This window comes from Diabrotica virgifera, chromosome 5, assembly GCF_917563875.1.
Source record: "Diabrotica virgifera virgifera chromosome 5, PGI_DIABVI_V3a".
NCBI classification, from domain to species: Eukaryota; Metazoa; Arthropoda; class Insecta; order Coleoptera; family Chrysomelidae; genus Diabrotica; species Diabrotica virgifera.
Genome location: NC_065447.1, coordinates 68,790,060 through 69,943,492, shown reverse-complemented (window position 1 = coordinate 69,943,492; position 1,153,433 = coordinate 68,790,060). Strand labels below are relative to the sequence as shown.

Here is a 1,153,433-nt window from a genome sequence, read left to right as displayed (position 1 = left end):
CCAAATAAAACTAATTCGCGAGCGACGCATAGCAAATATTTTACATAATGGTTTCTTAAGCCCGAATATCGATGATATCAAGGAAGGAATATGTGCAATTGCAGTAGAAAACGCTCATCTATAGCATTTACATTTCGCTAAAGTCTTACAGGAATTATCCAAGTTTGTGAAGCTCTCTCGAACTTGCCCGACTTTGAACTATTAAGAGCCATTAGAGTAATTAAAATGGAAGATTTGGCACTAAATGTACCTACTTGGGGTTTTAAATAACTAATTTAATTTCTTATTGATCGAACAAATTGAACCGGAGACGGTAACGTCTAAGTACTTTTTATAATAAATGATCACTTATTTAAAGTAGACTGTTTTTAGTACAATGAACTTTACAAAATTACTTAATATATTTTTGATTAAAGGATTTATCTTAGTAGTATGCATCTCGTGGATTTATTATTTTTTCTATGGATGCTATAAAATGTGCAACTTCTCTCATTACTTACATACATTCAAAACGAAAAATTTATCACGCGGTGAGAAAAGTCAGCCATTCCAGTGAGAAATAATTTCTCATTGCTTCTCCGTCGGTTTTACATGTGTTTACATCGCGACGGAATGATAGTCGCGGTAGGAAAACATATCGATGGCTAATAGTCCAGGGCGCATCTGTTTTGAGATGGACGTTGAGAGGTGACTCAAATTTTTTTGCAGAAATTGCTTGGAAATAAATCAAATAATAATATTTGAGTTATCCTCCCTCTCAAAAAGGTCCGGAGCATTGTTTAAATAATCAAAATTTAAAAAAATGAAGGAAAAATTCGATGTTTTTCTTCGTTTTTTGATTATAACTTTAAAATTGTTCATTTTCGAGAAAAGTTGTACTAACATAAAAGTTGCGTAATTAAATTTCCTACAATATAGAATTGGTTGAAAATTTAAAAAATAGTCATCCTAGTTGCAAAATAGCAATATTTGCGAAAAAACCATACAAAAACAAGTATTCGCATTTTACGTTTTTCAACCATTTATGCTACACTTAGGACCTTTATATTTCATCCAAAAAACTTTATGATACAGTAAAATAATACTGTAAATTTCATTAAGATGGGTACAATAGATTTTGCAAAATAAATTTTCCAATCCAGCTTTCGCAAAAAAAATTAATTTTTTCAAAATGTTACAGGACTGAAAGTAAAGCAGATAGCAAGTTCAATTTTTTTTTGCTTATAGAAGTGTACCGTACCTTTCATTTGAAATTTGCAAAATTAAAATCGATTAATTACCACGGCGTCAGAAATTTTTTTAAATAAACATTCATTTTTGGTGCTACGCGCAGGACAGCGGTGTTCGATTCACACAACTTGATTTCCACCAAAATTTCTTCCAATCTTTATCTAATATATTATCTTCTTACTCTATATTTTGCTGTATTTTAATATTTTAATTCCACAAAAATTAAACTAATTTTATAATTGTTTGTGAAATATTGTTTAAACAATTGCATATGTTTAAAAACAATAAACTTTTATTCTCTAAGTTAAAATATATGAACAAAGAAATTTTTTGCTAATAAAAGTGTTATTTCAAATGAAAAAGTATGTGTTTTTATTTTGCAATAAACAAATTTATTTATTTATATAGAAATGTAATAAAAATTAAAATGTATCAATCATTATCAAAGGTCATGGGAATGCCCAATCAGAGCAAACTATCCGCTGTCCTGCGCGTAGCACCAATAATTAATGTTTAATTTAAAAAAATACTGTCGCCGTGGTGTTAATTCATTTTAATTTTGCAAAATTGCAAATGAAAGGTACAGTACACTTCTATACGCAAAAAAAATTTCAACTTGATATCTGCTTTGTTTTCAGTCCTGTAACATTTTGAAAAAATGAATTTTCTTTGCGAAAGCTGAATTGCAAAATTTATTTTGCAAAATCTATTGAACCGATCTTAATGAAATTCACGGTATTGTTTTACTGTATCATATAGTTTTTCTGGGTGAAATATGAAGGTTCTAAATGTAGCATAAATGGTTGAAAAACGTAAAATGCAAATATTTGTTTTTGTATGGTTTTTTCGAAATTATTGCTATTTTGCAACAAGGGTGACTATTTTTTAAATTATTAACCAATTCGATATTGTAGGAAATTTAATTTCGCAACTTTTATGTCAATAAAACTTTTCTCGAAAATGAATACTTTTAAAGTTATAATCAAAAAACCAAGAAAAAAATCGAATCTTTCCTTAATTTTTTGACATTTTGATTATTTAAACAATGTTCCGGACCTTTTTGAGAGGGAGGATAACTCAAATATTATTATTTGATTTATTTCCAAGCAATTTCTGCAAAAAAATTTAAGTCACCTCTCAACGTCCAAATGTACTAATATTTTTACAGATGCGCCCTGGTCTATAAGAGGACAAATATTGTATATCCAAAATTGATGTTTTCGGTAAAAATCAATTTAAAAGTTTGCGTTATCCATCCTGCAATTGTAAAAATTTCATAAAATCAGATTTAAAATAATACTAGTAGTACAAGTAATACATACGCAGACGCGTGCAATATATACTATAGACTGACGAGCCTCTAATAATATGGTTAAGTATTGTATCTTTGGACATACAATAAAAGAGTCGTTTGGTTTGAATTTTGTGAACAGAATTTTGTGTGACAAGTATTGAAGGTATTACTGGACATACAACATTTGTGCTCTAAGTTTATGGCGTTGTTAATGGATATGTCTTTAATGCTACTTTAGTAACTAGCATGCTACTTTAGTAACTAGCAAACCGTTCTAAGAGGACTAACAAAATTTGAGCACAATAAATATTTCATGGACAAAAGTCGACATAAATTATTTGTCCTCTTAGCCATCGATATGATCGCCGAGTTTATGGTAATATGCACAATAAAAAACACAATTATTGTTGTCAACTTTCCAAGCGTAAATATACGTAGTTCATATTTTTCAAACTATTATTTAAACACCTAAATTATTTAATTTTGAAATTTGACCTCTTTGCAACAACGCATCCATAGAAAAAGTACAGTGTAAAACAAGTGAGAACGACATATATTTCTCCCTGGCTTGATTTTCGAAACTCGCCTTCGGCTCGTGCCAACAAGCTTCTGCGCTCGTAAGAAATATACTTTTTTCTCACTTGTTGTACAATATAATATTATTTTATCGGTTTCGTGATCAAAAATACCATTTATAGCAAGACAAAGACAGATATCGATTTTTAGTTTTTAATACCAATACCTTGGGTCTGATAGGGATATGTAATTATTGAGCCCCAACATTACTTACCAAGTTTTAAACTCTGTATCCAAAATTATTTGGCACCCAAAAATAACAAACCAGATGCTACCCATGCAAAACCGTTTATCTTAGTGGTGAGCGAGACTGGTCTTGGTCTTGCGGTCTTGGTCTTGGTCTTGCAGCAAGACCAAGACCAAGACCAAAACCGCCTATTGATTTGCAAGACCAAGACCAAGACCAGGTATTCAAGACCAAGACCGAACCTTGCAAGACTACGCAAGACCAAGACCAACCTGCAAGACTCTTGCACTTTTTTGCAAAATTGGTTTTTTATTATTTACCTTTATTTTTTTTTAATTCAATAATATATACTGACATTGTAATCCTTAAACAATATCGAATTTTTAAAATACATAATATTTTGGTTACATCTTTAAGTCGTTTTGATTAAGTCAAACGGTTTTTATTTTCTCAACCTTCAAAGTGTTTTCGCTTCTCATTTCGCTACTCGTTTTTCATATATTTTTTATAGCTAATTATTACATGTTATTATTTTTTTTAAGTAACACCGAAATATATCTAATTTTTTTTTTGCTTTTTTTTACTTGATAGCTGACATAATAGGCTATTGATTATATTAAAAATAAGATAGCTAAAAGGAACTACATACAACGTTAACGGGGTTTTATTATTTCATATGGTCAATGGACATCTATATATGAAAAAACCGCGGAGTGCTACCATTTAAAAGGGTGCGTTTTTGAGAAATAGGTGAATTAGTCTCTGGGCACAGGTTACACTAGGGTGAGTTCTATGCACTTTTGGTATAAACATATCTACATAAAAGTTGTTCCTGGTTAAATTTCCTATCTAAATATCACTTTTTAAAGTCAATGATACTTTTTTTTACAAAAATATATAAGAAAAAGCACTACGAAATTCAAAAGAAAGAAATTTTATTTTTTGTCCCATAACTTTTGTCCACGAGGATCTAGTTATAGACATTGCTTTACAGAAAAAAAATCTACATATTTCTTCTTTAAAATGTTGTTCAGTGAAGGTAAATAGGATTTATAGTTTTCGAAATATGATTTTTCAAATTTGACACTCACAGCAATTTTGGGCAATTTTCATTGTTATTTCGCAAATATTGTTCTGTAACTTTTTTCTACGTTACTTTTGGTATATGCAATGGTTCACGTAATAGGAATAGAAATCAATTACCTTTACAATGGTCTACTGTACAACGTTGTACGACTTTTTTAAAGAGATTATGGTTTTTCAAGGTTTTATACTTTTTACGATTTTTTATAATATAATATAAAAATGAAATAATATTATTATATGATATATTATATATGATATAATATTATCTTATAAATATATAGTATAATATATAATGTAATATTATATTGTATATTATAATAATACCTAATATAAAAAAATATTATTTTTTACATTTTTTATGACTATTTTTGAAATTTCTCATTATAACTTTTTTTTTCTTGTATGAATAAACTATATATTGCTCAATAAAGAGGGCTTAGTTTCTGTTCTTTAAAATGGTGTATCATCTATATTTAAATATGTGATTGAAAGCGAGTGATTCTTTGATATTTTTTTACCTGTATTATTTAAAATTAGTTCTTTTACAAAAATTACATAAACATTAGTCTTAGAAAACATCACTTTAGTTAAAATTATTTAAACGTTGACATTTAAAAAATTTTCAAGTAAAAGTCCATCGCTTCGTTAGAATTAGCTTCAATATCGTCCTATGACACCTTAGTTATCTTAGATTTCCCACAATTAGTACCCATGCACATGCACGCTTTGCAGAATATTGAACAACTAATTCCTATCTTCCTACAACCGCAGCTTTTTGAACATCCTTTGGTACATTTACATGCTATTTTTTCAAGCAAAGCTTGTGGTGCAGGAGCTTTGACAATAAATATTGGAATTAATTTATATTTTGAAGTTTGCCCAGCCGAGTCAAGTGGATCCAAACTATTACCTATAAAAATAAGATTCAATCATAACACACAATCACATAAAAAAGATATAATGAGGAATTTAAAAAATAATCTTGAAATCAAAAATCGTTTCAAGTACTTATTACATTTTGAAAAAACATATCTTCTTCAAAAATAATCCTAGAATTTTTTATAATACACCATTTTAAAGTAAACAGAATAAGCTTTCTTTTTTATTATACAGTGAGCACGTAAAGGTTGGAATAAATTCATTTTCTCGAGAATTGACGATTTTGGCCAAAAATCCCGAAAGAGGTCAATTTTTATTTTTAAATTGTGACTTTTTGGCATATGTATCATACTAGTGACGTCATCCATCTGGGCGTGATGACGTCATCTTAAAAATTTTTAAATGATAATAGGGGTCGCGCGATAGCTCATTTGAAAGGTAATTTAATTCTCTATTCAGTAATATAAACATTAACATATTTATTAATACAGGGTGCCCAAAAAAAATTTTTTTAATTAAATTTATTGACATAAAAAGAAGAATATGTGTAATTTATTTAACTCACAATACATTTTACTGCTATCAGAAAACAGGAAATAATGTTTATTTGACAAATAAATATTGTTTTTTGCTTAAATTCAATATCAAAGCCGCCACCCAGCTTCCTCTGGACAGTTTGAACATTTAGTTTAAGCGAAAAGCAATGAATATTTTTCAAATAAACATTTTTTTCTGTTTTCTGAGATCAGTAAAATGTATTTCGGATTAAATAAATTACATGCACTCTTCTTTTTATGTCGATAAATTAAATTAAAAAAAATGTTTTATTGGACACACTGTATAAATAATTACGTAAATGTTTATGTTACTGAATAGATAATTAAAATACCTTTCAAATGAGCTATCACACGACCCCTATTCTCATTTAAAAAATCATCGATGACGTCATCACGCCCAGATGGATGACGTCACTAGTATGATATGTATGCCAAAAAGTCGTAATTTAAAAATAAAAATTGATTTGTTTCGGGATTTTTTTCCAAAATTGTTCATTCTCGAGAAAATGAATTTATTCCAACTTTTACGTGCTCACTGTATAGTATATACCTAAATGTAGAAAAAAATTTATAATGCGAAATTTAAAAAATAATCGAAAAAAATATAAAAACTCGTTAAAAGTCTTGAAAAAGACAACCTCTTTAAAAGAAGTCGTACAACATCATACAGTAGAACATTTTAAAGGTAATTGATTTCTAGTCCTCCTACATGCACCATTACATCATATGCCTAAAGTTACGTAGAAAAAAAGTTACAAAATAATATTTGCGAAATAAAAAGGAAAATTGCCCAAAATTGCTGTGAATGGCGAAATTTTAAAAATCATATTTCGAAAACTGTAAATCCTAATGACCTCTACCTAACATCATTTTAAAGACAAAATATTATGTAAGTTTTTTTTCTGTGAAGCAATGTCTATACCTATATCCCCGTGGACAAAAGTTATGGGACAAAAAAGAAAATTTCTTTCTTTTGGGTTTCTTTGTGCTTTTTCTTTTGAATATATTTTTGTAAAAAAAAGTATATTTGACTTTAAAAAAATATATTTAGATAGGAAATTTAACCAGGAACAATTTACATGTAGACGTGTTTGTACCAAAATTGCATAGAACTCACCCTAATGTAACCTGTGCCCAGGGACTAATTCATCTATATCTCAAAAACGCACCCCTATAAATGGTAGCACTCCGCGGTTTTTTCATATATAGAGATTCATTGACCATATGAAATAATAAAACCCCGTTAACGTTTCCTTTCTATAGTACATAATCAATAACCTCTAACTCAGCTGATACCAAGTTACTTATAATGTTATAATTATGAAGATTAATTAAAATAGTTATTTTTCTACAACCACTATTCAAAGTGCACTTTTCTGCACGGTTTCGTGTTAGCAAACTTGATATTTTCTCACAGTATAAGATATTTGACATTAGTGTGCAGAAAAGTGACGTTTCTGTGCCGCAAAGTGACGTTTCTGTGCCGCAAAGTTCTTTTCTGCACAGTTGACTACCTCATTCTGAGTAACGTTATATTCTGTTTACATCCGTGGACTACCGCATTCTGAGTAACTTTATATTCTGTTTACATCCGTGGTTAAACTTTAGACAAATATATAACCTATAAGACATTTATTATATTTAACTATAGCATAGAAACTAAATTATGGATGTTACAACTGTTTTATTTTACAATTTTATTCTTATTAAACATTTTATAATTATCAAATAACCAATAAGGATTTAGCAACCTGTGCAAGAGACGTCGAGTGAAGTAGTTTTTGTGTAAATCCGTGACTGCATAAATATAATGTCAATAATGTGTAATAATTGTTTAAATTTACACAAATTAAGGCAGTGCATTAATTTTTTAACTGATTTCTGTGCAATTTATTTAGGTATAAGGAATTTAAATTGATTAGTAGGTATTAATTAAATACAGTTTAAAATTTATCACATAGGTACCTATTATAATTAATCGTCGTTTGGAAATTGTGATTTTTATTTTTAGGAAAAACTGTGCTTGTAGAAAAATTATAGTGTGAAACACGTGCAGAAAGGTAATTTCTCACTTGTTTGAATTGCGGCACTCGCTTGCGCTCGTACCGCAACTTTTCAAACTCGTGAGAAATTAGTACCTTTCTGCACTTGTTGCACAATATACTATTTCCTAACAAGTGCAGAAAGTCATTATTTTCCGCACGCGACTGCAGTTTGCCGAACGACGCGAAGCGGCAGTTCGGCAAGCAGTCGAGTGCGGACAAGAGACTTTCTGCAAGAGTTAAAAACAATATTTTTTCTAAGAGTCTTTAAAAAATTACCAAATCTTAATCAATTAATTTAATTAATATGAAAATACATACACAAATTAATTCTTTGACAAGGTTGTCAAAACCAAACTTTCAATATAATTAGTTAGCATGACGACGATCTTGGTTTCCTTGACGATGATTCAAAACGACTGTTATTGTCTACCGATTTGACTTTCGAATATTATGGCAAAATAATTTTATTTCATCGAATTCTCGCGTTAATTTCATTAAAACAGGAACACAATAAGATATATTTGAAATAAATTAGTAAATAATATCTAAATATTAGTTTATTGCATATATTATAATTACTTTAAGGCATATTAACATATCTAAATTAACACGGGTGCGGAAAAGTAAAAACCGCGTGCGGAAAAGTAACAGCCGTGCGGAAAAGTAACACGCGTGCGGAAAAGTGAGACTTTCTAAACTAAAATGTGTGCGCGAAAGTAGACATTTTTGCACGCTCGTAGAAAAATATATTTTCTTTCAAACAAATATATTATTACAGACTTCGTTAATCTTTCAAAAATACGTAATTTGGTAAAGCCCATGTCATCGATATGAGACATAAAAAATACAAAGGAAGCCGAACGCCAAAGCGGTCTAACTTTTTTGAGATACCCTGTATAAATAAAATTTGTAATTTTAGAAGGCAGTAGGTGTGAAACCGTACAAATTTTATTTTAATGTGTTTTTATAAAACTTTCCATTTCGAAATTTGTTCAGCTTTCCCTTTTTAAAAATATGCAAGCAGACCTACAAACAAATACCGCACTGAAATTCTCTATTTTTAAACTGTGTATTAATTTAATTTGTATTTTACAGAAAACTAGTCAAATTGCAGGTATAATGTAATATACAATCTGTCGTCGAAATATACATAGTTAAGCTAAAAATCAACAATTTTGATAAATACTTTGATCGGTAGTAAAACAGATTAAGGGAATTGGTTTTAACGTTCCTCTTCTAACTTTTCTGGCGTTATCTTATAATTTTACAACAGTAAGTACACGGTATTTAACGAATGCAGGCCACTCAAATAACAAAAAAAGGAATCGAACGTCAAAAAAAGGGGAGCACAATCGAATTAAAAAAAAATATGCTCCGTATTAGACTGTCGTATAAGAACATATTTTATGAAAAGAATACTGATGACGTCGTTTCTGTAGTACCCAAAAATGACATAGAAAACCGTATGTAGAAACATAAATAAAATTATTCCTATGATAGTTCAACATTTTCCAGTATAATAGATTTTCCACCATATTTGTTTCTAATTAATTGGAACTTAACAGCTAAAAATAATGAAATTTTTTTGAGTGATACTGGATTCTTCGGAAAATGATTTTCTTTAGTTTTTCTATTTTCAGTTATTCTCTATTATGAACAGTTTCCGAGATATCGAGCTTTGTCACACTATACAGCCACCCTCTATATGCAGAATGTTTACATAAGTATGTGTACAAACTTTATAGGTTAAATATATGAACTGAAAATATATTTTTTTATGAGAAATCAGTGTTCACGTTCGATACATCATTTCAACAAGAATTTTACATCTGGTTAAAATTGAAGGTTTTTTTTAATTTTTTCTCCACATAAAAACACAGTTTTGCTTTTTCCTTGTATATAAGTATTTATAATTAAATAAAGCGCGTATTTCCTCCAAATAAAATAAATTTTTTTTTTTATTTTATAAAATAGTCGCATCAACCTCGGAGGTTATTAGCGACATATACATATACATAAGGTAATTTATTTACAGATGTTAGATTTTGTTAAATACATTGATATCTTTAAGGAATTTTACCAAGTGTTCAATTTTACAATTTTCTCCTAAGATTTCACTTGTTGATCCGATGATGTGGTTGTTCTGTCTCTGCAACTGGTATTTTGCACACTCTGCCAGTACATGCTTAACACTTAGTGGGATATTACAGTTTTCACATAAAGTGGGATTAGTGTGACCAATTATGTGTCCGTGGGTAAGTCGGGTATGTCCTAGACGAAGGCGAGTAACAATATCATGGTGAGTTCTGTTGTGAATTTGAGATTTCCACGGTTTTACAAACGTTTTCACTTCGCGAAGTTTTGAAGTTGAACTGTCCCACTGGTTTTGCCACAGATTTTTGACTTTCACTTTAATAAATGATTTTAAATCATTAATAACTACATCTCTCACTTCACTCGCGGTTTCACTGTCCCTGGCTTGTTGGGCTGTCCGATCCGCCGCTTCATTTCCTTGGAGGCCAATGTGTGAAGCAACCCATAGGAATTGTACAATATGGTTGATTGTTTTGAATGGTAGCTAGTTCTTTTTTAATTAGGAGAGCAATTGGATGCTTCGTGTACAGTTGTTTAATGGTATGGATGGAACTGAGGGAATCGGTAATTATAAGAGCATTGGATATATTACTGGAGTTAATATGAACGAGAGATTGATAGATGGCGTATAGCTTGCCAGTATGTATACAGCTTAAGGATGGTAGTTTATACTCAAGTGTACTATTTGGAGTAATGACAGCTGCCCCAACTCCAGTAGATGTTTTAGAAGCGACTGTATATATATGATAGGATTTAGAAAATTTTGTTAGTTTGTTGAATGTTATAGTTATAATTATTGAATGTTCAGCTCCTGGGATAATTCAGTCGATGTATCCGTGTCAGGTTCTTCATCCTCGTAGTTGTCTTTTGTGAGCTGTCTCGTAATTTTTTTGTTAAGCTTTGTACATTTCAATTTTAATGACCGTTCGGATGTATATGAATGAATTTTGGTTATGAGTTTTTTAAATCCTAGAATGTCTACTGTATATTTATTTATAACGCTGATAACATCTTTTGTTCCATGAGCGTTCTCAAATAAATCAACTGTTTCCTCAAAAGTTAATATTTGCTTTTCGGAATTGAATAATTCTTTAATTGGTTGCATTAGCGTTTCTAATGGTATTGTTGATATTTTTGTTTTTATTCTTTTTTGTTTCTGAGTTGGTTTTGAAAATACATCGTCACTAGCTGATGTCTCAATCGGGGGTGATATTGCTTCAGATACAGTTCGTTTGGAGGATGATTTAGATGTATTTTCTTCGTTGGATACGCTAAATTCTTTTGGTGCTGGATTCTCTTTATTTTCATTAACCGAGCAAGAATTATTGCTTAGACTGGAAGATGAAGGCTGGTTAGTTATGACTATGTGAGGTGAGGGGGCTGATGAGGTGGATATATTTGGTTTAGATATCACTGGCATTGTATTATCTGTAGTTGATGTATCAAGAGGTGTTAAGTTGGTTGTAGATAATATTTTTGTTAGTGGCGTTGAATTATTTGATATGTTTGTAGAAGTGCATGTTGTTGAAGGTGTAATAGCAGTCGTTTCTGTTGAAGTTACTGTACTAGGTTCGTTTCTGTTTGAAAGTGTAGCAGTTGGGACAGCTGTTTCTGAGTGATTTACATTTACTGAGCAACTACTGGAAATATGGCCATGTTGTTTACAAATGAAACATAAGTTGTCTAATGTCAAAAAAATTCGATTTGTAGTATCTTCGTGAGTTATTAAAATGGTATCGGGAATTGGACCTGTGGGTGGAGATACGTAAATATGTCGACGGAAACTGAGTACATGTTTGTATTCAGGATTGTTGGTTCCTATTCGCAAAAATGACATTGATGAAGTTGGTTTTAGCCCTAAGAGCAGTAGTTCGTTTTCTATTACCTTATGCGGGATAGTGGGAGAAACATTGGATATTAGGAGTCTTTTACTTGGAGTAATTAGTCTACGGACTTGAATTTGTGTATTGTTTACAGTGATGAAACCTCTACTGTTTGAAAAAAATTCATCTACGACTTGTTTGGTTGAGAAATAGATACAGATACGATCGTTGGTGATTCTTGATGAAAAAATAATGTGTTTTGGACTAACTAAAGCTCCTACCGCTAGCAAGTATTCTTCTGATTTAACATCGTTGAGAGAATTAAAAACTACTGCTTGTAGCTTGGATGGATAGATTGTTTCTTTTTGTCTACTAGCTGCAGCAGAGTAAGATAAAGGTTTTTGTGATGTGGATTGCGATAATGATTCATCGCTATTATTAGTGACGTCGAATTCCATTTCTCAACACCATTTGATTTTCCTAAGTACGGACCTGTTCCGCTTCGGATTTTGGTAATTGTTTTTAAAGACAAAAAATTGGTGTCGATCAATGACTGGTGTTGTTTATTGACGGTTTTATAAAATTCTTTGGTTATGAAATACTTATTAATAGAAAAATATGTACTCACAGAAAATGTTTTTCTATACACACTTAACTAACACTATTATACTTGATGTTAACGTAGTGTAAGAATACTATGATTGGTTTTTGTAAGTTAAATTTACTATTTGTCAGGATCGATCAAAAAGCATGTGTGCTTATTCGATATCAGTGCCGGACCCAATAAAATAAAATGTAACTAATAACTTTCGTTTTTCTTCTTTTTATTTTTTTACTTTTTTTTTTCTTTTATATCATATGTTATTGAATGTATGAAAACAGTTTGTGTCTCAATTCAACTTAAAATTGAAATTTGAAAATAAACCTTTATATTTGAAACATAAGTTTTAATGAAATATTTAGGTGAATGTATAATGTTAAAATTGGTATCGGTTTGAAACTACATTCTAGATTCTTTTAAAATTTTAAAGCAAAAAATATAGCTTCATTCTTCACATGTTTATTTATTTCAATTTACTACTATTACTACCAAAAAAGCAAGACCAGCAAGATTCTTGCAGCAAGACCAAGACGAAGAACAAGACCGGCTAGTGCAAGACCAAGACCAAGACCAAGACTGCCTTTTAGCTGCAAGACCAAAACCAAGAACAAGACCAAGACTAGCCTCGTCTTGGTCTTGTTCTTATTTTGCTAATCACTATTTATCTGTGCATTCAAAACAGTCCTCAGGTTCGGCGATAACTTCCTCATCCGAGTGATATCTCTTTTTTTAAACAGAAAAAAGGTGGTAATCTCTGGAAACTAGATCTGGCCTATACAATAGGTGCGAAAGCAATCCGAAGTCCAATTAATGATTTTAGTCGATGAAGAAAAATCCCGGCAATACTTTTTGAGGCATTGCTTTGGACGGTATTTTTTCCATCAAATAATAGTGGTAAAATTAACACAGGAAATTGCTTTGATTCCATTTTCTATAAAAATCACAAAAGTAGCTCAACTTCCAAATACTTTAGTAAATAATAATCCAAATGACATAGCATCTTGATTATTTCATTCATAGGAGATTCTGACCAACAAAAAGCTACAGAAATATAAATTAAACTGATTATGTTTTAATGATTTTGAATTCCAATCGTATAGTAAGATATTTGATCACGTGTTTAATTCTGTCCAATCAGATTAAAATTATACTGAGAATTATCTACTGTAGAAAATTACCGATAGAATTTTTTTAAGTAGATTGTTTCTGATTAATGGCAACCAGTTTCCTAGTTTTGACAAATGTCACATTTAAGAAAATATCCATAATACACGTATTAAAAAATAATCTTACGAATATCACACGACAGTAAGAATAAATAAAAAAATAATGCTTCATTTTTACTCAAATTTGTTGTCATTTGGCCATAGCCACTCGAGCCCTGTGGGCTCTCGTGTCTATTGCCAGACAACAAATTTTCGAAAAACTGTCGCATTATTTTCAATTTATTCTCACTCTCTTGTGATACTATACCCGATAATTTTTGATAATATCCCGTCGTCAAGTATATTACATCAGATGCCCTGCGTTGCTATGAAAAAATACATTCAGTGACATTAATGACAATTAATGTTTTAAAAATTATAAAAGTGATGACTTTGCACCGTCAAATATTTATAACAACTGTGTGTTTAATTGTACTAATTTGTATTTACATAAATAAATGACAATAAAATTTTGGTCTTTAACAGTTTTATTCATGAAAAAATCGCAACAAATTGCACTCGATCTCTAAAATTAATATAGAATTTTTTCCTCGTGACATTTTGACATAATTTCACTCGCCTTCGGCTCGCGAAATTAAAACTGTCGAAGTGTCACTCGGGAAAAATTCAATAATTTTAGAGCTCTTGTGCAATTACTACTGATAATATGCTTTTGAAGATTACGATTAACGAAACGTCATATAAAAAATTCATCAGAGTGCAATCTCATGGTTAGGCCCAGATTAACCCACTTATTATATTCTACTCATTATCACCCGATCGGCGTCCACTGCTAGACATAAATTTTCCTCAGCTATTTACATCTGCTTATAATATAAATATGCTATATTCTACTAATGAGATAGAAATGATTAAAATCAACAAGGAAAAGAAACAATTTTTCATGTAGATGACTGTATACCACCAATCACAAAAATTTAATGAAAAATCCTGTGTAAAAGGTATATATTTTTTTATTAAAATCCCTTTAAGGGCTACATCATAGACCGTTTTCGATTTTAAACAAAATCATCATCAGTGTTTATAACTGGTTGATCACAAGCTGAGCCACCAAAGAAATACCAGGGTATAAACCCTTTAAATGGCATAAAAATTTGTTATAATAGCGTATTTACTTAAAATTTCATAAAATATTTATAAAGAATTAGGCCCTTGGGCACAGCATGACTCCCCATCACGTGGGTTACCAAACGGTAGGTATGTATTAGGGTGGTGCGAAAAAAGTCAAGTTGATAATCCAGTATCGCTATAGTATGAAAAAGTTGCGATTGGTAATTACAGGAAAAACAAAACAAAAATTATTCAAATCGGCCTTTATCTTCCGATCCCGCAACGGGCCTAAAGATTATGAACAAAATGAAATTTTACCTTTTTTCGGAAATTTTTATTTATTCTCCATGTATATTTTACTTATCGCTATACTAAAATTTATTTACAGTTTGCATGGTTGAGTAATAAAAACAACGGTTTTACGCATCTAACGAATTTCTTCCGATCCCGCAAGGTCAATCAAAATCTATAAAATTTGAAATTTTTGATGATTTTGACAATTTAAAAAACATTAATTATCTCATTTTTCTGTTACATTGTAAAGCTCTTCGCTTGTTTAGATATTGTATTATAATATTTAAACGAACCAGAACTCACAACAAGAAGGTGGTTGCACTTTTTACTCCACCCATACCCTTCTCTCCATACAACCAATGAGTGTGTGTTTTTTACATTATTTACATAGTACATTTCTTTTTCTTTTGTTTGTGTCCAGCTTTTAAACGTCAACTTTGAATTTTGATTTGGTGGTAAAATCTGGCAGCATGGACCTTCATTTCAGTGTTGCCTTGATGAATCCATCTCTTGATTGGGTCCCACATACATTAGACGATACTTCCGTGACTAACTCTACGTACCGCTAGACAGCTTGCGTATGGCAGGGATGGTTTTGTACATTGATATAAAAATACCCGTTTTGTACATTCCAGTCTGGCGTGTTGCCTGATATAATGTAGGAACTTATATCTTCAGTTGAAACGCTTTGAAGAACTGGTGGAGAAGATAGTTTTGCAACATTCCAATCTAATATTTCAGTGTAGTCCTGTGCTTCAAAATTTAAAGTAGAAGGGATGAAATTTCTAATAAGTTTGCCCTTGGCTTTAGTCTATCCGGCTTTTAACACTCTCCTTAGCTCTCTAATGTGTTTCCTTTCTCCCTACTACTTGAAATTTTGAAGCACGGGACTAAACTGGAAATATACACTGGAATATAATGTTGCAAAACTATTGCAGACTGTTGCAAAACTATCTTCTTCACCACTTCTTCGAAGTGTCAAATGCAGATATAAGTTCTTACATTACATCGGGCGACATACCAGACTGGAATGTGTAAAACTATCCCTGACACACGCAAGCTGATGATAGGTGCCTAAAGTTGGTCACGGAAGCATTGTCTAATGCAGGGGTGGCCAACCCATCGATCGCGACCCCTAGGTCAGTCGATCGATGGCAAGAAAAAATTATCTACCTACCTACCTATTCCTGTCCTAAATATTACGAAAATTCCTAGTCGGTAGTTCGCAGAGAATTAGAAAGGCAGACAGTAGACCTCGAGTCTGATTAAGTTGGTCACCCCTGGTCTAATGTATGTGGGTCCCAATCAAGAGATGGATTCATAAGGACAAAACTTAAACCAATAAATTCTACCACCAAATCACAATACAAAGTTGACGTTTAAAAGCTGGATAAAAGCATTAAAAAGAAATTTACTATGTAAATAATGTAAAAATCACACTCATTGGTTGTTTGGAGAGAAGGGTGTGTGGAGCTAGAAGTGCAACCACCTCCGCGTTGTGAGTTCTGGGTTGTTTAAGTATTGTCATACAATATATAAACAATCGAAAAACTTCACAATGTAGGAGAAAAATCAGATAACTAAATGTTTTTTAATTCATCAAAATCATCCAAAATTTCAAATTTTTATAGATTTTGATTGACCTTGCGGGATTGGAAGATATTCGTTAGATGCGTAAAACTGTTGTTTTTATTACTCAACCATGCAAACTGTAAATAAATTTTACTACAGCGATAAATAAAACGTGCATAAAAGATAAATAAAACTTTCCGAAAAAAAAGGTAAAATTTCATTTTTTTCATAATTTTTAGGCCCGTTGCGGGATCGGAAGATAAAGTCCGATTTTAATAATTTTTGTTTTGTTTTTCTTGTAATTACCAATCGCAACTTTTCCGCACTATAGCGCTACGGGATTATCAACTTGACTTTTTTCGCACCACCCTAGTATGTATACTATGTATGTCTCTACGTGAAGACTGTTAGATGACAACTCATCTAACAGTTGCCGCCTAAATAAAAAACGTTCTGTGATATAGCCCTTAAAGGGATTTTAATAAAAAAAAATTATACCTTTTCCTATGGATTTTTTATTAAATTTTTTAGAAATGGTTAAATTTTCATTACTTCTCTAAATTCCAGTATACAAACTTTTTGTAGGACCGGCACTTATAGAGCAACGGATTAAATTCTCCTGTGATTAGAATAGTATAGAATTTATTACATTTTCACCACTTCTCTAAATTCCGGTACACAACCTCTTTGTAGTTTTAAACCTACATAATTTTCGTCGTGGGAGAATATCCACTTAGCAAATACTAAAATATATTATTTGGTAAGTGTTTATTTATCTTGAAAATATATATTTACTTTTACTTAAGTAATTTCATTTGAAAATCTTTACAAAGGCCCAAAGGAATTTCAACAATGAACATTTTATTATAAGTCGAAGTAAAACAGCAAAAATAATCCGATTTAAAATCAACTCCAACAAAAAGTTTCAACTCTGTTTTTATTGGGAAGCTTCTTGAATATTCTGGGCGTACTGCAGATCGAGATCATTAAACGAGTATGTATATTCCAAAGCTGGCTTTGTGGGTGTAGCCTTTAAGCAAAGGAATATAAATTAGTACACGTTTAATTACAATATATTTATGTTGAAAGTTCAAGAAAATTTCTAAGAATACTGAAAATAGGACTTCCAATAAATTATCTAAAATTTTTACTGTAAAACTAGTACAACCGAAAACTAAACGGTTAGAAACAATCTGACAGTGCTGATTTTTTTGTTTGAATTTATGTTTGTATTGTCAATTTATGTTTGTATATAAAGACAATTACGTCGACTTTACAAAGTAACAAGACACTTACTCAACATACACGCTACACATTACACCTGAGTTAGTGATAAGTTATACAATTACGTGGCTAAAAGTTCTAGTTCTAAACCAAGGCCAGAATCAGAGAAAAAAGAAAAAAAATGTTTGTATAGTCCAGAAAGCCACTGCGCATCCGCTAGGAAAAATATTCCGATTCGGATTTTTTGCACAATCTTACTGTGGTATTATAATATCACCCTGTACAAAATATGTTTAAAACTCATTCAAAGTCATTAATCCATGTAGTATCTGTTCTTGTATCAATAACCGCAAGTAACATTGAATTGTCATGTTTTGTTATTATTTAAATGTGTATATAAACATTAACTCGGTGGAGAAAGATTATTGTACTCACTATTTAATTAATGTAAGGTAGGTCGCTACTGATATATGTAAACAGATTGTTATGGTCAGTCATTGATGGAGTTGAGTGTAAATAATATAATGTATTTGAACTAAGAAGAGAGTTTTAAATAATTACGACCTAGAAGACAGTAACATCAGACTATTTAATACATGGCTGATCCTGCAGACTAGAGGAGGTCTTCTGAAAGGAGCAGGGATGGCGGCACCAGCTTGGAAACACCGACGGCGGAAAATGGACCAGACCAGGACAGGAAGAATGCAGAGAACCCAGTGAAAAAAGACACAAGTGATAAAATGTAAGTAAGAATGTCTATCTTTATTAAAAATGCTTCCCTCGTTTTTATATTGAAAATTGAATATTTATCTTTGCTGATTTTTGAATAATTTATGAAGTATCGATTTTTTTTTAAGAATATCTATAAATTTTGAAATATGAAGTGATTTTTGAATTGAATATTTTTATAGAAGTTTATTATATATGCTATTCTTGAATTTTTATTGAATTTTGAATTTTTATTGAATTTATTTGAAAAGTCTATCCGATTTCGATTTTTAGTACGGTTATTTTTGAATATTTTATGGAATATCGAATTTTTTTTCAAAAATTTCTATCGAATTTTGAGATATAAACTTATTTTGAATATTTTTATCTAACTTTTGCATATGCTATTTTTGAATTTTTATCGAATTTTTGTCGAATATGTATACTATTCTTGAATTTTTATTAGCCAGTTATCTTATTACATATTGATATTTATCGAGTATATTTAGTACATTTTCATCTATTTTGTGTTAAATTTTGTATGATAGGAACCTGAATTAATAATTTTTGTGTGATATATAAATGATTTTTTTTTAATGAATAATGATTAGTGATGACATACGTTAATATAAGAACTTAAGACAAACATTGCTATAAGCAAGAGATTTATTTTTAACGAACCGACCTGATGCGTCGAGATAAGGAATTTGGAGAAGAACTATATAGATAAGAAGAAGAACTAACAATATTATAAGCTAAATATTATGAGGCAACTAGAGACAATAAGAAACCCACTGCTCTTGTCAAATTAGGAAGGTACTAAGTGATTTATAGAAGCTTGAAAGCTTATTAGAGACCCACTCTGTGTTTTGAGAGTACCTATTTTATTCATGATTATTCGTGAATAAACAACGGCCTCAAAGCAAGGGATTGAGGTTGTGATATTTTTAGAAGAATTTGAACCGCATAAAATACCTATTTCGTGTTTTGAGTTAACTATACCACCTAAATGGTGCGTACAGATCAGGACGAAAATTCGGGTTAATATTGGCGGAGAACTAAGAGATCCGAGTGAAACCTCTTTTATTAAGGTAAAACGAAGGTATCGGAGCTAGTATATGAAGTGATGATTATGATGTTATATGAAATGATATAGGTATGAGATAAATGATATATGATTGTTATATGAAATATGTATATGAAGATGAATTATGTACACTGTAGAAGTGTTATTATGTGGAGAAAATTAATTATACCGGGTGGTGAATCGGAAAACGGGCCATAGGATACTCAATGTAAAATTCTAAACTGTTGAATTTCTGCTTCCCTAATTATGTTACATCAAAAGTCATGAGAAGTTATTTGTAGAGGATTGAAATCTGTATTAGAAACAGAAGTTACAATTGTTCTACGATTTAAACACATTCCAAAATTTTGAAAAATATAATGTATTTACCGCAGTAGGTATGTGTGGGCATGTTAGGCCACACGTTATTATTTAACTGACAGTGAGCACATTATTGACTGAAGAAGATATCTTTATTATTAATACTTCTCCTTAACTAAAGGTATCTTATCAACTTTATTGTGTTTTAAACAGTAATTGATAAAATAAATAAAAAAATTGACAGTTCAAATTGTTAATATAATAAATTTATTGTCAACAAATGCAACCTTATACACATTATGGTATTGCGTGTGGCCTAATTTTGGCGTATTACTCTGAAAAATGTATTATATTTTTACAAAATTTTGAATAATTATTGTTCGTAGAACAATATTAACAGTTGTTTTCAATACAGATTTCAATTCTCTACAAATAGTTTCTTATGACTTTTGATGTAAAATAATTAGGGAAGCAGGAATTCAACAGTTTAGAATTTTACATTGAGTTTCCTATGGCCCGCTTTCCAATTCACCACCCGGTATGAGTTGCAGTACCAGACAAGAAGGAAAGAAAGAAAAAAGAGAATTTTTAGTAAAATATGTGGGAAAAATGAAAGAACACACATAAAAATTGCAAGAAAAGAACCAAATTAAGAAGATACTAAGCAAATAAGTAGCTAATCATTGAAATATGTCTAAGAATTAAAGCTGTAATTTTTTTTTTCTAAAGTAACCTAAATTATAAATAACTTATTTTTTGTATATAATGAATTCAGGTTAAATTTTCGCGGAAAATGGAAGTGTTTGAATTAAGGATAGACAATATCTTACAATAAGTGTTAGTAGATAGTAAGCAAAAGGACACAAAAAGTGAAGTTCTTAGAGAGATTACATTTTTATTATAGCTACAATATTTTAGAGTTAGTAAGGCGTATATAAATAAATCAAAAGAAGACTGAAATAGGAATTATTAATAGACTAAAGGATACATTTTTTTTACTTATTCGAGTAATATTAGCTTAGCTTAGGACTTTTAGGTAGATACGATATTTTTAGTTAGGTATTCCCCCGCTTATATGAGATGCCTATAGGCACTAAAAGACTACTTAAAAGTAAGGATCAATTTCATTCACTGTGGACACTGTTTTGATGAAGTGAAGCAGTGAACGAAAAAAAAGGACGAAAAGACACGACGTGAAAGTACGTGAACTAGTGATATGTTATAAAATACCAGTTTAGTATTAGAAAAAAACGGTTTAAAATAGGAAAAAGAATATACATGTTTAGGGAAAAATCGATTGATCTGAAACGTAACATGTTAGTTAGGATAGTTAGGAAATTTAATTTTTGAAAATAGTATTAGGTAACCATAAACATTTTTGTAAAAGGGAAAGAGGAGCATCACATTTTAAAAATATGTAATTTTAACAAAACGGGGAGGTGTGGTATTATAATATCACCCTGTACAAAATATGTTTAAAACTCATTCAAAGTCATTAATCCATGTAGTATCTGTTCTTGTATCAATAACCGCAAGTAACATTGAATTGTCATGTTTTCTTATTATTTAAATGTGTATATAAACATTAACTCGGTGGAGAAAGATTATTGTACTCACTATTTAATTAATGTAAGGTAGGTCGCTACTGATATATGTAAACAGATTGTTATGGTTAGTCATTGATGGAGTTGAGTGTAAATAATATAATGTATTTGAACTAAGAAGAGAGTTTTAATTAATTACGACCTAGAAGACAGTAACATCAGACTATTTAATACATTACTCAAAAAGGACCCCTTTTAACAAATTTGCATGTTGCCAGGACCAAAATTAAGTCAAAAATTGTTTAAACGTTTTTTTTTTGTTTTTTTGTCCTAAAATTTTTTTTTTGCATGGAGCAAAGTTTTTTTAGGTTTTTTGGATCATTCTAAACAGAAAAGGTCGTTAGTGACTTTTCTTTAAAGTTGATAGTTTTTGACATATAAGCGATTAGACATTGAAAAATTGCGAAATCGGCCATTTTTAACCTTCAGAACTATGTGAAAAACTTAAAATTTGAATGTTGCCAACGTAGGTAGATATTCTTTAAACATCGATTGATGAAATCCCGAAAAGTTTTTTGCAATAAAGTATTCAAAACTACTTTGTTTTTTAATTTCTACTCACGCATGCGCGACACTATTTACCACCGTTGCATGTGTATGCAGTATGGTGCAAATGAAAGGAATAAATTCGTTATTTCGTAAACCGGCGACTATAAGAAAAAAAACCGAAACACGTCGATTTTTATTTTTAAGTTATGATATTGTGGCATATATGGTATACTAGTGACGTCATCCGTCTGGGCGTGATACGTAATCGATGATTTTTTTAAATAAGAATAGGGGTCGTGTGGTAGCTCATTTGAAAGGTTTTCCAATTCTCTATTCAGTAATGTAAACATTTACATAATTATTTATACAGGGTGTCCAAAAAATTTTAATTAATTAAATTATTTGACAAAAAAAGAAGTAGAAGGACACCCTCTATAAATAATTATATAAATGTTTATATTATTAAATAAAGAATTGAAGAACCTTTCAAATGAGCTAGCACACGACCCCTATTCTCATTTAAAAAATCATCGATTAGCTCATCACGCCCAGATGGATGACGTCACTAGTATACCATATATGCCACAATATCATAACTTAAAAATAAAAATCGACCTGTTTCGGGTTTTTTCCTTGTAGTCGCAGGTTTACGAAATAATGAATTTATTCCTTTCATTTGCATCATACTGCATACACATGCAACGCAACGGTGGAAAATAGTGTCGCGCACGCGTGAGTAGAAATTAAAAAATTTTAAAATTTTAAATTAAAAGTTTTGAATACTGTCCTGCAACAAACTTTTCGGGATTTCATCAATCGATGTTTAAAGAATATCTACCTACCTTGGCAACATTCAAATTTTTAAGTTTTTCACATAGTTTTTGAAGGTTAAAAATGGCCGATTTCGAAATTTTTCAATTTTTAATCGCTTATACATCAAAAACTATCAACTTTAGTGGAAAGTCACTAAAGACCTTTTCTGTTTAGAATGATTCAAAAAACATAAAAAACTTTGTTCCATACAAAAACAAATAATTTTAGGAAAAAAACAAAAAAAAAACGTTTAAAAAATTTTTGACCCACTTTTGGTCCTGGCAACATGCAAATTTGTTAAAAGGAGTCCTTTTTGAGTAAGATTGTGCAAAAAATCCGAATCGGAATATTTTTCCTAGCGGTGCGCAGTAGCTTTCTGGACATTAATAATAAATTTAGCGAGTATAAGAACAGGTCTCAGTTTTTAGAATTGATTTTCTTCACCAGACAAGTTACTAACATCAAAATTTTCTCCACTGTACAATCAACATAAAGTTACGAATAGGAATGCTGCGATGTTATGTCTTTTCCACCCTGATATATGGAGTTGAGGCTTGGACACTAAAAGAGTCGACCATAAAAAACATTCGAGATGTGGTGTTATAGGCGCATTCTCAGAATATATTGGAAGGGCCACGTCACTAACACTCAAGTGCAGTGGAACCTCGATAACCCGGATTAATCGGGATCGCAGCCGATCCGAGTTATCGACCCGTTATCCAGTTTGAAATAAATAAATGAATACAGGTGCCTCTTGATTCCGATAATACAAGACAATGAACGTCACTCTGCCGCCGTGTGCCATGAGTCATTTTTACTATCGTATAGTTCAAATTACACAAATACACATTATCTCTCAAATATTATATTACATACATTTTTATTGTTAAAATGTTTGTCTGATGAAAATCGGTCCGGGTTACCGGAAGCCGACTTATCGGGGTTCCACTGTACTCCAAACTTAAGACAAAAGATGCGAAATTATAAATGAGATAAATACTAGAAAGATGGAATACTTGTACTCGTGCAATACTTGTACTTGTACTTGTACTGTACATATCCGAGGTTATAAAAATTACCATCAAGCTGAAAATTGACAGGATTGTTCAAAATACCATCACAAATGAAATCCAAAGTCCTCATAAATCCGGCCCGAGCTAAAAAATGTAAGCGGGGTCAAAGGTCACCGAACATAGTTTTTAGCAATTATAAGCGAATCGGTAATTTCTATCATAAAATTAGTTCTAAGAAAAAATGTAGATTAGATAATTATTATCTATAAAAAATGTCTTATTACTTTTTTTCGTAAGAGCCACTGTTTTTGAGTTACAACGATTCAAAAAGTTGTAATCGTCATAATATGCGCACACGTTTCCACACCACCTTTGGGGTAGTGAACTTAGCGCGTTTTTTAACGTTGTTTCCCCAGTATGCCTATTCCACAGATTTGCTATAATTCCGTTTAATTTGAAGCTATAGAATAATTGATATTGGCAAGGGTTAAAATTGATAAAAGTTATAAAAAGCGGTATAAATTAAAAAAAGGGAAATTTATCAAGCTGGTTCATAATTTTCTAATACTTCTGCTTCCTCTTCTCCTTGTTCTTCTTCTTCTTCACCTTCTAGTTTTTCTTCTTCTTCTTCTTCATCCTGGGTGCAAGCACATTGCCCCAATAATGACACATCGCATGGTTCCTCGATAGAATCAAATGAATCCTCAATTGTTGGTGATTCAACATTGGAGAACGACTGGTTTTGACAATTAGTGCATGCTCGAACAAAACAGTCCAACTTTTTTGCAACCACATTTAGCGCTACATCTCTTTATACAGTTGCAAAAAATTGTGTTCAGGAATTTTTCCGGCGCAGCGCAGATGGGAATAAAGTTTGAATTGGTTCTATTGAATTATCGACTAATTTCCATCCCCAGTCTTTTGGATCTAGCTGATAACCAAGCCACATTTGAATTTGGTAATATACCCGAAAAAGATGTTGATGAGCAGACGCTGAGGTTGGAGGAAGACAAGATAATTGCACTTTTTTATTTCGAGTATTTTTAAAAGAGCCTGCATATCGAACCTTATCTAAGCACCTAGTTTTTTTTTAGGCGGTCCATACATAGAGAAAATAAAGCTAATTCCGTTGGAAATAACTTCTTGTGGAGTTGAATTATTTTTTTTAACTTCAGCACATTCAAATAATATAGGTTTAACACGTATTTTAAACCCGGAGAAGTACTCAAGACTAATTAATACCTCGAGAGTGGAAAGAATTCGCCACCCAGGAAGATAAAGGTGTAATTTGCATAAAAGTAAACAAACTAAATTTGCATACAGTTTATTGTATATTGAAATGTTTATTAGTACTTAGCAATAAACATTTTGCCTAGAAAGTTGGCTTTCATTATTATGTTCAAACCATTCTGAGAAAAGAATAGGTAGATAGAACGTGTTTTTTCCGACAAAAACCATCTTTACCAATTGAATAAGATGCATAAGTAAGAAGAATTATTATAAGTTAATAATTTGTCATATCAATTTACTATTTTTGTTGGGAATAAGCCGTAAAATTAATAGTATATTAAGTATGGAGGACGGTAAGGGTTTTATACCGATCGAAGACAATTGTTTGGAGGAGGAGCGGAGCGACGACTCCAATTATTGTCTGATATCGGTTACCCTTAACGTTCGACATGCTTATAACATTTTTTGCACGATTGATACCATTATAAATTATAAAATTAAACATTTTCGTCATATTGACTAGTTTCATTCATTTTATCAAGATAGATACTTTGGTTGTTAGGTAGTAACTAGGGTGCATAACAACAATGGAGAATTGAGTTTTTATTTAGTTGTCAATAATTTTAAGTACAATTTTGATTATTATAAATTAAAATATGAGCGAAAGTGAATTTGAAGAAATAAAAATCCAAAATCCGTTATCAAAATACCTACCAAAGTTTTAAAAAATGGTGCGAAGGCAAGAATTTAAGAATCGAAGAAAAGGTTCTATTGGCACATTTCGTTCAAAGACATATGCAGTTGAAAGCTCCTGGAAGCCTCTGGGTAGAATATTCAATGATTAAATCCACCGTTTTCTTTATGATGGCATTGACATTTCCAAGTTTTCAACTTTGATCGCGTATTTGAAGAGAAAAAATGTTGGCTATAGGCCTAAGAAAGCGAACATTTTTACATGGGAGCAATTTGAAAAATTTCTGTTGGAAGCACCGGATGAAGAATTTCTAGTTCACAAGGTAATATAAGCTAGTTTAGGTAAAAGAAATACTCTAATGAAGATTTTTCCATAATTTTAGGTCGCAATGATATTGGGAATATCTGGTGCCTGTAGAAGAGAAGAATTATATAATATTACTATGAATGACATCCAACAAACCGATGGTTTAATGATTATAATTTAACAAATTGTACCATAAGTTTCAATATTAATAAATAATTCGTTATTTTTCTTTATTTTTTCAAAAAATAAATTAAAATTAAGAGATTTTTTAACTCGACGGTAAGTAAATTACTTACCGTCGAGTTGGAGTACTTACCGTCGAGTTGGATTACTTACCGTCGAGTTGCTGGTAAATGTCACCTACTGACGTAAAATATGTCACGGTAAACAGTCAAAAATGATCAATTGTGCAAAAAATAATATTTCTTATTATTCTCGCGTTACATTCACTTTGTAAAGATTTTTTTGTTGGCACTGTAATATAATACAGCTTATACATTGCATCCCTCGGTAGAACGCAAGCTGTATAGTAGAAACATTATCATATTTATAATATATTTTATTATTATTTGTAATATAAGTTAAGTTGACGATATAATATTATATTTACTTGTATTACAGCTTCAGTCATGTATATACGTGGTGTACTAATACATATTATGACATAATATGTATTACTGACATATCTGAAAATATCTTATTATTGACATAATAAGATATTTTTTATAGATAATTATTTAATCTACGTTTTTTGTTAGAACTAATTTTATGATAAGACTTACCGTTTCGCTGAAAATCGCTAAAAACCCTATTTGATGTCCTTTGACCCCGCGTAAATTTTTTAGCTCGGGTCGGATTTATGAGGCCTTTTTAAATTTCATTTATGATGGTATTTTGAACAATCCTGCCAATTTTCAGCTTGATGGTAATTATGGTAACTTCATACCTATTTTTGAGTCTAACTAGACCGGTCTATTGGGGCACATTATGATGGGTGAAAAGTACGAACGTTTAATAAATATCATGCAGGGCAAAATTAAAGGCAAAAGAAGGTGGGAAGAAGAAAAATATAGTGACTTCGAAATCTACGTGAATGGTTTGGGTGTAGTTCGATTAAACTTTTTAGACGCGCTGCTAACAAAGTCGCAGTGGCCATGATGATTTCCAGTCTCCGCTAGGAGTGGCACGTGAAGAAGAAGAATAAATGCAGGCATTCACGAAATCAAACTAAATCAGGTCATTTGTTTCGTCGACAGGAATACGCTATTACCGACAGATAGCAATTGCTTGGACATTTAGTAATTTAAACTGATGACAAACAAGTCAGTTGGAAACCGGTGGAAATATGTAGAGGGGGCCTACATTGAATATTTTGCTGCTAAAGACGGTTAATAAATTTTGCTGTTAATTCTAAATAAATAATAAATAATTTAAATCTAATTCTCAACAATTATTGGAAATCCTATTATTTTTAACTCGGATAATAAACAATATCTGCTATCGATATTTAAATGCATATGTAGTATGTAGTCCTTCACTTGCCCCAGTCTGCAATAGAAAATAATGAAACATTTCCACGATGGCTATCATTTTTCTGTATTAATAGCATTGAAAAAAAAAATAAACCCCAAACCACTACCATTTTTCAAAATAGGAAATTGAAAATTACTAATTGGCAACTTATTGTACGGAAACTAAAAACAACATCCAAAATTACGTCCCAGAGAATAGTATTAATCAAAATTTTGAGAGAATCAACAACAGTTATACATAAATAAGTTGAAAAAACGCTGTCTCTAGGTACACGCTAACGTGTCCGCAAATAAGAAAGTTAGGTACACGCTTAAACGTCATCAAGTCGGTGACGTCACTATTTAGCTTGCACTCTGACTGTGTTTTTTTGGTACACGATAATTTCAGCAGTTGAATAAATATGCTGTGGTAAGTATCGCGAGTGTCAAAATGTGCTTATAATTTGTCTAATCACGTTGTGTTTATATTTTAACTTATTTTTTTATTTGTTTAGTGTTGTTTTTTTTTTAATTGACTATGGAGTATGGACAATTATTTAGATTTTTTAATGAGTTTAACAACAATCTAAAACAGTATGAAAAAGATAAGAGATAAAAATTCGTGATTAAGGGTAGCAGAAGTATTAAAATAAAATATACAGGGCGATTGATTAGTGTGATAAAGCTCAGTAGATCCGCTATAGTAATAGATAGCAATAAAAGCTTTAATAACAAAAATTGTAGCAAATTTTAAGCTTTATATTACAGAATTAGTTAGAATTTTACAGGGCGTTCGATAACATCGTGGCAGACCAAACTTATGTTTTTTAAATGTATTACGGTTGAAAATTTAGTAGTAACGTTTGTTGAGTTTTGGTTGTTTATAACCGATTATTTTGTCCTTGGAGGATGTATAATTTGTATGTTTGGATGTATATGCTTTTTGTGTGAGTCAGTGAGAGAAGATTTTTGTTGTAGAGTTTTTTGTTTTGAACGCCTTGTTAGCAAATCAACAACGTTCATTCTTTTCAATAAACATTTTTGAGAAAGCACTTGAAGCCTGGTCGGCGATTTGGATTCCCAGTTTTTTTAATTGAAATGGTACTTTTTCAATCCTTTGGTGGGATGTACTGGGAATTCTCTTATTGAGGTATCCGTTGGTGTGCTGGAAATTTGGGGCACGTAAAGATTTGTCTTGGAAAATCCTCTAGAGATTAATTCGATGTTTATTAATGGCCAGGCTGAGAGTCGTGTAATAGACCCTTTTGTATGTTAAAGGGTGTTCCGGTAGTACAAAATTGTATGTATTTATCGATCCTGTTTAAAGAAGTAATAGAAGTACATTTATTTACCAGATTTACATTTATTCAGTATATTGGAAATAATAAATTTGGCAGATTTATTTAGAAGTTCGATATTTGACGTGACATTTTGACAAAATTTAAGGAAGATTGCAGTGTGTTTATCCAGGCAAATGATTTTTTTTATTGAAGGAAATAAGGACGGTAATAGATTTTATTTTATTTTATGGGAGAAAACAAGAAAGAACAAGGTACAATTTAGATTGGGTTAAGGGGTCTAAAAAGGGGACTAAAATACAATGATTTTTATATTTATGTGAAGGAAACAGCTGGTTCTGGTTTATTTTTTTTTAATTAATTACTTACTTTTGTTCTTATAAACTATTGAAATCAAAATTAATATTTGTATGTAAAAAGGGACTTAAAATTTTGTTGACATTATATTCTCTATAGTTATCTAGTGTTTTATTTGAACTGTCATGTCTCATGCTCATCTAAATCAAACCAACTAATTAAAAATAATAATTCCGACTGAGAAATAGCTGTGGTACATTTTTGGCGGCCAACTTAAGGGGCTTTTCAACCACCCGAGATTTTTATTTTTTTTTAGATAGTTCAAGTAAGACATAGGTTACGTAGAGTTACAGAAGTTGAAAATTAATAATCAAAAGTTAAATGTACTTTTATTTAAAGTGAGGTAGAGGTTTTCTTGTCTTATTTTTTTGTGTATTTTAATTTCTCTAAAAGAAAATGTCGTTTAAACTTGATGTTGACCGTTTGGTCAAAGACGAACTTGAAGTTGAGTTGCAAATGAGAGGTATTGTTTTGACTAATTGTAAGGTAGAAGAGTTAAAGAGTACTTTGCGTAGTTGCCTAGTTTTAGAAAAATCTGGCAAAATCCCTAGCTTTGATTTACCCCCTGATATTCCTGCTGAGTTGACAAATTGTGAAAATAAATTAAAAGAGATTCAGGATGTTGTTAATGTTTTTACAGGTACTGCAAACCAAGTAAGAAGAATTGAGACTAAGTTTGCACATCTTTCTGGTAGATTGAACCGTATTCGCAGTACAGGCACTGATGAAATGTCAAAGCGTTCTGCATTGTTAAAGAAATTGATGGATTTGATAGGTGAATATACTACTAAGTCTAATGTTTTGAAAACTAGTAATGTTGTTTCTGTAGAGATGCCTACTGATCCTAATTTTTATCATCATATTGATTTATCAGGTCTTAATTTAAATGATCCTAATGGTAATTCTACCCCTACTCGAAATATTTCTGCACCGAATGTGAGTAACCAAACAAATCAAACTTCGAATTCAACAGTTAATCCCATTGTTTTCTTGCCATCTAATAGTGACTTTCCTTCAGAACCTGTATATAAGTGGGGAATTAAGTATTCTGGCAAACCGCAAAATTTTTCTGTATTTCTTGAAGAAGTTGAGGAGTATTGTAGGTCACGTAATGTAAATAAAGTTCAGTTATTTTCTTGTGCTAGAGATTTATTTACTGGTAACGCTTTAGGTTTTTATAAATTGTATAGGAACTATGCTAGCAACTGGGATAGTTTAGTTAGCCTAATGAAGGAAGAATTTACCCTTTCTGCAGATGAGATCTGGCAGGATATTCTTCATACTACTCAGGAATCTAACGAATCTATTGGTATGTTTGTTGCCAAGATGACCAGTAAGTTCGAACAAATGCCAACACCAGTTCCGGACAGTTTAAAAATGCAGGTGTTACTTAAAAACATTTTACCTTTTTATCAGGAAAGATTAACTTTAGTCGAAGTAAAGAGTCCTTTTGATTTAATTGACTTGTGTCGAAAAATTGAGCAAACTCGAATTAATATTGAGTCGTTTAAGCCTTCTTCTAGTAGTAGAGCTAATTCTTCTCGTCATCACGTTGTACAAGAAGTAGAGGCGTTTGTACCTAAATGCTGGCGCTGTAATGAGTATGGTCACGTGGTTAAGGACTGTAAGAGGCCAAAACGTGTGTTTAGATGCTTTGGTTGTAACAAGGAAGGTTTTACTAAAAATACTTGTCCTCAATGTAATTCACAGAATCGTAACAATAATAATTCTAGAACTGGAAACAATTCTGGAAATAATTCGGGAAACGGCAACCGGAGATAGTGGACGACCGGGCTATCTCGAATCGGAACGGACAGTTAACGGTCGATAAGGAAGAAGGTAGTGATAATTTTTATTCATTTAAGTTAGTTTTAGATTATATTTTAGCACAGAGTAATGACAGTGAATGTCCTTATGTAGAAGTTGATATCTTAGGTAAGACAGTATTCGGTTTATTGGATTGTGGAGCCAATAAAGTTTTTGTAAATATGCCTACATGGGAGATTTTACGTAGTTTAGGTGTACATTTAAAAACTGTTCCAGATGGGTCTTGCAGAGTTGCGGATGGTAGTCAGAGTCCTTTATTAGGTGTAGCTTCGGTGCCTATAAAACTTCGTGATATTGTTAAGGTAACTGATGTTTTCGTTTGGCCACAGTGTAGACACTCTTTAGTACTAGGTGTAGATTTCTGGGTGCGAATGGGTATTGTACCAGATTTACGAAAAGGAGAGTGGTTTTTCTCTTCGGAAGTTATGAGTGTTCCAGTGGTTAATTCGATACAATCGGAATCTGAACTTCTACCAGAGCAACGTAAACAGCTTAACGAACTCGTTGATTCTTATTTTTCTAGTATCGACCCAGACAAATTAACTTGTACTAATGTAGTTCAACACAAAATTGTAGTTAGTCAACAAGAACCAATCAAGCAGAGGTTTTATCCGGTATCACCAATTAAGCAGGATATGATCAACAAGGAGCTGGACAAAATGCTGAAGCTTGGTGTTGTCGAACAGTCACACAGCGGATGGTCTTCACCAGTGTTGCTGGTACCTAAAAAGAATGGGGAATGGCGTTTTTGCGTTGATTTTAGGAAAGTAAATCGTGTTACTGAGCGTGATGCTTATCCTTTACCCTATATAAATAGCATTTTAAGTAAGTTAGGTGGAGCTAGATATTTGTCAACAATGGACATTAAGAGTGCCTATTGGCAGGTGGGTCTTACTGAAGAGAGCAAGCAGTACACGGCGTTTACTGTGCCAGGGCGTGGACTTTTCCAGTATTGTCGTATGCCTTTCGCATTGCACAACGCTCCAGCTACGTTTCAAAGATTAGTAGATAATCTATTAGGTCCTGAACTCTCTGAGTATGTTTTTGTGTACTTAGATGATATATGTCTGGCTACGTCAACTTACGATAAACATGTCGAAGTCTTGACAGAAATCTTTGCCAGATTGAAAAAAGCCAATTTGACCCTTAATAAAGAAAAATGTTCTTTCTGTGTGTCAGAACTTAAATACTTGGGTTATGTTGTTAACTCTAGTGGTCTGTCTGTAGATCCGGCAAAAGTAGAGGCCATTGTGAATCTTCCACGACCCACCAATGTCACTGAAGTCAGAAGAGTCCTTGGAGTTATAGGATGGTATCGTAAGTTTGTAAATAGTTATTCAGATCTTATTTCACCTTTGTGTAGATTATTACAAAAGAACAAGAAGCTCGTTTGGGACAAAGCTTGTGAGGAAGCTTTTCAGAGTATTAAAGACGCTCTTGTCTCAGCACCTATTTTGTCTAGTCCTAATTTTGACAAACCTTTTTACGTACAAACTGATGCGTCAGCGTATGGTCTTGGAGCTGTCCTTACTCAAAAGTATGATGAAACTGAACATGTAATTTGTTATTTGTCTAGAACTCTAAATAGAGCCGAGAGAAACTATAGCAGTGTTGAGCGTGAATGCCTCTGTGTTTTGTGGGCGTGTGAAACTTTACGAGCTTATCTAGATGGTTATAAGTTCTACGTAATCACTGATTGCTACTCGTTGTTATGGTTGGACAATTTGAAGGACCCTCAAGGACGACTTGGTAGATGGGCCTTACGTCTGCAACAGTTTGACTATGAAGTACTGCATCGCAAAGGTAAGGATCACATAGTTCCTGACACCCTTTCGCGAGCTTTAGAACTACCTGTTGATAGTGTACATATGATAAATTCTGTAGAAATAAGTAATGTTCAAGCAATAAACCCCGAATGTGACGAATATGATTTTTCTTCTACCAGTGATAAATGGTATAAGAAAATGTGTAATAATGTAAATAAAAATCCTTTAAAATTTGTCAGATGGAGACTAGCAAATAATAAGTTGTATAAATATATTGATCAAGATTTTCCGAGTTTAAGAGATGATTGTGAATATTGGAAACTTGTAGTTCCAAAAGATTTTCGAGATAAGATACTTCAGAGGTGTCATGATTCTTGTGTTTCAGGTCATTTAGGTATCTACAAAACATTTCATTGTGTATCTCGCCTTTTCTATTGGCCTTTTATGAAAATGGACATTACGAAATATATAAGGAAATGTGAGGTTTGTTTAAGGACGAAGCCTGAACAGAAAAGTCCTGCAGGACATATGGGACAGGCTGTCGAACCCACAAAACCTTGGGAGATCATCAGTATGGACTTATTTGGACCATTGCCCAGAAGTTCAGCTGGTAATACTTGGATTTTGGTAGTTACTGATAAGTTCAGTAAATTTCCTCTTTTATTCCCTCTGAAAAAGGCAACTGCCACTTCTATAAGTAAAATTTTAAAAGAAAATGTATTTCTTTTGTTTGGTGTTCCCAGAGTCTTAAAATGTGATAATGGAAGTCAGTTCAAAGGTAATATTTTAAGATCTTTTTGTCAAGAGTTTGGAATCAGATTTCTTTTTACTCCAAATTTTACCCCTCATCCAAACCCTACTGAACGAATTAATCGTATCATGAAAACCATGTTGATGGCTTATGTTAAAGATAATCATAGGTTGTGGGATGTTAATTTACCTGAACTAGGTTGTGCTATTAGAACTGCCAAACATGAGGTGACAGGTCAAACACCATATTTCATTAATTTTGGTTGTGAGATGATGACTCATGGAAGTGAATATCATCTAAAAATAGGGAATGAAGAAAATAAACAACGTGTTTATGATCGTTCTAAAAATATGAATAAGTTGAGAGACTGGGTTAAGAAGCGGATTGATAAAGCTTCGGATAACACCAGAGAGAGATATAATTTAAGAAGAAGAGATGTTCATTTTAAGAAAATGATTTAGTTTGGAAAAAGAACTATGTTCTGTCTGATAAAGCTAATTATTTTACATCTAAGTTTGCTGATAGATTTGTTGGACCTTTTAGAGTAAAGCGTAAGGTTGGTTATTGTACATATGAATTAATAAATGATAATGGTAAGTCTATTGGTCACTGGCATGTGAAAGACTTGAAACCTCACCCACAGAACTCTGATAGCCACGTTGAATCGGATTCTGATGTAGATAGTGTAACATAGTATGTATTTTTAACAAGTTTCTTTGGGATTCAATTCAAAGAAACTTAATTTTCTTTCCGGAAGGAAAGGTGGAGTTATTACGGTTGAAAATTTAGTAGTAACGTTTGTTGAGTTTTGGTTGTTTATAACCGATTATTTTGTCCTTGGAGGATGTATAATTTGTATGTTTGGATGTATATGCTTTTTGTGTGAGTCAGTGAGAGAAGATTTTTGTTGTAGAGTTTTTTGTTTTGAACGCCTTGTTAGCAAATCAACAACGTTCATTCTTTTCAATAAACATTTTTGAGAAAGCACTTGAAGCCTGGTCGGCGATTTGGATTCCCAGTTTTTTTAATTGAAATGGTACTTTTTCAATCCTTTGGTGGGATGTACTGGGAATTCTCTTATTGAGGTATCCGTTGGTGTGCTGGAAATTTGGGGCACGTAAAGATTTGTCTTGGAAAATCCTCTAGAGATTAATTCGATGTTTATTAATGGCCAGGCTGAGAGTCGTGTAATAGACCCTTTTGTATGTTAAAGGGTGTTCCGGTAGTACAAAATTGTATGTATTTATCGATCCTGTTTAAAGAAGTAATAGAAGTACATTTATTTACCAGATTTACATTTATTCAGTATATTGGAAATAATAAATTTGGCAGATTTATTTAGAAGTTCGATATTTGACGTGACATTTTGACAAAATTTAAGGAAGATTGCAGTGTGTTTATCCAGGCAAATGATTTTTTTTATTGAAGGAAATAAGGACGGTAATAGATTTTATTTTATTTTATGGGAGAAAACAAGAAAGAACAAGGTACAATTTAGATTGGGTTAAGGGGTCTAAAAAGGGGACTAAAATACAATGATTTTTATATTTATGTGAAGGAAACAGCTGGTTCTGGTTTATTTTTTTTAATTAATTACTTACTTTTGTTCTTATAAACTATTGAAATCAAAATTAATATTTGTATGTAAAAAGGGACTTAAAATTTTGTTGACATTATATTCTCTATAGTTATCTAGTGTTTTATTTGAACTGTCATGTCTCATGCTCATCTAAATCAAACCAACTAATTAAAAATAATAATTCCGACTGAGAAATAGCTGTGGTAAATGGAACAGCCTATATTTTACTTTATGTTTGAAATCTTCTTGACTTCCCCATCACAAAAATATAAAGGTTATTATGTTATATAGAGCATTTACAAAGTTATAACCAATTTTCTATGAAAATCGTAACAAGTTCAACTCAATGTACCTATAAATAAAGATAAACACATCATATAATATGGTTTATAAACTGTATAATTAACTTACGTATAAAATAGTATATTAAGTATGGAGAACGGTAAGGGTTTTATACCGATCAAAGACAATTGTTTGTCTCGCTCGTCGCTCCGCTCCTCGTCCAAATTATTGTCTGAGATCGGTTACCCTTAACGTTCGACATGCTTATAACGTTTTTTGCACGATTGATGCCATTATAAATTATAAAATTAAACATTTTCGTCATATTGACTAGTTTCATTCATTTTATCAAGATAGATAATTTGGTTGTTAGGTAGTAATTAGGGTGCATAACAACAATGGAGAATTGAGTTTTTATTTAGTTGTCAATAATTTTAAGTATATAAAACTTCGTCCATTACAAGTAAAATCAAATCATTTGTTCTTAAGATACGCCAAAGGAAAATGTTGTGCTCAAGTAATAGGGAAAGGGACAATCGGGGGCTGGCCTTCTCAAATTGCCAAATTCTTAAACTTGCCTAATCCCGAGAACTATACTGGCCATTCGTTCAGGAGGACATCAGCAACGCTTTTGGCTAATAAAGGTGTTGATGTCCTCGGATTAAAGCGTCATGGAGGTTGGCGTTCATCGACAGTGGCAGAAAGCTATGTTGAAGATTCTCTTCAAAATAAAATAGATTTTGCCGAAAAAATATTGTGCAATACTAGTAATACTAGTAATGTATGCGATTCTGCAGGAGTTACTGTTAGAAGTGAAACCACAGCCCAAACAAGTCGGATTTCATTAAATAATTTAACAAGTTGTACCATAAGTTTCAATATTAATAAATAATTCGTTAGTTTTCTTTATTCTTTCGAAAAGTAAATTAAAATTAAGAGATTTTCAACTCGACGGTAAGTGAATTACTTACCGTCGAGTTGGAGTACTTACCGTCGAGTTGGATTACTTAGCGTCGAGTTGCTAGTAACTGTCACCTACTGACTTAAAATCTGTAACGGTAAACAGTCAAAAATGATCAATCGTGCAAAAAGTATTTTAAATGTGTTTTGTACATGTCATGTCAACTAAATATTTATTTTGTCTACTTGAATATATACTTTTATATACACATTGATTTATTACAATTAAGTTTGAAACATCTAAATAGTTCTGCTTCCCTTCCCCTAATAACAAATATGTTTCTATCAATCAAACACTAGACATATCAAAATAGCGTGTACCAAAATATACAGTCACTGCGCACGCTAAATATTGACGTCACTGGCTTGATGAAATTTAATTCGCGTGTACCTAACTTTTTTATTTGCGTTCACGTTAGCGTGTACCTAGACACAGCGTTGAAAAAACTAAAACAGGTAATCTTACTCTTGAGGAAATTAGGAGGAAATCAGGAGCTCAAAAATAATGACACTAAAAGAAATTTAGTCTAAATACGTTTTATCAATACATCTCGCAAATCCTTTAGAGGCTATCTGAAAAGAAAACAATCGAATTGTAAAAATACTTTTTTACAACATTAAGTGTGTGGAAGGTAAAGGGCTAATTGAAGGGTTTGGAATAAAAAGGGTATAAGTGACTTTTCTTAAATATGAGGTAAGTACATATTATAAAATTTAATATTCTATATTTTTAGAATAATAAGGGTATAACCTTCAAACGTAACATATAGTGCCATCTACGAGCTAGTAGGAAAATCTACTAAAGAAATCTTCAAAATGTGTTGTAAAGAAAAGGTATAAGTATTACTTGTACCGTTTCTATTCGAAGCGACGAAGCGATTTCGAGCATAGTGAAATTTATTATTCATTACGTAGGTACAGTGAACCTTGTTAAAACGTGTTTTAACAATTTTAATAAAGTGTGATCTATTTAATATGGAAAAGCACAAAAGGCATTGGCGTGCAAGAATGCAGATATTAAGCGTTATATAGGGTCATAAGATACAGTACTGCCGTGCTAGGCCCAAAGGCGGTAACTAGCATTTGAAAAAATGGTGGCAAAATCGATTTCAAAATTGAATGCTACAATTTTGGCCCGTTAGGGATTTATGGACTAGCTAATAGATTTAATGCATGGATATATGCCCCAGTTTATCAAGGGGACCATTAATTATATTTTAAAACAAAGTTTTATATAAAAAGAGGTAGATACCGCTAAAACGTTTTATCAAAACTTACTATAATACTAAGCCTATTAGCGGTATGTGGTTTACAGTTGTGATTGATATGAAATAAAAAGCTTTTCTGTGTATTAAAGTTTATTAAATTAAAAGAATTAAAATACTGTTGAATGTTATTATTTTGTTGAGCCACGATATGTCAACAACAAATTGACAATATTTAGTTGTCGTTATATCTGTTTTCTTTCAAGACTCAATAAAAACATATTGGTTCATTAATAATAATGTTCCATTTTGTGATCCAATATAGACAATTAAATAGACAACCGAACAACATACCAAAAAACCTATTTAGTATTACAATGGTATTACCTCATAATTAACATTTTTTATAAAATCTTTTATAGTGTGTGTAATAATTTGGGCGAAACTGTACTTATACTAGGAAAAAACAGAATCCCTTCAGATTGTTATAGATGTTTAAACAGCTGCTGATATTAAGCATTTTAAAGAATTCTTCAACTGTAAATGTGATTGTAAACCATACTTTTCACTTTATATTCTCAGCTATTATATTCTTAGCGAAAAAGATTCGCTATTTTACGACTTTTATAATAGCCAACACCTACCCTAATATTATTATGCATTAATATATTATTGGGTAGTTCACAATATCATATTGGGTATTAAAATACCATTACTTAATGTAATTAGGGCAAATTTTAACATTTTATTAGTTGTATTGTACAAACTAGTTATATCTTATGATTAAAATATGATCACATTGTCTTTTACCTATTTAAAATAGCATTGTATAACTAGACTACTAGATATTGTCTAGTTAAGCAATGATAATAGCTTGTATTTAAACAAAAAAAATGCCATCAATGGGACTGCTAATCCCATGTACGACCAACAAAGGGTTAATTACAGAAAACTTTAAGTATGAAACAGACCTTGCGCCTGTATAGGCTGAACATAATTTTTTTTCATCTCTTGTAATTACTTTACAATAAATTGTCCTTTTTCTATAATATTGTCTTCAGTGGTTTCACCTCGTGTTTCACAACTCTTACTCGACTCTACTTGATTTTCTAAAAAAACAAAATATTCTAAATCTCTTTTTCTAAAAACGCTTGTGGACAGCGTGTGGATATATTATTAAGTTTTTAAAACCTAATTAAAAAAAAAGGAATATTTTTAAATATGAAAATCTCTTACTGCCTAATTCAAGATATAAATCACCCACTTGGCGCAGAGTCATATTGTTGAGGACAACATAATTCGTTAATTCTGGAAACACTATAAACAAAAATGAAAATACATTTCAATAGATATAATAATCTCGAAAAGTTCTCATCATCCTCGCTAATTATTTCTTTTACTAACACAACTGTTTTAACTAACACAATAATTTAACCTTGTAAAGTTAGGCCGAATTTACTTCGTAATACTAAGGCGATTTGGCGGCTTCTAAGTGTAGGCGTAGCATTCTTTATAGTAGATTAGCGGTAAGTGCAATATGCTAAGGTATATGGACGACAACTGTAGCAGATACCGTCAAAACGCCATAGTATTTAACATTTACCGCCAAATGGCTTAGTATTTTAACTGAAAAGTGTAGATACCACTAACAAAATTGCAATTTTATTTAAAATATAATGCTTCTACAACTCCAAAGACTTTGTAAATATATACTAAATACCCTATTCTACCTAAAAATACAAAAATCTAATTTTCGATAAAAAATCAGTTACCGCCTTTGGGCTTAGCACGGCAGAGTAGTTGTATGCTTCGATTTTCAAAAACCCTACCCACTCCCTTGTTGACCACATCTAAGGTATTCTATCTACGATAGCTATGGGGCATATAACTTTTGTGTTTATGATTTACTCAGTGGAATCCCTCATATGTTTGTATGGAACTAAAGTATTTCAGGAAGAGGTTCTCAAGAAATAGGATCTTGTTTATTCAAGGTGGTAACCCAATATTGTCCTATTTTTACTTATTTATATTTTATTATTTTATTATTTTAGTTTATCACAATGCTACCACCCAATATAAAAAGAGTTATTGCTTATAGTGGTCCTTGTGGTGGGCAAAACAAGAATAAAATATCTGTAAATTATTATTAGTAAAAAAGTAATTAATATTTATTATTATTAATTAGTAATTAGTTTTTATTATTATTATTATTTGTGAAGCAACTCAAATAGAAGAAATTAGTCATACATTTCTTGAGCCTAGGCACACCTCTATGGAATGCGATAGGGCTTTTAGACTAACTGAAAAATCGAAAAAAAAAAGTCCTCAAGTATTTTTACCTGAACATGGAATAGATGTGATAAAAAGCTCATCAAAGCATTTTATTGTAGGTACATTCCATGAGACAATAAGTCGAAAATTGTCAGTGATCCCGAAACGAGACTGTGACAACTACAGTATTAAATTTCGCGATATACAGTATTTTAAATATAATAGCATTGAAGATCCCTTTTCATTCCTTTTTTAATCAATCTTGAATGAGGAATTTTCTTTCTCTCGGTGCCTCTGGTCGCCCATTTTTTGAGAGCAAACTTATATTATTTTGCAGTACAAATAACTGCACGAATATTAACATAGAAAAATTGAAGAATTTACAGACTTTTCTTGAATTTATTTCTCCTACTTATAACTATTTTTATACATCGCTGCAGTATGAATCGAATACAGCGAAAATAAAAGAAGAGCTGTACAAACTACAGAAGTACCAGGGTTTTATGAATTTGCTGATGATGATAATACAATATTTCCTCTGATGATGAATAAAATATAATTCATACCAGTCTGGAAATAAACAGTTTAATTTTCAAATCTGTACTTTTATTTAGAATAAAAACGTTATAAGTACATTTTTTTTAATAAAAAAATTTTGTTTCTACTACTTTTTATTTTTACATTTGGAACCAAAAAATAAGATCCTTACAAAATTGATGTAAGCATGGTAGTCCTAAATTATTTTAGTAATTTACAGTGATGAAATAATTTTAAGTCCAATTATCTCAAGACAAGGAATGGACTTATACTGTTTTTATTCCAAACCCTTCAATTAGAACTACTTCGAGAACTAAAGGTAACCGAATCATAAAAATTGGAGTTAAGGGGTTTTGAAGAGTGAGCTATTTATTGAAAATATTTTCATCAATTTTAAACTTATATTATATTCCGGTCATAGGCATCGGGAGTTACTTATAATTTTGTTTTTTTTTAATGGGACAAAATGTTTAATTTTAGTATACGATTGGTCCTGGGGTTGAGAAATCGGCCCCGAATGCGGATGAAACAACAAATAATGGTCAACGGCATAAGAATGCAGAAGACAAAGGGGAACCACTGCAATAATGGCTCATAGAGCACCCCCAGGAAAATCACCATAGAATTGACACTTCAATTGCAAACCGTTACTAATCATGGAAAGCGGAGGCCAAGATTCGGCAGGAGAGGAGAAACATGTTTATACCACCAGGCCTCTCAGGTCGTAAACATGCGAAAACCTCGTAAAGAAATCCTGAAAATAAAGAAATCTAATTTTAGAATGTGCACATGGAATGTTAGAAGTCTATTTGCGGCTGTGAAACTTGACAACGCAATTCAAAAAATGAAAAGAATGAAAATAGACCTACTGGGAATCAGCGAAATGAGATACTGGGAATCAGCGAAATGAGATGGCCAGTGTCAGGAACTTGTAAAAAGGACGGAAGTGTATTATATTTTTACGGTAACAGAACAGAAGATCCGCATCACAAAAATGGTGTAGATATATTAGTAACATCAGAACTGAGTAAATATGTGACCAATTTCGTACCAGTCTCGGATAGAATAATATTACTCCAAATAAATACTCAACCATTTAAAACTAACATAGGTACTTCAAATCTATGCCCCGACTGCAGATAGAAAATATGACGATGAAGTCGAAAAGTTGTATGATCAGATCCAAGACATCTTGCAGAAACTTAATAAACTAGAAATTTTATATATTATAGGCGACTTCAATGCAAAAATTGGAGAAGGTCGACGAGGTCAGACTGTAGGTCCTTATGGTCTTGGACAACCTAACGATCGAGGAGAGAGATTATATGAATTTTGTAAAGAAAACGGCATGCTGATTGCAAACACCTGATATAAACTACCCAAGCGACGACTATACACTTGGAAAGCCCCATTTGATGACGGCAGTAACCCTGAGTCTTCAAGAAATCAAATAGACTACATACTTGTAAATGAGCGTTTCCGAAATGCCGTCAAAAAGTCACTACATTTTCTGGGGCAGATATTGGATCTGATCATCAACCACTTGTAGCAGATAGTAAACTAAGGTTAAAACGAATTCAGCGACAAAAACCAAAAACCAATGTACTTAACTATGACGATATAAACATAAAACATAATATTAAAAAAGAATTTAACAATAGAATAAAAACTTTGGAGAACAACTAGAAGATCCAGAAGAAATATGGAGTAAATTTAAAAATCAAGTTAACGAAATCTCCACAAACAATGATTATAAAAAAAACTTATTCAAGAAACATAAATGGATAACAGACGACATCTTGAAATTGATGAAATAACGACGACTGATCAAATCTAATGAAACAGAATATAGACATCTGCAGAGAAGAATAAAAAAGGAGATCAAATTAGCCAAAGAAAAATGGATGAGAGAAAGGTGCGACGAAATGGAGGATGTGATATCTAGACACGACTTATTTAATGTGCACAAAAAAACTAAAAGAAATAAGTAACATATTTAAAAAATGAGTTCCCTCTGTGCTCGTTGACAATAATAACAAAATTATTGTAAATGAGCACGAAATAAGAAAAGAATCTTCTTCTTCTTCAAATGCAAATCCACTAATGGATGTTGGCGATCACATTTTCCATTAACTCTCTGTTTCTTGCAATGTGTATCAGAGATTGTAGGTCGTTAATCCCTGTCCATTGCCTTATGTTTCGGAGCCAGGACAATTTCTTGCGTCCTATTCCTCTCTTGCCTTCAATTTTACCCTGGATTATAAGTTGAAGGAACTGGTATTTTTCGTTTCGCATGATGTGACCCAAATACGCCGTTTTTCTTTTCTTGATGTTTTAGAAAAGCTGACGTTCTTAGTTGATTCATTTAAGTACATCCACATTTGTGACTTTCGCCGTCCATGGTATCTTTAGTATACGGCGATAAAGCCACATTTCGAAGGCTTCTAGTCTGTTTATATCCCTCGTTTTGAGTGTCCAGCCCTCTATGCCATATAGCAGCACCGACCACACGTAGCATTTAGTAAACCTTAGTCTCAGTGTAAGGTCGAACTCTGAGCAGGTCAGTACCTTCCTGAATTTTACGAAAGCCTGTCGAGCTTGCTCAATGCGACATTTTACTTCCCTGACCGATGCCCAGTCTTCAAAAAGCCACGTTCCTAGGTATTTGAATTTGCTCACTCTCTCAATGGACTTAGTATTCAGTGTTATGGTGGAGTTTTCAAATGCATCCAAGTTTCTGGAGATGATCATGAATTTGGTCTTTTTGATATTAATCTCTAATCCCATTCGCTTACTGTATTCTCCGATTATAGTGACAAGTTGTGGAAGATCTGCTATGTTGTCGCAAAATAAGACAGCATCATCAGCATATCGTATGTTGTTGATCAATACTCCATTCACTTTGATACCCATCTCTGCATCTTCCAAAGACTCTTGAAATATGGCTTCCGAATAAATGTTAAATAAAAGAGGGGAAAGCACACATCCCTGCCGAACACCCCTTCTTATATGTATGGATTTGGATATAGAATTGTCTATTTTTAATTGTGCTGCCTGATACCAGTACAAGTTTTCAATGCATCTTATGTCTTTTTGGTCTATATCAAGCTTCTTGAGGATCTGCATTAACTTGTGATGTTGGACACGATCAAACGCTTTCTCGTAGTCTAAAAAGCACAGGAATACGCCCTTTTCATTCCTTTTTTAATCAATCTTGAATGAGGAATTTTCTTTCTCTCGGTGCATTTGTAAGATAATGTCCTATGGACACCCATTTTTTGAGAGCAAACTTATATTATTTTGCAGTACAAATAACTGCACGAATATTAACAAAAAAAATGGAAGAATTTACAGATTTTTCTTGAATTAATTTCTCCTATTTATAACTATTTTTATACATAGCTTCAGTATGAATCGAATACAGTGAAAAATAAAAGAAGAGCTGTACAAACTACAGAAGTGCCAGGGTTTTCTGAATTTTACAATATTATCTATATATATTATATATATATATATATATATATATATATATATATATATATATATATATATATATATATATATATATATATACATCCCGCTATCATTATGTCATCTTTTCATGTTGCAGTCATTTGGCATCACTAAGAAATACTATCATTTTCGAATTTTAATTCGTGTATGTTTGTTGAGCGCATTTTTTAATGCCCTGTATCGTTCTCAGTTTTCTAAAATTTTGATTTTAAAAATTTAAATTATATACAAAAATTTTTACACTTCACAGCCATTTTGACTTCCACCACATAAAAATCTGTATTTGCAGTGTATTTGCCGTCAATCGATGTTGCCACGAGTTAAAAATATCGAGCGTTTGAGGCCAGGTAGAAAACGTATATTATGAACTATACAAAAGGTGGGTTCTTTACCTGTTCGGCTGGTAAGGGTCCAAATATTTTACGAGTTGAATTGTGTTTATTTTATTTCATCTGTTAAATTATAATTTTCTCATAACGACTTAAAATATTTGTTTGAAAAATTAATTTTGTGTCATTCCATTTCAAATCGCTCAATTTTGGAGCAAAAAAAAATTTGGACCTCCGATTTGTCTGAAAATTAGTATATAGCTTCTGCGGGACGTAAAAATAAGATATTTAAGGTCAAAAAATCTTCTTCTTTTTTTCTCAAAATGTTATTTTATTCGATTTTACAGTGATTTGGTGTTTATTTATACAAATTTCCCTTTTATCTCGTAAAGTATCAATGGAAAACATAATATTTTAATAGAAGGGACTCAAAAATGTCATTATATGGCATTATAACAAGTTACTTTGATTCAAAACAAGCTTTTGATCAAATTTTATAGTGTAGAAAACGTTAAAATACCGTTTTTTTTTACATTTTTCTCCATTCCCAAAATGCATCATAATCGATTTGGCTGAAAATTTGCCCACAGATAGACAAAACATAGGACTTTAACTGGTCATAAGGATTTGAATTATATTACAATACCCAAAAAGTTACATGCAATATTATAGTCAAAAATATAGGCGTCTACTGTAACTAAAATTAACTCGAAAATATCGACCTCACGACAAAAATTTTTAAAAAGAAATTGTAATAATTGTAAATACGATTTATTTGGAACAATTTCAGTTCCTTCCATTTTTGTCGAAAAGTTAAAAATGGCGGAGCTATTGAGCAAAACAGGTTCTCCTTTAAAATCAAGATGGCCGCTAACGTAACGGAGGAATTCATTCGCGATTTTAAATTTAGGCTACTATTGACTCCCCTAAAGATCAGAAAAATAAATTTTTGTGCAGCTTGGCATTCAAGATCAAATGCTATCCCGACTGGACTGATATATACTTTTGAGTATGATATTACTGCATGTAACTTTTTTGCTATTGTAATATAATTCAAATCCTTCTAACCACTTAAAGTCCTATCTTTTAGCTATCTGCGGGCAAATTTTTAGCCAAATCGATGATGATGTATTTTGGGAATGGAGGAAAATGTAAAAAACGGTATTTTAGCGTTTTTTACACTATAAAATTTGATCAAAATCTTGTTTTGATTCAAAATAACTTGTTATAATGCCATATAATGACATTTTTGAGTCATTTCTATTAAAATATTATGTTTTTCATTGATACTTTACGACAGAAAATGCAAATTTGTTTAAATAAACACCAAATCACTGTAAAATCGCATAAAATAACATTTTGAGAAAAAAAGAAGAAAAATATTTTTTGACCTTAAATATCTTCTTTTTACATCCCGTAGAAGCTATATACCAATTTTCAGACAAATCGGAGATCCAAATTTTTTTGCCTGAGTGATTTGACATGGAATGTACCTTTTACATTTTCATTTAATTTACTTACGGTTTTTGTTCAGAATTTTGAAGAAACGCTTGGTTTGACATAAAATTTGGGACACGCATAGCTAATATGTTAAAGAAAAAAAGTGATATTGTGCCGATATGTGCTTTTGATCTGGAGGTGAGTTTCGTCCGTTATCGGGGATGAAAACAAATACGTTCAAATAAGTCCGGAATTGGATAAACTGACTAATTCTAAGCAACTTCTATTTTATAGAGTTTTTCACTAAGTCAATACTTTTAGAGATATTTGCGAGTGAATATGTTCATTTTTCAACAAAAAAAAAACACGTTTTTAGACGGTTTTTCGCAAATAACTCAAAAAGTAGGTACCTACTTTATTGAAAAAAAAAAATAGCAAATAGCAAATATAGCTCATAGAAAAGTGAAAAAATGGTATATGTGTCAGGTCTGTAGACCCAGTAGAAGCAGAGTTATTGCTAAGCTTTGTTTTAAAACCAAGAGGAGTAGGTAAACTAACCCTAATAGCACACGACGTCCTCTGGACGTCCAAAATAGGTCCATTTTTGGTCCTAACGTCCATGGACTATAAATGGACGTTCTTTGGGCGTCCGGCGTTGGACGTCCTTCGGTGGACTAAATATGTACGTCCTTCGGACGTCCGACGTTGGACGTCCTTCGGTGGACTAAATATGTACGTCCTTCGGACGTCCGATGTTGGACGTTCTTCGGGTGGAATAAATATGAACGTCCTTTGGACGTCCGTACTGGACGAAATACGGACGTTTGCTGATCGTCCATATTCGACATATTATACGAATTACGGGATAAAATAGCAAAATAATTCAATAAAATATTAACTTAATTATGTTAATAAAATAGTTTACATCGAAAAGATAATTATATTTAATTCAAAATTGCACAGTTTAATATTCTAAACATGTTTTTGTTTTTTTTTTTGTAAAGTGTGAAAATCTTATTTGTAAATTATTTGTTACAATGTTTTATTATTCTAATTACCAAGATGACATAAGTTTGCTAATTAATTCTAGTAAGCAAAAATATAATTTTTATCAATGTATCTGTACTAAAAATGAATCTTAAGAGCATCTTTTTGAGGTTGAATATACGTGGCCGTGCCCAAAATAGGTCCAGTCTTAGTCCTAATGTCTATGGAATATAAATGGATGTCCTTTGGACGTCCAACGTTGGACGTACTTCGGGTGGAATAAATATGAATACGGTGGACTAAATATATACGTCCTTCGGACTTCCGATGGTGGACGTCCGATGGTGGAATAAATACGAACGTCCTTTGGACGTCCGTACTGGACGAAATACGGACTTTTTGTGGACGTCTGAAAATCACCCCCACTACTTGGTTCCTCTGTTCACAAAACTATAACGATAGGCGATAGATTTTCGATTCACCCACCGATATCAGTTCGAAGTTGGAGAGTTGATCTCTCAGTCGTTGTCGTCGTTAGGGCTCCCGCGTAGAGTTTTATTCATTAACCACTGATTTTCATAATGTAAGAAATTATATTATATATGAATTAAAGTATAATATACTTATACATATACTATATATTACGTAAAACTATGAAGACGCTGTTTCACAACATAACACAGAGTCCGACCGCCTCATCGGGCCATTTAGAGCATCAATGCATAAGCCCATCCAATGGATTATTATGTGCCCCTTTGACATAGGCGCACAACATTTTAATCTACCACCCTGAGGATTCCTGCTCCTGGAGTTTTTCTGAAGTGCCGAAACAGTCTATGTTCCTGATTCCTCGATCAGATGAGGAGTTTTCGGAGCCATCAACCCCAGACAGCTACTGGAGCTCCACGTTGCAGCCAGTCACTTCTTGGTAAGTGAACGCCAAAGAGGAAGCATTCAGACTCTGCTGCTACCACCGTCTGGACATAGCCTATCGATCCCTGATGGCCTAGAGGACAAACTCACCGAGAATGATGGAAAAAACCACCAGCCAGGACAACTGGTATCCAAACATTGGTATTATTTACGTTTTTTATTACATTTGCATATTTTTTCATGCTCTTTGATATATATTTCTTATTCTTTCTGGTATATTTTTCATACATTTTTCAATCTTATGGGTGTTTGGTAAAAAATAGGCCATAGCTTAACCTTGGATTACTGAGCTTAAAATAGGTCGATTTAAGCTAACTTACTTTAGTACGAAAGATGATAATAACCGAAATACAGGGTGTCAAATTTAAACTTTTATTTTATTCTTGATTATTTCCTGGGCAATACATCAATTTTGGTGTTGAATTTAGATTTCTTGTCCCAAAAAAACCCCGCTTACCAAATTTCGTGATATTATCCCATGTTTGTTAGGAAATATTCAAGAATAAATAAAATAAAAGTTTAAATTTGACACCTTGTATTTCGGTTATTATCAACTTTAGTACTAACGTAAGTTAACTTAAATCGACCTATTTTACCCTCCGAAATCTAAGGTTAATCTATGGCCTATTCTTTACCGAACACTCTGTATAAGTACATATTTGTATTCTAGCCAATCTTTTTGATTTTCTATAAAGTATAGACTTCCTTGAATTTTGAATTACAATTGTTAAAGGAAAGTTTCGCTACCGCGGTCGCCTTTTGTTCGTCTTAATATTACCTCTACCCATAAAGTTCTTTTGTCAAACAGATTGGGTTGGTTATTGTACCTAGTAAGCAAAAAGTATTTATCTCAGTATTTTATAATCTATTTATAATATTGAATTATCTAAAGACAGAAAGCGAAGGCGGATGAAAAAAAATTAGACAAAAGTTGAATGATTATTATAATATTATAATATAATATTACACTATACAGTGAGCACGTAAAGGTTGGAATAAATTCATTTTCTCGAGAATGGACGATTTTGGAAAAAAATCCTGAAACATGTCAATTTTTATTTTTAAATTACGACTTTTTGGCATATATATTATACTAGTGACGTCACCCATCTGGGCGTGATGACGTCATCGATTAATTTTTTAAATGAAAATAGGGATCGTATAATAGCTCATTTGAAAGGTAATTCAATTCTCTATTCAGTAATATAAACATTAACATAATTATCTATACAGGGTGTCCAAAAAAAATTTTTTTGAATTAATTTAATTGACATAAAAAGAAGAATGTGCGTAATTTATTTAATTCAAAATACATTTTACTGCTATCAGAAGACAACAAAAAATGTTTATTTGGCAAATAAATATTGTTTTTTGCTTAAATTCAATATTAAAGCAGCCACCCACCAGCCTCGTGACAGTTTGAATATTTAATTTAAGCGAAAAGCCATGAATATTTTTCAAATAAACATTTTTTTGTTTTCTGAGAGCAGTAAAATGTATTTTGAATTAAATAAATTACATACATTCTTCTTTCCATGTCAATTAATTTAATCAAAAAAAAAATTTTTGGACACCCTGTATAAATAATTATGTTAATGTTTATATTACTGAATAGAGAATTGAATTACCTTTCAAATAAGCTATCACACGACTCCTATTCTCATTTAAAAAAATCATCGATGACGTCATAACGCCCAGATGGGTGACGTCACTTGTATGATATATATGCCAAAAAGTCGTAATTTAAAAACAAAAATTGACCTGTTTCGGGATTTTTCTCCAAAATCCTCCATTCTCAAAAAAAAATGAATTTATTCCAACCTTTACGTGGTCTCTGTAGTATACATAGATAGAATATCTTCTTTTTAAGAAATTATCCATTATCTCCAAATGAGCAAGGTGTCGATTTGAAATAATATGTATATGTATAATATAGAGCCCATTACGCACCACCTTAAAAATTGAGCATTTTTGATGTCTCGAATTTCCTAAACCAGTTGTCCCATCTAAGTGATTTTTTTTATAATATTATAGCCTAGGCTATAGGTTACCTCCTTAAGCTTGTCATGCACGGGGAGCTATATACTGTTATATATATTATATCACATCGCTCTCTATAGTAATGAGTGAGCCTGCACACACGGAACCATTAGTTGTCTCCAGGCTCACTCATTTCTATAGGGAGTGATATGATATAATATACATAATATATTACAGTATAGCTCCCCGTTCATGACAAGCTTAAGGAGGTAACCTGTAGCCTAGGCTATAATATTATAAAAAAAATCACTGAGATTGGACAACAGGTTTAGGAAATTCGAGACATCAAAAATGCATCATTTTAAGGTGGTGCGTTAATTTCTTGGAGAAGTGTAATTGTAATTTAATGTAAATAATGTAATATCCTATAATTGTAATTTAATATAAGATGTAATATAAGTTCCTTAAAAAATGTATTTTTTATTTCCCACAATACATTCTCCACAGGTCTAAATATCGTCGCTAGACGTCCACCGAACGTCCTCTCAGGACGTTAGATGGACGTTCGGCAGCACGACATTGGACCAAACTGGGACGTCCTATGAAGGTCCAATTGACGTCCACCGAACGTCCCCTCGGACTTTAGGTGGACGTCCATTGGACGTTAGATGGACGTCCATTGGACGTTTGGCAACGAGGCATTTGGACCAAACTAGGACGTCCTGTTAAGGTCCAATTTACGTCCCCTAGGACGTCCGATTAAGGTCCAATTTACGTCCGATTAAGGTCCAATTTACGTTCGATTAACGTCCAATTTACGTCCGATTAAGGTCCAATTTAGGTCCCCTCGGACGTTAGGTGGACGTCCATTGGACATTTGGCAATGTGGCTTTGGACCAAACTAGGACGTCCTGTTAAGGTCCAATTTACGTCCCCTAGGACGTCCGATTAAGGTCCAATTTACGTCCGATTAAAGTCCAATTTACGTCCCCTCGGACCTTAGATGGACGTCCAATGGACGTTCGGTAGCGCGACATTTTGACCAAAATAGGACGTATAAAGGACGTTCCTCGGACGTAAACGGACGTCCTTAAAGTCCGTAAAGGACGTCCTATGGACGTCCATTGGACGTCCTTGTGCTATTAGGGTAAAAAGACAGATTCACACCCAAGAAAGTCACTAGAAATATCTTCAGATACATCTTCTTTTTTGGTTGATCATATCGGCCTTTGACGGTAATATTGACTAAAAATCTAAAAATAAAGGGAATAACGCAGAAAATGCAAAAATCGCTGATAAAATAAATAAACTAACCTATGAAATGCCAATAGTGTTAAAATTTTATAAATGTCATTATTGTCAAAATTTGATATGAGTAAAATTGCCTGAGGTTGTACCAATTACAAACAAGGTTTACGGCGCGGGGAATTTGAATTACTCCTCTTGGTTTAAAAACAGACTATAGTGAAAAATAAGCTCTTATACGTCAAATTCCAAATCGAATATTTTAACGTGAAATAAAAAAAATGAAACACTTTTCTGGGAAAACTTATTACAACTTTTTTAAAGTGTTTAAGAAAACGTTTATTTTTATTTTTTTAAAAAGTTTCTAGCAGCACGAGTAAGCAAGTTACGCTCAAAATACAGTTGTTCCTTATTTTTTGGTTAAAAATATCGTAAAAATCTCCCTCTAATTAACAGCCCAAATGGAATTAATCGTTACCACTTCACAAGTAACTTTATGTATTGTTTGTGTTTGTAAGTTTCATCAGTTCAAAGTGCTTATTTGTGAAAAAATTTGGTTTTAAAGTAAATTTTAAATCTTTAATTTTGAAAAAAAAAGACTTTTTTCAAAATAACTTTAAAATTATTAGTGATACCAAATATCTTAAAGAGTAAAAAATGTAGGTTTTGCTTTTTTAAATATTTGGGATTTTTTGATTTTCTGGAAGACAAAACTTGGTTAAGATATGGCTGTTTAAAATTTGCATATACATACTCGTGACTAGTGATTCGTTCGAGCCCTTTCAACAAAACCCCTTTCAAAAATAAGCATTTTTAACCAATGCAACTTACAGATCATATACAGGGTGTCCCCGAAAATAGTGCGTTCCTTAAAGGTATAGATAAAAAGCACAATGTAGAGCAAAAAATTCTTATAATATTTTCAGCCGTTTAAAACTTTTATAGAACAAAATTTGCTTAGAATTAAAATTAGTCAGCTTATCCACTCCCGGACTTATTTTGAACGTATGTTTTTTCACCCCCAAGAAGGGGTGAAAGTCACATCCAGGACAAGAGAACATATCGGCATAATCTCATTTTTTTCTTTGGCATTTTAGCTACGTGTGTGCCAAATTTCATGTCAATCCAAGCGGTTCTTTAAAATCTGGAGGTTTTGCGATATTTTACCGTGAGTGAATGGAATGATTGCCGTTGTCACTTTTAGATAAGAAGTCATTATCACAATAACATAGTCAGGTTAACTGAATTATATAATTATTGTTTTTATTATTAAATGTGAAAACCTAGAATTATCCATGTCTGTCCGTCAATAAACACAACTCCTCTGTTAGTAGGACAGAAAGAATGACAAATAAGGTGTCAAATGAAAGCCTATAACCAAAATATGATATTACATGTGAGAAGTTTGACCTCGGACTGGCGGTTCCAGAGTTGCAACCGAAAGTACTGTTTTAAATTCGTCGAAATAGTACATACTATTATTCAACGCGACTAAGAAAGACCAGAACAAATACATACTTCCGGTTTCATGCCTGTCTGTTCGTCCATGTCTGTCGGTGAACAAAATTCATCCGTCATATCAACTGACAAAAAGTTACACGAAGAGTTCAAATATCGACTGCCGGTTCAACTTCCGGTCACTTTGGGTGAAAAATTAGAACTTACGATGTCCAATTGCTTGTTACAATTTTTTTATAAGTGTTCTACTCTATCTATTCTGACTTTTTCTATAACTTACTTAGATCACATATAATTTAATACAGTTTTGATGTCAGGGGCTTCAAAATTTATGTGGTGAGTTCCGGTATGTGATGAATGAAAAACGACTCCATAAGCAGAAGAAAAAAGTGTTCTTTAAAGTGTTCTCAAGACCTAAGACAATACATCGACTCACAAGAGCGTTGTCACAGTAGCAAAAATTCGAGTTGGGGTTCGAATTACTTTCTCATGCGGCTTAGTCTCCTGACTTGGCCCCCTCCGATTATTAAGTGTTCCCAAATCTGAAGAAATGACTCGTAAATAAAAAAATCAGCTGAGATAATTGAAGAAAAAAATAACTATTTTTCAGAGCTTGTTCGATGATATTTTTCAATGTTGATTCTTTGAGAAAATATAAATAATCCGACTGTTGTTATCTGCATTTCGGTCTTTTGTATTGGTAAAAATCTAAGTAGGAATAAAAGTCGGCTAATTCTTATTTTCTAAACATATAAATTAGTCAAACATGACAATCAGTGCTCATTCCGTCAATTTTTATTAAGAACATGGTCTATCAAAAAAGTTTTCATAGTAACATAAAGTTACTTAAAGTATCCCCTAAAATGGGACGCCCTAAAACAATTTTGAGTGATCGAGTCAAAGAATTTGCAACAGATGACCTATATCTGTGTGACACAAGACACAATTGCTACACAGTGCAGTTTTCCGTCATTTGCTAAAGCAGCATTACAGAGCATTTGGAGTCCAACGAACAGCGTAGACGCAGAACGATTCTTCAGCACATATAATATTGAAGTGACAGATCGAAGAACAGCTCTTAAAGAGTCGAATGTCGAAATTACAACGATGTTAGCTTTTAATTAATGTTTTCTGTTGTTTTACTCGTAGTTAAAAATAAATGCGAAATTTTGTAATTATAAAAAAAGTAAATGCGAAATTCATGTTTTTGTTTGCGAAAATTCCGTACCCCTAATTATAATTAATTATAAAATAGCTTCAATGGGGAAAAGCTGTAAGCTTAGACCAAACACCAGTAGGGGGCATCCAATTAATTGAGGAAAAAAATTAAATGTATAACAATATTCACTTCATTTACTGAAAAGGCATTGTCCCGCAAGAATGGTTGAAATCACAATTAATAGCCCTACAAAAAGACAAGCGCTTAAAAGTGATAAGACCATTGAACAATAAGCATGTAAGCTACCTTTTAAACACATTCTCAAAAATTATCCATAACACAAGGATTGTTAGGAAATTCTTTAATAGACTTCAGGCAACAAATTCTCCTGATCATGTTTAAAAAACGTACGGAATGTACTAAATAAAAAAATATATTTTTATCATTTAAAAATGTATGCCCTTATACTATAACATAATTCTAACGTTGAATATATAATGCTTTCCTGTGGAGTATACAAAGGATGGTCTTGTTTTTCCCGCACGCTGCCTTGTTTAGTTTTCTTTGTCGTTTAATTCGTTAAATTCTATCCTCTTATATCACGGCTTCAGGAAGCAGTGGATATATGCAGTGAACGGGAGGCCTATGTCGAACAGTGACCGAACGGAGCCTTTTCGCGTTTATCATGTAGAGAAGTCACTTGTCAAAAACTGGACATATGTAATCGTATTCAATTTGTTAAATACTGTCACATAATATGTCATGCACCTCTGTGCGTTAATCCATTTTATTTCTACAATTTTAAGGTGCTATTACATGCCGCCATTATGATTTGTCTACAGTCGCATTCTGCCCGTTAAATCCCATCGTTTGAGGCGCTGTACGTCACGATTGGATCAATTGTAGCGAAGCTGCATGACTAAGGCCCTTTTAACATGTTGCTGTATTTGATTTTTCTGTGCCATTTTATATTATTTGTCAAATACTATTATTTGAGGTGCTGTACATCACGATTGGACCAATAGGACCGTAGATACAAGACTAAGGCCCTTTTGACATGCTGCTGTATTTGATTTTTCTATGTCATTGTATTCTATTTGACAAATCCAGTTATTTGAGGTGCTGTACTCCACGATTGGACCAATAGGAGCGAAGATACGTAAATAAGGCCCTTTTAGCATGTTGCTGTAATTGATTATTCTGTGCCATTGTATTCTGTTCGTTTAACCCTATCATTTGAGTTGCTGTATGTCACGATTGGACCAATAGGACCGAAGATACATAACAAAGGCCCTTTTGACTTGTTGCTGTATTTGATTTGTTTGTGTCAAATTTGATTCTGTTTATGAAGTCCTATTATTTAAGATGCTGTACGTCACGATTGGACTAATAGGACCGAAGATACGCTACTAAGGCCCTTTTGACATGCTGTTGTATTTGATTTTTCTATGTCATTGTATTCTGTTTGTCAAATCCTATCATTTGAGGTGCTATACATTACGATTGGACTAACAGGACCGAAGATACATAACTAAGGCCTTTTTGACATGCTGCTGTGTTTTGATTTTTCTGTGTCATTGTCTTCTATGATGCCTAAGGCATGTCTATGATATGCCTTATTTTTAAACATAACAAGTAATTGGACTTCGTAAGTCCTAGGTTTTCACCCAAAGTAATCGAAAGTAGAACTGGAAGACGATATTTGAATTTTACGTGTAACTTTGCGTGGATTGATATACGAATTTACTAATTTTGAGTCATTTTTACTAAACTTTGACATTTGTCACCTCATTTGTAATTCTACCCGGTATAATGGCGGAGGAGTTATATTGGCGGTCGTACGAACCGACAGAAAGATTGCCTAGGTCAAATATCTCACCTTTAGTACCATCCTTGGATTATAAGCTTTCATTTGACACCTCATTTGTCATTCTACCTGGTATAATGATCGAGGAGTTATATTCGCGGTCGGACAGACCGACGGACAGACCGCCAAGGTCAAATATCTCACCTTTAGTACCATCCTTGGATTATCAGCTTTCATTTGACACCTTATTTGTCATTCTACCTGGTATAATGACGGAGGAGTTATATTCCCGGTCGTACGGACCGACGGAAGGACAGCCTGGGTCAAATATCTCACCTTTAGTACCATCGTTGGATTATAATCTTTTATTTGACACCTCATTTATCATTCAAGCTGGTATAATAAAGGAGGAGTTATATTCGCGGTCGGAGGGGCCGACGCACAGACCGCCTAAGTCAAATATGTCACCTTTAGTACCATCCTGTCAGAGTGAAAAGAAGCTATGATATAGGTAGTGACCATTATCTACTAGAAGGAGTATTCAAGAATAACAACAAAGTCGAGGACCGAAAACAGATACAAAACAAAAACTATAGCGGAAGAATAAGAACCTATAAGCTGAGAAACTTGCAAACAAGAAATGAGTATATAGAAAGAACAGAAAAACAGTTTGCAAGGATTGAAAAGAGAAGACAAAGTAGAAATGTGGAAGAAAAGTGGATCAGATTTAAGGCAATACTATTAGAAACAGCAGGGCAAGTTTGCGGGTATACCAGAAGAAATAATCATAAAAAGCAGACAAGCTGGTGGAACAACGATATTAAAAAAGAAGTCAGAGAAAAGAAAAGGCTATGGAAAATGTACATACAAAAAAGAAATCAAGAGGCATACGATAAATACAAGGAACAGCGCAACAAAGTTAAAGCAAGGATAAAACAAGAAAAGCAGAACGCCTGGGAAGAATTTGGAAGAACTATGGAAGAAAATAGTACCCAAAATACAAAATTATTTTATAGAGTATTAAAGAATATGAGAAGTAAAACGGAAATTAAACTACAGCAGATAAAAGATAGAAACGGAAATATAATAACTGAGGATGAGCCCATTATAGAAAGGTGGAGAGAATATTTCAAGGAGCTTTTAAACAATGAAAATACAACAGCAGAGAATTGCACACAGATAACAGACGAAACACCTGAAAGAGGGCAAGAAGACGTTTATGAAACTAAAATAAAGATGGAAGAAGTTGAAGATGCACTAGAAAAACTAAAAGTTGGTAAAGCAGCAGGGATCGACGGAATAGATACTGAATTATTGAAATATCTTGGACAACAGGGTAAACAAGAATTACATGACCTACTAAATTTAGCGTGGACAAACAAAAAAATCCCAGAGGATTGGAACATTTCAATAATACTGCCTATACACAAAAAGGGAGACACGAAAGAGTGCAGTAATTATAGGGGTATATCACTTCTCTGCTCAGCGTTGAAAATCTACGAAATTATCCTAGAAAAGAAACTACGAGAAATAGTTGAGCCTCGACTGGCGGACATACAAAGTGGATTTAGACCATCACACAGCGTACAAGATCATATATTCACACTACAGCAAATTACTGAAAAAACACTGTTAAAAAACGATACACTGTACCTGGCGTTTTTAGATATGAAAAAGGCGTTTGACATGGTCAATAGAGAAGGAATATGGCAAAGCCTGATAAACAAGGAAGTAGATGAAGAACTTGTAAGTGTAATAAAAAGTTTGTATGTCAACACAAAAAACCAGGTCAGGACAAGTAACTTAATCTCCGGCGAATTCTCTAATAACGACGGGGTTAGACAAGGTGGAGTGTTGAGCCCACTGTTATTTATTTCCGTTATGGATGAAGTTATTAAAAAGTGTTGGAAAAAAACTAAAAAATGCGCTATAGGGTATAGAAATTTGCAACAAATAAAAATTGAAGCCTGTGCATTTGCTGATGACATTGTATTAGTTGCAAGAACTGAAAAGGCTCTCGCAGATAACATTAGAATCTGGGCTGAAGAACTAAAAAACTACAACTTAATAATAAATATGGAGAAAACTAAAGTAATGACAATAGCCAACAAAGAAGCAACTGTAAATATTGAAATCGAAGGGCAAAAAATCGAGCAAGTAGACCTCTTTAAGTATTTGGGAATAATGTTAAACAACAAAGGTACACAAGAAGAAGAAATTGGAAACAGAATAAAATTGGCAACGAGAACTTATTATTCACTGTATAAAAATTTCCTAAACAAAAAAGAAATATCGAGGAAAACCAAAATGACAGTATATAAAACTGTATATATGCCAATTACAATATATGGGGCAGAAAACTGGGTACTTAATGACAGACAAAGAAAAAGATTACAAGCTACAGAAATGAGATACTTAAGAAAAGTGGTGGGAGCAAGAAGATTAGACAAAAGAAGAAACGAAGATATAAGACATGAATTACAGGTAAAATCGCTCAACGAAAAAGTTGAAGAAAAGAAGTTAAAATGGGCTGGACACATGATAAGAATGAGTGGTGAGAGACAAGTAAAAATGACATGGGAGGCCAAAGCAGTGGGTAAAAGCAGGAGGGGCAGACCAAGGAAAAGCTGGAACACTAGTGTAAACGAAATACTCAAGAAAAGAGGAACATCGTGGCAAGAAGCAAAAGTTTTAGCAGCAGATAGGAAGAAGTGGCGTAAATTTGCAGAGAGTATTATATAAAGGAGGAATCCTCGACACCTAATGGTAAAAGAGGCAACCGATTATGTATGTATGTAGTACCATCCTTGGATTATAAGCTTTCATTTGACACCTCATTTGTAATTCTACCTGGTATAATGATCGATGAGTTATATTCGCGGTCGGACAGACCGCCAAGGTCAAATATCTCACCTTTAGTACCATCCTTGGATTATCAGCTTTCATGTGACACCTCATTTGTCATTCTACCTGGTATAATGACGGAGAAGTTATATTCGCGATCGTACGGACCGACGGAAAGACAGCGTAGGTCAAATATCTCACCTTTAGTACCATCCTTGGATTATAATCTTTTATTTGACACCTCATTTATCATTCAAGCTGGTATAATAATGGAGGAGTTATATTCGCGGTCGGAGGGGCCGACGCACAGACCGCCTAAGTAAAATATGTCACCTTTAGTACCATCCTTGAATTATAAGCTTTCATTTGACACCTCATTTGTCATTCTACCTGGTATAATGATCGAGGAGTTATATTCGCGGTCGCACAGACCGACGGAAAGACAGCCTAGGTCAAATATCTCACCTTTAGTACCATCCTTGGATTATAGTCTTTTATTTGACACCTCATTTATCATTCAAGCTGATATAATAATGGAGGAGTTATATTCGCGGTCGGAGGGGCCGACGCACAGACCGCCTAAGTAAAATATGTCACCTTTATTACCATCCTTGAATTATAAGCTTTCATTTGACACCTCATTTGTCATTCTACCTGGTATAATGACGGAGGAGTTTTCAGCTTTCCCGGTCGTACGGACCGACGGACAGACCGCCTAGGTCAAATATCTCACCTTAAGTACCATCCTTGGATCATAAGCTTTCATCTGACACCTCATTTATCATTCAAGCTGGTATAATGATGGAGGAGTTATATTCGCGGTCGGACAGACCGCCAAGGTCAAATATCTCACCTCTAGTACCATCCTTGGATTATCAGCTTTCATTTGACACCTCATTTGTCATTCTACCTGGTATAATGACAAAGAAGTTATATTCGCGGTCGTACGGACCGAAGGAAAGACAGCCGAGGTCAAATATCTCACCTTTAGTACCATCCTTGGATCATAAGCTTTCATCTGACACCTCATTTATCATTCAAGCTGGTATAATGATGGAGGAGTTATATTCGCGGTCGTACGAACCGACGGAAAGACAGCCTAGGTCAAATATCTCACCTTTAGTACCATCCTTGGATTATAAGCTTTCATTTGACACCTCATTTGTCATTCTACCTGGTATAATGATCGAGGATTTATATTCGCGGTCGGACAGACCGACGGACAGACAGCCAAGGTCAAATATCTCACCTTTAGTACCATCCTTGGATTATCAGCTTTCATTTGACACCTCATTTGTCATTCTACCTGGTATAATGACGGAGGAGTTATATTCCCGGTCGTACGGACCGACGGAAGGACAGCTTGGGTCAAATATCTCACCTTTAGTACCATCGTTGGATTATCAGCTTTCATTTGACACCTCATTTGTCATTCTATCTGGTATAATGACGGAGAAGTTATATTCGCGGTCGTACGGACCGACGGAAAGACAGCATAGGTCAAATATCTCACCTTTAGTACCATCCTTGGATTATAATCTTTTATTTGACACCTCATTTATCATTCAAGCTGGTAGTTATATTCGCGGTCGGAGGGGCCGACGCACAGACCGCGTAAGTCAAATATGTCAACTTTAGTACCATCCTTGGATTATAAGCTTTCATTTGACACCTCATTTGTCATTCTACCTGGTATAATGACGGAGGAGTTATATTCGCGGTCGTACGGACCGACGGAAAAACAGCCTAGGTCAAATATCTCACCTTTAGTACCATCCTTGGATTATAAGCTTTCATTTGACACCTCATTTGTCATTCTACCTGGTATAATGATGGAGGAAATATATTCGCGGTCGGACAGACCGACAAACAGACCGCCAAGGTCAAATATCTCACCTTTAGTACCATCCTTGGATTATAAGCTTTCATTTGACACCTCATTTGTCATTCTACCTGGTATAATGATGGAGGAATTATATTCGCGGTCGGACAGACCGACAAACAGACCGCCAAGGTCAAATATCTCATCTTTAGTACCATCCTTGGATTATCAGCTTTCAGTTGACACCTCATTTGTCATTCTAGCTGGTATGTTGACGGAGGAGTTGTGATTACAGACAGACGGACGGACAGACGGACGTGGATAATACAAAGTTTTCACATTTTTTCAAAATTGGGTGAAAACAACATGATGCCAGAATGATTTGTTGATGAAAATAATATATACATTTTCAAATTGCCTATTTTTCGGTGTGGATAATATTATATTCAACAGTGATGCCAAATTTCTGATGCCAAAATGATTGATAATGAAAGTGGGATATACGTTTTCATGTATATAGCGGCAGCGACAAAACGGTAAAACACTGAACTAAATGTATATAATATTTTCACTGTACCATCATTTTGGACTCAAACATTTTATGGAATAAACTTATGTAACTTAGTAAGGGATAAACAAAGAAAGCTGATATATTAAAGTAACATCAAGAAATCAAATCTCTAACTACCGAGTTGATTAGACTTCTGGTAACAAGTGCAGAAAAAAAGTTATTAAGGTAGTGTAAAGTGGCATCGATATACAGATGCCACTTTGCAAGACGATGCCAAATCGATGGTAAATGCATAATGTATCGATGCCAAATTGATAGTAGGATGTATATATATATATATATATATATATATATATATATATATATATATATATATATATATATATATATATATATATATATATATATATTATTATATTATATATTTGAATTATCTCAAAACAAGGAATGGACTTATACTGTTTTTATTCCAAACCCTTCAATTAGAACTATTTCGAGAACTAAAGGTAACCGAATCATAAAAATTGGAGTTAAGGGGTTTTGAAGAGTGAACTATTTAATGAAAATATTTTCATCAATTTTAAACTTATATTATATTCCGGTCATAGTCATCGGGAGTTACTTATAATTTTGTTTTTTTAAATGGGACAAAATTGGTCAGATTGGTCCTGGGGTTGAGAAATCGGCCCCGAATGCGGATGAAACAACAAATAATGGTCAACGGCATAAGAATGCAGAAGGCAAAGGGGAACCACAAAAAAAGTTTTCAATGCATCTTATGTCTTTTTGGTCTATATCAAGCTTCTTGAGGATCTGCATTAACTTGTGATGTTGGACACGATCAAACGCTTTCTCGTAGTCTAAAAAGCACAGGAATACGTCCTTCCTCTGATCGTAACAATTTTGGACCAACACCTGTGTTGCTACTATTGCTTCTCTTGTTCCCAAACCTTGCCTAAACCCAAACTGAGAATCACTGATGTCCCATTCATATTTTTTGTATAATCTTTGATGTAGTATTTTTAAGAATATTTTTAAAGTGTGACTCATCAGGCTAATGAGTCTGTGATCCTGACATCTTTTTGCATTGATTTTTTTTGGGTAGCGGAATAAATGTAGAGAGCAACCACTGCTGAGGATAGCAACCTGTTTCATAAATAAAATTAAATATTTTATGTAGTGCTGAAATTCCCCTTTCGTCTAGTAGTTTGAGTATTTCTGAAGGGATTTCATCAGGTCCAGGTGCCTTATTGTTTTTTGAATATAATATTGCCTTTTCTATTTCCTCTTTAGTGATTGAAGGGCCAGTCAGCTGGTCGTCTGTATAAACTTCACTCATGGGTCTTTCGTCATGAAAGAGCTCCTGGATATAGTTTTCCCATATATGAATTTTCTCTTTTTCACCTAGCACTACCTGGTTATCCTGATTAACTATAATAGTTGGTCTTCGTTTTCTGTATATTCCAGCACTCCCTTAAGCTTTTTATATAAATTCCGATCGTCGTGCTGTCGTTGTAAATGTTCTAGATCGATACATTGTTGCTTAAGCCATTCATTTTTCTTTTATTTGCCTGTTAATGTTTTTATACATATTGCTGCCATCTGTTTCATTCTTGTGTCGTCGTTCATCCATTAGTAATAGTATTTCTTCTGTCATCCATTTTTGCTTCTTGTTCTTTGGTTTGTACCCCAAGTTGCTTTTCATGATGTCTGTTACAGCACTTGTAGTATTCCATGTTGGTGTTAAATCTTCGGTAATGTTTGTCGTCAATATTTGAATTTGTGTGTTTATTTCATTACTTATTTCTGCTTGTATCATTGGATCTTTCAGTTTATCCAATGCGACCTGTTGTTGAGTTTCAGGCTTGTTTTTGCATGAAAGAGCGATCTTTATGACGGCCACTAATAGTACATGGTCAGAAGGCACATCTGCTCCAGGATCCAAGATCCAAGATCCAAGAAAAGAATGGCAACTGTATATATCAGAGTTGTTTGAAGGTGATAGGAATAATATTTCCGAATTCCACCAAAACTGTACTGACGGCCCAGAAATTATGAAATGCGAAGTAGAACACGCTATAAATAGTGCTAAAATTAGAAAAGCTTGTGGTCCAGATGATACACCAACTGAATTGCTGAAACTAATAGAGGATGATAATATAAAAGTAGTAGTAGGACTTTTTAATTCGATATATAACACCGGAGTGATTCCCACAGATTGGCTCAAATCCATCTTTGTTGCAATACCTAAAAATCACAATGCGAGAAAATGCTCAGAACACCGATTAATTAGCCTAATGAGCCACACTCTTAAGATTTTCCTAAGATTACTTCACAACAGAATTAGACGCAAGTGCGAAGAAGATCTCGAAGATACCCAATTTGGTTTTAGAAATGCTATGGGTACCAGGGAGGCACTTTTTGCGCTTAACATTATATCACAAAAATGTCGTGATCAAAGGAAAAGATGTATTTGCATGTTTCGTTGACTTTTAAAAGGCATTCGATAAAGTACAGCATGTAAAATTAATGAAAATACTGAAAAATATCGGAATAGATGACAAAGATATTCGTGTCATTAAAAATTTGTACTGGAATCAAACTGCTACGTTCAAAATTGGAGATAACTACACCGATGAAATCTCCATACACCGAGGATTCAGACAAGGTTGCATTTTGTTACCAATATTGTTTAATGTTTACTCGGACCAGTTATTTAAAAAGGCATTTGAGAGACAGCCATATGGAATAAAAATCAACGGAGAACTACTTAATGTGATAAGATATGCAGGCAGACGATATAGTAATTTTGTCAGATAATATTGCAGGTCTCCAAATTCTGCTTGATCGCATTCACGAGGTAGGAGAGGAAATGGGCATTAAAATAAACTCAAACAAAACGAAATTTTTAGTGTTTAGTCGTGACCCACATCCCGATGCAAAGCTTCAATTAAACGGAGTCCAAGTTGAAAAAGTTCACAAAATGACATATTTGGGAACTATGATAACGGAACAACTAGATCCAGACATAGAAATAAAACGTAGAATAGCAATAACTAAAACTAGTTTTACGAAAATGAAGTCATTTCTTGGCAATAATCATCTCAGTTTAGAACTAAGACAAATAATGGTGCTATGTTTGGTCCGTACTTTTGTATAGTGCAGAAGTGTGGAGGCTAAAAGTATCGATTATGAACAGAATTGAAGCATCGGAAATGTGGATTCATAGACGGATGCTGAAGATACCCTGGAGAGCAAGAAAATCTAATGAAGAAGTACTAAGGAAGGTTAACAAAGATAGAGAACTGCTAAAGACTGTTAAACATCGAAAAATGTCTTATCTGGGACATATAGTGAGGGGAAGTCGATATAAAATATTACAATTGATCCTTAAAGGCAAAATAGAGGGCCGAAGAGGTGTAGGAAGAAAACAAGTTTCTTGGTTGAAAAACATTCGTGAATGGACTCAGATATCAAATGCAGGACAACTCGCACCTTTAATAAAAAAAAATAAATAACTCAAAAAATACAGTTTGTAGGAATTTGCAGTCAAAGTTTTTAAGTTTTGCACAGTACAGTTTAAAAATTAATTTCAAAAAATCATACGGGTTAGAGGAATTTTAAAGGTTGGTGTGGAGAGTTTAATTAGTAAGCTCTTAGATTTTAGTAAATGCTAATCCTCTCGTCTATTGTTAAGGTTGCAAATGGGTATTCTGCGCCGATGAAATAATTCTACATGATGCTCTTTTATTGCTAAATGAACTGTCATGTAAAATAAACAATTAGGTTTGTTGCAGTTTTGATGTAAAAACTTTTGAGTTGACACTGAATTAATCCTAGTTGTTTCTATATTTTCTTAAACACAAAATAAATTTTCGTTTTCTTTATAATAAAATACTGATTATTCGTTTATTTATCTTTATTAACAAAATTGCCTGATTACAAAATTAAACTAAAACATAAGTAACACTATAATAATACAATGAAAAGATGTTAATACATTTTAAAAAATAAACCGAAAATATAAAATAGATTGTTTCAAGAAACTTGTGTGGCTACTCTTAAATATGGCACAACGTTCCTTTAGATAGCAATGCTTGCAAATCTTTCCGTTTGTTTGTACTCAATTTTTGTTTTTCTGTATAGGCGGGTTTGAGTGCTATTTCCGTTATTGATCCTATTTTTTTTTTTTTTCGTTTGTTCCTTACATCTTCCTGTTTATAAGTCTCATCCTTGTATGATGTCTTATAAAAAAATATGTAGGATTATCTTGGTTCACTACTTGTATTGCTTTGATTTCGTTTCAGTTAACATTTTTTCCCTCAGTATTAATCGTAAAGTTATACCCCAATTCTTCTTGCAAACCTTTTAAATCATAAAATGATTGGTAATTCATCTCGTGCACAATTAAAGGTGGGTTCGATTTTCTAGCATTCCTTGTTAAAGTTACATATTGGTCTGGAGTGTAAATAGATCCAGATTTCAAGCTCTTTTTAACTTCTTTCTCAATAATACTGTGCACACTATCGGCTTCGTTCTGATTGTGGCCCCTTATTAAAAATTTATGTGTAATTCTCTTAATTTTTAACGTGTGCACAGCGAATAAATACAGCGACGTTATATATTTATCCTTGTTTTGGCCACAGCAATTGTCTGAATAGAATATGACTTCTTTTTCACCATCGCCCTCTTCACTTATATTTTTTAAATAGGCCCATATGCAAGAACCGATTTCTATGGAGCCTCGTTTTGCATCACATTTAGATCAAAAATAACAGTGTACATTTTTATATGCCTGCTTAGATTCTTTCTGTCAGTTCCGACACCGTTAAATTGTAACAGTTCAGTTTTGATTTATAATAAAATGAAGAAGACTGACCTGTATGACATTGCAGCACAGCTAGCTACTCTTACATTTTGGCTGACTTTGTTTCGGTCATTTAATTTCTCAGCCCTACTCCAGTTTTTTTTCTTTTAAATTTGATTTATATTTTTGCTCCAGGTCTTTATTTTCATTAACATTGGAATTGTTGTAGGTATTACACACAGATCGCATTGATTTTTTTAGTTGGAAACCGATATTAAATTCAGTAGTAAATATTTTATAATAGGTAATATATGTACCAATTTCTTTATTGTTCCGCTCTTGTTCTAATTTAAAATCATTGTATAAATCTTTAATGGTTTTGCTGCCTTCTATGTATTCTCTTGAAGTAGAAGCGCGTAGGCAGTGAGATTCAACCCTTGGTATAGAATTAATATACCCTTGATGTCGGTTATGAGTTCGGGATCATTTTTTCTGTGCTTGCCATGTTTTCCTCTTAAATCATCCAGTGCAAAACCATTAGCGTCAATATTAGTCTGTATTGTAAAAATCATGCGGTCAGAAATATCTAAAGTTGATTTAAAAAATGTTTTGCACACTCTAATTTTGACATCATTTATAACAAAATGGAATAAAGCCTGGTTGCAGCGCCTAGGATTCTCAGCGTTTGTGTACCTGTACTTAAGTTGAATATCATCCATACAAGAATTTATGTATGCTCTTTGCTTTAGCAAACTGCCCAATTCCCAGAACTTGCAAAAAATTCCATATCTGTTTGCTGTATTGATATTCTCGGAGCACTTAAGTCTGCTCTTTTCGGTACATGGCTCTTTCAGACAACGAGCGGGGATAGTTTTTTTTTTATTTTTTGACATAGATACGTAAGTTTACTATTATTACGTAAGGTACTATTACTGTTTGAGATAGAAATAAGTAAAAGCCTTAGTTTATAATAAATTAATGTGTATTTATACATATATTAAAGTAATACAAATTGAAACTTACTTCTTCCGTAGTTTCACATTTTTTATTATTAACGGGTTTTTCATTGATGGAATTATTATCCAATGAGGAATTTTTCGCTATTAATCCAAGTATTTTTGTGCCCTAGACTAGAAGACGCCACTCTAAAACAAGAGTATAAATGTCATACCGGTTAGTTAGACAAGAAGCTGATAGTCAACAAGAATCTAATTAAATTTGATTATCAAAAAATAAGTACATAAGTATCAATGCGAACATCAAAGCATTGCATATTAAAAGTATTACAATAATTATTGTTGATTTTATAATAAAGTAAAACAAGTCAAAAACGTGAAGGTTTCTAACTACCTATCTAATAAAATAATAGTAGAATATTGAAATAATACTTATTGTACTTTAGTAATTTTTTTAATTTTTAATTAGAAACTGCATAAAATTGAAATAATACGGCACATAATAAGAAATAATTTCTACTAAAATGAACTAACTCATAAATGAACTAACAAATCTTCAACTAGTTTTCTAATAAAGTGAAATAAATCTGAAAGAATACACTTTTCTAAAAAGCGATAGCAAATAATATACTTACTCGTTAGTAAAACACAGAATTGTTTCGTATTGTATCACTTTCTTTTAAAATACCGGATATCTTACCTCCAAACACTCCGGAGTATAACTGAATTCCACCACTTTACGAGTACCGGTTTGTGCAAAGGCGTTAGTAAAAAAGAGCGGGAAAATCATTTATCTCTCTCATTTTCATCATTTTAACCTGGCTGTTAAACGGAACAGGTTCTTCTCGTCTAGTTATTTCACTTTATGATTAAATCTCAAAAACCATGAATTTTGAGTTATTTCGCTTTTTTATTAAAGGTGCGAACTATTCCATATTGCAGAAGATCGAGAAGCCTTCGCAATGGTGATTGCCAACGTCGGATAATTCTGATGTGTCACGTGAAGAAGAAGAATACGATGGGTCCATCAAGACGTATTGCGGAGATCTCCTGTCTCGTAACGACTTAACGACTTATTGCGAAGATGCGCCTTTTTCATGGGGACAAAACCCTTCACGCCTCGATTCTCTAGGAATCTAGTCCGATATATTTCGAACAAACGGCATACAGTAATAAGTCAGACTATACACACTTTAAACGGTCTTCTCACACAAAAGTGTCCTTTAAAATTTGATATTTTAAATAAAAGTTTCTGAGCTTTTAAGATAAATTGATTCTGTATACGAAAACAATGATGTGTGTGTACTTGGTTTTCTTGACTGTGGACTTAATCCATTAGCCGTGAAAACAATGATGACTATGCCAATTTAGAGAGAGAGAGAGGGAGAGAGAGAGAGAGAGCAAGAAATTAAAAAATATGAAAACTCTTTTATACTCACAATCTAATAAAACAAGATCATTGTATTGGTAATGAAAATTAAAAACAAAATATATGAGTAAGATAATGTGGTAAATTTTAAGAATAATAAAACACATTTAAACAAATACTAAATACAAACGAAAGTTTCTCGTATTAAAAATAAAACTTTATCAGAACTAATCTTCTGGTTACACCATTCGCCGCTTCTAAAATTTGCAAGCCAACGAATCGCCGGAGCAGAGAAAGCCGAGGGAGATCTATCAAGTTGCATCTCACTACCCGCCTGTCCATCACGGTAAAATTCCCACCAAAATTAGTTCCCAATACTCAGAATAGGAGTAGAACTAATAAAAATAATAAATAATCATTTCGTTGTGAACCGAAACAAGAGCAGTCTTATTTTAGTTAGTTCAGAGCTCTAACTAGTTTCGACTCTTCTTAGAGTCTCTTCAGAAAAGAGACTCTGGCAAGAAACCAGATCCGACACAGATCTTCAAAACTATATGGTGACGAGAAAAGGAGCGAAAGTAGCAGTAGCAAAAGCCAAAGCAGAAGCTTATTCAAGGCTATACAATCAACTTGATACCAGGGAAGGCGAAACGAAGATATATAAAATAGCCAAACAGAGAACAAAGAAAGATTTTAATCAGATTAGATGTATCCGAGATGAAAATAATAAAATACTAGTTCACGAAAAGAATGCCAAAAAGAGATGGAGAAAGTACTTTGACAGCTAGAAGGGAAGTTCCCTACTTTGTACTTTGACAGCTTATTACATGAAGAAATTGACAGACAGCCTGTAGAGTCAACGGAGACAGTAGCAGCAATCGTTACCAAAATAACAAACGAGGAATTGGCTCAAGCGCTTCAAAAAACAGAGAAAGGAAAAGCGGTAGGACCAGATGATATTCCTGGGGAAGTATAGAGAGCATTGGGAGAGACAGGAACAAGGTGGCTAGCAGGTTTATTTAATAGAATTATGGAAGTTGGAAAAATGCCAGACGAATGGAGAAGCAGTATACTAGTACCTGTCTACAAAAACAAGGGAGGTATACAACAATGTACAAACTACAGGGCTATAAAACTGCTTAGCCACACCATGAAAATATGGAAAAGAGTAATTGATAGACGGATACGTGAAGAGACCGAAATATTCGAGAATCAGTTTGGCTTTATGCAGGGCAGATAAAAAACAGATGCAATTTTCATTATAATGCAGTTGATGGAAAAATACAGGAGTAAAGAAACAAACGCTCATATGGTATTCATTGATCTTGAGAAAGCATATCATAGAGTTCCTCGAGAGATTCTGTGGTGGGCACTCAATAAGAAAGGAGTCCCTGGTGAATATGTAAAGATTGTGAGGGATATGTATGAGGGAGTAACGACTAGTGTTAGGACAGGTGTGGGAGAGACTGATAAATTTCATGTGAAAGTAGGATTGCACCAGGGCTCGGTGCTTAGTCCGTATTTATTCTCATTAGTTTTGGACCAAATAACAGCGAAACTACAGGGTAATATTCCATGGTGCTTAATGTATGCTGATGATGTCGTGTTAGTAGGAAATAGTGAAAGAGGCTTAGAACAAATACTGGAACAGTGGAGATAAGCTCTGGAGGAAAATGGTTTAAAACTTAGTAGGACAAAGACAGAGTATTTGCAATGTTCATTTAAAGATGGAGTTACTACAAATAACATGGTATCTTTGAATGGTGAACTGATTGTAAAAAGCAATAGTTTTAAGTACCTGGGATCGGTATTACAGAGTAATGGAGAAATAGATGGAGATGCATGCAGTAGAATTAGGGCTGGATGGATGAAGTGGAAAGAAGCGAGTGGTGTGCTGTGTGACAGGAAATATCCAATGAAGTTGAAGGGAAAATTCTATAAAACAGCCACAAGACCGGCTATGATGTACGAAACTGAATATTGGGCAGTGAAAAAGAAAGAAGAACAGCAAATGCATGTGGCGGAAATGAGAATGCTTAGATAGATGAGTGGAGTGACAAAAAAGGCCAAAATTAAAAATGAGTATATTAGGGGAAGTCTAGGTGTGGCACCAATTGATGCCAAAATTAGAGAGCATAGGTTGAGATGGTTTGGTCATATTCAACGTCGTGGCGCTAATCACCCAATATGAAGAATTGCTGAAGTGCAGATTCCTGGAAGGAGTAGGAGAGGAAGACCAAAGGAGACGTGGGGGGAGACGATTAGGCAGGATATGTTGGTAAAAGGGATTAATGTTGATATGACTCAAGCAAGATTACTCAATTGTATGGAGAAATGAAATTAGGGAAGCCGACCCCGCATAGGGATAAGGCAAAGAGAATGGTGATTAGAGTCTCTTCAGGGAGCATATATTATTTAATTCTCTATTCTCTATTCTGATCCACTAAACTTCTGGCCGTCAACGAAATGATTATTTACTATTTTTATTAGTTCTACTCCTGTTCTGAGTATTAAGAACTAATCTTTGTTAAAATTTTACCGTGCTGGACAGGCACGTAGTGAGATTCAACTTGATAGATCTCCCTCGGCTTTCTTTGCTCCGGTGATTCCTAGGCTTGCAAATTTTAAAAGCCACGAATGGTGTAATCAGAAGGTTAGTTCTGATAAAGTTTTATTTTTAATACTCTTATTATTAAAGATGAAACTTTCGTTTGTCCTTAGCAGATGCCGCCACGGCATCCATGTCATCATAATCTTTCGGTATGTTAGTAGTTCAGAGAGACTAAAATATGTGCTCTCTGAAGAGACACAAGAGTCGAAACTAGTTAGAGCACTTTTGGCGTTCTCTGAACTAACTTAAATAAGACGGCTCTTGTTTCGATTCACAACGAAATGATTATTTATTAAATACTAAATACTTTTGCAAACAACTAATAAATATAAAAAATATACAAATAATAATTATTAAATCGGGATGTTTCATTGATATTGTAATTCCATTGATAAGATTTTCCCATACTAAAAGATAATAATTATTATTCTCAAGACGAGATGATGAATAGTGTCTAATCCGAAAGCTCATCATTTATATAATCAAAAACATCTTGAAATTTGGCATTTACTGCGCCTTTAAATAAAATTAAAACCTTTGTTTTGTAGCAGTAACTTGATAAAAATTCAAACTCACTCGGAAAGTTTCACTTGAATAATCATTGATTTTACACTTCAAACGAAAACGGAGAAGCCGTATCCAAAGCGAGATAAACGGCACAAAGGAGAAATTTAAAAGCAAAATATATATTCATATTTTGTGCGAAAGCTTTCTCCATTATTGTATTTTAAAAGAGCAGTGATATCCTAATAAATCGCCCATTTCTTGATGGAAAGTTAGGTCGAGCATATATTTGATGACTTAACGGAAAAGCTAAGAGTGAGAGTTCAAAATTGATTTTTTATAAGAAAAAATACAACGATTTTCCACCACTGGGATTTATTTTATTCTAAAATAACAGTAGTTTAAAATGTATTTTACTTTTCGGTCCTTGACATACGCGGGAGTAAATTGTTCAATGCATTATGGAAAATAATTCTATACTCTGCGAACGAAATAGTTGGGAGAAAGTTATTGTTGTATGGAATGTTGTTTATTGCTTACTAAAATAATAGTATAATTATAGAATTATACAACTAAAATCATAGTATAATTTTACACGCTAACTATTATTATATTATATTATACAGGGTGTCCCAAAAGTAGTGGAACGGTCGAATATCTCGCGAAATGAAATACGTTTTCAGTAATTTTCAAAAATCTATCGAATGATACCATACATAGTCTCCCACTCTACCCGCTGGAGGTGGGGTGGGGGTACCTTTAAAATCTTAAATGGAAAGCCCTAGTTTTTGTTGCAGATTTGGATTCCTTACGTAAAAATAAGTAACTTGTATTCGAGACTTTTTCGAATTGTCGATAGATGGCGCTATAATCGGAAATAACGATTTATTGTGATACAATAGGTAAATTATAGAAACGGTCTAATATCTGGAGAAATACACTTCCAAATGAAATACCAAAAAAGATGCGATTAATATTTTTCAAAAACCTACCGAATAGCACCACAGAGGAATTTCCACCGCACCCCCTGGAGGTAGGGGGGGGGGTAACTTTAAAATATTAAATAGGATTCCCCATTTTTTATTACAGACTTTGATTTCTCATGAAAAAATAAGTAACATTTATTAGAAACATTTTTAGAATTATTTTTGATAGATGGTGCTATAATCGGAAAAATATGGTTTATTAGCGCCATCTATTAACATTCCTATAAAATGTTTCGAATAAATGTTACTTATTCTTTCATAAGGAATATAAAACTGCAATAAAAATGGGCGTTCCTATTTAAGATTTTAGAGTCACCCTCCACCCCACCTCCAGTTTGTGGAGTTTGGTGTCATTCGATAGATTTTTGAAAAATATTGAACACTTATTTTTCAGTTTTTCGATCCGATGTTTAGTTCGTGAAATGTTCGACCGTTCCACTATTTTTGGGGCACCCTATTTACACGGTGTTTGGTAAAGAATGGGCCATAGCTTAACTTTAGTTTCTTGAGTTTAAAATAGGTTGATTTAAGCTAACTTACTTTAGTACGATAGTTGATAATATCTAAAAAAACAGGGTGTCAAAATTAAACTTTAATTTTATTTATTCTTGAATATTTCCTTACAGGTATGAGCTAATAACACGAAATTTAGTGAGCTGGGGTTTTTTGGGACAAGAAATCTAAATTCGCGACGAAAAATGATATATTAACCAGAGGGCGCCACATACGTCTTTCGGCGCTGATTTAATACGTTAAATTTTTTTATCCACCACTCTACATACATTTTGAACCAAAATTTTTATTCTTTTGATACTTTTACTTAAAAAGATATTATATTTATCTCGCTGAACCGTTTTCGAAATAAACGCATTTAAAATCTGGGATGCAACAACATTGTTTGCATAATATCATTGTAGTTACACCTGAAAAATAAACTTAAAGCCATAACAATTTCCAAAAATGTATCGCAAATATCTTCTAATGGAATTTGCGATGCAATAACATAAATATGAGAACTTGCACAATTATTATGGTTTTAAGTTTATTTTTAGGGTGTAACTACAATGATATGAAAAAATTATGTTGCATCGTAGATTTAAAATGCGTTTATTTCGAAAACGGTTAAGTTTAGCGAGGTGAATGTCGTATATCTCTTTTAAGCAAACATATTAAGAGAATAACAATTTTGATTGAAAAGGTATGTAGAGTGGGGGATAAAAAAAATTGATCATATTAAACGAGCACTATTATGGGTAAATGCTCGATCGTATAAGTAATTGAATAGATGAAATAGAGAAATTTTTTCATTTGTTATAGTCTGTTACATTCTGATAGCCTTAAATTTTAAGGTCCTTTATTATTGAGAAATGAAGGTACTAAAAAAACAAATATGTACTATTGATATGCAAAGTAAAATTATTGATGTATCTTTCTGCGTTGTTTAGTTTCCCCGATTTTCGTTGATTTCTGCGATTAATAATGTTTCCTATAGTAATCGTTTTGTTTTACCGCTTGATAATTTTATGTTGAAAAGTTGTTTTGATTCTTTCTGTATGCGACATGCCACGGAAAGGACAGTAGTTAAGAAAAAAGGCAAAATTCCATCTTAAAATTTAGAAAGACACCCAAAAGTTCAAAATGATAATTCCATATGACAACCACACCCATTTTGGTCAAAGGGTGTGGGTTTTTAGGCCCCTTCGCATTTTTGGGATCTATTTTTCGATAGATATTTTTAGTCCACCCTCTGAGATATCTGATCAAATTAGTCAATTCCTTTTCAACGCTTATCTAATTTTGAAAATCGGTTATACCACTTAAAAGATACCAAGCTCAGAAATTTGACCCAACTTCTATTTAAAAAGGGGAAAATGTTTATGGCTGGGTGTGTGTATGTGGGTGGAATACTTACACCGATCTTAATTTTTGACGTTATACTTCTTTAGGCCCAATTGGGAAAATTTTTGAGAGTGTTGAGAGTGATTTTTTATAAAAATGACAGTACGAAGTACGCGTACACGATAGTCTAAAGTTACGTATGTATCAGTGCAAAAAATGGCGAAAAAAATATATTAATAGTTTTTTAAATATATTTTATTATAATTTTTGTGTCTTTGGATTTGTCCTCGGCGGTAATAGGATATTAAGTATTAAAATATGATGAAAAAAACATTAAAAAGCAACCTTAATATTGTAGGCTTTTTCTTCTATTTGTCTAGGGTTGATTTATTACTTGCAGGTCGATTTTAGGATACAACAAATACTTTATTGTAGAACTCGTAATTACAAAGATAATGTAACAACTAATGTGAACGGTAATTAACACTGAACATCTAAAACGGCTTTATATCAAAAATATGCTGTCTTATTTCGTCGTTCGTCTTTATTCTGATGAAAAAGGCCGTCTGCCCCCTATAATCAGCGTCTTAATGTCAACTCGACTTTTCTCTGACTTTTTGACTACTGTCACTTGGCTATGATATGTTGAACCTATAGATCTATCGCGTTTTTTTTATTATTAGGGAAATGCCACTTAACTGGCTTTCGGCTCGCGTTTATGATAAAATAAAATAACTTAAACGAATGTAATCCTACACTCGGCCATCCTATTCAGAATCCGACTCGGATTCGTCGCTTTCATTGTCGACCCACGGTTTAAGATATTCAGCACACGTTGATGTTCGCACTGGTCCCTCATGCTCACCAATCTTTATAACATCATAACGATCGTTATCTTTAACCTTGACAATTTCGTAATGACCTAAGAACTTTATCTTAAGTTTAAGTCCTGGGTCGAACTGGGTTCTTTTTGTTAAAACTAAATCTTTCTCCTTATAGATTCTTGCTCGTTTTCTTCTTGAATTATACCCCTTTTTGTTTTCAGCTTGTACCTTACATATTTGTTCTTTACATCTTTCTCGAAATTCTTTTCTATCTTCATCATATATTTTTATCGCCTCTTCCTCTACGAGTTCTTTGATTCGAATGTCTTCTTTATTTTTCATTTTTACGCCAACCAATACTTCGAAAGTTGTAGTACCTATACTTCGTTGATAAGTAGAGTTCAATGCACTTTGTACCCTGTCAACATTATTATACCATTTCGTAGGTTCTTCTAAACTCAATTTCGTAAGAACAGGGATAATTGTTCTATTCACTCGTTCAACCTGACCGTTTCCTCGTGGCACTCCAGTTGTGACTAGAACATGTTGAATCTTTTCTTCTTGGCAATATCTTTCAAATTCCTCTGATCGAAATGCTGTACCTCGGTCGGTTATCATTCGAGAAGAGTTTCCAAATATTCTTCGTTGCTTTTCAAGACAACTTATAACTTCTTTCGTCGTTGTCGACTTCGTCGGGTAAAGCCAAACAAAGTTGGTAAAATCGTCTATAATTACAAGTATATGCTGATAATTCTTACTTGTAGACTGCAATGGACCCAAATGATCCGCATGGTATGTGTGCAGTGGACCATCTAGTTTTGGTATGGGATTAAGTGATCCTTCTTTTTTTCCCTCCTTTTTGCTTCCTAATATACATGCTATATAGTTAGAAATAACATTTTTAACTTTCTTTTTTATCTTTGGTACATAAAAGTCTTTAACTATTACTTCCTCAGTTTTTCTCTCAGAAAAATGTCCTATCTCGTGACTTCTTCTTATTATCTCAGTCTGCATATTTCTCGGTACAACTAACAGTTTTAATCCATTGACATACTTGTATAATATTTCGTGCTCTAAGCAAAAATCTTCATATGCTTCTGTCAGAAGTATTTGTTTTATCGCCTTGATGTACTCGTCTTTATCCTGAGCCACTTTAATTCTTTGTATTATACCATCTTTTTCTGTAACCGTTAAAACTTTTGGATATCGGCTAAGAGTATCCACGTGAGACATCTGAGTACCTTTTCTATGCTCAATTTCATACTGGTACTCCTCTAGTATCAGTGCCCATCGTGCAACTCTTGTTGTAAGGTCCTTCTTGTCCATAGTTCGCTTAAACGCATCACAATCTGTAACAATTTTGAATTTGTTCCCAAGTAAATATATTCTAAACTTCTTCACCGCTCTTATAATAGCGTGTACCTCTAGCTCGTAACTGGTGTACTTCTCTTCCGCTGGTGTGGTTTTTTTACTCATATAATATATTGGGTGGAGCGTGGAATCATCAATAGACCGCTGCAGTAAACATGCTCCATAACCATGCTGGCTTGCATCAGTGTGAAGTTCCGTATAAGCACCTTGTCGATAAATGTGTAACACTGGCTCATTTATTAGTTTTTCCTTTAGTGTTTCAAAAGCCTTCTTTTGCTTGTCGTCAAACCTAAATTCTTCATCCTTTCTTAATAAGTCACTTAACGGTTTCGAAATGTTTGCATATCCGTCTATGAATTTTCGAAAATAACCTGTAAGACCTAAGTAAGATTGAACTTGCTTCTGAGTTTTAGGTTCAGGAAATTTCTTTATTGCTATGACCTTCGCATCACCTGGTTGAATTTTTTCGTCTTCCACAATAAATCCTAAAAATTCTACTCTTTTTTTGCAGCAATTGGCATTTCTTCTTTTTAATTTCCAGTCCATATTCTTGTGCTAACTTCAATACCAATTTTAATCTATATATCCCTTCTTCTATATCAGCGCTCAGAATGATAATATTGTCCATATAAAAAATTTCGTATTTTTGAGCAGTCAATTCTCTAAAAATGTGAGCAATAAATCTCTGAAATACTGCTGGGCTATTACACAGTCCAAATGGACACTTAAGAAATTCAAACTGTCCGCTGGGCGTGACAAACGATGTGTACTTAGTACTACTAGATTCTACGGGAACATGAAAAAATCCTTTCTTTAAATCAATTGTGCTAAAAATTTTTGCACCTTGTAAACAGTCAAGCAGGTCTTCAACGAGGGGAAGTGGGAATCTGTCTCTTATTATGTTTTTGTTTACTTTTCTATAATCGCAGCAAATTCTTGTCCAACCGTCCTTCTTCTTTACCAATACTATTGCGCTGGCAAAATCCGAACAACTAGGTTTAATTATGCCTTCGGCTAACAATTCATTTATCTGCCTATCTACCTCTTCTTTTTCAGGAACAGATAATCGTCTCGGTCTTTCATAAATTGGTTCCTCGTTTTTTAAGACAATTTTCATTTCAATTTCTGTCGTCTTCGTTTTCTTTGGTGCATAACTTTCCATTAACTGCCTAACAGTTTCTCTATGTTTTTCGTCTTCAATATGTGCTACTTTTACTTCATCTTCTTTATCTTTTTCGTCAAGCATAATGTGCCCAATAAAGTTTTCGTCTGTCCTCTTGCACAATACTATCCCATCATCTCTTATACCAACAGATGCTTGTTGTAAAATATTATTTCCAATTATTGCTTGAAAATATGTCGCAGCTTCTGGGATAATATGAAATTTTAGATCAAACTTCTCATCGTTAACGTCAGCTTGTGTCGAGAATGATCCTAATGTATTAACTTTCGCATTTTCTCCTAAGCCTTTCAACATCATGGTGTCGGGTGTTAAACAAATATCATTAAAGAATTTGGCATACACATCTTCTCTTATCGTACATATATCATTTCCGGTGTCAAATAAAGCTGTTAGTGTGATCTGATTAATTGTAAGTTTAAGCGCTGTTTTTGGCTGAACCTCAATTACATTCAAAGCTGTGTTTTCTGTAGTAGCCTTCGTCGATTTTTTATTGGGACATTTACTTGAAACGTGGCCATATTTGTTGCAGCTAAGACACTTCGTTCCCTTGGACATATCTGGACAGTCCTTAGATCTGTGACCTCTATTTCCACAATTAAAACAAGTAATGTTGTTCTCTCTTTTCCTGTCATTCTTCTCTCTTTTCTCCTTTTTAACAATGTCCTCGTTTTTCTTAGATCCTTCTTTATTTGCTCTAAAGCCTTGAGCTTGTCCAGTAGTCTCCTTACCGTGTATCCTCTCATACAGTTTAATTTTCTCCTTAAAGTCTGCAAAATCTTTTTCTCCATATAACACTAGTTTATTGGATGATTCGTCTTGTATTCCATCAATTATGTATTCTATAACAACTTCTTGTTCTAAGTAAGCTCTATTAGCTATTTCTCTCATTTTAACCATGTATTCTTTTACATTCTCATCAGATTTTTTTCGTCTCGTCATCAACATCTTATGTATCTGTGCACTATTTACATGTACTCCGAATTCTTCGATTAAACATCTCTTCAAATCAGGCCAACTTCTGATGCTTTTTCTGACTGCACAAACAGTTTGGCAACTCCATTTAAACATTTTTTGCGTAGATTAATTTTTGTAAGTCGTTCCATCCTGTTATCTCAGCTATTTCTTCAAACTCGATAATCCACGTGCGAATAGGATATTCATCTTTTCCATTAAATGATCTTATGCTGTCTTCCACGTCTCTAAAACTTAATGCAAATGATTCCTGTCGTCTTGTACCAGTCGCTCCATTATTCGCGGATCTAATTTCAGCGTTATTGCTTGCGCTATTGCTTCTTTCTCCAATTTCTTCATGTACGTGAATATCTTCATCATATCGTCTGTCTTCGTATCTTCGTCTTTCTTCGTCATTACTTCGTTCATATCTACGTCTTTCATCACATATTTGTCGTCCTTCGTCATAATTTCACCCTTCGCTATCTTCGTCTTCGTCTATCCTTGTCGTTTCTTCTCTCACGTCTTCTTCTTTCTTCTTCTTCAAGTCCTTCATCGTCTTTTGCGCGTCTTTCATCGTCTTTTCGTCTTTTTTCTTCTAATTGTCGTTTCTCTTTTTCTCGTCTTTCATCATTTTCCCTTCTTTCGTCTTCCAATCGTCGTTTCTCTTTTTCTCGTCTTTCATCATTTTCCCGTGTTTCGTCTTCCAATCGTCGTTTTTCTTCTTGCATTCGTCTTTTTTCGTCTTCCAGTTGTCTTTTTTCTTCCTTTCGTCTTTCGTCGTCTTCGTCTATATCTGATACGTCATCCTCCTCTTCGTCATCTTCAGTTTCGTCGTCGTTAATGAAGGTATTCAAAAAGGAACAAATGCGAACAACCACGTTATGCTTCTCATTTTTATAATTTAAATCAAGAATTTGGCATATCGCAATTAAATCAGGAAGATCAAATTTTTCACTTACATCGTTACATTGACTCAAAAATTGTTCGGAAGTGTCGTCGAGCCGAAAACCAGCAAAAGCACGGAAAGCTTTTCTAGTTTTTCGAGGTTCACCTTCAGTGGAAAAACAAATGTAATGCAAAATTTTAACAACTCTCAATTTAGCGTGAGTAATATTATAGTCAATATTAGGAATAGAACCTAAAGTTGCCATAAAATATTTTCAAAAAATATTCAACAATATCAAAAGAAATAGTTATAACTACGTAAAAAACTAAAGCATGCAAAAATTAAACCTTTTCAAAAAATGAAATAACCTTAGTAATGCATATTTGTGCTATAAAACCTACATAAATTAACGTTTTCCTAATCTTAAAACGAAAATATATCGTCAACAAAAAATATACGAGAATGTTTTTATAATGGACACGAAATTAAATCAAGATCAATTAATCGTTCATTCACATAAAAAACTTTTTCTTAAAACGTGTTTTCAAAGTTCATCTGAATTTTCTGTTGCATCAGCACATCAACAAAAGGGAAATGTCATTGAAAACATAACGTCCAATCTTCTTATCGTCTTAGTCTCTTGGTAGAATCTTGCAAAAAAAACTCTCACATTGCAAATCGTCTCTAATAGTTTAACTCGTTATTACCATTTCATCGGCTTGAGTTCATCATTGTGTTTTCATTCAAAACATATCAGCATTCAAAACAATATCGGCACGGCAATATGCGGCTAAACGTCAGCGTCAGTCGATCTCACGTTCAATCCATATCTCTGATTATCCTTATTATATCTGTCTTCTATCTGCTATCTCGGGCGAGGCCCCAAAATGTAGGCTTTTTCTTCTATTTGTCTAGGGTTGATTTATTGCTTGCAGGTCGATTTTAGGATACAACAAATACTTTATTGTAGAACTCGTAATTACAAGGATAATGTAACAACTAATGTGAACGGTAATTAATACTGAACATCTAAAACGGCTTTATATCAAAAATATGCTATCTTATTTCGTCGTTCGTCTTTATTCTGATGAAAAAGGCCGTCTGCCCCCTATCATCAGCGTCTTAATGTCAACTCGACTTTTCTCTGACTTTTTGACTACTGTCACTTGGCCATGATATGTTGAACCTATAGATCTATCGCGTTTTTTTATTATTAGGGAAATGCCACTTAACTGGCTTTCGGCTCGCGTTTATGATAAAATAAAATAACTTAAAAGAATGTAATCCTACAATATTATTTATATAATCTGTCAAAATAATTAATTGTGGTATTAATTTGATTCCATCGTTATCTAGCAGTTGCGTCGAGCGCAATTATATTTCGGATGGGTTGGCCGCTTGGAAAAACCTCATTTAGCTTTACTTTTTTTATTTTTAATATTATTTTAAGGAAATTTTTTGGAAAGCAGTAAGTATTAAAATTAGTTTAATATTAAAATAAAATACAAATAATCTGTTTAAAATATATTTATTTCGTTGAAATCATTTAATATAATTATAACTTCTTACGTACGTACAAATTAAACTCCCTTTATTTTCTATTTTTCAAGGGGACGTAGGGGCCGATTCAAAATCGGTGTAATTTATAATTTTGACCACCCATAAGCCAGCTGTAGGACTGGGTAGGTATAACAGGGCATGTTTTTTTGGTGAATATATTTCAGATTCAAAGAGAGACAGGAAATCTCAAACCGGTAGCACTTGAGTTCAGCTTTCAAACGATTCCTAAGAGGTTAGAATCGGACATACCCCATACACATAGCCCAGTGTAGCCAAAAAGCTGAAACACTAAAATTTAAAAATTTTGGTTTTTGTGAAAATTCCAAACTTTAAGTTAGGTATAGGCTAAAATAAATCCTAAAATACCTTCAGATACCGTATTTCCATTAGGTGCATCAGATACTAGTTTTCAATACATTTCAAGTGCATGTTTAGTAATTAAAATCTGTTAAACTGTTTATAAGTTATCGAGCTCAAAAATTATAATTCACTTAACCATAATCGCCGAAATGGTCCAGTGGTGGTGACGCCAAACTTGTGACCGGGCAATCTGAGTTCACTTGCCAGCCATCCTAATATTTGTTTTCGATCTCTTCCCAACAGAAAAACATCTAATGTAAATTCGAAAGACACAAAAAATTATATTAAAAAAATATATATTTGGGATGCTTACCATCCCAATATACATTTTTGTGGGCGCTACTCATTTCTACCGCCTTTAGCGGTTTTTATTTTTGTAAACAATTATTTTCTACGACCGTTTAATCACATACTCACTATTCACTATTTTTTTATAGATAATAGCACCCATTACTTTACTGGGCGGAGGTAAATTCCTCACCAACCAGTAAAAACATATAATCCGACAGGTATTTTCCTCACCAAATTTAAGGGTTCCTATTAATCCGGTAGGTATTTTCCTCACCAACTCACTCAGGTAATAAAATAAAAATATAGAATTAATTTGGGAATGTATATTATGAAAGCATCCGAAATCCGAATACAAGACATTAATTTCCTTACATTATAATAATAGTTTATAATATAGATAATATTATACAAGACGTATAAATTATTATTTAATATTTACTATAATAAGACAGACACTTTACAAAATCCATTCTAGTCATTTGATTAGACTGATATCTTGTTAATAAATTTTCTACATTTTTCAATTTCAGTTTAGCTTGTTTATCCTTGATTTGTTTTGCAATATGCAAACTTAAAATTTTAACATACGTATCTACCTGAAATTCTTTAATTTTTTCAAAGGAAATATAATATATGGATGGATGCGTATTACAAAACGATAAATTAAAATGCGAATGAAAAGATTCGCAAGCATTCGTAAAACGAATAACACAAGAATTTGCCTTTGTCCACAAATAGGGGGAGAATATGGCAGTTTCGTCTATATAAGTTTCAACTAAATAATCGACATATATCTATCTTAAATTTAATTTTCGGGTTTGCATGACAATAAATCAAACACAAAACAAGCTAATACGACTTCTGGTTTTATATGTAAGGCCAAAAGTAGCCAAAAGTAGCCAAAAGCTTGGTGTAGGTGAAATTTAAAACATGTATTTCATTGTTCGGACACATTTCAATGATTGCATTATGTATAGCCTTTTCAAAATCTTCAAAAATTTTACTAGCATTAAACTCAATTTTGAGAGCTTTAAAAATTTCTGATCTTAACAAATAAAAAATATTGTAATTTTTTTTGTTTGGCAGTAAACCGTAAAATAAAGAAATATAATGCCCATTAATTAGCCCATGAATAGTGAATAATTGCAAATAATATGTGGCACAGTAAGAAAATGTGCCATCCATATAATAAAATTCAATGTGGCTAAAAGTCTTATATTTGTTTCACAACTAATAGGTCTGGATCCCGCGTATGAAAAAAAAAGTAGATTAATAGCAAGCTGAAAATTTGTTAATAGCTTAAGGGTGTCTAGTTGAACAAACTTTGATATATGGGAACACTGGAACAGGGGACGTTTTAACTGTGGCACAGGTTAAAAAATTGGAACGGTCAGAACACGAAAACGGCACATTTATTTTGTCCGACAGAACAGACTTAATCTCTCCGAACAGAGATTACACTCTTATGCAAAAATCAGACTGCTATTTATCACCTGTCATAATTCCTGTCATTTGACATATTCTACATGTTCCGCTCATTAAAACGCCCATTTGGTGATAAATAGCAGTCTAATTTTTGCATGAGAGTTTAATCTCTGCTCAGAGAGTTTAAGTCTGTTCTGTCGGACAAAATACATGTACCGTTTTCGTGGTCTGACCGTTCCAAATTTTTAACCTGTTCCACAGTTAAAACGTCCCATGTTCCAGTGTTCCCATATATCAAAGTTTGTTCAACTAGACACCCTTAAGCTATTAACAAATTTTCAGCTTGCTATTAATCAACTTTTTTTTCATACGCGGGATCCAGACATATAAATAAATTATCTCACTTTTGACATAGCTTATAAAGAGAAAATTTTCCCTCTCGGTCTCGGTTATTTTTTGAGCACAACTCTTCACAAATTCTTGAACCTCATCAATATTGGAAGTAAGTCGACCAGGCATCATTTTTCGTCTATAATTATATATTTTATCGCCAACCGTCATTAAAGTCATTCGTTATTGTACTCATTTGCCCTCATTTGCGGCAGTAAAGTAACACTTTATTGTACTGAAAGAAGAATTTTACTTTACCTGCCGCGATTAATCAAATTAACCGAGATTGAATGTAAGTGGTCGATGGCAGTAATCGAATGGCAGTATTTAAGTGGACTTACAATTTATTTACTTTAATTATTAAAAATATTATACGCAATTTGCGATATTATTAATTAAATTTATGTCAAAAAGTGAAATTCTGTAGTATTTTTTAATTATATTCATATAAAATAAATTGAAACTTTACCGATTTAGTAATTATTCAATATTGATAACTATCGATTAAAAATCGAAAGCGGCCATCTTGCAAAAGTTATCTGTCATCGCTGTAATGAAATTATTATGACGTCTAAAATTTAAAAAGTTCTTAAATTGTAAATTACAAGTAAGTGTTAAAACCAATATCAAATTATGTTGGCAAATATTATTTTATATCAATAAAACATATCTTAAATATTGTCAAATATACCAGCAAACAAGAAGCAAACTCAACCTCCCCAGGGACACATCTGAGCTTCTTAGAGACAATACAAATAACAATTGCATACAGTTTTTAACGGAAATAGGAATAAAAGACATTTAATTATATCACAAATTTTTGAGGTATACTTTTTGTTAGTACATATGTATTTACTTAATATTACAATCTCTTTTTATTTTTAATATGTATTTTCCATTGTTGTCGTTTATAACCCCAGTGGCTCGGAGGACATTAAATTTAACAAATATATGTTGGCGATAAAATTTTGTATGCACCACGTCAGTAAAGACTACTTATCGAACTCGTCTGTTACTCGCCTCGCTCGCTACGCTCGCTCGTCTCGTAATATCAGACTCGTTCGATAAAGAGTCACTTTACTGACTTGGTACATAAATAACTATTTTCTTATGTAACTGACAACAATCGTAGTAATTGTTTCAGACAAATTAGCTGCAAGAGCTTGGCGTATAGTTTTTGCTGGTTTTTCAATAATATTCTCTTTGGCTTTGGAATATGGTTCATGACTATGTTGTAGGCTACTTCTAGATATTGTAAAAGTTGCACCAATAGTAAAAAATTTCGCACTAGGTACAAGTTGTTTTATCCTCCGGAACACTTCTTCACTTTTTAAAACTTTCACTTTATAAAAAATAAAATTTTCAAATACCACTACCGTGTAAGGTTTACCGCAATCACTTTCTATTAACCTTCGGATGACCAAGCGGGGGAAATTGTGACCCCAACGTATGTTTTTCTTTAATAAATTCAAAAGTATTTTCAATTTTTAACTCATTATTTTTTTATTTGACTCTAATATCATTCTAGATATCCTCATATTTTGAAATAAAAAAAATTTCCTATATTTAACGAATAAAAAATATATTCTGAAGTTGATGTTTAGTAAAATAGCGTCTATTATGTGCAATTCCAAGTAGTTTTACGCTAATGACAAGCGTACTCAACAAGTACGAGACACTTACTCAACATACACACTACACATGACACTAATACTCATGTTGTGAGTGGCTGAATGACATAAAGTACATGCCATAAAAAATAAAAAAAAAAAACTAAATTTTTTTTGTTAATTGTCATTTTTGACCTGGGATCATTCTCCCCCCCCCCCCCTTGGTCATCCGTGTAACAAAAAAAGGTTGGTCATCGTAAGGTTAAACATGCCATTTTTGTCAAAATTTGAATAAATTGGGACTAAAAATAATATAATATAATTAATTAATTAATTGTTATAGGTACCTACTGTAACTTAATAGTAGATAAATAAGATCTTGGTGAGGAAAATACCTGTGGGATTATGACACACCCTTCTAAACGCAGGTAAAAGATTATTTTGGTGAGGAAATTACACCCGCCAACTTTACCCGTGAGTAACAGTTCATTACTCATGGGTCATTACTCACGAGCTGAACTTAAATTCAAGTGGTGCATGCCACTTTTAATAATAGTCGTATATAAACTGCAAATAAAATTACTTAAACTTATTTATTTATTACAATATTTATTGTAATTTATATCAATAGTTAACTTTAAACTTTAAATTTTTAAAGGATTTTTAACTGTAACAATGGGTCAGGATACAGTGATGAGCGCGCTAATAACCGCCAAAATTACACAAAAGATGGAAAACACATTAGGTTGTGAGATAAAAAGTAATGAAGCTAGTAGAGGTGGAAATTATGGTTATAAACGTATAACTTAACTTTACATTACACAGTTTCTCACCTTTAGATTTCTTATCGGATGAGTACGACAACTGTCACTGTGACAGAAAATTTATTTTTATAAAATACTCCTGTCACAGACGTCTAAAGGTGGGCAACTATGTAATGTAATGTTAATTTATACGTTTATATCGATAATTTCCACCTCTACTAGTTTCATATCTTTTTATTACACAATGTATTATGTTTTTCATCTTTTGCGTTATTTTGCCGGTTATTAGCACGCCCTTCAGTGTATGTTTTAGTTTTATACCTTGTTTACTAAAAATTTTGACATTTATCATTTTCAATGACAGGAAATTTTTTACGTGTTTGCTGTATTTATTTGAATTTAATACTTAATATTGGGTTTCTTTTGAAAAGTTATATTGTGTTAAATAATATATAACATATAAATATATAACATATTACATATTAGTTATATTATTATATTATAATATATAGTTAAATATACCTACATGTACATTAGAGAATTATAAAATACGTCCACCGATAATAGCCATTTTCTATTTATTACAATGACAGGAGGTACAAATTTGTGCTTATAATTATTCGGACCGAATATTACTTTAAAGGTTATTATTATTTCTTGTTGTATTTTTTACAATACATAAGACAGCATTTAGTGGGTAACCAATTTCCTATTCAGCAGTGTACTATTGGTAAACAAAATTTCTTTTTGTAAATTATAATTTTAATCTCGAGTAGTTGATATTTGCATTTTTTTACTAATTAAAATAGAAAAATTTGTAAAAAAGTATAGCATTCTACTCGCATAATGGCTATTACTCACGATGATGAAGTTGAAGACACTCGCCTTCGGCTCGTGTCTTAAACTTCATCATCGTGAGTAGTAGCCATTATTACATGCTCGTTGGAAAATATACTATAAACAAACAACTTGTTTTTTACCATAGTTATTAAAGGAATGTAACTTCTTGCCTCTGTTTTATTATAAATGACTATGTATTTTTTTAAAGGTCTACTTTATATTTTCGTATTTACTGCATGATTAACTGACTTATTTGCAATGGGAAAAATATTTAAATTCCACAAAACGTATTGCTCACTAAATTTCAACTCCTATTCATATAATACTTGGAATGTTGGGCACGGATTTTTCTTCTGCTCCTACATTGTATATTCCTTTACAATATCTACGTCCTTTATGCATATATTCGCTTGATAGTAAACATGGATTTCGGTCAAATTCACGTGCAGGAGCCGTTGGACGCAATATCCCAGATCTGATAAAAATGGAAATGTCTGCAAAGAGAAATGAAACAATATTTCATGTTGGTAGCACATCATCGTATTTGAATTTTAAGCGAGCAAACTCGAATCTACACTGTACTGTTTTCTCCCCTAAACAGTATTTCAATATTAATTCAATGTTGACTTTATAGGTAGCGTTGATTAAATTTCAATAATGTATACCGAGCACCATGGATAACTCACCCTTGAAAGTTTATCAGCTCTAATTCAATGACAGCATAGAAGTTATCGTTTAAAATTGACCAGTTTTAATTCTAGTAATGTTTTCTACACCTAAATGATTATATGGTTAAAGAGCTTTTAATTTTTTGTGTGTTTTATTTACAAATACATCTACTTTATATTTCTTCTGCTTCTTTTTCTTCTTATTCTTCTTTTATTAAGCCATAGTCCTGCTCTTGCCTTGTTTCAAGACTATTGTGTTGGTGACGTTGACTGCCAGCTATTTGACCATAGTTTAAAATGTCTTTTTGGCAGTCTGGTGCCTGTGGGTCTTAAATCCCTTAATACTAGGGTTCATCATCATTATTGAGCCTATAACCCCTGGTGAGCCTTGGCATGTTCTAGAGTAAGCTTTCATTCCTTTCTATCGTTCGCCTTGGTTTTCCAATTTCGTATTCTTAACAATATTAAGACAAGTTGTCTTCAACCTGGTTCTTAAGTCGTGCTCTAGACCTGCCCCTTTTCCTCACTCTATCCGTAGTGCAGTCAATGAGAGTATTGGGCTCCAAATTCCATCCTACTACATCGATTTACTTGATATTTTCAGAGTAAGTAAGGAATAGTTCAAAAAACAAAATCTACCCTATATATTATGGCGCTTTTATTTTGGAAGCTGTTCCCACCCCTTCAAATTGGTTGAAAATATTTTGTTCAAAATATCTACGAAAGTGACTAGACAACTTAGTTCTAAGCAAAAATTGTTGTATATATTTTTTTAAGAACTCAATACCATTTTAGCTATTCATGTTTGAAACTTGGACATTTTCATTGAAATATGACGACTTTTCGGACGGTTTTTGGTCAATACCTTAAAAAATGTGCATCTAGCTAAAAAAAAAAACTATATAAAATATTTTTGTTGCCGATAAAAAACAAAGAGATTCTTTCCTTCATAAACCTTCTAGTTATAATAGAAAAAAGGAATATAATAGGTGAAAAGAGTTTGTTTTTTGGTGCATGCTCAAATCGGTATAATTCAACTTTAAATAACAGAGAAACGGTTGATTTTAGGTGTATAATGCTACCAATACCTTTTGTAGCGCTTAAAAAGACCTTTAAAATGAGCAATATTATATGTCGATTACGTTCAAACTAAGCGAGATCTGCTACAAGAAAATTGATAATTAATGTACTTTAAGAAATAATGAGAAGTATATATTTAACCCCTCATCCACCAGCATTTAAATGCGTCGTTTTCCTTTTAGAGTATCTTTTATTGTAGTGTTATTTCTATGTCCAAAACAGTTGAACTTTTTTTAAAATGGTTTGAAAATGGTTTGAATGGTTTAAAATGGTTTAAATGGTTTGAATGATTTAAAATGGTTTGAACTGGTTTTTGAAAAAAATAAGGTCGTTATAGAGTGCATTTTTAAATTTTCTTAAAATCTTCTTTTTTCTATGTTACCTACTCGAAAATGATAATAGATACGAAAAAAGATACCATACAAAAATGTAGGTTTCTTAAGTTACATGGAGAAAAAGGTAGATTTTAAAAAAATGCGCTCTATAATTTTGTAATTAAGTATTTTCTAGGGGAAATAAGCCACAATTTTACTAAACAAATTAATTTATTAATTTATTATTTATTAATTTATTAATTTTTTTATTAAAATTTTGGCTTATTTTCCATAGAAAATACTTAATTATAAAAATACCACAAGGAAATAACTTCAGAACAACTATAATTTGGTATTATTTTTTCACCATAATTTTAAACCCTTCCAAATTTTTGAACATAGAAATAACACTATAATAAAAGATATTGTAAAAGGAAAACGATGCATTTAAATTCTGGTGGAGGGGTTAAATATACTTCTCATTTTTCTTAGAATACATTAGTCATTCATGTTTTTTGCAGCATATTTCGCTTAGTTTGATTGTAATCGACATTTAGACCGGGGGGTATCGTCGCCCCCGCTAGCGCAATTATTCCGATTCGATTTTTTTGCACAAACTTACTCAAAAAGAGGTCCTTATAACATATCCACAGGGTGCCGGGCGGTGCCGTATTCGAAAAATTGTTTAAACAATTTTTTTTAAACAAATTCACAAAACTAATTTTTTATTTCCAAAAACTTTTTTTTAGTTAATTTGGGTCATTCTGAGCAAAAAAGGTCTCTTTTCATTTTTCTCTAAAATTGACTGTTGTCGAGTTATACGCGATTAAACATTTGAAAAATGCGAAAATGGCCATTTTCAAGGCTTCATAACATAAAATGATTATTATGAAATTCAAAAAGTGACAAAATCAAGATTGAAATACCTTCTTCAGCGTCCTGAAGAGATTTTTGTCATTATTTTATTACAAATCTGTTATTTTTGGTTATTAACAATTAGCAGTATATTCCAACTGTATCGTCGCCCCCGTTAGCGGAACTATTTCGATTAGATTTTTTTACACAAACTTACTCAAAAATAGGTCCTTATAACATATCCACAGAGTGCCGGCCTGTGGTCGAAAAATTGTTTACACAATTTTTAGACCACTGCACCGGCCGGCACCCCGTGGATATGTTATAAGGACCTCTTTTTGAGTAAATTTTGCAAAAAAAATCTAATCGAAATAGTTCTGCTAACGGGGGTGACGATACAGTTGGACTATAGCGCTAATTGTTAATAACTAAAATTAATAGCTTTATAATAAAGTAATGCCAAAAATCTCTTCAAGACGTTGAAGAATATATTTGAATCTTGATTTTGTCACTTTTTGAATTTCATAATAATAATTTTTAATCGAGTTATGAAGCCTTGAAAATAGCCATTTTCGCATTTTTCAAATTTTTAATCGCGTATAACTCGACAACAGTCAAGTTTAGAGAAAAATGACTAGATACCTTTTTTACTCACAATGACCCAAATTATCTAAAAAAAATTGTTGGAAATAAAAAAATTATTTTTGTGAATATGTTTAAAAAACATTGTTTAAAAAATTTTTCGACCACGGCACCGCCCGGCACCCTGTGGATATGTTATAAGGACCTCTTTTTGAGTAAGTTTGTGCAAAAAAATCGAATCGAAATAGTTCCGCTAACGGGGGCGACGATACAGTTGGACTATACCGCTAATTGTTAATAACTAAAAATAACAGATTTGTAATAAAATAATGACAAAAATCTCTTCAGGACGCTGAAGAACGTATTTCAATCTTGATTTTGTCTTTTTTTGAATTTCATAATAATCATTTTTAATCGAGTTATGAAGCCTTGAATATGGTAATTTTCGCATTTTTCAAATTTTTAATCGCGTATAACTCGACAACAGTCAGGTTTAGAGAACGGTCAATTCTGGAGAAAAATGACAGGAGACCTTTTTTGCTCAGAATGACACAAATTATCCAAAAAAAAATTTTTGGAAATAAAAAAATTATTTTTGTGAATATGTTTAAAAAACATTGTTTAAAAAATTTTTCGACCACGGCACCGCCCGGCACCCTGTGGATATGTTATAAGGACCTCTTTTTGAGTAAGTTTGTGCAAAAAAATCGAATCGGAATAATTGCGCTAGCGGGGGCTACGATACTGCCCGGTCTAATTTAATATTGATCATTTTAACGGTCAATTATTTATATGGGAAATAAGCCACAATTAGAATGAAAAAAATAATTTTATTAACGTTTCGACGTTAATATTTTGTATTTTGACAACGGCACCCGATTTGGGCGTCGAAACGTTAATAAAATTATTTTTTTCATTTTAATTGTGGCTTATTTCCCATATAAATAATTAATCATAAAAATGCCACAAACAAACTCTTTTCACCTACCATATTTATATCTCGCTTTGTATTATAACTAGAGGACTTATGAAGGAATGAGACACTTTGTCCTTTTATAAGCTACAAAAATGTTTTATAAAGTTGTTTTAGTTAGTTGCATAGTTTTTAAGGTATTCGCAAAAAAACCGTCCAAAAAGGTGTCATTTTTCAATGAAAATGGCCAATTTTCAACCACGACTAATTTAAAAACTATTGAGTTTAAAAAAAATATAGAACAGTTTTTGCTTAGAGTTAAGTTCTCTAGCCACTTTTGTAGTTATTTTGACCAACAAATTTTCCAACCACGAGAAGGGGTGGGAACCGCTCCCGAAATAAAAGCGCCATAGTCTATAGGGTAGACTGAGTTAGGAGATAAGTAGAGGCTATTCCCAAAATTTCATTTTAATCCATGCAGTAGGAAAGAATTCGGTGGTAATATCCTGTTCTTGCTCTCAATGAATGTGGTACCGGTTTTTGATTATAAATGTGTTTTAATGGCTCCATCTCGCCCATTCTCTTTAAGTGACCCCAGCCACTGCAGCCTGTTTATTTTAAGATACCTAGTAATACTAGGTTCACTATAAAGGCAGTTAAGCTCAAACTTATAACATCTACACCATACTCTGTTCTTCTGCACACATTTATGAAAACACCGGAGGGTTTTACGTTCAAAACAATCTAAATGTTCTTCATCGCTTTCTGTCATCGTCCACATTTCTGCATCCACCTAGATGTGAAGATGGAAACTCTAGAACAAATAATAACCAAATGTGCTAGTACACATGAACAACGCATACTTCGACATGTGAATATCGAGACCATCCAACTCCTCGATACCGCAGATATAGAAATAAGGGTCAAGACGCCAAAACCCTTCGAGCTAGAGAGGTGAAAAAAATTTAGTCTAATAGCAGAGCATTATGTAGAGTATAGCGAGTCTGAGTGTGTAAAGTGTAAATGTTGCTGTAAATTAGTGCCGATAGAAACATTACTGAATGGAACTATATAATTTAAAGTAAACTATAACAATTTAGGTTAGAATAGAACTACTTATTGATCATCACTGATTAGATTTTAGTATAAAATACCCTCAGTTTGTTGATATATTAATAAAAAAACATCTATATGTAGTTCTTCCATTTTTCTTTCCACATGCATGAGACTATTCACGAATTATTTTTTATACTAGGCCTCTTTTTTACTCACAGAAACTAGTATCGCAAAATTAAACCGCTTATCCATAGAAACCACAATAATTTAAACAAGAATAAACAATAGCCATGTCTTTGATACCTTGTTTACTATGAATTTTGGCGTTTATCATTTTCAATGACAGTGGTACTAGCGCAGTTGTTGTGTTTATTGGGATGTATAACTTGTATTGTGTTTATTTTATAAAGTTATATTGTGTTAAAGATATTCATTATCATCATCAACCCGTACGCGTTCACTGCTGGACATAGGTCTCCCTCAGCTCTTTCCATCTTCCTCTGTTTTGTGCGGCTTGTATCCAGTTGCTGACAATACGCTTCAGATCGTCAGCCCATCTGGTTTTTGGTCGTCCTCTGCTCCGTAGTGCTTCTTCTCGTGGCCTCCACTCGACAATACGTTTTGTCCATCGGTTGTCTGACAATCTGACGACGTGTCCTGCCCAATTCTACTTGAGCGACGCGACCCTTTCGATGGCGTCCGTTGTTTTTGTTCTAAAACGTATTTCTTCGTTTGGGATTGGGTCCCTCAAGGAGATACCCAGCATATGGCGCTCCATAGCTCTCTGATTTATGCGAATCTTGTTCACTACCTTTTTTGTGTGTTAATATTTCCGCTCCATAAGTGAGTACAGGCAATACACACTGGTCAAAGATTTTCCTTTTCAGGCATATGGGTAAGTTCGATTTAAATACATAGCTCAGTTTACCAAACGCTGCCCAGGGTAATCTTATGCGACGTTGGAGCTCACACGTCTGGTTATCTCTTCCCAACCGAATTTCATGTCCCAAGTACTTATAAGATGCAGTCTGCTCAATATCCATTCCATCAACAAGAATATTACGATTTAGCACCAGATTAGTCATTATTTGCGTCTTGTTGATGTTAATCTTTAGTCCGACTTCTAAGGAAGCGCGATATAACTTGTTCAACATTATTATTGCATCATCCATAAGATCGGCTATAAGGACGATGTCATCTGCGAATCTCAAATGACTGAGCTTCTCTCCATTTACAGTCTGTCTAATTTACTTACCGTTGCACGTCATTATCTACGCCAGAGATCTAAGTTGACATAGCTGCCAAAGTATAAAAAAATCCTAAATCCATTTTAAATCAAATATATCACATAATTATTGTAAACTTGGATTATACAACAAAACAAATTAATATTCAATGTAGATAAATAAAAGCTTTAGAAATAGGGAACAAGAATTAAGTTATAATCTTACGTTAAAGTAAAAAATAAAAACCGTAAATGTAATAAAACAAATACTTTTAGTAAATATTATAAACAAATATGAAGTGTCATCACCGCAACTGTCAAATAAATGTTACCAATTTATTCTAAAACGTCACCTTCGTTCGATTACAGTTACAGTGTTTTCCGAGCAAATGCTCTTCGTAAAAACGCTTTATAATCCATTTATACAAATTAAATGAAACGTATTATTGTGTATTTCTTTAAATTAATATTAATAGAAATCTTCATGTATTATTTCTACGCGTTTATAATAAAATATGTCTAGTGGCTGTAATTACAGTGTACTAGGCAAAATTATTATAAGAAAGAACACGCCTACCACCTAAATATTTCGTGTTGGTATCATGTGACGTCATTTCGACTATGGAAACAAACAGTAAAGAGAATCAAAAACTGTTCTATGGAGTATTAAAATCAATGAGAAAAGAAACAATTCAAGAAACAGAAAACATAAAGCATAAAACTGGCGAAATTCTTACAGAAGAAAATGAAATAATGAACAGATGGGGAGAATATTTCCAAGAGATGCTACAAACTCACTGCTATCATGAAGAAAACAATGTAGCGAACCAAAGAGTAGAAGTAGACAATTTAGACCATATAACCATAAATGAACTTCAAGAAGCTATTGCAGAAATGAAAAACGGAAAATCACCAGGCTATGACAGGATAACCAGTGAAGTGATAAAAAAATGGGACAAAATGCAACAGAGCTATTATTAAAAATATTTAATGCAGTTTGGAAAGACGAACAGATACCGATGGAATGGCAGAAGGCACAGATCGTGCCGATTTATAAAAAGGGCGCTATAACAGATTGCAACAATTAAAGTGGAATAACACTGTTAAGCACTTCCATGAAAATATACGAAAAAATACTGAACAAAAGAATAATCGGAAAAATTGACAGCACACTCGAGGAATCACAAAGCGGCTTCAAAAAAGGCAGAAGCACCCATGATCATATATCTACAATCAATCAAATAATAGAAATATCAACAACATGAGAAAAAAATGTATATGGCTTACATAGATCTTGAAAAGCCTTTTGAAACGGTGCCAAGGCAAAAATTATGGGAACTATTAGAAAAGAGAGGTATAAGTAACAAAATGATAAGGGTAATTAAGAACATTTACAACAACAATGTGAATTATATCATCAGCCAAAACAGAACATCAAAACCATTTACTACGAACGAGGGACTGAGACAAGGAGGAGGATTAAGTCCAACACTGTTTATAATATTCATGGATGAGATAATTAAAGAGTGTAAAGTAAAAGTGAAAAAAATGCATGTAGGTTATCGAAATTTAAGAAGAGTATACATTTGAGAAGGAGCATTCGCCGATTACGTCGTTATATTGGCCAAAAATGAGAAACAACTACAAAGAAATATAGAAATACGGAATAAAACACTAAAAAAATATGGAATGAAAATTAATAAAAAGAAAACAAAAGTTTTGGTAATGGGGAAAAGGAAGCAGAAGAAAAGATAAACATAAAAATAGAAGAAGTAAATATAGAACAAGCACGAACATCCCAATAATTAGGAGTAGAGTTAGAAGACAACGGAAGAGAGGAAACAGAAATTAATAATGGAATTCAGAATAACAGTAGAAATTAAATACCTTAGACGAGTTCGAGGAGTTACCAAAAGAGATAGACTACGGAACACTCAAATAAGAGAAGATTTGGAAATCGAGTCAACGTTAGAATTTATAGAGAGAAGGCAACTCAGTTGGTGGGGTCATCTTCAGAGAATGGATCAGACAAAACCGGTAAAAGAATTTTGGCAGGCAAAAACGCAAAGAAGAAAGAAGAAAGGTAGACCACGACAAACTTGGAATAGAACATTAGGCAACATAATCGAGAAAAGGGGAACAACGTGGATAGAAGCAAGGACGGTGGCTAGAAATACGAAGGAATGGGTCAAATTTGTACATAATATAAATGCACAGCAGTAGTTATTAGTTAAATTTAAGATTAAGTTGTTTTTGTATTGTATTATAAAGTAACATAATGTAATGTTTTGTCGCCTTACACCACTATGTGGTAAAAAGGTTTTTTGAAAATATATATATCATGTGACGTCACATCGGTAAGTGCATCGGTGCAACGGTAAGTAAATTAGACGAAGTATATAATGATACCATATTCGTTCAGTATATATTAAATATATTATAACATAATTAAATATAAATGTATATTATAACTTTATAAACTACGTCCACCCATAATAGCCATTTCCTAGTTATTACATTGAGAGTACATCATATCAATGATGTTACATATCGACGTACGTTTCACTTAATGTTTTGATTTAACTTCATGGCAAACGAATCATGACGTTTGTGTAAAGATATAATGTACCAACTATATTAAACGTCATTTAATGTTTATGTATCAACAAATGTCACTGACATACTTCACGACGTGGCGCATTAGGATTTTATAAGATTAGATTGTTTTGCATATTATTTGTAATTTGTTCTCATATTTGAGGAGCAGACTTTCAAATCGCACTTTGTCCATATTTTTACATTATGACTTCGAGGTGGGGTTGGATTCGTCAAAACATCATTTATTGATTTATATACTCCTAGACATTCTAAGGGTAATATTTCACGTATATTTTTTACTTCCAAAAATCACCTACGCAAACAAAACGCATTTTGTCCATTAGCGAGAGACAAAAAAATAGCGCTATTTTGGACTGAATGCGATTCGTTTGTTTTGCAATGCTTTTTTATAATATAATATATTATATCGGTTTTATAGCGTTCTACGCCTTTCGTTTCTAATCGCCACTCCTTTCTATTGTGACAGTCTTCCTCTCTTAGATTTCTTTCAGATATCGCCTTTGAGATGCCCTTTATCCATGTAGTTGCTGGTCTTTCTCGTTTTCGTTTTCCTTTGGGGTTCCATTCTAACACTTTTTTGGGGATTCTCATTTCGTCCATTCGTCTTACGTGTCCGTCCCAAAGTAGCTGTTGTTTTTCGATGTCATCTATGATTGTTCTTCCTATTTCCATTTGTTCTCTAATGTCGTCGTTTCTTATGTGTTCTAGTCTAGATCTTCTTGCTGACCTAATCCAAAAATCCATCTCAGTGGCCAGTAATTTATCTTTGTACTTGTTGGTTAATTGCCAGATTTCAACTCCATAGGTTAACACTGGTTTTAATATCGTGTTGTTAATTCGTTTTTTTATTTTCTGTTCTTATATTTTTTTGCCACAGTACCCAATTCAGGGCTCCTATCACCTGTTTTCCCTTTACTATCCTTTCCTTAATATTTTCTTCGTTTCGTCCTGTACTAGTTAGTTTTATTCCCAGATATATACAATGCTCTTTTACCATGTAAAACATTATTTTGGATTTTGTGTGACAGGTATTTAAAAAAATCTCCTGTTTTTTTATACATGGCTTGAGCATAAAACAGGAAGAGGTGTAGTATCTATGAATAAGTTCCGCATTGACTGACTTTCTAAAAAATATTGATTTTGACTCAGAGATTAAACATATAAGTTTGTTTTCAGATGGATGTGAGGGTCAGAATAAAAATTCGCACATGGTACATACACTCACCTTGTGGCTTTTGAATAATACCCCAAAAATTATTGAAACAATTAGGATGACTTTTTCCATTCGTGTGGCGATTCGCTTAGGCAGCTGATCGAATTTTTGGTCAAGTTGAGCTAGCTTTACATGCCCATGCTTTTGTAAAGTCATCAACAAATATTATGAAATTTATACTAAGAAAGGACAAGTCCGCAAGCTGTGCTCTGATTGGACTTTGTATGACATAAAAATATGGACTTTTCACTCGAAAAAGTTATAGGCATCAGTGAAGCCAAAAGACTAATCATCACTCAAGACAAACAAACTGCTGCGAAAAGTAAAATATTGTATAAAACAGAGACTTTGTACAGAAATGATGACTCTTCAGTAGAAAAATCCAAGTAACATAATACTGCCGGAATTGCCTATGGAGCATGATGATAAGAAGAAAAAACTAGAGAGCTTATCACAATTTTTAGTTAGTTTTTTCAGGCAAAGAATAAATATTAGATCCAGAGTTAACTTGGTTAAATCCAATTTCGGAAGATCAGTATCGTGAAAATATCACTGAAAAAGTCCCTACCTGCTATCAATGTGAAGATGGAGAAGAATGTTGCTGCCTTCTCTAGTAGGTACGGTATACATTTCATATGTCATTATAAATATACTACATTGCTTTCTAAACACGCAGAAATGCATTTTGATGATGATAGCTCAATAAGGCTTGTTTTTACTTACAAACAGAGCAAAAATAAAAATGTACGTTTTTTCAAATGTATTTTTTTAATTCATGAATAACGTGGCAGTCAGTCTCATTTCCTGAAAAATGTCAAATTTGGACAAAGTGCGATTTGAAAGTCTGCTCCTCATTTTTGTCTAACTTCTTTTATACATTATAGCTTCTTATAAAATAAAAACACAATAATAAAATATTATATATTGGTTATAAATTTCGATATTATTTTCTAGTTCAAAAAAACTTCCACTGCTCCTTGAATAGTAATGGCCTAATTCACGGTAGATTTCTGTAACGTGCGATGTAGCCATTATGGATAATAGTCATTCCTTGTAATCCTCATGATAGGGAATGTGTAAAATATATAACTGGCAACCCGAAAGGGTTTCGAGACGGTTCTGGTCGGCGAAGATAAGACTGATTATATTATATTGAAGAGCCCACCTAGGAGGTTTTCGACTTGAAATATCACTTTTACGTACGAAGTGATGGTGAAATGAAAACTGAATAAACATATTTTTAATTCGCTAAATTAATAGAAGGGTGAGGACATTTATAAAGAGAATTTATATTTACTTAGCCTTCTTTAGATATTATTTAAAATATATATAGGGGAAAGTGTGGTAAAGTGGAAAAATAAGCTTTGAAATTAAATACATTTTACAATTTTCGACAAAAAAAATAATCAAAAACACATCTTATTACAGTAACGTTTAAGATTATCATGTTGAAATATAAATTAAATTAAGTCAGTAGATTTTTTGTTATGCACGGGTTTTTCAGGCATTGTCTTTTTTCCACTTTGCCCGCGTGGTTGAGTAAAGTGAAATAGTCGGTGAGGTAATGTGAAATGGAAATGTCGAACTAAACTTGTTCGTACGTTTGACAAACTGTAGCTAGCATAATATATCTTCTTTTTCTACCGCACTATAGCCCAATCTGAGCCTTAACCTCCTTTATTTTTTGCCTCCACCCTTGCTTGTATGTGGCTGATCTTCTCCATACACGGACTCCTAAAAGGGCTTGTGCGTCGCTGTTTACTGTGTCTTCTCAGCGCTTTCTTGGCTTTTCAATCGGTCTCTTTCCTTGCATTCTAGCATTCAGTGCTCTTTTTGGTAGCCTATCCTCTCCCATTCTTATCACATGCCCGGCCCATTGCAATCTTTGTATTCTAAGCATAAGGGTGTCCCCAAAGTAGCGGAATGGTCGAATATTTCCCGAAATGAACATCATATCGAAAAACTGAGAAATACATGTTCAATAACACAGCCCAACAAAAAAAAAATTTGTCTTGCTGCCGAAAAAAAATCAACTGATTTTAGTTAATTCATCTGTGCTGATTCCAAAAATACAAACCTTTTCTTTGTATCAGCTCTAGTTTTCGAGATATAACCTACTTATCAAATACTTAAATATTCTTACATTTCTGTAATATGCCACCACTATAATTGCAATATGTTTATAAACAAACTTAACAAATGCTAAGACAAATGGGCAGAATGTACAAAACGGCCTATTTTGGTGTTCATTTAGGAGATCAGGATAAATCCTGAGCTCCACATGTAGTGTGCAAAACTTGTATTGAAAACTTGCGACAGTGGACGAAAGGACAACGAAAATGTTTAAATTTGGTTTTCCAATGGTATGGAGGGAACCAAAAAATCATTTTGACGATTGTTATTTCTGTCTTGTGAATATAAAGGGCATTAATCGTAACAATTGACATACGTGAACATATCCTAACCTGGATTCAGCAATAAGACCAATTCCACATCAGCTTGAGCAGATACCCTTTCCAATATTTAGCAGTCTACCTATGTTACCAGAGGATAATGGCGAAACGTTATTTGACGAACCGCGGACTAATAGATTTGAGGAAGACGACAGTGATTTTGAAGGGGATTCAATACGTCCTGAGTGCTTTACTCAGGAAGAGCTAAGCGATCTTATCAGAAATTTGAATCTTTTAAAGGATTCTTTCGAGTTGCTTACCTCCAGACTAAAAGAAAAGAATGTTCTTCACCCAGCCACCCAAATTACATACTACCGTAATAGATATAAAAGATCTTTTGCCTTTTTTTATCAGCAAGATGATATGGTTTTTCATAACAATATTAAAGGACTGTTAGAAAAAATAGGTGTATCGGAGTATACACCAGATCACTGGCGTCTTTTTATCGACAGTTCCAAACGAAGTTTAAAGTGTGTCCTTCTACATATTGGCAACAAATATGGAAATATACTAATTGGGCATTAGAGTGGAATAAATGCTCAACAATTTTAACAAACACGGTTGTCATATGGGTATTAAAATTCATTACCTCCACAGCCACTTAGACCGTTTCCCAGAAAATCTTCACCAGGATATCTAAACGATGGAAGAGGGGTATCAGGAAGATGGGGCTATCACATGATGACGGATTACTGCTGGAGTCTTCAAAGGGACCGTCCTTTTAAAGCTTTTGCAAGAAAATCATATAAAAGGAAGTTTTTAAGTGACGCCCAATAACACATTTTTGTTGCGGCGCTGCCGGTTAAGTTAGATAAAAATATAAGTTTTTTGGCAGATATGTGTGAATGTTTTTGTAAGTACATTATTGTACAATAAATATCTTACTTTTTATTCGTATTTGGTTTATTTCATGGGCAAAACCTACATATATGTAGGTAGTGCTGCGTTAAATTGCCCTATATGTTAGAAATGTGATCTGTTGTCGTATTTTCTGAAAACGATCTGATGGAGGAAATCTGATGGCATTTTTGGATTCAGCAGACCCAAATTACCTCAAAACAGTAAAAAAATTTCCGGCAGCAAACTGTGTGTTTACCAATGTAATTTTCAAAAATTTATCGAATGACACTAAAGACGAGCCCCCACTCCACGCCCTAGAGGTGGGGGTGGGGGGTAATTTTGAAATCTGAACTAGAAACCCCCAGTTTTTATTTCAGATTTGAATTTCTTACGAAAAAGTAAGCAACTTTTATTCGAGACATTTTTTGAACTGCACATAGATGGTGCTATAATCGGAAGAAACCATTTACCTGACTTCTTCTTATGGTGCCTATCCGTTACGGATGTTGGACACTAACATGGCTATTCTGACTTTGTTGACTGCTGCCCTGAAAAATCCGGTAGTGGTTAAGTTAAACCATTTTCGTAAGTTATGCAGCCAGGATATTCTTCTTCATCCTGGACCTCTTTTCCCATCGACTTCACCTTGAAGTATGGTCCGAAGTAGGTCATATCGTTGTTCATTGCGCATTATATGGCCTAGGTATTCCAGTTTGCGACGTTTTATGGTTACGACTAGATCGCGCTCACCTTTATCCTGACATCGTAGGTAAATTATAGAGACGGTCTAGTATATCGAGAAATACACTTCGAAATGAAATACCAAAAAACACGTGTTTAATATTTTTCAAAAACCTATCGAATTACACCAAACACGACCCCCCACTTCAATCCCTGGAGGTGGTGTGGGGGGTAAATCTAAAATCTTAAATAGCAACCCCCATTTTTTTATTGCAGATTTGGATTTGTTATGAAAAACTGAGCAAAATTTATTCGAAACATTTTTTAGAATTGTTGATAGATGGAGCTAATAAATCGTCTTTTTCCAATTATAGCGCCATCTATCAATAATTCTAAAAAATATTTCGAATAAATATTACTTAGTTTTTCATAACGAATCCAAATCTGTAATAAAAAATGGAGGTTGCTGTTTAAGATTTTAAAGTTACCCTCACCCCACATCTAGGGGGTGCCCAAGTAGCAATTTTTCGACACATTGGTTGTCAGTACAAACAAATGCACTGTATATAACGTTGCCCGAGAGCATTTTCAGTTTTTTCGGCCAACGTCCCCTACCCCGACTGATATTACGATGTTACAACGTTAAGTAATACCTTTAGTTATACGGGCAACTAATATATTACCATTGTGAAAACTACATATCACAGTTCAGTTTTTTTAACAATCGCAACGACTTAAAAACGTTATAATGCTAAACTAATTTACGCTCTGGCCGATTTGGGTTTTCTGGCCGACTCTGTAGTTGTCTGTCACGACCCTAGGTGTTGTTCTTGTTCTAGGTGTGTGACACGTTTGCGGCAACTTCAGAAGGAGAAAAAGAATTTACTTTATAACTTATTTTATTTTGCTGGAAATTTTCGATTTATTAACAACCTGTTTATTGGTTTTTTTTTAATAGCTGGTTTCCATTCCATTGTCCATTGTTTTATCAGTAGATTTGATAACCTTGATCTTTGTATCAGCTTTGGTAGACAGGGTTGCCAGGTCAGTTTTTACTCTTTCAGTAGTTTTGATTTCACAAAATCAGTAGATTCTTTTTAGGCCATATAAATACAGTATATACAGTGATATGCATATCCGTCCTAAATGTCCCAAGAAGAATTCCAAAATTTGGAAACCTAATTTTTTAAAACCACCAACTGGTAAATACCATTTTTTATTTGGGATATATTTGGGATTTTTATAATAAAAACAACAGCTAGCTTAAGGGGATAGGCGCAAAATGTCGCCTGTTAAAATGGTCAATGTATTTTAAACGTTTTCATTTTTTGCGAATCCTGAGAAAACTAATAAGTACTTTTGAAAAATTTAAACGCAGAAAGAAAGATTACGTTATTACCGAGGACAGAAATTCCCTAAAAATTTCTATAATGATTATTTTAATAAGTTATATGGGTGAAAAAAAGAAAAAATTTAGTGTGACTTTTAATTCCAAATATTTCATTCAAAAGAAACGTTTTGGTTTTTCTAAATAATGCAGTCTTTCATTCTGCGTTTAAATTTTTCAAAAATACTTATTATAGTTTCTTTATGATTCGAAAAAAATGAATAGGTACATTTAACAACTAGAATATTTTGCATTCCACTGATTCATGTGCATGTCTGGATCAAATTCTTCAAACAATTGTTTCGCATTTTACATTAGAAACACGTAAACACAACACTTTTTGTTTTGCAAAGTTACATATATGCTTAGATATTTTACTTTTCCATCGTTAGCTTCTAATAGACTCGTCGAATGCCAGAAATCTATCTGCAAGTTTGTTACACCAGAATCCAGTTTCAAGTTTCATTTCTCTGTAATATTCTTCATCTACGTCCTGAATCTTATTTTCGGTAATGACATTGGGAAATTGAAACAAAATGTCTGAAAATGAATTTACAAATGGAGTAAATACTATTAAAAAGCAAATTTTATTTTAGTCATAACAAAATGTTGAAGTATACCAAAAATCTATTAAAAAATATTGCCTACTAGAATTAAAAAAAAAATATATTATTTAAAATAAATGTGGCAACGCTGTTAAGAAGATTGCTACACTTTTGACACTGGTAACATGACCTCTGTCACCCAATAAGAGGGTGCGCTCTAAAATGGTTGGGATAGTCGACGCGGCCGGGTTTGGTTGGCGACTGGACTTCTAAGTTGTCTTATCCGTCTAGGGTTGGTAATAAGTTATTTTTTAGTAATATAATTTAATGCGTCATTTTGGTTTTACTCGAGTTTTTTCTGATGTAAAGAAAATGAAAACACAGAATATAAAAATGCAGGCATTTTCTGATACCTTTAAAAACACCATCAATACAATAAATTTATACAGAACATCTTTAACATAAATTTCGACTTTTATATTAAAATTAAATTTTTTTAAATTTACATATTTTTTGTCAAAAATGTCATAAAAAAGGAGCGAGTGTGTTTTTTAAAGGTGAAATATCCATATTTGACGGTAATTTAAGATGCGTTTATAAATTTCACATTAGGTAGTAAGTCCTTTAGGTATTTATATAAATTTAAATACCTCATAAGATGTCAAAATAGTTTACTTTTTGGTTTTCGTATTCACCATACAGGTGTTAAAAATATAGGTAAAAAACATAACCACTCTGACTCCTTGAGCAACCATTGCACGCGCAGGCGCTTTTTATAGTCGCTTCAGTTGTCTTATGCAACGCTTACGAAACGATGTTGCTTAAACATAGGAGGTTGCCTAGGTAACGTCAAGATAACTCAAAAATCGTCCACCAATTTAGTGCAGAATAGGGTCGTCTTCTAGGCAATAATCTTTGGCAATAACAACGTTGTCACAAAACGTTGCCATGCGGTAGACAACGTTGTCGCGTCGACAAATTGCTACTTGGGTGGGGTGTATAGTTATGTTTGATGTTAATCGATAGGTTCTCGGAAAGTAGTGAACAACTGTTCTTTTTTGTTTTTTATTTGAAAGTGGATTTCTCGAGATATTAGACCGTTTCTATAATTTACCTAAAGCATCACGATAAATCATTTTTTCCGATTATAGCTCCATCTATCCACAATTCGAAAAAAGTTTCGAATAAAAGTTGCTTACTTTAACATAAGGAATCTAAGTCTTTATTAAAAACTGGGGGTTTCTATTTAAGATTTTAAAGTTATCCTCCACCCCACCTCCAGGGGGTGGAGTGGGGGATCGTATTTAGTGTCGTTGGATAGATTTTTAAAGATTATTGAAAATGTGTTTTTCAGTTTTTCGATTCGATGTTTAGTTCGCGAGATATTTGACCATTCCTCTACGTTTGGGACACTCTGTATAAAAAGTCTTTATAATGAAAACAAAATCAAGAAAAAGAACACAAAGTACATATTTTATTATTGGTTAAAAATGATAACTTAAATATAATACCAACAATTATGAAAGTTTAATTATTCCACTATGCCCGTTCGCACAAAACTAATTCCAGATTTCACAGACCATTCTTGTTGGGTCGTACTTCGTTTATAATCTCGCATTTTATACCTGCAAAGACAGATATATTCTTTTTTAATGGTACCAATTAGGTAGGAATAATTAATAGATGTTGGGCAAAATGAGACGATATTACGATATTTCACTTTGCAAACGATATTACGATATTTTCAAATCTGCACTCACCGGCTAAATTAACCGCCCACTTTAAAAATGGGACATTTTTGATGTCTCGAATTTCTTAAACCTGTTGTCCGATTTATATGATTTTTTAATATATCATAGCCCTATTCTTTAACAAAATCGCTGTAATAATATTGTTACTAAACAGGTAAATCATTCATTGTATGCCGGGTGTACCAATCAAACTGTGTTTTTTTCTTAAATTTCGCATCACCCTGCGGAATATTCTAGCATTTATAAAAAACTAAAATTAAAACCCAACTATAGCCTCATGTTTTCTCAGCATTGTATTTTTAGATTTATTTGCTTATGTTGGACCATTAAGAATTTAGGTACTTTAACAACCAGCCATGTTTTACATAAATACAGGGTGTTTTTAAATAAGTATGGCAAACTTTAAGAAGTATGTTCGCAAATGCTTCGTTTCCGAGATAGGGGGTGTTGAAATTTTGTATAAACTGACGATTTATTTATTGCTTTAAAACAGGTTGAGATATGCAAATTAAATTTGATGGGTTTTTAAGACGTAGTTATTGCACATGCTTTGACATTCAATTAAGAATTTAGTATTCACCATTGGCGCGCATACTGGTAATATGACCATATACTCATCCCATAATTAAAAACACATTTCAGGATCCAGGATTAACATGAATTTATGCTAGTTACGAATTGTCGCCGTTACAAAGTGTAGCTGTTACGAATTGAGAGCGTTACGAATTGTCCGTTGCCAATTGTGGGGTTCTCACAGGTTTTCACATTGCCAAGATATTAAAAAAGTTTGCTCTGATGCTAAAAGGTCATGTTGTATTCTTTTTAAAAATTGTTACAAATTGATTGTAATGGAAAATTTTGAGTAAACTTTTTAATGTCGAATATCCGCATCCTAATCTATCGATTAAGGCTATCTTGAGGCTATCTCTATTCTTCTTCACGTGCCATATCAGAATTATCCGACGTTGGCGATCATCATCCGAAGGCTTCTCGATCTTCTGCAATATGGAATAATTGTCCTGCATTTGATATCTGAGTCCATTCACGAATTCGTTTTAACCAAGAAACTTGTTTTTTTTTCTACACCTCTACGGCCCTCTATTTTGTGTTCAGTTGTAGTGTTTTATGTCGATTTTCCCTCACTATATGTCTCAGATAAGACATTTTCCGGTGTTTAACAGCCTTTAGGAGTTCTCTATCTTTGTTGACTCTTCTTGGTACTTCTTCGTTAGATTTTTTTTACTGTAAAAGGTAACTACAGCATCCGTCTATGAATCCACATTTCCAGTGCTTCAATTATATTCATGATCGATAATTTAGCGTCCACAATTCTGCACCATACAGAAGTACGGACCAAACGGACCCATTTCTGCAGAAAGTATCCAACCCACGAAAAGAGTATTCTTCAGAAAATTGGAAAATACTTTTTTATGAAAAATGAATTGTTTTTGTTTAAAATATTAATGTTTCATAACTTTTACACAGCAGACTGTGTTGAAATAGACCGCAAAAGACATAATTTTCAAAGATTTAATTTTTTTTATACCGTGTTCATTTGCTGCAAAATGAAAAATTCAGGTTATTGAAATTTGTTTATTAATTAATATTATCTCGACTCAACTACAAAAAAGGGCAAGTGATTATTAATATAATGTACATATTACATGATAATAAGAACAATATTAAAAATTTAAATTTCTTCAATACAGATATCTAAATTATTCGTATTAAAACAATCAACATCTTCTTTTACGCTTGCATTCCCGGTTAATTTTTGATACAAACCTAAAAAATCTGCTGGTAAGAGATGGTACATTTCCCGCAAATTCGCAAGCTTCGGTTCTGCTATTAGTTTCATTTAAGGCCACAGTTCGAACAGATTTAAAAATAAATCATATTGACTTTGAAATTGTCGCCCTATCGTTATCTTTTTTATATTAACCTCTTTAATCAAAAGGCACTACCAAAAGTTCTGCTAAATGAGTAATGAAAAAGGTTCATTTTTTGTTATCTTGATAGATCTTATAGTAAGCCAGTTAATTTTTTCACCACCAACAGATATTTCAACCAACAATTTCTGTTGGTTATATTCCTTTCTATGGATGATGTACCAAAAAAGTCTTTCGAAGTCAGTTCAGTGACTACAAGTGGAATTGTAGTCACAAAAGGTGGTCACGTGAACAAAGCTCTTTCTGCACTCTTTCATGACGTTTATATAAATTAAAGGCAAATATATTCGTTGCTGGTGTTTTAAAGCCGATTCGATATCACCGAAATCCGAGTCGTTCGGCAAAAAACTATGACCAGAACATAAAAAATTTATAGTAATATCTTCAAGATGATGCGATGAATGCAAAATATATTCTAATATTAAAGTAATTTTGATATTGCGATTCTGCCCCCCACACAAATCGCTCCACACGATCAAATGCTTTACGTCAGATGACAAATATTTTTGGGTGTGGCTTATTAAGCAGGATCCCACTTCCTGCGCTCCTCTACCAGCTACTCCTTCAGCCCATACGTAACAGTATCCACGATTTTCTGATCCACTATGCACCCCAGCATTGTAGACCCAAAGTCTCTTATAGAAAACGATGTTAGTTGGAATCCTTGGAATTGGTAGAGTTTCCTTTAAGTCAAAAGGGAGTCACTCATATTCATTAAATTCTTTTGCCATTTTAAAATCTTCTCTTCTCAAGCGAATACTTGAAGTTCCTTTTCAGTAAGCAAATTGGGAATATAATTGGAATTTGATTCCTTGATACATAAAATTACTAATAAACAATTTTTTGAAATGTGATTTTTTACATGAGAAAAAGTACTGTTTATAAAGAAAAATATATTTTGTGCCCCAGTGACTAAAAGAATTCAAATATGTACTTATATTACTGCTTATATTACTATAATCGTGGCATAATTGTCCTTCACATAACATTTCGAACATTTGTACTAATGGTAGTGGCATTTTCTGGCCGCTGATCACAGTTTAAAGAAGAAGAATAAGAAAAAAGAAGATATTAGGCTTCTTGACACGTGACGTGCGCACATCACTGTTTTTTTCTGTGCGCGGCTGATCACACGCGTGTTCGAAATAATTTTATAAAAATTGTTAAAAAGCGTTTAAAATGCCAAAAAGGTGTGCTTGTCCACACCGAAGAATTTTCATACCGAAAATGTGTGACATCAAAGAGTGGTTGTTTATCCCGACAGCGGCGGAAATATGAAGAGTTGTAACAGAAATTGGTAAAGTTGAGAGATAAAATGGATGAAAAGGACTCAGGTATTTATATGAAATTTTTTTGATTTGCTTATGGTAGTTAAATTAAATTTAGCGTGAATAAATAGAGCTATATTTGTTAATTATTTACAAAGTGACAATCTTAATCAAATTCAAACATGGAGTCTTTTATTTTGTTGTTATCAGTATATTTTTCTGTTGCCATAGTACCTGTTTTTTCGCCATCTTCCTGTTCGAATATAAAACAGGCACTATGTTGCCGGACTGCACGGGTTTTCCTGATAATGTTTATTTCGTAGAAAATGTGTTAACATAAATTACATGCAAAAACGTCACATTTTGCAAAGAAAAATTATATTGTTTGTCTCAATAAAGGTGCCTTAAGGTAGCCCAAGTAATAGAGACTAAATAATTAAGGATATAACAATAAATCAGAGGGTACTTTTAAGTTGCCCAGAAAATCTTTATGATTATTTGACCTGCTTCTATTTCTCAGAGGCACTTTATAGTAGCCCAGAAGTATAGAATGGAATATATTTTTATTTAACTAATTTTACACATTTTACTTCGAATTTACATCACAAGAATAGCAAGTTACTTGTACAAAATTTGTGTTTGGCTTGTCTTCAAACAATAATACTAGGGGAGCGGGTATTTTTTAATAGCCCAGAAAATCTTTATGATTTATTTGAGATGCTCCTATTTCTCAGAGGCACTTTATAGTGGCCCGGAAGTATAGTATGGAATATATTTTTATTTAACTAATTTTACACATTTTACTTCGAATTTACATCACAAGAATAGCAAGTTACTTACACAAAATTTGTGTTTGGCTTGTCTTCAAACAATAATACTAGGGAGGCGGGTATTTTTTAATAGCCCAGAAAATCTTTATGATTTATTTGAGATGCTCCTATTTCTCAGAGGTATTTTATAGTAGCACAGAAATTTAAAATAAAATACATAATATTTATTTAAATATTTGCTTGTACATTTTACCTTGATTTCACTTTTCAAGCGTAGCAAGTTTACTTACACTAAATTTTTGTTTGGTTTTGTCAAAATATTAAAAATAATATTACAGAAACCATTGTGGAGGTGCATAGCCCATCAGTTTCACTAAATAATACAGAGAATGAGATCCAATGCAATTTGAGCATAACTGAAGATTAGCATATTTTGAGCATAACAAGCATAATTGAAGATTTTAGGGCAAGTGAAGATCTACAACCAGCAGTACTTATTGAGGAGTCACAACAACAGACAGAAGATTTTTTCATTGGAGAGGTACCTACACAAAAATAATCTATATCTCTAAATATGATTAACTTAATTGGGGAAGACCCATTAAAAACTAACCTTAATGCTTCTGAAATGTTGCCAGATGTAGCAAAAAGGCTAAACTATTCCCTTTCCAAAGGCTTAGACAAAAGTATTGTGGGTAAACTTACAGAAAAATTCTTACCTGTTACAAACTGCGAAAGACTTTGCCCACCTCAGTTGAATTCTGAGATTTTATCTGCCATAAAAGATAAAAATAAAATTAGGGAAGATAAAGACTTGAAAACTATGCAAACAATTTTTAGCTGCAAGTATTATGTCCCTTTATAAAGAGGTCGAATATCGAAACAATTGCTAATTCCATAAACTTCGATATAGAAGTGTTTTATAAGATGTCCTTGCACAGAAGATTTTTGCTCAGTTCTTCATTAAATTTAAAATTTAAAAAATTATTAGACGAGCAACCTATAGATAAATATTTATTTGGGGAGAATTTGATTGAAATGTTGAAAGAAAGCAAAGATACAAGATCAGCAGCTTTTCAAGTCAGCTCTATAGTGAAGCCACAAAAAGCCACTTTTTATCCGAAGACCACGCCACAACGCCAAGCTGTTTTTTCCACTGAGCATCCAACAAGAGTACTTCCGGAATCTTACAACTTCAATCAACAGAGTTTAAACTTCAATCCAGTCTCGAACAGACCAAGATTTCGACAAAGCCAGACCCAAATCATCCTCAACCAACATCGAGATACAAACAGACGAGCAGACAACAGCATCAAAACCCAACCAGAACAACCAGGAGGTCATACTAAAGGTAAATAAAAAATCAGCAGAAAATGTGGCTAATTATTTTAAAAACCGGAAAAAGATTACTTCAGACAACAAAGTTTTAAGTTGGGTCCAAGGTTTTAATATTTTATTTAAAACAACACCGTCTCAAGAGAGAGCACCAGAAGTTTTTCATAGACCCAAATGAGTCGTATGATTTAGCTATAAAGCAATTACTAGATAAGGGAGCTATTTCTTCTTCTTAACATACAAGAGAGCAATTCCTTTCTTCATATTGTCTAGTGCCCAAAAAGGACGGAAGTCATAGATTTGTTTTAAATTTAAAACAGTTAAATTGCTTTATAGAAGCCCCACATTTTAAGTTGGAAGACTATAGGTCAGTTCTCAAGCTCATTTTTCAAGGGTTGTTTTATGGCAAAAGTAGATTTACAAGATGCCTATTTTGCTATTCCTCTTCATGAAAATTCAAAAAAAAAAATATTTAAAATTGGAGTACAAAAATATTCTATATCATTTCAACTTCTTACCATTTGGTTTGAATATCTCGCCTTTTATATTTACGAAAACCTTAAAACCAGCCTTAAACAATCTAAGAACAAGAGGCTTTACTTCTGTCATTTTTTTAGATGACACTTTACTGATTTCAAAATCATATTTAGAATTTAAAGAAAATATTGTTGAAACTTGTTCTTTTTTCCGCCTCGGATTTACTATAAATAAAGAAAAAGTATACTTTCACCCACAAAAATTATAACTTTTCTTGGTTTTACGTTTGATTATAATAAAATGATATATTTTGCATCTGCTGATAAAAAAAAAAGAAAAAATAATTAATAGTATTCAGACCATCAAAAATAAAAGTACATGTACGATAAGATCATTTGCAGTTTTAATCGGTCAGTTGGTAGCAGTTTGTCCTTCAGTTAAATATGGAAAATTATACTTAAAAAATTTAGAAAAAGAAAAGTGGCTTGCTCCTTCTAAAACTAATAGTTTTAACACAAAAATGACCATACCTAAATACTTGTAAAACGATTTCAATTGGTGGTTATATAACATACCAATTAGTGAACAAAATATAAAAGAATCTGATTATGTACTTGAAATATTTTGTGATGCATCTCTTTTAGCATGGGGAGCATGCTGTAATGATAATAAAACTCATAGTTTTTGGAGTTATGGACAGCGAGAGCTACATATAAATGTACTTGAGCTATTGGCAGCATATAATGACTTGAAATCCTTTTCCAAGGAATATAGGAATTGTAATATTTTGCTAAGAATAGATAACACAACAGCTGTATCTTGTATTAACAAGATGGGGAGTGCCCCCCAACTCTAATCTAATCTTAACCACATTTGCAGAAAAATTTGGCAAAACTGTGAAAATAGAAATTTAAAAATATTTGGATCTTATATCAGTACAAAAGAAAATATTATTGCTGATTCAGAGTCAAGATTTTTGAAAATAGGAACAGAGTATTCTTTAAGTGATATTTGTGTTAATATAATTTTTAAACAGCTTCATATTCCAGAAATCGATTTGTTTGCCACATATCTTAACAAAAAATGTACAAGGTATGTATCTTGGAAACCTGACCCCGAATCGGAGAAAGTTGATGCCTTCACTCCAAATTGGCATGGATTAAAATTTTATGCTTTTCTACTCCACCTTTTGCTATTATTCCAAGAGTTTTAGAAAAAATCATATGTGACAAAGCAGTAGGAATTGTGGTAGTAGCAGAATGGCCAAATCAGCCTTGGTAACCAACCTTTGATATCAGGCAAAAAGATAATTTTAGGACCTGGTAAAAATTTAATTTTGCACCCTTTTAGGCTTCCATATCCGGGACACCAACATCTTACCCTGACTATCGCATGTTTGTCAGGCAAGCTTTTTTAAGAAAAGGTATTCCTGAGCATTCCATCGCAATTATGATTGCATCTATTACAACAAAAACACTAAATTATTATGATACAGTTTTCAAGAGATGGTGGAGGTATAGTATAGAAAAAATATGAACCCTTTTGCTTATGAATTATCAAATATTATTAATTTTATTAAATATATCGTCGATCGAGATTATACATATAGCTCTATAAACATTCATAGAGCTGCATTGGCATTGATAATACATATACCATAAAGTCATAAAAACATGTTTAAAAAATTTTACAAAGGTATATATACCAAATATCAATTTACTTGAGACCCTCAACCAGTATTATTTTATTTAGAAACATTATTTCCTCTCACAGGTCTTTCCTTGAAAGAACTTACTTACAAACTTGTAATGTTGATTGCTCTGCTACAGCTCACAGGTTGCAAACCCTATCCCTAATAAAAATTCAAAATATTTTCATGGATCAAGATAAAATTGCGATTATGATACCAGATAGGATAAAGACTTCTTCGAAAAATAAAAATCAACCTATTTTAAGATTTCTCTATTTTAAAGAAAAACCACAGTTGTGTGTAGCATCGACTTTATGTCACTATTTAGAGATTTCTAAAATCATTCGTCGTCAATCAGAGGAAAAGTTGTTTATAACAATAAAAAAAACATATAAAGCAGCATTTACGCAGACTTTGAGTAGATGGCTAAAAGATGTTTTAAAATTATGTAACATAGACACCAATATTTTTAAAGGGTATAGTGTTAGACAAGCATCTACGTCAGCAGGAGCTAGAGCTGGATTAAATATAGAAACTATTAGAGAGACGGCGGGATTGACAGAAAATTCTCAAGTATTTAATATTTTTTATAATAAACCGCTAGCAAAAGATTACGGACTCTTTGCAAAAACTATATTGTCTGTTTAGTCCATGTATGGTTCTGCGTTTGTTTATTGTTGGTTATACGTTGGTAATTATATGTGTATGTTATTATCATTGCATAAGAACATTAATGTTCTTATTATTTACAAACATTACTCTTAATTGTTCTAATACATTCTCTCTTTTTTTTGTAAAGTTCCTTAAAAAAAATGTAAAGTATCGATTTTTGGATTGCAATGTAGTTTTGTTTAATTATCGCACAATATTGCTTAATCTTTCAACAGCCTACCATTAGTACAAATGTTCGAAATGTTATGTGAAGGACAATTAATTGATTGGTTGACTTACCTGTTAAGGAAGGACAATCATAATTGTCCTATCTTACATTTCGAACATTTGTACGCTCCCTCCCTTTGATTCTTTCGAACCCACCCGTTTTTGTGCGATCAAAATAAAAAAAAAACAGTGATGTGCGCACGTCACGTGTCAAGAAGCCTAATATCTTCTTTTTTCTTATTCTTCTTCTTTAAACTGTGATCAGCGGCCAGAAAATCCCACTACCATTAGTACAAATGTTCGAAATGTAAGATAGGACAATTATGATTGTCCTTCCTTAACAGGTAAGTCAACCAATCAATTAATTTTTCCACCACCGGAAACAACAAATAGTAAACTGTAAATTACGATCTTCCCAGAACGCCGATTATAAAAAAACTAAAACCAATTATAAAGCACATTCCAGTGATAGGTTAGATAGATAAACAAGGACAAAAATTAAATTTTTAAATAATATATTTGCAGTATAATTCTTATATCTGGCGTACAAAATACGCCAGCATGTCTAGTTAAAGTTTAAACTGTCGCATACGTTGCATGAATCCTTTTTTAGCATCTTTGTTTGCAAATTAAAGTTGGAATGAAAGATTTGTTTCTAATTGGTGATACTTACAGCATGAATCCAACCCACTTGGTCAAAAGGTAAACGAATAGCGGCAGGCGACCATGTGGGTTGGATACGTTCTGCAATAAGTTGATATTGTTCTGAAGCTATTTCCTTGTGGCAGTTTTATTATCAACTATTTTTTAACGGGAAATAAGCCACAATTTTACCAAAAAAATATTTTATTAACGTTTTGATGCTTAAGTCGGGTGTCGTTGTCAATTGGTTTTGTATTTTGAGAACGAGACCCGACTTGGGCGTCGAAACGGTAATAAAATCATTTTTTTGGTATACTTGTGACTTATTTCCCATTGAAAAATAGTTGGATAAGTTGATAGTTATAAGAAAATTTTATTTGTTAAATATGTGGTTTGAAGGTTTTCTGCAAATAAATAATTCGTGATTATAAAATAAACATTGTCAATGATGATCGTTTTCTCATATAAAATGCTAGAATAGCAGTTGGTCGTCTTATGCCAAATGAAGAATGGTTTGGAAGCAGTCAAAAAATTTTTGCTATAATATGGGTTCGTCGCTTTCTGCAGAACTGGGTCCAAATATAACGCTTAACCATTCTTTGTCTTAGTTCTAAACTGAGATGATTATTGGAAAGATTATCATTTTCATAAAAGTAGTTTTAGTCATTGCTATTCTACGTTTTATTTCTATATCTGGATCTAGCTGGTCCGTTATCACAGTTCCCCAATATATCATTTTGTGAATTTTCTCAACTTGAACTCTATTTAATTGAGGCTCTGCCTCTGGAAGTGGGTCACGACTAAAAACTATACCTATATTTTACTATTATTATTTTGCAATGCCATTTTCCTGGATGTAAGTCAACATTTGACAAGGTCTGGCATCCAGGATTGTTATTTAAACTGAAGAAAGAAATCGCTTAACCGCTATATACAATTCTAAAATCATATTTTGAAGAAAGGGTATTTTACACAAGATAGGAAAAAAGTGTGTCTCAAATTCACAACATAAATGCTGGGGTCCCGCAAGGCAGCGACTTGGGACTAATTCCCTACACAATTTTTACAGCTGATTTCCCAACTGGAGAAGAATCTACAATCGCAACATTCGTAGATGACGCTGCAATTCTGGTAAAAAACCGAGATCCCCTACAGGCAGCTGAAATATTGCAACAAAACATACATCTAGTTGAAATATGGGCTAAGAAATAGAAGATAGAGATAAACGAAGCAAAATCAGTTAACGTAGTATTCACTAAATGTCACAAATAAACACCGAATATCCTAATGTATAACAAGAATATTCCTAAAAATGATACTGTAAAATATCTCGGATTACACCTTGACACGGGGCTAACATGGAGAACACACATCTGGACGAAGAGGAAGCAATTAATGTTGTTCTGAAGCTATTTTCTTGTGGCATTTTTACAATTTTAATTTTTACAATGGGAAATAAGCCACAATGTTATTAAAAAATAATTTTTATTAACGTTTCGACGCCCAAATCGCGTGCCGTTGTCAAAATACAAAATACTACTAATACAAACAAAAATGTTGTTGCTTAGTAAAAAAATTCTTCTAATAATTTATTTAATTGGACTCATTTATATTTTAGTATGAGTAATATAATTAATATAATTTACTATGAGATCTCTAACGCGAGAATTTTAATGTCAACGTTGCATGTGGTTGTCTTTTTAAAGACAGATCACATGCTATGAATTTTTTTGTGACGGATATTCTTGAGTTGGGGTTGATTTCATGTAATCGAATGAACTATCTTTCAGTAAAGTCGTCCCAGGAACGCAACTCATAAATATTGGCAATATCATTTTAAAGTCTTCTACTTTAAAATGTATAATATGTATCTGAATTGCCGATATAAATGAGTCCAATTAAATAAATTATTAGAAGAATTTTTTTACTAAGCAACAACATTTTTGTTTGTATTAGTAGTATTTTGTATTTTGACAACGGCACCCGATTTGGGCGTCGAAACGTTAATAAAAATCATTTTTTAATAACATTGTGGCTTATTTCCCATTGTAAAAATTAAAAAAGAAAGCAATTAGGAATAAAATACAAAAAACACTATTGGTTACTCGGCCGAAAATCCACCCTATCTCTATCTAACAAAATATTAGTGTATAAAGCAATCATCAGGCCCATCTGAACATACGGGATTGAACTGTGGGGAACTGCAGCAGACAGCAACCTAGCAATACTGGAGCGGTTTCAATCCAAGTTTCGTGCTATCACAAATGCACCGTGTAGACCAGGGCGCATCTGTAAAAATATTAGTACATTTGGATGTTGAGAGGTGACTCAAATTTTTTTGCAGAAATTGCTTGAAAATAAATCAAATAATAATATTTGAGTTATCCTCCCTCTCAAAAAGGTCCGGAATATTGTTTAAATAATCAAAATGTCAAAAAATTAAGGAAAAATTCGAATTTTCTCTTGGTTTTTGATTATAACTTTAAAAGTATTCATTTCCGAGAAAAGTTAAACTAACATAAAAGTTCCGTAATTAAATTTACTACAATATAGAATTGAGTAAAAATTTAAAAAATAGTCACCCTTGTTGCAAAATAACAATAATTTTGAAAAAAACATACAAAAACAAGTATTGGCATTTTACGTTTTTCAACCATTTATGCTACACTTAGGACCTTTATATTTCACCCTAAAAAACTTTATGATACAGTAAAATAATACTGTAAATTTCATTAAGATCGGTTCAATAGATTTTGCAAAATAAATTTTTCAATCCAGCTTTCGTAAAAAAAATTCATTTTTTCAAAATGTTACAGGACTGAAAATAAAGCAGATAGCAAGTTGAAAATTTTTTTTGCGTATAGAAGTGTACTGTACCTTTCATTTGCAATTTTGCAAAATTAAAATCGATTAACACCACGGCGTCAGGAATTTTTTTAAATAAACATTAATTATTAGTGCTACGCGCAGAACAGCGGATAGTTTGCTCTGATTGGGCATTCCAATGACCTTTGATAATGATTGATACATTTTAATTTTTATTACATTTCGATATATATAAATAAATTTGTTTATTGCAAAATAAAAACACATACTCTATCCTTTGAAATAACACTTTTATTAGCAAAAACTTTCTTTGTTCATATATTTTAACTTAAATAATAAAAGTTTATTATTTTTAAACATATGCAATTGTTTAAACAATATTTCACAAACAATTATAAAATTAGTTTGATTTTTGTGGAATTAAAATATTAAAATACAACAAAATATAGAGTAAGAAAATAATATATTAAATAAAGATTGGAAGAAATTTTTGATGGAAATCAACTTGTGTGAATCGAACACCGCTGTCCTGCGCGTAGCACCAAAAATTATTGTTTATTTCAAAAATTTTCTGACGCCGTGGTAATTATTCGATTTTAATTTTGAAAATTGCAAATGAAAGGTACAGTACACTTCTATAATAGGCTATTGATTATGTTCAAAATAAGAGAGCTAAAAGGAACTACAACGTTAACGGGATTTTATTGTCTCATATGGTCAACGAACATCTATATTTGAAAAAACCGCGGAGTGCTACCATTTAGATGGGTGCGTTTTTGAGAAAAGGGTGAATTAGTCCCTAGGCACAGGGTGAATTAAGATGAGTTCCATTCATTTTTGGTACAAACACTTCTACAGGAAAATTGTTCCAGGATAAATTTACTATGAAAATATCATATTTTAAAGTCAAATGTACTTTTTTTTACAAAAATACATTCAAAAGAAAAGCAAGAAAAAACTCGAAAGAAAGCAATTTTGTTTTTAGCCCCATAACTTTTTTCCGCTGGGATATAGGTATAGGCATTGCTTCAGTGAAAAATAATTTCCATCCTTTCTCTTTAAAATGACGTTTGGTAGAAGACTCTAGGATTTATAGTTTCCAAAATAGAATTTCTGAAAATTTGCCGCTCACAGAATTTTTGAGCCATTTTCCCCATTATTTCGCAAACATTGTTCTGTAACTTTTTTCTACGCATTTTTAGGTATATGCAATGGTACATTTAGTAGAAAGAGAAGTCAATTACCTTTAAAATGGTCTACAGTATAAGGTGGTACGACTATTTTTAAACAAGTTATGCTTTTTCAAGGTTTTATGCTTTTAATGAATTTTGATATTTTTTATGATTATTTTTTAAATTTCTCAATATGACTTTTGTTCTTGTACATTTAAGTATACAGGGTGTTTCATTAATAATTGTCCATATGGTAACTGGAGAAACCTTAGCACAAAATACAAAGATTTAACCTAAAACACTTAAAGAAAATGTGGTTCCTTACTGAATTACAGGGTGTTTTAGCTAAAACTTTAAAAACTATTTTTGCTCAGCATTTTAAAACTATTTGACGTATCCTTTTTATACGTGGCAGAAAGTATAGGCACTATACAAGCTACTAAATTATGTTAAACAAACGTTTCTAGCTATTACCAGAGTCGTACGACGGGGGAAAGTGAATGGTTGATCCTTTCCAGATACTACGCCACTGGCGAAATTGCTATTTTAGTTCAATTTTTGGATTCTCTGATACTTTCTATGCAAATAATATGCCCTTCATTTGTAACGATAAAGTCATTAGTTTTCGAGATCTTTGAAGTTAAAAATGAAACGACAGTTATTTTGATTAATATATTGTGTCGCTTCATTTTTAATTTCAAATAACTCGAAAACTAATCATTTTATCGTTATGAATGTAAAGTATATTATTTACATAAAAAGTATTGGAAAATCAAAAAATTACACTAAAATAGAAATTTCTTCAGTGGCGTAGAATTTGGGAAGGGTCAACTAGCAACTATCCCCTGTCGTACGCCTCTGGTAGTAGCTAGAAACGTTATATTATCTTAATTTAGTAGGGTGTACAGTACCTACACTTTCTGCCAAGTATGATAAGTATACGCCAAATAGTTTTAAAGTACTGGGTAGAAATAATTTTTAAATTTTATTCATAAGAATAATATAATAAATTAATCAAAATAACTGTGCCGTTTCATATTTAACTTCAAATATCTCGAAAACTAATGACTTTATCGTTACCAATGAAGAGTATATTATTTACGTAGAAAGTATTGTAGAATCTAAAAATGGCGCTAAAATAGTAATTCCTTCGGTGGTGTAGAATTTGAGAAGGGTCAACCATTCACTATCCCCTGTCGTACGCCTCTGGTAGTAGCTAGAAACGTTTGTTTGTCACAATTTAGTAGGGTGTATTGTAGTCGCACTCACTACCAATTATGAAAAGGATATGTCGAATAGTTTTAAAATTCTGAGCAAAAATAATTTTAATATTTTTAGATAAAACACCCTGTAATTCAGTAAGGAACCACATTTTATTTAAGTGTTTTAGGTTAAATCTTCGTGTTTTGTGCAAAGGTTCCTCCAGTTACTATATGGACAATTATTAATGAAACATCCTGTATACATTCTGGAATAAAAAAAGCTTATTTTCTTTACTTTAAAATTGTGTATTGCAATCGCCTCTAGGACTATTTTTAAACAAGATATCCGTAGGATATCCAAGGATATCCGTAATTTGAGAAAAAATTTGAAAACTTTTATTTTTTCAATTAGAAGAATATAATTGCATATTGTAACATAATTTTTAATTCCAAATAACTTTTCTTAATAACACTTTTCGATATTGTGAAATATAAGGGTACTTTACTCTTGAGTGAAATTCATATTTTTTAACCTACCTCGTACACTATTGATAAAATTTTATATCTGATGATTACATCTTAGGTTTTAGGCTATGCAGAGCATTCTATAAAGAATAATTTTTTTCATAAAGTTAATAATAAAAAGTTTTCCATATGGTTCCAACTTAGTGTGACCTATTGCATGTGTATATGTCAAACTTTGAAAAACATATCTTGTTTTAAAATAGACCTAGAATTTTTTACAATACAGCATTTTAAAGCAAAGAAATTAAGCTTTCGTTTTATTGCACAATGTGTATACCTAAATATACAATAAAAAAGTTATAATGAGAAATTTAAAAATAATCGTAAAGTATATCAAAAATCATTAAAAGTATAAAATTTTGAAAAACCATTTCTTACTTAAAAATAGTCATACAGCCTTCTACGATAGACCATTTTAAAGGTAATTAACTTTTCTTCCTACTAAATGTAACATTGGATATGCCTAAAGCTCCGTAAAAAAAAGTTACGGAACAATGTTTGCGAAGTAACAAGGAAAATCGCCCAAAATTGTTGTGAGTGGCGAAATTTGAAAAATCATATTTTGGAAAATATAAATCATACACACTTACACTAAACTCCATTTTAAAGAGCAAGGATGGAAGTTTTTTTATGTGAAGCAATGCCTATACCTATATCCCCGTGGAAAAAAGTTATAGGGCAAGAAACAAAAATGCTACCTTTCGTGTTTTTTTCTTGCTTTCTTTTGAATATATTTTTGTAAAAAAAAAAATTTTGACTTTAAAATGTGATATTTCGATAGTAAATTTAACCTGGAACAATTTTCCTGTAGACATGTTTGTACCAAAGGTGAATATAACCCACTCAAATTCGCCCTGTGCCTAGGGACTAATTCACCCCTTTCTTAAAAACGCACCCCTTTAAATGGTAGCACTCCGCGGTTTTTTCATACATAGAGGTCCATTGACTCTATAAAACAATAAAACCCCGTTAACGCTGTAGTTCCTTTCTAAAATACATAATCAATAGCCTATAAGCAAAAAAAATTTCAACTTGCTATCTGCTTTATTTTCAGTCCTGTAAGGTTTTGAAAAAATGAATCTTTTGTGCGAAAGCTGGATTGCAAAATTTATTTTGCAAAATCTATTAAACCGATCTTAGTGAAATTTACAGTACTGTTTTACTGTATCATAAAGTTTTTCTGAATGAAATATGAAGGTCCTAAGTGTAGCATAAATGGCTGAAAAACGTAAAATGCGAATACTTGTTTTTGTATGTTTTTTCGCAATTATTGCTATTTTGCAACTAGGGTAACTATTTTTTAAATTTTTAACCAATTCTATATTGTAGGAAATTTAATTACGCAACTTTTATGTCAGTACAGCTTTTCTAGAAAATGAATACTTTTAAAGTTATAATCAAAAAACAAAGAAAAAAATCGAATTTTTCCTTCAATTTTTGACATTTTGATTATTTAAACAATGTTCCGGACCTTTTTGAGAGGGAGGATAACTCAAATATTATTACTTGATTTATTTTCAAGCAATTTCTTCAAAAAAATTTGAGTCACCTCTCAACGTCCATCTCAAAACAGATGCGCCCTGGACTAGCGGGTTATTCCAAATACAGACATTTACAGGGACTTGAAGATCGAGACAGTGAAGCAGATGATCATCAAATGCATTGATAAATATTTTAAACGACTGGAAAAGCACCCAACGAATTACCAGTGAATTTATTGGACAAACTATAGACTGAAAATTAGAACTCCTCTTGACTTGCCATTTAGAACATAAGTGTCTTAAAGTGTTTTAAGGTTTTAAGTGAAAATAAGTGCCTTAGTGTACTTATTAGTAACAAACCTACTAGGAGTTGATAGTAATTAGACTAAAACTCCTCTCACATTTGTTCGTTCAACAAAAATGCATAGTGTTACTTTTTTTGTGATGTAACAGATGGTATTTAAACACAAATAAAATAAAAAACTATTATTTGCCTAACTTTCCTATATTTTCTGTACTCTGTTTCTGTACTATTTCTGTACACATTTATTTGATATACCAAAAATAGAACACCCATAAGGTAGATTTCTGCATCTGTACGTTTATTAAATCAAATAAAATATTAAAATCATCTTGAATTGTTCAACAACGAAAAATATCTTAGAGTATAAGAATGTGCTTCCAATAAGCAAAATTTACATTTTATTTCTGTTGGAATTAATTCGCATTTTAAAGGTTTACAACTTTTGTCGACGAGAATCGTAAAATATTTTACTGTCCATATTTAAGTAAGTGCCTTTCCTTTTTGCTCTAAAAATCTCGACAAATTTCTTACATTAAGCTAAAATATAAGTTCCGGGTATACTACGTTAAGAAAATAGAAAAACTACTTAATTTGCATTTTACATTAGATTTTGCTATTAGTTTAGGCATTTAGCTCGGCGGTTTTCTCACTAAAATAGTCGAGGTGGTTGCTTTAATGCACTTTAAAATGCAATGGAGAGATATGAAGTAACTTGCGGTTTATGCCCGGCGACATTAATTTTATATGTGAAATTGCCTTTATGATATGAAAATTTTATACTTTAATCCGAAAAGTTGTAAAATTAATATCATTCCAGGCAATACAACATAAATTATATTGTGATAAATAAAGCTTATTTTAATTTTGTTAACGTTTTAAAGAGATCCTGCTGTAAACATAAATTTAACATAATCGATATTGTTTTATTACTGCCCTAAATTTGACGTGGAGCAGTGGCGTAGTACTAACAAAAACAGTTTCATTGTAACACAGATTTATAACCAATAGAATCGCGAGATGACATTCTGTATCGAAAGTAGTAACGACCCAAAAAACCTATAAGGTTTTAATTCGCGTATTTCAAATTCCATTCTGAATAAAGTTTTAATTTTCGATTTAAATAATCTTCAAAGAAAAGCATTAAAGAGGCTACAGTAGCGCGTCATGAAAACGGAAAACGCGTTCCAAGATTGCGGCTTTAATTTTGAATATTTTTTTAAGATATTTGGCACACACATTCGTAATATTGTAAAGAATGGCAGTGCAGTGCCAAATTTGAAAAATAGTTTAGTATGTGGAAATTACTCTATAATTAAATACAATATTAAAAAAATGAGCCTGTACCGCCATTGAAGAACAATAAAATACACTTTCTTCAAATAAACTATTTTATCCCAGGCCTAGATTTTGTGTCATATTGCAACTACTAACATTTTTTATCTCTAACAAGAAATCGAACATATTATAACTAATAACTGATTGGGCAACATAGAGAAATAGACACTGTCATTTTGACAAACCTGCGTCAGGATTTCTAATAGTAATAGCACGATTCTCTTCTTCTTATTTTAGTTTCATGGCCTAGCAGGATTCTCTTATCTATTCTGTTATCGGTATCGATATCTGTTCAGTACTGTAGTGTGTTATTTTGATTATTTCATTCATAGGAGATTTGACCAATAGAAAGCTAGAGAAATAAAAATTAAACTGATTATTTTTTAATGATTTTAACTTCCAATCGTATAGTAAGATATTTGATCACTCACGTGTTTAATTCTGTCCAATCAGATTAAAATTATACTGATTATTTCATTCATAGGAGATTCTGACCAATAGAAAGCTACAGAAATCTGAATTAAATCGATAATTTTTGATAATCTCCCGTCGTTAAGTATATTACGTCAGATGCCCTTCGTTGCTACGAAAAAATACATTCAGTGACATTAATGACAATTAATGTTTTAAAAATTATAAAAGTGATGACTTTCAATCGTCAAATATTTATAAAAACTGTGTGTTTGATGGTACTTACATAAATAAATTACAATAAAATTTTTGTTTTGGACAGTTTTATTCATGAAATATTCGCAACAAATTGCACTCGACCTCTGAAATTAATATATAATTTTTGCTCTCGTGACACTTTGACATAATTTCACTCGTCTTCGGCTCGTGAAATTAAAACTCTCAAAGTGTCACTCGGGAAAAATTCAATAATTTCAAAGCTCTTGTGCAATTACTACTGAGAATTATCTACTGTAGAAAATTACCGATATAATTTTTTAAATAGATTGTTTCTGTTTAATGGCAACCAGTTTCCTAGTTTTGACAACTGTCACATTTAAGAAAATATCCATAATACACGTATTAAAAAATAATCTTACGAATATCACACGACAGTAAGAATAAATAAGATAATAATAAATAAATAAGAAAATAATACTCAAATTTGTTGTCATTGGGCAATAGCCACTCGAGCCCTGCGGGCTCTCGTGTCTATTGCCAGACAACAAATTTTCGAAAAACTGTCGCATTATTTTCAATTTATTCTCACTCTCTTGTGATATAGGCTATTGATTATGTACTAGAGAAAGGAACTACAACGTTAACGGGGTTTTATTATTTCATATGGTCAATGAATCTCTATATATGAAAAAACCGCGGAGTGCTACCATTTAAAGGGGTGCGTTTTTGAGAAATGGGTGAATTAGTCCCTGGGCACAGGTTACATTAGGGTGAGTTCTATGCACTTTTGGTACAAACACATCTACATAAAAATTGTTTCTGGTTAAATTTCCTATCTAAATATAACTTTTTAAAGTCAAAGATACTTTTTTTACAAAAATATATTCAAAAGAAAAAGCACAAAGAAACCCAAAAGAAAGAAATTTTGTTTTTGTGCCATAACTTTTGTCACGGGGATATAGGTATAGACGTTGCTTCACAAAAAAAACTTACATAGTTTGTCTTTAAAATGATGTTTGGTAGAGGACATTAGGATTTACAGTTTTAGAAATATGATTTTTCAAAATTCGCCACTCACATCAATTTTGGCCAATTTTCCTTGTTATTTCGCAAATATTGTTCTGTAACTTTTTTCTACATAATTTTAGGCATAGGCAATGATACATGTAAGAGGAATAGAAATCAATTACCTTTAAAATTTTCTACTGTATAATGTTGTACGACTTCTTTTAAAGAGGTTATCTTTTTCAAGACTTTATACTTTTAATGATTTTTTATATTTTTTACGATTATTTCTTAAATTTCCCATTAAAACTTTTTTTCTACATTTAGGTATATATTACATAATAAAAAAGAAAGCTTATTCTGTTTACTTTAAAATGGTGTATTATAAAAAAATCTAGGATTATGTTTGAATAATATATGCTTTTTCAAAATGTAATAAGTACTGGCAACGATTTTTGATTTCAGGATTATTTTTTAAATCCCTCATTATAACTTTTTTATGTGATTGTGTGATATGATTGAATCTTATTTTTTATAGGTAATACTTTGGATCCACTTGACTCGGCCGGGCAAACTTCAAAATACGGATTAATTCCAATGTTTACTGTTAAAGCTCCTGCACCACAAGCTTTGCTTGAAAAAATAGCATGTAAATGTACCAAAGGATCTACAAAAGACTGCGGTTGTAGGACGAGAGGAATTAGTTGTTCAATATTCTGCAAAGGGTTCATGTACATGGGTACTAATTGTGGGAACTCTAAGGTAACTGTGGTGTCAGAGGAAGATATTGAAGCTAATGCTAACGAAGAGATGGACTTTGATTTTGAAATTTTTTTAAATGTCAACGTTTAAATAATTTTAAATAAAGTGATGTTTTCTAAGACAAATGTTTAAGTAATTTTTGTAATAGAAATAATTTTAAATAATACAGGTAAAAAAATATCAAAGACTCACTCGGTGTCCATTACATATTTAAATAGAGGGTGATACACCATTTTAAAGAACAGAAAGCAAGCCCTCTTTATTGAGCAATATATAGTATGTTCATGTACAAGAAAAAAAAAGTTATAATGAGAAATTTCAAAAATAATCTTAAAAAATGTAACAAATAATATTTTTTATATTAAGTAGGTATTATATAATATATAATATATTATATTGTATATACTATATATAATATAATATTATATAATATAATATAACATATTATATAATAATATTATTTTATTTTTATATTATATTATAAAAAATCGTTAAAAGTATAAAACCTTGAAAAACCATAATCTCTTTAAAAAAAGTCGTACAACGTTATCCGGTAGAGCATTTTAAAGGTAATTGATTTCTATTCCTATTACGTGTACCATTGCATATACCTAAAGTTACTTAGAAAAAAGTTACAGAACAATATTTGCGAAATAACAAGGAAAATTGCCCAAAATTGCTGTGAGTGGCGAATTTTGAAAAATCATATTTCGAAAAATATTAATCGTAATTACCTCTACTAAACATCATTTTAAAGAAGAAATATGTAGATTTTTTTTCTGTAAAACAATGTCTATACCTATATGCTCGTGGACAAAAGTTATGGGACAAAAAACAAAATTTCTTTCTTTTGGGTTTCTTTGTGCTTTTTCTTTTGAATATATTTTTGTAAGAAAAAGTATCATTGACTTTAAAAAGTGATATTTAGACAGGAAATTAAACCAGGAACAGTTTTTATGTAGATATGTTTGTACCAAAAGTGCATAGAACTCACCCTAATGTAACATGTGCCCAGGGACTAATTCACCCATTTCTCAAAAACGCACCCCTTTAAATGGTAGCACTCCGCGGTTTTTTCATATATAGATGTCCGTTGGCCATATGAAATAATAAAACCCCGTTAACGTTGTAGTTCCTTTTAGCTATCTTATTTTGAATATAATCAATAGCCTAATATTATACCCGATAATTTTTGATAATATCCCGTCGTCAAGTATATTACTTCAGATGCCCTTCGTTGCTACGAAAAAATCCATTCGGTGACATTAATGACAATTAATGTTTTAAAAATTATAAAAGTGATGACTTTCAACCGTCAAATATTTACAACAACTGTGTGTTTTATTGCACTAATTTGTACTTATGGGCCATTCCACGAACATACGCTTGTTTTGGATTACTTCGACAACGAATATTTTACTGTGCAATATAAGAAGTACGAAAGTAAATGGCACTAATATATAATTCCAATAAACAACAATGTAATTTGCAATTAACATTCGTTCTTCTTATTTTGCACAGTAAAATATTCGTTGTCGAAGTATTCCAAAACAGGCGTATGTTCGTGGAATAGGGATTACATAAATAAATTACAATACAATTTTGGTTTTGAACAGTTTAATTTATGAAATATTCGCAACAAATTGCACTCGATCTCTAAAATTATTATAGAATTTTTGCCCTCGTGACACTTTGACATAATTTCACTCCCCTTCGGGTCGTGAAATTCAAACTGTCAAAGTGTCACTTGGAAACAAAAATTCGGTAATTTTAGAGCTCTTGTGCAATTACTACTGAGAATTCATTAGTGATGATCTATAAGAAAATAGTGTTTATTTATAATTAATTTATTATATTTTTGTGTAATAGAACTAAAGTGTCGACTATTTGAAAAAATAGATTATTGTTAATTGTGAGTTTTACTTATAGGTAAGTATATTTTGCGTAAAAATATTTCGAATTCTAATGCGAGTAGGTCTTATACAGTGATGACCGTGCTAATAACTGGCAAAATAACGCAAAAGTTGGAAAACCCATTAAGTTGTGAGATAAAAAGAAATGAAACACGTTTCTGGGTGAGGGATTTGGCGATAAAAACCTACAAATTTACATTCTACTTATAGGTCTGGATCCCGCGTATGAAAAAAAGTTGATTAATAGCAAGCTGAAAATTTGGTAATAGCTTAAGGGTGTCTAGTCGGACAAACTTTGAAATATGGGAACACTGGAGCAGGGGAAGTTTTAACTGTGGAACAGGTTGAAAATTTGGAACGGTCAGACTACGAAAACGGCACATGTATTTTGTCCGACAGAACAGACTTAAACTCTCCGAACAGATATTAAACTCTCATGCAAAAATCAGACTGCTATTTATCACCAAATGGGCGTTTTAATGAGTGGAACATGTAGAATATATGTCAAATGACAGGAATTATGACAGGTTATAAATAGCAGTCTGATTTTTGCATGAGAGATTAATCTCTTTTCGGAGAGTTTAAGTCTGTTCTGTCGGACAAAATAATTATGCCGTTTTCGTGGTATGACCGTTCCAAATTTTGAACCTGTTCCACAATTAAAACTGCCCCTGTTACAGTGTTCCCATATATCAAAGTTTATCCGACTAGACACCCTTAAGCTGTTAACAAATTTTCAGCTTGCTATTAATCAACTTTTTTTCATACGCGGGATCCAGACCTATTATTGTTTTTCATCTTTAGACGTATCGGACGAGTTTGGCAACTGCCACTGTGACAGTGACAGTTTTAGTTGACATACTCCTCTGATGCGTCTCAAGGTGAGAAACAATAAATACATAGAATGTAAGTTTATAGGTTTTTATCGCTAAATCTCCCACCTCCAGTAGTGTCACTTCTGTTATCTCACAATTTAATATGATAGATATATTTAATTGAAAGATATATTTGTAAGAGTCGATTTTTATGCGATACTCCGTAAAATATTTTTCTTGTACCATTTTTGCTCTAGAATTCCACATTGACTTACAAACGACCCTTTACCGTCTTCGCCATTTCCTTTTTTCAAATTAAAGGCATAATTCTCGATAATTTTTGCTAATTCAGTTATGGTAGTACATCTTTCAACCACTATCACCCGTAGGAACTCCGAAAATTGGGTCCAAATAGAGCTTCTGGACCTGTGGACCTCTGCGTGTTCAATGGGACATTTTCAGAAACCGATTTTTTGATTTCTTCACCTGACTGGCATCCAAATTTTGATTTTTCGTCTGGATTTATTATATCTGTCCAAAATTGATTACGCCTCAATGACGTTTGTCAAACTGACAACAATAGAATTACCAGACACCTTTTTGACGGATCGTCATAATTTTTTCGCTGAGAAATCACGGGCAGGAATAGTGCGGCAGATTCGTGCAAATATTATAAGTATTGTGCATTTAATGATAGAAGCATATAATTTAGACCACATATACTACACATATAAAGGTTCTAAATTAGATATGAGGCCATATCACATTTTACCTTTTAAAAAATGCGGGCATTCAAAATGGCGACGATACATATGTGACTAATAGCACGATAACTTTTAAACGATAAGTCCGACTTCAACCAAATTTGGTATATGGGTTACTTTTTTGATGTATAAGATCTATTTCCTGAACCAGAAGAATAAGTTTACCAGAAGTTGTGTTTTTCCTGATTTTTTATGTAAAAATATGTTGTTATTTTCCCAATTCTTTCACCCTGTATATATTAATTTTTCAAAAAGGTGACACCGGCGTTGAAAAGAGCGAAAAAATACTTTTTAGGAAATATTTTGAAATTCTCAGTTACGTTAAATACCATGTAATAAATGCATAACTTATCTTCACATGTACATACCTAGGTGCGGCAAATTCGTGCAAATCCAATAAGAATTATTGGGCATTTAAAGGTAGAAGCATATAATTGGGACCACATATACTACACATGCAAAGGTTCAAATTTAAATATGAGGCCATCTCAGATTTGGCCTTTACAAAAAGGCGGGCATTCAAAATGGCGACTATACATATGTGACTAATAGCACGATAACTTTTGAACGCAGAGTCCGATTTCAACCAAATTTGGTATACCTATTTTCTAATATAAACCGAAAGAATCGGTTTACCAAAATTTGTGTTTTTCCTGATTTTTTTTGTAAAAATATATTGTTTATTTTTTCAATTCTTTCGCCCTGTGTATATTAATTTTTCAAAAAGGTAATATAGGCAATTGATTATGTACTGTAGAAAGGAACTACAACGTTAACGGGGTTTTATTATTTCATATGGTCAATGGATCTCTATATATGAAAAAACCGCGGAGTGCTACCATTTACAGGGGTGCGTTTTTGAGAAATGGGTGAATTAGTCCCTGGGCACAGGTTACATTAGGGTGAGTTCTATGCACTTTTGGTACAAACACGTCTACATAAAAATTGTTCCTGGTTAAATTTCCTATCTAAATATCACTTTTTTAAGTCAAAGATACTTTTTTTTACAAAAATATATTCAAAAAAAAAAGCACAAAGAAACCCAAAAGAAAGAAATTTTGTTTTTGTCCTTTAACTTTTGTCCACGGGGATATAGGTATAGATATTGCTTCACAGAAAAAAAACTTACATCTTTTCTCTTTAAAATACTGCTTGACAGAGGTCATTGCGATTTACAGTTTTCGAAATATGATTTTTCAAAGTTTGCCGCTCACAGCAATTTTGGGCAATTTTCCTTGTTATTTCCCACATATTGTTCTGTAACTTTTTTCTACGTAACTTTAGGTATATGCAATGGTACATGTAATAGGAAGAGAAATGAATTACCTTTAAAATGGTCTACTGCATAACGTTGTGCGACTTTTTTAAGAGGTTATGGTTTTTCAAGATTTTATACTTTTAAGGATTTTTCATATTTCTTCCGATTATTTTTTAATTTTTAATTATACCTTTTTTTCTTCTACATTTAGGTATATATTATATAATAAAAAAGAAAGCTTATTTTGTTTACTTTAAAACGGTGTATTACAAAAAATTCTAGGATTTTTTTTAATAAAATGCGCTTTATAAGATATGCTTTTTCAAAATGTAGTAAGTACTTGAAACGATTTTTGATTTGAGCATTATTTTTTAAATTTCTTATTATAACTTTTTTATGTGATTGTGTATTATGATTGAATTTTATTTTTTATAGGTAATACTTTGGATCCATTTGACTGGGGCTGGCAAACTTCAAAATATAGATTAGGTAATTTCAATATTTACTGTCAAAGCTCCTGCACCACAAGCTTTGATTGAAAAAATAGCATGTAAATGTACCAAAGCATGTACAAAAAACTGCGGTTGTAGGAAGATAGGAATTAGTTGTTCAATATTCTGCAAAGGGTGCATGGGTATTAAATTGTGAGAACTCTAAGGTAACTGAGGTGTCAGAGGAATATATTGAAGCTAATCCTAACGAAGAGATGGACTATGATTTTGAAAAATTTTTAAATGTCAACGTTTAAATAATTTTAACTAAAGTGATGTTTTCTTAAACTAATGTTTATGTAATTTTTGTAAAAGAAATAATTTTAAATAATACAGGTAAAAAAATATCAAAGAATCACTCGGTTTCCATTATTTAAATATAGATGAGACCCCATTTTAAAGAACAGAAGGTAAGCTCTCTTTATTGAGCAATATATAGTATATTCATGTACAAGAAAAAAAAGTTATAATGAGAAATTTAAAAAATATTCCTAAAATCAAAAATCGTTGCTGGTACTTATTACATTTTGAAAAAGGATATCTTATTCAAAAATAATCCTACAACCATTTTAAAGTAAACAAAATAAGATTTATTTTTTATTATAAAATATAATATATACATAAATGTAGAAGAAAAAAAGTTATAATGAGAAATTTAAAAAATAATCGTAATAAATATAAAAAATCGTTTAAGTATAAAACCTTGAAAAACCATAACCTCTTAAAAATGTCGCACAACGTTATGCAGTAGACCATTTTAAAGGAAATTGATTTCTCTTCCTATTACATGTACCATTGCATATGTAGAAAAAAGTTACAGAACAATATTTGCGAAATAACAAGGAGAATTACCCAAAATTGCTGTGAGTGGCAAAGTTTGAAAAATCATATTTCTAAAACTGTAAATCTCAATGACCTCTACCAAACAGCATTATAAAGAGGAAAGATTTAAGTTTTTTTTCTGTGAAGCAATGTCTATACCTATATCCCCGTGGATAGAATTTATGGGACAAAAAACAAAATTTCTTGCTTTTGGGTTTCTTTGTGCTTTTTCTTTTGAATATATTTTTGTAAAAAAAGGTATCTTTGACTTTAAAAAGAGATATTTAGATACGAAATTTAACCAGGAACAATTTTTATGTAGACGTGTTTGTACCAAAAGTGCATAGAACTCACCCTAATGTAACCTGTTCCCAGGGACTAATTCACCCATTTCTCAAAAACGCACCCCTGTAAATGGTAGCACTCCGCGGTTTTTCCATATGTAGATGTCCATTGACGATATGAAATAATAAAACCCTGTTGACGTTGTAGTTCCTTTTAGCTATCTTATTTTGAATATAAACAATAGCCTAATACCGGCATTGAAAAGAGCGTAAAAATATTTTTTAGGAAATATTTTCAACTCTTTAGTTATATGAATTACCATTTAATAAATGCATAACGTATCTTCACATGTAGTTACCTATGTGCGGTAGATTCGTGCAAATAATAATATAAGATTTATTGTGCATTTAATGGTAGAAGCATATTATTTGTCCCACATATACTACACATAAAAAGATTCAAATTTAAATATATGAGGCCATCTCCGATTTTCTCTTTTACAAAAATAGCAGGTATTCAAAATGAATCTGCTGCCCATAGGTACATGTGAATATACATTATGCATTTATTAAATGGTAATTAACATAACTAAAAAGTTCAAAATATTTTCTAAAAAAAATTTTCACACTCTTTTCAGAAGCGGTAATACTTTTTTGAAAAATTTATACATACAGGGTGAAAGAATTGAAAAGAACAACACATTTTTACATAAAAAACAGTAAAAACACAAATTTTGGTAAACCGATTCTTCCGGTTTAAGATCTCGATCTTACTCATCAAAAAGAGAGCCTACATACCAAATTTGGTTGAAACCTGACGTCTCGTTCAAAAGTTATCGTGCTATTAGTCACATAGGTATAATCGCCATTTTGAATGCCCGCCAAAAGGAATAAAAACTGAGATGGCCTCATATCTAAATTTGAACCTTTACATGTGTAATATATTATGTGGTCCAAATTATATGCTTCTACCATTAAATGCACAATAATTCTTATAATATTTGTACGAATCTGCTGGTAATTAACATAACTAAAAACTTCAAAATATTTCTTTAAAAATATTGTTACGCTCTTTTCAATGGCGGTATTAACTTTTTGAAAAACTAATACATACATGGTGAAAGAATTGAAAAAAAAACAACATATTTTTACATAAAAACCAGGACAAACACAACTTCTAGTAACCCGATTCTTCGGGTTTAAGACCTCAATCTTATACATCAAAAAGAGGATCTATATACTAAATTTGGTTCAAATCTGACGTCTCGTTCAAAAGTTATCGTGGTATTAGTCACATATGTATAGTCGCCATTTTGAATGCCCGCCATTTTTGTAAAAGGCAAAATTTGAGATGGACTCATATCCAAATTTAAACTTTCATATGTGTAGTATTTGTGGTCCAAATTATATACTTCTATCATTAAATGCACAATTGTTTCACATATCGGCTGGACTAGAAGTAGTTTTGTCAGCAGGAAACATGGCGTTGCTATGACGTTTTATCATTTAAAAATAGTCTAGTGAAAGTGCCACTAAAATAATCAAGGTGGTTGCTTTAATGCATCTTAAAATGTAATGAAGAGATAGGAAGTAACTCGCGGTTTATGCCCAGCGATATTAATTTTATATGTGAAAGTGCCTTTATGATATGGAAATTTTATACTTTAATCCGAAAAGTTGTAAAATAACACTTAAGGCAGTAACAACAACATAAATTATATTGTGATAAATAAAGCTTATTTTAATTTTGATAATGTTTTAAAGGGATACTGCAAAGAGATACTGCCCTAAACATAAATTTTACATAATCGATTTTGTTGTATTACTAACCTAAATTTGACGTAGGGCAGTGGCGTAGTATAAACAAATATACCAAATCTGGATATAAACTATATTTTAACACGAAGTAGTTTTAGAAAAGTAGGATTGTTTTGCCTTCGCATTGCAGCTGAATAAAAATGGTATACATTTTTATTTTATATTTTAACAATTTATTTATTTACATACATTATATACAATTATTTATGCAATAATCCGTCAATTATTACCTTCCGGCATTGGTATTGATTTGTTTTAGAGTTTGTATCAAATGATTTGTGAAAAAACCTTCGATCAGTACGTTTTGCCAATTCTGATATATGGAACTGAAACATGGGCTTTTAATAACTGAAGCTCGGATTATAGGCAAAATGTCTTTTTTGCCCATTATAATTGTTTTTTGCACTTTTTGCCTTTTTTCGTAAATTCCGCCTATTTGTGCCTTTTTTTAAATTTCATGGTACTACCCATGATATTATTCTATTACTAAACCATTCTATAATAAAATTTTGGGTCAATAATAAAATATCAATGGTTTGTTTATATAACAGATTTCTAGGAAAATGTACTTGATTGAGACTTGAGGGTTAACTATTTGGAAATCCCTAAGCTTTATTAGTTTATTATCAGTTGTACGGTCGGTTACTGTATCAGAGTTTAGTCACAAATTGCTATATCCTAGTTTAGTTTTGTTGCGTATACCGAAAAGCAAAGAACACGTTTTAAAACGTTTTAGACGTTTGCGTGAAAAGATGACATCTAAACTAAGGCTATGGATCGCACCTTATTCGGAACTTTCTCTAGAAGGAGATGAAGCATTTTGTAAACCATGCGGCAAATCGGTAAGTTTTATTTTTTCTCTTTCTTTTCTCGTCCCACAACATAACTAAATTCTAAAGCGGTTTTAGAATTCTAATTATTTTTTTTTATTCTCAGATTTCAAGTATAAAAAAGTACTTTATTGACCAGCATTGTGGAACCCCACTTCATAAACGTAATTTGGAAAAATTAAATTCCTCTAAGTTAGCCCAAATATCTCTGCGGGATAGTTTAAACAGTTCAAAAAAAAGTAGGAAGACGCATTTAAATTTGATTTATGCCAGATGATGATTGCATCCAACATTCCTCTATATAAAGTTAATAACCCTAGTTTTAAATGCTTTTTCGAAAAATATCTTAATAAATCCTTACCGGACGAGAGTACATTGAGAAAACATACTGTGGGAAAATGTTATGTGGAATGTATTTCAAAAATTAAGCGGGAGTTAGAGGGCAATTTTTTGTATATTATCGTGGATGAAACGACAGATGTATGCGGCAGGTATATAGCTAATTTAATGATTGGAATTTTGAACGAAAACTTTGCGAGAAAACCTTATTTAGTTGCCGTTAAAGAATTGGAAAAAACAAACAATTTAACAATAAGTCGATTTATACAAGATAGTTTAACAAACCTCTTTTTACCCAACCCTATACCAGTGAATAAAATAGTTTTAATGCTTTCAGATGCTGCGGCATATATGTTAAAAGCTGCTGTTAATTTAAAGATTTTTTATCCTAATTTAATTCATTGCAATTGTGTAGCCCACGGGGTAAATATAATTGCTGAAGAAATAAAAAATCTCTTTCCGTTGGTAAATAATTTTATAAATTTTATGAAAAAAGTTTTTGTAAACGCTCCGTTGAGGGTGCAAATATATAAAGAAAGACACTTTGCCACCTAAACCAGTAATTACGAGGTGGGGAACCTGGCTCGAAGCAGTTTTTTTTACTTTGAACACTGCAATGAAATATAATTAGTTATGTCAGAATTTGATGATTATATTTCCGAAGCTATTCGAGAAGCAAAAAAAAGTATTAAAAAATCCCAAATTGAAACAGGAACTCGCTTATATCAATGACAATTATAAATTAATAGTTACCACAATTACCTTATTAGAAAAACAAGAGATAAATTTATGTGAGTCAGTAAAATTAGTAGATAATTTAAAGACGAAAATTAAATCGGCACCTGGAAGTAACGGTCAATTAATTAAAAAAAAAAATGAAATATGTTTTCGACAAGAATGAAGGTTTTTCGTTTTTATGTAATGTTGCTAAAGTTTTGAATGGGATATTTTCCGAAGAATTACAGATTATGCCAGATTTATTATCCGCTCTGAAATATGATCCAATTACATCTGTCGATGTCGAACGTTCTTTTTCAATGTACAAATTAATTTTAAGTGATCGAAGACACAGTTTTAAGACCGAAAATATTGAAAAATATTTAGTTGTTTCTATCAATGGTAAAATTTTAAGTGGTTACAATGTTTAATTATTAATTAACAGTTATTTAGTTACTAGTTTATTTATACTAATGCTATGATTATGATGTGTAAATATACCTGCCTAAAGTTAATATTACGTTAATTCACTTTGTACAATAAATAATAAGTTATATTCCTTTATTGCCTATATTTTGCCTAAATGTTAATATTTCTGCCTTTTTTAATAAAAATCTTTGCTAATATAGGCGCCTTTTTCTTCAATTTTTGTTGCCTATAAATCCGAGCTTTATTAATAACAACGTAGTCCACAAACTTCAAGTGACTCACAGAGCTATGGAACGGAGAATGCTCAACATTAAGCTCAGTGATCGCAAATCCAAGGAAGAGATATAAAGACGATCGAAAGTAACATGTATAATCCAGAATATTGCCATGTTTACATAAAACTGGACAGGGCACATAGGAAGAATGAAAGAAAACCGTTGTATGAAGCGAATTCTTAGCTACCAAGGGAAACTGAGAGTAATAGAGGCAGACCTCAAACCAAATAGACTAATGGTATTAAGCGAATGACTGGCCACAAATGTATGCAAAAAACAGCGAACAGAAAGAAATGGACAAACCTAAGGGATGTAAAGTAATTGGGGAACACTAGAAATTTGACCATAGCTCGTTTTGCCCAAGATGAGTTGTCACTTTTTTTCTACCGGAAAGTACAGTATGCGGCAAAATAAACAGTACTGAAATGAATATTGAAATGTTTATGATTATTTATATATCTGCTACACGTGATATAGCCTTGCAAACATTATTCACGACCACGCACGTTCCCGATAAAACAAATTTTAAGATACCCTCTAGCCAGTAACGAATCTACGGGGAGCAAAAATGAGGAAATTCCCCCCCCCCTAACAAGACCCAAAATTAAAGAGAAAATTGTCCAAACATAAAAATGTATTAGCTAATATGAAACCGAAACCACGGAAAGCAAATTCAACCTAATATACACGCTAGTTAGGAATATTAAGGGAACTTTTATGTAATTTGAGTTATCTTTTTTATGTCTTTTGGTTGGTTTTTCATTGGAAGTTCCCCCAAACGCAAATTTCCCCTTCCAAGGCAAATTTACAGATCCGCTACTGCCTCTGGCACGAAAACATCTTTAATTCTAATCCGGAATTCCGAAATGGAGGATGGTGAATTTGTCTGACTCCTTCAGCATTTCCCATATGTACGCATCTGGTGGCGTTAGTTCTGGTGAGTGGCATATACCAAAATGAAAGCGCAGTATTCGAAGAGACTCCCTGGCAGTGCGACAGTTTGTCCCGTCCTGCTGAAACCATTGTTGATTTTAAGTTTGGACCGTTTTCGTGACCTTTTCTGTATGACCGAAAATACTACTCCGCCATAAAAATTTTTTCTGCCAAACTGAGAACCATTCTGAAGCACCTAACATTATTACGACCTTCACATACGTTATAACGATATTCTGAAACCACTCAGTACGTTTCGACGCCTGACACATACAAATTTGTAGCATACGAAATTCAGTACTGTTTATTTTGCCGCATACAGTACATAATAAATATATCATGCGATAAAGTTTTTTTCTACGAGCGTGCAAAAATGTCTACTTTCGCGCACGCATTTTAGTTTAGAAAGTTTCACTTTTCCGCACGCGTGTTACTTTTCCGCACGCGTGTTACTTTTCCGCACGCGGTTTTTACTTTTCCGCACGCGTGTTAATTTAGATATGTTAATATGGTCCTAAAGTAATTATAATACATGCAATAAACTAATATTTAGATATTATTTACTAATTTATTTCAAATATATCTTATTGTATTCCTGTTTTAATGAAATTAACGCTATAATTCGATAAAATAAAATTATTTTGACATAATATTCAAAAGCCATGGGCCTCTAAGGCCTTTAGTGCTATTGTATATATATATATATATATATATATATATATATATATTCGAAAGTCAAATTGGTAGACAATAATGCCCGATTTCACTTTCGCGCACGCATTTTAGTTTAGAAAGTTTCAATTTTCCGCACGCGTGTTACTTTTCCGCACGCGTGTTACTTTTCCGCACGCGGTTTTTACTTTTCCGCACGCGTGTTAATTTAGATATGTTAATATGGTCCTAAAGTAATTATAATACATGCAATAAACTAATATTTAGATATTATTTACTAATTTATTTCAAATATATCTTATTGTATTCCTGTTTTAATGAAATTAACGCTATAATTCGATAAAATAAAATTATTTTGACATAATATTCAAAAGCCATGGGCCTCTAAGGCCTTTAGTGCTATTGTATATATATATATATATATATATATATATATATATATATATATATATATATATATATTCGAAAGTTAAATTGGTAGACAATAATGCCCGATTTCACCAACGATACCTAAACAGTTGCCTTATTAAGTAATTCTTATCGATAGGAACTTCTTAAGTCAATACTTAGGAACAATCGCATTTTACAACTAAAAGAACTGCTTATCTGGGAAATGCTTTCCTAGGTATTACCTAGGGTACGTTTGAACTATTTTTGATAAATAAAAAGAAGAATAAGATGACATTTTCTTACTTTTTCCATTATTTGTCATTATTGTTTGTTTGCCAATTTGGTTTTATTGAGTTTTCTACTGTTATAGTTCTTTTATTTAGTAGTTAGTTATTTGTGCATTAAGTATGTATATAATAAATATAGTTTTGTGTGTTATTTGTATATGTACAGTGAAATGGGGGAAAAGAAAAGAGTTGTAAATTTCACATATGACGAAAAGTTGAAGTTAGTTGAATTGTCATTAATGAAATAATTTTAAAATAAATAATATGTTGAAAATTGCTTTTTATTATTAATTTTTTAATGGCATACTTATGCCCGATTTCACCAACGATACCTAAACAGTTGCCTTATTAAGTATTTCTTATCGATAGGAACTTCCTAAGTCAGTACTTAAGAGCAATAGCGTTTCACAACTAAAAGAACTGTTTATCTAGGAAATTCTTTCCTAGGTATTAATTCGGGTACGTTTGAACTATTTTTGATAAATAAAAAGAAGAATAAGATGACATTACCTTACTTTTTTGATTATTTGTCAAAATTGTGTGTTTGCTAAGTTGGTTTTATTCAGTTTTGTACCTACTGTTATAGTTATTTTATTTAGTAGTTATATTATTTGTGAATTCAGTTTATTAAGTTTTGTATGTTATTTGTATATGTACAGTTAAATGGAGGAAAAGAAAAGAGTTGTAAATTTCACATATATGACGAAAAATTAAAGTTAGGTGAATTGTCATTAATGAAATAATTTTAAAATAAATACCATGTTTATTTCAAAAAGTGCTTCTTTTATTATTAATTTTTAATGATAGACTTTTAGTGATATCATGAATGGGTTTTTGAAACACAACACTAGTTTGTTAGGTAGTAGGTAGACTAAATAATTTTGACAATAGACCTGTAAAAAACTCCAAACGATTTTCTATATTTTCCAACACATATTATATTATTAATATAAAAGATAACACAAAATTACGACTAATATATCTAATATTACAGAATAACAGAAAAATTAAGGTAAGAAACAAATTATTGGCAAACGTCACAAGTACATTAGTCAAAATTGTATAAATATAACCTGACTGTCAACGATAAGTAATACCTAAAGTTTAGGGAGATCGAAAACCGTATCCTAACGTAAGGTAATGCTTAAGCGGTTTAGGCAATTCTTATGGTACGGTGAAATCCGTTTTAGAGTTAGGAAGTACCTAAATCCACTTAGGTAATTCTTAAATATTTAGGTATCGTTGGTGAAATCGGGCATTTTAGTTATATCGTGAATGGGTTTTTGAAACACAACACTAGTTTGTTAGATAGTAGGTAGACTACATAATTTTGTCAACAGACCTGTAAAAAACTCCAAAGGATTTTCTATATTTTCCAACACATATTATATTAATAATATAAAAGAAAATACAAAATTACAACTAATATACCTAACATTACAGAATAACAGAAAAATTAAGGTAAGAAGCAAATTATTGACAAACGTCACAAGTACATTAGTCAAAATTGTAAAAACATAACCTGACTGTCAACGATAGAAGTAATACCTAAAGTTTAGGGAGATCGAAATCCGTAGCCTAACTTAAGGTAATGCTTAAGCGGTTTAGGCAATTCTTATCGAATGGTGAAATCCGTTTTAGAGTTAGGAAGTACCTAAACCCATTTAGGTAATTCGTAAATATTTAGGTATCGTTGGTGAAATCGGGCATAACAGTCGTTTTGAATCATCGTCATGAAAACCAAGATCGTCGTCATGCTAATTAATTATATTGAAAGTTTGGTTTTGACAACCTTGTCAAAGAATTAATTTGTGTATGTATTTTCATATTAATTAAATTAATTGATTTAGATTTGGTAATTTTTTAAAGACTCTTAGAAAAAATATGGTTCCTAACTCTTGCAGAAAGTCTCTTTTCCGCGCTCGACTGCTTGCCGAACCCCCGTTTCGCGTCGTTCGGCAAACTGCAGTCGCGTGCGGAAAAGAATGACTTTCTGCACTTATTAGGAAATAGTATATTGTGCAACAAGTGGAGAAAGGTACTAATTTCTCACGAGTTTGAAAAATTGCGGTACGAGCGCAAGCGAGTGCCGCAATTCAAACGAGTGAGAAATTACCTTTCTGCACGTGTTTCACGTTATACTTTTTCTACAAGCACAGTTTTTCCTAAAAATAAAAATCACAATTTCCAAACGACGATTAATTATAATAGTGATATGTGATAAATTTTAAACTGTATTTAATTAATACCTACTAATCAATTTAAATTCCTTATACCTAAATAAATTGCACAGAAATCAGTTAAAAAATTAATGCACTGCCTTAATTTGTTTAAATCTAAACAATTATTACACATTATTGACATTATATTTATGCAGTCACGGATTTACACAAAACCTACTTCATTCGACGTCTCTTGCACAGGTTGCTAAATTGGTTATTTGATAATTATAAAATGTTTAATAAGAATAAAATTGTAAAATAAAACAGTTCTAACATCCATAATTTAGTTTCTATGCTATAGTTAAATATAATAATTGTCTTATAGGTTATATATTTGTCTAAAGTTTAACCACGGATGTAAACAGAATATAACGTTACTCAGAATGCGGTAGTCCACGGATGTAAACAGAATATAACGTTACTCAGAATGAGGTAGTCAACTGTGCAGAAAAGAACTTTGCGGCACAGAAACGTCACTTTGCGGCACAGAAACGTCACTTTTCTGCACACTAATGTCAAATATCTTATACTGTGAGAAAATATCAAGTTTGCTAACATAAAACCGTGCAGAAAAGTGCACTTTGAATAGTGGTTGTAGAAAAATAACTATATTAATTTTAAGCGACAATAATTAATTAAATCAAATTGTGTTTTGACTAGGAAAGTTTTGGGGTAGTTTTAATTTCTTTCGTTATGATGTATTATGGGCTGCTGAATCCGAATATGAGGTTTGCGGACAAAATTTCGTGACGGAACATTGAGTAAATCGCAAAAAAGCGAAAAATTTCTGCTTTTTCCGGCTTTTTTGCTTAAATCTCGAAAATGACTAACTTTTAGTATATGGTTTGTTAACAGAAATTCAAGTACATAAAATTCTCTAAAAATATCACTATTTACTTTTTTTTCAGACTAACCGTTTGGTCTAAAGTGCAAGTTGAAAATTGACAATTTTTAACGGTCTCTGCAAAACCCACTTTTTACATTTTTCAAAACTTTATTTTTTATTAGAATGCTGTTATTTGATAAATTTACATCCTCCATCCTATGGAGGATGCTGATATTCTAATTATTACGACAGCTCTTGAGATGACACCGTCAAGTGGACATGTGACAGTGGTGGGGGAAGATATCGACCTTCTGGTCATTTTGATTGGCCTTTGTAGTCCTAACACAAAAAATATATTTTTTCTGAAACCAGGAAAAGGAAAGGTGTCGCAAAGCTTATACAATCCACATGTGACTGCTGACAAAATCCTAATGGACCATATCTTATTCCTACAATGTAGGATCGCATGTCATGTGATGAGTGGTTGTGATACTACTTCCGCATTATTTAATCAGGGGAAACTGATATTCCTTAAAGTCCTGCAGAAGAACACAGATTTGCAACTAACCTTGGAGGCTTTTAAAGACCCTAGTGCACATCAGGATGCGGTTGCTACAGCAGGAAACATGTCTCTCATATGGCATATAGCTCTATATGGAAGAAAAAAGAGACCAGTCTGAACGATTTGAGATACAGGCAATACGTATCTTCATCATACAAAAATAAGAGCAACATTGCGTCATTACCCCCTACCGAATCTGCTGCACGAGAAAATTCACTTAGAGTTTACTATCAGGTGCAGCAATGGTTATTTTTATATCAAGCCACACTTGACGAGCAACAAAAAGATCGAAGTGAGTGGGGTTGGAAAAAGACTACTAGTGGTTTCGTGTCAGTGCCAACCACTTTGGACCCTGCACCAAACTCACTACTACGGTATACTTCTTGTAAATGTAAAAAGGGCTGCCAACGCAATTGTGGATGCAGGAAGGAGGGCCTCCATTGTTCTCCAATTTGCACATCATGCGAAGTACTGTGTGATAACATTGAGCTTTCGGAAAATAGCTTTGATGTAGACGTAGAAGGGACCAAAAAAAGAGACAGAGGTATGTAAAATCTCATAAGTTATTTCGTAATCATTCATATCTCCTGGATATATTATGATCAGCACTAATCAGCAGTCAGTATCTCACTACCTCTTTTATTTTCCAGGAGAATGACCCCTGAATCTGATGATGGAGCAATCAGACTCTGAGCCAGGACACGATGCCATCGAAGTGATTGTGAAGTTTTGTGATATTGAATTTGTATAATTTCGACCTTTTTTTTCTCTTTAATTATTTGTGCAGAAAACTAGGAGAAATTTATCAAATGACAGCATTCTAATAAAAAAATAAAGTTTTGAAATATAAAAAGTGGGTTTTGAAGAGACCGTTCAAAATTGTCAATTTTCAACTTGCACTGTAGACCGAACGGTTGGCCTGAAAAAAAAAAGTAGATAGTGATGTTTGTAGAGAATTTTAAGTACTTTAATTTCTGTTAACAGACCATTTAATAAAAGCTAATAGTTTTCGAGGTTTAAGCAAAAAAGCGGGTAAAAGCAGAAATGTTTCGCTTTTTTCGCGATTTACTCAATGTTCCGTCACAAAATTTTGTCCGCAAACCTCATATTCGGATTCAGCAGCCCAAAATACCTATATAATGAAAGAAATCAGAACTACCCCAAAACTTTCCCACTAGGGAGCTCGTAGAGTACAAATTGACTGAATCAAATGGGAAAGGCATCACACAACTTGAGTAGATTAATCGATTAGATTACTCATATTAACACTTTGTGCACCGGGTAGCAACGGAGAAAACCTGCTCCAGATCCCCCGTTCAATTTTAGCAAATTATGAATAGTTTTAATATGTAACATTTAACTATACACTACATCGACAAATTAAAACCGAGTCTCATGTACCTCAAATATCTAAAATCACAGAAATATCTATTTAAATTGTGTCCAGTTAACTGGAAGCGGGCTATAAGTAAGGAACCGGTATGTCCAGTATACTGGACGCCGGTCGTCAAAGTGTTAAGGAATCTTTTCGTATGGTTAAAGGAAATGCAGATTTTTCTGTAGGAAATAAATTACAATGTGTTTTAGAGAGAAACTCAGGATTTTCTATTTTGGAAAAGTTGGAGATCCTGTTTGACATCTTCAACTACTACCTTCCAAAATAAACAAGTTTAAAAATGTACCAATGACTTCTGTTAATGTTGAAGGAAATAAATGTCAAAATTGTATTTAAAACTCACTGCAGTTTTGATCTATATAAAAAATACTACTTTTTAAATATTAGCAGGAAGGCATTTTATTATTATTACATAAATATAAATTGGTTTTCAAATGCAAGAGGACCCCGCAAAACTCCTTATGGATAAGAGGCTCTGGTAAAATTTAATGAAAGTTCTCACTGCATAGATTAAAAAAGTCCATGGCACCTAGATCTGAAAAACTATTATTTTGAAGTAACAGCCTTCTGAATTCATTGGATTCAGGTGCTCGGTTTGCGTTAAGTGCACTAATTCACGGTCAAGTGAATGAAAATATTTATTATTGAATAGAAGAGTCTATTGAAAGGAGAGAGACTCATTTTCTTCGTGCATATATGCATGTTGCATATTTATGAATTCCTGGTCAAACATAGAGGCATCGTATTTTAGTCTTCAGGAAACCTCCAAAAAGTCCTCAGAAAACTGAGGAAGTGCGATAGAAAATGTGCTGCCAGAGGGACGTAAGAATTATCATGTTTTCGTGAATGCTTCACACTTATCCAATACCAGCATTGCTGCAGTTCCGCCTTTTCTTTAGAAAACTACTGAACAGTGGCGGATCTACGGAGACTAAGGTAATTCACCGCGTAACTCGGTGCAGAAGAAATTGTTGAAATTTTTTATTTATTTTATTTAATCAGTTAAGCCCATTCGTACCTTTCGGTGTTGGGCTGTTTACAACTAGTTCAATATCTACATTTCAATACATTTTAATAATTATACAAAACTTTTATTTTAACAATACAATTTTAATAAATATAAATTACTTATTTGACCCATTTTTCTGTCCATATGTTTTAATCTTTTGGTGCTTCTTTGATACTTCTTTTCCATGCTGTTCTATTTTGAGCCAATTGTTTTACCATACTCCATTGCAGTCCTCTCTTCTCTGCTTCTTGTCTAACTTGTTCTTCCCATCTCATTATTGGGCGACCTACTTTATTTTTCCCTTGTACTCTGACATCATATACTTTTTTCGTTATTCTTGTGTCGTTTAGTCTGTGGATGTGGCCCAACCATCCTAACTATCGTTCCCCTATAATTGTCTCTATGGGTTTTATCTTTAGAGCTTGAGTTATTGTGTCGTTTCTTATTTTGTCTCTTCGTGTGACCCCTTCTATTTTTCTCAAGAATCTCATCTGTGTAGCTTTGATTTTTCTTTTGTTGTTCTTTGTTAGCGTCCACGACTCACTCCCATAGACGATTGATGGTCGAACCACTTTTTGGTACACTTGTGTTTTGACTTCTTTGGGTACCTCTTTCTTTCCAAAGAACGTATTTCTTAATGTATTATAAATTGTCCCTGCTTTTCCTATTTTATTGTTTATTTCTTTGTCTATTTTACCATCTTCTTCAATAATTGTACCTAAGTAGTTGTAGCTGTTTACTTGTTCCAAAACTTGTCCTTCTACCTTAATTTTTATCACTTTTTTGTAGTTGCCATAACCATTGTTTTACTTTTATCTGTGTTTATTTCCATGTTCATTTTTCTTAGTTCTTTTATATAAATGTTTATTATTTGTTGCAGTTTCTCTTCCGTGTCAGCTAACAATACCATATCATCTGCAAATAGTAATTCTTGTATTTGTACATTGTTCATTTTCCATTTTCCCAATATCATGTCTTTAGATTTCACCTTGCATTGCTTCATTGCGTCATCTAGTACCATTGAGAAAAGTAATGGACTTAGTACACAGCCTTGTTTTAGTCCTATCTTTGCCTGGAATTCATCAGATTCTTGATTGTGAGTCCTTATTTTTATTTTATTATTTTTATATAAGGCTTTAATTATTTCTATCATATCCTTTTCTATTCCATTTTTCTTTAAACATTTCCATATATCTTCCCTTCTTATTCTATCAAAAGCTTTTTTCAGATCAATAAAGCATATGTGTATCTAATTGATGGATTCGACCGTTACTTGATGGAAGTTCATTTTATCTAACAATAAAACACGAAAACGTTTGTTTTCTATACTTCCACAAAATTTATTATAACTAAGTGACTACAGCTGTTTCGGCGGAGTGCCTTTCTCAAGTGAAATAGTTTACAATGTGTTTGCCTTTTTAAGTCTTCAACTGAAGAGGTTGAGGAGTGGGGAGCTGTTTGTCTCGAGTTGGTCATTCAGAATTATATCTGTATTTTTCAGTTTATTAATTTCCATAGATTCTAAAAAAGATAGCTTAAGGCCTTTATTTTGAATATGTAGAATTTGAAACTCTTCATTGAAAGAATGATTATGATCTAGAAGGTGAAGTGCGTATGTAGAAGTGTCTGCTTTTCTATTGTTGAATGCCCTTTTGTGTTCTGCTATCCGTTTGTCAAAAGTTCTGCCAGTTTGACCGATGTACGTTTTCGGACAGTCACCACAAGTTAGTTTGTACACACCACTCTGTAGTTGCTTTCTCTTTCGACTTTTATTGTTCTTAATATATTTGCTTAACCCTGCTGTCCCGTTCGAGTCAACTACACAAATGTACTGTTCGGGTCAATATGACCCAACTATGGTTAACGCTCCTTAATCGAAATAAAATAAGATAATGGTGATAAATAAAACTTTATTAACAAGAAATTATGGTTAATTAAACAAAAATTATGTTGTTAATGTAAATTAAACCTTATTAACAAAAACAAAAAGTATTTTTTTCTTTAAAAAAAGCCTAGTAACAAATATCTACAAAAATTTAATTCAGTTTACAACTGACAGTAATAAAAAGAATGGATTTTACTCATATGTTTATGATATATACAACATAATAATTAGTCTGGTCAACGTTTTTAGGGCAAGTTTACAGTGTGCTCGTTAAGCAGGCGGAGTTAGATTGTCCGTAGATGGTTCACTAGCATTTCCATCTTGTCTACTTGTTTCCGCTCGTGTCCTTTTTACCAGTTCGTGAGAGTCTTTAGTTATTGGTATATTTTTCTGGAAATAATGACTGGCTTCATTAGTTTTTTCCCAATTCCTCAAGGAAAATTCGCCGTTTTGCCAGTTTATTGTTATTCAATTAGAACACGAAAGCGTTGTAGGCAGATATGTCCAGCACATTATAAAAAACAATCATTGGCCAGCGATTTATCTCTTATCACATGTATACGTGCCAACAAGCTAATCTAGAGTATCCACTGCTCCCTTACTGGAATTGTAATCTAAAATAATTTGGGGCTTTTTTATTTGATGAAAGTGATGCACGATGCATCGATTCATAATGCAAATTACTCATAAGAACAACATTTTTATCCTTTTTAGGAATATTGTCAACAACAGTGGTATCTTGCGTGAAGCAAAAAAGACGAGCTATGACCTTCTTTATTCGCGATTTTTGCTGAAAGCTCCGGGTTATTTTACTTATAATCCCCGGCATTGTATCTATTTTGTGTTAGAAGAAATTTTCCTAAATTTGACGATGTAAAAAAGTTATTACACGTAATATTGTGGCCTTCCAAATGTCTACTCAAGTCACACATCACACGCATTCCTGTATAGATCTGCAATTTTAGAACATAAGAAGTTTTACTATTCATAACTACATAAAATCCAAACTTTTGTGCCATATTTCGCTGGCTTGCTTGGAATGTACCATTTGAAGGGAGAGCGGCCTCTAAAAGGCTAGTTGCTTATCGACGGTAACATTTTCATCAGGGTTAAAAAATGTTGGTACATTTACTACCTATGTTTCATAAATTTCACATAGTGCAGCAAGTTTATCAAAACGTCTAGTATCCTATCCTGTCTAGTAGTTTTGTTATCAAAACGTATTACTTGCACACTTTTTGTAAACATATCAAGCGACATTGTTGATTGAAATATACTACGACTCGTTTCTTTATTCCACAAACTTTTAGTTGAGTCACCATGGGACTTATAAACTCGAGCTAAAAATAAGAGACCAATGTATGCTTGGAAACCAACTTTATTCATGTCTTTCCAGTTGGTTCCAAAGACCTGCTGTTTTTCCGTGTTGGTCATATTTACAATTTGGTTTGCAACATCGTCCAGCTATACTACAGTTGTTTATTTTACAAGTTCTAGCTTGCAGAAACCTGTTTTTATTTACACACGTATCTGGCTGACAAACACACAGGTACTACCAATATAGAATACTGCCAACTAAACACACATAAACAGGTAATTTTTAACGGTTTAAATACGCGGGTCATATTGACCCGAACATACCCTAGGTAACAATTTCATTTTTATCAAAAAAATCAGGAAGTTGATTATTTATCTCATATGCAATTGAAAGAACTCATATTAGGTAATAAAGTCACGAAACACCAAATCGTTACGCCGGGTAATATTTTGTAAAATAAGAAATAAACTATTTTTTGGGTCAAATAGACCCGAACAGGACAGCAGGGTTAAGTTGTTGTTAGTTCTGAAAGCTGGTGTTATTCCTTTCTTTTTTATGTATCTGGCTATTTTTGTTGTTATCTTGCCAGTATATGTGAGAGAGCAGAAGTTACTGGGTTCTTTCTGTGGTGGTGGATACACTAATTTCAGGGCTTTCTTATGGAGTTTTTGGTTTAAAATTTTGTTAACTGTTTGTTCGTTATAGCCGTTGTTTACTGCTATTTGTTTAATGATGTTTAGTTCTATCTCGAAGTTATTTTTTGTCATGGGAATTTCTGTCAGTCTATGTATCATGCTATGGTAGGCTGCTAATTTGTGTTGTGTAGGATGGGATGATGAATTGTGTATAGTTGTGTCAGTATGGGTAAGTTTATGATATACGGAGAACTCATGTTTGTTGTGTAGTCTGGAAATCGTTACATCTAGAAAGTTTATGGAGTTATTCTGTTCTGTTTCTATTGTAAACTCAATATTATTATGAAGTGAATTAATATATGATAGGAATTGGTCAAGTTGTCTGTTAGTTCCTGTAAAGCATACTAGTATATCATCCACGTATCTCCACCAATATAAGAACTGTTTAAATACGGGATGTTTAGAAATTGTTGTTTCAAGTTGGTTCATAAATATATCTGATAGCAATGGGCTTAGAGGATTACCCATAATAAGTCCTGCACTGTTGTTTGTGTATATTTGATTATTGAATTCAAAATAGTCTTGATTTATGCAAATTTCAAGAAGGTGTAAAATTTCAGATGCAATGATCGGATTTGTACTATTATTGTCTAAAAGATTCTTAACTAAAACAAAAGTTTCTGTAGGAGGAACACTAGGAAAAAGATTTTTTACGTCAAATGAAATTAGTCTGGAGTTATTGGGCAATTGAAAATGTTGTATTTTATTAACTAGTTCTAGTGTATTTTTTACGGTGAATTTAGGTGAAAATTTAGTGTATTCTGTAATAATATCTGACAGTTTTTTTGAAAGTTTATATGACGGAGCTGTATAAAAAGAAACTACAGGTCTTATTGGGTGGTCAGGTTTGTGTAGTTTAATAAAAGAGTATAATTTAGGAGGTTGTGGGTTCATAATATTAAGGTATTTCTGTTCTGTTGGATTTAGTATTGATTTTGAATTTTCAATGGCTAGTTTAATTTGTTTTCGGTATTTTTCTGTGGGGTCTTTGTTTAGTTTTATACTGTTTTGTATATACTACCGAAACAGCTGTAGTCACTTAGTTATAATAAATTTTGTGGAAGTATAGAAAACAAACGTTTTCGTGTTTTATTGTTAGATATGTGTATCTCTTTGCCTTTCATCAATAGTTTTTCTCCTATTTGTCTCAATATGAATATCAGATCTTGGGTACTCCTTCCTTTTCTGAAGCCATGCTGAGATGCTTCTAGTTTTATTTCTAGTTTTTCCCTTAGCCTTTTTTCAATTATTCTATTGAATATTTTGGCAGGAACGCTTGTCAATGTAATACCCCTATAATTTTCGCAATTTCTTGCGTCTCCTTTCTTAAACAGTGGTACTATTATATCTGTTTTCCAGTCAGATGGTATTTCCTTTGCTGTGATTATTTCATTTAGTAGTTCTCGGAATTTTTCTTTTGAATTTTCACTCATGTACTTTAACATTTCAGCTGTGATTTCATCTTGGCCTGGAGATTTTCCCAATTTTAATTTGTCAATGGCTTCTGCAATTTCCTCTTTTGTTATTTGCTGCATTTCCTCTGTATTTTCGATCATGTCTTCCTCTCTTTCATGTTGATATTGTTTCCATTCTGTTAGTTCTTCAAAGTACTGCTTCCATCTTTGCATTATTTCTCTTTCTGTAGTTAATATATTTCCTTCTTTATCTCTTATGTTTCTTAATCTATGTGTTTTCTTTTGTCTTAGCTGTTTCAATGTACCATAGAACAATTTTTGGTTATTAAAATAGTTTTCATTCATTTTGTGTCCAAAATCTTCCCAATACTTCTTTTTTGCCGTTTTAATTTCTTGTTTAATGTCGTTTCTGGCCATTTTATATTTTTCGAAATCGTCCTCCGATTTGGTTTTTAGATACATTTTCCATACTTTTTTCTTTTCTTTCACTTTACGTTGTATTTCCGCTGTCCACCATTTACTTTTCTTCGAATATATATTTGTGATTTTAGTTGTTCCGCATACTTCTTTTGCTGTTTTCAATATGATTTTCTTAAATTGCTTCCATTTATTTTCTATTCCTGTGTTAATTGCCTTTATAGTCTCGAACTGTTTGGTTAACTTCTTCTGGTATTCCTCTTTACTATCTATTTCTCTTAATTTGTAGCTTTTTATTTTTTCTTTAGTTATCTTCTTTCTTTTTTCTGTTGTGTTATGTGTGTACACCCTTAGTTCCATTATAAGCAAGTAATGGTCACTGCTTATTTCAGCCTCTCTTTTTACCTTTACGTCTTTTATCATCTTTAGGTCTTTTCTTTTTATTAGGAAATAGTCTATTATGGATTTTTCTTTTCTCGATGAGATTTCTCTAGTATATTTGTGTATGTCTTTGTGCATAAATTTTGAATTCGTTATAACCATATCATTTGCTATACATAGATCTATGATTCTGTTTCGTTATCATTTTTCATTTCTTCTCCATGTTGCCCTAAGTATCGTTCAATCCCTTTATTGTCTCTTCCCACCCTACCATTTAGGTCTCCCATTAATATAATGTTTTCTCCTTCGTTGTCCATCTCTGCTTGTAATATTTCAAAGAATTCATCTTTTTCCTCTTTTTTGGCATTATCATTTGGCCCATATGCTACGATTATGCTGGTTATATTTGTATTATTTACTTCCACTACCAATAATCTTTCGTTTATATATCTTTCACCTATTATAGTCCTGTCGCCAGGGGGGGTACAATGGCCTCATTAATTCAGATGGGCTTACCCAAGTTTTTTTTATATATTTTAACCCGCAGAATACGAATTTTTTGGGTAACAGTTGATCCGGATGTCGATAAGATTGTTATAGACAAAGAACTTGAGGAATTACATAACAGTGATTTCTCGCAAAACAAAACATCTTTTTGTATTTTTTGGATCATTCTAGGCAAAAAATGTTCTAACAAGTTTTTTCGTAGGATGCATAGTTTTCGAGATAACCGCGGTTGAACTTTCAAAAAATCGAAAAATTGCAATTTTTGAACCCGAATAACTTTTGATTAAAAAATAAAGTAGCAATTCTGCTTACAGCATTTGAAAGTTTAAGTCAAATTATATCGGTTTTGATTATTTGAATTGCTTAAAATTTATTAGTTTATTGTTAAACAAAGCTATAAACACCTAGTGCGTGAGTGATGTTTTCAATGATTTCTCATTTAAAATCGAACGAGTAGGTAGAGTAGCTACAAGTGCAAGCGAGGCAATTTCTACGTAGCATGCGTTAAAACGCATGTATTAGGCACGGGAAACACTATGTGTTTATAGCTTTGTTGACCAATAAAAAAATTAATTTTTAGCAATGCAAATAATCAGAACCGATATAATTTGACTTAAACTTTCAAATGCGGTAAGCAGAATTGCTACTTTATTTTTTAATCAAAAGTTATTCGGGTTCAAAAATTGCAATTTTTCGATTTTTTTGAAAGTTCAACCGTGGTTATCTCGAAAACTATGCATTCTACGAAAAAACTTGTAGGAATATTTTTTGCTTAAAATGACCCAAAAAATACAAAAAGATGTTTTGTTTTGCGAGAAATCGCTGTTATGTAATTCCTCAAGTTCTTTGTCTATAACAATCTTATCGACATCCGGATCAACTGTTACCCAAAAAATTCGTATTCTACGGGTCAAAATATATAAAAAAAAAACTTGGGTAAGTCCATCTGAATTAAGGAGGCCGTTGTACCCCCCCTGGCGACAGGACTATTATGTTATTTGTCTTTTCTGTTTTTACTATTAGGCCTACACCTCCCGCGCCCCATTCTTTTAAGTCAAATCCTGACCAATATAAGCGGTAATCATCATTTAGATCTACTATTCCTCTACCTTTCTTTTTTATTTCAGTTACTCCCAAGTAGTCTACATTTTGTAGTTTCATCTCTTCAATTATTTCCTCTTCTTTACCGTTAATACCTCGCACGTTCCATGTAGCCATTTTTATGATTTCCTTTTCATTTTCCTTATGTTCCGTATTTTTATATATCTCACCATTTTTGTTCCTCGCTATATTTTTAGCTTCATATATATTTTTATTCGTGTCCATTTTATTTGCCAGGTTCGTTGTGTTTGTTTTCATGTCGCTTTCAATTTCTGCTATTCGTTTTTTGGATTTATTACTTCTAGTTTTTTCATAGTCTTATTACATTTCCATATCTCGCCATTTATAGTTATTTTATTGTATCCAATTTTCACCTTATTTCCTTTTAATTCTTCTTCTTTTGCCATTTTTCTTATTTGCTTGTTCTTCTCACGCTCCTTTGTTGTCATGTCATGATTTATGTATACCTTTTCCTGCTGCAGTTCTTTTAATTTGTGTTTGTTTTTCATGATTTGTTCTTTTTCGTCTTCATTATTTATTTCAATTAAGCATACTTTTCTTCCTATTTTATCAGCTGTTTTTACATTAATATTTTTCTGTAGAGTGTTTTTTATTATGTTCTCCACGAATTGTTTAAGTTCTGTTTTATTTTCTGTCTCAATTTCAATTCCTGACATCACTATATTATTATTCCTTTTCTCTCTCTCTAGCCATTCAATTCTATCATTTGTTTCCTCTAGCTTCTCTTTTATATCTTTATTTTCTTCTTTTAGTTTTTGATTTTCTTGTCTCAATATCTTATTTTCTTCTCTTATCATTTTTATATCTTCACTGGTTTTGTCACTCTGCTTTTTGAGCTCCGACACCATCTCTATTATTAGATCTAGTTTTTGTTCTTTACTATTTGTTTTAGATGGTATTTGTGAGAGTTTTCTATTTTTTGATCTTTGAGTCGCATCATCCGGATCTCTTTTCATTTTGCTGTCGTCCGAACAGTCGTCGCTGTCCTCCACGTTCTTGTTTGTTTCGCTTTGTATTATTTTATTATCACCTTCCGCCATGTTCTTGTTTATTTCACGGTCTCTTAGTTGGTATCTCAACGATAGGAACTTCGCCCAGATCGACTCTTCAAAAGCTAGGTTCCTCTTTGAGTCCTCAAACTAAGTAGTTTATTTTATTTTTCTTCGCTAAGTATTTTAATTTTTAGAGTTTTCCCTTTTTACGCGACTTTTACTACAGTCTGGCAACGTCGCCGTGACGTGGAGCGTGACCCGTCTACCAGCTGGCTGTTGAAACTCGTTCACTTTCCTATGTCCGTTTTTTGTGTTTGTTTGTTTATACACTCTTAATTCACACTTAATTAGTAATTTTTGTTTATTTTTTCACTTGTATCGTCAGTATGCACTTTTATATTCACTTTATATTGGAAACTGTTATTTAATTTCCACTACTACATCCAAAATTCGGTAAAATAGTAGGTGGTATTTCAATAACCTTCTCTTGGCTCTACACCGTTGCCGGTTCTCCAATTGTTGAAATATAAAAAATAATTAGCTGACATAAGACTTAAACTGCAGACAGACAAATTCAACCCAATAATTAGGATAATTTAGGAAACTTTTTGCATATAAATTATTAGCTCTCTTTTATGTTGTAGTTTGGGTTTATCTATTATCTATTTTATGTCTTTTGGATGGTGTTTTATTGGAATCCCGCCCCCCCCCCCCCAGGCAAATATTGTTGCACCCCTGCTACTGAAGCTCCTTCAGAACACTGAGGAACAACTACAACAAGTTCTGCTAGAGTAGCACAAGACATCTCACGTTTTCACGCATGCAGAATAAGGTTTTAAAAACATTAGAGATGCCGACGAAGCAGTAGTTTTTGCAAATAGCTTAGATGGCTTGCAAAGTGTATCAGATATAAGTAGAGAATATGGACTTGATCTTATTACGAAAAGAACAAAGTACATGATAGTCAGTAAACGCAAAATATTAATTACAATCGTTTATGTAAAAATTGGGTTTAAGTCATATTCGACTGTCGTATTTAAGATTTTGCTTACTCGGTTTTTGTTTAAGATTTTTTTTTTTAAAAATCTTAAAAGAAATTCGACGTACCTAATATGCTGAATTTCTATATAATAACGTGATATTTTAGGTATTGTCGATGCAGCAAGTGCCAATGGCGCGGATCTTATTTTTTTTATTTATGATTTCTCATTTTTTTTTAAATCAAATGGTGCTGTTGCTGAGAGAAGTCTTTTCAGGGTCTAGTACTTGTTATAATAATCACGGAAGTACGATTTTATCCGTTACTTTGAGTTTAATGCGTTAGAGCGAATTCTACAAACGATGACGTACTGAAAAAAGAGTTTGGGATAAACTGTAACTACTTTTTAGCTAAAAAAATTCGAAACACTTGATATAAAAAAAATGAAAATTATATTAAGGCGATCGGTACATAATTCGCAAACATTTTACAGCTATCCCTACTTTTTCTGTTTTTACACGGCAAATAACCTACGTGAAGTAAAATTCACACGGGTATGGATATGTAAACCTTACTAGAATGTCATTCAACTTGATAATGCCATCATTAACTTTAAAGAGATGGCTTTTGAAGGTTCTTGGATAACTGTTATTTGTATAATTGCAAATTATTAATTCAGTTATGTGATAATTTTGTCACTAACTATGTATTCAGTGATTTTAATAATTTATATGTACAACAAAAACTAATACTCAATCGAGAAAAGAGGAAAAGTGTTAAAGTCATTTTTTATTAATATATTGCTACTATGGAACGCTTACAATCCTGAACATTTTTATCCTGACCATCCATATTATATCCTGATGTATTCTGTGATTGGATCTTCCATAAATAATAAACAATAAATACCTTTTTATTAAGTTCACGTCTTAAATCAATTACTTATCAAATACATTAGCAATACTAGTTAATCAACAACTCAAAATATTCCCGATATCATGTCAAATATTTTAAACTGTCACTGTCTTATCATCATATTCTATTTGACTCAGTGCGTTGTATGACAAAGATAGCGAATGTTCGATTTGGAAAATATCACCACGAACAAGGTGTCCATTTCTTTCGAATCCTGAAAAAACTAATAACTATTTTTAAAAAATTTAAACGCAGAATGAAAGAATAAATTATTATCGAGGGTCGAAAGTCCCTTAGAATAAATTAAAATTTCTTTTGAATGAGACACCTATTTGAAATTAAAAATTACACTACATTTTCTCTTAGTTTTTCACCCCTCTAACTTATTAAAATAAACTCTCAGGGACTTTCGGCCCTCGGTAAGAACGTAGTCTTTCATTCTGCGTTTAAATTTTTCAAAAATACTTATTAGTTTTCTCAGGATTCGAAAAAAATTAATCCCCATTTAGTCTAAGAGCTAGCAACGTTTTCGAGAAAGTATTTTAAGACAGTTGATTCTTTCATATATTGTTCCCTATGTTTCCTCGAACACCGTACTGGCCATTTGGCTGCTGGTACAGGTTGCGTTCATTACTGCGCAGCACACCTGTACAGGTAAATACAAAATCAGGGTGATTGATTAGTGTGATAAAGCTTAGTAGATCCGCTATCGTAATAGATAGCAATAAAAGTTAATAACAAAAATTGTAGCCAACTTTGAGATTCACATTACAAAATTAGTTAGAATATTACAGGGTGTTCGATAACATAGTGGCAGACCAAACTTTTGTTTTTTTTTAATGGAACACCCCATATTTTATTTTATATTCGAAATCCTCTTAACTTCCCCATCACAAAAATATAAAGGTTTGTTATGTAATACAGGGTATTTACAGAGTCATAATAACCAATGTTCTATGAAAATTGTAATAAGTTCAGCTTCCTGTATAAATAAAAATAAGCACAACCGCAATGGTTTATTGATGCCATATTTTTTGTTGATTGTCAAAATTTATAAAAATGTTTGATATTGCTAATTTTTTTATATCCAATACAGGGAGAGTCAAAAGGCAAGTACATTATTTTCTCAGTAATTTTATATAGAACACCCTAATTAATAACTTGCTCTGAAAAGTGAAAATATCTCCAAAACTAACAAATTCAGGCATAGGGAGTATTGTACAAAAATTAAAGTACGGTAATGATAATTTGCCATAGTGATATAAAATACACGTTCCGTTTAAAATTTCTGAGAAAAGAATGTACTTGCGTTTTGACTCACCCTGTATTCAATATATGGAAAATTAGCAATATCAACAATTCCTAAAAATTTTCAAAATCAGCAAAAAAATATGGCATGAATAAACCATGGCTGTTGTGCTTATTTTTATTTATACAGGGAGCTGAAATTGTTACGATTTTCATAAAAAAATTGGTTATAACTTTGTAAAAGCCCTATATTATAACATAACAAACCTTTATAATATTTTTGTGATGGGGAAGTTAAGAGGATTTCGAATATAAGATAAAATATAGGGTGTTCCATTAAAAAAAAACATAAGTTGGGTCTGTCACTATGTTATCGAACACCCTGTAACATTCTAACTAATTTCGTAACGTGAAGCTGAAAGTTGGCTACAATTTTTGTTAATAACTTTTATTGCTATCTATTACTATAGCGTATCTACTGAAAGTTATCACACTCATAAATCACCCTGTATATTGAATTTAAACTATTGAATTTAAATTTTAGGACAAACAATTTTTTGTCATTACTTTTTAAACCACAGAATTGTCTGGCAACTATATTTCATATTTCTAATAATGTCTAAAAAGTAATGACAAAAAAAATGTTTGTCTTACAATAATTTTAAATTCACAACTTGCATCAGTAGCCAGATGGCCGGTACGGTGTTCGAGGAAGCATAGCGAATAATATATTAAAGAACCAGTTTTCTTAAAATACTTTTTTTTTCGACGTAGCTCTTGGTCCAATTTAAATACCATTGCAGCCGAAAATACGTACCCATCCCCTTAATATGGATTATAGGTAATACGTCGTACATTTTAAGAAGGCCAGAATATAGAAATATGACATCGAAGTAGAGGAGGAAGTGGAAGGGTGCTAACCGTGTCGGTTTCGAACAATTGATGGTTGACGGGCGGAAAAACAAAACCGTAACTTTCTACGATGAAAATATGGGGACAAAAGAAAGATTATCTCTCACAATGAAACTTTTCCATTTAATGTGGCGTATCTGATACAGGAAAACTATTCCGGACAACAGCTTAAAAAGTTGGGGCCAGTTGCTTGGGTGGTTCATTGGTGGCGTAGTTATTTATTGTCCCATTACGTAATATTATCTTGATTTGACAAAATGAATCAGGAAAATATATTGGAAAATATTAATTCTAAAACTTCGATTCGAAAATCGACTAAAATACACACATCAAGGATCAAAACTATTATTCACTTTTTCAATAAAAAGTTAAACAGTTTTTTGTTATATCATTCGATTTGAAAAGTAAGTCTCTACAAAATAAGGTATGCCGTGAAAATTAATCTGTCAATTGCACTCTTTTATTAACTCGGCAGTGGCGCTGTATGAGATTTTCTCTCACAGTTTAAGAAAATTGCGCACAACTTTTTTTCGGGGAAATTATACGCGCTGCAGTTCCTTCTAGTCTCCTAACTATCCTCCCTCGACAATCTAATAGACTCGTGCGCTAAGATAGTGACTCAGTTGATTTAGTATCACCAGATTGTTGAGTCAGCGCGCTTCATGTGATATATTCTCTCATCGCGCGACCACCGGTGCGGCGCCACCAACTGTGTACAAAAATTAATTTTGTTTTTCCACATAAAACCTGAAATAATATCCTTTTATAATGCAATAAAAGGCGCAGTGGATGTGGTCGATGAAATGAAAAGCCTATATTCCGTTTCACGATTAGTTGTGGATGGCCACTTACCATGTATTTTTCAATGTTAAATATTGGCGCATCAACAGTCACATTGTATATACCAGGGGTCACCAATTAGTTTCCATGGGGGTCCGTTTCGAAAACCTATGACACTTCCGGGGTCCGGATTTATGCTGCTTGCGTCTGGCTGTTCTGATTCGGTTTCTTTGCGGATTCTTGTTAAAAAATATCTCCTATAAACAAATCAGAAGGATGCCGGTGCGAAATTTTTGGACAGAAATTGTTTAACATTTTTTTTAACGAATTCAAAACATCACCTTTCTTGCCCCCGAAAATATGTTTTTAGCATTTTTGGGTCATCTTAAACAAAAAATATCTCTCACTTTATTAAAACTTAAGAGTTTTCAAGCATCGCAAATGCATAATTTTGCATTCTTTAGATTTTAAATCGCCTATAACTCGAAAACTATCAACTTTTCAGAAATATGACAAGAGACCTTTTTTGTTTACAATTACTCAAGAAACCTTAAAATACATTTTTCGAGGCAAAAAGTAATTTTGAATTTGCTTAAAAAAATGTTTCAAACTTCTGATTTGTTTAAAGGAGACATTTTTGAACAGAAATCCGCAAAGAAATCGAGTCACAAACATTTTTCATACGAAAGTGGCCTCACACATTGACTAATATGGAAAGGAAAACTAATCTTTGTTTTTTGGTTACTTTATACTTTCCTGTAATTGGCCTGGATCAGGCGGACCAAAAAAAGTTGATTTAATAGCAAGCTGAAAATTTGTTAATACCTTAACGATGTCTAGTCGGACAAACTTTGATGTAAGGGAATACTGGAGTTTAAATTGTGAAACAGTTTAAAAATTTGGAACGTCAGATTACGAAAACGTCCCATGTGTTTTGTTGGACAGACCATCCAATTGATTTGTTACCCTTTCATTAAACTCTCCTGCAAAAATCCGACTGCTATTACTAACCAACATGATTCCTGTCATTTGACATGTTCTTCTTGTTCCACTCATTAAAATGCCCAGTTGGTGATAAACACCAGTCTGATTTTTGCATGAGAGTTTAATGAAATGGTAACATATCAATTGGAAGTTCTGTCCGACAAAATACATGGGACGTTTTGGTAGTCTGACGTTCCAAATTTTTTAGCTTGTTCCACAATTAAAACTTCCCCTGTTCCAGTGTTCCCATACATCAAAGTTTGTCCGACTAGACACCGTTAAGCTATTAACAAATTTTCAGCTTGCTATTAATCAACTTTTTTTGGTACGCAGTGTCCAGGTCTATAAGTTTTCCTGGTACAATAAATAAAATATAAATTCATTGTTTTGATGTTATTATCAGTATATTTTGAAAACAGCAGTATTGTAAATTGTTACTGAGAAAATTCCACACCTGTAATCTTGAACCAATCAAAATACGTTATTTTGACAGATCACCATGGCAACGGAGGTATTTTATCGGAAATTTTTTGCTCGTGGGGTACCCAACATCGAATTATAGTGGAAATTTTTTGACGTTTACAATAACAGAACATTTTTGACAGACTGGTTTTTATTTCTTTACATAATTTAGTTTTGATTCATTTTCTATCACTTGTAGTTACTCAAAACTTATGTAAAATTGAAGAATATACTATTTTATATCTTGAAATGGTATTCCCATGCAACTACAATGAGTAGAAATTACGAATTTGAAAGCCTAAATAATTGCTGACAAAGCTATGGCGCGCTATTAATCTGTTCATGCAGCTTTGGATTTTCAAATGCAAATTTGGTGTGGAATTATCTTACCGAATACCACGCGAAGTCAAATTAATATCCGGAAATTTTTTTTTGATCATGAATATTTTTAGAAAATTTCCCTCGTCTGCGACTCAGGAAATTTTCAAAATATTCCTGATCTCAAAAAAATTTCCGGAAATAATTTGACCTCTAGTGGTATTACTAGTGAATATTTTAAAAGTTCGGAACTTATATTTTGTATGCTAATGAAGTTTTTAGACATCTTCAATTTTGTAGAAAGAAAACTGAGGAATTCAAAATAAATAATCATAGTACAAAATGCTAATTAACATATGTTATCTTTTCTACATTAGTTTCAATGCAAGGTGTTTGTTGCAAACTTATTAAATCTGAAAATTATTTTAATTAAATGCACATCTGAAATGTACTCCTACCTTACATATAGTACAGCTTACTTAATTTCCAAATTAATGATTAGTACGTGTAACAATAAGGGGGAAAACTGTTTACAATATTAAATTATCAGAGAGAAGAATTACATTTTTTTATGTATAACCTGTCTCTGGAGTGAGTTTAGTGTAACTGAGTCTCATTAGGAAGTTGAGATATTCATCTATTAAGTGAGATCTCTACCGATTTTTAATAAAGTTCATTCTTGATAAAGCGGCTTCGTACACATAAGTTGAGTCAAACATAGTACACGGGTCTAGGAAAGTTGGTCGAAAACAATTCGTCGACGGAAAATTAGTCGACAACATTTTTTTTTTTTTTTAAACATCCCAATTTATTACAATCTGCCGTTTTTTACAAAGTAATAAGCATTAAATAATATTTATGTCGGCTAAACTATTGACATGTGGCGAACATACCCATTAATATGCCGCTCTTAAAAAAAAGGTACTACACTTTTTTTTAGCTCACACTAAATCACTGGTCACTTTACGTTTTAACCTGCGCACTGCACACATCTGCATCAAGTTCCTTGCTAGGTGGTTTGGGTGTTCCCGCAATCGGTCCTTGTATTTTTTTATTCGATATGTAATTTCTTCCTTTACATAAGTTACCTCTGCATCTCGATGTACGGCGTTGTTGGTGATGTACCAAGGTATATTTAAAATCATCCTTAGTATTTTGGATTGGAACCTTTGTATTATTTCAATATTAGAATTTGCGGCTGTTCCCCACAGTTCTACCCCATAGGTCCAAATTGGCTTCAACACCGCTTTGTATAGGAGTAATTTATTTTGTGTTGATAACTGGGATTGTTTTCCTATTAGCCAGTATATGTCTCTCACTTTATGGCCCAATTGTTTTCGTTTGGAAAATATGTGTTTTTTCCAGGTCAGTTTTCTATCCAGGTGAATCCCAAGGTACTTTACATCGTCTTTCTGTGGTATTTGTTTGCGGTTAATACATACAGGTGGACAGGTTCCTCTACGGGTTGTAAATGTTACATGTATTGACTTTTGCTCATTTGGTTTAATTCTCAATTTTTGTAACCATTTTTCGACTTCAGTTATGTTATTTTGTAATAGTTCTGATGCGATGTTTGGATTCTTGTTGGAGCATAAGATCGCAGTATCATCTGCAAATGTAGCTGTTGTTGTGGCAGGTGATGTTGGAAGGTCGGCAGTATAGAGTAGGTACAGGACAGGACCCAGAACACTTCCCTGGGGGACACCCGCTGTTATGGGTTGAAGTTCTGATATTTCATTGTCGTATTTGACTCTAAAGCGTCTATTTGTAAGGTATGACTTTAGTAGTGTGTAATAATTTAGAGGCAAACAACTCCTCAGCTTACAGAGCAACCCCTGGTGCCATACCTTGTCAAACGCTTGTCCTATGTCTATGAATAGGGCGGAGCAATATCTGGATGCTTCGAGGTCTTTATGGATTCTGTTTACTAGTCGATGTACTTGTTGAATGGTAGAATGTTTCTGCCTGAATCCAAATTGGTGAGTTGAAATTATTCCCTCGTCTTCTAGGAGAGGTGTTAGTCTTGTTAATAAAAGTTTTTCGAACACTTTGGATAGCACGGGTAGTAGACTGATGGGCCGGTATGATTCTACCCTTTCAGGTGGTTTGCCTCGTTTTAAAATGGGTGTTATTTCGGCAACTTTCCATTGTGGCGGGAAATAGCTGATTTTCATGATTGAATTGAATAATTGTGTTAAATATGTATATCCTATTTCCGGCAGTTCTTGTAATATTTGTCCTGTGATTAGGTCGTACCCTGGAGCTTTTTTAGGGTTGGTATTTAATCTTATTGTGGCCTTTATTTCACTTTTTTTGAATCTTTTTTCTGGTAATTCTAGCTGGTATGATTCTTCAAGTGCTTGGTTTATTGTTTCCTCTTGGTTGGGGTCAGTTGTTTCATTGGGAATGAACACAGTTCTTAGGTGGTTTGCAAATGTCTCTGCTTTTTCCTTTGGTGTTTTTAACCATCCGCCCTGCTCTTTTTTTAATGGTGGTATATTGTATTGGGGTCTTTTTAATTTTCTAGTAGCCTTCCATAGGGAGTAGTTTGTTTGTTCAGTTGTATCTAGTTGTTTTATGTGTTCACTGAATTGAAGATTCTTTTCTGTTGCTATCATTTCTTTTAGCTCCTTAACAGCATTGTTCAACTGCGTTTTTGTTTGTGGCGCTCTAGTTGCTTGCCACTGTTTTCTGAGTTTTCTTTTCTGGGCTATTTTCTCTCTTATTGATAATGAAGTGTATTCATTCTTCATTTCATTGTTGCTGGGTGTTGTTGAGTCCCAGACAGCTTGTTGCATAACTAAATTTAGGTGTTCTACTGCATATTCGATCTCCTCATTGGTCTTTAGGGAAATATTTAGTTGAAGTCGCTCCTCGACCAGTTGTTTAAAGATGTTCCAGTTTGTTTTTCGATTATGCAATACACATGGTTTTTCCCTGTGGAGAATTTTTTTATTTAGTGTTATAACAACTGGCGAATTATCGGAAGAAAGTTCATAACATGACTCCGCATGCATATAGTTCCTGTTAATTTGTTTAGTTATGCTGAAGTCCAGAAGATCGGGTGTTTTATTTAAGTCGGTTGGCCAGTACGTTGGTTCTCGTGTTGTTACTACTTCTAGATTATCGTTGTTTATTGCTTTGTATAGCTCTCTTCCTCGGGTCGTATCTAGTCTAGAACCCCAACTCTGATGCTTGGCATTATAGTCACCGCCACAAATAAATCGGTTGCCTAGTTCGTCGAAGAACACTTTAAAGTCTTCTTTTGTTATTTTGTGCTTTGGAGGGCAATAAACCGCAGAGAAAGTAATGGGGCCTGTCCAGTCTTCTACAACTATGTTTGTGGCTTGTATGTATTCTTTTGCAAGACAAGTTGCGAGGTGATGTTTGATTGTGTTTTTAATAATGATTGCCGTGCCACCGTGGGCGGTTCCATCAGGATGCATGGTATGGTGAACTGTATAATATGGAATTTTTAAGACATTCTTTTTTGTGAAGTGCGTTTCTGATATTAATATTAGATCAATTTTATGATTTGTCAAGTATAAACTAAGTTCATGTTTGTGTTGGGCTAATCCATTCGCATTCCAGATCACAAATTTTAGTTTGTCTGCCATCACTTCATCTTTGCTACGACGGTGGTAAGAAGGTTGAGCATGGTGCTCATCTGCTCCATGAGACCCTTCATCATTTGTTTTAACTCTTGTATATCAGATGGTTGTGTAGTAATTTGATTCAGTTGTTGATTATTATTTGCGACTTGGCTGTATGTAACACCTGGTACTATGTAATTTTGGTATACTCTCCTTGCACTTTCTTCGGACTCCTTCTTCCTCAGCGGTGGGTATCTTTCTTTCTGCAATTGCTTGTATACAGTGCACCCTCTGTAGTTGGCAGGGTGATTACCATTACATAAGACACATATGACATTTTCTGTTCGATGTTTCTGTGTCGACAACATTTGGTCGACAAGCACTTGGTCGAATGCACAATTCATCGAATGTACAATTCGTCGACGAACATTTGTTCGAATGGATTTTTCGTCGACAAACTGTTATTTATCTTTAGAATAAAGGGATGATTAATGGTGACGAACGACGGATTATTGGTTTTATTTTGTTTTTTTTTTATTAATTTGATGGCTTTAGTAAAGACCAAACAATTTTTACATCTAAATATAATATTACATAACTAGAATAGGTATATGATATAAGTATAAAACATTTACATATATTTAACTAACATAATTATACCTAGATATACATATATGCACACACATACGTATACATACAGAGTTGGGATAAAGTATGGAACCAAGCAAATATCTTTGAAACGAAAAGAACAAAATTTATGAAACTTTGCATGCAAGTACAGTCACGCAAATGGCATCTAATGCCATATTTTTTGTTACTACTCCACTTCCGGTTTTACGGGAAATACCCTTAACTTATTTGCTTTAAATAGGACACCCTGTATGTTTTTGCAGATTTTAAAAGAACCTGTTATTTTTAATTCATACATACCAAGTTTGGAAGAAAAAACTATTAAAACAAGAAATAAATCTCTTTACAGTTAAAAAATAGGTTAATTTATTTACGTTAGACCAATGATATTAAAAATAAAAAAAAAAATTTCAAATGTTGAAAATGTTTGCTGTTCACCTCCTGACAATGTGCAAGCCTATAAATAAATTCGTGAGTCAGTTTTTGCAAGATTTCTCCACGTATTAGTCACATTCATCAATTATTATTCTTTGTTTCAAATCCTGCAAGCATGTTGGTCGCCTAACGTAAACACGTAATTTTAGATAACCCAAAGAAAAAAGTCTAAAGGGTTGAGGTCCGGAGAACGAGTGGGCCACTCTATGAATCCTCTACGTCCAATCCATGGATTTGGAAAATTCATTTACAAAAAACGAAAATTCACCATAACCTATTATTATTAATATTTCAATACGATCTTTTTCACTTAAATGAACCATTTTTAATACAACTTATTTCCGTCAATTAGTTCAGTAACAGTTTTATCTACTATACTAAATTCAAATAAGTCATGCAGTGCATGTAAACAACAATTTTAATCTACAGTATAGATGGTACTCGTTTATTTCCTATTACGTTGTATTAATACAAAAAATTATCTAGAGACACTTTTTAACAAATTTTCTTTACCAAATTTGGTATGTATGAATTAAAAATAACAAGTTTTTTTTAAAACCCGCAAAAATATATAGGGTGTCCCATTTAAATTAAATAAGTTCGGGGTATTTCCGGTGAAACCGGCAATGGAATGGTAACAAAAAATATGGCAACAGATGCCTTTTGCGTCACTGTACTTGCATGCAAAGTTTCATAAATATTGTTCTTTTCGTTTCAAAGATATTTGCTTGGTTCCATACTTTATCCCAACCCAGTATATAAATACATACATACATACACATATATTTTTTATTTTGTTAACTGGAATATTGTATTATACATATCTGTACATTTATTTTTTCTGGGGGGTTTTTAATTTTTTTTTTCTAAAAATCCTAATTATTGTTAAATTTAATGAAAAAATTGGCTGCGGTGGGAGAGTAGATAGCAAATATAAACCGATATTTTAATAAGTGATGTTACTGATGTTGTACCGTTCTTCTCTTTGGTGTTGGCTCACTTGCGAACGAAGCATTGCCGGACAAGTCAAATTTGGGGCTACTTGCGGACAAGACGAAATATGCGAGATGCTGAGGTAAATAAATTGTTAGGGAATCGAGGCATTTCCGTACAATGTTTTCGACTGCAATAATCAGTCAATATCAATAAAAAAGTAAAGAAATCGTGAGAATAAACTTCCCTTCACACTTTGTTCAAGGCTTATGACTGGCTTTTAAATTGATACTTATCAACATTTTAGACTACAGCAGAAAATTTAAACAAAATCTTGAAAAAAAAAATATCAATAATCCTTCATTTGTGGCCATTATTCCGTTTGTGTCTTTGTCGACGAAAAATCCATTCGATCAAATGTTTGTCGACGAATTGTACATTCGATGAATTGTGCATTCGACCAACTGTTTGTCGACCAAATGTTGTCGACGAAGTGTTCTCGACCAACTTTCCGACACCGATAGTACACAATTTCATGGCAAAACATTTTCAAAATTGCCAATTTTACACTAGGTATATTCTGAATTTATTGACGGTCCGCACAAAACTAGCCCACGGTCCGGATGCGGACCGCGGTCCGCTAATTGGTGATCCCTTGTATATACCGTAAAATGGGGTGTAGTTGACCGCTGGGGTGAATTTGACTGAAAAGTTCGAAAATGATTCCAACATGCTTATTTTTTTTGGTTATTAATATTAGTAAATTTTATGCTAATTCTGTTCATTGTAAATGTAGAACATATTTAATGTAAAAATTAAGAGTTTTTTTCTTGTGTGTACCAAAAACGCGGCCTCGACATTATTAACTTAATTTGTAAGAAAATTAATATTCTTAAACTTTGTTATAAAAATCGTTATACTAAAAATATTATTGGAAACTGTTGGTAATATTTCAAGGAATAATTATCTGTAGATAAAAATGCCAGTTACTAATTTTGAATGAATTTTTAAGTTTCGTTACAAGTTTCACTTAAAGGGGCGAAGTTGACCGCCGGGGTGAAGATGTCCATCAGGTCAAAACTTGCAGGACCTACATTGAATTGACCTTTATTCGTAGTTTGAAATGTGGACGGGAGCTGACGCGTAAAATATTTTTAAAGATAATAATTACCTACTTATCGACAATAAATTTGTAAAATGCCGAGGGTGTATAAGCATAAGGATAAGAAGACCATGAACATGCAGACATTCAAAGTAAGATTGCTGAGGAAACAGAATAGTATCACATTAATAATATAGAATATAGAAGCAAATTCATAGGTTGTAATAGAAAATCAAACTAAGAAGAATATTAAACATTTTGTAGGACAAATTTCAGCGATTAAAGATGATGAAGCCAATGTTAAGTTCCTAAAACTCTCAAAATTGGGAAAATTTATATGGCCTGATATTCTTGACGAAGACAATGTTCATCTAAGTAACATAAAAAAAGTATTAAGTGCGCCAAAAATTTGCCGAAGGGACGAGCTGTGTTTTGTTTTGGACTTGTCTGCATATAGTTTTAAATAAGTAACTTTCTTTATGTAGTAGAAAGTTGATTAAATTATTTGTTATAATTTAAAATAATTTTAGTGTGTTTATATTCACCCCAGTTAACTAAAAATCATTTTTATTAAGTAAAATCATAGACAGTCCACTTCACCCCGTTCGGGGTCCGTCCGTTGAGCAAAGAAGCAATTTATTTTTTCCAAGTGTGCTTTGTTAAAATACCCGTTGTTTTTTCTACTAAAATTAAAGTTAAGACTTAAGTATACACATATTATGTATGCAAACATATATGATACATTTTATTTTGTTATCTAGAAAATATCTTTATTTGAAGTTGAAAAAAGGTCAATTATACCCCATTTTACCTCCTAAAGATAATAATAAAATAGAAGAACGTCATGTCTTTTTAAACTTTAAACCTTCGGAATTCTATGGCAAGAATTGCCAAAATACCATTACCGAACTCATCACAACTTGAACCATCGGATATTCAGTTTTATTCATTTTGCCCTAGCTGCAAAAATAAAAACTCATTCTTTTTTACTTGTGTAAAGTGCGGTGCCGTAAATTATGAAGATACCGTAAAATGGGGTGACTTTGACCGATTTTGTAATTTAATCCTATAAAAATCATGTTTTAAATTTTGCTACATTTTTCTATATGCAAATATGTTATGGGTTTAGGCGTCAACTTTCAGTAGCTTAGATTATAATTACAAGAAAATAATCATGACTTAGAAAAAAAAATTAAAAAATGCCTTTGGTCGTTCACCCCATCTGGGGGGAAGTTGACCGTATATGCATTTTGCCTGTAAAATTATTTTTCTTGTAAGTGGGGTTAATTTGACCGTTTTTTAAACCATTTTTTCTTAATTCGTTATATCGGTGGATTTAACAACCCTTGGAATATTAATTCTTTATTTTTAATTAAAAATGAATTCTTTGATAATTATAAATTTGAATCGTTAAAAATAATTTTAAAAATTATACAGGGTGGCTGAAGTATATCACAATAGATATTTTTCTATGTTTTCGGTCAAATTCACCCCAGCGGTCAAAGTAACCCCATTTTACGGTATGGAGATTATTTAATATTGTTTTAATTTCAATAATTTTTTTTTGTATCTTATCATATTACCTAGTATGTAGATTATGTTATATCATTATGTTCTTATTATTAGTTAATAAAAAAAAGTTTAAATTATATTTTCAAAAACTATAATTTGTAAAGAAAGGCAAAAGTTGGATATGTGAGAAAAAATCTCACGCGCGACCACTGACGTACAGCAACCTACCTAGCGACCAATCAAAGTCATAATATGATTAATTGCTTTAAGTTGTAAAAGAAAAGGGCTTCAAATTTTTAAGATTGTCTGAAAAGTTTTACTAAAACAAGATTATTAACGCAACGATAGTCATGGAGCACCTGCATTTAAAGGTACGTTTCCGTACGTGGGTGCTCCGTGATCGGTGTAGCTGCTCAAATGGATATGGCATGCGCTCCCCTACATATAAACCGCAAACCGCTTGAATCGAAGTGGGTGAGCGCCGAGCGGCGAGCACCAACATATCCACTATATGAAGCTGCTACACCGAGCACGGAGCACCCACGTATGGATACGTACCTTAACACATCTTCAAATGGTAAATGCTGAAAATATGATTGAGGCTGATTTTTCAAAAAGCTGATGTGGCACGTCATTTTGACGTATCTTGAAGTGTGATTTCGCAATTGTAGGGGCGATATGAACAATGTGGTAATGTCGCTGAAAGGCATGGAGGTCGTCAAGGTGTAACTACTTTTTGACAAGATCGGTATGTGGTTGGATTAGCTCATCTAATTGTCAATAACCTAAACTCTATGGGATCTTATGGGAAAGTGAGCAAACTTTAAAGGATAGTTAATGTGAAAGTAACTTGCACATCAGACGTCCATTGAGAGTTCTGAAGTTACGCCTTAAAAATAGTGGACTGAGACTCGGCTACGTTTCCTCTCAACTTTTATTCAAGAAAACTAAGAGCTTGGAGACAACCTAGTTAATAAGAGAGACTCGAGCATGTACAGGAATTTCGTCGATATAGCGGTCTACGAGTTATGGTATGGGCTAGAATATTTTTTTATCATCGAACTGTTCCCGTTTTTATTAAATGGCACTTTAAATCAGTATCAATACATCGATCACATTAGAACTTTTTGTCCTTTCAGTTACTACTGCTGCAGGTCATGATCTGCGTTACGTGAAGGATAATGCAGACTAAAATACTACCGCAATAGTACGAGATTTATTTCATAATGAGGACATTACATCTCTGCACTCTGTACTCATCTGCAGAATTTTCCTACTAGACAAGGTTTTTAAGATCATCTTACATAGGATTGGATTCTATTAGCTTGAAAAAAATTCATAATTTATTTTTAAGCATGACAAAATGGTGAAGGTTTTGATCTCTGGTTTATTGAGGTTTATCAAATTGTTCGAGACTTTTTTATTAATATTAGTCTGCCCGTCAGTCTGTCTGACCGCGAATATAACGCCTCCGTCCTTATACGAGGTAGAGTGACAAATGAGATATTAAATAAAAGCTTATAATCCAAGGATGCTACAAAAGGTGAGAAATTTGATCTAGGCTGTCTGTCCGTCTGACCGAGAATATAATTCCTCCGTCATTTTACCAGGAGGAATGGCATATGAGGTGTCAAATGAAAGCTTATAATCCAAGGATGGTAATAAAGGTCAGAAATTTTACCTAGGCTGTCTGTCCGTCCGACCGCAAGTATAACTTCTTCGTCATTTTACCAGGTAGAATGACAAATGAGTTGTCAAATTGTGACGTTCCGTCACTTATCTAATTAATTATTAATGGGAACACCTTATTGGATTATTGTTAAAATTATTTTCTTATAATATTAAAAACCCGTTCGCACAAAATTCCCTTAGCGACGTCATACTGGGTGTATCGTGGCCACATTGATATTTCGTGAGGTTGGTACTGACCTACTGACGCCTGTCGCCAGCTGTCACGAGGTCGGAACGGTGAAGGGAGGCCATGGACTTGGGAGTGTCATGTGAGTGCAGATGGCGGCGTGAATTTCTTTGTAAATTAAATAAGTTATTTCCTGTTGCATAGTTCAATTATTGCTATTGCAAGTTATATTTGTTTTTTTGGGTGAATTAAAGTGACGGAATAATGGAACTGTAAGAAAACGGATCTCACGCCGGTATGTTTTTTATAATAGTTTTTAAGATGGTATCATAATTTTGGCAATTATAGTTCTCATTATAGATTTAATTTAAATCAAGTCATCGATTGGTTTTATGTAGAATATTGCAGTTTCTATAATGTATCCAGAAAAGATCTTTAATAATATTCTTAATATGTGGTTATGTTCATCAAAATTTTCCAGTTCTGAAACTTTTTCTGACAAAAAAAAAAATTTCTTTGTTTTGAAAAGTTCTTCCTGAAACCTATTAAATTTTACTTCATAGACTTCATAATTCTTTTCCCATATCTAGTATGTTCATATATTTTTACAGTACCTATTTCTTTATACAAAACATGTACAACTTCCTTTGAAAAAAACCAAATATATTATTTGTTAAGATAAAAAAAAAAGACATTCTACATGTAAATTGTAATTCTCCTTGTCTATTCGAATCAAGGCCATATTTGTTAAAAGTCTTATCACAACCCATGGTTAAAATGTCAAGCTAGATAGGTTTTTTGGGTCAATGAAAGGTCGGTTTTTTGGAGTCTTCTAAAAACCTCCTCGTTAACTTGTCTTCTTACTGCTCTTTCAAACCTGTTTTATTAGAAATAAACTGGGAATATTTTTGTTTTTAGCCATTCTGGAGAAATCTCATTACTGATGGTAAACCCTCTCTAACACCGAGAGCAGACACTTCCAACGTTCGATCAATCAGGGAACAAGCCAAAGGATACCGTCTCCCATTTGTTTTTGTATTGATTCATCATCCTGCACCCTCCGAGGGTAGTTTCATTAGCTATTGGGCAGTTGCACCACTTCGGTGATAACTTCGTTCCACGGATTTGGTACCAGACACCAAGGATCGTTGTTGGAACATGTGAAAAGGGGTTTGTTTTGGGGGACATTTGTTCATACCAGTTAAAGACATATTTTTTTTTCTAGTAATATTCAGGACATTTCATACTTTCATAATTTAATTACACATATATGTTTTTCTTTCTCCACAAATTTAAGTACATTTTAGATATAACAGCCATACCTTACAGTTAGTAGTGTTCCCCAAATTTATATAATTCCTGGTAGAAGTTTCGAGCTCGAATATTCTCCACCTACATGTTCTTTTCACTTGGTTTGTATTAATTTTAGACTTGTTTCCTCATTTAATTTAAAAATAATATTAGTTCAATTCACCTAAATTTAAAATCATTTAACTTGCTTCATAATTTTCAATTTTTATTAGATTTTTTGGTAAATATTATTTAACTTTCGCTATTAAACTTTTTATATTAAATTCGAATAAATCCCTAGTACCCATCCCCTCAGGAAGGTACTAGTTTTACTTGCTGTTAGTATTTAGAAACACTAGTCAGAAAAGGATCTTTGTATCCAGTACTAAGTTGGTTCATTTAGGGACTTGTTACCCGTCAACTCATTGAGAGTTGTATAATATATATTATATACATTAGGTATTTTCATTGTTCTAATATCAGGTAGTATTCAATTAGGGTGTACGTATTACAATCGTACAAGTGTTATTTGGTGAAGGGTTCATACTAATCTAGGTGTAGTTTGTACTTCCTATATTAGAGGTACTCATTTGTAAAATTTTCTAACCTCATTCACATTATGGCTACATTATTTAATTGTATAAATCTGTAAATGACTTTCACTAGTATCTACCATTTCTTGTCATTTTAGAGTCACATACTAGTCACTTGTTTTAACTCAGAGATTGTGAATATCTAGTAGTTATATTTAATAAATATATACATTTATTGTGAATTTTTTTTAATTCTTTAAATTTATACATTTAATATACTTGTACTACAAATTTAATATACTCTATAGCAGCGTAGAATACCTGGAAGAGTGTTAACCTAGTTAGCCTTCTTCTGGCGCCCAAAAATTTATTCTATTTTCATTATATTATTATATTTACTCTATCTATCTTCTGAACATTATCTTAATATCTTCTTTTCTAGCCATCAGTATCATTTCCTTTAATTTATTGTCTGGTCAAAAATAGGCGTGCAAATTGGCAGAATCCTTCCTTGAGTGTCAAGTGGCCATTCTCTTGCATATTTAGCTAGCCATTCAAGTTACATTTATCTATTCATAATTTTTTCATCCCCTTTCTCTATCAAGTATACTGTTTTCATTTGTATAGTTCCATACTAGTACTACTGCAAAGTAGTATTCTAGTTACTTCGGCTTCTTCAACGTAGAAGCCATCCATTTTTGTTCCTTTGGCTACATTAAGTAGGTCTTCTTTTTCCTACGTCTGTTTGGAGTTTATCACTCTCTGTGCATTCACTCCAACAGAAAATCTTCTTCTTCTTCTTTCTTGTTACATCGGCTTCCCAACGTGGTGCCTTATTTTTGGTCTAAGACAGTATTCATTTAGGTCATTTCTTTTCTTTTATCTGAAGTTTCTTTGTTATTTCCGTTGGTATATCTATACTCATTTTATTACTTATTTATTTTATCGTTAATATTTTCTGATATTTATCAGGTATTCTTATACGCTGTATTTATTTATTTTTTTTCCATATTTTGAGACCTCATTATAGTTTATGATTGTGCAGCTCACATTCTAGATTAGATTTTGTATTTTATTGGGAACTTATATTTAATATTGCTATTACTTATATTACATACAACATATATTTTATTCCTCCATCCAATAGTGGTATATTTGGAGGTACACTTAAGCGTTGATCATATATATTTTTTTTCTAGAGTGGTAGTAAGTTACATATAACTAAAAATTTATTTCCAGTATTTAGGTACTAGATTTTCTTAAGTATACTTTATTTACTGGATCATTTATTTATTTACTTGATCTTATTTATTTATTCGCTTATATACCTGATAATATATATTTGCTGGCCGTTTTGATTTTGTTGGTGTGTTGCTAATCTTTTCTCTCTACTTATATATTCTGCGTGCAAACTTAGTTATATTTCATACTTCTGATCTTTGGACTGTTTGTCAATAATTTTGTTATCATCATGTGTGCTTTTAAAGTGGAACATCTTCTGGTGGACGAATTGGACTATGAGTTGAATATTAGGGACGTAGTACCAGAGGAGTCGGCAACAGTCGATAGAAAACGCAATCTTCTGCGGGGTGCTTTAAAACAAGAAGCAGGCAATAGGAGTTTTCTCCAAATTTCAGCTGCACATATTCCTTTTGAGGAACAACAGAAAGGAATCTCTGAAACATTAGACAGCTTGTCTAAAAAAATCGAGAAGTTTCGGGGAACTGTAAATGATGCAGAATACGCGCGATTAACATCTCGTTTAGCCCATATTTCTGGCCGTGTACACTTGTTACACTGTGCTACTGAAGAACAGGAACCTTTTAAGAAGTCTGTTTCTCTTAGAATATTAACCCTAGAGGGTGAACTTGATTCTAGAGTTAACCCCGTAGCTACCTCTACTCCTAATGCTCCCGTCAACGTATCTAGCTTCACCTACCCCAAACCTGTGCAAGTACACAAATGGGGTATTTCATTTTCTGGTGAAAAACAGCACACTGATGTAATGTCGTTTTTAGAAAGGGTTGAATGTCTTCGTGTGTCTAGAGGTGTCTCTGAAGAGGATTTTTTTGCTGCTTCTGCTGAACTGTTCACCGGTCCAGCTTTTACATGGTTTATGAATAATAGGGGTAGTTTTTCTTGCTGGTTCTTCTTCTTCTTGTGCCACTCCTATCGGAGATTGGAAATCATCAAGGCTACCCTGATTTTGTTTACAGCTGACCTAAAAAGTTTATTAGTGGTGCAGCCAAACCACTCTCTCAAATTCCGCATCCACGACATTCTTCTACAGCCTGGATTCCGTTTTCCTTCTATTTTTCCTTGCATTATATTTTGAAGTAATGCGTATTTATGACCTCTCATCAGGTGACCCAAATACTCGAGTTTTCTTCGTTTTATCGTTAATAAAATTTTCTGGGTCTTGTTGGTTGGATCTGATTAAAAGGTTGAAGTCAGATTTTCTTCCTTACTCATTCCAGGACGATTTACTAGATCAAATTAAAAATCATAAGCAGAAACCTGGGGAATCTGTTACTATGTTTATTAATACTATATTAGGTATGTGTAGTCATCTAGACACTCCTTTGTCAGATTTATCTAAAATTAAAATTATCCTTAAGTGTCTATTACCCTTTTACCATCAACAATTAGCTCTGATGGACATTCAGAACATTGATGACCTCACTGTAAAGTGCAAACGTTTGGAGGAAACGTTATCCTGGTCTTCTCAACCTCCATGCACATCTAGATCCTCTTCTAATTCTTCTTCTCAGCCAACTTCCTTTAGGCAACGTTCTTGGCAAAATAAGGGTCATGAACATAATGTTTCTGTTGTTAGTTCTGTTGTCTGCTGGAATTGTGGTCAGGTTGGCCACCCGTTTTACAATTGTAAGATTCCTCAAACCCGTATTTTCTGCCATGGTTGTGGCCTAGAGAACACCCTTAAAAGGAACTGTTCTAAGTGTTCGGGAAACGAAATGTCGGAGTTCCGTCCCCTGAGCGTTTCTCCGTCCACCTCCCAATCAGGGAATCAAACTCCATCAGACAACGAGACCGTCGGCCCAAGCACACCCAGCAACTCAAACCCATCTTCCAGTCGGAAAGGGAAGAGAGTACCGTTCAAGAAACAAGCACACACCACAAATCAAAATCAGTTCAGAAATTAACTTTTTGTCAGGATACGTTGAATTCGCAGGGTTCACATGATTACAAATCCACAAATTCTTCTTTAATTAGTAGTGTTAAGCATAATAATAATTTTGATAGTGAAGTAGTTCCATATAACGGTTGTAGCCAACCAAATACTTTAGACTTAGATATTAATTCTCTATTGGTTAGGAAACAAAATGATAATAGGCCGTATCTACCTATACAAATTTTAGGACAACCGTGTTTAGCTTTATTAGATAGTGGCTCTAATATTTCTTTGATAGGGGCACATTCATTAAATTTATTGAAAATTGCTAATATTCCCATTATGCCCATTTCATCCTTGCAAGTATCTACAGCAGATGGTACAGTTCAGTCTATTACAGGCAAACTCCAAATTGAAATCACAGTGGCAAACTTATGTAGGCAAATTACATTTTATGTTATTCCTTCTGTACAGAATTCTATAATTTTAGGTATGGACTTCTTCAATGCATTTAATAGCACCTTAAGTTGTTCTGATTTTTCTTTTTCCATATCTGAATTCAATCTGTCTACTCTTAGTGCTATTCATGATTTTTCCAGTTTATCTAGTGCTGAACAAAGGCAATTGGAGAATATGATCTCTCAGTTTACTACTATTTCTTCAAATGATAAACTAGGTCGTACTTCATTAATATCTCACACTATTGAGGTGGGAAATCCTACTCCCTTCAGATTATATCAGTATCCCATACCTCAAGCCTGGCAGGCAGATTTAGAAAAAGAAGTAGATTCGATGCTTGCTTTAAATATCATAGAACATTCAACGTCGTCCTATTGTTCCCCACTCTGGTTAACAAAGAAGAAGGATGGATCCTTCAGGATCTGCTTTGATGGTCGAAAACTAAACAGTATCACCACTAACAGGGATGCTTATCCAATTCCCCGAATCGACGTGATTTTGAGCAAACTTCAGAATGCCAAATATATCTCTTCGATTGATTTGTCTAAGGCCTTCTTACAGATCCCACTGAGTGAAGAGAGCAAGAAGTATACTGCTTTTGCTGTCAGTGGTAAAGGACTGTTCCAGTTTGTCACCATGCCTTTCGGTCTTGTTTCTGCTCCCCAGACAATGTGTCGTCTGATGGATTTAGTCATTGGTCCACAGTTAGAGCCCTATGTTTTCTATTATTTGGACGATATTTTGGTTGTCACCCCTGATTTTTCCCTTCATATGGAAATTTTAGATAAGTTGTTTTTACGTCTTAAGGAAGCTAATTTAACGATTAATTTGGATAAGTGTCAGTTTTGTCGCCCTAGTCTTAAGTTTTTGGGTTATGTTGTTGATAATCAGGGTCTAAGGACTGATCCTGAGAAAATAGTTGCTATTAAGAATTTCCCTATACCTAAGACCACCACCCAAGTCCGTAGGATATTGGGAATGTGTGGATATTATCGCCGGTTTGTACCTTCGTACTCTACCTTGTTGTCACCCCTTACTGATCTTCTGAAGAACAGGAAAAAAGGGCAGACCATTACTTGGACTCCTGAGGCCGATGAAGCTTTTAGGCGCGTTAAAGAGGCTTTAACTAGCGCACCGGTTATGATGTCACCTAATTTTAACGAGCATTTTTATTTGATGACTGATTGCTCTAATACTGCTTCTGGTGGCGTGTTGTTTCAGTTGAAAGATGGCTCTGAACATCCCATAGCCTACACGAGTAAGAAATTAAATAAGGCCCAGAAAAACTATTCCACCACGGAGAAAGAACTCTTAGCTATCATACATGGGTTAGAAGCATTCCGTTATTATTTAGAGGGTCGTAATTTCACTATAATTACGGACCATAGTTCCTTGGTATGGCTTCATAGTATGAAAAACCCATCTCAGAGACTTTCCCGATGGATATGCAAACTGGCTGCCTATTCATATAAAATTGTTCATCGAAAGGCCAACGGTGTAGTGGTTGCTGATGCTCTTTCCCGTGTCCATGATCTTAATGTTTTAGATTTGTCCACATTAACTCCTGATGAGTGGTATCACAATATGATTGATAGGGTCACTCAAGACCCACAAAATTATCCTGATTTTAAGGTAGAGAACAATATACTGTACAAACACATCTTAAGTCCTATAGAGTCCTTATCCAATATGTCGGAGTGGAAAATAGTTGTACCTACACCAAATAGGGAAAATATTCTGCATATGTTTCATGATGAAGTTACAGCTGGTCATTTTGGGTTTTATAAGACTTATCACCGTATTGCTGAATTATATTATTGGCCTGGCATGCGGAAGTCTATTAAAAAGTACATTTCTAAATGCATGGTTTGTGCTACTTGTAAACCAAGTAATTTACCACAAGCTGGACTTATGGGGTCCTTCAGGAACATTAATTTTCCTTGGCAGATGATCTCAATGGATCTCATTGGACCGTATCCTCGGAGCTACAAGGGTAATACCTATTGCTTGGTAGTTGTGGATTATTTCACCAAATTTCCTTTAGTTTGTCCTCTTCGTCAGGCCACAACTCCAGCAATTTTGAAATATTTGGAGGAACAAGTCTTTTTGGTGTATGGTGTTCCCCAAATTGTGTCATGTGACAACGGTCCTCAGTTTGTATCAAAGGCCTTTAAAGATCTTTTAGCTAAATATAAGGTTCAGAAGACCTTTTATAATGCTGCCTACCATCCTCAAGCCAATCATACTGAGAGAGTGAATCGCAGTATCGTCACAGCCCTTAGGTCCTATACATTCCCAGATCACAGAGCTTGGGATCAATATATCCATTCCATAGCTCAAGCCATAAGGACATCTGTCCATGAGGTGACCCAATGTTCTCCGGCATATCTCAATTTTGGTAGAAATGTTGCTTTATCTGGTGACTATTTTGGTGCAATTTCAGACACTTCCACAAATCTCCCTCAGATATCCGATAACCTTCATCGCTTAGATGATCTCCAGACTCTACCTCAAATTTTTTCTGACATTAGGAAGAAGTTAAAAACTTCCTATTTAAGGAACCAGCAGCAGTATAATTTGAGGAAAAGAGATCTGCGATTCTTCGTTGGAGATAGAGTGTTGAAGCGAAACTTTGTAAAGTCTAATAAGGGTGATGCTATTTCGGCAAAATTTTGCCAGAAATATATTCCCTGTACGGTTGTGAAGGTAATATCCCCTTTAGTGTATGAATTGAAGGACAATTCGACTAACAAACGAATTGGACAATTTCACATAAAGGATTTACTGCCTGATAACACCAGGGATGAGGTTGATTCGTCATCTTCGGAAGAAGATTAACTTTATAGGGTTGTTAGAGCTAACCTCTTCCTCTATTTGTCTTTAGCTCAATCCTTATTATTATTTGATATTATAGTCTAATGTTGTATTCACCATATAGGGCAGGTACATAGCAATTTTATCTTTTGGCATTGTTGTTAGCTGACTTCCAATTTAGGAATCATTAGGTTAATAATTTATGTAATACTCTTATGTGTGAGCTTATTATTTTTTTTGTATTATTAATGGTGCCCTTTAATTACCATGAGTCAACATTTAGCAACTAATCCTGTCGGTAGGATTATCTATTTAATAAGAACTTCACTTGTATTTTTAGTGTGTACACCTCACACCTTATTATAGAAGGGTGTTGATTATTATAGATTTATATTTGAATATGTAGGCTCATACAAGTAAGTTGGTTTAATATTGATATTTATTATGGAACTATGGAACTAACGATATTATACACTACTTATCTCAGGTTGTGTGTTTTATTTTTGATATTTGATTACATACTATCTTTTAAATATATCCTTTATTATCTTCTTATTGGATTTGCCATATAGGAAAGATGTTGTGGGTCTTAATTTGATATTGGTTACTGTATTGATATTTGTCACGGATCTCTTGAATACTTTGTAATAATTTATATCTTTATGCCCTAGACAATATGATTCTGGAATTAGTTTGGAATTTTGATGTGTGTATGGATTTCTTCTTCTGAACTAGTCTGCCAATACTCTGTTAATTCTAGATAGTGAATACGTGGGTTCGAAATTCAGCAACTGATCACTGCTATCCGATTTCGTAACCTATGTCTTCATGGCAGAGTACGCAGACGTCTATTCGTCATCACCTCCTTGTGTAATTAGTCTAATTATTCCAGTTACATGTTTACCATTTGATAGGGAAGTATTTAGTTTATATTATGTCTCGTACTTCATAGTATGTTTTGTTGTTGACTATCCCTATACACAGTAGTTCGTTAATTTGGTGTTTGGGGTGTTTAGACAAATGATTAATTTTTTTAGTATCTTCCCACTTCTTTCCTTAGGCATCAGTTGTTGTTTAGATTCAGGAATATTTCCTGGATAATTCTATGTATGCGGGAACCCATGAATCTACAGTTTTATTTAAAATTGGTTGCACGTTCTCAACATATTTTTTTTTCTTTCTATCATGTATCATGGTGTCATAGAACTTGTAAGTTCTCTATTTAGATTTTATTATTACAATTGGTTCTTTACCTATGTTTGGTTATTCTAATACCCCTGTTGTAGCAAGATGCCATAATTAGTGTGAATACCAGCATGAACCAATTTTAGTTCATTTAGTATTAGTGAGAATTGGTCCAAAAATCTTTCTGATCGTTCTTCTTTGGATATGCTCTTATAAATCTGGTGTCCATTGATAGTCCGATTTTGGATTAAGTGTCCGATTCTTCACTTATTTTGTTTATTCGGTTGGATAGGTTCGTGTTACCGGATGTGGGTGTACGTAGACCTAATTTATTTCTATGATTTAGTATTGGTGTGAATTGGTCAATAAATCTTCCTGGTCGTTCTTCTTTGGATATGCTTTTATGAATCTGGTGTCCACTGATAGTCCGACTTTGGATGTCTTTGAGTGCCCGGTTCCACATTTATTTTGGTTAATGAGTTTGGATACCTTTGGTATGTTTATTATTTGTATTATTTGATATTGGTGAGAATCGTTCCATAAATCTTCCTGATTGTCCTTCTCTGGATATGCTAGTACGAATCTGGTGTCCATTGTTAGTTCAGTTTTGGATTAAGTGTTCGATTCTTCACTTATTTTAGTTATTGATTTCTTTGGTCTTACTTTAGTATATTTACTTGCGTTATTGTACGAATAGGCTCACACCTTTGCCTGGTTGTTCGTCCTTGGATATACACTTTATAAAGCTGATGTCCCTGGATAGTTCAATTTTGGATTTAGGGCCCATTCGACATTTATTTGTCATTATGAACTTTAGTAAATTATTTAGTTTATCTTTGGCTTTTAGACAAAATGCCGAGGATATCTTAATATCACTTCGAGTCATCTGTGGCGGTTAATGATATCTGCTGCAGTGACCATCCTGCTTTCTCCTGAGGCATGGTTTGTAGTTATTTGTAATCTTGCGAATCGACGAGAAATAATACACTACTACTACTTTAGTTTAATATTTAGAGATATAAAAAAAAAAAAAAATTTGATTAAATTTTTTTTTTCTCCCAGTAGGAGGAGAATGTGACGTTCCGTCACTTATCTAATTAATTATTAATGGGAACACCTTATTGGATTATTGTTAAAATTATTTTCTTATAATATTAAAAACCCGTTCGCACAAAATTCCCTTAGCGACGTCATACTGGGTGTATCGTGGCCACATTGATATTTCGTGAGGTTGGTACTGACGCCTGTCGCCAGCTGTCACGAGGTCGGAACGGTGAAGGGAGGCCATGGACTTGGGAGTGTCATGTGAGTGCAGATGGCGGCGTGAATTTCTTTGTAAATTAAATAAGTTATTTCCTGTTGCATAGTTCAATTATTGCTATTGCAAGTTATATTTGTTTTTTTGGGTGAATTAAAGTGACGGAATAATGGAACTGTAAGAAAACGGATCTCACGCCGGTATGTTTTTTATAATAGTTTTTAAGATGGTATCATAATTTTGGCAATTATAGTTCTCATTATAGATTTAATTTAAATCAAGTCATCGATTGGTTTTATGTAGAATATTGCAGTTTCTATAATGTATCCAGAAAAGATCTTTAATAATATTCTTAATATGTGGTTATGTTCATCAAAATTTTCCAGTTCTGAAACTTTTTCTGACAAAAAAAAAATTTCTTTGTTTTGAAAAGTTCTTCCTGAAACCTATTAAATTTTACTTCATAGACTTCATAATTCTTTTCCCATATCTAGTATGTTCATATATTTTTACAGTACCTATTTCTTTATACAAAACATGTACAACTTCCTTTGAAAAAAACCAAATATATTATTTGTTAAGATAAAAAAAAAAGACATTCTACATGTAAATTGTAATTCTCCTTGTCTATTCGAATCAAGGCCATATTTGTTAAAAGTCTTATCACAACCCATGGTTAAAATGTCAAGCTAGATAGGTTTTTTGGGTCAATGAAAGGTCGGTTTTTTGGAGTCTTCTAAAAACCTCCTCGTTAACTTGTCTTCTTACTGCTCTTTCAAACCTGTTTTATTAGAAATAAACTGGGAATATTTTTGTTTTTAGCCATTCTGGAGAAATCTCATTACTGATGGTAAACCCTCTCTAACACCGAGAGCAGACACTTCCAACGTTCGATCAATCAGGGAACAAGCCAAAGGATACCGTCTCCCATTTGTTTTTGTATTGATTCATCATCCTGCACCCTCCGAGGGTAGTTTCATTAGCTATTGGGCAGTTGCACCACTTCGGTGATAACTTCGTTCCACGGATTTGGTACCAGACACCAAGGATCGTTGTTGGAACATGTGAAAAGGGGTTTGTTTTGGGGGACATTTGTTCATACCAGTTAAAGACATATTTTTTTTTCTAGTAATATTCAGGACATTTCATACTTTCATAATTTAATTACACATATATGTTTTTCTTTCTCCACAAATTTAAGTACATTTTAGATATAACAGCCATACCTTACAGTTAGTAGTGTTCCCCAAATTTATATAATTCCTGGTAGAAGTTTCGAGCTCGAATATTCTCCACCTACATGTTCTTTTCACTTGGTTTGTATTAATTTTAGACTTGTTTCCTCATTTAATTTAAAAATAATATTAGTTCAATTCACCTAAATTTAAAATCATTTAACTTGCTTCATAATTTTCAATTTTTATTAAATTTTTTGGTAAATATTATTTAACTTTCGCTATTAAACTTTTTATATTAAATTCGAATAAATCCCTAGTACCCATCCCCTCAGGAAGGTACTAGTTTTACTTGCTGTTAGTATTTAGAACCACTAGTCAGAAAAGGATCTTTGTATCCAGTACTAAGTTGGTTCATTTAGGGACTTGTTACCCGTCAACTCATTGAGAGTTGTATAATATATATTATATACATTAGGTATTTTCATTGTTCTAATATCAGGTAGTATTCAATTAGGGTGTACGTATTACAATCGTACAAGTGTTATTTGGTGAAGGGTTCATACTAATCTAGGTGTAGTTGGTACTTCCTATATTAGAGGTACTCATTTGTAAAATTTTCTAACCTCATTCACATTATGGTTACATTATTTAATTGTATAAATCTGTAAATGACTTTCACTAGTATCTACCATTTCTTGTCATTTTAGAGTCACATACTAGTCACTTGTTTTAACTCAGAGATTGTGAATATCTAGTAGTTATATTTAATAAATATATACATTTATTGTGAATTTTTTTTAATTCTTTAAATTTATACATTTAATATACTTGTACTACAAATTTAATATACTCTATAGCAGCGTAGAATACCTGGAAGAGTGTTAACCTAGTTAGCCTTCTTCTGGCGCCCAAAAATTTATTCTATTTTCATTATATTATTATATTTACTCTATCTATCTTCTGAACATTATCTTAATATCTTCTTTTCTAGCCATCAGTATCATTTCCTTTAATTTATTGTCTGGTCAAAAATAGGCGTGCAAATTGGCAGAATCCTTCCTTGAGTGTCAAGTGGCCATTCTCTTGCATATTTAGCTAGCCATTCAAGTTACATTTATCTATTCATAATTTTTTCATCCCCTTTCTCTATCAAGTATACTGTTTTCATTTGCATAGTTCCATACTAGTACTACTGCAAAGTAGTATTCTAGTTACTTCGGCTTCTTCAACGTAGAAGCCATCCATTTTTGTTCCTTTGGCTACATTAAGTAGGTCTTCTTTTTCCTACGTCTGTTTGGAGTTTATCACTCTCTGTGCATTCACTCCAACAGAAAATCTTCTTCTTCTTCTTTCTTGTTACAAAATGAAAGCTTATAATCCAAAGTTGGTAATAAAGGTGAGAAATTTGACCTAGGCTGTCTGTCAGTCTGTCCGTCCGACCGCGACTATAAGTCCTCCACTATACCAGACAGAATGACAAATTAAGATGTCGAAAGAAAGCTTAGAATCCAAGGATGGTATAAATGTGAGAATCTTGACCTAGGACTTCCGGTTTTATAAATGCGACCAGAGGCACTGTTTTAAAGTCAACGGAATAGTACAAGTGATATATTATTTGACGCGACTTCGCAAGAAGAGAACAAATATATACTTCCGGTTTCATGACTGTCTGTGCGTCTGTCTTTCTCCTCCGTTATTAATACAGATACAATGACAAATGAGGTGTCGAATGAAAGCTTGTAACCGGAAGATGGTATTAAAGATGAAAAATTTGACATCGGAGTTCCGGTTTTAGAGTTGCAACCGTAAGTACTGTTTTAAAGTCACTGAAATAGTATAAGCGATATATCATTCGAGGTGCCTTAGCAAGGTGAGAACAAATGTAAAATTTTGGTTTTTATATCATTTCCGGTTAAGTAGTTCTAACCAGGAGTGCCGTTATAGTCGCAGAAATATTACATGTAACACACCAATCGAAGCGTATTAAAAAGTTGAGTGTGAATCTTTAGTTTCGGTTTTGAATTTATTTCTGTTTAACGTTCCGATGAACAACCTTTTTTTGTTACACGGATGACCAAGGGGGGGAATATTACTCCAGGTCAAAAATGTCAAAAATGACATTTAACAAAAAATGAAGTTTTTTTTTTAATTTTGTTTAAATTTTTTTTATGGCATGGACTTTCATTCAGCCAGTCACAACATGAGTATTATAGTCGAGGAAATGAAGCATTATGGCTCGCAATTTTTTCATCCAGCATGGATTTTCTTGGAATTTTCACAGAAGGTAGGAAATAGTCCAAGGATCATTTTCTATATCATGCTGCTGTACGCTAAAACCTTGGGGGTAGTTGCCACCCCATCTCGTGGGTGGGAATTTTTTATTACATTTTAACCCGGGAGTAGTCGCGCTCACTTCTGTAATGTCGATAGTCGCGTGTGAGATTATATCTCAAAATACGAATTTAAAACAAATTTTTATTTTGTACTATTTTTATCTACTTTTTATATTGAAAATATATATTTCTAACAATTTTATTAAAAAAACCTGTGTTAACGGCCACCTTCCAACATCGGCCACCTGTCCTAACGGCCAGTTTAAAAATTTCCCAAACCAATTATAATATAATACATATTATGTAGACTACAAAAACTGGCAATAGCGACCACCTTTCTATATCGGCCAATAGTTCTTTCATTTTTAGTGGCCGTTACTGACAGGTTTTACTGTATTACGAAAAAGGATGAAATTCCTACGCATTACTACACCCTTCCTCGAGGCACTTACGAAATTTTTTCAAAATTGCAAAATTTTTCATCAAGTTATCGCGAAAAAGGTTAAAAATTGAGATTCTATCTCACCGCGCGACTACTCGCGGGTTAACCATGTAAATCAATGTTAAAAGTAATTATAAGAAAAAATATTTTTTTACATTTTCTTCGTAAAACTAATATTTTTCGAGTTATTCGTGGTTGAAAGTAACAGTTTTTCGACGGAAAAATTGACTTTTTTAGAGGGTTTTTTGAGAATAACTCGAACAATATGCATTTAATCAAAAAAACTGTAGATATCAAAATTGTTTCTTTTAGAAACACAAACAAAACTGTTTTTCTGTAATATTTTTGCGACCAATACAAACCGAGATACGGCATGTTAAAAGTTAGCTTTTTTCGTCAATTGCATAATTTGAAATAATCAAAGCCAAATAACGGGAAAACTTTGCATTTTTCCAGGAAAACTTGCATAATATTTTTCAAGCATACAATAAGATCTTTCAAAAAAAATAATAAAAAGCTTCTAGCATAAAAATTGAGCAACTTATGATCAAAAAAATTCGGTACCTGTTTTTCTCTACGAAAAAAACAGTGAAAACAACCCCCTAACTACCCTTGTAACTAAAAATTGGTCTTCGCCTTTCTGTAATTCCTTTTATATTTATATTATCAATACACGCAAGAAGTTTGACCTATTTAAAAGGAATAATTTTAGAAAAATTGGAGTTTAAAGAAGAATTGATTTTTTGCAATTTTGCATTTTTTATCATTTTCTTCAAAATATCTCCGAAAATACTGGAGATACGAAAAAAATGATAGACTAATAAATTGTAGCTTTCTTAATACCTAAAATTTTCTTATGCATAGATTTTCATTTCAGTGAACAGTTAGCGAGATATAGCTGTTTAAACATCTATTTACGAGCAAACATCCCGTTATTCGATCCCTTTAAACCCACCTCAATTAAAAATTAAGGGATCTTACGGAATTTAATTGACACAGTCTTATTACTCTTCAAAAATTCTACAAAACTGTTATTAAAAAAAACTTTTTACCGACAAAAATGAAGGAGCTATGTTTATAAAACTAATTTTTTTTTTCGAAAAATTCGAATAGTCCCCTTATAGAGCATTTTCAATGGTACCTATATAATACCACAGAGCCGGTTCGTATACTGGATGACTAAAAAACTATTTGTATGTGTATTTTTATTTATTTGTAAATTCGTATTTTTGTATAAATAAATGTTTTTGTAATTCTTTAATTCTACTTCTTTTTCCATAGATCTATTAAATTGTCTACTTACAAAAATTGCAATGTTATTAAGGGTGGTTTTTAAGGATTGAATTATTATGATATTATATCCTAAAGCATAAAACAATCATTATTTAACCAGTCAAAAACAAATTTTACCTATATTAAAGTTTACAATATTTTTATATAATTTTTGACAATAAGGGTAGTTTACACCCCTAAAAATAATCAACGCCCTTGAGCATGATATAGAATATGAAGTACAGGGTAAGATGATCCTAACCCAAAATTTGTATATAGGTAAATTGATGCAAGCCGAAATTATTCTTTTAGGATAAGTAAACTTTTCATATATAGCTCCAACAAGGGTGGTTTTAAGGGTTGAAATATTGTGATATTATATCTTAAAGCACAAAACAATCACTATGTAACTAATAAGAAGCAAATGTTGACAATATTAAAGTTTAAAATGTTATTTTATAATTTTTTACAATTAGGGATGGTTTTCACCCTTAAAGAGTTTCACCTAGAGGGTGAAATGAGTCTAATCCCAAATTTTTGTACAAATCGATGCTGCACGAAAAAATTGCGAGGTTTTGCCATTTTTCAGCTTTATTTCCTCGACTATTAGTGCCATGTGTAGTGTGTATGTTGAGTGTCTTGTTACTTTGCAAAGTCGACGTCATTGGCGTAAAACTACTTGGAATTGCACATTATAGACGGTATTTTACTAAACATCAACTTCAGAATATATGTTTTATTCGTAAAATATAGGGAATTGTTTTTAATTCAAAATATGAGGATATCTAGAATGATATTAAAGTCAAATAAAAAAATAGTGGGTTAAAAATTGAAAATACTTTTGAATTTATTAAAGAAAAACATACGCTGGGGTCACAATTTCCCCCGCTTGGTCATCCGAAGGTTAAACAATGATGACCCAAAGTTTAGTAAAAATGACTCAAAATTGTAAAATCGTTTATCAATCGGCCCAAAGTTACACGAAGGGTTCAAATATAGACTTCTGGTTCTACTTTCGATTACCGTAAAATGGGGTTACTTTGACCGCTGGGGTGAATTTGACAGAAAGCATAGAAAAATAGCTATTGTGATATACTTCAGCCACCCTGTATAATTTTTAAAATTATTTTTAACGATTCAAATTTATAAATATCTAAGAATTCAGTTTTAATTAAAAAAAAAAGAATTAATATTCCAAGGGTTGTTAAATCCACCGATATAACGAGTTAAGGAAAAATGGTTTAAAAAACGGTCAAATTAACCCCACTTACAAGAAAAATAATTTTACAGGCAAAATGCATATACGGTCAACTTCCCCCAGATGGGGTGAACTTGACCAAAGGCATTTTTTATTTTTTTTTCTAAGTCATGATTATTTTCTTGTAATTATAATCTAAGCTACTGAAAGTAGACGCCTAAACCCATAACATATTTGCATATAGAAAAATGTAGCAAAAAAATATGATTTTTATAGGATTAAAGTACAAAATCGGTCAAAGTCACCCCATTTTACGGTACTTTGGGTGTAAACCTAGGACTTGCGAAGTTCAATTACTTGATATTTAGTGGGGGGTTCTTTACTGCCAGAATAGCCGCTTGGCTATCTGTATAAGTGTTAATTATCCTAACTTTTGGGATCTTTATCTATGATTTCATCCATGCAGGCCACCAGAATTTTTAATAGTATATTACTTTATGAGGCGGAGAAGCATGACTTTTCTTGACGCGCCCGATATTACGCGCCGAACGAAGTGAGGCGCGTAATAGAGGGCAAGTCAAGAAAAGTCGCTTCTTTGCCAAATAAAGTATACTATTTTTTCTTCAAACGTAGCAATTTTCAACCATAAATAGTACAATTCATACGCTATTTTTACTCGAAATTAACTGTGACAACTATCAAAGTCGTCTAGATGTTAGAAATTAAAATAATTAAGTCGTCGGTGGGATTTGCGTCTCCCTGGTTACAGTTGTTTGACAGTTGTTTGCAATTATTAAAGACAGCTTATTGTTGTTGCAACCGCAAGCGCAAATTTAGTGCGAAAATGGAAAACCTAAACGAAATTGAGTCCGCGGCTAATGATGCAGTAGCACGTTTGGGGCCCTCCAAGTCCGGAATAAAGTATCGGTTAGCGTACAAGCACTTCCAAGAGTGGTGCGATACAAGAGGAGTACGGCAAGTTACCGAAGACGTTTTACTGGCATATTTTAATATAATGGAAAATGAAAATAAATGGAAATCTTCTACAATGTGGTCACGATACTCTATGATAAAATCCGAGTTAGTTATTAGAAAAAATGTGGATATAAGCAAATTTTTAAAGTTACGTGCCTTTCTGAAAAAGACAAGCGAAGGATATACTGCAAAGAAGTCTAAAGTTTTCACTAAAGACGAGTTTGATAAATTTTTGTTTGAAGCGCCAGATAAGTTGTATTTAGGATTAAAGGTAAAAAAAATTATATTGCAAAGCATGTAGTATACTCTACTAAATTATAAAAATATTTCAGATTGCTTTGTTAATTGGGGTTACCGGCGCCTGTCGATGCGACGAAATGGTAAAAATGAAGACTGTGGACATTGAGGATAAAGAAAATGTAATAATTATCAAAATCCCAGACAGTAAAACACGACAAATTAGATCTTTTACGATAATTGGTCAAAACTACCTTAAACTGTATAAAAAGTATGCATCACTGCGGCCTGAAAATTTCACAGAAAACCGATTTTTTATCAAGTACCAAAATGGAAAGTGTTACCGAAGCGTCATGGGAATACATTCGATCAGCGCAGTAGCCCAAAAAGTAGCTAGTTATTTAAATTTAAACGATGCAAGCGCATACACGGGTCACTCTTTACGACGAACTTCAGCAACACTTTTAATTGATGGAGGCGGAAATCTAGAATGCCTCAAACGACATGGGGGCTGGAAATCAAGCACGGTTGCCGAAGGATATATAGAGGATTCAATAAGAAATAAGAACGATAATGCTCAAAAAATTTTAAACCCTCATGATTCGCCAACATCGGGAATGATTGCTGAAAGTTGTGCTCGACCATCAGTATCATCAACAATTACCAATGCGTATCAAGAGTCGGGAACATTTTTGCACGGTTTTAATTTTGAAAATGCCTCATTAACTAATTGTACTTTTAATATTACTATAAATAAAAATGATGTTTAATTGTTGTTAATGACATTTGTATTGTTGCTTTGTGACATGTTTCATATTGTTGCCATGACAACATTTTTCCCTCCGCCGTAAAGAAATGGGAAAAAAAACTGCTGCCGGCGGAGACATCAAACTTTGACAGGATCAAGTTAGATAAGTAATGTCATCATTATTTGACGTTTGAAGAAAAATTTTTTTTCCGCAAATCGCCAGGAAATTTTGATATTCCTGTCAAAATTTCTTGAAGAAAAAGTCAGGACTTCCTTACTGTAAGGAAATGTCATTTCCTTACTGTAAGGAAATGATATTTCCGTACAGTTGTTAGTGTTAAATTTATAAGCGTCAAGTTTGACAATTCAACCTCAATACGTTTCCATAGTAACCCAAGTAATTTTATTAGGAATTTCAAAGCACCATTTATTTGGGAATAAAATTATCGCGTTTTTTTTAAATCAATCAATATCTGTCGAATTTTAAACGATTTGCGGAAAAATAGTATGTTTACCTCGTAGGAAAAGCCACATTCCTGGACTCTGTGTTGCTAAGTCTCGGCTTGCGCCTCGACTTAGCAATCTTCACAGTCGTCCAGGAATGTTAAGCTTTTCCTACCCGGTAAACAATGTACTATTGTTTCATCCTAGTCTGCCGATTGATACCTGAAAAATCGAACTGTTTCGGAATTTTTTTCTAAAATCGTCCATTCTCGAAAAAATGAATTTATTTCAGAATATTTTGCCCCCAGAAAATTATTAAAAATGGTTTTTATGTTACAAACGATAAAATTAACTCTATAAGTAAAATTAAAAACTTAGTGCATCACAAGACCTTGATAATTTAATTGCTGTTACCTCATCTCCATCGCTACAAAATATTTTTGTCTTTTATTGCTGTAATTCTATTTCTCTAATTCTTATTTCTCAAAAATTTTAGTATTGGATTACGATTATATTTAAATATAAGGTGAAATACTCTAATGTAATTAATATGTCAGTTTCCTCGGAGAGGTTCTCTAGTCAGCTCAATAAAAAGTTCTTGTTCAAAAGTAATTATTATCTCGAAGAGCTTTTAAATTGGCAATAAATGTTTAATGCAAATGTAATTACTTTTTAAGTGCAATTATTTAACACCTTAACTGCATTAGGGAAATCTGTTCTATATACTTCTCTGCTTTGTATGTCGCCGACGATATGAAGTACACTATAAGTTTTGTGCGTTCCCCGGGGAACATTTTGTGCTTTATAAGTCCCCGGAATATTGTAAGTATAGTGTTATACTTTGTCATTTCACAGCAAAAGTATCTAATTTTACCAATTAAATATTTTATCAAAAAAAAATTATAAATTTTCTGTCAGCTTCACTGCTGTTTGAAGTCGTTCTTAACCTTTCAGAGATAACGTGGCATGACGGTATATAAAAGGTAACGTCGGACTCACAGTCCGCAAATCCAGAAAAGGTCAAAAAAAAAAAATATTTTCGGAAAAACGGTCTGAGGACTAGTCACATAATATTTAAAATAAACAAAAAAACTATTTGTACAAAAATTTAGTATCATTTATATATAAACTCGTGCTTTGAAAATAAAAGTTAACAGATGTATCTTTTTCACATTTTGGGTAGTATAAAACACAAAGACCCAAATTATACAAATACAAAACAACTATTTCTAAAAAATTAAACACATCCTTAATAAAAACAAATGCTTGGGTTGCATAGTAGATACCTATACATGTAATGAAATGTGATACTCTTTGTGGAACATCCAAGACTTCTGAGATTGGCTCCTTAATTTTTTTTTCGTGGTCCTGTATCTATTCGAAATCTCCTTTCAAACTAGCGTCGTCATGTACAAAGTTCAACTTCTGGCTCAGAACTAGAGAGAAATTCCGCATGAAGCTTTACAAGATATGCTTGTTGCTTTTCAAAGCTCATTCAAAAAATCTGTAAAAAAATAAGCTTATAGTATCATTCATATACACGTAGTATCAGTATATCACTCATAACTATAAATCACATAAATCTTCTTATTTGCCCTAGAAATGAAATATTTTATAATCGGATCTTACCTGAAGATCTGTTACAACTTTTGTAACGTGCGGGCTCACACTCCGCAAGTCAATATAAAATCAGAACTAATTGCACTAAACAACTCTCACATCCCCCCTGAATAAAGTGTCCCCTTGCTTGAAGCTATCTGGAACCCCACGACCGAGATCGTAATTAATCGTCAGAAATTGACCAATAATTCGACAAGCGGACTCACAGTCCGCACGTTAATTCTGAAAGGTTAATATTTTGAATAAAATTTAAGTTAAAATTCGAGTTAGAAAACTGCAATATTTGGGACATTTTGTCATGAGGGAGGAGCGTTAAAACTTGTTGCAATTAATAATCAAGACAGAATACAGGGTAGAAGGGGTCGTGGAAGAAGACGCATCTCCTGCTTAAACAATTTGAGAGCATGGTTTAACTGCACTTCTGCTGATCTCTTTAGAGCAGCTGTATCGAAAGTGCGAATTACCATAATGATTGCCGACCTTCTTAGAGGGGATGATACATGGAGAAAAATAATGTTTTGAAACGTCCTTCTTACGCTCACCTCTTTTTTCGACCTAGACCATTAAGTTTTACAAAAGTATAGACCCTTTTTCTAGTACAATCTACAGGGCGTTGCATGATTACAGCTATACTAAAATAATAATAAAGATGCACTTGAAATAATGCTAGGCACGTTGAATGTTACGAGGAAAACTCCCGAATCATGATTTACAATGTATAAACTTTGTAAATCATGATTTGGAATTTACAATTTATATTACAATACATACATTATAAATCATGATTTGGGAATGCTAATCGTAACATTCAACGTGTCTTGGTTTGTTTACTTTTAGTGCATCTTTATTGTGATTTTATTATTCGCGGTGTGCAAGTACTTGGAGGGGATACGAGAACCGATCGTGCGATAATAGCGGAGAAATATTGCAACTTTCTTAAATAATTCATATTGTCAATTAGAATTGCCAAATTGACGTATATTTCATATCTACTGTCATTGAAGAAGAAAAATTATATATTGCTCCACAATATTGATATGATATGCAATTATAATATGAAGGTAAATTAATTATATATTAATTATATCAATATAATTAAAAGTGCAAGTCGCTTTGGCGAACTTGCACGGTCCCAATAGCTGTTTGCTGGGTTTCCAGAAATTCCTGTCTTAGTTGGGTCAACTATATTAAAGATCACCCATGCAATAACCAATATTGTGGCCAAAAGTAATTTAAACATAACTTTTGTGTAAGTTAGGAATATAAAATGCTGAAAATATTTTCCAACTGGACAACGGAGTTGGATTTCCAAATTTCAATTAGAGTAATATTATAACGTTGGAATAGCAGAAAATTCATAACAGTTAAAAAGAAAAAATCAGGGCGATAATTATTAAAGTGCTAAGAATGACTTCAGATGGTAATAATTCAATGCGATGCACAAAGATAATAAGACCTCGAGAGCTTTATTAGAGGATATAACTAATACATTAGAGACATAATAGTTGTGTTGCCCAAAAACGGTCTTGGCATTGCAGTCTTGGTCTTGTTTTTACATTTTCGCAAGACCAAGACCGCCTAATTTTAGCAAGACCACAACCAAGACTTACCGTGCAAGACTTGAGCAAGAACAAGACTAAGCCTCCGAGACGCTTGCGTCTTGCAGTTAGAACTGAGGGTCATTTAGGGAGTATATTATTTCGGCTATATTCTTAGATACTCGTGGAAAAACAAAAATATTTGTAACAAAAATTTTGAAGTTTCACTCTACTTGTGAAGCAGCTCAGGTGCCATCACATTTGAAACCCATACTCGACTGTCCAACCCAACGAGACGAAATTCCACACATGATATGATTGGATTTGGTTTAAAAATGAGAACTGACATTAACATATTGTGCACATCTGTCACCGAATTGAATGCTTTTCAAATCACAGATAGTGAATGGCCAATACTCGAAAAAATACATAAGTTTCTAATAAACTTTAGTTAGTTGGAACATAGGTACGGATAACTTAGATCGTGGATTCAAACCCCACCCGGTGTTAGTTGTTTATATATTTATTAATTTGGCCGGTCTTAATTATATTCAAGCTTAAAATGTACCTCTCTGTTACGTTGTTCTAAGATATCCAATAGGCTAATGGGCAACTGCGAGACTTGCAAGACTCCTGCTGCAAGACCAAGAACAAGACCAAGACCGGGAGCGTAATACCAAGACCAAAACTAAGACCAGGTGTATTTGCGCAAGACCAAGACCAAGACTGTCTAAGTCTCGTATTTGTCTTGCATTTGGGCAACACTACATAATAGATGAATAACGGGTGGATAACCATTAGATAACAGCTTGACACAAAGAAAAAAAGTAATACTGAATTCCAGGAAATACAGAATTATAGGGCGCCAATATATGTATTGATCTGGGACTAATAAAGTACTAAAAATCTTGGAAAAACTAATCAGAAGATTAAATAAGCAACCCTGCTAAAGTTGATACCAATGTCTGCTTATAAACTGCAAAAGATATTTTAGATTTTTAATAGAATGAAATAATTAAAAAATAGCAGACTTTAGAAAAATGTATTTATAATATTCTTAAAATGTATACACAAATTACTGAGTTTGGCAAAAATGCTTTTGCTTTTTGCGCGTCATTTCAATGACGCGCAAATTATAATTCCATCATTCTAGGCATTTTGGAGGCATGTAATAGCTTTTTATTTTACTTTTCTATACGCGCGAAATTTTTGAGAAGCACTTTGACATTTAGTCAATCCGTACGACACTGCGATTTTACAGTATCTATTCCAAATTAGAAATTAAGGTGTAAACTGTTCAGTTACCGCGAATGTACATCACAGCTATTTAAAAAAAAATATTTATTAATAATAAATAATACACGAAAGCCATTTTGTTTTACCACTAAGCACAGTCGATAAGTTTCTGCAATAAAAAGAACAATCTTTCCATGTTTCGCAATAATAATTCCCTCTGTTTACTACGGCAGAAAGAGGCTGGATATTCTACAGCAAACAGATACACTACTGATATTTACATTTTGTTATTCTACTTGAATTACTTTATTCTTTTGTTTCCCTTCGAGGTAAAACCGGTCTTCGAGTGCACTCAATCCGTTCGTATGAGTTACTGAAAAATTTCTTTCATTTCACTTTAGTAAATAAAGCAAATGTTATGCTTTAATTTTTTTTTAATGCACTATGGAATTTGGAAGCATAGTTAAAAATATTGTACAAGTAAGGCATGTTCATATATGAAATATTAATATAATTTTAAAGTTGTGTGCAATGTGTATGTTTTTCGGTTGCTGGTTTAAGGTAGATTAGGGAAGGAATATGATGATACAGACAATATTATAAGTTTATAAAAAAACTTACCCAAGTCACTATTTGGCAATTGTTCAACCGCGTCTCGATCAAACACATATGCCAGTTTCACACACGGTTGGAGACTAAGATAGATGTGTTTCGAACGAAAGCTAACACAAGAGAGTCTTTACCCTTCGACGTGTACCACAAGTGAGTTATATTTGCACTTCTGTTGCCTTTAGGGATTGTAATTATGTATATAATACAGCAAAAAATAAATTATTGTTTTTTGCATGTGAAAATTTGAACAAATATTAGCTACCTACTGTTATCTTTAAGATTTTATACATTATTAAGGCAATAAGGAATTTCTAATTTGCTGATTTGTTTATAAGATATGATTACAATACCGTTTTTTTATATTCTCAATATTTAAACTGGATTCCAGACCTGATCGTGTTACCAGCAACTGGTTTTATAAACAGCTCTGAAATAATATTAGTAAAAATCGATAATTAACAAGTTAAAATTACTACTAAAGTGATAATAGTGATTATTTAAGTGCAGGAAATCATACGTGAGTAAAGAAAACTCTCATTTTGTTTGATTGCATGATAACAAACTGACCATTGTTCTGACTAACCTAACAATTTGGTTAGAATAAAAAGAGCAATTATCAAAATCTGGTTGTTCGTCAACTTTTAAATAAAACAGGTCCGTACTCAGCCAAATTAATGAAACCGAAAAATCGAAAACGACCAAAATGAATAATAATAACAGCAATGGTATTATTGATACTGATAACTCACCAAACACTAAAAAATATTCCACAGCATTGACTCATTCACCAATAACTTTTCCAAGCAAAGAACAGGGAATTATCTTTTCTGCAATAGAGGGCCTCCAACTACAAGATTACTTATTAGAACTCGGACCAATTGTAGATCCAAAAAACATTATATTTTCATCCAAGATTTCAAACAACCGTGTTTGTGTATACTTATCAAGTAAAGCAGTGGTAGACAAATTTTTAAAAGAATATAATTCTATTAAAATTAATAACACAGTAATACCAGTAAGAAAGCTAGTTACCCCATCACAAAGACTTGTTCAATCCAACGTAAGTCCCACAATTCCACCTAATTTATTGGAAACCAAGTTAAAAACTATTGTATTACAGCTAGTGTCATCTATCACATTCTTACGAATTGGAGCACCTGATCCAGCGTATAGTCACATACTTAGTTTTCGAAGGCAGGTGTACATATTTCCTCCAGAAGATAATTTCCAAATTCCCGAAGTATTAGAAATTTATCATGATGACTTAACATATCACATATATCTTACAACAGATACATTATGCTATAAGTGCAAACAACCAGGTCATTTGGCATCACGATGTGCCAGCCTCCAACTCAAAGCTCCTACTTCTCCATATACTAAATCACAACAACAAAGTTCCTCTCTAGACAATCCCTCAGACAGCAATAATTCAAGTGAGTCTATATCAAATACTACTAACCTTGAAATGATATGTGAACAAACACCAATTACTCCTATACTCAATGAGCCTAATCACGACATACCCACTTCTTTTGAAGTTCAAACAACTTCAATAACTAATCCTACGACCTCTAAACGAAATGCAACATCTAGTCCAGAAGATACACCAGATATTACTAATTCCTCAGAAGCAAACTCTCACTTTCCAAAACCTGTCCCAAAAGCTTCTAAGAAAAAGTTGAAATCGGAAGGCAAATCCTCATTAGAATTTCGAGAACTGCCCCAAAACATAATCAATTTCATTGAAAACCACAATCCTAAGTTCCCACACGATAGTCAACAATTCACTGACCTGTTGGAGAATACTCACGGTAGTAGTGATGCATTAAGCATTGCTAAAGACTATACCGAAAATATTCCATCTCTTACATGATAAATGCAATACATTCGCAGACTGAAGATCGAAAAATGAAAATCAAATGTACTAGACTAACTAAAAAATTAACTAAACAAGTGCTCCGACTTTCTGTTTCATCTGACTTCGACAGTGATGTATCTCAAAACTAATTATTTTAGTTCAGAGAAATAAGGAAAAAAAATATCATGTTGGTGACACAACCCCCTCCAGGCCGAAACTAAATTTTTTGAGTAGTGTGGACATCTATAATAATAACCTATATGTTTCCTGCAGCCGATTTTGATGATAGACATAGTTATAAACAAATGAAAATCAAAAAACGCTAAATTTTCTCTTTTTTCGTCTATTGCCAAAAGGTTAAGCATTTCAAACAAATTTGGAAGTAAGAATCTCATAAATCATATAAAAAACTTCAATATGGCGTCCGCTGAATATGTGTATCCTTATTGGTTGCTTAGAAAATTGCAGAATAATTCATAAATTTTGAGTTTTTATAAATATTCATAACTTATGTAAAAATTAACTTAGAACCTTCTTATTATACGGAATGTTGGAACTTCTGGTGCTTAAATTATACACTAAACTTCATAACAATTGGTCAAATAGTTTAAAAGTTATTTAATTTGTTTATCCCAAATTAATTTTTTTTGCAACACTATAAGTCAGAAAATGATGAAACTACAGTAATACTTTGGATAGTTTATGAAAGAAGAAGAATTATGCTAATCATTTAATTTAAAAAAATGACAAATAATTATTCCAAGTATCGCAAAATTATTTTGCAAGAACATGTCGATTTTTTGCTTATAAACAATTAGAATAACTTTTTAACAATTACCCGTAGAAAAATTATTTTTTCATATTTAGAAAGACTGAATTTTTATACAAATTTAGAAAAAGAAAAAATTGTCCTAGGACAATTAGGAACGAAGTTGCCCGCCCCCATTTTTTAAGTCACAGCAGCTTTCTTTATAACAATTACGAAATAAAATCAGTCAAATTTGAAAGAACATACTTCAGAGTTTTAATGTACCAAATATAAAAAATATATATACTTTCAAACAAATCGTCCACAAGGCTTCAAAATGTGACTCTTAAAATCGGCCGGCCTTGAAACTTGGGAGATCGATGAGAAGGGGGAAGGAACTGTTAGCTGTATCTCTTGTTCTCGCCTACGAATTTCGACGTTTCTTTTTTAATTCATATTATGTACTTTTTGTGTACAGTAGGAGTATGCATTATTTAAATAAATTAATTGTTATATACACTGTCAAATTTTTTTAAACAATTTTTTTTAAATTTTTTTAAATAATATTTGAAGTAGTTTTAATCGCAAAACATGTAAATTTATGAATAATATAATAAGATATAGTTTTTTATTAAACTTAGTAATAATTTAAAGTATGAAAAAACAAATTATCCCATTCAATTGTTTCTAAAAATAGTATTGGTCTATGGAAATCAGAAAATCTCAAATGAACTTGGTTTTATTTTTTTGGTAAACATGCTATTAGATGAATGAAAAACTGAAGTTACAGAACCACCAAACAAGAGATAAACGTAATTGATTGGGGTTGGAAATTAAGCTAAGAACCGTTAGTACCTATCCGATCAAAAAATCTTCTTTATACCAGATATTTTATTAAAATAAACTATCTGCTCTTGCAAAACTGGTTGCACCGAGTACTTGTTAGTACAGAGATATAAATAGTTTATGGACTTCGATAACCAAAACCTCTATCTTTCACTATTATCTATTGTGGAGTTTCTTTTTTTAATATGTATGTACTCTTTGCGTACGTTACGGATAGGTTTTTTGTTAATAAAGTGGTTATTTAAATAACTATGTAAATTGTGTAAACAATTTTTGGAAATTCTTTTACGATATTTTGCATATGCACTTGACTTTACAATAAATTATAAAAATGGGTAACTGATAATTGTTAGGTTTTTCATAAAAATACAAGTATTCCTAAATAAATCTACTTTAATTTTATTTTAATAGTCTTGTTATTTTAATACCAAAATGTATGAAATATCTAAATTTTTGTTTTTTTTTGCAATCTTAAAATAATAACTTTCAATCTTGTAAGATAAAATTATTACAATATTGTAGAAAATTTCTGAAAATAATTTTGTTCTTTTTATCCTCTCTCTAATTTTGTTACATTTCATTTTTCGTTTATATCTAGTAGCATGTTTATCAATAAATAAAACCTAACCTAAACCTAAAACATCTTTTTATCCTCTCTCTAATTTTGTTACATTTCATTTTTCCTTTATATCTAGTAGCATGTTTATCAATAAATAAATCCTAGTTTATTTGAGATTTTTTATTTTCAATTCAATATTATAAGCCAATGTTAGATTTAGGAATAATTGAATAAGATTAGTGTATAATAATTACAGGGTATACAAAAATACAGGTCATAAATTTAATCGCATATTCTGGGACCAAAAATAGTTCGATTGAACCTAACTTACCTTTGTATAAATGTGCACATAAAAAAAGTTACAGCCCTTTGAAGTTACAAAATGAAAATCAATTTTGTGCAATATATCGAAAATTCCGAGAGATTTTTTATTGAAAATAGACATGTGGTATTTTTATGGCAGGAGCATCTTAAAAAAAATTATAGTAAAAATTTGACACCCCATAAAAATTTTATGGGGGTTTTGTTCTTTTAAACTCCCCAAACTTTTCTGTACGTTCCAATTAAATTATTATTGTGGTACCATTAGTTAAACACAATGTTTTTAAAACTTTTTTGCCTCTTAGTACTTTTTCTAAGTCAGTTTTTATTGAGATATTTTGAATATTAGTCAAATCCACTACATATTTCTAAATATGGTTAAGTACGATTATGGAGACTTGGTAATCGTATGAAAATTTATAAACATATTAAAAAAGAAGCCGCAACTCGATAAAAACTGCCTTATCGAAAAAATACTAAGAAGCAAAAAAGTTTTAAAACAGTGAGTTTAACTAAAGGTACCACAATTATAATTTAATTGGAACGTACACAAAAATTTGGGGAACAAAACCCCCATAAATTTTTATGGGATGCACAAATTTCACTATAGTTTTTTTTAAAGATGTTCCTGTTATAAGAATGATACACGTCCATTTTCAATAAAAAATCTCTAATAGTTTTCGATATATTGGAAAAAATCGATTTTCGTTTTGTAACTTCAAAGGGCTATAACTTTTTTATGTGCACATTTGTATTAAGGTAAGTTAGGTCCAATCGATCTATTTTTGGTCCCAGAATATGTGATTTAATTTACGACCTGTATTTTTGTTACGCCCTAAAAACTAGTATGTACGTTTTACAATAAAAGTTACATCAAATATTATTTAAAAAATTGAAAAAAAATTCTTTAAACAAAGGGCCTAGCCGGGTAAGATGGTGAAAAGTGCCCCCAGCTCGATTTAAATTCCATATAGGCCAATTTTTAGCACATATAGAGGAACTCACTTTCTGAAATTTTTAGCCCCCTAGGTGGTCACGTGACCCCCTTAGAGCCTAATTAGGCTTTTTATGTTTTTATTTTTTATCTCAGGCGCATCAAGAGCTAGCCAAAAACTTTATTAAAAAAAGTTGTAAGTTCCAAAAAGATCTATAAGAAAAAAAATTTTTTAAATTTTTTGGCGGGAAATTAGAATTTTTAGAACAATTTTAAATTTTTAAATGACTCTGAAAAAAAAACTAAGACACTCGTTTTTACGAAAATTAATTATAATGTGTATTTTTGCACAATCTTTCACCATGAATTTTTTCAGAATTTTAAAATTGGTGAAACGTACCTTTAAAAATAAAAAACCGCATTTTTTCAGTTTTTTTCTCGTATTTTGAAACAATTTTATACATATTTTTCAAAAAAGGTAAAACTGTTACTAGAATAGGTAAAAAACTGAAAAATAATTGGGGTTTGCTTAATAAAAATTTTTTGTAAAGCCATCCATTTTCAAAATACAGGGCGTTGAAGAAAACAAAATTTTACATATTTTTTACGATTTTGCTGAAACTACTGGCAACATTGTAATAAAACTTGGCGGGATTTAAGAGCTGGTTATTATGCATATTTTGACATACAATTAATGATTTGATATTCATCATTGGCTCGCATAGGAGTAATGGTCTGAACTTTTTAAAGAATAAAGATAGTACGCCACTGACATATTTCAAATTAACAATCGTTTTTTAATTTCTCGTTCAATTTGTGACAAAAAATGTATCTTCTTATTTTTTCATACGACGCGCCATTTTTATTCAAAAAATAAAAGATCTTAACCCTTACAAAGTATTCGAACTTCTAGTAGTTTCTACATCTACATACATAATAAACTCATACATCCATTATCAAAATTAATTCGAATACTTTGGAAGCGTTAAGATATTTTATTTTTTGCAGCAAAACAGCGCGTCGTATGAAAAAATGAGAAGATAGATTTTTTATTGCAAATTGAACGAGGAATTCAAAAATGATTGTTAATTTGAAATATGTCAGTGGCGTACTATCTTTTTTTCTTTGAAAAGTTCAGACCATTACCCCTATGCGCGCCAATGATGAATATTAAATCCTTAGTTGTATGTCAAAACATGCACAATAACTACCTCTTAAAACCCGCCAAGTTTTATTACAATGTTGCCAGTAGTTTCGGCAAAATCGTAAAAAATATGTAAAATTTTGTTTTCTTCAACGCCCTGTATCTTGAAAATGGATGGCGTTACAAAAAATTTTTATGAAGCAAATCCCAATTATTTTTCAGTTTTTTACCTATTCTAGTGACGGCGTTAAATTTTTTGAAAAATATGTATAAAATTGTATCAAAAAAACGAAAAAAAACCGAAAAAATGCGGTTTTTTATTTTTAAAGGTACGTTTCACCAATTTTAAAAATCTGAAAAAATTCAGGGTGAAAGATTGTGCAAAAATACACATTATAATTAATTTTCGTAAAAACGAGTGTCTTAGTTTTTTTTCAGATTTATTTAAAAGTTTAAAATTGTTCTAAAAATTCGAATTTCCCGCCAAAAAAATAAAAAAAAATTTTTTCATATAGATCTTTTTAAAACTTACAACTTTTTTAAATAAAGTTTTTGGCTAGCTCTTAATGCGGCTGAGATAAAAAATAAAAACATAAAAAGCCTAATTAGGCTCTAGGGGGGTCACGTGACCACCTAGGGGGCTAAAAATTTCAGAAAGTGAGTTCCTCTATATGTGCTAAAAAGTGGCCTATATGGAATTTAGATTGGGTTGGGGGCACTTTTCACCATCTTACTCGGCTAGGCCCTTTGATAGTGTATATAACAATTAGTTTATTTATAACGCCTATTCGTAATGTACGTAAAAAGTACATAGAAATTAAAAAAAGAAACAACGAAATAAATAATCGAGAACCAGAGATACAGTTAACAGCTCCTTCACCCCTCTCATCGCTAACCCAAATTTCAACGCTGGCCGATTTTAAGGGCCACAATTTTAAGCTTTGTGGACGATTTCCTTAAAAGGAAATCTTCTGTATACTTGGTAAGTTAAAACTTTGATGTATGTTCTTTCAAATGCGGCTAATTTTATTTCTTAATTGTAATAAACAAAGCTGCTGTGAATTAAAAAAGAAGGGTGCTAACTTCGTCCCTAATTATCATAGGACAATTGTTTTTCTTTATAAAAGTGTATAAAAATTCAGTCCTTCTAAATATGGAAAAATAATTTTTCTACAGGTTACGGTTCAATAGTTATTTTAATTGTTTATAAGCAAAAAATCGACATGTTCTTGCAAAATAATTTTACACTATTTAAAATTATTTTTTGTCATTTTTTTTAATTACGTTAATAGCATAAATCTTCTTCTTTCATAAACTGTCCGAAGTGTTACTATAACCTCATCGTTTTCTGACTTATAGTGTTGCAAAAAACATTAATTTGGGATAAACAAATTAAATAACTTTTAAACTATTTGACCAATTGCTTTGAAATTTAGAATGTAATTTAAGCACTAGAAGTCTCAGCATTCTGAGTAATAAGAAAGTTCTAGCTTAATTTTTTCATAAGTTATGAACATTTATAAAATCTCAAAATGTATGATTTATTTTCCAATTTTCTAAGCAACAATTAAGCATAGACATATGCAGCGGACGCCATATTGAAGTTTTTTATATGATTTATCAGCTTATTACTCTCAAATTTGTTTAAAATGCTTCACTTTTTAGTAATAGACGAAAAAAGCGAAAATTTAGCGTTTTTTTATCTTCATTTGTTTATAACTATGTATATCATCAAAATCGGCTGCAGGAAACATATAGGTTATTAATATAGATGTCCATACTACTCAAAAAATTTGGTTTCGGCCTGGAGGGGGATGTGTCACGAGAAAAATCTTATTTCTCTGGACTATTTAAATAAAAATATAATTCATGTATAATAATATTTTACAGTGGAATTTAAACAGTTTTCACACCCGCCCACCCTTATTTCAGGTTTTAATTAGGAAATATTCTCCTGATATTATATGTCTTCAAGAAACTAATTTTAAAGACAACAATGTGTGTGACTTGAAGTCATATAATGTCTACTATCAAAATAGACAGACAAATCATACCAGTGGTGGTGTTGCAATATATACTAAAACCGATTTACAAGTACACAGAATCACAATTATTAATACAAAGGACATCGCACACATCTCATGGAAAATATAATGTCACTCAAATTCAATAAAATTTGTACGAATAGATTCGTTTTAAGTTAACGGTCAAATCTTATCATTGCGCCAACTCTTAATTATGATTAATTACGGCGCAAATTGCAATTAAAATTTATCGAAATCACATTTTTTGAGTCAGTAAAAGTGTCAGTTACCATCATTATTGCTCTGGGTGCTATTCAAAAGAGCTTAAACCCCCCGCTGGGCCTAAGCGAATTAGTGAAACTAATCCTCTGATTTATGTAGTACCGACAATTTGGGTGTTTTAAAATATTTTTTCTCTCTCTAACTTATGTACCTACATATCCATTTGATTTCAGATTTATTTATATCAAGTTCTGCTCTTATTATTGAAATATAGAGTTGGCGCAATGATAAGTTTTGACCGTTGATTTAAAACGAATCTATTCGTATAAATTTTATTGAATTTAAGTGACATTATATTTTCCATAAGATGTGTGCGATGTCCTTTAGAAGCAATAGCAGTAACAGTAACAAGAGGTACTAATCAAAAAATGAACATATGTAATATCTATTTATAATCCCCCGAACCATAATATCCAAGGAAATGAACTTTCCGACTTAATTATGCAAATTTCGTCACCAAAATTAATTCTTGGTGACTTTAATAGCCATAATCTCCTATGGGGTTCCGAAAAAACTACTAAAAATGGAAAGTTATTAGCAAACATAATCAATAGCCTGAATTTAACAATAATGAACGATGGAGCTAAAACTCGTTTCGACGCAGCTTCTAGAAATTTTTCAGCAATTGACTTGTCTATTTCTGACCCATCGACGTTACTAAATCACACATGGCAAACCGTAGACGATTTATATTATGGAAGTGATCATTATCCAATAATAATAACAAAAATTTCCAACCCCACAACAAAAACCAATCCTTTTCAAAAGTGGAAAATTAAGAAAGCCAACTGGAACATCTTTAAAACAAAAATTACCGAAGAAATATCAAATATCCCTATAAGTGAAGAAGACATAAACTTAACTTTAAAATTGTTTAATAACTTAATCACTGAAGCCGCCACAATTGCAATGGGAAAAACAAAGTACATAGCAAAAAACAAAGTTGTTCCCTGGTGGAATGAAGAGTGTGAATTGGCAATAAAGCAAAGTAAAAAAGCATTAAATACTTTCAAAAGACATAAAACTAATGAGAAATTGATAGAGCTAAGTAAAAAAAGGGCATATGCAAAATTAATTACTACCAGATCTAAAAAAGAGTCTTGGAAAAAATACGTTCAAAGTATTAACAGGAATACTAACATGTCATCCGCATGGAAAAAAGTAAAGAAAATAGCTGGCGTCAATACACAAAATGGAATAAAATACCTAGAACGAAATGGAAACCTAATTATTGAAAACAAAAAAATTGTAGAAGAATTAGCTGAAACATACAGAAAAGAGTCTACAAATGAAAATTACAACAATATTTTTTTACGTTATCGGGAAGAAGAAGAAGCAAATCCAATAGAAGTTGTAGCTAGTAACGATGATATAAATACTCCAATTAATAAAACAGAACTGTTAGAAGCTGTCCAAATGTTAGAAAACACATCACCAGGCCCAGATGACATACCCGCAATATTCCTACAACAGTTACCTAACGAAGCTTTGGACTTCCTATTGAATCTTTTTAACATAATCTGGTGTAAACAAAAATTTCCCGACTTATGGAGACAAGCTATTGTCATCCCTATTCTAAAACCTTATAAGCCGGCAACAGCAGCAGAATCATATAGGCCAATATCACTTATATGTTCTACTTGCAAATTGCTAGAGAAAATAATAAATAATAGACTTATGTGGCATTTGTAACATCACAATTTACTCATACCGGAACAAGCTGGATTTCGTCCCTTAAGATCCACTACAGATAATGTTTTACATTTAGAAAGTCAAATTAATGAAGCCTTCTGTAACAAACAGAAATGCATAGCTGTTTACTTTGATATCCACAAAGCATTTGATTTGGCATGGCGATACAGAATATTAAAAAAGCTACAGACTTGTGGAATTCAAGGAAACATGTTGGCATTTTTGAATAACTTTCTACATCAACGAAAATTTTCAGTAGGAAGTAATGGAGAACATTCTACTATTAAGTCTTAGGACAATGGAACACCACAAGGATCTGTAATTAGCCCTACTTCTTCTTCTTCTTCTTCAGCCTGTGTTCGTCCACTGCTGGACATAGGCCTCTTCCATTTGCTTCCATCGATTTCTACTCTTGGCAATTCTCATCCACTGCTTGCCCGCGACTTGTTTGATATCATCTGCCCACCTCTTCTGCGGTCTACACTACAATTAGCCCTACACTTTTTTTAATTGCAATGAATGATGGCTAGATTATATGATGATGACATGATAATGTTCGTCAAAGGAAAAAATATTAATTCCATGGTCAAATTTTTACAAGAAGAACTAAACAAATTGATAGTTGGTCTAATACAAGTGGATTCAATTTTTCAGCTGACAAGACACAATATATTATTTTTTCCAAAAAGGCTATTCACACTAACATACCTACTTTAAAATTCGGCACAAAGTTATTTAAACGATGTACAGAGATAAAATATTTAGGTTTAACATTCGACGAAACTTTAAATTGGAAATCACATATTAAGCAATTGGCAATATCATGTCAAAATGGTATAAATCTTCTTAAATGTTTAGCCAACAAACAATGGGGTGCTGACGGAGATACATTACTACTGTTGTATAGAAGCCTAACCCGATCAAAATTGGACTACGGATGTATTGCATATTCTTCACCGTCAAAGTCAAATTTAAAAATCTTAGACATTATACACAACAATGCATTACGCATAATATCTGGAGCTTACAGAACAACTCCTGTTGCAAGCCTCGAGTGGGAACTTGGAGAGCCATCATTACATGAACGACGAAAATTACTTAGTTTATTTTACGTTTCAAAACAATCATCATTACAACCTGACAACCCTTTTCTTATTCATTCATCGTTATCTAATATCAACATAAGGACACATTTACCATTTCAATTAAGAATCAAAAACATTTTAAACTCTATTGAAATTTTTAACTTTCCCTCAACACATTTAGCAAATGTAAACACGACACCTCCCTGGTTAATATCTTTGCCTACTTTAAATTTACAACTATTATCATACCATAAATCCGAAACCAATCCACAAATATTTATAAGCAATTATAATAGAATACTTTCTTCTTTCCCTGAATATATTCATGTTTACAGATGCATCTAAAACAACTTCTGGTGTAGGATCGTCATTTGTTATAAGAGACACAATAAAAAGCTTCAAATTGCCCACAGAATCCACTGTGATAACTGGAGAAATGTATGCAATATACAGAGCTCTAAACCATATACAAACAGTCGAATCAGAAAAATTCCTTATTATTACTGACCCAATTAATTCCCTCCATATACTATCAAAAATGTACACCTGCAACCCGATTGCTAAATTAATTAAAAACAAGATGCAGAAGCTGAAGAACAAAACATTAGTCTTCGTGTGGGTACCGTCACATATAGGCATTAAAGGAAACGAACTAGCTGATAAAAATGCTCGAAAAATAGCAAATTCTCCAAATATCAGACCGATAATGAAACCACTAGCAGAAGATCTCAACCGCATTTCAAACAAAAGCTTATATGTAATTGGACTAAATTTTGGGAAGAAAAATCTTCAAAGTTGAAAGAAATAAAACCAAATTTTGGACGATGGAATAACAACACTCCTAGCCGTTTCTTTCAGGTAGTATTAACCAGGCTTCGATTAGGACACAGCAAACTTACACATGAATATCTAATGAAGAAGGAACCTCAACCAAATTGTACGAGTTGTGATGTGCGGTTAACACTGAAACATGTATTAACAGAGTGTCCCAAATATATTGCTGAAAGACTAACTTATAACATACCATCAGTTATAACGGAGATCTTTAGTGTCTGTACCAGTGAAAATATTGTGAAATTTTTAAGAGACTGTAACATATTGTACCACATATAATTATGTTATTTTTAGTCATTATTGTATACACTAAATCCATCCGCTAATAACCAATATGGTTGATGCGGCTTACTTTAAATAAAAAAAAAAATATTTAAACTATGTAATAACTTTCTCAGTTGGTAGAGGCAACACTATAAAATTCATGTTGTCAGTATGGGAATTTGAAAATGCAGTAATTTCAATTTAATTTATTTTTGGTATCAGCAGTTGGACGAGGGAATTTATTCGAGTACATATTATTTTGCTATAATTACTAGTAAATATTTTGCACAAAGCGCTTGAAAAGGTTTCTGAACAATTGAATTCAAACTCTTTGAAAATATTTTCTATGATTTTGTTCTTACAGTGTCTAATAGGGCTTTTAGGTTATATTCAGAAAATACAATATACATTATTTCAATTTTCTTTATCAAAATGATCAAAAATATCTACTCTAACAAGACGATAAAAGTAAAAGTAGAAGAACTAACTAACCTAATTAAAGCTTACAATAAAATAAGACAGGGGGATTCCCTGAGATCTCCATTGTTCAACCTACTCATGGAAGAAATAAATAATAAATAATAAGAACGAAACAAGATACCAAATGGGAGAAAAAAACTTAAAATAATCTGCCATGCAGATGACGCAATACTAATCTGTCAAAGTGAAGATTATTTTCAACGTATGCTGCACCGATTTATTATAACCGCCAGAAAATGCAATATGCCAATTTACTCAAAAAATAAAAACAAAATGCATGGTTATAATAGCAGATCCAATAAGATGTAAATTAAAGCTGGAAGGTCAGATAATAAAGCAAGTGATGTACTTTAACCCTTAACTTGGCAAAACAAGAAATACGCAAAATAAAAATTATTTCTGACATTATTTGTTGAAGTGGGTTGTCAATTAATATATTTTCACTAATAAACTTTTTTTTTAACAAATTTTGACTTTGATTTGTACATGTGTATCTGAATGCACAACGCCAAGAAACCCTAAAACAATATGTGTGTATTACAATACACATTACCAATTTGAGTACTTGTTTTCGAAATTAAAATTAGGTGGAAAAATGAAAGAACACCCAGGGTTGTACTGATTTATTTTACTAACAAAAATATTACAATGATTACTTGATCATATGGAAATCGTAAAAACAATTTCGTTTTGACACAAAACAAAGACGTATGTCACATTTCGTACATTTTATATGTGTTTGGATATTTACACAATTGCGACATCGGCCTTTTGTGGAAAATTGTGGAAGGTGTCCGAAATTATCAAATCTTATATCACCTTCTGGTCGGGGTTGAAATATGGTTCTTATTTCTTTTTTTTTTTGGAACAGCGATATCCTCATTTGAACGTCTTCCAAGTTTTTTATTTTTACGGAGCAAGCTGTCGATTATGGAAAAGTTTTTGTTCTTTTATATCAAAAATTTATATCATCAAAAAACATTTTAAAGTAATCAATTGGAGATAAAATCTCGTGGAACTTGAAAATTATCCTCTTCAATATCTACCGGGTAGCTAAAAGGTTCCTCTGTCCAGCTGTATATTTTCGCTTTCTTGGTTTTGTTTTTCTTTTGAACTTTTTGTTGTTCTTTGTTCTTTATTAAATTGAGAGGTTTATGATCAAGCTCATCTGCTAAGGTTTCATCTACAACATACCCAATACGCTCATCCAGCTCGTTGTTTTTAGCACCTTCTGCATTTTCTACCTTTTCATTGTTTGCTCCGTTTTCCAAGATCTCCTCGTTTTCGAGTAATATATTCGATAAAATAGTAAACTTAGATGAATTTTCTAATTCATCGTCATCAACACCCTCTATTACAGGATATGCTAAAGTTGCGGACGGTAACATAATTTATAGTCTAAGAGCTAGTGAACCCTCCGACTAACGGTCGTCCTGTAAGGCTAAAAATTTTTCTAGTGATAATTCATAGCACACCAAGGCTAAAAACCATGACCTGGCAGGCTTCAGCGGTGCACGTGTATCTACCAGGTGAATCGAAAAGTGCAAATTTAGGGGGTAAAATAAACTTTCTCCTGTAAGGTTTAAATTTAAGTATGTGTTTGAGTAAGTCATTTAGAAGAAATTTGTACAATGACAGGCGATTCTGAAGAGCATAAGACCTTGCCAGGCGAAGGGAAAGATTGGGGGTTTTTCCTAAAATTATTCTTTTTGCATCAAACAATTTTTTTTTAGATTTTTTGAGTCATTTCAAACAGAAAACGTCTTTAGTGATTTTTCTCTTAAGTTAATAGTTTTTGTTATATGAGCGATTGAAAATTTTGAAAATTGAGAAATCGGCCATTTTTAACCCTAAATCGGACATTTATCTAAAAATTTCAATGTTTTCAAGGTACGTAGATATTCTTTGAACATTGATTGATGAAATTCTGAAGAGTTTTTTGCAATAAAATATCGAAAACCCCTTTGTTTTTTTAATTGCTAATCAAGCGTGTGCGACACTGTAGTATGTGAGGACGTTTGAGTTTGCATAAATTCATTATCTCGAGAATGGGCAAATTTCAAGCGAAATCCTTAGACAGGTCGATTTTTATTTTTGAATTAGGACTTTTTGGCATATATATAATACTAGTGACGTCATCCATCTGGGCGTGATGACATAATCGATGATTTTTTTAAACAAGAGTAGGGGTTGTGTGATAGCTCATTTGAAAGGTTATTTAATTCTCTATTCAGTAATATAAACATTAACATAATTAAAAATGTATAAACATTCTCAATTTCTTTGCAAAACGAAAATGCAGCAGCTGCATAATACTCTGGTTAAAGCGGAGAGTGCAGGAAGAGTCTATACCGGTTTCGGAGATCTTTTTCCCCTCATCAGTAAACCCATATCCTCTTCTCTCCGCTTTAACCATTTACCATAGCTTAGGGCCTTCCCGAATTGCAAAGAAAGAAATGTCACGGATGAACTAGGGCCATCTACCGGAAAACAAACTAAGTTATCAATCGAAGCAGCGCAGAAAACGACAATAAATATCGCCTCCGTACCACCAGATTGACAACAGGTGGAATACTTTCTTTGGTTACACCTCCTGAGACTTTTACAATTTATAAGTCATACAGGTGCCGAGAAAATTAAGATGAGAGAATTTTAAATAATTCACAACTCATCTACTCAGCATGGTAAAGCTCCAACAAGAAAGATTCCTTAATACTCAAAAGAGTAAATGAATTAAAAATGTATAAACATTCTCAATTTCTTTGTAAAACGAAAATGTAGCAGCTGCATAATACTCTGGTTAAATCTTGACCCATGAAATCGTGTACTTAGAGGTCGAGGAAGATAAGCAAGAACGAAAATTGTCAGATCTGTTAAAAAATATACAAGAGAAAGTGTAATGTTCTGGTGAGGAATTCTGATCCGTAAAAAAACTCCTTTACTTTTCATCCAATTACTCACAGGTATGTTGATAACCTGTAGTTAGGCTCTGGAGAGGTGCAACAGGAGAAAATTTAATTTTTTTGCATGATAATAGACCTCCACATACCATTAGAGTGACTAGAGACATCATTGATGCAGAAGATATCCCTTGTTTGGAGGGGTCTGCTTGCTCACCCGAGCTTAACCCTATAGAGAATTTGTGGGATATGCTTAAAACAAAAATTTGAGCTCGCCGGGATAATCCACAAAACACCTCACGGCTAGTACAAGCTGCTCTTGAAGGATGGAGCATCCTACCACAACAAAATGTTGATAATTTGATTAGGAGCGTGCCAACGCAAACTGAAGCTTGCATAAGCTATTAAAACAACTAATTTTAATTTGTTTGTTAAGTACTTTATTGTTTTATTTAATTGTTATGTATTTGTTATTAAATTGCTTTAACGTAAATATTGTTTGACTTGTGTTCGTTTTTTTAATTCGCACAAAATAATAAGAAATATCAGGGGACTCCATATAAGTTTGGGTGTGTGTATATGTTTGAAGAATCGTCAATATTAACGAGTCTGATAAAATTAAATTATTAGAATTTTTTACCAAGCAACAAAAAGAAAAGTTGTTTATTTTTTAATGTTTTGTATTTTGATAACGATTTTAAAAGTGGAAGTTGAAACGTCAAATAAATTTCATTTCAAACTCTAGTTGGTCTATTTTATCTTATTTTACTATTTTACTATTTTACTTAGGTCTCTACATCACTGCCTTACTGCCTTTGGTTCCTAATATGCTTAAAAGCATCCCGTGCTGCACTCTACCGAAAGCCTTTTCGTAATCTATTAAAGCCACGTAAATATATTTACGTAGGTCGCCGCATTTTTGGAGAAGCATATTTAAGGTAATAAAAATATTCAAGCTTGTATTTTTACCTTTGTAAAATTTATTCATAATAAGTTGTTTTCCTCGTAATACGAGAGATGTCGCTAAATTGCGTCTCAAAAGGTGGGTTCATTGCATTGCGATGGTTTGCCTTAAATAGGCAGAATGTTTATATTTCCTTCAGAGTTGTGACTGCATAAGCTTCACCGATGATGCATAAGGATGCTGAAATAGCTATATGGAGATGGTGGTCCAACTCTGAATCAAATATAAACAAAACCTGCCTTGATCTTTTTTATCTTTTTCATTTTTACTCAGTTTTGAGTATTTAGAAACTGTCTTTCGGTCCTTTTCCTATTTTCGTCGTCTCTGTGATTATACAGGGTGTTTGCTAAAGAATAGGCCATAGCTTAACTTCAGGTTCCTGAGGTTATAATAGGCTGATTTAAGCTAACTTACCTTAGTACAAAGTTTATAATAACGGAGATACAGGGTGTCAAAGTTAAACTTTTTTTTTTATTTATTATTGAATATTTCCTGACAGGTATGAGAAAACAACATGAAATTTGGTATGTGGGGGTTTTTTGGGTCGAGAAAACTAAATTCCCTACCAAAAATTATGTATTGTCCAGAGGGCGCCACATACGCCTTTCAGCACTCATTTATTACGTTCAATTTTTTTTATCCCTCACTCTGTATAATTTTGACATTAAAATTTTTATTATCCTATTAGTTTTACTTAAAAAAGGTATACTTATTTCATCTCCCTAAACTCAACTGTTTTCGAGATAAACGCTTTTAAATCTGCGATACACCATCATTTTTAGCATAATATCATTGTAGTTACACCCGACAAATAACTTAAAACCATAATAATTGTGCCAGTTCTCAAATTTATGTCATTGCATCGCAAATTCCATTTGACGAAATTTGCGATACATTTTTGGATAATTTTTAGGGTTTTAAGTTATTTTTCGGGTGTAACTACAATGATATTATGCTAAAAATGACGGTGTTTCGCAGATTTAAAATGAGTTTATCTCGAAAACGGTTGAGTTTAGGGAGATGAAATCTCAATTAAAAAATTGAACGTAATAAATGAGTGCTGAAAGGCGTATATGGCGCCCTCTGGGCAATACATAATTTTTGGTAGGGAATTTAGTTTTCTCGACCCAAAAAACCCCCACATACCAAATTTCATGTTGTTGTCTCATACCTGTCAGGAAATATTCAATAATAAATAAAAAAAAGTTTAACTTTGACACCCTCTATCTCGGTTATTATAAACTTTGTACTAAGGTAAGTTAGCTTAAATCGGCCTATTTTAACTTTTGGAACCTGAGGTTAAGCTATGGCCCATTATTTTCCAAACACCCTGTATATTGTAAAATCCGGAGATACGGGATGCAGCCAGAAAGCAGTTTATTAACGAAAAGTCTTAGATGTAAAATATTGTTTATTATACAGAGTGAGTTTTATGTATGGAAACACTTAATTATCTCAAAAACGGCTTGCACGATTTTTATAGATTTTGGTAGGTAGGGGTTTTCTAATGCGTTCGATATTATAGTACTAATTACATTGTTGTCAGATCTTCTGTTCTTCTGCAAATCTAATGAACTTTCTTATTTCAAATGGAACATCCTATATATTTTTGGCGTTTTGAAGTCCTTAAGAAATGCTGATTATTTTTCATGTTATATTCCCTATACATAAATGTCATAATTTCGGAGTTATTGCTACATTTATTAAAAAAAAATAATTTTTTATTTAAACAAATTATAAAATTCAATTTTCTCGGCCCAGGTGGATATTATTTTAGGTTTTTTGGATCATTGAGAACAAAAAAGGTATTTTGTAATTTTTCTCTAAAGTTAATCGTTTTCGAGTAATCAACAATTTAAAACTGAAAAAAATCGAATAATGACGATTTTTAAGATTCTAAAACACAAGTAAAAAATATAATTTTTAAAATTATAAAGAACCTATATTCAAGCCCAACTCTTCTTCTGATAGATTGCCATAAGATTTTTTGTCTCTTTTTATTCTAAAACATTGATTTTTAATTTTTAATGAAGTGCATATGAGAGGACGGGCGATCGGGCTGCATTAACATTTAAAATAACAATGTTTTAAAATGAAACAATCTTAAATTACTTACCGGCATCTGATAAAATAAGGCTTGAGGTTGAATCTGGGTACTTCGCAGTTTCAAAAATAAAGTTGTTTATTTGTGTTCTTGAACCTTGAAAATCGTCATTATTCGATTTTTTTCAGTTTTAAATTGTTTATACCTCGGAAACGATTAATTTTAGAGAAAAATTATAAAAGATCTTTTTTGTTCCCCATTATCCAAACAACCTAAAATAGTGTTCAGCCGGGTCAAAAAAATTGATTTTTATAATTTGTTTAAAAAATTGTTTTAAACAAATGTAGGAATAACTCCGAAATTATGGTATTTAGGTATAGGGAATATAACATGAAAAATTATCAGTATTTCTTAGGGACTTCACAACACAAAAATTATACAGGGTGTTCCATTTAAAATAAGAAAGTTCATTAGATTTCCCAAAAAACGGAAAATATGACAACAATGTAATTAGCACTATAATATCGGCCGCATTAGAAAACCCATACCTACCAAAATCTATAAAAATCGTGTAAGCCGTTTTTGAGATAATTGAGTGTTTCCATACATAAAACTCACTCTGTATTTTTATTTCAATTATTCTAATTGTTTAAAAGGTAGTAAACTTTGGATCTGGGGCTTTTCGTTGTTTTCCTCGTAATACGAGAGATGTCGTTAAATTGCCTCTCAAAAGGTGGGTTCATTGCATTGCGATGGTTTGCCTTAAATAGGCAGAATGTTTATATTTCCTTCAGAGTTATGACTGCATAAGCTTCACCGATGATGCATAAGGATGCTGAAATAGCTATATAGAGATGGTGGTCCAACTCTGAATCAAATATAAACAAAACTTGCCTTGATCTTTTTTATCTTATTCATAATAGTTTGGTATGGATGGTTAGTGAATGGTTGTTTTAAGCTGTAATAAATATTTAAAATCAATTTTTCAGTTCATTGATAACTTCAATACAGGGTGTAACAAAAATACAGGTCATAAATTAAATCACGTATTCTGGGACCAAAAATAGTTCTATTGAACCTAACCATTGATTATAAATATTCCTCTATACTTATTAATCAATGTACCTATGTACTTATTAATCAATGACCTAACTTACATTAGTACAAATGTGCACATAAAAAAGTTACACCACTTTGAAGTTACAAAATAAAAATCGATTTTTTCCAATACATCGAAAACTATTAGAGATTTTTTTATTGAAAATGGACATGTGGCATTCTTATGTCAGGAATATCTTACAAGATTATAGTAAAATTGGTGCGTCCCATAAACATTTTATGGGGTTTTCTTTCCTAACTAACCCCCCCAAACTTTTGTGTACGTTCCAATTAAATTATGATTGTGGTACCATCAGTTAACACATAGTTTATAAAACTTTTTTGCCTCTTAGCACTTTTCAAATAGGCCAGTTTTTATCGAGATATTTTGAATATTTGTTAAATCCACCACATATTTGAGTGGTCGTTTGCCAAAAGCTGATATGTCCATTTTTGCTACTTTTCAGAAGAGCAAATTCAAATTTCTACGACGTCCATAAAATCACAGTTTTAAAAATATGATATTTGGTTTTGAGTTTAATTTTTTTACAGCTATTCATATAGGTTTACAAATAACCTAGCTACACATTTCATCAAAATTTTCTGTTAATTTTGCAAAATGCAAAAAATTTACGGATCTAAACTACTGGCAACATTATAATAAAATTTGGTGGGTTTTAAGAGGTAGTTATTGCCCATTTTTTGACATTCAACTAACAATTTTCTGTTCACCATTGGCGCGCGTACTGGTAATGGTCTAAATTTTTTTAATGAAAATAAAAGTACGCCGATGAGACATTTCAAACTAAAAATCATTTTCGAATTCCAGGCTCAGTTTGCAATAAAAAATATATCTTTCATTTTTTCCATATGATGCGCCGTTTTTATGCAAAAAAATTAAACATCTTAACGTTTACAAAGTATTTAAAATAAGTTTCTATGCATAATATGGAAACTACCTCGAATAGGTACTTTGTAAGAGTTAAGATGTATTATTTTTTTGTATAAAAGCGGCGCCTCATATGAAAAAAGCAAGATATATTTTTTGTCACAAATTATACGAGCAATTCAAAAATGATTTTTAATTTGACATATCTCAGTGGCATACTAGTGTTTTCTTAAAAAGAAATTCAGACCAATACCCATACGCGCTCCAATGATGAATATAAAATTCTTCTGCCACCAGTGAAGAAGGTTATTTTGAACAAATGTTGTAGCTTTCCGCCTAATTGAAATCTTATTAGTGTTATTTGCTGTTATTTTTCTAGTTTTGGAATTATTGTGTTAGATAGTTCTTGGTAATGTATTAGCGAAATGAAGAATACGAGCTAAGATGTTGATTTTTTTGCATAAGAACGGTGCATCATATGAAAATAAGGCAACAGAGGTTTTTTATCAGAAATTAACCATGAAATAATTTTTAATTTGGAATATCTCAGTGGCGTAAAATTTTTTTCTTTAAAAAAATTTAGACCATTACCCGTATGCGCGCCAATGATGAATAAAAAACTCTTATTTGTAGGTCAAAAAATGTGCAATAACTACTGCTTAAAACTTACCAAATTTAATTGTCATAGCTCAAGCGGTGTTAGAGTAATAAATAAATTGGCAACTTAAAAAAAAATTTCAACACCCCGTATCTCGGAAATGAAGCATTTGCGAACATATGTTTATCGAGCAAACTGTACATATTTTTTATATAGAATTACCCCTTACAGTTTGTCATACTTATTTAGAAACACCCTGTATAATGTAAATTCGTAATATAATGTATAATTCGTAAATAAAAAAATATTGTCAACATCATATATGTAGTTAAACATTTTTAGAACAAAATCTTTATACAAAGTAAAACATACTGCTCCTAAAGAAACAAGATAAGTTCAAGAAATATAGAAAAAAATGTCTGTCAAAATGTGATAAATCCACTTCAAGTGTACATGTCTGCTTTTGGCATGCGCAATGTTTTATGACTTACAACTGACAAGAGTACATATTATCAGCTTTTGTTAAAAGTTGATTTGGTCATGTGGACGTATGATTCAATAAAATTGTGTTTTGACTATTAAAGTTTTGGGGTAGGTCTGATTTCTTTCATTATATATGGATTTTGGGCTGCTCAATCCGAATATGAGGTTTGCAGACAAAATTTCTTGCCGGAACATTAAAAAAATCGCGAAAAAATCGAAAAATTTCAGCTTTTTTCCGCTTTTTTCCTCAAACTTCGAAAACTCTTACCTTTTAGTAAATGGTCTATTAACAAAAATTAAAGTACTTAAAATTATCTACAAACACCACTATTTACTTTTTTTTCAGACAAACCGTTCAGTCTAAAGTAAAAGTTGAAAATTGCCAATTTTTAACGGTCTCGGCAAAACCCACTTTTTACATTCCAAAAGTTTATTTTTTATTAGAATGCTGTCATTTGATAAATTTCTCCTAGTTTTCTGTACAAATAATAAATGTTAGTTTATAGGTATAATATGTGTCTTGTGACAGCTTCCATGAGTCCATTCCGTCCTAAGAGGCCGGGAATGTCTCTGCTTTTCCCTTAGAGCCACAGAAGATCAGGCACACATGGAGTCACAGTTTCAGTTGGTGTGAACATTTCCTTCGGATCTATTATCTTGATTTCTGATAAACCTAGAGGTTTTGTCCTTTTAAAATGAATTAGTTGAACAGCTCCCTGACTTCCATAATCCTCAGGTGCGGGTTTCTTTTTTATCCGAGGAATGGATTACTTAGGAGCTACTGCATGTTTTGGTGCAATACAATAAATGCCACATATAACGTGAAAAGTGTGGTATTCATCGATTTTATGTACGTTAAAATCAGCGTTATCGTACACCTGCTGTGTAAAGCACCTGACGCTTCCAGGCGAACAGCTTCTGTATAGGATGAACAAAATCCCACAGAGGAAACTACATCAACCTATTTTCTTGAGCCGTACTTTTTGTAGAGAAAACGGCCAACCCTGCAAGGAATGGTGAGACCAACTATCTGGGCCTTACTGCCGCTACAAGACTTTGAGCAAGCGCGTTGATTATCTGTATGTGTCAGCAATCGCAGGCGATCGGCAGAAAATTGACTAGCCGTGCTTTACACAACAGGTGTCGGGTGTACGAAAACGCTGATTTTAACCCTTTATATGCCAGGCCTTAATTTGCATGTTGATCCCTCAATCCTAAAGGTTTTTTAATGCTTAGAGTCCCATTGCCTTATATATACGTCGCATATAAATAAACAAATAAATGACCAAAACATGATTTTAGTGAGTTTTTATAACCAACTTAAAGGTTTTCTTTTCAAAAGTATTCATCAGAGAGCAAAACCAACTTGAAAAAATGTAACTGACTTAAAAAAAATTGTAATGAAACTTAACATTAAAAGTTTTATTTTGTGTGGTATTCCTCAAACCATGACATTACGCAAAGGCCGACTCCGCAACTTGCACACATATATCTCGATTCGCTTCTGCTTTTTCTGGTCTTTTCTGTGGCTACAAACGCTTCACTTTCCCGCAGCTACCATAAGCGTTGCCACCAGTGCTACAATATAGCATATATCTAAAATATGTGAACAAATATATACGGCAATGGGTCCGTATGACCTGTCTTAGATGTCAACATTTTGAGGCTTTGGGAAGAATAATCTAACATTTTCGGACATATTTTTACGGCACTGGGACACCAATGAGTCTAAAATTTTATAAGCAACTTATACTCAACTAAGCTTTGGTAAATTGAGACCATGACACCTTGAACGTATATATACGGCGGCTGGGAATACAGAACCACTTTTTCAAAAATATATATATGCAACGTTGGGACAGAAAGGGTTAAGGTACATACAATCGACGGATACCACACTTTTTACGTCATGGGTGGCATTTCTTGTATTGCACCAAAACATGCAATAGCTCCTAACCTATCCATTCCTCGGCTAAAAACTAAACGTGCACCTAAGGGTTATGGAAGTCAGAGAGCTGTTCAACTAATACATTTTGAAAGGACAAAACCTCAAGATTTATCAGAAATCAAGATCCGAAGGGAATGTTCACACCAACTGAAACTGTAACTCCATCTGTGCCTGATCTTCTGTGGCTCTAAGGGAAAAGCAGAGACATTCTCGGTATTTTAGGATGGAATGGATTCATGGAAGCTGTGATAAGAGACATACCATATTCATATTATGAACTAACATTTATTATTTGTACAGAAAACTAGGAGAAAATTATCAAATGACAGCATTCTAACAAAAACTAAAGTTTTGGAATGTAAAAAGTGGGTTTTGCCAAACCGTTAAAAATTGGCATTTTTCAACTTGCACTTTAGACCGAACGGTTCCTCTGAAAAAAACTAAATAGTGATATTTGTAGATAATTTTAAGTATTTAATTTTTGTTAACAGAGCATTTACTAAAAGTTAACAGTTTTCGAGATTTGAGCAAAAAAGCGGAAAAAAGCTGAAATTTTTCGCTTTTTTCGCGATTTTTTCAATGTTCCGGCAAGAAATATTGTCCGCAAACCTCATATTCGGTTTCATCAGCCCAAAATCCATATATAAAGAAAGAAATCAGAACTAACCCAAAACTTTACCACTAGGCAGCTCGTAGAGTACAAATTGACTGAATCAGTATCCAGATTTAAACATGGAGGGTAAACTACATTTCACAGTACACTGGACATATCTACTTTGGGCAGATGGAGCATATAATCACACACTATAAACTGGCATAAAAAAGTCCAAATCGCATAAAGTGGACATGTCAGCTTTTGGCAAACGGCCACAGTTGTATATGGTTAATACGATTGTAGAGACCTGCGAATAATGTGAAAATTTATTTTTAATTTACAGTTTTAGGTACCGGGTGTCCCAATAAGAATGGCTCTCGGCCATATCTCAGGAACCGTTTATAGTAGAGCTTTGAAATAAAAAATTTTATAACAAAAGTTGCCTCAGGAAAAGCCTGGAAATTATTTTCATAATTGTGGGACCACCGCTAGAGGGCGTAATTGAATATCAAAAATTAAAAAATCTAAATTTTACAAAATTTTCCTAATGAAGGGGCACCGGAAATCCGATCGTCGTATTCTTCATAAAATTCTACGCATATTTGATTTGACAAGTTTAGGTCTACCTTTGGAAATAAGAGGTGGGGGTGAGTGGGAACCTTGGATGAAAAACTGGCTGTGAGTCCGGTTCTGCTTAATCAAATTTTGCAAACTTGGTCTTGTTGAAGACAGATCTTTTTCGTCAATGTAAAAGTTATGATTTCGAACCAACTTACTGAGTAATATGCCAGCTAGAAGGCGTTATTTAATTTTTTTTAGAAATCTAGTGTTCTTTGGAAAATAATAAATACAAACATGCATTTTTAATACCATATTACAAAATTAGACAAAATTAGCAACAGAATAGCGAAAACCGCATGTTAATACCTTTTTCTATCTCGAGATATCTTACAAAACGTGTAAATTTAAAAACATAACTGTTACTGTCACCGGTAAACGAAATAATTCATTAAAAGTAGTGTGCTGTGGAAACAACAAAGAAACATTTTCCAGCTGTCAACGTATATTAGGTCTTTTCAACGCTTCTCATTTGTTTCGAGCCTCGTTCATGTCTCGTATATTAATATTATACACGGATTATACGGCATATGACAGAGGCTCGAAACAAATGAGAAGCGTTGAAAAGCCCTATTACAAAGAAATAAAGACAACTATTTAGTGATGACATAAACGTTCAAATTTTTGCCCATCATTTTCGTTGCAAACATTTACTCTTTCAAGAGTAGATTGAACAGCAGTCTCAATTTCTGCTCTCGATATGCTTTGAATGGCGTTTAGTATTCTCTGGATAATGTATTCTAGAGTAGTGTATGATGGGCAACAATTTGAATATTTAGTTCGTCACTAAGTAGTTCTTTTTGTTCTGTGTTATATTTAATTTTAATAGTATTGTTTCCCTTTACATTGTTGTTTTAATTAATTATATTTTTATACGTTGACATCCGGAAAATGTTATTTTGTTTTTTCCACAGCACACTACTTTTCATTAACTTAGTTTACCGGTGATAGTAACAGTTATGTATAAAATTTACACGTTTCTGGAGATATCTTAAGATAGACAAAAGGTATCGACATGCGGTTTTCGCTATTCTATTGCTAATTTAATCTAATTTTATAAAGTATGATTAAAAATGCATACTTGTATTTAATATTTTCCAAAGAAAACTAGATTTCTGAAAAAAAATTAAATAACGCCTCCCAGCTGGCTTATTACTTATTAGGATGGTTCAAAATTATCACGCTTACATTGAAGAAAAATATCTGTCTTCAACAAGACCCAGTTTTCAAAATTTTTTTTAGCAGAACCGGACTTACAGCCATTTTTTCATAACAAAGTTCCCACTCACCCCCACCTCTTATTTGCAAAGGTAGAGTTAAACTTGTTAAATCAAATATGCGCAGAATTTGATGAAGAATACAATAATCGAATTTCCAGTGCCCCTGCATTAGGAAAATTTTGTAAAATTTAGATTATTTTATTTTTGATATTCAATTACGCCCTCTAGCAGTGGACCCACAATTATGAAAATTATTTCCAGGCTTTTCCTGAGGCAACTTTTGTTATAAATTTTTTTATTTCAAAGCTCTACTATAAACCGTTCCTGAGATATGACCGAGAGCCATTCTTATTGGGACACCTGGTACATTTTGAAACATCTTGAAACATTTTGAAAAAAAAAGAAGCAACATCTCGATAAAAGGTAGCTTTTCGAAAAAATACTGAGAGGCATAAACTTTGTGTCTAACTAACGGTACCAAAATAATGCTTTAATTGGAACGTACACAATTATTTGGGGGGTTTGAAGGAACAAAACGCCCATAAATTTTTTAAGTAAACATATTAAAAAAGAAGCCTCATCTCGATAAAAACTAGATTATCGAAAAAATACTAAGAGGAAAAAAAATTTCAAAAATAGTATGACTAACTGATGGTACTACAATCATAATTTAGTTGGAACGTATATAAAAGTTTGGGGGGGCTTTAGGGAACAAAATCCCCATAAAATTTTTATTGGGTGCACCAATTTCATTATAATTTTGTTGTTTCTGATATAAGATGTTCCTGATATAAAAATGCCACATGTCCATTTTCAATAAAAAATCTCTAATAGTTTTCGATATATGGGAAAAAATCGATTTTTATTTTGTAACTTCTAAGGGCTGTAACTTTTTTTATGTACACATTTGTACTAAGGTAAGTTAGGTTTAATCGAACTATTGTTGGTCCCAGAATACGTGATTTTATTTATGACCTGCATTTGTATTACACCCTGTATATCGGTAATTTGATAAAAACTGTTGACATTCCGACGGTTATATAAAAATAAACAAGTCTGAATATTTGTAACATAATACTGAGCACTCAACCACTAAGTTTGATACCATTAATCTTGTAGGCTGTAATTTAAGAAACTAAAGTGAAGTAAAGTGTGTTCGTTAAACCTTTTCCTTTCAATTACCAGGTCCATAAAAAGCGAAAATTGAGTTTCCCGGCCTTGCTCCAACATTTTGTGCTGTTTCCGTTGAATCATGTAAACGGCCCCTCCTCGTTGCTTGACAGATTTGCAATTCGAGTAACCAAAGAAAAACAGAATGATAAGGGATATGTTGTTATACAGTTTATTTTATATACTGACAAGCCTTTCTAGAAGTAGGGAACATTTAGGGCATTACAAATTCATGAAGATTGAATGTTAGTTTCGATTAACACTGAATGTTAAAATAAAATATTTACCAAAAAAGAAGATACACATTTAAAGTAATCGAAATAAATTCAAAAGATGTAATGAGATGATTTTAATTTGACGTATGTTTACTTGCAACATTTTGTAACCTCAAAACCTCCATACCGAATACAAATAATGTTTTGTTAATGGGAATGGGTACGAAGTTTCTGCTCCAATGCTATTCAAATGGGATTCATTTTTTTCGAATCCTGAGTAAACTAATAAGTCAGTATTTTTGAAAAATTTAAAAGAAGAATAAAATATTACGTTATTAGCGAGGGCCAAAAGTGCCTGAGAACTTCTATAATATTTATTTTAATAAGTTACAGGAGTGAAAAACTAAGAGAAAATTTAGTGTGATTTTTAATTTCAAATATCTCATTCAAAATATACTTTTTATTTATTCTAATGAACTTTCGGCCCTCGGTAATAATTTAGTTTTTCATTCTGCTTTTAAACTTTTCAAAAATATTTATTGGTTTTTTCAGGATTCGAAAAAAAATGAACACAATGTCCGTGATAATATTTTTCAAATCTATCTTTGTCATACAACGCACTCAGTCGAATAGAATATTGTCAGCATATTGTCATTCAGATAGTGACCATTTTAAATATTTGACATGGCATCGGGAATATTTTGTGTTGTTAAATAAATAATATTGATAGTGTATTTTTGATAAATAATTGATTTAAGACGTGAATTTATTTACTGTTTATTATTTATGAAAGATCCCAGCAGAGAATATACCAGGATATATTCAGTGATCCAAGTATTTTGTTGTTAAAGATGTTCAAAATTGTAAGCATTTCATAGTAAAAATATATTATTAAAAAATCACTTAATCAATTTTCCTCTCTTCTCGATTGATTATTAGTTTTTGTTGTACAGTAAATCAATTATTACAATCACTGAAGACATAGTTAGGGAAAAAATTATCGTATTAATTAACTGAATTAATAATTAAAGCAATTAATTATAGAAGTAACAGTTATCTAAGAACATTCAAAAGCCATCTTTAAAGTTAATGATGACATTGTCAAGTTAAGTTTACTACACGTAATTTGCCGTGTAAAGACAGAAAAAGTAGGGATAGCCGTAAAATATTTGCGAATTATATACCGATGACCTTAACAGTTATTACTTTTATCTTATAATAAATAATAATATATAATAATAATAAATATTACTTTTTTCTTATCCAGTTCTTACTACTTTATTACTACATTTATAATACAGTAGACTCTCTCTATAACGAATACGGGTATTACGAGGTTTCGCTTATAACAAGATACACTAGATGTCCCATAAAATTCCTATTGAACTATAACACCTCGATAACGAGGATTATTTGGTTATAACGAGGAAAAATGAAATCGAAGAATAGGTATGTTTCTTTACCTGTTTTTGATGTGGTGATGGCCATAAATAAATACCATAACTGCCTGTATATAGGAATGCCCAATATTTGTGTACTTATTGAGACTAGTGCTGTAATAAATTCCACCGCCGGTAATAAACTTCTTCCTTCTTGTTTATCTATCGACCGATATTGAATATTGTAGGAAATTTACAATTTACCATGGCCAAATTTCATTGTTAAGGTCGACCATCGACACCTAATAAACTACGTAAAAGGCATCAAAACATTTCAGTGGTGGTGGTATGCACAATATTATTGTTTTCTGATATAACTAGATCCGCTTACAACGAGGTAATTAGTCCGCCATTTCAGTTCTCGTTATAGAGGGAGTCAACTGTATATTAACGTCAGGTCTTCTCTTTGGCATATTTATTTGTTTAAATACTTATGTTTAGTGTTGTTCTGAAGCTATTTCCTTGTGGCATTTTTATAATAAACTATTTTTAATGGGAAATAAGCCACAATTTTACCAAATTTTACAAAATCAGTAGTATTTTGTATTTTGACAACGAAACCCGATTTGGGCTTCAAAAACGTTAATAAAATCATTTTTTTGGTAAAATTGTGGCTTATTTCCCATTAAAAATAGTTTATTACTTATGTTTAGCATCAAATACAGGTAGAATAACAAACGATAACAATATAAAGATATTAAAAAGATATCAAAAATATGTCAGAGGCCCTAACGACACATTTCAAGCTTCCATTACATAATGTTTGGCAGAAATTGATCATTACATATTGTGTGGTCCAAAATATACGGAACAGTAAGTATGATCTATAACGGGATATTTTCCGTAACTTCTTTAAGGGATTATCTTCTATAATTGCAAATAATGACCTCAGTGATGGAGATTTAGTCTACTGGATACTATTAAAAATGGTTATTATTATTTATTACAAAAGAACCTAACTGGTGGTCAGAATAGATGAGTAAAATGAGAAAATACCTCGAATGATGTAGGTAGACCTCGAAAAGATAGTCATAATACTCTTGACTTGCATCAGTAAAAAATTCCACAAGGAAATAACTTTAGAACAACATTGCATCAGTAAATCTGAATTCCCCCAATAAAGAAGTAGAAGAAGAAGAAGAAGATGAAGGTAAGAAGAAGAGTAAGACTATTTAATCGGTTTATTTAGCTAATATTATCCAACTTAAGCCTGATCTGAATTTTTTTATTGACCTATATTCTACTTACCACGCTAACATAATATCATAAACTCCGTAAAATAAATGTTGAATTTATATATCAAAGAAATAAACTAATAGCCAGATGAAGTTTTAGTTTTGCATAAACATTTCCATCTTAATATAAAAATGATGTTGGGTATTTACCCAAGACGTAACCTCTATAATGTGACATATTTCATATGCGGATATGATCTCCGGAGTATAATTAAGTATGCTATGATATTATGGCCAAAGGGAATGCGTCTATTTTACTATGCATTAAGTTATTTTCCCTTTAAAAAGAAGTGAGTTTAGTACATAAGAGTTTTGTACGGAAAATAAATTATTCATTTACTCTTCAAGTTTATTAGTTTATTTTAATTTTTAAAAAGATTGAAAAAAATTTTAAACAATATTTTGCAGACATTTTAATAAAGATATTCAAAATACACGTAAGCCTGTTTATATACCAGGTGAATGGGTATATGTTGTTGGCCTTTTCTGTTATTTAATCAATTAAGTTAGGTGGTTCATCTGTTCCATAGTTCTCCGTCCAGATGCCAGAGGGTAGCACGTTCCAAATACCAACCACTACCGAGAAAGAACAAATGCCGAGGTCAAACAGATATACATATAACCCTCCTCCTCCTAAGTGCCTTCTCTATTGAGGTTGTCGATGAATATGGCAAATTTCTCTCTGTTCTGGGCTTGATGGATTAAGTCATTCCCTGTTGTATGGGTCCAATCTCTGATGTTTTAGAGCCAGGATTTCTTCTTTCTTGCTATACCCCTTTTCTTCTTCTAAAAGTGCCTATCTTCTAGAGATGTTGGCGACCACATTGACCCATCTTATTCTATTTACGGCAGCTCGAAATAGATCAGTTGACGTTAGACCAGTCCACTTCCTAAGATTGGGCAGCCAGGATATACGTCTACGTCCAGGGCCTCTGCTGCCCTCAATCTTTCCTTGTAGAATCAACTGCAGCAGTCGGTATTTTTCATTACGCATAATGTGGCCGAAGTAAGCCAATTTTCTGTTCTTTACGGTGTTAATTATTTCTTTGTCCTTTCCTAGCCTCTGGAGAATAGTTATATTAGTTGTGTGGTGTATATATGAGACCCTCAACATACGTCGGTAGCACCACATTTCAAACGCCTCTAACCGTTTTATGGCATCTTCTGTCAGGCTCCAGCTTTCAACTCCGTATAGGAGGACACTAAAGACGTAACATCTAAGAATTCTTATGCGTATATTGATACTTAAAGACAAGTTGCAGATAATTTTCTTAAGACTGTTAAAAGAGCTTCTGGCTTTTTCAATACGAGTTTTTATTTCGTAGCTATGATCCCAAGTATCCTTAATGTTGCAGCCCAGGTAGCATATTTTCTGTACTCTCTCTAGAGGTGTATTGTTTACTGTAATTTGGGCGTTTATGTTGGTGTTTTTACTAATGATCATTATTTTTGTCTTCTTACAGTTTAGTTTTAGGCCGTATTTGTTACATGCTTCTACAACATTATCCATGATCCTTTGGAGCCCCTGCGCCTTCGATTTTGCCTTCTAATATTACCTGAAGCTGCTCAAATTCCCTATGGCGCATTATGTGTCCTAGATATGACGTCTTTCTAATTTTGATCGTATTGACCAGATGAGGACGTGTGTTCATTATTTCCAGTACTTCTCCATTTGTAGGTTTGCTGGTCCAGCTTATTCTTAGCACTCGGCGGTACATTCACATTTCGAATGTGAGTGACGTTTGTTGACGTCATACTGTTTTAATGTTCATGTCTCACAGCCATATAGTAATAGAGACCACACAAAACACTTTAGTGTTCTCAATCTTATTGTGACTGATAGTTTGGGGTTACAGAGCATTTTAGGCATGTTCATGAAGCCAGATCTTGCTATTTCAATGCGTCTTCTAATTTCTTTTGAGTGATCTAGCTGACTGTTTAGCTCTCTGCCCAAGTATATGAAGCTCTTGGAACTCTGAAGGGTGATACCATTGATTTGTATGTTGGGTGTAATTTGTTCATGGGGGTTCTTGTGGAATACCATGATTTTGGTTTTGAAAAGATTAATATCCAAGCCCAGTGTGTGACTTTCTTCTGATAGTATGTTCATTAATATTTTTAGTTGGTCTTCTGTTTTCGCTAATACTACGGTGTCATCGGCATATCTTACATTGTTAATGATAATTCCATTGACTTTGGCACCTTCAGGGCGACCTTCAAGAGAAGTTCTAATGATATGTTCGGCATAGACGTTAAATAATAGAGGGGACAGAATGCACCCTTGACGCACTCCTCGTTCTATGTTCACATAATTGGTATTTCCGTTGTCTGTTCGAACACATCCTGTGTGGTTCCATTATGTATTGCTTATTATAGCTATGTCGTGTCCGTCCAGCCCTACTTCTTTTAGAACCTCAATCAATTTTTCGTCTCTAATGCGGTCGATGGCCATTCTATAATCGACGAAGCACCCATACAGCTGTTTTTGAACCTCGAGATACCTTTTTGCCATTAGTGTCAATCCCATAATTGCTTCTCTGATGCCTGTACCCTTTCTAAAGCCATACTGAGAACGACTCAGGTATTCTTCACACTTATTGTGAATGCGGTTATAAATTACTCGCATAAAAATCTTAGCGGGATTACTCATTAGGGATACAATTCGATGGTCTTCACTTTTCAGACGTTTGCCAGTAGTGGAAGCGTACGGTTGTATGTTTTGATTTGTTTTCTTGTGTTTACATGTTTTGTTATTTGTTTTGATTGATGTGTTGTGAATACTAGCTGTAAGTGTTTTCTTTTTTTTATTAATATCATTACATCGACCAAGTTTCAACCACCCAGTTAAATATTTGTATAATATTTAACCTTAACATCATGGTGTACAATAATTGTGAAATTTGCTTAGCTGAATTTTCTGAAAACGAAAAATATCAGATACGTTGCCATGGAGATTGTAAACGGTATTTTTGCATCAAATGTTCTGGTCTCAATAAAACAACAGCAAAAACTCTACTGGACCCAAAAAATTCTCATTTAAGATTTTACTGTACATTATTTGATTCGCCTAGTCTCAGACATTTAAATGAAAAAATTAACAATCTATCAAAAAATCAAATACCACAAGAGAATTTTGACGCTTTAATTCAAGAAAAAAAAATCACCGATAATTTGCCAATTTTCATCGAGACATATATGATTTATTAACTAAAAATAACGGCAAATTAGACTATATTACGAAAAAATTGACGAGATCCATAAATTGAATAACCTGCTTAATCCTGAATATCTATAACAAGATATCTTCAATATATCGTCAGTTTTTTTCGGCTGTTCCAATGACACAATTAAGGTGCAAGTCCATGATTCGAATTCATCTGAGATAAAATTGGGATTAGAAAGGCTCTCTTCAAACATAAGTGAAATATCTAATCAAATTAGTAATCTTTCAAACAAACTACCTGTTATAACAACGAAGAAAGATGTATCGAAGAGAAACATAGTGTATGCCACTTCAAGTACCCAAACTGAAAACACTCAACATTTCCAAGCTTGTCCAGTCAAAAAATCAAAAAATGCAGAAGATAAATGTCACTTTGTCGTTATTAGCAACTTAACCCCAATTAACACTCCTATTCAAGTAGTCCACTACATTAAAGAGAAGCTAGGTATCAAGAAATCTGATGTTATGCCCTTCTTCAAGATGCCAACAACGCAACTGGGTCCTCATTCAAAATAGGTATTAAGTCTAAAACATCTATTGACTTATTATTTAATAAGGAATTTTGGCCACCTGGTGTAAACAATAAATGGTCTACAGAATCCTCATGCTCCGAACCAACAACTTCATCTGAGGCAAACATGAAACCGAATCACATCAGAAGCCCACTTAGCTTGGAAAATCCAATTACCATTCCAAGTAAAAACAAAAACGAAGTTGAAAACACAAATATACTAACTGACGAGCAGGCCATCGAAATTTGCAAATCTAAAGATCCGCTCCGTTCCCAAATTAATTTCATTAAGAAAGATACTTTGGAACCATCCATAAATTTAGATCCTTTAACACCACCAAGAGTTGATTAACCAATGAAGATTAACCAATAACTCAAACAGTCGATATCTTCTAGCAAGATTAAGGGAACCGGATATCTTAAAAGCAATTAAGCTACATCTTGCTTTTCTACACGACCAGCCTGCCTCAGTATTTTATGATGGATATGCCAACACCAGTGTAAAACTATTTTTGGCTTCCGAAGAACTACCTACCAGGACTGAATAAATAAGAAAAATTCTTCTAGAATTTATTGATGCCTATGGAATTGGTCCAGCTGAGGTGGAAGCTGATCTTGCTGCTTTTAGGTCCTTTCTAAGTTCAGAAAGAATCATACATCTACAAAACTCAAGGAAATGTCACCGAAATTATTATTCCACTAGCTCTCCAAGAAGAAATTTTTAAATAATACGACGTATTCTGAGGAAATAGAAACCTCGAATAATTTTAGTGATGACAACTTTAGTATGGTTCTGATTAATATTCGTTCCATAAGAAATAAAACTGACGAATTATTTTTGTTTCTGGAGGAATTAAGATTTCCCCCGATAGTTACGGTTACAGAGCACTGGCTTGAAGTCAACGAGCTTTTTTTTGTAGAGAAATATACCACAATTGCTAGGTATGATCGTCCAAGTTCAGCCCATGGAGGCATCCTCATTCTTTCTAAAAATAATGATTTTTCTCTGATAACAAAATATGATTTTCTGTTGAATGAAGCCTTCTTTGAGTTTTCCTTAGTTTATAATAAAAATCTTAATCTTTACATTATTTGCATCTATAGATCACCTGACTTTCCTGTGGAACTATTTTTTCAGAATCTGCTAAATTTGTTAGATGACTTGCCTCATAGAAGCAAAAAAATTCTGTGCGGGGACTTCAACAGTAATTATGATGCTGCTTGTGCTATCCAAAAGTCCTTGGTCAACATATTTGAATCGTATGGTCTCTCAATGCACGTTAATTCTCCTACAAGGATTACAAAAGCTTCATCTACCATAATTGACTATATTGTCTAAGATTTCTCACCCCTTGATATCTGCTCTACAATTATTAATGCGGAATTATTAGATCATGAAGCAGTTCGACGTTTGGGTAGGATTTTTTCCGCTCGGAATTTTCATAAATTTCAAAATTTATGCTTAGCTTCTGAGTGGCATTTTCCTTCCGCGGATGTGGACTATAACTTCAACGAGTTTTTAGAAAAGCTTGTCTCTATCTTCAATAAGGCATTTCCTTTAATTTCAATTAAGCCAAAACATCACAAACCCTGGGCTACCAAAGGTATCCGCATATCAGCCAAAAAAATGCGCTCACTATTGTATATCAAGAAATTTGCTACCAACAGCTCTGTCACTCAATATATCACCAAGTTCAGAGTAACCTATCTAAAACTCATCAAATCAGCTAAAAAGTCTACTATCAAAATCGTCTGGGAAGCTCTAAATGTGTTGCAAAAGAAACTTGGTCCATAATAAACGATCTTCGAAATAGAACTCACATTTGCACACAAGTTCAAACATTTGCCCTTCCAGACCCTGAAAATCTAAACGAATACTTCGTTAATGTGAGTAAAAATATAACTTCTACTATTTTGCCGCAATAAGATCCCATTTCCTATCTCCCTAATTCAGGAGTGTTCTCGAATTCATTCTTTATAAGACCCATCGATAAATCTGAACTGATCCAAACGATCAATAGTATCAAAAGCAAATCATCCTGTAGTACTGATGGACTATCCATAAAAATCTTCTCAAATCTCACAGAAAATGGGTTGGAACTACTTGTCTCACTAATTAATGATTCCTTTGAAAGAGGCAAATTCCCAGAGTGCCTAAAGATAGCCATTATTATTCATCTGCATAAGGGTGGTGAAAAATCTAATGCTTGCAACTATAGCCCTATTGCCTTACTACCGGTACTCTCCAAAATCATTGAGAGACTCATAAAAACCCGACTTATGTCCTTTCTCATTAATAACAACGTCTTATCCCAAAATCAGTTCGGATTTTTAACTAATAAATATACCACTGATGCCATGTTTTCTGTGCTTCACGAGGTTTACCAAGCACTAAACAATAATCTTTATACTGCCACTGTTTTCTGTGACTATGCCAAAGCTTTTGATTGTGTTAATCACGACATTTTGATTAAAAAACTAAATTTCTATGGAATTCGAGGTATTTCTTCGAATTTGTTCCAATCTTACTTGAATAATAGGAAACATCTAGTTAGAGCAAATGAGTTAGAGCAAACTGACTCTAGTCTTAAAAACATTGTATGTGGAGTACTACAAGGTTCAGTATTGGGTAATCTACTGTTCCTCATCTTTATAAATGACATCACTAATTTAAAAATCGATGGAAAATTTTTCTTTTTGCTGATGATACCAGTATCACTTGGAGCAACTCAACTATTGCATCTCTTCATGCAACTATACCTTCTGATTTGCTTACGATAAAAACCTGGTCTGATTCTAATTTACTCTCTTTTAACGTGGACAAGACAGTAGCATTATCCTATAAAAATGCTCTTCAACCCCTGCTTGTTAATAATAATAACAGCCAGATCTCGACCGTTGATTCTGAAAAATTTCTTGGTATTTTTTTAGACAGCAACCTCAAATGGTCCCTTCATATCGATTTGTTAAGTAAGAAACTCGCCTCAGCCTGCTATGCTATAAGATATGTTTCGAAAGAACTCAATTTAGCATCTTCTAAACTAACATATTTTTCTTTGTTCGAGTCTCATCTTCGATATGGTCTTCCTTTTTGGGGTTCTAGTACAGCTACCCAATTAGATGTTATTTTTAAATTACAAAAAAAGCAATAAGGTATCCGTTTGGCCCCAGAAGAACAACACATTGCAGAAGTTACTTCAAAGATTACGGAATTTTAACTCTCCCATCTTTATATATTTTAGAAACTGTTTGCTTAATTCGTAAACACATGCATGTCTTTCCAGCAAGGCCTCATCATGACTTCTCCACCAGAAATTCAACTTTTGATGTCTATTTACCGATCCCGTCCTCTGAGTTAGTAGAGAAACTATATTATATTCCGCAAAAAAACTATACAACAATCTCCCTTTACAACTCAAACCTGTAACATCTTTCCCCAAGTTCCATAAAATGACAAAAGCTCATCTATCTAAAAGACCATATTATTCAGTAGAAGAGTTTCTTAATGACTAAGAAATTACAGTAATGTACAAGTAACCAAACTTATAATCTATATTTGAGTGTCACATGCAGCAGCCTAAATTTATTAGTTCCTATGTCTGTAGTTTACTTTTTTGTATGTTCACTTTGCAATTTCTATTAATTGTTGCAATATATCGATTTTGTTCTTTTTTCTTTACTTTATTAACTTGTATTTTTTTTATTGACGATTTATTAAATTTCATAAAATTGTATTTGTTATTGTTATTATTTATTTATTTTTTCTGACTTTATATTAAGCTTTGCCCATAAAATTTGTATAATTTTCAGTGAAAATAAAGCATATTTCTATTCTACTCTATTCTATTCTTTTTGTTGTTTAGGAAGAGCTACATATGTGGATGTTAGCCAGTCATGTGGTAGAGTGCCATGTTCATAAATATATAATGTTAAAGAGGTAGGTTAATTTCCTGACAGCATCGTCAATTAGGTGTTTAAAATGTTCGGCTCTTGTTAGATCTTCGCCGGGTGCCTTGTTGCTCTTTGCGTCTTTTATTGCCCGCATAACTTCTTTCGTTAGGTAATTTAGTTTTCCATCTGTATCTATTTGTGGGGGCTCTTCTGTTCTCTGATCACCAAACAAATCTTTAAGATATTATGGGATTTTCCCATTGATTTTGTTTTTCTTTAAGATATTGTTCCCATATTTCTTTCTGTTTTTAAGGGTCTAATTACATTTGGTTTTTCTTGTTTGTTACAATAGATAAATGTTTGGGTTTCCATATTCCAGCTACTTCTTTAACCTTTTTGTGTAATTCTCTATCTCTATGCTTCCTTTGCAGATCTTATACCTCTTTTACATTTTTCTTTCATCCTCTCTTCCTTAGCTATATTTATCTTATCTCAATTTCCCTGTTGAGTTCTTTGTATCTTGTTAGGTGTTTGTTTTTTACCATCCGTCTCTTCTCCATAATTTGTAATATTTCGTTTGCCATCCATGGTTTTATTTGTTTACGGTTTTCTGTCTGTATATTTTGGTTTGCTGCCTCCAGAACAGTTTTTTTAATTTTTCCCCACATGTCTTCAATGTTTTTTTTTTATTGTCTTCTCTTTAGTGGGAGCTAATGTCTTAGACTCTAACTGTGTGTCTACCATGTCCTTATACATATGTTTTCGTCCTTGGTCAGCACTACTCCAAGCTATTCTCTGATTGGGTTTAGCTTTGTCTACTCTTTTGAGTTTTATTCTGACAGTTGCGACTACAGGGTTGTGGTCTGAATTTATGTCACAGCTTGGGTACATTTTTACATTTATTATACCATTACGGAACCTTTTGTTAATTGTAATGTAGTCGATTTGGTTCCTCACAATATTTCCTTCGCAATCTTGAGGAGACTTTCACGTATACAGACGCCTTTTAGGTAATTTAAACCATGTGTTAAAAACCACCAGGTTGTTCTCTTGGTAAAATTCAACAAAGCGTGTGCATTAGGGTGGAACGAAAGGATAGGAAAAAAAATTTTTTTTTCAAAGAACTTTCTAATAGCACTCGAAAGTTGCCTTTCATGCCTACAATAAAACTACAAAATATTTTTGTTCTAGGTTTACATCTTGAGGTGCCGCAAGAGCATTGAAAAGATAGGTTTTTAACAAAAAAATAAAGAAATTTTCAAATATTTTATATATTTTAACCTGGTACCATAGCTAACATTTCTTAGTCAAATATTGTTTATAATAATAGTTAACATTGCTGTCATTGCTATATGTATACATTGCTATAAGATTTCTTTAGTTACAATATTCTTCTTGATACTCCAAAAATTGTATTTTTGTCTAAAACATGGGCATAATCTTTTGGGAAGCAATATTTGCTCTAGAAAAGCCATTTCTTGCTTCTAGACCACAGAAACTAAGAGATGTCTCAGTCACGAGCTTTATGACTCTTTCCACCAGGCCCGGACTGGCCCGCCGGCCCACCGGCCATCGGGCCGGTGCGCCTTTTGCCTTGGTTACTATCTATCCATTAAAAAAATTAAACGCTGAAATTTTTTTTTTAACTGTTACACAAATATGATGCAGCTACCATTCCCCTAAAAAATGTTTCTACTTGCTTGTGATTTCGCCGTTTGGCACCAGAAACCTACATAATGAAGCCAGTGGGTACAACAAAATACCAGATATCAGATAATCAAATAACGTAGGCTATTCGGGCACCTTTCATGGATATCAATATCCGCTCCGAGAACGCGAAGCGCCCTCGAAGACCATTTTTACGATTCGGGCGCCTTTTGTAGGTATTAATGTCCGCTGTTCCTGTTATAATAAATTGCTTAGATGCGACGAACGGCGCCCTCGAAGACCATTTTTACGATTCAAACGCCTTTGTGTGTATATATATCTGCTCCGAGGACGCGCGCGCCCTCGAAGACAATTTTTACGATTTGGGCGCCTTTCGTAGGTATCAACATCCACTGTTTCTATTATAATAAATTGCTTGTATGCAACGCACGGCGCCCTCGAAGACTATTTCTACGATTTGAGCGCCTTTCGTGGGTATCAATTTCCGCTGTTTCTATTATAATAAAAAGCTTAGATGCAACGCGCGGCGCCCTCGAAGACCTTTTGTTGGTATCAATATCTGCTCCGAGGACGCGCGGCGCCCTCGAAGACCATTTTTAAGATTCGGGCGCCTTTCGTATCCACGGTTTCTGTTATAATAAATAGCTTAGATGAGTCGCGCGGCTATTTTACGATTCAGGAGCCTTTCGTAGGTATCAATGTCATCTGTTTATATTATATTACAATAGTGTTACATCCCACAATTGGCCTAATGAGTGCAGTTTTCTGCGCGCCATAACTAAATCATACATACAGGATTTTTGCACCCTAGAATCATACATCATAATGAAGCCAGTAGGTACAACAAAATTCAACTCGTATCAGGTAATCAAAGGCCAACACACATAGCTCGAAAATGGCACAAAGGTTTTTCTGACCTCTTATGGTTCAGTTGTGCGGCGAGCCTTAGCTTCTCCGGTATGACTCCGTCTATGCCATGTACCTTTCGGATCTTTATCCATCCAACGGCCTCGCCGAGTTCCAACTCAGTAAAGGGTACCGCCCCTATGAAACAAGTAACACTTAAACGTCTGTTCTCCACTTGAGGAAAGCGCTCCCGTATTAAACAGTCTCTTCTCCTCGGGCAGGGGATAGTGTGTCTTTTCCCCTTCTGTTAGATACACACCATCTTGAAACACTGTCCCCAGATACCTCTTTTGAGATCCTGAAGCAGGTTACTCCACTTTTCTCTCTTCAATCATGTAATCTCATTTCTGTACTGGTTCTGCATTCGCTTTAATTCATTGATTATCTTTTTCCTGCTTGAAATTTTAATAACCTCTTCCACTCCATTCTTACTCTCATACAATTCGTTCTCTGATATTCAAGCCCCTCATTCTACCAGTACGGTTATTTTCTTTCATACCACCCATTTGATCTAACACAAGCCAACTCCGGTGCCCCACTCAGATCCTCGATCAACTCACTCACATCCTCGCATCTCAGACCAATCAAGCTAAAAGCACCCACAAAGACTTACTCATTTAAAAATCTCTTTAGATCGATATCTTCATCTTTCGGTTTCTTCCTTTTGCTCGCTAGTTCAAAACTCACATATTTATGTAAGCTGAGTGATTCTTCTTTTAAAACAGTTCAGCTTACGACCCTGTTTAGAAGTAACGTTGAAACCAGCGAGATGTCCGGAAAGTATTTACTATTACCTACGAACGTAGGTGCATGGATCCATTATCATAGGTATTTCCCTCTCCCATCTTGAACTCTTTGGTTCCATGGACGATCGTTCACATTCAGGTTACCGGCGCATCCCCTTGTCCATCCTTTACTTCAAAAGTTCTAGAATTATATTTCTCTGTACTTACGCACTCTTTTAAGTCAGACATTGTCATTCTAGTTGGTCGGAGTTGGTCATTCGAGTTATTCTGGTGTAACAAACTCATGTATTGATTGGTATAGTACTGTTCTCTTAGCATTGTCGTACGCGGCTTTGAAGTCAACAAATAGACGATGGGTTTTACCATCGGTAACCGGAGACCGGTACACTCTCCGCCCCAGCCTCTTGGATAATCGAGTCAATATACTCTTCATATACTCAAAGCGGGACATTTGGTGAAACATAGCAATTGCACACCATCAGGTATCAAACTTGTACTTCAACATACCGATTCTTAACAAAGTGTCTGGTGATGCCAACTCCTCGGTTCATCACGTATATGGTCACGTTAGATCTCTTATCTTTAATGATTCTTTGTTGAGAGACTAAATGTGATAACATTCCCTTCGTGTGAGTACCTCTGCAACGTCATGAGCGGCCCTCGCCCTTCCCATATTTATTTAAAGGAACTTCGAATTAGATGGTTCTTATCTCTCTAACATACCTATAGGCTGTCTGAGTTCTGGTCCTAGGTGCTTTCATCCACCCTTTCCTCATCCCTTGTGGCCAGGTGTCTCTTAAGCCCCCGCTTTTCGAGAATGAGTTTTTTATACTGCGGGCACTGTAAGCTGTCGGCTCTGTGACCGGATTCTTTACAAGTGACGCAAAAAGTCGCCTTACTACTACACTATCGTGCCTGGTGCCCCCTTTGCCACATCTGTAGTAGGAGTCCGTCATGTTTTCTCCCTTGCAGTCGGTTTTACTATGCCCGAACTGCAGGCATCTAAAGCAGCGCTGGGCATGCAGTCTCTCTCGAATCTTGCACGAGTTCCAGTCAATTGGTATATGTTTTCTTTCCAGAGGCTTCTTGGCTGTGATGTGTGTCAGTCCGACCATGACGTTTGTGTTCCCTTCTCTATTTTCCCTTCCTCCGTGCGGGCCACGATATTCTTCTTCAGGCGCTTGGCCTGTTCTTTCCCTGCCACTTTGAGGGTGAAGTCCCGTCCGTAGTATTCTTAGCGCTTGTGATGCTAATCGCCTCCTTCTTTGTGTCTAGGCTACCCTTGATTTGCTTGAGCAATTCGGCATGGGATTTTCTACCTTCATTCATGATCACCTTCTGCGTCTACATCCTACTTTCCTCGCATTCATACTCCACCTGCGCGAGGTGAAAGTCCATACCCATAAATGTAACTTCCAGGAACTTCCTGAAGTTCCTACCTTTGTAGCCTCCACTACTCTTAGGGACGCCTCTCTGGTCCCCAGTATCTCCATGTCTTTCCTCAATTTAGAAATAACTGCCAGTAGTCTCTTGTCCCCGTCGATTTCCGTCACCCTTTTCTCTACAGGGACCATGAAAATATTCTGACGATTTTCCCGGTTCTCTTCCTTCTGACCCGTCCTTGTCATCGTGCTTATAGTACTAAGTTGGAAGTACTCCACCTTTCCTGGTCTATATGTACCTCCTGCATATACTCCCAGTTCCTGTTTTTCCTTGTCAGGTCGTGAAACCTTTCCCCCTCACTGATTCCATGACCACTACTAAGTCGCATGTAGGTTTATCCTATCTTCCCGGTTTGGCGACCCTATAGTGAGCTTCTTCCCATCTTTATGATGTCCTTTATTTTTTAAAGCCTCTTTCTCCTGAGTTCAGAACCGTTGCGATCATTTCTATCTCTTCTTCACTAAGTTTTTCGGGAAAGAACTCTTCGAAGCCGACCTGTGTGGACACTCCTGCCGTTTCCTTAGTCGTTTCTTCCTCACCGGTGTGCTCTACTATTCTATTTCGTTTCTCAATGCTGCCGAGGGCGACTTGTCTGAGATTGCTCTTCATGTCTTTGGTGACTATCTTTAAGTTTTTTACCTCATTCTTGATCTCGACCTTCGTGTTTGTATGGTCGGATATTAGTTTCACTAAATTATTTGAAACTCTGGTAAGTTTATCCATTGTTCTTACCATTAGTGAGGAGCTCCTTTGCAAGGTTGTCTCCCCTGGGAGATCCGTCTTGGTCAGGTCCCTACCACTGACCGGAGATCTTCGAACAGATCCCATTCTTCCGAAGATCATAGTCTCTTTCTTCCTCTTTCCCTCTTCGCTTAGAATTTTTCCTTTGTTCCCTCTACTAGAATGAACACCTTATCATCTCATTCATACCTTGTTAAAGCTGCACCACCACCGGTGACACGCTCCATTCTCACTTCGTTTTGTTTTATTTTTTCCTAAGTGATTAAATACTTATCCATATAGTTCCCGCGATTAGGAGAGAATTATACTGTCCGGTGAGGCAGTGAGCCCTTGCCCACGCTAAGGCTTGAATTACAAAGGACTTTCGCCAGTTCTCCGAGGGCTCCGTTTGCGAGCGACTGACATTAGGCCATTCACTGCTCATTTACGGATCACCTGAAACAGTGTGATTGCGGCTTTTTTATCGAGGTTTACTCTGCTATTTTAGAGCGCTCTAAGAATTCGAAATAATTTTAAAAGTACCTTCTGTTGAACACCAATGATCATGATTGTTGATCAATGTTTTTGAACCAGTAGATTCTTCTGTAGAAGGAGTTGAAAAATGGTAAATTACTTTATTGTTTTAAATTAATATTAAACTTAAAAAAATTCACAAGTAATATTAATTTACTTTACATGTAGGCCTGGATCTTGCGTACCAAAAAAAGTTGTATAATAGCAAGCTGAAAATTTGTTAATAAGTTAACAGTGTCTAATCGGACAAACTTTGATGTACTTGTGTTTGGAAACACTGGAACAGGGGAAGTTTTAATTGTACAACAGGTTAAAAATTTGGAACGTCAGACTACGAAAACGTCCCATGTATTTTGTCGGACAGAACTTCCAATTAATTTGTTTCCCTTTCATTCAACTCTTATGCAAAAATCAGACTGCTATTTATCACCAACATAATTTCTGTCATTTAACATGTTCTACGTGTCTGACTTATTAAAATGCTCAGTTGGTACCAGTCTGATTTTTCCATGAGAGTTTAATGAGTGAGTAAAAAATAAATTGGAAGTTCTGTCCGACAAAATACATGTGACAGTTTTCGTAGTCTGACGTTTCAAATGTTTAACCTGTTACCACAATTAAAACTTCACATATTCCAGTGTTCCCATACATCCAAGTTTATCCGACTAGACATCGTTAACCTATTAACAAATTTTCAGCTTGCTATTATACAACTTTTTTTGGTACGCGGGATCCAGGCCTAATGCACTAGGATTTCAAAAAAGTTTGATGCAAAAGCTTAGAAGGGGGTCTGGCGCCTTTGTTTAGAGATTGGGTTGGCGCCTTTTTTAGAATTTGGGTTGGCGCCTTTTTTAGGAGCCAGTCCGGCCCTGCTTTCCACTGCCTGTGTATGAGAGGGAAAACACTGAAAATCCACACACTGCACCTGACAACTAGGGTCTCTTGCTTCATTTATATACTTTTTTAAGTCCTCGTCAGTTATATGTTTTGTCATAGGAGGCTCGATAATTTCTTGTTCCGTCCAGTTAATTATATCAATGTAGTCATTGGCATTAAAGTTAAGCTTCGGGACAACAAACTTCCTTACACCATTTATGAGTTCCGATCTTGCCTTCAAAAGTCACCGCAAACCTAGCTCTCTTATGTGTTTTCTCTTGTCACATAACATGGAAAGAAGCATATTTTCTGGGTGAGAGAAGTAATCATTCCTTTGAATTACTGGATCCCCATAGATGATTTGATCCATTTACACAAGATGGTTTTAGTTTGATATGAGACAAGACTGGGACATACACCTTCATCACATACATAGTTAAAGTTTTCAGATTATCTAAAGGATTTTCTGTTGCAACTATAACCGGAACATGTGATTAGCCAACGTAAGCGATCGTGAATGAGCTAATTTTCCAGGGGTGTTTAAACAAAGATCAGCAGGACATACATATCTGATTGCTTTGCACATTTCAAGTAAATATTTTCGATGTGTGCTTAGATCATCCTCAATATCTACAATAGGGAGGTTGTTTATGTTTTGTATGGGAGTGAAATTAACCACAGGAAGCGGGTTACATATTTCAAGTTCTTTGCTTTAGACCTCTTCAAATTCATTAGGGTTTTAAGTTTTTTCATCCAATGTACAAAACAAATGACGCAAAGGCAATTCATTGGTATGAAACAAACAAATCAGCCACTGTAGCGGCTTACTTAGGTTTTTTTCTACTAAAGCAATTACACCATTGTTAAAACCTGATATAGTGGCAGATCCATCACATCCGACAGCTGTTATATTGGAAATGTTCAAAGGATTGTCACCTTGAAAATGCTCCACTATGCTATCTTTTATAGCTTCACCTGTTCCGGAAGCAGGAGCTATATGCCCTAGGAAGGTTGATCCGGGTTCATTTACTATTGAAATGTGCTTTTCTAGTATAGTTTTGTTGTAAAATTTATGCCCTCGTTTTTCTTGATTAATTGTTTTGTCTTTTCTTAAATCAAAGGATAACCCCGCGTTTTTTTTTAATTTGCGTGAAGCTAATTTCTGTGGCTTGTGTACGATTTTTCAACCGTACTCGACGTATTTTCATCCTGTCAATTACCTTACTTTTATTATCTTCCCTAATAATGCCAACCTTTTTTTCAGCTCTGGTGATTGCTGCTGCTAATCTGTTTGAGACACCAGTCCTGTCACAGATAGAAGCTACTGTTGGCAGTTTTACTCGCATTTGTTTAGTTCTTATACTTAAAGAACTTGAGGGCTTTTTGGAACTATAAATAAATTCTTGCTCGTAACTTTGATGTAATACTACTCACATATAATACTCACAGCAGTGTTACCATCAGCTAATGATTATTGTCTGTAATTCAAATGTTGCTGTACTAGTTTTTGCCTCCTTTCGTCCCTCGTTGCCAGAACCTTTGAAACTATCTTGTCAACTCTGCCAATACAAATTTTCCTCACGTCTTGGCTTTCATCTGCTACTAAGAATGTTAAAATAATATATTAAGGAATGAAATAAATATTTACTACTAAATATTTCTTTAAATGTTGAATTCTAGTTGAAACTTTGTCACTTTTAGTAAAAATAAATATTGGATTGTTGTAAGTTAAAACTAAAATTATCTTTAAAGAGTAGTTTTAGAGTGTATATTTATCACAGCTATAATAGGAATTAAGACATTACAATTTTTGACCAAAATAAAATCATCAAAATTAGCAAAATTTAATTAAAAATTCTAATTTTCAACCCTTTTGCGGCACCTCTAAAAATATTTTGTTTTGAAAAATATTTTATTTGTGGCTTAACAATGGCTATAGGCAACTTTTTATCACTATTACACTTTGAAATTATAAAAACATTTTTTTCGTGCATCGTTCGTTCCTGGTTCCTAAACCGTATGGGCCGATGATCGATTCGACCTTTTCTGCTTCTACCTTCGCATTCCAATCTCCCATAAATATGTTGATGTCATCTGATTTTATGTATTTTTTGATCTTTTCAATATCGGAGTAGAAAATCTCAAGATCTGCGTCTGTGCTGTCTGCTGTCGGTGCGTATACCTGTATTATATTGATGTCGACTGGTTGTCCATTTAAGTTGATGATCATTACTCTGTCGCTGATTGGTAGAAAACCCGGTGTCACTTCGGTATGCGGTCTACCGTCTAATATGTGGTCTACGGCAATTTAGCTGATTCGGCATGCGGTCTACGTACAAAAACAAATTAGAGAAACTATTACAAACATTACTATTTTATTATATTACTTAAAAGTTAAATAATCTTTGAAATAAAGTCATTATTACTTAATTAGGAATGCAAAAACAAATTAGGGAAATTACGACAAACTCATTACTATTTCATTATATTACTTAAAAAGTAAATAATCTTTGAAATAAACTCATTACTGCTCAATTAGGAATGCAAAAACAAATTAGGGAAATTAAGACGAACTCATTATTGGTCAATTACGTAGTGCTTATACTAAAACCTTTAATGACCTATTTTGGTATAAAATGAGCCCCAAAATTGCAGTTGCAAACAAAATGTTGCTAAAAGAGTTTTATCAAACTGTCATTTCGAGCGAAGCAGAGGCAGTAGCATTTCTACGAGCGAACGGTTTATTACAAAATGTTGAAGACGCTGAGCCGTGCCACCGATGTGGGGCAGAAATGGAAGAAAAGCGGAAACGAGATCGGGGTGGTGAATATAGACCAGTTCTTCGCTGTCCAAGGAGAGGATGCCAGACCACAAGATCAGTTAGGCATGGCAACCGTTTTTTCCATTTCACCGACTTAAATGGAAAAATTAACTGCAAGTTAACTTTATGTCAAATTTTGGAATTGATGCTCATGTTCATTTTGGAACTCGATTTTGACACAGTAATGAAAGTAACGGGGAGAGGAAGTGAAGCTATAGGGGACTGGTACAGCATGTGTCGAGAAGTTTGTTCCTCTGTGATGTCAGTGAATCGCCGTGGACAGCTTCGAGGTACGGAAGAAGACCCAATCCAAATTGACGAAGCCAGATTTACGGGCAGAAGGAAATACAACAGAGGACGAATATTAAATGGAGACCATCCAGCAGAATCAGAAGACAGCGATGCTGAAGCGAAAAATAATCGGAATCATGGACGCCGAATTGACGGTCCGTGGGTCTTCGGATTAAAGAGTAAAGAGGAGGTCCGATATTTTTATGTTGAGCGAAGAGACAAAGCGACCCTAGTTCCCATCATACAAAGGGAAGTTGAAGCTGGGTCAGTAATTCACTCGGACGAATGGCCAGCATACGGCAATTTGCGCCAATTAGGCTACGTGCACTCAACCGTTAACCACCAGGAAAATTATGTCGACCCACAAACAGGAGCACATACGCAAGGGATAGAAAGATCCTGGTTGGAGGGTAAAATTACGATTTTGAAAAAAAATGAGAGGTGTTCCTGTCAGTACTTTGCAGTCCCATTTGGATTATGTTGCGTGGAAGTTTCTACGAAGGAATGTAGAAGATAAGTTTATCGCTTTTCTGCACGATGTTAGAGATGTATATGTATAAACCATTTAAAATGTTTATGTATTGTCAGTTGACCCTACAAATAAGTTTTTCAAAGATTATTTAACTTTTAAGTAATATAATAAATTTGTTTGTAATAGTTTGTAATAGTTTGTAATAAATAAAATAATATATAAATAATAAATAAAAAGTTTGTAATAGTTTCTCTAATTTGTTTTTGTACGTAGACAGCATGCCGAATCAGCTAAACTGCCGTAGATCGCATATCAGACGGTAGACCGCATACCAAACTAGAAACTCTGCCGTAGACCGCATACCGAAGTAGCACCGAAAACCCTTCGTGTATTGTTTCATGGATGCTGTTATCAACACTCCTACACCTGATTGGGCATCATCATCTTTGCCTGCCTAATAGAATCGGTTTCCATTTATTGTATCCACATATCCTTCTCCTTTCCATCTCACCTCATACATACCAAGTATGTTCCACTTCATTTGTCTCATCTCGTTTTCAGCGTTTGCTAATTTGCCTGCTCTATACAATGTTTTAACATTCCACGTAGCAATTCTAAGTTTCCTCCCGGGGATTCTTAGCACCCCTTGACGATTGAACGCCTGCCGGGGACTAGGGGCCATGTTTTGATTTTGACTTGCCATATTAACTATCTTGGGAAATTAATGCGATGGTTTCCCACTTGCCTTTCGCATCCTATACCGTTGACGACGGGATATCGTTCATCCGCCTTCGGGGACGATTTCTCCTCCCCAGGACAAGAGGGTGCCCTTGCGTTATTCCTAAGAAAAACGTTGAATATTTATACCGGCAAACACTCGGTCCCCATCTGCGTCAGCCACCTAAGCTAACTACTTAAGTGTTGCCCATCTTCTACCACGTGGAGGTGCAGATTGGGGGTTTCCTTTCATTAAAAGAAATTCCTTCATTCAAGAAATATCCGACCTCTACGCAGACGACACTGCTTGCTTAACAACATCTGGAGACTCAGATGCAATTATAAAGTATGCTGAAAATCGACTAAGCCATGTAAATAGGAGGTGCGGGAGATAGAGATCTTCTAATCCAAATAAAACACAACGTATGCTCTTTAAACATACCAACCTCAGCGCTTAGACAACACGCAACGCTGAAGAAAGAGTTAACCTGAGACTGTAGAATGACTGACTCCAACTCCTGACATTAAATCGAATACCTAGGCTTAGTGTTTACCAAAACATTACACTGCGAACAAGATCTGAACGAAGCCCATAACAGGGTTCGGAAAAGGGTCGATTTACTCAACAGTATATGTGACAAATTTGGACCGACACATCCATGTACACTTCTACTCTACACACATACTTACAAAACATTCATTAGGCCGGTGATTGAATAAAATGCTAATATGCCTTGTGCGGTCACTAGCTAGTACAAGGACTGCTGGGGTTAGATAGGATTATACTGCGTAAGTTAAATTACAAACAAAACGACCACCCTTTTGCTCGTATTTACCAATACATATTGAATATCCAGTCCATAAATGAGATGCTCACCTCTCTGAGCAGGCAATATACAATAAAAACAATTAATGCCCAAAACTTCAGACCCTAAAACGTCCTTAAAGCTACCTGCTCATTCTTTGGTAATATATTCATCAGACATTCCAAACACAAACCACACTTTCTCTTAAAAAAATTGATGGGTTTCACATGTAACGAACTCCCTGATGAATATATTGATATCCTGGAGCCAATTCCACTCTTTTACCGTATAAATAGATAAATAGCTCACCTCGGTCATCGACAGAGAAAACATTAGTGCTGCTCAAATGCAAGAACAAGACGAAAGTTAGACAGTCTTGGTCTTGGTCTTGCGCCAATACAGCTTGTTTTGGTCTTGGTATTGAACTCCCGTTCTTGGTCTTGGTCTTGGTCTTGCAGCAAGCGTCTTGCAAGTCTCGCAGTTAACCATTAGCCTATTGCTATTTATTAAACTTAAACGTTACTTTAGATCTTAAAACAACGTAACAGTGTAGGTATATTTTAAGCTTGAATTAATATAGCTATAGTAAAGCCGAACCAAATTAATAAATTTCTAAATAACTGTCACCGGATGGGGTTTGAACCAACGATCTAAGCGATCCGTGCCTATGCTCTAACTAACTAAGCTATCTAACATGTCCCACGCAAGTCAGTCTGTTTCTTAATAAACGCTTACATTTAATGAGCTTAAATGTGCTAAAACATGGTTTTAAAATACAAAAAAAAAACAAATTAATATCATAAAAAGGAAAAGGGAGTTTCTGTTTTTATTTGATTCAGAGTTGGACCACCATCTTCAGATAGCTATTTCTGCATCTCATGCGTCCTCGGTAGAGCTATGCAGTTACAACTCTAAACCAAATATCAACAGCCTGTCCATTTAAGGGAAATCACCTCGAGGCAATGATTCCACCTTTGAGACGCAAAACAGCGACATCTCTCGTAAAACGAGGAAGACGAAAAGTCCTAGATACAAAGTTTACTACAATTAAAACAATTAAAAATAACTGAAATAAAAATAATAAAGAATATTTTAAATCCAAGACTTTTCGTTAAGAAACTGCTTTCTGGCTGCAACCCGTACCTCTGGCTTTTACAATATACAAGCAAAGAGACGACGAATATAGAACAACGCAAATGGAGGACACGGTCACGTATTTGCATCCTTTTCGTCTGGGAAAAGGGCCGAAAGGCAGTTTCTGGTACTCAAATCTGGGTGAAGATGAAAATGGAAAAGGCAGTTTCTGTTTATATTTGACTCAGAGTTGGAACACCATCTCTAGACAGCTATGTCTGCATTTCATGCGTCCTCAGTGGAGCTATGCAGTCAAAACTCTAAACCAAATATCAACAGCCTGCCTATTTAGAGTTTAATTTACCTATTTAGGTTTTATAATAACATTAACTTGATTGCATTTTAAAAAACTTTATCTCTCTAGAAAAGATAAGTCTAGAAAAAATATCGAAAAAGTAACTACTCGTTACTATCCAATACCACGCCACAAGATACCTACGACTCCACTACACGACTCCACAAGATACCTATTCCAAAAAAGAAAAACAGAAAGAAACAGGAACATGTATGTCACACAAAGTGACGGAGTCGAAGAAAGCTAGGCAAAAATTAAGTCTAATATCGTGCCTTAGTCAAGGAAGTTCTTGGAGAAAGAAACATTAATGAAAATAAATCTCTTCCTAGGAGAAGAACTCCCTGGTTTTGTATAGAAGTGAAGGAAAAATGTAAAGAGAAGGAAAAAGCTTACCTAAAATACCTGTCAACTAAGAAACAAGAGGCATATGATAATTATAAGACAATAAGAATCGAAACACATTCACTTGAAAGAAGAATACAAAATGATTACTGGAAACGTTTTTCGAAAGAAATGGAACATGATTTTTATGGTCTCCAAAAGCAAATATTGCGCTTTATAAGAGGTCAAAGAACGCAGGCAAAGGAACTAATGGAACCAAAACACATAGAAAAGGATACATGGATTGACTTTCTAAAAAAGCTCTATGCTGAAGAAGAACAAATGATGCTAGAACCGGAAACACCAAAAATTACCATAAATGAAGATATTAATATAATTACACAGGAAGTTCCAAAAACACTTGAAAACCTGAAGAACAGAAAAGCTGCAGGTAAGGATGGAATATCAAACGAATTACTGAAATTATTATGGAGCAGCAGGGACAGAAAAATTAACAAAATTATTTAACAAAATCATAAAACACAATAAAATACCGGAAGAATGGAGAACGACCGGACTAATTCTACAATTCAAAAAGGTAGATAAAAAGCAGCCAGGAAACTACAGAGGTGTCAACTTGTTAAATACTACCCTAAAACTTACAACTAAAATTTTACAAGACCTATTGAATTAGAGGATAAGTTTAGCAAATGCACAACAGGGTTTTCGTACTGGAAGATCGTGTACAGATGCAATATTGGTCATAAAGCAAATTACTGAGAAATCACTAGAGTATAATAGACCGGCATTTCTATGTCTGATTGACTTGAAGAAAGTATTTGACAAAGTAAGACTCAAAGATGTAATCCATCTTCTGTATAATAGAGAAGTCCTCTAGATATCATAAAAACTATTAAAAACATCTTAGTCCATTCATTAACGGTAAAATATTGCAAAACCTCTAAATTTTAAAGAACCGCTTGGATTGACATGAAATTTGGCATACACCTAGCTAACAAGTCAAAGAAAAAAAGTGATATTGTGCCGATATGTGCTTTTGCCCTGGGGGTGAGAAAATATTCGTCCAAAGAAAGTCAGTAAATCGATAAACTGGCTAATTTTAAGTAACTTTTGTTCTATAGAGTTTTTTCACTAAGTCAATACTTTTCCAGTTATTTGGCAGTGAATATGTTCATTTTTTCAACAAAATAACCACGCTTTTAGACGGTTTTTCGCAAATAACTCAAATAGTAAGCATTTTGTCGAAAAAACATTCTTGGCAAAAATATAGCCTGTAAAAAATTTAAAAGAATGGTGTATATATCACGGCTCTACACCTAGTACAAGCAGAGTTATAGCTAATGAAATATAGGTTCATATTCGTCAAATTCCAAATAGAATACTTTAACGTGAAATAACCAAAAATGAAGCACATTTCGGGGAAAACTCATTACAACTTATTTAAAGTGTTTAATAAAAGCTTCATTTTTGTTTTATAGAAAAAAATTCTAGTATCAAAATTAAACAAGTTACGCTCAAAATAAAGTTAGTCCCTTCTGGTTTTGGTAAAAAAATCGAGAAAATCACCCCCTAATTAGTATCTTAAATGAACTTAATCGTACGACTTCACAAAGTTCTTGACTCGTGTATATATTGTTTATATGATCTGTAAGTTTCATCGGTTCAAAGTCCTTGTTATTGTATTTAAAAGGGGTTGAACGAGTCACTGATCACGAATGTATGCAAATTTAGAAACACCAAACCTCAATAAATTTTTGTCTAACAGAAAAACAAAAAAATACATGATATTCAGAAAAGCAAATCTGACTTTTTTGTTTTTCGAGATTTTTGGTATCTATAACAAGTTTTAAGTTATTTTGAAAAAAAAAATCCTTTTCAAAATTTAAATTTTTAAAAATTTTAATTTGAAACCAAATTTTTTCAAAAATAAGCACTTTAAATCGATGAAACTTACAGCTCATATAAACACAACATAAGTAAAATAATTTGTGGAGCGGTAACGATTAATTTCATTTAAGTTGCTAATTAGGGGGTGGTCTTCCCGATTTTTTTTTGCAAAAACAGAAGGGACCAACTTTATTTTGAACGTAACTTGCTTAAATTTAAAGCTAGAAACTTTTTATAAAAACAGAAATAAAGCTTTTTTTAAACACTTTAAAAAAGTTATAATGGGTTTTTCCCAAAAATTGCTTAATTTTTTGAATATTTTACGTCGCAATATTCTATTTGAAATTTGGTGAATATGAATCTATTTTTCATTGGCTATAACTCTGGTTCTACGAGATCCAGAGACCCAACGCGTACTCCATTTTTTTACTTTTTCATAGGCTATATTTTTGCTAAGAACGTTTTTTTTTTCACAAAATACTTACTTTTTGAGTTATTTGCGAAAAACCGTCTAAAAATGTGGTTATTTTGTTAAAAAATGAACATATTCACTCGCAAATATCTCGAAAAATGTTGACTTGGCGAAAAAGCTCTATAGAGCAAAAGTTACTTAAAATTAGTCAGATTACCCATTTCCGGACTTATTTTGGAAATATATTTTTTCACCCCCAAGAGGGGGTGAAAGTCACCCCCAGGGCAAAAGCACACATCGGCACAATATCACTTTTTTTCTTTGACATGTAAGCTATACGTATGCCAAATTTCATGTCAATCCAAGCGGTTCTTTAAAATTTAGAGCAAAAACCGTGAAAGAATGGACTATCTACCAAAACAACAAAATGGAAGTCAGAATAGATGGACAACTTACATAACCTATAGATATAGGCTGCAGAATAAGACAAGCAAGGAGACACATTGAGTCCTATGCTCTTCAATTTAATCATGGATGAAATCATCAAAAACGTCAACTAAGGAAGAGGATATAGAATGGGAAACACAGAAGTAAAAATACTCTGCTTCGTAGACGACGCAATATTGATAACCCAAGATGAAGATAGTCTGCAGAGATTAGTACACATATTTAACATGACAGCAAAAGAATTTAATATGGCAATTTCATCTCAGAAAACTAAAACAATAGTAATCAGTAAAGAACCAATCAGATGTAAAATAGAAATTGATGGTATATCAGTATTGAACAAGTAATGGAAGTAAAATACTTTGAAATTACATGCTCAAATTACGGTGTCCGTCCTGTTCAAAGAAGTGAGAAATCAAGTACAAAGGGCAAATAGACTGGCAGGATGCCTTAATAACACTATATGGCGAAACCGATATATTAACACTGAGATGAAGTCAAGAATTTATAAAGCCAGTGTAAGGCCAATAATGACGTATGCATCAGAAACAAGACCCGATACAGCCACAACACACAGACTACTGGAAATGGCCGAGATGAGAGTACTGAGAAGAATTACAGGAAATACGCTGAGAGATCTAAAGAGGAGTGAAGATATTAGAAGACAATGTCACGTACAGTGTATAAACGAATGGACACTAAATAGCAAAAAAGAATGGAATAACTACATAACCAGAATGGGGGAGACACGTGTGGTCAAAATAGCAAGAGACAAATCACAAATCGGTAGAAGAAGTATCGGCCGACCACGCAAAAGATGGAGTGATCACCTTCCATAGAGCTATCAATCCGCCAATAAACAAGCAGAATTGCTTATAAAGAGGAAGAAGAAGAAGACTATCCAATAACCTAAGCACCGAATACCAAACCGAGAATTAGTAATAAACTAAATTAGAGATAGAATTATATATTATGGAATAAATAAAAATCCCGAAACAGGTCAATTTTTATTTTTAAATTACAATTTTTTGGCACGTGTGCCACACGCCTATACGCTCGTAGGGGGTGTGTGGTAGCTCATTTGAAAGTTTGTTAAATTCTCTATTCAGTAATATAAACATTCACATCATTATCTATATCTGGTGACCAAAAAAATAATTTTGGAATTAAATTAGTTCACACAAAAAGAAGAATGTGTGTACTCAAAATACATTGCACTGCTGTCAGAAAAGAAGGAAATGTTTAATTCACAAATAAACTTTTCTTTTGGCTTAAATTAAATCTCAAACAGCCTCCCACCTCCCTCTTGGCTGTTTGAACATTTAATTTAACCCGGCACCTGCCACGTGGCTTTGCAAGGCGCCAACTGCCACGTGGGGTGCTCACAGCACCCCTTAACAATTTTCTGTGATCTACTTGTTTAAAAAACAAAATAATGTGTTGAGTAACACAAGAACATAAATAAACATGTTTTATTAACTTATTAGTCACTAATATGTTATAGAAGTTGAAAAATAAAATGAAAAAGGTGTTATAAGCAAATTAGCAAGTACCAAGCCATAATAAATGAAGTCATGTAAAATATCTAAAAAAATTAAGATTTAGTGAGTATAGAGTCTATATTAATAATTTGAATTAGTTATTTCAATAAAAAATGTAAATTTGACCTGTTTATCAAAAATACAAAAAAAATTTAAAACTTAAAGTGCCAGATGATGACACCCCAATTCGATTTTAGAGCTATAAGTTCAGAATGACACTAAATAACCACTTAAAATACTAACACATAATATATGCTATATAATATTATAGAAAGCTACTATGACGCACAGCTCGGTTACCAAACTTGAAATACCAAATATTTGATAAAAATGTGTTATGGGGTGCTGGTAGCACCCCACGTGGCAGGTGCCGGGTTAAGCGAAAAGCAATGTTTATTAGTCAAATAAACATTTTTTTCTGTCTTTTGACAACAATAGAATGTATTTAGAGTTACATACATTTTTCTTTTTGAGTCAATTATTTTAATTCAAAAATTATATTTTGGCCACCCTGTATCAATAATGATCTTAATGTTTATATTTCTGAATAGATAATTGAACACCCTTTCAAATGAGCTCCCACAGGACCACTATTCCCATTTAAAAACATCATCCGTCATCACGACCAGATGGATGACGTCACTAGTATAAAATATATACCAAAAAATTGTAATTAAAACATAAAAATCGAACTGTTTCGGGATTTTTCTCCAAAATTGTCCATTTTACAGAAAATGAATCTATTTAATAATTTTGGCCCACTCTGTACAACGTTACATCGTTACTTCTTTATAAATATAAATATAATGTTATTCGTAACTTTAAATAATTCGGTATTTTGTTTACACGGTTACCCGCGCCCTTTCAGCAAATTTTGTTTAACCGAATTATACCATCAAACACTCAGCAGAAACGATGTTTAGTCGTAGACCGATAAGATTTGTGGTAGTTAGACCCCTCCTAATAAGGAAAAAAATAATTATTGAGTGGATGTCCTTAAGAGTAGGTAGGTATGCTAATCATATTATATTTTTTATGTGCTAATTAATGTCGGCGTCGCAACGATAGAACATCCTTTTATGATTAGAGGCCGGCTATTCTTAAAATCTGGACAATTAATTTCAGAGCGAAGAAGTTATCTGCTAGGAAAGAATGTACAAAATATTTTATTTTTATATTGTATTGATGACCTCTGAGTATATGTCAAATTAGTAAAGTGTGCTTGTGGATATTTTGGTTCGCTATATTTGTTTATGGTTTTCTTTGTAATGCGCATAGGTCCAATTTTCCAAATTTTTGTTACATATTTTTAGAGACTCAAAAAGTCTCTAAGCATATGCCTGAACTACTATACTCCCTAAAACGATACTCAGTCCTAACTGTAAGACGCAAGAGTCTCGCAGGCTTAGTCTTGTTCTTGCTCAAATCTTGCCCAGTCAGTCTTGGTCTTGGTGTTGCTAAAATTAGGTTGTCTTGGTCTTGGTCTTGGTTTTGCGAAAACACAAGAACTAGATCAAGACTACAGGACCAAGATCGATTTTGGGCAACACTAGAAAAAATGTATTGGCTAGTTGGAAGAAATTCCACATAATAAGTTCTTTAATAAGTTATTATCTTACAAACGAATATTGACACATTTATGGAATTAATGGATACTGGATGCTACTTGTGTGTACTAGAGCAAAAAATATAACAATAATACAAACAGAACAAAATACTGAGAAACAATGTGGATGTTCCTTGGTATGTGACAAACAGTAACAGAGCTCTTCCATAAGGACCTAGGAATGGAAACTGTGAATACAATGATCAAACAGATGGCAGGAGATCACAAGCAATGACTTCATAGGCACGAGAATATTGAGCCAATCCAGCTCCTGAATACTACTGATCAAACTAGAAGATTAAAGAGGACAAAGTCTTTTGAACTGGTTTGAGTGATAGTGTAAAGCAGAACATAGTGCTTATATGTACGTGTGCATGTGAGAATAGTGCACTATCTTGTTAGTTTAGATAAGAGACAGTAACGGGTTTAGATAACAGTAGTAATTTAGGTTAAATTAAAGTTAAAGTACTTAGGAAATCTTCTTGTTGGAACTTTACCACGCTGCGCAGGCGGGACGTGAATTATTTAAAATTCCCTCATCTTACTGTTCGTCTCGGCACCCGTATGGTTTACAATTTTTGAAAGCCGCGGAGGTAGTAACCAAAGAGATTTCTATCTGTTGTCAATCTGGTATTATGGAGAACGATATTTATTGTCGGTTTCTGTACTGCTAGATTAATAATTTAGTTTGTTAATTTAAAGTTGCTCATTAGACATTTACGACAAGACTGTAATTGTAATAATCATCATCGTACTGATGGCTATGGGAAAAAACTTAATTGACATATTTTTCAAGTTTATAGTCTGTAGTTATACTGTAGTATACATATATAAAAAGAACTTATGTATTTTTAAATAATGTGTTCTTTAAGACACGACGGCGTTTAAAATTTTTTAAGTAGTCTACAACCCATTTGAGGTGTATAATTTTTAAAAAAAATCAGCTAAACACAAGCTTTTGTAAAAGTGGAATACACAAAAACTGTAGTAATACCCGATATTTTCGTATTAAATTTTCTTTATTCATGTAATATTCGCACTAAGTTTCACATTAGCGCTACCTACATACTAACACATTCCATATCGTTCTATTAACCGAGCACATACAATATTGTATCATATTTCGCCTTTTTTCCCTTTCATGTATTGACGCATGATAAATCTGCTTCCCTTAAAGATTATTCATTCATCAACCTTTAGTCGGATTGCAAAAAATCTTCATTCTATTATAGGCCAGGGAAATACGCATTACTAAGGAGTTCGTAATAGCCGAGTCAATTTGTCTAGTTTTTCTTCAGAACATAAATACTTTTCTGTAGAAATTTCGTATTTTCAATCAATTTTATACCATTATACAAACCGAATTTTTTACTTAACCCTGGAACAGCACACTGGGGTCTTAAAAAACCCAGGCACATGAAACGTTCAATGTAACTTGTACATGTCTGCGTCTTTTGGCGATCCCTTGCACGTAAATTCAGTTAACAGCCGACTACGTTGAGACACAATCACTGCGCCGCGTAAGTTTGTTGTATTGTTTGCTGTGACGCTTTTAGTGGAGCTGTGGGTACTTCGGACCCCAGTGTGCAGTTAAAGGGTGTTAAAATTTTGAGGTGATTTTTTGTTATTTGCTAGTATGGCAGATTCTAAAAGAAAATATTAGCGTCCACTGACAACAAAATAATTAGAGTGGGATGCTGAAAACCTGTGGGCGAATGAAGATGAACCTGAGATCATCGAAAATGATTTTGGGAACTCATCAGATAAAGACGATGATTATGTTCCTGAACATCAGTCTGACACTAATAACGAACAAAGTGACGACGATAATGAAGAAGAACAAACAGAACTCAATACCTCGCAAAGAAATATCGCCAGTATACTGGGAAAAATTGTTTAGAACATCGTACTGTTTAGAACATCGGGCTCAATTATGTTATGTGTAGAGAGCGGAATATATGCAACAAAACATTACCAAAATATGCGCATATATATGGGTAATTTTAATACAAATATGCAGGTATTTTTTCTAAATTTGTCTAAATATGTAAATGCATATTAAAAATACTCAAAAATAAAACAATATATTAAATATAAATATTTATGTTTAAAAAATTCAACCTACATTTATGTTTAATACATATTTATTTGTCACATAAAAACAAATGAAATGACACACAAAAACTGATATTAAAATTAAATTAATAATCTAAATTATAGTATGAATTTATAATCAAATATTTTTCAAAATTTTCAACTAGCAACTTTTGTCTTCTATCACTTAAAACGTGTTTGGACACAGAAAAATTTCGTTCTACATCTACTGATGTTATAGGACAATATTTTAATTTAGGCAGTAAACTAATTTGCCAAGTCATAAGATCTTCAGAAAAGTTGCCTTCAAAAATACGTACAACTTTCCTCAAACAATCGAAGCCCTCATTTTTTTCTAAAACATTTTTTAATTTATTTCTAATTGTTGCTTTTGTTTGTCAGTTCCTCATTTAAAAAATGAAATGTGAAAATGAATGTAACTTACGATTTTGGAACAGGCCTTGCAAAATACTTTGTCTCCACTTAGCTTTAACTCGGGAAAACACTTTATCCAAGCACTTTTTTGAATGGTAGACATATTTAAATTTAATATATACCTACCAATCACTTGAAAAACACTAAATACGATACAACGTTTACTTTAAACAAATGTTGGCCGGAAACTGACAAAATAAATATTAGACCCTTAAAATCAGGTAGGTACGACTTGCTACGCTAATAAAATAATATTTTTCTGGGAACACCCATAATTGTTAAATTCAGGTAGTAATGGGAAAGTCCAGATAGATAATAATAAGCGATAGATAGAAAAGTAACCAGCTTGTTCATATCGAAGTTATAAAATTCCAACTAAGAGAGGAAAATTTTAAACTTTTATATAATTTATTTTTAAAATATATGCAAAATAAATCGTGTTTAGCTTAAATATGCAATGTTGTGTTTGTTGTCTGAAAATATGCAATATATGCATCTATATGCACTTTGCATATATTTCGCTCTCGAGTTATGTGTATCAGAACCAAAGTTGAAAGTTTTATTTTAGTTTAAAGGGTTTTTAAGAGACAAGTTTTATTTCACTGGAATTTTGTTTAATTTTTTTGGTCATATCTCCATATTTTAAAAAAAGTGTAATAAAAGCACTAGATTGTGTTTTTTCACGTTTATCAGATCTAATGAGAAATGTTTCTTTTGAAATAAACATATTTTGAAAATAAGATATTGTTGTTTATTGTTTTGTAAACTATACCGCAGAAAAAATAGATAAATAACATGTATTACTAAAAAAGACAATTAGGGTTTTCGAGACCCCACTCTGCAGTGTACGTTAGATAAACGAACTGTGCTGTTCTAGGGTTAAGAATATGTAAGTTTATTATAATATATGTTATTAGTCTCTTGAAGATATGAAAATTTGTTTATAGAAAGTGGACCGACATACAATGGTAATGGTTCTAAAATTACCATCTTGTTTTTTATAACTTCGTCGCGCATGTCGGTCAAATTTGACCAGTTGTTTTCTTAATTTAATTTAGTCTAATAGTTGCCCAGATATTATATTGGTTTATAGGCCAAAAAATTGTTTGTAACTTTAAAATATTCCTGAGGCCGCTTAAATAGTCCAAGTTCAATTCTGTTAAGTACGTTGGATAGGTAGAGTGCCTTTTTATACCAACATCTTAGTTATTCTGATGTATCGTAATTATTGTTAATCGCAGATAACTTACAGACTTACAAACTTATGACAAATCTCGTAATGAGTGGAAATATAACTATTGACAATAATACCATACAACAAACAGACACTTACAAATATCCAGGACACGAGATCAAAATAAGCAGAGACAATCAAACACATGAAATACAGAGGCAAATCCGCCTTTCATGTGCAGCATTTGGCAAACTAAGCCATCCAAAGTAGCACCGAACGGGTTTATTAAGTCTTTTAAGGATGCTTTCAAACTGTAAAATAAAACTAAAACTAAAACCAGTTGGTTTTTAAGTAAACTTTAAGGTTGCAATAAAACCGCTTTCAGCATAAAAGGATCCACACTGAAAGAGGTCAATAAAACCAAAAATAAAAAACCTTCTTAAAACTTTGTTTTCTTAAGCAACTGGTTTTAAAGCTGCTGTGAAGGTGCTTTTAAAACCATGCAGGCAGTTTTATAGCAAACTTAAAAAGGTTTCTCAAATGGAGACTTTTAAAGACAATTTATCATATTAAATGATTTTTTAAAATCATATACTCCATATAGGCCAACACATTTTTACATGTGTTATGATAGGTAGATACGTATTTGTAACCATAAAATAATAAAAAGTACTTGGTTATTTCGGACTGTCAAGGTAGAAAAACGCTTGCGCACCCACCTTTATTGATAATGTTAACAAAACTAGGTCTAAATAAGTCAGGCGCCCTAAAATTTCTGACTTTTGCCTATTAAAAATAATAATAATAAAAAATTTAAATCCGAAAAATATTAATTTGAAAGAAAAATAATTTTACCTACACTTCTAATGTTTTAATGTTAAAATAAATCGAATTTATGCCTTTAAGTCGCTTATTTATAATTTTTATGTAAGCCTTATATCGTAATCTATCATGGCTTTCAGTATCTCCAGAAAGCAATATGGTCGAAAACCAAATAAAAGTGTTTAGTCTATCGAGAGAGAATTGTTAAGATCAAATGGTTTTATTTTATACATTTTCAAGAGCATGTATTCTACATAAAAGCAAAGTTGCCTTGGAATTAAAATCGTTTAGTTTTAATGCCACTGTCAATAATTCCACTCGGTTTTATTGTGAATTTAACCTTAAAATCGAGGCGTCGCGGCGTCGTAGTGCTGTCTGTGTTGTATTCTTTTAAAAATAAGCAGTAATGACCAGTTCGTTTATAGTTTAAATACTTGCGACTTATTTCTTCCATACTAACTGTACTTCCACTTTTTACAACACACTACACCACTTTTGCGCTCTAAAACAAATGGTCGATCATTTTGGACATGAAAGAAGAGGGGATGAGTTTAGCTTTATTGTTTCTAAAAAGAAACATAGTTTCGTCTTTACGATAACCAAATTGTTTCAGTTAAGAAACAACTTTAAAGAAAACTAAAAAAATAGTTTTAAGGCATATGATTTACTGACATAAAAGTCTAGAGATCAAGTAGTTTTAATAATAGGTTTTCTAGTCATATTGGGAGAATCTTTAAAACTGCAATAAAACTAAAAGGGCACAAACTAGAATCTAATAAAACTAAACAGTCCGAAAGTTCTTCATAAAACTGATTAGTATTCAAGTAAACTGAGAATAAACTATTTTAAAACTACAATAAGACAAAGTATCCGTTAAGGTTAATTAATCTTATTGGATACTTTTCTTAGATACTTTAAAACTAGTGACAAATAGTTAACAGTTGTAACTCTAAAACGATTATCTTCTTATTTACCACAATAAAACCTTTATAAACCTTAAATAAAACTAAAATGTTTTTATTGTGCTACTTGGGATATTCTAAAATGTTTAATTCCCATGTATCTCAAGTGAAAGTTTTATAACCAATGTGTTTTGCCTGTACAAACTTATGAAGCAAAGACTTTAACACTGACGCAAAAATCCGAAAATAAACTCAGAAATTACACGAGACATGGAACGTGCAATGTTGAACGTGAACCTTCGTGACCATATAGCAAACCAACAAATCAAGCAAAGATCAGTTCAAAACGTCATCGAAAGAGCTACGACGCTTAAGTGGAATTGGGCAGGGCACTTAGCTAAAACACAAGATGGACGGTGGACACGACGAATCATGTAATGGAGGCCCAGAAACTATAGAAGAAGCCGATGACAACCACAGAGTAGATGGACCGGCAACATAAAAATAGTAGAGGGAAACTGGCTACAAGATCACTGGAAGATGGAGAACACTGGCACTTCCGCATTAAATGTCAAACTTGCTTTTGTTTTGTTATAATAGATTCATTTATTTATAAGAAAAAAAAACTACATATTTTTTCCAGTTGTAAACTTTTTTTAGGTAAACTCTCGACAAGTGTATCTTTTACGGTTAAAAACACAAATCTTCTCATTTGAAAGTTGTATAATTATTTAAACAATCTTTATTTAAACAAATTAAAAATTTTTGTTATAATCAATAAATTAATTTATTATAACAAACAAAAGCAAATTTGACATTTAATAATGCGTTAGTTATATGGCTCTACTCGAGTTACTTGGGACCAAAAAAAGAATGAAGAAAATGGCTCCATGGCAAGCCGAAGAAATGTATTTTTTTTAACGTATACAGATTTTGAACTTTGAGATTACATTTTCTCAAACCTAATTTTTGATTGGAATTTTGAAATTTTTGCAATTTTCACTAGTAATATCGATCGTTTTTATTATAATAATATATGTAAAGTTTAATAAAAAATTTTGGTCTTGGTAAAAGGTATATTATTTTAAAAAGCCCTATAGGGCTACAAACATCGAACAGAACGTTTTCGCTCTAAAAAGAGCATCATCAGTGTTGCAAGAACATGGTGAGCCAACCAAAAAATACGAAGGTCAAAGCCTTTCAAAAATGGACTAAAAGTCACATCAAAATGCTAACATAGCAAATTCCAAAGGATGGATATAATCCCTAAGGATATGGCCCTAGGATAACATATGACTCCCACACGTTGTAAGTGGGTCAAAGGTAACAAATTAGGTCATTATGTTACAAGAGCTGACAGGCAACTGAATGAGTTGCCTGTCAGCTCTTGTAACATAATGACCTAATTTGTTACCTTTGACCCACTTACAACGTGTGGGAGTCATATGTTATCCTAGGGCCATATCCTTAGGGATTATATCCATCCTTTGGAATTTGCTATGTTAGCATTTTGATGTGACTTTTAGTCCATTTTTGAAAGGCTTTGACCTTCGTATTTTTTGGTTGGCTCACCATGTTCTTGCAACACTGATGATGCTCTTTTTAGAGCGAAAACGTTCTGTTCGATGTTTGTAGCCCTATAGGGCTTTTTAAAATAATATACCTTTTACCAAGACCAAAATTTTTTATTAAATTTTACTTGTAATTAATGGTATACAGCCAGCTACAGGAAATTCTTCCTAGTGGATTTTTATAATAATATATGTTATGAGCATTTTAAAGATATGAGAATTGGTGCGTAGAAAAAAGACAAAAATAAAATGGTGATGGTTCGAAAATTATGATCCTATTATTTATGTCTTTGTCGTAAATGCCGGTCAAATATGTTGTATCTCAGGAACCGCTCATCACAATTAAACGTTTTTTCTTTTAAAAGAAGCGTCCTGCCGCTTTTTTTCCAATACCGTTTTCATGATCTAATTTAATTTAATATTTTCCGAGATATTATACTTGTTTATAAGCCAAAAAACTGTTTATAATTTTAAAGTGTTCCCGAGACCGCTTAAATAGTTCAATTTCAATTCTGTAAAGTACATTAGATAGGTACAGTGTCTTTTTATACAAAAATTATAGCTATTTGTATGTATTGTAAATTTTAATTAACAATTCAATTGTTGCTAAACTGTTCATGCAATTTCCATCAGCTTCTGGAATTATAATCTATACGAAAATGGCTTTTATATTGCCAGGTTAATTAATTATTGATAAACAATTACTCATCTAAAATTTTAGTTGAAAATTAAAGATTTTGTTGGAAAAACCCGCGTTTTCCGGGGAAAATTTTCGTCGAAGTAAATCGGGAAAAACACGTCTCTATGCAGAATATAATTACGGGTAATTTTTATTTGAGTGTTTTTGGTGTAAAGTTAAAATCTTTGGAGTTATAGAGCAAAAATTGAAAACAACACGATTTTCGGGCGCCATTTTGTTTATAAGAAAGTAGCACACCATCTGCGGACTTTGCATACCTATATTATTAATATATACAATCATAAGATTCGATTCCAACAATAAAATTGCTGGTAAATAATTTTTCCCAAAAATGGCCTATTCTTCGAAAATCTGACCAGACTACCGTGACAAATTGACTTTATAGATGTAGAACTAAAATTTTATTACGGTTCCTTTTATTAAATGTGACAGTTGTCAAAACTAGTAAACTCGTAATTAAACAGAAATAATCTACCTAAAATTATTCCCACTATGGTAATGTACAGTAGAAAATTACCGCTGTAATAATAATCTGATTGGGCAGAATTAAACATGTGATGAAAAATCATACTACATGATTGGAAGTTAAAATGATTAAGAAATAATCGCTGAAATTTTATTCTTGTAGGTTTCTATTGGTCGGAATCTCTATGAATGAAATCATCTCTGTAATACTTCGTTATTAATTTTATGTTTATCCGCTGAGAACTAGCAGGACATAATAAACAAATATTGTGTTATTAGGGATAACGTTTATTTAAACTTATATCTATCATATAAATAATCATGTTTATTTAAATTATTGCGCATTTTGCCAATTTTGTTTCTATTGGTCGGAATCTCTATGCCAAGCCGCACACCAAAGAAACATGAAAGGAAAAACATGAAACATGAAACGAAAAACATGTTTCATGAAAAGAAAACACTGCTAAACAAATCTCAAAGTCCGCCTACCAATGAAACGAGTGTGATTCATGCTCATGACACATTTTTATTTTCGGAGAGTTTCATAAATGGCCGGACATATATTTGTTTAGCAGTGGTTTATTTCCATGAAACGTAATTTACGTTTCATGTTTCTTTGATGTGCGGCCTGCCTATGAATGAAATCATCTCTGTAATACTTCGTTATTTAGTTTTATGTTTATCCGCTGAGAACTAGCAGGACATAATAAACAAATATTGTGTTATTAGGGATAACGTTTATTTAAACTTATATCTATCATATAAATAATCATGTTTATTTAAATTATTGCGCATTTTGCCAATTTTGATTTTAAAACAGAAATCACATTTATTAAAAATCACAATCATTTAACACATTCCGTCCATCGATATCTTAAGTTTATAATGTTAAAATTTCACTTCGATTTAATTTACTTATAAACTCTTTGATGTCCTCAGTTAATCAATAGGATTATTGATAGTATGGATAGTGTAAAAAATAATGTGGTCGTTTAAAATTTTATTACGGTTCCTTTTATTAATTGTGACAGTTGTCAAAACTAGTAAACTCGTAATTAAACAGAAATAATCTACCTAAAATTATTCCCACTATGGTAATGTACAGTAGAAAATTACCGCTGTAATAATAATCTGATTGGGCAGAATTAAACATGTGATGAAAAATCATACTACATGATTGGAAGTTAAAATGATTAAGAAATAATCGCTGAAATTTTATTCTTGTAGGTTTCTATTGGTCGGAATCTCTATGAATGAAATCATCTCTGTAATACTTCGTTATTTAGTTTTATGTTTATCCGCTGAGAACTAGCTGGACATAATAAACAAATATTGTGTTATTAGGGATAACGTTTATTTAAACTTATATCTATCATATAAATAATCATGTTTATTCAAATTATTGCGCATTTTGCCAATTTTGATTTTAAAACAGAAATCACATTTATTAAAAATCACAATCATTTAACACATTCCGTCCATCGATATCTTAAGTTTATAATGTTACAATTTCACTTCGATTTAATTTACTTATAAACTCTTTGATGTCCTCAGTTTATCAATAGGATTATTGAAAGTATGGATAGTGTAAAAAATAATGTGGTCACATCTCGGCGAAAGTTGTAGGGTCCTGCAACAAAAGAAAAATATTTGTTAATGTATGACTAAGCAAATAAGTTAAGTTAATAATTGAAGAGCTTATTGCAACATAATGGTAAGCCACAATTCTACAGAATTCTCTTTTATTGCATTATGTATTTGAAGAAACCTATGTTAAGCCATATAAAAATTATTTGGTGATTACTGCAATAGATGGCGGAGTTATTGCTGTATCGTGTTTATACAATCGCCCATTTCTGTTCACTTTTTCGCGTAAAACGTGGTAAGCCACATTAAAATGGCGCCGACATCAGGTGCACGTTCTGAATTAAGAGCGGTTTTAAGCGAAAATAGCAGTCTACATGTCAATTTTATTGATGATAAAGATGACAGTGTAGCAGATAAAGACCATAAGCCCAGTGGCGATGATTTTCCGTCTCAATCTAGTGAGGTAAGCTTTATTTTCTGATTTTTTGGCTTACCATGTTTTTGCACAAAAATATTCATATATATTACATGGAATAATATGGTATGCCATGTGGCTTATCGAGTTATTGATATAAAATTTTTGAAATATTCGCAAATTCTAGAGTGTAATACAGTCTCTTTTTGTTGTTCTAGGATGAATTGCAGGAACCAATACCCAGGCTTTTTAAAGATAAGGAGGTTAATTCAGAGAAGAAAAAACCAACAAGATGGAGACAACGAAATGAGGAACACTATGATCGAAATGAAAGAAAAAGAAGCCGTAATTCAGGACAGCAGTATACTTCTAAGAAAACCAAGACGATTATTAGGTCACGTGAAATTGGCGAAGAAAATTCCGTTTTACGGAAAGGCAGACCTGCAATAATAGAGTTGTCAAACATTCCCAAGAAATATAACGAACCTCTGAAAATTGCGAAAAATAAACTGGACAATATAAAAAGTTTGTTTATATCCCGCCAGTGTACCACACTTTTTATAATCAGTTAAACGCAGCTTCTGAAGTTAATGAAGAATTGGAAATTGTAGAAACATAACTTAGTTGATTTTTTTGTATTGCGATTTTTTAAATTTAAGAATATGTTAAGCCACATTTTTTTTTAATAAACTTATTTTTTTAATATAAATATGTGTTTTTTTTGTGAAATAATAAATGTACATGTATTTTAATAATTAATATAACTAACTAACAAGCGATCAGGTTTTTACATTTAAACCAATATTTTTTAGATTTTTTTAAAACTTTAAACATTGATATCTCGGTTTTATTTTGTGGCTTACCATTATGTTGCAATAAGCTCTTCAATTACAGGCCAGTCAATGAGAGCAAAAACAGGATATTACCTCCGAGTTCTAGCCAACTGCATGGATTTTAATGAAATTTTGGGACTAGCCTCTACGTATCTCCTAATTCAAAGTCTACCTTATACCGATGTGAGCTTTTATCTTGGGGGTGGTTTCCACGTTACTTCAAGTGGGTGGAAAATTTTTTGGTCAAAATAACCACAGAAGTGGCTACAGAAGGTAATTCTAAGCAAAAACTGTTCTATAATGTTTTTTCAAAACTCAATACTTTTTGCGTATTCGTGGTTGAAAATTTGCCATTTCCATTGAAAAATGTCACCTTTTCGGACTGTTTTTTGCAAATAGGTACCTACCTTAAAAATTATGAATATATGCATCTTACGAAAAAAATATATACAACATTTTTGTAGATTATGAAAAATACAATAGATTCGTTTCTTCATAAATTTTTAGTTATAATAGAAAAAGGAATAGTCCTGTCGCCAGGGGGGGTACAACGGCCTCGTTAATTCAGATGGACTTACTCAAGTTTTTTTTATGTATTTTGACCCGTAGAACACGAATTTTTTGGGTAACAGTTGATCCGGATGTCGATAAGATTGTTATAGACCAAGAACTTGAGGAATCAAATAACAGCGATTTTTGGCAAAACAAAACAATATTTTGTATTTTTTGGGCCATTTTAAGTAAAAAATATTTCTACAAGTTTTTTCGTAGGATGCACAGTTTTCGAGATAAACGCGGTTGAACTTTAAAAAAATCGAAAAATTGCAATTTTTGAACCCGAATAACTTTTGATTAAAAAATAAAATAGCAAGTCTGCTTACCGCATTTGAAAGTTTAAGTCAAATTATATCGGTTTTGATTATTTGCATTGGTAAAAATTTATTTTTTTATTGTTTAACAAAGCTATAAACACGTAGGGTTTCCCGTGCTTTTACATGCGTTTTAACGCATGTAACGTAGAAATAGTCTTGATTGCACTAGTACCTATTCTACCTACTCGTTCGATTTTAAATGAGAAATCATAGAAACATCACTCACGCACTAGTTGTTTGTAGCTTTGTTTAACAATAACACAATAAATTTTTAGCAATGCAAATAATCAAAACCGACATAATTTGACTTGAACTTTCAACGGCGCTAAGCAGAATTGCTATTTTATTTTTTAATCAAAAGTTATTCGGGTTTAAAAATTGCAGTTTTTCGATTTTTTGAAAGTTCAACCGCGTTTATCTCGAAAACTGTGCATCCTACTAAAAAACTTGTAGAAATATTTTTTGCTTAAAATGACCCAAAAAATACAAAATATTGTTTTGTTTTGCCAAAAATCGCTGTTATTTGATTCCTCAAGTTCTTGGTCTATAACAATCTTATCGACATCCGGATCAACTGTTACCCAAAAAATTCGTGTTCTACGGGTCAAGATACATAAAAAAAACTTGGGTAAGTCCATCTGAATTAACGAGGCCGTTGTACCCCCCCTGGCGACAGGACTAGAATATGGTAGGTGAAAAAAGATTTCTTTTTGGTGCATGCTCAACTCGGTGTGTTCAACTTAAAATAACAGAGAAATGGTCAATTTTAAGGTTATAATGCAACAAATACCTTTTGTAGTGCTTGAAAAGACCGTTAAAACGAGCGCTGTTAAATGTCGATTACATGCAAACCACGAGAAATATGGTGCAAACAAATTTATGACTAATTTATATTAAGATAAAATGCTAAAAAAAAATTATGACTAATTTATTTTGAGATAAAATGTTAAAAATTATATTTAACCCCTCATCCATCAAATTTTAATGCATCATTTTACTTCTACAATACCTTTTATTATATTGTTATTTCTATGTTCAAAAAGTTGGACCGGTTTAAAATGCATGGTTTTTATTAATTATATTTATATTATATTTTATAATATAATTATAGAACGCATTTTTAAATTTTCTTAAAGATCTTCTTCCTCTCCATGTACATGTAACTCAAAAATGATAAAGATGTACAGGAATGAATGAAAAACAAAATTGTTATCTGAAAAACCCTATATTTTGTAGGTACACCATCTTTTTTCTTGTCTTATCATTTTCAAGTTACATGAAGAAAAAGGAAGATTTTTAACAAAAATTTAAAAATGTGCTTTATATTTGATCTTATTTTTTTTTTCAAAAACCATTCATTTTAAACCCGTTTAACTTTTTGAACATAGAAATGACAATATAATAAAAGGTATTGTAGAAGAAAAACGGTGCTTTTAAAGTCTGGTGGATAAGAAGTTAATATACTTCTCATTTTTCCGAAAAATACATTAGTCATCAAATTTTTTGCACCATATCTCGATTAAATGTATCTAATCGACATTTAACAGTGCTCGTAAAGGTTCTTTCAAGCACTTCTTCTTTTGGTACCTATTCGTTTCGAATATTGGCGATCATTCTGGCTATAATTACTTTATTATTTGATGCTTTAAATAGATTAGTTGTTGTTGACGAGAACCATTTCCTCAGGTTGTTTAAACATGATATTCTTCTTCTCCCAATTCCTCGCTTTCCGAATACTTTGCCTTGAAAGATTACTTTTAAGCACTTCAATTCTTTGATTACTTTTAAGCAATTAAATTAATTACAAAAGCTATTTTTAGCACTTTTTTACTTATACCCCTAAAATCGACCATTTTTCTATTAGTTAAATTTGAATACACCGATTTGAGCATGCTCAAGAAAATACCTTTTCACCTACCATATCCCTTTTTCTATTATATTTATGAAGAAATGAATCTCTTTTATTTTTCGTGCGTATGCTTGTCTTTTATTGGCACTGGTCTTAGCAACCAACTAGCCAGTCAATGTGTTTTGAATTCTCTCTTTTAAAAAATATATGCTTAGTATCTACATTTAAATCTATTACTACTACATACTAAGTTTTTTACTCTGTTTGTTTATTTATTATTTTTTTTTATTAATTTTTTTTACAATTAGTTTTTTATTATATTTCTTATTATATGTTTTTATTACTTTTTTAAGTTTTTTTTGGTTTTGTTTGTTTTTATGTATTTTTTTGTATATTTTTTACTACGCTAAGACCTAAACCCAATGCAACACCTCATTTATTTTTCATAAGCTACAAAAATGTTTAATAAAGTTTTTTTCGTTAGATGCATAATCTTTAAGGTATTCGCAAAAAACCGTCAGAAAAGGTGTCATTTCTCAATGAAGCTATCAAATTTTCAACCACGAATACCTTAAAAAGTATTGAGCATAGAACAATTTTTGGCTTAGAATTAGGTTCTCTAGCTACTTCCGTGGTTACTTTGACCAAAAAATTTTATCTTGGGAACCGCTCCCAAGATAAAAGAGCACATTGGCATAGTGTAGACCTTGTTTCTTGAGCTATTCCCTACTCCCTGTGAGAATATCAAGTAAATTGATGCAGTAGGATAAAAGTCGGAGCCCAATACCCTCACTGACTGCCCTATAAATGGTATTCTAATTTTCTTGTATTCTATTTGCAAATGGCTAAAAATTACGTGTTTTAAATTACGTTGCTCTAAAAATTACGTGTAAAAAGGCTTTTTCTGAAGCCGTCCCGAAAATAAAACTTTCGGTATGATTTATTAAATCGAAAGTACCATTTTATACAACTCATAGCAAAAGTAGTTATTTTCGGTACCAATTTTTTCACTTTCCGGACACTTTTTATACTTTCGGGACGATTTTGGGTATGTGGGTAACGGCTTTGAAAATAACTTCGTCAACTTTGTATTTTATTATGACAACGCTAGTCAAAATTAAAGTGTTTAATAAAAGTTCATAAGTAAAGTTTATCCATATATTCTTTTTAACATTCAAAACGGCTGCAGAAAAAATATTGTACGTAACACGATCCAAAAGTGATTTTACGAGACTCGCAGGATTCCAGGACTCGCCTACGGCTCGCCCTGAAAACTTCTTACTTGTCTCATAAAATAGCACTTTCGGAACTTGTTACGTAAATTACTATTAATGGTATCACAGGATTTTTCTGTTTATTTGTTGGCGCGTATGGTTATACATACATACGGATAAAATTATATTATTCTCAAACGGACAATAATTTTTATCAAATCCAATTTTACACTTAATGATTTTCAGTAATTAGTGCGCTACTAGCAATATTTATAAATAGCAAATCAAAAAAGCACAATTAGACTTCTTAAGTCATAGGTTTTCACCCAACCTTACTCTTAGTGTACTTTGCATCGATTGATATACGGTTTTACTAGTTTTCAGTCATTTTTGCCAAAATTCCTGTCATGACTTTTTAACTACAAATTACATCAAAACTAAACATTCGAGCTCTACACGATAATAGGTATATCAAATGTAATATTTCTGCGATTATAATGTGGCACTTACGATTATACGCTCTGAGCTTCGCTGGTGTCGCTCCTGGCGGATTACTAATTCAACTTTCACCGGTAATTTTTAAATTTATTATTTAATTGTTATCGCTTAATATTTACAACGCAAAAAAAATTAAATTTTAATCGATTTTTTTAAGATTTTGCTAATCATTTTGACGTTCTATTGATGAAATATGAATTTCTTACTTCGGATACTTTCACAATCATCGTGTAGGTGGCGCTAAGATTACTAGATTAATTTATAATTACATATTACGGAACATTAAAAAAACTTAAATTCAGTATTTAAAACGTAAGTATATTTAAGGTAAAAATATATACCACAGCTTTGACCAACTAATATTTTTTAAAATTAATGTTTTTAATTTTAATTTTAAATTAATCACTTTGACATTTATGTCAAATTTCCGGTAAACGTTTACAGACTTGCCACTACTGGCGCTAGCAAATTTGTAAATATCCCCTCTACGTACGAGCTCACAGCGTATACCTTTATAACCAGAATAGGGAACTTGCATAAATTTTTAAATATTAAAATGATATTAAAAAACATAAGGTAACATGATCTTAAAACGCTTGCATGCGAAAAAACAAATATTTTTAACCCGTACGCTAATTACGACGCTTTTAAAATGCTATAAAATTCAAATATCTTAGGAGGCTCTTAAACGTCCTTCTATTGGTTCGAAGTCACGGGCCACGGTCGGTCAACCGGGCTAGCTAGTCGGAAACAACGCGATTAGGGTAGGTATCACGGGTATATTACATTTTAATCGTCTTTAATGGAAAACTCCTAGGTATTATTTGAGGCGCTCAGAGCAACAGTGGCCTAACCCACATCCTACAATTTTACCAAAACGCTTTAATTACATTAAAGTTATCCCTTGTTTAAATATTTTCAGATGCAGAGTAGATCAACCAATAGTTGCTTGAGTCAATCTGCATCTGAAAATACTTAACTAATGCATAACTTTAATGTAGTAAAAGCGTTTTGGTAAAATTGTGTGATGTGATGTGGGTTAGGCCACTGTAGCTCTGAGCGCCTCATTTATGTTCATCTTATATATATCGTAATAAGTAGTTCACCAATCAGCTTAGTTTTAAACTGAAATTGATAAAAGTTGAGTCCTACTTTGTAAAGAGTTTAAAACGCATAATATGACGGACGAGGGTTTTTCAAAAGGTCAATCTGACTAACTTACCTACCGTTGATGTCTTCATCGTGGCAACTTTTATAAAAAGTAGTGAAAGCTATTCTATTGGAGAAATGCGAGGTGTCAAGGCAAATAAATAAGAGTTATTAATAAGCATGTTTAAACCGTTTATAACAATAGTTTGGTACCATTATATTATAGTATACGGTTTACCCCGTGGCGTGGGTGTGATCTACCTACCTCTAATCGAAGGATTTCGTATATCCTGGAAAAGATTACGGTGTAATTTGCATTATAATAAAGATTATATTTTATTGTAATATTTATTAGTACCTACTGGAGCCTTTCATTATTGTGTTCAAAGCCTTCTGAGAAAAGATTATGGTGATTAGCAAACGTACCGATAGAACGTGTACATATCCAGCAAAATCCTTCTTAACAAAGTTAATAATACGCATAAATAAGAAGAATCATTATTGTAATTTTACAAGTTAATATCTTTATCATCTCAGCTTATACTTACACCGCATCCCTCGGTAGACCGCAAGCTATAGTAGAAACCCGACTGTAGACCGCATACTATAGTAGCACCAATACTTTTTAGTTACTCTTACTTTTATTACTAAAAGTTTTGTTTATTTTTAAGTTACTTGTTTCTTCTTTGTTTTTCAACACAAGAAACGACAAAAGTAATTTCATAAAAAAGAACTTTTTGATACATGTCAACAGAAATAAAATGTTAATATGTTGCCTGTTACAGAAAAAATCATTTTTGCCATAGAGTAAAACAAGATATTTCAACTATATTATTTATCTATGGGCAAACTGCATTAAATGCAATAGCCCACCCCGAACGGGCAAACGATACGAGTGGCCTGTGACGTCAGACCCCAGGTCTCGCTTTTGAAGTTGTTTAAAACGGAAATTTTAGGCGCGGAACTTTGATTAGATGTTGTACGTACACTATTCATTGTTAAGACGTAATATTTTGAATATAACATTTTAAAACATAAATTAACAATTTTATGCAAAAAAATTTTTTAGTGCAAGTTCCCTATTGTTATAAAAACCCAAAGTCGAAATACAGGGCGAACAATCACAGGCGTTTGAAACGAATGTTGGGCTGCGACAGGGAGATGCGATGGCGTGTCTCCTCTTCAACATAGCTCTGGACAAGGCTGTCAGAGATATCCGAATAGACAGCAGATGAAATATTTTTAATAAATCATCCCAAATTTTGGCATATGCGGATGACGTGGACATAGTTGCTCGCACAACACGGAAACTAGAAGAAATGTATACCACCTTCTCAAATGCCTCAAAAAATATGAGCCTGAAAGTAAACGAGGAGACAACTAAGATGACGGCATCAACACCCATCAATAGAGCCAGAAACATCGGTCATCAATTCACTGTTGATAACTCTACCTTTGAAGTGGTGGACAAATTCACATACTTAGGCTCCCTAATCACCAAGGAGAACGTCATGAGAAAGAGATCAAGCGAAGGATAATCCTAGCGAACAAATGCTATTTTGGACTGAGTTGACATATGAGAAGCAGAAACTTAAGCCACAAAACAAAAATAACCATATACAAAACCCTTATTATACAACCAGTGTTGACATATGGATCAGAGACATGGACCATCTCCAAGGCAGATGAAAATCTTCTGCTTATATTTGACCGAAGTATCCTGAGACCAATATTCGGTGGCATCTGTGAAAATGGTATTTGGAGGAGGAGGTACAACTACGAGGTATACCACAGATATAAACATATATTTGGTGGTAAAGACGTAGTATCTCTTATAAGAATAGGAAGACTAAGACGGACAGGACACCTATCAAAATGACAGCATAACAACCCTCCTAGAAGAATCCTTATGTCAAAACCTGTGGGAATTAGAAATAGGGGTAGACCAAAACTTAGATGGAAGGATGGTGTAGATGACGATGGAAGAAAAATAGGCGCAGCAAACTGGCAGCGGTTGGCAATGGATAGGACTGACTGGCGTAATAGACTTGGGAAGGTCGAGGCTCCTTTATAGGGCTGTAGCACAATTGATGATGATGATGGTGTTATAAAAACCAAAAGTAAGTATATTTATTCTTGTCTCGCTAAAACGCGTTAAGTAATATGTCGCTTGTACTATCTTGGCGAAATTAAAACAGTATTTTTAGCATTCTCGAGTTATAAGCTATCTGTTGAAGCCTCATTTGCCGTCCTATCAGTTTTACTGACGTAGGAGTCATATTCGCGGCGGGCAGACGGACGGACATACAGGAATAAAACCGGAAGTATATATTTTATTTCGTCATGTTAAGGAGCCTCGAATAATATACCGCTTCTACTATTTCAGAGACTTTAAAACAGTATTTCCAGTTTCAACTCTGCAAACGGAAGTCCGATGTTAAATTCCTCACGTATACTACCATTCTTGAGTTATATGTTTTCACTTAACACCTTATTAATTTGTCATTATATCTGTTTTAATAACGGAGGAATAATATTCGCGGACAGATAAGAACGAGCAGACAGGCATGAAACTGGAAGAATTATATCTTTGCTCGTCTAGGTGCATCGAATAATATATCACTTGTACTATTTCGGCGTCTTTAAAACAGAACTTCCAGTTGCAACTCTAAAACTGGAAGTCCTAGGTGAACTTTGTCACCTTTAGTGGCATTCTTGGGTTACATTTTTCGTTCTATCTGGTCTAATGACAGAGGACTTGTGTATTTAAATCTCTGGGACAAACAGATATGGATAATAATTCAAGGCTTTCACATTTTTTCAAAATGGCTGAAAACACAACACTTTTTATTTTTAGTTTCAATTTTACTCATATGGGAATAAATGATTTTTATCTACTTTATCTCATATTTTATGTATAAGTCTTTAGTTTGTGAAAACTGTCATTATAGATATCAGTACGTCAGGGTTTAAAATGTGCGTGAAGTAACAATGAACTTTTTCTACAATCACTTGATAAAAAAGACTTTTTGGCTTGTCAATGGCAACGAAACTTGACGTTTACTGAGTACCTTCACTACTTTATCGCTCTAGCGCGTAAAGTTTGATTTGATTTTACGCTCGTCGTCCGTAGCAACTGTGCAACCATAATAAAATACAAACACATTGAATATTAAAACTGAAAAATATAAAAGTTAATGTTATGACATTATAGTGACAGATATAAAATAGTTTCAATAAAGTTAATGATTTAAAAATAGTTTCATTTTATTAAGTGATTGTAGAAAAAATGTTGTATGTATTACATGCGCAAAGTGACATTATTGCTTTCGAGTAATTAAATCTTACTCTCAAACAATAATATATCACTTTTCGCTCTTAATACATAAATAACTATTAAATGGGATTTACTTCTTCGCACTGTATTTTGGCACAGTTTCATATGTATAATCAAATATCCTTTCCGCGTTGTTATGATGATGACATGTGAGCAATAAATTACAATAAAAGTTTTAACAATTTTGTGGTTTGAAAGAAGTTGGAATTTTTAAATGTCTAAGTTCTAAGAATTGTAAAATAGAAATGTACTCCAGTGACGAAGACATGCAGTTTTTTTGTTTATCGTAGATAAAATATTGTATGAAACTGTGCGAGAAGTACTTTTTGCCCACTTACGCGATGAACAGCACTCGTTCTGCTCGTGCTCTGAACATTGCGTGCGTGCGCGAAAAGCATACTTCACGAACTGTTTCATAAATAACCTGTGTTGAGCTGCCCCCCCCCCACTTGCAAAATTAAAAAACAAATAGCGCTGATTTATGAGCTTTCATATTCCGCAAATTAAAAATTTTGACCTCGTTCCACTGAGCAGGAATTTAATATTTTATTGAGGGGGCTGAGTACTTAAAAATAGGGATATTGAATGGATTTTTGCGGCAGAATTACCAGCTATTTATGAGCTTTTGAAATAATATAGTTTATATTTTTGAGCTCATCCCCTTTACCCCCAAACAAGCCCTTAATTGATTTAAACTAAGAGAAAAATTAAAATATATCGTATCGCGGATATAATTCTTATAGCTTAAATATATTCTAAGAATATACTATTAAATCATGTGAATTTCGCTTTTTTACCTACAAACCCTTCGCAAGAAAACCACCCCATTTTCCCGGCTTAAGAGAGAGTTGTACTTAAAATGCATTAAATTAATTATTTGGCGGTTACATATCATTTAATAATTTATTAGCTCCCCAATGACGCGCATTTAGATCAGTAAATTGCAATTTATTTTATATAGTGCAGTCACTGAAGGTAAAAATCAACGATTACCTTCAATTTCGGTGAACCTACATCGATTTTCACGAAAATTGGTCAGTGGTTAGAGGATACCTCAAGAACCAAAGGTTACATGGTGCCACCTTGCGCCTTTACCATGAGTGTGGATACCGCCTCTTCTCGGGGGTGAATATTATTTTATAAAAAATAACTACACAAATCGGTAAAAGGACAAATTATAAGCAAAATTTGTTATATAAAATTATTAAAATAAGTCAATACTTTTTTAGTTATTAAAGATCAAAGATTTTAATTATTCGTGAAAAAAATGCATGTTTTAAAGCGGTTTTTCGTAAATCACTGAAAAACTGAAGTTTTTACAAAAAAGTTAATAGTAATTTAATTTGTATAGCTCATATTCTAAGAATAAACTCTTAAATCAAGCGCATTTCGATTATTGAGCTACAACCTTTCGCAAGAAAATCATCCCATATTCCCGGCTTAAGAGAGAGTTGTACTTAAAATAATTTAAATTAATTATTTGGCGACTACACATCATTTAATAATTTATGAGCTCGCAAAATATACGCATCTCAATTATTGAATTGCAATTTTCTTTCTGTAGTGCAGTCACTGAAGGTAAAAATCAACTATGACCTTCGATTTCGGTAAATCTCCATTCATTTTCACGAAAATTCGTGAGCAGATAGAGGATACCTCAAGAAACAAAATTAACAATACAGTCGATTCGATAACATGAGACACAACTGTCTACACTACAATCAAAATAAAAATGCACTCGAAATAAACAAGCACGAGGAGCACTCCCAAATCATTATTTGGGAGTGCTCCTCGATCATTCAACGTTCTTGGTTTGTTTATTTCTCTATAGTGTATTTTTATTGTGATTGTAGTGTAGGTAGACAGTTGTGTCTCAGACTAGCGAATCGACTATAACAACTGGTGGTTTTAAACTAGGGTATATGTCACCCCTTCTCGGGGGTGAAAATTACTTTATTAAAAATAAACCCACAAATCGAGAGAGGGACATCTTCTAAGCAAAATTTGTTATGTAATGCTATTAAAATAAATCAATACTTTTTGAGTTATTAAAGGTAAAATATTTTAATTTTTATGAAAGAAAATGCACGCTTTAAAGCAATTTTTCATAACTAACTCAAAAACTGTAAATTTTTACAAAAAAGTTTTCATCACTAAAATTGAAGTTAATAAAAATATAATATATTGCTTACTTCAAAAACCATTTATTGTTAATTTAAAGTAAGTTATACGTAATTAAATGTAAATTTTTTTCTGCGACTATTTAAATCTAAAGATTCAAGATTAAATAACGGGAAAGCGATGCATTTTATAACACTTACTAAATACTTGTCAAAGTACTTAGAAATACCTATCAAATTAGCTCCAGAAGAAGTTGATAGCATCAAAATTTATACTCCAAAAATTTTTCTAAGAAAAATGAACTTTTTTGGGATAACTCTGTTAATTTTTATATCAGGCACATCCAACTGTTTGAAAAGTAATTTCAGAAGCTCTAAAACATGTATTACGTTTAATCTTTCAAATACTTTATTTTTATTAGAAAAATAGGTTAAATGGCTCCTGTTACATTGTTCTCGTAGTAAAATTAAGGCTTAATCGTTTCTATCTTCGCGATTTTGATTCATACAGAAATTAAAAGACAAGTAAAACCTTCGTTAATAAAAAAACTCAAATTTCGTTATCTATCATTTTTTACGGGTATCGACTATTGTTGGAGTTACATATTATCAAAAGCAACTAATCTAGGAAAGTTTGAAAAATTTTGATTTTTTTAAATCATAATATACCTATATTTTTTAAGAATATGCATTCTAAATCGGTCAAAATATTTGAAGTCATTACTTTTGCTAAAGTAAAGAATGTCTTATAGGAATTAATAAAGATATTAATTTTTGTGGAAATGGCGTTCGTTTTATTTTTCGCTTTTTACTAAAAAATTCGAAAGGGTCCTATTATTTTCATGTTCACTTGCTTAATTTTGATAACATCAATTTCTTTCGGTGCTCATTTAATAGGTATTTCAGAGTAAAATGCATCGTTTTCCTGTTAGTCCGTTCTTTAGCGGTAAAATATTGCAAAACCTCTAAATTTTAAAGAACCGTTGGATTGACATGAAATTTGGCATACACATAGCTAACAAGACAAAGAAAAAAAGTGATATTGTGCCGATATGTGCTTTTGCCCTGGGGGTGGTTTTCACCCCCTCTTGGGGGTGAAAAAATATTCGTCCAAAGTAAGTCAGGAAATGGATAAACTGACTAATTTTAAGTAACTTTTATTCTATAGAGTTTTTTCACTAAGTCCATACTTTTCGAGTTATTTGGCAGTGAATATGTTCATTTTTTCAACAAAATAACAACGCCTTTGGACGGTTTTTCGCAAATAACTCAAATAGTAAGCATTTCGTCGAAAAAACATTCTTAGCAAAAATATAGCCTGTAAAAAATTTTAAAAAAATGGTGTATATATCACTTCTCTATACCTAGTAGAAGCAGAGTTATAGCTAATGAAAGTTAGGTTCATATTCGTCAAATTACAAATGGAATACTTTAACGTGAAATAACCAAAAATGAAGCACATTTCGGGGAAAACTCATTACAAATTATTAAGTGTTAAAAAAAATTTCATTTTTGTTTTATAAAAAAAATTTCATTTTTGTTTTATAAAAAAAATTCCTAGCATCAATAGTAAACAAGTTACGTTCAAAATAGAGTTAGTCCCTTTTTGTTTTGGTAAAAAAATCGAGAAAATCAACCCCTAATTAATATCTTAAATGCACTGAATAGTTACGACTTCACAAGTTTCTTGACTCGTGTATGTATTGTTTATATGATCTGTAAGTTTCATCGGTTCAAAGTCCTTATTATTGAAAGGGCTGTAGTTAAAAGGGGTTGAAAGAGTCACTGATCACGAATATATGCAAATTTAGAAACACCAAATCTTAATCAATTTTTGTCTAACAGAAAACCAAAAAAATACATGATATTCAGAAAGGCAATTCTGACTTTTTTTGTTTTTAGAGATTTTTGGTATCTCTAACAATTTTTAAGTTATTTTGAAAAAAAGGCATATTTTTCAAAATTAAAATTTTTAAAAATTTTACTTTGAAACCAAATTTTTTCAAAAATAAGCACTTTGAATCGATGAAACTTACAGATCATATAAACACAACAAAAGTAAAATAATTTGTGGAGCGGTAACGATTAATTTCATTTAAGTTGCTAATTAGGGGGTGGTCTTCTCGATTTTTTTTTGCCAAAACAAAAGAGACCAACTTTATTTTCAGCGTAACTTGCTTAAATTTAATGCTAGAAACTTTTTGTAAAAAAAGAAATAAAGCTTTTTTTAAACACTTTAAAAAAGTCATAATGGGTTTTCCCCAAAAAGTGCTTAATTTTTTGGATATTTCACGTCGAAATATTCTATTTGAAATTTGGTGAATATGAATCTATTTTTCATGGGCTATAACTATGGTTCTACGAGATCCAGAGACCTAACGCGTACAGCATTTTTTTACTTTTTTATAGGCTATATATTTTGTTAAAAACGTTTTATTCGACAAAATACTTACTTTTTGAGTTATTTGTGAAAAACCGTCTAAAAATGTGGTTATTTTGTTGAAAAATGAACATATTCACTCGCAAATAACACGAAAAGTGTTGACTTGGCGAAAAAGCTCTATAGAACAAGAGTTACTTAAAATTAGTCAGTTTACCCATTTCCGGACTTATTTTGGACATATATTTTTTCACCCCCAATAGGGGGTGAAAGTCACCCCCAGGGCAAAAGCACGCATCGGTACAATATCACTTTTTTCTTTGACATGTAAGCTATACGTACGCCGAATTTCATGTCAATCCAAGCGGTTCTTTAAAATTTAGAGCAAAAACCGTGAAAGAATGTAGGTACTGTGTTAATTAGGCACGAATAATTAGATTTAAGTACTTGCCAAAAAAATAACATTTAGTTACCTATAACTCGCTTTGAATTAATAATAAAAGGTTTATTAAAGCTTTAATTTTGGTAAGATAACTTTTTTGTAAAAACTTACAATTTTTAAGTGATTTACGAAAAACCGCTTTAAAACATGCTTTTCTTCAAGAAAAATTAAAATCTCTGATCTTTAGCAACTCAAAAAGTATTGATTTATTTTAATAACTTTATATAACAAATTCTGCTTATAATTTGTCCTTCTATCGATTTGTGGAGTTATTTTTGATAAAATAATTTTCACCCCCGAGAAGGGGCGGGATCCACCTTCAGGTTAAGGGCGTAAGGTAGCAAGCACCATGTCACCTGTGTTTCATGGGGTATCCTCTAACCACTCATCAATTTTCGTGAAAATCGGTGAAGGTTCTCCGAAATTAAAAGTAATAGTTGATTTTTACCTTCGGCAACTGCACTATACAAAAGAAATTGCAATTTAATGATCTAAATGCTCATATTTTGGGAGCTTATAAATTATTAAACAATATGTAGTCGCCAAATAATTAATTTAATTAATTTTATGTACAACTCTCTCTTAAGCCGGGAAGACGGGGTGATTTTCTTGCGAATGGGTTTTAGCTCAATAATCGAAATGCGCGAGATTTAAGAGTTTATTCTTAGAATATATTAGCTGTAAGAATTATATCCGCGAGCCGATACATTTTAAATTTTTTAAGCATTTTTCTTTTAAGTTAAATCAATTAAAGGATTGTTTGGGGGTGAAGGGGATGAGCTCAAAAATCGAAACTATATCATTTCAAGAGCTCATAAATAGCTCGTAATTCTGCCGCCAAAATCGATTCAATATTCCTATTTTTAAGTAGTGGGGGGCTAACTCGATCCCCCCAATAAAATACTAAATTCCTGCTCAGTCGAACGAGCTGAAAATTTTTAATTTGCGGAATATGAAAGCTTGTTTTTTACAAGGGAGGGGGGCAGCTCAACAAGGATTCATAAATAACTATTACTTAATTGGAAAGATTATTTTTTATTTTTAGAAACAAAAATATGTACAAAATAAAGTTGTGCATTCTATAAATCTAACAATATGTTTTAATTTTACCTATGTATATTTATATAAGAATTTGTGAACTTACCATTTCTAGCTTTTTATACATACCTACAACTTTGTTATAAAAATAACGTGTAAAAACGCTTTAATGGATACAGCGGATTTTTCTATTTATTCGCTGACGCGTATGGATATACATACGGTAAAATTATATTATTCTCAAACGGACAATAATTTTTATCAAATCCAATTTTACACTCTAATGATTTTCAGCAATTAGTGCGCTACTAGCAATATTTATAAATAGCAAATCGGAAACACTTTTTCATTTTTATTTAATTCGACTGATATGGGAATAAATGATTTTTATTTAATTGGAGAGATAGACGTTACTATATCTGTATTTGAAAGGTAACTAATAAAAAAAATAATGTAAAAATGGATAACGCTGTGTCGGACATGTGTAAAATGAAGATTAACATACTGGGACTTAGCGATATACAATAGTCTAAATAAGAAAAATGTAACACCAGAGATTTAACAATATATTCTTTCGGGAACAACAACTTCAATCACTGGCAGGAATTATAGTGAATAAGAACTCTCAAAAAGCTATTTGTAACATTGTTAATCTTAGATTTGTTAATTTAAGATAATTGCTGATCTTAAAGTTAAAATGAGTACAAGGCAAATATATGCACCCATTTAAGACAACGATGAAGACACCACAGGCCCTTCTATAAAAAACATAACAATTAAACCTAATAACTAAAAACATGGCATACGTATTATAATGGGAGATTTAAACGCTAATGTGGGTCAAGGAGAAGAAAACTGTGTGGTTCGATATGGATTCAAACTAGTCAATTTGATACGAATGTGATAGTTGGACAGAAATACTTGGAGACATTTGAAATAAATAGTGGCCTAAAATAGCGAGATGCACTTTCGCCATAACTCTGCAACTTAATTCTAGAACACATAATCAGAAGTACAAGAATCGAAAATCGAACTAATAAAAAACATCAGACTAAGGATAAACGAGGCTTTCGTCAGGTTCAAGAAGGAATCAGAGAAGATGAGGCTCCTAATCAATGAAAACAAAAATTAAATATACGTAAAGCAATAATCGAAACTATAGACCAGCTACTAACATCACCATCGACGACTTTAACTTTGAGCGCGTCAGCGAATTTAAGTATCTTGGAAAAACCATAACTGAAGATAATAACGGATCGCAAGAAATAAACAAAAGAAAACCAGCCGACAACAGATGCCTTTATGCTCTTCAAAACCTTAAACAATCGAAACAACTAAGAAGACATATTATTAGATAAACACTATAAAACAATCAATTGATCCTTAGTGATGTATGGTAGCGAAACGTGGACGATAGCAAATGCAAACGAAGAGTAACTACGTGTTTGGGAAAGAAAAATATTAAGGAAGATATTTCGACCAATGCATGACCGTGCAAGAACTTGAAGAACTATGTCCAAACGCTCACACAATAAAAGAAATAAAGTCAAGAAGACTTCAATCGACAGGACACCTTTGTGAACCATCTCGACTCCGACAGCGTCGTCGAGAACTAGATGAAGATTGCTCAAGATAAAGAAGAACGGAGGCAGGAAACATCATAGGACATTCTGACGAAAGAAGAGTAAAGCTGCTATGGGAAGACCATGTGGACCACCTCGATTTTGGTGGCGTCGATGAAGACATTTTGTCAAATCGTATAAAACCCAGAAGGTTTGTAACGCCACGTATTTAGTAAAGTAAAGTATTGAGAAACATCAAAAGTGACATATTTTTGAGGAAGTTCACTGTTAAAAGAGAAGATCATAAATTTTTATTACATGTCTAGGACTTGGACACGGTGGGCCTATCACTTCTACCTCTTCTCAGATAGCGAAACTACACAATGCGAAACTTCGCGAAATATACAGCACTTCTTGATAAACAGTCTTAAATAATACAGTATCAGCCAAAATAAACAGTAAAAAAAATATAAAAAATATAGAATATAACAAATGATCTATGAATTAGTTTTTATAATACATGTGTTCAAAATGTGCACCATGGCGTTGCAAACAAGCTTCATAACGTATCTGAAGATCAAACCCTGGAACTGCACACTGGGGTCTGAAAAACCCAGGCGCACGAATCGTTCAATGTAACTTGCACGACATGTCTGCGTCTTTTGGCAATCCCTTGCACGCAAATTCGGTTAAGAGCCGACTACGTTGATAGACAGTCGCTGCGCCGCGTAAGTTTGTTGTATAATTTGCTGTGATGCTTTTAGTGGAGCTGTGGGTAATTCGGACCCCAGTGTGCACTAAAGGGTGTTAAAATGTTGAGGTGATTTTTTGTTATTTGCTAGTATGGCAGATTCTAAGAGAAAATATTAGTGTCCACTGACAACAAAAGAATTATAGTGGGAAGCTAAAAACCTGTGGGCGAATGAAGATGAACCTGAGACCATCGAAGATGATTTTGGAGACTCATCAGATGAAGACGATGATTATGTTCCTGAACATCAGTCTGACACTGATAACGAACAAAGTTTCGATGTTTTAACTATTTAGAATGGGAAATAAGCCACAATATTATTAAAAAATGATTTTTATTAACGTTTCGACGCCCAAATCGGGTGCCGTTGTCAAAATACAAAATACTATTAATATAAACGAAAAAGTTGTTGCTTAGTAAAAAAATTCTTCTAATAATTTATTTAATTTGACTCATTTATATCGGCAATTCAGATACATATGATACATTTTAAAGTAGAAGACTTTAAAATGATATTGCCAATATTTATGAGTTGCGTTCCTGGGACGACTTTACTGAAAGATAGTTCATTCGATTACATGAAATCAACCCCAACTCAAGAATATCCGTCACAAAAAATCATAGCATGTGATCTGTCTTTAAAAAGACAACCACATGCAACGGTGACATTAAAATTCTCGCGTTAGAGATCTCATAGAAAATCACGAGGGAAAACCAGGAAAAACCTCGTGATACTATCCCGACATCGTAAGTATTTGGTCTTACATTTAATTTACTCTCAAAATTAATACCAAATTCTGACTTTACTATAATTTTGTTTAAATTATAAATAATATCAATAATACATGGGTATATAAGTAATACTAAAATATAAAATATGTATTAACTCGACTATTGACTTACTAATTGTGGTATTTTCTTTCTATTGACTTCCTCTTTCAGTATGGGTATCCACATCCTACTGCATTCCACCGAGGAATTTGCGACACAATTGGTTTCGTTTAGCATAATTAGAGCCGCTTCTTTGATTTTTCTCTTTTTACTATCTGTTTCTTTCAGGACTATACTTGAATCTCTCCACTGAACTCTATGTTCATTATCCCATGCGTGTTGACATATTTGAGATCTATCAAATTCTCTATTTTTAATATAAGATTGATGTTCACTTATTCTAACGTTTAATGGTCTTGATGTTTCACCTATATAAAACTGTTCGCATTCACAAGGTATTTTATAAATACAATTCTTTGTCCTTTCTTGTTCATTGTTAGGTTTAGTTTTAGATAGAATAGATCTCAATGTGTTGGTTGTTTTGAATGTTGTTGAAATGTTGAATTTATTTCCTATTGTTTTAAGTTTCTCGGATAGTCCTTTTATGTATGGTATTGATATTTTCCTCGTATTATTTCTTGTGAATGTTGTAGGATCCCGTTCTATGTTGTTCTGTTCCATTTGATCCAATCTTGACAATTCCTTATTTATAAACGATAAAGGATAATCATTTTTTAATAAAACAGATGTTAAGAATTGTTGTTCTTCTAAAAAGGAATTTTCGTTAGAACAAGTAATTTTGGCTCTATCATATAAGGATTTTATGATTCCCTTTTTAACGTTGATGTTGTGATTTGATTTGTAATTGAGATATCTGTTGGTATGTGTTGGTTTTCTATACACTTGAGTCTCATATCCAGTATCCTTCTTTAAGACTAAAACATCGAGGAAAAGGCAGGGTGTTATTATATTCCTTTTCCATTGTAAATTTTATTGTCTCTTCTTGATCGTTTATAATATTCAGGAATGTATCCAACAATTCTGATCTATGAGGCCATATTGAAAACACATCATCTACATATCTCCACCATACAGTGGGTTTTAAATTTTGTTTAGAAATGATATTAGTTTCGAAATCCTCCATAAATATATTAGCCAATAATGGAGATAAAGAGGAGCCCATTGCTAGACCAAAATTTTGTTTATAAAATTCATTATTTAGTTGAAAATAGGTATTATTAGTACATAATGTCAATAACTCCATTATAGCTGATATATTTAGTTTTGTCCTAGTTGTCAATGTATCATCATTCTCTAATTTCGTTTTGATTATGTTTAAAGTTTTATCTAATGGCATATTTGTAAATAAACTGTTTATGTCAAAACTTACTAAAATATTATTTGGATTAAACTCAATAGTTGATAATTTGTTTACAAAATGTTTTGTATTGTTTATAAATGTGTCATCATTATTAGCAAATGGTTTTATAATGTTTAATAAAAATTTTGATAGTTCACTACAAGGAGAACTGATGGTACTACAAATGGGTCTAAGTGGTATGTTCGCTTTATGAATTTTCGGTACTCCATAAAAATGTGGTGACTTACTGTAATGAGGTGTAATTAATTTTCTTTGATAGTATGTTAGATCATTTTTAAATTTGAATAAAGTTCTATAGATTTTGTTTTCCAGTGTTTTCGTTGGATCCTTCGTTAATTTGGTATAAGGTCCATTTGTAATTAGATCTGTAATTTTGTCCTCGTATTGTATTTTATCCATTATTACAGTTGCATTTCCTTTATCCGCTGGTAGGATCGTTATGGAGTCATCATTTTTTAAAGTTTTTAAAGCTTTAATTTCCTCTTTACTGATGTTCTGTTCAATTTGATTTGTCTTTTCCAATTCAAGTTTACAAAACTAAATATATCAGCTATAATGGAGTTATTGACATTATGTACTAATAATACCTATTTTCAACTAAATAATGAATTTTATAAACAAAATTTTGGTCTAGCAATGGGCTCCTCTTTATCTCCATTATTGGCTAATATATTTATGGAGGATTTCGAAACTAATATCATTTCTAAACAAAATTTAAAACCCACTGTATGGTGGAGATATGTAGATGATGTGTTTTCAATATGGCCTCATAGATCAGAATTGTTGGATACATTCCTGAATATTATAAACGATCAAGAAGAGACAATAAAATTTACAATGGAAAAGGAACATAATAACACCCTGCCTTTCCTCGATGTTTTAGTCTTAAAGAAGGATACTGGATATGAGACTCAAGTGTATAGAAAACCAACACATACCAACAGATATCTCAATTACAAATCAAATCACAACATCAACGTTAAAAAGGGAATCATAAAATCCTTATATGATAGAGCCAAAATTACTTGTTCTAACGAAAATTCCTTTTTAGAAGAAAAACAATTCTTAACATCTGTTTTATTAAAAAATGATTATCCTTTATCGTTTATAAATAAGGAATTGTCAAGATTGGATCGAATAGAACAGAACAACATAGAACGGGATCCTACAACATTCACAAGAAATAATACGAGGAAAATATCAATACCATACATAAAAGGACTATCCGAGAAACTTAAAACAATAGGAAATAAATTCAACATTTCAACAACATTCAAAACAACCAACACATTGAGATCTATTCTATCTAAAACTAAACCTAACAATGAACAAGAAAGGACAAAGAATTGTATTTATAAAATACCTTGTGAATGCGAACAGTTTTATATAGGTGAAACATCAAGACCATTAAACGTTAGAATAAGTGAACATCAATCTTATATTAAAAATAGAGAATTTGATAGATCTCAAATATGTCAACACGCATGGGATAATGAACATAGAGTTCAGTGGAGAGATTCAAGTATAGTCCTGAAAGAAACAGATAATAAAAAGAGAAAAATCAAAGAAGCGGCTCTAATTATGCTAAACGAAACCAATTGTGTCGCAAATTCCTCGGTGGAATGCAGTAGGATGTGGATACCCATACTGAAAGAGGAAGTCAATAGAAAGAAAATACCACAATTAGTAAGTCAATAGTCGAGTTAGTACATATTTTATATTTTAGTATTACTTATATACCCATGTATTATTGATATTATTTATAATTTAAACAAAATTATAGTAAAGTCAGAATTTGGTATTAATTTTGAGAGTAAATTAAATGTAAGACCAAATACTTACGATGTCGGGATAGTATCACGAGGTTTTTCCTGGTTTTCCCTCGTGATTTACTATGAGATCTCTAACGCGAGAATTTTAATGTCACCGTTGCATGTGGTTGTCTTTTTAAAGACAGATCACATGCTATGATTTTTTGTGACGGATATTCTTGAGTTGGGGTTGATTTCATGTAATCGAATGAACTATCTTTCAGTAAAGTCGTCCCAGGAACGCAACTCATAAATATTGGCAATATCATTTTAAAGTCTTCTACTTTAAAATGTATCATATGTATCTGAATTGCCGATATAAATGAGTCAAATTAAATAAATTATTAGAAGAATTTTTTTACTAAGCAACAACATTTTTGTTTATATTAATAGTATTTTGTATTTTGACAACGGCACCCGATTTGGGCGTCGAAACGTTAATAAAAATCATTTTTTAATAATATTGTGGCTTATTTCCCATTCTAAATAGTTAAAATTGTAAAAATGCCACAAGAAAATAGCTTCAGAACAACATAAAGTTTCGATGATAATAAAAAATAACAAACAGAACCCAATACATCGCAAAGAAATATTGCCAGTTTACTGGGAAAAATTGTTTAGAACATCGAGTTCAATTATGTTATGTGTGTCAGAACCAAAGTTGAAGTGCCTTGCTAAGATTAAGAAATAGTTATCTTGTAACAACATTTATGTTTTATATTAGTTTAAAGGTTTTTTAAGAGACAAGTTTTATTTCGCTGGAATTTTGTTTGATATTTTTGGTCATATCTCCATATTTTAAAAAAAAATTGAAGAAAAAGATCTTCTGAGTAAAAGGTATATTAGTTTGAAAACCTCAATAAAGGGCTACATTAAAATACAGATAGTTTTCGCTCTAAAGAGAACATCATCAATGTTCTAAGCCTAAAATAAGTATAACCATAATTAGTAAAGACAAGAGTAAAATTTTTTTTTTAAAGAATGACTTACAAGCTCTACATACTAAGCTACCAAAAATACAAAGGTTAAAACCCTTAAAATGCCGACCAAAAGTCTTATATTGGAATAATATTTATTAAACCCTGGCGATGGGTGAAATTTAAAAGGTGTACCTCAAGGCACCATATTATGACTATTTATACCACAAGCATGGGTGGGTGGTTGAGTTGATTTCTCTGTCTTCACAAAGAGAACGGTGAAAGCCCACTGATTACAGGTGACAGGTGTGAAAGCGTTTCTGACTAATGACAGTAGAGACAGACAGTGTAACATGTAACATGAAGTTGTGTGAACTGATATGTAGTTTGGTACACTAGCCAAAAATTTATAAAATTTATTTGTGGTAAAATTCAATAATAACAACCAACATCGTGTGCTAGGTTTACAAGTATTCCACATTAAGCTAACAAGAACAATATACGGAGTGAAACTAAAGTTATTTAAAAACGAATTTTCAACAGGGTTCATATGAGTGTATTACTAAAGATAGGCAACCAACCATACATGCGATAAATTTAAAATATTATTTTGTTTTAATAGTCGAAAAAGAATATTTTGCCCATATGCTCAAATGCATTTAGCGGAAAGAAAATAAGTAGATTTTTTAAACTATTAAACATGATGAGGGCAATGTCTAGGTTGAAGTAATTATTCTTATAAGTATGTAGTCACCTGACATCCAGCACAAAGATGATTGATGTACCTGACAGAATGAAATGAAAAGTCAAAAAAGGTATGACTAGTGGTAGAACTATGAGGCAGGGGCTCCGTATGACTGATATTTTAATATTAGTATGGAGGATGAATTAATGTAACTGAAATTCGTACTATAGTAAAGTATATGGGGTATGTAAGGGTTACTCGACACTGATTAGGAATAATAGTTGTTATAAAAGGTTTAGAATAGTTATTCTGTCCTTATAATATGTGTATATCTAGGACAATGAAAAGTTAGGTATGATTTTCTAAGTTATTAACTTTATGGAGAAAACAAAGAAAGAGGGTGTTGAGTAAAAGTTGTTGTTTCAAAAAAAAATTTCTAAAATACTAAAAAGTTAAAGATTAGTTTGATGAAAAGTAATTAAATACAATTAAGTTGTGGAATAAGTAAATCAGACAGCAGAGTGATTGAGATTGATGATTGAAATGAGAGACTGAGGGCCACAGGAGACCGACCACCACAATCTACCAAAAAGATGAGGATGATAGGCAGGAAGATAAGATAGATAAGTGCAAATGTGTGATTGAATCAGCAGAGGGTATTGTTGATGTTAATGAAATGAATGTTGTTTAGTGTTGGTTGGAAACTAGATGAAGACCCGTATAAATAGATGAAATTAGAGAATAGTAAGAGGATATAATATATGCATATACACAAAGGAGTTCGTTAATGGGGTCCGAAAAAAATCTATCCTTAGAAAAACTCCAAATTGTCAGATTAAGATAAAGTAAGTTAAATACATGGAAAACAATTCATATTATATGTAATAAATCTGACGATTTGAGCGGGGCGTAAGCAAATGGGCGAGTCAAAAATTTCACAAAATAAAAGCGAATATTACGCGAAATGAACATCGTGTCGAAAAACTAATTAATACGTGTTCAATATTTTTTAAAAATCTATCGAATGATACCAAACACGACCCCCACGTAGAGAGGTGGGGGACAAATTTAAAATTTTAAATACGAACCCCGCGATATTTCGCGAAATGAACATCAGATCGAAAAACTGCAAAACACACTTATTCAATATTTTTGAAAATTCTATCGAATGGTACAAAACACGACTCCTCACGGAGGTAGAGTGGGGGTTACTTTAAAATCTTAAATAGGAGCCCCAAATTTTTATTATATATTTGGATTCTTTACGTAAAAATAAGCAACTTTTATTCGAGACTGTTTTCGAACTATGGATAGATGGCGCTATAATCGGAAAAAACGATTTTTTGGAAATGGAAAATTAAATTAAAAAATGGTAAAGTCCCCACTAAAATGGAAAACTGTACTTAACTTTTTTTGGTTTTAGGACCTAATAATCACAACCCATACGCTCGAGTAACTGCAAATTTAGCATACTTTCCTCCCCTACTATTAATAGTTACACAACATGTTACACAAATGTCGCTAATAGCTTTCGGATCGCTGCGAATTTGTCATATAAAAAAAATAAATAAATAAAATATCAAATTAAAACACCCTTTAAAAGTCTAATGTGGTTTAAATTATTTTTTTTTCATTTTATTCTATTGCCCATTAGTTATTCGATTGCCATATATATATATATATATATATATATATATATATATATATATATATATATATATATATATATATATATATATATATATATACGATTAGATGTTTAATTTAAAGTCAAAACTTAAATATAAACGTGACCGTACTCACCTTTACTTCTTTGATCTTTGTGTACCATGACAAGCGCCAGTTTAGGAGCATCCTCCTGTATTTCCGCCTCTCTGGAAGCCTCGTAAAGGGTAAACAAGGTCGCCAAACAGCGCAGCCTTAGTTTGCCTTTGTCGAATAGATCGGGACGTGTTTTCACGGAAAATGTTGACTGAGTGGTTTCTAGGCCCGGCAAAGCGTCGAAACGGAAGATTGACTTCTCGATTTGGACGTCGACGCCATTGTCGGATGCGTCGTAGATATCTTCGAACTCAACATCGTTGCGAAATCGTCTAGAGTGCATCTGCAAACGAAAAGCCATTATCAGGATTTAATTTCGCTCCAGATTCGTGCAGATGGAGATAGTAATGGTATTTACATGATCACAGTTTAGCAAATAATCTGTAATTATTCTTTCGTTTGCTAATTCTGATGTACTTAATCCATATAGAAATATGATGGTATATACGTATCAAGTCATAAAAATAATAATTATAAAGACAAATACGCCAGTCAATGGGAGCAAGAATAGAGTATTACCTCCGAATTCTATCCTACTGCATGGATTTTAATGAAATTTTGGGAATAGCCTTTACTTATCTCCCAATTCAAAGTCTACCCTATGCCGATGTGTGCTTTTATCTTGGGGGTGGTTCCCACCCCTCCTCAGGGGTGGAAAATTTTTTGGTAAGATAAACACGGAATTCGCTAGAGAACCTAATTCTAAGCAAAAACTGGTCTATAATTTTTTTTTGAAAACTCAATACTTTTGGAGATATTCGTGGTTGGAAATTGGCCATTTTCATTGAAACATATCACCTTTACGAACGGTTTTTTTTTTTCCAATACTTTAAAAAATATGCATCTAACTAAAAAAACTGTATAAAACATTTTTGTAGGTTATAAAAAAACAAAAACACACTTGCCTTCATAAATCTTCTAGTTATAATACAAAAAGGGATACGGTAGGTGGAAAAAGTTTGTTTTTTCCCCATGCTCAAATTGGTGTATTCAACTTGAAATAACAGAGAAATAGTTGATTTTATGTGTATAATGCTACCAATACCTTTTGTAGTGCTTGAAAATACCTTTAAAATGAGCAATATTAAAGGTAAATTACATTCAAACTATGTGAGATATCTTGCAAACAAAATTAATAACTAATGTATTTTAAGAAAAAATAAGAAGTAATTTTAGCCCCCATACACCAGAATGTAAATGCATCACTTTCCGTCTACAATACCTTTTATTATAGTGCTATTTCTATGTTCAAAAAGTTGGACGAGTTAAAAATGAATGTTTTTAAAAAAAATAACATCAAATAATTATAGAGTGCATTTTTAAATTTTCTTAAAAATCTTCTTTTTCTCCATATAACTTGAAAATGATAACAGATACAGTAATAAAAAATAAAAACGAAATTTTTATTTAAAAAAAATCTACATTTTTGTGTCATATCTTTTTTCGTATCTCTAATCATTTTCGAGTTACATGAAGAAAAAGGAGATTTTTAAGAAAATTTAAAAATGCGCTCTAAAATTTGATTTTACGTTTGTCAAAAATCTTTCATTTTAAACTAGTCCAGCTTTTTCAACATAGAAATAACACTATAATAAAAAGTATTATAGAAGGAAAACGATCTATTTAAATTCTGATGGATGAGGGGTTAAATATACTTCTCATTTCATCTTAAAATACATTAGTCATCAATTTTTTGCAGCATATCTCGCTTATTTTGAATGTAATTGACATTTAATACTGCTCATTTTAAAGGCCTATTCAAGTACTACAAAAGTAATTAGTAGGTACCATTAAACAACCAAAATCAACCGTTTCTCTGTTATTTCAAGTTGAATACACCGTTTTGAGCATGCACCAAAAAACAAATTATTCTCACCTACCATATCCCCTTTTGTATTATAACTAGAAAATTTACGAACGAATAAATTTCTTTGATTTTTTATAAGCTACAAAAATATTTTATACAGTTTTTTTGTTAGATGTATAGTTTTTAAATTATTCGCAAAAATCGGTCCGAAGAGACCGAAGAGTCCGAAGTAGACTTTGTTTCGTCAGCTATTCCCTACTTACTGTGAAAATATCAAGTAAATCGATGTAGTAGGATGGAATTCGGAGCCAAATACCCTCATTGACTGCCCTAAAAATATTTTTATGAACATTCGCATGAATAAAACGAAACTAAAATCTCGGTGCTCATTTTTATAGATCGACTTGATACAACGGTCTATTCTAATTTAAGTCCCACAAATTGTATAATAGTAATATATAGTATAGATTGAATGTGTATGTGGTCCCAGTTCATAGTATAGATTGGGTGTGTTTGTGGTCATAGGCCACATAAATATCGTAAGCACACTAACAGAAACATGTTCCGAGTATAACATTCCAATTCATATGGAATTTGTGGATTTTCAAAAAACATTCGACTCCATCGAAATATGTGTTATGCTATAATCTCCAGAAAGTGTTATGGATTCAAGATAGACGAAATAGAAATGGTCAACTCACATGAAGATCCAACCCCTTTAATCAATATGACCAACAAAAGAATAACATGGAAAACCTTGCGAAGTAGCGACTCATAATGTTAAAAATCAATATCAAGCTGGAGAGTTGCATAATGCAGTTAAGAAAATAGAAAGACTAAATAATATAGATATTTTACAAATCAGCGATGTCAAATAGGCCGAGTCAGCAAAGACGAAAATTAATTATAAAAAATTAATTATAAAACAATATGTTATTTATAGTGTCAAGACGTTTCAAACATAGGGTGCCGGAAAAATACTAAACAAAAATTGATGATTGATGAAACACTAGTAAATTTCACCTCATACTATGTTAAAGAACAAATTCTGCAAAAAAATAAAACGGATGTAAAATGGTTACTAATAAAGAGAGAAATATAATATATAAAATGAAAAAGAAATTATAACACGAAGCACATACCAAAAAAAAGCAATGGGTAATCAGATGTACAAAAATGATACAAAATAAACAAATAAGATACAAAATTAATCAAGCGAAATAAAAATGGTTAAAAGAACAATTCGCAGAAAAGAAAAAATATCAGAAAAGACGTGATAGTTTAAATAGATACAAAAAAATATAGCAAAGCAGTAGATTTAAACCAAATCCCAGTAGACAGCATAAAAGGCATAAATGATGAAATCTGTAACATTAGAGTAGACGTGTTTACACAGTATGTATACAGAACAGTACATATACCGAAACAGTATATTAAGATATGCGGAACATTGTGATTATGGCAAGCTCTGCTGAGCAACTCCAACTATGTACTGCTATACAGAACAAGCAATTTCTGTGAACAATATGCACTTAAAATGAATATAAAACACTAAGTATATGACAATAATAAAGAAATCCATTATACACACAAATATACATATATTTGGGGAATGTACCGATAGAAAGTGTTGATAAATACAAATACCTGGGAACCTGGATTTCAAAAAATAATAATCAAACAACATAATGAAATTATAATAAAAAACAACATAAAGAAAATAATGATCAAACAACAAATAAGAACCAGGATAGAAATAGCAAAGGACTCGTTTATCATAGAACTCAAAATATTTTTAATAGAATTCTTCAAAGCAGCGGCAGATAGAGTAAAGATAGGTATGATGATATAAAACATCCGTTGACTGAGGATATTAAATCCATTCTCCAAAAATGTATGGAATCATATTTTACACATGTTTATGGTCCATTTGAAAACTGTCAATAGCTCAGTTTTTGTGGCGCCTTTTTTCATTTTATGTTGTATTCGAAGTTTATTGGAATTGTCATATTTTATAAATTCGTATACAAAAAATATGAGACGACAAGATCTCTATAATTATAAGTTTTCTGCTTTAGCAGTCCTATTTAAAGACCGTTGTAATATTCTGCCATAAAAACTGCTCTGTCATGCATTTCCAAACGAAGAATGACTCATTAGTTAGTTCCGTGACTTCTTTGTTTTAAAGGTAATAATTTCGAAACAGCTGTAGTTTTTATACAATATACTTCTGAAACTATTTTCTGATGACATTTTATTATCTACTATTTTTACTGACAAATCTTCACTCTCTGTCCATCCCTCCTTGTGCAGTATTGGGCGCTTATGCGTTTCTTTGCCAAAAGTGAAAGATTGCTGTTTGGCCGGAACAGGGCATCTTCTTTTGTTTTTACTCTCTGGATAAACTGTGAACTAGCTCCCTCCATTCTCTTCTATTCTTTGCTCTATTTTTGACTTTGCCCCATCTTAGTCCAATTTTTTCGTGTTTTCTCGTTGTCGAACTTTTTCAGCTGTTGTCTGGTCTGCCTCTCTTTCTTTTCCCCTCTGGTTGGTATTCAAGTGCTTGTCTTGCTATGTTGCTTTGGCCTTTTCTCAAAGTGTGGCCGATCCATTTCCATTTTTTTTCCTTGACTGTAGTAGATAAATATGTTAGTTTGCTTTGTTCTTTCTCATAGTTCTGTATTAGTTATTCTGTTGGTCCAGTATATTTTCAGGATTTTTCTTAGGGATTTGTTTACAAATATTTGCAGTTTTTAGTTATATTTTCGTCATGTTTCCACGTTTCTGCTCCATAGGGTAGTATACTCTTAATGCACCTATTAAAGATTTAAATTTTTGTTGTTTCCGATATTTCGTTTGTTTGCCAAATTCTATTTAAAGCGTTAAATGCGTGTTGAGCCTTTATTATTATCGTCTGTATATCCTTTTTACACCCCCCGCTCCTATCCATTACTGGAAACTGACAAATAATCGCAATTTAAAACTTTAAAAAGGGTAAACCCTGTAGTTGGCTGTATACCTTCGATATAATAACTTAGTAGGAAGTAAATACTTCGGTTGTATCTTAAGTTAGGTATATTATGAATTAAAAGAATTTTTTAATAAATTCGTATACGTAAATATAATCGAAGTGTTTACTTCATACTACGTTGAATCACAATTTAATTTAAAATAAGTTTTTTTGGCGTTTCGATTTTCAGCTTGAAAATTGTTTTTAAAAATTTCTGAGATGGAAGTGAAAACCTGAAAATAAACCTATTTTCAAATAAAATTGTAATGATTTTCGATTCAAAATAGTTTCAGTTTTTTAAAGAAATAATCAACTTACCTTTTTATCGTTAAGGAGCCAGGTTATGTTCATCGCTGGATAAGAACCAGGAGTTGTGCAATTAGCTCTTAAAGTGGCTCCTGGAGCTATTTTCTGAACCTCTGCTTTTAACGCAGGTGCATCTTCAGGAACATCTGGAACAAAATAATAACATAAACTATTGTTACAGTAGGATCGTATAAGTTTGGGTATCATTCATTTTTATTTTATGAAGTTTGTGGGGTAAGTTTAAAAGTTTATTATTTTGAATAAGCCTTCCTTTAAAAAATTGTACTTTTACTAATATTCTAGGAAATTTTTCCTCATTTTTCCTCTTTAAATTTTCGTTGTTTCATAGACCAGTCAGTTGAAACTTTTTCTGGCTGATTTAAAAATTTTACTGGGTTTACAGTATGAACAGATGGATATTTTATTCTTATTTGTGAACTATGACGAAATGTTACGTATAAAAATAAATGTACTAATGCTCACTGGTACGAAAAGGATATAATAGGAAACTTGCACGCAAAATCAGTAAACTAGGTTATGAATTGACTGAATACTCGGTGAATATAATTAACCTTTAAGTACTAACATCTCTCAGACGGCATCGCTTGTCGAAATTGGGATATTTCCCTTCCTAGAAAATTTTGAAGGTCACCCGTTTATGATTTTTCAAGTTGGGTTGTTCTTTAGTAGTATTGAATTCGGAAATTTGCGGCAGGTTGTTATTCGAAAGATATTTAGGCTCAAAGTGTGATTTCCGTCTAATAGACGGGGTGTTAGCGTTTGTGCCCAGTCCTTCATTACACATAATTTGCCCCAATTCGTCAAAAAACATCAAATAAGGTAATAAAGACCCTGAGGAAACTCTTTTGAAATGGTTTGATGAGACAGAAGACGACATAAGCGAAGTGGAATCAATTTGTGATGAAAATGTTGCCACTGACTATCATTGCTAAACTGTACTAACTATAGTACCTGTCAGCTTTTTTGTTTTAACATTTTTTAAAAACCTTTTCATTTTCATTTTTCTTACTCTTTGTTTAACTCAATTATAAATTATTATTAAGATTCTTTAATTTGTTTAATTTTTATCACACTTTCCTTTAGGAGTAAAAGGTACACAAACAGTCCTTCCATTCTTGTTAGATTTTTTTTTATTTTAATAAATACAGAAAAACTAGATTAATTACTGTGTTTTCTAGATAATCAATACTTTCACTAAGTCACTGAGATATTTTTTTGCATTAAAATATTTAACAAAAACAAAAATTACCACTAAAATGTTAAAGCTTCTGTCAGGCGGTTAGATAGTGTTTACGTCATTGATTTAAGACGTTAGTACTTAAAGAAACTTTTATGTGGAAACAACATTACTTTGAATCTTAAAATTAGATTAGTGAGATGTTATGTGTTCTCTACTCTTTTGTACGGTGTCGAAGGTTGGACTTTAACAGATACTCTTCTCAAGAAATTGGAAGCCTTTGAAATTTGGGTATACCGAAGAATCCTACGAATAAGTTGGGTGGATAGAGTTCGTAACGAAGTTGTTTTGCACCGGATGGGAAAAGTCACAGAAGTCGTCAGAACAGTTAAAAATCGAAAACTTGAATATTTTGGCCATGTTATGCGACACCCAGAGAGATATAATATACTCCATTTAATAATACAAGGCAAGGTAGACGGAAGAAGAGGGCCAGGTCGAAGAAGAACGTCATGGCTTAAAAACCTGAGAGAATGGTATAACAGATCCTCTGCATCCCTTTTCCGAGCTGCCGTTAACAAAATTGCTATAGCCAATTTGATAGCCAACGTTCGATAATCGAGCACGGCACATGAAGAAGAGAGAAGTACTTAAAGGTTAAGCAATTATTGGACTACGTAAGTCCTATGTTTTCTCCAATGTGACCAGAAGTGGAACCGTAAGTCGACATTTGAACTCTTGGTGTACTTTTATAGTATGAGACTGGAGTATATTTATTACTACAATACTAATATTTGATTTAACCGGAAGTGATATAAAAACCGGAAGTACATATTTATTCTTGTTTGGCTAAGGCGCGTCGAGTAATATATCGTTTGTACTATTTCAGCGACTTTAAAACAGTACTTGCCGGTTGCAAAAGTAAAACTGGAAGTCCGAGTAATTTCTCACCTTTAACCCTCGTAAAGCGGTGCTTAAATTCTTACGTAAACGACGGTGCGAGGTGCATTTGCACCCCATCCGTATATCCATTGTTTTTCATATGTGAACGTCTGGGAAATTGATTTGAAAGATAAATAGGACTTGCTTATTATACTATGAAACATAATTTTACAAACAAAGTACTCATTTCTTCTTAAAAAAATTATTATTGTTGCAAGACAAACACATGAAATTTTTCACAGAGTGAGTAACACAAAGTTTTTACACACAATACAGTTATGTCGGGACTGTCTGTCTTTTTTCTGTGACATAAGTAACACCGACCTTGTCCCGTAGCTCTGTTAGCTCCAGGTGGAACATCAGAAACATCCAATTCAGGATATGAAATTTTCATCATTTGCACCCTACAGTCATTTTTCCAAAAAGAGGACTTAAACTCAAAGAGTTTTAAATGCTGTAATGGGTGGAGTGCGTTTAGAATTTAATTTAATGCGAATAAAAAATGGACAAAAATCAAAAAAATTTATTATTGAAAAAGAGAGGTGAGAAAAACGAGGTCTGGGGTGCACGTGCACACCGCACCGCCTTACGAAGGTTAACCATCGAGCAGGTATGATACGCACGTGTATTCTGTACACGTCCAATAGAAAAGTCGTCTAAAAACAGAACAGTCGCCAACCTGGCGATATGGTCGCGTCTATTCATCCAGTAGAGATATTTGTCTTTAGAATAGTTGAGTAATAGTTTTTTCCACCTACCTCTACCGAAAGTATAATTTTTCGGATCAGATTTTAGGGAGCAAAGTTGTACTTTTCCTCCCTAGGGAGGAAAATATTTTTGCTCCCTAGGGAGGAAAAGTAAAAGTGACGTCATGGTATTTCATTCATAAAATATTACTTATTGACGATGTGTACAATATCTATTTTCTATTACGTAAGTATCTATACATTGTAACGTTGATTTAAAAACTCTGTATTTTGCAGAATGGTAAAAAACAGTAAATTATTGATGGATTCGACCGTTACTTGATGGAAGTTCATTTTATCTCACAATAAAACACTGAAAAACGTTTGTTTTTCTATACTTCCACAAAATTTATTACAACTATGTTATTACTACAGCTGTTTCGGCAAAGTGAGAAACTTCAAGTGATCACTTGAGAAAGGCACTTTGCCGAAACAGCTGTAGTAGTAACATAGTTGTAATAAATTTTGTGGAAGTATAGAAAAACAAACGTTTTTCAGTGTTTTATTGTGAAACAGTAAATTGTTGTTCTGATTTAACAATCTTTACATTAATAATTTGACTTATATTTGACAGTTGAAAGTTATATTGTACCTACTCGTTAGTTTTAGTTCTAATAAATTTTGTTGGTTAGTTACATAAATAAATTAAGTAAAAATGAAAAAATTACTTGTTATTTGAGGAAGGTGGAAAAACCATATGTATAACATGGGAGTAAAGTGCCTTTTCCTCCCTTGAATGATTACTGCCCTCCGCTACGCGTCGGGCAGTAAACTTCATTCTTGGGAGGAAAGTAGCACTTTCCTCCCTTGTTATACAAGTAGCTATTATTGCAGCGAGTTTTTACGAGAATTCTTAGAAATACGAGAGCCTGACAGTTTTTTGTGTACATAGTACACAACAGGCCTTCTAGTGTGACTATGTTATCCAATAATTTTTATAATAAGTTGTAATTCGAAAATAACGTCAAATTAACAACTGTAATTTTACTTCATTTAAGGCTGAAAAGAATATTTTAACATCATTGAGAAGGAATATAGGGACTGCGCTAAGAAAAATATCATGTAAGAATTTAGTTGCATTGTTATATTACTTGTATGTGAAATTATTTTTATTTTTGTAGGGCTACAAAGAAGTTTCTAACTGAGGATGCCTTATATATTATTATTAATGAAGATAAACAGAAAATGCTGAAATATAATATTCCGATAAATCTCAGACAACTAAAAAAATAATATACCATGATGACCACAACACTGAATCTGAACAAGAGCAGAATGACCACAACAGAGACAGTAATTTTGAGGATAATACTTTTATCCGCTCTTCATTACACTGCCACCGTAGACTTCAAAATTAAAAACCAGAAATTATTCTCAATTATAATGTCACAAAATTCGGTATGGATAGTATTGAGCAAATATATCTATCTATAAGCGAGGTTCCTACAGCCTCCGCCGCTTCTCGCATTTCGACCGCCATCTATTTCTGTCCATCCATTCGTCTCCTTTGATGGCTCTATCTCTCAGGATATGCCGTACATTTTCTTCGCAGGCAACTGAAGGTCTTCCCCTTTTTCTTCTTTGTTATGGTATGTAAGTTAAATGGCCATCTATCTTCATTCATTCGTTTCACGTGACTATACCACACTAGTTGTCTTGCTTCAATTCTATCTACTTTGGAATATACAGTATTTGTCCTCCTTCTAATATCTACATTCCTGATGTGATCTTTTTTGGATATACCACACGCTCTTCTTAGATAATCCATTTCTACTACTTCTATTCTTTTTCTATCTGTTTTCGTGATCTGACAAACTTCTGCCCCATAAGTCATAATAGGCTCTACCAAGGTACGATAGATTGTCAATTTCGTTTTTTGTCTTATATCTTTATTAAACAAGGGAATTAAACAAGGAGATGGACTAAGCCCCCTCTTGTTTATAATAGTCATGGATACTTTAATCAAAAATACCAAAGATCAAACAAGAAACCTTCAATACATAGTAGGATATAAAAACTTAAATGCAATAAAGATCAACTCCCTTCTATACGCTGATGATATAGTTCTAATCACAGACACAGTAGAGAAAATGCAGAAACTAATAGATATTTGGCAAAAAGAGATACATAAATTAAAAATGGAAATGAACCTCAACAAAACAAAACTTATGATAATAAATGAAGATGAGAAAAGAGAAAGGAATACTAATATAATAGTAAGGGAAAAAGTAATAGAACATGTATCTACTTTTGAATATCTGGGAAATATAATAACAGATGATGGGAAAACGGACTTGGCAATAAGTAATAAACTGAAGAAGGCAACTAGCGTGTATTACTCTTTAAATAATACAATTTTTGGAAAGTCAGAAATAAGCAACAAAACTAAACTCAGAGTATATAACAGCATAGTAAATCCGATAGTGACATATGGGGCGGAAACATGGATTGTCCAAAAGAAACATGAATCAATGATAAACGCGACGGAGATGAAATACATGAGAAAAATAGCCGGAGTTACGAAGTTTGACAGATTCAGAAATGAAGATATAAGAAGAGAGTTGGAACAAGAACCGATAATTAGGAAGATCGAAAACAAACAATTAAGCTGGTTTGGAAACATACAACGAATGGAGCAAAATAGACTTACAAAGAAGGTACATGAAGCCAAAATGGGAAACAAAAGAAAAAAGGGAAGGCCGAGGAAGACATGGATGGACCAGATCCAAGATATAGGTGAAAGGAGACACATCAGTATGAGGGATATGAAGAACCTGGCCACCAATAGAAGCAATTGGAAGAAGTGGATAAAAGGCGGAACCCGACATCCGACGCCCTGAAGGGCACTAAGGATTATGAGAAAGAAGAAGAAGAAGAAGTCTTATATCTTCAGACCATAATAGAGAGCTTAGAATGTTGCCGCTTTTTTGCCCTGATGCGTTCTGTTTTCGATGTCTCTTTTGGTAGTGCCTTCTTTAGATATTATAGATCCAAGATATTTATATTCCTTACATGTTTTTGTGGTTCTAATTTCTAACTCTGGATCTTCTTCATCATCCTCTATTTAAGATATTTACTCTGTCTTTGACATATCCATATTGAGGCCACATTTTTCATATTTTTTGTTGTCTAAGCCACCACCATTCGCTACGACTACCTGATCATCTGTGAAAAACAAAGTTGTTAGACATTTACCACCCTCTATATCTATTCCCATTCCGGATACTTGTTTCCTCCACTGCTCTAGCGATGATTGAATATATATTTTAAATAAAGTCGGAGACAGACAACATCCTTGTTTAAGACCCTTTGTTATTGGAAATGTTTCAGATATAAAGTTTCCTTCTTTAACGACACTTCTTGCATGGTTGCATATATTTGCGATATCATCAACGTACTGTCTACTAAGACCTAGGTTGGTCAATGATTGAAACAGTTTTTTCAAAGATAGCGTATCTTATGCCTTCTCTAAATCTACAAATAATAGGTGGGTAGATAGATTCCTTTCCTTCAGTTTTTCTATTACCTGCTGCGGAACGAATATATTATCAGTGCACAATCTTCATGCACGAAACGAAAGCCTCTTTTTCTTCCATGTCTTCGTATTGTGATTCTATTATTTCTTTTATTATTCTGCCGTACAATCTCCCTACTAAACTGGTAATAGTTAATCCTCTATAATTAGAGCATATGCGTTTATCCCCTTTCTTTTATATTCATCATCATCATCAATGACGTTACAACTCTTTGTGAGTCTTTGCCGTGTTTACTATTGCCTTCCATGTTTGTCGGTCCTGTGCCACTAATTCCCATTTTCTCTAGATCTTCTTTGACTTCATCTTTCCACCTTTTTCTAGGCCGACAAATAGGCCCTACAGGCCTTCTTCCATCTGGCCTTTCCCAGAACACATTGTTTATAAGTCGATTGTCTTTACTGCGTATCACATGCCCTGCCCATCTGAGTCTATTGGCCTTTATATTGAGCTGATGTATCCAACATTCCAATCATCAAGGATATTTTGCCCTCTTAAGCATTTATTAAATAGATGAACCAACATCTCATGTAATATTTTTGGTCAGTATTTTATCAATTCAATTAGGATGTCTTCAGGCCCTACTGATTTACCGTTTTTCGGTTGTTGTCTCAAATATTTGTGTATGTTCGGAGGATTCTTCCATTTCGATCTCTTGGAATTTACATCTATCTTCTGTCCTGTCAGTAATACCTCATACCTGTGCATCATATTTTATCTTATTGAGCAAATATGTGCATCATATTTTGGAAAAAGAATAACAAGAAGATGGCCATTGATTATATTTTTTCTCGATATGGCGGGTATAAACGCGCAGGTGTTGTTTTGTGCCAATACACAATTAATCCCAAATTATGTCGTCGAATTTTTCTAAAGGATTTAAGTTTAACGAAAGTACGTTTTTCAGAAACAGCGACAATGCGACATATTCCTCAGATATGCAAAGTTAGTTCTGTACTGAAATATAAATCATGTGAAGAACCTACTAGAACAGAGAACTGCACAGCTCTAGAAAACGTGAACGTTGTGCAATATGTCCAATGCCCAGTCTCAAAGAATTCCAGCACAACAGTTACGTAGATGTGGGCTGTGTAGAATATTTGTATGTAAAATGGATTTTGGCTTTTTCGTTTTCTGTTCCTTCCACTGGTCCCTAAATTTAAATATTTATTATTGAACCCTTTTTAGTCTATTTATTATTTCTTGGAAATGATAATTTTGTGGATATAATAAATATACTTTTTTTAAAGGTGACTGGCCTATGGGCTCTGAACGAGTTTAGTTGGTAAAAAGTTTTGCACCGACTTTTACTCAATTTTATGTGGTTAATCCAAAACATTAATTAATGTAATTTGGAAGATAAAGAATAATAAACAGTGGTGAACAGATTGGTGATATTTTCTCATTACTGCGGCGGCGGGTTCCAGCCAACAAGCAGGTATTCCAGCGTTTATTATTCATTTGTCTAGTTTTTTGCTGTCTACTTATTAATAACAAAGTAATTAGTACGGTCAATTGGCTCGGCTTTTAACATAGCAATAGGTAGGCAACATATTTTACAATATGAATTGCTGTTTGTGGATACTTCAGGAGAAATATAAACATTAGTCTTGACCACTCCATTGCTTTTGACTTCAAAAGTAATAAAATTATAGATAATTAATCTACAGTCTATAGTAACTCATCAATGCCTTCATCTAGTAGCATGGTTCTGATTAATATTCGTTCTATAAGGTACAAAACTGATGAATTATTTTTGTTCCTAGAGGAATTAGGATTTCCCCCGGTAGTTGCGGTTACAGAGCACTGGCTTGAAGTCAACGAGCCTTTTTTTGTAGAAAAATACACCACAATTGCTAGGTATGATCGTCCAAGCTCAGCTTACGGAGGCACCCTAATTCTATCTACGAGCAATGATTTTTCTTCGGTAACAAAATATGACTTTCTGCTAAGTGAAGCCTTCTTTGAGTTTTCGTTAATTTACAATAAGAATCTTAATCTTTATATTATTTGCATTTATAGATCACCTAACTCCTCCGTGGAACTATTTTTTCAGAACCTGCTAAATTTGTTAGATGACCTGCCCCATAAAAGTAGAAAAATTTTATGCGGGGACTTTAACATTGATTATGCTGCTGCTAGTGCTACACAAATATCCTTGGTCAACATATTTGAATCGTATGGTCTAACAATGCACGTTGATTCTCCTACAAGGATTACAAAAACTTCATCTACCATAATTGATTATACTGTCTCAGATTTTTCACCCCTTGATGTCCACTCTACAATTATTAATGCTGGACTATCTGATCATGAAGCAGTCTATACGAAGTTTAATATCTTGAGCAAACCCTCCTCGAAAACCCGACGTTTAGGCAGGATTTTTTCCACCCGGAACTTTCGTAATTTCCAAAATTTATGCTTAACCTCTGAGTGGCGCTTTCCTGCTATGGACGTGGATAATAATTTCAGTACTTTTTTGGATAAGCTTGTCCGTATCTTCAATAAAGCATTTCCTTTAATTGCAAATAAGCCAAAACATCGCAAACCCTGGACTACTAAAGGTATCCGAATATCTTCCAAGAATATGCGTTCTCTTCTCTATATCAAGAAATTTACTACCAACGTTTCTATCACTGAATATATCACAAAGTACAGGGCAACCTATCTTAAACTTATAAAATCAGCTAAAAAAGACTACTACCATAACCGTTTGGGAAGCTCAAAAAGTGTTGCAAAAGAAACTTGGTCCATAATAAACAATCTTCGAAATAAAACCCACACTGCTAAAACAATTTCCCTTCCAGACCCTGAAAATCTAAATGAGTACTTTGTTAATGTGAGTACAAATATTACATCAACTATTTTGCCACAACAAGATCCCATTGCTTATCTCCCTAATTCAAGAAAGGTCTCGAATTCATTCTTTATAAAACCAGTCGATAAATCTGAACTGATCCAAACAATCAATAGTATCAAAAGCAAATCCTCCTGTAGTACTGATGGTCTATCGATAAAAATTTTTTCTAATCTCCCAGAAAATGTGTTAGAAGTTCTCATCTCACTAATTAATGATTCCTTTGAGAAACGTAAATTTCCAGAGTGCCTGAAGACAGCCATCATTATTCCTCTTCATAAGGGTGGTGAAATATCTAATACCTGCAATTATAGACCTATTGCACTACTACCGGTACTCTCCAAAATTATTGAGAGACTCATAAAAGCCCGACTTATGTCCTTTCTAGTTGAAAACAACATTTTATCACAAAATCAGTTCGGCTTTTTAAATAATAAATGCACCACTGATGCCATCTTTTCTGTACTACATGAGGTTTATCAAGCACTGAACAATAATCTTCACACTGCCACCGTTTTTTGTGACTACGCCAAAGCTTTTGATTGTGTAAATCATAACATTTTGATAAGAAAACTAAATTTCTACGGAATTCGAGGTATTTCTTTAGATTGGTTCCAATCTTACTTGGATGATAGGAAACAACTGGTTAGAGCAAATGATACAGACTCTAGTCTCAAAAACATTGTATGTGGGGTACCTCAAGGTTCAGTATTGGGTCCTCTGCTTTTCCTTATCTTTATTAATGACATCACTAGTTTAAAAATCGATGGAAAAATCTTTCTTTTTGCTGATGATACCAGTATCACTTGGAGCAACTCAAATATTGCAACTCTTCATGCTACTATAACTTCTGATCTACTTACAATAAAAACCTGGTCTGATTCTAATTTACTCTCGTTTAACGTAGATAAAACAGTAGCATTGTCTTATAAAGGAGTCCTTCAACCCTTACCTCTTAATAACAGCCAGATCAGTACCGTTGATTTTGTGAAATTTCTTGGTATTTTTTTAGACAGCAACCTTAAATGGTCCCACCATATCGATTTGTTAAGGAAGAAACTATCCTCAGCTTGCTATGCTATAAGATCTGTTTCGAATGAACTCAATTTAGCATCTTCCAAAATAACATATTTTTCTTTGTTCGATTCACATCTTCGTTATGGTCTTCCTTTTTGGGGTTCTGGTACAGCTGCCCAATTCGATGTTATTTTCAAATTACAAAAAAGAGCAATTAGATATCTGTTTGGCCTCAGAAGAACAACACATTGCAGAAGTTACTTCAAAGATCACAGAATTTTAACCCTTCCATCTTTGTATATTTTAGAAACTGTTTGCTTAATTCGTAAACATCTACATGTCTTTCCACCAAGACCTAATCATGACTACTTCATGAGAAATTCTACGTTTGACGTCTATATGCCGACACCGTCCTCTGAGTTAGTAAAGAAATCTATATTATATTCCGCAAAAAGCTTTACAACCATCTCCCTCTACAACTTAAATCTGCAGCATCTTTCCCCAAATTCCGTAAACTGACAAAAGCCTACCTATCTGAAAGACCATATTATTCAGTAGAAGATTTTCTTAATCAATAACTAAGAAATTACAGTACCCTTTGCACAAGTAGTATTTTTATTATCATTTTTTTTGTCTATATTTGGGTGTCATATGCAGCAGCTTAACTTTTAAACTTATTAATTACTAGGTAGAATATGCATTTGCAATTTACTTAAATTTTGCAATTGACTACTTCTGTTTAACTTCATTATTATTGTTATTATTGTAAATATATTGACGATTTATGTAATTTTAGTAAATTGGATTGTTATTGTTTTGTTGTCTTGACTTTTTATAAGCTTTGTCGATAAAATTGTACAATTTTTCATGACAATAAAGCATATTTCTATTCTATTCTATTCTAGTAACACTGAATCTTCAACACCCACATCTTACGTAGCTGCTATGAAATCCAGACTGAAGCCTTCCTTCCCAAAAAAGGAACAAGCAATTATTTATCATTCAGAACAGAACTTAAAACTATTCGATTATGTAAAATCAACAGGTGATATTGTTGGTCCCAAAAATATAATATTTGCATCTAGAACCTCGAACAACTGGATTTCCATATACCTAAGCAAAGTTGAACTTGTTGACCAGCTTATTTCAAACCATCCCATTATTTCAGTAAACGGTCTAGACCTACCTAGGAGAAGATAAGTTACTCCAGCAAAACGTATCCTAATCTCGAATGTCAGTCCCTCAATTCCCCACGATCTCGTAGAATCTGCTCTACGCGGCATTAGCTTACAACTCGCTTCTCCCGTTTCTGTCTTAAAAGCTGGAATCCAAGGAGATGAATATGGCCATATTCTCTCATTTCCAAGACAAGTGTACATAATCCCACCTACCGAAAATTATGAGCTTCAGACCTCGCTACTCATTGAATTCGGTTCCACAACAAACCGTATATTCCTATCTACTGATAAAATGGAATGTTTATATGTAAACAAACAGGTCATACAGCCGCAAATTTTACAAATTGTCAAATCACTAATGTTCCTCAATCTTCCGGTGAACAATCATCGGCAACAAAACTGTGTCTCTTCCTATAGAACAATTATCTCATGAGCCTACACATGGACACAAAAGACCACTCTCTAGCCCACTGAGCACACCAGATTTCTCTCCTCTCGATAATCTTACATCTAATTCTCAAACTGAAAGCTCGTCAATGATGCCCTCTCCTAAATATTATTTAGCAAGTAACATAAAGCACGTAAAGAAAAAGTCAAAAATGGATCCAACAGATAAATCCAAAATATCAGAAAAATCTAAGCAAATAATGAGAGATCTCTACACCAACAAACCACAAAGTTTCTCTACTCCACTAGATAATCTCATAGCCTTTCTTGAGAATGCCCCAGGACGTACTAATCTGACAGAAGAAGCCCACCAATTTACTTCTAACATTAATTCGCTATTATCTGACATGTATGAAATTTATCCACACCTAACCACCAGAGGACTAAAAAATAAATTCACAAGAATACCAAAGAAGCTCAAACGGGAACTATCTGCACAAACAGACGATACAGGTAGCCTTTTATCAGAAACATCTATGGATACCTCTGACGGTGATGACTCAACCGATCATTTACAATAACCTGAAACATCCAAAAACCATTAACTTTCACACTACTTCAATGGCATTGTGACGGATTCTTCTGCCACTTAGAAAAAATCCAACAACTTATTAGCAACATTAATCCAAATATATTATGCCCACAAGAAACAAACTTCAAACAATATCATAATGTTGTTCTTAACTCGCCGTTACACGCGTCTTCTATTGTAACGTGGTTGCACGCGTATGACCGTCGCCCTCACCTACATCAATTCGACTTATTTCGAGGAAGAATGAATGGCAACATGTATAACTGTAAAATGGGTTGTACTAACATATTATAGAAAGTCTCGTAAACCAATTTTTTTTATTGATTTAACAAAACAAGAGTAAAAATAATATAGATCAAAAGCAAGTTTTCTTCATGTTCAATTTCAGCAATAAACTGAAGTAATTGACGTTCTTTATGCGAATTATATATACACACCGTTCTTAGGCGCCAACGCCCTTCGATAGGGATCTATGGAGGAGTATCACCAAGCCGCAAGCCCTTATCCCTTACCGTACCGCTCCTCCATAGGACGATCAGACGCCAGTTTATTCCAGACCAAGTCGTAGACTCTATTGAGAGTTTTATACTACGGTGTTGGCCTTTTCTTAATTTCATGACCTAACTGAGGCTCGAACCAGCGATCGCAAATCGCAAATCCACTAAACTTCTCGATCGACTGCGCCTCAGCTAACTGGACCGTCAAGATCGACGAATTCATACGCAAATTTTTACGCGAATTCATTTTACTAAAAATACAAATTAAAGTTAACAACTGTTCTGAATCTATTTCTTTGTGGCATTTATGTAATTAACTATTAATATTTTGTATTTTGATAACGACGTCCTAGGTGGAATCCGAAACGTCAATAAAATCAATTTTTTAAATAAATTGTGGATTATTTCCCAATTCGAATAGGTAAATTTAAAAATGGGTTCTTAACCAGTGGCGCACCCAGAATTTTCCTCTGGGGGAGGGTTGGCTTGGGTACCGAAAGTTTTTTGTATTACTTGTGAAAGACAAGTTACATTTTCCTTCTATATATTTATATATGCTCTGGGAGGGATTTTAACCCCCCAAACCCATCCCCTCGGTGCGCCACTGTTCTTAACCTAACCTAAAAGTTTCTTTGAGATAATAGAAAGGTAATTTCACCGTGATTGCATGCGCAGTGAGGAATTCTCTCACTTGAAGAGGGATGTCACATCTTTCAAGTATCGCAGAGCACACTGACCGCCTGAAATATTCTATAACTTTTTCATATCCTCTCATGAACGATGCTAAAGGCATTCCTGGGTGCTCAAGGTTGTCGTATTAGTTAAGACGATTTCATTGGTTATAAACAAATATGGTGAGGTATTCCCTCATAGCGCGTGTAATAGCGGGTTAAAGGTTATGAAGGGTATCATCACATAAGAACAGAATGCCTTAGAGCAAATGGAGGAACCTCAATTTTTGTCGACCAAGACGTCTTTTCAACACATTTACCTTTATTTACAAACCTAGAAGCAATCACAGTAACCATATGGTGCCCTAAAGAAGAACTATCTGCAGTATATACTTCCCAGCAAGTTACAATCCAACTGAAGCTGAACTAGTAGACTTAATTTTTAATTTTCCAGCACCATTTTTAATTGTCGGAGACTGTAATGCCCACAATATTTCATGGGGATAACAAACCACGTACGGTAGAGGAAAAGTTATAGAGAACGTACCTACTAAACATTACTGACACATGTTTTCTAAATAATGGTTTCAACAATCATTTTAATATTTCCACCGGAAGTTTCTCAGCGATTGACCTAAGCCTATGCGATTCCAAAACATATTCTTCTCGTATATGGAATGTTGTAGATGATCTACATGATAGTAACCATTTTTCCATCCTCATAACGAATAACGAAAAAAAATCATCAGAAACAATAGTAAAATGGAAGATTTCTAATGCGGACTGGACAAGTTTTAGAACTAAAATTAACCATCAAATAGAACAATTTTCCTTCTCTGGTAACATAGATAATGATGAAGATAATTTTAATAAATGCATTATCTCTGCTGCTGACATTTTCGTAGGAAAAAGTATAATAACTCCTAAAAAAAGTGTACTTCTTGGTGGAATGAACGTTGTACAACTACCGTAAAAGAATACAAGACCGCTTTTAATAGGTATCGTCGAAACAAAAGTGAAGAAAACCTCATTAATTTTAAAAACCTTAGAGCCAAAGCTAGGTATGTCTTAAAACAAAGTAAGAAGAACTCTTGGAAGAACTACATTTCCACTATAACAGATAATACTCCTCCTTCTCAAGTATGGAAGAAAATTAATCAAATAAGGGGAAAAATACACACAAAAAAATTCCAGCTATTTTACATAAAACTAATTTAGTTACGGATGACCAAGAAATTGTTAACGTTATTGTCAAAAATTTCTATCAACGGTTTAAAAATAAGAACATACCCAAACAAGCAAACCCTTCTGTACAATATCCTTTTCAATCACTCGAATTTGACTCTACTGTCTTAAACACCCCTTTTACACTTCAGGAATTATTAAATGTTCTTCCAACTTGTAAGAATTCGGCTGCAGGTCCCGACAACATCCCCTTCGTATTCCTCAAAAATATTCCTACGTCTGCCATCAAAAAACTTCTAATACTCTACAACGTAATATGGACCGATCAACAATTTCCAACATTATGGAGGGAATCTATCGTTATACCAATCAAGAAACAAGACAAGTCCTTTACTAAACCAAATTCGTATCGTCCTATTTCACTAATATGCACCTTGTGTAAACTCCTAGAAAAACTAATAAACAAAAGACCAATATGGTATCTAGAAAAATACAAAATTTTAGATTCAGCTCAATCTGGATTTCGTCCGTCCCGAAGCACGGTTGACAACTTAGTAATGCTACAAACAGAAATCACAATCGCTTTTCAAAACAAACAAGATTTAATAGCAACATAATTTGATATCGAGAGCGCTTTTGATACTTTACTACATTCTACTGTATTAACCAAATTAAAGGAATACAATATTTCAGGAAATACATTATCTCTTATCGAACAGTTTCTCTCTTGTCGCCGCTTTAAAGTTATAGTTAACGGAAAAGCTTCCTTAACTTACGTTCAAGAAAACGGAGTACCCCAAGGTTCGGTTCTAAGATCCACTTTATTCATAATCACTATCAACAATATTTGCAATAATATTCATAGTCCAGTGAAGTACAACTTATACGCAGATGACCTCATTTTATATTGCCGCGGTAAAGATACGTTCACAACTACAAATTTAATCCAATATGCAGTAAATGAACTAACTTCTTGGTCTTCAAATTTTGGTATAAAATTCTCTGCTGAAAAATCAAAAGTACTTAAATTTAGTCGAAGAATACGTAGCCTTATATCACCTCAAATTATACTAAATGGTACTCTGCTCACGGTATGTAATGAACACAAAGTACTAGGTTTAATATTTGATAATCGACTAACATGGAAACCACATATTACAAATGTCAAAGTTAATTGCTCAACCAGATTAAATTTATTAAAATCTCTAGCAAACCATCACTGGGGACCTGGGGAGCTGATGAGGACGTCCTAATTAAGGTGTACAGATCTCTCATTCGCTCTCGCTTAGATTATGGATACTTTGTATACATGTCAGCATCAAATTCTTATGTAAGAACTCTTGACACTATTCAGAATACCGCATTACGAATCTGGAGCTTTCCGGTCCAGTCCCACCGAAAGCCTTCGTTGCGAAGCAGGTGAACTTCCTCTTTCACTTCGTAGGCAACAATTGCGTCTGACATACTTTCCTAGGGTGTCTTCTAATCGAAACAACCCTGTATATGAGCTAATTTGTAAGCCCTATAACTGCACGCCCAATACAAAATACCAGACACTACCTCAAATTTTACTTCCTCTTTCAAGACCTTTTGATTTATCAGTAACAGATACTCATATAATATCATCTACTCCTCCCGGGATTAACAATATCCCAAAAATTACCCTTTCGCTTAACAACTATCTCAAAAATGAAACCAATAGCCAAATTCTGAGACAATCGTTCCTAAAGTTGGTCAACACAAACTCATACGATGAGATTCTCTACACAGATGCATCTAAAACTCTGACAGGGGTTGGATATTCTGTAACAACTGCAAATACTGTTCTTCAGAAGTTCTGCCTTCCAGCATCCAACTCATCCACACAGGAGAACTATATGCCATCCTCCAAGCATTAAAATAGTTATCTAGCCAAACTAAAGCCAAAAACATTGCAGTATGTACTTATTCGATGTCCTCCATCCACTCAATTAAAAATATATACTCCCAACATCCATTAGTTCACGCCATACACGAAGAAACAAACCGTCTCATTTCTTCTGGAACAAATATAACATTAATCTGGACTTTTTCACAAGTTGGAATTTCAGGAAATGAGACCGCCGATACTTCTGTAAAGGACGCAAGTACAGCCAAATCAGACATCAAACAGGTTCCACTTTTCAGGTCCCAAATCAAAAAATCCTGGCAAAACCAATGGAAGAGATCAACCTCGAAATTATACAAAATACAACCTACTGTCGAAACCTTTCAGCTACCTAACTTAAGCAGAAGAGATAAGTTAATCATTCGTAGGTTGAGAATTGGTCACACACGGTTGACACATGGACACCTCATGGCTCCAGAGACATCAAAAGTTTGTGAAAAGTGCAGTGAATCGCTGACCGTTTAGCATATTCTCACTCAGTGCACCGGGTTTGAACAAGAACAAAAAAAAGTACTCGATAAAGTGTCTTACGAATGTGATCCTCAGTGACTTAAAACATGTTCAGAATGTACTTGACTTTCTGCGTGAAACAAATATGTACTATGAAATTTAATGTTTCTTTTTTACGTATTTTCTCTCTATTGTAAACAATAATCTAATGTAATAACTTATGTAACAAAATTGGCCCAGTGTCAATAACCTTGTTGTTGAGACACAATAAACAAAAAAAATTTAAAACTAAATTATATAATAAGTTTACAAAATGCTAGCATATGCCTGCGTCTCTATTTCATACAGTGTGCCACTACTTCTGTTTGTATCTCTATTTTTAATTTTCAGTTTAGTTTTTGTCAAAAAAAACTAGCGAACTCTGATGTTTACAATACCAAGCTTTTGTTCCAAATCTAAATAAACCAAATATAAATTTTACCCGTGTTTCTAAAAATTTAACTGAAAAGGCCGGGAATTTTGGCGGTGTTTAAATTGTTAATCCATATAATCAATATATGATATATCGACATTGTAAATATTCTGTGTTTGAATTCGGCAGTTTGTTTAATAAGTTTTCAATTTTTAATGAATGGTTTTTCCGGTGGAGGTAAATTACAAAAAATATCTTTTTTTGGATTTACAACTTGATGATATTTACAGTGGTAAAACAGTTTCAAAAATCATAAATTCGATTTGATAGTAAAGATTAAATACGTTTTCCTATGATGCTTCTAAATAAAAAAAGAGTAACATTTTAACTGTTCATTTAATAGCCCAGGTTATGAATGAAAAAATGCACATTTACGAACGAATTTTCGACGAAAATTTTGTTTTTCTACGGCCGTGCTAAAAGAGCCACTTTCACGCACGCATTGCGTTTCCGAAAGTTGCACTTTCCCGCACGGCGTGCGTGAAAGTAAATTTTCCCGCACGGCGTGCAGGAAAGTAAAATACCTTGTAATATGGTATTATAATATATTATAATACATGCAATAAACTAATATTTATATATTATTTACTAATTTACTTCAAATTTTTCTTATTGTGTTCATGTTTTAATAAAATTTTGACATAATATTTAAAAGTCAGATCAGTAGACAATTACAATGGTTTTGAATTGTCGTCATGGAAACCAATGTGGTCGTCGTGGTAACCCATTATATTGAAAGTTTGGTTTTGACAATCTTGTCAAAGAATTAATTTGTGTATTTTCACTTCTAAATAAACATTGATATTATAACTCTATTTTTGTGGCTTTTTTCCAAACGTCCGGCTCTAGAAAAAATATTGTTCCTGACTCATGTGGAAAGTGTCTTCCCGCACTCGACTGCTTGCCCGAACTCCGCTATCGCGTCGTTCGGGTCAACGGCAGCCTCGTGCGTGAAAGTATCACTTTCGGCACTAGTTAGGAAAATAACTATTTCGTTTATAAATTCGCAAAATATGTACTTTCGTGGGTTGCCCGCCCCTGCAATACACGGAGCCATTCTGCCTATGGTTACTTATGTAGTTTTGTCTCCTGAATCCCAAACTGAAAACGGCATTTCAATGTGATGTCACGATCCTTCTAGTAACTTGCATCTCGGGACAGCAATTTAGGGTCCTGATCACAAAATTTGTTATGTTATGTTATTTAATAACATACGCGGTACGAATAGATTATTATTAATTTAGGGATTAATATTATTATTACATTTTATAACACATATTATTGGGTAGAGAGCCCACATAAAAAAATATTAAGCTGCCATTTAACATCACATTAACATGAATAAATACAATTTGTTTCTTTGACGTTTTCGTTTTGAGGTTTGTTTGTGTCAGCCGAAACGAATATTCTCGGGATAGCAATTTAGGGTCCTGATCACAAGCGTTTATAGCCGGCGCCAGCCGAAGTAATACGCGCTAGTTTGAAATAATGAAATAATTTTAAGTGTATTTTCACTTACTTTTTACGTACAATTATTACGTTTAATGCGTTTTTATCAGTGTTTCCATTGCAGAATTATTTCGCTATCTAAAACGAATTTATTTTTTATAGACATTTTTTAAATGCTATTTTAAACATATTTTAATTACTATTAATATTGTATTAATAGTTTAAATGTACAATGAAATCTTTTATTTTAAAAAAGGAAGGATAACACATTTTTCTATTATAAAATTATTAAAATTTTGATGTATTTCACATAAAATTATATGCTTTGAGTACATATACATTATCCGGGTGCGGATTATCCGTGCTGCGGATTATCCGTGATATGATTTTCTATTACTCAAGTTTCATTTTTGAGGTTTTATGAAAATAACGTCATCGTAAATCACTTGACGACAACTCTATATGACCAAAGAGAGACTCATAATGAAAGATTTATTTTTTTGTTATCGTTTTAGGGTAGGTACATATTTATGTGTATGCGTACATATTATGTATTACACATAAGAGATACAAGTTCGGATTATCCGTGCTTTTCAATTATCCGTGCCACCTCCGGTCCCGAGGAGCACGGATAATCGGGGTTCTACTGTACTATATATTATTATATATAATACATTGTGGAATAAAAAGAAATGAAACTAGTAGAGTTGGAAATTATCGATATAAACGAATAAATTAACATTACATTACATAGTCTTCCCCCTTTAGACGTCTGTGACAGGAGTATTTTATAAAATTCTCATGTGACAGTGACAGTTGTCATACTACTCCGATAAGTCTAAAGAATGGAAACTATGTAATGTAATGGTAATTTATACGTTTATACCGGTAAATTTCACCTCTACTAGTTTTATCTCTTTTTACTTCACAATTTATCTTTTCCATCTTTTGCATTATTTTGCCGGTTATTAGCGCGCTCATCACTGTATAGACATTGATGAATTTAAATACGTAAATAAACAAAGTTTTCGTTATGATACTGCTCGCATTTTTAGCTTGTTTATACTTAATCTGTGTAAAGGCCCATGTCAGGAACAATTTATTAGTCGATGTTATAGCAAGATTTTGGTTATTAGATACTCATTAGCGGGATTTTGATGAGGTAAAATATGCACTTTTTGATTCAGATTGTTGCTCAGCCTAAGGTATATAACTTTAAAAAATATAGGGATAAAATCAAAGGAGTACAGGGAATATGGCCAATGAGATGCTAGAAGGACGTGGAAGTTAGGCATCGGACAACGTCGAAAGACGTCCTAAAACTGATACATACATACGATACGAGTACAGGGAATAAGCTTTAATTTAAGGTTATAAATAGGTATGCTTTATATAACTTTTTGTATTACCCCATTTTATTTAACAATATCTACCGTTAGGAACATGAGATAAAGTTATGACTTTCTTTAAATAGGATATATATATATATATATATATATATATATATATATATATATATATATATATATATATATATATATATATATATATATATATATATATATATATATATATATATATATATATATATATATATATATTGTTATATTTCTATTTGATATGAAAATTAACTTTTGATAATTATAAACAGAATTCAATTTAATATAAAATATTTTCAATTTTCTCAACCACGGGCATATAAATTTAGAACAACCTGTATACAACAAATTGTTATATTTAATTTTAAGAAGTGATTAAATAAGACTCAAGTGAAATCGATAATAGGCCATTATCGTTGTTCGCGGAAGGATCGGTCATTAGCCGATGCTAAATAAGACTAAGTGGAAATAGAGAATAGGTCATTAAAATTTGTATATAGTAGAAAGTAATTTTAGAATGGGAATTAACTATTTTCTTTGAAATCCATTAAGCATATTTAGAAAGTTTAAAAATTGGCTTTGAGGAATACTGCGAATGAGAGTTGGTGGTGGAAGTTTGATTTGTGAATCTGGAAGGGATATTTAGAAAGTAGGGGAATGAATGACAAAAAGAGATCAGAATGTTTTGAGCTGTCGAGAAGTGAAGTCGAGTAGTAGACGGTAGTGTACGGAGAGTGAGAAAGCCGATGTAGTTCCGTGAGTGTGGAGTATCTATCGTGGAACGAGAAGTAGGCCAGGTCGAGAGTAAAAGAACCTCCTTGAGCCAAGAGTGTCCCGGTAGCTGATAGTAGTTTCGAGAAAGGTAGAACACAGCATCACGACAGACGCAGGAACGAGAGCTATACGAGCTAGTTTTTCAAAGGAGAACATTACTGGAAGCCAGGACGAGGTTTGATCGCAGCCAAGGATAGCAGGAAACGGGTCTTGTGTGAGGACATTTTCAGTTCACCAGGAAAAGGTCAGTCTCATTTGTTTGGACATGAATGTATGGGTTTTTCGTATTAAATTCCACATAAAAAATTGAATAACATAATCAATAATATCAGAAAAGCTTCATCAAACTTAAATAGAGTTGTTCCTAATAACTCCTAATAGTTAAATGTTAATAAAAACTTTCAATTGAAAACCAAAAGGAAATAAGATTCCCATTTGTAAATGTTATGTTTAAGAATAATAAGAAATAGCAAATATTAAGCATTGATTGCCTTTTAAATAAAATAAAAAATATTTTGATTATAATTGTAACCCATATGTGTATTTTTTTTTACTTTTTTCTTTTCTATCCCGATTAGGAACCATTAAGAAATATTTAGAAGCCACGAAAGTAAGTAATTAATTTATAATTCGCCCTGAGATTGAAAACATATTGATATGTGATCTGGTTAATTAATTAGATTAGTATTAATACATTGATTAAATTAAGTGAAATATAAGAATATTATCTCATATCAATAATCAAGATCACATCAACTGGCGCCCAACGTGGGGCATTGTAAAGTATTTCTAGTGGCAAATTTGAAGGATAGAAAGAGTAAAGCCGGTATTTGAAAATTTATATGCCTGTGGTAAAAAGTGAGATACTTACATTTGATAACATAAAATTTTAGATCTCTTTAGGTACAAATTTTACATAACTGATTTAATATTTTATTTTTACGATATTACATTTGATATATTTATTGACAATTTATAATATTTGGGTGAGAAAAAGTCGTCTTGGTAACATACTAGTAAAATTTCATATTTGGCGGGGACAGTACTTCTTGAAAACAAATGTCTGTGACAAGAAGCCAAAGCAAAGACAACAAAAAACAAAAAGAACATTCAAATCAAGAGAATAATTCAGACCAAGAAGACATTTTAGACACGACAATCATGGCATCAGAACAGCAAGAATTATCAGGAATAGATAAAATATTACAAATGATGCAACTCCAGTCACAAAGAATGGAACAAAAACTGGATGAAAATCAACGTGAAACGAAACAAGCCATGGAAGAAACATCAAAGAAAATGGATAAAGTGGATCAAAAAATGGATGAAACACAGCAAAAAGTGGATGACAATCAACAGGAAACAAAACAAGCCATAGAAGAAAACAACAGAAATATAGAGAGTATTAAGAAGGAAATGGTTAAAAAAATAGAAGAGATTGCAGAAAAGAGCGAGAAACAGGAGTTAGAGATTAAAGAAATCAAAATCAAAATAAAGGAGGTAACGAATTGCCAGAAAAAAGAAATGGAAAGTTTGGAAAACAAGTTGAAAAACGCTATTCAAGCAGACATAGAAGAAGTGGAAAGAAAGATTGCGGAACTCAATACTCAACAGAATGTCGGAGAAAGAAGAGAAATGGTTATACATAGCACAGATGACGTGAAGATAAGTTTTGGCGGGGATGTAAGAAGATTACACCCAGTGCCGTTCATAAATAGCCTAAAAAAGAAAATACAGCACATCAGAAATTTCGAAACAGCAAAAGAAACTATCAGAAACCATCTCAAATATGAAGCAAGCCTATGGTTCGATAGCAAAGAAGAAGAATTCGGAAACTGGCAACAATTTGAACAAAAATTTTTGAATTATTTCTGGGGAAAGGTCCAACAATTGGAAATTAACAAGGAATTGCAAAATGGGAAATACAATGATAGGATGGGTGTATCAGAAAGGACATATGCTTTGCAAATTTACAATAATGCAAAACATTTACAATATAATTACTCATCGGAACAATTAGTCGAACTGATTGCAAGACATTTCGAGGAAACGCTGGAAGACCATATCACATTGCAAAATTACAAAGACATAGATAGTTTATGCCAATTCCTACAAATAAGAGAATCACGTCTAAGAGAAAGAAAATCAAGAAGGTCGCGAGAAGATTACAGGCCCCGAGAAACACAAGATTACAGAGATAGAAATCAAAATAGGAGGGACTATACAAGACGAGATTTTAATCCCAGAAGTGAAAACGAAAATAGAGACAACGGAAGAGGAAATTATGAACAAAGAAATAGGCAATGGAATGAGGACAGAAATCGAGAATACCAGAATAGAAACACCACACGCTCAAATCAAGAAAACAGAAATAATGGTAGACAAAATGAACAGGGATATCGAGAAAACCGAAACAGATCCGACAGACCAAGAGAAAATAGAAGAGAGGTAAATAATACCCAGACAGAAGAATATGACGGAGAGAGAAATTATGACGAAAATATAAACAACAATGAGCAACCGGCGTCTTTTCACGACGGCGCTCACTAAAAACAAAAAAACAAACAGGAATCTTTTGTCACCCCAAGGAGCTTATTAAATTGGCAGGAAACAACGAAAAGAAAAATGGAATTAATTTAAAATTTGTGGATGGATTTATCAACGAGACACCAATTAAAATTATGATAGATACTGGATCGGAAATAACATTGGTCAACAGAAAACTAATAGAAGAAGTTAACTTAACAAATTTAATTTACAAAATACCTAGGGTAAATTTAGTGGGCGCAAACAAACGGACATTGGCAACTATAAATGAAGGCATACGAGTAATGGTACGACTGGGTAAGAATATGTATGCACTACAATGTGTAATAATGCCAAATATGTCACATGACATGATAGTAGGAGTTGACGAATTGGCAGAAAAACATGTAGTGATAGATTTTAAAAATAATACGATGAAACTAACAGAAGAAAAAGAAAAGGAACAGGACAAGGAACAGGAGAAACAAAATACGGACGAATCAGGTAAAGAACAAACAGTGGAAATGAATTTGGCAACGAAGCAAGGACAAAGAAGAAAAGGGAGAAAAAGTCAGAAAAGGATAAAAGAAAATGAAACCTGTGGCTCCTCAAAAGAAGAGTTGAGCCCAGAAGAAGAAAATTTGAGAGTATCAGAAACAAAGGAAACCTGGGATTCCTCAAAAGAAGAGACGAGCTCAGGAGAAGAAGAAATAAAGCTAAAAAATGAAAGTGAAAAGAATATGATTGAAACAGTGGTATTTGAAGAGGAGGTATATGCAAACGAGGATGCAGAATGCATGGTAAACATGTGTGAAGAATCTTAAAAAAAAAGACAGAAAATTGATATGTGGAGAAGGGAAAGAAAAAGAATTGCGGGTGATGTTAAGAAACTACGAAAATTTGATCAATGAGGAAAACAGAGTGGCTAAAAAGTACGAACATTCATTTGAGGTGAAAAACTTGGGAAATTTTCGATCAAAGACTTACCCGATTCCATACAAGTATCGACAAGAGGTGAAAGAAGAAATAAATAAAATGTTGGAAGATCAAATCATCGAAAGATGTGATTCACCGTATGTTAACCCGATTGTGATAGTAAAGAAAAGCAATGGAGAATTGAGATTATGTTTAGATGCCAGGAATATCAACCAGCACACTGTATCACAATATGAATCACCTCTAAACATCGAGGCCATTTTTGGAAGAATCACCGGGTCACACATATTTTCGAAAATTGACTTAAAACACAGTTTTTGGTTGATACCGTTAGCTGAAAAGTGTAGAAACTACACCGCTTTTTCTATTGATGGTATTGTCTACCGGTTTAAGGTAGTGCCATTTGGATTGCAGAGTGCTTGTGCTGCACTCGTCCGAGCTCTACATACCATTTTGAATCGCCATGAAGATTTCATAGTTCATTATATCGATGATTTATTAATTTTTTCACAAGATACTCAGAGTCATCTGGAACACATAGAAATAATTCTGAAAGAATTGGACACAGCGGGATTGAAATTAAACATTGAAAAATGTCAATTTTTTCAAAAAGAAGTCATGTATTTGGGTTTTCAATTGGACACCAAAACAGTAAGATTAGCCGAAGACAGAGTCAAGCTCATAGATGAATACCCAAGACCAACGAATTTGAAAACATTGAGAGGTTTTCTTGGCACGATAAATTATTTTAAAAAGCTGATTCCCGATTTAAGCCAAAAGGAAATCCCTCTGATAAAATTGCTTAAAAAAGGAATAAAATGGAATTGGAAAGAAGAACAGGAGGAAGCTTTCGAAACATTAAAACGAGAATTCGCAAAAGGAACGAAAATATACCACCCTATTTACAATTTACCTTTTATACTCCGAACTGATGCGTCCATACAAAAATTTGCAGGAGTTCTGTCTCAAATACAAAACGACCAAGAAGTGCCGATATGTTTTATATCTCGAGTGACTAAAACACATGAGAGAAAATATAGTGTTACAGAATTGGAGTTTGCCAGTGTACTATATTGCGTAAACAAATTGAGGTTTTACTTATTGGGAGCAAAATTCACAATCGAAACAGACCATGCAGCTTTAGTATATATCATGAAGAATAGATTAGTAAATAATAGAATACATAGAGGCATTCTATTATTACAGGAGTATGATTTTGAGTTCCGATATATAAAAGGAAAAGACAACATAATAGCCGACGCTCTAACACGGGATGAGGACACCGGAAAAAAGGAAACAATTACTCTACAGGTGGGACTAAATAGATTAATACAAGAAGAAGGGATATATTCATTAAATGAGATAAGGACAAACCAGGAAGACCTAGAGGAAAGAGAGAAAAGAAGAGCGGAAGTAGAAAATAACATATATTTTAAGAGAATAGACGGAAAGGAACTATATTTAGTGACACAGACATTGGCCGAAAAGATAATAAAGAAATTACATGAGGACAATGGGCATATCGGTAGCAGAAAAGTTTGGCTCGTTTTTAGGGAAAATTACATCAGCCGACAGGATTACCGCATTGCAAAGGAAATTACCCAGAAGTGCGATGTATGTCAAAAATATAAGAGTCGGAATTTCAAAAACGAAAATGTTGCCAAAAATATTGAAGCCCGAAACAAACTAGACATTGTAGCAATAGATATGTTAAGCGATCTAATTATGACCACTAAAAGGAACAAACATATTCTGGTAATGGTGGATGTGTTTTCAAAATACGTAAAATTATATAGTTGCCGCACCACAAGGGGGGAAGAAATATTAAGAAAAATCGACAATTTTATAGCCATAGTAGGAACACCAAAAAAGATTCTACTGGACAATGCAACGTATTTCCGAAATGATCGTTTCAAGGGACAACTTCGAGAACGAGGAATAGAGACAAATTTTGTCAGCATCAGGCATCCACAGAGTAATCCGTCGGAACGATTCATACAGGAAGTGACGAAATTTCTTCGCATTGCAACAGATGGTCAACATCGCCACTGGGACAGGAAAATGGCGGAAATAGAAAGGTATCTAAATACAATTCCGAGCACAGTAACAAAAGAGACCCCAGAATACATCATGAAGGGTGTACTGCCGATAAGGCCATGGGAAGACCAAGAGCCAAAAGAATATCAACAGGTGATTGAAACCGTACAGAGAAGGTTACGGCGAAGCAACGAAAAATATATCCAAAGACAGGAACAAAATAGAAAAAGAAGACCAGTGACTTTCCAAAAGGGTGAAAAAGTACTCGTGAGGGCATTACGAGTATCAAATCTTCCTGGGGGCATTTGCGCAAAGTTGATGCCTGTTTTCGAAGGCCCGTACATCGTAAATAATGAAAATGGGATAAATAGTTATGAGTTGAGGCACAGGAACTCGGAAAAGATCCGAGGAATTTATAATATTCACGATGTATACAAATATCACGAATAAAAGACAGAATTACATGAAGTAGATAGTAAGTTAGGATATAAGACGTAGATTAAAGTAAGGAAATATACAGGGAGTTGGTTTTGCCTCGAGAAAATTTATTTAAAAATGCAGATAAATTTTATCGAATACAACGCGGGGATTTGTTATATTTCTATTTGATATGAAAATTAACTTTTGATAATTATAAACAGAATTCAATTTAATATAAAATATTTTCAATTTTCTCAACCACGGGCATATAAATTTAGAACAACCTGTATACAACAAATTGTTATATTTAATTTTAAGAAGTGATTAAATAAGACTCAAGTGAAATCGATAATAGGCCATTATCGTTGTTCGCGGAAGGATCGGTCATTAGCCGATGCTAAATAAGACTAAGTGGAAATAGAGAATAGGTCATTAAAATTTGTATATAGTAGAAAGTAATTTTAGAATGGGAATTAACTATTTTCTTTGAAATCCATTAAGCATATTTAGAAAGTTTAAAAATTGGTTTTGAGGAATACTGCGAATGAGAGTTGGTGGTGGAAGTTTGATTTGTGAATCTGGAAGGGATATTTAGAAAGTAGGGGAATGAATGACAAAAAGAGATCAGAATGTTTTGAGCTGTCGAGAAGTGAAGTCGAGTAGTAGACGGTAGTGTACGGAGAGTGAGAAAGCCGATGTAGTTCCGTGAGTGTGGAGTATCTATCGTGGAACGAGAAGTAGGCCAGGTCGAGAGTAAAAGAACCTCCTTGAGCCAAGAGTGTCCCGGTAGCTGATAGCAGTTTCGAGAAAGGTAGAACACAGCATCACGACAGACGCAGGAACGAGAGCTATACGAGCTAATTTTTCAAAGGAGAACATTACTGGAAGCCAGGACGAGGTTTGATCGCAGCCAAGGATAGCAGGAAACGGGTCTTGTGTGAGGACATTTTCAGTTCACCAGGAAAAGGTCAGTCTCATTTGTTTGGACATGAATGTATGGGTTTTTCGTATTAAATTCCACATAAAAAATTGAATAACATAATCAATAATATCAGAAAAGCTTCATCAAACTTAAATAGAGTTGTTCCTAATAACTCCTAATAGTTAAATGTTAATAAAAACTTTCAATTGAAAACCAAAAGGAAATAAGATTCCCATTTGTAAATGTTATGTTTAAGAATAATAAGAAATAGCAAATATTAAGCATTGATTGCCTTTTAAATAAAATAAAAAATATTTTGATTATAATTGTAACCCATATGTGTATTTTTTTTACTTTTTTCTTTTCTATCCCGATTAGGAACCATTAAGAAATATTTAGAAGCCACGAAAGTAAGTAATTAATTTATAATTCGCCCTGAGATTGAAAACATATTGATATGTGATCTGGTTAATTAATTAGATTAGTATTAATACATTGATTAAATTAAGTGACATATAAGAATATTATCTCATATCAATAATCAAGATCACATCAATATATATATATATATATATATATATATATATATATATATATATATATATATATATATATTTAAGAATTGCAATAAAAACTTTCCTTTCTACAACACCAACTTATATAATATAGACAGTAAGTACTTATGTAATAATAGTTATTTATATATTAAGAGCGAAAAGTGATACATTATTGCTTGAGAGTAAGCGAACGTTAACATTATAAGAATTATTTCGACCGTGCAATGGTTAAAATCTACATAGTGGCTCGAGCATCTTTCTCCCTTCACCGAATGTTTCAAGCGGTGAAGCCAGAAAAATTCCATAAGATAGCTCGAGGTACTATGTAGATTTTAACCACTGTACGGTCGAAATTCTTATTATAATGTGAAACAATGCTAAGCGCTGTTTCATGTTATAAGAGTTTTGATCGTGCGATGGTTAATATACATAGTAGCTACGCATTCACCGCTTGAAACGTTCGGAGAAGGGAGAAAGATTCCATATGATTGCTTGATCCACTATGTAGATTTTAACCATCGCACGATCAAAATTCTTATAATGTGAAACAGCGCTAAGAGTTACCGCTCGACGTGTAGCGGAGAGCGGTAATTACTCGCTTGTAATACATACAACTTTTTATCTACAATCACTTAACAAAATGAAACTATTTTAAATCACTAACTTTATTGTAACTATTTTATATCTGTCATTATAATGTCATAACATTAACTTTTATATCTTTCAGTTTGAATGTTTAATGTGTTTGTATTGTATGGTTGTACGGTTGCTACGGACGACGAGCGTAAAATCAAACTTTACGCGCTAGAGCGATAAAGTGATGGTACTCAGTAAACGTCAACTTTTCGTTGCCATTGACAAACGAAAAAGTCTTCTTTCTCAAGCAATTGTAGAAAAAATAAATTAACATTTTTATAATAGCTATATTGTTTCTAAATTCTACTTAGGTCAGTTGGTTTATAACGCTTCAGTCTGCGAACTTAGCATTCCGCTTTTAACAAATTACTCGCGAAATCATTTGGATGCCCACTAAGTCTTTCTTTATACTTTTTCTTTATACTGTATTTGCTGAGACTTTATTATTATCATACTATTTCTTCTTTGATGCTAGGAACTTTCAGGTAACTCTATATTATTGCGTTGGAGACGTACCTTGAAGCGTCAACTATAGTTCTCCATGCCTTATTTTGAAAATATTGTATTATTTCCAAGTCAGAGTTGCTAAAAGAATTGTCGGCTGAACACCATAACTGTAGGCCATATGTCCATATGGGTTTGTATACCACTAATTTATTTTCAAATGAATATTAATATTTATCCAGGATCCAGTACATTTGTTAAAGTTTGAGTCCAAGCTGCTTTCTTTTAGTGAAGACCTGTTTTTCCATGTTAGCCCTTTATCTAGTACATAAATGTATGCCCAGCTGTTTGTTTGTATCTACGTCGACTAATGGTTTGATGTTTATGTATACTGGTGAACAGCTCTCTTTTCTCATGGTAAAAGTAATGTGGATCGATTTTTTGTCATTGGCATTTGATTTCCATTTTTTGAAGTTTTTTCTATTTTATTTGTGGGCTTGTAAGTCATGCGAAACCCTTTAGGGATCTGCGTGCGATGCAATAATACCTGTGTCATCTGCGAATGTTGTTTGTTTAGTTGTAGGTATGTCAGCAGTAAATAACAGGTATAATAGGAGACCGAGTACACGGCCCTATAGGACACTGGATTCTATTTTGAATAATTCTGAGCGAGCATATTGTTATTTCACTAGTGAAAAGCGACCTATTAAATACGATTTTATAATTAAATGGTACTGATATGGAAGATTATTATTTAGATTATAGAGGAGTCCTCTATGCCACACTTTGTCGAACGCTTGGCTGATTCCTAGAAAAGCTGCACTACAGTGCCTCTTGTTTTATAGATCATTACTGATTTGTTTGACTATACGGTGTGTTTGTTCTTGTGTTCCACGTTTGCTATAAAAATCAAAGTGATGTTTTGGAATTAAATTTGTTTCTTCTTTTATTGGCTCTCATCGAAGTAGAAATATTTTTTAAATAGCTTAGATAATAATGTAGGTAAGAGACTAATGGGCTCAGTTTTCTATATGAGTTCAGTTCTTTGGGGTTATTTCCTGGTTTTAGTAACATTATGATATTTGCTATCTTCCACTGATTGAAATAATATATACAGAGTGTCCAGAAACTCTACCGACAAACGAAAAGAAGAGATCTTTCAGATAATTTTAAGACATTTTAACTAAATTCACCTAGTCCGAAAATGCTTCCTAAGGCATAATGCACACCAAAGAAACATGAAACGAAAAACATGAAACATAAAACGAAAAATATGTTTCATGAAAAGAAAACACTGCTAAACAAATCTCAAGGTCCGGCTATCAATGAAACGAGTGTGATTAATGCTCATGACACATTTTTATTTTCGGAGAGCCTCACAAATGGCCGGACGTATATTTGTTTAGCAGTGGTTTATTTCCATGAAACGTAATTTACGTTTCATGTTTCTTTGATGTGCGGCCTGCCTAAGGGAGCTAGAGCTCTTTGAAAATGGCGTATTGCAATTAGTTTTTCTTAAATACCTACAGAACGCTTTTATTTAGAAAAACGAAAACTGGTACGCATATTTATATTTCAGAGATAAATCGATTAACTCTACTGCGAATTATTTTATCGCATAACTTTTATGTCTTTAACTGTTAAGCATTTTTGATACTGGATTATTAAATTGTGAGGTATTCTAGTACTAAAAGCTACTCTTGCTTTAAGTCGGTAGGACACATCGTTTTCTAGAAAAATGGATTTGAAAATTATTCGTTTTTTGAATTTCCAAAAAAAATTCAAAAAAAACCATTTAGAAAAAAGAAAACTGGTACGTGTATTTATATCCCAGATATAAATCGATTTCATTAATCGCGAATTTCTAGTACCGGTCATATGAGTCGGTTTTGGGTAGGTCGACGATTATTTTATCGCATAACTTTTGTCTTGAATTTTTAAGCATTTTTGACTGTAGATTATTAAATTATGAGGTATTCCAGTACTAAAATTTACTCTTGCTTCAAGTTGGTAAAATGCACCGTTTTTTTCAATTTTTTTCAATTTTTTTTTTCAAATTCAAAAAACGAAAATTTTTAAGATTTTTCTGGAAAACGGTGTATCCTACCGACTTAAATCAAGAGTAACTTTGAGTACATGAATTCCTCACAAGTTTCTTCTTCTTTTAGTGCCTATTTAAAATTTAATAATCCGGTATCAAAAATGCTTAACAGTTAAAAATAAAAAAGTTATGCTATAAAATAATCATTGCCCTACCCAAAACGGACGCCTATGACCGGTACTAGAAATTCGCAATGGATGGAATCGATTTAGCTCTGGAAGATAAATATGCTTACCGATTTTCGTTTTATTAAATAGAAGCGTTCTGGAGGCATTTAACAAAAACTAATTACAAAATGCCATCTTTAAAGAGCTCTAGCTCCCTTATGAAGCATTTTCGGATTACATGAATGCCGTTAAAATGTCTTAAAATTATCAGTAGTAATTGCACAAGAGCTCTAAAATTATTGAATTTTTCCCGAGTGTCACTTTGGCAGTTTTAATTTCACGAGCCGAAGGCGAGTGAAATTATGTCAAAGTGTCACGAGGGCAAAAATTCCATATTAATTTTAGAGTTCGAGTGCAATTTGTTGCGATTATTTCATGAATAAAACTGTTCAAAACCAAAATTTTATTGTAATTTATATATGTAAGTACCAATTAGTGAAATTAAACACACAGTTGTTATAAATATGTATTTGACGGCCGAAAGTCATCACTTTTATAATTTTTAAAACATTTGTCATTAATGTCAATGAATGTATTTTTTCGTAGCAACGAAGGGCATCTGACGTAATATGCTTGACGACGGGAGAATATCAAAAATTATCACCTTAATTTGCATGTCTGTAGCTTTCTATTGGTCAGAATCTCCTATGAATGAAATAATCTGAGGAATCTCGTGCCTTCGTTTGTTGGTAGATTTTCTGGACACCCTGTATAAATAAGTACTATATTAATTATTACTCAGTTAAGTCACATGAACCACGAAAGAGTAATAATTACCGTCCTGATGTCCTTTTTTACCTTTTTGACTTAATGTCTTCTGATCGTTATACGTATACGTATGACGAAAAGTATTAAAACTAATGTTTCTTTGAGGTCGAAGTGCCCTAATAAACAAAGGATATGATATATTAGACTACCAGGTATTAATGGTGTTTGATAGCTGTCGACAATTACCTTACACTTAAACAAGAAAATAATTAATATTTCTTTTTTGGTTTTTTTACAGTACAATACTCTCATTAATTTTTCGTCTCATAGAATTTCATGCTATTCAACAAAATTTCTCTGTATATCTCGTACTAATACCTTACAAATCCTAAGCGCTAATAACGTACATAAGTAGCTTTAAGTGCGGTATCTTTAGAAACCCCCCAACTTGGCGTAGGTACATATACCCACACGAGCTTTCATCGTCCTATTTGATAAATTACCTTGTTTGTGTGGTTAACATAATTGATTGCCTCTGTTCATTGACGAAGATCACTTCAAATGTTGCAACAATGTCAAATAGACGAAATGGCGAACGCTAATTTCTACGAACCTCAATTACTCGTTGGGAACATAACGGTGACATAGTGAGCATACGTTTAGGCAAATAATTCAGGTAGGGCTACTAACTACATTTTGAGTGGTCGTTGCAGCGGAGTGATTATCCAAATATGTATGTTTGTCGTGGTTTGGGAATATAAATTTCGGTCAATGCCAAAAAAAATCATTGAACTTCTTAAAACAGTAAAACATATTGTGGTGAAAACAGTTTGTTAACGATATTGTTTATGATCACAGAAACCGTCTCGCTATGATGTGTTTCGTTTTTGATAATTTGTGGATGATTGTGCAAGAAAATTATAGGCCGTAGCTTTCTGACTCAGCATGCCTCTCAACTTTTAGATTCTTCTTTTCTCTCTCAGTTTTTTCATTCTGGATAAGATGGTGAACTATCTCATTTTGAGTAATATTGAAGACTGTATTAGTTTTTGAAGTATCTCTGTTCAGAAATTTTTCAAATGATTACGAGTATTTCGTATTTTAGAAATTCAGCGTTTCGATCTCCCTCTTTATTTCTTTGGGATCTACATGTATTGGGAATCTTTTATAACTGCGTTATATTTTTTTCTTTCGATATATTCTGACAATTTTCTATTCATCGTCCAGCACTTGTTTTATTTTCTTTTTCTCATCTCTAGTAGCAAAAACCATACTGAATTTCAGCTTAGCCCTCTTCATCACTGTTACTTTGGCTATAATGTCGTGTCTCGTGATGATGTCCGGAATTTACTTCCATAGGTTTTGGCTTGTGAAGATTTTCTCCTTTACTACTTTGGCTATTGGAAACTTATGCCTGGTTGCACCAACAGATATTAAGCTTAAGACACACCTCTAGCTTAAATATAAATGTAAATTCTTATGCTAGTCCCACACTAGCGTCTAGTGCCATTAAGTATCGCATTATTTGATATATCTCTAATGCAAATATTGCGAAAAATTACACTTAGCCATTTGTCTACTCTACAATTATCGCTTGATTACAGCGATTATTTCATTCATAGGAGATTCTGACCAATCGAAAGGTACAGAAATAAAAATTAAACTGATAATTTTTGATAATATCCCGTCTTCAAGTATATTACGTCAGATGCCTTCGTTGCTACGAAAAAATACATTCAGTGACATTAATGTAATGACAATTAATGTTTTAAAAATTATGAAAGTGATGAATTTCAACCGTCAAATATTTATAACAACTGTTTGTTTAATTGTACTAATGTGTACTTACATAAATAAATTACAATAAAATTTTGGTTTTGAACAGATTTATTCATGAAATAATCGCAGCCAACTGCACTCGATCTCTAAAATTATTGTCGAATTTTTGCCCTCGTGACACTTTGACATAATTTCACTCGCCTTCGGGTCGTGAAATTAAAACTGTCAAAGTGTCACTCGGGAAAAATTCGATAATCTTAGAGCTCTTGTGCAATTACTACTGATAATTGAATAGTATAAATCGAAAATTGCACTGTCATGTTTTTTAATAGTTGAATTAAAAACCACATATTAACAACATCTTTGTTTCTTTAAGTCAGTTTGGTATTTCATATATTAAATAATGTAAACAATTATTAAAACTGTGTCTTTAATATTAGTTTTTTTAAGAAATGGTTTTTATGTATTATTAAATAAATTGTTTAGAAAATTATTATTTCTTAATTTGATAGTTTCTTTTTCTCCGAGTAATTGTCTCCCTAAATTACACTTGTGCATCAAACAATCAAATAATTTAGCTTTCAAGTGTATTTATTGCCTTTTAAAAACTACTCTCGTTCATTTACACACTTTGGCGAAAGAGATCACCTTCTTCGGAGTCGGGCTCTTTCGCCAAAATATGAAAATGAACTCTAGTAGTTTTTATGCAATACGCTTTCAAGCAAAATTATCAATAATTTTGATGCACTTGTGTAATTACTCCCGATAATTAACGGTGTTAGATGCTAGTGTGGTCCTAGTATTAAAGTATAAGCTGAGCTTAGCTGAGCTGGAGCTTAAGAGAAGATTTTAGATATGTAGGCCTCGTAGATGGCTGTGTTTGGCGTTTCCGCGATTGTATGCATTTTCTTTCTTGTTTTGTCTTTTATTTAGTTTTTATTTTCTTGTTATGTATCTTATTTTAAGCAAATAATTCAGATAGGGCTACTAATAGTCCGTTCTTTAACGGTAAAATATTGCAAAACCTCTAAATTTTAAAGAACCGCTTGGATTGACATGAAATTTGGCATACATATAGCTAACAAGTCAAAGAAAAAAAGTGATATTGTGCCGATATGTGCTTTTGCTCTGGGGGTGGTTTTCATCCCCTATTGGGGGTGAAAAAATATATGTCCAAAATAAGTCCGGAAATGGGTTAACTGACTAATTTCAAATAACTCTTGTTCTATAGAGCCAAGTCAAAAATTTTCGAGTTATTTGCGAGTGAATATGTTGACGGTTCTTCGCAAATAACTCAAAAAGTAAGTGTTTTGTCCAAAAATATGTTCTTAGCAAAAATATAGCCTATAAAAAATTTAAAAAAATGGTGTATATATCACGTCTCTATACCTAGTAGAAGCAGAGTTATAGCTAATGAAAAATAGGTTCATATTCGCCAAATTCCAAATGGAACATTTTAACGTGAAATAACCAAAATAGAAGCACATTTCGGGGAAAACTCATTACAATTTATTTAAAGTGTTTAAAAATAGCTTCCTTTTTGTTTAACAAAAAAAAATTCTAGCATCAAAATTAAACAAGTTACGCTCAAAATAATGTTAGTCCCTTTTGGTTTTGGTAAAAAAATAGAGAAAATCACCCCCTAATTAGTATCTTAAATGAACTTAATCGTTACGACTTCACAAGTTTCTTGACTCGTGTATACGACTCGTATATTGTTTATATGATCTGTAAGTTTCATCGGTTCAAAGTCCTTATTATTGAAAGGGATGTAGTTAAAAGGGGTTGAACGAGTCACTAAACACGAATGTATGCAAATTTAGAATCACCAAATCTCAATCAATTTTTGTCTAAGAGAAAAACAAAAAAATACATGATATTCAGAAAAGCAAATTTGACTTTTTTTGCTTTTCGAGATTTTTGGTATCTCTAACAATTTTTAAGTTATTTTGAAAAAAAGCATATTTTTCAAAATTTAAATTTTTAAAAATTTTATTTCGAAACCAAATTTTTTCAAAAATAAGCACTTTAAATCGATAAAGCTTACAGATCATATAAACACAACATAAGTAAAATAATTTGTGGAGCGGTAACGATTAATTTCATTTAATTTGCTAATTAGGGAGTGGTCTTCCAGATTTTTTTTTGCAAAAACAAAAGGGACCAACTTTATTTTGAGCGTAACCTGCTTAAACTTAATGCTAGAAACTTTTTGTAAAAACAGAAATAAAGCTTTTTTTAAACGCTTTAAAAAAGTTCCACGTCGAAATATTCTATTTGAAATTTGGTGAATATGAATCTATTTTTCATTGGCTGTAACTCTGGTTCTACGAGATTCAGAGACCTAACGTGTACACCATTTTTTTTTACTTTTTTTTAGGCTGTACTTTTGCTAAGAACATTTTTTTGGACGAAATACTTACTTTTTGAGTTATTTGCGAAAAACCGTCTAAAAATGTGGTTATTTTGTTGAAAAATGAACATATTCACTCGCAAATAACTCGAAAAATTTTGACTTGGCGAAAAAGCTCTATATAACAAAAGTTACTTAAAATTAGTCAGTTTACCCATTTCCGGACTTATTTTAAACATATATTTCTTTCACATTTTGGACATATACTTTCACCCCCAGGGCAGAAGCACATATCGGCACAATATCACTTTATTTCTTTGACATGTAAGCTATACGTATGCCAAATTTCATGTCAATCCAAGCGGTTCTTTAAAATTTAGAGCAACAACCGTGAAAGAATGGACTATAACAGGGGTGGCCAAGATCCTTGATAGTCCGAGCCATTTTTCAAAATTTGAAATTTTTCGCGAGCCGCAATTAAACAATTACATATCTAAAAAGTGTATAAAAGGTATTAAATTTTTCTCTTACCGTTTGGATTTCACGAATTTTTAAGTGAAATAAAATGGTTGACATCGTTGATTCAAATATGCAAATAATTCTACAAGCAGCCTTTACTAATTCAGGATACTTCGATTCTTCATCATTCTTCCAACTTTTTCTGGGATGGCCTATTGATCTTCTATCGCCTCTCAAAAAACACCGTCTTTAACACTATGTCTTCCTCTGCCACATGACCTGCCCATCTTATCTTAGCTTTTGTATGTCTGACGATGTTTTCAGTATCACTCTCCTATCAATTCATCTCTTTAAGGACCAAATATCATTCTAAAGACTTTGCTTTCATATACCAGCAGCTTATTTATTTCCCAGTAGCTTATTTATTTAATTTGTGACAACATAGCCGATCTTCAACAACTTGTCACTATAATCGGAGAATACAGTAAGAGAATGGGATTAGAGATTAATACCAAAAAGACCCAATTCATGATCATCTTCAGAAACATGGATGCACTTTAAAACTCCACCATAACACTGAATACCAAGTCCATTGAAAAAGTGAGCAAATTTAAATACATGGGAATGTTTCTTTTTGAAGAGTGGGCATCGGACAAGGAAGTAAAAGGTCGCATTGAGCAAGCTCGACAAACTTTCGTAAAATTCAGGAAGGTACTGACTTGTTCAGTGTTCGATCTTCAACTGAGACTAAGGTTTACTAAGTGCTACGTATGGTCGGTGCTGCTATATGGCGTAGAGGGCTGGACGCTCAAAATGAGGGATATAAACAGATTAGAAGCTTTCGAAATGTGGCTTATCGCCATATCCTAAAGATACCATGGACAGCAAAATTCACAAATGTAGATGTCCTTAAAAGAATTAACCAAGAACGCCAACTTTTCGAAACCATCAAGAAAAGGAAAACTGTATGTCAAGGTCCCACCATGCGAAATGAAAAATACCAGTTCCTCCAACTTATAATCGAGGGTAAAATTTAAGGCAAGAGAGGAATGGGACGCAAGAAAATGTCCTGGCTCCGAAACATAAGGCAATGGACAGGGATTAACGACAATCAATCTCTGATACATTTTGCAAGAAACAGAGAGTTAATGAAAAATGCGATCGCTAACATCCATTTTTTTAGCAGCTTAAATCTTAGTAATGATGATAGGGAGCATAATGCACTATTCCACGCAGCTACCCTTGCTAAGACCTCTTTTTATAATGTGGTTGTCATCTGTGATTACCGTTCCTAGATATTTAAACTCTTTTATTACTTCGAAGTTGTAATCATTAATAGTTATGTTCTGCGTAACTCTTGATCTTAGATTTTTGGTTACTAGCATGTATTTCGTGTTCTCTTCATTAATTCGAAGACCCGGACTACCTGTTTCTTTCTTGAGTTGTGAAAACACCTCTATCGCGTCTCTTGTAGAATGGTCGACTGCGCCTATATCATCAGCACAGGCCAACAATAGTTTTGGTCCTCGATTTTCAAATCCTCCTGTCAGCTCAGATGATATTTTACTTATTAGATATTCTAAGGCCAAACTGAATAGCAACAGTGATAAGGGATCTCCTTGGCCAAGTCCTGATGTTACGCTTAGTCTTTTATATTTGTTGCCACATTTAAAAAAAAAATTAAAAGTAATTCAGGGACATTTATTGAGAGTCACAAATAATTCTTCAAAGAGCCACATGTGGCTCGCGAGCCAGTTTGGCCACCCCTGAACTATAACTACATTTTGAGTGGTTCTTGCAGTAAAGTAAATATCTAAATATATGTGTTTGTTTTGGTTTGGGAATATGGTTTTTGGTAGTGTCAAAGAAACATTTTAGTATAGCGGTCGGCGAGTAGAAAATTATAAAGGCAAAAAAAGGAGATCAGGACGATAAATTATCCTTACGTGGACCAAGGCGTGACGTAAGATGGTAATAATCCGATCGTATACCAAGAAGATACGAAGGCTTAGATGCGCAGAGTCGGGAGCTATATTAGGGTGGGAACTATTGAGTTGATTGGTAGAGAAACAACAGAATAATAATTGACTGATAGATAAAAAATTAGCTAATATTTTGACAATTTGACACAAAGAAAACCTGAAATACTAAATTCTAGGAAATGCACACCAACAAATCGTGACCATTATTTTTTAATAATTGAAAAGGGGAGATTTGAAAGTAGGAAATAAAAACTGTCTACATCCTTGAAACAAATAGTTATCGGGCATAAGTGTACCATTATTTCCGCTAGACTAAACAATAAAAATAAAAAGACTATCGCACATGTGTACTGCTATGATAAAAATTAAAATTTAAGAAAAATTAATATACTACACTGAAAAAAGTGAACATGCTACAATGCCAAATAGGCGAAATGGCGAACGCTAATTTCTACGAATCACAATTACTCGTTGGGAACATAACTGTGACATAGTGAACATACGTTTAGGCAAATAATTCAGGTAGGGCTACTTACTACATTTTGAGTGGTCGTTGCAGTGGAGTGACTATCAAAATATGTATGTTTGTCGTGATTTGGGAGTATAGATTGAGGACAATGTTAAAAATCAAAAAAAATTTTTAAAAAAATCAATGAACCTTTTTAACCCTCCGTTACACGCACACGGTGTGGGAGACCGGGCCTGTAAATAAATTCCTGTAACTCTGCTTGTAGTGGGGATTTTGAATGGCTACTTCGTATACTTCTTCAGTGGTCAATCAACTGTGGGTAAAGTCAGTTCGCAGTGTAAAAAATAGTACTGTCCTTTTGTTATTACGCCACACGGTCCCGTACACCGTGTGCGAGTATTTGTGCACCAATTTTTGTGTTTGGATCACACATCGATATTTTTAATTAGTAAGGTAATTTAAGATCTTTTCCTTATTTTCAATGTTTATAGATTAGTTTATTTATATATATAAATATAAATATATAACTTACCCAGAACCATCAGAATGAGGTTTAGGGAGATATGTGGTTTACCAACAGAACAAGTACCAGTCGTAACACCAGGAACTTCAGATCGCTGTGCTGTTTGTGATTGGAAGAAAAATAGAAAAACAAAGTTTTACTGCCAAATATGCTCAAAATATCTGTGTTTGGAACACCATTGTTCCAATGAATGTGACACCATTGTGTATTTCATGTTTTAAAAACGTTAATTAATTTTTATAACTTTTTTTGTTACTACAATTACTCTTTATTTTTAATTTTTTTGTGTATTGAATTAAGATCTAAAGTTCTTAGTAAACAAATTTAACCATATTCAATTTTTTTTTCACTTCCAAAGTTTTTGTATATACATATAAATGGATAACAATGAAAATTATTAAATTTTTGATTAAAGTAATATAATGTGAACACAAACGCATATCTACAAAATTATATGATCATATATTCATTAAATAATTTAATCGTACACAATTTTGCAAAAAAAAATAATTTTAAAACACTGCTGACCCATATTTTTGGACCCGGTCTCCTGCACCGTGCGCGAGTATCCGATCACAAAAAGTTGGAGCGAGTAACGAAAGGTTAAACACTAAAACGCATTTTAGTGAAAACATAACAGTTTATTATTTAATATTTGTTTTGATCCCGGATGTCGTCTCGCTAAGTTATGTTTGAGGAAAATTCACCAGGAAAAAGGTTTTCCTGTATTTGGCTGTATCCCATATATTACAAAAAACAAGTAAAATCCTTTATAAAAGGTATATTTATTAAAATTCCTTGAAAGGGCTACATAACAGAACTAATTTTCGATCTGATAACAGATCATCATAAGTGCTGACAAGATGCTGACATGCCAACCACAAAATTACAAAAATATTGGGGTAAAAACCCTTTAAACTTAATCAGTCCTGGAAACATTGACTATAATTGTGAAATTGAACATGGATCCACAAAATATCACATGTATTCTGCCCAGAGTATCATTTGAGCCCAAATTGAGTTGTTCACCTGATTGGAGTTGATGACTTCGTGCATTAGCAGCGACTCTGGACACCAGGTGCTCTGGAGGTACCCAGGAATAAACCTCTTAAAGTTTTGCAAGGTAATGTAGGAAGAGCCAAGGTGGCGCATGATCTGGTCCACGCGAAAGCCCTGGACATCGAGGCGGACACGATCGTTGTCCCGGAGCCGAACAAAAACATATCTACTAAGTTTGGATGGATTTCGGACACCCTCTCGAATGTTGCTGTTTACCTTGTGAACAAAAATATTGCTATTAAAAAGATAACCAAGAAAGAGGGTGTAGTCAAGATCAATATGCTTGACGTGGCTTGCTATATCATTGCTATATCATTGCTTGCTATATCTCTCCAAACATTAATATGACGGTTTATCAGGACAAGGTGGAGAGCATCATGGAAAAAGCTTTGGTGGAGAATAACTTTGTAATCGCAGGAGATATAAATGCGAAACCTGTTCTATGGGGATCTCCAAGAAATGACCGCAGGGGTGAGACGTGGAACGACTGGATCTTGTCGTGCGACCTGATTATTGCCAATAATGGCAAACATACCTTTGAGAGAGGAGTTTCACGAAGCCACATCGACGTTACGCTGGTGTCAAGTAAGTATGCCAGAAAAGTAACGAAATGGGACGTGCTGGACGATAACTTGTTCACGTACCACAGATACATTTTCTACGAGATTGGCACCAAGGGGGTGTCAGGTAGCGGCAGAAGAATTCTCTCCTTCAATAAGGATAGATTTACCGAAAATATTGGGAATCTGCGTGGAGAAGATATTAACTTCCACTCTTTCAGAATCGGGAAATCAAACGATGACACGTGTCAAACCTGCCACGTGAGGGAGGATGCGGAACATTGTATTTTCAGATGCAATGTTTTCGCCCGTGAGCAGGGCGCCCTGCGAAATAGGCTAGGCGACATTGGACCTGATAATTTTCTGCGAATAGCGACTAGCAGTAAGAGAAACTTTGAAACCATTATTGATAGTATAACAAAAATAATGAAGCGTAAGTCCCTAATGGAACGGCTGGAGAAAAATGGCTGAGGTGGGTCACTCCAGGCCATTACAAAGGGTATAAAAATGTAAAAATATAAAAAAATATGTATATATGTGTGTATGTGTGTATGTGTAAGTATATGTATATATGCGTATATGAAATATATATAAAAAAATATGTTTAAAAAAATTATTATGGTGGTCCAATACAAATTTCCAACACCTTAAGTCTCTTTTCTAAAGACAATTTTTTCTCCCTCTTGAGAGGAATTACTGATCCAGGACCATAGATACGATAATACCTCTAGCTACGTTTCTCCGCTGCTCTGGTGAAACTTTTGAGCTATTGACCTATTCCACAAGCGTTTGCCGCTTTTAGGCAGGTGCTTTGGGTTCAGATATTCAAACTTCCGATACAGACTTCCTGCTATGTGCCTGCCACTTCTAGGCAAGCATAATAGGTTTTTTTAACACGTAAGATATCTCCAGACATCCTTTTTAGACTGCGTGGAATATCCCCATGTTTCGTTCATCCACTGAACACGTTCAGGGATATTCGGGGTCGGAAGAGGGGGTGGTTTTAGTTGGTAGGCGGCTGGTTATGGGGGGCACGCGGGACACATGGACCATATTCTGGTCTCTGTGACCTGGCGTGTTCTCCTCTCCTGTCCGAGTCCAACAGTACTAGGGACATCTTCCCTAGTCAGCTAAGATCGTTCCACCTCAGTCCAAAAAAAATGGTGCTCTGGAGGTCGGTTCTGATGACGTAGTTGTATTCAGCGACCTCAAAAACCTCCGAGTAACCAAATCTGGCCCTTGATATGATTATTTTGTGCACTTTAAAATGCAATTATGCATTTCGGTCCATTTTTCTATAGTACACTTTTTTCTGACATCATCTTGAAGAGAATACAAAAAGTTGTAAGTCTCTAGGTGCTGCATTTAAAAATCGATCTATTCCGGTGTTTTTAGTGCTAAATGCCCTGGTCTATACAGGTTTCTAGATTTAATACTCTATATTTTTTTATAATTGGTTTGACGTTCAGAATACGTTTTCATGTACATCTTCCAAAAACAAATGCTTGGGTAATCTGTGATAAGAGTAATCTATCGATAATAATTATTACTGTAAGAAGAAATTGACTTTATGCTTTTAGGAGATTAGGGCTCGAGTACTGTAGTTATTACAATCAGTTGGTGAATCTTTCTTGGTCTTGGATATAATAGGTATGAAAATGAGGTTACAACAATCATCTGGCCATTTTGGTGTACTTCAGATTTCATTACATAGTTTCAACATTAGTTTCATTTCTACGTATCCCAATTCTTTAAGTGCTTCTGCGGTTTCGTTAAGTGTCTCCTCTTGAGGTTTTCAAGTTTTTAATTTATTTATTGTATTTTTTTCAGCTTCTGTTGGGTTTGAAGCATTGTTGCATTTGAAGCATTGTTTCTAAGTTATCTCTGGTCCCCTACTAGGTTCAGTGTCACAAGTGAAAAATGTCCCAGAAAAATGTACAGGACAGAAAAACTTGTAAACAAGGAAATGTTTGCAAGACAAACATAACCCAATAAACATTTCACACCATGTTATTTAACCTTCGGAGTACGAAGACTGGGTCAAGCGTGACCCGAAATTCAGTTATTTCTGAATATTTTATGAAATAATTTTTTTACAAATCCGATTGATCGTAAGTTCTCCTTATTTGTTTCAATCTATTTTTTCGTATATAATTCGTGAACATGCAAATTGCAGTTTTTCCTCTACGTAATATCTATGATGCCGGGTCAGTCCTGACCCGGTCTTCGGATTTTGAAGAATATTTTCAATATGTTTGTAGCTACACGTAAATCGCAGCCGTCTCTGTTTACGGGTATACGTACAGTGGAACCCCGATAAGTCGGCCTCCGATAACCCGGAAGTCCGGCTAACCCGAACCGATTTTCATCAGACAAAACAAACATTTTTTCACTTTGACTAAGTTTTTTACCAAGAAATAAACAATACTGTATACAACTGTACGTAATTTAGATGTATTGTGCATATTTTTTGTATTTCAAGTTTTTGCAATTATAATGGAGTTTATCTGTAAGTATACCGTGTTTTATTAATTTTTACCATATTCTCCGGCTAACTCGGATTTTCGATAACTCGGATCGGCCGCAATCTCGATTAATCCGACTTTTCGAGGTTCCATTGTATTCAAACATATGGCCGGAGCAAATTTACCTATGCCCGTTTTCTGTAAGGTATTAAAATCTGGCCGCCGGAGCGAACTAGTATATGCCCATGGGTAACCATCTTAAAAAATTTAAATACAATAATTTAGGATTTTGTTTGTTTTTTGTTGAATTAAAGATACTGTTTAATAATACTGACTATTTAAAACATCCTTATAAAAAAAATGAGAATGGGTCACGCTTGACCCATCATCGTAATCTAAGTAAGTCAAATAATCTCCGTACTCCGAAGGTTAATATAAACTGGGGTGAAAAATTAACCGGACACCTTAAAAATGGGTCATTTTTGATGTCACGAATTTCCTAAACCTGTTGTCCGATTTAAGTGATTTTTTAATATGTTATAGCCGTATTATGTGTGAACATCGCTGTAATAATATTGTGGCTAAACAGGTAAATTTTCATTGCATACTCGGTGTACCAATGAAACTGTGTTTTTTTTAAACTTTGCATCACCCTGTGGAATATTCTAGCACTTATAAAATACTCAAATTAAAACCCAACTATAGCCTCATGTTTTTTCAACATTCTGTTTTTTGATTCATTCGCTTAAGTAGGACCATAAAAATGTTACGAAATTTAACAACTAGCCATGTTCTTTATCAATACAGAGTGTTTCTAAATAAGTGCGACAAACTTTAAGGGATAATTCTACAGGAAAAAATAATGACAGTTTGTTTTACAAACCTATGTCCGCAAATGCTTTATTTCTGAGATAGAGGGTGTTGAAATTTTTCCTACAAACTGACGATTTATTTATTGTTTAAAAACCACTTGGGATATGCAAATGAAATTTGGCGGGTGTTGAGACGTAGCTATTGTACATTTTTTGACATACAAGTAAGAATTTAATATTCACCATTGGCGCGCATACGGGTCATATAAGCCCTCATATTACCCGTATGGGCGCCAATGATAAATATTAAATTCTTAATTGTATGTCAAAAAATGTGCAATAACTACTTCTTAAAATCCATTAAATTTCATTTGCATACCTTAACCGGTTTTAAAGTAATAAATAAATCGTCAGTTTGTAAGAAAACTCTCAACCCCCCCTATCTCGGAAACGAAGCAATTGCAGACATCGTTGATAAAGCAAACTGTCACTATTTTTTAATGCAGAATTACCCCTTAATGCTTGCCAATTATATTATTTAAAAACACCTGTATTGATGAAAAACATGGCTAGTTGTTAAAGTACCTAACTTTTTTATTATTCAAGACAAGCGGATGAAAAAAAAACATAATGTTAAGAAAATATGAGGCTATAGTCAGATTTTAATTTCAGTATTTTATAAGTGCTAGAATATTCCACAGGGTGACGAGAACTTTGAGATAAAACACAGTTTGATTGATACACCCGGTATACAATGAAAATTTGACTGTTTAGCAACAATACTATTACAGCGATATTGCTAAAGAATAAGGCTTTAATACATTAAAAAATTAACTTAAATAGGACAACTAGTTTAGGAAATTCGAGGCATCAAAAATGGCCCATTTTTAAGGTGTCCGGTTAATTTTGCACCCAGTGTATTTCACGGTAGATTAACTTAGTTTGAGTTAAAAATACATGTACGGTGTGCGTCAAAATAAACAGTACTGAAATTCGTATAACTCAAATTTCTATGTGCCATGCGCTGAAATGTACTGAGTGGTTTCAGAACGTCGTTAAAACGTATATTAATGTCGTATTAACGTCAGGTGCTTCAGGATCGTTCTCAGTTTTGCAGAAAAAATTTTCATCGTGGGGTCATACAGAAAAGGTCGCGAAAAGGTCCAAGCTTAAAATCTACAATAGTTCCAGCAGGACGGGGTAACCTGTCACATGGCAAGGGGTCTCGTCGAATACTACGCGATCATTTCGGGAGATCGCCACTCACCAGACCTAACGCCACCAGATGCGTACATACGGGGAATGCTGAAGGAGGCAAGCTGATCCACCGTCTAACATTCCGGAATTTCTGACTAGAATTAAAGGTTTGTTTCGTGCCAGAAGGCATCTTTAAAGTCTGTTGTTTTATCGGGAACGTCGTCGTGAATAATGTTTGGTAGGCCATTAGTATGGTATAACTAGACCCAAACCCAGACATCCAAAGTGAAAGTTATCCTCCAACACCAAATTGTTCTATATGGTCCACATAATGTTCAGAAAAAAGTCACACTACTTTGAGCGTCGGGTTTGGAGGGGGGGAGAGGGGGGAGAAATCGGTAAATTCGTAGTTTTCTAAGTTTTTCGTAAATATTTCTAAAACTATACGATTTAGCATAAACAACCTTGTATATAAAAATGTTCTACATTAAATTTAAAATAAAAAAGGTCCTATGCATAATCCTTCAAAAATGAACGGTTTCAAAGTTACGGAGGTAGTATAGTAAATTGGTCCAAAAAAAGGCCTAACCTAAACATCCAATGTAGAAGATTTCCTCCCACACCAAATTGTTCTATATGGTCCACATATTGTTCAGTAAAAAGTTTACCATTTTGAGCTTCCGGTTTGGAGGGAGATGGGGGAGAAGTCGGTAAATTAGTAGTTTTTTTTTTAAGTTTTTCGTCAATATTTCTAAAATTATGCTTCAGCGTAGACAATGTTCTATACAAAAATGTTGTACATAAAATTTAAAACAAAAAAGGTCGTGTACATATAAAATCAACAGTGCCAGAGTTACGGAGGGTGAAAAGTGGAGGTTTTCGATACTTTTTATATTTTTTGGGAAATTTTCTACTGATTTTCTGTAACAGGATTGTGCTTTATAAATCAAATTTGCTACTTCGGTGACCGATGGTATGTTAGTGATAAGCAAAATCATGCAAAATCATCATTATTTGCCCAAAAAATATAAAAAGTATCGAAAACCTCCACTTTTCACCCTCCGTAACTCTGGAACCGTTAAATTTATAACAATTATGTATAGGACCTTTTTTGTTTTAAATTTTATGTACAACATTTTTGTATAGAACATTGTCTACGATGAAGCATAATTTTAGAAATATTGACGAAAAACTTAAAAAAAAACTACTAATTTACCGACTTCTCCCCATCTCCCCCCAAACCGGACGCTCAAAATGGTGTAACTTTTTACTGAACCATATGTGGACCATATAGAACAATTTGGAGTAGGAGGAAAACTTTTATTTTGGATGTCTGGGTTTGGTCTTTTTTTGGACCAATTATATTATACTACCTCCGTAACTTTAAAACCGTTCATTTTAGAAGGATTATGCGTAGGACCTTTTTTATTTCAAATTTAATGTAGAACATTTTTTTATAAAAGGTTGTTCATGCTAAACCACACAGTTTTAGAAATATTGACGAAAAACCTAAAAAACTACGAATTTACCGATTTCTCCCCCCTCACCCCCCATACCCGACGCTCAAAATGGTGTGACTTTTTTCTGAACATTATGTGGACCATATAGAATAATTTGGTGTTGGAGGATAACTTTCAGTTTGAATGTCTAGGTTATGCCATCTTTTGGATCAATTCTATCATACTACATCATGTATACTAAATATATAAATAATTAAAAATAGTTCAATATTCATTTTAGTAGTGTATATTTTGCCACCTACTGTATTACTAGGTTTTTATATTACCGCTTCGAAAATTGCTCCAGTTTTTTTAAATAAAACATTTTAGTTTAAGTTTTTCAACCTAATAAAAATATTTGTAAAATATTTTTAAAATATTTTTAATTGAAAAACTTATTGGACCATTTTCCTGGTGACAACCTCCGTGGCTTCTAAAAATTGCAAGCCAGATGGATGCTGCAATGAATACAAGAGGGAATTCTAAAAAGTTCCAATTCACAGTCCCGTCTACAGCTTGGGAAATTGTTACAACGGAAAATGGACCTAGTTACTCTATAGGAGTAATACTAATATAAACTAAATATGTATACCATTTTTATTCAGTTGCAATGCGAAGCCAAATCTGTCTTAATTTTTACTTAGGTTAAAGAGCGCAACCAGCACTCTTATCGACGATTCCACCTCTTGTTAGAGGCTCTTCACAGAATGCATAGGCTGGCTGCTATCTCTACTCCAGGTAAAAATGGTCGACATTTATTTGTTCCCCATTGCAACTGACGTGAAGTTAGTAGGTGCGTAGCGGCATCTGCTAAATGAATGTCTAAGTTTTTCAACCTAATAAAAATATTTGTAAAATAAAATATTTTTAAAAGATTTTAATTGAGAAACTGATTGGACCATTTTCCTGGTGACAAGCAGAGATAGCAGCCTGTGCATTCTCTGAAGAGCCTCTAATAAGAGGTGGAATCGTCGATAAGAGTGCTGGTTGCGCTCTCTAACCTAAGTAAAAATTAAGACAGTTTTGGCTTCGCATTGCAACTGATTAAAAATGGTATACATTTTTATTTTATACTAGTATTACTCCTATAGGGTAACTAGGTCCATTTTTCGTTGGAAATTTACGAAGCTGTGGACGGAGTTGTGAATTGCCACTTTTTAGAATTCCCTCTTGTCTTCACTGCAGCATCGATCTGGCTTGCATTTTTAGAAGCCATGGAGGTTGTCACCAGAAAAATGGTCCAATAAGTTTTTCAATTAAAAATCTTTTAAAAATATTTTATTTTACAAATATATTTATTAGGTTGAAAAACTTAAACTTTCATTTAGCAGATGCCGCTACGCACCTACTACCTTCATTGCAAGGCCGCATATGAAATGCCTCCCGAAAAAGGGTTTCTGACCTGTCGGTAAAATGGTCACATACGAATTGCCTCCCAAGCTTTAAATAAATTACATGCTTCTAATCTTTATGTGAAGGTGAGACGTTGCCACATCTTCGTCCCTTTGTAAGTTTTTGGCAAAATTGGTATTTTGTTATTTAATTTATTTTAGTTTAAACCTTTATGTATTAAACATTATTGACACTAGGCGGTATTTATAAATTTTAACTAACTTATACATATGCAATTAGTTTTATAACCATTATAATATATTTTATTATAACCATTATTTTTGGCTAGTAATAATTTAACAAAAAATACAAAAACATAATAAGTATTTTATAGATTTATTAAAAATAGCATCACAAAAAACTTATTTGGAAAATATTAAAAAATGTGTATAGAAATATAAAATTACACAACATTTTTCCTAAATTTATATGATACTATTTTGATAAATTCTAATCTATTTTCTAATCTATGTGTAACGCTTATATTTCGTAAGCTGAGCATAAATCACGTCTTAAGCTTAAGATTTGTTGGTGCAACCAAGCATTAGCCCATTAGCACAATTTACAAAAGAAAATATAAACAAACAATAAGATTAAGGTAAAAGTACCTAGTCATGGAATCGTTAAGAAGAGATTAGAATCGGAATTGGAATTACCCAGAGAATATAAACAAACAAAAAGATTAATAGGTCTGGATCCCGCGTATGAAAAAAAAGTTGATTAATAGCAAGCTGAAAATTTGTTAATAGCTTAATGGTGTCTATTCAAATAAACTTTGATATATGGGAACACTGGAACAGGGGCAGTTTTAATTTTGGAACAGGTTAAAAATTTGGAACGGTCAGACCACGAAAACGGCACATTTATTTTGTCCGACAGAATAGATTAAGGGCCGGTTGTTCGAACACTAATCAACAATGATCAGTATCAAATATTTAATTACTGTCACCAACTGTCAATGTCAACTTTTATTGGGTTGCTGAAAACATAATTGATTATAATTATGAGATTAGTTAATCAATTAACATAACAATTATTAACATAATTTATTAAGTAATTTTATAATTCTAATCAATAATTATGATTTCAGCAACCCAATCGAAGTTGACATTGACAGTTGGTGACAGTAATTAAATATTTGATAATGATCATTGTTAATTAGCGTTCGAGCAACCGGCCCTTAACTCTCCGAATAAAGATTAAACTCTCATGCAAAAATCACACTGCTATTTATCACCTGTCATAATTCCTGTCATTTGACATATTCTACATGTTCCACTCATTAAAACGCCCATTTGGTGATAAATAGCAGTCTGATTTTTGCATGAGAGTTTAATCTCTATTCCGAGAGTTTAAGTCTGTTCTGTCGAACAAAATACATGTGCCGTTTTCGTGGTCTGACCGTTCCAAATTTTTAACCTGTTCCACAATTAAAACTTCCCCTGTTCCAGTGTTCCCATATATCAAAGTTTGTCCGACTCGACACCCTTAAGCTATTAACTTTTTATCAGCTTGCTATTAATCAACTTTTTTTCATACGCGGGATCCAGACCTATACGGTAAAACTACCTATTTATGGAATTATAAAATGGACTTATAAATATGGAAGAGATTAGAATCGGAATTGGAATTTCCCAGAAAAGCTGGATATTTGGAAGATTGTCGGGTAGAACAATCATAACAACTTTCTTTTCTAAAAAGAAATATGTCGTACTGTGAAATATTTACGTGAAACAAATTTTATGTACACTGCAATAAGAATTAGAAAAATCAAAATAGATAGATACTACCTATTTAAATTATGATTTGGCAACATTGTGTCATTATACAGAGATTAAATAGACAAAATATAAGCGTAAATGATTAACGAAACGGAGGAATTTCGATTGTACCTGGCAGGCATTTCATGTATGAAAATATTTACCTGAAAAAGTGGGAGGCATTTCGATAACGCCGATTTGCAATGGGGGACTAATAAATGTCGAAAATTTTTACCTGGAGTAGAGATAGCAGCCTATGCATTCTCTGGACAGCCTCTAACAGGACGTGAAATCGTAGATAAGAGTGTTGGTTGCGCTCTCTAACCTAAGTAAAAATTAAGACAGTTTTGGCTTCGCATTGCAACTGAATAAAAATGGTATTATTGTTCTCATGATCATTTTTCAGTGCGTCATTAATTATGACGTCATATACTGTATTGGGTGTGTCGAGACTTTCATGTAATTATTGACGAATCTGACAGATGCAAGAATCGTACTTAGCCATAGGTGAAAAGCTTGTGGAATTAAACTAATTAGTAATTTAGTAGATTTGATTTTTACACAATATGTTAACATGTAGGTATTTTTTATAAAGGGGAATAAAATTAAAAAGTAAACAATACTGTTAATTAAATTTATAAATATGGAAACATTAAAAAATGATACAAAACTATCCATAAACTATGTTTTTATCTTCTTCTCTAGGTGCGGTCTCCGCTTCAAAAGTTGGCAGTCATCAGAGCGATCTTTATTTCTGAAACCGCTACTCTAAATAATTCATTGTTATTACATCCAAACCAGTTGATAAGGTTCTTCAGCCATGAGTTACCTCTCCTTACTATGGATCTTTTTCTTGCATAATGACCTGGAGTATTAGAATATATTTATTCTAACGAACTAAATTCTAAACCAAAATACAAAACCAACTTTTAACGAACTAAATTCTAAACCAAAACACCAAATATTCCACAAAAACGTTGTGAAACACAAGGGAAGTCGAATTCGAAATTTCAAAATGACAGGTACACAAAATACTGACCTGAATAATAACCGTCACTTGACTCTTTGACACTTCTAAAAAATGGCCAAAATGGACGAAGTTTTCGTCAAAGTTCGTAATACGTGTATTTGATTGGCTAGAAAAAACGCGCATTCTAAATATCAACGAATCAAACGTAGGTTAGAAATAGACATCTTATGTATATAACCATTGTAATGCTGCATTATTTTTGTGTTTAATCACGGAGCTACCGCTTTTTCCGTCTCATCTAACTTAATGCATTAGAGAGAAATCGAAAAACTGTGACGCACTGAAAAATGAACATGAGAACAAGAATATACATTTTTATTTCAAACACTTTTAATTTTTTAATGGGAAATAAGCCACAATTTTACCAAAAAAATGATTTTATTAACGTTTCGAAGCCCAAATCGGGTTTCGTTGTCAGAATACAAAATACTATTAAAATAAACAAAAATGTTGTTGCTAAGTAAAAAAATTCTTCTAATAATTTATTTTATCTGACTCATTTATATTGGCAATTCAGACGTATATTATACATTTTAAAGTAGAAGACTTTAAAATAATATCGCCAATATTTATGAGTTATAGAAATACCACAAGAAAATAGCTTCAGAACAATATTTTTAATTTCAATTTATTACCTTTTTTATTATTTTAATTGAACTAATATACCTAATTATACCTACTTTTTGTTTCTATCAATATTTAAATTATTTGACAATAAGATACTATGATGAGTTGTAAGACAGACTCTTATTAGAGATAATATCCAAATATACTTACATGGATAAGTAGGTAGAGCAGGTGAAGTATTTGCATGGCAGCTCAATGTTGGTTTTCCACAACCCTTGCTGCATTATAGCAATGAAAATCAACACTCAGCCATAGTACTGTTTACTTTATATTAATAGCTGTACCATAATATATATGTAATGGCTTTGGGGTTTCGCGTGGGCAATGCATATGAACAGTAGACGGAAACTGGCATTTTTTGTAATAATAAGTAAACATCAGATTTAAACTACACAACGCATTATGTAACACAAAATTTAATAGTAGGGACGCAAGCGTAGATATTGTATTAATACTCTGGGCTAATTAGCAAAATTCATGGAAAAGTTATTTACCAGCAATTTTATTGCTGGAATCGAATTATAAGATCCTATATTATATAAAATTATTATAAAAAATGTCAAAATGATTTATTTCGAATGTCACTTATAAATGTTTAAATTGTAAAAATTATAGTAAAAATGGATAAAACCCCTTCAAAAACTCATGATAATTCTCATAGAAAACGAAGTCCGCTCGAAGAATCCCTTCAGAAATTTTTCGGAATCCTTTCTTGAATTTTATGAGAGTTTTGAAGGTCCCATAAACAAAATTTAACAGTAAATGAATTAGTGAGAAGAGGAGCCCAAATTTGAAGACAGATGAGCGAAAATATTTGATTCCTTTTTGTAAACTTTAAGCTAAATTAATGTAGTTTAATATAATCAAAATTTAACCCTCATGCACAAGTTGTAGTCCTTGTGACAAACAACTTCAGTGAGAAACTGGGTTTAATTATAATGTTATTATTTGCTACAAATAAATTCTATTGTTATATTATTATTTTTATATTCCAGATTTAGCCATACGGCTCACATTTTCTCTAAGGGGAAAATTGACTCATCCCAGATACCTACGGTATCAAAAGGATTGAGCTCTGGTGGGACTCTTTCCGTGTTATCGAGCCCTAGGTGACTTGGAATGCAGGTGTATCTCCCAGAAATTTTCGTACGCATCTGGCCGTCGCGAGTAGTACAGCTTTCTGCATGGTCTTATAAAGATGTTCATTCAGACCCAGCTTTTTTATGCTTTCGAGGAGGGTCTTCGGAATGACTCCAGTAGTAGACATAATAATCGGTATCGTCTGGGTACTTTGCATTCTCCATTGCCTCCGTATTTGAATTTCTAGATCTCTGTACTTGGCGATCTTTATTTTTATATTATTATTATTATTATTATTATTATATATATATTAATAATATAGGTATGCAAAGTCCGCAGATAGTGTGCTACTTTTTTTATAAACAAAATGGCGCCGACAAATCGTATTTTTTTCAATTATAGCTGTATAACTCCGAAGATTATAAATTTACAACCAAAACACCTTAATAAAAATTCACCGCAATTAAATTCTGCATAGAGATGTGTTTTTCGCGATTTGCTCCGACGAAAATTTTCCTCGGAAAATGCGGGTTTTCCTAACAAAAACTCTAATTTTCAAATAAAGTTTTAGGTAAGTAATTATTAATCAATAATTAAATAACTTAGTAACGTCAAAGCTTTCTTGGTATAGATTGTAATTCCGGAAGCCGGTGAAAATTAAACGAATATTTTAGCAACAATTCAATTGTTAATTAACAAATTACGATCGCAATAATAACCAAAATAATCATGATACATTGATCAAACTTATAAAGATTAGAAAGATGAGATGCTGATTTAATATTTTATTGACAAAATAAAATTTTTTCTTTTTTTTGCATAATCTTTCAATTTTGAAAAAAAAAATAGTTATAATAGGCTGGTCTAATTATAGTCCTGTCGCCAGGGGGGGTACAACGGCCTCCTGTATTCAGATGGACTTACCCAAGTTTTTATTATGTATTTTGGCCCGTAGAACACGAATTTTTTGGGTAACAGTTGATCCGGATGTCGATAAGATTGTTATAAACAAAGAAGTTGAGGAATTACATAACAGCGATTTCTCGCAAAACAAAATATGTTTTTGTATTTTTTGGGCCATTCTAACTAAAAAATGTTCCTACAAGTTTTTTCGTAGGATGCATATGCATAGTTTTCGAGATAAACGCGGTTGAACTTTCAAAAAATCGAAAAATTGCAATCTTTGAACCCGAATAACTTTTGATTAAAAAATAAAATAGCAATTCTGCTTACCGCATTCGAAAGTTCAAGTCAAATTCTATCGGCTTCGAATATATACATTGCTAAAAATGTATGTGTTTATTGCTAAAAAAAGCTATAAACACATAGTGTTTCCCGTGCCTAATACATGCGTTTACACGCATGCTACGTAGAAATAGCCTCGCTTGCATTTGTACCTACTCCACCTACTCGTTCGATTTTAAATGAGAAATCATTGAAAACATCACTCCAGCACTAGGTGTTTATACTTTTGTTTAACAATAAAATAATAAATTTTTAGCAATGCAAATAACTAAAACCGATATACTTTGACTTGAACTTTCAAATGCGGTAAGCAGAATTGCTATTTTATTTTTTAATCAAAAGTTATTCGGGTACAAAAATTGCAATTTTTCGATTTTTTGAAAGTTCCACCGCGTTTATCTCGAAAACTATGCATCCTACGAAAAAATTTGTAGGAACACTTTTTGGTTAGAATGGCCCAAAAAATACAAAAACATTTTTTGTTTTGCGAGAAATCGCTGTTATGTAATTCCTCAACTTCTTTGTTTATAAAATCTTATCGACATCCGGATCAACTGTTACCCAAAAAATTCGTGTTCTACGGGCCAAAATTTATAATAAAAACTTGGGTAAGTCCATCTGAATACAGGAGGCCTTTGTACCCCCCTGGCGACAGGACTATTAGTAAAGTACAAAGAAAGGTTATTTACCAGCAATTTTATTGCTGGCATCCAATTATAAGATCCTATATATTATTAATATAGGTATGCGAAGTCCGCATATAGTGTGCTACTTTTTTATAAACAAAATGGCGTCGACAATTCGTATTTTTTTCAATTATTGCCCTATAACTCCGAAGATTTTAACTTTACACCAAAAACACTCAAATAAAAATTCACTCCAATTTAATTCTGCATAGAGTCATGTTTTTCCCGATTTGCTCCGACGAAAATTTTCCTCGGAAAACGTGGGTTTTCCCAACAAAATCTCTAATTTTCAAATAAATTTTTTGGGCCAGTAGTTATTTATCAATAATTATATAGCTTGGTGAAATAAAAGCTTTCTTGTTATAGATTATAAATTCAGAAGCCGGTGAAAATAAAACGAATATTTTAGCAACAATTCAATTGTTAATTAACAATTTACAGTCGCAATAACAACCAAAATAATCATGAGACATTGATCAAATTAGAAAGATTATAAAGGTGTGATGCCTATTTAATATTTTGTCGACAAAATATAAATTTTTCATTTTTTGCATAATCTTTAAATGTTTAAAAAAAATTGTTATAAACAAATTAAGATTTCTCAGAAATTGTTTATTATATTCTAATTAAAAAAAAAATACTTAAAATGCGTATTTCATAGGTCTTGAAAATGAATGCTTTAAAAAAATTTTATAACCATTTGCAATAAAGTTATGAAACAGCAAAGTAAATATACCAAATCTCCGTTGTTTATAATTTGTTTTAATTGTTTCAAAGCTTAAAAGTTAGTCTATGGTACAACCTAATTACTCACAGAGAATGTCGAAAATTAGTGCAATGGTTATATTTTAATCAAAGATTAAAAATACTTTTTTTTGTAATTTTTAGCGCAAACGTATGCCTGATACAGAGTCGGAGCTAAAATGTTCACTCGAAGCGACTGACACGCAGCATGTGAGGTTCATTCCTTGCATATCACATCCACGTGGGTTAGAGTCCTGTGTTGCCCTGGATTATATCAAGGAATATTTGCAACATCGATCTGTAATAATAATTATATGAAGTATCATTTAAGATCTTGTAACTTTTAAAGGGTTTTCACCCATAACTTTTTGGTGGCTCAAGCATGCATGCTATTGGCTTAACACTGATGATGGATTACCTATTAATCCGAAAACGTTTTGTTTTGTGATGTAACCCTTATTGGGGTCTTTTAAATATACCTTTTACAAAAGATCTTGTATTTTTTGTGATTTATGGTATACAGCCGGCTACAGGAATTTTATTTTCCTCGTGGATTTTTAAAAATTTGAGATATACGAAGTAAGAAAGAAAATAATATAGAATACCTATGTGTGCTTCAAAATGTTCGTAAGTTTGAATATTTCATAACGTTGTAAGCTAGTAAGATAAGAGAGAAACCTTCAAATATTTTATAATAATTCCAGAAAATTGGTCCAGAAAATATTTTATAATAACTTCAAAAAATTAGTCCAGAAAATAAGGTATTCTGACCTTAATAAAAGACCTTCTCTCTAAAGTCCGTGACTTTGACCCGGCTGGATATCGCTAATATCCGGCAAAATAACGCAAAAGACGGAAAACATAATACGTTGTGAAATATAAAAAGGGATGAAACTAGTAGAGGTGGAAATTTTTCAATAGAAACCTATAAATCTATATTATATTGGTAGTTTCCCATTTTTAGACGTATCGTAGTCAAACTGTCACAGGAGAATTTTATAAATTTTATAAATATACATATAAACACGCGCGGATACAGGGGGGTAACGGGTCCATGGACCCCCCTATTGTATTTCGTTTATTAGTATTTACTAAAACACTAAAATACTAAATTACACGACAACCGCTTCCAAAGAATTAAAAGAAGCCGTAAAATCTAATAGAACACCCTTCTCTGAAAAATAATCTGCAGGCGCATTTGTTTGGGTACCGGTGGAACCATAAATAACGGAAATATTTGTCTCAATTCGATGAATAACAAAAATGATATTTTAAAATGCAAATACCTTCTCATGAAAAGTCACGTTTCAAATTTGCAATACAATAAAGATGTAAAAATTTGTGTTTTACTAGATAGGCACCGCGTACGTACCCATTGATGGTAGAAAGGTTAATCTTTATGGTAAATAACGACCAGTGAGATTAATAGTCGTGAATTGTCTATCACTCATTTTGATACCGTAGGTATCTTGGGTTATAGATTTTATCCTTAGAGTAAGGGTGAGGCATATGGCTAAATCTGGAAAAAATAATATATTTGAGGTAAGTCTGCCCCCTGCCCTATTGTGAATTTCTAGATCGGCGCCTGCATATAAATATATATGATTTTAAAGAAAATTGTAGTTTATTTCCAGTAAATACCTAAAGTAATTTATTAATATAAGCAGAAATATAATATTCTATTGTTGCAGTACAAAGTTTCCAACAGAAACGCGTGATTTTGAATTTTTAATTTTATTTTTTGAATTATGTATTTGACTTCCATTTACGGCTTATCAGCGATTTTCGTTATCCACGCCAACCGTGTCACCCAACCCCACTGTTGACTTTAGTTACTTAGGATAAACACATTTATTAACTTTTAAACTTCATATGTACAGTTTGGGTCTCACAGAGTCACTTAACTGTGAGTTGTGGAAAAGAAGGTGACCTACTGCATATTCTCCTCGAATGTTCACATCAATCAGTAAATATAAACAAATTTTATGATAATCTTAATATATTAAAAATTCCACTTCCCGTCGACCTGAACAATTTGATTTTTTCTGAACACATTAATATATTAAAAACAATTTACAAACATATCAAAAACCGTAAATATAAATTGTAGCAATAAACATGTTTGTTTTGTTGTTAGATTTTAAACCCTGTAGATTTAAGTAATTACTGTATATTATAATTGAAAAAGAAAAGAACAAGAAAAAAAAGAAAAAAAGAGAAAAATAAAAGACAAGAAAAAAGAGCAAAAAAAAAGAGAAAAAAAAACTAAGAATATGTAAACTTCCAAGATGTTGAATCCGGTTTATGTCTTATTCAAAAATAATAAAAAAAGTAAAACAAGTAAATAAACAATAAAAAAATAATAATAATAACAAAAGAAATTAAAAACATAAAACAAATAAATATTTGCAAAAAAATATATACAACCAAAACAGTGTACTATTCAGATAATCATTGTAATGTTAGTTTGTTATGTATTTAGAGTTAGAAATACAGAAATAATTCCTCTGATTGAAAAAAAAATTGTTTGTTTTTAAAATAACAAAAGTCTGGCTAATTGGCTCGGCCAGGGCCATCAAATGCCAAAAAAATCTTTTAAACTAATAATAATCTCTCTGAAATTTTAACCACATTTTTAACACTAAGACAAAAATGATTGCGCAATATAAATGTTGTAGGTTCATTTTTACAATAGTTATCAACATTTTTTAAAAATAAGAATTATTAGGTTTTTTACAGTATTCGAAGCATTAAATTCGTAAATCAACATTATAAAAATCGAAATTTTAAAGATTTAAACGTGTTTAATGAAATAATTAGGTACCTGTAAAACCAATTAAAATGTTATGCTTCTTACTAACAAACTAAAGTTCTTAAAATGTTGCATTTTTTTCGAACGCAGGAATGTTTTGGTTACCGAGACCCATAAAAATCAAAAACTTGTCAGATAACCTATCCGGCAAAGTCCCTTTACCTTATTTTTCTAGACGTAGACTAAATAGCTCGAGTAAGCTACTGTAAAACAGATGGTACCTAAAGTAGCAAAGTACAGTTTCAAATGTACAAAATCTCTAAATGAGAGGTTCATAGGTATGTATGTGCAAATCTTTTAGAACATATCAGCTAGTACAGCACTGAATGCAATAATTAAAGGAAAGCGATAAACAATAAAACATTTTATTATTGTTCAAACATTTTGGAACATTGCCTGCTCAATGAACCCTTTATTATTTTATTTAGGTTACTTTGCCTTTGTAGTTTAAACCACATGTTACATTATTAACATTTATTTAAAACTGAACTAGTGGAGAAATAAGGCCACTATTAAATACAAATGTGTTAACTAACTTATTTAATTGAAATATATATTGGAGAGAGTTTTGCAATTTGTTTTAGGTTAAATACATGTTTGTCCTGTTTAATATTAACTAATAAATTATTCTAAATGGGAAATAAGCCACAATTTAATTAAATAAATGATTTTATTTTAATTTTTTAATAATAATTTTTTTTAAGTTTATTTTAATTTTTTTAATTTTTAAAAATCATTTTTTTAATTAAATTGTGGCTTATTTCGCTTATGGAATAGTTTATTACAAAAATGCCACAAATAGATTCAAAACAACATTAATATTAATTATCTCTAATATACAACTTTTAATAATTGAGTTCTCTTTATCAACCGTTAAAGTAATTTACTAATCCCAAACCGATAAAACTTAGCTAGGAGATTACCATAAAAATATTATATAGGGTGCCCCGAAAAACAGTGCGTTCCTTAGGTATGAGTTAAGAGCACTTTTTATAACAAAACATTGTTATTAAAATTTTTTGTAAGCTCAACCTTTTTGAAAAAATATTAATAATTTTAATGCATTTGATTAATGTCCACAGAAAATCAAATACAATAAGAAAATCTACGGTTTGGTTTTGATTTAAATCTGTGTCCCTCCATTGTAACGGTTCACGTTACGAGATTAGATCTTTAATTATTTTTATAATTATTTTCCCTCGGTCTCTCATTTAAATTCTTTAATTTCTCGTAAAGGACTTCTTACGTGACGTCACACGTCGGTGCCGACGGAACAAATGTCGAATCGTTCCGTGACATTTAATTCATGTTCTGTGGTCGTTTGAGATGCTCCTCTTGGAAGGGGAGAGAGAAGTTCCGTTGCACGTGGCACTTGTGGTTGGGGATTCAACGAGCATGGATGGGTGGCGTGTGCAAATAGTAGGTCAAATTTAGAGGTTAGACCTCCAATATGTGAATTTTGGAGTTTGGATCACCAAAAACTTATTTGGGTACGGAATAAGTAATTAATCCAATGGGATTTCTGCACATCATCGTATCACACGGTAAATAGCAATATCTGTTTTTTATAAATAGTTTTTATAACCACCTGTTGTCACTCTTGTTCCAGGTGACAAAATATATATTCTTTCTGATGTGTGTGATGTGTAAATTTAATCAGTGAATTGTTCTTTTAATTATTCTACTATCTATAAGTAATATCTTTTAATTATTCCCATATCTATAGATAATATTCATCCAGAGAAAATTCTAATAGTTTTAATTTTTTTTGGTTATACTAAAGTAACTTCCAATATCATTTATAAGGACCCTATAATAATTACTTTAAAGAAATCATATTTATTCCAAATCCACGTGGCTGTAATTAGAAATTCTCACATAAAGTTGTCAAGGTTAAGTATTCAGTAATTTCTTGTGCCTAACTAATGAGTTTTTTTTCATTACTATCTATTCAAAAAAAACACTTTCCTAGTTTTTTCTTCCTTTTCTTTGATTTGTTGTATACTTGGGAAATTGAAATAAACTGGAATTATGTTTTTTGTAGCCACCCATGTAAGAACTTAAAACACCTCGAAACACCGTGAGGCCAATCTCCAACCATAAGTCGCCAGGGAATACATCTTTTTGGGAACAAGCTTTTTGGGAGCATTCCAGCTCCTTTTCGTCCTGCCACCTGGGCCTACGGAGGGGGGCGCATCATCCTGATGCTCATTTCTGAGGATGCAGCAGCAGCCTCTTTAGGAGTCGTTTGGGAACATTTAGTGTTGTGCATTAAGTAACTTTTGGTTTTTATAGTTTAGACATTTGATTTAATGCACCAAGTTAATTAAATTTTTTTCCAGATTTAGTTTACCTCTGGTTTTTTTTAATATGACATATTTGTATATTATTGTATTTGGTTCCCAAACTTTGTATCTACGGTAACTTCTTGTGCACAGGAATAAGCCTAGAGAAAATTAGGTTTTTAATACTTTATTATTGCTTTGATATTGGTTTATGTAATTCGGGTAAATCTATTTTGTAATATTACTTGCTTGTTTCCCAAATATTTTCTTGTTATTCGCTTTATTTCGATTGTTCGGTTAATTCGTCGTTACTTTAGTTCATTGCATTTTCTCGGTTAATTTAGGTCATCGTTTCGGTATTAATTACTTCATTACTATCACTTTATTCATTTGTATATTTAACTTTATTTATTCATTATGGTATTTTCTCTTAGTGAGGCTTGGGCCTATTTATTTGTAGTATTTTCATCTTTGTCAGTTTCATTTAGTTGTACGTAGCAGGCGTACTATAACCATTTGGTAGAAGACTCACGTGAGTTGTACCCTATATGTTAGTAAGAGGTACTTATACCTTTAAGTTTTGTAACAGATAACATTATTGTTGTTATCTTAGATATAACTTTTGTATAACTTATGTCATTTTAGAGTCACATGATATGCACTTTATGTAACTCAGAGATTGTCAAAGATCTAGTAGTTATTTTTAATAAATATTTACTTATTTTGTATATCAATTATTTTATTACTCCTTTATGTTCATTATTACATGTTTGATATATTTAATATTTGACAGCAGTATAAGATACCTGGGAAAATTATCGAAGATCATTTTCATGGCGCCTATGATTTGTTAGATTTATTTATCTTGTTCGTCTTTAGAAATTATTCATCTTATTCCTTTTCAGTACCTTATTCTTATTTTATTATTTCACCTTTTAGTCATCATTACTATCTACATAGAGCTACTGTTCTTCGACAGGCATACAAATGAGCCGTATCCACCCTTGAGTGTCAAGTTGCTCTCTTGCATCTATAGCTAGCCAACTCTATTCAGTTTGCCTCTGTCTCTTCCCACTTCTACTAATTATCCCTTCTAATCCCCCTTTCTTCAGTACTACTGCAAAGTAGTATTTTTTATTTTTTCCGTCTTCGGCTTCACTGCTGAAGCCCCTTCATTTCTATTTTCAATATAGACACAACTATTGAGTGATAAGTAGTAATCATTTTTTCATTACTTCTGTTGGAGTATATCACTCCAACAGAAGTTCATTTTTGTTACACCATCCTCCGATTGTACTTTTTTTAGGTCTACGTGTTGTCAAGAAGGCTCTGAGAAAGACAAATTTACACCAACACGACCATGTTTTTTCGATGTAAATTAAAACTATTTATATCGCAGTATGGTTAGAACGCCCTTTAACGGGGAATAAGTGAAATGAAGATTAAAAATGAAGAAGTATAAATCAAATACAGCCGGCAACGTTGCGCTGCTTCTTATACTAATAATAATAACTATAAGTCAACTATCATCTAAGGACAACTTATCATCGACTCAGTCATTTCTAACCAGGCATTCACCAAAAACACCTTTTTCAAATTACCTAAAAGGAGATTATATACGTGGAAATATCCAGCAGATACCCCCAATAATATCGTAAGAAACCAAATTGACTACATAACCATCAGTGAGCGTTACAGAAATGCAGTAAAGTCTGTAAAAACCTATCCTGGCGCCGACGTGCCATCTGATCACAATCTATTGTTAGCCGAAATAAAATTAAAACTCAAACGGATAAAACAACAACGATCCTCTAACAAACTGGATACCGATTTTATTAGAAACAACAGTCAGGGGATTTCAAACAATTTAGAGAGCAATTTTGAGAATAGCGAACAACAAGAATCCATCGAGGATCATTGGAACCAAATCAAAACGATTATAAGCAACTCAATTCCAAACTTCAAAGAGAAAAATCAAAAGAAGCAACAGTGGATGAACGATGAGATTTTGGATTTGATGGAAAAAAGACGCAAATTTAAGAATCAAAACATCGAAATGTATAAACGCATTAATAAAGAGATAAGGACTAAAATACGAGCGGCAAAAAAACATACTTTGAAAAAAATGTTTAGAAATTGAAGAGTTGCAGAGAAAACATGATTCATTTAATATGTGTAAAAAAAATAAAAGAACTCACCGGTCAGAACAAAAAACATGCAAGTAACATCGTTGATAGAGACGGAAAACTGATTATCACTGATTTGGATAAAATAGACAGATGGAAAGAATACATTGAGGAACTGTTTAATGATGAAAGGCCCGAGCTTGAAATTAACGAAGTAGTTACAGGACCTGAAATAACTATGGACGAAATTGAACAAGCAATAAGATTAGCAAAAACCAGAAAAGCGACGGGACCAGACGAAATACCGAATGAAATAATAAAGCTCTTCGAAAATTCAGGTAAAAGATCTCTCCTTCATCTTTTTAATAAAGTTTATCAAACTGGCTCTATACCAACGGATTGGCTGCTGTCGACTTTTGTGACGATATCTAAAAAAGCAAACGCGAAAAGATGTAGTGACTACCGAACCATTAGCTTGATGAGTCATGTTTTAAAGATATTTCTACGAATTTTGCACTCTAGGGTGTACCAAAAAATAGAAGAACAGCTTGGTGATACACAGTTTGGATTCCGCAATAACCTTGGGACCAGAAAAGCACTGTTTAGTATTCAGGTTATGGTACAGAGATGCAGAGATGTCGGACATCCGGTTTATATGTGTTTCATTGACTTTGAGAAGGCCTTTGATCGGGTAAAACATACGGAAATGATTGCTATTCTTCAGAAAGTAGGTATTGATGATAAAGACCTACGCATTATCAAAAATCTTTACTGGCATCAACGTGCAAACATCAGGATTGGCTGGGACATGTCTGAAGAACTTCAAATATGAAGAGGAGTAAGGCAGGGCTGCATTTTGTCCCCACTAATATTTGACATCTATTCTGAGTTTGTTTTCAATAAAGCAGTGGATAATGTTCAATGTGGTATCAAAATGAATGGCGTCAATATTAATAATTTGAGATATGCGGATGACACGGTGTTAATTGCGAGAAATTATGAAGAACTTCAACATCTGATTAATAGGATTACCACAACGTGTGATGAATATGGACTCAAGCTAAACACCGCAAAGACCAAGGTGATGGTTGTCAGTAAGACGCCAATACAACCGGAAGTAGTAACAGCTTATGGTGAACAATTAGAGAGAACTAACAGTATCACCTACCTTGGTTGTAATCTAAATGAGAACTGGGACATGAGCAAAGAAATTAGAATACGTATAGAGAAGGCCAGAGCTGGGTTCTTTAAGATAAAGAAACTTTTATGTGGAAACAACATTACTTTGAATCTTAAAATTAGATTAGTGAGATGTTATGTGTTCTCTACTCTTTTGTACGGTGTCAAAGGTTGGACTTTAACAGATACTCTTCTCAAGAAATTGGAAGCCTTTGAAATTTGGGTATACCGAAGAATCCTACGAATAAGTTGGGTGGATAGAGTTCGTAACGAAGTTGTTTTGCACCGGATGGGAAAAGTCACAGAAGTCGTCAGAACAGATAAAAATCGAAAACTTGAATATTTTGGCCAAGTTATGCGACACCCAGAGAGATATAATATACTCCATTTAATAATACAAGGCAAGGTAGACGGAACAAGAGGGCCAGGTCGAAGAAGAACGTCATGGCTTAAAAAACTGAGAGAATGGTATAACAGATCCTCTGCATCCCTTTTCCGAGCTGCCGTTAACAAAATTGCTATAGCCAATTTGATAGCCAACGTTCGATAATCGAGCACGGCACATGAAGAAGAAGAAGATTCACCAAAAAAAGGAACCTCTTTACTGCCTTTATTGACTACAAAAGCCTTTGATTCAGTGCCGCATGGTTTATAGATATATTAAGAATATACAAAGTCGATGATAACATAGCGACTTTTTTAAGGCATATAATGACAGGTTGGAAGACTAAAATTCACCTCCAAATACCTGGTAAAAACAATATCGAAACGGAAAATATCGCAATCAACCGGGGCCTGTTTCAAGGAGATTCACTGAGTCCATTATGGTTCTGTTTAGCTATGAACCCCCTATCACAGCTACTAAACTCCACTGACTCAGGTTTTAGCATTAAAAACAACAGTACTGCAGTAGCGAAGCTTAATCATCTGTTGTATATGGATGATTTGAAATTAATGGCTTCTACTCGAGAGAATCTAGAACAGATGCTAAAAACAGTAGAAACATTCTCTAATGATATTAATATGCACTTTGGACTAGACAAGTGCCGCGTTTTAAATATATATTCAGAGGAAAGATACAGCCCGGTGGATTCGATATGCAAAATGGCCAGAACATCGAGGCAATGGGTGAACACGATATATACAAATATCTTGGAGTAAAGCAGGCGCGGAGAATTGACCATAAGCAAATGAAAACTGAAATAACTACTAAGTTTATACGAGGGATAAAACAGCTGTTTCGTTCACAGCTTAACAGTAAAAATTTGTTTAAGGCACTAAACACCTACGCTTGTTCCGCGCTTAGCTATTTATTTGGTATTGTTAAGTGGACAAAAACAGATATAGAAAATCTTCAGCGAAAAGTACGAACACACCTAATAAAGGCACAAAAACACCATCCTAAAAGTGCAGTAGAAAGAACAACATTACCACTGTATCTAGGAGGAAGAGGACTTATGGATTTAGGTGAGCAATTAGCTAAACAAATTGCTAATTTAAGAACTTATTTTCAGTTGCAGGCTGAGACATCTACTCTACACCGCGCTATCTGCGCAGTAGATGACGCAACACCGATCAAACTGAGGGAACCAGAAATGCGCATAAACCACCTTACTAAGGACGAAAAAGTGCACGCTTAGATGGGTAAACCTCTGCACGGGCGACATCCCAATGAGGTCAGCCAAGATTATGTCGACAGTATAGCGTCGAACTACTGGATGACATCAGGAAAGATGTTCCCTGAAACGGAGTGTTCATTACTGGCCATTCAGGATCAGGTTATACCAACCCTAAATTAACTGAAATATATCATCAAGGACCCTCAGGTTCAAAACGACAGATGCCGATATGGATGTCAAGCCCAAGAAACCATCCAACATCTTACAGGGGGCTACCAGACATTTGCTGCAACTGAATACAAGGAACGGCATGACGCAGTGGGAAAAATCCTTCATCAAGAGATAGCTATCAAGCTGGGACTTCTCCAAACGGACCATCTCCCGTATTATCAATACGTCCCTGAGAGTATGCTTGAGGATGGCAACTACAAGCTATACTGGGACTGGACTGTGCTCACAGAACAAACAGTGGCACATAATAGACCAGATCTCGTATTAGTCAATAAATTGACAAGGTAAACAACACTAATCGATGTGGCGATACCTAACAACAATAATCTACGAAGTAAATTTACTGAAAAGATCGCCAAGTACAGAGATCGAGAAATTCAAATACGAAGGCAATGGAGAATGCAAAGTACCCAGGCGATACCGATTATTATGTCTACTACTGGAGTCATTCCGAAGATCCTCCTCGAAAGCATAAAAAAGCTGGGTCTAAATGAACATCTTTATAAGACCATGCAGAAAGCTGTACTACTTGCGACGGCCAGAAGTGTAGGAAAATTTTTGGGAGATACACCTGCATTCCAAGTCACCTAGGGCTCAATAACACGGAAAGAGCCCCACCAGAGCTCAATCGTTTTGATACCGTAGGTATCTGGGATGAGTCAATTTTCCCCTTAGAGGGAGTGTGAGCCGTAGTCAACTATCATGAATCATCGATAAAATTCGGCATAATATTATGTATTGATAAATTGATACTGATAAACTACTAACAGTGATAGAGAAAAACCATATTTGCGTTTATTAAATACCTAAATAAATAAGGTTTGTATAGTGTTTTAACTTACATGAAAACTTATTATTACAATAAAGGTACGTCTTCAAGGAGTATCGGTATAGCATGCTGGGAAGTTTGAATTGTCCAATCAGATGATTACCAATAATCCTACCCTATAAATTTTTACCAATTTGTTGTTTAAAAATTTATCCTCCGTATAGCACACGGGTTTTCACACTATTTCTCATAAAATATGCGTCATCTGCACACAACACTTTGCACGGAAATTGGGGTTCTTTGAAGATTTTTTTTAAACCATCTACAAAAACTCAATCATCGAAGTACATCGCCTTGTTGTAAATGTTCTACACGTTGTACACCGTACGTAATTAACATATCGTGATACTCGCGAATCGAATAGTCGGAGAGATAGAAGCGAATTTTATGCGTGACAAGTAATATGGAAAAACTATACGAGAATATGTTGAATTAGTTGTGTACATGACTTTCACCAACGGCCGGAAACCAGAGTTGGGGCCGAGGGTAGTTATAAGGGGTCAAAATCGCGGATTTTATTATTTTTTTTTATGACGCTCATGATCGAGATAGTGCACCAACATTTGGGAATAAGTAGATCATGACGTAACTAAGTAAAATCTCTAGAGGCGGAACGCTGCGTGGCCGACAAAGGGGTGGGGGTAGGGGTGAATATAAAAAATATAAAGGGTTTCTTTGCGACGTATAGTGGACCAAAATTTGGGAATAAGTAGATCATGACACTACTAAGTAAAATCCCCAGAGCCGGAAACCAGAGTTGGGGTTGAGGGTAATTATAAGGGGTCAAATTCGCCGTTTTTATTATTTTTTTCTGTGACGCTTATGATCGAGAGGGTGCACCAAAATTTGGGAATAAGTAGGCCATGACGTACCTAAGTAAAATCTCCAGGGGTGGCACGCTGCGTGGCCGACAAACGGGTGGGACAGGGGTGAATACAAAAAATATAAGGGGGTTTTTGCGACGTTCGTGATTGAGAGAGTGTACCAAAATTTGGGAATAAGTAGACCATGACATAACTAAGTAAAATCGTCAGAGCCGGAAACCAGAGTTGGGCATGAGGGTAGTTATAAGGGGCAAAATCGCCGTTTTTATTATTTTTTTTTGTGAAGCCCATGATCGAGATAGTGCACCAAAATTTGGGAATAAGTAGGTCATGAGGTAACTAAGTACAATCTCCAGGGGTGGAACGCTGCGTGGCCGATAAAGAGATGGGGGTAGGTGTGAATATAAAAAAATATAAGGGTTTTTTGCGACGTGCTAGATGGAGATAGTGCACCAAAATTTGAGGGGATGAGTTGGGGATGAGGGTAGTTTTAAGGGGTCAAAGTCGCAGTGTGTATTATTTTTTTTGTGACGCGGCACAACATTTGTCCCCCACGCAGCGTTCTGCCTCTGGAGATTTTATTTAGTAATGTCATGATCTACTTATTCCCAAATTTTGGTGCACTATCTGGATCACGAACGGTAAAAAACCCCCATATATTTTTATACTCACCCCTGCCTACCACCCCTTTGTACCCCAAGCAGCGTTCCGCCCCTGAAGATTTTACTTAGTTACGTCATTACCTACTTACTCCCAAATTTTGGTGCACTATCTCCATCATGAGCGCCACAAAAAAAATAATAAAAACCGCGACTTTTACCTACCCCTTATAACTACCCTCATCCGCCACTCTGGTTTCCGCCTCTAGGGATATTACTTAGTTATATTATGGTCTACTTATTCCCAAATTTTGGTGCACTATCTCAATCACGAACGTCGCAAAAAACCATTTACATTTTTTTATATGCACCCCTTCCCCACCCCTTTGTAGGCCCGCAGAGTTCCACTCCTGGAGATTTGCTCGTCATGACCTACTTATTCACAAATTTTGGCGCGCTATCTCGATCATGAGCGTCACAAAAAAAAATAATAAAAAAAGGAACTTTGACCCCTTACAACTACCTTCCTTCCCCACTCTGGTTTCCAGCTCTGGGGATTTTAATTATTTATGTCATGGTCTACTTATACCCAAATTTTGGTGCACTATCTCAATCACGAACGTCGCAAAAAACCCCTTATATTTTTTATATTCACCCCTACCCACACCCCCTTGTCGGCCACGCAGCGTTGAGCCCCTAGAGATGTTACTTAGGTACGTCATGACCTGCTTACACCCAAATTTTGGTGCACTATCTGGATCATGATCGTCATAAAAAAAAATAAAATCCGCGACTTTGACCCCTTTTAACTACCCTCGGCCCCAACTCTGGTTTCCGGCCGTTGGTGAAAGTCATGTACACAACTAATTCAACATATCCCCGTATAGTTTTTCCATATTACTTATCACGCACAAAATCCGCTTCTAGCTCTTAGACTAGAATGTATTCTCTGGTTACAGATTATTACGACTGTTTGTGTTTACAATTGTAGATCTTCTCTGTGTCAAAATAAATAAAACTGCCGGGATGCCAAATATTAGTTTTATTAAAACACATTGTTTTTATGTTTTAAGGCAACAGATGACTTTAGAAAAAAAATTACATATAAGAAAGTTTTCTTTTAAATGGTGCATTCTACTCATACCATTAAAGATGGCACTATTTTCCGGTACACCCTATATACTAGGGTGGAACGAAAAATTGGAAGTCATTTTTTTATTTAGCTAGTGCGAAAAAGTTGCGTTTTGATGTAGAATAAAACTGTAAGAAATCTTTTTTGTATTGGACCCTACCTTCAGGTTCCAAATTAAATTTAAATCTTTGGAATAACAAAAAAAATTTAAACATTTATTTTTTATCAGTTCTTTGAATTTAAATAATTATTTTATGATGCAGTATACATGTTATGATTGGTAGTCTGATTTTGTGTTAAAAACGGCATAATATTCCTAGACTGCAACCTTGAACGAATAAAGCAATCCCTTGATTCTGGTCCACAAACAACAGCTGATGCTTCAGTTACTTGATTCCCAAAATCAATCATATCTCTTACATCTTCATTGGAAACATATTTTAGCAAAGGAGGAGCCGTAATGCTGCATTCAAAAAAAGAAATTAAGTCAATATAATCTGCAGCAGCGAAATTTCATGGTGGTATTTTGAATCACCGGATCTTTGGATAACGGCATCGACAATTGCACGCTGTCGTCTTATTTTCATCCTATCGATTACTTTCGATTTATCAGTCACAGTCATAACTCCCATATCTTTTAAGACCGCTGATGCTATAATTGCAGCAGAACGATCGGATACCCCGGTTCTGTCGCACGCCGAAGCTATACTTGGCAAGCAAATCCGCATTTGTGACGTAGATGGTTGGACTGTAATTGTTGACAAAGGAGCAACGAATTCTTCTTCATGATCATCTGCATCAGAAGAATTTGAGTCAGACTAGCTGCTATCTATAGAACGATTAGAGGAATCAACGGTAGATGCTTTAAGAACAATTTCGTCATTATGTTTTTGAGATCAATCACCTATTTTGTATTTGCTGTTTTTTCTATAAATAATAAACGTTTGCTATAGAAAAAGACAGCAAATACAAAATCAGTTATTGATGTGATCGTTCATGGGTATTATTTCATTTTTCCGACTGTAATTTGATATACTAGCGTCGGCGTCGCTTGGAACAGCTTGGAACTTCATACTTTATCAAGCTTCAATGGCATTATGAAATCTGCAAACATTACTTTTCAATCCTAAAGACGACTTTGGATCACAGCCATATCGATTTTTTCGACAAAAATAATTTTTTTGTTTTTTCAAATCCAATATGAAACCTCAAGGTTTCTTTTTATTTCAAAATGCTATCGCGCCGCGCTCCGTTTGTTTTCATCACCTGACACAACTTTTAAACGATAGCCACAAGAATTATTATTTTCTTTTATTTTTTTGACCTATTTCGTTCCAACCTACTGTATACTTATGGGTTTTAGTACGTTCTATGCCCTCTACCGAGTCATAATCACTTATGTATTCTCTGTCGATGCAATGATTTACGTTTGAGTCTCGGTTAAGTCAATATCTCGCAGGAAGTTACCACAACAATATCATTGATGCAGGGTTGCTACTGCTTTCACCATTATTATGATGTGCTTTGTGGATGGTCAGTTAATTTTAGGCATTTAATACATAACACACATCAAGTAGGCTATTGATTATGTATTTTAGAAAGGAATTACAACGTTAACGGGGTTTTATTGTTTCATATAGTCAATGGACTTCTAAATATGAAAAACCGCGGAGGGCTACCATTTAAAGTGGTACGTTTTTGAGAAAGGGGTGAATTAGTCCCTAGGCATAGGGCGAATTAGGGTGAGTTCTATGCACTTTTGGTACAAACACGTCTACAGGAAAGTTGTTCTAGGTTAAATTTACCATCGAAATATCACATTTTAAAGTCAAAAGTACTTTTTTACAAAAATATATTCAAAAGAAAAGCAAGAAAAAAACACGAAATATAGCAATCTTGTTTTTTGCCCCACAACTTTTTTCCACGGGGATATAGGTATAGGCATTGCTTCAGTGAAAAATAATTTTCATCCTTACTCTTTAAAATGACGTTTGGTAGAAATCTTTAGAATATAATAGTTTCCAAAATATGATTTTCCAAATTTCGCCGCTCACAGCATTTTTGGGCCATTTTCCCCATTATTTCACAAACATTATTCTGTAACTTTTCTCTACGTAGTTTAAAATGGTCTATTGTAGAAGGTTGTATAATTATTTTTAAGCAATATACATATAGTTTTTCAAAATTTTATACATTTAATGATTTTTTTTATATTTCACGATTAAGTATTTTCTATGGGAAATAAGCTTAATATAAATAGAAAATACTTAATTATAAAAATGCCACAAGGAAATAGCTTCAGAACAACATTTCATGATTATTTTTAAATTTCTCATTATAACTTTTTTTATTGTTTATTTAGGTATATACATTGTGCAATAAAAAAAGAAAGCTTATTTTCTTTATTTTGAAATGATGTATTGTAAGAAATTCTGGAACTATCCTTAAACAAGATATGCTTTTACAAAGTGTGACATATACACATGCAATAGGTCCCACTAAGTTGGAACCATATGGAAAACTTTTTTATTATTAACTTTATGAAAAAAAATTATTGTTTATAAAATGCTCTACATAGTCTAAAACCTAAGATGCAATCATCAGATATAAAATTTTATTAATAGTGTACGAGGTATGTTAAAAAATATGAAGTTCGCTGAAGAGTAAAGTACCTTTATATTTCACAATATCGAAAAGTGTTATTAAGAAAAGTTATTTGGAATTAAAAATTATATTATAATTTGGAATTATATTCTTCTAATTAAAAAAAAAACAAAAAAAATTAAAAGTTTTCTCACATTACGGATACCCTTGTTATCCTACTGATATCTTGTTTAAAAATAGTCCTAGAATTTTTTGCTATACACCATTTTAAAGTAAAGAAACTAAGCTTTTTTATTCCACAATGCATATACCTAAATGTAGAAGAAAAAAAATCGTAATGAGGAATTTAAAAAATAATCCTAAAAAATATCAAAAATCATTAAAAGTAGGTATAAAATCTTGAAAAAGCATAACTTGCTTAAAAATAGTCGTATAACCCTATACAATAGACAATTTTAAAGGTAATTGACTTCTTTTTCTACTAAATTTACCATTGTATACACCTAGAAATGCGTAGAACAAGGTTACAGAACAATGTTTGCGAAATAATGGGGAAAATGTCCCAAAAATGCTGTGAGCGGCAAAATTTTAAAAATGCTGTTTCAGAAACTGTAAATCCTAGAGTTTTCTACCAAACATCGTTTTACAGAGGAAGGACGAAATTATTTTTCGCTGAAGCAATTCCTATACCTAAATCACCGTGGAAAAATGTTATACGTAAGTAGGCAAATTTTACACTTTACCAATTTGCATAAAACAATAATTGTTTTTTGGAAGCTGTATAACAGAGAATATTTTTTTGCATCATTTTTTTAATTCAAAGAACGAGACATGAAATTACTAAGCATAAACTTTAATTTTCATTGTGTGAGTCGATTTTTTTCTCGCAAGGGTAGTTTGTACCTAGGTTGGTAATAAAAACACAATATTGAACTAGTACGACATAATAAATAGTATTTTTCTGCTCTATGTCTTATTATGTATAAGTTTTTAGTTTGTGAAAACTGTCATTATAGATAGAAGTGCATGAAGGGTTTAAAGTGTGCGTGAAGTAACAATGTATTTTAAATAGGATTTAGTTTTTCTCACACTTTCAATGGGTTTTTTGGCACATTTTCATATAATTAAATATCCTTAATTTTCGCGTTGTCATGGTGATGACAATATGAGCAATGACTTACAACAAAATTTTTGACAATTTTGTGGTTTGAAAGTAGTTAGGATTTTTAAATGTCAAAGTTCTAAAAATTGTATAATTTGTTTGTTTTTTTATTTGTTTATCGTAGATAAAATATTGTATGAAACTGTGCGTGAAGTACTTTTTGCTAACTTACGCGATGTATAGCACTCGCTCCGTTGTCGCTCATGCTCTAAAAATCGCGTGCGTTCGCAAAAAGCATACTTCACGAACTGTTTCATAAATAACTATTTTCTATTCTCATACTATAATATATCAATTATGATGTAACTACCTGTATCATAATGAACTTCATTATCATACAGATTTTCATCAAGATACAGATTTTTAACAAATAGAATCGCGATAAAGGTGGTACACGTGCAGTGACCAATGGCAAGTCAAAAACATACGCTTTGACAGTTCTCAATATGTAAACAAACTGTCAAACTGACAACCTACTTAATTTGTTTGTGTTATAAAATTAATAAATTTGAATATATTTTTTGTTGTAAATGATCATAGAAAAAATAGTGTGTACAACTTGCATTTAATTATCATTATGAAGCACGTACTCTATACGAAACTCGCCGCATACGCCTCGTTTCGTATCCCTCATACTCGCTTCATAATGACCATCATAAAATGCTCGTTGCATATTATACTATTTTCGCTTCAATTTGCCCCTCCTTACCCTAATGTTTGTATTTTTATAAACTGTTTTTCCCATTGTTAGAAACGATAGCACAGACAAATATTTGTTCTAATTTAAATATTTATTGAAATTAAACTGCAGATTATTCACGTAAAATAAATTTTATGTAGATTGTCATGATGTTTTCAAATAAAATTTTAAATTTATATTCATAATAAAATGTATATCATTATATTATTATGATTAAATATATTATGTCTGTATATGTAGATAGATATATATTATAGATATTGATAGAGTTTATTATGAAATTTATAATTAGACACAAATTATCTCTTTTTGTATGAAATACCATTTATTAGGACGAAAAGAGTAAAAATAATTTTTTAAATAATCTCTAGCACATACCCATAGTTTCAAAAGTAATGCATATCCCCTCGTATTCACGATTGTTGCACCTTTATAAATTCGTATCCTAATTACATATTATTTAATAAGCCTTTTTCATAAATATAAGACACAAATTTTTTTGTTTTTTATTTTATTTAAATTCACATTTCATTATCAGGTTTTGCCAAGGGGCAAATATTTGAAAAATTTATTCTGGTAAAATTTGTTAAAGCGTTATTTATAATTACGTATTTTTTATGGGAAATAAGCCACAATTTTACTAAAAAATGAATTTATTAACGTTTCGAAGCCCAAATCGGGTTTCGTTGTCAAAATACAAAATACTATTAAAATAAAACAAACATGTTGTTGCTAAGTAAAAAAATTCTTCTAATAATTTATTTAATATTAATTATTATAGTTATTTATAATGATTTGTAATTTAAGTTCTGAGTTGAACCGTGCAAGAATTATCATTTTAGTTGAAGAAGGCTATTCACAGCTGTTTGTGGCGGAAAGTGGGTGTTTCTCAAAGTGATGTTTCAAGAATATGGCGTAGGTTTTTGTAGACAAATTTGGTACAGAATAGAGCACGTTCTGGTAGATCCCGAGTTACAAATAAGCAATAGAATAGATATAATATATTACCGGCCAAACCCGATTTCAGTTTGTCCTAGGCCATTCTAGTTTATCCTGATATAAATACACACACTTCAGGCCACACTAGTTTGGCCTAGGCCAAACTAGATAATCCTGATATAATAAAGACTCACACTTCAGGATAAACTAGTACGGCCTAGTCTAAACCAATTTAGCAGAGTCGAAATTAATTAAGCGAATATGTAGGGACTTTTACATGCGGAGAATTCCCAAATCACGTCCTAACGGGGATGGCAAAAAAATTATACATCGATATATTGTATCATATTATGATACATCCAATGAAGATATTGATACATGCTATAAATCAATATATTCTTGTATAATTAAATAATATCAAAAATAATATAATTTATTTAATAAAAGGATGAGATTTTCTCCAAAAATTAAAAGAAAAGATACACTTACGAATAAAATCTAGTACGAATTAATATTGTTTTTACCAATTTTGAAAAAATGTGAAAACGTTGAATTATCCACGTCCGTCTGTCCGTCCGTCTGTCTGTCTGTCCGTGAACTCAACTCCTCCGTCATTATACCAGGTAGAATGACAAATGTGGTGTCAAATGAAAGCTTATAATCCAAAGATTGTACTAAATGTGAGAAATTTGACATAGGCTGTCTGTCCTTCTGTCCGTCCGACCGCGAATATAACTCCTCTGTCACTATAACAGGTAGAATGACAAGTGAGGGATCAAATGAAAGCTTACATTCCAACGATGGTACTAAAGGTGAGAAATTTGACCTAGGCTGTCTGTCCGTCCGACCGCGAATATAACTCATCCGTCACTATACCAGGTACAATGACAAATGAGGTGTCCAACGAAAGCTTATAACATAGTACTGTATTCTGTTTGTCGCCATCTCTGAGGTCTCTATCTATCATAGCATTTCCTATGTAAGTTTTCCATTTCACAGCAGGTCTTCCTCTCCATCTTCCTCCCCGCAGATCCCAGTCCAGTAATCTTTTCGGCCGCCTGTGCTCCGGCATTATTTGTACATGCCCGTACCATTTCGGGGCTCTACTTTTACTACCACAACTTTTTTGTAATTGAGCATTCTACTCCTATTCTGTTTCATATTTCCTCTGTTCTTATTCTATCCCACCTGGTGATTTGTAGACACATTCTCATAAACTCCAATTCAATTGTTCGTATTTTTTTTAGTATTATTGTTGTCACTGGTCATTCTTCCGCTCTTGTAGGGTAATATTCAGCACTATGCCCTGCAAAGTCCTTTTTTGATTTCTTTAGTTAGAGTGTTCTTCCATATCAGTCCATGGAGTGATATCTTTCATACAAGTGCCATCTCGGTTTATCATTTACCCTAAATACTTAAAAGTCTTACAACTCCCAATAGTGTCTTCTAAACTTACGTTTAAATCAGCAACCGATCTGTAATCAATTACTTTCGACTAGATTAAATTGGTTTAGACTAGACTAAACTAGTTTATCCTGATATAAAAACATACACTTCAGGATAAACTAGTTTGGCCTAGGCCAAACTAGTTTGGCCTGAAGTGCGTGTATTTATATCAGGATAAACTAGTTTGGCCTAGGAAAAACCAGTTTGGCCTACGCCCGATAGCACAAACTAGTTTAGCCTAGGCCACACTAGTTTATCCTAACGCGCTGAGGACAAACTAGTTTCGCCTAGGCCAAACTAGTTTGTCCTCAAATCGGGTTTGGCCGGTAACAGATATATCAGAATCTTAAAAATTTTTCTATGCCTGTACCAGCCCTCCAAAGAGACTTAAGACATGCTACAGGAATATCGTTGGATACAATAAGAAGACGAATTTTAAAGTCAGGTTTAAGGAGTCGTCGACCAATAGAAGTTCCTCAGCTACAACCTAGACATGATTTGCACTGCCTCCAGTGGGCCCAAGAATACATACAGCTCTCTCAAGTAGTTTGGAATTTTTTGCTTTTTGGTGAAATTGGTGGTTATTGACGGGAATCTTACAAAAAGTACAACTCACGGATTTTGGAACCTCATGTGAGATTATGGCTAGAAGCTGTGGGTGTAAGTAAATGTTGTATGTATCGATGATAACGCCCGACCACATACGACTCAAGCGGTCAAAGACTATTTTGAGATAGAAGGTATTCGCCATTTGGAGAGGCCTGCGACATATCCAGATATGAACCCCATTTGAACATGCATGGGATGTGCTCCACAGACCTGTTCATGCCTGAAAGAATCCTCCTAGAGCACATCATCAACTCACAATTGCCTGTAGAGAAGAATGGAAGAATATGCCACATGAAATGATTGATCGACTTGTTAATTAGAGCTCGATTTCAGGCTGGCATTGCCCATAATGAAAATATACGATATTAAAATTTTTAAAAACATTTTAATTAGAAGAAAATTTTTAGTTTTTAATTTTTTATTTATAAAAAACACAGCCTCTGTTTAAGCTATTGATTATGTACTTTAGAAAAAAACTACAACGTTAATGGGGTTTTATTTTTCATATAGTCAATTGACCTCCAAATATAAAAAAAACCGCGGCGTGCTACCATTTAAAGGTGTTTTTTTTTTGAGAAATGGGTGAATTAGTCCCTAGACACAGGGCGAACTAATTAGGGTGAGTTCTATCCACTTTTGGTGCAAACACGCCTACAGGAAAATTATTCTAGGTTAAATTTACTACCGAAACATCATATGTTAAAGTCAAAAGTATTTTTTTTGCAAAAATATATTTAAAAGAAAAGCAAGAAAAAAACACGAAAGATATCAATTTTGTTCCTTGCCCCATAACTTTTTCCACGGAAACATAGGTGTAGGCATTGCCTCACAGAAAAAAACTTTTGTCTTTCCTCTTTAAAAAAATGACGTTCGGTAGAAATCTCTATGATTTAAAAAACTCAAACATGAAGTAAAAACCACTTCTATGTAATTGGTATATTTATTAAAAATTGTAAAAATCCCAATGGATTGAAAAGATGTGACCAATTCAGAACGTTTTCGGACCTATCAGTCCATCATCAGTGAATCTAATGTACACTAAGCGCCAAAATTAACGCGCCACCTTAAAAATGGGACATTTTTAATGTCTCCTATTTCGTAAACCTGTTGTCTGATTTTAGTGATTTTTTTAATATGTTATAGCTTTATTCTTCAAGCATATCGATGTAATAATATTGTTGCTAAACAGATAAGTGTCATTGTATACCGGGAGTAATAATAATAGTGTGTTTTTTCCTCAAAGTTTGGAACACCCTGTGGAATATTCTAGCGTATATAAAATATTGAAATTACAACTCAACTGCAACCTTAGGCTATTTTAACATTTTGCTTTTTGATTCATTCGCTTATGTTGGATAATAAAAAAGTTAGGTACTTTAATAACTAGCAACGTTCTTCATCAATACAGTGTGTTTCTAAATAAGTGTGTTTCTAAATATAGGGTGTTTCTAAATAAGTGCGACAAACTTTAAGGAATATTCTGCATAAAAAAATAATTACCGTTTGTTTTAAAAACATACGTCCGCAAATGCTTCGTTTCCGAGATACGGGATGTTGAATTTTTTCTTACAAACTGACGGTTTATTTATTGCTCTAAAACCGGTTGCGACATGCAAATGAAATTTGGTAGGTTTTAAGAGGTAGGTAGTTATTGCGCATTTTCTGGCATACAATTTAGAATTTTATATTCACCATTGGCGTGCATACGGGTAATATGATCGGGTAATATGACCCGTATGCACGCCAATGGTGAATATAAAATTCTTAATTGTATGCCAAAAATGCGCAATAACTACGTCTTAAAACCTACCAAATTTCATTTGCATATCTCAACCGGTTTTAGAGCAATAAATAAATCGTCAGTTTGTAAGAAAAAATTCAACATCCCGTATCGCGGAAACGAAGCATTTGTGGGCATATGTTTATAACGCAAACGGTCATTATTTTTTCATGCAGAATTACCCCTTAAAGTTTGTCGCACTTATTTAGAAACACCCTGTATTGATGAAGAACGTTGCTAGTTATTAAAGTGCCTAACTTTTTTATTATTCAACATAAGCGAATGAGTCAAAAAGCAAAATGTTAAAATAGCCTAAGGTTGCAGTAGAGTTGTAATTTCAATATTTTATATTCGCTAGAATATTCCACAGAGTGTTCCAAACTTTGAGGAAAAAACACACTATTATTGTTACACCCAGTATACAATGACACTTATCTGTTTAGCAACAATATTACTCTATCGATATTCTTGAAGAGTAAAGCTATAACATATTTAAAAAAATCACTAAAATCGGACCACAGGTTCAGGAAATATGAGACATTAAAAATGTCCCATTTTTAAGGTGGTGCGTTAATTTTGGCCCTTAGTGTTGAATAAGTAATCCCACTAATAAAATTGAAAGATGGTTGAAATTTTGAAAGTTAAGAGTAAACAGTAGCGATCAATAGGTAGCAAAAACGCGTTCCAAGATTGCGGCTGTAATTTTGAATATTTTTTCGAGATATTTGGCACGCGTATTCGTAATATAATAAAGAATGGCGGTACAGAGCCCAATTTGAAAAATATATTAATATGTGGAACTTACTCTGTAATTAAATACAATATTAAAAAACGAGCCTGTACCGCCATTAAGAACATAAGAATACACTTTCTTCAAATAAACTTTTTTATCCGATGCATAGATTTTGTCATTTTGGAACTACTAATGAAATAAAAAAATTTAGTAGTTCCAAAATGACACAAAATCTAGGAATCGGATAAAAAAGTTTATTTGAAGAAAGTGAATTTTTTGTTCTTTTTAATGGCGGTACAGGCTCGTTTTTATAATATTATACTTAATTACAGAGTAATTTCCACATATTAATATATTTTTCAAATTGGGCTCTGTACCGCCATTCTTTATTATATTACGAATACGTGTGCCAAATATCTCGAGAAAATATTCAAAATTACAGCCGCAATCTTGGAACGCGTTTATTATACCTGTTGATCGCTACTGTATCACCTTAAAAAAATGTGGTTATGATTACTTACTCGAATACTTGCTAAATAGCCCCAGAACCAAACAATGGTGGAAATTATAATTCAATCTACATTATGTTGTAGTGATATTGAACAGGCTAACCGCCGATGTTAAAAAATATAACCTCTGGGACATGGTGAAACTCTACCAGGAAACTTAATCAACCATCTTAGGCCAACGTTGACTACCAGGTGTCAAAAGTTTGTAAGGAACTTTTTGGAGTGACATTGACAGTAGAGAAGAACGTAGTCGATTTTAAAAAGTTTTAACAAAAGGTCATGATCCAAAACAATGATAATATTATGATAAAGATTTTAATATCTGAAAATGTCTAACATTTAAATCTATTGTTTTTTAAAAAGAAAATTGTGTTTTAGAATTTTTTTTTATTGTAGAATATAAAATTATTTTATTTTGACTGTTTGAAAGGAGAAAGAATCAATTTTATATTGGAATGCTATTATACAAAGGAATGGCCATGTTTGCAAAATTGCTTATATGTATATTGTATTGGTGGTTGTATATGTAAAAGGGAAATTATTTTTGTTTAAAATTAAATAAAATAATTTTCCCTTTACGTATACAATTACCAATACAATATACATATAAACAAATTTGCCAACATGGCAATTCCTTTGTATAATAGCATTCCAATTTAAAATTTATTCTTTCTCCTCTCCCACCATCATTGGTTTTACCTTTTTGTTTATCATTATTAATAGCAGCTGATACTTCCTTTTTAATCAATTTGATCAGTTTAATTTTATAGTAGACCCCCTCCGTGGCTCAGTGGTAAGAGCACCTGCCTTTGGATCGAAAAAATCCGGAAGGTTGTGGGTTCGAATCTAACCAGGATCGGAAATTTTTCATTTATTATAAATTAATAAATGAATATAGTTTCTGTCCTTGTGGGATCGGTACTCACCGGAGGGACCGCAGACGTTCGGATACAATTAGCGTCTCTTTGCAAAGACAATGACGTCGACTTTGCAAAGTGACAAGACACTTACTCAACACACACACACTACACATGACACAAGGTACCTAACTGTTCAAAATTACCGTACCTACCATGCCAATGGCCATTAGTTGTCGAGGCATTAGCTAAATAAAAAAAAATTATAGTAAACAGTCAAAATAAAATAATTTTATATTTTAAAATCAAAAAAATTTTTTTGTAAAACACAATTTTCTTTTCAAAAAACAATAGATTTAAATGTTAGACATTTTCGGATATTAAAATCTTTATCATAATATTATTATTGTTTTGGATCATGACCTTTTGTTAAAACCTTCGACTTGAAAATCGACTACCTTTTTCTCTACTGTCAATGTCACTCTAAACAATTCCTTACAAACTTTTGACACTTGGTAGTCAACGTTGGCTAAGATGGTTGATTAAGTTTCCTGGTAGAGTTTCACCATGTTCCCGGAGGTTATATCTTTTAACATCGGCGTTTAGCCTGTTCACTATCACTACAACATAATGTAGATTGAATTATAATTTTAACCATTGTTTGGTTCTACGGCTATTTAGCAAGTATTCGAGTAAGTAATCATAACCACATTTTTTTAACTTTCAAAATTTCAACCATCTTTCAATTTTATTAGTGGGATTACTTAATCTATTTTAGACTCACTGATGATGGACTGATAGGTCCGAAAACGTTCTGAATTGGACGCATTTTTTCAATCCCTTGGGATTTTTAAAATTTTTAGTAAATATACCAATTACATAGAAGTGGTTTTTACTTCATGTTTGAGTTTTTTAACTATATGGTATACAGCCAACCTAGGGAACTACCCTTTTTAGTCTCTATGATTTATTGTTTTCAAAATATGATTTTTTAAACTTCGCCACTCACGGCGATTTTGATCATTTTCCTTGTTACTTATCAAACATTGTTCTGTAACTTTTTTCTACGTAGCTTTAGGTATAATCAATGTTACATTTGATAGAAAGAAAAGTCATTACCTTTAAATAGTCTATTGAAAAAGGCTGTACGGCTATTTTAGAGCAAGATATTATGGTTTTTCAAAGTTTGATACTTTTAATGATTTTTGATAAATTTTATGATTACATATTTTTAAATTTCTCATTTTAACTTTTTTCATTGTATATTTAGGTAGGTATATACATTGTACAATAAAAAAAGCATATTTTCTTTGCTTTAAAATGGTGTATTGCAAAAAGTTATACGACTATTTTTAGACAAGACGTGCCTTCTTTCAAAACGTGCCATATGGAAAACTTTTTTTATTATTAACTTTATGAAAAAAAAATGTTTTTTATAAAAGTATCTGCATAGTCTAAAACCTAAGACGCAATCATCAGAAATAAAATTTTATCAATAGTGTAGGAGATATCTTAAAAAATATAAATTTCGCTCAAGAGTAAAGTACCTTTATATTTAGCAATATCGAAAAGTGTGATAAAGGAAAGTTATTTGAAATTAAAAATTGCTGTAATAAAAAAATGTTATAATATGCAATTGTGTTCTTCTAATTGAAAAAAAAAATTAAATTTCTCTCACATTACGGATACACTGGGATATCTTGCGGATATCTTGTTTAAAAATAGTCCTAGAATTTTTTGCAATACAGCATTGTAAAGTTAAGAAAATAAGATATTTTTATTCTACAACTTATATACCTAAATGTACAAGAAAAAGAGTCATGATGAGAAATTTTAAAAATAATCATTAAAAATATCAAAAATCATTAAAATATAAAACCTTGGAAAGGCACAACATAGCCGTATAGTCTTACACAATAGACCTTTTTAAAGGTAATTGACTTCTCTTTCTAATAAATGTACCATTACGTGTAGCTAGATATTCGTAGAAAACGTTACAGAACAATGTTCGAGAAGTAACAAGGACAATGGTCCAAAATCGCTGTGGGTGGCGAACTTTGAAAAAATAATATTTTGGGAACTATAAACCATAGAGACTTCTACCAAACGTCATTTTAAAGAAGAGGGATGGAAATTTTTTTTCTTCTATGGGGCAATACCTACACCTATGTCCCCATTGAAAAAAGTTATATGGCAAAAAACAAAATTGCAGTCTTTCGTGTTTTTTTTTTCTTGCTTTTCTTTTGAATATAAAAAAATATTTTTGACATTAAAATGTGATACTTAGATAGTATATTTAACCTGGAACATTTTTCCAGTTGACGTGTTCGTACCAAAAGTGCATAGAACGCACCCTAATTCACCCGGTACCCAGGAACTAATTCACCCCTTTCTTAAAAACGCACTCATTTAAATGGTAGCACTCCGCGGTTTTTTAAATTTAGTGGTCCATTGACCACATATTATGAGACAATAAAATCCCGTGAACGTTGTAGTTTATTTTAGCTCTCTTATTTTGACCATAATCATTAGTCTAATAATTAGATACAAATACGTATCATTTTGAAATAATCCATAGCAAATAAATTGATTTTACCCAAAAAATGGTGTTGACAACTTCACTTACCCACGACAAGCAGTCTTGCCACTCTAATTTCAGTGTGGAATAATGGAGCGTCAGCGCTAACTTCGCATTTAAATTCACCTGACGTATCCCTTTCAACTGACATGAGAGTTACTACACTTGAGTTGGATTTCCAGATCTGCAAGGAAATATTGAGCTTTAGCATTTTATGTATGTAAGTTTTGTACGTCAGCAAATTTTATACAAATACACATGCATTTTACAACTACATTATATTTTTAGTAGTTTAGGACATAGGTATAGTTTTTCGATGTTTTGATAATAATAGTTAGGTATTTATTACAAAAGGGATAAAAATAGCAGATTTTATCGTAATACATAAAAGTTAAGTCCTGATGCATGGTAGGAGGGATGTAATCATGAGAGCGCTAAAATCTGCATTTTGCCCCGTTTATACACAATATACAATATACAATAATACAATAACTCACGAGAAATACCTCTTCTTCTTCTTCTTCTTCTTCTTCGTTTTCTTCTTCTTCTTCTTCTTCTTCGTGCGACTATGATTACTCCTGTTTGTCTGTTTCTTATTCTGCTTCAGTGGTTGTTGACTGTACATAGTCTTTCCACATTTTCGGCGGCCTTCCAACGGGTCGTCTGCTATACTGCCGTGCTAGGCCCAAAGGGGGTAACTAACATTTGAAAAAATGGTGGCAAAATCGATTTCAAAATTGAATGCTACAATTTTGCCCTTTAGGGATTTATGGACTAGCTAATAGATTTAATGCATGGATATATGCCCCAGTTTATTAAGGGAACCATTAATTATATTTTAAAACAAAGTTTTATATAAAAAGAGGTAAGTACCGCTAAAACGTTTTATCAAAACTTACTATAATACTAAGCCTATTAGCGGTATGTGGTTTACAGTTGTGATTGATATGAAATAAAAAGCTTTTCTGTGTATTAAAGTTTATTAAATTGAAAGAATTAAAGTACTATTAAATGTTATTATTTTGTTGAGCCACGATATGACAACAACAAATTGACAATAGTTAGTTGTCGTTATATCTGTTTTCTTTCAAGAGTCAATAAATACATATTGGTTCATTAATAATAATATTTCATTTGTGATTCAATATAGACAATTAAATAGACAACCGAACAACACACCTTGTGTCTGGTACATACCGAAAAAACTATTTAGTATTACAATGGTATTACCTCATAATTAGCATTTTTTATAAAATCTTTTATAGTGCGTCTAATAATTTAGGCGAAAATGTACTTATACTAGGAAAAAACAGAATCCCTTCAGATTGTTATCTGCTGATGTTAAGCGTTTTAAAGAATTCTTGAACTGTGAATGTGATTGTAAACCATACTTTTCACTTTCTATTTTCAGCTATTTATATTCTTAGCGACAAAGGTTCGCTATTTATTTACGACATGTTATTATAGAGCTTTAACATTTTTATGATAGCCGACACCTACCCTAATATTATTATGCATTGTTATATTATTGGGTATTTCACAATATCATATTGGGTATTAAAATACCATTACTTAATGTAATTAGGGCAAATTTTAACATTTTATTAGTTGTATTGTACAAACTAGTTATATGTTATGATTAAAATATGATCACATTGTCTTTTACCTATTTATAATAGCATTGTATAACTAGACTACTAGATATTGTCTAGTTAAACAATGATAATAGCTTGTATTTAAACAAAAAAAAATGCAATCAATGGAACTGCTAATCCCATGTACGACCAACAAAGGGTTAATTACAGAAAACTTTAAGTACGAAACAAACCTTGCGCCTGTACAGGCTGAACATAATTTTTTTTCACCTCTTGTAATTACTTTACAATAAATTGTCCTCTTTCTATAATATTGTCTTCAGTGGTTTCACCTAGTGTTTCACAACTCTTACTCGACTCTACTTGATTTTCTAAAAAAACAAAATATTGTAAGTCTCTTTTTCTAAAAAAGGTTGTGGACAGCGTGTGGATATATTATTAAGTTTTTAAAACCTAACAAAAAAAAGGAATATTTTTAAATGTGAAAATCTCTTACTGCCTAATTCAAGATATAAATCATCCACTTGGAGCAGAGTCATATTGTTTAGGACAACATAATTGGTTAATCCTTGAAACACTATAAACAAAAATGACAATATATTTCAATAGATATAATAATCTCGAAAAGTTCTCATCATCCTCGCTAATTATTTCTTTTACTAACACAACTGTTTTAACTAACACAATAATTTAACCTTGTGAAGTTAGGCCGAATTTACTTCGTAATACTAAGGCGATTTGGCGGTTTCTAAATGTAGGCGTAGCATTCTTTAAAGTAGATTAGCGGTAAGTGCAATATGCTAAGGTATATGGAAGGCAACTGTAGCAGATACCGTCAAAACGCCATAGTATTTAACATTTACCGCCAAACGGCTTAGTATTTTAACTGAAAAGTGTAGATACCGCTAACAAAATTGCAATTTTATTTAAAATATAATGCTTTTACAACTCCAAAGACTTTATAAATATATACTAAATACCCTATTCTACCTAAAAATACAAAAATCTCATTTTCGATAAAAAATCAGTTACCGCCTTTGGGCTTAGCACGGCAGTATACGGCTTGTTGTTTTTACAGATGTTCGGTAATGTAGTCCCAATCGGTTTACATATTCGTTCCAGTTTTTTTCTTGTTTTTATCCACCTGTTAATGTTTTGAATTTTGCATTGTTCGCATATACTTCTGTTGCTTTGTCTGTCTCTTAATGATATGCCCGCTATTTATCTTAATACTTTCATTTAGATATTGTTTATTTTTGTTCCTTCGTCTGTTCCCTACTGTTGTTTTGTATACTTTTATTTTGCTTTCCATGGTCAGATATTTGTTTCTCCATAAGGTTTCTCAACCTCTTACTCTTGCTGCTTTTACTGCGTGGCTTGTGGTCTCTGTTCCTATATTCCTGTCACTAGTGATCTCTACTCCTAGGTAATTTAATTTCATTACTTGTTCTACAATTTTGCCATCTATTTGTAATTTGCATATACACGGTTCTTTCCTGATCATTATACATTTAGTTTTTTCTACTGAAATTCTCATATTAAGTTTGTTTGTTGTGATATTGAAGGTGTGGAGCTGCCTTTGTAGGTCATTCTCGCTATCAGCAATTAGTACTGCATCCTCCATGTTTTCGCATTCTACCCCTTTGTCCCCCCGATTTTTCCAATAGATGTATCAAAAATTATAAGAGATATTTTATTATATACGGCAAAGCCTGGATAGTAAACACACTCTGGAAAGCATATATCTTTCAACTCACCCCCTTCCCTGCTTTAATATCAATGGCTCTGATGAACAACGCAGTCCGCTATTCAATGGCCTCCAAGTGTGCTCACTACCACACGCTTCGTCGACCACAACACTTTGCCCCAGCGTTTTTTCCGTTTGTTTGCTTTTGCGTCCAATAGCCAAAACACATTTAACACGAACCCTAAAGAAGACCACAAATCCTAAACGGGGCCAAAAATTGTACAACCCAATCAATAAATATCCTTACCATATCCAAACATGTACAATGAAGGCTAAGACCAACCGTTACTCGACACTGAGGAGTAGGCAGATTGAGACCTCAGTGCCGTTTGGCCGTTCTCCTAGAGAACAAGACACTACTGGTACGACACGAGTGAGAGGAGTAGGCAGATTGAGACCCCGAACTTGAACGTAACCATATCCGTCTTGATAATGGCTCCAAAATTGATGTCGAGTATTACATTCTCAACGTGGCTCTTCCCGAGAACTTAGGTAATTTTCATTTACTTGACCGCGGAAATCTTTCCGAACATTTCGTATAATATATACTCATAAAATTGCTCTTAGTTTCTTAGTTTGAAATTCTCATTTTTATTGCAGCTTTGCTTTTAAGCGAGCAGAAGCTATTTACTTTCAAAAAGGTTTTAAATTTACAGAAATATTTCAGCTTCGCGATTTCTGCTTGTGACGCATTTTCTAAATGTCTATCCACACACTAGAAATTACTTTAATAGTTATTTTATTCCGCATTCTATGGTTTCAATTTCCTGAAGGAGAAATAGTTTCCGGATCTTACTTCCGAAATGAGGAGGACTGGAAAGGATTACAAACATTCCATTTACGAAACTATTGAGTGATTTTAAAATAATTTAGGTGGAAGTAGATTGATCTTAAGGTCTCGTTTAAGAGAGAGAAATATGTTGATAATTATTATGTTACATACTAAAATAATAAGGAATTAACAGTAAATACAACATATCATTATACAGGGTGTCCCAAAAAAAGTAATCACAGTAGGAACGGTCGAATATTTCGCGAAATCAACATCCGATCGAAAAACTAAAAAATACGTGTTCAATAATTTTCAAAAATCAAATGACATCAAACACGTCCCCCCGCTCTACCCACTGGAGCTGGGGTGGGGAGTAACAATAAAATATTAATCTGAAATAGAACCCCCAGTTTTATTGCAGATTTGTATTCATTACGTAAAAGTAAGCAACTTTTATCCGAGACATTTTTTCGAATTGTGGATAGATGGCGCTATAATCGGAAAAAACGGTTTATCGTGATATCATAGATAAATTATAGAAACGGTTTAATACCTCGAGAAATACACTTTCAAATGAAAACCCAAAAAATACTTGTTTAATATTTTTCTAAAACCTATCGCATAACACCAAACATGGAGTTGGGTGGGGGTAACATTAGAATCTTATAAAAAGGAACCCCCATTTTTATAGCATATTTGCATTCTTTATGAAAAAATATGGTAACATTTGTTCGAAACATTTTTTAGAATTGTTGATAGATGGCACTGTAATCGGAAAAATACGATTTATTAGCGCCTTCTATCAACAATTCTAAAAAATGTTTCGATAAGTGTTACTTGTTCTTTCATAAGTAATCCAAATCTGTAATAAAAAACGTGGGTTCCTATTTAAGATTTTAGAGTTACCCCCACCCCACCTCCAGGGTGTGGAGTGGGGGAAGTTTGGTATCGTTCGATAAGTATTTGAAAAATAATAAACACGGGTTTTTAGGGCTTTCATTTGAAAACATATTTCTCGATATATTAGACCATTTCTATAATTTACCTATGGTATCACGATAAACCTTTTTTGCGATTATAGCGCTATCTACCCACAATTCGAAAAAATGTCTCTAATAAAAGTGGTTTACTTTTACGCAAGGAGTCCAAATGTGTAATAAAAACTGGGAGTTTTCATTTAAGATTTTAAAGTTACCCCCCACCGTACCTACTAGGATGGAGTGAGGGGTCGTGTTTGATGTCAGTTGATAGATTTTTGAAAAGTATTGAATATGTATTTTTCAGTTTTTCGATCCGATTTTTATTTTGCGAAATATTCGACCGTTCCGCTGCTTTTGGGACACCCTATATAATGTAGGAAGATATTATTCGTAAAAAGAATATTTAATATTCGCATTTTTTGAGGAATCTGTGGTAAGAGAATTGATTTTAATCATTCACTGATGGTGATTGGAAATACTTTGTTCGCACTGGATATCAATGTTCTTCTTATTTAAGTTCCCTGTCCGTTGCGAACGTTGCGCCACGTTGCGCGTTGGCCATTAACATGGCAATTCTGATCTTGCTTACGGCACTTCTGAATAGTTCGACCGATGTGAGCCCGAATCACTTCCGCAGATTTTGGAGAAATGAGTGTCTTCTCCTGCCTGGAGAAGATGCTTCTCTATTTTCCCCTGGATAGTCAATTACAGTAGATGGTACTTATCGTGTGTCACTATTGTGGCCCAGATATTCAAGTTTTTTTGGTTAATTGTGTTCACGATTTTTCTCTCTTTTCCGATTCTGTAAATTACCTCTATGTTGGTTACATGTTCGGTCCAGAATATACAAAAAATGCGTCGGTTTTTTCGTGAGCGTCTCTGTCAGCGTCCAGGATTTCACACTATACAGGGGTGATAATCTGAAAACTGCATGCAGCACGCATAGTTCGTGCAAAAAGAACAGTATGGGGTTGTTCTGCTAACAGAGAGAGACCGAATATAGTATGAAATTAGTACCGACGTACGAGCTTGTTTTTAACACCCATTAGATTGAATTTTAGTTTTGTCAAAATGACATTCAGTTTTGATAATGGAAACGTCAAATAAACGTTTATTTTTTCATTAGTAATATTTCTGGTTTTATTCGCAAAAAAACAGAATAAATAAATTGATATTTCAAGTTAGGAAATAAATGCTAACCTTGACAACTGAACATAAAATTCAAATTATTAAATGGCATTATCCTGGAAGTTTTACCGACGATATAATCGGTAGGTTTTTGTTTTCATTTGAAGGCTCTGTACCAACAAAATCTACAATTCACAACTTTATTTCTAAATTTGAAAAAACTGGTTGTGTCAAGAATTGTAAAAAATACACGGATAGTGATGAAGATTAAAATTAACCAGCTCATGCAATTAATGAAGAACGGAAACAATGTGAAACTGTCGTACCTATGTAGTCTAGCTGAAGTAAATTTTTTTTGTAACAGCACTCTAATTTTACGAGCAACTGGTATTAGTGCTAGAATTATACGAAATATTTTAAAAAGAATCAAGTACCATTGCTACAAATTGCAAAAATTCAGTAAATTTTTCCTGCTGATTTGAACGACGGATGTTGTTTTGTGAGGACATGATGAAACGTACTAATCGTGGCGAAGATTTTATGAAAAAAATCTTTCTAGCCATCACAATCTATATGTTACCGTAGGGTAGGTACTCTACAGAGAATAGGCACATATGCAGTGTTCCTTTCTTATAAAACACAATACCGTCAAGAGGTCAATGTCTGGGCTGGAATTTTAGGTGACAACGTACTTAATTGGCCTTTTCTTGATTGAAATTGAGGGTACTGTGTGTCGTCGTAAATACCTAGATCTCCTGAGAAATCACATAATTCCAGTAATTCGAGCATTACCTATTAATATGCATGACATTTGGTTGCAGTAAGATGGCTGTCCAGCTCACAATGCACGGGAGGTGTTAGATTTTTTAAACATTATGTTTCCAGATACAGTTATTAGCACAAATGGTACCATAAAAATGCCACCTCGCTCTCCTGATCTTGCACCTTTGGACTCTTTCGTTTGCGGTTATGAGAACCAACAAATTTACCGACATGAGCTAAACGTGCCGGAAATTTAGACGAATTACATCAAAAAATAATTCAGGCCTTTCAAAACACCCGAAGGCAATTATTATACAAGGGATTGGGCTACTGCTTAGCTGAACGTGGTGGACTTTTTGAAAATTTAATTTAAAATAGTTTTTTTAGCTAATGCCTCGACAACTAATGGCCATTAGCATGGTGATGGTACTGTATGGATTTTTCCAATTTGGTACCTAGTGTAATGTGTAGTGTGTGTGTTGAGTAAGTGTCTTGTTACTTTGCAAAGTCGACGTCATTGTCTTTGCAAAGAGACGCTAATTGTATCCGAACGTCATCGGTCCCTCCGGTGAGTACCGATCCCACAAGGACCGAAACTATTTTCATTTATTAATTTAATATAAACTAAAAATTCCTGACTCTGGTGAGATTCGAACTCACGACCATTCGGACCTTTCGATTTAAAGGTAGGCTCTCTTACCGCTGAGCCACAGAGGGGGTAAAATAGTTTTAACTAAAATTATAAAATTTTATTTTTTAGAATAAATTGTTTTAATTTATGCCGTTAAGAATGTATTATGTTATTTTTTATGAATTGAGATTAAATAAACAACTGTTGATTTAATCTGAGATATGAACCTGCTTTCATAATCTTGTAATCACATCGTTAAAATATTTCTGCAGATCATCTAAAAAAATAAACTTTCTTTTGGCAACAATGTACAATGTACAACAAGACAAGACTGCCCATAGTGCTTACGGGTCTATCATAGACATGTCGTTACATGTTATTCTCTCGGACATGTAAGTCTATATATTATTTTTTCTCAGTTTGTTGCGTTGTCTTAATGTCCTATTGACTATAATAGTCAGATAATTTTTGCCATACCTGTTCAGTAAGATCGGATAAATGTTAGTGTACAGTAATTTCTGCAATTTGTCGATGAACCTCTTTTATTAATTATGACAAAAAAGGGAAATCATTGCTGATTGATCCTTTGGTACAACTGTTAACTTCCTCCTCTTCGTCGCTAATATTATTGCTCCTGCACTTTCATCTTCGTTCTTTCCAAGAACATAGCTAGACTCATCATAAAATATGCTGTAAACGGTTCTTCTTCTGAGTTTGTTACATTGTTTACAGCTTCTCCTAATTATTTTTCATTAGGAGTCTTATGCCTAAAAGAGTAAAAGTTTATTAGAGATGGGTAATTCTGATCCCATATAAAATTACGGTAGGGAAAAAACGGTTCCACTAGATTATTGTTTGCAAAAACACCTTAATTTTCAAAAATAAAATAAAAATTTTATTTTTAATTCAGTTGCAATGCGAAGGCAAAACAATCTTACTTTTCAATTAGAATACGGAGCGCAGTCCAGTCCCTTGAATCGCGATTTTCGGCTCTTATTGGAGCCTCATCGGAAAGAACGTAGGCTTGTTCTCCATATCCCAATTGATCCGTATTGAGAGGTTTTCCCACCCATTACAACTGAAGTGAAAATATTAGGTGAATAGCGTCATCTGGCAATTAAAAGATGAAGTTTTCGATCCTAATAGCATTATTAATAATATTTAGAAAATATTAAAATATTACTAAAAGATTTTCCATTTCCTTGGTAACACCTCCAAGGCTTCTAAAATTTGCAAGGCAAATGGATGCTGAAGCGAAGAAGACAAGAGGGAATTCAAAAAACTTACAATTCACGACCCCGTCTGTTCAGCTGGTAAATTCCAACAGAAAATGGACCTAGTTACTCGAAGGAGTAAAGACCAATATAAAAATAAAATAAAAATTTTATTTTTATATTGGTACCTATCAGTACGGATCAATTGGGATATGGAGAACAAGCCTACGTTCTTTCCGATGAGGCTCCAATAAGAGCCGAAAACCGCGATTCAAGGGACTGGACTGCGCCCCGTATTCTAATTGAAAAGTAAAATTGTTTTGCCTTCGCATTGCAACTGAATTAAAAATAAAATTTTTATTTTATTTTTATATTGGTCTTTACTCCTTGGAGTAACTAAGTCCATTTTCTGTTGGAATTTACCAGCTGAACAGACGGGGTCGTGAATTGTAAGTTTTTTGAATTCCCTCTTGTCTTCTTCGCTTCAGCATCCATTTGGCTTGCAAATTTTAGAAGCCTTGGAGGTGTTACCAAGGAAATGGACCAATAAGTTTTCGATTTAAAAATCTTTTAGTAATATTTTAATATTTTCTAAATATTATTAATAATGCTATTAGGATCGAAAACTTCATCTTTTAATTGCCAGATGACGTTGGTCACCTAATATTTTCACTTCAGTTGCAATGGGTGGGAAAACCTCTCAGTACGGATCAATTGGGATATGGAGAACAAGCCAACGTTCTTTCCGATGAGGCTCCAATAAGAGCCGAAAATCGCGATTCAAGGGACTGGACTGCGCTCCGTATTCTAATTGAAAAGTAAGATTGTTTTGCCTTCGCATTGCAACTGAATTAAAAATAAAATTTTTATTTTATTTTTATATTGGTCTTTACTCCTTTGAGTAACTAGGCCCATTTTCTGTTGGAATTTACAAGCTGAACAGACAGGGTCGTGAATTGTAAGTTTTTTAAATTCCCTCTTGTCTTCTTCGCTTTAGGGCTTCTTGGCTTGCAAATTTTAGAAGCCTTGGAGGTGTTACCAAGGAAATGGACCAATAGGTTGTCGATTTAAAAATCTTTTAGTAATATTTTAATATTTTCTAAATATTATTAATAATGCTATTAGGATCGAAAACTACATCTTTTCATCTTTTACCTTAATTTTCAATTACTATTTATTATACACTAAAAATCAAAATTAACACACCACCTTAAAAATGGGACATTTTTGATGTCTTGTATTTCCTAAACCTGTTGTCCGATTGGAGTGATTTTTCTAGTAAATTATAGCTTTATCCTTCAAGGATATCCATGTAATAATATTATTGCTAAACAGGTAAGTGCCATTGTATACCGGATGTAACAATGATAGTGTGTTTTTTCCTCAAAGTTTGGAACACCATGTGGAATATTCTAGCCTATATAAAATATTGAATTTAAAACTTAACTGTAGGCTTAGGCTCTCTTAACATTTTGCTTTTTGATTTATTCGCTTATGTGGGATAATAAAAAAGTTAGGTACTTTAACAACTAGCAGTATTATTCAACAATACAGGGTGTTTCTAAGTAAGTACGACAAACTTTAAGGAGTACGTCTGCATGAAAAATAATGACCATTTTCTTTATTAACATATTATGTCCGCAAATGCTTTGTATACGGGATGTTGAATTTTTTCTTACAAACTGGCGATTTATTTATTGCGCTAAAACTATCCTCTATCTCTTAAGACTAACCCTTAAAACCTACCAAATTTCATTTGCATATCTCAACCGGTTTTAGAGCAATAAATAAATCGTCAATTTTTAAGAAAAAAATCAACATCCAATATCTCGGAAATGAAGCATTGTGGACATATGTGTTTATAAAGGAAACCGTCATTATTTTTTCATGCAGAATTACCCCTTAAAGTTTGTCGCACTTATTTAGAAACACCCTGTATTGATGAATAACATGGCTAGTTGTTAAAGGACCTAACTTTCTTATTATCACACATAAGCGAAATAATCAAAAAGCAAAATTTTAAGAAAACCTAAGGCTATAGTTGAGTTTTAATGTCAATATTTTATATACGCTGGAATATACCATATGGTGTTCCAAACCTTGAGGAAAAAACACACTATCATTTTTACACCCGGTATACAATGGCACTTACCTCTTTAGCAATAATATTATTACGTCGATATCTCTGAAGAATAAAGCTATAATTTACTGGAAAAATCACTCAAATCGGACTACAGGTTTAGGAAATACGAGACATCAAAAATGTCCCATTTTTAAGGTGGTGCGTTAATATTTTGATTCTTAGTGTACTTTCATTACGTGTAATAGTGTTGAAGTATTTACGTTTTATTTTTTACTCTTATTTGAAATAAGTAACAGGTTCTTGGAACTGCATAAAAAATAACTCAGACGCCCATGCACGTACCACACTAAATTGATGTGAGGTTACGTAATTCCATCGTTTTATGATACCAGTGTTGCAGATTGGCGACAGCGGACTATAAATTACTGAAATATCTTATTTGTGTGTAAACGCGGATTCATTTGTATCCATCAGCAAACATAAACTAGCGGGGGACTAAATTTCCTCAGAGTGGTGAAAGGGATAAATGAGCAAAATTATTTTTTTCGGCGAAAAGCAAAAGAATTGATAAAAAATTATTTAAATCTCCAATGTTACTTTTTTTTTATTTATTTATTGTTTTTACATATGACCTGGCCTCAAGTGACTAATCCAGGTCGTTTTTTCCTGATGGGATTACAGATATTTTTTTATATTTTTACATTTTTTACTAAACTACTAAATCTATTTTTACAATTTATTAACTAATTTGCCATAATCTATTAATTACATTACAAACATTTACAAACAAATACATTTAACAAATTTAACTAAACATAAAATATTTTTGGTACCATCAACTCCCTTCTAAGTTATAAAGACAGTCCCTCTATTTTCAGAAGAGAGTTGGTAGTCTTTTTTTTTTAATTTAATGAATTATTTATCGATTTATTATTTTTATTTATTTATTTTATATTGAATTAAAAAAACAATAAATGCTGTATAAAAGGTATATTTAAAAAACCCTCAAAAGGGCCACATCAATTCACATAACTAGTTTTCGACTGGTTTACCAGTCATCATCAGTGCTTACCTAAAATGAATATAACCTGATAAAAAGGGCAAAGATGTTGAAATTTTGACTAGGGTTAAAAAAATATTAGGTTATACTCACGTGCAATGTATATGTTAGCCGCCAAAATGCTATTTTACAAAAATATGTGGGTCAAAGCCAATTTCAAGTAGTCCGTTAAGGAAACATAAGTATAAAAAGCTACCTTAAGCCTTGATGTTTAAAATATAATTTAATTTGCCCTAGGTAACATCTGAAATTTGGGTGTGACTTGTTCACATGTTGGAAGTCTGACGGCAAGTGAAATTGAAATGGTTAGGAACTTCGGAGCGATGACAAGACAAACGACAGTTCCACAGGTAGTTGTTAACATAACCTGTCATATTTAAGAATAAGGTATAAATATTATTGAAATTAGAAATGATGTAACAACACACCCAATGTGGAAATTATCATGTAAAATTCATTAAACTAGTTGTTGTAGTAAAATGGATTCTCGTATACTGTAAGTGGAACTAGTTAGGTAAACCACATTACACAAAAGGTTAGTATTCGACAACTAATACCGTAATGAAATCTTATTGTCAAGAGATCGAAGATTTATAAAGGCAAATTTTGTGGTGATTTAGAGTTATCGAATTTATTTAACTTATTAGTAGCTGTTGGGATTTGTGTAAGTGTGTAAAAAATCACATTTGGGGTGTCTGAGGTGTAACATGTCTTAAATAATCTAGGGTATGTGTCATTATGAAAGCACAAACTCAGACTGAGACGACTGTTTCTTAAAGGCAAAATACCCGGATCTCTAAGGGTCCAAAAACCAAAACCGTAATATGATGATGATAGTAAGGACTAGGTGGGGGGTGGGTATCAGATGTCTGTGAGGGAATTAGTGAAAGGAACATGAAAGAGACCCAGAAAGAAAATTAAACTGTTGATTTGGTTTTGCTAGAGATGAGTATTATATGCTGATGTTGACAAATGGAGTAGGTATGGTGATAATAGTCATATGTAGAAATATAGTGGTGGGTTGTATGTAGATGAAAATTTGTCCAAAAAGGATATTTGCAGATGATATCAGTAATTTCTATGTATGTTGTGAATAGATAAAATTGGTGAGATGGCTGAAAATGACAGAAGTATAATTATGACTAGTAACAGATGGAATATTAAAATATCTTTTTTTATATATTGAATTATTATTATTATAATTGTAAATATGTATTTTTGAATTTATATTTTATTTTATTTATTTTAAGTTTATCTTACTCAACTTCATCAGGGTTGGATTATTTGTTGTCTTCTTCTATGATTATAGATTTCTTTTTGTTTTTTAGATATTATTTCTGTTAGATTGTTTAATATTCCAAAATATTCTTCATTTTGTAATATATCTCTTATTTCAATTCTTTCTAATCTTCTTCTCATTTCTCTATGTTCTTCATTTTCTATAGTATTTTCACAATGTAACACTATGTTCTGGTGTACCTAGTTCTCCACATTCACAATATGCATCATCTTTTAAGTTAAATCTTTCCAAATATGTTGGGTACGGTCCATGTCCTGTTAAAAAGTGTACTAAACCTTGTTTTGGATTAAAATAATTTGGAATGTTTTCTAATATTGGTATAAAATTGTATAAACGTCTAGATTTTGTTGAATTTTCCCAGTCATTTTGTCTTTTTCTATTTATTATTTCTTTTAATTCTCTTTTATTTCTTATATCTAATCCTATTATTTGTATTACTTTTTCATATTTTTCTTTTTTAGCCAATAATTACATGCTCGTTTTTGTGTTTCTAAATGCATTGGCATTACTCCAGTTAAAACTGTGAGTGCCTGTGTTGCAGTTGTTCCAAATGCTCCCGTCATTCTTACAAGAAATCCTCTCTGAGCTCTATTTAAATTTTCTGCATTTTTTTTATTTATTAATCTATGTGCCCATACACTTGAACCGTACCCTTCAATTGATGCAAGTATTGTACTTAGGTATATTCTCATTTGTCGGAACGAAATTCTATATTTCTTCTGTGCTAGACTAGCAATGCTATGCATGATCTTTGTTGCCTTTTCACAGACACAACTCATGTGTTTTGTAAATAATTTTTGTTCGTCTATTATAATACCTAAATATCTTGTTTCCATTTTTCTTTTTATTGTTTCCCTCTAATTTTTATAATTGGATCTCTTTCTAAATTTCCTTTTATTAAACTATATGTTGTTTTTGAATCTGATATTATTAGTTTTACTTTATTCATCCAATCATTTACTCTTATTAATACTTCATTTGATTTATTTTCTAATTCTCTTCTTGAGTTTGCATCTATGATCAACAACAAATCATCTGCATATGCTATGCTTCCAAGCACTTCAGGATCTATAGTCAATTGTTCCAACAGTTCCTCTAGCATTACATCCCAGAAGATAGGTCCACATACTGATCCTTGTGGACATCCTTTTGTGATATGTTTTGTCTTTTTTACTGTTGGACAGCTTAGGCTTGCATATCGGTCTTGACAGTAGTTTCTGAGACTTCCGTACAGATTCTTTGGACATCTCATTCTTCGAAGCCTTTCAAAGAATGACGGCCACCAAAGATTGTCAAAAGCCCCAGACACGTCTATAAAGATCATTAAAACATACTTTCTTATGCTTTCATTTACTATTTCAAATACTTTATTTATTGCATCTTCTGTTGATCTACCTTTCCTAAAACCATACTGACCAGGATGTAATCCAATTTCTGTTCTTATTTGATTTAATTTTTTAAATAGTAATTTTTCTTATAATCTTCCCATTGTATTCAATAAACATACCAATGTTACTATCTGACTGACGAAATGATTGTGATCAAGGAAGATAAATGACTAATATTAAAAAATCTAAGAAAAACGAGTGTGGAGGTCTGGACGCTGACAGAGACGCCCATGAAATATGTAGAAGCATTCGACATGTAGGTGTATCGACGTATTCTTTTTATATCCTGGACCGAACATGTCACCAACATAGAGGTTAATCCACAGGATTGGAAAAAAGAAAGAAATCGTGAGCACAATTAACCAAATGGACCCTGTTTTGCAACAACGGTGTAACACACAATTTGTTTACAAACTTGATTTACATACCAACAAGTTTATTACGAGTGGTTTGACAAAAAACAAAAATGGTGTAAGCCGTTTCTGGTACTTTAGCGACATCTATTAACCAAAGGTCTAACCCACATTCGTCAAACTACCGATAATGTATAAATCTACAACAACCAGGTAATCCACAGTGCGGGTTACATTGTTATTGAAAAATGTTCAATACGTATATGTGTAAACATAAACTACAATAATTCTCTTTCAAAACAACAGTGACAGAAAAAGTAAATCAATTATTTTATTGGAACAAATTGGCTACTATAGATCTCAGTAATCTTTTGTTCTTATGATGTAGTTTACTATTTACATAAAAAAAAACTTAGCGGTTCATACCCTGGTGCTATAGAATGTGGTGGGTTACGCCGTTTTTGCTTATTGCTGCATTATACACTGGGGTAAAAACTAAAACAAATTAAGTTAATTGCGTTATACATGGTTATACATTACATGCATTTCATGATGGCTACATTGCCATCATGAAATCCTGTCGAAGAAAACAGAAGTTTATCGTAAACCGTATCGCAACGAATGATATTGTATCAGTTGTGGAGTTAGAAAGGTCGATTACAAATCGTAAGATCGACTCAAGTAATAAACAGCGTATTAGTTGGATAAAAACCCACGATATAAGAATGAACAAGCATGAACCAACTATTTTGTACATGAACAATCGCGTTAGAGATCTTTACTTTTCAGCAGTAAACATCGAAAAGGCAGGAAAGGGCAGAAAACCTTTACTTGGAAACATAGGACTACCTCCACTGTGGCCAAATGGTAGACAGCTTTCTGCTCAAAAAATAAAAGACCTGAAAGACATCTTCAATTTAGTACCTACAAATGCAAAAGGCTTTTATAATTTCTTAGACAAAATCGGAAGTAAAAAATTTCATAGACGATGTACAAGGATATGGACAGATGCCAGATTTTGCTATTGATGAGGAGCGATATTACGTTGTAGATGAACAATAACAATTACTGTAACTACTTTTTCTCAATTAAAATGGTTTATGATTATCTTTTGTATCAAATTATATTATGAACTATTTTGACACAACTAACTATGATAACTTACGTACTAAATTTTGCAACAATCATGTAACCCAGTTTTTATTGTTTTTTTTTATACCAAAAATTAAAGGTTATTGTTTTATTCCGATATTTTCCGTTTATTTGTATTGTTGTAAAAAAAGTAAAAGATATTTAAAGAAAAAAATCTCAAAAAGTGAATTTTCTATGATAACGAAATACGAAAAGCTAATTATCTCAGAACAACATGCCATTGGCTTACACCATTGTTGCAGAACAGGGTCCAAATAAGACTTGAATATCTAGGACATATATTGAGATGTGTACCGCCTACTATAATTGATTATTCAGGGGAAAAGAGACAGTAAGCAAGGGCCAGGCAGGAGAAGACACTCGTTGCTCCAAAATATGAGGAAGTTGTTCTGGCTCACATCGGTCGAACGTCCAACTATTCCGAGGTCTCATAAGTAATATCAGAATTGCCATGTTAATAGGCAACAGGCTTAAAATATTTCTTAGAGTCATCCACAACCGAATCTATCAAAAACTAGACATCGATATTAACGATACACAGATGGGATTCAGAAAAGGATTAGGTACAAGGGATGCTCTCTTTGCCTTGAACGTTCTAACACAGAGATGCGTAGATGTTAACCAAGAGATACACGCCTGCTTTATAGACTTTGAAAAGGCCTTTGACAAAGTTCGCCACAGTAAACTCCAAGAAATCCTGGAGAGTAAGAACATTGACACCAGAGACATACAAATAATATTAAATCTGTACTGGAATCAGCGAGCTAATATAAAAATAGAAGACCAAACATCGGACGAAATAGAAATACGTAGAGGGGTACGACAGGGTTGTATATTGTCACCGCTCTTGTTTAATATCTACAGCGAACAAATATGCCAAGAAGCTCTCTCATATGCAAACGAAGGGATCATAGTCAATGGAGAAGTTATCAATAACATTCGATATGCTGACGATACTGTGATAATGGCAAGAACAGCGCAAGATCTACAACATCTAGTTGAAAGTATGAATGAGATATGTAATAACTACGGCATAAGGATGAACGTCAAAAAAACCAAATATATGACCTTCAGTAAGAATCCAATAAATGACACTAGTATCACAATAAACGGTACCCAACTTGAAAAAGTAAACGAATACAAATACTTGGGAACCCTTATCAATGAAACAGGTGACCAAAATCACGAGATAAAAAGACGTATTGAAATTGCCAGGTCTACTTTTATAAAAATGAAAAAATTATTTTGTAATCGTGATATTAGTATTCATCTACGAACTAGAATGTTAAAATGCTATGTATTCAGTACTTTGCTCTACGATGTTGAGTCATGGACTCTTAAACAGAGGAATATTAAAAATCTTGAAAGCTTTGAGATGTGGTGCTACCGCCGTATACTAAGAATAAGTTGGGTGGATAAAATTACAAATGAAGAAGTAATACGCAGAATAAATAAGGAGCCAGAAGTTCTACTGAATACAAAAAAAGAGAAAACTTGAATACTTAGGCCACCTGATGAGGGGACAAAAGTACACATTCCTACAAAATATAATGCAAGGAAAAATCCAAGGGAAGAAATCCAGGCCGTAGAAGAATGTCCTGGATGAGAAATTTGAGAGAGTGGTTTGGCTGTACCACTAACGAATTGTTCAAAACAGCAGTAAATAAAATTAGAATCGCCCTAATTATATCCAATCTCCGTTAGGAGAGGCACTCAAAGAAGAAGAAGGCAACATTCGCAGCGGACAGGGTACTTGAAGAAGAAGAAAAACGAGCCATTTTTTGGTGCATCTTTCGTAGATCCAGCAATTCTAAAGTTAATTTTAAATAGAGTTGTTTAAAATTTAGAGTTAATTTTAAAATTACAAATGAACATGGACTAGATTATTATGCACTAAACACTGCAAGATGTAAACTTTCATGGGAATCCCCGCCCAAAGTAACTATTAACACCTTTACAAAATTTACATTACTGTTGGCATTTGACCAAAATACCGAAAAGAATACTTAACATAGTTTTAAAAGTTATGCATCACTTAAAATTATGCTTATTTTCATAGTTGATTTTTTCATGAACTGGTTAACGGATACCGTTAATGTGTTTTTTTATTATTTTAGATTTTTCTTTAACATGCATATAGCTGGGAAAAGGTTTACTTAAATTTTTTTTAACTTATACCTTGTGAAAGAATAGCTATTTGTATAACAAGGGAGGAAAGTGCTACTTTTCCTCCCGAGAATGAAGTTTACTGCCCGACGCGTAGCGGAGGGCAGTAATCATTCAAGGGAGGAAAAGGCACTTTACTCCCATGTTATACATATGGTTTTTCCACCTTCCTCAAATAACAAGTCATTTTTTCATTTTTACTTAATTTATTTATGTAACTAACCAACAAAATTTATTAAAGCTAAAACTAACAAGTAGGTACAATATAACTGTCAACTGTCAAATATAAGTCAAATTATTAATGTAAACATTGTTAAATCAAAATAACAATTTACTGTTTTTTACCATTCTGCAAACTACTGGGTGTTTTATAAATAAACGTTAAAATGTATAGATACTTAAGTAATAAAAAAAGATATTGCACAGGGCGTCAATAAGTTATATTTCATGAATGAAATACTATGACGTCACTTTTACTTTTCCTCCCTAGGGAGGAAAAATATTTTCCTCCCTAGGGAGGAAAAGTACAACTTTGCTCCCTACAATAAGGTCCGGAAAAGTATACTTTCGGTAGAGGTGGGTGGAAAAAGATATGTTTTTCGTATGTCAAGTTTGAGACACCCTACAGTGAGAACAAGGTAAATGTGTGAATATACGTCAAAATGGTGTTGTAGTCTTATGTTTTGTGAACATTTTGTTTTTTGAACGTCCCTGATATCTTTAGAAACAAAGAAAATAGACGGTTTTATTCTTGCAAATGTGTTTTAACTGAAACAAAAGTTTGAGACTCCCTGAGGGGAGGAAAAGGTACAACGGTACCTTTACATCGAAATTATGTTATAGTCTAGTCTCTGATATATTTAATAACAAAGAAACTACACGGTTTTAGTCATTAATATGTGTTTTAACTGACGACATGCGATACGTGAGGAAGCCATGTCTTAGACGAAATTATTCCCTATACACAGGGTGAGTCACCACTAACGGGAAGGAAGATTACAGCGAAATGGTAAAAGATTTTAAAACAATAGTTTGTGAGTTGATAAAAGCTGCATTTTAAAATTATCTTGAAATATACAGGGTGTCCCAATAAATGGCGGCGTATCAAAGTTATATTTTTTCTTATGGAACACCCTGTATTTTATTGCATTTTTTAATTTTCCGCAAAAAATAAGATGTAGTTTCATAAAGCTTCCCTATACCTATATATAGAGTGTTCTGAGTTATGTTGACTTTCCTTAAAATGTAAAGTTTTAAAAGAAGGCTTATTCTCAAGTTATTTGAGAAATTATAAAAATATTACTTTTACCTCTAAATAGCTGGATATTGGTTAAATGTATTTCATGATTAATTATTACACAACATTTTCTACAGGGTGTTCAAAATTTACAGTTTCATTATTAAAGTATTCAATGTGTCATATGATGCTTATTTTAAATAGAACACCATGTATATTAATAAACAATAATTATACTAACAAATTTACCTCTTTCGAAAGGTATATGAATGTCCTATACCTAGGTCTCATAGTTTTTGCGTAATTTACAATTATTTAAATTCCTAATTTGTAAATCAATTTTAAAACAAAAGATGAATTTAATGAATGTCATAGTATGACATTGTCATTCTATAACATTGTCATTCTATGACAATACGGTCTGGTAATTATCTTATAATTAATGCATTCCATGATTGATTATTACACATTTATTTACAGGGTGTTCAAAATTTACAGTTTCATTAGCCGATAATTCAATGTAGCATAAATATGAACGTTATTATTATTAGAACACCAACATCATGTATATTAATCACTGATTATACTAAACACAGGTTCCCTTTCGAATGGTATATAGATGTTCTATAACAACTAGGAGTCATAGTTTTTGTGTAATTTACAATTTTCTTAAATGGTACATCGATTTTAATAGTTATTTAGGATATAAGTGTTAAAAGTACACGTTTAAGGCACGCATGTGAAAGTTTGCAGAATGAGCGATATCGAATTCTGCAATTCACATGAATGCCTTAAAAATGTACTTTTTAATACGCATATCATACAATTTTTTTCTACAAACGTAATTACAGGACAATATCTACAAAAACTTTTACTTGAACTTGACTGACATTCCATTTTTATATTTTTTTGACATTACACCTAAATTTTCTATACGGTCAATACGAACTGCAGTGCCTTAAAAATATTTTAAAGCACTAGTGCCTTAAAGTAGCATTTTTAACGCTCGTATGGAGTGCTAAAAATTGCATTTTTAACACGGTTGTAGAAAAAAATATTTTATCTACTCTATGTCATATTATGTATAAGTTTTTAGTTTGTTAACATTAACATTAATTATTGTGTTTGTATTGGGCATGTTACCATGGGAACGGCGATCATATATGGAAAACCGTACGGGAACCCGTGAGAAAAAAATATTTCTCACTGCAATGGCCGACTTTTCTCACTGCGTGATAAATTGTTCGTTTTGAATGTATGTAAGTAGTGAGAGAAGTTGCATATTGTATAGCATCCATAGAAAAAATATTTATAGTCACTCTCGATTTTTATACCGATCATCTTGGCACAGTTGTTATAGAGTGTAGTTGTAAATAAATATGTCGGTATATTTTTATTTGCTGATTTGTAAAATAAATTTTTTCGTTATTGAAAATAACTAAATACATAACGAAACACAAAGAATCTGAATTAAACAAATACATAAATAATACAAAATGAACCACAACTTACTAGTAAAAAAATATCAGTTATATAATACATGTTCAAAATGGTTATACAATAAGCGTTTTTAAATGATTTGTTTACATTATTTGACACAGCTGGTGATATAGACGCAAAATCGTTCGAAATTATTAATTTCATAAAAATATCATCTGAAGTACCTACATAGTAGGGTAGGAAGTGTACCATTTACAATATTTTAATAAATATAACCCCATTTAAAAAAATCCATCATGGTCAATCCTGGTGACCTAGGTGGCCAAATATATGGACCGAATCTATCTATCCATTTATTTCTAAATTTTATGTTGATGTTATTCTTAACTTAACATCACGTCAAAAATAAGCAGGAGCTCCGTCCAATTGGAGCCACATGTTTGTTCGCACGTTAGGTGAAAGGTTTTAAGAAGGATCCAAAAAACTTGTTTTAAGAAATTTAAAAAAGTTACTTCATTCAGATTTTCGTCAAAAAAATATGGGTCGATAACGTACTTGCTCAGAATACTGCCCCAAACATTAACACTTCATCGATGTTGGCGATCAACGGTAAAATTTTTGTTTACTGTATTATAATAAAATGAAAGGTATGTCTATTAACTAGACGATTATTATGAAAAGTAGGTAGATTTTTCTGTACACAATACATTCTTAAAAAAATCATGATTTCCAAATTCTAACGTCCATAAACGAAAAGTTAAACGTTCCTGTTCTGTCTAATGCTGGTGTAGTTGAGTTTTATACGGATGATAGTGGTTTTTATAATGTATGCTACATACACTCGTTTGACTGATTTCCAATTGACCCGAAATTTTTCTCGTACTAGTATTTGGGTTTTCCGTAACAGAAAGCAGGACATCAAGTTCGTTGACGTCATCAAAAATAATTTCACAATAAAACACTGAAAAACGTTTGTTTTTCTATACTTCCACAAAATTTATTACAACTATGTTATTACTACAGCTGTTTCGGCAAAGTGCCTTTCTCAAGTGATATATTTTACAATGTGTTTGCCTTTTTAAGTCTTTAACTGAAGAGGTTGAGGAGTTGTTTGTCTCGAGTTGGTCATTCAGAATTATATCTGTATTTTTCAATTTATTAATTTCCATTGATTCTAAAAGTGATAGCTTAAGGCCTTTATTTTGAATATGTAGAATTTGAAACTCTTCATTGAAGGAATGATTATGATCTAGAAGGTGAAGTGCGTATGTAGAAGTGTCTGTTTTTCTATTGTTGAAAGCCCTTTTGTGTTCTGCTATCCGTTTGTCAAAATTTCTGCCAGTTTGACCGATGTAAGTTTTCGGACAGTCACCACAAGTTAGTTTGTACACACCACTCTGTAGTTGCTTTCTCTTTCGGCTTTTATTGTTTTTAATATGATTGCTTAAGTTGTTGTTAGTTCTGAAAGCTGGTGTTATTCCTTTCTTTTTTATGTATCTGGCTATTTTTGTTGTTATTTTGCCAGTATATGTGAGAGAGCAGAAGGTACTGGGTTCTTTCTGTGGTGGTGGATACACTAATTTCAAGGCTTTCTTATGGAGTTTTTGGTTTAAAATGTTGTTAACTGTTTGTTCGTTATAGCCATTGTTTACTGCTATTTGTCTAATGATATTTAGTTCTGTCTCGAAGTTATTTTTTGTCATAGGAATTTCTGTCAGTCTATGTATCATGCTATGGTAGGCTGCTAATTTGTGTTGTGTAGGATGGGATGATGAATTGTGTATAGTTGTGTCAGTATGGGTAGGTTTATGATATACGGAGAACTCATGTTTGTTGTGTAGTCTGGTAATCGTTACATCTAATCGTTATATCATAAACCTACCCATACTGACACAACTATACACAATTCATCATCCCATCCTACACAACACAAATTAGCAACCTACCATAGCATGATACATAGACTGACAGAAATTCCTATGACAAAAAATAACTTCGAGACAGAACTAAATAGCATTAGACAAATAGCAGTAAACAATGGATATAACGAACAAACAGTTAACAACATTTTAAACCAAAAACTCCATAAGAAAGCCTTGAAATTAGTGTATCCACCACCACAGAAAGAACCCAGTACCTTCTGCTCTCTCACATATACTGGCAAAATAACAACAAAAATAGCCAGATACATAAAAAAGAAAGGAATAACACCAGCTTTCAGAACTAACAACAACTTAAGCAAACATATTAGAAACAATAAAAGCCGAAAGAGAAAGCAACTACAGAGTGGTGTGTATAAACTAACTTGTGGTGACTGTCCGAAAACTTACATCGGTCAAACTGGCAGAACTTTTGAAAAACGGAGAGCAGAACACAAAAGGGCTTTCAACAATAGAAAAACAGACACTTCTACATACGCACTTCACCTTCTAGATCATAATCATTCTTTCAATGAAGAGTTTCAAATTCTACATATTCAAAATAAAGGCCTTAAGCTATCACTTTTAGAATCAATGGAAATTAATAAATTGAAAAATACAGATATAATTCTGAATGACCAACTCGAGACAAACAGCTCCCCACTCCTCAACCTCTTCAGTTAAAGACTTAAAAAGGCAAACACATTGTAAAATATATCACTTGAGAAAGGCACTTTGCCGAAACAGCTGTAGTAATAACATAGTTGTAATAAATTTTGTGGAAGTATAGAAAAACAAACGTTTTTCAGTGTTTTATTGTGAGATAAAATGAACTTCCATCAAGTAACGGTCGAATCCATCAATTATTCAAAAATAATTTGTTTATTTTTATTTAACTTTTCGTACCGATGTAACATTATATTTTTTGGGTGTCTTCTATCAGGATCCTTTTAAGCGTAAACTTTAGAAGCTAAGAGATAGTTTTAAAAATATTTCCCAATGCAAAGCAGCATACTTATATCTACTCTTTTAGAGATAGCGTGATTATTCATTTTTAGGAACAATTAAATTTGAATGTAATTGGCTCTGCAAAAGCCATTTTTAAGTAAAAGAAATTGAATATCATTCACGGATGTTTATAGTTTTGATAATTACCAGACCGTACTATCATAAATTGACAATGTCATACAATAACATTAATTAACTACATCTTTTGTTTTAAACTCGATTTACAGATTAAGAATTTAAATAATTGTAAATGACGCAAAAACTATGACACTTAGGTGTAGGACATCCATACACCAATTGAAAGAGGTAAATTTGTTTAGTATAATTATTTATTAATATACATAGTGTTCTATTTAAAATAAGCATCATATGACACATTGAATACTCCAATAATGAAGCTGTAAATTTGGACACGCTGTAGACAAATCTGTGATAATTAATCATGGAATTCATTCAACCAATATTTAACTATTTAGATGCAGAATTAATGTTTTTATAATTTCTTAAATAACTTGAGAATAAGCATTCTTTAAAACTTTACATTTTAAAAATAGTAATCATAACTCAGAACACTCTGTACATATGTATAGGGAAGCCTTACGAAACTATACCTTATTTTTTGCGGACAATTAAAAAATGCAATAAAATACAGGGTGTTCTATAAGAAAAAATATTACTTTGATATGCCGCCATTTATTTGGACACCCTGTATATTTCAGGATAATTTTAAAATGTAGCTTTTATCAACATACAAACTATTAAATTTAAATTTTTTTCAAATCTTATACCGCTCACTTGGTAGACAACTAAATTCTAAAGGTGTTGACCAAAATCGTTAGCGTTATGTGCCTCTCTGTTTTAAAGGTTTATTAGCTGTTATTTATTATTGTTAATTTAGTTCTATTTCAGTTAAAACACGTCATGTTAAAGAATAAAACCGTCTACTTTTTTTTTCCAAAGACATTAGAGACACTCAAAAAACAAAATGTTCATAAAACATAAGGCTATAATAAGATTTTGATATATTATATCAGAGGTTCTCAAAGTGGGTGAGGCACCCTAGGGTGCCTCAAGCATTTGCCAGGGGTGACGTGGAACATTTATTAAGAAAAATCGAACAACCAGCCGCTGTGCCACTGTCCAATCGAAACATGCTTACTATTTGTACTTGTGTATTCTCGATGGCGACCGAGAAACAAACAGCCGAATTCGACCTACGCCACTGCGATTTGCACAGTTTAATTATTGCAGCCGGTAAGTGAATTTTGTAAAAATTAGAGTTAGATTTCAAAGTGGAAATTTTAGGATATAACTGCAGAATAAAAGTGACGGCGTAAGTACCTAATTATATTCATTGGAATTAATATGTATAATATTATGTACTTTTGTTGCTATTTTTGCCATAAAATATGCCTTGCGCTGTTACGGTTGGAAAATACCTTTCACTGTTGGCAATATTTTGCTCTCTTTTATTTGGGACATTTTTTTCATTCCAGAATAATGGAAAATTCGCTGAAATCTGGGTATTTGAAAAGGGAATGTAGTGAAGTCACTGAAGCATCTGAATCAACTGATTTAGTGACAACTAGCAGAGATGGAGAAGGAGGTTCCTTACCAAAAAGAAATTCGGGGAAAAATAAGAAGGTATGATCCTTGCTATCTCACGTTATATGGCTTTATTCAAGTTGGCAACGAACAGGCATCAGAAGGCCAATGCGTGAATTGTCATAAAATTGTTGCTAATGGGTGCTTGGTTCTATCTAAATTAAAAATACATTTGGAAATTAATCATCCCGGTTTAGCCGATAAGGCCGAAGAAACCTTCAAACGTCGTGTTTCATCTGTTCAGGCAGGGTCATGCATGATAGAAAGAGTCTGCAAAAATGAAAACGAAGACGCCACTGAAGCATTATTTATTGTTGGTTTGCACATTGCAAAAGCTGGAAAATCCCATATCATTTCCGAGGAACTGATTAAACCTTGCGTGAAGAATGTCGTACAATGCATGTTAGGTCTAGATATGACCAAGAAGATTGACAATGTGTAGATGTCAAACAGCACTCTAAGCAAGATAATTCACACTGTTTCAGAATTTGTAGGGAGAGAGCTTATAAATAGATTAAAAACTTGTGAATTCTTCAGTTTACAGCTTGATGAAAGTACCGACGTTGCTGGACTTGCTGTTCTGCTTCTGTTTGTGAAGTTTTCATTCGGGATGAAAATAAAAGAAGAACTCCGTATGTGTGAAGAGCTTAAAAGTTATGCCACTGGTGAAGAAATTTTCAAGGCTATCCACGAGTGTAAGAAAAAATGATATATAGTGGAGTAAATGTGTGGATATTTGCAGTGATGGAGCGGCTGCAATGGTTGGGAAAATTAGAGAGGCGGTGTCTAGAATAAAGGTAGTGGCAGACTATGCCTCCAGCACTCATTTTATTTTACATCGCCATTCTTTGGCAACTGAAAAGATGCCGCAAAATTTGAAAGACGTATTGGATGGTTATGTGAAAATAATTAACCCTGTGAAGAGCAGTCCGCTTCAAGCACGCCTTATAAAGCTCACCGCTGAAGACTGTTTGAACTAAAAGATCCACTGATTATCACATTTACAGAGGAGTCTTTCATCCAAGAATTGAAAGATGTCAATTGGCTGCTAAAATTGGGATACCTTTCAGACATCTTCGAAATAATAAATAAAACCACCAGTTCGCTTCAAGACAAAGGAGGAGTACAAATAGATCAAATCAAAGTCTTTCGTAAAAAACTTACATTTTTCAAAGCATGTGTTGAAAAGAGGAACCTGACAAATTTCTGTCGATTACAGGAATTTGTTATAACAAATAAAATCAATCCTCAAACGAACTTCTTTAAATTTGTTATTGCTCATTTGCAAGGTTTGGAAGAAAGTATTGTAAACTATTTTCCTGACGTTGACACAGATGACTTATATAGCTGGATGACGGACCCGTTGTCGTGCGACCCAAAAATAAACCTGTGGGAATGACAAATTAAGTTTTTCAAAATCTACTTCAGATCAGCGAAGATAGCAGTTTAAAACTCAAATGCCGTGAAGGAAGCCAAGAGGAGTTCTGGATGCAGGTATATTTAGAAAATAATGTTGTTGGCAAGGTTGCAGTGAAAAAACTTGTGTGTTTCACACCGACTTGTCTCTGTGTGTCTTCTTTCTCCACATATGCTTACATTAGAAACAAATACAGAAGAAAACTTCAAGCATCAAGGGATTTGGGGGTCAAACTTACAAAGATTCCCATAATTATAAAGGATATTATAATGAAAACATCATCGAAACAGTTTCATTCATCACATTAAGTAAGGATGTTTGAATATCAAATCTACTGCATTTTATTGATCTGAAATAAAATTTATATTGAAATCAAATGAGCCTCAGAATTTTTTTTTCATTTTTGGTAGTTTCCCAAATCGCTTCAAGGGTTGGTGTGCCTCGAAATATTTTTAGCCCTACAAGGGTGCCGCTAATAAAAAAGTTTGAGAACCGCTGTATTACATACTTACACTTATATCCCGTTTCCGCCCTACAGAATGTCACAAACTTAACATCAGAAAAAACATATCTTTTCTTCCACCCGGTATAAGTTCAAAAGAAAAGTTTGAGTAAACCTTTGCTCACATGACGTGTAAATACCAAAGGAAAATCTAAAATAATCAAAAAAAATTAGCTGCATCCGTTAATCTGTTCACGCAAAAATCAACTTTGAAAATGAGCATAATTTTAAGTGATACATAACTTGAAACTATGTGTATTTATTATAATAGACAAGGCGAAAACGGCGGGTCCGTTGTGAAAAATATTCCCATGAGATTTTTTTGCATAATCGCATTCGTGAGATATCCCAGAATAAGGTTCAAGAAGTCGCCCACGTGAAAAGTGGTTTAATTTTTTTTTAACAAATTTTTTTAATCGAATTGCAAAAAACCAATATTTTTTGCTCGGACAATTTTTTTGTAGGTTTTTTTGGACCATTCTGCATAAAAATGGTCTCTTATAATTTTTCTCTAAAGTTGATCGTTTTCGAGTTATAAGCAATTTAAAATTGAAAAAACCGAAAAATGGCGATTTTCAAGGCTTAATAACTCGGTTAAAATTTATTACTATGAAAGTCAGAAAGTGACTAAACCAAAGTTTAATGCCCCCCCCCCCTACAACATCCTTAAGAAATTGTTGTCATTATTTTATTACTAAGCTGATATTTTTAAGTAATAATAATGAGCGCTATGCACGTGGTAGGCGGCCGTAAATGTGAGTGCAAGTAAGATGCACAATTGGACTGCCGGAGTGGCATCTCTCTCGCACTCAGCATTTACGGCCGGCTACCACGTGCATGGCGCTCAATATTATTACTTAAAAATAACAGCTTTAATAAATTTTTCAGGATCTTGTAGGGGGGCATTAAACTTTGATTTAGTCACTTTCTGACTTTCATAATAATAACTTTTAACCGAGTTATTAAACCTTGAAAATCGCCGTTTTTCGTTTTTTTTTTTTCAATTTTAAATTGCTTATAACTCGAAAACGATCAACTTTAGAGAAAAATTATGACAAATCTTTTTTATCCAGAATGGTTAAAAAAACCTACAAAAAAATTATCCGCGCCAAAAATATTGATTTTTGCAATTTGATTAAAAAAAATTGTTAAAAAAAAATTGGCCCACTTTTCACGTGGGCGACTTCTTGAACCTTATTCTGGGATGTCTCACGAATGTAATTATGCAAAAAAATCTCATAAGAATATTTTTTCCAACGAACCCGCCGTTTTCGTCTTGTCTAGTACTCATATAAAATAGTGCTAATATCGAAAAAATAAAAGGAAATAAAAATGACGTAGGTAAGCAATTATATGCCGATAGCTATGGTACCAGGATTTATAAAATATTTGAGAATATGCTAAAAGATAAAATATAATATTATATTTAAATACAAAGTCGATGATATCCCTTGGTTAACTTGGAAAAATCTACAAATTCATGCACTCATCTTTTAAATCGAGAATATTGCCGGACTCTGCCTGGCTAGATCCTACCTAAGGGATAGGTTAAAATATGTACTTTGTGCTAAGACAAGCAATAAGACATTAAGACAATAAGCAATTAGGGAAGGTTTATAATAATAATTTGGACGCAGTCGTCCGGAAAGGCGGCAACTACATTGGATCCGTATTTCTCCGATTCGATCCGACGTGGGCCGACGTCGGATTAAAAAATAAATCCATAGCCCATAGTATTAAATGGCGGTGCCTACATTGGATCCGTTTTTCTTCGATCCGATCCGATCCGATATCGACCGACGTCGAACTGATTCTCTGCTCTACCTAGTGATGTTGATTATAGTTACTTTCGAGTATTCATTACCAATCGTTACTTTTGTATAAAGTAATGATGTACAGTATTCGTTACTTTGATTACTATGGTTACTTTTGTATTGGAGTAGCGGTAATCATAATATGTAGTAATTAATCATGATATTATCGAAAGTCGTATTAATTTCTCAGTAGGTAGCTATTTTGTATAGGTATTCCGATATAACAAGTAATCATTTACAGTATTCATTACTTTGATTACTATCATTACTTTTGTTACTTTTGTATTTGAGTACCGGTAATCATATCGAAAATCGTATTTCTCAGTAGGTAGGTATTTTGTATGCCCTGGTCTAATTATAACAAAAAACAAAATAATCGTTTCGTTTTGATTCAATTCGAGTCTCTTGCCATCCCCTGACACCTGGTGTTTCGGAATCTATCCCTTGTCAAAGAGGCTTTACAAGAAGACTGAATTGCACCATAACGAAACGAAAAATAACTGCAGACATTAAAATATTTGCAGCGGAGTGTTGTTAGACTGTCCTCTAACGGGGAATGACGAAATGAATGAAAATAATTTCGACCACGCGTCAGTAATCTGTTAACCGAGATACAGTAGTACCAAGCAGCGCCGCTAGGAGAACACTCCAATAATGCGTCGCAGATTACTTTAATGAAACGTGGTCATTTGTACTCTAAAACCGAGTAAGGTATAACAAAAAACAAAATAATCGTTTCGTTTTGATTCAATTCGAGTCTCTTGCCATCCCCTGACACCTGGTGTTTCGGAATCTATCCCTTGTCAAAGAGGCTTTACAAGAAGACTGAATTGCACCATAACGAAACGAAAAATAACTGCAGATATTAATATATTTGCAGCGGAGTGTGGTTAGACTGCCCTCTAACGGGGAATGGCGAAATGAGTGAAAATAATTTCGACCACGAGTCAGTAATCTGTTAACCGAGATACAGTAGTACCAAGCGGCAAACCGCGGTACCAAGCGGTACCCGTTAGAGGACAGTCTAACCACACTCCGCTGCAAATATTTTAATATCTGCAGTTATTTTTCGTTTCGTTATGGTGCAATTCAGTTTTCTTGTAAAGCCTCTTTGACAAGGGATAGATTCCGAAACACCAGGTGTCAGGAGATGGCAAGAGACTCGAATTGAATCAAAACGAAACGATTATTTTGTTTTTTGTTATACCTTACTCGGTTTTAGAGTACAAATGACCACGTTTTATTAAAGTAATCTGCGACGCATTATTGGAGTGTTCTGCTAGTGGCGCCGCTTGGTACTACTGTATCTCGGGTAACAGATTACTGACTCGTGGTCGAAATTATTTTCACTCATTTCGCCATTCCCCGTTAGAGGGCAGTCTAACCACACTCCGCTGCAAATATATTAATATCTGCAGTTATTTTTCGTTTCGTTATGGTGCAATTCAATCTTCTTGTAAAGCCTCTTTAACAAGGGATAGATTCCGAAACACCAAGTGTCAGGCGATGGCAAGAGACTCGAATTGAATCAAAACGAAACGATTATTTTGTTTTTTGTTATACTTTACTCGGTTTTAGAGTATAAATGACCACGTTTCATTAAAGTAATCTGCGACGCATTATTGGAGTGTTCTCCTAGCGGCGCCGCTTGGTACTACTGTATCTCGGTTAACAGATTACTGACTCGTGGTCGAAATTATTTTCACTCATTTAATTATAATAAAACCAATGCAATACATAAAAAATTAAAGTTGTTGATCATACTGTAGAAACATTATCATTTCCATATTTTTCCGGTCAGTCTAGAAAGTAATCAAGTGTAGTGGTTGTAGATACAATAGTCATTATCGCTCTGATACGACTGGTACGAAGTAACAAAGTAATCAGAGTAATCAAAGTAATCAAAGTAGATACAGTAGTCATTACTCGCTCTAATACGATTGGTACGAAGTAATCAGAATAATCAAAATAATCAAAGTAGATACAATAGTCGTTACTCGCTCTGATACGATTATTATGTGCTCGATTATCGAGCGTTGACTATCAAATTGGCTATAGTAATTTTTTTGTCGGCAGCTGGGAAAGGATATTTAGAGGATCTATTAAACCCTTCTCCCAGGTTCCTAAGCCACAACGTTCTTCTTCAACCTGGTCCTCTTCTTTCGTCTACCTTACCTTATATTATTAAATGGTGTATTTTATATCTCTCTGAGTGTCGTATATGACCAAAATATTGAAATTTGCGATGCTTTACTGTTCTGACGACTTCCATAACTTTTCCCATCCGATGCAAAACAACTTCGTTATGAATTCTATCCACCCAACTTATTCGTAGGATTCTCAGATACACCCAGATTTCAAAGGCTTCCACTTTCTTGAGAAGTGTATCCGTTAAAGTCCAACCTTCAACACCATGCAGAAGAGTAGAGAACACATATTATCATCTCACTAATCTAATTTTCAGACTCAAAATAATATTGTTTCCACATAACACTTTCTTCATCTTAATACCGCATTTACACTCAGTCCTTTTGGGCAGGGAATTGGGCAGGGAAGTGGGCAGCGTGAATGTGTAAATAGCTCACTTGCGCTGCTGCTACTCATGCTACTGCCATTGCACGGTTTTCGAGATGGAAGTGAAAGGACAGGCAGCGCGAGCGCGAGTAGGTATTTACATTCAACTACTCTGTCTCTCTCTCTCTCTCTCTCTCTCTCTCTCTCTCTCTCTCTCACTTGCCGCCGGCAAAGCGGCAAGTGAGTAAGGGAGCAAGACGATGCTGTCGTCACATTCCATTCTTGAGAGTCGTTCGGTAAATGGACATTAGCGAGGAACTGATGTGAACACCTCACTCGCGTCGATATCGTATTTCGGGCAATAGGTATTTCCGGCAGTGGCTGAGTATAAATCAGGCATAAAGAATGCAGCTCTGGCCTTCTCTATACGTATTTTAATTTCTTCTCTCATGTCCCAGTCCTCATTTAGATTACAACCAAGGTAGGTGATACTGTTAGTTCTCTCCATTTGTGCACTATAAGCTGTTATCACTTCCGGTTGTACTGACGTTTTACTTTGTCTTTGCGGTGTTCAGCTTGAGTCCATATTCAACAATTAATGTGACATTTGGTGCGGTAATCCTATTAATCAGATGTTACAGTTATTCGTAATTATTGTCTGCAATTAAAAAATGTCATCTGCATATCTCATATTATTAACCTTCGGAGTACGGAGATTATTAGACTTACTTAGATTACGATGATGGGTCAAGCGTGACCCATTCTCATTTTATTTATAAGGATGTTTTAAATAGTCAGTATTATTAAACAGTATCTTTAATTTAACAAAAAACAAACAAAATCCTAAATTATTGTATTTAAATTTTTTAAGATGGTTACCCATAGGGCACATACTAGTTCGCTCCGGCGCGGCGGCCAGATTTTAATACCTTACAGAAAACGGGCATAGGTAAATTTGCTCCGGCCATATATTTGAATACAGTGGAACCTCGATAAGTCGGATTAATCGAGACTGCGGCCGATCCGAGTTATCGAAAATCCGAGTTAGCCGGAGAATATGGTAAAAATTAATAAAACACGGTATACTTACAGATAAACTCCATTATACATAATTTCAAAAACATGAAATACATAAAATATGCACAATAGATCTAAATTACGTACAGTTGTATACAGTATTGTTTATTTCTTAGTAAAAAACTTGGTCAAAGTGAAAAAAAGTTTGTTTTGTCTGATGAAAATCGGTTCGGGTTAGCCGGACTTCCGGGTTATCGGAGGCCGACTTATCGGGGTTCCACTGTACGTATACCCGTAAACAGAGACGGCTGCGATTTACGTGTACTTACAAACATTATTGAAAATATTCTTCGAAATCCGAAGACCGGGTCAGGACTGACCCGGCATCATAGATGTTACGTAGAGGAAAAACTGTAATTTGCATGTTCGCGAATTATATACGAAAAAATAGATTAAAACAAATAAGGAGAACTTACGATCAATCGGATTTGTAAAAAAATTATTTCATAAAATATTAAGAAATAACTGAATTTCGGGTCACGCTTGACCCAGTCTTCGTACTCCGAAGGTTAAAATTGACGCCATTCATTTTGATACCACATTGAACATTATCCACTGGTTTATTGAAAACGAACAAAGAATAGATGTTAAATATTAGACGGTCCCGGCCAATCCTCATGTTTGCAAGTTGATTCCAGTAAATATTTTTAATAATACGTAGGTCTTTATCATGAATACTCACCTGCTGAAGAATGGCAATAATTTTAGTATGTTTTGCTCGATCAAAAGCCTTCTCAAAATCAAGGAAACACATACAATCCGGATATCCGATCTCTGCATCTTTGTACCATAACCTTAATACTAAATAGTGCTTCTCTGTGCAAAACTGTGTGTTACCAAGTTGTTGTTCTCCTTTTTGGTGTGCAAAATTCTTGAAAATATCTTTAAAACGTGACACATCAAGCTGATGGTTCGGAAGTTACTACATCTTTTCGCATTTGCTTTTTAGGTATCGTTACAAAAGTCGATAGCAGAAAATCCGTTGGTATAAAGCCAGTTTTATAAACTTTATTAAAAAGATCAAGGAGAGATCTTTTACCTGAAACTTCGAGGAGCTTTATTATTTCATTCGGTATTTTATCTGGTCTCGCCGAAAAAAATATACAGCTAAAAATAATACAAATCGAAGACGGTGGAAGAAGGTTTTGAATTGCAGTAGTAGTACCTACGAAATATTCGTTCGGTATTGGGGGCATTTTATTAAGATTTTTAGCTTATATTTTGATTCTCCAAATGCCGGGGACCTAACCCAACTACCTAAACCTCCTCCTTCTTTAACAGGGATTGGGACCGGCTGGGGCGGCTTGAGAGAAGAAATGGCGATATTTCGTCGGTCGAGTGTTATAATGTTCTATCAGCACTTTTGGTAAAAATCGGGATATGTACAGAATTTGCTTAAGAGATGTCATATTGTTCTATTAAAATCGACTCCTGCATAAATATTTTATCGTATCTTTAGATTTAGACAATATTAAATTGTTCTAAATGACAAATTTAAAAATAGCTTAATATTATAATGTTCTATCAGATGCGACCAATAGCAATCCGGGATTTCTGCTGTTAGAACATTATAATTTGGAGATTCGAATAAGGAATATTTTGAAATTTCGTTGAATGTGCAAAAGTTCTACGATTTGTATCCAGAATTGTGTACTGAAAGAAATCTAGTAAAGCAGTTGAGATATTCTTCTCCCAGAATACATTATATTGAGCTAAAACACCAGCATGATGGACATGGACCCTTCACTGAAGTTTCAATTCTATTCAAGCCTCCAGTAAAAAAAACAAACAGATTTTGTCTAACCACCACTTCAATATCTTTACCATCGATAAAATCTTGTGATGAACCCAGGGAAATGCTTACTACCTTTAGATAAACTACTACATTTAAAAAAAAACTTATAATTTTTGTGTCACCTGTGGACTCCCAGTTCATATAACCTTTTTTTAAGCAATATCAATGATGCAAAAGTTTTTGCAGCGCAATTATCCAAACAAAAGAAAGGTTTGACTAATGACAATTTAGACAATGAAATACCCTCAACATCAAAATGCAACTCTTCCGACATTTCAAAGCAATAGTAAATTTAGCCAAATTCTCGTAAAGAATTATTAAGAAACTTGTGTCTTTTGATTACTTTGAATTTTTTCCTTAATTTATAAGTTTATTAGAATATTAAGTACACGACACGATGTTGTTAGAACAATTTCGTTACATTTTTGTAAAATTTAATGTTTCCATAAAATCATAATGTTCTATCAACATTTTATAATTTTTTTCAAAACTCTTTTTGTTTGTTAAATAAATACTAAATAAATAAAATGTTATAAATAACTCTTTATTATTTCATTATACATATAAAAATTAAAAATTTCTATAACCAAAGCGCCTCAAAATGAAAATACGGTGAACATTTTTTTAAATTGCGTTTCCTGCCAAACTGTAAAATTATATGCTAGTGAAGTTTCTTAGTCCAAGAAAAACGTTTTTAAAAAAGAACTTTATTGACAAGGGACTACTTACTACAGTTGAATGCAAAATAAGAGTGACGCTATACAATGCAAAAAGTTTATTTATAAGCTCGCTGACGCCGAGGTGTGGTCGAGGTGAAGCTTGCTGACGCTGTCCTTTTATTATTGGTGATTTAGCAGTTCTGGTTTCTTAACTCCTCTGGGGCTAGATGAGAACTATGGGGTGACATAGTTCGAAGAAATGGAAAATTTTCTGGTACCTTCTTTTCTTGTTCTGTGGATTCTTTTGGTGATTCTTGATTCGTATTTTTCCCGTATATTTGCCAAATGGTGTAGACAAGGAAAATGATTGCTATGACATATAAAATTATGGTATAAAAACTGACATGTTGAAAATGAATGGGAACTGTGTCTAGATTGTCTATTTTGTTTTCTTGATCTGCTAAAGCACTTTGTACATTATTTAATTCGTCTAATTTTATTGAGTCTATTTTTATTGGTTTAAAGTTTAGATCACTGACCGGGGTTTTTAATAATGCTTCTAAATTTGGAAGTTCCATTTTAACAAAATTTGGAGTTTTTAGTTCAAATGTTTTTAAAACGTAATTGTCTATAAATATTTCGCACGCACTATTGAGTTCGATTAAGTAACTACCGTTTAATGGAATATTGTCCGAATTTTTGTCGCATTTTTGAATACTGATCACTTTGTTTAGAGTTATTACGATCCACTTATTGTTTTCAAGTTTTTGAATTTTTATATTATTAATTTCTGTCGGCACTGATTGACATTGATTTACAAATTTTGAGTACTGTATTAGTTGAACTTCGCAAGGGGCTGTTGGTGTTACTTCAATGGACTGGACATCGTGGCATAAATATTCTTCTTCTAACAATTTTTGACATTGAACGTTGGCAAGTGCATATTGGTATCGATTGGAAAGTAGGAACTTGGATTTTGGAATAATTGTTCTAAAATGAGTTTGGTATCGGGTCGGAAAGGAATAAAGATGATAATAATCATAGTCATTGATCTCAACAATGGGTAATTCAAGTACAAAAATTATTTTATTTGCTTTACTATAACTTTTTATTTTTATTATTTTTTCGAACAACAAAATATTTTGCAAAGATAATTCAAAAGGGAATTTGTTATTTTTAAGGAATTTACTAACGTTTAATATTTCGAGAAATAGTTCATCTGGGTCGGCTATCGAATTATGAAATGTGTTTAGTTCCGAAAAGCTGATAGCAACTTCGATTTTTTCTAGTAGATCATAAATAATTTGGAAACTAGTGTAAAATTGTAACACAAGTCTTTCTAGTGCAAAATAATGAAATGTCTCAACTTTTTCTATTTTTGTATCTTTAATTAAGTTTTGAACTTCTGTTATGCGTGAACTTAAAATTAACTGGTTATGGGCTAAGATTTTTGTATTATTTTCAAAATTCTTTATTGAAGATCTTAATAAGGTGATTTAATTTTTAACTATAGTTTTAATATTATTTTGATTATTTGTTAGAGTTGATATAGCGTCGTCGTAACGTTTTGCATCGTTTTGGTCTAGGTTTCCGGTTATAAATTTTATTGCGGAACCTACACCATCAAATAGAGATTTTTTAGATCTGGTATTCCAAAAGGGATTTAATTGTCTTAATTCGAGATAAATTTTGTTTTCTAAAATTTGGATTAAATGATAGGAGTCTTGAAATTCTTTATTAAAGCTTAGAATTTGAGAAGTATTTGAAAGGGTATTTATCATGGAATTATATTGATTTTGTAGAGTAAGGAAATTTGTAGTAATGTTTGTAATGTCATAGATATGTATAAAAGTCCAAACATCTGTCTGAATTCGGGCTGTGCCTAAATGAAGGGGTAAAAGTCCGGGATTGTCGTTTAAGTTATGGAATTTGGATGTGTCTCGTCTTGCGTCGACGTTTGTTGTCCAGAGGGTGAACCTGCAACGGGAGGTTTCTTTCGTTCTTTAATATGTATAATTTCTGTCTGGTTAATGTCTTTTTTATATTTAAGTCTTTGTCGTACAAGTTCTACTCGGTTTCTGTCAAGAATTTTGGTTATTTTGTAGGGACCTAAGTATGGTTGATGTCTTTTGTTACGTTTTTGGGTATTAACTTTATAAACTACTTGTCCAATTTTAAATTCTGAATTTATTTCTCCTTAATCGTTTCGTTTATCAATTACTTTAGTTTTATTTTGTGTTAGATTTTCATGTACATTTTGGTAAACGTGTTTTAATTTGTCTTTATGATTATTTATATATTCTGAATAGAAATTTTGGGAAAGAAATAGTTCGCTGGGGTTTCTAGAGTCTGTATGTCCAAAAGTTAGTTCAAATGGGGTAAATTTTGTGGAACTATGAATAGAATTATTGTAAGCTATAAGAGCATAGTCCATTAGGTCATCTTCGTTAGGATACGTTTGTTTTAGAAGTCTTAAATGTTCGATTAGTGTAGAGTGTATTCGTTCAGCTATTGAATTTGATTCATGGTGGCCAGGAGTAGTAAAATGAACTTTGATTTTGTGAATTGCTAATAAATCTTTTATTACTTCATTATTAAATTCTCTACCTTTGTCTGCTACTATTAATTGGGGAATGCCGAAAGAAGTGAAGTATTTTATTAAGGATTTCGTAATGTGAATTGCGTTTTTACCTGGAATAGAATAAGCTTGAGCAAATTTAGTAAATGCGTCTGTGAGGGTTAAATATTTGTTACCGTCATATGTAAAAATGTCTATATGAACAATTTGAAAAGGTTTGCTGGCGGTTTCCGTAAGCATTAGCGGGACATAAGGGGTGTGTCTACCATATTTATTTTTTTGGCAAATAGAACATTCGTTAATGTAATTAGTAATAGTTGTCTTCATTTTTTTCCAGTAATAATTTTGACGTAATTTTTCAAATGTTTCGTTAATTCCTCTATGGTTAGTTTTTCCTTCGTGGTAATTTTTTAATAAAATGATTTGTTCCTCTTCGTTTGCTACTGTATTAATTAATCTAGTGCATTTAATTAGTTTCGGACCATTTTCAGAAAAATTTTTTTGGGTAATATTTATTAAAATCATTATACAGGTTGTCTTTACTGAAGTACAAATAAAATGTAGTGTTAAGTTCTGTGTATGCCATAAGAAATTTAAAAATATCTTTTTCATTATCAATTTCAGGGATTTTTACTTTAATTATTTTATGGTTTTGATAAGTTTCATGAGTTATATCGGTTTTTGGGTAAACGTTAGGGTATACTAAGATTTGGTGAATTTTGTTATTTATTATTTCGTCTAAAATGGGTATTCCTTGATTCGTTGTTTCGTTTGCGGTTGTATGTTGTGTAGATTCGTCTTGTGTATTTATTTTGTCTGGAGGTATTCTTATATCAGAAATAATGTTAATTTGTCTTGAGTCGTTATTGTTACTTGTTGAAGGTTGTTGGTCTAATGGATTCTCTGCAAAATTTTGGAGGTACTTTAAAATATCTTCGTCTACGTCTCCAGGATTATTTACTATTGATTCATCTTCTAATGCGTTAATTGTAATGCGAGATAAACAGTCTGCGTTTGTATTGTGTTTTCCTTTTTTGTAAATAATTTTGTAATCGTATTCTTCTAGTTTTAGACGCCAACGTATTAATTTTGAGTTTGGCTCCCTTAGATTAAAAAGCCAAGATAATGGTTTGTGATCCGTGTATATGAAAAATTTTCTTCCGTAAAGGTATGGTCTAAAATGTTTACAGGCCCATACAATTGCTAATAGCTCCTTTTCTATAGTTGAATAATTTGTCTCTGATTTATTTAGTGTTCTTGAGGCGTATGCGACGGGTCGATCATTTGGTACATTTCCTTGTGATAATACGGCTCCAATTGCATAATTGCTAGCATCTGTCGTTAATATCAAAGGTTCGCTAAAATTTGGGTATTGTAAAATAGGGTCATTTTTTAATATTTGTTTACAAGTTTCAAAACAGTCAATAAAATCTTTATCGTGGTTTACTTTCGAACCTTTTTTCAAACATTTGGTCATTGGTTTAGTAATTTTTGCAAAATCTTTTCTAAATCGTCTATAGTAACCTAGTAATCCTAAAAAGCTTTTTATTTCAGTTTGGGTTTTTGGAATGGGAAATCTTTTTATAGCTGCGATTTTATCGGGGTTTGGTTTTACGCCTTGAGGGGTAATTACAAGTTCTAAATACATAACTGTTTTTTGTAAAAATTCTGACTTGTCTAATTGTACCTTTAAATTACTTTTTCTAAGTCTTTCGAAAACTATTTTTAATTTTTCAAGGTGCTCTTGTAAAGATGTGCTATAAATTAAAATATCGTCTAAATATACTATACATGTTTCGTCTGTTAGTCCTCTTAAAACATTGTCTATTACTCTCTGAAAAGTTGAGGGTGCATTTTTCAAACCAAAAGGCATTCTTTTAAATTGAAAGTGACCTTGTGGGGTACTAAAGGCTGTTTTTTCAACATCTTGTGGGTCTACTTCTATTTGGTGGAAGCCACTTGCAAGATCTAGTGTCGAAAAATAATTTGCTCTTCCTAATTTATCTAAAATTTCTGTTATGTTTTTTGGGTATTTATCATCTACGGTTCTCTCGTTTAACTTTCTGTAATCTATTACTAGACGCCATTTTATTTTTCCTGTAGCATCTTGTTTTTTCGGGACCACCCAAATGGGACTCGAAAACGCTGAATTGCTATCTTCTATTATACCTTCTGCTAACATCTTATTTATTTGAGATTTAACTTCTTCTCGGTGAACTTCCGGGAAACGATATGATTTTGTATATATTGCAGAATCATCAGTAACTTTAATTCTATGTTTAATACTATTAGTAAAACTTAAGTGTATGCCTTAATTAATTGAAGCTTTTAATTTTTGTAATAAATCTATACCAATTAATCCATCAAAATTTTCGCTAAATTTAAAAACATAAAACTTATTATATTGGTTTACTTTAAAAATGTTAAAAGCTGGAATATTAATTATTTCATTGTGCGTAGAAATTCCGTGAGCCGTCTGTATATTAAAATTTTCGTAAGAAATAAAATTTTTATAATATTTATGCGCTAAGTGTGGGGAAATTAAACTTTTGGAAGACCCTGTATCTAATAAAAATCTGGCATTGAGTTCTGGTATAATAATATGTGGTAAATCTGCTATCGTTGTATTTAAATATATTATGTCGGATTGTAATTTTCTTGGGTCATGCAAAAATTTACGTTTTCAACATTTTGAGTTGGATTGTGATATGATCTTTCATTTGTGTTGTCTTGAGTTTGATAAGGACTGGATTGAGTTTCATAATTGTTCTCGTAAGGCGGTAATGAATAGGGTACTGAACTTTGAATCGGGTTTTCGTAATCATTATTTTCAAAGGGGTTTTCGAATTGTATTTGATCGTTATTTATTTGTTGATTAAATAATTGCGTGGAAGTAAAATGTGGTTTAGATCTTAAAGAAGTATTTCGTGAATTTGTATCCATCGGTTCTGGCTGGTATTGATTTTGATTTTGGGGTCGATTATTAACATATCTTTGTTGAAAATTAGGATTATTATTATTGAAGTATCTTGGTCGAAAATTAGAATTATTATTGTCGAAATTTCTTGGGTTGAAGTTAGTATTATAATTATTGAAATTTCGGAAATGATTTTGGTGTGGTTGAAAAGTATTGTTAGGATTAAAATTATTATTCTGGTATTGCGGTCTGATATTTTGATATTGGTAAGGTGGAAATCTCATATTAGGGTGATTTTGTTGAAAATTATTTCTAGGAATAAAAGTTTGATTAGTATTATTGTTTCTCGTAGGAGTATGTCTCGATGAGGGTCTAAAAGAATTTTGTGAGTTTAAATTATTTCCGCGTTGTAACGAATATAGAAAATTATCTTCTTCGATAACGAAGCACATAGCTTTCTTTAAACTGTCTGGGTTTCTCAATCTAATATTTGTTTGTAACGATAAGGGTAAGCCTCTAATGTAGGTTTTTAAACATAAGTCATCGTAACTTTGTATTCTAATTAATTTTTCTGGTGCTTTAATATTAAGGGGATTTAATTTTTGTGCTACTAAACTACGTGTTTCTTGGCATCGCATGCCGAAATTATAAGGGGTTTCATTTTTGAAAGGCCTCAACGTTATCAGGTCTTGGATAAGGCAATCGAGATCTCTCTGATCTCCAAAACTAAGATTTAGGGCATCCTTTACAAGTTGCCATGTATTTAATTCTGTCCTAGAGCCTATTAACATTTGAGCTCTTCCATTTAATTTACCTAATATAGCTCGAAGTAAAAATGTATTCAAAGTGCCATCTGTTTGGCTAGCAAAATTAGTTATTAAATTTTCACAATTTTCAATAAATATGGTTAAAGTATGTGGATTACCATCATATGCTGGGATAGAATCTAAGTATAATTTTAACAGTTGGTAGTTTGTTTGAGCCATTTCGTTATCTTAATTATTATTTGGTTCTAAAATTGAATTTAATTCTGCTACAAGGCTACTTAAATCTAATTTACTATCAGTTTCACTCATTAAATATTTATTCTTTTTATTCAAATAATATATCAGGTTATAATAAAATATTAAATATGTTTCACTTCAATATAATCAAATATTTTCAAAAATATAATAATATAATATAGTAATAATAATATTTTTCTTATTTAAAATAAAAATTTTTGTAAAATCATAAAATCTTAAAAAAATCATTTACTGTCGTTAGCTCTCTGACTATAAGTATTCTCAAATATGTATAGGAAAATATAAAATGGAATAATCAAATGGAAAAAATAGGAAACACTTACATTAAAATGTAGAATTTCAACATTTCTGCCTATAGGATTCGACGATTTTGTTCTTCTCCCAGGTCTCGTTGAACTACTGCTTAAAATCTACTGCCTCTAGGGTTCGACGATTCTTGTTCTCTCCCCAGGTCTTGGTGATACCTTGTCTAAAGCTGATCTTGGACACTTTCACAAAAAGTTCGGTTTTCCGGTAAATCGTTAAAACGAAAAACTACTCGCGAAATCGTTCGATTTTTGTAACGTAATTTTGCGACGTAATTCCCGAAAAATCCTACTGACTGCGCCAGTGAAGTTTCTTAGTCCAAGAAAAACGTTTTTAAAAAAGAACTTTATTGACAAGGGACTACTTACTACAGTTGAATGCAAAATAAGAGTGACGCTATACAATGCAAAAAGTTTATTTATAAGCTCGGTGACGCCGAGGTGTGGTCGAGGTGAAGCATGCTGACGATGTCCTTTTATTATTGGTGACTTAGCAGTTCTGGTTTCTTAACTTGCTAATACAACATTATAACATTCGACCGACGATTTGTATGTGGTAAACTGCAGACTATATTGTGTAAAGCCATAAAAAAGTAAGTAATTACTAAGAAGTGGTTTTGTAACAACTAAGATCAAACGTGAATTTGTAGTTTTTGTGTAGAAAATGAGAAATAGCATTTATAAAATAATTTAATTAATAAAATAAATATCAGAGACTTCCGCCACTCACGATACTGCGACGTTGTTCAATTTGGTTGAATTCGACTAATTGACAAAAGTTTTGATCGTGTGCATCCAACAAAATCGTTACAATTTTACCACAGAGAAACTGGTTTCTATACTGCAGTAATGAATTGTTATCACCGACGATTTTGTCTAACGACACCGCAGTATCGTGAGTGACCAGCTTCGTTTCAAAAAATAAAGAGTTACAGCCTATGATAGAGAATGAACGAAGTAAATACTATCCAGGGTCACTTCAGAACCATTCGCGTAACCAAAGTTATTTCGGCCGTCAAAGGGTTACCTAATGATGAATCCAGCTCGAGCGATTAGTCTTTTATTTAAACTCCAATTTATTTTCAAGTTTAGTATGTTTTCCGTAACGATTTAATGCGAATTCCACCAAGGAAATTATGAAGTTAATTAATCGGATGTAATTTATTTTATCAGCGGATTTTTTGGCGGCACTTAATAAAACATTGAAAAACTTTTGAATTTAATAGCAGTATTATTATTTGGGTACAAAAATTCATGTATTGCATTCATTTCGTATGAAACTAGAGCATAACTTATCTTCCGAATTGAATGATTGATATTATACTTTACGACATCACAATAGTATTGAATATTGTCACGTTTTGTTATTAAATTCGGAAAGTGGTAATGACCATAATTATAAGTCATAAAGTGCATCCCAAGATAGCACAGTTCATAATGCTAGATAGCTTATTACTCCTGTAGTCTGGGCAGATTATCGGATAATAAGCCATTTTTGGGAAAAGTTATTTGCCAGCAATTTTATTGCTGAAATCGGATCTAATGATTAAATAATATATTAATAATATAGGTCTGCAAAGTCCGTGCATAGTGTGCTACTTGTTTTATAAAAACACTCAAATAAAAATTCACCGTAATAAAATTTTGTATAGAGACATGTTTTTCCCGATTTACTTTGACAAAACTCAAAGAGTTATTATATAATAATAATTAAAATAAAGCTAAGTGTAATTTTCAAATGCTTATATACTATAGAATTTAAATAGAGTCAAAACAACTTGTCGCCCAAGCGTGTGAGGCAAAAGCAGAAAAACCAATACCCAGACAAAGTGTACTGGAAAATATATAATTTCTTACAGGATTTGCTAATTTCTTTTTCTCTGCCAAATTTCGACAAAGTATTTTTGATTTTTATTATTCAAACCTTTTCGCTTTGAATAATTTTGGAACAATTTTTTTACATAACCAGATATTTTTTATTCGATCAATGTTCTTGGGGAATAGGCAAAAATAATAGTTGGGTTGGTTTGTACTTTCACGTTGTTAAGTCCAGAAAAAGGAAAGAAAATGGAGAAAAGACTCAACAAAAAACAGAAGGAAACAGAAGAACGTGATAGCGAGGAACAAATAGAAAATGTAGACGAAGAAAATAGTATTTCGGAAACAACAATCAAGGCGAGTAGCACAGAAATGTCAACTATGGATAGGATATTACAAATGCTACAGATACAGGGAGAAAACAGTAAAAACAAGCAGAAAGAATAGAAAAACGTATAGACGAAAACAGTAAACGACAAGATCTAGGTTTTAAACAAATGGAGCAGAGACTAAACCGACGAAAATTTTCCTTGGAAAATGCGGGTTTTTCCAGCAAAGTCTTTAATTTTCAACTAAAATTTTAGGTAAGTAATTATTTATCAATATTTAAATAGCTTGGTAACATAAAACCCATTTTGGTGTAGATTACATTTCCAGAAGCCTATGTAAATTGAATAAACAATTCAGCAATGATTAAATTGTTAATTAACAAATTACGGTCGCTAAAACAAACATAATAATTATGATACATAAGAATAACTACGATCTGTGTATAACATGGCACTATACCTATCTAACGAACTTTACATTATTGAAATTGGGCTATTTAAGCGGCCTCAGGAATATTTTGAAATTATAAACAATTTTTTGGCTTAGAAACAAATAGAGTATCTCGGCAACTATTAAATTAAATCAAATTATGAAAACTTTATTGGACATAACGCGGGAGGATGCTTCTTCTAAAAGAAAAAAACTTTTAATTAAGATCATTGGTTCCTGAGATACAATCGGTCAAAGTTGACCAGCATGTACGGCGAAAATACAAACAACAGGATGGTAACTTTTAAACCGTAACCTTTTCATTTCGGTCCTCTTTCTTCACACAAATTTTCATATATTTAAAAGATTCATAACATTTTCTAAAACTCTATTTTCTCCAACATGATTTTTGATTGAAATTTTGATATGTTTGTTATTTTTTACACGTAATACCCATAGTTTTTATTATTATAATATATGTTATAAGTCTTTTAAAGATATGAAAATTTGTGTGGAGAAAGGGTACCGAAATAAAAAGGTGATGTTTCAAAAATTACCATCCTATTATTTATATCTTCGCCGTACATGCCGGTCAACTTTGACCGGTCGAATCTCAGGAACCACTCATTCCAATTAAATGTTTTTTTCTTTAGGAAGAAGCATCCTGTCGCGTTCTTTCAAATACCGTTTTCCTAATTTAATTTAGTTTAATAGGTTCCGAGATATTCTATTTGTTTATAAGCTAAAACATCGTTTATAATTTTTTGCACGATTGATCATTTTTGACTGTTTACCGTGACAGATTTTACGTCAGTAGGTGACATTTACTAGCAACTCGACGGTAAGTAATCCAACTCGACGGTAAGTACTCCAACTCGACGGTAAGTAATTCACTTACCGTCGAGTTAAAAAATCTCTTAATTTTAATTTATTTTTTGAAAGAATAAAGAAAACAAACGAATTATTTATTAATATTGAAACTTATGGTACAATTTGTTAAATTATTTGTGAACTAGAAATTCTTCATCCGGTGCTGCCATCAGAAATTTTTCAAATTGCTCCCGTGTAAAAATGCTTGCTTTCTTAGGCGTATAGCCAAAATTTTTTCTCTTCAAATACGCGATCAAAGTTGAAAACTTGGAAATATCAATGCCATCATAAAGGAAAACGGTGGATTTAATCATTGAATATTCTGCCCAGAGGCTTCCAGGAGCTTTCAACTGCATATGTCTTTGAACGAAATATGCCAATAGAGTCTTTTCTTCGATTCTTAAATTCTTGCCTTCTTCTAAATAATTGCGGAACACCCTTCTTCCCAAGCCCGTTCAATTTCTTCAAATTCACTTTCGCTCATATTTTAATTTATAATAATCAAAATTGTACTTAAAATTATTGACAACTAAATAAAAACTCAATTCTCCATTGTTGTTATGCACCCTAGTTACTACCTAACAACCAAAGTATCTATCTTGATAAAATGAATGAAACTAGTCAATATGACGAAAATGTTTAATTTTATAATTTATAATGGTATCAATCGTGCAAAAAACGTTATAAGCATGTCGAACGTTAAGGGTAACCTATCTCAGACAATAATTGGAGTCGTCGCTCCGCTCTTCCTCCAAACAATTGTCTTCGATCGGTATAAAACCGTTACCGTTCTCCATACTTAATATACTAATAAAATATTCCTGCGACCGCTTGAATGGTCCAATTTCAATTCTGTAAAATACAATCGATAAATTTAGTTGCTTTTTATACAAAACTCATAGCTATTCTTAAGTGTCTTAATTATTATGGTTATTATAGGGACCATAATTTTTTAATTAACAATTTAATTGTTGCTGAACTGTTCATTCCATTTCAATCGGCTTCTCGAAATATAATATATAACAAAAGGGATTTTATGTCACCATGTTACTTAATTATTGATAAATAATTACTTACCTAAAATTTCAGTTGAAAATTAATTTTGTTGAAAAAACTCGTATTTTCCGAGGAAGCATCTGCATTTTCATCAAGGTAAATCGGGAAAAGCATGTCTTTATGCAGAATTTAGTTACGGTGAATTTTTATTTGGGTGTTTTTAGTGTACGTTTAAAATCTTATAGGGGAGTTATAGAGCAGTAATTGAAGAAAAACACGATTTACGGGCGTCGTTTTGTTTATAAAAAAAGTAGCACACTATCTGCGTACTTAAAATACTTTATTAATATGTATACAGAATCATAAGATTCGACTCCAAATAACTCTTCCTTGTATTTTGCTAATTAGCCCAGGGTACTGGCATATAAGCAAATTTAAGGGGATTCACAACATCTCAATAATAGCCAGGTATTTCTTTTTGTAGTGCCTATCCGTTTCGGATGTTGGCGACCATCATGGCAGCTATTTAACGAATATTTTTTGTTAATATATATATATATATATATATATATATATATATATATATATATATATATATATATATATATATATATATATATATATATATATATACATCCCGCTATCATTATGTCATCTTTTCATGTTGCAGTCATTTGGCATCACTAAGAAATACTATAATTTTCGAATTTTAATTCGTGTATGTTTGTTGAGCGCATTTTTTAATGCCCTGTATCGTTCTTAGTTTTCTAAAATGTTGATTTTAAAAATTTAAATTATATACAAAAATTTTTACACTTCACAGCCATTTTGACTTCCACCACATAAAAATGTGTATTTGCGGTGTATTTGCCGTCAATCGATGTTGCCACGAGTTAAAAATATCAATCGTTTGAGGCCAGGTAGAAAAGGTATATTATAAACCATATAAAAGGTGGGTTCTTTACCTGTTCGGCTAGTTCGGCTGGTAAGGGTCCAAATATTTTACGAGTTGAATTGTGTTTATTTTATTTCATCTGCTAAATTATAATTTTCTCATAACGACTTAAAATATTTGTTTGAAAAATTAATTTTGGGTCATTCCATTTCAAACCACTCAATTTTGGAGCAAAAAAAAATTTGGACCTCTGATTTGTCTGAAAATTGGTATATAGCTTCTGCGGGACGTAAAAATAAGATATTTAAGGTCAAAAAATCTTCTTCTTCTTTTTTTCTCAAAATGTTATTTTATTCGATTTTACAGTGATTTGGTGTTTATTTATACAAATTTCCATTTTCTCTCGTAAAGTATCAATGGAAAACATAATATTTTAATAGAAGGGACTCAAAAATGTCATTATATGGCATTATAACAAGTTACTTTGATTCAAAACAAGCTTTTGATCAAATTTTATAGTATAGAAAACGTTAAAATACCGTTTTTTTACATTTTTCTCCATTCCCAAAATGCATCATAATCGATTTGGCTGAAAATTTGCCCACAGATAGACAAAACATAGGACTTTAAGTGGTCATAAGGATTTGAATTATATTACAATACCCAAAAAGTTACATGCAATATTATAGTCAAAAATATAGGCGTCTACTGTAAGTAAAATTAACTCGAAAATATCGACCTCACGACAAAAATTGTTAAAAAGAAATTGTAATAATTGTAAACACGATTTATTTGGAACAATTTCAGTTCCTTCCATTTTTGTCGAAAAGTTAAAAATGGCGGAGATATTGAGCAAAACAGGTTCTCCTTTAAAATCAAGATGGCCGCTAACGTAACGGAGGAATTCATTCGCGATTTTAAATTTAGGCTACTATTGACTCCCCTAAAGATCAGAAAAATAAATTTTTGTGCAGCTTGGCATTCAAGGTCAAATGCTATCCCGACTGGACTAATATATACTTTTGAGTATGATATTACTGCATGTAACTTTTTTGGTATTATAATATATTTCAAATCCTTCTAACCACTGAAAGTCCTATCTTTTAGCTATCTGCGGGCAAATTTTTAGCCAAATCGATGATGATGTATTTTGGGAATGGAGGAAAATGTAAAAAACGGTATATTAACGTTTTTTACACTATATAATTTGATCAAAAACTTGTTTTGATTCAAAATAACTTGTTATAGTGCCATATAATGACATTTTTGAGTCATTTCTATTAAAATATTATGTTTTTCATTGATACTTTACGACAGAAAATGCAAATTTGTTTAAATAAACACCAAATCACTGTAAAATCGCATAAAATAACATTTTGAGAAAAAAGAAGAAGAAGACCTTAAATATCTTCTTTTTACGTCCCGCAGAAGCTATATACCAATTTTCAGACAAATCGGAGATCCAAATTTTTTCGCCTAAGTGATTTGACATGGAATGTACCTTTTACATTTTCGTTTAATTTACTTACGGTTTTTGTTCAGAATTTTGAAGAAACGCTTGGTTTGACATAAAATTTGGGACACGCATAGCTAACATGTTAAAGAAAAAAAGTGATGTTGTGCCGATATGTGCTTTTGATCTGGAGGTGAGTTTCGTACGTTATCGGGGATGAAAACAAATACGTTCAAATAAGTCCGGAATTGGATAAACTGACTAATTCTAAACAACTTCTATTTTATAGAGTTTTTTCACTAAGTCGATAATTTTAGAGATATTTGCGAGTGAATATGTTCATTTTTCAACAACAAAAAAACACGTTTTTAGACGGTTTTTCGCAAATAACTCAAAAAGTAGGTACCTACTTTATTGAAAAAAAATTAGCAAATAGCAAATATAGCTTATAGAAAAGTGTAAAAATGGTATATGTGTCAGGTCTGTAGACCCAGTAGAAGCAGAGTTATTGCTAAGCTTTGTTTTAAAACTAAGAGGAGTAGGTAAACTAAAAAGACAGATTCACACCCAAGAAAGTCACTAGAAATATCTTCAGATACATCTTCTTTTTTGGTTGATCATATCGGCCTTTGACGGTAATATTGACTAAAAATCTAAAACTAAAAGGAATAACGCAGAAAATACAAAAATCGCTGATAAAATAAATAAACTAACCTATGAAATGCCAATAGTGTTAAAATTTTATAAATGTCATTATTGTCAAAATTTGATATGAGTAAAATTGCCTGAGATTGTACCAATTACAAACAAGATTTACGGCGCGGGAAATTTGAATTACTCTTAGTTTAAAAACAGACTATAATTAAAAATAACCTCTTATATGTCAAATTCCAAATCGAATATTTTAACGTGAAATAAAAAAAATGAAACACTTTTCTAGGAAAACTTATTACAACTTTTTTGAAGTGTTTAAGAAAACGTTTATTTTTATTTTTTTAAAAAGATTCTAGCAGCAAGAGTAAGCAAGTTCAAAATACAGTTGTTTCGTTTTTTTTGGTTAAAAATATCGTAAAAATCTCCCTCTAATTAACAGCCCAAATGGAATTAATCGTTACCACTTCACAAGTAACTTTATGTATTGTTTGTGTTTGTAAGTTTCATCAGTTCAAAGTGCTTATTTGTGAAAAAAATTGGTTTTAAAGTAAATTTTAAATCTTTAATTTTGAAAAAAAAGACTTTTTTCAAAATAACTTAAAAATTATTAGTGATACCAAATATCTTAAAGAGTAAAAAATGTAGGTTTTGCTTTTTTAAATATTTGGGATTTTTTGATTTTCTGGAAGACAAAAATTGGTTAAGATATGGCTGTTTAAAATTTGCATATACATACTCGTGACTAGTGATTCGTTCGAGCCCTTTCAACAAACCCCCTTTCACAAATAAGCATTTTTAACCAATGCAACTTACAGATCATATACAGGGTGTCCCCGAAAATAGTGCGTTCCTTAAAGGTATAGATAGAAAGCACAATGTAGAGCAAAAAATTCTTATAACATTTTCAGCCGTTTAAAACTTTTATAGAACAAAATTTGCTTAGAATTAGAATTAGTTAGTTTATCCACTCCCGGACTTATTTTGAACGTATGTTTTTTCACCCCCAAGAAGGGGTGAAATTCACATCCAGGACAAGAGAACATATCGGCATAATCTCACTTTTTTCTTTGGCATTTTAGCTACGTGTGTGCCAAATTTCATGTCAATCCAAGCGGTTCTTTAAAATCTGGAGGTTTTGCGATATTTTACCGTGACTGAATGGAATAATTGCCGTTGTCACTTTTAGATAAGAAGTCATTATCACAATGACATAGTCAGGTTAACTGAATTATATAATTATTGTTTTTATCATTAAATGTGAAAACCTAGAATTATCCATGTCTGTGCGTCAATAAACACAACTCCTCTGTTAGTAGGACAGAAAGAATGACAAATAAGGTGTCAAATGAAAGCCTATAACCAAAATATGATATTACATGTGAGAAGTTTGACCTCGGACTGCCTGTTCCAGAGTTGCAACCGAAAGTACTGTTTTAAATTCGTCGAAATAGTACAAACTATTATTCAACGCGACTAAGAAAGACCAGAACAAATACATACTTCCGGTTTCATGCCTGTCTGTTCGTCCATGTCTGTCGGTGAACAAAATTCGTCCGTCATATCAACTGACAAAAAGTTACACGAAGAGTTCAAATATCGACTGCCGGTTCAACTTCCGGTCACTTTGGGTGAAAAATTAGAACTTACGATGTCCAATTGCTTGTTACAATTTTTTTATAAGTGTTCTACTCTATCTATTCTGACTTTTTCTATAACTTACTTAGATCACATATAATTTAATACAGTTTTGATGTCAGGGTCTTCAAAATTTATGTGGTGAGTTCCAGTATGTGATGAATGAAAAACGACTCCATAAGCAGAAGAAAAAAGTGTTCTTTAAAGTGTTCTCAAAACCTAAGACAATACATCGACTCACAAGAGCGTTGTGACAGTAGCAGAAATTCGTGTTGGGGTTCGAATTACTTTCTCATACGGCTTACTCTCCTGACTTGGCCCCCTCCGATTATTAAGTGTTCCCAAATCTAAAGAAATGACTCGTAAATAAAAAAATGAGCTGAGATAATTGAAGAAAAAAATAACTATTTTTCAGAGCTTCCAGAATCGTATTATGCGCACGGCATCGACATAAAAAATTTGTAAAACCGTTAAAATCGCTGTATTGAACATATTGAATAAAATTAAGGAATTTTCATGAAAACATGTTTTTCATGAAAATATGTCTACTTTTATAGGACGCACTTCAGCAGTTCATAAAAAAAGCTTACAGACTTTCTAATGCTGTTTGCTAAATAGCAAAAATAACAAAAAATTTTATTACTCATGAAGAAGATCAAGCAGCTAAATTTAAAGTAAAATCATTAGATGGCATATAAATAGATATGGAACAGAAGTTGATATCCACTTCTGAACCCACCTCAGAAGAAGTGGACGAAATAGAGTAATTGGGAGTCCTTCAAAGGTCACCTGAGCACTCAGAACCTAGTACCAGTACATGCAGCTGCGATAATATTAAAGAGAAATCCGACAAAAGAATTGAGAGGGAACTCTGGACCAAATATCAAAAACCAGTGTAACCTAACACTTCCAGCTTCATATTAATAATAGAAAATCACCGAAAGACAAATATGTAATGTATAGAATTAATATCTCAATATTCCGGTCTACTAAACAATAACGACTGGCAAAACATTAAAGTCTTTTAAATATAGTAATGAAACACAGACCTACTCACAATCATTTAATTATACTTTGACGACCGGTTTCGATCTCTACAATATACAGATCATCTTCAGGTCGGCGTTACAAGTAGTTAAATGCTACAATAAGAGAAAACTTGTGTTAGAACAGTGTCTGATTGAAGAGATGTTAATAGAAAGCCAAATTTAAAAATTTTAAAATTTATAAAATTTTTTGAAATAAAGGTTTGCAACTGTTGACATTTCAGAATATTGGTATATACAAAGGCACACCTATGAGTAAAAATGCTCATAGGCATGTATGTGCAAATGGGTGCATACAGTTTGTGAATTTGTTGAGATTAAAATTTTTAACCATTAAAAAACAAAATAAACATAAGCTGACTTAAATATGCTTCCAAATTCAAAGTAGTAATAATAAAAGAGATAGTAATATTGTTCTAATCTACTTACATGCCGTTACAAGGATTGCGTTGCAACTTAGTTGTTGTCATATTAGTACGTCCAAATTATGCTAATTGGTTTGTTGGGATAGTGATAGGGTAAACAGACATGTTACGTAGGTTAAAACACAGTAAGATTTCGAATTTGGAATGGATCCTGAAGGAAGATGCGTATGTGAAACGGGTGATGTTTTGTTCGAATGGAGAAAGACAATGCTCCAGGGGTTGCGTATTAATTGTAATTAGAATAACATTTCATACTTTGCTACAATTAACAAACAATTAATACGCAACCCCTGGAGCATTGTCTTTCTCCATTCGAACAAAACATCACCCGTTTCACATACGCATCTTCCTTCAGGATCCATTCCAAATTCGAAATCTTACTGTGTTTTAACCTACGTAACATGTCTGTTTACCCTATCACTATCCCAACAAACCAATTAGCATAATTTGGACGTACTAATATGACAACAACTAAGTTGCAACGCAATCCTTGTAACGGCATGTAAGTAGATTAGAACAATATTACTATCTCTTTTATTATTACTACTTTGAATTTGGAAGCATATTTAAGTCAGCTTATGTTTATTTTGTTTCTTAATGGTTAAAAATTTTAATCTCAACAAATTCACAAACTTTATGCACCCATTTGCACATACATGCCTATGAGCATTTTTACTCATAGGTGTGCCTTTGTATATACCAATATTCTGAAATGTCAACAGTTGCAAACCTTTATTTCAAAAAATTTTATAAATTTTAAAATTTTTAAATTTGGCTTTCTATTAACATCTCTTCAATCAGACACTGTTCTAACACAAGTTTTCTCTTATTGTAGCATTTAACTACTTGTAACGCCGACCTGAAGATGATCTGTATATTGTAGAGATCGAAACCGGTCGTCAAAGTATAATTAAATGATTGTGAGTAGGTCTGTGTTTCATTACTATATTTAATATGGACTCACATATGCAACCCATTCAATATTAAAGTCTTTATTCAAGTCGTATATTCAAAAAATAAGATAAGTAGAGTAATAAATGGATAATTAAAAATTGCGAGAAACACTGCAAGACCCGAAGACAAAAAAAAAAAACAAAAATTAATGTGCTAAATAAAAGTATTGATTCGTTACTGCAGAACTAGAACAGTTATATGGAGCTATACTAGTCTGGATCGGTGTAAATTAAATGAGAAAGAAAATAATATAATAAACACACTTTAAGAGCAGATAGAGAAAATATATGGATTATCAGAAGGTTCAAACGGCAGAATTATCAACGATAAACAAGAAAAAGTCAACGAGATAATGATTCTTTACCAACTGTTTTATTATAATTAGGGGTACGGAATAGATGCGAATTTCGGCGAAATTTTTAACAAAAATGAGATAAATGTGAAATATGGAGTTTTTGTTTATTTCCGCGAAGTACCTGCAGGTGCTCAACTCGTCCGTAAATAAGTAGGTACTTAGTCACGTAGTAAATAAGGAATGAAAAGATTTTACGGAAGTCGGAAATTTTTCTATTGTACATAATTTTTAAAAGGTGTTTATTTTTCTAACACGTGTTGAAACAGAAGGAACTTTCATTGTTCATCATTAAATAGATAAAGATAAGATAAGGAATTGATATTTTTCAATGTTGATTCTTTGAGAAATATAAATAATCCGACTGTTGTTATCTGCATTTCGGTCTTTTGTATTGGTAAAAATCTAAGTAGGAATAAAAGTCGGCTAATTCTTATTTTCTAAACATATAAATTAGTCAAACAGGACAATCAGTGCTCATTCCGTCAATTTTTACTAAGAACATGGTCTATCAAAAAAGTTTTCATAGTAACATAAAGTTACTTAAAGTATCCCCTAAAATGGGACGCCCTAAAACAATTTTGAGTGATCGAGTCAAAGAATTTTCAACAGATGACCTATATCTGTGTGACACAAGACATAATTGCTACACAGTGCAGTTTTTCGTCATTTGCTAAAGCAGCATTACAAAGCATTTGGAGTCCAACGAACAGCGTAGACGGAGAACGATTCTTCAGCACATATAATATTGTAGTGACAGTGACAGATCGAAGAACAGCTCTTAAAGAGTCGAATGTCGAAATTACAACGATGTTAGCTTTTAATTAATGTTTTCTGTTGTTTCACTCGTAGTTAAAAATAAATGCGAAATTTTGTAATTATAAAAAAAGTAAATGCGAAATTCATGTCTTTTATTTGCGAACATTCCGTACCCCTAATTATAATTAGTTATAAAATAGCTTAAATGGGGAAAAGCTGTAAGCTTAGACCAAACACCAGTAGGGGGCATCCAATTAATTGAGTGAAAAAAATTAAATGTATAACAATAATTGCCAGCAAACTGGCAACGGTTGGCAATGGATAGGACTGACTGGCGTAATAGACTTGGGAAGGTCGAGGCTCTTTCATAGGGCTGTAGCACCATTGATGATGATGATAACAATATTCACTTCATTTACTGAAAAGGCATTGTCCCGCAAGAATTGTTGAAATCACAATTAATAGCCCTACAAAAAGACAAGCGCTTAAAAGTGATAAGACCATTGAACAATAAGCCTGTAAGCTACCTTTTAAACACATGCTCAAAAATAAACCATAACGCAAGGATTGTTAGGAAATTCTTTTATAGACTTCAGGCAACAAATTCTCCTGATCATGTTTAAAAAACGTACGGAATGTACTAAATAAAAAAATATATTTATCATTTAAAAATATATACCCTTATACTATAACATAATTCTAACGTTGAATATATAATGCTTTCCTGTGGAGTATACAAAGGATGGTCCTGTTTTTCCCGCACGCTGCCTTGTTTAGTCTTCTTTGTCGTTTAATTCGTTAAATTCTATCCTCTTATGTCACGGCTTCAGGAAGAAGTGGATATATGCAGTGAACGGGAGACCTATGTCGAACAGTGAACGAAGGGGGCCTTTTCGCGTTTATCATGTAGAGAAGTCACCTGTCAAAAACTGGACGTAGGTAATCGTATTCACTTTGTTAAATACTGTCACATAATATGTCATACACCTCTGCGTTAATCCATTTTATTTCTACAATTTTAAGGTGCTATTACATGCCGCCATTTTGATTTGTCTACAGTCGCATTCTGCCCGTTATCCCATCGTTTGAGGCGCTGTACTTCACGACTGAATCAATTGTAGCGAAGCTACATGACTAAGGCCCTTTTAACATGTTGCTGTATTTGATTTTTCTGTGCCATTTTATATTATTTGTCAAATACTATTATTTGAGTTGCTGTACATCACGATTGGACCAATAGGACCGTAGATACAAGACTAAGGCCCTTTTGACATGCTGCTGTACTTTATTTTTCTATGTCATTGTATTCTATTTAACAAATCCAGTTATTTGAGGTGCTGTACTCCACGATTGGACCAATAGGAGCGAAGATACGTAAATAAGGCCCTTTTTTCATGTTGCTGTATTTGATTATTCTGTGTCATTGTATTCTGTTCGTTAAACCCTATCATTTGAGGTGCTGTATGTCACGATTGGACCAATAGGACCGAAGATACATAACAAAGACCCTTTTGACTTGTTGCTTGCTGTACTTGATTTGTTTGTGTCAAATTTGATTCTATTGGTCAAGTCCTATTACTTAAGATGCCGTACGTCACGATTGGACTAATAGGACCGAAGATACGCTACTAAGGCCCTTTTTACATGCTGTTGTATTTGATTTTTCTATGTCATTGTATTCTGTTTGTCAAATCCTATCATTTGAGGTGCTATATATCACGTTTGGTCTAACAGGACCGAAGATACATAACTAAGGCCCTTTTGACATGCTGCTGTGTTTGATTTTTCTGTGTCATTGTTTTCTATGATGCCTAAGGCATGTCTATGATATGCCTTATTTTTAAATAAAACAAATAATTGGACTTCGTAAGTCCTAGGTTTTCACCCAAAGTAATCGAAAGTAGAACTGGAACACAATATTTGAATTTTACGTGTAACTTTGCGTGGATTGATATACGAATTTACTAATTTTGAGTCATTTTTACTAAACTTTCACATTTGTCACCTCATTTGTAATTCTACCCGGTATAATGGCGGAGGAGTTATATTGGCGGTCGTACGGACCGACAGAAAGATTGCCTAGGTCAAATATCTCACCTTTAGTACCATCCTTGGATTATAAGCTTTCATTTGACACCTCATTTATCATTCTAGCTGGTATAATGATGGAAGAGTTATATTCGCGGTCGGACGGACCGACGGACAGACCGCCTAGGTCAAATATCTCACCTTTAGTACCATCCTTGGATTATCAGCTTTCATTTGACACCTCATTTGTCATTCTACCTGGTATAATGACGGAGAAGTTATATTCGCGGTCGTACGGACCGACGGAAAGACAGCCTAGGTCAAATATCTCACCTTTAGTACCATCCTTGGATCATAAGCTTTCATTTGACACCTCATTTATCATTCAAGCTGTTATAATGATGGAGGAGTTATATTCGCGGTCGTACGGACCGACGGAAAGACAGCCTAGGTCAAATATCTCACCTTTAGTACCATCCTTGGATTATAAGCTTTCATTTGACCTCATTTGTCATTCTACCTGGTATAATGATGGAGGAGTTATATTCGCGGTCGAACAGACCAACGGACAGACCGCCAAGGTCAAATATCTCACATTTAGTACCATCCTTGGATTTTTAGCTTTCATTGGGCACCTCATTTGTCATTCTACCTGGTATAATGACGGAGAAGTTATATTCGCGGTCGTACGGACCGACGGCAAGACAGCCTAGGTCAAATATCTCACCTTTAGTACCATCCTTGGATCATAAGCTTTCATTTGACTCCTCATTTATCATTCAAGCTGGTATAATGATGGAGGAGTTATATTCGCGGTCGTACGGACCGACGGAAAGACAGCCTAGGTCAAATATCTCACCTTTAGTACCATCCTTGGAATATAAGCTTTCATTTGACACCTCATTTGTCATTCTACCTGGTATAAAGACGTAGAAGTTATATTCGCGGTCGTACGGACCGACGGAAAGACAGCCTAGGTCAAATATCTCACCTTTAGTACCATCCTTGGATCATAAGCTTTCATTTGACGCCTCATTTATCATTCTAGCTGGTATAATGATGGAGGAGTTATATTCGCGGTCGGACGGACCGACGGACAGACCGCCTAGGTCAAATATCTCACTTTTAGTACCATCCTTGGATTATCAGCTTTCATTTGACACCTCCTTTGTCATTCTACCTGGTATAATGACAGAGAAGTTATATTCGCGGTCGTACGGAACGACGGAAAGACAGCCTAGGTCAAATATCTCACCTTTAGTACCATCCTTGGATCATAAGCTTTCATTTGACACCTCATTTATCATTCAAGCTGGTATAATGATGGAGGAGTTATATTCGCGGTCGTACGGACCGACGGAAAGACAGCCTAGGTCAAATATCTCATTTTTAGTACCATCCTTTGATTATAAGCTTTCATTTGACACCTCATTTGTCATTCTACCTGGTATAATGACGGAGAAGTTATATTCGCAGTCGTACGGACCGACGGAAAGACAGCCTAGGTCAAAGATCTCACCTTTAGTACCATCTTTGAATCATAAGCTTTCATTTGACACCTCATTTGTCATTCTACCTGGTATAATGACCGAGAAGTTATATTCGCGGTCGTACGGACCGACGGAAAGACAGCCTAGGTCAAATATCTTACCTTCAGTACCATCCTTGGATTATCAGCTTTCATTTGACACCTCATTTGTCATTCTACCTGGTATAATGACAAAGAAGTTATATTCGCGGTCGTACGGACCGACGGAAAAACAACCTAGGTCAAAGATCTCACCTTTAGTACCATCCTCGAATCATAAGCTTTCATTTGACACCTCATTGGTCATTCTACCTGGTATAATGACGGAGAAGTTATACTCGCGGTCGTACGGACCGACGGAAAGACAGCCTAGGTCAAATATCTCACCTTTAGTACCATCCTTGGATCATAAGCTTTCATTTGACGCCTCATTTATTATTCTAGCTGGTATAATGATGTAGGAGTTATATTCGCGGTCGGACGGACCGACGGAAAGACAGCCTAGGTCAAATATCTCACCTTCAGTACCATCCTTGGATTATAAGCTTTCATTTGACACCTCATTTGTCATTCTACCTGGTATAATGACGGAGGAGTTATATTCGCGGTCGTACGGACCGACGGAAAGACAGCCTAGGTCAAATATCTCACCTTTAGTACCATCCTTGGATTATAAGCTTTCATTTGACACCTCATTTTTCATTCTACCTGGTATAATGATGGAGGAGGTATATTCGCGGTCGGACAGACCGACGGACAGACCGCCAAGGTCAAATATCTCACCTTTAGTACCATCCTTGTAATATCAGCTTTCCGTTGACACCTCATTTGTCATTCTAGCTGGTATATTGACGGAGGAGTTGTGATTACAGACAGACGGACGGACAGACGGACGTGGATAATACAAAGTTTTCACATTTTTTCAAAATTGGGTGAAAACAACATGATGCCAGAATGATTTGTTGATGAAAATAATATATACATTCTCAAATTGCCTATTTTTCGGTGTGGATAATATTGTATTCAACAGTGATGCCAAATTTCTGATGCCAAAATGATCGATAATGAAAGTGGGATATACGTTTTCATGTATATAGCGGCAGCGACAAAACGGTAAAACACTGAACTAAATGTATATAATATTTTCACTGTACCATCATTTTGGACTCAAACATTTTATGGAATAAACTTATATAACTTAGTAAGGGATAAACAAAGAAAGCTGATATATTAAAGTAACATCAAGAAATCAAATCTCTAACTACCGAGTTGATTAGACTTCTGGTAACAAGTGCAGGAAAAAAGTTATTAAGGTAGTGTAAAGTGGCATCGACATACAGATGCCACTTTGCAAGACGATGCCAAATCGATGGTAAATGCATAATGTATCGATGCCAAATTGATAGTAGGATGTATATATATATATATATATATATATATATATATATATATATATATATATATATATAATGGATTTCTACGGCTGTCGGCGCCTCTCCATAACCAGCTTCCAATTTTTTCTATCGTAACACGTATCTTCATCTAATTGCCTCGAATCCATTGCGTCCTGAATATTGTCCCTCCAGCTTCTCCGTGGTCGTCCCCTTCTTCTTCTCTCCGGTGGGACCCACTCTAATATTTTTCTCGGCCAGCGAGTCTCATTCATTCTTTTAACGTGCCCGAACCATGTCAGCTGTCTCTTTTCAATATCATCCATTATAGTTTTTTCCACCTTCATACGTTCTCTAATTGTTTCATTTCTTACATGTTCTAATCTGGAAACCTGACAACTTCTCCTCAAGAAGTCCATTTCTGTACTAAGTAGCTTCTTTTTATTTCTTGCACTTATGTCCCAAACTTCTTCACCGTAGATTGTAGCGCTCTTCATTATACTTTCGTATATTCTCCTCTTTGTTCCCTTCCTGATATCTTTGTCCCATAAAATTGAATTGAGGGATCTAGTGATGCTTCTACCTTTATTGATCCTGTGTTGTATTTCATCTTCACTATTTCCTCGTTTGTTAAATATAGCTCCCAAATATTTGCATTGTTTCACACCAACAATATGTCCTTGTTCCAATGGTAGGTTTTCAATGTCTTCGTTTCCCACTATGAAGTATTCTGACTTATCCATATTTATTACTAATCCTGCCTGTTGGTAATGCTCATTTAGCTTCCGTATCATATAGCTTAAGTCATCTTGGTCTTGGGCTATTACAACTTGGTCGTCCGCAAAGTATAATGTAAATAGGGAGTCATCTCCCACTTTCAGTCCCATCGGTTTTACTGCTTTTGTCCACCTCTGTAAGGATTGGTCAAGGTATATTTTAAAAAGAGTGGGAGATAGACAACATCCTTGTCGGAGGCCTTTTGAAGTATTAAATGCCTCAGTGAAATTTTTGCCGTTTTTGATTCTGGTGTTAGTGGTCTCATAAAACATTCTAGTTGCTTGTATGAGTTTTACATCGATACCGATGTCTTTCATTGAATTCCCTAGCTCTATAATGGGGACACTATCATAGGCTTTTTCTAGGTCGATAAGAGGGATGAGGGTTTCCTGATTTCTTTGTATTCTTTTTTCTAGTGCTATTTTTAAAGTGAAGAGATTGTCTACCGTTGAACGTCCCGCTCGAAAACCAGCTTGTTCTTCAGCTTGCTTTCCTTGAATTTCTTGTTCTATTTCATTTCTTAATAGCCTGGAGTATAATCTTCCAATGGTGCTGATGACTGCAATTCCCCTATAGTTTTTGGGGTTATTTTTAGGTCCCTTCTTATGTATGGGAGTAATATGTGATGTTAGCCATTCATCTGGTACTTTTTCTCCATTCAGGCATCTTTCGAAAAGATTTTTAAGCATATCCCATAGTTTGGGTGGTCCATATTTTATTAATTCAGGATTAATTCCTCCAGCTCCGGGTGCTTTCCGGGATTTCATATTTTTAATAGCTTCTTCCACTTTGGTTTTATCTAGTTGTATTTCGTGTTCACTCTGTATATCATTCTCTTTTTCTTGTATTCTTGTTATGTATTGTGGTCGTTTTTCTACCAATAATTCCTTAAAATGTTGTTCCCATTCGGCATCAGATATACTCTTAATTGTGTGTCCACCTTTATGTGATGTTCTGACATTCTTTATCATCTTCCATGCTTCTGAACTCCTAGTTCCTCCTAATTGCTGATCTATGTATTCACATTTTTTGATCCAGGTTGCGTTTTTTCTTTTAATCACTTCTCTTTTTTACTTCTCTATTTAGGTCCCTGTAATGTTGTTGAATCTCAACGTTTTCCTGATTTTGTAGACGTTGTAGGTGAAGTTGTTTTTTCTTCTCTATTTTCTCTTCGATATCTTTATCCCACCATTCTGGTTTCTTTCCGTTTTCTAAGTTTTCTAGTGCTTCTTGTGCTGCTTGTTTTATGCATGCTTTTATGTGATTATATTCTTCTTCGGTTGTTCTTTGTTCTTGACTTAGTTTCTGTTCAAGTCTGTTACGGTACAGATATTGTGTACTTTCATGTTGTAAGCTATTAATATTATATTTTTCTATTTCTGGATCATATGAATTCCTTTGTGTTCTTTTTCTTCGGAGTTATTTTGTTTTGGTATAAATGGAACATAAATTTTACCGATTACTAAGCAGTGGTCTGATCCGCAATCAGCCCCTCTGAAATTTTTGTTAATATACTTTTAATAATCAAACCTATACATTTTCTGCAGAAATTTCGGGCTGGTTTTTGAACTACAAATAATTAAGTGTAAAAAATGTGATTTTCTTGAATTGTCGCTTACTATTAGAAAGCTATAAATTTATAATTAAGAAACAAAATTTATGTGTTAAGGAAAGGGGAAAATCTTCAAAATGGTGTATTCTATAATTTTTTGAATTAATTTGTTGTACCAATAACAGTAAAACGGGCAAGTCGTTAATTGTTTATAACTTTTCTAAAAACTAACGAACTCTTTTATAATTATTGCTCTAATTTAATTTCTTTTGCAATAACGTAAGACGTAAGACATCAAATAATAATAAAGATAAAATAGATCCAAAGGTAACGTCTAAAACGTAAAGATTTTTCCTTACCAAAAAAGTAGACTACAATAAAAATTTTTTGTTTTTTTGAGAAAATTCCACACCTGTAATTTTGAACCAATCAAAATAGACAGATTTTGACAGATCACCATGGCAACGGAGGTATTTTATCGGAAATTTTTTGCTCGTGGGTTACCCAACAGCGAATTATAGTGGAAATTTTTTGACGTTTACAATAACAGAACATTTTTGACAGACTGGTTTTTATTTGTTGACATAATTTAGTTTTGATTCATTTTAGTTACAAAGCTAAGATGTTTTCTATATTCTTCGGACACCTCCTCTCTTCTTAATGGCGAAAATGCAGGACTTTGAATGTTTTCAATTAAGTTTCTATGTCTTAATAAAATATATATAATATTTAGATACTAATTTATTTACCTTTTTCCCATTCAGTACTTTCAATTTTGCGTAGTTTAGACGCAAATATTCGTGGACAATTTGGAACAGATTTTCTTTCTTCAAGTTGAAGCCACAATCCTCTATTAATTCAAATAAATAAGCCATGGTACGATGATTGATCTTTACATCAGATAATTTCACGCATATTTTGCATATTGTATGATTTTCAAATCGATTCATTTTTTAAAGAAAGAATTTTATTGGTTTTACTGACTGTGCAATATTATTTATTGTAAAAAAACGCGAGTTTTTTTTTATGTTTTGAAGTGTCAAAATATAATGATCACAGCCTCCTATGATTGCTGCTTGCTGACGCTGGTTATGAATTCCATACCATTAAAACGCGCATAACGCACGTTAAGAAAAACGCCAAAAAATAATTTTCTATCACTTGTAGTTACTCAATACTTATGTAAAATTGAAGAATATACTATTTTCTATCTTGAAATGGTATTCCCATGCAACTACAATGAGTAGAAATTACGAATTTGAAAGCCTAAATAATTGCTGAAAAAGCTATGGCGCGCTATTAATCTGTTCATGCAGCTTTGGATTTTCAAATGCAAATTTGGTGTGGAATTTTCTTACCGAATACCACGCGAAGTCAAATTAATATCCGGAAATTTTTTTTTGATCATGAATATTTTTAGAAAATTTCCCTCGTCTGCAACTCGGGAAATTTTCAAAATATTCATGATCTCAAAAAAATTTCCGAAAATAATTTGACCTCTAGTGGTATTACTAGTGAAAATATATTTTTAGGGAAAGTCTTTTCTGGAAATATTAGAAACAAACAGTGTAAGTACTATTGTTTATACACTATTGCATAGGTTTTTAATTATTAGTTAATTTGAATTTTCAATAAGCTTTCTATATCGTTTGTATAAGTTTTTATTTCAGAGCTGGGTAAGGGCAACCATATTTTGTATTTTTGTTAGTAAATATTGGTCAAACCTAATTAAAAACAGCATTCTGTATATTAAGTCCACGCGAGCTTTAATGCACACACAGGCAAACATTTTTAACGAAATTAAAAATGACTTTCTGGATAAAAAAATTTTTGTCAAAAACTGTATCAACCAATATTGGTTAGTGTGAGGCGTGTTCCAATTGACAGAACTAATTTTTAAAAGTACTGTTTTTATAATATAAAGAATCTTTAAATATTTTAATTTTTAAAAAATCATTTTCAATTTTGTTGCAAAACGAAAATACAGCCGCATCATATTCTAGTCCAAGCAGAGAATGCAGCAAGCACCTCTACCGGTTTCGAAACTTATTAGTCTCTCATCAGGAGTCACATATGCTGCTCTCTCTGATCCAACCAAAACAAACCCCGGCGTGCAGTCACGGATTGCAACGAACGAAATGGCATAGATGCCCTAGATGAAAACTTAGTCTTTTGCTAGCAGTTGCCGCTAGGGCATCTATGCCATTTCGTCCGTTGCAATCCGTGAGCGCACACCGGGGTTTGTTTTAATTGGATCAGAGAGAGCAGCATTTGTGCCTCCTGATTAGAGACTAATAAGTTTCTAAACCGGTAGAGGTGCTTGCTGCACTCTCCGATTGGACTAGAATATGATTCGGCTGTATTTTCGTTTTGCAGCGAAATTGAAAAAGGTTATTCATTTTTTATTTACATGTTTACTCTATTGGAGTACGAAGGGAACCATTCTCGTTGGAATTTTACCGCGCTGAGCAGATGGGACGTGAATTATAAATTGTAAAATTCCCTCATCTTCCTTAGTCTCAGCATCCGTTATGGCTTGCAAATTGTAGAAGCCTCGGAGGTGTAACCAGAGAAGGTTCCCATTGTTTTCAGTCTGGTGGGATGTAGAATAACATTATGTTGTTTTATATGCCATTGGATTGAAAACGTGGTCTATTTTAATTTTTATTTAATAGGTTAGTAAATGAACATGAAATACGGCGATACCGTATAGTTTTTCATGTCGCCCACCGAACTGAATAAACATTTGGATTTAGGTTTCTCTCATCCTCCACTTCATTTTTGGACTTGTGACGTTGGTTGCTTTTACTTGAGGGGTGAAAACAATCGCTTCTCGAGGGTGAAAAAACATACGTTCAAAATAAGATTCGACTAGAAATATAGGTAAGCATTTTTTTTTCTACGGAGTTTTTTGAGAGTGAATACTTTTTGAGTTCTTTTCGAGTGAAAATGTTTATTTTTTAACAAAAAATCGCGTTATTAGACAGTCTGTCGCAAATAACTCAACAAGTAAGTATCCTATGGAAAAAATATTCTCCGCGAAAACGTATTTAATAGAAAAGTGAAAGAAATTTTGTATGTATGGAGTCGTACTCCCAACAGAAAGAGAGTTATACCTTATGAAATGTAGGTGCTTACTCGCCAAATTTCAAGTTGAATAGTTTAACGTGTTTAACGTGAAACAATAAAAAAATAAATGACTTTTCGAGAAAAACTTACCAAAAACTGAAAAAATTATATAGAAAAAAATTTGCTTCCAATAAATTTTTCAATTTCCAGTCTTATGTTAAACGTATATTTCTTCAACCCTAAGTAAAAGCAATCCTGGACTCAAATTAAAAAGTGGAAAATGAAAATTTTCATGCAATTCGGTGGTGACACGGAAAATTACTTGACAAAATAGCCAAGCTATAATTTTATAAAATATAGGAACCCTTAAAATTATTTGATAATTTTGTTATGTACCATTTTCAAATCGTTTCATGATACCATAAAAAATTTATGATTTAATCATAAATGAACTGCATAATTTTTAGGATACGCCATTTTACTTTATCGTACTACATACGCAGTATGGGTATAATAGATAAAGTTATAGGATCGTCCAAAAAAAGTTTTTTCAGATTTCACTTTTTTTCGACGTTTTGAGTCCCCCTGAGTCTAAAAAGCAAATAAAAAAACATGTCGGAAGTATGTACGTATGTACGTACGTATTTCGCCACCGCCCAGCAAAAACTACTGGACCGATTTCGATGAAATTCGGTGTGAGTAAGTTTAAGAGAATTTTGTCGAGAAACTAAGCTTTTGAAAAAATACTCTCGAAGGGGGGCCGAAACAGGGGGGTTATTTGGGGCCCATTTTTGCAAATTTTGACCGAAACGAATGAAATTTAACTTAAAGTTAGCTCATCGATAGGTAAATAGAAATACGGAATTTGACATCTCCAAATCCAAAATGGCGGCCAGCATGGCCGACCGCCCACCCGATACATTTCCCTACCAATCTAAAAACTTGTTTAAGATAAATTTAATTTGAAAAAACATTTATATAGCCTAAAGATGGGGCTATAACAAGAATATTATCGTTTTTCAGAAAAAGTTATGGTTTGCCTATATTTAAGGGGTCAAAATTTGACATAAATTTGAACAAAATTTTCTCGAAAATGACTCCAAATAATTTGTTTATTTTTTGATATATTTTTGATATTCTATCAGTAAATTGAATAACATTGGTCAGATTTCTTACCTCCTCATAGGAGGGGAGTTATGAATTTTTTATAAAAAAATATTCGAGTGCCCGTAACTACCTCTGTAATAGAAAATAAAATTTGAAATTTGGCAGACATATATAGTACTTTGTTATTTATTAGCACAATAAATTTTACCTACAATATGGCTTCCGGTTTAACCGGAAATGAAAAAAAATCTTAATTTTTTACATACACCCTGTATATTTTTACATATTTTGAAAGAATTTAAAATTATTTTTCCAATGACATAAAACTCGTTGCTGTAACTCAAAAACTCGAAAAGTTAAAGAAAATTGAAATTTTGCTAGAATCTTGTGTGTGTCCCCTCTCACGCGATCATAGCAGAGCATTATTATAGGGCAGTCAATGAGGGTATTTGGCTCCGAATTCCATCCTACTACATCGATGTACTTGATATTTTCACAGTAAGTAGGGAATAGCTCAAGAAACAAAATCTACCCTATATACTATGGCGCTTTTATCTTGGGGCAATTCCCACCCCTTCAAGGGGTGGAAAATTTATTGGTTAAAATAAGCATGGAAGTGGCTAGAAAACCTACTTTTAAGCAAAAACTGATCAATACTTTTTTTTTTGAGAACTCAATAAGTTTTGAGTTATGCGTAGTTGAAAATTGGCCATTTTCATTTAAAAATGACACGTTTTCGGACGGTTTTTTGTGCATACCTTAAAAACTATGCATCAAACTAAAAACACTATATAAAATTTTTTTTTAATTATAAATAACAAAGAGATTCGTTCCTTCGTAAATTTTCTATTTATAATACAAAAAGAGATATGGTAGGTAAAAAGAGTTTGTTTTTTGGTGCATGCTCAAAGTGCTCATGGTTTTGTAGTGTTTGAAAAGGCCTTTAAAACGAGCACCGTTAAATGTCAGTTACATTCAAACTAAGCGAGATATGGTGCAAAAAAATATATGACTAATGTACTTTAAGGAAAAATGAGAAGCACATACATTTAACCCCTCATTCACCAGAATTTAAATGCATTCTTTTTCTTTTGCAATACCTCTTAATATAGTGTTATTTCTACTTTCAAAAAGTTGGACGGGTGAAAAAAATAAGATCAAATTATAGAGCGCATTTTTAAATTTTCTTAAAATTCTTCCTTTTGCTCCATGCAATTCGAAAATAAAAATGTTCTATCCCCGAGAAGTGGTGAGAACCGCCCCATGATAAAAGCGCCATAGTATATAGGATAGACTTTGAATTAGGAGATTGGGCTTTTGGCTACTCCCAAAATTTCATTACAATCCATGCAGTAAAATGCAAATATTGTAAACTATTAATTTATCAGAAAAATGGACTAATTTGAAATGAAAGTATGACTAATATTCTATTGATTTATGCAATAATCTATAGTGTGTCCCCGAATATTTTCTAAAATGCGGGAATTAATGATGCGTAGAACCATAAAATATTTTCAAATATACAAGGTGTTTCTAACATATCAAAATAACGAGTAACTTTGTTATTTTTATAGAATGCCAGTTTCTAGTACGATAGCGATAATAGATCGGTACGATAAAGTTCTCGGGCGGCCCTTCCGTCCAGCGTTTTTTAATAATTAAATACGTTACATTATTAGTATAACTCTGGTAAGTGGCAACAAGGTAGCGATTAGATAAACACGTTTGTTGATTTTCAGCTGGGCTAAACCCGATTTATCGAACTTTGTAACGGAAAATAAACAACCCAAATTATTCAGTGTGCAGAATTAAACTGAGAAATAGTAGGGATTGTTATAAACTGGACGTTCAAATATGAACCAGTTAAAGAACTTTATAAAATCTGCACAAACAAATTGTCGATAAAGAAAGGCAGTTTAAGATTTAGTTTCATTTCAGAGACCATCACCATCCATTTTATATCCATATCGTTATAATAGTGGGGAGCGAATTATGCTAAATGTGCAGTCACTCAAGCGCTTTGGGGACCTACTGGGTTGTGAAGAGTAGGTTCTAAAACCAAAAAAAGTTAAGTGAAGTTTTCCATTTTAGTGGGGACTTTCCATTTTTAATTTAATTTTCCATTTCCAACAATACTTTTTTCCGATTATAGCGCCATCTATCCATAATGTAATGGAAAAATATTTCGAATAAAATTTGCTTATTTTTACGTAAAAATTCCAAATCTGGAATAAAAAGTTAGGGCCCCTGTTTAAAATTTTAAAGTAACCCCTCGCCCCACCTCCGTGGGGGGTCCTATTTAGTACCATTCGATAGATTTTTCAAAAATTATGATTAAGTTTATTTTGCAGTTTTTCGATCTAATATATATTTTGCGAAATATCGCGGGATTTGCATATAAAATTTTAAATTTACCCCCCACCCCTCACCGTGGGTGGTTATGTTTGGTATCATTCGATAGATTTTTGAAAGATATTGATAAGTATTTTTTAGTTTTTCGTTCTAACGTTCATCTCGCGAATTATTCGCTTTTTTGTGAAACTTTTTAACTCCCCTGTGTTAAGAGCTAATATGGTAGAGGTACATCTGCAGGGCACCAGGTTTCTCCCCATATGATAATCTGACGCGCTCGAGTAACTGTAAAAATCCCCGCTTGGTCTCCCCTACCATAATATTAATTACAATCTATGACGCACTATCCTACTATCCACCTCAGAGTGGAAATTTTGCTCACGTTAAAAATTTTGCAAAAAATCGTTTTTTTTTATTCTGACGCATCAATTATTATTGACATTTATTTCTTACGTTGGAAAACAAATTCTGACCACAAATAAATCCGAGCTGTCTACAATTTACAAGACAAACGGACAGTAAATGGTTAGACGTGAGGAATCTACACTATGCATTCCACCGCACCTCAATTTATCTAGGTAAAAATCCAACGAAATTTATTTCTAAAAAAACGTATTATAGTAATAGTCGGGGAGCAAAGTATGGTAAATGTGCAGTCACTCGATCGTTATGGGGACCTAGTGGGTTGTGAAGAGTAGGTCCAAAAACCAAAAAAAGTTAAGTAAAGTTTTCCATTTTAGTGGGCGCTTGCCATTTTTTAATTTAATTTTCCATTTCTAGCAATCGTTTTTTCCGATTATAACGCCATCTATCCATAATTCGAATAAATATTTCGAATAAGAGTTACTTAGTTTTACGTAAGGAATCCAACTCTGCAATAAAAAATGGAGGCTCCTATTTACGATTTTAAAGTAACCCCCCACCCCACCTCCATGGAGGGTCGTGTTTAGTGCCATTCGATAGTTTTTTTTTTAAATACTGAATAAGTGTATTTTACAGTTTTTCGATTTAATATTCATTTCGCGAAATATCGCGGAATTTCGCGAAATATCGGATTCATATTTAAAATATTAAATTTACCCCCAACCCCTCTCCGTGGGAAGTCGTGTTTGGTATTATTTGATAGATTTTAAAAAAATATTGAGCACATATTTTTTAGTTTTTCGATCTGTCTTCGAGAAATATTCGCTTTTTTCTTGTGAAACTTTGGGACTCACCCATTTCCTTACGCCCGGACCAAATCGTCAGATTTTTTAAATATGCACTCTCTTGCATGTACTTAACTTACCTTATCTTAATCTGACAATTTCGAGTTTTTAAAGGATAGATTTTTTTTTGGGTCCCCCTTAACGAACTCCCGTGTGCTAAGAGCCAATATATGGTAGAGGTACATCTTCAGAATACCAGGTTTCTCCCCATATGATAATCTGACGCGCTCGAGTAACTGCAAAAATCCCCGCTTGGGCTCCCCTACCATAATCAATTTGTGCGTAAACGAAGGTAAAGAAAGACAGTTTAAATTTCACATTTCACATTTCGTCCTCTTGGACACCTCAGAATGGCCGGTGATGTTTTCTGAATCAATATCAAATCTCCTTGTCATATTAGCAAATTATTAAAAATAATTTGCAAAACACATCTAGAGAGCTGGAGATCTAAAATTTTCTTACGATGGAAAACAAATTGTGGTTACAACCTAAATTTGAGCTTTCTACAATTTACAAAACAACGGACGATAAATGGCTAGACAAAGATAATAATCTATAATATGCTTTCCACGACACGTCAAATTATCTTGGTAAAAATCCTTCTTCTTCTTATACTTGTTGTAGATCTGTCGATCTGTTAATTCCGACGTTGAATTATTTCTTGAGAGGTAGACTGCCAGCTATCTCTCCATCTTTTTGGTGGTCCCCCGGTGGACGCTTGTCTGCTGGTTTTCCTTCTAGAGCAATTCTTGGTAGTCTGTGCTCCTCCATTCTTTTTACATGACTGAACCATTCTCTTCGTCTTTGCCTGCCCCATCTGACTACATCTTGCACTCCACATTGTTCCCTGATGATGTTGTTTCGTATTCTATCTCTTCTTGTCTTCCCTGCTATTGCTCTTAGTGTCTTCATTTCGGCTGTTCGTAGCATGCTTTTGATTTTATTTGTGTCTTGTCTTGATTCAATGCCATATGTCATAACAGGGCTGATGCAAGTTTTATAAATTCTAACTTTGCTGTTTATTCTCATATATGGGTTATTCCAGACCACATCTCTCAAACATCCGGACAAGACAGCGGCCTTGTGAATTTGTCCTCCTAGGTCTCTGGCTGGGTCATGATAACTTGATAACTCTACGCCTAGATATTTGAACTGGTTTAGCTGTTCTGTGGGTTTACCCTCTACCACTAGCTTGCATCTAGTTGGGTCTTTCGCAATGGTAATGCATTTTGTTTTCTGCGTGGATATGTTCATATTGAGTCGTCGACATGCTTGTTAGAATCGATATAGTGGTCAAAATCCAACGAATTTAATATCTAGTGCATAGTAATATGACTAGTGAATCAATACCGACTCAATTTGTGAATAAAGAAAGACAATTGAATCAAATTCGTGAATTTTTTATCTAAATTGACTTGTCGTGGAACGCATATTGTAGATTTACCACGCCTATCCATTTATCGGTAGTTTGCTTTGTAAATTGTAAAAAGGTTGGATGTAGGTTGTGGTTAGGATTTGTTTTCCAACGTAAGAAATCTTTAGATCTCGGGCTCTTTAGATTTCGTTTAGATCAGAGATAAATGTGAAGAAGACCAGGATGAAACACAATTTGGCTTCAGAAATGGACTGGGAAACCGGGACGCACTCTTTGCACTAAATGTGTTATTGCAGAAAAGCCGAGATCAAAGGAAAGACGTCTTTGCTGTATTTATTGACTATGAGAAGGCCTTTGACCGAGTACAACATCACAAATTAATTAAAATATTAAAGGACAAAGGAGTTGATAGTCAAGATGTACGAATCATAGAAAAATTATACTGGCGTCAAACAGCGACAGCTTACAAAAATGGAAAATCAACAGAAATATGCAAAATACAAAGAGGTGTCGGACAGGGTTGTATACTGTCCTCACTGTTATTCAATTTATATTCAGATAGAATATTTAAGGAAGCGCTGCATAATTTGGAATGGGGTGTGAAAGTTAATGGAATTCTGATAAATACAATCAGATATGCAGATGATACAGTTATTTTAAGTGATTATATGAATGGATTACAACACCTTTTAAATGCCATTGACACGTGGGAAGAGAGTTTGGCCTAAATATAAACTTTTCAAAAACAAAATACATGGTATTTAGCCGTTTGGCCCATCAAGATTCACGGTTAAAGGTTAATGGTCATATAATTCAAAGAGTACCCAGTTTTAAATATCTTGGTTGCCATATTACTGAACAACTAGATCCAGATAAAGAGATAAAATGTAGAATCAAGATAGCCCGCACGACATTTTTAAAAATGAGGTCATTCTTCTGTAATGATACCTTGCAACTTTAACTTCGAAAGAGCATGATTAAATGCTACATTTGGTCAGTCCTCTTGTATGGTGTCGAAGCATGGACATTAAAAATATCCACCATTAACCGCTTGGAGGCCTTTGAAATGTGGCTGCACAGACGTATACTGAAAAAACCATGGACGGCTATGCTGACAAATGTGGCAGCCCTTAAGAGAGCAAATGCTACCCGCGAGCTGCTTGATAACATCAAATATAGAAAGATGGCCTATTTTGGACACGTAGTAAGGGGAGACCGGTATAATATTCTTTAACTTATTATGATGGGTAAAATCGAAGGACGCAGAGGAATTGGTAGGAAGCAGGCCTCTTGGTTGAAGAATATCCGGGAGTGGACAGGAATAAAGAAAGCAGAACACCTATTTAGAATAGCTCGAGACAGAGACAGTTCCGCCATGTTAATCGCCAACGTCAAGGGGACTTCAAAGGGCACGTTAAGAAGAAGATATACTTATAAGAACAGATTTATTTTTCTAAAAGTCCGAGATATATACATTTAATGAGAGATTTATTTTTCTAGAAGTCCTAGATATATACACATAAAGACAGATTTACTTTTCTAAATGTCCTAGATATATACATATAAGGACATATTTATTTTTCTAAAGTCCTAGATAATATACATATTAGGACAGATAACTTTATTCTTATTCAGTGTTGAGTAACCCATACATACCTACCCCATAAACTTTACTATTGTACGAATATCAATTATGTACATTAATTTATCCTCCATACCAATATATACTTTTAATTCCTCTTTTTTAGAAATCTACACCAATACATACTGTTATGTAATCATATTAAATATCAGACATACAGAGCTCCCGGTCTCATAGTTCTACCACTAGTCATACCTTTGTTGACTTTCTCATTTCATTCAGTTACATCGACCATCTTCGTGTTGGATATTAAATAACTACATACTTATAGGAATATATAAACTTCAACCTATACATTGCCGTCATGATATTTAATAGTTTAAAAAATCTACTTATTTCCTCTGCCCTAGATGCATTTAATCATATGGGCAAATTATTATTTTTACATTTACTAAAACAAAAATAATATCTTTATTTTAAAAAACACCGCATGTATGGTTGGTTGCCTATCTTTAGTAATACACTTATTTGAACCCCGCTGACAAAAGTTGGTTTCAAATAACTTTATTTTCACTCCTTATATTATTCTTGTTAGCTTAATATGGAATACTTGTAATCCCAGCACACGATGTTTGTTGTTATTATTGAATTTTACTAAAAATAATTTTTAAAACTAGTGGCTAGCGTACCTAACTACATTTCAATTCACAAATCTTCAAGTTACACTGTCTGTTTCGTACTGTCATTAGTCAGAAACGCTTTCACACCTGTTACCTGTAATCAGTTGGCTTTCACCTTTCTCTTTGTGAAGACAGAGAAATCGACTCAACCACCCACATGCTTCGTGGAATAGTCATATGATGCTTTGAGGTATCTCTCTAAATTTCATCCATCGACAGGATTTAATATACAACATGTCAATGTAAGACTTTTAGTCGACATTTTAAGGGTTTTAACCCATGTATTTTTGGTGGCTTAGCATGTAGAGCTTGTGAGTATGACCTAATTTTTTTTGTATCTTGGTCAACTTTTAAATTTTTTACTTTTGTCTTCACTAATTATGGTGATACACAAGAAGCGAAAGCACCTGTCGGCTCCTTTGATATTCAGGGGACAGAAATATCGGTCGGAGAATGGTAGGGGTAATACTTCACACTACACTAAGAAAAGTAATGAGGAATTCGTTCAAAACTGTAGGAAATTTGAGTTACACTGAGAAACAAAGTAATATTTAAAACTATAGTGTTTTTAAGTTGATCTATTAATATGAATTGTATTTTTTTCTGTAAAATTTAATATAACCCATATATCAATTTTGTACTGATAAGTAAAAAGGTTTTTTAAAAATATCGATTTTCACTAAGTTTTACAAACTTATGTAAACGTGATGGATTTTTAATGCTTAGTTGAATTTAATAGTTAATTTCAAAATAGATATTCAAATTTCTATCGATTTCGATGACTTTTTTTCGTACTAAAAGACTTGAAAAATAGATATTTTTGACCCAAGACCTTTTTACTTAGTACAGAATTATACTTTCAAATTTTCTATTAACTTTGTCTTAGATTGATCATTTTTTTTGTTTCCTTTTGAGAAATTTCTTTGAATGGCTATTGACCTCCAACACCACCATATTCTCGCTGCACGAGGAAACTCTGCGGCTGAGGCTAGAATGACTTTATTCACCTTCGATTTCTTGCTGTACATCTGAGGTTTCTGGAAACTCTGGTTGTACTGTACCAAATTCAACTCGCCTGGATATATAACAATTATCCCATCACATCTAGCATCTAATACTTGGGAATTAATCTATCAGCTGACAACAATATCGAAGAAGAGGTAAAAGAACAAATAATTAAAGCCAGTAGAACGGCCGATACCTAAACGGCACAATTTGGAAATACAAACACGTAAGAGTGCAAACAAAGGCCCTAATATATAAGTCAGTTATTAGGCCAGTTATAACTTATACGGCCGAAACAAGACCAGATACAAGCAAAACACAAAAACATCTGGAGACCAACCAAATGAAGATCTTAAGAAGGATTGCTGGAAAAGGACTACAGGACAGGGTAAGAAGTGAGGAAATCAGACGCATATGTGGGGTGGACAATATAAATACCTGGCTAAACAAGAGGACTCAACATATAAGCAGGATGTTTGAATCAAGGATAGTAAGGGACTAGTCACCGTTAGGCAGAAGAAGTATAGGACGCCCAAGGAAAAGCTGTAACGACAATTTAGGGCCAGAATGAATTGCACCGTTGAAGAAAAACAGGCAGTATAGTCCTTTTCATGACCATTTTTCAGTGCGTAACAGTTTTTCGATTTCTCTCTAACGTAATAAATTGTATGTGACAGAAAAAAGACACGTCGGTGATTACTTTGGTAATTATTCTAGTTCGGTGATTATTCTAGTTCTCGATAGATGGCGCCATAATCAAAAAAGAATTATTTATTAAATAAAATAATAATATTATCAATATAATCTGTACAATTTATAAGACTATACAAATCAAAGAAAATACCATTTTATAAAAAATGCAATAGACACAATTGATTTGTATTTATTCCAAATTAAAAATCAAATGTGACAACTGTCAGATTTAACTAAAACGTCATGTTAGAATAAATATCATAGATGTGTCTTATCACGGACTTACCTTTTTTTCTATAATTTGTGACGCACTGAAAAATGGTCATGAAAAGGAGAATACTGCCTATATAAAAGAAAGAAGACATCAGATCTAGCATCTAGCCACCTTAACCTGTTTCTTATTTTGTTTCCAATAGGATACACACCCAATTTTTTCGTATATACTGATTCCTAACATTATCTTTTCTAGTTATTCGCTAGTTCTAGTTATTAATAACTACGGATTCAATACGGAACTTAATCTAACTTTAATGAAGCTCTGCTTTTACACAAAATTTTCCAGTTTCAGCTGCATTCGCTCTCTCTAATTGTTACCTTCTGATACATCTCTTATACCACTCTCACATATTCAGCCGGCACTCCTTTCCTACTTAGTACCATTAGGTTTCTGGTAACTTTGCTATATGCCTTCCTAAGATTAGTAAACACTATGTGCAAGTCTTTCTCTTCCACTCATAAGTCTTTCCCTCGCCGTCATAAAATAAAAATTGATGTTGTGGACCTGCCTTGCGTAAATTCAAAATGACCTTTATTTCTAGAACCGTACACTCAATTTATACTACTGCAAATTAAATTAAACACTAAATAGCTATGTTTAAATTGTTTTTTTTTATTAAAAATCTGGGAATAAATAATTTTAATAGATAGATACGTATATGGAATCACATAAATGTTTGAAAATAAATGAAAATGATAATCACATAAATGTTTAAAAAGAACTTTCTCTGATTGCCCTACCCCTACGATCGTTTATGTACCTGCTACGATTTCTCGGTCTGAAAAGAGAATTATTTGTTCACGATCTAGTGGGGCATCTCAGTACGAACCACACAAGAAAATCCACCTTTGCGTGGAGCCATCACAATGAGAGTTTGTTTTAACAATAGGTATGTTTAATAGTATTATCCTTTTTTCTACAATTAGAAAAGATTAAACAACACAATAATTTTACAAATAAATTCACATTATTGGTTAGGTTCAACAAACAGCTGTTTGGGGTTAGGTTGAGAAATAAGAAATAATACATGAAGCATGGCGGATCGTACATGCGCAAAGAAATTTGGATCGTGAAATAGTCGATGCTTTCGCTTCTTGTTGGATGGTGTATTCTTTGGTTATACTTATTTTAGACTTAGAACACTGATGATGCTCTCTTTAGAGTGAAAACGGTCTGTTTTTTAATGTAGCCCTTTATTGGGGTTTTCCAATAAATATACCTTTTACACAGAAGATTCTTTTCTTCAATTTTTGTAATTAATGGTATACCTACAGCCAGCTACAGGAAATTTTTTGCTGATGGATTTTAAATCTTAAACTGTATTTCTATACCGTCGTTTACTTACAAATTGAGTACTGGGAATACAATTTGTTGGATTTTTACCTAGATAAATTGACGTATCTTGGAATGCATAGTGTCGATTCCCCACGGCTATACATTTCCGTCCGTTTGCTTTGAAAAATTGCAGAAAGCTTGGACTTAGGTTGTGACCAGAATGTGTTTTCCAACAAAAAAAAGTCTTAAGACCTTCGGGTTTTCTGATTTCGCAAAATTTACACTCTGGATAGTACGTCATAGATTATATTATTATAACATTTTATTTTTTCGAAATGATATGGTCGAAAGGACTGAACAAGTTCTTAATTATAGAAAAAGGTTAGGACAGTAAAAGTTCTGCAAAATATGAAGGAATAAAGAGAAAAATGATAGATGAGGACATTAAAGTTAAACTCCTTTGTCTTTGTGCTCACTTAACATTTTGCTAAGTTTTTGTTAGCAACCTTAGAAGTAAACTACAATGTAACAACTACAATGTATAATTTTCGATAAAAATAAAAAGACTATGTGACGTATTCATATGACTTATAGATTTAGAGATTAAAGTCTTCAATCATGAATTTGCACGTTGATTTAAACGAGTAGTCATAATATGTTACTTAAGTACATGACTAATGATTATGTGGTGATTGACAAAAATAAACTTGAGAATAAGTAACATATGTCTCTCTCTCCTGTCGTTTCCCCATTACTGAGGATAGTGATTTCTTCCAAGATTCCTAACAATGTTTCTCCATTGGTCTCTATCTTCAGCTGCTCTAAGAGCTTCGCAGAATGAGTTTCCAGCTGAATGCTTTATTTGGTCAGACCATCTAGTTGGTGGTCGTCCTCTTGATCTTCTCCCGGAACGTTTTCAGAAACAATTAATCTCTCCAAACTGTCGTCACCTCTGCGAACCACCATTTTACCAAAGAATTGCAGAATTCGTTGCAGACATATTGTGGACAGCCTTTTTTTAATATTGAGTTGGTTTAGAATGGAAACGTTTGTCCTATGAACTATCCAAGGTATGCGCAGCATTCTTCTCCAGCACCACATCTCAAAGGCATCAATTTTTTGGCGCTCGCATGCGCGAAGAGTCCAAGTCTCTGCTCCGTATAGAAATATTGAGAATACAAGGGCATTCACCAGTCTCATTTTGATATTTTGAAAGATAGATACGTCTTTCCAAACTTTAGTTAGGCGGCTCATCGCATTTTTTGCCATACCAATACGTCTCCGAACTTCTGCTTCACAGTTACCATCGTTAGTTATACTAGACCCGAGATAGAAAAAAGGTGTTTCCTATCTGGTATTCCTGTAATATGTTAGTCAGTTGAATAGTGTCAAATATGTCGACCACCATTATTTTTGTCTTAGCTTTATTGATTTTCAGACCAACTCTATTGCTTTCGTACTCAACTCTTCGCAGAAGATCAAACATTTCTTGCTCATTTGCTGCTATAAGTGTAGTGTCATCAGCAAATATTAAATTGGAGATTTTCCTACCAGCTACTGTTACTCCACCGGCCCATCCTTCTAAAACCATCCTCATGACATATTCACCATAAATGTTAAATAAGTCAGGTGACAACACGCAACCTTGTCTAACACCTCTCTCGGTCTTGAATTGGTTTGAGAACTTCTGATCTAGTCGTACTATCGCTATATTAGACTGGTACAGATTTTTATTAAGTGTCACCAGCTGCATTGGTGCGCCCATTTCTATTAAAATTGACCACAGATTTATCCAGCTTACACAATCAAATGCCTTTGGTAGTCAACGAAGCATATAATTATAGGTACTTGAAATTCTCTAGACTTTTCAATGAGTTGTCTCAGGTTCAGGATTTGTTCCCTTATACCTTTACCCTTTACAAACCCCGCTTGTTCCTGGGGTATTTGGTAATGTAGATAGGTTTTTAATCTGTTTTTGATGATATGCAACAAGATTTTACTAGCATGTGTTATTAGTGACAGTGTGCGGTAGTTTTCACATCTGGTAGTGGTTCCTTTTTTGTGTAGTGGGATATAAATTGACGTACACCAATCAGATGGCCATTTTCCTGAATTCCAAACGGCGACAAAGATAGAATGGATGATATGTAATCCTTTGTCACCTAGTAACTGTAGTATTTCACATGGTATTGAATCAATGCCTGGGGATTTATTTCTCTTTAGTGATTTAATTGCATATTTGACTTCAGCGAGTAAGACAGTAGGTTCTGTAGGGTAGTCAGAAGGCCACTGATTTTCTGCTGACACCTCGTTATTTTTATATAGCTCGCCACAGTAGTTTCGCCATGTTTCTAATATTTCATCAGTATCGGTCTTTAAATTACCTTCCTTATCTATTACAGACCACGTTTGAAGTTTAAATTCTCTGGTAAGGAGTTTGATCTTCTGGAATAAGTCCCTCGGTTCATTTCGATAGCCATGTTCCTCTATCTCTCTGCATATTTGAGAGATATAATCAGCTTTATCTTTGCGGCACTGTTTTCTGATTTCTCTCGATAACGCTCTGTATTCATCGTTTGTTCCGTATCTAGTTTTGTGTTCTTTTCTGCGTTGAATCACAGTCCACGTATTATCGGATATCCATGGCTTAGGGCCAGTGGAAACCGCTGCCTCACAGTCTTTTGCAGCCTCGATTACCTTATCTTTGAGATAGATCCAAGTGCTCTCAGGGTCACTATCTACTTGGTCTAAAGAAAGAGCATCTTCTAGGTTTTGTTGGAAGTCATTGATTTTTGATGGACTTAGAAACATGACTTTTCTCTGCGGTCCTCTTTTGGGGACTTTAAAACGAAGTCGAACGTTCAATACCAGGAGTTGATGATCGCTTCCACAGTCTGCGCCAGGATATGATTTACAGTTGATGGACGACGACTTCCATCTTGATCTTATTAGGATGTAGTCTATTTGATTCCTTGTTCGTCCATCTGGGCTGCGCCATATAATCTCCGTGGATGATGTTGATATAACGTGTTTGTAATTGTCAGATGTTGTTCTACACAGAACTCCACTAGACGGTCGCCATTCTCATTTCTCTGTCCCAGTCCATTTTTGCCCAGCACTCCTTCAATATTTTCATTAGATGACCCCACTTTGGCGTTAACATATGTACTTAACTCATAATAAAATTAGTCATTTTTATATACTTTAAAAATATACAGGAAAGTTCCAATTTTGTTGAAACACAGAAAAATTAATTTGCAATACTACAGTAAATATTTCTTAACTATCCCCTGTCTGCTTTATAATTTATTGCGTCTGTTTCTTTGTCAATGTGACGTATTTTCAAAAAAAATATTTTTTATGAAGGAGGGTGGAAGGCAGCTTTTATTTTTAATTAATTCAGAGTTGGATTCCTATCTTCAGATAGCTATTTCTGCCTCTTAGGCGTTATCAATGGAGCTATGCTGCCACAACTCTGAATCAAACACCAACAGACTGCCTTATTTAGGGGAAATTACTGCGAATGCAATAGTTCCACTTTTGAGACGCAAATCAGCGAGATCTCTCGTAAAACGAGGAAGATTAGAATTCTCAGATACAAAGTAAATTGTAAAATCCGGTGATTCAGGATGCAGCCAGAAAGCAGTTTGTTTTAACGAAGAGTCTTAGATTTAATATATATAATCATATCCCTTCTACCATACAATGGTGTAGGGTTGCAAAATTAATCTACCAAATTAACATATCTAGTTTTACATAGGTACTTACAAATATATCAATTACACTTTTATATCTAATTCTACATTACTAAAATTAATTTCATTAATTCTATAAAAGTATCAGTTATCTATATACAAATTTTTTCCACTCTTTTCTGTGTTGTGCTATCGCTTTGGCATCTATCAAGTTTGATCTTTTTTTTGCAGAATGGCTTCTATTTCTTTATCCCATGTTTGTCTGGGCCTTTCTCTCTTCCTATTTTTTGATATTTTTGCTTCGCATACTCTTGGAACTGGTCTAGTTTCTTTCATTCGTTGTAGATATCCCCACCAACATAATTGTCTTTGCTCTATATACTCCAAAGTGGATGGTGTTTTTAACTCGCTTCTTATGTCTATATTCCCTAGTCGGTCTAATTTAGTGACTCCTTTTACTCTTCTCAGGAACTTCATTTCCATGGCTTGGATCTTGCTTTTTTGTCGGTTTGTTGAGACCCAAGATTCACTGCCGAAGTTTAGTACTGGTCTATAGATTGATTTGAACACTTTTATTTTTGTTTCTCTTAAAATTTCTTTTCTACTGATAAATTTTTATTCATTGCATTGTACAGCTTTATTGTTTTGTCTATTCTATCGTTTACTTCAGCATCTTGAGTGCCTGCCTGGTCAATTATTACACCTAGATAAGAGAAAGTTTTCACTTGTTCAATTTGTGTTCCTTCAATTTCTATTCTTAGCTCCTGTCTCTCTTCACCCATCTGTAGTACTTTGGTCCTGCTTTTGTTTATTACCATTTCATTTTCGATGAATACTCTGTTCCATATTTCAATGTTGTGTTGTAAATACTTTTCACTTCTTGCAATTAACACCAAGTTGACCAAGTCGTCTGCAAACACTCCTTCTGATATTTCTACTCTACGTAGATATTTATGTCCAATAGGGTGGTGCGAAAAAAGTCAAGTTGATAATCCATTATCGCTATAGTGCGGAAAAGTTGCGATTGATAATTACAAGAAAAACAAAACAAAAATTATTCAAATCGGACTTTACCTTCCGATCCCGCAAAGGGCCTAAAGATTATGAAAAAATGAAATTTTACCTTTTGTGTAGAAAGGCTATAGCGGGATAAGATGGTCAAAAATGCCCCCGCACCGATCAGCTCCGCTACTTATTTTTTCGATAAAGGATATAAAATTATGCCCTCATGCAAATTTTTAGCTTCTTAGAGGTACTAAAACGTCTTAAATCAAGAAAAGAAGAATTTTTAGGTTTCATTTTTGATGTAAGCGCAATTTTACTTTAAAAAATCTGAAAAAATTCAGGAAGTTGTATCTTTTGAATACAAAACAACCTAATTTTTTTCAGATTTTTGTAATGAAAAATGAGCCCAGCAAAAATTTTTGAAATTTTCAAACAATTTTTAGGTTATGATAGTATGATTTGGCCAACTTTTAAATAGTATTTTTTTGTGTACTTTTTGCCGTTCTTTTAAATGGCAGAGGCAGAATTTTTAATATCTGAGCGGAAAGAACGAAAAAATCGGAAAAACCGTTTTTGGCTGTCTCGAGATGCATCTCGGGACAGCCAATTTTAGGATTTAGGATCCTGACTACAACAACTGAAAAAAAAACTAAAATTGTGAATTTTGTCATAAAATTTGGTATGTGGGGTAATAATAATATTTGGAAAGACTTTTCCAAATAACTTTTATCGATATCTGTAACGCGAAGCAAATCGAATCGCATATCGAAAATTCACCCTGTTTGTAGTAGGCCGCGTTTAAAATTTAAAGTTCAGTTGACTATTTTAAAAATTGTGAACCATCACCCTGTATGACTGTGCAAAATTTCAAATCTGTATATATTTTTATAGCCGAAACATGGAGGTGTCTTCATCTTAAATGCGACACACTGTATCTTATCAATTTGATAATTTATTGCAACTAATATAGTCGTATTATTTATAGATTCAAAATATACAATCAAGGTACTGACTAATTCACTAATTTTATCATAAATAATTCAAATTGATTTCATTGAAGTATTGAACCAATTATTAATGTGTATTAATAAAAAATAATGTTTATATAATTATGTGTAATAATATAATATAATATACTGAGTGAGTTTTATGTATGGAAACCCTCAATTATCTCGGAAATGGCTTGCACGATTTTTATGGATTGTGGTGGGTTGGGGTTTTCTAATGTGGCCGATATTATAGTAATACTTACATTGTTGTCAGATCTTCCGCTTTTCTGAAAATATAATTAACTTTCTTATTTCAAATAGAACACCCTGTATATTTTTTGCCTTTTGAAGTCCTTAAGAAATACTGATTATTTTCCATGTTATATTCCCTATACCTAAAGGCCATAATTTCGGAGTTATTGCTACAGTTTTCGAGTTATAAATAATTTAAAACTGAAAAGAAATCGAATAATTACGATTTTCAAGGTTAAAAAACAAATCAAAAATATTATTTTTGAAACTGCCAAGTACAGAAATTCCAGTTAAAGCCTTATTTTATCAGTTACCAATAAGTAATTATTTGAGCTAGTTTCATTCTAAAATATTGTTTTTTAGTTGTTAATGCAGCCCCGCATGTCCTCTCATATGCGCTTCATTAACATTTAAAAAGCAATGTTTTAGAATAAAACGTGCCAAAAAATTTCATAGCGAGCCCCTGGAAGAAGGGTTTTGGGTACTCCGCAGTTTCAAAAAAATTGTTTTTTATTTTGGTTTTTGAACCTTGAAAATCGTCATTATTCGATTTTTTTCAGTTTTAAATTGTTTATAACTCGAAAACGATTAACTTTAGAGAAAAATTACAAAAGACCTTTTTTTGTTCCCAATGATCCAAAGAACGTAAAATAATGTCTACACGGGCCGAAAAAATTGATTTTTATAATTTCTTTAATTTTTTTTTAATAAATGTAGCAATAACTCCGAAACTATGGCATTTAGGTATAGAGAATATAACATAAAAAATAATCAGTATATCTTAAGGACTTTGAAACGCAAAAAATATACAGCGTGTTCTATTTGAAATAAGAATTTTCATTAGATTTCCAGACAAACCGAAGACAACAATGTAATTATCACTGTAATATCGGCTGCATTAGAAAACCCCTACCCACCAAAACCTATGAAAAACGTGCAAGTCGTTTCCGAGATACTTGAGGGTTTTTATACATAAAACTCACTCTATTATAAATATTATAATAATTATTATAATAATATTATATTAATACGCATTAATTGGTTCAATATTTCAATGCAATCAATTTGAACTTTTTATGATAAAATTAGTGAATTAGTCAGTATTCTCATTGTATATTTTGAATCTATAAAAAATACGACTATATTAGTTGCAATAAATTATCGAATTGATAAGATACAGTGTGTCTCATTTAAGATGAAGACACCCCTAAGTTTCGGCTATGAAAATATATACAGATTTGAAATTTTGCACAGTCATACAAACAGGTTGATGGTTCACAATTTTTAAAATAGTCAACTGAACTTTAAATTTTAAACGCGGCCTACTGCGAATCCACAAACAGGGTGAATTTTCGATATGCGATTCGATTTGCTTCGCGTTACAGATATCGATAAAAGTTAGTTGGAAAAGTTGTTCCAAATATTATTATAACCCCACATACCAAATTTTATGATAAAATTCAAAATTTTAGTTTTTTTTTTCAATTGTTGTAGTCAGGATCCTGGATCCTAAAATTGGCTGTCCCGAGATGCATCTCGAGACAGCCAAAAACGGGTTTTTGGATTTTTTCGTCTTTCCGCTCAGATATTAAAAATTTCACCTCTGCTATTTAAAAGAACGGCAAAAAGTACACAAAAAAATACTATTTAAAAGTTGGCCAAATCATATTATCATAACCTAAAAATTTTTTGAAAATTTCAATAATTTTTCCTGGGCTCATTTTTCATTACAAAAATCTGAAGAAAATTAGGTCGTTTTGTCTTCAAAAGATACAATCTCTTGAATTTTTTCAGATTTTTTAAAGTAAAATTGCGCTCACAAAAAAATAAAACCTAAAAATTTTTCTTTTCTCGATTTGAGACGTTTTAGGACCTCTGGGAAGCTAAAAATTTGCATGGGGGCATACTTTTATATCCTTTATCGAAAACATAAGTAGCGGGGCTGATCGGTGCGGGGGCATTTTTGACCATCTTATCCCGCTATAGCCTTTTTATTTATTCTCCATGTACATTTTATTTATCGCTATAGTAAAGTTTACTTACAGTTTGCATGGTTGAGTAATAAAAACAATGGTTTTACGCACTAAACAAATATCTTCCGATCCCGCAAGGTCAATCAAAATCTATAAAAATTTGAAATTGTTGATGATTTTGATAAATTAAAAAACTTTTAGTTACCTCATTTTTCTGTTACATTGTAAAGCTCTTCGCTTGTTTAGATATTGTATAATAATATTTAAACGACCCAGAACTCACAACAAGAAGGAGGTTGCACTTTTTACTCCACCCATACCCTTCTCCCCATACAACCAATGAGTGTGTGTTTTTTACATTATTTACATAGTACATTTCTTTTTTATTTGTTTGTGTTCAGCTTTTAAACGTCAACTTTGAATTTTGATTTGGTGGTAAAATCTGGCAGCATGGATCTTGATTTAAGTGTTGCCTTGATGAATCCATCTCTTGATTGGTTCCCACATACATTAGACGATACTTCCGTGACCAACTCTACGTACCGCTAGACAGCGTGCGTATGACAGGGATGGTTTTGTACAGTCCAGTCTGGCGTGTTGCCTGATATAATGTAGGAACTTATATCTTCATTTGAAACGCTTTGAAGAAATATTGAAGAAGATAGTTTTGCAACATTCCAATATAATATTTCAGTGTAGCCCTGTAATTCAAAATTTAAAGTAGGAGGAATGAAATTTCTAATACGTTTGCCCTTGTCTTTAGTCTATCCGGCTTTTAACACTCTCCTTAGCCCTAGCTCTCTAATGTGTTTCCTTTCTCCCTTGTACTTGAAATTTTGAAGTACGGGACTAAACTGAAATAATAGACTGGAATTTAATGTTGCAAAACTGTTGCAGACTGTTGCAAAACTATCTTCTCCACCACTTCTTAAAATCTTATGCTCTGGATTAATCTTAAAAATCTTATGCTTAATAAACACAGCATCTTCTAAAATATTAATATAAACAATTTACAAACCTTACAACAAAATTACAATGTACAAAAAAATTAATATACTAGTAAATACCAGTAATTCAGATTTGTCGATTTTCTCCACATTCTTCTTTTCAGCCTCCTCATTGGCGGATAATTATGTCGATTATGTAATTATACGTCGATAATTGTAAGGATTATGTTCCTACCAACGAAAAATACTGTAGAAAATTTTAGTAGCAAGTTTTATCAAGGGTGTACTTTTTGTGCCCACCCATTTTTAACTCAGGATATTACTTTTATTTTCAAAAATATTGGTAGAACCAAATTAACATTCAATAAAAGGCTGTCTTTTTAACAATGAATAAATTTTGAAAAATTTTTAAACACGTAATAAATATGTTACAAGAAAATACGCATTAGGTGGACATTTTTTACCCACCCTTGGGCGTTTAAGGGTTAACGGAACACTTATACAGGGCTTTGACCCACATATTTTTGTTAAACCATATCTTGGTGCTTAGCATGTAAACTTCACGTAAGCACTGATGATGACTGGTAAACCAGTCGAAAACTAGTTATATGATTGTGATGTAGCCCTTTTTAGGGATTTTAAATATATACCTTTTATAAACTATTTTACACACTACCAAGTTTTTTGAGACAATACTACTGTTGCCAATTTGACCTATATTTTAGAAATTTGTACAAGTCAGACAGTATTTTTCAATTTTTCTTATTTAGCTTATTTTTATTTTATGTTTGTGGCTTTTTAGCAGCTTCCGGTTTGAATACCTTCTTCTTGTAGTGCCTATCCGTTTCGGATGTTGGCGACCATCATGGCAATCTGCACTTTGCACACTGCTGCTCTGAAAAGATTTGTAGTGGTTGTGTTGAACCACGTTCGTAGATTTTTCAGCCAGGAAATCCTTCGCCTTCCTGGTCCTCGCTTTCCCTCTACTTTTCCCTGCAAGACCAGTTGCAGCAGTCCATATCTCTCACTGTTCCTCATGATGTGACCGAGGTATTCGATTTTGGCTGTTTTTATTTTGATTAACAGCTCTTTTTCTTTTTTCATTCTCAGCAAAACACCCTCATTAGTAATGTGGTCGGTATAAGATATCTTCAGGATTCGACGATAAAGCCACATCTCAAAAGCCTCAATTTTCTTGCAGGTGGCGTCTGTGAGAGTCCACGACTCAACTCCGTACAACAGTATAGGAAATATATAACATCGTAGTAATCTGACTTTTATGGGTATCGACAAATCATGACATTTGAACAACTTTGCCATTTTTTGAAATGCAGATCTTGCTTTCTCTATCCTACATTTGATTTCCATAGAATGGTCCCAATTTTCATTGACGTTCGTACCAAGGTAGGTGTATGTTCTTACTCTTTCTATTTGTTGACCATTCACACTGATTCGTCCAAATTGCTGTTCATTCTTAGAGATCATCATACATTTGGTTTTCTTAGTGTTTAGTGAAAGTCCGTATCTCTGACTGACTTCTGCGATTCTGCTCATTAACTCCTGTAGGGCTTCAGAACTGTCAGCGAATACCACAGTGTCGTCTGCGTATCTTATGTTATTGATACATTCTCCGTTAATTCTAATTCCGGCTTCAACATCATCCAATGCTTCTTGAAAGATTTCCTCAGAGTAGATGTTAAACAGCAGTGGGGATAGTATACATCCCTGACGGACCCCACGTTTGATTTTGATATCGTCGGATTCTCCTGCCTCTGTCCGGATAGATGATGTTTGATTCCAGTACAGATTGCTGATAATCCTTAAATCACAGGTGTTTATTCCAATATTGGTTAATATCTCCATCAGCTTGTCGTGCTTTACTGTATCGAACGCTTTATGGTAATCAATAAAACATGCATAAATATCGCAACCTACTATTTGCATAAGTTCAGATATTACAAAACCTCAATCCATTTTAATATTCGATTTTTAAAATCGATTTTACTATAGGTATTAATATTCCAATGTGAATTGGAATTCCTTCAATGGAACTGAATATCCAGTAAAAACAATGATGAACTCTAATAGAGAAAGCAATTTTTAGCATTTACCAACATGGTTTCATTAACATCCAAATTCATTGTTGTGGATTCCGTAAATATTGCTATTCAGTCAGTATTATTCACACTGGAATTGCCTGTAAAATTCAATTGTCTACTGGCACTCAAAAACAGTTTATGTATCTAGAAAACTAAATCAAAAGAAAGGTTTACAATTTTTAAAATACGGAAATAGAATTTTTTTGGTAGGCATATAAAGACAACGTACATCTATATTGCATTTGTATTATGTATTATTGCTAAAAACATTTGTTTAAAAGAATTTGACTTGGATTTTATACATAACATATAAAAGTACAATCCATATGCCTACCAAATTACTTAGAATTAAGAATAACTAATTTTTTATTTTCATTGTCTCTTCTTCTTCTTCAGGTGCCGTGTCCGTATTCAGACGTTGGCCATCATCATGTTTACAAGTTCCTGAAACCTCTCTCTATCGCAGGTGTGGGCAAAGTGCGGCCCGCGGGCCGCATGCGGCCCTTTAGACATATTTTTGCGGCCCGCGAAAAAAGTGAAATATTTTCATTTACAGATTTTTTTTAAATTATTATGGCTAATATTAATAATTAAATACAGATAATACAGCTATTAACATTGTCGCAGCGGGTGATTTTTGCGCAAATTTTCAAAATAACGGGGGCAATTATTTGCGTTTCCGGTACAGTTTTGTCGGCTCTCTCAATTAAATCCATTAAATTTCAACAAATGGAAACGATATTTTAAAGTAGTCAGAAACTGTTTGGAAATTTTTAAACTAACTCCTAACCACCTAGTAAGTGCAACACCTGATGAAGCACCAAAAAGAGGAGTAAATATTGTAAACTTAAAGATTACGTTCATGAACAATCTCCAGAACATGATTTATTATTTTTTCACTGCATAATCCATCAGGAGGTATTGTGCAAAAATGTTTGCAAGTAGACATCATCATTTCAATTATAGCTAATATTTTTGGTTTTATTCGTTTAAGAGGAATACAATTTGTTTGATATGATTTAATCATAGTGCATTCATAGCATTTTTGGAAGAGTTATAGAAACAGAACAATCATATTTGATGGTTAAGTTTAGAAAAGGTTCTTAAAATATGCTGTGAATTAGGGGAGGAAATTGCTTTATTTTTAGAAATGAAAAACTGCGACAAATTTGCTAAATTTAAAAGTTTTGAACGCAAAATGAAACTTTTAAAATGAAACTTAAACTATTCATTGATCATACAAAAAAGCAAGAATTCGTCAAATTATTTCCCTCATTAAAATCGTTAAATAATGTACCATAAAATAAGTTTAAAATTTATGAAGAAAAGCTTTATAATTTTCTGACGGAATTTAAAAATTGTTTCAAAGATTTTGAAAATATATTTTTCATTACCACTTGTAAGAAATCATTTTTCAATTTAAATTGATTCGGTACCAGTCTACATTCAATCAGAAAATAAACCACAATTTAAGTTTGAAACTAAATTTATTTGACATTTCGATTTCCACTTCGGAAATCGTAATAAAAATAAAAACATACAAAACGATTCAAAAACATATTTAGGTGTTCATCACTTTACGATTTGAAAGACAAAAAAGAAATTGAAAATAAAAGTTGTCAAAACTTTAAACGCGTTTTTCACAAAACTGCTTTTTTCAAAGGTGGTGGACATTGCAACTCAAAAGCTACTTGATAGATCCACCTGAATTTTTTTATAGATTTGTTTAGACATTTCGTGAGGTAATGCTGTCGAGATATTTGTCCTTTAATAATAATAATTAAGATTGTTTTGCACCCCGTTTTTACAAAAAATTTTCTTATTTTGACTTCTGAGTGATATCAAAAAGTCAAAAATCATTAAAACTAAAAAAACTTGATAGCGTTACCTCGATAAACTCATACTCATAAGCTAATATAATATTTTTGAATTTTTTGTTGACGTCTACTGCAAAATCCTTTTTTTAAGTTTATGTAAAAAATTTGCAAATTTGCCACCGTTTTCAATATTTGGTCTTGAATTTGTTTTGAATATCCTTTGAATTGTACCGAATATGTTTATTTAATTTAAAAATAAAATAATTCTACCATAGTTTCAACAAAATTCATAAAAATGTGCTTGAAATGTTGATTTCAAATCATATCCTCCCCTCCCCTTAAACAAAATTAGTAAAGAGTTAAAAATTCGAACATGTTAAGGTAACAAATATTGCGGCCCTCGGAAATAGACCAAAAACATTTTGTGGCCCTTACCAAAAAAAGTTTGCCCACCCCTGCTCTATCGGATGCTGCGCGAAATAATTCTTCTACATTGGAACCACACCACTGTCTAATATTACGCAATCATGAAAGTTTCTTTCCACCAATCCATCTCTTTCCCTCCACTTTTCCTTGTATTATAAGGCGAAGTAGATGGTATTTAGGCCCTCTAATTATATGACCAAAATATTCTGTTTTTCTCCCCTTTATGATGTTTATGAGCACACCTTCTGAGTTTATCATTTTGAGAAGTGTGCAAAACCCACAATATCTTTAGGATTCGTCGATAGCACCACAATTCGAATGCTTCTAATTTATTTAGCATGGTGATTTTTACCGCCCATGTCACACAACCAATGTTGTGAGAATATTTTTATTGTAAACGAAACAATGAACCAATTTCATTGTTTGCTATGGATTTATTGATAACCTATAGCCCAGTAAATGGTCGCTTTGGAATGTAATTTTTAGGGTCGACTGCGAATTGCGTGAAAATTTGGTTTTAGGTTCTATTGAACGTCCACTTCAATGTTAAACCTGTACCGTTGGTTGCTTTTACTTGGGACCTGGGAGTAAAATAAGTCCGGAGAGAGATAAATTGATTAATTGTAAGCAACTTTTTTTCTATAGATTTTTTTCTCAAAAAGTCAATACAGTTAAAATACTTTCTAAAAGGTATATTTATTAAAATTCCCTAAAAAGGGCTACATCACAAGCAGAACTAGTATTGGAAACAGTCATGAAAACATTGACTATAGTTATGAAATTAAACATGGATGCACAAAATATCACATGTATTAAGGATTTTAATTATTTTTTGTAATATATGGTATACAGCCAGCTACACGAAAACCTTTTTGATCGTGGATTTGTTTATTTTTCGACAAAAAAAAAACATGTTTTCAGGCGGTTTTTCACAGCAAAAGTATAGTAGTAGCTTATGAAACATACGTTCTTATTCCTCAAATTCCAAATCGAATATTTCAACTTGAAATGACCAAAAAATTAAGCACTGTTCGGGAAAAACGCGTTAAAACTTTTTCAAAACGTTTAAAAAAATTATTTTTAAACGTGTTTTTGTTTTTAAAAACTTTACTTTTGCTTGACCTATAGACTTCACAAATTGACAATTTTTAAAATTTTTGTATATGCTACATTTTTTTGGGTAACAGTTGATCCGGATGTCGATAAGATTGTTATAAACAAAGAAGTTGAGGAATTACATAACAGCGATTTCTCGCAAAACAAAACATTTTTTTGTATTTTTTGGGTCATTCTAACCAAAAAATGTAATTACAAGTTTTTTCGGAGGATGCATAGTTTTCGAGATAAACGCGGTTGAACTTTCAAAAAATCGAAAAATTGCAATTTTTGAACCCGAATAACCTTTGAATAAAAAATAAAATAGCAGTTCTGCTTACCGCCTTTAAAAGTTTGAGTCAAATTATATCTGTTTTGAATATTTGCATTGCTAAAAATTTATTTTTTCATTGTTAAAAAAAGCTATAAACACAAAGTGTTTCCCGTGCCTAATACATGCGTTTTAATGCATGCTACGTAGAAATAGCCCCGCTTGCACTTTTACCTCTTCTACCTACTCGTTCGATTTTAAATGAGAAATCATTGAAAACATCACTCAAGTACTAGGTGTTTATAGCTTTTTTTAACAATAAAATAATAAATTTTTAGCAATACAAATAACTAAAACCGGTATAATTTGACTTGAACTTTCAAATGCGGTAAGCAGAATTGCTATTTTATTTTTTAATCAAAAGTTATTCGGGTTCAAAAATTGCAATTTTTCGATTTTTTGAAAGTTCAACCGCGTTTATCTCGAAAACTATGCATCCTACGAAAAAATTTGTAGGAACATTTTTTGACTAGAATGGCCCAAAAAATACAAAAAAATGTTTTGTTTTGCGAGAAGTCGCTGTTATGTGATTCCTCAACTTCTTGGTTTATAACAATCTTATCGACATGCGGATCCACTGTTACCCAAAAAATTCATGTTATACAGGTCAAAATACATAAAAAAAACTTGGGTAAGTCCATCTGAATACAGGAGGCCGTTGTGCCCCCCCTGGCGACAGGACTAGAAAGTTGCTTAGAATTAGTCAATTTATCCATTTCCAGACTTATCTTAAATGAGCAGTTTTTCCTCCTGATTAGGGGTAACTGTCACCTCCCAAGTAAAAGCAAACAATGGCATAAGCTCAGCTTTGAAGTGAACGGTCAGTAGTATCTAAATCCAAATTTTCTTGCAATTCGGGGTTAACCTTGGAAATTACACGATATGGCCGTATTTCTCGTTCATTTACTGGGCCAATAATATATATTTTTTGATTTTGGATGTTATGCTGTAATATCTTCGACATAATCTTAATCTCTTTGTAACAATTAACATAAAATTGATTTACATTGTCATGTAACGATGCAGTTTTTGTGATAAGGAAAATAGAGAAATCATTAGAATATAACAAACCAGCCTTTTTCTCTTTCATAGACCTAGAGAAAGCGTTTGATAGAATCCAATTAAAAAATGTGATACACCTACTATATGGTACAATTTTACAAATGGATATCATAAAACTGATAGAAAAAACATATATGTAAGAAATAAAATACAAATGAAAGTCAATGGAATAATAACAGAACCCATAGAAACAAACACAGGAATCAGGCAAGGAGATTCACTAAGCCCTTTACTGTTTAACATAATGTTGGATGCAATAATAAAACAAGCGAAAAAGAAAAGAGGATACAAAATGGGCGATAGAGAGATAAAATACTCTGTTACGCCGATGACACCGTGTTAGTAGCAGAGTGCGAAGACGACCTACAAAGATTACTGCACCAATTCAAATTAACGCAAAAGGAATGAATATAAAAATATCAGCCAAAAAAACAAAAAGCTTATAATAGCCAAAGAACCTATAAGATGCAGTTTGGAGTGAGACTATCAAAGTACGCAACAAGTAATTACTTTCAAATACATACCTAGGAATTAATCTATCAACCGACAACAATATCGAAGAAGAGGTAAAAGATTAAAGCCAGTAGAACTGCCGGATGCCTAAACGACAAAATTTGAAAAAACAAACACCGAAGATTGGAAACAAAGGCCCGGATATATTAAGGCGAGTTATGACTTACACGCCCGAAACAAGATCAGATACAGGCAAAACACGAAGACATCTGGAGACCAACCAAATGAAGATCTTAAGGAGGATTGCTGGAAAATGATTACAGGATAGGCTAAGAAGTGAAGACAATATAAATACCTGCGTAAAGAACAGAAAAAAAGAGTGAAATGAACACATAAGCAGGATGTCTGAATCAAGGATGATAAGAATAGCCAGGAACAAGTCACTGTTAGGCAGCATAAGTATAGGACGCCCAAGGAAAAGATGGAATGACAACTTAGGGGCAGAATGAAAGGCACCGTTGAAGACGGTATAAAAGAAGAAGAAGAAGAAGAAGAAGAAGAAGAAGAAGAAGAAGAAGAAGATGAAGACGAAGAAGAATAACATCAAATTGATAAACGGATTAATTATTCAGTGATACTTAATTGTACATATTGTAACGGATTTATTGTTCTAAGTATTTGAAAAAACCATTATCCCTTCTTTGTAGTTGCTCACATATTTCTTGCCAAACGTGAAAATTTTATTGTTGATTTGTAATATTCCCTTGGGACATGATAATTAATTTGATTGAGTAAAAATAGAGTTTGATTATGAATTAAAACATTATACAACAGTGAGCCACAACTCTGTGGCTCAGTGGTAAGAGCGCCTACCTTTGGATCGAAAGGTCCTAATGGCCGTGAGTTCAAACCTCACCTGGGTAGAGAATTTTTCGTTTATTATGGTAGGGGAGCAAAGTATGCTAAATGTGCAGTCACTCGAGCGTTATGGGGACCTATTGTGTTGTGAAGAGTAGGTCCTAAAACCAAAAAAAGTTAAGTAAAGTTTTCAATTTTAGTGGAGACTTTCTATTTTTAATTTAATTTTCCATTTCCAACAATCGTTTTTTTTTTTATTATAACGCCATCTATCCATAATTCAAAAAACTCTCTCGAATAAAACTTACTTATTTTTACGTAAGAAACCCAAATCTGCAATAAAAAATGGGGATTCCCATTTAAGATTTTAAAGTAACCCACCACCCCACGTCCGTGGGGGGGGGGGTCGTGTTTGGTGCCGTTCAGTAGATTTTTCAAAAATGTCGAATAAGCGTATTTTGCAGTTTTTTGTTCATGTTCATTTCGCGAAATATCGCTAGATTCGTATTTAAAATATTAAATTTACCCCCCACCCCTCTCCGTTGGAAATCGTGTTTGGTATCATTCGATCGATTTCGATAGATTATAACAAAAATGAAAGGATTCTTTGTGTACCTTTTTACTCATGAAAAAAAAGTGTAATAAAAATTAAACAAATTAAAGGATATTAATAAAAATTTATAATCGAGTTAGACAAGTTATACAAGTAAGAAAAATGAAAATAAAAAGGTTTTTAAAAAATGTTAAGACAAAAAAAACTGACAGGTACTATAGTTAGTACAGTGTAGCAATGGTAGTCAGTGGCAACATTTTCATCACAAATTGATTCCACTTCGCTTATGTCGTCTTCTACCTCATCAAACCATTTCAAAAGGGTTTCCTCAGGGTCTTTATTCCCTTATTTGATGTTTTTGGCGAACTGGAGCACATTGTGTGTAATGACATACTTGGCACAAACACTAACTATTAGACACTTCCGTCTATTAGACGGAAATCACACTTTGAGCCTAAATATCTTTCGAATAACAACCTGCCGCAAATTACCGAATTTGATAGTACTAAAAAACAACCCAACTTGAATAGTCATAAACGGGTGACCTTCAAAATTTTCTAGGAAGGGAAATATCCCACTTTCGACAAGCGATGCCGTCTGAGAGACGGAGTGTTACTTAAGGGTTAAAATTTAAAATAGGATGCCCTCGATATTTCGCTAAATGAACATCAGATCGAAAAACTACAAAATGAACGTATTCAATATTTTTGAAAAATCTATCGAATGCCACCAAGCATGACACCCCACGGAGGTGGAGTGGGGGGTTACTTTAAAAACTTAAATAGGAGCCCCCATTTTTTAAAACTTTAAAAGGGTAAACCCTGTAGTTGGCTGTATACCTTTGTTAAGACAACGTAGAATGAAGTAAACACTTCTGTTGTATATAGGTATATTATAAATTTATTAAATTTTTTTTTTAAAATTCATCCACAAGGGAGTGGTTGTACAAAACGTTTTCGGTCAAACTGACCATCCTCAGTGTAAACCTGGAAATAAGTGAACCACTTAGATAGAAATGCAAAAGGGTGAAATTTTGACAGTTAAAAAAGAAAATGTGGTTACTTACGTCCAGTGTACAAGTAATTGAAACTAGCCACTTGAATAGGTGTAAAACCTCAAAATAACATTATTGCTACATTATGAGCTGTATAGTAATCGACAATAAGTCGATGTATTAAGATTAAAAATGTATCACATGTGGATGTATGTCATCCTTGCTCGGAATTAGCACAAGGTTGTGATCAGGTGAGAGGTTAACAACCAACTGATTAGACAGATTGGTGCCTGAAAATTCATGACAAGATGTCAAAGAAGATAGGTGGATTTCTCAAATGTCAACCGAAAAATTTTTGACAATGTGCATTAATATTTAACTTAATTATTCAATTGTGAATATGCAACTATTAAATTTGTTTGATATGAATTCTAAATTGTAAATAAAGGTTAATACTTCATTCTACGTTCCCCCATTTTTTATTACAGATTTCGATAAGTACCTTACGTTAAAAAAAAGAAACTTTTGTACAAGACATTTTTTAGAAGTATGGATAGATACCGCTGTAATCGGATAAAACAATTGTTGGAAATGGAAAATTAATTTAAAAAATGGAAAGTCCCCACTTAAATGAAAAACTTTACTTTAACTTTTTTTGGTTTTAGGACCTACTCTTCACAACCAAATAGGTCCCCGTAACGCCCGAGTGACTGCAAATTTAGCATACTTTCCTCCCCTACTATTATGTATTAGTTTAACTAAAATATTAAAGTCTAAAAAATCGGTACCAGCTAACGGCAAATTATTGTTTTCGTTTAAATTGTAACCCATGTATAACTTTTTTTTTTTCATCTTTTTAATTAATGTTCTTTGACATACATAGTTAAATGTTAAATACTCAGTTTTCATTACGTTACTGGTAACAATGGTTACAAACTGCATTAGCATCCATCAAAGAATCATAATAATTGTAGAACTGTCACAACGAAAGTAAAAAAGGAACGATTGTGTGCTCGACAACACATTGACTGATCGGTATTCGCCACTTCTGTCCAAAACGGACTCATTGTAACATGAAATTGTGCAATGCAGTGAAGTCCATCAAATACATCTACAAAGATGTAACAAAATGTAGCTATATGGCTGTTTTTGGCGTTCATAATTCCGATTCCAGCGATAAAATCGCGCTATATGAAGTTGGTTGATATGTGAGCTAAATAGGGCGATCTATCGTATTATACAACATAACGAATACAAAATCCCACTGGTATACATTTGACTCTAGGTTATTTAATTCCATCATTGACAAAGCGTAGGGATGGCGGTTGTTGACATAACACCGGTTTTCGGTTATACCGTTTTTTTTTTACCTACAATTTAACCTACCGGTTATAACCGGTCAAAAAAACGGTTGTTCCAAAAACCGGTATTCGGTTTTTTTAGTCACAGCCAATACCCAATAGGTTACATTACATTTACATTGCGCTTCAGTTTGCTCCATTCGAATGGATATTAGTCCATATCAGTATAGCAATCAGTCATCAGTGTTGTGAAATCAGTTTCAGTCAGCTTAAAATTTCTCATTTTCGCGCGGTGGGCGAAAAATTTTCACATTGTTTCTCTGAATTCAGTATTTTTTCCACTTGCCCGATTTTTCAACAGTTATTACTTTTAAAAGAAAAAACCGGTTATAACCGTGACAAAAAAACAACCGGAAAAACCGCTTATTGCAGAAGAAAAAAACCGGTTTTAGGTTATAACCGGTAGGTTTTTCCCATCCCCACAAAGCGATCAATTTGCACGAACACTCGATTGGTCGATTTGCTTGGAAACAATAATCATTAAAGCATGACAATCGTTGAAGCAATAATTATTTCTGCATCTTCGAATCAGATACGCTCATCGGTTTCGATCATTATCTCGGCATGCTTTCTGCTAAGGCATGCTTTTGAACTGTGAAATAAGTACAAGGATGACAGACATGTCAGATGTCATTTTACATTAGATTCATGTTAGTTTAAGGATGGGATTCCTTAAATTCCATCCTTGAACCCCATCACATCCTATATCCATGGATAGAGAAGAGGTGAATGAAAAGATACATAACTAGTCTTTTAATCGAAACATGTATTACGTCATGTACTGAAGGGTGTTAGTTGAGTTTGTCATGACGTGGCCAAGTCGTGAGTTGAGAGACGTTTTAAACGAAAATTGGAACGTGAAAATCTTCTTCTTATTTTTGTGTAGACACGACTCTGTCTATTTTTTATTGTGCCTCCAGTAAGCTGCCTTCTCATCGTTTACGTGGTCTTTATACTAATCATTTTCAGATTGGGAAACCATCTATCGCCGTCTTTACTGCTCTATTTGTTGTTATTTGGCTCATGCGATCATTTAATTCCACTCTTCAGTTTCTTACTTAGATCTTAATATTCTCCACCTAACATTTCCGTCGTATATATTGTTATGATCTGCTTTCTCTTACTATTATAATAATTAGTATTTATTTAACTAATTTTTCAATTGTCACAAATCATACATAAAAATTAAGAAAAATCTCAGGGTGCCTTTTTATCATACAAAAAATAACTAAATTATCTTAGGTTATACTTATTCTTTCTCGTGGTTTAAGTATCTCTTAGTTGATCCTTATCGGGATAAAATAGGAAAACGAAAAAAATAGAAATACCATAAATAAGCACATACAAATATCTTTTATTATCAAAATCAATACTCTTAAAATTTATCATTCCTGTGGCATAACTGTCCCAATGAAAATCTTACCACATAAATTAATTTTAATTCAACAGATATTTATCGGTTTGTTCTTGATAACATTGATAAAACAAACTAAACAAACAAATTTAAATATTCGCAAAACTACTTATACTTCCTATTAAATTTTTGAAATATTGGAATCTTAGCTCATATGCTTTATAACATTTATAAAACCAGCGGAAATATAAATATATTAATTTATATAGTTTTTACAATCCTTTTCTAAGTAAATCCAAATATTTTTGTCAGTTCTTTATAGAAATTCAAGTCAAATAAAAATTTATAACCCGCCTATGAACTGTTTCACAATACCTTGTTATATTCTTAGAAGAAATGCGTGTTAGAGGTAATTTTCCAAGCGTTCTTCTTGTATTGGTATAGTGACCGACAAGATCTATGAGAAATTTTAAAAACCAACCTGCTGATAATCCGCTATTGATACCTATTGTAACACTAACCCCCAGAGAGACATTACAGAGTTGTACTAACCTGTATCCAACATTTAAATAAAATTACCGAAGAAGTGTTGAATTTTAAATTATTAGACGTTATTAGTTGGTTTAAGTGCTTTTACAAATTGATCTTAACAATGGTTTTTATCAGTAAACAATCTCGCAATATAGTATTAAAAAATACTTGCGTTCATCCTTTTTTTTAATTTAGGACTGGCAAAATAATAGCTATTTGTATAACAAGGAAGCAAAGTGCTATTTTTCCTCCCGAGAATTAAGTTTACTTCATTCAAGAATCATTCAAGGGAGGAAAAGTACGACTATGCTCCCTACAATCAGGTCAGGAAATGAATACTTTCGGTAGAGGTATGTAGGTGGAAATAGCTATTTGTATAACAAGGGAGGAAAGTGTAACTTTTCCTCCCGAGAATGAAGTTTACTGCCCGACGCGTAGCGGAGGGCAGTAATCATTCAAGGGAGGAAAGGAGGAAAAGGCACTTTACTCCCATGTTATACATATGGTTTTTCCACCTTCCTCAAATAACAAGTCATTTTGTCATTTTTACTTAATTTATTTATGTAACTAACCAACAAAATTTATTAGAACTAAAACAACAAGTAGGTACAATATAACTGTCAGCTGTCAAATATAAGTCAAATTATTAATGTAAACATTGTTAAATAAAAATAACAATTTACTGTTTTTTACCATTCTGCAAAATACAGGATGTTTTATAAATAAACGTTAAAATGTATAGATACTCCGTAATAGAAAATAGATATTATACAGGGCGTCAATAAGTTATATTTCATGAATGAAATATTATGACGTCACTTTTACTTTTCCTCCCTAGGGAGGAAAAATATTTTCCTCCCTAGGGAGGAAAAGTACAACTTTGCTCCCTACAATCAGGTCCGGAAAAGTATACTTTCGGTAGAGGTAGGTGGAAAAATATTTTTCAGTTACGAAAATAAGTAGACATTTTGTTTTGTGGGTTCGTCAATGAACACTATTTATCGATATACATAAAAAGAAGTAAAACTTATTCCAAATCCATTAAAAAATATTTTTGTAAAATGTTATACAACATGTCTTTGTTTGTAACATTTAAAAATAATTAAGAGAAATTCCTGCGGTTGACCTGAATACAAATTTATAAACAATTTTATATTTCCGGTAATTGCTAAGTACTTAATAAGTACATTTTCGTAGAATCATTAAATGGGGCGGGATCATTGTCACAATATTTAAATAACGCAATTAGTCATTCTTAAGCAGTATATTTTGTGGTTCTTTCAGCCAGAGTTTGTTGAAAAAAAGCGCGTTGTGATATAAAATTTAGTATTTATCAAAGAACAATAAATGTGGCGGCCATGGGAAAGTGATACGCATTTACCTGACGAAAATGAACCTACGGATAATTTAGAAGATAAAGATGGAAGTGCGGGGTCAAGTACTCACCAAAGGAAGAATTTGTGTGTAACTGAGCAAAATATGGTGTTAGATGTATTTGACGGACTTTCTAAAAAAATGACCAAATATGAAGCTGTTAAGCAAACGGCGATATTAACAAAAATTTCTTGTGTAACAGTGTACCGTTTAATAAAGACTGGTTCGAAATATAGAAAAACAAGAAAGGATTTGGGAAGCTCTTAAAAAATTCAACCTTACCTCTTGGAACCTATTAGTGAGACAATATATAATATGTATGCAGCTAAAATTATGCCTAACCTAAACAATATCATGGCAAAATTAAAAGAAAAACATATGGTTCATGATTGTTCCACAAAGACTCTGGGACGACTTTTGACCAAAAATGGTTTTAAATATAAAACTGTCAATAAGAGACAAACCATAATGGAAAGTAGCCGCCTAATAAAATGGAGGAATGAATATATCGAAAAAATTTTACAATACCGCAGTGAGTGTCGAGAAATTTATTATCTGGACGAGACTTGGTTTGATTCTCACGAAACGATAGATAAAGCCTGGGCAAACGGTTTAAGCAAATGCCAAATAGATGTACCTCATTCTAAAGGCAAGCGAATTTGCATATTACATTGCGGAGGACAACATGGATGGGTGAACGATGCGTTATTGTTGAGTTCCAAAAGTATTAAAGACAGTTCTCTAGACTACCACCAAGGCATCGAAGGGACGCTTTTTGAATCGTGATTTGAGAATACATTACTCCCAAATTTAAAAGCAAATAGCGTGATTGTTATGGACAATGCATCATATCACTCCAGATGCATTAAAAAAATTCCAACCAAACAGAGTAGAAAGGATGAAATTCAAGAATTTTTAATAGCCGAAGACCTATATTTTGAGGATCATTACACCAAAGATCAACTAATTCACGTTCTTCATACAAAAGTCGTAACTAAAGAACATATTGTAGATAAATTAGCCACTAACAATGGACATATGGTTTTAAGATTACCTCCATATTACTGTGTGTTGAATCCCATAGAATTGCTATGGGCTCAGTTAATAAACCATATCCGGAGGAACAACACATCTCCAAAAGATGCCCAAAGTGTTGTCGAACTAATAAAAACGGAGTTCAAAAATATCAGTGCTCAAAACTATCAAAATGCTATAAAACATGTAAAGAAGATTGAAAAGGATTACATGAAAAATGTCCCAGCCTTGAAGAAAATTATTATTAATTTGGATGAGAGTGATGAAGAGAACGATAATGACGATGAGTTGGAATAACCTTTAAATCCTATTGGAAGATCCCAAGTGAATGTGAATTTTTGAAGTGGCTAGTATATCATTTAATTTATGATAGTAAAAAGACCAATTGGTAACTTTTTGTGGCATCGCATGTGACATGTAAGTAAATAAAAACTATTTTTTTCATACCTGTCAGTCTAATTTTAACCTGTTTTACTTTAACTTATGATGGTGTCATGTCCCCCAAAAGCTTTTTCCATGTAACAACGACGACTTTCGTTGCACAGCTTTTTACTTTTTTACAAAATATATACCTCTTACAAAAAATTTTGTACTTTTATTGTGAACAAATTTAACTTCTTTTATATAGTGAGGTCCTAAAATAACGGATAAATTCATTTTCTACGTAAATTATAAGGGCATACGAAAAATCCTCAAATATACACAAAAATACACTTTCTCAATAAAATCATTTAACTACCTCCTTAACCGCCCAAGGGGTAATAGCTACCCATCTAAAAAGTTTAAATAAAGGCGTGTGATACGGAGTTTAAGAGGGTTTTCAATTCTCTATTCAGAAATGTAATATTTTTGATTTTTGGACTTGATACTTAAGAAAGAAGTTATTTTATTTCTTACATAAAAAAGTCCTCGATTCAAATAGTTGTCATGATTGACTAGTATATTTGTTATCTGGTTGACAAAAAAGTAACATCGAATCTTTTTAAACATTTAGGTAAATGTCTCAAAAAGTAGCTATTATCCTTATGGGGTTAAAGGGGTAGTTGAACGATTTTATTGAGAACGTATATTTTTGTGTGTAAAAATTGACCTGGTTCAGGAGTTTTCATCTACTTTATAATTAAGTACGTAAAAATTATATCTATCCGTTACTTTAGGACCTGACTGTATAATATATTAATATTAAGTGTTCATTGACGAACTTGTTAAGAACCGAAGCACGGCTAATAAAAAAACTTGTAAATCCACCAAAGCAACATTTTTATTTTCGTAACTGAAAAAATATTTTATTTTGCCAATCTTAATTTTGGAAAAAGGGTGAAGGAACATTTTTCTAAATACTAGATATATATAATACGAGGTAGTTTACTTGAAAAATAATCAGTATATCGATCAATTGGTAAAAACATTTAAGTACACAAATTAATAATTTGAAATTCAACACTTTCTCCGATAATTTTATTTGAATGTTGGATACAACTCTGTAAATGTCTCGCTGGGGGTCTGTGTTACAATAGGTATCAATAGATACCTATTACCGGATTACCAGTAAGTCGTTTATTAAAATTTCTCATAGATCTTGTCCCTCACAATATAACTGCGTATTTGTCATAATCATATTCTAGAATTATGACAGAACCAGAAAGCAATCATTGGCCAATTCAAATGTCAAGTAAAAATCGTGAGTCGTGATTGGCTGTGACGAACGAAAAACCGAAGTTTAGTTCGACATCGATAGAAAGATTTAGAATGTATTGCACAGAACGCGAGGTCTGAAAATATTTTTTGACGGAAAAACATGTCAAAAAGTTAGATTCTAACCGGCATATATTAGTTCCACAAAAGAATTTCCAAGTTAAATTTGGGATATATTAAAGTTCTTTTGTTGAGGATAATTAATGGGTTGATCATTTAATAGTGTAGCAGTTCTGTTGTTTAGTGAAATTTTGGTTTATACGCTCTTGTAAACTTATGGTATGGCGTATTTAATCCTTTATGAAGCCGGTGAGCTGTTATATTACCTTTATAGCTGGTTATAATAATATTGGTTATGGTTACATGGTAATGGATTAAACCTAAGTTTCCTGGATTAGAAAACTAGAGGTAAATTAGCATTTTCCTGTTTGTTATGGTATAATACCTACATAATATCACCATAGCAGTGGAATTTTCCAGTCATCCGTCGAGTGACGTATGGTGACGTATGAGTGATCTGTCAAAACTTTCCGATGGTGAAGTAATGTTGTGACAGATGAATATTTTCAAAGTTTAAGGTATAGTGACTATTTTAATTAAAAATTTAGATTCAAGGATTAAAGTAATTTTTTTTGATAAATATTAATAATTTTTTTAATTTAAAAATAAAAATATAACAAGTAAACTTTTGATTGGATGAGAAAGATATTTGCTTCCATCATTATAAAAAGATTGTTAAATCAAAATTGTGATTTAACCATATAAAAATTAATTGAGATAAATATTTTTGGAATGATATTTGACAAGTGACGTAACTGACAGTTGTTATTTTCAAGTTTCAGTAAAAATAAACATTTTTCCTTTTTAATAATATAAATGCAATATTTTAAATGTGTCAGATATCAAGTCAATAAACAATAAATTTGCTTATTTTTTGGTGCACCATATCTATTTTATAGAAAGTAGATATATTTTAGTCACAGGTAAATATCGCCAATGTAACCTATAAAACCTAATGTTTGTTTTGTTTTTTGACAGGAAAAGTTTTCAATAAATATGTAATTTTATTTGTCCTGTTTATTTATAACTACCTATTAGCAAAAATTTTAACCACACATTTAAAAGTATTTTAGAGTATACATATCAAGAAAATATTGGATTGTATAAAAGAAACTCCTGGTAAGGCGCCCTCAAACAAAATATATCCAGGATCATTTCTATGTAAACACCCTAGGATATCTGTGTAAGTACTCTTATTTCATTTGGTAATTATAGTTGATACTCCCTAGTTCCTTAAACGAACCTATGATCCGCCACCGCACAACCATGAGCTGCCGCAGCAAGTAGCTTTTAGAAATATCCCCTAATTTTTCTCCAGACCCCTTTCTATTTAAGAAATAGTATTCATCCTACTAGAACTCTTCTTCCACCCTATTTCTAACTGTTACAAATGGCGCCCAACGTGGGGCTAATTCATTTTTCTGCCTCTTTCAGTGTCCAGCTACAAAGTGTCGAGCTACAAATAGCACCCAACGTATCAAGCTACAAATCTGTCTCATTTCTTCCCCAGTCCTATCATTAAGTTGTTCCCAAACAGTTTACTTTTTTTAGCTAGTCCCAACTGTTTGTCAACCTAAATTATTTTTTTGCCCCAGATTTGAGATCAATTATACTATCATATCAGTATCCTAACGTAGTTTAGCCCAAAACTTTAAAATTTATGTCGGTAACCTAGAAAGAGCCCCTACATTTTCTTTTAAAGTTACGAAGTGGTATAAATTTTTTAATAGGTATAAATATGTACTCATTGTAGTGTATCAACATTATTTTTATGTATGTATTTATGGTAGATGTTGATACAGTACCCATGGTGAAAGCATTATTTGAATTTTTTCTAAATATTGATGAGTATAATATAGACAGGTAGTCTATATAAGTAGTGTTGAACATTTTGATATTGAAACTATTTAAAAAGTATAACATTATTGTTGTATTTGTGCATTTATTCATAATTGATTGACAATTTTTTACAGAATAACTTGATTTTGTGATATTTTTTGTTCGTCGTTTGAGTATATGTGTATAGTCTGGTAGTTTCCGTTTGAGCTTTTAGTCCCATTATTTTTTTCTCAACTAATCTAGCTTTGTCAGTGTCATAAGGATACCAAAGGTTAGTTGGAGCCTACGTGTAAATTATTTGGAGCCTATCTGTGAATTAGTCCGAGCCTACCAGTGAAGTAAACGAGTTAGTCAGTCCGATTAATACTTTTTTTTCCCTTCTTGTACCAGAATACATCACAAGTGTAATACTCGTGATAGAGGAAGCGTGCTTAGTTGTCTAGGAACACTTCCATTAATTATCGGAACAAGAACCATTGTTGGTGTTTCCTGTGTAAGCTCATTCGAGAAGCAAGTTTCAATATTGTTTGTGTTTGAATATCCCTGTTGTGTCTAAATTTTTTGAGTCTGTTGTTCCCTGTTAGTATGTGAGTGTGAATTTTTGACAAATAGTTCATTGACCCCTCTTTTATTTACTGAATGATTGTAGGCCAAGAGCAGAAGCTGTGACAAGACTGGTGATTTGGGATCCGGTTACGTTGGACAGGTGACGTTTGCTTTCGTTTGATAAATAGAAACGGTCCTTTGTTGAAAATCATATTTTCTACTATTCCCTTCTGTCTTTCCCTTGCGTGTTACTTTCACTTCAGTTTTAAAAATGAAGTCTACCCAGGTAAATGATCTGAAAACAGAAGAGTTATCTTATGAACTGTTCATAAGAGGTTTTAAGGTACAAAATAAAAACGTTGAAGAAAAACGTAAGTTATTGAGAGGTCAGTTAAGTAAAGAGACTACCTCATCTGCAATCGATTTTACTAAAAATGTAGTCGATCCAGATAAAGAGTTACCTGCAATTCAGGCAATACTCAAAGATTTGCAAAATATTGCAAAAACGATGGATGCACAGTCAACAAAGGCTGACTTTGCTCGTTTCAAAACAAGGTCCACTCATCTGGATTTCAGATTAGAAAATTTCCCTGACAATGTAGATGAAAAAGTAAAAGAAGTTATTGAAAACTATAAAATGGATTTATTGATGTTGACAGGAGATGTCTTGGAAAAGGAAGAGACATCCGATAATATGTCCATCCCATCGACTAGTGATACAACTTCAGTCCCTGTTGCCCCTATTAGTTCAGTTTCGGCCCCTATTATACAAGTTTCAACTCCTGTTAGAGTTTCTGATTTAAATATCAAATTTAATGGTGAGAGTAAAGCCCTTCCCACATTTTTAGAAAAAATAAGAGATTCTGCTAGGTCCAGAAATATTTCTCAAGATGTCCTTTTTAGATCAGCTTTTGACTTATTTGACGGAAACGCTGCCATTTGGTATAGAAGTGTTAGAAATACAGTTAACAGTTGGAATGAGTTGATAACCTTACTCAAAACTGCTGTCCTACCCCCAGATTATAATGATAATCTCTACGACGATATTAAAAGTCGAAAACAAAAAAAGTCCGAGTCAATCACTATTTATTCCTCAATCATGGAGAATCTCTTTAGACGTTTGGAAGAGTACCCATCTGAAGCACAACGAGTTAAAATCTTAAGAAAAAATATTTTAGTGGATTATATTCCACTCGTAGCCCTTCAAGATTTTCCCACGGTAGAAATTTTAGTCTCTACTGTTAAACGTTTGGAGCAAAATGTTTTGCCTCTGCTTCAAACTACAAAAGGTCTTGCTGGTATCTCATTAGAAGATACAGAGAAACCCCAAGAAAATTTTCAGGTACTTGATAAACAAGACAAGCCTGAAAACCCCAAAAGAGACAAACCAGAAAAGCAAGATCATCCTTTTAAGAAATCCAATACCAATTCCAGACAGAGAAATGAGAGACCCAATCCTCCAGTAGATACTGATGAAAGACATCAATCTTCTTCTTATCCTCCAGAAAGACATCAATCTTCTTCTTATCCACCAGAAAGACATCAGTCTTCTCATCCACCAGAAAGACATCAGTCTTCTTATCCACCAGAAAGACATCAGTCTTCTTATCCACCAGAAAGACATCAGTCTTCTTCTTCTTATCCACCCCACAGAAATCAGTCTTCTTATCCACCTCCTTTGATGAAATCCCCTCCCTACCAAACACAAAGAAACCCTAGAAAAATTTTTTGTTGTTTTTGTGGTAAGCAAAATCATGTTTCTCGCGATTGTAGATACAGAGAAATATTTTGTTCTCATTGTGGTCAGAGAGGTGTGAGCACTTCCTCCTGTAAGTGTCAAAAAAAACTAGGTAGTGTGCAGCCAGTCGGCAGTTGCACTCCAGTTAGAGTTAAGCCCGACAAACCTTCCCGAAGCATACTTAACCCTCTTTTTGAAAAAGATCGTGATAAACGTCCTCACATTAGTATTTCTATCTTTTCTAAAATTTTTATCGCTCTTTTAGATAGTGGTTGCACTACATCCGTAGTAGGTGCCACTGGAATTAAATTTTTGAATTCCCAAGGAATTAATTATAATTCTACTCCCTGTAAACATGTCTGCTTAGCAGATGGTTCTCATAAATCCGTAGTTGGTAATATTGATCTTCCAATTGAGGCGGATGGTGTTTCCCAAATGGTAAAATTTCTTGTAGTACCCTCCGTTCCCCATAGTTTTATTTTAGGAAGTAACTTTATGCATACATTTTCGGTGTTGTTGAATTTTAGAGATAGAACATGGCATTCTTCCCAAAAGGAAGAGAAAACCGAAACTTTGTATTCTGTAGACTCATTTTCTCCCACCGAAAAGAATTTAGTAAATTCAACAGTCGCTTCTTTTGAGGAAATTTCTAGTTCTAAATATATTGGAAGAACCAATAAGATTGAAATGGTTATTGACACTGGTGATGCAAAACCATTTAAGAAAAGACAATATCCTTTATCCCCATACATGAATAAAATACTACATGAAGAGTTAGACGATATGTTACGATTAGGAGTAATCGAACCAGCCCAATCCCCATGGTCAAGTCCTGTATTATTAGTAAAGAAAAAGTCAGGTGAATATAGGTTTTGTTTTGATGGTCGTTCATTGAATGAAGTCACTGTTCATGATACATATCCTTTGCCCCAAATAGACAGAATTCTTTCGTTACTTAGAGGAGCTAAATGCATTAGTTCCATTGACTTAAGAAAAGCTTTTTGGCAAATCCCGCTGCATCCTGACTCTAGGAAAAAGACAGCCTTTAATGTTTCTGGTAGAGGTTCTTTTCAATTCACTTCTGTTCCCTTTGGTTTGTGTAATAGTGCACAGATTCAACAAAGATTAGTTGATGCTATCTTCGGACCTGAGTTTGAACCCTATATATTCTGTTATTTAGATGACATCATAGTATGTACCCCATCTTTTGAAGAACATATCCAATTGTTGAAAACAATAAGAGATAAACTTAAAGAAGCAAACTTGACCATTAACATCGATAAGTGTGATTTTTTAAAATCTGAATTGAAGTATCTTGGTTATGTAGTTGGTAACAATTCCCTTAAAGCAGATCCTGAAAAAATCTTAGCTATGGTTAATTATCCTAGGCCATCTAATTCTATTGAAATTAAAAGATTTATAGGTATGTGTTCCTGGTATCGTCGTTTCATTAAAGATTTTTCCAGTTTAGCCTCCTTAAAGGTCATCGAAAGAAAAAACAACCAGTAGTTTGGACTAGTGAAGCTGAAAAAGCTTTTTTGAAAATTAAAGAACTCCTAATTTCTGCCCCTATCTTAGCCCAACCCAATTTCGAACTTCCTTTTGTTGTGCAATGTGATGCATCTGACACCGGTCTTGGTGGTGTCTTGACTCAAACTATTGATGGAGAAGAAAAAGTTATAGCTTATGCTAGTAGGTCCCTTTCCCGAGCTGAAAGAAATTATTCAGTTACAGAGCGAGAATGTCTCGCAGTGATCTTCGCTATCGAGAAATTTCGAGGTTATATTGAAGGAGTTAAGTTTTCGGTCATTACTGACCACCATTCACTTCTCTGGTTGAATAAACTGTCCAATACAGGCAAATTAGCCAGGTGGGCTATGCGCCTTAGACAACATACTTTCGATTTGATTCATAGAAAAGGAACATCCCATTTAGTCCCTGATGCTTTATCCCGAGCCCATACCAATGATACCCAAAATGTTAATTATCTAGAAATAGATATAGATAGAATAGACCCTTGGTTCGATGATTTAAGATCGAAGATACTCCGTTCCCCTGATAATTTTCCACAATGGAAAGTGGAAAATGATTTTATCTACAAGTATGCCCCATCCCCAAATTCTTTCAAGACTAGTGATGTTGAATGGAAAATTTTAGTACCCAAACCCCAAAGATTAGAAGTTATGCAATCTTGTCATGAGCCACCTACATGTGCTCACTTTGGATTCTATAAAACTTTGTCCCGTATTCAAGAAAGGTACTATTGGCCAAAAATGCGTTGTGATGTGCTTAAGTTTGTCAGATCATGTAGAGTGTGTGGTGCTCAGAAAACACCAAATCATGCTCCATTAGGTAAAATGGGTAAGCAAAGAGAAGCTCAATTCCCCTGGCAGATAGTTGCCGTTGATCTGATTGGTCCTTTTGTTCGTTCAAAAAAAGGTTATACGTGGTTATTAGTGGTTGCTGATTGGTTTAGTAAATATACCTTAGTCCATCCTTTGAGGAAGGCTACAGCTAAGAGTATAGTTGAATTTTTGGAAGATAATGTCTTCCTGATGTTTGGTGTCCCCCAGTATGTGATTTGTGATAATGCCTCAAATCTGAACAACCCTCTTCTAATTAATCTCTGTAGTAGGTATAATGTTCAGAAAGTATGGTTTAGCCCCGTGTATGCACCACAATGTAATTTTGTGGAAAGGAATAACAAAACAATTGGAACAGCAATCCGTATGTATGTAAAAAACCACGTAGATTGGGACAAGAATTTAGCAAAGATCAGACAAGCTATTAACACTGCAAAGCATGAAGTAACTGGATATACCCCAGCTTTCCTTAATTATGGCCGTCATGTTCCCCTAAGTGGAAATTACTATGGTATTGATCAAAAAGATCAATGGAACCAAGATCTAGAAATTATTCCTGTAACCGTGATATGTACGCTTCAGAAGTAAAAGGATTAAGTCAAGTCTTCGAAAAAGTCAGGGCTAATCTTCGAAAAGGATATGAACGTAACACTAGAAGTTACAACTTACGAAGAAGAGAAGTCCAATTCCAAGTAGGAGATAAAGTATGGAAAAGGAATAAAGTCCTGTCTAATGCAGCTAACAAGTTTATGTCTAAGCTAGCAGCGAGGTACATTGAAGCTACTGTCCGAGAAAAGTTGTCACCAGTGGTGTATCGTCTCTCTGATTTAAACGGTTCTGATCTTGGTAAATGGCATGTTAAAGATTTAAAACCTTTTGTATCTGATGAAGATAATATGTCATCCCCTTAGTCCTGATTCCCTATTCTCTGTTCCCCTTAATTTTTTTTATTTTCCTTAGTCTTGATAAGAAAAAGACATCTTCTTTGATTTTGGTATGTCGTTTTTAGTCCTTGTTTTATACCCTTTTTTAGTCTTCTTTTATTTTAGTCTAGTTGTTGAATTGAGTATATTCCCTGTGAGACGTTTAACGTAAAGTTACCGATCTCGACTTGAGACAAATGAGTACATTCTGTCTCATTGAGGTATTTAGAATGGAGATTCTAAATCCTCACTTTTGCTGAACCGTTGCCGATAAAAATTCCCTGAAACTCGCTAGGCTTTTAGTGGAGTTGAAGCAGATGCCTATCTGCTGAGCCTAGAGCTCAAATAAAGCAGATGCCTATCTGCTGAGCCTAGAGCTCAAATGATTTTTTTTTAGTTTTTGAAAACCACTCCTGGTTAGGCAACGAGGTGATGAGGCTGTGTCTGCTCTGGTATATGGTATATATTATATGATATATTATATAATATATATATCACTTGTGTTACTGTTGTGAATGTCAGCGAGGTCCACACAGGGCATAAGATTTATTTCTTCCCCAAGACACAGAAACTCTTGTCACCTACAGTTCATTTTAGAGTCATGAAACATGTTAGTCTACTCGACTTTAAAGAGTCTGGCGATCGATGGTACGCTAGCCCAATCCGTAACGTTTGTTGTTTGTTTAATTTAATCCCCACTTGCCATCATCTAAAAAAAATAATAATAATAATTTTTTTTTGATGTGATTGTTTTGCCTCACTCAAGGAATCATGGTTGATTTCTTGTTTAGTTTATCGAAAACTGAATATTCTATCCGAGTTTTCTCTTTTCGGAGGAGGCTGTTATAACATTTATAAAACCAGCGGAAATATAAATATATTAATTTATATAGTTTTTACAATCCTTTTCTAAGTAAATCCAAATATTTTTGTCAGTTCTTTATAGAAATTCAAGTCAAATAAAAATTTATAACCCGCCTATGAACTGTTTCACAATACCTTGTTATATTCTTAGAAGAAATGCGTGTTAGAGGTAATTTTCCAAGCGTTCTTCTTGTATTGGTATAACTGCGTATTTGTCATAATCATATTCTAGAATTATGACAGAACCAGAAAGCAATCATTGGCCAATTCAAATGTCAAGTAAAAATCGTGAGTCGTGATTGGCTGTGACGAACGAAAAACCGAAGTTTAGTTCGACATCGATAGAAAGATTTAGAATGTATTGCAAAGAACGCGAGGTCTGAAAATAGTTTTTGACGGAAAAACATGTCAAAAAGTTAGATTCTAACCGGCATATATTAGTTCCACAAAAGAATTTCCAAGTTAAATTTGGGATATATTAAAGTTCTTTTGTTGAGGATAATTAATGGGTTGATCATTTAATAGTGTAGCAGTTCTGTTGTTTAGTGAAATTTTGGTTTATACGCTCTTGTAAACTTATGGTATGGCGTATTTAATCCTTTATGAAGCCGGTGAGCTGTTATATTACCTTTATAGCTGGTTATAATAATATTGGTTATGGTTACATGGTAATGGATTAAACCTAAGTTTCCTGGATTAGAAAACTAGAGGTAAATTAGCATTTTCCTGTTTGTTATGGTATAATACCTACATAATATCACCATAGCAGTAGAATTTTCCAGTCATCCGTCGAGTGACGTATGGTGACGTATGAGTGATCTGTCAAAACTTTCCGATGGTGAAGTAATGTTGTGACAGATGAATATTTTCAAAGTTTAAGGTATAGTGACTATTTTAATTAAAAATTTAGATTCAAGGATTAAAGTAATTTTTTTTGATAAATATTAATAATTTTTTTAATTTAAAAATAAAAATATAACAAGTAAACTTTTGATTGGATGAGAAAGATATTTACTTCCATCATTATAAAAAGATTGTTAAATCAAAATTGTGATTTAACCATATAAAAATTAATTGAGATAAATATTTTTGGAATGATATTTGACAAGTGACGTAACTGACAGTTGTTATTTTCAAGTTTCAGTAAAAATAAACATTTTTCCTTTTTAATAATATAAATGCAATATTTTAAATGTGTCAGATATCAAGTCAATAAACAATAAATTTGCTTATTTTTTGGTGCACCATATCTATTTTATAGAAAGTAGATATATTTTAGTCACAGGTAAATATCGCCAATGTAACCTATAAAACCTAATGTTTGTTTTGTTTTTTGACAGGAAAAGTTTTCAATAAATATGTAATTTTATTTGTCCTGTTTATTTATAACTACCTATTAGCAAAAAATTTAACCACACATTTAAATGTATTTTAGAGTATACATATCAAGAAAATATTGGATTGTATAAAAGAAACTCCTGGTAAGGCGCCCTCAAACAAAATATATCCAGGATCATTTCTATGTAAACACCCTAGGATATCTGTGTAAGTACTCTTATTTCATTTGGTAATAGTAGTTGATACTCCCTAGTTCCTTAAACGAACCTATGATCCGCCACCGCACAACCATGAGCTGCCGCAGCAAGTAGCTTTTAGAAATATCCCCTAATTTTTCTCCAGACCCCTTTCTATTTAAGAAATAGTATTCATCCTACTAGAACTCTTCTTCCACCCTATTTCTAACTGTTACAGCTTTTAGTAAAAAAAAATTAACTTATGAACATAAAGAAAATCTATCACATAAATTATTGACTGACCTTTTGATTCACACACAATGATGTCTCCTCTTGACCAAAAAAGCTCTTCCTTGTTGATTATGTTAGGCTACCCATCAAAGCCCTCTCCGTTCTCAGCATCAATCCAGCAGCATACCAGCAACTAATTCTCCAAAACACGAGCCAGGCCTCTTTTAACCAGTACTCGTTAAAAAAAATCCAAAATTCTCTCCTCTCTTTCTCACAATAATATTCTCTCCCTTGGACTTTACAGAATCAAAGAGGTATTTCTTCTCATTGATCTGTCTCTCGTTCCACTTTTCAGCTACAATCTTCACTATCTAACAACCACTGGTACTTGCTTCTGAACTGTTCACGAAAACTTTGGCTGCTCCTCTCCAATACCGGTCACATAATAATCTCCTTGTCCAAACTATTTGAACATTCAACCTTCTCTCATCCCCATTCCAAATTGCTAAGCCAATCAGAAACATTTCTCTATTTTTTCATTCGAAAAACCCATGCATCCTTCCAAACAAACACTTCTACTCATGATAATTACTTTTCGGGAATTCTACAAATTTACTTGGGGCTTAAACAAAGAGACTTAAAATTCCAAGTTTCCCTACCTTACTTTTCTTAATATAATAATTACCTGTGGCTTTTGGCCTCTCCCGTAACAAAGCAACCGTTTTAAAATTATAATCCCGAAACAAAAATTGTCTATTCACATCACTTTATCTACTAATGTCTTTAATTCTTCACGGAAAAACTCATTACGGATAAACCCACTGCTTAAAAACTAACTTATAATAAATAGTTACAAATCAATATACAGGGTGTATCAAATTTATGTGCCCGCGTTATATTAAAAAAATAAAATTTTTATTCTATCTTTGATTGACAAAATGATACACAATAATATATACTTCTAGCTCTGTCCCATAGTGTCTTACTATCGATTTTTAAAAGGGTTTTCATCTTAGCTGTTTGTAGCATCCTGTTTATTCTCTCTGTACCAGGTCATGTTTCTGTCGCTCATTTTATTATTGGTCTGCTGACTGTTTCGTAAATTTTGCCTTTCATTTCTTTTCGATATTTTTATATCCGCATATTGTTTTATTCAGGCAATCTGCCGCTCTCTTTTTGCTATATTTACTTGATCTTTGATTTTTGTCTTGAACTTTCTGTAGTTTGATAGTGTGATGCCTTGATATTTAAACACTATCACTTTTTTTTATTATTTGACCCTTCAGCTCTAATTTACATCTTAGTATATTTACTATTATACCCATGTATTTTGTTCTCATTCTTGGGGGAATTAACATGTTAAATTTTCTGGCGGATATATTAAACCGGTGCACCTTACATTTTTATTCATCTTGTTTTTCTCCGATTTGGTATCCTTTTGTAGTTCTTACTTTTTTAAACACGTTTTAAAGACAATTCAATTCAAAAATATATACAGTGATGAAGGATGAAATATGTACATACAGCACATGTGTAGTTTACAACAAGCAAACTGGCTTAATAGGCGGCTCTAATGAAAAAAAAAGAAAGTTCTTATTCAGAAGAAACTGGAGAGTATATTAGAAACTGAACAAGTATAGAAACTTATGAGATGATAACCAAGAAAAGTTGAATAAATTAAATTATAAAAGCAGTTAAAGCCAGAGAGATGAACTAGATAGAAATGAAAATGATATAAAGAAATAAAAATAATAGAAAATGAGAACATAGACCAACACAACAAAAAAATAAACTAATTAATACTCCCCACCCTGTTTCCTGTGTCCTCACCCTCAAACATATTCTCTCTAACAAATTTTAATAACTTTGCTAAAATATACAGCTCTAACACTCACAACTCCTATTACTACGTCCAGTATTCCCCCGTGAACCAAAAAAGCTACTTACTGTCCTTACCTGCTTAAATCTATATAAAAAAGAAGAAACGCCCGGAACTTTCTTAGTACAGACATTTAAGAATTTATACACAGAATTCTGACAAAATTCTTTATACAGATGACTCCATAAAAGAACAGACCGTGGGTTCTGCCGTCAGCACCTCTAGTACAATAGTAGCGTCGTAATATCTATCGACTTTCTCCCAGATGCAGTGTATGTGAGGGACAAGATCTATGAGAAATTTTAATAAACGACTTACTGGTAATCCGGTAATAGGTATCTATTGATACCTATTGTAACACAGACCCCCAGCGAGACATTTACAGAGTTGTATCCAACATTCAAATAAAATTATCGGAGAAAGTGTTGAATTTCAAATTATTAATTTGTGTACTTAAATGTTTTTACCAATTGATCGATATACTGATTATTTTTCAAGTAAACTACCTCGTATTATATATATCTAGTATTTAGAAAAATGTTCCTTCACCCTTTTTCCAAAATTAAGATTGGCAAAATAAAATATTTTTTCAGTTACGAAAATAAAAATGTTGCTTTGGTGGATTTACAAGTTTTTTTATTAGCCGTGCTTCGGTTCTTAACAAGTTCGTCAATGAACACTTAATATTAATATATTATACAGTCAGGTCCTAAAGTAACGGATAGATATAATTTTTACGTACTTAATTATAAAGTAGATGAAAACTCCTGAACCAGGTCAATTTTAACACACAAAAATATACGTTCTCAATAAAATCGTTCAACTACCCCTTTAACCCCATAAGGATAATAGCTACTTTTTGAGACATTTACCTAAATGTTTAAAAAGATTCGATGTTACTTTTTTGTCAACCAGATAACAAATATACTAGTCAATCATGACAACTATTTGAATCGAGGACTTTTTTATGTAAGAAATAAAATAACTTCTTTCTTAAGTATCAAGTCCAAAAATCAAAAATATTACATTTCTGAATAGAGAATTGAAAACCCTCTTAAACTCCGTATCACACGCCTTTATTTAAACTTTTTAGATGGGTAGCTATTACCCCTTGGGCGGTTAAGGAGGTAGTTAAATGATTTTATTGAGAAAGTGTATTTTTGTGTATATTTGAGGATTTTTCGTATGCCCTTATAATTTACGTAGAAAATGAATTTATCCGTTATTTTAGGACCTCACTATATAAAAGAAGTTAAATTTGTTCACAATAAAAGTACAAAATTTTTTGTAAGAGGTATATATTTTGTAAAAAAGTAAAAAGCTGTGCAACGAAAGTCGTCGTTGTTACATGGAAAAAGCTTTTGGGGGACATGACACCATCATAAGTTAAAGTAAAACAGGTTAAAATTAGACTGACAGGTATGAAAAAAATAGTTTTTATTTACTTACATGTCACATGCGATGCCACAAAAAGTTACCAATTGGTCTTTTTACTATCATAAATTAAATGATATACTAGCCACTTCAAAAATTCACATTCACTTGGGATCTTCCAATAGGATTTAAAGGTTATTCCAACTCATCGTCATTATCGTTCTCTTCATCACTCTCATCCAAATTAATAATAATTTTCTTCAAGGCTGGGACATTTTTCATGTAATCCTTTTCAATCTTCTTTACATGTTTTATAGCATTTTGATAGTTTTGAGCACTGATATTTTTGAACTCCGTTTTTATTAGTTCGACAACACTTTGGGCATCTTTTGGAGATGTGTTGTTCCTCCGGATATGGTTTATTAACTGAGCCCATAGCAATTCTATGGGATTCAACACACAGTAATATGGAGGTAATCTTAAAACCATATGTCCATTGTTAGTGGCTAATTTATCTACAATATGTTCTTTAGTTACGACTTTTGTATGAAGAACGTGAATTAGTTGATCTTTGGTGTAATGATCCTCAAAATATAGGTCTTCGGCTATTAAAAATTCTTGAATTTCATCCTTTCTACTCTGTTTGGTTGGAATTTTTTTAATGCATCTGGAGTGATATGATGCATTGTCCATAACAATCACGCTATTTGCTTTTAAATTTGGGAGTAATGTATTCTCAAATCACGATTCAAAAAGCGTCCCTTCGATGCCTTGGTGGTAGTCTAGAGAACTGTCTTTAATACTTTTGGAACTCAACAATAACGCATCGTTCACCCATCCATGTTGTCCTCCGCAATGTAATATGCAAATTCGCTTGCCTTTAGAATGAGGTACATCTATTTGGCATTTGCTTAAACCGTTTGCCCAGGCTTTATCTATCGTTTCGTGAGAATCAAACCAAGTCTCGTCCAGATAATAAATTTCTCGACACTCACTGCGGTATTGTAAAATTTTTTCGATATATTCATTCCTCCATTTTATTAGGCGGCTACTTTCCATTATGGTTTGTCTCTTATTGACAGTTTTATATTTAAAACCATTTTTGGTCAAAAGTCGTCCCAGAGTCTTTGTGGAACAATCATGAACCATATGTTTTTCTTTTAATTTTGCCATGATATTGTTTAGGTTAGGCATAATTTTAGCTGCATACATATTATATATTGTCTCACTAATAGGTTCCAAGAGGTAAGGTTGAATTTTTTAAGAGCTTCCCAAATCCTTTCTTGTTTTTCTATATTTCGAACCAGTCTTTATTAAACGGTACACTGTTACACAAGAAATTTTTGTTAATATCGCCGTTTGCTTAACAGCTTCATATTTGGTCATTTTTTTAGAAAGTCCGTCAAATACATCTAACACCATATTTTGCTCAGTTACACACAAATTCTTCCTTTGGTGAGTACTTGACCCCGCACTTCCATCTTTATCTTCTAAATTATCCGTAGGTTCATTTTCGTCAGGTAAATGCGTATCACTTTCCCATGGCCGCCACATTTATTGTTCTTTGATAAATACTAAATTTTATATCACAACGCGCTTTTTTTCAACAAACTCTGGCTGAAAGAACCACAAAATATACTGCTTAAGAATGACTAATTGCGTTATTTAAATATTGTGACAATGATCCCGCCCCATTTAATGATTCTACGAAAATGTACTTATTAAGTACTTAGCAATTACCGGAAATATAAAATTGTTTATAAATTTGTATTCAGGTCAACCGCAGGAATTTCTCTTAATTATTTTTAAATGTTACAAACAAAGACATGTTGTATAACATTTTACAAAAATATTTTTTAATGGATTTGGAATAAGTTTTACTTCTTTTTATGTATATCGATAAATAGTGTTCATTGACGAACCCACAAAACAAAATGTCTACTTATTTTCGTAACTGAAAAATATTTTTCCACCTACCTCTACCGAAAGTATACTTTTCCGGACCTGATTGTAGGGAGCAAAGTTGTACTTTTCCTCCCTAGGGAGGAAAATATTTTTCCTCCCTAGGGAGGAAAAGTAAAAGTGACGTCATAATATTTCATTCATGAAATATAACTTATTGACGCCCTGTATAATATCTATTTTCTATTACGGAGTATCTATACATTTTAACGTTTATTTATAAAACATCCTGTATTTTGCAGAATGGTAAAAAACAGTAAATTGTTATTTTTATTTAACAATGTTTACATTAATAATTTGACTTATATTTGACAGCTGACAGTTATATTGTACCTACTTGTTGTTTTAGTTCTAATAAATTTTGTTGGTTAGTTACATAAATAAATTAAGTAAAAATGACAAAATGACTTGTTATTTGAGGAAGGTGGAAAAACCATATGTATAACATGGGAGTAAAGTGCCTTTTCCTCCTTTCCTCCCTTGAATGATTACTGCCCTCCGCTACGCGTCGGGCAGTAAACTTCATTCTCGGGAGGAAAAGTTACACTTTCCTCCCTTGTTATACAAATAGCTATTTCCACCTACATACCTCTACCGAAAGTATTCATTTCCTGACCTGATTGTAGGGAGCATAGTCGTACTTTTCCTCCCTTGAATGATTCTTGAATGAAGTAAACTTAATTCTCGGGAGGAAAAATAGCACTTTGCTTCCTTGTTATACAAATAGCTATTATTTTGCCAGTCCTAAATTAAAAAAAAGGATGAACGCAAGTATTTTTTAATACTATATTGCGAGATTGTTTACTGATAAAAACCATTGTTAAGATCAATTTGTAAAAGCACTTAAACCAACTAATAACGTCTAATAATTTAAAATTCAACACTTCTTCGGTAATTTTATTTAAATGTTGGATACAGGTTAGTACAACTCTGTAATGTCTCTCTGGGGGTTAGTGTTACAATAGGTATCAATAGCGGATTATCAGCAGGTTGGTTTTTAAAATTTCTCATAGATCTTGTCGGTCACTATACACACAGCTGAACTGTGCGGGATACTTACGGCATTAGACTCGTTCATTACTAATGAGAAATCATTAGAAATATGCACCGATTATATCGCTACGATTGACTCAATCAAAAATATATACTCCATACATCCCACTTTACAGTGCATCTGCAGTATTTTTTGTCAACAGGAATCAAAAATGGTGTTTCACTAACCATTATCTGAAGACAAATCCACTTCTTTATCAATCGAAATGAGAACGATGATCAAGCAGCGAAACAGGCCTGCTTCTTAAAAGATCTGGAAAGCATACAACTTCATCAAGATCTAAGTGCTAGTATCGAGAACAACGTATTAATCACCTGGACACGCAAAATACAAAACTAGGCAAAATTCAACCAACTGTTACCCCCCTCACCATGGCCCAAATGAGCAGAAAAGACAGTAATATTATCAGAATTCTGAGAATAGGTCACACTCGTCTTACACAGGGATATCTGATGTCCTCTGAAAATTGTCCTCCATGTGAACATTGTGATGACTCAACAGTCAAGCACATACTACCACATATGTCCACCACAGACCTCAGAGACTACTACAACTTTAATAGTACATATATTATGCAACGAGCAATGAAGCGAGTATGAGGGATAAGAAAGGAGCCGCCTAGCGGCGAGTTTCTTATAGAGTACGAGCTTCATAATGATAATTAAATGCAAGTTGTATACACGATTTTTTCTATGATCATTAACAACGAAAAATATATTCAAATGCATTAATTTTGTAACGCAAACAAATTAAGTAGTTTGTCAGTTTGACAGTTTGTTTATAATATATTATATTGAGAACTCTCAAAGCGTACGTATTTCACTCGCCATTGGTCACTGAGCATGTGCCACCTTGATCGCGAATGCTATATCGCGATTCTATTGGTTCAAAATCTGTATCTTAATGAAAATATGTATCATAATGAAGCTCATTATGATATAGGTATACTCCATCTAATTTACTTACCGTTGCACGTCATCCGCGTCATAGCCCGTGATGTCACATGATACCAACACGAAATATTTAGGCGGCAGGTGTGTTCTTTTTTAGAATCACTTTGCCGAGTCTGTAATATGTCTAGTGGCATTACAGCCACTAGACATATTATATTATATATACGTAGAAATAATATTTTAAGATTTCTATTAATGTTAACTTAAAGAAATACACAATAATATGTTTAATTTAATTTGTATAAATGGATTATAAAGCGTTTTTATGAAGCACATTTGTTCGGAATACTCTGTAACTATAATCGGACGAAGGTGATATTTTGGCATAAATTGGTAGCATTTGTTTGACAGTTGCGGTGATGACACTTCATATTTGTTTATATTTTTTACTATAAGTATTTGTTTCATTATATTTCCTGTTACTATTATGTATTTTAACGTAAGATTATAACTTAATTCTTGTTTTTTATTTCTAAAGTTCTTATTTACTTACATTGAGTATTAATTTGTGTTGCTGTATAATCCAATTCCGCAAAAATTGTGTGATGTATTTGATTTAAAATGAATTCAAGAATTTCTTGTAATTGGGCAACAATGTCATCTTTGATCTCTAACGTCGATAATGACGTGCAGCGGTAAGTAAATTAGACGGACTTGTAGTGACATCATAATTGATAATATATTATAGCATATAGTACGAGAATAGAAAAAAATAATTTAGTGACCTACTCGGTTTCACAAACATCTACAGTGCCACAGTTCGTTTCCTAGAAGACTGTCACCTTTACTATGTACTTAGTGCAATTATATAAAGATGTAGCTAATGTATCCTAACCTGTATATAAACATATTATTGTAAAAATTTTGTACCAGTGTCAATGGCCAATAGTTGCCGAGACATACAAAAAAAATGAAAATTTGCTAGATATAATAATAAACTAGTGTAAAAAAATAAATTAAAAAGAATATTACGAGGAGCTTTCCCTAATCATGATTTACAATGTATAAACTTTGTAAATCATGATTTGAAATTTACAATGTATCTTCTTCTTAACGTGCCCTATCAAGTCCCCTTGACGTTGGCAAGGGGACGTGTCTAAGGGGATGGCCCCTTACTACGTGTCCAAAATAGGCCATTTTTCTACATGTAATATTATCAAGCAGCTCGCGAGCAGCATTTGCTCTCTAAAGGATTGCTACATTTTGTCAGCATAGCCGTCCATGGTATTTTTAGTGTACGTCTGTCAACCACATTTCAAAAGCCTCCAAACGAGTAATGGTGGATATGTTTAAAGGCCCAGCTTCGACATTGTATAAGAGGAATGACCAAATGTAAAATTTAATGTATATCATAATTCACAATGTACAATATGTTACAGTTCAAGTTGATTATTATCAGTTAGAGTTGGTTATTATCAGTTAGAGTTGACTATTCCTAGTTCGAGTCAACTCCAACTAAAACGAGCAGTAAGAGTTAATTTCAAATATTTAATTCAACTTCTACTAGTTGAAGTAGACTTTTCCTAACCCTTGTTAATAAAAGTATATCGAGGGAAAAATAGAATCAACTCTTACTAGTTTGAGGTGACTCTTCCTGGATCGATTCAGTAATATATGTAGATTATACGAGTATAATCTCACGTTCTTTTTTGACGAGTGTGCGTCTCTTTGTTTTGACCCTTTCAACTACTTATCACGATTTGAACATATTATATCCAGTGACATTTAATTTCAAGAATCGGTTGTTTGTGTGAATCCATTCTTACTAAATGAGTCTATTGAATAAAAAGAAGTACTTGCTTTTACTTCCTTTTATTTAAGTATTTACTTAATAGTAACTGAACTAAGCAATAAAGAAATGACTTTGTTCAATTAGTATTAAGTAAATACTTAAATGTTCAAATGGGGTAGTGAAGCGCAATACATGATGCTGTTTCCAGTTAGCATCTCTAGCTTCTCCTACTCAATTCATATCCTCACCTCCACGAAGTGTGGCTTAGGCTGCACGGGTGAACCGCGGAGAACCTGAGCAACCCTCCTGGAGATTGGGTAACCAACCCCAGTGGAAGGCAGGGTCAGGGCTGACGAGGAAGGGAGAAATGGTCCTCCGAAAAGGGGGTTTTGCTATGGACCAGCAACCCATACAGGGAAAAAGAAAGACGCTAAGAATCGAATACTATTGCCTCGGAATAGACATGAAACACGGATTAGACCCAAGCTACGAAATAAGGACATTCTTTTAGGCACATGGAACGTGCTAAGCTGGTTCAGGCCCGGAATTGCAACACATGCCATAAAACAGCTTCAAAAATATAAGACGGACGTAACAGCGATCCAGGAAATTCCCTGGTTTTCTGGTCAGGAGAAGAGGAAAGGCACGAATTTGGATGTGGGTTTGTAGTTAACGGAAAACTCAAGTCTGCCATAATTGATTTCAAACCAATCAACAAGCGCATGTGTTCTCTAAGGCTTAAAGGAGAATGGTTTAACCTAACCCTCTTCTCAACCCACGCACCAACTGAAGAAGCAAATGAAGACTACAAGGAGGAATTTTATGAAATTCTAGAACAACAGTACAGAATGGCACCCAGACACGACGTCAAAATCATACTGGGAGGCTTCAATGCCAAACTAGGTAATGAGGACTATCTTAGAGCGGTGATCGGTATAATAATAATAATATCGTATGGCATTTTTGCCGGGGAGATCCTTTCGGATAGTTCCAGCGCCAATTACATCTTTAACCCTGTTTCAAGTAACTAGTGTCGATGTACACTAGCCCAGGGGGACCGACGGCTTAACGTACTCTCCGAGGCACGGTGAGACGGCTCGTGTCATTATTGGAAATGAAAATGGTTTGTCTTTGGCAGGGATCGAACCCACGTCTACTGGCGTATGAGGCCAGCGTTTATGCCGTTACCCACGGCCGCTCACAATGATCGGTGATCCGATGATCGAGGTGATCGGTACACATAGCTTACACGATAACACCAATGATAACGGATCAAGATTGGCAGAGTTCGCTGTAGCCAACAATATGGTAGTGAAAACTACACAGTTCCAAAGGAAAAATACACATAAAATAACCTGGGTGTCAAATGACGGAATCACACGAAACCAGATAGACCACGTGCTCATCGATGGAAGACACTCTAGCAATATCATCGGCGCACACAGTTTAAGGGGAGCAGAAAGTGACTCTGACCACTTCCTGGTCAGAATAAAAATGAGAATAAGGCTAAACACGAGACATCCAAATCAACGCCAACAAGGAAACAGATGGGACATTTCAAGGCTCGATCTACCTGACAATGAACGTCAATATCAGTCACTGATCCAAAATAAATTGCAGACAATGGAAGAAGAAGAGACATCAACACCAGAATTGACCATAGACCAGAAATTGCAAAATATAACAAACGTCATAGAAAGCGCCGCAGAGGAAACGATAGGAAAACAAAAGAATAACAAGAAGAAAAACCAGTGGTTTGACCAGGAGTGCGAACAAAGCTTGCAGCAGAAAGCAATCAAGAGGCTGGAGCTACTAACGCGACCTACAGAAGAGAACAGGGAAGACTACAACAGAGTAAGGACTCAAACGAGAAGACTTTTGAGAAGAAAAAAGAAACAGTACCTAGAAGCACGAATACAGCAACTCGAGGAGGAACATAGAACCGGTCAGTCTAGAAAGTTTTATAGGGACATAAAAACAATGACGGGCAACACGATCAAGAGCCCAAGATTTGTAAAAGACGATGCAGGACAATTGCTCACTGACGACGAAGAGATATGCCGGAAATGGAGAAAGTATTTTGAGCAACTCTTAAATACAGAAAACCCCACAACGACAGGGCAACAAAGACAGTACCAGTTAGCCGAACCTGAAATACCAGGGCCCACACTAGCTGAAGTAAAGTCCGCAATTTCGTCCCTAAAAAACCATAAAGCCCCAGGCCCAGACGGCATACAGGCGGAACTACTAAAAAAAGGGGGAGACAAACTACATCTTGAGATATATCATCTTATAAGAGAAGTCTGGGAAAGAGAAGAAATACCGAAACACTGGCATGAAAACCATATAATACCTATTCATAAGAAGGGAGAAAAAAAATATGTCGGAACTATAGAGGAATATCGTTAATTAATACAACATACAGGATTATATCCATAATACTGTTTAGAAGATTAACTCCATACGCAGAGGAAATAATAGGCGACTACCAAAGCGGATTCAGACCGGGAAGGTCGACTATAGACCAGATCTTCGTCCTACGCCAGGTGTTGGAAAAAAACTGGGAATTCAACCGCGATGTACACCAAATCTTCGTGGACTTCAAACAAGCTTACGATTCTGTTAGCAGAGAAGCATTGCGGGAGACTATGGTAGAAATGGGAGTACCCGGATAACTGGTACGATTAGCAAAGGTGAGCACGGAGAACGCTTCCGCACGAATCAGAGTTGGCAGCAACACGTCGGAGGAATTCCTCATTGACACCGGACTTAGACAATGAGATCCTCTCGCCCCCCTGCTGTTTAACTTGGCACTGGAACATGCAGTAAGGAAAGCTCAGCCACAACTGACAAACGGATTTGCCGTCCAAGGATCAAAAATACTATTAGCCTTTGCGGATGACGTGGACACAATTGCACAATCCACCAGAGATGCAAAAGAAGTTTTCACCCTATTCGAGAACGGAGCCAAGGAAGTTGGTCTTAAGGTCAACGAGGACAAGACCAAGTACGTGGTGGTTACGAAGAACCCAAGACCAATGATTAGACAAAACGTAACAATTAATGAATACAATTTTGAAGTCGTCAAAGAATTTAAGTACTTGGGAGCGATTATAACATTTGAAAATAACTCAAAAATACTCTCAAGACCAGCAAAAATAAGAGTATATAAGACAATAATTCGTCCCACAATAACGTATGGAAGCGAAACCTGGACTCTGAATCAGCGGGAAACTAAAAAAATAATGGTACATGAAAGAAAGATACTGCGGTCTATCTATGGGCCTTGCAGAGAAGAGACAACAGGAGAATGGAGAAGAAGACACAATGATGAACTCCAGACAATATATGGAGATGAAAACATAGTACGCTACATTAAATCAAACAGAATACCATGGGCGGGTCACGTACTAAGATCAAGTGACAAAAGACTTCTAAACGCCACATTCTGGGAAAGGCCCGATGGAAAAAGGTCAGTTGGTCGCCCAAAAAAGAGATGGAAGGACGCAGTAGCCAGCGATCTACGCAAGATGGGAGTACAGCAATGGGAAATAGCTGCTCAGGACCGACAACAATGGAGGGAAATAGTAAACGCGGCCAAGGCTCACATAGAGTTGTAGATGTAGAGCCAAATGATGATATGATGAAATACTTAAATACTTGTAAGTAAAAGCAAATACTTATTTTTATTTAATAGACCCGTTGGCAATGGGAAGAGTATAATTTTTCTAGTTGGAGTCAACTTTTACTAGTAAATGTTGAATAAATATCTTCATTTTATAGGTATTTATAATCAATTTTTACTAAAACCAGCCATTTAAGTTGACTTGAACTAGAAATAGTCCACTCCAACTGGATAATTAACTTGAACTGTAACATAATATTCATTGTAAATTATTATGATTTGAGAGTGCTCCTCGTAACATTCAACGTGTCTTAGTTTATTTATTTTTATTTATTGTATCTTTATTGTGATTGTAGTGTAGTTGTTATTATTCTAGTACACTTATGTATATTAAAAAAGTTTTGACCAATTTCGTAAACGGGTCATATGCACACAAAGAGGAGTTAACAGAAAGTAGTTGATATAAGAAAACAACTAAATTGAAAGCAACACATTTTCGTGTTTCTACTTATAACCAGAATTTTGCTGGCGGGGAACAATGGCAAATAGTTTTATTTGGAAGTGTTTCCAAGAGGCGAGGAGCATATTAAGTGGTAGTGTGCTGCATTGCTCACGACATAAATATAACTGAATTATAATTATTGCTTTCCGGGATGCAGACGCAAGGAAAATGGGTAGTTGCCAACAATGCCTGTGTGCTACATCGAACAAAAAAGTATGTTTTACAGTACCGAAGGACAATTTGTAAATAAGGTAAAATGTAAATTGTTACGGTTATTTTAGGTTTCTTTAATGTTGACAATAAAATAATGTAAAAACAAAAATAAATGCCAGAATTTTACTGACACACAAAAATAAAATAATAGTTTATATAGGTTCGAACGCAATTATGGAATAAAATTATTTCTCTCTTTGTTTTAAAAAATTATAAAAACGACGAGACCCGTCAAAAAACGACGAGACCCGTCGATTTTTATACATACCTACATGTGCGCTTTTTAAACATAAATTTAAATTTACAGGGAGATTCGCGCAAGCCTAGCATAGTCCATTAGCATTATATTTAAAGGATCACCCTGTATACGCTTATATTTTCAAAATCTGCTTAACAACCTGATATCGACGAACTTTTTTGAACAACGATCACGAACAAGTTCTTCAGACACGTTATTAAAATAATTAGTATTACAGTAAGTCTGGGGGACCACCTATTGGTTCAAAACATTCATGACATCTACCAAAATCTCTCTGCTCAAGATGTAACAGTCTCTCTCATTTGGCTACCTTCTCATACTAGAATTACTGGTAATGAAACAGTAGATCATTTTGTGAAAGAAGCTACCAACCACAATACTGGAATAACCACAAATTCAACTAGCTAGCGATCTCAAACTCATTTTCAAAAAGTCAGTAGATGATGCCTGGCAAAACTTATGGCAACAGAGTAAACCAACTCCACATGAACTCAACTCCACACACAAATATTTATTGGTCATTTCTTCCTGAACTTTCTGACTAGAAGAAAAGCATCGATTATTAGAAGACTCCGAATTAACCACACCAAACATACTCGTAGTTTCTTGATTTCCTCAGAAACTCGTCTAACTTGCCTCCATTACAATGTTTACCTGACTATGAAACACATTCTTACCGACTCTAATTCATTCACCAACCTGTATACTTTACTGGATATGAAGCCTACTGTTATAGAAATGCTCAACAACGCTACAGAGATCATCAAAATATAGACCTGGATCCCGCGTACCAAAAAAGTTGACTAATAGCAAGCTGAAAATTTGTTAATAGCTTAAGGGTGTCAAGTCGGACAAATTTTGATGTATGGGAACACTGAAACAGGGGAAGTTTTAATTGTGAAACAGGTTAAAAATTGGAACGTTAGGCTACGAAAACGTTCTATGTATAAACAGCTGCTGATTTTTGCATGAGAGTTGCAGAGAGTAATGAAAGGGTAACAAATCAATTGGATGTTCTGTCCGACAAAATACATGAGACGTTTTCGTAATCTGACGTTCCAAATTATTAAACTGTTCCACAATTAAAATTTCCCCTGTTCCAGTGTTCCCGTAAATCAAAGTTTGTCGGACTAGACACCGTTAAGCTATTAACAAATTCTCAGCTTGCTTTTAATCAACTTTTTTTTTGGTACGCGGGATCCAGGTCTCATATATTGTTTTTAAAATCGGCTTAGCTCTAGTTAATGTTAGTGTTCTTGTACCAATGGCCATAGTTGTCGAGGTACTTTATGTAAATAAATAAATAAATATTTACAATAACATACCCAATGTACGAAGTCATGAGAAGACTCAACAAAAGACTGGAAACATTGGAAACCATCAAGATACGAAAGCTGCAATACCTGGGGCATGTTATGCGTAATGTGAGATACAACATACTTTAATTAATTATACAGGGAAAATTCAGGGCAAGAGAAGCGTAGAAAGGAGAAGAATCTCATGGTTGCCTAACTTGAGGGAATGGTACGGATGCACATCAACCTAACTATTCAGTGCAGCAGCATCTAAGATCAGAATAGCAATGATGATTGCCAACCTCCGTAGCGGAGATGGCACGTAAAGAAGAGAAGATGTACAGTAATAGCTATTTGTATAACAAGGGAGGAAAGTGTAACTTTTCCTCCCGAGAATGAAGTTTACTGCCCGACGCGTAGCGGAGGGCAGTAATCATTCAAGGGAGGAAAAGGCACTTTACTCCCATGTTATACATATGGTTTTTCCACCTTCCTCAAATAACAAGTAATTTTTTCATTTTTACTTAATTTATTTATGTAACTAACCAACAAAATTTATTAGAACTAAAACAACAAGTAGGTACAATGTAACTGTCAACTGTCAAATATAAGTCAAATTATTAATGTAAACATTGTTAAATCAAAATAACAATTTACTGTTTTTTACCATTCTGCAAAATAGAGGGTGTTTTATAAATAAACGTTAAAATGTATAGATACTTCGTAATAGAAAATAGATATTATACAGGGCGTCAATAAGTTATATTTCATGAATGAAATACTATGACGTCACTTTTACTTTTCCTCCCTAGGGAGGAAAAATATTTTCCTCCCTAGGGAGGAAAAGTACAACTTTGCTCCCTACAATCAGGTCCGGAAAAGTATACTTTCGGTAGAGGTAGGTGGAAAAAATAATTTACCCATTAATAGTACATTGTGTACCTAGTAGGAAAAGCTTAACATTACCGGATGATGTAAAGATTGCCGTCGAGGCGCAAGCCGAGAAAAGGAAATACAGAGTCCGGGAATGTGGCTTTTCCTACAAGGTATACATACTGTTTTTCCGAAAATCGAACATTCATTTAAATTACATTAAAATAAACAAGTTAAAGTTTTCAAATAGACATATTAATATTTTAACTCAAAATATTCGTGATGCCACCAAATACAGGTCTTATAACTACAGAAACAAAAATATTCAATTGTCAAATTTGACGCATTTGCTTATTTTTGGCAGCATTTTTGGTGTTTTCTCGTGTTTTCTGTGATTTTAATCATTTAAAAAAGCAAAATTACTATTACATTTTTGGTTTCAGACTATTTTATAATGTGTTGATATTATTGAAAATAAAGTTGTTCTGTAATAAATTTGTTCTGAATCTGCTGTACTGTAAGGAAAATCTATTTCCTTACAGTAAGGAAATAACATTTTCCACCTACGTCTACCGAAAGTATACTTTTCCGGACCTGATTGTAGGGAGCAAAGTTGTAGGGAGGAAAATTAAAAGTGACGTCATGGTATCATGGTTCATTCATGAAATACAACTTATTGACGCCCTGTACAATATCTATTTCCTATTACGTAAATATCTATACATTTTAACGTTTTTTTATTAAACACCCTGTATTTTTCAGGATGGTAAAAACAGTAAATTTTTATGATTTAACAATGTTTACATTAATAATTTGACTTATATTTGACAGTTTTAGTTCTAATAAATTTTGTTGGTTAGTTACATAAATAAATTAAGTAAAAATGAAAAATGACTTGTTATTTGAGAAAGGTGGAAAAACCATAATATGTCTAACATATTCTTTTCCTCCCTTGTAGGGAGTAAAGTGTCTTTTCCTCCCTTGAATGATTACTGCCCTCGATACGCGTCGGGCAGTAAACTTCATTCTCGGGATGAAAAGTAGTAGGTCTGGATCCCGCGTATGAAAAAAAAGTTGATTAATAGCAAGCTGAAAATTTGTTAATAGCTTAAGGGTGTCTAGTCGGATAAACTTTGATATATGGGAACACTGTAACAGGGGCAGTTTTAATTGTGGAACAGGTTAAAAATTTGGAACGGTCAGACCACGAAAACGGCACATTTATTTTGTCCGACAGAACAGACTTAAACTCTCCGAACAGAGATTAAACTCTCATGAAAAAATCAGACTGCTATTTATCACCTGTCATAATTCCTGTCATTTGACATATTCTACATGTTCCACTCATTAAAACGCCCATTTGGTGATAAATAGCAATCTGATTTTTGCATGAGAGTTTAATCTCTGTTCGGAGAGTTTAAGTCTGTTCTGTCGGTCAAAATACATGTCCCGTTTTCGTGGTCTGACCGTTCCAAATTTTTAACCTGTTCCACAATTAAAACCTCCCCTTTTCCAGTGTTCCTATATATCAAAGTTTGTCCGACTAGACACCCTTAAGCTATTAACAAATTTTCAGCTTGCTATTAATTAACTTTTTTTTCTTACGCGGGATCCAGACCTATAGCACTTTCCTCCCTTGTTATACAAATAGCTATTCCGTACAGTCATTTTTCGTTTCCAGGCAACGGCTAAGTATAAGGAAATATCGAACGTTTCTTTCAAAAATGTTGTCAAAAATGTGTAAATTCTTAACCGAATTTCGGAAAAATTAATAAATTTCAGCACAGTTTGATAATACATATTACTTTATTAATTTCAAAGCCTATTCAAATAGGTAGAGCAGGTCTTCCTGACTCGTTATTCAAAAAATATTGCACGAAAACCTTCAGTTGTATCAAGCATAGGCTCAAATGTTCTGATCATTGTATGCACCGCAATGGTTAGACATTTAAAAATATTGAGCCAAATAAAATAATAGAAGTGGTTGCACAAGAAATGGAATTTTAATTGAAGCTTCAGGTGAAGAAGGGGTAAGAGAAGAATAAGCTATAAATATCCAAATTGAGTATAAAGAAATTGAGATACAAAATGAAGATTTTAAGGAAAAATAACTCAGAAGGTACATTAGAAATTACCTGCCCTCTTAAAAAAAAAGAAAAAGAGTTAAAAAATATATTAGTCGATTAGGCCAGAATAGTGTACTTATAAAATTTACGTTAGTTTCGAAAGAAAAACACAAATTAAAATTTAAATAAATTAAAAAAAACAAAATGCTCGGTTTAACTGTTATTAACATAATGATTTTGTAATCCCTGGTTCGCAAAAAAAACTGAAATTTGCATAATAATTATGCTGGGCCACAAATAAGCAATTTACATGGAAAAACTTTTTTACCTATAAAAAATGCCTAAGCCATCAAACGAACTTTGAAAAATTAAAATCGGTAAACTAGAAGAGAGATGATTTTTTTTAGAGATACAAAAAAAATTGTGATTATTAAATTGACTTTTTGTCTAAAGTAAATAATATGGTAATGATAAAAAATGAAATAAATCAATTTGTCGTTATCGATCATACATGCAATAAATTAAATTTAATTGGCCCTCCAACTTCTTTACTCTCTCGGGAAATACTCGATTTTCCAACGACCAATCGTATTTCTAACGGAATTGTCCCTTTTTCAAGCCAATTACGGTCCTCCTGTCCACTAAGCTGTAATATTATTTTTGGAAATTTCTGTTTCTGCGGTCTACCTCTGCTCCGAAATATATTGTGTGGAATTTCACACCCAGAGTAATAACACTAGAGCCGGGGTCCAAAATGGCTCAAAAATGGAAGAGGGCTCAGGATGCGGGATATACTCCAGATCGCTGAACCTTAGTATAAAATGGGGTCTGGGAAAAATGCCAGCTTAGTCCAGACTGAACTGGCTAGTATCTCCATAGCCGCAAAGTGATAACCCGAGAAAGTATAGTCGGTAAAACCATAGTAATCTGCACATACTGTAGACCAGTGCTACTAACCCTGAATAGACCACGTGACACATTAGGGCTAGTAATGTAGTGGCATGAGTAACTAGCCAAGCTTAGGATGGTATGGTCATAAGATCATTATGAGGTGGGTTAAAGGACACAATGGAAATAAAGGTAAACGCATTGCCTACCATTGGTCAGCTAGCTAGGAAGGCAGAAGACTCTTAGAACCTGGTGATATTTTTGACTGGTCAACTCTCCAACAATCACGAAAATTGCCAAATGTCATTCTCACAAGCAAACTGTGAAAAGATGGAAAGAAGTGCCAGGATGTAGACTAGCCAAGATAACCCTAAGGAACCTTGGGAAGTCAGCATCAGAAAATATTTAGAATGCCCAGAAAAAACCTACGCTTGACAGTTCGGTTTTTAACTGGTCATTGTCAACTAAGCAGACACCTCCACACACTGGGGCTAGTAGGCACACTTCTGTGCAGGAACTGTGAACGAGACGATACAGCTGTTGAGCATATCCTATGTGAATGTCCGGAGTTATCGTCAATACAGGAGCGTTCGGCGAGCCCTGGCCTACACTTGACAACATAGGGGAGATAAGCCTTGGTGATTTGTCCATCTTCCTGGAAATTGTATGATGGACAATGCGTTAATGATGACAGGTCCCTGGGAGGATGCGTAATTGGACAATTGTGGCCTAGTTGATGTGGGACTTGATTCACCCTCCCTACTCTATAGATACAGATATCATGTTCTAGAAATACTTCGTACTATTTTTTACCCAACCGAAGCCGACTTTGATCACCGTATCTATGAACGAGTTATGGGGTTGCTGTAGCTTTACGCTTTCAAGATTATCTTGCGGACTATTCCTGACATATTCTTTTTTTTTTTTTCTCTGATTTTGGCCTTGGTTTAGAACTAGAACCTTTAGCCACGTAATTGGATATCTTATCACTAACTCAGGTGTAATGTGTAGTGTGTGTGTTGAGTAAGTGTCTTGTTACTTTGCAAAGTCGACGTCATTGTCTTTGCAAAGAGACGCTAATTGTATCCGAACGTCCGCGGGCCCTCCGGCAGTACCTATCCCTGTACTTGTGGGAGTACCTATCCCACAAGGACAGAAACTATTTTCATTTATTAATTTATAATAAATTTAGGTTCTTAACCCGCAAGTAGTCGCGCGGTGAGATAGAATCTCCATTTTTATCATTTTTCGCGATAACTTGATGCAAAATTTTGCAATTTTGAAAAAATTTCGTAAGTGCCTCGAGGAAGGGTGTAGTAATGCGTAGGAATATTTTTTCTTCTTCTTCTTTTTGTGGAATTTATGGCTTTGGGGAGAGCCAATTAGCTTTAACCCGCGAGTAGTCGCGCCGTTAGATAGAATCTCACATTTCATCCTTTTTCATAATACAGTAAACCCTGTCAGTAACGGCCACTAAAAATGAAAGAACTATTGGCCGATATAGAAAGGTGGCCGCTATTGCCAGTTTTTGTAGTCTACATATAATTGGTTTGGGAAATTTTTAAACTGGCCGTTAGGACAGGTGGCCGATGTTGACAGGTGGCCGTTAACACAGGTTTTACTGTACAGTAAAATTTGTCAGTAACGGCCACTAAAAGTGAAAGAATTACTGGCCGATATAGAAAGGTGGACGGTATTGCCAGTTTTTGTAGTCTATAATTGGTTTGGGAAATTTTTAAACTGGCCGTTAGGACAGGTGGCCGATGTTGGCAGGTGGCCGATGTTGGCAGGTGGCCGTTAACACAGGTTTTTTTAATAAAATTGTTAGAAATATATATCTTCAATATAAAAAGTAGATAAAAATAGTACAAAATAAAAATTTGTTTTAAATTCGTATTTTGAGATAGAATCTCACACGCGACTATCGACGTTACAGAAGTGAGCGCGACTACTCCCGGGTTAAATATATAATAAAAATTATAACTTTATTATATTAAAACTACAAAAATTATGAGTATTAAATTGACTTTATGTCTAAAGTAAGAATATTATGGTATTGATAAAAAATGAAATAGATCAATTTCTGGATGTTTTGTCGTAATCGATCATACATGCAATAAATTAAATTTAATTGGCCCCCCAACTTCTTTCCTCTCTCGGGAAATACTCGATTTTCCAACGACCAATCGTATTTCCAACGGAATTGTCTCTTTTTCAAGCCAATTACGGTCCTCCTGTCCACTAAGGTGTAATATTATTTCTGGAAATTTCTGTTTCTGCGGTCTACCTCTGCTCCGAAATATATTGTGTGGAATTTCACACCCAGAGCAATAACACTAGAGCCGGAGTCGTTGAAATTTCACTCGCCCGTACTTTGGAACTCCCAATTAGAAGCTAGTGGCTCCGGTGAAGTGTGTGGGATTGAATTCTTTCCTTTGAAGGCTAACAGGAACAGAGTATAGTTGGATTGTTTGGATTTCTTTTGTAACATAAAATGAGCAATGCTACACTGAGAGTTATAGAGTAACCGCAGAACGTGCTGGCCATATCGGAGAATATTGGCTAGTTAAATTAAATTATTTTTTTAGTTTATTATCGAATTAGGTGGCTTTAACATTTCTATTTTATTTTTATGTTTTATCCAGTTACCATGATTCAGGTTTATTGTACTCGTGTTAGATTATTGTTATAAGTAGCGTATATTAACGTATATACAGGATGTTTCACGACTACATTACACTATCTATATTATCGAAAACTATTTATACACGAACTTTAAGAAAAATGGTTCATGGAGATCACAAGTTATGATAAACCTAAAGAAAATATTGTCACAGGCATACTGGTTCCGGTTGTACCGGAAGTGAACAGCAACTCTAATATTATGAATGGAACTCCCTGTAAAGTTAAAAATAAGCACAACAGCAATGGCTTATTAATGCCATATTTTTTTATTTATTGTCAAAATTTTCAAGAATTATTCACATTGCTAATTTTCTTTATATCAAATACAGGGTGAGTCAAAACGCAAGTACATTATTTTCTCAGTAATGTTAAATGGAACACCCTGTATTTTATGCCAATATTTAAAAGTAACATTACTGTACTTTAATTTTTATATAACATTCCCTATGACCAAATTTATTAGTTTTCGAGATATTTTCATTTTTCAGAGCAAATTATTTTAGGTGTCTAAATTTATATAAAATTTAAGTAAGCCATGAATGACTGAATTGACAATTGACGATTACTGATTATCAATCCGGTAATCAATGTAACAATGTAGCAAATAAATAAATAAAAATAATTTATTAGTAATACATTTTACAAAAAAAAACACGCAACATTTTTGAATCACTTAAACTACTTTTTTATGTAAATGTAACAAATAAGGAAAGAAAATTAGTAATAAATTTTACAAAAAATCACACAAACAAAAAAAATATTTTGTGAAGACAATAATTATTAAACACTACTTTTGTATGTTTATGTAACAAATAAAAACGAAAAATAATTTATCAGTAATACATCTTGCAAAAAAAAATATTTGAAAAAATTAGAAGATACTTTTTGTAAAATATTTTTAATATTTAATTACATAACGTGTACAAAATTACCTTCTAACATATTTATGCACTTAGAGGCTACTTATTACTCTACGAGGCATTTGTAAATTAAGACATCGAAATACACTTTGTATTCTATTTTTCATCTTATCCCTTGTTTTTGGAATTATTTTATAAACTTCATTATTAACGTAACCCCAAAAAAAATCAGTCCAGTTTATTAAATTCTGGTGATTTGGGTCGCCACGCTACTGGTCCATTGAAAAATGGAAATATCTCGAAAACTAATAAATTTAGACATAGGGAATGTGATCCAAAAATTAAAGTACGGTAGTGGTACTTTTCAATAGTGATATAAAATACAGGGTATTCCATTTAAAATTACTGAGAAAATAATGTACTTGCGTTTTGACTCACCCTATATTTGATATAAAGAAAATTAGCAATATCAATCATTCTTGAAAATTTTGAAAATAAATAAAAAAATATGGCATTAACAAGCCATTGCTGTTTTACTCATTTTTAAAACGTTTTTATATACCTAGCTTGGTCGGTGTCACGGACTCCGCAAATTTTGTAATCCATTTTAAAAATAGTTCTAGTGTGGTATTATAATATCACCCTGTACAAAATATGTTTAAAACTCATTCAAAGTCATTAATCCATGTAGTATCTGTTCTTGTATCAATAACCGCAAGTAACATTGAATTGTCATGTTTTGTTATTATTTAAATGTGTATATAAACATTAACTCGGTGGAGAAAGATTATTGTACTCAGCATTTAATTATTGTACTAGGTCGTTACTGTTATATGTAAACACGTTGTTATAGTTAGTCATTGATGGAGTTGAGTGTAAATATAATGTATCTGAACCAAGAAAGAGAGTTTTAATTAGTTTGGACCTAAAAGGCATTATACATCACACCATTTAATACATGGCGATCCTGTCAGGATAGTGGAGAATCTTCTGAAAGGAGCAAGGATGGCGGCACCAGCTTGGAAGTATAGACGGCGAAAACAGACCAGGACAGGAAGAATGCAGAGAACCCAGTGAACAAAGACACAAGTGATAAAATGTAAGTAAGAATGTCTATCTTTATTAAAAATGCTTCCCTCGTTTTATATTATTATTGAACATTAAATATTTATCTTTTCTGATTTTTGAATAATTTATGAAGTATCGATTTTTTTAAGAATATCTATGAATTTTGAAACATGAAGTGATTTTTGAATTGAATATTTTTATCAAAGTTTATTATATATGCTATTACTGAATTTTTTATTGAATTTTGAATTTTTATTGAATTTATTTGAAAAATCTATCCGATTTCGATTTTTAGTACGGTTATTTTTGAATATTTTATGGAATATCGAATTTTTTCAAAAATTTCTATCGGATTTTGAGATATGAACTGATTTTGAATATTTTTATCTAACTTTTGCATATGCTATTTTTGAATTTTTATTGAATTTTATTAGCAGTTGTTTTTGTTATTGATCTTTTAGATACATTTTTATCGATTTTGTGTTAAATTTTGTATGATATGAACCTGAATTAATAATTTTTGTGTGACTAATGATATATAAATGATTTTTTTTTAATGAATAATGATTAGTGATGACATACGTTAATATAAGAGCTTAAGACAAACATTGCTATAAGCAAGAGATTTATTTTTAACGAACCGACCTGATGCGTCGAGATAAGGAATCTGGAGAACCATACAGATAAGAAGAAGAACTAACAATATTATAAGCTAAATATTATGAGGAAATTTGAGACAATAAGAAACCCACTGCTCTTGTCAAACTAGGAAGGTACTAATGATTTATAGAAGCTTGAAAGCTTATTAGAGACCCACTCTGTGTTTTGAGAGTACCTATTTTATTCATGATTATTCGTGAATAAACAACGGCCTCAAAGCAAGGGATTGAGGTTGTGAAATTTGTAAAAGAATTTGATCTAGCCAACGATGTTATACCCGCTTCTGTTAAGGTAGATTGTAGAGGTTTCGTGGCTAGTATTGAGTATTATGATTGTTATATGGAATATGTAGAAGAATTGGAACTTTTCTCTCGAGTAAAGCCACTTTGATTAGTCGAACGTAGGCATTGAGGGATAAGTAAAGGAAGTGATTATTATGATGTTATATTATGAAATGATATATTGATGATTAAATAACAAATGATTGTTATATGAAGATGAATTATGTACACTGTAGAAGTGTTATTATGTGGAGAAAAATGAAGAAATATAGTTATAGTACCAGACAAGAAGAAGAAGAGAAAAAAAAGAGAATTTTTAATAAAATATGTGGGAAAAATGAAAGAAGAAACATAAAAAATGCCAAAATAAACAAGCAAAATTAAGAAGATACTAAGCAAATAAGTAGCTAATCATTGAATTTTTGTCTAAGAATTAAAGTTGTAATTTTTTTTTCTAAAGTAACGTAAATTATAAATAACTTATTTTTAAATGTAGGTAATGAATTCAGGTTAAATTTTCGCGGAAAATGGAAGTGTTTGAATTAAGGATAGACAATATCTCACAATAGTGTTAGTAGATAGTAAGCAAAGGGACACAAAAAGTGAAGTTCTTAGATAGATTAAATCTTTAGGATAGGTACAAGAGAGTTATTGAAAGTTTTATAGAGACATATTAGAAGTTTTTAGAGACATATATAGAAGAATTAGAAGTTTTTAGAGAGATTACATTTTTATTATAGGTACAATATTTTAAAGTTAGTAAGGCGGATATAAATAAATCAAAATAAGACTGAAATAATAAGATGAAATAGTAAAATAACGTTAAATTCTTTTTTATATACCATTTAATAGAAGTTTAGGTAATATTTAGCTTAGCTTAGGAAGTATTAAAGTCGAGATTTTATCACAATTAAATTAGTTACGGCTTATAGGCACTAAAAGACTATTTAAAAGTTAGGATCAACTTCATTCACTGTGGACACTGTTTTGATGAAGTGAATTAGTGAACGAAAAAAAAAAGGACGAAAAGACACGACGTGAAAGTACGTGAACTAGTAATAGGTTATAAAATACCAGTTTTAGTATAGGGAAAATATGAACTTTTGTGTAAAATAGGAAAAAGAATATACATGTTTAGGGAAAAATCGATTGATCTGAAATGTACCATGTTACAGTTAGTTAGGATAGTTAGGAAATTTAATTTTTGAAAATAGTATTAGGTAATCATAAACACTCTGTGAAAGGGAAAGAGGGATATACACTCAGATATTCTTCTTCTCTTCTTAGGACTTTCTTTTTTTTTTAAAAAACGGCGATGATAGACAATCAATCTTATTTTAAAAATATGTAATCTTAACAAAACGGGGAGGTGTGGTATTATAATATCACCCTGTACAAAATATGTTTAAAACTCATTCAAAGTCATTAATCCATGTAGTATCTGTTCTTGTATCAATAACCGCAAGTAACATTGAATTGTCATGTTTTGTTATTATTTAAATGTGTATAGTATATAAACATTAACTCGGTGGAGAAAGATTATTGTACTCAGCATTTAATTATTGTACTAGGTCGTTACTGTTATATGTAAACACGTTGTTATAGTTAGTCATTGATGGAGTTGAGTGTAAATATAATGTATCTGAACCAAGAAAGAGAGTTTTAATTAGTTTGGACCTAAAAGGCATTATACATCACACCATTTAATACACTAGGCTACGTAGGTACCTGAAATTTTCAGAACAGCTTTGAACTAGCTAACAATGCAATATTTAACTGCTATTATACAGGGTGATTGATTAGTATAATAAAGCTCCGTAGATCCGTTATAGTAATGGATAGCGATAAAAGTTAATAACAAAAATTGTAACTAACTTTGAGCTTCACATTACAAAATTGGTTAGAATTTTACAGGGTGTTCGATAACATAGTGGCAGATCAAACTTATGTTTTTTTAAATGGAACACCCTATATTTTATTTTATATTCGAAATCCTATTAACTTCTCCATTACAAAAATATAAAATTTTGGTATGTTATACAGGGTATTTATAAAGGTATAACAAATTTTATATGAAAATCGTAACAAGTTCAACTCCCTGTATAAATAAAAATAAGCAAAACGGCAATGGTTTATTGATGCCATATTTTTTTGCTTATTGTCAAAATTCTCATAAATAATTGATATTCCTGAGTTTCTTTATATTGAATCCAGGGTGAGTCAAAATGCAAGTACATTATTTTCTCAGTAATTTTAAATGAAACACCCTGTATTTTATATCACTATCGAAAAGTACTATTGCCGTACTTTAATTTATATATAATGTTACCTAAGTCTAAATTTATTAGTTTTTGAGATATTTTTATTTTTCAAAGCAAATTATTATTATTTACGGGTCTAAATATTTCTAAATTCTAGGTAAGCCATGACTGAATTGTCTAAAACTGACAATTTACGATTACTGATTATCAATCTGTAATCAAAGTTTGCTACAATTTTTGTTATTAACTTTTATTGATATCTATTACTATAACGGATCTATGGAGCTTTTCCCCACTAATCAATCACTCCGAATGGATAAATCGATATTTTTTTATTTCAAACTATTTTAAAAATTTGGCAAATGCAATGATATTTTAAAGTACGTGAATAAATCGATGTCTACAAATTGATGGTGGGTCAGTGGCATTAGACAATTAGACTGCAGACCGAGAGTTCCCTAGTTCGAGCACGGCTGTTGCGTATCTTTCTTTAATTTTTTTTGATAAATAATTAAAAGTTGATATACTTAAAATTCGTATTTTATAAGTTTATTATTATAAATATTATATATACAATTTTAAACAACCGCGGTATATAAAAAGTACTTTTTTATACTAGTGTAATTTTTGGAATTATAATTTTAACGGTTTTTACACCTACTAAAAATTCATATTTTATTCTTTCAAAACATGTGTCCTATATACATTCTGGGCCAAATTTAACCGGCCACCTTAACCTTCGGAGTACGGAGATTATTTGACTTACTTAGATTACGATGATGGGTCAAGCGTGACACATTCTCATTTTATTTATAAGGATGTTTTAAATAGTCAGTATTAATGGACAGTATCTTTAATTCAACAAAAATTTAACAAACATAACAATTATAATCCTAAATTAAATTTTTAAAGATGGTTCCCCATGGGCATATCGACCGTTAAGTACCAATACCTCCTATCAACATTTTTTTCAAAAATAAGTTTATCGCGCCATCTAACTGCAAAGCTTGTTACGCATCTTCTAACAAAATATCCTAACTGTATCTATTCTCAAAGTATTTAAAATAACATCATGGAAATATATCCTACCTTAATCAGCGTTTTTTATGCCGGAAATACCTTCTAACTGAATAGCAGAAATACCTTCTATCTACTCATTTGTGGTTGTTGTTTGTTAGTTGTACCGCCTATCAACAGTTTCCCGGTATTATTCGTTTTTTGTATCTTATTTAGTTCTTCTGCCGTACAATATTGTATTTACGTGTGTGTCTGGTGTTATCAAAAGGTAAGGAGTGTTTTACAACTAAAATTAACAGCCTAAGTAAGACTTTGTACAAAAAATAAATACCTAACCTCAATTTAACTCATGTTTTTGTGTGTTAAAGTTCTTATAAATTAATTTTAAGTTAAGATGATAGTTACATATTCAAGGCTTATAATACAGTTATAGTTAAAAATGTACACACAACCACCAAAGGGAGTTTTAGTAAATTGAAATGTAGATAGCAGATCTTTCCACAAAAATAATTAAAATTACTTAAGGTGTTCGTAGTACATAGGCGGCGCAAAAAACGGGCATATCGGATATTTTGTCATAATGAAAAGCTGTTTAAGAACAGAAAAATGCAGCTATTAATATTAAAGTACGTTTTAACTAACATTGGAAACAAAACATTTTGCTTTTATATGATAAATTATAATAAAGATTATTTTCGATCCCCTAATAGTTATATTTACGTAACAAGCAATGTTTAAAGCATTGAATTTTCAAGTAAAATCTCAAAGTAGCACCTAAATGCAAATTTTTTTACAGATGAATATCAATCAAGATCGACGTAGGAAAACACGGGCAGCTGAAATATTAGGATTGGCTTTGAAACTTGATGAAAACATTCCTTATGGCTGCACAAGTGAGTCTACTACTAGCGTTATTATTTCTGAAGGTTTAGAGCCCACAAGATCACAATCTAAAAATCTGAGCCAAGACGAACACTGTGTAAACTTAATTCATGAAACTACGACATTGATCCACAGTGTACTGTTACCAGATGGAAGTTCCTACATTCCGGAGACAAATGAAAATATTACTCCTCCTATTAGTACAAGCCAACAAGTTGGTAGTCTTGCCTTGTCTGACAATCAAGAAAGTAATCGTTCCTATCAAAATGTGTTTTCCTCCAACAATTTAGAAGACTCCCACTTCCAACAGTTAAACGAGGAACTTCATACTGAAAATGTAATTACAGAGAGAGCATCGACTCCAAGTACATCTTCAGCTCACGATTTTTCACCCAGTGAAAGTTCCTATAACCCAGAGTCTGATTCATCGGAGACTGAGAGCGAAGATAGGGTGTCTGAAGAAAATAGTGTGCCGGATTCTGAGCTGGTGCCAAGACAGGTTTATTTCGGAGAAATCAATGAAGAACGAAAAAGAAAAATTAAACCAGACAGTAAGACTTGGAAAAAAAATCGTAACAAAGAGTTAAGAATGCTTGGCAAAGATTACTTAGGTTATACAAATCCGAAAGAGGGAAAAATGTTACACAATACTCCCCGAAGCGCTCGCAAACTGGGTGAAGCATGCAAGTCTAAAAAATGTACAACAAGTAAAGTCAGGAATTGTGAAAAACTGACCGTGGAGATGCGACAAGATATATTTAATAATTTTTGGACAAACTTAAATTGGGAACAAAGGAAGATTTATATAAATGGATTAGTCTCCCGACAAACTACTGCTAGAAAAACTGTAGGGTGTGAGACAAGACGGGAAGGTACTTTCCAGTATTTTTTGCCTACAGCTGAGGGTAATTTGCGAGTTTGCAAGACATCCTTTTTAAATACATTTTCCCTAGGTTCTTTTACTGTACAATCTTGGGTCAAGAAGTCAGTTCATAAAACACTTCCATGTAATGAAGTCACCAATAGCAATCGAAAACGAGTTGTGCCAAGAGGAACGGCGACAAGAATCCAGATGCTACGTGAATTTTTTAAAAATATCCCAACACTTCCCTCTCATTATAATAGAAAAAATTCGAGAAAATTATTCATCGAGCCATATTACCGAAATAAAACAGAACTCTATAATTCCTATAAAATATGGTGCTCAAATAATAACGAAGAGAGTGCAAGCAGACATACTTTTGACAAGATATTTAAAGATTCAAATCTTTCTATTTATACCTTAAAAAAGGATATGTGTGACATCTGTGTCAGTTATAAAGAAGGAAATATTTCAGACGAAAAATATAAAGATCATATTCAACGTAAATCAAGAGCAAGAGCCGAGAAAGAACATGACAAGGAAAAAGCACAAGCTGGTGAATTTAATCTTCTTACAATGGATCTTGAAGCTGTCAAAGTGTGTCCTTATCTGACTGCAAGTGCCCTCTACTTCAAAACGAAGTTAAGTTGTCACAACTATACGGTCTACAATTTGGTCACTCATCACTCATCATGCAACATGCTATTGGTTTGACGAATCTGCCAGTGACTTGACAGCAAGCACATTTGTTAACTTCCTTTTAGATTACTTGTCACAACACTGTCTCGCCAACAGGTTACCTATAGTAATATTTTCAGATGGCTGCACATACCAAAATCGGAATAACATTTTGTCTAACGCATTATCTGCCTTTTCTGTAAAATATCAGATAGTTATAACCCAAAAGTTTTTAGAACCGGGTCACACTCAAATGGAGTGTGACTCGGTCCACAGCGCTATCGAGACTAAATTGAAGCATCGTGAGATTCATCTTCCGAGCGATTATGCTTCTGCTACTAAGGAAGCAAGAAGTAAGCCATTTCCGTATGAAGTGAAATTGGTTGACTATCAATTTTTTAAAAATTACGCAAATGAGGACACATGGCGATACACTTCCATTAGGCCAGGTCGTAAAGTAGGAGATCCTGTTGTAACAGATCTGAGGGCTTTACTGTATACCATAGATGGAAAAATACAATATAAACTAAACTTTGATGATGAGTGGAGTGAGTTGCCCATAAGACCTAAAATTATTCCTGAACCGATTTATACTCCCTTGCATGACAAAGTGCTACCTATTAGTTCTACGAAGTACTCTCATTTACAACAATTGAAAACTGTGTTACCGCAAGACTGTCATACATTCTATGACTCACTATCTCAGAAGTCTTAATGTGTTGATATCATTAATAATAATAATAAAGTTTTTTGAGTTTAATTCATTTTTTAATTACATTTAAGACCTCCTATCTTCCATTAAACACATATATTTCAAGTAACAGAGAAAAACAATACCTCCTAACTGACAAACTGTCTTTTTCAAAAGCTCTTTCAAAATCAAATATGTGAGGTACGATAATCTTATACATAAAAAAGTAGAAAGTCCATATATTAAATTATTCTGATTGGCAGAGCAAAATTAAATAAGTTTTTTGCTTCTCCTGTAAAATTTACTTGTCGTTAGATAGAAGGTATTGGTACTTAACGGTCGATATACTAGTTCGCTCCGGCGGCCAGATTTTAATACCTTACAGAAAACGGGCATAGGTAAATTCGCTCCGGACATATATTTGAATACGTTTACCCGTAAACAGAGGCGGCTGCGATTTACATGTACCTACAAACATACTGAAAATATTCTTCGAAATCCGAAGACCGGATCAGGACTGACCCGGCTTCCTAGATGTTACGTAGATGAAAAACTGTAATTTGCATGTTCACGAATTATATACGAAAAAATAGATTGAAACAAATAAGGAGAACTTACGGTCAATCGGATTTGTAAAAAAATTATTTCATAAAATATTAAGAAATATGTGAATTTCGGGTCACGCTTGACCCAGTCTTCGTACTCCGAAGGTTAAAAATGGGTCATTTTTGATGTCTTATATCTCCTAAACCTGTTGTCCGATTTAAGTGATTTTTTTAATATGTTATACCCTTATTCCTTGACAATATCGTTATAATAATATTGTTGCTAAACAGGTACATTTTAATTGTATACCGGGTGTACGAATCAAACTGTGTTTTATTCTTAAAGTTTGCATCACCCTGTGGAATATTCTAGGATTTGTAAAATACTGAAATTAAAACCTAACTATTGGGACTGTGCAAGTTTGGAAAAGCGACACCTGGCTTCATAGCTCCACAACTTTTTTGCCATTTTAATTATATTGGCCAATCATATTGGTTCTAGTTGCTGGATAATTGTCAAGGCGTAGCCCAAAAAAAATTATAAGAAGAAAAAGTAAGATTTAGGTTATGTTATTAAAAGGTAAACAATTGTATGTAGTAAATAAAATTAATTATTAAAATGCATTAAAATGGAAAGCGGCATCCGACAACAAACGAAGAAGAGGCAGGCCAGCAAGAACGTGGAACCCAGATATTGGAAAGGCTTGCGTAAAAAGGAATATTGGGTGGAGAGAAGCAGAAAGATTAGCTACTGACCGAAAGGCATGGAGACGTCTGATTTCTCCACTTACCTCGACACCGTAAGGTACAAGAGGACGGCTTAAGTAAATAAGTAAGTATTAAAATGCAGTACTGCAAGCAAAATACAATTAATTAAACATAATTTTATATAATAATTGCATATAATATCAATATTGTGAGCAACATATAATTTTTCTTCTTTAATGACAGTAGGTATGAAATACACGTCAATTTGGCATTTCAATTGACAATATGAATTATTTAAGAAAGTTTTAACATTTCTCCGCTATTCGCGCACGATCGTTCCTCTTATCCTCTTCAAGTACTTGCACACCGCGAATAGCCTCATGCTTTCTCAATATTTTGTTTTTGATTGATTCGCTTATGTTGGATAATAAAAAGGTTGGGTGCTTTAACAACTAGACATGTTTTTTATCAATACAGGGTGTTTTTAAAAATTTTTGGCAAAGTTTAAGGGGTAATTCTGCATGAAAAAATAATGACAGTTCGTGTATAATCTTAGGGCTCAGTGGAGGCTGTTCTTCAGATAAGGGAAACACCAATAGCGATAAAAGAATTTATTTATAAAACCGACACTAGGGTAATTACCCCGGGAGAACTTTGAATACTGAGTTGTTACTGGTACACGTTTAGTTGAAGACCCTAATGATACTACATATTGATTGAAGTTAAAGGCACCTCTGGCCTGATTGAAGTGATCCTTGAGAATGATTCTAAATTGTATTATTTCTTGTTGGCAACATGAATTAGATCATGAGCCACACGACAACAAAGTTAATTAGTCAGCTAATTTAATGTTCATTACCCACATAAAGCTTATAAATTACGACAAATGAACAAATGAAATCTCCCGCACATGTTTAAATATAATAACAAATTAGTTAATATGATGTACGGGGTGATAAAAATATACTGTTCAATATCGAATATGAATTCTGAATGTTTGATATTGGACAGTTCGCTTTATAAACTTAGTCCGCAAATGCTTCTCTTCCGAGATAGGGGGTGTTGAAATTTTTTGACAAACTGACGATTTATTTATTGCTTTAAAATCGGTTGAGATATGCAAATGCAATTTGGTGGGTTTTATGACGTACCTAGTTATTGCATATTTTTTTACATACAATTAAAATTTAATATTCACCATTGGCATAAGGGGTAATATGAGCCATCATATTACCCTTATGCGTGCCAATGGGGAACATTAAATTCTTACTTGCTTGTCAAAAAAGGTACAATACCTACGTCTTAAAACCCACCAAATTTCATGTGCATGTCTCAACCGACTTTAAAGCAATAAATAAATCTACTGAAATAAATCTTATTATGAAGTTGGAGAAACTCGTTCCGCGAACTTGTATTGATTTCTTCTTAAGAACAACATAACGAAGCTATTCTTTCTAATACTCTAGACAACTAGACACAAAACATACTCTCGTGGTATTCACTATAACCAACGTTTGTTTTCTAACTAAGAAAACATACTGAATCAGGAACCACTACATCTCATAACTCACAAAACCAAAAACCGTCTCCTAGAACAAATCTGTCTGTGACTGTACACCTTCATCGCTAGATGTTGACTTCCTTTCTCGTGCCAATTTCTGGCCCGGTTCCGGCTCTCAAAAAAAAAAGAATTCACCTCCCATTCTAACAAACATCAGACAGTTTTATCCAATAAAAAACCAGGGTATCTATCTAAGACCATCCCACTAGGAGTTGTAAACCAATCAGAAATACTCACTTTCCGTAAACAAGTCTTTCGGCTCCCGCTAAGAGACTGCTGGCTCAGCTCCAACGGCCAACTCTGAGAAATTGAACTACTTAAGAATTTTATTAACACTAAAGACGTTGTTTATGTCGACATTCAGCTCTAACATTTCCCAGTCTCTTGTCTCTAAAGGCCAATAAATTATTTTGATACCAAGCCGAAACACACACAACGTATTATTTCTGAGTATTTGGACGGCAAACGAAAAACATCATATCGTGGGATATATTTAAAAAAGTTTCGCGGTATAACCTTGCATCTAATTTATTCGTCACTACAGGACCGGACCTGATTATATTTATAAGACGTAAATTTGAGAAAGTTACAATATAGGCAGTACTGCCTGTTTCTCTTCAACGGTGCCTTTCAGTCTGCCCCTAAATTGTCATTCCATCTTTTTCTTGGGCGTCCTATACTTCTTCTGTCTAACGGTGATTTATCCCTGGCTATTCTTACTATTCTTGATTCAGACGTCCATCTTATGTGTTGATTGCACTCGACTTTTCTGTTTTTTACCCAGTATTTTTGTTCTTTACAGGTATTTATATTGTCTACCCCACATGTGCGTCTGATTTCCTCATTTCTTACCTGTCCGTTAGTCCTTTTCCAGCAAACCTTCTTAAGATCTTCATTTCGTTGGTCTTCAGATGTCTTCGTGTTTTGCTTGTATCTGGTGCCTTGCTTGTTTCAGCCGTGTAAGTCATAACTGGCCTAATAGCTGACTTATATATGCGGCCTTAGTTTCCAATCTTAGGTGTTTGTTTTTCAAAATTGTGTCGTTTAAGCGTCCGGCCGTTCTACTGGCTTTAATTATTTGGTCTTGTACCCCTTGTTTGATATTAAATAAATAATCAATAAATTTATTTCATTAATACTAATGCAATGCTAGAAGAAAAAACAGGTGCAACATTTCTGAATTCTATTTTTTTATTAACACATGCTGCTTTTTGATCTGATTTTCCGACTTCTTGGATGATATAAATATTGTTAAAATAATTTATTAACATATTTGATATTACAAAACAACCTCTCAAACTACAAAAGTTATTGTTCAACTAAAATTTTCATTAATTTTCTTCAAATTAATTCTGAATTAAATGATAAAAGATAAAGTTGTTATGCCGGAGAAAAAACTTTTTACATTTGTAAGTTGAATTTTATTTCCAAAGAAATAAATTTTGCAACTGTAAGAAAGTTTTGTTCAAGTTTACATCAACAAGGCTTATCTCATCTAATTAAAACTCTTTCATTTATATCAAAATGAACTTGGAAATAAGAAGATACTGACAGATCAAATTTGCTTTCACATTTTTATGGGCAATTTAAATTAAGTTTAGAATAGGATATAAAATGTTTTACTGTCAATATATTTCTTTACTGTTTTAAGTTGTAAATAGGGATTGCAATAATTGCAGTGGCGGCCGGTCAGGGTCTGCCCGGCCCACACATTTATAGATATTATAGATTTTTTTAATATTTAATTTAATCAGAGTTTATGTCATTTTTTATATCTATGAAATAAAAAAAAACTGTCATATAATACAGACTAAATTTTATTCATGGTTTTTAAAAGGATTCGACCAATCCGAGCGTTAAGTGATTCCTGCGCATAAGATACTTTTCAAAAAATGAATGATCCGAGCCATTCATCTGACTGTTCGGCTAGCCGACCCCAGCTCATCCGTAGCTTGACGATTTACACGTAAAACTCAACGAAAAATACAAGTCGATGAGCAACCAAACATATATTTCTCTATAGGCATTAAGCGGCAGGTACGGCATATTTCAATCTGCCGGTTTCATTTGGAAGCATCGGCAGAAATTGTAAAAAATTATCACGTCGTTTTACGTCATTTAATTGATATTGTAATTTTTTAAGTTGTCAGGAATTATCATTTATTTATAGATATATAAAGTCGGAAAAATGAAAGAATACCCATGAACGAACATATAAAATACGCTGTATTTTCCTGTCACCGTGTCACAAAGAAAATTGCCCAGCGCAAGTACATGTAATAATAATTATTACATGTACTTGCGCTGGCCAATTTTTTGTATGACACGGTGACAGGAAAATACAGCGTGTTTTATATGTTCGTTCATGGGTATTCTTTAATTTTTCCTACTGTAATATCGTATAATCGTTATATCATGTACCTAATTATAGATAAGTAACTAATAAAATTGTTTAAGAAATACGATTTGGATTTTCTAATTCTAAGATATTTAGCGGCACGTCTAAAACAGTACAGAATGAACTAATAATATAATCAATTAGTTACATCTTGATTGAATAACGTTATTGGATCTGAGGTTCAGAAAACCTTTTGCTTTTCGCTAGAAGTAGATGAAACTTCTAATTATCATGTCATTTACAATAATTATCAACTGTTGTCCGATACGCGTTACGTGGTAATATTTATGAGAGGTTTTTAGGTTTTACAGACGTGAGTAAAAGCAATAAGGCAGAATATGTTTTTGATGTTTTAAAGAACAGATTAAAAATTTTTGATATCAAAAATAAATTGGTAGGGCAAACTGGGGCAAACTTATGACGGAGCTCTCGTGATGTCTGGTGAATTGAACGGTCTCCAGGCAAAAGTTAAAACTATTGCACCACAAGCTTTATTTACTCACTGTCATGGGAACAGAATAGATTTAGTTTTGCAGGATAGATACGTGTAAAAAAATTAAAGAATATCGCATTTTCTTGCCAGTTTAGCTCGCCCAAACGGACTACTGTTTTAGAACAATAAAAAAAAAATGCAAACAGTTTGTCAGACGCGATGAAATTTTAAACCTCGGTTAGTTTCCACTGTAGCAGATTTTCGTGAACAGCTTTTGGAAGTTTTTTAAATTTATTATCGAAGGCGACGATTTTGAAAGTTGTGATGTGTTATCTTGATCCGTGAAGCAATCGGTTTGAGAACTTTATTAAATTATTACTCTTTTAACATTATTTTAAATATTTTTAAGAAAGTGTTTGCCCAAACCGATTTGATATTCATTGTTGTTCAAAATCAGTCAACTGACATTATTTATTCCAAAGATAGAATAAGAAAACTGGTGAAAAATCTCAAAGATTTTCGTAATGATAGTAGTTTCCAATATATACGCAGTGACGTTTTGGGTTCGCTTCATATTTCCGAACCACCCCAAAAAATACACAGGCATGATACATATCGCAAAAAACGAGTATATTTCGAAATTTTGGACACCTACTATGTATTATGCAAATAGATACTCGTTTTCGAATTTTGAATATTTGCAAATTTTTGACCTCTTTGACGATTCAAAATTTAAAAGTTACCTTTGCCAAAGAATTTTCAAGATATTTATTATTACAAATTATTACTTAAAAATTTCGCTGATCCAAATATTTTCAGAAAGTTGGATGAGTTACAAAATATGTGTAATATTATATAGTAAGTACTGCAATTCATTACAACAAACTTCTGCTTTAAATGAACGGGATTTCTCTTGTCTCAAAAGAATCAAAACATATTGTCAAAACACCATGAAACAAGAGAGAATGTCAAGTAAACCAAATAAAAAATCTCCTATGATGATTTAAGCCTTTTAATTAGATGGTATACCTATATGAGGAGACAAAAATACCTTGCCGACCCTTTCTCTAAGGCGACGAGCCGCCACTGAATAATTGCGAGAAAAGTAATGGATCGATTGTTAAAAATATCAGACCCTTGAACTTAACAGCAATTAATGAATAAGGAAACAGAAAATGCTGACTGCTTTATACCTTTTTTTAAACGTCTGAATATTTGGAATATATCTATCCGTTAATGAAATAACTTATAACTTTGGTGTAATGGGTGTACACTCCGTTTTAAAAACACCTCTTTAATGTATTTAGGTTGTAACCATGGCATTTATATAGCTTGCCGACGGCCGGCCCTCTCTCTTTCTCTCTTTTTTTTGCGTCCCACCAGCATGCCACCACTACCATCGATGCGGACTGGAGATGGAACATCGCCAAAATATAATGCCGTAAACCAAGACAGAGATCACAATTCGATCCGGAGTACTGATCGGGTACGAGCTCCTACCCCGGATCTGTGGGTATTGATCAAAGGCCAACTGTTCGTAGGGACACCTACGAACAGTTGGGTGACACCTACGGGCAGGACACCTCAGAAGACATTCTGACCAAAGAACAATAAGACTGCTAGGGTAGGAGGTCCCAACTGAGAGGAGACGACGCGGACGCCCTCGACTCCGGTGGCGAGATAATATAGCAGGAGACCTGAAAGCTATGGGCGTGGAGAATTGGAAAGAGGTTGCTCAAGATCGAGAAGAGTGGAGGCATGTTGTCGAGTCGGCTAAAACCCACGAAGTGTAACGCCAGAAATTTTAACGCCACGGAGTAAGTATTAGGGTAGGCCGATTTGTATACGAAATTCAAAAATATTTTAATTTCAGATTTTTCAATCCAAATAAACATGTGGAGTAGGAAAACAATTTTTTTTGTAAAAATAAATTTTTTCACATTTTGCTGTTTTGAACTGCCACAAGGTCACTTAAATTTTGAATTCAAAAATATTTTAATTTCAGATTTTGCAATCCAAAAAACATGTGGAGTAGGAAAACAATTTTTTTTGTAAAAATAAATTTTTTCATATTTTGCTGTTTTGAACTGCCACAAGGTCACTAAAATTTTGAATTTAAAATTTTACTAGTTTTACAACTTGCATATCCGAAAATGTTATAATACATAGAATGAAACAAATGTTGTTAATTATTCATGTTTTTATTTTTAATATTTTAACTGCCACAACGTAATTTACATTAATATTTAAAAAAAAAATTTAAATCATTAAAAATAAATTTTATGCTTAAATTAAACAAACAAACAACTGTTCTTACAACTTATAATCCTTTTTTGACCTAAAAGAAGGCATAATTCGGTGTGATTCCAGTTTGGTTCTGATCAAACCATCTCTGCTATCAGCACCACAAACTTTTGCTGAAGCTTCTGTCACAAGTTCAATCATGCGTTCAACGGCTTGCGTGTGAGACGGATATAACTTAAGCTCCGATAACAGTTCTGATGTCTCCGGATTAACCACAATTTACTGTAAAGTTTCATTCGAACTTCCAATTGTTAATGGTGGTTCAGTTAAGGGTATTGTACTCCAATTTATGATATCGATATAATCCATAGCGTTCATATTAAGCACAGGTGGTACCTCAAATGTTCGTAGTCGCTGGTTTATGTTACTTGTTCGAGCTTTAAAAATACGGCGCACAGCAAGCTTTCTAATCTGTTTTCTTGGATCTCCTAACATTCCAAGTACCATATTTTCTGGATGTGCAAAAAAACTATTTCGCAATAGAACTGGATCCATTACATCCTTTAGGGGTTGTGGTAAATACCTAGATAACTGAATCATTTTCCAAAAATTAAAGGCTCCATGTAGGCAGGACGGTCTAGTTTTTATAAGGAACCATACTGGAGCATACACTTTTAAAATGAAGGTTGCTAAGGTAATCAAATTATCTGATGGAACCACAGTGGAAACATATAAACGTAGTATACGGTTAGCCAATGTTAACCAGAGGGAATGCACTATTTTATATCTGTACTTAAATCAGACCTATCCACATTCTCCTGTACATTTCAATTACACTGAACTTAACAACAGGTTGTTGATTTTCACATCCAATGAGTGCTTGTCCTATAGGTCCGTTGAAGTGACGAGGTCCAGTTGTACTACCATCAAGGAAATTCATAAGGTGTCGAAAAGGTAATTCATTACAGTGCAGCTGGCAAATAAGCCACTGCAACGGGCGATTTAAATGTTTTTCTAATTACACAATAACACCATTAAACTTTCCAACATTAACATTCGTCCCATCACACCCTATTACTCTTAAGACATCTGTGGACACGTCAGAGTCATCAAAATATTTTAAAATGCTTTTTAAAATGTTCACAACAGTACCAGAATCAGGAGTAACATGCGCCAGATAAGTCGACTCAGGCATTTTTAAGATTTTAATAGGTTCTTCCCAAATTAACTTTCGACGATGATCTTCCATTTTTAACGTACTATCCTTGCGACCATCGAAAAAAAAAGCCACGTAACTGTGAAGAATCGTCCATTTCAAGAAGGGCACGTTTTTGTTCTAGCACGACGAATTTTGTTCTTATCTATAATGTTGCTATTATCTTCCATATTTATAATACCGACGTCTTGTAGTACTGCTGAAGCGACTGCAGCACCAGCTGGATCAGAAATACCAAAACGATCGAGTGTTCTTTCAAGCACAGGTAATTGTAACACATTATAGGAAGCTAATAATTTTTGCTGCACAGTAGAAGTTTCTGCAGAATTGATCGATTCATGTGTAATGTAAGTGTTTCCGTCGCTATTCTTTTCTGCCGAGATCGATGTTTAGGTAAGTAAACAACATTCTCATTTAATTGTTTTTGAATTTGCAATAAATTTCTCTCCTCTCGGTTCTGTAACTTTTTGGACATTGTTATATCTATGGCACCAATTACCATTCGTCTTTGAGTTCTTTGGTCTTCTAAAAATGGTCGTTCGGCTGCTGACACTTTAAATACTTTATCGCAAGAACAATTATTTAAATCTAGACATTTACAATTTACACATCAAATACTACTTTGGATTGTGTTCTGAAACCATTTAACTGTTTTTTATAACTTGCAACACCACTGCGTTGTTTATAAGGTTTTAGTAAATTTCTAATTTTAAGACGATAACTTGTTATTTGCTTTATAATACTGCACTGCTGAACGGTTGGAATTGAAGCACGACTCCAAATTTCCTGAATTTTCTTTGCTACAATTTGACTTGTCTCACTTGCGGTTTGTTGTGGATTTGTTGCAATCGGTTTTAATTCATGTTCAACATAGTTGAAGTAAGTGTTCATATCTTCATATGTTGGTAAAGCTGTTTCGTTTATATTATTGGACGCTCCAAATATAGGACACTTTAACTGACTTCTGGTGTTACGCGCCATTTTATCGGTAAACATAAACATATAAACAAACTTATATTACGACGTAAAAGACCAAGAGATACGACGACTAATACCACTGTATTCCGTGGTTGTTAGTCGAAAACTGATTCATTCCCAAATGAAAGAATACCTCTTTGTCTCAAATCGATAAAACATTACGATCGGTCCGAAAACATCGGACAGCCAAGTCAGTGGCGTCGCTTCACGTAATGATCGCCTAATTTAGTTTAACATAATGTCCTTGTGGCAGTTGAAATATTAAAAATATACAAAAACTTTATTGTAAAAAAACTTTTAGTTTTAATTATTTAACAATGTGGTAAAATGCAAAATTTAATAATTTAATATAAAAATTTAGATTTTTGACATTTATGTGGCAGTTCAAAATATTTTTTTTTTATTAATATTTAATATAAAAAATTTTGTTTTTATACACTTCAACTTTTTTTCAATTGCATTTTACCATTTTAGTAATTTCGAAAAATCGGCCCACCCTAAGTAAGTATAGTAGGAAAAATGAAAGATTACCCATGAGCGATCATATTAAACACATCTTTTCTCTATTCCAGAAAATAATGAACTAGTACCAGTACTATAAGAAGAGCTTATATAAGTATTACATGTACATGCGTTGGCCAATTTTATTTTGTGACACTGTGACAGAAAAATACAGCGTGTTTTATATGTTCGTTCATGGGTAATCTTTCATTTTTCTTTTTCCTACCGTAAGTAAGTTAGTAAGAAGTTATCAATTTTTTTATGCCTGTACGGGCCGTAAAGTATAGGTACTATTATGGAGTTGGTAACTAAGCAAAAACAGAACAATAATGAATTAGTTTACATAAGATCAATTATTAACGAGTTGATAATTATTGCTTGTAATTTTAAGAATTTATTAATGCTCAGTTAGTAAAAACTTAATTTCAGGTAATAAAAACATTAATTAAGCTTCAATACAATCAGACTCTACAACTGGCTTTGACTAAACTTATTGAGAAACTTGTAAGTTGTACAGGAAACTTTCCAAACAATTCCAAAGGTTTCTCATAATAAATCAGTTGCCACAGCATTGTTGAATGGACAAAAAAGTTAGTATAATTTGTAATGACGGACCAAACTGGGATAATTGACTTCTGCTTTAGTTGTTCCCCTTTTCTTGCTGAAATTGGATTCAAGATCCATGTCATTTCCATTTTTAGGTCTATTTCCACTCCCTATTGTAAGACAGATTGCCATGAATTTATTTCGTAATTTATATCGCAACGGAGGGAAATGTAGTTTGCAAAAGTATTGGAAGTTTTGTTAAAAGAGGAAAGAAAACGGTATCTGTTATTATTACGTTTGAAATTTGAAATTTAAATATTTCGACAATAAGATACAATTTGTTTTAAATTCTTAAAAATATTTTGAGATTTATAAGTGTAGTGGAAGGTGGTCACTATAAAGCATATTTATAAACTAAATAATAGTAGGGGAGGTAAGGATGTTAAATTTGCAGTTACTAAAGCGTTATGGGGACCTATTGGGTTGTTAAGATTAGGTCCTAAAACCAAAAAATATTATGTTGAGTTTTTCATTTTAGAACGGATTTTCCATTTTTAATTTATCTTTCCATTTCCAAAAATCGTTTTTTCCGATTACATCTATCAATTTTTCTTATACGATAAAAATACACCTAAGTTACAAGATTAATCAGTATTTTTTCTTTAACCTAATTTTCCAAACATTGTTTGTAAACTAGATGTCACCTAGTTCATCTTATCTTTTTTTGACATGAAATGTCCACTTCTTTGTTGTGGCTACACCTGACAGCACTGACTCTGTAGCGTTTATAAAACTAGTGAAAATATGATCTTTTAGATTTGTATAGTTTTTACTACCCCTCCCTAGGAAGTCCAAATTTTTTTATTCAATTTTTTACTTAAATTCAAATTACATGGAATTTCCTGAAACCGCCCCTGTGTACCTGTTACAAACTATTGCACAATATTAGTTAATTTTAAGAAATGCTTAGAAGCACAAATTTTTGATGCGTAGATCTCTATTCGAACTTTCGAGAACAAATATTAAAAATGAGTTGATTGGTTTATTCGAATTTGGCACAAAAATCGAAGCTCTTAATTATTGGTCTTGAAGCCCGGAAGTCGGAAATTACGTATGACAAGATCAGAGAATCTTGTCAAGATGCGAAGAAAAGAGCATTCATTCTGCATTCTTACAATGGTAGTGAATCAGTAAACATCGATATTCAGTAACCGGCTTTTTTGCGACGCAAAACGAAAGTAAAATGGGATCTATCAAAGTTCTTTTGTGTTGTTGTTAGTTAGGTGTACCATCAGTTGATTATGTAGCAGTTCTTTTTTGTTGGTAAAATAAGTGGAATATACGCTTTGTAAAGGTACTGCGTATAAGTGAAAGCCGGCATGGTATGAATCATGGTACGAATATTGTGGTGATGATTTAAACCCAAGCCTCCTGTCTCCTGGATTAGAAAACCTATTTCCCGAGGTAAATAAGCAATTTTCCTTTATTTTATGGTATTTTCATGGTATGGTGCAATTTCCTGTAATCTGTAATTTTCCATGGATATCCTTCGAGTGACGTTGTGACGTATGAACTACGTACGTTCTGTCAAGTGTCATGTCAAGTTTCACAATGGTGAATGTTTTGAATTTTAAGGTATAGTGACATTTTATTATAAAATTTTCATAAACTATAACGTTAATTTCTTTTATCAACAGAAAATAAATTTTCTTTGGAACTTAAAATATAAAAATGACAAAGTAAATTGTTGAACAGAAGAGAGAATAATTTTGCTTCCATCATTAAAGTAATATTATTGTAAAAGACATAATTGTGAGTTAGTATTAAAATCATTTTAAAATCTTTTGGAATATTTAAAAAATAAAAGATTTATGGAATGATATTTGACAGGTGACATAATTGAAAGTTGATATTATTTCCAATAATTAAGTACTACAAGGTGTAGTCAATAATTCTTTAATGTAAAGATTGTTCCCTGAATGAATATATGAATAAATTTTGTTTTAATTGTAAATGCTATAATGTACAAGTCATAATTACGTCAGATATTAAATCCTCAACGCAATAATTATTGTTTTTCTTTTGGTGCACCATAACCTATGATATAGAAAAGCAGATGTATTTTTTTACAGGTAAGCTTTTATGTAATCTGAAAGTTTTGTTGTCAAAAGGAATAATTTTTCAATAAATGCCATAACTGTTGTATTTTGTCCTGTTTATTTACCGCTAACCTATTGGTAAAATTTTAACCACAAATTTAAAAGCTTTTTAGAGTCAATAAAGAGAAATATTTTTACCCAGTTAAGATGTTGGATTATACAAAGTAAAACTCCTGGTAAGGCGCCCTAAGAAAATATAGCCAGGATTTCTATTTAACACCCCAGGATATATGTAAGTACCCTTGTTTAAATTGGTGATAGTAGTAAATATTTCTTAATCCCTAACTTCTTCTTAAACGAACTCACAACTCAGCTCTCCAACGAAAACACGAGCCGCCGTAGCAAAGCAGTTTTTAGAAATATCCCCTAGTTTTCTCCAGACCCCCTTGTATTTAAGTATTCTCAACCTCATACCTTTTGAGAAGCAGTATCTAAACTTTCCAAGCTTTTTTCTTCCCCCTAATTTCTAAACTCTACAAAATGGTGCCCAACGTGGGGCGCCATTTTATAGAGTTTAGAAATATCCCCTAGTTTCTCCAGACCCTCTTGTATTTAAGTATTCTCAACCTCATACCTTTTGAGAAGCAATATCTAAACTTTCCAAGCTTTTATCTTCCCCCTAATTTCTAAACTCTACAACTCTACTTTTTTACTAACTACTTACGTCTTTATTGTAGCTACAATACAATGCACAGCACTAACTAAGCCCGGCACAACTTCACACATTACACAAGCTCGAACAATTTAGTCTCCTTGAGCCTTCGCATCTGGGGTTGGTTGACAAGAAGCTGAAGCGCTTCATGGTTGGGATGATTATGGAGCCTCTCTTCATGTCTCCTGGTGACTTTCTTAATTTCATTTGGAGTCGATTCGACGTTAAAGTCTCTACACAAATCATCATTCCGAATATACCAAGGAGCACATAAAATATTCCTTAATATTCGGTTCTGGAGCGTTTCTCAATTTCTGTAATTGCTTTTTTTGGTACAGCCCCATAATTGTAGGCCATGGGTACACACCAGTTTCAATATCTGTTGGCAAATCGGTACTTTGTTCTGGATGGAAAGTTGAGAGTACTTACCTATTAGCCATTACATATTTTTGAAGTTATACTTCTTTACCGGAGATAGAGGGTGAATTTTTATATGGTAAAACCTAGCGACCGGGCGCATGCGCATTATAACTTTGTTCTGATTGGATGTTCAAATGACATGTCAAAAATTATTCAATATGGCGGCTGTGGCACAGCTGTAGTAAGATTATTTATGGTTGTTGCGTTTTAAAATTTGTGTGAAAAGAAACAACAAACAAAAGTTAGTTAATATTATATATGTAATTATATATTTGGATTAGGTTGAAATACATACATTTATTTTCTCAAGAATGCGGATTTTAGAGAGAAATCCCAAATTAGGTTCGATTTTTATTTTTAAATTATGATTTTTTGGCGTAGATTTATTTATCTAGTAGGTATGTAATGCTTTGATTTACATACTTAATTTGATTACCAACAAAAGTTCTACCAATCTTCATCTAATATATTGTTTTCTTACTGTTTGGTTATATTTTTATATTTTCTTCCACAAAATTTAAACTACATAATTTAATTTTCAAAACAACTGTCAAACAGTAAAACGTTCAGTTACCGTATTTTTCCACATGATAAATAATGTGGGATTGGACGAGTGAGTCTACGCTTCGATTACGAATCAAAGCGCCACGGAATTCACGGGTTCAATTCCCGATGCAAGTTTTATTTTTTTATTTTTTTATGCATGTTATGGTTGTAAGTATATTTGTTATATATTTTTTTTTTCAGAAAATGCGTATTTAAAATTTTTGCCAACAATTATTATCGTTCAGAAATCATTTTTTCTTTGTGGCATTTTTCAATGTGTTTGTGTGCGTTTTATTCTTTTACTTTTTAAAATTTTTGGTATTGTCTTAAAAATCAGATATTATGTAGTAGAAGTATAACTTCTTACGTGCGTACAAAGTACACACACATTCTTGTTGTACTTTATTTTCAAGTGTTCAGTTTTCTTGTTAACATTGTGGCCGGTTTGCGGGATGCAAAGTAGTCGGGGCACACTTTAAACTATTTTATTTGTTTATTTACACCAAACTACATACTAAAATAAGTAAGAGAAACTATGACAGTTCTTTTCGGAGTTTCTGAATGTGTTCTGACAGACGTCGGTTAATCAATCTCACTCTTCTTTCCCCAGTCGGTCAACACATATGTGGTCGTAGGTTAACTGTCAATCTGCCACAGGGCTCCCCTCCAGTGAGGAACCTACTGGTTTTGAACGGCTATGTTGACCTGTGTTGCTCATCAGACGGTTGGCATATGCATGTTCTTCCTACACCTGTTGGGCCGCTGGAATATATGCTGGTTTGAGTCGGTCCATGGAAATTCGCTGAGGAACATTTTTGACATCCACAGTTAGAAACTTGTCACTTCGTTCGATCACTCTGAACGGGCCTGTATAGTGAGGTGTAAGCGGAGGCTTTGCTTTATCAGTCCGCACAAACACATGACTCGTAGTCTGCAGATCCGGATGGACAAAGGCAGTGCGGACTGAGTGGTTGCTCGTCGGTACAGGCCGCAATGCTCCCATGGTCTGACGTAGTCGTTGAACAAAACTGTGCTCGTCGGGTGAAGCAGCACTAGCGACAAGCAGCTGTCCAGGGAGACATACTGGGGTACCATACACTAACTCGGAGGCTGTACACGCAATGTCCTGTTTGAAAGTGTTTCGAAGGCTTAGCATGACCAGAGGGAGGGCGTCAACCCACGATACTGTGTCCGCGGCGATGAGAGCAGCCTTGAGGGTTCGGTGGAAACGTTCAATACATCCATTTGACTGTGGATGGTAGGCAGTGGTTTTAATATGTTGTACACCTAGCAATCTATTGAGCTGGCGAAATAAGTGGCTCTCAAATTGCCTACCTCGATACGTTGTTATGGTTGCTGGCACACCAAACCGAGATATCCATCCCTCAAGGAGCTTCTACGCAACAACTTTGGCTGTAATTTCCGAGATAGGTATGGCCTCGGGCCATCTCGTGAAACGATCGATGATTGTGAGCAGGTATCGAAAGTTCTGATTTGTTGGAAGTGGGCCCACAATGTCGACATGTATGTGTACGAATCAATCGTCTGGCATTCCTATAGGTGTCACAGGTGTAACAGTGTGACGTCCAATTTTGGCACGTTGACATTGGATGCACTCTCGTGACCACTGCTTGACTTGGCGATTCATGTTATGCCACACAAAGCGTTCGGCAATCATTCGTAATGTAGCAGCATGTCCTGGGTGGGACTGCGTGTGGAACTTCAGGAAAACGTCTGTCTGTAACACAGCTGGCACATAAACTCGTATACGACCATCTTGGACTGAACAATAAATAGGTCGTTGGCTATCTGGTAGAACTATTCGCTGAAGTTGTAAGGAGCTAGCAGGATCGTTCAGAGTCTGTTGGAGAGTCTCATCTGTAGTCTGAGCTTCGGATAGCCGGTTATAGTCAATGGTAATGTGTGTTGTCACAGCGTCTACTTCGGGTCGTGATTGATAATCGGCAACGATATTGGCTGCACCCTGAATATGTCGAATGTCGGTCGAGAATGGTCCAATAAATTCTAGTTGGCGTATCTGTCGTGGAGACTGCCGCTCATGTCGCTGTTGGAAGGCAAACGTTAAAGGCTTGTGGTCAGTATAAATGGTAAACGGCATGCCCTCAAGAAAATGGCGGAAGTGATGTATGCCACTGAATATGGCCAGCAGCTCTCGGTCATAAGTGCTATAGTTTCTCTCCGTCTTAGAAAGCTTTCTAGAGAAGAAAGCGATGGGTTGTAGATGTTCACCTATAAGCTGTTGCAAAACACCGCCGATGGCAACATCTGAGGCATCAACTGACATGTTCAATTAGGCATTCGGTGCTGGGAAAACCAATTCAGTCGACGGGGCCAAGAGTTCTTTGACTTTGGAGAAAGCTGCTGCAGCTGCTGGTGTTAATGTCAGTTCTTGCTTCTTTTTCTTTTGCTGAGACAGTAAGTCCGTTAATGGCATTAGTTCATTCGCAGCATTTGGTAACCAACGTCTGTAGAAATTGAGCATACCCATAAACCTTCGTAGCTGTCGATAGATCGTAGGTTGTGGAAAGTTGCGAATTGCGCCTACTTTAGCCAGAAATGGACGAACGGCAGTTGGGGAGACCGTGGCACCCAGGAAGTTTACTTCACTTTCACGGAATTTTGATTTATCCTTGTTGATTTGAAGTCCATTTGCTTCCAGAATCCGAAGTAATGATGCCAGGAGTTTCTCATGCTCGGTATCAGTCTCCGAGGCAACCAAAATATCGTCGATGTATACATACACATATAGGCATTCTCGAAAAAGGTGATCGAGGTACCTCTGGAACGTCTGGGCAGCATTTCGCAAACCGAATGGCAGGAGAAACTCGTAAAGCCCAAAGGGGGTTATTATAGCCGTCTTTTGTACATCCTTCTGGTGGACTGGAATTTGGTAAAAAGCACGTACCAAATCAATACAAGAGAAAATTCTCTTTCCATGTAGCTGGTTAGCAAAATCCTGGATGTGCGGTATTGGGTAGCGATCTGGTTTGGTCATGGCATTTACACGGCGGGAATCTCCACAGGCTCGCCATCGTCCATTGGACTTCTTAACCAAGTGAAGCGGACTAGCCCAAGATCACTTTGATGGTCGGATAATGCCTGCCTGCATCAGCTCGTTGAATTCTGCTCGTGCAGCTTGAAAACGATCTGGTGGAAGTCTTCGTGGTTTAGAAAATACTGGTGTACCTCGAGTCTCAATATAGTGCAGGACCCTTTCAGTATCTTCTGGTATAGTGGCTGCCGGATGATCGTAAGGATGGGCAGTGGATAGGCCTACTTCTGGTACTTTAACACGACGAGACACACAGGTAATACTGCTTGACATATTTGAGCTTACTAGTCGTTTTTTTCTCGGGGTCACCAATGTGGCCGGTTTGCGGGATGCAAAGTAGTCGGGGCACACTTTAAACTATTTTATTTCTTTATTTACAACAAACTACATACTAAAACAAATAAGAAAAACTATGACAGTTCTTTTCGGAGTTTCTGAATGTGTTCTGACAGACGTCGGTTAATCAATCTCACTCTTCTTTCCCCAGTCCGTCAACACATAATATGTGGTCGTAGGTTAACTGTCAATCTGCCACAAGATCCTCCTTCCATTTTTGAGTTTGACGTCCAGATTTAAACCCTGGTATTTCGTTGTTTTCTTATTCGGAACAATCGAACAATGTTGTTATTTAAGATAATTGAAAGATTGTTGATTTTCTTGTTAGTGAATTTAATAATATGAACTAAATTATTATGTTCATTAAACTGTATACGCCATTTTTGGACCAGCGTTCTATGCCATTAATTGAATTTTGTAGGTTAATCGTAGATTCTTCTATAGTTGCTCCTATTGCCAGGACTACTGAATCATCAGCAAATGTGACCAGTTGAATGTGCTCCCTCTGCGGAATGTCAGATGTTTATAAACGGTATAGTACTGTTCTAAGAACGCTACTTTGTGGAACCCCTGCATTTATTGGATTTAACTCAGAGTACTCGTTTTCCATTTTAACTTTAAATGTTCGCTGTTGTAGGTACGACTGCAATATTTCAACGAGATGCATAGGATACATTTTCTTCATAATTAACAGTAAGACAGATTGCCATGAATTTATTTCGTAATTTATATCGCAACGGGGGGAAATGTAGTTTGCAAAAGTATTGGAAGTTTTCGTTAACAGAGGAAAGAAAAGGGTATATGTTATTGTTACGTTTGAAATTTGAAATTTAAATATTTCAACATTAAAATACAATTTGATTTAAATTCTTAAAAATATTTTAAGAGATATAAGTATATAGTGGAAGGTGGTCATTATGCACCTATATACAGCATATTTATAAACTAAATGACTGATTTAAAATAAATAATTAAACTTCTTAACTTCTACATTTTTACCCAAAGTGACTGAAAGTAGAACCGGAAATTGATATTTGAACTCTTCATGTAACTTTGAGTCGATTGATATACGATTTCACTGATTTATTTTTAGTAAACTTTCGGTCATTACTGTTTAAACTGAAACGACTTCAAATGCGGAAGTAAAGATTCAAGCTCAACTTTTCAATAAACTTCGATTGATATGTCACATGTACTACTTCTGCGACTATTATATGACACTTCCGGTTAACACTTTTTAACCGGAAATGATATAAAAATTAAAAGTATACATTTGTTCCCATCTTGCTAAGGCACGTCGAATAATATATCGCTTATACTATTTCGTTGACTTTAAAATAGAACTTCAGGTTGCAACTCTGAAACTGGAAGTCCGAGGTCAAATTTCTCATTTTTAATACCATCCTTGGGTTATAATATTTCATTAGACACCTCATTTGTCATCCTATCTGTATTAATGACGAAATACTTATATTCGCGGTTATTTTTAAGGAGAGACGGACAAACGGATAGACAGGCATGACACCGGAAGTATATATTTGTTCACGTCTTGCTAAGGAGCGTCGAACAATATATCGCTTGTACTATTCCGACGAAAACGGAACTTCCAATTGTATTTCTAAATCCGGAATTTCTAGTTCAAATTTATCAATTTTAGTACCATCCTTGGATTATACGCTGTCATTTTTAACTGGAATAATGACGAAGAAGTTGTGTTTATAGCGGACGGACAGACGGATATGAATAATTCAACGTTTTCACATTTTTTTAATTAGGCGAATTCAATAAAAGCTAAATAAAATAATTCGTTAATTCTGTGCGGTTGTTGTAGCCTACATATAACAGCCACAGGTATGGCAAGGCATTGGAATAAGATTTTATTGTTTCATATTAAATTTCTTTAGGCGTGTTCTACTCTACAAACCGTATTTGAAATCATTAAAAAGTAAAAAAAAGTCATTATACATGCGATAAAAAGAAACTTGGAAATGAGAGCACAAAATCTGAAAAGAGCTCGAACAATGTGCTCAAGTTGAACAGGTCACGTTTTGTAAGAAATCAATTGACCAAATACTAAAAAACAAAATAAATTAGTAGAATTAATGGGACTAAGAATAAAAGAATAAGATTCGTTGTTAATATTGTTTCGACGGACGACAAACATAATGGTTCTGAGTAGTAGTCCAGGAACCGAAGCTTTTCACCTCGCAATTTTTACAGAATGGATCGATTTGCTTGAAAATTTGAGAATAAGTTGTAGTGGATACTCCTGGGATCAAAATCTATATGATGACGAATTGAGCTTTTAGCATGAGGGTGGTTGTCACCATATCTCGTGGGTGGAAATTTTTTATTATATTTTGACCACAAAAGTAGATAAAAACATTTATTCTAAGCAAAAAATGTTCCATACATTTTTTTAATAAAATTAATGGTTTTCGATTTATTCGTTATCAAAAGTGTTATTTATATCGAAGAAATCAATATTTTTCGATAATACTCATTGACGATTCACTCAATTTTTGCCGTAGAAAAAATTTTTTCAAATCACGTTTTTGGTAATTAAATAACCTACAATTTCATATTTAAACATTTTTTCGTATCTCTGATGCTAATCTTTCTATTCTGAAGAAAAGACATTTTTTTCCCAAACTACAAAAATTCGTTATTCGCTTTTAACTCCATTTTTATTAAAACTCATGTTTCTAAGCCGTTCAAACTTCTAAAACCTATTAACAATACACAAATAAAGAAGACCAAATAAGGTAATCGACCAATTTTAATTAGGGTGGTGATTAGGAGGTTGCTTCCAATCACTTTTTTGCTGACAAAAATAGGGACTGATATTGTTTTCATTATATGTCACTTAATTTTTGAGGTCGAGACCTTCTTTTATTTCTAGAGATATATATTTTTAAATACTTTAAATTAGTTTTAACCAGCTATCCTCGAAAAATGCATAGTTTTCCCGTTTTTTGACTTTGGAACTATCATATTTATCATTTGACGAAGAAGAGCTAACATAATAAAGCATAGCTCAATTACTACTGGTCTTAAAAAAAATTAAAAAAAAAGCTTTGTTTATTTTTTTAGAAGCTCCATTTGTGTTAAGTAACGTAGTTGTTTTGATAAAATGAAAACTTTTGGAGTTATTAGCAAAAAACTTATTAAAAACATTGATTTTTCCGTGTAACACTAACACATTCGATAGCAAATAAATCAAAAACTATTAATTTTATCAAAAAAATGTATAAAACGTTTTTTGATCAGAATGAACGTTTTTACCCACTTTTGTGGTCAAAATATAATAAAAAATTTCCACCTCCAAGAAGGGGTGGCAACCACCCTCATGGTAAAAGCGCGATTTTGATCCTTGGACTATCCACTACTTATTCTCAAATTTTCAAACAAATCGATTCATTCTGTAAAAATTGCGAGGTTTTGTCCTATTTGCAGCTTCATTACTTGGACTATCTATGGGTAATGGTATCACATGGATAGAGTAGGGTGAAAGAATCTATGATCCAGTAGAGCCAAAAATTAATTCGTCGAATAGGAGAAAATTATCGTCACCATTATTGAATTTACAACTCTATAGTAGAACCTAGACCTTCCCCAGTGTATATCGCCAGTAAGCTCTACCTATTTCCAACCATTGCCAGCTAGCTGTACCTATTTTTCTAGCCCCATCATCTATACTATCCTTTTAAAATTCTCACAAATTTTGGCCTACCCATTCATCTGCTTTCTACTGACTATTACATAAGTATCTATTTGGTCGTGTTGTTCTGCTGTAATCTTGCTAGATGCCCTGCCCATGTCATTTTATTTGTATAGATAGGAGATATTAACTACAGCCAGATATTTGATTGTATTTGTGGTCTATCTCATATCTGTACCTCCTCCTTCAAATACCGTCTTTATAGATGCCACCGAATATTCCTCTCAAGATTCTTTGTTCAAATATGAGCAAGAGGTTTTCATCTGTATTGGAGACGGTCCATGTTTCTTATTCATATGTCAGCTCTGGTAGTATAAGAGTTTAATATGGAGCTATTTTTGTTTTCTGGTTTCAATTTCTACTTTTTATGTGACATCTTCAGCTCCTCATTTTTTATTTTCCCTACCTTTATATTAAAGTCCCCTAAAACAATATCAACTCCTCCTTTTTGGTTTCTCTTTTGTCCAATTGATCGTAGAAGATTTCTATTTCTTGCTCTGTGATATCAGATGTCGGTGCTTATACTGTAATAATTATTATGCTTATATTGTATCAATATTGAAACTCTGACTGATTTTTCAATTTCTAGGTTGATGAAAATAGCTGGTAGGGTTTTATCTAGAGTGATAAAACACGTATTGGCTATTAGACTTCTGTTGCTGTTAGGCCATCCTACTTCACTACATCCAAAGATATCTATATACCTTTAAGCGTTGTATTTCTTGTATCAGGTTATGATCTTTTTCTTGTTGACATAGCTACCGAACATTCCACGTGTCTTCATTTATGTTTTTAAGCTAAATTTCAGATAGTGCTTTATTCAATATTCAGAGTTCAACAGAAAGGATGTCGCTTGATGATGGACAGTGAGGCCCTGTGATATTCGTTGTTTATGCCTATCATACCGGTTCTCGAATTCCGCTTACCGTGATCAGTGCTGTTGCTTTTTTTTTGTCACTGCCATGATGACTTTTCTAAAATTCCTTTTGGGAATATCTCACAGATATTTAATGAGATTATTTTTTTCACCTGTCAAATTCTGACGTTTTTGCTTTTTCAGTCAATCACCACGCATCGTTCTAGCCAATCATTGAGTGCAATACTGATAAAACAGCTTCTTCCTTAATAAAACAGTCTCCTCCCTGATAAAACAGTCTCTTCCCTGATAAAACTTAAGGTACCCTAAATTTCACATAATACGTACATACCTGTGTTTACTAACTTAATTTATGAACAGCCCTGGTACATAGATATTTAAAAACACTAACCACGATATACTCAGATTTTCTACAGTTTTTATTTTCAAAATAAATATTTCTAAACTTTTCATAAACGTCAAACAGAACCGATGTAAACCGTACACAGAACACAGAACTAATTTTTCTATTTTGTTGCCGATTTCAACAAACCAGTGTTATCACATAAAAGGATTCGAATATTTACAACGTAATATTTTGGAACAATAGTTACTTTTAAAATACACATTATATTAGTAGAATTAGTAAAATAGTTCTAAAATTACATTCTCCTATTTTATTATTACAAAAACACGGGTGAGTAATAATTAAATAAAATGCATTCACCTGGGGGTTAGGCAAAACCAATTACACCACTGCACTGTGGTGAACTCAGCCAGCGTAGCTGGGTAAGACCACGAAGCAAGTAGGCCGCGCAATTTTGACCGATTTAAATTTTCGCGATTTAACATCGTCATAATTTAATTTAAACAAAATGGACGTTAGCGTTAGATTTGGTGACAATAATCATGAACAAATTAAAGATTTGTTAAAAAATAATACGCCTCAAAATACAATTAAGACATAAAGGTCTGTTTGGACACAATTTGAGCAATTTTGCACAGTAAGGAACTATCAGTTGAATGATAATACAAGTATTCAAGAAATTGCAAAAGTTATTGAAGATTGGGGAATGAATATGAAGAAAATGAATGGTGAAGATTACAAGGAATACTCTGTTAAAACTATTTGGAATTTAACAGCCAAAATGATTCAAGAAAAATATTTTTCAGAGTTTATACAGTGCTAGTCAAAAGTCCGTACCCCCCTCGTATCTTTTGAACGGTTATACCCATAATAGTGAAATTTGGCGGTAGGAAATAAACGGACCTAAGCTTCTTAACTTGTTATGACAGGTGCCGTAATAGTGACAGATGACGTTACAGAGCCACTGTGACCGATAACTTTAAATGGAACCTTATGGCAAGTGATACCTCGTTTGAAAGGTATTTAAAATACCTATTCAGTCATACTAATCTTTTTGGGTGTAAGTTGATTTTTATTTTGGTGAATAAATTAAATAAATATAATATTGTAGTTTCAAATTTAATTAATAAAAATTCAAATGTCCGCCTATGGATTTAATAGTTTCAAATTTAATTAATAAAAATTCAAATGTCCGCCTATGGATTTAATGTGAAAAAAGTTAACGTTTTTTAATTCTCTAGTAGTTTTTACGTCAACATCAACCTGTTTGACAAGTAATCATGGGCGGAATTTTGAATTTTTATTAATTAAATGCGAAACTACAATTTTATATTTATTTCATTTGGTTATCAAAATTAGCTTAAACTCAAACAAAATTAGTATGACTGAATAGGTATTTTCAATACCTTTCAAGCGAGGTATCACTTGCCATAAGGTCCCATTTAAAATTATCGGTCACAGTGGCTCTGTAACGTCATTTGTCACTATTACGTCACCTGTCATGACTAGTTAAGAAGCTCACGTCCGTTTATTTCCTCCCTCAAAATTTCACTATTATAGGTATAACCATTCAAAAGATACGAGGGGGGGTACGGACTTTTGACTAGCACTGTATAAGTTTTAACCCGTTTATCGACATTGAATTTAAGAAGGCAAAAGACGTGAGAAATGCAAAATGAAAGAGTTACAAAGTCGTCCCGAAAAAAAAAAACAAAGTGCTATAGCGCTGGATGAAAAAGAGTATTTGAGTATTATAGACTCGTGCGATGAAAATAATCCGCTAGGATTAGAGATGAATATTTTTCATGTTGTCTCTTACGAGTTAGCATAGCGCGGTGGTGAGGGTGTTAATTGTAGAATTGATTATTTCATATATGAAATAAATAATGCCGGCAAAGAAACAGGAAGGATTGAATATAATCCCATTTTTACAAAAACATGCCAAGGTGGTCAAAAAAAGTGTTCGGGTTCAAAGTGGCTGACACCAAACATTAAAGATCCAGAAAGGTGCCCAATAAGACTATATAAAAAAATCATGGAGAAGCGTGGTAAAAATATTACCAGCGATAGATTTTTCCTTACCCCAAATCCACACTGGCAAACAGGTAATGGAATATGGTATAAAAATACTCCCATTGGAGCAAATGAAATGGCTAAATGGTTGAAAAACTCTGCAAAAAAATGCTGATTGGACACACAAAACCGAAAAATAACAAATCATTCAAGCCGATCCAGTGTAGTATCTCATCTTGTTCAGGCAGGAATTCAAGAACAGGAGACAATAAAAATAACTGGACATGCCACAGTTTCTTCGTTAAAACCTTATTTACAAGTTAATGAAGAACATCATAAAAAAATTATTAATAAACTTAGAACAACTACTACAAATGAGTGTATTGCCAGTACATCAACTGCGACTGTAATTAATGATACTGAAAGTGACGACAGATTAGACGTTACGAACGACATTGGAAAATCTCATATTAGTTATAAAAATTGTGTTTTTAATAATTGTTCATTTTCGATTTAAACAGTTTTTTATATATTAACAAGGAGTCCGGCACTGATATCGAATAAGCACACATGCTTTTTGATCGATCCTGACAAATAGTAAAATTTAACTTACAAAAACCAATCATAGTGTTGTTACACTACGTTAACATCAAGTATAATAGTGTTAGTTAAGTGTGTATAGAAAAACATTTTCTGTGAGTACATATTTTTCTATTAATAAGTATTTCATAACCAAAGAATTTTATAAAACCGTCAATAAACAACACCAGTCATTGATCGACACCAATTTTTTGTCTTTAAAGACAATTACCAAAATCCGAAGCGGAACAGGTCCTTACTTAGGAAAATCAAATGGTGTTGAGAAATGGAATTCGACGTCACTAATAATAGCGATGAATCATTATCGCAATCCACATCACAAAAACCTTTATCTTACTCTGCTGCAGCTCGTAGACAAAAAGAAACAATCTATCCATCCAAGCTACAAGCAGTAGTTTTTAATTCTCTCAACGATGTTAAATTAGAAGAATACTTGTTAGCGGTAGGAGCTTTAGTTAGTCCAAAACACATTATTTTTTCATCAATAATCACCAACAATCGTATCTGTATCTATTTCTCAACCAAACAAGTCGTAGATGAATTTTTTTCAAACAGTAGAGGTTTCATCACTGTAAACAATACACAAATTCAAGTCCGTAGACTAATTACTCCAAGTGAAAGACTCCTAATATCCAATGTTTCTCCCACTATTCCGCATAAGGTAATAGAAAACGAACTGCTGCTCTTAGGGCTCAAAACCAACTTCATCAATGTCATTTTTGCGAATAGGAACCAACAATCCTGAATACAAACATGTACTCAGTTTCCGTCGACATATTTACGTATCTCCACCCACAGGATCAATTCCCGATACCATTTTAATAACTCATGAAGATACTACAAATCGAATTTTTTGACATTAGACAACTTATGTTTCATTTGCAAACAACATGGCCATATTTCCAGTAGTTGCTCAGTAAATGTAAATCACTCAGAAACAGCTGTCCCAACTGCTACACTTTCAAACAGAAACGAACCTAGTACAGTAACTTCAACAGAAACGACTGCTATTACACCTTCAACAACATGCACTTCTACAAACATATCAAATAATTCAACGCCACTAACAAAAATATTATCTACAACCAACCTAACACCTCTTGATACATCAACTACAGATAATACAATGCCAGTGATATCTAAACCAAATATATCCACCTCATCAGCCCCCTCACCTCACATAGTCATAACTAACCAGCCTTCATCTTCCAGTCTAAGCAATAATTCTTGCTCGGTTAATGAAAATAAAGAGAATCCAGCACCAAAAGAATTTAGCGTATCCAACGAAGAAAATACATCTAAATCATCCTCCAAACGAACTGTATCTGAAGCAATATCACCCCCGATTGAGACATCAGCTAGTGACGATGTATTTTCAAAGCCAACTCAGAAACAAAAAAGAATAAAAACAAAAATATCAACAATACCGTTAGAAACGCTAATGCAACCAATTAAAGAATTATTCAATTCCGAAAAGCAAATATTAACTTTTGAGGAAACAGTTGATTTATTTGAAAACGCTCATGGAACAAAAGATGTTATCAGCGTTGTAAATAAATATACAGTAGACATTCTAGGATTTAAAAAACTCATAACCAAAATTCATTCATATACATCCGAACGCTCATTAAAATTGAAATGTACAAAGCTTAACAAAAAAATTACGAGACAGCTCACGAAAGACAACTACGAGGATGAAGAACCTGACACGGATACATCGACTGAATTATCCCAGGAGCTGAACATTCAATAATTATAACTATAACATTCAACAAACTAACAAAATTTTCTAAATCCTATCATATATATACAGACGCTTCTAAAACATCTACTGGAGTTGGGGCAGCTGTCATTACTACAAATAGTACACTTGAGTATAAACTACCATCCTTAAGCTGTATACATACTGGCGAAATATACGCCATCTATCAATCTCTCGTTCATATTAACTCCAGTAATATATCCAATGCTCTTATAATTACCGATTCCCTCAGTTCCATCCATACCATTAACCAACTGTACACGAAGCATCCAATTGCTCTCCTAATTAAAAAAGAACTAGCTACCATTCAAAACAACAACCATATTGTACAATTCCTATGGGTTCCTTCACACATTGGCCTCCAAGGAAATGAAGCGGCGGATCGGACAGCCCAACAAGCCAGGGACAGTGAAACCGCGAGTGAAGTGAGAGATGTAGTTCTTAATGATTTAAAATCATTTATTAAAGTGAAAGTCAAAAATCTGTGGCAAAACCAGTGGGACAGTTTAACTTCAAAACTTCGCGAAGTGAAAACGTTTGTAAAACCGTGGAAATCTCAAATTCACAACAGAACTCACCATGACATTGTTACTCGCCTTCGTCTAGGACATACCCGACTTACCCACGGACACATAATTGGTCACACTAATCCCACTTTATGTGAAAACTGTAATATCCCACTAAGTGTTAAGCATGTACTTGCAGAGTGTCCAAAATACCAGTTGCAGAGACAGAACAACCACATCATCGGATCAACAAGTGAAATCTTAGGAGAAAATTGTAAAATTGAACACTTGGTAAAATTCCTTAAAGATATCAATGTATTTAACAAAATCTAACATCTGTAAATAAATTACCTTATGTATATGTATATGTCGCTAATAACCTCCGAGGTTGATGCGACTATTTTGTAAAATAAAAAAAAAAATATATTAACAATATAATAAATAAATTGGTTCATTTTTAAATCATAAAATAATTTATCTATAACCTACTTAAGATATTGATCCTAGTTGTCTTAAAAATATTTCACAGATGTCCGTATTTACTAATAATACATATTGGTTCACAAAATAATCTTTTCAAATACCACTCGTCCTCTAAATTTTGCTTGATAAATTTTTTCGTTTTCATACTTAAACTTCTTTATTTAAGGTAAAATCACTCAAACAAACCGAAATGTATAAAATCACTCGTCCTTCGGACTCGTGATTTCGGTTTGTTTTCGTAATTTTACCAAATAAAGAAGTTTTCGTGAAAACAAAAAAATTATCGATAAAATTTAGAGGACTCGTGGTATTACCTTTGATAACTTCTTGTTGCTTTCCGCATCTCTGCGCCGTGGACTATTCCTGATTAATCCACTTTTAGAGGTAATATTTCGCCTACAGCACCAAGGAGATATCCTTGCTCCTACCAACTCACCTACCCGAAGCTGTTGACTAGTAGGAGGAAACTACCCATTCCGGTAGCCACTCGATCTCTATGCTTCTCTACTACGTCTAAAGCCTAAAGCACTTTAAAGTCTAAAGCACTTTTGCCGAGTTTCGAATATTCTTCTTATCAGCATTCACTGTCATTGTGATTTTTATCTGAAGCCCTAGAAAAGGGGCCGCGTAGAGTTCTATCAGCCGGACCAGCTGAACTCTGATTATTTAGTGAGGTGTTACTTCTTTATCTCTCCTCTTGTTATCAAACCTGGAACTAGCTGCATGAGTGTAGAGCTACCCAGTTCGCGCTACAACTAGCAAGTTTTCTTTTAATACTCTGTATAAAGTCTACAAGCGCTGTAAAGATTTGTCTGCTCTATCACAACTTTTATAACTAATGTGAGGTTGCAGATTCTGAAACCTATTTTCATTTCGTTGGGAGATATTTTTACCACCAATTAGTTTGTACGTATTATTTTCAGTATTATGTGATCCAAGAGCGACATGTCTCTTATGCATAGAGCTTGACAACAATTTTACACATTAAATAAATTATCTGTGATTTTACTGTTTGTAATTGCTTTTGCTAGATTATAAATAGGAAATAAATAGCCGAATAAATTCGAAAGAGCTAGTCGACCATAAACTACAATATTAATTTTGTAAAATTTTAAATTTAAAAAATAGCATAAAATATATATTTATCATGCAATATGTTTAATAATCAAACCAACTGTGTGCTATATTTTTGAATAAAATATTACCTTTTTGTTGAATATCAAAATAAATATGTACGGAAACATCTATTTATAGTGGACTATTTTTGTTGGCCGGTTTTTAAGTTATTTCAAAAACAAATTTAATAATAAACGATCATTTCTATCGTTTTCTGTTCTTAGTTGTCGGCTTTCAATCTCTGATTCCCAACTTATTGACGTCTTCCATTACTGCATGTCATCATTTCCTTCTTGGCCTTCCTCTCTTTTGTTTTGCCCTAAGGTGCTCTCCGCTTATAGATAACCGAGCGATTCTAGTCTGCGTTTTCTCACTATGTTTGATATCGGCGGGTTAGCATTAGTTATGTTAATTATAGTTACTTTCTACTATTCGTTACAAACCGTTACTTTTTTATAAAGTAATCATTTACAGTATTCGTTACTTTGATTACTATGATTACTTTTGTTACTTTTGTATTAGAGTACCGGTAATCATATCGAGAGTCGTATTTCTCAGTAGGCAGGTATTTTGTATAAAGTAATCATTTACAGTATTTGTTACTTTGATGTGTGTGTGTGTGTGTGTGTGTGTGTGTGTGTGTGTGTGTGTGTGTGTGTGTGTGTGTGTGTGTGTGTGTGTGTGTGTGTGTGTGTGTGTGTGTGTGTGTGTGTGTGTGTGTGTGTGTGTGTGTGTGTGTGTGTGTGTGTGTGTGTGTGTGTGTGTGTGTGTGTGTGTGTGTGTGTGTGTGTGTGTGTGTGTGTGTGTGTGTGTGTGTGTGTGTGTGTGTGTGTGTGTGTGTGTGTGTGTGTGTGTGTGTGTGTGTGTGTGTGTGTGTGTGTGTGTGTGTGTGTGTGTGTGTGTGTGTGTGTGTGTGTGTGTGTGTGTGTGTGTGTGTGTGTGTGTGTGTGTGTGTGTGTGTGTGTGTGTGTGTGTGTGTGTGTGTGTGTGTGTGTGTGTGTGTGTGTGTGTGTGTGTGTGTGTGTGTGTGTGTGTGTGTGTGTGTGTGTGTGTGTGTGTGTGTGTGTGTGTGTGTGTGTGTGTGTGTGTGTGTGTGTGTGTGTGTGTGTGTGTGTGTGTGTGTGTGTGTGTGTGTGTGTGTGTGTGTGTGTGTGTGTGTGTGTGTGTGTGTGTGTGTGTGTGTGTGTGTGTGTGTGTGTGTGTGTGTGTGTGTGTGTGTGTGTGTGTGTGTGTGTGTGTGTGTGTGTGTGTGTGTGTGTGTGTGTGTGTGTGTGTGTGTGTGTGTGTGTGTGTGTGTGTGTGTGTGTGTGTGTGTGTGTGTGTGTGTGTGTGTGTGTGTGTGTGTGTGTGTGTGTGTGTGTGTGTGTGTGTGTGTGTGTGTGTGTGTGTGTGTGTGTGTGTGTGTGTGTGTGTGTGTGTGTGTGTGTGTGTGTGTGTGTGTGTGTGTGTGTGTGTGTGTGTGTGTGTGTGTGTGTGTGTGTGTGTGTGTGTGTGTGTGTGTGTGTGTGTGTGTGTGTGTGTGTGTGTGTGTGTGTGTGTGTGTGTGTGTGTGTGTGTGTGTGTGTGTGTGTGTGTGTGTGTGTGTGTGTGTGTGTGTGTGTGTGTGTGTGTGTGTGTGTGTGTGTGTGTGTGTGTGTGTGTGTGTGTGTGTGTGTGTGTGTGTGTGTGTGTGTGTGTGTGTGTGTGTGTGTGTGTGTGTGTGTGTGTGTGTGTGTGTGTGTGTGTGTGTGTGTGTGTGTGTGTGTGTGTGTGTGTGTGTGTGTGTGTGTGTGTGTGTGTGTGTGTGTGTGTGTGTGTGTGTGTGTGTGTGTGTGTGTGTGTGTGTGTGTGTGTGTGTGTGTGTGTGTGTGTGTGTGTGTGTGTGTGTGTGTGTGTGTGTGTGTGTGTGTGTGTGTGTGTGTGTGTGTGTGTGTGTGTGTGTGTGTGTGTGTGTGTGTGTGTGTGTGTGTGTGTGTGTGTGTGTGTGTGTGTGTGTGTGTGTGTGTGTGTGTGTGTGTGTGTGTGTGTGTGTGTGTGTGTGTGTGTGGGGGTGTGGGTGTGGGTGTGGGTGTGGGTGTGGGTGTGGGTGTGTGTGTGTCTGTGTGTGTGTGTGTGTGTGTGTGTCTGTGTGTGTGTGTGTCTGTGTGTGTGAAAAATGGCTTGGATGCGGGGCCGTTAGCCACAGATTTTTATTTTATTTTTACCTCAATTTATTAGTTTTGTTATATTCCCACCTATCTGACTCAAATGACTATATTTGTTTCTTTCAAGTAGTTTATGAGTAATTTAAATATTTCCATTTTATGACAACTTAGTACATATTCTATACTAATTGGAAAATGAACTTGTGTTTGTCGTAAATTGTAATACAATTGATTTATATATGTCTCGTTAATTTTGCATTCAAAGAAAATATGGTTCAAATCTCTAATCGAAACATTATCACAAAAACAGACTGATGAATTAACTATTCCTAATTTGTGCAGATGTGCCTCATATTTTCCGTGTCGAGTTTTTAATCTGACGATAGTAGAAATATCTTGCTTTGGCAGGTTATATTTAAATATGTATTCAGGTGGCGGAGGAAGTTCTTGATGTAAAGAAAAATATAAATTTTTTGATATGCTTGAAATATTTTTCGTGAACCAAGGATCTATCTTTAATCCCTCAACGCTAATTCGCGAGAAGATAGAAACTTAACCACAGAGACTACTCTTTTCAGAACTTGCATCCAGTAAGCTCGCTCTTGATTAAATTGAATTTCCAGAGATGGAATTTGGAGGATTTTCCAAAGATCTGTCAATTCGACCATGAAGGCTTGCCTGTGTTTTCACACATCATCGGAGAAAATGGCTTTCTTCATGTGACTTCATTCATGAGAAGCATTTTTCCAATCCGAATATCCTGTTGTGAAGCTTGTGTCCTGTTCTCTAAAAAGAAGATGTGGAAAGCATTAAGTAAACATTTCCATTTGAGGGAGAGTAAGAAACCGTGCACACTGCTAGACAGTACTCTTCCTTCTACCAAACGGCATTCATTAGCGACTTATTCTCACAATATAGGTTTTCTATGTGAACAAAATTATGCATGGTAATGTAATCCATCATCGCTGCTATGGTATTGCACAATATTTGAACTTTTAACATAATATGATTTATAGTTTTTATTTAATTCTAATAATTATTTGTTCGTTTTGGGCCCTGCGAGGCCCCCTTTGGGACCGAGGCCCCTAGGCAACTGCCTACTTTGCCTAATGGTTAATCAGGCACTGCGATGATGCCAATTCTACTGAAGCCGAAGACTCCGGGTAAATTCGTATCGTTTAACTGTTCCATTAATAGGCTATTGATTATGTACTATAGAAAGGAACTACAACGTTAACGGGGTTTTATTATTTCATATGGTCAATGAATTTCTATATATATGATAAAACCGCGGAGTGCTACCATTTAAAGGGATGCGTTTTTGAAAAATGGGTGAATTAGTCCCTGGGCACAGGTTACATTAGGGTGAGTTCTATGCACTTTTGGTATAAACACGTCTACATAAAAATTGTTAGTGGTTAAATTTCCTATCTAAGTATAGCTTTTTAAAGTCAAAGATACTTTTTTTTACAAAAATATATTGAAAAGAAAAGCACAAAGAAACCCAAAAGAAAGAAATTTTGTTTTTTGTCCCATAACTTTTGTCCACGGGGATATAGGTATAGATATTGCTTTAGAGAAAAAAAACTTACATATTTTGTCTTTAAAATGATGTTTGGTAAAGGTCATTAAGATTTACAGTTTTCGAAATATGATTTTGCAAAATTCGCCAATCACAGCAATTTTGGGCAATTATTGTTCTGTATTATCTTTTCAAGACTTTAAACTTTTAACGTTTTTATATTTTTTACGATTATTTTTTAAATTTCCCATTATAACTTATTATAACTTTTTTTTCTGAATTTAGGTATATATTGTATAATAAAAAAGGAAGCTTATTCTGTTTAATTTAGAATGGTGTATTAAAAAAATTCTAGGATTATTTTTTAATAAGATATGCTTTTCCAAAATGTAATAAGTACTTGCAACGATTTTTGATTTTAGGATTATTTTTTAAATTCCTCATTATATCTTTTTTATGTGATTGTGTGTTAGGATTGAATCTTATTTTTTATAGCTAATACTTTGGATCCACTTGCCTCGGACAGGCAAACTTCAAAATATGGATTAATTCCAATATTTACTGTCAAAGCTCCTACACCAACAAGCTTTGCTTGAAAAAATAGCATGTAAATGTACCAAAGGATGTACAAAAAACTGCGGTTGTAGGAAGATAGAAATTAGTTGTTCAATATTCTGCAAAGGGTGCATGTACATGGGTACTAATTGTGGGAACTCTAAGATAACTGAGGTGTCAGAGGAAGATGTTGAAGCTAATGCTAACGAAGAGATGGACTTTGATTTTGAAAATTTTTTAAACGTCAACGTTTGAATAATTTTAACTAAAGTGATGTTTTCTAAGACTAATGTTTATGTAATTTTTATGTTTATGTAATAAATACAGGTAAAAAAATATCAAATAATCACTCGGTTTCCATTACATATTTAAATATAGATGACACACCATTCTAAAGAACAGAAAGTAAGCCCTCTTTATTAAGCAATATATAGTATATTCATGTACAAGAAAAAAAAAGTTATAATGAGAAATTTCAAAAATAATCGTAAAAAATGTAAAAAATAATATTTTTTATATTAGGTATTATATAATATATAACATATAATATATAATATAATATTATATTATATATACTATGTATAATATAATATTATATAATATATAATATATTATATAATAATATTATTTTATTTTTATATTATATTATAAAAAATCGTTAAAAGTATAAAACCTTGAAAAACCATAACCTCTTTAAAAAAAGTCGTACAACGTTATACAGTGGACTATTTTAAAGGTAATTGATTTCTATTCCTACTACGTGTACCATTGCATATACCTAAAGTTACGTAGAAAAAGTTACAGAACAATATTTGCGAAATAACAAGGAAAATTGCCCAAAATTGCTGTGAGTGGCGAACTTTGAAAAATCATATTTCGAAAACTGTAAATCCTAATTACCTCTACTAAAAACATTTTAAAGAAAAAATATGTAGGTTTTTTTTCTGTAAAGCAATGTCTATACCTATATCCTCGTGGACAAAAGTTATGGGACAAAAAACAAAATTTCTTTCTTGTGGGTTTCTTTGTGCTTTTTCTTTTGAATATATTTTTGTAAAAAAAAAGTATCATTGACTTTAAAAAGCGATATTTAGATAGGAAATTTAACCAGGAACAATTTTTATGTAGATATGTTTGTACCAAAAGTGCATAGAACTCACCCTAATGTAACCTGTGCCCAGGGACTAATTCACCCATTCCTCAAAAACGCACCCCTTTAAATGGTAGCACTCCGCGGTTTTTTCATATATAGATGTCCATTGACCATATGAAATAATAAAACCCCGTTAACGTTGTAGTTCCTTTTAGCTATCTTATTTTGAATATAATCAATAGCCTATAACGTCTAGGAATAATATAAAAGTGTTATTTTAAAATTAGTTTAAATAAAAAAGCACGTTTTTGATTAATTTATGTGTGGACATTTATTGACCCTCCTTGGTCCTCGCTGTTTCTACCAAAACGGTTGGTCCTGCGAGGGTTAAAGGGTTTTTACCCAAAATATTTTGGTGGCTCAGGCATGCTATTTTTTGTAAGTATGGGCTCTTGCATTTTTTAACCTTAGTCAACTTTTTAAATCTTTTTTATTAACTAATTAGGTTATACTTATTTTAGGGCTTTTAGTAACACTGATGATGGATTTCTATATCCGAAAACGTTCTGTGATTTAATGTAACCTTATTTAAGGAATTTTAAATATACTTTTTACAGCGGATCTCGTAGTTTTGCATTATAAAATAATTCTCTGAATAATTGGTATTTTTGTATTACGCTATATTTTTTTAGCCGTAATTATTGTTTTTATAGTCCCAACGCATCTATTACTCTTGGTCAGTCTTAACAGAATTTCTGCTTCTTCCTTACATGTCTGATCGATAAGCGTAACCGAATACATAATATATTCGTCCACCCTCTCAAATTCTACCTCTGATTCATCCTCCACCTCTAACTTAAAGTGTTCCATACTATTTAGCATACTAACAGCATATCGCACACCTATTTCAATTGTGCCACAACTGCAAAAAATTCGAATTTTGTGTTAAGGCTGTAAAATATTGCCTATATATTGCCCCATCTTATGCAATACAGCTTGAACTAAAATATTGTTTTGGATAAGTATAAAGTAAATTACTTCGGTATTTCACTGTAGGGTTTTTAGAGGTTTTGAAAATGCAATATGGCCATAACTGGGAGATGTGGCGATAATATACACTGCCACAATACAACCGATGTAATTATTCAATACGTTCAATACGGCACAACTGCAAAAATCAATTTATTTTTTCATTATATTGCCGCCGTATTTCCTAGGTATCGTTTTATAAATGACTTTCTTCACAATTTTAATAAATTGTAATAAGATCCAGCGAATAACTGTATAATTTTCTACCTAAATTGTAATTTTGAAGCCAGTCATTCTCAAAATAAATTATTTACAGGGCATAACGCGTTTGCTACAGAACGTTTTGCTCATTTCTCGAGAATATTGTGTTTTGCACTTGTGGTACTATTGAACTAGGTGTGCGATATATATCTTACTAGTGACGTCATCCATCTGGGCGGGATGAAGTAATCGAAGATTTCTTTAAATAAGAATAGGGGTCGTATGATAGCTCATTTGAAAGATTATTCAATTATGTATTTACTAATATAGACAGTAATATAATTGCTTATACCCGGTGTCCAAAAAGATAAATTAACTAATATAGAAAAGAAGAACAATGTCTGCAATTTATTTAATTCAAAATACATTTTACTGATTTTTACTTTACTGATGGAACAAAGCAATATTTATTTACAAACTAAGCATTTTTTCCTATATTCTGACAGCAGTAAAATGTATTTTGAATTAAATAGATTACATACATTCTTGACGACGTCACTAGTATGATATATAGTGTTGTAAATTGTATGGGAAAATTTTAGAAAATAAATTTATATCAGAGACCACGAGATTATAGATTTTCATCGCCGTGTATATGACCAAAAATTGTAATTTAGTTAGTAGACAGTGTTTTCGCGGGAAGTGAAATCCTTAAGTGATTTGTTAATGATTCCTGGAACAGACATACAATAATTATGCGGTAAAATTTAGAAAGTACATTTATTTCGCTTTTGAATGAACAATGACGTTTTATAGATGTTTCTTAGAAGGATAGGCAATCAACAAATTTATTGAGTTTAGAATTTAAGGTTTTTTAAAAGTCTAAGTTTTCAGTCTAATTGCATATATACTATGGGCTAATTAGCAAAATTCATGGAAAAGTTATTTACCAGCAATTTTATTGCTGGAATCGAATTATAAGATCCTATATATTAATAATATAGGTATGCAAAGTCCGCAGATAGTGTGCTACTTTTTTATAAATAAAATGGCGCAGACAAATCGTATTTTTTTCAATTATTGCTCTATAACTTCGAAGATTTTAACTTTACAACCAAAACAGCTTAATAAAAATTCACCGCAATTCAATTCTGCATAGAAATGTGTTTTTCACGATTTGCTCCGACGAAAATTTTCCTCGGAAAATGCGGGTTTTCCTAACAAAAACTCTAATTTTCAAATAAAGTTTTAGGTAAGTAATTATTAATCAATAATTAAATAACTTAGTCACATTAAAGCTTTTTTGGTATATATTGTCATTCCAGAAGCCGGTGAAAATTAAACGAATATTTTAGCAACAATTCAATTGTTAATTAACAAATTACGATCGCAATAATAAACAAAATAATCATGATACATTGATCAAACTTATAAAAATTATAAAGATGAGATGCTTGTTTAATATTTTATCGACAAAATATGAATTTTTCTTTTTTTTTGCATAATCTTTAAATTTTGAAAATAAATAGTTATAATACGCTGGTCTAATTAGTAAAGTACAAAGAAAGTTTATTTACCAGCAATTTTATTGCTGGAATCGAATTATAAGATTCTATATATTATTAATATAGGTATGCAAAGTCCGCATATAGTGTGCTACTTTTTTTATAAACAAAATGGCGCCGACAAATCCTATTTTTTTCAATTATTGCTCTATAACTCCGAAGATTTTAACTTTACACCAAAAACACTCAAATAAAAATTCACCCCAATTTAGTTCTGCATAGAGATATGTTTTTCCCGATTTGCTCCGACGAAAATTTTCCTCGGAAAATGTGGGTTTTCCCAACAAAATCTCGAATTTTCAAATAAATTTTTTGGGCCAGTAATTATTTATCAATAATTACATACCTTGGTGAAATAAAAGCTTTCTTGTTATAGATTATAAATTCAGAAGCCGGTGAAAATGAAACGAATATTTTAGCAACAATTCAATTGTTAATTAACAATTTACAGTCGCAATAACAACCAAAATAATCATGAGACATTGATCAAACTTAGAAAGATTATAAAGGTGTGATGCCTATTTAATATTTTGTCGACAAAATATAAATTTTTCATTTTTTTGCATAATCTTTAAATGTTTAAAAAAAATTGTTATAAACAAATTAACATTTCTCAGAAATTGTTCATTATATTCTAATTTAAAAAAATACTTAAAATGCGTATTTCATAGGTCTTGAAAATGAATGCTTTAAAAAAAAATTTCCAACCATTTGCAAAAAAGTTATGAAACAGCAAAGTAAATATACGAATACTCCGTTGTTTATAATTAGTTTTAATTGTTTCAAAGCTTAAAAGTGAGTCTATGGTACAACCTAATTACTCACGAAGAATGTCAAAAATTACTGCAATGGCTATATTTTAATCAAAGATTAAAAACACTTTTTTTTGTAATTTTTAGCGCAAACGTAGGCCTGATACAGAGTCGGAGCTAAAATGTTCACTCGAAGCGACTGACACGCAGCATGCATTATTTATTAAAAGTGTACATCACGCGGCCGGTCGTCGCTCCGAGTGAAAATGTTAGCTACAGTACTGTGTTACTCTACTTTCGCGCGTGTAAATTACAATAAAATATATTTATAATCTTTAATTAAAATATAACTATTAAACTGATAATCGATATTTTTTTGTAAATAATTAGCTTGTACTTTAAACTCACTTCTACGCTTTGAAAGAATTAAAAAAAAGTATAAACACAGTAGTAATCGTATGATTATTTTGCTGTTTCATAACTTTTTTACAAATGGTTGCAGAAAAGTTTTAAAGCATTCATTTTAAAGATATTTATTTAAAATGCCCATTTTAGCTATTTTTTAAAATTATAATATAGTAAAAACTTTCTGAGAAACGTTAATTTGTTTATAACTATTTTTTTTAACATTTAAAGATTATACAAAAAATAAAAAATTCATATTTTGTCGACAAAATATTAAATAGGCATCTCATCTTTATAAGATTTCAAAGCTTGATCAGTGTATCGTAATTATTTTGGTTATTATTGCGACCGTAAATTATTAATTTACAATTGAATTGTTGCTAAAATATTCGTTTAATATTCATCAGCTTCTGGAATTGTAATCTAAACCAAAAAAGTTTTTAAGTCGCCAAATTATTTAATTATTGGTAGATAATTACTTATCTAAAACTTTATTTGAAAATTAAAGATTTTGTTGGGAAAACCCGCATTTTCCGAGGAAAATTTTCGTCAAAGCAGATCAGAAAAAACGCATCTCTATGCACAATTTAATCACGGTGAATTTTTATTTGGGTGTTTTTGTTGTAAAGTTAAAATCTTCGGAGTTATAGAGCAATAATTGAAAAAAAAAACACGATTTTCGTGCGCCATTTTGTTTATAAAAAAAGTAGCACACTATCTGAGGACTTTGCATACCTATATTATTAATATATAGGATCTTATAATTCGATTCCAGCAATAAAATTGCTGGTAAATAACTTTTCCCAAAAATGGCCTATTCTCCGATAATCAGCCCAGACTAATAAAGCAACATAATGATACTCTACATCCCACCAGAATGAAAACAATGGAAAACCGGTAGAGGGGACGTAATGGGAAATCGAAACCGGTAGAGGTGCTTGCGGCACTCTCTGATTGGACTAGAATATCGCGCGGCTGTAGTTTCGTGTTGCAACGACATTGAAAATGGTTATTCATTTTTAAGGTTTTTTGTTTAGCATATTGAAACAACGAAAAGTAATTTTGTATCTCCTAGAATTTAACAAAATGGAAAAGTTTTATACAAAATTAATGGGTTCTTAAGAAATGACAATAGGTATGTAGTGGGTAGAGAGGATTTTTGTGATTGGCGGAGAAAGGTGGATGGAAGGGAGCAGAGTGTTGGGTCCGATTTTGAGAAAAAAATGGTCACTGTGTAATTAATATCTGGAGAAGACAGTCCAGTTTTTAAAAGTGAGAAGTCGGTGTAAAGTGGTGAAATTGGCCTTTGCGAGCAGATCGTGGTTGAAACGAAATCGTTGACCGAGTTGAAAAGTTAATTTTCCTTGTATCCGAGGAGATTCCTGTGTTCTGTCTGGAACAAGTAGCCGGTGGGTATCAATTTGCACAAGATATCGAGCAGAGAGGAAACTGAACAGAGATTTCGAGCGAGGCCCGTTGTTGGTTTGTTTGTGAAGCAGTTTGGATGAGAAGGACCTTTCGCTACATCCTAGGAGCAAGTGTGAGAAAATCAAAGGCTGCGCAATCCAGGAAGAAGAAGTAAAAAAGAAACAAAAAGGTTAGTCAGAATTTTTGTGAAAGGGAGAGAGTTTTTTTTATATCCACACAATATTTGTTTATTTTTATATTGAGCATTTCTATGGCATAATTTAGTCATTCCAAAATTTAAAGAAGACATAAGTAATCAATTGAAAAAGAGAAACGTAAGTTTTAGTATTTTTGTAAGAATAGTCTAACGAATTATTTAAATAAAATAATTGTTAAAACAAAGGAGATATCAGAATTAAAGCTTAATTTATTAGATGAGAAAAAGTTGCAACAGAATTATATTTTAGTTTAATTCTTAAATCGTATATATTTATGGTATATTGGATAAATAAAAAAATATTTATAACATTTATATGGCGTCAAGTGTGTTTAATTTCCCTGTTTTGTCCCTGGATGAATTAAGCAACTAGAGATACTAGAAGCCACAAACCTAAGGTAATGCATTAAAATTAAAATAGCCCTGAGAATAAAATTTATTAGAGGATTCAATTTGATTTTGGCTTTGTTCTACATAAGTAATAATTAAAATAATTAAGTAATTAACCAAAATAAGAATTTGCTGATCAATCTCAAAAAGAGAGAGAAATACAGAGCTTAACAATAGGTATGCTAAAAAGTCATAATTCAAAAATAACAATCGACCTGTTTTGAGATTTATTTCCAAAATCGCCCATTCGCGAAAAAATGAATTTATTTCAACTTATATTATTATTAAATTTATTTTCAAGTGCTTTAGGTGCTAATTTTTTAAAACTAGGACAAAAATGATTTTATTCCTTAAGTGGTTTCCACCCTATATACCCTTTTTTGACTAGTCATATAAAGCTCCCATTCTTGATGCTCATTGTATTAAGTTTCTTTACACGATTATCAAACTACAAAGAAGGTATTACCGATCAAATTGAAACAAGAAGAAGATAAGTAAAACATGCAAACTCTGACAAGGTACGTATTCAAATACACGAATAAGTTTGCTAAACTTACACTGAAGTACATATTGAATTATAAAGTTGTATATAACAAGTTTCAAGTATTTGACAGTAGTTTATCTTGAATTTATGGCTACACGAATATATTTTCGTAGAAGTTGTGAGATGTCGTTAGAACATCAAGTTGATAACTGCGATGCTGTGGAAAGTATACGCTAGACTGATTTTCCATTTAATGTCGTGGAGGTGTACGCCGCGACATATATAAGAAGGAAGATGTAGCTCCGACAGATTAGAGGATAAAGAGATTATCTATACAAGAAAAAGTTCCCCTTCACTCCTTGCCTTTCATCAAAATCCTTGCGAAGAATTTAATTTTCTCTGTCAATTTTCACTCTTACTTAAGCACTGTTAAGTTGGTAATATCTTTGAACTAGTTTAATCTGTAGTTAGAATACTGTGTAGAATGTAAAAATTCAAGAGATTATAAAGGATAATGGAAATGTGTTATAAAATAGTAAGGCATATTTTTTCTAAACATTGGGAGTAGGCCCTTAAAAAATTGTTTTTATATTTTAATCATTTTAACCTTTAGTCCAGAGAAATAAGATTTTTCTCGTGACACATCCCCTTCCAGGCCAAAACCAAATTTTTTGAGTAGTATGGACATCTATTTATTTTATTTATTTGGTATCCAAATCCCACTAGTCACAACCATTCCACGACCACGCTGGAACTTTAACAAAGGTAACTGGCCCGCCTTTACCAACGAACTCGATAAAATCCTACGATGGATTCCACCAACATACAAAAATTATGAAAGGTTTAGAGGGGCAATAATTGCTACAGCAAAGAAACACATTCCCAGGGGTCATCGTAAGCAATACATACCAGGATGGAGTGAGGAAAGCCAAAACCTCTACGAAGAATATCTTGAAACCGGTGAAAGTGACATTGCGGACGAACTTCTCCTGAGCCTTGATGTAGCAAGAAGGAAGAAATGGACAAATGAAATCGAATCGTTAGATTTCAAAAAGTCTAGCCGTAAAGCGTGGTCGCTCCTAAGAAAACTCGGAAGTGACAAACTGGCAACACGACAAATCCACGACTTCAACCCTAATAAAATTGCATCACATATAGTTGCCACCTCCAGAGGAGCATGTGATAAAAAGTTTACCACTACTATTAAAAGGGAGCTTAAACATCTAAAAGCTGACTGTCCATCAGATACAGAGTACTCTGCACCGTTCACTCCAGAAGAAGTCTCAAACGCCATTAAAGACATTAAACCTAACAAAGCTCCTGGTACAGATGGTATACCTCCCGAATTCCTGATCCATTGTGGGAAATTTGCAAAAACCTGGTTGTCTAAATTCTATACAGATATACTCAAAACAGGTAACCTACCAAACATCTTTAAACAAACAAAAATCATAGCCATTCTAAAACCTGGAAAACCAACAGACAACCCAGCGAGTTACCGCCCCATCGCTTTACTCAGTTCAGCTTACAAGCTCCTCGAAAGACTGGTCCTGAACAGAATCGGCCCAAAGCTACTTCAAAAAATACCAATTGAACAAGCAGGATTCAGGCCTCAACGAAGCACCACTGACCAAGTGCTCTCTATAACTACCTATATAGAGGCAGGTTACCAAAGAAAACTGAAGACGTCTGTGGCATTCATCGATTTATCGGCTGCATATGACACGGTTTGGAAAGATGGCCTCATCTATAAGCTCCTGAAAATAATCCCCTGCAAAGCAACCGCCCGACTCATAAATACTATGCTGAGCAGTAGAAACTTTCGTGTAACAATGGGAACTACAGTGAGCAAAGAGAGAACGCTTAACAACGGCCTCTCCCAGGGCTCCGTACTTGCACCGCTGCTATTTAGTATGTATATAGCTGATATGCCCCCTACCAGATCTAAAAAATTTGGATATGCAGACGACTGGGCACTTGCAACTCAAAACTCCTTAATACAAAACTCCGAGGCAATCCTAACGGAAGATCTGGAACGCCTGGTTAAGTACTTTAAACAATGGAGACTTAAGCCTAACCCCAAAAAAACCGAGGTTAGCTGTTTTCACCTGAACAACAATATGGCCCACGCAAAACTTAAAGTGTACATTGATAACCAACTGCTCACGCACAACTATAATCCCAAGTACCTCAGCGTCACCCTGGACAGAACACTCTCCTTTAAGAAACATCTTGAGAACACCGCAGCAAAGCTGAGAACCCGTAACAACATCATACAGAAGCTTTGCGGGACTACATGGGGCTCAACAGCAAGTACACTTCGGTGTTCAGCCCTTGGACTCGTATACTCCGCAGCTGAATACTGCTCCCCTGTTTGGCTGAACAGCGTTCACACAAAAATTATAGATACTCAGCTCAATGTCGCCATGCGTCTCATATCTGGAACGATCAAGTCTACACCTGTGGAGTGGCTTCCACTACTGAGCCACATACCTCCACCTAACCTTCATCGTCAGCATGCTCTGCTTAGAGAATTCCAAAAGCTGCTTAACAACCCGCAGTTACCTATACACACATATGTCGCCGACGCTAACTCACATCGATTGCGCTCCAGAAAACCTCCGACTAGAGATGCAATAAACTTGAGTTCCAACAATTTCCAAATGAACTCCCAGTGGAAGAACATGCAGAGCGACAGACCGAACCTAATAATGAGAAACACACCATGCATCACAGAAACTCCACCAGGTTTTGACCTCCCCCGAAAATCATGGTCAACTCTTAACAGGATAATAACGGGTCATGGAGTCTGCGCAGATTCCCTTTATAAATGGAAAATGAGAACCTCTGCTGAGTGCGACTGCGGCGCCGAGAAACAGACCATCCAGCATATGATTGCCGAATGCTCTCGGAGAAAGTATGATGGAGATCCTCTGGACTTCGCCTCTGCAACACCAGCGTCGATTGAATATATTAATACATTAGATGTTAGACTATAACATATGTGTGATAATGTTGTGTATCAAATTGCCATACGCTAAATAAATAATCTGGACATCTATATTAATAACCTATAGGTTTTCTGCAGCCGATTTTAATTATATACATAGTTATAAACAAATAAAAATCAAAATCGCTTTTTTCGTCTATTACTAAAAAGTGAAGTATACTAAACCAACTTGAGAATAAGAAACTCATAAATCATAAAAACCTTCACTATGGCGTTCGCTGAATATTAAAGCATAAAGGACATCGCACACATCTTATGGAAAATATAATGTCACTCAAATTCAATAAAATTTATACGAATAGATACGTTTTAAATTAACGGTCAAATCTTATCATTGCGCCAACTCTATATTTTCAATAATAAGAGCAGAAATTGATATAAATAAATCTGAAATCAAATGGGTACGTACATAAGTTAGAGAGAGAGAGAGAGAAAATATTTTAAAATACCCAAATTGTCGGTACTCCATAAATCAGCGGATTAGTTTCACTAATCCGCTTAGGCCCAGCGGGGTTTAAGCTCCTTTTGAATAGCACCCAGAGCAATAGTGACACTTTTACTGACTCCAAAAATGTGATTTCGATAAATTTTAATTGCAATTTGCGTCGTAATTAATCATAATTAAGAGTTGGCGCAATGATAAGATTTGACCGTTAATTTAAAACGAATCTATTCGTATAAATTTTATTGAATTTGAGTGACATTATATTTTCCATAAGATGTGTGCGATGTGTGACATTTTATGAACGTTCATAACTTATGTAAAAATTAAGTTAGAACCTTCTTATTACACGGAATGCGGAGACTTCCTGTGCTTAAATTATATATTTTTTTAAATTTCAAAGCAATATTTAATTTATTTATCCCAAATTTATTTTTTTGTACACTATAAGTTAGAAAATTATGAGGTTACAGTAATACATGGTAATACTTCGGAAAGTTTATGAAAGAAGAATATTTATTTATACTATTTACTTAATTAATTAAAAATGACAAAAGTTAATTTTAAACAGTGTAAAATTATTTTGCAAAAACATTTCGATTTTTGCTTACTTATAAACATTTAGAATAACTTTTTAACTATTACCCGTAGAAAAATTATTTTTTCATATTTAGAAAGACTGAATTTTTATACACATTTAGAAATAGAAACAATTGTCCTGGGACAATTAGGGACGAAGTTAGTTCGTATTTTGTTCTTGCAAAATAATTTTGCAATATTTAGAATTATTTTTTGTCATTTTTTTTAGTTAAATTAATAGTGTAAATCTTCTTCTTTTATAAACTATTCAAAGTATTACTGTAATTTCATCATTTTCTGACTTATAGTGTTGCAAAAAAAATTAATTTGGGATAAACAAATTAAATAACTTTTAAACTATTTGACCAATTGCTCTAAAATTTAGGGTATGATTTAAGCACAAGAAGTCTCAGCATTCCGTGTAATAAGAAGGTTCTAAGTTATTTTTTACATAAGTTATGAATATTTAGAGAAACTCAAAATTTATTATTTATTTATTTTGCAATTTTCTAAGCAACCAATAAGGATAGACATATTAGACGATTTATGAGATTCTTACTCTTAAATTTCTTTAAAATGCTTAAAGTTTTGGTAATAGACAAAAAAAGCGAGAATTTACTGTTTTTTGATTTTCATTTGTTTATAACTATGTATATCATCAAAATCGGCTGCAGGAAACATATAGTTCATTAGTATAGATGCCTATACTACTCAAAAAATTTAGTAGTTTCGGCCTGGATGGGGTTGTGTCATCCACAGGATATTTTTTTCCCTTATTTCTCTGAACTACTTTGACATCTCAAAAAACTTGCAAAATTCCACAATATTGGCTAACATCTCCTCCTTAAATCGAACAACGCAAAAAATTATAACAACTTTTGACTATCAAGTACCATGTTCCCTATGATATTTTGTTATTTATGAAAGTAATTCATAACAGAATTTACAAAAAGTGTAAAGTGGATATATGGGCCCAAAACGTCTGAAATAGTAGATATCGGAACCCGAAAGGACTTCCATTTTGTGGAAAGTCCTTTGGTAAAGGCAATGACGAAAAACTAAGACGATGTTTACAAAAAAAAAGAAGATCGACCCCAATCATATAAACATAATACGTTAACTATTTTATTAAAAAGGGATGGTACTGAGAACACAAAAATCTAAAGAGGAATCGAAGTTGTAGGCTCTCGCCAATATTTTTCAACCGATTCTCAGAATAGATATTTGCATGAGCTATGAAATGAGTCACTTGAAGGTATTAAAGTCAAGAGGATAGTTGTTATTACTCGATAAATTGCTGGAAGCAAATATTAACTACAGAAACTGCCGAATAAGGTGATGAGCGAGGGTGAAAAATAGTCTAAAAATAATGCAAAGAAAACAAAATGACGGTATTCATGAAAAAAAAATATCCCAAAGTTAAAACATATTAGCAAGTGCCAAACAAATTGAACAAGCTAAAAAGTTTTAATTTCTAGGATACTAAATACATGATACCTAATGCTCAGACCAAAATGTCCAATGTAGAACAGAAGAGGACAGAAAAGCATTTCAAAATTATATGATACATTTTTTCTTTAGCTAAGATATTGCATGATAAAATGCTTTATGCAAAGTATCCTACTATCGGCATGGGAGCCTGGACGCTAACTATCAACTCGTTACGACGCCTGGAAAACTCTGAGATGTGGATAGTGGATATCCCGCCACATTCTAAAATTTACATAAACTGAACATGTTATGCCTCCTTCTCACGGTCTGCGATTCTATGGATCATCACGCACAGTCGAGGACCACGGACGGCAACTTACCGCAGACAGAGCTCTTCCCATGGTCCGTGACCGTGACAGTCTGTGTAGATCCGTCTGTGTAGTGTTTGGTTTAACCATTTAACTCGCTTCTGTTTTAAACTCTTTAATCTAAACAGTACTATCCTTTAATTGATTTTTTATATGGTTCCATGCATCGGATCTACCGTTCTTGTTCTTATGCTCAGGCCCTGTAAAATTCCACAAAGTTGGTTAATTTTGATGCAGATTTAAAAATCAAAAATAAGTTCGTTCGTCCATTCCATTCTTTTAGCAACAAACTTCTAAAAACAACTGCAACAAACTTTAGCGACACCACAGACAACTATCAGCGAATATCGGCGAATGAACAAATTTTGACCTTGCGTCTGTTAAAACACGGACGCACCTTTGATCTTACAGACTCTTGATGGATATCACGCACCAACATAGACGTGTCTGTGCTACCACGGACGAGACACTTCCCACGGTGCGTCGGTGCGAGCTGGTCCGCGTCCGTCCGCGATATTGCGGATCGTGGGAAGCCAGCGATAGAAATGAAAAAGTTTTTAGAAGTATGAGTAATACATCGTGGAAAATAAATTATAGAAATGATTAAAAATGTGGAAAACACCTTATCTTGGACATAGATATATTCAGATATGAGAGATACAGCTTTCTTCAACTAATAATGAAAGGAAAAATAAAAGAAAAACGGCGTTTTGGAAGACGCAAAATATTCTTACTGCATATTGCACAGAACTAGACCGCAAAACCCTAAAAAGCAAAGAAGTCATTCAAGCTTCTTCAAGCTTCAAACAGTGCTATGTCCTCTCTTCTACTCTGTTCCATGTTTAATCTAGAGCAGAAGTTCTCAATCTGTGGTACATGTACCACTGGTGGTACATATCATTATTGGCGGTGGTACACAAAACACAGAAAAAATTAAAATAGTAGTACTTATTAAGTATTGATAATACAATTTAAAAATATAGGTGGTAACAAAAATAATAAAAATAACTATAGGTGGTACATCACTCAAAAAGGTTGAGAACCGCTGATCTAGAGCAATAATTCGGGAGGCACTAGAAGAACTAAGGGCAGCGATAAAAGTAAATGGTTGAACAATCAATAAAATATAATATGATTCGCAGATGACACGTTCTAATAGCCGAATATCTTGAGCATTTACAACAAAATTTGAAGCAAGGGAATAAAGCAAGAATAGAAAAGGTAAGAAATTTTTCAGCAAACTGAAACAGTACTTGTAACAGGAATATTATAATTCCTTTAAAGTTAAGACTTCTGAAATTCTATCTATTATTTTTGTTATTTTATGGGTTGTAGGCTTGGAGGCAATTAGAGGGTTTTACAACGTGGGGCTTGTAACTTCTTCTCCTTAAGTTGCCATGCATTTCTGCGTAGGCGTCCACAGTACATTGTGTTGTCAGGTGAGACATTAGATAGTCAGGATTCAATAATAATTTTCTTAGTAAGTAAACAATTTCATAAATAAGAAGATAACAATAATTTTAGTATTATTTTAACCTTAGGTATAGAACAGCCATAAGGTATAAAGCTATTAATTTATTAAACGTGCGAAGCCGTAATACCCAACCTAAAGCAGATTTATTCCCAATATATGCTCCCATTCAGATTTCCCGTATATGCCGTAATCAGATTTCCTGTGTTCGCCATAATAGATACATGCTCTAAAATTATTCTGTCCATAATATATTAACCATGTATCTGCGCTACAAACTGAAACGACTATTAATTGTAGCTCTAGGTTACTGTTAAAGTTTCGTCCTAAAGTGACCAGGGGGACTCAACGCGGCTGCACCGTTTTCTTCAAAATTGAGTTAAACGTGAGTTGGAAACGTGTAATAAAATGAACCACTAGCGGACAAGCGAATAAATTACATTTACATCTTTTCCATATACCTAGTGGTCAATTGGAAAACGGGCCATGGAAAACTCAATGTAAAATCTAAACTGTTGAATTCCTGCTTTCCCAATTAATTTACATCAAAAGGCATCAGAAACTATTTGCAGAGGATTAAAATCTGTATTGAAAACAACTCTTGGAATTGTTCTACCAATTAAACATATTCCAAAATTTTGTAAAAATATAATAAATTTTTCAGATTTTCACGCCGAAGTTAGACCACACACAGTGTAACGGTAAATAATATGTATAACGGTTGCGTTCGGCCACAATGAAGTTAATATAATGTTAATACTTCAACTGTCAAATTTATATTTTTTCATTTATTGTTTAAAAAACAATAAAGTTGATAAGATACCCTCAGATGAATTTATTTTAACTCAAACGTACTCACTGTATAACCTCAGAGGCTTATATCTTAAAACCATGATTTTTTGGAGCTAAGCATTGAGTCTTTTGTTCTACATATCAAGGACTACCAGAACCCAAAGTTTCAGAGCATATGATAGAGAGCCATTTCCCATAAGGTTTCTGTGGGGTACTTTCAATCCTGTACAAATAACTTCGGATGACTTTTGGTGTAAAATAATTAGGGATGCAGGAATTCAACAGTTTATAATTTTACAATGAGTTTCCTATCGCCAGTTTTATGATTCACCATCCGGTATAGAGGCACAAAGTACAGAGAACGACCGCAGATTATTGAAGTTACGAGCTTTAATAACACTGAACAACAAAACAGGACTATAATTTTTGGTCTACAATTTTTATTGACGGATTCTTATAGTACTTTTTACACGGTATCCAAAATTATAATAGTTTCTTTTACCACTTATGGTTTCCTTGTAACAGCCAAATATAAAGAACACATTCATGTTTCTCCTATTTCCTGCTATAGGGATATGGGTTTACAATAGGTTTGTTCCAACATCATGAAAAACCGTCATTTAAGCGTCACGTCCCTGCGCAGAAAACAAAAAACCTTTAAACGTTCTAACAAAAAAATTATCGTTTATCGCATCATCCTTCGGAGTATTAAAACAAACATTTTGATCGTCCAATGACGATTTCGTGACGACCATTTCAATAATCGCACAAATTCAAGTAGGTACTCGTTAGGATGACCTGACACTAGGATCGGTTTTCGAATTACCGTCAACTGACGACCCAAATGATGAACATGCACGTACAAGCAGCTTCATGGCGATTTTTAGACTTTAAAATAATTGAGTGTTGCAACAAACTTTGAATTAAAAGTTGTCTGTGAGGGATTTTCTTGAGAATTTGGCTCTATAAGTATGTCTGCGTTATTGCTATTTTTTATTAAACCTCTTACTTGGGAACCTACAAAGACCTTTGATTTTTGCATAATTTAGTCCATGACACTTTTCTATAAAGTACAAAAAACTTGGTCATAGCTTTGGCAAAGTTTTTCATCAATCTTAGCTTGGTTTGAAGTGGTGTAAATATACTTTTTTAGGATCAAACAATGCCGTCTCTTCAATATGTGTCTTACTAGGTTCAAATGATTTTTGCTTAGGCCATGATTTCTGTTTATAATGGCTTTTGCGATTTCGACTGTCCCATTCGCAAAGGAAGCTACAAAACTGTGTATATTCCGCCTGCAAGTCAAGTAACCTAGCAATTGCTTTAGGATATCCACATAAGTTCCATCCCGATCTACTATATTGGATATTTTCTAAAATAAATTTCATATTGTCATATACCTCTTTCATGTCTTCAGATTGGAACAAGGAACAGGGGAATTTGTTACCGTTTTCCAAGAGGACAGCATTAAGCCTCTCTTTCAATGAGCCGCTAAATAAACGAAACTCTTTATGGTTGTGACTAAGGTGACGTTCATACTCGGGCGATAGCCGATAAGCGATATTTTATCGCCACAATATATTTCTAGTTAGGTTCAAAGAAAACGGACGATAAATCGCCGCAACCATGCGATGATGATGGAAGCACAATTCATTTCAGTTAAAATTATGAGCTCAAGTGAGGAAGACGTTGTTAATTCAATCAAATTGTGTTTTAACTAGGAAAGTTTTGGGTAGTTCTGATTTCTTTCGTTGTGTATATATTTTGGGCTGCTGAATCCGAATATGATGTTTGCGGACGAAATTTCGTGTCGGAACATTGAGTAAATCGCAAAAAAACGAAAAATTTCTGCTTTTTCCGACTTTTTTGCTTAAATCTCGAAAACTATTAACTTTTAGTAATTGTTCTGTCAACAGAAATTAAAGTACTTAAAATTCTCTAAAAATATCACTATTCACTCTTTTCTTCAGACGAACCGTTCGGTCTAAAGTGCAAGTTTAAAATTGCCAATTTTTAACGGTCTCTGCAAAACCCACTTTTTACATTCCAAAATTTCTTCTTTATTAGAATGATGTCATTTGTCCTCCATCCTGTGGAGGATGCTGATATTCTAATTATTACGACAGCTCTTGAGATGGCACCGTCAAGTGGACATGTGACAGTGGTGGGGGAAGGTAGCGACCTTCTGGTCATTTTGATTGGCCTGTGTAGTCCTAACACAAAAAATATATTTTTTTCTGAAACCAGGAAAATAAAAGGTTTCGCAAAGCTTCTACAACCCTCATCTGGCTGCCGAAAAAATCCTAATGGACCACATCTTATTCCTACAATGTAATATCACATGTCATGCGATGAGTGGTTGTGATACTACTTCCGCATTGTTTAATCAGGGGAAACTGAAATTCCTTAAAGTCATCCAGAAAAACACAGACTTGCAACTAATCATGGAGGCTTTTAAAGACCCTAATATACATCAGGATGCGGTTGCTACTGCAGAAAACATGTTTCTTATATGTGTGGTATTATAATATCACCCTGTACAAAAGATGTGTTATTCAAAGAAAAACATATATCATTCATCGTTCGCCCTTGACCATGGCCGAGCGTGAGGTTGCGAGAGTTCATCATGTATATAAGTGAACGCCCGATGATATGGATCATCGTTATCGTTATAATTATTTATAGTAGTTAGTAATTGAGCAATGTTTAGGTAGGTCGTTACTGTGATATGTAAACCCATTGTTATGGTTAACCGTAGACGGAGTTAAATGTAAATAATATAATGTATTTGAACTAAGAAGAGAGTTTTAATTAATTACGACCTAGAAGGCAGTAACAACACACTATTTAATACATGGCTGAATTATGATATGATATTTTTTAATAATGATTAGTGATGATATACGATAAACATTGCTATAAGCAAGATATACATTTTTAACGAACCGACCTGATGCGTCGAGATAAGGAATTTGGAGAAGAACTATATAGATAAGAAGAAGAACTAACAATATTATAAGCTAAATATTATGAGGCAACTTGAGACAATAAGAAACCCACGGCTCTTGTCAAATTAGGAAGGTACTAAGTGATTTATAGAAGCTTGAAAGCTTATTAGAGACCCACTCTGTGTTTTGAAGGGTACCTATTTTATTCATGATTATTCTTGAATAAACAACGGCCTCAAAGCAAGGGATTGAGGTTGTGATATTTTTAGAAGAATTTGAACCGCATAAAATACCTATTTCGTGTTTTGAGTTAACTATACCACCTAAATCGTGCGTACAGATCAGGGCGAAAATTCGGGTTAATATTGGCGGAGAACTAAGACATCCGAGTGAAACCTCTTTTATTAAGGTAAAACGAAGGTATCGGAGCTAGTATATGAAGAAGTGATGATTATGATGTTATATGAAATGATATATGAGATAAATGATATATGATTGTTATATGAAATATGTATATGAAGATGAATTATGTACACTGTAGAAGTGCTATTATATGAAGAAAAATGAATTATATGAGTTGTAGTACCAGACAAGAAGAAGAAGAGAAAAAAGATAATTTTTTTTATTAAAATATGTGGGAAAAATGAAAGAAGACACATAAAAATTGCAAGAAAAGAAACAAAATTAAGAAGATACTAAGCAAATAAATAGCTAATCATTGAATTATGTCTAAGAATTAAAGTTGTAAATTTTTTTTTGCTCTAAAGTAATGTAAATTATAAATAACTTATTTTTAAATGTAGATAATGAATTCAGGTTAAATTTTCGCGGAAAATGGAAGTGTTTGAATTAAGGATAGACAATATCTTACAATAAGTGTTAGTAGATAGTAAGCAAAGGGACACAAAAAGTGAAGTTTTTAGAGAGATGAAATATTTATTATAGGTACAAGAGAGTTATTAGAAGTTTTTTAGAGACATATTAGAAGTTTTTAGAGAGATTACATTTTTATTATAGGTACATTATTTTAAAATTAGTAAGAATGAAATAATAAGATGAAATAGTAAAGTAACGTTAAATTCTTTTTTTGTATACCATTTAATAGAGGTTTAGGTAATATTTATCTTAGCTTAGGAAGTATTAAATTCGAGATTTTATTACAATTAGATTAGTTACGGCTTATAGGCACTAAAAGACTATTTAAAAGTTAGGATCAATTTCATTCACTGTGGACACTGTTTTGATGAAGTGAATTAGTGAACGAAAAAAAAAAAAGGACGAAAAGACACGACGGGAAAGTACGTGAACTAGTGATATGTTATAAAATACCAGTTTAGTATTAGAAAATACCGGTTTAAAATAGGAAAAAGAATATACATGTTTAGGGAAAAATCGATTGATCTGAAACGTACCATGTTAGTTAGGATAGTTAGGAAATTTAATTTTTGAAAATAGTATTAGGTAACCATAAACATTTTTGTAAAAGGGAAAGAGGAGCATCACATTTTAAAAATATGTAATTTTAACAAAACGGGGAGGTGTGGTATTATAATATCACCCTGTACAAATGATGTGTTATTCAAAGAAAAACATATATCATTCATCGTTCGCCCTTGACCAAGGCCGAGCGTGAGGTTGCGAGAGTTCATCATGTATATAAGTGAACGCCCGATGATATGGATCATCGTTATCGTTATAATTATTTATAGTAGTTAGTAATTGAGCAATGTTTAGGTAGGTCGTTACTGTGATATGTAAACCCATTGTTATGGTTAATCGTAGACGGAGTTAAATGTAAATAATATAATGTAGTTGAACTAAGAAGAGAGTTTTAATTAATTACGACCTAGAAGGCAGTAACAACACACTATTTAATACATATGGCATAGCTCTATAATATAGAGCTATAGAGTCTATATGGAAGAAAAAAGGGACCAGTCTGAACGATTTGAGATATAGGCAATACGTATCTTCATCTTACAAAAATAAGACCAACATTACCTCATTACCCCCTACCGAATCTGCTGCAAAAGAACATTCACTTAGAGTTTACTATCAGGTGCGGTAATGGTTATCTTTATAAGACGAAGCAAGTTTTCAATCCTAATAGCAAATTAATAATATTGAAAAATATTAAAAATCTCTAATAGATTTTTAAATTGAAAACTTATTGGTACATTTTCATGGTAACACCTCCAAGACTTCTATAATTTGCAAGTCATATGGATGCTGCAGTGAAGACGAGAGGGAAGGAATTCTACACTTTGCAATTCACATCCCCCGTCTGCAGCCGGCCAAATTCCAACTGAAAGATGCACCTGGTTACTCTACGGAGTAATACGAAAATAAAATAAAAATAATAAAAGTACTTTAATTTCTCTGTGTGTGTGTGTGTGTGTGTGTGTGTGTGTGTGTGTGTGTGTGTGTGTGTGTGTGTGTGTGTGTGTGTGTGTGTGTGTGTGTGTGTGTGTGTGTGTGTGTGTGTGTGTGTGTGTGTGTGTGTGTGTGTGTGTGTGTGTGTGTGTGTGTGTGTGTGTGTGTGTGTGTGTGTGTGTGTGTGTGTGTGTGTGTGTGTGTGTGTGTGTGTGTGTGTGTGTGTGTGTGTGTGTGTGTGTGTGTGTGTGTGTGTGTGTGTGTGTGTGTGTGTGTGTGTGTGTGTGTGTGTGTGTGTGTGTGTGTGTGTGTGTGTGTGTGTGTGTGTGTGTGTGTGTGTGTGTGTGTGTGTGTGTGTGTGTGTGTGTGTGTGTGTGTGTGTGTGTGTGTGTGTGTGTGTGTGTGTGTGTGTGTGTGTGTGTGTGTGTGTGTGTGTGTGTGTGTGTGTGTGTGTGTGTGTGTGTGTGTGTGTGTGTGTGTGTGTGTGTGTGTGTGTGTGTGTGTGTGTGTGTGTGTGTGTGTGTGTGTGTGTGTGTGTGTGTGTGTGTGTGTGTGTGTGTGTGTGTGTGTGTGTGTGTGTGTGTGTGTGTGTGTGTGTGTGTGTGTGTGTGTGTGTGTGTGTGTGTGTGTGTGTGTGTGTGTGTGTGTGTGTGTGTGTGTGTGTGTGTGTGTGTGTGTGTGTGTGTGTGTGTGTGTGTGTGTGTGTGTGTGTGTGTGTGTGTGTGTGTGTGTGTGTGTGTGTGTGTGTGTGTGTGTGTGTGTGTGTGTGTGTGTGTGTGTGTGTGTGTGTGTGTGTGTGTGTGTGTGTGTGTGTGTGTGTGTGTGTGTGTGTGTGTGTGTGTGTGTGTGTGTGTGTGTGTGTGTGTGTGTGTGTGTGTGTGTGTGTGTGTGTGTGTGTGTGTGTGTGTGTGTGTGTGTGTGTGTGTGTGTGTGTGTGTGTGTGTGTGTGTGTGTGTGTGTGTGTGTGTGTGTGTGTGTGTGTGTGTGTGTGTGTGTGTGTGTGTGTGTGTGTGTGTGTGTGTGTGTGTGTGTGTGTGTGTGTGTGTGTGTGTGTGTGTGTGTGTGTGTGTGTGTGTGTGTGTGTGTGTGTGTGTGTGTGTGTGTGTGTGTGTGTGTGTGTGTGTGTGTGTGTGTGTGTGTGTGTGTGTGTGTGTGTGTGTGTGTGTGTGTGTGTGTGTGTGTGTGTGTGTGTGTGTGTGTGTGTGTGTGTGTGTGTGTGTGTGTGTGTGTGTGTGTGTGTGTGTGTGTGTGTGTGTGTGTGTGTGTGTGTGTGTGTGTGTGTGTGTGTGTGTGTGTGTGTGTGTGTGTGTGTGTGTGTGTGTGTGTGTGTGTGTGTGTGTGTGTGTGTGTGTGTGTGTGTGTGTGTGTGTGTGTGTGTGTGTGTGTGTGTGTGTGTGTGAAAAAATGGCTTGGATGCGAGTCCGTTAGCCACAGATTTTTATTTTATTTTTACCTCAATTTATTAGTTTTGTTATATTTATACGTGTTTCACTTAAATGATTATATTTGTTTCTTTCAAGTAGTTTATGAGTAATTTAAATATTTCCATTTTATGACAACTTAGTAGATATTCTATACTAATTGGAAAATGAACTTGTGTTTGTCGTAAATTGTAATATAATTGATTTATATATCTCTCGTTAATTTTGCATTCCAAGAAAATATGGTTTAAATCTCTAATCGAAACGTTATCACAAAAACATACTGATGAATTAATTATTCCTAATTTGTGCAGATGTGCCTCATATTTCCCTGTATCTTTTATTTCTGTTTACACACCATTTACTAAAAGTTAATAGTTTTCGAGATTTAAGCAAAAAAGCGGGAAAAGCAGAAATTTTTCGTTTTTTCGCGATTAACTCAATGTTCCGTTACGAAATTTTGTCCGCAAACCTCATATTCGGATTCAGCAGCCCAAAATACATATATAATGAGAGAAATGAGAACTACCCCAAAACTTTCCCACTAGGGGGCTCGTAGAGTACAAATTGACTGAATTATGTAGTGGCTTATTGATTTAGAAGTAGAAGGAAAATAAAAAGAAAATACTGGATACATCCTTATAATTTCAAAGACCTGTATCTTTTATTTCTGATGCAAGTTCCCTTCAAATAGTGCTCGTCACATCTGTCTTACTGTAAGCAGAAAGGGAATAGTTCCAGATGCTCTGACGAGCTTTCACTAAATTAATGAAAAGGATCACAAAACTGTCGTCTTTTTTTCCCTACATTTTAACAGTTTGAAATATCGTAGGAAACAAATCGCGAGGGCAACAGACATGTAACTCTTCGACCGATATACCACTTGCGATATGTTGTGCAATTGCGCGGAAGTGAACCTTTCTTATCGTCTTTATTTAGATTTTAAGTACTTGTTTGGTCGTATCGCCTATCGCGTATCGTTTACGATATATCGCTATCTTTTATTGCCCGAGTATGAACACCGCCTTAAAATTTTTACTACTGCTGAAATATAATTACAATACACTTTCCTTCTTGTGAGAAAAGTTCTCAAAATCCTCTTAAGTATTCCTAAATTAACAAACGTTAGTACGTAAGTACGTAACCAAGTAAGTTCAAACCCCTAAGACGTGACTCCAGCAGTCCACGTGATTTTTAGATAAATTAAAATCGCGAACCAAATCATTAAGATTATTTTGAATTAATTCATTAGGCTCAGTGGCTCCCTTAAAACTACCATCTTGTAGGTACATTATCATCATTTTCTTATTGACTGTTGGTTCAGTATTTATACTGTAACTAATTATGGATGTTGGAGAAAGCGGTACTTGTAGTTCTTGACTATGCATGTCAGGTCAGATTGCCGAAGGCAAGATGAGATAACGTAAGCTGTGTTTTGACTTATTTGTTATTCCTGTTACAATTGTTAAACAAAAATAATACAGTCGAACCCGCTTATTGGAATAGCCTTCGTGCCAAGCAAAATATTCCTATAACCGGGATATTCTAATAGCCGATCTTTGGTGGCTAGTATAAACGTTTCCGACCTCAAATTTCTATTCCTTAAAGTGGGATATTCCTTTAACAGGTATTCTAATAAGCGGGTTCGACTATAGTATGAAGCATGTATCGGCGCGGCAAACTGAAACGACTGTTAATTGTAGCTTTAGGGTACTGTTAAAGTTTCGTCCTAAAGTGACCAGAGGGACTCAACGCGGCTGCACCGTTTTCTTCAAAATTGAGTTAAACTCGAGTAGGAAATGTGTAATAAAATGAACCACTATCGGACAAGCGAATGAATTAAATTTACACCCTTTTCCATATAGGCATAAATTACAAAGAACGACCGCAGATTATTGAAGTTACGAGCTAATAACAGTAGGCAACAAAACAAGAATATAATGTTTTGCCCCAAAAGTTTTATTGACTGATTCTTATACTACTTTTTACACTGACTACAAAAATGATAATAGTCTTTTTACCACGTACGGCTTTCTTGTAACAGTCAAACACAAAAATATAAAAGTAAAAATCAAAGTTTTTCAAACTAATAAAACTAGTAAAAATATTTCTAAAAGATATTTAATTGAAAAACGTATTCGATCATTTTCCTGGTGACACCTCCATGGCTTCTAAAAATTGCAAGCCAGGTGGATGCTGCAGTGAAGACAAGAGGGAATTCTAAAATTTGCAATTCACAACCCCGTCTACAGCTGGGTAAATTGCAAGAGAAAATGGACCTAGTTACTCTATAGGAGTAATACTAATAGAAAAATAAAAATGTATATCACTTTTTTTTTCAGTTGCAATGCGAAAGCAAAACTGTCTTATTTTTCACTTAGTACAGATAACGCAAACCAGCACTCTAAATCGACGATTCTTGCCTCTTGTTGGAGGCATCATCAGAGAGGCGAAGGTTTGCTGTTTTCTGCCCCAAGTGTCAAACCTCCGAGAGTTGTCCTTGCACTGCAACTGACGTTACGTAGTAGGTGCCTAGCGACATCTGCTAAATGAAAGTAAAAAATATTAAAAATATTGCTAAAAGATATTTAATTGAAAAAATTATTGGACCATTTTCCTGGTGACACCTCCATGGCAACTTAAATAAAAATTATATAATGTTATTCATATTGCAACTGAATAAAAATGGTATAAATTTTTATTTTTCTATTAGTATTACTCCTATAGAGTAACTAGGTCCATTTTCTCTTGGAATTTACCAAGCTGTAGACAGGGTTGTGAATTGCAACTTTTAGAATTTTCTCTTGTGTTCACTGCAGCATCCATCTGACTTGCAATTTTTAGAAGCCATGGAGGTGTCACCAGGAAAATGGTCTAACAAATTTTTCAATTAAATATATTTTAGAAATATTTGTAATAATTTTATTAGGTTGAAATACTTTGATTTTCATTTAGAAGATGTAGCTAGGCACCTACTCCATAACGTCAGTTGCAGTGCGATTATAACTCTCGAAGGTTTGTCACTTGGGGCAGAACACAGCAAACCTACGTTTCTTTGATGATGCCTCCAACAAGAGGCGAAAATCGTCGATTTAGAGTGCAGGTTTGCGCTCTCTGTCTTCTTCTTCTTCAAGTGCCATCTTCGTTCCGAAGGTTGGCGATCATCAGGGCTACACGTATTTTCGAAACTGCTGATCGAAACAATTCGTTTTTGCTACAGCTATACCATTCCCGTAGAATCTTTAGCCAGGAGTTTTGTCTTCTTCCTATGGATCTTTTTCCTGCTATCTTCCCCTGCATAATTATCCGAAACAGTTCACATCTTTCGCCTCTTGTAATGTGTCCCAAGTATTGCAGTTTTCGTTTTTTGATCGTAAATATGACTTCCTTTTCTGTATTCATTATTCTCAAGACCTCGACGTTTGTGGCTCTCTCCGTCCATGATATTCTCAAGATTCTGCGATATATCCACAGTTCAAATTCCTCCAATTTTTTGATATCAATCTTTTTCAGCGTCCATGACTTCATTCCGTAGAACAGCACAGAAAGTACGTAACATCTCATCAGGCGAAGTTTCATTTAAAGGCTCAAATCTCTTGCACAGAACACTCTTCATTTTATTGAATATGGATCTGGCTTTTTCTATTCTTATTTTGATTTCTGCTGAGCTATCGTTGTCTTCATTTACAAAAGTGCCTAGATATGTGTATTTGCTAACTCGATCGATAATTTCATTGTGTAAATATAAATTTTGGACATTTCGTGTTGATTTCGATATTACCATAAATTTAGTTTTCTTTATGTTCAAAGATAGTCCATATTCTTCGCTGCAGTCTGCTATCTTATTCACCAATGTCTGTAGCTCTTCAAGTGTTTCTGCGATCAGAACGGTGTCGTCGGCAAATCTCAGATTGTTTAATCTAACACCATTTATTTTAATACCTATGGATTGCTCAGAGAGTGTTCTATTTATTACGTCTTCGGAATAGAGATTAAACAGGGTTGGTGACAGTATACACCCTTGTCTCACACCTCGCTTTATTTCAATTTCTTCAGTGGCATTATTCTCTACTCTCACTACTGCTTTCTGATCGTAGTACGTATTTGCTATTAGTCGGTTGTCTCGTTTATCTAAATTCTTTTCTGCCAGGAGTCTGATTAGATGATCATGCCGCACTTTATCAAGGGCCTTGCTATAATCTATGAAACACATGAATACATCTTGATTTATGTCAAGACATCTTTGAGACGTAACGTTCATTGTAAACAACGCCTCTCTTGTTCCGAGTCCATTTCGGAATCCAAACTGGGTATCATTGATGTCCATTTCCAGTTTTATGTGTACTCTAGTGTGTATAATTTTCAGGAATATTTTCAGTACATGGCTCATCAAACTGATTGTACGGTAATCACTACATTGTTTGGCATTCATCTTTTTTGGTATAATAACAAAGGTGGATAAAAGCCATTCTTGTCGTATTTTTCCTGATGTATAAATGCTATTGAAAAGTTCAACTAAAATGTGGATCGAGTCTTCTTCTATCAGTTAAAGGATTTCCGTTGGTATTTCATCTGGACCTGGGGCTTTACCGTTTTTCATTCTTTTTAGTGCGTACATTACTTCCTCTTCCGCTATTTCTGGACCTTCGTCTCCTTGTATGTTACTTAGTTCAGATTGTTGTCTATCATCTGCAAAGAGTTCTTCAACATAGTTTTTCCATGTCTTCAACTGTTCTTCTAGTTCTGTTATTATGTGTCCGTTGACATTATACAGGGTATTTGGCTGCTTACGTTTTTGTGTACCTGCAAGTGCTTTCACTTTTTTATGTACATTAAAATATCATGTTTTGCCTGCAATTGCTCTATTTCTTCACATTTTCTTTTATAAAAATCTACCTTTGCTATTCTGATTTCCTTTTTGATTTCTTTCTGTATTTGTTTTTACCTTTGTTCGTTTTTTCCTTTCATTATTCTCCGATTGTCCATGAGAAGAAGGATTCTATCAGTCATCCATCTTTGCTTTATTTTTGGGTTTTCTTTAGTCAGAATTTTCTTCGCAGGACTTGTTATCGCCATTTTTACGTTTTGCCATTTTTTATCTATGTTGTTCGTTGGCTGAGATGTTTCTTTTTCATGAAGTATTTTCAAATTATTATTAATATATCTTTGCAGTTCCACCTTTACCTCCAGGTTACATAAATGACTGACGTCTATCTGGTTTGCTCTTCTTTTCTGCTCCAATCTTTTTAGTTTAATACTCATTTGCGCTATTAGAGGGTTATGGTCTGAATAGACATCTGCGCCTGGGTAAGCCTTAACGGATTTTAAGGAGTTTCTGTATCATTCGTTTATTAGTAAAAAATCAATCTGGCTTCGAATTATTATTTGGCCATTTTCCTGGGGTGATTTCCACGTATAAAGTCTTCTCTTTGGTAAGTTGAAGAATGTATTAGATACAATCATGTTATTCTCCTGACAGAATTGAAGCAGTCTGTCACCTCGTTCATTTCTTTTACCGAGTCCGTATTCTCCTACATGTTTGCCACTTTTTCCTTTACCAATTTTTGAGTTAAAATCACCTAGAGTTACGGTGATGTCTCGTGGTTTCGTCGATTTTAATACTTGATTGATTTCTTCGTAGAATTGTTCAATTTCGTCCTCAGATTTATCTGCAGTAGGTGCATAGATCTGTATGATATTTAGTTTACTTGTGTTTGTTTGTAGTTGGAGAAATAAGAGCCGATCTGATACTGGAGTAAAATTAATGACCGACTGCATCATAGACTTAGATACGAAAACTGCTACGCCGTGTCTGTGTTGAGTACTACTGTTTTCGGAGTAATATGCTATGCCATTTGTTGTCGAAAACTGCCAGAATTTGGCCACCTTGCCTCACTAATGCCTAGAATGTCGACATTTAATCTTTGCATTTCTTGTATTATATTATGCATTTTGCCTGGATCATACATACTCCTAATATTCCATGTACCAATTTTTAATATTTTTTGGGTGGTTTTCTATTTTCTTTAAGAGTGGTATTTATTACTTCACAGAGATTTTGCTGGTTGACGACCCGGGAGGCCCTGTGGTCTTCTTGTAATATACCTCCCATGCCGGATCCTGGTCTCCGATTCCCATGATCAGTGGTTGAGTTGGCTTTTTGTTATACAGTCATGATGATCGTACTGGAAATATCCATGATGGATCTTTAATGTAGTGGTTTCTCCTTGCCTTCTACATCCTTATGCCGTTGACTAGTAAATATTTCTCCTGCCTTTAGTGCCAATTTCTTGACCCCAGGACAAAAGAGTACCCTTTCACTTGCACTCTCTGTAATAAGTGAAAAATAAGACAGTTTTGCCTTTCCATTACAACTGAAAAGAAATATAATTGTAAAGACTGAAATGGTTTTGTACACACTTATGACTACTGAATGGCATGGAGAAAAGAGTACTTTTAAAGTGTGTAAAAAAATTAATTCCTAGCTGAACGCTTTCGGCCTATAAAGCTTCAGAGCTATGGTCAATAATTTCAAAATACCAATATGAAGAGAGAGATCCCAGCGAGCTAGATTCACTTGTTCGCTATATGTGGAATATTTATTACGAGGGAAAGAAATAAAATAAAATGATATGTGCTCAAAAATGGGAATAGAGTGGATGTAAAACGTACCCTACAATATACTGTAATTTGATTTTAAAGCCTTTTTTGGTTATATAATAACAGTAGTATGCACCTACAGTCCATTTAATCCCGTAAATAAAGAGTTTTCAATTTTATTTCCAAATCCATTCTAGTTTCAATACACTGAATAGAGTGTTATTACTCAATTTAATCCATATATGCACCTCCATAATAGCGCTTAAACTCATTTTGTAGCTTGTCAGTGAATAAATGACCTCTCAACAACTTTTGCCAATTCACTAGATTATTTCCACAAGTGACAAAAGTGAGTAGGGAGAACAGCTTCGGAACCTGAAATTTTAGTCTATTAATAAAGTTTTAAATGAACGGCAATCAAAATGAACAATGAAAACGGTCAAAGTGAACAATGAAAGTGCTGGAAAGCAGAATCGAACTAGCAGACAGCTCATATAAACTTTACTGTAAGTCGCAATAGAAAGTTGGTTTGGTTATGAAACGAGGTGATATTTTCACATGAAAAATGAATATTGAAAATTATCTGATCAAAACATGCGTTAGTATTAAAAATACAGTTCGCACGTAATAGATATGTCATTTAAATTCGAGTAGCAAATCTTTATATTTATATTACAAATTTCTTATCAATCACCTCGATTGGATGAAGATTTTTCCTTTTGAACTTTTATATACAGTCAACTTCTAGATTGAATTTCTGAGCATGAAACGAGGAGCGTCCAATGATGCTTCGCTTTATAGGTTTATTCCATTGTTGTAATTTTATAGTCTAAGAGCTAGTGAACCCTCCGAGTAACGGTCTTCCCGTGAGGCTAGAAAATTGTATAGTGATAATTCATAGCACACCAAGGCTAAAAACCATGACCTGGCAGGCATCAGCCCTGTACGTGTATCTACCAGGTGATTCGAAAAGTGTATAGTTTGGGGGTAAAATAAACTTTCTCCAACTTAAGTATGTGTTTCGGTAAGTCATTTAGAAGAAATGTGTACAATGGCAGGCGATTTTGAACAGCATAAGGCTTTGCCTGGTGAGGGGAAAGATTAGGGTTTTTTCCTAAAATTATTTTTTTTGCATCACACAAAGTTTTTTTAGAGTTTTTTAGGTTTTTTGAATCACTCCTCACAAAAAAGTCCTTTAGTGACTTTTCTCTTAGGTTAACAGTTTCTGACATACAAGAGATTAAAAATTTAAAAATTGCAAAATCGGCCATTTTTAACCCTAAATCGAACATTTAACTGAAAATTTCAATGTTGTCAAGGTAGGTAGATATTCTTTAAACATCGATTGATGAAATCCCGAAGAGTTTTTTGCTATACAATATCGAAAACCCAATATTTATTAAGTGCTAATCAAGCGGGCGCGACACTGTATTATAAATGAGGACGTTTGAGTTTGCATAAATTCATTATCTCGAGAATGGGCAAATTTGGAGAGAAATCCTCAAACAGGTCGATTTTTATTTTTAAATTAGGACTTTTTGGCATATATATAATACTAGTGACGTCATCCATCTGGGCGTGATGACATAATCGATGATTATTTTTTAATGTGAGTAGGAGTTGTGTGATAGCTCATTTGAATTGTAATTTAATTCTCTATTCAGTAATATAAACGTTAACATAATTATTTATACAGGTTGTGCAAAAAAAATTTCTTCTTTTTGTGTAAATTAATTTAATAAAAACATTTTTTTGTACACCCTGTATAAATAATTATGTTAATGTTTACATTACTGAATAAAGAATTAAATAAGCTTTCAAATGAGTTATCACACAACCCCTACTCCCATTTAAAAAAATCATCGATTACGTCATCACGCCCAGATGGATGACATCGTTAGTATTATATATATGCCAAAAAGTCCTAATATAAAAATAAAAATCGAACTTTCTGAGGATTTTTCTTCAAATTTGTCCATTCTCGAGATAATGAATTTATGCAAACTCAAACGTCCACATTTTTTTTTATAATACAGTGTCGCACCCGCTTGATTAGCAATTAAAAAACAAAGGGTTTTCGATATTGTATTGCAAAAAACTCTTCGGGACTTCATCAGTCGATGTTTAAAGAATATCTACCTACCTTGGCAACATTGAAATTTTCAGTAGTAATTGCACAAGAGCTCTAAAATTATTGAATTTTTCCCGAGTGTCACTTTGACAGTTTTAATTTCACGAGCCGAAGGCGAGTGAAATTATTTCAAAGTGTCACGAGGGCGAAAATTCTATATTAATTTTAGAGATCGAGTGCAATTTGTTGCGATTATTTCATGAATAAAACTGTTCAAAACCAAAATTTTATTGTAATTTATTTATGTAAGTACAAATTACTATAATTAAACACACAGTTTTTATAAATATTTCACGGTTGAAAGTCATCACTTTTATAATTTTTAAAACATTAATTGTCATTAATGTCACTGAATGTATTTTTTCGTAGCAACGAAGGGCATCTGACGTAATATACTTGACGACGGGAAATTATCAGTAGTAATTGCACAAGAGCTCTAAAATTCTATATTAATTTTAGAGTTCGAGTGCAATTTGTTGCGATTATTTCATGAATAAAACTGTTCAAAACCAAAATTTTATTTTAATTTATATATGTAAGTACCAATTAGTGAAATTAAACACACAGTTGTTATAAATATGTATCTGACGGTTGAATATCATCACTTTTATAATTTTTAAAACATTTGTCATTAATGTCACTGAATGTATTTTTTCGTAGCAACGAAGGGCATCTGACGTAATATGCTTAACGACGGGAGATTATCAAAAATTATCACCTTAATTTGCATGTCTGTAGCTTTCTATTGGTCAGAATCTCCTATGAATGAAAGAATCAGTAGTAATTGCACAAGAGCTCTAAAATTATTGAATATTTCCCGAGTGACACTTTGACAGTTTTAATTTCACGAGCCAAATGCGAGTGAATTTATGTCAAAGTGTCACGAGGGTAAAAATTCTATATTAATTTTAGAGTTCGAGTGCAATTTGTTGCGATTATTTCATGAAAAAAACTGTTCAAAACCAAAATTTTATTGTAATTTATTTATGTAACTACAAATTAGTAGAATTAAACACAAAGTTTTTATAAATATTTGACGATTGAAAGTCATCACTTTTATAATTTTAAAAAAATTAATTGTCATTAATGTCACTGAATGTATTTTTTCGTAGCAACGAAGGGCATCTGACGTAATATACTTAACGACGGGCAATTATCAAAAATTATCGATTTAATTCAGATTTCTGTAGCTTTCTATTGGTCAGAATCTCATATGAATGAAATAATCAATAATTATCGATGTAGCTTTCTATTGGTCAGAATCTCCTATGAATGAAATAATCAGTTAAATGTCCGATTCAGGGTTAAAAATGGCCGATTTCACAATTTTTAAATTTTTAATCGCTTATGTCAAAAATTATTAACCTAAGAGAAAAGTCACTAAAGACCTTTTGGAGACCTTTGTTTGGAATGATTCAAAAAACTTTGTGCGATACAAAACAAGAATTTTAGGAAAAAACACTAATCTTTCCCCTCGCCTGTCAAGATCTTATGCTGTTCAGAATCACCTGTCATTGTACACATTTCTTCTAAATGACTTACTCAAACACATACTTAAATTTAAACTTTACACGAGAAAGTTTACTTTCCCCTAAACTATGCACTTTTCGATTCATGTGGTAGATACACGTGCAGGGCTGATGCCTGCCAGTTCACGGTTTTCAGCCTTGGTGTGCTATGAATTATCACTATACAAATTTCTAGCCTTACAGGAAGACCCGTACTTGGAGGGTTCACTAGCTCTTAGACATGACCACGTTCGCTGAAGTCTTTTGTTGGCTGATCCATTCTGGTAGAGATGTTTAATCAGTTCTTGTTCAGATTTCATCGTTGGTCGCTGTCAGCTGTATTTCATCTCTTGCAAAGGGAATATTCCGATCATTTTGTATCAAGTATTATGAGATTACTGACATACCATGGTCCGCCAATAATTATTAATCTAAGGACTTTCGCTTCAAATCGCTATATGTATGTAGGTATAGTTGTGAGGTGGGTTAATTTAGCGCATCCTCAGAGGTGGATACCGTACATCCAAATTGGTTTTAATATGGCTTTGCATATGAGTAATTTGTTATTCAATGACAATTCGGATATCCTACTGAGAATCCAATACATTTGTCTGAACGTAAGATCCAAATGAAATGCAGGAAATTGTTTATTCCATGTGATCCTTTAGTTGATATGGATCCAAGCACAGATTTCCCAGGGGTTGTTAAATGTTACTTGTACTGACATTTTTTCATTAATTTTATTTCTCCATTGATGAATCCATTTTGCGAATAGGATTAGATGGTTTGGAGATGAGAAGAGATATCTACTGGATTCTCACTAATTGACAAAACAGCTACATCATCTGCAAAGGATGCAATTGTAGTATGGTATCTTCTTCTTCACGTGCCATATCAGAATTATCCGACGTTTGCGATCACCATTGCGAAGGCTTCTCGATCTTCTGCAATATGGAATAATTGTCCTGTATTTGATATATTATATTCATGAATGTTTTTTAACCAAAAAATTTGTTTTCTTCCTACACGCCTACGGCCCTCTATTTTGCCTTTAAGGATAAGTTGTAGTATTTTATATCGACTTCCCTTCACTATATATGTCCCAGATAAGACATTTTCGATGTTAAACAGTCTTTAGCAGTTCTCTATCTTTGTTGACCCTCCTTAGTACTTCTTCATTAGTTTTCCTTGCTGTCCAAGGTGCTGTTCTATTCATAATCGATACTTCTAGCGTCCACACTTCTGCACCATACAAACCACTTGACAAACCTACTATGACCAGACATAGCACTTAACCAGTCTTTGTCAATCATCCCTAGAGAAATGTTGACATCAGCATTTGTGTGTTTGCCAAAAAAAGTGAATGCCAAAGAGTGCAGTGACTACCGAACCATAAGCTTAATGTCACATACCTTGAAAATTCTGCTGAAAATTATCCACGCCAGAATACACTCTAAACTGGAGCTGGATATTAGTGACACTCAATATGGGTTCCGCAATGGAATGGGCACCAGAGAGGCATTATTCTCCTTCAACGTGCTGACACAGAGATGTTTGGATGTTAACCGTTCTCTTAACGTCTGTTTTATACACTACAATAAAGCGTTTGATAAAGTAAAACATGACCGACTCATGGAAATTCTAAAAACTAAAAAGCTAGATGAAAGAGATTTAAGACTAATAACACATCTCTATTACAATCAGCGAGCAATAGTAAGAATTGAGACAGAAACGTCTGAAGAAATGGAAATAAAAGAGGAGTCAGGCAAGGCTGCATACTATCACCTCTATTATTTAACGCTTATTCTGAAGAGGTAATGCGAGAAACTCTGGAAGATGAAACAGTCAGCATAAGAGTAAATGGAGTCTTAGTTAACAACATCAGATATGCAGATTATACAGTAATAATAGCCGATAATTTACAAGACCTGCAAATACTCATGAGTAAAATAGTAAGGTGTAGTGAGAGTACGGACTCTCTCTCAATATCAAAAAGACAAAGTTTATGAAATTTAGTAAAAACAACCATAATACTAACGAAATCTTGATAGTAGAGGGCCAGCAGATCGAAAGAGTAAAAAAGTACACTTACCTAGGGACACTTATAACCGAAAATAATGACTACACTGCAGAAATCAAAGTCAGAATCGAGAAAGCACGTTCTAATTTTATGAAAATGAAAAAGGTCCTATGTAGCAAAGATTTAATATTAGCTCTTAAAGTACGCCTAACAAAATGTTATGTATATAGTGTACTATACTATGGACTGGAATCATGGACGTTAAATGTAGAGACAATGAGACGACTTAACGCCTTTGAAATGTGGACGTATAGAAGAATTATGAGGGTTTCCTGGGTAGATAGAGTTACGAACAATGAAGTACTGAGAAGAATAGGTAAAGAGAAGGAAGTTGAACTTACAATTAAAGAAAGAAAACTACAGTACCTCGGACATGTGATGCGGGGCGAGAAGTATGGCATCCTGCGACTCATAATGCAGGGAAAGATAGATGGCAGAAGAAGCATCGGCAGAAGACGAATTTCGTGGCTGAAGAACCTGAGAGAATGGTTTGGATGCAGCTCAAAACAACTATTTAGAGTTACTGCCTCAAAAATTAAAAGAGCTATGATGATTGCCAACCTCCGTAGCGGAGATGGCACCTGAAGAAGAAGAAGAAGTCTTTGTCTTAGTTCTAAACTGAGATGATAATTGTAAAGAAATGACTTCATTTTCATCTCCTTCTTCTTCAAGTGCCATCTTCGTTCCGAAGGTTGGCGATCATCAGGGCTATACGTATTTTCGAAACCAACGTAGGTTTTTATTTAATAAATTCAGAAATATTTTCAATTTTAAACTCATTATTTTTTTATTTAACTTTAATATCATTCTAGATACCCTCATATTTTGAAATAAAAAAATTCCCTATATTTTACGAAAAACATTTTTTCTCTGAATTTGGGATCAAAGACGAACTCCCTTGGCCTTCCATGTTCCAATTTTATATTAGTAGACGAAGCAACGAAACACTAAAAAGCCCAAAACCTAGGAATTTTGTGCAGTAAGATGAATCGTCATGAAACTTTTTGCATTCAATTCGAGAGAGTGTCAGGCAATTTTGTGAACTAAACTGATCTCCGGCAAAAAAATTTGTGCATGAGAAAATGCATTTTCAAAGTGCATCTCGAAGAGATGGAAAATGAAAAATTTAAAACTCTGGAAATATTGACGGAAATGAGTTCAATTTCTATATTTGGGGGTTTTGGAGGTCAGTGAACACAAATTTCGCCGGAGACGGCGATGGTCTCCGAGGTACCTGGTGCCCAGGGTGGAGCTCGTCGCCAGGGACGATCGAATAATTCGCGAAATGAAGACTGGATCGAAAAAATGAACAATACGCGTTTAATATTTTTCAAAAATCTATCGAATGACACTAAAGATGACCCCCACTCCATTCCCTGGAGGTGGGGTGGGGGTAACTTTAAAATCTTATTCGGAAACGCCTATTTGTTATTACAGATTTGGATTGCTTACGTAATAATAAACAAATTTTATTCGAGAAATTTTTTAGAATTGTGGATAGATGGTGCTATAATCTGAAAAAACGATTTATCGTGATACCATAGGTAAATTATAGAAACGGTCTAATATCTCGAGAAATACACTTCCAAATAAAATTCCAAAAAATACGTATTTAATATTTTACAAGAACTTATCGAATAACATCAAACACGACTCTCCGCTCCACCCCCTGGAGGTGGAGTGGGGGTTAACTTTAAAATCTTAAATGGGAATCTCCATGTTTTATTGCAGATTTGAATTCCTCATGAAAAAATAAGAAATATTTATTCGAAACATTTTTTAGAATTGTTAATAAATGGCGCTAATAAATAGTGTTTCTCCGATTATAGCGCCATCTATCCATAATTCGAAAAAATGTCTCGAATAAAAGTTACTTATTTTTACGTAAGGAATCCAAATCTTCAATAAAAATGGGGCTCCTATTTATGATTTTAAAGTTACACCCCACCCCACGTCCAGGGGGTGGAGTGGGGCGTCGTGTTTTATGTTATTCGATAGGTTCTTTAAAAATATAAAAGACTTTTTTTTGGATTTTTTATTTGGAAGTGTATTTCTCGAGATATTAGACCGTTTCTATAATTTACCTATGGTATCACGAAAAAATCGATTTTTCCAATTATAGCGTCATCTATCGATAGAGTTTCACGATATTCGATAAAAATATCGATATTGCATTGATATCGTATCGAAAATCAATACGATACCGATACAATACACGCCTTAGCAATATTACTGTCGATACGATGCTCATTATCTGAAATCAATACAATACTCTTTTATTGTCGATACGCTTTCCTCGATATTATTGAAAATATCGTAATATCGATATCGAGAAAAAAAATAAGACGCCACAGTTGTTTAATTATATTTCGTGGAATAGGCATTTCGATAAGTGGTCTGAAACCCAAGCATCAGCTGTTATAATATTATACACTTGAGTGCTTGAAATTGAAGCTCTTGAGAGTGACTAAATGATTGTTATGATTACACTGTTTATATCATGTGGCATTTGTGGCAATATTATGGAAGTAAATGATGATGACGCAAAAATAATTTTCAACAAAAATAATGAATTGCGATTTATTCCGAATCTCCGGGATTTCTCTATCTTTCCAACAGTAGTTTTTAAACAATAGATACAGAATTAGTAAGTATTGATCGTTTTAAAGAAGCATTCAGCCATATTCAATTTTTATAAAAATCTGTAAGTTATAAGAAATATTTGTAATATTTTTAAAATAATGCCCATTTGCCAAGCATGCAAAAGTGGGCATAAAGAGCCTACACAGCGCAAATGTATAATTATTCTTTTTATGTCGATATTTTATCGAGTATTGTATCGATCTCGTATCAAAATCAATATCAATACGATATTTTTATAAGAAAGTATTGCCGATATCGATACTCGATACGATACTTCATTGGCATAACCAGTACAATACTCAATACTTAAAAAGTATCTAGGGGAGATATGCCTGAGACGGCATACTTTTTTTTAAATGTTTTGTAATCGATAATCGATAGAGTTAGACATGTAATAAAAATCAAATTCAGTGCTAGGAACATTTACATAAATATAACATTATTTTTTAACAAGGTATATATTATAGTTTTTTTCTGAAAAAATAAATTGTAAAGTATTACATGTGCCATCTCACCCACATACATGTGGGTAAGATGGCATACCCTTGAAATAAAGGCACTAATCTCGACTCATAAGTCACAAATAATTTTTTTTGTAGTCCTGGGTACACCGGCACATTCGGAATATGACCACTTGCCACAAATTTGGCAAGGTTAGTCATTTGGCAAATCTCAGTCAGGTTTTTCGAGAACGAGATAATGAAAAGAGGCCATTACAAAAATGCAAGCAGCATCTTCCTCGTCACTTGTCTCAACATGGACGGAATCGATTTTGTCGGTTCGAATTCCTCTTAAAACGACCCATAACTGTAACGACAAACTTCAATCATATAACAAAATTAATGCAGTGTAAAAACGCATAAGGGTGGGATGGCATACCTATGCCATCTAATCCACCTGCTTACTATGCCATCTCAGGCAACATTGTAATCATACCGTTTTTTTAACCTAATTTTTCTTAAGCACATTTTTAAGATATAAATCGATACAGGCGTGATATGCATAAGGTAAAAGAACATCACAAAATTTAAAAACTTAACTCAGGTGTAAAGACTCGCGAATTATAATGTGATACAAAAAAAGTCAATAAATATTTTGTCCTACTTAATTAACATTCCAAAGGCTACTGCTGTCAAAATAAAACTAACATGCATAAGTTCAACAATGTTGACAAATTTTAACTTGAGGAACTGAAAACTGTCACACTAGGCACCAAATTTGGAATAGTTTACGAAAAACGCGTGATATGCCATCTCAGCCAGTATGCCGTCTCAGGCATACTTCCCCTATATTGTATCGTATAGTGAAGCTCTATCTATCGACAATTCTAAAAAATGTCTCGAATAAAAGTTGCTTACTTTTACGTAAGCAATCCAAATCTGCAAAAACAAATGGGGTTTCTATTTAAGATTTTAAAGTTACCCCCACCGCACCTCCAGGGGGTGGAGTGGGGTGGTCGTGTTTAGTGTCATTCGATAGATTTTTTAAAAATATTTAACACGTATTTTTTAATTTTTCAATTCAATCTTAATTTCGCGACTTATTCGATCGTCCCGCAAATTATCCGGTCATCCCAGGCGACGAGTTCCACCCTGGCCAACAGGTACCTCGGAGACCATCGCTGTCATGAAATTCGTGTTCACTGAACTCCAAAACCCCCAAGTATAAAAATTGAACTCATTTTCGTCAATATTTCCTGAGTCCTAAATTTTTTATTTTCCATCTCTTCGAGATGCACTTTAAAGATGCTTTTTCTCATGCACAAAAATTTTTGCCGGAGATCAATTAAGTTCACAAAATTGCCTGACACTCTCACAAATCGAATGCAGAAAGTTGCATGACGATTCATCTTACTGCACAAAATTCCTATAAGTATTCTTTGCGTCAAGATATAAGAAATTTGGCTTGGCGCTGGTGGGATGTCCCTACCGATTTAGTATCATAAAAACAAACAACAAACCCTCCAGGGGCGGATTCGCTAAAATTAAGGGGAAAGGAATAAATGCAAAATTTTGACGCCTGTCAAAATTTTCAATGTGTTTTAAATGTAATCATTTTTTTCGAATCCTGAGAAAACTAATACGTAAATATTTTGAAAAATTTAAACGCAGAATGAAAAATTAATTTATTACCGAGGGCCGAAAGTCCCTTGGAATGAATTAAATGTTTCTTTTGAATGAGATATTTGTAATTAAAAATCACACTAAATTTTCTTTTAGTTTTTCACCCTGTAACTAATTAAAATAAACATTATAGAAGTTTTCAGGGACTTTTGGCCCTCGGTAATAACGTAACGGCTTAAAGCCGAAAGTTCGTATCCATCCCCTTAACAAAAAAAAAATCAAGTCTTCAAGTAGATATAATATTTTAATGGGGTTGGAATAATAAATATAAATTTAAATATCATATCATTATATTTATTACGTATTTATATATATGTAGTTATAGGTATATTATTATGTACAATGAAATAAGAGAAATGAACAAATTAAAGAAATTAAGGAAATTAATGACAATAACAATAAAAGATTAAAAGAGTGGTAGCAAAAATCAGAATTAAAAAGATAACGTAATAAAAAATAACATAGAAAATAACATAGAAAAATAAAATTTGAAGTTTAGACGGAAAAAGATAAATACAAATTACAACTCTATGTCACTATCGCTGTCATCTTTACTAGAATCGTTATCTAATGTTATAATTATTGGTTTAATATGTGAGGCTAATGTCCTGTAATGACCTTCCGTTTTTATAACATGTGAAACACAATTTTGCCACAGTGTTGGGGAAATCTTTTTTATTTCTTCTACAACATGTGACACCGATTCGCTACTAAATTTGGGACAGCAGTTGTTTCGCCGTAAACTTTCCTTAAGTTGGCTCCAGATTAATTCAATGGGGTTGAAGACACAGTAGTAAGGAGGTAATCGCAATACATTATGACCATCACGTTTGGCTAATAATTCGTCTATAACAAATTGTTTCTCAAACACATTTGTGTGAAGAACTTCCAACATTTCTTTTTTTGTATATGTTTCTTCAAAATACAAATCATTGTCATACAAAAAATCAGATATCTGTTTTTTTGTCGAACCTACACCGGGGATTTTTCTAATTTGTTCGCTGTGATACGTTGCGTTATCCATTACAATTACACTTTTTGGAGGCAAATTTGGCAACACCTTCTTTCAAACCATTCCTTAAACAAGCTACTCGTCATATTTTCATGGTAGTCCAGCTTTGAATCTTTAATGTTTTTTGCCGATAGTAAAAAACTTTCCCCTCCAAGCCAGCCATTTTTGGATCCAATGTTCAGAATAATTATTCGCTTACCTCTATTAATTGGATAATTGGGTGCACATTTAATAGAATCGTCTGTCCAACCTTTTTGAGTAGTATCGTGGGTATCGAACCATGTTTCATCTAGATAAAATATCGGTCTTCCTTCATCTCTAAATTTAGATATAGCATCTAAGTATTCATTTTTCCATTTAATTAGACGAGGAGAATCCATTATTGACGATCGCTTATTAATTTTCTTGTATCGAAATTAATAACCAATGTGATTCAAACATCTTGAAAAAGTTGAAGGCGAATACGTAATGGAATAGTCTTTAACAAGTTGATCGTAGATCATACTAAGCGTTGGAACTAGGTTTTTTGAATAGAAATTGTAAATTGCTCTTCTAATTACCTCAGCATCTTTTTCATTTACTGCTTTATGTGTAGAAAAGTCACTCCGCTTTTTACGAGGTTGAATTCTATTCGCAACAATTTTCCACACTGTTGTATAATATGGCATCCTTGTCAGTCGAGATGTTGTCTTGATGAGGAATTTACCGTCTTCTGGATTTGGATTATCTTCTTTCACAGTTTAATAAACATTTCTAATAATTTCTTCGGCATCATCAGATAAATGTACACGTGTTTTACACTTAGCACTAGCTTCACCGACTTCAGATATTTTACTTGAATACTCGCGATCTAACCTTCTATCTAAATGCAAGAAAATAACTGCCTGAATGTGCAAATGTCAAACTTAAATATGTTTGCCCCCCTTTCATAATGTTCCATAATGTATGTTTTCTGGATAAATAAATGACACTTAATTTTACCTAAATACCTATAAGCACGAGAATTATGTGTAAAGCTATAGAATAATAATTAGAGGTATATCTTATTTTTAACTAATGCTCTTTCTAATGTTTCTTAAATTTTTTTATTTAAAGATAGAAAGCTGCATTATCGGAAGTCCATTTTGTTTAAAGTGAAAACAATATAAAACACATTATAATCTAACTCCATAAAATTCACGTAATGAGCGCATTGGACATAAAAATTGTTTGTGACCGTTTGTAATTGATTCCAAGCAAGTTAATTTCAGATGACTAAACTAATTCGTCTACAGTAAACAAAATTTTTAATACATTGTCTAGAAATTTTAATTTTAATAATTTATTTGCATTGATAGGTAACGAGTCAGTTCTGTAAATAATATAAAGTACGGCCTAGTAGCTGTTCCAAAACTATTGCCACCCGTCGCAAAGACAATTGAGGGATTAGTAACGTCAACTATTTATTATGATACTAAATCGGTAGGGACATCCCACCAGCGTCAGGTCAAATTTCTTATATCTTGACGAAAAGATTAAATACCGTCTATTATGTTGAATTGTTAGTAAGAAACATTCCAATAGTGAAAAAAGTTGTTTGTTAAACCTGTGGCGACATAAATTAGTGTATATTTTAAAATTTCTTTAGTTCTATGTTGAGAATGATGATTCTTGTTTTGGTTCAGTTGTGATTAAAATATGTGTTACTAATGTTTATTTAATGTTTATTGATACAATACTAATATTAAAATTACGAATACATTATTTTATTTCTTAAAACAACTTAATTTTTTTGTCAATTGTCATTTTTGACTTGGAGTCATTTTTTAACCCCGTTGGTAATCTGTGTAACAAAAAAAGTTTGGTCATCGGAAGGTTAAATTCTTAAACCATGACACCCTCCTTTCTCTTATACCCCTTCTTCCGCTTATCTTTCCCTTATTGTCAGTTTCACATTTCATATCGCTCTCCCCTTATTATGTGTATCAGTTATTGCAACTTTCTTATTTTTATTGTGTTTATTGTTTTGTATAGGGTTTTTTATTCACAGTCATTTGTTTCGAGCTTCCGTCGTATGTCGTATAATCCGTGTATATTATTATGTATTATACAGATTATAAAACATATGACAGAAGCTCGAAACAAATGACAATCGATGAAAAGACCTATTCTTTGCACATTTATAGCAATACTTCCCTGTTTGTTTTTTTTATCCATGCGATCCTAAACATTCTCCTTCTTCTTCTTCTTCTTTAGGTACCATCTCCTCTAAGGAGGTTTGAGATTGCCGTTCTGAACCACTTTTGAGATTGCAGTTCTGAATAAGGCGATGGAACTGCAATTATACCACTTTCACAGATTGTAGAGCCAGTAGATGCGTCTTCTTCCAATACTTCGTTTTCCCTGTATTATAGTTTGTAGAAACACATATTTATCCCCTCCCATAACGTGGCCGAGATATAGTAACTTATAATTATCGTATTCATGATTTTCTTTTCCTTTTTCATCTGTCTGAGGACCTCAACAATTCGTAATTTAAGGATAACGAGGAAAAATCTAAGACATTGCAATTTATTTAAAATAAATTGAACTCAGCATTCATTAAAGTTCCAAATAAAATTAATTAATTCTCAAATTGTACAGTTCTCTAAATAACAAGATTAATAAAAGTTGCGCTTTAACGGCTTTCGCTAGTTCAAAGAACCCTCCACAATTCTTATTTAGATCCCTGAGGATATGTGGCGTTAATATTGCATTTGGTAGGTATCTAAATGCATGTAGAAAGAGCTTTGTTCTATTTCTCATAACTCCGAGGTTTCATGTGCCGTTGATTTATGGTTATCTAAATATTTCATGTTCTCATCGAAAGATGATAATAAAACAAGAGCTCATCAAAAACGATAACCGCGAAAATCGCATCCATAGGAGTTTCCAATCTTTAATCTTTCGCTCAATCTAAACCCAAAGACCCAGACTCAGATCATACAAAAGATTTTCTGCACTACATAAAATGTGTTACTGACAAAATCGATAAAATGCTTGAATCCAGAGAAATAACGACAATATTTAACCCCCATCAAAAACATTTATCTCTTGTCCGATCAGTCACAAATAATATCCCAAATAAACAACACGGAAATAAATAAAAATGTGTACCATTTTTATTTAGTTGCAATGCGAAGGCAAAACAATTTTATTTTTCACTTAGAATACGGAGCTCAGTCCAGCACTCTGAATTGGCGATTTTCGACTCTTATTGGAGTCATCCTCAGAGAGGCGTAGGCCTGCTGCTCCATAATTGAAGTGACCAACCATGAAAGCCTACCCCCACATTGCAACTGACGTGTATGGATTAGGTGACTAGCGTCATCTAGCAATTGAAAGGTAAAGTTTTCAATCCTAATAGCAACACTAATAATATTAAAAAATATTAAAAATATTACTAAAAGATTTTTTAATTGAAAACTTATTGGTACATTTCCCTGGAGACACCTTCAAGGCTTCTACAATATGCAAGTCAAATGGATGTTGCAGTGAAGAAAAAAAGGAAGGAATTCTTCACTATGCAATTCTCAACCCCCGTCTGCAGTTTGGTTAAATTCCAACGGAAAATGGACCTAGTTACTCTATAGGAGTAATACTAATATGAAATAAATAAAAATGTTTACCATTTTTATTCAGTTGCAATGCGAAGGCAAAAAAATCTTATTTTTCACTTAGAATAAGGGGCGCAGTCCAGCACTGTGAATCAACGATTTTCAACTCTTACTGGTGTCATCGTCGGAGAGGCGTAGGCCTTCTGCTCCATACTCGAAGTGACCAACCATGAAAGCTTATCCCCACATTGCAACTGACGTGTATGGATTAGGTGACTAGCGTCATCTGGAAACTGAAAGGTAAAGTTTTCAATCCTAATAGCAACATTAATGATATTGAAAAATATTAAAAATATTACTAAAAGATTTTTAAATTAAAAACTTATTGGTCCATTTCTCTGGTGACACCTCCAAGGCTTCTACAATATGCAAGCCAGATGAATGTTGCAGTGAAGACAAAAGGGAAGGCATTCTACACTGTGCTATTCACAACACCTGTCTGCAGCTTGGTAAGTTCCAACCAAAAATGGACCTAGTTACTCTATAGGAGTAATACTAATATGAAATAATTAAAATGTATACCATTTTTATTCAGTTGAAATACGAAGGCAAAACAATCTTATTTTTCACTTAGAATACGGAGCGCAGTCCAGCACTCTGAATCGACGATTTTGGACTCTTATTGGAGTCTCATCGGAGAGACGTAGGCCTGCTGCTCCATACTCGAAGTGACCAACCATGAAAGCCTACCCCCACATTGCAACTGACGTGTATGGATTAGGTGACAAGCGTCATCTGGCAATTGAAAGGTAAAGTTTTCAACCCTAATAGCAACAATAATAATATTGAAAAAGTATCAAACGGATTAATAATTGAAAAATATTAAAAATATTACTAAAAGATTTTTATATTGAAAACTTATTGGTCCATTTCCCTGGTGACACCTCCAAGGCTTCTACAATATACAAGCCAGATGGATGCTGCAGTGAAAACCAAAGGGAAGGAATTCTACACTATGCAATTCACAATCCCCGTCTGCAGCTTGGTAATTACCTAGGTAATTACCTTGGTGGTTACCATCGAAAAAAAGAATGTGTCTGTACTTTGTACGCACGTAAGAAGTTATACTTCTATTATATGATTATATGATTATAAACGAAATTAATATACTTTTTATTTATATTTTATTTAAATATTAAACTAATTTATACTTACTACTTCTCAAACATTTTTATTAAAACAGTGCCAAAAATTAAAATAATAAAAGAATAAAACACACACAAACACGTTAAAAATGCCACAAATGATTTCTGAACATTAATTGTCGGAATTTTTTTTAACTAAATACGTATTTTCTGAAAATAAAATTATATAATAAATATACTTACAATCATAAAATTTATAAAAAAAAATAAAAAAATAAAAGTTTCCATTGGGATTCGAACCAACTTACCAACGCTGTTGGTATTGGCGTTGTATTGGTTTTCATTCGCAATAAACGCTTCGCCACGGAGACAATGTGTCACTATGTGCAAAGATCGACTAACTAAACGGATTAAACTTTTGACATTTTTGAATAATCAAATTATTTTGATTTTGAATTGAAATGATTTAGAATTGAAAAAATACAACAAAACATAGAGTAAGAAAACAATATATTAGGTGAATATTGATAGAAATTTTGATGGTAATCAAATTATGTAAATAAAAGTATTACATACTATGTATTTTGGTAGGTTCAAATAGGTAGGTATCTATGATACATTTACAATTATTACGTACCTGTTGCTTTAAAAACTATTTAAAAGTAACTACAATTATAAACTTTTTTGTTTCTGTCCTCACAACAATAAAACTAATATATTATACATTTGTTTAGCTTCATATTGAACAATTATTTATTATTGACAGATCATTTCTAAACCCAATCAGAGCCCGTATAACGACTAATACCATACTGTCGGTGTGCGCATGCGCGCAGATCAATATAAATTCACCCTCAATCTCAATCGCGCCTAAAGAAGTATAACTTCAATAACACGGAGTTTATGAGATTCCTTATGCAAGACTGCCCCGATATTACAAAGGCCAAACCAATCGTAAAATATAAAATAAGATTTATGAACATTCCATATCTGTTCGCAATTCCAATTCAATTTCAGCTTGAGGCCAACACCATCTTCGTACAAGTAACAAAATTGACTTTAAACACTCCAGAACCGTAGTCCATCCGCTTATAAACCAAGAATTATCCGAGAAGCTATAGTGACCGAAAAACGGAGAAATTGTGTAAACAAAAGAGATGGTGCACACGGTTATCTTCACCTCTTCTAAAGAAACTATAGTCCACTCCACCTACCAATACAAATCAAAAATATTCGCACCAACCTACACCCAAGCGCCACTTTAGCGAACCACGGCATAAATTAACGGTCGCACTTCGGAAACAACAATATTACAGTGTCCAGTGTACGTCTAAGGCTCAAGAGAGTAAGACTTCGAAAGCCCTGAAGATGATTTCAACGAGGACGTCGAAATGTCATTGGAATGCAAACAACTCAATTTGCATCCCACGTGGTGTAAAATTCAATATATTACCTTAGGGCATTCTCCTAGTTGCCATGTGACCATCATAAGGCATTTTATTAAAGTATGCACTTTTAATGCACCCATGTTATATTTAAAGGGTTTTTACCTGAATATTTTTCTTTTGTTGCTCAGCTAGCATCCAGTCTATCTAACACTGATGATGATTTTTTATAAAACCGAAAATGTTTTGTTGTAATGTAGCCCTTTAAAGGGATTTTAATAAAATTTTATACCTTTTACAAAGGATTTTTTCCAATTTTTGTGATTGATGGTATACAGCCAACTACAGGAAAACAGGAAAAACATTTTCTTTTCCTTGTGGAAATTCCATATCTGTTCGCAATCCCAATTCATTTTTAGCTTTAGGCCAACACCATCTTCATACAAGTAACAAAATTAACTTTAAACACGCCAGAACCATAGACCAGTCCAATTCTATAAACCAAGAACTATTCGAGAAGCTGTAGTGACCGAAAATCGGACAAATTGCGTAAACGAAAGATATGGGGCACAAGGTAGGTTACCCTCACCTCTTTTAAAGCAAACTTTGTCCGCTCAACCTACCAATACAAATCAAAAATATTCGCACCAGACTACACCCAAGCGCCACTTCAGCGAACCACGGCATAAATAAACGGTCGCACATCGGAAAGAACAATATTACAGTGGGTGCGTTCGGACGACCACAGCGGCTGGACAGCTGAGCCAGCAGTAGCTGTCAGACGTCACCGCTGGAAGCCAGCCGCTGAGAGATTTACTAAGCTTTCCCTATCACGGCTGGATACAACCACTCAGCCGATTTCTGCTGACCGCCAGCCGCTATGGTCGTCCGAACGCACCCAGTGTCCAGTGTACGTCTAATAGCTCCTTCCCACGGTCTGCGATTCTACGGATCATCACAGCCGACGACTATGGACAAGAATGCACCGCGGACAGAGGTCTTCCCATGGTCTGCGGTCCGCGACAGTCTGCGTTTTTTATTGAGATTGAACTATTTAACTTTATTCCTCGCTAGTGAAACGACTGACGGTGTCACTCATGTGACTCATTTAATTTGTAATTTAATTTGGGTATTGATTACATTGGGTTTCTCAGGTTTCTTATATCTTTCAATGTTTTCGTTTAGCATACGATATGAAATGTGTAGTATGCACATTCTATGTAAATTAATAATAATTATACACATATTATGTTTTTTATTTTTAACAAAATGTGTTAAATTATCAACTTGTAAAAAAACCGTTGGCCAAAAACCAATTTTGGACCAACTTTTGATATGCTTTATAATAGGCCGGGAGGTACTGTCAAATTTGACCGGAGAATTTTAGCATGGGTGTTTTTCTCTATTTAGTTAGGTGTTCCATTGACAAATGAGGTGTCAGCTGGCCCAAAACCGGGCCTTTTAGGTAAAAGAAGATAAAATATTAAACTAGATGGTAAAACCCTGGATGAAACTAGATGGAAAGTAGATGGAAAATATGTCAAATATTTATCTCCGTGGCTTACATCCATCATGGCCTAAAATACCTAGCTCCTTGCTTTCACCCAGGCAAGCCTGGTTCCATTCCCCACGTTGAAAGTTTTTTTTGTTTTCAAAATGGACATTTTGATTTGAAAAATTTTTTTATAATACCACGGTTTTATTATTTAGGTATACAACACAATATAAAAAAGTCTGTATGTCCTTTATAGAATCGTAAACTATGCATTTGATCATAATATGATGACCTTAAGCAAGGTTGTTGTACATGAAACCGAGAAGGTTTCTGAGTTAATACGACCAATCTAAGTAATCATTATTTACGCAGACACCACAAAAAACTATTGTTTATTAGAAAAAAGGGTTGTTTAGGGATTGTATGTATCTTTTGGTTCTACATCATATAAAATGAAGAAAAAACAGTTTGTCCAAAAAAATAAAAAAAATGTCGTCGGGGAGGGGGCAACCCCCAGATTGGTCGTACCAACTCAGCAACTTTCAGGGGTTCATGCACAACAACTTTGCTTAAGGTCATCATAATATGATCAAATCCATAGTTTGCGATTTGTGTTGTATAAATAATAAGAACGTGGTATTATAAAAATAATTATTTTTCAAATCAAAATGTCAATTTTAAAAACAAAAAAAAAAACTTCCAACGCGGGGATTCGAACCCGACTCGCCTGGGTGAAAGCCAGGAGCTGGGTATTTTAGGCCATGATGGATGTAAGTCACGGAGATAAATATTTGCCATATTAGTTGTAGGGTTTTTTCATCTTGTTTCATATTTTACCTTTTTTTGCCTAAAAGCCCCGGTTTTGGGACAGCTGACAAATCATTTGTTAATAAGCTTTGGAACACCTAACTAAATAAAGAAAAAACAGCCATGCTAAAATGCTCCTTTCAAATTTAATACTATCTCCCGGGCTATAAGTCATCCATTCAATTAAATACAAACGCTGAATTCTTTTGAATTCAGGTGGCCCAAAGTGAAAGTATTCCTTTGTATCTGTTTGGATACAGGTTGCCTAAATGATCGAAGTTATTTTGTATCTATATGTAGATGTAAATGATACAACTGGCATTTAACGTGTTAAAAAATCATGACAGCGTCCACACGGTCCCATGACGCACCTTTGATCTTTACCGATTTTCGACGGATCACTCCAGACGTGTCTGTGCTACCACGGACGACCACTTCCCACGGTGCGTGGTGCGAGCCGGTCTGTGTCCGTCAGCGAAATTGCCGATCCTGGGAAGCCGTTGTTACTACCGACCAGCACAGACGCGTCTGTGCTACCACGAACGATACACTTCCCACGGTGCGTGGTGCGAGCTGGTCCGTGTCCGTCCGCGATATTGCCGATCGTGGGAAGCCGCTATAAGGCTCAAGAAAGTAAGACCCCGAAAGCCCTGAAGATGATGTCAGCGAGGATGTCGAAAGCTCGGCCCAAAGAATATTGACGCAGTTCAAACCGGACGCCCGGTGTGTTTAATATTATTATTATCGGTAAACCGGTCATAAGTAAACCAAAAGTTTTTCGTGAACATAAAAGATGACATAGTAGTTTTTGATATTTATTTTATAATTAAAACAGTAAGGTTTCAACTTTCGCAATTTAACGATAACGAGGGAAAATCTAAGACATTGCAAATTATTGAAAATAAATCGAACTGGGGCATTCATTAAAGTTCCAAATGAAATTAATTAAGTTTCAAATTGTACAGTTCTCTAAATAACAAGATTAACAAAAGTTGCCGCTTTAACGGCTTTCGCTAGTTCAAAGAACTTTCAAGAACTCTTATTTAGATCCCTGAGGATATGTGGCGTTAATATTGCATTTGGTAGGTATCTAAATGCATGTAGAAAGAGCTTTGTTCTGTTTCTCCCAACTCCGAGGTTTCACGTGTCGTTGATTTATCGTTGTCTAAATATTCCGTAAACGTAAAAGATGATGTATTACAAGGATATTGTGGTTACGTATGAAATGTTTGCCATTTCTGACGGCGATTGATTTCCTGAAACCATCTGGACGACTTTGAGAAAGTGCTTTGATGTTGGCCTTTTACCTTTTAAAGTTATTTATTCATGTTAGTAAATTCAACATATTAGCACTGCAACTTCTGTTATGTTTCCTGTAAAATATTAGGGTTATTATACAGCATTAGGTTAGGGTTTAAGACGTCAATATTTTGTTATTTAATCGTAACTGCGGTAGTCAAGTTTCAAAAATATAATTTTAATTTTTTACGAAAATAATCTAACAAAGAAAACTTATTTTTTCTACGGCCTTGCTAAAAGAGCCACTTTCACGCACGCATTTCGTTTCCTAAAGTTGCACTTTTCCGCACAGCGTGCGTGAAAGTAAGCTTTGACGCACGGCATGCTGGAAAGTAAAATACCTTGTCATATGGCATTATAATATATTATAATACATGCAATAAACTAATAGTTAGATATTATTTACTAATTTATTTCAAATTTATCTTATTGTGTTCATGTTTTAATTAAATTAGCACGATTATTTCATTCATAGGAGATTCTGACCAATAGAAAGCTACAGAAATCTGAATTAAATCGATAATTTTTGATAATCTCCCGTCGTTAAGTATATTACGTCAGATGCCCTTCGTTACTACGAAAAAATACATTCAGTGACATTAATGACAATTAATGTTTTAAAAATTATAAAAGTGATGACTTTCAATCGTCAAATATTTATAAAAACTGTGTGTTTAATGGTACTTACATAAATAAATTACAATAAAATTTTGGTTTTGAACAGTTTTATTCATGAAATAATCGCAACAAATTGCACTCGACCTCTGAAATTAATATAGAATTTTTGCTCTCGTGACACTTTGACATAATTTCACTCGCCTTCGGCTCGTGAAATTAAAACTGTCAAAGTGTCACTCGGGAAAAATTCAATAATTTCAGAGCTCTTGTGCAATTACTACTGATAATTCGATGAAATAAAATTATTTTGACGTAATATTTAAAAGTCAGATCAGGAGACAATTACAATAGTTTTGAATCGTCGTTATGGGAACCAATATCTTCGTCGTTGTAAACATAATATAGAAAGTTTGGTTTTGACAAGCTTGTCAAAGAATAAATTTGTATATTTTCACTTCTAAATAAAAATTGATATAACTCTATTTTTTGTGGCTTTTTGTTATATATTGTTCCTTACTCATGCGGAAAGTGGCTTTTTTGTTAAATATTGTTCCTAACTCATGCGGAAAGTGTTTTCCCCGCACTCGACTGCTTGCCCGAACTCCGCTATGGCGTCGTTCGAGTCAACGGCAATCTCGTGCGTGAAAGTATCACTTTCCGCACTAGTTAGGAAAATAACTATATTTAATGTTCTTCATTATAAAACCAAACAAGGATTTCAGAATTGATTGATTATAAAAAATTATTGCACTTTATTGATTTGGGAATAAACTACTTCTACCAGAGTATAATTTTTTATAATGAAATATCCCAACGTTGTAGATGTTATAACTGAAATCTGATTTGTAAAGATAATAAGTATCTAGTTTTTGTCTAACTTAAATTACTATCAAGAAAACTTAAACCAAAGACCTAAAATCACCAACGATCCTTAGACTCTAATAAAATAATTACACACATTTTGACTTCTTCCTCTAGAGTCTTCTGACCAGATTCGCATTATCTAGGAGCTGCATGACCTCCAGGTAACTGTGATTGAGAAGTCATGTTTTGAGACTTCCGGCAAACTTCTCGACGGTCTGATTAACAGTGTCTATCTTAGACCAGAGAACTGTCACACCATTATGTCACCTTACTGTTTTCATCCCCCGGACTAACAGGCGCCGAAGATGTTTACCAAGAAGCTTTTTTTTATACAATGATTTATGCACCTGTGGTTGATTGATTTATGAGGGACCATAATTTAAAGGAGGATCTCGACCGAGTTGTTTACATATCTTTTTCTAATAATTGCTCTTTTGTTATTGTACTAAAAAATTCGATTTTGAATAATTTTTTCCAAAAAAAATCTATTTTTTTTACCGTGTTATGTGCACAACTATCAAGTAACGTTATGAATAATATGATAATTGATGAAAAATTGTAATAAATATATAATATATAATTTGTGATATATAAGAATAAAAATTTTATAAGAAAAAATTGACCATACTTTTTCATGTTTATTTATTACTAATAAATGCATTTGTTATTCACTTTTTTTAAACCAATTTGAAAATTTGGCTCATGCAATTTTATTTGATACCTGTAGAATGGTTCTATATTTATTTTTTTATGACATGTTATTGTAAAAAAAGTTCTCTCGGATAAACAATTTGAATAAAATTTAAACAATTAAACGAATCGCTTTGAAATTTTTATCACTTAAGCACCAAAGAGCCCTCATGTGACAAAAATTTCAAAGCTGTTCACTCATTTTTATAATAGTTATTGCGAAATTATTTTTTTTTGCTATTTCCTCTTTTTTCGCAATTACATATATTAACAATAAATGAATATCTATATCAAACTTTGTAATACGCCATTTTAAAGCTTTTTCCATTCTCTCGAAGATGTTTTTACTAAGAAAACCATAAGTCTTAATGTTTTCCATTGATTGAAAAAAAAAAAAGAAAAAAAGGCCGTTTTTTGACAGTAAATTTTTTATAAATAAAAATGATCGCCAAATCCTACGCAGGAAATAGTTACAATTTGTTCTTATAAGTAGGGGAAATATGCCTGAGACGGCATACTTTTTTTAAATGTTTTGTAATCGATAATCGATAGAGTTAGTCATGTAATAAAAATCAAAGTCAGTGCTAGGACCATTTACATAAATATAACATTATCTTTTAACATACCATAGTTTTTTTCTTAAAAAAATAAATTGTAAAGTATTACATGTGCCATCTCACCCACATGCATGTGGGTAAGATGGCATACTCTTGAAATAAAGGCACTAATCTCGACATAAGTCACAAATAAATTTTTTGCAGTCTTGGGTACACCGGCACATTCGGAATATGGTTTTTCGAGAACGAGATAATGAAGAGAGGCCATTACAAAAAATGCAAGCAGCATCTTCCTCGTCACTTGTTTCAACTTCGACGGAATCGATTTTGTAGGTTCGAATTCCTCTTAAAACGACCCATAACTGTAACGATCATATAACAAAATTATTGCAGTGTAAAAACGCATAAGGGTGAGATGGAATACCTATGTCATCTAATCCACCTACTTACTATGCCATCTCAGGCAACATTGCAATCAGACTGTTTTTTTAAATTAATTTTTCTTAAGCACATTTTTAAGATATAAATCGATGCAGGCGTGATAGGCATTAGGTAAAAGAATATCACAAAATTTAAAATCTTAAATTAGGTGTAAAAACACGCGAATTATAATGTGATTCAACAAAAGCCAATAAATATATTGTCCTACTTATTAAACATTCCAAAGGCTACTGCTGTCAAAACAAAACTAACATTCATAAGATCAGCAATGTTGACAAATTCTGACTTGAGGAACTGAAAACTGTCACACTAGGCGCCAAATTTGAAATAGTTTAAGAAAAACGCGTGATATGCCATCTCAGCCAGTGAGCCATCTCACCTATTACCTGTCGAAAAAAACGGTTCAGTACCCTGGCTGTTGAAGTGTCATGGAAAAAACCTCATTACCCTGTAGACTAATAAAATAAAAAAAGTCAAAATGTAAATTCGTACAGGTTAAAACAAATTTTATATCAAAGTTTAGGTGGATACAAAAAATATTTTCAAGAAAGTATCCAAATCATAAAAGGGGATCATTGTTTAAATAATTAAAAATGGGTAATTTTTGCAAAAAAATACTTTTTTAACTGCTGAGGTAATTCACTTATTAATGAAGGTCTATGGGATCTTTTTCTGCAAAGTTGAAGGGCCAATCTTTCACATAAGACTTACTAAATTAAATTTGACCCCCTATTTATTTAAATAATTGTATATCAAACTTTAAAAACAAATTTGCAAAAAAATATTTTTAGCGTTTTAAATAAGCACTATAAAATATCTTATTTTACAGGCTAAATTGCGCTATGTTACCAGTATTAAGCAAAAAAAAATTGGTCGAAAAATATTTGATATTTTTTGAGATATTGAATTTGTTTATTAATTGTTACTATATTTTCAATTGCAAAAACGCGGTTATTTCCAAAGAAATATTCACCTGCTTAATATCTCATCATTATTTTTATTTTTATGTATATTTTCGATAAATGTATTGAGAAATTCAAATTTCAATTAAACTCCCCCCCCCCCCCAAATGGCATTTGAAAATTATTCAAATTTGTTTTTAATTTTTTTTTTAATAACGTCTCGGGGATTAAGTATTTTGAAAAGCCGTTTCGATAATTGGGTTCCTGGGAATTTTTTACTAATTAACAAAAAGTTTTTGTCGTTTTTTCTTCTTCTTTTTTTTCTTGGAGTTATATTACAACGGGCCCTTTTAGGGTTAAATTTTATTAAGAATGTGGAATCTCTGAGTTGTAGATTCTAGACCTAAATATATTAAGATTTAACTAAACTCTCTTAAATAAAATGTGGCTACTTACTGAGTTACAGGGTGTTTTATTTAAAAATTTAAAAATTATTGTTACCAAGTACTTTAAAACTATTTGACGTATCCTTATCATACTTGGTAAAAAGTGTAGATATTATACACCGTAGTAATTCTAATTAATAAACGTTTCTAGCTAGTGCCAGAGGCGTACGACAGGGGATAGTGAATTATTGACCCTTCCCAAATTCTACGCCACTGAGTGAATTATTCTTTTAGCAAAATTTTTTGATTCTCCAATACTTTGTATGTAAATAACTTTATTGGTATCGATAAAGTCATCAGTTTGAGAGATATTGGAAGTTTAAAATGAATGAATGAATGAATCAAAATAACTATGCCGTTTCATTTTTAACGTCCAATATCTCGAAAACTAATGACTTAATCGTTACCAGTAAAAAGTATATTATTTACATAGAATGTATTGGAGAATCGAAAAATTTTGCTAAAATAGTAATTCCCTCAGTGGCGTAGAATTTGGGAAAGGTCAACCATTAACTATCCCCTGTCGTACGCCTCTGGTAGTAGCTAGAAACTTTTATTTATCACAATTTAGTAGACTTTATAGTACCCACACTTTCTGCCAAGTATGATAAGGATACGTCGAATATTTTGAAAGTACTTGGTAAAAATAGTTTTTAAATTTTTAAATAAAACACCCTGTAACTCAGTAAGTAGCCACATTTTATTTAAGTGATTTTAGACCAATCTTAATATTTTTAGGTCTAGAATCTACAACTTAGAGATTCGACATTCTTAATGAAACTTAACCCTAAAAGGGCCCGTAGTAATATAACTCCAAGAAAAAAAAAGAAGAGGAAAAAAGAGAAAAAAATTTGTTAATTAGTGAAATATTCCCAGGAACCCAATTATCGAAACGGCATTTTAAAATATTTAATCCCCGCGACGTTATTAAAAAAAAAACAAATTATAAACAAATTTGAATAATTTTCAAATGCCATTTTAGGGGGAAGTTTAATTGAAATTTGAATTTATCAATACATTTATCGAAAATATACATAAAAATAAAAATAATAAGATTTAATACAGGTGAATATTTCTTTGGCAACAACCGCATTTTTGCAATTAACAATATAGTAACATTTAATAAACAAATTCAATATCTCAAAAAATATTAAATATTTTTGGACCAATTGTTTTTATTAATACTGATAAGACAGCTCAACTTCTCCTGTAAAATAAAATATTCTATAGTGCTTATTTAAAACGCTAAAAATAATTTTTTGCAAATTTGTTTTTAAAGTTTTATGTATAATTATTTAAAAAAATAGGGGGTTAAATTTAATTTAGTAAGTCTTATGTCAAAGATTTACCCTTCAACTTTGCAGAAAACAATCCTATAGACCTTCTTTAGTAACTGAATGACCTCAGCAGTTAAAAAAAGTATTTTTTTTGCAAAAATGACCACTTTTTAATTATTTAAAAAATGATCCCCTTGTATGATTTGGATACTTTCTTGAAAATATCTTTTGTACTCACCTAAACTTTGATATAAAATTTGTTTCAACCTGTACGAATTTACATTTTGATTTACATGTAGTGTAATTTTATTTTACTAGACTACTGCACTAAATAATAAAACGGCTTACACATTACAAAAAGCACTACATTTCGAAGGGTTCGAATTTTCAAGACTTGCATAAAATTTTTATATTTTTAATTACAATATGTATAAAAACATCAACATATTTTAATTTTTATTCTGTAACTGTTTTCTGAGTTCGTAATTCCTAGATTTTGTATTCAACGTGACCGGAAATAGAACCGGATGTCGATATTTGAACTCCTCGTGTAACTTTCCGTCAATTGATATACGAGTTTACTAATTTTTAGTCATTTTTGCCAAACATCCGGTCATAACTTTTTAACCGAAAAAGACATCAAAGCCAAAAATAAATATTGGAGCTTGACTTTTCAATACGCTCGATTGCTATATCACACATGTACTATTTATGAAATTACACTGAAAGAAATAATACTTAGGTGATTAGTAATAACAACCACACAATCATCATCATCATCAATGGCATCAGCAATTACAACTCTTTGTGACTTTTTGCCGCGTTTACTATTGTCTTCCATTTTTGTCGGTCCTGTGCCACATTTCTCATTGTCTCCGTGTGACATAATTTTTTTTGTGACGCTCATGACGCGTCATAATTTCGATAATAAAAAAGTTATCAATTGGTTCCAAGTTACGCAGAAATACTGTTAAAGAGCTAAAAAAAATTTTTTTTGCTGAACATTTATTATTGTTGAAGCTTATTATTAAATGTATTTTAGGTAAGTTTTACAGAAAAAAGTTTTGATCACTTTGTATAAACATTTTTTTAGCTGGTAATTTTCGGTTTTTGTATTACATTTTTGTTATCTTTCTTAATTTTCTCAAAAAGAAATAGTCTATTTCATTTCTAAAGTAAAATAATTCAGGGCATTTTAAAGAATACATCCTAAGCTTTAAAAAAGCACTTATAAAACTGTAATAGATCTGTTCAAGCTTGAGTAATACCGTCTTAAAGTGGTGGTAATTCTATAAAAGTACGAAAATTTCATTAATTACATTTTTTGAGACGTCATATCATTTGAATTTAATTGTTGAGATTTTTTTTGAATGAAACATCATTTACTAAGATGCTTTAAAGGTAAGTTGTGCAAAATTGAGGGTTTTATAAGAAAAATTGTATTAGTTACACATTTTTAAATCATTTTTAAACAAAATTCATGTAAGGTTCACTTTCCGCCCCCACCGTACTTATGCCCATACATTTTATTTCTTTTTATTATAGCTTAATTATTTTTCTTTCATGATCAATTTGTAAAATTTCATTTGATCCATTAGTTAAAGAATTACATTAAAATAACTCAACCGTGCACTTCGCCGTACGCTAGTTTACACTTCGCCAATGTTTGTGAGAAGGGTGACTTTAGCGTTATAAATAAAAAATTATAGAAGATACAGATTTAATTTTAGAAAATTCTTTATCCAGGGTTTTTTTGTAAAATTCTCTGAATTTTTCAATGGTTGTCAGTTTTTTTCTAAAATTGATATTTTCGCAGTTATTTAATAAAACATCTAATTTCATAGTTCATTTTTTGTTTAATAAAAAAATGAAGCACCCACTTCTCGAGTAGAACTTTTTGATATGTTGTTTATTAAACATTTCTTAAGTAAATTACAAAAAGTTCTATCTTGTTTGATTTTTTCCGAAGTTAAAATCTATATGCACTCCCCTATCTTACTATTTTACGTTTAAAAAATTGTTTTCTATAATGGAATACATATTTTTATCATTTAGATAGTAGCAAAGGGATGCCTTCTTACTTATTAAAGCCGACTTCTTTGTTTTTACAAAGAGGCGTTTATTGTATCCTAACGTCGGTGGTCCCTCCGGTGAGTGCCGATTCCACAAGGATAGATATTATTTTCACATAATAAATTTTTAATAAAGACAAATTGAAAAATCTATTAGTAAGATTACAAAGTAAGTTTTTCCAAGCTAAAATGGGCTATAACGAATAAAGATACTTTTACTTTTACTTTATGAAAAACCTATGTTTTTCTAAATTCCACAATCCGCGATTTTATTTTTATACATAGTCATCTGTGGCTTTATATGATGGGTCTCATTCTGATGTTAAGAGGTTCGTTTTTGCGTGTAAAAACAGTTATTTATCTTTTTCCCATCAGATATCCCACACATTCAACCAGTCATTTATATCATCCAAACGAATGCCAGAATTTTTTAATTAATCACGTATTTCGGTACATCTTCCCACTCTGTCCGCATATGACAAATCAGTGATTAAAAATCCAAAGCGGGGAATCTCAACCTCCATCAGCCAACTCATCCGTCATTTGGAACCTGTAAGCTACTTCAATATTTGAGGAATGTCGATACCGACTCAGCAAAAATTAAATTAATTAATCTCAGTCAAAACCACAACCACGGCGAGAGATAAATCGAGAAGAATCTGAAAAACTAACTTTTGCCATTCTTATTTCCACAGAAGTTCTCCAACTTCGAGGACTGTTGATTGAAGTTGAGGTTTTTACGCCGCTGCGAGCTCACTAACTTGAAAGTAAAATATGGGAGCCATATACAATAGTTAGAGTAATGTATTTATAATTTCGTAATTACTTTTACATACATCTCCATAAAATAACTTTTTTATTTAAAATACCATTGTACGTTTGTGCTTGGGTGAGGCCTATGTTGGTACAATACTATATTGTAATGAGTTTTTTAGTTTATTTTGTTTTTAACGCTTATTTTAATTGAAAACACTTGACTTTTTTATTAGAAAAAAAAGTCGCATCCACCAAAAGGTTATTAACGACGGAACAAAATATAAATAACAAAAGTAAACAACTACAGATTGTACAAAATGTTTATGGATCTTAGATAATTAGCTATATTGTCATAAGAACAGTTTTAACCTAGAGCCTCTGGTAGAGCGTTTGGGATATTATAGCGCTGTCTTTCTTGGTCATATTTACTACACCTTATTAAAAAGTGTTCGACTGTTAATCGGAAGTTACACTGATCACATATAGGTGGATTGTTTTTTGTGAAAAGGTAAGAGTGCGTTAACCTGGTATGTCCTAGACGTAAACGCGCAACCGCAATTTGTTCTCGGCTATTGCGCGACGATGGAATCCACTGAGACACATTATTTTTGATTTTATTCAGCTTAGAATTATTTTGAGACCACTCATTTCGCCACAAACACAACACTTTATTTTTAAAATAAGCTTTTAAGTCACTGGAAACACACTTGCCTATCGGCTCCGAAAAATCACTTAATATTGCCCCTCGTGCAGTCCTATCAGCTTCTTCATTTCCTGTTATTCCGTCGTGCGAGGGAACCCATAAAAATTGGACGCTTCTTCCATGTTCATGAACTTGGGACAGCTGGTATTTTAGCAACTTTTCAAAAGGATGTTTCGGAAAAATGTGTTTTAATGAGTTTAGAGAGCTAAGGGAATCTGTTATGATCAGGGCTTTTGTGAGTGTAAGCTCGTTAAGAAGTTTCACAGCACGGTATATGGCGTAGAGTTTAGCTTAATATGTGCTACATGCTGGGGGTAAACGGAAAAGAAGATTGTTCTGTACGGTCTTTGCGGAAACAAGTGAAATGTTTTGAATTGTACAACTGATTGGTCTTTAAGTTTGTCTCCTGTAGACAAATAATATCTGGAGAATATTTAGATAAAAGAAGCTGTAGCATAGGGAGACGATGGCAAAATCCATCAATGTTCCATTGAAGTATCCAGTTGAATGTTGTTAACAGATTCGGAGTTAGATGATACTGAACAATTGTCTACAGAAGAGTCACTGTCTAACTCAGAAATCTCTTTCACTAAATGGTTGTGTAGTTTCTTTTGAAGATTTGTAAACTTGGTTTTTGTAGATCTATCATTTGCATATTGATAGCTGCTTTGTAAAAGATGGAGTAAACCAGCCATATCAGTTATAAATTCTTTAACGACGCTAATAGTGTCGGGGGAGCCTTGGACATTATCGATCAGTAAGGACAATTGGTGGTAATTTAAAACGAATGGTAGGGTATGATTATCAATAACATTTTCAAGAGTTTTCCGTGTAGATGGGCCTTTAGATGAGCGCGGTTTTTTTGGTTTAGAGGATTTGGGTTTTGCAAACAGACTTTGTGATGAAATTGCTGAGTCTGAAGGAGGCGTATCGATCTCGTGCTATTAGAGTTTTCACTTAGATGCTGTGGCTTTATTACATTTGGAAGTACTGGAGCAAACTCATTGGGAGTGACATAAGTCGAGCTTGAAGTTTTATTTGTATGATTGGTTGAAATGGTTGTTTCAGAAAATTGTGGTGATGTATCAGTTTTATTAGAGTTTTCTGCAGTTGTATCTAATGGAAAAGGTGCTGATAAATTGGAGGATATTGCTTCCGAAGTTTGTGAAAACGGTATTGCCGCTGAATGAGGTTGATTGAAAGTGTTGCTATGAGTAGGAGTATTAGTAGTTTCTTGGTCATGGAGATTTGTAGGTGTAGGTGATATGCTCGGATTTGATAATGGATCACTTGATGACTGCTGAGTGTTTGGTACCTTGTGTAATATACTTGTTGGAGCTGTTTGATTTGCTACCTCATTGCTTGACGCAATATGAGTTGATTCCGTAACTGAACTGTTATTGCATTGGGATGATATATGTCCTTAATTTTTGCAAATAAAGCAGGTGAGTGTATCTTGTGACAAAAATATGCGGTAAGGTGTTTGGTCGAAATTTATTAGAAGAGAATCTGGAATTGATGATGTTATAGGGCTTACATAAACTTGCCTCCGAAAGCTCAATATGTGACTATATTCGGGAAGAGTGGAGCTAATTTTCAGAAATGTTATTGGGGAAATAAGCTTTAAACCGATATTCTGTAATTCTGCAACTAACACTTGATGAGGAATTGACGGGCAGACATTAGATAAGGTTAGTCTTTCTGCTGGAGAGACAAGTCTTTGTGCTGTTACAACTTCGCCGAGTACCTTTATAGAGCCATGTTGTGTCATGAAATTATCTACTACGGTTTTGTTTGCCAAATACATGCAGACTCTATTGTGAGAGTATCTAGATGAAAAAATAAATTTTTTTGGGTTGATGATTGTGCCCAAAGAAATAAGATAATCCTGCAGTTTGGCATTATCGATACAACTAAATACAATTGCTTGCGTCTTACTCGGAAAAGAATGTGAAGCCGCTGATGCATAACTTTTTGTGAAGTTTAAACGTTGATTTACTGGACTGGTTAGAGCGGAAGGTGTATTTACATTGTGTGAAGTCATTTTAAGCTGCGGTGGCGAAAGCCTCACTCCGAATCTGGTAAGTGACAAACCAACCACATGCTAACTAAAATCACAAAAATTATTGTACGATGGTGTATATTTATTATTTGACGTTTTCTTTGCACAATAATAAAATAATAATTACGTATGGATAACTTACAGTAGTATCTAGTAGAAAAATACTTGTGTTTTTAAAAACTTTTTAATAATACCACTTGTTTTTACTAAAAACTAGGAGTACAAAATCAGTACAACTTAACCATACCTTGCCAGGGCTGGTCTCCACTGAAGTTAGTCTTTTACAAAGCCGGTAGAAGTAATAAAAAATGTCAGAATACGTTTGACAATATACCCTCATGATTAAAACACAGAAGATTATATCCAGGTACGAAAACAGTTAAAACAGATTTGTAAGAAAAGGGAGAGATAATTTGATGAAAAAGAGAAAAAATTCAAAAGTAATAATTTCAGATCATTTTACCAGATAATTCAAAAACTAGAAAAAGGGTATCAACGTAAAACTAGTTACATAAACACAGAAAAAGGAGAGCTATTAGTATATGAGCTTAGCAAAGTAATAGACGCAGAGAAATGCAGAGAAAACATTATTAAATCGTGAAGGAAAAGAACAAGATACCAAAGATAACATAACAGGAAAAGAACAAGAAGAATGTTGTTCTGAACTTTAGAAGAACTCTCAAGAAGAATTTGTTTACTTAGCAACAACATTTTTGTTTATTTTAGTAGAATTTTGTATTTTGACAACGAAACCCGATTTGGGCTTCGAAACGTTAATAAAATCATTTTTTTGGTAAAATTGTGGCTTATTTCCCATTAAAATTAGTTGATAACAAGAATAATAAGAAGATATTAGAATAGCCGGACCAACCAGAGAATAAGAAGTGCAAAGAGTGGTTATCCAATTAAAACACAATAAAAGCCCAGGACAAATATGTGCAGAAATATTAAATGTAGGAAGAGATAAACCAAATGAAAAATTGCATGAACCAGTAGAGTTTATTTAGAAAAAAATTAAGCTCCAGCTTAACCCAGCTCAACTTATAGATAGGGCTTGTTTATCTTAGCACGTCTTAACTGATTAATTTAAGATAAAATCCACGTGGCAATTCATTTTGGCATGCTGTAAATTTATCTAAGACACCGTGGTGTAACGCGTATGTTTCGTTAAGAGCTTAAGGCATAACTTAAGCCTAAAATCTGTTGGTGCAACCAGACATTCTTGTTGATCTGCCTATCCGTGACGAATTTTATGGATCATCATGGCAATCTTCACCTTATCTGCAGCAACGCGGAAAAGCTGCACAGATGTTGTGTTGAACCAGGTTCTGAGGTTCTTTAACCAGGATGTTCTTCTTCTTCCTAAACCTCGCTTTCCAAATATTTTTCCTTGCAGGATGGCTTGTAGGAGGGCATGTCTGGATTTATTTCGCATAATTTATTCTAACTTTCGAGATTTGATGGTGGTCATTACCTCTCGGTTCTTCCCCATTCCTCTAAGGACCTCCTTATTTGTGACCCGATCAGTCCAAGGAATTTTAAGAATTCTCCGATATAGCCACATCTCAAATGCTTCCAACTTTCGGCACATATCCTCGTTCAAAGTCCATATTTCAACACCATAAAAAAGGACAGAGAAGACGTAACATCTCAACATTCTTACTTTTATTCCAAGAGAAAGGTTGTGGCTCTTGAAAAACGCGCCCATACGGTTGAAGATTGATCTAGCTTTTCCGATGCGCGCTCTTATCTCTTCGTTGTTGGTCCATTCTTCATTTATTATGGTGCCGAAGTAGTTAAAGTGCCTCACTCTTTCTACAGGGGTTTGGTTGATATAGAGTTGACCTGTTATCTTTGTCTTGCTGACGATCATAAGCTTTGTTTTCTTTACGTTTATATTTAGTCCATATTGTTGACTATAATACGTGATTTTGTTCATGAGGACTTGTAAGTCTTCTAGGTTGTCCGCAAATACTATGGTGTCATCTGCATACCTTATATACCTGATGTTATTTAGCCGGTACCCGTTTAGTAGAATACCTTTTTCAGTTTCGTGCAAAGCTTCGATAAATATTTTTTCAGAGTAAAGATTGAAAATTAGGGGGGACAAAATGCAGCCCTGCCTCACTCCACGAATGATTTTCACATATTCGGTGTGTTCACCGTCAACTCTGAAGTTTGCAGTCTGATTCCAGTAAAGGTTTCTAATTATTTTCAGATCTTGCTTGTTAATTCCTGCTTCTTTTAGTATTTGCATCATCTTGGCGTGTTGTACTCGATTAAACGCCTTCTCGTAATCAACCAGACATGCGTATACGTCGCAATTGACGTCTCTGCATCTCTGGAATAAGACTTGTATTGAAAACAAAGCCTCTCTCGTACCAACAGCATTTATGAACCCGAACTGGTTGGGCGAAATTTGACTTTCACATAGCTTGTAAATTCTCGTATGGATTACCTTTAGGAACAATTTTAGGAGAGGAGTCATCAGGCTTATCGTACGGTATTCTTCGCATGTCTTGGCTGCTGGTTTTTTTGGAAGTGCAATAAACTCAGACTTCAGCCATTCTATTGGTATTTCTCCAGAGTTGTGTATGTTGTTGAATATCTTTGTGATTATTTCTATTGATTCGTTGTCCATCAGCTTAAGTAGTTCTGCTTGTATATTATCGGGACCTGCTGCTTTGCCATCCTTTAGCTGTGTTATGGCAGAATAAACTTCCTGCTGTAATATTCTTGGCCCATCATTTACCTCTTCTTCTCACTCAAAAGTGTTATCCCTTTGGTCTTCAAATAGTTTTTATAGATATTATTTCCACGTTCTAATTTTACTCTGTTTGTCTAAGATGATGTTTCCGTCAGAATCAGTTGGATTTCCTCTCTGTCTCCATCTTAGTCCACCTGTGAGTTCTTTAACTTTCCAATGTACATTGTGACTATCGTACTTTGACTGTAGAATCTCAATTTCTTGGTATCTCTCCATTGCTTCTTTTTCTTTAGCTTCTCTAATTTTCCTTCTTATTGATATATTGATTGTTTTATATGTGTCGGGGTCATTTTTGGCATTTCTTCTTTCGTCCATTAGTTTCAGGATCTCGTCTGTCATCCATGATTTCTTTTTGGTTAATTTATCTGCCTTTAAGTGTTTATCCTTTACATTTTGAACTATTTCGGTCATCTGTTTGATCATTTGTTCTTCGTTCGATTCGTCTCTAATTGCAGTCACTTGTCGTTTAACGTGGCTCGGACCCTTATTTTCATGTGAGGGTATTTTAGCGTACGCAGGTCGTATGATTGTGATTTCTTTTTCTGTACTATTTCGAGTTTGACGCGAAATACTCCCACCAGTGGAAGGTGGTCCGTCTCTAAGTCTGCTCCAGGATAAGTCTTGACAGATTTAATGCTGTTTCGGAATCTTTTGTTTACTAAAATATAATCTATTTGATTTCTAATAATTCTCCCGGATTTGTCTTGAGGGGATTTCCATGTGTACAGCTTTCGAGGTGGTAATTGGGAAAATGTGTTGGTGACAACGAGTTCTGAGTCTTCTGCGAATTATTCTAGGAGGTCTCCTCTGTCGTTTCTGACTCCAAGTCCATGTGAGCCGATGTACTGCGTCTTATCTCCAACTCCAATCTTGGCATTAAAGTCTCCCATAATGATAAGAACTTCCTCTCGTTGAATTTTCTGTATAATTCTGTTGATGTTCTCATAAAACTCAATGGCTTCTTCCTCTTCTTTGTCTGCCGTGGGAGCATAAACTTGGATAATATTTATATTGACGGGGTTGGCTTGTACTTGTAGTAACATTACTCTCTCTGATATTGGCGTAAAGTTAGTAACGCATTATAGACTTCAAACCGCCCTACTATAGAGTAGATAGAGGAAAAATGTACAAAGCGCTAGATCAGTGGAAAGTACCAGAGAAATTAGTTAATCTAGTAAGAATGAAACTAATGAGGAAGTAACGAAATAGTACGATATTGGCATAAATCGGAAAAGGTGTTTGTAAGGAAATGCCAGAGACAAGATTACCCGCTATCGACAGTATAATCAAATCTAGTGTTCTACGGCATGCATCTCCATATAGTTCCCCACTACCGTGTAGAACCAATCATAGGTACTCTGTCTTTACAAAAACGTGCCAAATACTCTGCTTTTTCCCTTTTTCGACAAGAGCTTGTCTCCACTCTTTCAGTGTTTTTGGTCCAAATCGCTTTCACCATTTCCTACTAACACTACATCAGCATACATTAAGCACCAGTGAATGTTGCCCTGTAGTTTAGCTGTTACCTGATCCAGCACTAATAAAAATAAATAAGGACTAAGCACCGAGCCTTGGTGCAATACTTCTTTCACATGGAATTATTCAGTCTCTCTCATATAATATATCGTAGGTAACAATAGTTGTTACATACTCACGTATGTATCACACAATCTTCATATCGCACACCTAGTTCAATAGTGCCACAAGTGCAAAACACAATATTCTCGAGAAATGAGCAAAACGTTCTGTACCAAACGCGTTATGCCCTGTAAATAATTTATTTTGAGAATGACTGGCTTCAAAATTACAATTTTGAAACGCAAATATGCGTTTGTGTCAACATTATATCTATTACTTTAACAAAAAGTAACTGTGTTAATCATCACATACGTTTCCTCGTCAGTCGATACTTCCTCAAATAATTTTAATAATCTTTGCTTCTCCTTCTCGTAATCCATATCTAAATATAAATAAACAAATATATAAACATTAAAAATAAGAAAAAGACCTTAAATTACCTGACTAATTAAAACTTACTACTTTTAATTACCTGACTAATTAATAGGTCTTGCCTAATAATAAAAGTACAATACACTTTTTTACACTGCACGTGGACTTCACACACAGTTGACTGATGACTGAAGAGGTAAATGCAGCAGCAATTGAAAATATGCACTACAATCAGAGTTACAGGCAGTTATTTAGAGGCCCGGTCTCATACACCGTGTGCGAGTAACGGAGGGTTAAGATAAATGAATACCATTATGAGCATTTGGTACTTGATGGGTGAATTTGTTCATCATATGCCATATAATTAAAATTGCAACTGTTGTTCATTTGACTTGCATAAAGACAAAATTGATTATCGGATATTTTGGTTTCTTCGCGTATCCGTCTATCAATTACTTACGTCTAAATTTTCATGGTGTGACCAAGTGGTTTTCTGGTTATTGAAAACAGGTAGGTACTAATTATACTGCTTCTTTACTGTTGTGGCATTTGTCCTTCTTACATAATTCTATTAAATAGACTAGTTTACCTTAGACCACACAGGAATAGCATCTGGTCCAACTACTTTAACTCGCTTTATTTTTTTAACCGGTTGAACCCCTTCTTGTTTGTTGTTTTGGCGATCATTTTTGTTAATATCTCCGTTAATTCAACTGATTTTTTGTTAAATCATTTATTTAGTAAACTGCCAAAGTACTTTTTCTATATTTTCTTACAACCTTTTCGTGAAGTAGTATTTTATTATTTATACTTATTTTAATATATTTCTATATTTAATATTTACTTTTATTATGTTTTCAACAACAATTCGGAGGATACGTTTATTAAATTTCTTTTTGTCTCATATTTTATTTATAACCATTCTAGTTTATCATAATTCAAATTTTAATCTACGAAAAATAAAAACAAATTAATTAGAGTTTAAAATATTATCATATTATATCATTACAGTGTTAACACGACAACGATGCACTAAGTACCTAAAGAAACATTGAACAATACGTTATAGATCAATCAAGTTAGTAAAAAATAAGCCGTTTTTCGACATAATTGAAAAGACGCGGTTTGACAGTTGAAATGTGTAGTATGAGATATTACAAAAAGGCTATCATCTTGGGATTCATCAATTTTTTAGTGGAACAATTTTTAAATAAACAATCAAAATGGCAAACATAGTTTTGTGCTCATAACTTAAAAACTTGTTTATTTAGAGATTTGACGTCCACATGTAACTTTTTTAGAACAAAAAGATACATCGAATGAGATACGCTAAATGAAAATCGGTTAATAAACAGAAAAGTTATTGCAAAACGGACGACAAAATCACTGTTTTTGAATATTGTTAATAACAATTTTACTGTTTGTTAAAATATGTTTAAATATACCTATAATTGAGGGCATTATGGTGTTTGAATGGTGTGCAAAAAATGATCCCTATCTGTTAAATAGTTTTCGCAAAACTGAATTTGTTTATAAAATTTTTTGAAAAACGAGCTAATTTCTGAGGCTTGTCAAGTTAATGTGGTTGAATGTATCTCAATAATCCAGGTCTCATTTCCTTCGTTAAGATGTATACTAATAGCCTATCAAAAAAAAAGTAAAAAAAATTACATGTACGTACACAAAATTATTTGTTAATAAATAGCAGTTTTTAAGCTTATAAACAATTACAATAATATCGTAGAAATTAGATCAAATTAAATGGCAATAAAAAATACGGAAAGTTGGTTAAAATACACAACTTCTAAAAAAAATTTTTAGGTCCTGCGACCCTTGGGGTCTGAGATAGCCCCTTTTTTGAAAAAATCACTGTTACGTTAATTAACAACACTAAGATCTGAAATTAACCAATCTTTTATAAGAAAAGTCAAAGTTTTTATCAAAGTTTTTAGCAAGAAAAAATGTTAAAAATTGTTTAAACAGTAGTGTTATAAACAAAGAGTATTTTGCGTTGCGACTAAAGTAAAAAAAAAATAATCTGCGTAGCCGAATGAGAATAAATTCGCGGACTACCATTCGCTAGCGCTAGGCCGTTGCAGCCCATTTTTAACATTGACAGTATACCGGATTTGAAGCTTAATATTATAATCTTTATATATTTTGGTTAGGCAACGTGGTAGTGTAGATGGCAACGTGGTAGTGTATGGTAAAATACTTTGTTATTTTTCGTCCGTGATTATCCCGTAAATTCGAGAGTTACAACGAGAAATAATTTAGTGAAATTAGACAAAGTGTATAATTATAATAATATGTTAATGACAGTGATAAGGATTGGCCGTAAAACATTAAAAAACATTTGAGTGAGTTAAAAACAAATAAACAAGGTTAGCTGATAATTAGTGAAGTATTAACAATTAAACCGGTAATTACATCTAAATCTTGTCCGATTTTAAAGCGACGTTGCCAAACTGACAAGAATTTCTGAGTACAGAATAAAAACAATAAAGTATCACAGTGAAACGGTAGGCATTGTTTTCTCTGCACTGTTGAGGTGGAAAACAGTGCTTGGCGCCGAAAATGGACAGATACCTGGAAAATAAAAAATGTCTGGACAGTGACGGAACAACGGATGATGGCACAAAAAGGAGGACAAGAGATGAGGGTTCAGATAACGAAGAAGAAAGGTCAACGAAGAGTCGAAAACTCTCCAAGACTTCATCCAAAACATTAGATAACCATGATGAGACAAAACTGGATAAATTAATAGACATGATGAACATTCTGGCAAGTGACATCAAAGAAATAAGGAGAAACCAAAACAGAAGTAATGAAGCAATAGAAAGACTAATTGCTGATAACCAGACTTTAAGAGAAGAAAATAAAGACCTGAAGAAAGAAAATATGGAAATCAAAAAGGAGTTAAATGAAGTTAAGGAAACTGTTGAATTCATGGAAAAACAAAGAAGAAAGAACAATGTAGTCATGAGTGGACTAGCAATTCGAACATACGATCAAAGCGTCTTAAAAGAGGGAATGAGCAACTTCATTAAACACAATTTGAAGGTAGATGTTAAAATTAAAAATGCATACAAATTGGGGGAGAAAACCTGTCTGATTGAATTAGCAGAACATGAAGAGAAGGTAAAGGTTATGAAAAATAAATCCAAACTAAGACATGTTGAAGAAGGAAAAGTATACATCAATGATGATACTATGAATAAAGAGAGAGAAATTCAGAAAATAATTAGAAAACTTGCGCTAGAAGAAAAGGAGAAAGGAAGCGATGTAAGACTTGGAGGAAATAAAATATGGATCAACAAGGTCGGCTGGAAATGGGACAACAAAGAGGACAAACTAGTCAAAATGGGGTCAAAAAACTAGTAAACAAATATGCCGGAAATACTATGACAAACGAGGCAATGACAATGGACACGAACGATTATAGAATAGGTAGTAAAGACAAAGATAGATCCATAAATAATGACCAAGGACGTGAGCAACGAGAGACAAGAAAGAGTAAACCCATAAAAATGAAGTCTGCAACGAGCGAGAATATAAACAGTAACTATTTAATACCCACAAGAGCAGTGCTAAAGCCCAAAGGGTGGACATTAGCAACATGGAATGTCAGAGGTCTCAATGGCAAAGAAGTAGAACTTGCTGAAGAATTCGAGAAACATCAAATAGACTTACTGGGTATAACAGAGACCAAAAAGAAGGGAAAAAACACACACTTTTTAGAGAATGGACACTTCCTCATCACCAGTGGAGTGTCACTTGGCGAAAGGGCAAAAGAAGGGGTAGGCTGCCTGATACACAGCAACCTAATAAAGTACATTAAAGATTGGGAATGCATTTCCGAAAAAATTTTAAAGATAAGACTGATAACCGAGGAACACAAACTAGTCAATATCATCGTTATATATGGAATAAATGATGACGAAAGAGCAGCTAGCAAAGACATATTCTGGGACAAGGCTTCAGAAATAATAGACAGTTTAGAAGGCAATACTATAGTACTGGGGGATCTAAATGGTCGAGTGGGTGTAAGAGATGAACATACCCAAGATGTATTAGGATCATATGGAGAAGAAATAAAGAATGACAATGGGGAACGTATTATTGATATATGCAGAGAAAATGATTTAATAATAATGAACACGTTTTTTAAACACAAAGATGCACATAAATATACAAGAGAAGTCAAAAGTAGAGGCGAAAGATCCATCATAGACTATGTGTTAGTAAATAGATCAGCAAGGCAATGTATTAAGGACGTTAGAGTAAAACGAGGAGCTGAATTATATAGTGACCACTATCTAGTTGTAGCCAGGACCAGCTTGGGAGTGCGACAAGAATTAATAACGAAAGACACCAAGAAAACAAGTAAAGCTCATGATACACCTACTATAGAAGTAATCAGGTCACATAAGCTAGCAGACAAGGAGACAGCAAACAAGTTTAAAAACTACGTTAATAACTACCTAACAGAGCACGCTGAACATGACGGTGACTTAGACCAAACTTGGCAAATACTGAAAGAAGCACTCCTAAACGGTGGTAAACAAGTATGCGGGATAACAAGAAATAACAGAAGCAAAAAGTGTACAAACTGGTGGAACAATGAAATAAAAGCAGAAGTGAAGTCTAAGAAGATAGCTTGGAAAAATTATTTAAGGAACGAAACCGCAGACAACTACCAAATATACAAACTGCAAAGATATGGTACTAGCAGCGAAACGGAAAAGTTGGGAAGAATTCGGAAACAAGATGGAAGAAGACTACCACTCTAACGAAAAGTTATTCTTTAAAACCCTGAAGAATTTAAGAAGCGAAAAGGCTCCACAAACACCAAAGCAAATAAGGGACAAAGAAGGACACTTACTTCATGACAATGACCACATCCTAGAGAGATGGAAGCAATATTTCGAGGATCTACTGAATATCCAAAACGATGTAGACATTATCACAGAAGAACCAGAAGAGGTAGAGCAGGAAGACCAAATTCAAGACGAAATAACTATAGCGGAAATAAAGGAAATCATACAAAAGCTTAAGAAAGGTAAAGCGGCTGGATTTGATAAAATCACAGCGGAAATGCTTAAAAACATGGGCGACAAGGGCATTGAACTGCTAACAAAAGTGTGTAATAGGGCATGGAGTGAGAGCTAAATACCAAAAGATTGGGAAGTGGGAGTTATTCTACCCATTTTCAAAAAAGGTGACAGACGCGAATGTGGCAACTACAGAGGAATAACACTATTGAGCATCCCATCCAAAGTATATGAGAGAATACTAGAAAAACGTCTTTTACAAGAAGTTGATTCTAAAATGGAACAATCACAGAGTGGATTCAGAAAAGGCAGAAGCATCCAAGATCACATTTTTACTATCAAGAAATTAATACAAAATGCACGGAACTCAAGCACCGAGTTATACCAAGCCTTTATAGACTAAGAAAAGGCATTTGATAGTACTCCAAGGAAGGTGATTGACATATGTTTAAAAAAGAAAGGTGTGAAAATCAAACTCAGGCAAGCCATTATGAGTATATATAGACATACAAGGAACAGAATCAGAACCGATAATATGGAATCCGAAGAGTTCATAGTAAATGAAGGTCTACGTCAAGGAGGAGTCCTAGGCCCAATACTGTTTAACATTGTCTTGGATGACATAATTAAAGAAACTAGAGCAGAAACGGTAAAGTTATATGCCGGACATAGAAATTTAGAAGCAGTGTGGATCTCAGAGTGTGCATACGCAGACGATCTAGTGATATTTGGGAAAAATGAAGAAGCACTCAATCGAAATTTACAAGTATGGAACGCTGCACTAATTAAACAAAATCTGAGAATCAATAATGAGAAGACGAAAGTAATGGTATGTGGAAAAAGTAGAAAACAAACGAAGATAACAATTAACGGAAATACACTTGAACAGGTCGATACTTACAAATACTTGGGAGTACAAATAGAGAGCAGAGGAACTGAAGAAACTGAAATAAGTTGCAGAATAGAAAGTGCTGCTCGGATGTACCACGCAATCAAAAGTACGTTTCTGTCAAAAAAAGAAGTATCCCAAAAAGCCAAAGTGTCCATATACAAGACGGTGTTTGTGCCGATTTTAACTTTTGGTAGTGAAAGTTGGACGCTTACTGATACGTTAAAATCGAAAATACAGAGCATAGAAATGAAATTTCTTAGAAGAATAATGGGTATAACCAGGTTAGACAGGATTAGAAATGAGGCAGTCAGAGAACATCTTAAGGTCCAACCAATTATAAAAAAAATTGAAGAGGCCCAATTGAGATGGTATGGACACATGGTTAGAATGAACCAAGAAAGACCAGTTAAAAAAGTATGGGAAGCCAGAAGACAAACCAAGAGACCAAGGGGCAGGCCAATGAAGACATGGGATGATAATGTAATCTCAATCCTAGAAACACGAGGAATCAGCAAAGAACAAGCAAGAAACCAAGCAAAGAATAAGAAGCAATGGAGAAAAGTTGTGCATGCAACTAACTAAAGACATTACACCCGACACCTTAGGGTAAATGGGTTTAGGATTATATATATGTATATATATATATATATATATATATATATATATATATATATATATATATATATATATATATATATATATATATATTTTATGAATATTATTATGTTGCATATTTATTTAGTAAAATTATATTTTAAATAAATAAATTTAAAAAATAACAATAAAAAGGCCACTTCAAAAAAGGTTTATACATCCCATTAGCTGCTTTGTTTTGGATAATTTTGCAATGAAAATAAGATAAATGTTATTATTTTACTGTGGTACCATAGATAAAAAAAAAATAGTAAACTTGGTACAGTAGAACCCGATTGGTAGGTATAGGCCATTTTATCTTCTCTATTTTGAATCCGTGTGTAGTTCAGGCTGTATCGTCGACCCCGTTAGGTAAATTATTCCGATTCGTATTTTTTGCACAAACTTACTCAAAAAAACTTCCTTATAACAAATCCAGAGGGTACCAAGAGCTACCACGGCCGGAAAATTGTTTAAACTATTTTTTCATTAGTTTTATGTTTACTTATAAAAGTTAGGTGACACACTGTTTAGTTTATAATTTTAATCAACGCAGCATTAAATCATAGGTCCTGAAGAAGTTTTCCGGAAAATTTCAAGTCAAAATAGGCAACAGAAAAAAAGTTAAGCGACCTTATATACGAGTGGTACTCCCCAAAAAAAAACGCTCATTTCTCGAGATATCAACCACGGTGTGGTGAATGGCTAATTTTGGTCTTAATTTTTGTTTTTGATGGTGCTGAAATCGAAAATGAGTTTTATTTTGAATTATAGATGGGGAAACATTGTCAAAATCGCAATTTTACCCTAAAAATAAAAAATAAATGATATCCACTTTTTTCTTAAGATTAAAAGTTACACCACTTTTTTTCTATAAAACATTTTCTCTGTACTCTAGATTTTAACATAAAATTCATTAAACAGCTAAATTTCAAATTTTGTCACTCTACTTTTGCGATTATACTTTGCAATTCAAGAATCAAACAATTTATAACTTTCTTTATAGCAAGAGAGAAATATTGAAGCAGGTCCCATTGTCTTCAGAAAGGTGAGAAATATATACTATAAAAATTTCAGAAAAAAATATTACAATGGAACAGAGTTGTAGCACTTTAAATGCAAAAAAACATGATTTTTTTTATTTTTAGGGTAAAGTTGCGATTTTGATAATGTTGCTCGACGTAAAATTCAAAACAACCCTAATTTTCGTTTTCAGCACCATGAAAAATAAAAAGTATGACCAAAATTAGTATCAGTATCTCGAGAAGTAAGCTTTTTTTGGGGTGTGCCGCTCGGTTATAAAGTCACATAACATTTTTCCTATTGCATATTTTAAATTAAGTGTTTTCGGAAAACTTCTTCATGAATTATGTTTTATTTCTGTGTTAGTTAAAATTATAAACTAAAAATTTTGTCACTCAACTTTTTTAAGTAAACATGAAACTAACAAAATCTGACGACTAAATTTTTAAAAATTAACAACTTCTCTATTAGTGTGTTTAGTCATTTTGGACAAATCTCGTTGTTATCTAAATGCTTCAAAGATAATACAGTAAAATTTTCAAAAGGAAATATTTACAGCGACCAAAAATACAGCGAGTTAAAATTGAAAAAATCATCATAATTGATTTTTCGCATTTTTGCATAAAATTTGATTTTTGAAGATGTTCCACTAATTCTAGAAAAAAATAAACTCCATATTCGGATTCAGAAACCTCGAAAACATAAGGAATGACGAAAATTTGTCATTCACCTTAAAGTTTGATTTTTGTGGTCGGTATAACGTAATTTTAGTGGTTCCCGCCGGTCGGTCGCCAACCGGGCCCACTATTCAGTCAGTCGACTACGCCCGCTATTTTTTACTTTAGTCGGAAAGCAAAATACCCTTTGTTTATTACACTAGTGTTTAAACAATTTTTAACATTTTTTCTTGCTAAAAACTTTCTTAAAAACTTTGACTTTTCTTATAAAAGATTGGTTAATTTCTGCTCTTAGTGTTGTTAATTAACGTAACAGTGATTTTTTCAAAAAAAGGGGTCATCTCAGACCCCAAGGGTCGTAGGACATAAAAATTTTTTTTAGAAGTTGTGTATTTTAACCAGCTTTCCGTATTTTTTATTGTTATTTAATTTGATATAATTTCTACGAAATTATTGTAATTTTTTAGAAGCTTAAAAACTGCTATTTATTAACAAATAATTTTGTGTACGTATATGTAATTTTTTTTACTTTTTTTTTAATAGGCTGTTAGTATACATCTTAGCGAAGGAAATGAGCTCTGGATTATTGAGATGCATTCAACCGTATTAACTGGACGAGCCTTAGAAATTAGCTCGTTTTTCAAAAAAATTTATAAACAAATTCAATTTTGCGAAAACTGTTTAACAGATATGGACCATTTTTTGCACACCATTCAAACACCATAATGCCCTCAATTTTAGGTATATTAAAACATATTTTAATAAATAATAAAATTGTTATTAACAATATTCAAAAACGGTGATTTTGTCATCCGTTTTGCAATAACTATTTTGTTTATTAACCGATTTTCATTTAGCGTATCTCATTCGATATACCTTTTTTTATTTTTCTGAAAAAGTTACCTGTGGACGTCAAATTTCTAAATAAACAAGTTTTTAAGTTATGAGCGAAAAACTAAGTTTGACGTTTTGATTGTTTATTTTAAAAATTTTCCACTAAAAAATTGACAAATCCCAAGATGGTAGTTTTTGTAATATGTCATACTACACATTTCAACTGTCAAACCTCGTCTTTTCCGTTACGTCTAGTAAAAACCTAACTTGATTGGTCTATTAATAGCAAATCAGTCTTTCCTGATTGTGACACAAAACAAATTTTTTTTCTTTTTCATGTATGTTTCTTTCATGATTACTGATGCATCTTTCCATTGTACTCTGTGCCACCTGTCCCAGGCATATTTTCATATCTGCAATTTCTCGAAGTCTCTGTTCTTGATGTCTTTTTCATGCTCGTTTACCTGCACTCAGTGGCCTTGCAGTTTCTCCCACATACAAGTTGTTGCATTCACAGGGTGTTTTGTTAATGCAGTTTTTGGATCTTTCTTGTGTGTTGTTGGGTTCGTTTTGGACAGGATGGATCTGAGAGTGTTGGTTGTTTTGAAGGTTGTTGTGATGTTGTACTTGTTTCCTTCCATACTGGTTATAAAATATCTCAAATAATTTTTCAGATATTCCTTATCTTTTTTAGAACAATTTCCGAAGTGGAATTCGAAACGTCAAAACAATAGTTAATTAAAAATGATGTTTTATTTGCACCAATAATTGTGGCTTAATTCAATATAAACATAATATTAGACAATATTAATATTTTAATATATTTACGAATATTAATATTATCTAATACATTTTACGAATATCGAAAATCTTATAGATATCTAACAACTGTGCCTACACCCGATAGGTTATTACATTAGTTTAGGAATATATATCTAATCTTAAAAACCCAGATGCTCGATGTGTTCGTCTGTGTGGTATCTCTGTGTGATATTGAATGCTTTTGCTGTAATATTTACGACAGCGCGCCCTCTCGAAAATTAAAGAAATAGGTCCTACAAATTACAAAAACCATTGGTAGAACTCATCTATAGAATATACACATCATATAGATACTGCGGATGGTAAACCTATTAAAGACAAACAATAATATTGTATACTAGATATTATACAATATTATACAATTATACAATATTATACAATAATATTGTGTACTAATACTAGATATTGGGTGGAATGCATAAAACGTAGTAGATGCTATTGCTTCAGCAAATAGTATCTAGTTTGTAGCATTTTCTTTTACATAAAAGGAGGTGCTTTGTTGTGAATATCGTACTACAAAACCGAAGTACTTGCTACTGACCAGAAGGATCTACTAGCAAACGTAGCGCCAGCCGTAGTGCCCTTGTGCGCATCACACCACTTGTATTAGTAGAACTATTTTTCCATGTGCTTTTGTGTTTTGTGAATTCACATTTTTACGTACCTAATTATTATTAGAATAAGTGAGTAGTGAGTAAAAATGAGTGGTTCAGATTCCGAAGCGACAAAAGAGTTAGGAGAGGATAAAAATGAACAAGTATTGTTGGTTAAAATCTTCTTGGAAACTATCAAATTTTATTTTATAAAAGAATGATCCCAAAAATTAAAACTGAAAAAGAAGCTGCATTGAATAAATAACTGATGCCTTTAATGAAATAATCGAAAAAAATCTAGATTCAAAACAGATTTTAAAGAAATTTAACGACATGAAAACAAAGGTTAAAAAAATTGTTGACGTAAAAAAACTGGTAACAAAAAAATCGTACTGACTGACAAAGAAAATTCTATGAGTTATGGAACATTGGAAAAAATCCAGTCTTGCACAGGTGCTTGTCAGGCCGATGTAACAGAGGAGATTGGGGTTTCATCACAAAAAAATAATGATGAAAACGTTCTTTTTAGTTTCAATTCTGGTTGCCAAAAACTAACAGGCAGAGCTCCCAAATATCCTAGTGCGAAGGAGGAGTCCATTTTTGTAATCAGTATTTCAGAAGCTTTTAATTGGGGTGTCACATGATGTACTTTCCCATTTAAAAAATCAAAGTTATGACTGTCACCACCTGAAGAAGGATTGCGTAAAGTTCGAAACTTTGATGCTATAATATACTATGATTATTTTAAAAATTGACCTCTCCGAGCGTTTTGCTTCTATACTAAAAATAAATGAGTTAATATGTGGGGTAATACTTATTCCACCGCACTGTATGAATAAAACTGCACAATTCATGATAATTACCTAAATATTTTACGATAAATATCGTCATTGTATCTTCTTCCTGGTTTGTAGATTTTTCTACGACGAATTTTTATTCATAAATGCTGAACATTGATAAATGCTGCAATTTTTTAACAAAAAACACCTACGCAGAAGTCGTTCATCCACCAACTTCAGCTAAACTGAAGCAAATTCTACTAAACCAGCAAATACTTCAAAAGCGTAGTACATCCTTCTATGTATCTGGTAAATAGTAGCAGATGCTACAGATGAAAGCAAATGCTTTGTAAGTGTAGCAAATTCTTCAAAAATGTAGTACGTACTTGAAGCATTAGCAGGTACTACGTTTTATGCATTCCACCCATTATCTAGTATCTCCTGCTATGCAGAAGGATTCAAATGCTGGACTTGAATGAACTTAAAGTTATAGAACCCTTAACTTCTAGTACACCGTGGTCTTCTCTTTTATGTGGTTGTGCCAAAAAATGTGGTTCATATGGAGTTTGCTTCCATGGTAGGAATTTTAAGTCCGTTAGAGTTCCTTATAGTAAAGTTATCCTATGGCTTTAATTGATACAGTTATTTCTGAAGTAATCGATGCTTTTTATCAAATTCCCTTAGATTATGAATCTAAATTGAAAACTGCGTTTCTGTGCAAAATAGTGGTTTATTTTGTTTTAATGTTTTACCTTTTGGTCTTAATTTTAATGCTGAGGCTATGTGTAGAGCCATGGACCCAGTTATAGCTCCTTTATTAGAACCTCATATTCTTTATTATCTTGATGATATTATTGTTGTAACCCCAGATATTGTAAGAAGCAAATCTCATTGTTATTTCGAAAAATGCCAGTTTTGCAGATCGTCACTGCAATTCCTTGGATTTGCGGTGGACGATCAAGGGTTAAGAACTGATCCTGGCAAGGTCCAGTCTATTTTGGATTACCCTGCACCCGTAAAAAATACAGCCCAATACCTACGTCGCCGTCGGTTGATTTGCTTAATTGATTATTACCGTAGGCCTTTAAACAAGTTTGCTACTATTTTTCAAAAACATTTCGAAAATATGTCCATTAAAAAAGCTCGTTATTCCCTATTTTATATTTTATTTATTACCATTCTAGTTTATGATAAGTATTCAAATCTATTCTGTGAAAACCAATTAATTAGAGTTTAAAATATTATCATATATCATTATCATGTTAACATAACAACGATGCACTAAGTACGTAAAGAAACATTGAACAATAGGTTAATAGCAAAATTACATCAGGCTTTTGCGATTGTGACACAAAACAAAATTTATGGGTCACTTTAATATAGAAGTTAGGTTGAGTATGTTTCTGCATAAGAGCTTTGAACTAACTAAAACCGGTATTAATTGTAAAATACGGCTCATAATCATAAATGGACTTTAACGTTCAAGGGTGTAAAATAAATGAAATTTGAAAATATAGCCAACCCGTTATGCAGCTTTTAGATGTAGGAGTAATTAATATTAATTATATATAATATACTTATATAATATATTCTTGGAAACGAGAATGTGTTGAAACAATATTACTTGCTATTTTTTATAATATACCTTTTTGGTGCTTCCACATAGTTTTTTTATTCAAAACAAAGCCGCATCCTCCCGAAGGATATTAGGGACATCACGGTTACAATTTACAATGTAAATATAAGATTACTACTTACATGATTAAATGTTGTACAACATATTGATACAAGGTAGATATCCTATTAGTTTTCTGTAATCAAAGTTCTTTCCCAGTAACGTTTGCAAGCTGTTTGGGATGTCATATAGACATACAGTGGAATCTCTATAAGTCGGCCCCCGATAACCCGGAAGTTCGGCTAACCCGGACCGATTTTCATCAGACAAACATTTCAACAATAAAAGTGTATGTAATATAATATTTGAGAGATAATGTGTATTTGTGTAATTTGAACTATATGATAGTAAAAATGACTCATGGCACACGGCGGCAGAGCAGAGCGACGTTCATTGTTTCGGTTTATCGGAAACAACAGGCACCTGTTGCAGTATTCCTTTATTTATTTCAAACTGTCTTACCATTGTTTAAAAAAGACTAAAAACTATTTAAGGAATTCTCTTTTAAACAATGGTTTCAGTTTTCGCTGTTCTTAAACAAATAACATAACATCGTTCCGATTTTGACTGTATTGTGTGTAGTACAATCTTGTATTGTTCGTTTCCGTCTGCTTAGGTTTGTGTTTGCGTGTTTTTAGTAATTCAGATGTGTAGGTACTATGCTGTGCATATATATATTTCATGTTATTTCAATTATAACGGAGTTTACCTGTAAGTATACGGTGTTTTATTAATTTTTACCATATTCTGTGTCTAACCCGGATTTTTGATAATCCGGAACGGCCGCGGTCCCGATTAATCCGAGTTATCGAGGTTCCACTGTATAATAATTTGAAAATATGTCAAAAGTACCTGCGAAAATATAATTAATATTTAAGTAAACTAATAATATAACATTTTGTTTCTTTATAAACATTCTGTAGTCACCTTGGTCTTTCACTATATATACCTATCTGTGGCAACAACATGGGATTGTGTAGTAATGGGCAGGTGTTGCCCCTGTATAAGAGAAGTTTGTGCCTTTGTTGTATTTATCCCATGCCAACTCAAAATTGCCTGTAAACTAAAAAAGACATAGAAGTATAGGATTGTGTAATGATCGGCAGTTACCCCTGATAGAAAAAAGTTTGTGTCTTTGTTGTGTTTGTCCCATTCCAACTCAAAATTGCCAGTAAACTCAAAAAAGTAGAAGAATAAGATTGTGTAATGATCGGCAGATACCCCTGTAAGCAACAAGTTTGTGTCTTTGTTATATTTGTCCCATGCCAACTCAAAATTGCCAGTAAACTCAAAAAAAGTAGAAGAATAAGATTGTGTAATGGTCGGCAGTGGCTCCTGAGAGCAAAAACATTGTGTCTTTGTTGTATTGTTCCCATGTTAACTCAAAATTGCCAGGAAACTAAAAAAGAAGTAGAAGAATAAGATTGTGTAATGGTCGGCAGTTGCACCTAAAAGCAAAAAGTTTATGTCTTTGTTGTATTTTTCCCATGCCAACTCAAAATTGCCAGTAAACTAAAAAAGAAGTAAAAGAATAAGATTGTGTAGTAGTCGGCAGTTGCCCCTGAGAGAAAAAAGTTTAATGTCGTTGAAAAAAAGTTTAGTTGTTGTATTTGTCCCATGCCAACTCAAAATTTCTACTGAATCAAAGAAGTAAAAGAAGATTGTGTATTGATAGGCATATCTTGTGTATTGATAGACAGCTGCCCTTAGCGTGAAATTTTTTTATCTTATCATGTTTGTCCCACACCAACCAAAATTGCCAGTTAACTAAAGAAGAAGAAGAAGAAGAAGAAGAAGCAAATTGTATAATGTACTAACTCCAAATTGTAAAAAAATAAGCGATTTTTCCCTTATTCCGCGACGATGAGCTGGCCAAATACCCAAGTAGGTGGAGGAAAATAAACTTAAGAAGAAGAAAAAGAAGACATCTATCAATGGTATATTTAGAAAATTTAATTAAGAAATGATCTATACTGTCTGCTACATTACAAACGGAACACTTTGGAGCTTCGCTGTTTGTAAATAGGTGTGCGTGTGTATACCTACTATGGCCCAGTCTCAGACGTCTTGAGATTATTTGGTATTTTCTGCTTATTGCTGTTGGTTGCCACGGAGAAATGTAACCTTTAATCAGTTTTTGTTTCAAAACAGAATTTTGCCGCTCCCGGTTCCACGCACTTAACACTTTATTTTTGAAAAAAGCTTTTAAATCACTTGCCACACCGATGTTCGACCTCCGATTCGTCATTACCAATAGCATCGCGAGCACTTGTTACTGTTCTGAGATTTTCTTGAGCTTTATGAAGCTCCAGTTTTATCATTTTCTCTATGGGATGTTTCGGGTAGAGATTTTGCATAGTTTTAATTGCAGAGAGGCAATCGAAAAGAATGACACTGTAGGAAATATTTTTGCTGTTAATTTTTGAAATATTTTTGTAGGGCTTTGAACAAAGCAAAACATTCTGATGAGTATATGGTGGAATAAGTGGGAAGGTCCAATTTTAACCAACTCTCTGTTCGGTTTTTGATGCATCGGTAAATATTTTAAACCCGTCTTTGTACTGCTGGTTCAAGATAAGGTTAAGCTTTGCTTTAAAGATTGATGGATTTGTTTGGTTTGATCTTCTCGGTTCTGCAATAGTCCACGGTGGCCAGTTGTCAGACTTTATTGGGAAAACTTTTGGGAATTGAATATTTAGTTCAGAACAGTACAACATTCGAATTCATTTATAGTAAGGTTTTGGTGTGCGAAGTCTATTATCAAAGTAGTTCATATATTTATCGTTGAAGGTATTGTCGTACAAAGGTTTACTTGGATTTGAGGCAATATAAGTTGAATGCGATAGTGTTAAACACAGTAATAAGTAGATGGAGACAAGCGGGGTGATGGAAAAATCCATCAATATCCCATTGGAGTAATGATGTAAATGTTATTTTTGACTTAATTGAGAAGTGTCACTGTCAGAGTCAGAAATTTCTTTACAAAGTTGAGCATACATTTTCTTCTTAATATACGTTAATTTGGGCTTTATACTTCTATCTTTTAAGTGGGGATATACTTTTGTGAACATATCAGTTAGACCGACGTAATCTTTTGTGTATTCTTGAATGATACTCAAAGGATCAGTAGAACCGGTAATGTTAGTTAGAAGCATAATATCCAGTTGGTTTTAATCAAGAACGAAAGATGGAGAATGATTTTAAATGCACGTTTTTGCGGGTTCTAGTAGCAGTGATACAGAGTTACTACTACTTTCCGTTGAAACAGTTTAAGTTTTCTTGATTTTTGGCAGAATTTGAGGCTTAACGAACAATTTGTATTCTGCTGAAGAAGACTCGACTTCACGGGAAGTTATATCATCAACGGTGCGCTTATGAGAGTTGGATTCTTGAGCAATATTTGTTATCGTGGTTGTTGTGTTTAAGTCGTGGGTGGGATGGTACATTGGTTCTTCTAATAGTTGACGTACATGGTGGCAATCTGCATTGCTGAAAACGTGGGAGATTCACATTTCGTCTGATAGTGTATGTGTCTGTTGCGAAACTGCATTATCTAGGCTGAATAAAGATTTTTTATTATTTGAATGTTGATCTTCTAATAGACGGTTATTTGGGATTTATACTTCTATCTTTTAAGTGGGGATATACTTTTGTGAACATATCAGTTAGACCGACGTAATCTTTTGTGTATTCTTGAATGATACTCAAAGGATCAGTAGAACCGGTAATGTTAGTTAGAAGCATAATATCCAGTTGGTTTTAATCAAGAACGAAAGATGGAGAATGATTTTAAATGCACGTTTTTGCGGGTTCTAGTAGCAGTGATACAGAGTTACTACTACTTTCCGTTGAAACAGTTTAAGTTTTCTTGATTTTTGGCAGAATTTGAGGCTTAAGGGACAATTTGTATTCTGCTGAAGAAGACTCGACTTCACGGGAAGTTATATCATCAACGGTGCGCTTATGAGAGTTGGATTCTTGAGCAATGTCTGTTATCGTGGTTGTTGTGTTTGAGTCGTGGGTGGGATGGTACATTAGTTCTTCTAATAGTTGACGTACATGGTGGCAATCTGCATTGCTGAAAACGTGGGAGATTCACATTTCTTCTGATATTGTATGTGTCTGTTGCGAAACTGCATTATCTAGACTGGGTAAAGTTTTTTTATTATTTGAATATTGATCTTCTAGAACTGTTAATTCGGAACACTGAGATGCTTTGTGGCCAGGCTTCTTTCACTTGTAGCAGACCAAACCATCTTGTAATATAAAAATCCTATAGGGCGTATTATCAAACGCAAGTAGAAATGATTCCGGAAGTGTTAAATTATGTGGACTGATATATATTTGTCTCCTAAAGCTGCGAATATGGTTATATTCAGATAAGCTGGCACTCATTTTAAGGAATGTGATAGGTGAAGCCGGTACTAAACCAATATTTTGTAATTCGTTGATTAGTAATTCATGGGGTATGGTGGGGCATACGTTGGAGGGAACAATCCTCTCTGCTGGTGTTATTAACTTCCTAGCTCAAACAATTTCACCTTGAATTTTAATGTATCCACTGTTGGTCATAAAATTTTCTACCAGTTGTTTGCTAGATAGGTACACACAGATGCGATTATCAGACAGTCCAGAACAGAATATAATATTTTTGAATTAAATTATCCTTCAGTAACTGGTGCCTGTTTTTATGATCGAATACTCGCGGACGGTCCAGAAAACCGTGTCCAAAAATATAGGTCGGTAAATAATTATTACTTTTTTTGCAAAATTTTTTACACTTATATTATTTAATGAATATATATTATGATCATATAATTTCGTGTATATGCGTTTATATCAATGTTAGTATTACTTATTCCTAATTCCAAATCCCTACTACAATCAAAGTTACTGAAAGTGACTATCAGGCCGGTCTGACACACCGTGTGCGAGTAACAGAGGGTAAAATTTTCCAATGGGATAAGATAGTCCTGGAGTTTGGTATTTTCTAGTGCATTAAAAATGATCGCCTGGAATTTTGATGGAAACTGAACTTTTGATGTTGCTGAATATGTTGTGGGTCATTTTGTTGATTTTGGATATTGGATTGCATTGTGGTAACATTATTTTCCATGGTTAATTAATTTCATTAAACACTCTTTGACAATAAACAGGATCCGACCCTGACCACCTGCAAAAACAGGTATATGAGTATGTATCACGACAGGTGTAATTTACGTGAAACCACTGAAAACGAGAAACTGTTTATAATAGAATTAACAAACTGTCACAATATATTTAATTCATAACGTTTTTACAAATACATTAATTAAATCTTACAAGTAATGGATACAAGAGTATATAGAGGAGTATCATGTAATTCGGATCACTTTATGGAACCACCTGAAGCCACAGAGATTTTTAACACAACAAATTACAACCTGGACGGCTTACAACATGAAAGTACGAGAACACTATATCAACGAATACTTAATGAAAAATTAGAAGATGTAATCCAAAATGTATCCGTGCAAGAAGTGTACAAAAATATAATAGAGAGTATACAAACAGCCGCAAAAGAAGCGCTTGGTTTAAAATCCGAACGCCACAGTAAAAAGCTATGGTGGACCGAAGACAAACAAAACCTAATAATGGAGAAAAAGAAAGCGTACGCACGGTGGCTAAGTACTAAACATGCAGTAGACAAAGACAAATATTTGGACCTACGCAGAACACCAAGAAGAGCAGTAGCAGCAGCAAAAAAAGAAATGTGGGATAGGAAATGCCAAGAGATCAACACTTACATAGGCGGAAGGAAGTGTTCAGAGACATGGAAATTTTTAAACAAAATAAAGAACACAGAAAGAAATACTATTTCTTTTCAGTTAATATCAACAGAAAAATGGAAAGAATACTACGAGAGTTTGCTGATAGAAAGTAGAGCCGAATATACCACACAATCACCAACAGAAGTATTTGTTGAAGGCGAAGAGATTGTAGTGGGAGTTGATATGGTGAAGAAAGCTGTAAATGAACTAAAAAATGGTAGAGCTCCAGGGCCCGAAAATATTCCTGCCGAATTAATAAAATGTGGCACAGATAAACTCTTTCAAGCACTTACTTGGTGTATGAACAAATATATAAACGGTGTCACACCACCCAGTTTATGGATAGTAGCTTATATTTCGTCCATTCATAAAAAAGGAAATAAGTTGGATTGCTCTAATTACAGAGGAATATCGGTAACTAGTACACTAAGCCGGGTGTACGGGCGAATTCTTAGAAATCTCATTGAGATGGAGTATAGGGAACGAGAAGAAGAAGAACAGGCTGGTTTCCGCGCTGGATGGACTTGCACAGATAATGTCTTCTGCCTAAAACAATTAATTGAAAAAAAATCAGCAACCTAACAAGAGACCCATCTCATGTTTGTTGACCTCCGTAAAGCATACGACAGCGTTCCTGTGACTAAATTGTGGAAATCACTACAAGAAATCAACATCGGCTACACTCTAGTCAAAGCCTTAAAAAATCTATATGAAAATTCTACATCACAAGTAAAAATTGGCAACACACTATATAAAAAGTTCATAGTTAACAAGGGTCTGCGGCAGGGCTGCTGTATTTCACCAACTTTGTTCAAGATATATGTTGCAAAAGCACTAAACCAGTGGAAACGTAAATGCCACGGTATGAGTATAGACCTCGGAGAGGTTTGTTTGTATACCTTACAATTTGCTGATGACCAAGTCATCATAGCTAATGATAAAGACGACCTACAGTATATGGCAAGAAAACTGAAGGAGGAATATGAACAGTGGGGCTTGGAAATTAATGTGGAAAAAACTAAATACCTACCCATAGGAGCTGAGTTATCCAATATCGAATTAGAGGATAATGAACAAATCACATCCTGTAGTGAATACACGTACCTGGGAGTAATCTTCGATAGAACGGGAAAAGACGATGAGCAAATAAAGAAAAGGGTAACACAAGCTAGAAGAACAATTGGATGCCTACACTGAAAAAAATATTGTACATAGTACCAATAAACGCCAATCATTGACTTTTTTTTACATTGATGCAATGAAAATTTCGTTAATACTATAAACACGTAGTCATTAAGTAATGACCATATTCATTATTACAATGTAATTCTATTCATTAAAAAATAATGAATAGAATCATTAATCCAAGGAATCGTTTTATCTATCCAATGACATTTTTCATAATACTAATAATTTGTTCATTGTATATATGAAACTATACATCAGGAATATGCGGTTAAATTAATGAATATAAAACGTTGCACTAATGTACAGTGTTCTTTAAATTACTAACTCGTTTATTGAATCAATGTTTTCGTAACATTAAATCAATGCTTTCGACTTTGATTAATAACTCGATACATTGTTTTGATGTAACGCAATCATTGTATTAATGGAATATATCTGAATCAATGATCAATACATTGTAGCAATAATCTTGTACATAAACCGATACATTTCTTAAAACTCTATAAGTGTTTTTATTGGTGTAAAAAATCACGTGATAACAGTTGCAGCCTCCTAGCAGACAGTCACCCTGCAGACTCTGAGGAGCGGTGTTTGGCACTAGTGATTTGGTTGATTTGTCTAAGGTATGTATTTACATATATTTTTAACTATTTATAAATTATTTTGTTGGATTTCTATAGAAAAAAGTTGTACTTCTATTTCCACTTTTACAGATTGGTATGGACTTTGGAGTGGCATTTGGAAATGGAACTGGGCTTATTGATGGATGGGACAGCAATTTCGAAAGAATTATCTCCTTTCTTCGGTGTGAAAGTCATATCAAGGATAAAACACATAAATTTTTATTTGAAAAGATTACCCATGAAGATATTACGGAATGTATGTACCTATTTCATTATTCAATCCTGCATACCTAGTATTAATTAATTTTTGTTCTCTGTAAATTTTTCAAAAGCTAATTTGACACATAGGTAAAAAAAAATAGGCACCATTTGAAAATATTTCTAAATGGTATAAAAGATTAGTAAATTAAATATTTAGGTGATTAAACCGTAAATAATTGAAAAATATTAACTCTTGCAGTCGGTAGTATCTATCAAAGTAAAAATAAACATCTCAACATTTAGAAATTTTTTTTCAGGATAAATTAAAATATTTCTATAAAAAAAAGTGATACCCAAAAATACAACTATGTTCACTATTTAGATTTATTTTTTTATAATAATTATTAATATAAATTGTAGATGGCTAATATATGCTAGCACGCAGTTATTCTTTGGGTTCTACACCGATATCTTGTACGAACTAATAAAATGGTTAAAAAAAGATAGTAACGGACAACCAAATATATAATAAAATATACCATCAGAGATTTCCAGTAATCATTCTTACATCGGGAAGACCCAGCAAGAAGTCGAAGATTATATTAGATTTTTGAAATCAAAGAAAACTGCCATTCAACCATTTGTTTTTTGTATGGGTGGTGATAATAATTAATCCCAGAGATGTTGTATTTATGGAGATGTTATTGTAGATGTATTTATTTTCACGATATCAGGTATACATTTTTTATATAATATAAATTTATACATATTTTTATATATTTTCTTATATTTTTTTATATATAAGAAGAATCAATTTCTATTATATTTAGTTATTCAGTTTTTTTCCAAATTACATTATAAAAAGCTGTTTGTGTTAATTAAAAATACATGTTTTTTTTCTTCAAACTTATAGATACTTAACATTAGTTTGAGAATCGGCAAAAAATCGTTGCTTCATCCTATATTTGTAATATTTATGTAGATATTAAGTCGTCATTTTGTTTACTTATTAACTATTTGTATGTTATATACAAATATACATGAAGATGACATTCACTGAACCAAAAAAGTACGTAAATATAATGAAAAAAAAACATTGATTCAAAAACGGGGAGCATTAATTTTCGTCCAAAGATCTGTATCGTTGGTCCAATGTAAGTAGATACATTAACTAATGCTCAAAAACATTAACTTCTATGAATTAGTACGTCCATTCAATGTACTTTCTAGTTAAGAATTAATGTACCGATACATTGATTCAATGTACCGATCATTTGATTCAATGTACCGATACATTGATTCAATGTACCAATACATTGATTCTTAACTAGAAATACATTGAATGAACGTACTAATTCATAAAAATTAAGGTTTTTGAGCATTAGTTAATGTATCCCCTTACATTGGACCAATGATACTGATCTTTAAACGAAAATTAATGCTCCCCGTTTTTAAATCAAGGTTTTTTCATTATATTTACGTACTTTTTTGGTTCAGTGTAAATGGAATACTTTGGAGCTCCGAAATAGGAATACAGCGAAAATACAACATCTATGAAACATTTATTAAAAGTAGCCTACTTTACGGAGCAGAAACTTGGAGAATAACCGAGAACAACAGGAAAAACTTAGAAGCTGTAGAAATGGATGTGTTTAGAAGATCGTTAGGTATATCCCGTAGGGAAAGTATTCGAAATGAGGAAGTAAGACGACGAATTGGAATAGATGGTTACTTAACAACAGACATTGAGAGGAAACAGTTGATTTGGTATGGTCATGTTCAAAGAATGGAAGACACAAGATTGCCCAAAAAGATCTTGGAGTGGGTACCACCAAACCGCAAAAAGCGAGGAAGACCCAAAAAGACATGGAAAGAAGGGGTAACCAAAGCAATGAGTACAAGGGATCTTAGAGATGGCTCATGGGATGATAGAAGGACGTGGAAGTTAGGCATCGGACAACGTCGAAAGACGTTCTAAAACCGATACATACATACATACTAGTTTAATTTTTGTATTTTTCATTGTACTTTGTGACTAGCTTTGCTGCTAGAGATGAAATTATTAACAAGTTTTAAAAGGAAGAAAGCGTCATATCTGGGTCATGTCATGTATTCCACAATTACATATAAGTACAATCTGCTGTAGCTTATAGTGGAAGGTAAGATTGAGGATTGAATCGGTTTGGGCAGAAGAAAAAACTCCATTCTGTGAATGGCTACAAGTACATACCAGAAGCTGCAGAAATAATAAATGCGGCAGAAAACGGAACAACATTTTTAAAATCGTTTGATGCCCGCCAAACTTTGGTAGAAGACGGTACATAAAGAAGAAAAAAAATATATAAATGGAAACCATCAGGAATTAAATCATATATGTTTAGTTTTAATTTGTAACTTTTTACTTTTGCTACCTTTACAAAGCATACTTTTCATAAAACTTAGTTATAATTAGAAAACTTTTATGAGTGTATTTTGTACTTTACTGCGTTTTTACTCTCGATCGGTTTTATTAGCGAACAGTAAAAATCGGAATCACTTTCTTCATTTATTTTTCTCGTATCGTAACTTCTTTTGTAGCTAACAATATAGATTTTCGAAAGATGATTTACAGTGTTTTCAGAAAACTTATCGGAACAAAGCAAACTCGGAGATGTAAACTGAAATAACCAATAAAATTGTAGTTAAACGACCTGGGCTGGCTCCACAATAAAACCTCCGGTTATAATCAGGAACAATACATACTGAAATGGCATAAAGCAGGAAATCAAAGTGTTTTTGCTCCGTGGCTTTTAAGCTAACGTTGTTCCCTTTTAAAGTATTAGCTTTGTGTAAAAGAGTATAAAACATTGAATGCTCCGGCCAATATCTTATGTTTCCGCCATGGCAAGAAACTATTGAAATAAATCGTTTCGTTTGAAATTTGTACAATTAATGGATTATTGTACTAGGAATTTTACTACAACACAAGACCCTGAAAACCTCTATAATATTTATTTTAATAAGTTACAGGGGTGCAAAAAATAGAAAATTTATTGTGATTTTTAATTTTAAATGTTTTATTCAAAAGATATCTTTTGTTTATTCTAAATGACGTTCGGCCCTTGGCAATAATATAATCTTTCATTCTGCGTATAAATTTTTCAAAAATGTTTATATTAGTTTTCTCAGGATTCGTAAAAAATGAATGCATTTAAATAGCATTGGAGCCGAAATTTTGCACCTATGCGCTTCAGAGGCTACATCAACGCGTCATCAATATATTTTTTTCAAGTTCTGAGAAAGTGCGGCATCAGTGAATCGGCAGTACGACAGTGACAGTGACACTATTGGGACCGTGCAAGTTCGGAAAAACGACACCTGGTTTCTACGCTCTGAACTTTTATTCGCACTTTTAATTATATTGGCCAATTATATGGTCCTGGTTACTGGATAATTGTCAAGGCCATAGCCCAAAGAAAATAATAAGAAAAAAATAAGATTTAGGTTATGTTATTAAAACGTAAATAATTGTATGTAGTAAATAAAATTAGTTATTAAAATGCAGTACTGCAAGCAAAATACAATTAATTAAATTTACCTTTATATAATAATTGCATATCATATCAATATTGTGGAGCAATGTATAATTTTTCTTCTTAAATGACAATAGGTATGAAATGTACGTCAATTTGACAATTTCAATTAACAATATGAATTATTTAAGAAAGTTCCAATTTTTCTCCGCTATTCGCGCACGATCGTTTCGCGTATCCCTTCCAAGTACTTGCACACCGCGAATACTATCACAAACGAAGACACAATATTATGATAACAATAATTATTACGCTAAATGCTGCCAACTCAGTCAAGTTCAATTTCTTGATATACATAATCAATTTTTAGTAATTCCACTGTGACACAAAATCTAGACATGGGATAAAAAAGTTTATTTGAAGAAAGTGTATTTTTTTGTTCTTCAAAGGCCCGGTTTTTCAGTGAGCGGTTAAAATTTTGGTTTGCTAACCCAGTTTAAATTTTAACCAGTATTTTAACCCTCATAGCGTTTTTCAGTGCTTTAAATCAAGTTAAGAAAATCTCGGTTAGCTAACCACTTTTTTTCTACTGTTGGCAGCAGTAACTGTACGTGCGCATGTGCAATTCGAGAAATAATGATCAATTTCACCAAAAAAATAAATAAAAGACAATTTCATAACCGAATTAAAAAAATGATTATAATGCAATGCAATATCAAGTTCGGAATCTTTGTTTAGTTCATAACGTCTACCTCGGTTTCTTAACAGAAGAGAATTAGAGTTACTGGGACGATTTAGACTTTTCTTCCGATTTTGTTTGTCAAAGACCACGGTCTTATCACTATTTGAACAGATTGACCAGGAAATAAGAAGTCAAACTCTTTGGTAAATAATTAAGTATTTTGCTGTGTAGACAAATATAAAATAATCTTTTTAAAATATTACTAGGAATCATGCATTAAATCCTGTTACAGTAAGTGTAAACATAGGTCCCTGTTACAGTTATATTTAAATATATTTCCTTATAATTCCTTCCTATATAATAACGATAATAATTTATAATTTCAATAATAATAATTTTCTTATAATAATAAGGAGGTATTAGAATACTTCCCGCGATGAAAGAAAATAACATAACCCAACTAATTCCTTCTCTCAGGCAGGTACTCAAAAAAATAAACATGATACATTCACTGCACCAATGCGCAAGCGTAACCGCAAAATTCGGAGTTAAACCATTAAACGAGGATCGGTTAAAATCGTGGTTAACTTAAACGAGTTTAAGCTCTAACCTAGTACTGAAAAACTGATTATAAATGACAGTACAGACTCGTTTTTTTTTATTATATTTATCTAAAGAGTAATTTCTACATACTAACATATTTCTCAAATTGGGCTCTGTACCGCCAAATATCTCGACAAAATATTCAAAAAAATGCTGCAATCTTGTAACGCGTTTTCTGTGCTCTGATGTTGTCTCTTAATTTTTTTATAGTTTATAACTTGATGGGCAACCTCGCAGTAGAAAGTAAATACAGTATTTAATTTTCTTCTATACTTTGCCAAATTATCATACGGTGTAGTGTAAATAAATGTAAATCCGGTGCAAAAGGTAGCTATAAAAGTAGTTTCTTCCTAGTTTGAAAAAAATCTGGATTTATTTCAAACTACAGGGTGTCCAGAAACCCTCCCGGCAAACGATCTCCATACAAATAATGGATTATTGTACTATAAATCTTATTACAATACAATTATTAATATTTTTATAGTTTGCATCTTGATCGACAACTTCGCATCAGGAATTAAATAAAATGTTTAACTTTATCCATATACTTTCCCCGATTATCACGCGGTTTAGTAAAAATTAAATACAAATCAAGTGCAAAAGGGAAGATTTCAAAGTAGTTTCTTCCTAGTGTAGAAAAATTGGAATAGTATATTATTTAACGAGCATGTAATGATGGCTAGATGAATGTTACGGCAAATATCTTATGTCTCCGCCATTGCAAGAAACGTGTGGCAAAGTACCACCTCAACCCGGTGCATCTCTGCCATTGAGCTATTCCTAATTTAATACGTTAACAATAACTACTGATCCTATGATTCTCCTACTCGTCTTAAATACGCTCTCCGTGCCACATCTCCTTCGGTTTCATCTAGTGGGGTATGAAAATCTAAGAATACCTATAGTTAGTTACTAAAAGTAATAAACGTACCGCAACACTTTTTTCGCTTTTAACTGAACTATATGAACACACTACTGGAACATTTAATACACTACTGGAACACTGAAAGTGCTTGACACACTCCCAAATGAATTCCATCCATAAAAAGGTATCAAACAAGGATGAATATTGTCTCCATAATTATTTAATATATTATACTGGGAATATATTATAAGAAGAGTAGTAGAATGATGTGAACAGTTTTGCAGGTGACCCAGCCCTTCTTGCAAATAGTCAAGAAAAGTTGAAAACGAAGTCAAATATTTGATGTGAATTAAACATATTAAAGATAAAGATCATGATAGTGGATATACTACATAACAATCACCCACACATAATCACGAGTATCCGGTTTAGGGTTGTGAGCTCATATGTAATTATATCTGGGATCGTTGATCATACACACAGGGTAACTAAAGGAAAAAATAAAACGCAGATGGGATCTAGCAAAAGTTGCCATAGGAAAGAAGGGAGATACACATCTGATAAAGGTGTCACTGAAATGTTCTATTGGAGGAGAAGGTTGCGAATACCGTGGAACTACCACAGGATTAATAATTAAATTTCAAATGATTCAAAGTCAGAAATGGCTCTCTAGCAAAATCCATATCCAAATTTTAAAACACTTTCGACAAATTATATGAGCAGACACAGAAATCGTGGAAAGGCTTATTATCCAAGGAAACGTAGATGGCCGAAAATAACAAGGAACACCCTCAACAACATTGATCTACCAATTAGAGGCATATGCAAAAAACAGTGGAGGAACAGTGGAGACCAGCTCGTGAGGAAAAAGTTTTACAGCTTAGTAGGACAAACAGAGAGTATTTGAAATATCCGTTTATACATGGAGTTACTACAGATAGAACTATATCTTTGGGTGGTTAAATAATTATAAAAGGGAAAGTTTTAAGTGCCTAAGATGGGTATTACAGAATAATGGGGAAATAGATGAAGATGTATGCAAAAGAATTATGGTTAGATGGATGAAATGGAAGGAAGCGAGTGGTATGTTATGTGACGGAATAATTCCAATGGAGCTGAACAGGGAATAGTACCATTATTACAACTCGCATTTTTTTTAATAAGTAATGTCTTATCACTACTGATAGTATAAGATAAAAAAAGTTACTTATTTTTACGTTAAGAATCCAAATCTGCAATAAAAATTGGGGGTTCCTATTTAAGATTTTAAAGTAACCTCCCCACCCACCTCTGTGGGGGGTCGTGTTTGGTGCCATTCGATAGATTTTTCAAAAATATTAAATACTTGTATTTTGCAGTTTTTCGATCTGATGTTTATTTCACGAAATATCGCGGGGTTCGTATTTAAAATTTTAAATTTACCTCCCCCCCTTTCCCGCGGAGGTCGTGTTTAGTATCATTCAATAGATTTTTTTAAAATGTTGAACACGTATTTTTTAGTTTTTTGATCTGACGTTCATTTCGCGAAATATTCGCTTTTTTTTGTGAAACTTTGTGACTCGCCCATCTCCTTACGCCCCGCTTAACTCGGCATCCGACAGGTGAACTTTTTTGCCACTAACAGACAGGTGGGGTGTAACAAACCCCAGCAATTGAAAGAGTTAAAGATTCTCAAAAAATCTCTTTACGTTTAGTTGTCTGTGATATCCGGAAAGTCAACATCTTAAAGTTGGTCAGGATAGTCACTATTTACACTAACATTGTCTATTTCTTCACTTAGTTCCGAATTACGCTTGTCAATACATTCGTCACTGTATGCTTCATCCCATAAGACCTGAAGACATGTTTTTTCTCGATCGTAATTCATTTTAGCTTAGACCAAAAAAAATATGTTAAAATCTGTAGTAAGTATTATTTACTTAATTTATAGGAGTAAAACAAAATAAAGACAATTCTGCAGAAAGTACAAAATCAGAAACGTGGGGTGTGACCACTTTCAATCCAAATGTACTTGTTGAAACTAAACAGAATACTAAAAATTATGTCTCATCGCATAGATGAATATACAATAGAAAGCTATCTAGCCGCTGCGGCGTCTACATGCAAAATTTCCTTATATTTTGAGCGCTTCAGCAATGTTGGGGTGTATCACACCCCACCTGTCGGATGCTGGGCTAAATCTTCAGATTTTTGAAATATATTTTTTTTGCATGTACTTAACTTACCTTATCTTGACCTAACGATTTCGAGTTTGTCTAAGGATATATTTTTTTCAGACCCCCCTTAACGAGCTCCCTTGGATTCTGCGCTCGAGTAACTACAAAAGATCCCCTACCATGATTTAGATAAAAGCTTTTCGTTACAGTTTTGTGTACAATAATTATTAATACACTGCATTCACTAATAAAACTTTTTATGCTTGGTGGCTCAGCTGGCATCCAACCTGTTTAACACTGATGATGATTTTGTTAAAAAATCGAGAACGTTCTGTAATGTAGCCCTTAAAGGGATTTTTAATAAAAATTTTAAAAGAAAATCTACGGTTTCGTTTTGATTAAAATTTTATACCTTTTACAAAGGATTTTTTACAATTTTTATGTAAATTTTTTCACTTAGTATAATATAAGCGACGCGCGACGCTTTAATTTTTTCCAGTTTATTTGAATATTATAAAACATAATTATAAATTATTATAAAATGTACTTATTCAAAATATTAATTAGGCTTAATTCTCAATTTAAAATGTTATTTTTGTTTAACTGTACTTACATTAACACTGATGTGGGAAACTTCAAATACTTGACTAGGAGGGGCTTCTTTTGGTACGAAACGATAAAATTCCTCTTCGTTTTTATACCATTTAACGGAATATAGAGCGGATGATTCCAGATCATAATCACAAACCAAAGTCACGTTACTTCCCCTTTTAACGGCCTCCGGAACGATAATGTGCATATTTTTTATTGCTTTCGTCTCTGAAACAAAAAACCCTTCGTTATGACACCGAATAAATGTCAGAAGAATTACTGTTTTTAAAATTTCAAGATTTTGTTTATACAAAATTGTCGGTAATATTGGTGTTAATATGAAAATATTCATGAAATTGATATTCATAAAATACCTATCATCATTGAGAGTAGATGAACAAGAATAAAAAACCGCTATACGCCGTAAAAATGAGTGGTGCACATAATATCCCACCTACAAAAGAGCTGATATGAATGTTGAGTGGAGCGAAAATGTATGTATTTTTAATTTGATGGAAAATAAAATTCTTGTTTTATTTTGAAAGATTTTTCCATATCTAATATTTCCATATTTAAATAGCTAAATTTGAAGTAAAACGCCACACAAAAGATTTACTGACACAGTTTGCATTTTTAAGCTCTTTTGTGGCCCGTTGTACTTCAAATTTAGCAAGTATTATGGAAAAATCTTTCAAAGTTAAACTAGCATTTTATTTTCCATTAAAATGAAGAAAATACATTTTCACGTCATGTAATATTCATATCAGCTCTTTGGTAGCTGGAATATTGTCTGTACGGCGTTTAGCGGTTTTTTATTCTTGTATAGCGATACGCTTTAATTACTAATTTTGCTAATTTTAATTTTAATATGTTTTTCTCAAAACGAAATAATACGGGTCATATAAAGTCACCGTTAATATACAAACCAGACGCTAAGAAAGACATGGTTTTACGAAACGAATGCATTCCCGTGACCATATGTTTTTGGAGTGTCAGTTTAACAAACTGAACTCCCCATAAATTAATTACCATATCTGACCATTATGTCAAAAACTCACTTTGGGACACGCATTCCTTTTTAAAACTGCAGAAGTGTGTCTGTTTTTATGCGTCAGATTGGAGTGATTTATTGTCTTCTCCGGACCATATTGTAGAAAGGCATAACATCGATAATAGGTTGTGGCTTTTCTTAACAGTCTATTCACAGCGTGTAACCGAGGCACTACTCACTAACGACCGGTCCTTTTCCGAGATCTAACCAAGCAACACCTTTTTGTTACCAAAATAAATAAATGTTTTACTGTTCGTTGTTAACTTATTTTTATTATCTCTAATTAATTCCGTCAACTCACACCTTCCGGAATACTTGTATCAGGGGTTTTTCATAAATTACATAATGTATGAAGTTGAATGTAATGTCTCTCGATTACACGTTAAGCGTTATAAATGGTCGCCTTTTATGATTTAGTGGTTATGACACTGAATTTGTGATGGGACAATCTGAGTTCATATCCCAACCATCCTAATATTTTTTTTTTCAATATAATTCTTTGTGTCCATCGAATGTACACTAGATTTTTTGTATATTCGAAATACACTGGGGTGCAAAATTAACCGGACACCTTAAAAATGGGTCATTTCTGATGTCTGGAATTTCCTAAACCTGTTGTCCGATTTAAGAGAATCTTTTAATATATTATAGCCTTATTCTTTAACAATATCGCTGTAATAGTATTATTGCTAAACAGTTAAATTTTCATTGTATACCGGGTGTACCAATCAAACTGTGTTTTTTTCTCAAAGTTCGCATCACCCTGTGGAACATTCTAGCATTTATAAAATACTGAAATTAAATTCCAACTATAGCCTCATGTTTTCTCAAAATTTTGTTTTTTGATTCATTCCCTTACATTGGACCATAAAAAAGTTAGGTACTTTAACAACTAGCCATGCTTTTCATTAATACAGGGTATTTTAAATAAACGTGTGGCCAACTTTAAGGGGAAATTCTACAAATAAAATAAAATAATGAGAGCTTGCTTTATAAATGGTATGTCCGCAAATGCTTCGTTTCCGAGATAGGGGGCGTTGAAATTTTTATTACAAAATGACGATTTATTTATTGCTTTAAAACCAGTTGAGTTATGCAAATGAAATTTGGTCGGTTTTAAGATGTAGCTATTGCACATTTTTTGACATGCAATTAAGCATTTAATATTCACCATTGGTGCGCATACGGGTAATATAACCGCTCATATTACCCGCATGCGCGCCAATGGTGAATATTAAATTCTTACTTGTATGTCAAAAAATGTACAATAACTACGTCTTAAAACCCACCAAATTTCATTTCATATCTCAAGCGGTTTTAAAGCAATAAATAAGTCGTCAGTTTGTAAGAAAAATTTCAACACCCTCTATCTCAGAAACGAAGCATTTGCGGACATACGTTTATAAAGCAAACTGTCATTATTTTTTCATGTAGAATTACCCCTTGAAGTTTGACACGCTTATTTAAAGACACCCTTATTTATGAGAAACATGGCTAGTTGTTAAAGTACCTAACTTTTTTATGGGCCAACATAAGCGAATAAATCAAAAAACAGAATGTTGAGCAAACATGAGTCTATAGTTGGGTTTTAATTTCAGTATTTTGTTAATACTAGAATATTCCACAGGGTGATGCGAAATTTGAGAAAAAACACAGTTTTACTGGTGCACCCGGTATACAATGAAAATTTACCCGTTTAGTAACAATATTATTACAGCGATATTGTTAACTAATAAGGCTATAACATATTAAAAAAAACACTTAAATCGGACGACAGGTTTAGGAAATTCGAGACATCAAAAATGACCAATTTTTAAGATGTCCGGTTAATTTTGCACCCCAGTGTAGATTGAAAAAAATATTGGGATAGCCGTCAAATTAACTCGAATTCCCGATCAAATTTAGCGTCGTAACCACTAAAACATAAACCATTACGGGGACATAAACAAATTCGGCGACATAAGCCATTTCGGCGATAATGGTTAAATGGATTATACTTTTGGAAATCGATAACTTTTAAACGGCTTAACCGACTTTGATCACTAAACATGAGTTTGAAACGTATTGACAAGTAGTATCTGAAGCATACAAGGTCAAGTATGATAACGATAACTGAAGGTAATACAGGAATTGTTGAGCTTGAAAAACCGTTTTTTCTCATGAGAAATAGATTTGATCATACTTCTGATGCCTGTAGGTAACTTAAAAATTCGATTTTTATTTTAAAAATTCCCAGATATGCGGTATACATCGTTAGACGCGTCTAAAGATCTACACACCCTCAGTTACTGGCGCAATTGGTAGGTTCAAATTTTTTTAGGTTTAGTTTTCTAATTTTTCGGCTATACTGAGCCGATGTGATTAATTGCAAAACTTTTATGCAAATCACAATAAATAAAAAATGGAACATTTTAAAAACACCAACAATTTCTTCAAAGATTCAGATAGAATTAAATACCAAAGTGTAGCATATTTTGATATCGCTAAGTACCAGTCACCTCTTGATAGGACAGTAAATTAAACTTTATACTGACGAATCAGCAATACAAATTTTTGAGAATTATTTATAAATATTGGTTATTATAAACTTTACTCAATAATAATATAATAACCCATTGAAAGATGACGAAGTACCGAAATGGAACTTTTATTTTTTGTAAATCTAGACCAGGTAAAAAAATTTGTCTAATGAAGAATTTGTCTATTTATAATGTTTTTATAGAATGGGTGTGGGTAATATATTCAAACAATAGTATATTGTACAACAAGAGAGAAAAAGACATATTTCTCACGAGCACAGAAGTTTGTTGGCACGAGCCGAGGTACGAGGCGAGTGCCGCAAATCAAGCGAGGGAGAAATATGTCGTTTTCTCACGTGTTGTACACTTTACTTTTTCTATGGATGCGTTTTTGTCAAGAGTTCAAACTTCAAAATTAAATAATTTATGTGCTTTTATGTAGATTATATGCCAAAATTGAAATAAAATACATATTATACACATATGTAGGTATTTAATATTGTTAATATTTATATACTTTTATTTATTTAAAATTATAGTTACCAGTTATATTTGAACAGGTTTGAAAGGTAATTCCTGATAAGTTTTGATTTGACACATTTTATTTGACAAACATATTTGTGTTTGTATTGTGCATGTTACCATGGAAACCGCGATTCTAACGTATGGAACCCGTGAGAAAAAATATTTCTCACTGCAATGGCCGACTTTTCTCACAGCCTGAGAAATTGTTCGTTTTGAATGTATGTAAGTAGTGAGAGAAGTTGCATATTGTATAGCATCCATAGAAAATAGTATATTGTACAACAAGAGAGAAAAAAACATATTTCTCACGAGCGCAGAAGTTTGTTGGCACGAGCCGAGGCACGAGGCGAGTGCCGCAAATCAAGCGAGAGAGAAATATGTAATTTTTCTCTCGTGTTGTACACTGTACTTTTTCTATGGATGCGTTTTTTTTTTCAAGAGTTAAAACTTTATTTAACGAGTTTAAATAATTTAGGTGCTTTTAGGTATATTATATGCCTGAATTGAAATAAAATACATATATACAAATAGGTATTAGTTATTCTTAATATTTATATACTTTATTTATTTAAAATTATAATTCACAGTTAAACAGTCTTAAAAGGTAATTTTTGATAAGTTTTGACAAGTTTAAACACATTTTGTTTGACAAAAATAATTGTGTTTGTATTGTGCATGTTACCGTGGAAATGGCGATCATATGTATGTAAAACGGCGGTGAACCCGTGAGAAAAAATATTTCTCACTGCAATGGCCGACTTTTCTCACTGCCTGAGGAATTGTTCATTTTGAATGTATGTAAGTAGTGAGAGAAGTTGGAGATTGTGTAGAATCCAGAGAAAAAATTTATATTTTAGCTTACTACAACCTAAATTATACAGGGTAAATTTTTTTAATGGTTGACACAAAAAACAAATTTTTTACTGTCCTACAAATAGGACGCTGGCCTATAATGGTATTTCTAACGGCCCCCGGAACGATAATGTGCATACTTTTTATTGCTTTCGTCTCTGAAACAAAAAATTACTTCGTTATGCTAGCGAATAAATGTCAGAAGTACATATTTATTTTTATTAAAAATATGTTTTGAAAAATGCAGTCTTATTTTTTGCATATTACCAGTGACCTATTTATAGAACAGTAAATTAAACTTTATACTGACGAATCAGGAATTATATTTCCGAAATGTATTTATGAATATTGGTTATAATAAACCTTAATCAATAATAATAACCTATTGAAAGGTAAGATTATCCAGATTTAGCCATACGGCTCACACTCCCTCTAAGGGGAAAATTGATACATCCCAGATAATACGGTATCAAAGGATTGAGCTCTGGTGGGACTCTTTCCGTGTTATTGAGCCCTAGGTGACTTAGTATGCTGGAGTATCTCCAAAAATTTTTCGTACACCTCTGGCATCTACATGGTCTTATAAATATGTTCATTTAGACCCAGCTTTTTTATGTTTTCGAGGAGGTTCTTAGAGATAATAATAAGTAATGTCTGGGTACTTTGTAGGACTTGTCGGGACTTAAACCTGGAGTTACAAATACGTCTGCTGAGGTGCTATGTGCTATCTATGAAGCGTGGACACTGAAGGAAATTGACGTGAGGAGACTGAAGGCATTCGAGATGTGGATGTACCGAATAGTACAGAAGATCTTATTGGTAAATTCAAAATTGTTAAATTTTGTTAAAAGGTTATTGCAAAACAGCCTGCGAAAGGTCCAAAATGGCCGTTTTTGCAATTTCATTATTTATTGTAAAAATAACTTTCGTCGTTTTCATTGACCAAAGAAGGATTTTTTAAAATATTATTTTAAAATAAAAATTATTTTAACGAAAATTACGTTTTATTATTACAAACGATTTTTAAAGTGTAGTGGAGGTTTATTTTTCTTTATGAATGTGATTTATTGTGTCGGTTGCCCTTAGAAACGGTTAGCAACTTTGTACGTTGAATCACGGTTTTTGCTCCAATTTTTAAAGCATCTTTTGGATTGACATAAAATTTGGCAAGCACATAGATAGCATGTCAAAGAATAAAAATGATATTAGGCCTCTGTGTGCTTTTGCCCTGGGGGTGAGTTTCGCCCCTTATAAGTTTTGAAAACGTATACGTTCAAAATAAATCCGGAAATGGATAAAACGACTAATTCTAAGCAACTTTTTTCAATAGCATTTTTTTTATTCATCAAGTTAATACTTTTCGAGTTATTTGCGAGTGAATACGTTGATTTTGCAACAAAAAAAACACGTTTTTAGGCGGTTTTTCGCAAATAACGCAAAAAGTATTTTACCGAAAAAAACACAGCAAAAGTATACCCAAATAAAAATTAAAAAATAATGGTGTATGTATGAACTCACTACACCTAGCAGAAGCAAAGTTCTAGCTAATGAAAGATAGGTTCATATCCGTCAAATTTTAAAGTGAATATTTCAACGTGAAAAAACCAAAAAGTTATGCACTTTTTGGAGAAAACTCTCATTAGAACTATTTTAAAGTGTTTAACAAAATATTAGTTGTTTTTTTGAAAAAGTTTCTAGTATCAAAAGTAAGCAAGTTACGCTCAAAATAAAGTTGATCTCTTTTTTTTTTGTTAAAAAAACTCGGGAAAGTCACACCATCCTAAATCAAATTAATCGTTACCGCTTCACAAGTTACTTTACTCATGTAGTATTCTTCGGTTCAAAGGGATTATTTAAAATAAATGGTTTTAAAATAAATATTTTAATTTTTAATTTTGAAAAAAAAATGTTTATTTTTTTTCAAAATAACTTAAAATTTATTAGTGTGACCAAAAGTCACAAAGAGCAAAAAAATGTAGTCGTTGCTTTTCTGAATATTTTGGATTTTTTGTTTTTTTTTTGTAAGGCAAAAATTTGTTAAGATATGGCTGTTCTAAATTTGCATAAACTCGTGATTACTGACTAGTTCAAGTCCTTTCAACTGCAGCCTCTTCAAAAATAAGCACATTGAACCGATGAAACTTACATCATAAACGACACACACACGAGTAAAACAACTTATGAAGTAAAAAGGATTAATTTTATTTGTGATGCTAATTAGGGGGTGATTTTCCGAGTTTTTTTTTTGACAAAAAAAAACAGAACAACTTTATTTTGAGCGTAACTTGCTTACTTTTGATGCTACAAACTTTTTTTCGAAAAACAGGTACACATAAATTTTGTAAACACTTCAAAAAAGTTATAATGATTTTTCTCCAAAAAATGCATGATTTTTTGGTTATTTCACGTTGAAATAATTCACTTTGATATTTGACGGATATGAACCTATTTTTCATTAGCCAGAACTTTGTTTCTGCTTGGTCTAGAGAGTTTATGTGTATATGAGTTTGTTCAATTTTTGATGTGCTATATTTTTGTTAAGGATATTTTTTCAATAAATTACTTACTTTTTGAGTTATTTGCCAAAAATCGCCTGAAAACGTGTTTTTTTTTTGTTGAAAAATATAGGTGTTTACTCGCAAATAACTCGAAAAGTATTAACTTAGTGAAAAAATGCTATAGAACAAAAAGTGCCTAGAATTAGACGTTTTATCCATTTCAGAACTTATTTTAAACGTATATTTTTTCACCTTTTATAAGGGGTGAAACTCACCCCCTGGGCAAAAGCACACAGAGGCCCAATATAATTTTTATTCTTTGACATGTTATCTATGTGTGACAAATTTCACGTCAATCCAAGCGGTGCTTTAAAATTTGGAGTAAAAACCGTGATTCAATGTACTATACGTTGCTAACCGTTGCTATGGGCAACGAACATAATAAATCACATTCGTAAAGAAAAATAAATCTCCACTACACTTTAAAAATCATTTCTAATAATTAAGTGTAATGTTCGTTTACAATAATTTTTATTTTAAGATAATAATATTATATAGGTCTTTCAATGACTGTGAAATAATTTCTTAATTGTTATCAATATAGCCACTACGATTTTAGAAAACAAAAACAATTACCTTGGCTTCAGTTAGTCGTAGAATTTTTTTTTTTTTTTGAATCTTTATTTTGACTTAAGCAACAATAAGCTGCAAGTTAGAAACTCTTAGGATGTATAGGGGCTACTTCAGTTCTAAATGTTTATAACGAAATTGGCCTCCTTACTTTCAAACCCGAAATAAGAGGTTGAAAAATGTTTTACGCATTTATTTACATCACAATATGAAAATATAAGTCTTTAGAAAGGGAGTGGGTGTCTAGGATTAACGCTCTAAGATTTTTTTTTTCAAAAAGTCATAGCCTTCGACTTGATCCCTTGGGATAATTAAGTTATAATATCTAAGCAACAAGTTCACCAATCGGGCTGCAAAAATGTTTTTATGCTTAAAATTGAAAGATCTTTATTTTAAAGAATTAAAAAACAAATAAAAGTTATTTTTACAATAAATAATTCATTTTCAAAAAACGGCCATTTTGGACCTTTCGCAGGCTGTTTTAACTGTTAACATAGCTCAAATTGTATTTTTTTTAACTTACTCCAATTTTCTATTTAAAAGTTTTTCTCTAAAATAAATATCCTAAGCTGCAAAAATAAAAATCATTAAAAATTGCAAATTTAACAAATGAAAAACGTCATAAATAAAAAACCGCACACAACATTTTTGGTTACATTTTAGTAAAAGTTATTCCTGCCATCGTCCTTTACAACACCTGATAGGTTTCAAAAATTCCTGAATTATATCACGTTTTTTCACCCACAGCCTGGGGTATATTGACGATATGCGAGATGGTCCATTTGAACAAGTCCCAGCTTAATAGTTCTCCCTTGATGAAGGATCTTTCCTACTGAGTCATGCCGTTCCTTGTATTAAGTTGCATCAAATGCCTGGCAGGTTTCTTGGGCTTGATATCCATATCGGCATTTATCGTTTTGGACCCTCAGGTCTTTGACGATATATTTCAGGTAATTTTTGTTTGGTATAACCTGGATCCGGAATGGCTAGTAATTAAATTTCTGTTTCAGGAACATCGGACCTGATGTCAACCAATAGTTCGACGCTGCGTTGTCGACATAATCTTTCTCAGCATTTCTGGTTCCCTCAGTTTGATAGGTATTATGTCATCTACTGCGCAACCTTCATCAACAATAATAACCCATCGAAAGATAAGTTTATTATTATTATTATTTAATATGTAAATCTAGACAATGTCAACAAATGTGTCCAATGTTTACATTTTTTTATTAAATGGGTACTGGTAATAACATCAAAGGAAATTTATAATTCAGTATACTACAGTCTTCCACTCCCACTCCAGAGGACTGAAAGACATTATAAAACGCATTACGAAGCTGAAGTGGAAATGGTGAGGACACGTCGCAAGACAGAGAGACAACAGATGGACAAAGAAGATTTTAGAGTGGCGGCCAAGGGCAGACAAACGAAGTCGTGGAAGACCACATACCAGATGGACCGGCGACATTAAAAAAATAGCGACAAACTGGATTGCAGCTGCGCAGCACAGAGAAGGGTGGAGACATCTTGAGGAGGCCTATGTCCGACAGTGGACAAATTTGGCTGCATGATGATGATGACGATACTACAGCTTAAAATATACAAAATACATTTTCTTTAAATTTAAACACATATTAAAAATAAAAATTTTAGTGTCATATAAATATAGGCTGTTATAGGCTAATGTTACTTCCTCTTTTAACGGCCTCCGTAACGATAATGTGCATATTTTTATTGCTTTCGTCTCTGAAACAAAAAACACTTCGTTATTCCAGCGAATAAATGTCAGAAGTATTTTTATTAAAAATGTGTTTTGAAAAATGCAGTCTTATTCTTTGCATATTACGCAGGAAAGAATTTCATAATATCTTTTAAGAAAATAAGTGGAGCTATAAAGAGGTATTAAAACAACTACCCAAGAAGATTTATTTGTTAGAAAGTTTTAGTAGTAAGCTGTGCCATATCGTGGCAGCAATTAAAAATTACTGAAAGACATTTCTTGGTAAAAAAGGCTTCTTGTGGATGTTTCTATAATACATTATTATATTCGGCCATTGATTAAAAACTACCCAGTGTGTAGTTATTCATTAATGATTCGGCCAACAACTTTTAACCTGTCATTTGCACTGGCGAAGCGTCCATGTAACCACTGTTACCATTGGTAACAGTTAAAAATCTTGCAAATAAATATTTTATGACGATGAATAATTCTATTTAACAATATTTTTACGAATAGACATATATTATTATATTATGTGGTAATAGTACCTAACTCAGTAAATAGCCAACTACTCGTAGACACGAAAATATTGGCGAGTTTATGTGACTCTGTTGCACTTTATTATACTCTGTTACCAGACTTATTTCTGGTTACAATGGTTATATACCCATGCTGGCGCTCGGGACTGGCTAGTGACTAAAAATTTTGAAGAAGCGACGGCATAAGCGCGCTGTGTATCAGTAGCGCTTTTACCAGATTTAAAATTGGTGACAGTACCTATAAAAAGTGTGCGTGCAGTTAACCATGGATGAGTGTCGCTTCTTAATCGATCAACTACTTGAAAAGTAATTCTCCTTGTATAATTTTGAAGAAAAAAATGAGATTAAAAATGAAAGACATATTTTAAACAATTTAAAAAAGGAATCAACAAAAGTAGTTCTATATTTTCAATTTAGTTGGTACAGTGAAAATCCTTGGTTATATTATGGTTGCAAGAAAAATATACTGTATTGTTGGCGATGTCTTCTGGTTCTTACAGAAAAATGGGTGGACCAGGTTCACGATTTAAATAGTGTTAGATTTTTAAAAAGGAGACATGAAATTTCTCCGTTATCTACATGTAAGATGTATACCCAATTTGATTCAGTTTGGCAAAACAAAAATCAAAAGTTCTCTTAACCAAGCTTTTAAAGCAAATATTGCTAAACATAATGAGTTTGTTAAAAGATAGATAGGTATATCCTTAGAACACTTATAATAGATACTGTATGTTTTTGGGCCAAACAAGAACTAGCGTTTCGTGGTCATTTTGAGTGCGACGACTCTGTTAACATCAATTGCCAAAAAAGATCAAAAATTATGTCAACATCTAGAAACATCTGCTTTTTTCGAGAGTTTCAAGTGATATACAAAATGATATTATTGAAGCTACACTCACCGGCACAAAATTCCGCCACCCAAAATTTTTGATTAAGTTTGATAATTTATAACTTTATTATTTGTGCTCCGATTTTCAAGATTCTTACACCAGTTTGTAAGTACATGTATTCATGTTGTTTAGTATTATTCCGGTAATAAAAAATTTTGCCTGCATGTCATTGTACAGGGGTGAAAGGAAGCGTTGTATTTTCTCCTAATTTTAAAAAATTCTGTAGAAAAATCGAATAGCTGATTTTGTTTCATAGTCCTGTCGTATTTTCCTGGAGGCATTACCAATATTTTGTTTTTTGAATTATCCGAATATCTTTTTTCTTGTAAGAGCAGTACCATTTTTTGTAAATAAAAACACTGATTGACTCATACAATTGAGGTTGGATTGATAAGTTTAGAATGGCCCGCATGCAGCCCAGATCTCAGTCATATTGAGCATTTATGGGATGAATAAAAAATTATTTGCCGTCATCCTAGGCCTCCAGAAAATTTGATACAGTTATGGCCCTGGTATAGGAATATCGGGCTGTTCCCCAGGCAAGGGAAACACATCTTTATTAGATGCTAAACAGATTGTGAGCAGTCGTTGCTGCAAGAGGTCGACATAACCGCTATTGAATTGTTTTGTTTTGTTGTTAAATTTGTTTTGTTTTGTTAATTTTAGTGCGTTTGATATTTTTAATTAAATAAACCTTCAAAGTAGTGTTTTTAATTACGGCTCTTACAAGAAAAGAGATATTCAGATAATTCAAAAAACAAGACCTTAGTGATACCTCCAGGATAATACAAAGGAGTATTAAACAAAATCAGCCCTCTAATTTTTTCACAGAATTTTTTAAAGTTAGGAGAAAAAACAACGCTTACATTCACCCCCGTATAATGCCATCTAAGCAAAAAAAATTTGTTACCGGAATAATAGCAATTGACATCAATACATGTACCTACAAACTCGTGCAAGAATCTTTAAAATCGAAGTACAAATAATAAAGTTATAGATTGTCAAACTTAATCAAAAATTTTGGGTGGCGGAATTTTGTGCCGGCGAGTGTATATATACATTTAGCCATATCTTCATTTTTTTAAATAAGATTTTTTGCGTCTGGTTTTGGTAACACTTCAGGAAAAGTCACGCGTCGCCACTGGTCATTTGATACATTTATTATGAATGCGACAGTGTACATGGTACGATATCATAATAGCTGCCGAATTCTTAAGAAGCTTAGGATTATTCTTAAACTGTTTGTGATATATATGGAGAAAGACTAGTATTTTCTCTAATCGCATCACTTGGTGTGATACCACATTATTAAAAACAGACAGTAGTGACACTCTCGTCGGCGCCTTTAGAGTTTTTGAAGTCTCGTTTTGTAGAGGCACCCATCTTATTATCTGTCATCTGAGACGGAAAGTTACGACCGGAGTGACTCAATGAAAAATCTTTCCAGTAATCAGAATTACTAAAAGCTCTATTGTAGGGCTTAGACGAATATTAGACGAATTAAATAGGTCAAATCTTTGAATGATCTCAGTAGTTCCAACAGCCTCAAGAAGCAGCATACATTAAAACGAATGTACAAGGTTAAACCAGCAGCAACTGTGCTACTAGCAGGAGAGCAGTGAGTTCTGCGCTTCTGCAAACTTTATACTCTGCGAATTCTGTGAGTTTGTTATAAAGATATATTGGGGTGATACTTCCAGGACGTGTCGACAGCAATCTGTCCTGTTCTGTTGCTATATCAAGTTTTAGAATAGCTTGCGTTCTGGGGGTAAAAACGTTTGGAAATTTTCAGCGTAACTTAGAAAGAAACGATTTACCTCATTCACTGACCTTTGTGATTGACACAATGATTTGTGTATAGATTGTGGTGCCGTAATCAACGCAGAACAAAGCATTTTTGTTTGAACTACTTTCCATAGAGAACGGAACAACCTAACATCAAGGCTAGAAATGATAACGTCCAACAATTTGTTACAAAAAGCGATGTGAAACAAAAAATCCTACTATCTTTGTCAACCTAATTACGCAAATAATAAAAAAAGACGCTAGAAAGAGGGATAAAGGAACAATGTGGATGAGGCAACAAATTACATACAGCGCGGTCATGGGCCCATACGGCTCGGCCTCACGACAGAATTGACGGCATCTTTACAGCCAGATCTATAATAGTTATGTCGCACCTCCGCTCAAATAGTGTCACAACTCAAAAAAAAATAAAAACGGTTTTATTGCACCAACAGTATAATAAAACTCCAAATTCATATCTCAAAAAGTTTTACATTTATAGTTCACGTATATGTCATTATATGATTAACCAAAATCAACGGTGCACCGAACATAAACAGTGTCACATATCGAATTGTGGAAGGCGTTTGTCCATCTAAGATGTTTATAAAGCGTCGCTTGTCGAGTTAAAGCATTATTATGTGATTACTTTATTCAAAACAGTCTGCGCATGTGCTCAAGAAAAGTGACATATTTATCACTTATTTTTGCAGTTTTTTGATTAATGTTATTAATTGTATTTAAAGTTACATCATTAAAATATATGCCTGTTAAGCAAATAATAATAATGATATTATATTCGGTTCTGCAAGAGCCAATTTTGATAAATAATATTTCGTAAATTTTCCTTATTTTATCTGTATAGTGTCACAACTCAAGAAAAAATATATATTTTTAATATTTTTATCAGAATTACTACACTATTTTGTATAGCTTCAAAAATCTTTGTAACTGACTAAAATATATAGTTATTATACTAATTTTAACAGTTTTTGAATTAAACCCGGAAAAATTCTAGCACAAATTTTAAATGTTGTTTTCTCGGTACTTTGCTTTTTTGACTTATGACACTACTTGAGTGGAGGTGCGATATTACTTTCGATGTTTTTATGCTTTTACGACCTAGTGCCACCTTTTTTTTTATTTTTACTACCCCTTGGCGGGCTACATAAACCTGCACAGTTTCTCATCCCATATTTTTGTTTGTTTACAATACTGTTATTTTAAGTGGTTTTTATCGCTTTTAGATAAGAATCTTTATCCAATTTTTTCTCTTAAATTTTCAGACTGCAGAGGGCATCCCAATGTTTCGTTCTCACCCATTGAACTTCTCTGGGGTGTCTTGTACGAAGTAGGGGTAGTTTTAGTTGGTAGACGACTGGTCAGCGGTGCATGTGACAATATAATCCATACTTGAAATGCGTCCTAGCATTGTGTTCTTTTTTGGATCAAATACAACTATTAAAAAACTCCAACATGAAGTAAAAACCACTTCTATGTAATAGGTATATTTACTAAAAATTTTAAAAATCCCAATGGATTGAATAAAATATGTAAAAATCAGAACGTTTTCGGACCTATCAGTCCATCATCAGTGAATTCAAATACTTGCTAAATAGCCCCAAAACCAAACAATGGTTGTAATTAAAATTCAATCTATATTATTTTGAAGTAATATTGAAAAGGCTAAACTCCGATGTTGAAAGATATAACCTCCGGGAACATGGTGAAATCCTATCACGAAACTTAATCAACCATCTTAGGCCAACTTTGACTACCAAGTCTTTGAATTCACTGATGATGGACTGATAGGTCCGAAAACGTTCTGATTTGGACATAGTTTATTCAATCCATTTGGATTTTTAAAATTTTTAGTAAATATACCTATACAAAATGGCTTTCGTGCAGGCAGATCCTGTATGGACAGCATATTTTCTCTAAAGCAGGTTATTGAGAAAAGATTAGCCCACAACCTTTTCACCCATATAATTTTTATTGATCTGACAAAGCCATACGATAGTGTACCGCTTTCAATACTCTGGATAGCAATGGAGAAACAAGGAATAATAAAAAAAATATATACAAGCAGTGCAACAGCTTTACAAAAATATGACGGTAAACATTAAAACTGGAAACAAATTAACGAGAGAAATTCCTATCAGTAAGAACCTGAAGCAAGGTTGCTGCATAGCACCTACACTCTTTAAAATATATTTAAATGAGGCACTCTCACTGTGGAGAAGAAAGTGCAGCAATATGTGCATCCCAATCGATGACGATAGATTGTACACAATACACTTCGCTGACGACCAAGCCATTCTAGCTGAAGACGAGAGTGATATAGACTATATGCTCAGAAAACTGGAAAAGGAATACACTAAGTGGGGCCTTACAATTAATATACAAAAAACCGAGTACTTAGTTGTAGGAGAAACACCAGAACGCCTACAAATTGAAATGGGAACTTTTTTTTTTATTTATTTATTTTTTTATTTATTATTTATACATATGACCTGGCATCTAGTGACTAATCCAGGTCGTTTTTCCTGATGGGATTACAGATATTTTTTTTTATATTTTTACATTTTTTACTCAACTATTAAATCTATTTTTGCAATTAACAATTTGCCATAATCTATTAATTACGTTTAACAAACAAATTTAAATAAACAATTTAAAATATTTTTGGTACTATCAACTCCCTTCTAAGTTATAAAGACAGTCCCTCTATTTTCAGAAGAGAGTTGGTAGTTTTTTTTTTTTTTTTTTTTTTTTAATTTTGTGAATTATGTATTGAATTATTATTTTTATTTATTTATTTTATATTGAATTATTATTATTATAATTGTAAATATCTATTTTTGAATTTGTATTTTATTTTATTTATTTTAACTTTATCTTACTCAACTTCATCAGGGTTGGATTATTGGTTGTCTTCTTCTATTATTATAGATTTCTTGTTGTTTTTTTAGATATTATTTGTGTGAGATTGTTTAATATTTCAAAATATTCTTCATTTTGTAATATATCTCTTATTTCAATTCTTTCTAATCTTCTTCTCATTTCTCTATGTTCTTCATTTTCTATAGTATTTTCACAAAGTAACACTATATGTTCTGGTGTACCTAGTTCTCCACATTCACAATATGCATCATCTTTTAAGTTAAATCTTTCCAAATATGTTGGGTGCGGTCCATGTCCTGTTAAAAAGTGTATTAAACCTTCTTTTGGATTAAAATAATTTGGAATGTTTTCTAATATTGGTATAAAATTGTATAAACGTCTAGATTTTGTTGAATTTTCCCATTCATTTTGTCTTTTTCTATTTATTATTTCTTTTAATTCTCTTTTATTTCTTATATCTAATCCTATTATTTGTATTATTTTTTCATATTTTTCTTTTTTTAGCCAATAATTACATGCTCTTTTTTGTGTTTCTAAATGCATTGGCATTACTCCAGTTAAAACTGTGAGTGCCTGTGTTGCAGTTGTTCCAAATGCTCCCGTCATTCTTACAAGAAATCCTCTCTGAGCTCTATTTAATTTTTCTGCATTTTTTTTATTTATTAATCTATGTGCCCATACATTTGAACCGTACCCTACAATTGATGCAAGTATTGTACTTAGGTATATTCTCATCTGTCGGAACGAAATTCTATATTCCTTCTGTGCTAGACTAGCAATGCTATGCATGATCTTTGTTGCCTTTTCACAGACACAATTCATGTGTTTTGTAAATAATTTTTGTTCGTCTATTATAATACCTAAATATCTTGTTTCCATTTTTCTTTTTATTGTTTTCCCTCTAATTTTTATAATTGGATCTCTTTTTAATTTCCTTTTATTAAACTATATGTTGTTTTTGAATCTGATATTGTTAATTTTACTTTATTCATCCAATCATTTACTCTTATTAATACTTCATTTGATTTATTTTCTAATTCTCTTCTTGAGTTTGCATCTATGATCAACAACAAATCATCTGCATATGCTATGCTTCCAAGCACTTCAGGATCTATAGTCAATTGTTCCAACAGTTCCTCTAGCATTACATCCCAGAACATAGGTCCACAGACTGATCCTTGTGGACATCTTTTTGTGATATATTTTGTCTTTTTTCCTGTTGGACAGCTTAGGCTTGCATATTGAAATGGGAACTATAAACCCAAGAGAAGTCTTCAAATACTTAGGATTCCAAATAACTTCAAAAGCAGGGAGTAACGATGATATACATTCCAGGATTGGCCAAGCAAGATCAGCCACCAGACAGCTACACGGACTATTGTGGAGTAATAAAATTACAAAAGAAAATAAAAGAAGAATGTATAAAACAATAATAGAAAGTATTGGGTTGTACGGCGCTGAACTTTGGGAAATCAACCAAAGAAACAAGTCAAAAATTAAGGCCATGGAAATGAACTATTGGAGACGATGTTGCCGACTCACTAGACTTGATAGGGTGAGAAACGAAGATATTAGGAGACAAATGGAAATTGATCTAGATATAATACACACAATCGAAGCCAAAAGACTTAACTGGTATGGACACCTTCAGAGAATGCCCGAAAATAGATGGCCGAGAAAAATAGAAAAATGGACTCCACCCACTAGAAGAAAACAAGGTAGACCAAGACGATCCTGGAGAGAAGGTGTCGAAGATGCAATGACCGCCAGAGACCTAATATAAAATAAAAACCTAAAAAGCCAGAGACCTAATATAAAAACTAAAGATTGCTTCGACAGAAAACGCTGGAAATTAGGATGCGAGAAGCGGCGACAGCTGTAGAAGACTCGCTTATTATATAGGTATACCTATTACATAAAAGTGGTTTTTACTTCATGTTAGAGTTTTTTAACTAAATGGTATACAGCCAACCTAGGGAACTACCCTTTTTAGTTTACAACTATTAAAGCTTCACGATACGATACAATATCGATATTTTTTAAGTATTGAGTATTGTATTGGTTATGCCAATAAGTATCGTATCGTGTGTCGATATCGGCAATACTTTATTATAAAAATAACGTATTAATCTTGATTTCGATACGAAATCGATACAATACTCGATAAAATATCGGCATAGAATTAAATCTATAAAAAACAATTATTTTCAAAAAAGTCTCTTAAAATATACAAAAAAATAGGATAAATTATATTGAAACCTCACAAATATTATCCTTTAAACAGCTCTTCATCCATCTGTTCACACAAATGAGTTCTTTGATTCTTTTATCTTTTAAAGAGCATCTTTTATTCGTTAAAACCAGCGCTGCTTCAGAAAAAAAACCGCTCGACTGGTACGGACGTCGCGTCGTCTGGACAAACAAAATATTCCTAGTCACCATAATAAAATATTTGTACCTGGTCCAGGTCTTGGAGAATGTAATTAGTTTTCAATTCTTTTTTCAAAAACATCGATATTATCTAATGATTTTAAAAATAAGATATCGAAATTAATTGACCTATTAGGTTCATCGTGCTTCTCTCTCGCACTAATGGAGAACATTGCGCTTGTGCGTCTTGTAAGTCTAATAATATTTTAACTGTGTAATAGGGCTTATGCAGCACTCATGTGGCGTTTTATGTATTTTTTCTCGATATCGATATTTTCAATAATATCGAGGCAAGCGTATCGACAATACAAGAGTACCTATTGTATTGATTTCAAATAATGAGTATCGTATCGACATTAATATTAGTCCAGGGCGCATCTGTTTTGAGATGGACGTTGAGAGGTGACTCAAATTTTTTTGCAGAAATTGCTTGAAACTAACTCAAATAATATTATTTGAGTTATCCTCCCACTCAAAATGGTCCGGAACATTGTTTAAATAATCAAAATGTCAAAATATGAAGGAAAAATTCGATTTTTTTATTGGTTTTTTGATTATAACTTTAAAACTATTCATTTGTGAAAAAAGTTGTACTAATATAAAAGTTGCATAACTAAATTTACTACAATAAAGAATTGGTTAAAAATTTAAAAATTAGTCACCCTTGTTGCAAAATAGTAATAATTGCGAAAAAACCATACAAAAACAAGTATTCGTATTTTACGTTTTTCAACCATTTATGCTACACTTAGGACCTTCATATTTTATTCAAAAAAACTATATGATACAGTTAAACAATGCTGTAAATTTCATTAAGATCGGTTTAATAGATTTTGCAAAATAAATTTTGCAATCCAGCTTTCGCAAAAAAAATTAATTTTTTCAAAATGTTACAGGACTGAAAATAAAGCAGATCGAAAGTTGAATTTTTTTTTGCTTATAGAAGTGTATTGTACCTTTCATTTGCAATTTGCAAAATTAAAATCGATTAATTACCACGGCGTCAGGAAATTTTTTAAATTAACATTAATTTTTGATGCTACGCGCAGGACAGCGGTGTTCGATTCACACAAGTTGATTTCCACCAAAATGTCTTCCAATCTTTATCTAATATATTATTTTCTTACTCTATATTTTGTTGTATTTTAATATTTTAATTCCCCAAAAATCAAACTAATTTTATTATTGTTTGTGAAATATTGTTTAAACAATTTTACGTGTATAAAAATAATAAACTTTTATTCTCTAAGTTAAAATATATGAATAAAAAAGTTTTTGCTAAAAAAAGTGTTATTTCAAAGGATAGAGTATGTGTTTTTATTTTGCAATAAACAAATTTATTTATTTATATCGAAATGTAATAAAAATTAAAATGTATCAATCACTATCAAAGGTCATTGGAATGCTCAATCAGATCAAACTATCCCCTGTCCTGCGCGTAGCACCAATAATTAATGTTTATTTAAAAAAAATTCCTGACGCCGTGGTAGTTAATCGATTTTAATTTTCCAAATTGTAAATGAAAGGTACAGTACACTTATATATGCAAAAAAAATTCAACTTGCTACCTGCTTTATTTTCAGTCCTGTAACATTTTGAAAAAATGAATTTTTTTTGCGAAAGCTGGGTTGCAAAATTTATTTTGCAAAATCTTTTAAACCGATCACAATGAAATGTACAGTATTATATTACTGTATTATAAAGTTTTTCTGGGTGAAATATGAAGGTCCCAAGTGTAGCATAAATGGTTGAAAAACGTAAAATGCGAATACTTGTTTTTGTATGTTTTTTCGCAATTATCGCTATTTTGCAACAAGGGTGACTATTTTTTAAATTTATAACCAATTCTATATTGTAGAACATTTAATTACGCAACTTTTAGGTCAGTACAACTTTTCTCGGAAATGAATACTTTTAAAGTTATAATCAAAAAACGAAGAAAACAATCGAATTTTTCCTTAATTTTTTGACATTTTGCTTATTTAAACAATGTTCCGGACCTTTTTGAGAGGGAGGATAACTCAAATATTATTATTTGAGTTATTTTCAAGCAATTTCTGCAAAAAAATTTGAGTCACCTCCCAACGTCCAAATGTACTAATATTTTTACAGATCCGCCCTGGTCTATATTGCTAAGGTCAGTATTTTATCGTTATCGTATTGATTTTGAATCAAATCAAGGCAGATACGAGCCACTCCAGTGCATTTTACAAGGTAAAATTGAAGGAAAAAGGGCCCCAGGACGAAGAAGAATATCCTGGCTTGCTAACCTGAGAGCATGATATAGAAAGACCTCAACACAACTATTCCGTATAGCAACTAACAAATAGTGCGGCAGATTCGTGCAATATATTATAAGAATTGCACATTTAATGATACAAGCGTATAATTTGGTCCACATATACTGCACAAATAAAGGTTCAAATTTAGATATGAGGCCATCTCAGATTTTGCCTTTTACAGAAATGGCGGTCATTCAAAATGGGCGACTATACATATATGACTAATAGCACGAAATCTTTTGAATGAAAAGTCCGATTTCAACCAAATTTGGTACGTAGGTTCGTTTTGTGATTTACAAGATCGATGCCATAAACTGGAAGAATCGTTTTACCAGAAGTTTTGTTTTTCCTGGTTTTTTATGTAAAACTATTTTATATTATGTAAATAATTTATTTTGAATTTTTTCACCCTGTATATATTAATTTTTCAAAATGTTAATACCACTATTGAAAAGAGCGTAAGAATATGTTTTAGGAAATATTTTGAACTTTGTAGTTATGTTAATTATAATTACCATTTAATAAATGCATAACGTATCTTCACATGTACCTATATGTGGCAGATTCGTGCAAATATTATAAGAATTATTGTACATTTAATGGTAGAGTCATATAATTTGGACAATATACTACACATACAAAAGTTCAAATTTATAAATGAGGCCATCTCAGATTTTGCTTTTTACAAAAATGGCGAGCATTCAAAATGGCGGCTATACATATGTGACTAATAGCACGATAACTTCTAAACGAAAAGTCCGATTTTAGCCAAATTTGGTATCAAGTTTCTTTTTTTGATGAATAAGATCGAGGTCTTGAACCGAAATAATCGGTTTACCAGAAGTTGTGTTTTTACTGTTTTTTATGTAAAAATATGTTGTTGTTTTTTCAATTCTTTCACCCTGTATATATTAATTTTTCAAAAAGGTAATACCGCCATTGAAAATAGTGTAAAAATATTTTTTAGGAAAGATTTTTAACTTTTTAGTTGTGTTAATTACCATTTAATAAATGCATAACGTATCTTCACATGTACCTATGTGCGGTAGATTCATTTTGAATGCCTGCCATTTTTGTAAAAGACGAAATCTGAGATGGCCTCACATTTAAACTTGAATCTTTGTATGTGTAGTGTGTGTGGTCCAAATTATATGCTTTTACCATTAAATGTACAATAATTCTTATATTATTTGCACGAATGCGCCGCACATAGGTTCATAGGTACATGTTAAGATACGTTATGCATTTATTAATTGGTAATTAATATAACCAAAGAATACAAAATATTTCCTAGAAAATATTTTTACGCTCTTTTCAACGTCGGTATTAACTTTTTGAAAAATTAATATATACAGGGTGAAAGAATTGGTAAAAAACAACATGTTTTTAGATAAAAATCAGGAAAAACACAACTTCTGGTAAATCGATTCTTCCGGTTCAAGACCTTGGTCTAACACATCAAAATAAGAATCTATATAACAAATTTGGTTGAAATCGGACTTTTCGTTCAAATGTTATCGTGCTATAATTCACATATGTATAGTCGCCATTTTGCATGACCGCCATTTTTGTAAAAGGTAAAATCTGAGATGGCCTTATATCTAAATTTAAACCTTGATGTGTGTAGTATATGTGGTCCAAATTATATGCTTCTACCATTAAATTCACAATAATTCTTATAATGTTTGCACGAATTTGCCACACATAGGTACTTGTGATGATACGTTATGCATTTATTAAATGATAATTAACATAACTAAAAAGTTCAAAATATTTTCTACAAAATATTCTTACGCTCTTTTCAATTGCGGTATTACCTTTTTGAAAAATTAATATATACAGAGGGAAAAAATTGAAGAAAGAAAACATATTTTTACATAAACAACCAGTAAAAACACAACTTCTGGTAAACCGATTCTTTCGGTTCACCATATCCCTCTTGTAAATCAAAAAGAAAACCTATATACCAAATTTGGTTGAAATCGGACTTTTCGTTCAAAAGTTATGGTACTATTAAACACATAAGTATAGCCGCCATTTTGAACGCCCGCCATTTTTGTAAAAGACAAAATCTGAGATGGCCTCATATCTAAATTTGAACCTTTATATGTGTAGTACATGTGGTGCAAATTATATGCTTGTATCATTAAATGTGCAATTGTTTCACATATCGGCCGCACTAAAAGTCATCATAGCCAGAATGATCGCCAATGTTCGGAACGGACAGGCACCCTAAGAAGGGATTAATACAATACCGATATTTTTATCGAATATCGTGAAGCACCAATAACTATTATACTAGGGACATCTTCCATAATCGGTTAAAAATGTTTCCACCTCCATAAAAACGTTAGATGGCAGCTTGAAGACGGAAAAGGTAACAAATTTTAATTATCTATTTTGACATAATTTAAGTACCTACCTAAATTATAAAATTTTGCAATAAACTCTAATATTTAGAAAGGGTGTTATTTAATAAAATATAATAATAATAAAATTCGTTTGCCAAAGCTATTCATTTTTTATTACCAGAGAACGGCAGTTCTCGTCAGTGGCGCACAACCCCAACAACAATACCCCTACAAGCGACACTATATATACACGAAATTTTCGATTTTCTAAATCTGACTGAATTGAAAATTCGACCAAATCCCATCTTAAAGTTTAGGAAAAGACTCACCCATCCATATATCAACTTTCCATTTTGGTCCAAAGGTGTGGATTTTACGGCCCTTCCCATTTAGGGTCTGTTTTTCGTTCTCATCCGCAAAACTCCCAAAAATTTCAAAATTTAGGTCCGACCTTTACGGCTTCTAATAATACTGATCATTAGCTTTCCAACAAAGATCTAATTTTGAAAATCGGTTATACCATTCAAAAGTTACCGAGCTCAGAAAAGTATGACTCAATTTTTATTTAAAAAGGGGAAAGTGTTTGTGGATATGTTTGTATGTATGTATGTATGTGTGTGTGTGTGGAAAAGTTACACCGATCTGAATATTCTTTTCTGTGTTTCAAGAGGGTGTGAGGGCCAATTCAGAACAGGTGTAATTTTTGACTTCTGACTACCCGTAAGCCAGCTAGAGGGCTAGGGAAATACAAAATAGCATATTTTTGGGCGTATAGATCTTAGGTTCAAGAAGAGAGACGAAAACTGCAAATACACTACTATAGTATACAAAAACTACAAATACAAATATACATCAATAGGGTTGAGTTAAACTTTCAAGTGGTGCCTAAGCTATCAAGATGAGACATATACACTGCTCACCATAGCCGAAAAACTGAAAAATTAAACTTTGAAAATTTTGGTTTTTCGACAATTACTCAAAATTTCAACCTACGAATTGCGCCAATAACTGAGAGTTTGTAGGAGGTCTCTAGTCGCGTCTAATGGTGTATACCTCATATCTGGAAAATTCTAATTTTTAAGTTATATTCTTCATAAGTATGATCAAATCTATTTCTTATGGGAAAAACGGATTTTCAAGCTCAATAATTCCTGTAATACGTTCAGTTATCATATTTGATCTTAGATGCATCAGATACTACTTGTCAATACGTTTCAAACTCAGATCAAAATCAGTTAAGCCGTGCAGAAGTTACGTAGCTCCAAAAGTATAATTAGTCCAGGAACTAAAACTTTTCACTTCGCAATTTTTACAGAATGGATTGATTTGCTTGAAAATTTGACAATAAGTAGTGGGTAGTCCAAGAATCAAAATCTATATGATGCCGAAAGAGGCTTTTACAATGGGGTGGTTGCCACCCATCTCGGGGGTGGAAATTTTTTATTATATTTTGACCGCAAATCTTGGTAAAACTTTAATTGTAAGCAAAAAATGTTTTATACATTTTTTTTTGATAAAATTAATAGTTTTCGATTTATTGGTTATCGAAAGTGTTAGTTTAATATCGAAAAAATCAATGTTATTAATCAGTTTTCTGCTAATAACTCAAAAAGTTTTTGTTTTATCAAAACAACTTTACTTAACGAATATATATCTTTTAAAAAAGAAACAAAGTGTTTTTTTTTTATTTTCTTTAAGACCAATAGCAATCGAGCTGTACTTACTTTATTATATGTTAGCTTTTCTTCGTCAAATACTAAATTACAGATTCAAAGTCAAAAGACGGAAAAACTATGTATGTTTCGAGGATAACTGATAGAAACTAATTTTAAATGTTTAAAAAGATTTATCTTCAAAAATAAAAATTAAGTGTGTAGATTAAAAATTAAGTGACTTATAATGAAAATAATGTCAGTCCCTATTTTTTCAGTCAAAAATTTATCGGAAACAACCCCCTAATTACCACCCTAATTAAAATTAGTCATCGACCTTATTCCGTATTTTTTTATTGTATTTTTTATAGATTACAGAAATTTGACCGGCTTAAGACAATTAGTTTTTAAAAAACTGGAGTTAAAAGAGAATAACGAATTTTTGTAGTTTGGTAAAACATGCCATTTTCTTCACAATAGAAAGATTAGCATCAGAGATGCAAAAAAATGTTTACATATGAAAATGTAGCTTGTTTAATTCTTAAGAACTTGGTTTGCGAAACTTTTTTCTACGACAAAAATTGAGCTACAGACAATTAGAACTTGTAATAACATGCAAAAACCACCTTTACCAACCCTTTCAAAGTCACCTCTTTTTGCGACTGAGGATTTTAAATGGATTTAATATTAATGGTCTCATAGATCTTATAAAAACCTACAAAAAATTTTTTAGCAAACTTTCTAATATAAAAAATAAAAAAGTTAGGGTTAAAAAATCAATAAATTAAAGAAAATGGAAAAATCCAATTGGAAGCATAATAATGTAAGTTAGCGGTGTTTTTTTGTATGGTGTACGTTAAAAACTTATTACCAGAGAACGGCAGTTCTCGCCAGTGGCGCATAATATCTCTACATGCGACACTATTTATAAAGCTTAACGTGTATTCGATAATCATTGCATTCAACTTCGTACATTTAATTTATAAATAACTTTGAAAAACTCCTGATAAAAGAGTAAAAAACCGCTATACGCCGTAAAAATGAGTGGCGCACACAATATTCCAGCTACAAAAGAGCTGATATGAATATTACGTGGCGCGATAATATATTTTTATTTTGATGGAAAATTTTTTGCTCAATTAGAAATGCAATGAAATCAATTAATTTGTGGTCATCTGATTGAATACAACCAATAAAACCAACATTATACTGAAAACAGATCCCATGGGCTGTTTTCACTCAATCATGTAGCTATGGGTACCTACATTTCGTTTCATTTCGATTTTGACATTTCAAATATTCAATATTTCAAAATGTCACGATTTGGTTGTAATACTGATGAGAATATTAATGAAATTATCGAATCAAATATACCAAAGAATACTGTTTACAGTAAAAAATTTGTATGGAAAGCGTTTATGGACTTTTGCAATGATAGAAAATATGAATTAGATGGAAATCGGACGGTGGAAGAATTGGCGTCGATTTTAAAGGATTAGGCTGTGAACATGAGAAGAAAAGATGGTACAGAGTTTAAAGAAGCTACTGTCAAAACCATGTGGAACCTAACAAGTAAGCTTTTACAAGAAAAGTATTATAAGGAAATGAAAGTTATTATTGACCCATTCAAAAGCATTGTATTTCAACAAGCGCGAGCTGCCCGCGATTCTATACGACGAAAACTACAATCGGATCCCTGTAAAAGCAAACAAAGTTCAGAGGCATTGAGTGCAGTAGAAATAACAAAAATGATAAATTTGTGGAACGAAGACACCCCTGAAGGGCTACAACGGAAATTCTATCACATAACCGCCGTAGAATTAGCTTGGCGAGGTGGGGAAGCTGCTGCTTGTTTGATTGACTTTTTTCGTATTGAAACAAATAACGATGGTTCTGTAACAAATCGAGTACAATATAACCCTGTATTCAGCAAGACTTGCCAAGGTGGTTCAAGAAGGTGTACTGACAGCAAATTTTTAATAGAAAACAAGGACAGTAACGTATGTCCTGTCAGATTATTTAAAAAATTGTTATCAAAAAGGGGCCCAAATATTAAAACGGATAGATTATTCCTAAGAACAAATCGTTACTGGAAAACCGAAAATGATCATTGGTATGGTAATATGCCCATTGGAAAAAATATGATTCAAAATTGGACAAAAACGTCTGCCGAAGCGATTGGCTTGAAAACCAAGGAAAAAAAATTACTAACCACTCCAATAGATCGACCGCGGTCAGTTGGTTGGCCAAAAGTGGTGTTCAAGAGCAAGAGCTTATAAAAATTACGGGGCATAACAATCCCAACTCAATAAAACCGTACTTGAACATTGACGAAGAACATCATAATAAAATTATTAACAGCATGCGTAGTGGAAATACATCTTCATCAGTTATAGAAACTAAATGTCTGGATATTCATTAAATTTTTCTAATTGTTCCTTTGTTAATTGCACATTTAAATAAATTGTTTCTGCTCTGTATTTTTTTTTCAAAAAATTTTCTATCCGAATAACCCTCGAACATTGATAAATGCTTAAAAAATTTTTAACAACTTTCTCAAGCTTGTTGCTTACAGGCAACAGACCTCCGCCTAGGGCGTCAGTCTGTTTCCAAGCAACAAGCTTTCGAAATCTGTTATAAAATTTTTTCGAACAATTATCAATGTCCTTGGGTTATTACTACTGAAAATTTTGTGCTCAATTAGAAATCCAATGAAATCAATTAATTTGTGGTCATCTGATTGAATACAACCAATAAAACCAACATTATACTGAAAACAGATCCCATGGGCTATTTTCACTCAATCATGTAGCTATGGATACCTACATTTCGTTTCATTTCGATTTTGACATTTCAAATATTCAATATTTCAAAATGTCACGATTTGGTTGTAATACTGATGAGAATATTAATTAAATTATTATTAATTTTATATCAGCAAAAAATTTTCAATCCGAATAACCCTCGAACATTGATAAATGCTCAAAAATTTTTTAACAACTTTCTCAAGCTTGTTGCTTACAGGCAACAGACCTCCGCCTACGGCGTCGGTCTGTTTCCAAGCAACAAGCTTTCGAAATCTGTTATAAAATTTTTTCGAACAATTATTATCAATGTCCTTGGGTTATTACTACTGAAAATAAAATTCTAGTTTCATTTTAGAAGATTTTTCCATAATATTTGCTAAAGAAGTAAAACGCGCCACAAAAGAGCTTTAAATGCAAATTGTGTCAAAGTTATCCTTTTGTGACGCGGTTTACTTTAAATTTAGCAAATATTATGGAAAAATCTTTTAAAATTAAACTAGAATTTTATTTTCCATCAAAATGAAAATACCTTATCGCGCCACGTAATATTCATATCAGCTCTTTTGTAGCTGGAATATTGTGTGCGCCACTCATTTTTACGGCGTATAGCGGTTTTTTTACTCTTGTTTCTATTAATACACAGCATTCGTATTTAAGAGCCATTTATAGTATATTAAGTATGGAGAACGGTAAGGGGTTCATACCGATCGAAGACAATTGTTTCCAATTATTGTCTGAGATCGATTACCCTTAACGTTCGACATGCCTATAACGTTTTTTGCACGATTTATACCATTATAAACTATAAAATTAAACATTTTCGTCATATTGACTAGTTTCATTCTAGTCCTGTCGCCAGGAGGGGTACAACGGCCTCCTTAATTCAGATGGACTTACCCAAGTTTTTTTTATATATTTTGACCCGCAGAATACGAATTTTTTGGGTAGCAGTTGATCCGGATGTCGATAAGATTGTTATAGACAAAGAACTTGAGGAATTACATAAGAGCGATTTCTCGCAAAACGAAATATCTTTTTGTATTTTTTGGGTCATTTTAAGCAAAAAATATTCCTACAAGTTTTTTCGTAGAATGTATAGTTTTCGAGATAACCGCGGTTGAACTTTCAAAAAATCGAAAAATTGTAATTTTTGAACCCGAATAACTTTTGATTAAAAAATAAAATAGCAATTCTGCTTACCGCATTTGAAAGTTTAAGTCAAATTATATCTGTTTTGATTATTTGCATTGCTAAAAATTTATTATTTTATTGTTAAACAAAGTTATAAACACCTAGTATGTGAGTAATGTTTTCAATGATTTCTCATTTAAAATCGAACGAGTAGGTAAAGTAGCTACAAGTGCAAGCGAGGCAATTTCTACGTAGCATGCGTTAAAACGCATGTATTAGGTACGGGAAACACTATGTGTTTATAGATTTGTTTGACAATAAAAAAATTAATTTTTAGCAATTCAAATAATCAATACCGATATAATTTGACTTAAACTTTCAAATGCGGTAAGCAGAATTGCTACTTTATTTTTTAATCAAAAGTTATTCGGGTTCAAAAATTGCAATTTTTCGATTTTTTGGAAGTTCAACCGCGGTTATCTCGAAAACCATGCATTCTACGAAAAAACTTGTAGGAATATTTTTTGCTTAAACTGACCCAAAAAATACAAAAAGATGTTTTGTTTTGCGAGAAATCGCTGTTATGTAATTCCTCAAGTTCTTTGTCTATAACAATCTTAATAAAATCCGGATCAACTGTTACCCAAAAAATTGGTATTCTACGGGTCAAAATATATAAAAAAAACTTGGGTAAGTCCATCTGAATTAAGGAGGCCGTTGTACCCCCCCTGGCGACAGGACTATTCATTTTATCAAGATAGATACTTTGGTTGTTAGGTAGTAACTAGGGTGCATAACAACAATGGAGAATTGAGTTTTTATTTAGTTGTCAATAATTTTAAGTACAATTTTGATTATTATAAATTAAAATATGAGCGAAAGTGAATTTGAAGAAATTGAACGGGCTTGGGAAGAAGGGTGTTTCGCAATTATTCCCTAAAAATCCAAAATCCGCTGGCAAAATACCTACCAAAGTTTTAAAAAATGGTACGAAGGCAAGAATTTAAGAATCGAAGAAAAGACTCTATTGGCATATTTCTTTCAAAGACATATGCAGTTGAAAGCTCCTGGAAGCCTCTGGGCAGAATATTCAATGATTAAATTCACCGTTTTTCTTTATGATGGCATTGATATATTCAAGTTTTCAACTTTGATCGCGTATTTGAAGAAAAAAATGTTGGCTATAGGCCTAAAAAAGCGAGCATTATTACACGGGAACAAGTTGTAAAATTTCTGATGGAAGCACCGGATGAAGAATTTCTAGATCACAAGGTAATGTAAGCTAGTTTAGGTAAAAGAAATACTCTAATGAAGATTTTTTCATAATTTGTAGGTCGCAATGATATTGGGAATATCTGGTGCCTGTAGAAGAGAAGAATTATACAGAGAGAGTCTGTAATTTGGAATAAATTCAATATCTCAAATACTAATTGTTTTTTTTGAAAAATGCTCAGACCCGTCGATTAGCATTTCAAATTGTCCTTTTTAACATACAATAATAATGTATACAGGGTGTCCCAATTTAGAGATATGACGTCATCGTTGATTTTCTTAAATGGCAACACTGTCATTTTGATAGCTATTTTGATAGAGTGTGTAAAGTTATACATAACTGCTAAATATAAAATTCTTATTTTCTGCCATTTACAGAATAATAAAAAATAACAAAGTTATGTTTGTAATTTGGAATAAATTTAATAATTCAAATATTAGATGTTTTTTTTGAAAAATTCTCAGACCCGTCGATTATTATTTCAAATTGTCATTTTTGACATACAATAATAATGTATACAGGATGTCCCAATTTAGAGATATGACATCATCACTGATTTTCTTAAATGGCAACACTCTTATTTTGATAGTTATTTTGATAGGGTGCGTAAAGTTATACATATCTGCAAAATTTCAAATTTTTATTCCCTACCATTTACAAGATAATAAAAAATAACAAAGTTATGAAAAACAAGTACATAATCAAAAAATAATTGAATTACTTAATTATTTCAATTAAGCAAATGCTCATTGTTCAATGTTGCCCTTAATTATTATCAACTAGTCAATGGGCAACATTATGAGCATTTGCTTAATTGAAATAATTAAATTAAATTACCTATTATTCGATTACTTGTTTTTCATAACTTTGTTATTTTTTATTATCTTGTAAATGGTAGGGAATAAAAATTTGAAATTTTGCAGTTATGTAAAACTTTACACACTCTATTAAAATAGCTATCAAAATGACAGTGTTGCAATTTAAGAAAATCAATGATGACGTCATATCTCTAAATTGGGACTCCCTGTATACATTATTATTGTATTTCAAAAATGACAATTTGAAATACTAATCGACGGGTCTGAGTATTTTTCAAAAATACAATTAGTATTTGAATTATTGAATTTATTCCAAATTACAGACATTACTTTGTTATTTTTTATTATCTTGTAAATGGTAGTGAAAAGAAATATGATATTTTGCAGTTATGTATAACTTTACACACCCTATCAAAATAGCTATCAAAATGACAGTGTTGCCACTTAAGAAAATCAACGATGACGTCATATCTCTAAATTGGGACACCCTGTATACATTATTAATGTATGCCAAAAAGGACAATTTGAAATACTAATCGACGGGTCTGAGCATTTTTCAAAAAAAACAATTTGTATTTCAGATATTGAATTTATTCCAAATTACAGACTCTCTCTGTATAATATTACTATGAATGACATCCAACAAACCGATGGTTTAATGATTGTAAAAGTACCCAATACAAAAACGAACATCCAGCGTACTTTTACAGTCGTTAATAAACCAGACGATAAAATTCCATATTTAGAAATTCTGCAATTCTGAGTTTCTGTTAGAAGTGAAACCACAGCCCAAACAAGTGGGATTTCATTAAATAATTTATCAAATTATACCATAAGTTTCAATATTAATAAATAATTCGTTAGTTTTCTTTATTCTTTCAAAAAATAAATTAAAATTAAGAGATTTTTTAACTCGACGATAAGTGAATTACTTACCGTCGAGTTGGAGTACTTACCGTCGAGTTAAATTACTTACCGTCGAGTTGCTAGTAAATGTCAACTACTGACGTAAAATCTGTCACGGTAAACAGTCAAAAATGATCAATCGTGCAAAAACGGCTATTAGACTTAGAAATCTGACGCATGTTTGACAAAGTGACAGTGACTATTTCTGTATGTTGCCCAGAGATAAAAAAATTTAGTAGTTACAATGTGACACAAAATCTAAGCATGGGATGAAAAAGTATATTTATTTGAAGAAAGTGTATTTTTTTGTTCTTGTTAATGGCGGTGCAGGCTCGTTTTTTTATATTGTATTTAATTATAGAGTAATTTCCACACTCTAACATATTCCTCAAATTGGGCACTCTATATTACTATTCTGCTATTGGGCACTATCCTGTCGCCAGTGGGGGTACAACGGCCTTCTCAATTCAGATGGACTTACCCAAGTTTTTTTTATGTATTTTGACCCGTAGAACACGAATTTTTTGGGTAACAGTCGATCCGAATGTCGATAAGATTGTTATAAACAAAGAACTTGAGGAATCGCATAACAGCGATTTTTCCCAAAACATTTTTTTGTATTTTTTGGGCCATTCTAAGAAGAAAATGTTTTTACAAGTTTTTTCGTAGGATGCATAGTTTTCGACATAAACGCGGTTGAACTTCCAAAAAATCGAAAAATTGTAATTTTTGAAGCGCATACACACAATTTCTACATAGATTACGTACATTAAAACGCATGCATTGGGCACGGGAAACACTACGTGTTTATGGCTTTGTTTAAAAAATAAAAACTTAATTTTTAGCAACGCAAATAATCAAAACCGATAGAATTTGAATTGATCAAATGCATTAGGCAGAATTGCTATTTTATTTTTTAATCAAAACTTATTCGGGTTCAAAAATTGCACTTTTTCGATTTTTTTAAAGTTCAACCGCGTTTATCTCGAAAACTATGCATCCTACGAAAAAACTTGTGGGATTATTTTTTGCTGAGAATCACCCAAAGAATACAAAAAAATGTTTTGTTTTGCGAAAAATCGCTGTTATGCGATTCCTCAAGTTCTTCAGATCGACTGTTACCCAAAAAAAATCGTGTTCTACGGGTCAAAATACATAAAATAAACTTAAGTAAGTCCATCTGAATTAAGGAGGCCGTTGTACCCCCCCTGGCGACAGGACTATTACGAATATGTGTGTCAAATATCTCGACAAAATATTCAAAATTAAAGCCGCACTCTTGGACCGCATTTTCCGTTTTTGATGACGCGCTACTCTAGCCTCTTAAGGTGAACGTAGCGTTATTAATTAATTTTATACAATATTTGCTTTTTATATCTATAACGCGATCCTTTTAAAAACGCCAGAGAACAATTTATGCTGTCTCTTCTGAATACTTATTTTCTCACAGCGGTAGCAGCTCATATGGGGTTATAAAAATATGCATATTGAAATGTCGGGAAACAACACCACGCGTTTTGATTTGAAATTACCATCAGTAAATTAAATTTTAAATTCACACTTTATTTTGAAGTAGTCTTTGTGCGTTTCGTAGATTAAAAATATTATGTGCTTTAGAATATACGGAATTCAAAATAACGATTATTTTACCAAGAACAATGCAATCACTTTTTAATTAATACTTCGATACTTGTTTTAACGTTTGAATGATAAAAGTATATAGAGATTCTAATAAAGATAGCTAAATTGGCTATTAAGAGAATCAGAAGATGAAGTAGCAGGCCTACCCATATGTGAAATTAGATACGCCGATAACACAATACTAATAGCAGAAACCATTACAGATCTACAAAGAATTTTAGGTAAGGTTGTTGCAACGGGTGAAGAATTGGTGAAGAATTTGGTCTGTCACTAAACATAAAGAAAACGAAATTCATTGTTATATCAAAGAAAAATATTAGAAGCATAAATCTACACGTAAATAATAAGACGCTAGAACGAGTTCAGAATTATAACTATTTGGGGACAAGCATTAGTGAAACAAACGATTGTACCAAAGAAATCCGAATTAGAATAGAAAAGGCTAGAAGTGCATTCACTAATATGAAACAAATATTATGTAGTAGAGACCTCAGCCTAAATCTTGGAAAGCGAGTACTAAAATGTTATGTATTTTCTGTTCTTTTGTATGGTGTGGAGACATGGACTCTTAAACAATGCCTCAATAGATTGAAAGCATTTGAGATGTGGACGTATCGAAAAATTCTGAGAATCTCCTGGACTGAGAATCTCCTGGACAGACAGGATAACCAATGAGGAAGTACTAAGGAGAATACAGAACAGCAGGAAGATACTGGATTCCATCAAAATAAGAAAACTTTAATACTTGGGTCATATAACACGTGTTGACAGATATGAACACCTAAAATTAATTATGCAGGGAAAGATTCAAGGAAGGCGCGGCATAGATAGATTTTAGGATATAATTAAACAGATTATGTTTTTTAAGATCAAGTGTTAAAATATAGGATGTACCTATACTCTGGGCTAATTAGCAAAATACAAGGAAAAGTTATTTACCAGCAATTTTATTGCTGGAATCGTATCATATTATTATTTTATGTATTAATAATATAGATATGCAAAGTCCGCAGATAGTGCGCTACTTTTTTTATAAACAAAATGGCGCCCGAAAATCGTGTTTTTTTCAATTTTTGCTCTATAACTCCAAAGATTTTAACTTTAGACCAAAAATACCCAAATAAAAATTCACCACAATTAAATTCTGCATAGAGACGTGTTCTTTCCGATTTACTTCGACGAAAACTTTCTCCGGAAAAAGCGGGTTTTTCCAACAAAATCTTTAATTTTCAACTAAACTTTTAGATAAGTAGTTGTTAATCAATAATTAAATAACTTGGTAACGTAAAAGCCCTTTCCGTATATATTATAATTCCAGAAGTCTATGGAAATTGAATGAACAGTTTAGCAACAATTAAAATGTTAATTAAAAAATTACGGTCGCTATAATAACGACAATAATTATGATGCATAAGAATAACTATCATTTTTTCATAAAAAGACACTATGCCTATCTAATGTACTTTACAGAAATGAAATTGAACTATTTATGCGGCATCAGGAACATTTTAAAGTTATAAACAATTTTTGGTTGAAACAAATAGAATATCTCGGGAAATATTAAACTAAATTAAATTACGAAAACGGTTTTTAAAAGACAGCGACAGGACGCTTCTTTTAAAAGGAAAGACGTTTAATTATGATGAGTGGTTCCTGAGATACAATCGATCAAATTTGACCGGAATTTACGGCAAAGATATAAACAATAGGATCATAATTTTCAAACCGTCACCTTTTTATTTTTGTCCTCTTTCTCCACACCAATTTTCATATCTTTAAAATCCTCATAACATATATTATTATGATAAAAAGTATCAATAATACGTGTGAAAATTGCCAAAAATAGCAAAATTCTAATCAAAAATTAGGTTGAAGAAAATGTAACCCTAAAAGTTCAAAATCGGTATACGTTAACAAAATGCATTTTCTCGGCTTCCCGTGGAGCAATTTCCTTCATTCTTTTTTTGTTCCCTAATAACTCGAGTAGAGCCATCGAACTAACGCATTACTAAATGTCAAACTTGCTTTTGTTTTGTTATAATAGATTAATTTATTTATAAGAACAGAAAATTACCTATTTTTTCCAGTTGTAGGCTTTTTTTTAGATAAACTTACTACAAGTGTACCTTTTAAAGTTAAAAACATAAATATCCTCATTTGAAAGCTGTATAATTATTTAAACAATTTTTATTTAAACAAATTAAAATATTGTGTTATAATAAATAAATTAATTTATCATAACAAAAGAAAAGCAAGTTTGACATTTAATAATGCGTTAGTTCGATGGGTCTACTTGGGAACAAAAAAAGAATGAAGGAAATTGCTCCATGGGAAGCCGAGAAAATGTATTTTTTTAACATATACCGATTTTGAACTTTGAGGGTTACATTTTCTCCAACCTAATTTATTGATTGTAATTTTGCTATTTTTGGCAATTTTCACACGTATTATCGATAGTTTTTATTATAATAATATATGTTATGAGGATTATAAAGATATGAAAATTGGTGTGGAGAAAGAGGACAAAAATAAAAAGGTGATGGTTTAAAAATTATGATCCTATTGTTTATATCTTTGCCGTAAATTTCGGTCAACTTGGACCGGTTGTATCTCAGGAACTACTCGTCATAATTAAACGTTTTTTCTTTTAAAAGAAGCATCCTACCGCTGTCTTTCGAATACCGTTTTTACACTTCAATTTAGTTTAACATTTACTGAGATATTCTATTTGTTTATAAGTCAAAAAATTGTTTATAATTTTAAAATATTTCTGAGGCCGCCTAAATAGTCCAATTTCAATTCTGTAAAGTACATTAGATAGGCATAGTGCCTTTTTATGAAAAAATCATAGTTATTCTTATGCATCATAATTATTGTCGTTATTATAGCGACCGTAAATTTTCAATTAACATTTTAATTGTTGCTAAACTGTTCATTCAATTTCCATCGGCTTCTGGAATTATAATACATACGGAAAGGGCTTTTACTTTATCAAGTTATTTAATTATTAGTTAACAACTACTTATCTAAAAGTTTAGTTGAAAATGAAAGATTTTGTGGGAAACACCCGCTTTTTCCGGGGAAAGTTTTCGTCGAAGTAAACCGGAAAAAACACATCTCTATGCAGAATTTAATTGCGGTGAATTTTTATTTGGGTGTTTTTGGTCTAAAGTTAAAATCTTTGGAGTTATAGAGCAAAAATTGAAAAAAACACGATTTTCGGGCGCCATTTTGTTTATAAAAAAAGTAGCACACTATCTGCGGACTTTGCATATCTATATTATTAATATATACAATCATAAGATTGGATTCCAGCAATAAAATTGCTGGTAAATAACTTTTCCCAAAAATGGCCTATTCTCCGATAATCAGCCCAGACTACTACTATATATTATGTACTATTATAGCTTTGGATTCATCGCGCTTATCAACACAAGGTTATGTGAAACCCGGTAATCATCCAGACATGATGCTGTTATGGCTTTGCGTCGAGATTTCCGACAAGTAACGAAATCTTTAACGAAAATTTCATTGCTCTCTAAAAAACGATGAAAAATTACAAGTGAATGTATTATTGGAGCATCTGAATAATTTTGAATTTGTCGTTAATATTACTATTCAATCTAAAATACTTTACTTTATTAATCTAACATCAGTTCACTTTTGCAATCTGAAACGGCAGAGGTAACGCTCGCCCTACAAATTTTTGAAAAAACTCCTGATAATCTTCTACAAATGAGAAATTCGATTTTCGAAACTTTAGCAAAAGCAGCAGGAATAGCAGAATAGTGGGGTATTACAAAGGAATTTAAAAAAAAATTTTACGATGGGCTCAGCTGTGACGAAAAAATAACTTTTACCAAAAAAGTTTTGTAGTTAATGTTTTCAATGTAAATTTAAATATAATATTGCATAACTTACTAACAGGTTTGTCGGATTAAGATACATGTATAATAGGTTTTCATGTCTATTCATAAACTAATGACGACTTATTAAAAAAGGCCAACTATTGTCATTTACACATATTTTAGTAATTATACTGTTATTAGTTGTCGTGTAAGCACTGATGATGATTGATCAACCAATCGAAAACTATTTCTGTGATGTATCCCTTTTTAGGGATTTTAAATATATACCTTTTACAATTCCTTTACACTATATGAAAACACGTTAAAATATATTGTTATATTTCTATTTGATATGAAAATTAAATTTTGATAATTATAAACAAAATTCAATTTAATATAAAATATTTTCAATTTTCTCAACCACGGGCATATAAATTTAAAACAACCTGTATACAACAAATTGTTATATGTAATTTTAAGAAGTGATTAGAATAAGCGTACGAAACTCGGAACAATGTGCTTAGAATAAACAAAGTGAATGACGCGTACCATTATCGTTTCTTCGCGGAAGGTCGATCATTAGCCTATGCTAAATAAAACTCAGTGAAATAGATGATAGTTCATTATCGTTTTTCGTGGAAGGTTTCGATCATTAGCCTATGCTAAATAAGACTCATTTGAAAGAGAGAATAGGTCATTAAAATTTGTAAATAGTAGAAAGTGATTTTAGAATGGGAATTAAATATTTTCTTTTGAAATCCATTAAGCATATTTAGAAAGATTAAAAATTGGTTTTGAGGAATACTGCGAATGAGAGTTGGTGGAGGAAGACTGATTTGTGAATCTGGAAGGGATATTTAGAAAGTAGGTGAATGAATGACAAAGTGGGATCAGAATGTTTTGAGCTGTCGAGAAGTGAAGTCGAGTAGTAGACGGTAGTGTACGGGGAGTGAGAAAGCCGGTAGTTCCGTGAGGTTGGAGTATCTATCGTGGAACGAGAAGTAGGCCAGGTCGAGAGTAAAAGAACCTCCTTGAGCCAAGAGTGTCCCGGTAGCTGATAGCAGTTTCGAGAAAGGTAGAACACAGCATCACGACAGACGCAGGAACGAGAGCTATTCGAGCTAGTTTTTCAAAGGAGAACATTACTGGAAGCCAGGGCGAGGTTTGATCGCAGCCAAGGATAGCAGGAAACGGGTCTTGTGTGAGGACATTTTCAGTTCACCAGGAAAAGGTCAGTCTCATTTGTTTGGACATGAATGTATGGGTTTTTCGTATTAAATTCCACATAAAAAATTGAATAACATAATCAATAATATCAGAAAAGCTTCATCAAACTTAAATAGAGTTGTTCCTAATAACTCCTAATAGTTAAATGTTAATAAAAACTTTCAATTGAAAACCAAAAGGAAATAAGATTCCCATTTGTAAATGTTATGTTTAAGAATAATAAGAAATAGCAAATATTAAGCATTGATTGCCTTTTAAATAAAATAAAAAATATTTTGATTATAATTGTAACCCATATGTGTATTTTTTTTACTCTTTTCTTTTCTATCCCGATTAGGAACCATTAAGAAATATTTAGAAGCCACGAAAGTAAGTAATTAATTTATAATTCGCCCTGAGATTGAAAACATATTGATATGTGATCTGGTTAATTAATTAGATTAGTATTAATACATTGATTAAATTAAGTGACATATAAGAATATTATCTCATATCAATAATCAAGATCACATCAATATTTAAGCATCTGTCACATTACTAAAGCAGATTACAGTCACACCAAACCAGTGCCACATTTGAACTTATTCTGGCAGATGTCGCAGCATGCTACATCAGCTAAAATATTGTTCACTATCGAAAAATTTGATGACCGGGACTACCTTCAGGGCCTGAATTCCCCGACTTTACTTTAAATCTAATCGAATGGAATCAAACCGAATATAATCGAATTCATAAGAAGTATTCACTTCTGTCGTTACACCGCCGGGTGCCACGCTGTAATTTTTTTTAAATAATCTTTGTTGACAACGATTTATGGAGTCGAAATCGAAACGTCAAAATGTTAGTTAACCCGCCAGTGGTCGCTATATGAGATTTTCTCTCACGGTTTCAGAAAATTGCGCAAAACTTTTTTTCTGGGAAATTATATAAGCTGTAGTTCCTTCTAGTCTCCTAACTATCCTCCCTCGACAATCTAATAGACTCGTCCGCTCAGATAGTGACTCAGTTTATTTAGTATCACCATATTGTTGAGTCAGTGCGCTTCATGTGAGAGATTCTCTCATCAAGCGACCACCGGCGTCACCAACTGTGTATAAAAATGAATTTTATTTTTCCCTTTAAAACCTAAAATAATATCCTTTTATGATGCAATAAAAGGGGCCCTGGATGTGGTCGATGATATGAAAATCATATATTCTGTTTCACGGGTTAGTTGTAGATGGTAACGTACCATATATTTTTCAATGTTAAATATTGGCGGCATCAATAGTCACATTTTATATAAAGATGATAATAATAAAACAGAAAAACGTCGTGTCTTTTTAAAGCAAATAGCTTTATCGTTGATGAAACCTCATCTTTTTTGTAAAATTTTGTAAAGAAAGGCAAAGGTTGGATATGTGAGAGAAAATCTCACGCGCGACCACTCGCGTAACAACCTACCTAGCGACCAATGCCGGGTTAATTAAAAATGTAATTTTTATTACACCAATAATTGTGGCGTAAAAGCGGTATACTATATCTAATATTTAAATAATATAAAATAAATATTTTCAAGTTCCAATTTTTTATTTAGAAAAAGATTTTTGTTTCATTTTATATAAAGATACTCTGTAAATCGAAAACATTGAAAATCATCTTATCTCAAAATACTTTCCGCTTTATATGTTTAACCCTAAATTTTTTGCTCTATTGGTTAATTTATCACTAGCCTTTAACAAATTTTATGAGGTCGTGTTTATGAAACTGGAAACTTAGAGAATGCATCATAAAAGCAGTTTTATGTTCCAAAAGAGACTGGTGCCGTAAACAAGATAGATTTTATCAAATTCAATTGCCCACCAGCTGCAGATGGAAAATGCCACATTTTCAAGCTTTTTATTAAAGCCATGTTCTTATTTCTTTTATTCTATTCCGCTACTTCTGTTCTTTTACGGAATGATTTAATTATTGTCGACGAAATACACAGACAAAGCTAACTTTTGAAAACAAAATGAAAAAAACAAAACCTTATACAATCAGATAATACTAGGCTATTGATTATGTACTATAGAAAGGAACTACAACGTTAACGGGGTTTTATTATTTCATATGGTTAATGAATCTCTATATATGAAAAAACCGCGGAGTGCTACCACTTAAAGGGATGCGTTTTTGAGAAATGGGTGAATTAGTCCCTGGGCATAGGTTACATTAGGGTGAGTTCTATGCACTTTTGGTACAAACACGTCTACATACAAATTGTTCCTGATTAAATTTCCTATCTAAATATAACTTTTTAAAGTCAAAGATACTTTTTTTTATAAAAATATATTCAAAAGAAAAAGCACAAAGAAACCCAAAAGAAAGAAATTTTGTTTTTTGTCCCATAACTTTTGTCCACGGGGATATAGGTATAGACATTGCTTTACAGAAAAAAACTTACATATTTTTTCTTTAAAACGGTGTTTGGTAGTGGTCATTAGGATTTACAGTTTTCGAAATATGATTTTTCAAAGTTCGCCACTCACAGTAATTTTGGGCAATTTTCCTTGTTATTTCGCAAATTTTTGATTTTAGGATTATTTTTTAAATTTCTCATTATAACTTTTTTATGTGATTGTGTGTTATGATTTAATATTATTTTTTATAGGTAATACTTTTGATCCACTTGACTCGGCCGGGCAAACTTCAAAATATGGATTAATTCAAATATTTACTGTCAAAGCTCCTACACCACAAGCTTTGCTTGAAAAAATAGCATGTAAACGTACCAAAGGATGTACAAAAAACTGCGGTTGTAGGAAGATAGGAATTAGTTGTTCAATATTCTGCAAAGGGTGCATGTGCATGGGTACTAATTGTGGGAACTCTAAGATAACTGAGGTGTCAGAGGAAGATATTGAAGCTAATGCTAACGAAGAGATGGACTTTGATTTTGAAATTTTTTTAAATGTCAACGTTTAAGTAATTTTAACTAAAGTGATGTTTTCTAAGACTAATATTTCTGTAACTTTAGGCATATGCAATGGTTCATGTAAGAGGAATAGAAATCAATTACCTTTCAAATGTTCTACTGTATAATGTTGTATGACTTCTTTTAAAGAGGTTATCTTTTTCAAGATTTTATACTTTTAACGAGTTTTTATATTTTTTACGATTATTTTTTAAATATCCCATTATAACTTTATTTTTTCTACATTTACGTACATATTATATAATAAAAAAGAAATCTTATTCTGTCTTCTTTAAAATGGTGTATTACAAAAAATTCTAGGATTATTTTTAAATAAGATGTGCTTTTTCAAAATATAATAAGTACCTACTTGCAACGATTTTTTATTTTAGGATTATTTTTTAAATTTCTCATTATAACTTTTTTATGTGATTGTGTGTTATTATTTAATCTTATTTTTATAGGTAATATTTTGGATCCACTTGACTCGGCCGGGCAAACTTCAAAATATGGATTAATTCCAATATTTACTGTCAAAGCTCCTACACCACAAGCTTTGCTTGAAAAAATAGCATGTAAATGTACCAAAGGATGTACAAAAAACTGCGGTTGTAGGAAGATAGGAATTGGTTGTTCAATATTCTGCAAAGGGTGCCATGTGCATGGGTACTAATTGTGGGAACTCTAAGATAACTGAGGTGTCAGAGGAAGATATTGAAGCTAATGCTAACGAAGAGATGGACTTTAATTTTGAAATTTTTTTAAATGTCAACGTTTAAATAATTTTAACTAAAGTGATGTTTTCTAAGACTAATCTTTATGTAATTTTTGTAAAAGAAATAATTTTAAATAATACAGGTAAAAAAATATCAAAGAGTCACTCGGTTTCCATTATTTAAATATAGATGATACACCATTTTAAAGAACAGAAAGTAAGCCCTCTTTATTGAGCAATGTAATATATTATATTATATTACATTCATGTACAAGAAAACAAAGTTATAATGAGATACTTTAAAAATAATCCTAAAATCAAAAATCGTTGCAAGTACTTATTACATTTTGAAAAATAATATCTTATTCAAAAATAATCGTAAAAAATGTAAAAATTAATATTCTTTTTATATTAGGTATTATATAATATATTATATAATAATATTATTTTATTTTTATATAATATTATAAAAAATCATTAAAAGTATAAAATCTTGAAAAACCATAATCTCTTTAAAAAAAGTCGTACAAAGTTATACAGTAGACTATTTTAAAGGTAATTGATTTCTATTCCTATTACGTGTACCATTGCATATACCTAAAGTTACTTAGAAAAAAGTTACAGAACAATATTTGCGAAATAACAAGGAAAATTGCCCAAAATTGCTGTGAGTGGCGAACTTTGAAAAATCATATTTCGAAAACTGTAAATCCTAATTACCTCTACTAAACAACATTTTAAAGAAGAAATATGTAGGTTTGTTTTCTGCGAAGCAATGTGTATACCTATATCCCCGTGGACAAAAGTTATGGGACAAAAAACAAAATTTATTTCTTTTGGGTTTCTTTGTGCTTTTTCTTTTGAATATATTTTTGTAAAAAAAAGTATCATTGACTTTAAGAAGTGATATTTAGATAGGAAATTTAACCAGGAACAATTTTTAAGTAGATATGTTTGTACCAAAAGTGCATAGAACTCACCCTAATGTAACCTGTGCCCAGGGACTAATTCACCCATTTCTCAAAAACGCACCCCTTTAAATGGTAGCACTCCGCGGTTTTTTCATATATAGATGTCCGTTGACCATATAAAATAATAAAACCCCGTTAACGTTGTAGTTCCTTTTAGATATCTTATTTTGAATATAATCAATAGCCTATACTTAGACTTAGACAAAAAGTTAAAAAAAAAGATTATTTCAATTCACTGTCATAAATTTTTTAACAACGTTAACTTATGGAATCATAAATCTGTATGTCTCTATGAAAATTTATCAGAAAACTATTTAAATGTATTTTATCTACTCTATGTCATATTATGTATAAGTTGTTAGTTTGTGAAAACTGTCATTATAGATAGTAGTGCGTGAAGGATTTAAAGTGTGCGTGAAGTAACTGTAAGGTTAGTAATATGCCATTGTTAGGTTATAAACTGTCCTTTATTGTCATACTGCTACCCACTATAGAAATAGCAGGCAATACACCAGTCCGCCATATGGTGAATGTATTGCCTACCTCACACCTCTCTTCCTAAGTCTAAGTCTAACAAACAAAATAAAAGTTCATAAAATATGAACAGAAAACACAAAACAGATTAAACATACTACAACTACATCATATATTCTTTCAAGTAAGAAGGTGCACGAGAAGGTCTACCACTACGAGTATATTTTGTATTATTACCATTTCCTTCCTCTCCCCCAACATTTCTACTTACACTTTCAGTCTCTGAGTAATCACTAGTAGCTGTCGAGGCTGAGGGAAGTTCCAGATTTGAGTTACCGAATCTGGGATTTGGATTTACAGAATTTTTAGCAATTCGTATATGACTGTAACTAAGGGTTTTATTTTTATCTATAAACAAATCGTTGTTAAGATCCTCTGCCGACTTCTCTTGACTAGTATTAAGAATTCTAATGAATTTTCTGTTTCTCACTATTTGTGTACCATTAGATAGCTTTATTCCATATGATCTAATACATTTTACAAAAAGTTAATATTATTAACTTTTTGTAAAATTTTTCCCGAATGCCAGAAATTGTCACCCGGTTTGATTTGTACTTTAACCCTGGAATTGATTTGCAAATCAGGAAGCTCTTTAACACCTTTTTTATCAAAATTTTTTTTGTTTGTATTTATTATCTTCTATAAATTTATCATATGTTGATGTATCGAATTGTTTAGTTTTATCATTAGTTAAGTTTGGCATTCTGTCCCTAAGGTCCTTATTCATTAGAATTCTTGCAGGAGTGTCACTATTATTTAAGGGAGTATTTCTTAAATCTAATAACGCTAAATATATGTCCTTGTTTTCGGCAGCGCATTTCTGTAAAGTTTTTTTTATTGTTTGAATTTGCCTTTCCACGAATCCATTGGATTGTGGATATCTTGGTGAGCTAGTTATATGAGTAAAGTTGCATTTTTTCGCGAACTCTTTAAAGATGTTACTTGAAAATTCTGGACCATTATCTGTCATCAGTTCTACAGGAATGCCTTGCCTGGAAAATATTGTTTTAAGTGCTAGTATTACATTTTCACTTGTTAAGTTTTTATTTAAATCGACAATCTCAAAAAATTTTGAATAATAATCACAAACTATTAAAAATGCACTGTTTTTAAAATGAAATAAATCACAACCTATTTTATACCATGGTTTTTTTTTCGTATGAATGAGGAATCATGGGTTCAGGCTTTTGCGAGTTTTGAAAAGTTTGACATATGTTACAATTTAAAATCATGTCCTTTATTTGGTTGTTCATGTGATGCCAAAAAAAGGATAGGTTCGCTTTATCGATACTTCTTCTCACACCAATGTGACTATAGTGCAGTTTTTCCAAATCTCCTCATCTCCTTTCTAATTGTTTTTGGTACTACTAAAGTTTGGCCTTTAAATATTAAATCTTCTACCAAAGTTAGTTCATTTCTGTATTTGAAAAAGGGTTTAATTTCTTCTTGTACTTGTTTAATACGATTAGGCCAACCTGTAAGGATTTGATTTTTTAGTTTTTTAAGTACTGAGTCATTTTTAGTTGCTTCTATTATTTCATCTCTTTTTTGTTTTGAGACATTTACATTTTCCATTATCATGCATACTTGTGCTTTTAATTCTATGTCTATGTTTTCGTTGAATGTTTTGTTTTGGAACGCTCTGGATAGTGTATCAGCTAATATTAGATTTTTTCCTGGTTTATATACTAATTCGAATTCATATTTTCTAAGTTGAATAAGTATTCTTTGTAAACGAGCTGGGCATGTATTCAAAGGTTTCTTTATTATACTGGTTAACGGTTTGTGGTCTTTTTCCACTACAAACTTTTTTCCAAACACATATTGTGAGAACTTATTAACACCGAACCAGACTGCAAGCAACTCTTTCTCAATTTGCGCATAGCGAGTTTGAGTTTCTGTAAAAGAGCATGAAGAGTGAGCACAAGGCATATTATCCTGTAGTAAGACTGCGGCCATGCCATGTTTAGAGCTATCTACAGAGATAGTAGTTAATTCATTTATGTCAAAAAAATTTAAACAAGGGCTACTACTAATGATTTTCTTAAGATTATCAAATGCATTACTGTGAATATTAGTCCATTCAAATATTATATATTTTTTTATCAATTGTCTGAGGGGGGCAGCCTTTTCCATCAAATTGTTTATAAACCTACCTAGATAAGTAACCATGCCTAAGAATCTTTGCACATCCGCTACATTTTTTGGATAAGGCATGTTTTGTATTGCTTCCACTTTTTCATCATCTGGTTTCAGGCCTCCTACTGTAATTTTATACCCCATATATTTAACTTCTGAAAGACCAAACTTACATTTACTTCTATTAAAACGAATGTTGTTTTCTTCGGCTCTCTTTAAAACTTTTTACAATCAATATTATAATGCTCACTTTCATTCTTGCCAGACACTATAATATCATCAATAAAGACACTTACCCCTTCTATGTCTTGAAAAATCTCAGACATTCTTTCCTGATATACCTCTGGTGCGCAGTTTTGAGCTATCTGCATCCAAGTTGATCTGAATGAAACCTTGAGTAGCGTCTAGGGTGCTAAAAATTTTTGCTCCTGTCAGTTTTTCTATCAGTTCATCAAATGTTGGTAGTTGGAGATAGTGTCGTTTGATAGCGATATTTAAATCCTTAGGATCCAAGCAAAGTATTAAATCACCATTTTGTTTTCTTACCAAAACGTACGCATTTACCCAGTCTGCAGCATAATCTGCCTTTTCGGTTAACTTTTTTCCTACTAAACTATCAAGTGTAGTTTTGAACTTTTTTGCGTACATAATTCACAAATATTTTACGGCTATCCCTACTTTTTCTGTCTTTACACGGCAAATTAGGTGAAGTAAAATTCTCACTGGTATGGAAACTGCAGATGTAAACATTAGGTTGACAGTGACATTGTCATTAGAAAGGTAGAGATGGCTATTTCGGTTTTGTTCAGTTTTTGAATGTTCTTGGATAACCTTTACTTGTATAAATGATAGGATTATTTTTACACTAATTATGTATTCAGTGGTTACCATTGTTTATATACTATACAAATAGTCGAAAAAGAAAAAAAGTTTATAAGCGGAAACAGAAAACCAACAAGATATGGATGAACATATTATCAGAAGAAAGTCACAGGCTGTTAAAGTCATTCTTCAGAGTTCCCAAAGCTTCATATACCTGGGCAGAGAGCTAAATACTCAACTAGACCACTGAAAAAAAATCATAAGACGCATTGAAATAGCAAGGTCTGGTTTCATGAACATGCGTAAAATGCTCTGTAACCCCAAGCTATCCGTCACAATAAAATTGAGAACACTAAAGTGTTATGTGTGAATGTGTGGTCTCTATTACTATATGGTTGCGAGACCTGAACATTAAAACAGCATGACGTTAACAAATTGAATTTATTCGAAATGTGGATGAACCGCCGAATGTTAAGAATAAGCTGGGCCAGCAGAACCACGAATGAAAAATTACTGAAAATAATAAACACACGTCCTTATCTGGTCAATACTATCAAAATTAGATAGACGTCATATTATGTAGGACACATAATGCGCCATAGGGAATTTGAGCAGCTCCAGGTAATATTAAAAGGCAAGCTCGAAGGTAAAAGGGGGGAAAGAAGAAAGAAAAAATCTTGGCTCCGAAACATCAGAGATTGCACCAACACAACAGGAAATGACTTAATTCATCAAGCCCAGAATAGAGAGAAATTTGCCATATTGACCGCCAACCTCAATAGAGAAGTCACTTAGGAAAAGGAGCCGAAAATATCATTTTTCTTCGAGAAAAAAAAAAGCGTTAAAACTCTCCGTAAAAAGCGAAGCCTTTAATTATAAAATCTTAAAATCATCTTCATTAAAATATGAAGTCAACATTTAATAATAATTCACTCAAGAAAATGGGCGGAATGCATAAAACGTAGTAGATGCTATTGCTTCAGCAAATAGTCACTACTTTGTAGCATTTTCTTTTACATAAAAGTAGGTGCGTTTGTTGAGAAGAACTTACTACACAACAGAAGTACCTACTAGCTTAGCGCCAGCCGTGTCTGCATTACACCAATCGTGATGGAATTAGTTTTCCATGTGCTTGTGATTTGTGAATTCACATTTTTACGTATATTAGTACATGAGTAAAAATGAGTGACTCAGATCCGAAGCGACAAAAGAGTTACGCGAGGATAAAAATGAACAATTGTTATTTGTTAATCTTCTTCACAATTTATTTGATAAAAGAATGACCCAAAAATTAAGAATCTTCTTCTTAGTTTGTAAATTCTTCTATGACACACATTCATAAATGCTGTCATATTGTAACAAAACAATACCGAAGCCGAAGACGTCCACCCACCAACTTCACTTAAACTGAAGCAAAATATTACTAAACAAGCACATACTTCAAAAGCGTAGTACATTCTTCTATGTAGGCTGGTAAATAGTAGCAAATACTACGGAGAAAAGCAAATGCTTTTTAAGTGTAGTGAAATCTTCAAAAATGTAGTACGTACTTGAAGCATTAGCATTTACTACATTTTATGGCACCATGGGCACTTTACTTTATAGGTAAACTAGTACCTATTTACGGTTATCGGAACAAACTCTTATAAAGTAATACTCTTATTTGAACTTTAATGACTTGAAATACTTGGATTTTCCATAAATAATATATAAACAATAAATAACTTTTTATTAATTGTACGCCTTAAATCAATTATTATTTTTCAAATACACTATCAATACTATTTAATAAACAACTCTTTGACTGATTTTATTATCATCGTAAAAGCGTTAAAAATCAGTAGCAGAATGAACTGCTATGTCAAAATAGCGGGTCGGACACATCTCTACTTGTCACTGTCTTGAGTCTTGTCATAACATTATATTCAAATGAGTGCGTTGTATGACAAAGATAGAGAATTTTCGATTTCCACGGACATGGTGTCCAGTTTTTTCGAATCCTAAAAAAACTAATTAGTCCATTAAAATGTTACATTTTTTAGGCCGTACCTTGCATTTCTTAGAGGAGTCAATTTTATTTCTTTAATATGTAGGGGGATCAGTAGAACCTTAAGTTCAAGTTTTTGGGGTCGCCATCCTTGTCCACCGGTCGCCATCTTGGAAATGGTGTGCAAAGGGGTTTCGCGCTATATCTCGTAAACTACCAACCCTACGGAAAATCTAATTAAACGTAAAATGTAGCAAATTAAATTCTCCACAATTTTGTTTCTATTACTTTTTATCGTCAAGTGACCAACAAAAAAGATATAACCAAAAATATGTAAATTTTTTTTAACAAGTTTCCTTTTGTTTCCAACTTTTTTTCAGTTCATTTTAAAATAAAATAACATTATAGCAATTTTGTAGAGGGTTTTTCAGCGAACAATTTCCACTATAAATTTGTTTAATTCTATTTATTTATATAGGTTTTACAGCGCTCCAAACTTGACCAGATTGTCGAATGGTCATAGGGATACAATAAAAACAAAAGTTAGGCTTGCTTTTCTATCTATTTATATTTTTTATTCATACAATTTTTTATTATTTTAACATTCCTATGCTATTATTAATCTGTTTTTGACCTTTCTTCCCACTATAACACTTATAACTCTAAGCATATATAGAAAAGGCCCAAGAAGTTGTTTGAGGACAAATTCGCCGCTTCAGAAGAAGAATGACGCAACCGCAAAATGCAAAATTCTTAAGCAGAGCAAAAAAACGATTTTTGATATCAAAATCATAAAGTATGATAAAAATTAGCCATTCACCACACCGTGGTCAGGATCTCGAGACATAAGCGGTTTTTGGGGTGTGGCGCTTGTATATGAAGTAACTTTTTTCCTATTATATATTTTGACTTAAAGTTTTCCAAAAAACTTCTTCATGAACTATGTTTTATTGTTGTGTTGGTTAAAATTATAAACTAAAAAGTTTGTCACTCAACTTTTTTAAGTAAACATGAACCTAACGAAATATGATGACAAAATGTTAATAAATTAACAACTCCTTTTTTAATGTGTTTAAAGTTTTGGACAAATTTCATTGTTATCTACGTACTTCAAAGATGACACAGTAAAATTTTTAAAAGGAAATCTTTACAGCGTCCAAAGATACAGCGAGGTAAATTTGAAAAATCATCAAAATTGATTTTTGGCATTTTTGTATAAAATTTATTTTTTTAACATGTTCTACTAACTCTAGATAAAAATAAACTTCATATTCGGATTCACCGACCTCAAAAACATAAAAATAGACCAAAATTGATCATTCACCTTAAATTTTATTTTCGTGGTTGGCATAACGGTTAATGCCGTAGAAAAGCATTATTTTTCTACGAGAATTCGAGAATCTGGTCAAGTTTGGAGCACTGTAAAACCTAGATAATAAATAAAATTAAACAAGTTTATAGTGAAAATTGTTTATTGAAAAATCCTCTACAAAATCGCTATGATGTTATTTTATTGTGAAATGAACGTAAAAAAAGTTATAACCTCCAAAAGAAATTTCTTACAAAATTTTCTCTTATTTTTGTTTATAACTTTTTTGTTGGTCACTTTACGATAAAAAGTAGTAGATATAGAATTGTAGAAAATTTAATTTTCTTCATTTTATGTGAAATTAAATTTTCTGTAGGGTAGCTAGTTTACGAGATACAGCGCGAAAGCCCTTTGCACCTCTTTTTCCAAGATGGCGGCCGGGGGACAAGGGCCTCAACCCCAAAAATTGAACTTAAGCTTCTACTGAACCCCCCTACACATTAAAAAAATAAAATTGACTCCTCTAAGAAATGCACACTAAATGTAACATTTCAATGGACTAAATAAATATTTTTAAAAAATTTAAACACAAAATGAAAGACTAAATTATTATCGAGGGCCGAAAGTCCCTCTTATTATGAATAATCTTTCATTCTGCGTTTAAATCTTTGAAAAATACTTATTAGTTTTCTCAGGATTCGAAAAAAATTAATTCCCATTTGAATAGCATTGCAGCCGAAAATACGTACCGATCCTCTTAATGGAAAATGGAGTTTTTCTAGGGGGATGTATTACTGGATTTGCGTCTAGTTTGAGCTCGATATGATAAGGTTCTTCTAGACAACCTATGCCTTTAAACAGTGAGTTATAATCTATCAATAATTTATTTACACTATTTTTTTGTTCTATATTTACCATATCAACCCTACTGATTAAATCAAATTCTATGCAGCCTTTTAAACCCAATATTGGACATGTATTTAAATCAATAATATGAAATAACATAGTTTTTTGGTTATTTTTATGTTTGCAATTTAACCAGCATTCTCCAATTATAGGTAGTAAATTTTTTGAATATGAACTTAAAGTGACTTTAGTCTTTCTAATTCTATTGAAATCAAAATCTATTTTATTTAAAATATTTACAGATAAAACATTAGCCATAGAGCCTGAGTCTAATTTAAAATTTATAATATTACCTTCTACATTTAAGTCCTGAGCCCATGATAATAATATGTCACCATTGTTTGAAATCATATCAATTGCTTCCACATAAAGGAACTCCTCTTCACTGTTGTCTCCGATAGCATGAAAACTTCTTCTATCTCCGTTGTTCTTCTTACTGTAGCAGGCTGACGAAAAATGGTTGTAACCTCCACATGTTGCACATATTTTACCGAAAGCAGGGCATTTTCTAAAATCATGTTTATACGAATATTTCTTGCATTCTTGGTTATTGTTGCCTTGACGTTGGGTAGCAAATTTTTGTCTGAATTCTCCACTTTACTTTATCTACATTTAGGTTACTGGTACCTGGCTCCATGTAACTGGATATAGCCATGTTACGTTCTTTGGTTTTTTCTATAGAAACTGCTTTCTTTACGACTTCCTCTAATGTTACTAAATTATCTTGTAGGAGTTTTTCTCTAATTTCGTGACTGACTAGAGATCTCGGACCGTGTATCCGAGTCTGTCACCTTAACATCGAGGGCATAAGCCAGGCAAAATGCCAAGTGTTGCAAAAAATCCTACACGATAACGACATTGACCTGGTTGCCATACAAGAGACCCATACTGAAGACAAAGTCCAGCTTGATTTAAGGGGAAAGATACCTGGCTACGATTTACTGGGAGCCACCTATGATAAACATTACGGCGTCGCAACCTACATTCGCTGCAATATAGAAAATGGTTTCCTACTTTCTGCTTCCAATGAAAATAATATACATGAAGTAGTCACCAAGATTGGAGATATTACCGTAGTTAACATATACAAACCTCCAGCCACTACATGGAACCCAGAAGTGCTAAAGACTCATCCACATCCTACTATATACATCGGCGACTTCAACAGCCACCACGAAATGTGGAAGTACACCACGAATGATGAAAATGGGGAGGCACTAGTAGAATGGTCCGAAGAGCAAAACACATATCTAGTTTTTGATGCCAAAGACAGAGGAACATTTAAATCAGCTGCATGGAGAAAAGAATATAACCCAGACCTATGTTTTGTCTCAAAAGATACCAATGACAGACCACTAACAACTGCGAGAAGTGTCCTTGCAGACTTCCCACATACTCAACATCGTCCGGTGCTTATCACCATCGGAATATCAATTCTAATAATTAGATCATATCCTCGACCCAGGTGGAATCTTAGAAAATCAAACTGGAAGAAGTTCTCTGAACAACTAGACCGGACCTTGAGCTGGGTCCCTCCAACCAGCAAACATTATGAGAGGTTTGTGGGCGCAGTAATAAGCACTGCCAAGAAAACCATCCCTAGGGGGTATCGCAAAGAATATGTGCCTGGATGGACTGAAACATGTGAAGACTTATACACGAAGTTTCTCGAAAGTGGTGACCGAGAAATAGCCGATGAGCTTTTACACAACATCGATACAGCTAGACGCCAAAAATTTTTTTGTTTTTTTTAATGTTGTAATATTTACAATCTGTCCTCAACTGAGAACAATAGGTAAATTATTTGACAAAAATTGAAAATTTTGACCTGTAGAGGGAGATCCAGTGATCACCCTCTTTACATAAATTAAATTAAAACAAATTAAAATAAGTTTAGTTATCACAGATTATTCGAATCTTCTTGCTAGATCCACTACTGTGAATCTCTTCAGGCGTCGTACATCATTGTGGTCATCAGTAAGGTTGCTGGCTAACTCATTTGGATGAGATTCTAGTCTCTTGGAATATTTTTTGTAATATTCCGTTATTACTGTTTTTATGGATGGCACATTGAGGTCTTGCTCTATCACATAGTTTGGCACGTACCAAGGGGCATTCAGCATTGTTCTAAGGACTTTGTTCTGGAATCTCTGCAATATTTCTAGGTTAGCTTGACTGGCTGTCCCCCAAAGTTGGATACCATAGGTCCACACTGGTTTTAATATAGTTTTATATATCAGCAGTTTGTTTTCAAGTGATAGTTGAGATTTACGACCGATGATCCAGTACATTTCTCGAAATTTTATTCCTAGTTGTTTTCTTTTTGTAAAAATATGTTTTTGCCAAGTTAATCTCCTATCAAGATGGATTCCTAGGTACTTGACAGTATCGGTTTGTGGGAGTTGAGTTTCATTTAGGTTACAGATGGACATGTTTGTCTTCTCATGGTGAAGGTTACATGGATGGATTTACTCTCATTCGCCTTTATCTTCCATTTTTTAAGCCATATTTGTATATTATTAAGGTCTTTCTGAAGGGTTCTGGATGCTGTATTTGGATCATGGTGAGAGGCTAGTACAGCAGTGTCATCAGCAAAAGTTGCACACGTTGTTTTGTTACTTGTGGGTAGGTCAGCAGTGTAGAGCAAGTACAATATCGGTCCCAAGACACTTCCTTGTGGTACTCCGGCTTTTATTGGTCTTAGGCTTGTGTATTCATTATCCTGCTTGACTAGGAAATGTCGGTTGGAAATATAGCTTTTTAGGATTTGATAAAAAGGATGAGGAAGGTTTTTCTTTAGTTTAAAGAGCATACCAGCATGCCATACCTTGTCGAAGGCCTGACCAATGTCCAGGAATGCAGCAGAACAATACCTTTTATTTTCTAGATCACTTCTGATGTGTTTTACCAGTCTATGTACCTGTTCTATCGTTCCGTGTTGTGTTCTGAACCCAAATTGGTGTTGGGGAATTAGTTTCCTTTCTTCTATAACTGGGGATAATTGTTTAAGGAGAAGTTTTTCCAAAATTTTTGATAGAACAGGTAGCAGGCTTATTGGTCTGTATGAAGTCACCTGAGTTTTATTTTTCCCTGGCTTAGGTATGAGAATAATTTGAGCAACTTTCCATTGTTCTGGGTAGTAACCTAGCCTAAATATTGCATTAAATACTTGCGTTATCATTTTCAGACCTTTGCATGTCAATTGCTGCAGTACTTTCCCGTTGATCAGGTCATACCCTGGAGCTTTTTTTGGACTGATTTCATGCTGGATCATATTTCTAACTTCTTTAGTGGTGATTTTTTGTATAGGTAAATCCATCTGGTAGGGCGATTCCAGGAAGTCATTTATTTCTTCCTCTGTGTCACCATCTTCCATGGGATGTGGCTGGAATACATTAGTGAGGTGATTTGCAAATGCTTCGGCTTTTTGCTTATTATTTCTACACCAGTTTCCCTCTTGGTTTCGTATTGGTGGTATTTGTTGTTTCGGGTGTTTGATTTTTCTCGTGACCTTCCAAAGGGTATATTCACTATCTGCGTTTGCTGATAAACCTGTAAGATATTCTTGTATTTTGTTATTTTTGATATTATGCAATTGTAGTTTAATTTCCTTGGTGATTTTATTTAATTTCGCCTTGTTCTCATGTGTTCTTTTTCTTCGCCACTCTTCCTTTATTTTTCTCTTTCTAGCAATCATTTCCTTTATTACAGTTGGGCAATTCTCTTTCAATTCTGTTTGGTAGCAGTCAGGGGTAGCATACCAAGCAGCTTCTTGTATAGATTTCTGAAGATTTTCTACTGCTGCGTAGATGTCACTTTCTGTTTTCAATGGGATGTTTATGTCAATTAGTTCATCTAGTTTAGTCTTGAAAATGCTCCAGTCTGTTTTGTTACTGTATAGTGATGGTTGTTTAGTACTGTTTGTTATTTGTGCATACCATGTCGCGATTACGCTAGAGTGGTCAGAGGGTAGATCGTAACAAGATTCTACTTTTGCCAATTTAACATTAATTCCTTTAACAATATAAAAGTCGAGTAGATCAGGTATTTTTGCATTGTCGGTAGGCCAGTAAGTTGGTTCCCTTGTGGTGAGGTAATTTGCATTGGTCGCATTTATAGCTTTAAGAATTTCTCTGCCTTTTGTGGTAATAATTCTGGATTCCCAGGTAGTATGCTTAGAATTAAAATCTCCTCCTGCTATAAATCTATTTCCTAATGTTTTAAAGAAATTTTCAAACTGTTCCGTTTTGTTATTGTGCTTTGTAGTCCTGTCGCCAGGGGGGGTACAACGGCCTCGTTAATTCAGATGGACTTACCCAAGTTTTTTTTATGTATTTTGACCCGTAGAACACGAATTTTTTGGGTAACAGTTGATCCGGATGTCGATAAGATTGTTATAGACCAAGAACTTGAGGAATCAAATAACAGCGATTTTTGGCAAAACAAAACAATATTTTGTATTTTTTGGGTCATTTTAAGCAAAAAATATTTCTACAAGTTTTTTAGTAGGATGCACAGTTTTCGAGATAAACGCGGTTGAACTTTCAAAAAATCGAAAAACTGCAATTTTTAAACCCGAATAACTTTTGATTAAAAAATAAAATAGCAATTCTGCTTAGCGCCTTTGAAAGTTCAAGTCAAATTATGTCGGTTTTGATTATTTGCATTGCTAAAAATTTATTGTGTTATTGTTAAACAAAGCTACAAACAACTAGTGCGTGAGTGATGTTTCTATGATTTCTCATTTAAAATCGAACGAGTAGGTAGAATAGGTACTAGTGCAATCAAGACTATTTCTACGTTACATGCGGTAAAACGCATGTAAAAGCACGGGAAACCCTACGTGTTTATAGCTTTGTTAAACAATAAAAAAATAAATTTTTACCAATGCAAATAATCAAAACCGATATAATTTGACTTAAACTTTCAAATGCGGTAAGCAGACTTGCTATTTTATTTTTTAATCAAAAGTTATTCGGGTTCAGAAATTGCAATTTTTCGATTTTTTTAAAGTTCAACCGCGTTTATCTCGAAAACTGTGCATCCTACGAAAAAACTTGTAGAAATATTTTTTACTTAAAATGGCCCAAAAAATACAAAATATTGTTTTGTTTTGCCAAAAATCGCTGTTATTTGATTCCTCAAGTTCTTGGTCTATAACAATCTTATCGACATCCGGATCAACTGTTACCCAAAAAATTCGTGTTCTACGGGTCAAAATACATAAAAAAAACTTGAGTAAGTCCATCTGAATTAACGAGGCCGTTGTACCCCCCCTGGCGACAGGACTATTGGCGGACAGTATATAGCTGATACTGTTAGTTGGCCTAGTTGATCTTCCACAACAATGCTGGTGGCCTGTAGATAGTCGCATTCATGTTTTTGTATTTCGTAGTGTTTAGTTTATTACTAACTATTATTGCAGTGCCTCCATGTGCTTTTTCGTTGGGATGTTGCGTATGATAAGTTGTAAATCGTGGAATATTGATGTGGTTTTTGGATGTAAAATGAGTTTTTGTAATCAGCATTATGTCAATTTTTTGTGTGTTAATAAATAGTTTTAATTCTTCTACATGTTGACTTAAGCCATTGGCGTTCCATAATACTAGCTTTAGTAACTGAGTCATTTCTGGTTGAGAATCATGGTCAGGAGGTTGAGCATAGTGCTCATTTGTTCCGTCAGTTTTTTTAACATGTCTTTCAGTTCTGACATGTCTGTGTGGTTATTAGTTTGATTTGATATATGTTGTGTAGTAGTTTGGTTGGAGGCTTGCTGGTTAACTGCTTGCGTTGCTTGTGCGTATGTTATTCCAGGTTGCACATAGTTGACTGTTGTAGTTCTATCTTGGTTTGTCCTCGCGTTGTGTCGTCTCAAGTTAGGGAATTTAAGTTTTTGTAATTGTTTGTGAACTTCACACCCTCTATAATTTGCGGGGTGATTTTCACCACAGTTAGCACATTTAACATTACTGTCTCTGGTTTTCCTTGGACATTCTTTAGTGTAATGAGGTTCTGCGCATTTGACACAGCACGGTTGTTTATTGCAGAAGTTTTTGTGTGGTTGTATTTTTGACATCTACTACATTGCGGAATTATTCTCTTGACATGCGGTGCTTCGAATTCTACTATGGAATGCATTACTTGTTTAATGTTATAGATGTCCTTGTTATTATCTTTTGTTTCTAGATCAATGTAGAACATAGGCAGCGATTTTTTAGTTTGGTTGTGTAGTATATTCCATATATTTATAACATTATGGTTTTTGGTTTTAAGATCTTCTTTTATCTCTTCTAAATTTGTCGTGGGGTGCATGCCTTTAAGAACCACTTGGTAGTGTCTTTCACTTTTAGGTTTATAAGTGTGGAAGTCCGTGTTTTTTGTTTTTAGAGCATTTATTATGGCGGTGTATGCTTTGTCTGATTTTGGTTGAATTTTTATTTGTTCGCTGTTGATAGCTTTAGTGATAAAATCATTTTCTGCTACTTGTTGCAATAGATCGATAAGAGGCTTGCAGATCTGCACGCCTGATACAAATATTGGAGGTGGTTTTGGTTTTGCATCTGTATTTTTAACTGTGTCTTCCAAATTGTCACTTTCATCTATTGAACTTAGTGCTTCAAATTGATTTTGTGTTGTTATAGGTTTACTTAACCAGTACTCACCAAGTTTTGTTTGTCTTTTGTTACTTCTAGGCATTTCTGGACTGCTTCTTAATCTTTTTCCGGTAACCTCATTCCATTGCTGTTCTTCAATACTGGCTGTTTGTTCATTTGTTTGGTTTATTTGTAGTGAATCATTAGGTTGTTGGGAACAAGTGGGAATTTGTATAGGATTTTGGATCATTGGAGCCATGGTTTTTACATTTTGTTCATAATTTGGTTGGGAATAAATGCCTGTTGAAAAGTTGTTCATGTTATCTGCTCGGTTGATACGCCACTGGAATCATTGCTGACGATAACTCGCTGCTAACAGCTTTCAATGAGCCAATGTTCTTTTACTTATTAACGTTAAAAATTAAAATGTTATTAATAAAATATAAACACTCGTAAAATCCGCAATAACTAATTGCTTTGTTTAAAAACTTTAAATACATTCACGAATTTTTAGACACAATAAAATAATTGTTTTGTTTTGTTGTCGTTTCGAATAACTCATTAGCGAAACTGGGTTTGGTTTATCACAGCTTTTTCGTACATAGACAACCGTTCGCCTTGGCTGCTCATTGACGCTCGCTCTAGGTAAAAATAAACTTCATATTCGGATTCACCGACCTCAAAAACATAAAAATAGACCAAAATTGATCATTCACCTTAAATTTGATTTTCGTGGTTGGCATAACGGTTAATGCCGTAGAAAAGCATCATTTTTCTACGAGAATTCGAGAATCTGGTCAAGTTTGGAGCACTGTAAAACCTAGATAATAAATAAAATTAAACAAGTTTATAGTGAAAATTGTTTATTGAAAAATCCTCTACAAAATCGCTATGATGTTATTTTATTGTGACATGAACGTAAAAAAAGTTATAACCTCCAAAAGAAATTTCTTACAAAATTTTCTCTTATTTTTGTTTATAACTTTTTTGTTGGTCACTTTACGATAAAAAGTAATAGATGTAAAATTGTAGAAAATTTAATTTTCTTCATTTTATGTGAAATTAAATTTTCTGTAGGGTAGCTAGTTTACGAGATACAGCGCGAAAGCCCCTTGCACCTCTTTTTCCAAGATGGCGGCCGGGGGACAAGGGCCTCAACCCCAAAAATTGAACTTAAGCTTCTACTGAACCCCCCTACACATTAAAAAAATAAAATTTACTCCTCTAAGAAATGCACACTAAATGTAACATTTCAATGGACTAAATAAATATTTTTAAAAAATTTAAACACAAAATGAAAGACTAAATTATTATCGAGGGCCGAAAGTCCCTCTTATTATGAATAATCTTTCATTCTGCGTTTAAATTTTTGAAAGATACTTATTAGTTTTCTCAGGATTCGAAAAAAATTAATTCCCATTTGAATAGCATTGCAGCCGAAAATACGTACCGATCCTCTTAATGGAAAATGGAGTTTTTCTAGGGGGATGTATTACTGGTTTTGCGTCTAGTTTGAGCTCGATATGATAAGGTTCTTCTAGACAACCTATGCCTTTAAACAGTGAGTTATAATCTATCAATAATTTATTTACACTATGTTTTTGTTCTATATTTACCATATCAACCCTACTGATTAAATCAAATTCTATGCAGCCTTTTAAACCCAATATTGGACATGTATTTAAATCAATAATATGAAATAACATAGTTTTTTGGTTATTTTTATGTTTGCAATTTAACCAGCATTCTCCAATTATAGGTAGTAAACTTTTTGAATATGAACTTAAAGTGACTTTAGTCTTTCTAATTCTATTGAAATCAAAATCTATTTTATTTAAAATATTTACAGATAAAACATTAGCCATAGAGCCTGAGTCTAATTTAAAATTTATAATATTACCTTCTACATTTAAGTCCTGAGCCCATGATAATAATATGTCACCATTGTTTGAAATCATATCAATTGCTTCCACATAAAGGAACTCCTCTTCACTGTTGTCTCCGATAGCATGAAAACTTCTTCTATCTCCGTTGTTCTTCTTACTGTAGCAGGCTGACGAAAAATGGTTGTAACCTCCACATGTTGCACATATTTTACCGAAAGCAGGGCATTTTCTAAAATCATGTTTATACGAATATTTCTTGCATTCTTGGTTATTGTTGCCTTGACGTTGGGTAGCAAATTTTTGTCTGAATTCTCCACTTTACTTTATCTACATTTAGGTCACTGGTACCTGGCTCCATGTAACTGGATATAGCCATGTTACGTTCTTTGGTTTTTTCTATAGAAACTGCTTTCTTTACGACTTCCTCTAATGTTACTAAATTATCTTGTAGGAGTTTTTCTCTAATTTCGTGACTGACTAGAGATCTCGGACCGTGTATCCGAGTCTGTCACCTTAACATCGAGGGCATAAGCCAGGCAAAATGCCAAGTGTTGCAAAAAATCCTACACGATAACGACATTGACCTGGTTGCCATACAAGAGACCCATACTGAAGACAATGTCCAGCTTGATTTAAGGGGAAAGATACCTGGCTACGATTTACTGGGAGCCACCTATGATAAACATTACGGCGTCGCAACCTACATTCGCTGCAATATAGAAAATGGTTTCCTACTTTCTGCTTCCAATGAAAATAATATACATGAAGTAGTCACCAAGATTGGAGATATTACCGTAGTTAACATATACAAACCTCCAGCCACTACATGGAACCCAGAAGTGCTAAAGACTCATCCACATCCTACTATATACATCGGCGACTTCAACAGCCACCACGAAATGTGGAAGTACACCACGAATGATGAAAATGGGGAGGCACTAGTAGAATGGTCCGAAGAGCAAAACACATATCTAGTTTTTGATGTCAAAGACAGAGGAATATTTAAATCAGCTGCATGGAGAAAAGAATATAACCCAGACCTATGTTTTGTCTCAAAAGATACCAATGACAGACCACTAACAACTGCGAGAAGTGTTCTTGCAGACTTCCCACATACTCAACATCGTCCGGTGCTTATTACCATCGGAATATCAATTCTAATAATTAGATCATATCCTCGACCCAGGTGGAATCTTAGAAAATCAAACTGGAAGAAGTTCTCTGAACAACTAGACCGGACCTTGAGCTGGGTCCCTCCAACCAGCAAACATTATGAGAGGTTTGTGGGCGCAGTAATAAGCACTGCCAAGAAAACCATCCCTAGGGGGTATCGCAAAGAATATGTGCCTGGATGGACTGAAACATGTGAAGACTTATACACGAAGTTTCTCGAAAGTGGTGACCGAGAAATAGCCGATGAGCTTTTACACAACATCGATACAGCTAGACGCCAAAAATGGATAAAGACTGTCGAAAACCTTGACTTCAAAAAATCAAGCCGGCAGGCATGGTCCTTGTTGCGGAAAATTGGAGGAGCTAACCAGCTGGAATCCAGAGAGTCTAAAATGTCTCCTAACAAGGTTGCCTCCCATATAGTATCTCTATCCAGAGCTCCACGAGATCGAACACATACTACCAACGTGAAAAGAGACTTAAGGGCATTAAAACAAATGAACAGAACGGACTCCGAATATTCAGCAAGAATACTTATTTCTGAAATCACACATGCGCTGAAAGAAATGAAATCAGGTAAAGCACCTGGCTTTGATGGTATCCATCCAGAGTTCTTGATACACAGTGGTGCATACACGAAACAGTGGCTTGCAATGTTCTTTAATGATATACTTCAGTCAGGTAACATTCCTTTCTCACTTAAGCGAACAAAGATAATTGCAATTCCGAAACCTGGCAAATCAAACGATAAGCCAGAAAACTACCGCCCCATAGCTCTACTCAGCATGGTATATAAACTATTAGAAAAGCTTCTCCTCAACAGAATTAGTCACAGGATACTAGAAACTGTCCCCATTGAACAAGCTGGCTTCCGCCCTCATCGAAGCTGTACGGACCAAGTGCTGTCATTAACAACTTTTATAGAAGCTAGTTTTCAAAAGAAACAAAAGACAGCAACAGTATTTATAGATCTAACAGCAGCATATGATACTGTTTGGAGACAGGGATTAATATATAAACTGGCCCGCATTATCCCCTGCAGAGAGATAATTAACCTCATTGACAACATGCTGACCAACAGAGCCTTCCAGGTTATAATGGGAAAGGAGACGAGTAGACAGATGAAACTTAACAATGGTCTTCCACAGGGTTCTGTCCTTGCCCCTTTACTTTTCAGCCTCTATATTGCTGACATGCCTGAAACCGAATCTCGGAAGTTTGGATATGCTGACGACTGGACCCTTGCAACAAGCCACCAATCTTTAGAAACTACAGAAATCACTCTCACGAATGACTTATCCATCCTCAGCGAATACCTTAAGAAATGGAGACTACAGCCAAGTACTACAAAAACTGAAGTATCAGCTTTTCATCTAAACAACAAGTTGGCAAACAGAGAATTACGAGTGTATTTTAATAACAAGCTGTTAAAACACAATAAATACCCGAAATACCTTGGGGTTACTCTAGACAGAACGCTCACATTCAGAGAACACCTGACGAAAACAGCAGCAAAATTGAAAACACGCAACAATATAATACAGAAACCCTGCGGCACTACATGGGGGTCCACAGCATCAACATTAAGATCCTCTGCTCTTGGCCTGATATATCCGGTGGCAGAATACTGTGCTCCAGTGTGGCTAAATAGCAGGCATACCCACCTGGTCGACACCCAACTAAACCGTACTATGCGTATGATAACAGGCACAATTAAGCCCACCCCTAAAATGTGGCTACCTACCCTTAGTAATATAGCACCACCCAACCTACGCCGCGAACATGCATTGGTTAAAGAATATAACAAAATAATGGACAGTCGCCAGCTTCTAGTCCACAACGACATCCCCGATATTCTTGGAAACCGTCTCCGATCCAGGTTACCCCCTCTACAATCTGCTCAAGCGCTGCAGCAATCCAACTTTGACTTAAATACCCGATGGAGAGAAGATTGGGAAAGTAGGACAGATCCGCATTACCATAGTCTACCGGACATCATAGGGAAACCTGGCGAATTTGAACGTCCCCGTAAGATTTGGGCAGCCCTTAATCGAATTCGAACAAACTGTGGAAGATGCGCCGACTCTCTCCACAGATGGGGTAAACTCCCCTCGCCTTCTTGTGACTGCGGCGCTGCAAGACAGACGATCAGTCACATTGTTCAGGACTGCCCACGCAGAGCATACACAGGCGACCCTATAGACTTTGTAATGGCAACCGAAGGGTCAATCGAATATATAAAAAAATTGGACATCTGTTTGTGATGCATTGTATAATGCAGAAATCTAAATATATTCTGTGATATACTTAAGCCATACGCTAAATAAATATAATTTCGTTAGATTTTATACCACAAATTAAAATATATTTAACTAGGCTCTCCCTTAATTCACCTAGTTCACAGTGTAATGATATATTTTTCACTCTTACACTAAATTGCTCAATGCTTTCAAAGTCTGTTTGCTTACTGGTTAATAGTTGATGTCTTTCATAGGTTAAATTTTTCTTTGGTGTAAAGTGGTTATCATATTTTGTAAGTGAAACTTCTAGATTATTTTTTTCTTCTTCTAAGAATGTGAATGTATTATAAATTCTCATTCCCTCGTCGCCTATTAACGTTAACAACTGGGCACATTGAGTCTCCTGTGCCTTTTTTGAAATTTCGGTTGCCACGAGGTAAGTTGTGAATCGTTGTTTCCAAAATTTCCAATTTTCGGAGACATTCCCTGACATCTCCATAGGAGGTACGCCTTTAAAATCCATGTTTATTTTAATTATTACTGATTTATCTTCTTTATTAATTTCATTTTATATACTTTTTGTCGCAGCGCCATGTAAGGTTAGTAATATTCCGTTGTTAGGTTATAAACTGTCCTTTATTGTCATACTGCTACCAACTATAGAAATAGCAGGCAATACACCATTCCACGATATGGTGAATGTATTGCCTACCTCACAGTAACAATGTATTTTAAATGGGATTTACTTTTTCGCACTGTTTTTGGCACACTTTCATATAATATTCTTGCTTATTTCCGTTATGTATTGCATGTTGTTGGGATATGTTGAAGGATAACTCTTTTTTTTTAATAATTATTTTTTCCCTGACATACAATGTTTGTTTTTTTGGTTTAACGTGGTGTGCACTTAAGGTGTGCATTGGTGTCAACTTGTAGTCCTCAGCAAACCTTCTGGTTTTTGTGCTATTTAAAAATTTTTGTGTCTTAGATACATACAGAATATTGTCTAGTCTAGATTTTGGTAACTTGTTTATTCTGCTCCATTTTCCAACTCCGTTTGCAGTTTTAATTTTCGCAAATCCCGTATGTATTTAATATTATACTTGCAGGGTAGTAAAATACAATTTGTCCCTGTCAGATAGATGCGAGAACTAATTAGTAATAAAAATATGGGAAAATTTTTATCACAACTTTTCTCGTCAAAATGAATAATTACGATATATTTTCGTCTCGCGAAGTTAGCTCGCCCGATTTCATAAAACAAATTGAATGCATTCATGTTAGAACAGGGAGAATTTCTCTTCCATACAGCTGAGCCAAATTGAATTAAAATATCAGCATGCTGAATGGAATTTTAATTTCCTACCCCTGACTAAACTTTTTCGTGTGATGGGATTCTCGTCAAATTTTCAACTAGCCACAAAACCAACTTGTGCTTCTATGCGCCTGAATAAATTATTATAAAGGTTATAAAGTGAATTTTCATCACTAATGTATTCCCGCTGAATAAATTTAATAGGTAAAACTTGTATGAAAACTATTAAAAAAGATTTATGTAAAACTATAGCGCTTTACTACCACGCGTGTGCAACATCAGGATTGGAGATAACTTTTATGATTTTAAAAATCCCACATTAAACAACATTTCTAAAATGTCGTTTATAATACAAAAACTAAAAATACTGAATAGTCTATTGAAATGTTACATTTACGGTTGCATTTCTTAGAGGAGTCAATTTTATTTTTTTAGTGTATTGGGGAGTTCAGTACAAGCTTCAGTTCAAGTTTTTGGGGTCGCCGCCCTTGTCCCCCGGTCGCCATCTTGGCGAAAGGTGTGCAAAGGGCTTTCGCGCTGTATCTCCTAAACTAGCAACCATACAGAAAATTTAATTACACATAAAATGTAGCAAATTAAATTTTCTACAATTTTATATCTATTACTTACTTTTTATCGTCGTGACCAACAAAACAGTTATAAACAAAAATAAGAGAAAATTTTGTAAGAAGTTTTTTTTGAGGTTATAACTTTGTTTCCGTTCATTTTGCAATAAAATAACATCATGGTGATTTTATAGAGGGTTTTTCAACGAACAATTTCCACTATAAAGTTGTTTAATTTTATTTATTTATCTAGGTTTTACAGCGATCCCAACTTAACCAGATTCTCGAATTCTCACAATACAATACAGGAATATAATAAAAAGAAAACCTTGGGCTTACTTTTCTATCTATATATTTATTTATTATAATTTTGACATTCCTATACTATTATTAAGCTATTTTTGACCCTTTTCCCGGCCACTTATGAGCTAGAGTCTGGGGGCGCATTTTTTGTGTGGTATCTCCAATAGGCCTAATCCACGGACAATTTCTAGACAAAATAATATTATTTATTATTATGTTGAAAAATATCTGTCATAGTTATTATTTTTTAATTTTTTCGATGGTCCCGGCTGCGAGTCAAGATCTGAATCAGTATCCGAGGTGAATTTTTGTGGTACTTATAATGAGAGTTAGAGTTGGCGTCATTGTCGGTAATTCATCTACCAAGTCATTTTCTTCAATAATTAATATTGATATGTCCACGATGTTGCTTAAACTTTCACTAACACAATTATTGTGAGGATATAGAGGCACACTGCTGAATATTCGAAATCTGCTTTTCGGCAACCAGATGCACCTCCAGTTTCCATTTCATCTGCTAAAGATGAATTTCATAAGCTCGGGGGTACTGGAGGCTTGGAAGTTTGGATTGGTATCCAAAATTTTCCATGCTTTTTCCAGCCCCAATTATCTGGATCACAATGTTTACTAAGCCATGACTGAATCTGGTGATATACTCGGAGTCTCTGGAAACGGGCTGCATCTTGTATTGGAGGAAGTAAGAAGAGATTAAATGCATTCTTTGTCCCTGTTTTAGCAAATCGTTTGTATCTCAGGGTTTCCAGAGAATCGCCTTTATTTCCGCCATATAAAGAAACGAAAAACGTTCGCCGACAACAGTGAGTAAAGATGGCTTGACTTTCCCACTGACAAATAATTTTCCCTAGAGGTTTTTTACAAATTAAATAACCACCACTCATGATGCGCTCTTACAAAAAACACAAAATGCTTATATAATCACAAGAAAATAAATTTTACCCACAAGACTCTCATAGTATTATCTATAAAACTCAAAATACTTTTCACAATTTTTAATAGGACTGCACGTGGCCAAATAGGTAGCACAACTCTAAGAATAAGTTAAGTAGAGGGGGACCGACTGCTGTGCCACCTAGGATAAATTATAATAATAAAAGTAATAGCAGGCAGATATTCAGTCCGGTACGGAAAAAAAATGACGTAACTGCAAATTTTGACAATTCCTGTTTATTGAGCAATTAGTTTCTAAAATACTATGTAAATATGAAACAAAAAGACCAAACTGTAAAAATGTGCTCAGCCACTACAGGGTAGTTGGGTCGTTACTGAAATACGCGCTATGTTAGACCTTGTTTCAGATGCGTAATGACGCAACTGTAGATAGGGTTGAAAATGGGGCGACTATATTAAGAAAATGAAATTCGAACCAATATCGATGAAAATAAAAGCCATCGTTGTCAAAAACAAACGCCATGCCGATGCTCCTGGACGATTACTCTTCATTTAATCCCTATTTTAAATATTTAAAAATCGTTTTTTGCTCTTCTGAAGAAATTTGCATTTTTCAGTTGTGTCATTCTTCTTCTGGACCGGCGAATTTTTGTCCAAACAACTTCTTGGGCCTCTTCTATATATGCTTAGGGTAGGCTTTATAGTGGGGAGAAAGGTCAAAAATAGATTTATTATCATAGGAATGTTAAACTCATAATAAATTGTATGAATAAAAAAATATTAAGATAGAAAAGTAAGCCTAACGTTTTGTTTTTATTATATCCCTATGAGCATTGGAGAACCTGGTCAAGTTTGGAGCGCTGTAAAACCTAGCATTATAACATAAATAGAATTAATCATCTTTATAGTCGAAATTGTTCGCTGAAAATCTCTTTATAAAATTGCTACAATGTTATTTTTTTGTTAAATGAACTAAAAAAAAGTTATATCTTCCAAAAGGAAACTTGTTAAAAATTTTTTACTTAGTCTTGTTTATATCTTTTTGTTGGTCACCTGACGACAAAAAGTAATACAAAAAAAATCTTAGAGAATTTAATTTGCTACATTTTATGTTGAATTAGATTTTCCGTGTTGTTGGTAGTTTACGAGATATAGCGCGTAACCCCTTTGCACCCCTCTTCCAAGATGGTGGCCGGGGGACAAGGGTGGCGACCCCAAAAACTTGAACTTAAGCTTCTACTGATTCCCTCTACACATTAAAAAAATAAAATTGACTCCTCTAGCAAATGCAAGGTATGGCCTTAAAAATGTAACATTCCAATGGACTAGAATGAAAATAACAACTAATATAAGATTAGTTAATTAAACAATTAATTAATCTGAGTAAGTACCATTGAATAAAAATAACTCAAGATAGTTTCTGAAAAAGTATTGTGATTCTTCCAATGATGCCTGCAGCATTATTTATCATAGAACCTCTAAAATAGAACTTCGAACATAGAAGAATATTAGGTCATTTTTATCTTATGATCGTGAGGAAGGATGAGTTTTAAATTAAAAAAAAAAATAAAAAACAAAAAGAATTGTTATAGTTAAAGAAAAAATTGTCTGGCTAATTGGTCCCTACCAAAGCCATCAAATTAATTAAAAAAAAAAAAAATTTTATCTTAGATAATGGTATACGACACCGTCTAAGGATGTTGCTAATTGGCATTGCCGAAAGAAAAAAAACCATTTTTTAATAATTAAATATTTCAAATGATGAAAGGGTTGCCAATGCGAGTCCATTATACAATTGGATCAATTGACTCAATTACCATATCCAATTAAATATTTATATTTAATGCCATTTTGCAAGAAGTATGTATAAAGATTTATTTATAGAATTATTAATAGTCCTGTCGCCAGGGGGGGTACAACGGCCTCCTTTATTCAGGTGGACTTACCCAAGTTTTTTTCATGTATTTTGACCCGTAGAATACGAATTTTTTGGGTAACAGTTGATCCGGATGTCGATAAGATTGTTATTGACCAAGAACTTGAGGAATTACATAACAGAGGTTTCTCACAAAACAAAACATTTTTTTGTATTTTTTGGGTCATTCTAAGTAAAAAATGTTCTAACAAGTTTTCCCGTAGGATGCTCAGTTTTCGAGATAAACGCGGTTGAACTTTCAAAAAATCGAAAAACTGCAATTTTTAAACCCGAATAACTTATGATTAAAAAATAAAATAGCAATTCTGCTTAGCGCCTTTGAAAGTTCAAGTCAAATTATATCGGTTTTGATTATTTGCATTGCTAAAAATTTATTGTGTTATTGTTAAACAAAGCTACAAACACCTAGTGCGTGAGTGATGTTTTCTATGATTTCTCATTTAAAATCTAACGAGTAGGTAGAGTAGGTACTAGTGCAATCGAGGCTATTTCTACGTAGCATGCGTTAAAATGCATGTAAAGGCACGGGAAACACTATGTGTTTATAGATTTGTTAAACAATAAAAAAATAAATTTTTAGGAATGCAAATAATTAAAACCGATATAATTTGACTTAAACTTTCAAATGCGGTAAGCAGACTGGCTATTTTATTTTTTAATCAAAAGTTATTCGGATTCAAAAATTGCAATTTTTTGATTTTTTGAAAGTTCAACCGCGGTTATCTCGAAAACTAGCCATCCTACGAAAAAAAATTGTAGAAACATGTTTTGCTTAGAATGACCCAAAAAATACCAAAACATGTTTTGTTTTGCGAGAGATCGCGGTTATGTAATTCCTCAAGTTCTTGGTCAATAACAATCTTATCGACATCCGGATCAACTGTTACCCAAAAAATTCGTATTCTACGGGTCAAAATACATGAAAAAAACTTGGGTAAGTCCATCTGAATAAAGGAGGCCGTTGTACCCCCCCTGGCGACAGGACTATAATAGATGATATAATACCAGGGCGCTCCGATAAGTACTTAGCCTCCATAAGAAAACCGAAAATGTTGGACAATCGTAATTTATTTTATTTCTAAACGTAGTCTCATTTTAGCTTAACCCAGCGATACTCCACCTTCTTTAACGTGTCTGAAAAATACGTTTTCTCGAGATCTGCAAAGTAGGTTTCCGTAACCGTGATGAACTCATAATTCGACTTAAATTGCTGCCCGTCGAGGGACTTTTTCCAGTTTGGAAACAAAAAGAAGTCGTACAGGGCCAAATCTGGAGAATACGATGGATGGGACACCAGATCGTAGCCCAACTCGACCAATTTGGCCATGGCGATGGCAGAGGTCTAAACCAGTGCGTTGTCATGGTGGACGAGTAATTTTTTCTGTCCCAATTGGGACTGTGGTTTTTGAAATACGATGTCGAGTCGGCCCAATAATCCGGCACAGTAAAGCCCTGCGACGGTTTTGCACTTTTCCCGAAAGTTGATATAGATCTCACCTTGTGAATCCCAGCAAATAGTGACCATCACTTTCCCGGTTGATTGGACAGTATTCTCCCCCTTCGAAGCACATTCGCGGGGTGACGTCCACTGTATCGACTGTTCCTTGGTCTTTCATGTATACCAGTGTAAAGTGTAAACATTATTCGTCGGCGGTTATGAAACAACGTGGAAAGTCCTTTGGATTTTGCTAAAACAGCTTCAGACACTGCTCTGAAGTGGTCTCGTGGTTGCGCGTATTATCCAGATTGAGCAAATGCGGCAGCCATCGCGCTGACAGCTTTCTTATGTCGAAAATTTCAAACAGCGTACGACTCGAACAATTTTTGAGATGCCTACTGTCTCAGCTATCTCGCGCACCTTTAATCGATGGTCTCACAATACGATATCGTGTATTTCTTTCACGTCATCCTTCGTTGTAACCGTTTTTGGGGCACCTAGGCGTGACTTAACAAATACCGACGTGCGACCACGTTCTTCTTCTTCAAGTGCCATCTCCGCGACGGAGGTCGGCAATCATCATAGCTATTCGGACCTTGGAGACGGCTGCTCTGAAAAGTTCGTTTGATGTACATCCATACCATTCTCTCAGGTTGCGCAGTCACGATAGTCTGCGTCTCCCTATGCTTCTTTTTCCTTGAATCTTTCCCTGCATAATGAGTTGGAGCAAGTTGTATCTCTATCCACGTGTAATATGTCCGAGATATTCCAATTTTCGGGTTTTAATTGTATTTAAGAATTCCATTTCTTTATTCATCTTTCTCAGAACCTCTTTGTTTGTGACGTGTTCTGTCCATGATATTTTTAGAATTCTTCTATATACCCACATCTCGAATGATTCCAGTTTTTTCATTGATGAGTCGAGAAAACGTAGCACCTAGCCAATCTTATTCTTAGCTCTAACCTTAGATCTCTTCTACAGAGCACTTTTCTCATTTTGTTAAAATTCGCTCTAGCCTTTTCTATTCTAATTTTAATCTCCTGGAAGTAATCATTTGTGGAGTTGATCATTGTTCCAAGATATGCATATTGGTCTACTTGTTCGACGTTGGTTCCGTTTATGAGGAGATTCTCGTTATTTCTTTGAGTTTTAGATATTCTCATAAATTTTGTCTTCTTGATGTTCATTGTTAAACCGTATTCTTGGCTATATATCGCTATTCTGTTAACCAGTCTCTGAAGATCTTCAATATTTTCGGCTAAGACGACAGTGTCATCCGCATTTCTAATATTGTTAATGGGAACTCCGTTCACCTTTATTCCAGCCATTTCACCCTCAAGAGCTTGTTTTAGGATCTCTTCCGAGTAGGCATTAAAGACAACTGGAGAAAATACGCATCCCTGTCGCACCCCACGTCTAATTTCAATTTCCTCTGACAACTGTTCGTTAACACGTACTTTTGCTCGCTGCTTATAGTATAAATTAGATACAGGACCGCGCCATCCACGTGTGCAATGTGTGCGGCGCACACAGGCGCCAGCAATTAAGGGACGCCACTAGAGTTGTTACAAAAATTGTACGCAGGTCAAAACAACACTTACCCATTTAACGACCTTGCATATCTCAACTTCAAAGGTAGGTAAGTAAATTACGTATTGATTTATACAATCTGCATAAACAAGGAAAATCCGTTCCAGCACAATTTATGCTTTAAAGCCATTGCACAAAAATTTGATAGAAATGTGCTTTATGTGATATAACACATTCGGATAAATTTGACCTTAATTTAAAATATCAAGCTAGATATTTAGGAGATAAAATATCAACATTTACAGTCATATGCTCAGTCCACATATAGATATGGTATGAAGTTGTGATGAAAGTTAACTTCGTTATCAAAGTTTTACAATAAAAAACAATGAATATGCAGCCTATTTTAAATGCTTTACAAGAGTTAAGGACATAGGTTCAAAATTTAGCGCCAATGTGTTTTAAATTCATTAATTTTTTTTTAATTCTGAGAAAATTAATAGGTGTTTTTGAAAAAATTAAACCTAGAATGAAAGATTGCATTATTACCGAGGGCTGAAAGTTCCTGAAAACTTTATAATGTTTATTTTATTAGGTTACAGGGGTAAAAAAAATTTAGCGTGATTTTTAATTTCAAATATCTCAAACTTTTTGGTTATTCTAAGGGACTTTTTGCACTCGGTAATCATGTAATCTTCCACTCTGCGTTTAAATTTTTAAAAAAATCTTATTAGTTTCCCCAGAATTCGAAAAAAATAAATTAGGTAATTTAAAACACATTGGAGCGAAATTTTGGGCCTACGCCCATAATAATGCAATAACAATTCTTGCTATAGTTTCGGATAGATAGCAAAGTTAATTATGTTATTACTACAGTAAATGAAACTGCAGAGAAACTTGATGTGGAGCCCAACTTTCAACCAGACACACAGTTCGGCGTCAGAAAAAAAGCAAACAGTTCGATTACGAACATAAAGACGAACCGATTTTGTATCCTAAAATGTCATATAAAGTTCATTTCTTTTATTGTGTTCTCAACCAATCATTCATCACCAATCCTGTTGATTCTTTCAGATTTTTATATAATTTAAACGACAGTACAGAACACTCACAATTAAAATTTTTGTGTAGAAATTTGTAAAAAAAATGAGATAATAGGGGGAGATGATTTAATTGAAGAAATTATACAGCTTCAGCCCATGTTAAAAGAATTAAATAATGTTTGTAAAATTTTAAAAGATATATTTAAACGAATTTGGCCTCACTCTGCCCATATCTGATGCCACTGCTGAGTGATCTTTTTATAAACTGAAACTGAAACTTATTTGAGATCGACCTTCAGTCAAGGGCGGTTGATAAATTTATCTACCATCTTTATAGAGTCGTCAGTATTAAATCAAATTGATATTCACCATATTATAAACAGATTTTTCAAACTGAAGACGCGAAAATTTAATTTTTTATAAAATAGCTAAGTATTTCATGTTTCCTATCTTCCTATATCTTTAGATTTTTATGCTGTTATGCCAAAGATAGATTTTTACTTAATTATTTTAACTAAATTTTTAAAAAAATCTTATTAGTTTCCCCAGAATTCGAAAAAAATTAATTAGGTAATTTAAAACACATTGGAGCAAAATTTTGGGCCTACGCCCATAATAATGCAATAACAATTCTTGCTATAGTTTCGGATAGATAGCAAAGTTAATTATGTTATTACTACAGTAAATGAAACTGCAGAGAAACTTGATGTGGAGCCCAACTTTCAACCAGACACACAGTTCGGCGTCAGAAAAAAAGCAAACAGTTCGATTACGAACATAAAGACGAACCGATTTTGTATCCTAAAATGTCATATAAAGTTCATTTCTTTTATTGTGTTCTCAACCAATCATTCATCACCAATCCTGTTGATTCTTTCAGATTTTTATATAATTTAAACGACAGTACAGAACACTCACAATTAAAATTTTTGTGTAGAAATTTGTAAAAAAAATGAGATAATAGGGGGAGATGATTTAATTGAAGAAATTATACAGCTTCAGCCCATGTTAAAAGAATTAAATAATGTTTGTAAAATTTTAAAAGATATATTTAAACGAATTTGGCCTCACTCTGCCCATATCTGATGCCACTGCTGAGTGATCTTTTTATAAACTGAAACTGAAAATTATTTGAGATCGACCTTCAGTCAAGGGCGGTTGATAAATTTATCTACCATCTTTATAGAGTCGTCAGTATTAAATCAAATTGATATTCACCATATTATAAACAGATTTTTCAAACTGAAGACGCGAAAATTTAATTTTTTATAAAATAGCTAAGTATTTCATGTTTCCTATCTTCCTATATCTTTAGATTTTTATGCTGTTATGCCAAAGATAGATTTTTACTTAATTATTTTAACTTAACTTTATTTTCCTCTTGCATGTGTAAGAATTTTTATTAATTTTTTTTTGTTACAATAAATAATTGTTCATTTTGGGCGCCATTAAATGTTTTGCACACAGGCGCTACCACGTGCTGGCGCGGCACTGATTAGATATGATCCTGAGGTCATTGTAGTCTATCTTCTTTAATTTCAGGGCATTCATTAATTGTTTATGTCGTACTTTATCGAAAGCTTTATTATAGTCATTAAAACAGACATATATATCTTGATTGACGTCTAGGCACCTTTGTATTAGGATATTAAGCGAGAAAAGAGCTTCACGCGTTCCTAGAACGACCACGTTGAAACTCGTTAAACCAATTTTTGACGGTCGCCATCGAACAAGAAGACTCTTCATACATAGCATCCAAGCGATCTTTGATTTAGAAGCGGTATTTCACTGCCAAAAGCAAGAGCCGAATCACCGACTCTGATCTCCGAAACAAGTCCGATTTGACATAGGACAAGGAGGACAACAGATATATTGTTTGCTTTGAGACAGTTGATAGAGAAACATGGCGAGAAGAAAAAGTACATTTTTTATTTATAGATCTTGAGAAGGCGTATGACAGAGTTCCGAGACAAGAGCTATGGAGATGTATGAGATATAAATAGGTTTCTAAGAAATACGTACGGCTGATGAAGGATATGTTGTAACGGGTAGCTTTTTCAGGACGACATACTCAGTAAAACACAGGTTAAAAATAAAATAAAATAAAATATAACTCTATCTTCTGCAAAGGAAAAATAACATCGTACTTATTACTGTCATCAAAACATAATAGTAATATTTAAACGATACGATAAGCAACACAATATATACAATAACAATCTCGCTACATGGAATCAACATAGCCATACATTCAGACCCGGAGACATCGCATTTCAATTCAATGCGATAAGGTTGAACAGTGACATGCAGTTACTCGTTCATTGTTACTACCGCCCACTGCGGTAACGGTCCCGGTAAGACGCCACGTCAATACTGAGGCGCCTACCTTGGCAAAGTACCAGCTCAAAGAACGCCGCATCTCTGCCATTGAGCTATTGCTAATTCAATACGTTAGCAACAACTGATCTTACGATTCTCCTGGCTCGTCTTAAATATGTTCTCGATACCACTGCTCCTTCAGTTTCGCCCAGCGGTGTTATGAAGAGGGAATGCGCCAACACGGATACTCCTACGGTCGTCTCTGGTCGACCGACTCATCGCCCGCTGTAGTATCATATCATTACAATGTATGAGAGAACGTACACCAAAGTAAGTACTTGCGTCGGAATGCAAAAAAATGTTCCAGTAACGGCTGGTTTGCATCAAGGCTCTTTACTGAGTTCCTAACTGTTTATTCTTGTTATGGATGTACTGAGAGAGAGAAGGTAAGGGAGCGAGCTACTTGGTCAATGCTTTTTGCTGATAATATCGTGTTAATAGAGGAGAGCAAGAAAATGTTGTAGAAGTTGTAAGGTTGGAGGTGCTATTGAAGAGGGAGAACATAAGCATGTCGAAAACGGTGTACATGTGATTGAAAGAAACAGGAATGGTTGTGCACATAAAATTGTTTGGAAAAACTAGGACGAGTAGAAGAATTTAAATATCTTGGCTCCTACATTAAAGAAAATAGAACACTAGATCGAGACATTGCCCTTATGATATAGGCTAGTTATTTTAAATTGAAGCGAATGAGCAGAGTACTCTGTCATCGAAAAATTTGGAAAGGGCGGAATGGAAAGATGTATAGTGTGGTGAGACCTGCATTTGTGTACGGCGGTAAAGTGTGGCCTGCAAAGAAGCTTCAGCAAAAGAATATGAAGGCAGCTGAAATGAAAACGTTACAGTAGATGCTAGGTAAAACTAGAAGGGAGAGCATCAAGAACGACTTGATTAGCGAGTGAGCTGGGGGACTACAGTCTCAAAAATTATTTAAGAACAAAGGCTACAATGGTTTTGTCACATTATTTTTTCATGATATCCTGGATATCTCATCGGGGGATATTGTGCCACTCCTCTACCGCAAGCGTCTTGAGCTCTCCAAAGGATGAAGGGGGTAGTACTCTTGTTGTTTTCATTTTTTTAAGTTGTCCCAAATGTGTTCAATTGGGTTAAGACCGGAACTGCGTGCCTGTCTACACTGCAATTATAGATGACCCCTTCATGGTCAGCAAAGTGTTAAGAAATCGCTTTTGCACCGCTTCTGAAGCTCGTACAAGTCTTTTTGAGGTGAGAAATGTCAGTTTGAGTGAACGTACTATTAGAAGAAGTCTGCCAAAAACAAATTTCAGGGCTCTTCGTCCAGCTCGCACCCACAACCGCTCCCACTACACATTATATCTAGAATTAGTTTTGAGAGAGAATATACTGACTAGACTGTGGCAGAATGGAAGAACATATTTTATTATTCTGGGATAAGAGCAAAATAGCTCTAAGAGGTCCATATAGACTTCAGCGTGTCTACAGGAGTCAAAATGAAAGGTTTGCCCCATTCACTATAACCGAAACTTACCGGGTTGGCTTACCGAGGAGGGCCAATAATGATTTGGGGAGGTATCTCTTACGAAGCTCGTATCTACTGATATTGCTGTGTTCGATAAAGTCAGTGTGAATGCTCAAAGATGAAAAAGTGAAAAAAGTTCTCCAAGACAATGTTATGACAACATATCACAAGATTAATGAGGTCAGAATTCAAATTATACCATGACCGACACACAGTCCCGTTACACTTTTCAATATACTTTTTATTTCGGCATCTCTATCTTTCTCTTCAGGTGACATCTCCGCTACGGAGGTTGGCAGTCATCATGGCTGTTTTAATTTTTGAGGTAGTAGCCCTAAATAGTTGTTTTGAGCTGCATCCAAACCATTCTCTCAGGTTCTTCAGCCATGAAATTCGTCTTTTTCCGATGCTTCTTCTGCCATCTATCTTTCCTTGCATTGTGAGTCGCAGGATGCCATACTTCTCGCCCCGCATCACATGTCCGAGATATTTTAGTTTTCTTTCTTTAATTGTAAGTTCAACTTCCTTCTCTTTACCTATTCTTCTCAATATGTACTTCGTTGTTCGTAACTCTATCTACCCAGGAAACCCTCATAATTCTTCTTTAGGTCCACATTTCGAAGGCGTTAGGTCGTCTCATTGTCTCTACATTTAACGTCCATAATTTCACTCCCTAGTATAGTACACTGTATATGTAACATTTTGTTGGGCGTACTTTAAGATCTAGTGTTAAATCTTTGCTACATAGGACCTTTTTCATTTTCATAAAATTAGAACGTACTTTTTCGATTCTGACTTTGATTTCTGCAGTGTAGTCCTTATTTTCTGTTATAAGTGTTCCTAGGTAAGTGTTTTTTTTTACTCTTTTGATCTGCTGGCCTCTACTATCAAGATTTCGTTAGTATTAGTATCTATTGGCAGTATTGGCATCTCTATAACATAGTTTAACATTTTAATATTTGTAAGTGCCCAGTTATGTCGCTTTTACTAACTTCTCTAAGTATAAGTTTAGTTAAGCATAACCTAAGATTAATGAACTTTTAAAATGTTAAGTATGTGGCACGGTCGTAGAAACGGTAGGAAATGGGGGGAAATATCTTCAGACCGTAACGTGGCGTTACGTCGTTCATAAAATAGATTCCCCCATTAAATCCGGCGTTAACCATTTTGCAACGATTAAAACAGACCGTATCCATATTTCATAGTGTAAGTCATTTTTAATGACCATTATTTATTCTATTCTCTAATTTCAACATGAAATAAGTATGAATCGGATATTAAACTACATCTACCCATTTAGGTGTGTAATAAGAGATATAATTTATTTAGTACTCAAGTAAATAATGTTGGACCTTCTGAATGAAGGCACATTTAATTTTTTTCATTTAAATCTGCTATTATGTAAACTTTACGATAATTACACTAAGAACGGAAAATATAATAGATATGACTTCAGGGGGTAGGCGCAAAATTTCGGCTCCTTAACTTTTTAACTGCATTCATTTTTTTCGGATCCTGAAAAAACTAATATGTAAATATTTTTAAAAAATTTAAACGCAGAATGAAAGATTGTGTTATTACCGAGGGCCGAAAGTGCCTTAGAATAAACAAAAAGTTTCTTTTGAATGAGAGATTTGAAATTAAAAATTACACTAAATTTTCTCTTTTATTTTTTTCCTTTGTAAAAGGTATAATTTTTTTTTTAAATGCCTTTAAGGTCTACATTACAACACAATGTTTTCGATTTTATTACAAAATCATCATCAGTGTGTTATATTAGATAGGTTGAATGCCAGCTGAGCCGCCAAAGAAATGTCAGGGTGAAAAACCTTTAAATGGTATGTAGTTGCATTAAAAGTGCAAACTTGTTTAAAACTCTATAGGATGGATATAAATTAAAAATAATTATGCCCTTAGGTAAGGTATGGACCTTCCCATCACGTGGGATGTAAATTGAGTTGGTTACATTACGACAATTTAATGAAAACTGGAGCTTCCAGTTTTAAACAAGTATGCACTTTTAATGCAACTACATACCATTTAAAGGGTTTTCACCCTTGCATTTCTTTGGTGGCTCAGCTGGCGTTCAACCTGTCTAATATAACACACTGATGACGATTTTGTAATAAAATCGAAAACGTTGTGTTGTAATGTAGACCTTAAAGGGATTTTAATAAAAAAAATTTTATACCTTTTACAAAGGATTTGTTCCAATATTTTTTTTAAACATTATAGAAGTTTTCAGGGAGTTTCGGTCTTCAATAATAACGTAATATTTAATTCTGCTTTTAAATTTTTTTGGAATACTTATTAGTTTTCTCGGAATTCGAAAAAAATGAATTCATTTAAAAATCATTGGAACCGAAATTGTGCGCCTACTCCCTTCAATATGAAATGTCTTACTGAAAATAAACCAAGAGTATTAATAAAATTCCTTCTTTACCGCATTTAATTTTTTTTATTTAAAATACTTTTTCTTTTGATTCTCTTTCGAAAGAGTTTTAACTGTCTCCATGTTAGTGTTTAGGACTTATAATCTAAACTCTTAAACTCTAAACTGGCATCAAAGAATCATCTCAACTCGTAGGTAAAGAAGCCTTATACAGTACCCCTTTCTGTTGCAAATCTTCAAAATCCTTCAAATGCCAAAAGACACTTGGGTGGCAGCGTCAACATTGAATTTAAGCGAAAAGCAATGTTTATTTATCAAATTAACATTTTTTTCTGTTTTCTGACAGCAGTATACAATGTATTTTGAATTAAATAAATTAAATTGCATACATTTTTCTTTTTGTGTCAATTAATTTAATAAAAAAAGTTTTTTGAGCACTCTGTAGGTACAAACAATTATGTTTTCCACATACCTCTACCGAAAGTATGCTTTTCCGGACCTGATTTAGGGAGTAAAAGTGACGTGATGGTATGTTATTGATGGAATAACTTATTGACAATAACCTATACAATATTCAATTTATCTATTACGTAAGTATGTATACATTTTAACGTTTATTTATAGAACACACTCTATTTTGCAGAATGGAAAAAAGTAAATTGTTATTTTGACTCAACAATGTTTACATTAATAATTTGACTTATATTTGACAGTTGACAGTTCTACTGTACCTACTTGTTAGTTTTAGTTCTTTAATAAATTTTGTTAGTTAGTTACATAAATAAATTATTTAAAAATGAAAAATGAATTGTGATTTGAGGAAGGTGGAAAAATCATAATAACATGGGAGTAAAGTGCCTTTTCCTCGCTTGAATGCTTACTGCCCTCCGCTACGCGTCGGGCAGTGATTACCTAAACTTCATTATCGGGAGGAAAAGTAGCACTTTCCTTCTTTGTTATACAAATAGCTATAACGTTTACATCACTGAATAGATAATGGAAATAACCTTTCAAATCAGCTAGCACGTAAAATTATATTTCTACTTACCTCCATTCTCATGTACAAAAATCATCGATTACGTCATCACGCCCAGATACGTGATGTCACTAGTATGATATATATGCCAAAAAATCATAATTTAAAAATAAAAATCGACAAGTTTTAGGATTTGTTTCCAAAATCGCCCATTTAGGAAAATAGTATATTGCATACCTAGCGGGAAAGTACTCTACTGCAGCCGAGCGGCAAGGTAGTTTACCGAGGTGCGAAGCACCGAGGTAAACTACAGACGCGAGGCTAGAATGAGTTTCCGCGAGGTTTGTATACTATTTTACTCACAATCGGTTAGTAGTTTATGGATTTCTAATACTCACAATCTACCAATAATAATTTCGTTTCAAATATCTGTATCCATTTTCATTATGTGATAAAACAGTAGAAAATCCAGAAACGTCGGCGTCATCATCTATTTCTGAAACTCATAATTTTGAGCAACACGGTCTTTAACCGTTAATAGTAATCATAATTCCAATGTAACTATTAATATTTATAATTTCAAATAGTTTTCTTTTTGTTATTGTTGTTGTTGTTTCTTAATTAAATAAATGTTGAGTGGATTCTATTCTTTCTAAACCATCTTTTAATCAAAAATGACATTGACATTTGCAGGTAGAAAAGTGAGAGATGTTAGCCGGGAAAGTACTTTCCCGGCTAGCTGGGAAAATAAAGTAAATAATAAGTCGCTTCCTGATTACTTCAAAGGTTAGAAATCCATAAATTACTAACCGATTGTGAGTAAAAATAATTTATTCCATCCTCTACGTGCTCACTGTATGACAATAATTTTGAAATGTGTTACTACTACCTTGTCTATAACTATACTATATGTAACTAAGATTTAATGCCCTGTAATATCCCTCAAAAAGGAGTACAAATGGTAAAAATATATTCATAAATTTACACTCTTACAAATAGATGCAATTTTACATTTAGATTATGATAGCGATTTGTTGAGTAAGCATTCCGAATTCGGAATAGTAAATCCGCGGTTTTCTTACTTACCCATCTACGAAACCTTCACCTGAAAATTCCATTCCGTCTATGAACTAATCTCAAGAGATTGCTTTTCTCCATTTTCTCGATATCTAACTCCCAAATGAACAGCTAAATAATAGTTATTCAGACGGTGTCTTAGGGCCAGGGAACGAACAAAACTACCAGACTTTATAAACTCCAATTCTCTTAGGAATTTTCTTAGTAAACAAATAGCCTTATTTTAGAATTTAAATCAAATATGAACAAGACCTATTTTATCGTCTAGTATATAAATAAGGAAGTCTGGTGTAATACCCCTAATTTGTTAAAATAGAAATTGAAATAGAACACTGGCTGTTCCAATGACACGATTAAGGTGCAAGTCCAAGATTCAAATTCATCTGAGATAAAATTGGGACTAGATAGGCTCTCTTCAAACGTAAGTGAAATATCTAATCAAATGAGTAATCTTTCAAATAAACTACCTGCTATACCAACGAAGAAAGATGTATCGAAGAGAGACATTGTGTATGCCACTTCAAGTACTCAAACCGAAGACACTCAACATTTCGAAGCTAGTCCAGTCACAAAATCAAAAAGTGCAGAAGATAAATGCCACTTTGTCGTTATTAGCAACTTAACCCCAATTTACACTCCTATTCAAGTAGTTCACTACATTAAAGAGAAGCTAGGTATCAAGGAATATATAAGATGTTATGCCCTTCTTAAAGATGCCAACACAACAACAGGGTCCTCATTCAAAATAGGTATTAAGTCTAAAACATCTATTGACTTATTATTTAATAAGGAAATTTGGCCACCTGGTGTAAACATTAAATGGTCTACAGAATCCTCATGCTCCGAACCAACAACTTCATCTGAGGCAAATATGAAACCGAAGCACATCAGAAGCCCAGTTAGCTTGGAAAATCCAATTACCATTCCAAGTAAAACCAAAAATGAAGTTCAAAACACAAATATACTTACTGACAAGCAGGCCATCGAAATTTGCAAATCTAAAGATCCGTTCCGTTCCCAAATTAATTTCATTAAGAAAGATACTTTGGAACCATCGATAAATTTGGATCCTTTAACACCACCAAGAGTTAGATTAACCAATAACTCAAACAGTCGATATCTTCTAGCAAGATTAAGGGAACCGGATATATTAAAAGCAATTAAGCTACATCTTGCTTTCCTACACGACCAGCCTGCCTCAGTATTTTGTGATGGATATACCAACACCAGTGTGAAACTATTTTTGGCTTCCGAAGGACTACCTACCAAGACTGAGGAACTAAGAAAAATTCTTCTAGAATTCAACGATGCCTATGGAATTGGTCCAGCTGAGGTGGAAGCTGATCTTGTTGCTTATAGGTCCTTTCTAAGTTCAGAAAGAATCATACATCTACAAAAATCAAGGGAATGTCACCGAAATTATTATTCTACTAGCTCTCCAAGACGAAATTTTTAAATAACACGACGTGTTCTGAGGAACTAGAAACCTCGAATAATTTTAGTGATGACAACTTTAGTATGGTTCTGATTAATATTCGTTCTATAAGAAATAAAACTGACGAATTATTTTTGTTTCTGGAAGAATTAGGATTTCCCCCGATAGTTGCGGTTACAGAGCACTGGCTTGAAGTCAACGAGCCTTTTTTTGTAGAAAAATATACCACAATTGCTAGGTATGATCGTCCAAGTTCAGCTCATGGAGGCACCCTAATTCTTTCTAGAAATAATGATTTTTCTCTGAATACAAAATATGACTTTCTGTTAAATGAAGCCTTCTTTGAGTTTTCCCTAGTTTATAATAAAAATCTTAATCTTTACATTATTTGCATCTATAGATCACCTGACTCCCCTGTGGAACTATTTTTTTAGAACCTGCTAAATTTGTTAGATGACTTGCCTCATAGAAGCAGAAAAATTCTATGCGGGGACTTCAACATTAATTATGATGCTGCTTGTGCTACCCAAATGTCCTTGGTCAACATATTTGAATCATATGGTCTCTCAATGCACGTTAATTCTCCTACAAGGATTACAAAAACTTCATCTACCATAATTGACTATATTGTCTCAGATTTCTCACCCCTTGATGTCTGCTCTACAATTATTAATGCGGGATTATCAGATCATGAAGCAGTATTTACGAAGTTTAACATCTTCAGCAAACCCTCCTCGAAAACCCGACGTTTAGGTAGGATTTTTTCCGCTGGGAATTTTCATAAATTTCAAAATTTATGCTTAACTTCTGAGTGGCATTTTCCTTCTGCGGACGTGGACTATAATTTCAACGATTTTATAGAAAAGCTTGTATCTATCTTCAATAAGGCATTTCCTTTAATTTCAATTAAGCCAAAACATCACAAACCCTGGGCTACAAAAGGTATTCGCATATCAGCCAAAAATATGCGCTCACTATTGTATATCAAGAAATTTGCTACCAACGTCTCTGTCACTCAATATATCACCAATTACAGGGTAACCTATCTAAAACTTATCAAATCAGCTAAAAAAGCCTACTATCAAAATCGTATGGAAAGCTCTAAAAGTGTTGCAAAAGAAACTTGGTCCATAATAAACGATCTTCGAAATAGAACTCACGCAGTTCAAACATTTGCCCTTCCAGACCCGGAAAATCTAAACGAATATTTCGTTAATGTGAGTAAAAATATAACTTCTACTATTTTGCCACAAAAAGATCCCATTTCCTATCTCCCCAATTCAGGAGTGTTCTCGAATTCATTCTTTTTAAGACCAATCGATATAACTGAACTGATCCAAACTATCAATAGTATCAAAAGCAAATCATCCTGTAGTACTGATGGACTATCCATAAAAATCTTCTCAAATCTCACAGAAAATGTGTTGGAAAACCTCGTCTCACTAATTAATGATTCCTTTGAAAGAGGCAAATTCCCAGAGTGCCTAAAGATAGCCATTATTATTCCCCTTCATAAGGGTGGTGAAAAATCTAATGCTTGCAACTATAGACCTATTGCCTTATTACCGGTACTTTCAAAAATTATTGAGAGACTCATAAAAACCCGTCTCATGTCCTTTCTCATTGATAACAACATCTTATCCCAAAATCAGTTCGGCTTTTTAACTAATAAATTTACCACTGATGCCTTGTTTTCTGTATTTCATGAGGTTTACCAAGCACTAAACAATAATCTTTATACTGCCACTGTTTTCTGTGACTATGCCAAAGCTTTTGATTGTGTAAATCACGACATTTTGATTAAAAAACTAAATTTCTATGGGATTCGAGGTATTTCTTTGAATTGGTTCCAATCTTACTTGAATAATAGAAAACAAATAGTTAGAGCAAATGATACTGACTCTAGTCTCAAAAACATTGTATGTGGAGTACCACAAGGTTCAGTATTGGGTCCTCTACTGTTCCTTATCTTTATAAATGACATCACTAACTTAAAAATCGATGGAAAAATTTTTCTTTTTGCTGATGATACCAGTATCACTTGGAACAACTCAACTATTGCATCTCTTCATGCAACTATAACTTCTGATTTGCTTACGATAAAAACCTGGTCTGACTCTAATTTACTCTCTTTTAACGTGGATAAGACAGTAGCATTATCCTATAAAAGTGCTCTTCAACCCCTGCTTGTCAATAACAGCCAGATCTCTACCGTTGATTCTGTAAAATTTCTTGGTATTTTTTTAGACAGCAACCTCAAATGGTCCCTTCATATCGATGTGTTAAGTAAGAAACTCGCCTCAGCCTGCTATGCTATAAGATCTGTTTCGAAAGAACTCAATTTAGCATCTTCTAAACTAACATATTTTTCTTTGTTCGAGTCTCATCTTCGATATGGTCTTCCTTTTTGGGGTTCTAGTACAGCTGCCCAGTTAGACGTTATTTTTAAATTACAAAAAAGAGCAATAAGGTATCTGTTTGGCCTCAGAAGAACAACACATTGCAGAAGTTACTTCAAAGATCACGGCATTTTAACCCTTACATCTTTATATATTTTAGAAACTGTTTGCTTAATTCGTAAACACATGCATGTCTTTCCAGCAAGGCCTCGTCATGACTACTCCATCAGAAATTCAAATTTTGATGTCTATTTACCGATCCCGTCCTCTGAGTTAGTAAAGAAATCTATATTATATTCCGCAAAAAAACTATACAACCTTCTTCCTTTACAACTCAAATCTGCAACATCTTTCCCCAAGTTCCGTAAAATGACAAAAGCTCATCTATCTAAAAGACCATATTATTCAGTAGAAGAGTTTCTTAATGACTAACTAAGAAATTACAGTAATGTACAAGTAACCAAACTTATCTATATTTAAGTGTCACATGCAGCAGCTTAAACTTATTAGTTCCTTTGTCTATAAATAGTTTACTTTGTTGTATATTCACTTTGCAATTTCTATAAATTGTTGCAAATATATCGATTTTGTTTTTTTTTTCTTTACTTTATTAACTTATATTTTGTATTTATGTATATTTTTTTTATATTGACGATTTATCAAATTTCAGAAAATTGTATTTGTTATTGTTATTGTTAGATATTATTTATTTATTTTTTCTGGCTTTAATTAAGCTTTGTCCATAAAATTTGTATTTTCAGTGACAATAAAGCATATTTCTATTCTATTCTATTCTATTCTAACAATCACGTAACGGTCCCTTTTGGGTAGACGGGTGATGAGCTGCATTTACAACTAAAAACAGTTTTAAAATAAAATATTTATCAAAAACTGATAGAATAATATTTGAACTTGAATTTATGTACTTCGTAATTTCAAAAATGATATCTTTTACTTATATTTTTGAGCCTTGAAAATCGTCATCTTTCGTTCATCGATCAACTTAAGAGAAAAAATTACAAAAACCTTTTTTGTTTAGAATGATACAAAAAATCTGAAATAACAACTTCACGGATCGAAATAGTTATTTTCCTAACTAGTGCGGAAAGTAATACGTTCACGCACGAGACTGCCATTGACCCGAACCACGCGATAGCGGAGTTCGGGCAAGCAGTCGAGTTAGGAACAATATTTTTTCTAGGGCCGTACGTTTGGAAAAAAGCCACAAAACATAAAGTTATATAAGTTTTTATTTAGAAGTGAAAATACACAAATTAATTCTTTGACAAGGTTGTCAAAACCAAACTTTCAATATAATGGGTTACCACGACGACGATATTGGTTTCCATGACGACGATGCAAAACTATTGTAATTGTATACTGATCTGACTTGTAAATATTATGTCAAAATAATTTTATTTCATCGAACTATCAGTAGTAATTGCACAAGAGCTCTAAAATTATCGAATTTTTCCCGAGTGACACACCCCAGGGGAGTGAAATTATGTTCAAAGTGTCTATCTATCTATCTATTAGCCTTGCGACATCCAATATTGGACATAGGCCTCCCCTTCGCTCCTCCATCTTTCTCTATCCTGAGCCATGTGCATCCATTTTGAGCCTGCTTGATGTTTTAGGTCATCTACCCATCTCATCTGTGGTCTTCCTCTCTTTCGCTTATATGTCCATGGTCTCCACTCTGTAATAATTTTATTCCATCTTTCATCTTTTTGTCAAATCGTATGACCGGCGAATTTCCATTTTAGTTTAGCTGTTTGACGAGTAGCATTTTTAACTTTTGTAATATTTCTTACCCAGGAATTCCTTTTTCTATCTGATAGTCTTACGTTGATCATTTGTCTTTCCATTGCTCTTTGCGTTTTCGCAATTCTGTCCATATTCGCTTTTGTGAACGTTCATGTTTGACATCCATATATAAGGACCGGAAGAATACATTGGTCATTGCTCGTCAAAGTGTCACGAGGGCAAAAATTCGATAATAATTTTAAAGATCGAGAGCAATTGGTTGCGATTATTTCATGACTAAAACTGTTCAAAACCAAAATTTTATTGTAATTTATTTATGTAAGTACAAATTAGTACAATTAAACACGCACTTGTTATAAATATTTGACAGTTGAAAGTCATCACTTTTATAATTTTTAAAACATTAATTGTTATTAATGTCATTGAATGCATTTTTTCGTAGCAGCGAAGGGCATATTATGTAATATGCTTTACGACGGGATAGTATCAAAAATTATCAGTTTAATTTTTATTTCTGTAGCTTTCTATTGGTCAGAATCTCATGTAACTGAAATAATCAGTAGTAATTACACAAGAGCTCTAAAATTATCGAATTTTTCCTGAGTGACACTTTGACAGTTGTAATTTCACGACCCGAAGGGGAGTGAAATTATGTCAAAGTGTCACGAAGGCAAAAATTCGATAATAATTTTGGAGATCGAGTGCAATTTTTTGCGATTATTTCATGAATAAAACTGTTCAAAACCAAAATTTTATTGTAATTTATTTATGCAAGTACAAATTAGTACAATCAAACACACAGTTTTTATAAATATTTGACGGTTGAAAGTCATCACTTTTATAAATTTTAATACATTAATTGTCATTAATGTCACTGAATGTATTTTTTCGTAGCAACGAAGGGCATCTAACGTATTATACTTGACGACGGGATATTATCAAAAATTATCAGTTTAATTTTTATTTGTGTAGCTTTCCATTGGTCAGAATCTCCTATGAATGAAATAAACGCGCTAATTTCATTAAAACATGAACACAATAAGATAAATTTGAAATAAATTGCTAAATAATATCTAAATATTAGTTTATTCCATGTATTATAATATATTATAATGCCATATTCCAAGGTATTTTACTTTCCCGCACGCCGTGCGGGAAAATTTACTTTCACGCACGCCGTGCGGGAAAGTGCAACTTTCGGAAACGAAATGCGTGCGTGAAAGTATCTCTTTTAGCAAAGTTTTTTACAATGTAACCTGTATGTTAACGAGCGGTGTAGTGTGACTCCTAGGTATATTGTTTTTTCGGCGTGCACTAGCGTGGTACAGACAATGTTGAGTGTCATTTTGGCCTCATGGGATTAAAAGTATATTTATTTTAAAGTTGGCCTTAGTGAATTTTCTTTATAATAATCTGACGTCCAATTCAACGGAATAACCTAAAAATTTTGTTCTTCCTTTTCAAAGCTTAAACCTTGGGTTGTGAAGCCCAAGTCGTATGCGTTTATGAACTGTTTAGTAAAAGCAAAATATTGAGCCAAGCCATTAGTTTGGGTTTGCCGCACTTTTTCCTCTTATAACTAAGGTATAGAGCCCACACCATCACTTTTATACACAATCACTAGATGTTAAAGAAAAATTTAAACTTAAATCCAATACATTAATATTTTTAGCAAGAACCATAGCTATCATAAAAGCATGCCAATACGCCGAAAATAAAAATCTCAAACAAATAAACATATTATCCGACTCATTATCAGTTTAAAAATTTCTCTAGTAAACTAAACGAAAATTCTGTTATCGTAAATCTCTACATAAAAGAATTAAAAATACTATTATCTAATCTAACAACTATGCAGTGTTATAAAATATAGTATTAACATGGAAAAAAGCTCATATTGATCTTGATAATAATGAAAAAGTAGATCAGTTAGCAAAAGACAGCATTTTCAGTGGCGAGGAAACATTGAAATGATATTGGACTTCAAGAATGTCTAAGCATAAGTAAAACCAGACTACATGATAACTGGCAACTTTATTGGAATCAATACTGTATAGATTGTCCGACAAGGTGTACTCTTTTACATCCGAAAATCCCGACAGATTGGTATAAAAATTTAGATTTTTCATTACACGATATTGTTACTATCTCTCGAGTGTGTAGTAAGTCACCCTGAACGACATCTGGGTGCGAAAAGTTTTTTTCCCTTCCCTACCCTTGATTGTTCGATTGTATTCGTAGTGGTCTTGGTGTATGGTCAGGCGTTAATTTTAAGAAGTGTTGTTGGCTAAATGGGCGCATTTCCCAAAGGCCATAAAAGAAAAAAAAACTAAGGTATACTCGTTTATTTCGACGAGAGCTAGGCCTGTTATTTTTTTTAAATCCTAGATGAGTTCATTTTGTGCTAGAATTTGGTTAGTGCAGGTCCTCTCAGGTAAAATATCACTTTGCTGTGGTACGGTTTTCTACTCGATCGATTTCTCTATGCGGTGCAGCAAAGTCTTTCGTTCGAACAGCTTAGGTATATGCATGGCTAGTGTGACCAACTAGCCCGAAAAATCCGGGACATGGCCCGAATTACGGAGTCGTGTCCCGGCGTCCCGTACAGGGCTTCCGGGCTATCCGAATTTTCAACATATTGGTAAAATTCTATTTTCAAATTTTCATTACGTTATTCTTCTAAGAATTCACATCAAATTGAATTGGTGGGACGAAAAAAGTCGACAATTTCTAGAGTGTAATAATAATATCACATTCAAAACGCATCCATTTTATAACGTGGTATTATAGTCCTACGAAAACTCAAATCCTGGATTTTTTCCCGTTTCTGTATTTTAATTATCGTCTTCCGAATAAAACGATTCAAAAACATGAATACGTAATAAAATATTATGTACATGAACGTCCAACATCAGTTAATTTTCTAATTTTTTGCTTTTTTGAGAACGATTTCTTGATTGGAAGTCCAAACGTCAAAAACTAATAAAAAGGTGTTATTAGTTACAACCCATTCCATCAAAGAAATTTTTGTCAACATGAAAATGTTAAATATTCAATAAAATGATGATATTGATGTTCTATATTTAACAAAAATGGCCCGATTTTCATTGAAAAGTCCCGGATTTCAGGTATTTTTTTCAGCCTTGTCCCGAATTCAACTGAATTGGAGTTGTCACACTATGCATGGCAGAACAGCGATATAGGTCTACAACTCTTGCTGGGTGTTTTCCAGGTTTTGATATAGCTATTAATTTTGCTATTTTCCGATGTAGTAAGTAGTCAGTATAGTTGAAAAGACGCCTTGTTCACCTTTGATTATACTTTTCACGTTTACTTTTACATTGGATGCTAAAAAATTACATAAAACTATAATAGGTCATGAATACATTAAGATGCCAGTTTACGAATAAACAGTATTTTATTGAAGAATTTTTAAAATGAGTTTCTAAAAATTTTAAAAACATGTAAATATCTTTTTATAATTCATTACATATTAATATGAAACATGTCAGTACTATATTTTATACGAAACACCAAAGACAAATTTAAACACTAAAGAGTTTTTTTAACCTTTTTTTATCAAAATTACATTTTGGCGTAAAATCTGCTATTATATAACGCGGTAAATTTATAATTTACTAAATCCATTATATTTCCTTTGTGCCCAATTTATTTCTGGCCCAGTTTTATGTTTAAAATACATTTTAGAATGAATATTATAACCAATAAAATTACGATTAATATGATCCAAACCATGTATTGGGATAACTACACTCCTAGAAAAAAAATCGGGGACATTTGCAGCATTTGTAATGTTTTTTTTTGTAATTTTATAAAATTCTGTGGGTGTTAAGTACCTAGTTTAAATTGGGAGGAAGTAAATATTAGTAAATGTCTAAAAATCGTATATTTAAAATACTTAAAAAATAATAATAGATACTGCAAAAAAATAACTTTTTTCGAAAATTCAAACAAAAAATTATAAAAATAAAAACTTTATCTTTTAAAAGGTATATTTGATCTAAAATCCCTAAAAAGGGCTACTTATATCACAAAAAAACGTTTTCGGAATTAATATTTACATGCTTTAAGCCACCAAAATATACGGGTAAATACCCTTCAGTTGTTTTTAAACAGTTGAGGTTACATTATATTATCCGATTTTAAAGGATGTTAAAAATAAATATTTCCAGATTAACCCCTGGCATCACATGACATCAACCATATTGGTTGGAAATTTGTAGGTAGGACCTTACATGGCAGAGTTTAGGTGACAACTGTTTGTAGGTCACAACAAAAATTTCCAACCCATATGGTTGATGTCATTGTGATACCAGGGGTTTATCTGGAATCTACTTTTAACATCCTTTAAAATCGGATAAAATAATGTAACCTCAACTGTTTAAAAACAATTCAAGGTTATTTACCCGTATATTTTGGTGGCTTAAACCATGTAAACCTGTAATATCATTCATGATGGAATATTGATTCCGAAAACGTTTTGTTGTGATATAGCACTTTTTAGGTATTTTAAATATACTTTTTACAAGATAAGGGTTTTGTTTTTGTGATTTATTGTATACAGCCAGTTACAGCAATTTTTTCCTTATGATATTTTAAAAAAATTATAATTGCCCAGAGTTGGCTGTTCTTAAGGGTAAGAACAGAACAAGTGGGTCACCGTGGAGGTGGAGGTGTAGGTGGAGGTCGCGGTCGATGTCGATATCTATGTAAAACAAACACATTGTACTGAATGGAAGAGAACAGAGCAGGTAAGTCGCGGTGGAGGTTTAGCGCGATGCCATCCAGGAGGTTTACATCGATGCTTTTGAAAATAAAATGAGTTTGTTTTACATGGATGTCTACTACGCGGCCTACAAGGATGCTTCCCTGTGATTGGTCCGTTCGAAGCCAAGTTGTCATTACCTGCGCTTGTCATTACCTGACTTAGTTCATATTTTTTATATAATCCCTTTTTTGTATGCAGTTTATTTTTGAATTTCTAAAGTAATTAAATTCAGTAAATTATTGAAATATGAAGGAGGATCTGATTATTTACAGCTGACATTTCATCACTATCATCACTTGACTAACACAAGATCGCAAAAGCACAGTCTTTTTGTCATTCAAATTTCAATAAATTACTTCACTTTATAGTGGTTCTAGCTCGACTGACAGCGCAGGTGACCTCCTTGCTATGTGCTGTCGACATCGACCGCTACTTAACACTTAACCGCACTTGTTTTGTTCTTAACCTTAGAATTAGTATCGGGTATTGGCTCCCTTATGTCTGCTGACGATTTCAATATGTCTAGGTATACCTACTTGAAATAAGTTGCCGAATCTGTGCTTACGCTATATAAATATATTCATTCTTAATTCAACACTATTTTCAGCTTTGACTCGTTTCTGACAACGGTTGACACTTTTTAATCTTTTTTCCTAAAATTTTTTTAATAATATATACATATTTTATAAATTCATGTTAGGACTACAAGCGAGCCAATCCAAAAATGCGATTTCTAATAGCATTAATAGACTAAGAGCCGCTATAGGTGAAATTTCTTAATCATTTTAGGTACGACGGGACCCTATAACTTAAATAGTAGAACCTAAAAGAAAACATTTGAGCACTGTCCCGTCACTTTTCAGTGACACATGCGTCTACAGTGGCGCATCAAACTTTCCACTTATGGACGGGATACATAAATTAAAAAATACCCTCCCTCATTACCAGAATTTAATTTTTTTTCATTTTTTTAAGTTCTATGTGATTAAGACATAAGATTCATCGTAATATTAACCCACCACCCCCTTGTCCCGGTCCCCACCATCAAAAACTTTATTTTTCGATTTTATTTTTTTTTTGGTGGGATGCAATCAATTTTAAAATTTCAAAAAATTCACACACATAGTTAAGGCTTTTATAAAACACGTCTATTTTTTATAGTCCTGTAGGTTGAGTGTACATAACCTCAAAAAAATTTTAAATTTTTTTTTTTTTTGGAAAAAAGTATATAACTTTTTTTGGGGAGAGCTGCAGATCTAATTTTTTTTAGTGTTATGTATTTTATCAAACACTATATTTCTAATTTTTTTCAGATTTTTCTGTAACGCTGGTCACCTTCAAAAAACGGTTTTTTAAGGGGGTTTGAACGTGTTTTTCTGATTTTTAAATATTCTAAAGAACTCAGTTACTTCAAGTTACATATAACCTATAAAAATAAAATTGATTTGATATATTATGAAGTCTATCAAATAGGGAAAATCCCCCAAAACCCCCCAAAAAACAGTTTTTCGGATTTTTTAAGGTGTTTAAGCCTTACGAAAAAATCTGAAAAAAATAAAAAATATAGTGTTTGATAAAACACATAAGATTAAGAAAAAAATAGACCTGCAGCTATTCCTCAAAAAAAGTTATACGCTTTTTTGAAAAAAAAATTCCCTTTTAATTTTTTGAGGTTATGTACACTCTAAATTGATTGCATCCCGCCAAAAAAAAAATAAAAACGAAAAATGAAGTTTTTGATGGTGGGGGCAGGAGGAAGGGGGTGGTGGGTTAAAATTACGCTGAATCCTATGTGTTAATCACATAAAACTTAAAAAAATAAAAAAAATTGAATTCTGTTAGTAAGGGAGAGTAACTTTTAATTTATTTATCCCGTCCATAAGTGGAAAGTTTGATGCGCCACTGTCGACGCATGTGCCACTAAAAAGTGACGGCACAGTGTTCAAACGTTTTCTTTTAGGTTCTACTATTTAAGTTATAGGGTCCCATCGTGCCTAAAATGATTAAGAAATTTCACCTATAGCGGCTCTTAGTCTATAAGGTGTAGATTAGTCATGTAGACTAGTAGTTAGGTAGTCCATGTAAATAACAAATTATCCTCTACAAAGGGGCGTAGGCGACAACATTGTCCTGCAAACACTGTTATATGTTTCTGTCTGCTGGTAGAGTTGTATGTTCGATGAAAGTTAATTCGGTGAGTCCGTTGAAAGAAATACTCGTTCATATTATATCAACACTACCAAAAGGCGTTCTGGGTGAATTACAGCAAAGAGCAAATCATTATCCGTATCTCCTGTATAGATGTTAACGTCCGTCTGGAGATCGAAAGCCAAAACGGGACTTATCAAAAAACATTACAACACTACATTGCTGAACAGTCCAGTCTCTCTTATCATTAGTAAATTTCATCCGGTTAGCTCGATGAGCTGCTGTTAATTTAGGGCATGCTACTTAAAAAAACGTTAATTACGCTGATTTCTATACTTTCTGCTTTCTGCCTGAACCTAATCTTCTAGTGTATTCTCCATCCTGGTCATGACCATATTTCGTAAGATTCCATAAACTCATTATGACCTAGTGTTACTTTTATGCAACGCTTGCAGAGGTACTTAGTGGACCTTATATGAAGATTTATGTTGGCTACAATCACGTAGATGGTGGTGTAAGACATTCAAAACAAATATAAGAAAGCCTTCCGTGCAAAGCCAGACTGATAGTTGTTTTAGTTAGTAATTGCAGTCTGAACTAAATATAATTTAGCAAGTATTATGGAGCATAACATTCGTTTCAAGTAAGTGCTGTAAAAACCTTAATTTTAGAGTAAAACGCACGATATTTTTCCAAGAATACTGTCAAATATTGCTTTTTTGTTGTTGTCTGTGAAAATAGTTCGTTGCTGTATGTATGTTTGACAAAACAGCTTTGAATTGTAGATTTACGTATATTATGTAAAGCTGGGCTCTCCGGAGTACGTGCCGTTATCGATCTTGAAATAAATTAATAATCTTTATTTCTTTCTAAACGAGGCTTAACTGTATAGTATGATACAATTGATTAGAAAGATGGCATAACCCAGACATCCAAAGTGAAAGTTATCCTCCAACACCAAATTGTTCTATATGGTCCACATAATGTTCAGAACAAAATCACACAATTTTGAGCGTCGGGTTTGGGGGGGAGAGGGGGAAGAAATCGGTAAATTCGTAGTTTTTTAAGTTTTTCGTTAATATTTCTAAAACTGTGCTGAACAACCTTCTATACAAAAATGTTCTACATTAAATTTGAAATAAAAAAGTTCCTATGCATAATCCTTCTAAAATGAACGGTTCCAAAGTTACGTAGGTAGTATAGTATAATTGGTCCAAAAAAAGCCTAACCCAGACATCCATGTCCGGTTTGGGGGGGGGGGGGCGAAATCGGTAAATTAGTAGTTTTTTTTTAAGTTTTTCGTCAATATTTCTAAAACTATACTTTAGCGTAAACAATGTTCTATACAAAAATGTTTCACATAAAATTTAAAACAAAAACGGTCCTATCTTGTTATAAAATCAACGGTTCCAGAGTTACGGAGGGTGAAAAGTGGAGGGTAATTGATGATGATTTTGGGTGGTGAGGTTGACGTTTCTTCAAGGGCTTATCACTAACATACCACCGGCCACTAAAATAGCAAATTTGATTTATAAAACAAAATCCTGTTAAAGAAAATCAGTAGGAAATTGTCCAAAAAATATAAAAAGTATCGAAAACCTCCACTTTTTACCCTCCGTCACTCTGGAACTGTTGATTTTATAACAATTATGTACAGGACCTTTTTTGTTTTAAATTTTATGTAGAACATTTTTGTATAGAACATTGTTTACGTTAAAGCATAGTTTTAACTTGAAAAACTACTAAAATACCGACTGCTCCCCCCCCCCCCCAAACCGGACGCTCAAAATGGTGTAACTTTTTACTGAACAATATGTGGACCATATAGAACAATTTGGTGTTGGAGGAAAACTTCTATTTTGGATGTTTAGGTTAGGCCTTTTTTTGGACCAATTATACTATACTACCTCAGTAACTTTGAAACCGTTCATTTTAGAAGGATTATATGCATAGGGCCTTTTTTATTTCAAATTTAATGTAGAACATTTTTATATAAAAGGTTGATGCTAAATCGTATAGTTTTAGAAACATTTACGAAAAACCTAAAAAACTACGAATTTACCGATTTCTCCCCCCTCTCCCCCCCGCCCAAACCCGACGCTCAAAATGGTGTGACTTTTTTCTGAACATTATGTGGACCATATAGGACAATTTGGTGTTGGAGGATAACTTTCACTTTGGATGTCTGGGTTTGGGTCTACTTATACCATACTAGTAAAAGAAACAACGGAATTTGCAAATATAGATGATGCGGATGAAATCTTCATTGAGCCTCCGGATGCCAGTGAATTAACGGTTGAGGATTCTGGAAATGAGGATGAGGGAGGTACTTTAGACAATCTAACTGGCCGTCAACTTCTGTCTAAAGTGTAAATTGGATTAAAAAAATATACAGATGGTGATGATGACGAAGCTCCTTCAGATGATGTGTCCGAACAAAACACAGACGAAGAAACTATAGAAAATGAGAAAAAAAAATTAAGCTGAACAGTCAAACCAACTGGAATGAGAATTGTGACTTAGTTTCGTCACATGCACATTTTCCTGTGCAAAGTTATAAAAAAGATATCGAAGATCCTGTTGCTCTTTTCGAAAAAATGTTAGATGATAATATTATCAAGATGTTAGTAGTAGAAACAAGAAGGATTGCCATTTTTAAAAGCTATCCAGATCCTCAAATTACAGCGGAAGAAATTCATTCCCATTCTCATCGTGAATGGATACGATTGCAAACCTAGCAAGCGACATTTTTGGGACAGCCAGTCTTCACAACAAAAGACGTCGCTCTGCAGAAGAGTGGTTTAGCAGTAGTACTCGAACAATATGTACCCAATGTTATGTCGGCATGTGTATTGACTGCAATTATTATACTTTTCATATGAAGATCTTGTAGTTTTAAAATAAATTTTATTATGTTTCTTAAGAATTTAGTTTATGTGTTACGTTACTGTAGGTGTAGGTAATAACCTAGCGTTACATTTTATGTTTTTTTGTTAGTTGATATGTTTTTGGATTAAAAAATCGGTAATTTGTCCATTAATACATTCTTAAAAAAATATACAAGGTGTCCCAAAAGTAGTGGAACGGTCGAATATTTCGCGAACTAAACATCGGATCGAAAAACTGAAAAATACGTGTTCAATTATTTTCAAAAATCTATCCAATGATACCAAACACCAACCGCCACTACACCCCCTGAGGGTGGGGTGGGGGTAACTTTAAAATCTTAAATGGAAACCCCCAGTTTTTCTTGCAGATTTTAATTCGTTACGTAAAAGTAAGCAACTTTTATTCAAGACATTTTTTCGAACTGTGGATAGATGGCGCTATAATTGGGAAAAACGATTTATCCTGATTCCATTGGTAAATTAGAGAAACGGTCTAGTATCTCACGAAATGCACTTACAAATGAGAAACTAAAACACAGATTTTTAATCTTTTTCGAGAACCTTTCGAATAACACCAAACGTGACCCTCCAAACCACCCCCTGGAGGTGGGGTGGGGGTAACTTTAAAATCTTAAATAGCAACTCCCACTTTTTATTAGAGATTCGGATCCGTCATGAAAAATTAAGCAACTTTTATTCGAAACATTTTTTAGAATTGTTAATACAGTAGAACCCCGTAAATCCGAACCCCGCGAATCCGAACTTTCGGCAAATCCGAACCAACGAAAAGTGAAAAAAATTTAAAAATTCAAGACAAAAACTTAAAAACATGTTTATTATACATAGTAAAGCCAGAAAATTGGACAATGTAGGATTACTAGGACTCTGACATTTAAAATTTCTTAAAAATAAATATTATACTTTAATATATAGGTTTATAAAGTGTTTATAAAGGTTAAACACAAACTTACATTGGTTCTCTCGTAGTCAACTTGAGTCCAAAAATATTGTCCACACTTTTGCGGGAACGTTTGGCTACTCAAAATCACAATGAAAGCTTTGAACTACTAGTTAAGGCTAACTTTCGGATAATCCGAACTTTCGGAATCCGAACAGGCTGTCCCCCAATTAGTTCGGATTTGCGGGGTTCTACTGTAGATGGCGCTTTAATTGGAAAAATACGATTTATTAGCGCCATCTACCAGAAATTTAAAAAAATGTTTCGAATAAATATTGTTTAATTTTTTATGACGAATCCGAATCTGCAATAAAAAGTGGGGGTTGCTATTTAAGATTTTAAAGTTACCTCCCACCCCACCTCCAGGGGGTGGGTTGGAGGGTTATGTTTGGTGTTATTCGATAGGTCTTCGAAAAAAATTAAAAATCTGTTTTTGGTTTCTCATTTGAAAGTGTATTTCGTGAGATATTAGACCGTTTCTATAATTTACCTACGGTATTAGGATAAATCGTTTTTCCCAATTATAGCGCCATCTATCCACAGTTCGAAAAAATGTCTTGAATAAAAGTTGCCTACTTTTACGTAACGAATCCAAATTTGCAAGAAAAACTGGGATTTCCATTTGAGATTTTAAAGTTTCCCCCCACCCCACCTCCAGGGGGTGTAGTGGGGATTGGTGTTTGGTGTCATTGGATAGATTTTTGAAAATGATTGAACACGTATTTTTCAGTTTTTCGGTCCGATGTTTAGTTCGCGAAATATTCGACCGTTCCTCTACTTTTGGGACACCTTATATATTAGTTTCTTTAATAGATTATAAAAAATAACTTGGGTCATAATGGGTTAACACGATTTGAAAATACTAATGAACAGTGATCTGAATTTTTATCAGAATAAACGTGAAACTTATTGTAAATGAAAAAAAAAATGCAAAAAACCTTGGCTAGTAAACAGCATAAAGTGGCCGGTCTGAAATAATAATGACGTAACTGTAAATTTTGTCAATTCCTGTTTATTGCGTAATTTACTTCTAAAATACTGTATACAGATGATACAAAAGATACTGTATACAGCTGAAAATGAGAGCCATCGCTGTGAGAATAAACGGCATAACAAATATTTAAAAATAGTTTTTTTGTACAGAAAAATTTTCAGATCAAGAATGACGCAACTGTAGATATTGTTGAAAATAGGGGGGTTAAATTGAGATAATAAAATTCGAACCAATGGGGATGAAACTAAAAGCCATTGTAAGAATAAACGCCATACCGATGCTCCGGACTGTTACTGTTAATTTAACCTTCGGATGACCAAGCGGGGGAAATTTGGACTCCAGCGTATGTTTTTCTTTAATAAATTCAAAAGTATTTTCAATTTTTAACTCATTATTTTTTTATTTGACTTTAATATCATTCTAGATATCCTCATATTTTGAAATAAAAAAATTCCCTATACTTTACGAATAAAAAATATATTCTGAAGTTGATGTTTAGTAAAATACCGTCTATTATGTGTAATTCCAAGTAGTTTTAAGCGAATGACGTCGACTTTGCAAAGTAACAAGACACTTACTCAACATACACACTACACATGACACTAATACTCATGTTGTGACTGGCTGAATGACATAAAGTCCATGCCATAAAAAAACTTTTTTTTGTTAATTGTCATTTTTGACCTGGGGTGATTTTTTAACCCCCTTGGTCATCTGTGTAACAAAAAAAGGTTGGTCATCAGAAGGTTAATCACTATTTTAAATATTTAAAAATTTTTAGATGAAAAATGACGCAAATGTAAAAAGGGTTGAAATGGAGGGATTAAATTAAGATAAAGAAAGGTAAAGTTTTTAATCCTAATAGCAATATTTATAATATTGAAAAATATTAAGAATATTACTAAAATATTTTTAAATTGAAAACTTATTAGTCCATTTCCCTGGTGACACCTCCAAGGCTTCTATAATATGCAAGCCAGATGGATGCTGCTGTAAAGACAAAGGGGAAGGAATTCTACAATATGCAATTCACAACCTCCGTCTGCAGCTTGGTAAAGTTCAAAGGAAAAATGGACCTAGTTACTCTATAGGAGTAATACTAATATAAATAAAATAAAAGTAAAAAATAAAAATAAAAATAACAAGCTGAAAATGCGAGCATTATCATAACGAAAACTTTGTTTATTTACGTATTTTAATTCATAATATGGAAAATTGCTATTATGAAAAGTAGTTTAGAATTAATAATTATGTTTTAATGTGCAATTATATCATTCTAATTTAAATGTTATGAACTATAAAGGTAGTTATCTCTTGATCTAAATTAATATTTTTTATATACCTCATAAAATAATAAAATTTTATATATGATGGTTGCATCATAAATATTAGAACATGAATAGCTTTTTATGAAGAATAACTTTTCTTCGTCAAATTAAATATAAAAGAGTTATAAATGAAAATGTTGTTGGTATCCATAATTTGAGAAAAACCTTCAAATATTTTTCCATTAGAATGATGTAATTGCACATATCAGACCATAATTTTTTATACCAAACAATATTATTTAAAATACATGGCTAGTGATTTTAATCAATAATTTTGCCAATTGGGCAAAACAAAACTGATTACTAATTAGTAAATAATTACTAAATAATTAGTAATTTGGCCAATTTTTGGCAAAATTCGCAAAAAACAAAAAAAATACCTATTAAATCACTAGCCAGTTATGTCTAGTTTAGCTAACCGACTATATTTTAATTTCATAGCAAATGGAACAATCCATTTATCATAAAAAAGAGGCCGTATACTCGTATAAACCTTTTTAAAGCTGTTAATAAATTATTGCTTTTAAAATATACTCAAATTGGATTTTTGAACATCTTATTTATTTTATATAGTAATTAAATTCACTATCAAATGTCATTGAGGTTTTATTAATACTTAATTTAAAATTTAGTTTGACATTCACGAAGTGTCAAACTCAAATGTAAATAACCTATGCTTTGCTTAACAAATCGAGAAAAAAACTAGCCTATTTAATAGCAACGATTTCAGCTGGACGTGTAGTGTGTCGACAGAAAATAAAACGTTTGTGACGTCACAATTTAGATTTTGAGGTCGATTATCTCGAAGACGGTTAAAAATATCGAAATGCCGTTTTCAGATTTGGATTGAGAAGAAATAACTACATAAGAATCCATCAATAAACCTGATCTGAGTATTGCAGGAGCGGCAACGCAATAACACACACAATTTTGCGAATTTATAAACGAAATGTTTTCCTTGAAAATGTATACCATTTTTATTCAGTTGCAATAATAATAATAATAATATGTAAGCACTACGAGCCTAATAGGCCCATGGCTTGATGTACTATTTTTTCCACTCCCTTTTGTCAGTCTCTTTTCTTTCCCAGTTCCTTACGTTAATTCTTCTCATATCTTCTCTAACTCCATTACTCCATCGTGACCTCGGTCTTCCTCTTCGTCTTTTCCCTGCCAATGCACTAGATAGTACCATTCTGGGAGTTCTATATGGAATCATCCTCTGCACATGGTCCAACCATCTAAGTCTTTGCGCCTTAATTACTGCTAGTATGTTAGGATCTTGATAGAGCTCAGTTAGTTCCTTATTTGTTCTTCTTACCCATTCTCCATTTAAGTTTTTTCCACCGAAGATTTTGCGCAGTATTTTCCTCTCCCAAACTAATAACAACTCTTGATATTTTTTTGTTGTGACCCATGTTTCAGAAGCATACGTTACTATCGGCCTTATTACGGTCTTGTAAGTTCTTAGTTTTGCTCTTCGTGATATATTTTTACTTCTTAACAACCCATTAAGAGCAAATATAGCGCGGTTGCTCGACATAATTCTCTTTTGAATTTCTTCTTCACAGTTAGGATTTCTTGTGAAGACAGTTCCTAAGTACTCAAATCTCTCAACTTCTTCGAATTTATACTGTGTTCCCTTCGCTGTTGTCATTGTTATGTATTGCCCCCAAACGAATTGCTTATTTGTCCATTCCATATACTTTGTTTGTGCTTCATTTATATACAATCCTTTGGTTGCTGCCCTCTCCTCAAGTTTCATGACTGTTTCTATAAGTTCTATTTTGCTCCTAGCCAAGATTACCAAATCGTCTGCGAATGCCAAGGACTGATGTTTTTTGTGGTAGATCAGACCTGTTCTATTAATGTTTGCTTCCTGTATAACCTTTTCTAGTAGTATGCTAAACATTATAGATGATAATGGATCACCCTGCCGCACTCCTTGTTTGACCTCAAAGCTTTCTGTTATAGTATTGTTTATCTTGACTTTATTCATTGTTTTTGGAGAGTTAATTTTATAATTCTAATAAGCTTTGGAGAAACGTCCATGTCTTGCAATGCTGTGAATAACTCGCTTCTTTTCACTCGATCGAAAGCCTGTTTAAAGTCAATGAAAAGAACCATGGTGTCTTTATTATATTCGTAAATTTCAGCCTGTATTTCTAGTAATGTGAAGACCTGATCCACAGTGCCTTTTCTGAACCCACTTTGATATTCTCCATGCTTTTATCAACCTTCGTTGTTAATCTGTTTTTAATATGCATAGCCAATATTTTGTACGTTAGGTTTAGCAGCGCTTTGCCTCGATAATTCTGACAATCAGCCATATTTCCTTTTTTGTGAATAGGACACAGAATTGCTTCTCTCCATTCCTCAGGTAGTATTTCTTGTTCCCATATATTATTAATTAGTTTATGGATTTTCTCTACTAACTGATTTCCTCCAAATTTAATCATTTTAGCCGTTATGCCGTCGCTTCTTGGGCTTTTGTTCATTTTTAATTTATCGATGATATTCTGAATTTCGCTTATAGTCGGAGCTTGCTCTTCACCCTGTTGATTTTGTATTTCATTTACTAGATCCTCTGTTTCCTCGTTATTATCGTCTGTCTTTTCAGGTCCGTTTAGAAGCTCATCAAAGTACTGCTTCCAGCGTTCTAATATCTCTGGTTCACCCATAATCATTTCTCCATTTTTGTCTTTATAATGTACAGTTTTCGGTTGGTGGCCTCGTTCCTCATTTTTTATCCCTTGGTACAGGTTCTTTATTTGATTATTTTTGTAGCTTTCCTCTATATTTTTCAGTTTAGCTTCATAATGTTTCCTTTTTTTTCTCGTAGAATTTTTTTGGTTCTATTTCTTTGTTTAGTGTAATTTTCCTGCGCTTGTCTTGTTCCTTGAGTTATCATTTTTAATCGTAGCTTGGCCCGTTCTTCCAATGATTGTTCACATTCTTCATCAAACCATTCTTTTTGTTTTTTCTTTGTGTTGTCATTGGTGCTGGAAATATTTGCTGCTTCTTTAATTACATCTTTTAATGTTCCCCACATGCATTCTACATTCCTTTCATCCACTATGCTCTCTAATTTGTTGTTAATAATTTGTCCATACAACGTTTGCTCACATTCTGTCTGTAATATGATTGGTTTGTTTCTTTCGTATTTTAATCTCATTTTGTTTCGAAGAGTTGGTACTAATTGTTTCATCCATATTCTGACCAAATAGTGGTCTGAGTCCATATCAGGTCCTCTATATGTTCTCACCTTTGTTATGCAGTGTTCTTCGTTTTTCTCCTCAATTAAAACATGGTCGATCTGGTTGACTGTACGGCCGTCTGGAGATTTCCATGTTCCCTTATAAATGTCCTTTCGTTGGTGGTACGTACTTTTTATTATAAGTTCCTTTTCTTTGGCAGAGAAAATTGGCATAAGGAGACTACGTTCAGATATAAATCGCTACTTTTCCAAAATTTTCGTTTTTCTTTTGAAGGCTAAGTACTTATTGGACTGACCTAGTATATCGTATCTTGGACTATGTATATGGGAATAAAAATAAAATAAAAATTCCATTTTTATTCAGTTGCAATACGAAGGCAAAACAGTCTTATTTTTCACTTAGAATACGGAGCGCAGTCCATCACTCTGAATCGATGATTTTCGACTCTTATTGGAGTCTCATCGGAGAGACGTAAGCCTGCTGCTCCTCGAAGTGACCAACCATGAAAGCCTACCCCCACATTGCAACTGACGTGTATGGATTAGGTGACTAGCGTCATCTGGCAATTGAAAGGTAAAGTTTTCAATCCTAATAACTACATTTATAATATTGAAAAATATTAAAAATATTACTAAAAGATTTTTTAATTGAAAACTTATTGGTCCATTTCCCTGGTGACACCTCCAAGGCTTCTAAAACATGCAAGCCAGATGGAAGCTGCAGTAAAGACAAAGGGGAAGCAATTCTACACTATGCAATTTACAACCCTCGTCTGCAGCTTGGTAAAGTTCCAACGGAAAATAGACCTATTTACTCTATAGTAGTAATACTAATATAAAATAAAAATTAAAATGTATACCATTTTTCTTGAGTTGCAATGCGAAGACAAAATAAATCTTATTTTTCACTTAGAATACGGAGCGCAGTCCAGCACTCTGAATCGGCGATTTTCGACTCTTATTGGAGTCTCATCGGAGAGACGTAGGCCTGCTGCTCCATACTCCTTGCTATTAGGATTGAAAACTTTACCTTTCAATTGCCAGATGACGCTAGTCACCTAATCCATACACGTCAGTTGCAATGTGGGGGTAGGCTTTCATGGTTCGTCACTTCGAGTATGGAGCAGCAGGCCTACGTCTCTCCGATGAGACTCCAATAAGAGTCGAAAATCGCCAATTCAGAGTGCTGGACTGCGCTACGTATTCTAAGTGAAAAATAAGATTTTTTTTGCCTTCGCATTGCAACTGAGTAAACATGGTATACATTTTTATTTTTTTTTTAAGATAAAGAAATTCGAACCATTAGCGATACAATTAAAAGCCAGCATTGTAACAATTACTCCTCATTTAATCCGTATTTTAAATATTTAAAAATCGTTTTTTTGCTCTCCTGAGAAATTTGGCTTTTTGCAGTTACGTCATTCTTATTTCGGACCGGCGAAATATCATTTTTTGCCCAATGTAAAAATGTTGTTTCTGTGGTGACACGATCATTTAAATAAATTAAAAGAACCGTTTTTATTGTTATGATGAACGTTTTTAATTAGGATCTAATCTGTACGTCCTCTTTATTAAAACCACTATACCTGACAAAATTAAAAAAAAACATACAAAATGCAAGTGTCTGGATTATTTGAACAGGAGTGTATTTTGAAAACTATAATTTTGTTAATAGGCTATTGATTATGTACTTTAGAAAGGAACTGCAACGTTAACGGGGTTTTATTATTTTATATGGACAATAGACATTTATATATGAAAAAACCGCGGAGTGATACCATTTAAAGGGGTGCGTTCTTGAGAAATGGGTGAATTAGTCCCTGGGTACATGTTACATTAGTGTGAGTTCTATGCACTTTTGGTGCAAACACGTCTACATAAAAATTGTTCCTGGTTAAATTTTCTATCTAAATATAACTTTTTAAAGTCAAAGATACTTTTTTTTACAAAAATATATTCAAAAGAAAAAGCACAACGAAACCCAAAAGAAAGAAATTTTGTTTTTTGTCCCATAACTTTTGTCCACGGGAATATAGGTATAGACATTGCTTCACGGAAAAAAACTTACATATTTTCTCTTTAAAATGGTGTTTGGTAGAGGTCAGTAGGATTTACAGTTTTCGAAATATGATTTTTCAAAATTCGCCACTCACAGCAATTTTGGGCAATTTTCCTTGTTACTTCGCAAATATTGTTCTGTAATTTTTTTCTAAGCAAATTTAGTCATATGCAATGGTACATGTAAGAGAAATAGAAATCAATTACCTTTAAAATGTTCTACTGTATGATGTTGTACGACTTCTTATAAAGAGGTTATATTTTTCAAGATTTTATACTTTTAACGAGTTTTTATATTTTTTACGATTATTTTTAAATTTCCTATTATAACTTCTTTTTCTACATTTAGGTATATATTATAAAATAAAAAAGAAAGCTTATTCTGTTTACTTTAAAATGGTGTATTATAAAAAATTCTAGAATTATTTTTGAATAAGATATGCTTTTTCAAAATGTAATAAGTACTTGCAACGATTTTTGATTTTAGTATTATTTTTTAAATTTCTTATTATAACTTTTTTATATGATTGTGTGTTATGATTGAATCTTATTTTTTATAGGTAATAATTTGGATCCACTTGACTCGGCCGGGCAAATTTCAAAATATGGATTAATTCCAATATTTCCTGTCAAAGCTCCTGCACCAAGCTTTGCTTGAAAAAATAGCATGTAAATGTACCAAACGATGTACAAAAAACTGCGGCTGTAGGAAGATAGGAATTAGTTGTTCAATATTATGCAAAGAGTGCATGTGCATGGGTACTAATTGTGGGAACTCTAAGATAAGTGAAGTGTCAGGGGAAGATATTTAAGCTAATGCTAACGAAGAGATGGACATTGATTTTGAAATTTTTTTAAATGTCAACGTTTAAATAATTTTATCTAAAGTGATGTTTTCTAAGACTAATGTTTATGTAATTTTTGTAAAAGAAATAATTTTAAATAATACAGGTAAAAAAATATCAAAGAATCACTCGGTTTCCATTATTTAAATATAGATGATAAACCATTTTAAAGAACAGAAAGTAAGCCCTCTTTATTGAACAACATACAATGTATAGTATATTCATGTACAAGAAAAAAAAAGTTATAATAAGAAATTTAAAAAATAATCCTAAAATCAAAAATCGTTGCAAGTACTTATTACATTTTGAAAAATAATATCTTATTCAAAGATAATCTTAGAATTTTTTGTAATACACCATTTTAAAGTAAACAAAATAAGCTTTTTTTATTATTTAATATAATACATACCATATATAACAAAGTTATAATGGGAAATTTCAAAAATAATCGTAAAAAATGTAAAAAATAATATGTTTTTTATACTAGGTATTATATAATATATATAATATAATAATATATTATATATACTATATATAATATAATATTATATAATATATAATATATTATATAATAATATTATTTTATTTTTATATATTATAAAAAATCGTTAAAAGTATAAAAATTTGAAAAACCATAATCTCTTAAAAAAAAGTCGTACAACGTTATACAGTAGACCAATTTAAAGGTAATTGATTTCTATTTCTATTACGTGTACCATTGCATATAATTAAAGTTACGTAGAAGAAAGTTACAGAACAATATTTGCGAAATAACAAGGAAAATTGCCCAAGATTGCTGTGAGTGGCGAACTTTGAAAAATCATATTTCGAAAACTATAAATCCTAATTACCTCTACTAAACAAAATTTTAAAGAAGAAATATGTAGCTTCCTTTTCTCTAAAGCAATGTCTATACCTATATCCTCGTGGACAAAAGTTATGGGACAAAAAACAAACTTTCTTTCTTTTGGGTTTCTTTGTGCTTTTTCTTTTGAATATATTTTTGTAAAAAAAGTACCATTGACTTTAAAGTGATATTTAGATAGGAAATTTAACCAGGAACAATTTTTATGCAGGTATGTTAGTACCAAAAGTGAATAGAACTCACCCTAATGTAACCTATGCCCAGGGACTAATCCACCCATTTCTCAAAAACGCACCCCTCTAAATGGTAGCACTCCGCGGTTTTTTCATATATAAATGTCTATTGACCATATGAAATAATAAAACCCCGTTAACGTTATAGTTCCTTTTAGCTTTCTTATTGTGAATATAATCAATAGCCTATAATATTAATTATTATTAACTTTAAAATAAAAATATATTCCTTTAAAAAACATGTAATTCTAACGTTCCTTTTTAATAAGATGGAACTAAAAAGCAAACAAATTGAATTTTTTCAGAAGGTAAATCCACAGGCGTAGTTGTCTTCTCCAAATGAAATGGGATAATGGGGTGTCATTTACAAAGATTTTTAGAACTGAGGGCAAAGTTTAATAAAATGGGCTGGTATATCATCCCGTGCGAAAAAATTAGAATATTGTTTCACAACAGATACTGTAATATTTAATGGCAGAAAGAAAATTTAACCACACCGAAATATTTAAAACAATTAATTATTTAAATATGAATGCATTATATTTTTAATTTTTAGTGTATTAAACTAAACATTAGGATGATATAAATAAGGCAGTCAATGAGGGTATTTGGCTCCGAATTCCATCCTAATATATCGATTTACTTAATATTTTCACAGTAGGTAGGGAATAGCTTATGAAACAAAGTCTACCCTATGCCGATGTGCGCTTTTATATTGGGGGTGATTCCCACCCCTTCCCGGGAGTAAAAAATGTTTTGGTTAAAATAGCTACGGAAGAGGCTAGAGAACCTAATTTTAAGCAAAAACTGTTCTATCATTATTTTTTGAAACATCAATATTTTTTGAGTTATTCGTGGTTGAAAATTGGCCATTTTCATTGAAAAATGACACCTTTTCGGACGGATTTTTGTAAATACCTTAAAAACTATGCATCTAACAAAAAACTATATAAAATATTTCTGTAGGCTATAAAAAAACAAAGAGATTTGTTCCTTCATAAATCTTCTAGTTAAAATAGAAAGAGGGATATGGTAGGTAAGAAAAGAGTTTGTTTTTTTGCTGCATGTTCAAATCGGTGTATTCAACTTGAAATAACAGAGAAACGGTTGATTTTAGATGTATAATGGTACTTACAACTATTATAGTGCTTGAAAGACCTTTAAAATGAGCAATACTAAATGTCAATTACATTCAAACTAAGCGAGATCTTCTGCAAAAAATTTGATGACTAATGTATTTTAAGAATAAATGAGAAGTTTTTTTAACCCCTCATCCATCAGAATTTAAATACATCGTTTTCCTTCTACAATACTTTTGATTATAGTGTTATTTATATGTTAAAAAAATTGGACTGGTCTAAAATGAATGGTTTTTGAAAAAAAATATGATCAAATTATAGAGCGCATTTTTAAATTTTCTTAAATATCTTCCCTTTTCTCCATGTAACTCAAAAATGATAAGAGATACGAAAAAACATATGCCAAACAAAAATGTAGGGTTTTTTTAGGTAAAAGTTTCCTTTTTATTTTTCATTACTGTATCTTTTATCATTTTCAAGTTACATGGAGAAAAAGGACGATTTTTAAGAAAATTTAAAAATCTCTCTATAAATCTTTTTTTTCAAAAACCATTCATTTTAAACCCGTCCAACTGTCTGAACATAGAAATGACACTATAGTAAAGGTATTGTAGAAAGAAAACAATGCATTTACATTTTGGTGGATGAGGGTTAAAATGAATTCTCATTTTTTTTTAAAACACATCAGTTATCAATTTTGTTTCCAGCATATCTCGCTTAGTTTTAATGTAAGGGACCTTTAATATAGCTCATTTTAAAGATCTTTTCAAGAGCTACAAAAGATATTTGCAGCATTATACACCTAAAATCGACCGTTTCTCTGTTATTTGAAGTTGAATATACCAATTTGAGAATGTACCAAAAAACAAACTATTTTCACCTAAAATATCACTTTTTGTATTATAACTAGGAGAGTTATCGAGGCAAGTGTCTGTTCGTTTTTTATAACTTACAAAAATGTTAAATATAGTTTTTTTCGTTAGATGCATAGTTTTTAAAGTATTCGCAAAAAACCGTTTGAAAAGGTATTATTTTTCAATGAAAATGGCCAATTTTCAACCACGAATAACTCAAAAAGTAATAGGCCAGGAACCGAAGCTTTTCACCTCGCAATTTTGACAGAATGGATCGATTTACTTGAAAATTTGAGAATAAGTAGTGGATAGTCCAAGGATCAAAATCTATATGATGCCGAAAGGCGCTTTTACCATGGGGGTGGTTGCCACCCCATCTTGGGGATGGAAATTTTTTATTATATTTTGACCGCAAAAGTTGATAAAACATTCATTTTAAGCAAAAAATGTCATATACGTTTTTTTGATAAAAGTAATAGTTTTCGATTTATTCGCTATCGCAAGTGTTACGTTTTGTAAAGAAAAAAATCAATGTTTTTCGATGTACTTACTCATTTACGATTCACTCAAAGTTTGCCGTAGAAAAAATATTTTTAAACCAACTTCTTGGAAATTAAATAACCTACAATTTTATATTTAAACATTTTTTTCGTATCTCTGATGCTAATCTTTCTATTCTGAAGAAAATGGCCTTTTTTACCAAACTACAAAAATTCGTTATTCGCTGTAACTTCAGTTTTTTAAAAACTAATCATTCTAAGCCAGTCAAACTTTTAGAATCTGTTAATAATACGTAAATAAATAAGAATGAATAAGGTCAATGACTAAAAACACCGATAACTTACATTATTATGCTTCCAATTGGATTTCTCCTTTTTTATTAAAAAAAAATATTAATTTTTTAACCGTAACTTGTTTATTTTTTATCTTAGAAAGTTTCGTTAAAAAAAATTTGTAGGTTTTTACAAGATCTATAATTATATTGGTAATAAATCTTTTTAAAATCGTCAGTCGCAAAAAGAGGTGACTTTGAAAGGGTTGGTAAAGATGGTTTTTGGATGTTATTACAAGATTTAATTGTCAATAGCTCACTCAATTTTTGCTAAAGAAAAATTTTTTGCAAACCAGTTTCTTGGGAATTAAATAAGTTACAATTTCATATTTAAACATTCTTCGTATCTCTAATGCTAATCTTGCTATTCTGAAGAGAAAGCCATTTTTTTCCAAACTACAAAAATTCGTTATTCATTTTAACTCCATTTTTTTAAAAACTAATCATTCTAAGCCGTTCAATCTTTTAGAACCTATTAATAATACATAAATAAAAAAGACCAAATAAGGTCAATGACTAATTTTAATTAGGGTGGTGATTAGGGGGTTGCTTGCGATCACTTTTTCGCTGCAAAAAATAGGGACTGACATTATTTTCATTATAAGTCACTTAATTTTTGAGCTAGAGATTTTTTACTTCTGGAGATAGATATTTTTAAGTACTTTAAATTAGTTTGAACAAGTTGTCCTCGAAAAATGTATAGTTTTCCCGTTTTTTGACTTTGAAACTACAATATTTAGTATTTGACGAAGAAGAGCCAACATATAATATAGTATAGCTCGATTACTATTGGTCTTAAAGAAAATTTAAAAAAACTGTTTTGTTTAATTTTTCACAAGGTACATTTTTGTTAACTAAAGTTATTTTGATAAAACGAAAACTTTTGGAGTTATTAGCAGAAAACTTATTAAAAACAATGATCTTTTCGATATAAAACTAATATTTTCGATAGCGAATAAATCGAAAACTATCAATTTTATCAAAAAAATGTATTGAATGTCTTTTGCTTAGAATGAAGGTTTTTACCAACTTTTGTGATTAAAATATAAGAAAAAATTTGCACCCACGAGATGGGGTGACAACCACCCCCATGGTAAAAGCGCCTTTTGGCATGATATAGATTTTGATCCTTAGACTATCCACTACTTATTCTCAATTTTTCAAGCAAATCGATCCATTCTGTAAAAATTGCGAGGTTTTTCCCTATTTTAAGCTTCATTACTTGGACTATGAGTTTTCAAAAAAAAAAATATAGAACATTTTTTGCATAGAATTAGGTTCTCTAGTGAATTCCGTGATAACTTTAACCAAAAAATATTCCACCCCTAAGAAGGGGTGGGAACCACCCCCAAGATAAAAGCAGACTTTGAATTAGGAGATAAGTAGAGGCTAGGCCCAAAATTTTATTAAAATCCATGCAGTAGGATAGAATTCGGCGGTAATATCCTATTCTTGCTCCCATTGATTGGCGTAAAACGTGATATTTAAGTTAGATAGTGTAAAAAACTTCCTAAATTTTCACCACAAGTTAAGTTAAGTTTCCAATCTTATAAAATATAAAGTATTATTAAATTAAAAAACTTATTGTGACCATTTTTTTGGTTACACCTCCGTGGCTTCTAAAAATGCAAGCCAAATGGATACTGGAGCAAAAAGAAGATGAGGAAATTCTAGAATTTGCAATTCACAAATCACCTCCTGTCCAGTACGGAAAATTTCCAACGAAAATAGACCCTTATATTCAGCTATGCGTAAACTAATAGAAATAAAAATGAATAAACGTTTTCATTTGGTTGCAAAATAAAATGAAATGAAACTTTTTTGCAATGAAATGAAAATGTCTGTTTATTTTAATTTCTATTAATTTACTCCTATCTAGTATAGTATAAGGGTCCATTTTTCGTTGGAATTTTTCTGCGCTGGGCAGGTGAGTTGTGAATTGAAAATTGTAGAATTCCCTCATCTTCCTTTTGCTCAAGAATACGTTTGACTTTCATTTTTAGAAGGCACGGAGGTGTAACCAGAAAAATGGTCCCAATAAGGTTTTTAGTTTAATATTATGAAATAACTATTATGAAACAGTTCATGAAGTATGCATTTTGCGAAAGCACGCATGTTTAGAGCACGAGCGACAGCGGGTCGAGTACTACACATCGCGTAAGTTCGCAAAAAGTACTTCACGCACTGTTTCATACAATGTTTTATCTACAATAAACAAATAAAAAAGAACTGTAACTTTTCGTCACTGGAATTCATTTCTATTCTACAATTTTTAGACCTTTGACATTTAGAAATTCTAACTTCTTTCAAACCACAAAACTGTCAAAACTTTTGTTGTAATTTATTGCTCAAATGTCATCACCATGAATACGCGAGTTAAGGATATTTGATTATAACGACAGAGATAGCTTACAGTACATGTCTATTCTTAATTCAGATATACCTTCCAGTTTACCTCACCTTAGCAGTGTACGTCAACTTAACAAGAAAAGTTAGGTTATGTAGAGATGTTGGTGGTGGACATATACATCATATTGTTTGATTTTATTTATTATTGTTACTTATAATTTTGTTAATTCTTTTTATTTTTGATTAGTTTTTGTTAAAGATTTTGACTGATTCTTTATGTTTTATGATGGTAATCAAAATTAATTAATAAACCAATGATATAAATTCAGATTAAAACAAGGCATACGTACTTTTTTAACCGGCTAGCTTTAATCCCAATATTTGTGGATCGCTCGTTATGAAAGTGTGCCAAAAAACAGGGCGAAAAGTAAACCCCATTTAAAATACATTGTTACTTCACGCACACTTTAAATCCTTCACGCACTGCTATTTATAATGACAGTTTTCACAAACTAAAAACTTATGCATAATATGAGATAGAGTAGATAAAGTATTTTTGTGGCCCTGTAGATATTAGATTGTTGAATATCTCTATTGGAACCGTGCAAGTTCGGCAAAGCGACAACTATTTCTACGCTCTGCAACTTTATTCGCACTTTTAATTATATTGGCCAATTAGAATAGAATAGAATAGAAATATGCTTTATTGTCACTGAAATTTTTTACAATTTTATGGACAAAGCTTACATACAGTCAAAAGAAAAACATAATATAAATAACAAATAACAACTACAATTTAATAAAATTAGATAAATCGTCAACAATGTACAGTATAAGATATAAAAGCCAAGACAAAAACAATTTATTGCAAAATATATATAAATTGCAAATTGAACATACAACAAATAAAATAAAATAGGTACAACATAAGGAACTGACAAGTTTATGCTACTGCGCATGGAACCCAATTTTCTTAGTTATTCATTAAGAAATTATTCTATTGAATAATATGGTCTTTTGGATAGATAGGCTTTTGTCATTTTTCGGAACTTAGAGAAAGATGTTGCAGATTTAAGTTGTAACGGAAGATGATTGTACAGTTTCTTTGCGGAATATAATATAGAATTCTTTACTAACTCAGTGGATGGAATCGGTAAATAAATATCAAAGATTGAATTTCTGGTGGAGTAAAGATGATTGGGCCTTGATGGAAAGACATGAAGGCGTTTACCAATTAAACAAACCGTTTCTAGAATATATAAAGATGGAAGTGTTAAAATTTCGTGATCTCTGAAGTAACTTCTGCAATGTGTAGATCTTCTGAGGCCAAACAAATATCTTATTGCTCTTTTTTGCAATCTAAAAGTGACATCAAATTGAGCAGCTGTACTAGAACCCCAAAAAGGAAGACCATATCGAAGATGAGACTCGAACAACGAAAAATATGTTATTGTAGAAGATGCTAAATTGAGTTCCCTTGAGACAGATCGTATTGCATAGCAAGCTGAGGCGAGTTTCTTACTTAACGAATCGATATGAAGGGACCATTTGAGGTTGCTGTCTAAAAAAATACCAAGAAATTTTACAGAATCAACGATACTGATCTGGCTGTTATGAAGTGGCAAAGGTTGAAGAGCTCCTTTATAGGATAATGCTACTGTTTTATTTACGTTAAAAGAGAGTAAATTAGAGTCAGACCAGGTCTTTATCGTCAGTAGATCCGAAGTTATAGTTTCATGAAGAGATGCAATAGTGGAGTTGCTCCAAGTGATACTGGTATCATCAGCAAAAAGAAAAATTTTCCCATTGATTTTTAAATTAGTGATGTCATTTATAAAGATAAGGACCCAATACTGAACCTTGTGGTACTCCGCATACGATGTTTTTGAGACTAGAGTCAGTATCATTTGCTCTAACTAGTTGTTTCCGATTATTCAAGTAGGATTGGAACTAATTCAAAGAAATACCTCGAATTCCATAGAAATTTAGTTTTGTAATCAAGATGTCGTGATTTACACAATCAAAAGCTTTGACATAGTCGCAGAAAACAGTGGCAGTATAAAGATTATTGTTTAGTGCTTGGTAAACCTCAGAATGGAGAAAACTAGTAAACAAAATTGGACGGAACTCAACAGATGATTCGTGGGACTAGCAACCTCACCATCATTCCTCATGCTACTTGAAACGCCGCAAGATGCCCTTTGCTCCACTTGGAGATGTATGATATATGATGATGAAACCTCATGTAGTACAGAAAACATGGCATCAGTGGTACATTTATTTGTTAAAAAGCCGAACTGATTTTGTGATAAAATGTTGTTATCAACGATAAAGGACATAAGTCGAGTTTTAATGAGTCTCAATAATTTTGGAGAGTACCGTTAGTAAGGCATCAGATTTTTAGTAAGGCATCAGGTATAGTTGCAGGCATCAGATTTTTCTCCACCCTTATGAAGAGGAATAATAATGGCTGTCTTTAGGCACTCTGGAAATTTACCTTTTTCGAAGGAATCATTAATTAGTGAGAGGAGGATTTCCAACACATTTTCTGTGAGATTAGAGAAAATTTTTATAGATAGTCCATTAGTACTACAGGATGATTTGCTTTTGATACAATTGATTGTTTGGATAAGTTCAGAGTTATCGACTGGTCGTAAAAAGAATGAATTCGAGACCTGTCTTGAATTAGGAAGATAGGAAATGGGATCTTGTTGAGGCAAAATTGTTGATGTTATATTTTTACTCACATTAACGAAGTAGTCGTTTAGACTTTCAGGATTTGGAAGAGAAAATGATTGAGCTGTATGAGTTTAATTCGAAGGTCGTTTATTATAGACCAAGTTTCTTTTGCAACACTTTTAGAGCTTCCCAGACGATTTTGATAATAGGCTTTTTTAGCTGACCTGACAAGTTTTAGATATGTTGTCCTGTACTTCATGATATATTCAGTGACAGCAACATTGGTAGTAAATTTCTTGATGTATAGTAGTGAACGCATATTCTTAGCTGATATGCGAATACCTTTCGTAACCCAAGGTTTCCGATGTTTTGGCTTAATAGGAATTAAAGGAAATGCCTTATTGAAGATGTGAAGAAGCTTATCTAGAAAAACACTGAAATTATAGTCCACGGCTATAGAAGGAAATTGCCACTCAGAAGTTAAGCATAAATTTTGGAATTTAAGAAAATTCTGGGCGGAAAAAATCCTACCTAAACGTCGGTTTTTTGAGGAGGGTTTGCTGAAGATGTTAAACTTCGTATACACTGCTTCATAATTAGATAGTCCCGCATTAATAACTGTAGAACAGACATCAAGGGGTGAGAAATTATATTAGTCCTGGTTACTGGATAATTGTCAAGGCCATAGTCCAAAAAATAATAAGAAGAAAAAATAAGATTCAGGTTATGTTATTAAAACGTAAACAATTGTATATAGTAAATAAAATTAGTTATTAAAATGCAGTACTACAAGCAAAATACAATTAATTAAAACCTTTATATAATAATTGCATATCATATCAATATTGTGAAGCAACATATAATTTTTCTTCTTAAATGAGAGTAGATATGAAATGTACGTCAATTTGACAATGTCAATTGAAAATATGAATTATTTAAGAAAGTTGCAATATTTCTCCGCTATTCGCGCACGATCGTTTCTCCATTCCCTTCCAAGTACTTGCACACCGCGAATAACCCGCGAGTAGTCGCGCCGTTAGATAGAATATCACATTTTATCCCTTTCCGCGATAACTTGATGAAAAATTTTGCAATTTTGAAAAAATTTCGTAAGTGCCTCGAGAAAGGGTGTAGTAGTTAATGCGTAGGTATTTTTCTTCTTCTTTTTCTTTTTGTGGAATTTATGGCTTTGGGGAGAGCCAATTAGCTTTAATAATTGTTAGAAATAATATTTCTAAGATAGCAAGTAAATAAAAATACTATAAAATAAAAATTTGTTGTAAATTCTTATTGTGAAGTGTTAGCCTGTTAGCCAATTCATTTCCGTCTCTCCTAATGCTGTACAATGTACAGCATCGTTATATGTATATGTATACTTCTTCTAGAATGTCATCTGGTCCAACTTTTCCTTTCTTTATTTTTTGAAGTGCTTAAACCACTTCCATGTTTGTAATTTTTGTGACCATTTTTTTACGGTCTCCGTCAACTCAGCTTGTTTTACTCATTGAAAAAGCAATACGCATCGAAAAAGCCAGAACCGCCTTCTATAAATTAAAATTTTTATTAACAGAAATGGCACGTTAAACCTTAAAATCAGATTTATACGCTGCTACATATTCTCCACATTGTTGTATGGCAAGGAGAGTTGGACCCTTACAGAGACACCAATGAAAAAAAAAAAGAATGTGTGTGTACTTTGTACGCACGTAAGAAGTTATACTTCTACTACATATTATGTGATTTTTAAGACAATACCAAAAATTTAAAAAAATAAAATAATAAAACGCACACAAACTCATTGAAAAATGACACAAAGAAAAAATGATTTCTGAACGATAATAATTGTTGGCAAAAATTTTAAATACGCATTTTCTTGAAAAAAAATTATATAACAAATACACTTACAATCATAAAATGCATAAAAAAATAAAAAAATAAAAACTTGCATCGGGAATCGAACCCGCGAATTTCGGGGAGCTTTGATTCGTAATCGAAGCCTAGACTCACTCGTCCAATTCCACATTATTTGTCATGTGGAAAAATAGGGTAACTGAACGTTTTACTGTTTGACAGTTGTTTTGAATATAATTAAATTATGTAGTTTAAATTTTGTGGAACAAAATATTAAAATATAACAAAACAGTAAGAAAACAATATATTAGATGAAGATTGGTAGAACTTTTGTTGGTAATCAAATTAAGTATGTAAACCAAAGTATTACATACCTACTAGATAAATAAATCTACGCCAAAAATCATAATTTAAAAATAAAAATCGGACCTAATTTGGGATTTCTCTCTAAAATCCCCATTCTTGAGGAAATAAATGTACAGTAGAGCGTCGATTTTCCGAACGTCGATCAACCGAACGACCGCTTATTTGAACTATCGACTCCCGCGTCCCGCACTCGAATACCGAGCAAGCGTTAGTAATTGAGCTTAAAATATCTTCAATTTTCTTCAATATTGTATCCAAAAATAATTATGTTGTTGCAAAGACTGCACTTTTTTGTTTAGTTGCTAGTTGTCATTATCAAGATATAAATAAATAGGTAGGTATATAAATATGGCTTTTATTCACTTGTGGATAAATATGTATGACTATAAATATGTATCAATATATTGTAGTTCGATTATCCGAACAAATCGGTTTTCCGAACACCTATGTCCCCCAATTAGTTCGGATAGTCGACGCTCTACTGTATTTCAACCTAATCCAAATGTATAATTACAATATGATTATAATAAAAACTACTTACCAAATTAGAATGAGTTTTCCTTGTCCAAAATAGTCCAAAAGTCCAAAAATATAGGTATATGAAAACTATTTAAAAAGGCAGTATAACTATTAACCAACTTTTGTTTGTTGTTTCTTTTCACACGAATTTTAAAACGCAACAACCATAAATAATCAAACTATACAGCTGTGCCACAGACGCCATATTGAATAATTTTTGACATGTCATTTGAACATCCAATCAGAACAAAGTTATAATGCGCATGCGCCGGGATCATACGTTTTATCATATAAAAATTCACCCTCATATCGCCGGTAAAGAAGTATAACTTAAAAAATTGGAGGCCTTTGAGATGTGGATCTATCGAAGAATATTAGAGACAAATTGATCGAATAAGAAATGAAATAGTTTTACATCGAATGAAAGAGAGCACAGAAATAACAAAAACAATAAAAATTCGAAACTTACAATACATATATTTCGGCCACAGTGGCGACGCGTGACTTTTTCTAAAGTGTTACCAAAACCAGATGTAAAAAAATCCTATTTAAAAAAATTAAGATATGGCTAAATGTATATATGGCTTTAATAATATCATTTTGTATATCACTTGAAACTAGAGCTGCATTCCCGGGACATTCCCGGGACAAAGTTTCCGGGAAATTAGTAAAAAATGGAAATCCCGATTCCCGGGAATTCTTACAGATTTCCTGGGATTTTTTTTAATATTTGACTTTAAATTATGAGCAGAGATATTACTAACTCACAATGAATAAATTAATGATTTTGATACAATTATTATGTCTGTCTGCTTAATAATCATTTTAAATTATTTCACTTAAATTATTTATTTTTCAATTACATTTTAAACCTTACAATTATGGCCTTAAATCAGAAGGTATCATATCAGACGGCATAATAGTCTGGGCTGATTATCGGGGAATAGGCCATTTTTGGGAAAAGTTATTTACCAGCAATTTTATTGCTGAGATCGAATTATAAGATCCTATATATTAATAATATAGGTATGCAAAGTCCTCAGATAGTGTGCTACTTTTTTTATAAACAGAATGGCGACCGAAAATCGTGTTTTTTTTAATTATTGCTCTAGAACTCCGAAGATTTTAACTTTACAACAAAAACACTCAAATAAAAATTCACCGTGATTAAATTCTGCATAGAAACGTGTTTTCCCGATCTGCTCCGACGAAAATTTTCCTCGGAAAATGCGGGTTTTCCCAACAAAATCTTTAATTTTCAAATAAAGTTTTAGGTAAGTGATTATTTACCAATAATTAAATAATTTGGTGACTTTAAAGCCTTCTTGGTTTAGATTATAGTTCCAGAAGCTGGTGAAAATTAAACGAATATTTTAACAACAATTCAATTGTTAATTAATAATTTACGGTCGCAATAATAACCAAAATAATTATGATGCACTGATCAAACTTTGAAATCTTATAAAGATGAGATGCCTATTTAACATTTTGTCGATAAAATATAAATTTTTTATTTTTTTGCATAATCTTTAAATGTTTAAAAAAATAGTTATAAACAAATTAACGTTTCTCAGAAAGTTTTTATTATATTATAATTTTAAAAAATAGCTAAAATGCGCATTTCAAATATCTTGAAAATGAATGCTTTAAAAATTTTTGCAACCATTTGCAAAAAAGTTATGAAATAGCAAAGTAAACATACTATTACTACGGTGTTAATAATTTTTTTTAATTCTTTCAAAGCGTAGAAGTGAGTTTAAAGTACAAGCTAATTATTTTTAAAACAATATCGATTATCAGCTTAATGGTTATATTTTAATTAAAGATTATAAATATATTTTTTTGTAATTTACACGCGCGAAAGTAGAATAATACAGTACCGTAGCTACCCGCCCACATACACAACTCGCGCGAGTTTAAGCGTGTCAGTCGCTTCGAGTGAACATTTTATCTCCGGCTCTGTATCAAGCCTACTTTTGCGCTAAAAATTACAAAAAAAAGTATGTTTAATCTTTGATTAAAATATAACCATTGCACTAATTTTTGACATTCTTTGTGAGTAATTAGATTGTACCATAGACTCACTTTTAAGCTTTGAAACAATTAAAACAAATTATAAACAATGGAGATATCGTATATTTATTTTGCTGTTTCCTAACTCTTTTGCAAATGGTTGGAAATTTTTTTTAAAGCATTCGTTTTCAAGATCTATGAAATACGCATTTTAAGTATTTTTTAAAATTAGAATATAATAAACAATTTCTAAGAAATGTTAATTTGTTTATAACAATTTTTTTTAACATTTAAAGATTATGCAAAAAAATGAAAAATTTATATTTTGTCGACAAAATATTAGATAGGCATCACACCTTTCTAATCTTTCTAAGTTTGATCAATGTCTCATGATTATTTTGGTTGTTATTGCGACTGTAAATTGTTAATTAACAATTGAATTGTTGCTAAAATATTCGTTTCATTTTAACCGGCTTCTGAATTTATAATATATACCAAGAAAGCTTTTATTTCACCAAGCTATATAATTATTGATAAATAATTACTGGCCCAAAAAATTTATTTGATAATTCGAGATTTTGTTGGGAAAACCCACATTTTCCGAGGAAAATTTTCGTCGGAGAAAATCGGTAAAAACATGCCTCTATGTAGAATTAAATTGGGGTGAATTTTTATTTGAGTATTTTTGGTGTAAAGTTAAAATATTCGGAGTTATAGAGCAATAATTGAAAAAAATACGATTTGTCCGCGCCATTTTGTTTATAAAAAAGTAGCACACTATCTGTGGACTTTGTATACCTATATTAATAATATATAAGATCTTATAATTCGATTAAAGCAATAAAATTGCTGGTAAATAAACTTTCTTTTTACTTTACTAATTAGACCAACGTATTATAACTATTTTTTTTTAATTTAAAGATTATGCAAAAAAAAGAAAAATTTATATTTTGTCGATAAAATATTAAACAAGCATCTCATCTTTATAATCTTTATAAGTTTGATCAATGTATCATGATTATTTTGGTTATTATTGCGATCGTAAATTGTTAATTAACAATTGAATTGTTGCTAAAATATTCGTTTAATTTTCACCGGCTTCTGGAATTACAATCTATACCAAGAAATCTTTGATGTCACTAAGTTATTTAATTATTGATTAATAATTACTTACCTAAAACTTTATTTGAAAATTATAGTTTTTGTTAGGAAAACCCGCATTTTCCGAGGAAAATTTTCGTCGGAGCAAATCGTGAAAAGCCTATCTCTATGCAGAATTTAATTGCGGTGAATTTTTATTTGGGTGTTTTTGTTGTAAAGTTAAAATCTTCGGAGTTATAGAGCAATAATTGAAAAAAATACGATTTGTCGGCGCCATTTTGTTTATAAAAAAAGTAGCACACTATCCGCGGACTTTGCATACCTATATTATTAATATATAGAATATTATAATTCGATTCCAGCAATAAAATTGCTGGTAAATAACTTTTCCATGAATTTTGCTAATTAGCCCAGAGTATAAGCTTATTTTGTCTATGCGACGCGACGATCTGATTCATTTGGAAGCATCCAGAATGATAACAAAAATATTTATTTTGCATAATTAAAATTATGTTTATGAAGAATTAGTAGATAGGAAATTTAATACGTTATTATATTGGAGCAAATCAGCTGACCGGAATTTTAAAAAAATGACCTGCACTAAAAACATCAGACTTACATCAACAGAAAATGCGTTTTCAACTTCAGCAAAAAAAGAGCCAGCCTGAAAGATCAAACACTCAACAATTTATGTTTTTTTTTAAACATATTTCAATAATAAAAACAAAGAAAATTCAGATTAGATACAAATTTATAAGTTTTCTACTTTTAAAATTTCCTTTAAAATTTTGAATTTTCTTTTAAATTGTTGAATTTTTCTGAACATTTTTAATATGTAATCAAATTTAAACGTTTTTTACGTTGTAATACTAATTGCATTGAAAAATGGAAACAAAAACAATTCCTTCTTTTTTATTTTTAAATTTCTCGATTCCCGGGAATTCCCGGGAAATCCAAATTACCGACTCCCGATTCCCGAGAAATCAAAAGGTGCCGGGAAAATGGAGCTCTACTTGAAACTCTCGTAAAAACAGTTAATGTTTCTAGATGTTGGCAAAATTTTTGATCTTTTTTGTCAATAATTAATGTTAACAATTCCCTGTAATTGCCTCGATTGTCAAAGTCTTCGCCCTCAAAATGACCACGAAACGCTAATTCTTGGTTTGCCAAAAAACATACGGTATCTATTATAAGTGTGCTAAGGGTAAACCTACCTATTTTTTAACAAACTAATTATGTTTAGCAATATTTGCTCTAAGAACCTTGGTTAAGAGAACTTTCGATTCTTGTTTTGCCAAACTGAATCAAATTGGCTATACATCTTACATGTAGGTAACGGAGAAATTTTATGTTTCCTTTTTAAAACTCTAAAACTATTTAAATTGTGAACTCGGCCGCTGGTCCACCCATTTTTTCTGTAGAAACAAGAAGACATGGCCAAAAATACAGCCTATTTTTCTTCCAACCACATAACCAAGGATTTTCACTGTACCAACTAAATTTAAAATATCGAACTACTATTTTTGATTCCTTTTTTAAATTGTTTAAAATATGTCTTTCATTTCCAATAATCTAATTTTTTTCTTCAAAATTATACAAGGAGAATTACTTTTCAAGTAGATGATCGATTACGCAACGACACTCATCCATGGTTAATTGCGCGGACACTGTAATAGGTATCTACTGTAACCAAATCAAAAACTGGTAACAGGCCTACTGATATACACAGCGCACCCACGCCGTCGCTCCTTTAAAAATTTCAGCCACTAGCCGGTCCCGACCGATAGCGAGGATCGCCACATTTTAACCACAACTGAAAGTGGTAACAACGTATAATAAAGTGCAACTGTGTCACATAAACTCGCTAATATTTTCGTGTGTCTACGAGTAGTTGGCTATTTACTGAATTAGGTAATTTTAACACATATTATATTTCTATTGGTAAAAATATAAATGGAATTATTTCACAGTAGTCATAAAATATTTATTTGCAAGATTTTTAACTATTACTAATGGTACCAGTGGTTAAATGGACGCTTCGCCATTGTTCAGCCATGAAATGAGATATCCACAGAGGTATAACCTTTATACGTCATAATATAGGACAAGTTCGCCGAAAGGGGAGGCCCAGCCAAAAAAGAACATCCTGGCTCCGAAACCTCCGGAAGTGTTGGTATCAAGAGACCACCGCTAATCTGTTTAGAGCTGCCGCAAGTAAAGTTTTTATTGCCAATACGATCGCCAACGTTCTAGAGTATGTCCCTGTAAGTTGTATCCATACGGAAAACTTTTTTATTATTAATTTAAAAAAAAAGTTATTCTTTATAAAAAGTTCTGCATGGTCCAAAACCCAAGATTCAACCATCAGATATCAAATTTTATGAATTTTATACGAGGTATGTCAAAAAGTTTGAATTTCACTCAAGAGTAAAGTAGCTTTATTTTTCACAATATTGAAAATTGCTATTATGAAAAGTTGTTTGGAATTAAAAACTATATTCTAATATGCAATTACATCCTTCTAATCGAAAAAAACTTTTTTTTTTGTTGAAACATTATGGATAACCAACATTATTTTCAGTTATTTCAATTCTGATAAATCTTTTATTATTAATTTTTACGAAAAAAAGTGATTCTTAATAAAAATTTCGGATGGTTAAAAACTTAAAATACAACCATCTTATATATCAAATTTTATCAATTTTATACGAAGTATGTTAAAACAGAAAAATTTTAATCAAAACTAAAGTACCTTTATAGTTCAGAATATTTAAATTAGAAGGATGAAATTACATACTAAAACATAGTTTTTAATTCTAAATAACTTTTCATAATAACAATTTTCGATATTGTGAAAAATAAACGTATTTTACTCTTGAGCGAAATTCAAATTTTTTTGTCATACCTCGTATAAAATTGATAAAATTTGACATAAAATGATTATATTTTAGGTTTTAGACCATGCAAAACTTTTTATTAAGAATCACTTTTTTCGTAAAATTAATAATAAAAGAGTTATCTGAATTGAAATAACTGAAAATAATGTTATCCATAATTTTTCAAAAAAAAATTCAATTAGAAGGATGTAATTGCATACTAGAATATAGTTTTTAATTCCAAACAACTTTTCATAATAGCAATTTTCAATATTGTGAAAAATAAAGCTACTTTACTCTTGAGTGAAATTCACACTTTTTGACATACCTCGTATAATATTCAAAAAATTTGATATAATTTGATGGTTAAATCTTAGGTTTTGGACCATGCAGAGGTTTTTATGAAGAATAACTTTTTTTCGTAAAATTAATAATAAAACAGTTTTCCATATGAATACAACTTCAGGGACATACTTTATAATTGGTCTAGGTCATATAATTGGTCAAGGTACTAAAAGAAGAAGAATGATTAAAAACTTTGTTTCATTAGTCTTAATGGTAGGCATTTTACGTTTCTTACTTTAGTAAATGGTTGTAGCAGTACTGTTAAAAACGTAAATATTAAACATTTTACTTTTATAACAATCATAGAAAAGTATCTTTTACTTATATGTAGGTTATTTATATTAATTTTAAAAATGTGTAGGAACTATTTTGAAAACGATTCTCCAACTGGAAATCGAAATATTAAAACAAAATATATTATTTTTATTACAATTTTCATAATGCATAAACTATTATTCAAAAACACGTCATAAGAAAAAAGTTTTAAGAATCTTATTACCTACACTTGATATTTATTCTTTATGGTATTTATTGACATAGTATCTATTATTTTTCCGTATTTTGTAAATTCATTTCACTATTTTATTCCAGTGTAATTTATTTAAAACAAAATATAAATTATATTTTAAATAAATATTGGTAAGGCTTTTTAGCTGTTTTCAATATCGTTATCTAATATATTTAAAAGCTAGAATGAAAATTTTATTGGTAATATAAATTCCACATGACAAGAAAGTTTATTGCATCATTTCAATTAAAATACTCGTTGATTACATTTATTTATAAACGTGTAAATACTATTACGCAAACTTAATTAAATTCTATATATGGACTAAATGTACATAGATTATTTAATGCAATTTTGAGTTAATGTTAAAAAGTAGAGTGGATTGTCCAAATATGTTACAAACATTTTTTCATGTTAATTATTACCAGAGTTCGGATTTTCATTTTGATTTTTATAAATAGTAAAAGAAAATAGTAAATACACTGGAATCCCTATAAGTCGGCCTCCGATAACCCGAAAGTCCGGCTAACCCGGACCGATTTAGAAAAAAGAAAGGAACAATACTGTGGTTTACAACTTACGTAATTTAGATGTACTGTGCATTATGTATTTCATGTTTTTGTAATTATAATGGAGTTTAGCTTGAAGTATAGTGTATTTTATTAATTCTTACCATATTCTCCGGCTAACCCGGATTTTCGATAACCCGGATCGGCCGCGGTCCCGATTAATCCGACTTATCGACGTTCCACTGTAATTCAAGATATATATGATTTGAACACGGGGAGCTATTCCAAAATATAATAGTATATTATATCATATCGCTCTAATAGTAATGAGTGAGGCTGCATACATGGAACTAATGCTTCCGTGTGTGCAGGCTCACTCATTACTATAGTCAGCGATATGATATACTATAATATGTGTCGACGCTGCCAAGCCAAAACGGCATAAACGCCAAAATGACCACTTTTTAGGTAGCTGCACTAAAAAATGGGATTTTAATTTCCGCACCAGACAGTCAACGCGGAATAACCGCAGAAAAAGTGAAATAGGTGTAATATAGGTTTAAAATTTTTATAAACGCCAGTCTAGTCACGCACATGAACACCGACGTGAACACCGATTGACATAATCGCCAGTGCCCGTAAGATTATCATTGTGTACATTTCGGTCCAGTAATAATAGTAAAGGTATGTATTTTTAAAAATTTTATGGATAAGTAACTTGGTATTATCTACCTTTGCAATATTTTCAATTTGTATTGATTTTTGAAGCGTAAACACACTGAATTTCTTTAAAAACTATGAGGCGTTTATGTCAAAACCACGTATTTACATCGAGGTTGACACAAATGCCATTCCTCAATGGTATTCTTATGCAGGTTTCTTATTTAAAAATTGCGCAAATAAAAAGTTTATTTTAAAATATTCTATTATAACTTTGTACTAGTGTGATGAACAATTCATTTTGTATTACAGCATAGAGTTCAAATCAATTTTATATAGCTAAAAATGGCGATCGATTTTTGGTGTTTATGCCATTTTTTTGTTGCACATGAATAGCAGAAGTAAAAAAATAATGGCCTTACTAAATGAAAATAAAACATATACCGACTCAGTACAAAATGATATACTGACTGACAATAATCCCCCTATATTTCCCTTAGAGGTTTATGACATTTATAATGCCAACATTGCAGAAGCTTTTAGCAATGACATTATCATCTTTGAGGAACCACCAGACGTTGCAGTAGAAGAAGAAATATTTAGTCACGATCTCACATCATGTTTCAACTTAGCAGCAGATAATGGTTTGGATGCCGGTATAAGTAGTGATCAAAATAAGGAAAATACAAGCAATCAAATCAATACGGATGTTGAACGAAATATTGACAGTGATTATGAATTAGAATCCACTACTTATTATTAGATATCCACTTTTAAGTATTTCATATTTACTTTTAAGTATTTCATCCTAGCACCAAAACATGTTTAAAGAATTTAAGGTTTTGTTTTTAACTTAGAATGTATTTTTGATTAATAAAAAATAAACCCTATCAAAAATCTTCTTAATTTCATCATTTTTCTTGTTGGCATAAACGACAATTTTTGATTTTCGTTTCTTTTTTCATTAATGGCATATATCCCTTTTAAGCGCCATATTGACTAACCTTACAACGATGCGATCGACACAAACGCCAGAGGTAAGTTTGGCATATTCACCAATGTTATATCTTGATTGGACATAAGCGCCATTTTATAGTTTTTAATTTATTTCAGACAGTATTTTCAGCCACATTAATGTTCACAATATATTAAAATTTGAAAAAAAAGTCACCAATTTTTTTGACTCACTGTGCAGATAAGCATAATTGGTAAAAATAAAAATAATTAGTTTTTTGTGTTTCCTGAAAAATCAAGTTAATGTCGTTTATGCCGTTTTGGCTTGACAGCGTCGATGTACATTATGCTATAGCTCCCCGTACGTGACAAGCTTTGGCTAAAAACAATCAAGTACTTTTCCACTTTGGAGAAGCTCTTCGCTTATTTTGTGATTTAAAATATACAAAATAACCTAGAACTCACCACGGGGAGGTAGCTGCCATCGAGTTCCATCACTGCCCACTCATCCACCCAACCATGTGAGCAATTTTTAATTTCCTACTCCATAGTCTGATTTGCTATTAAACTTTAGCATGTTGCTTCTAGATTCTATAGTTGTACGTATCCAACCATCCCTATTAGTAAAGCCACATACGGCCAAAGACGCCTCCGTCACTAATTTGACACTTCTTTGACCAGCCTGTGTACGGCAGGGTAACTTCCATAAATCTCCTTCTGGATCGCTACCAATTTTAATAAATTCTTGCATGTCTTCATCAGCCAGATTTTTCGTCATTAGGGGCTCCGATTATCTGCACTCTTGACAATTTATTCAATCAATCTAGGATTCCGCTTTAAAATTATGGGTCTGGATCCCGCGTATGAAAAAAAGTTGATTAATAGCAAGCTGAAAATTTGTTAATAGCTTAAGGGTGTCTAGTCGGATATATTTTGATATATGGGAACACTGTAACAGGGGAAATTTTAATTGTGGAACAGGTTAAAAATTTGGAATGGCCAGACCACGAAAAAGGCACATTTATTTTGTCCGACAGAACACACTTAAACTCTCCGAACAGAGATTAAACTCTCATGCAAAAATCAGACTGCTATTTATCACCTGTCATAATTCCTGTCATTTGGCATATTCTACATGTTCCACTCATTAAAACGCCCATTTGGTGATAAATAGAAGTCTGATTTTGGCATGAGAATTTAATCTCTTTTCGGAGAGTTTAAGTCTGTTCAGTCGGACAAAATACATGTGCCGTTTTTGTGGTCTGACCGTTCCAAATTTTTAACCTGTTCCACAATTAAAACTTCCCCTGCTCCAGTGTTCCCATATATTAAAGTTTGTCCGACTAGACACCCTTAAGCAATTAACAAATTTTCAGCTTGCTATTAATTAACTTTTTTTTCATACGCGGGATCCAGACCTATTATTGAACTTGGGAATTTCCAATTTTCTCGCAGTGTTATTCAAATTTATAAGATTTTATTTCGCTTTCGATCTGCACTTTAATATCCTTTTGTATCCTAATTTTCTTATACGACTACGTGAGTCAAAGATCATCGTTAGTAAAATATTTTCAGGATGGCCATAAAAGCCATTTCGTTGGATCACAGGGTCAACTACAGCATTTACAGCTCAAGATACGATTCGCCGTAATTAGCCATCTTCCATGAAATAATTTGCAAGGAGGGTTATTCGCTAAATTATTTGCACAGTTTTCGGAAGATATGGCAGTTCACATCTGGTTTAAATATTTTTGATTGCTGCTTAGTTCTTTTAAATTTACCTCAGGCAACTCAACTTTGAATTTTTCGTAGCACACAACAGGTAATCGCTCATAAGTTTCAATAAGTTTGCCGATAGAACACGAGAATGATAGAGGTCCTGTGGTATTTCCGTCCAGATATCTAACCAAATGTCGCAGTGGCAATTCGTTTGTATGTAGTTGACATATTTTTCATTGCAAGGGTCGCTTATTACGTACTCGCAATTCCATAATATGTATTACTCCACCGTGGGGCCCAGTGTTAACGACAGTACCATCGCAGCCAACAGCAGTCAACTCGTTAATTGACACCTGATTTTCTGTTAAATAGCTAAAAATCGTTGATGCTATGGTCTTTGAAGTACCGTTTTGAGGTGTAACGTGCCCTATACAGTCGCTACCAGGTTCCTTCAATAACACTTTATGTTCTTCGACAGTGGTTTTTCTAGATGACGATTCTCCCTGTTCTTGAATGTGAAGGGTTTGATTTTTGCGACCATCAAAATAGAGAGCTTGCAGACTAGCATTTTCCTTTATGTTTTTGAAGATATTCTTCTTTAGCGGCGAATCGATTGAGGGTAAAATTGTACATTTACCGCGCGCCTGCGCACACTGACACTATGTAGTTCTGACAGTATTGTAGTTCATTGCTAATCTTTCAAGATAGGTATGTATGTATCTGTAACCGTGCAAATAAGTCATTAAAAGAATATATTAGTGGTTTTAGGAAATGTATTATTTATTATAATTCTTGTGTTTTTGGATTAATAAAATATTATGTAAGCATAACATTTTTATACTATATGTCGCCGTGTTGTGTAAATATATCCGAAACTTACATATATATTCCTAGTGCCTCGATGGAGTGGTTAGAAATGCGTTAGCACTGAGATTGGAAGGTTGCGGGTTCAATTCCCGGGCGATTCATATTTTTCTTTATTTTTGGTTGTTTTAATAAAAATTTTTTGAAAGTGGTAGATAAGAAAGTTAGTTTGATTTTTAAATAAAATACAAATAACCTTTTAAGTATATTTACTTCGCTTAAATTTCCTATTATATAATAGAAGGGTATCTTCTTACGTGCGTACATAGTACACACAAATTCTTTTTTTTTTTTGTAAATCAAGTCGTTGCCTTTTTCTTTGTCGATCTAATTTAGATTTATCTAGCACATAGACTTGTCATTTTTAGATATAAATTCAATATCTTCAAGAACTGCACTAGCGATCATTGCTCCGTTTCTACTCGATAATCCATTTCGGTCTATTGCAGTCTAAGGCCGATGCCACATTATGCGTTTTGACCGGATGCGTTTCCGCCGCATCCGGTGAAAACGCATAGTGTGACAGATCGGTCCGGTTGCGTTGGAAACGGATGCGTTTTGAGTCATCGGTACGCGCTTACAAACTGCACCAGACTAAACGCATAGTGTGACAGGTCGGTCCGATTGCGTTGGAAACGGATGCGTTTTCAACGCATCCGGTCAAAACGCATAATGTGGCATCGGCCTAAGGTAGGCGGTGTAGTCGTAGAGTGCTTAGGGGTGTATTAGGTGTCCTTCTGGGCCTGGAAAAATTTACCTGGCGGTGGAGTTTAAGGTTCTTTAAATTAAATACATAAGTATTTTTAAGTGTATTTGAAACTATTTTTAGTCGTTTGAAGCATCAGGTTTCATTGATGTAAGAATTAAATTTTTAATTTTTTTAGGGGTCGGGCTGGTGGGCTAAATATTAAAATAAAAAAAAATAAAAATATCGCTATTCATTCTAGACCATTTGGCAACTTTCTTCACTACAGGCCTAAAAAAACTAGAGAACCGACCCACCCTAATGTGCACAATGTACTTCCAGTTTCATGCCTGCCTGTCCGTTCTATATCTATCCGCGAATATGACTCATCCGTTATTATAATGCTGGGGCCACAGTAACATTAACGTCTAACGTCCATTATCGTATTAATTAACACACCAAAAATGATGGAATAAACTGCGAGTTAAAGTGACTGGCCACACTACTTATTTTAGAGGGTAGTCAGCAGAAAACGCGTTTTTTAATCCAATAATTTCAAGATGGAAGTTGAAGCTGCTACGCTGTTATATTTTATGAGTGCTAATTAATATTTTATGAATTTATTATCTTATAAACGGATCAGGCAAAAGCCAAGACTCAAAAGAAGGTGGTAGATGATAAAAATGCACAGACATCAAATGCAAACCAGCTTGTTTTATATACCTCATTCGTTCCAATGCCAGATTTTAACGATTTTTTATATTTATTTAAATGGGTCCTATAGTATCCCATAAGTGTGCCTTTGTGCTTTGTCAAATCTTCTACCGTCGCTGGAAAAGATAATGATTGCACAATTCGACGCCAAGCGTCACCATGAACACGACGATTTTTATGTGATTGTTGTCGGGGATCCCATAAACGAGGTTCTGTTTCAAACACTGTTAAAAATTCAATTATTTTCTCATTACTCCACTCCATTTTCGTAGAATAGTATGTACCTATTTTACCAAACAAATTACTCTGCTGCGCTGCAAGCTAGAACTTGTTGAAACAGTGCAAGTGTAGCCACAACAACGCGATACGTAACGGAGTAACTCCTTTGAAGTGTCCAAAGAAACCGCCAACCGATCTATCGCCTAACGTTTAACGGCATTAATAGTGACAATAACAAATTGGCGCTCTAAGTCGTGGCTACACACAGTAACGTTCGACAGTATCGAGCGGAGTCGCAGCGTGCAAGAGACTTGTAAGCCGCATGGACCGAGAGCACGCCAGTTTCTGCTACGCCGCCACGTGCATGCGGCTTGCAAACGAGTCAGCGGTTTGGTATTAACCCGCGAGCAGTCGCGCCGTTAGAAAAAATCTAACATTGTATCCTTTTTCGTGATAACTTGATGAAAAATTTTGCAACATAACTTTCCACTCGTAAGTGCCTCGAGGAAGGGTGTAGTAATGCGTAGGTTTATTTTTTTTTCTTATTTTTTTCTTCTTCTTCTTCTTTTTTGGAATTTATGGCTTTGGTGAGAAAAAATTAGCTTAATAATTGTTAGAAATAATATTTATAACCTTACAAGTAAATAAAAAATACTATAACATGAAGATTTGTTGTAAATTCTCGTCTAAATTGGTATTGTTAGACAAAATCTAACGCGCGACCGATTACGTGACAGAAAAGAGCGCGACTGTTCCCGGCCTCTTAATAACACCCAGATCAGTACCGTTGATTCTGTAAAATTACTTGGTATTTTTTTGACAGCAACCTCAAATGGTCCCTTCATATCGATTCGTTAAGTAAGAAACTCGCCTCAGCTCGCTATGCAATAAGATCTGTCTCAAGGGAACTCAATTTAGCATCTTCAAAAATAACTAATTTTTGTTGTTTAAGTCTCATCTTCGATATAGTCTTCCTTTTTGGGGTTCTAGTACAGCTGCTCAATTTTATGTTATTTTTAATTTGCAGAAAAGAGAAATAAGATATCTGTTTGGCCTTAGAAGATCTACACATTGCAGAAGTTACTTCAGAGATCACGGAATTTTAACACTTCCATCTTTATATATTCTAGAAACGGTTCGTTTAATTCGTAAACACCTTCATGTCTTTCCAGCAAGGCCCAATCATCTTTACTCCACCAGAAATTCAATCTTTGATATATATTTACCGAACCCATCCACTGAGTTAGTAAAGAAATCTATATTATATTCCGCAAAAAAACTTAACAACCATCTCCCGTTACAACTTAAATCTGCAACAGATTTCCAAAGTTCCGTAAAATGACAAAAGTATATCTATCTAAAAGACCATATCATTCAATACAAGAATTTCTTAATGAATAACTAAGAAAATTGGGTTTCATACGCAGTAGCTTAAACTTAGCGGGGGGTAGCGGGTAGACTCTCTTTACGATCCCAGTAAAGACAAGTCTGCTTCAGGGATGCGCCCCTGCCCTTGCGTACGCGATCTCGGCTTTTTCTCCCAATCCTCTTCCGGGAGAGAAGCGGATCCTAGTCCCTATATCCTACCCACCAACCCAAACCTACCCAAATCCTTCCCTCGTCAACCCGCACTGGACCAGCGTGAGGAGATAACGGTCCAAACCTTCAAGTCAATGGATAGCACAAAAAAGAAAAGGCCCCCAGTCCCCAGCACTTCCCAAAGTCTTGATCAAGGCAGCGATCAAACAACAGACGAAAGAGGGGGTGCCAAGAATCCCTGGTCAGGACCCGGCTGCCACAAGATGACAATTTGGCTATGTTCTTACAATATTCGAACTTTGACGGACGACAATAGATTCCCAGAAGTAGAAAATGAGCTAAAGGATATAAAATGGGATATCCTGGGTATATGCGAAACCAGAAGAAAAAGTGATGAGTATGTAATACTAAAAAATGGCATACATTTTATGCATAAAGGTGGCGAATACACTGGAGTGGGATTCAGACAGAGTAGCATAACTTATCATCAGAATTAATAAAAGAACCACTCTGAAAGTAATCCAAGTATACGCCCCAACCAAAAGCCACGATGAAGAAGAAGTAGAAATATTTTATGATGAAATAAGAACAGCTATAGAAACAAATAAAGCAAACTACGAAATACTATTAGGAGATTTTAATGCTAAATTGGGCAAAAAAGAAGAAGATTATGAACATTTAATTGGCAATTATGGCTACGATGCTTCTCAATTTCATGAATGAACATAACATGTACTCACTGAACTCCTTTTTCAATAAAAAAAAACCAAGCCGAAAATGGACATGGATGAGCCCCGATAAAAAGACAAAGAATGAAATAGATTATATCTTAACGAAAAATAGAAACCTAGTAAAAGACGTATCGGTATTAAATCAGTTTGACCTAGGAAGCGACCATAGACTAATAAGAACAAAATAAGGAATAAACAAAAACCTAGAAAGAAAAGGAATACATGAAAAAAGATACAAATGGACATCTGAAGAAATAAAAAATAGTGAATTTAATAAAAAGATAATGCATGCATTAAATCAAGTTAACATGCAGCAGATAAACTCCAAGGATATTGATGATTTGAATAACCTTATAACCGAAACAGTGAACAAAAGCATTCTGCAACTGGAAAAACCAAAAATAACACACAATGAATTAGATAAAGAAATATTACCACAAATAGAAAAAAGGAAGATCTCAAATAAATCTAACAAAAAGGGAACGGCAGAATATAGAGAACTTAATAGGCAGATTAGAAAAGGAATCAGAAAACAAAAAAGAAAAGAAGAAGAAAAATTAATAACAACAACTATTGAAAAAAATAATAGTATGAAATGCCTCAGACCGACACTAGGACGACGTCAGATAATATCATTAATGGGAAAAGACGAAAATGAAATTACAACTAGAGAAAACATACTGAAACGAACAGAATAATTTTACACGGAACTCTACAGAACACATCAACAAGACGATAAAATTTAATGAGACCAGCACGGAAATTAATAAAAAATGTTAGATCGGAAATAATGCCAAAAGTAACAATTTCAGAGGTAACTACAGCATTGGGAAACATGAAGAGAAATAAAGCTGCAGGAGAAGATAGTATTACTACAGATATGATATTAGAAGGAGGTAAGGAAAGCATTGCAATTGTAACTAAGCTTATAGACAATTGTTTACACCAGGGCAAAGTCCCTAAGAGCTGGAACAACTCTAAAGTAATCTTATTACACAAGAAAGGTGACAATTGAAAGTTAGAAAACTACAGTCCCATCAGTCTATTGTCACACCTATTTAAAATACTCACCAAAGTCATAACTACCCGACTAACAAGAAAATTAGATGAATACCAACCATATGAACAGGCAGGTTTTAGAAAAGGCTATTCAACTTCCGATCACCTGTTAACCACAAAAATATTAATAGAAAAATGTAACGAATACAAGTTTCCAGTTTTTATAGCATTTGTAGACTACGAAAAAGCTTTCGACACTATAGAACACACGGCCGTAATAAACGCAATGCAGAATTGTAGAATAGACAACAGATATATTAACTTAATAAAAGAAACTATGAACCAAGCTACAGCTACATACTACCTAAATGAAAATGAATACTCGAACCCTGTACCATTAAACAGGGGAGTCAAACAGGGAGACACTCTATCACCCAAACTGTTCACCTTAGTTTTGGAGGACGTTTTTAAAAATCTAAATTGGAAATATAAGGGAATAAACATCAATGGCCGCTATCTCAGTAATCTACGATTTTCGGATGACATAATCCTGATAGCTACTGACCTACAAGAACTGCAAACCATGCTTTCAGAACTACACACAGAATCTTCTAAAATAGGACTGAAAATGAATTTAAACAAAACAAAAGTCATGCACTCCGAAGAAACGATGACAATAATAAATACACAACAAAGTTATAGAAAAAGTTGAAGAATATATATACTTAGGACAAAAAATAATACAAAATAGGGAAATTCAAACGGAAGAAATAAAAAAGAAGAAGAAAGTTAGCATGGGCAGCATTCGGCAAACTGAACTATATACTCAGAAATCAGCAAATTCAACTACATCTTAGATCTAAATCTTTGATGGATACATTATTCCGATATTAATATATGGGGCACAAACATGGACAATCACAAAAAAGAATATGAACATACTCAGAGTCACTCAACACGCGATGGAAAGAGCAATGCTTGGCATATCACTTAAGGACAGAAAAACAAACACATGGATAAGACAGAAAACCAGTCACCGATGTGGTACAAAAATCACTAAAATTGAAATGGGAATACGCTGGACATGTAGCTAGGAGCGATCTTAACAAATGGCACAGAACAATTCTAACCTGGAGACCATACGAACACAAAAGACCCAGAGGCAGACCTCCTATGAGATGGACAGATGATCTGAAACGAACTGCCGGGAAAAATTGGCTACAAGTAGCGTACAACAAAAAACAATGGAAAGGAAGACTTGAAGAGGCTTATGTTCAGATGTGGACGTGAATGGCTAGACGAAGAAGAAGAAGAAGCTTAAACTTGTCAGTTCCTAATGTTGTATTTTATTTATTTCCCAGAAATTCCCATTTCACATTAAATCCCAGAAAATGGTGGTCATCACCTTTCCAGCCGATTCGCTCTCCTCGGAGCATGTTCGCTGGGTGGCGTCCACGGTATCGACTATTCGTTGGTCTCTGGTGTATACCAGTGGAACCATGTTTCGTCGACGGCTATGAACCAATATAGAAACTCATTTGAATTACGATTAAACAGCATCAGACACTGCTCTGAATTGGTTTCATGGTTGCGTTTATTGTTCGGAGTTAAAAAATGCGATAGCCATCATGCTGACAGCTTATTTATGCACAAGGTTTCATGCAGGATATGACCAGCGAGATCCAACCTTTGAAATGCCTACTGTCTCAGCTATCTCACGCAACTTCAGTTGGTGGTCTACCAATACGAGATCGTGGATTTCTTTCACGTTATCTTCAGTGGTAGCCGTTTTCGGGGCACCTGGGAGTGACTTATCAAAAACCGACGTGCTACCACGTTGAAACTCGTTAAACCAATTTTGGACGGTTTTCCATCGAAGGAGAACAGCATTCAAGCGGTTCTTGATTTCGCTACAGGATTTCCCTGCTAAAACTAAGAGTCGAATCACCGACTGATATTGCTCTTTCTTCTTCTTCTTCTTCTTCCTCTTCTTCTTCTTCTTCGCGCGACTAGGATCACTCCTGTTTGTCTGCCTCTTATTCTGTTTCAGTTGTTGTTGACTGTACATTGTCTGTCCACCTTTTCGGCGGCCTTCCAACGGGTCTTCTGCTATACGGCTTGTTGTTTTTACAGATGTTCGCTAATCTATCTGGTTCCATTCGGTTTACATGTTCGTTCCAGTTTTTCTTTCTTGTTTTTATCCACCTGTTAATATTTTGAATTTTACATCGTTCTCGTATACTTCTGTTGCTTTGTCTTTCTCTTAATGATATGCCCGCTATTGATCTTAATACTTCCATTTCGATATTGTTGATTTGTTGTTTCGTCTTTCTTGTATCGGTCCTTGTCTCCGCTGCATATGTTAGGATAGGTCTTACTGTTGTCTTGTATACTTTTATTTTGCTTTCCGTGGTCAGATATTTGTTTCTCCATATGGTATCTCGGAGGCAACCACTTATTCTTGCCGCTTTTTTTGCTTGTGTTTTGGTCTTTGTTCTTATATCCCTGTCACTAGTCATCTCTACTCCTAGGTAATTGAATTTCATTACTTGTTCTACAATTCTGCCGTCTATTTCTAACTTGCATCTACGCGGCTCTTCACTTATCACTATACATTTAGTTTTTTTTACTGATATTCTCATATTAAGTTTATTTGCTGTGATATTGAAAGTGTGGAGCTGCCTTTGTAAGTCATCCTCGTTATCAGCAATTTGTACTGCATCATCGGCATAGCATAGTATCGTGATTTTATGCGCTCCCATGTGGTATCCATGTCGTTTTCTTACTTCGTAAATTATTTGATTCATCACCATATTGAATAACAATGGGCTGAGCGTGTCCTCTTGGCAGATTCCTCCTTTTAGTTCTATTGACATTCTATGTTTCTCCTTTTGACATTATAAATCTGGTCTTGTTGTTATTGTTAATTTCATTAATTAGCCATATTATCTGGTGATCTATTTGTTCAGCTTGTAATAAATTTAAGATATCATTTCGCCTCACCCTGTCAAAAGCACTTTTTAAATCTACAAATCACATGTATACTGGTTTTTCATATTCAATAAACTTTTCTACTATTTGCCTGATAATAAAAATTGCAGCTAGTGTGCTGCGGTTCTTCTGGAAGCCTTGTTGTTCATCTGCCATGTTCGCTTTTTCCTCGATTTTATCTTTTATGACTGCCGTCAACAATTTTAATGTGCTGTTCATCAGACTAATGCCTCTATAATTTTCAGGATTTTTCGAGTCTCCCTTTTTGAGTATCGGTAGCAGGAGACAAATCGACAAATAATTTCTTTTTTCATTTTTCCAAAATCCCCAAATATGCCCGTTACACACGCGGTCAAAATAAAACTACGAGTAATCAGTTTGGCTGATATTTTGACATAGGCCGTCTACAAGAATGTATTACACGATGGTAGATTCCTCTTGCGACAGTGGCGCCATCGCGCGGAGAGGCTAAGTACTTATCGGACTACTCACTAAGGTCGATCTGCACCAATCTGTTTATGTTTAATGTATAAAAATTATTGGATATTATGTAATTTAGTATGTTAACCATAACATTATAAAACCAAGGGGTGCCCGATCTAATTTTGATCTGACTATAATAAATAATAATTAAAAAATTACTTTTCTTTATTAACTAAAACAAATCGGCCAGGACAGATCAAACAAAAAAAAACATGTAATTGTTCTTTTAATTTGATTTTCTAATTTTTCTAACTAAAAAAATGAAAAATGACGATTTTCTAGGTTCAAAACATACGTAAAAAATACCATTTTTGAAATTAAAAGTAGGTACCTACATAAATTCAAGTTCAAACCTCATTCTATCAGTTGTTGATAAGTATATTGGACATGTTTCATTTTAAAATATTGTTTTTTGTGGTTGTTAATCGCCTGTCTTCTCATAAGAAACCTTCTTCATTAACAATTTAAAAAATACATTGTTTACCATAAAACAAGCCAAAAATTCTTATCGGCGCCTAGTAGAAGAATCTTGACTTTAGGGACTTGATAATTACAAAAATAATATTTTTTACTTTTGTTTTCGACCCTTAAAACTCGTCATCTTTCGTTCTTTTTTCCTTTTTAAATTGTTTATAACTCGAAAACGATCAACTTACGAGAAACATTATATAAGACCTTTTTTGTTTATAACGATCTATAAAATCTGAAATACACTCACCGGCAGAGAAAACGGGCACCCCAAAAAATGGGTCATTTTAATGTCTTGTATTTCCCAAACCTGATGTCCGATTTAAGTAATTTTTTTAATATGTTATAGCCTTACTTTTTATCAATATCGCTGTAATAATATTGTTGCTAGACAGGTACATTGTCATTGTATACAGGGTGTACGAATTAAACTGTGTTTTTTCTCAAATTTTGGAACACCCTGTGGAATGTTCTAGCTTTTATAAAATACTAAAATTATAACCAAACTATAGCCTCAGGTTTTCTTAACATTCTATTTTTTGATTCATTCGCTTATGTTGGATAATAAAACAGTTAAGCACTTTAACAACTACCCCTGTTTTTCGTTAATACAGGGTGTTTTTAAATAAGTACGGCAAACTTTAAGGGGTAATTCTGCATGATAAAATAATGACAGTTTGCTTTATAGACGTATGCCCGCAAATGCTTCGTTTCCGAGATAGGGGGTGTTGAAATTTTTCTTACAAACTGGCGATTTATTTATTTCTCTAAAACGGTTTGTGATATGCAAATGAAATTTGGTAGGTTTTAAGAGGTAGTTATTGCGCATTTTTTGGCATACAATTAAGAATTTTATATTCACCATTGGCGTGCATACGGGTATAAATATTTTAGATATATCCCGTATGCACGCCAATGGTGAATATAAAATTCTGAATTGTATGCCAAAAAATGCGCAATAACTAGCTCTTAAAATTTACCAAATTCCATTTGCATATCACAAACCGTTTTAGAGCAATAAATAAATCGTCAGTTTGTATGAAAAATTTCAACACCCCCTATCTCAGAAACGAAGTATTTGCGGGCATAAGTTTATAACGCAAACTGTCATTATTTTATCATGCAGAATTACCCCTAAAAGCTTGCCGTACTTATTGAAAAACACCCTGTATTGACGAAAAACAGGGGTAGTTGTTAAAGTGCCTAACTTTTTTATTATCCAACATAAGCGAATGAATAAAAAACATAATGTTAAGAAAATCTGTGGCTATGGTTGGGTTTTAATTTTAGTATTTTATAAAAGCTAGAACATTCCACAGGGTGTTCCAAAATTTGAGAAAAAAACACAGTTTGATTCGTACACCCTGTATACAATGACAATGTACCTGTCTAGCAACAATATTATTACAGCGATATTGATAAAGAATAAGGCTATAACATATTTAAAAAATTACTTAAATCGGACATCAGGTTTAGGAAACACAAGACATTAAAAATGACCCATTTTTTGGGGTGCTCGTTTTCTCTGCCGGTGAGTGTAATATCTGATCTATATTAGATCGGGCACCCCTTGCTTTTTTTAATTGTTAAAATAACGTGTGATTCAAAATTATTGTCACCATAGGTGGCTCTGAACGACAGAGATAGCTTATACAGTGCATGTCTATTCTTAACTCAGATATATTTTCCAGTTTACTTTGCAGTGTACGTAAACGTAACAAAAAAAGTTAGGTTATGTAGAGATGTTGGTGGTGGACATATACAGCATCTTGTTGGATTTTATTTATTATTGTTACTTATCATTTTGTTAATTCTTTTTATTTTTTATTAAAGTTCTGTGTTAAAGGTTTGACTGATTTTTTATATTTTATAATGTTAATCAAAATTAATTGATAAACCAATGATATAAATTCAGATTAAAACAATACATACGTAATTTTTTGCACGGCTAGCTTTGATCCTAATAATTGTAGATCGCTCGTTACTAAAATACATATATCCAATAGGGCTTTTCATCGATTGTCATTTGTTTCGAACTTCTGTCATATGTCACATAATATTAATATATCTACGTCATACGTCTTTGGTTTGTATCATTGGTTATATTAATAACGTATGACGTAGATATATTAATATCATGTGACACATGACAGAAGCTCGAAACAAATAACTGTGAATGAAAAGCCCTATAATTTGTATCCATTAAACAGATCGGTGCAGATCAACTCTATATCGGATCATCTACTAATATAAACGCGTAAGTAAATTGTACTTTCTTTTCTAGCCAATTCACGACTCTTCGCTCTCTTGAGCAAGTGTATATCCCTAAGATAGAATATTATTATTATTGATTTCCATAAATAAAACACATTAAGTTGTTTTTTAATTCCAATTGTAATAAATTTCCACTTTAATTCCGTAATATTTACACATTAAATAATACAATCCTAGCAACTCCCATTAATAAATATATGGGTATATATTTATCTATATTATGTTGTAGTTTATGTTATTTTCAGTTGAAAATTATGCAAAAAATTATATTTATACGTAAAAGCTATTATTAAGTGTTTACAAAATACTATAATAGAATTAAATCTGCGAGCAAAATAACATAATTGAAAATTATAACAAATTACCTACATAAAATAATATTTGTTTAATGATTCATAACGACCGATTATAAATGGCTACGTGAATAGCTAATAAATCAGTTGTGAAATTATTTATATTTCTAATTATTAAATTTGTAAAATTGTATGTACAATGTTATTAAACTTTAAAAAATACCCAAATAAGTACTCGCTACCGCTTGCTCAATATTTGATCAGGTTAGCCTTGGAAACAATAATAATTGAAGAGTTAATTGGAAGAAGGGTACAAGTTAAAAGTTTAGTTTTGAGATAATCGCAGTTAAAGTTTCACAATTGAGGTGGCTTATAACATAACTTTTGAGTTATATTACTTCTTAAATATATTTTGGTGGTAAGCAGTAGGCATTAAAATCATTATATATGAAATATAACTATTCGGATTTTTGATGATATCAAATAGAGTTTTTTATTAAAAAATTATATTTGTGCCCTTCTTCCATACACCAAGTACATTTGTTAGTGTTACTTTCTGTATATTAAATGGCGTTAAAGAGTACATGTACCCTTCTTGCCTACCAGATTAGTTACTTTTTTTTATTTTCAATTGAAAAAATTATACCTGGGGATATTCGCAGGAAATTTGAAATGAAATTCTTGAATCAATTGTTTCATTGTATTAGAAAAATTTCAATTTTAGATACAAGTAGTAACAAACTTCGTAATTTGTTAAAAAATTATTCAAAATACAAATCGAAATAAAACTGCTTAACATTACAAAATGCACATTACAAAATGCACATTACAAAAAATGACCTTACAACCCAATCTTAGACGTTAGTTTTCTGGAGAATATTTTCGTAAAACCACTTGTGTTGTTCGGGAATATACTCTATTTGCTTCCGAAAAGCAGCAACCTTTTCTACTGAGATTTTATTTTCCTGGTTTCTTCTCTTAATGAAATTTTTTCTTGTGGAGACCAACCAGTTTTTCTTTTGAGGTCAACCATTAGAAAAGGTGTATAGCAGTCAAAAGAAGACTTGTTTAGATAACTACCAAATTCAACAGTCCTTATCCACCTTACTTCATCCCTGTAGTTTACCTTTTGTTTCAATGTATTTTCAGTCCTTATTACCAAATTCATGTCAGTTTTCAATTGATCGAAATCGTAGAAACATTGCTGCATATCTATTATTTGGGATTTTTTAATGCTTCCTTGTATTATTTTCCCATATTCATCAGGACTATAAATATTTTGGTGCTTTTTTAAAACCTTTTCCACTCTACCAAAGTCACGATCTGAATCCAAATAAGTGTGACCCACTTCTGGGAATTTATGATCTATTATTTTAAACTTTGATTTTAGTATAAGGTACTGACACAGCAGTATAAGGTTACTGTTTTTATTCTGCCCTCCGCATGAATCAGACCACACTATGAGGTGATCTTTACCTGCAATCATATTTTCACACCTAATTGTAAAATAATACAGACAACTCATAATCTGGTTACTCCTTTTAGTACCAAAGTCTTCAGTCCAGTTAAGCATAACTGTGCTGTGATTAACTTCATCTCCATTCTTTGTTACAAAATGTATACCAAAATTAAAAAACCAAATTTGTCTGAGATAGAATGATAGAGAAACTGAAAGTTTTGGCAGGGGCATTAGCTGCTGAAGATCCGTGGTAAGAAAGCACATTTGTTCATTCTCTTCACATTTTTGCCGATCAGACTTGATAAGGCTGTAACCGAGAGCAGCGTTCTTTTTGTGAGTTATTAACTCAGTATCTTCATTGACTAAATCACATTTTGAACAAGTGTTGCTCCTTGGAAGACCAAAAGAAAAATTGAATTTTGTACAGAATATGAATATTTTATACAGAGTTGTCTTTAGATTCCTCTTTACATGTTTCTTTATACAACTCATACATCTTACGAAGGGATAAAATCGGTGATAGAAACTTTTTGTGGGGATTTTTGGTTCTCGAATAATGAGATTCCTCTGCTGGAAAGGATCCTATATGTTGACGTATATATTCAAGTACTTCTTCTTGAGTTTTATGAGGCCTATTGCTATGTTTTCCTCTACTATCAGGAGTAGGGGCACTGATTCCTTTGCACAATTTTTTTTGAATTACATTTAGTTTCTTGGCACTAATTTGATGAAGGTTCATAAATGCCTTCTTACAAATTTGTACAGTACCAGATTCTGATTGGATGAAATAGGTATATGTGTAATCTCTCTTTATTTTCGGGTTTCTCTTACCAAACTTGCATGGTTGACGTTTCATACTTTGAAACAAGTATATATTTTTGTTATTTACATCAAGTGTGTAGTAAGTATTCATAATACGTATCTTGTCTTCTATTGTGAAATTTTCGTTACATTTCTTTTTACAGGAATATATAGGAGTTTCGCACATTTCTTTTGCGGGAACTAACTGTGCTTTGTAATTTTTATACTCAAGGCCTTTTTCTCTATTTATGTAATTGATCTTTCGTTTCCACGTTTCTGGATTGCACTGTCGTTTTCTTGTTAATTTTTCTTTAGCAGGCTAGTCGTGTTTACGTTTTCGTGTTGTATCCAGTCGTTCTATTAATGTTGGTTGAGTTGACTGTTGATTGATATTGGTAGGTATTTCGGATTCATATTTAATACTATTTTCATCGCTAATATGGTCCAAACTTGTCATGTTACCCGGTATTGCCAATTCTTGAACCAGATCAGAATTAAATAATAATTGTTGATTATTATTACTAGCAGTAGCATAGACTTCTTCTGATGGATAATCTTTGTTCTGAACAGAGTTCAAAGTCTGCAGCTCATTTCCTTCATTCATCAGATTTGCATCACTGTCATCACTAGTGTCTAGGATGTAATTATCTGATGAACCTGCAGAAAATGGTTCACTTTTCGATGAAGAAGTACTATCTGAAAAGGAAAAGAAAATATTTGGTACATGGTTCCTGTCCTCATGGCTTTACAAAATGTGGTTCTACATAAGTATGACTTTGACCCTACGTTAGGTATCATCAAATTGAAGTTTTTCTGTATTTATATGAGATTGAGAACTAGATAAATCGGTACTTGATACAGTAGATCAAATTTTGTTTGAACTTATTGAGAAGTATGTAAGTCGCAGTATAAAAACTATTTTTTTTTTGAGAGAAATATAAAGATATTTTACTATGGATGTTACTATGGATAGGTATTACATTTAAAAAATAAAACTTTGCCAACGAAAAACTTAGTAACACTCTGTACATTCCGAATATTATAACAATGATAGGTAACTTTGTTTTGAAGAATATTATTGCAAAAGCCAAAGCAGCTTTTTACATGACATGAAAAAGATTATTTTTATGAGAGATTAACTTTAAACATATTGATTTAAAACTTATATACTATCATTGTATATACCATACTACCATACTAACCATATTCATCATTGGCTGCAGAACTAGTAATTTTTTGCTCAAATAATTCAGTGTCATTATTTCTGTTGGATTCTGCTCTAGTCACTAATTCAAGAATTTTTTCCTCTAGTTTTACTCATTTTCGCTGAAGAATGAAAAAAATCCACTTTCTAATACAAAAACTGCTCCTTTTGTACTTTTGTATCAACACCACGATTAGCATCAAAACATAACCGCAAATCTACAACGTTTTACGCCTGAATGCACGAACAGAGTGAGGGAGAAATACTGACTACGACCTGCGTTTAAAAATCAAAAAGACTCCTTTTGAATAAAGATCATTTCTTTTAGAATAACAAAGTTGTTGTAGGAATGGGTTAATATCGTATCTTTAGTCAAACGACATTCTATAAATAAAAATTATATTAACAATGCAGAAAAATGGGCATAAAACACATTGAATCCCTCATCCATGAAAAACAATGACCAGCTTTTAGGCAGTTTTAAAGTGAAGAAGGCTACTACCATGTTTGAGTTCTTTAATGTTTAAATTATTTCATTAATATTTTTTTCTTTATTTGTGTATGAAGGTTTCAAACTGACTTGAATTATTTTTCCACCAGACAGTTGAAAAAACACCTCCTTAAACTTGACTTTTATAAGATTCAAAAATTAAAGACCCTGTTTTACAACTGAAAACGTGTACACCTAGCAACTTATATCCTTCTTGCAGTTGATATTTTCCTTAATTTTAGTCGTAGAGCAATGAAAGTCAGACACAATGCGACTAGGTATACAAAAAACTGTACATATTGGAATGATTTACCGAAGAAGGGTTCAAGTTACATATTTGCCTTCCTCCAATTAACTCTTCAATTGTAAACAAATTGAAGAGTCTTAAATGCAGAATTCACCACTCAATAAAATTAAAATGGTAAATAGTTATTTAAATCTAAGACTCTTCGTGTTGAAATTTCTTTCCGGTACATCCTCATTCTGCGACTTTTACAATTTATAAGACCGCAGACGACGAATATATAAAACAAAAAGGACTCCTTGCAATCACATTCTGTTTTCATTCGTCTAGGAAAAGGACAGAAGAGAAACTTTCTATTACTCAAATGTGAGTAAAGATAGAAAAGTAAATAGATGGTTTTGCTTGTTTTTGATTCAGAGGGTTGCACAATCGCTGGACAGCTGTTTCCACCATTTCAGGCTTCCTCAACAGCTCTAGCATGCACTCCTCTGAATCTAAAAACAGCTCAACCATAAATTTAAGGGGAACTTCAAAATCATTGAATTTCCCATTGGGACGCGATAGAGCGACATCTCTTAACAAACTGAAGAGTCTAAAATGCAGAATTCACCACTCAAGAAAATTAAAATGGTAAATAGTTATTTAAATCTGAGACTCTTCGTGTTGAAAGTTCTTTCTGGTACATCCTTAATCTGCGACTTTTACAATTTATAAGACCGCAGACGACGAATATAGAAAACAAAAAGAACTCCTTGCAATCATAATTGTAATCTTTTAAATGACAGATTGATAATTATAGTAGGGGAGGAAAATATGCTAAATTTGCAGTTACTCGAGCGTTATTGGACCTTATTTGAGTTGTGAAGAGTAGGTCTTAAAACCAAAAAAAGTTAAGTTAAGTTAAGTTAAGTTTAGTTTTCGATAAAATGGGGGACTTTCCATTTTTAATTTAATTTGCCATTTATAACGATCGTTTTTGCGACTATAGCGCCATCTATCCATATTTCGAAAAAATGTCTCGAATAAAAGTTACTTATTTTTTGTAAGGAATCCAAACCTGCAATAAGAAATGGGGGCTCCTTTTTAAGATTTTAAAGTAACCCCCCCCCCCCCCAACGGGATCGTGTTTAGTGTCATTCTATAGATTTTTCAAAAATAATTAATACGTGTATTTTTCAGTTTTTCGATCTGATGTTCATTTCGCGAAATATCGCGGGGTTCGTATTTAATATTTTAAATGTACTCCCCACCCCTCTCCGTGGGGGCTCGTCTTTTGTATCATTCGATAAATTTTTGAAAAATATTAAACACGTATTTTTTAGTTTTTCGATCTGACGTTCATTTCTCCAAATATTCGCATTTTTTGTGAAACTTTGTGGCTCACCCATTTCCTTACGCCCCGCTCAAATCGTCAGATTTTTTAAATATACACTGTTCTGCATGTAAAGTCCTTTTCATGAGCATTTTTCAGTGCGTCACAGTTTTTCTATTTCTTTCTAACGCATTAAATTTTATGTGACAGAAAACAAGGCACGTCTGTGATTACAGACATTTATAACATTTATTCTAGTTATTCTAGTTGTCGATAGATGGCGCTATAAACCTAAGAAAAAATCATTTACGAATTATATTATAATATATCTACGAACATATCCTGTACAATTTATAAGACTATGCAAATCAAAGAAAATACCATTTTATAAATGCAATAAACACAATTGATTTGTTTTTATGCCAAATTGCAAATAAAATGTGACAACTGTCAGATTTAATTAAGAGGAAATAGTAGCTCTCAACAGGTAGCGAAAACGCGTTCCAAGATTGCGCCTGTAATTTTGAATATTTTTTCTAGATATTTGGCACACGTATTCGTAATATAATAACGAATGGCGGTACATAGCCCAATTTGAAAAATATATTAATCTGTGGAAATAACTCTGTAATTACATACAATATTAAAAAACGAGCCTGTACCGCTATTAAGAAGAACAAAAAATACACTTTCTTCAAATAAACTTTTTTATCCGATGCCTAGATTTTGTGTCATTTTGGAACTACTAAAATTTTTTATTTCATTAACTTTCAAAATACACTTTCTTCAAATAAACTTTTTTATCCGATGCCTAGATTTTGTGTCATTTTGGAACTACTAAAATTTTTTATTTCATTAGTAGTTCCAAAATGACACAAAATCTAGGCATCGGATAAAAAAGTTTATTTAAAGAAAGTGTATTTTTTTGTTCTTCTTAATGGCGGTACAGGCTCGTTTTTTTAATGTTGTACTTAATTACAGAGTAATTTCCACATATTAATATATTTTTTAAATTGGGCTCTGTACCGCCATTCTTTATTATATTACGAATACGTGTGCCAAATATCTCGAAAAAATATTCAAAATTACAGCCGCAATCTTGGAACGCGTTTTTGTTACCTGTTGATCGCTACTATTTCCTCTTAAAATGTCATGTTAGAATAAATGTCATAAATGTGTATTATCACGGACTTATCTTTTTTCTATCATTTGTGACGCAGTGAAAAATGCTCATGAAATAGACTCTACTTAGCTTACGTTATCTTTATCTGACGATTTCGAGTTTTTCTAGGGATAGATTTTTTTTCGGACTCCCTTAACGAACTTCCCTGTATTAAGAGCCAATTTATGGTAGAGGTACATTTACAGGGTACAAGGTTGCTCCCAATGTGATCTGACTCACTCGAGTAACTGCAAAAATCCCCGCTTGGACTCCCCTACCATTACTGCAATTTTATTAATGTTTGTAAACGCCACATTGATCAGCTCTTTTCATTCGTATTTGACTGCTATTATAACTATTGTGACTTAAAAATGCCGTTGATTGATAAAAAATCTTCCAAATATAATCAGCGTGCGATAATTCAATTTTTGTTTGCTGAAGGTTTGCAACCCTTGCAATCTCATACACAAATGCAACCAGCGTATGAACACGCATATTTTTCGTATCCAACTGTGAAGGAATGGTGTTAAAATTTAAGAGTGGAAGAGAGGAGACTCAGCACTCACACGCATTGAGTATCTACTGCATCTACTGACAGGAATATGGCATGTGTGGAAAGTTTTATTAGAGAACAGTATCGAAATTTGATCAGAGCAACTTCATAAAATGTTGTTTATAAGACATAATACTATCGTGTAAGACACACAAGTTTGTGCGCAATACAGCCTTTTGTCAGAGGACCAAAAATACCTTTGTAATATTTTACGGAATACAGACAAAACGGAAATATCTATTTTTCATCAACAATTGCTGGTAACAGACCTTAAAGTGTATATCAACGCAAATATGTGTAACTAATCTTCGAACAAGCTCCATAAAGCAATAAAACGAAAACGTCCAGGGAAGCTCTTACGTGATGGTATTCTTCTCCATGATGCTCGGCCTGATGTTGCCAAAGTAGTGAAAGAAAATCTACCATGAAAGGAATGGAGGATATTAGAGGAACCACTTTATAATTTGGATTGGTCGCCTTGCTATTTTCATATATCGTTAAAACGATAATCGTTTTCAGTTGGACGAAGGAGTACAAAATGCCGTAAAACAATTTTTCCGGCAACAGCCATAAGAAACGTTTAAGCAGAGTATACAGTGGTTGGTAAAACAATGGGATAAGATGCCTTAATAAAATTGTAGTGGTGATTATTTGTAGATATATTTGCCAACAATGTTTTTCTAGACCAAAGATGTGTTTCAATTGAACAAGCCTCGTATATAGGTCCTGATAGACATTTAACTAACAAAAAAGGCTATAATGTAGCACTAGCGAATGGGCACCAGGGCGGTATTTTTATATAACAGCTAGGCCGGGCCGAAATTTTTTTTTTTTTTAGTTTTTATACACGGCTAGTTGCCAAAAGTTGGAACTAATATTTATATAATCTTATACCAAATTTGGGCCGGTTTAAAAAATAATTAACCGGGCCCCCTGGCCCTTAAATATTTTTTTTGGTCGAAAATGTTTTCTTAAATTCTTGTACAAGGCTAGTTGCTAAAAGTTGAAACTAGTATTTATATATTCCTATACTAAATTTGGGCCGGTTTAAAAAGTAATTAACCGGGCCCCAAGGCCCTTAAAGAATTTTGATTTTGTTAAAAAACTGCCTGGAACTATTAAAAAAGCTTTTGTTGTCATATTATATTGTTAAGCGAAAGAAAGAATAATAATATTGTCGACAGGAAAAAATACTTCAGCTTTTAAAGGACGTTATAGAAGACCTAAACTAAATTTTGAAAGATAATACAGCGCTGGTCATCGACAAAAATAAAATTCGGAGAGGAGTTAAGGAAAACACACAATAGTTCCAGCATGAAAATAAAAATTTAAACAAGTCAATTAAAGGGCTATACTTTGATGAAAGAAAAATATCAAACCATGGTCTTCGGAAACACGAGACGAATTATAAAAACTGAAGACCATATAGCTTTAATTGAAGGACCTGGTAGTTTATATTTTGGGTACTTAGCTCTTAGCCAATCTCGTGTCATAGATATTGTCGAAGGAATATTAGACTACTTACAAAGCCGTAATATAGATCTAAGCAAATTAAGTGTTATGGGATGTGATGGTACAAATGTCAATACGGGCTGGAAGGTGGAATCATTCGAATTATAGAAATTCGAGTAAATAAACCATTACAGTGGAGGGTATGAACTTCTCTTGCGATATTTGCTGCAAAAAACTAGATGACAACACAAAAAGGTCTCGATTCATATTCTGAGCCGATTGGATCCCTTCTTCCCAATTGCGAAAAAGTGGCTGTTATTAAATTTAAACCCATAGCAGCTGGCCTGTCTCTTGTAAATGAAAAAGATCTAAGTTCAGATCAACAGTATTTGTTCACACTATCTAACCCTCCGTTACTCGCACACGGTGTGGGAGACCGGGCCTGTAAATAAATTCCTGTAACTCTGCTTGTAGTGGGGATTTTGAATGGCTACTTCGTATACCCCTTCAGTGGTCAATCAACTGTGGGTAAAGTCAGTTCGCAGTGTAAAAAATAGTACTGTCCTTTTGTTATTACGCAACACGGTCCCGTACACCGTGTGCGAGTATTTGTGCACCAATTTTTGTGTTTGGATCACACATCGATATTTTTAATTAGTAAGGTAATTTAAGATCTTTTCCTTATTTTCAATGTTTATAGATTAGTTTATTTATATTTATATATATAAATATAAATATATAACTTACCCAGAACCATCAGAATGAGGCTTAGGGAGATATGTGGTTTACCAACAAAACAAGTACCAGTCGTAACACCAGGAACTTCAGATCGCTGTGCTGTTTGTGATTGGAAGAAAAATATGAAAAACAAAGTTTTACTGCCAAATATGCTCAAAATATCTGTGTTTGAAACACCATTGTTCCAATGAATGTGACACCATTGTGTATTTCATGTTTTAAAAACGTTAATTAATTTTTATAACTTTTTTTGTTACTACAATTACTCTTTATTTTTAATTTTTTTGTGTATTGAATTAAGATCTAAAGTTCTTAGTAAACAAATTTAACCATATTCAATTTTTTTTTCACTTCCAAAGTTTTTGTATATACATATAAATGGATAACAATGAAAATTATTAAATTTTTGATTAAAGTAATATAATGTGAACACAAACGCATATCTACAAAATTATATGATCATATATTCATTAAATAATTTAATCGTACACAATTTTGCAAAAAAAAAATAATTTTAAAACACTGCTGACCCATATTTTTGGACCCGGTCTCCTGCACCGTGCGCGAGTATCCGATCACAAAAAGTTGGCGCGAGTAACGAAAGGTAAAGAAATAATTGGAGATGGAATATGTTCTCAAAGTTTGGCAGAGAGAAGTCCAGGATAGATGGCACAAACATGTTGTTTCACGACAGCTAACCGCATTTTTAGAGTTTATGTAGCTACAACTGATCCTTGTGAAAGCTTAAAGATTTTAGCTGAGTTTGTAATACAAGTATATTTTCGTATGAGGTTTGAGATAAAAACACAGCCAAGATTGGAAATATGGTGCCAGGCATCCATGGAAATTAATGCATTCCTCGAGAGATTTTCCGAATAATGTCTCATCAATTATCAATAAAGTTATTCAAGACAATGCTTAATTTGCGCACCCGGAAATCATTCAAATTTGTATGTTAACAGATTCACGTTAACGTATTAGAGATGTTGCTTTTTCATAGTATCCCAAATCCCTAAATCAATTTTGATGCAGAAGATTACATAGATGTTATAGACTGGATGAATAGTACTGTAACAGATTTGGTTAAATGAGGAAGTATCCAGTAATGAATTATTTACTGATGATTACGATGTACATCGAAAAGATCGTAAATTTGATTTAGTGGATAAAACAAAAGGCGGTGGCATTTTGCTTGCAATAAAAATTTTTATAAAGTCCGAGGTAATGGATACTTCACCATTTGATCTTCAGTTTCCATTAATTGATATGTTAGTTATTAAATGCAGCATAAGGTATATCGTTTTTTATGTAATGGTATTATATATTCCTGATAAGTTCAGTTTATTAGATTTTGAATTTTTCTTTGAATCTTTAGAGCAACTTGATTATTTGAATGATAATTTTGTGATTATTTTGGGAGATTTTAATGCGCCTAAATTTATTGAGAATGACATATCGGATAGAAAAACTGCAGCAATTTTAAATTTATTTAATACTAATAAGTTGGATCAATATAATAATATAAAAAATACACTTGAACGAATACTTGATTTGATAGCATCCAATATAAAATGTACTGTGTCTCACGATGATTTGCCTCTTGTAGCTGAGGATGATCATCATCCGGCTCTACTAATAAATTTTAATAACATATTTTCTACAGAAGTAACGTTTATTCCAAATTCACTTGATAAAGCTTATAATTTTAGGAATGCAGATTTTGTTAACTTATATTCAAGTATCCTACAGAGTGATTGGAGTTTTATCGAATGCTGCGACGAAGTAGATATTGCTGTACAAACTTTTTATAATAAAATTTATGACATTTTTGATAAGCATATTCCGGTTTACAAAAATCATGCTCATAAATATCCACCTTGGTTTGATTCCGAGATTATAAAAAACATAAAACTAAAAGTTAAATTCCGACGCAAATATAAAAAATCTAAGATTCATTCCGATTTTATTGAGTTTAAAAGATTACGACGACTAATAAAATATCAGGTCAAGGTGGCATATGACAATTACTTGGAGGATATTCAAACAAATATTTCTCAAGACAAAACTAAGTTCTGGTCTTACATTCACTCTAGAAATAAATCATCACGAATTCCTGGAAACATGAGTTTTGAGGGAAGTGATTACAAAGATCCGCAAGCCATAGTGAATGCTTTTGCGGAATTTTTTAGTAGTGTTTATTTAGTTTCTGATGAAGAAGGTGGTTGCAATTATCCAATAAACCCATATATGACATCAATTAATTTTCAATCGGTTACAGAGGATGAAATAAATGCTGCTATCAGAAAGTTAAAAGATAAGATGACATCAGGCCCTGACAAGATTCCCTCGTTTCTTATTAAAGATTGCGCTGGTGCATTTGTCATACCTTTAACCAAGATTATAAACTTATCTATACAACAAATGAAGTATCCAGAACTATGGAAGGAAGCAAGGGTGTGTCCGATATTTAAGGCTGGGGTGAAGTCAGAAATAGAAAACTATAGAGCTGTCTCTATTTTATCTAATTTTTCAAAGGTTTTCGAAATCGTATTATATAATAGGATCTTATCTTCTGTTCAACTTTATATTTCATCTCATCAGCATGGTTTTGTTAATAAAAGATCAACTGTAACCAACTTGGTTTATTTTACCCAATATCTTTCTGAAGTTATTGACGATAATGGCCAAGTTGATGTTATATATACCGATTTTTCGAAGGCTTTTGACAGAATTGATCATGAAGTATTACTTAGCAAGCTTTCAACATTTGGTTTTACTGACAGTGCTCTTTTATTGTTAAAATCGTATCTTCAGGGAAGGATCCAGTTTGTAGCATATAATGGTTATGTCTCAGAAAAATATCTTGCTGCGTCTGGTGTGCCTCAAGGTTCCAATCTCGGTCCATTGCTCTTTCTACTATTTATTAATGACCTTCTTGAAAATATTTCATGCGAAAGATTGGGCTTTGCTGACGATTTGAAAATATTTTCTACTATTAGGGAGCTGGATGATTGTAACCAACTTCAGCAGAATATAGAAATATTGGAAAATTGGTGCAACAGCAACAAATTACAACTTAACACAAAAAAATGTAAAGTAGTCACTTTTTCTAGGAAATCAAGTTTATTTGTATTTAACTATAGTTGTCACGATAGAATATTAGAAAGGCAGAACACGGTTAAGGATTTGGGTGTAATTTTTGACACAAAACTCACTTTTGTGGAACATATGTGTGTTAAAGTTTCTGAAGCGTTGAAGGCTTATGGGTTTTTAATTCGCAATTGTAAGTCATTTAATAATATAAAGTCATTAACATTGCTATATTATACTTATGTCCGCTCTAAACTTGAATATGCCAGTATTGTATGGAGTCCTTTCTATGATTGTCATAACATTGCAATTGAAAGCGTTCAGAGAAAATTTCTAAAATTTTTAATGTTTAAAGTAAATGGTCTTTATCCGGCTAGAGGTATAGATAATAATTACTTGTGTGATCGTTTTAGTATGTGTAGTTTAGAATTAAGAAGAAAAGTTGCATCTTTAATTTTTTTGTACAAACTTGTTAATAATGCAATTGATTGTATTTCAATATTACAAAACATTAATTTTAATATTCCAAGGTCAAATTTAAGAACAAATGTATTATTTAGGTGTACAAGAGCTCGTACAAATATTCTATGTAAGGCTCCTATTAATGTAATGTGTAGAAATTTTAATGTTATTGGTAAACATTGTGACATTTTGTCATGTTCTCAAAGGAACTTTATAAAAGTAGCTATTGAGTGTCTGAAATAAGCACTAATTTTTTATTTTATTTTTTTTATTAATTTATTTTCTTTTTCGGTTTGAATTTATATTAATTTTAGTCTAACTTGTATTATTAATGTTATTTTTTTGGTACTACTGCTTAAATCTTACCTATAGGTGTTATAAATTATGTAATATTTTTATCATTGTCCTGTAAATGGGAAACTGTTGGGCAATAAAGCTATTATTATTATTATTATTATTAACAGATGCTCCTCTAATACAGCATTTGGCCGACGAGGAATTGTGGGACATGGTGAAACAAGTTCCAAAGTTTGACAATTTTCCTTGTCATACTTTAGGGGCGGAGAGGTGTGTGAAGATAATTACTGATGGGTCAATAACATTGTGTGGTGAAGAATCTAGAAATGGTTACATCCGAGCTAAACTTGATGCCAGAAAGGATATTTGAAAGTAAATGTCGATACTATGCTTCAAGAAATGAGTAAGTAAAAATGTTGAGCAAAGGAGGGTGGGCGGGTGGAACTCACCTCATCGTGGTGAGTTCTGGGTTAAATGAATATAAGAAATAATGTTAAATATATGCATAATGGTTCAATGTAAAAACCTTTCATGACAAATATTGATTTAAGCAAAGAGCTGCACAGTTCACAGCGCAAAAATAGTAAATAAATATACATTGTTTACTCCTCTTTTATGTTTTTAGTCCTGGGGGCCGGTTAAATTTTTTTAGACAGTCATGAAAATTTTTTAACGAGATAGTAGCATCGATATTAATATTTTAACCACTAGCCCGCCCCAAAAATAAAGCAAAGAAAAATATTTTTTTGGTCCCCGGGGCCCGGTCAAAAATAATTTAATTTAGCCTATGTTTGGTACAGAGTATCAGGACTACCATACACAACTTTTTTTTACTATCCCGTTTAAAATTTCCCAAAAAAATTTTTTTTGTCCTTTTTCGGCCCGGCCTAATAACAGCCCCATAAATGGAAGACATTTAATTGTAGCACGCCTATGGATAACAAAGGCAAAAAAATAATATGTAACATGACAAATTTAACAAAATATAAAAATATACTTGGTGCTACGTAACTTTTTAATGTATCTCGGTAGCTCTAAGTCTTCAGAGAACTAGGGGTGAGGATTCTTAATAGATGTTAAATAAAATTGAAATTCAAATGCTCGGGGGGCGCCATAATTAAAAAAGAAGATATAATATTTATATGCTTACTTATAAAAAAATATATAAAACTAAGAATGCCGGTTACTTGAAATATCTGTACTTACCATAGCTATTTTCATGCATGATTACTTTATAAAAAGGAGAGAGATTGGTAAAGAAAATCTAATAATTAAACATAATTCTTACTTTATTGAAAGCAAATAAAAATTTAGTAAAGTTGTTATCAAAAAAAGTCTTTAACCATTTTACCAATTGGCGAGAAAACGTAAGAGTTCAACAATTAAAAATAGCGCAAGTACCTTGTTGTGTTCTTTATCCGTGGGTGATCCATAGTCCATCCATGCGGCAGTTAAGGTGTTAAACATTGTCCTGATGTTACGGCACATTTGTTGTCACGGCACATAACGACACTCATTTGGACAGATAACGTACAGCTATTAATTATATTAGAGATGAAATTCCATTGTTCGTTTATTGTATGCAACACTTCGATACTATTATTATTATTACTGTTAGTGATTAAACTTAATTGAAAGAAACGAAGAACTTTTCGACAAAAGGAAACCAATGGATCGGTTTAATCCATCACTAGGAACACAGAATAAGGTCGAAAATCTACTCTCTCTACGACCACAGCAGCCACTTAAGCCTACTTCGGCTCTGAAACAAAAACTGAACTGAACTAAATGCAAACAACTATCTCCGTTCAACTATTATCAACAATTTTCTCCGTCTGGAAGGCAAAGAGCCTGCTGACGGAAAGGCACCAGCTTCTTACTCTAGACTACTCAGAACTGAACACGAATCTCCCTAGAACTCTCTCACAACCCAAAACTCATTCTCTCTCCCCTTTTTTCTATTCTACTCAACCATGTCTGGTTTTACCAATCAAAAAATTAGCCAATTTCCACTCTTCATTTCAAAATGAATAGAAAAACTTTAATCCAACTTAACCACGCCTCTATTCTGATGACTATATCTCAGCTCAAGGCCTTCTCCTGATTCTCACATCGTTAACAATATTGCACGTGCGAACTTGTTTTACTACATAAACAACTCAGAGACACTTTATCTTTATAAGATAAACATAACAGCGACATCCAATGCGCATCCGCTAAGAAAAATATTCCGATTCGGATTTTTTGCACAATCTTATTCAAAGTGGGCCCCTTTAAACAAATTTGCATGATGCCAGGACCAAAAGTGGGTCAAAAATTTTTTAAACGTTTTTTTTTTGTTTTTCTCCGAAAATTATTTTTTTTTGCATGTTTTTTTTAGGTTTTTTCTCTAAAGGGCTCTTAGGACTTTTCTCTAAATTTGATAGTTTTTGACATATAAGCGATTAAAAATTGAAAAATTGCGAAATCGGCCATTTTTAACCCTTAAAAACTATGTGAAAAACTGAAAATATGAATGTTGTCCAGGTAAGTAGATATTCTTTAAATATCGATTGATGAAATCCCGAAGAGTTTTTTGCAATACAATATTCAAAACTCCTTAGTTTTTTAATTGCTAATCAAGCGTGCGCGACACTATTTTCCACCATTGCAATTCGTTATTTCGTAAACCGGCGACTTTAAGGAAAAATTTCGAAACAGGTCGATTTTTATTTTTAAGTTATGATATTGTGGCATATATGGTATACTAGCGACGTCATCCTTCCGGGCGTGATGACGTAATCGATGATTTTTTTAAATGAGAATAGGTATCGTGTGCTAGCTCATTTGAAAAGTTCTTCAATTCTCTATTCAGTAATATAATTATTTAGACAGGGTGTCCAAAAAAGTTTTTAATTTATTTATTTGAAAAAGAAAAGAAGAATGTATGGAATTTACATACTTTTCATTTCAAAACGAATTGAAAAACTTTAATCAAACTTAACCACGCCTCTATTCTGATGACTCTATCTCAGCTCAAGGCCTTCTCCTGATTCTCACATCGTTAGCAATATTGCACGTGCGAACTTTTTATACTACATAAACAACTCAGAGACACTTTATCTTTATAAGATAAACATAACATCGACATCCAGGCAACTTTCCACGAATAGCTCTTTGAAGTTAATACCGCGTCCTCCGTAGAATATAATAAATAATTGGAGGTATTTAGCCGTTGAGTTACTACGCCAAATTCTAGAGAACATAATATGTTAGATAAACAGCAGAATATTCGATGATCGATTTCATATTATGAGAAAAGAGAAAAATAATCACAGATGACCTAATTCTACGCAATACACGGTACAATTCCTGAAACGGATTTAGCATATAGGGTGGAGCGAAAATGATACTGATTTTCAATAATGTTACAATAATAGATATTATTCTAGAAGCCAGGGAAGTTGAGTACCTACCTATTTTTATGTCGCCCCGGTACCTTGATTTTTATGCTTTTGTCGCGTAGATTCAATTTTTCAGGGGTATTAGCCTGAAAATTCCACACCTGTAATTTTGAACCAATCAAAATACGTTATTTTGACAGATCACCATGGCAACGGAGGTATTTTATCGGAAATTTTTTGCTCGTGGGGTATCCAACAGCGAATTATAGTGGAAATTTTTTGACGTTTACAATAACAGAACATTTTTGACAGACTGGTTTTTATTTGTTTAGATAATTTAGTTTTGATTCATTTTAGTTACAAAGCTAAGATGTTTTCTGTATTCTTCGGACACCTCCTCTCTTCTTAATGGCGAAAATGCAGGACTTTGAATGTTTTCAATTAAGTTTCTATGTCTAATAAAATATATATAATATTTAGACACTAATTTATTTACCTTTTTCCCATTCAGTACTTTCAATTTTGCGTAGTTTAGACGCAAATATTCGTGGACAATTTGGAACAGATTTTCTTTCTTCAAGTTGAAGCCACAATCCTCTATTAATTCAAATAAATAAGCCATGGTACGATGATTGATCTTTACATCAGATAATTTCACGCATATTTTGCATATTGTATGATTTTCAAATCGATTCATTTTTTAAACAAAGAATTTTATTGGTTTTACTGACTGTGCAATATTATTTATTGTAACAAAACGCGAGTTTTTTTTTATGTTTTAAAGTGTCAAAATATAATGATCACAGCCTCCTATGATTGATGCTTGCTGACGCTGGTTATGAATTCCATACCATTAAAACGCGCATAACGCACGTTAAGAAAAACGCCAAAAAATAATTTTCTATCACTTGTAGTTACTCAAAACTTATGTAAAATTGAAGAATATACTATTTTCTATCTTGAAATGGTATTCCCATGCAACTACAATGAGTAGAAATTACGAATTTGAAAACCTAAATAATTGCTGACAAAGCTATGGCGCGCTATTAATCTGTTCATGCAGCTTTGGATTTTCAAATGCAAACTTGGTGTGGAATTTTCTTACCGAATACCACGCGAAGTCAAATTAATATCCGGAAATTTTTTTTTGATCATGAATATTTTTAGAAAATTTCCCTCGTCTGCGACTCGGGAAATTTTCAAAATATTCATGATCTCAAAAAAATTTCCGGAAATAATTTGACCTCTAGTGGTATTACTAGTGATAATCTGTCAGATAATTTATTATTAACAATTAAATTGTTTAAATTATTGTATTCCCTCAAAAATAAAAATTGTTTCTTTTGGAAAAATGAACAAAATGACTTTTGATAAACTTTGATCTGATTGATCACTTAGAAGACGTCAGAATTGTCCGTAAGAATTGAAAAATTAAAGACGAAAGACGAAAGACGTCTGGTACACATTTTTATTGAAAAATTAAAACTGTCAAAGTGTCACTCGGAATACAAATCGATAAATTTAGAGCTCTCGTGTAATTACTACTGATAATTTGTGTTTGCCAGCAAATGCTTATTAGCATCGGAACAGAACATAGTCTGTTTCTTACAGATTCTGTTTCTTATAAATTCAATATTACTATAAAGTGATTTAATTTACGATAAAAATTGGTCATGTTGCCTGATAGTTCCTGTAAAGCATACGATTATACCTTCCACCGAAATACCGAAATGCCCTTTGCTGTCTCCACCAAAATACACAGTACTTGCTGCTCTATTACATATCGTTGATTGGGAAGAATAGTATGATATTTCAAAAACATTAAGTTTACAGAAAAGACAATTAAAGATTGAGATGGGTTACGAGATCGGATTACTTAAGCAATACAATGTTAAATATCCTTTTCATCAGAATAATTAAAACTTACAGTATTAACTGACAATATGGGTTTTACATCCAATCCATATACCACCCCCAACTCATATTTTTCATCCCCATTTTGAGTTATAATACTTTTCTTCATAAAAATTTTGTACTATTTCACAATTATAAGGTTATTAGGGACAATAAAACGGAACAGTTTAAATGTTTTATTAGAGTGTAAACAACAATGAATGAAAAAAATCGCAGTTATAGTACAATACCAATATAAAAAAACAAAAAATTTGCTATAAATAACCGCTACATTTTTTTTCTTTTCAAAAAGAGAGAGCAGGCCAGCTTTCTTTTTTTCACTTATTCCCACTTTCTTCTTGTAAGTTTGTTTTAGAGTAACGTCACGTGCTGATGGAAGTCGTCGTTTGCTTTGAAGAACGTTTATGGTTTTAAATTCCTGTTCTTTGTACGACATTTTATATAGCAGGTGACTAGGATTTTATTTGGTAGCTTTTAAAACGCATATTCCTGAGAGAGGGACTGATCCACCTTCTTCCGTCTTAAAAGAATCCTTCATGCCCATATCACTTGATAGTTGTTTTAGATCAAAAAAATTCTCATGACCCATTTCATGTTCGTTGAATGGATTTCCATGCTTCTTTGCTTGTCTAACCAATGTTACATATTTATCTGGTACGTAAACGTTCTATAACACTCAGGGCCGGTTGTTCGAACGCTAATCAAAAATAATCATTATCAAATATTTAATTACAGTCACAACTGTCAATGTCAACTTTGATTGGGTTGCTGAAAACATAATTATTGATTACAATTATGAAATTAGTTAATCAATTATGTTAATAATTGTTATGTTAATTGATTAACTAATCTCATAATTATAATCAATTATGTTTTCAGCCACCCAACCAAAGTTGACATTGACAGTTGTGACAGTAATTAAATATTTGATAGTAATCATTGTTGATTAGCGTTCGAACAACCGGCCCTATATGTTCTATAAATTGAATGTTCTAATTACATAATGAACGTGGTCTCCCTCGTTCTGAGTATGACCACTAATTAAAAATTTATGGGTGATGGACCTAATATTTTCCAGAATAGAAACTGCATAGATGTATAAAGCAAATACGGAGCGGTTTTTATTTTGTCCGAAATAGTTGTCAGTATAAAATACAACATCTACCATTTCAGTATTTTTGGCGGCACAGACTGCAAATAATTCCAAACTCACGAACCCACTTCATTTGCACCTCTGTGAGCAAGACCTTCGTGCCATATAAAGCACATTGCTTCCGTACTTTTAAGCTCGTACAATGTTAAATTATACACACTTAGTTTTGATACATAATAAAAAGAAGACGAGTCCCCTTGTGGACATGGCAATGCTGCCTGCATGTCATAAACAGCGTCAATTTTATCCAGAGAATTTTTATCCATGTCCTTCTCTTTTCTTGCCAGTTCTTTGTCTTCAATATGGTTATTGTACTATTCCTGAAGTTCTTGTTTTTCTACCTCGGAGGCATTAGTAAAACCCTGGCAAAAATCACACTTATCTTTCTTTGGAATAAAACAAGATAAATTAAACTCTCCTTTGAATATATTGGAGTACATCAAGTAGTTTACGTTAGGTTTCCCGAGTTTTTTACAACGCTGCTCATAATCTCTGTGCAGGTCGGCAATAGTTTTTCCTTCTTCAATGTATTCTTTCTTTGATTGAGATTTGCAGTAGTGGCTCTCCATTCGAGGAATATATCGAATATGACTACGCACTTCTTCTTTCAACTCCTCAGGAACACTGCTATGTTTTTCATGTGTACATCGATTATCTGTCTGTATTATTCCATTTACTTCATTATTTTGTTTGCGAAAAATGGTCTCAATTACTTGAGAGTTAATGCAAAGAGTTGCCATAAAGAAGGATTTGCAAACACGAATTTTTTCTCCTGCGTATGAAAAAAAAAATGCGTTAATAAGTATCTAGTAAGAAAAAAATATTTTAAGGAATAGAATGATAAAACGAGATCATTTCTTGGATTTGAGTTAAATTATGTTGCAGACAATGTTAACTAAAAATATCACGTTATACTTAGCGCAAAATTATATTCAAAACTATGTTAACTCAAAATGAAATAAAGATAAAATGCCCACAGGTGTACTTATTTTATTCAAGAGTATCATATTATTTGTAATCATCATACTGACCAAAATTATAATAAAAATAAATGCTTACCTGTTAAAGAAGAGTATGATATTTTGAAATATAATTCTCTTGCTCCAAAAATATTCACTAATAAGATGCAAGCAGTGTTAATATTTTGACTTATAATAGTATTGATTAAATAAAAATGACCTAAACTTAGGACGAACTCCGCCTGTGGTGACAAATGGGTGAATCGAGTAGCTCAGGAGTCACCACTGCCGGTCCTAAGCCCGGATAAAGGAGGAAGGTTGGGCAGTGGGCTGACAACCCACTCCCGGAAAAAACACACTGTTACGAAACCTGAACATTTGCCTCGGAATACAGGACGGAACTTTCGGAAACGACTCAAGCTACGAAACATGGACTATGCATTTGGAAACTGGAATGTGAGGACGCTAAATAGACCAGGAGCTCAAACCGCACTTCTGCAAGAACTAAAAAGATATAAGATCATGATTACTGCTCTTCAAGAGACGAGATGGCTGGGGAAAGGTGTCAGGGACACTAAAACGCACACAATTCTATATAGTGGGAAGGAACAAGGAAGCAAAGAATGTGGAGTCGCATTTGTGGTGGATAATGATTTTAAGTCAAAAATCATCGACTTCCAGGCAGTCAGTGAAAGGATATGTAAGTTGAGAATTCGCACCCACTTCTTCAACCTAACAATGATAAACATTCACTGTCCAACAGAAGATCAAGAGCAACATACAAAGGAAAGCTTTTACCAACAGCTGGAGATAGTATATGATAATGCGCCAAAAAATGACATCAAGATTATAATGGGTGATATGAATGCTAAAATAGGCAAGGAACCGCAGTTCTATGGCACAATAGGAAAACACTCTCTGCACAATGAAACAAGCGAGAATGGGGAGTTTTTGATAAATTTTGCCACCAGTAAAAACATGGTTATAAGTTCCACATGCTTCCCACATAAAGGCATACACAAAATGACATGGATTTCACCAGATGGAACCACAACCAATCAAATTGACCATGTGCTGATAGACAAAAGGGCAGCCAGTAGTATCTCCGATGTGAGAACACGACGAGGAGCATGCTGTGGATCAGACCATCTTTTAGTACAAACCAAATTTAGATGCAGAGTTAACAGCAAAAGAAACGAAAGACAACAAAGAACAAACAAACTGGACCTGGAAAAACTGAAGATTCAGGAATGTAAAGAGAAGTTCGAACAAGAAGTCGCAAATGAGTTAAGGACGCTAGAACTGCACTCCATAGAGGGCAAATGGACTAATATCAAAACAGCAGTACTGACAGCAGCAGCGTCCACCCTGGGAAACAAGAAAAAGGAGAGAAGAGCAGCATGGTTTGATGACGAGTGCAGACAAGCAATCGAGGAAAGAAATGAAGCACACAAAATGTACATAACAAGAAGAACACGGGAAAGACGAACATTATTTGAAGTCGCAAGACGGAAAGCAGACAAGACATGTAGAAATAAAAAGAGAGCCTATGAAAATGGACAAATAGAAAAAATGGAAGAACATTTCAAAAATAACGAAATTAGAGGGGCTTACGAATACCTAAAAAAGATAAAAAGTGGGTATAAACCTCAAACAAGTCTATGTAAAGATGAAAGTGGGCAAATAATCAGTGACCAACAGAAAGTCACAGAAACCTGGAAGCATTATTTTCAGACACTACTTGGAACTCAAGTAGACATGGAAGATGAAATGGGTATGATCTACGTAGAAGAGAATGGAGTAGAAGCTCCAACCATAGAGGAAGTTTTCGAAGCCATTAAGGCCCAGAAAAACAATAAAGCTCCGGGAGTTGATGAAATACCAGCAGAACTATATAAGGTAGGTGGCGACCACCTAGCAAGTCACATCCACGCGCTCATCAGAGACGTATGGCAAGAAGAGAAAATACCCGACGACTGGAAGAAAAGTATAGTATGCCCGATCTATAAAAAAGGAGACAAACTCCAGTGCAAAAACTACCGTGGAATCTCTCTACTATGTACAGCATATAAAGTCCTCACGTATATTATAAACCAGCGGCTCCAACCACTAGCAGAAAATATTATTGGAGAGTATCAGACGGGCTTCCGACGGGGAAGATCGACACTGGATCAAATATTCACAGTAAAACAGATCTTGAGCAAAGCATGGGAACACGATATTGATGTTCACAACGTGTTTGTAGACTTCAAACAGGCATACGACTCAGTCAAAAGGAACAAACTATACTATATATTGGCTGAATTGGCAATACCACACAAGTTAATAAGACTCATTAAAGCCACAATGGATGAAACTCAGGCATGTGTACGAATACAAAACCACCGGACAGACTTTTTTAACATTTCGCAGGGACTAAAACAGGGAGATGGGCTGGCCCCAACATTGTTTAACCTGGCACTGGAGTATGCGGTTAGGCAAATGCAAACTGGACGAGGAAATCTACTGATCAACCGAACGGTTCAACTGGCCGCTTATGCTGATGATATTAATATTATGAGTAGAACATCAACAGGAGCACAGGAAACATATGCAGAGTTAAAAACACAAACAAAAATGCTAGGTCTGGAAATTAACACAGAAAAAACAAAAATAATGACTCAGACGAGAAGAAATATAGTCCCAGAAAACATTATACATGAAGATGACATTGAAACGGTTGAAAAGTTTACATACCTGGGAGTAGAAATATATGCCGACGGATCAGAAGATGGAGAAATAAGGAAGAGAATAACGCAGGCAAACAGAGCTTATTTTGCCCTCTCCCATATATTTCGGTCAAAAAGTGTCCACCGAAATACAAAGATGAGAATCTATAAAACCTTAATTCGACCAATAACATGCTATGGCAGTGAAGTCTGGGTGCTGAAAGAAACATCCAAAAACAAACTCGACACATTCGAAAGGAAAGTACTTAGGAGAATACTAGGACCTGTGAGGGAAAACGGAATCTTCAGAAGTCGATACAACAACGAGCTTTATCAACTTTATAAGGAAACGTCCCTGTCAGACTTCATTAGATTACAAAGATTGCAATGGGCCGGACATGTGATAAGAATGGGAGAGGATAGGCTACCAAAACGAGCACTGAATGCTAGAATGCAAGGAAAGAGACCGGTTGGGAAGCCACGAAAGCGCTGGGAAGACACAGTAAACAGCGACGCACAAGCCCTTTTAGGAGTCCGTGTATGGAGAAGAGCAGCCACAGACAGGCAAGGGTGGAGGCAAAAAATAAAGGAGGCCAAGGCTCAATTTGGGCTGTAGTGCCGTAGAAGAAGAAGAAACTTAGGACGACCTGTAGACAACTGAGTTACCCGAGTCTTCTCCACACCGGTTGTGTGGAAGTGGGAGATGCCATACTTGGTCACAGAGCTCTCTAGTGCTTGTCGTTTAAACTGCACTTACAATACTTTTCTCCATAATAGATCCATTTATTTTGAGTAGTTTGTTGATATAAACTAAAAATTAACCATTTTTGACTTATCATACTATTCTTCCCAATCAACGATATACAGGCAGAATAGCTTCAGTATATCAACATAAATAGCCAAACACATAAAATAGAAAGGAATAACACCAGCTTTCATAAAAAACACAAACTTAGGCAAATGCATTAAGAACAATGGGAGCCAAAAAAAAGCAAATACAGAGTGGTGTATACAAACTAATATGTTGTGACTGTCCAAAACTTATATAGGTCAGACTGGCAGAATCCTCGACAAACGTCTAGCAGAACACAAAACTACTTTCAATAATAGAAAAACAGACTCTACGTATGCACTTTACCTTCTAGATCATAACCATTCTTTTAATGATTAGTTTGAAGTTCTTCATATTAAAAAATAAAGGTTTTAAGCTATCAAAAATGAATAACAATTTTCAATTTTGTTGCAACACGAAACTACAGAAGCATCATATTCTAGTTCAATCATAGAGTGCAACAAGCACCTCTACCGGTTTCAAACTTATTAGTCTCACATCAGGAGGCGCAAATGCTGCTTTCTCTGACCCAACCAGGACAAACCACGGCGTGCAGTTACGGATTGCAACGAACGAAATGGCAGGGATGCCCTAACGGCAACTGCTAGCAACGGACTAAGTTTTCAATCTAATAGCACGTAAAACAACATTAAAAATATTACTCTACATCCCAACAAGATTGAAAACAATGGGAACCTTGTCTGGTTTTACCTCCGAGGCTTCTAAAATTTGCAAACCATAACGGATGCTGAGACTACAGAATATGAGGGAATTTTACAATTTATAATTCACGTCCCATCTCTGATCGAACTAGAATATAATGCGGTTGTACTTTCGTGTTGCAACGAAATTGAAAATGGTTATTCATTTTTTATTTACATGTTTACTCTGATTGGAGTACGAAGGGAACCATTCTAGTTGGAAGTTTACCGCGCTGAACAGATGGGACGTGAATTATATGGGCAGAGCTGAGCAGATAGGACGTGAAAATTGAAAAATTCCCTTATCTTCTTTAGTCTCAGCATCCGTTATGGCTTGCAAATTTTAGAAGCCTCGGAAGTGTAACCAGAGAGAGTTCCCATTGTTTTCAATCTGGTGGGATGTAGAGTAATATTTTTAATGTTATTTTATGTGCTATTAGATTGAAAACTTAATCTTTTGTTTTAAGCTATCTTTATTAGAATCAATTAAAATCAATAAATTGAAAAATACAGATACAATTCTGATTGACCAACTTGAGACAAACAGTTATTCAGTCAGAGGTTTTTAAGTGTAGACACATAGTAAATTTCATCACCCTTTAGAAAGGAGCTTTATCGAAACAGCTGTAGTGATATCAACGTATAATAATTATTGTGGAAGTGTTGAAAACAAAACAAAAGTTTTGTTGTTTTATTGTTAGATAAAATGAATTTCCGTCAAATAACAGTAGGGCAGTCAATGAGGGTATTTTGCTCCGAATTCCATCTTATTACATCGATTTACTTGATATTTTCACAGTTAGTAGGTAATAGCTCAAGAAACAAAGTCTACCCTATATACTATGGCGCTTTTATCTTGGTGGCGGATCCCACCCCTTCAGAGGGTGGAAAAATTTTGGGTGAAAATAATCACGGTAGTAGCTAGAAAACCTAATTCTAAGCAAAAACTGTTGTATAATTCTTTTCTGAATACTAAATATTTTTTTAGTTATTCGTGGTTGAAAATTTGCCATTTTCATTGAAAAATTAATTTTCGTACGGTATTTTACGAATACTTTAAAAACTATGAATCTCACTTATAGCCCAATAAATGACCATTTTGGAGTGTAATTTCCAGGGGCAACTCCGAATTGCACGAAAATTTGGATTTAGGTTCTACTTACCCTAAACTTCAAAGTTGAATTTGTGCCGTTGGTTGCTTTTACTTGGGGGGTGACATTTACCCCTTCTAGGGGGGTGAAATACACGTGTTTAAAATAAGGCCGGAAATGCATAAATTGACTTATTTTAAGCACCTTTTGTTCCATAAAGTTTTTTACGTAACTCAATACTTTTCGAGTTATTCGCGATTTAAAATGTAGATTTTTCGACAAAAAAACTACGTTTTCAGACTGTTTTTCCCAAATAACTCAAAAAGTAAATATTTTATCGAAAAATATATTTTAAGCAAAAGTGTAGCCTATAAAAAAACGAAAAAAATGGTGTACCAGTAAAGTCTACAAATTGAGTAGAAACAAAGTTGTAGCTCATGAAAAATACGTTCTTATTCGTCTAATTCCAAATCGAATAATTCAACGCGAAATCACCGAAGAAAGAAGCGTTTTTTCGGGAAAACCTTACTAACATTTTTAAAGTGTCGAAAAAAACCTTATTATTTGTTTTTTACAAAAGTTTACATCGTCAAAAATAAACGAGTTACACTGAAAAAAAAGTTGGCCCCTTTTTTTGGTAACAAAAATCGTGAAAACCACCCTTTTATTTAGCACCCTAAATGAAATTAATCGTTTGGCTTTACCATCTATTTTAACTGTATGTGTATTGTTTATATGATCTGTAAGTTTGATGGGTTTGATGCGCTTATTTTTGAAAACATTTAGTTTTATAGTAAAAAAAATTTCTGAAAATTTTTGAAAAATTTCATTTTTTCAAAATAACTTAAAAAGTATTAGTGATAAGAAAAATATTTAAGAATAAAAAAATGTAGGCTTTGCTATTATAAATAAGCTAGTTTCATTTTGTTTCTCCGTAAGACAAAAATTGGTTAAGATATGGCTGTTCAAAATTTGCATACACTCGTGATTAGTGACCCATTCAAGCTTTTTCAATTATAACCCTTTCAAAGATAAACACTTTAAACCGGTGAGACTGACAGATCATATAAAAAATAGATAGGTAAGTAAATTGTTTCTAAAGCGGTAGCGATTAATTTCATTTGGAGAGTTAAATACGGCGAGATTTTCATGATTTTTTACAAAAAAAAAGAGGGCCAACTTTATTTTGAGCGTAACTCGCTTATTTTTAATGGTAAAACTTTTTTTACCAATTAAAACAAAGCTTTTTATAAACACTTTAAAAAAGTTTAAATGGGTTTTTCCCGAAAAGGGCTTAATTTTTCGGTGATTTCACCTTGAAATTTTCGATTTGAAATTAGACGAATAAGAACGTATTTTTCAAGAGCTACAACTTTGTTTTTATTTGATTGATAGACTTTACTGAAACACCATTTTTGGGTTTTTTATAAGCTACACTTTTACTAAGAATATTTTTTTCGATAAAATATTTACTTTTTGAGTTATTTGCGATTAAAAACGTAGGTTTTTTGTCGAAAAATCAACATTTTCAATGGCAAATAACTCAAAAAGTATCGACTTACGTAAAAAACTCTATAGAACAAAAGTTGCTTAAAATCAGTCAATTTATCGATTTCCGGTCTTATCTTGAACGTATGTTTTTTCACCTCCGAGAAGGGGTGACTGTCACCCCCTAAGTAAAAGCAACCAACGGCACAATTTCAACTTTGAAGTGGAGGGTAAGTGGAATCTAAATCCAAGTTTTCATGCAATTCGGAGTTGCCCCTGAAAATTACACGGTATCGCCGAATTTCCCGTTCATTTACTGGGCTATTAAAAAAACTATATAAAACATTTTGTAGCTCATAAAAAAACAAAGAGACTCGTTCATTTATAAATCTTTTAGTTATAATCAAATAAGAGATATTTAGGTGTATTATGCTCCCAATACCTTTTGTAGTGCTTGAAAGGGCATTACATTGAAACTAAGCAAGATGATATGCTGCAAAAAAAACTGATGACCAAATGTATTTTAAGAAAAAATGAGAAGTATATTTAACCCCTCATCCACCAGAATTTAAATCCATCGTTTTACTTCTACAATACCTTTTATAACCCGCGAGTAGTCGCGCGGTGAGATAGAATCTCAATTTTTATCCTTTTTCACGATAACTTGATGAAAAATTTTGCAATTTTGAAAAAATTTCGTAAGTGCCTCGAGGAAGGGTGTAGTAATGCGTAGGAACATTTTTTCTTCTTCTTCTTTTTGTGGAATTTATGGCTTTGGGGAGAGCCAATTAGCTTTAAACCGCGAGTAGTCGCGCCGTTAGATAGAATCTCACATTTCATCCTTTTTCGTAATACAGTAAAACCTGTCAGTAACGGCCACTAAAAATGAAAGAACTATTGGCCGATATAGAAAGGTGGCCGCTATTGCCAGTTTTTGTAGTCTACATATAATTGGTTTGGGAAATTTTTAAACTGGCCGTTAGGACAGGTGGCCGATGTTGGCAGGTGGCCGTTAACACAGGTTTTACTGTACAGTAAAATTTGTCAGTAACGGCCACTAAAAATGAAAGAACTATTGGCCGATATAGAAAGGTGGACGGTATTGCCAGTTTTTGTAGTCTACATATATAATTGGTTTGGAAAATTTTTAAACTGGCCGTTAGGACAGGTGGCCGATGTTGGAAGGTGGCCGTTAACACAGGTTTTTTTAATAAAATTGTTAGAAATATATATTTTCAATATAAAAAGTAGAAAAAAATAGTACAAAAGAAAAATTTGTTTTAAATTCGTATTTTGAGATAGAATCTCACACGCGACTATGGGCGTTACAGAAGTGAGCGCGACTACTCCCGGGTTAAAATGTTTTTTCTATGTTCAAAAAGATGGACGAGTTTAAAAGGAATGATTTAAAAAAAAAATAAGATCAAATTATTATAGAGCGCATTTTTAAATTTTCTTAAAAATCTTTTTCTCCATTAACTCGAAAATCATAAGAGATACGAAAAAAAGATACTGCACAAAATTGTAGGCTTTTTTAGATAACAATTTTGTTTTTATTTACTGTATCTCTTTATTTACTGTTTTCATTACTGTATCTCTTATAATTTTCAAGTTACACTGATAAAAAGGAAGATTTTTAAGAAAATTTAAAAATGCGCTCTATAATTTGATCCTATTTTTTTCAAAAACCATTCATTTTAAACCCGTCCAAATTTTTGAACTCAGAAATAACACCATAATAAAAGGTATTGTAGAAGGAAAAAGATGCATTTAAATTTTGGTGGATGAGGGGTTAAAAATATACTTCTCATTTTTTTTAAATTCATTAGTCATCAATTGTTTTCCAGCATATCTCGCTTAGTTTGAATGTAATCGACATATAATGTTGCTCGTTTTAAAGGTCTTTTCAAAAACTACAAAAGAAATTGGTAGAACTATACAACTAAAATCGACCGTTTATCTGTTATATCAGGTTGAATACACCGATTTTAGTATGCACCAAAAAAAAACCAACTCTTTTGATCTACCTTATCTCTTTTTGTATTATAACTAAAAGATTTATTAAGGAACGACCGTCTTTGTTTTTTCATAAGCTACAAAACTGTTTTAGTAGTTTTTTTAGTTAGATGCATAGTTCTTAAGATATTCGCAAAAAACCGTTCGAAAATGCCAATTTTCTTTTGTCAATCTTTCAATGAAAATGGCTAATTTTCAATCACGAGTAACTCAAAAAGTATTGAGTTTTCAAAAAAAATTAAACAACAGTTTTTGCTTAGAACTAGGTTTTCTAGCCACCCATGTGGTTATTTTGACCAACAAATTTTCCACCCCTTAGAAGGGGTGGGAACCACCCCCAAGATAAAAGCGCACATCCGCATAGGGTAGACTTTGAAGTAGGGGATTAAAGGCTATTCCCAAAATGTCACTAAAATCCATGCAGTAGGATAGAATTAGGAGGTAAAAATCAGGTTTTTTCTCTCAGCGACTGGCGTACAGTCGAATCCATCAATTATCTTAATACATACTTGAGAGAGGTACTGGGTCTAAATTTCACCAGTAATAGCCACTCCTTTATAGAAATACAGTATTTTATATTAACACTCTCTTATTTTAATAAAACAGGTGGTATTTGCAAGCTAATGAATATCAGAGATAATTTGTGTTTGCCAGCAAATGCTCATTAGCATCGGAACACAGCATTATGTAGTCTGTTTATAATGACATTATCTCCTCAAATAGTAGTTCACACTGGATTCGTCCATAGAATTTAATTATCCACTATGGTGGTTAATAAACAGTTTATATAGTATAAAAGTACAGCACATAATTCTGAATGTGAGAATAAAAAGCAGTTTTATAATTCGATGTGTAAATATAATATCGGTTTTAAAAACTTTATTTTCTTTACGTAGTTAGATTTATGCCAACAACAAAAAGATATAGAAATTTTAGTACATAATAATATACTTTAACATGAACACTCTTTTTAATTAAAAACTACGAAGAAAAATTAAAATAACAAGCAAATACGCAGAATAAGAAAGAAGTAATTATTTTGATTATTGTGAAGATATTTTTGTGCATTTATCTTAATGCAATTTACTCTTATTGTTGGGAATAAAACCGTCTACACACGCCCTGAAAACCTTACAACCTGTGAAACAAAAAGAAGAACTTCTGTTGGAGTGTAAGTAAACAGGACGATAAACTCCAACAGAAGTAAGGAAAAAAGAAGTTAGCTCTAGATGTAAGCTAATGGGACAAAATGAAGAGAGCTTCTCGTTGGAAGCCTGTAGTAATAAAATACCAAGGAAAAGTTGAAGTGATATATGATGAAGTTGAGGAAAGGGGAAGTAAAATAGATAGAGGTAGAAGTATGAAGATACAGAGGCAAACTGAATAGAATTGGCTAGCAAGAGATGCAAGAGAACAACTTGACACTAAAGGATGGATACGGCTCGTTTGCATGCCTGTCGAAGAACAGTAGCTCTAAGTAGATAGTAATGATGACTAAAAAATGAAGTAATAGAATAAGAATAATATACTGAAAATGAATGGAGATGAATAATTGCTAAAGACGAACAAAATAAATAAAACCAACAAATCATGGGCGCCAAGAAAATGATCTTCGATCACTCTCCCAGGTATTTTACACTGCTGTCAAATATTAAATATATTAATTCAGTAAACCTGAACATAAAGGAATAATAAAAATAAATGATATTAGTCTGGGCTGATTATCGGAGAATAGGCCATTTTTGGGAAAAGTTATTTACCAGCAATTTTATTGCTGAAATCGAATTATAAGATCCTATATATTAATAATATAGGTGTGCAAAGTCATCAGATAGTGTGCTACTTTTTTTATAAACAAAATGGCGCCCGAAAATCGTGTTTTTTTCAATTATTGCTCTATAACTCCGAAGATTTTAATTTTACAACAAAAACACTCAAATAAAAATTCACCGTGATTAAATTCTGCATAGAGACGTGTTTTTCCCGATCTGCTCCGATGAAAATTTTCCTCGGAAAATGCGGGTTTTCTTTACAAAATCTTTAATTTTCAAATAAAGTTTTAAATAAGTAATTATTTACCAATAATTAAATAATTTGGTGACTTAAAAGCCTTCTTGGTTTAGATCATAGTTCCAGAAGCTGATAAAAATTAAACGAATATTTTAGCAACAATTCTGTTAATTAATAATTTACGGTCGCAATAATAACGAAAATCATTATGATACCGATCAAACTTTGAAATCTTATAAAGATGAGATGCCTATTTAACATTTTGTGACAAAATATAAATTTTTTGTTTTTTTGCATAATCTTTAAATGTTTAAAAAAATAGTTATAAACAAATTAACGTTTCTCAGAAAGTTTATAATATATTGTAATTTTAAAAAATAGTTAAAATGCGCATTTCAAATTTCTTGAAAATAGATGTTTTAAAACTTTTTTGCAACCATTTGCAAAAAAGTTATGAAACAGGAAAGTAAACATACGATTACTAGGGTGTTTATAATTTCTTTTAATTCTTTCAAAGCGTAGAAGTGAGTTTAAAGTACAAGCTAATTATTTACAAAAAAATATCGATTATCAGTTTAATGGTTCTACTTTAATTAAAGATTATAAATATATTTTTTTGCAATTTACACGCGCGAAAGTAGAATAATACAGTAATGTAGCTAAAATTTTCACTCGGAGCGACGACCGGCCGCGCGAGACGTACACTTTTATAAATAATATATGCTGCGTGTCAGTCGCTTCGAGTGAACATTTTAGCTCCGACTCTGTATCAGGCCTACTTTTGCGCTAAAAATTACAAAAAAAAGCATTTTTAAACTTTGATTAAAATATAACCATTGCACTAATTTTTTACATACTTTGTGAGTAATTAGATTGTACCATAGACTCAATTTTAAGCTTTGAAACAATTAAAACAAATTATAAATAACCGAGAAATCGTATATTTATTTTGCTGTTTCATAACTTTTTTCCAAATGGTTGGAAAATTTTTTTAAAGCATTCATTTTTAAGACCTATGAAATACGCATTTTAAGTATTTTATAAAATTAGAATATAATAAACAATTTCTGAGGAATGTTAATTTTTTTATCACAATTTTTTTTAAATATTTAAAGATTATGCAAAAAAATGAAAAATTTATATTTTGTCAACAAAATATTAAATAGGCATCACACCTTTATAATCTTTCTAAGTTTGATCAATGCCTCATGATTATTTTGGTTGTTATTGCGACTGTAAATTGTTAATTAACAATTGAATTGTTGCTAAAATATTCGTGGCATTTTCACCGGCTTCTGAATTTATAATCTACACCAAGAAAGCTTTTATTTCGCCAAGCTATATAATTATTGATAAATAATTGCTGGCCCAAAAAATTTATTTGAAAATTCGAGATTTTGTTGGGAAAACCCACATTTTCCGAGGAAAATTTTTATCGGAGCAAATCGGAAAAAACATATTTATATGTATAATTAAATTGGAGTGGATCTTTATTTGAGTGTTTTTGGTGTAAAGTTAAAATCTTCGGAGTTATATAGCAATAATTGAAAAAAATACGAATTGTCGGCGCCATTTTGTTTATAAAAAAGTAGCACACTATCTGCGGACTTTGCATACCTATATTAATAATACATAGGATCTTATAATTCGATTCCAGCAATAAAATTGCTGGTAAATAACCTTTCTTTGTACTTTACTAATTAGACCAGCGTATTCTATTTTTTTTTTCAAAATTTAAAGATTATGCAAAAAAAAAGAAAAATTTATATTTTGTCGATAAAATATTAAATAAGCATCTCATCTTTATAATCTTCATCAGTTTGATCAGCGTCTCATGATTATTTGGGTTATTATTGCGCCTGTAAATTGTTAATTAACAATTGAATTGTTGCTAAAATATTCGTTTCATTTTCACCGGCTTCTGAATTTATAATCTACACCAAGAAAGCTTTTATATTTCACCAAGCTATATAATTATTGATAAATAATTGCTGGCCCAAAAAATTTATTTGAAAATTCGAGATTTTGTTGGGAAAACCCACATTTTCCGAGGAAAATTTTTGTCGGAGCAAATCGGAAAAAACATATTATGTATAATTAAATTGGGGTGGATTTTTATTTGAGTGTTTTTGGTGTAAAGTTAAAATCTTCGGAGTTATATAGCAATAATTGAAAAAAATACGAATTGTCGGCGCCATTTTGTTTATAAAAAAAGTAGCACACTATCTGCGGACTTTGCATACCTATATTAATAATACATAGGATCTTATAATTCGATTCCAGCAATAAAATTGCTGGTAAATAACCTTTCTTTGTACTTTACTAATTAGACCAGCGTATTCTAACTATTTTTTTTTCAAAATTTAAAGATTATGCAAAAAAAAAGAAAAATTTATATTTTGTCGATAAAATATTAAATAAGCATCTCATCTTTATAATCTTTATCAGTTTGATCAGCGTCTCATGATTATTTGGGTTATTATTGCGATCTTAAATTGTTAATTAACAATTGAATTGTTGCTAAAATATTCGCTTAATTTTCACCAGCTTCTGGAATTGCAATCTATACCAAGAAAGCTTTGATGTCACTAAGTTATTTAATTATTGATTAATAATTACTTACCGAAAACTTTATTTGAAAATTAGAGTTTTTGTTAGGAAAACCCGCATTTTCCGAGGAAAATTTTCGTCGGAGCAAATCGGAAAAAACATATTTATATGTATAATTAAATTGGGGTGGATTTTTACTTGAGTGTTTTTGGTGTAAAGTTAAAATCTTCGGAGTTATATAGCAATAATTGAAAAAAATACGAATTGTCGGCGCCATTTTGTTTATAAAAAAAGTAGCACACTATCTGCGGACTTTGCATACTTATATTAATAATACATAGGATCTTATAATTCGATTCCAGCAAAAAAATTGCTGGTAAATAACCTTTCTTTGTACTTTACTAATTAGACCAGCGTATTCTAACTATTTTTTTTTCAAAATTTAAAGATTATGCAAAAAAAATGAAAAATTTATATTTTGTCGATAAAATATTAAATAAGCATCTCATCTTTATAATCTTTATCAGTTTGATCAGCGTCTCATGATTATTTGGGTTATTATTGCGACTCTAAATTGTTAATTAACAATTGAATTGTTGCTAAAATATTCGTTTCATTTTCACCGGCTTCTGAATTTATAATCTACACCAAGAAAGCTTTTATTTCACCAAGCTATATAATTATTGATAAATAATTGCTGGCCCAAAAAATTTATTTGAAAATTCGAGATTTTGTTGGGAAAACCCACATTTTCCGAGGAAAATTTTCGTCGGAGCAAATCGAAAAAAACATATTTATATGTATAATTAAATTGGGGTGGATTTTTATTTGAGTGTTTTTGGTGTAAAGTTACAATCTTCGGAGTTATATAGCAATAATTGAAAAAAATACGAATTGCCGGCGCCATTTTGTTTATAAAAATAGTAGCACACTATCTGCGGACTTTGCATACCTATATTAATAATACATAGGATCTTATAATTCGATTCCAGCAATAAAATTGCTGGTAAATAACCTTTCTTTGTACTTTACTAATTAGACCAGCGTATTCTAACTATTTTTTTTTCAAAATTTAAAGATTATGCAAAAAAAAAAAGAAAAATTTATATTTTGTCGATAAAATATTAAATAAACATCTCATCTTTATAATCTTTATCAGTTTGATCAGCGTCTCATGATTATTTGGGTTATTATTGCGACTGTAAATTGTTAATTAACAATTGAATTGTTGCTAAAATATTCGTTTCATTTTCACCGGCTTCTGAATTTATAATCTACACCAAGAAAGCTTTTATTTTACCAAGCTACATAATTATTGATAAATAATTGCTGGCCCAAAAAAGTTATTTGAAAATTCGAGATTTTGTTGGGAAAACCCACATTTTCCGAGGAAAATTTTCGTCGGAGCAAATCGGAAAAAACATATTTATATGTATAATTAAATTGGGGCGGATTTTTATTTGAGTGTTTTTGGTGTAAAGTTAAAATCTTCGGAGTTATATAGCAATAATTGAAAAAAATACGAATTGTCGGCGCCATTTTGTTTATAAAAAAAGTAGCACACTATCTGCGGACTTTTCATACCTATATTAATAATATATAGGATCTTATAATTCGATTCCAGCAATAAAATTGCTGGTAAATAACCTTTCTTTGTACTTTACTAATTAGACCAACGTATTCTAACTATTTTTTTTCAAAATTTAAAGATTATGCAAAAAAAAAGAAAAATTTATATTTTGTCGATAACATATTAAATAAGTATCTCATCTTTATAATCTTTATCAGTTTGATCAGCGTCTCATGATTATTTGGGTTATTATTGCGACTGTAAATTGTTAATTAACAATTTAATTGTTGCTAAAATATTCGTTTAATTTTCACCAGCTTCCGGAATTGCAATCTATACCAAGAAAGCTTTGATGTCACTAAGTTATTTAATTATTGATTAATAATTACTTACCGAAAACTTTATTTGAATATTAGAGTTTTTGTTAGGAAAACCCGCATTTTCCGAGGAAAATTTTCGTCGGAGCAAATCGGAAAAAACATATTTATATGTATAATTAAATTGGGGTGGATTTTTACTTGAGTGTTTTTGGTGTAAAGTTAAAATCTTCGGAGTTATATAGCAATAACTGAAAAAAATACGAATTGTCGGCGCCATTTTGTTTATAAAAAAAGTAGCACACTATCTGCGGACTTTGCATACCTATATTAATAATACATAGGATCTTATAATTCGATTCCAGCAAAAAAATTGCTGGTAAATAACCTTTCTTTGTACTTTACTAATTAGACCAGCGTATTCTAACTATTTTTTTTTCAAAATTTAAAGATTATGCAAAAAAAATGAAAAATTTATATTTTGTCGATAAAATATTAAATAAGCATCTCATCTTTATAATCTTTATCAGTTTGATCAGCGTCTCATGATTATTTGGGTTATTATTGCGACTCTAAATTGTTAATTAACAATTGAATTGTTGCTAAAATATTCGTTTCATTTTCACCGGCTTCTGAATTTATAATCTACACCAAGAAAGCTTTTATTTCACCAAGCTATATAATTATTGATAAATAAATGCTGGCCCAAAAAATTTATTTGAAAATTCGAGATTTTGTTGGGAAAACCCACATTTTTCGAGGAAAATTTTCGTCGGAGCAAATCGAAAAAAACATATTTATATGTATAATTAAATTGGGGTGGATTTTTATTTGAGTGTTTTTGGTGTAAAGTTAAAATCTTCGGAGTTATATAGCAATAATTGAAAAAAATACGAATTGTCGGCGCCATTTTGTTTATAAAAAAAGTAGCACACTATCTGCGGACTTTGCATACCTATATTAATAATACATAGGATCTTATAATTCGATTCCAGCAATAAAATTGCTGGTAAATAACCTTTCTTTGTACTTTACTAATTAGACCAGCGTATTCTAACTATTTTTTTTTCAAAATTTAAAGATTATGCAAAAAAAAAAGAAAAATTTATATTTTGTCGATAAAATATTAAATAAGCATCTCATCTTTATAATCTTTATCAGTTTGATCAGCGTCTCATGATTATTTGGGTTATTATTGCGACTGTAAATTGTTAATTAACAATTGAATTGTCGCTAAAATATTCGTTTCATTTTCACCGGCTTCTGAATTTATAATCTACACCAAGAAAGCTTTTATTTTACCAAGCTACATAATTATTGATAAATAATTGCTGGCCCAAAAAATTTATTTGAAAATTCGAGATTTTGTTGGGAAAACCCACATTTTCCGAGGAAAATTTTCGTCGGAGCAAATCGGAAAAAACATATTTATATGTATAATTAAATTGGGGCGGATTTTTATTTGAGTGTTTTTGGTGTAAAGTTAAAATCTTCGGAGTTATATAGCAATAATTGAAAAAAATACGAATTGTCGGCGCCATTTTGTTTATAAAAAAAGTAGCACACTATCTGCGGACTTTTCATACCTATATTAGTAATATATAGGATCTTATAATTCGATTCCAGCAATAAAATTGCTGGTAAATAACCTTTTTTTGTACTTTACTAATTAGACCAACGTATTCTAACTATTTTTTTTCAAAATTTAAAGATTATGCAAAAAAAAAGAAAAATTTATATTTTGTCGATAAAATATTAAATAAGTATCTCATCTTTATAATCTTTATCAGTTTGATCAGCGTCTCATGATTATTTGGGTTATTATTGCGACTGTAAATTGTTAATTAACAATTGAATTGTTGCTAAAATATTCGTTTAATTTTCACCAGCTTCCGGAATTGCAATCTATACCAAGAAAGCTTTGATGTCACTAAGTTATTTAATTATTGATTAATAATTACTTACCGAAAACTTTATTTGAATATTAGAGTTTTTGTTAGGAAAACCCGCATTTTCCGAGGAAAATTTTCGTCGGAGCAAATCGGAAAAAACATATTTATATGTATAATTAAATTGGGGTGGATTTTTACTTGAGTGTTTTTGGTGTAAAGTTAAAATCTTCGGAGTTATATAGCAATAACTGAAAAAAATACGAATTGTCGGCGCCATTTTGTTTATAAAAAAAGTAGCACACTATCTGCGGACTTTGCATACCTATATTAATAATACATAGGATCTTATAATTCGATTCCAGCAAAAAAATTGCTGGTAAATAACCTTTCTTTGTACTTTACTAATTAGACCAGCGTATTCTAACTATTTTTTTTTCAAAATTTAAAGATTATGCAAAAAAAATGAAAAATTTATATTTTGTCGATAAAATATTAAATAAGCATTTCATCTTTATAATCTTTATCAGTTTGATCAGCGTCTCATGATTATTTGGGTTATTATTGCGACTCTAAATTGTTAATTAACAATTGAATTGTTGCTAAAATATTCGTTTCATTTTCACCGGCTTCTGAATTTATAATCTACACCAAGAAAGCTTTTATTTCACCAAGCTATATAATTATTGATAAATAAATGCTGGCCCAAAAAATTTATTTGAAAATTCGAGATTTTGTTGGGAAAACCCACATTTTTCGAGGAAAATTTTCGTCGGAGCAAATCGAAAAAAACATATTTATATGTATAATTAAATTGGGGTGGATTTTTATTTGAGTGTTTTTGGTGTAAAGTTAAAATCTTCGGAGTTATATAGCAATAATTGAAAAAAATACGAATTGTCGGCGCCATTTTGTTTATAAAAAAAGTAGCACACTATCTGCGGACTTTGCATACCTATATTAATAATACATAGGATCTTATAATTCGATTCCAGCAATAAAATTGCTGGTAAATAACCTTTCTTTGTACTTTACTAATTAGACCAGCGTATTCTAACTATTTTTTTTTCAAAATTTAAAGATTATGCAAAAAAAAAAGAAAAATTTATATTTTGTCGATAAAATATTAAATAAGCATCTCATCTTTATAATCTTTATCAGTTTGATCAGCGTCTCATGATTATTTGGGTTATTATTGCGACTGTAAATTGTTAATTAACAATTGAATTGTCGCTAAAATATTCGTTTCATTTTCACCGGCTTCTGAATTTATAATCTACACCAAGAAAGCTTTTATTTTACCAAGCTACATAATTATTGATAAATAATTGCTGGCCCAAAAAATTTATTTGAAAATTCGAGATTTTGTTGGGAAAACCCACATTTTCCGAGGAAAATTTTCGTCGGAGCAAATCGGAAAAAACATATTTATATGTATAATTAAATTGGGGCGGATTTTTATTTGAGTGTTTTTGGTGTAAAGTTAAAATCTTCGGAGTTATATAGCAATAATTGAAAAAAATACGAATTGTCGGCGCCATTTTGTTTATAAAAAAAGTAGCACACTATCTGCGGACTTTTCATACCTATATTAGTAATATATAGGATCTTATAATTCGATTCCAGCAATAAAATTGCTGGTAAATAACCTTTTTTTGTACTTTACTAATTAGACCAACGTATTCTAACTATTTTTTTTCAAAATTTAAAGATTATGCAAAAAAAAAGAAAAATTTATATTTTGTCGATAAAATATTAAATAAGTATCTCATCTTTATAATCTTTATCAGTTTGATCAGCGTCTCATGATTATTTGGGTTATTATTGCGACTGTAAATTGTTAATTAACAATTGAATTGTTGCTAAAATATTCGTTTAATTTTCACCAGCTTCCGGAATTGCAATCTATACCAAGAAAGCTTTGATGTCACTAAGTTATTTAATTATTGATTAATAATTACTTACCGAAAACTTTATTTGAATATTAGAGTTTTTGTTAGGAAAACCCGCATTTTCCGAGGAAAATTTTCGTCGGAGCAAATCGGAAAAAACATATTTATATGTATAATTAAATTGGGGTGGATTTTTATTTGAGTGTTTTTGGTGTAAAGTTAAAATCTTCGGAGTTATATAGCAATAATTGAAAAAAATACGAATTGTCGGCGCCATTGTGTTTATAAAAAAAGTAGCACACTATCTGCGGACTTTGCATAACTATATTAATAATACATAGGATCTTATAATTCGATTCCAGCAATAAAATTGCTGGTAAATAACCTTTCTTTGTACTTTACTAATTAGACCAGCGTATTCTAACTATTTTTTTTTCAAAATTTAAAGATTATGCAAAAAAAAAGAAAAATTTATATTTTGTCGATAAAATATTAAATAAGCATCTCATCTTTATAATCTTTATCAGTTTGATCAGCGTCTCATGATTATTTGGGTTATTATTGCGACTCTAAATTGTTAATTAACAATTGAATTGTTGCTAAAATATTCGTTTCATTTTCACCGGCTTCTGAATTTATAATCTACACCAAGAAAGCTTTTATTTCACCAAGCTATATAATTATTGATAAATAATTGCTGGTCCAAAAAATTTATTTGAAAATTCGAGATTTTGTTGGGAAAACCCACATTTTCCGAGGAAAATTTTCGTCGGAGCAAATCGAAAAAAACATATTTATATGTATAATTAAATTGGGGTGGATTTTTATTTGAGTGTTTTTGGTGTAAAGTTAAAATCTTCGGAGTTATATAGCAATAATTGAAAAAAATATGAATTGTCGGCGCCATTTTGTTTATAAAAAAAGTAGCACACTATCTGCGGACTTTGCATACCTATATTAATAATACATAGGATCTTATAATTCGATTCCAGCAATAAAATTGCTGGTAAATAACCTTTCTTTGTACTTTACTAATTAGACCAGCGTATTCTAACTATTTTTTTTTTCAAAATTTAAAGCTTATGCAAAAAAAAAGAAAAATTTATATTTTGTCGATAAAATATTAAATAAGCATCTCATCTTTATAATCTTTATGAGTTTGATCAGCGTCTCATGATTATTTGGGTTATTATTGCGACTGTAAATTGTTAATTAACAATTGAATTGTTGCTAAAATATTCGTTTAATTTTCACCAGCTTCTGGAATTGCAATCTATACCAAGAAAGCTTTGATGTCACTAAGTTATTTAATTATTGATTAATAATTACTTACCGAAAACTTTATTTGAATATTAGAATTTTTGTTAGGAAAACCCGCATTTTCCGAGGAAAATTTTCGTCGGAGCAAATCGGAAAAAACATATTTATATGTATAATTAAATTGGGGTGGATTTTTATTTGAGTGTTTTTGGTGTAAAGTTAAAATCTTGGGAGTTATATAGCAATAATTGAAAAAAATACGAATTGTCGGCGCCATTTTGTTTATAAAAAAAGTAGCACACTATCTGCGGACTTTGCATACCTAGATTAATAATACATAGGATCTTATAATTCGATTCCAGCAATAAAATTGCTGGTAAATAACCTTTCTTTGTACTTTACTAATTAGACCAGCGTATTCTAACTATTTTTTTTTCAAAATTTAAAGATTATGCAAAAAAAAAGAAAAATTTATATTTTGTCGATAAAATATTAAATAAGCATCTCATGTTTATAATCTTTATCAGTTTGATCAGCGTCTCATGATTATTTGGGTTATTATTGCGACTGTAAATTGTTAATTTACAATTAAATTGTTGCTAAAATATTCGTTTCAATTTCACCGGCTTCTGAATTTATAATCTACACCAAGAAAGCTTTTATTTCACCAAGCTATATAATTATTGACACATAATTGCTGGCCCAAAAAATTTATTTGAAAATTCGAGATTTTGTTGGGAAAACCCACATTTTCCGAGGAGAATTTTCGTCGGAGCAAATCGGAAAAAACATATTTATATGTATAATTAAATTGGGGTGGATTTTTACTTGAGTGTTTTTGGTGTAAAGTTAAAATCTTCGGAGTTATATAGCAATAATTGAAAAAAATACGAATTGTCGGCGCCATTTTGTTTATAAAAAAAGTAGCACACTATCTGCGGACTTTGCATACCTATATTAATAATACATAGGATCTTATAATTCGATTCCAGCAATAAAATTGCTGGTAAATAACCTTTCTTTGTACTTTACTAATTAGACCAGCGTATCCTATTTTTTTTCAAAATTTAAAGATTATGCAAAAAAAAGAAAAATTTATATTTTGTCGATAAAATATTAAATAAGCATCTCATCTTTATAATCTTTATCAGTTTGATCAGCGTCTCATGATTATTTGGGTTATTATTGCGACTGTAAATTGTTAAATAACAATTGAATTGTTGCTAAAATATTCGTTTAATTTTCACCAGCTTCTGGAATTGCAATCTATACCAAGAAAACTTTGATGTCACTAAGTTACTTAATTATTGATTAATAATTACTTACCGAAAACTTTATTTGAAAATTAGAGTTTTTGTTAGGAAAACTCGCATTTTCCGAGGAAAATTTTCGTCGGAGCAAATCGTGAAAAACATATATCTATGCAGAATTTAATTGCGGTGAATTTTTATTTGAGTGTTTTTGTTGTAAAGTTAAAATCTTCGGAGTTATAGAGCAATAATTGAAAAAAATACGATTTGTCGGCGCCATTTTGTTTATAAAAAAAGTAGCACACAATCTGCGGACTTTCCATACCTATATTATTAATATATAGGATCTTATAATTCGATTCCAGCAATAAAATTGCTGGTAAATAACTTTTTCATGAATTTTGCTAATTAGCCCAGAGTATATACAAAATAAGCAAATATTTATTAAAAATAACTACCTAGATTTTTGACAATCTCTGAGTTACACAAAGTGCATATCATGTGACTCTAAAATGACATAAGTTATACTAAGTTATATTTGAGATAACTACCATAAGGTTATCTGTTACAAAATTACATACCTCTTACTTACATATTATAGGGTACAACTCACATGAGACTTCTACCAAATGGTTATAGTACGCTAGCTACGTACCACTAAATTGAAACTGACAAATATTGAAAATATATAAACAAATAGGCATAAGCCTGACTAAGGGAAAATACTATGATGAATTAAGAAAAATTAATGAATAAAAGTTATAGAAATGAAGTTAAGATAAATACCGAAACGATGACCTAAATTAACCGAACAAATGGAATAAAGCGAATAAACAAATAAATATTTGGGAAACAAGCAAGTAATATTACAAAATAAATATCAAACCAATAATAAAGTATAAAACCCTAATTGTCTAGGCATGATTACCTTGTGCACACAAGTAACTTACCATAGATACAATAGTTTGGGAACCAAATATTAATATAAAAATATGTCATATTAAAAAACAAAGGTAAACTAAATCTGAAAAAAATTAATAACACATTGCATTAAACCAAATGTCTGAAATGTAAAAACCAATAGTTATTTAAAGCACAACACTAAATGTTCCCAAACAAACCCATTCATCGAATGACTCCTAAAGAGGTTGCGGTTGCATCCTCGAAAATGAGCATCAGGATGGTGCGACCCCATGACTCCTGTAGGCGCAGGTGCCAAGACGAAAGGGAGCCGGAATGCCCCAAAAAAGCTTGTTTCCCTAAGTGACTACTGCCAGTGACTTATGGTTGGAGATTGGCCTCTCGGTGTTTCGAGGTGTTTTTAAGTTTTCACATGGGTGGCTAGAAAACACAATTTCCGTTTATTTCAATTTACCAAGCGTACGACAAATCAAAGAAAAGAAATAAGAAAAATTAGGAAAGATTCTAGGATAGATAGTAATGTAAAAACCCAGTAGTTACACACAAAAAGAGACATCTAATTAATGGACTACTTGACCTTAAGAGAGATTTATGTGAGAATTTCTAATTACAGACGTGGATTCGTGATTTAACTACAGAATAGGTATTGATTCCTTTAAAATAATTATAGGCTACTTATTAGATATAAGAATAAAATATACAAATATCAAAGATACAGATAAATAGCTAAAAATTAAGATTAGGATTTTCTGTGAAGGAATATTACTTAAAGATTTTGAATTAATTAAAAGATATCTACTAAATTCACTGAATAAATTTACCCATATGGTTTAATTGGAAAAAATATATGTCACCATGAAATGGATGCTGACAGTTATAAAAAACTAATATAAAAACAGATATCGCTAGTTACCGGGTGATACGATGAATTTATGCAGAAATCCCATTGTATTGATTCCTTCCAAAGACTTCTGAAGAAGTTTCGTGATCCATCCTTTGAAACTCACATATCTTAACTAAAGCGATTCACATATTTTATAATAACACGGTTTATTTCTATTTAAAGGACACAACATGTTTCGAAAGAATAAAATATGAATTTTTAGTAGGTGTATTAACTGTTAAAATTATAATTCCAAAAATTACACTAGTATAAAAAAGTACTTTTTATAATAACCACGGTTGTTTAAAATGATTAATATTTATATATAATAATTAACTTATAAAATACGAATTTTAAGTATATCAACTTTTAATTATTTATTAAAAAAATTAAAGAAAGATACGCAACAGCCGTGTTCGAACTAGGGAACTCTCGCTCTGCAGTCTAATGCCACTGACCCACCATCAATTTGTAGATATCGATTTATGAACGTACTTTAAAATATCATTGCGTTAGCCACATTCTTAAAATAGTTAGAAATAAAAAAAAATCGATTTATCCATTCAAGGTGATTGATTAGTGGGGAAAAGCTCCATAGATCCGTTATAGTAATAGATAGCAATAAAAGTTAATAACAAAAATTGTAGCCAACTTTGATTACAGATTGATTATCAGTAATCGTAAATTGTCAGTTTTAGACAATTCAGTCATGGCTTACCTAAAATTTGGAAAGATTTAGACCCGTAATTAATAATTTTCTCTGAAAAATGAAAATGTCCAAAAATTAATAAATTTAGACATATGGAATGTTATATATAAATTAAAGTACGGTAATAGTACTTTTCGATAGTGATATAAAATACAGGGTGTTTCATTTAAAATTACTGAGAAAATAATGTACTTGCGTTTTGACTCACCCTCTATTCAATATAAAGAAAATCAGGAATATCAATCATTTATGAAAATTTTGAAAATAATTAAAAATATATGGCATTAATAAACCATTGCCGTTGTGCATATTTTTATTTATACAGGGAGTTGAACTTGTTACGATTTTCATAAATAATGTATTATAACTTTGTAAATACCCTGTATAACATACCAAACCTTTATATTTTTGTAATGGAGAAGTTAAGAAGATTTTGAATATAAAATAAAATATATGGTGTTCCATTTAAAGAAACATAAATTTGATCTGCCACTATGTTATCGAGCACCCTGTAAAATTCTAACTAATTTTGTAATGTGAAGCTCAAAGTTGGCTACATTTTTTGTTATTAACTTTTATCGCTATCCACTACTATAACGGATCTACAAAGCTTTACCATACTAATCAATCACCCTGTATAATAGCAGTTAAATATTACATTGTTAGCTAGGTCAAAGCTATTCTGAAAATTTCAGGTACCTACGTTGCCTAGAACTATTTTTAAAATGGATTACAAAAGGCGCGTTCCAAGTGACATGAAAACCGTCCTTCGTACTGCCCTCGTCATGCGCATTATAACAAATGCGTTCCAAGCGAACATGAACGATGATTCGTATCGTACACTGTGTTGTTCCAAGCGATCCATGTACCGTTTCGAAATCGGTAACTGAACGGTCCTTTTGATACATGCCTTCAAGCAGAAACTATTTGTACTGACTTGCGCAGTTAGGATTGCTTTCATTTTTACTGGTCACTGCTATGAGATCAGCTGATGATTCAATCAAAATAATCCACAATCCACGCTATAGTATCTGTGAATCTTGATTTTCGTTTAAATAATTATTAATTCTTTTTTTTTCAAATTAATCTTAAAAATATGGATAATTTATTTTTTTTCCATAAAAGAGAGCGATTTGTCAGATATCGATTCTGAGGAAGATTTTGAAGTGATGTTTAATGAACATGTTAGAAATGATAATTTCTAACCATCTAGCAAACTACTAGTGGCACTCTTACTGAAAATGGCTCAGGCGCAACTCGAACTTGAAATGGTACACAAATACGTTCCAAGAGGGTTACGTACGGGTAATCGGTTCGCGATCGAAATAAAACCGTTCAAGGGCGATTCTGCGCATTAAAACAGTCCAATCGAATTCGTGACGGTTCAAGGGATCGTACAAATGTGTCGTCTTGGAACGAACCTAAAATTTGCGGAGTCCGTGACACCGATCAAGCCAAGTATTCTTCTTCTTAACGTGCCCTATCAAGTCCCCTTGACGTTGGCGATTAACTTGGCGAAACTTTCTCTGTCTCGAACTATTCTAAATAGGTGTTCTGCTTTCTTTATTCCTGTCCACTCCCGGATATTCTTCAACCAAGAGGCCTGCTTTCTACCAATTCCTCTGCGTCCTTCGATTTTACCCATCATAATAAGTTGAAGAATATTATACCGGTCTCCCCTTACTACGTGTCCAAAATAGGCCATCTTTCTATATTTGATGTTATCAAGCAGCTCGCGGGTAGCATTTGCTCTCTTAAGAACTGCCACATTTGTCAGCATAGCCGTTCATGGTATTTTCAGAATACGTCTGTGCAGCCACATTTCAAAGGACTCCAAACGGTTAATGGTGGATATTTTTAATGTCCATGCTTCGACACCATACAAGAGGACTGACCAAATGTAGCATTTAATCATGCGCTTTCGAAGTTGAAGTTGCAAGGTATCATTACAGAAGAGTGACCTCATTCTTATCTCTTTTTCTTCTACATTTTATCTCTTTATCTGGATCTAGTTGTTCAGTAATATGGCAACCAAGATATTTAAAACTGGGTACTCTTTGAATTATATGACCATCAACATATAAACGTGAATCTTGATGGGCCAAACGGCTAAATACCATGTATCTTGTTTTTGAACAGTTTATATTTAGGCCAAACTCTCTTCCCACTGTGTCAATGGCATTTAAAAGGTGTTGTAATCCATTCATATCATCACTTAAAATAACTGTATCGTCTGCAAGCCAAGTATATAAAAACGTTTTAAAAAGACCGAAAGGCCCGGCATAACTGTATTGTGTGTAAAAACTTTGTGTTGCTCACACTGTGAAAAATTTCATGTGTTTGTCTTGCAGCGATAATACTGTTTTTAAGAAAAAATGAGTACTTTGTTTGTAAAATTATGTTTCATAATATGAAAAACAAGTCCGAATTATCTTTCAAATAACTTCCCCAACGTTCACATATAAAAAAATGGATATACCGGTGGGGTGCAAATGCACCCCGCACCTTTGTTTACGTAAGAATCGAAGCACCGTCTTACGAGAGTTAAACAAATTTGTAGGACACCCTATATAAATAATTATGTTAATGTTTATATTACTGAATAGAGAATTGAATAACCTTTCAAATGAGCTAGCACACGATCCCTATTCCCTATTTAAAAGTAATGGATGGGGGAGGTGGAAGGAATGGGGTTGACAAATGACAGATGTATGTACCGTAAAAATGTGTCCACCTTAGATAAAAAATCGACATAATTCTTGATTTTCTTAAAATCTAATAAATACTGCCAAATATCGATGTGGACTGTTTTCTTTGGCCCACACTGTATATTACACAAAGTCAAAATAAGCATTATTGGGATCAATGTTTAACAACAAAACTCCAACTAACGGCGGAGACAAAATTATTGTTTCGGCTTAGACTAGCTATAGTATTCTTAAGTGCAAGTATATCTTATTTTAATTGCAATAGTGAAAAAATAGTTTTGGAAGGGACAAATAAAACATTATACTTACTAATTATATCTATTTTCTCCTAAAAATAAAATTTTGGTATTTATAAAGCAAATTTCCGACAGTGTGCCTTTTCATTCCATCCATTTTAAACTAACCGTAGGCACAAAATCTCCTAGAGCTTGATCAATTAGCTTCATTCGAGGATTACTAATAATAAATTGCAAGTTAAAATAAGAAACACTTCTAAAATCATGTATGACAAAAAGGCACTTCCAAATAAAATATGAAAGTAAAAATATATACAGTTACCTCCAATAAATTCAAGATAGTTCCAAGGAGTTCCACAAGGTAGTATGCATGAACCGACCTTGTATATATTGTATGCTGAATATGTGCTATCAATACGACTTACGACTGTTCCGACATTTGCTGATAATTCAGCTATTTTGTCGTCCCACACTGATCAAACATCACCTCTAGGAACCCGCAAACTAGTCTGAACCAGGCCAACAACTGACTAAAAGAATGGCAAATCAAATTAAAGCTAATGGATTGCAATCAACACACTTGATGTTTATCCTCCACAGAAAAACGTGCTCAGTTTATAATGCTAAACTTCCACAATATGATATACGCGCCAAATTGCTCGGCATGCATCTGGATCGCCAACTGTCTTGGGCAAAACACATATTCACTAAGCGCAAGCAACTTGACCTCAAACTAATAACTTGTATTGGCTCATTGGTTGCAAATCAAAACTGTCATTGAACAACAAGTTTAGATTTTAAAGCAAATGTTTATAAATTCACACAAACAATGTTTAACTTAGATTTAGATACCTTTATAGGAGAATTATTCATTGGAATGATATTTTACATGTCATCAGCTTCATTGTCACAAAAAACGCTTATTGAGTACTAGGCAGATTATTTAATATTAATGTAATAATAGGCTCTATTGTATCCGCGTAATGGGCTGAAATGTTTTAATACCTACATTATTTTTACAATAACTGGAAATTAACTTGTACCAAGAGAGTCTTTGAATCTTGAATCTATATAGCTTGTTCTGTTTTGCGCTGCTCTTAAATTTTGCCATAGTTGGGCGTGATTGTGTTAATCTTGGAGTAGTGGCTTTTGTAACGAAGGGGACACCCGTTAAAATAGCAATAATTTTTGAAATATCCACGCAGCGCTATATTAAGAAGACATTCGACTTTGCAATTTCCAACACGCAGATATATTATATAAACCACCGACAAAATTCCAATCTAGAAAGGGAGTATCAATTACTGCGAAGAAAGTGACGTATTCGCTTATAAAAACGACGTAATCATTATTGAATTGAAATTCCGACAGTGCTCCTAGATTTATTAGCTTCATTAGAGGAATACTAATAACAAATAATTGATTGCCTTACATTTACGTACGAACGACAAGGTGTGACATGAGTAATTGCAATTTGAAGGAAAAAACCTACTGTTCTCAGTTCATCCAATAAATTCAGGACTTCCACAAGGTAGCGTGCTTGGACCGATCCAGTACTTATCGTATCTTGCTTTCAACACGACTTTTTACGGTTTGCGATATTTGCTGATGATCAGCCATTTTGGCGTTGCACATTGACCCAACATCAGCCTCTAGGAAGCTGCAAACTAGTCTGAACAATGTCAAAAACTGGTTAAATGATGGCGCATTTAAGCAAATGAATTGAGATCAACACTTATTTTTCTACGACACTACAGCCCAAATTAAGCATTGGCCTCCTTTATTTTTTGCCTCCAAAAAATTTTTTACTCTTTACTTCTGACCTTGTTTGTCTGTGGCTGCTCTTCTCCATTAACACACGTGGTGTTTATCCTTCGCAGAGAAACGTGCCCTCCTGTTCAGTTTATTAATTGTCTTCTTCTTCGCGTGCCACTCCTAGCGGAGATTGGAAATCATCATGACCACTGCGAATTTGTTAGCAGCGTGCCTAAAAAGATCAATCGAACTACACCCGAACCATTCACTTAGGTTGCGAAGCCACGATATTTTTCTTCTTCCCACACTTCTTTTGCCCTTAATTTTGCCCTGCATGATATATTTTAAAAAAGTTCGTACTTTTCACCCCTCATAATGTGCCCCAAGTAAGTATTCCATCTTTCCAGTTTTTATCTCATTTATAATTTCGCATTTTTTGTCTAAAGTTTGGAGTACTTGCGTGTTAGTGACGCGGTTATTAATTGTAAACTGCCACAATCTCATTGAGCCAAATACCTCGGCATGCACCTGGATGGACGACTCACTTGGACAAAACACATATTCACTACGGGCAAGCAGCTTGGCCTCAAACTAGAAATATGTATTGGCTCATCCGCCGCAGATTAAAACTCTAATTAAAGAACAAAATATTATAATACAAAACAATCTTGACACTTGTGTGGACCTACGACATCGAGTTGTGGGTAACTGCTAGCAACTCCCACATATCCATCTTACAAAGGTTCCAAAATAATGTACTGCCAGTCATTGTTGATACTTTCTGCTACGTCAATAAAGAAATCACTATGCTTAATATCTCTTTAGAATCCATCAAAGAAGCCATACATCAGTTTAGTGTCAACTATTGTGAAAGAGTGTCAGTGCGCTCAAATCGGTTAGCCGCCCAACTAAACGTGCACGATATCAAAGATGTCCGTATAGCCCAGTAAATGAACGGGAAATTCGGCGATACCGTGTAATTTTCAGGGGCAACTCCGAATTGCATGAAAATTTGGATTTAGGTACTACTTACCCTCCACTTCAAAGTTGAAATTGTGCCGTTGGTTGCTTTTACTTGGGGGGTGAGAGTCACCCCTTCTCAGGGGTGAAAAAGCATAGGTTCAAGATAAGACCGGAAATTGATAAATTGACTGATTTTAAGCAACTTTTGTTCTATAAAGTTTTTTACCTAAGTCAATACTTTTCGAGTTATTTGCCATTGAAAATGTTGATTTTTCGACAAAAGAACTACGTTTTCAGACGGTTTTTCACAAATAACTCAAAAAGTAAATATTTTATGGAAAAAAATATCCTTAGCAAAAGTGTAGCTTATAAAAAACCCAAAAAAATGGTGTATCATTAAAGTCTATCGATCAAATAAAAACAAAGTTGTAGCTCATGAAAAATACGTTCTTATTCGTCTAATTCCAAATCGAATATTTTAAGGTGAAATCACCGAAAAATTAAGCAATTTTCGGGAAAAACCCATTTCAACTTTCTTAAAGTGTTTATAAAAAGCTTTGTTTTAATTGTTAACAAAAGTTTTAGCATTAAAAATAAGCGAGTTACGCTCAAAATAAAGTTGGCCCTCTTTTTTTTGTAAAAAATCATGAAAATCTCGCCGTGTTTAGCTCCCCAAATGAAATTAATCGCTACCGCTTTACAAACAATTTACTTACCTATCTATTTTTTATATGATCTGTCAGTCTCACCGGTTTAAAGTGTTTATTTTTGAAAGGGTTATAATTGAGAAAGCTTGAATGGGTCAGTAATCACGAGTGTATGCATATTTTGAACAGCCATATCTTAACCAATTTTTGTCTTACGGAGAAACAAAATAAAACTAGCATATTTATAATAGCAAAACCTACATTTTTTTACTCCTTAAGATTTTTCTTATCACTAATACTTTTTAAGTTATTTTGAAAAAATGAAATTTTTCAAAAATTTTTATAAATTTTTTTTTACTATAAAACCAAATGTTTTCAAAAATAAGCACTTTAAACCAATTAAACTTACAGATCATATAAACAATACACATACAGTTAAAATAGATGGTAAAGTCAAACGATTAATTTCATGTAGGGTGCTAAATAGGGGGAGGTTTTCACGATTTTTTTTTTTACAAAAAAAAGGGGCCAACTTTTTTTTTCACTGTAACTCATTTATTTTTAATGCTGTAAACTTTTGTAAAAAACAAATAATAAGCTTTTTTTCGATACTTTAAAAATGTTAATAAGGTATTCCCGAAAAACTCTTCTTTCTTCGGTGATTTCGCGTTGACTTATTCGATTTGGAATTAGACGAATAAGAACGTATTTTTCATGAGCTACAACTTTGCTTCTATTCAATTTGTAGACTTTACTGGTACACCATATTTTTCGTTTTTTTATAGGCTACACTTTTGCTAAAAATATTATTTTCGATAAAATATTTACTTTTTGAGTTATTTGGGAAAAACTGTCTGAAAACGTAGTTTTTTTGTCGAAAAATCAACATTTTAAATCGCGAATAACTCGAAAAGTATTGACTTACGTAAAAACTTTATAGAACAAAAGGTGCTTAAAATAAGTCAATTTATTCATTTCCGGCCTTATTTTAAAGACCCGTTTTTCACCCCCCGAGAAGGGGTAAGTGTCACCCCCCCCCCCCCCCCCAAGTAAAAGCTACCAACGGCACAAATTCAACTTTGAAGTGGAGGGTAAGTAGAACCTAAATCCAAATTTTCATGCAATTCGGAGTTGCCCCTGGAAATTACACTCCAAAACGGTCATTTATTGGGCTAGTAGGCTAAAACGTCCACTGCCATTCGATCTATCTACAGCACACAGATCTTAGTTTAGACACAGTTTAGATTTTAAGGCAAATGTTTAGAAATTCACATAAGCAATGTTTAATTTAGGTATAGATAAATTTAAACAGATTATTCGTTGGAATGATAGTCTACGTGCGATCAGATTCATCCTCAGATGAAATTAAAAGTGATTTTGTCAATCCTGGAGTAGTTGCTTTTGTAGTGAAGGAGACACCGGTTAAAATAGCAATAATTTTTGAAATATCCACGCAGCGCTAAATTGAGAAGACATTCGATTTTGCAATTTCCAACACGTAGATATATATAAACCACCAACAAAATTCCAATCCAGAAAGGGAGTATCAATTACCGCGAAAGTGACGTATTCGCTTATAAAAACGACGTAATCATTATTGAATTGAAATTCCGACAGTGTGCCTTTTCATTCCAGCCATTTTGAACTAACCGTAGGCACAAAAAGCTCCTAGAGCTTGATCCATTAGCTTCATTCGAGGATTACTAATAACAAATGATTGATTGCCTAACTTTTGCGTACGAACTAAAGGTCTCAGGGAATTCTTTCATAAAACTTTATGTGCGAAACGTAAATTTTAATTCTGGCTTCCCCGAAAGATCTAAATTGCGGCCTCTTTAAGGAATAAATCTTCGGGCGGGGCCAACATAGCCAGACCGATGTTGTTCACCAAGGTGAATTTTTTCGCGCGTTTAAGATTATCTCCACTTTTATTGGTTAAAAATAAAAATTAAGTAGCGAATTTAAATAAGAAAGGAATAAATTTCGCATTTTTTTACCTTAATCATAAATCGGATTTTAGTAGGTGGATTAGGAGTTTCTCATCTCGGGAAGTAAAAAATTAATTTTAAAAGCGGACCGGAATAATTCTTATGGGGTAATTACAAGCTTAATACTTATTACAAATATTCGTTACTATTGATTAAAGTTTTGAATTACAATTGATTGAATTGTGTGTGTATGTAAATTGTTATTAGTCCATTAAAAGGTTACATTTTTTAAGCCGTACCTTGAATTTGTTAGAGGAGTCAATTTTATTTCTCTAATGTGTAGGGGGATCAGTAGAAGCTTAAGTTTAAGTTTTTGGGGCCGCCACCCTTGTCCCCCGGCCGCCGTCGTGGAAATGGGGTGCAAAGGGTTTTCGCGCTATATCTCGTAAACTACCAACCTTATGGAAAATCTAATTAAACATAAAATGTAGCAAATTAAATTTTCTACAATTTTGTTTCTATTACTTTTTATGATCAAGTGACCAACAAAAAAGATATAAAAAAAATATGTAAAATTTTTTTAAGAAGTTTCTTTTTTGGAGGTTATAACTTTTTTCAGTTCATTTTAAAATAAAATAACAGTATAGAAATTTTGTAGAGAGTTTTTCAGCGAACAATTTCCACTATAAATTTGTTTAATTCTATTTATTTATATAGGTTTTACAGCGCTCCAAACCTGACCAGATTCTCGAATGCTCATAGGGATAAAATAAAAACAAAAGTTAGGCTTACTTTTCTATCTATATATATTTTTTATTGAGCATGAGCATAAGAATGACGCAATCGCAAAATTCAAAATTCTTAAGAAAAGTATGATTAAAATTATATTTATTCTCATAAAGTATGATTAAAATTAGCCATTCACCACACCGTGGTCACGATCTCGAGATATAAGCGTTTTTTGGGGTGTGCCGCTTGTCTATGAAGTAACATAGACATTTTTCCTATTGTATATTTTGAATTAAAATTTTCCAAGAAAACTTCTTCATGAATTATGTTTTATTGTTATGTTGGTTAAAATTATAAACTAAAAAGTTTGCCACTCAACTTTTTTAAGTAAACATGAAACTAACGAAATGTGAGGACAAAATGTTTAAAAATTAACAACTCTTTTTTAAATGTGTTTAAACATTTTGGACAAATTTCATTGTTATCTACATACTTCAAATATGACACAGTAAAATTTTCAAAAGGAAATACTTGCAGCGACCAAAGATACAGCAAAGTAAGTTTTAAAAATCATCAAAATGGATTTTTGGCATGTTTGTATAAAATTTGATTTTTGAACATATTCCACCAACTGTAGATAAAATTAAACTTCATATTCGAATTAAGCGACCTCGAAAACATAAAAATAGACCAAAATTGGCCATTCACCTTAAATTTGATTTTCGTGGTCGGCATAACGGTTGATGCCGCTGTGCTGCTCGTCTGATATTATATAGATAGAAAAGTATTGTTTTTATTGTATTCCTATGAGAATCTGGTCAAGTTTGGAGCGCTGTAAAAAATAGATAATAAACAAAATTAAACAACTTTATTGTGAAAATCGTTCATTGAAAAATCCTCTACAAAATAGTTATGAAGTTCTTTTATTGTGAAATGAACGTAAAAAAGTTAGAACCTCCAAAAAGAAACTTCTTAAAACATTTTCTCTTATTTTTGTTTGTAACTTTTTTTTTGGTGACTTAAAAAGATGACGATAAAAAGTAATAGATATAAAATTGTAGAAAATTTAATTTACTACATTTTATATGAAATTAAATTTTCTGTAGGATTGCTAGTTTAGGATATACAGTGCAAAAGTCCTTTGTACCCCTTTTTCCAATATGGCGGCCGGAGGACAAGGGCGGCGACCCCAAAACTTGAACTTAAGCTTCTACTGAACCCCCTTACACATTAAAAAAATAAAATTGACTCCTCTAAGAAATGCAACTCTAAATGTAACATTTCAATGGACTATAAATATATTCATGTTACGGTACCTTTGCTGATGATCAGACGCCTTTTCTTCTTCCAGTGCACTGGACTTCACTATTACACTGAAAATTATTGCACTTGATTAGATAATCATAAAACCGTGTCACTTGTGTGAAGGCTATAACAAGCTGAGTGTGTGAACTCTTTGTAAGCTTTGCATTCCTTCTATACGTAGCAAAGATACATTGCTTTGGTTTTCCAATTTCGTATTCTTAACAATCATATGTCGTCTTACACCTAGTAATAATATCTTGCCCTGGGCCTGCGGATCTAGGACGTTTCATCGCCGCCAGTTCATCGCCGCCGTTTCGATGCCGCCAGTTCATCGCCGGCCGATTCATCGCCGGCCGTTTCGATGCCGCCGGTTCATCGCCAGTCAGTTAATCGCTAACTGATATATTTCCGAATTTTCGACCAATTTTCGACAGCTACATTTATTATTTATTTTTAGTATTAATTAGGAATTCTAGGAAATGCGAGATCTGACCATTCCTGTTGCCATACTTAATATTTTAATATACTTTTAAACTTTTATAATATAAAATATAATTTAACACTACGAATTTAATACTGTTTAGTATCAAATTTGGGGGAAGTAGAAATAGAACAGTAAATTAATAAAATAATAATTTTTATCTATTTATTTCTCATAAGTTTAAAACTTTTTTTTTTTTTTTTTTTTTTATTTTACAAAATAGTCGCATCAACCTCGGAGGTTATTAGCGACATATACATATACATAAGGTAATTTATTTACAGATGTTAGATTTTGTTAAATACATTGATATCTTTAAGGAATTTTACCAAGTGTTCAATTTTACAATTTTCTCCTAAGATTTCACTTGTTGATCCGATGATGTGGTTGTTCTGTCTCTGCAACTGGTATTTTGGACACTCTGCAAGTACATGCTAAACACTTAGTGGGATATTACAGTTTTCACATAAAGTGGGATTAGTGTGACCAATTATGTGTCCGTGGGTAAGTCGGGTATGTCCTAGACGAAGGCGAGTAACAATGTCATGGTGAGTTCTGTTGTGAATTTGAGATTTCCACGGTTTTACAAACGTTTTCACTTCGCGAAGTTTTGAAGTTGAACTGTCCCACTGGTTTTGCCACAGATTTTTGACTTTCACTTTAATAAATTATTTTAAATCATTAAGAACTACATCTCTCACTTCACTCGCGGTTTCACTGTCCCTGGCTTGTTGGGCTGTCCGATCCGCCGCTTCATTTCCTTGGAGGCCAATGTGTGAAGGAACCCATAGGAATTGTACAATATGGTTGTTGTTTTGAATGGTAGCTAGTTCTTTTTTAATTAGGAGAGCAATTGGATGCTTCGTGTACAGTTGGTTAATGGTATGGATGGAACTGAAGGAATCGATAATTATAAGAGCATTGGATATATTACTGGAGTTAATATGAACGAGAGATTGATAGATGGCGTATAGCTCGCCAGTATGTATACAGCTTAAGGATGGTAGTTTATACTCAAGTGTACTATTTGGAGTAATGACAGCTGCCCCAACTCCAGTAGATGTTTTAGAAGCGTCTGTATATATATGATAGGATTTAGAAAATTTTGTTAGTTTGTTGAATGTTATAGTTATAATTATTGAATGTTCAGCTCCTGGGATAATTCAGTCGATGTATCCGTGTCAGGTTCTTCATCCTCGTAGTTGTCTTTTGTGAGCTGTCTCGTAATTTTTTTGTTAAGCTTTGTACATTTCAATTTTAATGAGCGTTCGGATGTATATGAATGAATTTTGGTTATGAGTTTTTTAAATCCTAGAATGTCTACTGTATATTTATTTACAACGCTGATAACATCTTTTGTTCCATGAGCGTTTTCAAATAAATCAACTGTTTCCTCAAAAGTTAATATTTGCTTTTCGGAATTGAATAATTCTTTAATTGGTTGCATTAGCGTTTCTAATGGTATTGTTGATATTTTTGTTTTTATTCTTTTTTGTTTCTGAGTTGGCTTTGAAAATACATCGTCACTAGCTGATGTCTCAATCGGGGGTGATATTGCTTCAGATACAGTTCGTTTGGAGGATGATTTAGATGTATTTTCTTCGTTGGATACGCTAAATTCTTTTGGTGCTGGATTCTCTTTATTTTCATTAACCGAGCAAGAATTATTGCTTAGACTGGAAGATGAAGGCTGGTTAGTTATGACTATGTGAGGTGAGGGGGCTGATGAGGTGGATATATTTGGTTTAGATATCACTGGCATTGTATTATCTGTAGTTGATGTATCAAGAGGTGTTAGGTTGGTTGTAGATAATATTTTTGTTAGTGGCGTTGAATTATTTGATATGTTTGTAGAAGTGCATGTTGTTGAAGGTGTAATAGCAGTCGTTTCTGTTGAAGTTACTGTACTAGGTTCGTTTCTGTTTGAAAGTGTAGCAGTTGGGACAGCTGTTTCTGAGTGATTTACATTTACTGAGCAACTACTGGAAATATGGCCATGTTGTTTGCAAATGAAACATAAGTTGTCTAATGTCAAAAAAATTCGATTTGTAGTATCTTCATGAGTTATTAAAATGGTATCGGGAATTGGACCTGTGGGTGGAGATACGTAAATATGTCGACGGAAACTGAGTACATGTTTGTATTCAGGATTGTTGGTTCCTATTCGCAAAAATGACATTGATGAAGTTGGTTTTAGCCCTAAGAGCAGTAGTTCGTTTTCTATTACCTTATGCGGGATAGTGGGAGAAACATTGGATATTAGGAGTCTTTCACTTGGAGTAATTAGTCTACGGACTTGAATTTGTGTATTGTTTACAGTGATGAAACCTCTACTGTTTGAAAAAAATTCATCTACGACTTGTTTGGTTGAGAAATAGATACAGATACGATTGTTGGTGATTATTGATGAAAAAATAATGTGTTTTGGACTAACTAAAGCTCCTACCGCTAACAAGTATTCTTCTAATTTAACATCGTTGAGAGAATTAAAAACTACTGCTTGTAGCTTGGATGGATAGATTGTTTCTTTTTGTCTACTAGCTGCAGCAGAGTAAGATAAAGGTTTTTGTGATGTGGATTGCGATAATGATTCATCGCTATTATTAGTGACGTCGAATTCCATTTCTCAACACCATTTGATTTTCCTAAGTACGGACCTGTTCCGCTTGGGATTTTGGTAATTGTCTTTAAAGACAAAAAATTGGTGTCGATCAATGACTGGTGTTGTTTATTGACGGTTTTATAAAATTCTTTGGTTATGAAATACTTATTAATAGAAAAATATGTACTCACAGAAAATGTTTTTCTATACACACTTAACTAACACTATTATACTTGATGTTAACGTAGTGTAAGAATACTATGATTGGTTTTTGTAAGTTAAATTTACTATTTGTCAGGATCGATCAAAAAGCATGTGTGCTTATTCGATATCAGTTGAATGAATCCAAGTTTAAAACTGAATTTAACGTCGTGTCGTGTCATCTCCCATAATACAGGATCAACTGACTAACTGGCGATGAAACGGCCGGCGATGAAACGGCCGGCGATGAAATGGAGTGGCGATGAACTGGCGGCATCGAAACGGCGGCGATAAACCGGCGGCGATGAAAAGTCCAATTCCGGGGCCTGCCGCTTTTCCTCACTTTATCCGGTCTTTGGTTATAGTTATAAGTGTCTTCTGACGGCTGCATCTCGTTTATTCGATCTACGTAGCCTAGCCATCTCAGCCTGTTTATTTTAATGGACATACCGATACTAGGTTCACTATAAAGTCGCTAAAGCTCAAAATTATAGCGTCTACAACATAATGCATTTCCCTGCATGCTTTTATAAATATGTCTCAGGATTTTACGTTCAAAACGGCCTAAACGTTCTTTGTCACTTTTTGTCATCGCCATCACTATTTTTGTCCTTTTTGTAACTATATTTGATGTTAAAACATTCTTTAATCCATAGTATGCTCTATTTGCTAGAAATATACGTCGATTGATTTATGCAATTATGTATTGTTTTACTTTTTTACTTGTGAGCCTGGTCTAGATATATCTACCTCGTACTAGTCCTAAAGTATAAGTTCCAACTCCAACCGTTAGATTTTCGCATTTTGCTACTTGTTTACTGATTGTCACCTTCATATACTTTCTTTTAATTGTAGTCTCATTGTTTTTACAACTGGTTCCAATGACGTGAACGATTGGACCAGATTCGCTTTTCTTCTTGCTATGATACCGATGTTATCCGCATACGCTAGTATTTATACAGTCCTAATAATAATGTTTCATGTTGTTGTTATTCCATATTCTCTAATAGCTTTCTCTGGGGCAATGATGAATAAAAGGCATGATAGACTATCAACTATCACCCTGTCTAAGTCCTATTTGTGTCTCTAAAGATCTTGATATTCCGTTCTGCACTCTAATCTTATACTCGACCGTTGAGGGGGTTTATTTCTCCCATTTCACTAAGTGCATTGGGATATTAAATTCTACCATAGCTTTGCATGGTGCGTTTCTGTCTACACTTTCATAGGCACTTCTAAAATCCACGAACATATATTCTTCTTCTTTAAGTTCCATCTTCTATCAAAGGTTGGATATCATCATGACAATGCGGACCCTGTTGACTGCCGTTCTAGACAGCTCTCCACTACTGCATTCGAACCATTCCCTTAAGTTCTTAAGCCAGGATGTTCTTCGTCTTCATACATTTCGCTTTCCTCGGATTTTGCCTTGCATAATAAGTTATAATAATAAGTATTTTTGCCCTCTCATCACATGTCCCAACTACTCAAGCTTACGTCTTTTGATCATGATCAACATCCAACCAATTCACGTCCACTGCTGGACATAGGTCTCCCCTAATTGTTTCCACACCTCACGGTTTTGTGCTGATTGTTGCCAGTTTTTACTAATCCGCCTGATATCATCTTCCATCGCGTAGGCGGCCTTCCTCTACTACGCTTATCTTCCCTCGGTCTCCATTACATCAGCTTTCGTGTCCATCTTAAATCTTTCAGAATGGCGATGTGTCCTTCCCAGATCCATTTGAGCCTGGTGATACGTTCTACAACATCTGTGATACCGGTTCTTTGTCTGTTACCGTCTTTTGATGGTTAATATTATTTCCGCTTTATTTCCTATTCTTCTAGTTACTTCCACGTTTGATATTCTTTGAATCAAGTTTACATTCACCAAAATTCAAAGGCGGTCAACTTATTCAGATGGACTTGTTTTAATGTCCACGTTTCCAAGCCATAAAGAAGAGTAGATAACAAGTAACACCGACGCATTCTTAGGTGTAGTTCTAACCTTATATCCTGACAACAAAGAAACTTTTTAAGTTTAACGAATGATGCACGTGCTACTTTAATACGTGTCTTAATTTCTTTGGTTTGGTCTACATTTGGTAGGATTTCTCTTGTTCTGGATTTCTTTGGTTTGTAGACTACAGTTGACGTTATCCATGTTCCTAAGTATTTGTAGTTATCCACACTCTCAATTAGAGATGGCGGTTTTTGACAAAACACCGGTTTTCGGTTATACCGGTTTTTTGCTTACGGTTTTACCTGGCGGTTATAACCGGCCAAAAAACCGGTGTTTCCAAAAACCGATTTTCGGTTTTTTTAATCCAATAGGTTACAATGTTACATTTACGATGCACTTTAGTTTGCGATACTCAACTCGACTCGATACTCGATATCAATATGATCAAAATTAGTACTACAAAAGAACATCAATATCAATATAAATAAAACACAATTTTTAATAAAACCATTTTATTCTATTAATTATTATATTTATTTATTAATTTATTATTATTATATGGTTATTGAATATTATTAAATACATATAATATAGCGTGAGATTAATATATACATATTGCCATAATATACAATTTAACCCAACCATTTCAACGTATAAAAAATTTCCCAGACTCTTTCAAATGGGATTTAAAAAAATAATATCAACATAAGTAATTTACTTAAAAATAGATTGGATAATGCAATTTATCTTTTATTTTTACTACCATCAAAAAAATGTATCATGTATTTCTTTTAACACGTTTGTATATTTGTATAATAACTAAATTTTAACTAATTTAATGCTTCCTGTATGGGTGTATCGTTTTGAAAACGTAGGGAAATCTTGGAGATTCGTATTCGTAATCGGTAATTCGATATTCATAGTCAGAACATTATTTTTGGTAATCAGAAAAAGTCATTCACCCACTTTCAATGTCAAGAGTCAAGTGTAAAAAATAGATGATGTTTGCGTCTACTTCAATCAGATCACGTCTTATGTAAATATTACGATTACAAATGCCTTTCCAATGAAATATTATAATAAAACTTAATTGTTTCTGGCTGATGTGAGTTTGCACTTTCAATTTGCTTCTGTATTTATAAAATAAAATTTGAATTATGGTTTTGTTTGGAATAATTACTTGAGAATAATAATTATGATTGGGATCCAAAACAATACCTAACCTAATCCTAATCCATGTAAAAACCTAATAACCGGTTTTAACTTTCAAAGAAAAAAACGGTTATAACCGGGACAAAAAACAACCGGTAAAACCGGTTATTGCGAAGTAAAAAAAGCGGTTTTAGGTAAAAACCGCTAGGTTTTCACATCCCTACTCTCAATTACAGTTTCTTCAATAATAGTCAATTGGATGTTGGCGTGTGCTAATTTAGTCACGATCATGCATTTAGTTTTCTTTAAATAATATGACGAACATAATATGGCCAGTATCAATTCCCTACGCATATGTTTTTTTCAATGCTTGTCTTAGAACGAATATGTGATTGATAGTTGATGTTTCTTTGCAAAACGCACACTATTATTGGCCTATTACACATATGGTGTTGGTATGTTTTCACAATATCCCGATAGTTGATCGACAAAAATGTAGGTAATTTGTATGTCACCCTTACGAGGGTAATTCCTCTGTAGTTATCCCACATTATTTGGTCTCCTTATGAATACAGTAAGGTCTCTTTTTATGCGGATTTTTTTAATGCGACTTTGAAGTTATGCGGTTTTTATTTCATCCAAAAATTTCTATTATTAATAACTAGTATAATTAATATTAACTATTTCCATTCAGATGTCATTAATCTGAGGGTTTGCAATTCGGGTATTCCCCTTGTTCCATGATGTAGCATGTAGCTATTACATCAATCTGAGTTTCGCATTGAAAGGTGTAACCTGTAATTCTTTTGAAATTAAATTTAAATGTTTAAGTATTTATTTAAGAGTTCAAATGTTGCTGATTTCAAGTTGGAGTATAGTATAGTATAGTTGATCCAAAAGATGGCATAACCCAGACATCCAAAGTGAAAGTTATCCTTCAACACCAAATTGTTCTATATGGTCCACACAATGTCCAGAAAAACGTCACACCATTTTGAGCGTCGGGTTTGGGGGCGAGAGGGGCGAGAAATCGGTAAATTCGTAGTTTTTTAAGTTTTTCGCCAATATTTCTAAAACTATGCGGTTTAGCATACACAACCCTCTATACAAAATTGTTCTACATAAAACTTGAAATAAAAAAGGCCCTATGCAAAATTTTTCTAAAATGAATGGTTCCAAAGTTACGGAGGAAGTATATTATAACTGGTCCAAAAAAAGGCCTAACCCAAACATCCATTGTAAAAGTTTTCCCCCAACACCAAAATGTTCCATATGGTCCACATACTGTTCAGTAAAAAGTTACACCATTTTGAGCGTCCGGTTTGGGATGGAGATGGGAGAGAAGCCGGTAAATTAGTAGTTTTTTTAAGTTTTTCGTCAATATTTCTAAAACTATGCTTTAGCGTAAACAATGTTATACACAAAAATGTTCTACATGAAATTTAAAACAAAAACTGTATACATAATTGTTATAAAATCAACGGTTCCAGAGTTACGGACGGTGAAATGTCGAGGTTTTCGATACTTCTTATATTTTTTGGGCAATATTTATAATATAACTATACCAAAAACCCAGACATCCAAAGTGAAAGTTATCCTCCAACAGTAAATTGTTCTATATGGTCCACCTAATGTTCAGAAAAAAGTCACACCATTTTGAGCGTCGAGTTTGGGGGGAGGAGAGGGGGGAGAAATCGGTAAATATAAAAAGTATCGAAAACCTCCACTTTTCACCCTCCGTAACTCTGGAACCGTTGATTTTATAACAATTATGTATAGAACATTTTTTGTTTTAAATTTTATGTAGAACATTTTTCTATAGAACACTCCTTACGCTAAAGCATAGTTTTAAAAATATTGACGAAAAACTTTAAAAAAACTACTAATTTACCGATTTCTCTCCCATCTCCCCCCCAAACCGGACGCTTAAAATGGTGTAACTTTTTACTGAACAATATGTGGACCATATAGAACAATTTGGTGTTGAAGGAAAACTTTTACTTTGGATGTCTGGGTTAGGCCTTTTTATGGACCAATTATACTATACTACCTCCGTAACTTTGGAACCGTTTATTTTAGAAGGGTTATGCATAGGGCCTTTTTTATTTCAAATTTAATGTAGAACAATTCTGTGTAGAAGGTTGTTCATGCTAAACCGCTTAGTTTTAGAAATATTGACGAAAAACGTAAAAAACTACGAATTTGCAGATTTCTCCCCCCTCTCCCCCTCAAACTCGACGCTCAAAATGGTGTGACTTTTTTCTGAACATTATGTGGACCATATAGAACAATTTGGTGTTGGAGGATAACTTTCACTTTCGATGTCTGGGTTTGGGTCTAACTGTACCATACTAGTATAATAAGCAGCACATTTTGATTTGGGATTGAAACATTTAATTGAGTGTCATAAAGTTTTATGTTTCATTAGAAGAGGTTTTTGCAATTTCAATATCGTTAGTCTGCGTTTTTAATTCCTTCTTTAAGATGTTATTTGGCCTAATGGAGAAACAAACCCGGCGTTATCGAAATGCCTCCCACTTTTTCAGGTAAATATTTTCATACATGAAATGCCTCCCAGGTACAATCGAAATGCCTCCGGTTTGTTAAACATTTAGGCTGATATTTTGTCTACTTAATCTCTGTATAATGAGACAATGTTGCCAAATCATAATTTAAATAGGTACTAAAATGTACATAAAATATGGTAACATAAATATTTCACAATATGACATATTTCTTTTTAGAAAAGAAACTTGTTCCGACAATCTAATAGCCAGCTTTTCTGGGTAATTCCAATTCCGATTCTTATCTCTTCTTAACGATTCCATGAATAGGTACTTTTACCTTAATCTTTTTGTTTGTTTATATTGTACTAAATATGTACTAAATATGTACTAAATATGTACTAAATATGTACTAATGTACTAAAAAAACCTGGAAAGCATTTGTGAAAACACAGGGATGTGAAAATACGATAATTGAATCAATATTAGATCATAACCACGAGAAGTTGCTCATCTGTAAAGAACTTAAGAAGACAAATATAGAGACATTTACTATCAATGATATCAATAAGGTGAGACAAAATTTATATTATGCTAGAACCACCAATTCTTTAATTAAACTTCCCAAAAATATACCTAAATTTCATCAAGCTCTTGATTTATCTTCTATTGTTACAAATAGAAATGAAAATTTTATAATTAAAAATGACAAGCATAATCATATTGTTATATTAACATGCTTTTCAAATCTTCGTTTTCTTTCGACTGTTTCCAATTGGTATGTTGACGGATCTTTTGAATACTGTCCTCGTTCTTTCACTCAATTGTTTAGTATACATGGCTTGAAAAATGGACATTTTATTCCTCTTGTCTTTTGTTTACTTCAAGATAAAAAGTCGTCTTCATATTATCTCGCCTTAAATATATCATAGAAGAATGTTTTACAATTAATTGTCCTCTATCCTCTAAAATAACAACTTCAGACTTTGAAATTTCCATTCATAATGGTATTCGTATGGCATTTCCTGAAGCAGATCTTCATGGATGTCGTTTTCATTTGGGACGGGCATGGTATAGAAAGGTTCAAGCACTGGGATTAGCTCCAGAATACCAGAAAAAAGGTGTTAACTCAACCGAAATTACGCATTTTCTTATTTATATTTTTGGTTTTTCATTCTTATATCCTGAAGTTCTTAGCGATTTTTTTTTGCTATAAATTTGGCAGAAATTAAACCAGTCGATGAAAGAATCACCCAATTTTGTGATTATCTTGTTGATAACTACATATCTGAAAATTCAACATTTCCTACACATCTTTGGCTGAGCACTCTTCATCCTTACAAAGAACCACAAACCCATGCGAAAGTGTTCATTCCAAGTATAATTCTTCTTTCTACTGCCCTCTAATTATTGTATTGATATAATTTTACAATTTCAAATAAATACCTATATTAAAATGAATTCTGTTTAGACACCACAAAAATGTTGCCGAAAGTTAAGCAAAAATAAATTTTCTAAATGAAAAAATTTTAGAATTAAGAGAATGTAAAATAAATAGATTAGAATTTGTCAAAGTAGTATCATATAAATTTAGGAAAAATATTTTGTATTTTATACTTCTATACACATTTTGTAATATTTTCCAAATAAGTTTTTTGTGATGTTATTTTTAAAAAATCTATAAAATATGTACTTATTATGTTTTTGTATTTTCTGTTATAGTTTAAGGTACCTATTAAGGTACCAAGGGTAGTATAAGGATAATAACGCTTGAGGTCAATGGTGTATAGACCGAGGGCCTTCGGCCCGAGGTATATACGTTGACCGAAAGCGTTATTATTATAATACCCATGGTGCCTTCAACGTTTAATGTCCGACTAAATTATTCTTTATATGCAAAAAATTTGCATGCATTTTGAATTAATTACTTTTCAAATCAGTAGATACATTTACCAGAAATAGTCGTAACGTAATTGTGGTAACCATAGTTTTACTTAGAGTTTTATTTGTCAACTTGACAGTATTTAACTCGTTATTTAAATTTAATAGGCCCTAGGGCGTTGTTTTTAAAAATAACGCCCTAGAGCATTATATCATACTTAACTGACTTCGAAATCATGTCATTATTTGTCAAATAATATACCAGTCGGACATTAAATTATTAATGTCCGACTGGTATATTATTTGACAAATAATGACATTATTGCGAAGTCTATTAAGTACGATATAACGCCCAAGGGCGTGTTATTGAAAAACAACGCCCTAGAGCCTATTAAATTTAAATAACGGGTTAAATACTGTCAAGTTGACAAAAAAAACTCTAAGTAAAACTATGGTTACCACAATTACGTTACGACTATTTCTGGTAAATGTACTTATTTGAAAACTAATTAATTCAAAATGCATGCAAATTTTTTGCATATAAAGAATAATTTAGTCGGACATTAAACGTTGAAGGCACCACGGGTATTATAATAATAACGCTTTCGGTCAACGTATATACCTCGGGCCGAAGGCCCTCTGTCTATACACCATTGACCTCAAGCGTTATTATCCTTATACTACCCTTGGTACCTTAATAACTATAATAACAAAAAATAATGGTTATTATAAAATATATTATAATGGTTATAAAACTAATTGTATAGTATGTATAAGTAGTTAGTTTAAATTTATAAATACCGCCTAGTGTGAATAATGTTTAAAACATAAAGGTTGAAAATTAAATAACAAAATACCAATTTTGCCAAAAATTTACAAAGGGACGAAGATGTGGCAACGTTTCACCTTCACATAAAGATTAGAAGCAGGTAATTTATTTAAAGCTTGGGAGGCAATTCATATATGACCATTTTAGCGACAGGTAAGAAACCCTTTTTCGGGAGGCATTTCATATGCGGCCAAAAAAACATCAAATACTTACAAACGTTTAAGATTAAGATTAAGATTAAGATAAAGTAAGTTAATTACATGCAAAAGAATGTATATTTCAAAAATCTGACGATTTGAGCAGGGCAAATGAACGTCAGATCGAAAAACTAAAAAATATGTGTTCAATATTTTTCAAAAATCTATCGAATGATACCAAACACGACACCCCACAGAGAGGGATGGGATGGTAAATTTAAAATTTTAAATACGAACTCCGCGATATTTCGCGAACTGAACATCAGATCGAAAATTTGCAAAATACACGTATTAATGAATAATCTATTGAATGGCATCAAACACGACCCCCCACGGATCTGTGGTGGGTGGTCACTTTAAAATCTTAAATAGGAGCCCCCAATTTTTATTGCAGATTTGGATTCTTTACGTAAAAACAAGCAACTTTTATTCGAGACATTTTTTTGAATTATGGATAGATGGCTCTATAATCGGGAAAAACGATTGTTGGAAATGGAAAATTAAATTAAAAAATGGAAAGTCCACCACTTTATGGAAAACTTTACTTAACTTTTTTTGGTTTTAGGACCTCCTTTTCACAACCCAATCGGTCCCCATAACGCTCAAGTATCTGCAAATTTAGCATACTTTCCTCCGCTACTGTTACTAATAGCTGACTATTATGAAAATATATTTTCATTACATATACATATATACATATTATACATATACATAACATATAACTACACCTACTAAAAGCTTTGATTTTTATTAAAAATATTTCATTTCAATTCAAGCTAATATTTATAATATTTTATTTTTATATTTACAATTTTATATAACATATTCAAAAAATGTACGAATACTGTAGAAATTTTAGTTTAATGAAAATAAAACTAACAAAAACAAGGCAATAATTTAGAGAACTCCACATACCACGCTGGTAATGGAAATAGGAAGCAGGAAAAAATACACAAACTGATATTTAAACAAGGCCTGTATTTAATATGACTTAATATAAACAATAAAATTATGAAACATAATAATATTAAAAATGTTTGTTTTGCTAATAGCATTAAATTTGCTTTAATATAATAATAAAATATTCCAGTAATTACAATTACGTGATTTTAAATAAAAATGTGAGTTCTACGAGATTTTTACCTGTTATTATTCATTGCTAATAAAATATATATCTGTGCTCTGTGCGTAAAGTGAGTTAAGTCCAAAAATGGTCGAAATTGGCAAATGCACTATATGTATGTTAGAGTTTGATATCTACATGTGTGTATAATTTGTCAAGTCTAATTCCATTCCTAAACTGAGATATTCATTTTACACAAATAAAAAACAATCAATAATAACTGTGAGTACCGAAAAAATTAATGAGCTGTAAACACGTAGTGTCTCGGCTCTTGATATTTTGTCTATTACCAGTGAAACTACCAGTTTTTAATTATAGTTAAAGTGATCAAAGTAACTTTAAACTGTAAGTTTTATACTACATATATTATTTAATCGTATATTAGCGTATTTGAACCAGTTTTGTTAGTTTATATTCCTATCTACTACAGCAGTTATTATAAATAGATACAGGTTTATGGATTATAAACAATTTACCAGTTTGCTTTTTGCGGGAAACGAAAGTAATTAGTTTCGGTAGTACCGTAAATAAATTATTAATATGTCATCAGATGTTACTATACAGAATGTCCCAGCGAATAAATCTTATTCTACCGCAGCTTCACAGCAAAATTTCTTCCCAGGAAAAGAAAACGCAATACTTTTTAGTGCTATTAATAATACACCACTGCAAGAATACCTTATTTCTTTAGGTAATTTAATATATCCCAAAAATATCTTATTCTCGTCTCGCCTATCTAATAATCGAATATGCATGTATTTAAGTAGCAAGCAACCTGTTGAGGATTTTATGACAAACTATGGTTCTATAGAGGTAAATGGGGAAACAGTCAGGGCCAGAAGGCTCATAACGCCTGCAGAAAGAATAGTGCTATCAAATGTTTGTCCAAGTATCCCACACGAAGTAATCGTCCAAGAATTAAAACATCTCGGCCTAAACTTAGTTTCTTCAATCACTTTCTTAAAGATCAGTGCCTCTCTTCCAGAATATAGCCATATAAAAAGTTTTAGAAGGCAAGTGTTTATTAGTCCGCATAACACGACAATTCCAGATTCAATTCTTCTAAATTATGATAATACTAATAATAGAATATTCATTTCCCAGGATAGTATGACATGCTACGTCTGTAAACAAATCGGTCACATTGCTAGTAACTGTTCAAGCAATAAAAATTCTTCTTCTCAGACTTCAGGACCCTTGGCCCCCCATACTGTTCAATCTTCTGGCTCTCCTACCAATGCTGGTAATCAAGTAGACCAAACTTCTAATAATGATCAAAATAAAAATACCGAAATATTTCCACAAGTATCCACACCAAACACCTCTAATTCTACATCAGTGGAAATTATACAGCCCGTTTCTGGAGCAACCCAAGATTTAAAAACTAACTAAAATACTCCACTGGAATCTTCTGCTACAGCCGAAAATATAGAGATAATTTCACAGACTTCACTAGCGATCACGAAAGAATCACCCTGTCCCTCCACCAAACGAACCATAGAGGAAACATTATCTCCACCTGTCGAAAATATTGTTGATATTCAAACATTTCTTCTTCCTGCTGAGCCTCATAAAACCAAAATTCAAAAGAATAAAAAATCTAAACGCTCATTACCTATCCCGGAATCCCTTAAATCATATCTAAGTAAACAATCAACACCGTCCATTTTAAGCTATGACCAATTAATGATGCTTATTGAAAATATTCAAGGCAGCCAATCTCCTATCGAAATTGTTAAAGAATTTACATCTGATTTCTTTGGCCTCATAAGATTGCTTACCGTCTCTTATCAATATATTCCAGACAGAGCCACAAAACATCGTTTTACAAGGCTAAAAACCCTACTGATACGTTTTCTCAGTGAAGAAGCTACTACTGAGAGTGATCTCTCTTCAACTGAAACATAACATTCAACTCAATTTTACAGGGGAATATTGATGGACTTTTCCATCGCTTACCAATGCTCAATATCATTCAATCAGAACACTGTCAACACCGAAATTATATGTCTACAGGAAAATAATCTTGTATCTTCTAACCCATATTCGCCAAAACATTTTACATGCTTTCGGAAAGACCGAACTAACACAGCTCTCGCAAGTGGGGGAGTTGCAATTTTAGTACACAAATCCATAGAACATAAACTTTTACTAGTACCATCTTAGTACCACTTATTTCAACTTTCCCGCATTGCAGTATATACACAGCCGAATTGTTCGCTCTCTACAGAGCGCTTGAATTTTCTAACGACAATAACATAACTAGAGTAGTGATTCTTTCTGATTCGCTAGTGCGATAACATCCGTACAAAAGAAATCATCCAATTGAACAAATGATCAAGTTGGAGTTTCACTTACCTCAAAAATGGTAGAATAGTCAACTTCATTTGGATTCCTTCCCACGTGGGCATTAGTGGACATGAAGATGCAGACTCAGGTGCGTGTAGTGCAGTGACTAGTGCGGATTCAGAAACGATATTAAAATGTGCCCCTAATTACTTGAAAGTGTTGATAAAACAATCTGTGCTAAATGACTTGCTCGATGAATGGCAAAATTCAAATTCAAAACTAAGGCAAATTAAAGACACTGTAAAAAAAAATGCAAAACAGTTTATAAAAGTTGTTATGAGCAAGCAGTTTCAACCGCCTACGACTAGGCCTTACCAGGCTTACTCACTCATATTTGTTCTCAAGATCTGAACCACCTATTTGTGAATCGTGTATCACACAACTAACTGTCAAACATTGAATGCCAAAATATACACAAGAACGGATTGATTTTAATATCGTGTCAAATATGTCAGTTCTGGGTGCCAATAATAAAGAACCAAAAAATTTAATTGACTTTGTAAAAACAATTGGTGTATTCAATAAAATCCAACAAATTTTGTAGATAATGCATGTAACCTTACCTTTGTACTTTACTTATATTGTACCACATTTTTGTTTAACCTATTATGTATTGCTCCGTCGCTAATAACCATTAGGTGGATGCGACTTTTTCTTAATAAAAAAAAATAATAATAACTGTGTAAAGCGTGTTAAGTCCCGAATATAGACATATCACTCTTTACACTAAACACTACTTAAGAAACAGGAAGACTTAGTGTGTTAAGTCCCACAATTTGTGTGACTTAACCCACTGTACACTAATGTCAAGTTATAAAGTTATAACTCTCTGTACGCCGCGCGCCTTTAAAACTGATTTGTCTTTTTTACTAAAAGTATTTGGAGAAAGTCGGAGATAACTATAAACTATTATTCAAAAGAAAAGATCATCTTCTCCGGGCACATTCCGACCGGATGAGAGAGGAAATTTTAGAAAAAAAAATATAACTGAAGAAGAAAAGAATACAGTAAATCAATTTTTAATTGGAACCCAGCTTATGAAAGCCACTACTCCAGACAAGATTGTGTCACTATAATATGAAGAATACAAGTGTGCCCTATCTAGAAACAGTTTAAAACCTGTAAGCTATAGTAAGTTTTGTGAGGAGTTCCACAACTTAAATTTAAAAGCCTAAATTAGATACCTGTTCAAAATGTGATAGGCTTGACATGCAACTTAAAATATGTTCTAAGAGTGAAAACCAGGAGTTCTTAAAACAAAAAAAATGACCACATTGATAACGCGGAGTATGCGTATGAGTCTAAAAAGTTAGACAAAGAAAATTCAAAAGTTAACGATTCAACCAAAATTGTGACAATTTACATGCAGCAATGCCTTCCCACTCCACTCGTGCATAGTTCTGTAGCCTTCTACAAACGCCAACTTTGGACTTTTAATCTAACAGTCTTTGACGGCAGTGATGGCATAATTTACTGTTACCTTTGGCATGAATGTGTAGCTGGGAGAGGTGCTAATGAAGTTGGCTCATGTGTATACAAATTTATTTCTAAAGCTTTAAAGCCTGTTGTGAAAAGTTTGATCATATAGGTACTCAGATACATGTGGTGGTCAAAACAAGAATACTCATGTACCAGCTATGTGTATGGTAGCCGTGCAAAATTCTCCTAATTTGGAAGCGATTAATCATAAATTTTTTAGTACCTGGCCACACGCACATTGAGTGTGATACATCACACGTCCTTATTGAAAAAAATAAAACAGCTTTTGCTGGATGTTCCACTATTCTCATGGTTGGGCCGAACTTATACAAAGCACTGGTAAGAAACGCCCTTTGAATTTTGTTAAAAACAGTATGAGATGTACAGTGGCTGAATTTTGTTAAAAACGAGCCTAGATTAATTTACTATAATAATAACTTAGACCTTAATCAACCGTTTCAGTGCATTAGCTTCAAAAGAATAGGCAAAGAAACCATTAGCAAAATGGACCCTGGTTTACGTTACCCAGGACAAAATTCTATATCCAAGTAGAAAAAAAATGACCTCCCCAACCTGCTGCCATACATTTCACCAGTATTTCACCAATTCTATAAAAAATAACATCAAATGAAGCAGAGAAAACCTACACTAATGACATTCCTGATGAAGCAAATGAAGAGATAGTACAACTACATAATTGACAAAAAAGGAAAGTAAATGTGAAGATCACGAAAAAATGACAGTTAAATTACCTATAAATAAATATGAAAACATATATTTAAAATAAATCAAAGAAACAAACTGTCAGAAAGAAGGGAAAAAAATGTAAATATTAAATAATAAAACTTAAAAAATATTGATTTGTTTTCCATATCAGTTTCTGGTTATTACTTATTACTTACTTGGTTTATGATGAATTAACACAAGTTTTGTCTTGCTAAATGTTCTTCTATTATTATTTATTAAAACCTGCTACTTTGGTCTTAAAAATCCCCATTATTATTATTAAATATTATTTTTTATCCTTTTTGATATAGTTTGTGTTATGCGTTAAGCGTGTTATATGCATGATATTTGTGCAAATTGTGTTAAGTCCATGTAAGAAAAAGTTTATTATTTTTTTATAATACTTATATGGTTTATTTATATTATTTATTGATTATGTTATTGAGAGAAATAAATATTTAATTGATCCAAAGTATTTAAAATAATTTTGAGGGATACATTATTGTAAAAACTCCAAAAGTATAACTCGAACATATTATTTCAAACTTTAAACGCATTTATCTCAAAACAGTGTTTTAGGACTTAACTCTCTTTACGCACTGAGCACAGATATAGTCCATTGAAATGATAATACTACTAAAATACCTAGCTACTGGCTTTCACCCAGCGACTCGTGTTCGATTCCTAGTGATGGATTTTTTTTTAGTTTTTAAAATTGACATTTTGATTTGCAAAATAATTCAAAAATGAATAACCATTTTCAATTTCGTTGCAACACGAAACTACAGCCGCATTATTATTCCAGTTCAAGCAGAGAGTGCAGCAAGCACCTCTACCGGTTTTGAAACTTATTAGTCTCTCATCAGGAGGCACATATGCTGCTCTCTCTGACCCAACTAACTAGCGGCAACTGCTAGCAAAAAACTAAGTTTTCAATCTAATAGCACATAAAACAACATCCAGAAATGTTATTCTACATCCTACCAGACTGAAAATAATGGAAACCTTCTCTGGAGGTGTTACCAGAGAAGGTAGTCTCAGAATCCGTTATGGCTTGCAAATTGTAGAAGCCTCGGAGGTGTTACCAGAGAAGGTTCCCATTGTTTTCAGTCTGGTAGGGTGTAGAATAACATTTTTGGATGTTTTTTTATGTGTTATTGGATTGAAAACTTAGTTTTTTGCTAGCAGTTGCCGCTAGGGCATCCCTGAAATTTCGTTCGTTGCAATGCGTTACTGCACGCCGGGGTTTGTCCTAGTTGGGTCAGAGAGAGCAGCATATATGTGCCTCCTGATGAGAGACTAATAAGTTTAGAAACCGGTAGAGGTGCTTGCTGCACTCTCTGATTGAACTGAAATAATGATGCGGCTCTAGTTTCGTGTTGCAATGAAATTGAGAATGGTTATTCATTTTTGATTTAAATGTTTACTCTGATTGGAGTACGAAGGGAACTATTCTCGTTGGAACTTTACCGCGCTGAGCAGATGGGACGTGAATTATAAATTGTAAAATTCCCTCATCTTCCTTAGTCTCAGGTCTCGTTATGACTTGCAAATTGTAGAAGCCTCAGAGGTGTTACCAGAGAAGGTTCCCATTGTTTTCAGTCTGGTAGAATATAGAATAATATTTTTGGATGTTGTTTTATATGCTATTGGATTGAAAACTTAGTTTTTTGAAAAATAATTATTTTTTGATAATACCACGTTTTTATTATTTATACTAAACAATATAAAAAACTCTGTATGTCTTTTGTCGAATCGTAAACTATGCATTTGATCATAATTTATCATTGACCTTAAAATTTGTTGTACATGAACCCCTGAAGGTTCCTGAGTTGATACGAACAATCTAAGTGAAAAAGGGGGTCGTACCAACTCAGAAAGCTTCAGGGTTAAATGTACAACAAATTTGCTGATTAAGGTCACTCATAATGATCAAATGCATGTTTTACGATTTTATAAAAGACATACAGACTTTTTTTATCTTGTGTCGTATAAATAATAAAAACGTGGTTGTATAAAAATAATTATTTTTCAAATCAAAATGTCAATTTAAAAAAAACATTTCCAACGCCAGGAATTGAACCCGAGTCGCCTGGGTGAAAGCCAGTAGCTAGGTATTCTAGGCCATTATACACGTAAGTCACGGAGATAAATATTAGAGGAAAGTAACCAAATATGGAATAGTGCCCTAATATGGAATTCTTCGATTTCTCCGAAAATATAAGTTGGAAGCGCACTACAAGACCATCCTCTATTTCATTCGCTCTCTTTATTATCGTATTCACACCTCTGTGTCAGAAGCGCGAACGATACGTGTCTGACAGGCGCGTTTTGTTTTATCGTTTCGCAGAAAATTTCAAAGGTAAATATATTCAGCAAGTGTTACTGGTTATTATGCGTGAATACAGACTTATTATGCTATTGCTTATATCAATAGTACCTTTATTTTAATACTTTATGACCTTCTGTAATTAAAACATTACGACTTGAAAAAATGTTGATACTAGTTTGAACTAATGTACAAATCCAAATATGGACAGTCGTTGGTGCCTAATTATGGAATAGTGGATTAAGTGTAAGTGGGCTCATTATGATTGTGCCGGACCACAAGTCCACGGTCTGCAAGTGAATTAAGCGACTTCTTTCATTTTTCACAATTTTCTTATTTAAATTTATTTGATCTCAGATGTTTATGTCTATTTTTGTTATTGATATGTTGGTTTATGCCTATGTTCCATATATAGGTACCTATTCCATATTTGGTTACTCATTTGGGATTTTGTTTTTTTGTTCGATTTTTTTTTTGTTAGTTAAGATATTTAGTAGAAGGCTTTTAATTACTACACAAAAATGTATGACTGATGTGCCATAACATTAAATTGTTTTCATTTCTATAAAGGTATTATTTTATATCCCCAAAACAAAATGGTATTCCATAATTGGCGACTTTCCTCTGGACATATAAGTTGTAGCGTTTTTCCATCAAGTTTCATATGTAACCTTCTCTTGGCTAAAATCCTTGGTTTTGGGCCGGCTGACACATCATTTGTTAATAAGGTTTGGAACACCTAACTAAATAAAAAGAAAACAGCCATGCTAAAATGCTTCGGTCAAATTTGACACTACCTCTCGGGCTATAATGTTACATTTAAGGTTGCGTTTTTCAGAGGACGCAATTTTATTTTTTTAATCTGTAGGGGGTCAGTAGAAGCTTCACTTCAAGTTTGAGGTGTTGCCGCACTTGTCCCCCGGCCGCCATTCTAGAAAAAGTGGTACAAAATGTTTTAGCGCTGTATCTCGTAAACCAGCAGCCCTACAGAAAATTTATTCAAACATAAAATGTAGCAAATTTCTATAATTTTATCACTATTAGGTACTTTTTATAGTCCAGTCACTAACAAAAAAGTTAAAAACAAAAATAACTGAACATTTTGTAACAAGTCTCCTTGTGGAGGTTATAATATTTTTTCCGCTATAAAGTTTTTTAACCCACGAGTAGTCGCGCCGTTAGATAGAATCTCACATTTTATCCTTTTTCGCGATAGCTTGATGAAAAATTTTGCAATTTTGAAAAAATTTTGTAAGTGCCTCGAGGAAGGGTGTAGTAATGCTTGTAATTTTTTTAATATTATTTTTTTTTATTTTTTCTTCTTCTTCATTTTGTGGAATTTATGGCTTTGGGGAGAGCCAATTAGTTTTAATAATTGTTAGAAATAATATTTCTAACATAACAAGTAAATAAAAATACTATAAAATAAAAATTTGTTTTTATTCGTATTTAAATTCGTATTGTGAGATATAATCTAACACGCGACTATTCACGTTACAGAAAGAAGTGAGCGCGACTACTCCCGGGTTAATTTTATTTATTTATCTATACACACCGGCAAATTAACGGAACATCTTAAAAATGGGTCATGTTAGATGTCTCGAATTTTATAAACCTGTTGTCCGATTGGAGTGATTTTTTTAGTTTGTTATAAGCTATTTTAAAAAAGGTAACTGCTTATTATATGATTTTTAATAAAGCACTTCAACAAATTAATGGTTCAAACATTGTTCTCTCGAACATAGCAAAATTTTGTGTTTGTTAAACAATTGATTTTTAATTAAAAGGTTAGCAATCACGTCCCGCGAAGCTTGAGTTAAGTTAAGTATTCTTGAAAAAGGCATACTCTACACCACCACAACAGACACTGTTCCATTTAATCCACAGGAACACGACACAAAAATATACTGATACTGAAAAAATTGAAACTGAAAAAATCCATAACAGATCAAACTTAACTTGCCTCTCTCTTCCGTCTCAATTAAAGGCAATACTCCTGTCCTAAAGAAAGAAAGGCCCTCCCATTTCTTAATCATCGTATCTTTATCCGATCAAAAGAAATCAAATATTTCTTCTACCAATAAAATTATTCCAAAGTTACGCCCTACCAGGAACCATAAAACTCTTTGGAACAACCAGAAGAATTACGCAAAATCATTTACGGTTTTTGCTGTGCTCACCAAAGTTGCAACGGCCACATTAACCCATTAACCGCCAAGCAAAGAAATACTGCAATAATATGTAATATATTTGATTAACTAGAGTAAAATAAACTTAAACATTCGTAAAAAAATTATTTTACATTTTGATAATGGCAGGTGTCACAACAACAAAATGGTTCGTTTTCGAACCTTTGGCGGAAATGAGATATAAAAATTGAAATACACAATTTTATATTTTTGTGAAAAGTCTCAAAACATTTAGAGTGTAAATGGACCTGGAAGTTTTGATAAACAAAAATAGTATTGTTAGAACATTGCCTACACCTTCTTTATCAAAAACGAAGTCGAACGGCCCTCTATCTTTTTTAGAAATTATTTTAGATATTTCCAGTTTACACTTTCCATTCCTGTATCTTGCACTGTGCCAGTTGCATAAATTCGACAAATCGACATATTATATTGTCTACAACACTACGCAACCTCCCTTATGTAGCCCCCTCCCCCACCCTAGATTTTAACAAAACTGAATACCAGAATACCCGTCTTTCTAAAGGTACGTATCCACTACGTTCGTAATATTGGACCACCGAGGCACTGCCGCACGGTCGTTGGCGCACTGTTGCACGGTCCGGGAGCGCCAACCATTAAATATGTTCACAAACCTCTTGCACTCCGCGCTCCCTGCAACTGCTCCAATCGATACGGTATGCGCTCCTCTACATATAAACCGACACCAATTGGAACGCCGAGGCGAAACGCGCACTGTTGCACGGTCTGGGAGCGCCAACCATCCACTATGTTCACAAACTTCTTGCGCTCCGCGCTCTCTGCAACTGCTCCAATCGATACGGTATGCGCTCCCTTACATATAAACTGCCACAGATTGGAGCGTCGAGGCAGACTGCGCACAATTGCACAGTCCGGGAGCGCCAAACGTGTCCACTATGTGGAGCAGTTGCAGGAGCTTGGAGCGCAAGAATAGTGGATACGTGTTTTTACACATAATAAAGAAATATCCCAACAAATTACTGCCTGTGCATCACCTTGAACTTATTCCTGATCAGACAGAATTATATGTCGACTTCCGCCAATGGTTCGTTATCGAACCATTATTTTCAAACACGAGATTTGATGACTCAGAAATTATTTTTTTTGTATTTTTATAACAATTGGTGTACAAATAGGTTAAAAAAATAATGTTTTAATTTATTTGACCACAAAAGTGTTATGCCAATAAAATTACTACAGTAAAAATAAAGTTGTGTCGAAGGATTGAAAATGTCGGACATTTAGAAAATATTTTTGTGATGAAAGCACGAGTTTGGAAATTAAACAAAATTAAATTTAGTTACACTTATATCTTGTGGTTGCTTAAAAAATACAAAGATTTAAAAAAAATTAACGAATTGTCAAAAAAAAATTCTACAAAAAAATGGTGCGTTTTCGCACCTTTGGCGCTAAATGGGTTAATGCAGGTGTAGTAACTTGATATTATTGGGACTTTATATCACCAAAGTCTAGTCTCAGAGACGCGTGAAATCATTAAATACTTTGCCGCGATAAACAAATTTCTCCATTCAGTCAGAAGATAAAAACGCTGGACGGAAGGGCCGACCGAAAACTTTACCGTACCGATCTATTATTGTTATCGTACTAGATAGGTACTGGCATTCTATAGAAATAACAAAGTTACTCGTTATTTTGATATTTATGATGGGGTGAGGCAGTCGCATCAGGCGGCATCATAAGAGGGGTAGGCATAATCAGTAAAGTCAAAATACAAATTGAACCATTCAATAATTAAAAATATTTATATAGAACCAAGTGTCAGCCGAAAGTGTAACTATTTTATATACAATGCTTATCAATTTCTGTAACTTCTTTGTCATTCCGACATTGAGGTATACGATTTATGGATTTGTGTTGAGCGCTCATCAAAGGAATTACGACCATTTAAGGGGCGGCATTTCGAAGACTTGCATGATATTGAAAGTATGTACCGCACGGAACTGTTTTAGAGACACCTTGTATAATTGAAAATGTTTTATGGTTCTACGCATCATTAATTCCTGCATTTGAGAAAATGTTCGATGCCATATTTCGGGGACATACTATAGATTATTGCATAAAACAATAGAATATTAGTCATACTTTCATTTCAAATTAGTTCATTTTTCAGGGAAATTAATAGTTTACAATATTTGCATTTTCCTTATATTTCTATTACGCCAGTCAATACGCGAGAGTAAGAACAAGGTATTACCTCCGAATTCTATCCTACTGCATCGATTTTAATGAAATTTTGGGAGTAGCCCAATATCCTAATTCAAAGTCTATCCTATATACTATGGCGCATTTATCATGTGGGCGGTTCTCACCCCTTCTCGGGAGTGGAACATTTTTATTTACATGGAGAAAAAGGAAGATTTTTACGAAAATTTAAAAATGCGCTCTATAATTTGAACTTATTTTTTTCAAAAACCTTTCATTTTAAACCCGTCCAACTTTTTGAAAGTAGAAATAACACTATATTAAAAGGTATTGCAGAAGAAAAACGATGCATTAATTTCTCGTGGATGAGGGGTTAAATATAATACATACATACATAATAAGTACATATTATGTACTTATTATGTATGTACGTATTTTTCCTTAAAGTACATTAGTCATATATTTTTTTGCACCACATCTCGCTTACTTTGTATGTAACCGACATTTAACGATGTTCGTTTTAAAGGCCTTTTCAAACACTACAAAAAGCGTTGGTAGCATTATACACCTAAAGCCCACCGTTTCTCTGTTATTTCAAATTGAATACACCAATTTGAGCATGCACCAAAAAACAAACTCTTTTAACCTACAATATCTCTTTTTGTATTATAAATAGAATATTTACGAAGGAACGAATCTCTTTGTTATTTATATTCTAAAAAATTCTTTATATAGAGTTTTTAGTTCAATGCATAGTTTTTAAGGTATTCACAGGAAACCGTCCGAAGAGGTGTCATTTTTCAATGAAAATGGCAAGTTTTCAACTACGCATAACTCAAAAAGTATTGAGTTCTCAAAAAAAAGTACAGACCAGTTTTTGCTTAGAAATAGGTTCCCTGCCCAGTTCCGTGGTTATTTTGACCAACAAATTTTCCACCCCCTTGAAGGGGTGGGAACCGCCGCAAGATAAAAGCGCCATAGTATACAGCGTGTCTACTTAAGTTGGAAACATATGGGAAACTTTTTTATTATTAATTTTACGAAAAAAAGTTATTCTTCATAAAAAGTTCTGCATACTCTAGAACCTATGATTCAATCATCGGATATAAAATTTTATCAATATTATACGAGGTATGTCAAAAAATGTGAATTTCGTTCAAGAGGTAAATGCTCAATGTAAAGTACCTTTATTTCTCTCAATATCGAAAATTCTTATTATAAAAAGTTGTTTGTAATTAAAAACTAATATCAAATATGCAATTACATGCTTCTAATCGAAAAAAAATGTTTTCTAAATTTTTCTCAAATTTATGGATATATTTAACTTCGTTTTTATTTATTACATGTAAGGAAAGTTGAAGGGTTGGTATACAATTAACCCTTATAGTCCTTATTTAAATAATTACTGCTTCATCTGCTACAACATACTTTATTTACAAGTCTTTGAAGTGTATTATAAACAATAACACTATATCAGCCAAACCATGTCGCAATTCTACGTACAATAATATAATTCATTCTCTCGTGTTTTGTCGTCTATTTTATATTTTATTCTTAACTCAAAACAACACGTTTTATGGGTTCACCTGAGTTCAATGTCACTTCACTAATACATATCTTATAAGGTTATTTAAAATTAACTTAAAACATATTATTCTATATAGATTGTCCTAATGATATTACATCTCCCTGTTTTAAAATGAGATATATTCCTCTTTCCCTTTTACAAAATGTTTATGGTTACCTAATACTTCAACCCTATTATTCAATACCTATTTTCAAAAATTAAATTTCCTAACTATCCTAATACCCTAAACATGTATATTATTTTTCCTATTTTAAACCGGTTTTTCCTAATACTAAAAAAATTGTTTATTATTATCACTAATTCACTTTCTGTTCCGTCTTGCTTTTTGAGTCTTTTCTCCATTCACAAAACAGTGTCCACATGAAAACAGTGACTAAACCTATCGGGATTTTTAATATAGTCTTTTAGTGCCTATATGCATCTCCTATAAGCAGGGGAATAATCTAATCTACCTAACTAAAAATCTCGTATCTTACTAAAAGTCCTAAGCTAAGCTAATATTACTCGAATAAGTAAAAAAAATGTATCCTTTACTCTATTAATAATTCCTATTTCAGTCTTCTTTTAATTTATTTATATATGTCTTACTAACTTTAAAATATTGTACCTATAATAAAAATGTAATCTCTCTAAACATTTCTAATATTTCTCTAAACTTCTAATAACTCTTTTGTAGCTATAATAAAGATTTAATCTCTGTTGCTGAATGTCTAAAAATTTCACTTTTTGTGTCCCTTTGCTTACTATCTACTAACCCTATTGTAAGATATTGTCTATCCTTAATTCAAACACTTCCATTTTACGCGAAAATTTAACCTGAATTCATTACCTACCTTTAAAAATAAGTTATTTATAATTTACGTTACTTTAGAGAAAAAAAATTTACAACTTTAATTCTTAAACACAATTCAATAATTAGATACTTATTTGATTAGTATATTATTCTTAATTCTGCTTGTTTATTTTGACATTTCTTACAAATTTTATGTCTCTTCTTTCATTTTTCCCACATATTTTAATAAAATTCTCTTTTTTCCTTTCTTTTCTTCTTGTCTGGTACTACAACTCATATAATTCATTTTTCTTCATATAATAGCACTTCTACAGTGTACATAATTCATCTTCATATACATATTTCATATAACAATCATATATCATATATCTCATATATCATTTCATATAACATCATAATCATCACTTCATATACTAGCTCCGATACCTTCGTTTTACCTTAATAAAAGAGGTTTCACTCGGATGTCTTAGTTCTCCGCCAATATTAACCCGAATTTTCGCCCTGATCTGTACGCACCATTAAGGTGCTATAGTTAACTCAAAACACGAAATAGGTATTTTATGCGGTTCAAATTCTTCTAAAAATATCACAACCTCAATCCCTTGCTTTGAGGCCGTTGTTTATTCACGAATAATCATGAATAAAATAGGTACTCTCAAAACACAGAGTGGGTCTCTAATAAGCTTTCAAGCTTCTATAAATCACTTAGTACCTTCCCAATTTGACAAGAGCAGTGGGTTTCTTATTGTCTCAAGTTGTCTCATAATATTTAGCTTATACTATTGTTAGTTCTTCTTCTTATCTATATAGTTCTTCTCCAAATTCCTTATCTCGACGCATCAGGTCGGTTCGTTAAAAATAAATCTCTTGCTTATAGCAATGTTTGTCTTAAGCTCTTATATTAACATATGTCATCACTAATCATTATTCATTAAAAAAAAATCATTTATATATCACACAAAAATTATTAATTCAGGTTCATATCATACAAAATTTAACACAAAATCGATGAAAATGTACTAAATATACTCGATAAATATCAATATGTAATAAGATAACTGGCTAATAAAAATTCACGAATAGTATACATATTCGACAAAAATTCGATAAAAATTCAAAAATAGCATATGCAAAAGTTAGATAAAATATTCAAAATAAGTTCATATCTCAAAATTCGATAGAAATTTTTGGAAAAAATTCGATATTCCATAAAATATTCAAAAATAACCGTACTAAAAATAGAAATCGGATAGAGATTTTTCAAATAAATTCAATAAAGATTCAAAATTCAATAAAAATTCAAGAATAGCATATATAATAAACTTCGATAAAAATATTCAATTCAAAAATCACTTCATGTTTCAAAATTCATAAATATTCTTAAAAAAAAATCGTTACTTCATAAATTATTCAAAAATCAGCAAAGATAAATATTCAATTTTCAATAATAATATAAAAACGAGGGAAGCATTTTTAATAAAGATAGACATTCTTACTTACATTTTATCACTTTATCTTTCCACTGTCGCTCACTGGGTTCTCTGCATCTTCGTCCTGGTCCATCTTCGCCGTCTCCGTTTCCAATTTTTGTCGCCCATTGTCAGAAGATTTTCCCAATTAATTTACAGGAGCGCCATGTAAGGAAAGTTGAAGGGTTGGTATACAATTAACCCTTATAGTCCTTATTTAAATAATTACTGCTTCATCTGCTACAACATACTTTATTTACAAGTCTTTGAAGTGTATTATAAACAATAACATTATATCAGCCAAACCATGTCGCAATTCTACGTACAATAATATAATTCATTCTCTCGTGTTTTGTCGTCTATTTTATATTTTATTCTTAACTCAAAACAACACGTCTTATGGGTTCACCTGAGTTCAATGTCACTTCACTAATACATATCTTATAAGGTTATTTAAAATTAACTTAAAACATATTATTCTATATAGATTGTCCTAATGATATTACACACATATGATAACTATTTTATTATTAGTTTTACGAAAAAAAATTTTTTTTTATAAAAAGCTCTGTATGTCCTCACACCTAAATGCAACCATAAGATATCACATTTTATTAATTTTATACGAGGTATGTCAAAAAATATGAATTTCACTCAGAAGTAAATTACCTTTATTTTTCACAATATTGAAAATTATTATTACAAAAAGTTGTTTAGAATTAAAAACTATGTTTGCATATGCAATTATATCCTTCTAATTGAAATATTGTGAAATATAAAGGTACTCTACTCATGAGCGAAATTCATATTTTTTGACACACCTCGTATAAAATTAATAAAAATTGATATATCATGGTTTCATCTTAGAATCTAGACTAGGCTGAGCGTTTTATAAAGAATAACTTCTTTTCGAAAAATGAGTAATAAAAGAGTTATCATATTTGTAATAAATAAAAACGACGTTGGGTATTCATAAATTTGAGAAAAATTTGTAATTTTTTTCTCAATTAGAAGCATGTAATTGCATATTTGATCTTAGTTTTTAACTCCAAACAACTTTTCATAATAAGAATTTTCGATATTCAGAGAAATAAAGGTACTTTACCCTTGAACGAAATTCATATTTTTTGACACACCTCGTATAATATTGATAAAATTTGATATATAATGATTGAATATTAGTTTTTAGAGCATGCAGAACTTTTTATGAAGAATAACTTTTTTTCGTAAAATTAATAATAAAAAAGTTTCCCATATGTTTCCAACTTAAGTAGACACGCTGTATAGGGTAGATTTTGTTTCTTGAGATATTCCCTACTTACTGTGAAAATATCAAGTACATCGATGTAGTAGGATGGAATTCGGAGCCAAATACCCTCATTGATTGCTCCATAATAATGCCCTGCTATGATCGCGTGAGAGAGGGTACACACAAGATTACCTATATCAAAATTTCTATTTACTGTAACTTTTTAAGTTTTTGAGCAACTGCAACGAGTTTTATGTCACTGAAAAGGTAATTTTGCATTCTTTCAAAATGTGTGAAAATATACAGGGCGGATTTAAAAATTAAGATGTTTTTTCATTTCCGGTTTAACCGGAAGCCATATTTTAGGTAAAATTTATTATGATAATTGATAATACCGTACCATATATATTTGCTAAATTTAAAATTTTAATTTCTATTACAGAGGAAGTTACGGGCACTCGAATATTTTTTTATAAAAAATTCATAACTCCCCTTCTATGGGGAGTTAAAAAATATTTCCAATGTCATTCAATTTACCGATAGGATGCCAAAAATTTATCAAAAAGTAAACAAATTCCTTTGAGACATTTTTAAGAAAATCTAGTTCAAAGTTATGTCAAATTTTGACCCATTAAATATAGGCAACCCATAACTTTTTCTGAAAACAATAATATTTTTCTTATAGCCCCATCTTTAGGATATAAAGAATTTTTCAAATTAAACCTATCTTAAACAAGTTTTTAGATAGGTAAGGAAATGTATCGGGTGGGCGGTCGGCCATGTTGGCCGCCATTTTGAATTTGGAAATGTCAAATTCCGTATTTCTATTTACCTATCTATGAGCTAACTTTGAGTTAAATTTCATTCGTTTCGGTCAAAATTTGCAAATATGGGCCCCAAATAGCCCCCCTATTTCGGCCCCCCTTTGAGAGGTTTTTTTTTCAAAGCTTAGTTTCTCGACAAAATTCTCTTAAACTTACTCATACCAAATTTCATTGAAATCGGTCCAGTAGTTTTTGCTGGGCGGTGGCGGCATACGTACGTACGTACGTACATACTTCGGACATGTTTTTTTATTTGCTTTTGAGACTCAGGGGGACTCAAAACGTCGAAAAAAAGTGAAATCTGAAAAAACTATTTTTGCACGATCCTACAACTTTATTTATTATACTACGTATGTAGTACGATGAAGTAATAACATATCGCTGTTTAGCTTTTCCATGCTGCTGCAGATAAGCTAAAGGTTTTGTTTTATCCCATTTATATATATACAGTTTTTACGCGTCGTTATAGAGACAATTGTACTATGTGCAGGTATATCTTATTCGTAAAAAATAACTCTGTACATATATCCAAAGTTATCTTCGTTAAAAAACAAATTTCACATACTCGTAACTCCCACATCCTCCACGTTTTAGCTTAGAAAACTTTCAAACAATTTGTTAAACGTCAATCCTTCCATTTAGCAAAGCTGCTATTTATTATTGGAAATATATCCTTTAAAAAAATGCTTGACCTACATTCTCCGAACACCGTATCCTAAAATTTTTCACTTGTCACATATAAAAGAAGTTTTCGAGATTGAAGTTTGTTACTTACCAACCCAATTTCGTCTAGCCTTAAAGGAATTTTCCGCAATTTTTGTCGACGCAATTTTTACAGGGACGGCGGTAAAAATACCCACAAAGATAGTATTAGGCGATAAAAGACCGCTACTATTACGACATAAAAGACAGAAGAATGGAATACTTTAAATATTTTAACCCTTAATAAGACAACGGGAACAAATTCCTCACTTTAATTTGCCGCCAAATTTTTTTGTTGCTGTCAATACACAGAATGTTAAATTTTCGTTTTATGAATAAACAACCATCAACTATTCTGACAGCTATTAGGCGGATCAGATGTTTAGTTGACAATCAACAACTAGATGTTTTTATATTTTGATATTTCTTGCCGCTAAAAGTTGTTTTTTATTATGCCAATTTATTGGTAAATTCGATCGAAAAATTCTGGTAAGTAGGTACAAAGTAATTGTGTAATTGACATATATTTATTGATTGGGAAAACCAAATAGGCGAGCGGCAGGCACCCCCAAAATGACCGGTACTGGCCACGATGGGGAGAATGGCTAATGTTGATCATACTTTATATTTTTGTTTGATAATTAACTATTCTAAATGGGAAATAACGTTTCGACGTCCAAATGGGACGTCGTTGTGAAAATAAAAAATATTAATAAATTAAACAAACATGTTGTTGCTTAGTAAAAAATTCTAATAATAATTTAATTTAATCTGACTCATTTATATCGGCAATTCGGACATATGAATATTATATATTTTAAAGTAGAAGACTTTAAAATGATATTGCCAATATTTATGAATGGCGTTCCTGGGACGACTTTACTGAAAGATAGTTCATTCGATTACATGAAATCAACCCCAACTCAAGAATATCCGTCACATCTAATCGAATGAACTATATTTCAGTAAAGTCTTCCCAGGAACGCAACTCATAAATATTGGCAATATTATTTTAAATCTTCTATTTTAAAATGTATAATATATGTCTGAATTGCCGACATAAATGAGTCAGATTAAATTAAATTTTTAGAAGAATTTTTTACTAAGCAACATTTTTGTTTAATTTATTAATATTTTTTATTTTGACAGCGACGCACATAGGGGTATTTAAACGATCTAGCCGGTCAAAAGTCCATTTTTCAGAACTCAAAGCGGTAGAAAAAAACCGAATACTCGTGAAGTTAAATAAATAGAGAACACAAGGCGACCTTTTCCGTTGTGTAATAAGTTGCACCAGTGCCGTAGCTTTAGTCGGAATTTGACCTTGTCGCTACAGGTGTATGTATCTTTCTCAGCTGTTTGGTGCAAGTGCAAGTGCAAGTAATAAAAAAAATATCAAGTGTTCGTTGTTAAAAAAATACAGTTATGGATCTAGAACAAGCAGGGAAGAACACATACTTTTCATGTACTTATTGTTTTATTTGTTGATGTATTAATAATATTTTGGATGTTTGAAAACGGGGTTTAAATATTTTAAAGTTTCGACCACATTTTAACACATCAAAAGGTTTTTGTTATACTTTAGGGTGAGATCCGGTTGTTGTATTTTTTTTTAATTGGAAGATATGAATTTGTACATCATAATAATTATCAAATCAGCCGCCCATATTCGCACTTTCTTGACTTATGGGCAAAAAATCATGAAAGAAGGAAATTACACATATTTAAATTAAAAATTTAGATTACGTTTACGTGAGATAACGTTAAGATAACTTAAAACCATAAAATTATCCAAAAATGTATCGCAAATTCCTTCAAATGGGATTTGCGATGCAATGACATAAATTTGAGAATTGGCATAATTATTATGGTTTTAAGTTATTTTTCGGGTGTAACTACAATGCTATTATGCTAAAAATGATGGTGTATCGCAGATTTAAAATGCGTTTATCTCGAAAACGGTTGAGTTTAGGGAGATGAAAAAAGTATACCTTTTTTAAGTAAAACTAATAGGAGAATAAAAATTTTAATGTCAAAATTATACAGAGTGAGGGATAAAAAAAATTGAACGTAATAAATTAGTGCTGAAAGGCGTATGTGGCGCCCTCTGGGCAGTACATAATTTCTGGTAAGGAATTTAGTTTTCTCGACCCAAAAAACCCCTATATACCAAATTTCATGTTGTTATCTCATTCCTGTCAGGAAATATTCAATAATAAATAAAAAAAAAGTTTAACTTTGACACCCTGTATCTCGGTTATTATAAACTTTGTACTAAGGTGAGTTAGCTTAAATCGGTCTATTTTAACCTCAGGAACCTGAGGTTAAGCTATGGCCCATTCTTTACCAAACACCCTGTATATGTAGTAGAATATGGGTCACTAAAACGAGACAGACGCACTGCGCATGCGCCGGCACAGTCCCAGACAATGTCGGTAAGCATTGGATCTGCATTACCGGCCAACACGTAACTTAGCATGGTTCAAAACCTAGAACCTAATATTTTTTAATATATTCCGGGACTGCGCGGCTAATAAAAATTAAAAAAGGAAGTACAAGGTAGTGTGACGTCATAACGTCATATATGACGTCATAAAGTCAGATATGGTTTCGGTCTTGACTAAAAGGTTCTGAACCATGCTAAGTTACGTGTTGTCCGGTAATGCAGATCCAATGCTTACCGACATTGTCTGGGACTGTACCGGCGCATGCGCAGTGCGTCTGTCTCGTTTTAGTGACTCATATTCTACTTATATATATGTTGTAAAACACTCTATATAGCTTAATTCAATTAGGAAATCATTTTAGAATAATAAAATCGAAAGAAATAATTATGACCGCCTAGATTGGCAAAATACCCCTATGTGCGACGTCTGATTTGGACGTTGAAACGTTAATAAAATCATTTTTTAGTTAAATGTGGCTTATTTCCCATTGAAAAAAGTTATTTCACAAGGAAATAGCTCCAGAAGAACCATTACAAAACTGGTATGGGCCTAGCGTGAATCAAAATTTTTGTTTGATGGTGCTGAAAACGAAAATGAGGTTTATTTTGAATTTTATGTACGGAAACATTGTCAAAATCGCAATTGTACCCTAAAAATAAAAAAAATGGAATCGCGTTTTTTTGAGTTTAACTCTGTTATATTTTACTATTGTTTTCTAAAATTTTTATAGTATATTATTTCTTACCATTCTGACGACAATGGGACCTGTTTCAAGCTTTTAGTATTATTCTTATTAAAGGATTCCTGAATTGCAAAGGTAATTGCTAATTTTTATCTTACGTTATGCTTTTGATGGTGGTGAAAACGAAACGGAAGTTTATTTTAAATTTTAAGTAGGGAAGCATTGTAAAAATCGCAATTTTACCCTAAAAATAATAAAAATTAAATCATGTTTTTCTTAAAGTTAAAAGTTACACCATTTTTTTGTACAACATTTTGATCTAAACCTCTTTAGAAAACTTCATTGTGCCTTATGTTATAACATAAATGATTAAAAAGATAAATTTCAAATTCTGTCACTCATCTTTTGCGATTTAACCTTGCCATTCACAAATCTGCATCGTTTCCTTTAAAAAAATCATAACATGCTTTATAATAAGACTGGAGACTTGCAATGGATTGCTTAGTCTTTAGATAGGTGAAAGATATACAGTATAAAAATATCAGAAAAAAAAAATAAAACTGAACAAAGTTGTAGCGAGTTAAACACAGAAAAACGTATTTATTTTTTATTTTTAGGGTAAAATTGCATTTTTGACAATGTTCCCCTAAAAATTTAAAATAAACTTCATTTTCGTTTTCAGCGCCATTAAGAGGATAAAATAAGGCCAAACTTGCCATTCACCACACGTGGTCAATATCTCGAAAAATAAGCGTTATTTTGGGGATGTATAACGTCGATATTAAAAGTGGCACAAATTTGATTTCACTTATATATTTTGATATAAAACTTTCCATAAAACTTCTTTGTACCCTATCTTTTAACATAAACGTTAAACATTAAACTTTGCAATTCAGGAATCTGCACGTTTTATTTAAAAAAATTTATAACTTTTAATATAATAGAAATGAAAGCTTGAGTCAGGTCCCACTGTCTTTTGAAAGGTGGGAAATATATACTATAGAAATTTCAGAAAAAAATATTAATACGGAAGAGAGTTGTATCGAGGTAACGCAAAAAACGTGACTTCATATTTTAGGGTGAAATTACGATTTTGACAATGTTCCTCCACATAAAATTCAAAATAAATCTCATTTTCGTTTTCAGTACCATCAAAAACATAAAGTATGGCCAAAATTAACCATTCACCACACCGAGGTCACTATCTCGAGATATATTCGTTTTTTTGCGTGTGCTGCTCGTCTAAAATACATTATAATTTGCTAAAAAAAATCTCTAAAGATATACTGATTTTTTCTGGAGTTGGTGGAAAAATCTTTTTCTTGTTCGAATAACGCAAAAATGATCTGTCGCCAACATTAAAGTTGCTGTTGAGTTTTAACATTATGACTTCAGAAAGGGATTATCACAACATGAACTCCTTAATGCGTTAGAAGAAGATTGCTCTTATGTTAGTGCTGACTCCGTTTACTTCTGTTTGTGGTAACATATCGGCCGCATGCTGCACGCCAATGGTGAATATAAAATTCTTAAATATATCTATTGTATGTCAAAAAATGCGCAATAACTACCTCTTAAAACCTACCAAATTTCGTTTGCATATCTCAACCGGTTTTAGAAAAATAAATAAATCGTCAGTTTGCAAGAAAAAATTCAACATTCCGTATCTCGGAAACGAAGCATTTATTTGTGACATATATTTATAAAGCAAGGTCATTATTTTTTCATACAGAATTATTACCCCTTAAAGTTTGTCGCACGTATTGATGAAGAGGCTAGTTATTAAAGTACCTAACTTTTTTATTATTCTACATAAACGAATGAATCAAAAACCAGAATGTTAAGAAAACCTGAGGATATAGTTGGGATTTAATTTCAGTACTAAAACGGGAAAGTTGGGACTTGGCTGTATACCATGTAGTTAAAAAACTCTAACATTGAAGTAAAAAAAACTCCTTAGTAGCTATAATTTAATTGAAAATTTTAAAAATTTAAATGGATTTCATAAACTGGTTCAGAACGAACTTTTTAGGACTTATGAGTCCATCATCAGTGAACGCATGTACTTGCAAAATATCCGCAAAACCAAACAATGTCGAATTTAGTTTACATTCTTAAATCGTAAAATTATAGAGGCTTGTAGCGGATATTAGCGGATACTTTCAGGGAACATAATAAGACCCTACCTTAATAACCATCTTGGTCAACTAGGTTCACTTGGCAGACTTCAGTTAACCAAGATGGTTTGTTTGAGATTTCGGGTAGGGTCTCGTAATGAATTCGACATATTTATAACATGCATATAATTTGCACTGTTGTTCTGAAGCTATTTCCTTGTGGCATTTTTATAATCAACTATTTTCAATGGGGAATAAGCGACAATTTTACCAAAAAATGATTTTATTAACGTTTCGAAGCCCAAATCGGGTTTCGTTGTTAAAATACAAAATACTACTAAAATAAACAAAAATGTTGTTGTTAGGTAAAAAAAAATTTCTAATAATTTATTTAATCTGACTCATTTATATTGGCAACTCAGACGTATATTTTACATTTTAAAGCAGAAAACTTAAAAATGATACAGCCAATATTTATGAGTTGCGTTCCTGGGACGACTTTACCAAAAAAAAGTTCATTCGATAATATCCGTCACACAAAAATCATAGCATGTGATCTGTCTTTAAAAAGACAACCAAATGCAACGATGACAGTAAAATTCTCGCGTTAGAGATTCCATAGTAAATCACGAGGGAAAAACCAGGAAAAAACCTCGTGATACTATCCCGATTAATATGTCGAAATTATAAATAATATTAATAATACATAGATATATGTACAATCCAATAACACCATATGTTGTTGACTTCCTAATCGTGGTATTTTCTTTCTATTGACTTCCTTTTTCAGTATGGGTAACCACATCCTACTGCATTCTACCGAGGACTATTTGTTTTCCACGGAAACATATTTTTAGAACTAAATTTTTTGTTTAGATAAACAAACGTTTATGTTCGATTACTATTTGAGTTACATAATATGTGTATCATGACTCTTATTTTGCCGATCATTATAGTAAGGGAGGCAAGTATTCTAAATTTGCAGTAAGATTTATGGGGACCTATTGGATTGTGACCTATTGGATTGACGTGAGGTCCTACAGAGGTGCACATGCAGACACAGACCATTTTATGGTGACTGCAGAGGTAAGACAAAAAGTCAAAAGAACTCTAAAAAACACGACAACAAAAAATAAATGGCACGTAGAAAAACTGAATGCTCCAGACATAAGGATTAAGTATGCTGATGACATGAACAAAAAGCTGAAGGAACAATCTAAACCTACAAAGGATATAGAAGCAGAATGGAGAAATATAAAAAAATGTATAAATGAAACAGCGGATGTACACATAGGGATAAAAAGAAACAAAAAAAGACAAAAATGGTATAACGAAAAATGCCATAATATGCTAAAAAAGAAGGTAGAAATTAGACAAATGTGAATAAGAACAAATAGACACGATTATAGGGAAGAATACAATAAAATAAGGCATGAATGTAAGAAAAAAATAAGGAAAATTAGACGTGACTGGTTGGATGATAAGATAAAAGAAATAGAAAAAGAAAGGAAGAACAGAAACACAAAAGAATTCTATAAGAAAATTAGTGAGGAGAACAAAACCTTTGAAGGAAAGATAAAAAGCATAAAAGATAAAAATGGAAAAGTATCAGAAAACGATGAAGAGTATAAAGAAATTTGGACTAACTATTTTAAAGAATTATTAACAGAACAACAAAATCAAAACCTAAATGAAAACAGAGAAGAAAAAACAATGATGTTAGGGAACCAGCTACAAATACCAACAAAAGAGGAAGTTGAGGAAATTATTAATAGCAGCCGTAATGGTAAAGCCTCAGGATCGGACTGTATCAATATGGAGCTTATAAAATACGGTGTTGAAGAATTAAAAGATAGATTATACAATTTAATAAAAGACATATGGGACGAAGAAAAAATGCCGGAAGAATGGTACAAAGGACAAATAATCACGATTCATAAAAAAGGAGATCAACAGATGTGTAATAACTACAGAGGACTGACGCTATTAAACACAGCATATAAAATCATGTCCGCCTTAATACAACGAAGACTGACCGAAGCTACCACGAATATCATAGGACACTATCAATGCAGATTTGTTAAGGGAAAGTCTACAACAGATGCCATACATACGGTTAAACAAATTATGGAAAAAGCTCATGGATAGAAAATAGAAATTGAACTGATTTTTATAGATTTTCGGCAAGCATTTGATACAATAAAAAGACCAAAATTTAATGGTAGCTCTGAAAGAAATGGGAATAAAAACTAAATTAAGAAGATTAATACAAATGACAATGAGTAGAACTGTAGTTAGTATAAAAATTCAAGTAGGCACCACAGAAGAATTTGTCGTAAATAAAGGGGTGAGATAAGGAGATTCATTATCAGCAACTCTGTTTAATCTTGCCCTAGAATACATCGTCAGGAAGATCAACAAAGGCACCCTCCGAACGAGAGAAGGACAAATAATAGCATACGCTGATGATATTGTGCTAATAACAAAAAATAGGAAAACAGTGAAACGAATGTTAAACGAAATGGTAACAGAAGGAAAAGTAATGGGATTAAAAATAAACCAAGAAAAATCCAAAATAATGAGATTTGACAAAAACTTTGAAAAGAGAAAGGTTAGAATAGGAGAATACACTTTTGAAGAAGTCGAAAATTTAAATATTTAGGAATATTAATAACAAACAATGGAGAAAGAGAAACCTAAATCAAAGAAAGGATTATTACAGCAAATAAGAGCAAATAAAAAATTAATTAAAAATAAGTTATTGAGTAAGAAATTAAAAATGAAAGTATACAAAACAATAATTCGATCGACGATGATGTATGCAGCCGAAACTCTTAGCATGACAAAAAAATAAGAGGAAAACCTTAGAATACAAGAAAGAAAAATACTAAGAGCAATACTAGGACCAATAAAAATAAGTGACAATGAATTTAGACAAAGAACGAACCTTGAGCTACTGGAAGAAATTAAGGAGGATATAGTGTGTAAAATAAAAGAGCAAAGAACAAAATGGCTAGGACACGTATATGGAGATCCGGATCAACTACGACGATATTCTCAATATTGGAATGGACACCAGCTGGCAAAAGAAGACGTGAAAGACCAAGATCTACATGGTTACAAGAAGTAGTAAGTGATCGCAACAAGGCGGGCATACGACATTGGAAAGAAAAAACCAGAGACAGGAAAGAGTGGAGAAAAATAACCGAGAAAATTAAATAACGAACATGAGAACTGATCTACCTCAAAACAAAGATCTAGAGAGCGTAAGCGGCGTAACCCCTAAAGGGGTGTTTAGCCACTATATATATTGGATTGTGAAGATTAGGTCCTAAAACCAATAAAAATTAAGTTTAAATATCTTCCATTTTAGTGAGGACTTTCCATTTTTAATTCAATTTTTCATTTCCAACAATCGCCTTTTCCTTAATTTTACGTAAATAATCCAAATCTGCAATAAAAACTGGGGGCTTCTATTTAAGATTTTTAAGTAATCCCCCTTTCCACCTCCGTGGCGGTCGTGTATGGAGTCATTCGATAGATTTTTCAAAAATATTAAAGTTGTTCTGAAACTATTTTCTTGTGGCATTTTTGTAATTAATTATTCTAAATGGGAAATAAGACAAAATTTAATATTCTTGAGTTGGAGTTCATCTCACGTAATCGAATGAACTATCTTTCAGGAAAGTCGTCTCAGGAACGCAACTCATAGATATTGGCAATATCATTTTAAAATCTTCTACTTTATAATGTGTGTCTGAATTGCCGATATAAATAAGTCACATTAAAATAAATTATTAAAAGAATTTTTTACTAAGCAACAATATTTTTGTTTTATTTATTATTATTTTGAATTTTTACAACGACGTTTGACTTGGACGTCAAAACGTTAACACAATTCGTTCTTTCTTATTCATCTCTACCCATTAACCATTATCATCTATCCAATGATACACATACAAACTAACATCTACTATCATCACCCACATACATCTCCATCTCTAAACTTTCATCCATAATTTTCCATGACTATCTTCACCCCATCTATTCACATTATATCCAAATTTAACAGTCTCACTACTCTTTCTAGGTCCCGTTCATGTCACATTTCCATTATAATCTCATAAACCTCTAACACTCAACCCTCTCTCCTATGGTTGACTATATCATATACCGGTCTGTTTTGTCGAACCCTTTTTTGAGAGTTTTGATGGGGTAGCCTGCAGGGACCTTGGGAAATGGTTGCATGAATCTGAGCTTATCTTATACATCCCTTCCTGATTTTAAGACATTTCTACATCTGTGTCTCCCCCATTGTGATCTTTTATGGTACTTCCACATACTACGGCAACTTCCAACCATTCGAATAATATCGATACCTTGATATCAACATAAAATTGCTTTTCTAAGCCCTAGATGTCCACATAAGAGGGCTTGATAACGTTTATTAAGTTTTCGTTCCAACGCGTAATGTGGTTTACCTATCTCTTTCATTACAATTATTCTAACTTTTACATTAAGTTCATTATCATTCTAACAGAGTATTTACCATAGTGGGAGCGACTGTTTTTATTGTTAATAATTTAACAAACTTTACAATCACAAAACCAACAGGGAAATTTTAACTTCCTGTGGAGCTGTCATTTCTTTCATGTCACCATTCAGGATTTCCGCTATCAAAGTCACTTGCTTTTACACAGCCATGATGTGAACAAGTCAAATTTAGCTCAATGGTACCTCGAGCGTGAAACATTGGATATTTTGTACATCCATATGCAAAGTCACATCAATTTTATATGTTCCTATGATGGATTAATTTTAAGGGGTTTTTACCCTAATATTTTTACTTTGGTGGTTAGCATGTATGATTCAAGTGAGTATAACCTGTAACTTTTTAAAATCATAATCAAAATTTTAAATACTTTGCATTATTTTATCAGGTTATACACTTTTTAGGAAACACTGGTAATGATCGGTCAACCGATTGAAAACTAGATTTGTTTGTTTTATGATGTAGCCCTGTATAGGGATTTTAGCAATATACCTTTTATAAACGATTTCATGGTTTTTTGTAATAAATGGTATACAGCCAACTACAGGAAATTTTTTCCCCGTGGATTCTTGTTAATAAAATCATTTTAAATTTTTCACCCACTCCTCTCCGTGGGGTTGTGTTTGGTATCATTTGATAAAGTTTATATACAGGGTGTCCCAGACTAATTTACCCACGCTATATCTCTTAAACGCATAGAGATTTTCGAATGGGACAAAAAGTGGTCTATTCTACTTATAACAAACTTTAATGTGGCGTACAAAAAAATCATCCCCTAAGTATTCATCCCTTAGTTACAACCCCTAACTTTAATTTTTTTTAATAGCACCCTGTATATTTTTTTATAGTTTTGGATGTGGTCTTTTATCGTCTATTCAACACATTTTTTGAAAATAAAATCGGTCGTAAATAACCAAGAAATTATCAGTTTATTTTTGTTAATTGTGTGTCCCAGACTAATTTATCCAAGCTTTATTTCTTAAAAGAATAGAGATTTTCGAATGGGACAAAAACTGATCTATTCCATTTGTAATACACTTTCATATGGCGTAGAAAAAATTCACCCCCTAAATATTCATCCCTAACTTACAGGGTGCTATTTAAAAAAAAATAAAATTAGGGGTTGTAACTAAGGGATGAATATTTAGGGGATAATTTCTTTTCTACGCCATATTAAAGTGTATTACAAATGTAATAGATCAGTTTTTGTCCCATTCGAAAATCTTTAGTCGTTTAAGAAATATAGCCTGGACAAATTATTAGTCTGGGACACATAATTAATAAAAGTAAACTGATATTTTCTTGGTTATTTACGAACCGATTTTATTTTAAAAAAATATGTTGAATAGACGATAGGAGATCAGATCAAAAACTATAAAAAAATATCCAGGGTGCTATTAAAAAAATTAAAGTTAGGGGTTTTAACTAAGGGATGAATATTTAGGGAATGATTTTTTTCTACGCCATATTAAAGTGTATTACTAGTAGAATAGACCACTTTTTGTCCCATTCGAAAATCTCTATTCGTTTAAGAGATATAGCGTGGGTAAATTAGTCTGGGACAACCTGTATATTTAATATTTAATATTTAATATTTAATATTTAATATTTAATATTTAATATTTAATATTTAATATTTAATATTTAATATTTAATATTTAATATTTAATATTTAATATTTAATATTTAATATTTAATATTTAATATTTAATATTTAATATTTAATATTTAATATTTAATATTTAATATTTAATATTTAATATTTAATATTTAATATTTAATATTTAATATTTAATATTTAATATTTAATATTTAATATTTAATATTTAATATTTAATATTTAATATTTAATATTTAATATTTAATATTTAATATTTAATATTTAATATTTAATATTTAATATTTAATATTTAATATTTAATATTTAATATTTAATATTTAATATTTAATATTTAATATTTAATATTTAATATTTATTATTTAATATTTAATATTTAATATTTAATATTTAATATTCAATATTTAATATTTAATATTTAATATTTAATATTTAATATTTAATATTTAATATTTAATATTTAATATTTAATATTTAATATTTGATATTTAATATTTAATATTTAATATTTAATATTTAATATTTAATATTTAATATTTAATATTCAATATTTAATATTTAATATTTAATGTTTAATATTTAATATTTAATATTTAATATTTAATATTTAATATTTAATATTTAATATTTAATATTTAATATTTAATATTTAATATTTAATATTTAATATTTAATATTTAATGTTTAATATTTAATATTTAATATTTAATATTTATTATTTAATATTGAATATTGAATATTTAATATTTAATACTTAATATTTAATATTTAATATGTAATATTTAATATTTAATATATAATATTTAATATTTAATATTTAATATTTAATATTTAATATTTAGTATTTAATATTTAATATTTAATATTTAATATTTAATATTTAACATTTAATATTTAATATTTAATATTTAATATTTAATATTTAATATTTAATATTTAATATATAATACTTAATATTTAATATTTAATATTTAATATTTAATATGTAATATTTAATATTTAATATTTAATATTTAATATTTAATATTTAATATTTAATATTTAATATTTAATATTTAATATTTAATATTTAATATTTAATATTTAATATTTAATATTTAATATTTAATATTTAATATTTAATATTTAATATTTAATATTTAACATTTAATATTTAATATTTAATATTTAATATTTAATATTTAATATTTGAAAAATATTGCACACATTCTTTTTAGTTGTTCGATCTGACGTTAATTTCGCGAAATATTCGCTTTTTTTTTAACTTTGTAACTCGCCCATTTTCTTATGCCTCGCTAAAATCGTCAGATTTTTGAAAGGTACACTGTTCTGCATGTACTTACCTACCTAATCTTAATCTGACTTAATCTGATTTCGAGTTTTTCTAAGGATAGACTTTTTTCGGACCCCCCGAACTCCCCTGTGTTAAGAGCCAATATATGGTAGAGGTACATTTACAGGGTCCAAGGTTTCTCCCAATGTGATTTTCTGACGCGCTCAAATAACTGCAAAAATCCCCGCTTGAGCTCCCCCTATCATAAGATGTTTCCAGGAAACTGGAATTTAATAAAATATTAGAGAAAATAAAAGAATAAAGGCAGAACAAAGAGCATGAAATTTGCATACTGGTAAGAGTGTTCTAAAGAAACTTTAGTAGAAAATAGAGTAGGTATCTAGAATTTCAAGAAAGCAAAACCAAGTTAGAATATCTCGCCTATAAGAAAACAACAGAAGAAATTAAAAATCCATATAAACATCGGAAGATGAACAAAGCACTCGTGCCAGGGAATATACCCGGGAAATTGTAAGTACGAGTACGAAATAATCAAATTATATGATCATCTTTGGTAATTTTTTTGACCAAAGGGACTGAAGCGAGGATGTTGTCCGTCCTCTACTTGGATACTCGAAAGCGTTTCAAACCATCGAAACAAAAATGGAAAAAAAAATTGTAGACTCATCAAGTTATCATGACCCAGCTCGAAACCTAAGAGGACAGAGAAAGTAAATTAACAAGGCCGCTATCTTGTCCGGATGTCTGAGAGATATGGTCTGGAATAACCTATATATGAGAATGGACAGCAAAGTTAGAATTTATAAAACTTGCATCAGACCTGTTATGACTTATGGCATTGAATTAAGAGAAGACACCAATAAAACCAAAAGCATGCTACGAACAGCCGAAATGAAGACACTAAGATCAATAGCAGGGAAGACAAGCAGAGATAGAATACGAAACAACATCACCAGGGAACAATGTGGCGTGCAAGATATAGTCAGATGGGGCAGGCAAAAACAAAGAGAGTGGTTCAGTTATGTAAAAAGAATGGAGGAGCACAGACTACCAACAATTGCGCTAGAAGGAAAACCAGCAGATAAGCGTCCACCGGAGAGACTACCAAAAATATGGAGAGATAGCTGGCAGTCTACCTCTCAAGAAATACTTCAACGTCGGAATTAACAGATCGATAGATCTTCAACAAGTATAAGAAGAAAAAGAAGAAGAAAAAAAGAACAATGGTGATACTACTCACCCATCCATACACTTAATTTTGCAGTCGATCAAGTAATATTGGATCAAGATTATGACGATTTGGCCCAAAAATTAATTGAAGCGTGGCATATGGGGTTTTTAAGTCAATTCAAAGAAAACGGAATACTAGTGAATTGAAGGGTAACAAAGCAATCTTATATTAAATAACATAGCTGCGATAAATACAACTGCTATCATGCAGAATCAATATTATTATATAACTCATCTCTTTATAGCTGTGAGGTATGACTACTGAAAGGAAGAACATTGGCAATACTGAGAGCAACAGAATTGAATTTTTGTGAGAAGAGCATCTGCAAAATCTAGATGAGATAGGATTAATAACGATCGCATTACAGGAATAATAGGAATTAAATGAACGGTGACAGATCAACAAAACAAAACAACTGATCTGGTTCGGGTAGGTATATTATAAAGAATAAACCATAAATATCAAAGGAAATACCTACTAGGCAACTAGAAGGCATAGAAAACAGGGTAGACCAAGAACAAGCTGGAGAGGAGGAATAGACAAAGAGGTGAGAAAAAGTAACAGAATAGGACCTATAGACAAAGTGGCGATTGGAAGTAGGAAGAAAAATATGCAAATATAAATGTAACTGAAAACGTTTAAATATTCTTATTAAAAATCTTAGGTTAGTTAGTTAAATTAAGAAAATTTAAAACACATTAAATAGAATAATTTTAGTCTTATCCAAAATAAAACAGGTCGCAATATTTGAAGATAATCCCATCGATATATCAAAATTTTGACGTCAAATCAATAAAACAAATTTTTACATAATAATTTTCTAATTTATATTTATATTAAAATTGAGAGAACTCTTTCTATAATTTACTCATTTCTTTACAATATACTTGTTCAGTCTTTATCATCAGTTATCATCAAATTCAATTTTCTCAAAATGATTCCTCCTGAAAATGTAACCGAGTGATAGGACGACTCTGCTTTTAACTTTTTCCAAGAAGCGGTGCCACGTACACAAGTATCTACTATAATTGAAATTACGTCTATGTCGAAAAGTGGAGTTAAACTTAAAGTTCTTATGTATCGATAAAGTTGCAATGGAGCTAACAAGCTTGTACAGTTCTTAAAAGTCTCTGGAAATGGCAATCTTTTGAAGAACATACATGTTCGAATGTTGGAAAAAAAAGGACGTAACGGAGAAAAGTCAATTAGACGTTGAAAATATTCACACAACATATCTTAATAAAATGGCATTTTATATATTGCAATAAAAATTTAAAAGTTTGTAGTTATTTTAGAAAATATTTTGGATTACCCCTATCCATACTATGTATTGTTAACCCGCCATTACACGCGATATGAGGGAATACCTCACCATATTTGTTTATAACCAATAAAATCGTCTTAACTAATACGATATCCTTGAGCACCCAGAAATGCCTTTAGCATCGTTAATGAGAGGGTATGAAAAAGTTATAGAATACTTCAGGCGGTCAGTGTGCTCTGTGATACTTGAAAGAAGTGACATCCCTCTTCAAGTGAGAGAATTCCTCACTGCGCGTGCAATCACGGTGAAATCACGTTTCTGTTATCTCAAAGAAACTTTTAGGTTTTTGTTTAATATTTGGGTAGGTTTAATTAAAATATTACTGTTTAGGTTAGGTTAGGAACAGTGCCGCACCGAGGGGGGTGGGTTGGGGGGGTTCAAACCCTTTCCAGAGCATATAGAAATATATATAAAAGAAAGTAGGAAAATGTAACTTGTCTTTCACAAATAATACAAAAAACTTTTGGTACCAAAGACAACCCCCCCAGAGGAAAATTCTAGGGGCGCCACTGGTTAAGAACCCATTTTTAAATTTACCTATTCTAATTGACAAATAAGCCACAATTTACTTTTAAAAATTGTTTTTACTGACGTTTCGAAATCCACCTCGGACGTCGTTATCAAAATACAAAATATTAATAGTTAATTACATAAATGCCACAAAGAAATAGCTTCAGAACAGTTGTTAATTTTAATTTGTATTTTTAGTAAAATGAATTCGCGTAAAGAACGTAAATTACTTCAGTGGCTTCCTGAAATAGAAAATAAGGAAAACTTGCTTTTGATTTATATTATTTTTACTTTTGTTTTGTTAAATTAATAAAAAAGAATTGATTTACGAGACCGTCTATAATATGTGAGTACAACCCATTTTACAGTTATACATGTTGACATTCATTCTTCCTCGAAATAAGTCGAATTGATGTAGGTGAGGGCGACGCTCATACGCGTGCAACCACGTCACAATAGAAGACGCGTGTAACGGCGGGTTAATAATTATCACATATATGTCTTTATATTTTTTTGTTTTCCTTCCATAGTATTACGAAGACCATTTTAATTAAAACTTTGGCTCTAATCATCTCTTTAAGTCTTTCAGCCACGAGTTGTGGACGACCGTAGCTCAGCGGCTAAGTTGAAGCTTAAGTTCAAGTTTTTGGGGTCGCCACACTTGTCCCCCGGCCGCACTATTGGAAAAAGGGATGCAAAGGTCTTTCGCCCTGTATCTCCTAAACTAGCAATCCTATAGAAAATTTAATTACATATAAAATGTAGCAAATTAAATTTTCTACATTTTTTTATCTATTACTTTTTATTGTCAAGTAACCAACAAAAAAGTTATAAACAAAAATAAGAGAAAATTTTGTAAGAAGTTTCCTTTTGGAGGTTATAACTTTTTTTCCGTTCATTTCACAATAAAATAACATTATACCGATTTTGTAGAGGATTTTTCAGTGAATAATTTTCACTATAAAGTTGTTTAATTTTATTTATTATCTAGGTTTTACAGCGCTCTAAACTTTACCAGATTCTCGAATTCTCATAGGAATACAGTAAAATAGGTCTGGATCCCGCGTATGAAAAAAAAGTTGATTAATAGCAAGCTGAAAATTTGTTAAGAGCTAAAGGGGGCCTAGTCGGATACACTTTGATATATGTTAACACTGGAAGAGGGGCAGTTTTGATTGTGGAACAGGTTAAAAATGTGTAACGGTCACACCACGAAAACGGCACATTTATTTTGTCCGACAGAACAGACTTAAACTCTCCGAACAGAGATTAAACTCTCATGCACAAACCAGACTGCTATTTATCACCTGTCATAATTCCTGTCATTTGACATATTCTACATGTTCTACTCATTAAAACGCCCATTTGGTGACAAATAGAAGTTTGATTTTTGCATGAGAGTTTAATTTCTGTTCGAAGAGTTTAACCCTTATCCGGGCAACACATTTCACTTACGTAACCGGGCAACTCGAGTCCGTTGGGCCCACTACTGTTCTTGAATTTACTATTCATATTTACCCATATATTTCTAATATTCTTTTTGATTTTTTATTAAAGTTAAATTTAAATTATCTAGATTGAAAAAAAGGTGCTACTATAGTATGCGGTCAACCTCGAGGGTGCGATCTATCTGAAGGATTTGCACAAAATAATGAAATGCAAGAAAACTTTTGTAGAAAAAATATTTATTTACAAGTAAAAAACATTTGGAGCCAAATAAAGACTACCTCGATACGAAACAAGTTGCTCATCTACCGTTATGTGTTCTCCTGTTAAATAGTATTTCTGAAAGTTTTGGTTGACTTGATTCCACACATCGCGTATTGCTGCTAATTTGTCATTCTTTTTCGTTCAGACCTCGTGTAATTTCGTCAAATCGAACAAATCTTAGCAAGTTTTTGAATCGTTTTAGCCCCATGGTAGCTTTAAATATAGTAGGTCCATAAAATTTACTCCAAAGTATATCTACACTATGGATGTTAGTACTCAGGTGCCCTGACGTTAGTAGTAGTCCAATAGAGGCATATAGCTCTGTAGAGTCGCAATATTTCCAGTTCTCTATCGCCAGGACTTCTTAGGCTTCTTTATTTGTACACTTCACTATTTCGTTCACAATTTTTTCGTCCACAAACAAACAAAACACATCAACGGGATCATCTACACTTTGACCAGGGACTAACATTACTTTGTGCGATTTGCTTTTTATTATGTCGCAGTATCGCATACGTCCTGTCGGTTGTGGTTAACTCTTTCAGTTAATTCCATCCTTAGTTTCAAAAATTACACACTCTGAAATCTGGGAACTTGTAGCTACACGTTCTTCTTCATTATCACTCAATACTATTTGCTGATCATCCTCTTCACTTGCTTCCGAAAGATGATCCTTAATTCCGGAGTCACTTTCAATGCCACCTACTTCAGGAGATTCTTTACCATAGAAATCCCATAAATTATTAACAATATCTTGCAGTTCTGCAGCTGATAATTGTTTTCGGGACATTTTATTGGCACTATCTACTTTCACTGTAATTCAATATAATTTTAGGAGCTTAGTTGTCGACACTAACATCGATATCAAGCGACTGATAGCAGATGCATTATTTATTTCAAAATATGTATAGGTATATGTATAGGAACCTAACAATATTATTGCATTCCAACAAAGATTATCAGTTTTTGAAACTCATTTAGAATAGATATAACACCTATTGTACGCATCTCTTTGATGTTTACATCAAAGAGATGTTTACATTGTTTGTGACACGTTTAGACTTTATTATTGGATTTCCGGAATCATAAAAGCCGTTTAGATAATCCACAAAAAAAATACCTGACTGCTAGTTTAACTGCTGTAACAAAGATTTAGACTTTAGGTATAAATACAAACAGAGTCCGACGGGCCCGTGTTGCCCCTTTACGTGACAAAATTCTTTCGACGCAATAATTTCAGAAATGATAATGAATATTTTGAAAAGCTCATGACTATGTTGAAGGAAACATACTTCTAAACAAATTCTGTGATGCATAAAATTCAATAAAATTTTTTTTATGAGTTTATGATAAAAGAATTGGCATCTCAGGCCCGTTGGACCCACCTTGCCAGGATAAGGGTTAAGTCTGTTCTGTCGGACAAAATACATGTGCCGTTTTCGTGGTCTGACCGTTCCAAATTTTTAACCTGTTCCACAATTAAAACTTGCCCTGTTCCAGTGTTCCCATATATCAAAGTTTGTCCAACTAGACACCCTTAAGCTATTAACAAATTTTCAGCTTGCTATTGATCAACTTTTTTTTCATACGCGGGATCCAGACCTAAAAGCAATACTTTTCTATCGCAACCGTTATGGCGACCACGAAAATCAAATTTAAGGTGAATGACCAACTCTGGTCTATTCTTATGTTTTCGAGATCGCTGAATCCGAATATGAAGTTTATTTTTATCTAGAGTTGGTGGAACATGTTCAAAAAGCAAATATTATACAAAAATACCAAAAATTAATGTTGATGATTTTTCAAATTTAGCTCGCTGTAACTTTGGTCGCTGTAAATATTTCCCTTTGTAAATTTTACTGTGTCATCTTTGAAGTATGCAGATAATAACGAAATTTATCCAAAATGTTTAAACACATTAAAAAAGGAGTTGTTAATTTTTAAACATTTTGTCATTATATTTCGTTAGTTTGATATTTACTTAAAAAAGTTGAGGGAGAAACTTATCATTTTATAATTTTAACCAACACAACAATAAAATATAATTAATGAAGAAGTTTTTTGGAAAATTTTAAGTTATTTAAGTCAAAATATACAATAGGAAAACAGTTTATTGTTACTTCATAGACAAGCGGCACACCCCAAAAAACGCTTATATCTCGAGATCCTGACCACGGTATGGTGAATGGCTAATTTTGATCATATTTTATGATTTCGATATCATAAACCGTTTTTTTGCTCTTCTTGAGAATTGTGCATTTTGCGGTTGCGTCATTCTTCTTCCAAACCGGCGAATTTGTCCTCAAACAACTTCTTGGGCCATTTCTATATATGCTTAGGGTTATAAGTTTTATAGTGGGGAAAAAGGTCAAAAACAGATTAATAATAGCACAGGAATGTATTATAGTAAATTGTATGAATAAAAAATATATATAGATAGAAAAGTAAGCCTAACTTTTGTTGTTATTGTAAGCCTATGAGCATTCGAGAATCTGGTCAAGTTTATAGCGCTGTAAAACCTATATAAATAAATATAATTAAACAACTTTATAGTGAAAATCGTTCGCCGAAAAACCCTGTACAAAATTGCTAAAATGTTATTTTATTTTAAAATAAACTGAAAAAAAGTTATAACTTCCAAAAGGAAACTTATTAAAATTTTTTTACATATTTTTGTTTATATCTTTCTTGTTGGTTACTTGACCATAAAAAGTAATAAAAACAAAATTGTAGAAAATTTAATTTGCTACATTTTATGCTTAATCAAATTTTCCGTAGGGTTGGTAGTTTACGAGATATAGCGCGAAACCTCTTTGCACCCTATTTCCAAGATGGCGGCCGGGGGACAAGGGTGGCGACCCCAAAAACTTGAACTTAAGCTTTTACTGATCCCCCCTACACATTAAAGAAATAAAATTGACTCCTCTAACAAATGCAAGGCATGGCTTAAAAAATGTAACTTTTTAATCGACAAGGTTTAAAATTTTGTAGTTTTTTTTTTATTTTTGTGGCATAGACTTGGTGTCATTTAGCCAGTCACAACTTTTTTAACTTGTTTATAATATATAAAGAAGGCAATGTGGTCCTCAGAGTTCCACAACAAACTCTTCCGCATCCAATTGTGTAGTTATTTCTAAAAATATTTTTGATTTCCACTATCCTTATGTATTGTTAGTAGTTATCAAATTTCGTCGCAAGGAGATGTTTAGAGGAAATAACGTAAGATGACAAAACTTATTATAATACACATTGATTTGGAGGTTGTGTTATTTAAAAGATGTCTTTGTATATCTGTTTTATTTATTTTTCCACATTAAGAAGATGGTATTGACTAAAACATTGTAAGCTGCACAAACGATTTCTGCGGACAAACGGTCAAACCATCTCTTCAAGCCTTTCAGCCACGAGTTCTGGCGTCTTTTTACTGATCTTTTATCCTGTACTTTACGTTCCAATATGATTTGAAGTAATTGATATCTTTCACCTCTATCACATGACCCAAGTATTGCATTGCCTTTCTTTAATTATTCTTAGTAATTCTTTTTGTTTTGCTAGGTTACAATGGAACTGTAACCAGAGAAGAGTAACCAGCAAAGGTTCCCATTGTTTTCAGTTTGGTGGGATGTACAGTAACATTATGTTGTTTTATACACCATTGGATTGAAAACCGTCTTTTGCTAGTAGTTGCCGCTAGGGCATTTATGCCATTTCGTTCGTTGCAATCCGTGATTGCACGCCGGGGTTTGTTTTGGTTGGATAAGAGAGAGCAGCATATGTGCCTCCTTATGAGAGACTAATAAGTTTCGAAACCGGTAGAGGTACTTGCTGCACTCTCTGATTGGACTAGAATATGATGCAGCTGTATTTTCGTTTTGTAACGAAATTGAAAATGGTTATAATTCATTTTTTATTTACATGTTTACTCTGATTGGAGTTCGAAGGGAACCGTTCTCGTTGGAACTTTACCGCGCTGAGCAGATGGGACGTAAATTATAAATTGTAAAATTCCCTCATCTTCCTTAGTCTTAGCATCCGTTATGGCTTGCAAATTGCAGAAGCCTCGAAAGTGTAACCAGAGAAGGTTCCCATTGTTTTCAGTCTGGTGGTATTTAGAATAACATTATGTTGTTTTAAATGCCATTGGATTGAAAACCGTATTTTGCTAGCAGTTGCCACTAGAGCATCTATGCCATTTCGTTCGTTGCAATCCGTGACTGCACGCCGGGGTTTGTTTTGGTTGGATCAGAGAGAGCAGCATATGTGCTTCCTGATGAGAGACTAATAAGTTTAGAAACCGGTAGAGATGATTGCTGCACTCTCTAATTGGACTAGAATATGATGCGGCTGTATTTTCGTTTTGCAGCGAAATTGAAAATGGTTATTCATTTTTGAAAAAGAACTGAAATTATGGCCCGTGGGGGTCGGCTTACAAATTATGCCGCCATGAGAAGCACTGTCGATATATCATATCTCCTCCATGTCAACTCTCCCAGTGGATAGACTACAACCGACCACTTTACCCCAGAAAGAGACGAACCACTCTGCGGCACTGCTCTGTGGCGCCACAAAGTAGGTTCCGATGGTTAGCCGTAAATTCTTATGTAAATTAAACGTGAAATTCCACACGAGCGACAGTGGCCAGCCACTGTCGCCGATCCTAGCTGCCAGTGGCGTCCATTACAAAATCATTTGCGCTACAGAATCGCCTGTCAAAGAAAGAGACGAGCCACTCTGCAGCGCTACTCAGTGGCGCTGCAGAGTGGCTCGTCTGTTTCTGCGGTTAGATTTTATTGATAATAAAGCTCTACTAATGGTAAAATACACTGCGCGTCATAGAAAACGGGCACCCTAAAAAATGGGTAATTTTTGAGGTCGCGTATCTCCTAAACCTGTTGTCCGATTTAAGCGAGTTTTTGAATATGTTATAGCCTTATTATTTGTCAATATCCCTGTAATAATATTTTTTCTAAACAGGTAAATTTTCATTGTATACAGGGTGTACGAATCAAACTGTGTTTTTTTCTCAAAGTTCGCAACACCCTGTGGAATATTCTAGCCTTTATAAAATACTGAAATTAAATTCCGACTATAGCCTCAGGTTTTGTGAACATTCTGCTTTTTGATTCATTCTCTTATGTTGGATAATACAAAAGTTATGTACTTTAACAACTAGTCATGTTCTTTATCAGTATAGGTTGTTTGTAAATAAGTGCGACAAACTTTAAAGGGCAATTCTGCATGAAAAAATAATGACCGTTTGCTTTATAAACTTATGTCCGCAAATGCTTCGTTTACGAGATACGGGATGTTGAATTTGTTTTACAAACTGGCGATTTATTTTATTGCCCTTAAACCCACTAAATTTCATTTGCATATCTCAATCGGTTTTAAAGCAATTAATAAATCGTCAGTTTGTAAGAAAAAATTCAACATCCGGTATCTCGCAAACGAAGCATTTGAGGACATACGATTATAAAGCAAACTGTCATTATTTTTTAAGGCAGAATTACCCCTTAAAGTTTGTCGCACTTGTTTAGAAACACCCTATACTGAAAAAGAACATGGCTAATTGTTATAGTACCTAACTTTTGTAATATCCAACATAAACGAATGAATCAAAAAACAGAATGTTGAGAAAACCTGAGGCTAGAGTTGGGTTTTAATTTCAGTATTTTATAAATGCTAGGATATTCCACAGGGTGTTGCGAACTTTGAGAAAAAAACACAGTTTGATTCGTACACCCGGTATACAAAGAAAATTTACATGTTTAGCAAAAATATTATTACAGGGATATTGACAAAGAATAAAGCTATAAGATATTCAAAAAATCACTTAAATCTGACAACAGATTTAGGAGATACGCGACCTCAAAAATTACCCAATTTTTAGGGTGCCCGTTTTCTATGACGCGCAGTTTATAATTAGTAAAATTATCAAAACATGTACTGCCGTTTACTTTTAAGAAGATACCTCAAAGTAAAGTGATTTTGGTAAGAAATATTAGAATTTAAGCACACCCAAGTGCGTGGTTTATATTTAAGTAACGCATGCGGTATTCTCTGTGGAACTTTTAGGCGAGCGGAAGCAAGCCCTAAAATGGTGTTATACCGACCACGAAAATCAACTTTCAGGTGAAAAACGAATTTTGGTCATTCTGTATGTTTGAGGTCGTTGAGTCCGAAAGAGGTCGCTGAGTCCGAATATGAAGTTTGTTTTTATCTAAAATTGGTGGAACATGTTCAAAAATCAAATTTTATGCAAAAATGAGAAAAACAAATTTAGATGATTTTTCAAATTTAACTCGCTGTATCTTTGGTTGTAAATATTTCCCTTCAAAATTTTATTATATTATCTTTGAAGTATTTAGATATCAATGAAATTTGTCCGAGATGTTCAAACAAATTAAGAGAGGAGTTGCTAATTTTTAAACATTTTGTCGTCAGATTTCGGTAGTTTCATGTTTATTTAAAAAAGTTGGGTGACAAACTTTTCAGCTTGTAAATTTAACCAACACAGAATTAAAACATAGGTCATGAGAAAATTTTCTGGAAAATTTCAAGGCAAAATAGTTAATAGAAAAAAAGTTACGTGACTTTATAGACGAGTGGCAGTCCCCAAAAAAATCACTTATTTCTCGAAATACTGACCACGGTGTGGTGAATGTCCTAGTACAATAAACAATAATTGTCCTAGGACAATTATTGTTTTCCTTTCTAAATATGTATAAAAATTCTGTCTTTCTAAATATGCAAAAATATTTTTTCTAAGGGTAACGGTTAAAAGGTTATTCTAATTGTTTATAAGTAACCAAAAAATCGACATGTTTTTGCAAAATAATTTTACACTGTTTAAAATCACTTTTTGTCATTTTTTTAATTAAGTTAATAATAAATGTTCTTCTTTCATAAACTGTCCGAAGTATTACTGTAACCTAATAATTCTCTGACTTAAGTGTTGCAAAAAAAATGAATTTGGGATAAACAAGTCTTTTTCACTATTTGACCAATTGCATTGAAATTTAAAATATACTTTAAGCACAAGAAGTCTCAGCATTCCGTGTAATAATAAGGTTCTAACTTAATTTTTACATAAGTTATGAACATTTATATAATCTCAAAATTTATAATTTATTTTGCAATTTTCTAAGCAACAAATAAGGATAGACATATTCAGCAAACGATATATTGAAGTTTTTTATATGATTTATGAGTTTCTTATTCTCAAATTTGTTTAGAATGCTTCACTTTTTAGTAATAGAGGAAAAAACGAAAATTTACCGTTTTTTGATCTTCATTTGTTTATAACTATGTATATCATCAAAATCGGCTTCAGGAAACATAATATAGGTTATTAATATAGATGTCCTTACTACTCAAAAAATTTGGTTTTGGCCTGGAGGTGGTTGTGTCACGATAAAAATCTTATTTCTCTGGACTGTAACTACTCATGTATATTAGTGGTATGTATAATAATTCGTTAACAAATTATGCCGTATATTAACTTACTTCATAGTCTAAATTCTCTAAAGACCATAGTATAATTAGCATTCATCATAATCAAAACTCTCAATATAATTCAAATCGCACGTATTAATTACTTTATAATACAAGTTTAATTTGAAGTGTCGCAATTAAACTTTATCAATATATTTCCACTGGGTTTTAATATAATATTCATTTATGGGCATTACGAACATTAAAGTAGATTAAAGTTGGTCCCAACAGCAAAGGAAGATAGTATGTAGTAGTAACATAAAACCCTCCGGGGCTGGAGGATCAGACGCTGATCCGTTGCTTTCATATGAAAATATTAAATTCAGTAGAGCTCAGGGTTATGGGAAAATGAATGAGCCGGCTCTTTACGTATTTCGTGGATTAGGTATGCCACGAGAGAAACTGTCATGCTTTCTTTTATTGTATCGGGGCCAAAAAAAGTTGAAAGCCCTGTTTGGCTTCCATTGATAGTACGGTCAATCGGTTGGCAATAATTCATTTTAAGAGTTCATAAGTTACAAAGTAATTAAATGGTAATGAAAATAAAATTGGTAAAGGCGTATCCCAGTTCATATCCTACTATTTTCAATGATAGGGATTGTTTCATCGAAACAATGAAGCAAAGAATATAATATAATAATGAAAAGTAACGATTTACACATGTACTTTAAAGTGAAATTTTAAAACATTTAAAAAGTAAAGAAAATATGAATTCTGGACAGTTTGATACAATTAACCCTTATCTAGGCAAGGTGAGCCCGAGACGCCAATTATTTTATCATAAACTGACAAAAAAAATTTTATTGAATTTTACACAACACTGAATTTGCTTAAAAGTATGTTTCCTTCAACATAGTCATGAGCTGTTCAAAATATTCATTATCATTTTTTAAATTATTGTGTCGAAAGAATTTTGTCACGTAAAGGGGCAACACGGGCCCGTCGGAACCTTTTGTATTTATACCTAAAGTCTAAATATTTGTTACGCAAGTTAATTTGGCAGTCAGGTAATGCTTTTGTGGATTATCGAAACGACTTTTATAATTCCGGAAATCCAATAATAAAATCTAAACGTGTATCAAAAAATGTAAACATCCCTTTGATGTTCACATCAAAGAGATGCTTACAATAGGTGTTTTATCTATTTTAAAAGAATTTTAAAAACTGATATAATCATTGTTGGAATGCAATAATATTGTTAGGTAGTTAGCTATAGATATTTTCAAATAACTAATGCATCTGCTATCAATCGTTTGATATCGATGTTACTGTCGACAGCTAAGCTCCTAAAAATAAATAAATGTCAAATAGAAGAAAAATAAATTACTAATCTATGGTTTTTTATGTTTGTTGCTGTTTCTTAACCTAATACTTAAAAATTTAATTTGTTTGTCATACCAATTTGCTATTCTAGTTGGGAATAAGCTAATCTTGTGGCTTAGTCCCAACTAAAATAGTAAATTGATATGACAAAGTATTAATTTGTAAAAGTAAAATAATAATATTCTTCTGACTTATGCGTTTTATCCATTTTGTAAAGATTGTTTTTGTCGGTATTTGTACATGAACTGCTAATTACCATAATCTTTTCTCAGAAGGGTTTTCACACAATAATGAATGGCAACAACACCGTAATTTTTCCAGCGTATGCGTAAATATCAACCCCTATTTTCAAATAAAATGGCCAGGTAGATTTTCAAAAAAAGTTTTATTTTTTTATTAATTAAGTCTTTATTTGACTCCAGATGTTTATTACTTGTGAAAAAATATTTTATCTGCAAAAGTTTTCTTGCATTTTATTATTCATTTGCAAATCCTTCAGGTAGATCGCACCCTCAAGGTAGACCGCATACTATAGTAGCACACTTTTTTAATCTAGATAATGTAAATTTAACTTTAATAAAAAATTAAAAAAGAATATTAGAAATATATGGGTAAATATGAATAGTACATTCAAGAACAGTGGTAGGACCAACGGACCCGAGTTGCCCGGCTACGTAAATAAAATATGTTGCCCGGATAAGGGTTAAAAAAAACGCTAAAGTAAAAAACACCCGAAAAAAAATTCCATCATAAAGTTACTGTTCACTGAGGCGAAATATAGTGTAAAACAATGGACTCATCAGTGACGAATTTAACATACTTATAATATGTACTTAACACAAGAAGAGGTATACAATGGACATGAACCACACACCTAAGCGATCTGTAATACGCTGATGATAGTATCTGCCTCTTTGGACAAAGGTTCCAAGATGTGGCTGACCAACTAGAAACACTTTCCACTGAAGCGAATAAAATAGGTTTGAAAATCAATATTAATAAAATCAAATCCATTCAGCATGCTCAACTCTGTTGGAGGTCTGGCCAGTACACTACACAGACAAAGATCCGAATATTCGGATGTCATGTCTTGAGTGACATGAATGTCTTAAATACAAACTGTATTTGCTAGTGCGTAAGGAGAATTTTTCGTATTCTCTGACCTAACTGATCTCTGACGATATCTCTGACGTATTTGAAATAAATTAGTAAATAATATCTAAATATTATTTTATTGCATGTATTATAATTACTTTAAGGCCATATTAACATATTCTAAATTAACTCGCGTGCGGAAAAGTAAAAACCTCGTGCGGAAAAGTAACACGCGTGCGGAAAAGTGAAACTTTCTAAACTAAAATGCGTGCGCGAAAGTAGACATTTTTGCACGCTCGTAGAAAAAAAGTATTTTTGAAAAATTTAAACGCAGCATGAAAGATTACTTTAATACAGTGGGCCGAAAGTCCCTTAGAATGAATAAAAAGTTTCTTTTGAATGAGATATTTGAAATAAAAATGACACTAAATTTTCTCTTAGTTTTTTATCTCTAACTTATTAAAATAAGCATTATGGAAGTTTTCAGGGACTTTCGGCCCGCGGTAATAACGTAATCTTTCATTCTGCGTTTAAATTGTTTTCTCGGGATTCGAAAAAAAAATGAATCCCATTTAAATATCATTGAAGCCGAAAGTTCGTACCATCCCTTAAGGGGATGGGTACGTATTTTCGGCTGCAATGCTATTCAAATAGGGATTCATTTTTTTTTTCGAATCCTGAGAAAACTAATAATTTTTTTGAAAAAATTTAAACGCAGAATGAAAGATTACGTTATTACGTTCCCATCCCCCTAAGGGGATGGGTACGTATTTTCGGCTGCAATGCTATTCAAATAGGGATTCATTTTTTTCGAATCCTGAGAAAACTAATAAGTATTTTAAAAAAATTTAAACGGAGAATAAAAGATTACGTTATTGCCGAGGGCCGAAAGTCCTTGAAAACTTCTATAATGTTTATTTTATTAAGTTACAGGGGTGAAAAACTAAGAGAAAATGTAGTGCGATTTTTATTTCAAATATCTCATTTAAAAGAAACTTTTTACTTATTCTAATGGACTTCTGCCCTCGATAATAATTTAGGCTTTCATGGTGCGTTTAAATTTTTTAAAAACATTTATTAGTTTTGTCAGGATTCGAAAGCAATGAACACCATGTCCGTGGTGAGATTTTCCAAATCGAACATTCGCTATATTTGTCATAAAACGCACTGAGTCAAATAGAATATGATGACAAAACAGTGACAGCTTTAAATCTTTTAAATATTTGACATGGCACCGGGAATATTTTGAGTTGTTGGTTAAATAATATTGATAATGTATTTGATAAATAATTGATTTAAGAGGTGAACTTAATAAAACGTTATTTATTGTTTGTTATTTCTGGAAGATTCAAGCAGAGAATACATCAAGATTATATTCTGTGATTCAAGTATTTTGTTGTTGAAGATGTTCAAAATAATTGTAAGCGTTCCATAGTAGCAATACAGGGTGATTCATTAAGAATATCCAATCTCTGAGTTGTAGACGCTAGACCTCAAGATATTAAGATTTAACCCAAATCACTTAAATAAAATATGGCTCCTTACTGAGTTACAGGGTGTTTTATTTAAAAATTTAATAATTATTTTTACCCAGTGCTTGGTATTTTAAAACCACTTGACATATCCTTGTCATACTTGGCAAAATATGTAGGTATTGTACATCCTACTAAACTATGATAAATAAACATTTCTGGCTACTACCAGAAGCATACGACAGGGGTAAGTGAATGGTTGACCCTTCCCACATTCCACGCCACTGGATGAATTGGTATTTTAGCGCAATATTTCGATTCTCCAATCCTTTCTATGTAAAAAATACAATTCCCATTCGCAACTTTAAAGTCGTTAGTTTTCGAGATATTTGAAGTTGAAAATGAAACGGCACAGCTATTTTGATTAATGTATGTGTCCCTTCATTTTTAACTTCAAATATCTCGAGAACTAATGATGTCATCCGTACGAATGAAGAGTATATTATTTACAAAGGAAGTATTGGAAAATCGAAAAATTGAACTAAAATAGTGATTCAGCCAGTGGCGTAGAATGTGGGAAGGGTCAATAGAATAGAATAGAATAGAAATATGCTTTATTGTCACTGAAAATTTTTACAATTTTATGGACAAGGCTTACATACAGTCAAAAGAAAAATAATATCAACAAGAAATAACAAATAACAACTACAATTCAATAAAATTAGATAAATCGTCAATATACAGTAAATAAGATATAAAACCAAAGACAAAAACAATTACTTGCAAAATTTATATACATTGCAAATTGAAAATTGAACATACTTACAACAGATAAAATACAGCATTAGGAATTGACAATTTAAGCTACTTCGTATGAAACCCAATTTTCTTAGTTATTCATTAAGAAATTCTTCTATTGAATAATATGGTCTTTCAGATAGATATGCTTTTGTCAGTTTACGGAATTTTGGGAAAGATGTTGCAGATTTAAGTTGTAAAGGCAGATGGTTGTAAAGTTTTTTTGCGAAATATAATTTAGATTTCTTTACTAACTCAGTGCATGGGATCGGTAAATAAATATCAAAGATTGATTTTCTGGTGGAGTAAAGATGATTGGGCCTTGCTGGAAAGGCATGAAGGTGTTTACGAATTAAACAAACCGTTTCTAGAATATATAAAGATGGAAGTGTTAAAATTCCGTGATTTCTGAAGTAACTTCTGCAATGTGTAGATCTTCTGAGGCCAAACAGATACCTTATTGCTCTTTTTTGCAATTTAAAAATAACATCAAATTGAGCAGCTGTACTAGAACCTCAAAAAGGAAGACCATATCGAAGATGAGACTCGAATAATGGAAAATATGTTATTTTAGAAGATGCTAAATTGAGTTCCCTTGAGACAGATCTTATTGCAAAGCAAGCTGAGGCGAGTTTCTTACTTAACCAATCGATATGAAGGGACAATTGGAGGTTGCTGTCTAAAAAAATACCAAGAAATTTTACAGAATCAACGGTACTGATCTGACTGTTATTAAGAGGCAAAGGTTGAAGAGCTCCTTTATAGGATAATGCTACTCTTTTATCTACATTAAAAGAGAGTAAATTAGAGTCAGACCAGGTCTTTCCCATCAGTAAATCCGAAGTTATAGTTTCATGAAGAGATGCTATAGTTGAGTTGCTCCAAGTGATACTGGTATCATCAGCAAAAAGAAAAATTTTCCCATCGATTTTTAAATTAGTGATGTCATTTATAAAGATAAGGAACAGAAGAGGACCCAATACTGAAACTTGCGGTACTCCACATACAATGTTTTTGAGACTAGAGTCAGTATCATTTGCTCTAACTAGTTGTTTCCTATTACTCAAGTAGGATTGGAACCAATTCAAAGAAATACCTCTAATTCCATAGAAATTTAGTATGTTAATCAAGATGTCGTGATTTACACAATAAAAAGCTTTGGCATAGTCAAAGAAAACAGTGGCAGTATAAAAATTATTGTTTAGTGCTTGATAAACCTCATGTAGTACAGAAAACATGGCATCAGTGGTACATTTATTAGTTAAGAAGCCGAATTGATTTTGAGATAAAATGTTGTTATCAACGATAAAAGACATGAGTCGAGTTTTAATGAGTCTCTCAATAATTTTGGAGAGTACCGGTAGTAAGGCAATAGGTCTATAGTTGCAGGCATTAGATTTATCGCCACCCTTATGAAGAGGAATAATAATGGCTGTCTTTAGGCACTCTGGAAATTTACCTTTTTCGAAGGAATCATTAATTAGTGAGACGAGGATTTCCAACACATTTTCTGTGAGATTAGAAAAAATTTTTATAGATAGTCCATCAGTACTACAGGATGATTTGCTTTTGATACTATTAATTGTTTGGGTCATTTCAGGTCAGTTCAATCATTCACTTTCCCCTGTCGTATGCCTCTGGTAGTACCCAAAAACACATTTTTTAACACAATTTGGTAGGGTGTATAATACCTACACTTTCTGCCAAGTATGATAAGGATACGTCAAATACTTTTAAAGCACTGGATACAAATAGTGTTGCCCAAAATCGGTCTTGGTCTTGCAGTCTTGGTCTTGTTCTTGCATTTTCGCAAGACCAAGACCAAGTCCAAGACCGCCTAATTTTAGCAAGACCAAGACCAAGACTTAGCATGCAAGACTTTAGCAAGAACAAGACTAAGCCTGCGAGACTCTTGCGTCTTGCGGTTAGAACTGAAAATCGTTTTAGGGAGTATGTAGGAGAATAAAATATTTTGCACATCTTTAACAGCAGCCGATTTCTTTGCTCTGAACTTGATTGTCCAGGTTTTTGGTACGAGTGTACCAATCAAACTGTGTTTTTAAATACATATTTTCTTAACATTCTGTTTTTTAATTCATTCGTTTATGTTGGATAATAAAAAACTTAGGTACTTTTTTAAATAGCCATGTTTTTCATCAATGCAGGGTGTTTTAAATAAGTATGGTAACCTTACAGGGTAATTTAGCACGAAAAATAATGACAGTTTGATTTGATTTATAAACATAGGTATGTCCTATTAGAGGTAAAATTCAATAGCTACACTTTGTACTTGATGAGTTTTTCCATGAACACAATTATTGGATATTGAGAAGTTAATGAATTTATCTCCATAAAGTATCATGACGTTGGGATTCAAAATAAAATAGGTAATGAATACAATGTTAATAAGTAATTCTTAAGTACATAAATAAGTTTATACAAAACAGTTGCCTCTATAGAAAAGCACATGTGATAGAAACAGAAATAATGTTACTGTTAAAATATCAACATCCATTTTATACATACAAAGGTACCTATACAAAATTTTGCTGACTTACAACTACTAACGATCTATCAAAAATAACAGTGTATTCTTTAAAAAATGAACAATAAGTTTCGTTGTTTGAAAATAAATGCCATTATTTTCGGCGACAGCCACAAAAGTCGCCAGCTTAACCATAAAATAGATAATGTTACCCATTATGTAAGCGTAGGCTATCTGTTACAAAGAAATTTTAACCCATATTTTTTTAATCAATCGCCGAACAGATAATGCACACGAATAATATATAGTTTCAACAATACAATATAACACACAAGTCGCCTGCTTGATCGCAAAATAGATTATGTAAAATATTTGCTACAAAGAAATAATTTAAGCTCATTTTTTTAATCAATCGCCGAATAGATAATGAACACAAAAATAATAAACAGTTATGTTTAATAATGTATTGTTTGAAAGATCACTAAATAATATGTATTACCGATTCGGTACTCCAGATTGTAAGTAAAAATTCACTAAGGGCAATAATAAGTTTTAATGAGTTTTACCTTGAAACCGAAATTCACAATCATGCACTAAGTGAAGTACTTATACCATAAATTATCTCAGCAATTAGAGTAGAGCCCCAGTTGATATCTTCAGAGCTGGACAGTACCGTATTGAGTTCAAATTGATGAAAATGTCAAAATCTCAAAAAGAGCACTTTGTGAGTTTCACCTCTAATAGGAGGGTATGTCCGCAAATGCTTCGTTTCCGAAATAGGGGTATTAAAATTTTTCTTACAACTGAGGATTTATTTATTGCTCTAAAACCTGTTGAGATATGCAAATGAAATTTGGTGAGTTTTATGAGGTAGTTATTGCGCATTTTTGACAGACAATTAAGAATTTAATATTCACCATTGGCATGCATACGTAAAAGTCATGCATACGTCATTTTAACATGACTCGTTTGTTTAGAATTACCCCTTAAAGTTTGCCATACTTATTTAAAAACACCCTGTATTAATGAAAAACATGGCTAGTTGATAAAATACCTAACTTTTTTGGTATACAACATAAGCGAATGAATCAAAAGCAGAATGTTAAGAAAACATTAGACTATAGTTGGGTTTTAATTTCAGTATTTTATATGCTAGAATATTCCACAAAATGATGCGAACTTTGAGAAAAAAACACAGTTTGATTGGTATACCCGGTATCCGGTATACAATGACACTTTACCTGTCTAGCAACAATATTTTTCCAGCGATATCGTTAAAGAATACGGCTATATAGCCTTATATATAAGGCCAACTGCGAGACTTGCAAGACTCTTGCTGCAAGACCAAGACCAAGACCAAGACCGGGAGCGCAATACCAAGACCAACACCAAGACCAGGTGTACTGGCGCAAGACCAAGACCAAGACTATCTAAGTCTCGTCTTGGTCTTGCATTTGGGCAACTTACTTTACTTTACTCCTCTTGATTCCACTTGGAACATAGGGCCTCTACAGTCCCCCTCCATTCATCTCTGTTTCTGGCCAGGGCTTTCACTTCTTTCCATGTTAACCCATTGTCTTCTAGCTCTCTGGTAATATTTCTTTTCCAGGATGTCATTGGTCTGCCTTGTTTTCTTTTTCCAGTTGGTTGGTAATCCAGGGCTTCTTTGGTTATAACATCTTCATTTTTCCTTAATGTGTGTCCAATAAACTTCCATTTGCGTCTGTTTATCGTTTTGGCTATCGGCTCTTGATTAGTTTTTCTCCAAAGTTCCTTGTTACTTATCCGATTTGGCCAATATATTTGCAATATTCGTCTAAGGCATCTATTTACAAATGTTTGAACCTTTTGTATAATCTTTTTCTCTATTTTCCAAGTTTCTGCTGCATATAGCAAAATACTTTTTACATTTGTATTAAATATCCTGATTTTGGTTTTGGTTGTTAATCTATTGGACTCCCATGTTTCCTTCAGCATATAGAACGCATTTTGGGCTTTAGTTATCCTTCCATCAATTTCCTCTTCTATTCCACCGCTAGCGTCAATTATGCTTCCCAGATAGCAAAACTTCTGTACATTTTCTACTTCTTCTCCTTCAATGAATATACCCATTTCTCTTTCCGTATTTATCTTCATAAGTTTGGTTTTTCTTGTGTTAATCTCTAGTCCTATTTTTCTTGCTTCTTTTGTCACCTTTTCTGTTTTTTTCTGCATATGTTGTCTTTTTTCGGACACCAGACATATATCATCTGCAAAGTCTAGATCTTCAAGCTGACCGAAAGCATTCCATCTAATTCCTGTTTTATTTTTCGTTGCCTTCTTCATGACCCAGTCAATTAAGATCAGAAATATGGTTGGAGATAGAATACCAAGACTATCTAAGTCTCGTCTTGGTCTTGCATTTGGGCAACACTAGATACAAATTGTTAATATTTATGTAACAGGGATTTTTGATTTAAAAATTAAAAAAAATATACCCAATCCTTTAAAAGTATTTGAAATATCCTTATCATACTTGTCAAAAAGTGTAAGTACAGTAGAACGTCGATAATCCGGACGTCAAAAATCCGGATCGTCAATAATCCGGATTTGTATCTAGCAGAAATATCTGATTCTTTTAAAATAAATTAAGAACTTCGCTGCGAAAAACGAACCTCTACCGCAGTTCAAAAATATTTTACACATTTGACATTAGAACGTCAATAATCCAGATTAATTGGGACCGGGCCCCATCCGGATTATCAAATTATCCGGATTATCGAAATTACCTCAAAACAAGGCCACTATACACAGTAAAGTACAACAAACGTTTTAAAATTTCATGTTTTCTCTTGTACAGTAAAGTTTCTAGAGGTGAAATTAATCAAAACTTTTTTATGTTTAAACACTGTATTGTAATTATACACATAATTTATAATAGCAGCATGTGTACAGTAAAATATCAGACACTATTTGGCCTTTTAAAAAAATGTGTAAAATATTTTTGAACTGCGGTAGAGGTTCGTTTTTCGCAGCGAAGTTCTTAATTTATTTTAAAAGAATCAGATATTTCTGCTAGATACAAATCCGGATTATTGACGATCCGGATTTTTGACGTCCGGATTATCGACGTTCTACTGTAATTACAATACAGTGTTTAAACATAAAAAAGTTTTGATTAATTTCACCTCTAGAAACTTTACTGTACAAGAGAAAACATAAAATTTTAAAACGTTTGTTGTATTTTAATGTGTATAGTGGCCTTATTTTGAGGTAATTTCGATAATCCGGATAATTTGATAATCCGGATGGGGCCCGGTCCCAATTAATCCGGATTATTGACGTTCTACTGTACTGTACACTCTACTAATTTATGTTAAATAAACGTTTCTGGCTACTACCAGAGGCGTACAGGGGAAAGTGAATGGTTGACCCTCTCAAATTTTACGCCACTGATAGAATTGCTATTTTAGCATAATTTTTACATTCTACAATACTATCTATGTAAATAATATACTCTTCATTCGTAACGCTAAAATCATTAGTTTTCGAGATATTTGAAATTAAAAATGAAGTAGCGCAATACACTAATCAAAATAGCTGTGCCGTTTCATTTTCAACTTCAAATATCTCGAAAACTAATGACTTTAACGTTACAAATGGAGAATGTATTATTTACATAGAAAGGATTGGAGAATCAAAATATTGCGCTAAAATAGCAATTAAGCCAGTGGCATAGAATTTGGGAATGGTAAACCTTTCACTGTCCCTTGTCGTACGCCTCTGGTAGTAGCCAAAGACGTTTGTTTATAATCATTCAGTAGGGTGTACGGTAACTGCACGTTTTGAAAAGTATGACAAGGATATGTCAAATAGTTTTAAAGTACTGGGTAAAAATAATTATTAAATTTTTAAACAAAACACCCCGTAACTCAGTAACGAATCACATTGTATCTAAGTGATATGGGTTAAATCTTAATATTTTGACGTCTAGAATCTACAACTCAGAGATTGGACATTCTTAGTGAATCACGCTGTATATTATTAAAAAATCACTTTAACGCTTTTCCTCTTTTCTCGATTGTTAGTGATAGTGAAAAAATTATCACATTTTATTAACTGAATTAATAATTTGCAGTTATACAAATAACAGTTATCCAAGAACATTCAAAAGCCATCTCTTTAAAATTAATGATGACATTGTCAAGTAGAATGACATTCTAGTAATGTTTACATATCTATATGTGAATTTTACTACACATAATTTGCCGTGTAAAGACAGAAAAAGTAGGGATAGCCGTAAAATATTTGCGAATTATGTACCCATGGCCTTAAGAGTTCATAAGTTATATAGTAATTAAATTGGGATGATTGATTTATTGCATTAAAAAAAATAATGGGTTCAACAATGACGAATTAACATACTTATCAGACCGGGGTGCGTGCTTTCTCAGTTTCTTATTAACATAGCTGTCGTGTATGTTGTCTTCCAAACTAAACTCCGTCACAAGAGATATACAATGTACGTTAGTCACACGCTCAAACAATCTAGAATACGCAGTGCCGGATTAACCATTAGGCAAAGTAGGCAATTGCCTAGGGGCCTCGGCCCCAAAGGGGGCCTCGTAGGGCCCAAAACCAAAAAATAATATGTAATTAGAATTAAATAAAATATATAAATCATATATTTTGTTGAAAAATTCCAAATCGCGCAATACCATAAGGAAATATTCTACCAGTTAGAATAGGGGGAAAATATCAAATGCTTTCTGCGTAAATTTCGGACTGAGACAGGGAGATCCGTTGTCCCCATTGTTGTTTAACCTGGCCTTAGAATATGTCATGCGGAAAATATATCACAAAATCAAACCAGACATAAGTGCTCGGGGAGCAAAAATCATACTCGTCTTTGCCGATGACGTAGACGCAGTAGCACAATCAACATTAGAAATTAAGGATATTTTATCGAGCTTTGAAGAAGCTGCATTAAACATCGGTCTAAAAATAAATGAAAACAAAATAAAATACATGGTCGTCTCAAAACAAGAATGACGGCGAATAAGGCAAAACGTTACTATAAACCATCACAACTTCGAAGTGGTTAAAGAATTTAAATATCTAGGAGCAACAATCACAAAGGACAACAAATTAGAGCGAAAAGTTGAAACGAGAATAATGGCAGGAAACAGATCTTTTTTTGCAATGCAACATCTAATGAAGTCAAAACTTCTTTCACGAGGTGCCAATATCCAGATATATAAGACTATAATACGACCAGCATTCGCGTATGGAAGCTAAACATGGACGCTAACAAAAAGAGAAATAAATAAACTGCTGGTGTGGAAACGAAAAATCCTTCGATTGATATATGGCCCTTGCAGAGACAGCGTGACAAACGAATGGAGGCGCAGATACAATAACGAGCTAGAGTAACGACAATCGCCTTATAAACAATGTGTTCTGCCAAAGGCCAGATGGAAGAAGGTCTGTAGGGCGGCCTAGAAAAAGCTGGAAAGATGAAGTCACAGAAGATCTAGAGAAAATGAGAGTGCGACAATGGGAATTAGTGGCACAGGACCGACAAAGACAAACATGGAAGGCAATAGTATACACGGCAAAGACTCACGAAGAGTTGTAGCGCCATTGATTATTAACTTCTTATTATTAATCTATACTATTATTATTGTATTAATTAACTTCTCATTACAAATTTAGAAAAATTACAAAAATAGCAACAAATTTAAAAACTGAATATTTGCCTTCGCATCCGCGTTCGCGAATGTCAGTAGCAGATATTCGCATTCGCATTCGTATTCGCGAATGTTCAAAAAATGACATTCGTTACATCACTAATTGGTATCCAGGCTCATTTATCTAAGATTGACAAACTTGCAGTTTACATTTCTTTTGCCGCACACTCGCTTAATTTAGTTTTAGTAAGTGCTGCTGGAAGTTGCGTTGGAGCAATATCGTATTTGGGGTTTGTTCAGTCCGTATACAATTTTTTTTTCAGCCTCTACTACCAACCGTTGGAAAGTTATGATCAAATGCTTCAAATGAAACTCCACTAAACGATCCCATTCGCCACGATCTAGTTATTAAAAGAATAAGTAGCATTAGATGGAATGCAAGGGCTGACGCAACAAGAGTTTTGTCTAAAGGTTACAACGTCTTTAAATTTGCTGTGAATTCCTTTGCTAAAAACACTAATCAAAAGGATGAAACAGTTCAAGAGGCTAATTATTCGTTGAAAGAAATGTCAAGAAAAGAAACATTCGTAATGAATGAGTTTTGGGCAACAATTTTAGAACGCATCAACGCTGTCAATAAATCATACAGAGAGAAGGGATTGAACTTAAAACTGCAGATGGAGGATGGAGATAGGTTAACCGAGGTGGTTTTGGAGAGAGAAGGCGGAGGCCTTAAAGGGCCTCATAGCTTGGGTTGCCTATGGGCCTCAAGATTCTTAATCCGGGACTGAGAATACGCCGATGATATCTGCCTCTTAGGACAAAGGCTCCAGATGTGACTTACCAACTGGAAACACTTTCCACTCAAGCCAATAAAATAGGTTTGAAAACGAATATGATTAAAGCAAATCCATGACAATAAATAAAAGAAACAACATACTATTTACGACTAGCAACATGCAGATTGAAAATGTGAAAATTTTACGTATCTTGGAAAAGTCATAACAGATAACGGAGGTACAGAAGACGATATTCGTATAAGGATACAAAAAGCTCAACAAGCAACCACATAAAGACAAGGATCCGAATATTTCAGTCAAAGGTCAGGTCCCTTCTTCTCTACGGATGTGAATTCTGGAAAGTGACAAAATCCCTTACAGACAACTTTCACTCGTTTTTTAACAAATGACTACGAAGAATTATTGTTCGTATTTTCTGGTCAAACATCATTAGAAACGAAGGTCTGTTACATCTAACCGAACAAAAATGTGTAGAAATTGAAATAAAGGCCAGAAAATATGGTTGGATCGGTCAGACACTTAAAAAAATAGCTATAATAGTAAAAAGACTGCTGGGAATCCCCAAGCAAAAAGAAAAAGAGGTCTCCCAGCACAACTTTAGAAAAGGTTAATTATAGATGATATAAGAGGTTAAGGAAAGTTTTGGAATGAGGTGAAGACCTTAGTGCAAAAAAGAGCTCAATGGCGCGTTGTCACTTAAGCTCTATGCTTAACTTAGAAGTTCAAGTATCTTGTTTCTGGGGCTAGAGTATCAGATGTTGATCTGTTGCTTTCATATGAAAATATTAAATTGATTATTATTATATACATATTATGGTAAAATGAATGAGCCGGCTCTTTTTGGTTCATTCATTTTAAATTGTTAAAATTGGCTTATTCCAGGTCATGCCCTACTATTGAAAGTGATAGAAGGTGAGAATAACGAGAAAAATTATACTCCAAAAACAAAACTAATACAGACTCGATAGGTCAAAAGTAATGAAGTTCAAGTGAAAGCAAACAATAAATCGCAAAATAGGTTTAAATAAAAGGCATAATTCGACTCCCCCATCGAACAAGGTTGTAACTCAAGTTATATCTTTTTTCAAATTTCAACAGGCGAATTCAGCAAGAAATTGCGCACACATCAATATTCCTTTCGTGACCGGCTGACAAGATCGTGAGCTCAGGTTTATGTGGGTACCAATATCAAAATAAACATATTTTTATTGGGAAAGATGATATCAGTATGTTGTGTCTATGGTGTATTATCAGAGTAACTGAAATCATTTAACGAATTCGCGCTTAGTTTGGAATAGAATACCCTATAAGATTGCTGTGTATTTTGAGGACGAAACCGGTAAAGGTAAGTAAATGATATTTTGTTTTTTATAAGTCTTTATGTTATTGTAACGGGGTTGTGGTATAGATAAAGTTTCAACTTCAAGATAATAAACAAGATTTAAGAAATTATTGGTTTGTTTGTAGAGATCTTGTCCCGTAATATTTGAATATCACCATAGTGAGTTGCCGTCACACATTCAATTTTCGATAGCAGAAAATTAAAAATACTAAATATTTATTGTTTTAACTTTTTATTATTTTTCCTCTATTTAAATGATACAAGTATTTTTTCTAATTACAGGTGTGCCTCTCACCCACGCCTTGGCTCTAGAGTTGTTAAATGATGGTAACTAGTCCGAAATAGAAGATTTAGATGGCGAAAATAATAATGATTTTGAGGTTCAAATATTTAAAAATAACACCGATGACAAGAATATTGAAGAAACTGTATTGGATGAAGAACCTGTTCCTTTAACGAGCTCTTCTTCAGCAAGGAGGCAATGAAAAGACATGAAATTTCAGCAAAAAATTTTTGTTTTATTTTAGTTAGTATGTAATATCATATTAAAAAATTATAAAAACAATTGTTATTTGGTCCTATTAGTGTTTTACGTTTAATAAATTAAATTTTTTCATACACTTACGATCCTGAATTCATAGAATATAAGCCGAGAGCACACGAACGTGACATGTCATTTGTGGCAGATTCAAACTATGAATTTTTTTTCTGCATTTTTTACACCTTTTTTAGATACCGTATATCGTATTTATTCAAAGGGAAACTTCATTTTCACTCAAAAAAAGTTCAGGTTTGAAAGGGATATAAACGACATAGTTAAATTATCAATAGTTTGGCTAATAAGAAGTTGTATTTTAAGTTACGTGTACCATTTTAAATCATTTTAACATGAAAAAGGCAGTAACACTGGATACTCCCTATGTTAAGTATCTACTTTCTTTATACTTGACGATTAACAAGGTTTTTAAATGAGTTACAACTTTGTTGCACGTATGTTTAATTTATAAACTAATCAAGCTGCATCTTATAAGTAAATTTATGGAAATGTAAATAAAAAAGGATTTACTTTTTCCTTTTTGATAGTTGCAGTGGACAAAATAAATAATATAAAATCGTTTTTGCTACATACTTCTACGTAGTAAAAAAAGTTTAATATTTAATGTATTTTTTGAAATAGCACATTCCAAAACAAGGGTGATTCAGTGCATGCCCTTATAGAAAAACGGAAAAAATAAGTCGTATAAATATGCTCCAGACCAATGGATAACCATGATACGATGTGCCAAAGCATCAGGCAAGCCTTAATCCGTAACTGAAATAAATCAGAAGCAAATTGTAAATTTTAACCTATTTAAGGACACCCATGTTAATTTTGAAGTAGATGTTAGTAGTAAAAGAGTAAAGTAATATTGCAAAATGGTCTAAAAGTAAATATTTACAGATACGCAATAGAAATGCGAAAAATTTTAGATATTTTATAACATGTTTTCTTCATAGTTATAGAATAATATTGTTATTGTAAAATTTATAATTTCCAATTAAAGTTGTGAAAGCTATGAGTTAATATTTTGTTTAAATATACCATAAAAACTAATTTTCTCCTATCTATATTGCCGATGACTCAAAACATACAACCTTTTAATAATAAAACTGCAAAAATAGTTAACACGGAGAGTGTAAAATGGTTGTTAAGCAAGTTACAACCTTTTTCTACGAAGAATCATCTTTATTTTTAAAGTTGTATCTCAATCAAACTCAATAGTTAATAAAATTTCAAAACAGTATTTTATACATCTCACAGTAATCCCTTATTATGTTATAAATATCATATAGCATCAGTGTAAAAGAGTCTAACCATTTCGCTACAAATTTTTAAAAATTTAATTTTTCGTTTTTAGCTTCTTGTGTAAAATCGCTAAAAATGAGTTACAACCTTGTTGGATGGGGGTGTCGAATTATGTAATTTACTCTTTTATTTTGGAAATAATAGGTCTGGATCCCGCGTATGAAAAAAAAGTTGATTAATAGCAAGCTGAAAATTTGTTTGTAGCTTAAGGGTGTCTAGTTGGATAAATATTGATATATGGGAACACTGGAACAGGGGCAGTTTTAATTGTGGAACAGGTTAAAAATTTGGAACGGTCACACCACGAGAACGGTACATTTATTTTGTCCGACAGAGCAGACTTAAACTCTCCCAACAGAGATTAAACTCTCATGCAAAAATCAGACTGCTATTTACAACCTGTCATAATTCCTGTCATTTGACATATTCTACATGTTCCACTCATTAAAACGCCCATTTGGTGACAAATAGCAGTCTGATTTTTGCATGAGAGTTTAATCTCTGTTCGGAGAGTTTAAGTCTGTTCTGTCGGACAAAATAAATATGCCGTTTTCGTGGTGTAACCGTTCCAAACTTTTAACCTGTTCCACAATTAAAACTGCCCCTGTTCCAGTGTTCCCATATATCAAAGTTTGTTCGACTAGACACCCTTAAGCTATTAACAAATTTTCAGCTTGCTATTAATCAACTTTTTTTTCATACGCGGGATCCAGACCTATAAAGCCACAATTTTATTTTGAAATTAATTTATTGACGTTTTGACTTCAATTTCGGATGTCGTTTTCGAAACACAAAATATTGAAACGAAACTTACGTCGATGTAGTATTGATACATACTATCAGAGTGTCAGTGGTAATAATTAGGAAATGGCTATTATCTCGTGAACGTATTTTATAATGTTATTTTATTGAAGTGTTCATGCTTGGTTACACCACAGATTAACCCAACAGATGTTGGGTTAATCTGTGGTTACACCAACAGATATTAAGCTTACGACGCATGGGCGCCCATATAAAAATTCAGGGGGAGGGCAGACGTGAAGATTTTGCACATTACATTTTGTACACTATGGCTATGGAAAACAATATATAGTTTAAAGCACCCAAAAAACTAGGGGGGTACGCCTGTAAATAGGACGTTTAAATATAAATATAAATCCTTATGCTGGGACCACACTAGCGTCTGATGCCGTTAATTATCGCATTATTTGACAGATTTTTAATGCAGATAATGCACAAATTAACGGTATTAGACGCTAGTGTGGCCACACCATCAAAGTATAAGCTGAGCTGGGCTAAGCTAGAGCTTAAGATTTGTTGGTGCCACCAGGCATTAATTTTTTTTTCACTATCGAGGAGACTAATGTGTAAATATAAAACCAAATAAACTTTATTGATAAATAAATAAAACTTTTTTGATTTATAAAACAAAATAAACAATAAATGCAAATAAACCAATAAACTGTCAGTTTCATTGAAAATTATAAACGTCAAAATTCATAAGCTATCAAAGACATAGTCCTGTCGCCAGGGGGGGTACAACGGCCTCCTTAATTCAGATGGCCTTACATAAGTTTTTTTATGTATTTTGACCCGTAGAACACTAAAATCATATTTAGAAGAAAGGTACCACCGTGTCAAGCATGAAGCAGATACATAAAAAATCTAACCTATACGATCTGGAGTCCCTCAAGGTAGTGTTCTGGGTTCCATATTATATCTAATATTTACACACGACATACCAACAAACGAAAATGTACCGACTACAGCAGATGACACAGCTATGTTAGTCACAGATAAAAACCCCGCAACAGCTACCGAATCTCTTCAAAGGCATATTAGGAACATTGAAAAGTGGACAAAGAAATAGCGAATAAAGATCAATGAATCAAAATCACAACTTATCATATTTACAAAATGTCGTAAAATATCGCCTAATATAGAAATAAATAACAAAGCAACTCCACAAGCCGAAAGCGTTAAATACCTTGGTATGCACCTGGACAAAACTTTGACATAGAGAACACATATATGGAAAAAGCTCCAACAGTTAAATTTAAAATTTCGTAAACATTATTGGATACTGGGCAGAACATCGAAGTTGTCTATACGTAACAAACTGTTGGTACACAATACAATACTCAAACCGGTCTGGACCTATGGGATCCAGTATCAATAGTAGTTCGTGAATAATTTCATGCATGGGAAAAGATAGCGTGGAAGAACTATATAGATATTTTTTAGGTTTTTTAAATTTTACATAAAAAAATTTCAACTTCCGACAAAGTTTTTGTAACCTCATAAGGATTTTTTTCAATTAACAATTTTTCAATTCAAAAATGGGATCTCGCCTTATAATGGTAGTCTAAACCTTTGACCATCATAGCTCTGAAGATGGCAGTGTCAGCCGAAAATATTCTGCTTGAAAATGAAATAATTTTACACACTTAAAAAATACTTCTCTTTTTCCTAGATGTTTCCCAAATATAAAAAAAAATCATTTAATAAATTATAATTTAATATTATATGATTAGGTCACATAATTTTATTTTCGATACAATTTCATATGTCTATACAAATGTGTAGAAAAATCTGCTATATTTACTTATTTATTTAAAAACCGGCGAAATATTTTTAATCTCTAAAATTTGCTTAACATTTCCATGTCGTTTATATTCATTCTAGAATAATAAAGATTTATCAAATCAAGAGCAAACAAAAACACCACCATCTTTCTTAAAGCGCTCGTAAAAATTCTCATCATAATAATTATAATCATAACTCAGACTATGGCATAAATATCTTTTATTTCATGGATGTTGCCGAACGACAAAGAAAAAAGAACAGTGTGAAATAAATTCGTATTACGATGAAACGGGAAAAAGTCTAAGAAAACATAAAATAGTCGAGTGCCTTAAGGTGTCTCCTGGAAAATATTTATCAATGTAGACATATATTAACGTGTGGTGAATATCTCTAAAGTATGAAATGTTGAGTTATAGTTTTAAAAGAAAAACGACTAGAAATATTATTTGAATCTATGGCATTACCGAATATTATATTTGTTTTATATACCCACCGCATAGGGAAGACCGTTGAGGATCTATGTCCCGCGTGTGGGGTGGTTGATGACGCGCGGCCTGTCGTGTTCGTATGCCCTGCGTACCATGCCAGGCGTGCCGAGCTGCAGCTGGGTCTGGGATCCCCTCTAGGTGAGCCACACGAGCTAATGGACAAAGCCATTAATAGCAAGAGAGACTTCGACCTGGTCATTGCTTTTGTCACCAAGACAACGAAACACAAGGAAGAGAAGGAGAGGCGTCTGCAGACGGGATGACCACTATATTTATTTCTTTAAAATATGTTTGTGTCGTGGAGGACGCTTTACATCCAAACCACACTGACTGCCTATTTTATTTTTACATGGTTTTACTTATTACTTATTTGTTTATTTTATCGTAGTTTATTTATTTATTTACTTAATTTTATTTATACAAGTCATCGTTCTTTGAACAATTTTATCTTTCTATTTCCTGTTTATGTTCTCTATCTTTACTTTCTCTTATCCTTTTTTGCTTCTTTCCTATTCTTTCTTTTTTCGTCCTTCTCTCTTCTCTAATTCTATCTCTGCTTTCTCTTTTCATCTCCCTTTACTCTAGTTTTTTCCTTGTATGTTATAGCATGTTTTGTATCATTTTGGGACAGTTAGTGGGGAAGGACCGTCTACATCCGACCTACACGAGTATGCGAAAGTGGGGGAAAGTGTGTATGGATAAAAGTAAGGAATATTTGGAGTTAAACGAAACAAAGCATCAACGGGTGGATGAGAAAGCGTGCATAGATGAAAGTATGAATGACTGGAGTTGCTTGTAACTGCCAACTGACATTCTCTGGTTAGTTCCATCCTGGGTTGGGGGTCACCCCGGTCGACCTACCCGCGCACGGGTTGAGCTAGACGGTCGCTTCACCGGTCTGTCTGGTGCGGGGTATGGACGGGGGGCGGCCGGGTGGCCCAACCAATCCGTGAAATGCACGCTACGAGTGCCAGAGGGGAGCTCTGAGTAAGATGGACGGGTCAGATATGCTAAGAGCGGTTCCAGGCCCGTCTGCTGGAGAAAGAGGAGGTAGGTTTAGTCGGTAAGCGGCTCGTGATATAGATAGGGCGGGCCGAATCCGAGACACCTGGAACACCTTCCCAGACGGTCTTAAATATTTATTCTTACATTTACAGCGATGGCTTTTATTTTAATCCCTACTTGTGCGAATTTCATTATCTTAATTTACTCCCTCCATTTTTAACCCTATTTACAGTTGCGTCATTATTCATTTGAAACTAGGTCTAAAATGGTGCTTATTTCAATAACGACGCAACTACCATGTAGTGGCTCAGCACATAGTTACAGTTCTGGCGCTTTTGTATCATCTGTACATAGTATTTCAGAAGTCAATTACGCAATAAACATTAATTGACAAAATCTTCAGTTACGTCATTCTTATTCCGGACCGGCGATATGTATATTTTCATGTTGTTCTGAAGCTATTTCCTCGTGGCATTTTTGTAATTAACTATTCTAAATTGGAAAAAAGCCAAAATTTAACTAAAAAATGATTTTATTAAATATTTGACATCCAAATCAGACGTCGTTGTCAAAGTACAAAATATTAATAAATTACACAGAAATGTTGTTGCTTAGTAAAAAATTATTTTAATAATTTAATTTAATCTGACTCATTTATATCGGCAATGCAGACATATATTATACATTTTAAAGTAGAAGACTTTAAAATGATATTACCAATATTTATAAATGGCGTTCCTGGGACGACTTTACTGAAAGATAGTTAGTTCATTCGATTACATGAAATCAACCCCAACGCAAGAATATCCGTCATAAAAAGCATAGCATGTGATCTATCTTTGAAAAGACAACCACACGCAACGGTAACAGTAGAATTCTCGCGTAAGAGATTCCATTATAAATCACGAGGAAAAACAAGGAAAAAACCTCGTGATACTATTCCGACATCGTAAGTATTTGGTCTTACATTTAGTTTACTCTCAAAACTAATACTACATTCTGACTTTACATAATATATAGGTTATTTTAAATTATAAATAATATTAATAGTACATAGATATATAAATAGTACTAAAATATAAAATATGTACTATCCTCGATATGTTATTGACTTACTAATCGTGTCATTTTCTTTCTATTAACTTCCTCTTTTAGTATGGGTAACCACATCCTACTTCATTTTACCGAGGAATTTGCGTCACAATTGGTTTCATTTTGCATAATTGGAGCCGCTTCTTTGATTTTTCTCTTTTTACTATCTGTTTCTTTCAGGAATATACTTGAATATAATTGAGTATAATATAATATATTCTTGAGTTGGGGTTGATTTCATGTAGTCGAATGAACTATCTTTCAGTTAAGTAGTCCCAGGAACGCAACTCATAAATATTTGCAGTAGCTATAATATATCTGAATTGCCGATATAAATGATTCAGATTAAATTAAATTATTAGACGAGTTTTTTACTAAGCAACATTTTTGTGTAATTTATTAATATTTTGTATTTTGACAACGACGTTCAATGTGTATGTCGAAACGTTAATAAAATCATTTTTTAGTAAAATTGTGGCTTATTTCCCATTTAGAATAGTACAGTTGAGTGCGGGAGTCTTTACCCGTGCGTCATCATTTAAAGCATACGAAATAAGTCGATGATAAGTCGGAAATTGAAATTTACTAAATATAACAGCAAGTGACAGTAAGTGACTTGCTGTTGCGTTTAGTAAAATTCAATTTCCGACTTATCATCGACTTATTTCGTATGCTTTAAATGATGACGCACGGGTAAAGACTCCCGGACTCAACTGTATATTTTAATATTTTGTTGTTTGTAATATTTTGTCATATAATAATTATTGAAGTAAATTTTGTACTTTAATTATAAACTTAAAATATACTAATCTTGGTTTAAAAAAAACTTGTGGAAAGCAAGGGGTCGTCAACAACCCACATCAAAAATTAACCCTATACTGCAAGCTTTTAACCCTAGCTGCAGTCCTAGCGTTGCTTTCAGGCAACACCGAAATTAAATTCGTTAGAAAACTAATATTTTGCCTTTTAGTGATTTTAAAGTGCATATTACGTACTCAAAGACACATTCTATTAAAGTGATCGCGCTGCTCCCCATGTCAGTACATCAAACCAAATGTTCGCGCCAAAAGATTTCAGATATTACCGTCAGGTATTTGATTACACATGTGCGGTATAAGTTCTTGCAGATGTTAGCAATTTTATACTATTTCTAAACGCAATGTTTTCTTAATTTTTTAATAGACTTGGGAAATAATTATTTCATATACAATTGGTATGTACAAAATTACAATATTTTAAGGTAAGTTAAGGATTGCAATAGATAAAAATATTTTGCAAGTAAATGATCCTACACCATAAAAAAACAACAATACTAGCAATCTATGCTCCCTCAGAGGAGAGAATGTAACCACAAAAGACGAATTCTTACAACAAGTACGAATTTTACGAGTACCTACGAATTGTAACCGTAAAATTAAACGAACTTATTATGAGAAATGGAAATAATCGAGAGTTATTTCTATTAGGCGATTTTAATCGATGAACAGGAAACAAGCGCCACAACAATGTCATTGGACCTTATGGAGAAGAAGTCGTAAATGATAATGAAGAATGACTTATTAATCTGTGTAAAAGTAATAGATTAAAAATAACTAATGGATATTATTGTCACAAAACCATACACAAATATACATGATTTTAACCAACAAGGTATATTAAGTCTATAATAGATTACGTGACAGTTAAACAAAATTCACAAATATGTACCCATTAGTGATACTAGAGCTATGAGAGAAGTAGTGTGCAAATCAGATCACCACATGGTTAGGGCGAAAATTGTTCTCCCATATAGATTAGACGAAAGTGTCTCACCAAGCCAAGACGAACAACTTTAAGAAAGAATTGAACTTCCTCAATACAATATGTCCAGTTTAATTCATGAGAGCACCTGTACACTATATAAGACTCGAATGGACTCCAAACTTGACGAAACACTAACAAATACCAGATACATATTGTTATGATCTGCTTTCTCTTACTTTTATATTAATTAGTATTTATTTAATTAATTACACTGGGGAACAATTTGAAACTTAATTTCTGTTGAGTTAGATTTCTTAGCTGTTTTCTATAGAATTAGGCATGCTGATTTCAAAACTGTTTTTAGTTTTCTTCTATCACGTCACGTTCTTTTTCTATGGGGGTGGGGCGCCTGGTGGGAGTAATGACGCTCTGATAACTGCAATTTTTCTAGACTTGCCTGTTAAATTCAGTTATGTCTGTTATATTGTGGTGAAACGTTGTGTTTCGGTTAGCAGTATTTAGTATTTTGTTACTGAAGTGTATAGAACTGCTTAGTGTGTTTGAACTGAAACGTTTCCTCATGGTTACCTCTGCTCCTATACGTCGTAAGTGCGAAAACAGCCCCGATTCGTTTTGTTACATATGTGGCAGTTTTACCATTCCCAGTCAAGGGACAAACATTAGTACATTTGTCAGACAAGCATATTTAGCCTATTTTAAAGTGAAACTTGGTGATCAAGATAAAGTATGGGCACCTCATAAAGTGCATTTCTGGGTTTACGGATGTGGACCAAGGGAGAACGTGCTAAACTTCCATTTGGTATACCTATGATTTGGCGTGAGCCCAAAGATCATTCAAGTGATTGTTACTTTTGTATAGTGAAAACATCAGGATATAAACAAGACAAACAAATGTAAAATAGAAGTATCCTAGTTTACTGTCAGCTACACGCCCAGTGCCATATTCAGCCGAAAACCCCGTGCCAGTTTTCAATGAATTTCCCTCTTTGGAAGAAGAGGAATACGGATATGGTGCATTTGAAAGCTACTCCAACGATGAAGATTTCGAAATTTAAGACGACTCCGCACGTAAGGGATTCGAACAACAAGAGCTAAATGATTTGGTGCGAGATTTGGGACTATCCAAAAAAGCTTCAGAGCTCTTAGCATCACGACTCAATGAGAAAAACTTGCTTGAAAAGGGTGCCAAGGTATCCTATTTTTGAACACGAGAAAGGGCATTTCTGCAATATTTTCAAAGTGAAGGTGGATTTGTGTTTGGCCATAATGTAAGTGGTTTAATGAAAGAATTGGGAATTTCAAACTATGTATAACGCATCTGACTCGAGACTGTTTATAGATAGCTCAAAGTGGAGCCTGAAATGTGTTCTCCTCCATAATGGAAATTTATTTGGTTCTGTTGCATCATGAAAGCACGGTACCAAGGTAGATGGGATGTACATATGATGGCTGACTATTTTTGGAGCATCAAGCGCGAATGTGCACAAACTGAACACTCCAGAAAAAGCAATAAACGCAAATTTTTTTCTTAATTTGTCAGTAATGTTCATTATTAAACAATTTTATTTGTATGAACTCGATTTAACTTAAATTAAATGATTTGTAAACTGATTTTTATTTTACGTTCCTTTATATGCATGATTTTTGAGGATATCCTGTAGTTTAAAAAGTTGACGTGATAGAGAAAATCTGAGGTCATTCTCAGATTCAGACGCCAAAAATTAGCGAAAAACAAGTGTCAGATCTAACTCAACAAAAAATGTGTTCCCCAGTGTTATTCAATTGTCGCAAATCATACATAAAAAATTAAGAAAAATTTCAGGGTGCTTTTTGTCATAAAAAAAATAACTAAATTATCTTAGGTTATACTTGTCCTTTCTCGTGGCTTCAGTATCTCTTAGTTGATCCTTATCGGGATCAAATAGGAAAAAGAAATAAATAGAAATACCATAAATAAGCACATACAAATACCTTTATTATCAAAAGCAATGCTCTGAAAATTGATCAATTAAATCATGTGGGCATAACTGTCAAAATGAAACCTTTACCATATAAATTAATCTAATTGAAACAAATATTTATCGCTTTGTTCCTGATACCATTAATAAAACAAGCTAAACAAACAAATTTAGGTATTCGCAAAACTACTTATACTTCCTATTAAATTTTTGAAATGTTGGAATCTAAATTCATATGCTTTTACGCAAAAAAAAAATAACTTCTGATTATAAAGAAAATCTATCACATAAGTTATTGACTGACCTTTTTGATTCACACACAATGATGTCTCCTCTTGACCCAAACAGCCCTTCCTTGTTGATTATGTTAGGCTACCAATCAAAGCCCTCTCCGTTCTCAGCATCAATCCAGCAGCATACCAGCAACTATTTCTCCAAAACACGAGCCAGGCCTCTTTTGACCAGTACTCGTTCAATAAACTCCAAAACTCTCTCCTCTCTTTCTCACAATAATAATCTCCTGAGACCCAAGTATCTTTTTTTTTCTTGATGTCACAAATAATTTTAATAACTATAGTTATTGTAACTTACTCTCTTGGACTTTACAGAATCAAAGAGGTATTTCTTCTCAATTTGATTTGTCTCTCGTTCTACTTTTCAGCTACTCTTCACTATCAAACAACCACTATTACTTGCTTCTGAACTACTTACGAAAACTCACATAATAATCTTCTCTTCCAAACTGTCTGAACATTCAAACTTCTCTCTCCCCATTCCAAATTGCCAAGCCAATCAGAAACATTTCTCTCTCCACATTCCTCTTTTTTCATTCGAAAAACCCATGCATTCTTTCAACAAATACTTCTACTCATCATAATTACTTTTCGGGAATTCTACAAATATTCTTGGGATTAAACAAAAGGACTTAAAATTCCAAATTTATCTACTTTATTTTTCTAAAAACTAACAATTACAATTACCAGTGGATTTTGCCTTTCCCGTAACAAAACAATCTATTTAAAATTATAATCCGAAATAAATTGTCTTTTCACTTCACTTTATTCACAAATATCTTTAATTCTTCAGGAAAAACTCCTTAAGGATAAACCCACTGCGTAAAAGCTAACTTCTAATAAATAGTTACAAATCAATATACAGGGTGTGTCAAATTTATGTGCCAGCGTTATATTAAAAAAAATTTATTCTATCTTTGATTCACAAAATGATACACAATAATATATTATGAGAAAATAATATCAAGTATTCATCAAATAGCACAGGAGGTTTTAGGAATCAAACAAAATAAAATTATTAACAAGCTTTGGTGGAATGAAGACATTGAAAATGCGGTAACAGAAAAAAAAAAGAATGTACCATAAATGGTTAAGTACAAAATGTGATGCAGACAAAGATCGATACAATGAAATGAATAAGAAAACTAGAAGGATAACTATGACTTTCAAAAATGGGACATGGACAGAAAATGCAGCGAGATAGAGTCTTATATTGTTAAATCTGTTAACTCTGTTAACTCTGTTAAGAAGCCGACTAACGAGAAAGTGATTCTAAATCCCATAAATACCGAGGATTGGAATCATTATTACAAACATCTATTAAACATCTAATTCATCAAGAATCAAAATTCTGGATGAGGTTATAGATATCAACAGAGTTCAAAAAAGCTTTAGCAGAGATGAAGAATGGGAAAGCATGCCGTTCAGATGAAGTAACTACGGAAGTAATAACACGGAACGGAACTAACACGGAACAATTTATTGGCATATCATGCTATATGTCAATATCTAAATTACTGAGACAACGAATATTTTGTAATCCATAATTCAAATACGAGGATAATCCAAATAGCTGATGTAATGTATCTATCTAAAAGTTATTTATAAATTATATGTTTGAAGTTGAATGTAATGTTTCTCGATTACACGTTACGCGTTATAAATGGTCGCCTTTCTCGCATTATCTCCCAAATGATCTAGTGTCCATCGAATGTACACTAGATTTTTTTTCTATTCGAAATAGATTGAAACAAATTTTAGGAAGGAACTCGGATTGCATGATCAAATTTAGCGTCGTAACTACTACAACTACATAAATCATTTCGGCGATAATGGTTAAACGGATTAGACTTTTGGAGCTCGATAACTTAGAAACGGCTTAACCGATTTTGATCACTAAACATCAATTTGAAACGTATTGACAAGGATTATCTGATGCATCCAAGGTCAAGTATGATAACTGAAAGTGTTATAAGAATTATTGAGCTTGAAAAACCGTTTTTCCCATAGGAAATAGATTTGATCAAATTTATGAAGCCTATAACTTAACAATTCGAATTTTCCCAGATATTAGGTATATACCGTTAGACGCGTTTGGAGTCCTCCTACAAACGCTCAGTTATTGGCTCAATTCGTAGGTTAAAATTTTGAGTAATTGTCGAAAAACCAAAATTTTCAATTGAGTTCTTGAGTTTTTCGGCTATACTGAGCCCTGTGTATGTCTCATTCTGACTGCTTAGGCACCAGTTGAAAGCTTAACTCAACGCTATTGATTTGGTGTATTTGCGGTTTTCCTGTCTCTCCTTGAACCTAAGATATACACCCCCAAAAAATATGCCGTTTTGTACCTACCAATTCCTATAGCTGGCTTATGGGTGGTTGAAAGTCACAAACTACACTGGTTCTGAATCGGTCCTGACCCCCTCTTGAAATGGAAAAAATTCAGATCTGTGTAATTTTTCCACACACATACACATATACATACCCACAAACATATTCCCCTTTTTACATAGAAATTGAGTCATATTTCTGATCTCGGTAACTTTTGAATGGTATAACCGATTTTTAAAATTAAACATGCGTTGGAAAGATAATGATCAGTGCTTTCAGAAGCCGTAAAGGTGGGACTTTAATTTTTGAAATTTTTGGGAGTTTTGCGGACGAGAACGAAAAAAGACTCTAAATAGGAAGGGCCGTAAAATTCACACCCTTGGACCAAAATAGATGGTTGCCATATCTTCTTCTTCTTCTTCTTCTTGTAATAGGACTGTGTCCTGTTTCTTCTGTTACAGTCTTTGCTGCGATCCGGAGCTCCAACTCTCGTACCATCGTTTTTTGGGTCTTCCTATGGGTCGCTTGGTGTTGGGCTTCTGTGTTTTCGCCCAATGCGCCATACGTTCAGGGTCCATCCGATCTACGTGGTCCCTCCACATGCGTCGTCGCGCTCTTGTCCATCTCACTACGTCCTGAACGCCTAGCTCTCTCAATGTGTCTTCGTTTCGTACTCTATCTCTGAGTGTGATACCTCTTATGGATCTTAGGGTTTTCATCTCTGTTGTTCTCATTATCTGTTTGGTCTTTGTTGTCTCGGCCCTTGTCTCAGCTGCGTATGTCAGTACGGGTCTAACACATCTCTTATAAATGCGGACTTTGCTTTCGGTGCTCATATATTTATTCCGCCAGATTATATCCCTCAGGAAACCAGATATTCTCGCTGCTTTCATTGCCTGCTGTTTTGATTCTTGTCACAGATGCCTGTCGCTAGATATTTCCACACCTAAGTATCTGCAATCCATTACCTGTTCGATTATATGGTCGTCCACTACTAACTTACATCTAATTGGGTTCCTGGATATTACCATCGATTGGGTTTTCTCTTTGGATAGTGTCAGGTTATACTTTTCGGCGGTTATTTTGAATTTTTGTAGTAGGCGTTGTAAGTCATCTTCGTTTTCGGCTATTAAGATTGCATCATCTGCGTAGCAAAGTATTCTCATGCTTCGGTTAACCATTTTGTATCCCTGATTCATTATGTTAACACTACCTATAACTTCATCCATTATTAAATTAAATAGGCATGGACTGAGGCTGTCCCCTTTTCTAATGCCTGCATTGATTTTGATTTCTGGTTGCCATATGGATGTGCGAATCTTTTCCTAAACTTTAAAGTGGGATTTGACCCAATCTTCAATTCGGTCAGATTTAGATAATCGAAAATTTCGTGTATATATTGTGTAACTGCCGTTCTCTGGGATGTAATTTTATTGCATAGTTTTGTTGTACAATATACGTTCCATATTTTCAAAAAGTGGGGAGAACAAAAATGGGTTTTTCAAAACCAGAAGTAATTTTAAGGGTTCATATTTAAAATTCATAGAATATTAGATTAAAATCTTATTCTCCTTTATGTTCTTCTTGTGTAGACATGACTGTCTGTCTATTTTGTCAATGTGCCTCCAGTAAGTTGTCGTTCAATTATTATCGTGGTCTCCCCACTGATCGTCTTCTTATTGGGGAACTGTCAGTAGTAAAGATGTCTCTTTACTACTCTATTTGTGGTAATTCAGTTTAATGGGGTAGTCCTATTCTTCTCTTCTGTTTCTTACCCAGTTCTTAATATTCTCAACCTTGCACCTCCGTTGTACATCTGTACTTCTAGCTTTGTCCCATGGTATCTCACCATCGATTTTTAAGAGTTTTCATCTCTGCGGTTTCTAGTATTCTTTTAATCTTCGCTGTGTCAAGTCGTGTTTCTGCCGCGTATGCCATTATTGATCTGATGGCTGTTTTGCAAATTCTTCCTTTTATTTCTTTCCCGATATATTTATTTCTCCATATTGTTTTATTCGGGCAACCTGTGGCTCTGTTTGCTCTATTCACTTGATCTTCCACTTAGAATAGAACAGAAATATGCTTTATTGTCACTGAAAATTATACAATTTTATGGATAAAGCTTAACATAGAGTCACGAAAAAGATATACATAACAATAACAAATACAATTTTATAAAATTAGATAAATCGTCAATAAAAAAATATAAACAAGTTAAAAAAGTGAAGTAAAAAAACAAAAACCAATATATTGCAAAATTACTAAAAATTTCGTGATCTTTAAAGTAACTTCTGCAATGGGTTGTCCTTCTGAGGCCAAACAGATATCTTATTGCTCTTTCTTGTAATTTGAAAATAACATCAAATTGGGCAGCTGTACTAGACCCCCAAAAAGGAAGACCATATCGAAGATGAGACTCGAATAAAGAAAAATATGTTATTTTAGAAGATGGTAAATTGAGTTCCTTTGAAACAGATCTTATGACATAGCAGTCTGATATGAAGGGACCATTTGAGGTTGCTGTCTAAAAGAATACCAAGAAATTTTACAGAATCAACGGTAGAGATCTGGCTGCTATTCACAAGCAGGGGTTGAAGAGCACCTTTATATGATAATGCTACCGTTTTATCCACGTTAAAGGAGAGTAAATTAGAGTCAGACCAGGTTTTATCGTAAGAAGATCAGAAGTTATAGTTGCATGAAGAGTTGCAATAGTTGATTTGCTCCAAGTGATACTGGTATCATCAGCAAAAAGAAAAATTTTTCCATCGATTTTTAAATTAGTGATGTCATTTATAAAGATAAGGAAAGGTAGAGGACCCAATACTGAACCTTGTGGTACTCCACATACAATGTTTTTGAGACTAGAGTCAGTATCATTTGCTCTAACCAGTTGTTTCCTATTATCTAAGTAAGATTTGAACCAATTCAAAGACATACCTCGAATTACATAGAAATTAAGTTTTTTAATCAAAATGTTGTGATTTACACAATCAAAAGCTTTGGAATAGTCACAGAAAACAGTGGCAGTTTAAAGATTATTGTTTAGTGCTTGGTAAACCTCGTGAAGTACAGAAAACATGGCATCAGTTGTACATTTATTAGTTAAGAAGCCGAACTGATTTTGTGATAAAATATTGTTATCAAAGAGAAAGGACATAAGTCGGGTATTTATGAGCCCCTTAATAATTTTGGAGAGTACCGGTAGTAGGGCAATAGGTCTATAGTTGCAGGCATTAGATTTTTCGCCACCTTTATGAAGAGGAATAATAATGGCTGTCTTTAGGCACTCTGGAAATTTACCGTTTTCAAAGGAATCATTAATTAGTGACACGAGGAGTTATAACACACTGTCTGTGAGATTTGAGAAGATTTTTATGGATAGTCCATCAGTACTACAAGATGATTTGCTTTTGATACTATTGATCGTTTGGATCAATTCAGATTTATAGGTTGGTCTTATAAAGAATGAATTCGAGACAATTTCTGAATTAGGGCGATAGGAAATGGGATCTAGTTTGAGACTGAATAGTTGATATTATATTTTTACTCACGTTAATGAAGTATTCGTTTAGATTTTCAGGGTTTGGAACGGCAAATGAAGATCGTTTATTATGGACCAAGTTTCTTTTGCAACACTGTTGGAGCTTCCCAGACGATTTCGATAGTAGGCTTTTTAGCTGATTTGATGAGTTTTAGGTATGTGACTCTGTAATTGGCGATATATTGAGTGACAGAGACGTTGGTAGTAAATTTCTTGATATAAAGTAGTGAACGCATATTTTTTGCTTATATGCGGATACCTTTGGTAGTCCAGGGTTTGCGACGTTTTGGCTTGATCGTAATTAAAGGAAATGCCTTATTGAAGATACAGACAAGCTTCTGCTTCAAGTTTTTCGTAGGCAGATAGTATGGTGTGTAAATATTTAAACTCCATTACTTGTTTTATGATCTTGCCACCTAACTCTAGCTTACATCTTATAGTCTAGTAAAATAAGATAACGCTACATGTAAATCAAAATGTAAATTCGTACAGGTTGGAACAAATTTTATATCAAAGTTTACCTATGTGAGTACAAAAAAATTTTTCAAGAAAGTATCCAAATCATATATAAGGGGGTCATTGTTTACATAAATAAAAAGGGCTCTTTTTGGTACAGTATTTACTTTTTTAAATTCTGAGGTAATTTATATTTTAATGAAGTTCTTTAGGATTTTTTCTACAAAGCTGAAGGACAAATCTTTCACCTAAGACTTATTAAATTAAATTTGACGCTATATTTATTTAAATAATTATATATTAAATATAAAAATCAAATTTGCAAAAAAATACTTTTGATTTCTAAATAAGCACTATAAATTATTTTATTTAATAGGAGAAGTTGCGGTATGTTGCCAGTATTAAGCAAAAAAAATATTAGTTAAAAAATATTTAATAATTTATGAGATATTTAATTTGTTTATTAAATGTTACTATATTTTTAACTGCAAAACCCCGTTGTTACCAAAAGAATAAAAACCTGTTTAAAATCTCCTTACTTTTATTTTTATTGTATGTTTTCGATAAAAGCATTGATAAATTAAAATTTTAATTTAACTCTCCTCTAAAATGACATTTGAAAATTGTTCTAATTTGTTTATAATTTGTTTTTTAATAACGTTGCAGGGATTAAACATTTGGAAATGCTGTTCCGATAATCGGGTTCCTGCGAATTTTTCATTAATTAACAAATTTTTTTGTCGTTTTTTCTTCGTCATATTGGTTCAGTGCATAAATTAAAGTTTTAATTTTATTTTATATTAATTAGAAGTAGTATTGTATCTCTGCAGGTATTTAGTGCCGTTGCTAGGAAAGTGATGTTGGTTAGCAATTTTTTATTAATGTAAATAAAGTTTTTCTTTGTGACATTGTCAAAAAAAAAAGGTCACAATGCAAGAGAAATTCGATATTTCTGAAGAAATAGTTAAAAGAGCCAAAAAAGCGACTGAGAATATGTTACCGAAAAAATCCAAAGAAACGTACGGCAAGAAATACGCTAAATTTCAACAATGGATGGCAGAAAATATAACTGAATGCCTAAATGAGACCGTACTGCTGGCATACTCTGGAGACATATATTATGTACTTTATGCCCGCGCTGGCATAAAGTATAACATTATACCCTCTCGGGCATAAAGTACAGTCAAACCCGCTTATTAGAATACCTCTTAAAGGAATATCCCGATTTAAGGAATAGAAATTTGAGGTCTCGAATCGTTTCTACTAGCGACCAATGATCGGTTATTAGAATATCTTGGTTATAGAAATACCTTCGATTTACTCGAAGGCTATTCCAATAAGCGGTTTCGACCGTATACCATTATGTGGTTCGTAGCTAAGTAATAAATAATACACATTAAACCGATATGACATAAAAATTATAAGCATGTTTTTTGTTTGTACAAACGGGTGTATGTATAAATTTGGATTTGTTATCCAGTGATAACAACTAGTCTCTTAGATTATTGGAATGTGCCTTTAACGCTAAGTACAGTGGAACCTCGATAACTCGGATTAAACGGGACCGCGGCCGATCCGGGTTATCGAAAATTCGGGTTAGCAGGAGAATATGGTAAAAAATAATAAAACACGGTATACACACAGATAAACTCCGTTAGAATTGAAATAACATGAAATACATATAAATATGCACAGTACCTACACATCTAAATTACTAAAAACACGCAACCAAAAACGTAAGCAAACGGAAGCGAACAATATACAAGACTGTTGTACTACACACAATACAGTCACAATCGATGTGATGTTATTTAAGAACAGTGAAAACTAAAGAGCACTGTTTGAAAAAGAATTTTTTAAATAGCTCTAAATTAGTCTTTTTAAACAATGCTGTTTGAAATATATAAAGGAATACTACAGACAGGTGTCTGTTGTTTCTGCTGGCGCGGCGTGTGCCATGAGTCATTTTTACTATCGTATAGTTCAAATTACACAAATGCACATTATCTCTCAAATATTATATTACGTACATTTTTATTGCTGAAATGTTTATCTGATAATCAACTATGTATTTTGATAGGAAATAAGCCACAATTAAATTGCAAAATAATTTTATTAACATTTCGACGCTCAAATCAGGTGTCGTTTTCAAAATACAAAATACTGAAAATCAAAATGTTTGTCTGATGAAAATCGGTCCGGGTTAGCCGGAGTTCCGTGTTATTGGGGGCCGACTTATCGGGGTTCCACTGTACTTCACTGCACTTCACTTCACTTCTATCCTACTTAGAACGTATATGGCAGCTCCAATGATTTGTATCAGTCTATTCAGTCTCCGAGTCTGCTTACTATTATCTAGCAGGTTTAGAGCAAGACTATTTGGGTGGTTTTCCAATTTAACCAAATAGCGGATGCTGTATTCACTTGCTGTTTCCTTAATTAACTGCGGCTACTTGAAGATCGTCTTGGATTTCCCTATTTGGTATAAACCAAGGTGCATTTGTTATGGTCCGTAGTATCTTCGACTGAAAGCGTTCTAATATCTCTATTGGTTTTAAGGCTACTTTATAAACCAATAATTTGTTTCTTAAAATAAGTTTTGATTGTCTTTCCAATAGCCAATAGTATTTATTGATTTTAAATGTTGAATTTTGTCATGGTTTGGTGCATGGGTTAAAAACTGAAATACAATATATTTTTTTAGACAACATACTTACATATTTATCACAGAAAGTTATTTCTTCATACGAAACCATTTTTCTAGAAAAAACTGGTCCCTAATGGGTTAAAATAAACAGTATTTATAAATCAGGAGTCTCAAACAATTTAAGTATATTAATTTATATACACATAGCATTTAGTAGTCATATTTATATAATACAAACTCTTTACTTTGTCATGGCGCATGCACCAATAGTTAAAAAACAAACCATCATTTTCATACAGATCCAGGTCCAAATGCAGACGCTTCGCTTATTGTATAAATATTTCAATACTGCACAATAGTCCTGTCGCCAGTAGGGGTACAACGGCCTCCTTAATTCAGATGGACTTACCCAAGTTTCCTTTATGTATTTTGACCCGTAGAACACGAATTTTTTGGTTAACAGTCGATCCGGATGTCGATAAGATTGTTATAAACAAAGAACTTGAGGAATCACATAACAGCGATTTTTCGCAAAACAAAACATGTTTTTGTATTCTTTGGGTCATTCTAAGCAAAAATTTATTTTACAAGTTTTTTCGTAGGATGCATAGTTTTCGACATAAACGCGGTTGAACTTTCAAAAAATCGAAAAATTGCAATTTTTGAACCCGAATAACTTTTGATTGAAAAATAAAATAGCAATTCTGCTTACCGCATTTGAAAGTTCAAGTAAAATTATATCGGTTGTTTTGATTATTTTCATTGCTAAAAATTATTTTTTTATTGTTAAATAAAGCTATAAACACATAGTGATTGAATGATGTTTTCAATGCATTTCTAATTTGAAATCGAACGAGTAGGCGCGCATACAGAATTTCTACGTATATTACTTCCATTAAAACGCATGCATTGGGCCCGGGAAACACCACGTGTTTATAGCTTTTTTTAACAAACAAAAACTTAATTTTTAGCAATACAAATAATCAAAACCGATAGAATTTGACTTGAACTTTCAAATGCAGTAAGCAGAATTGCTATTTTATTTTTTAATCAAAAGTTGTTCCGGTTCAAACTTTTTCGATTTTTTGAAAGGTCAACCGCGTTTATCTCGAAAACTATGCGTCGTACGAAAAAACTTGTAAGATCATTTTTTGCTGAGAATCACCCAAAAAATACAAAAAAATGTTTTGTTTTGCGAAAAATCGCTGCTATGTAATTCCTCAAGTTCTTTGTTTATAACAATCTTATCGATATCCGGATCAACTGTTACCCAAAAAATTCGTGTTCTACGGGTCAAAATACATAAAAAAAACTTGTATAAGTCCATCTGAATTAAGGAGGCCGTTGTACCCCCCCTGGCGACAGGACTACAATTTCTAGGCACATTTCTTGATCTTCTGTATATATGAGCCTTTTTGACAACTTAAATCTTTTATTTAGCCCTGGTATGAAGTAAAATAAAAAATAGCAGTAGGAAACTGAGCAGTAAAAAAAATGCAGTGGTGACTCTTTGATCAACAGAACATAGCAATGAAAAAGTGGAGAAAAAACAGAATATAAACCGGATAATATATTCATCATCATCATCATCAACCCGTACTCGTCCACTGCTGGACATATGTCTCCCTCAGCTCTTTCCATCTCTCTCTTTTTTGTGCGGCTTGCATCCAGTTGCCGACAATAAGCTTCAGATCGTCAGCCCATCTGGTTGGTGGTCGTCCTCTGCTCCGTAGTACTTCTTCTCGTGGCCTCCACTCGGCAATAAGTTTTGTTCATCGGTTGTCTGACAATCTGGCGACGTGTCCTGCCCAATTCCACTTGAGCGACGCGATTCTTTCGATGGCGTCCGTTGTTTTTGTTCTACGACGTATTTCTTCGTTTGGTATTTGGTCCCTCAGGGAGACACCGAACATGTGGCGTTCCATAGCCCTCTGAGTTATGCGAATCTTTTTCACTGCCTTTTTTGTGAGTGTTAAAGTTTCCGCTCCATAAGTGAGTACAGGCAATACACACTGGTCAAAGATTTTCCTTTTCAGGCATATGGTTAAGTCTGATTTAAATACGTAGCTCAGTTTACCAAACGCTTCCCAGGCCAATCCTATACGACGTGGGAGCTCGCACGTCTGGTTATCTCTTCCCAGCCGAATTTCATGTCCCAAGTACCAAGATGCAGTCTGCTCAATATCCATTCCATCAACAACAATATTACGATTTAACACCAGATTAGTCATTATTTGCGTCTTTTTGATGTTAATCTTTAGTCCGACCTCTAAGGAAGCGTGATATAACTTGTTCAGCATTATTATTGCATCATCCCTACGATCGGCTATAAGGACGAGGTCATCTGCGAATCTCAAATGACTGAGCTTCTCTCCATTTATATTGATACCATATTCGTTCAGATCTGTCTTCTTAAAATTGTGTCCTAAAAGGGTTGTAAACAGCTTTGATGAGATGGTGTCTTCTTGCCGTACTCCTCGCTGCATACAGAATTTAGTAGTTTGTTGATCAGAGAGTCTCACGCTAGCCGTTCCATTGTGGTAGATATATTTTATCATGTTAGTATAGCGATGGTCTGTTCGGCATTCTGTTAATGCTTTTAACATTTTCTGCTGGTTTATGGTAGCGATGGTCTGTTCGGCATTCTGTCAATCCTTTTAACATTTTCTGCTGGTTTATGGTATCGAACGCTTTCTCGTAGTCCAAAAATATCAGTGCCAATTGTTTGTTGTATTGCGCCGACTTTTCTATCAAGTTTTCTATTACCAGTAAGTGGACGTTAGTGCTATATCCGGATCTAAACCCAGCTTGTTCTCTAAGCTTATAAAAGTCTAACTTAGCCTCCAGTCTTTTTTTGATAATTTTTGTGAAAAGTTTATACAGATGTGATAGCAGACTGATAGGACGGTATTTTTTTTAGATCTGTTGAGGTGACACAGCAGATCTAAAAAATATAATTCTTGTGCAATATAAAACAATGACTGCATTGTTCCATTTAGAAGGGGTTTTTAATTGGTAAATGCATTCAGTGAAAAGTTTGGTCAAAACCTGGATAATTTTATTTTCACCTTGTTTGATTGCCTCGATCACTACTCCATTATCGCCAGGGGATTTATTCTTTTTCATTTCTGAAAGTGTCTTTTAACTTCGTATGATGTTACTTCTGGCAATAATTCTGATCCCTGGTTTGTGATTTTGGGCAGGGCCTGATCTTGCCTTGGTGCTCTCATACATTTCGCGATAAAACGATTCGACAACCTTAAGGATTTCGGCTCTATCCGTAGCAATGTTGTTGTTGTCTTTGTTTCTCAATCTCTATATATGAGGGGTCTAGATTCAAAACCGGACATTTCCACTTTATGTCATTCCGAGTAAACTGAAAAAAACAATTTACAACTTTACTGTTCGCTATCTCAAATTGGAGGAAAAGTCCATTTTTGCATCTGAACCAATTCTTTCACACTGAATTACTACTAGGAACTGTTCAGTTTTGCTCTTCATCAAATTGTTAATATATGTATCTTTAATCACAGATTACAGAGGTGTATTCAACTAATTTTGACCAAAAAGTGGAAATGTCCGGTTTTTGCATCTAGACCCCTGATATTTTTGTTGCCAATGTTATTCGTATTTCGCCGCAAAACTTTTAAACCTTTTAAATAAAAATAAATTTCGACCACGAGTCAGGATTCTGTTAACCGAGATACGATAGTACCAAGCGGCGCCGCTAGGAGGAGCACTCCAACAATGCGTCTCAGAATACTTTAACGAAACGTGGTCATTTTGTACTCTAAACCGAGTAAGGTATGAAAAAGAAAAGAAAATAATCGTTTTCGTTTTGATTCAGTTCGAGTCTCTTGCCATCCTCTGACACCGTGTTTCGGGGTCTCTACCCCTTATCAAAGAGGCCCCCCAAACACGGTGTCAGAGGATGGCAAGAGACTCGAATTGAATCAAAACGAAAACGATTATTTTCTTTTCTTTTTAATAAAACACACTCTGACACCGTGTTTCGGGGTCTCTACCCCTTATCAAGTAGGCTATGCAAGTAGACTACTTGCATAGCCTATTTGATAAGGGGTAGAGACCCCGAAACACGGTGTCAGAGGATGGCAAGAGACTCGAATTGAATCAAAACGAAAACGAGTATTTTCTTTTCTTTTTAAACATTTGTTTTCTTAAATTATTTGAGTTATTTCTCTTGTATTGTTTTCTCTTATGTCTTTTCGGATTGATCAGTGGATATCTTTATTTAGTTTCTTCAGCGTTGTGTAGTTGGAGTTGTATTTTTCCATCAGTTGTCTTCTTTTACTTATGAACTCTTTGGTATTTTGGCTTAATTTTTCTTTATGGGTCACGACCGTCGGGCAGCACTCCCTTTCGGTTTCTTTTAGTGCCTTCGTTATGAGATTATTTGCTAGTTCGATGTCTTCTATTTCGTTTTCTAAGTCTTGTATACGTCTGGTTAGTCTATCTTCATAGAGGTCGTTGTTTTCTGGGGGAATCCATTTCATCTTTCGTGTTTTGAAGATCATCTTTGTTTTTTCTAAGTTGACATTTAATTGTATCCTTGCTCGGATTAATCTGTGGTCGCTCCTATCGAAAAATTTTTTAAGTACTTCAACATCTTTAATTATGTCTTTTCTGAAATGAAACAATTGGTGCGGTGTTATACAACGTATAAATTGGAAAATGAGTTCATGACTCAAAGAAAAAGTAGCCAGTGGCCGATGACAATATTTTTTATCTGATGAACATTAGTGGTATATATTTTCGGAAAAATATAATTTGTAGATACCAAAATTGACAAGTCATTACATTCCAATGTCAAACAATTCATGTAAGCCAACTTGTCCATGAACTTACTACCCATTTCGGATATCGATGTTATTAGTAGACGACACCAAAAAGAAACACTAGAACTGGTAGTAATTACAAACAAATGCAGCCTGAAATTCCCATTAAAAGATTTTTTTTTTATTTAAATTTATGTGTCTCGGCTGCAATGGCCATTGACACAAACAATACTGGTTATACAATAATTAATTACAGTAAGGACTTAAAACTAATTATTATAACAGTTAATTTCTAAATCTTAAAAAACATTAGGTAAAAATTATGAAAAAAAAAATTGGATATACAATCATTGGATACTATAGAGACGTACAACTAATTAAAAAATTACTTCGGTCTTCTTGGGATACTTCAGACGTTGTTTCGTCATAGTAGCAGTTGCATATGAACTAGTAAGATTACTGGAAGAATTGGGTCCAGACATGGTGATGCTAACAGTGGGGGAACATTGATTTAAATTGTTACTCATGTAGTCAAAAGTAACTTGAATTTGTTTATATTACGCTTTAGATGTCTGAAAATAAGTGATAACCTTGGATACATCACTGCAATACTGGTTGCCTAACCGTTGGCATCCGTTAGGACGGGATAGCAACAGTGAAAAACTATTGACAGTTTGACACTGAATGGGTTTAAGTTGGAAGATTATTAAGTAAAACATCTCTTACTGACTGGCGTTACAGCTTGTTCTTGATGATTAACACGTAACACAATTGTTATTATTCACTCTTTGAGCGAAAACTAATTTTAATAACTAGTATTTACAGTAATAATTACAAATTTCGGCACCAATTTACAGATCGATACATACACGTTCTGACGTTAGTTTGAATGTTCAGAAAGATAGTTTAATTCTGTACCAAATCGCCATTTCATAAGAGTTATAAATAGATTGAAATGTAATCATGCTCTTACCCCCCTTCATATGTACAGTTTGGGTCTCACAGAGTCACCTAACTGTGAGTGTGGAATAGAAGGTAATCTACTACATATTTTCCTCGAATGTTCACATCAATCAGTAAATATAAACAAGTTTTATGACAATCTTAATATAAAAAATTCCACTTTCCGTTTATCTGAACAATTTGATATTTGCTGAAGATATTAATACATTAAAAACAATTTACGAACATATCAAAAACTGTAAATATAGATTGTAGCAATAAAATTTACCCTGTATTTAAGTAATTTTTTGACAGTAATTTTGTTAAAACAAAGCAGGCATGTTTGTGAAATGTTTGTTTTGTTGTTATTTTTTTTAAACCCTGTAGATTTAATAAATTATTGTATATTAGAATTGAAAAAAGAAAAGAACAAGAAAAAAAAAGAGAAACAAAAAGCAAGAAAATAGAAAAAATCGCAAAAAGCAAAAAAAAACTAAGAAGATATAAACCTCCGAGATGTTGAATCGGGTTTATGTCTTAACGTAGTAAAAAAAACAAATAATAAAAATAATAATAAAAAAATATAAAAAAATCAAACTAAAGATATAAAAAAAGTAAAAAAAAATAAATATGTACAAAAAAATATTTACAACCAAAACAGTGTATTATTTAGGTAATAATTGTAATATGTTAGTTTGTTATGTATTTACAGTTAGAAATACAGAAAAAATTCCTCTGATTGAAAAAACAAATTTGTTTGTTTTTAGAATAACAAAATGTCTGGCTAATTGGCTCAGCCAAGGCCATCAAATTCACAAAAAAAACTTGTTAGAATTAAACGTAAGGAATGAACAACTTGTTCCTATTATTATCAGACATATAGTATAGTTAATCCAAAAGATGGCATAACCCAGACATCCAAAGTGAAAGTTATCCTTCAACACCAAATTGTTCTATATGGTCCACATAATGTTCAGATAAAAGTCACACCATTTTGAGCGTCGGGTTTGGGGGGGAGAGGGGGGAGAAATCGGTAAATTCGTAGTTTTTTAAGTTTTTCGCCAATATTTCTAAAACTATGCGGTTTAGCATGAACAACCTTCTATACAAAATTGCTCTACATTAAATTTGAAATAAATGGCCCTATGCATAATCTTTCTAAAATGAATGGTTCCAAGGTTACGGAGGTAGTATAGTATAACTGGTCCAAAAAAAGGCCTAACCCAAACATCCAAAGTAAAAGTTTTCCTTCAACACCAAAATGGTCTATATGGTCCACATATTGTTCAGTAAAAAGTTACACCATTTTGAGCGTCCGGTTTGGGAGGGAGATGGTAGTGAAGCCGGTAAATTAGTAGTTTTTTTACGTTTTTCGTCAATATTTCTAAAACTATGCTTTAGCGTATACAATGTTATATACAAAAATGTTCTACATGAAATTTAAAACAAAAAATGTTGTATACATAATTGTTATAAGATCAAAGGTTCCAGAGTTACGGAGGGTGAAAGTCGAGGTTTTCGATACATTTTATATTTTTTCGGCAATATTTATGATATAACTATACCAGAAACCCAGACATCCAAAGTGAAAGTTATCCTCCAACACCAAATTGTTCTATATGGTCCACATAATGTTCAGAAAAAAGTCACATCATTTTGAGCGTCGGGTTTGGGGGGGGGGGGGAGGGGGGGAGAAATCGGTAAATATAAAAAGTATCGAAAACCTCCACTTGTCACCCTTCCTAACTCTGGAACCGTTGATTTCATAACAATTATGTATAGAAGCTTTTTTGTTTTGAATTTTATGTAGAACATTTTTCTATAGAATATTCCTTACGCTAAAGCATAGTTTTAGAAATATTGACGAAAAACGTAAAAAAACTACTAATTTGCTGACTTCTCCCCCATCTCCCCCCAAACCGGACGCTCAAAATGGTGTAACTTTTTACTAAAAAATATGTGGACCATATAGAACAATTTGGTGTTGAAGGAAAACTTTTACTTTGGATGTCTGGGTTAGGCCTTTTTTTGGAACAATTATACTATACTACCTCCGTAACTTTGGAACCGTTTATTTTAGAATGGTTATGCATAGGGCCTTTTTTATTTCAAATTTAATGTAGAACAATTTTGTGTAGAAGGTTGTTCATGATAAACCGCTTAGTTTTAGAAATATTGACGAGAAACCTAAAAAACTACGAATTTTCAGATTTCTCCCCCCTCTCCCCCCCAAACCCGACGCTCAATGTGGTGTGACTTTTTTCTGAACATTATGTGGACCATATAGAACAATTTGGTGTTGGAGGATAACTTTCACTTTGGATGTCTGGGTTTGGGTCTAACTATACCATACTAATAAGCGATGTTTCTTGCGCCAGAAATAAACACAGTATATCTCGAAAGTTTTTTATTCGGTGCTATCATTACGTATGTGCACAATACTGAAAAAATAAAACAGTTTGCAAAAAGTGCGATAATTAAACTATTAGAGACACAAAAAGTTTTCTATAGTTCGAAAAGCAGAATCTTTGGTGACTATCCAGTACCCGAGCTTTTTACAAATATTACAATATTAAAGACATAGGCCGATAAATAGCGGACATGGTAGAATCTACAATATGGTCCGAGAGCTGTGAGACATTTTTAAGTAGGTATTTTAGGCAACTTGAAACTTTTTCAGGTGACTATTCCATGATGGCCTAATACAAAAATGCCTGTCTGGCTGGAGGGTAGCGGCGGTTATTTCCCCAAAAATCCCCCCAGAGTTAAAAAAAGGGTAAAACTTATTATTACAAAAAACATCATTGACGTGATTTTAAACTAAATTAAAATATTCAAATATAAAGAAAATTAACAGGCCAGGCGATTTGAGGGCGATTTTAACTCTGCAAGATACTTGCATGGGCGCCCCAGGATTATTTTCAGGTGGTGCATCTGAACTTCAGATGATTTCATCTGAATATGTACATACTATCAACCAGTATAAAATATACAACTATACATGCATAGCTATGTACATTCCTTCCGGACAGGGAGGTGCAATTGTTATTTTGACAGGGTATGTTTTTATATTAAAAATAAATATTCTAAAAAAGACAGGTTTTTTTGGTGAAATTTTCTACTGCCAGGTGATTAAAAATATTACTCGTGCATGTAAATGAAAAGCGTTATAGGTAAACAGCAGTGTGAGATAGAGCGTATACCGATAGCTGTTTGCGCCCTCTGTTGGAGCTGAGCGAGTCCGTTCGCTCGAGAAAAATCACGTGACCTGGCGATACCCATATTGTTGTGCCTCGAAACGTTATAGTAATTATTATATTATATTATAGTTTTTTAAATAACTTTTTATTAATTAAAGGAAAATAATAGGTATTATACAATAGATTTTTCGATAACACCACATCTCAAAAATATCAAGTTTTTTTCAGATGCGCCCGTGATTGTCCAGGCTTCGACTCCGTATAAAAGGACAGAGAATACGTAGCAACTCAATTAATTAATCACTTATTAATTTTTATTTAATTCTAAATATATATTACAACTATTTACAGATCATGTAGAAGAGGAATCTGAGTCTCGAGGGGAGTCTGACGAAGAAGAAGAGAATGAATATTTAAGCTTATATGAGCAGTTTAAAGAAGAAGTACAAGATTCGGACACATAATTAATTTAGTTTATAGTTTTATACTTTTTCACCTATATATTTATAATAATAAATTTGTCATTTTTCAAAGACAAATAAAATAATTTTTCATATCATTATTTCATATCAAATAATTTTCAAAGACAAATAAAATAATTTTTCATATCATATTTGCAAAATCTATAATATATAATAATTACTATAACGTTTCGAGGCATAACAACATGGGTATCGCCAGGTCACGTGATTTTTCTGGAGCGAACGGACTCGCTCAGATACAATATGGGACGCAAACAGCTATCGATATACGCTGCTCTTTTGCACACTGCTGCTTACCTGTAGCGGTTTTCATTTACAAGCACGCGTAATTTGTTTAATCACCTGGCAGTTGGAAAATTTCACCAAAAAAAAACCTGTCCTTTTTAGAATATTTATTTTTAATATTAATATTTTGTATATTTTATACTGGTTGATAGTATGTACAGATTCAGATGAAATCATCTGAAGTTCAGATGCACCACCTGAAAATAATCCTGGGGCGCCCATGCACGTATCTTGCAGAGTTAAAATCGCCCTCAAATTGCCTGGCCGGTTTATTTTCTTTATATTTGAATATTTTAATTTAGTTTAAAATCACGTCAATGATATTTTTTGTAATAATAAGTTTTACCCCTTTTTTAACTTTGGGGGGATTTTTGGGGAAATAACCGCTACCCTCCAGCCAGACCGGAATTTTTGTATTAGGCTATCATGGAAGAGTCATCTGAAAAAATTTCAGGTTGCCTAAAATACCTACTCAAAAATGTCTCACAGCACTTATGCTAATATGGATTTAGTACAGAGAAATAAGATTTTTCTCGTGACACATTCCCCTCCAGGCCGAAACCAATCTTTTTGAGTATTATGGACATCTATAATAATAAAATATATGTTTCCTGCAGCCGATTTTGATGATATATATATAGTTATAAACAAATGAAGATCAAAAAACGGTAAATTTTCGCTTCTTCGTCTATTACTAAAAAGAGAAGCATTCTAAACAAATTTGAGAATAACAGACTCATAAATCATATAAAAAACTTCAATATGGCGTTCGCTGAATATGCCTATGCTTATTTGTTGCTTAGAAAATTGCAAAATAAGTCATAAATTTTGAGATTATATAATTTTTTTTTAACTGGCATAGCCAAAAGGCCAGGAGATTATATAAATGTTCATAACTTATGTAAAAATTAAGTTAGAAACTTCTTATTACTCGGAATGCTGAGACTTCTTGTACTTAAATTATTTCTTAAATTGAAAAGCAATTGGTCAAATAGTTTAAAAGGCATTTAATTTGTCTATCCCAAATTCATTTTTTTGCCACACTGTAAGTCAGAAAATTCTGAGGTTACAGTAATACTTCGGATAGTTTATGAAAGAAGAACATTTATACTATTAACTTTATTAAAAAAATGACAAAAAGTAATTTTAAACTGTGTAAAATTACTTACTTACTTATAAACAATTAAAATAACTTTTTAACCGTTACCCGTAGAAAAACTTTTTATTCATATTTAGAACTTAAATTTTTATACACATTTAGAAAGAAAAACAATTGTCCTCGGACAATTAGAGACGAAGTTAGCCCCCCTCCCCGGCCTTTTTAATTCACATGTTCTTGCAAAATAATTTTGAAATATTTAGAATTTTTTTTCACTTTTTTAAATAAAATTATAGTGTAAATCTTCTTCTTTCATAAACTATCCAAAGTATTACTGTAACTTCATCATTTTCTGACTTGTAGTGTTGAAAAAAAAATTAATTTGGGAAAACAAATTAAATAACTTTTAATATATTTGACCGATTGGTTTGAAATTTAGGGTATGATTTAAGCGCCAGAAGTCTCAGAATTTCGTGTAATAAATAGGTTCTAAGTTAATGTTTACACAAGTTATGAACATTGATAAAAACTCAAAATATAAAATGTATTTTGCAATTTTCTAAGCCACCAATATGGATAGACATATTCAGCGAACGCCATATTGAAGTTTTTTATACGATTTATGAGTCTCTTACTCTCAAATTTGTTTAAAATGCATAACTTTTTGATAATAGACGAAAAAAGCGAAAATTTACCGTTTTTTGATTTTTATTTGTTTATAACTATGTATATAATCAAAATCGGCTGCAGCAAACATATATAGGTTATTATTATAGATCTCCATACTACTCAAAAAAATTGGTTTCGGCCTGGAAGGGGTTGTGTCACTAACAGGATATGTTTTTCCTTATTTCTCTGAACTATTCATCACCTTCCTGCTTATCTAGATAAAATTCGAACAAAATTCTGCATCCTTAATACTCAATATGAGTAAAATAAAATAATAATAATACTACTTAATAAAAATTTTACTTTAATTTCTACAAATGGGTTATGTACTTACATATCATTTACTATTTTTGATCAGCCCAATAACTTACCTGAAAATAAAATGTAAAAATAAATACAAAAAATATCAAGAATACAAAATTTAGTTTTTGCAATTACATAATGAATTTTAATTTACCAATATTTGGTATACTCATTCAAATTAACGTGATAAAGGTAGATGTAGCGTGGGTCTATCTACCTCTCTCTAATACTCCAATAGTCTGGACAGATTATCAGAGAATAGGCCATTTTTGGGAAAAGTTATTTACCAGCAATTTTATGACAATTTACCAGCAATGATTGTATATATTAATAATATAGGTATGCAAAATCCGCAGATAATGTGCTACTTTTTATAAACAAAATGGCGCCCGAAAATCGTGTTTTTTTCAATTTTTGCTCTATAACTCCGAAGATTTAAACTTTACACCAAAAACATCCAAATAAAAATTCACCATAATTAAATTCTACATAGAGACGTGTTTCCCGATATACTTCGACGAAAATTTTCCCCGGACAATCAGAGATTTTCCCAAACAAAATCTTTAATTTTCAACTTAAATTTTAGATAAGTAATCTCTTCTTATAAATAAATTAATCTATTATAACAAAACAAAAGCAAGTTTGACATTTAATAATACGTTAGTTAGAAGGCTCTACTCCAGTTACTTGGGAACAAAAAAAGAATGAAGAAGATTGCTCCTTGAGAAGCCGAGAAAATGCATTTTTTTAACGTATACCGATTTTTAACTTTGAGATTACATTTTCTCCAACTTAATCTTTGATTGGAATTTTTTGCAATGCTCACTCGTAATATCGATAGTTTTTATTACAATAATATATGTTATGAGTATTTTAAAGATATAAAGATTGGTGTGGAGAAAGAGAACAAAATAAAAAGGTAATGGTTCGAAAATTATGATCCTATTGTTTATATCTTTGCCATAAATGCCGGTCAAATTTGACCGGCTGTATCTCAGGAACCACTCATTACAATTAAACGTTTTTTCTTTTAAAAGAAGCATCCTCCCGCTTCTTTTTCAATGCCGTTTTGATGATTTAATTTAATTTAATATTTCCCGAAAGATTTTATTTGTTTATAAGCCAGAACATTGTTTATAATTTTAAAATATTCCTGAGGCCGCTTGAATAGTCCAATTTCAATTCTGTAAAGTACATTAGAAATGTACAGTGTCTCTTTATACAAAAATCGTAGTTATTCTTATGTATCGTAATTATTGTGGTTATTATAGTGACCGTAAATTTTTAATTAACAATTCAATTGTTGCTAAACTGTTCATTAAATTTCCATCGACTTCTGGAATTATAATCTATAAGAAAAGAGCTTTTATATTACTATGTTATTTAATTATTGATAAACTTATCTAAAGTTTTAGTTGAAAGTTAAAGATTTTGTTACAAAAACCCGCATTTTTCGGGGAAAATTTTCGTCGAAGTAAATTGGGAAAAATTTAATTACGGTGAATTTTTATTTGAGTGTTTTTGGTGTAAAGTTAAAATCTTTGGAGTTATAGAGTAAAAATTGAAAAAAAACACACGATTTTCGGGCGCCATTTTGTTTATGAAAAAAGTACCACACTTTCTGTGGACTTATACCTATATTATTAATGTATACACTCATAAGATTCGATTCGCAGCAGTAAAATTGCTGATAAATAACTTTTCCTTGTATTTTGCTAATTAGCCCAGAGTATAATTGATTCATTCATCTATCCACAATAAGAAAAAATGTCTCAAATAAAATTTGCTTATATTTACGGAAAGGAATCCAAATCTGAATAATAAATAGGGGTTCCTGTTTACGAATTTAAAGTTACCCCCACCTTATCTCTAGGGATGGAGTGGGGGGTCGTGTTTGGTGTTATTAGATAGATTATTAAAAAAAATATTGAACACGTATTTTTGTGAAATGAATTTCGACTCAATTCAAGCTTTCTGCTTAACCCAGGTATAACATACCAAAAGGCACCGCCAGGAAAATATTCCACTTTGCGGTTCAGAGAGCCCATATGAAACGAGTCTTTGTACTCTATGGAGAGTATGGCATTAACAAAATAAGAAAATCTACGGCTTCGTTTTGATTAAAATCTGTCTTCCTCCATCCCCCGATAGCACTATTTCTAGGTCTACCTGTTGTCAAGGAGGCTCTAAGGAAGACAGATTTGTACCATTCCGACCGTAGATTGTCGATATAAATTAAAATAATTTATATCGCAGTATGGATAGAACGCCCTCTAACGGGGAATAAGCGAAATGAATTTAGACTCAATTCAAGCTTTCTGCTTAACCCAGGTATAACATACCAAAAGGCACCGCCAGGAAAATATTCCACTTTGCGGTTCAGAGAGCCCATATGAAACGAGTCTTTGTACTCTATGCAGAGTATGGCATTAACAAAATAAGAAAATCTACGGTTTCGTTTTGATTAAAATCTGTCTTCCTCCATCCCCCGATAGCACAATTTCTAGGTCTACCTGTTGTCAAGGAGGCTCTAAGGAAGACAGATTTTTACCATTCCGACCGTAGATTGTCGATATAAATTAAAATATTTTATAGCGCAGTATGGATAGAACGCCCTCTAACGGGGAATAAGCGAAATGAATTTCGACTCAATTCAAGCTTTCTGCTTAACCCAGGTATAACATACCAAAAGGCACCGCCAGGAAAAAATTCCACTTTGCGGTTCAGAGAGCCCATATGAAACCAGTCTTTGTACTCTATGCAGAGTATGGCATTAACAAAATAAGAAAATCTACGATTTCGTTATGATTAAAATCTGTCTTCCTCCATCCCCCGATAGCACTATTTCTAGGTTTACCTGTTGTCAAGGAGGCTCTAAGGAAGACAGATTTTTACCATTCCGACCGTAGATTGTCGATATAAATTAAAATATTTTTATAGCGCAGTATGGATAGAACGCCCTCTAACGGGGAATAAGCGAAATAAATTTCGACTCAATTCAAGCTTTCTGCTTAACCCAGGTATAACATACCAAAAGGCACCGCCAGGAAAATATTCCACTTTGCGGTTCAGAGAACCCATATGAAACGAGTCTTTGTACCCTGTGCAGAGTATGGCATTAACCAAATATGAAAATCTACGGTTTCGTTTTGATTAAAATCTGTCTTCCTCCATCCCCCGATAGCACTATTTCTAGGTCTACCTGTTGTCAAGGAGGCTCTAAGGAAGACAGATTTTTACCATTCCGACCGTAGATTGTCGATATAAATTAAAATATTTTTATAGCGCAGTACGGATAGAACGCCCTCTAACGGGGAATAAGCGAAATGAATTTCGACTCAATTCAAGCTTTCTGCTTAACCCAGGTATAACATACCAAAAGGCACCGCCAGGAAAATATTCCACTTTGCGGTTCAGAGAGCCCATAAGAAACGAGTCTTTGTACTCTATGCAGAGTATGGCATTAACAAAATAAGAAAATCTACGGTTTCGTTTTGATTAAAATCTGTCTTCCTCCATCCCCCGATAGCACTATTTCTAGGTCTACCTGTTGTCAAGGAGGCTCTAAGGAAGACAGATTTTTACCATTCCGACCGTAGATTGTCGATATAAATTAAAATATTTTTATAGCGCAGTATGGATAGAACGCCCTCTAACGGGGAATAAGCGAAATAAATTTCGACTCAATTCAAGCTTTCTGCTTAACCCAGGTATAACATACCAAAAGGCACCGCCAGGAAAATATTCCACTTTGCGGTTCAGAGAGCCCATATGAAACGAATCTTTGTACTCTATGCAGAGTATGGCATTAACAAAATAAGAAAATCTACGGTTTCGTTTTGATTAAAAGTTTTAATTGAAATTCATTTCGCCTATTCCCCGTTAGAGGGCGTTCTATCCATACTGCGATATGAATTATTTTAATTTATATCGACAATCTACGGTCGGAATGGTAAAAATCTGTCTTCCTTAGAGCCTCCTTGACAACAGATAGACCTAGAAATAGTGCTATCGGGGGATGGAAGAAGACAGATTTTAATCAAAACGAAACCGTAGATTTTCTTATTTTGTTAATGCCATACTCTGCATAGAGTACAAAAAATCGTTTCATATGGGCTCTCTGAACCGCAAAGTGGAATATTTTCCTGGCGGTGCCTTTTGGTATGTTATACCTGGGTTAAGCAGAAAGCTTGAATTGAGTCGAAATTCATTTCGCTTATTCCCCGTTAGAGGGCGTTCTATCCATACTGCGCTATAAAAATATTTTAATTTATATCGACAATCTACGGTCGGAATGGTAAAAATCTGTCTTCCTTAGAGCCTCCTTGACAACAGGTAGACCTAGAAATAGTGCTATCGGGGGATGGAGGAAGACAGATTTTAATCAAAACGAAACCGTAGATTTACGTATTTTTGTGTTTGGATCCCATATTCATTTCCAGAAATATTCGACCGTCCCGCTACTTTTGGCACATCCTATGTATTTGGGTACATAATTGGATATAATCTGAAATGATAAATCTCCTCAATCCAACTTCAGTCCATATAGTGTAATGCTGGAGAAATAAAATGTAGAAATAAATACAAAAAATATCAAGAATACAAAATTTAGTTTTTGCAATTATATGTATAATGAATTTTAAATTAAACGATATTTGGTATATTGGTAAAGGAATCCAAATCTACAATAATAAATACAGGTTCCTGTTTAAAATATCAAAGCTACCCCCCTCCAGACCTCTATGGTATGTGGTGCACGTTCGTGTTTGGTGTCAGTTGATAGATTTTTGAAAAACATTGAAGACATATTTTTCAAAGTAAGTTATCAATCGAAGTACTTAGCACAGAAAACGACAATAAATATCGTTCCCATACCACCAGATTGACAACAGGAGGAATACTTTCTTCGGTTACACCTCCGGAGATTTTCAAAATTTATAAAAGTGCCAAAAATCGCCAAAGTGAGGCGATAAACTATCCCAGATAATTTAAATAATATTAGAGAATAATATTTCAATCAACTATGATAGCTATCGTGTAACCTAGACAAAAGCTCAATCTCCCAAGTTGTGAGTCCACCTTGTCCTAATCAAAAACATGAACAATGAAAATCCAGAATGGAGCAAATAAAACAATAATATTTAACTAATCATGTTTATTTTTCATAAAGACATAATTAAGTAATGTATTAGAAAAATATATATACAAGACCTTGCCGAAACTTAATAGATCACAGATTATACTTATCGATGGCACTTGGTATCTATCTGCGGGTCCTTGGTGTCTTGCTGTTGGTTCTGCAACGGGCTCTGTGGCTTGTAGATGCAGATGTGGCAACCAGGCCTGAAGGTGTTGGTTGTTCGGTGTCGTTTTGCGGTTATCGCTGCATCGCCGGCGACATTGGGGGCTCCAGTTTCAGGGAGTCTCCCACTAGGTGAAGGGTTGTTCTGATGTTTTTTTGCAGATTATCCAGAAAAAATATCATATATACATTTTTACAAATTTTTCAGTTTTTGGATCCGATGTTCATTTCGCCAAATATTCGACCGAACCGCTACTTTTGGCACATCCTATATATTTAGGTATATAATGTGATATAATTCGATATGACAAATCCCCTAAATCCATCTGCAGTCCATGTGGTGTAATGCCGAGATTGATGATTTAGAAATTCCCTATATTTTATTACTCCCTGTGGGAGTGATAACCCTTTACTGTGGTGTGACATAAAGGGTGTTAATTCTAAATTATAAGTAGGAAAGGATGAGATCACCTGAACTAACTAATTCAACGGTTCAAATAATATAATCTTTAAATATCACAGTAGTCAAGTAGTCACATAATTGTAAATAAAAAATATCCCCCAAAAATACAGAAAAATAAGAATTGTGTCCTATCAAAAAACAAATATTCTACCGTTAGGAAAACAATTTAATTTATTTGCATTCTACATAAAAAAATTTAAATATAAAACGTTATTATCCTCGGATCAAGCCTAATGCGGATTTGAATATAGCCTGTAATGAAGATTTCTCAGACTAAATAGTCCAAAATAAATAATACCTGTTGATAAATGGGATTTCCGAATAAAGATAATTTCTGTTGTATTCATTTATGCTCCAACAGCCGGGTTAGAAGCTTTTGCCAAATCAGTAGTCCAACTTGAACTCTCGAAGCGGTTGGCCTTTGATTAATACTCAAACGCCCTCATTCGAATTTTTACCAGATCAGTTCTCTGGTCGACCTTGTTTCTCTTTTGTGGTGGACGGCGTTCCACAGAGGAGTGCGCAGTGCGCGCCGATCGTAGTGGTAGCTTGTCAGTGGAAGTGCGTCCTTACAAAGAGATGGCAAGCCAGCAGTAAGCGCTGGCGGTTACAATGTTCAAAATGACCTTGAAACGTGACACAAGATACTACTTGTGCATGCCAATATATACTTTTTGTCATAAGCCACTTATTCAAGGTGAATTTAATAAGAAATTATGTAACAGGTCTATAGGAGGAGAATCAATCTACGGGACAGCTAAATGACCATTAAGCACAGTCGAGTTCTCCAAGAACAATTGATGATATGAAGGTCAGAGTTAGAAAAACATTGCATAGTGTTCCTTAATAAGGGAGGATGCTAAATTCTATATAATCTTTAAATTTCGCAGTATGCATATAATCACGAATAAAAAAATAGTCCCCTTTTCACTGTTTCATTAATTTCCTTGTATGAAGGAGCGGTGTCTTCTTTATCTTTTTATCCCTCATCTCTAATCCCTCAATATTACAGCATTGATTTTTTTTTTGTAAACTTAAAGAAATATAAAAGATGGTTTTGCTTGTTTTTGATTCAGAGGGATGCACAATCGCTGGACAGCTGTTTCCACCATTTCATGCTTTATCAACAGCGCTAGCATGCACTCCTCTGAATCGAAAAACAGCTCAACGATCAATTTAAGGGGAATTTGAAAGATCATCCAAATTCCCATTGGGACGCGATCCAGCGACATCTCTTAACAAATTGAAGAGTCTCAGATGCAGAATTCACCATTATAATAAAATTAAAATGGTAAATAGTTATTTAAATCTGAGACTTTTCTTAAAAATACTTTCTGGTACGTCCTTAATCTGCGACTTTTACAATTTATAAGACCGCAGACGACAAATATAGAAAACAAAAAGGACTCCTTGCAATCACATTCCGTTTTTATTCGTCTAGGAAAAGGACAGAAGAGGAACTTCCTAGTACTCAAATCTGAGTAAAGACAGAAAAGTGAAAGATAGTTTTGCTTGTTTTTGATTCAGAGGGATGCATAATAGGGTGGAACGAAAGGATAGGAAAAAAATTTTTTTTTTCATAGAACTTTCTAATAGCACTCGAAAGTTGCCTTTTCATGTCTACAATAAAACTACAAAATATTTTTGTTCTAGGTTTACATCTTGAGGTGCCGCAACAGCATTGAAAAGTTAGGTTTTTAACAAAAAAATACAGAAATTTTCAAATATTTTATATATTTAACCTGGTGCCATAGCTAACATTTCTTAGTCAAATATTGATTATAATAACATTTAACATTGCTATCATTGCTATCACTCTTATATGTACACATTGCTATAAGATTTCTTTAGCTACAATATTCTTCTTGATATTCAAAACATTGTTTTTTGTCTAAAACTTGGGCATAATCTTTTGGGAAGTAATATTTGCTCTAGCAAAGCCATTTCTTGCTTCTAGACCACAGACACTAAGAGACGACTCAGTCACGAGCTTTATGACTCTTTCCACTGCCTGCGTATGACAGGGAAAACACTGAAAATCCACACACTGCACCTGACAACTAGGGTCTCTTGCTTCACTTATATACTTTAAGTCCCCGTCAGTTATATGTTTTGTCATAGGAGGTTCAGTAATTTCTTCTTCCTTCCAGTTAATTATATCAATGTGGTCATTGGCATTAAAGTTAAGCTTCGGGATAACAAAGTTCCTTACACCATTTATGAGTTCCGATCTTGCCTTCAAAAGTCACCGTAGACCTAGCTCTCTTATGTGTTTTCTCTTGTCACATAACATGGAGAGAAGCATATTTTCTGGGTGAGAGAAGTAATCATTCCTTTGAATTCCTGGATCAGTTATTTGGAGATATTCCTCACAAAAATAACGTGAAAATTTTATGAGTCCCCATCGATGCTTTGATCCATTTACACAAGATGGTTTTAGCTTGATATGAGACAAGACTGGGGCATACACTTTCATCACATACATAGTTAAAGTTTTCAGATTATCTGAAGGATTCTCTGTTGCAACATATAGCAGAAGAATGTGATTAGCCAACGTAAGTCATCGTTAATGAGCCAATTTCCCAGGGGTTTTTAAAGAAAGATGAAAGATCAGAAGGATATACATATCAGATTACTTTGCACATTTCAAGTAAATATTTTCGATCTGTGCTTAGATCATCCTCAATCTCTAGAATAGGGAGGTTGTTTTGTGTGGGAGCGAAATTAACCACAGGAAGCTGTACCAAACAAATGACGCAAAGGCAATTCATTGGTATGAAACAAAGAAATCAACCACTGCAGCGGCTTATTTAGGTTTTTTTCTACTAAAGCAATTACACCATTGTTAAAACCGGTGATAGTGGCAGTTCCATCACATCCGACCGCTGCTATATTGGAAATGTTCAAAGGATTGTCACCTTGAAAATGCTCCACTATGCTATCTTTTATAGCTTCACCTGTTCCGGAAGCAGGAGTTATATGTCCTAGGAAGGTTGATCCAGGTTCCTCTACTATTGAAATTTGCTCTTCTAGTATAGTTTTTTTGTAAAATTTGTTCCCTCGTTTTTCTTGATTAATTGTTTTGTCTTTTCTTAAATCAAGGAATAACCCCGCGCTTTTTCCAATTTGCATGAAGCTAATTTCTGTGGCTTTTGTACGATTTTTCAACCGTGCTCGACGTATTTTCATCCTGTCAATTGCCTTACTTTTATTATCTTCCATAATAATGCCAACATCTTGTACAGCTCAGTTGATTGCTGCTGCTACTCTGTTTGAAACACCAGTCCTGTTTCAGATAGAAGCTACTGTTGACAGTTCTACTCGCATTTGTTTAGTTCTTATATTTAAAGAACATGACGGCTTTTTGGAATTATAAATAAATTCTTGCTCGTAACTTTGATTATGATCATCAGCATGTAACACATGTAATATTCACAGCAGTGTTACCATCAGCTACTGATTATTGTTTGTAATTCAAATGCTGCTGTACTAGTTTTTGCCTCCTTTCCTCCCTCGTTGCCAGAACCTTTGAAACTATCTTGTCAACTCTATCAATACACATTTTCCTCACGTCTTGGCTTTCATCTGGTACTAAGAATGTTAAAATATATTAAGAAATGAAATAAATATTTACTACTAAATATTTCTTTAAATGTGGAATTCTAGTTGAAACTTTGTCAGTTTTAGTAAAAATAAATATTGGATTGTTGTAAGCTGAAACTAAAATTATCTTTAAAGAGTAGTTTTGCAGTGTATATTTATCATTTAAAATAGGAATTAAGACATTACAATAGCTATTTTTGATCAAAATAAAATCTTCAAAATTCGCAAAATTTAACTAAAAATTCTATTTTCAACCCTTTTGCGGCACCTCTAAAAATATTTTGTTTTGAAAAATATTTTATTTGTGGCTTAACAATGGCTATAGGCAACTTTTTATCACTATTATACTTTGAAATTATAAAAACATTTTTTTCGTTCCACCCTAATGCATAATCGCTGGACAGCTGTTTCCACTATTTCACGCTTTATCAACAGCGCTAGCATGCACTCCTCTGAATCGAAAAACAGCTCAACCATCAATTTAAGGGGAATTTGAAAGATCATTCAAATTCCCATTGGGACGCAATCCAGCGACATCTCTTAACAAATTGAAGAGTCTCAGATGCAAAATTCACCATTATAATGAAATTAAAATGGTAAATAGTTATTTAAGTCTGAGACTTTTCGTGTTGAAAGATCTTTCTGGTACATTCTTAATCTACGACATTTACAATTTATAAGACCGCAGACGACGAATATAGAAAACAAGAAGGACTACTTGCAATCACATTCCGTTTTCATTCTTCAAGAAAATGGAGAGAAGAGGAACTTCCTGGTACTCAAATCTGAGTAAAGATAGAAAAGTGAAAGGTGGTTTTGCTTGTTTTTGATTCAGAGGGATGCACAATCCCTGGACAGCTGTTTCCCCCATTTCAGGCTTTATCAACAGCGCTAGCATGCACTCCTCTGAATCGAAAAACAGCTCAACCATCAATTTAAGGGGAATTTGAAACATCAATTAAATTCCCATTGGGAAGCGATCCAGCGACATCTCTTACCAAATTGAAGAGTCTCGGATGCAGAATTCACCACTATAGTAAAAGCATAAAAATATCAGCTGTCCAGCGAATGTGCATCCCTCTGAATCAAAAACAAGCAAAACCATCTTTCACTTTTCTATCTTTACTTAGATTTGACTACTAGGAAGTTCCTCTTCTGTCCTTTTTGTTCTTTATATTCGTCGTCTGCGGTCTTAAAAATTGTAAAAGTCGCAGATTGAAAGAACTTTCAACACGAAAAGTCTCAGATTTAAATAACTATTTACCATTTTAATTTTATTATAATGGTGAATTCTGCATCTGAGTCTCTTCAATTTGTTAAAGAAATGCTTTCCCCAGTTTCCCAAATTTTAGGTCCGACTATTGTTACCTTGTTGTTATATTGTTTTTTTTTTCATATTGGTACAGTTTTTTTTGTTGAAAAAAGTATCCACGAAAAATACACAAAAGTAAGAATTGTATCCCATAAAACACACAATATATCGTTAAGGTATGTATAGATATCCGCCACGCACTTCGCGCCGTGTGTGCGCCGCGCGTTCGTCGCGCGTACAACGCTTGCTAAAATTTTTCATTTTGACAGACCTTCCGCGATCCAAAGGAAACTTACGAAAATTTAGTCATGTATCAGTTGCGCGATAAAACCTGCGCCATTTCTGTGATGAGTGGTGGCTTTCTTTTTAATGTTTCTAAACTGTTTCTAAAATCTTTCTTAAGTTTGTACAAAAAGAAAAGGGAGCAACGGCGTTGATGGCAGATGGCACACTAACCTGTTTAAAATACGTAATGGTTTCTTCACAAAGAGGTGTCAGACAGGATTGCATACTGTCCCCACTGTTATTCAATTTATATTCAGATAAAATATTTAAGGAAGCGCTGCATAATTTGGAATGGGGTGTGAAAGATAATGAAATTCTGATAAATACAATCAGATATGCAGACGGTACAGTTATTTTAAGTGATGATATGAATGGATTACAACACCTTTTAAATGCTATTGACACAGTGGGAAGAGAGTTTGGCCTAAACATAAACTGTTCAAAAACAAAATACATGGTATTTAGCCGTTTGGCCCATCAAGATTCACGGTTATATGTTGATGGTCATATAATTCAAAGAGTACCCACTTTTAAATATCTTGGTTGCCATATTACTGAACGACTAGATCCAGATAAAGAGATAAAATGTAGAATCGAGATAGCCCACGACATTTGCAACTTCAACTTCGAAAGCGCATGATTAAATGTTACATTTGGTCAGTCCTCTTGTATGGTGTCGAAGCATGGGCATTAAAAATATCCACCATTAATCGTTTGGAGGCCTTTGAAATGTGGCTGCACAGACGTACACTGAAAATACCATGGACGGCTATGCTGACAAATGTGGCACTCCTTAAGAGAGCAAATGCTGCCCGCGAGCTGCTTAATAACATCAAATATATAAAGATGGCTTATTTTGGACACGTGGTAAGGGGAGACCGGTATAATATTCTTCAACTTATTATGATGGGTAAAATCGAAGGACGCAGAGGAATTGGTAGAAAGCAAGCCTCTTGGTTGAAGAATATCCGGGAGTGGACAGGAATAAAGAAAGCAGAACAACTATTTGGAATAGCTCGAGATAGAGACAGTTTCGCCATGTTAATTGCCAACGTCAAGGGGACTTGATAGGGCACGTTAAGAAGAAGAATGGTTTCAAGCTTGTGATGGACTCGAGTCACAAAAAATAATGTGCACCGGAGGTCGGTTGTGATGGCGTATTCTTATTCAGCAACCCCAAAAATTCTCCTAGTGATCTGTTTGCATCAATTTAGTACCGTAACCCTTTGAAACTCCAGATTAGGGATGGAAAAAACCTACCGGTTATAGCCTAATACCGGTTTTTTTTCTTCTGCAATAATCGGTTTTTCCGGTTGTATATTGGCGATCTTCAGAGGCTGGTGACCAGAATAGCAGAGTTTGGACAAGAATACGGGATAACAATGAATGTCACGAAGACAAAGCGAAAACTCAAAGAAATAACGAAAATCTCTTCATAAACGGATCCAATATCGAACGAGTCGACCAATATGCATTCCTTGGAACAACAATCAACTCCACAGGAGATTACTTACAGGAAATCAAAATCAGAATACAAAAGGCTAGAGCAAATTTTAACAAAATGAGAAAGGTGTTTTGCAAAAGAGATTTGAAGTTGGAACTAAGAGTTAGGTTGGCTAGGTGCTACGTTTTCTCGACTTTGTTTTATGGAATTGAAGCTTGGACCTTGAATGCTGCATCAATGAAAAAACTAGAATTATTCGGGCTATTATTCGGATGTACATCAAATGAACTTTTCAAGCAGCCGTCTCTAAAATACGAATAGCTATGATAATTGCCGACCTCCGCCGCGGAGATGGCACTTAAAGAAGAAGAATTATTTCCCTCGTCTATTATTACTTCTGCTATAGAGTTGTCCATTGTCACTTTCGCTAATCAAATTAATCAGTTTTACTGGCATATTTTTTGCATTTCTAGTAAGAGTTGGTGTTTATTTACAGAGTCGAAAGCTTACTGGTAGTATATTGTGACATAATTATGTCACAGGCTGTTTTCAGCTCCCGGCCTAACAGACGCGAGTTGTTTACCAAGTAACCTTATTTATTATTTATGATGTTTTATTCTTTCTCGACTTTTGGAGTAAATTCTTTCTTGTTTCTTGTAAATACTATTCGAGATGTTATTTATTTCTAGAACAGTGAATGTTGTATAAATAGTAGGTTTTTGTAATTAGCAGGGCAATTGTGAATTTGAAAACGTCGGTGTACTTTGATATGTAGCGGGCGCGGTATATTTTTGAATTTGTAATGAGATAAATTATTAGATTTGGTGTAATAAATAAATTAGATATCGTAGTTTGTAAAATAAACGATAATATAAATTCAATGTTTTTTATTTGTTTAGATGTAAGGTATTAGAAATAAATAAAGTCAACTAACACTAAACATTAGTGCCTAAAAGATCATATAAAAGTCAATTTTGTAACAATATATAGAGTAGGTGTAAATTTATGTCATGATAGTAGCACTTTTCAAACAGTTTAGTTATACGGAGTGTATAGTCGATTTTTTCTAGCGCCTTCTTGGTATCCTAGTGGTGTGTTGATCTACATAATTTTAATTCTCACGATGCTTGTAAGTATTTTGTAAGTAGGATTCAGTAGCATGAGTCCTCTATACATAGATACTAGTATCCCTTGTGTATCCTTCTTTGTATGTCGTTATTATATTATGACCCGTTCTCTTCTCCATTGGCATATTTTCTGAGTTATATATATATTTTTTATTAGTTTATGAGTTCGGTATATGAGTTCTCCTCCCATCTTTTATTAATTCATTGTTAATTTCACCCGGTACTGCTCATTTTCCCGATATCAACCTTTCCCCGTTTGTGGGAGCGTTTTCTTCTTTGCCTCTTTCATAACTCATCTCTACTTCCTCAAAGTTAAAGCACTGATTAATTTTATACAATTTTGCTTTCCCCAGTTTTCTTTACCAATTTTAGGTCTTACTGTTGTTTTATTGTTTTTATGTAGTTTTTTAACATAATCGTACAGTTTTTTGTTGAAAAAATAGAATGTGTGTGTACTTTGTACGCACGTAAGAAGTTATACTTCTATTATGTTATTTCAACGAAATTGATATATTATGTACTTTAAACAGTTTATTTATATTCTATTTAAATATTAAACTAATTTTAATACTTACTACTTTCCAAAAATTTTTATTAAAACAACACCAAAAATTAAAAAAATAAAGGAATAAAACACACACAAACACATTGAAAAATGCCACAAAGATATGATTTCTGAACAATAATTATTGTTGGCAAAAATCTTAACTAAATAAGCATTTTTTTTTAATTATATAACAAATATACTTACAAAAAACCATACAGAAGTAAAAACTTCTTTTGTATATTGGTATAAAAATTTTTATTAAAAAACATAAAAGTCCTCCAAAAGGATTTGCAAAACGTTTTCAATCTGAATCAGATCATCCTCAGTGCGTTCTGCTTCGTAAAAGAAACTAGCAACTTTTTGTAAAAGGTTACATCGATATTAATGGTTTACATAATAATTAAGTGGTATTTGTAGCGACTCCAAGTCGATGTTACAGGATGAAATGTGTTAGGAGTGCTCAAAGGGCAACATGGTTCCCTGCTCGTTAAGAACTTGTGGTTCTTGCCAGTTCAATGGACACAGACCAACATAACGTATTATGTAAACCATTAATATCGATGTAACCTTTTACAAAAAGTTGCTAGTTTCTTTTACGAAGCAGAACGCACTGAGGATGATCTGATTCAGATTGAAAACGTTTTGCAAATCCTTTTGGAGGACTTTTATGTTTTTTAATAAAACTTTTTATACCAATATACAAAATAAGTTTTTACTTCTGTATGGTTATTTAACTATGGTATACAGCCAGCTACGGGGACTTTACCATTGATATACTTACAATCATAAAATGTATAAAAAAATAAAAAAATAAAAACTTGCATTGGGGATCGAACCCGCGCATGTTAGGTTGCTTAGATTTGTAATCGAAGCCTCTACTCATTTACCCACTTACACATATCCGTCATGTGGGAAGATAGGCCAACTGAACTTTTACTGTTTGACAGTTCTGAATTAAATCAAATTAGTTTGATTTTTGTGGAATTAAAATATTAAACAAAACATAGAGTAAGAAAACAATATATTAGATGAAGATTGGTAGAAATTTTGTTGGTAATCAAATTATGTAAATCAAAGCATTACCTACCAGGTAGGTACATTTTCCATTTTAGGTAGGTAAGTACCTACCTATATAATTTTTATTACAATACTGAAACATTTACAATTGCGTACATGTTGCTTTTAAAAACTATTTAAAAAGTCACTACAATTATAAACTTGCTTTTGTCTGTGTCCTCACAACAATAAAAACTAATATATACATATCATTTGTTTACCAATAAGCAATGACGTATTAATAAAATAACCGACATTTTGAACAATTGTTGACAGGTAATTGTAATTACACAATCAGAGCACGTATAACGTTTGAGCTGCACTAAGGACCAAGACTTTTGATAAATTCGCGCACATATAATTTACTCCCAAAGCGCCTAAAGAAGTATAACTTTAAAAATAACCCTCAAACATACACAAATAAGAATTGTGTCCCATAAAAACAAACATTCTACCGTTGGGAAAACAATTTAATTTATTTGCATTCTGCATCAAAAAATTTAAATGCAAAACGTTATTTCCCACGGAGCAAGCTTAATGCGGATTTGAATACAGCCTGTAATGAAAATTTCTCGGACTAAATAGTCCAAAATAAATAATACCTGTTGATAAATGGGATTTGCGAACAAAGATATTTATTTTGTATTCCATTTGATAAATCCTTTATCATTCCCGAGTGATTACTAATGGCCCCAAGCGGGACTTTATTTCGAAGATTTTTGAGGCACAATGTAATATTTAAAGTTTTGAAATTAACATCTACATTTTGTTTGAAAAAGGGGTGCCGAAAGTGATTTGTAATACAATTAGGAGAAAACAAGGAACAAGAATCGAATAATAAATTTAACTTTGTTTACAATCGAGTCAGTTTATTCTATCTAAATCAAAATATCAGCAGATTTTGTAAATTGAAGTAAGTTTATTAATATTTTCTACTCTTTATTACACTTTCTTTTTCTAATTTATTATATTTTTCAACTTTATTTTAAAAGAGAAATAAATTTATATTTCCAAGTATTTGTTAAATATTCTTAAAGTACACCAGGGGTGGCCAAACCACGGCACGCGTGCCACGGTGTGGCACGGCGGTGTCTTAGAAATGGCACGCGAGAACTTTTTGGAAAAATAAAAAAAATAAAAAAAAATTAACTTAGTAAAAAAATTAAAAATTCGTCTTTTATTCTACGCCACTCTTTTATTGTACGCCACTGCCTCGCGCTAGACACGTTCACGTTATTCTCTACTTAGTTGATTCTCAACTTTTGTGCTAGACGCTTCAAGTTTGTTTGCCTTGTGAGATAGTGTTTTTAAAATTTATTTCCTTTTAAAACAATTGTTTTCGAAATGACCACGAGTAAGCCATCAACTTCAAAACGTAAATATGAGGACGATATCGCGATTCGTGAATTTAAAACTGAGTGGGACGAACAATTCTTATTTACTCATCACAACACTTCCAAGCCTTGCTGTTTGATATGTGGAATTTGTGTGGCAGTGCCAAAAAAATTTAATCTGGAGCGCCATTATAAGCAAGTTCAAGCAAGCACAATTTTGCTTTGCGGTATTGTTGTCGTTTTGGTTCGACGTATGTTTGTGAAGAAATGTTTTCAATTATGAATGTTATTAAATCACAATATAGTTCAAAATTAACCAATAATCATTTGAAAAATCTAATTTCATTAGCTGTAACAAAAATTGACCCCAACATTCAAGATTTAATTAAGAAAATTCAGATTCACAAGCCACATTAACCACATCAACCATAAACATGTACTGTACTACTAGTAATAAATTAATAAACAATCTCGAGTAGTTGATAATTATATTTTTTTACTATTTAAAATAAAAAAGGTCGTAGAAAAAGTATAGTATTCTACTCGCATGTAATGGCTATTACTCGCTCTGATGAATTACGACACTCGCTTTCGCTCTTGTCGCAAACTTCATCATCGTGAGTAATAGCCATCATTACATGCTCGTGGAATAATATACTATTGTAGCTACATATATTTTTTGTTATTTCATACAAATTCCACCTACCTATTGAATTTTTTGTTAGAAAATTTTTGGTGGCACGACTAACTTTTCACAAACAGATAGTGGCACACTGTTAAGAAAGTTTGGCCACTCCTGAAGTACACTGTAACAAAGTATACAGAGTATACAGACCAAAAAATTTGTTTAAACTTTGTTTACTTAACCCGGCATTGGTCGCTAGGTTGGCTTTTACGTCAGTGGTTGCGTGTGAGATTTTGTCTCTCATGCGTCTCACTCTGTCTCACTTTTTCCTTTTTTTAAGGATTAAAATTTTCAAAATAGAATAAACTTATTATTAGTTTTACACAATGTGACTGTTGATGCTCTTGTACATTTTAATATAAAAATGTATGGTCCAAGAGCTGTGAGACATTTTTGAGTAGGTATTTTAGGCAACCTGAAAATTTTACAGGTGACTCTTCCATGATAGCCTAATACAAAAATGCCGGTCTGGCTGGAGGGTAGCGGTTATTTTCCCCAAAATTCCCCCCCAAAATTAAAAAGAGGGTAAAACTTGTTATTACAAAAAATATCATTGACGTGACTTTACAGTAAATTTAAATATTCAAATATAAAGAAAATAAACAGGACAGGCGATTTGAGGGCGATTTTACCTCTGGAAGATACTTGCATGGGCGCCCCAGTATTATTTTCAGGGGGTGCATATGAAATTCAGAAGATTTCATCTGAATCTGTACATACTGTTAACAAGTATAAAATATACAACTATACATGCATATACATTCTTTCCGGGCAGGGAGGTGCAATTGTTCTTTTAACAGGGTATTTTTTAATATTAAAAATAAATATTTTTGGTGTATGTATTATGCTTGGAAACATGGATCATCTCCAAAGTGACGATCTTTAGATTTTTATGGAGTATGGTACTGGCAATTCTAAAAGGTACTATCCGACAAGCCAGAGGTGGCGCGTGACCTTGAGCGAAAATACACGGCGACAAATGCAGAATACGAGAAGGTCAGCCGCCAGTACTCGCTTGTCTCATTGTACATAAATATAAAGAAGCTACATACGGAATTAGAGCCATCTTTATGTACGAGTTTGCCTGCTTTCCACGCATTTACTGGATGTGATTATAATTCGCCTTTTTTACAAAAGCGCAAGATTAGACCGTTTAAATTATTAACAAAAAATTTTATTTATCAGAAAGCATTAGCGGATCTTGGAGCTGCCAACGTTACCGGTACGCGCGATGAAATTTTCGAAACTTTGGAAGAATTTGTGTGCAAAATTTATGGTACAAAAAATTTATCAAATATTAACACAGCACGATTTCAAACATTTTGCCGAAATTATAAGTTTAATAAGAAAAATTAGCCTTTTAAGAAAATATTGAAAAAGTGTGATCCATCTACTTTGCCTCCGTGCAAAGCCGAATTGAGACAACATCTGCTAAGAACTCAGTATGTATATCACGAGCATTTGGCGAAACGCATATTTGCAAGTCCCCAGTTCCTTAACACCTAACGGAAATGGATTGATACTAAATATGGATAAATTAGATTTTAATTGATTTGAGGGAGATTGTTTGCATCAATCAGTTTATGATGCTAGAGTTCATCAGCGAACCAAAGAGAATTTCAGATATATGGCTGAAGGTAAGCTTACATACATGTTCTTTTTATAACTGAAATCTTTTTTTTTTAGTTAACTCAATCTTCTGCTTCTTCGTGTGTCATCCTTTTATGACAATGGCGATCATCACGGCCCATTTTATTCTATCTGCAGCGATTCTGAAGAGTTCTATTGTTGTTTTTACACTCCACTACTTTAAATTTTTCTTGCACTTTTCCTTATATAACCAGTCACATCACGTTTTTTATTTCTTAGTATATGACCAAAGTAGCTCATTGTTCTTTCCTTCATAGTGTTGAGTAGTTCTTTTGCCTTTTTCATCTTTCCTAATGTTTCCGTGTTTGTTACGTGTTGTGTCCATGATATTTTTTACATTATTCGATAACACCACATATTAACAATGGCAAGTTTTTTCAGATGCGCCCGTGATTGTCCAGGCTTCGACTCCGTATAAAAGGACAGAGAATACGTAGCCAACTGAACTAATTAATCACTAATTAATTAGTCTGACGAAGGAGAAGAAGAGAATGAATATTTAAGCTCAGATGAGGAGTTTGAAAAAGAAATACAAGGTTCGGACAGAGAATTAATTTAGTTTATAGTTTTATACTTTTCTACCTGTACCTATATTTATAATAATAAATTTGTCTTTTTCTATTATATTTGCAAAATTAATAAAAAGTTATTTAAAAAACTATACTATATACCTAATAGTTACTCTAACCTTTCGAGGCACAACAACATGGGTATCGCCAGGTCACGTTATTTTTCTCGAGCGAACGGACTCGCTCAGCTACAACAGAGAACGCAAACAGCTATCGGTATACGCTCTTTCTCACACTGCTGCTTATCTATAGCGCTTTTCATTTACATGCACGTGTAATTTGTTTGATCAGCTGGCAGCTGGAAGATTTCACCAAAAAAATCCTGTCTTTTTTAGAATATTTATTTTTAATATTAAAAAATACCCTGTCAAAATAAAAATTGCACCTCCCTGTCGGGAAGAAATGTACATAGCTGTGCATGTATAGTTGTATATTTTATACTCGTTAACAGTGTGTACAGATTCAGATGAAATCTTCTGAAGTTCAGATGCACCCCCTGAAAATAATCCTGGACCGCCCATGAAAGTATCTTGGAGAGTTAAAATCGCCCTCAAATCGCCTGGCCTGTTAATTTCCTTTATATTTAAATATTTAAATTTACTTAAAGTCGCGTCAATGATATTTTTTGTAATAACAATTTCTACCCTTTTTTTAACTTTGGGGGGGATTTTTGGGGAAAATAACCGCTACCTTTCAGCCAGACCGGCATTTTTGTACTCGGCTATCATGGAAGAATCACCTGATAAATTTTCAGGTTGCCTAAAATACCTACTCAAAAATGTCTCACAGCTCTTATACTAGTAGTAACATTATTAGTTTTAATATCTTAATATATGTAAATTTCTGTCTGTATCTAAAAGACTGTAATCTGCTAAACAAAGTGTAATAAACTGTTAACTATCCCGCTAATAATAGCCTTATTAGGTTGAAGTGGATTGTTGTAAATAAAAAAAAATATGTGTAAATTTCAAATTTGTACCTACTCAGTGGCGTACTGGCCCCGCAGGGACCCGGTAGGGTACAAGGTCCGGGCCCCGCAGGGGCCCGCTCGAATAAGCTTTTTGTTTCTTTTTTTTTATAATTTGATGGGGACATTTTGAACTGCACAAGTACAGACTAGGAAATGTAACTGCTCAATAAATTTTTATTTTTGTGTAGGTAATTAAAATAACAACGAATAATACCTATTTATCAGAGAATTTGAAAACAAAATTTATTAAGAAACATAGGGAACGATTTTGTCAGGTTCTGTACTCTTTTTACCTGCTTAAACCGAATCCCTGGTTTCAACACTTGTTTTAATAATAACGGCCTGTGCCTACTACCCCAAACACTCGTGTTATATAAGCGCGATCCATGAATAGTTGTTGTAAACTACAAAGTTGTAGAAATTCGGAAACTGAGATATTCAAAGTAAGTGTTATACGGGGGGCTATAAAAATAATCCCAAGACAATAAATTAGACGCTCGATGCTCCTTTTTTTCGTATTTATAGCACCTTCATTCTTCAACTTTTGCCTACTCTTATATGTAATTATATATCTTTATCTACTCTTTACTATTTACCTACTCTTATATATAATGTATAGATAATTCTTATAAAATAACTGAAATTAAATTCTAAATATAGACAAAAATGAGGACAACCGAACTTAAAAGTACGATCAGAACTGTCTTCCTTCATGTGTGGAAGCAGTTACTGCAGTTAGTAAGTTTAATCAGTACAGTTACAGTTTGAAATATCTAACTAATAGCTAAGAGCGTGATCTAAGACTTTGGTCTCCAATACACGCTGTACGGCGTTTACTGGATACCACCGGCTATCTTATTACCGCCAGCTTATTACGGAAGACCGAAAGTCCCATAGAATAAATGAAAAGTTTCTTTTGAATGAGATATTTGAAATTAAAAATCACACTCAATTTTCTCTTTTTATTTTCACCCCTTTAACTTATTAAAATAAATATTATAGAAGTTTTCAGGGACTTTCGGCCTTCGGTAATAACATAATCTTTCATTCTGCGTTTGAATTTTAAAAAATTACCAATTAGTTTTCACAGGATTCGAAATAAATTAATGCATGTAAAATACATTGGAGCCGAAATTTGCGCCTATCCCTAAGTGTTGGCGAAAATTGCTTTATCAATTTCTTTTTAAGAAAATCTCGTCGTTTGATTAAAGATGTCTACCCCACCGTTATCCAAGCTTTTATTTTTGCTATTTTTTATGTAAGTGCTTTATCTCCCTACTCCTAGAGGTTTGTTTGTAATTACATTAACTTATTTATAAATGTATCATACATATGATATAATATTATGTGCAATTTGAAAATATATTTTGTTCATAAAAATTGCATCTAATGTTCATTTTTTAAAAGCTGTTTTCCGATATTCAGGTTTTTAATTATGAGTGGACAGGCCTGGATCCCGCAAACCAGAAAAAGTTTATTCATAGCAAGCTGACAATTTGTAAATAGCTTAACGGTGTCTAGTCGGACAAACATTGATGTACGGGAACACTGGAAAAAGTGAAGTTTTAATTGTGGAACAGGTTACAGATTTCGAACGTCAGACTACGAAAATGTCCCATGTATTTTGTCGGACAGAACTTCCAATTGATTTGTTACCCTTTCATTACACTCTCATGCAAAAATCAGACTGCTATCTTGCTATCTGTCACCAACATAATTCCTGCCATTTGACATGTTCTACGTGTTGAACTTATTAAAATGCCTAACATATTTGTCGGACAGACATTTTTTCGTATATTCTATAAAGTTTGCTATTGAATGAACTTAGAAACAACCTGCTAGTATTCGCAATCATAAACGTGTCAGGGTGACAAGTTCCACAATTAAAATCACGTTCCACAATTAAAACTTCCCCTGTTCCCATATATCAAAGTTTTGTCCGAATAGACACCGATAAGCTATTAACAAATTTTTAGCTTGCTATTTAGGTATAAAAACGGCTAGAGTAAAGTGATGTCATGTCAGTATGAAAAACGATAGGATTGATATTATTTTACTGTTTTAAATTAGTTTGTTTTTATATGTTGATTTATATTTAAGGTTTATTAAAAACCTTTGATAATATACAATGTGTTTTTATTGGGAGGGGGGCCGCATTCCAACTGGAACCAGGGTCCGCTGATCTATCAGTACGCTACTGTACCTACTTGTTCTTTATTTTATTGTCCTGCAACAGGGTAATTTCTAAAATTATCTTTGCACGATTCATATTGCCAATACGCAAATATATTGCAAATAATATCTCACGTGAAGCGCACTGACTTAACAATAGGGCCATACTAAGTCAACTGACCCACCATCTGAACAGACGAGTCTATTTGATTGTAGAGGAAGGATAATTAGGAGACTAGAAGGAACGCCTGTGTAATTTGCCAGGGAAAAATTATGTTCAATATTCTGAAACCGTAAGAGAAAAATCTTGACCACTGCCGGGTTAAATATATTTTTTATATATATCTGATTTTTGTACATTCTTGTGTGCTGAATCCAAATGTGTTTTAAGGTTTTTTATTTCACTTGTTGTGTTTGAGGAATGTTTCTTTGATTAAATAGTATAAAACATAAATATTCTATGATGAAAAATTACCAATCTCACCAAATTCTTGTATATCTTTCCGTTCAGCTCTTCTCCGATTTTTCGATTACAGAGTACGTACCCCGCTCATTGGCTTTCAGCTAAACCAACCAGCCTGTATCCTGTTGGCAATTTCTCGATCTAGTTTCTGATTTTCTGTTTTGTAGGAGCCAATGTATGTTACGGTTTTTTATGCAACCTCCACAATTCAATTATATATGCTTCAAAACCCCCTGGTTACGCCTATGCTAGTCCTTTAAAATAGTAAACATTTTCATCAAAACTTGCAATTTATTTCTCACTGTTATAGCCACTTTACACCATGCAAGTAATTGCGAAATTTATTGCACAATTTCTTGTAGCAATAGAAATTGCATCGTGTCATAGGCGAATTGCACAGAAAAGCTGCAACTTCTTGCAGCAATTTCTTGCTGCAAGTAGTTGCAGCTAAATAGAACATGTCCTATTTTTCATGCAATTTTTTCTGCAATTTGGTTATATTTTTAGTAACTTTTAAGGCTACACTGTTTGTTTTGACATTCTGTCATTGTAAATTTCAAACTAAACAATTTTTGACAAAACTAGAGGAACTTTTTACCAATTTCACGCTTCACAGATAACATTATTCTGGTGGATAACTTTAATTATGCAACATAGGGATTAAAGAAACTATTTTCTATTTCTTTTGTATTTAACAACTTGTTTCCTTTTGTAAATGAATAATGTCGTATTATAGGTATACTTGCATTAGGTATTAATTGATTTTGTTATACATAATACATATTATAATTTTCTCAAATTATAATCTAACATTTTTAATTTAATATATCTGATAACTCTACTCAAAAAATTACATTTTTAATTTATAAAAACAACATAACTTAAAATTTATGGTATGTCAAAGTTTCTGTCCATTTCATGTCAGTTTATGCAATTACTTGCACCGTGTAATCACTTTATTGCAGAAAGCTAGTTGCAACTTATTGCAGAAGTTCTTGCTGCAAGAACTTGTGCAATAAATTTCGCAATTACTTGCATCGTGTAAAGTACGCCTAAAACACTCCGTTGCATTGTGAATACAGAATTGCGGTGTAAAATATTTTTACAGAATATTATAATAAAGACAGTTGTTTAATATTTAATATTCCGATAACTAATCGAATAAAGGATTACAGATTACGGTAAATATTTATTAAACATATCTGATTACAAACTTTTGTACATGTTTGATTTTAGACCGTGACAAGTGCTCTGATCTGATTGACGTTGACAATGTGACCAATACACTGACACCTAAAGGTGTGTTCACACTATACACTAAATACCTTCCCCTTAAAGATCAAGTTTCACTGGGGGTTTAATAGATCGTCCAAAACGAGATCTTTGATAACCTGAAGTACCTGGGTCAGAGATTACTTGTTCATTTTTATTAACATCTATTGTCCTAAATAATAGATTGATATCATCTACAATATCATTATTACTTATAGGAATCTGATTATTCAAATATGTTTTTTGTTCAGGTATATACTGGTCGGGAAACAATTTGGGTTCCAACATAGCATCATAATTTGATTTTGTTAAAGATGGTTTTAATTGACTGCTGTTGCGCCTAATAACTTTATTATTACTTTCCTTACGTATCCAGTATGCTCTTGGTTCTCGAGCTTTCTCTAGAACAACTGCCTTATACCATATTTTATCTCTATTACTTTTAACTACTACTTTATCTCCCTTTTTATATTCTATTAAGGATTTAGGACTCGTTTTATCATAATGTATTTTCATCTTTTGTTTTTGTTCATTTAGATAATTGACAATATGCATTTGAATTTCTGGTTCTCATTTATTTTGGGTCACTGGAATTTGTGTTCGAAGTGTTCTACTTTGTAAAATTTGAGCTGGGGAGGCTTTTAAACTAATGATAGGGGTATTATTATATTCCAAGAGCAAGTCTCTAAAATCACTTTTTTCTGCTAAACTTTTCCGTAAAATTTGTTTTCCTAAGCTAACAGCCTTTTCAGACAAACCATTGCTCTGATGATGGTATGGTGTACAAGTAGAGACTGTGATATCCTTGTTCTTGTAATATTCCCTGCATTTTAATGATACAAAGGGTAAATTATCTGCGATTAAGTGCTGAGGGTAACCAAATTTTGTAAACGCATTCTGCATCGCATCTATAACAGATTCTGAAGTTTTATTTTGTAAAGGACATATTTCAATCCAATGAGAGAATGATCTATTAAGATTAGATATGCCTTTGCTCCAAATTCCAGTATGTCTGCTCCTATTTTATTAAAACGTAGTTTTGGGACTGAGTGGGGTAATAGGGGTTCCCTACGATTACTTGGCATGTACTTTTCACAAGTTCGACATTGTTTGATAAATAATGTAATGTCAGATGACATATTTGGCCAAAAAAATAACTGCCTAGCTTTATGTATAGTTTTATTAATGCCTAAATGCCCTTTATGTTTTAAATTTAAAATAAAAGACTTTAAACTATTTGGCACCACTATCTTGTCACCCATAAAAATCAGACCTGCTTCAACATATAAATCATTTTTCAGGACATAGTAAGGCTTGCACAATGGTGAAATACTATTTATTCTTGGCCAACCATTATAATAAAAATCTGAAATTTTCTTTAATATTTTATCATTGGCAGTTTCCCTTCTGAAATTTAATTTTCTCTCGTCAGACATAGGCGAATGTATTGATACAGTGTGTACCATTTCTAACATCTCAAGATCAAGTGTCTTGACTTTAAGACTAGCTCTGGATAACATGTCTGCAAAATGGACATATTTCCCAGGGACATAATATACATTTAAATTATACTTTAATAATTTTAATCTTAAACGTTGTAAACGTACAGACCCTATCTTACAAATCGGATTTTTCATTATCGAAATTATAGGCTTGTGGTCTGTCTGTATATCTACTGTTGCACGATAAATAAAATCATGAACTTTTTGTGTGTGAAAATATATTGAAAGCAGCTCCTTTTCAGTTTGACTATAGTTAATTTAATGGTCGTTCATTGTACGAGAAGCGCATGCTACTAATTTAAGAGTATTTTCGTGCTCCTGAAACATACAACACCCCAAACCATTTTTAGAGGCATCACACTGAATAACAATTTTTTTATTTGCGTCAAAAGAAACTAGAGCTGGTGCCTCATTAATAATTTTTTTTTAAATTTTCAAAAACTTGTTGGTGTTTTGGCAACCACTGCCATTCAATATTAGACTTTAATAATTCACATAAAGGACTCATGTATTCAGACATATTTGGGACATATCGTCTCACATAATTAAAAGAACCAATGATTCTTTGAAGTTCTGTTTTATTTTTAGGCGATTCTAATTTATTTAGGGACTCAATACGATCTGGATTTATTTGCATACCATTTTTTGAAAATATTTGACCCATAAATTTAACCTTTAATTGACAAAATTGAAATTTCTCTTTGTTAAATTTTGCGTTTACTTGTCTGGCCCTCGCTAGTACTTGTTTGACTGCCTTTTCATGCTCCAATTGAGTGGCTCCAGAAACGATCATATCATCATGACAAATTGTAACATTTTCAAGATCACCAAAATGTTTTTCAACTTCTTCTTCAAACAAGTCTTGTGAGTCTGAAAGTCCATAAGGTAACACCTTGTACCTATATACTCCAAAGGGGGTAGCGAAGCAACATTTCCAGGATGATTCTTCATCAAGCTGTAAATGATGATAACCTTCCGATAAGTCAAAGACTGTAACTATACTTTTACCACTTAATTTTAAACTTATTTCTTCAATACTTAAATTTGTACGGGGTTTTCTAATTATACTTTTATTTAAGTCTAATGGGTCTAAACATAACCTAATTTTTCCATTAGATTTCTCAACTAAGACAATTCTATTTATACTCGCTCTATAGTCAATTTGTTCAATTTTTTCTATGGCATTTCTTTTAACTAATCTGTTTAACTCGCTTTTAAAAGCATCACGTATGGCTAAAGGTATTTTAGTTGGGGGATGACTAACCGGTTCAAAATTTTTGTTAGTGGTTATATGGCATGTACCAGGGAAAACACCTGAACCTGAAAAAATATCCATATTTTTCTCTATAAAAGTTTGTTTGGTTATGTCTGATTGGAATTTATCAGTAGAAACAATATTAATTCTTTTTATTAAATTTAAATGCAAACAAGCTTGACCACCTATTAGAACCTGATTTGCCCCTTCCACGATCACAAAATCCTCAAAAATTTCCTTATTTTTAAATTTAGAGTTTAAATTTACTATACCTATCGGTTTGGCAACAGTACCTTCAAAAGCTTTTAAAATGTACTCTGTTGGCCTGACTCTAAATTGTTTGTTGACATATTTAAATATTTTTAAAGGAATTATATTTACGTCAGCACCCGTATCCAATTTAGTTTTTATTTTTCTCCCTTCAATCTCTAAAAACTCTTCCCAGATACTTCCTCTGCTAGAATTACAAGCTACAACGTTATTACTTAAGTTTACATTATCTACAAAAATTTCACTTGAACTGTCGCCATCTTCATGTTCAACATTTTTAACATTTTTTACCCTACATGATTTTGAAAAATGATTTAGAATACCACATTTATTGCAAGCTTTTCCATAAGCTGGACATTTGCGGGGGCCGTGCTGAGTCTGGCACCTTTTACAGCGAAACGTCTCAGTAGATTTTGAAATTTTCTCATGACCTTGCTTTAAATTTTTGTTACATTTTAAAAATTTTGTACTTACAGTTTTTTTATTTCTTATTTCATTTACTTCAAAACCTGTTTCATTGCTTCCTGTACTCTGAAATTGTAAATTTTGACTTTTACTTTGCTCACTTGTTCTGCAAAAACTTATGGCCTTTTCCAGTGTTAGTTTATCTATCCTAAGAAGGGCTTCTCTAGTTGTTGTATCTCTGATACCCATTACAATTTTATCACGGAGTGCCTTATCTTCTGCCGTCTCATCTGGATCATTACGATTGTAGTTGCATGTTCTTACCAAGTGTCTGCAATCTGTTAGGAAATGTTCGAATACTTCACCCTCTTTCTGGGTCCTCTTTAAAAAATTATAACGTTCAAAACATTCGTTCATTCTCGGATTCACATACTTCGATATCGTTTCTATCATATAATCATATTTATCAGCCTGGTCATCTGGAATCTTAAATGTTGTCATAATACGGGCTGACTCGGTTCCCATTATGTTTCTCAATAGGGACAGTTTTACCCTATCTGTTGACTCATGCTGCCCTATAGCTATCAAGTAGTCTTCGAAAGCCGTGTACCAAAACTTCCACTCTGTAGCAGCATTCTGCCCTTGCAAGTCAAAATCGGGGGGAAGTTTTACAGACCCCAGGCCTAAATTTGTTGCCATTTTTCTGGTTATTTGAATTTATAACCTAACCTCTATTCAAGCACTGTTAAATTTCAGTTCTCTGTCACAATCCTTCTTGAAATATTCTTTTACTTTCGCAGCGCCATGTTTAATATTTAATATTCCGATAACTAATCGAATAAAGGATTACAGATTACGGTAAATATTTATTAAACATATCTGATTACAAACTTTTGTACATGTTTTATTTTAGACCGTGACAAGTGCTCTGATCTGATTGACGTTGACAATGGGTGCGTTCACCAGACCAGTGCGCTACGTCAGCGCTCTGAAACTGTTTAAGATTTTTCGGGTGAACGTCATGTCAATTTAGCCTAAACTTCAACGTGTTGACGAAGCGGTCGCCATTTTATTGAACGTAGTATTTGTATCGCTTCAATATTGAACGTGTTTAAGAAATATATTGTAATGGCGCGATTATTTGAAAATATTTATTTTACAATGGTTTAATTATAAAGTAATTGAAACTTAGGAGATACATACCTAATTGTACATGCTCACGAAATTGTAAATCTGTGTATTAAGGAACAATATTTTCAACATAATTCATATTTACGTGATAATTATTATTTATTTATGGTGGGTCATCCAATGGTTCTGCTCTGCCAAGTCCAGCACAGCCAGCAGCACCAAAAAAATTATTTCTTGTTCATTTCATTATCAAATATCAATAAAGGTAGTATATTATCCATTTTTGAATTAAATTTGTTTAAGATACGTCAAATTTATCGTTGAACGATAAGTATAATAAATCAACAAAAACTACGAATCTCGTTTTAGGTTAGGTTCATACATAGAACAGGTGGGAACACAAAAGAAAAACCAACTATGAAAGTGTCAAACGGAAAAATACCATTCACCAGACTAAACGTAGTTTTAAAGCGCTGCAACATAGATGTTTAGTTGAAACTTAAACCGATTATTTCTGGTGAACGCAGCCAATGTGACCAATACACTGACACCTAAAGGTGTGTTCACACTATACACTAAACAACAGTTAGTTTATTAATTGCATTCTTATTGATAATTATTTAAAAAAAAACAATAATAAACAGAAGTTAGGTATCCTCCTTTTGCGATTGTCAGATTCCGTGAATGGCTCTGTAACTATTTGTAGGTTATTATTAAACATATTTTACGGATGTTTGAGATCGTCGTAATGGTTGTGTTATCCTTCTTTTACTCACGTTTTTGGACATCGGTTCTTGTCATATGACTAAATCAATTAATGGTTCCGTGTTTCGATGTGTCGTTCTGGGTTATGGCTGGAATGACAATAAGAGACAGATGGTTGACATCCTGTTTTTAACCTTTAACTACCCGCGCATCCAGTTATAACATAACTACACGCGTGGCGTACTTTATACGTCACAAGAAAATACACTTAAAAACAGCGGATTTGTTTTTTTTTTTAATACACTTAGCTGTTTGTATAAACCTTATTCGGCATCAGTGAATACTTGGAGTTCCTTCTCAGTAAGCCAATTGGGATTTATAACTGGAATCATGGAATAACTGAATTCTATGATAAATAAAATTACTAATTGATTTTTTACAGAAGAAAAAGTATTGTTTATAAAGAAAAATATACTTTGTGCCATATTGACTAAAAAACAATTGAAATATGTACTTATATTACTACTTATATTAATATAATCGTGGCGTATATTGTCCACCACCGGAAATAAGAAATAATAAACTGTAAATTACGATCTTCCCAGAACGCCGATTATAATGAAACTAAGACCAAATTGTAAAGCACACTCCATTGATAGGTTAGAGAGATAAACATGGTCAAAAATAAAATTTTTAAATATATTTGCAGTAGAGTTCTTATATCTGGCGTACAAAATACGCCAGCGCGTGTAGTTAAAAGTTAATTCCTGATTGATATTTCGGTCGGAAAAAGAGTTTTCCAGAACCCAAGTCCATCAGCAAAATTATGGTCTGGTTTTATGAAAAACCATCGTATAATTAGGCGTAGGCTAAACACGAATATGTAGACCATAATATTTGTGTAGACTGATGGAAATTTAGACCTAGTCACAGGACATTACCTCTACGGGTAAGCATGTTAAATACATTTTCTTTATAAGTATCACGTTGATAATATAATCAATGGCTTTGGTCGTTACTGTACGCTTGGACTAATGTCTTTCCTAGTCTTTTCCACCATTAGCGGTGTCTGAGGAAAGACACATCTGTTGAGGAAAAAAACAATTCTCTGTTGGCCACCTAACAACTTAGGTAAATATTTTTAAAAGCTCTTATTAGGCTTAGAGTCTCTTGTGTTTCTGCCCTCTAGTTCCTACTGACAATTTTGTTTTCTATCCTTGGTAGGCCAACTTCTTGAGGACTCAGCTAGTGGCCCTCTAGCAACCACCATCTAGAGCTAGTAACCAGCTAGTAGCTAGCACCTTTAATAGGAACCAGAGTCATCAAAACTAGAGTATACCCCTACTAGACCGTAAGCAAGAAGAGGATGTCACTAAACATATAACCTCTATTTTTATATATACTATATACTACTATATATCCCACACTGTATCATATCTACTACTTTATTTATCTAACTTAAAAGCTATCAACAGAATGAACTAGACGTCCCCTTCTGTAGGTTCGTTGTAAGCCAGAGTATAGCTATACGAGGGTACTAACTATAAACAGAGTGAATACAGGGTATATTTACTGTATAGATGCATTCCAAAGGTAGACACCAAGTAGGTATTACAGGGTAATAACAACATTAATATAGTATGTTTACTATGAATAACTGATTCTTGCTTAAGTATTTTTGTCTCTTCAGGGTGTATTGTATATTTATATTTTCCATATTGCAAGGTATAAAAGGTGTATACATGTAATAAGGTAGGGTATTTTTAAGACTTAACCCACCTTATAGTTAATAGTTTCAATGGTCAATATATTTTCTCATATTTTGCTTCATTTTTCTGTTTTTGTTTTATGTTCAATAAATGTTTCTAGTTATAGGTTGTTCTAATGCTCAGAATTAACCAGGATACCCCTCTGTGAACCAACTGTAAATCCCTGAGATGAGATAAAGAGAGATTAACTGAATTGTGTATTTTATATTATAAAATATATTAATATTCATAGCTAAATAGATAAATTAGTTTTTTATTTTGTTTATTGTTTATTCAGTATCACCTCTCGATCTTTATTTTTCTGTAACATGTATTTCAATTGTCCTACTCGTCCTAATTGTTCTCCAAACAATGCAGTTTCCCACCATATGTGTTCTTACCAACCACATATTATACTCCCTTTTGTCCTCCCTCTTCAATAGCCATTCTCCGACCCTCCAACTTTTCATTCAAAATTTTTTGCTCTCCTCCACTAACACGATATTTTCAGCAGAGAGCCCAAGGAGCCTCACTTCCTTTTTTGTCAATACATCCATAACAATAATCAAAACGCAGGACTTGGTAAATAGCCTTAACTCAATAACGCCTACGGGTACCGTATGGAGCCAACAAATTGCGTACTAGTTCAGAGAAATAAGGAAAAACAATATCGTCTTGGTGACACAACCCACTCCAGGCCAAACCAAATTTTTTGAGTAGTATGGATATCTAAAATAATAACCTATATGTTTCCTGCAGCCGATTTTGATGATATACATAGTTATAAACAAATGAAGATCAAAAAGCCGTAAATTTTCACTTTTTTCGTCTATAACCAAAAAGTTAAGTATTTTAAACAAATTTGAGAGTGAGAAACTCATATATCGTATAAAAAACTTCAATATGGAGTTCGCTGAATATGTCTATCCTTATTGGTTGCTTAGAAAATTGCAAAATAAATCATAAATTTTGAGTTTTTATAAATATTCATAACTTATGTAAAAATTAACTTAGAAAGTTCTTAATACACGAATTGCTGAGACTTGTGGTCCTTAAATTATATTTTAAATTTCAAAGCAATTGGTCAAATAGTTTAAAAGATATTTAATTTGTTTATCGCAAATTATTTTTTTTGCAACGCTATAAGTCAGAAAATGGTGAAGTTACACTAATACTTTGGATAGTTTATGAAAGAAGAAGATTTATACTATTAATTTAATTTAAAAAAAAATGACAAGAAGTAATTCTAAATACTGCAAAATTATTTTGCAAAAACATGTGAATTAAAAAAAGGGGGAACTAACTTCGTCCCTAATTGTCCTAGGACAATTGTTTTTCTTTCTAAATGTGTATAAAAATTCAGTCTTTCCAAATCTGAAAAAATAATTTTTCTACGGGTAATGGTTAAAAAGGTATTCTAATTGTTTATAAATAAGCAAAAAATCGACGTGTTTTTGCAAAATAATTTTACGCTGTTTAAAATTACTTTTTGTCATTTTTTTTTTAATTAAGTCAGTAGTATAAGTTTTCTTCTTCCATAAACTGTCAGAAGTCTTACTGTGACCTCATAATTTTCTGACTTACAGTGTTGCAAAAAAAATGAATTTGGGATAAACAAATTAAATAACTTTTAAACTATTTGACCAATTGCTTTGAAATTTAAAATATAGTTTAAGCCCCACAAGTCTCAGAAACTCGTGCAATAAGAAGGTTCTAAGTTAATTTTTACATAAGTTATGAATATTTACAAAAACTCAAAATTTATGATTTATTTTGCAATTTTCTAAGCAACCAATAAGGATAGACATATTCAGCTAACGCAATATTGAAATTTTTTAGACGATTTATGAGTTTCTTACTCTCAAATTTGTTTAAAATGCTTAACTTTTTGGTTGTAGACGAAAAAAGCGAAAATTTACCGTTTATTGATCTTCATTTCATTCATCAAATTTAGCAGAGAGATTCGGCCTATTTGTAGTTCAAGGTTACCTCTTCTTGAATGAACAACCCAAATTTAGTTTTATACTTATTTTCCAGTGTAATAAATTTTTGAATTTACGGTTGGTTTTGTTTGTGCTAAAATATGGACATTCGTTTAATGTAAGTGTTTTATTTATTATTTTTTGCAGTATTATCCCTGTTTTTGTTTTTAAAAGATGTTCTACAAACTTTAATAAATAAGTTGTACAGGTTTTCATAATACTTCAACTTTTGGTTTTTTCGCAAATAGGCCAAAAATATGGGTGTTCCCAAATGGAACCGTTAGGCGGTTTGCTGGATATGTTGTTTTCACTATTCTTTTTTACTTTTCTTATTTTTAGAGGAATTTATTTGAAAAAAGATATTGATATAGCTTTTGAGGAAAACGAAAGTAATAATGATGTTTCTGCCGTTTACATAGAATCTCCAGATACTAACATTTTGACAGACCAAGATTCGGCAGACGAAAATGATGGGGGTCTTATTGATAATCGAAATCGGAGCCAGCTGTCTTCAGGCCCGGAGATTCGATTTTTGAAGGATAATAAAATCGAAGGTACTGCTGAAGACACGATCGTAGAAGAAACCACTTTGATCCACCCCGTACTAGCAGGGCAATTCCATCTGCGCCAACTGATGGAGGTCTAAATATGTTCACGCTGTAGATTTTTGCAAAGAAAGGGATTTGGTTTCTACAGTGTATGGTTTTCTACAGTCTGATTACTGACAGTATGCTGGTTCAAGCCCTTCAAAACTTTTTAGATTACAGCAACTAGACCTGTTAAAAGGTTTTCAAGACAGGAGAAAAAAACATTGTTGTTTTGAGGCCAAAAGTATTGTTTCCAAAATACAATAATGATATAGGTGCTACTGATTTGATGGATAGCGATGTATCCTGTTATCGAATTGGAATCCGTTTTAAAAAAAATTATATGTATTGGCCTATTTTAACATACGTAGTGGACGAGAACATTAAAAATGCATGCAAGTTGTATAGAAAATCTAGTCGTAACATTACCCAATTGCAATTTACACGGGATATTATCCAAATGTATCCAATAATATATAAAATCCCACCGAAAACACCAGGAAGAGTGTCCGCAGCTGCAAGAAGAGACTCTCGAATTGGAGATATTCGGTACGAGGGATTAAATCATTTTTGTGGTTTCTGTACCAGAAAACAAAAGATGAAGATGCGCACGCATTGAATTTTTAAGCCGAGTGAGAACAATGTGTTGCAAATATGATGTGGCCCTTTGTATTGACTGCTTCGCAATTTTCATACCAAGTAACCTTTAACGAACATCTACCGGGTTCGCGCCTAGTGGTCCCATATGGGAACAGCTTTTTCTCAATATTTGTTTTATTTACAAAAAAAATTTTGTTACGTTTAGTACAGAATATTGTTACATATAACGGTTTTTAATCAATTTTTTCGAGAACAATTTTTTTTTCTCGTCGTTAATGGGTTAATGGAAATATCCTTTGGGAGCCTTACATACTTCTCGTATTCTTTCTTCTTCGTTTTCTGTGTCGTGTGCCTCCAGTAAGTTGTCGTTCCGTCGTTTTCCTGGTCTTCCCACAGATCGTCTTCCTATTGGGGAACCAGCTCTCGTCATCCTTACTACTCAATTTGTTGTAATTCGGCTCATGTGGTCGTTTCATTCTACATTTATGTTTCCTATCCAGTTATTAATGTTGTTCACCTAGCATATCCCTCGTACATCTGCATTTCTAGCTGTGTGACATAGTGTCTTTCCATCGATTTTTCGAAGGGTTTTCATCTTTGCTGTTTCTAGCATCTTTTTGTCCTCTTCGTATCAGTTCGTGTTTCTGCCGCATATGTTATTATTGGTCTGATGTCATATTGTTTCATTCAGGTGGCCAACCATTGCGGCAAATATTGTTTTTACTCAATCTAAATAGTTTTGAAAAAAGACTAAGTTGTCAATCTAATGGCATATTAAACAACATAATGTTACTCTACATTCCACCAGACTGAAAACAATGGGAAACTTCTCTGGGAACTGAAAATAGTTATTCATTTTTCAAATAGTCTTGCTTCTGAAATGCATGGAAGTTGTTGGCACAGATGCCTGCTTTACTTTAGGAAACAAGATACGTTGCTTTATGCACCCTTAAGATTCATGCAGAGGTGGTAGAAGTCTCTTCTCACTAGATTTAATTGCCCTCCTTACAAACCAGTTCTTTCTCTACCAATGTTGATTCGTTGCCTGCTGTACCATTTGCACAAGAAACGACGTAATTTGGAAACGCCCCTTACTTACCCAGGGGCAACAAAATTTTACTTCCTGAATTTTAATAAGTATAGCAAAAGCTGTATAATATTTTTTAAAACTAGTTTTCTAAATTATATGCTATTTTAATTGACTACGAGTTAGAAGTATGTAGATACAGTTTCCCATGACTCACCCGATATTTGGTTCTTTGGTTCCACCATTAAAAAAAATTATTACCTCCCTCATGAGACTTTTTTATGTCGGACAATATTACCAGTTAATTGTTAATCCTCCAAAAATCAGCTGTGAGGGTATAAATTTTATGACTCCTTATAATGCGTGCGCCACCCCCTATGGGGAATAGAATAGAACAGAATTAGTACGTTCTTTGACGGTAAAATATTGCAAAACCTCTAAATTTGAAAGAACTACTTGGACTGACATGAAATTTGGCACACATATAGCTAATAAGTCAAAAAAAAAGTGATATTGTGCCGATGTGTGATTTTGCCCTAGGGGTGAGTTTTACCCCCTTTTGTGGGTGAAAAATATATGTTCGAAATAAGTCCGGAAATGGATAAAATGCCTAATTCTAAGCAACTTTTTTTCTATAAGTTTTTTCACCAAGTTAATACTTTTCGAGTTATTTGCGAGTGAATATGTTAATTTTTCTACAAAATAACTACGTTTTCAAACAGTTTTTCGCAAATAACTCAAAAAGTAAGTATTTGGTGGAAAAAAATTCGTATTAAAAATATAGCACGTAAAAAAGTGAAAAACTTGGTGTACATCTTAGGTCACTGTATTTAGTAGAAGCAGAGTTATAGCTAAGGAAAAATAGGTTCATATTCGTCAAATTCCAAATCGTATATTTTAATGTGCCATAACCAAAAAACGAAGCACTTTTTTGAGGAAAACTCATTCTAACTTTTTTAAAGTGTTTAAAAAATGCTTATTATTGTTTTTTAAAAAAAATTTTAGCATCAAAAGTAAACAAGTTACGCTCAAAATAAAGTTGGTCCCTTTTTTTTGGTTAGAAAAAAGAAATCGGGAAAATCACCTCCTAATTAGAATTTCAAATGAACTTAATTTTTATAACTTCACAAGTTTTTTACTCGTGTATGTATTGATCATACGATCTGTAAGTTTTATCGGTTTAAAGTTCTTATTTTTGAAAGAGCTGTAGTTAAAATGGCTTGAACGAGTCACTTATCACGAGTGTATGCAAATTTAGAAACACCGAATCTTGACCAATTTTTGTCTTACAGAAAAACAAAACAATACAAAATATTCAGAAAAGCAAAGCCGACTTTCTTTATTGTTCAAGACATTTGCTATCTTTGACAATTTTTAAGTTATTTTGAAAAAAAAAGCATTTTTTTCAAAATTAAAATTTTTAAAATTTTAATTTAAAACCAAATTTGTTCAAAAATAAGCATTTTGAATCGATGAAACATAGAGATCATATAAACACAACATAAGTAAAGTAACTTGTGAAGCGGTAACGATTATTTTCATTTAAGTTGCTAATTAAGGGGTGATCTTCCTGATTTTTTTTTGCCAAAACAAAAGGGACCAACTTTATTTTGAGTAGCTTGCTTACATTTGATGCTACAAATTTTTTTTTATAAAAACAAAAATAAAGATTTTTTTAAACACTATAAAAAAGTTGTAATGTGTTTTCCCCAATAATGCTTCATTATTTGGATATTTCACATTGAATTATTCTAGTTGGAATTTTTCGAATATAAACCTATTTTTCATTAGCTATAACTCTGCCTTTGCTAGGTATAGGGACCTCATATATACACCATTTTTTTCACTTTTTTATAGGCTATAATTTTGCTAAGAATATTTTTTTCGACAAAATGCTTACGTTTTGAGTTATTTGCGAAAAACCGTCTAAAAACGTGGTTATTTTGTTAAAAAATGAATATATTCACTTGCAAATAACTCAAAAAGTATTGACTTGGTGAAAAAACCCTATAGAACAAAAGTTGCTTAAAATTAGTCAGTTTATCCATTTGGGAACTTATCTTGAACATATATTTTTTCACCGCCGAGATGGGGTGAAACTCACCCCCAGGGCAAAAGCACACATCGGCAACATATCACTTTTTTTCTATGACATGTTAGCTATGCGTATGCCAAATTTCATGTCAATCCAAGCGGTTCTTTCAAATTTACAGCAAAAACCGTGAAAGGATGGACTAAATAGAAATATGCTTTATTGTCACTGAAAATTATACAATCTTATGGACAGAGTCAAAAAAAATAATAACAAATACAATTTTCGAAAATTAGATAAATCGTCAATATAAAAACACAAGTTAATAAAGTAAAGCAAAAAACAAACCCAATATGGAAAATTACTATAAATTGCAAATTGAACATACAACATAATAAAATACAAACATAGGAACTGATAAGTTTAAGCAGCTGCATGTGACACCCAAATATAGAACGCATAATAGTATATTATGCAACGAGCATTTAATGATGGGCATTATGAAACGAGTATGAGGGATACAAAACGAGCCGCCTAGCGGCGAGTTTCGTATAGAGTACGTGGTTCATAATGACAATTAAATGCAAGTTCTATATACGATTTTTTCTATGATCATTCACAACAAAAAATATATTCAAATTTATTGATTTTGTAACGCAAATAAATTAAGTACTTTGTCAGTTTGTTAGAGAGATCACATTTGAGTAAAATCGGTTTTTGTTTAAATGTCTAGCCGTTGAAAACTATTTAGAATTTTTTTTTGTTTTCTACTTTATATATACATATAATAAATATCATAGAATTCATATTTATACATAAGATTGGCAAAATATTTATATTATTTAGTCTAAAAACTCATGTTACTGCGTTGTTTCTAAGTATACTACATAAATTAACTTCTTCCTCCTTAGGAAGAATGCAGTACTGCGTTTTCGCTAAGCATTTTCTTATTTTATAATACAGTTGACTCGCTCTATAACGAACAGGGTTATTACGAGGTTTCGCTTATAACGAGGTACACTAGATATCCCATGAAATTCCTATTGAACTGAACACCTCTATAACGAGGCATATTTGGATCTAACGAGGAAAAATGAAATCGTAAAATATGTATCTTTATTATTCTTTATCTATTTTTAGCACTGTAATGGCTATAAGTAAGTACCCCAACTAGGTACCTGTATACATAAATTCCCAACATCTGTGCGGTTATCGAGGGTAGTGCTTTAATAAAAATCCACCGCCTACCTATAATAAACTTCTTCCTTTTCTGTTTATCTATTGGCCGATACCGAATATTGTAAAAAAATTTATAATTTATGATGGCGAAGCCTTATTGTCGAGGAAACCATATTTAGCATCTTATATTGCTCCGAATGGCATCACTATAGAAAGTTAATATTTTAGACAACTATATACGTATGCACAATATTACTGTTGTCTGATATAACGAGATCCGCGTATAACGAGGTAATTAGTCTACCATTTCAGTTCTCGTTATAGACGGAGTCTACTGTATAATAAATACAATATAACGATGAAAAAGGAGAATAAAAACATTTTTTATAAAAGTGTATCATGAAAATGGACAAAAAGTGCTGGAAATAATTTTTTAATTAATAAGTTTGCCGCTAAGGGGCGTTTCTTGCATTTTAAAATTAAAAACATTCCAGAAACGATTACCATTTATGACCAAGTTTATTTTTAATTATTAATTATTAGACATTGATTTAACTATGTACCACATTTTTTATTTGGAAATTCTACGACCTACGGCCGACCAAAATTCGTATTTCGAACAAACTTTATAAAATTTGCGCTGTTTAAAATGCCTGATGTAACGTAATTACACAATGTCGCATCAACAACAATATACATACACATAGTAAACTCCGCTATACCTCAGATAACTCCACATTTAGTGGAAGTATTTGTCTCACTTAGTAGTACCGCATTGTTTTTAGAACCACACATTATTTCTTGATAACCAACAACTCAAACATATGTGTTTAGATTTTCTGTTGATAAAGAAAAAAAATAGCCTTCTGCAGTATTAACTTTGTTCTATTTGACATATTTAAAAAATTATATCAAACAACCGTTCTCGTTGAAAAATGGCAACAAACTAACCTTATTAAAAATTTTACACATGCTGTAATAATCTGTCAAAGGCTTAGGCAGAACGCCGCATTTAGTGTCTGCTTAGGATAAACGCGGCAAGTGACCTTTAAATACGGCGTTTTTTCTAAGTATTTTTCAGATGACGCATATATTCTAAGTATCCATGAACATTTTTGTAGATACGGCATAAAATGCGTTGTGTTTAATGTATTTTGGCTTAACTTGCGTCATTTTTAGTAAGCAAATAAGATATATATGCACATTTGGGTTAGAAAAATGTATAAATCTAATTTTTTCAGATTTTTGTAGATACGGCGTTTTTGCTAAGCACGGCAGTATTGAGAACTGTCAAAGCATATGTATTTGAATCGGCATGGGTCACTACGCGTGTGCCACCTTCATCGCTAATGCCATATTGCGATTCTATTGGTTAAAAATCTGTATCGTAATGAAAATCTGTATCATAATAAAGTTCATTATGATACAGGTAGTGAAATCATAATTTTGATATATTGTATGAGAATAGAAAAAAGAATTTTGAAATCGACATTTTTAGAGGTATAATTATTTCTCTAGCGGATTTAAACTCGTATAAATCAAAGAAAATATATAAAATGGTATAATATAATACTTATATATTATAATAATTAACTTATAAAATATGAATTTTAATTATATTAACTCTTACTCATTTATTAAAAAAAAATTAAAAAAGATACGATACAGACGGGTTTCGAACTCAGGATCTTTCGATCTCCAGTCTACCACTCAGCCACTGAGCTACCACGTATCGATTCGTTAACGTACTTTATGGTAGGGGAGCAAAGTATGCTAAATTTGCAGTCACTCGAGCTTTATGGGGACCTATTGGGTTGTGAAGAGTAGGTCCTAAAACCAAAAAAAGTTAAGTAAATTTTTCCATTTTAGTGGGCGCTTGCCATTTTTTAAATTAATTTTCCATTTCCAACAATCGTTTATTCCGATTTTAACGCCATCTATGCACAATTCGAAAAAATGTTTCGAATAAAACTTACTTATTTTTTCGTAAGGAATCCAAATCTGCAATAAAAAATGGGGGCTCCTATTTAAGATTTTAAAGTAACCCTCCACCCCACCTTTATGGGGGGGTCGTCTTTGGTGCCATTCGATAGGTTTTTCAAAAATATTAAATAACTGTATTTTACAGTTTTTCGATCTGATGTTCATTTCGCGAAATATCGCGGGATTCGTAATTAAAATAATAAATTTACCCCCCACCCTTCTCCGTGGGAAGTAGTGTTTGGTATCATTCGATAGATTTTTAAAAAATATTGAGAACATATTTTTAGTTTTTCGATCCGTCATTCATTTCGCGAAATATTCGCTTTTTTCTTTTGAAATTTTGGGACTCCACCATTTCCTTACGCCCGGTTCAAATCGTCAGATTTTTGAAATATACACTCTTTTGCACGTACTTATCTTACTTTATCTTAATCTGACAATTTCGACTTTTTTTAAGTATAGATTTTCTATTCGGGCCGCCCTTAACGAACTCCCCTGTGTTAAGAGTCAATATAATGGTAAAGGTACATCTATAGGATACCAGGTTTCTCCCCATATGATAATCTGACGCGCTCGAGTAACTGCAAAAATCCCCGCTTGGGCTCCCCCACCATTAAAATGGTATTTAAATGACATTTAAATTATAATATAATATTATAATTAAATTAAAATTATAATATAATATTTAAATCAGTCACATTTTTGAAAATAGTATATAATAGCATATAATAAATAAATAGAATATAATGTCGATCGGATAACTCAGTGCGACTAGCGGCTGACCCACACTTCACTTCGCCTTGAGGTATGTGAGTTCAAGCCCAGCCCAGGCCATCGGAAAACAAAAAGGCTAACGCGTCAGTAAAAAATTCTAAATATAAATCTGGCGCTTAGACTGGAATATGCGGGCATCTGATCGACCTCTGAGGGAGCAGTACGGCAAGGGATAAGGGCTTGCGGCTCGGTGATACTCCCCCATAGATCCCTACCGAAGGGCGTTGACGCCTAAGAACGGTATATACATATAATAGCAATAATATTGCATTATTAGCTAGTTTTGATCTATTTTGAAAATTTCATGTGCCTAGGAAGCATAGAACTATGTTTAAAATGGATTACAAAATTTGTGGAGATAATGACAAAGACCAAGCCAAGTATATTTTATAAAAACGTTTTAAAATACTTACAACTTAATGGCAATATTTTCCGACAAATGTTTAAGGGTACTTACTCCAGTTGTCGGACGCACCGAAGTTTAAAAACCTCTATATTTACGAAACGCACCCCTCCCGAAAGATATTCCGAAATAGAAAAGTTGTCGGACTCGACATAAATAAATGAATAAAAAAATTCACATGAGGGAGCTAATAAACTTTTTTAAAAGTGGGCCCAAGGACTATCAATTGTCAACTTTAAATTAAAACGAAACTATTGTCAATATGTTAATATAGTTATTTGTTTCTCTTTAAATAAACACAAAACCCATTGAAACTGTTTAAATACAACATAATTAATTTAGAATGTTAATGAAATCACATTTATATCTGGTAACGTTTTATGCTAACACCACAGAACATTTTAAATCTGTTTACACGTTTCATATCCATAAAATTAATGCCCAAAACCATCCTTGCTTTAAACTCACTGGCGAGTGCCTCATTCGCGATAAATATTTATGAATTTGAAAAAAAAAATATGTAACATATTTAATTTCGTTGTTTTTACATTTTTACATTTATGTTCGAAATTAGAATTTAGTTATTCTACAGAATGATACTCTGGGCAAATTAGAAAAAAAAACAAGGAACAGTTATTTACGAGCTATTTTATTGCTGGAATCGAATCTTAAGAGGACACATCAGCGCGTCACCAATATTAATTCGGAAGATTATCACACCCTTTTTCGAAAGTTCTGAGAAACTTTGGCAACAGTGCGTTGGCAGTATTTGACATTATCTAAGATGAAGGCCCAATATTGTGGCAATATACTCATAAGTGCGCTAAATTGAAGTAATAGAAACAATTTTATCATTACTAAATAAATATTTATAAAAATAAACCAAAATGGGTGAATTTTTTTTTTGAAAAAATCCTCCTAAAACTTTATATACCTACTCGCATTAGAATTTGAATTATTTTTACGTAAAATATAAGGTTTTTCTAGCATCAGTTTCAAACGGTTTGAAACCATCAGCGAATAGTGGACCAGCGCGAGTAGAGGAGATAGCACTGGTGACTGTATTATGTTCTCTCACTGACCAACTGTTTGCTGACGGTTTCTGACTAGTTTGACTGTTTGCTAGAACACACCTATTCTTACCTATAGTAAAACTCATTACTGTATTATGTAAGAATAATTAAGAATATGTAATTTATTTTTTCAAGTAGTCAGAAAACTTAGTTCTATTACACAAAAATATCATCATCATCAGTAGCTCGACAACCCTTTTTGGGTCCTGGCTTGTTCTAGGATTTTCCTCCATTCTGTTCTGTTCCTTGCTTTGTTCTTCCAGTGGGTAATCTTAAGTGTTTTCAGATCTTGTTCCACTTGTTCCATGTATCTAAGTTTGGGTCTTCCCCTTGACCTTCTCCCTACTGGTGCTTGCCTCATTATATGCTTTGGTGTTTCGGTCTCCAATATCCGTTCAACAAGGCCCATCCAGCGCAGACGTCAGATTTTTATGGATGTTATGACGTCGGGTTCTTCTCTAAATTATATCTTCTGCGCCATACGTCATTTTCTTTCACCCCCTTATATATGTGTCTGAGGATTTTTTTTTCAAACGTACCTAATAAGTTCTCATCGCTTTTCGACAGTGTCCATGTCTCTGATCCATATATAAGGACCGAATTTATCAGGGATTTGTATATTTTGCCTTTGGTTTTTCTCGTGATGTTGTTAGATCTTAGATGTTTAATTAGTCCATTATATGTTTTATTAGCAATATGTATTCTTCTCTTGACTTCTTCGCTGACATTGTCATCTGCGGTGACTAGTGAACCTAGAATACAAAAATATAATAAACTAATTATAAACAAACACTACTTCTCTATGGATCATCACTAACGAAGTCCAATATCTTGGAAAATAATACACTAAGCAATGAACAGATACCGATATAGATAACAGGACAGATAAGAGAATCGTGATATTACACTTGGAAAACCGACGCAGGTTTGTCAAAATGACAGTGACCATTTCTCTATGTTGACTTATTATATCAGTTATATTATATCAGTTATTAGTATAATACGTTCGATTTATTCTTTTTCTTCTTCTTTTTATATAGACATGACTCTGTCTGTTTTTTCAATGTGCCTCTAGTAAGTTGTCGTTCCACCGTTTTCGTGGTCTTCCCACTGATCGTCGTCCTATTGGGGAACCGTCTCTCGCTGTCCTGACTACCCTATTTGTTGTCATTCGGCTTATGTTGTCATTCCATTCTATTCTTCTGTTTCTTACCCAGTTGTTAATGTTATCCACCTTGCATCTCCGTCGTATATCTGTACTTCTAGCTCTGTCCCATAGAGTCTTACCATCGATTTTTCGAAGGGTTTTCATATCCGCTGTTTCGAGCAATCTTTTGGTCCTCTCTGTGTCGGGTCGTGTTTCTGCCGCGTATGTCACTATTGGTCTGATGACTGTTTTGTAAATTCTGCCTTTCATTTCTTTTCCGATATTTGGATTTCTCCATATTGTGTCACTCAGGCAACCTGCGGCCCTGTTTGCTCTATTCACTTGATCTTCCACTTCTGTTTCGGGTCTTCCGTAGCTAGATACTGTGATGCCTAAGTATTTAAACTCCATCACTTGTTCTATTATCTGACCTACCAGCTCCAAATTACATCTTATTGGATCTGCTGTTATAACCATGCATTTTGTCTTTTTTGAGGAAATTAACATGTTAAATTTTCTGGCGATTATGTTGAATTGGTGCAGCATACGTTGTAAATCATCTTCACTTTGAGAGATTAGTATTGCATCGTCCGCATAGCAGATTATTTTAAATTGTTTTTCTCGCATTTGGTATCCTTTTTTAGTTCTTAATTTTTTTATTATTTCGTCCATGATCAGGTTGAACAATAAAGGACTCAAGGAATCCCCCTGTCTTATCCCATTGCCGGCTTCAATTGGGTCAGTTAGTTCATCTTCCACTTTTACTTTTATTGTGTTGTTCTGGTAGATGTTTTCTATCGTTTTAATTATTTCCAGAGGTTCCTCTCTCGAGTATAACAAGTGGATAACGTCCTTTAATGTGACCCTGTCAAATGCTTTCTTAAGGTCCACGAAACATAAATATGCAGGTTTGTTGTATTACAACGATTTCTCTTGAACTTGCCTCAATATAAAGTATAGCGTCAGTGCATGACCTTCCCTACCTAAAACCTTGTTGTTCTTCTGCTAATGTTATAATTTCATTCAATTCGTTTGTTATCACTTTGGTTGTTAATTTTAATGTTGTGTTTAATAAGTTAATTCCTCTGTAATTCTATGGGTCCGATTTCTCGAGGTATTAGAATGCCTGATATCCGTTCTTGTGGTATTCTGTTTTGTTCTATTATTGTATGTATAGTTGTTTAGTTAGATCTTGTCCTCCGTACTTTAGGAGTTCGTTCGATATTTTGTCCTCTCCTGGAGATTTTCTATTTTCTAATTTTCTTAATGCTTCCTTTACCTCTCCCTCCTCGATATTTATTTATTCGTTTGTCGTAACTTCAGGTGTTGGTGGTTTATTATCGTCGCCTTTAGCAAATAGAGATCGGAAGTAGTCTGCCCATGTTTCCTTCTGAATGTGTTTCGCTTTTATTAATTCGTTCATCTCCTTTCTTTGCCCTCTGATCATTCTCCATACTTCTTTTTGTGTTCCGTAGAAGTCGTGTTCCATCTGTTTTGAGAAACTCTGCCAGTGCTCCCTTTTTATTTGCCTCACTAAAGTATTCGTTTCTGATTCGTTTGTAGTGGTTGTATGCCTGTTGTGTTTGTTTTGTTCTGTATTGTAAAAAGGCTTTCTTCTTTTCTTCACACTTTATCTTAACTTCCTCTCTAAACCACGGGGTTTGCTTCTTAAGTGATTCTGTTGCAGCGTCGATTATGTTATCTTTGAGTTTTTACCAGCTTTCATCGACGTTATCGTTTTCTAATATTCCATTCTCAGCAATCTTCTCTGATATTCGATTTATTGTTATAGATAATCAATTTTATAGTAGTGGAGGAAAGTATGCTACATTTGAAGTTACTCGAGCGTTATGGGGACTTATTGGGTTGTGAGGAGTAGGTGCTAAAATCAAAAAAAGTTTAGTAAAGTTTTTTATAAAGTGGGGGCTTTCCATTTTTTAATTTAGTTTTCCATTTCCAACAATATTTTTCCGATTATAGCGCCATCTACACATAATTCGAGAAAATGTCCCGAAAAAAAGTTACTACTTATTTTTACGCAAGGACTCCAAATGTGCAATAAAAAATGGGGGTTCCTGTATAACATTTTAAAGTCCGTGGGGGTCGTGACCCCATCTCCGTGGGGGTCGTGTTTGGTGTCATTCGATAGATTTTTCAGATATATTGAATACGTTTATTTTACAGTTTTTCGATCTGATGTTCATTTCGCGAAATATCGCGAGGTTCGTATTTAAAATTTTAAATTTACCACTCACCCCTCTCCGTGGGGAGTCGTGTTTGGTATCATTCGATAGATTTTTGAAAAATATTGAACACTTCTTTTTTATTTTTTTGATCTGACGTTCATTTCGCGAAATATTCGCTCTTTTCTTGTGAAATTTTGGGGCCCACCCATTTCCTTATGCCCGGCTCAAATCGTCAGAATTTTTAAATATACACTATTTTGCATGTACTTAACTTACCTTATCTTACTCTGGCGATTTCAAGTTTTTCTAAGGATAGATTTTTTTTCGGACCCCCCTTAACGAGCTCCCTGTATTAAGAGATTATAATATATGGTAGACGTACACTCTCACCACCCTACCAAGACAAGTGCTTCTAAATATAACAGGAGCCTTGAATAGTACAGGAATGGCTTCATTAGAGGCTATCACAGTTCTCTCTCCGCTGGAATTATATATTTCGGCGGTAGCCTTCATGAACATCCTGAGACTCAAAGCAAACAATACTTGGAGGCCGAATTATGTATTGAATAGCCACACAAACATTACTGGGACTATACTTGAGGAATCCATCTTTATGATGAACTCAGATATGATGACACCAGAACTAATCTTCACTGAGAAGATTAACACAATTATACCATCTAAATCTAGAGAACAAGAAGTCCCAAAATATTAATGGGGACTTAATATGGTTCACTGATGGATCTAAAATGCCAATGGTACTGGATCAGGAGTCTTTGGGCAAATATGCAACTGTGATAAATCTTAGAGCCTAGGTCAAGATACAGCGGTGTTCCAGGCTGAAGTTTTTGCTTTGGTAGCATGCATTAATGAAATTATTGATGAAGACCCTAAAGCTAAGAGAATCCACATTTACACAGATAGCCAATCGGCTATTCTGGCTGTAAAGAACTCTCTCACCAAATCAAAGCTGGTGAGAAACTGCAAAGATCTCCTCAATAACCTGGATAAAATACTAGTAGTCTAGGATTTTTTCCTTTCTCTCCAATGGCGACTTTTATTTGGACCTTGGCCTTCAACGGACGTCATCTCCTAGAGTTCCGAGGGTTTTCGGCATTAAATTGATATAAACAGATTACTCATGGGTTTTTGGGATTGCTAAATACGAATATGCCATCAGAATTGACCTGCGGAGGACGTGGTGGCCAGGGCCACGGCCACTGCAAAGGACGTCATCTTCTAGAGTTTCGATGGTTTTCGGCATTTAATTGATGCAAATTAATTACTGGAGGATTTTTTGAGGTCGCTAAACACGAATATGCCACAAGAACCGACTCCCGGAGCACCTGGTTTCCAAGGTCAATGAAAGGCGCTCCTGGAGTTTCGAGGGTCTGTGGTACTAAATTAATGCAAACGGATTAGTTATAGGTTTTTGGGGTTGCTGAACACGATTACGTGATCAGCATAGACACTGGAGCACCTGGTACCTAAAACAGGTTATCTTTTTGAGTTTCGGAGGAATCAAATGGATTACTCTTAGGTTTTTACTCTAGAAGATAACCTGTCTTAGGCACCAGGTGCCCGTGTTTCTCACGTGTGATCACGTATTCGTGTTCAGCAACGTATTCGTGCTCTAAAAATCGCGTGCGTTCGCAAAAAGCATACTTCACGAACTTTTTCATAAATAACTATTTCCTAACTAGTGCGGAAAGTGATACTTTCACGCACGAGAGTGCCATTCACCCGAACGACGCTATAGCGGAGTTCGGGCAAGCAGTCGAGTGCGGGGAAGACACTTTCCGCATGAGTAAGGAACAATATTTTTTCTAGGGTCGTACGTTTGGAAAAAAGCCACAAAAAAAAGAGTTATATCAATTTTTTTTAGAAGTGAAAATACACAAGTTAATTCTTTGACAAGGTTGTCAAAACCACACTTTCAATATAATGTGTTACCACGACGACGATATTGGTTTCCATGACGACGATTCAAAACCATTGTAATTGTCTACTGATCTGACTTTTAAATATTATGTCAAAATAATTTTATTTCATTGAATTATCAGTAGTAATTGCACAAGAGCTCTAAAATTATCGAATTTTTCCCGAGTGACACTTTGACAGTTTTAATTTCACGACCCGAAGGGGAGTGAAATTATGTCAAAGTGTCACAAGGGCAAAAATTCGATAATGAAAATTTACTTTCACGCACGCCGTGCGGGAAAGTGCAACTTTCGGAAACGAAATGCGTGCGTGAAAGTGGCCCTTTTAGCACGACGGTAGAAGAAAGTACTTTTTATAATACCACGGTTGTTTAAAAGGGTATACATAATATTTATATATAATACTTAACTTATAAAATAAGAATTTGAAGTACTTATATCAACTTTTAATTATTTATTAAAAAAAAATAAAGAAAGATACGCAACAGCCGCGTTCGAACTAGGGAACTCTCGGTCTGCAGTCTAATGCCACTGACCCACCATTAATTTGTAGATATCGATTTATTAACGTACTTTAAAATATCATTGCATTCGCCACATTCTTAAAATAGATTGAAATAAAAAAAAATCGATTTATTCATTCAGGGTGATTTATTAGTGGGGAAAAGCTTCGTAGATCCGTTATAGTAATAGATAACAATAAAAGCTAATAACTAAAATTGTAGCCAACTTTGATTCCAGGATTGATGATCAGTAATCGTAAATTGTCACAGTTTTAGACAATTCAGTCATGGCTTATCTAAAATTTGGAAAGATTTAGACCCGTAATTAATAATTTGCTCTGAAAAATGAAAATATGTCAAAAACTAATAAATTGAGACATAGGGAATGTTATACATAAATTAAAGTACGGTAATAGTACTTTTCGATAGTGATATAAAATACAGGGTGGTTCATTTAAAATTACTGAAAAAATAATTTACTTGCGTTTTGAATCACCCTGTATTCAATATAAATAAAACCAGGAATATCAATTATTTATGAAAATTTTGACAATAAGTAAAAAAATATGGCATCAATAAACCATTGCCGTTGTGCTTATTTTTATTTATACAGGGAGTTGAACTTGTTACGATTTTCGTATAAAATTTGTCATCAATTTGTAAATACCCTTTTTGGAATGGAGAAGTTAAGAAGATTTCGAATATAAAATAAAATATAGGGTGTTTCATTTAAAAAAACAAAAGTTTGATCTGCCACTATGTTATCGAACACCCTGTAAAATTCTAACTAATTTTGTAATGTGAAGCTCAAAGTTGGCTACAATTTTTGTTATTAACTTTTATCGCTATCCATTACTATAGCGGATCTACGGAGCTTTACCCTACTAATCAATCACCCTGTATAATAGCAGTTAAATATTGCATTGTTAGCTATTCAAGCTATTCTGAAAATTTTAGGTACTTACGTAGCCTAGAACTATTTTTAAAATGGATGACAACATTTGCGGAGTCCGTGACACCGACCAAGCTAAGTATATAAAAACGTTTTAATAGAATAAACTAATTATTTGAAAATAAAAAACAAAGATGTGACGTTTATAGCATTACAAGTAGATTGGAAATTTGCACTCAATCAAAAAATATATCTTTTACTGCTCAACCAACTATGATAAAAGTTCCTTCGATACTACTTAAATTCTAAAAGATTTCACAACGAATCCTCTTAAATCACCCGAAAACCGAACATCAAAAATAATCTATCAAAGAGGTTAAATTACCTGTAGTAGAAACTAGTGTCCCTTAAATGCGAAATCAATGTTTCCGTGTGTATTATGTGTACATTCTATTTGGTTGAATACTCTAAATCTACTAACATTAAGAGATCGAATCACATCAACGTTATTCGATGTAGCAATTTCCTCATCTGAAAGCGTTTTAAGTAAATATACACATTTTATGTTTAGTGGAGCAGATTTCTTAGTTCAGAAAGAAGTTTTCATTCCGTTAAAAGCAGATAAGTTTTTTCTTTTCTTTGTCAGATACTTTTCGGTGTTTCGTTTTCTACTTATAGTAGCGTTGCTTAAATGACAAAATAAAATATTGAGATTTGCTATTTTTCCCATTAGGGTAAGAGCAAAGATATATAAATGGAATAAAGCAGTGCAACTATTTATAACCACAATTTATTAAAGACAGATTTTTATTGACACATTTCTATAAAACCAAATAAATAAATATACACAGAAATTTAGTCCTGTCGCCAGGGTGGGTACAACGGCCTCCTTAATTCAGATGGACTTACCCAAGTTTTTTTTATATATTTTGATCCGTAGAATACGAATTTTTTGGGTAACAGTTGATCCGGATGTCGATAAGATTGTTATAGACAAAGAACTTGAGGAATTACATAACAGCAATTTCTCGCAAAACAAAACATGTTTTTGTATTTTTTGGGTCATTTTAAGCAAAAAATATTCCTACAAGTTTTTTCGTAGACTGCATAGTTTTCGAGATAACCGCGGTTGAACTTTCAAAAAATCGAAAAATTGCAATTTTTGAACCCGAATAACTTTTGATTAAAAAATAAAGTAGCAATTCTGCTTACCGCATTTGAAAGTTTAAGTCCAATTATATCAGTTTTGATTATTTGCATTGCTAAAAATTAATTTGTTTATTGTTAAACAAATCTATAAACACATAGTGTTTCCCGTGCCTAATAAATGCGTTTTAACGCATGCTACGTAGAAATTGCCTCGCTTGCACTTGTAGCTACTCTACCTACTCGTTCGATTTTAAATGAGAAATCATTGAAAACATCACTCACATACTAGGTGTTTATAGCTTTGTTTAACAATAAAATAATAAATTTTTAGCAATGCAAATAATCAAAACCGATATAATTTGACTTAAACTTTCAAATGCGGTAAACAGAATTGCTCCTTTATTTTTTAATCAAAAGTTATTCGGATTCAAAAATTACAATTTTTCGATTTTTTTAAAGTTCAACCGCGGTTATCTCGAAAACTATGCATTCTACGAAAAAACTTGTAGGAATATTTTTTGCTTAAAATGACCCAAAAAATACAAAAAGATGTTTTATTTTGCGAGAAATCGCTGTTATGTAATTCCTCAAGTTCTTTGTCTATAACAATCTTATCGACATCCGGATCAACTGTTACCCAAAAAATTCGTATTCTGCGGGTCAAAATATATAAAAAAAACTTGGGTAAGTCCATCTGAATTAAGGAGGCCGTTGTACCCCCCCTGGCGACAGGACTAATTTAAACGGATGATATCAAATTTTAAATCAAACCTAAAAATTATTTTAGAGCTTTCTATCTATTTATTAATTCTTTTTTCTGGATCTTGCTCTTCCTTTTTGATTTTAGGCGAATTGTTTGATTTTTAAGGTTTCATTTCGGTATCAGAGATGATACCATCGAGTAAAATAAGCCAGCATATATATGTTTTATAGACCTGACAAAGGCTTTCGATCGCATCCAAGTCGAAGGCGTCTTACACCTAGTGTATAAAAGAAACATAACAATCAATATTATACAAACCATCGAAAACATCTACTTCCATTATCGAATACAGGCAAAGATAAATGAAAAACTAACACAGTTTATACCAGTACAAAGCTGAGTCAGACCAGGTGACTATTTAAGCCCACTGCTTTTTAATATAATAATGGACGAAATAATACAAGCAATACGTAAAGGTGATGGTTATAGAATGGGGAACAAAGAAATCCAAATATTATGTTATGCAGACGACGCCACATTATAATCGCCGAGACAGAAGACGATCTCCAAAGATTAACACACATCTTCAATACAACAACCAAGGAATACAATATGATATATCAGCAGAAAAAAACCAAATGTATGAGAACATCTAAATACCCAGTACGATGTAAAATCGCAATTGATGAGAAATTAATAAAGTAGAAAGCAAGGTTTATATATCTGGGAGTAGGTATAACTAGTTATGGAGATGTTGAAGAAGAAGTACGACAACAAAGCTTAAAAGCAAATAAAGCGGCGTGACCTGTTAACGACACAATCTGGAAGAACAAACACCTAAGACAAAACACAAAAGCAATAATCTTTAAAGCAGCAATTAGAACTATATTCACATACACGGCGGAGACAAGACCTGACACGTCTAAAACGAGGCGACTACTATCAGAAACAACAAAGATGAAAATACTTCGACGAATATTAGGGAAAAGTCTGTTGGATAGGGAGAGAAGCGAAAACAGAAGGAGAGTATGCAATGTATAAGGCATAAATGGATGGGTGACAAAGCGGAAACAGGAGTGGAACGAACCCATTAGTAGAATAGCAGAGGCTAGTATAGTACGAATAGCACGAGATAAGTCACTAAATGGATGAAGAAGTATTGACAGACCAAGAAAAAGATGGTGCGATATCTTAAACAATTTAGGAGGCTAATATTGAAGAAGATGCAGGCTTTAAAACATACATGCAAGCAAGAAGAAGAAGAAGAAGAAGAAGAATAAGAAGAAGATCAATCATCCCCTAACGTACGTTTCACCCGCTCAGACATCTTCAGAGGGGCTGTATGATCTACTCTGATATGATCTGCTTTGATCTGGATCAGAGCAGATCATATAGTCCCTCTGAAACCAAAGGTAATATGTTGGTGGTACACATCAGTGATACGACCGACTGTCACTTATGGGTCAGTACTCTGGTGGAGAAAGACGGCTTTGCAATCTTGTATGACCACTCTCACCACCCTACAAATACAAGCGCTTCTAAATATAACAGGAGCCTTGAATAGTACAGAAACAGCTTCATTAGAGGCTATCACGGGTCTCCCTCCGCTGGAATTATATATTTCGGCGGTAGCCTTTATGACCATCCTGAGACTCAAAGTAAACAATATTTGGAGGCCAAATTATGTATTGAATAGCCACACACACATTACTGGGACTTTACTTGAGGAATCCATCTTTATGATGAACTGAGAAGATTAACACAATTATACTATCTAGAGAACAAAAAGTCCCAAATATTAATGGGGACTTATTTTGGTTCACTGATGGATCTAAAACTGTCAATGGTACTGGATCAGGAGACTTTGGGCAAACATGTAACTATAATAAATCTTACAGCCTAGGTCAACATACAACGGTGCTCCAGGCTGAAGTTTTTGCTTTGGTGGCCTGCATTGATGAAATCATTGATGAAGACCCACCCTATAGCTAAGAGAATAAAGAGAAAAAAATAAATATTTACACAGATAGACAATCGGCTATTCTGGCTGTAAATAACCCTCTCACCAAATCAAAACTGGTGAGAAACTTCAAAGATCTCCTCAATAACCTGGCAAAAGACAATAAAGTGTCTTTAATATGGGTGCCGGATCATGAAGGGGTGCATGGGAACGAACGAGCAGATATGTTAGCGAAACAAGGCTCGAGAGAAACTTCTGAAGGCCTAGAACCTTTCTGTGGCATCACTAAAGATGCTATGAAAAACGAGCTTCAGAAATAGCTGATAAAGGATCATCAAAATAAATGGAGAACCACTCAAGGGCATATCCAGGCTAAAAAAATAATCAAGAATATTAATAAAAAACTCTCAAACAATTTGATGAACCTCAGTAAACGAAAGATCAAAACGGTCTCTCAAATGGTGACTGGACATTGCCCTTTAAGAAATCGTCTATACAAACTAGGTAAGGTGAATGAACCATGGTGCAGAAAGTGCGAAATGGAAGAAAAAACTGACATACACATACTATGCCATTGCAATGGGCTAGGTGATGTAAGGTAGGACTTCACTGGTCAAATGAGGTTTGAACTAGAAGAGATAATAAAACTATCAATAAAAAAACTATTGACCTTCGTTGAGGCCACAGGACTTATTAAAATTTAAGGAGAAGAACAGGATTTGGTACAAAGGTCTTATGACCAAGTGCCAGAGACTAACGAGTCTCGCCTGAGTTAAGGAGAAGAAGAAAAAGAGTCCCTCTGAAAGTCCCTGAGAGGGTGAAACGTACGTAATGGAACGAGTGATCATCTCTGAACCTAAATTAAATATAAGCTGTCTTTAATTTTCTCCATTTACTCATATTGTGAGTACGGAACCAACATTCGCTGGAATTTTTACCTAGACGAATGGACAGAATGTGACTGCTTATTGTAGAGCCCCTTTCATCTCATTTACTCGTCGTGTGCTTGCCTTGAAAATTTAAGAAGGCATTGATTGGAGTTGTGCCCAGAAATTGGTTCCACGGTAGAGGTCTTCAGATTTTCGGGTCTGGGACTCCTCATTTTGTTTGCTTTATCTTTATACACCTGCTCTTTCATGTTTACTTCACAAGTCCTCCTCTATAAATGATTCATGCATATATACGTGACACTACAGGCATCAACGGCGGATCCAGCAACCTTGCAAGGAGGGGGCAATGAAATAAAAATTTTCTCGTCACTCGCGTACGCAGGATTCTTTTTCGGAATGCGCTGTTACTTTTTTATATGTTATCCATAGCTATCTTAGGCTGTTTATATCATAGCTATCTTAATTATTATATTCACTGCCACCCTAAATCAACCACGAAGTGCTTCTTCGTCCTGGACTGCGTTTGGCTTCTATTTTCACTTGCATAATATTTTGTAGCAACCTATATTTGGGACCTCTCATCACATATCCAAAATACTCCAATTTTCTCTTCTTGATGCCTTCTATAATCTCAGTAGTCATACTGAGACGTTCTAGTATGGTGGAGTTTCGAATCTTCTTCACCCAAGGTATACTTCACAGAACAGAGAGGAATTCCCACCACTCCCAGAAGACGAGAAGAGAACATGGGAAGATAAAGCCAAATCCGCCATGAGTGCCGCTTCACCAAAATCGCAGGATTCCTATAATCTGCCCCGAGGACCACCCCCCATCCACCCAACTACAGGCAGAGGTGGAGATGCGCCTGCCGTACGGCACCCCAGTGTTACAGAGACGAACATGGAGACAAATCAGGAAGAAGAAAACACCGCGTTGCCTGAACAACAGGTAACCCGCACAAGAAAACCGCCTGTAATAAAATTACAGAGCGTGAGTGAAACAGGGGCTATCCTCAAAATAGCCCAATCACAAAAGGTGATCACTACCAACAGGATCTCCAGGAGCGGACGAGAAACCCTCATCCAAGCGAATAGCCCAGATGACTACAGAGAGATGACGCATATCATCGAAGAATATGCAAAGTCACTGAAAGACAGGAGACTCCAGTGGATAGCCTTCCCATTCGAAGAGGAAGTCAAGCCAAAAATGGTAATAAGAGGGCTACCCACCAACGCGACAGAAGCGGATATCAAAAACGACATAGCAGAGCAGTACAACATCGACTGCCAAGCTGCAAAAAACATGTCGACGAGATCAGGTCCAAGACGGCAACTTCCAATGTTCGTCATAACCCTGAACAAGGAGGACGTCGAGGCGGCGAGGCGCATCACCAACTTGTGCCATATGAAGGTCGTGGTAGAAGACCTTCGAAAATCGACAGGACCAACGCAGTGCTTCAACTGCCAGGGATACCACCACGCCCAGAACGCGTGCCACAAGGACCCTAGGTGCGTCAAATGCGGTGAGGACCACCCCACGAAACAATGCAAGAGGGCCAGAGAAGTCAAAGCCACTTGTGCCAATTGTCAAGGCAGCCACCCGGCCAGCTACAGAGGATGCCCCAGGTGCCCAACATGGGGAAGACCCCCACCAAGGGGGCCACAACAACAGCCACAAGCAAGAAGACCGCAAGCCACCGGGATATCCTACGCCCAGGCCGCGCAGAACGCACAAAAACAACAAACAGCGATCCCTGACGAGGACTACTTAGTCAGAATAGTGACTAGGGTAGTCAAAGAGGTCATATTAAGCACCAGGGAGGCACAGAAGTAATGCTGACAGACGGGATACTTGAGGATAGGCTCCTGGAATCCAGGAGGAATATCAACAAACCAGAACATCATGGATGAAATCGCAAGTAGATACGAGATGGACATCGTAGCAATCCAGGAAACCAAGTTAACTAACAACTTTAACTTAAAATTCCCTGGATACGATGTTTAAAGGAACGACCACACCAGAAGATCAGGAGGAACGGCCATCTTAGTAAAAAAGGGAATCAGACACACCAGTTTCACGACTCCACCACTGGTCAACATGGAGGCTACAACAGTAGAAGTAAAAATGAGGCAAGGAGCAGTCAGAATCACATCAGCTTACGTAAGACCACAAGACCCTTTAATGGACGATGACCTAGATGCGTTCCTAAACATCGCCGAATCATCCATCATAATAGGAGACCTGAATGCAAGATCCCCCATCTGGAATGACAGAGCTACGAACAGAAACGGACGACTACTAAATAGATACATAGAAAACAATGAAGACACAATAGCAATGGGCCCAGAAGAACCTACTCACTACCCAGGAAATGGACTTCCAACCCATATCGACATAGTTATAGCCAAAAACCTAGGAATGCAATCAGAATTAATTACGCTGGACGAAGGATCAACTGACCACCACCCCATCCTACTAGAGATCGGAACATGGGAAGAGACAAACCCACCAAAGAGAACAAAAAAGAAAATAAAGTGGACAAACTACAAAAGACTAGTAAGTGAAGGAATAAATATAGTGCCAGTGATAAACAATCCAGAAGAAATAGAAGGAAAAGTCCTAGAGCTCGAAAATATCATATAAGAGGCAATTAGAAGCAGCACAACAGAGGAAGAAGTCGAGATCTACATGGGAAGGTTCAAAGATATTCCACAAGAAACACAAGATTTGATAAGGGAAAAAAAATAGAGCAAAACAAACAGCAAGAAGAACAAGAAATCGAGTAGACAAATCCTGGGCAAATATTTTAAACAGAGAGGTCAAAACGGCCCTACAACTCCACCGTAGTGAAAAATGGGACAACTTTGTACTAGAGACGGAAGAACAAGACTCAAACATGAAAAATGTTTGGAAACTCCAGAAAATGTTGAGAAGCGACAGAAAACCCATCCCCCCACTACATGGAAGACACGGTATGGTATACACCATAGAGGATAAAGCAGAGGCGATGAGGGCTACACTCGAAAGAGAATGCGACCTAAACTACCACCAAGACGAAGACGACGACTTCCTGGAAGAAGTTGAAGAACAAGAAGAAGGACCAGAAGACCCAGAGGACTTCATTCCCCCAACATCACCGGAAGAAATCAACGAACACATCAAAAACAGTTCGCCGAGAAAAGCGCCTGGCTTAGACGAAATAACAAACAGAGCCCTAAAATATTTGCCCAGAAAAGCTATAGTGTACTTCACAAACACAATGAACGCGAAACTAAGATACAAGATATTCCCAAACAGATGGAAAGAGGCCCATGTCATCATAATCTCAAAACCTGGCAAGAACCACACATTCCCGCAGAACTACAGGCCAATCAGCTTACTTCCAGCGATCAGCAAGATAGTGGAAAGAATCATTCTAAGCAGACTGCAAGCGGAAACGAACAGGCTAAATATCATCCCAGAAGCTCAATTCGGATTCAGAGCAGAGCACTCCAGCGAGCTACAAGTACTCAGACTAAACGAGTACATAGCAGCTGGATTCAACGACAAGCAGTACACTGGAGCAGCGTTCCTGGACGTAAGTAAAGCGTTCGATAGAGTCTGGCACAAGGGGCTCTTATACAAAATGCGGGGTTACGGGTACAGCGGAGCGATGACGAGACTAATCTCGTCGTACTTGGGCGGCCGGACTTTCAGGATTCGGATAGGACAAGTCCTGTCCGAGCTCGGAAACCCTGAAGCTGGAGTACCCCAGAGAGCGGTCCTGTCACCCCTGCTGTACACGATATACACCGCTGATGTACCTAGAACACCAGGTACCCTCATGAGCCTCTACGCCGACGACACAGCGATAGCGGCTAAACATAGAAATGTAGATATAGCAGTGACCAACCTGCAAACAGCGTTAGAAGAAATAGAAGAATGGAGTATAAAATGGAAGATAGCCATCAACTCAGATAAAACGCAAGCGGTTCTATACAAGAAAGGAAGACAACAGCCAGAGGAACAGCTGACGGTGCAGAACAGACCCATCGAGTGGAAAAACGAAGCTAAATACCTAGGAGTCATCATGGACAAAGGATTAACCTTCCAAAAACACGTAGAAGCCACAGTCCGGAAGGCTAACATAGCAAAAGCAACACTAAGAGGACTCACAGGCAGGAAAAGCAAACTAAGACTGAAAACAAGGTTAAGACTGATCAATAGTATAATCCTACCGGTATTAACATACGCGTCTCTCGCATGGGGACACGTATGTAACACACACAAGAAGAAGATCCAAGCAGCCCACAACAACAGCTTGAGGGAGGCCGCCAGAGTCCCAAGATATGTAGCTGAAAGATTCCTGTTCAGAGAACTCCAACAGGTGAGAGTCACCGAAATCATGACAGATAAGGCAAGGACCAAATTCGCAGAACTGGAGCACCACCCAAATTACATACTGCGAGAGACGCTAAGGTATGATGAGTTCCACCGATGGAAGCACAGACGTCCGAAGCAACAAATAGTGGGATAAAAGTACAAAAGTGATAAGTGATAGTAGTTAGTTCGTAGCTCGAAAACAAGTGCCGAAGACAGCGTTACATACGAAGATCAAGTACCACGACCGCCTCTAAGGTAAGTGAATTTTAGAAAATTACAGAAGGGCATAAGCCACCAAAAAAATATAAATAAAATAAAAAATGGCGAAAGCCCCCAAAAAAATTATAAAAAAACCATAAAACACATACAAACTCGAGCAACGAGTCATCGGGCGGAGCCCACTAGGGCTCAGCACGATGACTCGGGGCCCAAGCAAGCAATTTTTAGTTCCGCGGATAAGTAAGAAAGAAGATAAAGGCATAGAGCGCATCACGCTGGCCTAGTTTTTTGCATTCGATTAGGGTACCACAATGGAATCTTATTACCCAGGATTCCATTGTGAAGAGCATTTGGCTACGATAGTTGTGCCCTCATCGCGCATCAGCGTGCTATGGGGGGGAAAGGGATGGCCTGGGGCATTGGAGCGAGGTGGGGTGATCCCTGTATATACTCGGGTCAAAACACCTCGCCCCAATGAATTGTTACACCCGAATGTACTCTTTCGAGAGGGTGGACATTCCCACAGGTCGGGTTAAATCAAATTGCTTGCTTGCTTGCTTTGGTTTAGAGTTGTGACTGCATAGCTCCACCGAGGACGCATGAGATGCAGAAATAGCTATCTGAAGATGGCGCTCCAACTCTGAATCAAATAAAAACAAAAACTACCTTTTCCTCCTGCCTAGATCGATTTTATTCACAGTCCAAGACTCGACACCATACAGTACGACTGAGAACACGTAGGTACTTCGGAACAGGAATTCTGTTTTATGTTTCAGTTATCAACAGGACACAAAACCCACTATTTATTTTCAATCGTAATTATCTCTTTCTTAAAAAAGAGGGCGAAGTCTCAAGGAGGGGGCAATTGACCCCATTGACCCCCCCCCCCTTAGATCCGCGCCTGACAGGCATTGACAATTTATATGAGTTTTTAAGTCTTGAACTACACCTTTATAAATGATAGATAAGTACATAATATGTAACTTTTTCATAAAGTATTTTGGTGAGGTAATTTTCGTTGCAATATATTTCAAAAAACTCTTTAAATTCAGGATTTTAGTAGAGTACCCTATGTAATAGGATTTATCTCATTACTAAGATCTTTTAAAATTCCTTCTTCTTCTTCTTCTTCTTCTTCTTCTTCTTCTTCTTCTTGTGCCACTCCTATCGTAGATTGGAAATCATCAAGGCTATCCTGACCTTGTTTACCGCTGACCTAAAAGTTCATTAGTGGTACAGCCATACCACTCTCTCAAATTCCGCAACCATGACATTCTTCTACGGCGTGGATTCCGTTTTCCTTCTATTTTTCCTTGCATTATATTTTGAAGTAATGCGTATTTGTGTCCTCTACATGTGTATCTACATTGTTGTCAGATCTTCCGTTTTTCTGGAAATCTAATAATCTTTCTAATTTCAAAAAGGACACCCTGTACACTTCTTAGTTTCTTAGCAAAGAAACAGGAACTCCAGATGGCTAACTATCTGTGTGTTGGTGAATGAAGATATGCAGTATCATATTGATAACGAGTGTGTATATGGGGTTGAAGTGAAATAAATATATGTTGTTAATTTTGAATAAGCTTATTTAACAAATAATATGATTTTTTTTGTAATAGGTATTTTACTAAAAAGTATCTTTATTTTAAACAATTTAAATTATTTTTCGGCTTTTTCTTTAAAAGAAAATCTTGCTTACTGAAAATTTTCACTTCTTATTTATAACTTGTCAAGTTTAAAGAAGTTTCTACTTGTAACCCAAATTTAATAAACGTCAAAAAACCAGAGAAACTTAAACTGAGAAATTGAAGTTTTTTGCCGCCTTCGCATATCACAGTGTAATGCAAAGTAATCAGTTTGGTGTATATATTCAGCAAAATCGCTCAAATTGGAACATTTTTTAAAATAAAATCCAGATATGTCTCTTTAAAAATACGAAAAATACGCTGTAAATCAGGATTACGATTGTCTGTTTCGTTTATATTTTTTGCTGAAGAATCCGGACGAAAACAGATAAATTCGGAATGATTTACAAGAAAATCAGCATAAAATCACTAATGGATGACTATTTTATATTTATGTAACGAAATGGTTTATGTTGTAGGTCTCTATTTGTATTGCATTTAAAAAATATTATGCGGAAATAAAGAAATATTAATTAATGAATAAAATTTAAATTTAATTGTATCTACATATGGTGGGTAGGTATACTGCGAAAACTGGCCGAAGTTAAAAACTGAAAACTAAATAGGCCACGCAATGAAGCAGTACCTACCAAATTTTTGCAGTTAGGTCTCAATGAAACTTTTTATATTCAATTCGTAAGAGCCTTAGGAAAATTTGTGAACAAAAATGATGACGACGTAATTAATATTGCATTAATTGAACAAGGAAAATTTCCCACATTTTCCAAAATATAATTTGGAAATAATTGACCAAAATTAGTCTAATTTTGCTACCCGAGGGATTTTTGACAGACTGAACACAAATATCATGACCGTGATGGTCTTCGAGGCACCTGATGCCCAGGATGGGCCTCTTATCCAGAAGTTTTTGGAAACTTTATACAAATCAGTGCTAACTGATTACTCGCATGTTTTTGGGAACCTTGATCACGAATGTCATGACAGTGATGGTTACCAAGGCACCTGGTGCTGATGACCGGACTCGTCTCCTGGAGTTTTGTGAAAATTTGATACAAAATCAATGTAAACTTGGTTCTTGATGATTTTGGAGTCGCTGAACACTAATATCATGTCAGCGATGGACGGTGAAGCACCTGGTGCCCGGGATGGGCATCGCCTCCTGGAATTTAATGAAAATTTGACCCAATATCAATGCATATCGATATAATATATCTTCGCATATCACAATGTAATGTAAAGTAATCAGTTTGGTGTAGTGATTCACTTTACATATAAGATACCTTAGCTATCTTTGATAAAATAGGCTATAGAAATTTTGTTATTCTGCTATTTAAATTTGGAAGTACGTAGTTGCGAGGTCAGCAAAATTGTTCAAATTGGTAATTTTTTTTTAATAAAATCGAGATATATCTCTTTTTAAATAAACAAGGAAAATGCATTTTCCAAAATGTAATTTGGAAATAATTGAAAAAAACATAGTTCAATTTTGCTACCCGGGGGTATTTGGTCTCGCTGAACACAAATGTCATGACGGCGATGGTATCCAAGAAACCTGGTGTCCAGGATGGGCTTCGTCTCCTGGAGTTTTATGGAAATTGGATACAAAATCATCAATGCAAACTAGTTACTCGGGATTTTTGGTATCGTTGAACATTAATATTACGTCGGCGATGGTTCCCAAAGCACCTAGTGACAGGAGAGTCCTCTATTCCTAAAGTTTTATGGAAGTTGATACAAAATCAATGCAAATTCGTAACTCGGCGGTTTTTGGGGTCGCTGAACATTTATCATGTCGGTGTTGGTCTCCGAGACAACTGGTGCACATAGTAGGTCTCATGTAGGGTTTTTTGGAAACCTGATACAAAATACTTGATCAAAAACTTGATCATGAATATCATGAGAGCGATGGTTACCAAGAGATTAGGTGCTCATAACCGGACTTGTTTCCTGGAGTTATGTGAAAATTTGATACAAAATCAATGTAAACTCGTTACTCGATGATTTTGGAGTTGATGAACACTAACACCATGTTGGCTATGGACGGTGAGGCACTTGGTGCCCGGGATGGGCCCCGTCTCCTGGAATTTAATGAAAATTTGATACTAAATCAATGCAGCTTGATACTCGAAGGGTTTTTAGAGATTTAACTTCGCAAATCACAGTGTAATTTCAAGTAACCAGGTTGGTGTATATATTATTCACTTTATATATAAGAGACCTTAGATGTCTTTGACAAAATAGGCTATATTAGGCTCTCTTTATTTAGCTGTTTGCTATTTAAATGTAGAAGTATATAGTTTCGAGGTCAGCAAAATCGTTCAAAATGGCACTTTTTTTTTAACAAAATCCAGATATCTATATCACTTTAAGTGAACGAGGAAAGTGAGTTTTACAAAATGCAATTTGGGAATAATTGACAAAATTGGTTCAATTTTGCTACTCGGTAGTATTTGGACTCGCTGAACACAAATGCCATGACGGCGATGTTCTCCAAAAAACCCACTGTCCAGGATGGACTTCGCCTCCTGGAGTTTTATGGAAATTGGATACCTACAAAATTAATGCAAACTGGTTACTCGAGATTTTTGGTATCGCTGAACATTAATGGCGATGACTTCCAAAAGCACCTAGTGCCCATTGGTGTTGGTGTTGGTCTCCGAGGTACCTGGTACCCATAATTGGTCTTATCTAGAGTACTTTTGAAAACTTGATACAAAATCAGTGCAAACTCATTACTCGCGTGTTTTGGAGGAAGCTGATCATAAATATCATAAGAGCGATGGTCACCAAGGCACCAGGGCCTCGATTTTTGACCCTTTGCTTCGTTATCAAACGTACTAGTTTCGTATCTGTTTAGTATACGAAGCGAGTGCGTTCGATAACGAAGCGAAGGTTCGAAAATCGAGGCTCTGGTGCCCATGAACGAACTCGTCTCCTGGAGTTTTGTGAAAATTTGATACAAAATCAATGTAAACTCGTTACTCGATGACTTTGTAGTCGCTGAACACTAATATCACGTCGGCTATGGACGGTGAGGCACGTGGTGCCCGGGGTGGGACTCGTCTCCTGGAATTTAATAAAAATTTGATACTAAATCAATGTAACTCGTTACTTGGAGTGTTTTTGGAGACTTAACTTTGCATATCACAATATAATGCCAAGTAATCAGTTTGGTGTATTCTAGCGTGGTATGGTTTATATCCATTTTTAGCAAAGGCTATAGGCTTATATTATTTGGCTGTTTTCTATTTAGATGTGGAAGTATGTAGTTTCGAGATCAGCAAAATCATTCAGATAGGCAATTTCTTTAAAATAAAATCCAGATATATCTATTTAAATGTAAAACAAAAATGCATTTTCCAGAATGTTATTTGGAAATAAATGACAAAAATTAGTTCAATTTTGTTACCCGGGGCTATTTTTACTCGCTGAACACAAATGTCATGACGGCAATGGTCTCCAAGGAACCTGGTGTCCAGGATGAACTTCGTCTCCTGGAGTGTTATGGAAATTGGATACAAAATCATCAATAAAAACTAATTACTCGGGATTTTTGGTATCGGTGAACATTAATATCACGTCGGCAATAGTTCCCAAAGCACCTGGTGCACAGGACAGTGTGTAGTAATTCATGTAGTTTTATGGAAGTTGACATAAAATCAATGCAAATTCGTAACTCAGCAGTTTTTGGACCCGCTGAAGATTTATCATGTTGGTGTTGGTCTCCGAGACCGCTGGTGCACATAATAGGTCTCATGTAGAGTTTTTTGGAAACTTGACACAAAATACTTGATCAAAATCTTGATCATAAATATCATGAGAGCGATGGTTACCAAGACACCTGGTGCTCATGACCGGACTCATATCCTGGAGTTATGTGAAAATTGGATACAAAATCAATGTAAACTCGTTACTCGACGATTTTGGAGTCGCTGAACACTAATATCATGTTGGCTATGGACGGTGAAGCACTTGGTGCCCGGGATGGGCCTCGTCTCATGGAATTTAATGAAAATTTGATACTAAATCAATGCAACTTGATACTCGTAGGGTTTTTGGAGACTTAACTTCGCATATCACAGTATAATTGCAAGTAACCAGGTTGGTGTATATATTATTCACTTTATATATAAGAGACCTTAGATGTCTTTGACAAAAGAGGCTATATTAGGCTCTCTTTATTTAGCTGTTTGCTATTTAAATGTAGAAGTATGTAGTTTCGAGGTCAGCAAAATCGTTCAAATTGGCACTTTTTTTTAAATAAAATCCAGATATGTATATCTCTTTAAGTAAACGAGAAAAGAGCGTTTTCCAAAATGCAATTTGAAAATAATTGACAAAATTAATTCAATTTTGCTACTCGGTAGTATTTGGACTCCCTGAACACTGAACACAAATGCCATGACGGCGATGGTCTCCAAAGAACCCGGTGTCCAGGATGAACTCCGTTTCTGGAGTTTTATGGAAATTGGACACAAAATCAATGCAAACTAGATACTCGAGATTTTTTGTATCGCAGAACATTAATGGCGATGACTTCCAAAAGCACCTAGTGCCCATTGGTGGTGGTGGTGGTCTCCGAGGCACCTGGTACCCACAATTGGTCTCATGTAGAGTATTTTTGAAAACTTGATACAAAATCAGTGCAAACTCATTACCCGAGTGTTTTGGAGGAAGCTGATCATGAATATCATGAGAGCAATGGTTACCAAGGCACCAGGGCCTCGATTTTTGACCCTTCGTTTCGTTATCGAATGCATTCGTTTTCGTATCTGTTTAGTATACGAAGCGAATACATTCGATAACGAAGCGAAGGGTCAAAAATCGAGGCCCTGGTGCTCATGAACGGACTTGTCTCCTGGAGTTATGTGAAAATTTGATACCAAATCAATGTAAACTCGTTCATCGATGATTTTGGAGTCACTTAACACTAATATCATGTTGGCTATGGACGGTGAGGCACTTGGTACCCGGGATGGGCCTCGCCTCATGGAATTTAATGAAAATTTTATACTAAATCAATGCAACTTGATACTAGGAGGGTTTTTGGAGGCTTAACTTTGCATATCACAGTGTAATTTCAAGTAACCAGGTTGGTGTATATATTATTCATTTTATATGGAGACCTTAGCTATCTTTGAAAAAATAGGCTATATTCGGCTCTCTTTATTTAGCTTGTTTGCTATTTAAATGTAGAATTATGTAGTTTCCATGTCAGCAAAATCGCTCAAATTGGCACTTTTTTTAATAAAATCGAGATATGCATATCTCTTTAAGTGAGCTAGGAAAGCGCGTTTTCCAAAATGCAATTTGGAAATAATTGACAAAATTAGTTTAATTTTGCTACTCGGTAGTATTTGGACTCGCTGAACACAAATTCCATGACGGCGACGGTCTCCAAAGAACCCGGTGTCCAGGATTGACTTCGTCTCCTTGAGTTTTATGGAAATTGGAGTCAAAATCAATGCAAACTCGTTACTCGAGATTTTTGGTATCGCTGAAAATTAATGGAGATGACTTCCAAAAGCACCTAGTGCCCATTGATGTTGGTGTTGGTCTCAGAGGCATCTGGTACCCATGATTGGTCTCATGTAGAGTATTTGTGAAAACTTGATACAAAATCAGTGCCAACTCATTACTCGCGTGTTTTGGAGGAAGCTGATCATGAACATCATGAGAGCGATCGTATCGAACTTATTCGTTTCGTATCTGTTTGATAACGAAGCGAACGGTCAAAAATCGAGGCCCTGGTGCTCATGAACGAACTCGTCTCCTGGAGTTTTGTGAAAATTTGATACAAAATCAATGTAAACGCGTTAGTCGATGACTTTGGAGTCGCTGAACACTAATATCACGTCGGCTATGGACAATGAGGCACACGGTGCCTGGGATGGTCCTCGTCTCCTGGAATTTAATGAAAATTTGATACTAAATCAACCCAACTCGTTACGTGGAGGGTTTTTGGAGACTTAACTTCGCATATCACAATATAATGCCAAGTAATCAGTTGTATTATAGCAGTGGTGTATTATACCGTGGCATGGTTTAGAGCCATTTTTAGCAAAGGCTATAGGCTTTCATTATTTGGCTGTTTGCTATTTAAATGTGGAAGTATGTAGTTTCGAGGTCAGCAAAATCGTTCAGATGGGCACTTTCTTTAAAATAAAATCCAGATATATCTATTTAAATGTAAAACAAAAATGCATTTTGCAGAATGTTATTTGGAAATAAATGACAAAAATTAGTTCAATTTTGCTACTCGGGGGTAGTTGGACTCGCTGAATACAAACATGTCATGACGGCGATGGTCTCCAAGGAACCCGGTGTCCAGGATGGGCTTAGTCTCCTGGATTTTTATGGAAATTTGAGACAAATTCATCAGTTAAAACTAATTACTCGGGATTTTTGATATCGGTGAACATTAATATCACGTCGGCGGTAGTTCCCAAAGCACCTGGTGCACAGGTTAGTCCTCTATTCATTTAGTTTTATTTAAGTTGACATAAAATCAATGCATTTATTGTGTCGGTGATGGTCTCCGAGACACCTGGTGCCTATAATTGTTTTTTTTTTGGAAACTTGAACAGCAATTACACATTAGTGTATACAAACTTACATGTGGTGACTTTCAAAAAACTTACATCGGTCAAACTGGCAACACATTTAATAAACGTATAGCAGAACACAAAAGGACTTTCGTGAGGCAAACAGCTACGCACTCCTCAACCTAATCAGTTACAGGCTATAAAGTGTAGACACACAGTAAATTACGTCACTTGAGAAAGGCATTCTGCCGAAACAGCTGTAGTGACATTAATTTGTAATAAATTTTGTGGAAGTATTGAAAACCAACGTTTCCATTGTTTTATTGTCAGAAATTTTATATTAGTTAATCTTTTTCTTCTGGATAGTTCAGAACTTTTCGCTTGCTGAAAATTAAAAGAAAAGTGTATACATAATCGCATCTTTCAACTTCACCAACATTTTTATACTTGATTTACCCTCGTAATTTTTACCTTCCAGTTAAAGTTGACTAAACTTTTAGCTGCGCTTTTGTGCTCACAAAAAATTACTTCACTGGTATCCAAAAGAACGGTTTTAGTTTAAATTTCAATTTTACGGAAGTAACTTCAGCTTTCTAATCCTACAAATAGATAAAAGCTGAATGGCTTTAGTAGATAAATTCACATAAAATTTAAATGAAAATTGCATTGACTTTTTTCGAACCCAGTCTTTGGGAATGGGTGGATTTTTAAATAAAATATCAGATTTACTTGTATCTGAATAAACCCTGGTCACTTCTAAGAAGTAAATGGACACTATAGTAAATAGAATTGGAGTTTATACAAACAGAGATTATAACAAGCATGGCAAAAAATTGAGAACAATTATTATTACTAAAAATAATAAATAAAATATGGAAACATGAAAACATCCCGGAAGATTGGAAAGTGTAACAACTAATAGTACCCATATACAAAAAAGGAGATAGGAGAGAATGTAATAACTACCGATAAATGATGTTGCAAATAGTAGGGGAGACAAGTATGCCAAATTGGCAGTTACTTCAGCGTTATGTGGACCTATTATTTTTCATTATATTTGTAAGTGACCTAAACACGTTTTGTTCAATGCCAGATAAAATTGTTCAGTATGCTGATGATACCAATATTCTTATGTCTCACAGTGAACCCATACAACTTGTGGAAAATACCAATGTTGCGTCTGCTGAATTTAGCACGTATTGTAAAAATAATGGACTCAAGCTCAACGTAACAAAAACACATTTTATGCGTTTCTTACCAAAAAACTTAACTCCAAATTCTGACTTTTATTTACATGTGGATGGCAAATCAGTAGAAAGTTATACTACAACGAAATTTTTCGGGGTAACCCTAGATCATAAATTTACATGGGAAACTCACGTAAATCATGTATCAGCAAAGTTAAGTACATGTAGCAGTGGCGTAACTAACGCCAATGCAACCAATGCGGTGCATTGGGCGCAGGCCTTAGGGGGGCGCAAAAAACTGATATTCTGGAAAAATTTTAGCTAAAAAATATGTTGAAGCAAAACTCCCTGTAGCTTCCCGAAAATAAAAAATGTAAAAAAATATTCGTGCTATTTTATTCCGTTCACTCACTTCCGTTCAGTCACAACAGAATGTTGGTGATTTTTTTGTTTACTATTATCGTTATCTTATCTCCCCAGCGCGACGATGCACATCTGTGTTTATGGCTTTCTCATCACAACTGCTTTTGTTTATTTATCGTTGTTAGCTACAAAGATATTCAGGTAAAATATTTTAGTATTATTTTAGTAACTAGGACAACGTGTCCCTGTCATGTGTCAGTCCAACAAAAATAATTTTGACTTCGAACAAGAACAATGAAGTTGCAGAAGCAAATGGTCTTATAAAGCAAATGTCTTCATTTGATTTTGTTTTGATGTTAGAAAGAATCCAGATTACATCGAAAACCCTACAGAGATCCGATGTTAATCTAGATGATGCAAAGAATCTCCTTCAGAAGTGTTTAAAAACTGTGAGCGAACTGCGAGGAGAATTCGACGATGTCCTGGATCAAGCCAGAAAGTTAGCTGCGAAGTGGAATATTGATTCCTCAATGACCTCCAAACGCAAAAGAAAAGTAAAGACTTTTTTGACGAACTTTCTAGTGACTATGAGTTTAGTGATCCTGTGCATTGCTTTAAAGTTAAGGTATTTTTGAGAGCCGTTGATATTCTTATTTCACAGTTAAACGAAAGTTTTAAATCCATGGTATGTATAACTGACACGTTCAGTTTTTTAAACCAAGATAATTTATTACATTTTTCTGACAAACAACTTGTAAAGTCAGCCTCTGAGTTTTGTAAAAAATATGAATCTGATGTGACTCATGCTTTGACCAATGAAGTAATTTGCTTTAGAAATGTAGTCCAAGACGATATCAAAAGTAATAAAATAAGCAAAATCAGCCACTTGGCTGATTATCTATTGATTAGGAATAAATTTGTTGCGTCAAGTGTCCCAAACGTAAGTACAGCATTAATAATGTTTCTTACATTACCCGTAATTGTTGCAAGTAGTGAAAGAACTTTTTCTAAACTAAAAATAATAAAGAACTACTTAAGGAACTCTATGTCCAATACTAGACTGTGTGATCTTAGTGTAATTAGTATTGAACATGAAAGAGCTCGGTCTTTAGATGTAGAAAAGTTGGCAAAACTGTTCCTAGAAACAAAGAGCCGCAGGGGCTTTGTCAGGGAATAGGAATTAACGTACAGTGTTGTTCCTATGAGCTGTAGGTAGGTTTGACTGTAAGAATGCATCATCTGGTAAAATTAATCAAAGCTTGAGAAACGGAACATAAACATTATATTGTTGCTCACTATATCATGTATACGATACTGTATAGGGCACTGAATAAATAAAAAATGTTGAGTAAAGTAAGTAGTGTATATTTTATCGTCCTAAAAAGTACATTAATTAATTGTAAGTATATAATGTGATCCTTACTTCAGTTATATTATTGGTATTTTGAAATGTTCAGTAACTTAAGGGGCCATCCTAGTGTAAAAATACGAATTTCGTACTTTTACACTAAGATAGCCCCTTAATTTTACTTTCAATTAATTTTTTGAATAATAACTTTTTAATAATTAACTTTAAAATTACTGTTATATTTCTTGGTATAATCTTTCGTCGTTGAAATGTCGTTGTTAGTTTCGTTGGAGGTTGGGGGGGGGGGGGGTGGAGAATAAGTCTGGGAATAGGGGCGCACGAGGAATACTTGCATTGGGGCGCAGGTCAGACTAGTTACGCCACTGACATGTAGGTAGCTATACATGTACATATAATGCGTAATTTAAGAGAAGCTTTCTCATTTGATATATTTCCAATGATTTATTTTAGTTTGGTCCAGTCTGTACTTCAGTATGGCTTAATATTTTGGGGTTGCTCATCTCATTTTTAACGGGCGTTTATAGCTCAAAAGAAAGTTTTAAGAAGTATGTATGGCGTTCCATTTTCGGATAGTTGCAAGCCATTATTTAAGAAGTCTAATATTTTAACTTTGCCTAGCCTTTTAATTTTCCAATTAATATTGTACATTGTGGAGAACAAGCTCAAGTTTGACAGAAATGAGGACATTCACTCACATGATACTAGAGGTAAATCAAAATTTCGACAACCTTTCTCTAGATCAGGTGTATACCAACATGAACCTGAATATATTGGAATAAAATGTTACAATAAAATAGTCAATATAGTAACTCTCAGTAATTCTTCACATAAAGGTTTTCGCCAAACTGTGTATTCATTTTTAATGGACAACACATTCTACAGTATTGATGGATTTTTAAAATTTCAACATTTTTCAACAATAGTTCTAAATTTTTTATTTGTAACTTTTATTTATTTCTTATTTATTTTATTGTAATCACTCTTTTATTTTAATCATGTGTACTTTTACTATATATTATTAGTATAGTATAGTTGATCCAAAAGATGGCATAACCCAGACATCCAAAGTGAAAGTTATCCTTCAACACCAAATTGTTCTATATGGTCCACATAATGTCCAGAAAATAGTCACACCATTTTGAGCGTCGGGTTTGGGGGGGGAGAGGGGGAGAAATCGGTAAATTCGTAGTTTTTTAAGTTTTTCGCCAATATTTCTAAAACTATGCGGTTTAACATGAACAACCCTCTACACAAAATTGTTCTACATTAAATTTGAAATAAAAAAGGCCCTATGCATAATCTTTCTAAAATGAATGGTTCCAAAGTTACGGAGGTAGTATAGTATAACTGGTCCAAAAAAAAGGCCTAACCCAAACATCCAAAGTAAAAGTTTTCCTCCAACACCAAAATGTTCTATATGGTCCACATATCGTTCAGTAAAAAGTTACACTATTTTGAGCGTCCGGTTTGGGAGGGAGATGGGAGAGAAGCCGGTAAATTAGTAGCTTTTTTAAGTTTTTCGTCAATATTTCTAAAATTATGCTTTAGCGTAAACAATGTTATATACAAAAATGTTTTCCATGAAATTTAAAACAAAAAATGTTTTATACATAATTGTTATAAAATCAACGGTTCCAGAGTTACGGAGGGTGAAATGTCGAGGTCTTCGATACTTTTTATATTTATTGAGCAATATTTATGATATAACTATAGCAAAAACCCAGACATCCAAAGTGAAAGTTATCCTCCAACACCAAATTGTTCTATATGGTCCACATAATGTTCAGAAAAAAGTCACACCATTTTGAGCGTCGGGTTTGGAGGGGGAGTGGGGAGAAATCGGTAAATATAAAAAGTATCAAAAACCACCACATTTCACCCTCTGTAACTCTGGAACCGTTGATTTTATAACAATTATGTATAGCACCTTTTTTGTTTTAAATTTTATGTAGAATATTTTTCTTTAGATCATTCCTTACGCTAAAGCATAGTTTTAGAAATTTGACGCAAAACCTAAAAAAACTACTAATTTACCGACTTCTCCCCCATCTCCCCCCCCCCCCAAACTGGACGCTCAAAATGGTGTAACTTTTTACTGAACAATATGTGGACCATATAGAACAATTTGGTGTTGAAGGAAAACTTTTACTTTTAATGTCTGGGTTAGGCCTTATTTTGGACCAATTATACAATACTACCTCCGTAACTTTGGAACCGTTCATTTTAGAAGGGTTATGCATGGGGCCTTTTTTATTTCAAATTTAATGTAGAACAATTTTGTGTAGAAGGTTGTTCATGCTAAAGCGCTTAGTTTTAGAAATATTGACGAAAAACATAAAAAACTACGAATTTGCAGATTTCTCCCCCCTCTCCCCCCCCCCCCCAAACCCGACGCTCAAAATGGTGTGACTTTTTTCTGAACATTATGTGGACCATATAGAACAATTTGGTGTTAGAGGATAACTTTCACTTTGGATGTCTGGGTTTGGGTCTAACTATACCATACTATATACTCTATTGTACTAAAATTTTAACTAGTCCGATAAGATTTATACATTTTTTTTTTGTAAGAATTGTGTAAACTTTGTGGATGAATAAATTCTATCTATCTATTGGGTTGTGAAGATCAGGTCCTAAAAGCAAAAAAAGTTTAAGGTAAGTTTTCAATTTTAGTGAGGAGTTTACATTTTTAATTTAATTTTCCATTTCCAACAATTGTTTTTTCCGATTATAGCGCCCTCTATCCATAAATCGAAAAAATGTCTCGAATTGAATTTTTACGTAAGGAATCCAAATCTGCAATAAAAAGTGGGGCTCCTATTTAAGATTTTAAAGTAACCCCCCACCCCACCTTCGTAGGTGGTCGTATTTGGCGCCATCCGATAGATTTTAAAAAAATATTGAACACGTATTTTTCAGTTTTTTGATCTGTTGTTCATTTCGCGAAATATTCGCTTTTTTGTGAAACTTTTTGACTCGCCTTTTTCCTTACGCCCTTCTAAAATTGTCAGATTTTTTAAATATATACTGTTCTGAATGTACTTCTTCTTCTTCTTCTTCTTCTTCTTTTTGTATAGATATGACTAGATAAGTTGTCGTTCCATGGTTTTCGTGTTCTTCCCACTGATCGTCTTCATATTGGGGAACCGTCGCGCGTCGCTTGCTGTCCTTATTACTCTATTTGTTGTCATTCGGCTTATGTGGTCATTCCATTCTATTCTTCTGTTTTTCACCCAGTTACTAATGTTATCCACCTTGCACCTCCGTCGTATATCTGTACTTCTAGCTCTGTCCCATAGAGTGTTACCATCGATTTTTCGAAGGGTTTTCATCTCCGCTCTTTCGAGCAATCTTTTTGTCCTCTCAGTGTCGGATCGTGTTTCTGCCGCGTATGTTATTATTGTTCTGATGACTGTTTTGTAGATTCTACCTTTCATTTCTTTTCCGATGTGTTTATTTCTCCATATTGTGTCATTCCAGCAACCTGCGGCCCTGTTTGATCTATTCACTTGATCTTCCACTTCTGTTTCGAGCCTTCCGTAGCTAGATAGTGTGATGCTTAGATATTTAAACTACATCATTTGTTCTATTACACAGCTCAAAAAAAAATTGTTGTCTTGCTGCCGAAAAAAATCAACTGATTTTGGTTAATTCATATGTGCTGGTTACAAAAATGCAAACCTTTTCTTTGTATCAGCTCTAGTTTTCGAGATAAAACATACTTGTCAAATTCTTAAATATTCTTACATATCTGTATATTCCACCACTATAATTGCAATATGTTTATAAACAAACTTAACAAATGCTAAGCCAAATGCATACTAATGACTTCTAATTAAATTGTACTTAATTAAAGTGTATCAGAGTATACACCAGATCACTGGCGTCTTTTTATCGACAGTTCCAAACGAAGTTTAAAGTGTATCCTTCTACATAATGGCAACAAATTAATATGGAAGTATACCAATTAGGCAATCTACAAAAATGAAAGAATACTATAAAACAATACCGCTAGTGCTAAAAACATAAGTATGGCCAACATCAGTGGGTGATCTGTGTTGATTTTAAAATGGTGAAATTTCTTCTGGAACAACAAGGTGGCTATACAAAATATCCTTGTTTCCTGTGTCTTTGGGATAGCAGGGCTAAGGAGCAACACTGGAGTAGAAGAAAATGGTGTTCTAGAGATACTATAGTTCAAGTAGAAGCTACCGTAGTTAACGAAGCATTGGTCGACCGAGAGAAGATAATATTACCTCCGTTAAATATTAAACTAAGGCTGATGAAACAATTTGTAAAGGCTTTAGACCAGAATCGTCCTTGCTTTGAATACTTGTATCCTAATCCATGGAAGATGAAACAGTCGGCATAAGAGTAAATGGAGTCTTAGTTAACAACATCAGATATGCAGATGATACAGTAATAATAGCCGATAGTTTACAAGACCTGCAAAGACTCATGAGTAAAATAGTAAAGTGTAGTAGGGAGTACGGACTCTCTCTCAATATCAAAAAGACGAAGTTTATGAAAATTAGTAAAAACAACCATAATACTAACGAAATCTTGATAGTAGAGGGCCAGCAGATCGAAAGAGTAAAAAAGTACACTTACCTAGGAACACTTATAACAGAAAATAATGACTACACTGCAGAAATAAAAGTCAGAATCGAAAAAGCACGTTCTAATTTTATAAAAATGAAAAAGGTCCTATGTAGCAAAGATTTAACATTAGCTCTTAAAGTACGCCTAACAAAATGTTACGTCTACAGTGTTCTATACTATGGAGTGGAATCGTGGACGTTAAATGTAGAGACAATGAGACGACTTAACGCCTTTGAAATGTGGACCTATAGAAAAATTATGAGGGTTTCCTGGGTAGATAGAGTTACAAACAATGAAGTACTGAGAAGAATAGGTAAAGAAAAGGAAGTTGAACTTACAATTAAAGAAAAGAAGCTACAGTATCTCGGACATGTGATGCGGGGCGAGAAGTATGGCATCCTACGACTCATAATGCAGGGAAAAATAGATGGCAGAAGAAGCATCGGAAGAAGACGAATTTCATGGTTGAAGAACCTGAGAGAGTGGTTTGGATGCAGCTCGAAACAACTATTTAGAGCTACTGCCTCAAAAATTAAAATAGCTATGATGATTGCCAACCTCCGTAGCGGAGATGGCACCTGAAGAAGAAGATCCTAATCCAGCAAATTCCCTGCACTTAGTAAAGAAAAATTGAAAGCCGGAATATTTAATGGGCCTCAGATACGACGACTTATAAAATATTCGCATTTTACAGAATCGATGACTGAAATTGAATGTACTGCATGGTGCATAAATCGGAAAATTTCCGGGATATATTGGAAGAAATCCTTAACAATATTAACAAACGCGGTTGTCATATGAATATTAAAATGCATTACCTCTACAGCCACTTAGACCGTTTCCCAGAAAATCTTAATGATCTTACTAAGGAACAAGGGGAACGCTTCCACCAAGATATCAGAACCATGGAAGAGTGGTATCAGGGGAGATGAAACACTCACATGATGGCAAATTACTGCTGGAGTCTTCAAAGGGACCGTACTTTTAAAGCCTTTACAAAAAAAAAATCATATAAAAGGAAGTTTTTGGGTGACGCCGAATAACAGATTTGTGCTGCGATGCTGGTTTGGTTAGATGAAAAGTTAATTTTTTTTTGCAGATATATGTGATGATTTTTGTAAGTATATTGTTGTACAATAAATATCTTACTTTTTATTCGTATTTTGTTTATTTGATGGGTAGCAGCACTACATTACTACATATATATATTATGTAGGTAGTGCTGCGTTAAATTACCCTATAGGTATGTTAGAAATGTGGTATGTCGTATTTTCTGAAAACGATCTGATGGAGCAAATCTGGTGGCATTTTTGGATTCAGCAGACCCAAATTACCTAGAAACAGTAAAAAAATTTCCGGTAGCAAACTGTGTGTTTACCAGTGTTATTTGACCTTCCAGCTAAAATTTACATCGTACTGGATTTTCTGTTATAACCATGCATTTTGTCTTTTTTGGGAAATTAACATGTTAAATTTTCTGACGTTTATGTTAAATCGGTGCAGCATACGTTGTAAATTATCTTCACTTTGAGAGAACAGTATTGCATCGTCTGCATAGCAGATTATCTTAAGATGTTTTCCTCCCATTTGATATCCTTTTTAATTTTTACTTTTTTTGTTATTTCGTCCATGATCAGGTTGAACAATAAAGGACTCAAGGAATCCCCCTGTCTTATCCCATTGCCGGCTTCAATTGGGTCAGTTAATTCATCTTCCACTTTTCCTATTCTTGTGTTGTTCTGGTAGATGTTTTCGATCGTTTTAATTATTAGTTGAGGTACCTCTCTTGAGTATAACAAATGGATAACGTCCTTTAATTTGACCCTGTTAAATGCTTTCTTAAGGTCCACGAAACATAAATATGCCGGTTGTATTCCAACGATTTCTCTTGAACTTGCCTCATTATAAATATAGCGTCAGTGCATGACCTTCCCGACCTAAAACCTTGTTGTTCTTCTGCTAATGTTATAGTTTCATTCAATTTGTTTGTTACCACTTTGGTTGTTAATTTTAATGTTGTGTTTAATAAGCTAATTCCTCTGTAATTCTATGGGTCCGATTTCTCTCCTTTTTTGAAGAGAGGTATTAGAATGCTTGATCTCCGTTCTTGTGGTATCTTGTGTTTTTTTTTTATTATTTTTTGTATTAGTTTTAATAGTTGTGTAGTTAGATCTTGTCCTCCGTACTTTAGGGAGTCCGTTCGATATTCTGTCATCTCCTGGAAATTTCACATTTTTTAATTTTCTTAACGCTTCCTTTACCTCTCCCTCCTCGATATTTATTTCTTCGTTTGTCGTAACTTCGCAGGTGTTCAGGTGTAACATTTTTATATCTGATTTACCCTCATAATTTTTACCTTCCAGTTAAAGTTGACCAAATTTTTAGCTGCGCTTTTGTGCGCACAAAAAATTACTTCACTGGTATACGAAAGAACGGTTTTAGTATAAATTTCAATTTTACGGAAGTAACTTCAGCTTTCTAATCCTACAAATAGATAAAAGCTGAATGGCTTTAGGACTTAGTAGATAAATTCACATAAAATTTAAATGAAAATTGCATTGACTTTTTTCGAACCAAGTCTTTGGGAAAATTGGTGGATTTTGAATAAAATATCAGATTTACTTGTATCTGACTAAGCCGTGGTCACTTCTAAGAAGTAAATGGTCACTGTAGTAGATAGGAATAGATAGAATAGCAACAGAAATTATAAAACACATGGGAAAAAATGAAGAACAATTATTACTAAAAATAATTAATAAAATATGGAAACATAAAAATATCCAGGAAAATTGGAAAGTGTTACTAATAGTATAAGCTTGGATCCCGCACACCAAAAAAAGTTTATTAATAGCAAGCTGAAAATTTGTTAATAGCTTAACAGTGCCCAGTCGGACAAATTTTGATGTATGGGAACACCAGAACAGAGGAAGTTTTAATTGTGGAACGTGATTTTAATTGTGGAATGTGCCATCCTGATAAGTGTATGATTATGAAAACTAGCAGGTTGTTTTTAAGTTTATTTCATAGCAAACTTTATGTAATATATGAAAAATTGTTTGTCCGACAAATATGTTGGGCATTTTAACGACGTTGTACACCTTCGTTGCGGGGTATGCCTCTCAGAGGAAAGGAGGGAAACTTATATGCAAGCGAAAGTTGGTAACAATACATTTATAGCAGAATACTCAAATCATATGTTTCAGTATTGAATACTTTATAAAAATAAATTATAATAAATTACGGAAATTACGGAATAAATTACGGAATTAATTATAATAAATAAATTAAAAATAAATGGTACGGTAAAAAATCCTCATTTTTTAATCTGTTATTCCTTACAAAAAAACCTTTAATTTAAACACAAATAATTAAAAATCGTAAACTTAGGTCAAAAGTTATTAACTTTTTAAAAATTCCCATAAGAGCCAATGTTAAAACTTAACTTTGACCCTTAATAGTAATTAAACGGCACGGTAAAACAATTTTTAAAAAGTCAAGTCTTAGTTTTTTGAAGTAAATTATAACATACTAAAATTTCATGCAAATCCTTAATTCTTTGCCGAAGGTGTAGAACGTCGTTAATAAGTTCGACACGTAGAACATATCGAATGACAGGAATTATATTGGTGGTAAATAGCAGTCTGATTTTTGCATAAGAGTTTAATGAAAGGGTAACAAATCAATTGGAAGTTCTGTCCAACAAAATACATGGGATGTTTTCGTAGTCTGACGTTCGAAACTTGTAACCCGTTCCACAATTAAAATTTCCCCTGTACCAGTGTTCCCATATATCAAAGTTTGCTTGACTAGACACCGTTAAGGTGTTAACAAATTTTCAGCTTGCTATTAATAATTTTTTTTTAATTGATGGATACGACCGGTACATGATGGAAGTTCATTTTATCTAACAATTAGATACTGAAAACGTATGTTTTCTATACTTCCACAACATTTATTATAACTATGTGACTACAGCCATTTCGGCAGAGTGACTTTCTCAAGTGATTTACTACATTAATTCACTTCATAGTAATATTGAGTTTACAATAGAAACAGAAAAGAATAAGTCCATAAACTTTCTAGATGTAACAATTACCAGACTACACAACAAACATAAGTTCTCCGTATATCATAAACCTACCCATACTGACACAACTATACACAATTAATCATCCCATCCTGATACCACTGTCGAGATGTCAAGAAGAAAGTAAGTGCCAGAAATAATATCATCCGCAAGCTAACTAATACAAAAATGGGAGCACAACCACACACGCTCCGCACTTCTGCCTTAGCATTATGTTTTTCGGCCGCTGAGTTTGGACCACCAGTATGGGCAAACTCTGCTCAAGCAAAGAACGTCGAGGTGGCCCTAAATGAAACGGTTCGTATAATATCGGGTTGCCTGAAACCGACACCTATCGAAGAGGTATACCCCATAGCTGGGATTGCTCCACCACCTATCAGGAGAAAGGTTACGTCAGAGGTAGAACGAAAAAAGCGGGAGACGGACCGAAGACACCCCTTATATGACCACCAAACTCAGCCGAGCAGACTAAGATTTCGGAAAAGCTTCCTGAAAACATCAAGATCCATCCCCGAAGCGCCAGAGACGCTCCGAATACACCTATGGCAAGCGTCAGCTACCGCAACACATTTTCCTCCCTCAGAGGAAATGGCTGCTGGACACAATTTATCGTATCCGACTTGGAAAGCGCTAAACAGACTAAGAACCGGCGTTTCACGTTGTGCTAGTAACCTGAAAACATAGGGATACCAGGGGGACGATACCTGCGACTGTGGCGCGGTTCAGACCAGCCGGCATCTACCATCATACACAGAGATGAGAGAGTTCTGCACAGAAGAAAACTTAATTATAGCAAATGACAGGGACATCTATGTGGCCAACCATTGGAAATACAGAATTTAAAGTTGTCGGTGTTCCGGACACGGAAAGTAAGTATCATCCCATCCTACACAACACAAATTAGCAGCCTACCATAGCATGATACATAGACTGACAGAAATTCCCATCTCAAAAATTTACTTCGAAATAGAACTGAACATCATTAAACAAATAGCAGTAAGCAATGGCTATAACGAACAAACAATTAATAAAATTTTAAACCAAAATCCACCACCACAGAAAGAACCCAGTGTCTTCTGCTCTATCACATATACTGCCAAGATAACAACAAAAATAGCCAGATACATAAAAAAGAAAGGAATAACACCAGCTTTCAGAACTAACAACAACTTTAGCAAATATATTAAGAACAATAAAAGCCGAAAGAGAAAACAACTACAGAGTGGTGTCTACAAACTAACTTGTGGTGACTGTCCGAAAACTTACATCAGTCAACCTGGCAGGACCTTAGACAGACGGATAGAAGAACACAAAAGGGCTTTCAACAATAGAAAAACAGACACTTCTACATACGCACTTCACCTTCTAGATCATAATCATTCTTTTAATGAAGAGTTTCAAATTCTGCATATTCAAAATATAGGCCTTAAGCTATCGTTACCAGAATCTATGGAAATCAATAAATTAAAAAATACAGATATAATTCTGAATAATCAACTCGAGACAAACAGCTCCCCACTCCTCAACCTCTTCAGTTAAAGACTTTAAAAAGGCAAACACATAGTAAACTAAATCACTTGAGAAAGGCACTCTACCTAAGCAGCTGTAGTCACATAGTTATAATAAATTTTGTGGAAGTATAGAAAACACACGTTTTCAGTGTTTTATTGTTAAACTTTTTTTTTTCGCACCTGGGATCCAGGTCTAGTACCCTATACAAAAAAGGAGACAGAAGAAAATGTAATAACTATCAAATTCTTCACAATAATGACAGAACACACACTAGACGAAGCATGGATTAAGAAGTGGTAAATTTACTATTTACTTATGCAGATAGAAGAAATAAGAGAAAAACTTAAAGTAGAAATTGGAGGAATAAAATACGACCAGTTAAAGCTTTTACATATGAGTAATACTAGAAGAAACAGGATCTCTGGAAGTAGAAATCAATAGCAGAGAAGAGAAAACGCCACAACCGTATCACATAATGAAAAAAAAATTATATGCAGAAAAGAAATATCACGGGATGCACGGATCCCGCATACCAAAAAGAAGTTTAATAATAGCGAGCTGAAAATTTGTTAATAGCTTAACGGTGTCTAGTCGGACAAACTTTGATGTAAGGGAACACGGGAACAGGGAAGTTTTAATTGTGGAACAGGTTACAGGTTTTGAACGTCAGACTACGAAAACGTCCCATGTATTTTGTCGAACAGAACTTTCAATTGATTTGTTACCCGTTCATTAAACTCTCATGCAAAATCAGACTGCTACTTACCACCAATAAAATTCTTGTCATTTGACATGTTCTACGTGTCGGACTTATTAAAATGCCCAACATATTTGTCGGACAAACATTTTTCATATGAAAAACATTTCTAATATTAGATTCAAACATTTTATATTTATATTTATATTAGATACAAACATTAGATTTAATAATAGACCAACATTTTTAATATTATTATATGTACATATAAAGTTTGCTATTGAATAAATTTAAAAACAACCTGCTAGTTTTCACAATCATAAACTTGTCAGGATGACAAGTTCCACAATTAGAATCACGTTCCACAATTTAAACTTCCCCTGTTCCAGTGTTCCTTTATATCAAAGTTTGTCCGACTAGACACCGTTAAGCTATTAACAATAAATTTTCAGCTTGCTATTAATAAACTTTTTTTGGTACGCGGGATCCAGGCCTAAAATTGAAAGTTTTCAAACCAGTTTATAGACCTGCTCTTACTTTAGGCAGCGAATTATGGGTACTAACGAAATGCAAAAGAACAAGATACACGTTGTAGAGATGAAGTTTTTAAGAAGAGGTAAAGTTGTTACCAAAATGCATAGAATAAGGTATATAAATATAAGGAACGAACTGAAAAGACAGTGCACATTGGAGTTTATAGAACAGAGACAGGTGAGTTGGTGGGGTTATTTACACCGGATGAATGACACCATACCAGTGGGAAAAAATATTGAAAAAAAAGGAAGACCAAGTCAGACATACGATGAAGTAATCGGAAAAATATTGGAGAGAAGAGGAGTGACATGGATAGACCCAAGAAGGTTGACACGAAACCGCAAAGAATGAAAAAAAAAATAGGGCACTCGTGGGAGTGCCGACAGAAGTGAAAACTGCTTACGAAGTAAGCCCCTTCAAGTACATACTCTATCCCTCCTCCAACCATTATAACTTCGGTCGAACTTATACGCAATTCAACCTATAGTATATAAATTACTAATATCTGCCGTGTCGATAACGATCGCCTGTTCAATGCTTTTCCACATCCACAGAGAAGTGAATTATATACCCATTGGGTGCATCCTATACTATTTATATATATATATATATATATATATATATATATACAGTCGAAAAAATGAAAGAATGCCCATGAACGATCACATCAATCACTTATTTTGTATTTGCTGTATTTTTCTATACGCTGTGAGCTTCGCTGGTGTCGCTCCTGGCGGACTACTATTCAACTTTCACCGGTAATTTTTAAATTTATTATTTAATTGTTATCGCTTAATATTTACAACGCAAAAAAGTAATTAAATTGTAATGGATTTTTTTACGATTTTGCTAATCATTTTGACGTTCTATAGGGCTTTTCATTCACAGTCATTTGTTTCGAGCTTCTGTCATGTGTCATATAATATTAATATATCTACGTCGTACGTTATTGGCATATACCAATGATACAAACCAAAGACGTACGACGTAGATATATTAATATTATGTGACACATGACAGAAGCTCGAAACAAATGACAATCGATGAAAAGCCCTATTGACAAAATATGAATTTCTTACTTCGGATACTTTCACAATTATCGTGTAGATAGCGCTAAGATTAATGGATTAATAGATTAATAGAACATTAAAAAAACTTAAATTCAGTATTTAAAACGTAAGCATATTTAAGGTAAAAATATATACCACAGCTTTGACCAACTAATATTGTTTATAATTAATGTTTTTAATTTTAATTTTAAATTAATCACTTTGACATTTATGTCAAATTTCCGGTGAACGTTTACAAACTTGTCACTACTGGCGTTCGCGAATTTGTAAATATCCCCTCTACGTACGAGCTCACAGCGTTTGTAAACGTTTACCGGAAATTTGACATAAATGTCAAATTGATTAATTTAAAATTAAAATTAAAAACATTAATTATAAAAAACTTTAGTTGGTCAAAGCTGTGGTATATGTTTTTACCTTAAATATGCTTACGTTTTAAATACTGAATTTAAGTTTTTTTTAATGTTCTATTAATCTATTAATCCATTAATCTTAGCGCCATCTACACGATAATTGTGAAAGTATCCGAAGTAAGAAATTCATATTTTGTCAATAGAACGTCAAAATGATTAGCAAAATCTTAAAAAAATCCATTACAATTTAATTACTTTTTTGCGTTGTAAATATTAAGCGATAACAATTAGATAATAAATTTAAAAATTACCGGTGAAAGTTGAATAGTAGTCCGCCAGGAGCGACACCAGCGAAGCTCACAGCGTATAAATAACAGACATTTGTTGTAGAAAAATAACAGCAAATACAAAATAAGGGATTGATGTGATCGTTCATGGGTATTCTTTCATTTTTCCGACTGTACACATAATACATAAAGGTACAGAATTTATTTCGGCGAAGCGATGACGGTCACGAATTCAATGATTTTCCCCATCCAGAAAGTGCACAAAATCGCTACAGAAGTTTTCACTCAAAACTACTTTAAACACTTATCACTTATAATGATTGGAGTAGGGACCGTGTGGCCCCTTATGCGCTTGTTTCGCAAGATCCTTCGGGTGCACACTCATTATAACCATTATAACTCCAACCATTATAACTTTGTTCGAACTTATACATACGCAATTCAACCTATAGTAGTACGAAGGGACTATTCTCGTTGGAACTTTACCGCGCTGAGCAGATGGGACGTGAATTATAAATTGTAAAATTCCCTCATCTTCCTTAGTCTCAGCATCCGTTATGGCTTGCAAATTATAGAAGCCTCGGAGATGTAACCAGAGAAGGTTCCCAATGTTTTCAGTCTTTTGGAATGTAGAGTAACATTATGTTATTTTATATGCCATTAGATTGAAAACTTAGTCTTTTCAACCTATAGTCTAAAAATTACTAATATCTCGCCGTAGAGATGACGGTTGCGAATGCAATGCTTTTTCTCAATCTAAAAAGAAGTTCTATACCTAGATTATACACGCGTTGCGTGCGTCCTATACTATTTATATACAGAGTGGGCCAAAGAAAAGAGTCCACCTCGATATTTGGCAGTATTTATTAGATTTTAAGGAAATAACGAAACGATTTTTTATCTAAGGGGACACATTTTTACGGTACGTACATCTGTCATTTGTCAACCTCCTCCCTTACACATCTCCCACCCCTTATTTTTAAATAGGGAATAGGGGTCGTGTGCTAGCTCATTGAAAGGTTATTTAATTCTCTATTCAGTAATAATAACATTGGCATATTTATACAGGGTGCCCAAGAAAAATTAATTTGAATTAAATTAATTGATACAAAAAGGAGTAATCAACTATTTTTAATGGGAAATTAGCCACAATTTTACCAAAAAAATGATTTTATTAACGTTTCGACGCCCAAGTCGGAATTATAAAAAATAGTTGATTATAAAAATGCCACAAGGAAATAGCTTCAGAACAACACAAAAAGAAAAATGTATGTAATTTAAATAACTCAAAATACATTCTACTGCTCTCAGAAAACAAAAAAAAATGTTTATTCGATAAATAAACATTGTTTGTTGCTTAAATTCAGTTTTCAACGTACCAAGAGGCAGATGGGTGACAGCTTGAACATTGAAATTAAGCAAAAAGCAATGTTTATTTATCCAAAAAATTTTGTTGTTTTGTGACAGCAGTAGACTGTATTTTAAATTAAATAAATTACATATATTCTTCTTTTTGTGTAAATTAATTTAATTTAAAATAATTTTTCTTGGACACCCTGTATAAATAATTATGCCAATGTTAATATTACTGAATAGAGAATTGAATAACATTTCAAATCAGCTAGCACGCGACCCCTATTCCTTATTTAAAAATAAGTGGTGGGGGATGTGGAAGAGAGGGGGTTGACAAATGACAGATGTATGTACCGTAAAAATGTGTCCCCCTTAGATCAAAAATCGACCTGTTTCTTCATTTCTTAAAAACTAATAAATACTGCCAAATATCGAGGTGGACTCTTTTGTTTGGCCCACTCTGTATACATACACCTAATATGCAGTTACCACAAACGCGAAAATTTCAAATCAATAAGCCTGTTGCCACATCCGTACAGAATGCTTACCAAGAAAATTACTAACAGGCTATCAAATAAATTCGATAGTTACCAGCCTGTTGACATAGTACCATAGAACACCTACAAACAGGCAATAACGACACTTATCGAAAAGTGAAACGAATACAATGAACCTCTTCATTTGGCATTTGTGGATTACAATAACGCATTCGATTCCATAGAACTCTGTGCCGTATTAGAAGGAATGAATAACGCAAGGATTGATTCTAGATATAGAATACTCCTCAAATACAAATACGACAATGCAACAATGCAAATAAATGTATCACAAGGTCTAACAACAAGCAAAATAAGAACGAAGAGAGAAGTTAGACAGAGGAAAAAAACAAATAAAACAAAAGTGATGACAAATCAATATATCACAATCGACTTAGATGGAAGTGATATCGAAAAGTATATATACCTAGGTCACACGATCAAACTAGGCAAACAGAATCAAAGGGCAGAAATAACTAGAAGAATCCGAATGACTTGGTCAGCAGTAGCAAGACTCAGTGATGTGTTGAAGTACAAAAAGGTACCAATAAATCTAAAGAAAAGGGTATTCAACAGTTGTATTCTACCAATTATGACCTATAGAATGAAGACGATTACACTTACAGAGGTATCAGCCAATAGATTGAGAACGACACAGAGGGCGATCAAACGAGCTATGTTAGGGGTATCTTTGAGGGAACATATATAAAATGAGGACGTGCGAAGCAGGAGAAGCAGGAAGAAAGTGGAATATGTAATTTAAAGAATTGAAATTCAAATGAAACGGACCTGGGTAGGACACGTGGCACGACAAAACATCGAAATGTGGACGAGAAACATTGTACATTGGAGACCACGCGAGCACAGTGGTGGTAGAGGAAGACCACAAAAACGATGGCTTGACGACATCAAAGCAAAAATTGGGAGAAATTGGCACCAAATAGCACAAAACAGAGAAGAATGGAGAACTCAATGGAGAGGTCTTTGTACAGGAGTGGATGCAAACGCTGAAGAAGAGGATAATATATATACATACAAAATTTATTTCGACTAAACGATGACGGTCGCGAAATCAATTCTTTATCCCCATCCAAAAATAGGTGTTTTACCAATATTATATACACGTTGCGTGCCTTCTACACTATTTATATATACATACACATAATAATATATGTATACGAACAAAATTTATTTCGCCGAAGAGAAGACGGTCGCAATGACGGTCGCGAATTCAATGCTTTTTTCCCATCTAAAAAGTGCACAACGTCCTTAAAGAAGTTTTCACTTCAATAATATTACTATCATTATACATACAATATAATAATATACGTACAAAATTTATTTCATCGAAGCGATGACAGTCGCGAAATCAATCCTTTCCCCCCATCCTAAAATAGATTTTACATTTATTTTAAATATAAATACTTCTACACAATTTATATACAGTGATGAGCACACTAATAACCGGCAAAATAGCGCAAATGATGGAAAACGTAATACATTGCGAAACAAAAAGCGATGAAACTAGTGGAGATGGAAATGATTGTTATAAACAATGGTTTCCCACCTTTACACGTATCAGAGGAGTATGAAAACTGTCACTGTGACAGTAGAATTTTATAAAATACTCCTGTCACAGACGTCTAAAGGTGGGATAAACTATGCAATGTAATGATAATGTATACTTTATAACAATCATTTCCACCTCCACTACTTTCATCTCTTTTTGCTTCGCAATGTATTATGTTTTCCATCTTTTGCGCTATTTTGCCGGTTATTAGCGCGCTCATCACTGTATACATACACCATACACATAATATACAGGGTGTCCCGAAAAGATTGGTCATAAATTATACCACAGATTATGGGGTCAAAAATAGGTTGATTGAACCGCACTTACTTATATACAATAGTGCACACAAAAAAAGTTACAGCCCTTTAAAGTTGCAAACTGAAAATCGCTTTTTTTTCATATATCGAAAACTCTTAGAGATTTTTTATTGAAAATGGACAAGTGGCATTCTCATAGTAGCAACATGTTAAAAAAAATTAAAGTGAACTTTGTGCACCCCATAAAAATTTTATGGGGGTTTTGTTCCCTTAAACCCCCCAAACTTTTGTGTACGTTCCAATTAAATTATTATTGTTGCACTATTAGGTAAACACAATATTTTTAAAACTTTTTTGCCTCTTGGTACTTTTTCGAGAAGCCAGTGTTTATCGAGATATTTGAATATTTGCCGAATCCACCACATATTTGTATATGGTTAAGTACGATTATAGAGAGCTGTTAATAATCTGAAAATTTATTTATAATTTACATTATTAGGTATATTTTGAAAAAGAAGCCACATCTCGATAAAGGGTGACTTGCCAAAAAAAGACTAAGAGGCAAAAGAGTTTTAAAAACACTGCATTTACCTAACGGTACCACAATAATAGTTTAATTGGAACGTACACAAACATTTGGGGGGTTTAAAGGAACAAAACCCCATATAATTTTTATGTAAACATATTAAAAAAGAAGCCGCATCCCGATAAAAACTGGCTTATCTAAAAAATACCAAGAGGCAAAAAAGTTTTAAAACCGTTGTGTTTAACTAATGGTACCACAATAATGAATTAATTGGAACGTACACAAAAGTTTGGGGGGGTTTAAGGGAACAAAACCCCCATAAAATTTTTATGGGGTGGGCAAATTTCACTACAATTTTGTTTTAAGATGTTTTTGTCATAAGAACGCCCCATGTCCATTTTTAATAAAAAATCTCTAATAGTTTTCGACATATTAAAAAAAATAGATATTCATTTTGTAACTTCAAAGGGCTGTAACTTTTTTTATGAGCACATTTGTACTAAGGTAAGTTAGGTTCAATCGAACTATTTTTTACCCCAGAATGTGTGGTATAATTTATGACCAATCTTTTCGGGACACCCTGTATATACGTACAAAATTTATTTCGCCAAAGAGATGACGGAAAAAATCCTCTTTCCCCATCCAAAAATGGTTTTACATTTGTTTTAAATTTAAATACTTCTATAAAATTTATATGTACATACACGTAATAACATACGTACAAAATTTATTTCGCCGAAGAAATGACGGTGGCGATGACGGTCGCCAAATAAATCCTTTTTCCCCATCTTAAAATATGTTTTACATTTATTTTAAATTTAAATACTTCTATTCAATTTATATATACATACACATAATGTACATACGTACAAAATTTATTTAGCCGAAGAGATGACGGTCGCGAAATAAATCCTTTTTCCCAATCTTAAAATATGTTTTACATTTATTTTAAATTTAGATACTTCTACACAACTTACATATATTATATATACATACACATAATATATATCATAAGCGATGATGGTCGCAATGACGGTCGCGAATTCAATGCTTTTTCCCCTATCCAAAAAGTGCACAACGTCCCTAAAGAAGTTTTCACTTCAAAAATTGTTAAGAAATTAGGTATATAAATTAAATCTTACCTTTTACGCCTTACACCATTACGGTATGAAGGTTTTTGATTACATCCTTCTCATAAGCTTTGTTACATTGACATCCATTTAAGGTGCCATTTCCCAACTTGTGTTACACTGGCCCCCAACGTGGTCCACTTTTTGTTACAATCCCATAATGTATATGTTACACAAGTAACAAAAAAACTTATAGGATATTTTTAGTGTACCTACTCTATTTTCTTTAAATTTGTGTTTTAAAAACATAGAATAAAAGAAATTCATTACGTCTTCTGTGGAAGTGCAAAAACGAGAACGGCTTATTCCTTGTCCAATATAAATTAAGATTTTTTTCGATGGGTCTATAGGTATAGGACATAGAATTTAAGGATACGAAATTTGGATTTCGCAAATTCCTAAGAACGCGTGAAGCTCTTTTTTAACTTAATATACTAATACAAAAGTGTCTAGACGTCAATCAAGATATATGTGTGTATTTTATTGACTATAATAAAACATTCGACGAAGTACGACATGAAAAATTAATCCATGTCTTGAAATCAAAGATGATAATATACTACAATGACATTAGGATTATATCGAATTTATACTGTAAGTTGCGTGCAAAAGTACGTGTTAACGAACAGCTCAACAGCTGTCAGGGAAAAATGAAATCAGACGTGGGGTGAGACAAGGATGCGTGTTATCGCCAATTTTTTCTAATGCCTACTCGGAAGAGATACTGAAAAACGCTCTTGATGGCGAAACAGCTGGAATAAAGGTAGGTACTATTATTATTACCTATTGATTATAAACATCTTAGCCGAAAATATTGAGGATCTTCAGAGGCTGGCGACCAGAATAGCGGAGTATGAATAAGAATACGGTGTAACAATGAACGTCAAGAAAAATCAAATTTATGAGAATATCGAAAACTCAAATAAATAACGACAATCTTTTCATAAACGTAACCCATGTCGAACGGGTAGACCAATATGCATATCTCGGAACAATGATCAACTCCACAAATGATCACTTCCATGAAATCAAAATCAGAATAGAAAAGGCTAGAGCAATTTGTAACAAATTGAGAAAAGTGTTCTGCACAAGGTATTTTAAATTGGAGTTAAGACTTATGTTAGATAGGTGCTACGATTTCTCGACTTTGTTGAATATGACAACAATGGAAAAACTGGAATCATTCTAGCTGTGGGTGTACAGAAGAATTCTGAAAAGATCGTGGACAGTGGACAGAGCACGTCACAATCAAAGGGTTTCTGAGAAAGATGAATAAAGAAATGGAAATCTTAAATACCATCAAAACAAGAAAATTATAATATCTCGGACATATTACACGTGGAGAGAGATAAAATTTGCTTCAATTGATTATTCAGTAAAAGATTCAAGGAAAAAGAAGCATAAGGAGACGTAGAATACCTTGCTGCGTAACCTGAGAGAATGGTAAGGATGTACATCAAATGAACTTTTCAGAGCAGCCGTCTCTAAAGTCCGAATAGCTATGATGATAACCGACCTCCGTCGCGGAGATGGCACTTGAAAAAGAAGATAGGTATAAGTTATATTATTTTATCTTATCTTGCACTCTAACAAAAGATTGCCTAAAACCCACAAATGGCTGCTATCGCAAACAAATCACACTTTTTTCTTTCGACTATTTGAAAAACATAATTTTAATCTCTAGTAAAATAAGTAGTAAGTCAAATTTATTTAAACCTGATAAATTATACCGTATCGCATTTTTCATACTTTTATAAGAACGTTGTTTTATGGAAATAGTTTGAATAGCTACTTTAGTGCGATAAGGGCTATATTTTTAACTAAGTTTCAGTCATTAACGAGTTTTTCATTCAACTTTTCTTTTAACGATGCCGTCAAGTACTGAAGTTGTTACAAAATCTAAAATTAGTGGCTAAAATTAATAGAAATGTTTATAAAAACGGTATCTTTTTTATCTTAAGAGAATACGATTATATAAGGGAAAAAGAGATTATAAATTTTTATTCAGATACAAAATAAGTAATATTTTAATTATTTCTTAAAATTTATCAAAATGAAACACTGAAAGAAAATTGCCAGCTAGACATTTTAGTAGGAGAGGAAAGTATGCTAAATTTGCAGTTACTTGTGCGTTATGGGGACCTATTGGGTTGTGAAGATTAGGTTCTAAAACCAAAAAAAAAGTTAAGTGAAGTTTTTTATTTAAGCGGGGACTTTCCATTTTTTTATTTAATTTTCCATTTCCAACAATCGTTTTTTCAGATTATAGCGCCATCTATTCATAATTCGAAAAAATGTTTCGAATAAAAGTTATTTATTTTTATGCAAGGAATCCAAATCTGCAATAAAAAATGGGGGCTTCTATTTAATATTTTAAAGCAACCCTCCCAGCCCACCTCCGTGGGGGTCGTATTTGGTGTCATTCGATAGATTTTCCAGTAATATTGAATATACTGAATTCGTTCTGATGAGATTCACTTTGACACATTCGGAATAGGAAACATACAACACAAAAATTCCTACCTCACACTATTAACTACTAGAGATGCAGCAAGTCAAACTAGTTTGATTTTACTCAACAAACTTGACTTGACTTGAAAATCAAACTTTTTGTGTAAAAAAGTTTGACTTCACTTGATTTCGATATCTTTAGGTTTGACTTGAATTCAAACATCTTCAAACAGTTTGAAAAGTTTGAATATTACGCAACGTGTTTATTTTCAAATTTAAATGAGACCGCCTAAGCCTTTATTTGTTCATTGGCGGATCAACGAGGGGTGGGGGAGGGGTAGGGGAAATTCACCCCCTCCCAACAAGGTCCAAAAAAAATTTTTTGACAAATTTCAATAAACATAGAAATGGATTGGCTGATACGATATTTAAACGACAGACAGAAAAATAAAACCCAACAAACGCGCCAGTTAGGATAATTATTAAGAAAGCTTAATGCATTTTTATACATTAACTTTTTTAAAATATAAACCCAACATTTGTAGCCTGTATCCGAAAAAAATTTAAATTGTAGATATAAAACCATATAGACCTGGATCTCGCGTACCAAAAAAAAAGTTGATTAATAGCAAGCTGAAAATTTGTTAATAGCTTAACGGTGTCTAGTCAGACAAACTTTGATGTATGGGAACACTGGAACATGAGAAGTTTTAATTGTGGAACAGGTTAAAAATTTGGAACGTCAGACTACGTAAACGTTCCATGTATTTTGTCGGACAGGACTTCCAATTGATTTGTTACCACTTCATTAAACTCTCATGCAAAAATCAGACTGGTGTTTATCACCAACTGGGCATTTTAATGAGTGGAACACGAAGAATATGTCAAATGACAGGAATCATGTTGGTTATTAATAGCAGTTTGATTTGTGCATGAGAGTTTAATGAAAGAGTAACAAATCAATTGGATGTTCCGACCGACAAAATGAATGGGGCGTTTTCGTAATCTGACGTTCCAAATTTTTAAACTGTTCCACAATTAAAACTTCCCCTGTTCCAGTATTCCCGTACATCAAAGTTTGTCCGAGTAGACACCGTTAAGCTATTATAGGGTGACCAAATCATAAACTTGAAAAAACGGGACACATCCAAGGAGCAGTGGCGCACCTAGAATTTTTCTCTGGGGGGAGAGGATTGGTTGGGCGTCGAATTTTTTTGTATTGTTTGTGAAAGGCATGTTATATTTTCCTACGATTTTTTGTATATTTTTCATATGCCCTCGGAGGTTTAACCTCCAAAACCCCCCTGGGTGCGCCACTGCCATGGAGGGTTTGAAGCGATACCCAAACAGGTAGGGTAAATTAAAACATGGTCTTTTAGCTAATTTGGGACCTATAAATCCTTTTCAATTTACTTTTGAATGTGTAGGTTACGTACGATCAAGACTGCGAATCCAAAAACTATAAAACTCCGCCAGAATGGCATGGATCAACAACCCGTCAGAACAAAACAGGGAAGAATACAAAATATCGAGAACAAAAGCCAACTCAACAAATAAAAAGAAAAAAATGACTGGTTTCGTTGGAGGATATTGAAAAAGACAGAAAAAATTATCTAATACAACAATAATTTTACAAACAAGTCAAAGCAGCACAAAATAAGCCCAGCATTAACACAAGAGGATTAAAAAAGCAAAAAACGAAAAACCTTGTTTGAGGACAGACAGATCAGCAAAATATGTGAAGAATATTACGAAAAAATGGTATTCACTGTGAAGGAAATACACTGCGATGAAGAAGTAAGGCCGTACAAGATAACGACGAAGGAAAAATTTTCACAGAAGATGAAATAACTGTGGAATAAAATACGGAGGAAGAGAATAACGTAAAGGAATAAACCCGCTAATACAATAAATATGAACAAAACAGACTACCAGGCGATTGGAACGCAGGTATGTATTATAGTAGGTACCTATATATAAAAAAGGAGATCTAGAGGAGTGTGAGAATTACAGAGCAATAACTTTATTAAACAACACATATTATAACATTTTAGAAAATATACTAAACATAAGACTTAAATCATGCACTGAATGAATATTAGGAAAATATCAGAACACGTTCAGACCGGGGGAGGTCGACGATTAATTCCATACATACAGTGGAGCAAATAATTCAAAAATCGAGAGAATACAACAGGGAAATGCACCTAATATTCATGGATTTCAAAGCGCTTTTGATACAACCAATCATACAAAAATTATGGAGCAGCTAGAGAATGTTAGAATCCCAGAAAAATTAAGACATATGCTAACAGTGAGCCTAAAGAACCCCAGAGCAAGGATCAGTTACAACGGAACAACTTCTAAGGAGATTAATGTACACAAAGGCGTGAAACAAGGTGACTCTATCTCTCCGACAGTATTTAATCTGATATTGACAATATCAGATATGTATTGACATAATCTGTAATCATGAGGATGACAAACTTGCAAACAAAAACATTATTACAGATCAACTTCAAATAGTAATATATGCAGATGATTCAGTCATCACAACGAAGACGAAGATAACACTTGCAGTTGGAAAATTACATAAGGAAGCGAAGAGAATAATGGGACTAGAGGTAAACCAGCTCAGAGCAAAATACATGGCGATAGGGAAAGATGACCCAACTCAGAAATATCTAATAACACAGAACCATAAATTTGAAACTGTATCCATCTTTAGCTAATAAGGAGTAAAAATAGGGAAAACCGGAAAAAGAGAGAACAGAGGAAAGAATTCTGAAGGACAGAAAAATATCTACACGGTAGAAATCTTCTGAGAAGCAAGACTCTAAGTATAATATGAACCTATATAAGACCTTCATAAGACTTGGTGTTACATATGGGATGGAAACAACGGTGATTAACAAGAAAGAGGAAGATAACCTTCAGAAATTTGAAAGAAAAATAATGAGAACAATACTAGACCACAATGTAACAAAAGAGGGAGAAATAAGAATGAAAACAAATGCAGAAATTGAAAAAAAATTAAAGAGAGAAAATATAGTCAGACACAAAACTCAACCCAACGCAAATACGGGACATTTAGGCGTCCCGAGATACTTTTTCGGGACTCCGGGACAAATCGTTAAAAAACGGGACAATCCCGTTTTTACAGGACGTTTGGTCACCCTAAGCTATTACCAAATTTTCAGCTTGCTATAAAAATCAATTGTTTTTGGTACGCGGGATGCAGTCTAATAACCCTATCGTTAGTTTTGAATTTTAAAGAAATACCAACGAATATACAGCAATACAACTTTTGTATTGTGGTACATATTTTCGAGTGAACTAGCAGCTTGGTACCACATGTTTTTTCGAACAAATGCCTTTTTTAATAAAAAAAAGTCATAAAAATTCCAAATCATTTTATTTTGAGCTGTCCATTGAAAAACCAAACAGTCTTATTTTATTGTCACCCTTAAGGGCATAGGCGTAACATGTCGCTTATCAAAATGTTCAATGTGTTTTAAAGGTATTAATTTTTTTCAAATCCTGAGAAAACTTATAAGAATTTAAAAAAAAATTTAATAGTCCTGTCGCCAGGGGGGGGTACAACGGCCTTCTTAATTCAGATGGACTTACACAAGTTTTGTTTATGTATTTTGGCCCGTAGAACACGAATTTTTTGGGTAACAGTTGATCCGGATGTCGATAAGATTGTTATAAACAAAGAACTTGAGGAATTACATAACAGCGATTTCTCGAAAAACAAAACATTTTTTTGGATTTTTTGGGTCATTCTAACCAAAAAATGTTCCTTCAAGTGTTTTCGTAGGATGCATAGTTTTCGAGATAAACGCGGTTGAACTTTCAAAAAATCCAAAAATTGCAATTTTTGAACCCGAATAACCTTTGAATAAAAAATAAAATAGCAATTCTGCTTACCGCGTTTAAAAGTTTGAGTCAAATTATATCTGTTTTGAATATTTGCATTAATAAAAATTTATTTTTTGATTGTTAAAAAAAGCTATAAACACATAGTGTTTCCCGTGCCTAATACATGCGTTTTAATGCATGCTACATAGAAATAGCCCCGCTTGTGCCCCCCCCCCCCGGCGACAGGACAATAAACGCAGCATGAAAGATTACATTATTTCTGAGGGACGAACATCCCTGAAAACTTCTATAATGTTTATTTTAATAAGTTACAGGGGTGAATATAAAAATGAAAATTTAGTGTTGTTATTAATTAAAAATATTTCATTCAAAAGAAACTTTTTATTTATTCTAAGAGACTTTCGGCCCTCGGTTATAACGCAATCTTTCATTCTGCGTTTAAAATTTTCAAAAATACTTATTAGTTTTCTCAGGATTCGAAAAAAATAAATATCTACATTTAAAAGTTTTAAATTAAAACACATTGAAAATTTTGTCTTTTATGTGGCACTCATTGTATTATTAATTTTCTTATCTTAATTGACAACTAACATGTCTATCTCAAAAAAAAAGTATATCGACTAAATAAATTATTTTTCAAACTCTTTCAAACTACGACGAAGTAGTTTTCAATCCTAATAGTAAATTATTAATATTGAAAATATTAAAAATATTACTAAAAGATTTTTAAATTGAAAACTTATTGGTACACTTTCCTGGTGACACCTCCAAGACTTCTACAATTTGCAAGTCAAATGGATGCTGCAGTGAAGACGAGAGGGAAGGAATTCTACACTATGCAATTCACATCCCCCGTCTGCAGCTGGTAAAGTTCCAACGGAAAAATGCACCTAGTTACTCTACGGAGTAATATGACTATAAAATAAAAAATAAAAATAAAAATGCACTTCAGTTGCAATGGGTGGGAAAACCTCTCGATGCGAATCAGTTAAAATATGGAGAACAGTGCCTACGTTCTTTCCGATGAAGGCTCCAATAAGAGCCGAAAATCGCGATTCAAGGGACTGGACTGCACTCCGTATTCTAATTGAAAAGTAAGATTGTTTTGCCTTCGCATTGCAACTGAATAAAAATGGTATACATTTTTATCTTTCAAACTAGTTTGACAAACAGTTTGAATTTTCAAACCTGTACGATTGACCAGTTTGACTTGACTTGAAATATTTGTCAGAAGGATTGACTTGAGTTTGACTTGAAATTAAGTCAAACTCAAGTCAAGTTCAAACATTCAAGTCAAACTTGTGCAACTCTATTAACTACTCAAATCAACTTAATATTTCATTAAAAAAGAAGAATTATTAGAAATAGTGGGAGTGTATACTAAGCTCATAAAATATTGTGGAGTTTATTTCTACAAAATATTTTTATTTTATATAATAAATAATTTTTCTCATTTGTTTTCAATACATTATAATGGTGTAAATAAATAATTATTGGTTGGCGTAAGGTTTATGTTATTTATGTCTGTTTAATATTTATGGCAGGTATGTTTGGTTATCAATACATTATAATGGTGTAAATAAATAATTATTGGTTGGCGTAAGGTTTATGTTATTTATGTCTGTTTAATATTTATGGCAGGTATGTTTGGTTCTATAGTGTTTTCAGTCACTTCTAGCAACTGAACTTACCAAAAAAGAAATGTCGGTTCGCTAAACTCAGACACAACCGGCTAGTCATTTTAGTAAGTAATTTTGCCAATTTGGTAAAATTGGCAAAAAAGTAATTACTAAATAGTTAATAATTACTAAATAGTTAGTAATTCTGTCAATTTTGGCAAAATTGGCAAAAAACAAAAAAATTACCCACTAAAGTCACTAGCTAGTTGTGTCTGAGTTTAGCGAACGGACTATACTAACGTCACTAGACATTTGTGTCTCAGAAAAACGAATCGACTGTATTTTGCAGTTTCTCGACCTGGTGTTCTTTTCGCGAAATATCGCGGGTTCCTATTTAAAATTTTAAATTTACCCCCAACCCTCTTCGTGGGGGTTGTGTTTGGTATCATATGATAGATTTTTGAAACTTTGTGACTCGCCCGTTTGCTTACGCCCCGCTCAAACCGTCCGATTTGATAAATATACACTCTTTTGCTTGTACTGAACTTACCTTATCTTAATCTGACGATTTCGAGCTTTTCTAAGAATAGATTTTTTTTCGGACTCCCTTAACGAACTCCCCTGCATTAAGAGCCAATATATGGTAAAGGTACATTTTCAGGGTACAAGGTTTCTCTCCATGTCATAATCTAATGCGCTCGAGTAACTGCAAAAGTCCCCGCTTGGGCTCCCCTACCATTTTATTTTTCTTCTTTACGAAGTGCCATTACTCTACAATATCGTATAACAAAAAATTTATTCTTGATGCTATAATTGATACAACAAAATCGACCTACTATACACAGTTTATAAGTTAATAATTGCATATAAGTTAATTGCATACAAGTTAATTACATAGTTTATAAGTAAAATGCATAATAAGAAAATAATAAAATACTTATTCACGAAAAGGGTGTCGAGAAGAGATGGAAAAAGTACTTTGACTTGACAGTCTATTAATAAAGAATGTGCCAGAAAACGAGTTGAGATAACGGAGACAGTAACAGTAATGGCTACTAAAATAACAAATGTCGAAGTGGTTTAAACACTTCAAAGAATAAAGGAAAGAAGGGCAATTGGGCCAAATGATATTATTGGGGAAATGTGGAGAACATCAGGAGAGACAGGAGCGCCTTGACTAACATTTTTATTCAATAGAATTATAGTCCAGGAACCGAAGCTTTTCACCTCGCAATTTTTACAGAATGGATCGACGTACTGGATAGTCCAAGGATCAAAATCTATAATATGATGCCGAAAGGAGATTTTACCATGGGGGTGGTTGCCAACCCATCTCGAGGGTGACATTTTTTATTATATTTTGACCGTAAGAGTTGATAAAAACATTTATTCTAAGTACAAAATGTTCTATACATTTTTTTGATAAAATTAATAGTTTTCGATTTATTCGCTATCGAAAGTGTTAGTTTTATATCGAAAAAATCAATATTTTTCGATATACTCATTTACGATTCACTCAGTGTTTGCCGTAGAAAAAATTTGGGAATTAAATAACCTACAATTTCATATTTAAATATTTTTTCGTATCTCTGATGATAATTTTTCTATTCTGAAGAAAATGGCATTTTTTACCAAACTACAAAAATTCGTTATTCTTCACTTTTAACTCCAGATTTTTAAAAACTAATCATTCTAAGCCAGTCAAACTCCTACAATCTATTAATATGTAATACATAAATAAAGAAGAATGAATAAGGCCAATGACTAGAAACACCGCTAACTTACATTATTATGCTTCCAATTGCATTTCTCATTTTTTGTTTTTTTTTTCAAAAAATATATTCATTTTTTTACCGTAACTTTTCTATTTTTTACCACAAAAAGTTTGTTAAAAAGAATTTTGTAGGTTTTTACAAGATCTACATATAATAAGACTACTAAGTTACGAATTTTTGTGATTTGGAATAACGAATTTGTGTAATTTGGAAAAAACTGGCTTCCGAATAAAAAGATTAACATCAAAGATACGAAAAAATTATTAAATATGAAATTGTCGCTTATTTAATTGCCAAGAATCTGGTTTTCAAAAATTTTTTCTACAATAAAAATTGAGTGAGCTATTGATATTTAAAACTTATAATAACATGCAAAAACCACCTTTACCAATCCTTTCAAAGTCACCTCTTTTTGCGACTGAGGATTTTAAAGAGATTACAAAGTACATTTTTGTCAAGTTAAGTTGTTTTGATCAAACGAAAACTTTTGGAGTTATTTGGAGCAGAAAACTTATTAAAATCATTGATTCTTTCGATATAAAACTAACATTTCGATAACGAATAAATCGAAAACTATTAATTTTATCAAAAAAATGTATGGAACTTTTTTTGCTTAGAATGAATGTTTTTACCAACTTTTGTGGTCAAAATATAATAAAAAATTTCCACCCCCGAGATGGGGTGGCAACGACCCCCATGGTAAAAGTGCCTTTCGGCATTATATATATTTTGATTCTTGAGATATCCACTACTTATTCTCAAATTTTCAAGCAAATCGATTCATTCTGTAAACATTGCGAGGTTTTGTCCTATCACTTGGACTATTATGGAAGTTGGAAAAATACCAGACGAATGGAGAAGCAGTAGATTAGTACCTGTTTACAAAAACAGACGTACAACAATGCACAAACTACAAGACCATAAAACTACTTAGTCACACCAGGAAAATATATGGGAAAGGGTAATTGATAGACGGACACGTGAAGAAACCGAAATATCCGATAATCAGTTTGGCTTTATGAAGGGCAGATCAACCACAGATTTGATGCAATTCGCATTGTAAGCCAGTTAATAGAAAAATACAGGAATAAAGAAACAAACAAAAAAAAACTGGGAATTCAACCGAGATGTACACCAAATCTTCGTAGATTTCCAGCAAGCATATGACTCGATAAAAATAAGCAGACTATGGCTAGCAATGCTAGAAATGGAAATACCAAGAAAATTAGTGCAGCTCACTCAAATGTGCGTGGCAGACTCATATGCACAGGTAAAGATAGGAAACAGAACATCGATGCCATTTAGTATAACATCAGGGCTTAGACAAGGAGACCGTTTATCACCATTGCTATTCAATTTGGCTTTAGAATACGCAATAAGTAAAATATCGTCTGAATTAACAGGGGGATTCGCAAATCGAGGATCAAAACTATTGTTGGCCTTTGCCGATGATCTAGATGCAGTCGCTCATTCTACAAGAGACGTAAGAGAGGTGTTTTCACAGCTCGAGGAGGAAACAGGTAACCTGGGCCTTCGAATAAATGAAGAGAAGACGAAATATATGCTGGTGACCAAAAATCCAAGACCAAGAGTTAGGCAGAACGTAACTATTAATGACCACAACTTTGAAGTAGTAAAAGAGTTTAAATATCTGGGAGCAGTAATCACAGAGGACAATCACATTGAAAAAGAGGTCTCAGCAAGAAAAGCTGCGGGAAATAGAGCATTATACTCCCTATCATCATTATTAAGATCTAAGCTGCTGAAAAGACAATCTAAATTAAGACTGTACATGTCAAGTATTCGCCCAGTTGTTACATATGGGAGTGAAACATGGACTCTACATCAGCGAGAAATAAATAAATTGCTGATATTTGAAAGGAACGTCCTCAGAATGATATTTGGTCCTCAAAGAGATGAATTGACAGGAGAGTGGAGAAGGCGCCGCAATGCTGAATTGGTGACTCTATATGGTACTGAAAACATCGTCAGACATATAAAAGCTAATCGGATAAGATGGGCATGTCATGTAGTAAGATCAGAGGCAACCCTGAAGAGGACAAAATCCTAAACGGGGAAGCACATTGTACGCATTTCTTCTTAACATTATCAAGACAAGCAAATCAAACAATGTAGTAGTAGTAGTAAGATCAGAGGAAGACAGAGTGCTAAAGACAGTGTTCTTCGAGAGACCAGACGGTAGAAGATCAGTGGGCCGTCCCAGAAAAAGATGGAAGGATGATTTTGAAACCGATCTATCTAGGATTGGGGTACAACAATGGCAAATCGAAGCGCAAGATCGCAGAAGATGGAGTGCCATAGTGGATGCGGCGAAGACGCACCCCGAGTTGTAAAGCCAGTCAAGAAGAAGAAAGAAACAAACGCTCATTCATTGATCTTAAGAAAGCATAATTATGATAGAATTCGAGAGATTCTGTGGTGGGCACTAAATAAGAAAGGAATTCCCGGTGAATATGTAAAGATTGTGATAGATAGTAAGAGGGAGTAACAACTAGTGTTAGGACAGTTGTGGGAGAGACCGAAAAATTTCATGTGAAAGTAGGATTGCACCAAGGCTCGGTGCTTAGTCCTTAATTATTATCATTAATTTTAACGAAAATAACAGCGGAATTACAGGATAACATTCCCTGGTGCTTAATGTATGCTGATGATTTGGTTTTGGTGGGATATAGCGAAGGCGACTTAGTACAAAAACTGAAAGAGTGGAGACAAGCTCTTGAGAAAAGGGGTTTAAAACTTACTTGAAGAAAGACAGAGTATTTGGAGTATTCGCTTAAAGATGGAGCTACTACTAATAAAATGATATCTATTTTTGGATGGTGAAATGATTGTGAAAAATGAGAGTTTTAATATGTAAGTATACAAAAGAACGGGCCATAGCTTAACCTCAGGTCCCTGAGGTTAAAATAGGCTGATTTAAGCTAACTTACCTTAGTACAAAGTTTATAATAACCGAGATACAGGGTGTCAAAGTTAAACTTTTTTTTTATTTATTATTGAATATTTCCTGACAAGTATGAGATAACAACATGAAATTTGGTACGTGGGGGTTTTTTGGGTCGATAAAACTAAATTCCCTACTAAAAATTATGTATGGCCCAGAGGGCGCCACATACGCCTTTCAGCACTCATTTATTACGTTCAATTTTTTTATCCCTCTCTCTCTATAATTTTGAAATTAAAATTTTTATTCTCCTATTAGTTTTACTTAAAAAAGGTATACTTTTTTCATCTCCCTAAACTCAACCGTTTTCGAGATAAACGCATTTTAAATCTGCGATACACCATCATTTTTAGCATAATATCATTGTATGTAGTTCCACCCGAAAAATAACCTAAAACCATAATAATTGTGCCAGTTCTCAAATTTATGTCATTGCATCGCAAATTCCATTTGAAGAAATTTGCGATACATTTTTGGATAATTTTCTGGTTTTAAGTTATTTTTCGGGTGTAACTACAATGATATTATGCTAAAAATGATGGTGTATCGCAGATTTAAAATGCGTTTATCTCGAAAACGGTTGAGTTTAGGAAGATGAAAGAAGTATACCTTTTTTAAGTAAAGCTAATAGGAGAATAAAAATTTTAATGTCAAAATTATATAGAGTGAGGTATAAAAAAAATTGAACGTAATAAATGAGTGCTGAAAGGCGTATGTGGCGCCCTCTGGGCAATACATAATTTTTGGTAGGGAATTTAGTTTCCTCGACCCAAAAAACCCCCACATACCAAATTTCATGTTGTTATCTCATACCTGTCAGGAAATATTTAATAATAAATAAAAAAAAAGTTTAAATTTGACACCCTATATCTCGGTTATTATAAACTTTGTACTAAGGTAAGTTAGCTTAAATCGGCATATTTTAACCTCAGGAGCCTGAGGTTAAGCTATGGCCCATTCTTTACCAAACACCCTGTATAATCGGTATGACAGAGTAGTGGGGAAATAAATGGAGATGTACGCAAAAGAATTAGGGTTGGATGAATAAAATGGAAGGAAGTGAGTGGTGTGTTGTGTGACAGACAAATTCCAATGAAGCTGAAAGGAAATTTCTATAAAACAGCCATATGACCGGCATGATGTACGGAACTGAATGTTGGGAAGTTGAAAAGAAAGATGAACAACTAATGCATGTGGCGTAAATGAGAATGCTTAGATGGATAGGTTGAGAAACAAAAAAGGATGAAATTATGAATGAGTATACATATTATGGGAAGTCTAGGGTTGGTACCAATTAATGATACATTGAGGGAATATAATAGGTTAAGATGGTTTGGTCATGTTCAACGTATCGAGACGCTATGTACAGTAAGGGAAAAAACCCTTACTGTATAATATAATATGTATCTAAAAAATGTATATAATTTAAGTAATTAGGTTGTTACAAAAATGTTGTTTCTACACTGAAAAAAATATTGTACATAGTACCAATGAACGCCAATCATTGACTTTTTTTACATTGATTCAATGAAAATTTCGTTAATACTATAAACATTTAGTCATTAAGTTACGACCATATTTATTATTACAATGTAATTCTATTCATTAAAAAATAATGAATATAATCATTATTCCAATGAATCTTTTTATCTATCCAATGACTTTTTTCATAATACTAATAATTTGTTCATTGTATATATGAAATTATACATCAGGATTATGCGGTTAATTTAATGAATATAAAACGTTGCACTAATGTACAGTGTTCTTTAAATTACGAACTCGTTTATTGAATCAATGTTTTCGTAACATCAAATCAATGTTTTCGACTTTGATTAATAACTCGATACATTGTTTTGATGTAACGCAATCATTGTATTAATTTAATATACCTGAATCAATTATCAATTCATTGTAGCAATGATCTTGTACATAAACCGATACATTTCTTAAAACTTAAGTATTTTTATGGGTGTAAAAAAATCACGTGACAACAGTTGCAGCCTCCTATCAGACAGTCACCCTGCAGACTCTGAGGAGCGGTGGCACTACTGATTTGGTTGATTTTTCTAAGGTATGTATTTACATATATTTTTAACTATTTATAAATTATTTTGTTGGATTTCTATAAAAATAAGTTGTACTTCTATTTCCACTTTTGCAGATTGATATGGACTTTGGAATGGCATTTGTAAATGGAAATGGACTTATTGATGGATGGGACAGCAATAATTTCAAAACAATTATCTCCTTTCTTCGGTGTGAAAGTTATATCAAGAATAAAACAAATAAATTTTTATTTGAAAAGATTACCCACGAAGACATTACGGAATGTAAGTACCTATTTCATTATTCAATCCTGCATATTTAGTATTAATTAATTTCTGTTCTCTGTAAATTTTTCAAAAGCTAATTCGACACATAGGTAAAAGAAAATATGAACCATTTGAAAATATTTCTAAATGGTATAATCTTATAAAAGATTAGTAAATTAAATCTTTAGGTGATTAAACCGTAAATAATTGAAAAATATTATTAACTCTTGCAGTCGGTAGTATCTATCAAAGTAAAAATAAACATCTCAACATCTAGCAATTTTTTTCAGGATAAATTAAAATATTTCTATAGAAAGAGTGATACCCAAAAATACAACAATGTTCACTATTTAGATTTATTTTTTTATAACAATTATTAATATAAATTGTAGATGGCTAACATGCACTTATTCTTTGGGTTCTACATAGATATTTTGTACGAACTAATAAAATATACCATCAGAGATTTCCAGTAATCATTCTTACATCGGGAAGACCCAGCAAGAAGTCGAAGATCATATTAGATTTTTGGAATCAAAGATAAATGCCATTCAACCATTTCTTTTTTGTATGGGTGGTGATAATTAATCCCAGAGAGATGTTGTATTTATGGAGATGTTATTGTAGATGTATTTATTTTCACGATATCAGGTATACATTTTTTATATAATATAAATATATTTTTATATACTTTATAAAAAGAATCAATTTCTGTTATATTTAGTTATTCAGTTTTTTCCAAATTACATTATAAAAAGTTGTTTGTGTTAATTAAATATCTAGGTTTTTTTTCTTTAAACTTATAGATATTACTTAACATTAGTTTGAGAATCGGCAAAAAATCGTTGCTTCAACCTATATTTGTAATATTTATGTAGATATTAAGTCGTCATTTTGTTTACTTATTAACTATTTGTATGTTATATACAAATATACACGAAGATTATATTCACTAACCAAAAAAGTACCTACGTAAATATAATGAAAAAAACATTGATTCAAAAACGGGGAGCATTAATTTTCGTCCAATGATCAGTATCGTTGGTCCAATGTAAGTGGATACATTAACTAATGCTCAAAAACATTAATTTTTATGAATTAGTACGTTCATTAAATGTACTTTCGAGTTAAAAATTAATGTACCTATACAATGATTCAATGTACCGATCCATTGATTCAATATACCGATACATTGATTCAATGTACCGATACATTGATTCTTAACTAGAAAGTACATTGAATGAACGTACTAATTCATAAAAATTAATGTTTTTGAGCATTAGTTAATGTATCTACTTACTGATCTTTGGACGAAAATTAATGCTCCCCGTTTTTGAATCAATGTTTTTTTCATTATATTTACGTACTTTTTTGGCTCAGTGTACATACGCAAACAAAACGAAGGTTGATTGACGGAGTTGGTTTGTGTAACCTCACAGAAACTCACGCATCGTTTACTTTTCAAAGTCCGAATTATAAGAAGATATAAATAGCCCACAGAGATATTAATATTGGCATTAAAGTATTGTTATTATTATTATTCATGTTAAGATTAAGATTGTTACGATACTAGTTAGCAGTTATGCGAGAAGGGTGTCCTGAAGGACTACCCCGCGAAGCAACATCTTAGTAACCCTATGTTGATGGATGTTGTAAATCATAAATAAAGTTATAAGTTAGGGTCAGTGTTTCAACTCGACATACCAACCCTGCAACGTATCATGGCAATCTACCAACTTAACAGTTACCCAATACGAAGAATTGCTAAGCTGCGGGTTCCTGGAAGAAGCAGGAGAGGAAGACAAAAGAAGACCTGGGGGAGACACTTAGACAGGACTTATCGACAAAGGGGATTGATATTGATATGACCCAATAGAATACTTAGTCGAATACAATCGATTGCGATTTACAAAATACCTCTAGAGCTAGAGGGACTGTTTGGACAAGTACAGTTGTTTAAATAATCGCTCTCCGGGATAAACAAATTGAAGAACTTATAAACTGGTTGGTCGATCTGTTTGAACTTTAGAACAGTTTAATAACCCGATAATTGCCACAATTTTAGGTAGTTATAATACATGTCATTGTTCAAAAAAGAAAGTTATTTAGGTAAAGATTATTATAAAAATAAGGGTTTGTGCAATTATCTCGGGCAATTGTTTATGTATTTTAATTTGGAAACTCTCAAAATTAAGGAACTTTTTATGATCTACAACTTTTGTTGAAAGCATTTTTTTCTAAAATATGTAAGGAACCTTTTATAAGCAAAAAGTATTTTTTCACTTTTAAGGATTCTTTAGAAAACAAAGCAAAATGAGCTTTAGGTTTCCACGAATTTTCCATCAGCTACCCCTCATACACCTTTCAGAACCTTCAAATTAATATCTGTAGATATTATGTATATAGTCCAGAGAACTAAGGTTTTTGTCGGGACACTTGAGCAGCCAGGTTGCAAATGGATTTTTTCTGTAATATATACCTAATACAATATAAATACAAAAATGCCTGTCACAGTTCGGACGAGAAACTTAGTTATTAACAAATAAGTGTCAAAAATGGCAGTTTTTTCGTTTAAATCGCTACAGGTAAAAATAGGTTAATTAAATATTTTATTTATAATATTTTTCTTTTTGTAGATGAGCCAAGGTTTAAAATGACACTTTTTGAATTTTGGTCCATTCCTTTTTTGTTTCGGAAAGTGCAAAATAAAACTAAAATTTCCAAAAAAAAATGTGCTATAACTTTTGCGAAAATGAATTTAGGACTTTCATATTGCACAAAAAGTTGAGTCAAACAGTCCATGCAGTGCACAAAAAATTTTAAGACGATTCGTCAATTAGTTTAAATTTTATTCAATTTGTTTATCGCAAAGATATTTTCGCAATGTTATTGTTCAGAAAATAATAATGGCATAGCAATTCTATGGAAACCACATGCAAGAATAATAGTTATATTTTTAAAGTATTGAAAAAAAAATCATTAAGAAGTCGTTTTTATCACTCCGAAAAAAGTTTAGTAAAATATAGTCATTTTTGGCTTCTAAGCAATTTGAATAACTTTGTTAATATTGACTATAGAGTAAATGTACTTTAGGATTTCAAAAGCTGGTCTTTTTATACTAATTTTCAGAAAAAACTTTTTGCCTAAGTTAATTAGGTTCACAGTTAGCCACTTTTATTATTTAATTCGCAGTTACTTCTATACAGGGTGAGGCAGATAAAAGTCCTATTAGAAATATCTCGAGAACTAAAGGAAACAGAATCATGAAAATTGGTATGAAGGGGTTTTGAAGAGTGATCTCTTTAATGAAAATATTTTCATCGATTTGCTACTTCCGGTTATACCGGAAGTGGCTTATAACTTCGTTTTTTAAATGGAACATCCTGTATGTTTTTACATTTTTGGATTCTCTTGGATGTCTACTTTCTTAAAATATGAGGTTTTGTAATGTTATACAGGGTAGTTTGAAAGATAATTATGTTTTTTTACTTAATTTCCTAGCAATATTCACACCCTGTAGAATTGTAGTAGTTTCACATTAAAAACTCTATTTATGTTCAAATGATTTTCAATATAGTCTACTATTGTTAAAAATTGTTGGTATAGCTAAATGTTGAATTGTACTATACAGGGTTGGTCGAAACACGGAAAGAGTATTTTCTGAGTTTTCTTAAATGGAACACCCTATATTTTATTGTTGTAGTGAAATGATATGTTATGCTACTTTTTTATTTCTTAAGCATTCCCTATACCTAACTGCTTTAATTTGTGAGTTATTGGTGATTCAAGCCAAACATTAATTTCAACAAAAAATACGTGAAATTTTATTAGGTTGGCCGTGAAAATATTCAATCACAAATAATTTTTCGAAAATAAATACATATTAATCTAGACTGATCTTTAAAATTGCCAATAATGGTTGAGCTATCAAAATCCCTAGTTAGTTAACATTCTTGGCGCGATTAACAATTAAGCACAAACTAAAGCATTTAGGTATAGGGAATGCTTAAGAAATAAAAAAGTACCATAAAATGTCTTTTCATTGCAATACTAAAATACAGGGTGTTCCATTTAAGAAAATTCAGAAAATCCTCATTCCGAGTTTCGACCAACCCTGTATACTAAAATTTAACATTTAGCTATACTAATAATTTTTAATAATAGTAGACTATATTAAAAATCATTTTAACATAAATAGAGTTTTTGATATCCAACTACTACAATTCTACAGGGTGTGAAAATTGCTACGAAATTAATAAAAAAACATAATTAGCTTTTAACCTACCCTGTATAACATTACAAAACCGCATATTTTAAGAAAGAAGACATCGAGTAGAATCTAAAAATGTAAAAATATACATGGTGTTCCATTTAAAAAAACGAAGTTTTAAGCAACTTCCGGTATAACCGGAAGTGAAAAATTGATGAAAATATTTTCATTAAATAGATCACCCTTCAAAACCCCTTCATTCCAATTTTCATGATTCTGTTGCCTTTAGTTCTCTAAATATTTCTAATAGGCCAGTTATCTGCCTCACCCTATATACATCAAATTCTCCTGTAAATGTGTTAGTTACCATACTACTCCGAAATGGCTTGGCCGATTTTTACACGTTTATCCTGTAGGACGTTGAAGAGGTTTTAATCTATTTTTTATACCCATAAATTACAAGAGGGGTTGCCCCCCTGAGATTTTTTTTATTTTTTTGGACAAAATTATCTGCCTTAATTTTATATGATGTAGAATTAAAAAATACATACAACCCTTAATTTTCACTCTTCTATCACCAACTCTATTTGTTAATAGCCATCTATATATTTACATCTATAAAATTCTCCTGTCACAGTGTTAGTTTCCATACTCCTCCGAGACCGCTTGACCGATTTTTATGAAATTATATATGTATATTCGGTAGGTCTTAGAATCGGTCGTAATCTATTTTTCATATCCCTGAGTGATAAGAGGAGTTCCCCCTAACATTTTGTAATGTTAGGTGGGGTTGTGTGTACATAACTTACTCTATAAGACTACGAGTACATACAAATTTAAAAAATTATCATCAAAATCCATCAACAAGTTCCAGCGATATTAATCGCAGCTTATGTTTGTAGAATCCGTTTCATTTTTTGAGTGCACGTATTTTAGTAATTCCCCTCCACCGGCACGAATTAATTCCGTTCGAACGCCATTTTAAAAGCTTTATTAACCACTCTGTTGAGGTTCAAAGTTTACTCAAACTTTTACACATAACCTTTATATCTTCAACTTCCAAATGGCTCTAGTTTGGTTGCTTAGTTGTTATAAACAAAGTAGCCGTCAATTAAATAAAAAAAAGTGGCTAACTTTGACTGTAATTAACCTAGGCGAAAAGTTTTTCTTTGAAAATTCGTATAAAAATACCAGTTTTTCAAATTCCATTGCAGTTTTAGCCTAGAGTCAATATTAACAAAGTTATTTAAATTGTTTATAAGCCAAAAATGACTGTATTTTAGTAAAATGTTTTCTGAGTGATGAAAATTACTTTTTAACAAATTGACAAACAAATTGAATAAAATTTAAACTAATTGACGCATCGTCTTAAAAATTTTTATGCATTGTATGCACTATTTGACTAAACTTTTCATGAAATATGAAAGTCCTAAATTCATTTTCGCAAAAGTTATAGCAAATGTTTTATTTTCGAAATTTTAGTTTTATTTTGCAATATCCGAAGCAACAAATAATCAGACCAAAATTCAAAAAATGCTATTTTAAACCCTGGCTCATCTACTAAAAGAAAAATATTATAAATTAGACATTTAATTACCCTATTTTTACCTGTAGCGATTTAAACGAAAAAACTCTCATTTTTGACCGTTATTTGTTAATAACTAAATTTCTCGTCCAAACTGTGACGAAAATTTTTGTATTTATAATGTATTAGGTATATAGTACCCAAAAAACCCATTTGCAACCTGGCTGCTCAAGTGTCCCGAACATAGTATATGTTTGCCTTATTTCCCTGGTGTAATAAGATTTTTACGTGAAATCAACTATTTTTCACAGATAAACTGGTGTACTAGTGTTGTTGGTATTTATTTTAAGACACCTTGGATTTGAAAATATGTATTGAATTTACAAGCGAAAACTTCACTTTAATATTAACTAGTTTTGATGGAAAATAAGCCACAGTTTTGCTAAAAAAAATGATTTTATTAACGTTTCGACGTCCAAATCGGATGCCGTTGTCTAAATACAAAAAATATTAATGAATTAAACAAAAATGTTGTTACTTAGTAAAAAATTCTTCTAATAATTTATCCCAGATACTCCTGAAACTTTTGACTTCAAATTTTTTAATAAATTCTGCTATGAATGGATTTCCACGTCGATTATAAAAAAGTTTTACAAATAAATTTTTTTATTTTGGTTAGCCGTTTTTGAGTTATTAGGTGTATGTTATAACCAACAGTAGGAATCCAAGGTACTTAAGGATCAATGATTTCATTATATAATAAATGAAACTAAGTATACAAATTAAAGTTATTCTTTATTATTTTAACTAAAAAAACATGATTTAGGGCGAAGTGCAACATCGCACTTGTTACATCAGAACGCTGCCTGCTTATGACACACACCACACCTTGTCTGTTTTTCTTGATAAATGATGATATGGTCTAATCTATCGTACCTTGACTCAAAATGTGTAAGTTGACTTTTTTTTGACGGTCCGCGTTTAGTAGTTTTCTTATACATTTCCAGTAATCCTGACGCTATGCATCTTCTGAAAGCTAGATGATCCATTTTCCCACCAGTATTTTTATGCAATTGCGAGGCATTATGCTCTGCCATATCAAGGCAATGCGAAAATAAACTAAAGTACCATTTCTTGCCTCTGATACCTATTCTGTATAAGCTTATGTTTTGGTCTGCACGGTCTACTCCTCCCATATTTTCATTATATTTTTTTATCATAAATGGCTGTGGGATGAGTATACTTTTCTTTTCTTTCTGTGAATATCTTTTCACCTGTAGGGTTGGCAGTGGTGAAGTAGCATTTGATGCAATAGTAACGACACTACTGTCGTTCAATTTACATACTATAATATTGTCGTCTTCTACGAGTGAGTATTCAAATACACCCCTCCGATCTTTTTTAAAAGCTTGGAATTTTTTAGAGGACAACCCGGCACTCGATTTTCTCGAATTGTTCCAGTGCATTTTAAAGGGTACCCCCCGTTAAGATAGGCAAAATGCCCTCACTCTCAGAATTCAATTTTTTTAATTTTTTTACGTTCTGTGCAATTAAAAAATGAGATAACGCGGATTTTTAGCTCGCCACCCCCCTTACCCCTCCACCCACAGCCAAAAACGTAGATTTTTAGATTTAATTTTTTTTAGTTAGGTTGTAACTGATTTAAAAATTTCAAAAAATTCACACGTGTAGCTGAGGCCTTTACAAAACATGTCCATTTTTTATGGACCCTTAGGTCGAGTGTACATAACCTCAAATTTTTTTAACTTTTTTAAAACCTATAACTTTTTTTTTTGGAGGGGGCTGCAGGTCCAGTTTTTTTTTGCATTTTATGTATTTTATCAAAAGCTCTATCTCTCTGATTTTTTTCAGATTTTTCTGTCAGGTTCGCCATCTTGAAAAATCCAGAAAACTGTTTTTTTAGGGGGGTTTTGGGGATTTTCTCCATTTTATAAACTGCAACATAGCTCAACTCACGGTTTTGTTAATAGATTATGTATAATTTGAATTAACTGAGTATATTAGGATATTTAAAAATTGGACGAAACACTTTTACACCCCCCAAAAACCATGTTTGTTTAAAGTTTTGTAAGGATTTTTGCGGGTCTAATTATATTTTTTGAGGTCGATACAGCCTGAATATTTTTTTTATTTTTTTACGTTCTATATGATTTTAAAAAATTAGGACTCACTGCAATTTTAGCCCACTTCCCCTATCCCCCCTTCCCCACAGCCAAATGTCAATTTTTCGATTTTATTTTTTTTTAAGTCGGTTTGCAATTAAACTATAAATGTTGTTCTGAAGCTATTTCTTTGTGGAATTTTTGTAATTAACTATTCTAAATGGGAAATAAGCCACAATTTAACTAAAAAAGATTTTATTTTCCATCTGTAATGCGATAGAGAGAATTCGATAATCTGTGACGCACTGAAAAAATGGTTTGGGACAATCTATATAAATAGGTCAGATTAAATTAAATTATTAGAAGATTCAAGCAACATTTTTGTTTAATTTATTAATATTTTGTATTTTGACAACGACGTCCGTGGTGGACGTCGAAACGTTAATAAAATCATTTTTTAGTAAAATTGTGGCTTATTTCCCATTTAGAATAGTTAGTAATTATTAAATTATAAATTTCAAAAAATTCACAAGCACAGCCGAGGCTTTTACAGAACATCTATTTTCATGGACCCGAAGACCCGAAGGTCAAGTGTACATATTATAACCTCATTTTTTTTTTGTTTTTTAATAGGTACGTATAACTTTTTTTTGGAGATGGCTGCTAATTTTTTTGTTTTGTGTATTTTACAAACCATCTACGTTTGGCTCATAATCCACGCTGTATGCTTGTCCCGTTAGGTAAATTATTCCGATTAATTTTTTTGCACAAACTTACTCAAAAACAGGTACTTATAACAAATCCACAAGGTGCCAGGCAGTACAGCCGTCGGAAAATTGTTTAAACATTTTTTTAAACGAATTCAAAAAATCAATTTTTTCTATTCGGACTTTGTTTTAGATTCTATGGATCAATCTGAGCAAAAAAAGTATCTTGTGATTTTTCTATAAAATTGACTGTTGTCGAGTTACATGCATTTTCAAATTTGAAAAACGCGAAAATAGCCATTTTCAAGGCTTAATAACTCGATTAAAAATTATTATTATGCAAGCCATAAAGTGACCAACTCAAAGTTTAAAGCCTCCCCTGCAATAGCCTAAAGAAATTTTTGTAATTATTTTATTACTAACTATTATTTTTAGTAATTAAAAATGAGCGCTAAGCGGTATTGAAGCGGACGTCCGCGAAAGAGAGAGAGAGAGAGAGAGATGTACAATATTCATTGGACGTTTTAAAAAAATATCGATTGGAAGTCAAAAATACGTTTTAAAAAAATAAAAAAGGAATTTTGAGGTTATATGTATTGTACACTCGACCTGCACGGGTCTATAAAAAATAGATACATGTGTTTTGTAGAAGCCTCATAAAAATTTTAAATTAATTGCAACATTAAACAAAAAAAAATAGGAAAATTGACGTTTTTGTGGGGGCATGGGGGAAGGGTGTTGAGCTAAAAATGCGATTAGTCTTATTTTTTAATCACATATAACGTAAAAAAATGAAAAAAAAATATTCAGGCTGTATCGACCTCAAAAAATATCATTAAGCCCGCAAAAGCCCTTACATAACTTATAACAACATGGTTTTGGGGGGTTTAAAGGTGTTTTGCCCAATTTTTGATAATCTTTAAATAGTCATTTATTTTAAATTATACATAATCTATTGACAAAGCCTTGAGTTGATCTATGTTGCAGTATATAAAATGGAGAAAATTACTTAAAAACCCCCTAAAAAAATAGTTTTCCAGTTTTTTCAAGATGGCGCACCTGACGGAAAAATCTGAAAAAAATCAGAGAGATAGCTTTTGATAAAGTACACAAAATCCAAAAAAAATTGGACCTGCAGCCCCCTCCAAAAAAAAGTTTAAAAAAAAATAGGTTTTAAAAAAGTTTAAAAAAAAAATTTGAGGTTATGTACACTCGACCTAAGGATTCGTAAAAAAAGGACATGTTTTGTAAAAGCCTCAGCTATACGTGTGAATTTTTTGAAATTTTTAAATCAATTGCAACCCAACTAAAAAAAATTAAATCTAAAAATCTACGTTTTTGGCTGTAGGGGAGGGGCAAGGGGGGGTGGCGAGCTAAAAATCCGCGTTATCTCATTTTTTAATTGCACAGAACGTAAAAAAATTAAAAATATTGAATTCTAAGAGTGAGGGCATTTTGCCTATCTTAACGGGGGGTACCCTTTCTTGCTGTTAGCTCATTTATTAATGGAAGTGAGGTAAAAAAATTATCACAGAATAAGTGGAACGGCGTACCTGGGTTATCAGACTGCAATTTATCGGCAAATGACAATACGACACTGGCTCCTAATCCTAATTCCTTGTATGTATCAGAAAGTGGAGTGGTGGCCCCTTGATAAGGTTGAAACCACTCGACATATCCCTGTTTTGTGGTTCCGACCCACAGTTTATAGCCCCATCTAATGGGTTTGCCTCGGATGAACTGTTTTGATCCATGCTGCCCATAGTAAGGGACCATCGCTTCATCAACACTGTGATGTTCTTCAAATGGACGAAACATATGAAATTTTTTATTGGTTATGTCAAATAGCGGACGCATTTTAGAAAATTTATCGCCTTTTTGTAATTGGGTATTATCAGCGACATGTATATTTTGCATAATAAAATTGAATCTATCTCGCGATATAGCTGAATACACCAACTTACACCATCCGTCGTCGCTGATTTCCCAGTACATAGACCTTCGAGGAAATGAGTGATATCCACTTAAAAGTAATATCCCAATGAAACACCTAATTTCATTTTGATTGATATCTCCAAAGCGATTGTGTTGAGATGCAAATAGATTACTAAAATGTGTAATTAGGTCCACAACTTCATCATCAATTAAAAGGGAAAATAACTGTAAAGGCGTGAGAAAATTTTTCGGTTCACTTACTGGCTTCCAGTCGGGAAAACTGGGATCAATATTTTGTTGTTTCCAGGAATACTCTCTTTTTTTCTTCGACTTGTGAGGTTGTTGACTTACAACAAAGCGAGACGCACGCACAGACAACGGGAGGTTATCTTGACTATCAGAATCTTCAATTGCAATATCTTCTGAATCCGAAGTAATAATTTCACTTTGTCCTTCATCCTCCAACGGTTCACTATCAAAAACAACTTCAGCTTGTACTCTTAATTGACTACCTGGGAGGTTATTTATATCAATGTGGTTTTCATCCCCGGAATCTTCGTCGGTATCATATTTATCAGATGGAGGGAAGACAATAATACCATCAGGTAATGAAACAGGATCATCCAGGTGTTCAATCGCATCTAATAACTCATTGAGAGTCAAGAGAGTCAATGGTTTGGTCCAATAACTAAAAAGTTACAAAGTGTTATGACTGAGTAGCATATTATCCTACCGTATGTTATAACATAGAGTCGTTTTTGGGCATTATTTTTCCAATAAAAAAGAATAAATATTGATAACAGTAATAACTATAGTAAAATATAATCAAAAACGAAAGTAAATGTTAAAACTTTCTGAGAAAATAAGCTCACAGTATCCTCAAAATACTTACTTCCCTTTATTCATCTTGTATTCACCACGTGCGGTAATATTTATTGCAAACTTTCGACACCTTACTTTGGCTAACCGTCGACTGCAGATAATGCAAACAACTACTGATGTATATTTAAAAAGCAGGCTACATGGTGACATCTAGTGAATAATAGTAAAAATCGAATAATACGGGAATTTGTAAAGCGTATATTTTAACGGACAGTAGGAGTATCTGGGTTAATGTGACTCATTTATATCGGCAATTCAGACATATTATACATTTTAAAGTAGAAGACTTTAAAATGATATTGCCAATATTTATGAGTTGCGTACCTGGGACGACTTTACTGACTTTACTTTATGACTTTACTTTATGACTTTATTTTATGACTTTACTTTACTTTACTTTACTTTACTTTACTTTACTTTACTTTTACTTTAACTATTAAAATAAATCCTTATTAGGACTAAGTTTCTGGTAACACCTTCGTGGCTTCTAATATTTGCAAACCAAACTTTTACAAATAATAATGACTTAGTATATTGAGATTTCAAAAAGTATCTAATAATTCATATTTTGCTTTTAGTGTAGGAAACAGAAGTGCTCGCAAAATGGACACAAGGCCGGTTTTATTTTTTTCTCGTATATCAAGGGGTGCTTATTATAAGATAAAATTTTTCCTAAAAAATTTCTCCCCGAAACCCCCCTTTTATCCCTTTAAAGGGGGTAATTTGTGGTTTTTGCGAAACGTAGCCCTTCCTGTACGTTTTGCAAAAAATTTACTATAGGACTACTACTTTACTGTAGGACTATATTTCCTACTCTTTATTTCCAGACAGCATATATCTATCACCCACCGTTTAGCGGGGGTGGCGCCCCCAAAGTTGGCACGTTTTTAAAAAAGATGTTTAAAAAAAATTTTTTTTTCTAATTGTAATGGAAATCAAGAAGAAACCCTGCGGCAACTAATAACTAATAAGTGGCTGATTTTTTGGTATAGGTTTCATTTAAGGGCAATTGCCCATTTTATAATTACAGGGTGGTATATTTTTAAAAACCGTTTTTATACCATCTGAACTGCTTATGCTCGAGTAAAAAAACTTTCAGCGATATTATCCATGTACTGGTGTTATTTACAAATTTGTATAATGCACCCCTATTTTTTCCCGGAATCACCCCCAAAAAAAAGGAGAATTAATAAAAAAAGTGACTTTCTTGGAATACTTCACACACCATGCTCTTTATTAAAATGCTTCATATATCATTTTGTGCACGTTCTTATTACCCATGCATAGACACCGAAAACGATTTCTTGATGCAACCCTTCTAGCCAAAAAAAATAAATAAAATGGGGGGTTGAAAAATAATATTTTTTTGCTTTTTGAACCATACGGGCATATGCTCCATCAATAGGGTTTTTCATAAATATATATTATGCTTATTGCAACATCCCTGCGGAAACTACCCCTATCCTTGGAAATAAACTGCAGAAACTACCCTATCCCTTGGCGAGCAAGTTTTTACGATTTTCTCATTACCTATGCATTTTTTGAAACAAAACTTATACATAATTAAAGACAACTATTTTCTCCACAAATAAGGTTATATGCATTTTTTTCGTATAAGCAACCGTTACGACACAGTGGCGCCGTAAACCTCAGAGATGCTTTGACGGGCTCCAGTTTTTGTTTTTTTTTTTTCTTCGTCACCTATTCATTTCATTGATAATGTACTTATGGAAAATAAAAGAACACACTCTCTGCTACACATTATGACATGAATATTTTACTTTCTTTGCACCCTAAAGCCATAGTGGTGGCCCAAAATCAATTTTTGATTATTTTATTTATTAATTCTCCTCTTTTTTTGGGGTGGTTCCGGGGAAAATAAGGGGTGCATTATACAGATTTGTAAATAATACTTGCACATGGGTAATCGCTTGAAAGTTTTTTTACTCTAGCATAAGCGGTTCAGATGGTATAAAACGGGGTTTTTTAAAATGTAACACACTGTAATTAAAAAATGGGCAATTGCCCTTAAATGAAACCTATACCAAAAAATCAGCCACTTATTTGTTATTAATTGCCGCAGGGTTTCTTCTTGATTTTCATTACAGTTAGGGAAAAATATTTTTTAATACATCTTTTTTTAAATTTTGTAAACTTTGGGGCGCTACCCCCGCTAAACGGTGGGTGATATGGTGTCGGGAAATAAATAGTAGTAAAAGTCCTCTTTATTTTACTATTAAGTAAATTTTTTGCAAAGCGTACAGGAAGGCTACGTTTCGCAAAAACCACAATTTACCCCCTTTAAAGGGGCGAAAATGGGGGGTTCCGTAGGGAAATTGTTTAAGAACAATAGAGAATATAATCTCATAATAAGCACCCCTTGATATACCAGAAAAAACATAAAACCGGACTTGTGTCCATTTTGCGAGGTTCAACCTCTGTTTCCTACACTATTTTGGTTTTGAGGCAGTCTCAAGTACATAAATATATTATATGCATGCAAGAGATCAAAGTTAAAATATAATCAAGACAAGACGACATATCCCTGCTAAAGGAGAGATACCTATTTTATTAAAAAGCTTTAAAAAAAAGATATTGCAAAAATTTGCAGAAAATATTAAAGCAAGTCCTAAGTTGATGAAATAATAGTCTGTAGGGATATTATGTATTTGTAAAACACAAACGTTCGAACATAGGTGTTATCAACGAAAAAATATCTGCTTTCACTATACAGTGGAACCTCGATTATCCGTCAGGGCACAGGACCAAGGGTATGACGGATAATTGAAAAGACGGTTAACAAAACATTAAAAAAAAATAAAAATTTGTAGTAATACATATAACTCTCAAATTGTATTTGTATGTTTTATTTGACAATATAAGAGGAATGTATGTTAGTACAGTAGAATCAATTTGATTTAAAATATTCCGAAATCTTTATTTGTTTTATTGTTACTTCACATTTTGCAACGGCTGGATTTCTTAATCGAGGTAAAATCATCAAATCTAATAATTATTGTGCTGTGTATTTTTATTTTCGGCTTGCGATTCTAAAAATAGAACTCTAAAAGCACGGTATCATTATTTATCATTACCTATTTAAATTGAAATTTAATCCAGAGCCCTAAATAAGAACAAAAATTATTTACATAAAAAGATGCGGTAGTGCCATAACTGCACGTGTACATTTCAACGAATCTCGTTTGGCTTATCGCAATGCTCAAACAAAATGAATTGATGACTAAATTTTTACTTATGTAGTCAAAATAACTTATGTATGGACCCTGACGGTTAACAGAGGTGACGGTTAATATAGAGACGGATAATCGAAGTTTCACTGTATTTGTTTAAAATTAGTTATTTAATAATTTAATGAACTATTTTTTATGTACATATACATATATTTAGTTGTTTCATAAAATATATATTATAAATTATTATACATATATCTAATATAAATAATAAAATACAGAGGTTCCATTTTTTTAAAATGTCTTTAACTTACATTTATTCAAAAAGTTATCCATATCAACAACAATCACAACAATTATCACAACAATTATCCAGGCAATTATCACAGCAGTTATCACAACAATTGTCTATACAAAGATCACAACAATTATCAAAACAATGACCTATGCAATTCAGCAAACATATGTCTAGACAAGTACTTTCACCGTGCTGTTCTATCACCGGTTTCATTTCCGGATTTCCATTATTTATCTGATGTGCTATACTCGTATTCTCTAATGGAGTACCTGAAGAAAGTAAATTATCCTGTTCGTTTTGATTGTGAAGTACTTTTTGAACTTCCGTAGATGGAGATGACCATGTTGGTTGCTGTACCACTGGGTCACTGTTCAGTACAATAGGAGCATTGGGAACCATATCCGAAGCTTCTTTTGGTACAGAAGTTGAAGATGAAGTAGGAACACTTAAACGGTCTGTTTCATTCATTCTGGTAACTTTTTTATTTACTCAAATATCAACGTGTGCTACTTGTTACTCACTTTTGCGTTATTGATACTTTTTAACAATTAAACAAATACAATAAACCAATATAAGTAACCGCAATGCAAATTTTTTTATATAAATTAAAGATACAACTAACGAACTAACCGCGAATATACAATAATCACATATACACGTGAATCTCTAAAATAAAAATTTTGAATGGATGTTTTTATTGTGAGATAATTTTAAATATAGATTGTATAGATAGATTGTAAGTGTGACTACTGTGGTCCGTTCAAGGTAAACCAACGGTTCTGGGGGTTCCACTTCCAACTGATGATACATCAATACATCATGCGCAACAGATTTCGTGACACCTGCAGAATTTAATTTGCATGAAAAATACTTTTGGGATATAATGATGTAATAGTAATTTCTACAACGTAGTAGAGTAGTGTTGAATGATAACTTTTGTAGTATTTTAGACCAGGTCGTTTAGCACAAAATAAATCGCTTTTTCAATACAGCATCTAGAGACTTACAACTTTTTGCATTGTGTTCAAAAGGATGTCAGAAAAAAAGTCCAATATAAAAAATAGGTGGAAATGTGTAATTGCATTTTAAAATGCATCCAAAAGTGCACAAACATGACAAAATCCCAGGCAACCAAACGACGTTTTTATAACGTAGATAACACGTCATAAACATGACTAATTGACGTGTTTTTGTGACGTAGTACCGACGTTGAAAATCACGTGTATTTGTCTCATCGATTTGACGTCAAAAAGGTGACGACTTTTATACGTCGGTAAAATCACGTCTTTAATACTTTCAAAAAGTGACCTCTTTCAGATGTTTCAAAATAGGTAGTATAAAAAATAGGTAACATAAAACCCGTTCTACCTCCCATGTGTCGAAGATATTATATTACAATTTGTTTAAGATCATTTGTGCATTAGAAGCAATCTAACAATGATTCTAATTCTACATGATTGTACCAGCCCTCGCATTATAGAATTTTCACTATTTATATAAGTGTACCTACCTACTTACTGTGTCAAAACTGAAACAACATATATCTAATAAACAATTTATTAACAAATTATCCAGCATACAAAAAGAATCATGAACAACTCATTTTGGAATACATGTATACAGTAGTATCTGAGCGTCATTTTTCTTTGCCATCTCATAGCTAAATCTTGTAGACTGCTGAAGCAATCTTAGAAGGCTAAACCTTAATTTAATTAAACTCGATAACACATAATTAGTTCATTAAGAGAAAATAAACATAACCTCAAACAGTTGTCAAGAAGCATATTGCATTCAACTAACTCACTAAGCAAAAACGAATACAAATCTCTTAATTAACACGTTTCTTCAACTAAATATCTCAATGAAAAGTCTTATTTTATTACACAAGACGCAAACCACGTACACAATAAATGAGAAATTTCTTATGAACATTATTTAACGAAATTGTTTGGAGTAATACAAACTAGCTCCTCCCAATCTTGTGACGTCAGACTTAAACTGTCTGAAATAAAAACGTTTTTTAAACGTATTTTAAACGTCATTAATCTTACGTATTTAAAATCACTTACAGAAGACGTCTATATGACGTAATTTTTAAGCACGTGTATATATTCAACCAAAACTGACGTTTCCTCGACGTTATATGACGTCACTTGGTTGCCTGGGATGTTTATATTAAGGGCCAGTTTTTTTTATCCTTGGGTTTATGGGGTCGCTGAAGACGAATAGTGCCGAAAACCCTCGAAATTCCAGATGACCTGCCTTAGCCGTGAACCTGGGCCCCAGGTGCTACGGAGGTCGGTTCTAATGGAGTATTCGTGTTCAGCGACTCCAAAAACCTCCGAGTAATCTATTTGCATCAATTTAGTTCCAATAACCCTCGAACCTCCAGATGACATACCTTAGCGGTGACACTGCGCACCACGGCACCAGGTGCTCCGGGGGTTGTTTCTGATGGCATAGTCGTGTTCAACGACCCCAAAAACCATGAGTAACAAAATCTGGCCCTTAATATGCCTATTTCTTATTTTGACATGTTTCTGCACTTTTGGGTGTATTTTGTGCACTTTAAAGTGCAATTATTAGGTTTGTTCGTAGAACGATCAGCAACCGTTGCCAACCGTCAGACGCAAGCGCGTTCGTAGTCTACGAACTCGAACTGTTAACTGCGCACCGCTAACTGTTAACTGCGCATGCGTCTGATGGTTGGCAACGGTTGCTGATCGATTGGATCGTACTACGAACAAACCTATTATTCATTTCCATCCATTTTTCTATTGTAGACTTTTGTCCTAACATCATCGGGAATACAATGCAAAATACAATGGAGTACAAGTTGCAAGTCTCTAGAAGTTCTATTTAAAAATCGATTTATTCCGGTGTTTTTAGTGCTAAACACCTTGGCACAGTATATAGAGGTTCCCTCTTTATACTGTGACCTTGGTGTATTAATAATTTTCGTACATTCGTAAACAGGTTCTAAAATGGTTTTCTTCTGTCATATTTGAGAAAGATATTTTTGGTACGATTTATTTATTTATTTGTTTAAATTAATAGACTAAGAGCCGCTATAGGTGAAAATTCTTAATCATTTTAGGCACGACGGGACCCTATAACTTAAATAGTAGAACCTAAAAGAAAACGTTTGAACACTGTGCCGTCACTTTTCAGTGGCACATGCGTCTACAGTGGCGCATCACACTTTCCACTTATGGACGGGATACATAAATTAAAAAATACCCTCCCTAATTACCAGAATTTAATTTTTTTCATTTTTTAAAGTTTTATGTGATTAAGACATAAGATTCATCGTAATTTTAACCCAACACCCCCTTCTCCCTGCCCCCATCATCAAAAACTTTATTTTTCGATTTTATTTTTTTTTTGGTGGGATGCAATCAATTTTAAAATTTCAAAAAATTTACACGCATAGTTAAGGGTTTTATAAAACACGTCTATTTTTCATAGACCTGTAGGTTGAGGGTACATAACCTCAAAAAAATTTTAAAAATTTTTTTTTGAAAAAAAGTCAATAACTTTTTTTTGGGAATAGCTGCAGATCTAGTTTTTTCTTAGTCTTGTGTATATTATCAAACACTATATTTCTAATTTTTTTCAGATTTTTCTGTAACGTTGGTCACCTTCAAAAATCCAAAAAACTGTTTTTTAAGGGGGTTTTGGGGGGTTTGAACGTGTTTTTCTGATTTTAAAATATTCTAAAGAACTCAGTTACTTCAAGTTACATATAACCTATAAAAACAAAATTGATTTGATATATTATGAACTCTATAAAATAGGGAAAATTCCCCAAAACCCCCCAAAAAACAGTTTTTCGGATTTTTGAAGGTGGGGAGACCTACGGAAAAATCTGAAAAAAATTTAAAATATAGTGTTTGATAAAACACACAAGATTAAGAAAAAATTAGACCGGCAGCTATTCCTCAAAAAAAGTTATACGCTTTTTTGAAAAAAAAATTTCTTTTAATTTTTTGAGGTTATGTACACTCTACCTATGGGTCTATAAAAAATAGGCATGTTTTATAAAAGCCTCAACTATGCGTGTGAATTTTTTGAAATTTTAAAATTGATTGCATCCCACCAAAAAAAAATAAAAACGAAAAATGAATTTTTTGATGGTGGGGGCAGGGGGAAGGGGGGTAGTGGGTTAGAATCACGATGAATCCTATGTGTTAATCACATAAAACTTAAAAAAATAAAAAAAAATTAATTCTGTTAGTAAGTTCTGTTAACTTTTAATTTATTTATCTCGTCCATAAGTGGAAAGTTTGATGCGCCACTGTCGGCGCATGTGCCACTGAAAAGTGACGGCACAGTGTTCAAACGTTTTCTTTTAGGTTCTACTATTTAAGTTATAGGGTCCCATCGTGCCTAAAATGATTAAGAAATTTCACCTATAGCGGCTCTTAGTCTATAACGTGCATGTGACATCTAGGTTCATTAACACGAGTTACAGTTTACAGTTTATGTACAGCTTAAGCTTAAACTATACTATAAATTACAAATAATATAGTTAAAAAGTCATTTAACATTAATTTATATTTTGTTTAACAGTTTATTTTTCTCGAGGAATTTGATCGCCTTGTTAAATTGGGTCTGTACTGTTTAGGACCGTTTTTAAGATACTATTAATACGGAGCTGTTAGCGTATTTTGGGATAGAAAGGATATTTGACAATTATACAATATGTCTGATTCGATGAATCGTATTACAGTGTTAATATTTTGCCATGGTATGATTGCCATATTTTTTTAAAAATAAACTAAGACATGTAAATAGATTCACTGAGGGTTATCTTAGTAGGATTAAACCACAATTGTAATAAAATTACATATTTATTATTTTCTTTTAACATTTAGAAATAATACTATCCGGAAATAATTTTCTAAAAATTAAAAAATTGAAGAAAAGGATCTTCTGTGTAAAGGGTATATTTATTTAAAACCCCAATAAAGGGCTACATTAAAAAACAGAACGTTTTCGCTCTAAAGAGAGCATCATCAGTGTTCTAAGCCTAACATAAATATAACCATAATTAGTGAAGACAAGAGTAAAAAATTTAAAGGTTGACCCGTTGACCAAGATAAAAAATGAGGTTATACTCACAAGCTCTACATGCTAAGCCACCAAAAATACATGGGTTGAAACCCTTAAAACGCCGACAAAAAGTCTTACATTGGCGTGTTATATATTAAACCCTCATATGACTATACCACGAGCATGTGGATGGTTGAGTTGATTTCTCTGTCTTCGCAAAGAGAAAGGTGAAAGCCAACTGATTACAGGTGACAGGTGTGAAAGCGTTTCTGACTGATGACAGTACGAGACAGATGGTGTAACATAAAGTTTTGTGAACTGATATGTAGTTAGGTACACTAGCCAATAGTTTTAAAGTGTAGCTAGTGTAGTTAGTGTACCTAGTGTAGTTAGTGTACCTAACTACATATCAGTTCACAAAACTTCATGTTACACCATCTGTCTCGTACTGTCATCAGTCAGAAACGCTTTCACACCTGTCATTTGTAATCAGTTGGCTTTCACCTTTCTCTTTGTGAAGACAAAGAAATCAACTCAATCACCCACATGCTCGTGGTATAGTCATATGATGATTTAAGGTATATCTTGTTCAAATTTCAGCCATCGCCAGGGTTTAATATATAACACGCCAATGTAAGACTTTTGGTCGGCGTTTTAAGGATTTTAACCCATGTATTTTTTGGTGGCTTAGCATGTAGAGCTTGTGAGTATAACCTAATTTTTTATCTTGGTCAACCTTTAAATTTTTTACTCTTGCCTTCAGTAATTACGGTTATACTTATTTTAGGCTTAGAACACTGATGATGCTCTCTTAGAAAATGATGTTTTTTAATGTAGCCCTTTATTGGGGTTCTAAATAAATATACCTTTTACACAGAAGATCCTTTTCTTCAATTTTTGTAATTAATGGTATACAGCCAGCTACAGTCCGTCTAATTTACTTACCGTTGCACGTCATTATCTACGTTAGAGATCCAAGTTGATATTGTTGTCCAATTACAAAAAATTCTTGAATTCATTTTAAATCAAATACATCACACAATTTTTGCCGGAAGTATCAAAACAAATTAATATTCAAAGTAAATAAATAAAAACTTAAGAAATAGAAAACAAGAGTTAAGTTATAATCTTACGTTAAAGTACATAATAAAAACAGTAAATATAATGAAACAAATACTTACAGTAAAGAATATAAACAAATATGAAGTGTCATCACCACAACTATCAAATAAATGTTACCAATTTATGCCAAAATGTCACCTTCGTTCGATTATAGTTACAGTGTATTCCGAGCAAATGTGCTTCATAACAACGCTTTATAATCCATTATACAAATTAGATGAAACATATTATTGTGTATTTCTTTAAGTTAACATTATTAGAAATCTTTAAATATTATTTCTACGCGTATATAATAAAATATGTCTAGTGGCTGTAATGCCAGTGTACTTGGCAAAGTGATTCTAAAAAATAACAGACCTACCGCCTAAATATTTCGTGTTGGTATCATGTGACGTCACGGGCTATGACGCGGATGACGTGCAACGGTAAGTAAATTAGATGGAGTATACAGGAAATTTTCCTTATGGAGTTTCTAAAAATTCTGAAATTGAAAATTACGAAATTATGTTAACCTATACATGTTTATAAATGGACACAAGCGACGATAGAAACATAATAAAAGGAATGGAAAATTTCACAGCCAGAACTACTAGTAAAAGTGCAATTAAGAAGTGCCAAAACCAAGTGGAAGAATATCTGCGTTATTCAAAAGAAACAGTCATACAAAAAACAGATATTGAAAAACAAGAGCCAGTTAAAAAACACAACGACTGCATTTACATAAAAACAGATCGAACAATGATAGAAAAATAAAATGAGAAAAAAATAAGCAAAGTGGAGAAAGAACAAAGAGGAAAAATTGCAAGAATAAGATACAAAAAGTTAACAGTAGACGGTAGAGAATGGAGACGGGATGAAGAATATGAAGATAAGGAACAGCCATACGAAAAAAGAAGGGAAACTTTTCAAAGGCAGTCAAAAACTAATGAATAGTAAGCAACAGTGGAAAAATGGTGTCGACGTGGCTACGATAAGGACGATGGTTTGGTGGAAGAAAAAGAAGATAGCAAAAAAGAAAACGAACAAATTAAAAATGGATTAAAACTGTGATCATGAAATGCAAGAGGGAACTACGAGAAAATAAGAATTTTAGATGAAACAGGTGAGAAATGTAGAATCGAAATAATTGCCTTACAAAAAACCAAGCAGCTGGGAAGTGAAAGTTGAAAAAGTACTCTTTTTAAAAGCGCTAAAATAGATGGTAAAAACAAAAAAGGAAGGCCTACGACTAGATGGGATCATAAAGGTAATAATGACCTGAGATATCCCAATATAAGCAATTGAAAGAAAAGCGAAGAACAGAAATTGAGAAAGATTGTGAACAAAGCCATCAGCCTGCTTCGCTAGAAGTGCTAATATATTATGTAAAGCAATATTTATTTGATATTATTAAAATTACGTTGAAAAGTTCTTAAATCTGTTGTTGTTAGGTTTTCACAACTTCTTAGTAGGTACCTAAGAATGTAAACCACGATTCTACTACCGACTTAAAGGAAGAGTACCTTTTAGTACTAGAATATCTCACAATTTAAAATCCAGTGTAAAAAATGTTTAAAAGTTAAAGACAAAAATGTTATGCGATAAAATAACCGTTTCCCTACCCAAAAGAGACGCCTATGACCGGTACTAGAAATTCGCAGTTTATGCGATCGATTTACCTCTGGAAGATAAATAAACGTACCAGTTTTCGTTTTCTAAATAAAAGCGTTCTAGAGGTAGATACCGTAACAACACAAAACACTCCAGGAATGTACTATCAAAGTTCTATTAATGTTTGAATGTACTGGACATTCAAGGAACATTCGGTGAACATTTGATTAAATTATTGGTTGAATGTTACCACAAGACATTCTATGAACATACTACCAAAGTCCTATATTTTAAGTGAGGCCGTTTACTATTTAATTTGCGTTCATTTTCAAATTTGCCGCGCGTGTTCTATGTAAGTAGGGTCGCGTGCCACATGGTCATCACATTTTCACATTTCATGATAACCTAAAAATTTATGAGTGGATGGAAAATGGAAATTAGAATTATATAGAGGCTTTTTTTGCTGTTCTGTATGTTAGTTTTGCTCTGGCTGGATCTCTTTTGTTTAAACAATTATGTAAGTATTATAAAATCCGTTTTCAATTTTCTTTATTCTTTATGAAATAAATTATTTATGCATATTATTACCTGTAAATAGTACCTATTTCTTTTGATGTTTAATTGTGAAGAATAGAAAAATTACCATCCATTTTAATTTTTTTAGAATCAGCTGAAAGTGGTCTACAAAAAAAAAACAGGAAGGAAACGTATAGCCTTGTGGCTATGAAAGGCAAAAGAAAGATATAATATGTAAAAAGTGTATTGGCTAGTTGGAAGAAACTCCACATTGTCGATGCATAATAAGTTATTACTTTATAAACAAATATTAAGAACTGTATCGACTTATGGATGCCCACTATGGGGGTGTACTTACTAGACCAAGTAATATAAAAATTATACAAAAGTTCCAGAACAAAATACTGAGAAATATTGTAGATGGTATGTGACAAACAGTGATCTCCATAAGGGCCTTGAAATGCAACCTGGATATAATAATCAAGAAGATGGCAGGAAGTCACGAGGAACAACTTCGTAAGTACGAGAATATTGAGGAAATCCAGCTGCTCGATACTACTGGGCAAACTAGAAGATTGAAGAGGACAAAGCCTTTTGAACTAGTTTGAGTGATAGGTGATAGTGAAAAGCAGAGCATAGTGCTTGTGTGCCTGTGTATGTTAAAATAGTGCACAATCTTGTTAGATTAGATAAGAGACGCTATGGGGTAAGCTCTTCATTTTAAGGAACAGTAATTAGGTTAAATTAAAATTGCTCGTTGGTCAGTTAAGACCAGAGTGTAACTGTAATGTACAATTCAATACAATGAATCATTATCGTAGTCATGATTATGGAAAAAAAAATTATACAAGATTTTGTGCAATAAAAATGTTTATAATTTATCAAGGATGTATTATTTGGTATGGCCACATTATACTTCTGGTATATCGTTGGTGATGTGACAATACCTCCTATCTGCTTTTTCATGAATTTTGTAGGAGACGAAAAACCATTTTTAGGGTCATCTCCTCTTTTCACATGTAAATTTTGACATGTTTTGTAATAAAGAGATAGTTGAATTTACTACAAAACATGTCAAAAAATATCATATGAAAACAGGAGATGACTGTAAAAAAAGTTTTTTGTCTCTCTTACAAAACTCATGAAAAAACAAATCGGAGGTATTATGTCACATCAGCGACTATATCCAGGGACTGTCTAAAAAATATACTGTGAATGTCCAAAGAACAGTCGTAGACATTCATGGAATGTTCTAACAAGACATTTAAGGAATGTTTAAAATGCTGACACAGGACTTTCCTGGGACATTTAGGGGACGTTCTTGTGATTTTGAGGACATTCCAGGAATGTTTTCAATGTCCTGTGTATACATTCTAGGAACATACATGGAATGTTTGGTGTTATTAGGGTATTTAAAAAAACTACTTAAAAGACGCCATCTTCAAAGAGCTCTAGCTCCCTTAGGATTTTTGGACTCCGTGATTTGGGTTAAGACATGATATTTTGAGTTTTGAGACCAGTAATCTACAGTTCAAATATTTCCAATTAATAATGAAACACCCTGTATAGAAGAAAATATTTTAATAAAAAATTAAGCATTACAATCATACAATCAAAACTAATTATTATTACTAGCACAAAGTAAAAAACATTCACAACATTCTACGAAACATAACAAACACTCACAACAATTATTAAAATGATCCATAGTTGTCTGCATATTTTCATCCGAACGCCAACGCGTAGTTGTCTGTTGGTAAGGTGGAGGAGAACTGTTCTGCTGTTGTCCATGGTTAGGCAAACAAGATGGTTTATTAGAACTCGAAATGTTGTCACCATCCATCAACTTATGGATTTCCTCAAAACTTGACCTTGAACCCCAACGTGGTTGTTGTGCAACAGGAATGTTTGTCTGTGTCTGGCTGTTATATACCGGAGGAGCACTAGGTTTTGTATCTGCTACATTGTTTGTTGAGTTTAGTAATTGTTTGTCTGTACTATCATTCATTTCGTAGAGAATATTTTTATACGAAACTCTTTCTTTTTCTTTACTATGAACTTGAAATTAGTCCAAAGTATAAAGCAACCTTGATTATTTCTTTTCAACTAACCGGACCGGTCACTCAGGTCACTGTCGGTCGGTAATTTTATGGAATACCAAACAACAAACAACATGCTGATCGCTATTTTTCAGCCACAGAAGCTTAGCGAGATTCGCTTACAGTGTTGCCTACCTTTCTGTATACACTGGTAGTTTCTTGTAATTATTAATGGGCTTGGGTTATTTTATTTTAGATAGATATTAAATAAAGCATTTTATTGTTCATTACACGTAAGTTTTTCTGTATTTTCCTTTTTATTTATATAGGAATTGTTTGACACGCCATTGTCCGTGTGGACAATATTATAACAACATAATATTATACACATCGTTTTCGCCAGTGTTGCCGTAGTTATGTAAAATACTGCTTTATATCACTACTTCTAATGTTTATTTTTTTAACAAAATAATTGTATATCTATCTAGACTTATACATATAGACCAGAGTAGGGGAACAAGGGGCTTGTTGTAACAGGGGTAAGTAGTAACACAGCTTTTTCATAGGTTATTTTAACGTCTTTAACTAATTTAGCTGGCTCAATCTTATTCTCTTATCGCCCTGCAAATGACACCGTCTAGCCAGTCATCCTCCCATAGTTGCAAATAGTAGTTTTGTGCACGAGCTTCAATTGGATGTGTTAATATAAAATTTGACACTCATAAAATTTTGGTTATCGCCAGGGCCCCCGCAAGGCTGATTGGCGCCCGCGTGCGGGACATATTTTAGCGCCCTTTAAATCTACTATACAGGGTGAGTGGGGAGGAACGCACCAAACTTTAAGACTATAATATACGTAAAAATAATCAAAAATAACTCATATTATGTTGTTATTCGATTTTCATTTTTTTCGGAGATACGGTGTGTTAACATTTTTCTTTCAAACTGACGATTTATTTATTGCTCTAAAACCGGTTGAGGTGTGCAAATAAAATTTGGTGGGTTTTAAGACATAGTTAGTGCACATATTCTGACACACAATTAAGAATTTAATATTCACCATTGGCGCCTGTACGGGTAATAGACTAAAATTTTTGAAACAAAAAAAAAATAGTACGCCACTGAGATATTTCAAATTAAAAATTATTTTTGAATTCCCTGTTCAATTTCTGACAAACAATCTATCTTCATATTTGTTCATACAACGCTTCGTTTTCATGCAAAAAATAAAATATCTTAACGCTTACAAAGTATTCGAAATAAGTTTCTACACATTCATATAGAAACTTCGTCAAAAACTTTGTAAGCGTTAAGATGTTTTATTTTTTGCATGAAAATGAAGCGTCGCATGAAAAAAAAAGGAATAGATTTTTTGTCACAAATTGAACAAGGAATTCAAGAAAGATTTTTAATTTGAAAAATTTCAGTGACGTACCATTTTTATCTATAAAAAATTTCAGACTATTACCCATACGCGCGCCAATGGTGAATATAAAATTCTTAATTGTATGTCAAAACATGCGCAATACCTATGTCTTAAAACCCACCAAATTGCATTTGCACAACTCAACCGGTTTTAGAGCAATAAATAAATCGTCAGTTTGTAAGAAAGAGTTTAACACCCCGTATCTCGGAAACAAATGAAAATCGAATAAAAACATATGAGTTATTGTTTTCACCCAATTTTGAAAAAATGTGAAAACTTTAAATTATCCACTTCTGTCTGTCCGTCTGTCGGTCTGTATGTCTGTCTGTGATCACAACTCTTCCGTTATTATATTAGGTAGAATGACAAATGAGGTGTCAAACATTAATGAAGCACCCTGCATATTAAATTAAAAATATACATTTAAGTAAATAAACAATAATATTTTGTCATTTCAAAGTTTTCAAAGAAATTTTATACAGCGTGCCTACATAACCAGGAACCATATGAGAAACTGTTTTATTATTAATTTTACGAGAAAAAGTTATTCTTCATAAAAAGTTCTGCATTGTCTAGAACTCAGAATGCAACCACCAAATATCAAATTTTATGAATCTTATACGAGGTATGTCAAAAAATATGAATTTCGGTCAAGAGCAAAGTACGTTTAGTTTTCACAATATTGTAAAGTTGTTCAGCATTAAAAACTATGTTTCTATATGCAATTATATCCTTCTAATTGAAATATATTGTGATCTAGAAAGGCACTTTATTTTTGATCGAAACTCATATTTTTTTACATATATCTCATATAAAATTGAAAAAATTTGATAGGATTTGATGGTTGCATCTTATATTTTAGACCATGTAAAGCTTTTTAGAAAGAACTTTTTATCGTACATTAATTGTACTTTTAATAGTTGTACAACAACGCCCTTTTCATTTATTAGAAATAATGTGATAAGTCTTTTATTATTAATAATTAGCCCTTTTCAGTTACTACTAATAATGTGATAGCTCTTTTATTATTATTAATTATTCAGTAACAATAAAAGAGTTATCGCATTATTCGTAATAAATGAAAAGGGCGTTGGGTATCTGTAATTTGAGAAAAAAAATTCAATTAAAAGGATGTAATCGCATAATGACATAATAGTTTTTAATTAATTTCAAACAACTTTTCATAATAATAATTTTCGATATTGTGAAATATAAGGTACTCTTGATCGAAATTCATATTTTTGATACTCATAAGATTGACACAATTTTATATTTGGTTACATTTTAGTTTTTAGACTATACAAAGCATTTTATGAAGAATAATTTTTTTTTGTAAAATTAATAATAAAAAAGTTTCCCATATGCTTTTAAGTTACGCAGACCCAATGTCTTATTTATTTTCTTTTTTTTTGCAAAATAAATTGTAAATTGTGGATTTTATTAGAGGAAACCCGATTATAAGCATTTAAAATAAATAATTTTATTATTATTCTATGCAATGATTATGATATTTACCATTTTCAAAATTACAGTAGAGCGTCGGTTATCCGAACGTCGATCAACCGAACGACCGGTTATCCGAACTCTCGACTCCCGCGCCCCGCACTCGGGTACCGAGCAAGCGTCAGTAATTAACGTTTAAAATATTTTCAATTTAACAACGTGGAATGAAGTAAACACTTCTGTTGTATGTGGGCATGTGAATTTATTAAAAAATCCTTAAAATTTATCCACGAATGAGTGGAAGTACAAAACGTTTTCCGTCAGACTGACCATCATCAGTGTAAACCTGGAAATAAGTAAACCACTAAGATTAAAAAGCAAAAGGGTGAAATTTTGACAGTTGAAAAAATTTAAGAAAATGTGGTTACTTACGTCCATTGTACAAGTAATTGTAACTAGCTAACTAGCCACTTCAATAGATATAAAAATCTCTAAAATACATTATTGTTACATTCTATATTAAATGTCTTTTTTAATATAGAATGTAACATAACAATGTATTTTAGAGGTTTTTATACCTATTGAAGTGGTTAGTTACAATTACTTGTACACTGAACGTAAGTAACCACATTTTCTTAAATTTTTTCAACTGTCAAAATTTCACCCTTTTGCTTTTTAATCTTAGTGGTTTACTTATTTCCAGGTTTACACTGATGATGGTCAGTCTGACCGAAAACGTTTTGTACTTCCACTCCTTCGTGAATAAATTTTAAGGATTTTTAATAAATTCATATGCGTACATACAACACAAGTGTTTACTTCATTCCACGTTGTTATATTGAAAGTATGCAGCCAACTACAGGGTTTATCCCCTTTTTAAAGTTTTAATCTTCAATTTTCTTCAATATTGTATCCAAAATAATGTTGTTGCAAAGACTGCACTTTTTTGTTTAATTGCTATTTGTCATTATCAAGATATAAATAAATATGTAGGTATATAAATATGGTTTTTAGTCTAAAAAAAAATGTATGACTATATCAATCTAGTTCGATTATCGGAACAAATCGGTTTTCCGAACACCCATGTCCCCCAATTAGTTCGGATAATCGACGCTCTACTGTAATTTAATTTCCACACCACTTAAAATAACAACAAATAAAAAAGATTGTCCAATATTTTTTATACGAAAACAAAAGTTTATCAGTAAAGATACTCAAGTCAAATACATAATCATAATTCATATTTGTTTACTTAAGGGTAATTATCATAAATTCGAGTAAAAGATTCACTTTATACCAGTAAAACTGCTTGATCCAGCAAGTTGTGTTTTTGTTGGAGTAAAACTGCAACTGTGCGTTTTATGGGTGTTAATTTATGTTTCTACTGGTCAAGGAGTGTGATTTGATGTAGGTATATTTGACATTTTTAGTGTCGCTTTAGTTTACAACATAAACAACTTTAGTTACATCGTTTGGATGGTATATGGTATGCCAAGCGTAATGCAATCTACTTCAAATAAAAAAATTAGGAAGGAACAACAAAATGTAAAATATTTTGTACGGAGTATGTAAGTTCAACATTGTTCAACATTTCAGGACGGGAAAAATTATTTTTTCAGTAATAACACAACATTTGATTTTTGAGATTTCTCTAGCTATTCATGAAATAATTAAAATTGTATATAAAAAATGATTATCTTATTTAAAATAAATATTTCTTATTTACCAAACCTTCGGTTTGGCGCCCCTTTGGAGTTACGCCCGCGTGCGAAGCACGCGTGGCACGCTCGGTTACGGGGGCCCTGGTTATCGCTATTGTTTTAAACCGAAATGAAACTTTCGGTGTTCATTTCTTTTCTAAATTTGGTTATTCTTTGATGTTGCTTAACAATTTTACGATTAGTGTGTTAGAAAAGTGTGCTACGGGGTATGTTGTAACAAAACGTTGGGGCTTGTTGTAACATGTTGTAATATGGCTTCGTATATTCGGAAGTGAGCTGAAATATATTTTGGATTAATTCCCATGAAGATGCGAAAACTCTCTTACCAATATGCCGTGACACTCAGTGCTAAGCAACTTCCTTCTTATTTGTATCAAAATTATAGAGTTGGTCCAATTTCAAAATTTTATGCGTAGAAATCTAGAGTTATATTTAAGAACACCGGAAGCCACGTTATTAAGTCGAGCAACATCTTTCAAAAGGAGCAACGTTCTTATTTTCTTCGAAATATACCAAAAAATTCAAATGATCGTACTGTTACAACCTGCCCCAATAGATGTTACAACTAGCCCCAAGCGCGGGGTAAGTTGTAACAATGCACTTTTTTGGGTAAAATGCTAGTTGATTAAAAAATAACAGTCTTTTTAACTTTTTTTCAGTTCAGTTTGATTCAGAAAGAGTTAAACTAGCGTTGAGTGTTTAATTAGTGATAATTGGAAAAATCGCTGTCAAGATATATTTTTTGATTTTATGAAAATTGTTACAACTAGCCCCCTCCTCCCCTACTTAGAACAAAAAACACCGAAATGAATCGATTTAAATCACTTATCTACTTGCAACTTTTTGCGTTGTGATCGGAATGACGTCAGACGTCAGGAAAAAGTCTACAATATAAAAATGGGTGGAAATGCATAATTGAATTTGCAGTGAATAAAATGCACCCAAAAGTGCATAAACATGTCAAAATCAGTATACTTATCAAGGACCAGATTTTGTTGCTCGGGGGATTATTGGGATTCAGTGGCGTACTGAGCATGGTTCCGCGGGTTCCGTGGAACCAGGGCCAGGGCCCCACAGGGGCCCGCTCTAGCGCCCTTTTTGCTTCTTTTGTTTCTAATTTGACGGGAAATACACAAGTACACACTACGAAATGTAACTGCTTAATAAATTTTAATTTTTGTGTAGGTATTTATAAATAAAAACAAAAAATACCTATTTATCAAAAAATTTGAAATCAAAATTTATTAAGAAACACAGGGAACGCTTTTGTAAGGTTCCTTGCTGGTTTTACCTGCTTGCCGAAGTCCTTGTTTAAAGACTAACCGCCGGTGCCTGCCTACACGTGCTAACTCAAACACTTGTATTTTTTATGTTAGCACGATCCATGAATAAGTTGTAGGTAAACTACAAAGTTGCAAAAATTCGGAAACTGAGATATTCAATGCAAGTTTTATACGGTGGGTCAAAAAAATATTCCCAATACAATAGGGTAGATGCTCGATACTCGTGCAATACAATGTGAGTTTTTATTGGGCGGGTGGGCCCGCATCTCAACTGGAACCATGGCCCGCTGATCTATCGGTACGCTACTGTTGAGATCGCCTAAGATGAATATGACATCAGGACCGATCTTTGGCCAGGGTAACTGCTATGAACGTCATCTTCTGGAATTTTGCGGCTTTTCGACTCTATGTTGATGCAAACAGCGTATTAGGGAGTTACTAAACACGAATATGACGTAGGTAAAGGCCTTTGGAGTATCTGGTGTCTGCTGTATGACGCACTTAGCAGTTACCCTGAGCACTAAGTGCAGTTCTGATGCAACTATAATGGCAGTTCTGATTACACCTTTTTAACCAGAAGTGATATAAAATGTAAATACCGGAAGCTTATATTTATTCTCGTCTTGCTAAGGCGAGTCGACTAATACATCGCTTGTACTATTTTGGCGACTTTAAAAAAATACTTCCAGTTGCAACTCTTCAACCTGAAGTCCGAGATTAAATTTCTTACCTTTAATACCATCCTTTAGCTATAAAGCTCCAATTCGACGCTTCATTTTTCATTCTATCAGTTCTAATAACGTAGGAGTTATATTCGCAGACAGACTGACAGACATACAGAAAGGCATAAAACCGAAAGTTTATATTTGTATTCGCCCTGATAAGGCGTTTCGAATAATATATCGCTTGTACTATTTCGGAGACTTTAAAACAGTAGTTCTGGTTGCAACTTTAAAACCGTAAGTCCGAGGTCAAATTTCCCACCTTTAATACAATTTTGGGTTATAAGAGAAGATCTCATTCGACACCTTATTTGTCATTCTATCTGATTTAATAACGTAGAAGTTATAATCGCAAGCAGACAGGATGACGGATAGATTTACACGAAACCGGAAGTAGGTTGTACCTATATATTTTTTCGTCTTGCTAAGGCGCGTTGTAACAAAAAAAAAACTTCTGTTGGAGTGTAAACTCCAACAGAAGTAAAAAATAAACTTACTATTTATAGATGCCTATTATAGCTGATGCAACAAAAATGTGTCAAAAAGAATAGATGGCTTCTATGTTAAGAAGCCGAAGTAACCAAAATACTACTTTTGCAGTAGTATTCGTAGAGGAAAATGCAAAGATGTAGATATATAAATAGACAGATGCAAACTGAATTGAGGGGGCTGGCAAGAGATGCAAGAGACCGACAACTTGACACTCAAGGATGGGTACGGACAATTTGGAATGCCTGTCAAAGAACAGTAGATCAAAGTAGATAATGATGATGACGAGAAAAGGTAAATATTAAAATAAGAATAATGTTCTGAAAATTAATAAATATGAATAATTGCTAAAGAAGAACAAATTAAATAAAACTAACAAATCAAGGGCGCCAAGAAAATGATCTTCGATCACTCTCCCGACACTGCTCTCAAATATTAAATATAATAAATATATAAGTAAATGTAAATATAAAGGAATAATAAGAAATGATAAATATGCAAAATAAATAAACATATACTAAAGATAACTACTAGATTTTTGACAATCTCTGAGTTAAACAATGCATATAATGTGACTCTAAAATGACAAAAATTATGGTTTATACTATGATATATAATATAACAACAGTCCTGTTATATGTATGTACAAAATTATATACCTTACTTATACATAGGGTACAACTCACATGAGACTACCAAATGGTTATAGTACGCTTGCTATGTACAACTAAAGTAAAACCCGAAAATATGACTAATAATATAAATAAATAGGCACAAGCCTGACTAAGAGAAAATATTATAATGAATTAAGCAAAATTAATGAATGAAATTGAAGCGAAGAAATATAACATACAACCGACTTGAATTGACAGAATAAATGAAGATATGTAAATGAACACCAAAATATTTGGTAAACAAGCAACTAATACAACCTAAATTTAGATAATGACATGAAATCGACCTAAATTAACAATAAAATATAAAAACCTAAAATTCTGAGCTTATTCCCGTGCACAAGAACTTACCGTAGATACAACAGTTTAGGAACTAAATACACTAATATTCAAATATGTTATATAAAAACCAAAGGTAAGCTAAATCTGAAAAAAATTAATAAACATAGTGCATTAAACCAAAACGTCTGACAGATAAAATAGAATAGTTACTTAAATCACCACACTAATTTATTGTTCCCAAACAAACCCAAACGACTCCTAACAGGTTGCTGTTGCATCCTCGAAAATGAGCACCAGGATGGTGCCAAATCATGCCTCCTGTGAGCCCAGGTGTCCAGACGAAAATTGAGCTAAAACGCTCATAGCTTGCTCCCAATGACATACTCTCAAATTCACTTGTCTGTGGCTGTCTCATGGCTTCTGGAGATGTTTAAAGGGCTATGACTTCATATATTTCTTCCAAATGGCTAAAAACAGATCCCTAGTTTTATTTACCATATAAACATGTGAGCAAAAAGTAGAGAGAAGAAGAAATAAATCAGAAACTTTTTAGAAGAAATAATACTGAAAAAGTGACCATTAACTGGGACAAAAACTAATCTCATTTAACCTTGAACATGTGAGTGTGAAGATATGAACAGATATAATGACTTTGAAATTGAAATTTGAATATAGAATATGATTTATCTGAGAGAATATGATATTTGTAAAAATATATTGAATTTATAAAAGTATTGGATGTTCAATCAGTTTAAAACCTACAGAGAAATGATAATTATTTCCAATAGTAATTGAGAATTGCATATGTTTGGTTACGTCTAACCAAAAAATCAATTAATATATAATTTTCCTTGAATGAATATTCAATAAACATGTAATAATCTACATAAAATCCAAATAATGAGTTGACTAAGAAATTTAACAATAAAACTAATATTTCAAATGTTCCATAACAAAAAACATCCCAAGGCTAACTACAAAAAATAAAATTTTTATCGGGTGATTCTTATCCAGATTCCATTCGTGTTTTACACTTCTCTCCTTTCTCCAAACAACAATTGGTAATAACTACTTTTCACTTTAAAATTAAACTGGAGATGTTGAATATAAGTAATTTAGTTGAAATTATCAACCTGCCATTCGTCGAGCCGATTCGACAGCCAGCAGCCAAGTGTCTTTCAATCCTCTCTCGTTCAAAGAGGAGAACGTCAAACGACCACGGAACACGAATTAAACGTCAAGAACGATTCAACAAGTATATTCCGTAGACGCCAAAATGTGACGTCACGTAAATGGTTATTTACGAGAAACTTAGAGAAATTTAAAAGACATCAACAGAAAATAAATTATAAAAATATTTAAAAAGTTCAAAACTAATTCCGGAACGTGTCACACCGTTACAGCGTCGAATAAATATATTGTTTGTACTATTTCGTCGCCTAAGCTATTTTTAAGCTAAATTTGTTAATAGCTTAACGGTGTCTAGTCGGACAAACTTTGATGTACGGGAACACTAGAACGGGAAGTTTTAATTGTGGAACAGGTTACAGGTTTTGAATGTCAGACTACGAAGATGTTCCATGTATTTTGTCGGACATAACTCCCAATTGATTTGTTTCTCTTTCATTAAACTCTCATGCAAAACCAGACTGTTATTTACCACCAATATAAATCCTTATATTGATAAGTAAATTCCGTACAAGGAACGTAAATAAAATGTTTTTCGTGTCGAACTTATTAAAATGTCCAACATATTTGTCGGACAAACATTTTTTCATATATTAGGTATATAAAGTTGCTATTAAATAAACTTAAAAACAACCTGTTAGTTTTCACAATCATAAACTTATCAGAATGGCACGTTCCAAATTTAAAATCATCAATTAAACCTTCCCCTGTTCCAGTGGTCCCATACGTCAAAGTTTGTCCGACTGGGCACCGATAAGCTATTAACAAATTTTCAGCTTGCTATTAATCAACTTTTTTTGGTACGCGGGATCCTGGCCTAAGAAATTTCTCACCTTTAGTACCTTCCTTTGGTTATAGGATTTCACTCGACACATGGAAGGTACGTATCCATACGTGGGTATCCCGTGCTCGGTGTAGCAGCTACACATAGTGGATACGTTGCTGCTCGCTGCTCGGCGCTCACCCTCTTAGATTCAACCGGTTTGCGGTTTATATGTAGGGGAGCGCATGCCGCATCCATTTGAGCAGTTACACCGAGCACGGAGCACATACGTATGGATACGTACCTTTGTCAGTCTATCTGGTATATTCACGGAGGACTTGTGTTTACAAAGTGCCTGGGACAGACGGACATAGGTAATAATTCAACAGTTTTATTAAACTGTTGGTGCGATAACTGTTTTCATTTTTTGAAGTTATACTTCTTTACCGGCGATAGAGGGTAAATTTTTATATGGGAAAACCTAGCGACCGGGCGCATGCGCATTATAACTTTGTTCTGATTGGATGTTCAAATGACATGTCAAAAATTATTCAATATGGTGGCTGTGGCACAGCTGTAGTTAGATTATTTATGGTTGTTGCGTTTTAAAATTTGTGTGAAAAGAAACAACAAACAAAAGTTAGTTAATAGTTATACTGCCTTTTTAAATAGTTTTCATATACCTATATTTTTGGACTTTTGGACTATTTTGGACAAGGAAAACTCATTCTAATTTGGTAAGTACCTAGTTTTTATTATAATCATATTGTAATTATACATTTGGATTAGGGTGAAATACATACATTTATTTTCTCAAGAATGCGGATTTTAGAGAGAAATCCCTAATTAGGTTCGATTTTTATTTTTAAATTATGATTTTTTGGCGTAGATTTATTTATCTAGTAGGTATGTAATGCTTTGATTTACATACTTAATTTGATTACCAACAAAAGTTCTACCAATCTTCATCTAATATATTGTTTTCTTACTGTTTTGTTATATTTTTATATTTTCTTCCACAAAATTTAAACTACATAATTTTCAAAACAATTGTCAAACAGTAAAACGTTCAGTTACCGTATTTTTCCACATGATAAATAATGTGCGATTGGACGAGTGAGTCTACGCTTCGATTACGAGTCAAAGCGGCACGAAATTCAAGGGTTCAATTCCCGATGCAAGTTTTATTTTTTTATTTTTTTATGCATATTATGATTGTAAGTATATTTGTTATATAATTTTTTTTTTCAGCAAATGCGTATTTAAAATTTTTGCCAACAATTATTATCGTCCAGAAATCATTTTTTCTTTGTGGCATTTTTCAATGTGTTTGTGTGCGTTTTATTCTTTTATTTTTTTAAATTTTTGGTATAGTCTTAAAAATCACATAATATGTAGTAGAATTATAACTTCTTACGTACGTACAAAGTACACACACATTCTTGTTTTTTTTGAGTTTTGGCACTATTTGAGCGGAAGTGCGATATTAGTATGGTATAGTTAGACCCAAACCCAGACATCCAAAGTGAAAGTTATCCTCCAACACCAAATTGTTCTATATGGTCCACATAATGTTCAGAAAAAAGTCACACCATTTTGAGCGTCGGGTTTGGGGAGAGAAATCTGCAAATTCATAGTTTTTTACGTTTTTCGTCAATATTTCTAAAACTTTAGCATGAACAAACCTCTACACAAAATTGTTCTACATTAAATTTGAAATAAAAAAGGCCTATGCATAACCCTTCTAAAATGAACGATTCCAATGTTACGGAGGTTGTATAGTATATTTGGTCCAAAAAAAGGCCTAACCCAGACATCCAAAGTAAAAGTTTTCCTTCAACACCAAATTGTTCTATATGGTCTACATATTGTTCAGTAAAAAGTTACACCATTTTGAGCGTCCGGTTTGGGGGGGAGATATGGGAGAAGTCGGTAAATTAGTAGTCTTTTTAAAATTTTTCGTCAATATTTCTAAAACTATGCTTTAGCGTAAGAAACGTTCTATAGAAAAATGTTCTACATAATATTTAAAACAGAAAAGGTTCTATACATAATTGTTATAAAATCAACGGTTCCAGAGTTACGGAGGGTGAAAAGTGGAGGTTTTCGATACTTTTTATATTTACCGTTTTCCCTCCTCTCCCCCTAAAAACCCGACGCTCAAAAAGGTGTGACTTTTTTCTGAACACTATGAGGACCATATAGAACAATTTGGTGTTGGAGGATAACTTTCACTTTGGATGTCTTGGTTTTTGGTGTAGTTATATCATAAATATTGCCCAAAAAATATAAAAGTACCGAAAACATCGACTTTTCACCCTCCGTAACTCTGGAACCGTTGATTTTATAACAATTATGTATAGAACATTTTTTGTTTTAAATTTCATGTAGAACATTCTTGTATATAACATTGTTTACGCTAAAGCACAGTTTTAGAAATATTGACGAAAAACGTAAAAAAACTACTAATTTACCGGCTTCTCTCCCATCTCCCCCCAAACCGGACGCTCAAAATGGTATAACCATTTACTGAACAATATGTGGACCATATAGAACATTTTGGTGTTGGAAAAAAACTTTTACTTTGGATGTTTGGGTTAGGTCTTTTTTTGGACCAGTTATACTATACTACCTCCGTAACTTTGGAACCATTCATTTTAGAAAGATTCTGCATAGGGGCTTTTTTATTTCAAATTTAATGTAGAACAATTTTGTATAGAAGGTTGTTCATGCTAAACCGCATAGTTTTAGAAATATTGGCGAAAACCTTAAAAAACTACAAATTTACTGATTTCTCCCCCCCAAACCCGGCGCTCAAAATGGTGTGACTTTTTTCTGGACATTGTGTGGACCGTATAGAACAATTTGGTGTTGAAGGATAACTTTCACTTTGGATGTCTAGGTTATGCCATCTTTTGGATCAACTATACTATACTATATGTAGATCTACAGAAAAACACCAAATTTGTTCAATGCTTATAATTATTTTATTGAATGGGTACAATCAAGGCAAACAAACTTTATAATTCAATGATTACTACAGCTACTAAAATATGTCGGATAATTTTTTCTTTAAATTTGAACAACTTTTAATGTTAAACGTTAAAAAAAATAAAATATTCAGTTATCTATAAATACGACGCTGGCCTATACCTAATGGGTTAAAACTTTAAATCAAGGTTTTTTGTACAATAAGAATTTTCGAACAAAACTGTTTTACAAACTGGAACATGAAGTAAAAACCACTTCTATGTAAAAGGTATATTTACTAAAAATTTTTAGAATCCCAATGGATTCAATAAAATAAGTTCATCAGAACGTTTTCAAACCTATCGGTCCATCATCAGTGATCTAAAATCAAATAAGTAATCCCACTATTAAAATTGAAAAGATGGTTGAAATTGTAAAAGTTAAAAAATGTGGTTATGATTACTTACTTGAATACTTGCAAAATAGCCCCAGAACCAAACAATGGTTGTGATTATAAATAAATCTACATTATGTTGAAATAAATTTAAAATGGCTAAACGCCGATGTTCAAGGATTAAACCTCTGGGAACATGGTGAAACTCTACCCGAGGACCCAATCAACCATCTTCGGTCAACGATGACTACTAAGTGTCAAAGCTATGTAAGGAAATGCTTGATGTGACATTGACAGTTAAGGAAGAAGGTAGTCGATTTTCTAGGAATTTTAAAAACAAAGTCATGATCCAGACGAAGATATGGTAAAGCTTTTAATATCTGAAATTGTCTGTTAATTAAATCTATTGTTTTTTTAAAATTAAAAGATAATGTGTTTTACAAAATAAAATTATTTTAACTGTAGGTAACTACAAATTGACTGTATCAAATAAAATTAACCTGATCAAAAAATTACAATATGATAAAGTGAGCTGATTAGTAGTAATAACAGAAATAAAATTAAATAAGTGGTGTTATAGAAGAAGTTTTAAATTTTGAAAAGGGATATTATTATATCAAGAAATTTATATGTACATAACATGTGTATTGATGGTTGTATAGGTAGTAGGGAAATTATTGTTTGAATGTAGGTGAAAATTAAAAATTTATATAGATTGGAGTTAAGATAAAGTCAATCTGATAGTAGAAAATGTGATTCAGGAATGCAATTATTATGGAACAATTTTAATGAAATTGAGAAAATTCTTGTGACAAACTGGTGAATATGTAAAATTGATAATAAATAATTGTAGGATAACAGGTTGCCCAGTTGATACAAATTAAAATTTAATTAGTATAGAAAACAATAGGTGTAATGAATAAAATAGAATTAATAAAACAAAATTAAGAGAATGAATATTGTTATAATTTGATTAAAGAATGACTGAGTTTAACTGTGATAAATGAAATAAAGTGATGAAATGTTAGATGTGAAGATAAAAAATATATTTGGAAAAGGTCAAAGACAAAAAGCAAAGGAGTGTGATGTAGGGTCAAAGCATAGGTGAAATGAGTGAAAGAGAAAGATTGGAGAGTTGGGTATGAGGGTTGAACTGAATGAAGAAAAGAAATGAAAGAAGTGTGAAAAGGGGGTATGGTAAATTAATTAGGTTTTGATTAAGAGGAGTTCATGTGGTTAGTAATGATTAGTATGTGTAAAGGAGTTTGGAGCCAGTAAGGGAACGAAGCAGATAGTTGACAGTGGGTAAATAGGATGAAGAAGATAGCAGATAGGATAGGAAAAGGGAAGGTATAACAAAGTAATAGGAATTATGAAAATAATTGACGGTGAATGGGGACAAAATTACGGTTAAGGGATGTTTGTCGGTTAACACAATTGGGACTTTTCTTTAGGTCTTTGACAATTTCCAAATCCTCGTATAAGTCTAAACGGAGTGTATTTTTTTGTTGAATGTTGTGTATCAACTGGACCCCATCAGGAATCTTAAGTTCGTGTTTATTGACTTTTAAATGGTGTGAAAAAGCTGAAGTGGTATCTCTCTTACTGTGTTCTGCCGATCGGGTGGAAAGAGATCTATAAGTTCTACCAATGTAGGTAGCATCGCAGTCTGAACAAGAGAGTCTGTATACCCCACTACGGCTCATGTAATGGATAGGGTCTTTGGTGTTAGTTAAGCTTTTATTGAGGGTGTTATTGACTTTAAATGAGATTTTGATGTTATCACAAGAATTAGAAATAATTTGTTTGACTCTTTCAGATAATTTGGAGTTATTAAACGGTAAGGAGGCATAAATTGGAGTAGTTGTGGAAGATGATGAGAAAGCGGATTGTTGAAGTAACTTAAGTTCTCTTTTCTGTTGAAGTTTATGGATGATGTCTGGGTCATAACCATTGTTAACTGCAATTTGTTTGATGATGTTCAGTTCTTTGTTAAATTCAGTTGTAGGTAGAGGAATAGAGTTTAATCTATGTATAAAACTACGAAATGCAGAAAGTTTATGTGAAAGAGGATGGTTAGAAGTGGAATGGATAATGTGATCAGTCTGTGTAGGTTTACGGTAGATACCAAAGTTGAAGTGGTCATCTAGTCTGGTAATAGATATGTCCAAGAAGTTAATGGAGTTAGAAGATTCTAGTTCCATGGTAAAAGTGATTTTAGGATGGATTAGATTGATTTTATGAAGTAAGTTGTGAGCTGAGTCGGAGTTACCAGATATGAGGACTAAAATGTCATCTACATAACGAAACCAATGTAATATCTCTGGATTTTTTGTGATATGATTGGATTCTAAATGATCCATAAAGACATCAGCTAAGAAAGGGGATAAGCAACTTCCCATTGCTAAACCATCTGGTTGTTGATAAAAGTTGTTGTTGAAGACAAAGTAATCTTGAGATAGGCAGATTTTGAGAATGTTTATAATAGACGAAGTGGTAGTGGAGGTCACCGAATTATTTAAAAGAAGCGAGTTGACCAGACTAATCGATTCATTTTTTGGGACTGAAGTGAATAAATTGCTAACATCAAAAGACAGCATGACGATATTCGGATTAAGATTGACAAGTTGAAGTTTTTCAACTAATTGGCGAGAATTCAAAACAGTAAACTGTGGGGTGAAGTTAATAAAATTTTTAATAATGTTAAGAATGAATTTGGATAAAATAGAGACTGGAGTATTGATGAAACTGACAACGGGACGAATGGGAATGTCAACCTTGTGTATCTTTGGTAAACCGTATAACCTGGGAGTGAGTGGATTAGACGGAATTTTGGTGTAAGGTGCTTCATATTCAGAGAAGAAATCAGTAAACTGTTTAAGATTGTTTTTCATTTTTGAAACAAAAGATTTTGAAGGATCAACAGGGAGAAGATTAAAATTATTGTTATTTAGGAAAGATGTGACTTTGTCGATGTATAGTTGTTGGTCTAAAATAACAAGGCAGTTACCCTTATCTGCTTTACTAAAAATGAGGTGTTGGTTTTTGATTTTATTTTTAATAGATTTGAGTGTGGATAGAAGGGATTTAGACTTGTTAAATGAAAAATTGGGAAAAGATGAAGATGACGTGGAAGTAGAAGAGGAATTGATGTTGGAAATAGAAGAATTGTTATTAGAGAGAAGTTTAGTTTTGAATTTGTTGATAGTTTGGATGCAAGAGTTTCTGATTGATGTTTTTTGTGTAAGTGAAATGGAAAGATTTTGAATAACAGTGTTTTAATTAAGCCGTACTTTAATAATTTAATTTAATTATATCTAATATTATTTAAACGTTTAGTTGTCTCATAAAAATATATTATAAATTATTACATAAATATCTAAAATAAATGAACAATATCCTTCGTTGGCTCAGTGTAGATGGTCTTTAAGTTGTGATGGAAACACCAAATAATAGTAGCAGAGTTTATTGATGAGACTTACACTATGGATGTTGACCCGGGGTACTTTGAGTAGAGACTTAAATGATGAGCGTTGAAGACAATCACTCGCGTTAATGAATTAATAATAATTGAATTTCTAGACAAGAGATCTTAGTTTTATATAAGTTTAAATTGGGTCAATGTAAACACGGGCCCCGCGTGATTTTGTGTATCTAATTAAGGTAAATTGTTTATCTTATGTCAGCAACTTTTGGCTGATGTCCAAATTATATTATTGTTAATTGACCAAATGTGTATGTAATTTAATTAATTACGTGTGTGTGTTTAATAACAAATAAATGCATTCGATCTACTGGGTGATAAAATGATACTGTCCAATTTCGGATATGAATACTGAATATTTGATATTGGACATACTGCGGACTCGGGCAAAAACTGGCCCAAGTGTCAATACTCAAAGTTTACATATAAGTATTACATAAAATAGTCAAATTCAAACATGTTAATAAATAAATAGTTTAAGAATAATCAACAATCTTCCAACCGTACTCTAGCTATCAATGTCCGACTCTATCTCTAGATTAAAATTAGGGCAATTGGATGAAAATGTGGAGAGTGGGATGTCGGCCTTTGAAGTCGACGGTACATTGTTATGCCGATTACTACTTAATACAGGTACTTCCTGTTCGTTAGTCTGAGTATGTGGATTCCCTGAACGACATAGTCGTACAACAGGACGGTATTTCCATAACGTGAGTATCCCAATAATTACCATTATAGTGATGGTCCCGGTGGCTACAAAATAATGCCAATTAGATTCTGGAATCGATTGCCACTGCGTGTGCGTCATTTCTTGTTCTAGACTTTCCTCCTCAAGTAACGCGTGACGTAGCTCTCCTCCTGGTATGTCCAGGTAGGTGTTTAGAGGCATGTTAAACCTGCGGGGTGTCCTCGCCACCAATTGGGCCACGGGAGTGATTGGCGCCTTCAGGTAGCTTGTTACCGCTCTCTCCATCCCACTGCTAGTGGGGAGTAATGTAATATTTTTCGTTTGGGCGATACATTTGAGTGAAAGTTTCAGGAATGTGACTCGTTCCAGTACTCTTTCGCTCCGATTTCCATCGCAAATAATGGATATATGTATCGTGACTGGCGTGATAACGAGCCAGAGGTTGGGGTACCCATCGTACTCCATTGAGCTGTCTGTATTGTCCTGGCTACCACTGGACATGTGCTATTCTTAGATCGCTCATAAATTTCTTCAAGTATGCAGTTTGGTTGGGTATCCATGTTCCTTATAGCCGTTGGTGAGCACGCTCTCTGCGTCTTTGTCAACAGTAAACATCTTTCCCTATCTTCTGCGGTCAATTCGAAGTAGTGCAGTGTGTTATAATCTACGACCAGTAGATTCCTTGGGGCGACAAATGTGCGCAACACCGACCCCTCAACGTTAAGTGGTATGGCCGTGACTTTCAGCATGATGTACTTAATTTTCCCTGTCACTATGAAATAGCCGATGACTGTTATATATCTGTCGTCATGACTGACTTCTGTTTCTATAATGGGCTGTCGTCGTATTTCGACCCCTTGTGGCAGTATCTGCCCTGCTTTCTCTATAAATTTGGTTATCTCACCCGGTTTCACTATATCAATGAAGTGTCCGTGGTTATAGTGAAGGTTTAATATTCCCTCGTAAAATTGAGTATATTCGTTTATGAATTCCATAACTTGCAACGCTATCGTTTGTATTCGCAACGTGCTATATTCGGTTTCTAGTCTCTGTGCTTTGTCTTCTACTTCGTTAAGTCCTTTAGATATTTCTTGTAGGCCTGTGATTAGTACTTTGTTAAACTTGTTCATTTGCTCGTTTATCCTGTTCTCTGTGTGATTGATTGATGTTATTGTTTCTAACATTATCTTCGCTTGATGCTGTGATCCCTTTATTAGCTCCTTTTGGTTATTGTCTAATGCTTTAATGTTACTGTAGGCTTCGTCATTGACTCCAAATACTGAGGTTAATATTGTTCCTAATATTCCTCTTCTTTCCCTTGCTTTTATTTCTACTGTCAACCCCTCGCTTACTGATTCCGCCTTTCTTTGTCCTTCCTCTAACTTCCCTATTATATCATTACAATTCACGATTTTTATATCCTGACACAGTTCTCGTACTCCTTGTATCATATTTCCTATTATTTGGTGCTCTGTTCAAATTCTTCCCTTTTCTAGTAACACCTTTATTCGAAATGTTCCCCGGTCTATAACGACCTCTCCAAGATCTTCTGTGAAAAATCCTGGTTCCGGATTATATATTTTATATGGTTCTGCCTTTATGGGTTTTAACATCGTTAAAAACATTATAGCTACTAGTATTTTCTTCCATCTTAGTGCTGCTGCCTTCTTCGGCTTTTCCTGTTTCTCTTCTTCCAGTCGTATTAGTTTATGTATGGGTCTTTTTGTCAGTTTCCCGTTCGCCTTTCTCACTGTTACGACTCTGGTTAGTCCCTCCGCTCCAGGTGTGTTTCTGTTACCCTCGCTAATGGCCATCTGCCTGGAGGTGTATCTTCTTCTTTTATTATAACTATTTCTTCTTCTTTTATGTTAGAGTGCGCCTTATGCCATCTATTTCTCTGTTGTAATTGGTGCAGGTATTCCTGTTTCCAAATTTTCCAGAAGTCTCTTTTTATTTTCTCCAATAATCTCCACCTCGTCGGCATCTTCAAATAAGTCGTAAGCTCTTCTTCCCGATTTGGTGATATAATTTCTCTCCCTATAAGGAAGTGAGCTGATGTCAGTGCTATTTTCCCTTCAGGGTCTTCTGATGACCCACATAATGGTCTCGAGTTCATACATGCTTCTATTTGTGTCAGCACCGTACTCAATTCTTCATATGTTAGAACTGTTTCCCCGATGATTCTTTTCAAGTGATATTTCATTATCCGCACTGCGCTCTCCCATAGTCCTCCGAGATGTGGTGCATATGCAGGTATGACATACCATTGGGTGTGTCTGGAAGTGAGCTGGTGTCAGTGCTATTTTCCCTTCAGGGTCTTCTGATGACCCACATAATGGTCTCGAGTTCATACATGCTTCTATTTGTGTCAGCACCGTACTCAATTCTTCATATGTTAGAACTGTTTCCCCGATGATTCTTTTCAAGTGATATTTCATTATCCGCACTGCGCTCTCCCATAGTCCTCCGAGATGTGGTGCATATGCAGGTATGACATGCCATTGGGTACCTAGTGCCAGTAATCCTTGTTTTATCTCGTCATCTATTTTTTGATTTTCTTTTTTCAACAAATTTGCTGTTCCTACGAATGTGGTTCCGTTATCGCTGTATACGTTGTTGCACTGTCCTCTGCGTGCCGTAAATCTCTTGAACGCCGCGATGAATGCATCCGTAGACATATCGCTTACTACTTCGAGGTGTACTGCCTTCGTTGACAGACACACAAATACTGAGATGTAGCCCTTATAGCTCCTCTGTCCTCTGCCTCTCGTGGTACTTATTTTTATTGGCCCGGCATAATCTATCCCTGTGTTAGTAAAAGGATGACTCGGGTTCACTCTGTCTTTCGGTAGATCTCCCATTAATTGTTGTGCTGCTTGGCTTTTATACCTCCTGCACCTTAAGCATTTTGCTAGATGATCTTTCACGGTTCTTCTGCCGTTGATTATCCAGTATTTCCTTTTTATATACTGTAGTGTTTGTTGTAATCCGCTATGTAGATTTTTTGCGTGACTATCTGCTATAAGTAACTTTGTTAATGCACTATCCTTTGGCAAAATTATCGGATGTTTTTCTCCGTACTTTAGATTCGTGTGTCTCAGTCTTCCGGTGACTCTTAGAATTCCTTGTCTATCCAGGAATGGTACCAATGACGCTAATTTATTTTTCTTGTCTAACTGCTGTTTCTTCTCCAGCTTCTCTATTTCTTGTTTGAAGTAGGCGTGCTGTGAGTGCTTTATCACCTCTAATAGCGTTTCCTCTAATTCTTGGACTGTCAGCTGACTGTGTCCACTGTCCTTCTTTTTTCTGCATTTGTCTGCAAATCTCCCACAGTATGCAAGTACTCTTCTCATTCTTTCTAAATTTGAGAATCTCTCGCATATGTCCTCCTTTATCGTTGTCGTGTGCATCGTTATTTTCGTTTTGACTTCCTCCTCATTTGTCTCTGGTATTTCTTCTGATTCCTGCGTTAAAGTTTTGTTACTAGTCAGCCAAGTTGGTCCCTTCCACCATAGCTCTGCTTCTAATAATTCTGATGCTGTACTTCCACGTGAGAGGATGTCCGCTGGGTTTTCCTTCGTATCTACCTTATGCCAATTTTTCGGTCCTATAGCGCCTCTTATTTCCTCTACTCTGTTGGCGACGAACATTTTCCACCTTTTTGATGATCCCCTTATCCAAGCCAGGGTTATCATTGAGTCTGACCATGCATATACCTCAATGTTTTCCCTATTCAATGCTTGTAGGGTTTTCTTCATTAAATTTGCTAATAGCACCGCGGCACACAACTCGAGCCTCGGTAATGTCGTTTTTCCTTTCAATGGTGCGACTTTCGATTTTGCTATCATTAGATTCGTTTTGATTTCTGGGCCTAACACCCTTGAGTAGATTACCGCTCCATATCCTTTCATAGATGCATCTGCAAATCCATGTAGTTCTACTCTGTTTGTCTTGCTTAAGTTGTTCCACCTGGGCAATGTTATTTTCTCCAGATTTACTAATTGCGCCTGGTATGTATTCCACCTGCTTTGTTGGTTGCTAGTTAATTCTTTATCCCAACTGGTTTTTTGCTCCCATAATTCCTGTATGAACATTTTCGCCTGAATTACTACAGGTGCTATCCACCCTAGTGGGTCGTATAGTTTTGCTACTTCTGACAGTACGTGTCTTTTCGTTATTTTCTTTGCTGTCGTTATCCCTATTTTGAATGTGATTATATCTTCTTTAGGGGACCAGTGTATTCCTAACGTTTTCCGTACTTCTTCTTGTTTGAATGCCTTGGAGTCTACGTTCCTCATTTCCTCCGGTACGTTCTCCATTATTTTTTCTTCGTTGCTCAACCATTTTCTGAGAATGAAACCTCCTTTTCTGAACAGTTGTATTAATTCCTTTTGGGCTATTTCTGCTTCCTGCACTGTCTCCGCTCCTCCTAGTATATCGTCTACATACATGTTTTCTTTTACAATTTTCGATGCCAACGGGAACCTCATCCTTCGTCTTCTTGTAATTGCTGTATTGTTCTCAACGCTAAAAATGGTGCTGCTGCCGTGCCGTATGTCACCGTCGTTAAGTTATATTCTTGTATTGGGTCCTTTGTGTCCTTTCTCCACAAAATTTTTTGATATTTTTGGTCTTCTTCTGCCATTCCGATTTGTCTAAACATTTTTTCCAAATCCGCTGAGTATGCTATCTTATTGGATCTCCATCGTAATAGTATATTTGTCAAATCTTGTTGTAATTTCGGCCCTGTGTGCATAATATCATTCAGGCTTACTGCCGATGAGCTTTTACTTGATGCATCAAACACGGCTCTTATTTTCGTTGTAGTACTGTCCTCTTTTCTCACTGGATGATGAGGTAGGTAGTACCCATCTCCCTGGTTTTCTGCTATTACCATATGACCTTGGTTTTCGTAATCTTCCATGAATTGTCTGTAATTCGCTTCTAACTGTGTGTCCTTTGCAAACTTCCTTTCTAGTTGCATCAATCTGGCGAATGCCTGCTGCTTAGATTCTCCTAGCTTTGTTACGTCTTCCTTAAACGGAATTCTCACTTCGTATCTCCCGTCTTCATCTCTTTTTACTGTCTGTCGATACATTTCTTCACATTCTTGTTCTTCTACTGATAAACTTGTTTCCTGATTTACTTCTTCTAATTCCCAGAATTTCTTTATTTGTATGTCCATCTCTTGTCTGGATATCATACAGCATACTTCTGCTTTTGTAGTCTCCTTCTCTCGTGCTATCCCCGAAACTATCCATTCTAGTTTGGTGTTTTGACTCAGGAGTCCATTACTTATTCTGTGCATCCCTTCTGTCAATATGTAACTGTATTCTTTTACTCCTAGTAGTAAGTCTATTTTCCCTACCTTGTAATATCTTGGATCTGCCAGTATTGCATTTTTCTCGTTATAGTCCGGTAGAATTATATCCTGTTCCGGTAAATTCCTTGTTATCTTCGGTAATACTAGTGCTTCTATTTCCATCTCGAAGTCACTTTCGTAATGAGTTTCGATTAAAAGTTTCATACTCTAATTGGCTGTTTTTTCTCCTGACGAGCCTATCCCGGATATGGTCGCCTGTATAGGCTTCCTTGTTGTTCCTAGCGTCGTCGCAGCTTGTTCCGTTATAAATGCGCATTGTGACCCTTGGTCGATTAATGCTCTCATTATGTGTGAATTTCCTTTCGCATCTCTTATGCGTACAACAGCTGTCGCTAGTAATGCTTCACCTTCCTTATGGCTTGCACAGTTTACTGAATTCTGCCCTCTTTGGTGGTCGTTGATATTCCTATGCCCATTGGTATCTTGTGTATTTTCTCGCCTTCCGCTATTTTGTTCTCTGGCGTTGTATGGATTATTATTTCCTCCTCTGTACCTATTAGCTTGATACCCGTTTCTTCTATTATTCGAATCTCTTCCATTTCTTTCTTGTGTTTGTTCTCCTTTCGTTTCATTGGAGTTTCTTTTGTTGCCTGTGGTTCCTTTCTCATAATGCAACATATGGTGATGGTCTCCGCCACAGTGTCTGCACCTATATTGTACATAACATTGTTTTTCTTTTTTATGTGCTAGGCAGTTTGCACACAATCCTTTTTCTTTTATCATCCTGTTTCGGTCTCTTACATTGAGTTCCTGAAATTCTCTGCAGTTCGGTACTCCGTGATCTCCGTTGCATATCACGCAACGTGTTCTTGGTTTCCTCCCAGATCCTCCTTGCTTCTCTTGTCTTTTTTCTGACTCCAGCAGTTCCAGTGTCTGGAATCTTCGCTGTAAGAATGTTTGTGTCGATTTGTACGTCGGTATCTCTCTACTGTCCCCAACGTGGTTTTCGTACAGCCTCCTGGTTTCATTGTCCCATTTCGTTATGATAATTCGGGCTACCAATGGGCTCCACGCTTCCGTGTCTGTTCCTAACCCTCCTATGGCTTCCAGACTTTCGTGGAAGGTGTCATGTAGTGATTTCAATGCTCTAGCAGAAGATTCCTTTACTTCCTGTGCTAGTAGCATCCTGTCTATCAATTTAAACAATATCATCCTTGGATTCTCATATCTATCTTTTAGCATGTTCCAGGCCACTTCGTAGTTGGCCTCGGATATGTTTAAGTGTTGTATCATTCTGTTGGCTTCCCCTCTTAGTTGAGTTTTTAGGTACTGCTTTTTTTCTGCGTTTGATAACTGGTCGTTTTCATGTATTACTTTAGTAAACAGATCGTGGAAAGTTCTCCTCGTTTCATACCTGCCTTCATACACAGAGATTTTTACCTGCGGTAATGTCACACCGTCCCTCCTCTGTGTGCTTTCTGGCCGTTGCATTCCTGGCCTTATTTTCTTCAAGGTTTCCCTGACTCTCCTCTTTAGTTGATTTATTCTCTCTACTTCTCCATTATCTATAGCGTCTAGTTCCTCATTTACTGCTGCTTCAATTATTAGTGTATTCACCTTTTCCATGTATTCTCTTAACTCTGACTGCAGCTCTTCATCCTCCTGTAAATCTTGTTCATTTTCTGGCCGTAATAATTACTCGATTCTTTGCTTCCTTATCTGTATCTCCTTTACTTTCGGTGCTTTTCCTCTTTTCAGCACCCTTCCATATTCTTCCAACAGGGTTTTCCCCTCAATATATGTCTTAAATACCTGATCATGGTATTTTGTTTCAAAATATTTTTCTTTCGTTATACCTCCTTCTAGCAGCTTTTCGTGGTTATTCAGAAATTTTGCCCAATATTCTTCTAATTTTTCCTGCCTATCCCGGATGTATTGTTGAGTCCTCCGAGATTGAGAATCCTTTTTAGTATTAGAAACTAGTTTCGCTAATTCTGCTCCTATCTCCGCTTGCTTAACGTATACACTTTCCATGGTTATTTTTATAAAATTTTAAATTCAGCGGTAAATATATTAAACAATATGAATTGTATTTTATTTATTAAGTAATGTACTTAAATATGCCTATAATGTCTGGCTAATTGGCTAGTCCAAGGCCATCAAATTCACACAAAAAGTATATCTGCTTATTAACAATTATATTAATTTTCTATACCTGTACTATCACGCTCTCTCGTAAGCCAGAATGTATATAAATAAAAATGTAATTGTATGCCCTTGTCAAGTTTGCAAATTTTTCAACGTTACCGTAGGTCGCTTGCCTGACTAAGTGATTTCTGTTTGTAAATAAACTGAATAGTATTACGATTTCACTAACGCTAAAATTGAAATTCTTTGGTTGGATAATGTAATAAACCTTTGTATTTATAAAAGATCTGTAAATGATATATTTAATATTAATACTGGAATCTTATTCAAATTTGGCAATTAGATATCTATGTGATTAATTTTTACAGAAGTAGGTAAAATATTTTCATTTTCTAAAATAGTGAAAATTTAACTGAAATTATTATATAGAGTGGACTTTTATCGTTCTATAAATTACGTAGTATTTTAATTTTTTCGAAATAAAGTATTTAATTGAAATTAAAGCAAGCTATATGTTTATGAACGTTTCTTTTTTTTTCAAATTATTTTTCAAATATATTTTTGTCTCTTTATTATTTATATGGTATACATTCTAAAGTACATTATTTTACTATTGATAGAGTGGAGATTGTTGTTCTAGATTGTTGAATTATAATAAAAATACAAACTTGTTAACTTGTACGATTGTAACAGTTGGAAGATTTTGTAATTATTCAAAAACTTACGGTTTTTTTGTTGTTTTCTTAGACGTCTAGGGTCCCTCGTTTCTGGTAGGCTCTGCAATCGGCTCTCGGCTATGGTACTGCTCTTAGCTCTGCAATCGGCTCTCGGCTTTGGTACTGCTCTTAGCTCTGCAATCGGCTCTCGGCTATGGTACTGCTCTTAGCTCTGCAATCGGCTCTCGGCTTTGGTACTGCTCTTAGCTCTGCAATCGGCTCTCGGCTTTGGTACTGCTCTTAGCTCTGCAATCGGCTCTCGGCTATGGTACTGCTCTTAGCTCTGCAATCGGCTCTCGGCTTTGGTACTGCTCTTAGCTCTGCAATCGGCTCTCGGCTTTGGTACTGCTCTTAGCTCTGCAATCGGCTCTCGGCTTTGGTACTGCTCTTAGCTCTGCAATCGGCTCTCGGCTATGGTACTGCTCTTTGCTCTGCAATCGGCTCTCGGCTATGGTACTGCTCTTAGCTCTGCAATCGGCTCTCGGCTATGGTACTGCTCTTAGCTCTGCAATCGGCTCTCGTTCTCCCGGGTCTAGTGGTCTCTCTCTGAGGGTGTTGCTGGTGTGGACTGTATAGGCTTTCTCAAACTTCCTTGAAGTATTCTTTTTCTCGATAGGACCATGAACAATATCCTTTCGTTGGCTCAGTGTAGATGGTCTTTAAGTTGTGATGGAAACACCAAATAATAGTAGCAGAGTTTATTGATGAGACTTACACTATGGATGTTGACCCGGGGTACTTTGAGTAGAGACTTAAATGATGAGCGTTGAAGACAATCACTCGCGTTAATGAATTAATAATAATTGAATTTCTAGACAAGAGATCTTAGTTTTATATAAGTTTAAATTGGGTCAATGTAAACACGGGCCCCGCGTGATTTTGTGTATCTAATTAAGGTAAATTGTTTATCTTATGTCAGCAACTTTTGGCTGATGTCCAAATTATATTATTGTTAATTGACCAAATGTGTATGTAATTTAATTAATTACGTGTGTGTGTGTTTAATAACAAATAAATGCATTCGATCTACTGGGTGATAAAATGATACTGTCCAATTTCAGATATGAATACTGAATATTTGATATTGGACAATAAATAAAATTCAAAGGTTGCATCTTTGAAAATGTCCTTATAACATCTACTGAGAAACAAATTTACACTTATTAAAAAAGATTTTTCACATCAACTAATAAAACAATTGTCTAAAAAAATTGTCACAGCACCTACGTAAAATGTAGACAATGATCACAACAAGTATTGTCTAAAGCAGTGAAATCACAAGTATCTGCAAACATGGACCTAGGCAACATAAACATACAGTTGCACATTTATAACAAAGACTCTCAAAACTCTCCTCTTCTGTCACTGGTGCCATAGGTTGTCCATTATTTAGCGAATGTGGTATATTCTCTAATTTAGTATCCGAAGTAACTAAATTATCCTGTTCGTTTTTATTGTAGACCAATTTTTGAATTTCCATCGACGGAGATGTCCATCTTGGTTGCTGTACCACTGGGTAAGTGATTGGTAAAATGAGAGTACCCGGAGGCACAACCGAATCTTCGTTTGTTACAGAAAAAATTGAAGACAGAGTAGAAAGATTTAAATTAACTCTTTCATTCATTATAATACTCTTTTTTATTTAATATAATACCTGTGTTATTTGTTAATCACTTTTTCGTTAGATGAAGCCAATTCGATAACCAATATCACTTTAAGGTAATAATCTTCTCATAAATAAAAAATAGAACTAACCGCGGATAAGACAATCAGATACACATGAATCATGCACCTACAATATAAACATTTAGAATAAAATGTTTTTATTTGGAGACTGGAGATAATTTTATATACATTACTTGTTGGGAATGCCTGAGACTGCGGGCGATTAGTTCTAAGGTAAACCAACGGTTGTATGTTCCACTTCCAACTTACTTTCGCAACAGAATTTCACTTGCGGAATCCAATTTGTATTAAAAAAAATTGTTTGGGATCTTGTGACGTAATAGGAATTTCTTCAACGTATACATTCTAAATCATTTTTCGAATGATTCATATACTTAATGTTTATTATTAGATACCTACAATAAAAAATATTAGTTGTTTTGTTTTGACGTTACAATTTCCAATACGAAAATAGTTTTCAAAAAATTCTGAAATTAAAAATATTATGAATGACAGTAACCATGGGCGCAACCAGGGGGGTTTGGGGCTTAACCCCCCATTTGGATGTACTTTGAGCTCTATACGCTTAACACCATTACTAATCCATACCCCCCACACACCATTAATGTAGTCTATTTAAGTAACTATCTTCTACTTAAATAATTAAACACGTATTTACGAATATAAACATTTATTAAATACGCAAATATGATTATTACACAATCAAATCACGCACCGTCAAGAATTATATAGTTTTATATTCAACCACCTAAACCATACTACAATAAATACATTACTGATCTATCACTGTGACCGCGTGTCATAACCGAACTACCCGAATCCCTCTATCGACTCTGTCAAAAGCTGATAACCATATAAGGAAATTAGTGGCTCAAGTCGATCACCATATATTAGGAATTGAGTGTGACTGCACAATGTCACAACAGAACTACCAGTATTTCGTCTTAAGCTGATTAGGACATTAGGAAGTTTGTGACTTAAGCTGATCAGCGTATTTGGATGATAGTGTGACTGCATTAAGTAGTTGTAACCCCCCCTTACTGGTTACTCCTCTGACAGTAACCTATAATATTATGTTTATGTTGACGGGGACATAGGTAAATTGAGTCCCATATACCTGAATTAAGAAGGGTCAAAATATTTAGATGGTCGAATTGAGTCCCGGGCATCGTAATCCTTCTAATTACCTTTTAATAGCTTTCTAATTTGTAAGTACTTTCTAATTTGTACTTAAGCATATTTAGAAATATTGTTATTACCTGGAATAACAATAGAGGAATGAAATGATTTTATTGGTTATGCATTTATGGTAATCAAATATAAAAAAGCAATATCCTACAAAATATTTAGTATGGTGCGGTCTATCTGTATACGATACGGTGTTAAGTTGATTGCCAAAATAAGTTCAGTGAAAATTGTTCTTAGTGAAAAAGGAAAACAATTAATTGTGTTAAATGGCTTCAAATATCGTTTTCATAAATCTTTAAAGAATAACGACAAGCCTTGGATGTGTTGTGCGCAGACGAGAGAAAAATGTAAAGCATTTTTAAAAACCCAAGGTGACAACGTAGTGACGGAGATTCGCGATGAACACAACCATAGCGAATTAAACGAAGATGCACTTAACCGTCAAATGTTTAGTAACTCCTTAAAACGAAAGGCCGTAGAAGACATCGGTGAAAGACCTATGAAAATTTTGCAAAAGGAACTACGAAATGGAGATATTAGTACCTTGACTACCAAAGACGTGGCATTGGTTCGAAAAAATATGTATAACGCCCGACGATCTCTTCTGCCTAAATTACCAAAAAGTATGGAGGAAACTCATGATATATTAAAAACATTTCCAGTGAAAACCAACAAAAACGAGGACTTCTAATGGTGAACGACATAGAAAACCAAATTATTATGTTTTCCTGTAGCAGCAATTTAGAATTTTTAGCAGATTTGGACACCATTTATATAGATGGAACTTTTGAATATTGCCCAAAGTTTTTTAAGCAAATGCTCTTTATCCATGGTCTAAAAGAAGATCATTATATACCTTTGGTTTTCTTCTTATTGCCAAATAAACAAAAACATACATAAGCAATTCAGCAAAGTGTCACTGAAGTTTGGACTAATGTTTCATTGAAGGGCTGCCGATTCCATTTAGGACAATCCTGGTAAGTATATAGTCATATTTGAATCCTTTTTTGAATGATGATAATGTGTATGTGTGCTTTTTGTTTTTTGGTTTTTTTGTACTGATTTCCCATATGCCACGCTGTTGTAATTTTCCTGGTCCTGATAAGTAGTCATATTTGACATATTTGAATCTTTTTTTTATGATGATGATGATGATATGTATGTAAACTTTTTGTTTTTTGGTGTTTTTTACTGATTTCCCATATGCCACGTTGTAATTTTCCTGGTCCTGATAAGTAGTCATATTTAACATACGAGTATTTGAATTGTATTTTTGATGATGATGATGTGTATATATGCTTTTTGTTTTCCGGTGTTTTTTACTTATTTTCCATATGTCATACTGTTGTAATTCTAATGAGGTTTTTTCTTTTTTCAGGTGGCGCAAAATTCAGGCACTAGGTTTAACATCCGTATACAAAGACAAAGAGAGTGATGTAGGAAAATATTTAACATACTGCTTTGGAATGCCATTTCTCAACCCAAAAGATGTAGGAGATTGTTTTGTTGAAGCTTTGTCATCAATACAGCCACAAAATCATAGAATAGTAGAATTTGCGGACTATCTGGTCGATAATTATGTCTCAGAATCGGCTAAGTTTCCGCCAGAAATATGGGCGGAGATGTCAAGCAGTTTACAACGGACGACGAACGCATGTGAGAGTTTTCATTCCAGGTTTAACTCGTCATTTTATTTTGCTCATCCTCATATTTTTCAATTTTTAACAGTTTTAATAGGCTTTTAAAGTGAAACGTATGTTAAAATTAGAAGTGTACAAAAAAAAGTAAAAAAAAATTATTCTGCACAAACTATTACATCAAAAAAATTTGTAGATGAACAAATTTTAAAATTAAATAACAGATTAATATCAAAATTTGATTACCTCAAAAGTGTAGGTGAAAAATTTAGAATAGTTAAATAAATGAATTAGCATGTAATTCTAGCTTATATTGCTTTTTGTAAATATTGTAGGTATACATTTTTGTAATAAAATTATATGCTCTAAAATAAATTGTTGTTTTCTAATTCCTAGAAATCATTACGTACACCGACTAAGCCCCAGGTAGACACGGGACTCAATTTACCCATCTTCGGGACTCAACTCGGCTATTAGAAATACGGATTATAAATTCTGGGACTCAACTAGGTTACTCCGCTATATATAACTATAAAAATCTATTAGACTTAATGAAATTATTTATAATAAATATAAATATAACACATATCAATTTGGAGTATATCAGGATCAAACCTAATATTATTAAAGTTTTAATTAGGTCAAGACCCATAAATAGTAAAACCTGCAAATGTTATGTCCAATACCAACCTAATTAAATTAGGTATGGAGGTATTTTGCGCCATGCTTGTGACTGTGCTAACGGATTAAGAACTGTAGGGTCCTGCTCTCACATTGCAGCAATCATTTATTATCTTATTAGCAATGCTAGGTATAAATCAAAAATTAGACCAGCAAAAATGCTTTCAAACTTGTTTATCATATCAGATACTGATTCCGTAATAAACGATGATAGTGATAAAGACTCAAACTAGTATTTTAATGTAAATTCGAACATATATGTTGTAATTTTATGTATATTTGATTATTAAAAAAAATGAAAAAAAAAAGGTTCAATATGAAATTAAATATATATTTTATTAATTTAATCCATAACCACTCGAATTTAGGGGTGATCAAGGGGGGATCAAAAATTATTATTTGTCACGTATTAACTTAATTATTTCGTGACAAATATCAAAAAAAGAGAGTTTGTTGTATTTTGAGCATGTTTTGGCCTGAAAATGGCAAACCTAATCATATCATTAGAAACAACAAACAAAATATTAAAAATTGTTATTTATTGACATGCAGTTAATTGACATGCAGTTTATGTACTAAAAATTTGGCGAGGGGGAGACATCAAAATAGTTTTTTATTTTTAGAATTGTAGGGAAATTCCGGAGAGAAAATGGCAAATCTAACCGCGTCATTCCAAAGAACGAAAAAAAAAATTACAAAAATATAATTATTTCGAAGTTTGCCAAAAATTAGTTACATGTTACATACATACCTAACCTAAATTTTTTTTTTTAAATTCAAAAATTTTCCCTGGGCTCAATTTTAATCCAAAAAATCTGAAAAAATCAGGATGCTTTTAGGCATAAAAATATATGTACATAATTATTTTCAGATTTTTTAAAGCAAAGGATCGCTCAGTAAACTCTAAAAATTTGAGGGAGGGGCACTGAAAAATATGTTTTTTTGAATTTTGAGGAATTTCCGGCGAGAAAATGGCAAATCTATCCACGCCATTCAAAAGAGTGGAAAAAATTACACTAAAAATAATTATTTCGCAGCTGGCCAAAAATTATCTACATAACCTAAAAAAATTTTGAAATATTCAAAAATTTTCCTGAGCTCAATTTTGATCCAAAAAATTTAAAAAGAATCAGTATGTTTTTGGACATATCAATGTACATTTATAAATCTTTTCACAGATTTTAAAGCAAAGGATCGCTCAAAAAAAATGGTTTTCGAAAAAACACATTTTTTGCGATAGGGGACACCTGGGGCCACGTAGGGAGCTAAAAATTTGGTTAGGGGGGTTTTCAGATATGTACTTTCGATTGCCCTATCCTAAGTAAGAATCCAGCCGGGTGCAGATTTTACCATTTTATCCCGCTATAGCCTTTATTTGGTCTTTTAAATATGTTTTTTATTTTTTATTTGTGGGCAATTATTTTGAAATTTCTTGGACAGAAAGTTGTATTTACATATTTATATAGTAACTTCTCTGTAAAGTTCAGATTTTTTCCTTTTGTAATTTGAATAAAATAAGAAAAACTGGCCGTTATTTATATAGGTTTCTATATATCCCGCCAGCGATTACCCTGTGAGTGACGTCATGCGCACGGCAGACGAAAACTCGTTCATGGGATCATCCGGGCCCAAGGTAAAACAACGGTTCTGGGGGTTCCACTTCATTGGAACACCTGCAGAATTTATATTGTATGAAAAACACTTCGACGCTGCCAAGCCAAAACGGCATAAACGCCAAAATGACCACTTTTTAGTTAGCTGCACTAAAAAATAGGATTTTAATTTCCGCACCAGACAGTCAACGCGGAATAACCGCAGAAAAATTGAAATGGGTGTAATATAGGTTTAAAATTTTTATAAACGCCAGTCTAGTCACGCACGTGAACACCGACGTGAACACCGATTGACATTTTCGCCAGTGCCCGTAAGATTATCATTGTGTACATTTCGGTCCAGTAATAATAGTAAAGGTATGTATTTTTACAATTTTTATGGATAAGTAACATGGTATTATCTACCTTTGCAATATTTTCAATTTGTATTGATTTTTGAAGCGTAAACACACTGAATTTCTTTAAAAACTATGAGGCGGTTATGCCAAAACCACATATTTACATCGTGGTTGACACAGGTGCCATTCCTCAATGGTATTCTTATGCAGGTTACTTATTTAAAAATTGCGCAAATAAAAAGTTTATTTTAAAATATTCTATTGTAACTTTGGACTAGTGTGATGAACAATTCATTTTGTATTACAGCATAGAGTTCAAATCAATTTTATATAGCTAAAAATGGCGATCGATTTTTGGCGTTTATGCCATTTTTTTTGCACATGAATAGCAGAAGTAAAAAAATAATGGCCTTACTAAATGAAAATAAAACATATACCGAATCAGTACAAAATGATATACTGACTGACAATAATCCCCCTATATTTCCCTTAGAGGTTTATGACATTTATAATGCCAACATTGCAGAAGCTTTTAGCAATGACATTATCATCTTTGAGGAACCACCAGACGTTGCAGTATAAGAAGAAATATTTAGTCACGATCTCACATCATGTTTCAACTTAGCAGCAGATAATGGTTTGGATGCCGGTATAAGTAGTGATCAAAATAAGGAAAATACAAGCAAATAAATCAATACGGATGTTGAACCAAATATTGACAGTGATTATGAATTAGAATCCACTACTTATTATTAGATATCCACTTTTAAGTATTTCTATTTACTTTTAAGTATTTCATATTTACTTTTAAGTATTTCATCCTAGCACCAAAACATGTTTAAAGAATTTAAGGTTTTGTTTTTAACTTAGAATGTATTTTTGATTAATAAAAAATAAACCCTATAAAAAATCTTCGTAATTTTGTCAGTTTTCTTGTTGGCATAAACGACAATTTTTGATTTTCGTTTCTTTTTTCATTAATGGCATATATCCCTTCTAAGCGCCATATTGACTAACCTTACAACGATGCGATCGACACAAATGCCAGAGGTAAGTTTGGCATATTCACCAATGTTATATCTTGATTGGACATAAGCGCCACTTTATAGTTTTTAATTTATTTCAGACAGTATTTTCAGCCACATTAATGTTCACAATATATTAAAATTTGAAAAAAAGATCACCAATTTTTTTGAATCACTGTGCAGATAAGCAGAATTGGTAAAAATAAAAATAATCAGTTTTTTGTGTTTCCTGAAAAATCAAGTTAATGTCGTTTATGCCGTTTTGGCTTGACAGCGTCGACTTTTGGGATATTATGACGTAATAAGAATTTCTACAACGTAGTAGCGGTGAATGATAACTTGTAGGAGTATTTTAGACCAGGTCATTTAGCACAAAATAAATCGATTTTTAAATACAGCAGCTAGAGACTTGCAACCTTTTGCATTGTGTTCAGGATGATGTCAGAAAAAGTCTACTGTAGAAAAATGAGTGGAAATACATAATTGCATTTTAAAGGGCATAAAATGCATCCAAAAGTGCATAAGCATGACAAAATCTGTATATTAAGGGTCAGATTTTGTTATCCGGGGGTTTATGGGGTCGCTGAAGACGAATAGTGCCGAAAACCCTCGAAATTTCAGATGACCTGTCCTAATCGTGAACCTGGGCACATGGTGCTCCGGGAGCCGGTTCTGATGGAGTATTCGTGTTCAGCAACTCCAAAAACCTCCAAGTAATCTGTTTGCATCCATTTAGTTCCAATTTAGTGAGTAACAAAATGTGGCCCTTAATAAATATGCTTATTTCTTATTTTGACAGGTTTATGCACATTTTATGCACTTTAAAGTGCAGTTAAGCATTTCCACCCATTTTTCTATTGCAGACTTTTGTCCTTACATCATCTGGAAAACAATGTAAAAAGGTGCTCTAGAAACTCTGTTTAAAAATAGATTTATTCAGGTGTTTTTTGTGTCAAATTCCTTGGTCTATTAATAATTTTAGTACATTCCTAAACAGGTTCTAAAACTGTTTTCTTCTGTTATATTTAAGAAAGATTTTTTTGGTAGGATTTATTTATTTATTTGCATTAACGTGAATGGGACATCTAGGTTCATTAGCATGAGTTACAGTTTACAGCTTACACGGTATATAATATACAGGGTGAGGCAGATAAACGGCCCATTCAAATTATCTCGAGAACTAAATGCAACAGAATCATGAAAATTGGAATGAAGGGGTTTAGAAGAGCGATCTATTTAATAAAAATATTTTCATCTATTTGCTACTTGAGGTTATACCGGAAGTTGCTTATATTTTCGTTTTTTTTTAATGGGACACCCTATATGTTTTTACATTTTTGGATTTCCCTCGATGTCTTCGTTCTTAAAATATAAGATTTTGTAATGTTATATAGGGTAGTTTAAAAGATAATTACGTTTACCCTGTAGAATTGTAGTAGTTTGACATGAAAAACTCCATTTATATTCAAATAATATTTAATATAGTCTAATATTGTTAAGAATTGTTACAGTCGGAAAAATGAAAGAATACCCATGAACGAACATATAAAGCACGCTGTATTTTCCTGTCACCGTGTCACAAAGAAAATTGCCCAGCGCAAGTACATGTAATAATAATAATTACATGTACTTGCGCTGGCCAATTTTTTGTGTGACACGGTGACAGGAAAACACAGCGTGTTTTATATGTTCGTTCATGGGTATTCTTTCATTTTTCCTACTGTAGTTTAGCTAAATTTTTAATTTTAGTACACAGGGTTGGTCGAAATTCAGAATGAGTATTTTCTGAGTTTTTATAATGGAACACCCTGTATTTTAGTCATCATCATTCTCTTTGCCTTATCCCTATGCGGGGTCGGCTTCCCTTATTGCATTTCTCCACACAATTCTATCTTGGGTCATATCAATGTTAATCCCCTTTACCAACATGTCCTGCCTTATCATCTCCCCCCAGGTCTTCTTTGGTCTTCCTCTCCTACTCCTTCCAGGAATCTGCACTTCAGCTATTCTTCGTATTGGGTGATTAACGTCTCGACGTTGAACATGACCAAACCATCTTAACCTATGCTCTCTCATTTTGGCATCAATTGGTGCCACACCTAGACTTCCCCTAATATACTCATTTCTAATTTTATCCTTCTTTGTCACTCCATTCATCTATCTAAGCATTCTCATTTCCGCCACATGCATTCGTTGTTCCTCTTTCTTTTTCACTGCCCAACATTCAGTTCCGTGCATAATAGCCGGTCTTATGGCTGTTTTATAGAATTTTCCCTTCAGCTTCATTGGAATTTTTCTGTCACACAACACACCACTCGCTTCTTTCCACTTCATCATTCCAGCCCTAATTCTACTGCATGTATCTCCATCTATTTCTCCATTACTCTGTAATACCAATCCTAGGTACTTAAAACAATTGCTTTTCACAATCATTCCACCATCCAAAGATACCATTTTATTTGTAGTAACTTCATCTTTAATTGAACATTCCAAATACTCTGTTTTTGTCCTACTAAGTTTTAAACCTTTTTCCTCCAGAGCTTGTCTCCACTGTTCCAGTTTTTGTTCTAAGTCTCTTTCACTATTTCCTATTAACACTACATCATCAGCATACATTAGGCACCATGGAATACTACCCTGTAGTTTAGCTGTTATCTGGTCCAAAACTAATGAGCATAAATAAGGACTAAACACCGAGCCTTGGTGCAATCCTACTTTCACCTGAAATGTATCAGTCTCTCCCACACCTGTTCTAACACTAGTCGTTACTCCCTCATACATATCTCTCACAATCTTTACATATTCGCCAGGGACTCCTTTCTTATTGAGTGCCCACCACAGAATCTCTCGAAGAACTCTATCATATGCTTTCTCAAGATCAATGAATACCATATGAGCGTTGGTCTCTTTATTCCTGTATTTTTCCCTCAGTTGCCTTACAATGAAAATTGCATCTGTTGTTGATCTGCCCTGCATAAAGCCAAATTTATTATCGGATATATCGGTTTCTTCACGTATCCGTCTATCAATTACTCTCTCCCATATTTCATGGTGTGGCTAAGTAGTTTTATAGCCCTGTAGTTTGTGCATTGTGTTGTATGTCTCCCTTGTTTTTGTAGACAGGTACTAATATACTGCTTCTCAATTCGTCTGGCATTTGTCCAACTTCCATAATTCTATTAAATAGACCTGCTATCCAACTTATTCCTGTCTCTCCCAATGCTCTCCATACTTTCCCAGGAATAACATCTGGTCCGACTGCTTTTCCTTTCTTTATTTTTTGAAGCGCTTGAGCCACTTCCTCGTTTGTTATTCTGGTAACCATTGCTGTTACTGTCTCCGTTAACTCCACAGGCTGTCTGTCAAATTCTTCATTTAATAAACTGTCAAAATACTTTCTCCATCTCTTTTTGACATCCTTTTCGTGAATTAGTATTTAATTTTTTATTTTTTGAGATAGATCTTTTTAAACATTTAAAATTAGTTTCTATAAGTTATCCTCGAAAAATGCATAGTTTTTCCGTCTTTTGACTTTGAAACTACATATAATATTTAGTATTTGACGAAGAAAAGCTAACATATTTTATAATAAAGTACAGCTCGATTACTATTGGTCTTAAAGAAAATTAAAAAAAAACACTTTGTTTCTTTTTTAAAAGGTATATATTCGTTAAGTAAAGTTGTTTTGATAAAGCAAAAATTTTTGAGGTATTAGCAGAAAACTGATTATTAACATTGATTTTTTCGATATGAAACTAACACTTTCGATAACCAATAAATCGAAAACAATTAATTTTATCAAAAAATTAATAAAACATTTTTTGCTTACAATTAATGTTTTTACCAACATTTGCGGTCAAAATATAACAAAAAATGTCCACCCCCAAGATGGAGTGGTAACCACCCCTTCGTAAAAGCGTCTTTCGGCATCATATAGATTTTGATGCTTGGAATTTCCACTAGTTATTGTCAAATTTTCAAGCAAATCGATCCATTGTGTAAAAATTGCGAAGTGAAAGGTTTCAGTTCCTTGACTAATTATACTTTTGGAGCTCTATAACTTTTGAACGGCTTAACTGATTTTGATCAATAAACATGAGCTTGAAACGTATTGACAAGTACTATCTGATGCATCCAAGATTAAGTATAATAACTGAATGTATTACAGGAATTATTGAGCTTGAAAAACCGTTTTTCTTAAACGAAATAGATTAAATCATAATTATGAAGCATATAACCTAAAAAATTCGAATTTTCCCAGATACGAGGTATACACAGTTAGATGCGTCTAGAGACTTTCTACAAACGCTCAGTTATTGGCGCAATTCGTAGGTTGAAATTTTGAGTAATTGTCGAAAAACCAAAATTTTCAAAGTTTAATTTTTCAGTTTTTCGGCTATGGTGAGCAGCGTATATGTCTCAGCTTGATAGTTTAGGCACCGTTTGAAAGTTTAACTCAACCCTATTGATTTAGTGTATTTGCGATTTTCCTGTCTCTCCTTGAACCTAAGATATATACGCCCAAAAAATATGCTATTTTGTATATACCTAGCCCTCTAGCTGGCTTACGGGTAGTCAGAAGTCAAAAATTGCACCGGTTCTGAATCCACCCTCACACCCTCTTGAAACACAGAAAAAATTCAGATCGGTGTAACTTTTCCACACACATACAAACATACATACAAACATATCCACAAACATTTTCCCCTTTTTAAATAAAAATCGAGTCATACTTTTGAGCTCGGTAACTTTTGAATGGTATAACCGATTTTCAAAATTAGACATCCGTTGGAAAGGTAATGATCAGTACTATCAGAAGCCGTAAAGGTCGGACTTAAATTTTTGAAATTTTTGGGAGTTTTGGGGCCGACAAGTAAAAACAGACCCTAAATGGGAAAGGCCGTAAAATCCACACCCTTGGACCAAAATGGAGAGTTGACATATGGATAGGTGAGTTTTTTCCTAAAGTTTAAGATGGGATTTGGTCCAATTTTCAATTCAGTATGATTTAGAAAATCGAAAATTTCGTGTATAATTTAGTGTCGCTCGTAGGGGTATTGTTGTTGGGGTTGTGCGCCACTGATTATATTATAGTGTCGCATGTAGGGGTATTGTGCACCACTGACGAGAACTGCCGTTCTCTGGTAATGTCTGATTCGATGAAACTTATTACAGTGTTGACATTTTGCCATGGTATAATTGCAATATTTTTCAAAATTAAACTAAGAGATGTAAATTAATAGATTCACTGAGGGTTATCTTAGTAGGATTAAACCACAATTAATTATAAAAAAAGTTACATTTTATTATTTTGTTTTAACGTTTAAAATTACTATCCGGAATTCATTTTCTAAAAATTCTGAAATTGAAAATTACGAAATTATGTTAACCTACACATGTTTATAAATGGACACAAACGACGATAGAAACATAAGAGAAGGAATGGAAAATTTCACAGCCAGAGAACTACAAGTAAAAGTGCAATTAAGAAGTGACACCACAAAGGGAGAGAATCTCTGCGTTATAGAAAAAGAAACAATCATAGAAAAAACAGATATTAAAAAACAAGAGCAAGTTAAAAAAAACACAACGACCGCAAAAAATAAGCAAACTGAAGAAAGAAGAAAGAGGAAAAGGAAAAATTGCAAGAATCAGATACAAAAAGTTAACAGTAGACGGTAGAGAATGGAGACGGGATGAAGAATATGAAGATAAGAAACAGCCGGATGAAAAAAAAAAGAGAGAAACTTTTCAAATGCAACCAAAAAACTAATAAATAGTAAGCAACAGAGGAAAAATGGTATCGACGTGGCTACGATAAGAACTATGGTTTGGTGAAAGAAAAAGGAAATAGCGCGAAAGAAAACGAACAAATAAAAAAAGGATTAAAACTGGGCTCATGAAATGCAAGAGGGAACTACGAGGAAGGAGAAGTAAGAATTTCAGATGAAATATGTGAGAAATATAGAATCGAAATGCCTTACATTACAAGAAACCAAACAGCTAGCTGGAAAGTGAGATGTGAAAGTTGGAAAAAGTTCTTTTTTTAAAAGCGCTACAATAGATGTCAAAAAGAAAAAAGGAAGGCCTACGACTAGATGGGATCATAAAGTTAATAAGGACCTGAGATATCCCAATATAAGCAATGAAAAAAAAAGTAAAGAACAAACAGAAATGGAGGAAGATTGTAAACCAATCAATCAGCCTGCTTGGATAGAAGTGCTAATATATGTAAAGTAATTTTTCTTTTTTTTTTATTTATTTACGCTGCAACCACAAGAGTTATTAGCGATATAAAAAATATAACAAAAGTAAAGTTAGTAAAAATTACAACAGTTGATACAGTCCAGAGTCTTTAAGATAACTTATTGTGTTTTTAAGTTCATGTTTACTCCTAATGCTTCCTTTGTATTCTTTGGGATGGTGTACTTCTTTCTTGTTGCTTCATATGTTTTGCACTCAATTAATATATGCTTCACGGAGAGTTTTGTTTTACAGTTTTCACATATTATAGGCAGCACAATTCGCGTAAAGAGTTGTTTATGTGTTAGGTTGCTGTGTCCCAGCCGCAAACGTGTTATTCTCACTTGGTCGGGTCTGTTCGCTGTTGGTTGGAGTCACGGTTTCACAAATTGTTTGATTTCCTTGAGTTTATTTTTCGATGCACTCCACTTATTTTGCCACGTACTACATACTTTATATTTTATTTCTGACTTCAAGTTATCGGAAGAAACCTCGTTAATAAGAATGGAGTCCTGGTTGGAGGATGCTAAGCGGGCTAGTAGGTCCACTTCTTCATTTCCTTGTATACTGAATGCGATGGGACAAACATAAAGTCGACAGTGATCTTATTTTATTTAGGATCGCTATTTCTGATTGGATATGTGAGGCAATTGGATTATTGGTGTAAAGACGTTTCATAGTGTGAAGTGAGCTTAGTGAATCGGTTATTATGAGAGACGGGGACTGTTTCGACTCTGTTATGTTGATAAGTGCTTGTAATATTGCATACAACTCTGCAGTGAATGACGAAGTAATAGGATTAAATTTAAATTTTAATGATGTATTGGGTGTGAGGATGGCTGCACTAACACCGTCTGATAATTTGGATGCGTCAGTGTATACCCTATAGTGCTTTTTATAAGTTTCCATTTCTATTAAGAATGATTGTTTGATCAGGTCTGTTATAGTCTCACTTTTTTGTATATACTAAGGTTAGTATTAATTTTGGGAATTGGCATTAACCAAGGTGGAGAAGTTAAGAAATTTCTTGGGAGAATTTAAGTAAATTGAAGATGTAGGTCATAAAGGTTTCTTTTAACTCTTTCGTAAAATGGTGGATCTAATCTTGTTGCAGAGAAAGTACCTTGAAATCGATCTGTGAATGTATTGGTATAAGTAGGGTGTTCTTTATTACTGGGTATTTTAGAAGCATATGAGAGAGAAAGATATGTGTATCGTAAACTTAGGGATGGTTCTCCTGTTAAGCATTGTAAACTTTAACTGGTGTCGTTCGACACGCACCTGTAGCTATTCGTAGAACTGTGTTTTGAACAGTTTCTAAGGTTTTCAATACTGATACTTTGCTTGATGAATAAACTGTCGCACCCTAGTCGAGTTTGGATCTAACTAAAGATTTATATACATGTAATAGTGTATTTTGATCTGCTCCCCAATTTTTGCTGGAAATAGTTTTCATAAAATTTAATCCAGCTTGGCACGATTTTTTAAGTTCTTCTGTATGTTTTTTCCGTGATAACTTTTGGTCGAAAACCATACCTAAAAACCGGACATTATTAATTTGTGAAACTATGAGGGTTTGGTAGTATAGCTTCAGATGTGGAGTTCGAGTGTTTCGTGTGAATAGAATACATTTAGTTTTTGTCGGTGAGGATTGTAATCCAATAGACGTAGACCATGATTCTAACTGATTGATTGTTTTTGTTGTAAATGTTTTTGTATAGATGTAGAGTTTTTTCCTTTGGCAAATAAAACTAAGTCATCAGCCTATATTCTTCCTTTGACAATCGGTGAGCATTGTTGAAGTATGTCGTTTATGGCTATTAGGAAAAGGGTTGAACTTATAACTGATCCTTGTGGTACCCCGTTCTCTTGAACTTTTTATCTGAGTTAACGTTTTCTGATCGAGCTATGAAGCTGCGAGATTGAAGAAAATTTGATATGAATTTTAACATATTGCCTCTTATATTCCAATTATGCAATTTCGATATGATATTGAATCGCCACATAGTATCGTAAGCTTTATTAACCCTTAACTACAGACATCCCAATATTACCACGTAACTACAGATCCCCGGTATTTTTTACCGGTCATTTTAAAATAGAGTCGAAATATAAAGTTAATAAAAAAAAAACAAAAAGAATATGCATTATGTGTTTTTCTGGAGTCTCTAGATATGGGAAAAATCGTAAAATGAGTGATTATAATAATACATTACAAGATTTTTAAAGAATAATCTGTTAAACGAGAATTTTGGTGACTTTTTGGTCTATTGAAATAAACGGCCATAAATGCTATGGACAAAAATTTAGACCTTTTTTTAACAAATAAACGTAACATAGAATGACAAAGGAAACATAAAATAGCATTTACGAAAATTTTTACATCCACGAGGAAAAATCTGCAAGGTGTAAAATTATCGCAGATTTAAATGGCAATTCCATTTTTGCAAAGTGGCCTCAAAATTTTTATCTTCAAATTTAACCTTCATTGAAGGTCCAGGATGACTTCCACAGTCCATTTCTTTACTTTTTTTCCTCACAACACAAAAAAATAATATAAACATTTCAGATTTACTGATATAGTACTCATATAAAAATACTTTTAAAACAGACATCCGGTAATTTTTACCGGTTAAGATTTTTGATGTGTGCTAGAAAAGAAAATATTGACAACACACACTACACGCTTTGACTAGCATTGTTATACAAACTGCCCGAGAGGTACAGAGACATATGAACTTGTAAGTGGTGAGGTTACCACGAAATCCACATTTTGGGAATGCCCGCCGGTAAAAAATACCGGATCTCTGTAGTTAAGGGTTAACATCAAAGAAAACTGCGATACAATCGTGCATATTCGCAAATGCTTCATGTATGCCTGACTCTAAGTCTATTAATGTCTACAGTGGATCGATTTTGCCTAAATCCGCCTTGTTTTGGCATAAGAAGTTTTTGTTGTTCTAAATACCATCTTAGTCTTTTTTACCATTATTATTGCTAGTAGTATTATTGCTTCGGACCAGGTTGAAGGGAAAACCTGGTTACTCCTGATAAAATTTTAAAGGTCTAATGATAAATTTTTCCTTTTGTCTGGAATATGTAGTAGAAATGCTAGTGGGACACCGTCTGGTCCCGGACTTGAATCTTTGGAAGCGTTTAAGGCTTCAGCAAGTTCTACTAAGGAAAAAGGAACGTTAACGTTGTGAATCTCATGTTCGTCGAATACCAATATGTTTTTTTTTCTACATTGTTCTTATGCATTTTAAAATAGTCAGTGTAATTTTCATCACTGGAATCTGCTAACATATCTACTATTTCTTTTCTATCACTAATTATTTTGTTATTTTTTGCTAGAAAAGGGATTTTATATGGTTGGCTTTTGCCAGAGATCTTCCTTAAGTTTCTCCAAACTGTACTTATGGTTGAAGAGGTATTTAGAGAGGAGATAAATTTTTTCCAGGATTCTTTTCTATTCTTTTTTAGAATTTATCTTGCCTCAGCTCGTCGTGTTTTGTATTCCGTTGTGTTTTCGTCTGTTTTGTGATGCTTTAGTCTATTGAAAGTTTTCTTATACGCTCTTGTAGCTTGGCTGCATTCACGTGTTCACCACGGAAGAGGTTTGTGTTTCTTTAAAATTTTTCTTTTTCCTACATATGTCACTGCGGCTGCTGTGATGGTTTGTAAAAATGTACTTAAATATTTGTCTATTTCGTTTGATGATGTGAAGGTGGTTTGGTTAATGTCCTGTTCGATTTGTTTGGTAAAGTTAGTCCAATCAGCATTTTTAATATTCCACTTTGAGAGGCGACTCAATATTTACGGTGTTCTGATGTGTTAAAGAAATTATAATGGGGTAGTGGTCACTACCATATAAGTAGGGTACAACGTCCCATGTTAACGTGGTGGATAGAACTGGATCACAAAGAGAAATATCAATTGCCGATGTTGTGCCATTTTGGATGTTGAATCTGGTTGGTCTTTCGTAGTTAAGTAGATTCAGATTTTGGGATGTTATAATCTCTTCTATAATTCGTCCTTTCGGGTTGAGTTTTACGGAACCCCACATCGGATTGTGGCAGTTAAGATCTCCAGCGATAATTCTAGGTGAAGGAATTTGTTCCAAAATAGCTGTTAAATCTTCTTGGGATATGGTTTGATTTGGTGAGATATACATATTAAATATATAAATCTTCTGGGGTATATTTATTGCGATAGTTATTAACTCCATATTATTTGAAGTCACTGGTAACTGTGTGCTCATGAATTTTTCATCTACGTAAATTGCTACTCCTCCACTGGCAATATTTTGGTTTAATCTGTTGTTGTAGAAACATGAATACGAAAGTTATATACGTGGCTTGAATTTTTCAAATTTGTTTCCTGTAGGCAGATAGGTAATAGATGGGTTTGTTTCAGAGATAATATGTTTAGGTTTTTCGAAATGGGTATAAAACCCATTTAAGTTCCATTGAAGTAGAGAAGTGAATGTAATTATTCTTTAGAGGAGTTTACAGATGAGTCTGAATCTAATCACGAAAAATAAGTTTTTACTGCAGGGAGTAAACCTATGTATTTGCCAACCTTTTGTCGGTATAATATGGATGTAATTCCGTTAGAAACTTTATAAGTGCATGAGAGTCTTCTGAGTATAATTTTGTTATGCTGATTATGTCTTTTGTTCCTTGTATATTTTCGAATAGATCCACTACTTGATCGAAGCTTAACAATTGCATTTCGCTTTCTACATATTCTCTAACTGGTTCTAGAAATTTGTTATCTCATCTGTTAAGTTTTTGTCATCAGTTTTGGTTTTTTTCTTTAATTGGAGTTTAGATTTTTCGAAGTTGTCTTCGGCGGGTGGCGAAATTGCATCTTCTAAGGTTCTTTTTCCTGTTGCTTTGTCCGAAGTTATCTGGGGTTAGTGAGTATTCATATGTTTATTTTTATTTAGACCTAAGTGTTGACTTGTTTCAGGTTAGGTTGATTTTTGTTTTTGGGTATTAGAGGATGACTCAGACGGTGTAGGTGTTTCGATTGTAGTGTTAACTTAAGAAGTGGTCAAATGTATGGATGTATTTTGTAGTGACAGTTGTTGGGTTGGGTTTATTGATAAATGCGGTATGGCTACTGTTTGTGATGTGGTTTGAGAACACGTAGTAAGTGTGGAGTGAGTGGTGTTTGAAATTTTGGGAGTATTTTGTAGGTTATCTTTTTGGGTATGATTTATTGATGAATATTGTTTCATCTCTGTTTGCACTGCATTATCATTTTAAGGAAGGTTATAAGGTGAAATATTTGGACAATTAGCCGCCTGGTGTTAATTTGAATTTGAAACATATGTTTCGTTTTGGGCTATAAATATGCGGTATGATGTTTGTTCTAACTCGATGATAAACGATTCAGATAATACGAAGTTGTCTGGCAAAGGTGAAATGAAAATTTGTCCTCGGAAGCTTAGAATATGACTGAAAGCAGGATTGGTTGCTCCTATCCGTAGGTATGATATGTCTGAGAGAGGGTTTAGACCTAGTTTTATTAATTCATCTTTTATTAAGTTGGAAGGTATACTTGGACATACATTGGACAGAATTAAGCGGACTGATGGAGTTATTAATCTTCTTGCTTCTAGTATATTTCCATTTACTTTTATCTTCTTTGTTTCTGCTATGAATTTATCTACTAAGTTTTTAGATGATAGATATGCATATTGTACCGTTTGATATACGGGATGCGAAAATTATATTTCTTGGTTCTATATTCTGACTCAATCCTTCAAGATAGTCATTAATTGTACAATTCTCCAAAGTGTTAAATAAACTCTCTGTCTGGAATTAATATACTACGTGGTTGACTAACTGCTTTTGAGTATGACGCAATTTGTGGTGGTTGATTGGAAGATGACATCTTTTAAATGGATTTAAAAGCAGATTACAACCGGTGCCGTTTTATAGCTTTCGCTGCTATACCAGTTCATAGAAATTGGATAATATAAAAATAATTGTCGTGATTTATTGTCGAACCCGCTTATTAGAATACCTGTTAAAGGAATATCCCGGTATATGGAATAGAAATTTGAGGTCACAAAACGTTTTTACTAGCCACATATGATCGGTTATTAGAATATCCCTGTTATAGGAATACTTTTGCTTGGCACGAAGGCTATTCCAATAAGCAAGTTGGACTGTATTTAAATCCAAATAGATGAAATAATAAATTATATTTACTCACAATTCCAATATTCTGTATACAAATCACTTTCACTTAGTTTTCATTTTCATTCAACGGAAAAGGTACGTAATATTAATAACAATGTTAATTCAGACAACAAAAGCAATACTTTTTGCAACAGAAAACAAAAGCAAAATTTGTCCAATTCTTGGTTTTATTGGAACAACAAAGCGATGTTCATCAATTCATTATTTTCGTTAGTTGATCCAATGTATTACGTTTATTGAATGGATGAACATCCATTTATTAATATTACGAACACTGTTCACTGAGCCAACGAACACTAATCATTGAAACAACAACGTCGTTAATTGACCGACGAAGACTATGCGTTGTGTCAATAACAGTGTTATTTCTCCTAAAGTGTTTCCTTTATTTCAAGAATTATTTCCGTTTATTCTTACAATTAATTCCGTTCATTCCCACAATAAATACGGTTATTCTTATAAGCAATTTTATTCATCTCTACAATCAGTTTAGTTCATTCCTGCTATGAACGTATTTTATACTGATAATTACTGAATGCATTAACTCAATGTATGATATTAATTGATTAATAATAATTTTGTAAATCCCCCTTTTTTGTCCTAAACCTAATGGACTTTACATTGTGTGATTTCTCATATGATTTCACTTACACAGAGCGCTGGAAAAAGTGTTGCCCCTTATTAACTTATTTTTTTAGCACATAAGCAAAACGCTCGGACAGGTCGATTTTTAAAATAATCAAAGTTATTATAACATCAATGTTTCGAACTTTACGCGATGCCTCTTCAGGTGATAGCCACAACTTTGGTTTTCTTAAATGGGAAAGTACATCATGTGACAGCTCATTTAAAATCATTTGAAATAGTGATTCCAAAAATGTATAAAACTTTAATCCTTTTAGAGAGCGCAGGTGCAAAATTTCGATCGAGTTCTTTTTAACCATATTCATTTTTTTTAATCCTGAGAAAACTAATAAGTATTTTTGAAAAATTTAAACACAGAATAAAATATTACATTATTACCGAGGGCTGAAAGTCCCTTAAAATAAACAAAAAGTTTCTTTTGAATTGTATATTTGAAATTAAAATTCATACTAAATTTTCTCTTTTTCACCCCTGTGACTTATTAAAATAATCATTATAGAAGTTCTCAGGGACTTCAGACCCTCGATAATACTGTGATATTTTATTATGCGTTTAAATTTTTCAAAAATACTAATTAGTTTTCTCAGGATTCGAAAAAAATGAATACGATATTAGACACGCGAAAACTTTCTTCCAGTAAGGACTACACTTGGAAACGAAATAAAATTATTTGGCACTTCGGCAGAGGTAACAGCATTGGTTGACAAAGAACGATAAGGAAAAGCCATTACATTTCAAATGGTCAAGCAAAACATCTATTGTTTCAACAACTTCGTTTATTGTTACCATGACCGCATTGATTGTGATTATTAAACGCAGTAGTAGATTGAGTAATGCATTTTTTGTCACAACAATCAGTTTACATCTATGAAATAATCAAATATTACTCTATATTAACAACATTTGTACATTGTTTTAATGAAATATGTACATTGTCACAATTCTTCTTCTTTACGTGCCATCTCCGCGACGAAGGTTGGCAATCATCATTGCTATTCTCACTTTCGACACTACAGCCCGAAAGAGTTCAGTTGAGCTGCATCCAAACCATTCTCTGAGATTTCTCAGCCAGGACATTTTTCTCCTACCTATGCTGCGCCTTCCTTGAATCTTTCCCTGCAAAATTAATTTTAGGAGTTCATATCTGTCACCACGTGTTATATAACCCAAGTATTGAAGTTTTCTTATTTTGATGGAATCCAGTATCTCCCTGCTGTTCCGTATTCTCCTTAGTACTTCCTCATTGGTTATTCTGTCTATCCAGGAGATTCGCAGCATTCTTCGATACGTCCACATCTCAAATGCTTCCAATCTATTGAAGCATTGTTTATTGAGAGTCCATGTCTCCACACCATACAAAAGAACACAAAATACATAACATTTTAGTACTCGCTTTCTAAGATTTAGACTGAGGTCTCTACTACACAATATTTGTTTCATATTAGTGAATGCACTTCTAGCCTTTTCTATTCTAATTCGGATTTCTTTGGTATAATCGTTTGTTTCACTAATGTTCGTCTCTAAATAGTTATAATTCTGAACTCGTTTTATCGTCTTATTATTTACGTGTAGATTGATGTTTATAATATTTTTCTTTGATATAACCATGAATTTCGTTTTCTTTATGTTTAGTGACAGACCAAATTCTTCACTTGTTGCAACAACCTTATTTAAAATTCTTTGTAGATCTGTAATAGTTCCTGCTATTCGTATTGTGTCATCGGCGTATTTAATTTCACATATGGGTAGGCCATTTATTTTTATGCCTGCTACTTCGCCTTCTAATGCTTTTTTGAAAATTCGTCTGAGAATGCATTAAACAGTGATGGCGACAAGACACAGCTCTGTCTAACGCCTCTTTTGATTTTTATTTTATTGGTGTTTAAATTATTTATTCTTATGACAGCTTCTTGTTCATAATACAGATTATTTATTATTCTTATATCCCGTGTGTCGATGTTCTTTGTTCTCAGTAATTTTAACTTAGTAGTTCTTTGTCACAATAAAACAAGGTACCTAATTGCTTATCATCTACGAAATCAAGAAAGTGCTTTGCTGTCAGAACTACCATTATTTATTAAATATACGAAACTAACTTATTGTCTGAATAAATTGAGTGTTATTGATTAATGTACTTTAGTTATTTTCACAATTATTATTCAATCATTGTGACCATAAAAAAAAACCAAATACATTGATCAATGTCTAAAAGTTCGTTGAAACAAAAAATTAAATTGTTACAAAAAAATACTATTCAATAATCACTGTTAATCAATATTACGAACTAAATTCTTTTGAGTGTTAATTTCTTTTAAATTTGTTTCAATAATTACTATTTAACTAGCACGATAATGGGTGCCAAAAACATTTGTTTATCGCTCGCTGTCTAAACATCGAATCCCGTAATATTTCTTTGATCTCATTAAAATTACTTTGAAAAGTTCTTATATTTGTTGTAGTTAGGTTTTCACAACTTCTAAGTTGGTACGTAAGAATGTAAACTACAATTCTAATACCGACTTAAAGCAAGAGTACCTTTTAGTACTAGAATATCTCACAATTTAAAATCCAGTGTCAAAAATGTTTAAAAGTTAACGACAAAAAGTTATGAGATAAAATAACCATTTCCCTACCCAAAAGAGACGCCTATGACCGGTACTAGAATTCGCAATTTATGCGATTGATTTATCTCTGGAAGATAAATAAACGTACCAGTTTTCGTTTTTCTAAATAGAGGCGTTCTAGAGGTATTTAAAAAAAACTACTTAAAAGACGCCACTTCAAAGAGCTCTAGCTCCCTTAGGATTTTCGGTTACGTAATTTGGGTTAAGACTTATTTTGAGTTTTGAGACTAGTAATCTACAGTTCAAATATTTCCAATTAATAATGAAACACCGTGTATACGAGAAAATATTTTAATAAAAAATTCAAGCATTACAATTAAAACTAATTATCATTACTAGCACAAAGCGAAAAACATTCTGCGCAACACAACAAACACTCACAACAACCAGTTATATGATCCATATCCATAGTTGTCTGCATATTTTCATCCGAACGCCAACGCGTTGTTGTCTGTTGGTAAAGTGGCGGAGAACTGTTCTGCTGTTGTCCATCGTTAGGCAAAGAAGATGGTTTATTAGAACTCGAAATGTTGTCACCATCCATCAACTTATGGATTTCCTCAAAACTTGATCTTGAACCCCAACGTGGTTGTTGTGCAACAGGAATGTTTGTCTGTGTTTGGTTGCTATATTCCGGAGGAGCACTAGGTTGGGTATCTGCTACATTGTTTGTTGAGTTTAGTAATTTTTTGTCTGTTATATCATTCATTTCGTAGAGAATATTTTGATACGAAAATCTTTCTTTTTCTTTACCTTGAAATTAGTACAAAGTATAATATTATACTGTATAAAACAACCTTTATTTCTTTGTAACTAATCGGTCACTGACTGTCGGTAGGTAATTTTATGGAATACCAAACAACATGTTGATCGCTATTTTTCAGCCAGAGAAATTTAAAGAGGTTCGCTTACAGTGTTGCCTACCTTTCTGCATACACTGGTAGTTTCTTGTAATTATTATGGGATGAGCTTGTAGTCCATGTGGTGAGACCGCTCCCGTCTGGAAAAATTTCTGATTCGGTTTCTTTGTGGATTCCTATTCAAAAATGTCCCCTTTAAACAAATCTGAAGGGTGCCGGGCGGAATTTTTGGGCAGAAATTGTTTAAACAATTTTTGTTAACAAATACACAAGATCACGTTTTTTTTGCTCCGGAACATATATTTTTAAGTTTTGTCGGTAATTCTGAACAAGAAAGGTATCTTGTAAATTTTCTCAAAAATTTATAGTTTTCGAGTTATAGGGCGATTTAAAATCTGAAAAATGCGAAAATACGCATTTTAGAGACTTAAAAACTCATATTCAAATTAGTATTTTTGAGGTTGCCAGATACTTAAGCTGAAGACTAAATATTCAGCTTCCAGATTCTGAAGAGTGATCGCGTTTAACTTTAATTTATACCGTTGTTTTTTAATTGTTAAATATGCGTGTTTATCCGATTTTTTTGCCGGTGCGGCGCGCTCTGTTTCAAAAATCTCCTATTTTCCTCCGAAAAATATTTTTTATTGATTCTTTGGGACATTCTAAATAAAATAAGTTTCTTGACATTTTTCTCAAAAGTTAATAGTTTTAAAGTTATAAGCGATTTAAAATCCGAAAATGCGTTTTTTGTCATTTTTCGGATTTTCAATCGCATATAACTTAAGAACTATTAACTTTTGAGAAAAATGTCAAGAAACTTATTTTATTTAGAATGTCCCAAAGAATCTAGAAAAATATTTTTCGGATGAAAATAGAAGATTTTTTTTGAAATGGAGCGCGCCGCAGCGGCAAAAAAATCGGATAAACACGCATATTTAACAATTAAAAAACAACGGTATACATTAAAGTTAGACGCGATCACTCTTCAGAATCTTGAAGCTGAATGTTCAGTCTTCAATCCAAGTATCTGGCAACCTCAAAAATACAAATTTAAATATGAGTTTTTAAGCCTCGAAAATGCGTATTTTCGCATTTTTCAGATTTTAAATCGCCTATAACTTCCAAACTATCAATTTGTGAGAAAAATTACAAGATACCTTTTTTGTTTAGATTGACCCAAAAAATCTAAAAATATATGTTCCGGAGCAAAAAAAACATAATCTTTTGTATTTGTGTAAAAAATTGTTTAAACAATTTCTGCCCAAAAATTCTGCCCGGCACCCTTCAGATTTGTTTAAAGGGGACATTTTTGAATAGGAATCCACAAAGAAACCGAATCAGAAATTTTTTTCAGACGGGAGCGGTCTCACCACATGGACTATGGGCACAGCCTCCTACATTTACAAGCCATGAAGTAGAAATTTGGCAACGTCAAATGGTAGTCCTATTCCTATTCGAATTGGATGATGTAGTGCACTGTAAATGTGTGGCAGCTATGTGTAAATTATATTTTTGTACTTAATATTAAGTGTTTTTATGTGTCTAGGAAGTTATTTAAGTTATCTTATTGGACTAATATTATTGATATTGTACTACCGGTTGAAACACTACAGTATTTACAAACAATCTTTGGTATTTATTAACGCAATGTTTAATTATTTTTTATATTAATCCTTGAGGCAATGAATTCACAGTTTTTGCGACAACTGTGGGTTTATTCTGCGGTTAATATCGTAATAGTCGATATGCCACGAGAGCCTAAATGTTTTATTTTTTTCATTTATAGATGCCGAGACATTAGAGAGATATCGAAACCATATTTAGCATCGTCCTTTAATAAAAGATCCTTTATTTTGACATATACGCAAGCGCAGTATCACATCCTTTATTTTTGTCCTGTAATAAAATACAGGCCGCCCGTATTTAAGGAAAAATAAAGGACAAAAATCTTTTAATAAAGGATCCTGTATTTTGACGTAACGTGTCAAAAATGTCACAAATTTGTCAAATTATGTGAAGAAACAAGAAAAGAAAGGCGTCTAACTTCACTTAGTTATATTTATGTTTTTATCACATCTTTGGATATTTTTGATCTAAGTTGAAGTTTTATTTATTAAAAAGAACTCCTAAATAAAGGGATAAAAATTTATTCTCAGATATAAGGTACCTAACCCAAATAAGGCCCGGTTCCAAATAAAGCCCATCGATTGTTTTTACTAAAAAAATCGAATATTTCTCAAGGTGACGTTTGTCTCTGGACGCTACTGGCATCTATTGGCTAAATCTGAACTTAAATCGAGGTTAAGTGTGACTACGCCATGTTGATGTCAGTTGTTTGTCCAGACGGGCTAGGCGCACATCAAATTACTATTTTCAGGTATTTATGAATTTATTGATAAGTTTTGAAATAAAAGTGATAAATAATTCTGTTTCATATGATCTGATAGCTTATAATTTATATAATAGACAACATGTAAAATAACGTACTGTAACGTTTGAGTATTTATAGTTTTTCATAAAAATACAGGACGACACGGGTAAAGAAGCCGTCCCTATTAAGGCCCACCGGTAGAGTTCTAAACAAGTCCCGCGGGCCTTATTTGGTGCCTGTATATTATCAGCAATGTTTATTTATTTAAAGCCTGTTTTTAAAACGTCACCCAGAGGTCGCAAAAAGAAAAACACAAAGCATGAACCCTGTAAGAGCAGCCAAACTTAATAAGTTTATAGTAAACGACTATTATAACAAGTTAAAAGAGGTGCTGTCTAAATTGGACATTTTTGATAAACCGCATTTGATATTTAATATGAATGAGAAAGGATGTCGACTTTCTCTACATAAATAACAATAAGTCTATGCTAAAAAGGATCAAAAAGGGTACATATGGTTGCTCCTGAACATGGTGAAAATGTTACCATAGTTTCATGTGAAAACGCTCTGGGCCAAGTTATACCTCCAATGATTCTCTTCAAAGGAAAAAGAATGCAGCCAGAATGGCAAGATGATCTTCCAGCTGGTTCGACCATTGAAATGACAGAGAAAGGATCAATGCCAACATCAACCTTTATAAAATGGGTACACCACTTTGCAAAGTTCAAACCACAAGGTCCCGTTTTACTTATTTTCGATGGAGCCTAAGTCTCACTTAGACGCAGGTATTGTTGTTGCAGCTGACTTCCATGGTGATGGCATTACACTTTTTTGTATTCCTAGCAACACTACATACGAGCTACAGTCGATGGACAAATCTGTATTTGCGCCTTTTGAAGAATATTGGTACCAAGAGGTTTTGTTGTACTGGACCACCACAAAAACTGACGAAGGGCGTACGATTAATCAAAGAATTTTCGGAAAAATCTTTTCCAAAGTCTGGCCAAGAGCTGCTACACCTCATAATGTTTCAATTGGGTTTCGTGCCACAGGTATCTATCCGTTTGACCCTAAAGTTATTCCGGAACAAGCATTTCCTCCATCTGAACTGTCGAGGCGAGGTAACATAAATGAAGAAGATACTCCATCGCTTACACAATCGAGGACTGATGAGAGCCAGGCACCAATGATACAAGAACGAGACCCCTCTAAGAAAAAAGAAAGATTTATTCTTCGCCAGATTCAAGTACAACTTCAGTTTCCGACATCTTATCTTTTCACGATGATTCCAGAAATGACGAAGGTATTTTGGAGACTTCCTTTCAGGAAATTCTTCCTACACCTGAAATAAAAAAGAAAATTGTCCAGCCCCGAGAAAAGTCACTTAATTATAGGGCGGTTACAGTAAGTAAAGCTTTATTTACTGAAAAGGATAAAAATCAAGACAAAAAACCTATTAGTGATAAAGGGAAACAGACGAACCCAAAAAAAGGAGAACATAATATAAAACTAAAATCCCTCAATAAAAAGAAAGATAAAGGAAAAATTCAACCTTCCTGAAAAGATATTCTTGAAGCAGGTCCAAGTGGATTGCAGTCTAAACTCATGAGAAAAAGAAGAGAGCTGGTTTTGCTACTTGTGTGAAGAGGACAGAATAGCAGATATGATCAAATATGTGCACCAAATGCCTTAAATACGTACACGAAGAATGTTTGGGATTAACAAGCAGAGACAAAACACCTACATTTGTTTGTCCAAAGTGTGATTTCTAGACTGCGGATTATTACAAAACTGTAAAATTTCTTAAATGTAAATAAACGTATGTTTCTGATTTAATAAATGCCTTTATTTAATGGATATCTTGCAATTAAACACCCCCAAAAATAGTTCAGTATCTAATTTTATTAACATCTAAAATCATGTATCAAATTAATGAACAAAACAAAATACCAATTAAGAAAAAGGTGGGCCTTATTTGGATCAACTGGTGGACCTTTTTTGGAACTACTGTACCCAACAAGGCCCACAACACTGATTTTGAAAAAACCGTTATAACTTTAAAAGTATTAAAATTTGATAAACTGTACCATAGTAAAATGAAAGAGCATAAACCTTCCATTCGTTTTCCATAGCTTTGAGAAATTAAATCGAATATTTAATATTTATTTAAAAATAATTAAATAAGACGGGCCTTATTTGGGTCAGGTACCTTAGAGTATTAATGTTTTGACCCAAATCAATATAAAAAAGAATATTTAAGAACATTGTTTTATTACAAAAAGTTTGTAAACAAGAATTTAAATATAATTTTTGTAAATAATTTTAAAGTGTTTAATAATTAGGTACAATAATCAGACATAGAATTTCTTTACAACTCATTTAAACTCCAGACATTTTTGTATAGAAATAAATATTTTTATTACAGATATATAAGATGTACCTACCTAATTTCAATTAATTTGAATGCACAAGTATCATACTTGAGACATTGTGGAAAAGTTTTTGTTAAAATTCTGCAACAAAGGTTTAAGTAGTTTAAGTATTTATTTTTGAAATTTTTATCCTTTATGTATTAGAATCTATAATGTTTTGAACCAAAAGTATTACACTTTCATTTTCGTGCCATCAGCTTTTGTTTATTTAAATATACTGTCAAAATAATTCATCCACCATAAAGCTAATTCCTCTATTATTTTTGTCCTTTAAAACACTTACTTTACTTTATCGTGTCCGGACATGTCATTCATAGCCCAGTTTTGGGCTATGTCGGTTCCATCTTTGTTGCCGAGCCACAAATCTTCGAGGGTACAAGGATAGTTTCTGCATGTAAGAAGATGTTCCATATTCTGTATTTCTCCATAGTCACAGTTCACATCATCTTGGTCTATTTTCCCCCATTTTAGAATGCTTGATTTTACTGGAGCGACCCCTGTTCTTATCCTATTTATGGTTTTCCGTGTTTTAAAGTCTAGGTCTAGAGATTGGCTGGTCCATTGAACCTAGGGAAGAGGAAAATACTCATCCTGCACTGTTCCAAGGAAGCTTTTCCTGGATTTTAGTCGCTTTTGTGGCGTTCAAGCTTTGTATAGGGCATTCCACTCATCCACAATCTGTTTAATTTTCTATATGATGTGCTCTGCAACGCATCTGTGTATCAAAAGTTCTACAAAACAGGCTAGTTGTGGAAGTACTTTTAACGGAAAGTGATATAGCATATTTTAAAGGATACGTAAAATCAAACACCAATATGTATTTTTAAATTTATTAAATTTTTAAATTCATTAAAAAACTGCTAATAATAAAATACTTAAAATCAGACACCAATAGTAAACTATATATACTATATCTATTTACTTATAACTTTATTAGCAAACTGCAGTCCAATAAAAATAAAATTATCAAAGGTAATACCACGAGTCCTCTAAATTTTATCGATAAATTTTTTTGTTTTCACGAAAACTTCTTTATTTGGTAAAATTACGAAAACAAACCGAATGATAAAATCATGAGTCCGAAGGACGAGTGATTTTATCCATTTCGGTTTGTTTGAGTGATTTTACCCTAACTAAAGAAGTTTAAGTATGAAAACGAAAAAATTTATCAAGCTAAATTTAGAGGACGAGTGGTATTTGAAAAGATTATTTTGTGAACCAATATGTATTATTAGTAAATACGGGCATCTGTGAAATATTTTTAAGACAACTAGGATCAATGTCTTAAGTAGGTTATAGATAAATTATTTTATGATTTAAAAATGAACCAATTTATTTATTATATTGTTAATACATAAAAAACTGTTTAAATCGAAAATGAACAATTATTAAAAACACAATTTTTATAACTAATATGAGATTTTCCAATGTCGTTCGTAACGTCTAATCTGTCATCGCTTTCAGTATCATGAATTACAGTCGCAGTTGATGTACTGGCAATGCACTCAGTTGTAGTAGTTGTTCTAAGTTTATTAATAATTTTTTTATGATGTTCTTCATTAACTTGTAAATAAGGTTTTAACGAAGAAGCTGTGGCATGTCCAGTTATTTTTATTGCCTCCTGTTCTTGAATTCCTGCCTTAACAAGATGAGATACTACACTGGATCGGCTTGAATGATTTGTTATTTTTCGGTTTTGTGTGTCCAATCCGCATTTTTTTGCAGAGTTCTTTAACCATTTAGCCATTTCATTTGGTCCAATGGGAGCATTTCTATACCATATACCATATTCCTATCGCTGGTAATATTTTTACCACGCTTCTCCATGATTTTTTTATATAGTCTTATTGGGCACATTTCTGGATCTTTAATGTTTGGTGTCAGCCATTTTGAATCCGAACACTTTTTTTGACCACCTTGGCATGTTTTGGTAAAAATTGGATTATATTCAATCCTTCCTGTGTCTTTGCCGGCATTATTTATTTCATATTTGAAATAATCAATTCTACAATGAACACCCTCACCACCGCCCCATGCTAACTCGTAAGAGACAACATGAAAAAATTTCATCTCTAATCCTAGCGGATTATTTTCATCGCACGAGTCTATAATACTCAAATACTCTTTTTCATCCAGCGCTATAGCACTTTGTTTTCTTTTTTCGGGACGACTTTGTAACTCTTTCCTTTTTGCATTTCTCACGTCTCTTGCCTTCTTAAATTCAATGTCGATAAACTGGTTAAAACTTATATTAAACTCTGAAAAATATTTTTCTTGAATCATTTTGGCTGTTACATTCCAAATAGTTTTAACAGAGTATTCCTTGTAACCTTCACCATTCAGTTTCTTCATATTCATTCCCCAATCTTCAAGAACTTTTGCAATTTCTTGAATACTTGTATTATCATTCAACTGATAGTTCCTTACTGTGCAAAATTGCTCAAATTGTGTCCAAACAGACCTTTTTGTCTTAATTGTATTTTGAGGCGTATTATTTTTTAACAAATCTTTAATTTGTTCATGATTATTGTCACCAAATCTAACGCTAACGTCCATTTTATTTAAATTAAATTATGACGATGTTAAATCGCGAAAATTTTAATCGGTCAAAATTGCGCGGCCTACTTGCTTCGTGGTCTTAGCCACCACGAAGCTACGCTGGGTGAGTTCACCACAGTGCAGTGGTGGCCCAATTTGGTACTACTTTTAAATTACAAAAAAGACCAATTCGTTATCTATTTGATATCAAAAAACTGCAAGACCTACTTAAAAAATCGCGGAATTTTGGGGCTTTCCTCTATATATATTTTAGAAACTGCTTGTCAGATTCACGAGCATCTAAACACTTTCCTGAAAGACCTGATCATGGCTACTCTTTCTAATGTTACTAATTTAAGATTGTTTTATTCTGTTGGTTTATATTTTCATGTTATTTCACTTTTTTGTTAGCTTTGTCCATAAAATTGTACAATTTTCAGTGACAGTAGTGATTACAGCGTTAAATTAAGTTAGAATGTAAGCCCTCCGTTTGTTACTGTAATAATAATAAAATTAATAACACATATAAGTTGTGCACTGAGCTAGAAAAGTATTTAATGAAGTGTTTTTTTATACTTTTAAGAATATTGTTGTTCATAATGCTTGATTTACGACTCCCTGTATGCATTTTTATGGCTTGTATACTGAGTACATACCCGTATTTTCTCTTAATCTGCTAGGTACTACACATTATTAATTATTAAAACACTAGATTTTAAAAATTAAAAATATTGACTATTCCTATACATTTCTAACATTTGTATGAAAAATAAATATTACTACTAACAAGTTTAACTTTTTCTCTTATTTGTGCAATTTTAAAAAGAGATTCATGCATTTTATTTAAAATATTCCGTTATGAAAGTACTACCAATTCTCCTTCATAGGACTACCTAAATCACGTGTTGCGACGTTGCCTTTTTTACTTCATGGCTTGTAAATGTAGGAGGCTGTGGCTTGGGTTATCTTATTTTAGATAGATATTAAACAAAGCATTTTATTGTTAATTCCACGTGCCACGTAAGTCTTTCTGTATTTTCTTTTTTATATGTAGGAATTATTTGACACACCATTGTCCGTGTGGACAATATTATAGAATAACATTACCAGAGAACGGCAGTTCTCGCCAGTGGCGCACACCCACACCCCCTACACGCGACACTATATATATGTTATAGTCAAAGCCCGAATTTCAGGCACTCCTAGGTTTGACTAGGCAATCCCCAGGTCTGACTGACGGTCTTAGTCAAAGCCCGAAATAAATTACAGTTTCGGCCTTTGACTAGTCAAACCTAGGAGAGACTACGTTGGTCAGGCAAAGGTCGAAATTTGATTTTATGAAATCGGGGTTTGACTAGTCAAACCCCGATCAGATATTAAACTGTCGTAATTTGTGAGATTAGGTTTAATAAAATGTCATTTTTTAATTTTATTGTCCATTATTTTTATATTGTCGTAATTAAAATAAAAAAATTAGTGTTTAGTCGCACATGATAAGGCATTATGTCATTTAGAGTTGGACAATACGATAGACCATTTACACTTACATAATTTTGAAGAGCATTTCTTATTGCAGTAGCATTTTATAAAGCCTTGTCCTCCAAATTTAGAATCTTTTGTACTAATTTCTCTTAGCCACAGCTTAACGTCTGGAATATCTTTGAAATTTAGAAAATTCTCTTTGCATTCTCTTATTTGATTACTTGAAAAGAGTGTGTTTATTGTTCCGTATTTCGTACCAACTCTATATAAACAGTCAATTGTTTTATCTTGTATGATACCAAAAATATTTCGAGCATCTCCTTTGGCTCTATCAAAGCTAGGGATAGGTATTGTTACACAGACAGAAAAGATCAAAATAAATAAAGGAAAGGCGATTAAAGGTCTTTTTGTCCAGGCTAATACTATGAAACAATTAAGTGAGAAAAAATTTTTCTCCAATTTAGATCGGAAAAACTGTAACAATACCTATCCCCAGGTTTGATAGAGCCAAAGGAGATGCTCGAGATACTTTGGGTATCATAAAAGATAAAACAATTACGGAACACACTTTTTTCAAGAAATCAAATACGAGAATGCAAAGAGAATTTTCTTAATTTCGAAGATATTCCAGACGTTAGCTGTGTCTAAGAGAAATTATTACAAAAGATTCTAAATTTTGAGGGCTTTATATAATGCTACTGCATTAAGGAATGCTCTTCAAAATTATGTAAGTGTAAAAGGTCTAACGTATTGTGCAACTCTAAATTTTAATGACATAATGCCTTAACATGTGAGAGTAAACACCAATTTTTTTTATTTTATTTACGACAATCTAAAAATAATAAACATTGAAATAAAAAAATGACGTTGTATTAAACGTAATTTAACAAATTACGACATTTTCATAGCTGATCGGGGTTTGACTAGTCAAACCCCGATTTCATAAAATTAAATTTCGGCCTTTGCCTGACCAACTTAGTCTCTCCTAGGTTTGACTAGTCAAAGGCCGAAACTGTAATTTATTTCGGGCTTTAACTAAGACCGTCAGTCAGACCTGAGGATTGCCTAGTCAAACCTAGGAGTGCCTGAAATTCGGGCTTTGACTATAACATATACATGAAATTTTAGATTTTCTAAATCTGACGGAATTGAAAATTGTGCCAACTCCCATCTTAAAGTTCAGGAAAAGACTCACCCATTCATATGTCAACCATCCATTTTGGTCCAAGGGTGTGGATTTTACGGCCCTTCCTATTTAGGGCCTGTTTTCGTTCTCGTCCCCAAAATTCACAAAAACTTCGAAAATGTAAGTCCCACCTTTGCGGCTTCTAATAGTACTGATCATTACCTTTCCAACGCAAGTCTAATTTGGAAAATCGGTTATACCATTCAAAAGTTACCGAGCTCAGAAATACCTACTATCTGAAAATCTTAATATTTCGTATTTTTGTGAAAGTGGCCAATCACTAGTGACCGGCCAACAACTGTACCCGTTACCCTATGACTCAATTTCTATTTAAAAAAGGGAAAATGTTTGTGGATATGTTTGTGGCTGTAAAAGTTAAACCGATCTGATTTTTTTTCTGTGTTTGAAGAGGGGGTCAGGGCCGATTCAGAACCGGTGTAGTTTGTGACTTTTGACCACGCTATAGGACTTGGTAGGTTACAAAACGGCATATATTTTGGGGGTATATATCTTGGGTTCAAGAGGAGACAGGAGAACCGCAAATACACCAAATCAATAGCGTTGAGTTAAGCTTTCAAATGGTGTTTAAGCCGTCAGGATCAGACATACACACGGCTCAGTATCGCCGAAAAACTGAAAAACCAAACTTTGAAAAAATTTTTGTTTTTCGACAATTACTCAAAATTTCAACCTCAGAATTGCACCAATAACTGAGCGTTTGTAGAAGGACTCTAGACGAATCTGACGGTGTATACGTATACCTCATATCCGGGAAGGTTCGAATTTTTAAGTTATAGGCTTCATAAGTATGATCTAATCTATTTCCTATGGGCAAAATGGTTTTTCAAGCTCAATAATTCCTGTAATAGCTTCAGTTATCATACTTGACCTTAGCTGCATCAGATACTACTTGTCAATACGTTTCAAACTCATGTTTAGTGATCAAAATCGGTTAAGCCGTTTAGAAGTTATTAAGCTACAAAAGTATAATAAAATTAACGATTATTCCCGAAATGGTTTATGTAGTTGTAGTGGTTACGACGCTAAATTCGATCTGGCAACGGGCAATCCGAGTTTATTAACCGGCCATCCCAATATTTTTTTTAAAACTATTTCAAATAGAAAAAAAATCTAGTGTACATTCGATGGACACTAGATCATTTGGGAGATAATGCGACAAAGGTGACCATTTATAAAGCTTAACGTGTAATCGAGAAAAACTGCATTCAACTTCATACATTTAATTTATAAAAAAAACTTTGAAAAACTCCTGATACAAGAATAAAAAACCGCTAAACGCCGTAAAAATGAGTGGCGCATACAATATTCCAGCTACAAAAGATCTGATATGAATATTACGTGGCGCGAAAATGTATTTTCATTTTGATGCCAAATAAAATTTTAGTTTCATTTTAAACTATTTTTCCATAATGTTTGCTAAATTTGAAGTAAACGCGCCACAAGAGTTTTAAAATTCAAACTGTATCAAAGTTACTCTTTTGTGGCGCGTTTTACTTCAAATTTAGCAAATATGGAAAAACCTTAAAATAAAACTAAAATTTTATTTTGCATCAAAATGAAAATTTTTCGCGCCACGTAATATTCATATCAGATCTTTTGTAGCTGGAATATTGTATGCGCCACTCATTTTTACGGCGTTTAGCGATTTTTTATTCTTGTAATATTATACACATCGTTTTCGCCATTTTTGACGTATTTATGTAAAATACTGCTTTATATCACTACTTCTAATGTTCATTTTTTAACAAAATTGTATATCTAGACTTATAGACCAGGGTACTTAGAACAAAAAATACAGGAATAAATCGATTTAGGTCACTTATCGACTTGCAACTTTTTGCGTTGTGTTCGGAATGACGTCAGGAAAAAATTTGCAATAGAAAAATGGGTGGAAATGCACAATTGAATTTACAGTGCATAAAATGCACCCAAAATTGCATAAACATGTCAAAATCAGTATACTTATCGAGGGCCAGATTTTGTTGCTCGGGTGATTATTGGGATCGCTTAAGATGAATATGACATCAGAACCGATCCTTGGAGCACCTAGTGCCCAGGGTGACTGCTGTGAACGTCATCTTCTGGAATTTTGTGGCTTTCCTACTCTATGTTGATGCAAACAGAGTATTAGGGGGTTACTAAACACGAATATAAGTAAAGACCTTTGGAGTATCTGGTGTCTGGTGTATGACGTACATAGCAGTAACCCTGAGCACTAGGTACTCCCAGAGTCGATTTTGATATCATATTCGTATTTAACCCCAATAACATCCAAGTATTCTGTTTACATCAATGTATTTCCGAAAACCAGTGGCGGCCCGTGAGGTAGTCCCATAGAGCGATGGCACTACCTTCCTAACTATGCAGAAGCATATTTTTTATTTTTAAAATCTTTTAATGCCTGTTAATTAGTATACCTTAAATTAGAATGTCGTGCCGGGCACGGCATCTATTTATTTTAAGTTTCTTTAAGTGCTGGTTTGTCGCTTTTGTTATGTCTATTTTCTGTTAAAGTTTTTCTATTTATAATATTATTATTAAACTTTTAGTGCATTAAGATCGTGGATGTAGTATAAATAACATTTTGATTATTTCTTAAGTTTAATTTATTAATTGACAATGAATCAGATTAGTATCTTAAAAAACTCTTTTGGTGGTTTTTCTTTACAAATTTTATAAGGTTTTGTGGAGCTTTCGAGTTAGCTTAAAGAGGTCACGACGAAAAAAATTATTTAAGGACCTGGTCAATTTTAGCGCCGAATTAGACAACCACTTAAAGGTTCATAATATTTAAAGTTCCAGATCTTTCAAAGGTCTACCGTCTCCTGACATGTAGTTGCTTCTAATTTATTTATGTCGGAGAAGTTTTCTGCTTACAAGCGTCGGTTCCCCGAATCATTTTTTAATGAAACATGGAGACAATTTTAATTTTTAAACAAAACTCGGTTTAAAACTGAATTAGAAGTACTGTATTGGTGAGACGAATTAACCCGGGAGTAGTCGCGCTCACTTCTGTAACGTCGATAGTCGCGTGTGAGATTCTATCTCAAAATACGAATTTAAAACAAATTTTTATTTTTACTATTTTTATCTACTTTTCATATTGAAAATATATATTTGTAACAATTTTATTAAAAAAACCTGTGTTAACGGCCACCTGTCCTAACGGCCAGTTTAAAAATTTCCCAAACCACGTCCACCATTCTATATCGGCCAATAGTTCTTTCATTTATAGTGGCCGTTACTGACAAATTTTACTGTAGAGTAAAACCTGTGATAACGGCTACCTGCCAACATCGGCCACCTGTCCTAACGGCCAGTTTAAAAATTTCCCAAACGAATTATATGTAGACCACAAAAGCTGGCAATAGCGGCCACCTTTCTATATCGGCCAATAGTTCTTTCATTTTTAGTGGCCGTTACTGACAGGTTTTACTGTATTACGAAAAAGGGTGAAATGTGAGATTCTATCTAACGGCGCGACTACTCGCGGGTTAAAGCTAATTGGCTCTCCCCAAATCCATAAATTCCACAAAAAGAAGAAGAAGAAGAAAAAAATTTTTTTTCAAAATTCCTACGCATTACTACACCCTTCCTCGAGGCACTTACGAAATTTTTTCAAAATTGCAAAATTTTTAATCAAGTTATCGCGAAAAAGGATAAAAATTGAGATTATATCTCATCGCGCGACTACTCGCGGGTTAAGTACTACCTCTGGGGCTATTCCGCTATGGGTCTGATTAAATGAGGAAGGTTTAAAAAGCACATTGGAAGAAACTATTAAACTTTTAAGCATTTTAATTACCATTCCTGTATCAATATCTGAAGCAGAACGTTGTTTTCGATGTTAAAACGAATTAAAACATTATTTAAAAAATACAATGAAAGAAGAACGACTTATCTGCAGATAAGCATTTTGTAAATGGTATTGATAATTTTAATAATAAAGCCATTGAAAACTTTGCAACCAAAAAAAAAGAAGGATGTATCGTAAACTTTAAAATTGGTATTGACACAACTCTGTGCATGTGTGTAAATAATGAAATACTGTCCTTTTCATGAGCATTTTTCAGTGCGTAACAAATGATAGGAAAAAGGGTAAGTCCGTGATAATACACATTTATGACATTTATTCTAACATGACATTTTAGTTAAATCTGACAGTTGTCACATTTTATTTTCAATTTGGAATAAAAACAAATCAAATGTGTTTCTTGCATTTATAAAATGGTATTTTCTTTGATTTGTATAGTCTTATAAATTATACAGATTATATTTGTAATATTATTATCTAATTAAAAAAAATTATTTTTTTTATTATGGCGCCATCTATCGACAACTAGAATAATCACCGAACTAAAATAATAACCAAAGTAATCACCGACGTGCCTTTTTTTCTGTCATATACAATTTAATGCGTTAGAAAGAAATCGAAAAACTGTGACGCACTGAAAGATGATCATGAGAAAACAATAGTATCATTTTTATAATTTTGTAAATAGAGACTAAATCGTAATACAAGCTAAGTAATATTAGCAGTAAATAATGGTTGTAAGTTGAGAGTTTTTTATTGTTAATGAATTTACGGAAATGTTTTGATAAATTTTGAACAATTTCTTGGCACCTCAGATAAATATACATAAGATACATAAGGTAAAAGTATCAGCGCCTATTTTTTTTTATTTTGTTTTATAACTTTTTTGACAATATCGTGAACCCGTCACTAAAAATTTTGGCGGCTGTCCGAATTCTGGCACTACCTTCTTAAAGTGGTACGAGCCGCCACTACCGAAAACCCTCGAAACTCCAGAAGATGACGTACCTTAGCAGTAAACCTGGACAACAGGTGCTCCGGAGGTTTTATCTGGAGGCGTATTCATATTCAGCCACCACAAAAACTGAACTAGATATTCGAGTTCGACTTCTCAATACGCGTTGATTGATACATCACACACACTATTACTGCGACTATAATGGCAGTTTTGATTACACCTTTTTGACCAGAAGTGATATAAAATATAAATACCTGAACTTTATATTTATTCTCGTCTTGCTAAGGCCAGTCGACTAATACATCGCTTGTACCATTTTGGCGATTTCAAAACAATACTTCCAGTGGCAACCAGAAGTCCGAGATTAAATTTCTTACTTTAATATCATCCTTTAGCTATAAGCTTTCATTCGACGCTTCATTTGTGATTCTACCAGTTCTAATAACGTAGGAGTTATATTCGCAGACAGACTGACAGACGGACAGAAAGGCATAAAACCGGAAGTTTATATTTGTGTTCGCCCTGCTAAAGCGCTTCGAATAATATATCGCTTGTGCTATTTTGGCGACTTTAAAACAGTAGTTCTGGTTGCAACTTTAAAACCGTAAGTCCGAGGTCAAATTTCTCACCTCTAATACCATGTTTTGTTATAAGATCTCATTCGACATCTTATTTGTCATTCTATCTGATTTAATAACGTAGAAGTTATATTCGCAAACAGACAGGTGGACGGATAGATTTACACGAAACCGGAAGTAGGTATGGTTCAAGTGGAAATCGGTGGGACTGTGCATTTTATCAATGAAATAAGATATGTCTCAGACACTCCAGAAGCCGCTAACGATAAAATGTTTTAATTATCGCATTAATCATTGTAAATGAGTCGAGGGATATTAGTACAGTGAAAATAATAAGAGGAGAACTGGACGATAATTATTATAAAGAATAAATTTTAAAGTTTTTTCTACTTTAATGACAAAAAATCAAGCTCATTAGCAGAAACCAATTCAAAATTATTTTGCACATCATAATATGTGAAACATTATTTAATTGAAAGGTCTCATTTTTGTTGGCACAAAAATATATTAATTTGTCTGGACTAAAATACAGTTATGTTTATCTTGTTACTATCAACATTAACACAGTGTTACCAAACTTAATTTTGTTAGTTTGGGTGTAAATTTTTTCCACGGATCTCCGAGGGTACAATACCTATATATTTGTTTCGTCTTGCTAAGGCGCGTCGAATAAATTAATATATTGTTTGTACTATTTCGTCGACTTTAAAACAGTAGTTCCGGTTACAACTCTTAAACTGGAAGTCCGAGGTAATAGACCTGGATACCGCGTACCAAAAAAAGTTGAAAAATAGCAAGCTAAAAATTTGTTAATAGCTTACCAGGGGCGTAACAGAGGCCCCCGCAGCGTAAAGCTTGCGGGCCCCAATCGCTTAGGGGCCCCATCTTGTCATCTGATATTATGTAAAAATCTGTTATTGTTATATTATTTTACGTTGTGTGTTTAAAATTAAAAACGTAAATTTCCAAATAGATATATTTGCCAAGTGAATGGTCTCATAATATCTAGAAACTTAATCCCTTCCGGCCTACCGAAGTTTTATGGTAACGACAATAAACTATAATGCTTTTTACGTGACTATTGAAAGATTTGAGAATTGCAATTTGCCGAATTTTAGAACAATATTTCTAAATCTAGAAATGGGTTTTCTCTTTTACCTACCAATAAAACACGAAAACGTTTGTTTTCTACCTACGTTTAGTATATTAGTATTTCGATACAATTATCCAGAGGCGTAACAGAGACCCCCACAGCATGAAGTTTACGGGGGGCCCCACTATGTCAAGGGCCCCATCTTGTTGTCTAATATATGTAAAAATGTGTTGTTATATTATTTGCATACATACGTTTTTTAAGCAGTGCAGTATTGAAAATAAAGTTGTTCATCCGAATTAATAAAATTGTAGATATATTCGCTGATAGTAGATAGTGCACGAAGAAAATTGTTCATCTCATAGAATAATACTAATGTAATCATTTAGTAATTTTTGTTCTACTTTATTCTATACCAATAAAGATTAAAAATGTAAGTCGTCATAAACAATGCATGAATACACCAATAGCTCAGTAAATGACAGTTTTGGAGTGAAATTATCAGCGTCACGACGGACGTATTTGCTTGATTATTTCATTCATAAGAGATTCTGACCAATAGAAAGCTACAGAAATGCAAATTAAGGTGATAACTTTTGATAATATCCCGTCGTCAAGTATATTACGCCAGATGCCCTTCGTTGCTACGAAAAAAAAATTCAGTGACATTAATGACAATTAATGTTTTAAAAGTTATAAAAGTGATGACTTTCAACCGTAAAATATTTTATATCAACTGTGTGTTTGACAGTACTAATTTGTACTTACATAAATAAATTACAATAAAATTTTGGTTTTGAACAGTTTTATTCATGAAATAATCGCAACAAATTGCACTCGATCTATAAAATTAATATAGAATTTTTGCCCTCGTGACACTTTGACATAATTTTACTCGCCTTCGTCTCGTGAAATTAAAACTGTCAAAGTGTCACTCGGGAAAAATTCAATAATTTTAGAGCTCTTGTGAAATTACTACTGATTATTTCATTCATAGGAGATTCTGACCAATAGAAAGCTACAGAAATCTGAATTAAATCGATAACTTTTGATAATATCCCGTCGTTAAGTATATTACGACAGATGCCCTTCGTTGCTACGAAAAAATACATTCAGTGACATTAATGACAATTAATGTTTTAAAAATTATAAAAGTGATGACTTTCAATCGTCAAATATTTATAAAAACTTTGTGTTTAATTGTACTAATTTGTACTTACATAAATAAATTACAATAATATTTTGGTTTTGAACAGTTTTATTCATGAAATAATCGCAACCAATTGCATTTGAACTCTAAAATGAATATAGAATTTTTGCCCTCGTGACACTTTGACATAATTTCACTCGCCTTTGGCTCGTGAAATTAAAACTGTCAAAGTGACACTCGGGAAAAATTCAATAATTTTAGAGCTCTTGTGCAATTACTACTGATAATTTGAATTTAGGTTCTAGTTACACTCCACTTCAAAGTTGGATTTATGCCGTTGGTTGCTTTTACTTCGGGGGGTGACACCCTTCCTTGGGGTGAAAAACATACGTTTAAAATAAGTCCGGAAATGTATAAATTGACTAATTATAAGCAACTTTTGTTCTTCTATAGAGTTTCTTTATCTACGCTAATACTTTTCAAGACATTTGCGAGTGAAAATGTTTATTTAAAAAAAAACAACGTTTTCAGACTGGTTTTTCGCAAATATCTCAAAAATAAGTATCTATCGAATTAGATATCGAAAAAATATGTTTAGCAAATCTGTAGCTTATAAGATACAGAAAATGGTGTACTTATTCATGAAGTCTATCGACACAGTAAAAGCACAGTTGGAGCTAATGAAAAATTATTCTTATTTGTCCAATTCCAAATCGAATATTTCAACCTGAAATAACCAAAAAAATGTAACAATTTTCGGGAAAAACTCTTAAAACTTTTTTAAATGTTTCAAAAAAAACTTTATTTTTATTTTTCATAAAAGTTTCTAGTGCCAAAACTATACGAGTTACGGTCAAAATAAAGTTGGTCCCTTTTTTGGTAAAAAAATCGTGAAAATCTGCCCCTATTTCGTACCCCAAATAAAATTTATCATTAGTGCTTTACCATTTACTTTAAATATTTATTGTTTATATGATCTGTATGTTTGACTGGCTCGAAGTTCTTATTTTTGAAAAAATTTAAAAGTTTTTTCATTTAAAAAATGCCTTTTTTTCAAAATAACTTAAAAAGTATTAGTGATATGAAAAATCTCAAAGTGTAAAGAAATGTAGGTCTTGCTTTTATAAATATTTTGGCTTTATTTTGGTTTTTCTGTAAGACAAAAATTGGTTAAGACATGGCTGTTTAAAATTTGCATATACTCTTGATTGGTGACTCGTTCAAGCCCTTCAACTAGAACCCTTTTAAAAATAAGCATTTTGAACCGGTGAAGTTTACAGGTCGTATAAAAAAGTTAGGTAATTTGTAAGGCGATAATGATTAGTTTCATTTGGGGTGCTAAATAGGGGGATATGTTCACAATGTTTGCCAAAAAATGGTATTAACTGTATTTTGAGCTTAATGGCTTAGTTTTGATGCGAGAAACTTTTGTAAAAAATAAAGCTTCTTTTAAACACTTTAAAAAAAGTTCTAATGAGTTTCCCCGAACAGTATTTCATTTTTTGGTTATTTCACGTTGAAATATTCGATTTGGAATTTGACAAATAAGAAAAACTTTTAATGAGCTACAAGTTTTCTTTTACTGAGTCGATAGACTTCATTTTAATTCATTTTTTTTATAAGCTAGATACATTTTTGCTAACAATATTCTTTTCGATCGAATACTTACTCTTTGAACTATTTGCAAAAAATTGTCTAAAAACGTGGTTTTTTTGTTGAACAATAAACATTTTTACTCATAAATAACTCGAAAAGTCTTGAGTTGACCACTTCGGTGGTGACACTGAAAATTACACGGTATCGCCATATTTTACGTTGATTTACTGGGCTGTAACACATATAGGTATTTGTTACACATGTCGCATTTAGTAATTTTTTAAAGGGGGCCCCATTTCCAATTTTCCGGGGGGCCGACGGAGTTTGCTACGCCACTGAGCTTAACGGTGTCTAGTCGGACAAACTTTGATGTACGGGAACACTGGAACAGGGGAAGTTTTAATTGTTAAACAGGTTACAGGTTTCGAATGAATGTCAGACTACGAAGACGTTCCATGTATTTTGCCGGACAGAACTCCCAATTGATTTGTTACTTTTCATTAAACTCTCATTCAAAAATCAGACTGCTATTTACCACCAATATAATACCTTATATTGGTAAGTAAATTCCTTATAAAGTACGTAAATAAAATGTTCTTCGTATCCGACTTATTAAAATGTCCAACATATTTGTCGGACAAACATTTTTTCATATATATATATCGTTCCACAATTAAAATCACGTTCCACAATTAAAACTTCCCCTGTTCCAGTGTTCCCATACATCAAAGTTTGTGCGACTGGACACCGTTAAGCTATTAACAAAAAAATTTCAGCTTGCTATTAATCAACTTTGTTTTGGTACGCGGTATCCTGGCCTATGAAATTTCTCACCTTTACTACCTTCCTTTGGTTATAGGTAAAGTCCGGATTATAAGCATTTTGCTTTTTTTTCCTTTTTTTGCTTATTATTAGGATTTTTAGTAAAAATGCTTATTTCAAAAATATGTTGCTTATCTCTGTTAATTTTACGTCTTATGATAAACTATAGTTAAATTTCATGTATGTATTTCCTGTCTTAAGCAAAATTCTATAAGTATACAGAGCTATAAAACCCTTATAATTCAATAAACTATAAGAATTTTAATCTCTTAGGCAGGCCGCACATCAAAGAAACATGAAACGTAAATTACGTTTTATGGAAATAAAACAGTGCTAAACAAATATACGTCCGGCCATTTATGAAACTCTCCGAAAATAAAAATGTGTCATGAGCATGAATCACACTCGTTTCATTGGTAGGCGGACTTTGAGATTTGTTTAGCAGTGTTTTATTTTCATGAAACATGTTTCACGTTTCATGTTTCATGTTTTTCGTTTCATGTTTCTTTGGTGTGCGGCTTGCCTTAGGCTTAGCAGATAAACGGGAAAACCCATCGTTATACCTGCCCATGTAATAAACTAATATTTGTCTGCAGAAAGCCCAAAGGGCCTAGCCGGGTAAGATGGTGAAAAGTGCCCCCAACCCAATCTAAATTCCATATAGGCCACTTTTTAGCACATATAGAGGAACTCACTTTCTGAAATTTTTAGCCCCCTAGGTGGTCACGTGACCCCCCTAGAGCCTAATTAGGCTTTTTAGGTTTTTATTTTTTATCTCAGGCGCATTAAGAGCTAGCCAAAAACTTTATTTAAAAAAGTTGTAAGTTTCAAAAAGATCTATATGAAAAATTTTTTTTTTATTTTTTTGGCGGGAAATTCGAATTTTTAGAACAATTTTAAATTTTTAAATAAATCTGAAAAAAAAACTAAGACACTCGTTTTTACGAAAATTAATTATAATGTGTATTTTTGCACAATCTTTCACCCTGAATTTTTTCAGATTTTTAAAATTGGTGAAACGTACCTTTAAAAATAAAAAACCGCATTTTTTCGGTTTTTTTTTCGTTTTTTTGATACAATTTTATACATATTTTTCAAAAAATTTAACACCGTCACTAGAATAGGTAAAAAACTGAAAAATAATTGGGATTTGCTTCATAAAAATTTTTTGTAACGCCATCCATTTTCAAGATACAGGGCGTTGAAGAAAACAAAATTTTACATATTTTTTAGGATTTTGCCGAAACTACTGGCAACATTGTAATAAAACTTGGCGGGTTTTAAGAGGTAGTTATTGTGCATGTTTTGACATACAACTAAGGATATAATATTCATCATTGGCGCGCATAGGGGTAATGGTCTGAAATTTTCAAAGAAAAAAAGATAGTACGCCACTGACATATTTCAAATTAACAATCATTTTTGAATTCCTCGTTCAATTTTCAATAAAAAATCTATCTTTTAATTTTTTCATACGACGCGCTGTTTTGCTGCAAAAAATAAAATATCTTAACGCTTCCAAAGTATTCGAATTAATTTTGATAATGGATGTATGAGTTTATAGTCCTGTCGCCAGGGGGGGTACAACGGCCTCGTTAATTCAGATGGACTTACCCAAATTTTTTTTATGTATTTTGACCCGTAGAACACGAATTTTTTGGGTAACAGTTGATCCGGATGTCGATAAGATTGTTATAGACCAAGAACTTGAGGAATCAAATAACAGCGATTTTTGGCAAAACAAAACAATATTTTGTATTTTTTGGGTCATTTTAAGCAAAAAATATTTCTACAAGTTTTTTAGTAGGATGCACAGTTTTCGAGATAAACGCGGTTGAACTTTCAAAAAATCGAAAAACTGCAATTTTTAAACCCGAATAACTTTTGATTAAAAAATAAAATAGCAATTCTGCTTAGCGCCTTTGAAAGTTCAAGTCAAATTATGTCGGTTTTGATTATTTGCATTGCTAAAAATTTATTGTGTTATTGCTAAACAAAGCTACAAACAACTAGTGCGTGAGTGATGTTTCTATGATTTCTCATTTAAAATCGAACGAGTAGGTAGAATAGGTACTAGTGCAATCAAGACTATTTCTACGTTACATGCGTTAAAACGCATGTAAAAGCACGGGAAACCCTACGTGTTTATAGCTTTGTTAAACAATAAAAAAATAAATTTTTACCAATGCAAATAATCAAAACCGATATAATTTGACTTAAACTTTCAAATGCGGTAAGCAGACTTGCTATTTTATTTTTTAATCAAAAGTTATTCGGGTTCAAAAATTGCAATTTTTCGATTTTTTTAAAGTTCAACCGCGTTTATCTCGAAAACTGTGCATCCTACGAAAAAACTTGTAGAAATATTTTTTACTTAAAATGGCCCAAAAAATACAAAATATTGTTTTGTTTTGCCAAAAATCGCTGTTATTTGATTCCTCAAGTTCTTGGTCTATAACAATCTTATCGACATCCGGATCAACTGTTACCCAAAAAATTCGTGTTCTACGGGTCAAAATACATAAAAAAAACTTGAGTAAGTCCATCTGAATTAACGAGGCCGTTGTACCCCCCCTGGCGACAGGACTATTATTATGTATGTAGATGTAGAAACTACTAGAAGTTCGAATACTTTGTAAGGGTTAAGATCTTTTATTTTTTGAATAAAAATGGCGCGTCGTATGAAAAAATAAGAAGATACATTTTTTGTCACAAATTGAACGAGAAATTAAAAAACGATTGTTAATTTGAAATATGTCAGTGGCGTACTATCTTTATTCTTTAAAAAGTTCAGACCATTACCCCTACGCGAGCCAATGATGAATATCAAATCATTAATTGTATGTCAAAATATGCACAATAACCAGCTCTTAAATCCCGCCAAGTTTTATTACAATGTTGCCAGTAGTTTCAGCAAAATCGTAAAAAATGTGTAAAATTTTGTTTTCTTCAACGCCCTGTATTTTGAAAATGGATGGCTTTACAAAAAATTTTTATTAAGCAAACCCCAATTATTTTTCAGTTTTTTACCTATTCTAGTGACAGTGTTACCTTTTTTGAAAAATATGTATAAAATTGTTTCAAAATACGAAAAAAAAACTGAAAAAATGCGGTTTTTTATTTTTAAAGGTACGTTTCACCAATTTTAAAAGTCTGAAAAAATTCAGGGTGAAAGATTGTGCAAAAATACACATTATAATTAATTTTCGTAAAAACGAGTGTCCTAGTTTTTTTTTCAGAGTCATTTAAAAGTTTAAAATTGTTCTAAAAATTCGAATTTCCCGCCAAAAAATTAAAAAAAAATTTTTTCTTATAGATCTTTTTGGAACTTACAACTTTTTTTTACAAAGTTTTTGGCTAGCTCTTGATGCGCCTGAGATAAAAAATAAAAACATAAAAAGCCTAATTAGGCTCTAGGGGGGTCACGTGACCACCTAGGGGGCTAAAAATTTCAGAAAGTGAGTTCCTCTATATGTGCTAAAAATTGGCCTATGTGGAATTTAAATCGAGCTGGGGGCACTTTTCACCATCTTACCCGGCTAGGCCCTTTATTATATTGTTGTAAAATATTTTTCGGTAGTATCGGTACATTTGTCTAAATTTAAATACGCACCAATCACATCTGTAGATGTTGAAAGAACTTTTTCTACGTATAAATAATATGTCTGCAAATAGAAGACAGCTTTTTACAAGAAAATTTTTTTTTTTAAATGTATTGAATTACCTATTGCATACTTTTTAACGGCTTACACATCTTTTAAAATAAAAACACATATTTTCACTGAACTAGTAGACAGTGTGTATTTAGTAAGCTTTAAATGTGTTGAATGCTGAGGACTTTGACTAAATTACATAGTTCGCAGTGGAAATTAAATACACCAGATTGATAATGTATTAGTAATTTCAATTTGTTTACTTGTGAACTAAAATAATTAAGTTGTACTTACTTTGTTGTACTAACACATTCACTCATAACGACGAGAAATAACGGCAAGAAATTTTGAAAGAAATTATAGTAAGCCTCTCCATTTAGTGATCTGCCATAACTAATCAACAATAACATAATAGGTAATGAACTCACGATTCGAAAACATTTTCGGCATTGAGACTAAACAGGATTCTTCCAAACTATCTGTTGTATGTTTGCTAAAAAGAACTCTACGTTTAAATTTTCGTACCTCACAGAGTTGCCAGATTTTAATTTGCATACCAAAATGTATTTTAATTTTTTGGTCAAACGATTTTATTTAGAAAAAAATGTTTTAAGTGTTGTTTACTTTACATGGTGCCCTCTACCTATACCTTCAAGGAACGCACTATTTTCCGGGACACCCTGTATACAGTCACTGCGCACGCTAAATAATGACTTCACTGGCTTGATGAAGTTTAATTCGCGTGTATCTAACTGTTTTATTTGCGTACACGTTAGCGTGTACCTAGACACAGCGTATCTATAAATACAAAGCTGGCCTATAATACTTAATGGGTTAAATCTTTCAATCAAGGTTTTTTGTACAATAAAATTTTTCGAAAAAAACTGTTTTAATTAAGCCGTTATTTAATAATGTAATTTAATTATACCTAAAATTATTTATACGTTTAGTTGTCTCATAAAAATATATTATAAATTATTACATATCGAAAATAAATAAAATTCAAAGGTGGCATCTTTGAAAATGTCCTTATAACATCTACTGAGAAACAAATTTACATATTTTATTAAAAAAGTTTTTTTCACATCAACTAATAAAACAATTGTCTAAAAAAATTATCACAGCACCTACGTAAAAAGACAATGATCACAAGTATTGTCTAAAGCAGTGCAATCACAAGTATCTGCAAACATGGACCTAGGCAACATAAACATACAGCTGCACATTTATAACAAAGACTTTCAGAACTCTCCTCTTCTGTCGCTGGTGCCATAGGTTGTCCATTATTTAGCGAATGTGGTATATTCTCTAATTTAGTATCCGAAGTAACTAAATTATCCTGTTCGTTTTTATGGTAGACCAATTTTTGAATTTCCATCGACGGAGATGTCCATCTTGGTTGTTGTACCACTGGGTATGTGATTGGTAAAATGAGAGTACCCGGAGGCACAACCGAATCTTCGTTTGTTACAGAAAAAATTGAAGACTGAGTAGAAAGATTTAAATTCACTGTTTCATTCATTATAATATTCTTTTTTATTTAATATAATACCTGTGTTATTTGTTAATCACTTTTTAGTTAGATGAAGCAAATGCAATAACCAACATCACTTTAAGGTAATAATTTTCTTATAAATCAAAAATAGAACTAACCGCGAATAAGATAATCAGACACACATGAAACATGAATCTATATAAACATTTAATTAGAATGAAACGTTTTTATTTGGAGATAATTTTATATACACATTTGTTGTTGGGAATGCCTGAGACTGCGCGCGATTAGTTTAAGGTAAACCAACGGTTGTAGGTTCCACTTCCAACTTCCAACTTATTTTCGCAACAGAATTTCACTTGCGGAATCTAATTTGTTTTAAAAAAAATTGTTTGGGATCTTGTGACGTAATAGGAATTTCTTCAACGTAATAGTATTTACCAACATGGCAAATACATCCTAAATCATTTTTCGAATAATTTCGATATAATGTGTATTAGAGTTGATTGAATACACGGTATTATCTAGCCCGATCAAAGGACAATCTGGCCCCCAAAAAAAAAATAAAGGAAGGATGAAAATTTGGGAATAGGTAGTTAAAATTGTCTATTATTAAATAAGAAAAAGTTTACAATTCTACAACCCCTCCATTTTTCAAAAATAGAGTGGAATACCCCCCTCTCGAAGGTGAAAAATATACATTCAAAATAAGTCCGGAATTGGGTAAAATGACTAATTCTAAGCAACTTTTGTTCTATAGAGTTTTTTCCCTAAGTCAATATTTTCGAGTTATTTTCAAGTGAATATGTTCATTTTTAACAGAAAAAAACATGTTTTTAGACGGTTTTTCGGAGATAACTCAAAAAGTAAGTATTTCAACGAAAAAAATATTCTTAGCAAATATTTAGCTTATAAAAAACTGAAAAAAATGGCGTATCCTTGAGGTCTGTAGACACAGTAGAAGCAGAGTTGTAGCTAATGAAAAGTAGGTTGTTCTTCATCAAATTCCAAATCGAATATTTCAATGTGAAATAACCCAAAAACTGAGCACTTTTCGGGGAAAATTCATTTCACCTTTTTTAAAGTGTTTAAAAAAAGGTTTATTTTTGTTTTTAAAAAAAAACTTGTAACAATAAAAGTAAGTGAGTTACGCCCAAAATATTGTTGGTCCCTTTTATTTTTTTTTAATCGTGAAAGTCACCCCCTAATTAGCATCACAAATAAATTTTATCATTACAACTTCACAAGTTACTTTGCGTATGTATTATTTATATGATCTGTAAGTTTCATTAGTTTAAAGTGTTTATTTTTGAAAAATCTCTAGTTAAAAAGGCTTGAACGAGTAACTAATCACGAGTTTAGGCATTTTTTGAACAGCCATAACATAACCAATTTTTGTCTAACAAGAAAACAAAAAGGAAAAAATATTCAGAAAAGCAAAACGTGCATTTGATTACTCTTTAAAATTTTTGGTATTACTAAATAATTTTTAAGTTAATTCCATGAAAAATTCCATTTTTTTTTTCAAAATTAAAAAAATGTTTTATTTTACACCCATTTTTTTTTCAAAAATGAGCACTTTGAACCAATGAAACCTATAGATAATATAAATAATACATAAGTAAAGTAACTTGTGAAGCGGTAACGACTAATTTTATTTAGCAAGCTAATTAGGGGGTGATTTTCGCGATTTTCGTACCAAAAAATAAAAGGAGCCGACAATATTTTGAGCGTAACTCACTTACTTTTAATGTTGGAAGTTTTTTTGAAAAACAAAAATAAACCCTTTTTTAAACACTTAAAAAATTTATAATGAATTTTCCCCGAAAAGTGCTCTGTTTTTTGGTTATTTCACATTGAAATATTCGATTTGGAATTTGACGAAGAAGAACCTACTTTTCATTAGCTACAACTCTGCTTCTACTGGGTCTGCAGACCTCACGAGTACACCATTTTTTTCAATTTTTTATAAGCTATATTTTCACCAAGAATATTTTTTTCGCTTGAATACTTACTTTTTGAGTTATCTGCGAAAAACCGTCCAAAAACATGTTATTTTTTTGGTAAAAATAAACATATTCACTCGCAAATAACTCGAAAAGTATTGACTTAATGAAAAACTCTACAGAACAAAAGTTGCTTAGAATCAGGCAATTTATCCAATTCCGGGCCTATTTTGAACGTATATTTTTTCACTCCCGAGAAAATATTTTTCACTCCGTATTTCCCAATTTTTGTAAAATGGAGGGGATGTAGAATTGTAAACTTTTTCTTATATAATAATAGACAATTTCAACTACCTATTCCCAAATTTTCATCCTTCCTTTATTTTTTCGGAGGTTTCCGTAAAAATTTGTGTTCCCTGGTCGGGCTATAGATACCTACAATAATAGCTATTTGTATAACAAGGGAGGAAAGTGCTACTTTTCCTCCCGAGAATGAAGTTTACTGCCCGACGCGTAGCGGAGGGCAGTAATCATTCAAGGGAGGAAAAGGCACTTTACTCCCATGTTATACATATGGTTTTTCCACCTTCCTCAAATAACAAGTAATTTTTTCATTTTTACTTAATTTATTTATGTAACTAACCAACAAAATTTATTAGAACTAAAACTAACAAGTAGGTACAATATAAATGTCAGCTGTCAAATATAAGTCAAATTATTAATGTAAACATTGTTAAATCAGAATAACAATTTACTGTTTTTCACCATTCTGCAAAATACAGAGTGTTTTTAAATAAACGTTAAAATGTATAGATACTTACGTAATAGATAAATTGAATATTGTATAGGACGTCAATAAGTTATATTTCATGATTGAAATATTATGACGTCACTTTTACTTTTCCTCCCTAGGGAGGAAAAGTACAACTTTGCTCCCTACAATCAGGTCCGGAAAAGTATACTTTCGGTAGAGGTAGGTGGAAAAAAATATTACTTATTTTGTTTTGACGTTACAATTTCCAATACGAAAATATGTAGTTTTCAAAAAATTCTGAAATTAAAAATATTATGAATGACTGTAACCTATACATGTTTATGTTGACGGTAGGTGGTAGTACCAGTCTTCTAAACCAGGGCATTTAGCATTATAACACTGCAATAAATCGAGTTTTAAATACAACACCTAGAGACTTGCAACTTTTTGCAGAAAGATGGGTGGCAATGCATAGTTTCATTTTAAAGTGCATAAAATGCATCCAAAAGTGCATAAATATAAAAATAAGCATATTAAGGGTCAGATTTTGTTAATCGGGAGTTTTTGGGATCGCTAAAGACGAATACGCCATCAGACCCGACCCCCGGAGCACCTGGTACCCAGGTTCACTGCTAAGACCCGTCATCTGAAGGATCGAGGGTTATCGGCAATAAATTGATATTACTTGGATGTTTTTGAAGTCACTGAACACGAATACGCCGTCAGAACCGACCCCCGGAGCACCTTGTACCCAGTATCACTGCTAAAGGCACGTTATCCTCTGGATTGTCGAGTGATTTCGGCACTGAATTGATGCAAATAGATTACAGGAGGGGTTTTTGGGGTTGCCCAACACAAATACGCCATCAGAACCGACTACCGGAGCACCTGGTGCCCTTGGTCACTGTTAAGGAACGTCATCTTCTGGAGTTTCGAAAGTTTTCGGCACTAAATGCATGCAAATAGATTACTAGGCAGTTTTTTGGGTCGCTGAATACGAATACGCTATCAGAACTGACCGCCGGGCCACCTGGTGCCCAAAGTCAGTGCTAAGACATGTTGTTATTCTGGAGTTTGAAGGGTTTTTGTCCACGA

General features: G+C 33.1%; 4 protein-coding genes and 2 long non-coding RNA genes across 6 annotated transcripts; 3 read left to right on the top strand and 3 right to left on the bottom strand.

The window, feature by feature from the left end:
* Nucleotides 1–168,878: 168,878 nt before the first annotated feature.
* Nucleotides 168,879–170,384, top strand: LOC126884232 (uncharacterized). The gene is made up of 2 exons (XR_007697883.1): nt 168,879–169,058; nt 169,682–170,384. It is a non-coding gene; the product is annotated as an uncharacterized LOC126884232 (long non-coding RNA).
* Nucleotides 170,385–177,229: 6,845 nt separating this feature from the next.
* LOC126884231 (uncharacterized) lies at nt 177,230–181,404 on the top strand. The gene is made up of 2 exons (XR_007697882.1): nt 177,230–179,635; nt 180,258–181,404. It is a non-coding gene; the product is annotated as an uncharacterized LOC126884231 (long non-coding RNA).
* A 79,176-nt stretch (nt 181,405–260,580) lies between these two features.
* Nucleotides 260,581–759,934, bottom strand: LOC114329245 (uncharacterized). Its single transcript, XM_050650123.1, has 6 exons — nt 759,686–759,934; nt 648,465–648,670; nt 375,797–375,932; nt 291,779–291,912; nt 286,626–286,926; nt 260,581–260,840 (listed from the first exon to the last, which is right to left on the bottom strand). The coding sequence occupies exons 2-6, from the start codon at nt 648,648–648,650 to the stop codon at nt 260,761–260,763; spliced, it is 837 nt and encodes a 278-aa protein (XP_050506080.1). The 5' UTR covers nt 648,651–648,670; nt 759,686–759,934; the 3' UTR covers nt 260,581–260,760.
* LOC126884229 (uncharacterized) lies at nt 474,104–478,203 on the top strand. Its single transcript, XM_050650125.1, has 2 exons — nt 474,104–474,559; nt 475,130–478,203. Exon 2 carries the CDS (start codon nt 476,410–476,412, stop codon nt 476,905–476,907), a length of 498 nt encoding a protein of 165 aa, XP_050506082.1. The 5' UTR covers nt 474,104–474,559; nt 475,130–476,409; the 3' UTR covers nt 476,908–478,203.
* LOC126884230 (uncharacterized) lies at nt 491,058–494,624 on the bottom strand. Its single transcript, XM_050650126.1, has 2 exons — nt 494,184–494,624; nt 491,058–493,613 (listed from the first exon to the last, which is right to left on the bottom strand). Exon 2 carries the CDS (start codon nt 492,327–492,329, stop codon nt 491,832–491,834), a length of 498 nt encoding a protein of 165 aa, XP_050506083.1. The 5' UTR covers nt 492,330–493,613; nt 494,184–494,624; the 3' UTR covers nt 491,058–491,831.
* Nucleotides 759,935–1,100,790: 340,856 nt separating the features above from the next.
* On the bottom strand, nt 1,100,791–1,149,854 carry LOC126884228 (uncharacterized). Its single transcript, XM_050650122.1, has 2 exons — nt 1,149,341–1,149,854; nt 1,100,791–1,100,993 (listed from the first exon to the last, which is right to left on the bottom strand). Exons 1-2 carry the CDS (start codon nt 1,149,663–1,149,665, stop codon nt 1,100,956–1,100,958), a joined length of 363 nt encoding a protein of 120 aa, XP_050506079.1. The 5' UTR covers nt 1,149,666–1,149,854; the 3' UTR covers nt 1,100,791–1,100,955.
* Nucleotides 1,149,855–1,153,433: the final 3,579 nt, after the last annotated feature.

What these genes read in the sequence shown, in the direction of transcription:
- LOC126884229 (XM_050650125.1), top strand. Translation starts at nt 476,410, where the DNA reads ATGGACAATGCATCATATCACTCCAGATGCATTAAAAAAATTCCAACC.
- LOC114329245 (XM_050650123.1), bottom strand. Translation starts at nt 648,650, where the DNA reads ATGCACATTATCGTTCCGGAGGCCGTTAAAAGGGGAAGTAACGTGACT. An exon ending in GGCAAGACTGCTTGTCGTGG is followed by an intron (nt 291,913 to 375,796) that starts GTAAGTGAAGTT and finishes ATTTTGTTCCAG; the next exon opens with ATGTTCCTGAAGATGCACCT. An exon ending in GGCTCCTTAACGATAAAAAG is followed by an intron (nt 286,927 to 291,778) that starts GTAAGTTGATTA and finishes TTTCGTTTGCAG; the next exon opens with ATGCACTCTAGACGATTTCG.
- LOC126884230 (XM_050650126.1), bottom strand. Translation starts at nt 492,329, where the DNA reads ATGGACAATGCATCATATCACTCCAGATGCATTAAAAAAATTCCAACC.
- LOC126884228 (XM_050650122.1), bottom strand. Translation starts at nt 1,149,665, where the DNA reads ATGAATGAAACAGTGAATTTAAATCTTTCTACTCAGTCTTCAATTTTT. An exon ending in TGTATGTTTATGTTGCCTAG is followed by an intron (nt 1,100,994 to 1,149,340) that starts GTCCATGTTTGC and finishes TATGTTGCCTAG; the next exon opens with GTCCATGTTTGCAGATACTT.